The sequence below is a fragment of the Bos taurus genome, chromosome 24 (genome assembly GCF_002263795.3).
Source record: "Bos taurus isolate L1 Dominette 01449 registration number 42190680 breed Hereford chromosome 24, ARS-UCD2.0, whole genome shotgun sequence".
In the NCBI taxonomy this organism is placed as follows: Eukaryota; Metazoa; Chordata; class Mammalia; order Artiodactyla; family Bovidae; genus Bos; species Bos taurus.
Window position 1 is genome coordinate 44,697,638 of NC_037351.1, and position 1,140,839 is coordinate 45,838,476.

Consider the following 1,140,839-nt stretch of genomic DNA (forward strand, 5'->3'; position numbering starts at 1 on the left):
GGTTTTATCACCCAAGTATATATCCCTAGACATGCAGAGTTAGAAATCCTTGATAAGCTTTTAGGACCCTTTGAGTCCACATGCCTCCCCTTCATCCCTTTCTTTTCTTTACACGCACCTATTGGAGAACCTGGGCTATTTGACTTGCAGAGCTGCTCCCAGTGTGGCTGCTGCTGGATGCACCCTCATGGTGCATCTGTTCCTCCGGCTTCAGGCTTCACTGGAAATTGGCAGCTAAATACAGTGCTGGATCCAAAGACAGCAGGACTCAGATTGGATCCCTTTGGAAAGACTGTAGGTAGCTTGTAGCCATTCATCCAAGGGCACATAATATATGATTGTCTGTCTGTTAGCAGCTCTTGATGCTTAGGTAGAAATCTATTCATGTATTAAGGACTGAAAAGAGGTGATGTTTTCATCTAGTCCATTACCTTCACTGACTAGGTGACATACTTTCATACATGCTTTCCCTTGTCTTCTCTTTGGATACCTCATGGTACAGTTGATATACGAAAAACAGAATAAATATTTGATGCTATCTTTTATTTTCAGGATCGTGAATATTTCCTATCACCCTGAAAGTGTGACCAAGTGGGTTTTTAAAAATACTATTTCAAACTCAAGGACAAATATATTTGAAAGGTTTTAGCCCACTGCAATTATTATCATTATTGAAGCTCAAATTGACCCATCTGTGTCCAGCTGGAGTCTCTTCAAGTTGGCTCCTAAAATGTTTTTATACAACTTCAACTGTTTTATATAATATAGTAGGTTTGGTAACTTCTTGGCTATCTGGTGTCACAAGATGTTCTAAGCTCATCTCATAATTTTTCTTTTTTTGTTTCAGATGAAATGAAATGAGCCATTTCTCTAAGAATTCTTGATTTTTCTTTATTTTTTAAAGTGGGCGATGGTATTCCAAGACCACAATCTGGGCACTGGGATAGATAGATTAGATAGATAGAATCTGAAATAAATTTGAATTGCAAGCATAAGTATGAACTTGGCATGTGTGTGGGGGGGGTGTTTGTGTATGTGTGTTTCAAACTGATACTTCTAGGTCAAATTTATTTCAACTTTCTGTACTTGGATTGTAAAAGTTTTTTTTTTGTTTTAGCTGAAACTTATATTTGTATCTCCTTAATTTCATCTCAAGAAACATAAGGGTAAAAAACATAGAAAAACTATAATTAATCTTTTCTTTTAGCTCCACATATATATACCACAGTATCACTGAAACATCCTTAATAGATACCATCAATATGATTTCTGAAACGATGAGGAAAAAAACACCATGTGCTGTCCTCCTTCTCTCATTTTTACACCGTAACTATATGCTTACCTTGTCAGAACCTAAAGAGCAATGTACTTGTTCCCTCTTAGCACACACCCAATCTTAGTTCTACAAATGACTGTTTAGTGCTCACCACCAGACATGTCAGTGTCTCTCTAGTTATTTTGATGTCTAGCTCACCATCAATTAAATTCCTAAGAAAAGCCTCATAGGAATACAATTTCCTGAGCTCTCCATGTAAAGAAGAGTTCACCTTTATATTTAAAAGTTCTTTTGCTGGACAAAAAAATCCTTGGCTCACACTTTCTTTCTCTGAGTAATTAAGTTCCTTCATTCTCATCTGGCATGGAATACTGCTTTTGAAAAACACAATTACGGTCTATGTTTTTTTTCTTATGTCACTTTTTCTTTTTGTCTAGATACTTGGTTTTTTTTTTTTTTTTCTTTAAAATTCAATCATTTTACTAGAATAGATTTTAGTGTTGGTCAGTAGTATCTTTAAACATATGATTTAAATTTTTTTAAGGAAAGATTTTTTTGCAACGTATTTTTTTGCAACGTATTTTTTAGATCTTATTCTGTTTCCTTGCTTTGGTTTTCTTCTTTAGGGACTTGGAAGGAAAGTTATGACCAACCTAGATAGCATATTCAAAAGCAGAGACATTACTTTGCCAACGAAGGTCCGTCTACTCAAGACTATGGTTTGTCCAGTAGTCATGTATGGATGTGAGAGTTGGACTGTGAAGAAAGCTGAGCACCAAAGAATTGATGCTTTTGAACTGTGGTGTTGGAGAAGACTCTTGAGAGTCCTTTGGACTGCAAGGAGATCCAACCAGTCCATTCTGAAGGAGATCAGCCCTGGGATTTCTTTGGAGGGAATGATACTAAAGCTGAAACTCCAGTACTTTGGCCACCTCGTGTGAAGAGTTGACTCATTGGAAAAGACTCTGATGCTGGGAGGGGTTGGGGGCAGGAGGAGAAGGGGACGACAGAGGATGAGATGGCTGGATGGCGTTGCCGACTCAATGGACGTGTTTGAGTGAACTCCGGGAGTTGGTGATGGACAGGGAGGTCTGGCGTGCTGCGATTCATGGGGTTGCAAAGAGTCAGACACGACTGAGCGACTGAACTGAACTGATAATGTTCAAGGATCTTCTTTTGTAGTTTCAATTTTAGTCACTATGTCATGAATTCTTTTTAATCTGTTTACTTTATCTCTTTGATTTTAAAATTTTTCTTTCATTTAATCTTCTATTTCACTTCAAGTATTTTCTGTTGTGTTTATTCACTCTTGTATTCCTTCTGGTTTCATCTTCATTTTTTATATTGTATTTTCATTTCTTTTAATTTTTTTCTGACTTCTCTCACTTCATTATTGAGGTTTTCTTACTCTAATTTATGTTCTTTTTTCATGTCTTTCAGCATTTTTTCATATCTTTTAGTTCATTTTTAAACAGTAAGTTAGTATTTTTATTTGTTTTGTGGATATGTTTTACTCATATATTTTTATTCTGCCTCTTATTTCTCTTTTTCTTTTAATAACTTTCATGAGAGATGTTTGAAAGTTGATCATTTTCTGTCTCTAATCTTTATCTGAAATTAATTTTCCTGAAGTTTTGAAGAGACTAGACTGTGGATAGTCCTAATTTTGCAGCCTTCCATTTCCCTGCAGTGTTAAAATGTTGACTTGTTTTCTAAGATTTCCTGACACTGTTTCCCTTCCCATTTTTATCTGAATCTTCTCTTTCCAACCTAATATCACTGTTCTCTCTAGTGTCATTTTAAGTGACACAGGAATTTGACCACCAAGTATGTTCTCACTGGGGGTGACAGAAGATGAGATGGTTGGATGGCATCAGTGACTCAGTGCACATGGGTTTGGGTGGACTCCGGGAGTTGGTGATGGACAGAGAGGCCTGGCGTGCTGCGGTTCATGGGGTCGCAAAGAGTCGGACACGACTGAGCAACCGAACTGAACTGAACTCATGTTCTCATTGGCCATGTAATCTTTATTGGGTAGATTTTCCTGGCCTGGAAATCCCATGGACTGAGAAGCCTGGCAGACTACAGACTTCTGTGAGTACAGGTTCACACAAGAGTCATATATGACTTAGCAACTAAACCACAACAATAAAAGCCATCTCAGCACAAAGTTAAGGTTTTCCCCAACTTTAGTTGTGGATATGACAAGCAAAATGAAAGAAAATGAATGGACCAGAGCACTACAAGTGTTCAAGGAGTTGAAAAGAGAAAAATATGCATGTGGGTGTAGAAAGGTGAGCATGGCCTTAAAGGACAGACACAAAAAAGAGAATGAAAAAGAGACATCTTCTGCAGTTTTCCTAAAAGGGGAAAAGAAAATGCAAGCAAACATGCTGTAAGAGTTATTCACATGGTCTGGTTATGAGACAGAGAGGAAATCAGCCCAGCCAGTGGGTAGATGTCACAGAAGAAGAAAAAATTAGTGGGGAGTAGAAGTGAATAAAATGGAGAGCATCATAATGCAAATCAACAATAACAAAAATGTGTCTGAATTGTTACACACTTATGATACATTTAAAAAACAATAAACCAGGGTTCAAAATTCCAGAAAGATAGGCTTACAATTTATGGTCCAAGTCTTATATTTTGATTATGTGCTCCCTTTAATTCTTAGTACTGTGCAGATAGAATAGTCTCAAATTTGCTGATTCAACAAAATAATAAATTGCTGTGGGCCTACTCCACAAAAAGTTTGCAGCAGCCAATATAAATATGGTGGCTGTAAAGCAGGTGTTAGCCTTCAAGGAAAGTATATCCTATGATGGGGAACACAGTTTATATAAAAAAATGTACAAATCAGTGTGGCTATGAGTGATCATCAGCATTGCTCAACCAAAAAAAAAAAAGTATACTCTTTTTTAATATGTTTAAGTGATGTTGTTTTTAAGAACCACTTACATATGTGAAGCAAGCAAAGAACAAATGAGTTTAAACTCAAATAGAAGTGTCAGTACTTAATAAATATTCTTGTCCTCCATCTTCCTCTTCATTCCTCCTTTTCAACCATGGAAGTGATAATGCTTCTACAAGACTGGAGTTGACAAATCATGGCTCATCAACAAAATTCAGTCTGCTGCTTCTCTTTTCACATAGCCCACAAGATAAGGATGGCTGCTACATTTTCAAGTGGCTTGGGGGGAAAAAAATCAAAAGAAAAATAATATTTCATGTCTTGTGAAACTTACATGAAATTAAAATTTCAGTGTCCATCTATAAAGTTTTATTTGAATGCAGCCCCAGTCATTCATTTACATATTGCCTGTTGCTGCATTCCTGTCACCACAGAGATGAGATGTCACAACAGAGGCACTATAGACCTCAAAGCCTGCAGTGCTTACTGTCTGGCCCTTCACAGAAAAAGTATGGAGGCCTTGGGAATAGACTGACTTAATCATTGGTCTCCAGGAGTTAAAAACACAAGCTGTGTGCAATTAATTCAGTTCGCTGAGATCTCTGCCTGGCAGCATTTTAGTCAGACCCTGTGAGGGAACAAATATTCCCACTTCAATTTTTATAATTTCCCATCCCAATCATTTCATGAAAAGATGGGTAGAATAAAGGACAAAAATGGCAAGGACCTCACAGAAACAGAAGAGATTAAGAAGAAATGGCAAGAATATGCAGAAGAACTATATGAAAAAGGTCTTAATGACCCAGATAACCATGATGGTGTGATCACTCACCTAAAGCCAGACATCCTGGAGTGTGAAGTCAAGTGGGCCTCAGGAAGCAATACTACAAACAAAGTTAGTAGAGGTGATGGAATTCCAGCTGAGCTATTTCAAATCCTAAAAGATGATGCTGTGAAAGTGCTGCACTCAATACACCAACAAATTTTGAAAACTTAACAGTGGCTACAGGACTGGAAAAGGTCAATTTTCATTCCAATCCAAATAAAGGCAATGCCAAACAATGTTCAAATTACCATTCAATTGTGCTCATTTCACATGCCAGCAAGATTATACTCAAAACCCTTCAAGTTAGGCTTCAGAAGTATGTGAACCAAGAACTTCTAGATGTACAAGCTGGATTTAGAAAAGGCAGAGAAACTAGAGATAAAATTCCAAATATTTGTTGGATTATAGAAAAAGCAAGAGAATTCCATAAAAACATCTACTTCTGCTTCATTGATTATGCTAAAGTCTTTGTGTGCATCACAAAAATTGTGTAATATTCTTAAAGAGATGGGAATAACAGACCACATTACCTGTCTTGAGATACCTGTACGCAGGTCAAGAAACAACAGTTAGAACCTTGTATGGAACAATGGACTAGCTCAAAATTGAGAAAGGAGTTCATCAAGGATGTATGTCATCACCCTGCTTCTTTAACTTCTATTCAGAGTACATCCTGTGAAATGCTGGGTTGGATGAATCACAAGCTGGAATCAAGTTTTCTGGGAGAAATATCAACAATCTCAGATATGCAGATATGCAGATGATACCACTCTGCAGAAAGTGAAGAGGAACTGAAGAGTCTCTTGATGAGGGTGAAAGAGGAGAGTGAAAAAGCTGGCTTGAAACTCACATTAAAAATCTAAGATCATGGCATCTGGTCCCATCACTTCATAGCAGATAGAAGGGGAAAAAGTGGAAACTGGCAGATTTTATTTTCTTGGTCTCCAAAGTCACTGCAGACAGCGACTGCAGCCACAAAATTAAAAGATACTTGCTCCATTGGAGAAGGAAATGGCAACCCACTCCAGTGTTCTTGCCTGGAGAATCCCAGGGATGGGGGAGCCTGGTGGGCTGCCATCTATGGGGTCACACAGAGTCAGACACAACTGAAGCGACTTAGCAGCAGCAGCAGCAGCAGCTCCTTGGAGAAAAAGATATGAAAAAACCTAGACAGTGTATTAAAAAGCAGAGACATACTTTGCCAACAAAGGTTAGTATAGTCAAAGCTATGGTTTTTCCAGTAGTCATGTATGGATGTCAGAGGTGCACTATAAAGAAGGTTGAGTGCCAAAGAATTGATGGTTTCAAATTGTGGTGTTGAAGAAGACTCCTGAGAGTCCCTTGGACTGCAAGGAGTTCAAACCAGTCAATCTTAAAGGAAATCAACCCTGAATATTCATTGGAAAGATTTATGCTAAAGCTCTAATACCTTGGTCACTTGATGTGAAGAGCCAACTCATTTGAAAAGACCCTAATGCTGGGAAAGATTGAAGGCAGGAGGAGAAGAGGGTGACACAAGATGGTTGAGATGGTTGGATGGCATAACCAACTCAATGCACATGAGTTTGAGCAAACTCTGGGAGATGGTGAAGGACAGGGAAGCCTGGCATGCTACAGTCCATGGGCTTGCAAAGAGTCAGATATGACTGAGCTACTGAACACACAATCCAATCACTTTCATCCAACCTCAGTGTCCCTTAGTCATGGAGGCTTCCAATTCCTCACTTATGCTTTATTTATGAAATTGAGCAGGGCCCTATGAGCCTCCCAGGCATGGAGACTATTCTGTCTGCCATTTCTTGTGGGTGAATTCCAGCCTCCATGACTTTCCTTGAGTTTCAAGGGATGGATTCCAACAATTGGTAATCAAAGGAGGAGCAGCCAAGAAACCACAAGATTAAAGGAATCACAGAAGCTCATCAAGATTAGGAGACCACCTGAGATTAAGGGTCTACATGCCCTGTTCACACCCTATTCTTGTCAGAGATCCCACCTTAGAGCCACTGTTATAAAACCCTTCATCAAATCTTCTGGTAGAGACACACAGCTTTTCAAGGCAGAAGCCCAGTGTGTTTCCCTTGCCTGGAAAAACAATAAAGCTATCATTTTCTGCTTCACCTCAAACTCTGTCTCTGGGATTTGATTCAGCACCAGTGTACAGACAGCCTGTGCTTTTGGTAACACTTACTTGGATCATTGTTACCAAGCCCTTAATGTTTCATTCATGTCCAGACAGTTAAATCTCTCCTGGGCTCCAGAATCTCATCCTGTTTTCTAAAAGAGGAAAGCATTTAGGCACTGAGGGCAGATAATCCAGTCCTGATTAATAATGAACCATCTCTCATTTTATCAGCAGTAGTGAATGTCTGCTCAAGCCTGAAGTGAGCACCTCCAGGTATAAAGCCTCTGCTGAGCATTTTGTTCTATGCCTCCCATTCAGAGCCAGCCACAGCCCCTCAGTAGATGAGCAGGATGTTTGTTGATTAACTGACTGATTGAGCAGCTAAGCCAGTGAGGCCGCAGCCCGAATATAAGGGCTACTGCTAAGTCATTTCAGTCGTATCCAACTCTGTGTGACCCCATAGACAGCAGACCACCAGACTCTGCTGTCCCTGGGATTCTCCAGGCAAGAACACTGGAGTGGGTTGCCATTTCCTTCTCCAATGCATGAAAGTGAAAAAGTGAAAGTGAAGTCGCTCAGTCGTGTCCGACTCTTCGAGACCCCATGGACTCCAGCCTACCAGGCTCCTCTGTCCATGGGATTTTCCAGGCAGGAGTACTGGAGGGGGTGCCATTGCCTTCTCCGGAATATAAGGGAGGAGCGATCAAAAAGTCCCTTATGTGAAACCCGGGGCAGTGTTCGTTTTGTGCCCTTTCTACTTCAAGTTCCTTCCGGGTTCACTGGATTTGAAAAGTGTTAGAGAAGGAGAGAAGACGGTGCAAATGAACAAAGCAACTTGTCCCCATCTGCCTTCAATTCTCAGATGGGGAAAACACTTCCAGAAGGCCTGGTGCATGAGAACCTGACGTGGTGACAGAACATTCTGTCTCCCTCTTGCTACAGGAGCAGCTAGCCGAGTTTCTGCAGCCTCATAAATTCTGAGGGCCTTTTCCAGCCGCCGGCCCCCATTCCAGGGGGCGCTTTGCAACCCCCATCAAAAGAGAACACTGTGTTTCTGCACTGCCAGCCCCACTACAAGCTGACTGTTCCCAGCGCAGGTAGTCAGGGCCGCCAGTAAGGGCAGATGGGCTTGACGCTTCCTGAGTCCTTGCTCTTGGGAAATTTGCAGGGAAATATGGTTTCCCAGCACTGCTCAGTGAGATGTTTGAGTGCGCTGAAGGGTATTGTAGGAATTTATTACATTAAATTTTCTAGGAGGAAACTGAGGAAAGCATTCTCCAGGGGAAAGTGGAGAAGACCAGCCAGAGTGACGACAAGGCCGGACCTGAGGGCTCTGTAGGCATCACTTCTCTGGGCACATCCCCAGCTGCCAAGGGGCAGAAAGTCTGGTGCCCAGCTTGGGAGGGCGGTGGAGAGAAATCCACAGATATAGAAGTACAGACTCATCAACACTCCCACCATCCCTACTCCAGGCAGTTCTGGTGTCTAGGTGTTGCCTTCTCTTCTGCTTTTTTCCCCCATCAATATTTGTGGTGTTCCTGGCCACATCCAGAGTAGTTAGCATGTGACAACACATTCACAAAAGCTATGTTGTGGCTGAAAAAATGTTGCCTGCTGGCTCAAAGGCAGAGCACTGGACAAGAGAACGTGGGCAGCAATACCTTCCATTCCCTCTTCTGTAAAGTAAGAGGCTGTAACATCCACCACCCAGTGTTACCAGGTGGAGAAGACAATGGCAACTCACTCCAGTACTCTTGCCTGGAAAATCCCATGGGCGGAGCTTGCAAAGAGTTGGACATGACTGAAGCGACTTAGCAGCAGCAGCAGCAGCAGCAGTGTTGCCAGGAGAGTGAAAGGAGACAATGACTGTGAAAGTACTTTATTAACTACTATGAAAGCATCACCAAGAACAAGGCTAGTGTAGGTGATGGAATTCCAGTTGAGCTATTTCAAATCCTGAAAGATGATGCTGTGAAACTGCTGCACTCAATATGCCAGCAAATTTGGAAAACTCAACAGTGCCCACAGGACTGGAAAAGGTCAGTTTTCATTCTGATCCCAAAGAAAGGCAATGCCAAAGAATGCTCAAACTACTGCACAATTGCACTCATCTCACATACTAGTAAAGTAATGCTCAAAATTCTCCAAGCCAGGCTTCAGCAATATGTGAACTGTGAACTTCCTGATGTTCAAGCTGGTTTTAGAAAAGGCAGAGGAACCAGAGATCAAATTGCCAACATCCGCTGGATTATGGAAAAAGCAAGAGAGTTCCAGAAAAACATCTATTTCTGCTTTATTGACTATGCCAAAGCCTTTGACTCTGTGGATCACAATAAACTGTGGAGAATTCTGAAAGAGATGGGAATATCAGACCACCTGATCTGCCTCTTGAGAAACCTATATGCAGGTCAGGAAGCAACAGTTAGAACTGGACATGGAACAACAGACTGGTTCCAAATAGGAAAAGAAGTACGTCAAGGCTGTATATTGTCACCCTGCTTATTTAACTTATATGCAGAGTACATCATGAGAAACGCTGGACTGGAAGAAGCACAAGCTGGAATCAAGATTGCCAGGAGAAATATCAATAACCTCAGATATGCAGATGACACCACCCTTATGGCAGAAAGTGAAGAGGAACTCAAAAGCCTCTTGATGAAAGTGAAAGAGGAGACTGAAGAAGTTGGCTTAAGGCTCAACATTCAGAAAATGAAGATCATGGCATCTGGTCCCATCACTTCATGGGAAATAGATGGGGAAACAGTGGAAACAGTGTCAGACTTTATTTTTGGGGGCTCCAAAATCACTGCAGATGGTGACTGCAGCCATGAAATTAAAAGACGCTTACTCCTTGGAAGAAAAGTTATGACCAACCTAGATAGCATATTCAAAAGCAGAGACATTACTTTGCCAACAAAGGTCCATCTAGTCAAGGCTATGGTTTTTCCTGTGGTCATGTATGGATGTGAGAGTTGGACTGTGAAGAAGGCTGAGTGCTGAAGAATTGATGCTTTTGAACTGTGGTGTTGGAGAAGACTCTTGAGAGTCCCTTGGACTGCAAGGAGATCCAACCAGTCCATTCTGAAGGAGATCAGCCCTGGGATTTCTTTGGAGGGAATGATGTTAAAGCTGAAACTCCAGTACTTTGGCCACCTTATGCGAAGGGTTGACTCATTGGAAAAGACTCTGATGCTGGGAGGGATTGGGGGCAGGAGGAGAAGGGGAAGACAGGATGAGATGGCTGGATGGCATCACTGACTCGATGAATGTGAGTCTGAGTGAACTCCGGGAGTTGGTGATGGACAGGGAGGCCTGGCGTGCTGCGATTCATGGGGTCTCGAAGAGTCGGACACGACTGAGCGACTAAACTGAACTGAACTGATGAAAGTGGGAAATGGTATTAGTATAACTGACAATACTGTGTAAGCTGTCACTGTTGCCCTTGCTATTAATGCTTCCATGACTACTAATCCCATAATATTAATATTACTGGCCCTACTAATCTAAGGCAGTGGTCCCCAAGCTCTGGGCCATGAACTGATACCAATCTATGGCCAGTTAGAAACTGGGCCACACAGCAGGAAGTGAGTGGCTGGTGAGCTAGGGAAGCTTCATCTGTATTTATAGTCTCTCCCCATCATTTACATTAGCAGCTGAGCTCTGCCTCCTGTCAGATCAGTGGCAGCATTAGATTCTTATAGGAGCACTAACCCTACTGTGAACTGTGCATGAGAGGGATCTAGGTTGTGCGCTCCTTAGGAGAATCTGGTGCCTGATTATCTGATTCTGCATTATGGTGAGTTATATAATTATTTCATTATATATCACAAAGTAATATGCAATGATATGTAATATTATGATATGTAATAGTGTTGACTCAGATAGAAATCTCAGTGGGAAAATAACTGTCTTCAAGGATCTGAAGGTTTGCCATGGAAAAGGAGATAGCCTTGATCTGAGTACCTCTACTGAAAACTCAAGACCACAGAGTAGAATTACAATAAGTATTGATAGGGCAATAAGAACAGGACAATAAGTACTTGCTCTTAATGTAATAGTAAAACAATGCAAAATGCTATTGTCGGGCACAGTGAAGACACTGTCTTAGGAAAACTGTGGTAGAGAGATGAACATCCCTACAGACAGACTCTAGTCATTCATTTAAGAATTTATTTCTGCAACTGTGCCTACTGATGACTTACTGAATGCCAAGCATTATCTAACCACCTCATCCTCTGCTGCTCCTTCTCCTTTTGCCTCCAGTCTTTCCCAGCATCAGGGTCTTTTGCAATGAGTTGGCACTTTACATCAGGTGACCAAAGTATCAGAGCTTCAGCTTTAGCATCAGTCCTTCCAATGAACATTCAGTGTTTATTTCCTTTAGGATGGACTGGTTTGATCTCCTTGCAGTCCAAGGGACTCTCAAGAGTCTTCTCCAACACCACATTTTGAAAGCATCAATTCTTCAGCGCTCAGTCTTCTTTATGGTCCAGCTCTCACATCCATACATGATTTCTGGAAAAACCATAGCTTTGACTATACAGACCTTTGTCGGCAAAGTGATGTCTCTGCTTTTTAAAATGCTGCCATGCAGATGGCTAACAACCACATAAAAAGATGCTCAACATCACTCATTATCAGAGAAATGCAAATCAAAACCACAATGAGGTACCATCTCACACCACTCAGAATGGCTACTATCAAAATATCTACAAACAATAAATGCTGGAGAGGGTGTGGAGAAAAGGGAACCCTCTTACACTGTTGGTGGGAATGCAAACTAGTACAGCCACTATGGAGAACAGTGTGGAGATTTCTTAAAAATCTGGAAATAGAATTGCCATATGACCCAGGAATCCCACTGCTGGGCATACACACTGAGGAAACCAGAATTGAAAGAGACACGTGTACCCTAATGTTCATTGCAGCACTGTTTACAATCACTAGGACATGGAAGCAACCTAGATATCCATTGGCAGATGAATGGATAAGAAAGCTGTGATACGTATATACAATGGAATATTACTCAGCTATTAAAAAGAACTCATTTGAATCAGTTCTAATGAGGTGGATGAAACTGGAGCCTACTATACAAAGTGAAGTAAGTCATTAAGGAAAACACCAACACAGTATATTAATGTATATATATATGGAATTTAGAAAGATGGTAATGATGACCCTATATGCAAGACAGCAAAAGAGACACAGATATAAAGAACAGACTTCTGGACACTGTGGGAGAAGGCAAGGTGGGATGATTTGAGAGAATAGCACTGAAATGTGTTTACTACCATATGTGAAACAGATCACCAGTCCAAGTTCAATGCATGAAACAGGGCCCTCAAAATCAGTGCACTGGGATGACCCAGAGGGGTGGGATGGGGAGGAAGGTGGGAGGGGGGGTTCAGGATGGAGGACACGTGTACACCCATGGCAGATTAATGTCAATGTGTGGCAAAAAACCGCCACAATATTGTAAAGTAATTAGCCTCCAATTAAAATTAATTAATTAATTTTAAAAAATGCTGTCTAGGTTTATCATAGTTTTCTTTCTAGGGAGCAAGCATCTTTAAATGTCATGGCTGCAGTCACCGTTCACGGTGATTTTGGAGCCCAGGAAAATAAAATGTGTCACTGTTTTTCCACGTTTTCCCCTTCTATTTGCCTTGAAGTGATGGGACCAGAAGCCATGATCTTAGTTTTCTGGATGTTGTTTCAAGCCAGCTTTCTCAACCTCCTCTTTCACTCTCATCGAGAGGCTCCTTAATTCCTCTTCACTTTCTGCCACTAGAGTGGTGTCATCTGCATATCTGAGGTTGTTTATATTTTTCCTGACAATCTTGATTTATTTTATATATAGTAGTTTGTATCTGCTAATCCCAAACTCCTCATTTATCCCTCTCCCATCCCCCTTTCCCTTTAGTAACCATACGTTTGTTTTCTATGTCTGAATCTGTTTCTGTTTTATAAATAAGTTGATTTGTGTCATATTTTAGATTCCACATATAAGTGACACCATATGGTATTTGTCTTTCTCTTTCTGACTTACTTCATTTAGTATGATAATCTCCAGATCTATCCGTGTTCCTGTAAGTGGCATTATTTCATTCTTTTCTATGACTGAATAGTATTCCACAGTGTATAGTGTATGATATATATATGTATATATATCTCACATCTTCTTTTTAAAATTTATTTATTTTTAATTGGAGGATAATTGCTTTACAATGTTGTATTGGTTTCTGCCACACATCAACATGGACCAGCCACAGGTATATGTCACCTCCCTCATGAACCTCCCTCCCAGTTCCCACCCCATCCCACCCTCTAGGTTGTCACAGAGCACCAGGTTGAGCTTCCTGTATTATAGAAACTTCCCATTTGCTATCTGTTTTATATATGGTAATGTGTATACTTCAGTTCTACTCTCTCAGTTCGTCACACCCTCTCCTTGCCCTGCTGTGTGCATAAGCCTGTTCTCTGTGTCTGAGTCTCTATTCCTGCCCTGCAAATAGGTTCATCAATACCATTTTTCTGGATTCAATATATATGCACTAATATATGATATTTGTTTTTCTCTTTCTGACTTACTTCACTTTACATAATAGACTCTAAGTTCATGCACCTCACTACAACGGACTTAAATTCATTCCTTTTATATGGCTGAATAATATTCCATTGCATATATGTACCACAACTTCTTTATCCATTCATCTGTTAACAGACATCTAGGTTGCTCATTGTAAATGGTGCTGCAATGAACATTGGGGTACATGTGTATTTTTCAGCTATGGTTTTCTCAGAGTATAGGCCCTGTAGTGGGATTTCTGGGTCCTAGTACATCATATCTTCTTTATCCCTTTATCTATCAGTGGGCTTTTAGTTTGTTTACATGTCTTGGCTATTGTAAATAGTATTGCTATGAACATAGGGGTGTATGTATCTTTTTCAATTATAAATATAATTCTTTAGCAAAATTTAGAGCCATGTAACAAACAAAGTCTTTGCAAAATTATATTTAAATTAATAATAATGTATAGAAAACTGGCATTTTCTTAAAATTTATAGCAGAACATGCATAAAATTTAGATATAAGTAAAGATAGATATGTTGGATATGTATGTTAAAAATTATTTTGTAGACAGTAATGTGCAAACAGAAACATTTGGTGATGATTGTCTGGAGGATTAAATCCAAACTCTAGAGGTAACTTTCCTATATCTTCCCTGCCTCCAGTTCTCTTCCCCAGTGAAATATACACACCAATCACATTTTAGTCAACTTTGAACCACAACCTACAGCAACCTGCCCTGGAAACCAACCCCTTATCTACAGACCAGGATGCTAGGCTGTGATGTCAGATTTGCAAGAAGCAAGAGTGCTATCTCTAATGACAAAATAGGAAGCTAAAGAATACCTTCCATAATAACTGACCCCAAATAACCAGGACTTGATTAACAGCTTCTGATTGTTGTCTCTAATTCCAACTTAGGATCAAGGAGAGGAAACCATAGATGCACCCATAACCCATCCCTTAAGACATCTGGCTTCTAGTTAGCTCTCTTACAGCTTTGCCAGGCCAACAGCATCCATTCAAGACATGCCTGAAGACATCACTTTTTCCTACCATAAAGCATTTCCATTCTTCTGCCTGCCTTTGAGTCTTTGCCAAAACAAGCCTCCTTTGGTTGATTTTCATTTATTTCCACACCTGACAAGGGGTTGCCAGGTGTCTACATTTGACATTACAAGCTGCTCCTGCGGCCTGTGTCCCTCCACTCCCTGTCCTCTCATCGTCTCATTGCACTGGGAGCACAAGCTGTTCTCTTTATCAAGCTGAGGCCCCACCTGCCTCTCCAGCCCCACTTCCTGTGATTCCCCTCCAGGACCACTCTCCTGCTGCAGTGGCCTCCTCTCAGGTCCTGAAATGTGTCCAGCTTATCCCGCTTTCAAGACCTTCACATAGTGCTGCTTTGCCTACAGCATCTTGCCCACCTCATTCTCACCCATCCCTCAGTGTCACCATTCTAAAAAGGACTTTCTTACACACACTCTTCCTTTCCCACCCACGCTAAATTAGGTTCCCTTCTTATGTATTTTACCTATAGCATACATTTTGATGATTTATAACTGAATGCTTATTTTAGATACTTATGTGTTTACTGCCTGTTTTCCCTGTCATAACGCATGCTCCATGAATGCAGGGACTAGGTTTATTTTTTTCCACTGGTGTATACTAGTGAACTCTTGCAGTGCTTTGCATTAAACAGGTACACAACAACCATGTGTTGGATGAACATGTGAGTGTTGAAATCATAGTCATGTTACAAAATAGATGCCCGATATCCCTCCCTCTGAAGTCTTCCTAAACTTCCCAGGCAGCCTCCTGCTCTGTGCCCAGAATGCCTTGCACATGCTTTTATTTCAACACAGTCATGTTGTCGGTACTGACACAGATCTGCTAGGACCTATTTATTAAACCTAGACATATTTGTTTGTTCTACAGCCTAGCACAGTGTCTGCTGTAAATGGATGTGAGTGAGCTGTGTTAATTCATTGAATTAATGACTAATGATATATGTCAGTGCAAACGAGTTTTATCTAAACTTTCTCTCCAAATAGGAGATTACACAACAGAGAGAAAGACTTGGGAATGGCAGCAGTGAAGTAGTGTGGGATTAGAACGGGGGGAGTTTTGGGAAAATGGCAAGGGAAAAAGGTAAGTGAAATGGATGCACGGAGTATAATAGTTCAATATTTAGGAGAAAAGAAAGATCCTGGAATCAAAGAGACATGGATTCAGTGTTGCTCTACCATTTCCTAGTGGTGCTGCCTTGAAAGGACAACTTAGATTATCCCCCAAAACCACGGCTTCCTTTTCTGTAGGATGGACATGACAAACTTTCCTCACACTCTTGCAGCAAAAATTAAATGAAATAATGTAGGAAAAGGTTTTTTAATAATTGACAAATTAATAAATAAGAAATGTTAACTCTTTTATCGTTAATGTGGTGCAAAATTGTCTAATCTATATTTTTGTCCAGGGTTGGCTTTTCTTTTGCAGGGGGACATGCATGCTGTGCAACTTGTGAGATTTTAGTTCGCTGACCAGGGATTGAACCCGAGCCCTTGGCAGTGAAAGCTTGGAGTCCAAACCACTTGACCATTAGGGAATTCCCATGTCCTGTGTTGTCTTGGAGCAAAATTCATAAAATGTTTGTATTTAAATGACTGAGGAAATCAAAGATCATCCAGGACTGTATAGTTAACGTGGAAATTTGTATACAAGGCAGGATTTGTGGAGGGGAAAAATGTAACTAGTGAGATGTGTGTCATCATGTTTATAGAATCACACGGCAAACGTGCACAGTATCTACCCATTCACCTATCCTCTTTCTGCTCCTTCCTTCCTTTCCTTTTTTTCCCCCCTTTGTTTCCTTCTTCCTTTCAGTTAGGAATAGAAGAAACAAGAGGAGTTCCAAGCTAGGAAGGGAAACAGAAGTCTAGCATTTGTGGATCATTTCCTCAAGTGCACAAAGCTCAGTTCCTAAATGAAATCTTGAACCATAAGGGCCACAGATGGGTGGAATGGTGGTTTGAGATATCCAGAGGGTGTGGAGTTTGTTATTCTACAATAGAGTTAAATATAATAGTAATTGAGGGAAGCAGTTGGATCAAAAGAAATTATTTGCTAGGCAGTTTCAAAACCAGAAAATGCTTAAAATGCAAACCACAAAATGAAGACAACCTCAAAGGTTAATGAAAACCTGCAACAATAGACAAAGGAAATGAAGAATTGCAACAGAGCCCTTCTTCCAAACCTATTAAACAGTCATGCCAACATCCTTCCAAAGTGGGGATGCTATCCAGCCCCATTCATTCTACCTTGGAACTGCTGAAATAGGGACAAGATGTTAAGATAAAATGCATCAGTGGCTTCTCTCTTCACGAGACCAAGATTAAAGACAGTAGTCCCTCCAAACACTGCTGAGACAGCACTAGCTTATGCAGCTCTGCCTGGTAGGTGTCCCCTGAGGATTTGTTGAATGAATTAGTGCTGGCCAGTTTAAAAGTCAGGCATTTACTAAGAACCACAGAGAATAAGAATGGAGAAACTGTGTGGCAATTCTCGGATAGAGCCAAAACTACTGGACCAGGGAAGGTACTTGGACAAAGTCAAAGAATCAAAACTCAAAGGAGTTAGAGTAAAATGTAAAGAGTAGCAACAGGGGGCCTAGAAAAGTCATTCAGCTCTTAGAACAGGTGGGCTTGGGCCTGTGAACAAAACTGAGAGAGTTGTCTTGCCATGTTTAGGAGAATTTTTACTTCATCCACCTCAATCCTATTTCTATCAGAAGGTGTTCTTAAAATCACACCATGTTCCCTGCACTGTAATCAGGCAATGAATGCCTGAAAATCACAAATGTGATTTGCTGCAAGGCCTTTTTCAGTACTCTTTGAGAAGTCGCTGAGCTATACAACAACCAGGGCACAGAAAGGACAGAAAGGCCACTGAGCAGTTGTCAGGAGGCCAAGGTCTAACTCCATGGCCAATTCCTGTGTGGCTTTGGATAAACCATCTAGACTTTCCCAAGCAAATGGGGATAATACATCTTATAACTTGCTCTTCAGGAAATCCTGGAACCCAAATGAAATCCTGCAGGTACAAGTTCTTTGAAAGCTTTAACACATTGTTTAGACATTATGACTTCTTATTTTGATTTGCTGGCAGGACATCTTAAGTTTTCAAACTATTACTTAAGGCATCAGTCAGCATCATCCTAAAATAGAACAGTATCTTCCCAAGACCTGAACTTTGTTGTTTTTGGTCTGTTTTATTTTTCTCCCTAAAGTCTAGTTTTCTCCTGGGAAACTGATGGGTGGCCTGATCCAAGCCTGGCATGCTCATCTTTTTCTTTACCTGGCACAAGACTTCAGTTGCGTTGATGTCAGATGCTCTGGTGAGTGTCTCCAGCACAGGCCACACTTCCCTGCTTGTCTTGCAAGCTGTCAGGACAACAGGAAACTTTACAGTTGGCATCAGAGTATAACCCAGACACTCTGGACTCTCTTTTTTCCAAGAGATAAGCTTAGTTGACTGTGAAGGCGAATGGAGGGTAATTCTGCGGAAAATCGCAGGGAATTGGCCCATTTGGGTGCCATGTTGTGGCGATCTTGTGTGCATTGTGCAAATTGATTTTCAATGAAAGCATCACCTCTCTCTGTTCCTTTTCTGCTGACAGCACACAGAAGGAATGCTGAGGCAGGGGAAGAGATTGCAGAGTTTGGCCTGTGATCGTCTCCACACCCAGACACACAAGCATCTACTTGCAGAAGCTGCCTCTGGGGGTCAGCTCAACAGCATAATATATGTGCCCTTTCATGCTTTTCTCTCCTCTACTTTAACATTGTTCCCTCCCCTTAAGGCCCCTCAAAATTTTGCTTTTATGAAAGCCTGTTCTCGTTAATTAAGCCTTAGACTCATTCGTAATGCAATGAGCCCAAAGAACCCAGAGGTTTGCGTTCAGGCTTGAGTCTTCTGCTGTGCATTTGAGCTACTTCAAAGCCTTCTCTGAGGCTCAACTGCTTCAGTGTGATGCTTGTGAGGGTCATATAAAATAAAAAATAAAAGGCACTTTGACAAATGGAAAGTTATGGTAGTTTAGGGGGGTTTTCATTACTACTGTAAGTGGTAGTATTTTTATTGGTAATAGAGCAGTAGTAGCATTAGTAGTATAGTCTTTCTAGAATCCTAGAGTGGAAGTATTAGAAAGAATCAATTTCTTGTCAAATATAAAATAGTATATTGCCTATCAATTTCATTACTATACTAACTGTTTTATATACTCCTTCCATTGTGACTTCGCTGGTGGCTCAGATGGTAAAGCGTCTGCCTACAATGCAGGAGACCCAGGTTCGATCCCTGGGTTGGGAAGATCCTCTGAAGAAGGAAATGGCAACCCACTCCAGTACTCTTGCCTGGAAAATTCCATGGATGGAGGAGCATGGTAGGTTACGGTCCACAGGGTCAGACACGACTGAGCGACTTCACTTCACTTCCATTGTATTTCCTCTAGGGCATTTACTTGAGCATAATTAGTGCTCTTTATCCTTTTCCTAGTCTCCCTCACCTAAAATTGCTCTTAGGAAGCCATCTGATCTCAGTCAATAAACCTAAATGTGTCTGTAGTAGAATGAGAATCCTAAACCAAGAGGGGAAAAAATGGAAAAGGAAAGAGAGAGGCCAAGAAAGAGAATTTTCTCTCAGACAGAAACTCAGGGGAAAAAAGAAGAAAGCAAGATGGGTTCAACATCTCACTAGGCCTCCCTCCTTCTTTTCATTAGGCCAGAGCATTTTGGCCAGTGGTCATTTTCATGGTTGGCTTAGAATTCCTCAACTGTGGGAAAAGACAGCTCTTATAAAAGTCCTGACAGGATTTGAGCAAAGGTGATTCTGCAATTCAGGGTAAAATCTCTGTGTTGTTTTACACAATTAATTACTTCCTCCACATTTGCTTTAGGCTGCTATTTCAGAGCCAAGAGAGACACAGGAAACACTAAGGTTCTCCGGGCTGAAGAGATCACTGTGTCCTAGTGATCAAAATCCATTTCCGAGTTGTTTCCTGAAGTGGTATTTTGACACCTGGGTCATCTGTTTGCTTTATGGAGTTCCTCTGTGACGTGCAACAACAACGCAGATAGACGATGGAACATTATTCCACAGGGAGGTAACTTGGAAGTTCACTGCCGCTTGTCAAACTGGATTAAATAAAGGGAACTATATAATAAGCCAGATTTACTCAAATGCAAAATGAAAAAAAAGCTAGTTTAACTTTTAGTTGGGAAGATCTCGTGTGGCAGAGTTCCAGACTCTGTAGTCTACAGCAGAACCTTATTAGACTCAATTGAGAAAAAGAGAATTCCATATCTTAGGGCCAGAAGGACTCTAAGGAATCATCTTTTTCAGATGCATGCCACTGGAAAAACATTATTACCCCCAATTTCCTGATGAGGAAACTAAGGTGTAGAAGTTAAGTGAGTTAGTAACATTGTACAGCTGATAGGTAGTGTTCATCAGTCCCAACTGGGTTTTGGTCCAAATAAAAAGGTGTCTCTAACCTTTATCTATAATTAGCCAGGGCTACTGTTGCAGGTAACAAGGAAATACACTTTGTCCTGGACTTGAAATAGATCTAGAAGACAGCCATCTTCGGCTTTTCCAATTATCAGTGTTTTCTCTTTACTCATTAAACCAGCCCCGTGAGTTGGCCAAATAGGAAGCTGTCAACAGGATGTTAATATCTTCTCAGCTTTCCAGGACCTCTAACCCTTGAAATGCCTTTACCCATCCAACATCTCTCTTTCTTCACTAAATAATAAGACTGAAAATGTAAATCTTTGGGTGGCAGCGTGCTACCCCATTTAAAAGAACAGGTTTCATGTTTAGGAACATCTAGGACCAACTGGGTGTGCCACCTACTAGCTGTGTGCTCTTGGACAATTATTTATATATTTTGATCAAGTTTGGTTCTTTGTTAAGCAGTAGCATAACGTCTATCATAAGAAGTTTGTTGTTGTTGTTTAGTTGTCAGTCATGTCCAACTCTTGTGACCCCAAGGACTATAGCTCACCAGGCTCCTCTGTCCGTGGGATTTTCAAGGCAAGAATCCTGGAGTGGTGGCCATTTCCTTCTCCAGGGGATCTTCACCGCCAGGGATTGAACCCTTGTCTCATGCATTGCAGGTAAATTCTTTACCACAGAACCACCTGGGAAGTCCATCATAGGAAGTTCAGTTCAGTTCAGTCGCTCAGTCGTGTCTGACTCTTTGCAACCCCATGAATCGCAGCATGCCAGGCCTCCCTATCCATCACCGACTCCTGGAGTTCACCCAAACTCATGTCCCTCGAGTCAGTGATGCCATCCAGCCATCTCATCCTCTGTTGTCCCCTTCTCCTCCTGCCCTCATTCCCTCCCAGCATCAGGGTCTTTTCTAATCAGTCAGCTCTTTGCATGAGGTGGCCAAAGTACTGGAGTTTCAGCCTCAGCATCAGTCCTTCCAATGAACACCGAGGACTGGTCTCCTTTAGGATGGACTGGTTGGATCTCCTTGCTGTCCAAGAGACTCTCAAGAGTCTTCTCCAATACCACAGTTCAAAAGCATCAATTCTTCGGCGCTCAGCTTTCTTCACAGTCCAACTCTCACATTCATACATGACCACTGGTAAAACCATAGCCTTAACTAGATGGACCTTTGTTGGCAAAGTAATGCCTCTGCTTTTGAATATGCTATCTAGATTGGTCGTAACTTTCTTTCCAAGGAGTAAGCATCTTTTAATTTCATGGCTGCAGTCACCATCTGCAGTGATTTTGGAGACCCCAAAAATAATGTCTGACACTGTTTCCACTGTTTCCCCATCTATTTCCCATGAAGTGATGGGACCAGATGCCATCTGTTTAAATGAGGTCATAAGATGCTGGAATATAGAACAGATCCAAAGAGTCCATTCTACAAAGATTAAGAAATAGGGCAGTGGTTGGCTCCTTTCCCCAGATTAACTAAAAAATCTGAAGAAACAAAAGACTAGTATTTCTAGAAACTAAAACCAGAACAAAATAAAAAACAACAACTAAGGAATCCCTAGAGAGTCGGGTGTGTTGGGAGGTGCATAACCACGGGGGGCAGTGAGTGGTAAAATTGGAGGGAAAGGTTGCATTGTGCTTTTGCCTCCCCCAGAATTAGCATAAATTTGGATAATCCTTGAGTGAATTATTGTGTCATAAATCTTCAGTAAGAGCTCAGATCACCAGTGCAGGCCAAAAGCCTTGCTGAGTGAGTAACAGAAAACAGGTTGCAAGGGGCTGGTTGTCCTGACTTTCATTGCTACCTCAGCCCTCTTCCCCATATGCTATCAGATGGTGTATTAGTTTTCTATTGCTGCTATAACAAATTAGCACAAGCTTAGCATTCAGTCCGTCTGGACGTAGCATGGCTCATTTGGGCCCTCTGTTTAGGTTCACTAGGCTGCAGTTAAAGAGTCAGTAAGGTCCTGTTGCTTTTGAGACCCTGCTGCTGCTGCTAAGTCGCTTCAGTCGTGTCCGACTCTGTGCGACCCCATGGACTGCAGCCCACCAGGCTTCTCCGTCCATGGGATTCTCCAGGCAAGAACACTGGAGTGGGTTGCCATTTCCTTCTCCAATGCATGAAAGTGGAAAGTGAAAGTGAAGTTGCTCAGTCGTGTCTGACTCTTAGTGACCCCATGGACTGCAGCCCACCAGGCTTCTCCGTCCATGGGATTCTCCAGGCAAGAACACTGGAGTGGGTTGCCATTTCCTTCTCCAATGCATGAAAGTGGAAAGTGAAAGTGAAGTTGCTCAGTCGTGTCTGACTCTTAGTGACCCCATGGACTGCAGTCTATCAGGCTCCTCCATCCATGGGATTTTCCAGGCAACAGTACTGGAGTGGGGTGCCATTGCCTTCTCCCATTTTGAGACCCTGGCCACATTCAACTCCTTGCAATTTTGGGACTAAGGCCACTGTTTCATTACTGGCTGCCATTCAGGGGCTAGTCTTAGCATCTAGAGCCTGCCTGCATTTTCTTCTTATGCTTTCCATGTGGCCCCTTCCAGTAAAAAGGTAAGAGATGAAGATGAGGCAGAAGATGTCACTGATGGTGACCTCTAAGATGATGGCATTCAACAAACAGAAAATGAAAGCATCATAATGATTGTACAATATTACACATTTCTGATGGACATATCCAGAGTCAGAGACAACAGAGAAAACTGTCATAATTCCTTTGGCTTTTGGAAATGGTGGGTGAATTGGGGAGGAGTTTATCATGTCTTTTTATATAATTCATAAATATTCCAGGCACCAATTGAAACTAAAGGCAGCGGCCTGAGTGTTTATTTAGATTTTATGGTCCATTTATTGTCTCATATTCCCCCAGTCAAAGATAATTATTTCTTAATTAATCATACATAAACAGTCTATATCCTTTGTAGAACTGCCTATTTAAAAGAACATTTATTATAGTAATTGGTCCCATATACCTAACTACAAATCATCAACTTTCAGCTAGTTTTGCTCTGACTGCTGATCATTTTTGTGCTTCTGATGGTTTGGGGGCAGAGGGCATGGAGAGTAGAGATCCAAGAAGGCCAGAAAAAGAATAATATTAGGAAATCTCTATTTTTCTTGTTTTCTCTTTTTAGGAAAAAATGCTTGACGATAGAAAGGAAAGAAATCTTTATGAGTTGAAATATTGGCAATTTGTCTTGAAATTGGTCAGAAGTGATTTTATTTCATCAACAAGAAAGTCTCCTTCAAGATCTTGCCCAATGTAGCACAGAGGAACTTTAGGACAGTGAAAACATTCTATATGACACTATAATGATGGATACCTATCATACATTTGTCTAACTCACAGAATATGCAAGACCAAGAGTGAACCCTTATGTCAGCTATGGGCTTTGGGTGATTATGATATGTCAGCATAGGTTCATTGATTGCAACACATGTATCTCTCCAGTGGGAGATGTTACTAGTGGGGGAGGCTATGCATGTGTGGAAAATCTCTGTATCTTTCTCAATTTTGCTGTGAATCTAAAACGGCTCTAAAAAAACAAAATCTTACAGCTTTTACAGTGTTTGTCCAAGAAGAATGGCAACTACCCTAATCAATTTGTGGGTGCTATTTACAAATGACCCCAAACTTCAAAAGTGGGTCTGGGCCCATCTTGGGTGGACTGTGTCATCTTGGAAAGAATGTACTGAGTTACTGAGTGTTTTATCTTCCTGGATTCACAAGTAAAGAGGCAATAATAGCATTCTGGCATTGAATCAAGGAACATCTAATCATTTTTGTCTAGTGGCTCCTCAGGCTATTTAGAAACTGCTGATCAGCTTTCTCTAGCTCCTGTGTACAAAACCTGATTGACATACAATATAAAATATTTAAATTAGTCTAAAGTCAGGATATAGACAGCCAAAATACCCAGGGACACTTATTGCCTGGAGTAATCAAGAGTACTGAATCTTAGAGAAAGTAAGTGAATCCCAGCAGGAAATGAGGAGTAAGTCTAACTGGCAGTAGCTTCTGTTAGATTCAGAAAGTAAACATTTATAAAAGTTAAGGAACTCACTTAAGAAGTTATGAAGCTGAATCTCTCTGATACCAAATCCTGTATTCTTACCTTGCTTAGTATAAGAACAATATGACTTCCTGAAAGAGAAAACTTTTTTTATTGATATGGAAAAAGTCACTAAGATATACTGATAAAATGGTCACCAAAAAAAACAGATAAGAGAGAAGAAAACATACAGAATGATACTCTGTTGAAAAGAGAGGGCAAAAAAATAAATAAATAAATAAATAACATATATATATAATTGGCCTGCACATGCCAATATATTTGCAAGAATTAACAGTAAATTAATCACAATAGTTCCTTGTTGAGAGTAATGGAAACTGGGCAAGCAGTATTGCCTGTGTTTTTAAGATACATTTTTAATATTTGAAACATGTATGTGGATTATCTCTTTACATTTTAAGAAATTTAAAACAGGTTTTAAAAAACATACCACTTTTTGTCTTGGCTGTTTTGATATGGGTCATTTTAACATGTAACCCAAGTTACAGCTTCTGTAACTGTGTAATTGCATGTCAGATACACGCCATTCCACTGCTGAGCCAAATCAAAACCAACATGGAGCCTGAGGATTTTGCCCAGAGCTTCTACTTTGACCAAAAGAACTTGGGAAATTTGAGAGAGAATCTGTGATGCCGATTCCACAGCCTTTAGCTGTCCGGCCACCACAGGACTCATGGCTTTGCCATGTTGAAAAAACCACAGTCCGTGGTCAGTTTTTTGTTTTTTTGTGCTGATACTCTAGAGTTTTCTTCTTGATCCAAAGTGAGTCTGTATCACCAGAGTAGATTCACATTATCTGTGTTTACAAGAGGCTAGAATATAAATCACAGAATCAGCTTAATAATTTCTGTGAGACATGCAACAGAAAAGCCGGCACACTTTCTCCCTGTGGGGAAGGACATGGTAATGTAACCTGTATTCACAGATTGCTTGATTCACACGTTGTGGAAACAGAAAGGATGGGCCCAGTAGCGGTGAGCTGTAAGTCAAGGCTTGTGCTACTGTCTCTGCGGTGGGGATGCCCCTGGCGTGTCACGTGGGCAGTCTGGACACCTCTCCCAGCGTTATGATCCGGTTGAGCCCTGCCAACGTTGGACCCCAGGATTCCACCTTGTGCTTCTGGTGGATACATTCTCTCTTTAGACAGGTTAAAACATTCAGACTGATTTCTGTTGACCTTGTGACTGGCTCTTTAAAACACCTCTGCATGAATCAGTTCTAATCATTAGTTTGTTGAATATGTGAATTTACAATGGATAGTATCTTTCCCTTTAGTCCCCCATTTAAGAGTCTCCTCCCTGTCACCTCCATACCATGCCTGCCATGAAGAGTTTGCAGAACCACTCTCTCTCATTCCTTACGTGTGTGTTAGTCACTCAGTCGTGTCCGACTCTTTGTGATCCCATGGACTATAGCCCGCCAGGTTCCTTTGTCCATTCTGGAATTCTCCAGGCAAGAATACTGAAGTGGGTTTCCATTTCCTCCTCCAGGGGATCTTCCCGACTGAGGGGTTGAACCCAGGTCTCCGGCACTGCGGGCATTTTCTTTACCACCTGAGCCACCAGGGAAGCCCCGTTCTTTGGGCTGTTTCAATTTCCTCATGCACTCAACCTGGGGACCAGTGGTGGCCAGCTAAAATACTCAATTTTGATATCTGTCACCCAATTCTGATGCCTTTTTCCCCTTCAGTTTGGAAAACCACTTTTCAATTCCCCTGTTTTCATGGGAAAGGAAGTTCCTTAAATCTGGATTAGTACTGCACATTTGTGTAAGTGTGAGTTGACAGTCACAGTAAGTGGCAGGGAGGGTGGGGGGAGGCTTATCTAGGCAGCTCTCTGAGGCAATGGAGTGGTTACAAGCTCATTTGCTGGAGGGCAGTGAAAGAGCCCACTGCAGAGTGGGTACACTCACAATTATATAGAGAGCTGGTGCTGGAAAAAGGAGTTCAAGGGAATTCAAAATTAGCAAGTCTATCCTCACTCCTTTCAGTGTTACTCTGCGAGGGTAGGTCACTGGCATTTTTTTTTTTTTAAGGAGATTTCTTTGGATATGTCATATGTCAGAGTCAAAAGGACAGAAAGGTGTATGTCAGTGCGTGAACTGTTTGCTTCTGGTTCACAAGATAAACTCAGAGAATTTAAAATTCAGAATTTAAAAAGATTTAAAAGGTTAGAAACTTTTATAGCAATGTGACATTGTCAAATAAGCATGATACTGGTGGACTCCAGTCTAAGAAAAGGGAATAAATCCTTCTGAATGTTGTCAAACTCATGAGATAAGTGGCCCACAGAGAAAACTGCACGCAAACACACACAATAAGATCACATACTTGTCTATGATGGAGGAGAGGAAGCAATATTGGTGCTTCCCCCACAGGCAGTTTGAACAGCAGCTGTATAGTGAAGTCTTCCTCTTATTCCTATGCCCAGCCCTCCAGTTCCCTTCTGGAGGCAACACATGTCTCTAGACTCTGTGTATCCTTGAACCATTTACAAACATGCACACACATGTGTGTGTGTTACACACACACGTGCACAAAATTTTGCCTGCTAAATGTTCTGCTCTTTGCTTTTTCATTTAAGTATATAAGTTGGAGATTTTCCCCTCATTTTTTTTGGAACAGCTGCAGAATAGTCAGTGGTATGGAGGCACCATAATTTATTTAACCACTTCTCTATTTTGCTATTAAGATAATACTGCAATGAATAATCTGATATATATTTTATTTCACATATGCAGATACATCATGGAGTCGCTGTATGTGTCCAAAGGTAGGAAGCATGCATACTATGCACAAAGGAGGCACTTTAATAAATGCTCGAATCAGTGAAGACTGTGGAAATTGGTGAAACCTCCGAAGGTAGATAGGCAGACAACCTGTGGAGCAGGGAGGAGTTGGCTTAGTGAGGTGGGGACTGCGTGAGAGGAGGGGCACCCTACAGAGTACCCAATGCCATCTCTGGAAGAGAACAAGTGAGTAGCAGAAGTAGGCCGGCCTGGAACCCAGGCTCACCGGCCTTCTTGCATCTTTAGGATTCTGCTGGGCTGCTGCTGCTGCTAAGTTGCTTCAGTCGTGTCCGACTCCGTGCGACCCCATAGATGGCAGCCCACCAGGCTCCCCCGTCCCTGGGATTCTCCAGGCAAGAACACTGGAGTGGGTTGCCATTTCCTTCTCCAATGCATGAAAGTGAAAAGTGAAAGGGAAGTCGCTCAGTCGTGTCCGACTCTTAGCGACCCCATGGACTACAGCCTACCAGGCTCCTCCGTCCATGAGATTTCCCAGGCAAGAGTGCTGGAGTGGGGTGCCATTGCCTTCTCCAACTGGGCTGCTCTACTCCCTTTTTTTTTTTTTTAATTTACCATTAAACTATATTGTGCTCACCCACTACTTGCTGGTTTGACTTCATTTTTCCTATGCCTTTTCAGCACCAGGAGGCAGACTGGAAGGTGGAGTGAGTTCAGGCTTTGGTGTCGATGGAAGGTCCTGGCTTCAAAGCCATTTCTGGCTGTGACTTGGGCAAGTGGCTTAACCTAGCCCTTTCTTATGTCTAAAATGCAGACTGCAGTGTGTCCCCACGGAGTGGGGAGGATGAAATGAGCCAGCTCATGTAATGCTCCCGTCCTGATGCCTAGGATGTAGTAAGCCCTCAAAGAATTTTAATCCCCCACACTCCCTTGTAGTAAGCCCAAGCCTTCCATAGATGCTACGGAACTGAATCTAATTAGGCTAACACCACAGCACATTTCCTCATGTAGGTGGCTGCACTCTGTCCTCTTTATGTCTCCAAGATGCACTTGCTCCCAATTCTTGGAGGCTCCGTTAGAATGAGAAAAGCACAAGAAGCTGATTTTCCCCCAAGGAGAGACAGGCAAGACACTGAAAGAAACTGAGACTGCTGCTATTCTAAGAGTTCAATGAGAAACAGTCATTAGAGCCACGGCCTGCTGTGCAGAAAACAGGCTGAAGTAAGAGAGCGGTTTGGATTCAATGACCCGAAGTGCTTGCTTCCCATCTATTTGCTGCCTTCTTACATTATCTTAGCAAATGCCAGCTTAGCTGCCAGAGGTACACAGGGTATATTGCACAGAATGAACTGAGCAAATTTTAAGCTCAGTGTTGCCCCCTAAAAGGTGAGGTGGGAGAGAATCACCTGGCTAAAAGGTGTTCATTGCCACCTGGACAGTTTGGAGGTGTTTCCTGGGAGACTGTTTCTGGGTGTGGGCTGACAATGAGCTGGCAGACTGTGGAGCTCCCCTTACACCGAATCCATAAACTCTTTAGCCCAAGTGCCCTCAGATACTCACAACCGTCACTTAAACAGCACTTGCTGGATGAATGGCAAATGTGTCTCCACAATCTCCCGTAGGATTAATTAGTCATTTCCTGGCCTTTGTTGTGATATACTTACTGCTCAACAACAGTCCAGCACAGGTCAGAAACCTGCCTGATGGCCATTAGTGAACAGAAATTGAAACCACGAATCCCTTTTGTTATAAATAAACTCCCTCTACTGCTTGTGAAAGATATATTATTGAAATTAAAGATGCACTTACACCCTTAGAAGAAGGTTGTTTTCTTTACCTCAAAAACTGAGAACTATCCAGCCCTTCAGGCCATGTGGGCATGATCCTTTGATTCATCTTTGGCTGATAATATGTAAAATAAACGTCAAAGTCCTTAACACCAAATCATGCCATCTCCTCTTGAAAGAGACTGGTAAAAGAGGACGAGCACATGGATGAAGAGTAGGATCCACCCTCTCCAAGGGGACACAGCAGCGCTCATACGGACGCCAAACTTTTATCCATCCATCCACGCAATCATTTAGCATATATGGAACATCTACTAGATGCTAGAAACTGCGCCAAGGAAAAGCTTGGTCCCAGTCTTTCTAGATATGAGTGTCCTCCCTAGGAAACTACCTCAAATTCTCCAGGAATGATGGGAGGTCACCTGAATTCAGTGCAAGGAATTAGCAATGAGATAAGAAAAGACCTGATTGATGAGTAATACAAGAACAACTATTTCCCTCAAGACTTTTTTGAGGTTACAAGTTTGCTGGGCCTTTTTGCTTTATATGTAATAATAAGGGTCAGAGGCTGTTTAACTGGTTTATTACTTGCCTCTCAAGCCAAGGATTTTGCTCAAGTGACACATGGTATTTGGTGAACACACAGAACATAACAATCTTGTCTTTTGGAATGCCAAGAAACACAAACTGGAATCAAGATTGCCGGGAGAAATATCAATAACCTCAGATATGCAGATGACACCACCCTTATGGCAGAAAGTGAAGAGGAACTCAAAAGCCTCTTGATGAAAGTGAAAGAGGAGAGTGAAAAAGTTGGCTTAAAGCTCAACATTCAGAAAACGAAGATCATGGCATCCGGTCCCATCACTTCATGGGAAATAGATGGGGAAACAGTGGAAACAGTGTCAGACTTTATTTTGGGGGGCTCCAAAATCACTGCAGATGGTGATTGCAGCCATGAAATTAAAAGACGCTTACTCCTTGGAAGGAAAGTTATGACCAACCTAGATAGCATATTCAAAAGCAGAGACATTACTTTGCTAACAAAAGTTCGTCTAGTCAAGGCTATGGTTTTTCCTGTGGTCATGTATGGATGTGAGAGTTGGACTGTGAAGAAGGCTGAGCGCTGAAGAATTGATGCTTTTAAACTGCGGTGTTGGAGAAGACTCTTGAGAGTCCCTTGGACTGCAAGGAGATCCAACCAGTCCATTCTGAAGGAGATCAGCCCTGGGATTTCTTTGGAGGGAATGATGCTAAAGCTGAAACTCCAGTACTTTGGCCACCTTATGCGAAGAGTTGACTCATTGGAAAAGACTCTGATTTGGGAGGGATTGGGGGCAGGAGGAGAAGGGGACGACAGAGGATGAGATGGCTGGATGGCATCACTGACTTGATGGACATGAGTCTCAGTGAACTCCGGGAGTTGGTGATGGACAGGGAGGCCTGGTGTGCTGCAATTCATGGGGTCGCAAAGAGTCGGACACGACTGAGCGACTGATCTGATCTGATCTGATTGCTAAATAAATGTATAATTAATAGACACCTATTTGTCTTATTATAGCTTTGATATAATCTTTGTTAGGTTCTGTGAGTACAAAGTAGAAACAGGAGACTGTAGCAGAAATGCCAGCCACATCTCTACCTGTCATTGTCTCTCCAATCATCCCCACTTCCTAGAGAACCTCCTCGTTGAGACTCAATCCCAAGTATCAAGGGCTCTGCAGCCTGGTCATAACTGACTACACCAGGTCAAGCAGAGCCAATATCTGGAACTCTTCAAAATTTAAAAAATGAATTGAGTCAATAAATTAATCAATGTTCGGTGTTTTAACTAGAAGGCTGTGTAAATTTGGGGTTGTGACCACTTTGGGGGCTTCTCTGGTTTACATGATGGATACATGCATGGAGAAGCCCTTCTATGATAGAAAAATGGAGCAGAAGTGAGGATCTCTATCTCACAACTCTCTGGGTCCTATGACATCCTGCTATGATAGTAGCCATATGCTCTGATTATACATTCGTCTTTATAACTCTCCTTCTAAAATTTAAGACTTTTAATACTTATAACCAAAGAATAAGTGACTGATACAGGGAGAATAAAGGTCTAGATCCTTCTCAGGAGCAGAAGGAACATGAAATGTAGAGGTCAATATGCATTAGTCTATGAGAATCCAACAATCCAATAGAATCAGGGAAAGATACCATATCTACAGAAGTTTTTGTCTCAGTTTCTAGACAGCTTGAATCTAATGTAGTTGGCCCATTTCTGCTTCACTTAGAACATATTTGGCACCAAAATCATTTCACTGCCTTTATCTATAACTATTTCAGCTTGTTGTCTTTGTGACTTTAGAGCAGAACTTTCCAATAGAGTTTTCTAAGATGATGGGAATGTTCTATAGCTCTGCTATCCAATAACAAAACCACAAGCTGCATGTGATTATTTAGCAGTTGGAATGTGGCTAATATGATTAAGTCACTGAATTTTTAATTTTATTTAGTGTTGATGGATTTCAACACAAGCATAAATAGTCAAATGTCAGAATATAGTAGTTACTGTATTGGATAGAATATGTCTAGAGTATATTCTAAAATACCAACATTTTGCTCTCTTCATGTTACAACCCACTCTAACAGCCACCCAATGATTCCCCATGCTTCCTCTCTTGCCTCTCCATAAGGTCATTCCTCACAGAAATGCTGGAGAGATCTTTAAAAGATGCAAACCAGCTTTGAATGCTTGCTCAAAACCTTCCTATGTATATATCAATATATAATGAAATTGAAACTGCCCCAGTCCTCAGGGTCCTATCTGATCTGGCTTTCCCACCTTGTCTCCTCTTGACTCCCCACCACTCAGCCCCATATTCATATTTCTCCAGCCTCACTGGCTTTCCTTCTGTCCCCCCAAACACTTCAAGGTCACCATCAGCTCAGGATCTTGAATTATGTCTTTTCTACTTGGAATATTTTCTCCCAGATATTGCTGTGACTGGCTCTATTTTATCATTCAGCTCCCAGTTCATGAGTCATCTTCTCAGAGAAGACTTTCCTGGCCACCATAGCTATGAAAAAGCATATGCAATGCTGCAATGGATGGCTCCCTTTTCTTTGCTTTTTCACTGTTTTATTTTTGCTCATAAGACTATCACCTTCTGAATTTATTTCATGTGTATCTTTCAATATGACTGTATCTATGTATCCATACATCTATCCATTCACCCATCATTAACCTCTGCACCTTTGCACAAAAATGTAAGCCTTTAAGCAGAGAGACTGTCATTGCTGCAGCCCCAGAGCCTCGAATCCTGCCTGGCACAAAGCAGGTCTTCAAAAATGCTGCTTAATGGATGGAATGACTGCCCATTAAGGGTTTGGATCCTTCAATGTGGCCCTCCCAAGGCTTCCTTCTCAGCCCAGGCTGAGACCCTCTGGGAAGGTCCTGATGTGACAATAACTGAGCTCCTAACTTTTCTCAAACTGACTCCTCTGTTTTTGCTTCCATCTCTGTTAATGATAACATCATCCTGATTATTGTTCAGGTTGAGCACATCAATGTCAGCTCAACTTCTTGATTTCTCTCACCCCATGTTCTATCTTTCAGCAAATCCTGTTGGCTCAGATCATCACTTCTCACTACCTGCCATCTCTTGGTCTGAACCACTATCATCTCTTGCCCATATCACAATAGGGCTCTCCTAACTTCCCCTACTTGTAACCTCAGATCCTTCATTCTAATCCCAACAGAATGATTCTATTGAAATATAAATCAAAGAATGTCATTCATTTGCTCAAAGCCTTGACATACCTTCTCATTTTACTCAGAGTAAAAGCCAAAGTGACCTTACAGAGACACAGAAAGCCCTACACCATCCAACCCCATTGTCTCTCTGACCTCATCTTCCGCAAAGCTCTCCTCCCCACTCCTCTGACACTACACTGAACTCCTGGCGCAACAAAAATGCCACACACTTGGGAACTTGGCCCATGCTGTGTTTTCTTCAGTGAAGCTGCTACTCAAGTCATTCCTATTCCCTTCTCACTTTGTTTTTCACGATAGCACTTTATAGCTTTTAATATACTACAATATTTTTTTATTTGTGCTGTTCATTTTTCATCTGTTTCCCTAGCATATAAACTTTATGAAAGCGGGGACTTCTGCTGCTTTTTTGTTTGTTTTGTTCACTCCTATATCCCCAGTATCAGGAGCAGAATTCAATTATTATTTGTTGAATGAATGAATGAATGATATAATGAATGACAGTTGACATCCAGAAACTCGACTAGTTAAGGTGATCTAAATAGAAACAAGATTTGACTTTCTAAAGAAAAATTCATTTTCAAGATAACTAGAGGTCACACAAATTAAATAAATGCTAAAGGATCAACTTACAGACTTATGTCCCAAAGTCTTGAGTTCACTGAGAGATAAAGTTGGTTGATCTAGTTATCTAGTTTCAGAGCAGAATATTCTTCTTATTCATGGTCATTGAACACTGTTGGTTCATTAGATCCCCTTGGCTAACATATAACATGCCTTTCAGCTAGCCACAGATGCAGAGAGGAGAACTTGTAAATAAGTCAAGTAAGTGAGTTTAAAAATCTCTTCATTCATGATTTTCTTGTTAACATTGCTTACAAACTGCATGCTCTTTAGAGCTGCTTTCCACCTTAGGAGATAACACCAGGAGGTCTGAAAGACTCAAAAGGGATGTTGAGAAAATGTGTACTTTGCTCCAGATAGGAATTTGTACTTAGACTATTCCATTTCAAGAAAACTGTCCCTGCAAATGGAGGTGGAGCCACAAACATTTCAATAAAGTACAAGTCACCATCAAGAAATTAAAGGAGTAATACTCCATTGTGTATATGTACCACAGCTTTCTTATCCATTCATCTGCTGATGGACATCTAGGTTGCTTCCATGTCCTGGCTATTATAAACAGTGCTGCAATGAACATTGGGGTACACGTGTCTCTTTCCCTTCTGGTTTCCTCAGTGTGTATGCCCAGCAGTGGGATTGCTGGGTCATAAGGCAGTTCTATTTCCAGTTTTTTAAGGAATCTCCACACTGTTCTCCATAGTGGCTGTACTAGTTTGCATTCCCACCAACAGTGTAAGAGGGTTCCCTTTTCTCCACACCCTCTCCAGCATTTATTATTTGTAGACTTTTGGATCGCAGCCATTATGACTGGTGTGAAATGGTACCTCATAGTGGTTTTGATTTGCATTTCTCTGATAATGAGTGATGTTGAGCATCTTTTCATGTGTTTGTTAGCCATCTGTATGTCTTCTTTGGAGAAATGTCTATTTAGATCTTTGGCCCATTTTTTGATTGTGTCATTTATTTTTCTGGAGTTGAGCTGTAGGAGTTGCTTGTATATTTTTGAGATTAGTTGTTTGTCGGCTACTTCATTTGCTATTATTTTCTCCCATTCTGAAGGCTGTCTTTTCACCTTGCTAATAGTTTCCTTTGATGTGCAGAAGCTTTTAAGTTTAATTAGGTCCCATTTGTTTATTTTTGCTTTTATTTCCAATATTCTGGGAGGTGGGTCATAGAGGATCCTGCTGTGATGTATGTCAGAGAGTGTTTTGCCTATGTTCTCCTCTAGGAGTTTTATAGTTTCTGGTCTTACGTTGAGATCTTTAATCCATTTTGAGTTTATTTTTGTATATGGTGTTAGAAAGTGTTCTAGTTTCATTCTTTTACAAGTGGTTGACCAGATTTCCCAGCACCACTTGTTAAAGAGATTGTCTTTAATCCATTGTATATTCTTGCCTCCTTTGTCAAAGATAAGGTGTCCATATGTGCATGGACTTATCTCCGGGCTTTCTATTTTGTTCCATTGATCTATATTTCTGTCTTTGTGCCAGTACCATACTGTCTTAATAACTGTGGCTTTGTAATAGAGCCTGAAGTCAGGTAGGTTGATTCCTCCAGTTCCATTTTTCTTTCTCAAGATCACTTTGGCTATTCGAGGTTTTTTGTATTTCCATACAAATTGTGAAATTATTTGTTCTAGCTCTGTGAATAGCTAGAAAGCTGTGGTACATATACACAATGGAGTATTACTCAGCCATTAAAAAGAATATATTTGAATCAGTTCTAATGAGGTGGATGAAACTGGAGCCTATTATACAGAGTGAAGTAAGCCAGAAGGAAAAACACCAATACAGTATACTAACGCATATATATGGAATTTAGAAAGATGGTAACGATAACCCTGTATACGAGACAGCAAAAGAGACACTGAAGTATAGAACAGTCTTATGGACTCTGTGGGAGATGGAGAGGGTGGGAAGATTTGGGAGAATGGCATTGAAACATGTGAAATGTCATGTATGAAACGAGATGCCAGTCCAGGTTCAATGCACGATGCTGAATGCTTGGGGCTGGTGCACTGGGACGACCCAGAGGGATGGTATGGGGAGGGAGGACGGAGGAGGGTTCAGGATGGGGAACACATGTATACCTGTGGTGGAAAAAAAAAAAAAAAAAGAGAGAAAGATGAAAAAAAAAAAAAGGAGTAGTTAGATTTTTGTCTTGTTAGTGTTTTTCTAATCCTTGAGGAAGGGATTAACATTATGTTTCTACATTGCTTTGTAATTGCAGATTTCTTCTTTTCTAAGGTCTGAATATCTTTAAAGGCTACTTATGTTATTTTGCATTTATGTCCTCATAATTGTATTGCTTTTATCAAGTAATATGTAGAAGAAGTCTGAATTATATTATATTCTGCAGACCTTAAAAAAAAAAAAATAAAGTTAAAGGGAGAAAAAAAAAAAAAAAAAGAATCCACCTACAATACGGGAGACCTGGGTTTGATCCCTGGGTTAGGAAGATCCCCTGGAGGACGGCATGGCAACCCTCTCCAGTATTCCCTTGCCTGGAGAATCCCCATAGACAACGGAGCCTGGTGGGCTACAGTCAGTGGGGTTGCAAAGAGTTGGACATGACTGAGCAACTAAGCACAGCACATGAAGCAGTTGTAGATATTGGGCACAATGATTAAATAACCCAATGTGGAAACGTTCTTGTAAAAAAAAAAAAAAAATAGAAATTAAAGGACACATGACTGGAACCAGAACTGCATCGCTTCTCTTTCACATCACCTCAGTTGTACCAATGCTGCAGTACCCACCTTGGGCTTCGTAGATGAAGCTAAGAAGAATGGAAACAATAGTGCATGCTGTCTTCCATTAAAAAAATAAATCAAGGACTTGGAGAGGCCAACAAGCTTAGTTTTATGAAATCGACATAGTATGTACAACAGAGCAGACACAGAAAGATGCTCATTCACATATGACTCCAGTTCACGCCCATGAGCTCCAGTAAACTGAAGCAGCCACATTGCAACTGTAACTGAGTACCCAAAGAAGCCACTGGCTTTCCTGGACCCACCACGTATTCTAGCTCTCCACTGGAGGAGGGGAGGTGATGGAAATAAATATTTCCTAGGAACCGATGATCTTGTAAAGCATTTTGTGGTCTGGCTTTACTCATTCATGTTTTTACGCATTTGTTCAGTATGCATGGATTGAGTATCCATTTTATGTAAGCCAGGGATTGGATCTACAAGGACAAAGAGGGGACAGGAGCCTCGTGGTGGAGTCCAGCACATAAACAAGTAGAGTGGCAGCTCCCTGTGGTGGAACACTGAACAGTGGAGAGCTATTCTATCTGAGGAATGGTTTCTAAAGCCAGAAACTGTGATTCAAAATCAAAATCATCTTTAAATCTCTTAAGAAACACTACTTGAGTACCAACTTACAACTTCTCAGTAAGTCGATTTCAGCTAGTTTTTCCACTAGAGAGCTGTTCTTTGGCTGACACAGAGACGTGGTTGGCTTCTGTTTAGGGGTCATGTAGAATGCAAAATACAAATCTTCGAGCAGCAAAATTCCAGTCAACAAGGGAAGCTTCTCACAGAATTAAGGTCATATGAGAACTGAGGCCAGCCTGAGACAGACACTAATTAAGGGAAATAGGTGGCAGAATCCCAAATTATGTAGCGCAACGTCGCTACCTCTCTCTCTCTCGCTCCTCACTCTCTCTTCTCTCTCTCTGTCTATTTGGGTTGAACACATAGACTTGAATGTGAGTAAGTCCAACGCCTGAATAAAGTCACTGGATGGTACTACTTGTTGGATGCTTTATATACTTTTTTAATCCTCAAAATAGTTGTGCAAAATGTATGTTATTTTATCCAGAAGATGAGATAAACTTAGCCAGGATCATATAGCAAGTAAGCTAAAGTCCTTGTATCAATCACAGATGGCATAATAACATTGGACATTTGACTTTCTAATAAAAGAACTATGTTCAGAGCAATGGGCAGGGTACAGTGGCCTATGATGGACAGGGCAATATCTTGGACCTAGTGACAGAAGTGGTGCTGCCACCTCTCAGCATAAAGGAGCAAGGAACATAAGGAAAGAGAATTGTGGAGTTGTGGTTATAAGCTGAGAGATGCCTAAGCATGGAGGGAGCCAGAGGCATAAATATTCCCCAGCTTCTTTCCACTTTCAATCTACTGCCTTTTTGCAAGCTTCCCCTTTAACTGAACATAAGAAGACAGAGGGCAAGAGGACCTGTTCAAACAGCCCATGATGTTCAGTCTTCTGGGACAATGAAGTGGGTAGTTGGTGAGTCAGGAGGGACAAATGGAGGATAGCCAGAGCAATTCTGCCAGGGAGTAAGTCATCTCTTCAGTATCTGACTCATCTGCACATTCCACTGAACAATGTCTGTCACAGTATAAGTGATTAATGAACACATGTATTAATACTTTTTTTCTTTCCCCTCCACTTTTCTGTCTCCAAAACCTCAGGCATTGCCAGCTAAATGTGGGCAGCTAGTGATAATCTATATAATAAGAAAGGATTGCTCCCTTCTTCAGCCTTCACCTTAGTTTGGGAGATGTGAGTGGAGAACACTCCAGAGCAGGATTCCCCCTTGTAAAGACTCTATGTTCCTTGCCCTTTTGCAGTTGGCCTGGAGTCTGGGAACAGGGAGGGTGGAGTGTTTCTTTTTCTGGGGATGCTTCCAAGTCATTTTGTAGAGCATCAGCAACTTTAATTTGGGTCATAACCAAAGTTTGAGAACCCAGCTACTCAGTGAACTTCTTTACAAGATGTTGGGGGAAAAACCCATTCTTTTTCAAGTGGTCAAAATTGTTGTCAGAAAGCATTTTAGATTTGTATCATATTCATGAGAAAAATGTGGCAGAACAGGGCTGCCTATCTGTTCCTTCCATTAGTGCTTATTAACTGCCCATCAAGTGACCCTGTACCACAAACAATCAGACTGAGAAGACAATAAGGATGAAGAAATATAGTTTAAAGGCTAAAACCAACAATGATTATATTTTTTCTCCTCAGGGCCCCCTCCCAAAATTTAGTGTTTCAAAAATGGGTCAGTCCTGCTCTGAAGAGGTCATCTTGCTCTGATTAGACAAAAAAAAAAAAAAGGTTTGTTTATTACAGACCTTTCATGTGGTTGTTGATGGTCTTTAAACACAAGCAGCTGAGATCTCACTATTGTCAAAATTTCTCTGGACATACCTGCATAACAAGAGAAGGTGATATGGAATTGTCAGGCTTGAAGGTCCTGGGGAGTTGTCTGGTACCTCCTTTGTCTTTTTGTTCTCAGTCTTCCCCACACTAGTTAACAGAACTCTTTCTGAGGGTGAGGGCCCTGAAGAAGAGAAACCTAACTTGCCTGTCATGCTAATAAGAAAGCAAACTTCTCTCTTTGAATCTTGCCTGTTCAGAATTAAAAATGAAAAGTATAATAGTTTAATACATTTTATGACCTTCATGTTTTATTAAATTCCAAAAAGGCATTCCATTCAAAAGAGGGTCAGATTTTAAATTAAGGCTCTACAACAAATATTTAAACTCAGATTTAATAAAAAAGTTACTGTGTATTCATGTACTTGCAATTGATTATAGAAGACTTAGGTACTGAAATTTTAAAAGGGTAATAGATATTGTAAATGGATAATAATGTTTAACAGGATACTGAATTTGATATTTATTTGGACTGTTTTATGTACATTTTGAAAATGTATGAAACAATGAAAATTAATTTTTAGGTACAAGTGCTTCACACATACAAGTGGCATAATAAATATTGATCGAAAAATGTATGGATTATAGGAATGAAAAAACATCTACAGACTTTATACTCTTTTTAAAATGAGAACTTCTACACTTTAATTAATTCGATGAGCAAAATTTCATACAGAGTTTAATTTATTCTAACACCGCAACAAGCCTTGAAGGAGCTATGTGAAATATTCATGCATCCCTAAGAACTATGGAAATCCTAAGGAGTTATGTGAAATGTTCATGCATCCTTAAAGAACTGAGCATTGAGGAGGAGAGGCATAACCAATATAGACATAAAGGATTGAGAGAACAAGAGGAAAGAGATACCCGGCTCTCTTCCAGCTTTCAGGGGACCTGGAAAAGTTAGATAAGACTTAATGGGGGATGGAAAATTGAGGCAGCTCTTGAGTAACTTCCAAAAGGGCATATAATATGTTCTCCCATCTTATCATTATAAGCATTTAAAGATTGTCAAAGGACTTGCCAAAGATTCCTAGCAAGGCAGAATAAAAAGGTTATTTAAAAAAATTAAACTTCCTCCATACCAGTATTTTTCTTCAAGGAAATATTCTCTTTAGCTTTGCTTCCAGAAGTTTTACTATATGGCGCCTAGATACAATATTCTTGTATTTTTCCAATATGGTTCACAGACCTTCTTAAATCTGTGGGTAAGTGTCTTTCATTAGTATTGAAGAATTCTTGACTATTCCCTTTCACCCCTCCCCCCAAATATTATTCCTTTCTTATCCTTTCTTCTTATTCTCCTAGGGTCACAATTATATATATGTTAGATAGTTTAATTCATCTCACACATTTCTTTCTGCTCTATTCTTTTTATTGTTTTTCTTTCCAGTATTTCATTTTGGGTATTTTTAAAAATACATTCAGTAATCCTATTTTCTGTTCTATCCGGTCTGCTGTTAAACCTATTCAATTGAAGATATTGTATTTAAAAAAATTTTCTTTTTTATTGAAGGATAATTGCTTTACAGAATTTTGTTGTTTTCTGTCAAACCTCAACATGAATCAGCCATAGGTATACATATATCCCCTCCCTCTTGAACCCCCTCCCATCTCCCTTCCCATCCTACCCCTCCAGGTTGACAAAGAGCCCTTGTTTGAGTTTCCTGAGCCATACAGCAAATTCCCATCAGCCATCTATTTTATATATGGTGAAAGAGGAGAGTGAAAAAGTTGGCTTAAAGCTCAACATTCAGAAAACTAAGATCATGGCATCTGGTCCCACCACTTCATGGGAAATAGATGGGGAAACAGTGGAAACAGTGGCAGACTTTATTTTTGGGGGGCTCCAAAGTCACTGCAGATGGTGACTGCAGCCATGAAATTAAAAGACGCTTACTCCTTGGAAGGAAAGTTATGACCAACCTAGATAGCATATTGAAAAGCAGAGACATTACTTTGTCAATAAAGGTCCGTCTAGTCAAGGCTATGGTTTTTCCAGTGGTCATGTATGGATGTGAGAGTTGGACTGTGAAGAAAGCTGAGCGCCAAAGAATTGATGCTTTTGAACTGTGGTGTTGGAGAAGATTCTTGAGAGTCCCTTGGACTGCAAGGAGATCCAACCAGTCCATTCTGAAGGAGATCAGTCCTGGGTGTTCTTTGGAAGGAATGATGCTAAAGCTGAAACTCCAGTACTTTGGCCACCTCATGCAAAGGGTTGACTCATGGGAAAAGACTCTGATGCTGGGAGGGATTGGGGGCAGGAGGAGAAGGGGACGACAGAGGATGAGATGGCTGGATGGCATCACTGACTCTATGGACGTGAGTCTGGGTGAACTCCGGGAGTTGGTGATGGACAGGGAGGCATGGTATGCTGCGATTCATGGGGTCGCAAAGAGTCAGACACGACTGAGCAACTGAAGTGAACTGAATGTAAATTTCCATGTTACACACTCCATACATCTCCTCCCCTCTCCCCATGTCCATAAGTCTATTCTCTATGTCTGTTTCTCCATTGCTGCCCTGTAAATAAAGTCTTCAGTACCATTTTTCTAGATTCCATATATACGCATTAGAATACAAGATTTATCTTTCTCTTTCTGACTTACTTCACTCTGTATAATAGGTTCCAGGTTCATGCACCTCATTAGAACTGACTTGAAGGTGTTCCTTTTTATGGCTGAGTAATATTCCATTGTGTATATGTATCACAACTTCTTTATCCAGTCATCTGTTGATGGATATCTAGGTTGCTTCCATGTTCTAGCTATTGTAAATAGTGCTGCAATGAACAATGGGATACATGTGTCTCTTTCAATTTTGGTTTCCTCAGGGTATATGCCTAGGAGTGGGATTGCTGGGTCATATGGTGGTTTTATTCCTAGTTTTTTAAGGAATCACCATGCCGTCTTCCATAGTGGCTATATCAATTTACATTCCCACCAACAATTTAAGAGCGTTCCCTCTTCTCCACACTCTCTCCAGCATTTACTGTTTGTAGACTTTTTAATGATGGCCATTCTTACCAGCGGAGAAGGCAATGGCACCCCACTCCAGTATTCTTGCCTGGGAAATCCCATGGGCGGAGGAGCCTGGTAGGCTGCAGTCCATGGGATCGTGAAGAGTTGGACACGACTGAGCAACTTCCCTTTCACTTTTCACTTTCATTCATTGGAGAAGGAAATGGCAACCCACTCCAGTGTTCTTGCCTGGAGAATCCCAGGGACGGGGAAGCCTGGTGGGCTGCCGTCTGTGGGGTTGCACAGAGTCAGACATGACTGAAGTGACTTGGCAGCATTCTGACTGGGGTGGGGTGATATCTCACTGTAGTTTTAATTTGCATTTCTCTAATAATGAGTGATGCTGAGCTCTTTTCACATGTTTGTTAGCCATCTGTATGTCTTCTTTGGAGAAATGTCTGTTTAGGTCTTTTTCTTACTTTTTGATTGGGTTGTTTGTTCTTCTGGCTTTGATTTGTATGAGCTACTCGTATATTTTGGAAATTAATCCTTTGTCTGTTGTTTCATTTGTTATTATTTTCTCCCATTCTGAGGGTTGTCTTTTCACTTTGCTTATAGTTTCCTTTGCTGTGCAAAATCTTTTAGGTTTAATCAGGTCCCACTTGTTTACTTTTGTTTTTATTTCCATTACTCTAGGAGGTGGGTCATAGAGGATCTTGCTTTGATTTCTGTCATCACGTGTTCTGCCTATGTTTTCCTCTGAGAATTTTATAGTTTCTGGTCTTACATTTAGATCTTTAATTCATTTAAAGTTTATCTTTGTGTATGGTGTTAGAAACTGTTATAATTTCATTCTATTACATGTAGCTGTCCAGCCCAGCCCCATTTATTGAAGAGGCTGTCTTTGCCCCATTGTGTATTCTTGCCTATTTTGTAAAAAATAAGGTGGCCATAGGTGCGTGGGTTTATTTCTGGGCTTTCTATCTTTTTCCATTGGTCTATATTTCTGTTTTTCTGCCAATACCATACTGTCTTGATGACTATAGATTTGTAGTATAATCTGAGGTCAGAAAGGCTGATTCCTCCAACTCCATTGTTCTTTCTCAAGAATGTTTTGGCTATTCGGGGTCTTTTGTGTTTCCATATGAATTGTGAAATTTTTTGTTCTAGTTCTGTGAAAAATGCCATTGATAATTTGATAGGGGTTGCATTGAATCTGTAGATTGCATTTGGTAATATAGTCATTTTCACAATATTGATTCTTCCTAGCCAGGAACATGGAATAGCTCTCCAGCTATTTATGTCAACTTTGATTTCTTTCATTAGTGTCTTATAATTTTCTGTGTACAATTATAAATTTATTTTTTAATTGTAGGAAAATTGCGTTACAATGTTGTGTTGGTTTCTGCCATACAACCAAAGCAAAACAGCCATAGTTATACATATATCACCTTCCTCTTGACAGATACTGTATTTTGTACATCTAGAATGTTAGTTTAATGACTTTCTAATGGATTCTAATTCTCTGTTGAAATATTTTACTTTTTTACACAAGTCATCTATTTCCCCTTTTTGTTTCCCTTAACGCCATTTTCTGAAGCTCTTTGTCTGTTAATTTCAATATCTAGAGTATCTCTGGATTTGCTTCTGTTAACTCTACAGTTTCTGTTGTCTCTCTTTTCTCAGTCATTTTTCTCTAAATTTATGTTTAGTAAATTTTGATAATATGCTGGACATTTAAAATAATGTTTTACAGAGGTTTCAAATTATGTTCTATTCTTCTAAATGGAGTTGAGTTTTATTCTGGTAGGTGGTTAAATCAAAGGTGAATCCCCTTGATTCTTTTCAGGCCTGGAAAAAGCTTTATCAAAGTAGATCTATTTCAGCTTTTATTCCTCTTATCCTCAGGGCGTTCTTGTTTCTACAGAATGGACATTTTAGGATGTCTAATTGTCCAAAGTGTTGCCCGAGGTACCTCCACTCCCCTCTGGGATCTCTGATCAGCTCTCAAACACTCAGCATGCTTCGTGTTGCACATGCAAAGTCCCGAAGTTGGCCTAGAACCTAAGGAATAATTCCACACAGATTTTTGAAATGCTTTCTCTGTGGTTTACCTATTTTTTGTCACTCTGCTCCAAAGATCCCAGTTAGGACTCTAATTTTCCTTCCTTTGGCCATTAAGATCACTTTTCATTGCTTGGGCTCCTCTTCCCTGTATTAGAGCCCAGGAAATATCCTTGTGGAGAAATACTGAGAGAATATGACTGAAATCCCCTATGCCTTCTTTCTTTTAAGGGACACAACATTTTATATTTTCATTCTCCAATATCTGCCAAAAAATATCTAATTTATCCAAGTTTTAAGGTTATTTGATGGACATGTGAGTCTAGTACTACTCTGTCACACTGAAGTGTCCCTACTAAACAGAAATTCAAATCCATATATACACATGCATAATAAACTGGTTTACTTGTGTGCTCTCACACACGTCTGTGTTTATATGTGTATACATGCATACAAGTTTACTTACGTGTGAAGATAAACACACATGTGAATGTATATATATATACATATATATCACATGCATATGTGTACTTGTGAATATACACATGACTAAAACTGTGTGCATGCTTGTACACCCACATACACATGGTTGAAGTCTAATTCATGCTAGAATTTAATCACCAGCTAGAATTGGCTGGTGGTTAGAAGGTAGAGATTTGCCTTCCCACTGCCAGATAGGCTGTGAAGATTTATTTGGTTAACTGAAGATTTTCATGAGGGTTAATTCACTAGTCATTGGCTCATTGATTCCTTACTGTGAATTCCCTGAAATAGTCTCTCTTTCTAATAGAGTCCCACAAGGGTAAACGCTAGAGCTGGCACTGAAGAGCAGGTCTCTAGATGTCTCACCAAATGCTCTTGCCATATATCATTTCAATCTTAAAAGGGAATTAATCTTTTCCTGATATTTCTCACTCCATGAGATACATGTTTACTTGCTGCACTGAATACTGGCTATTAATTGACATGCTCTGAGTGGTTCTGGAAATTCAACTTCATCCCACTGCTTCAGTTTCAGACATAAACTTCAGTAAACTTTAATTTAATTCTCTCCAAAAACAAAAGACATTGTTGCTCACACAACAAGGTGAATATGGTGAAGAGAAAAAAAAGAGCTAACACCCAGAGAGAAGAAAAGTTTGGATAAAGTAAAAGTGAGTGGCAGTGCCAAGCAATTTGTCAGTTCTGATGTTTTTATTTTTGGACACCCTGTGCTCTTCCTCTGGTCTTACCCCAGTTCTGGTAGAGTCCCTAGCTCCTTAGTGGTTTTTCCATTCTCCCCTCTAATCCTCAAATCCTAATTCTCAAGTTGGAATGACCAGTGATGATGATCTAAAAGTTCCCTTGAAGACACTTGTGGTTTAACAAAGCACCTAAGTCTTGAACTAATGAAGCAAAATTCCAAAGGTAATATTTATAGCATTAAAGAATAAGTATTGTTATATGATATATTACTATAGTACATATTATACTATGCAGTGTATTATTTATACAATATAAATAAATGTGGAAGATTGGACCAGGGCTCAGCATGAGGCAAAGAAGTCTTTGTGCCCTCCAGAAGTTAGATGCCTGAGGAATAGAAAACAAAAGATTGCTGAAGTCCTTCTGCCCTTGGTCTAGGCAGCTTGGAAATGAGAATATTACAAAGCCCAGAGTGAGGGTGATTAGACAAAGAGACTGTGAAAAAAAAAAAAAAAAAGATGGAGCTCTGTGAGGTATCACCCTTTTGAAGTGCTTTTTATTCTTTTTAAAAATAGATAAAATGATTGGCTTCATCAAAGTTTAGTTTAGCAAAGCTGCTTGTAAGTCCTAGAAAGCTGTACATGGTAATAAAACCCATTCTTCATGTCGTATCCAAACTTATCTTTTAAAAATGTAAGTAAATCATGCATGCGTCTTCACTGCTTAAAAAATCCCTCCGTGTTCTGCCATGGTATGGCAACTGGACTGTAAGTCCCTCTGGTCTGCTCCCTGTCTTCTTCCTCTCCAAGCTCCAGCCTCACTGACCTTCTATTTCATAAAGAAGCTCAGCTTGTTTCTTTCTTGGGACCTGTTCACTCCTTCTTTTCAGCTCTTCTTTCTTGTCATTCAGGACCCAGTTCCAACGTCATCACCTCAGAGAGGCTTCCATGACCCATGGCAGGCATCACATTCTCAGTTTGCATTTTTCTTCAGCAATGATCTTGGTTATTTCTGTGTTTCTGCTCTGAGCCTGAAGTCCCCTTGAGAATGTCCTCTTTGAGGTCACTGCTTTTGTCCTCTTTACCACTGTATGACCTACTGCCAGAGCTATGACTAGTCCAGAGAAGGTTTTCAATAAAGTGTTGAACCAAAGAATTAATAGTTGGAGAAAAACAAATACTGTATGGTAGCACTTAGATTTGGAATCTAAAAAACAAACGTACACATATACATCAGAACAGAAACAGACAGATACAGAGAACAAAATATTAGTTACCAGTGGGGAGAGGGAAGGGGGATGGGGCAATATAGGGGTAGGGAATTAAGAAGTACAAACTACTAAGCATAAAACAAATGAGTTGCAAGGGTGTGTTGTACAATATAGGGAATATAACCAATATTTTATAATGACTGTAAATGGAATATAACTTTAAAAATTGTGAATCACTATGCTGTACACCTGAAAGTTCAATATTAATAATATTGGACATCAATTACACCTCAATTGAAAAACAGAATTAGTGAATCAGTGAGCATATTCTCCACTGTGGTATGTTTATAAGAATTTCATTCATGGATCCATAAAATGCCTAAATTGAGATACCACAGAAAGTCTCTAGTCTGATTTTCATGGAACACTGTTCCCCTACTCCCACAGCATACTCAATAGCTTCTCTGCTTAAAATAGGAATCTTATGCCACAGCCCGTTTCATTCCGGGCAGCCTTCCTAGCCCTTCACTCAGTGTACATTGACTTTTATTTGCTGCACAATGTTCATATGTTCATCTGGATTCCAAGTTCTTAGGAGACCTGCAGTGTCTAATTAGAAGGAGAGGGAGGGATGGTCACAGAGATAGGAGGAAGAAGGGACATCTCACAGTCTGACAGTGAAAGAGGAAGCAAGACTCCCTAAGGTTCATGAGAAAAAAAAACCTGGAAGCTGCAACCATCTAGCTAAGGAAAAAGTGTAGATATACTTTCTTAAGTGAAGGGCATCATAATATCACAGAAAAGGAAAGCACTGATAAGAGCTCAGATGCTGCCATTGAATTGATCTGAATTCAAGATCACAGTAGTAGAGTGACATCAGATAATACACTTTGTAAGCTCCAAATTTCCCACTTGTACTTTAGGGAAATAAACTCTTTTTCAGAGAGATACTATAGACATTGATCTAATCTTTGTAAAATACTTAGCACTGTATACTGACATGGAGTAAACCTTCAATAAAAGTGAGTTCCTCATATTAAAATAATAATGTTCATTATGGTGGCCCTATGTTATGAACAAAAGGATATATTCTGTGCAGTAAACTTTATTAATACCCAACGCTATTATTCTCTCTAAGTTTCAGTATAAAATAAATAAAACTTCAAATATCCAAACAGCATGGCACAATTCATATTATTGTTAATAAAACTTTTATTTTTATAACATTTTATATTTTGCAAATCCCTTTCATGGATATTCTCTCATTTGATGATTCGCAGCTGCTCTTTCACTGAATAATGTAAAGCTGTAGCAATAATATTTTATAATAAGAGTTACCTGTATTCCAGCTCAAGAGCCAGCTGCATCATTTCAGTCTTAATGTTTTGTTTGGCTGAATCAGATTTCCTATACCAGAAAGTACAGAGTCAATTTGTTCTCTCGAAAGTTCAAATATTAAAGGTAGGGAAGAAAAGTCTTTATCTTAAAAAGGCAGCTTGCAGGTGTCAAGTTTGCTGCCACCCACAGATGCTTAACCTGGAGAAATCAGAAATAATGGAGGATTAAAGATCATGCACCTAGAGTAATTTTGGAAAATGAAGGAGAATCTCAGGTAGAAACATGATTCATTAGCCCAAAACTTTTCAAGTTACATGCTATAAATATTTGAAATGTTTAACTTCTAAGGAGGCAAAGGAATTATTTAACCAAGTGCAGGAAGAGGTGATGAGGAGTAATGGGAACAAACATTAACAAAGAGAACATTTCCTCAACAGGGAGAAGAGCTGATGCAAAGGCTTTGCTTCAGATGGAGATTCCTTGACTTAGAAGAGTTAAAACAAGATGGTGCCTAAGGGCAGGAGTTGAGGGCCAAGTTCCATTTTAGTTCTTGTGATTTTTGACATACTGAGAGTGCACTGAATGATTGTAATGGTTCATTCAGCAACTATTAAACTGGTTTGAGTGAACTGATATAAAGAATAGTCATAAATAGAAACGTTGATGTTTCCCTGGCATGTTGACATCCACTTTTGCTGCTTTTCTTATTCAACACCACCTAATAAATTCATTTTATTTTGCCACTTTTGTTTATGTGACAGTCAGTTAATCTGACTGATATTATCGAGGGAAGGGAAAGTCAAGAGGTAGGGGCAGTGAGTGGGAGGAGGGAGAAAGGTGGATGTTAGGCTGACTTTCATACACTTGCTATCAACTGAAGGATGTAAACACTGCCCCCAACAACCAGCACTAAGGCTGTACCCTCACTTGTACACACAGGTTTCTTGCCAGTTCCTTTTGCTGAATCCTTGTCAGTAATCCTAACTTAGTATCAAATACAAAGAAAGAAGAAAACAAGAAATAGAGGACTCAGTTCACTTCAGTCCCTCAGTCGTGTCTGATTCTTTGTGACCCCATGGACTGCAGCACACCAGGCTTCCCTGTCCATCACCAACTTCCAGAGCTTACTCAAATTCATGTCCATTGAGTCAGTGATGCCATCCAACCATCTCATCCTCTGTCGTTCCCTTTTCCTCCTGCCTTCAATCTTTCCCAGCATCAGGGGCTTTTCAAATGAGACAGCTTTTCACATCAGGTGGCCAAAGTATTGAAGCTTCAGCATCAGTCCTTCCAAAGAACACTCAGGACTGATCTCTTTTAAGATGGACTGGTTGGATCTCCTTGCTGTTCAAGGGACTCTCAAGATTCTTCTCCAACACCACAGTTCAAAAGCATCAATTCTTCAGTGCTCAGCTTTCTTAATAGTCCAACTCTCACATCCATACATGACTACCAGAAAAACCAGTAGTTTTTCTACAGCTTTGACTACATGGACCTTTGTTGGCAAAGTAATGTCTCTGCTTTTTAATATGCTGTCTGGGTTGGTCATAGCTTTTCTTCTAAGGAGCAAGCGTCTTTTAATTTCATGGCTGCAGTCACCATCTGCAGTGATTTTGAAGCCCCCCAAAATAAAGTCTGCCACTGTTTCCATTGTTTCCCCATCTATTTGGCATGAAGTGATGGGACTGGATGCCATAATTTTAGTTTTTCTGAATGTTGAGCTTTAAGCCAACTTTTTCACTCCACTTTCACTTTCATCAAGAGGCTTTTTAGTTCCTTACTTTCTGCGATAAGGGTGGTGTCATCTGCATATCTGAGGTTGTTGATATTTCTCCTGGCAATCTTGATTCCAGCTTGTGCTTCATCCAGTCCAGCATTTTTCGTGATGTGCTCTGCATATAAGTTATATATGCAGGGTGACAATATACAGCCTTGATGTACTCCTTTCTCAATTTGGAACCAGTCTGTTGTTCCATGTCTAGTTCTAACTGTTGCTTCTTGACCTGCATACAGATTTCTCAGGAGGCAGGTAAGGTGGTCTGGTATTCCCTTCTCTTTCAGAATTTTCCACAGTTTGTTGTGATCCACACAGTCAAAGGCTTTGGCATAGTCAATAAGTCAGAAGTAGATGTTTTTCTCGAACTCTGTTGTTTTTTCGATGATCCAATGGATGCTGGCAATTTTGTAAATCCAGCTTGAACATCTGTAAGTTCATGGTTCACGTACTGTTGAAGCCTGGCTTGGAGAATTTTGAGCATTACATTGCTAGTGTGTGAGATGAGTGCAATTGTGTGGTAGTTTGAACATTCTTTGGCATTGCCTTTCTTTGGGATTGGAATGAAAACTGACCTTTTCCAGTCCTGTGGGCACTGTTGAGTTTTCCAAATTTGCTGGCATATTGAGTGCAGCAGTTTCACAGCATCATCTTTCAGGATTTGAAATAGCTACACTGGAATTCCATCACCTCCACTAGCTTTGTTCATAGTGATGCTACCTAAGGCCTACTTAACTTGGTATTCCAAGATGTCTGGTTTTAGGTGAGTGATCACACCATCGTGGTTATCTGGGTCGTGAAGGTCTTTTTTGTATAGTTCTTCTATATTCTTGCCACTTCTTTTTAATATCTTCTGCTTCTGTTAGGTCCATACCACTTCTGTCCTTTATTGTGCTCATCTTTGCATGAAATGTTCCCTTGGTGTCTCTAATTTTCTTGAAGAGATCTCTAGTCTTTCCCATTCTATTGTTTTCCTCTATTTCTTTGCATTGATCACCGAGGAAGGCTTTCTTATCTCTCCGTGCTATTCTGTGGAACTCTGCATTCAAAGGGTTCCAGCTTTCCTTTTCTTCTTTGCCTTTTGCGTCTTTTCTTTTCTCAGCTATTTGTAAGGCCTCCTTGGACAACCATTCTGGCTTTTTGCATTTCTTTTTCTTGACCATGATCTTCATCACTGCCCCCTGTACAATGTCATAAACCTCCATCCATAGTTCTTCAGAGTCATGGTATTTCTGTCCTCTAATTTGTCAGTCTAGAAGTTGATAATGAGGTTTTCCAATATCTAGATATGTTTTGAAATGATTTCATTTGCGTGAGGTACCTAGAATATGCAAATTATTAAAGACACAAAGTATAATAGAGATTATAGGGACTGAGAGGAAGGAGATAGAACTTTCTGTTTATAGGCACAAAGTCCTGTAGTGATAATGAGGAAAGTTCTGGAGATGGAAGGTGGTGATAACTACACCGCGTCATGAATGTGCATAATGCCACTGAATTGTACACTTAAACATGTTTAAATGATCAGTTTTATGTTATACATGTATTATTGTAATAAATAGTTATTTTTTACTTTGAATTTTAACTCTGAAGTCAAGGGATTAATCTGGACTGATTTCCTAGCTATAGGAAATGTTTTCAGGAGCAACTTGTTTTCCAAACTCTCTAGACATCCAAATCCTTCTCTAATGCCACTTCTTTCCATTATCACCACCAATAACTGTCTAAAACTTAAAAACTATTCTGTGATATTTATTGTAGCCATTTTTGTTGTTGTTTAGTCACATCTGACTCTTTTGCCACCCCACGGACTGAAGCCTGCTAGGCTCCTCTGTCCATGGGATTTCCCAGGCAAGAATACTGGGGTGGGTAGCCATTTCCTTCTCCAGGAGATATTCCTGACCCAAGGATCGAACCGGCGTCTCCTGCATTGGCAGGCAGATTCTTTACTGCTGAGCCACATATTAATTTTGAATTTATGGGTATATTAAAATTTATGAAAGTACAATTTATTCATTTGCTAATTCATATAATAAACATATTAAAGCATCCATTGGTCAAGATTTTATTCTAGGTAGTATAATAAATGATGCTGATGGGTGCAAATTATGAGTAACATTAGTCTCTACTCTTAATGAGCTTACTATTTATTAAAAAAATAAGACATGTACAGCAACAATTGAAAAAATATATGCTGAAGACGCTACAGCTTTATTTAAGACAATACCTTACACCTGAATATTTTTAAAATTTGGCACACACATTTGCATAAAAGGAGGCAGATTTGTTTTAACAGTGAGTCTTCATGGAGAGCTAAAATTTTATCCAGGCCATAGAAAATGATGGTTTTGTTTATTTCCATTTTATATGTTACGTAGACTTTGCATAACCATATACAATTCAGCATTTTTAAAGGATTATAAATGTTATAGTTCAAAAAATAGCCATGAGATATGGAATCAGACCTAGATTTAGTTTCTAATTCTACTGATGACAAACATATGGTTAAGGGTGAGTTATTTAATCTCTTGGAGTTTCAGTGTTGTTTCCCAGAAAATGGAGGCACTAGCTCCCTACCGTCATATATTGATGACTGAGATAACATATGTAAAGCACACAGATGCAGCAACTGCTCAATAAATATTAGCTGTCTTCTTTAGCTGTGATTGTTGTAGCTCAGTTTGCTATGCCACAATGCTGATTGAATCTATGATTTACCCGGTGTGACCCCTGGGTCTGGCACACCAGTCCCAATAATAAAAGTGTTCCTGTATGAAAATATAATTTGGCTCTCAGTGATCTGTGTTTGATAATCCTTTCTGGTGTGGTTTCCAGGAACATGGCTTGATGAAAAACAAGGACTGTCTTATATGAGGGTGTGTGAATACATATATTCATATGTAATATATATATATACACGTTTGTACTATTTTCAAGTACTTTAAGTAATGCAGTCTAGTGTCTTTCAAAGTGTTAAGAGAACAGGGTTCCTACCAGATGTGTTTGAATGACTGGCTATCAATCATTTGTAATTAGCACACTGTATGTAAATTTATGCAACTTAAGTGCTTGAAAACAATTTATTCTTGTAAGTAGATTAAATTGTCCTTTTTACAATCCTGTTTACATTCGTAATTTACTTAACAGACCCTCATTTCATTGATGGTAAACTTTACCCCTGCCCAAGTTCAGATTCTCTCATTTTGGCTATGTGCCATCTGAATTCATTAGGTTATATTGTACTAAGAAAAAAAAGGTGGAGTACCAAATTCCATCAATCAAGTGCTAGCTGTCAGTGACAGGAAATTGGCACAAGCACCGGGACCCCTGACCAGATGGTAGACATCTGTGCTTTTCTCATTGGCAGGGCCAGGTCAACAAATAGGCCTCAAAGAGTCAGGGCCCCATAGGTGGAAGGCACCTCAAGGCTGTTAAAACATTTGGGTTATGAACACCAAGGAAGAAATTGACACCTTGGGATGCCTTGAACAATTTTTTTTTAAATTATGTCATAGAAGTTAGGACAGGAGCCAAGTCTGATCTCAAGGGATCCTAAGACTAGGTTAGTACCTGTATCTTCAGAACGGATGGGAAGATACAAAGGAGCAGTCTTCCAGAAGGTTATTCTATTAGAAAGTGTCTTGGGAGGGAGCCGGAGGGACTTTGGCTCTGATCTGATGTGGGAACTTTGGCTGCTTCAGAGGTTAGGATGTTAATTTCTCTACTCAAAAAAGAATAGAATATAGTTTCTGCTTTCCCTACTTTTCAGGGACATTTTGAGTGTTTCATGAGCTGAAGGATATAAACTTACTTCTTAAGGAGAAAACATCCCCTTCATCTACTTAAATCCCAGTAACATATCATGACAAAATTAAGCATTTTGTCCTTCATGAAAGTCACCCCGTTCTTGCCATGCAGGTTGTGCTTTCCAAGTCTGGGGTGTTAGAACCTCTAAGATCTAAAAAGGTCTTACACTGTTCTTGACTCTGTTCTGCAATGGTAAGGAATTTGAGTACAAGAGTCTTGTCTTTTCATCCTTTTTCACAGGAAGATGCTAAATAAAAACGTGTTAACTGATTCATAGCTCTGACATTTCCACTCATATTCACAGCCCACTCGGTTGCAGTACTTTTCCCTCAAATCTCTGGCTGAAATCCTGTTAAAAGGACAAGCAGGATATTTCCATTCTGGGGCCTTGTCAGTAAGCATCAAGCCCTGCCAATGCCCACGGATGAATCCTTGCCTCTTTTGTTCTGTGGAAGTAAAGGGGATACATCAACTGTCTTTTGGACTCCAAGAAAGTCATCACTGAGCTTCAAATTCTCTTGCAAATCTGACTCTCTCTTCTTAGACTGTTGATACTGAATTTTGATAAAAAATAATGATGACAAGGACGACAAGGGAGAGGTAGAGAAAGATCCTTTATACTTGTTGTGATAGAAAAAATAGCAGTGGTCATCAAAATTTAGAGACTTGAAATCTAATTCTATTGTTAACTAGCTCTGTAACTTTGAAGTTACTTCAAGAATCTGAGCCTCAGTTTCTTTTCTTCTGAAAAGCTCATCTGGACTAGGTCATCTCCAATGACCCTCCCTGTTCTATTACTTAGTGATTCCCAGTGGAAAAGGTCACAGATAGAATATATAATTAGCGAGTATGAAATGGACAGGGAGGCAGGCCAACTCTTATACTCTTTTCTGAAAATAAACAAACAAAAATACATCTACAGTTATTTATATGTTAACTTTGTTTTTCTTTTAGTTATATTGAGATATAATTGACACATAGCATTGTATAAGCCTGAGGTGTACAGAATAATGATTTGGTTCACATCATTAAATGATTTTTACAATAAGCTTAGAGGAGCATCCACCATCTCATACATATATAAAATTAAAGAAATAGAAATAATATTTTTCCATGTGATGAGAACTTTTAGGATTTACTCTAACTTTCATATGTATTAATTATGTTTATCATGTTGTACATTATATCTCTAGTACTTATTTATCTTATATAAGGAAGTTTGTAGCTTCTGACTGCCTTCATCCAATCCCTGCTGCCCCACAACACTGGCCTCTGGTAACCAAATGTCTGGTCTCTTTTTTCTATTAGTTTGTTTTTGAAGTGTAATTGACCTATACCACTGTGTTCCTGTTACACAACATGGGAATTAAATGTGTCTACACATTTCAAAGGGCTTCCCAGATGGTGCCAGTGGTAAAGAACCTGCCTGCAATGCAGGAGACATAATAAGATAAGGGTTTGATCCCTGGGTTGGGAAGATCCCCTGGAGGAGGCAACCCACTCTAATCTTCTTGCCTGTTGAATCCCATGGACAGAAGAGCCTGGTGGGCTACAGTTCATACGGTTGCAAAGAGTTGGACACAACTGAAGTGATTTACCACGCACACATACATTTTAAAATGATCACCACAATAAGTCTAGTTGTGGTACGTCATCATACAAAGCTATTTTACAGAATTGACTATATTCCTCACACTGTACATTTCATACTAATGACATTTATTTTGCAACTGAAAGTTTGTACCTCTTAATCTTCTTCCTATTTGTTTTCTCCCCCTACCACATTTCCTCTGCCAACCATTGTTTGTTCTCTGTATCTTTAATTCTGTTTGTGTTTTGTTGTATTTGCTAATTTTCTTAGATTTCACATATAAGTGAAATCACACAGTATTTGCCTTTCTCTGTCTAACTTTTAACTTAGTGTGATAACTTCTAGGCCCATCCATGTTGTCACAGACAACAAGATTACATTCTTTTTTATGGCTGAATAATATTCCATTGCATGTATATGCTACTTCTTTTTCCATTTGTCTGTTGACAGGCGCTTAGGTTTCTCCCATATTGTGGCTATTATAAATAATTCTGCAATGAACATAGGGTTTCATATACTTTTACCAGGGCTTCCCAAGTGGCTCAGTTGGTGAAGAATCTACCTGCAATGCAGGAGACCTGGGGCCAACCCCTGGGTCAGGAAGATTCCCCTGGAGAAGGAAATGGCAACCCACTTCAGTATTCTTGTCTGGGAAATCACATGGACAGAGGAGCTTAGTGGGCTACAGTCCAGGGGGTCACAAAAGTTTGACACAGCTTAGTGACTAAACTACCACCACCACCATATCTTTTCAAGTTATTGTTTTCATTTTCTTTAGAGAAATGCCCCAGAGTGGAATTTCCGGATTGTATGGTAGTTCTAGCATTAATTTTCTGAGGAGCTTCCATACTGCTTTCTGTAGAAGTTAAACCAATTTGAATTCCCACCAACAGTGCATGAGGGTTCTCTTCACCACATCCTAGCCAACACTTCTTATCTGTTGTATTTTTGATAAAAACCATGCTGACAACTGTGATAGAGTATCCAATTGTGGTTTTGATTTGCATTTCTCCGATGGTTAGTGATGTTGAGTGCCTTTTCAATGTGCCTGTTGACCATCTGTATGTTTACTTTGAAAAAAAAGTGTATTCAGATCATCTCTCATTTTCATCAGGTTGTTTGTTCTTTTATTTATTTATTGTTAATATATATATTTTACTTAACTATAGTTGACTTAAAATGGTTCAGGTGCACAGTTAAATGATTTAGTTATGCATATTCATATATATATAGTTTTTGGATTATTTTCCATTATAGGTTTTTATGAGATATGGACTATATACAAGATAGTTCCCTGTGCTATATGGTAAACCTTTATTGCTTATTGCATATTTACTTTTTTAATTAAAAATGTAGCATTTTATTCATACTAAGCCAAACAAATGGAATCAAAATGTCATAAATTTTTAGTCAAAAATTCATACATTTTCTAAAATATATATATTATATACACTATTTATTATATGTATAAAATGCTTTGCTACTGTGCTTGATAAAGGCTTGATAAAGAACATCAAAAAAAAGAAGAGATGGAGAAATTGGAAAACATAAATGAAATGGGAGCACTGAATATGAAATAGAAAAAGTGAAATCAACTAGATAAAAGTTAAAGATTATCATATAGTCCAATTTTTTTTAAACATGGCTGCTCATTAGCAACATAGAAGAAGCTTAGAAGAAATAAGTAATACCTAGACATTTGTATTTTTCAAAAAATTCCAAGATAATTCTGATATCCATCTGGATTTTAAAGGTTTTTCTATTAAATGTTAGTTTTGGTGATATAGAATTCTATTATTCTGTTGATCAATCATGATACACTAGTATTAAGTAATAGTTACATAATCACAATAGTAATAGACATTTATCAGTTTTCACAATCAATAGCCAGGCAAAAATTAAAGATAATGCAATTGCAAGTCATAATGGGAACATGATTAACCCAACAATATAAATTATTGCATACAATTTGGGGGGTCAGGCAATGTGATATGGTAAGTAGAAGTGCATACATGCACATGTTTTCATCTTCCCAGCCAGTCTATGTCTTTTGGTTGGTGCATTTAATCCATTTACATTTAAGGTAATTATAAATATGTATGATCCTATTACCGTTTTCTTAGTTGTTTTGGGTTTATTTTCTGTAAGTCTTTTCCTTCTCTTGTTTCCTCGCTAGAGAAGCTCCTTTAGCATTTGTTGTAAAGCTGGTTTGGTGGTGCTGAATTCTTTTAACTTTTGCTTGTCTGGAAAGCTTTTGATTTCTCAAATCTGAATGAGAGTCTTGCTGGATAGAGTATTCTTGGTTGTAGGTTCTTCCATTTCATCACTTTAAATATATCAAGCCATTGCCTTCTGGCTTGTAGAGTTTCTGCTGAGAAATCAGCTGATAAACTGATGGGAATTCCCTTATATGTTATTTGCCGTTTTTCCCTGTTGCTTTTTGTTGTTTTCAATACTTTATTTTTGTCTTTAATTTTTGTCAGTTTCATTACTATGTGTCTTGGGGTATTTCTCCTTGGGTTTATCCTTCCTGGGACTCACTGAGCTTCCTGGACTTGGTTGACTATTTCCCTTCCCATGTTAGGGAACTTTTCAGCTATTATCTTATCAAATATTTTCTTGGGTCATTTTTCTCTCTCTTCTCCACCTGGGACCCCTATAATGCAAATCTTGGTGTGTTTAATATTGTTCCAGAGGTCTCTTAGGCTGTCTTCATTTTTTATTTTTTTCATTCTTTTTTCTGTATTCTGTTCTGCAGCAGTGATTTCCACCATTCTGTCCTCAAGGTCACTTAGCTCTTCTGCCTGTTATTCTGTTATTGATTCCTTCTAATGTATTGTTCATCTCTGTTTGTTCTTCTAGGTCTCTGGTAAACATTTATTATATCTTCTCCATTCTGTTTCTGAGATCCTGGATCATCTTCATTATCATTATTCGGAATTCTTTTTCTGAAAGTTTGCTTATATCCACTTCATTTCATTGTTTTTTTTCTGGGGTTTTATATTGACCCTTCTTCTGGGATGTAACTCTTTACTTTTTTCATCCTGATTAACTTTCTGTAATATGGTTTTTGTTCTCGCAGCTGTAGTATTGTGATCTAGTGATTGGTCTACTCAAGTTATTTATTTCATCTTGCTTCTTCTCTCTACCCTCTGGTGAATGAGGCTAATAGGCTTCTGTAAGCTTCTTGATGGGATGGACATGGTGGGTCTTGCTCTGATGGCTGGGGCCTTGCTCCAGTAAAGCTTTAATCCAGGTATCTGCTGGTGAGTGAAGATGTGCTCACTCCCTGTTAGTATCTTGGCCTAACAACTAGAGGTGATCCAGCCTTGGGGTCTATGGGCACCATGGTAGGGTTAATCTGACCTCCAAGAGAGCTTACACCAAGGAGGACCTTCCAGGACTGCTGCTGCTGCAGACTCCCCATGGTGAGCCTCTGCCAACCCACACCTCCACAAGAGACCCTCCAACACTAGAAGATAGCTTTGGTTCAGCCTTCTGTGGGGTCATTGCTCTTTTCCTCTGAGTCTTAGTGTATGCTGTATGTATACACTATACATGTATGTATGTAAGATTTTGTTTGTGCTCTCCAAGAGTAGAGTCTTCGTTTTCCACAGTCCTGTGAAAGTCCTACATTCAAATCATAATGGCCTTCAAGATCAGATTCCCTGGGGATTTCCTGTCCCTTTGTCAGACTGGGAAGCCTCATATGGGGCTCAGAACATTTACAACAGTGGGAGAACTTCTTTGGTATTATTATTCTTCAGTTTGTGGGTCACCCACTTGGTGGGTATGAAATTTGATTTTACATATATATTTATCAAAGATATTGGCCTGTAATTTTCTTTTTTTTCATAGTGTCTTTATCTGGTTTTGTTATAGGGTAATGGTGGCATCATAGAATGTCTTTTGGAAGAGTTAGGAAGGATCAGTATAAGTTCTTCCTTGTATGTTTGATAGAATTTGCCTGTGAAGTCAGACTCTGGACTTTTGTTTGTAGGGAGTTCTTTTTTAATTACAGATTCTATTTCACTTCTAGTGATTGATCTATTCAAGTTTTTTTTTTATTTCATCTTCTTTTATTTTTGGTGAACTGTATGTTTCTAGAATGTTGTCCATTTCTTCTAGATTGTCAAATTTGTTGGCATTTAATTGTCCATGAAATTAAAAGTGAAAGTTTGTTTAGTCGTGTCCAGCTCTTTGTGACCCCATGGACTATACAGTCCATGGAATTCTCCAGGCAAGAATACTAGAGTGGGTAGCCTTTCTGTTCTCCAAGGGATCTTCCTAGGTCTCCTGCATTGCAGGTGGATTCTTTACCAGCTGAGTCACAAGGGAAGCCCGTAATTGTTCATAAAATTCTCTTTTTTATGTACTTCTGTGATGTCAGTTGGGATCCTCCTTTTTCATTTCTTATTTTATTTATTTGAGTCCTCTCTTCTTCTTTGTGCACTTGGCTAGAGGTCTGTTAATTTTGTTTACTCTTTCAAAGAATCAGCTCTTGGTTTTATCAATTTTTTTCTATTATTTTTTAATCTCTATTTTATTTTCTCTTTGATTTATTATCTCCTTCCTTCTGCTGATTTTATTTGTTCTTCTTTTTAAAATTATTTTAGGTGGTGGGTTAGGTTGTTTGAAATTTTTGGTTTCTTAAAGAAGGCCTATATCACTATGAACTTTTCTCTAAAAATGGTTTTAGTTGTATCCCACAGATTTTGTATGGTTGTATCTTCATTTTCATTTGTCTCAAGGTAATTTTAAATTTCTTCTTTGATTTCATCACTGACCCATTGGGTTTTTTTAATAGCATGTTGTTTAGTCTTCATATAATAGATTTTTTTTTCTCATTTATTTGTCTGTGGTTGATTTCTAGTTTCATGCCCTTGTAGTCTGAAAAGATGCTTGAAATAATTTGTATACTCTTAAATTTATTGAGGCTTGTGTCTTGTCCTACTATGTACAGCCCCATATTTTATACTCTCCTCATATTTACTGTGTTTAATGTCATATTTTACATCTTTTTGTTTTGTGACTATGGATGACTTAACTACATCTTTTGACCTTACTACCTTCATATGTAGTTTATTTACTACATTTATTTTATATTTGTAGTTTCAAGTAAAATGTTTCCTTTTGTAATTTTCATATTTCTAGGTGCTGCCTTTTCTTTTTCACCAAGAGAAATCCCTTTAATATTTCTCATAAAACTGGTTTTACAGTGCCAAACTCTTTCAGCTTTTGCTTATTTGTAAAACTTGTAACTTCTCCATCGACTCTGAATGAAGCTTTTCCAAGTAAAATATTCTTGCTTGTAAGATTTTCTCTTCCATCACTTACAAATATAGCATGCCAGTCCCTTCTGGCCTGCAGAGTTTTTGACGAAAAGGCAGCTGATAGCCTTATGGGAGCTCCCTTGTACATCACTTGTTGCTTTTTTCTTGCTGCTTTTAATATTCTTTCTTTAATCTTTCCCATTTTAATTACAATATGTCTTGGTGTGGCCTTCTTTGGGTTAATCCTGTTTGGGACTCTCTGTGCTTTCTGGACCTAGATGTTTCCTTTCCAAGTCAATGAAGTTTTCAGCTATTAATTCTTTATATAAAGTTCTCTGCCCCTTTCTCTCACTTTTCTGCTTTTGAAATGTTTATACTGAAAATATAAGTATGATTTATATTTTCTCAGAGGTCTCTTAAACTGTTCTTATTTCTTTTTAATCTTTTTTTCTGTTCCACTTCAGCGACCCCCACTACTCTTTCAGCTCACAATCTGTTCTTCTGTATCGTGTAATCTACTTTTGAGTCCTTCTAGTGTATTTTTAATTTCAGTTATTTTATTGTTCATCTTTGTTTGGTTGTTCTTTATATTTCCTCTTTGTTAAAAACTTCCTACTCTATCCAGTCCTCAGCTGGGTTCTTCAAACATCTTTGTGATCATTACCTTGAACTCTCATAGGTTGGATTGCTGTCTCCATTCCCTTAATTCTTCTGTGGTTTTATCTCTTTCCTTCATTTGGAACATAGTCCTATGTTGCCTCATTTTGCCTAATTTTCTGTTTTTATTTCTATGTGGTGTTTATATCTCCCAACCTTGCAGAAGTCATCTTTTTAAAGAGACATCCTGTGAGTGCCACCAGTGCATTTATCTCTGATCAGCAGAGCTATATGCTCTGGGAGCACCTGCTGTGTTGGCCGCGTGTCTTTCTGTTGTGGTGGACTGAGTCCTGTAGACGGTCATGTAGGTATAGCTGATCCGTAGTCTATCCTGCCTGGCTCTTTCTTGTGCAAAGGCTGCTGTACTCTGATAGGCAGTGTCATTCACAAGGTGGCTTTCTGTAGAGCTCTGCAGCATCCTGGTACTAGTGCTGGCCCATTGGTCGGCAGAGTTTGGTTCTGGTGTGCACATTTTAGGACCTCTGTTGGTGGGCTTAAGTCAATTTTTAGAGCTCTATTCTAACAAAGGTAGAGATGTATAGATAAGCCATACAGAAGGCTGATTTATTTGCTTGTTTATGTTTTCATTCATTTATTCATTGATTTATGTATTAGCTTCTTTAATCAATAAATGTTTATTGAGCATCTATTTTGTACCAGGTTATATTATAGTTATTGAGGATATAGGTATACATAGATATATACATACATAGATTAAAACCTTGACCTCCATGGAGTTTATGTTCCAATATTCTAAAGCAATAAAGGCTAAATAAACAAATAAATAGATAATATGTGAAATAGGGGTATCAGATCAGATCAGTCACTCAGTCATGTCCGACTCTTTGCAACCCCATGAATCGCAGCACGCCAGGCCTCCCTGTCCATCACCAACTCCTGGAGTTCACTCAGAAGAAATCATTAAAAAAAAAAGTAGGGTTAAGATATAGAGTCAGGAATGGGGCAGGTGCTATTTTAAATGTACCTGATATGTTGAGGAATAACAAAGAAACCAGTAGCTGGAGCTGAAAGAACAATAAGGAGAATGGTAGGAAATGATGTAAGAGCAGAAGCGGGGCCAGAAAATATAGATTTTTATAGGATGGTATGTGTTTGAGCTTTTACTCTGAGTGGAATGGGAACTATTATGAGATTTTGAGTAGAGGGGTGTCATGATATGATATTTTAGAAGGATTATTCTGTTGCTTTTTAAAGAGTACACTGTATAAAAGCAAGGGTAGAAGCAGAAAGATAATTTGGAGCAATTTAAATAATTCAGAAGAAAAGGGAAGGAAACAGCAATGAAAGTGGAGAGAAGTGGTCTTGAATCTAAATATATTTCCGAGGCTGGGCTGACAGAAGTTATGAGCTGATAGAATATGTTAATAGATTGGATGTGTGTCCTCAGAGAAAGACAGATGTCAAAGATGACTCATATTAAGGAATGACTTAAGGTTTTTTGGCCTAAGAGACTCACTGGTAGAATGAAAATGCCATTTGTTTGATGAGGAATAAAATGAGAGCATAAATATTTGGTGGACGGTTTCAAATCAAGAGTCCTGTTTCAAACATATAGAGCTTGAGTTCCCTATCAGACATCCAAGTAAGGATGTCCAGCAGAAAGTTATAGACATGCATCTGGAGATCAGAGAAAGGTCAGAGGCAGAGACATACATCATCAGTATTAGGTATCATCAGCATATAGATAGTGTTTAAGATCATGAATATAAATGCGTTCACCAGATAAGAGAAAATAGAGAAGATGATCATGAACCAAGCCCTAGAATCCTCTAACACTTAAAGATCAGGATGTTGATAACAGAGTGATCAGCTCTGTCATATATTGCTGGTAAATCCAGCAGGATGAGGGATTTTACTTAGAATCCCCATTGTGATACAGGTGACGTTTTCCTCCTTCATATACAATTGTTTGTTGTTGTTGAGTCACTAAGTCATATCCGACTCTCTGTAATCCCATGAACTGAGAACACCAGGCTTCCCTGTCCTTCACTATCTCCTTCACAATTGATGAGAATTGTGGTTCTCATCAATAGACTTTCTTACAGAATTGAATGTGAGAAATGACTACTAAAGTGAAACCAAACCTTCACCCATCACTTGTATGAAGGTTCAGAACTGGCTTTTATTGTGTGTGTGTGTGTGTGTGTGTGTGTGTGTGTGTGTATGGTAGAGACAGAGAGAGACAGACACAGAAACAGATACAAAGAAATAGAGATATTATACAGAGAAGAACAATAGAATCAGACATTGTCCCCGGCTTTAAGGACTTTGTCTATAAAGGAAGACAAGGGAACAACTAACTTGTGTTCCTGTGGATTCAAAACATGTTTAAATAACTGCCTGCAGCATTTCAGAATAGGAATGTTAAGGGATCAGACAGGTGCTGTGGGGCTGGAAAGATCTATAATGCATAAAAATTATTGTGTCTTCAGGAAAACTAAGGAATTTATCTTCAGGAAGCCATGCCTCAGAGTCATTTCTTGAGTTGTGTTATTATGCTCTAGTTTTTGCCTAAGAATATCTAAAGCTGTTCCATTGTCTGGAGAATAATTTCTCTCCGTGGCACTGGCTGGCTTTCAAGGTTTTTCAAAAATCCCAATTGGTCCTTATAACTGTTCTAATTTATAGCAAGCATTCCCTTCAAATTCTTAGATCACTAGTTATCTACCTATCATTCATTCATTATCTTTTGAAAAAAATTATTAAGACTTTATGTTTATAGAGCAGGTTTACATTCACAGCAAAATTGAAGGGAAGGTACATAGATTTCCTATATATGCCCTGCTCCCACATATGTATAATCTCACCCATTATCTGTTACAACTGATGAACCTACAATGACAAATCATAATCAGCCCAAATATGTACTTTACATTACATTTCACTCTTGATATTGTGTATTCTATTGGTTTGGACAAGTGTATAATGTATCCATCATTAAAGGATTATACAGAGTGTCTTCACTGCCCAAAAAACCCTCTGCGCTGCATGTACTCCTCTGTCCCCTTAACCTGTGGAAGCCTTTTTACAGTCTCCATAGTTTAGAATATTGTATAGTTGAAATCACACAGTACCTATCCTTTCAGATTGGCTCTTTCACTCAGTGCATTTTCTCCACGCTCTTTCACAAATTGAATAGCTTACATCTTTTCAGCACTGAGTAATATGCCACTGTTTGGATGAAACAGTTTACCTATCTACTCACTTACTGATGAATACCTTGGTTGCTTCTAAATTTTGGTAGTTACGAATTAAGATGCTGTAAAATCTACGTGCAGATTTTTATGTGGACCTAAGTTTTTAACTCCTTTGAGAAAATATTAAGGAACCCAGATGCTAGATCATATAGTAAGAGTATGTTTAGCCTTGTAAGAAACTGCCAATTGTCTTCCAAAGTGGCTGTACCATTTTGTGTTCCCACCAGCAATAAATGAGAGCTTCTGGCTCAGACGGTAAAGCATCTGCCTACAATGTGAGAAACCCGGGTTCGATCCCTGGGTTGGGAAGATCCTCTGGAGAAGGCAATGGCACCCCACTCCAGTACTCTTGCCTGGAAAATCCCATGGATGGAGGAGCCTGGTGGGCTACAGTCCATGGGGTCGCAAAGAGTCGGACACGACTGAACGGCTTCACTTTCACTTTTGTTTTGTTCTACGCTCACGCCAGTGTCTGGTGTTGTCAGTGTTTGAATTTTGGCCATTTTAATAGATATTATAAGTATCTCTTTGTTATTTTAATTGTCTTAGCTTTAAAAAAGTGTGTTTCTTATTTCCTCAGACAGATTGCAAGCTATGGAACAAATGAGATATTATTTTACTTTTTTTTTGTCCACTACCACAAATCATTGTTAAGTGGATACTTAATAATGCTACTTGAATGAATGCACAAAAAATTCCAAGTACATTCTTTACCTGTCATTCCTAGTGTTTACCCAGATGTAATACAACCAAGAAAAAGATGAACAGAAACATTTGGGGGATGGTAGATAAACACTGGTGAAGTATTCAGCTGTGTGTTGTCTAAATTTAAGCAGAAAATAAATGAAGAAATTTAAATCAATATTTCGTGTGTACATTATTTGTGTTAAGAGAATTTCATAAAACTTCTCTTAAAGCTTCCCTCCTTCCTGTCAAATAAGTCGTGACTTGCACAAAAAAATAAAAATAATGCCTCGACCCATGGGCTTTAACTAGCAAGATTAAATAACTTATCTTCTAGGCTAGGACAATTCTGAGAAAGGGGATGCTAGTAACGATTATACCAGATAAGCAGACATAAACCAGGGCAGTCCCAGAGGCCCTTTAAGGTCCTGGGACTCATTGGAAAATGGATAGAAGCTCCAGTGTCTTTCTCTAGAAAAATTTTACCATAAGTTTCAGTGCATACTCGACCTGTCCCAATTCACTGATTAAGAATCCCTGACTCATATGACCTCATGTCCATTTCAATGTTTTACTCCTTCAATAAACTAACACCCCACATTAAAAGGTTAAAATGATCTTCAAAGATCTCTATACCAGAAGGGAAAAAAATGGATATTATTTTCTGTAGCTGGTATATGTTTTCAACCAAAATGTTTATAAAGTTTATTTCTGTGGAGAAAATCCTACTTTCTAAAAAGAAAATTGTACTTTTTTGCATTTAAAAGTAGGAGATAGGCTCCCATTTAGGGAAACATAATTAAGAACTTTTTCAGTCTGTAAGAGCACAGTAATTACTTTTGAAATAGATCTATACTTTTCCAAATGCAACCCTAAGCCCTTTGTCCTTGAACTCCTTTCAGTTCAGTTCAGTTCAGTCAGTCATGTCCGACTCTTTGTGACCCCATGAATCATAGCACACCAGGCCTCCCTGTCCATCACCAACTCCCAGAGTCCACCCAAACCCATGTCCATCAAGTCGGTGATGCCATCCAGCCATCTCATCCTCTGTCGTCCCCTTCTCCTCCTGCCCCCAAGCCCTCCAAGCATCAGGGTCTTTTAGGCCTCCTTAAAAATTCAGTTAGCAGACATAGCCCACACGCACACACACACAACCTGTTATAAGGTCTGAGGGAGCTTGGTTACTGTACCACATCACGCCAGTAGGTGCCACTGCCACACGCTGGGCTTCTCTGGGAAGAGTTCTTCAACTTTACATTTCTATGATTTCAAATTTCTACAAAGAGATTATAATAATCTCACTGCAAAGTTTCAAACAAAGCTTTATGTGTATGCACTCTACTCAGTCTGTTCCTTCAGCTTTCTAGCTATAATGAGCAGAAATGTGCAAGAAGCTGTCATGGCACGCTGCTAGTCAGCTGTCCTAAAAGATGTCAACGCTTCTGTACACACACACACACACACACACACACACACACACATTTTTGGGAAAGACTTTTACATCTTAAGGATTTTTTAATAATAATTTTTTAATCATAGAAATTTTGAAACACAGAAAATAGAAAATGTTTAGATCACCCACAGTTCTATCAGAGATAATCACTAATAACATGTGCTTACAGGTTTATCGATTTATTTTCTTATGTATGGAATATACATAAAGGAAAAGCGTACGCACATATAATCCCCTGCTTGTCTCTTTTCAACTTATATAAAAGTATAGACACTTTCCAAAGATATAGAATTTAGAGTCCGAAAAGACCTTATGGTCTCTTTCCTGTTTAGTGCACTTTCTTTACAGGTGAAGAAATTAAGACCTAAATTTTGCACCAACTTTTTTATTTTTAAGTGAACAATTAGTCAATGAACTTATACTTTCAGTAAACAAGCTATTTATTAATATATATGTAATCTCAAAGTTAGACATTATGGAATAATTCAATAAACATGTATAGACTATCTACTAGTACTTGAAAGATAGCAAAGAACTTTATTGTGAATTATTTCCTTTAATCTCCAGAATGTGGAAAATACCACTATTATTATAACTTCCATTTTAGACATTAGGGAATTGAAGTTTAAACAGGTTGAATAATATTCCATAAATCATATAAGGAGGAAATGGATGAATTGGAATTTGAAATTTAATGTTCTGCTCTCAAACCTCATGTTGCTTGTAGTATAGTATTGTAATCCAGGTAATAAGGAGTTGATTTTCAAGTGATCTTACAATTTTGCTGAAGAGACAAGATATATTTATCAGAATGTATGAAGAGACAGATAAACAAGCAAGGAAAGTTTGAATGTATTGAATATTCACTAGAGGTTAAACATTGTGCTAATGAATTTTCTTGCATTGTCTGATTTGAACCTCACCTCTAAGGTAGGAACTATTTCCCCCATTTTACATGTGAAAAAACTAAGGCTTGGAGAAGTCAAATAATAAATCAATTAAAGAACTAAGATTCAGCCCCAGACAGTTGAACTACAGAATCATTATGGTGAATAATTATGATCCAAATACAATGAATCTTCTTCACTGAACAACTTGAAGTTCTGTTTGAGCCGTTGAATCTAATGTATTTCCCAATGCTGGGAGTGGTGGAAAGAAGCTTCAAAGGCTGTTGATAATCAAGGAGGGACTTAAACTGGACTTTGACATTGAGTAGCAAAAGTGGATGAAGTGACAGTAAGAACAGAACTCTTGCCACTGCAAAGGTGGATAAGAGCAAAAGAAAGGTAGAAACAAGAAAGAATATGACACTTGAGGGAATAGTAAGGCAACCCCAACAGTTAGAAGCCTAAGCCACAGCTTGAGTAAGTGTTTTGAGCCATATTAGGAAGGGCGAGGAGTGTCTGGATGAAGAGTTTGGGCTATGCCATTAAAGACCTGAGAGCCACAGGAAATTTTTAAGTGTGAAAGTCTGACAATGGTGTGCCATTGGGGAGGTATGTCTGGAAGGGAAGGATGTCTAGGTTAGTATAATTGGCATTGAACAGGAGCAGCTGTCAGGGGCTTCAGCTTAAAAGTTCATCTTTGGTTTTGCCTACAGAGGTAAGGAAAGAATCATTGCTGTCCATGGTTCTGTTGCGGCTGCAGCCTGGGGCAAGACTGGAAAAAAATAAATGTCAGCCTGATTTCTTCAGTTGAGAAGCAAAAAAGAGCATAAACTCTGCTCTGCTTTAGCAGTGTGAGTTTTAGTATTCACATTTCAATAGTTCTCAAACCTGAATACGTCTCAGAGTTACCTGGGGCACTTTTCAACAGCATAAATGCTCCAGATACACCCCCTGGAAACTCTGACTTAGTTTCTTAGTGGGGAGCCCAAACAATGGAAATTTTGAAAGCGCCCAGACTATTCTAATGTATAGCAATGGATAGAGAAGCATCGCTGCAATGGAAGAAGTTAAAACTAATACAGTGTGTTTCTTAAGGTCTTAAAACAAAAACTTCTTTCCAAATCTATTGTTTAAACCTGAGCATCCAGCCTCTTACAGTCAGAAAAAGATGATCAGTATTTTAGAGGACATCTTTGGATACGTTCTTTTACATTTCTGTGTAACTTTGCCGCAGAAGCCAAGAAAAGAAATGAAAAAACTTAATTATCTTGTCTGTGATTTTTCCTTTTGATTCTGCTTCTCCTATGTCTCTCAAATATATGAATGCAGAGGCTGATCTTATGTGCAAACTTACCATTCAGACCTACTTTTCTGGATCATCTTCTTACTGTTCCTCCACAAACATTCTATACTCATTCAACATCTATTGTGTTCTCAGCAATTGGTGCTCAGTGCAAGTGAGACACTTTTTTTCCTCAAGAAACCTTTGGCTGAATCAAAGGTGAACTTGACTGAGTTCAGGTCTCAGTCAAGGCAAGTCTTAACCTCTTTCATGGGTCTTTCCCTGGCGGACTCCACTCTTGAGAGTGTTTTAGCTCTCCTCCCTCAAATTGCAAGTCCTCAGGTACCTTTGTATCCTGCTCACAGCAGTTGCTCCAGAAACCTTCTCTAACAGTCTTCTATGAAAACTTCTTCCCACGTTCATCACTCTTAAACTCCACTTGTGGGTCCCGATGCTTAGGTCATAGCACTTTCTCATTTTTTTCCCCCATTTTCTCACCTACTCATACTGCTGCTACTGCTGCTAAGTCGCTTCAGTCGTGTCCACCTCTGTGCAACCCCATAGATGGCAGCCCACCAGGCCCCGCCATCCCTGGGATTCTCCAGGCAAGAACACTGGAGTGGGTTGCCATTTCCTCCTCCAATGAATGAAAGTGAAAAGTGAAAGTGAAGTCGCTCAGTCGTGTCTGACTCTTAGCGACCCCATGGACTGAAGCCTACCAGGCTCCTCCGCCCATGGGATTTTCCAGGCAAGAGTACTGGAGTGGGTTGCCATTGCCTTCTCCGCCTACTCATACTAATTGCTAGGAAATCTTGATGCTGGGAAAGATTGAAAGCGGGAGCAGAAGGGTATGACCGAGGATGAGATGGTTGGATAGTATAACCGACTAGACGCACATGAGTTTGAGTAAGCTCCCAGAGCTGTTGATGGACAGGGAAGCCTGGCATGCTGTGGTCCATGGGTTCGCAAAGAGTCAGACACGACTGAACAACTGAATTGAACTCATACTAATTAGATTTAATGGTTTCTGGATTTTTTTTTTCTGAGGAGGCTTCCAGAGGATGCTGGACCCCTCCTCCTAAGATGGGACCTGGATATTTGGATATAACTCCTAAATGGCTTTGATAGCCAAGTTTAGGAAAAAAAATTTTAGAGTAGTATTTTAAGCCAAATTTAAATTTAAATTATCCTCCAATTAATACATTAATTAGTGAAAAGATCAGATGTTTAAAAAATTAATTTAAATGCACAGTAAGTAAAACATTCTTACCCTGTGACTTAATACCACATATATCCGTAACTGAAACAAACATATACCTACTATAGTGAAATATTCTGATATTTTCTATCTTATTTTAGCTCATTTTAAAAATGGGAAACTTACAATTCTCTCCTGGGTTGTATCTCTTAGTTTGAAAAATACTCTTCTAGAATTTAGCACAGTTATTCACATAAGTATTTTAAAAATGTGAGTGGTATTGATTTATCCTCTTGTTTTACTTCTAGGGAATGCTTTTTACTTAAAAATCTCTCCCTATCCCATTTCTCTCTCTTTTATACTAAGTTTTGAGTATGAGCCACTTCCTTGAGGCTGCTTTTGATGTCTTTAAATATTCAGAAAGACTTGGGCTTCCAGCAGGCATTTCTTTGGACAACTTCATCCACGCTCCAGGCCGTAAGGACAAGAGAACAGCTCCTTTCAACACCATAAAGGCCTTACCATATAGCTTGGTTTGTATTGTATATCTTCTTTGGTGGACTTTAGCCTTCTAGAGAACACAGACCTTGCCTGTCTCTATCTTTATTTCAAGAACTGGCAATACCGCTGTATACCATTTATTTGTTCAATACATAGTTGTTGAGTGCTTGTCTTGTGCCTCCTAACTTGGACTGTATGTAATAAAACCTGACATCAATTTATTCAGGCCGAGACCTCTTAATATACCAAGCTGTCACTTCTAGCTTTCTAGTTGAAAGACAAGATGGTTGACACTTACACCAAGACGGATTGTATCTTCTGCTCTCCAAAGTGAGAAAGTAAGGACAGGAGCTAACCCAAAGGTAATCAACAATACAGGAGCTGATTCATTCTTTTTCTTTTTTTGTACTTACTGGATGAGGCTCTAAAAATAATTGACCAGCCAAATCATTTAATTGCAGAGATAATATGAAGAGCCCTCTCAATTTGCCCATTCAGTGTTAATTGGACCAAAGAAAGCGCTAAGAGGACCCCTCAGAGCTTGAAGAAAGGTCTTTTAGTTATTTGGCAAAAAGCTAATGCAAAGCACCTCACTTAGTAATTTGTCTTTCACAGTGGTGCTGTGGATGCTGCTCAGAGAAATCATTTAGATTTTTAAAACTGATTTATAGCTAACACATTGTATTCTGGCTGAAATTAGTAGGGTTAAATGTGAGCTTAACTTTAAAAATATTTCATTTTATTATGTTGGTGCAAAAGTAATTGTGGTTTTGCATTGTTTGATATTGGGTTACATTCTTAAATAAATGTGGTTATGTTATTTATTATTTTAATGCACATTTATCACTTTATTTTTTGCTAATAACTTATTACTTGATGTTTGTTTTATATTTATTCCAGACCATAGAGATGACCTTAGACAAAAAGCAAATTCGAGCAATTTTTTAATTCAAGTTTGAAATGGGTCATAAAGCAGTAGAGACAACTCACAACATCAGCAATGCATTTGGCCTGGAAACCGATAACGAATGTACAATGCAGTGATAGTTCAAGAAGTTTTACAAAGGAGATGAGAGCCTTGAAGATGAGGAGTGCATTGGCCAGCCATTGGAAGTTGACAATGACCAACTGGGAGCAATCACTGAAGCTGATCCTCTTACAACTACATGAGAAGCTGCTGAAGAATTCAACGTTGACCATTCTCTGATCATTCAGCATTTGAAGCAAATTGAAAAGGTGAAAAAGCTTGATAAGTGAGTGCCTCATGAGCTGACTGAAAGTCAAAAAATTGTCATTTTGAAGTGTTGTCTTCTCTTATTCTACGCAACAACAAAGAACCATTTCTTGTTCGGATTGTGATGTGTGAGGAAAAGTGGATTTTATATGACAACCGGCAATGAGCAACACAGTGGCTGGACTGAGAAGAAGCTCCAAAGCACTTCCCAAAGCCACACTTGCATCAAAACGGTCATGGTCATTGCTTGGTGGTCTGCTGCCCGTCTTGATCAACTACAGTTTTCTGAATCCCAGTGAAACCGTTACATCTGAGACGTAGGTTCAGTAAATTGATGACATGCCCCCAAAGCTTCAATGCCTGCAGCAGGCATTGATCAATAGAAAGGGCCCCTTTCTTCTCCATGGTAACACCTGATTGAATATCACACAACCAGTGCTTCAAAAGTTGAATGAATTGGGCTATAAAATTTTGCCTCATCTGCCATATTCACCTTACCTCTCACCAGGAGGCAGAAAATGCTTGCCAACAGTATGTCGAATCCCAAAGCACAGATTTTTATGGTACAAGAATCAACAAACTTATTTCTCATTGCAAAAAAAGCGTTGATTATAATGGTTCTTACTTTGATTAATAAAATGTGTTTGAGTCTAGTTATAATGATTTAAAATTCACAGACTGTTATTACAATTGCTTTCCATCAACCTAATAGATATTTAGATTATGTTAGGCTATATCATGACTGTATTTGAGAAACTATGTAAAGAATAATAATAATTAAGAAACAACATTTCCATGCTGAAAGGTTAATTTTTATCACAATGAAATCTAATTAAACTTGTGGACTATATTTTATATACAGACACACAGACATATACAGTCAGTTCAGTTCAGTCTGTCAGTCATGTCTGACTCTTTGCAACTCTATGGACTGCAGCACATCAGGTTTCTCTGTCCATCACCAACTCCCAGAACTTGCTCAAACTTATGTCCATTGAGTTGGTGATGCCATCCAACCATCTCATCCTCTGTTGTCCCCTTCTCCTTCGGCCTTCAATCTTTCCCAGCATCAGGGTCTTTTCAAATGAGTCAATTCTTCACCATCATGTGGTCAAAGTGCTGAAGTTTCATCTTCAGCATCAGTCCTTCCAATTAATATCAGGACTGATTTCCTTTAGGATGGACTGGTTGGATCTCCTTGCAGTCCAAGGGACTCTCAAGGGTCTTCTCCAACACCACAGTTCAGAACCATCAATTCTTCAGCGCTCAGCTTTCTCAATAGTCCAACTCTCACATCCATACCTGACTACTGGAAAAACCATAGCTTTGACTAGATGGACCTTTGTTGGCAAAGTAATGTCTGTGCTTTTGAATATGCTATCTAGGTTGGTCATAACTTTTCTTCCAAGGAGCAAGTGTGTTTTAATTTCATGGCTGCAGTCACCATCTGCAGTGATTTTGGACTCCCAAAAATAAAGTCTGTTACTGTTTCCATTGTTTCCCCATCTATTTGCCATATACATACAGATGTATATTTATATCAAGACTAGCTAACACCCTTCAAGAGGCCCAAATTCTCTGTAGAGAGAGAATGAACTCCTCTGAATTATTGATATCCGAGACCAATAACTTCTTGGAATAAATTGTATTAAATGATTGCATGAAGATCATAAGATACAATTTTCTTTTGATTTCTAAAAATTTGCTTTACAGATATCTTTTCACTCATCCAACAATAATTTATTGAGTATTCCTGATGTGTCAGGCAAAATGCCAGGTTCCTGACATTAAGGAGCTCTCAATCTAGTAGGAAAGCACATAAACAAAAAGATATTTTGAATGATAAGCTTCAGTAGAAAACATAATAGAAGCCTTCTTGACTGATGTAATTCAAACCAGTATTTTATGTGTTGAGAATGATAGTTAAAGAGAAAAATTATAATAAATACTAATGCTATAAGTACTATATATTTTACTTAAAGTGATAATAAATTAACTAATTTTAATGTAAGGCCAAGGACTTTTGTATACAGATTTGAATAACTGCAGCTTCACATGCTCTTTCTTATGTAAACTGCGTCCATCATACATTCTATATAATTTTCAAATTTATTTTGAAGAGTGAAAAGTTTAAGTTACTAGCATCAAAACAATCTGAGTTCTGAACGCCTCTGGAATGTTATGTTTTTTGCCCCTACTCTTTTATAATTTTTCACCCATCCATAATTTGATTTGCTTTTGTCAAATCATTCCAAACCAATAACTTAATATTCACAGCAATAACAACCCCTTTTCTTTCACATTCATATTTCATCAATTTAAATAATATATGATTCACTTACATAATTGCACTTAAAAACTCAATTTTCATAAGCAAATATGGGAATGAACTTGGCTGATTCTTGGAAGTGTGGTGTTCAAATGCTGGTGGGGACAGATGTGAGTGCACTAGACAGCAGAGTACCAAACTCACTGTCCTATGAGCCCTATCAGCTGCTTTATGGAGGAAAGAGAACATATGTTAATATAAAATATAATTATTTGAAAAGTCAAGAGAATTCCTAGTGCAGCAGTCATGAGTTGAGCAAAATGGAGTAGGGGTATAGAAGAAATTAGAGAAGGGTTCTTACAGGTGAAGGTATTTGAATTGGATCGAGGTTTGAGTAGGGGTTTTCCACATGAAGAAGCAGCAAAGGATATTCCAGCCTGAGAAAATAGCTTGTAAAGTACAGAGAGCCAAGAAAGATATGGAATATTTGAGGCAGACTTGGAAGTCGAGGATAACTGTAGCATAGAATTTAATGGGCAGAGTAGCAAAAGATGAAGCTGTTAAGTAGGATGCAGTAGACACTAGAGGGGAGTAATAAGTAACTAGAGATTATACACAATGGAGTATTACTCAGCCATTAAAAAGAATACATTTGAATCAGTTCTAATGAGGTGGATGAAACTGGAGCCTGTTATACAGAGTGAAGTAAGCCAGAAAGAAAAACACCAATACAGTATACTAACTCATATATATGGAATTTAGAAAGATGGTAACAATAACCCTGTATACGAGACAGCAAAAGAGACACTGATGTATGGAACAGTCTTATGGACTCTGTGGGAGAGGGAGAGGGTGGGAAGATTTGGGAGAATGACATTGAAACATGTATAATATCATGTATGAAACGAGCCAGTCCAGGTTCAATGCACGATACTGGATGCTTGGGGCTGGTGCACTGGGACGACCCAGAGGGATGGTATGGGGAGGGAGGAGGGAGGAGGGTTCAGGATGGGGAACACATGTATACCTGTGGCAGATTCATTTCAATATTTGGCAAAACCAATACAATATTGTAAAGTTTAAAAATAAAATAAAATTAAAAAAAAAAGAAAAAAATGTAATTTAAAATACATGATATAGTAGGCTGGATATAGGCTGGGTATTGATGAGCTATTTATTAAATAAATGTAAAAGGAAATATTTTAGTGCCTATCACTGTGCATCCCCTCTGAAAGGACAACCAGGTCAATATTAAATCTTGCCTAAAATGTATTTTAAAAATTTTCTTCTAAATAGGCTTGAAGTAATTCTTATTATATGAAGAAGTATTGCGTAGCTCAAAACTCAACATTAAAAAAAATCCAGCTGGAAAATGTTCAAAAACACACATAGACATTTCATTGAAGAGGATGGCAAAAAAATCATGGAAAGACGTTCAAAATTGTTAGCCATTAGAGAAATGCAAATTTCAGCCACAATGAGATATCATTATACTGCTATCAGAATGGCTAAAATAAAAAATAATGGTGAGGGTTGCCATTTCCTTCTCTGGGGGATCTTCCCGACCCAGGAATCGAACCCAGGTCTCCTGCATTGCACATAGATTCTTTACTGACTGAGCTATGAGGGACACATGTACACCCATGGCTGATTCATGTCAATGTATGGCAAAAACCACTACAACATTGTGAAGTAATTAGCCTTCAATTAAAATAAATAAATTAATTTTAAAAAGAAAAAAAATAATGGTGAGGAGAAATGATGGCAAGGACACAGGACCTGGATCACTCACACATGGCTGATGGAAATGTAAAATGACAAGGTTGTATATTATCACTCTGCTTATTTAACTTATATGCAGAGTACATCTTGGAAAGTACATCATCTTTCCTTGAAAGGAAAGCTATGACAAACCTAGACAGAGAATTAAAATGCAGAGACACCATTTTGCTGACAAAGGTCCATATAGTCAAAGCTATGGTTTTTCAAGTAGTCATTTATAGGTATAAGAGCTGGACCCTAAAAAAGGCTGAGTGCCAAAGAATTGATGCCTTTGAATTGTAGTGTTGGAGAAGACTCTTGAGAGTCCCTTGGACTTAAGGAGATCAAACCAGTCAATCCTAAAGGAAATCAACCCTGAATATTTATTGAAATGACTGATGCTGAAGCTCCAATACTTTGGCTACCTGATGTGAATAGTCAACTTATTGGAAAAGACTCTGATGCTGGGAAAGATGAAGGCAATAGGAGAAGGGGGCAGCGAGGAATGAGATGGTTGGATAGCATCACTGACTCAATGGACATGCATTTGAGCAAACTCCAGGAGATACTGGAGAACAGAGGAGCTTGGTGTGCTGCAATCCATGGGGTCGCAAAGAGTTGGACATTACTTAGCTTAGCTATTAGCTAGTCAACAACTATTTTAGATAATGGTTCTTTCAAACCTGAAGAACTACTCAATTTCTAATTGTATACCCAGAAATTTCCATCTTGAGTATTTATTCCAAGAAAATGAAAGCTATTTTCATGCAAGAATGTTACACAAACATTCATAACAACTTTATTTGTAATAACCCAAGTTGGAGATTACCCATACATCCTTCAGTGGTTGCACCTGAAATAAACTGTGGTAATCTATACCATAGAATACTATCTTGCAAGAGCAAGGAACAAACTTGAATGGTACACACAAAACTTGGATGAACCTCAAGGAATTTATGCTGAATGAAAAAAATTTTAGAAGGATATATAGTATGTGATTCTTATTTGTGTAACATTCTTGTAACACATGGTTATGGAGATGAAGAACAGATTAGTAGTTCCCAGCAATTAAGGGTGTTAAGAAGAACGTGGAAAAGGACTATAGAGGAATAATACAAGAGAAATCTTTGTGGTAATGGCACAGCTGAGTATCCTGGTTGTAGTGGTGACTATGCAAGGCTATACATGTGATAGTATTTCCTAGAACTATTCACACATTCTCACAAAATGAATGCATACATAATTTATGAAATCTTAATAAATTTCATGTTTATGCTAATGTCAAATTCCTGGTTTTAATAAAGTACTAGAATTGAGCAAGATATTAACATTTGGGGAGAATGGGAAAATGGTGCACTGGACTTCCCTATGAACTTTTTTGCAGCTTCCTGTGAATCTAGCTATTTCAAGATAAAAAGTTTTTAAAAACTTTATATGTGTATGTGTTATCCTTTTGATAAGTCCTATTCATTGTGCCAAGTATAAGCATTCAGCTATGTTTGTTACCTGATAGGAGCCTCTGTGTTAGGAATTCTTTGCTAGGATGTTAAAAGTCTATTAAGGATCAAGTTTAATCTCAAAGCCACAATACACATGATGGACATGTCTTACCCTTGACTAAGTTATAGGCTTTGTGATGGCTGGCTTCAAAACTCCCAACTTAACTTGTGTAGAGTGGGTCTTTTTAAAAAATTTATTTATTTTTAACTGAAGGATTATTGGTTTACAGTATTGTGTTGGTTTCTATCAAACATCAGCATGTATCAGCCATAGGTTTACCCATGTCCCCTCCCACTTGACCATCCTTCCCACCTCCCTCTCCATCTCATCCCTCTAGGTTGTGACCAAGCCCTGGTCTGAGTTCCCCGAGTCATACAGCAAATTCCCATTGGCTTTCTATTTTACAGATGGTTATTTATGTTTCTGTATTACTCTCTCCATACACCCCACCCTCTCCTTTCTACTCCACAGCCATGTCCCTAAGTCTGTTTTCTATGTCTGTGTCTATATTGCATGCTGCATGCTCAGTCATGTCCAACTCTTTGCAACCGCATGGACTGCACCCTGCAAAACTTCTCTGTCCATGGGATTCTAGAGTGGGTTGCCATTTCCTCCTCCACGGGATCTTCTTGACCCAGGGATCAAACCCATGTCTCCTGTGTCTCTTACATTGGCAGATGGGTTCTTTACCACTAGCGCCACCTTGGAAGTGACTACACGGATGCTCTATAAATAGGTTCATCAGCACCATCCTCTAGATTCCATACATATGCGTTAGTATATGGCATTTGCTTTTCTCTTTCTGACCTACTTCATAGAGTGGGTCTTGGCAAGAGAGAACTGTTTACGGGAAACACACATTGATTATATTGAGTAACGTTTGCCACATATTCAACCTCAACATATTAATTCATCTTTTGTTTAGAGAAGGAAATTTAATACAGCATATTTCAAAATAAACTAACTGAAACCATTTAGTTACCATTGAAGGTGTTTTTCTGACCAATATCATAATGAAAGCAAGAAAATCCCTTCATATTAATATATGTGGAATCAAGAAAATTCTAGTCATTCATAAAAAGTTTCACTACATATGCAAACTCTTAGAGCAATCTTCCTTTGCAGGTTGCAGGGTGGGGTTTCAGGATTGTCATGAAGATATTCTTTCACCTACCCATTCTTAAAAATGCCTAAACTTTTATATCTAAGGGATAATATTTGTCCTTTCAGATGCAGAAATCGGGCATAATGCAAGTCCCCCTGCAGGGGAGATAAATTATGACTTCAATTTCTCTTAAGAGTTAGGTTCCTGGTATAAGGAACTCTGATGACTACAGGTTTGATTAGGAAGGCCAAGAAAGGGTATCTGAAAAGAGAACAGGGACATAGCTTCTGAAGAGGGAGGCAGATGTTGAAAAAGGAGGGGGTGGGGGAATGGCTCACAGCAGACTCTGGAGTTAGACCAGTCGCGTTTAAATTCAAATTCCGTTTTGCTCGCTAGCTGTGCCTTGTTTCCTCCTTTTAAAAGAGGGTAACTACCTCATTGGGCAGACATGAAGAAGCGCAGTGTTAGGTTCATAGGGGCCCACAGTTAATGTGAGCTAGTGGTCCTGATGGCAATGACTATTGAAAGATTGTTGAATCTCAGCTCCACACAGTACACCTCTCATGTGCTCTTTACATATCCTACCTTGTCTTACAGTCATAGGAAGGACTCTGTGATTTCAGACCTGGATTTCTATAAATTTCACTTTCACCAAAGAAAAATGATTAGAAATACTTAGAAAAATTTCTCCAACTAGTTATCATTCTCTGAAAAGCAGTAATCTTTTCTTTTGGTTGAGTGTCTCTGGCAGGATTTAGTTCACTATCTACAGCATGTGATCAATAGCTGCTTGCTGACAATCATAAAGAAAGTATCATTGGGACTGTTTGGGTGCATCATGGGATCATTGGGATGCATGAAACAGAAACCTACTAAAACAAGTTTAGCAAAGAGAAAGAGAAGTGCATAAATCCTAATTTTGAGATAGGTAGTAGGTTTTATGCCCAGAACCTGAAAAGTTGTCAAGCAGCCATTCTTTCTCCATCTTTCTGAGACAGCTTCTCTCCACACTTCCACTTAAGCCTTTCATTCTCCTTTCTGCATTAGAACTTTTGTAAAGTTTGTAAATTCTGCTGCACATAACACTGGCTTGAATGTGAATTTGGTGTCTTGGCACTAACGCCAACTTGAAAGAATTATAGTTTAGGGCTTAACACTCTCTGACTTACTCAATGTCCATATTTTAATTCCATTCTCCTAAAAGACTGACTGTGCTTGACCTAACTCAAACAGGTACTCATCTCTGGTTCAGTGAACTGTAACAAGGGACAGGGGTCTTGTGGTTTGAGTCCTGCCCCTGTTGGGCTGTAGGCATAGAAGCTTCTCAACAAGAAAGGGTGGACAGGGAGAATGTAATCATTATTTCTTGAATATGAACACAAATATTTCAGAAACAAGTATCAAAGGAATTTGCAAATTGAATATGAGCACAGTTTTCAAACTAACTTCCAGGATAGGTCAGGTTATGCGGACCATCCTCATGTGTGTACAGAGTAAGTGTTCCTTCATATTTTGTGAATGCAAGGCTGGCAGGAAAAGCTCCTGCTTCAAGAACCTGACCCTAAACAGGCACATTATACTTGGATGATCCAGTTGTTATACTTTTTCTACTTTTGTTCCAAATGGGCAATGAATGGGCATTTCCCCTACCACAGGTTGAGATTCCCCCTAGTATTCAGCTGTGTCATCTAAGGCACCAAGGCAAAGGGGCAGGAGGAGCTCCTGCCGCAGTCCTAACAAGCCACTGTGTTGTGGATCTTGATGCCTCACCCAGTTCCCTTGGTCTTGTCTCCGTCTCTAGTGCCTCAGCTGCTCTCTGCAGCACATTAAAGACTAGCTGTCTCTATTAGCCACTAATAATGCACTAATACATTTGTTCTCCTATTACCTCGGACACTAATTTGGTGGAATTGGATAGTGACAGCACATTGATGTTGTTGAAGTTAATGACCCAGCAATTTACAAGATAAGTCACATTAGTAGTCAAATTGATTGTAATCATTGTTTCACCGAGCAGAATCTGCATTAAGCACAGTATATTGTACTCTGTCCTTCACCACTCCATTAATGGAGAGAAAGAGGCGATCAGAATCTTCAGACTTTCTTCCTGTTTTGCAATGATTCTGTTGGAAATGCTACTTTCTCTTACATCTTTAACAGAAAGATATTAAGTGCACAGAGAAAGAATGGAATTTTAGGTTACACATCTGTGAATTCAAATAGCTATAAATCTAAATAGATCACTCAAGTAGTTATTTGTTTCTGCCTTTATTGGATATCTACTGTTTTCTTGGTTTTATGATTTATACTAGGTGCTTCAGGACAAATTATAAGACATAGTTTCTGCCTCAAGGAGCTTGCATTTAAGTAGAATTATACAACTGATGATGAGATAGTAGCCTCTATGTGAGAAGAGCCAGTAGCCTCCCAGTACGAAGAATAATCAGGTCTCAGGATGGACACACTGAGTTAGAGAGAATGTCATGTTGGAGATGAGATTTCAGAAAAGGATTAGAATATCTAAGATTATGATTAATATTTAGTGATCAAGTATTTATCTTTTAATTTATACATAAAAACATTATTTACCCTTGTATAATTTTGACTAATTATTAACTCTTGTTTCATCCTCTGTTTAGAGATAAAATTGTTGATCTCCTATGTTTTTGATAATATGAAAATAATCAAAGAGGACATAAGTGAAATTTTCTGGCAGAGTGTTGGCATATAATAAACATTTCATAAATGCTATTTAATTTCATATATGATTTAATTTTTTCAAGAAAATTAAAAGTCACTTGAAGCCAAGATAGAAATAAGGTGAATCAGATCAGATCAGATCAGATCAGTCGCTCAGTCATGTCCAACTCTTTGAGACCCCATGAATCGCAGCACGCTAGGCCTCCCTGTCCATCACCAACTCCCGGAGTTCACTCAGACTCATGTCCATCGAGTCAGTGATGCCATCCAGCCATCTCATCCTCTGTCATCCCCTTCTCCTCTTGCCCCAATCCCTCTCAGCATTAGAGTCTTTTCCAATGAGTCAACTCTTCGCATGAGGTGGCCAAAGTACTGGAGCTTCAGCTTTAGCATCATTCCTTCCAAAGAAATCCCAGGGCTGATCTCCTTCAGAATGGACTGGTTGGATCTCCTTGCAGTCCAAGGGACTCTCAAGAGTCTTCTCCAACACCACAGCTCAAAAGCATCAATTCTTCGGTGCTCAGCCTTCTTCACAGTTCAACTTTCACATCCATACATGACCACAGGAAAAACCATAGCCTTGACTAGACGAACCTTTGTTGGCAAAGTAATGTCTCTGCTTTTGAATATGCTATCTAGGTTGGTCATAACTTTCCTTCCAAGGAGTAAGCATCTTTTAATTTCACGGCTGTAGTCACCATCTGCAGTGATTTTGGAGCCCCCCAAAATAAAGTCTGACACTGTTTCCACTGTTTCCCCATCTATTTCCCATGAAGTGATGGGACCGGATGCCATGGTCTTCGTTTTCTGAATGTTGAGCTTTAAGCCAACTTTTTCACTCTCCACTTTCACTTTCATCAAGAGGCTTTTCAGTTCCTCTTCACTTTTTGCCATAAGGGTGGTGTCATCTGCATATCTGAGGTTATTGATATTTCTCCCGGAAATCTTGATTCCAGCTTGTGTTTCTTCCAGTCCAGTGTTTCTCATGATGTACTCTGCATATAAGTTAAATAAACAGGGTGACAATATACAGCCTTGATGAACTCCTTTTCCTATTTGGAACCAGTCTGTTGTTCCATGTCCAGTTCTAACTGTTGCTTCCTGACCTGCATATCGGTTTCTCAAGAGGCAGGTCAGGTGGTCTGGTATTCCCATCTCTTGAAGAATTTTCCATAGTTTATTGTGATCCACACAGTCAAAGGCTTTGGTATAGTCAATAAAGCAGAAATAGATGTTTTTCTGGAACTCTCTTGCTTTTTCGATGATGCAGCAGATGTTGGCAATTTGATATCTGGTTCCTCTTCCTTTTCTAAAACCAGCTTGAACATCAGGAAGTTCATGGTTCACATATTGCTGAAGCCTGGTTTGGAGAATTTTGAGCATTACTAGCATGTGAGATGAGTGCAATTGAGCGGTAGTTTGAGCATTCTTTGGCATTGCCTTTCTTTGGGATTGGAATGAACACTGACCTTTTCCAGTCCTGTGGCCACTGCTGAGTTTTCCAAATTTGCTGGCATATTGGGTGCAGCACTTTCACAGCATCATCTGTCAAGATTTGGAATAGCTCAATTGGAATTCTATCACCTCCACTAGCTTTGTTCGTAGTGATGCTTTCTAAGGCCCACTTGACTTCACATTCCAGGATGTCTGGCTCTAGGTCAGTGATCACACCATCGTGATTATCTGGGTCGTGAAGATCTTTTTTGTACAGTTCTTCTGTGTATTCTTGCCATCTCTTCTTAATATCTTCTGCTTCTGTTAGGTCCATACCACTTCTGTCCTTTATCGAGCCCATCTTTGCATGAAATGTTCCTTTGGTATCTCTGATTTTCTTGAAGAGCTCTCTAGTCTTTCCCATTCTGTTGTTTTCCTCTATTTCTTTGCATTGATCGCTGAGGAAGGCTTTCTTATCTCTTCTTGCTATTCTTTGGAACTCTGCATTCAGATGCTTATATCTTTCCTTTTCTCCTTTGCTTTTCGCTTCTCTTCTTTTCACAGCTATTTGTAAGGCCTCCCCAGACAGCCATTTTGCTTTTTTGCATTTCTTTTCCATGGGGATGGTCTTGATCCCTGTCTCCTGTACAATGTCAAGAACCTCAGTCCATAGTTCATCAGGCACTCTATCTATCAATTCTAGGGCCTTAAATCTATTTCTCCCTTCCACTGATTTAGGTCATACCTGAATGGTCTAGTGGTTTTCCCTACTTTCTTCAATTTAAGTCTGAATTTGACAATAATGAGTTCATTATCTGAGCCACAGTCAGCTCCTGGTCTTGTTTTTGCTGACTGTATACAGCTTCTCCATCTTTGGCTGCAAAGAATATAATCAATCTGATTTCGGTGTTGACCATCTGGTGATGTCCATGTATAGAGTCTTCTCTTGTGTTGTTGGAAGAGGGTGTTTGTTATGACCAGTGCATTTTCTTGGCAAAACTCTATTAGTGTTTGCCCTGCTTCATTCTGTATTCCAAGGCCAAATTAGCTTGTTACTCCAGGTGTTTCTTGACTTCCTACTTTTGCATTCCAGTCCCCTGTAATGAAAAGGACATCTTTTTTGGATGTTAGTTCTAAAAGGTCTTGTAGGTCTTCATATAAAATATTAATATAATATACAATTATATTAATATAAGGGCTTCCCTAGTGGCTCAGATGGTAAAGCATCTGTCTGCATTGCAGGAGACCCAGGTTCGATCCCTGGGTTGGGATGTTCCCCTAGAGAAGGAAATCGCAGCCTACTGCAGTATTCTTGCCTGGAAAATCCCATGGATGGCGGAGCCTGGTAGGCTACTGTCCATGGGATCGCAAAGAGTTGGACACGACTGAGCAAATATTAATATAATGTATATAATAATATAATACAAATGTTACCTCCACCTCTTTAAGACCTTGAGGTGTCTCCTGTGAAGAACAATACTGATTATACATTCTGGCCTGTTTTCCAAGTGTTTGGTCTCATTTTGTCTTCTTCCTGTGTCCTGTAAGGAAACTTCTCTCCTCCGGTTTCTAGGGTCTTACTCTCCCTCTTCCACTTGCCTGAAGCACAGGACCATATCCTCGCCTCTGCTCATCTGAGCTTGAAGTGCTTCTTTTGCCTCCTAGTTAAATTGAAAACTGCCTGATGAGCATTCTGTTCTGAGCTGAGATCTCCTTGTACCACCAATCCTGGTTGGTTCTCAAGTGACTTCTCAGTCTTTCATCTGGAGCTGCCCAATCAACAAAGGATCCCCATGTCTTTATGAATTAAAACATTGATTTTTGATGTTTCCTCATCTGAACTCCTGCTTTTGTGCTGTCAGAGAGACTGGGCCCTGACCAAAGCCCTCTGTGTGACCAGGTTGTCTGCCTACTCTGTCAGGCCCGGGAACCTTTTAACGAATGTCAGTGAAACTGTTGAAAGCAAAGGCAGAGAGAGAAACAGTATCAATAATACTAAATGGGCTCCTTTCAGTCCAGAGAAACCTGAGGGAAGGGCATGTCAACAACTTGCCATGTGATGTATTATGGCATCATAATACGTCATATACCACATTGAATAGCAGCACATTCCGATTATTAATATAAAACAGAGTTCACTCCCTGCAGCAAGTATGGCCTGCAAAACAGAATGGCAAATAGCAGTCTACCCCATGTTCTACTTTCTTATTATCACATTACAAATTACAGTTGTTAGGGTGTTGACCTTCTAATTCTTTCTTTTTCTTCTCAGAGTATTCTTGTGGTTTAGGATTTGAATTGTTGAGACTGGATTACTGTGATGAATTATTGAATTAATGATGATGTTAGTCTAAGTTCAGTTCTATTCAGTCACTCAGTCATGTCCAACTCTTTGCCACTCCATGGACTGTAGCACACCAGGCTTCCCTGTCCATCACCAACAACTCCTGGAGCCTACTCAAACTAATGTCCATTGAGTCAGTGATGCCATCCAACCATCTCATCCTCTGTCATCCCCTTCTTCTCCCGCCTTCAATCTTTCCCAGCATCTGGGTCTTTTCAAATAAGTCAGTTCTTTGTTATCAGGTGGCCAAAGGATTGGAGTTTCAGCTTCAACATCAGTCCTTCCAATGAACACCCAGGACTGATCTCCTTTAGGATGGACTGGTTGGATCTCCTTGCTGTCCAAGGGACTCTCAAGAGTCTTCTCCAACACCACAGTTCAAAAGCATCAATTCTTCAGCCCTCAGCTTTCTTAATAGTCCAACTCTCACATCCATATATGACTACTGGAAAAACCATAGCTTTGACTAGATGGATCTTTGTTGGCAAAGTAATGTCTCTGCTTTTTAATATGCTGCCTAGGTTGGTCATAACTTTTCTTCCAAGGAGCAAGCATCTTTAAATTTCATGGCTGCAATCACCATCTGCAGTGATTTTGGAGCCCAAAAAATAAAGTCTCTCACTGTTTCCATTGTTTTCCCATCTATTTGCCATGAAATGATAGGACCAGATGCCATGATCTTAGTTTTCTGAATGTTGAGTTTTAAGCCAACTTTTTCACTCTCCTCTTTCACTTTCATCAAGAGGCTCTTTAGTTCTTTGCTTTCTGCCATAAGGGTGGTGTCATCTGCACATCTGAGGTTATGGATATTTCTCCTGGCAATTTTGATTCCAGCTTGTGCTTCATCCAGCCTGGCATTTCACATGATGTACTCTGCATATAAGTTAAAGAAGCAGGGTGACAATATACAGCCTTGACGTACTCCTTTCCCAATTTGGAACTAATCTGTTGTTCCATGTCCAGTTCTAACTGTTGCTCCTTGACCTGCCTACAGATTTCTCAGGAGGCAGGTAAGGTGGTCTGATAGTTCCATCTCTTTAAAAATGTTCCAGTTTTTTGAAGGCTTTGGCATAGTCAATAAAGCAAAAGTAGTTGCTTTTTCTTGAACTCTCTCTTTTTTGATGATCCAACAGATGTTGGTAATTTGATCTCTGGTTCCTCTGCCTTTTGTAAATCCAGCTTGAACATCTGAAAGTTCACGGTTCACGTACGTTGAAGCCTGGCTTGGAGAATTTTGAGCATTACTTTGCTAGCCTGTGAGATGAGTGCAATTATGCAGTGGTTTGAGCTTTCTTTGGCATTGCCTTTCTTTGGGATTCGAATGAAAACTGACCTTTCCCAGTCCTGTGGCCACTGCTGAGTTTTCCAAATTTGCTGGCATACTGAGTGCAGCACTTTCTTAGCATCACCTTTTAGGATTTGAAATAGCTCAACTGGAATTCTATCACCTCCACTAGCTTTGTTTGTAGTGATGCTTCCTAAGGCCCACTTGACTTGGCATTCCAGGATGTCTGGCTCTAGGTCAGTGATCACACCATCATGATTATCTGGGTCATGAGAATCTTTTTTGTATAGTTCTTCTGTGTATTCTTGCCACCTCTTAATATCTTCTGCTTCTTTAGGTCCACACCATTTTTGTCCTTTATTGTGCCCATCATTGTATGAAATGTTCCCTTGGTATCTCTAATGTTCTTGAACAGATCTCTAGTCTTTCCCATTCTGTTGTTTTCCTTTGTTTCTTTGTAACAAAATCAAGTTCAAAGATGCTGGTGAGATATAGAGAAAAGTGCTCAGGCAGGACATCATAGTTGAGTATGTGTAGGAAAAGGCTTGGCTCCTGGGGAGGAATGTCAGGTAATGTAGAAGTAGCAGGAAAATAGATATTGTGTCCCTAAGAGCGACAGGAAAGAACAGGGAGCAGAATATCCACGCCTTTCCTATCAGGAGTAATGCTTCAGTAAACATGAGAATGCAGATACCTCTTCAAGGTGTGATTTCATTGTTAGATTTTTAAAAATAAGGTGCTAGATGGGTAGATGACAGCTTACTTTAGTGCCTGAGTATTGGCACTTTTAACCTGTCATACTTTAGCATGGTTTCTGCACTTGCTGGAGCTTATGGTTTCAGGGCTTGCATTTGAGTTTTTAATCCATTTTGAGTTTTAGTATATTGTTTGAGAAACTAGTCCACTTTGATTCTTTTGCAAGTATAGCTCTTTTTGCAAGTGCAGCTGTTCAATTTTCTCAACACTGTTTATTGAAGAGATTGTCTTTTTCCCATTCTTTATTCTTACCTCTTTTGTTGTAGGTTAATTGCCTGTAAAAGTGTGGGTTCATTTCTGGGCTGATTCTTGAGTTCCTTTGATCTGTGTGCCTGTTTTTGTTTTTGTTTGTTTGTTTTTTTTGGTGGGGGCAGTACTATATTGTTTCAATTACTGTAGCTTTTAGTATAGTTTGAAATTAGGGAGTGTCCTATTCCAGCTTTATTCTTATTTCTCAAGATTGTTTTGGCAATATGGTGTCTTTGAGTTTTCATAAAATTTTAGAATTATTTCTTATAGTTCTATGGAAAATGTCATTGCTATTTGGAAGGGGAATTGCATTGAATTTGCAGATGGTCTTTGGTAGTATGTTAATTTTAAAAATTTCAGTTATTTCAGGCCAGGAGCATAGTATATCTTTCCATTTGTTCTTGTCATCTTCAATTTCTTTCATCAGTGGTTATAGTTTTATTAATACAGGTCTTTTGCTTCCTTAGATTTATTTTTAAGTATTTTATTCTTAATGATGCAATTGTAAATAGGATTGTTTTATTAATTTCTTTTTCTAGTTTGCTGTTAGTATATAGAAATGTAACAGATTTCTATATATTTGTTGTGTATTTGTAAATTCATTGATGAATTCTAATAGTTTTTTGGTGGCATTTTTAGGATTTTGTATATGAAGTATGTCATCTGAAAACAATCATAGTTTTACTACTTAGATTTTTATTTCTTTCTCTTATGTAACTGTTGTGACTAGGACTTCCAGTAGTATATTAAATAAAAATGGTGAGAATGGGCATCTGGTCTTACTTCTGATCTTAGAAGAAATGCTGTCAGCCGTTGATGTTAACTGTGGGCTTGTCCTATATGGCTTTCATTATGTTGAGTTGTTTTCCCTCTATGCCCGAAATTTCTTGAGAAATTTTGGATGTTGAATTTCATCAAAACATTTTCTATATCTATTGAGATGATTATATGATTTTTATTTCTCAATTTGTTAATGTGGTATATCATATCGATTTATAAATATTGAACCATCTATGCACTCCCAGGGTAAATTTCACTTGATCATGGTGTATAAAACTTTTAATGTATTATCCTTCAATGGCTAGTTCTTTGTTGAGGATTTTTGCATCTATGTTCACTAGTGATATTATACAGCAATTTTTTTGTAGTGTGTTTCTCTAGTTTGGTCTGGTAGAATAAGTTTGGAAGGGCTCCTTCCTCTGCAATTTGTTGGAATAGTTTAAAAAGGATAGGTGTTAACTCTTCTCTAAATGTTTGATACAATTCACCTGTGAAGCCATCCGGTCCTGGATTTGATGAAATTTTTTTTTATTACTAATTCAATTTCATGACTACTAATTGGTCTGTTTAGATTTTCTATTTCATCCTGACTCAATCTTGAGAGATGGTATATTTCTAGGAATTTACCCATTTCTTCTAGGTTGCCCATTTTATTGACATATAGCTGTTTCTAGTAATCTCTTATGATTTTACCTTATTCTGTGATATTCATTTCTTTTCCATCTCTGGTTTTATTGATACCCCTCTCGTTTTTCTTGATGTGTCTGACTAGACATTTATCAATTTTATTTATCTTTTCAAAAACCCAGCTCTTAGTCTCACTCATCCTTTCTATTTTTTTAGTCTCTATTTCATTAATTTCTTCTCTGATTTTCATTGGTTCTTTCCTTTTACTAACTGTGGGTTTTGTTTGTCCTTTTTCTTATTCCTTTAGGTGTAAGATTAGGTTATTTGCTGTTTTTCTTATTTCCTGAGGTATGCTTATATCATTATCAACTTTCTTCTTAGAACTGCTTTTGCTACATCCAATAGATTTTGGACTGTTGAGTTCTCATTTGTCTCCAGGCGCTTTTTAAACTTTCTTTAATTTCTTAAATGATTCACTGGTTGTTTAGTAGCATATTGTTTATTTCTACTTGTTTGTGCTTTTTGCAACTTTTTTTCTTGTATTTGATTTCTAGTCTCATGATATTATGGTTGGAGAAGATACTTGATATGATTTCAATTACCATGAATTTACTGGTATGTGGTTAACCCTGGAGAATGGCCTAATATGTGGCCATTTTTGTGGTTAATATGTGGTTAACCCTGGAGAATGTTCCATGTACGTTTGAAAGAAATGTATAATCTGTGCTTTTGCATAGAATGTTCTCTCTCTCTCTCTCTCTCTCTCTCTCTCTATATATATATATATATATATATATATATATATATTCTGTCTGGTCAAATGTTTTTAATATTAGTGTTTCCTTTTTGATTTTCTGTCTGGATGATATATCCATTAATATGGAGGGGTGTTAAAGTCCCCTACTCTTATCATATTATTGTCAGTTTCTCCCTTTATGTCTATTAATATTTGCTTCATGTATTTAGGTGAAATTATATTGGATATATATATATATATATATATATATATACACACACACACACACACAGACACACACATAATTGTTATATCATCTTGGATTGATCCCTTTATTATTATGTAATATCCATCTTTATCTCTTGTTATAATCTTTATATTAAACCCTATTTTGTCCCATATAAGTATTGCTTCCCTGGCTTTCTTTTTATTTCTATTTCATAGAATATCTTTTTCTATTCCCTCACTTTCACTCCCTCACTTTCCCTTTGTGTCTTTAGATCTGAAGAGAGTCTATTGTGGGTAGCATATATCCATTCAGGCACTTTATGTATCTTGACTGGAGCATTTCACTCATGTTTTGGAGTTGTTTTTCCAGTTTTTTCTTGTTTCTTATTTCTTCCTTTGTTGTCCAATCCTTGCACTTTGATGAGTATCTTTAGTGTTAAGTTTGGATTAATTTCTTTTTTTCTCTGTGTGTTATCTGTTATAGATTTTGGTTTATGGTTAACCTGAGGTTACATATATGAGCCTTTTGATGAAAGGGAAAGAGGAGAGTGAAAAAGATGGCTTAAAACTCAACATTCAGAAAACTGAGATCATGGCATCTGGTCCCATTACTTCATGGCAAATATATAGCCAAACAATGGAAACAGTGACAGACTTTATTTTCTTGGGCTCCAAAATCACTGCAGATGGCAACTGCAGCCATGAAATTAAAAGATGCTTGCTCCTTGGGAAAAAAGTTATGACCAACCTAGACAGTATATTAAAAAGCAGAGACATTACTTTGCCAACAAAGGTCCATCTAGTCAAAGCTATGGTTTTTCCAGTAGTCAGGTATGGATGTGAGAGTTGGACTATAAAGAAAGCTGAGCCCTCAAGTACTGATGATTTTGAACTATGGTGTTGGAGAAGACTCTTGAGAGTCCCTTGGACAGCAAGGAGATCCAACCAGTCCATCCTAAAGGAAATCAGTCCTGAATATTCATTGGAAAGACTGATGCTGAAGCTGAAACGTCAATACTTTGGTCACCTGATACAAACTGATCCATTTGCAAAGACCCTGATGAGGCAAAAAATTGAAGATGGGAGGAGAAGGGGACGACAGAGGATGAGATGGTTGGATAGCATCACCGACTCAACGGACATTAGTTTGAGTAGGCTCTGGGAGTTGCTGATGGACAGGGAAGCCTGGGGTGCTACAGTCCATGGGGTCTCAAAGAATCAAACATGACTGAGCGACTGAACTGACTATATATATATATGTGTGTATATATATATATATATATATATACCTTTAAGTATATATATTTAAATATATATATATATGGTGGGCTTACCAGGTGACTGAATGGTAAAGAATCTACCTGTAATGCAGAAAATGTGGATTCGATCCCAGGTTCAGGACGATCCCCTGGAGAAGAAAATGGTAATACACTCCATTATTCTTGCCTAGGGAATCCCATTGACAGAGGAACCTGGTGGGCTACAGTCCAAGGGGTTCCAAAAGAGTTTGACACAATTTAGCAATTAAACAGCAACAACAAATATATACATGTGTGTATAAATACAGACATATTTATACCTACAAAATTATTTTAAGCTGTTGAACTTTTTAAAAATTTATTTTTAATTGGGGGAAAATTGCTTTACAATGTTGTGTTGGTTTATGCTGTGCTGCTGCTGCTGCTAAGTCGCTTCAGTCATGTCCGACTCTGTGCGATCCCGTAGACGGCAGCCCACCAGGCTCCCCCGTCCCTGGGATTCTCCAGGCAAGAACACTGGAGTGGGTTGCCATTTCCTTCTCCAATGCATGAAAGTGGAAAGTGAAAGTGAAGTCGCTCAGTTGTGCCTGACTCTTAGCGACCCCATGGACTGCAGCCTACCAGGCTCCTCCATGCAAATCAGCTATAGTTTTATACGCACACACACACACACACACATATATATATATATATCACTTCCCTCTTTAGCCTCCCTTCCCTCCCCCATCTCACCCCCTAGGTCATCACAGAGCATAGCTGGGTTCCCTGTGTTATATATCAACTTCTCACCAGTTATCTATTTTACACATGGTAGTGTATATGCTATTTTCTCCATTTGTCGGACCCTCTCCTTCCCCCACTGTGTCCACAAGTCCATTCTCTGTATCTCAGTCTCCATTTCTTCCCTACATAGGTTCATCAATAGCATTTTTATAGACTCCATGTATGTGCTTTAATATATGATATTTGTTTTTCTCTTTCTGACTTACTTCACTCTGAATAATGGGCTCTAGGATCATTATCCACCTCACTAAAACTGACTCAAATTGTTTCCTCTTTATGGCTGAGTAAATGGATCAAAAGCTTCTTTATCCATTTATCTGTTGACGGACACCTAGGTTGCTTTCATGTCCCAGCTATTGTAAATAGTGCTGCAATAAACATTGGGGTACATTTGTCTTTCAATTATAACTTTCTCAGGGTATATGCCCAGTAATAATGGGATTGCTAGGTCATATCGTAGTTTTATTCCTAGTCTTTTTAAGGAATTATGATACTGTTTTTCATAATGGCTGTATCAATTTTCATCCCCACCAACAGTGCAAGAGATTCCCTTTTCTCCAGCATTTATTGTTTGTAGATTTTGAGATGAGTCTGGCTGGTGTGAGATGATATCTCATTGTAGTTTTGATTTGCATTTGATTTGGACATCTTTTCATGTGTTTATTAGCCATCTGTATGTCTTCTTTGGAGGAATGTCTGTTCAGGTCTTTCGCCCACTTTTTGATTGGGTTGTTTGTTTGTTGGTATTGACTTGCATGAGCTGCTTGTATATTTTGGAGATTATTTCTTACCAGTTGTTTCATTTGCTATTGTTTTCTCCCATTCTGAGGGTTGTGTTTTCACCTTTTTACAGTTTCCTTTGCTTTGCAAAAGCTTCTTTACCATTGGAGCCACCAGAGATGAAGATATTTTCCCCAAGAAATGTTTGTACCTCTTTTGATGAATCTCTACTTTTTAAAGTAAGTTGATTGCTTTAAATCAGTATGGTTTGAGGTTTCTTTGGTCATTCTGGGGGCACAAAGGTGGGATGTACATCTGTATATGGGTTTACTGTCCTGGGATTAGACTGGCTCTCTCTCTCCTTTCTGTCTCTTTTTCTTTTTTCCTATTATCCGTAATAGCAAGGCAATTATCCTTCAGTTTTAAGAAGGGAAGCTGTCAGGATGAGGAAGACTTGTTCATACTGACTTATAGAGACATAGAAATATGGAAATACTTGAATCCAAAGAATCAGTATTTTATGATAAAATCTCACACCATCACAACAGATTATTAAAGGAGAAAGTCTACAGAAGAAAGGGGAACAAAAAGGTAACTCTTCCAACGGACCCTCCAATCTCTGCTATTACTTTTCTCTCTTATGTGCTTAGTTGCTTCAGTCGTGTCCAACTCTTGGCAATCTCATGGACTATAGCCTGCCAGGTTCCTCTGTCCATGGGATTTTCCTGGCAAGGATACTGGAGTGGGTTACCATTTCTTCCTCCAGGGCTTCTTCCCTTCTTCCTGACCCAGGGATCAAACCTGGGTCTCCTGTGTCTCTTGCATTGCAGGCAGATTTTTTATCACTGAGCCATCAGGGAAACCCCTCTTTCTCTCCTATACAGACAAGAAATAGCTGGCACAGAAGACAAATGTGTTGCACTGTAGGCTACAGGCAAAAAATAGCTGGATGCTGGATCAACAACTTGCTGGCTGGTCTAAAAATCAGAGGGTAGAAACTTGGGTAGGGTCAGCATTATCACTTTGTTTGTGGGGCAGGCTAAAAGTTTTAATTGGCTGGAACGCATTCTTCAGGGAAGGTCATTAAGACCTAGGTTGAAGCCAGCTTCTTGGAGCTGGTCAATGGTTTATTGGGGTTTTCTGCATGTTGATCACTGAAGGCTTATTTCAATTAGCCTACTCTACATATCTTCCACAGGTCCCCAGCAAGGAACAAATATTGATCTCACAAATTTTTTTGACATAAAAATCTATATCTCTATGGCCTTCCCTAAAGCAAAACAGAGTTCAGAGTTTAGTAAAATAATAACATTTAAGGAAAGGAATATATCACAGCAAATCAGGAACAAAAATAAGATTAGCTTTTCCCAACTACAATGAGAAGTGGTAGGTGAGCATTTCAAGACCTGAAATCATCTTGCTTAGATTTGGGGACTCAAGAATTGGTCTATAAAATTCACATCTTGGTTTTGTTTCAATTTCTTATGATCATGAAGCAGTAGAAGAGCTTTGTTCTGTGTTCCTTTAGGTGACTGCTTACCTCTCCAACCATACATAGACTGAAAAACACTCAAATACTTACCAGAAAATTCATCTCTGAAAGTTGTAATGTGACCCTAGCCCCATGTTGGCCCTGTGCTACACACTTGGATAATACAAAAGCAGTGCCAATATTATCTTTATTTATTTAGGGAAAATCATTCAATCTAGAAGGGTCTTAAGGTGGCTTACAAGGATATGCAAAATATAGCAAAATGGCAAAAAGAAAGAAAGAAAAAGAGAAAAAGAAGAAGGCAGATGGAGCCAAATATTCCAAAAGTACTACTTATGAATTTGCTAACAAATCTGATTCTAAAATATAATTTAGTCTCCTATCTGATGAATTATGAAAAGTATATAGTGTCTTATCAGGTAAGAGATATATTGTTCAGAAGACCCGGAACCTTCCTGATGTTTACATCAGCTAGGAAAATGGAAACAGTGATGTTGGAAATCAATATCTTGTACATGTTTAAAGTCTTCTAAATGTCATGAGCAAATACATGAGAGACACAGTAAATAAAATTTTTAAATAATTCTAAGCAAAAGTAAGAAGCAAAAAAGATACATGGTTGGCACAGAGAATAGTGAGAAGGCTCTTGTTAGAGAAAAGTTCAAGCATCTCCTCTTCCAGGAGACTTTTCTTAACCATACATCTTCAAACTGAGTTAATCACTTCTGAAAAACTATCTCTCTGCCTACTGTTGGGTCCTACTAAATAATTTCTTCAGGCATTGTAATTATTTGTTTGATAATCTCCTTCATTACTGAATCAGGAGTTGCTTGGGTGCAAGGGCTCAAGGTTTTACACTGTTGTATCCCAAGCCTAAATTCTCAATTAATGTTTAATGAATTGAATTAATAAGAATATTAGATGGTCCTAAAGGAGTTTGCCCTATCCTATAGAAAGACTTTATTCTATAGAATGAAATTAAGTCCATCAGGCAAGTGAGTTAAATAGAAAGCTTTTCTAGGAATATTGGTTGCAAGAATGAATGCCTGGAACAATGAAGGCAGGAATCTTAGTGAGAAAACACAAAGCTGACCAATCTCAGCAGGTAATTTTTCTCACATCCAAATGGCTCATGCAAGAAGAAAAAAAAAGTTTGCAACGAAGTTCTGTTTAAATTATACTTCTTTCTTTCACTATTACATAAAAATAATTTCTACAAAAAATTAAATCCAAAAATAAATTTCCTTCCAGTGTGTATTCATGTATCTTAATATATATGAGGGAAAATTATAATGGCATTTATAAGGTAGTACTGATAGCTGCCATGAAGTTTCTCTATTTTGAAGGAATGTGGATAATAAGGAAGTCACATCTCTGAAAGACTGAGGAAATTGGGCTTTCTTTCTGCTCTAACACTCATGTTGAAAAGTCACTTAACTTTTCTGAGTGTCCATTTCCTTATTCATTAAAGGGATGTCAATAATACTTTTGACATCTTAGTCATGGGGTTACTCTGGGCATGGGCCCTGATTTATGACCTGACACTTAAAGGAGTAGGAGAGGATCCATAAATATTTATGGAAAGAAAGGATAAATTATATAATGAATATTAAAGTGTTGAGGCAAGACCGCAGATTCCAAGAAACAACATTATAAAAAATAAAATCATCTCATATTTGTGCCATTCTGTTTTGGAACCCTAGCCACAAAGAGGGAGGTAGTTTTTGTTCATGTCTTCATTCTCACTGAGACATAGCTGATTCTGGAGCAGGAACAGAAGATACTGGTGATTAGGAAGTGGCAAGATACTTTATTCCTTTAGCTCTGAGTGTCTTGAGAGATGTCTACAGAGCTGGTCATTTATGTAGAGAATTCTGGATTCTACCTTGCTTGCCAGAGGCTTCTGTGTCAACAGCCAGAATTGATGTGTGTCTAATTTTAACTCAAGTGGAGCAGACATTTATTTTGGGAAGACAGGATCCTTTGAAGAATGGTTGCAATTGCCTGTGGTCTGGTCAGAGCTGAATTTCTTGATCATCTTCCTTAGCCAGTGAGGAATATTTTATTACATTTTTACTGCCCATGGTAGGTTCTCTTTCTCTAACTTTCTAAAGGGCAGTTAGAATTTACTTTTAACTCCCCAAGATGTCTTATCTATCTCACACTTTCTGGAGTCTATCTGGTTTAGCCTTCATATATGACAGAAGGAATGTTCAAGCAGTAAACTTTGATGGCATTTTGGGGGACCACATTCCTCTCACCCTTCAGATTATAGCAGTTGTGATGATGGGAAGGATCCCTGAACCAAGAATTATATAAACTGGGGATACACTACCAGATCCTTCACTTTATATCACCATAACCTGAGGCAACTCAGGCATGAGACCTTTTAAGACTCTCTGTTTTATAAAACGTATGTTTAAATAACTCTGGCAAGCATCACAACCTTGTTGGGGCAAAAGAGCTTGCATAACTCAGTGAAACTATGAGCCATGCTGTGCAGGGCCACCTAAGAAGGATGGGTCATAGTGAAGAGTTCTGACAAAACATAGTCCATTGGAGGAGAGAATAGTAAACCACTCCAGTATTCTTGCCACAAGAACCCCATGAACAGTATGACAAGGCAAAAAGATATGACACCAAAAGATGAGCGCCCCAGGTCAGAAGGTGTCCAATATGCTACTAGGGAAGAGTGGAGGACAATTACTAATAGCTCCAGAAAGAATAAAGCAACTGGGCCAAAGTGGAAATGATCCTCAGTTGTGGATGTGTCTGGTGGTGAAAGTAAAGTGTGACACTGTAAAAACAATATTGCATAGGAGCCTGGAATGTTAGATCCATGCTTCAAGGTAAATTAGAGGTGGTGAAGCAGGAGATGGCAAGAGTGAACACTGACATCTTAAGAATCAGTGAACTAAAATGTATGGGAATGGGTGAATTTAACTCAGATGACCTTTATTTTCTATTTTTTATGTATTTTATTTTTTAACTTTAAAATATTGTATTTGTTTTGCCATATATCAACATGAATCTGCCACAGGTATACATGTGTTCCCCATCCTAAACCCTCCACCCTCCTCCCTCCCCATACCATACCTCTGGGTTGTCCCACTGCACCAGCCCCAAACATCCAGTATCGTGTATCGAACCTGGACTGGTGACTCGTTTCATATATGATATTATACATGTTTCAATGCCATTCTCCCAAATCATCCCACCCTCTCCCTCTCCCACAGAGTCCAAAAGACTGTTCTATACATCAGTGTCTCTTTTGCTGTCTTGTATACAGGGTTATTGTTACCATTTTTCTAAATTCCATATATATGCGTTAGTATACTGTATTGGTGTTTTTCTTTCTGGCTTACTTCACTCTGTATAATAGGCTCCAGTTTCATCTACCTCATTAGAACTGATTCAAATGTACTCTTTTTAATGGCTGAGTAATACTCCATTGTGTATATGTACCACAGCTTTCTTATCCATTCATCTGCTGATGGACATCTAGGTTGCTTCCATGTCCTGGCTATTATAAACAGTGCTGTGATGAACATTGGGGTACACGTGTCTCTTTCCCTTCTGGTTTCCTCAGTGTGTATGCCCAGCAGTGGGATTGCTGGGTCATATGGCAGTTCTATTTCCAGTTTTTTAAGGAATCTCCACACAGTTCTCCATAGTGTCTGTATTAGTTTGCATTCCCACCAACAGTGTAAGAGGGCTCCCTTTTCTCCACACCCTCTCCCGCATTTATTGTTTGTAGACTTTTGGATCGCAGCCATTCTGACTGGCGTGAAATGGTACCTCATAGTGGTTTTGATTTGCATTTCTCTGATAATGAGTGATGTTGAGCATCTTTTCATGTGTTTGTTAGCCATCAGATGACCTTTATATCTACTCCCTGGAGAAGGAAGTGGCAACCTACTCCAGTATTTTTGCCTGGAAAACCCCATGGACAGAGGAGGCTGGCAGGCTACAGTCTATGGGGTCGCAAAGAGTTGGACACGACTGAGTGACTTCACTTTTCACTTTTATATCTACTACTGTGGGCAAGAATCCCTTAGAAGAAATGGAGTAGACCTCATAGTCAACAAAATAGTCTGAAATGCAGTACTTGGGTACAATCTCAAAAATGACAGAATGATCTTGGTTTGTATCCAAGGCAAACCATTCAACATCACAGTAATCAAAGTCTATGCCCCAACCACTGATGCTGAAGAAGCTGAAGTTGACCAGTTCTATGAAAGCTCTACAAAACCTTCTAAAACTAACACCAAAAAAAGATGACCTTTTCAAAATATCCTTCTCTCTCCTTCCCCACTGTGTCCAAAAGTCTGTTCTTTGTGTTTCTTTTGCTGTCCTGCAAGTAGAATCATCAGTACTATCTTCCTAGATTCCATATACATGCATTAATATATGATATCTGTCTTTCTTTTTCTGAGAGAATAGCTTTGAAACATATACATTATCATATGTAAAATAGATAGCCAGTGGGAGTTTGCTGTGTGACTAAGGGAACCCAAAGCTGATGCTGTGTGACAACCTAGAGGGGTGGGATAGGGAAAGAGGTGAGAGGAGGGTTCAAGAGAGAGGGGACATATGCATACCTATGCGCGATGTTGATGTATGGTACAAACCATCACAATATTGTAATGATCCTCTAATTTTAAAAAATGTCCTTTTCATCACAGGGGATTAAAATGCAAAAGTAGGAAGTCAAGAGATACCTGGAGTAACAGGCAAGTTTGGCCTTGGAGTACAAAATGAAGCACAGCAAAGGCTAACAGAGTTTTGTCAGGAGAACACACTGATCATAGCAAAGACCCTTTTCCAACAACACAAGAGAAGACTCTACACATGGACATTACCAGATGGTCAATACTGAAATCATATTGATTATATTCTTTGCAGTTGAAGATGTTGAAGCTGTATACAGTCAGCAAAAACAAGACCTGGAGTTGACTGTGGCGCAGATCATGAGCTCCTTATTGCAACATTCAGACTTAAATTGAAGAAAGTAGGGAAAACCACTAGGCCACTCAGGTATGACCTAAATCAAACCTCTTGTGACTATACTGTGGAGGTGATAAATAGATTAAAGGGATTAGACCTGGTAGACAAAGTGCATAAAGAACTATGGATGGATGTTCATAACACTTTACAGGAGGCAGTGACAAAAACCATACAAAAGAAAAAGAAACACAAGAAGGTAAAACCTGAGAAAGAAGAGAAGAAACACGAGAAGGTAAAACCTGAGAAAGAAGAGAAGAGAAAGGCAAGGGAGGAAATGGAAAGATAGAGCCAACTGAATGCAGATTTGCAAAGAATAGAAATGAGAGATAAGAAGGCCTTCTTGGAGAGAAGAGAAAGGCAAAGGGGAAAGGGAAAAATATACCAAACTGAATGCAGAATTCCAGAGAATAGCAACAAAAGAAAAGAAGGCTTCTTAAATAAACAATGTGAATAAATACAGGAAAGCAATAGAATGGGAAAAACTAGAGATCTCTTCAAGAGAATTAATATATCAAGGGAACAGTTCATACAATCATTCTGGGAATGATAAAGGACAGGAATGATAAGGACCAAACAGAAGCAGAAGAGATTAAGAAGAGTTAGCAAGGATACAAGAACTGTACAAGAAAGGTCTTAATGACCCAGATAGCCATGATGGTGTGGTCACTCACCTAGAGACAGACATCTTGGAGTGTGAAGTCCAGTGGGTGTTAGGAAGCATTACTATGAACAAAGCCAGTGGAGGTGATGGAATTCCAGCTGAGCTATTTAAAATGCTAAAAGATGATGCTATGAAAGAGCTGCACTCAATATGCCAGCAAATTTGGAAAACTCAGCAGTGGCCACAGGACTGGAAAAGGTCAGTCTTCATTTCAATTCCCCAAAATTTTGAAACTACTGTACAACTGTGGTCATTTCACACACTAGTAAGGTTATGCTCAAAGTCCTTCAAGCTATGCTTCAGCAGTAGGTGAACTGAGAACTTCCAATGTAGAAGAAAGATTTAGAAAAGGCAGAGGAACCAGAGATCAAATTGCCAACATTCACTGGATCATAGAGAAAGCAAGGGTATTCCAGAAAAACATCTACTTCTGCTTCATTGACTACACAAATGCCTTTGTGTGGAGTATAGTAAAATGTGGAAAATTCTTAAAGAGATGAGAATATGAGACCACCTTACCTGTCTCTTGAGAAACCTGTATGTGGGTCAAGAAGAAACAGAACCAGATAAGGAACAACTGACTTGTTCAAAATTGGGAAAGTATACGTCAAGTCTATATATTGTCATGTCACTCTGCTTATTTAACTTATATGCAGAGTACATAATGTGAAATGCTGGGGTGGATGAACCACAAGTTGGAATCCAGATTTCCAGAAACATCGACCTCAGATGTGCAGATGATACCACACTAATGGCAGAAAGTAAAGAGGAGCTAAGAACCTCTTCAGTTCAGTTCAGTTGCTCAGTTGTGTCCGACTCTTTGCGACCCCATGAATTGCAGCACACCAGGCCTCCCTGTCCATACCAACTCCCGGAGTTCACTCAGATTCACGTCCATCGAGTCAGTGATGCCATCCAGCCATCTCATCCTCTGTCGTCCCCTTCTCCTCCTGCCCCCAATCCCTCCCAGCATCAGAGTCTTTTCCAATGAGTCAGCTCTTCGCATGAGGTGGCCAAAGTACTGGAGTTTCAGCTTTAGCATCATTCCTTCCAAAGAAATCCCAGGGCTGATCTCCTTCAGAATGGACTGGTTGGATCTCCTTGCAGTCCAAGGGACTCTCAAGAGTCTTCTCCAACACCACAGTTCAAAAGCATCAGTTCTTTGGTGCTCAGCCTTCTTCACAGTCCAACTCTCACATCCATACATGACCACAGGAAAAACCATAGCCTTGACTAGATGGACCTTTGTTGGCAAAGTAATGTCTCTGCTTTTGAATATGCTATCTAGGTTGGTCAAACTTTCCTTCCAAGGAGTATCTTTTAATTTCATGGCTGCAATCACCATCTGCAGTGATTTTGGAGCCCCCCAAAATAAAGTCTGACACTGTTTCCCCATCTATTTCCCATGAAGTGATGGGACTGGATGCCATGATCTTAGTTTTCTGAATGTTGAGTTTTAAGCCAACTTTTTCACTCTCCATTTTCACTTTCATCAAGAGGCTTTTTAGTTCCTCTTCACTTTCTGCCATAAGGGTGGTGTCATCTGCATATCTAAGGTTATTGATATTTCTCCCGGCAATCTTGATTCCAGCTTGTGCTTCTTCTAGCCCAGCATTTCTCATGATGTATTCTGCATATAAGTTAAATGAAGGTGAAATAGGAGAGAAATTCAACATTCAAAAAATGAAGATCATGGCATCCAGTCCCATCACTTCTTGGGAAATATTTGGGGAAAAAATGAAAGCAGTGACAAATCATGAGAAATGCTGGACTGGATGAAGCACAAGCTGAAGTTAAGATTGCCAGGAAAAATATCAATAACCTCAGATATGCAGATAACAGCTCACTACAGCAGAAAGTGAAGAATTAAAGAGCCTCTTGACAAAAGTGAAAGAGAAGAGTGAAAAAGATGGCTTAAACTCAACATTCACAAAACTAAGATCATGGCATCTGGTCGCATCACTTCATGGGAAATAGATGGGGAAACAATGAAAACAGTGACAGACTTTATTTTGGGGGGCTCCAAAATCACTGCAGATGGTGACTGCAGCCATGAAATTAAAAGATGCTTGCTCCTTGGAAGAAAAGTTATGAACAACCTAGACAGCATGTTAAAAAGCAGAGACATTACTTTGCCAACAAAGGTCCATCTAGTCAAAGCTATGATTTTTCCAGTAGTCATGTATGGATGTGAGAGTTGGACTATAAAGAAAGCTGAGCACCAAAGAATTGCTGCTTTTGAACTGTGGTGTTGGAGAAGACTCTTGAGAGTCCCTTGGACTGCAAGGAAATCCAACTAGTCCATCCTGAAGGAGATCAGTCCTGAATATTCATTAGAAGGACTGATGCTGAAGCTGAAACTCCAATCCTTTGGCCACCTGATGCGAAGAACTGACTCATTTGAAAAGACCCTGATGCTGGGAAAGATTGAGGGTGGGAGGGGAAGGGGATGACAAAAGATAAGATGGTTGGATGGCATCACCAACTGAACAGACATGAATTTGAGTAGGCTCCGGATTTAGTGATGTGGACAGGGAAGCCTGGCATGCTGCAGTCCATGGGGTCGCAAAGAGTCAGACACAACTGAGTGACTGAACTGAACTGAACTGAACTGAAGTAACAGATTTTTTTTTTCTGGAACTCCAAAATCACTGCAGATGGTGACTCAGGAATGAAACTGAAAGACACTTGCTCCTTGGAAGGAATGCTATGACAAACCTAGACAGTGTATTAAAAAGCAGAGACATCACTTTGCCGACTAAGGTCTGTATAGTCAAAGCTATGATTTTTCCAGTAGTCATGTATGGATGTGAGTGTTGGACTGTAAAGAAGGCTGAGTGCCAAAGAATTTTTGGTTTTAAATTGTAGTCCTGGAGAAGACTCTTGAGAGTCCCTTGGGCTACAAGGAGATCAAACCAGCCAATCCTATAGGAAATCAACCTTGAATATTCATTGGAAGGACTGATGCTGAAGCTGAAGCTCCAATACTTTGGCTCCCTGACGCAAAGAGCCGGCTCATTGGAAAAGACTTTGATACTGAGAAAGACTGAATGGAAAAGGAGACGAGAGTAGCAAAGGATTAGATGGTTAGATAGCATCACTGATTCAATGAACATGACTTTGAGCGAACTCTGGGAAATAGTGAAGAACAGGGAATCCTGACCTGCTGCAGTCAGACATGAACAGCAACAACATATTTAAAGAAAATACCATTACTTTTCTGGAATCCAGAGGTATGCCTGGAGTTTATGTCATTCATCATACAAAACTTTCAAGACATTTGTCAGTTGTTACTCTTCGAATCTCTAAGGCCTTGATTCCATAATCATCCTTTGTATCTTTTAATTTTACTTAAAGATGGAGTTGGGCATGGAAAAAAGAAAGATATAAAAGAAATTTACCAAGAATGCCTTCCAGATAGAGCTTCTTCTACTTTGAAGCAAGTGGTATCATGAAAGACTCAAAGCAGGACATTGACAGGGAGCTCCTGCCAATGTCCTACTTTAACTCCTAGTGGGATAAGGGCAAGTTGGTGTTTTCTCAAGACCATGTGACCAAGTGATTTTTCTGAAGATTAAGTCATCACAAGGGTTTTCACAGGGTCATGGGGCAACTTCATTTTGAGAAGCATTTCATTCAAGTTAAGGTACTAGAGTCTTCTCTATACCTAAGTGCATATGCTGCTGGGATAATTATAAGAATGGTCTTCTCCTCAGGATTTTTCCATTTACCATGGTTATAAACACAGGAGATCATCAGAAAACAGTGATAGACAGTGCATTATAAAATGTAAGTGGAATGCAGCCCCAGTAGGGTGCCAAAAAGAGCAATGGAAGGTTTGAAATGTCAGGTCATTTTCCAGAAGCTCTGGAAACTTAAAAAATCATTTTGTTTTTCTGGACCCCATTATTTTATCTTTTAAGTGCAGAGGGGTAAAGTGCATCAGTTAAATGTGGGTTCTGGATCCAGAGTCTTTGAGTGTCTTTCCAAGACTACCCATAGGCCTTTGGTGAATTAGAAAAAAAAAAAAAAGATATCTTTTCCTCTATGAGGGTTCATTGTTGGCTTGTTGAGCTGAGAATGGGTTAAATATCAGACTCCAATTGGTCCCTTGCAATGCACTTTTGTACAATGCCTAAGCCCCATAACCGTACATGGCAGCATGGGTTTATCTTAGCTATGATACACTCTTGCTCTCTGATCTTTAGCAACTTATTTAGAATCCCTAAGCTTCCGCTTTCTTAGCTGTATGGTGAAGGACAGGGAAGCCTGGCGAGCTGCAGTCCATGGGGTCGCAAAGAGTTGGACACCACTGAGTGACTGAACAGCAACCTAAAAGCATTGTTTTGGGGATTAAGTGCTGTAACAGATATAAAGTACTAGGTGTATACTAAGCATTCAGTGCTGGTTTTCAGTAAGGTCATCAAAATAATTTTGAAAATGCCAAGACGTATTGGAAAAAAAAACTTTGTTTCTGGAAGTCAAGAAGGGAAAGTGGGTTACAATGAACTAGATATGTGCTCAGAGGTGACCCTTAAGGATCAGCTAGAGTTTTAGGTGAGCACCTAGCCAGGAAAATACATTATGAGTAGAGAGAATTTCATCAAGGCCAGGTCAAGTGTAGATAGAGAGAGAACAAATGAGCAAATTCACTGTTTGGTGACAGAAACTTTGTGTTGGGAAAGCCAGTTCAGTTCAGTTCAGTCACTCAGTCATGTCTGACTCTTTGAGACCCCACAATTTGCAGCACGCCAGGCCTCACTATACATCACCAACTCCCGGAGTTTACCCAAACTCATGTCCATCGAGTCAGTGATGCCATCCGGCCATCTCATTCTCTGTCATCCCCTTCTCCTCCTGCCCCCAATCCCTCCCAGCACCAGGGTCTTTTCCAATGAGTCAACTCTTCGCGTGAGGTGGCCAAAGTATTGGAGTTTCAGCTTCAGCATCAGTCCTTCCAATGAACACCCAGGACTGATCTCCTTTAGGATGGACTGGTTGGATCTCCTTGCAGTCCAAGGGACTCTTAAGAGTCTTCTCCAACACCACAGTTCAAAAGCATCAATTCTTCAGTGCTCAGCTTTCTTCACAGTCCAACTCTCACATCCATACATGACCATTGGAAAAACCATGGCCTTGACTAGAGGGACCTTTGTTGGCAAAGTAATGTCTCTGCTTTTGAATATGCTGTCTCAGTTGGTCATAACTTTCCTTCCAAGGAGTAAGCGTCTTTTAATTTCATGGCTGCAGTCACCATCTGCAGTGATTTTGGAGCCCCCCAAAAATAAAGTCTGCCACTGTTTCCACTGTTTCCCGATCTATTTCCCATGAAGTGATGGGACCAGATGCCATGATCTTTGTTTTCTGAATGTTGAGCTTTAAGCCAACTTTTTCACTCTCCTCTTTCACTTTTATCAAGAGGCTTTTTAGTTCCTCTTCACTTAGAGGGGCATAAGTATTCTGATGCGTCAGAGGATATTTAGGTATGAAAAAGCAGTGCAAGTAAGGTACTGATTATTACAGAGATTCTGTGGGTGGTAAGGGTTACCATTTTGTCTCTATATTGTAGAGAAGTGAAACATCCAAATCACTCAAGTCCGCAGGCTAACATCTGTGTTCTCCCAGGAAGGAAATGTCACCTCGAATACAAATGTGCTCTGATTGATGATGAAATGACTGATGTCACTCATTCTCATCCCTTTGTAGGAAGTCTGCCTTTTCCTTTTGGGCAGTTTTTTTTGGAATTTCTTTTCCTTTGATGTTTTAATTTTACAGATTTGTGTCCAAGTATAGTGTAGCTTGTAATTCTCCTCAGGTTTTCAAATTCTTACAATCTAAAGATGCAAATCTTTTTTCCCCCCCTTTTCATTAGGAACATTTTCAGGCGTTATTTCAGGCATATTGCCTATTCTCCCTTTTTTTTTTATCTGACTATTAATTCTGGAACTCAAATTAGATGCACTTGCAATTTCTGCATCAGGTTTCCATCTCATTTAATATCAATCTAATATTTTCTGTCTCCTTTTTGTGAATTAGGCTTAATATATAGGTTACTGCTTTGCCCTTCAGCTGTGTGTTTTTTTAATCATTATTTTTTCATCTTAAAGACCTTCATTCTTTGTCATAGTTGTTTACTCTTGTTTCATAATCTCCTGTCTTTGTTTCATAGTTATTTTTTAGAGAATGTGAATTTTTCCCCATTGTCTCCCTGAGAATACTAAGTGTACTCTTTTAAGAGCTTTTGAGATTACCCTGTCATTACTATTCCTTTTTATAGCATTAGCTTTCCTCAGATTATTGATGGTTGCCAGCCAAATGCTTGTCTTCAAGAAAAATTTTCCACACAAATTTCCCACACAGCTTTTTGTTACCTGTGAGAGCCTCCTTGTGGGCAGAGCAGCAGGTGTCTGTCCTTGTTGACACTGTGGCGTTGGCTTCTCCTGTCAGTCTATCTTTCTCTTTTATTAACGCTTTATTTGCTTTTGAATATGGCTTTGTAGTCATTGATTTCTTTCGCATATATGTGACGGTGTGGCACAAGATGTGAAGATTTCAGAAAGCGTCCAGTCCCCTTTCTTAAAGTAAGAAATTTTATATTTTAAATTCTTAGAAACTGTTTCTCAGATCTCCAGTGTGTGTGTGCGCACGGGCACACTCAGTCGCTCAGTCGTATCCGACTCTTTGTGATCCCATGGACTGTAGCAAGCCAGACTGCTCTACTCATGGAGTTTTTCAGGCAAGAACGCTGGAGTGGGTTCCCATTTTCTCCTCCAGAGGATCTTCCCAACCAAGGGATTGAAATCGAGGCCCATTTGTCTCCTACATAGGCAGTTAGTTTCTTTATCACTGAGCCACCTGGGAAGCCCAAGATCTCCTGTAAGTCTAAAATTGTATAGTTCTTTAAGTTCTTTTAGGCATAAAGCTACACATTGAAATAACATTTCAAGGTTTAACTCTTTTTTTGTTGTTTTGTTTTTTATTTCTTAGAAGGTCAAATTAGCGTTTGCCAAAGAAAATGAAATGTGTACTAAAATGTTACAAAACCCTGAGTTTTTATTTGTGTTTAGCTTCCCTTACTGTTTATTTCCAAACAAAACTGAAGCAATGCTTAATTTTTCCATGTGCTCTTAAACCATACTGTCCAATATGATAGCCACTAACTACATGTAGCTATTTAAATTTATTGCAATTAAAATTAAATTAAAGATTCAGTTTTTCAGTAGCACTATCCACATTTCAAGTGTTCAGTAGCTCTTATGTGGATAGTCATTACCATATCCAGCACAAATATAGAACATTCTCTGCATCACACAGATTTCTGTTAGCAGACTGATTTAGATTATTTAGATTCCAGGGATATAAACAGATTTTGTCCTTACAAAATATATATATTTATGTTTGTGTGTGTGATTCTTATATAATTCTGGGTTTCTTTGGTGAACAATATTGATATATATTAAATACATTTATTTAGATTCTGTAGTTAAAATCTTAACTATATAAATAGGCTGTCTGAGTCCTTCACCGGTAGAATTCCAACTGGAGTGTTCCCTGTGCTTATACCTTCCTGTCATAATAGGTCAGGAACCAAGATCGATCAGAGTACTGGAAACAAAGTACATGTTCCACGTTTTGGAAGTAGAAGCAACAATTACCTCTCTTATCCATTTTCATCTCCATGAGAAAACCACTTCCTTAAAGATAATGTATCAGTTTGCTAGGGCTGCCATAGCACAATACCAGAGTGGTGTCCTGAACCACAGAAATGTATTTTCTCACTGTTCTAGAGGCTAGAAGTCCAACATCAATGGGATGGCAGGGTTGACTTTTCTCTTAGGCATCTCTCTTTGGTTTGCAGAAGGTTGCCTTGTAGATGCCTCTTCAAAGGGTCTTTTCTTCATGTACCTGTATTCCTGGTGTCTCTTCTGGGTATCTAAATTTCCACTTCTCATAAGGGCACCAGGTTTTAAGTTAGGGCCCACTCTAATGACAGTCTTCAAATATAGTCATATGCAAAGATTTTGGGGTTTAAGGTTTCACATATGAATTTTGGGGGAACATGATTCAGCCCATAACAGATAATATCTATACAACCGAGAAAAAGATTATCATCAACTCCTGTTGTACTAAAAGGCTAAGAGTTCTCCTGGTAAATTTAATTTTTTGTATATTGGAGGGCAAGTAGAAAGCAAGACAATTCCAGAGAGCATCTACTTCTGCTTCATTGACTATGCTACAGCCTTTAACTGTGTGGATCACAACAAACTGTGGAAAATTCTTAAAGAGATGGGAACACCAGACCACCTTATCTGCCTCCTGCAAAACCTGTATGGAGGTCAAGAAGCAACAGTTATAACTGGACATGGAACAACAAACTGGTTCAAAATTGGGAAAGGAGAACATCAAAGCTGTATGTTGTCATCTGACTTATTTAACTCATATTCAGAGTACATCATGTGAAATGTTGGACTGGATGAAGCACAAGCTGGAATCAAGATTTCCAGGAGATTTATCAATAACCCCAGATATGCAGATGACACCACCCTTATGGCAGAAAGTGAAGAGGAACTAAAGAGCCTCTTGATGAAGGTGAAAGAGGAGAGTGAAAAATCTGGCTTAAAACTCAACATTCAGAAAATTAAGATCATGGCATCTGGTCCCATTACTTCATGGCAAATAGATGGGGAGACAGTGGAAACAGTGGCTGACTTTATTTTCTTGGGCTCCAAAATCACTGCAGATGGTGACTGCCGCCATGAAATTAAAAGACGCTTGCTCCTTGGAAGAAAAACTATGACAAATATAGACAGCATATTAAAAAGCAGAGACATTACTTTGCCAACAAAGGTCCATATAGTCACAGCTACAGTTTTTCCGGTAGTCATGTATGAATGTGAGAGTTGGGCCATAAAGAAAGCTGAGTGCTGAAGAATGATGCCTTTGAGCTGTGGTGTTAAAGAAGACTCTTGAGAGTCCCTAGGACTGCAAGGAGACCAAACCAGTCAATCTTAAAGGAAATCAACCCTGAATATTCATTGGAAGGACTGATGCTAAAGCTGAAGCTCCAATACTTTGGCCACCTGATGTGAAGAGCTGACTCATTAGAAAAGATGCTGATGCTGGGAAAGACTGAAGGCAGGAGGAGAAGGGGATGACAGAGGATGAGATGGTTGGAAGGCATCACCAACTCAACAAACAAGAGTTTGAGCAAGCTCCAGCAGATGTGAAGGACAGGGAAGCCTGCTGTGCTGCAGTCCATGGGGTTGCAAAAAGTTGGGCTTGACTGAGTGACTGAACAACAGCAACAAGAAACGCCCAGTGGCTTCGCATGTTACACCCTTAAAACTAAAGTCTGTTGTGTGTCAGTACTTGCTTTTCCCCAGTAATGAGGAAGCTTCAGTGTCCAGGAGTAAATATTCCTTCTAAAATCACAGAGAAGGCTAGAGAGTCATCTTGGAGCTGTCATTCAACTTTTTTGAATCTGTGCTCTCTGTTATAAAATGGAAACAATCAAAACTGTCTTATAACACCATTTTCAAAGTGAATGCCTGTGAAACTAGTACCTAGCACAAATCATACCTCACAGTTCATGCTCTACAAATATCTGTTGGAAAGAGAAGAGACTGAGTTTGTACTGACTTCCAGACAGTCTGTATTAAAATCAAACAAACAAACAAACTTATCAAGAATGTTTTTCTCCTCTTTCTTAATGTTCAGTAAATATAATAAGATTTATGTAATTAAATACTTCATTTAAATGAACTTTAGCTTACTAAGGTTTAATGAAAACCCTGTAGACTACTAAGCTAGTTAAGAATGAAAACCCTGTAAGCTGGTAAAGAATCTGCCTACAATGCAGGAGACCCTGGTTCAATTCCTGGGTTGGGAAGATCCACTGGAGAAGGGATAGGCTACCTACTCCAGTATTCCTGGGCTTCCCTCATGGCTCAGCTGGTAAAGACTGCCTGCAATGTGGGAGGCCTGGGTTCAATCCCTGGGTTGGGAAGATGCTCTGGAGAAGGGAACAGTTACCCAGTCCAGTATTCTGGCTTGGAGAATTCCATGGACTACAGTCTATGGGGTCCCAAACAGTTGGACATGACTGAATGACTTTCACTTTCACTTTTTCAGATTAGGGTGAAATATATAGGAGATATTGTCCTCTTCACCAGAAGACTGGTGGTGATCCCAGCACAAATTTTGTGGACTAGCTGAGAAAGGTGGTGGGAAGTCACCTAATTTGAAAACCTGCTATTCCTGATAGTCTTCCTTTGTGAGAGTCTCTGTGTCCTGGGTTCATTTGGGAGCTCCCTGGAGGAGTTTGCTTCCTGATTAATTACATTACTTCAAGAAATAACTGAGGAAAGAACACAAATACTTTTGAATTGGAAGGAAGTATAATGCAGCCTTCCACCCAAAAAGTGAAAGTGAAAGTTGCTCAGTTGTGTCCGACTCTTTGCAACCCGATGGACTATACAGTCCATGGATTTCTCCAGCCAGAATACTGGAGTGGGTAACCTTTCCCTCCTCCAGGGGATCTTCCCAACCCAGGGATCGAACCCAGGTCTCCTGCATTGCAGGTGGATTCTTTACCAGCTGAGCCACAAGGAAAGGCCATCTACTTAGAGGAGGTATCCTTTCTTCCACACCTTAAGCTTCCCTTGGGTGATCCTCGGAGTATCAAGTTTACTATCTGACAAGGCACATCTTTCCCACCTTGGGTCTGATTGTTAAGAATTCCCACCACACACTGAGAAAAAGATCATCTTGCCTCTCACTGTGAACCCTGGAAGCAATTGCAGCACCTCCCAACTTAGTCTTAAAAACACTCTGAGGGAGTTCCCTGATAGCCTAGATTCTGTGCGTTCACCGCCATGGCCCAAGTTCAATCCCTGGTCAGGGAACTAAGATCCCACAAGCTGTGTGGCATGCGTCCCCATGCTCCCCCATCTCCAAACTCCCAACACTCTGAAAGCTACATTTATGGACTAGAAAGAGCACAAACTCACATATTTAGTGTCTTCCTGGTGGCTCAGAGGTTAAAGCATCTGCCTCTAATGCGGGAGACCTGGGTTCGATCCCTGGGTCAGGAAGATCCACTGGAGAAGGAAATGGCAACCCGCTCTAGTATTCTTGCCTGGAGAATCCCATGGGCGGAGGAGCCTGGTGGGCTACAGTCCACCGGGTCGCAAAGAGTCGGACACAACTGAGAGACTTAACTAACTTAACACGTTCCATTGGTACCAGTATTAAAATGCTGCTTGGAGGACTATGCCTGCAGTTCAAGTTTGCCCATTGTGCATTGAGTCATTAAAGGTGTGTGGGTGATGCCAACCTCATGGAAAGTTGGCTGAATGATTAATGGATTTGGCTTCTGATTTTAGAGGCTCCTATTAATTATAAGGGTTTGGGTCTTTTCCATGAAGACGCTGTTACAGCTTCTCCTGCCACCTCCTCACTTCCTTATAAAGTGAGTAAGATGAGTAATTTTAATTTTAAAGTGTGGAAACCATTTCTTGTCATTTCCTTTTGGAAATCTCTGGTCAAAATCATTCTAAAAACACCTTTTAAGTCTATAATATATGAACAGCTCTAGAACAGAAGAAAATTGGTAAAGATGCCAGCAAATGTACTTTAGCAGTTTTATCTTGCAGAGTCATTACCTTTATCGTGAGGAATTTCAAGAACAGTGTTTATAGAGATCTTCACAAAACAAGGATGTTAGTAACACTGGAATCATTAAAATGTGGAAGAAGCTCATATTTGCCATCACTGCCTCCTTATCATGGATGGATAACAAATTATGTGAGATCAGAGTATGGTGGAGTGGAGCCCCCAAATGTGTGTCAGGGAACCTGGGTTCAAATCTTGGCTGTAAAATAAACTGATTATGTTGCACATAACTTTTATTGACTTCAGTGTTCTCATCAGAAATAAATGGTAAATATAGATAAGGTTATGTGAAGAATGTAGAAAAATCTATAAATATTAGTCAAGTTTTTATTTAGCCCCACTCACCTGTTGTCTTACAACCCATTATGACTCCCAGGTTTTAGACGCACCATGCAAAATTGAGATTATCCTCTCTGATAATCTTTCAAGGTCAGCAGTAAACTAACCAACAGAATTAGAAAGTAGCATAGTGATGTGGAAAAGATTTGGAGTCATATGTTCCTGGGTTCAAATTCTAGCTTTATTTACCCAAATAATCTTAAATTACTTGACTTCCTTGATTTAATATCTAAAATGATAGTAATGTAATTTACTTAATCAGATTACTGTAAGGACAAAAAGATAATATGTACACAGGGCCTGGCACCAAGCATATATTTATTAAATATTATCATAAACACCCCTGCTCCTGCCTACCCTTCCTCTCTTCTTTCCTTTCTTCATTCCATTAGAAATCACTCACTGTCTTGACCAACCAATAAGGAACATGTAATAAAGGATACAGGCGGTGAAAGGAGGAGTAGATTGACTGGATCCAGAGTCAGCAGGGCAGGAAAACAATCTACCTTGATCTTGTCCTTCTGGTAAGGGATAAGTATCCTGTGAGGAATTTATTCTCACCTTTTTATCCTAGACCCCTGCTGTGTCCTCCTTACACACAGAGTAGAGGGAAGATCAAGGAAAGATCCTTGATCTTAAGTCTCTACCATTATTCTCTTACATAGCTCCTTTCTCAGGTCAGGACAGCAGGCTGGAAATATATGCATAAGCTCTTTGAGCTGCTTGGAGAAGCACCTGAAAGTTGTAGTTTTGACATACTTCACACAACAAATAAGAGAACTTCAGATTTTGCTTGCATGTAATCATACTGAGGGCTCTTTTAGTCTCAAAATGAATCTACTCAGAGCATCTTCATAGTAATATTTCTCCAGTGTGAGGATGTTATAAGTACTCAGGATCATGCCTGCCAAATTGAAGTTGATCCTGGTTACATTTGATCTCAGGGCTCCCTGTAACGGGCAGACTGAGGTCCTGATGAGGCATGCACCCAGGAGGTTCAGGTCAGACCAGAAGGAGCCCAGGGTAATGTAAAGAGCTCAGTGCGATAAATTTAGACAAGAATGCTAGCCCAGACTCCATCATGACTTGTTTGGGACCTCAGGCAGATCTTTTGAGCTTTAAAAGACTTGATGCCTCATCTTTAAAATGTGGATAATTATCCTTATACTTCTTTGCCTTACAATGATATGATGAAGATGAATGCAGATTACAGGTATATAAGTCTTATATAAAAACAAAATGCTATTATTATCTTTAATAATAGTCTTCTGAAGTCTTGCCATAACTGTCCTGGGGCTCTAATCTATGGTACCGCTTTATAATGAGGTCTTTTGGGAATTCCACTAACCATATGTCCTTGGATGCCTTTCAAATTGGAACAGAATCATAGTGCTAGAGAGTATTAGAGCTGGAAGTGATTGCAATACTTCTAGTTCAACCCTTGCGTTTTACAGATGAAGAAAAGGAAAGGATAAAGAAAGGGACTTGCTCCAGGTCCTCTAGCTACACAGTGGAAGAGCAGATACAGGAATCGCCTGGCTCTATACACTGAATTTTACTTTTACATAGAGAGTGCCTAAACCACTTCTTCCCTCATGACTCTCACAGCTATAGCTTGATCCCTCCTCATTTCTCAGACAAAGTCTCACAATAGTTCTATGTAGCTTTCAGTATGACAGTACAATCTCATTCTTCTTACTGCCGCTGTGAGATTTTAAAAGTACGTATCATAAACACACACACAAACTCATCATTTAAATACTTTGAGTGCTTCCCTATTACCTTCAATATAAAATTAAACTTTCTTAAATTAGGGAATACAACATGTCAACCAGGATCCACCTCACCTGCAGGCTCCCTTTGACTGCAACTTTACCTTCCAGATTTCCAGACTTCCGTTTGCTGTTGGGCAAGTGATCCATGCTTTCTCTTCCTCCTTTCACTTTCAGAGTGATCGTCCCTCTACTTGAGCCCTGTTTCCCCATGTCTTCATATGTAAAATCCCTCCAGCTGCTGCTAACTCACTTCAGTCGTGTCCGACTCTGTGCGACCCCCATAGACGGCAGCCGACCAGGCTCCCCCGTCCCTGGGATTCTCCAGGCAAGAACACTGGAATGGGTTGCCATTTCCTTCTCCAATGCATGAAAGTGAAAAGTGAAAGTGAAGTCGCTCAGTCGTGTCCGACTCTTTGCGACCCCATGGACTGCAGCCCACCAGGCTCCTCGGTCCATGGGATTTTCCAGGCAAGAGTACTGGAGTGGGGTGCCATTGCCTTCTCGGAAAATCCCTCCTAGTCACCCATTATATAATGTTCTCCTCCACCCCCGTGAACTCTTGTTATGGGCGCTTTGTTCTCACTCCAGACACACTTTTACTATAACGCCTTCACGCGGTGGGAACCGGAAGAAAGAGATTGGGGCTGGAATAGCTGAGCTTTCATAGCTCAGTGGGTAAAGAATCTACCTGCAATGTGGGAGATATGGGTTCGATTCCTGGGTCGGGAAGATCCCCTGGAGAAGGAAATGGCAATCCACTCCAGTATTCTTGCCTGGAAAATCCCATGGACGGAGGAACCTGGCGGGCTACAGTCCATGGGGTCGCAGGAGTCGGACACAACTTAGTGACTAAACCACAACCACCACCAAGATCTGTGCCAGCGCTTCCATGAATCTATGCAATCACAGAGGACTGGGCTTTCAGGGAAGACTTTATGTAGGTGCAGGGATCTGAAGGATACAGAAGTTAGGAAAAAGAAGAGAGAAAAATATGTATCAATTTCTACTTGTCCATGGGTTGTTTTATGAGACCCTTAAAGCTGTCTATCACACAGGTCATGTTACAATGTTTCTACAGGCAGGTTCATATCTTTCTAATTCTTAATTCTTGCTTTTTCCATGTCCTCACACCTCATGCTTAGAAGGTGGTCTACATGCAGACATGCAGTAGCACAAGGAAGTATATCTGACTCAGAATAGGACAAAGAAAAATTGCTGCCTGTCACTTCTGCTGCCTTCAAATAATGGCGCAGTCCTCGCTCTCCTTCTCTTCCTCCACCTCCTTCTCTCTCTCTTCCTCCTCCTCCTCTTCTTATATGTAGCATCTCAGGAGAAGATGTAGGAGGCAGGAGGTGGAATGCTCCAGGTCTCTCTAAAGGGACTGTCCCCGTGTTCTCTAGCAACCTGTCTCTAGTAACAATTCCTCCTACACTAGGTGAAGGAAACAATTCTAAAACAGGATTCAGTAATTACAGCATAACCCTACAGATTTACAGACTCTATAGTGTCCTAAATTATCATTATTAGGTACATAAAAAACTTATAAAGCTGGAGAAGGCATTAGTTCATCCTTTTTTAAGGCTGAGTAATATTTACCTGAGGTTATTGATATCAATAACCTCAGATATGCAGATGACACCACCCTTATGGCAGAAAGTGAAGAAGAACTAAAGAGCCTCTTGATGAAAATGAAAGAGCAGAATGAAAAAGTTGGCTTGAAGCTCAATATTCAGAAAACTAAGACCATGGCATCTGGTCCCATCACTTCATGGCAAATAGATGGGGAAACAGTGGAAACAGTGACAGACTTTATTTTTTTGGACTTCAAAACCACTGCAGATGGTGACTGCAGCCATGAAATTAAAAGACGCTTGCTCCTTGGAAGAAAAGTTATGACCAAACTAGACAGCTTATTAAAAGCAGAGACATTACTATGCCAACAAAGGTCCATCTAGTCAAAGCTATGGTTTTTCCAGTAGTCATATATGGATGTGAGAGTTGGACTATTAAGAAAGCTGAGGGCTGAAGAATTGATGCTTTTGAACTGTGGTGTTGGAAAAGACTCTTGAGAGTCCCTTGGACAGCAAGGAGATCCAACCAGTCCATCCTAAAGGAAATCAGTCCTGAATATTCATTGGAAGGACTGATGCTGAAGCTGAAACTCCAATACTCTGGCCACATGATGAGAAGAACTAACTCCTTTGAAAAGACCCTGATGCTGGGAAAGATTGAAGGTGGGAGGAGAAAGGATGAGATGGTTTGATGGCATCACCAACTCAATGGACATGAGTTTCATTAGGCTCTGGGAGTTGGTGATGGACAGGGAGGCCTGGCGTGCTGCAGTCTATGGGGTCGCAAAGAGTTGGACACGACTGAGCAACTGAACTGAACTGAAATATTCACCTGAGCTATTTCAAATCCTAAAAGATGATGCTGTTAAAGTGCTGCCCTCAATATATCAGAAAATTTGGAAAACTCAGCAGTGGCCACAGGACTGGAAAAATCAGTTTTCATTCCAATCCCAAAGAAGGGCAATGCCAAAGAATGTTCAAACTGTCACACAATTGTGCTCATTTCACATGCTAGCTAAGTAATGCTCAAAGTCCTTCAAGCTAGGCTTCAACAATACATGAACCAAGAACTTCCAGATGTACCAGCTGGATTTAGAAAAGGCAGAGGAACTAGAGATCAAATTGCCAACATACATTGGATCATGGAAAAAGTAAGAGAATTTCAGAAAAACACCTACTTCTGCTTCATTGACTATGCTAAATCATAGTCATTGACTGTGTGGATCATAAAAAACTGTGGAATATTCTTAAAGACATGGGAATACCAGACCACCTATCTGCCTCTTGAGAAACCTGTATGCAAGTCAAGAATCAACAGTCAGAACTGGACATGGAACAGCAAACTGGTTCAAAATTGGGAAAGGTATACATTAAGGCTGTATGTTGTCAACTTACTTATTTAACTTATATGCAGAGTTCATCATGTGAAATGCTGGGCTGGATGATGCAGAAGCTGGAATCAAGATTGTTGGGAGAGATATCAATAACCTCAGATATGCAGATGGCACCATCTTTATGGTAGAAAGCAAAGTAGAACTGAAGAGCCTCTTGAAGAAGGTGAAAGAGGGGAGTGAAAATGCTTGCTTAAAACTCAACATTCAACAAACTAAGATCATAGCATCCCATCCCATCACTCGTGGCAAATAGATGGGGAAACAATGACAGACTTTATCTTCTTGGGCTCTTAAATCACTGTGGATAGTGACTGGAACCATTAAATCCATTAAAGCACCTTTAAATCCATCTCTAAATCAATTAAAGATGCTTGTTCCTTGGAAGAAAAGCTATGATCAACCTAGACAGCATGTTAAAAAGCAGAGACATCACTTTGCTGACAAAGGTCTGTATAGTCAAAGCTATGTTTTTTTCTCAGTAGTCATGTATGGATGTGCGATGTGAACCATAAGGAAGACTGAGCACAGAAGAATTGATACTTTGGAACTTGAAAGAAAACTCTTGGGAGTCCCTTGGACTGCAAGGAGATCAAACCAGTCAATCCTAAAGGAAATCAATCCTCAATATTCACTGGAAGGACTGATATGGAAGCTGAAGCTCCAATTCTTTGCCCACATGATGGGAAGAGCCAACTGATTGGAAAAGACAATGATGCTGGGAAAGACTGAGGGCAGGAGGAGAAGGGGGAGACAAGACGAGTTCATTGGATGGCATCATTGACTCAATGGACATTAGTTTGAGCAAACTTCAGGAGATAGTGAAGGACAGGGAAGCCTAGCAAACTGCGGTCTATGGGGTTGCAAAGAGTCAGACATAACTGAACAACTGAATGACAAAATATTACATGGATGGACCTAGAGATTGTCATGATGAGTGAAGTAAGTCAGACAGAGAAAGACAAATATCATAGGATATAACTTATACTGGAATATTTAAGAAAGGGGGATTGTTATTTTTCAGTTGCTAAGCCATCTATCCAACTCTTTGAGACCCCATGGACTGAAGAATGTTGGGCTTCCCTGTCTCATATACAAAGCAGAAATAGAATCACAGATATCTTATCTACAAAACAGAAGTAGAGACACAGAAAATATGGTTATTTTCTAAAGACAAGTAGAAAGAAAACCTATGGTTACCAAGGGGAAAAGCCAGAGGGTGGGAAGGGATAAATTGGAAGCTGGGAATGACATACACACACTACTATATATGAAATAGATAACTAGTAAGCACTGACTGTATAGTGCAGGGAACTCTACTCTGTAATGGCCTAAAAGGAAAAAGAATCTTAAAAAAAGTGGATCTGGGAGTAGGACGGGGAGAACACTTTCTCCCCCACAAATTCATCAAAAGAGCATTTAAACGTCGAGTAAATTCCACAAAACAACTTCTGAATGCCGGCAGAGGACATCAGGCACCCAGAAAAGCAACCCAACTCTTCGAAAGGAGGTAGGAGAAAATATTAAAAACAAAAAAAAAGAGACAAAAGAGGGAGGGACGGAGTTCCGTCCCGGGAAGGGAATCTTAAAAAGAGAGAAGTTTCCAAACATCAGGAAACCTTCTCACTGCCGAATCTGTGCCGAGCTTTGGAAGCACAGAGGGCAACATAACAGGGAGAAAAAATAAATATACAATTTAAAACTCGCAGATTGCGAGCCCTACAGTAACTCCCCCAGCAGAGAAGCAGCGCAGACGCCTGCATCCGCCATTAGCAAACCGGGGCTGGGCAGGGAGGCGCAGCGTGGGCTGCATCGCTGAGAGTAAGAATCTGGCCTGAATACCCTGAGCGCTATCTGAGCGAAATAATTTGGGCTAGCAAACCAGACTGTGGGATACCTACCACGCGAAAAGCCAGCCCTAACCTAAGACCGCCAGGCCCGCGCACGGAACAAAGGACTGAACAGAGATAGCCGGCTGCAGACCTTCCCCCTCCAGTGACAGGCAGCCAGAGCCGGAAGGGGGCAATCGCAGCCCCAGAGAGACATTATCTATAAAATTGTAAGCAGGCTTCTTTGCTAACTAAAACTTCTTGGGGGTCTGGACGGTCAATATCTGCCTGAGAAGGTGCGCCGGTTTTACATCCAGATAACCGAGTGGCGGGGAGGCGATAAGTCGCAGCATTGGCGCTCGCCTGGGAAGAGCAAATTGGCGCTCGGACCTGGGAAGAGCACAAAACGCAGGCCCAACTGAGTCTGCGCCTCTGAGGACTACCCGAGTGCCTGAACCTGAGCGGCTTGGACCTGGGAGGTGCATGCAGCCCAGGGCCAGCCTCGGATTGTTCCCGGCGGAACAACCTAGAGTCCGAGCAGTGTGGACAGGGAGGCTACACGCGCCGTGAGCAGGGGCAGACCCAGGGTGGCTGAGGCATTGCGAGCCCACGCCAGTGTTATTTGTTTGCAGCATCCCTCCCTCCCTCCCCACAGCGCGACTGAACAAGTAAGCCTAAAAAAAAAAAAAAAAGTGTCCTCCACCGTGCCCTTTGAGTCAGGGCGGAAACCAGATACTGAAGAGACTAGCAAACAGAAGAAGATATAACAGAGGGAAACGCCTTGGAAGCTACAGGCAATAGATCAAAACCCTGTGGTTACTACGGACTACATAGGAAGGGGCCTATAGATCTTGAGAAATATAAATCTGACCAAGGAACTAGCCAAAAATGAACTGAACCCACAACACCCAAAAAAAAAAAAAAAAAAAAAAAGTCCTAGATATATTTTTATTATTTTTACGATCATTCTTTCTTTTTTTTAATTAAAAAAAAAAAATTTAAGTCCTCTATTGTTCCTTTAATTTTCACTTTTATAACCTATTACTTTGCAAAAAAAAAAAAAGACCCTAATTTTTTTCTTCTTCAGCAAACTTCATATATATATATTTTATAATTTTTTGACCTTGTTTTTTTGTTTGTTTGTTTTTGTTTTTTTCTTCTTTTCTTTAACATTGTATTTTTGAAATCCCAAACTCTACTCTAGATTTTTAATTTTCGCTTTTTGGTATATGTTATCAATTTTGTACCTATAGTTTTTCTTTATATAATTTCTGTGACTTTTTTTTTTTTTTTCTTCTTCTCTGTTTCTTTCTCTTCTTCTTTTATATAACATGGTATATCTGAAATTCCAAACTTTACTCTAGATTTTTAATTTATGCTTTTTGGTATTTGATATCAATTTTGTACCTGTATTTTCTTTATAATTTTTGTGACATTGTTCGTATTTGTTTGTTTGTTTTCTCTCTTTATTTTTCTTCTTCTTCTTTTTTTTTTTTTTTTTTAACATTGTATTTTTGAAATTCCAAACTCTACTCTAGATTTTTAATTTTTGCTTTCTGGTATTAGTTATCAATTTTGTACCTGTACTTTCTTTATAATTTTCGCGACCTTGTTTGTTTTTGTTTGTTCGTTTTTTCTCTCTTTCTTTTCCTTCTTCTTTTCTTTAACATCGTATTTTTGAAATGCCAAACTCTACTCTAGATGTTTAATTTTCGCTTTCTGGTATTAGTTATCAATTTTGTACCTGTACTTTCTTTATAATTTTCGCGACCTTGTTTGTTTTCGTTTGTTTGTTCTTTCTCTCTTTCTTTTCCTTCTTCTTTTCTTTAACATCGTATTTTTGAAATTCCAAACTCTACTCTAGATTTTTAATTTTTGCTTTTATGTATTTGTTACCAATTTTGTACCTTTAAGGACCCAATCTTCAGGACCCATTTTTCACTAGGGAGTGAGATTACTGGCTTGACTGCTCTCTCTCCCTTTGGACCCTCCTTTTTCTCCACCAGGTCGCCTGTGTCTCCTCCCTAACCCCTCTCTACTCTACCCAACTCTGTGAATTTCTGTGTGTTCCAGACGGTGGAGAACACTTAGGGAACTGATTACTGGCTGGATCTGTCTCCCTCCTTTTCATTCCCCCCTTTTATCCTTCTGGCCACCTCTGTTACCTTCCTCCTTCTTCTCTTCTCTGTATAACCCCGTGAACATCTCTGAGTGGTCCAGTTGTGGAGTGCACATAAGGAAGTGACTACTGGCTAGCCCACTCTCTCCACTATTGATTCACCTCATCTCATTTGGGTCACCTCTAACTCCCTCCTCCCTCTTCTCTTCTCCATGTAACCCTGTGAACCTCTCTGAGTGACCCTCACTGTAGAGAAACTTATCATCTTTAATGTAGATGTTTTATCAATGGTGCTGTATAGAAGGAGAAGTTTTGAAACTACTGTAAAAATAAGACCGATAATCGGAAGCAGGAGACTTAAGTCCAAACCCTGACTCCAGGGAACTCCTGACTCCAAGGAACATTCATTCACAGGAGCTCATCAAATGCCTCCATACCGACACTGAAACCAAGCACCACACAAGGGCCAATAAGTTCCAGGGCAAGACATACCAAGCAAATTCTCCAGCAACAAAGGAACACAGCCCTGAGCTTCAAGATACAGGCTGCCCAAAGTCACCCCAAAACTATAGACATCTCATAACTCATTACTGGACATTTCATTGCACTCCAGAGAGAAGAAATACAGCTCCACCCACCAGAACACCGACACAAGCTTCCCTAACCAGGAAACCTTGACAAGCCACCTGTACAAACCCACACACAGCGAGGAAACACCACAATAAAGAGAACTCCACAAACTGCCAGAATACAGAAAGGACACCCCAAACTCAGCAATTTAAACAAGATGAAGAGACAGAGGAATACTCAGCAGATAAAGGAACAGGATAAATGCCCACCAAACCAAACAAAAGAGGGAGAGATAGGGAATCTACCTGATAAAGATTTCCGAATAATGATAGTGAAATTGATCCAAAATCTTGAAACTAAAATGGAATCACAGATAAATAGCCTGGAGACAAGGATTGAGAAGATGCAAGAAAGGTTTAACAAGGACCTAGAAGAAATAAAAAAGAGTCAATATATAATGAATAATGCAATAAGTGAAATTAAAAACACTCTGGAGGCAACAAATAGTAGACTAACAGAGGCAGAAGACAGGATTAGTGAATTAGAAGATAGAATGGTAGAAATAAATGAATCAGAGAGGATAAAAGAAAAACGAATTAAAAGAAATGAGGACAATCTCAGAGACCTCCAGGACAATATTAAACGCTACAACATTCGAATCATAGGGGTTCCAGAAGAAGAAGACAAAAAGAAAGACCATGAGAAAATACTTGAGGAGATAATAGTGGAAAACTTCCCTAAAATGGGGAAGGAAATAATCACCCAAGTCCAAGAAACCCAGAGAGTACCAAACAGGATAAACCCAAGGCGAAACACCCCAAGACACATATTAATCAAATTAACAAAGATCAAACACAAAGAACAAATATTAAAAGCAGCAAGGGAAAAACAACAAATAACACACAAGGGAATTCCCATAAGGATAACAGCTGATCTTTCAATAGAAACTCTTCAAGCCAGGAGGGAATGGCAAGACATACTTAAAATGATGAAAGAAAATAACCTACAGCCCAGATTATTGTACCCAGCAAGGATCTCATTCAAGTATGAAGGAGAAATCAAAAGCTTTTCAGACAAGCAAAAGCTGAGAGAATTCTGCACCACCAAACCAGCTCTCCAACAAATACTAAAGGATATTCTCTAGACAGGAAACACAAAAACGGTGTATAAACTCGAACCCAAAACAATAAAGTAAATGGCAACGGGAACATACTTATCAGTAATTACCTTAAACGTAAATGGGTTGAATGCCCCAACCAAAAGACAAAGACTGGCTGAATGGATACAAAAACAAGACCCCTACATATGTTGTCTACAAGAGACCCACCTCAAAACAGGGGACACATACAGACTGAAAGTGAAGGGCTGGAAAAAGATTTTCCATGCAAATAGGGACCAAAAGAAAGCAGGAGTAGCAATACTCATATCAGATAAAATAGACTTTAAAACAAAGGCTGTGAAAAGAGACAAAGAAGGTCACTACATAATGATCAAAGGATCAATCCAAGAAGAAGATATAACAATTATAAATATATATGCACCCAACACGGGAGCACCACAGTACGTAAGACAACTGCTAACAAGTATGAAAGGAGAAATTAACAATAACACAATAATAGTGGGAGACCTTAATACCCCACTTACACCTATGGATAGATCAACTAAACAGAAAATTAACAAGGAAACACAAACTTTAAACGATACAATAGACCAGTTAGACCTAATTGATATCTATAGGTCATTTCATCCCAAAACAATGAATTTCACCTTTTTCTCAAGCGCACATGGAACCTTCTCCAGGATAGATCACATCCTGGGCCATAAAGCTAGCCTTGGTAAATTCAAAAAGATAGAAATCATTCCAAGCATTTTTTCTGACCACAATGCAGTAAGATTAGATCTCAATTACAGGAGAAAAACTATTAAAAATTCCAACATATGGAGGCTGAACAACACGCTGCTGAATAACCAACAAATCACAGAAGAAATCAAAAAAGAAATCAAAATTTGCATAGAAACGAATGAAAATGAAAACACAACAACCCAAAACCTGTGGGACACGGTAAAAGCAGTCCTAAGGGGAAAGTTCATAGCAATACAGGCACACCTCAAGAAACAAGAAAAAAGTCAAATAAATAACCTAACTCTACACCTAAAGCAACTAGAAAAGGAAGAAATGAAGAACCCCAGGGTTAGTAGAAGGAAAGAAATCTTAAAAATTAGAGCAGAAATAAATGCAAAAGAAACAAAAGAGACCATAGCAAAAATCAACAAAACCAAAAGCTGGTTCTTTGAAAGGATAAATAAAATTGACAAACCATTAGCCAGACTCATCAAGAAACAAAGGGAGAAAAATCAAATCAACAAAATTAGAAACGAAAATGGAGAGATCACAACAGACAACACAGAAATACAAAGGATCATAAGAGACTACTATCAACAATTATATGCCAATAAAATGGACAACGTGGAAGAAATGGACAAATTCTTAGAAAAGTACAACTTTCCAAAACTGGACCAGGAAGAAATAGAAAATCTTAACAGACCCATCACAAGCATGGAAATTGAAACTGTAATCAAAAATCTTCCAGCAAACAAAAGCCCCGGTCCAGACGGCTTCACAGCTGAATTCTACCAAAAATTTAGAGAAGAGCTAACACCTATCCTGCTCAAACTCTTCCAGAAAATTGCAGAGGAAGGTAAACTTCCAAACTCATTCTATGAGGCCACCATCACCCTAATACCAAAACCTGACAAAGATCCCACAAAAAAAGAAAACTACAGGCCAATATCACTGATGAACATAGATGCAAAAATCCTTAACAAAATTCTAGCAATCAGAATCCAACAACACATTAAAAAGATCATACACCATGATCAAGTGGGCTTTATCCCAGGGATGCAAGGATTCTTCAATATCCGCAAATCAGTCAATGTAATACACCACATTAACAAATTGAAAAATAAAAACCATATGATTATCTCAATAGATGCAGAGAAAGCCTTTGACAAAATTCAACATCCATTTATGATAAAAACTCTCCAGAAAGCAGGAATAGAAGGAACATACCTCAACATAATAAAAGCTATATATGACAAACCCACTGCAAACATTATCCTCAATGGTGAAAAATTGAAAGCATTTCCTCTAAAGTCAGGAACAAGACAAGGGTGCCCACTTTCACCATTACTATTCAACATAGTTTTGGAAGTTTTGGCCACAGCAATCAGAGCAGAAAAAGAAATCAAAGGAATCCAAATTGGAAAAGAAGAAGTAAAACTCTCACTATTTGCAGATGACATGATCCTCTACATAGAAAACCCTAAAGAGTCCACCAGAAAATTACTAGAAATAATCAATGACTACAGTAAAGTTGCAGGATATAAAATCAACACACAGAAATCCCTTGCATTCCTATACACTAATAATGAGAAAACAGAAAGAGAAATTAAGGAAACAATTCCATTCACCATTGCAACGGAAAGAATAAAATACTTAGGAATATATCTACCTAAAGAAACTAAAGACCTATATATAGAAAACTATAAAACACTGGTGAAAGAAATCAAAGAGGACACTAATAGATGGAGAAATATACCATGTTCATGGATTGGAAGAATCAATATAGTGAAAATGAGTATACTACCCAAAGCAATTTATAGATTCAACGCAATCCCTATCAAGCTACCAACAGTATTCTTCACAGAGCTAGAACAAATAATTTCACAATTTGTATGGAAATACAAAAAACCTCGAATAGCCAAAGCGATCTTGAGAAAGAAGAATGGAACTGGAGGAATCAACCTACCTGACTTCAGGCTCTACTACAAAGCCACAGTTATCAAGACAGTATGGTACTGGCACAAAGACAGAAATATTGATCAATGGAATAAAATAGAAAGCCCAGAGATAAATCCACGCACATATGGACACCTTATCTTCGACAAAGGAGGCAAGAATATACAATGGATTAAAGACAATCTCTTTAACAAGTGGTGCTGGGAAATCTGGTCAACCACTTGTAAAAGAATGAAACTGGACCACTTTCTAACACCATACACAAAAATAAACTCAAAATGGATTAAAGATCTAAACGTAAGACCACAAACTATAAAACTCCTAGAGGAGAACATAGGCAAAACACTCTCCGACATACATCACAGCAGGATCCTCTATGACCCACCTCCCAGAATATTGGAAATAAAAACAAAAATAAACAAATGGGACCTAATTAACCTTAAAAGCTTCTGCACATCAAAGGAAACTATTAGCAAGGTGAAAAGACAGCCTTCAGAATGGGAGAAAATAATAGCAAATGAAGCAACCGACAAACAACTAATCTCAAAAATATACAAGCAACTCCTACAGCTCAACTCCAGAAAAATAAACGACCCAATCAAAAAATGGGCCAAAGAACTAAATAGACATTTCTCCAAAAAAGACATACAGATGGCTAACAAACACATGAAAAGATGCTCAACATCACTCATTATCAGAGAAATGCAAATCAAAACCACTATGAGGTACCATTTCACACCAGTCAGAATGGCTGCGATCCAAAAGTCTACAAATAATAAATGCTGGAGAGGGTGTGGAGAAAAGGGAACCCTCTTACACTGTTGGTGGGAATGCAAACTAGTACAGCCACTATGGAGAACAGTGTGGAGATTCCTTAAAAAACTGGAAATAGAACTGCCTTATGATCCAGCAACCCCACTGCTGGGCATACACACTGAGGAAACCAGAAGGGAAAGAGACACGTGTACCCCAATGTTCATCGCAGCACTGTTTATAATAGCCAAGACATGGAAGCAACCTAGATGTCCATCAGCAGATGAATGGATAAGAAAGCTGTGGTACATATACACAATGGAGTATTACTCAGCCATTAAAAAGAATACATTTGAATCAGTTCTAACGAGGTGGATGAAACTGGAGCCTATTATACAGAGTGAAGTAAGCCAGAAGGAAAAACATAAATACAGTATTCTAACGCATATATATGGAATTTAGAAAGATGGTAACAATAACCCTGTGTACGAGACAGCAAAAGAGACACTGATGTATAGAACAGTCTTATGGACTCTGTGGGAGAGGGAGAGGGTGGGAAGATTTGGGAGAATGACATTGTAACATGTAAAATATCATGTAAGAAACTAGTTGCCAGTCCAGGTTCGATCCACGATACTGGATGCTTGGGGCTAGTGCACTGGGACGACCCAGAGGGATGGTATGGGGAGGGAGGAGGGAGGAGGGTTCAGGATGGGGAACACATGTATACCTGTGGTGGATTCATTTTGATATTTGTCAAAACTAATACAATTATGTAAAGTTTAAAAATAAAATAAAATTAAAAAAAATAAAAATAAAAATAAACAACAACAACAAAAACAAACAAACAAACAAAAAAAAATCCATAAAAAAAAAAAAAAGTGGATCTATGCATGTGTATAACTGATTCACTTTGCTGTATAGCAGAAACTAACACAAAATTGTAAATCAACCATTCTCCAATAAAAATTTGGAAAAAAAATTTCCAAAGAAAGAAATTTAAATTGCAATGCCTTATGCTAATTAGGATATTTCACAGAATAAATCAACTAACAGCAATACAACAACAAAACTTATAAAGCAAGTGGAAATAATGTTATTACAGCTATTTGCTAGGCAAGGAAATTGAGGCTAAGAGGGTTTAAATTACATGCCTATTTGGAGATGCTGGGATTGGCAGCCAGGGCTCCGACTGTCCATTTTGTGATCAGCAAGGCTGATGTTCTGCTACAAATGGAGAAGTGTGAACTCCCATCCCAACTCTTCCTAACCCCAGCTCTGTGAGTGAATGAGAGAGATCCTTTGCCCAAAATAGTTCAAGTTGGTTGAACACCTGACACTTTGATACTGGACAGGGAAGATTGACAATAGTTTATTAGTAACATAATCTAGGGGGTGAGTGTAGGGACAAAGACACTGCACTCTGTGTAGGGCTACACAGTGACAGACTAGAGAGCAGAGGCTGTGGAAGGCAGGATTTGTAGTAACAAGAGGGTGAGGTGACCCCCTGTTCCTGCAGGAGGATGCAATGAGCTTGTTTGAACAATCCTGCAGGCTATCAGGGAGATGAAACCATAGGTTGAGGACTGAGAATGGTACACCTCGTCCAGATGGGGAGCCTTTCTGTTGGAGTGGGCACACACCTGGAGAGAACAGAGGAGCTCACTGAATGGCCTTTATGGCCTTGTGGGCTCGAATACATCAAGACAGCCCATGAAATTTTAGGTCGTACAGCTTCCCTTCCCCATGCGTCTTGCACCTGTTCTGTTGAAAATACTCTTACTTGCTGTCACATCCTTTAGGGCTTTCAGCAAGATTTTCTTTCTTATACAAATGGCTATTCATAAAAAAAAAAAAAAAAAAAATCCCGTCAAGGAGTTGGCCTGTCCCTTGATGGCCCAGTAGATTAAGAGGCCTGACATGAATTCATTTGCCTAATGAATAACATGGTAAAATCTTAGTTTGATAAGTGCACCACTTACACCAAGGTCTTTCATTCACATTCAACTTCGTAAAATGGACATCCCTGTAGAAACTAATTGAATCTTGTTGGTGTCTGGGATAATGAACAATGTCAGCACACTGCAGAGATTAAAGATTCACACCAAAGGGAAGTGGCAGCAGAAAAGCTTAGCCGTGCTTACTGGAGACATCGGCTGAAGCAGGTGGTCACCATGCCTTCTCATTGGATCATACTCCCAGCTGCATCCACCTTGATAGACAATACCACCTTCTAGCTTTTCTTTTCTATAAGCCTATGTATTTGAATCTCAAGATTTCATTGAAAGCACTTGATTTCTAAGAATGTTCATGTTGAATGAGTTTCACAACAGTTTACAAAATTGAAATTTGTAGCTGGTTTTTTTGAACAGGTCTCCAGTTACGATTGGGGATTCCCAGGTGGCACAGTGGTAAAGAATCTGCCTGCCAATTCAGGGTTTGATCCCTGGGTCAGGAAGATCCCCTGGAGGAAGAAACGGCAACCCACTCCAGTATTCTTGCCTGAAAGATTCATGGGCAGAGAAGCCTGGAGGGCCACAGTCCATGGGGTTGCAGAGAGTCAGACACCACTGAATCACTGAGCATGCACGCATAGAGCAGTGAAGCTTAAATATTGTCTGCCCTTGGTTTACAAAATTAAAAATTGTAGCTTATTTTTTCAATCAGGTTTCCAGTTACTATTAGGGTTATGTTTGGCCCCTAATCCAGATATCCTAATGATTATCAGCAGTGTGATATATAGGGCTAGATGGAAATATTAAGATGTCTGTATCCTCTCTCTCCACAGGTGTTGCCTCCGAATTAAAGCTTGCAAAGACTCAAGTCATTATATTGGTCCCATTAACTGGCACCTTGGGATATATGGTCTCATCTGTTTTTGTCTTTGCTACACTATGAGAGGTCAGGCACACGTATATATAGACAGGAACACACATGCTCCTCTTGTTTCTGCTCTGCCACTGAGTTCCCTGTGATTTATATGTAATTCTTGTGCATCACCAGGGCTGAGAACTCATACCTTTTGCATAGGAAGAGTTTGACAGAGATTACATACCCAGAGGGACTTCCCTGCCAGGACTTCCCCTGGCAGGCTACAGGCCATGGGGTCGCAAAGAGTCAGACACGACTGAAGCGACTTAGCACACACAGAGGCACACCTCCAGAGAAGCAATATGTTCAGATCGGGGACCAATTAGTATGGAAGAGAACAAACGGGTCCAGAAGAGGGAAAGCAAAAATCACCGGGAAAGAAAGTAAAATCCAAAGTCAAGCAAAAATTGAGCAGCTAAAATAAGGAAGAGGATAAGAGTGGCTGGAGACAAAAGCATGGGTATGAACTTTATTCTAGATAAGGCCTATGTTCCCTTGGCCTTAGTGTTTTATTCTATACTGTGACAGAGCCAAGGCTCATAGAAGTCAATCTGGAGTTGTTGCTGGAGTGTAAGATATTGGATTTGAACAGATTCTGATTCCAAGGAAGCCCACAGGTAGAAGAGATGATGGGATAAGGTTTCTCACAATAAATTCTACAGGGTGACATACAGATTCCAAATAAAATAAATTTAAGAGTTAATGAATTCATGTACATGTAGGCATAACACATCCATTCTAAAAAGTTTTTTTTTTTTTTTTGACAATTTAAATACTTATTAGTAAGTAACAAGACAAAATTTTACTGGGGGATATAAAGAAGTAAGCTCATGGTCCTCAGTGAATTTAAAATCTGGTTGTGGAGGCAAGAGTCACATATTGACTACATTAAAAGGGAGGGTGAAATTAGTGTGGGTTGAATTCTTCTCTTAATTAACCTCCACACACTCCCACACTCCAGAGATGCCAAAGAAGCTTCTATTTTTCTGAAATGTCTGACAGCTTCATGTCTTCTTGCCTTTACTAGTACTGTACCTTCTGTCTAAACTAACCAGTCCTCCATGGCCACCTGACACTGCCTTTCCCTCATTCAAGACTGTGTCAGTGTCAGTCTTTCTTTAAGTCATTCTCAAACCTCTACCTGTAGGCAGGTAACTGACACTTCCTCATTTGCAGATCTTTCTTCTTTTTCGGATGACTACTTTTGGTTATGACTGGTTAGAAGATTCACCATTGAACCAGGTCATGGCCTTTACCAATTGAGTAGGGGTGGCTTCCTCCATGGCTTTACAAGAAGATGGGAAGTAAATACAGAGAATGATTAAAACTAGGCCTTCTTGTTTTGCTTCATGTAGCCCAAATCTGTGGTGAATGCAAGCTGTACAATAATAGTAAAAATGCTGAGAAATGTCAGGGCCATATCATAGTCAATAATGAAGAAAAACCAGGATTGGAATGAAGAAATAGAAAGCCAAAACTTCACCACATTCAGCTCTTGAAGCAAAGCCCCTTCACTATCTTACTGTCATGAAATCAAATATCTATGTGACTATTTTCTGATGTTAATTGTGTATGTTAATGTAGATTTAGTTAATATTTACTGAGAGCCCATTATGCTGGAAAATGTTCTACATGTATTAGTATGTGTTATCTGCAACGACATTACTATTAGGCAGGTCTTTGTACAGCTGAAGATGCTAAGGCTTATGATAATGTATCCAAGAATGAACAGATATGGATATTAAATCCAGATTGTCTGTTTCTGAAGCCCACATATTTAACCATTTTGCAGACTTTTGGTGCTAACTCTGGGAAAATCCTGAGCAACCTGTTCTAGAGTTGGCTGCTCTAGTTATGCTACAAAATCAGGGTAACTGCAATGAGGTCTAAAGTGCTATTATTGATAGCCCAAGTCTGCCATAACAAACTGCCAAAAACAGGATGGCCTAAACAACAGAAATTTACTGTCTCACAGTTGTGGAAGTTACCATCTGAAATCAAATTGTTGGCAGGGCCATGTTCCCTTCAAAGGCACTGGGGAAGGATCTCTAGCACCTCTCCAGGCCCCTCTCCTTGGCTGATAAATGGCCATCTTCATGTTCACATGGAGTTTTCCCTGTACAGGTGTCTGTCTCCTAGTCCTCCTTTTCTTAAAGACCCCAGCCATGTTGGGTTATTGTCCACCCTAATGGCCTTATTTTAACTTGACTTTTTTCTGTGGATATCTTACATTCTGAGGTCCTGGGGGTTAAAAGTTCAGCATGTGAACTTTTAAAAATTATTTATTTATTTTTGACTGTCCTGCATCTTCACTGCTGCATGCAGGCTTTCTCTTGTTACACTGAGCAGGGGCTATCCTCTAGTTGTCGTAGACAGGCTTCTCATTGCAGTGGCTTCTCTTGTTGCAGAGCATGGTCTCTAGGGTGTGTGGACTTCAGTAGCTGTGGTCCACAGGCTTAGTTGCCCAGTGGAGTGTGGAATCTTCCAAGACCAAGGATCAAACCAGTGTCCCCTGCATTGGCAGGCAGATGCTTTGCCACTGGACTACTAGAGAAATCTCAGCATGTAATTGTATGGGATACAATTCAGCCCATAACAAGGATCATCCAGGAAACAGAGGTCAAGGTCAAGGTCAGGCCATCAAGTATATCAGGGGGTGTCCATTTTGTTGCATGTTAGAATCATCTAGACACGATTGAGTGACTTCAATTTCACTTTTCACTTTCATGCATTGGAGAAGGAAATGGCAACCCACTCCAGTGTTCTTGTCTGGAGAATCCCAGGGACGGGGGAGCCTGGTGGGCTGTTGTCTATGAGGTTGCACAGAGTTGGACATGACTGAAGTGACTTAGCAGCAGCAGCAGAATCATCTAGATGGCTTAAAAATAAAGAATAGAAAAGAAAAGAAAATGAACAACAAAAAATAGCACCTGCAGGCCCCACACCAGGCCAAATAAATAAGAATTTTGATGATGGGTCAAGCATTGGAAAAAAAAAATTTTTCCCCTTTTATCTCTTCATTGTTTTTTACATGCATACAGGTAAAAGTCTCAACACATAATCTTAAAATGGACAAGAGGAAGCCATGAAATGTGAGGCATGACAAATAAGATTAATTCAGCATATCAGGAAAGATGACCTCTCAGTTTCTGGAAATAGAGTTGAAATATAAACACAGTAGATATAGTCTCCAAATTTCAAAATGAGAAATGAAAGCTTTCATAAAACTAAATACTTTAAGGATGACCTACTTAAGAAAATCATTTCCCTTTCTAATCCTTTTTATTTTAAAATTAATTTATGTATTTTAATTGTAGGCTAATTACTTTACAATATTGTCGTGGTTTTTGCCATACATTGACATGAACCAACCATGGGGTACGTGTGTCCCCCATCCTGAAACCCCCTCTCACCTCCCTCCCCATCCTATCCCTCTGGGTTGTCCCAGTCCACTGGCTTTGAGTGCCCTGTTTCATGCATCATACTTGGACTGGTCATCTATTTCACGTATGTTAATATACATGTTTCAAAGCTATTCTCTCAAATCATCCCACCCTCACCTTCTCCCAGAGTCTAAAAGTCTGTTCTTTATATCTGTGTCTCTTTTGCTGTCTCGCATATAGGGTCATCACTGCTGCTGCTGCTGCTAAGTCACTTCAGTCGTGTCCGACTCTGTGCGACCCCATAGACAGCAGCCCACCAGGCTCCCCCATCCCTGGGATTCTCCAGGCAAGAACACTGGAGTGGGTTACCATTTACTACCACCTTTGTAAATTCCGTATATATGTGTTAATATACTGTATTGGTGCTATTCTTTCTTTTTTTTTTTTTACTCTTTTTTAAATTTTTATTTATTTATTTATTTTTTATTTTTTTAACTTTACAATATTGTATTGGTTTTGCCATATATCAACATGAATCTGCCACAGGAATACATGTGTTCCCCATCCTGAACCCTCCTCCCTCCTCCCTCCTCCCTCCCTGTACCATCCCTCTGGGTCATCCCAATGCACCAGCCCCAAGCATCCAGCACCGTGCATTGAACCTGGACTGGCGACTCATTTCATATATGATATTATACATGTTTCAATGCCATTTTCCTAAATCATCCCACCCTCTCCTTCTCCCACAGAGTCCACAGATGTATAGATGTTCTATACATCTATACTGATGTATAGAACAGTCTCTTTTGCTGTCTTGTATACAGGGTTATTGTTACCATCTTTCTAAATTCCATATATATGCATTAGTATACTGTATTGGTGCTTTTCTTTCTGACTTACTTCACTCTGTATAATGTGTTCCAGTTTCATCCACCTCATTAGAACTGATTCAGATGAATTTTTTTAATAGCTCAATAATATTCCATTGTGTATATGTACCACAACTTTCTTATCCATTTGTCTGCTGATGGACATCTAGGTTGCTTCCATGTCCTAGCTATTGTAAACAGTGCTGCAGTGAACATTGGGGTACATGTGTCTCTTTCAGTTCTGGTTTCCTTGGTGTGTACGCCCAGCAGTGGGATTGCTGGGTCATATGGCAGATCTATTTTTAGTTTTTTAAGGCATCTCCACACTGTTCTCCATAGTGACTCTACTAGTTTGCATTCCCATCAACAGTGTTAGAGGGTTCCCTTTTCTCCATACCCTCTCCAGCATTTATTGTTTGTAGAATTTTTTTTAATTTATTTTTTTTTATTGAAGGATAATTGCTTTACAGAATTTTGTTGTTTTCTGTCAAACCTCAGTATGAATCAGCCATGATAGTAGCCATTCTGACTGGCATGAGATGTTACCTCATTATGGTTTTGATTTGCATTTCTCTGATAATGAGTGATGTTGAGCATTTTTTCATGTGTTTGTTAGCCATCTGCATGTCTTCTTTGGAGAAATGTCTGTTTAGTTCTTTGGCCCATTTTTTTTGATTGGGTCATTTATTTTTCTGGTATTGAGGTACATGAGCTGTTTGTATATTATGGAGATTAATTCTTTGTCAGTTGCTTCAATTGCTATTATTTTCTCCCACTCTGAAGGCTGTCTTTTCACCTTGCTTATAGTTTCCTTCATTATGCAAAAGCTTTTAAGTTTAATTAGGTCCCATTTGTTTACTTTTGTTTTTATTTCCATTATGCTGGGAGGTGGGTCATTGAGGATCTTGCTGTGATTTATGTCAGAGTGTTTTGCCTATGCTTTCCTCTAGGAGTTTTATAGTTTCTAGTCTTACATTTAGATCTTTAATCCATTTTGAGTTTATTTTTGTGTATGGTGTTAGAGATTGTTTAAGTTTCATTCTTTTACAGGTGGTTGACCAGTTTTCCCAGCACCACTTGTTAAGGAGATTTTAACACTGTATACTTTTCCCTTCTTTGTCAAAGATAAGGTGTCCATAGGTGTGTGAATTTATCTCTGGGCTTTCTATTTTGTACCATTGATTATATTTCTGTCTTTGTGCCAGTACCGTACTGTCTTGATGACTGTAGCTTTGTAATATAGTCTAAAGTCAGGCAGGTTGATTCCTCCAGTTCCATTCTTCTTTCTCAAGATTGCTTTGGCTATTTGAGGTTTTTTTTTGTATTTCCATACAATTAAAAGACGCTTACTCCTTGGAAGGAAAGTTAGGACCAACCTAGATAGCATATTCAAAAACAGAGACATTACTTTGCCAACAAAGTAATGCCATCTAGTCAAGGCTATGGTTTTTCTGGTAGTCATGTATGGATGTGAGAATTGGACTGTGAAGAAAGCTGAGTGCCGAAGAATTGATGCTTTTGAACTGTGGTGTTGGAGAAGACTCTTGAGAGTCCCTTGGACTGCAAGGAGATCCAACAAGTCCATTCTAAAGGAGATCAGTTGGGTGTTCTTTGGAAGGAATGATGCCAAAGCTGAAACTCCAATACTTTGGCCACCTCATGCAAAGAGTTGACTCATTGGAAAAGACTCTGATGCTGGGAGGGATAGAGGGCAGGAGGAGAAGGGGACGACAGAGGATGAGATGGCTGGATGGCATCACCGACTCAACAGACGTGAGTCTGAGTGAACTCTGGGAGTTGGTGATGGACAGAGAGGCCTGGCATGCTGCAATTCATGGGGATGCAAAGAGCTGGATATGACTGAGCAACTGAACTGAACTGAACAAACTGTGAAATTATTTGTTCTAGTTCTGTGAAAAATGCCATTGGTAGCTTGATAGGGACTGCATTTAATCTATAGATTGCTTTGGGTAGTATACTCATTTTCACTGTGTTGATTCTTCCAATCCATGGACATGGTATATTTCTCCATCTATTTGTGTCATCTTTGATTTCTTTCATCAGTGTTTTATAGTTTTCTATATATAGGCCATTTGTTTCTTTAGGTAGAACTTTGGCCACCTCATACGAAGAGTTGACTCATTGGAAAAGACTGATGCTGGGAGGGATTGGGGGCAGGAGGAGAAGGGGATGACAGAGGATGAGATGGCTGGATGGCATCACTGACTCGATGGACGTGAGTCTGAGTGAGCTCTGGGAGTTGGTTATGGACAGGGAGGCCTGGTGTGCTGCGATTCATGGGGTCACAGAGTCGGACACTACTGAGCGACTGAACTGAACTGAACTGATTCCTAAGTATTTTATTCTTTTCATTGCAATGGTGGATAGGATTGTTTCCTTAATATCTCTTTCTGTTTTCTCATTCTTAGTGTATAGGAATGCAAGGGATTTCTGTGTATTAATTTTGTATCTTGCAACTTTACTATATTCATTAATTAGTTCTAGTAATTTTCTGATGATGTCTTTAGGGTTTTCTATGTAGAGGACCATGTCATCTGCAAACAGAGAGAGTTTTACTTCTTTTCCAATCTGGATTCCTTTTATTTTTCTTCTCTGATTGCTGTAGCTAAAACTTCCAAAACTATGCTGAATAGTAGTGGTGAGAGTGGGCACTCTTGTCTTGTTCCTGACTTTAGAGGAAATGCTTTCAATTTTTTGCTATTGAGGATATTAAGCATTGGAAAATTTTTTAAAGCTTCCCAGGTTATTCTAATATAGAGCCAGGGCTGAGAATCACTGATGCTCCTGAGCTGAGGACCATGAAAGTAACAAGATCAGGAGGAACAAAGTTGGGGATAAGACTTTAAGAGGGTAAGACCCAAGGAGAAGCAAAGGTACAGTCAAGGGGCCATGTCAATAGCAAAATACACAGCTCAGATGGAACATGTGGCACAGAGGGTCAGGAGGCAAGGAAAGTGAGACAGAGTCAGGCAAAGCAGTAATGGACTCAGGCAGGGTGCAGACTTAGACACAAGTGGTCAATGATCCAGTCCGAATAGGAGTAATCTTGGTGAGCAGAACATGGAAAATAGTTGAGCAATGGCCAGATTCAGGGGGTAGATTTGCTCCAGTGTCTGTCAGAGTTGCTCTCTGCTCCCTCTGATGCTGCATTTTACCCACATTGCAGACTCAACCAGCCTGTTACTACTTCTATGAGGAGAAACTTGGAATAAGATTCAGTAGCTGAAATGGGCAGGCTCCCGTGTATGCAGCTTTCAGCAATGTATAATATATTGTTAGAAAATCCAGATTTATAAAATGGATGTATTAGAGAATATTTACTTCATAAAATGACTCACAATAGTTCCTTTTTAAATAGAAAACTTCCTCTGGGCCAACTGATTTTATTTACCATAAGTCAGTTCACATAGCAGTTTTCTATAAGCAAGTTTGAAACATGAATCGAGTTTCAGGAGACAGTATTTCTTGTTTTTCTGACACTTACCAGTTTTGAACTTAAAACTATAATTTATCTCTCTGGGACATTAGTTTCAGTTCAGTTCAGTTCAGTCGCTCAGTCATTTCTAACTCTTTTTGACCCCATTGACAGCAGCATGCCAGGACTCCCTGTCTATCACCAAGTTTTGGAGTTTACTTAAACTCATTTCCATTGAGTTGGTGATGCCATCCAACCATCTAATCCTCTGACATCCCCTTCTCCTCTCACCTTCAATCTTTTCAAATGAACCAGTCCTTCACATCAGGTGGCCAAAGTATTGGAGTTTCAGCTTCAGGGTCAGTCCATCCAATGAATATTCAGGACTGATTTCCTTTAAGATGGACTGGTTGGATCTCCTTGCAGTCCAAGGGACTCTCAAGAGTCTTCTCCAACACCACAGTTCAAAAGCATCAATTATTTGGTGCTCAGCTTTCTTAATAGTCCAACTCTCACATCCATACATGACCACTGGAAAAACCATAGCTTTGACTAGTGATAACTTTGTTGGCAAAGTAATGTCTATGCTTTTAATATGCTGTCTAGGTTGGCCATAGCTTATCTTCCAAGGAGCAAGCATCTTTTATTTCATGGCTGCAGTCACCATCTGCAGTGATTTTGGAGCACCCCCGCCCCACAAAATAAAGTCTGTCACTGTTTCCACTGTTTCCCCATCTATTTGCCATGAAGTGATGGGACCAGATGCCATGATCTTAGTTTTCTGAATGTTGAGTTTTAAGCCATCTTTTTCACTCTCCTCTTTCACTTTCATCAAGAGGCTCTTTAATTCTTTTTGCTTCTGCCACAAGGGTGGTGTCATCTGCATATCTGAGGTTATTGATAAATCTTCCAGCAATCTTGATTCCAGTGTGTGCTTCATACAGTCCAGCATTTCTCATGATGTACTCTGCATATAAATTAAATAATCAAGGTGAAAATAATGCAGCCTTGACATACTCCTTTCCCAATTTTGAACGAGTCTGTTGTCGCATGTTGCTTCCTGACCTGCATACAGATTTCTCAGGAGGCAGGTCAGGTGATCTGGTATTCCAATCTCTTTAAGAATTTTCCACAGTTTGTTGTGATCCACATAGTCAAAGGCTGTGGCATAGTCAATAAGTCAGAAGTAGATGTTTTTCTGTAACTCTCTTGCCTTTTTGATGATGCAATGAATGTTGACAATTTGATCTCTGGTTCCTCTGCCTTTTCTAAGCTTGAACATCTTGGAGTTCATGGTTCACATACTGTTGAAGCCTGGCTTGGAGAATTTTGAGCATTAATTTGCTAGCGTGTGAGATGTGTGCAATTGTGTGGTAATCTGAGCATTCTTTGACATTGCCCTTCTTTGGGATTGAAATGAAAACTGACATTTTCCAGTCCTGTGGCCACTGCTGAGTTTTCCAAATTTGCTGGCCTATTGAGTGCAGCACTTTCACAGTGTCATCTTTTAGGATTTGAAACAGCTCAGCTGGAATTCCATCATGCCCACTAGCTTTGTTCATAGTGATGCTTCCTAAGGCCCACTTGACTTGGCATTCCAGGATGTCTGGCTCTAGATGAGTGATCATACGATCCTGGTTATCTGGGTCATGAAGATCTTTTTTGTACAGTTTTTCTGTACAGTTCTTCTGTGTATTCTTTGGAGAAGGTAATGGCACCCCACTCATGTACTCTTGCCTGGAAAATGCCATGGACAGAGGAGCCTGGTGGGCTGCAGTCCATGGGGTCGCTAAGAGTTGGACACGACTGAGCAACTTCACTTTCACTTTTCACTTTCATGCATTGGAGAAGGAGATGGCAACCCACTCCAGTGTTCTTGCCTGGAGAATCCCAGGGATGGGGGAGCCTGGTGGGCTGCCATCTATGGGGTCGCACAGAGTCGGACACGACTGAAGTGACTTAGCAGTAGCAGTAGTCTGTGTATTCTTGCCACCTCTTCTTAATATCTTCTGCTTCTGTTAGCATTTCTGTCCTTTATTATGCCCATCTTTGCATAAAATGTTCCCTTGGTATCTCTAATTTTCTTGAAGAGATCTCTAGTCTTTCCCATTCTATTGATTTCCATTATTTCTTTGCATTGATCATTGAGAAGGCTTTCTTATCCCTCCTTGCTATTCTTTAGAGCTCTGCACTCAAATGGCTATATCTTTCCTTTTCTCTTTTGCCTTTCACATCTATTTTTCCTCTCAGCTATTTGTAAAGCCTCCTCGGATAACCATTTTGCCTTTTTGCATTTCTTTTTCTTGGGGATGGTCTTGATCACTGCCTTCTGTACAATGTCACAAACCTCCGTCCATAGTTCTTCCGGCACTGTCTATCAGATCTAATTCCTTGAATCCATTTGTCACTTCTACTGTATAATTGTAAGGGATTTGATTTAGGGTCTTCCAACAACACAAGAGAAGACTCTACACATGGACATTACCAGATGGTCAACACCGAAATCAGATTGATTATATTCTTTGCAGCCAAAGATGGAGAAGCTCTATACAGTCAACAAAAACAAGACCAGGAGCTGACTGTGGCTCAGACATGAACTCCTTATTACCGAATTCATACTTAAATTGAAGAAAGTAGGGAAAACCACTAGACCATTCAGGTATGACCTAAATCAAATTCCTTATGATTGTACAGTAGAAGTGAGAAATAGATTTAAGGGCCTAGATCTGATAGATAGAGTGCCTGATGAACTATGGACTGAGGTTCGTGACATTGTACAGGAGACAGGGATCAAGACCATCCCCATGGAAAAGAAATGCGAAAAAGCAAAATGGCTGTCTGGGGAGGCCTTACAAATAGCTGTGAAAAGAAGAGAAGTGTAAAGCAAAGGAGAAAAGGAAAGATATAAGCATTTGAATGCAGAGTTCCAAAGAATAGTAAGAAGAGATAAGAAAGCCTTCTTCAGTGATCAATGCAAAGAAATAGAGGAAAACAACAGAATGGAAAAGACTAGAGATCTCTTCAAGAAAATTAGAGATACCAAGGAGACATTTCATGCAAAGATGGGCTCGATAAAGGACAGAAATGGTCCATACCTAACAGAAGCAGAAGATATTAGGAAGAGGTGGCAAGAATACACAGAAGAACTGTACAAAAAAGATCTTCATGACCCAGATAATCACTATGGTGTGATTACTGACCTAGAGCCAGACATCCTGGAATGTGAAGTCAAGTGGGTCTTAGAAAGCATCACTACGAACAAAGCTAGTGGAAGTGATGGATTTCCAGTTGAGCTATTTCAAATCCTGAAAGATGATGCTGTGAAAGTGCTGCACTCCATATGCCAGCAAATTTGGAAAACTCAGCAGTGGCCACAGGACTGGAAAAGGTCAGTTTTCATTCCAATCCCAAAGAAAGGCAATTCCAAAGAATGTTCAAACTACCGCACAATTGCACTCATCTCACATGCTAGTAAAGTAATGCTCAAAATTCTCCAAGCCAGGCTTCAGCAATATGTGAACCGTGAACTTCCTGAATGTTCAAGCTGGTTTTAGAAAGGCAGAGGAACCAGAGATCAAATTGCCAACATCTGCTGGATCATGGAAAAAGCAAGAGAGTTCCAGAAAAACATCTATTTCTGCTTTATTGACTATGCCAAAGCCTTTGACTGTGTGGATCACAATAAACCATGGAAAAGTCTGAAAGAGATGGAAATACCAGACCACCTGACCTACCTCTTGAGAAATCTGTATGCAGGTCAGGAAGCAACAGTTAGAACTGGGCATGGCACAACAGACTGGTTCCAAATAGGAAAAGGAGTACGTCAAGGCTGTATATTGACACCCTGCTTATTTAACTTCTATGCAGAGTACATCATGAGAAATACTGGACTGGAAGAAACATAAGCTGGAATCAAGATTGCTGGGAGAAATATCAATCACCTCAGATATGCAGATGACACCACCCTTATGGTAGAAAGTGAAGAGGAACTAAAAAGCCTCTTGATGACAGTGAAAGTGGAGAGTGAAAAAGTTGGCTTAAAGCTCAACATTCAGAAAACGAAGATCATGGCATCCGGACCCATCACTTCATGGGAAATAGATGGGGAAACAGTGGAAACAGTGTCAGACTTTATTTTTCTGGGCTCCAAAATCACTGCAGATGGTGATTGCAGCCATGAAATTAAAAGACGCTTACTCCTTGGAAGGAAAGTTATGTCCAACCTAGATAGCGTATTCAAAAGCAGAGACATTACTTTGCCAACAAAGGTCCATCTAGTCAAGGCTATGGTTTTTCCAGTAGTTATGTATGGATGTGAGAGTTGGACTGTGAAGAAGGCTGAGCGCCAAAGAATTGATGCTTTTGAATTGTGGTGTTGGAGAAGACTCTTGAGAGTCCCTTGGACTGCAAGGGCTTCCAACCAGTCCATTCTGAAGGAGATCAGCCCTGGGATTTCTTTGGAGGGAATGATGCTAAAGCTGAAACTCCAGTACTTTGGCCACCTCATGCAAAGAGTTGACTCCTTGGAAAAGACTCTGATGCTGGGAGGGATTGGGGGCAGGAGGAGAATGGGGACGGCAGAAGATGAGATGGCTGGATGGCATCACTGACTCGATGGACGTGAGTTTGAGTGAACTCTGCGAGTTGGTGCTGGACAGGGAGGCCTGGTGTACTCGATTCATGAGGTTGCAAAGAGTCGGACACGACTGAGCGACTTCACTTTCACTTTTCACTTTCATGCATTGGAGAAGGAGATGGCAACCCACTCCAGTGTTCTTGCCTGGAGAATCCCAGGGATGGGGGAGCCTGGTGGGCTGCCATCTATGGGGTCATGCAGAGTCGGACACGACTGAAGTGACTTAGCAGTAGCAGTAGTCTGTGTATTCTTGCCACCTCTTCTTAATATCTTCTGCTTCTGTTAGCATTTCTGTCCTTTATTATGCCCATCTTTGCATAAAATGTTCCCTTGGTATCTAATTTTCCTGAAGAGATCTCTAGTATTTCCCATTCTATTGATTTCCACTATTTCTTTGCACTGATCATTGAGAAGGCTTTCTTATCCCTCCTTGCTATATTTAGAGCTCTGCACTCAAATGACTATATCTTTCCTTTTCTCTTTTGCCTTTCACATCTTTTTTTTTTTCTCAGCTACTTGTAAAGCCTCCTCGGATAACCATTTTGCCTTTTTGCATTTCTTTTTCTTGGGGATGGTCTTGATCACTGCCTCTTGTACAATATCACAAACTTCTGTCCATAGTTCTTTAGGCACTCTGTCTATCAGATCTAATCCCTTGAATCCATTTGTCACGTCTACTGTATAATCATAAGGGATTTGATTTAGGTCATACCTGAATGGTCTAGTGGTTTTCCATTCTTTCTTCAATTTAAGTCTGAATTTGGCAATAAGACTTCATGATCCAAGCCACAGTCAGCTCCAGGTCTTGTTTTTGCTGACTGTATAGAGCTTCTCCATGTTTGGCTGCAAAGAATATGATCAACCTGAATTCGGTGTTGACCATCTGGTGATGTCCATGCGTAGAGTCTTCTCTTGTGTTGTTGGAAGAGGGTGTTTACTATGACCAGTGTGTTCATTTGGCACAACTCTATTAGGCTTTGCCCTGCTTCATTCTGTACTCCAAGTTCAAACTTGCGTGTTACTCCAGGTATGCTTGATTTCCTACTTTTTGCATTCCAGTCCCCTATAATGAAAAGGACGTCTTTTTTGGTTGTTAGTTCTAGAAGGTTTTGTAGGTATTCATAGAACCATTCAACTTCAGCTTCTTCAGCATTACTGGTCAGGGGATAGACTTGGACTATTGTGATATTGAATGGTATGCCTTGGAAATGAACAGAGATCATTGTGTCGTTTTTGAGATTGCATTCAAGTACTGCATTTCAGACTCTTTTGTTGACTATGATGGCTACTCCATTTCTTCTAAGGGATTCTTGCCCACAGTGGTAGATATAATGGTCATCTGAGTTACATTCACCCATTCCAGTCCATTTTAGTTCACTGATTCCTAAACTGTCAATGTTCACTCTTGCCATCTTCTATTTGACCACTTCCAACTTGCCTTGATTCATGGACCTAACATTCCAGGTTCCTATGCAATATTGCTCTTTACAGCATTGGACTTTAGTTCCATCACCAATCACATCAACAGCTGGGTGTTTTTTTGCTTTGGCTCCATCCCTTCATTCTTTCTGGAGTCATTTCTCAACTCATCTCCAGCAGCATATTGGGCATCTACCGACCCGGGGAGTTCATCTTTCAGTGTCCTATCTTTTTGCCTTTTCATACTGTTCATGTGGTTCTCAAGGCAAGAATAATAAAGTGGTCTGCCATTCTCTTCTCCAGTGGACCATGTTTTGTCAGAACTCTCCACCATGACCCATTCATTTTTGGTGGCCCTACACAGCATGGCTCATAGTTTCATTGAGTTAGACAAGGCTGTGGTCCATGTGATCAGATTGGTTAGTTTTCTGTGATTGTGGTTTCAGTCTGTCTGCCCTCTGATGGAGAAGGATAAGAGGCTTATGAAGCTTCTTGATGGGAGAGACTGACTGAGGAGAAATCTGGGTCTTGTTCTGATGGATGGGGCCATGCTCAGTAAATCTTTAATCCAATTTTCTGTGGATGGGCAGGGCTGTGTTCCCTCCCTGTTATTTGCTGCTGCTGCTGCTAAGTCAATTCAGTCATGTCCCACTCTGTGAAACCCCATAGACGACATCCCACCAGGCTCCTCCATCCCTGGGATTCTCCAAGCAAGAACACTGGAATGGGTTGCCATTTCCTTCTCCCTGTTATTTACCTGGGGCCAAACTATGGTGGAGGCAGTGAAGATAATGGTGACCTCCTTCAAAAGATCCCATGCAGGCACTGCTACACTCAGTGCCCCCAAACCCTGCAACAGCCCACTGCTGACCCATCCCTTCTCTGGAGACTTCTGGACACTCACAGGCAAGTCTGGGTCAGTCTCTTGTGGGGTCACTGGTTTTTAGTTTACTCATTTATGAAATTTGCAGTTCTGATGAAGTCATTATTATAAATTAATGAGATGGTACGTGTGAAAGCAATTAGAAAATGCTAAATGTTTTAACAAAACACAGTGTTTAAGGAAGTCATTGATAACACTAAAAAGTGATGAGAAAAGTTCCTGATTCCATTGACATTTAGGTTACAATGAGGTAGGTAAGACTGAGACTGCTCAACCAATGGCTTCAGGGAGGTGAACTGTTCCAAATCAGGAAATGGATTCCCTGCTTTTCCCACAGCAGGGAAGACAGGAAGAGTTCAGCAGAGACAATCCAGGTGGGCAGGATGCAGAAGCTGAAAAAGGAATCACAGACGCATCAAGTCATTTCTAGAACTGACAAGCAAAGCAGGCAGCTAGCATTTTGCAGAACATATAATGTCTAGTCAGTGCTCTAGAAGCACATGTTTACCTTGAAGTTTGGGCATTTAAAGATGAAAAGATTAAAACTTAATAATAAGGGCCTTGGTATGGAAAACAAAAGAAAGCCTGGTGAAGAAACCCTGTGATGAATCAGCTTATATAAGAGATGGCATGCTACAGGTTGTTACTGAACAATATTATTGAATGCTTTGGTGAAAGTTACCAACATGTCCTTTATGAGTATGAACTACGGCGTAATAGAAGAATCCTGCTGGACAATATTTACATCTGGTTATTTATAAGCTTAATATAGTTTGTAATGAAATATATTCCTCTCATAAGCAGTTAACTTTTGACACTTCTTTTTGCTTAAAAAAAAAACGTAATTTCTTTGAGTTTTTTAATTCACAGAATAATCCTGCCTAACAGTCTAAGGCAAGTTGTCAATGTTCTAACAGACACAAGCAATGACCAGCATCCTGAGACATGTTGCCTGAATAGAGGTTTATTCGGGTCTTGTCAGTATTCACATTATACACACAGGTCCCTTCCTTCCTCCTGATGCACACCCTCACCTGGTCAACTCAGGACTAGACAAATTTTTACTTGTCTCTCTTCCTATCTCTCCTCAGTGGGAGCACAAATACACAAGAGAAGTTCCCAGAGCCAGAAGAATCAAGCACAAGTGGAAACAGCACGTGGAGGTGCATGAGATCATCCACGCCTAAATAGTTCATGCTTTATGCCAAGACAGTTGGGAATACGATTTTATAGAGAGCAGGAAAGGGTGCTAAAATGAGAAGCATTAGTCTGAATAAAAGGATCTTAAAAGTCAAACTTGCTTCCATATCGTCTAATCATTCTGTTTGGAGTCCAGCTATTTCTTATCCCGTATTTGCTGCGTTTTTAGAAAGATTCCAGACATAAAGTAGAACTGAGCCAGGTCTGGAAATTTGAATGGGAAACTGGATTCCTCCGTGAATTGTATGGAAGGTAAAATGGGTAATCAATGCTCCTAAGAACAGGGCCCTTAAGATTCCTGAAACCATAAATCATGTTGAGAAGTTACTGCCTAAGGTCATGATCTGAATCAGTTGAAAAAAGTTCAGAATACAAAGCATTTGATGATATATATGTCCAGAAAATGTCTAAACATGATGCTGAGGGTCACTGTAAGTGAATTTTCAAGCTAACTACACTTATTTCTTCAAGCAGGAGAGGATACAGGTTCTCAGTGGGCTTGCCTGTGTGCTCAGTGGCTCAGTCATGTCTAACTCTTTGTGACCTCATAGACTGTAGCCTACCAGACCCCTCTGTCCATGGAATTTTCCAGGCAAGAATATTGGAGTGCTGTTTCCTATTCTAGGGGTCCTTCCGACCCAAGGATAGAACCCGCGTCTCTTGTCTCTCCTGCATTGGCAGGAGGATTGTTTACCATTGCGCCACCTGGGAAGCCCCAGTGGCTTGCCTAAAAAGTTGAAAATACTGTGCAAAACTACCTAAAAGCATGGCAGCTCTCACTTGGGTCACTTTTTACCAGGGTAGGAAAAGTGAAAAAAGAAGTCAAAGTGTTATTTGCTCAGTTGTGTCCAACTCTTTGCAACCCCATGGACTAGCCCACTGGGCTCCTCTGTCCATGAAGTCTCCAGGCAAGAATATTGGAGTGGATTGTCATTCCCTTCTCCAGGGATCTTCCTGATGCAGGGATCAAACCCAGGTCTCCTGCATTGCAGGCAGATTCTTTACCATCTGAGCTACTGGGAAGCTTACACCAGTGCTGGAATACCCTCTAAAAAACATCAAGCCCCTGCTATAGTGCCCATATCTGCAGAAAAGGTTTTCCGAGTATAAAGGTGATGGAATTTACAGTCCAAATCACAGTATAGCTGATCGGATATTTTATAAATGTTCTCTTTCTTCTTGTAAACTAGACTTCAAAATGTGATATGCTATAATACAAAATTTGCTCCACAGAAGCATGGTCTTCAAGATCTTTCTGGCGCTGACTCAGATTCTATTCTTGAGTTTAACTGGCTGGATCTAGAGCTGGTTTGCTCCATAACCACAGACTGAGTTAAAATTCTAGTCTCACGACTCACCGGGCTCATGCATCGGGCAGTTCATATAAGCTTCCTCAGCTCTGTTTGCTCCACAGATGCTGTGAGGACAATGTCAATGTACTGTAACAATTGAGAAGAATAATGAGCTAATGCATGTGGGCACCCAATACGGAGACGCATTCTCAGTACACGGTTCATCCCCCCTGGATGGGTTGTGGTTACTTCCTCCTACTCTCTGGGGCTTCTCACCTTGGCCCTGTCCTTAAGCTGATTTTGCTAGAGGCCCAAAGAGGGCAGCACCAGACTGTCTGACTCTGCGGGGTTCCATCACTGTCTGGTCTGGCCTATGACTCTCTTGATGTGGTGAATTAGGTGAGTGTCAGGAGCTCCGTGTTGCCCAGCAAGGTTCCCAGGGGATATTATGGTCTATGAGGGAAGGTTCAGTTAGCCTCAGCTGGCCTTGCATTGTGATAATTGCACAAAGAACATCCTTTTCTCCACTTCTTACTGCTCCACAAAGACAGCCTATGACTTCAATCAGCCACTCGATATATTCTATGTTGACAATGTGGGATGAAATGACTTTCGAACATGTTGACATTTCTTTTTTACTACACACCTTCCACTGCTGAATGAGATCACTATCCTTGTTAATTCTTACGTGCATTTGGGTCAACCTCAAGCGTGGGTGCACCACCCCTGGATGTTGGTTGCCCCCTAAGCTGGTGAGCACAATGGCCCTCAACCACCAGTGAACTTACCACGACCACAAAGAAGGTGAACCAAGCCTCTGGGGGCTAATACTTTCCTTCAAACAGAAACAAACAGACAGACCAGTGCTGACAAATAATCACTGTACTCAGACTGTGCCAAACATCAGGGCAGCAGACTGGCCTCAGGTGCTTTCTCCCTCATCACTGCTTGTAAATAAGTAGTGAGGTATGCTTATTAATAAGTAGGCAATCCCTATTTTCTAGAACAGAACAGATCTATGAGTTAACAATGGTTTGGAGTTTGGGAACTCCCCAGTGAAACCTAGGGACCTTAGCCACTGGTCCCCAAGTCTCACCTTCCACTCTGGACTGCAGACTATCCAACTTTCTGCTTTCCTGCATGACTGCAACCCTGCTCTCCTTCTGGTGACTTTGGAGCTCGTTCTCAGGTTTTGTACCAGAGAAGATATTATTTGAGCTCTGTGTATGGGAAGCAGATTGAGACAGTGCTCAAGTACAAATCAAGACATGAGCATCTGTCGTTCCCCACTTAAGTTCTGCTGTTTTATGTCATAGCCTGGTTTGAGATCACATTTTCTGTGGAGGCTGCCTCTATATGCTGTTGTGCTGCTTTGTCATTTGTATAATCAAGAGTGAGCCTGACTAGGGTGTTACTGCTGTCCCACACCTACTGAGCACAGCTAGCCCAATAAGCAGGCAGTTATTTGAATAGCTTGGTAGAGAGTTCATCCATCTTGATGTTGTCCAGGACTTGTGGCTTCATATTATTGCTCAACAGTTTTATTTTATAATCATATGGTTCATGACAGTATCATCTTTGTCAAGATTTATATCCTTCACCTCTTGCAAATTTCTATTAAAGTAACACATAATTGGCAAAAAAAAAAAAGTTACTTCACTTTGAAGTTTTAAATTCATTTCTTAAATTTCTCCAGGGAAAAATGAATAATAGTGATTTTTGGCATGAAATTTATATTTATTTGCATTTACCAGCTTGCACAGCCAATAGCATGTGGGCTCTGGAGCTGGACATTTGGTTTTGAATTTTTGCTGAAGCACACACTAGCTTTGTGTCTATGAGCAAGTGGCTGATTTCTCAGTGCCTCAGTTTCCTCATCTGTATAATGGAAATCATGCGTAGTGTTTACCTCTTACAGTTCTGTGTAGATTAATTTCAACCCCAAACAAAAAAGGGTTAGAACAGTAGCAAGCTCACAAGAAACGCTCAGTACATGGCAGCTTTTAATGATGTATTTGAGATGTACTTATGTTTGATGCATAGAACTTATACACAGGAGTCCTTACATTTTGGTAAGTGACTTCCTTTTGAATATTTATCAAATTGTGAACTAAGGGTTTATAGAGTTTGGTTGACTATGATAAATAGTCTTCTTTTAATGAAATATTCCAACCAGGGTATCATTTTAGTGGTGAAAAAGGAGCTTTTTTTTTTTTTTTTTTTTTTAATGAGGCAGTCAGTGCCTTGAATAAGGTGTCACATCTAATGATAGAATAACCCTAAAAATGAAAAAAATGGGCTTTTAGCATAAAACCACTGCTCTAAATTTATTAAAATTCATTAGATAGTTTAATTCTTATGTCAAATAGTGTATAAATGGTGTTTTTGTGGCCTCAGAGTCTGGGATCAAGTTCAATGAAGACAGAGATTATGCTTGTTTCGTGGACTGCTTTGTATGGGCTGGACAGTACTGGACCTGCAGGAGTCACCCTATGAATGTTTGTTGACTAGATAGACACCCACTGACAGCTTGAGGCTTTGACTTATGAAGAAATTAACCGTAGGTGGTTGTTGTCTTTTTAAACATTTCTCTTATCCCAATGTCCTGGGAAAAATTTTTTTTGAAAGAGATGGCATTAATACAAAATGCTGTGCATTGTGTGATTTAAAGTCAATAATTCACCCTACTTATTTAACTTATATGCAGAGTACATCATGAGAAACGCTGGGCTGGAAGAAGCACAAGCTGGAATCAAGATTGCCGGGAGAAATATCAATAACCTCAGATATGCAGATGACACCACACTTATGGCAGAAAGTGAAGAGGAACTAAAAAGCCTCTTGATGAAAGTGAAAGAGGAGAGTGAAAAAGTTGGCTTAAAGCTCAACATTCAGAAAACAAAGATCATGGCATCTGGTCCCATCACTTCACGGGAAATAGATGGGGAAACAGTGGAAACAGTGTCAGACTTTATTTTTCTGGGCTCCAAAATCACTGCAGATGGTGACTGCAGCCATGAAATTAAAAGACACTTACTCCTTGGAAGGAAAGTTATGACCAACCTAGATAGCATATTAAAAAGCAGAGACATTACTTTGCCAACAAAGGTTCATCTAGTCAAGGCTATGGTTTTTCCAGTGGTCATGTATGGATGTGAGAGTTGGACTTTGAAGAAGGCTGAGTGCGGAAGAATTGATGCTTTTGAACTGTGGTGTTGGAGAAGACTCTTGAGAGTCCCTTGGACTGCAAGGAGATCCAACCAGTCCATTCTGAAGGAGATCAGTCCTGGGTGTTCATTGGAAGGACTGATGCTGAAACTCCAATACTCTGGCCACCTCACACGAAGAGTTGACTCATTGGAAAAGACCCTGGTGCTGGAAGGGATTGGGGGCAGGAGGAGAAGGGGACGACAGAGGATGAGATGGCTGGATCGCATCACCAACTCGATGGACATGAGTTTGAGTGAACGCCAGGAGTTGGTGATGGACAGGGAGGCCTGGTGTGCTGTGATTCACGGGGTCGCAAAGAGTCAGACATGACTGAGTGACTGAACTGAACTGAATTGAGATTATTTGTTGATGGTAAACTTCCCATACAAAGTATTATATTTTAAAAAATTGACCAATTTTAATCCATTATGATATGAAATTTTTGTGGAAATTATTTGGTGACCAAATTCATTCTGGCTTTGAAACCTGTGACTACTATGTGCCACCTTCCTCATCTGACTCCTGCATTGATGTGAAAGCCGACGTCGACACACCTGGTTCTCGCCCAGCTGTCTCCCTCCCTTTGCTGCTTTATTCCTCCTCTAAGTTTGCTCCCACTGGTGTCCTCTCCAGAGCTCTTTGACAAAGCTTAATCACAGAGCCACAGTTACATTAGTTTTTACGGTGTCCTTAGAATGATAATACAGTTTGTATGTGTCTCTCTTAATGGATTTATGACAAGTTTCACTGAGGCTGGTTGAATACAGGGCATGGTGAAGTTGTATTAATACCTTAGACCATTTCTTCCCTATCCCGCATAGCCTGAGTCCCTGGGACAACCCAGGGCACCCCTACTCCCTTTCTCCTCAGTTGCTTCTCCATGCTGAGCTGCCCTGAGAGTGAAGGACAGCCATGATTCCTTGCCAGGGAAAGCCTCAGTCATGGGGTCTAGCAATTGGGCTGGACCAATGGATAAATAAATGGATAAACACCATTTACCCATTTTTCTCCCAACAAAGCCCTTAGGCTGTTAGGAAAACCATACTCCAGAAGTACAACCCAATCTCTTTGCTCTTAGCAGAGGGAATGGTTTTATCTTGGAACCTTACCAACAACAAAAACATAACCTAAAAAGGATGAAGTACCTCAGGAGAGCTACAAATAAAATGCTGCCTCAGGTTAAATGAGAGAGAGAGAATTTCTGGCTGGGATGATGAAGGAAGACTTTAAAAATGATGTGGTAGCTGAAGGTGCTTCTTGAAGAAGGAACTTGGAAAAGGCAAAAATGAAAGATTTAAAGGACATTTTTGAGTCATGACTCTTGTCACTCTGCTACAGAATATTGTTGACTAGATCTCAGGTCTATCATTGGTTTATGTTTAAAGCGCTAGTGTAACACCAGATTCCTAGGGCCTCTCCCACAGCTTCACGAATCAGTGGCTCTATGAATGGGTAGGATTTAGAAAGGCAGAGATAGTGAGCATTAGACAGAGGCAAGCTTGGGTCCAAGGTATGTTTGGGAAATGGTGAGTAACCTATGGAGTGAGGTAAGACTTGAAAGGGAGAGAATAGTCTCAAGCATGGGAATGAAATTAAAGAACTTTATTTTGAGGAGTGAAATGGGTTAGTCCCCTTGGTTTCTGGGGGCAGGGATTAAATATTTTTATATGGACACAGAAGGAACTTATTACCTTATGAGACTTTTCAAAGTCCTGCTAAATAGATCTTGTAAGTCAAAAGCAACTAGGAAACATTTGGTAAGCTAGGAATTCGGCTTTGCAAGTGACCTTCTAGTACTTTTTAATTCCCTGGAAACAATTATATTAATTTATATTTTTCATTGTCATTGGCAACACTGACTGTTGTAAACCCTAACATTAACTTTCATTGAGTTCCATCCTATTTTCTTGTGGGTTTGGGTTAATGTGGCATGATTGTGTTATCTTAGCCTGAGGAAGAAGCAGACTGTGCTTTAAAGTACATGAGTTGTGAAGGAGTCTCAAAAGAATCAGCCAATTATGAAATAATAAAAAGCACCACTGTGGATAAGAGGAGATAATAATGTGTAGCATCCAGGTTGTCTCTCACAGGACTAATTATCTACTTAGGGAAATCAGATGGACATAGACATTCAAAATGTTAAATGAAGTTCTACAGGACTTTATGAAGTTCTTCAGCAGTGGGAGAGAGAACTCTGGTCAAAGGCAGAGTTACTAAAGTTAACAAAAATATAGGACATATAATTGAATTTGAATTTCAGACAAACAATTTTTAGCACAAGTATATTCCAAATATTGAACAAAATATACTTATATTAAACACTATTGATTGTTTAACTAAAATTTAGTTTAAGTGGGTGTACTGTATTTTGTGATAGCTTTATAAAAACAAAGGACACCTTACCCTATAGCTTGATGGATATAAAAACTTTTAGAAAGAATGGAATCTTTAGAAGGAAGAGGAGGTGTATAGTTTAAAAAGTAGGCCACTTTTGCAAAGGGATGATGACTAAAACAGGTGGTCTGGAACGAAGAGTTTATGTAGAAGACAAAGGTGGATTGGCAGGAATTCACCACTCTCATAACATGGAAATTTAAAACTGGTCCAATGAACTCTGGGTTGAAGATATAAAAGTTAGATATGATCTTTCTGTTTTATAACTGAAAGTTCATGGATAATTAATGCAGGAAGAAACCTTAACAGTCATCTCCCTCTTCATTTACAGATGAAAAAAACACAGCCCAAACTCACAGATCTGGGATCAGAACCCTAATGTTCTAATTCTCAGGTTAATATACTTTCCATTTCACCATGAACAGAATATTTTTCTTATTTCTCAAATAAAGTAGTAGTTTCAAACCAACAGTGGTCCCAAACCAACGTATTGGGACACGAAAGTGAAAGCTAAGTACTGAAATTCTTTCCTAAGTTCCATCGTGACTCTCTCAAGTCACCTCAAGCAACTTTGGAAACCTTCCTTGGGTGTTCAGATTTCTTTGGGCTCCACTTCCTTCATTAGCCCTCAGTGGGGCAAATTGCTACTGACATCCTAAAAAGTTTAGAGAGGTAGTTTCCCTTTAGGGTTCTGGTGGTTGTTATTTTCCACAGACAATTAAATTCTCCACACAGAGATCTGTGCCAGAAAATAATCTTCCATGTGTATCAATGTCGTAAGCAGTGATTGACTTGGCTTGAGCATGTAGATAAATCTTAATTTCACTCAAAAAATTAGTCCCTAAGTCACTTTCTTCCCTCCTTAAACTTTGTCCCTGAGGGACCCCCACTCTCAGCTGGCACTAGAAATTTGGCTCAGGTGATCTTCTGAGTGTGGCCTCCTCTTTTTCCTAAGCCAATCAACATGTTCAGCCATCATCAAAATAATTTATTGAAAAAAGCCCAGTAATTCATAAAGTTAATTCAGCATTCTCCTTTTAGGTGGGATAAGCTTTTTATTAGGAACAAGTGACATTAATGCACCAAAATAATGAAGTATCTAAGTGGAAATGTCATCTGAGAAGATGCCAAAGATATGGAAGTCTCATTTTATCTGAATGTTCATAGAGATTTGGTGGTAACTGGGGCTTTTCTGGCAATTCTGATTTATGTCTTCTGGATTAATATCTACCTTGATTACATATTCGGTTGACCATAGAAATTAATGAATTCACTTATTTACCATTTTTGGTTTTTTCCATTGACAAAGCGCTGTTGTGGCCTCATTAAAAGTTATTATTGGGTAGGGAGGTACTTAGAAATTGTCTATTTTCTTCCTTTTATTTTATGTATTAGGAAAACTGAGAATCAGAAAGAGAAGTGACTTTTCCCAGAGTCACCACTTTTAAGCCAAGTGGCAACAAAATTCTAGCTCTTCTGTCTTCCAATCCTGACTCATCCATAGATTGCCTCAACCCAGTGGAAATGATTTTGTAAAATATAATTGTTGGAATTGTACCACCAATACAAAACAGCTGCTAAAGATTACAGCTGGTATTTGAAACATTTACTATTAAATAAACATTTAGTTGGTACTATTAAACTGCCAAACGCTCTTTCCTAATTTAGATGAATAAAGGCAAGAGGAACAATGGATTAATGTCACAATGCTTCTGAAATGGTAAAGCAAAAGCCACCTATTGCTGTTATTAAGATACCAACGCAAGTCACAGCCTGTCAGGTAGTGAACTATCTGTGAGCAAGGTGTTAAACAACTAGATTGCCCTTTAGCAGGGATGATGCATAAGAAATTATGAAATAGGTGGGAGATGAAACTTGATAATATTTTTAGTGTTTAATCCATCTCTAAGAGTCTATAATCAAGCTTAGGAAATCCTAAAGGAAACTCCATGTCTGGTCATTTAAATCTAGAAGCAATGACAATATCAACAATAATGAGGCACTCTATAAGATGCTTAATAATAGTACCTGCTCAGATATGGAAGACCAACACCAGTTTCAGTTTTTCCTTTTGTTATCATTCAGTTGGGAGTTAAATGTTAAGAGTAGAGCTCACCTGAGAAAATATAAAGGAAAAAAAGAGACCAAGGCAAAACTTCACAGCTGGGAGTAGAAAGGATCAGCAAAATATCCTGATATTTAACACTGATAAATATAGTGATTGGTTTGTTTGATAAAACTGATAGGTTTGCTGTGAGTCCAGCTGTTTGGAACCGGAAGGTTGGAGAAGAGACCAATGCCTTTGAGTGGTGGCAGCTTGAAAGATTTAGAACCTGACTTACAACATGAAACATGAATGGAGGACCACAAATAATTGTCAGTTATGCTTAATTTTTCTTTCAAGGCTTGAAAACTAAATGTATAGCCCTGTTTGATATCACCCTGTCTCTGTGGTCCCTCAGGAAATTGCAGTGTGGTGAAGATGAAGAAGGGTACTAAGATGCCCCAAACTGACCTTCCCCTACTCCCATTTTTCAGAAGAGGAAAACTGAACCCAAGAGTAGTTCAACAACCTGACTCAGGACACACAGCTGATACCCGACAGAGCTTAGTCTCCTGGTTTTACTTTGATTGGGATAGTGTTTGTCATATTTCAAATCAGTTTCTGAGTTTCACTTTAAAGGATATTATGGAGTAAACCCGGAGAAGGCGATGGCAACCCCCTCCAGTACTCTTGCCTGGAAAATCCCATGGACGGAGGAGCCTGGTAGGCTGCAGTCCATGGGGTTGCTAAGAGTCAGGCACGACTGAGCGACTTCACTTTCACTTTTCACTTTCATCCATTGGAGAAGGAAATGGCAACCCACTCCAGTGTTCTTGCCTGGAGAATTCCAGGGACGAGGGAGCCTGGTGGGCTGCCATCTCTGGGGTCACACAGAGTCAGACACGACTGAAGCGACTTAGCAGCAGCAGCAGCAGCATGAAGTAAACCATTACCTCATATGAGTGTGTGTTAGCAGGTCAAGTCTTGCATTTGAATATGCTTCCTCCCACCCCAAGCAGCCCCTGCACTGGGCTCACCATTTCTATTTTTAAAGCACAGGGTAGAGCAGATACGTGCACCTAGGGAATGAGTTTTCTCCCTGGCAGCCAGCACGTCACAGCAGATCTCTCCCCCCATGTCAGCATCTCTATTAAGAGTGACACTCACCCTTCCTTCCCCCTAGCTATGACAGAGTGCTGGCCATTTTTCTTTTTTGCCAGTGGATTTCCAGGTGACTGGCAGGTGGTTGTAAGGATAATTCCTCCTGGACAATTTCCTGCAAATCTTATTCTTCGCTCCACCATTTTCCTAACTACTATCTTGAGAGTAATTGTTCTAGGAAGACCACTCTAGGGAGGTTACACATATTCTCTAATTTGCACATTTCTTTCAGAACTGGGAAGAAATGGAATGCTGTTATAAGTGGAGAGATTCTGCCAGAGTCACCATTTTTTTAAAAGTCAGAATTTGAATGTCAGTCATAAATTGCCATTCCTCTTCATTTTTTCCACCTCTAATAATAGTAACACGTACTTCCCTTCTTAGCATAAACACATGTACATGTTATTAACTGAAAATTAAGGCAAGAAGGGGCCCTAACAAAAAACAAAAAAATTGAGTTCCAGGTTATCCTACTTCTGTTAAAGTAGTCCCAGGGTATACTATACTTCTGTTCAAAATTACAGAAGGTGAGGTATACATGTTTAAAACATCTGAGATAAAGAACAACCTAATGGATGGATCATGAATATGAACAGTGAATGGAAATGGAAATACAAAAAACTTTTATATAGAAAGATGCACAACCTTACATAATAAGAGAAATAGAAATTAAAATTATACTGTGATCCCGTTTTTTGCTTATCAGATTGGCAAAAGTCCAAAAGGTCAGAAATATATGCTGTTGGCAAGGCTATAGGGAAACAAACCCTTTTCATACACTATTGGTGGGAATTTATGTCAGTACGACCCCTGTGGAGGGCAGTTCCATGGTATCTGTCAAAATTACAAATGCAAATATGCTTTGACCCAGCAATACCACTTCTGGGAATTTATCCCACAGATACACTCGCACAGGTGCAAAATGATGTACCTACAAGGTTATTAATTGAAGCCTTGTTTGTAGTAGCAAAAGATTGGGAAAAAGCCACTAGACTATCAATAAGGATGCTTAAATAAATAATTGTATATTCATACAATGACTTAAACGAGAAGGGAGCTCTTTATATACTGATATGAAAAGATCCCCAAGATATATTAAGTCAAAAAAAGGAAGCAGAAAATAGTCATAATATACTACATTTAATGACTCAATAAATGGGAGTGGAGGAACAATGATAGCTGACACAACAACAAGGGCAACTCTGGAAGATTCCTGAGACTGATGGCTTTGCTTGCCTGCAGCAGTGCCTCCGTGATAACTGGGCAGGTGGAGAAGAAGGAGGAGCCTCTTCACTCCACACAGTTTGACTTTTTTGGCTTATGAATGGATCATGTTCCAAGGAAAATAGGACTAAAGACCTAAGTTCTTGAATAAGTTGTTTTCCTAAGGTGACAGGCAGGAAGGAATAAAACTCCGGTTCAGAAAGTCACTCTGCAAGCTGTTCTTTGTGATGGGTGACAACATTGAAGAGCATTCTGCTGTGTTCTCTTACGGCTGGGCCATGGGGTTAGCAACCTTGATGAGCCTCTGTAAATAATGCTGACAGCATACTTCTGAAAGGGGTCACACTATTTGAACGCTATTTGTTCAGGGGAGAAAAACATAAGTTTGATCAGCTTTCTGAACCATTAATTCTCAGTCTATGCGACAAGTAATGAGGGGCTAATTTCTTCTTCACATACCTGTTCAAATAAATAAAAATGTAAAACTATAGCATACAAGAGTCTCTGACTAATAACTTTCTATTACCTACCTATAAAATTAGTAAGAAGAAACAAAATAGACAAGTTATCTCACCAACCTGGTGAAGTGGTGGCAGTGAGCAGACTGCCAGAGAGGCTGGACCAGTGTCCACACTGGTTGTCTCCCTCTGCCGCCCCTCCCTGAAAAAGAATGGATTTGTCCACTTGAAGTAAAAAATCACAGCTAATGCTGAGTGTTCCTATGTGCTAGACACTCTCAGGATTATTTTGCAAATATTAATGCATTTGATGGTCACAACCACATGTGATGAGTAATATTATTTCCATTTTACAGATGGAGAAATTGGGCACAGAAAACTTGCTCAAGTTTCCTTAGCTAGTGAGGAAGCAGAGCTGGGATTTGAATTCAGGCAGTCTAACTCTAGAGCCCACGTGATCCTTTTGCTCCATCATCACCAACTCGCATCCAACCCTCCCCTTACCAATGAAACACCGGATTTTCACCCTATAGAAAATTTCCAGAGAGTAGGTACTGATTGTTTAATTGCTGTTCTGTCACTAAATCATGTTTGACTCTTTGTGAGCTCATAGACTACAGCATGCTAGATTTCTCTGTCCTTCATTGTCTCCCGGAATTTGCTCAAACTCATGTCCATTGAGTAGAAGATGCCATCCAACCATCTCATCTTCTGTTGCCCCTTTGTCTTCTTGCCCTCACTCTTTCTCATCATCAGGGTCTTTTCCAAACAGCTGGCTCTTCATATCAGGTGGCCAAAGTATTGAAACTTCAGTTTCAGCATCAGTCCTTCCAATGAATATTCAGAGTTGAATCCTTTAGGATTAACTGATTTGATCTCTTTCCTGTTCAAGGAACTCTCAAGAGTCTTCTCAGCACCACAGTTTGAAAACATCAGTTCTTCAGCCCTTAGCCTTCTTTATGGTCTAACTTTCACGTCTATACATGACTATTGGAAAAACCATGGCTTTGACTATACAGACCTTTGTTGGCAAAGTGATGTCCCTGCTTTTTAATATGCTGTCTAGGTTTGTCATAGCTTTTCTTCCAAGGAGAAAGTGTCTTAATTTCATAGCTGCAGTCACCGTCCACAGTGATTTTGAACTTCAAGGAAATAAAATTTGCACTGTTGCCATTTTTCCTCATCTATTTGCCATGAAGTGATAGGACTGAATACCATAATCTGAGTTTTCTGAATGTTGAGTTTTAAGCCAGCTTTTTCGCTCTCCTCTTTCAACTTCATTAAGAGGCTCTTTAATTCCTCTTTGCTTTCTGCCATTACAATGGTGGTATTATCTGCATATCTGAAGTTGTTGATATTTCTCTTGGCAATCTTGATTCCAGCTTGTGATTCATCCAGCCTGGGCATTTTGCATGATGTACTCTGCATATAAGTTAAATAAGCAGGGTGGCAATATATGGCCTTGATGTACTCCTTCCACAATTTTGAACCAGTCTTTTGCTCCATGGCTGGTTCTGTTTCTTCTTGACCTACATACAGGTTTTTTAGGAGGTAGGTAATGTGGTCTGGTCTAGCCTGGATTTTTGCCTTTACACCCTCCCCTTCCCAAGGAGTATTTCCATTTGTATATTTACTCACAGATGGAAATCCCCAGAACTACATTTTTCCAATCTTTATTAGGAAAATAGGAAAGGAGGGCTCAGGGTGACAAATTTCTTCTTTGACTTTGCGGACAGTTACTTTGGAAACCCTCCCTCCTCAGTTGCTTTCACACCCAACTCCTGATTTTCTTTCTATATTGTGGATCTGGTCTCCCATCTGGTCTGATTTTCTGGTTCATTCTCTCAGCTAATAAATGTGGATTCCACAAGGCTCAGCCCTAACCCACTTCTTAAGCATGTCAATTCTTCCTTGAAGATCTCATGGACAACCATAGCACTTGTTTATTCATGAAGACTCACAAATCTTGCAAATTAAGCCTAAACATGTATTTTGAGCTCCATATCTGTGTTTTAACTGCATTCCTGACATTATTGCTTGGACTTCTCAACAACTTCTCAAACTTAAATACTATCATTAGTCTCTACCTTTTCTAACCCAAAACTATTTTTAATTTTATCTTGATGAAAAATTCTATCATTCAGTCAAGTAACACAAATTAGGAGCATCCTTGATCCTTCTTTCTCCTTCTACCCCATTCTTTCACCAATTCCTGTCATTTTTGCTTCTCATTTGTCTCTCCAATGTACCCACAAAATGCTTAGTAGAAACTACCATTCTCTCTTACTCAGGCCACTGAAACAGCCCCTAGCTGGCTTTACTAAGTCCATGATTGGTCCTTTAAATATTTTTACATTCCAATCAGGGAGATCTGCTAGAGACCAGTACTAACATACTGTTATACTGCTTAAAACCTGGTTAGTAGCATCCCATTGCTTCAATATCCTTAATAAGAGTGGCCAGGCCTACCTGAGCTGGCCCATGGCTACTTTTGCAGAGCATTGCCTTTCACAAGCCTCTTTGCATTTTGGGCTTTAGTCACAAGCTTTTCTTCTAAAACTCCTCGGTGTATTTACATACAGGCTTTTCCTCATCTGGAATGCTCTTCCTCCTATTCCTTTGAAAGTTTCCAATTCACTTTTCAATGATTAGTTTAGAATATAAGTTCCACAGAGAAGTCCTCCTTGCTTGCTACTCAGATTGAATTTGTTTCTGCTCTGAAATATATGTTCACCTTATTACTCTTTCTCTTCATAGCATTCAGAAATCCACAATCATATCCTGTTGGTATTATTTATGTGTGTTTCTTGCTGCTGCTGCTGCTGCTAAGTCACTTCAGATAGACAGCAGCCCACCAGGCTCCTCTGTCCCTGGGATTCTCCAGGCAAGAATACTGGCCATCTCCTTCTCCAATGCATGAAAGTGAAAAGTAAAAGTGAAGTTGCTCAGTCGTGTCTGACTCCTAGCGACCCCATGGACTACAGCCTACCAGGCTCCTCCATCCATGGGATTTTCCAGGCAAGAGTACTGGACTGGGTTGCCATTGCCTTCTCCATGTGCTTCTTGAGGGATGATATAAGGAATGTTTTATTTTATCCCTAGTGCTTAGTGTAGAAAGACATGCAAATTGAATGCATGCAGTATGATAAAGGACAAGGAAGCCTGGGTGCTGCAGTCCATGGGGTTGCAAAGAGGCAGACAGGACTGAATGACTGAACAATGAACAAAATGCATGAAAAACTAAAGGATATCTACCGTCATCTGTAATTCTTCACTTTTGATCATCCTAGTTCATTTATTCATTCAATTTGTCCTCCATAGGGAGTTCCACCATAAAAACAAGTCACTGCCAACTTTTTGTGATGTCACTGAAGTCTTTGCTTATTTGACTTGCCAGCTCCCTTGTGGGTACAAAAACCAGTACTTCTCCACATGGTAGAGGAGACCGGTTGGCCTACACCACTTGTGCTGAGTGATGCTGAGGAAACTTCTTAGTGACATGGATTTGGAGTCAGATTCAGCCATGGCAAAAATGGAGATGCCGTGAAAGCAAAATGAGAAGAAAGGTAAAAAAGAGAGAAACAAAAATCTAGTAAGACTTAAGAGGCAGCAGCAGAAGAGGAAGTAATGATTTCCCCCAAAGCTAAAAAAGTTAAAAAGAAAGCAGGGCCTTCTGAAGTTGATGTGAATTCTCCTACATCCAAAAAGAAAAAAGAAAGAGGAGCCATCTCAAGATGACCTTACTTCTCCTAAACCAAAAGTTCAAAAAAACCAAAGGAGCCCTGTGAAAAGACAGTTAATTCTCCTAAAAGCAAAAGAAGTTATAAAAAAAAATGAGGAGCCTTCTGAGGAAGAATTGGTTCACCTAAGTCTAAAAAGATAAAGAGAGAAAAAGAAAGAAATGGAGAAATTGGAGAGAAAAGCCCCAACCTGAAGAATGAATTTCCTGATTCCGGACCTGATTCTAACTCCAAGGAAGTGGCCAGTGAAGAAAATAACAGTGAGTTAGAGCAGGAAAGGACTGTGGAGCAAAAAGAAGGAGATTTCTCTAATTTTCTCGTATCTGTAGGAATGATTAAACTTCTCAAAGCCCGTGGGGTGACCTTCCTGTTTCCTATACAAGCATAGGCATTTCACCATGTCTATAGTGGGAAGGATTTGATCTTACTGGTGAGGACAGGAACTAGGAAGACACATTCTTCTTTAATATCCCTTTGGTTGAGAAACTTCAGGGAGAACTGCAAGACTTCCTCTTTACTTACTCCTCTTCCTTCCCAGGCACTGTGGCTGTTCCACCTTGATCAGTTGGTGTGCCAGACCCAGCCCTTCCATTTAGTTTCCACAGAGCCACATGTTATATCATGACACCACATTTCTATCCATGAGTTTGGAGACTTGGGAAAGGTCTGAAGAGCTTTTGCAGGCCATCTGGCTGGCTCCCTTTCCCCTTTCTCTTTGCCTTGTTCACCCATCTCTCTCCTCACTCCCCCACTGCCTTGCCTCACACACCAGTCTTCCCAGTTCTCTTCATCAATACACTTAGAGTCTTGCCACCTGGCCCTGACAGTTTATTGATGCTCTCTTTTGAGAAAGAAAATAAAAAGCAAAAACAACACAGGGTGCTCTCTGAAAGTTATTCTGTGAATGTTTTTTTCCACCTTGTTAAGAATAAACATTTTGTTGTTGTTGTTTTTGTTATTTGAAGACTATGCTGCAGGTTAATTTAAACAAATAAGTAGGGATTTCATAAATAAAAGGAAGATAATTCTTGGGCTTTCCTGGTGGCTCAGCAGTAAAGAATTCACCCAGCAATGTAGGAGATGTGGGGTTCGATCCCTGGGTTGGGAAGATCCCCTGTAGAAGGAAGTGGCAACCCACTCTAGTATTCTTGCCTGGGAAATCTCATGGACAGAGGAGCCTGGGGGGCTACAGTCCATGGGGTCACAAAGAGTTAGGCATGACTTAGCGATTAAACAACAACAATAACAAAGAAGAATTCTCAGGTGTACAAGGACTCAGAAAATATACCACTCAAGTATTATTTTATTTTTAAGGAATGACTAGAGCCCATGGAAAGATTAATTAAAATTAGGAGCTTATAGATGAAAGGCAGCAGAGCAAATTGAATTCCTGGGTGCAGCATCTTGTTGCATAGCTTTCAAATCCTGGTTTTGTTGAAAACTAGCCATGAGACTATGGGAAAGTTATTATCTCTGTGCCTCTGTTTATTCAACTATAAAATGGGGATAATATCAACACACATCCCACAGGGCTGTTATGAGGATTACAAGATTCATTATTCTAATGTAATTAGAATTCTGGGTACCTAGAAATTGCTATGTAGTTATTGCTCATTGTAATAAAGAATGTGAAAATTAAGGCATGAAAGATTGAGAAATAATCATTGAAATCATTCACTTAATCATAGAACTAAAACTAAGTAGCTTTTGTTAACACGGATGCTTAAAAATAATATAAATGTCAAAGAATTTGAAAGATGATCTATGTATTATAAAAAGAATAGTGATTTCTTAGCAAGTTATATAAAAATCCCAGTTTATATTTTAAAGGAAGAAGAAGAGTGTCAAGGCAGGGGGATACAACCATGCTAAATCTCTTCCCTTGTATACTAAGGACTCCAGAGATTGCAGTACATTCTTGACTTGAATAGCTACAGAAAACTAAAATGTAGAAAAATTATATTTTCAAAAAACTAGAGGATATTCATTGATAGATTTCAAGGAAGGGCATAATCCTCTCAAGTCTCTGAAGCACAAAAAAATCAAACAACATATATTTCACATAGTAAAATACAGAGAATGAAAGAAAGAGCAAAGAAGTATAGCAAAGAAAAAAAAAAAGAAGAAGTATAGCAAAGAGAAAATGTGAACTAAAGTGCTATTTGAGTTTTCTGGTTCTGGGTTCCCTGGGGTGAGAAGGGTCTGGGGGAAGTCCAGGAGCTCAGGACAACAGCCTGACAGAGGGAGGACCTGGTGGAGACCTGGAACACCCTTTGGCTGTTGGGCTTTGTTGGGTTTTGCTCCCCACACCAGCTTCCCAGGGGAGCTCTTCCACTGTCTTCTCAGCGTCTCCAGATGCCATTGACCAACTTCTCATCCAGATGCCATTGACCAGCTCTCTCATCTCCTCTCCTCCTCATCCTCTCTGCACATAGTCTGTGGGGCTTCAGGGCCTTGTATTTCTCTCTTGACTGCTGACTCTTTCTTTTTTTCTTGCTTTCAAAGCTCTTGAAATGTGAAGAAGTGATTGGGCTGCCCAGTCATCACTCTGTAGAGAGTCATCACTCTGTTTAGGGTGGCCTACTGAGGCAAGCAAATTTGGAAAACTCAGCAGTGGCCACAGGACTGGAAAAGGTTAGTTTTCATTCCAATCCCAAAGAAAGGCAATCCCAAAGAATGCTCAAACTACCACACAATTGCACTCATCTCACACACTAGTAAAGTAATGCTCAAAATTCTCCAAGCCAGGCTTCAGCAATACGTGAACTGTGAACTTCTAGATGTTCAAGCTGGTTTTAGAAAAGGCAAAGGAACCAGAGACCAAATGGCCAACATCCGCTGGATCATTGAAAAAGCAAGAGAGTTCCAGAAAAACATCTATTTCTGTTTCTTGACTATGCCAAAGCCTTTGAACATGTGGATCACAATAAACTGTGGAAAATTCTGAAAGAGATGGGAATACCAGACCACCTGACCTGCCTCTTGAGAAACCTATATACAGGTTAGGAAGCAACAGTTAGAACTGGACATGGAACAACAGACTGGTTCCAAATAGGAAAAGGAGTACGTCAAGGCTATATATTGTCACCCTGCTTATTTAACTTCTATGCAGAGTACATCATGGGAAATGCTGGGCTGGAAGAAGCACAAGCTGGAATCAAGATTGCCAGGAGAAATATCAATAACCTCAGATATACAGATGACACCACCCTTATGGCAGAAAGTGAAGAGGAACTAAAAAGCCTCTTGATGACAGTGAAAGAGGAGAGTGAAAAGTTACCTTAAAGCTCAACATTCAGAACGAAGATCATGGCATCTGGTCCCATCACTTCATGGGAAATAGATGGGGAAACAGTGGAAACAGTATCAGACTTTATTTTTGGGGGCTCCAAAATCACTGCAAATGGTGACTGCAGCCATGAAATTAAAAGACGCTCACTCCTTGGAAGGAAAGCTATGACCAACCTAGATAGCATATTAAAAAGCAGAGATATTACTTTGCCAACAAAGGTCCATCTAGTCAAGGCTATGGTTTTTCCAGTGGTCATGTATGGATGTGAGAGTTGGACTGTGAAGAAAGCTGAGCACCAAAGAATTGATGCTTTTGAACTGTGGTGTTGGAGAAGACTCTTGAGAGTCCCTTGAACAGCAAGGAGATCCAACCAGTCCATCCTAAAGGAGATCAGTCCTGGGTGTTCATTGAAAGGACTGATGCTAAAGCTAAAACTCCAATACTTTGGCCACCTGATGCGAAGAGTTGACTCATTGGGAAAGACCCTAATGCTGGGAGGGATTGGGGGCAGGAGGAGAAGGGGATGACAGAGGATGAGATGGCTGGATGGCATCACCAACTCGATGGACACGAGTTTGAGTGAACTCCAGGAATTGTTGATGGACAGGGAGGCCTGGTGTGCTGCGATTCATGGGGTCGCAAAGAGTCAGACACGACTGAGCGACTGAACTGACTGACTGAGGTCTTGAGTCCACCCACTTCATTTCTCTCTTTGAATCCAATGCCTGGTCCAATTCAATGATATTACCTATTATCTATTCCTAGTCGTGTGTCTAGTCCTGTTCCTGGTCCTATTACCTCTGCTCAGCAGATGTACAAAGCCTTAGGAAGGAGTTATGGATAGAGTGGGCGTTGTGGCTTCTCACTGGAATATAGTGTCATTCAAAGTGCCATTACATGATCTTTCCAGTTACCCTGAAGAAAGATCAAACAAGACAGAGAATGAAAGTAAATTATCTTAACTCCTTTTATAAAAGACTATCCATTTGTAAAATTTCAAGTATGTGTTCTTCATAAGCAAAATAGCTCTCAGAAAGTTAAAAAAAAAAAAAAGCAAAAAACTGCAACAAGAAAATTCAAGCATAAGCAAAAAACAAGTGACAATATTAATTTTAAATGAAGTAAAATAAAAATAAAAATTGTACAAAATAAGTCAAAGGGTCATTTTTAATTGATAAAAGATGCTATCTAAAAGAGAGATTTATATACCAATTAATAATATCAAAATAGATTTAAAAGTCATGAGAAACAAATTTGCACAAAACAGGGCACTTGAATACACATCAGTCACTCTTAATGCATCAGTTCAGTTCAGTTCAGTTGCTCAGTTATGTTCGACTCTTTGCGACCCCAAGAATCGCAGCACGCCAGGCCTGCCTGTCCATCACCAACTCCCAGAGCTTACCCAAACTCATGTCCATCGACTTGGTGATGCCATCCAGCCATCTCATCCTCTGTCATCCCCTTCTCCTCCTGCCCCCAATCACTCCCAGCACTAGGGCCTTTTCCAATGAGTTAACTCTTTGCATCAGGTGGCCAAAGTATTGGAGTTTCAGCTTCAGCATCAGTCCTTCTAATGAACACCCAGGACTGATCTCCTTTAGGATGGACTGGTTGGATCTCCTTGCAGTCCAAGGGACTCTCAAGAGTCTTCTCCAACACCACAGTTCAAAAGCATCCATTCTTTGGCACTCAGCTTTCTTCACAGTCCAACATAAAGTAGACTAATTGAAAGATTTTAATATAATAACTAATGAGGTTGCACTGATGTGTATTAAAAGAGTTCTTTTTTTAAAAAAAATTTATTGGGGTATAGTTGCTTTACAATGTCATGTTAGTTTCTGCCGTGCAGTGAAGTGAATCAGCATGTGTTTACCAATATCCTCTTTTTTGGATTTCCTTCCTACTTAGGTCACCACAGAGCAAGTAGAGTTCCCTATCCTGTATAGTAGGTTCTCATTAGTTACCTATTTTATACATAGTAGTGTGTATATGCCTATCTCAATCTCCCAGTTTATCCCACCCCTTTTCCTCCCTTGCTGTCCATATGTTCTCTAAATCTGTGTTTCTTTCTGCTTTGCAAACAGGTTCATTTGTACCGTTTTTGTAGATTCCACACATATGTGTTAATATACAATATTTATTTTCCTGACTTACTTTACTCTGTATGAGTCTCTAGGTGCATCTATGTCTCTGCCAATGGCACAGTTTTGCTCCTCTTTATGGCTGAGTAATATTCCATTGCATACATGTACCTTTATCCATTCCTCTGTTGAAGGACATTTAGGTTACTTTCATGTCCTGGCTATTGTAAATAGTGCTGCAATGAACATTGAGGTACATGTATCTTTTGGAATTATGGTTTTCATAAAAAATTTACTGGGTTTGAAAAGACATCATCAAAGCTATAATTATAAACTGCTTATAAAAAGTATCTAAAACAAGAACAATGTTTATGAAAAGGTACAATTTTTAGCCAAAAAAAGATTCACAGTACTTTTATACTAACCTGTTGCTATATAATACCCATTGAAAGTAAATTTAAAAATCTCAAAGAAATGGATGGTTTTCTTGGAGAGATATACCTTTGCACATTGATTTTTACAGAAGGGAAATAATTGAAAAAATACTCCTCAAATATTTCAGCTGATTTGAAAAATATACTATTTCAAACTTTGGAGAAATAAATAATTCTCTTGTACCAGAACACAGAAAAACAATGGAAAGTATTTAGCAAGAAAATTAACCTAAAACTACTAAAGCCAACAAAAATATTTGATAATATAGAAAAGATATACAGAAATCATAATTTTTTCTATAGTCTAAGTAAAACACATAGAAATTATTTTTGTAAGTAATTTTTTAAAAGAATACAAAACCACAAAAATAGTAATATATAAAGCAGTAAAAAATACAAAAATAAAGTAGCCAAATATAATATGTGTTGTACTCATATGAAGAAAGTAAAAAATCTTGGCCAAAGGGCATAAGTATAACCTAACAGATTCTCCAGGCAAGAATACTAGAGTGGGTTGCCATTTCCTTCTCCAGGGGATCTTGCCAACCCAAGGATCGAACCCAGGTCTCCCGCACGGCAGGCAGATGCTTTAACCTCTGAGCCACCAGGAAGATATTTCTAAATATAAGAAAACCAAATATTATAAATATGACAGCTCTGATTATTACATTCAATCTGAAGTGATTCTAGAATTCATCTGGAAAAATAAAAATTGCCAAGAATTTTTTTGGCTTTTATTGTAATTTTTGTGTGTATGTGATATCTTTGGTTTTGATATCAGGTGATGCTGGCCTTATAGAATTACAAAAGTAGTCCTTCTTCTGCAATTTTTGAAAAAGTTTAAGAAGGATCTATTAAGTCTTCTCTAAATATTTGGTAGAATTCACCAAATATTTGTGTGAATCCCTCTGGTCCTGGACTTTTGTTTGTTGGGAATTTTTAAATTATTGACTCAAATCAACTGATAGTCTTATGGTAGTTCCCTTATATGTTGTTTCTTTCCCCTTACTGTTTTAATGTTCTGTTTTTATTTTTAATTTTTGCCATTCTGATTACAATGTGTCTTGATGTGTTCTTTGGGTTAATACATGGTACTCTGTGCTTCCTAGACTTGGGTGACTGTTTACTTTCTCAGGTTAGGGATGTTTTCAGCTACTCAGTTCAGCTCAAAACAGTTTCTCAGTCATGTCTTACTGTTTGCAACCCCATGGAGTGCAGCATGCCAGGCTTCCCTGTCCAACACCAACACCTGGAGATTACACAAACTCATGTCCATCGAGTCGGTGATGCCATCCAACCATCTCATCCTCTGTCATCCCCTTCTCCTCTCACCTTCAATCTTTCCCAGCATTAGGGTCTTTTCAAATGAGTCAGTTCTTTGCATCAAGTGGCCAAAGTATTGGAGTTTCAGCTTCAGCATCAGTCCTTCCAGTGAATATTCAGGACTGATTTCCTTTAGGATGGACTGGTTGGATCTCCTTGCTGTTCAAGGGACTCTCAAGAGTCTTCTCCAATATCACAGATCAAAAGCATCAATTCTTCAGCTCTCAGTTTTCCTTATAGTCCAGTTCTCAATCCATACATGACTACTGGAGAAACCATAGCCTTGACTAGATGGACCTTTGTTGGCAAAGTAATCTCTCTGCTTTTTAATATGCTATCTAGGTTGGTCATAACTTTTCTTCCAAGAAGCAAGCATCTTTTAATTTCATGGCTGCAGTCACCATCTGCAGTGATTTTGAGCCCCCCAAAATAAAGTCTCTCACTGTTTCCATTGTCTCCCCATTTATTTGCCATGAAGTGATGGGACCAGATGCCATGATCTTAGTTTTCTGAATGTTGAGTTTTAAGCCAGCTTCTTCACTCTCCTCTTTCACTTTCATCAAGAGGCTCTTTAGTTCTTCTTTGCTCTGCCATAAGGGTGGTGTCATCTGCATATCTGAGGTTATTGATATTTCTCCCAGCAATCTTGATTCCATCTTGTGCTTCATCCAGCCCAGCATTTCTCATGATGTACTCTGCATATAAGTTAAATAAGCCAGGTGACAATGTACAGCCTTGATGTACTCCTTTCCCTACTTTGAACCAGTCTGTCATTCCATGTCCATTACTAACTGTTCCTTCCTGACCTGCACACAGATTTCTCAGGAGACAAGTCATGTGGTCTGATATTCCCATCTCTTTAAGAATATTCCACAGTTTGTTGTGATCCACACAGTAAAAGGCTTTGTCATAGTCAATAAAGCAGAAGTAGATTTTTTCTAGAACTCTCTTGCTTTTTTGATGATCCAACAGATGTTGGCAATTTGACCTCTGGTTTCTCGGCCTTTTCTAAATCCAGTTTGAACATCTGGAATTTCACAGTTTATGTACTGTTCAAGCCTAGCTTGGAAAATTTTAAGCATTACTTTGCTAGCGTGTGAGGTGGGTGCAACTGTGCAGTAGTTTGAGCATTCTTTGGCATTGCCTTTCTTTGGGATTGGAATGAAAACTGACCTTTTCCAGTTCTGTGTCCACTGCTGAGTTTTCTAAATTTGCTGGCATATTGCATGCAGCACTTTGATAGCATCATCTTTTAGGATTGAAATAGCTCAACTGGAATTCCATCACCTAGCTTTGTTTGTAGTGATGCTTCCTAAGGCACATTTGACTTCACATTCCAGGATGTCTGGCTCTAGGTGAGTGATCACTCCATCGTGATTATTTGGGTCATGGAGATCTTTTTTGTATAGTCATTCTGTGTATTCTTGCCAACTGTTCTTAATATCCTCTGCTTCTGTTAGGTCCATACAATTTCTGTCCTTTATTGTGCCCATTTTTACATGAAATATTCCCTTGGTCATAGAAATCACACAGAATCACAGAAAACTAACCAATCTGATCACATGGACCACAGCCTTGTCTGACTCAATGAAACTATGAGCCATGCTGTGTAAGGCCACTGAAGACAGAGGGTCATGGTGGAGAGTTCTGACAAAACGTGGTCCACTGGAGAAGAGAATGGCAAACCACTTCAGTATTCTTTCCTTGAGAACCCCATGAACAGTATGAAAAGGCAAGAATATAGGATACAGAAAGGTGAACTCCACACATTGATAGGTGCCCATTATGCTACTGGAGATCAGTGGAGAAATAACTCCAGGAAGAATGAAGAGACAGAGCCAGAGCAGAAACAAACCCATGTGTTGTGATTGTTGTGATGTGACTGGTGATAGAACTAAAGTCCAATGCTGTAAAGAGCAATATTGCATAGGAACCTGGAATGTTAGGTCCATGAATCAAGGCAAAACAGAAGTGGTCAAACAGGAGATGGCAAGAATGAACATTGACAGTTTAAGAATCAGTGAACTAAAATGGACTGGAATGGGTGAATGTAACTCAAATGACCATAATATCTACTACAGTGAGCAAGAATCCCTTAGAAGAAATGGAGTAGCCATCACAGTCAACAAAAGAGTCTGAAATGCAGTACTTGGATGCAATCTCAAAAATGACACAATGATCTCTGTTCATTTCCAAGGCACACCATTCAATATCACAATAGTCCAAGTCTATCCCCCGACCAGTAATGCTGAAGAAGCTGAAGTTGAATGGTTCTATGAAGACCTACAAGACCTTCTAGAACTAACACCCCAAAAAGGTGTCCTTTTCATTATAGGGGACTGGAATGCAAAAAGTAGGAAGTCAAGCAATACCTGGAGTAACAGGCAAGTTTGAACTTGGAGTACAGAATGAAGCAGGGCAAAGGCTAATAGAGTTTTCCCAAGAGAATGCACTGGTCATAGCAAACACCCTCTTCCAACAACACAAGAGAAGACTCTACACAAGGACATCACCAGATGGTCAACACCGAAATCAGATTCATTATATTCTTTGCAGCCAAAGATGGAGAAGCTCTATATAGCCAGCAAAAACAAGACTGGGAGCTGACTGTGGCTCAGATCATGAAGTCTTTATTGCCAGATTCAGACTTAAATTGAAAGAAGTAGGAAAAATCACTAGACCATTCAGGTATGACCTAAATCAAATCCCTTATGCTTATACAGTAGAAGTGACAAATGGATTCAAGGGATTAGATCTGATAGAGTGCCTGAAGAACCATGAACAGAGGTTCATGACATTGTACAGGAGGCAATGATCAAGACCAATGCAAACTAGTACAGCCACTATGGAGAACAGTGTGGAGATTCCTTAAAAAACTGGAAATAGAACTGCCTTATGATCCAGCAATCCCACTGCTGGGCATACACACTGAGGAAACCAGAAGGGAAAGAGACACGTGTACCCCAATGTTCATCGCAGCACTGATTATAATAGCCAGGACATGGAAGCAACCTAGATGTCCATCAGCAGATGAATGGATAAGAAAGCTGTGGTACATATACACAATGGAGTATTACTCAGCCATTAAAAAGAATACATTTGAATCAGTTCTAATGAGGTGGATGAAACTGGAGCCTATTATACAGAGTGAAGTAAGCCAGAAGGAAAAACATAAATACAGTATACTAATACATATATATGGAATTTAGAAAGATGGTAACAATAACCCGGTGTACGAGACAGCAAAAGAGACACTGATGTATAGAACAGTCTTATGGACTCTGTGGGAGAGGGAGAGGGTGGGAAGATTTGGGAGAATGACATTGAAATATGTAAAATATCATGTAAGAAACGAGTTGCCAGTCCAGGTTCGATGCACGATACTGGATGCTTGGGGCTAGTGCACTGGGATGACCCAGGGGGCTGGTATGGGGAGGGAGGAGGGAGGAGGGTTCAGGATGGGGAACACATGTATACCTGTGGCGGATTCATTTTGATATTTGGCAAAACTAATACAATTATGTAAAGTTTAAAAATAAAATAAAATTAAAAAAAAAAAAAGACCATCCCCAAGAAAAAGAAATGCATAAAAGCAAAATGGTTATCTGAGGAGGCCTTACACATAGCTGTGAAAAGAAGAGATGTGAAAGGCAAAGGAGAAAAGGAAAGATATACCCATTTGAATGCAGAGTTCCAAAGAATAGCAAGGAGAGATAAGAAAGCCTTCCTCAGTGATCAGTGCAAAGAAATAGAGGAAAACAATAGAATGGGAAAGACTAGAGATCTCTTTCAACTACTATATCTTCAAATATTTTTCTTAGGTCCTTTTCTCTTAATTCTGGGGCCCCTAGAATGTGAATATTAGTGTGTTTACTGTTGTCTGAGAGGTCTCTTAAGTTGTACTTATTTCTTTTCATTCTTTTTTTTTTTTTCTGTTTAGAGACAGTGATTTCCATTGCTTTGTCTTCCAGCTCACCAATTGTTCTGAATCAGATAGTCTACTATGGATTCCCTCTAGTGTATTTTTCATTTCAGTTATTGTATTCTTCATCTCTGTTTGGTTGTCCTATTTTCCAACTCTTTGTTAAAAAGAATAACCTCTTTGGCTTCCCTGGTGGTCCAGTGGTTAACAGTCCACCTTGCAATGCAGGGGACATCAGTCCAATTTCTGGTCTGGGAAGATCCCACATGCTGTGGAGCAACAGAGCCTGTGTTCCACAACTATTGATCCTGTGCTCCAGAGCCTGCAAGCTTCAACTATTGAAGGCCATGAACCCTAGGGCCTGTGCTGTGCAAGAAGAGAAACCACTCCAGTGAGAAGCTCAAGCACCAGAACTAGAGAGTGGCCACCTCTCGCTGAAGCTAGAGAAAGCCTGCACACAACGAAGAAGACTCGGCACAGCCAAAAATAACTAACTAAATAAAAACAAAACTTTAAAATACAACTTCTCTGTGCATCCATTCTCCTCCCAAGTTCTTTGATCATCTTTGTGATCATTACTTTGAATTCTTTCTTTTATGTATGTGGTAGGTTAAGTACATTTCTTGACCTTGACCTTATGTAGGAGCCATCCTATGCCTCCCAGAAGTGCACTACCCTCTTGTCTCCCAAGCTAAATGCTTTAGGGATTCACCTTAACAAGACTGCATGGATCCTTCTGTTGTGATGGGATGATTATGTGGGCAATTTGGTTGGTCGCCAGGCCCTGCCTTGTGTATATGCTGCTGGCTGCTGTTAATAAGGGCCTGGTCATGAAGTAGCCAGTTGCAGAACTGTAGGGGCTTCTTGGGCTATACCGCTGGCCCATTGGTAGGCAGAGTTGAGGTTCTGAAGATTCTGGGGCTGTTGCAGGTGAAGCTAGATCCTAAGGCCAGTGCCAGACTACCGGCAGACAGAAATGGCTCTTGGAGTCCAACTACAGGGCCCAGGTATCCCAGAACTTGTTTCAGATCATTGATGGGAGAGGAGAGAGTTCCTGGCACACTTGGCTATGGAGTCTGGGGTGTCCTGAAGATTACATTGGTCTGCTAGTGGGGTTGGTCAGGGCCCAAGTGGTCCCAGAGTAGGGTCTGGACTGCTTTTGGTGTGCTGGATCTGCAGGCTGAAGGACTGTAGTTTTCTTGCATCTGGTGTCTACCCTTTGGTGAGTGAGGTTAGTCTAGATGCTAGTGAAGACTTCCTAGAGGAAAGGGCCTGTTTCTGCCCACTGGTGGACACAGCATGTCTTGAAGAATGTGAAGAGGTGGCTGTGGGCTCAGAACGTCTTTAGGCAGCCTGTCTGCTGATGGGTGGGGCTATATCCCCATCCAGTTAATTGTTTGGCCTGATGTATCCCAGCACTGGTGCCTTCATGCTTTTGTTTGGGCCCAAGTCTTGGTGTTAATGAACCAAGATGGCAGATACTAGCAGCAGTCTTCATGAGGTTGAATGTTCCCAAATATGTCTTACATCAGTGTCCATGTCCCCAGCATGAGCTGTAGCCTCCCACCTCTCCAGGAGACACTCTAAGATAAGCAGGTAGGACTGGTCCAGACTCCTATCAAATTACTACTCTTGCCCTGGGCCCTGCTTCGTGTGAGATTTTGTGTGTGCCATTAAAAGGGAAATCTCCACTTCCCCTGGTCCCATAGGACTTCTGCAATTAAGCCCTACTGGCCTTCAAAGCCAAACGCTCTGCAGACTTATACTGCTGGTGCCTGATCCCCTGGCTAGGGAGCCTGATATGGGGCTCAGAACTCTCATTTCTGTGGGAAAACCTCTGTAATATAATTGTTGTCCAGTCTTCATTACCCAGGGGGCATTGCATTTAATTATATTATGAATCTGCCTCTTCTACCCATCTTGCTATGGTTCCTTCTTTATGTCTTTAGTTGTAGATTTTTTCTGTTAGATTCCAGTCTTTTTCATCAAGGTTGTCCTGCAGATAGTTGTGATTTTGGTGTGTGATGAGAGGAAGTGAGTTAAGTTTCTCTCTTTTCCACCATCGTGGCTGCTCCTACAGGCCTCTGTTCATGGTCATGGAAAGTTGAGAGGTTCAGAGAGGCTGTGTCTCCATGCTGCAGTCAGGGCTGTGGCTGCCCTGTTGGCAACTCCCCAACACTACTGCCAGGAATTATTAAAATTAACATTATGAGGGAATAATTGTAACAGTATGGTATTGATGTTAGACTTGACAGACTGGCAATTAGAACAGTATAAAAGACAAAACCAGAAACTAGTATAGATTAAAATTATGAGCAGTTAGATTTAGAAATATTGCTCATAGGTTCACTTGTTTATAAGTCCAAAGTGATTATGAGGGTAATGTTTAAGATGGTTGTCCCCAATATGTTCTCACCAAATTAGGTTGGGGTGTAGTCTTCCAGTGCCTTAAATCCAGGCACACCGTTCAGCTTCTTGCTGCTCCTCATGCATTGGCTCAGCCTTTTGGAAAGCTTATCAGTTTTGTGGAAACTATAAAGCTTCCCAATGAAGGCAGCTCTCTTCTTGAAGATCTCTTAATGAGTCCTAAAGACCCTCAGCAGTTAAAATAATCTTACCTTCTATCTCACTGCTCACTTTGATGTGCTAATTTGAATACAAACAAAACAGTCTACATAAATGAAGCAGTTTATTTTTTCAATGTTATAAATTAAAGGAAAAAAGGTAGATATTTATTTAATCCCACAATTATTTCCCATTGTGGAATTAAAAGTAATAGGAGAAATCACAAATAATGATTGAAACATGAAAGAAGGCATGAGTAGTGTACTTTCAACTGAAATTAACAGCATATACAATCACTTAATTAGCTTAGATAATAAGAAATTTTATTGTTTCATGAGTGGAATCCAGAGACAGCACATTGCAGAACATTGACATAGTCCAGTAAGCCCAGCTCCTTTTCTTTATGATTAGTATATCTTCACCACCTTTGTTGGCTTCATCCTTCAAGAAACTCCTCTTGTGTTAGCAAGATGAATAGTGTAGTTCAACATTTCACATCTGTAAGCCCTCTTAGCTTGAATCCCCCAGAGAGCAAAGACTATTTGCTACCATTATATTAGAAAGCATAACTCAGGAGAAGCAGGAGTGAGGGAAAATTAAAGTGAGGGAACAATGGAGGGAGAGTCACTTGTCAAGTTAACTTCTGTCTGGTATCAAGCCTCACGGATGGCTTGACTTTATCATACGTTTGACCCACTACGAGGTTACAGAAACATTTAGATCTCAGGACTAGCCTTCCAGACAGAAGGAGAGAGAAGAACTCATCTGCCACTTCCCTCAAGAGTCAAAGGATTACCCAACATAGGGAAAATTCCTCTGAACTTCCAGGTTGTACACATGTGTTATTGAGCATGTCCCATGTCATCTATGCTTCAACACTAAGAGGGAAGACTTGGAGCATAAGGAAAATGAGATACCCACAGTGCAAAGCTGTCAGATTTGTAGCCATATGAGGTTGGTCAGAATCTGCATAGACATGGTTACCTTAGAGGATACTAATATAGGAATAACTGGCCTTTGCTCCAAGATTAGAATTAATAGAAGGACATGTCCTCAACTTGAAAAAGGGAATCTACAAATATATACCTAGTAAATATATAGCTGACATCACCCATTATCATCACTTTGACATTATGCTAGAGATTCTAGTCAGTGAAATATAGCAAGAAAAAAAATACATCTGAATTAGAAAGGATGATATAAAACTATCCTTATTTGTAGAAAATATAATCATTTGTGTAAAAATGTGATGATTTACACAAAATTATTAGAATCAATAAGTAAATTTAACAAAGTGGTAGAGTAAAAAGTCAATATACAAAAAGCAGTTGTATTTATGTACATAAGCAACAAACAGTCAGAAACTTAGGTTTAAAAAATAATGTCATTTATAATACCATCAAAATGGTTAAACACTTAGGAATAATCTGTTCCCCAAAAGTGTAAGACCAATACACAGAAAATTGCAAATCATTTCTATGAGAAAATAAAGGTCTAAATAAATGGAACAATATGCATTGTTAATATGCCAGAAGATTCAGTATTGTTAAGATATCAGTTCTTTTCATATTCACTTCTAAATTCAATACAATTCCAATAAAAATACCAGCAGTCTTTTTTTTTTGTAGAAATTGGCAAGAAGCTTCTAAAATGTCTAAGAAAATGCAAAGCACTTTGAAAAAGAAAATCATTGGCAGACTAATACCACCTGATTTCAATATTTATTTTAAATCTATATTAATCAAGACTATATGGTTTTGGTTTTAAGAGACACACAGGCCAACAGAATCAGATAGAGAATCACTTGTATATGGAAAACTTATTTTGGATAGAGATGCAAAGACAACTAAATGGAAAAAAAAGATCATTTTTTCAATTATAGTACTGTGACAATTAGATTTACATATTTTTAAAAGGAAATAAACAAAAACATATCTCCAATCAACACTTTGGAATTTTGAACTAACATCAACACTTTGGAATTTCAAACTAATTACAAAAATTAAATCAATGGATCACAAATATAAAATCTAATAGATTTTATATTTAGAGAGTTTTCAGAAACCTTTAGAGAGTTTTCAGAAACCACTGTTGCCCACTACAGCACTCACTGGGCTGTTGACAAATATAAAACCTAAAATCACAAAACTTACAGAAGAAAATATAGGTGAAAACCATTAGAGACTTTCAGTTTCAGCTCCTACATGTAAAGAACCTGGAATGAATCACTGTTTTTCTTAATGCAAGAAAAGCTAGACAAACTGAATATAAAGGGCTTTTCTTGAACCTATCAGAGACCTGGAAATTGCAGGGCAACTTGCCACCTCAGAATCTGGAAAGACAGTCATATCTCAAGTGTTATAGTAAGAACTGCTTTTCTGGTATAGGAAGCCATGAGACCCATAAATTAGTAAGACTACTTACATGGTAATTTGGATGAACTGTTGAAGGCTGAGTGTGAACTAGTGTGGGAATAAAACACTCCCAAGGGCTCCAGTTATGGGGAAAGCCCTCACACTTTTATGATCTTTCCATCTAGGAATTCTACCAGGTTCCCATGGTAAAGCTCAGAAAATATTCTCTCATGACTCCATCAGTTCTCTCTTGCGGAACCTCCACATAACCCTAGGATTCTGCCTTCTTAAACCTGGAGATTCCTTGATATAAATGGATTCCCAGTCACTTTCTTTGCTGGGACAATCCTGTATAGTCACTTGTGAGAAGCCTTTACAGAGTTTTCAGAAACCACTGTTGCCCACTACAGCACTTCATTGGGCTGTTGTCCCAAAGAATTGCTCTTTTAAAGAACATAGATTACTCCCAAAGTTAGCTCATCATCCAGAAACATTCTTCATTCCTTTCTCTTTGAAAAAAAAAAAATTATTCATTTATTTGGCTGTGCTGGGTCTAGTTGCATTATGGGAACTCTTAGTTGTGGCATGTGGGATCTTGTTCCCTGCCCAAGGAACCTGGGCCTCCTGCACTGAGAGAAGGGAGTCCTAGCCACTGGATCACCAGGAAAATCCCTCATTCTCTTTTATCTTAAAATATTTTAGTCTACTTTGGTAACTGTGGCAGAAACAAGAAAAGCCTAAGCCATGACCTCTATGAACCAATAATGGAGGACTAGAGGAAATTTGGAATGGTTCTGTGGTGAATGGGTAGACAGACAACCTCAAAGTTTACATAGACATGCAACCCAAACTTAAATATAATCTTGAAAAAAGGGGTGGAAGGAATGTTAAACAGAATAAGGTTAAGTGTCTTCCACCAGCCCCAACAGGATGGGATTCACAACTGGAGTTAAATTAAGTTATGAAACAATAATGGTATTTATTTTGGGATATAAAGTTGCAAACTGAGATTTACATTCCCTACGACATTCTTAGGATAAAACAATACTGTTGCTTACTTGGGGCTGGGGAGGTCTTAGCAATGGAGCATTGGGAGATCCCTAGATCAACTAGGATGTTTCTGGCATTAATGGGTAGTTGCAAAGTACACCAAAGAAAATGAGGTCACCTGATGCTGCTGCTACAGAAAAACATCAATGACTCAGGACAAAAGTAGCATTTCCAAATCCCTTCTTCCATATTTTCTGATAACTACTCTCCTTCCCCAATCTCTACTTCTGGTAAAAAAAATTTTATTATTATTATTGGTGACAAGAGGGTTTTAATTTTGTGAAAAATGTTTATTTTTGTGACAATATTGTATATCCTTTTGAGTCAAGTTTGAATCATTTCATGCCAGCAAGTATTATAGTCAGTGAAATTTCCCAAAGGGTCTATGAGACAGAGTAGGCTTCCTTTTTTTCTACATTGCATTGAGACTTGAGGGCATCTATGGCTACTGTAGAAAGTGCCCTGTCACTGCTGATAGGGGTATCTTCCAACTCATCAAGGACAGATCTGTGCCATTGCACAATCCAGGCTCATTTCTTCTTATGTCAAGTGAATCTTCAGAACAGTTTCCTTGGACATGTGAGACATGTCAGAGTTTATAGGATACATACATATCCTGGAGACATCAGTCTTCCAAGTTGGGAGGGTATAAGTTAGAGGTTACTAGAAATTAAATATTTGGGTATGGCTACAATCTAGAGGTGAAAGGAAGAAGGAAGAAAGGAAGGAAGGAAGAAAGAAAGAAAGAAAGAAAGAGAAGTTGCTAAGTCGTGTCAGACTCTTTGTGACCCCATGGACTGTAGCCAGCCCAGGATCCTCCATCCATGGGATTTTCCAGGCAAGGGTACTGGAGTGGGGTGCCATTGCCTTCTCCAGGGGATCTTCCCAACCCAGGGATCGAATCGGGGTCTCCTGCATTACAGGCAGATGCTTTACCATCTGAGCCACCAGGGAAGAGACATAAATTGTTGAAGATGATAGAAAATGCAGCCACTGTTGGTAGACCAAGGCTGTCGTCTGAAGGAGGTATAAAAAAGGTAAAACAGAGTAGGCAACCAAAAGTAGTCTTATATCTTGCCTTGATCCCCTGCTTCCCATTCTGACAATGCCCACAGGCAAAAATTTACAGAATCTTTGGGCAGCTGTTCAGTGATGATTGCCACTAATTCATACTGGTCACTGATCCTGATCCAACTTATGTCCTACGTCTTGTAACTGTGTTATCATCTTTCCCTCTTATGTCTAAATCTCTGCTTTGATAACTTATCTGCAAGCTGGGGTCCTCTAGGACTGTAATCTAGTATGTTCCTAGAACTACCTGCCCTTGTCCCTGTATTCCAGCTGTTTGTTGTCATAGGCCCTGGACTAGTAAGTCTATCATGGGGCCTTCTAGATACAAATCCTTCCTACTAAAACATCTTTACTTTCATCTCCTCCCCAAATTTTCTGCTCCTAAGAATTGCCTAGAATTTGACTTAGAGTCTTTGTTCTAGAGCTTTCCTGATTGCTTGGCCCCACAGTAAAGAAATGCCTTGTCACCATGCCTTGAAACACCCCTTCCTTTCCCTGCCAATCCTGCCTAGGGTGGAGTGTGGGAGCAACCAGACCTGGGGAGTTACCAAAGTATATAGATCAAATAAGGGCCAAGAATCAAAGTCATTTGGACAATTGAGAGATCAGGACACCACATTGTGTTAGATGGCAAAGCAAAGGCAAGGGAAATGAAGAATGAAGAAGCTATTTGACTGAAGAAGAAAATGGCAACACACTTCAGTATTCTTGAAGGAAAATCCCATGGACAGAGGAGCCTGGCAGGCTATAGTCCATAGCGTTGCAAAGAGTCAGACATGACTCAGTGACTGAGCGCACAGCACAGCAAGGAGTGACTAAAAGTAGAGATTCCTCTTCCTTCAGGCCTCCTGTTGGATGATTTGATATTTTGAGCTCTGTTCCAAACAAGGCAGTTATGTGCTTTCTCTTAGGATGTGAGTTTGTGACTCAGTTTCCAGGGCAAAAGCTAACCCATAATTCTGAGGCAGAAACAGATGATTTACATAAGAAACTGACAAGCAGATTAAACTAGATGTGCTCTGTGATAAAAAATACTGAAAAATATTACAGAAGAAGTATGCTTAAAGGTTATGAGCTCATGCTCTGTAGTAGAATGACTTGAATTCAAAGCTAGACTTAACAGTTACGAATACTGTAACTCTGAGCAAAGCTCTCAGGCTCAGTTTCTTTTTAGATGGAATAAAAATAATAATACAACCTGCCTCATAGTGTTCTTGTGAGAGTTGAATGAAGTAATGCATAAAAGCTCTTGGAAACAATCCTGGCACACTATTTATGTGCCAGTAAGTGTTGCCTTTCTTCTTGATAGAAAATAAGTCTGCAAGTCAAATGCGAGAGAATTTAGCCTGTGGAGAAACTGTCATCAATAGATAAAATGAGGATATTGTAGGTATGAGGCATTAGAGCAGTATGATTAAGACCCAGGTCTTATACTCACACCTTGGTTGTCTTACTAGCTGTGAGACACTGGCCTCGTAATGTAACCTCTCTGAATTTGACTTCCTAAACCTGCAACGAAGGTATACTTCAAGTAGATGTTGAGATAAAACATGTGAAATGCCTAAGCAATGCCTGGTTCTCAGTAATTGCCCCACTGCTACTGCTAAGTCACTTCAGTCGTGTCCGAGTCTGTGTGACCCCATAAACGGCAGCCCACCAGGCTCCCCCGACACTGGGATTCTCCAGGCAAGAACACTGGAGTGGGTTGCCATTTCCTTCTCCAGTGCATGAAACTGGAAAGTGAAAAGTGAAAGTGAAGTCACTCAGTCATGTCCAACTCTTAGCGACCCCATGGACTGTAGCCTACTAGGCTCCTCTGCCCATGGGATTTTCCAGGCAAGAGTACTAGAGTGGGGTGCCATCGCCTTCTCTGAATTGCCCCACTAAGAGGTAACAATTGTCCTTTCAATTTAAGTTAAATAAGCCAGGCACAGAAAGAGATACAGCATGATCCCACCTATATGTGGTATTTAAAAGAGTCAAATTCATAGAATCAAAGAGTGAAATGGTGGTTCCCAGAGACTCAAGGGAGGGGGAAGTGGGGAGTCAGTCACACAGTCTCAGTGAAGCAAGATGAATAAACTTTAGAGATCTGGGCACAACCTTGTCCCGATAGTCAACAATCATGTAGTCTACACTTACAAGCTTTGTTCAGAGGGTTGCACTTGTGTTAATACCACAATAAAATAAAATTTAATAAGTAAAGAAAATGATAGCAGAAAAAGAGAGGTACCAATTGTCATTAATGAAGCCATTCATCTAGGTGTGAAGGGCTCAAGGCCTTGGCTTAGAGTGGTGAGAATGGAGGTGAAAGTGCAAATCTATCAAGTAAAGGGAAAGCCAAGAGTGTGCATGCGTGCTGGCAGTGCCGCTCCTTCCTTCCTACTTAGATGAGCCCCTGGTTCTCAGTTCTCTGAGCAGTGTCATCTCCTGGCTCGGGAAAACACTCCAAAAGCATGAAGGCGGAGGTGAGGGCGCTGTTTCCCCAGCATGCAGATGATGCCTGGGTCGTGAGCAGAGCTCAGGTTTATAATATGAATTTGAAAATCAGAAAAACCTTTTCAGGTGTTATAAGAATAATTTATAATGAGCAGATTTTCTGTTAACAGCATTATTTGCACACAAAGTGGCTTGTGTAGTTGCCTGGCAACCATTTGTTGACCTTTCTTCAGCAGGCTAAACATTATTCCTGTTTATACAACAATTTTCTCTACAAACTCTTTCTGTAGATCTTGCTTCAGGAAGCAGGAAATCAAACTAGAAAAGTCTGCAAATCCATTTTTGCAAGACAGACAAATGAGCATTGGCATTTTGTGTTGAAACAGACCTCAAGTTTCAAATGGTACAGTTTCCAAACAGTACTATAAACTCCTGAAGGAGACAATTAAAAATATAATTTCCTTGTCCCTACTCCCAGGCTGAATGGAACAGAAATACTGGGTGGGTTTAATAGTCTGCATTTTTACCAGCTGCCCCAGCTTATTAGTGTAAACACTTGGGTTTGGGAATCAACATTTCAGGTTACTCCCTTTGGAATTTCTGCACTGAATCAATGACCAAGTTGGTCAACTGGTTGAACTCCCAATTTGTGATAAAGATGGGCTGTGGCAGTGTCATCAAGTTCACCAGAATTCGTATCTTTGTTCCTCCGGGGCCAGTGTCTTCCCATTGCCTGCAGCTTATTGAGAACCAGACATCTTCCTACCAATTCTTTGGCACAAAGGAAGCACATCCTGCCAGCCCAGCTTGTATAAAAGCATCTACTAAGAGGCACTTTCACACAACTCTCAGCGTATCACCTAATTTTTCAACCAAGAAATGAAGGTATTCTTATTATTCAACTTTCAGATATGATGAAAGTCACATTCAGAAGTAGTAACTAATTTCCCCAAGTCCTACAAGTTCAGAACTTCAGGGCCAGGATTACAATCAGATCCACTTTTTGCTACTTTGTGTGGCCTTGTGCTCAGTTGTGTCTGACTCTTTGTGACCCCATGGACTATACAGTCCATGGAATTCTCCAGGACAAAATACTGGAGTATGTAGCCTTTCCCTTCTCCAGGGGATCTTCCCTACACAGGGATCGAACCCAGGTCTCCCACATTGCCGCCAGATTTTTTACCAGCTGATCGAACCCAGGTCTCCCACATTGCCGCCAGATTTTTTACCAGCTGAGCAACAAGGGAAGCCCAAGAATGCTGGAGTCGTTAGCCTATCCCTTTTCCAGTGGATCTTCTCGACCCAGGAATCGAACCGGAGTCTCCTGCATCGCAGGTGGATTCTTTACCAGCTGAACCACAAGGGAAACTCCACTGTGAGTGAGTCTCTCGTTCCTCGCTGATAGCTCAGTTGGTGAAGAATCCGCCTGCAATGCAGGAGACCAGGGTTCGATTCCTGGGTCAGGAAGATCCTTTGGAGAAGGGATAGGCTACCCACTCCAGTATTCTGGCCTGGAGAATTCCATGGACTGTGTAGACCATGGGGTTGCAAAAGTCGGACACGACCCAGTGACTTTCACTTTCCCTCACTCCAGGTAGGCACTTGGGCTGTCACTGACGTGGTACAAAGAAATAGAACATCCTCCTTGTGCTAAGGGGCTTATAGCTCAATGAGGAGACAGGAGAGCAGCGCCTTCTCTCCCGACTGACAGGCAGCTCAATCTCCTCGGAGCCTCCCTCCCCTTGGATTATGTCTTTTTAGGGCACATTCTAACCAGATTCCTGGTCTGATCCCAATCCTTTTCCCCAGCAGGCCAAGTTCCTTGTGTGGACAAGGGTTGTGACCTGTTTGGAGTCATGCTCAAAGCTGTTGCCCTCTGTAACCCCACTCTTGGTGCCTGATCCATAGTCTCACTCCTATTTTGCATGAGGTAAAGATGTGTTGTGTGAGAGGAAAAATAAAATGGAAGTATATGAATTAAGGAAATCTCAGAGCTGAATCAGAAAGATATGATGCAATGTAAGCTATCTCTTGACCTGTCGTCCTTGCCAAGAGCCCTGGAAGAATCAGAATGCCTAAGGAGGAATTTATACAAATGTATACACTCGTTTTCACACTTATTTTAAAATACCTTGGCTAGGAGGACAATTTCTAAGTTGTATCCCCAAGGGAACTGGATATACTTTAAGTACTGAATTAAATGACATATTCTGGTCCTCATGTCCAGGCCTGGCTATTTCTTAGGGACCTCAGTCAGGGCCCTCCTTTGTCTCCATGAACCAGGTCCTTTAGGGTGAAACTCCAGGACTTTGTCTAAACACCTTCCTTCTTGACACCGAAACTCCAGGAACCTGTTTATATTAGTGACATGAGACCTGGGAGCTTCAAGAATACACATGGAATCTACCCATCCAGGGAGTAATTTTGGTAGTTATTGGAAAAAGCAAGGTGAAAAACCCATGAACAGATCTGAAAACCATATCTTGCCTCTGGGGAAACTGAGGGTATTTATTCTGGATAAAAGGAGACCTGAGAGGAGTTAGGGCAGCCACCTTGGTGCACTTGATGGACTGTCATGGAAAGAAGGCAGAGCGCCAAAGGAGGAATTATGATCTGTATGTACAGATAAAGCTTGACTATCGAGGAGTTCCAGTTCACTGGGGTCATCCATCCCTGTGCTATGACTTTGTATTTTTCCAGTCTTGGCTTTAAACTGTGCATCTCTGAAACCCTCCTTCCTGCAAAAGTAGCAGTGGACAGCTTGTGCTAATCCTAGAATTATTTTTTCACTTTTGATTAGTGAAATTTATACTAGTACAGTTTTTTTCTCTTTCTTTTTTCTTAGCATACTTGAAGATGTGGTATCAGACATATATTCGAAACATGTTTTAGTTTTATTGAATTAACCATATTTAAAGAATATAATTTGATATGTTTTCACATATGTATGTATTTGTTAAGTGATCACCAAGATCAAGATAGTGAAGATATACATCACCTCCAAAAGTTTTCTGGTGCTCCCTTGCAATCTGTCTCTCCCATGGTCATTTCTTCCCTCACCCTGTCCTCAGGCAATCAGTGATCTTCTTTCTGTAATTATGCATTTATTTATGTATCCTATTATTCCAGTTTTCTTGCCTGGAGAATCTCATGGACAGAAGAGCCTGGTGGGCTACAGTCCATGGGGTCCCAAGAGTCAGACATGACTTAGTGACTAAACCAATCATTATTTTTGTAAATGTGATTATAGTGTGTGCACTTTTTTTTTTTTTTTTTGGTCTAACTCCTTTAACATACTTAAGATAACTATTCTGAAATTCATCTACGTTGCTGTGTGTCTCAGAAATCTATTCCTTTCTATGGCATTGTATGGCTATGGCCCAATCTACTTACCTATTTTTCCTGTTTATAGAAGCTGCTTTGAGCACCCACGTACCAATCTTTGCTGTAAACATATACTTTCATTTCCCTTGAGTGAATAGTTAGGGTTGGAATGGTTGGATCATTTAGTAGGTGGTGTTTAATTTTCTAAGAAACACTAAAGTCTTCAAAAGTACTTGTATCATTTTCCATCCATATAGGAATATAGATAATTTCTAAATCTTTCACATCTGTCAACACTGGATTTTAAGTTTTAGTTTTTCTAAGAGTGCATAGTGGCATCTGAATGTGGTTTTTATTTTTCTTTCCCTAAAGAGTCTCTTTTGATATGTTTATTTTAAAATGTTTAATCTTCTTGGTCAAAAGTTTGTTGAAATGTTTCACTCATTTTTATTGGGTTGTTTGTTTTCTTATTATCACATTTTGAGAGTTCTTTATATATTCTGGATAAAAGTCCTTTACTGGATGTATAATTTGTCAATATTTAGACCCTGTCAGGAACTTGTGTTTTCAAATAGGTTGTAACATATTTGGGGGCCTCTCAAAAAGTAAGTAAAATAGAAATGTATTGTTTTGTTGATTTTTTTCAGTTAAAAAATTCTCTTAACATTTTCTTAATAGTGTCTTTTGCAAAAACTTTTAATTTTGAGAAAGTCTAGTTTATTAATTTCTTCTTTTTATGCATCATTTATGTCATATCTAAAAAAAATTTTCCTAACTCAGGAACATAAATTTCCAGTTTTTTTTTCTATAAGTTTTATTTTTTAGGATTTACATTTAGTCTATGATTTATTCTGAATTAATATTTGCAAATGATATAAGTATATATTTCAAGCTCACTGTTTTTATGCATCAGTTCAGTTCAGTTCAGTCGCTCAGTCGTGTCTTGACTCTTTGTGACCCCATGATTCGCAGCACGCCAGGCCTCCCAGTCCATCACCAACTCCCAGAGTTCACTGAGACTCATGTCCATCAAGTCGGTGATGCCATCCAGCCACCTCATCCTCTGTTGTCCCCTTCTCCTCCTGCCCCCAATCCCTCCCAGCTTCAGAGTCTTTTCCAATGAGTCAACTCTTTGCATGAGGTGGCCAAAGTACTGGAATTTCAGCTTTAGCATCAGTCCTTCCAAAGAATCAGGGTTGATCTTCAGAATGGACTGGTTGGATCTCCTTGCAGTCCAAGGGACTCTCGAGAGTCTTCTCCAACACCACAGTTCAAAAGCATCAATTCTTCAGTGCTCAGTTTTCTTCACAGTCCAACTCTCACATCCATACATGACCACAGGAAAAACCATAGCCTTGACTAGACGGACCTTTGTTGGCAAAGTAATGTCTCTGCTTTTCAATATGCTATCTAGGTTGGTCATAACTTTCCTTCCAAGGAGTAAGCATCTTTTAATTTCATGGCTGCAGTCACCATCTGCAGTGATTTTGGAGCCCAGAAAAATAAAGTCTGACACTGTTTCCACTGTTTCCCCATCTATTTCCCATGAAGTGATGGGACCAGATGCTATGATCTTCGTTTTCTGAATGTTGAGTTTTAAGCCGACTTTTTCGCTCTCCTCTTTCACCTTCATCAAGAGGCTTTTGAGTTCCTCTTCACTTTCTGCCATAAGGGTGGTGTCATCTGCATATCTGAGGTTATTGATATTTCTCTCAGCAATCTTGATTCCAGCTTGTGCTTCATCCAGCCCAGCGTTTCTCATGATGTACTCTGCATAGAAGTTAAATGAGCAGGGTGACAATATACAGCCTTGACGTCCTCCTTTTCCTATTTGGAACCAGTCTGTTGTTCCATGTCCAGTTCTAACTGTTGCTTCCTGATCTGCATACAGATTTCTTAAGAGGCAGGTCATGTGGTCTGGTATTCCCATCTCTTTCAGAATTTTCCACAGTTTATTGTGATCCACACAGTCAAAGGCTTTGGCATAGTCAATAAAGCAGAAATAGATGTTTTTCCGGAACTCTTGCTTTTTCAATGATCCAGCGGATGTTGGCAATTTGATTTCTGGTTCCTCTGCCTTTTCTAAAACCAGCTTGAACATCTGGAAGTTCATAGTTCACATATTGCTGAAACCTGGCTTGGAGAATTTTGAACATTACTTTACTAGCGTGAGATGAGTGCAATTGTGCAGTAGTTTGAGCATTCTTTGGCATTGCCTTTCTTTGGGATTGGAATGAAAACTGACCTTTTCCAGTCCTGTGGCCACTGCTGAGTTTTCCAAATTTGCTGGCATATGGAGTGCAGCACTTTCACAGCATCATCTTTCAGGATTTGAAATAGCTCCACTGGAATTCCATCACCTCCGCTATCTTTGTTTGTAGTGATGCTTTATAAGAACCGCTTGACTTCACATTCCAGGATGTCTGGCTCTAGGTCAGTGATCACACCATCGTGATTATCTGGGTCATGAAGCTCTTTTTTGTACAGTTCTTCTGTGTATTCTTGCCACCTCTTCCTAATATCTTCTGCTTCTGTTAGGTCCATACCATTTCTGTCCTTTATTGAGCCCATCTTTGCATGAAATGTTCCTTTGGTGTCTCTAATTTTCTTGAAGAGTTCTAGTCTTTCCCATTCTGTTGTTTTCCTCTATTTCTTTGCATTGATCACTGAAGAAGGCTTTCTTATCTCTTCTTGTTATTCTTTGGAACTCTGCATTCAGATGCTTATATCTTTCCTTTTCTCCTTTGCTTTTTGCTTCTCTTCTTTTCACAGCTATTTGTAAGGCCTCCCAGACAGCCATTTTGCTTTTTTGCATTTCTTTTCCATGGGGATGGTCTTGATCCCTGTCTCCTGTACAATGTCACGAACCTCATTCCATAGTTCATCAGGCACTCTATCTATCAGATCTCGGCCCTTAAATCTATTTCTCACTTGCACTGTATAATCATAAGGGATTTGATTTAGGTCATACCTGAATGGTCTAGTGGTTTTCCCTACTTTCTTCAATTTAAGTCTGAATTTGGCAATAAGGAGTTCATGATCTGATCCACAGTCAGCTCCCGGTCTTGTTTTTGTTGCCCGTATAGAGCTTCTCCATCTTTTGCTGCAAAGAATATAATCAGTCTGATTTCGGTGTTGACCATCTGGTGATGTCCATGTGTAGAGTCTTCCCTTGTGTTGTTGGAAGAGGGTGTTTGCTATGACCAGTGCATTTTCTTGGCAGAACCCTATCAGCCTGTGCCCTGCTTCCCTGTGTTCCAAGCCAAATTCGCCTGTTATTGTTCCAGCACCTTTTGTAGCACCTTTCTGTACTGAATTTTGCACTTTTGAAGAAAATAAGTTGCCCATATATGTGGCAATTTATTTCTGGACTCTTTTCTATTCTTTGGAATATTTATCTATCTTTATGCCAATAATGCATTTTTTTAATCACTATAGCTTTACAATAAGTCTTAAAATCAGGTAGTGTTAGCCATCCAGCTTCGTTCTTTTTCAAAGTTGTCTTGGTTCTTGTAGGTTCTCTGTATTGCCCTAGGAATTTTAGAATCAATTTGCCAATTTCTACAAAAGTACTAGTGAGATTTTGATGGCAATTGCATTGAATCTAGAGAAGAATTTGAGAAAATTGCTTCCCCATGAACACGTTTATTTAAGCTTTTTAAAATGTCTTTCAGGAATCTTTCATAGTTTTCAATGTGTAACTTTTGCACACATTTTGTCAAAATTTCCCCAATATTTTATGTTTCTGATACTATTTTAAGTGGTTCTTTTCTAGTTGAGACTGGGGATGGGAAGAGGAGGTGGGTTTTATTGAGGGGAAGCCATACATGGCCTCTCAGAAAGCCCTGAGCAGAGATGTCCAGCTGCAACTGTTCACGGTGAGCAAGGACTGTGGCTGTCGCCACAATCCAGGACAACCAGAAAAGCTCCAAAGCACACTGGAGCACAGAAGTCATGGAGAGAGAGGATCCTATCAAATATTCCAAGGAACTTTTTACTGATCAGAGAGAGGATCACGAAAAAGGTTGACTCAAGTACTGAATGACATAGGAATAAAAAATTCTTATTTGTTATGTGGAGAAAGTAATTTCTATATTTGAGACATAAATTCAACATTAAAAATGAGTTGTAATGTAATAGAATAACATAGGATAGGATACAGTAAGATATAATAGGACGTGTAGTATCAATTGATCCACCTACCGTAGTTAGCGCTTCCAGAAATTTTTGTTTCATTCTCATTCTCTTCTGTCATTGAATCATGTGTATGCACTATTTTGCAATGTGAGATGGAAGTCTTCTTACCGATAACAGTTAAAAGAACTTTAAAGCTCCTGAACTGAAGGACCTTCACTCTCTAAAGCTGCAATTCTCTGAAGTGCAGGAGACACTACTCAATAAGGGGAGGTTTTACAGCTGTTGCTAATAGTCCTTTAGATTCTCCCTCTAAGTCAAAATTTGCTTTGAGTTTGTCAATCTTAAGGTAATTTTGAGCAATATCTCTTAAAACAAACTGCTACCTTTGCAGAACAGTGGAGAAGCATGAATATGAATAACCTGAGGGTGCTCTGAGCCCCAACTCACTGGGCCTGATCCAGAGGAGTGGAGCTGATATCTTCTCCCAACAGAGGAGGAGTTCATGCCCCATGACTTATCACCCAGCAATCAAAAGACATGATGCAAATGGACTTATTTACAAAACAGAAACAGACTCACAGACTTAGAGAACAAATTTATGGTTTCCATGGGAAGAATGGAGGGAAGGGACATTTATGAAGTTTGGGATGGACAGGTACACCCTGTCGTATTTAAAATGGATAAGCAACAAGGACATACTGTATTACACAGGGTACTCTGCTCAATGTTATATGGAAGTGTAGATGGGAGGGAGTTTGGGGGAGAAGGGATATACGTATATGTATGCTGAATCCCTTTGCTGCCCACCTAAACTATCACAGCATTGTTAATTGACTATGCTATTTTTGCTCATTTGCCCAGTGGTGTCAGACTCTGTGACCCCATGGACTATAGCATGGCAGGCCTCCCTGTCCCTCACCATCTCCCAGAGTTTGCCCAAGTTCATGGTCATGGTATTAGTGATGCCATTCAGCCATCTTATCCTCTGACGTTTTCTTTTCCTTCTGCCCTCAGTCTTACCCAGCATCAATGACTTTTCCAATGAATCATCTGTGTGCATCAGATGACCAGAATACTGGAGCTTCAGCTTCAGCATAAGTCCTTCCAGTGAATATTCAGGGTTGATCTCCCTTAAGATTGGCTTATTAGACCTCCTTGCTGTCCAAGGGACTTTCAGTAGTCTTCTCCAGCACCACAATTCAAAGGCACCAATTGACTATACCGGAATACAAAAAAGGTCAGTTTTCATTCCAATCCCAAAGAAAGGCAAAGCCTAAGAATGCTCAAACTACTGTACAATTACAACCACCTTGCACACTAATAAAGTAATGCTCAAAATTCTCCAAGCCAGGCTTCAACAGTACTTGAACCATGAACTTCCAGATGTTCAAGCTGGATTTAGAAAAGGCAGAGGAACCAGAAATCAAATTGCCAACATCTGCTGGATCATCAAAAAAGCGAGTTCCAGAAAAACATCTATTTCTGCTTTCTTGACTATGCCAAAGCCTTTGACTGTGTGGATCACCATAAACTGTGGAAAATTCTGAAAGAGATGGGAATACCAGACCACATGACCTGCCTCTTGAGAAATCTGTATACAGATCAGGAAGCAACAGTTAGAACTGGACATGGAACAACAGACTGGTTCCAAATAGGAAAAGGAGGACGTCAAGGCTGTATGTTGTCACCCTGCTTATTTAACTTATATGCAGAGTACATCATGAGAAACGCTGGGCTGGATGAAGCACAAGCTGGAATCAAGATTGCTGGGAGAAATATCAATAACCTCAGATATGCAGATGACACCACCCTTATGGCAGAAAGTGAACAAGAACTAAAGAGCCTCTTGATGAAAGTGAAAGAGGAGAGTGAAAAAGTCGGCTTAAAACTCAACATTCAGAAAACGAAGATCATAGCATCTGGTCCCATCACTTCATGGCAAATGAATGGGGAAACAGTGGAAACAGTGACTGACTTTATTTTGGGGGCTCCAAAATCACTGCAGATGGTGACTGCAGCCATGAAATTAAAAGATGCTTGCTCCTTGGAAAGAAAGTTATGACCAACCTAGACAGCATATTAAAAAGCAGAGACATTACTTTACCAACAAAGGTCCTTCTAGTCAAAGCTATGGTTTTTCTGGTAGTCATGTATGGATATGAGAGTTGAACTATAAAGAAAGCTGAGCACCAAAGAATTGATGCTTTTGAACTGTGGTGTTGGAGAAGACTCTTGAGAGTCCCTTGGACAGCAAGTAGATCCAACCAGTCCATCCTAAAGGAAATCAGTCCTGAATATTTATTGGAAGGACTGATGCTGAAGCTAAAACTCCACTACTTTGGCCACCCGATTCGAAGAACTGATTCATTGGAAAAGACCTAGATGCTGGGAAAGATTGAAGGTGGGAGGAGAAGGGGACAACAGAGGATGAGATGGTTGGGTGGCATCACCGACTCAATGGACATGAATTTGGGTAAACTCCGGGAGTTGGTGATGGCCATGGAGGCCTGGCATGCTGCAGTCCATGGAGTTGCAAAGAGGCAGACACTACTGATTGACTGAACTGAACTGAACTGCAATACAAACAAAGATTTAATAAAAATAAATCAAATAGATAACTAACAAAGAGCTTCTGTATAGCATAGGGAATTCTCAATATTCTGTAATAACCTAAATGGGAACAGAATTTGAAAAAGAATAGATAGCAATATATGTATATGTACAAATGAATCACTCTGCTGGACACCCGAAACAAGCACAATATTGTTAGCCCACCAAATTCCAATATAAAATAAATGTGTGGTTAATTCTCTAGTGCCTCATAAGTTGTCATCACTGTTCTTAAACTGTGTTTCAGCCTCTGAAACAAGAAGCTTCTTGGCAAACAGAACTAATATCCCTAAATAAATCACAGACCAAAGCAACTTATTAATAAGGGCTATGCTTCAAGAGACTAGATCTGGTAGACAGAGTGCCTGAAGAACTAGGGACAGAGGTTTGTAACATTGCACAAGATATGGTGACCAAAATCATCTACAAGAAATGAAGGAGGCAAAGTGGTTGTCTTGAGGAGGCCTTACTAATAGCTGAGAAAAGAAGAGAAGTGAAAAGCAAAAGAGAAAGGGAAAGATATACCCAACTGAAAGCAGAGTTCCAAAGAAGAGCAAGGAGAGATAAGAAAATCTTAAGTGAACAATGCAAAGAAATAGAGGAAAACAAAAGAATAGGAAAGACAAGCGATCTCTTCAAGAAAATTGGAGGTACCAAAGGAATATTTCATGCAAAGATGGCCACAACAAACGACAGAAACAGCAAGGACCTAACAGAAGCAGAAGAGATTAATAAGAGGTGGCAAGAATACAAAGAAGAAATGCCTTAGTACAGAATATTGAGCAGAGTTCCCTGTGCTATACAGAAGATCTTTGTTAGTTATCTATTTTTTTTTTTCTCTTTGCACAAAAATAGTCCATTTCTTCAAGTGTTCTCCAGCACAAGGAGCTTTATAATATTCTTCTGGGCACACACACAAAAATGTGGTGAAGGTGGAATTGACAGCCTTTCTACATCATGGATGACCATGATGGTGTGGTCACTCACCTAGAGCAAGACATCCTGGAGTGTGAAGTCAAGTGGGACTTAGGAACCATTGCTACAAACAAAGCTAGTGGAGGTGATGGAATTCCAGCAGAGTTATATCAAATCCTAAAAGATGATGCTGTTAAAATGCTACACTTTATATACCAGCAAATTTGGAAGACTTGGCAGTGGCCAGAGGACTGGAATGGTCAGATTTCATTCCAGTTCCAAAGAAAGGCAATGCCAAAGAATGTTCAAAAGTACCATACTCATTTCACACACTAGCAAGGTAATGCTCAAAATCCTTCAAGCTGGGCTTCAACAGTATGTGAACATAAATATAGAATGAGTTCAGAGACAACAGAGAAGGAATGAGCAAATGGGGAAGTCTTCTCTGGTAGAGTTCTACTAATGATGAATGATGGTTTGGCTTTAGACACCCAGAAGGAAATGTACAGCATTCCAGAGTCAGAAGATACTAGTTTATGAATTTGATGTTTCACATAGATTTTGTCTTCTACCATGTACCCACTCCAGGGAAAAAAAAAAAAGGCCTATTATGTGCTCCAACTAATTTTCTAATCTGGGAGTGAATCCAGTGCCATAAAGAGAGAGTTTTCATTATTAAAGTGCATGATCACATATTAGATGATTGATTACCTTTCTCATTCAGCTATTCTACTTCTAAAAACTATGGCATGCAACAATAATCTGATTCTCTATGGATAATAATCATGATAAACAAAAGACCTTCCACCTACCCCCAAATTTTCTCTAATTGTAGAGAAAAAGTAAGAGAGCTAAGAGTCTATTGATATGAACCCATAATAGTCAAGCTAGCAGGCTCCATACACAAGGAAAATATTCAAGATCATACAAGGGTCAGTGTGAGGATGGGCATAGTAAAGAAAGACATCCTTGAAGAGGTTGGTGTTTATGTTTGTGACAGTCTTGTGGGTCCTTCTCGGCAGTGACTCAGCAAATTGATTTTAGAAGCCTCTGGCGCTTACATCCTGCTGATGGGTTTATAACGAAAATGCTGACGCACTGCTGCTCAGCTGCACTGGGACTGTTGAGCAGCACTACAGAATCGAGTGCGTCATTTCCCTTGAACAATGCGTCTCATTCATTGCTTGAAGTGTGACCATTCATGTTGAAAATGAAATTCTGCAGAGTGATCTGCTTGGGAAATTACTCAGAGCTACTCACTTAAAGATCTTGCTATCTTTTGTGGTCCTCAATTAAGGCTCACAAGAACCTCTTGAGGGTAAATTGGTGCCAATCTAAGCATTGAGAGTAGAATAAAAAGTAATGAAAACCCAAAGCTTGTACGAACTTTCAAAAGTCATCTCTAAGGACTCGAGGGAGCAGCTAAAATTGATTGTAACCTGAACATCTAGAATATTGGTGTAAAGGAAAGAATCATGGACTTGAAATCAGGAAACATTGGTGCTAGTCTTGATTCTGCCTTTAGCTCACTGGATGCTTTGAGATAATATAGAGATATACACATTATTAGACTTAGAAGGAATAACCTAAACACTTTTTGTAAAAAAAAAATAGAAAAACATAAGGCATACAAAGAAAAATCTAATAATATCTGGGTTTCTATCATCTCTAATTAAGCCTGAAATTTAATATTTGCATTATCTCTTTTTAAATATACAAATAATTAATATATCATAGATAAGGTGAGTCTTCTGGGACCCCTTATCCAACATACAACCACTGTCATGAATTTAATGAATTTGATTCTTTGTCTGTTTAAAGCGTTTTGTAGACTTGATTACATATATTAACGTATCAATGCTATATACAAAATATTATTCTGAAACTTGCTTCCCCATATATATTTGGATTTTATTTCTGCTACCTTATTGTGTGTTTACTTTATGCTACTTTAGGTTTACTTCTACTTCCCTCTTTATTAACAGTCTTTATTGGACTGTTATAATTTTCTTTTTTTTTGCTCTTTTCCTTCATATACTATTTGGCAAGGTACACTGTTTATTTCTTTTCTTTTAGCAGTTATCTTTAAATTTTCAATATACTTATTCTATTACTGATTTTCTAATCAAGTATACATAAAGGATCTTAGTGTACCTCATGCTCCTTAGTTAGGTACATAGCTCCTAATTCCCAGTTTTTATACTGTTGATGTTTAGAATTTTAATTCCAACATGTTTTAAACATAAAAGAAATTTTTCTTCTTTATTATTTACAGTAAACATCTATGTGTTTTTATCATCACTATATTCAACTTCTTTGCTCACCAACTTTCCTGAATCCCACTCCTTAGTTCTGAATTTATGATTCTTTTTGATGAATTATAGCCTTTAATAATTCTTGCAGTGAGGATCTGATAGTAATAAACTTAGTCCTTAAATGTCTAAAGATGTCTTCATTTCACATTTACTCTTGAAGGCATAACATTCTATATTCACAATTATTTTCCCATGACACTTTGAATGAATTCTTTTATTAATGAAAAAATGAGCTGTCAAACAGATGCTGTTCTTTTTAGGTAATTTATCTCTTCTCATGGGTTTTACAGTCTATGTGTGGACTGTATTTTTTATTTCTCTTGCTGTGTACAACATGGGTCTCCCTAATTGGAAGACTCTTTTGGAAACTTTGGAGATTTTCAGCCATTATTTAGCTCTTTTAGACCCTCTCCCAAATTCTTTATATTTTTCTTATGAAATTCATATTAGGCTTATATTGATACTTCTTGGCCTTCAGCTCAGTTTCTCTTTTCCTTACTATCACTTTATCTCTTTGCTTCCATACTAGGAAATTTCCTCAATTCTATCTTTCATGGTTCAATTTCTTTGTTCATGTTAGCCTAGTATTGGACCTACTCTCGAGTTTCCCATTCTCCTCTCTTATTTCTTTGAGAATTTCAAGGATATTGATTTTTAAGGATCTTTTTAGATTTCTTTCATTATTTCTTTTTTTCTAGAATTGGAATTCACCCAGTTTTTTGGTTTCACTCATCTCTTGAAAAGTTCCCTTCTGCACCCTTTTCCGGAAGCCATCTCATGATGGCCTCAGCCTGTGCCTCTTGTGCCATCTGGATCCACAGGAGGTCTCAGCTCTACTCTCAGTGTGTGTACAAGTAACAGCCTGGAAATCAGTCTTATATGAGAAACTTGACTTTGGTGGCAGGCTTTGGGAAAGAATCATGTTTCTGGAAGCCACCTGGACAGACAAGATGGGATATTCTAATTTCTATCACAGCCTGAGCTCATTTTGGAGTACACGTTCCCATTGGAGGACTTTAGCTGGATAATCCACATACAACTAGTCTCTTACCATTGGTGACCATGAGACTTCAGCCTCTGCCTATACCTGTAATTTCCTTTCCTTTTTGGTCCTTGGGTTTTTTCCTTAATATTTAATACAGATCTGTATTTATTTTTAAATAAATAAATTTATTATGTTCTATGTGTTTGGAGTTGGACAGGGGGTGTATTAAACAGGAACTTTCCTCTACCATGGAAATTTCCTTCATTTTTCAAACAGGGAAACTTAACCCCAGGAAAGTTAGCCAGCTTGCTCAATTCACAGCCTAATTATTGCCAATATATAGATATGAGGCTCTTTTCCATCTTGAATACATCATATACTGTATCTTTGCCTCAAGATTTTTGATGTTCAAAATGCAGAGTAATGCCTACCTTGCCTTTTTCAATTTATTATTTAAGGAATTTACATTGCAAATACATGTGAAAGTATTTTGAAAATAAAACACTTAGTCTCATTAATATTTTCATTTTTAAAGTTCTATTGTGATGGAAATTGTGAGTAAAGTCAATATGCATTGCTAAAAAATTACTTCTGAGTTTTCCACTATAGAATTTCCTTTTTTCATATTCTAATACCACTCTCAAAGTTATTAAATAAAAGAAGAACTCTTGTATGGAAATTGATGCACTATGTAAATTTATGGAGACTAAGGACAAATGTTATTTTCATATATTTAGCAAACATTTTTTGAAGACCAGTCTATACATGCACTTAGGTGTTGCCTGGGAAGTAGTAGGTAGATGTTTTTAAAAAATTAAATAAGAGTTTTAGATTTATAGAGAAATTGCAAAGGTAGAGTTCCCATATATCCTACACACTTTTCCCTCATCATTAACATCTAATGCCAGTATAGTACATTTGTCACAATTAATGAACCAATATTGATCCATCATTATACCTGTATTCAGACTTCCTTAGTTCTGACTTTCTTTCTCTAGGATACAATCCAGGACACCACATTACATTTACTTATCATGTCTTCTTAGGTTCCTCTTCCCTGTGACAAAAAGTCAGACTTTACATTTTTGACCTTGACAGCTTTGAAGGCTACTGGTCAGGAACTTTGCAGAATGTCTCTTAATTGGGATTTGTCTGATGTTTTTCTCATGATTAGAGTGGGAATGTGAGTGTCCCACTTTTGGAGAAAGATCACAGAGGTAAAGTGCCACTCTCATCACTTTATATCAAAGGTACATGAAATCAAGATGACATCATTTTTGATGTCTGAGATAATATTGGTAAGATTTAGCAACTGGAAAAGTACTCTTTGTACCTTGTTCATAATTTGCTCATGGACCCTTGTTCATGCCCCAAGAGGGCATACACTATGAGCAACTCACATTTGAAGAATGAAGAGTTATATTCTACCTTCTAAGGGGCTGACTATCCACATAAGCTGTGTGGAATTGTTCTGCATGGGTGATTTGTCTATTCCGTACATTTATGTATTCATTTATGAGGTTGGTGAAAAAGTAATTTCAGTTTTGGATTGTAAATTTTAAATCATTATAACTAGGCTCAAACACATCTTTGTTAATCAAAATAGGAACCATTACATTCAACACATTTTTACCAAAGAAAAATATTAATAAGTTAGTTTATTCCTATTGCATAAAAACCCTTGTTTCAGGATTAGAGGAACTCTTGGAAAGTATTTTCTTACTACTTCTGGTTGTGGAAGGATTTTCCCTGCAAAAAGTTCTCAAGATATTGAAGAAGTGGTAGTCAGTTGGTGAGAGGTCAGGTGAGTATGGTGGATGAGGCAAAACTTTATAGCCTAATTTGTTCAACTTTTGAAGCCTTGGTTGTATGACATGTGATTGGGCATTGTCGTGGAGAACTGGGTCCTTTCTGTTGACCAGTTCTGGCTGTAGGTGTTGTAGTTTTCTGAGCATCTCATTGATGCTTTTCAGATGTAATGGTTTTGCTGGGATTCAGAAAGCTGTGGTTGATCAGATCAGAAGCAGACCAACAATGACCATGACCTTTTTTGGTGGAAGTTTGGCTTTGGGAAGTGCTTTGGAGCTTCTTCTCAGTCCAATCACCGAGCTGGTCATTGCCAGTTGTTATATAAAATCCACTTTTTGTTGCATATTACAATCTGATCGAGAAATGGTTTGTTGCTGTTGCATAGAATAAGAGAAGATGACACTTCAAAATGATAATTTTTTTGATTTGCAGTCAGCAAATACTTACTTAGTATGAAAGGGTTCAGAACATGCCACTTCAGAATATGCCACTTGGGCATATTGATTATTTTGAGCTAAAACACTTGAGAAACAACAAATGCGAGAAGGGCTCTATAAGTTTTTGTGTCTACCAGTTTCATCAAGTCTTCATTTTCCTCCTATTTTTAAGAGCTGTGAAATTCTCTAGGCTTATCTTGTATATTTCCTACCCCAATTCTAAAATCAGCCACATCTCCAAGGGGCCCTGGTTCCCTTTAGTAAAGGGATTATTGACTAAAAGAAAATGCTGCATTGAATCCTACATGACTAGACCTTGTTTTCTTCTTTCATCCACTTATAAAATATTTGATACTTTTCCCTCTGTCAGTCTGGCAGGAATGCTGAGATTAAAGTGAATGGCCTCATAAAGCCATTAGATTTCTTTGAAAGGAATGATTTTCAAAATGGGGATGTATAATTCTTGAAGAAAATTAGGAAATTCCATAAAGATAACAAAAAACTTCATGTATAATTGCCACTTGAGACCATACATCTCTTCTGAATATGGATCTAATAGAGATTTCTTAAATGCAAGAGCAAATTAACCTGGAAATACACTAAATTTAAAGAATCTCTTTTCTTTAATCAGAACAAAGGGCAAGACCTCAGCAGTTACTAAAAGCTGTTATTGCTGGTTTAAACAAAGAAACTAAAATGTTTATTATTGCAACATATCTTTTAATATGTGCCCAGACTCCGAAGCCTAGTTTTTTTTGTAAGGTTCCCCAACAGAGTGGTTGCTAAGATATGGCAAAAGCCCAAAGGACAGCATGCTGAGCCTTTGGAAAAACAGTTTCATTTCTAAAAGCAATGGATAGATATTGAGGCTTAAAGGGAGTTGATCCTTAGGATAAAGTCATAGCTAATGCAAGGTTTTCAGAATAAAATCTAAGATTTCAGGGAAATCTAGGGACCAATTATGTGATGTTCAAAGGAAACAGAGAATACAAGTGAGCCTTAGTTTTTACACTATGCTTAAGGCAAATTATTCTACTCGATGTTAGGGAATAAAAATTACGTTTGTTTCTTTCTGTGATCATGATAATGAAGAGGAAGAGAATGAAATGAGGGTGATGAAAACTGGAGTTCTAGGCACTTGAGTTCAGAAAATAGACACAGTGAAGGAATTTGACTTTGGTCTGCTCTCAAAGAGAAAGGGACCAGATCTCATGGGAAAGGTTTCTCATAACCTTTTCTTTGAACTTGATTCTCCCACCTGAATTCCATGGCCAGATATGCTCATGGATCAGCCTTCAAGATGGCAAATTAGTTTCTCAAATGGAGTTTTCCATCCTGAGAGGGCCAGGTGTATGAGCCCTCCTTATCTTCTATCTGCTCAAAGACAAAAATGTCTTATAAGATTTGTAAAAATTTAACCTCTCAGTAATGTGCAAAGGAGGAAACAACGTGGCAGAGTGGCAGCCAAGCAGAACCAGAGTGGCTGCAGGAAGAATTATCTTCCAATGGTTCTTTCTTGGGCCCCTGAGATGGGTCATCTGACTACTTAATAAGAAGCAAATCTCCAATGGGAAAACAACCCTATCCTCATGCACCACTTGATCACTGAAGGAGAACGGGATGCTAAGGAAAGCATTCTAAGGGGAGGCACTTTAAAAGCAAATCTCCTAGAATGACAGACCCACTTTAGTGCTCAGATGCTGGTACAGTGAGGACGGACCGAGCGAGCCAGTTAAGCACACATCTGGACACCGTGCGGCCTCCGTGTTCGTGGCCTTCTTTGCCTTGATCACCTGAGAAGGATCTCAAATTCTTATTCCAAATTGTGTCTTTGGTGACACTGGCTACTTTTCTCTAAACCATCATTTCAAGGCTCAGGAGGAACTGTGAGGTAAGGCAGAGCTTTTTTTCTTACTTTGTCACCTCTTGCCAACATTTGGAAATTCTTTTCTACCTGTTCATGGAGGACATTACTGGCTTCTAACCTTTTTCTTTTCCTGCCCACTCACAATAAAACACAACATTGTGTATATAGATAGATAGATAGATATGTATAATCATGTTCTTGCTATTAAAACATTTGAGGTACTTGTTACCTAATAATACAGATGATTTGAAAGCCTTTAAGAATAGGATCCTACTTTTGATGACATAATAGTACAGCTGTTAGTTCATGTAGAGCATCTCCCAACTAGTTCACTTTCAAGCCCCCTCCATGCCTCAACTCCAGCCTCAATTTAGATTACAGCATTAAAAAGATCATCATAAAATGTAGCCTTGTACAAGGAGAGGATCTAATTATTCCGCCTTGCCGTACAAGCCTAATAAATTATACAGTTTTGCCCGCAGTATTTCACCTGAGAGAATGAGTGTGTCAAACACCATAGTGAGTGAATTCTCCAACAAGCCTGTATAGACGCCAGAGCCACAAATGTTTAGTTCCACAATCTGAGATTTGGTTTTACAGCACTTGAAGAGTGGGTGTTAATAATTCCCTCTCTTTTTGTTTTTTTTTTTTTTTTTGGTTGGAGTTGAGAATATGCACTATCCTGAAGGGACTTGTATGCACATAGAATACACTACATGTGATAATTGTGATATAGTTAATAATGTCCAAAGGGCATGCTGTCACCTAATTATTTGCATTTTTTTCCAGAATGGTAATGAAAAACTAAAGGGAATCCACCAAGAGTTCAAACAAGTTTATTTGGGACAAATGATTATCAGCCTCCTGAGGCTCCCATCAGTAGAACAAGAGGGCATGTTTACAGCTTTATCTGTGCATATGGGAGGCGGTTCCAAAATCTATTCTAATTGTTCAGGCTTGATGGGTTGTAGAATGGAAACCGTCTGGTCCACCTGATGCTTTGCTCCACCTTCACCGTATGTGATGGCAGGGCTTACAAGTGTGGCTCTGTGTTGACTATGGAAAATTTTGACAGGTCTGATGGAGGGCTGATGATCCCCTGAGGGCACTGTATGCTGGTGGTGGATTTAGGTTTTGCATAAGGGTAGGTTTAAAAGCAACGGCATTAAGTGTTCAATCTTATTTTGTCTTATTAATAACACTCTCTGCTGCTACTACTGTTGCTAAGTCGCTTCAGTCGTGTCTGACTCTGTGCAACCCCATAGATGGCAGCCCACCAGGCTCCCCCGTCCCTGGGATTCTCCAGGCAAGAACACTGGAGTGGGTTGCCATTTCCTTCTCCAATGCATGAAAGTGAAAAGTGAAAGTGAAGTCCCTCAGTCGGGTCCGAGTCTTAGTGACTCCATGGACTGCAGCCCACCAGGCTCCTCCGTCCATGGGATTTTCCAGGCAAGAGTACTAGAGTGGGGTGCCATTGGCTTCTCTAAAGTTGCTTCAGTTGTGTCCAATTCTTTGTGACCCTGTGAAATGTAGACCACCAGGCTCCTCTGTCCATGGGAATTCTCCAGGCAAAAATGCTGGAGTGGGTTGCTGTGCCCTCCTCAAGGGGATCTTCCCAACCCAGGGGTCAAACCTGCATCTCTCACGTCTCCTGCATTGGCAGGCAGGATCTTTACATAGCACCACCTGGGAAGCCCATGAGATGTAGGTATTGAGGCATAATTATGGTCCTGACCATGATCAAAACCAGGCGAGAACTAGGGGCTGGCACTCGGTGCTGGTCTTGGAGACCACTCCGTCTCAAGATCCTGTTCCCCAGTATGCCAATACTCCAGCATCAGGGGGCCCAGAACATCCCCCGGTGGCATGAACTGTCAGGCAGCTTGGAGGGTCAGAGATCTGCATTACCATTCATCTGCAATGGGTGATAGTCTCATGTTAACAGGCTAATGGTGTTTTAGGTATGAGGTGTACAAGTATAGGTGGCATAAACTTGGAGCCAGTGGATGTGAAGGTTAGGCTGGAATGTTCTTTTATCAATTACCTGACAAAGAATCTTTAACAACTTCATGTTGTAAGCTGCAAAACATTTTGTTATAGTCGATCAAATTATCTGGAGATTGAAGGAGCAGAAAGAGCTGGACATTGGCATTTGTTGAACAGAGTAATATAATGAGGGCTGTGGGGGTTAAACACAGAAGTAGAGAAAAGGTCATTGCCTTTGTGGTGCTTATGAACCCTTGATGGAAAAATAGATTGAGTAGGTGCCATTCAAAGACACAGGACTAAGATCTCACTGCTTACATTGAAGCTAAAATCCTAGCACTAGAGAACCAACTCTGTGAATTTATAAATCTTTTAAATCTTTCATGTATTAAAAACATGAAGGTACTATGGAATACATCAGAGAGCAAAGCCTTAAAATGTAGATTCCTGGCTGGACCTATCCATTAATTTATTCCACAAATATTAAAGTGATCAGTTCATATAAGTGATCCTTGAGATCTCAGCAAAGGAATCTGTTATAGAACCTCTCTAAGGAGACAGGGATATGGGAAGAGAGAGGGACCTTCCCAGAGAAGAAGAGGTGAGAGGAAGAGCGTGGGTGCTGACTCAGACTTCTACTTGTAGCAGAAGTACCAGCATCAGAGTGTGAGATAGGAAGACGATTTGGAGAGGCTGGGAGGGACAGAAAGACCATGGAAATAGAGGAGCAAGATGTATTGTTTCATCTACATACGTGAGATAGTAGTCATTTGAAACAGAATTGATCTTTATATCAATGTTTAGAAGACAATTCTAATAGGCCAGATAGGGATAAGATTAAGTTCTGAACTTCCCCACAAAATATTCCATGTGGCTAATGCTAGTCACTAGAGAACATGCTTTCCTGAAAGGCTGTGACATGACAACTCTCAATGAAACAAGTTCCAACAATAATTCTTTGGGAAAAAATTTAGTCCAGGCACATACACACATACACACACAAACATGTACTTAAATTTATAAGGACCCTTGTCTGTAATCCTCCAAGGCTAGCCTTAATATGCAATAAATTGTAAACAATTTTATTGCATTTTATTTCAACTTGAAAATTCCGTGATTATATTGTTTTTATAGGCCTTTCTTATTTATAATTGTATGTCTGTGGCAATTTACTTATTTCCTAGGCAGTATTACTTTCCTTGACCTTGTGTGTGTTAAGGAAGGCTGAACTGCTACACTTCAAAGACAAAAATAATTTGAGCAGTTGAGCACTATAAGCAGCTTCTGTGAGGTGCAGATTTGGGGTGTTCTTCAACTCAGGTCTGATGAAGGGGTTTTGCACATACATTGAGCTAATACTGAGGATTCTGAGTTGATTAATTATCAGATCAATAATCTACAAACTGTGAGTATGCAGGAAACCAGAGACTGTTGGCTTTTCAATCCATTCTGGAAATACGGGTCTTTACGTGGACTTTCAGAGCGTTCTGGTTCAGTGAGTCAATAATTCCCATCATATCAGAGAAAATGTATTGCCTCTATAGGTCATGGAATGCCTGGGGGATGTTCTTCAGTAATCAAGTCCCCTGCATAGTAGATTGCGCCTTAACTTCATAGTCTGCTCTGGGACTTAATTGGTAAATAACACAGAGTTGGGCCCATTTTATCTACCAGAGATTATCTGAATGCTCTGGAGAAAATGGTGAGGCTTTACAAGTGTTTCAGGCAGGAGAGAAATATAAGAGTCACTCTGGGCAAAGATTCATGTGATATTCTCTGAAGTGAATATTTCTAGACTTTAATTGGAGGAAAGAAAAAATAATAAGGATGGAAGAGAAAGCTAGGAGGGATAGAAGGAAGGAAAGAGAAAGGAAATAAACCTAATGGTGTGTGTGTGTGTGTGTGTGTATGTGTGTAGTTGAAAGTCCAAAGTTGATAGCAGCGTCTAAAATGGCAAGTTTATCCATAATACTTCATCGAGTCAAAAGTTTGAACAGCAGACTTCAAACACTAAAAGGAGAATTTTTGGTTAAGAAGTTGAGCCTGCTGCATGTAAATATAGACGGAATTAAAACTGGAACATGGAGCATTTGTACAGACCTAAGAGGCCTCCCTGGTAACTCAGTGGTAAAGAATCTGCCTGCAATGCAGGAAACATAAGTTTGAGCCCTGAGTCAGGAAGATGCCCTGGAGAAGGGCATGGCAATCCACTCCAGTATTCTTGCTGGGAAAACCCCATGGACAGAGGAGCCTGGCAGGGTATGGTCCACTGGATCACAGAGTTGGATACCACTGAAGCAACTGAGCATGCACGCATGCAAGAGAATCATACGTTTCATGACAGAAATTATTCAAGGGTAGTTGGAAATACCTCTAGTATTGCCTTATGCAAACAGACAAGCAACAAAAACTTGGAGATGCCCAGAATATTTCTTTAATAATAACTAACATTCACAGAGTCCCTTAGAATCTACAAGGCATTTTATAGCAATTACCGCAGTTAATTTCCACAATAACCCTGTGAATTCAAATATTACATTTCTTATTTTACAGCCAAGGGAACTGCTGCCCAAGAAGGGAAGGTGGCTTTTCCCAAGGTCACTCAGAGGTCAGTTATGAAACTGGAACCCAAAGCCAGATCTTTGACTGTAGACTGTCTGTCCAATCTCAGCCTCTGTCTTCATAGCCGTGGATCCCTCTGCAAACAGTTTTGTCTGTAACAAGGTGGAGATGTAATTATATGGAAGGCAGAATATGTGCTTGACACAAGCTCAAGGGGACCTAAAGTTCTTCTTTCAACCAACATACAAACTTGAGCTTGAAGATCTAGAATTTCAATAATTTTTTAAAAAGACGATTAAAATAGAGATAGCTTTTTTCCCTTAAGTACAATCACTTAACATATTTCTAAGAAAGAAAGTGAGGCCACTCAGTTGTGTCCAACTCTTTGTGAACCCATGGACTGTAGCCTGCCAGGCTCCTCCATCCATGGGATTTTCCAGGCAAGAATACTGGACTGGGTTGCCATTTCCTTCTCCAGGAGATCTTCCCGACCCAAGGATCGAACCCAGGTCTTCCACACCACAGGCAGACTCTTTACTGTCTGAGCCACCAGGAAGTTACCTATTTCTAACTTTCTTCATAATAAAACTTTGTCACCATAGTTAAAGTCTTAAAATAAAACCGCAGGTCAGGTGTGACTCTCGTTGTGGACATTCGTTGTTTGAGAGATGGTAAGACAGGGTGAAGGCAGTGCAGGTGGCCAGCTGAAGTTGTTACAAGATCCTTGGTGTAAGACCTAGGGTCAGGTTCTGTGCAGGAAGTGATGATGAGCAAATCACAGCCTCTGCTCTCAAAGGAACCTATGCTCTATTGAGAAACACACCCGCACAAATGGAGAGAGGAGAAAAGGTGGGGAAGTGAGGAAGTTTGTGCCCAGTTTGAGAATCAGAAAATGTGCCAAATTTTCAACCACAGGGCTTGTCTTGGAGAACAGTGGAGAGGGAACCTGGAGAAAGAGAAAGACTGAAATGCCAGACTGAGAAGTTGGATTTTATGCCAAGAATAGTGTATGTTGTGGTGATGATAGAGTGGCAGGAGGGCATAGTGAAAGTGCTTTAGAAAAGGCACATATAGAAGGAGTCCAGAGAATCAATCAGATAGAGAGAGCTAGGGAGAGACCTGTTGTGAAATTATGGTAGTATTCCAAGGTAAGGTAGTATGAACATGAAATGCCAGTAAGTCAGTTACTATCATTATGATTTCGACCATTATTTTTAATAAAAAGCATTTCCAGAACTCCCTCCGAATTGCTTTGTGGTATACTACTTAAAATGGATTTTGAGAAATACTAGTGCCTCTGGATATTGAAAAGTGTTTAAAAAGAAAAAACCACTTGTGATCAAAGTGTACAGAATTTGTGGGTGAAACCAAGTCTTAAAAATTTACAGCAGAATTTAGGAAAGAATTTAATATGCAAAACGTACATTTTAATTTCTGAAGGATGATAGAGAATGCTGTTTCCTAAACACCTTGACTAATTAGGATTCCCTCCTTCTTTCTGCAGCAAGGCATCTTTCACTATTAACACCCTGAATCGAAGATTAGTTTTGACTGGAGATAAGAAACCTAGGTTCTGTTTTCTTCGAGACTGAAGGTGTGACCTTGGACATCTATGGGCCTCAGTTTCGTCATTCATCCTGCTATCCTAGTTTGGTCAAGAAGATAGCAGGAGAGAGTAGTGGAAATATTGAGATAGTTATTCATTCGACTTCTTAAGACAATTACTAATTAGTGGCCACCATGCCCACTGCTCTTGAGACAATTTGCTACATTTCTCTAAAAGCTCAGGAAATTACCTTCTGGAAGCAAATTAAGGATTGGGTTTCTCCCTTAATTTAAAGTATACTGCAGATCATGTAAGCATGAATGTCTCAGATGGCAGACATGAAAGCCCAACAGAGCCAGACATCTTCCTTCTCACCGCTGCACATCTCACCTCCCCAGATAATCCTTGCAGGTAACCTTCAGGCGTTGTCCTATGTCTCATGGCTTATTGAGTCTAGGGAAGGATGCTGAAGTTTTATGCTAAGACCTAAGATCTACAAAGTAGAAATATTCAGGAAAAAATGGCTGTTTTAGACTCCCAGATCAAAGTAAGTATCACTCACCTCATGAGAGAGTATCACTTCTCTCAACTTTAACACAAATGAAAATAGAGCTTTATTTAAACAGGTAATAATCCAAAGGGGTAACTGTTTTAAAAAGCAGAGGGAAGCCTTAATCATATGTACTGACTGTGTGTGACAGTGAAGGAGGCATCTTGTAGCTTATCTAAATGTAGTCTGGTAGTCTACAGAGGGTTTCGTTTTCAGCTAGTCCTTGGTTTGCATTTTAGCTCTGCTACTTACTACCTATGTGACTTTAGCCAAATTATTTAAATTCTCACCTGTAATATGGCACCTACTGGATGAGATTGTACTGGGTATACACTAGTATAAAGCTTGGAAAGCAGTACTCTACATATGATAAGTATTCAATAAATGTTAGTCTTTATTATCACTATTACTTTATTATCAATTCAATTTCCAACATTCCCCAACAAAAGCAAGAAACAAAGACTGAGATCTGATGTGACAAAATCTACTTAAGAAATTTTACCTTCCGAGATAATTGAAAATATTTTCCTTCCTCCCCCTGCCCTGCCTGAGTTATAACTTCTTTCTGATACTGTTAATTAGAGAACAGAAACATCAGAGAAAGTCTATTTCACTTTGATTTGTCTAGGAGGAGCTTCCATGACCTCCACCTGGGTTCAGAGGCCAACGTTAACCTTTATTATAGTAACAAGGAGTCTATTTGCAAACCACACAGCTGATATACTCTCCAAGGGACCGCAGCACATGTGGGGGAAATGCTGCCTCTCTCTTCTTCTCAGTCCCCTGATCCTGGCCAGGGGCTCAGCACACAGCATCTTCTTCCTACAGAACAGCAACCAATCTTAGACCAAAACAACAAAAGAGGAGAGCTGCATGGAGTCGAAGGTAAAGGATGGAGTAATTTGCAGGGTGCAGCACAGATATCTAAATTCCATATAATTTCAGATGATATTTTTGTATCTTTAGGGGGAAGCTCTGATGCTAAGAAAACAAAAACTGTGAATTTCCAGTTGGATCCTGTATCTCTCTTCAAGCCACCTGCCTCTTCTCCGCATCCTCTTCTTTTTCTTAAAATTTCCTCTTCTTAATCTTTGTCTCTCCTTTCAGGTCTCCCTCCTCTCTTTCCTCTTCTTTCTTCTCCATATAGTTATCAGCAACAACACTTGACTTTCATTTAGCACTTACTATTTGCCAGAAACTGCCATTCTCAATATGCACTACATTTTTAAATCAGTCTACAAAAATGCAACTTATAGAACAACATACTTTCTTTTTAAATTTATTTATTTTAATTGGAGGATAATTGCCTTGCAATATTGTAATGGTGTTTGCCATACATCAGCATGAATTGGCCACAGGGATACATGTGTCCGGAGAAGGCAATGGCATCCCACTCCAGTACTCTTGCCTGGAGAATCCCATGGATGGAGGAGCCTGGTAGGCTGCAGTCCATGGGGTCACTAAGAGTCGGACATGACAGAGCGACTTCACTTTCACTTTTCACTTTCATGCATTGGAGAAGGAAATGGCAACCCATTTCAGTGTTCCTGCCTGGAGAATCCCAGGGACGGGGGAGCCTAGTGGGCTGCCGTGTATAGGGTCACACAGAGTCGGACATGACTGAAGCGACTTAGCAGCAGCAGCAGCATACATGTGTCCGCCTATTCTGAACCTCTCCTCCCACCTCCCTCCCTACCCTATCCCTCTGGGTTGTCCCAGAGCACTGGCTTTGGGGGCTCTTCTTCATACATCGAACTTGCATGACCATCAAACTGGTCATCTGTTTTACATATGGTAAGTTACACATCTCAATGCTATTCTCTCAAATCATCCCACCTTCACTTTCTCCCACTGAGTCCAAAAATCTGTTCTTTGCATCTGTGTCTTCTTTGCTGTCCTGCATGTAGGATCATCATTACCATTTTTCTAAATTCCATATTATGTGTTAATATACAGTATTTGTCTTTCTCTTTCTGACTTACTTCACTCTGTATAATAGGCTCCAGGTTCATCTACCTCATTAGAACTAACTCAAATGCATTCTTTTTTTTTATAGCTGAATAATATTCCATGTGTATATGTACCACAACTTCCCTATCTATTCATCTGCCAATGGACATCTAGGTTGTTTCCATGTCCTAGCTATTGTAAATAGCGCTGCAGTGAACATTGGCATTCAGGTATCTCTTTCAGTTCTGGTTTCCTTGGTGTGTATGCCCAGCTGAGGGATTGCTGGGTCACATGGCAATTCTATTCCCAGCTTTTTAAAGAATCCCCACACTGTTCTCCACAGTTGCTGTACCAGTTTGCATTCCCACCAACAGTGTAAGAGGGTTCCTTTTTCTCCACATTCTCTCCAACATTTATTTTTTGTAGACTTTTTGATGATGGCCATTCTGACTGGCATGAGATGATACTTCATTGTGGTTTTGATTTGCATTTCTTTAATAATGAGTGATATTGAACATCTTTTCTTATGTTTGTTAGCCATCTGCATGTCTTCTTTGGAGAAATGTCTGTTTAGGTCTTTTGCCCACTTTTTGATTGGGTTGTTTGTTTCCCTGGTATTGAGCTGCATGAGCTGCTTGTGTATTTTGGAGATTAATTCTTTGTCAGGTGTTTCATTTGCTCTTATTTTCTCACATTCTGGGGGCTGTCTTTTCACCTTGTTTATGGTTTCCTTCATTGTACAAAACCTTTTAAGTTTAATTAGGTCCCATTTGTTTATTTTTGCTTTTATTTCTATTACTCTATGAGGTAGGTCATAGAGGATCTTGCTGTGATTTATGTCATTGAGTGTTCTGTCTATGCTTTCCTCTAAGAGTTTTAGTTTCTGATCTCACATTTAGGCTTTTTAATCCATTTTGAATTTATTTTTGTGTACAGTGTGAGAAAGTGTTCTACTTTCATTCTTTTACATGTAGTTGGCCAGTTATCCCAGCAGCACTTGTTGAAGAGACTGTTTTTCCTCCATTGAATATTTTTGCCTCTGTTGTCAAAGACAAGGTGTTCATAGGTACATGGATTTATCTCTGGACTTTCTATTTTGTTGCATTGATCTGTATTTCTGTCTTTGTGCCAGTACCATATTATCTTGATAACTGTAGCTTTGTAGTATAGTCTGATATCAGAAGGTTGATTCCTCCAGTTCTATCCTTCTTTCTCAAGATTGCTTTGGCTATTTGGGGTTTTGTGTTTCCATACAAATTGTGACATGTTTTGTTCTAGTTCTGTGAAAAATACCTTTGGTAGTTTGATAGGGATTGCACTGAATCTATAGATTGCTTTGGGCAATATACTCATTTTCATTATATTGATTCTTCCCACCCAAGAATATGGTATTTCTCCATCTATTTGGAAACAGCACACTTTCTGAACAAGAGAAATATCAACCAAAAGGCTGGTGCTCAAAGGCTGCAAAGTCTTCAATGACAGAGCATTGTGAAGTGGGTCAAGTTTAAATATGCTTCATGCATCTCAGTGGAAATAGCTTTTCCTACAGCATAAAAAGAAAGCGAAGTTGTTCAGTCGTGTCCGACTCTTTGCAACCCCACGGACTGTAGCCTACCAGGCTCCTCTGTCCATGGGATTTTCCAGGCAATAGTACTGGAGTGGATTGCCGTTTCCTTCTCCAGGGGATCTTCCTGACCCAGGGATCGAACCCCGGGAACCCAGGTCTCCCGCATTGTAGACAGGCGCTTTACCGTCTGAGCCACCAGAGAAGTCCTACAGCATAAAGAGGCAGTGTAAATGGAATTTGTATTGCTACCCCAATGCATGTATTCTTTTGCAAATGGTGAATGCATTTGATTATGTATGCATGTGGATTTGATATATCCACTTGAAAACAAGCTTAATATTCTTTTAAATAACTTATTTTAATTAAATCATATACTGGAATTCATTCTTGTGCATATTCCTATGATGGCATTCTTCAATAATTATCCTGGGGTGAAAAAGCAAAAAGTGAAATGTGGTATTTATTTAACTTTATATATATATATTTATGTTCCAACATAGATCAAACTTTTGCATATATGTTATTTTAATTTTGTATAATGCACATGTCAATATTATTTGTGAAAACATACCACAAACCATATTCCCTGGACTTAGTTTGCATGCTGCAAGAAACTATTGCAAGTCTATGTGATATGAAGTGTGACTGTATTATGGTTTTGAAGACTATATTTGGATTTTTGAAGTTCAGCAGAACTGGTTTTTAATCTAGGCCCTGTAATTTCCTAGCTGTGTGATCCTGGGCAAGTTCTGCATAACGTTCATCAGATGTCCTCTTTGGTAAAGATGGGAGTAATAATAGCCACTTTTCACAGCTATTGTGAAGGTTAAATGAGAAAGTGTATGAAAATGCCTAGCACACAGTACACATTCAGCAAAAGTTAGCTTCCTTCCTCCAGCATGACTTCCATTTATTGTAGTGATGGCCCACAAGCTATATCTCTACTTTTATCAACATTTATCTATAGAATCTAACATATATATGTGCATATGTGTACATAAATACAGAGGTATATATGTGTATATGTGTGTGTTCACACCCACACATCCATCTATACTCATATAAGCAATCATGCTCATAATAAAACACATGTGTGTACCACCCCACTCTATACCTTCAGCATAGAGTCAAACCTAAGGAGGTATGAAATATTCACATATGCTCACTTTAATTCACAGGTCACCTTCCCTAGGGGGTCACATGGTAAAGAATCTGCCCACAATGCAGGAGACCTGGGTTCTATCCCTGTGTCTGGAAGATCCCCTGGAGCAGGGAATGGCTATCCACTCCAGTATTCTTGCCTGGAAAATTCCATGGATAGAGGAGCCCACTTGGCTTCAGTCCATGGAGTTGCAAAGAGTCAGGCACGACTGAGCGACTAACACAACACACACACACACACACACACACACACACCTCCCTGCTTTGCCTTGATAATAGTACCTTGGGTGCCATAGGTGTATGCTAGCTCCACCTAGTGGAGGTTCCCACTTTCTGTCCCGTAGTGTCTCCCTGTGCTGCTCCAGCCATTGGCCCAACTCACCATTTTGCAAGCTGCCTGAATCATCATGGGCTTCCCAGGTGGCGCTAGTGGTAAAGAATCCACCTGCCAGTGCTGGAGACATAAGAGATGCAGGTTCGATCCCTGAGTCAGGAAGATCCCCTGAGGAGGGCATGGCAACCCACTACAATAGTCTTGCCTGGAGAAGCCCCTGGACGGAGGAGCTTGGCAGTCTACAGTCGATAGGGTCACAAAAAGTCAAACATCACTGAAGTGACTTAGCATGCTCCATCATCCTGAGAAACAACTATGCTTAAGAGTTCGTCTGTACTTCTATTTAGGCCTGTTCCAGTTTTCTTCTTGGGTATTTCTGGACACGAGTACATATCATTGAAATATTCCCACTACCCACAGATAAGGAAGAGACTTTGGACACCTCAATCCACTGGGCCAACAGGGCATGAATGACTGTGAGTACATGAATCGTGTCTAATTCCATGTCTTCGGGATCTAGAAGGAAAACTCTGTGTCCTATAATGAAGGGTTCTTACATAACTAAGTTTAGGACTACTTTCTGTTTACACAAAAATATGCCTCAGACCAACTATTCCAAAGAAATGAGCTGGTTTTGCTTTTCCTTGACTATGAAGGAAGCCAGGTTGTTTGTAGAAATTATTATTGCTATGCATCAGTTAACCATGGAATTAAGTCCTCATTTCCTTCAGCTAGTGGATTTAATGCACCCAGAAGATTAATAATAGTGGAGAAAACCAGGTCATTAGATCGGTGTCTATATAACCAATTTGTTTTGCAAGTTCTTCAACCCATTGAAAATTTTATAGGCAGCTGGGAAACATAGTAGATGAGGTGAGGAACTCTAGTTCAGATATTGTTGGTTGGCTATTTAAGCCAAAGAACTAGTAAACTCTCTTAAAAATGAGTCATGCCCTTATCAATGTTCTACTGAAATGGTCAGTTTAATTATTATCTTATTTCAGTTGTCCATATAACAACAAAGCATATACAAGTTGAGTAGGGGAGGAATGTCAACTTGTGGTCCTCACTTGCTCCCCTTTTGCCTCAAATCTTGGCCTAGGGCCCAAGCACATTTGCATTAGTCTGATGGAGTTTTCACTGCTTCACATCAGTTAGACCAATGCTATTGCTGAGTATGTTACCTACAGGCTCAAAAAAAAAAAAAAAAAAAAACCGTGGCAGAGCCTTCTTCCTAAGAGTCCCTGCTTCCAGGATGAAAGAAAGGGTGTTAGTAGAGAAAAGGTAAGCAAGAGTGGCAGAGAAAGGCAAGATAAGATTCACTGCTGGAACAGATTTGGCCCAAACTTTCTACTACTAAGTTAATAAGTCAAATATTATGAAAGAAGACAATAATTCAAACTAGAGGTAAGTAGATTGTTCTACTCTCTTTGTGTACCGTAAATGAGAATTGTATGAATTTACTCAACCTGACTCACATTGTGAGAACATAACTCCTTTGGAAGGGTTAGGTTTGTTTTGGCAAAGGTTGAATGCCCCATTTTGCCTTCCTGTTCTTCTGTTTAAGGGGCAAATGACGCTCATTTGACGTATCTTGTGAGAAATCGGCATCTCAGTTTCTGGGCTGGAAAGATAGAGGAGGAAATGAAAGCACCATGTTTTCATTAGGCTTGAAGTTACTTATCTGCAAAGAGCTTCTTCACCAACTGAATCTATTTGTCCATGTTCTGCCTCTCAGTACAGCTGCCTATGTTGTAATGTTACATTTTGTATCTAATATTTCTTGCCACTGTCTAGAAATCTTTGTGCCTACATTGGTCTTCATCAATAATTTTATGTAGCATAATCCATCACCATATTGGATGTTGGGGCAAGGAGAAAGGCATTACTTTGTCTTTCACTTGGTGTTCAGACAGCTCTCTCATATTGATTTCTTGGCTTGTGTGTTCATTAGATGATGATTTGCACTTTTCCTGTATTGTGTTTATCCAGATTATGTTTCAGATGCGCCTATAACATATCATCATTAACAACAAACATTTATTGAACCCTTATGGGCTGTGGATAAGGCTCCAGGCTAGGTGCTAGGGACAAGATGAATTTAATGTGATCCCTACCCTGGAGGATTTTATTATCTAGTGCACCATGTTTGTTAAAAAAAAAAAAAAAAAAAACTTAATGGCTTACACCAAGTCAGTGCTAAAGGCAATAAATGCTCTTGGAGTTCAGGGACGGGAGTTATTGGTGTGGGCTAGTTTGGTCAGGGAAGGCTTTATGAATGAGATGAAATTTGAGTGTCTTCATAAAGGACGAGGATATTTTTATGGGATACTGAATATAATGAATTTCTGTATACTGCTGTAACAGGTTAAAAACTGAGTATTGCCTGTATCGTTATGAGATCAGACAAGATCAGGCATGTTCAGGGTAGTATGGCTGTAGTAATGCCTGTTTCTTTAATACAATTCTGTTATTAGTCATTTATGAACTTCAGACAGACAATCACCACTCACCCATCTTTCTAAAAAAGATATTTATTTACTTGGCTATGCTGGGTCTTATTTGCGATGTGCAGGATCCTCCATCTTTGTTGCAGCATGCAGGACATTAGTTGTGGCATGTGGGATCTAGTTCCTCAGCTAGGGCTTGAACCTAGGCCCCCTACCATGGGAGCCCAGAGTCTTAGACCACCAGGGAAGTCTCTCACCTGCTTTCTACAATACTTTTTGCAGAGTTTTATTGTTAATAGCCTTATGTACCTCATCATATACACCAAGGAAAAGCCAGCCAGTCTGTCAACTTTCTCATTAAGAGGTATCTGGGCTGTTTGCTGACTTTTAAGATTGTCTTTTACTTTGCCTACAATTTGCTCCAGTTTGTGTGAATGAGTGAAAGTCACTTGGTCATGTGTGACTCTCTGTGACCCCATGGACTGTAGCCTTCCAGGCTCCTCTGTCCATGGGGATTCTCCAGGCAAGAATACTGGAGTGGGTTTCCATGCATTCCTTCAGGGGATCTTCCCAACCCAGGGATCGAACCCAGGTCTCCCGCACCAAGGGTGGATTCTTTAAACTGAGCCACCAGGGAAGCCATTGCTCTAGTTTTTTTTTTTTTTTTTCCTGCTAAAAGCTCTAATGAGGAAAGAAAAAAAAAAATGTGGGGGGTGGGTGGATATATTTAATGACTTCTCGAAGCAAAGTGAATTTTAAGGTAATAGATTAGGAAAGAAAAAAAAAGAATGACTTTCTCATAAATGTTGCTGTGCTAATCTTTAAGAAAACTCAAGTTTGACCTTGGAAAAGATATTAGTTCCCCAGGGGAAATATCCATTTATGAGCCATTGTAGGGCTTTTCTTCAATAAGAAAGAGACGGTCAGACATTTTTGAAGATTGAAAACTTTGCTTATTACTTTTGTGGGACTTACTAGTTCAACTAGATATTTACTTCGACTTATTGACAGAAAGCCTGGCAGGAAAACTGTCCATAGCCGGCAGTACCAATATTGGAGGGACTAAGCCCTGTGACTTTCCTAATGCCAGTTCTCTTTCCAGAATGCTCTCTGTGAATTATGTTATTTTTGAAAAAAATCTGTCTTATGACTTATTTTGGCTTTGGTGGAACAAGAGGAAAGAAAGAAATGAAATCCATATTTTCTTCCTTTCATTTCTTCATGTGGTGTTTACGTAGGGGACCCCTATGGCATACGTAGTGTAACATTGCCCTGACCTCCTGTGTTAAACAGGGGAGAAAGGATGGATATTTACATACTCTAGGAATAGAGTTCTTTTCTATGACTGTTCTCCTTAATCCGATCAAGTGGTAATTGGATTTAAATTTTCTAATTAAATACAGTTCAACCTTTTTCATTTTAGAATAGCATCTGAGGTGTAATTTGGACAGATATTCAGTGAATGTGAAGCATAAATGTTCAATCAGGGATATTCCTTTTCACAAGAAGCACCTCTATGTTCCTTTCCCAAGATGGTTGGATGTGTTCATGGAGGGTTTACATGCCATGTGGAGGGAGTGGGAACTGACCTGCTTGCTATCTTCCCTGCTGATCACAGAGTGAGGCTGGTCTGTTCTGGTTCCTGAACACATTGTACTGGTGTCTGCCCACTATGGCTAATCCCACCTGGGTTTTGTTTCATTTTTTGTTTGTTTGTTTTGGTGGATCCTGTGCTTCACTTACATCATCAAAATATATTGTTACTAATATAACCATGGAGAAGTTTCTGTACTTTTTTTTTTAATCCTTCTCATCTAACCTAGTATTGTAGGGCTCATTATCTTCATATTCACCCCACGTTAGAGTCTATGGGAACTCAGAGGACCTCTTCACGCAATGCACAAGTCATGTAGAGACAGAGTGCTTGCTCTTGGGCTCCTCTAGTTGAGATTTCTCCAGCCGTCTTAGGTATAGAGGGACAGAGCAGCATCAGCCTGAGTGTTCTAGAAGACTCAGACTCTAGAGTCTAATGTGTTGGGTCAATTAACTCCACATCCTTGATCAAGGCCCACAAAAGTCTGGGCTTTTGATTCTAAGGGAATCTGACTATATTTTTACCCTGGGGGTATCCACACAAAATCCTTCTCTCTTTGCCTGGAATGCTTTATTCTTATCTTACCTGAAAGAAACTTCCCTACTGTCTCTAATATCTATAGTAAGAGTTAGGGTAAAGTTTTGCTGCTGAGTTTGCCAAGCTTGGTTTCTGATTTTAAGGGAAGATTTTGGAATTTAGTAAAACCTGTCTCTCTTAACCAAGGCTGATTTTGAAAACAAACAACTTTTTATCAATATGGGACTCAAAACCCAATTTTCTCTATTTATTTGTATTCTTGTTTTAACAGTTCTAGTCATCTCCAAAGCAACTGATGGCTCTAACAAAATAGGGAGAATGTGTGAGAATACACAAAAATATATATTGGCTATGTTATAAAGTCTACCTAAAACCACTGAAAGAAAAGGGCAAGGCTCTGAACAGTTACTTGACTATGATTGTAGTGGATTCCCTGGTGGCTTAGATGGTAAAGAATCTGCCTGCGATGCAGGAGACCTAGTTTCTATCCCTGAGTTGGGAAGATCCCCTGAAGAAGGGAATGGCAACCCACTCCAGTATTCCTGCCTATAGAAGCCCATGGACAGAGGAGCCTGGTGGGCTACAGTCCTTGGGGTTGCAAAGAGTCTGACGTGACTGAGCGAGTAACACTCATGGTTGTAGTGAGAGTACAAAGTTGGACCACAGTGGGTTGGAATAATGAAGAATGGCTCCTCAGAGGCAGTGGAGCTTGATTTGGATCACAGGGATAGAAGAAGTAGGATAGATGTGAAGAAGAGGGAATGGATTTTTAATCAGATTTAATACTTTCTTTCCACATGCTTCCAGAGCTCTGTATTTATACTTCATATACAGCTTTTAGTGGTTTTTTTAATTAATTTTTATTGGAGTATAGTTGATTTACAATGTTGTGTTAGTTTCTGTTGTATAGAAAAGTCAGTCGATTATACATACATACACAAATATGCACTATTTTTAAAGATTCTATTCCCATATAGGACTTACAGAATATTGAAGAGATTTCCTTGTGCTATACTGTAGGTTCTTACTAGTTATGTTGTGTGTAGTAGTATGTATATGTCAATTCCAGTCTCCCAGTACATCCTACCCCTACCCTAACCCTCACTGTAGTTTTGATTTTTATTTCTCTAATAATTTGTGGGGCTTCCAATGTTGAGTGTATTTTCATGTGCCTTTTGGCCATCTGTATGCCTTCTTTGGATACACATCTATTTACGTCTTCTGCTCATTTTTTGATTGGGTTGTTTAGTTTTTTGATATTGAGGTGAATGAGTTGTTTGTATACTTTGGAGATTAATCCCTTGTTGGTTGCTTCATTTTCAAATATTTCTTTCCCCCTTTCTGTGGGTTTTCTTTTTGTTTTGTTTCCTTTTCTGTGCAAAAGCTTTTAAGTATAATTAGGTTCCATTTGTTGATTTTTGTTTTTATTTTCATTACCCTCAGAGATAGATCAAAAAGGTCTTGCTGCAATTTATGTCAGAGAGTGTTTTGCCTATGTTTTCCTCTAAGAGTTTTATAGTATCTGTCCTTACATTTAGGTCTTTAATTCTTTTTGAGTTTATCTTTGTGTATGGTATTAGAGAATGTGCTAATTTCTATCTTTTACACATTGCTGACCAGTTTTCCCAGCTCCACTTATTGAAGAAACTGTCTTTTGTCCACTGTATACTCTTGTCTCCTTTGTCATAGATTAGGTGACCATAAACGTGTGGATTTATCTCTGGGTTTCCTATCCTGTTCCATTGATCTGTATTTCTCTTTTGTGCCAGTACCATACTGTTTTGATTACTGTAGCTTTGTAGCATGGTCTGAAGTCAGGGAACCAGATTCCTCACACTCTGCTTTCCTTTCTCAAGACTGCCTGGGCCATTCTGGGTCTTTTGTGTTTCCATACAAATTACAAAAAGTTTTTGCTCTAATTCTGTAAAAAAAAAAAAAAAAATGTAATTGGTAATATGACAGGGACTGAACTGAATCTGTCAATTGCTTTAGATAATCATTTTGACAATATTGATTCTTCCAATCTTAGAACATGGTATATCTATCTGTTTGCATCATCTTTGATTTCTTTCATCAGTTGTCTTATAGTTTTTTGAGTATAGGTCTTTTGCCTCCTTGTTGTTGTTTAGTCACTGAGTCATGCCTGACTCTTTTGTGACTCCATGGACCATAGCCCACCAGGCTCCTCTGTCCATGAGATTTCCCAGGCAAGAATATTGGAGTGGGTTGCCATTTTCTTCTCCAATTTGCCTCCTTAGGTAGGTTTATTCCTAGATATTTTATTCTTTCTGATGTCATGAGGAATGGGATGATTTCCTTAATTTCTCTTACTGATCTTTCAATTTTAGTGTACTGCAAAGTCAGAGACTTCTGTATATTAATATTGTCTTTTGACTCTTTTGGGTCTTAGCTGCTGCATGTGAGATCATTCACTGTGGCATGTGGGCTCCTCTCTAGCTGTTGCATGTGGGCTGCGGAGTGTGTGGGCTCAATAACTGCAGTGTGTGTTTAGTTGTCCTGTGACGTGTGGGATCTTAGTTCTCCCACCGGGGATTGAACCTGCATCCCCTGCATTGGAAGGCAGATTTTTAACCACAGGACCACCAGGGAAGTCCCTGTGTATTGATTTTGTATTCTGCAATTTTATCAAATTTATTGATGAGCTCTAGTAGTTTTCTGGTAGCATCTTTAGGGTTTTCTGTGTTTAGTATCATGTCATCTATAGACAGAGACAGTTTTACTTCATTTACAACATGGGTTCCTTTTATTTCTTTTTCTTTTCTGACTGCCATGGCTAAGATTTCCAAAACTATGTTGAATAATAGTGCTGAGAGTGGACATCTTTGTATTTTTCCTGATCTTAAAAGAAATGCTTTCATTTTTTCACCACGGAGAATGATGGTTGCTGTGTGTTTGTCATATAGGACTTCTATCATGTCGAGGTAGCTTCCTTCTCTGCCCGCTTTCTAGAGAGTTTTTATCATAAATGGGTGCTGAATTTTGTCAAAGCTTTTCTGCATCTACTGAGATGATCGTATGGTTTTAGTTTTTCAGTTTGTTAATATGGTGTATCACATTGATTGATTTATGTATGTTGAAGAATACTTGCATCTCTGGGATTAATCTCACTCGATCATGGTGTATGATCCTTTAGTGTGTTGTTGGATTTGGTTTGCTAGTATTTTGTTAGGGATTTTTGAGTCTATGTTCATCAGTGATATTGGCCTGTAATTTTTTTTTTAATGATATCTTTGTCTGGTTGTGATATCAGGGTGATGGCAGCCTCATAGAATGAGCTTGGGAGTGTCCTTTCTTTTGTTAGGACAGTTTTTATTGTCTCTAAGTTACTCATGGGTATACCTTACTATAAGATAATAAATTACTTGCAGAGAGGGACAAAAACTTTTTGTATTTACATCTACAATATTACTTAGCCATGTGTGTGTACACATTAGGTCTTCATATACATTTAAAATGTAACATGTTAAAACCTTAGAATTTAAAATTTTCCCCTTAGCTCTCTCTTTTAAAACTGCTGAGTTCTTTTACAAAACTCCTGTATTAAAGAAAAACACTTTAAAAAAATCTGAATAGAGATTTACTTTAGATATTCTTTAATATATTACTCTCTTATCTTTCTTGATGTCCCACCCTTCTTATCTATGGGATTTCCATATATTGGTCACCTAAAGTTGCTATTTGTTTTTTGTGTGGTAAAATATGCATAACATGAAATTTACCATTTTGACCATGCTCCACCCCCCACCCCCATATTCAACCAATATTTATTACGTGCTTACTCCATGATAGGCAATGTAGTGAGGGTGGGGATGAGTTCAAGCCTCAAGAGGACAGTGGTGCTAGTTTCCTGACTAATAGATTGTCTCAGTCATTTTGCTTGTTTCATCCTGATTCTGTATTTCATATTCTTTATTTAAGTCCTGAAAATTAAAGTGTTATAAATTCTCAGGATTGGGTTAAGGCAGTCACTTGGTGATCAGATGGTTATAGGGCCACACAGTCCAGGAGTCAACAGCATTTCAAGACAGAAATAAGTCATGGAAGAGACCAAAGTCACCAATTCACAAGACCAAGATAAGTCTTCATTTATGGTCCTAATGTTGACCCTAGGTTTACGCAATCTTTTTGCCCTTACAACTCCACCCTCTAAGGCCAAACTGTGGACCACAGCAAGCTGTGTTGATTTCTTTCTTTCTTTCTTTTTTTTTTTTTTTTTTGTTTTTGCTTGAACACTTTTAAGTGTACAGTTCATTGGCTTTAAGTATATTCATGTTGTTTTGCAACCATTACCACAATCTACCTCTGAGGTTTTCATCATCCTAAATTAAAACTCTATTCATTAGACAGTAAAACCCCATTTGCCATCCCTCCCCAGACCCCTGGTAACCAATATTCTACTTTCTGTCACTATGAATTTGGCTACCTAAGGTACCTTATATAAGTGGAATCATACTGTAGCTGTCCTTTGGTGCCTCTTATTTCACTTTGCATAATGTCTTTAAGGTGTGTCAGTATTGTAGCATGTGTTAGAATTTCCTTCCTTTTTAAGGCTGGATACTATTGCATTGCTTGTATATACCACATTTTGTGTACCCATCACCTCAAGTTTGTGGTGTAGATAAAATGCTCATTACCATCCAATAGGCACTTATATGCATCTCTGGGTATTATTTGGTAACTTGATTCTTTTTATATTGTGAAATACTTGGCCATTTGATGAAAGAACGTTAAATATGATCCTTTCTAAAAAGAAAGAATGTTACTAGAAATAGCACTTCCTCTAATGCCACTAATAGTACTTTTAAGGTCAACTAGGGTAGTAGCTTAGATTTTTAAAAGAAAAGCAAAGATGTTTTTATTTTATATCTTAGTTTCCTTTATTCTGTAAGTCATTGAAGTGGCTAGAGACATCAAGCTGATGTTCCCCAGGCCAATAATGCTGAAAGATCCTTTGCACAGAAGAGGTGCCGAAGGTCAAACTTGTGAGTGCTTCTCCTAGTGGCACCCTGCAGATTCTCCTGTTACACACACATTTTAAAGTCTCTGAAAAGTTTTGCTGCTTAGAGAAAACAAAAACAAAAAACAAAAAGTCCTCATGCTTCATTTACTTTATCTAGCCTTTTCCAAGTACATCTTAACTCAAAATAATTTTTCAGTAGTTATTTTGGTAAAACTTCAACGTGTTCTGGATTAAATCAAGGTACAATCTTTAGAAGATAGCAAAAGTGAGAGCGCCTGAAAAAGTGGGTCCTCTCAGAGCCTTGAGCCGAGTGGATAGTGACACACAGACAAAGAATTTCCCCCTATGTTTGCATAATTAAGACAAAGGCACTTAGATTCATAGTCAGCTAATTCATTTGTTACTTGTTTAAAAAAATTATTTAGCTAAACTCAAGAATTTATTTTGTGTCCACATAAAGAACACTGAGAAAAAGATGTAGGAAATAGTATTTTTTGCCTACACTTTTGTGGATGGGATAGTAATGTTATTTAAATAAATTTATTTAAAAAAATAAAATTTATTTAAATACAAAGTTGCTTAAATCAAGCTTTTCTCAGTCTTTTGATCTGTGAAGCAAAAAATAAAGAACTGAGTCTTAGCCAAGCTTTCCTTAAGTGGTAGAGTCCATTAAAGGGAAGGAGGTGATAGGTTGAAGGAGATTATCAGAGTTGTGGGTGAAATATTAAGGGAGCTCACAGGAAAAGATGCATTTGAAAAAGAGGAAGAGAACTTTTCAAAAATCAGTTTTATGTTTCTGTAGACCTCACATGCCAATTACTAAGAACTTTATAACTTGGTAAGTTTCTCATGGTTTTTAAACTCTGTTTTCTGAACTTTGCTGATTATGCATATTTAGCTTACTTTTAAGCAAGCAAGAGGGTTATTGAGGGATGGGGGGACAGGAAAATAAATTCAGAAACTATATTTTAAGAATGAGAGTGTCCTTGCAATAAAAAGGAGTGGGCAGCAATGTATAAGGAGAGCCGGGAGGCAAACAACCAACACACAAAATCAAGAGTAAATAAACTGTAACGCTATTAAAGTTTAAGAGGTAGTCCCCAAGGCGGACACTTGTTTCGGGTTAAGGCTGTGAATCTTAATTCAAAGATAGATGTTCTATAGGGAACTAAGTTAATGTAGTCAGGTTTTCTGACCACTAGTCAGCATGCAGTGGATACTTGGTGTTATAAATGGTGATCTTAGAACTCAATAACATTATTAGATTAAATTAAAAAATTGATGTTGATCTTTACCAGGTGAAGTCATTCATAACAGAGCTAGAAAATACTACTGGTAGTAAGCATGTAGATGATTTGAAAGGTGGAAAATGCCATAAGAACAAAATGCCACCCAGTCATATTTAAAGCAAGCCACCTAGTTGAGTGACCCTTCACTGGGTTTATCTTGCAGGAGAGTTTCTCTGACATAAATGTCATTTAGAAAGAAATGCCAAGTCTTTTAGGTAATCAGAGGTACCCAGATAATTATGACTCACAGACTGAATGTCAGTTCTGTTGTTGATGGTCATTGCTCAGTCCTAGGTTTCTGAATTCTGTGAAAGGCATTATTTATCAAATAAAATATTTCAGGCAGCCATTAATTCATTGAACTGAGACAATGGTTTTAAATTTACCTGATTTAGGTTTGACTCACTTAGGCCCATAAATGAGTCTGTTGGTAAGCCTGTCTATCTTCCTGATGTCACAGGCCTTAGGCCTTGGGACAGGCCATGAAGCTATTTGGGATACAAGCACGATGGCATCTGCTGAAGATATGTGGAAGCCTGCACTGGAACTCTGAATCATCAGACTTAGAAACTGATCTTGAACCAATTCAAACAAAAAAGAGAACGTTGGGATCTGTGTGAGTTTCCTAGGGCTGCTATAGCAAAGTGCCACAGACGAGGCGGTTTAACAGATGTTTATTTCTCACAGTTCTGAAGGTTAGAAGCCCAAGACCGAGGTGTCGGCAGTTTGGTTTTCTTTCTGAGGCCTCTGTTCTCAGCTTGCACATGGCTGCTTTATCTCTGCATCCTCACGTGGTCTTTTCTCTGTACTCGTGAGCCCCTGGTGTCTTTCAGTGTATCCAAATTTCTTGTTCTTATAAAGACATCAGTCATACTAGATTAGGGTCCTCCATAACACCTTTATTTTAACTTAATTTCCTCTTTAAAAGTTCTATTATCAAACAGAGTCACTTTCTGAGGTACTGGGAGTTAGAGATTCAACATTTGAATTTGGAAGGGGGCACAATTCAGCCTCAAAATATGGTCATTGCTCAAATCTTCTGACTGGCAGGGCAAGAGCTTAACTGGGAAAATAAGAGATCAAACGTGGTCAAGATTCTGTTCCTCTAAATGCCATTCTCTCTCTGTCGGCTTCACCATTCTAGAAGTGCTTCTCCATAGGAGGGAACCACGGCCTCCGGCCTTGCTGACCTCTCATCTTTAGTACATTATTAGGGAGGAAAGGAAATGCCTCTTCCCAGCTTGAGTTTGAAATATCCTGGAGAAAGCCACTGATTGATCTATCTTGCATCAGGTGGTTTTCCATGAACCAGTGCAGCCACAGCTGTGAGAACTTTGGTTCAAATTCAGCCAGAGCCCATGGCCACTGGCTGATCAGTCACTGCAGATCACTGCAGATCAGTCACTGCAGCCAGGGAGACAGGATTTTACCAAGATAGTATCCCTCATCTGGAACATAATTCAGGAAGAGGAGTCGTTCTTCCAAAGTACCTTACCACAGGGGAAGTGAGATCCAATCAGGCACTCCAGTGTATCTTTGGGGAAGTCAAACATATTTCAATGCAACGTCAGAAAGAACTCTGAATAGTGGTCTGCTGCTGCTGCTGCTGCTGCTAAGTTGCTTCAGTCGTGTCCGACTCTGTGTGACCCCATAGACAGCAGCCCACCAGGCTTCCCCGTCCCTGGGATTCTCCAGGCAAGAACACTGGAGTGGGTTGCCATTTCCTTCTCCAATGTGTGAAAGTGAAACGTGAAAGTGAAGTCGCTCAGTCGTGTCCGATTCTTCGCTACCCCACAGACTGCAGCCTACCAGGCTCCTCCATCCATGGGATTTTCCAGGCAAGAGTACTGGAAAGGCTTGCCATTGCCTTCTCTGGAATAGTGGTCTAAGGTAACTCTAATCTGGAAAGATGCAAAGCATGCTAGGGCAGCACTTGGTAGGAACATCCAACAGGGTTTTGAGGAATCATTAAAGACAATGACCTTAAAGAAAATTCCCAGGAGGAGAAGGCTCACCAAGTGGAGTGAGGCATAGAGAAGAAATGCAAAGTTTTGTGTGGGAAGTTTAGGGAGCTTGTAGGTATTTCAACATGGTGGCGTGAAATGTAAAAGTTGAGACTAGAGAGTCCATGTCTTAAGAACAGGCAGTTTGAAAGGCCCACAGTGGATCCAAAGTGATTCTGGGTGTCTTACTGTTGTCCCAATGAAACAACAAAGCTTAGAACTTCCATTAAGATAAAGGTATGAAGAAGAAAAGGGAGAAGGTAAAATAATTTGGTTTGGTTCTTCTTATAAGGTTTAACATTACCTATTGAGAAACACTAGTTTGGGCTGTGACTCTGGACTAGGAACATCCCTTCTTTGGTTCTCAGTTTACTGATTTATTTCAAGTGAAAGAATTATTCTTGTATGCATTGTTAAAACCCTGCCAGGTCAGCTGGTTGCTACCTACCTTTCTATCCAACAAATGTATATCTTGAATACTGATTGTTAGCTCCAACTGGCCTTAGTGCTGACCTCAGTTTTGTTTTAAGAAGGTTAAGTGCCAGAAGCCCAGGCACAGCTTCTCAGAAGATATGTGGTCTCTCTCTCCCTCTTTTTTTCCCTCTTGGCTGTGCTGTGTACATTGCAGGATCTTAGTTCCCTGACTGGGGACCAAACCCAGATTTTCAGCAGTGAAAGCAGAGTCCTGACCACTGGATAGCCAGGGAATTCCCCGATCTCAGTTATAGAATGCAAAGATCTGTATTTGGCCTGGGTTTTGTCTATGAAAAACTACAGACAAATAAGGCTTAATGTGAACAATAGAATAATAGTGCCAGGTTGCTGTACTTTCACAAACTAACAGGTGAAAGATAAAAAAATTCTGATTACACTCAGAGCAAGGGCATTTAAACTGAGGTGGTGAGAAAAAGTTCACAGAATGGTGGGATTTCAACTAGTCCCTAAGGATGGTTGTGATTAACATGGACAAAGACAGGGGGTGAGGTCATCGAGAATGGGGATTGGGCATCAGCTGGAGGGGGACTGTGAGCAAGGGAGGAGAAGTGGGAAAGGCCAATGTTTATCCCAGAGTCACTCAGGCCTGCAAAGGGCACTCCTGCCCTTCTGGATAGCACTTCACACTATCTCTGGAATATTCTAGACTATTTTTATCCTATTGCTTGACACTGTATATTATCTTCTGGAGATCAACCTCTGCAGAGTTGGTCCTACACACAGAAAGCAGACACTTATGGAGCTTAATTGGAGAAGGAAATGGCAACCCACTCCAGTGTTCTTGCCTGGAGAATCCCAGGGACGGGGGAGCCTGGTGGCTGCCGTCTATGGGGTCACACAGTCGGACACGACTGAAGTGACTTAGCAGCATGGAGCTTAAATAGTGCGGATGGTCTCCCCATCTGTCTGCCCCTGAATTCCCTAATGATACTCAACTAACATCACTGAAAACCCTTTCCTCCCCTCTCAGTCCCACAGCGGGCCTCAAGGCTGCACTGAATGTGGAATACCTGAGCGCTGCCATCTCTGCCATCACCCTCTCATCACTGATGATCCTAGCCACCTTGACTACAAGCCCGATAGTGCCACGACTTTTATAGTTATCCTTCAGTTTAACTCTTTCAATGACCCTATAAGGTGGGTTTTATATTATTATCTCCATTTTACCAAATGATGAAAATAACACTTAGAGATGTTTAGTGACTGGCCTACAGTCACAAAGGTGGTAAGTGATGGATCTGGAACTTAGACCCTGGCCTCTGATTGCAGGGAGCTCACAATCCCTGTGTGTGAGTGTGTGTGTGTGGCGGGGGGGAGGGAGGGTGGTGTCAACAAAGGACGGGAGTTCAGGATGAGAAACAGCCCTACTATGGGTAGTATTTGCCATTACACAGAATATCCAAGCCCTCATTCAGTGATCCTTGCTCTGTCTTCCTTAACGGAGTATTTGGTTGATGACTGCGCTGGGGCAGACTCTGGATATTGAAAGATTTGGGGGTAGGGTTGGGCTCTAAATAAAATATAGAATTTTGCTAAATAAATGAGAAAGAAAGTATTTCAAGTGTAGAATTCCCATGGAACAATTAAGGATGTGGATATTATAGTGGAAAGATGAAGCTAGACCATGGGTGGAGGGACACAGAGGCACTGAGGAGGAGCATGGCTTTGGGGACAGGTAGAGCTGGGTTCCAACCTTGGCCTTACCAAGTCCATGAGCAAGTTACAGGTTCCCTGAACCTTAGCTTCCTCATCTGTGAAATGAGAAGGGTAACAGTGAAGACTATTCTTTTAAAAACAGATTAAATTGTGCAAAGAGTCGGACATGACTTAGCAACTGAACAACAACAAAATTCTGCAACAGTGCCGAGCAAAGAGTAGATTTTTCAATTAATGGTTAAGTCTACTTTTTAATTGGTTTTATAACTGAGGAGTAAAATTCTGTCCAGCTTCCTAGGCAGCTGGGAAGTGATCATTCCTACCTAGAAACTTCCACTTACCATCTATTAATAATTGATCCACTTTCCTCTGTCATCAATTTGCCTGTGCACTTATTTCACTGGTGAAAACTTACCTAACCCCTACCATGTACTGAGCACTGTGGAAGCAAAAGCAAATAAAAGAGGACCTGTGATGGATGTTTTATTTTTCAGCATATTTGTATGCATATGGCTTGTTTTCCCATCTAGAAAACAAGGAAAGAAAAAGTTTGAACTTGGGGAAAGCAAACACAGTCAGAAATTTGGGTCTTGGTAGATGGACAGTCAGAAGGAAACTCAAGCTGAGGTAGGTTCTTCTTATTTCCAACAGTTTTCATGGTGTGTGTGTGTGTGTGTGTGTGTGTGTGTGTGTGTGTGTGTGTGTGTGTGTATCTCATCGGTCCCTTGATTAGGCTTCCGTGTTATGTCTCCACTAGGAGTCCTTACATGAGAGGCAGCCACTCTCTTTCCCACTGACCAGTGGGGACAGAGATGCCTCCTCACAGCTCCCAGAAGGTCTCTGACGCTAAGCCAGCCCTGAGGTCCGGAGACAGATCATCAGCATTGGTCAGAGCCTGAGGCTGGGCTTTGGAGGCTGGCAGACCCCAAGACTCTTGGGCTCTTCTGCGTTGGAGTCAAGCTCCATGGGGCAACTCTGAGGAAACAGGGCCTTTGTGAAATGCTCCTTTGATGAGAAGCATAACATAAATACAAATCGCTATTAAGACAGCTTCTGAGGAGCCACTTCAATCCATTTGGGCACCTTTGATTTTATTCTCTAGTTGCTTTCCTTCTTTAAAAAAATGTAATAAGAGCATGTTTTCATCTGGCCTCATGGGAGTAATTCATTTATTTAAAGTAATAATACAGTTTCAGTATAATCCTTGGTTCCCAGAGAGGGAGGAGACTCTTTGAAGGATTTATTTTTCCCATCCTTGAAGTGCAGGGAGACCAAGCAGCTGCCATGAGGAGTAGTGGTGTCCTGGAACCCACTGCCACGGCAATAAGCAGAGTGTCAGGGGCTCACAGGGAAGCAGGGGCATGGAAAACACTCTCAGAGCTCTCTTCTTTCCTTCTCTCTGCCTCAAGTCCCTCCTTCAAAGAAACCAAGGGGTAAACTATGATGAGGCCCCAGGTCAGCAGAGGAAACGAAATAGCATCACAGCCAAGTCCAACTCAGGCTCCAAAATGGGTGCCCATGAGGAGCAGGCCAGGCCAGATGGGTCTATTCAGAGTCAGATGTGGGGCTCTGAGGGCTCTAGAGGAGTGGGCTCAGCTGTGGGACACAGGAAGGGTTCGGAAATCTCCATCTCCAGTGGGTACTGGGGAAGGATGATAGCATCTCTACCAGGAAAACCAGGGTTATTTGACTATCTGCCAGCCAGTATTTTAAGTGCTTTATGTGCATTATCTCATTGAACATGTACATGAAGCACATACCAGTGTAACTCCCACATTATGGATGAGCAAAATGAAGCTTTTGGCAGTTAGATAACTTGTCTAAGGTCATGCAGCTAGTCAGTGATAGACCAGGATTTGAAACTGGTTGGCTCCAGAACCCAAGTTTGTAACCACTATATGCACTACCTCTCAGGCTGGATTGATTAGGGAAGGCTGATGGGAGTGGTGATAACAGTTGAGATCACTTTTGATTGCAAGCAATAAAAAATCTGAGTTATGGTGACTTAAGTAAACAGGAGTTGATTTTTCTCTCCTAATGAGAGTCTGGAGCTAGGCAGCTGCTGGTGCTCAATCAAACGCCATGGGTGGGGGGACTGTTCCTTTACCCTTTCTACATGCACCTTCTACTTTCTACCTTTTCATCCCAAGAAGGCCATACACATCCAGACATCACATCTGTATTCAGGCAGGAAGACAGAAAGAAGAAAGCCTGGTGCTATCACTACCTGTTTTCATCCAGCGGGGAAGAAAATGCTTTTCAGGACCAACCTCTCCCCAGTAAAAACAGACTTCTTAGGATGCACGGATGAGAAGGGAGTCACACGACCTCCCCTAGCTGGAAGGAAGGCTAAGGAAAGGAAAAATTTGTCTCTGTACTTTCTACATGGGAAGGACAGGAATGGCTTTATGCAATTGTTCCATAGCTTAAACGTGACCTGATCATCGGTCAGGAAGAGAGACAGGGAAATGCAAGTGCAAGACAGGAAGGTGCAAATATAAAGATGGCGAGGTCGGGCCAGGTCTGGATCCCAGTTTGTATGGAGAACTGGTGGGAGCACAGATTGGAAAGCCAGCTGGGGCTTGCATTACGGTTGAATTTAAGCATCCACTCTAAAAGCCACCTTCATCTTTTCAGTCACGAACTGTTGCTTCCATGCTCCTGTCAGCCACATTCTCTTGCTTTAACAAGACACATGTGTTAATTACTTTAATTTGATAAATTTCAGACTTGCCCCCAAGGCTTGGGGATGGATTCGCAGTAGGAAAAAGGGCTCTAGGTTCCTGTATGAAGAGACCCTTTTGTCCTTCATTTAAAATAGATTGTATCACTTAAAATAGATAGCAGAAGAATTCTTCCTGTTCCACTTCCACTTTTTTTTTGCTTTTTCATTGAGAATGTCCCTTCTATAAAACAAGAGCAAATAGATAGAGGGAAAAAGAATAAAAGACAAAGACAATAGGGTTTGTGTTAGGTGAGAGGATATGAGGTGATTATTTTTATTGCAACATTTTCTTTGAAGTTGGCTTGTATTTTGGTAAAAAGTAAAGTATTTAAGGTCACTGAAAAAGACTATATAGTCGAGTTACCATTATGGTGGCTCTAGCAGAGAAATGTGATTGTCGAACCTTTCCTAGAGGCTGTCACCACAGGCCTGGGGGCACCCTCCCTGGGCTGTACCTGTATGTGGATGCCCTTCCTCCGCTTCCTGCCACCAGGAGAGGCTCTCTGTGGCTTTTGCATTCTTTCATCTCTCCGGATCTATTCTAGAGTCTTGGTGATTTAGAGCTCATGCCCAGGGCACTGCCACGAATTCAGGACTTGGGCCCTCAGGGCCGCTCTGTTTTCATTTCACTGCCAGTTTGTTTTATTGACGCCCGGATGCTCCGGCCTTGACCGCAGGCTCCCAGAGTGGGTACAGCCGCTCCTTCCACGGCAGCTTCTTGGTTTTCAGGTTCTCTTCCTGCTTGTTGAGCTGGCAGCGCATGGCCCATGTTTCTCGGGCTGTAGATGCAGGGGCTTGTACTTTTTGTCCTTACAGACTTTCCTGAGGTCCCCTTTCCGAGTCTGGTTAATGACAGTGAGCACACAGGCGATGGATCTGCAAACAACTCAGATCTTGGAAAGTTTGGAAGCCTGGGGCAGCTGGGACAGTGCTACCTTCGAGTCCTCCAGCTGTTCCAGCAGCTCATCCTTGCTGCGAAGGCCTCAAGCATTCTCTTGGCCACGGCTGTATAGCCTGCCTCTGCCGCCTTCTCAGAGGGAAAGCCTTTAGCGTCCCTCTTGGAAGAGGATTTCCTCTTCCAAGGGTCTCCCCCTTCTCCTCCCCTTCTCTCACCTGCAGAATAACCACAAGTCCAGAGTGTCTCTCACGGGGTCCCCTGTTGAGTTCTTCCCTGGCAACAAGCTGCCTTTTGCTTTCATTGCACCCTGATGTAAAACACTTCCCTTCACCATTTTCCAAAAGAAAGCTAATGGTGTTCAGCTCTCTGTATGCTCAGGACATGGACAGATGCTTTCGGGAGACACCTCAGGACATACAGCCTAGCTCTGGCTGCCTCACTGTACACTTCTCAGGCCCTACACCTTCCAATTCCAGCACTCTTGTCGAGTGACTGTCATTGGTTATGGTGGGCATGCCGCCCCCGAGTGTGTGGCCCAGTCCACCTCTCCAGTGGTTTCTGTGGCTGAGAGCAGAGCCAGTGGGCCTGCTGGCCTTCCGCACCACATACTTCCCCTCAATACCATCACCACGTCTCCCAGGGCAGAAATCACAGTAACTGCTGAAATCTGGTGTCCGGAGATGCTTTCCAATTTTTAGTAAGACTGTTTGATTTGGCATGTACGTGTTTCCTGTACGTCTGTTCTGTGCATTATTGGCCTGTAGTCTTTTCAGAAAGCAGACAAAGCATAAACTTTAATAAGTGAAGCTCAAGGAGGCATGACTTGATCCATTCATTCATTTATCAATTTCTTCTCAAGGAAGCCCCTGTGCTGGGTTAGGGCCTGTGGTAGGTGCCAGGGATACATACAAACAGAAGCCAGTTTCTGCCTTCCAGAGGATTACAAGTCAGGAGTTAATAACTAAGGAGTCAAATGTTGGGGGAAAAATTCAGAATTCGAGATGTGAATAATCAATACACTCTCCTTAGAGTCAAGCTAGAGATTTTCCCCATAGGTTAGGCTTTTTAAAAACAAACGCTACCCCCTCCACCACCCCCTCCCCCTCCAGCCTTCCAACTCTTGCTTTCTTGGTGGATGAAGTGAAGCTGAATAAGTTCTCCCATGTCACTCCACAGAGAAACTTTCTCTAGCTTTCATCCACCGACAGATTAGAACCCTAGTGCTAGCATGGCCAGAACTTCATGATTTGTTTTGAACCCACTTTACAGCCTGTGTCCACCAATGCAGCCTCTGGCACTGGCCATGACGCCAGCTCAAACTCTTTACCTTCCTTCAAGCACAGAGGTGTTCCCACATCGTTGTTCACGTCACTTCCTCCACATGGTGGTCTCTCTAGCTTCTCCACTCAAAATTCTACTCACCAGTTCAAGATCAAGCATGATCTGATCTAAGACAGGAAGATGTTGCTGGTTTCCCAGGTGGATTCATCATTCCACTCTATATGAACATGGATTTGCATGTTTGCTGGATAAATTTGGGCAAGTTAGTTAATATTCCTATGCCTCAGTCTCCCCATCTGAAAAATGGGATCAATGATAAAACATATTTCAAGTATCATATGATTGATATTAAATGCTATTTAAGGGCTATCATCAAAATTGTCGCCATTATCATTAATATGATAGATTTGTCTCACTCGTAAAGAATTAATCCTGGATGTCCTTAGATTGTTGTGATTTCTCCCCTTGTTCCTCCTGCGTTATTTCATGAGATCTGATTTTGTTTTTTTACTGCTGATCTAAAAGATTAACACAAATTTAATGACTTAAACAACACAAATTTATTATCTTACAGTTGTGCATGTCAGAAGTCCAACACAGACCAAAATCAAGGTGTTGGCAGAGCTGTATTTCTTTCTGTAGGCTCGAAGGGGGAATTTGTTTTCTTGTTTTTTCCAGCTTCTGAACACAGCCATCTGTGTTCTTTGGCTTATGGATCTTTTTTCCAGCTTCAAAGCCAGTAACACTACTACCAGCCCAACCCTCCTCCTGTGGTCACACCTATGACCACAGCCAGGAAAGGGGCTCCAGTTCTGAGGAGCTGTGTGATTAGATTATGCTCTCCCAAGTCAGCTAATCCAGAAAGCTTCCCATCTCAGGGCCCTTAACCTAATCACATTTGCAACACCCCTTTATCCAATGTGGCATATTCACAGGTTATGGGGATTAGGATGTGGTTGTCTTTGGGGACCATTATTTGGCTTGCCACAGGAGCCTTGAGGATAGATCTTCTCTTTTCCTCCCAGCTACTCCTTATGGAGCCTGGCATATGAAAAGCTTTTAAGAAATGTAGCTGAACTGAATCCAATCCTCACAGAGTGTCAGGGCAGGGAGACTCAAAGAGAGTTTTGAAGAGTCTGTTGTTTTCCAGAAAATATTTTCCTAATATTATTTGTACAAATTATTGGAATGAATGGTGATGTGTTAATACCTCAGGCAGGGGGAAAAAAAAAACACCTTTTCTGAGCTCAGTTTGCAATTATGTTAAATATTTAACAACAGAGCTAAATGTATTAGCAGGAGTCCCAAAGCCCAGTGTCTCACAGTCCCTATGCAGCCTGTGGGAACACCATGGGGTAAAATGGCGTTACTATCCAAGCTTTACAGACCAATGTACAGAGAATTTCATCTTCCATGGTCACAGGATAACCAAGTAATAAAATCTTGGCATCCTGATGATCAAGTTCAGGCTTTTTCGGGTGGTGACCCTAAAATTCCTTTCTTATCTCCCAGCCAGGATACTCTCATTTTTCCTTTCTCATCACTTAAAATATGTCCAAAATATTGTCTTCATACTGTCTTTTGTGTTTTCTTTTAGAATGGCCATCAGGCAAATGGCATAAGCGAAAGGCAAGAGCAGGAGCAGTGCAGACAAGTGGGGGGTCTGTTTCGAGGGGTGTTGATACATACCTCAGTTACACAGTGTGATAGGTACACATGAGGAATCAGGCCATTCGTTCAGTAAGTAGCTACTGAGCATCTGTGAGTACTGTGGACATCCCAGTGACTATCTAGGGCACAGCCCCTACCCTTGTGGAGTGTTTACAGTGTGGTAGTGAAAACAATCTTTCAAATAAGCAACTATATGTGTCAAGAGTATTACCAAAGAGCAAATATAAACGGCTCTGGGAAGAGACAACAGAAGCTGGAAGCCTTTCACATAACACCTTGAGAACTAGGCTAAAGGATTTCAACTAAGAGCCCATTGCAATAGTAAAAACACAAAATGACAAGAGCTTGAAGCAGGGTTGACTCTGGGAGCAGAAAAGGATCGACTAGGCCATGATACTAACACATCTCAACCCATTGTTCTAATTCTTTGGCATTCCAGTGACTATTTGGAAATGGGAAAGAACTAACCAAGCTTCGTTCCAGCTTTGAAGATCCATTTATCAAACCAGGGTACACCTGGCTGACATCATAGACAATCTCCTTGTGACCCAACTCAAGAAACTATAAATACATTGTGGGTTGTTACTTTAAAAAATCTGCTACATATTTGGCCTAATTGATTTAGTCACCAGGGGCTTTAAAGAGCAGCCAGCTGTCTCTAGGCTGGGTGTCACGGGAGTGCTATTAAGCAAGTGTGTGCCCCTTCAGAGGCACACCCTACAAACCACAAAGGATAATATAATTAAAATATCATCAAGCTCTATGGACCGGGCTATTGGAGATGTATCAGTTCAGAAAGAGATCTGTGAAAAGAGAGGTTATAGATTGACTTCTTACACCCCTATTTTTCTCCAACGTAAATGCTTACAAGAGATTTTTTCCTATTCAAAATGTGTTCTTTTAGGGCAAATATTTTCTTCTTGCAATTGTCTTTGAAATTACAAGAAATAATGGATTTTCTAAGATCCTGTCTACTTTCTAACAACTTTCCAGCACTAACAGTGATTTGACAATGGAACCTGCATGTTGGAATGGCAGGGAGGGTCTGTCCCTGAAGGGACTCACACAGACCCTGAATGACCATCTTTCTGCTACGTCGTAGAAGTGGTTCCTGTACTGCTTAGGAGATTCTACAACCTGACTTCTCAAGACCAGCTTTCTCCTAATCTAAACTCACTGGCTAACAGAAAGTTATTATTGAAAGACTGTCTTGTTCATAATGAAATGGGCCCCACAAACTAAGCTTGTGTTGTGCAGGTGGTGTGATTCTTTGACCCTGATGAATGACCCTTGTTCTCCTGCTGTTGATGAAGATTCAACATGCGCATCAAAGCGCCCGAGAGCATCAGAAGAACCCAGACTCAAAACTCCCGAAGTTCATGGTCTTCTTTAGGATCCCTCCTGTGTGTCGTGAAAATGTTGATGAAGAAAGAACCATCTATGCGACTCTGAAAAGAAAAAGAGCCTTAGGCCATGATGGGGTCATATTTTTGGCATGACTCAAATTCATGATTTCCTTTGGCTTGCTGGGTTGACTTTTGTCAGTGCCTTTCAGACTTATTTCCTCCTGAGGTTGTTTTTATATTTCTGGGTTGTCTCCTGGGTGCTTTTCACTTTCCACCCCACTCACTACCCCCACCCAAGATATTTGCCAGTAGTCATGGTGCCTTCATGTAGAAAGTGAAATTATTTATTTCCACACTGGCCTTTGCTTTTTTGGAGCAAGGGGTGATTTTAGGTGATTTTACCTAACAGAAAAGGGAGAAGTTAGCTCATTAGAAGAATGTAGACCTAGTATTAGACGAAGAGAAGCCACCTCAGCTACTCATTTTCTGGACTGCCTGTGGTCGTCCAGGCTTTATCAGAGGTAATGTCTTCATTGTAGACCTCCAGTCAGAGTCAGTTATTCTCCCTGTTTGAAAAATTAGGAAAAATTAAATGCTAAGTACTAAATTCCTTCATCTGCCTAACATTGTCAGGTTATTCAAGAAGCTCAATGGAAATATACATGCAACTTGGGGCTGAGGGTCTGGGCCACGGTCACTAAAGATTGCTACATCTCCAGAGGGCTCCTGTCAGACTTTTTAGGTAGGGCGGCATCCCTGCTATGTAAGATGTGAGCACGTTTTGGAAGATTACCATTTATCTATGATTGTATATAATCTTAGAGTGTTCAAACACTCTGTTTCAGTGGGTTTGCATATTGGGCATCTTTAAGTCATCTTCTGAGTCTTGCTCATACAAGACATTCTATGACTAAAAAGAAAAATTGGAAAACTACTGATTTTAGTTGAATTCTCTCATTTCACATTTAGGAAACTGAATCTCAGAGTGGTTAAGTGGCTTCTAAAATATACAGAGTTTTGGAGGAAAAGCTAAGGAAACAACAATTATTTAAGTGGGAGATGGATATTATAAATTAGAAACATTGTTCCTGTGATTATTTTTATCTGTCATTACATTCTTTTGGCTTCCCCTCTGTGTTTGCACCATAAATCAAGTATGCTCTGTCCCCAAATTTCCTTGGGTAACCAATTTTTATTTTCTACTTGCCTAGAAGTCAATTCAGAGCTTCTAGAACCAAACTCTATTTTTTATAGAAAGAATCATTTATACAGCAATTCTTTTTCTTTATTATCAAGCTTTTTTTATTTTTTGCTTTTTAAGATTCATGTTTTTATCACATACCTTATTTGATCCTCACAAATAAGTAAGATAGATGAAGCAGGTCAATTTGTAAAACACATTGTATATATAGCAATATATCCATAAAAGTGAACTTATTTTTCAACAGGAGAATTTATCTGCTATTTCTTTTTATAGGTGGCATAGAAAGTCACTTTGGAACCTATTAAATTTGCCTCTTTCCTGAATTTTCCCTCCTAATTAGGCAAATATAAGATATGCACTTTTTCCACATCCTGTTGTATGCTTAGCTGGAGAAGATCTGAGTCTGCATAGATGCCAAGACTTCCCCTGGGAGGCAAGAGAGACTAATGACTTAAATATCCCCTTTCATATCATCTGTGGAAGCTTGGAATGGGTTAGGTGATATCTGAAGGTGAGAAAGAACTTAAAACATCTGGAACTATTAGTCTGGTCTCAACCCCAGGGCCTGGAAGTCTGGGGAAGAGTCCAGAAATAGGGCTACTAGGCATGAGTGTGTAACCACCTATGGCTGTAACTAAGGGGGCACATATGAGGAAACCCACTGCAACCTACAACAGGGTCTGGACTAGAAAAGGCATCATCTCAGCTATAAAAAGAACACAAAGGATTGTGTGGTGTGGAACCGTTTTTATGGCAACACCTGTGGCAACAGTAGAAATAAAGGCGATTCAACTGGGGACCCATTAGTGGACACATCAGGCTCCCTAGTTCTCTCCTGACATTTGGAGTGAATACTAACCCCATTGACAGAATCTCTTGGGTAATTCAAGAAGAAGAAGACTCAAGAGGGAGCTACTAGTCTCCCTGCTAACCCACACATGCAGGATCCCATGAAGGTGTCTTGGATTACCTGTAGATAAGGTATGGATAAGGGGAGGTATAGGTTCTAGGTAGAGAGAGTTTTAGGAATTTGCAAAGGTCACTGGCAGCCTAGGGCTCCTTTCCCAGCAGTTTCTGGCTCTTTTGACAGCATAGAGCACTGTACTCACTCCTAATGACTCTGCCTTAACCACGCTCCCCATTTCTCATGCCTTTGAGTGGAAATGTGACCTTGGAGTGGTGGCAAATCGCAAATCCTCTGAGTCTTTTTCCTGCCCATGAGTTGGCTGTTTCCCATCTAATTTTTCATACTGTTAGGGAGAGTTCTCGGAAAGCATTAGATGCATCATCTAAGGGCCCTTAAGCACAGCCCTGGAATGCTGAGAGCTCCAGTCCTGCTGGTGGGAGTCTGGAGACAGAAGATAATTCTCCATCTCTAGCCCCTTTCTGGAGAGGCTGATAGCAAGACCCAGGGCACCTTAAGGTTTCAGCAGAGTCTGAGGGGCCCCAGGGAGGGCATTGTCCTGTCTCCTGCAGACCTCTGTTGTAGTTATTAGTATGCATGATAATGACAGTTTAGTTCTTTCCCTTGAAGATAGCTTTTAAATTTGCTCTGTTGGCCTCTTGATGAAATAGCTTCATGCATATTAATGGCTTCTTTTATTTACTGAACAGCACCATTAAGCACTTTGAAATACCAGATTCCACCCAAGGTCTCCAGGGAGACAAGCCAATATCTCTAGACTTACTGGATGAATGGGAAACTGAGGAAACAAAAAACATCCTGAAAGTAACACAGGAAGCCCCTTGACCACAGATGCTGTCTGTCTAGCAGGTGGTTATGGACTGGACTGGGTAACATTATGCTGGGCTTCCTCGTCCATCCATTCTTACAGCAGGCTTTTACTGAGCACTTGCTTTGTGTACAGCACTGCGTGGGGCACTGAGCAGCAAGGAAGGTGAATATAATTATAAAGCTCAGGAGGCACCTGTTTTCTATTCAAGGCAACCTGAAGGAGAGGTTAGAGTGGAGAAAGCAGTGTCTGAAATTAAGTTGGCACCACTGCTGCAGAATTTAAGGGATTTCCATGCCTAACTGCACAGGCTTCTTGACCTAATAACAGCACATCCCGGAGTGTGGCCATTGATAAAAACAAGTTATATACAGAAAACTTGGGAAGTATGTCCATGATATAGCATTAAAAGGGAAGATGGCCAACGATTTCATGTTTATTAACTATGTGTGTATGTTTATGAGTTTATATGCATATATGATGCATGTAGACAAACAGGTAGATAGATGATAAATAGAAGATCAGTAAGAGAGAGAAAGAGTGAGAGCAAGAGAGAGGAAACTAGAACTTCGGAAGAATTTATGTGCCACTAATGGCACTGGGGGGGGGGGAGGAGTGAAAGGGCCACATTCTTGGTTTTTTTACTTCCCATAGTATTTTAAAAGTCATATGATCTTTTTTTGTGTTTCAGCATTTTAAAAATAAAATGTTCAAAAGTAAATACATAAAAGATGTAGTCCCCAACCTCAAGGACCTTACACCCCAAAAGAGCAGATAAACAAACATTAACTACACTATCAGAATAAAGACACTGCAAGTACATGAAAAGTGTTTACTTGAAAAAGTGTGTATAAGATAAAAAGGACACATGTTGAAAGAAATTTTCCCACTGGGAGTATTGACCAAGAACGTGCTTCTTTCATCACCACCAGAACAGTAGGTGCTAGTAAATGGCCTCTTTGGACTCTGGGGTGGTGAGGAAGCACAAGCCAGCCTGGATCCTCCCTAGGAAGGCAAGTGTTGAACGGACCCTCTCAAGGTCCCTGTTCCAATCTGACTACCCTGCCTATCTGTCCAGAAGGGGTTCTCTAGGTGCTGAGGGCTGACTCAAGGAAAGATATACGTAGCTTTGCTGATTTAAATTTCCCCTGGAACTTTGAGTTTTCCTGACATGAGTCATGACCCAATCACAGGTAAGGTAACTGAAACCGATTTTGTATGTAAGCTCCTACGAGGGGACCCTGATGGTGGCAGACTTGTCGCTGTCACTCAGTGTGGGCTGCCCGCTCGGATCCTTCTGTGTGCTGGCTCCTACAGCTGTTGATGGAAACCATGCCCTTCTCAGTAAAGGTTCTAAGGAAGAAACACGCGTGGAGGGAAGGAGGGTACAGAGGGTGCCTCATTCTAACGAGAAAACCTAGGATGGCTTCACTGGGCAGGAAACATTGTAATTCCTGAAGGATTGGATTTTGATTAGCAGAGAAAGTAGAAAGGATTTCTACAGGAAGAAATGGAGAAGAATCCAGTATCAAACAGGAGTTAGCACTTAAATAGCACCTATATGTATAAGGAATGAATTAATCCAGTGAGATTAGTGTTCTATTATACCCATTTTGCAGATGAGGAAATTGAGGCACAGAAAAGTTACTTTCCTAGGGTCCCAGAAGGAATAAGTGGTATGGTTGAGAATCAAACCAAGGGCATTAGACCTCTTGACCTCTCAGAACCTTCTTGTAAACTGACAGATACTCTTGTTGTTCAGTCATGTCCAACTCTTTGTGACCCCGTGGACTGCAGCACACCAGGATCCCCTGTCCTTCACTATCTCTCGGAGTTTGCTCAAACTCATGTCCACTGAGTTGGTGAGGAGTGCTGGGAAACACTAGAGGTGAAAAAAAGTGCTGGTGCACACATCAGCTGCTCCCTAGCAGAGCTGGAATGGAGGCAGTAACTGTGGGAGGTGAGACGGGACTGCATCCTTGAATTCTAGGAAAAGGGCTGGGAACTTCCTCTGAGGGAGCAGGAAGCCACCAGACAGGTTTTTGGAATAAAACACCTGCTCTGAGCTATAATGTCTTAGAAAAAGACCTCTAGTGAGGATAGGAGAGGCGGAGCGGGGTGGTGGTGGGGGCGGGGGGGCCGGGACTGGAGAGATGAAGGAGGTCATGAGGTAGGAGATTCTGGGGGCTTGAGTTGGAGTCATCACAGTTGAGAAGACAGTGGAAGAGAGACCTTGGTGGGTGAGAAACAGCCTTCCATGTGTTTCTGCTTCCTGGCCAGACCCTGGTAGGAAATGAATAGTGAATATTGGTGTGCAGCCCAAGAACAGGTAACAATCGACCAGTAGCAGCAACGTTTTCAAGCAGTCCTTTGGCCTCCTTCAGACTTCAAATAACTTACTTAATTTTAAAAACAATCCTGCCTCAACAGCCTCCTCCTTTCCTCCAACTTTGAAGCTAGAAGATGGTTCTCTTCTAAAAGCAATATTTCAGAGCAAAGCCAAAAGCAACCAACAGAACTCCAGCTATTCCTGGTCCAGGGTCTGAGGGAAGCAGCTTAGACAATTTCCTGAGGGGGTTTGGAAGCAGATGATGCCAAGCCCAGACCCAGTTTGCTCTGCTCCATTTGTAATGTCCTCACACTGTAAATTGCAAACATTACAGCCGGGCACTCTCTTTATGGCATACTTTCATCCTGAAATGTTCCCGTGCTACATTTTCATGTAACTTATGCACCACGAATGTTGTAAAAACTGCCGTAAAAGTCAATATAAATGCAATAATGTCACGTCAGTCAAAGGCAGCAGAGCAGCCCTTTGAGCAAACAATTGGGAAACTAGAGGGAAAACTCAATTGCTCCATGTTGCAAATTGATTAAAGATATGAATCAGAAAATTAAAGGGCTTTTGGAGTTTAGGTTATTACTAACTGCTTTACTTTATGGAGCAATTACTTTGATTCTATCTCGAGTCCAGTAAAGCGACTGCCAACATATGGTGAGATGGGGCTCTGTGTCTTTCTTATTAATGTGAATTACTCAAGATCAGCCTAAATGAATGCACATGTGCATCTTAGACATATGAGTTCATTTCCTAAGCACTGTACTTAAAATTATAAAGAAATAATTAATAGCTAGGGTCAAACCTCTGTTTGACTAAACCTTCTCGTTGGCCAAGAAAACCAATCCTGTTTTCAAAGTGTGAGATGTTGCAGCAGTCACCTTCGTGTTTAGTTTATAATTTTTAGGCTCTTCTAGAAGGGCAGGGAAGCATACAGTCTTGTCAACATAGTTAATTTGCACTACACCACGTCCAGCCGGTTGAGTGCCAAGATGCTGTCCTCATCTAGTTGTCTCAGTATCTGAAAGTCCATAATTAGACAGTCATTTCTTTAGAGCTTAAACCTTTTGGTACTAAGCTTCTTGTATAAGTATCATAAGATCAAATAAACTTAAGCTCAGGAAGAAAACATCTTAGCAATAATTAATATGGCCCTTTGGGCTCTGGCAGACAGGAAGCTAAGAGCTAAATTTAATATTCCGTTGTAGTAATTGCCCTGTGCTAGATTCCTGAGCTAGCGTGTAGCTAAGCACATTTAGCGGGTACTCAGTGAAGGATGGCTGAATGGCGGAATATGAGATAATGACTAACAGTCACTTTTATTATTACTTACTATGAGTGAGAGTTTGCAGGTATGCTAAGTGCTTCTAAACATTGCCATAAGTTAATCTTAAAAATAGTCTTCTTAACTATTTTCATGACCATTTTACAGATGAGGAAGCAGACTCATAGAGCTTAAGTGACTCACCCATGTTCACCTAGCTGGAATCTGAAACCAGTACTCTGTGATTATAGAGCCAGCATTCTCAGCTACTACCTAAAGGGGACAAAAATAGGGTGGTCATAGGACTTGAAAGTTAATTTGGAAACAACAGGTATTAGCTATCTCCTTACAGAGAAGAAAATTTTCAAATGAGTAGATTTTTTTAAGTATTAATTAATTAATTAATCTGGCTGTGCTGGGTCTTCATTGCTTCATGGGCTTTCTTTCAGTTGCAGGCCGTGCACTCCATTTGCAGCGCACAACTTCTCTTGTTGCAGAGCATGGGCTCTAGGGTGCAGAGGCTTCAGTAGGGCTTCAGTAGTTGTGGCTCGGGGCTGTAGAACACAGGCTCAGTAGTCATGGCACCTGGGCTTAGTTTCGACATGTGGTATCTTCCCGGATCAGAGATCAAACCCATGTCTCCTGCATTCGCAGGCAGATTCTTTACCTCTGAGCCACCAGGGAAGCCCTAAAATGAGTAGACCTTGATTGTAAGCAGATTGAGAGTTTCAAGACATCTTTGGGGAAAATGGATAAGGCAGAAGGAGTGTTACTTAGCAACAGAAGCACAGACCAAACGAGAATCAAAGAGACTGGTAAAGGTAATGCCCAGCTAGCAGGGTCCAAGAGATGGGGCACCAGAGCATGGGCTTTCAGAGAAGGCACTGGCAACCCACTCCAGTACTCTTGCTTGGAAAATCCCATGGGCGGAGGAGCCTGGTAGGCTGCAGTCCATGGGGTCGCTAAGAGTTGGACACGACTGAAGCGACTTAGCAGCAGCAGCAGCAGAATAGGCTTTGCATATCACAGCCTTACTGACATCTGAATCTGAAGCCATTAACTCAAAATTTCCTTATTCTGGTACCATGCTGACCAGACAGTCTTCTAGTTTGCTTTTGGCAGGCCAGGTATGTGTGTCTACAGGCTGAAATGTGCTGATTGTACCCAATGTCACTGGCACAGGAGTTACAATGTTTGGGATAAATTAATTAATAAGCAGTCTGATTTACACAATATCTCTGAGGTTAATTAAAGACTGTTCCTGAACAGGCTACTCCTCGGGTGCTGACCAAGTTAGGTTTCTGAGTCTGTGAGGCTGACCCTGGTCTGCAAAATTTCTTGTGGTTAGGAAGACAAGCCTGGGAGCCCTTCCTCAATCCCTGGTTTCAAATTTTTACTAATCATTTTCTCTGCTTTCTTTTGTAATGACCCTGCATCTTCTGGTTGCTGTTTATTTGTTTGGCATTAGATGTGCCTTAAACATGAGCTATTTCAGATGCCTTTTGATTTAAAGGCATGCAACTTTGAAATAAACATGAATACACACACACACACACAGAATATATATTCTGTGCTGTAGTTTTGACAGCCTGAGCAAACTAAGACAGGTGGTAAGAAGGGATAATGTAACAAGCATGCATGCTCAGGCACTTAAGTCATGTCCAACTCTTTGTGACCCTTATGGACTGTAGCCTACCAGGATCCTCTGTCCATGGGATTCTCCAAGCAAGAATACTGGAGTGGGCTTCCATGCCCTCCTCCAGGGGATCTTCATAACCCAGGGATCCAATCTAGGTCTCCTGCGTCTTCTGCATCACAGGCAGATTCTATACCACTGAGCCACTGGGGAAGCCCCCTAATGTAACATAATCCTAGGTAATAAGAAACATAAATAAATATTAAATTAGTATTAGTCTCACAATAATGTACAATTTATTTTATTTTTTTTTAGTTTAATTTTATTTTATTTTTAAACTTTACAATATTGTATTAGTTTTGCCAAACATTGAAATGAATCTGCCACAGGTATACATGTGCTCCCCATCCTGAACCCTCCTCCCTCCTCCCTCCCCATACCATCCCTCTGGGTCGTCCCAGTGCACCAGCCCCAGGCATACAGTATCGTGCATCGAAACTGGACTGGCAACTCGTTTCATATATGTACAATTTAAAATAATTTTTCATTGCTTTATCTCATTTTGAACCTCTCACTAACATCATAAAGCAGAAGTAACTATTAATATAATCCCCATTCTTCAGATAAGGTCCAAGAGAGATAAGTGACTTGTTTAAGATCATCCAGTTAGAAAGAGAAGACACTGCTTTCACAAAAGACTGCTTTACCTGCAACGACAGGAAAAAAAACAAACACGCTGCAGTCCAAAACATTTTTCAGAACATCTAACAGAGCACCTAGTGAAATGTATAGGTGTTTCTCTTCCTGACCCCTCTCCCTTCCAATTTCAGTTCAGTTCAGTCGCTCAGTCGTGTCCGTCTCCTTGCGACCCCATGAATTGCAGCACGCCAGGCCTCCCTGTCCATCACCAACTCCTGGAGTTCACTCAAACCCATGTCCATCGAGTCGGTGATGTCATCCAGCCATCTCATCCTCTGTCATCCCCTTCTCCTCCTGCCTCCAATCCCTCCCAGCATCAGAGTCTTTTCCAATGAGTCAACTCTTCATCAAAGAGTTGCCAAATGTGGTGGCCAAAGTATTGGAGTTTCAACTTTAGCATCAGTCCTTCCAATGAACACCCAGGACTGATTTCCTTTAGGATGGACTGGTGGATCTCCTTACAGTCCAAGGGATTCTCAAGGGTCTTCCAACACCACAGTTCAAGCATCAATTCTTTGGCGCTCAGCTTTCTTCACAGTCCAACTCTCACATCCATACATGACCACTGGAAAAACCATAGCCTCCACTAGATGGACCTTTGTTGACAGAGTAATGTCTCTGCTTTTGAATATGCTATCTAGGTTGGTCATAACTTTCCTTCCAAGGAGTAAGTGTCTTTTAATTTCATGGCAGCAGTCACCATCTGCAGTGATTTTGGAGCCCCCCAAAATAAAGTCTGACACTGTTTCCACTGTTTCCCCATCTATTTCCCATGAAGTGATGGGACCGGATGTCATGATCTTCGTTTTCTGAATGTTGAGCTTTAAGCCAACTTTTTTACTCTTCTCTTTCACTTTCATCAAGAGGCTTTTTAGTTCCTCTTCACTTTCTGGCATAAAGGTGTTATCATCTGCATATCTGAGGTCATAGATATTTCTCCTGGCAATCTTGATTCCAGCTTGTGCTTCTTCCAGCCCAGCATTTCTCATGATGTACTCTGCATAGAAGTTAAATAAGCAGGGTGACAATATACAGCCTTGACGTACTCCTTTTCCTATTTGGAACCAGTCTGTTGTTCCATGTCCAGTTCTAACTGTTGCTTCCTGACCTGCATATAGGTTTCTCAAGAGGCAGGTCAGGTGGTCTGGTATTCCCATCTCTTTCAGAATTTTCCACAGTTTATTGTGATCACACAGTCAAAGGCTTTGGCATAGTCAATAAAGCAGAAATAGATGTTTTCTGGAACTCTCTTGATTTTTTGATGATCCAGAAGGTGTTGGCAATTTGGTCTCTGGTTCCTCTGCCTTTTCTAAAACCAGCTTGAACATCTGGAAGTTCATGGTTCATGTACTGCTGAAGCCTGGCTTGGAGAATTTTGAGCATTAGTTTACTAGAGTGTGAGATAAGTGCAATTGTGTGGTAGTTTAAGCATTCTTTGGCATTGCCTTTCTTTTGGATTGGAATGAAAACTGACCTTTTCCACTCCTATGGCCACTGCTGAGTTTTCCAAATTTGCTGGCATATTGAGTGCAGCACTTTCACAGCATCATCTTTCAGGATTTGAAATAGCTCAACTGGAATTCCATCACCTCCACTAGCTTTGTTCATAGTGATGCTTTCTAAGGCCCACTGGACTTCACATTCCAGGATGTCTGACTCTAGGTGAGTGATCACACCATGGTGATTATCTGGGTCATGAAGCTCTTTTTTGTACAGTTCTGTGTATTCTTGCCACCTCTTCTTAATATCTTCTGCTTCTGTTAGGTCCATACCATTTCTGACCTTTATCGAGCACATCTTTGCATGAAATGTTCCCTTGATGTCTCTAATTTTCTTGAAGAGATCTCTAGTCTTTCCTATTTCTCTATTTCTTTGCATTGATCACCGAGGAAGGCTTTCTTATCTCTCCTTGCTATTCTTTGGAACTCTGCATTCAGATGCTTGTATCTTTCCTTTTCTCCTTTGCTTTTCGCTTCTCTTCTTTTCACAGCTATTTGTAAGGCTTCCCCAGACAGCCATCTTGCTCTTTTGCATTTCTTTTCCATTTAAGTAAGCCCTGTATAAAAATCTATATTCAAACACAAAGTAAATTCTAGGCCTATGTCAACATTTTAAGCAGAATTATCACTTTTCAAACAGATTATTTTTAAAGAAGTAAATTCCCCTTGTTCATTTAAAGTTTCACTCTTTCTTTAGAAAAAGTGATTTACACACACATTCCATAAACAAATATGGTGAAGAAAAAAATATAACTGTGCTGCTGCTGCTGCTGCTGCTGCTAAGTCACTTCAGTTGTGTCCGACTCTGTGCGACCCCATAGATGGCAGCCCACCAGGCTCCCACGTCCCTGGGATTCTCCAGGCAAGAACACTGGAGTGGGTTGCCATTTCCTTCTCCAACGCATGAAAGTGAAAAGTGAAAGCGAAGTTGCTCAGTCGTGTCCGACTCTTAGCGACTCCATAGACTGCAGCCTACCAGGCTCCTCCATCCATGGGATTTTCCAGGCAAGAGTACTGGAGTGGGGTGCCATTGCCTTTTCCGATAACTGTGCTAGAATCAAGCAAACACTGCTGAAGAGATACTGATAAGGAGAGTGATTGTGTAGCCACCTTTGATGGGCCGTGGAGGCCTGGAGTCTATACCCTGAACACCTCAGATTCTGGCCTCAGCTACTCATTTATATTAAGGCCTAAATGTGAGCAAGAGATTTAGTTGACAAGTATTTGTGGATTTCTCTGATAAACATGCACAACTTCATCTGCTGCTGCTAAGTTGCTTCAGTCGTGTCCAACTCTGTGCGACCCCATAGACGGCAGCCCACCAGGCTCTGCCATTCTTGGGATTCTCCAGGCAGGAACACTGGCGTGGGTTGCCATTTCCTTCTCCAATGCGTGCAAGTGAAAAGTGAAAGTGAAATCACTCAGTCGTGTCTGACTCTTAGCAACCCCATGGACTGCAGCCTACCAGGCTCCTCCATCCATGGGATTTTCCAGGCAAGAGTACTGAGTGGGGTGCCATTGCCTTCTCGACTACTTCATCTAACCCTTCCTAACTACCTTCCTCCTAGAAATACATCTCTATCCTTCTCCCTTAATGAGTTCAAATGGAAGCTGCTATTTTCTAACAGATCCACCCTCTGATTAAGTGGAACCAATTACAGACCCTCACTCTGCTGTTACCAGTTGGGTATTCTGGACAGTTGTGTCTCATTTACCAACTCAAAGCCCTTCCTCTTCATTTTTAAATTTGGCCTCTAAAAGAGGAGAAACTCCACAGTGATACAAGACATTGAAATTGTAGGCAATCATGTTCCCCATTATAGCAGAAGCCAGTTTATGGTTAGAAAGAATGGAGCTTACTCAGAGAGAAGCACAGGCAAGAGAGGGAGAGAAAAGGGAAGGTAGTGGCATTATAAGCCCTGATTCCAAGTGTCCTTGAGGCCCAGACAGCATGCTCTTCCAGCAGCCAGGTGATTTAGCATGTTCCCTTTGTACCCAAACTAGTTCAGGTTGGGTTTGTCACTTATAAACAAAAGACATTGTGATATTGTTATTTATCACGAGAAATATAAGTTTGATTTCCATCCCCATTTCTGGTACAGAATTCCTAAAACCCTTGGAATTTCCTAAGTCATAGAGAGATAAAGGTGTTTTAATATTAATAACAAACCCCTTTCAATTATACCATACTTTATGTTAATAAGGTAAATTTTAGAAGCCCCAAAAGGTGGGACTGAATGCCAGGGGAACCAACCATGTGATTAGAGAATTGAAATCTCAGTCCCATCCCCCTGACCTTCAGGGAGGGAAGAGGGGCTGAAGGTTGAATCAGCCACCAGTTGTTCAGTCACTCAATCATGTCTGACTTTTTGCAACCCCATAAACTGTAACATGCCAGGCTTCCCTGTCCTTCACAATCTCGCGGAGTTTGGTCAAACTCATGTCCATTGAATCAGTAATGCCATCGTACCTTCTCATCCTTTGTTGTCCCCTTCTCCTCCTGCCTTCTATCTTTCTCAACATCTGGGTCTTTTCCAATGAGTTGGCTCTTCACATCAGGTGGTCAAAGTATTAGAGCTTCAGCTTCAGCATCTGTCCTTTCAATGAATATTCAGGGTTGATTTCCTTTAGGATTGACTGGTTCGATCTCCTTGCAGTCCAAGGGACTCTCAAGAGTCTTCTCCAGCACCACAGTTCAAAAGCCTCAATTCTTTGGCATTCAGCTTTCTTATTGTCCAACTCTCACATCTGTTCATGACTACAGGAAAAACCATAGCTCTGACTATCCACACCTTTGTTGGCAAAGTGATGTCTCTGCATTTTAGTATGCTGTCTAGGTTGGTCATAACTTTTCTTCCAAGGAGTAAGCATCTTTTAATTTCATGGCTGCAGTCAGTGTCCACAGTGATTTTGGAAACCAAGAAAATAAAGTCTGTCACTGTTTCCATTTTTTCCCCCTTCTATTTGCCATGAGATGATGGAACTTGATGCCATGACCTTTGTTTTTTGAAAGTTGAGTTTTCTGAAAGTTGAGCTCCTGTGTTTTCACTCTCTTTCACCTTCATCAAGAGGCTCTTTAGTTCCTTTTTGCTTTCTGCCATTAGGGTTGTATTATCTGCATATCTGAAGTTATTGATATTTTTCCTGGCAATCTTGATTCCAGCTGAGTTTTATCCAGTCTGGCATTTCGTCTGATGTACTCTGCATACAAGTTAAATAAGCAAGGTGACAATATACAACCTTGATGTACTCCTTTCCCAATTTTGAACCAGTCCATTGTCCCATGTCCGGTTCTAACTGGCCAATATCCAATGGCCAATGATTTAATGAATTATGCCATTGAAATGAAGTTTCCATAAAACTCAAAGGACATAGTTCAAAGAGCTTCCGTATTGGTGGACATATGGAGGTGCTGGGAAACAACATGCTCAGAGAGTGTGGAAGCTCCCTGTCATCCCCACATACTTTGCTACATGTATCTCTTCCATCTGGCTGTTTCTGAGTTATATCCTTTTATAATAAACTCATAATCTAGTAATAAAACATTTCTATGAGATCTGTGAGCTACTCTAGCAAGTTAATCAAACCTGAGGAAGGATTTGGAGAACCTCCAATCTACAGCTAATCAGTTAGAAGCACGGGTGATGCCCTGGATTAGCAATTGGTGTCTTGGGTGACAGTATCGTAGGACTGAGCCCCTAACTGTGGGATCTGATGCTATCTCCAGTTAGATAGTGTCAGAATTGAGTCAGTTGTTTCGTGGTGTTCGAAAAACACACACACAAGAGACCCTCTTCTGTCAAAGAGATTGGGAGAGAGAGGAACATTCATCAAATACTATCTTGAGAAGATGTTAACAGCCTGTCTGATTTTGTGCAGTAAGTGCTTAGCTGGCAGGGGTCACTGCATAGAAATGGAAGGGGAGGTCAAGGAAAAACTGCCTTAGAGAAGAAAGCTCCTCCAATACAGAGAAAGATCTTAGCCATTGTCAATCCCATTTTGTCCTACCATAGTAAATATTGGATTTAATTTTGATTTCTCCTCTTTAACACTTTCTGAGGCCCATCAAAGTTACTCGTTCATGCAGAAAAACCCTGATTTCCAGGATCGAGGGATCTGACCTTTATTATTCTCTTCCCCGTGAAAAACGGACTTGACCTGTTCCCTCCAGAGATCTCAGCACTCATAAGACCCCTTTTACCACAGAACGAGGGACTAAAAAAATTGGTTGAGCTTGTTCAAACAAAGTCTCAATTTCCCATCAAGCAATTGAACGTTGGGGTTACATGTTGAGGTAGACTTCGGACTCTTCTAACAGCCTTTAGAGACATGGTTCCCCAACCAATTGGCATTCAGGAAATGTTTATCAGTTCTGACAGCCACAAGTTCCACCCTGGCCAATTTTAGCTCCTATGACTGGAAGTGACTTGAATGTTTGAAATTCTGTAAAATACAGGCTAGTTTTGAAATAGAGCCGCAGAACTACAATGGCATTCTGGCTTAGCTGTTCGGCAATTTAGGTCAAAATCCTTTCTCTTCTGAACAAGGGAAAGCTTCCTTGAAAGGACTAGTGATAAATTTTCAATAAATCTGCTAGGTTGTGCGGAATGAAAGAAGAATTTTTTTTAATGATTTATGAACCTGAGTGAAGTGATATTTTCATTGCTGTCCACTTTCCATAATTTTTCTCTTTTAAATTCCCTTTAGTGTCTTTTTAGGAAAATAGAAGAAAGGGATGAGTATCCTTTGGGGCGGGGGGGGGGGGTTGCCTTCAAAATAGTGAGCACAGGACCATAAAATACATGTATCTATATATGTATGTAAGCAGCATTCACTTGGAAACAACTGAGAACTCCATTTAGGTGTGTTCGTTTCAGTATCAACAGAGGAGAGGATTTTTACATAAGTGAACTTTGAAATAATTGCTTCCTTCTTTGAGGACTTTTATAAAACTACTTCTGCATTTCTTTTTAAACTGAGGGGTGTAACTTTCTTTAATTAATTAATTAACTAATTATTTAATTGGCTCATTCATTCACTCTTGTTTAATTATCTTATGTTTGGACTTGGCCGCGTCCCATGATGCCGCAACAAGGAGCTTCAGGTCACAGTCAGCGCCCCAGCCTTGTTTCTCCTCTGCTCCGCGTGCACAGGCAAGGAGGGGGCGGGTCCTGTAACTGAGCCTGTGTGGCCACACGCGCTTGACACTTCCTGTGACCCACTTTGAATTTTATGCTATTTTACCTTTTAAACACTCTTAATTTTCTCAAAAAATCCTTGAAGCAAATATTTTAACACTCATTTTAGAGAAGATATAAGTGAGCTCAGAGAGGTTGAGTGACTTCTCTGAGCTCCAGCGAGAGGCAGAGCTGGCACGTGTGGCCTCCTATAAGTGACCTGGCCTCAATGGGCTTCGTCTCCTCTTGGGCCCAATGGGAGGTTTCTCTGCTTCCTTCCAGCTACAATGTCCCCCGATACCTGTTATTGGTTTAGAAAATGTCGAATTCATTCCATGAATCAGAGACATTGACTAAATATCAGACAGGCCAAGTGACCATGAGAAAATAAGGATCCTCATTAAGGCCAGATCCTGTTTTTGAAGCAGGAGGAAACGTAATGTAAATGCATGGGCAGAAATTCAGACAGCATGATTTACCAACAAGCTCTGATAACTCTGCTGAAGGTGTGGTCAATCCGAAGAAACAAATGGCTAGAATCAACTACAGGCATTTAGGCGGGTGTTAAGGAGTACTGTGTTTTTCTGTTCAGAGCATTAGCTCCAATTTGATGTCTGGGTTTTAGATGAAGGACACCAATACCAAATACCCCCACATGCATACCCACATAAGGGCACATTTTAATTAGTCCTCAGTTGATATTTAATCTTGCTTTTATTCCATGGCCACTTTAAAATGCCCTATTATCTCATCGTGTGTAGCCTGATTTTCCCTCTTTACTTTTTTCTTCCTTTCTACTCTCACTTTTCTTTTCTTCCTGTCTATTCTTTGCCCTAATTTTTCTATTATTCTTGTTCCATCACCCACTGGAAGTGAGGTTTTTTTTTCCTCCAACCTTATTATTGTACCTATTTCCCCTTCTGCCTGCTTTCTAAATATCCTTCCCATTTCCCTTGTCTCCAAAGCACTAAGTGATATGGACAGGGTTTAGTCAGAACTGCCCATGGGAAAGCTGCCGCTTGGGACTCAGAAGTGGTTAGAGTTAGCAGAAGACTAGAGAGTAAGGTTTCACAGTGCTTCTCTATCTCCACATCCCTTTTGTCTGTCTGTCTCTCTTTGTCTCTCTGTATCTGTCTTGTGCACTCACACCCTCTCCATACGTATAGCTGTGAGCCATCTTCTGAGTCTTGGTGGCAAAACCACCTCTCTTCCCTAAAATGCATATAGGCTACATGACATTCAGTTTGAATTGCAGCTCTGGACTTTTTGATGTCTTCAGGTCAGGCCCATGAGAGAGGTGGGGTTAAGGAATGAGCTTTTGTGTCCTGATGTTGTCAAAGCTAATGTTCATGTAGATAGAAGTTGTGTGGTCTTCCATACAATAAAGCAGAGCAATTAAAGAAGCTGGTCATCTAGTTATCACTATAATCGGGTCATATCAAAATATTCAACAATGACCACAATAGCTACCTCATGGAGCTCACGTGCTATGTATCCAACACTTAGATGCTTTGCTTACAGTGTGGAAAATATTTTAATAATCCTGCCCAGGGATGGGGGAGCCTGGTGGGCTGCCATCTATGGGGTTGCACAGAGTCAGACACGACTGAAGCAACTTAGCAGCAGCAGCAGCAGCATGGTACAAGTGTTTGTAGAGCACCAGGTATTCACAGGAGAGGGAGATCACTATAAGTAAGTAATCCTACAAACACTAGGCTTCTTTCCAAAGGGGAGTCATTGTCAATATCATAACCATCTCTTGTAATGCATTGTCAAGCTTAGTCAGTGTAGGGCACCATGAGGTCAAGTGGGATTTCAGTGGTATTAGAACACTCTTGCTTCATCTTCTCCACCCTGGCTACAAGCATCTCTGTGTCTAAGACACCTATACTCCCACTTGATGTTCAAAACACATCTGATCATCAATGGTGAGCCAGAAAGGTGGATACTCTCACAAGGTTGCATAGCTTGTGCCTGTTAGAACAAGAGATACTAAAGAAATGGAACTTTCTGGAGAACATAAAGAAAAATATGGAGAAAGACAGACAGAGAGACAAAGTAAGTTGCAAAAAAATCCTATCCTGCCCTGATAGGATATTGTCAGGTGTTGTCTTTGCTTTGCTGGTCTCTGGTTATGCAGTATTGGGTAAATTGCTTAAATATCCTAATGACCACTTCCCTTTCTCCTCCAGCCTCTCACCTTTGCTGACTTTCCTTTTTCCCTGGTCTAAACCTTGAATGTTGGTGTTTCACATTGTTCTGTCTTTTGGTATCATCTCTCCTTATCCTTCAAATTCTTAAATTATATCTAGTTGATCTTACCTACCTCCTTTTACTCCTGCTTGAATATTTCTGATAAAAAATCCATGTACTGGTGCAGATATATCTAAATGTTGGCACAGTTGCAGCATGCTCTTTTAGTAATTTTTTCCTACTTATTAAAAATTGGGCTGCTGGAATGGACCTGTAGGGTGTTACTTACATAAACCACAGTGCGCATAATGATTCCTGGAAATTTGCAATGTAGTAATTCAATATGTAAAGTGAATGTACAGGATTAGGCAACATTGTGTCATAGCAAAAGACTGAAATCACCTAAATATCCAGTGATTGTTGTTGTTCAGTCACTCAGTCATGTCCGACTCTTTGCAACCCCATGCACTGCAGCATGCCAGGATTCCCTGTCCATCACCACCTCCTAGAGCTCGGTCAAACTCATGTCCATTGAGTCCAAGATGCTTTCCAACCATCTCATCCTCTGTCATCCCCTTCTCCTCCTGCCTTCAATCTTTTCCACCATCAGGGTCTTTTACAAAGAGTCATCTCTTCGCATCAGGTGGCCAAAAGATCGAAGCTTTAGTTTCAGTATCAATCCTCCCAATGAATATTCAGGATTGATTCTCTTAAGGATTGACTGGTTTGATCTCCTTGCTGTCCAAGGGACTCTCAAGAGTGTTCTCTGATACCACAGTTCAAAAGCATCAATTCTTTGGTGCTCAGCCTTCTTTATTGTCCAACTCTCACATCCATACATGACTACTGGAAAAACCATTGCTTGGACCGTATGGACATTTTTTGGCCAAGTAATGTCTCTGCTTTTTAACACACTGTCTAGGTTTGTTATAGCTTTTCTTCCAAGGAGCAAGCTTCTTTTAATTTCATAGCTGCAGTCACCATGAAATTAAATTTGGAGGGATTTTGGAGCCCAAGAAAATAAAACTGTCACTGTTTCCATTTTTTCCCCATCTATTTGCCATGAAGTTATGGGACCAGATGCCATGATCTTAGTTTTTTGAATGTTGAATTTTAAGCCAACTTTTTCACTCTCCTCTTTCACCTTCATCAAGAGGCTCTTTAATTCCTCCTCAATTTTTGCCACAAGAGTGGTGCCATCTGCATATCTGAGGTTATTGATATTTCTCCTGGCAATCTTGATTCCAGCTTGGGCTTCATTCAGTCCAAAATTTTGCATGATGTAATCTGCATATAAGTTAAATAAGCCTGGTGATAATATACAGCCTTGACGTACTCCTTTCCAAATTTGAACTAATCCATTTTCCCATGTCTGGTTCTAACTGTTGCTTCTTGACAGGTTTTGCAGGAGGCAGGTAAGGTGGTCTGGTATTCTCATCTCTTTAAGAATTTTCCACAGCTTGTTGTGATTCACATAGTCAAAGGCTTTCATGCAGTCAATGAAGCAGACTGTATTTTTTTGGGTTCCAAAATCTCTGCAGATGGTGACTGCAGCCATGAAATTAAAACATGCTTGCTCCTTGGAAGAAAAGTTACTTCCAATCTAGACAGCATATTAAAAAGCACAGACATTACTTTGCCAACAAAGGTCCATCTAGTCAAAGCTATGGTTTTTCCAATGGTCATGTATGGATGTGAGAGTTGGACTATAAAGAAAGCTGAGGGCCGAAGAATTGATGCTTTTGAACTGTAGTGTTGGAGAAGACTCTTGGGAGTCCCTTGGACAGCAAGAAGATCCACCCAGTCCATCCTAAAGGAAATCAATCCTGAATATTCATTGGAGGGACTGATGCTGAAGCTGAAACTCCAATACTTTGGCCACCTGATGTGAAGAGCTGACTCATTTGAAAAGATCCTAATGCTGGGAAAGATTGAAGGTGGGAGGAGAAGGGGACAACAGAGGATGAGAGGGTTGGATGGCATCACCGACTCAATGGACATAAATTTGAGTAAGTTCCGGGAGTTGGTGATGGACAGGGAGGCCTGGCGTGTTGCAGTGCATGGGGTCTCAAAGAGCTGGATACAACTGAGTGACTGAACTGAACTGTATGAAGCAGAAGCAGTAGTTTTTCTGGAATTCCGTCACTTTTTCTATCATCCAACATATGTTGGCAGTTTGGTCTCTGGTTCCTCTGCCTTTTCTAAATCCAGCTTGTATATCTGGAAGTTCTCAATTCAGGTAAATTATGATACTTCATACTATGAAACAAAATAGACATTAAAACATTGTGATATTACAGTATAAGTGGCTGAAATTAAGAAGATTGACCATCCCAAGTGTTGCTAGGGATGTGCAACTTCCATACACTGCTGATAGGAATGGAACATAATGCATTAATGGTTCAGCAATTACCATACATCCGCCATAGAATTTTGATACTCCACTTGTCAAATACTCTAACAGATTTGGAATCAGTAGGTCTGCGTTAAATGCCTGGTATCCACATTTGGAAAAATTTTGCCACGTCCTCTGTTGTATACTCTTGATTAACAGACATTGTACTTAACCTAAACCCTGTATCACAGCAGCTTGCATATGATAATTAAATAAACATATGCAAAGAAAGAATCAAAGGCATGTGACATGGTGAGGAAAACTAGGGTTAGAGTCAAAACTTTGGATCAAGTTTTGTCTCTGTTTGTTACTAGGTTGTTGTGGTGGTTGTGGTTTAGTTGCTAAGTTATATCCGACTCTGACCCCATGGACTGTAGCCCACCAGGCTCCTCTATCCATGGGATTTCCCAGGCAAGAATACTGGAGTGGGTTGCCTTTTCCTTCTCCAGGGGATCTTTCCCACCCAAGGATCACACCTGTGTCTCCTGCATGGCAGGCAAATTCTTTACCACTGAGCCACTTGGGAAGCTCATGCCTGTAACTAACCAATGACCCAAATACAATTGCTTAACCATTTAGGGCTTCAGTTTTCTTTCTGTAAACAAATGGTGGGTAAGGCAGGTAGATCAGATCTCTTAAATCTCTTCAGCTCCATCATTCTAGGGAGGAGTGTTTATGATTCAGAATATAAAAGATTACTGTGAAATTAGGTTAAAAAAGTCTCATAATTCAGGCATAGACATTAGAGAAGAATCTTGCTTAGAGATTTTCCACTGTATTCGAGGAACTCAAACCATCATCCCTCTCAGAAAAGGCTAGATGCATTCTGATGCATAGAATGCGTAGCATATTAGTTTGCTGGGGCTGCCATCACAAAGTAGAGTAGACCAGATGGTTTGAAGAAATTTCTGTTCTTTTGACTTGAAGAGCAGAAATTTATTTTCTCATGATTCTGGAAGCTGAAAGTACAGGATATCAGCTGGGTTGGTTTCTTCTGAGTTTCTCTCCTTGGCTTATAGATGACCACTTTCTCCCTATGTCTTTACATAGTCCTCTCTTTGTATGGATTTATGTCCTAATTTTCTCTTTTAAGGACACCAGTCCTATTGGATGAGGACCCACTTTAATGATCTATTTTAACCTAATTACCCCTTTAAAGATTCTGTCTACAAGCACAGTCACATTCTAATAGGGGCTTCAACATCTGAATTTGGGGAGAACACAATTTAACCTCTAATAGATAGTGAATAGAGTGTCTATGCTAATGGAAGCCTCCACCTAACAATGATGGCAGAGTCTCTCTTGGTCTGGAACTTGAAGGAACAGAAAAACATTAGCTTATAGAATGGTGATCTTAAAACATGTATCTCTTACATCCTTTGCTTTAATGCAACAAACTTCCTCTGAAGTCTCTGCTACTGATAAAAGCTGTTTCTGCACTAGAAAGCCCTTGGTCCCCGTTGCTACTAGCAATGAAAATTATACCAGCAGTGATCTGAACCATATTCCAGACTCTGGCTCAGACAGATTCTGCCCTCTGAACAGCTATATTGGAACCACAGACTTTTATTTTATTCATGGGGGGAAAAAAAGAATCAATTCTATCATAAAATAAATCTTTAGAAGATTTGAAATTCATTTTTACCCAATATTGGGGTAGCAGAGAGATGAAGATGAGACCACAGAAGTTTGAAAGCATATAGAAACTGAGAAATGATCTACAATGTGTTTCCTAGATTTTTCTCATTTTATTAATATTACCAATTTTTTTTAAACTGGGGTGTCACTTAGGGTTTCTAATTTTTGTTGTGCTAAATATAGGGATTAAAAATAATAAAGGACATACTAACAACAAAAAATTTGAAGGATGTAATCTCAGACCTAAAAGAATCATAGTCATTTAAATGGAATATCTGGGTTTATTAACAAACAAGTTAAAAAAAAAACAAGCAGTACAAAAACAAAACACCTCCTCACTTAAACATCTTGCCTCACTCTAACAGAGCTTAGTCATGAATCAGCAGTCTGTAGACTAGTGCTTGAGAGCCTCAGTCTTTTAGATCAATGTTATTCAACTTGAGTATGTTCAGACTTTTCACAAACCCAATTTGAGAAACATTAAAATCACAGTTAATATTATCATTTGGGTTTTTTTCTTCATGCCAACAAACTTATAGCAATTTTGGCATGGAACTCTTTTTACAGATAAGAAAGCTCAATGGAGAGGAGTCAAAAGGAATTAGGAAATATGATTGAGTGCACGTTTCCTCCCTTGGCATATTTAAATACAAAATTTGGACATTCTAGGACTTCCCTTGTAGCTCAGTTGGTAAACTGCAATGCAGGAGAGCCAGGTTTGATCCCTGGGTCAGAAAGATCCCCTAAAGAAGGAAATGGCAACCCATTCCAGTATCCTTGCCTGGAAAATCCCATGGACAAAGAAGCCTGACAGGCTATACCTAATGGGGTTTCAAAAGAGTCAGACAGGACTGAGTGACTAAACCACCACAGAGAGATAAAATAAGGAAAGTTATTCAAGAAGGATGGGAATTGGGCTGGTCAGGAAGCAGACCAATGGTTGATGAAGTCAAAAAGCCTGAAATCTTTTCACCTACAACCTTCTGTTTCAGTTTCTAATCCCTTCCTTTAACCTCAAATTCTCAGTCTTGAGCAAGAGTCTCCTGGAAGGCTTGCTAAAAGGGGTTGCTGGGCCACATATGCAGAGTTCCTGATTTCACTGGTCGGAAGGGGGCCTAATAATTAGCATTTCTGACGAGTTCCCAGAGGATGCTGATGTTGCTGGCTGGAAGGCCACACTTGGAGAACCTTTGCTCCTACACCTCCAGTAAGGGTATCCCCTGTGGCCCAGTACTGAAAGCCAGAAGAGTGCAAATGTGATGATGGAGCACAATGGAGAGAAGACAGAATGCAGACCAAGAAATAGCTCAAGGCGAGTTCAGACAGATCCTTGGATTTGGAAAAATGAGCAGATTACTTTTACACAATACTTCTTAAAGTATTTGCTGTCTGCATTATGCTGGATGCTTTGAAAACAGACATTCATTATAACTTTAAAAATCAAATGACTGCATAAAAAAATCTTAATTTGAAGGCACAGAACCCAGGCACTTTAAAATTTTGTGCACACACATGATTTTCCATCAGCAGCTGTTAGGAGGATAATTAAGGATTAAGTCTTCATTTAATCATTTTCAGATATGAATATAGTACTTTCCCTCTCCCTCACCCACACCCCAAGCCATTTGAAAGATGAAAATGAACCTCTAGCTCCAGGTCTTATCTTTAGAGAACAAATAGATTTGCTTCAATTTTGTAAACTTGTTAAAGTGACTTTAGAAATATTTGATTTAGTCCATATTTCCTGAATTGTATTTTCATAGTGAATAGTTGTGTTTTTTCCCCCTAAATTTTTATCAGACTTCTCATGTCCCTGAATGGGTGAAGAAATTTTATTCCATGCCTAAAAAGAGATCTTGGGAAATGGTATCTTATTTGATTCTAAGGCTCTTTGGATATTGGTGGAAGTGGGCACTAGGGGAAAATGAGGAAGTTTTATAGGAGAATCACAAAACTGGGACACTAGAAGGGCACCCTGCAGTCCAGCTTGTCCCACAGTCTCATTTTACAGGTGGGAATCCTTGTGGTCAAGGTCCCAGCCAGGCAGTGTATTTCCTGAGACTGTAAAGCAGGTTGTTTCCTCAGAATCCTAGTGTTGTTAGCTGGGCAAACTGTCCTGTCATGCTCTTCAGGATGTTTTGACTCCACTCCTGGGATTCTGGGAGAGACACAGGAATGTGGAAAAGCTTATAAGCAACCTGAAGGCAGGCTCCGGCACGTGTTAGTCACTCATTTTTCCCCTAAATGGAGCCAGGGACCAAGCACGTTGTAGGCCTCACACATATTTTAATCAAATGAGCTAAGATGCTTAAAATTTGGAGAAAGACCCTGAGGCGAGGAGGAGAGCGGTGCAAATAAAAACCATTCAAATGTGCGATTTGGCCAGGATTTTGTTCCCATATTCTGTGAAACACTGAACTTCAATTTTAAGGCTTTGAAAGCTTGAAGGCAGCTGACTGGACTTTGATTTTTCTCTGAGAAGGACTCATACCGCTATATCTCTCCCTTTGAGGAGAGAAATACCCTATAGGATCTATCCCAGCAATCCAAGTGCGAATGCCGTCGGGGCCTGAGCTTTTTGCTGGGGCCTGGGTTTCTGTTCTCCTGAAGGCTGGAGTGGGCCAAGTCTTCTGCCCCAAAGAAGCAGAGGATTCTGGCAGGCTTGAGCCAGACTCCGCCAAACCAGAGGGAGGGGCTTCCTGCTGCTTCCTGGGGCAGGCCTGGAGCCGCTCACAGTTCACTTCGATTGATTCCAGCTGTGCCATGCCAGGCGGGCCAAGACTCCAGCCTTCGTAATGCTATCTGAAGGGAAAGGAGGAATCCAGAAAAGAGGCACCCTCACCTCTGTGTGTTCCCCTTGCCTCCATCTTAGCCGTTTTCCTGATTCTCATTCATCACTTCCTTCCTTCTCTCTCTTTTCCCTGTTTTGCTCTCTCCTCTTTTCATTTTTGCCACACCCCTTTCTCCTTTCTGTTTTACCTAAATGCTGCGCCAGCCTCTCCCTTTTCCTCTGCATCTTCTTGCCTCTTCCTTTCTATCCCCCATCCTTCCTCCTCTTTCCCTTGGCGCCTCTCTCTCATGTTTTCTCATCCATCCCTGGCTCACGTTCCCTATAGCATCACATCACAGTTAAAGCTACAGTCTTTGCTCCTTTCAAGTAAAGAGATCTTGGTTTTGCACAGCTTCAGGCAGGATTGAGCAACACGGTACTTCATGTGGTCTTTTGTGGCCAGAAAGGAAGAGTGTGCTTGTGTGTGTTTAGGAGCTTTGTCTGGGCTTTCATTGTCCAGCATTCAAGAGCAGATCTTAATTTGCTTGAGAATCACAGCCGAATAGTCAATTTGCTTTAAAAGACTCTTGATTTAAGCTTTCTGAGAGCTCTACCTCTGGCCGTGGTTTTGGAAAGTGATTGCCTGTCATCTCAAAATGTTAGCGTAAACAGAAGGTCTGCACAGCATCATATGTTTATTTTCCACAGTGGCGTTTGCTAGGTCACGTGGTGGCCATTTAATTTCCACGACTGACATTCCACAGGTCTGAGATTTCGTTCCTTTGGGAGTATTTCAAATACTTGTGGTTTTAACCAAGATGAAAAAATATATATATTTAAAAGAAAAACACATATGCCACCAGCCCCCAAACTTCACTCAGCGGTGTCCCTGACAGTCTCATGGGCAGCTCCTCTGCCCCTCAGCTCTCAGATGCCTGCAGACACAGAGAGGGTAGGAAGGCCCAGATGTCTGCTTTTCAGAGATCTTCCAAGCCTAAGCCCTTCGAATTGATTCTAGCCTTTCACACTTGACGTTTATTTCACTACCTGGTTTGGTCTCACCCATTGAAGAGCTGGGAAACAGTTCTATCCAGGGTTGCCTGAACAGACGCCTATGCCTACCCATCAAGGTCCTTCCTCGATTTTCCTGATGAAGAGGCTGATGGTAACTTCTATCTAAAATACTGATGTTAGATTTTTGACAGAGGAGAGTGGAACAAATTCTTATTGAAGGATTTGGACTGTTGGTCTCTCACTGGGTAAATAAAGGAACAGAAACAATTAAACATGGCTGCTAAGTAGGAATGAAGTGCCAAAGATGGGGCAAGCCCAAAGGCATATGTGGGCAAAAGGTAAGACTGCTTTATACCACCTCCAATTCAGCCATCCTTTTGAGCTATTTGAATTCCAGTGGAACCTGTCATCTTTCTGTGCTCTTTCAACTGCCTAGAGATCTCCCTATAGGTACGTTTTGATGGGGTCAAGAATAGCTTTCTACACCCTGCCCCTCCTTCTCTGTGATTCCCATAAGTCCACAGTCTCATTCCCTCTTAGCTTGTCTCTGCTAAGGAACTGATCATCTCTATTGATGAAGGTACCCTAATCATTGTAACAAAGGCCGAGTTACCAATTGTGGAACTATTATTGACAAAGATTGGGAAGTTCAAGTCCGAGAGGAAACTTTCTGCCAGTTGATGACTGAAATACGAACCTAATGATTAGCAGCTTTGACTTATCAAAACTGCTTTTCTTGACTAAGGAAAGAAAGGGGAAAAGGTTAAATCAGAGATACAACATGAATTAGGGCCTTGGAATGTCACCACCAGAAGAGTCTTGAATGAAAGGTGATCAAACCTCATATATACACTATGGGGTCCCTCAAAGCCTGGGGCTGTCAATTTGTCAAACCCTTGTGAAGGCTGTATATCCGTCACATGAGCCAGTGTTGCTGTTGTCTTTTGATTACATGCTCAAATATGGAAAAATATAATTGCTTACACACTAGAGACAATAACAGAAATTAAATTTTGTTAGATCCTTACTCTCATACCTTATACACACACACTCCACCAATATTTTGATGAAGGTCACATCTTCTGAAAAGGTGACATGTAGTCAAGGTGGATCTGTGTAGAGACTGCAATGCTGACTTTTTTTTTTTTCAAAGAAATGAAAGGTGAACATTAAGATGATCACAGTATCCAGACACATTGACCCTAAAATTATTCTATAAAGTGGCAGCTTGATTTATGAAATTAATTGTTCCAGGGATGATAGCAGAAGAAGTTTTAGATAAATTCATACATAGTAGGTTGATTTAAGTTACCTAGGGAGTTATTTCTCAGAGAAGGCAATGGCACCCCACTCTAGTACTCTTGCCTGGAAAATCCCATGAACGGAGGATCCTGGTGGGCTGCAGTCCATGGGGTCGCAAGAGTCGGACACGACTGAGCAACTTTGCTTTCACTTTTCACTTTGATGCATTGGAGAAGGAAATGGCAACCCACTCCAGTGTTCTTGCCTGGAGAATCCCAGGGACAGCAGAGCCTGGTGGCTGCCATCTGTGGGGCTGCACAGAGTCGGACATGACTGAACTGACTTAGCAGCAGCAGCAGCAGCAGCAGCAGCAGCAGCAGCCGGGAGTTATTTCTCACTTCTGTGTTTGCCTGTGGGTGAGGCAAGTATTTCTTCAACATATTTCTTGTGTCCTTTGTGTCATTAGTGAGACTGAGACTGACACAAGGTTCAGTTCAGTTCAGTTCAGTAGCTCAGTCATTCCGACTCTTTGCCACCCCATGGACTGCAGCACATCAGGCTTCCCTGTCCATCACCAACTCCCAGAGCCTACTCAAACTCATGTCCATTGAGTTGGTGATGCCATCCAACCATCTCGTCCTCTGTTGTCCCCTTATCCCTCTGCCTTCAATCTTTCCCAGCATCAGTTCAGTTCAGTCGCTCAGTTGCTCTTTGTGACCCCATGGACTGCAGCACATCAGGCTTCCCTGTCCATCACCAACTCCTGGAGTTTATTCAAACTCATATCCATTGAGTTGGTGATGACATCCAACCATCTCATCCTCTGTTGTCCCCTTCTCCTCCAGCCCTCTTTTCCAGCATCAGGATCTTTTCAAATGAGTCAGTCCTTTGCATCAGGTGGCCAAAATATTGGAGTTTCAGCTTCAGCATCAGTCCTTCCAATGAATGTTCAGGATTGAGTTCCTTTAGGATGGACTGGTTGGATCTCCTTGCAGTCCAAGGGACTCTCAAGAGTCTTCTCCAACACCACAGTTCAAAAGCATCAATTCTTCGGCCCTCAGCTTTCTTTATAGTCCAACTCTCACATCCATACATGACTCCTGGAAAACCATAGCTTTGACTAGATGGACATTTGTTGGCAAAGTAATGTCTCTGCTTTTTAATATGCTGTCTAGGTTGATCATAACTTTTCTTCCAAGGGGCAAGCGTCTTTTAATTTAAAGCGACACAAGGTTAAAGTCCTTTTTTAAATAAAATTGCAGATCAGTTGTTGGCTAGAGAGAAAAGTCAATATTTAATTCAATTTTAATGTGTCAGATAAAGAGCTAATGATTACATAAAGATATGCAAACTATTTATTTGACAACTTAAAAAATCACTCATAATGCAGTTAGTATTTTCAATTGATTTCCTTAGGAAACTGATTTCCAAGGTCTGTGTAGCCCTTTATTGAGATTAAAATATTTATAATTTGGAGATTTCCCCCATTTTTTTCACCCCCTGGAGTAAGTTTCGTGAAGTGCACTCTCAGAGGAAGTCTAAGATCATTGACATTATGATTAAACCAAATGTGTTTTGATAACCTGGGTTGATTCAAGTTACAGGTCTTTAAGGAATTCTGTGCTTCAGTACTTTGCATATTTTTATGTAAAATGCAACAATCACCACATACATGAACCCCAGAACCCTTCTGTGAGGAATATCTTAAAGGATAACTGTCCTCTAAACACACATTTTGGACTCCCCTGGTGGCTCAGATGGTAAAGCGTCTGCCTACAATGCGGGAGACCAGGGTTCCATCCCTGGGTTGGGAAGATCCGCTGGAGAAGGAAATGGCAACCCACTCCAGTACTATTGCCTGGAAAATCCCATGGACAGAGGAGCCTGGTAGGCTACAGTCCATGGGGTTGCAAAGAGTTGGACACGACTGAGCGACTTCACTTACTTACTTAAACACACTTTGGGAAATGCTACTTAATAATAACAGTAATAATAATAACAGTGACAAGAGCTGCAAATATAACCAGCATTTACTAAGCTATAAAGTGCCAGTTTTCATTCCAATCCCAAAGAAGGACAATGTCAAAGAATGTTCAAACTAATGTATACTTGCACTCCTTTCATGCTAGCAAGGTAGTGTTTAAAATCCTTCAAGCTAGGCTTCAGAAGTACATGAACCAAGAACTTCCAGATGTACAAGCTGGATTTAGAGAAGGCAGAGGAACCAGAGACCAGATTGGCAACATTTGTCGGATCATAGAGAAAATTCCAGGAAAACACCCACTTCAGCTTCATTGACTATACTAAAGCTTTGACTGTGTGGATCACAACTTGCGGAAAATTCTTAAAGAAACAGGAATACGAGACCATCTTACCTGTCTTCTGAGAAACCTGTATGCAGATTTAAAAACATCAGTTAGAATCAGATATGGAACAATGGACTGGTTCAAACTTAGGAAAGGAGTACATCAAAGCTGTATATCATCACCCTGCTTATTTAACTTCTATGCAGAGTACATCATGCAAAATACCAAGTTGGATGCATCACAAGCTGGAATCAAGATTGCTGGGAGAAATATCAACAACCTCAGATATTCAGATGATACCACTTTACTTTCTAGTGAAGTAGAACTAAAGTGAAGTGGAACTAAAGGGGCTCTTGATAAAAATGAAAGAGGAGAGTGAAAAAGCTGGCTTAAAACTCAACATTCAAAAACTAAGATCATGGCATTCAGTTCCATCACTTCATAGCAAATAGAAGAGGAAAAAGTGGAAGCACTGATATATTTTATTTTCTCGGGCTCCAAAATTACTGCAAACTGTGACTGCAGCTATGAAATTAAAAGATGCTTGCTCCTTGGAAGGAAAGCTATGGCCAATATAGAAAGCATATTAAAAAGCAGAGACATTACTTTGCCAACAAAGATCTGTATGGTCAAAGCTATGGTTTTTCCAGTAGTTATGTACGGATGTGAGAGTTGGACCACAAAGAAGACTGAACACAAAAGAACTGATGCTCTTGAACTGTGGTGCTGGAGAAGACTCTTGAGAGTCCCTTGAACTGCAAGGAGATCCAACCAGCCAATCCTAAAGGGAAGCAACCCTGAACATTCATTGCAAGGACTGATGCTTAAGCTGAAATTTCAATACTTTGGCCACCTGATGCAAAGAGCCGACTCATTTGAAAAGACCCTGATGCTGGGAAAGGTTGAGGACAGGAGGAGAAGTGGACATCAGAGGATGTGATGGTTGCATGGCTTCACCAACTCAGTGGACATGAGTTTGAGCACACCCCAGGAGACAGTGAAGGACAGGAAGCCTGGCATGCTACTTGGGATCTCAAAGAGACAGAAATGACTTAGCAACTGAACAACAACGGCAATAAGCCAAATGCTGTTCTTTGTCCTTGACATGTATCACCCTATCATCTTCACACCATCCTATGATAAGTACAGTTATAGCACCCAAGTCTGGAAGAGCATGAATAACTTATCCAGGGCCAGCAAATGTTACATTTGGGAGGTATGATTTGAACAAGGCTGATATGCCCTTTAGCTTATACTCTCCACCCTTATGTTGTGTTGTTTCTACCTCTTTTTTCTGTGATGGGAGGTTGACAATATTAGAAGAATTCCCTGTCCAAGAGCCTGAGTACCACTGAGTCAGGAGTTTGGATGCCTGGATGGAGCCTGTATCTCACATATCACCCCCTGCTGCAGTCTAATTGAAGAACTACCAGGACTTCAACATCAGTCCTTCCAATGAACACCCAGGGCTGACCTCCTTTAGAATGGACTGGTTGGATCTCCTTGCAGTTCAAGGGACTTTCAAGAGTCTTCTCCAACACCACAGTTCAAAAGCATCAATTCTTCGGTGCTCAGCTTTCTTCACAGTCCAACTCTCACATCCATACATGACCACTGGAAAAACCGTAACCTTGACTAGACGGACCTTTGTTGGCAAAGTAATGTCTCTGCTTTTTAATATGCTGTCTAGATTGGTCATAGCTTTCCTTCCAAGGAGCAAGCATCTTTTAATTTCATAGCTGCAGTCACAGTTTGCAGTAATTTTGGAGTCCAAGAAAATAAAATATATCAGTGCTTCCACTTTTTCCTATTCTATTTGCTATGAAGTGATGGAACTGAATGCCATGATCTTAGTTTTTTGAATGTTGAGTTTTAAGACAGTTTTTTCACTCTCCTCTTTCATCCTTATCAAGAGCCCCTTTAGTTCCTCTTCACTTTAGTTCCACTTCACTAGAGAGTATTCTGCAAAGATGCTAAAATTTCAGAGGTTTAACTGCTTCAGTTAGGAAATAATATTGACCATATTCTCATCTTTGCAGAATACCCTACAACACACAATTTAGAACCAGATTTTGTCTGCTTTCTCATGGATTCAGCTGTGTAAGCCTGGACGAGCTGTGCAAGTTTAGTCTTCTCAACTGAACTTTAAGTTTCTGTGGGCAAAGACCTTATTTAATACTTCTTGCTTATGTAATAGGACAAGTCATTGATCAACTGATTTGAATGACCATGCTAATAACTACCCTTTCATTCATTGCTATAAAAATTTTTTTGAATAATGGCACCCGTATGGCATTTTTCACTTTGTGTACACTTTGACCAGGGCCGTTGAGAAAGCTGTGAGTTTCTTCTCCTCTTTCCAAAGGTGATCAGGTGTGTAATTTGATCAAGGTCATAGCATACAGTTTGAAGGTAATAAAATGAGACTCAGTGTAGGGTCTTCTTGGGCTTCCCTTGGCTGCCTGGTCTCCATATTACTGCAGAGACTGGAGGATGTCCCTCAGGCACTGCCATTTAATTCTGAGTGTGCCTTCACAAGTGCTATTCGCATACTCATGGGTGTATCTCACACTGTGTTGCCTTCTAAGCTCCCACACTTTCTCTTCTCAAGAAAAAAGCCAGTGGCTTTGGCCTGACAGAAGTCAGCAAATAAAGAAAGGAAGGGAGGTTTGACTGACATTAGTGCTAATGTTTTAGTCTTCTCCTCCCCTCCTAGAGGATGAGAAAGGACTCCTACCATTCTGGAACACTTTTTAGGATCAGAATAGCAAAGCTTCTTGGAATCATGAAATATTTCCACTATTGAATCATAGAGGCAAAACAGGAGAAAAAACATGTTGGAGAGAAATGAAAAATAGGGTCAGGAGAGAAGGGCAGCCTTTGGATAATTCTCGAGTACAATCACTGCTGTCTGCAGAAATGAAAAGAGTTTCACTATGCCCTGAATCTGAGGGACTTCATTTCATCCAAATGGCACCAAAGGAATGATGATAACGATAGCGACAGACCCAGAATTCCAACTTGGCTGCCTCGTGTTAGGCCAGGAATAATTTAGAAGTATGTAAGTGGAAGAAACATAAAGCACAGGAAAGGTGAAGAGTAAAGATAAGAGTGATTCATAAATTGAAAGATGATATTTTTTTCTTCTCTGAAATAACACATTCAGTAAGGAAACAAGTACCTCTCGAAGGGCACCGAAGGAGGGCTGCACTTGAGATACCAAAAATGGAAGCGCCAAGAAGAACACGGCCAAATGCTTAACAAGGAAGGTGATATTTTATTTCTTTAGTAATTGCCCAGCTTTGACGCTCAGGTTGACTCTGAAGATGTATTCTTAGAAAAGGAACAAAAGAAACATAAAGAGAAAATCTGGGAAAATGGATGGTAGGATTTTTTTATTTTTTAACTTCCAGACAAGAGGAAAGAGAAGGGCAGAGTACAGTCAAATATTGAGTGGCAGGTGTGCTATTTCTGAGTTCGTCTCCTCAAATATGGTGCTGACAGAATGATTTTTGGTGGGGGGATGGGAGGAAGAGATGTCAAAAAGCTCACAATTTCCATAGCAAACTCTGACAGAGTTCAGGAAAGCCCATTTCTACCACAGGAGAATTTTTTTATTTTCCAAGTTTGTTTAAATATACACAGTTGACAAGTTGGCCTGAAGCAAAATTGTGAAGTAGAGAACATTGGCTTTAGGGCCTTATGAATCAATCAATCACCAGCTATTTACCGAGCACCTCCTCTGCACATGGCAGTTGCTGGGGAAGGCTGAGGCTCCAGCTTCACAATCATCTCCACCCCTGCCCTCAAACAACCTACTGTTGGCAAGGCACCAGCTGCTATACCCAGAGGAGTAAAATAGTTCCCTGAATAATGCTCAAAGCAGCAGAAAAACAGTAATATTATGATCTAGTACTATATAGCAGTTAACTATGTTGCAAGACATTTTTCAAAGCTTTCCAAATATCACTTCCTTTAATCCTTGCAACAACTATATGGAGTAGGTTCTGTCACTACTCTTATTTTATAGCTGAGGAAACCGTGACATGTGGCATTAGAATAAGAACCAGGCAATATAAACCCAGAGCCTGTGGTCTTAACCACTGCACAGGCTACCCTGTATAAAACAGCACTGCACACAGTGAAAGGTAATGAATGAGACAGGCAGTAAATGCAGTGGGAATTCTTGAGTAAGCTGATGCTTTGTCATTGCTTTGGTCCAGCCTCTTACTGTGGTCTATGAGTCTATCAATAGCTCTATGAGGAAGGGAAGGCAGGTCACTATGTTCATTTTTATGGTAGAAATGATTGAACAACTTTCTCAAGGTCATATGACCACGAACATCAATTAGGTGAAGCCAGAACTAGAATTAAGGTCTCCTTACTGCTAGTCAGAGATTCCAACTCGGGGAAACTGCACCACTTTGTAGTATGGGCACATGGTCCACTCCTGACTGCTTCCTACTTGACCGCTGTTCTTTCCTTCCATGGCAGTGAACGAGCACACTGCTGTAGGCTGAACATCAAGAAGACGGAGCAAAGGCAATACCAGTGTGAGCAAAAAAAAAAAAAAAAAGTGGTCAACTTTTGAAACATCTGTGTTTGTTTTAAACTTTATATTTTGAAATAATTTTAGATTTACAGAAAAGTTACAAAACTAGTATAGAGGATCCCATACATCCTTCGTCCAGCTTCCCCAAACATTAACATCATCCATAACCATAGACCAAATACAAAACTAAGTGATTAATATTGGTGCAATACCATTAACTATTGATTTTCTTTAGATGGCATCCTCTTTTCTACTAGTGTCCTTTTTCTGTTCCAAGATCGGATCCAGCAACCTGCATCACGTTTAGTACCCATCACTCCTGAATCAGACTTCCTAGGTGGCGCTAGTGGTAAAAAACCTGCCTGCCAATGCGGGAGACGAGGATTCGATCCCTGGGTGCAGAAGTATCCTCTGGAGTAGGAAATGGCAACCCACTCTGATATTGTTGCCTGGAAAATTCCATGGACAGACATGGGCTACAGTCCATGGGATCACAAAGAATCGGACAATTGATTACACACACACGCTTCTGAATTTCCTCCAGTCAGTGACAATTCCTCATCTTCATCTTTCCTGGCCATGAAACTCTTGAAGAGTACTGGTCATTGATTTTGCAGACTATCCCTCAGTCTGGAGTTGTCTTAGGTTTTTTCACAATTAGATTGTGATTATGCATTTTTAGTAAGATATTTACCAAGGAAGTGATGTGTTCTTTTCAGTACATCAGTCAGGTGTTACATGATATTGATATATCTATTTACTGGTGATAATAACTTTGATCATTGAATAAGTTGTTTGAATTTCTATTTTTCCCTTTTAAATTTATAAATATTTTATTGAAGCATATTGAGGTTATAAAATATACTGTTTCTCCCCAAACTTTCCCCCACTATTTTTAGCATGCTTGGGGAATCTTGCTGGTAACAATTCTAATGTATTTTAATGATGATTTTCCATTTCCCTAATTTTTTATTTTTAAGTAAAATTATACCAGAATGAAAAGTTTTCCCCCTCCCACATTTATTAAATATCAACTCATATTAAATATTAAATACTCATAGGATATTAATTTTATCCTATGGTTCCAGATTTTGTTATTGGGAGTTCCTTCAGTCTGGTTCCTGCACCATTCTGACATACCCACATTCTTTTTAAAGCATTCCTTTCTTTTTGGCACCACAATATTTAACAGTCTCATTTCATATTTTCTCTTCTAGCTTGAAAATCAAAAAGTCTTCTCCAAGAAGTCCTGACTCTTTTTATTAGAGACTGGCATTTATAAGCCAAGATCTGGGCACCAGCAGTGACCACTGCTACTGCAATGTCATTGCTCCTAACTCCTCTCAGCAGAACTTACAAATATGTGAATAGACATTAATCCATGCATATAGCCACATCTATACCTATTTCCATATCTTTCCATTTGAATCTATATTTAAAAGCCATTAGTTCATATTCAATACCTCTGATTCTAATCCTAACCCACAGGGTTCATTCTACTCTTTTCTCTTTCCTTATTCATGATTTCATTTTCCAACAGTGAAAAAGGGCAGACTTTTTAAAAAAACAAGTTGTTTAGGTTTCTCCAACTTGGCTCCTGTTACTCTTTGCTATCCACGATATATTCAATTATTTGTTCTAAACACATAAAATAGTTTCAGAATTCCTAACCCATATTTTTTGATAAACAAAGTTACTAACTATATTTATCTATCTATATCTATCTATCTATATCTATCTATCTATATATATCTTTTGTCTTACAAGATGGCTTTGGAGTTTTAAAGAACAGATATTCACATTTCAGCTCTCAGTTGTGCTGTTCTCTGTATGGGCCACATTTCTCCCGAAGAGTTATGCTTTAGAAACTTCACTTTAACAGTGACATCAGCAAAGTAGACAGTATCCAGAAGAGGACAGCCAAGGTGGCGAAGAATCTAAAATTAACGTGTCCGTGAACCAATGAGAGAGCCATCTCCTTGCATTCATTCATATATTCGTTCAACCATCACTGGCCCATCTTTCCATTGAAAACAATTATTTGGGGCACATAACAAATGACCTGTGTGCAACAAATACCTGGAATTATTGAGGCTAGATTAGAAATTGGAGTGAGGCCATAATAATGTTCTTCAAGCTTGTGAAGGTCTTTCATGTGAAATAAGAATCATACTTTTTCTAACTAGCTCCACATAGCAAGTCAAGAACAATGAGTAGAATTTAAGAAGGAAATTTTCATTAAATGCAAGGAGGAATTTAAGTTCTAATAGAATGGCCCAACAAATGAATGGAACAACATTCAGAATTATGAATCCTCATTGCTGGAAACTTTTGTTAGAGGGTCGGGAAGTTTCCCCTGGAGGAAGGCATGGGTGCCCACTCCAGTACTCTTTACTGGAGAATCCCACGGACAGAGGAGCCTGGTGAACTACAGTCCTTAGGGCCACACAGAGTCAGACATGACTGAAGCAACTTAGCACAGAAAGTTGGACAGCAGGTCCCCTAAGGTCCATTTTTGGGAGAACAAAGTACTTTCAGGAGGGTGAGCTAATCTGCACCCAGCGATCATCATTGAAGACCTACTATGTTCCAGGGCTAGGCACTGAGATACAATCATGGATTGGAAATGTTTTGATATCAAACAATGTTATAGTTGTTGTTTCTAAAGTACTCTGCATCTTGTGAGTCACGCTATAACCATTTATTTAATATAGAGAACATTCCAGGGCAGGAATATGACTGTCATTGTTATAGGAAATATAAAGGAAAGAAACCAGAGGATGAAAGACAGGGGAGATGGGATATGTGAAACACTTGGCCAACCAACACAAAGGAGATGGAGAACAAAGGTACCAGGACATGCCATGGCTGGAGAAAGGAGTGGAAAACAAAGGTACCAGGACATGCCACGGCTGGAGAAAGGAGATGGGAAACAGAGGTACCAGGAGGCACGCCACGGCTGGAGAAAGGAGATGGGAAACAAAGGTACCAGGACATGCCACGGCTGGAGAAAGGAGATGGAGAACAAAGGTACCAGGACATGCCACGGCTGGAGAAATGATGAAATGAAACTGAAAGGCAGTAAGAGGTAGAGAAATAAAACTTGAGTGCTGGAAAAAAACTTTCCCAGACAAAGAACACTTGGATTGCAAAGGTGTTTCCCAGTGACTGTGATAGAAACCGGATCACTAGTGGCATTCAAGACTAGACTAAACAGAACTCTGAAGAGAGAAATTGTAGGGAGCAGCTTGGCATGGACTGAGGGTAGGCCTGTTTTGTATTCTTCCACCTCAAATCTATGACTGGAAAATTTTTCTTTCTCAGAAATATTTGTTTGTTTTTAAAAATCTTATAGCAAACATAGCCCAGTTCTCAAAATGCACCATTTTGCCATAAAATATCTTGCATTTGTCTCTATTTGTTTCATACTCATTCATCTTACGCCCCTCCCAAACTGCATAATCTTCAGGGTAGGGTGAGTATTACAAAGTTTTCTTCTGCAAATCCCACAGTAACTGGAACAAAGTTGAAGCAAATACCAAATGTTCAATAAATATGTATCGATAAACTATGGGTTTATTTAATGCAAATATATGTTTAAGCCCCATTCCAGGAGCTAGGGGATATAAATACATCTTTTCCTCAAAGTATGAGAAAACTGGGGGAAAAAAATCACAAGTAGTCAAATGTCCATATAAATGTTAAATAGAAATGATGAGTACTAACATATAATAATAGCACATAATATAAAAGATATCAAAGGCAATCTCTGATATACACTAAGTGAAATGTATAGTATGATAGGTACAACTGCTGTGAGCTTGTTGTTTCATAAAGGGTTGGGTTCGAAGTGACAGATTTTGTCTTATCCACAATGAACAGCAATGCTCCCATTTATTTTCCCCTCTTTTGTTCTGTGGTCTCTATGGGGTAGCAACATAATTGTGTGAAGTCTAAGCACCTGACATGTGACAGATCTGGCAGCATGTATATACAGTTGTGAGCAGCATATACCAGCTTCAGAGCAGCAAGCCGGTGGTTACGAGTCCAGACTTCAGGCGCCCAATTTATCTGATTGGATGACCATGCATCGGGAGCTGGTAACCACCATGGATCAGGTTGGCTAGAGGTTGAGATCCCTTGACAGGTGACACTGGACAGTCCATCACAGCCCATGAGAGTAATTGGAAAGGCCCAGAGTTAAGCACATTAGAGCAATAGCAGTGACAGGGCAAAAGTGGAGGCGCCCGTGGGTGTTTTGGGAGAAGAAGCTCTTCATTACCAGTTTGCTTCACTTAATACTTGTGTGTGTGTGAACGAAATGGAATAGGAGGAGGCTGAGATCACTGGTGGTTTTGTCACTCTCTTGTCCAACTCTTGCAACCCCATGGTCCGTAGCCCGCCAGGCTCCTCTATCCATGGGATTTTACAGGCAAGAATACTGGAGTGGGTTACCATTTCCATCTCCAGGGGACCTTCCTGACCCAGGGATTGAACCTGGGTCTCCTCAACTGCAGGCAGGTTCTTTACGAACTGGGCTACCAGGGAATTCCCAATTACTAGATCACTAGTAATGGTTGTTGACAGAAGGAGGGAAAGCCTGGAGAATGAGTTCTGCTTCCAGAAAGACACCTAAATGAGTCAAGCTTTATAGTGCCAAATCAAGATAACACTTCGAGAATGACTTGAACCTGATTCCCAAGGCTCTGCCCTTTCATTTCCATTACTAAGGGCCCTCTATGCCCAAAAGGAGAATTGATGGGTAGAATTTCAGATGTGCTAGGAAAGTTCTTCTTCTTAGTTTGTGGCTGATGCCTAAGGGTCTTTCCTTTGATATAAGACTATTTTAAAACAGATATGCCATATAGGAGAACACAAACAAGCTGTAAGTTGTCGTTCATACATCAATGAAAGCATTCTTCAAAGCTATCCAGGCAAGGCCCAAAGTAGGGGGCAGCTCCTGACAGATGGGAAGTATAGCCTAATGGTGCCAGTGCCCACATCCCCCAGTCTTACCATACTCCCCTCCATAGGCAAGACCCCATGTCCAAGTAAAGAAAGTTAGTGATGCCTCAACTTGAAAAGCAAGCTGCATTTGCAAGGCTTAACCAAGTTATAAGAGCAGAGGGGTAAGCAGTTCTTATCAGATCAAGCCAGCACTTCCCCAGAGAAAATGCCTTTTGTTTTAGACGTCTTAGTCGTTGGGTCAGTCCAGTTTTAGCTCTCCCTGGCAGTGATTTTATTTCTTTTTTCCTGTGAGGTGATTCTAGAGTCTAAAAGATCATCCTAGCCCAGATCCTAGAAAAATTAGGAAATTCATGACTTGAATGAAAATCTAGTCTGATGGTTAACAGTAATTCATGACATTGTGAAAAAGCCTGCAGCAACTGAGATGTGACTTTAATCCTGTCAACAAAACATACGTTAGTAAAAGGCTACCCAAGCCAGCAAGTGAATCCCTTCTAGGTGAGCATAGACATTAGATAAGCTATACACTGCAGAAACTGTCAGGAATATTGCAATTGCAAGTGTCAGAATAATAGACCCAATTGGCTTAAATAAAAGGGTGGTTTTTTGGTTCTTATAACTGAAATGTCTAAGAATTTGAAGCTCAGATGGATCAAGGAGTTCTAATAATATCAGCAGAATAGGTTTTTCTCCTTCTTTTCACTCTGTTTTGCTGTGTATTGGTCTCATTTTCAGTAGTTCCAGACATTGCAGAAGTGAAATGACCACCCAGTTGCTTCAGGCTATATCCTAGTAGCTCTACGTTCAGCTTGTATCTGAAAAAGAAAGAGAATGCCTCTCTTTAGGTGCTCCCATCAGAAGTCTTGTGACTACCTTTTTGGGTCTAACTGGGTCATATTCTCCTCCTTGAACCAATCTCTGAGGTCAGAACAATGGGATGCTTTGATTAGTCAGATCTGAACAGCATTTCTCTCCCTGAACGAGGGAATAGAATCAAGATACCACCAAATTATGGAGACTGAAATGGAAGCGCTTTTCTCAGAAGAGAGCATTTCTCAGAGGAAAAGAGATCAAGAGGGGTATGCAATGAAACCATCTAACATTAGAACACTCTAGATTCAACTTTTTCTCTGAAAAGTGTATGTGTGTATTTGTGGCCCGGAGTGGCAAAGAGGAGGACCAGGTGAGTAAACTAATGAGGGCTCCAAAGACATTTCTGATAGTCTAAAAAAAAAAGCATTAACGAGGAGCTGGGAGGCAAGATGCGGGCAAAGTAGGAGAGCAAACCAGGCTCTGTGTTGGCATAGATTGTCCTTTGAATGAAACCAAAACCTCTTCTTTTTTGGAAACTGAAACTTAAATGTGACTCCTGTAAGACAGTTTTCATCTCTGGGCTTGGTATAATTATCTGTAAAATGGAACCAGAGTGAAGAGGATTAGATCATCTAAGTTTCATAATGCCACAAATTTATATCATATTTAATGTTCAATACCTTTTATTTATTTCAAATTACAATTCCAAGGCAGGACTAATGAGAATTACCTATTATAAGAAATACCTCCTTTAAGAAAATGTAATATAATTTACAGCTACTTTCTTATAATTTTGGATTCCCCCTTATGTAGGCTTGCCAGGAGTCCTTTGTATTGGTGATAGAACAACCTGACTGACCAACAGGCGCGCCCACAACTCTGAGACCTTCAGAGTAGCACTCAGGGTGAGACCGAAGTGATCAGGTGCAATTTGGCTGGATACTGTCACCCATAGGGACCTTTCCCAGGTCATTTCAGGCAAGATGTGTATTGTTCTCACTAGTGAGATTAAACATCTGGCCTAAACAGAATATTTTAGTCTGCTACTTGGCTAAATAGCAGAACTTAAACATTTTACTAAATTGAAGTCCTTTTTCTCTTATATTATTGGAAATCTCTGGGGTTAAGTGATGCTTTGGTCATTGTTTTCTAGGGCTAAGACCCACCTATAGATCTTTTATTACCTTTGTTCAGAGTCGTAGTCCCCGCATTCACACAAGAGCCAGGTTTTCCAAATGTCCGATTTCTCCACAATTATGAATACAGGATGTTTTGTTCTTCCAGTCATCCATAGAGTAAGAAATCTTTGCTCTAGCAAACTCATATTTTTTTCAGGGCAGCTTATTGCCACTCAATAGATGTCTCAGGTGGAACCCACATAGCCCCCAAAGAGTTAGGACAATGTCCCAAAACCAAATTTACATTTACCTCTATAGCAGTGTTTCAGGCCTTGCCCAATGAGTCGGTTCCACAATTCTCTGCAATTCCTTGATAATTCAAATCACTAGTCCTCTAATAACATCATTTATGTCTTATTGAACACGCCCGAATTCCCTTGAGAATGTTATTCTTGGTGTGAGTTCTCAAGCATAGCTCTTCCAGGGGTAGTTTTTCCAGACTTGATTCTTGGCCTGATGAATGCATGTGCAGGTCTCTTACAGGGAGAAGCTGTAGCGACTCATTAATTGAATTCTCTTTTAAACTCCTTCCTTCATTTTGGTCTTTCCTTTTCTTATGTTAAGATTAGGTTTCTCTGCAATACTTTATTTAAACCAAACATTATAGGAGTTAGGGCCTGGGAAGTGCCGTAGTAGATGCGGACAGGAAAATCCCATGGATGGAGGACCTTGGTAGGCTGCAGTCCATGGGGTCGCTAAAAGTCGGACACGACTGAGCGACTTCACTTTCACTTTTCACTTGCATGCATTGGAGAAGGAAATGGCAACCCACTCCAGTGTTCTTGCCTGGAGAATCCCAGGGACAGAGGAGCCTGGTGGGCTGCCATCTACGGGGTCACACAGAGTCGGACACGACTGAAGCGACTTAGCAGCAGCAGCAGCAGCAGAGCACTAGGGTTCTACTATATATTTCACAGAATATATGGTAGCTGTTCCCCATCCTTAGTGGCTTTACTTATGGATGAAAGTAACAGTGAAAGAGTATGTATAAATAATGAGGAAAAGAAACAAATACTTCTAAATTTTCTCTTAGGTTATGGTTTGTTTGCTAGTTTTTAACATATCTCTACTACCTTGGAAACAGCCAGGGATTATCATATTTGCTAAACTCCTATGGGAAAATCTTGTATTCTTTTATTGTAATAGATAGATATGGCATAAACTCAACAAGTACTGATTGCATTATTGAATACAGGTAACGGAATAGATGGATTTGCAAAAATGTGATAGTGTAAAGATGAGTATAAAAAAAAGTCTATGGGAATTGGAAGAACCGCAGTTGCTTCCTCTTTTAAAATTGGGGTGATAATACCAATATGCTAGGGCTTTTGTGAGTAATGAATGAGCTAATACATTTAAAGAAACTGAAATGGCGCATACCTATATTAGGGCTTCCCAGGTGGAACAGTGGTAAAGAATTTGTCTGCCAATGCAGGAGATTAACAGACGTGGGCTCAATCCTTGGGCTGGGAAAGTTCCCTGAAGTAGGAAATGGCAGCCCACTCCAGTATTCTTGTCTGGAAAATTTCATGGATGGAGGAGCCTGGCAGGCTACAGTTCACGGGGTCACAAACAGTTGGATGTGACTGGGCACGCGTGCACACAGGCAAACTTGGCTGTATTAGATGGTCCAAAAAAGTGGTTTCCTCTAGAGGCAGTTCTATGACTGCCATTCTGCTTTTCAGTATTAGGTGAAAGTAGTCTCATCAAAGACAATGATAGACTCATTAATCCCTTTATTACCAAGTGATTACTTGTTTATTATTTGTAGATTAAAATCCCCTTCTCCACTGAGTTCATCTCTCTGTGGGGAAGATTGACAAAGTTTTAAAAAGTAAGTAAGTACAAAATATGTAGGTTATTGGTAAGGGCTAAGAAGAAAAATTAAGCAGGTAAGAATAGAGAAACTAAAGAAGAAAGCTGCTATTTTTGACAATGTGGTTAGAACAAATCTTTGTGAAGATAGTTCAGCAGAGACCTAGATCTTGAGAAGAAGTGGGATATGACATATATCTGGAGTAAAAGTGGTGTAGATGGCTGTACCAGGCTGTGTGGGGCCCTGAGGCCTGGCATTTGGTGATAATGAGACCAGTGGGTCTGGGTGAATATGTGAGGTGGCAAGAGTTGGGAAATGGAGTCTGGGAGGAGCTGGGGCAGTTTGGTGAGAGCCTTCTATGCCATGATAAGGACCTGTCTCAGGGTGTGCATACTTCATTTATTCATCCTACGCACAAGTTCACTACCATATAAAGATCAGGAGCTGTACCCATGAATCCTAAAAGATAAGACCATCCACAAGGACCAGACAGAAATGCACTTCAAAACTTCCAATGTGGTTTAGATGGCTTTTACAACAGATGTACAGGCACAAAGTGCAGAGGGGGCAGGTAAGAGACTCTGAAGTCTGAGGAAATCAGGACAAGCTCCTAAAGGATCAGCTTTGAGCAGTGAAGGCTGAGTAGAAGTTTTCTGGGCAGACAAAAGCACGAGGAGGAAGTGAGGTACGATAAATACGTCAGGTAAGAAATACAGCAGTAGGGAGCATGACAAGTTCATGGACGCAGACACTGTCTACAGGACAGAGGAAGCCCACTATCCAGCCCGTGATTTTTTTTTTTTTTCAAACATTGGTACATTCAACAAGAATCTAGTACACTTCATTGACCTATGTTAACATTGAGTTAGAATACTATCAGTAACAAGTTGAAAATAAATTCTATTTTTAGGCATAAATTGGTGCCATCTGAACAACTGAATTGTCATCAAGCACTTGTAAGTTAAACTTTATTCTATTGATCTGTAACCTTCTATGCAAGGCTGAATTCCTGTCTCGGGTTTCAAGAAAACCAAGGGCATAAATGTTGATGGCTAGACCTGACCTCCCACTGTGGCCCTGACTGCTTCTACTAGTGATATAACTTTACATAAATATACATATATGTATTCATGTATATGTATATGTGTGTATATATATGCACACACACACATATATACATTAATTGTTTGTCTTCTCTGTTAAATTTAAATCCAGTCTCTCATTTTTGATGTTAATAGCAATCTCAAATATTCAGCCCCTGTTTTCTTTATTCTTTCCCTCTGTGCTGTGTGTGCTTAGTCACTCAGTCATGTTCCACTCTTTGTGACCCCATGGACTGTAGCCCTCCAGGAGGGCTCTGTCCTCCTCTGTCCATGGGGATTTTCCAGGCAAGAATACTGGAGTGGGCTGCCATGCCCTCCCCTAGGGGATCTTTCCAACCTGGGATCGAACCCAGGTCTCCCTCATTGCAGATGGATTATTTACCATTTGAGCCACCAGGGAAACCCCTCCCCCTCTAATTTAAAACAAATCAGAGGTGGTGGGCAGGGTGCAAGGAGATTGGCAGTAGATGGTCAAAAGGTATAAACTTCCAGTTATAAGATAAATAAGTACTAGGAAAGTAATGTACAACATGATGTCTATAGTTAATATTGCTGTATGATATACAGGAAAGTTGTTAAGAGAGTAGATCATTAAGAATTCTCATCACAAGGAGGACATTTTTATTTTTATTGAATGTATATGAGATGATGTTTGTTAACTAAAGCTATTATGGTAATCATTAATCATTTCACAATATTCATAAATCAAACCATCCTTTGTGTATCCTAAATTTATACAGTGATACATGTAAATTAGTTCTCCATAACACTGGGAAAAAAAGAAATGTAAAAAAGTACAGTAACACAAATGTATCATCTTCCTTAACTTCTCACTGGCACCATCCAAGTCATCTGAGGAAAAAGCACCTGGTGGACTTCACAAGAAGTCTGTTATGCACCATTTGAATTTCCTTGCTGGATTAGAAATAAATAACAGCTAGTATCTTATGATTGCCAGCTCTGTCATATTGTATGATCTGAGTAAGTGACCTTATTTTTAGGAATCTAAGTAGCTAAAGATTGTAGGATGCATCCTTACTCAGGTATATTAAAACGCCAAGAGAGAGAGAAGGTGGGAGCGGGAAGTGAACACTGATTATTAGATGACATCAACTTTAAGAAGCATGTTCATTTCAGAATATAAAGTGTGAAAAAATGTATTTGTTTTAAAATCTATAATAAACAATTTTAATTTTTCTAAACCTCAGTTCTTACTTAATGAGTTGTTTTGACGATAAATGCAATAACACATGTAACATATGATCTGATTTATTAGAAGAACACAAAAATGTTCAAGGAGCCAAAAAGTCCCCATTCTTTCTTCTTCTCTTTTTATTTAGGATAAATTTAAATATCATATTTAAATTTAAATTTTTAAATAGGATAAATTTAGGATACACAGAGGATGGTTTGATTTATGAATATTGTGAAATGATTAATGATTACCATAATAGCTTTAGTTAACAAACATCATCTCGTATACATTCAATAAAAATAAAAATGTCTTCCTTGTGATGAGAACTCTTAAGGATCTACTCTCTTAACAACTTTCCTGTATATCATACAGCAATATTAACTATAGACATCATGTTGTACATTACTTTCCTAGTACTTATTTATCTTATTTACTTTCCTAGTACTTAATTTTCCCTACCTCCTGAACTTTTAAAACATTTACATGAACAATCTGACATTGTGGATTTTTCCCAGTGAGGACAGCCTGGCCTTGTACCACCTTCCCCTCTGTGGGGATGAATTTAGTCAATCAGCCTTTTGTTTATTGTCAGTGGGTTGGAAAGCAGTGAGTTGGATGTATTTTTCTCTTGAAGACTGTTTTCAAATGATCTGGATGTGGTTTTAGCAGGATCTTCTAATATTTTAGAGGGGTTTGGGGACAGCATAACAGGTGACTTTACTTCTGTCTCACACGGTGAACAGATAAACCCAACAGTACAAAAGCAGATTTATCCTTTTGCCAGGAGAGTGGAAGTCACTTCTGTGATTCCTTTTACCAATTGGCTGATGACTTGTGAGGTTTTTCACTGTGCAAGTCTCTGAATGCAAAACAAAGAGGTTTTAGATACAGCCTCTGCCTCCCCTCAAGGAGCTTGCAATCTTCCCCCAAACACATACGTGGAAAGAAAGAAGAAAGAGAAAGAAGGAAGGAGGAAAGAAGGGAAGGAAAGGAGGAAAGGAAACAATCTGAATCACTTTATTGTACACCTGAAACTAACACAATATTGTTAATAAACTATACTGCAACACAAATTAAAAGTTCAATTTTTAAAAAAACCCATGTGATGTTGAGAGACAGTTTGTAAGCAACCTCAGCACACTTGACCTTGGGGCTGAAAGATTCTGTGTTGTGGGGACTATCCCGCATATTTAGGACATTAAACAACAGGCCTAGCCTCCACTTGCTGCAGCCAGAATTAACACTCCCTGCCCTCCACCCCCTACAGTTGTGACAAGCAAATATGCCTGCAGACATTGCCAAATGTCTAGGGGACAACCTGGTCGAGAATCACTGATCTACGTGCAAACAAGGCTAGTAGGCATACTAAGTGATTCTTACTCCACATACCAGGAAACAGGCTCCAAGAGAGTAACAGACTTGCTTGGGAGCACAAGGCAGATGAGGGATGGAGGCAAGACTTGAGTGCAGCCTCCTGACTTCAGGGAGTATTGCGACCACACCACTACTCTGCCTCCTGGAGGCTGAGCATCCAGGGAGCTCACTAGGGAAAATCAGAACAAGGATGCTGCACCCACCCGTCATAAGAGAGAGGGGGCCCCAGTGCAGACAAGGGGGTCCCAGAGGAGAGCAGGGTAGCCGGGTTCCAGGGTGTGCAAGGCTTCTGAGGGGCCTGGGCAGGTTGGGAGGGCCAAGGGGACGGGTCGGTCCAAGTTGGTTAAGGTTATGCAGTCAGAGGATAGTATCTCCATCGTGATGATTTCAGTCTGTCCGTGGGTCTCCTGCCTCATTGGTCACGGTTTAGAATGCTTTTATACCCAGCTAGGCTCCAGTTTCCCTTTTGGGTAACACTGTACAGGTGCTAGGAGAGAAACACTCTCTATATGGCTGCTGCTGGTGGAGTTCTGCTCTCTGACCCTCAGCCCTCCTGGGAGGCATTTGTCATTGAGGTTTCCCTGCCTGGAGCTCTAAGCAGGGCTGCCAGCTTCACAGACTGCAAAGAGAAATAAAGCTCTGGGAAGTGATGCTTATCCCCCCGTGGTCTGGCTTTTGGCCCCTGCCTTTACCTCCTTAATAATCCCCAAAGAGACAGAGGCGGTAAACGCAGTTCTGCCCTTCTCAGCTCACCACACCGCTAGCATCCCGGCCTCGTGTGCCTTTATCTTCTATCCCCTCTTTCCCCTCCCTCTGCTTGGAGGAGAATTCCTGCTCTGGCTTGTCAATCTGTCACAGAGGTCTCCAGTTCCGCCCCCCTACCCCCCACCCCCAGCACCTCCTTGGCTCTGTCCTGAACATCAGTCTGTTTGTCAAAACACTGACAGTGCTTCTCCCTGCTCGGAGAGCATCGGATCCCATCTGTACCCCAAACAGTCTCCCAGGTTTATTTTGCCTATCACTTCCGAACACTTGCTATTTAAATTCCAAATCATTTTTCTGGGGTTAACAGTGTCCCTGCTATTCTTGGAGTTTACTCACTACTTCTCCAACTCAGTCACCTTATTTATATGCTTCTAGGATCATATATATATATATATATATATATATATACACACTTGCACACACGCAAATGTGCATCTGTACACACGCAGGTGCATGTGTGACTAATATCTTCCCCACACCATGACTGCCATAAGCATCAGGCTGGGTTATCACCAGTCTGTATGTTTCATCAACAAAATGTCTGAGGTCATCATGCTTTCAAAGACCATTCGAATTATTGTGGGGGGTGGAATATGGACTACTTGAGATATTTTTTGTTTGTTTCTTCAGGCCCTTTCCAATCAAAATTTAATTATGTGACTCTGTCAGTTGAAATATGTCGAGAATGCTTGTCATCATTCTCTCTTGCCTCTCTTAGATGCTAGGGGGAATTTAGAAGTATTTCTTGGTAAATAAAGCACACACATCATTTCTCTACTTAGTAGGAGAAACAAGATCATTTGACAGCAGGGAGGGTGAAGTAATCCTGCCTCTTTCAGGCGCAGGGCTCTCTCCTAATCTGACACCTCTTCTGTCAATGTTCAACACTTCTAGGGCCAATGATACTGACATGCAACTGAGAATGTAAAATAGAGAAGGGCTAAACAGTCTCAGCTGTAGCATCCAAAGTAAGCCTTGCTTACCAGAGCTCCAGTAAGTGGCTCAGCTTCCAACCGCTCGAGCCCAGACACCTGCCTGATTCTCCCAGCATCCCTCACCTGGCCCCTGCTTGCAGCCTGCTCCTCGCCCACCTATCTGCTCTCCTGCTAACTCAAGACTTCTTTCCCCCTTGAATCTGTGGAATACTGATTGCTGGTTGGCTCCATGTGGGTGCAGGTCAAGTCTCTGTGGCAGTGAGGGCCTTTGGGTCAAGATGTCAGCACCTCCAGGTCAGTGTAGACAGAATGAGATGCTGACACATTGCACCTTGGGCAGGATTTCAGAGATGAAGTCTGAGAGCTGGTGCCAACTTCAGAAGGGAGTGCACCCTGGTCTGGCTATGAATGGCATGTGGGGGCCAGTGTGATGAGAGAAGACCCAGCAGGCAGGGTGCTTCTGGTAGGAACATGAGATACTTGAGTTACTCTGACCCCTGCTTAATGCCATAGCTTGTTTTCTTCCAGTGTGGAGTTATTCCAGGAGCCAGGGGTGGGCCTGATCTGTTGCGGGCTGATCTGGCCGTGGAGCCCATGCTGTCCTCTTCCACCCCACCAGCACTTCCCCAAGTCTGCAAATCACGTGTCTTTACTTCTGGCTCCTAAAAGCCAACCACTGCTTTTTGCCCTCAAAGAATCATCTCCTGGAAGACACAGGATTGTCAAGGGAGAGAGAGAGAAAAAAATTGACTTTTGCCAGAGGGAGAAGCCAAGGCCCAGGCCCGTCCCCGCTGGGACACTACCCCACATCTAGGAGACACCTGCCTTGAGTGTGTGAAGGTGGACAGTTGGGCAAAATGTAAAGATGGGATTTCCAAGCGCAACGGGATGTCTCACAGGTCAGCGTGCTCTGGGCAGGGTCAGTTCACACTAGCTGCAGACTCTGCATTCTTTCAGTTTCCCCTCATTATTTGCTCCCTGTCTTCCTTCCACGTTTCCTTCCTTCCTCCCTCCCTCCTTTCCCTCCTTTCTTCTATCTTCCTCATTCATTTTGTGTGCTTTGTGTGAGTACCATTTGTAATTTTGTTGAATGTCAAAAGGATATAAAAACACTTCTAAAACACCTGTAGGCTGTGAAGACTGGCAGTGCAATCAACACTGAGTATAAGAAACAGGACATGTTCACAACTGGAAACTCCTGTCTCATTCTGCCCCCTACCCCGCCACCAGAACTAATCATCACTCCGCATTGTGTGTATCTGACTTGTGATTCTCATGGGCCACGGAAACTCTTGTAAGCCCAGAGTTCCCCAGATACAGAGGCACTGCCTTCTGTAAGGAATATTTCCCTCCGACTTTGAGATGATCACAGGAGAGAAGTTTCTGACCACTTCTGAACATAGTCTTCTTCTTCTTATAAAAGCGGAGGCTCTTAAAAACTAATATATCGCTATCCAACGTCATCGAAAAGAAACACACAAATCAATAACACAGCCCATGATTCTAAAGCGACTTCCTATGGTGCGTGAAACGTTATGAATCTGGCACACACTGCCTTTCTCAGACCTCTCAGGTCAATGTTCAACAGGTGTCTGTTATGTTTTCAGCTTCCCCTTACAATTCTGGGTTCAATAAGAATTTTTGGAAACTTTCACACATGTGAAGTCTCTCTAGGTATGGAGATGCCCTTCTCAGTAGATTCTTGCCTGTTTACACTCTCTCAAAACTTGGAATCCATACAAAATCACTTGAAACTCCATAGGGAAACCCTAGCCACATGTGACTACTGAGCACTTAAATTGTCCAAATTAAAATGTGCTGTAAGTATAAAATGGGCTTCCATGATAGCTCAGTTGGTAAAGAATCTGCCTGCAATGCAGGAGACCCTGGTTCGATTCCTGGGTCAGAAAGATCTGCTGGAGACGGGATAGGCTACCCACTCTAGTATTCTTGGGCTTCCCCTGTGGCTCAGCTGGTGAAATCTGGGTTTGATCCCTGGGTTATGAAGATCCCCTGGAGAAGGGAAAGGCTACCCACTCCAGTATTCTGGCCTGGAGAATCCCATGGACTGTATAGTCCATGGGGTCACAGAGTGGGACATGACTGAGTGACTTTCACTTTTCAAGTATAAAATACGCACTGGATTTCTAAGACTTAGTATGAGAAAAATGTAAAATATCTCACTAAACCTGATAATACTGATTACATGTTAAAATGACTAATAATTTGAATATATTGAGTGAAATAAAATATATTATTAAATTTCTTTTTGTTTTAATTTGGCTACTAGAAAATTTTAAATGGCATACGGGGCCCACATTTCATGGCTTGTATTATATTTCTATTGAATACTCTGTCTTAGAGTATCAGAGACATGATACAATCAAGCTTTAGACTATCATAAAAGTTTTAAGTATAGTGTAGGGTTTTGGCCTTTTGCCCTCAAACCCATTCCCTGTCTTGTTCCCACTTAGCATCACAGGTGGCTGCTGCCTACAAGGTCCGTTTTCCAAGTTTCTATGACATTTGGCTTTTGCCTGGATTTGATTCGGGGAGACACTATTAGGAGGTTGGTGGTGAGAAGGAAAGAGAAACTGATGTGTTTTTACCCCCTGTGCTTTGGGCAGTGTTTTGGCAGGTGCTGCCCCCTCCGTGCCCCGGGTTCCTACTAGAGAGGCTCCAACTCCAACCAGGTAGAGGGTTATCTGGACCCCCCTTGCTGGTAACATTACCTTCAGCCTCATCCTTCCAGCCTGGAGGGAGTGGCTTCCTGCTGTTTTAATCACAGTCTCATTCTTTCCTATTTGGCTTTTTATTGTTTGATACTTATGTCACAAATTCTCCTGAATAGCAGGATCGGCAAGAGTTGGAGGAGATGATAGAATACAAAACAAGGGTCTGCAGGCAGGAAGGACTTCAAAAGTGATCACATGCATCTTTTAAGTTAAATGTGTAGAACTTAAATGGGAATGGTAGTAGAAGGAAATGAAAGTACAGGGAAAGAACAAGATAGAGAATAGACCACCTAATAGGATGGGAAGATTTCTTATGGAATAAATTTTAATTTTAGAATAATTTGAGACATCCAAGATGTACAGAAAAGTTGCAAAGATATTACATAGATTTCTCATACTCTCCTTATCCTGATATCAATACTTTATATAACAATGGTACTTTGGAAAGTTTATTTAAATGTGGAGGGTGGTAAGTTCTACAGGTAGAATAGAAGCAAATTATAGAGGATCTATATCAGTCTCCAAATTTTAAAATTTGAAGGGGTATGGAGATCTGAGACGTCATATTTTCATTTTAAGAAGTAAGAAACCCAGTGTCTAGGGGAGCTTGCTGACTTTTATTCATCCACTAAATATAAATTACAATCCAGACACTGAACTACAATGATGGACAGGGGCCACGTAGCTTGTTAGTGGAAGAATTGAGAAGAGAGCTGATTGTGTCTTTCTTGAAACCTGGGGATTGTTCTGACAGCCACCACTGTTTTCCAACTGACGGACTTACCTCCTGAGAGAGGAAGCCTCGGTCAGTTTCACACAGGACATTCCTAAAGGCCAGGTCTGTACAGGCTTCTTCTCTGGAGCATAAATCGGGCCACCAGATTGGGGAATCAGCAGCTATTTTCAGCCTTGGTTGCCTGTTAGAGTCACTGAGGGAGCTTGAAATCTGCCTCGATCAAAGTTCTAGTTTCTCATCTAGTTGTTCTGGTCTATAGCCTGAATATATGTGGTTTTTTTTAAAACATTCCTTTTTTTTTTTATTTATTTATTTTAATTGGAGGCTAATTACTTTACAATATTGTATTGGTTTTGCCATACATCAACATGTATCCACCATGGGTGTACACATGTTCCCCATCCTGAACCCCCCTCCCACCTCTCTTCTCGTACCATCCCTCTGGGTCATCCCAGTGCACTAGCCCCAAGCATCCTATATCCTGCATCAAACCTGGACTGGTGATTCATTTCTTATATGATATTATATATGTTTCAGTGCCATTCTCCCAAATCATCCCACCCTCTCCTTCTCCCACAGAATCCAAAAGACTGTTTTATACATCTGTGTCTCTTTTGCTGTCTCGCATACAGGGTTATCATTACCATCTTTCTAAATTCCATATATATGCGTTAGTATACTGTATTGGTGTTTTTCTTTCTGGCTTACTTCACTCTGTATAATAGACTCCAGTTTCATCCACCTCATTAGAACTGATTCAAAGGTATTCTTTTTAATAGCTGCGTAATACTCCATTGTGTATATGTACCACAGCTTTCTTATCCATTCATCTGCTGATGGACATCTAGGTTGCTTCCATGTCCTGGCTATTATAAACAGTGCTGTGATGAACATTGGGGTACATGTGTCTCTTTCAATTCTGGTTTCCTCAGTGTGTATGCCCAGCAGTGGGATTGCTGGGTCATAAGGCAGTTCTATTTCCAGTTTTTTAAGGAATCTCCACACTGTTCTCCATAGTGGCTGTACTAGTTTGCATTCCCACCAACAGTGTAAGAGGGTTCCCTTTTCTCCACACCCTCTCCAGCATTTATTGCTTGTAGACTTTTGGATCACAGCCATTCTGACTGGCGTGAAATGGTACCTCATAGTGGTTTTGACTTGCATTTCTCTGATAATGAGTGATGTTGAGCATCTTTTCGTGTGTTATAGGTATCTTTAAAATGTTCCCAGGTATTTCTAACATCTGGCCAAGGGTGAGAAATAGACCTGGACCGAACAGCAGCTCTACGAGTTGGCACATGTGACTTAACAATTCCTGCAGCTGTTCTGGGGAGCTGACAGCTGATCTGAGTGTAACTTTCCATGTGTGCTGTGTTTGGTCAGGAGCCCTTCTGAGACTGGTCTTCCTGACGTCCTTGGAAACACGTTCTCATCTGGCACTGCACATCTGGCTTTATCACTGTTAGCACACCACGAGTGTCTCCTCTTTACCATGGCCCATCATCTGCGTCTTTGTTCATGTAGTCACACAGCCTTGATCAGATGCCCTGAATTCTCTGGATTCAGAAGCGTGTCAGTGTGTGATGGCATCTTTGCCACCCCCAGCCTTTTCATTCAGTGCCATTTAGTATGTGTCATAGACACACATCCAAAGCTCCCATCACATTGTAGTCTCTTGCCTTGCCTTTATTAAAAATGTGATTCACAATTTCTCATTTATATTTTGTTCCAAATCTTAGAATCTGAGGATTTGGTGAAGAAAAGCTAAGAGACAATGACTGCCTCCTTTTATTGGAGACTGAGGGAGGGTGTGCTAACCCCAGATTGGGAGCTGCCTTCACTCATCTCACGCCCTCCCTCTTCTTTTCAGAAGCTGAGAGGTTTCCAGGATTCACCAATCTCTCTCTTTTTATTGGCATCCACAGTCCTGATGTCCACATAGCTGTGTGTGTGTGTGTGTGTGTGTGTGTGTGTGTGTGTGTGTGTAGGAGTGTTAGGGTCTATAATATACAATACCTGCAAGTGCTCGTTGATGTTATGGAAATGATGGAAGGGCTGTGCCAATCTCACAAACACAGAGCATGCATTATTCGAAGACTGTGGCTTTCCAAATGGGAACCTGTAAAAACAGCTGATAGATTTATGTTCTTGTATTAAACAGGCCACCCAGCCCCAGTGTAAAATCAGGGTGACAACTGAATACATCACTGTTCCCAGCAGCTACCTGGGTGCTCTCATTACCCAGTGGAAAATGGGCCAGGCTTGTTCATTAGAACTCCCTTCTTCCAAGGAGAGCCATTTACACGCTGTCTCATTTAAAACAAACAAACCAACCCCACAGAGATTTAAAAGAAAACAGAAAGACCTTTTCCTTTCTAGCCTCTGGAAGGCAGCGCGTGTTCCTCCTGTTTGCCTGTGTCTAAGCCGTCGTGGATGAAAGATGGCTGTGCACCTGCTCAGGGAGGGAATTGGTTCCTTGCGGGAGGAGGGATTACCTGTCAGTGTTAAATTAGAAAGAGGTGGACGCTGGTAAATGTTTTGGGGGAGAAATGGCCTCAACCCGGAGGAATAGCTTGCTGACTCTCATGCTCATCTCCTTGGAGGAACAAAAGGGGCAGGTAGGACTTGGGGTAGAGGCCTGTGCAGTCAGGACCCTGCAGGGGAGCTGCCACACAAACATCTGGGGAGCAACACCTCACGGTCACGGCCATGGGAAGGGAACGCCTCATCGTGAGGCTGGGGAAGTTCAGGGGCCGAGCGAGGCTGGGAGTCTCTTGGGGGCTTCATGGCCTGCAGCTTTACTCTCTCCAATTCTGGCACTGGGTTTCAGGAAAGGAAGCCACAAAAAACCAATGACCACACCTCAACCCGGCCCACTAGTCCTCCTGGCGTCTGCATCACTGGCTGCTCTAGACTTGCATCTTCTCTGCTTTCTGACCTTTGGCTCCTCTCCTGGCTCTCTCCTCCCTGCTGGGGCCCTCCTTGCCCTGATGCCAGGAGGGCAGCCTCAGAGTAGCAGTAGATAAATACAGCCTCCCTGAGCCCCATGGGACCCACACTGCGCAGCTGTCTCCAGCCAACCTGTACTCTGGGGCCCCCGAGAGTCCTGTATGTGTCCTCCCTGCTCCCCAACCTGCTACAGGTGGGATGACGGCCCTCCAGCCCTGCCTCCTTTGGCCTCTTGTCCAGAGTCTTTGAGCAAGTCGCTGTCATTCTAAGATCTCCCATTTCCCTTTTCCAAACAGGGCACACCGTAGAAACAGCCACCCTTTGCCACAGAAATACTTAGGTCTGCTGGGAGGTAAAAATGAGAAGGAAAGGAAAGAACCCTGAAGAGACAAAGCTCTTCCCAGGGCAAGTGGCAGCATTTGTTAGTTCAGATCTGTCTTCTCTCAGGCATGTTTTTTTGGGTGTCTGGTGGATTTAGGAGTAAGGCGAGTTGACAAGAAACCCACACCAAACCCTGGGATCCTCCCAGTGATTAACTCTGTGTTCTGAGATCAGTGCTACATGTTAATATGTGAGCCACCTACTCTAGCCTCATGGATGTGTAGCTGTCATTCCTCATCCCCTGCTCCACCGCAGCTGGCTAGGAGGGCAGGGAGAACAATGCACATGCTCAGAGGTGTCCCTGGGCTGGGTCCCTGCCCCTCCAGACACATCTGGCAGAAGTTGCCAGATACACAGTACATGCCAACACCAAAAGAGACTAGGTGTTTAAGGAAATCAAAACCCATGTCTACAAGGAAGCCGCAGAAAGGGGGAGAATGATAGAACTCCCCTCATGACAATTTTGACCACCAGCTGAGACCATTTTTAAGTAACTGACATAACCTGATGGTGTCATTGATCAAAATATACTGAGACTGAGAACTGGATTGGGATGTCCCCAATTCTACCTGTGGTTCTTGTGGGAATGAACCCACCTGCTCACAGTAAGAGCATATTTTACCATCTCATGCAAAACATAAATGAGTCCTGGGGCTCGATGATGCAGATCTCCTTGGCCTGTGCAGGCTTGGAGACCTTCAAGGTGGACCCAGCCCCTGCAGGAGCAGGTGCCCAGGATGCCAGCTGGCCATTGTCAGCCCCCTTAAAAATAACACCTACCTTCCTTCCCTGGGGAAGTGTGGGTAGGAAGTTGGTACACTGCTCATCATCTGCTTTAATCGTTACACCCATCTCTCTTTCCTTACATTTTATTGCTTAATTTATTATCATACTTGAAAAATCTTTTTCATCTTTTTTCTTTTAGCTTGGTAAGACAAGTCCCATCAACCCAAGAAGGGAGCAGCAAAGTTGATACTAAAAGACTTAAGCAACTCACCAACCTTCAAACACCTCCACAGTGGTCCTTCAAACACTCCTGAAAGCTAGAATTCAATGCAAATATCCTAATTAAATACCTTGGGGATTCCCGTGACACAAAAATTAACCCATTATTATAATGAGGTGGCAGTTTCATTTTTAACCCCCCAGCTGATAAACTGTAACGAATCATAGAACAGTGTTATTAACTTTCCCCTATCCCCTGGCCAGCACACCTGGGAGTCTTTCAGTACAATTTGGCTAAATTTCTGGAACATAATCTATATCCTCAAATGAAAAACTCTTCCACATTACCTTTACTCCCTGTCTAGCCTGTGTATGTCAATTTCCCCCAAAATATCCTTCCCCAGGGCTGAGCAGAGGAGAGGTGGTCTCTGTTCTCCAGGTTGGAACAGTAACTCAACAAGGAGCCTTTCTCTGCTAAGAAGTTCCAGGTCCCAAGCAAGGTAGGGGTACCTGTTTTCTTTTAACGTGATTTCAGTGGTCACTGTCAAAGTCAAGGCAAGGCCTGAAGAACCTGAAGGGATCACTCTATAGCCTAATTAATGAGTTGTTCACATTGAAAGGGGAAAATAAAATACATAGGGCACGGCCTTCCCTGCTGACAAATGGACAGATTCAATAGCTTCTTGATAGTAACTCTGACCAGCCTTTAACTGCCAAGATGCCACCTGTGGCTGATCTTCCCGGATCCCATCAGCCTTTAAAAGTTTTCACCACGCTATTCTAAGTGCCCATTGTTGAAAGTAAGGCAAACTCAGTACCTTCTGGGATTTCTCCGGTTTGTGTGGCTATGAGCTTCTCAAAGGTATTTGTTGCAATTCAGCTCATGGCTGAGTCCACTGTTTCGCAGGGCACCTGAGAGAAGGGAAACCAGTGCCCTGGGTTTCCTCGCTTCTGCTTCATGTAGTGGAAAGAACACTGTCCAGAGGGTCAGGAGATGTGAGTTCGGCTGCTGTTCTGTGACGGAGTGACAGTGAGGCCTTAAGACTGCTCTGCTCAACACAGCAGCCGCCAGCCGCATGTGGCCACTGCGCTCTGAGTGCAGCCAGTCTGAGCTGAGATCTGCTTTTAGTGTAGAATACACACTGGGTTTCAAAGACTTAGTAGATATTTTTTTTAAAAAAAGACTCTAAAAGAGCTCAGTAAATTTTATATTGACCACATACTGAAATGATACTACTTTGGATAAATTTGAGTTAAACAAAATATTTATTTTGTGTGTACAATTTTACTTTTTTAATTGGCTACTAGAAAATGTAAAGCTTCACACATGGCTCACATTATATTTCTATGGGACAGAGCTGCCCCAGACAAACCTGAGCTTTCCTAATTGTTAAAAAAAGATGTAGTCGAGAGCACTTCTGACAACTAGTAATTTCCTTGCATGCAATCTTCCAAGGTTACTGCCTCCTTTTTTATAATATTTAAGAACTGATTTACCTGCATCATCAATGAATGTTGAAAACTTATTGTATAAAAACATGGCATGTGGGTTAAGTGTATTGGTATCCAGGTGCTAAACAGATGAAAAAACATAAGTCCTGTCCTAGAGCAGGAAGTGCTGGTGAGGAAGACATAAGACTTAGAAACACAAAACAAGCAGTAATGATATCATATCAGAGGTGATCAACTGTAAATTCGTTCTCATAACATAGGATGTGTAAGGCTTTAATCGGTTGAGAGCATTTCAAACCAGGAGACTCTTTCTAGTGGGGGTAACAGCGAGAACAAAATAAAGTAAGGCTAGTGTTTTTCATTCTCTCCTAAATGATTGCTTGATAATTGTGAGGAATGATGAGTGAGCATGAGGGACTTAAAGGTAAACAGAGGATATTTCCTGAGCTATTGTCTTCCCTTCTAAGAATAGTTTCCCTATTTTTTCCCACCAAGATTGGAAACCTAGAATGGTGCTACCCATTGTGCCTGGTTACTCAGAACCCCAGCCATTCCTCCAGAGCTTCAACTATGGGGAGCTAGAGAGGATATGAGTTTCTCTGAGGTAAAGGGTATTATATTAGAGAATTCTGGCAGAAGAGGATGTTCAAGTATAAGCATCTTTCTCTTTCAAGGAAAGGGAAGAAGTAATAGCTCAGCATCACTCCTCAGCACATTGGGCAACTCCCTGTCTGCTTTGCAACCTTCCTTTCCCCCTTGCCCTACCCAGGGACCATGCCCCGTCAGCAGACATGACTGCAGGATTCACGGAGGTCACCTGGGTGATGAGTCAATTGAACCATTCTGCTATTCTGGGGTTGGGTGGGGAAACCTTTGGAGAAAACCACAAACTGGCCAATGTCTCCTCTCCCCTTCAAAGTTCTCCTCCCAGCTAATTCAGGAAATAACATCTCAGAGGTTCCCATCTTGGTGTGTGTGGTGTTTTTAAACCCTGTCTAAATGGCTAAGAAGGCAATTCTTTTCAGTCATTTGCTTTGTGCAGCCCTCCCCTTTCCTGGCAGAGACAGTGTATGCACTCTATTAGAGCATTTTTTTCTGCATATAATGGCACCAATTAAATTACCTTGCAGCCCGACCTTAATCTGGCAGGAATGATTATTCCATGAAACAGTTAGGGCTCTAATTGACATGAAGTGCCTGCAAAATATGTCTTTTGCAGCAACCCCTGTCAAAGTCACATTGATATGCTAATCCCTATAGCTGGCAGAATCACTTCATAAAGAGAGACATTGAAAATTGAATTATTTCAATTTCAGTACCTAGGAATCTAGTGATCTGTCTGTATATGTAACTAAGTAGGTGCAATACTTTATATGGGTAAACAGCTGTACTAGGGCGTTGCCATGGAAACTGCTTGACTCATGGCAGTTGTGTTAGTGATGAAGTCATTAGCAGTGTGAAATGTACTTTGAGGTTGTCAAGTGTAACACTCCAGGAATATTTCAGCGGTCTTAGTGGAGCCTTTTCATTTACATAATTTAGGCTTTCACACATGATCTCATTATGGGGCAAGAAAGGAGTGGGTTGTGGGGGCAATTGTACCGAACCAGATGAATCTCCATTATGCCATTCAATCATTATTCTCTATCCTGAAATAGGGTCCCCCAAATTAGTTTTAAGGGATATTGACAACTCCCTTGGAACAATGACTTTAAGAAACCCTGTTGGTGATGGGACATGCTGGATTAGCCTACTTGTTGCCTGTGCCGTTAGAAACCATTGAGGACATTGGGTGGTTTCTCTTCAGTTGAGTCAGTTATTTTTTTTTTCCTGTTGTTTCATTAACCTTGTAGTTAGGAAGTAAAATTTCAAAGCCATCGGATTCATTTTTTTAATCAATATTCAAGTTAACTGCTGCTGCTGAGACACTTCAGTCGTGTCCGACTCTGTGCGACCCCATAGACAGCAGCCCATCCCTGGGATTCTCCAGGCAAGAACACTGGAGTGGGTTGCCATTGCCTTCTCCATTCAAGTTAACATTGCCCCTTTAATCAACATCCCCAGTGGCCCCTCAAGGATCCCAATGATATAATGTGTGGTATTAGTGACTTTCCAGTTTGAAAATAGTCTGTAAAATCAAATGATGAGCTTTGATATTTATTCCCCAACATATGACTCCATTTCCTCCAAGCTCTCCAGAGTTAGTTTGAACAGTTTTTGGCTGTTTCATAAAGTCAGGCACCCTGAATCAGGCATGAAGTACTCTTCCAAAAGTGGAATTCTAAAAGTATTTTAGGGTTTCCCTGATGGTTTAGTTGGTAAAGAGTCTGCCTACAATGCGGGAGACCTGGGATCAGTCCCTCGGTTGGGAAGATCCTCTGAAGAAGGAAATGGCAAACCACTCCAGGATCTTGCCCGGGAAATCCCATGGACAGAGGAGCCTGGTGGGCTTCAGTCTATGGGGTTGCAAAGAGTCAGACACGACTTAGCAACTAAACCACCCCCATCAAACATATTTTAAGCAGTGATTACATTATTTAACAGACAACTTCCCATGGTGAAAATTTTTTGACAGGGTACTTAAAAGCGTGAGTTCAGGTGTATAAGTTTATAACTGCATCTCAGTTTTTAGTTTGGTATTCTAATTTTTATCTGTCCATTCATTTGTTCATTAATGTGTTCATTCATCAAATATTTATTGAGTATACCAGGAAGTGTTCTAGGTGGTAGGGATAAAGTGATCAACATAATAGACATGGCCCCTGTCTTCATGAAGCCTAATCTAATGGGAAAGACATATTTTTAAGTATTTATATGCAATTATAATGCTCAGAAATGATGAGAGAGACAAGGAAGTTTTCTGATTTAGACTGGAAGGATCAATCACAGCTCTCTGGAGATGGCCATTCAATCTGAGACTGGTGGGAGGAGTCGCAAGCTAGGGGAGGGCAGAAAGAAGCCCAGGTGAGGTGCTGAGGCCAAAGGGGTTTGCCGGGATGAAGGAATTTAAAGAAAGTGAGTCTGATTGAGGAACAAGTTTACCCTTAACTGCATCTTTGGCAGAAGAAACAGATGTTGTCCTAGTCCCCAAAGGGTCCTTGTTTTTACCATTTCCAGATGAGTAATAATTTATCAAAGAATGCCACCACATTAAATGAGAATCCTCACATTTTTCAAAAATTTAAACATTTGTCAAAACCTCGAAAATCATTCCTGTTTTTTTTTCCTTCCATCCACCTAAGTGAGTCATCAAGAAATTACCAGATACTTACTCAAGGAAGAAATTTCTATTCTATGCCATAGGATATGGTCTAATTTATTTTTGTTTACTTCCAAATACCGTTTCTTTCCAACAAACTCACCATGTACTTTTCATATCTTTTGCTAATGCAAGATGTGGATTTATATTAGTACTCTTAATACTAGAGTGGCCATTCCTTTGCAATTAAGATGTTGGGGGACTGGAACAAGCTGTTACTTGTTTTGCATTCTCTTCAATCATCATGTAGAGCTATATAGATATTGTAGAAATTTCTGGAAGGAATGTCTGAAAGGTAACTAATATGCAACACAGCATGCCTTGATCCTATGAAATTCTGAAGAGCCTAGTAAGCTAAAGTCTTCTGCAGAGGAATTTTTCAAATGTTAATAGAGGTAACTTGAAAATGATTTAAAGTATGCCCAGGGTGGGCACACTCACAGACTGTTGTTAAACAGCCATGCAAGATTATCATCAAGAAATCGTCCATCCTCTTCATAGCTACAGCTTCCTACATCTGAAAAGAACTAGGAGAGAGTCCGTTACAAACACTTTCCTAGATTTGTTTCCTTAGAAAAGGTCAGAACACAATCACTGTGGATAAGAATCAGCACACTTCTCGGACGCAATCCCAATCCTTTCCATCAGTCCTCCCAGTGAGGCATGTCGTGTTCTGTCCGTTTTTACAGGCCTTATCTATCTGCAGCCTGCCTTTTTGCCTTGATAACTGATTTCTGCACCATCAATCGCGTTGGTCATGGGAACTATCTTGAGGGACCACTGGAGAGAGGGAAACACCAGATTTACACTTTTCCTCTCTGGTGTGTTTTATCAAAAAAACACTTTGTTAGGTCCTGACTTTAGCTATATAACCATGAGCTATGAAGTTCATCTCTAAGATTGCCCATCTGCAGAATGGGAATAGGTAATATTGATCTCAAGGGGCTTTTGAGAGTATAAATAAGGTAACAGAGGAAAGTCTAGCATGAAGTTAAGTACTGAAAAAATGTAAGCTATTGTACTATTTCTTAAACACTGTTTATAAGAGGCAGGTTTGGAATTAATTTTTGAAGTCTCACCTTCTGTTTGAAATGAACAAGGCTCTAGTAAGCACTAGACAGGTCATTCAGCAAATATTTGTTAACTGCCCATTAAGGGCAAGGCTTTGCTCAGGGCTCTAGGAGAATAAAGGTAATTAGGAAGGAATCTTGCCTCCAAAGGGCAGCACTGTAGAGTCAAGACCTCAGGATTCATTATGTGTTCAGCCCCATGTCAGGTTCTGGGATTGGGTGGGATAGGGATAAACATAGGGAAAAACAGTCTTTGTCTTCCAAGGATTCTATAACTTTGTTGCTGAACGGAGGCAGTTTTTTATGCAGGTACTAAGTTAAGTTGTGATATAATTAGACAGCCAGTTGAGAGAAGCTAACCGGCTAGAGCTTCAGTCAGCAGGGTTTCATTTGGTGTCTCAGGACTAGTTCAGCCAGTGTCTTGGTGCCTCCACCCTTCCAGGTGGCCACCCCAAACTGCACACTGGAGCAGGTAGTCGACTTGCTCTCTGAAATCTTGCTCTTGGGTCCATCAGTGCTAGTAACTGCGTCACAGCTCAGCTCCTCTGACCAGCTCTCTGGACCTATCAATAGGAGGAGATGGTCTCCAGGCTCTGTGTTGGGGGGCTGTGAGGGAGTGGTGCTTCTGAAAAGTGGAGGCCCCCCTTTCCTCAGTTTAGAGAGAAACCCAAGACAACTTCTTTTCTGAATGCATTTTTCCCAAGGTAATCATCATAAAAGTGTCCGTCTCTGTTGGCTGAGATATTTTTCTCCTTTTCAAATATCCTATAGTTCTTTTCATGTTTATTGTTTCCTTTATGCCTTTTTGATAGCTTCTTTTCGAGACCTTGTAAGATATTTTGATTCTAAGGAAGGCAGATGTGAGACCCTCTATTATTCTGCCTCTTATTTTGATTTAAAGTTACAGGCTCCCCTATGGAAGAAAACAGTGCAAATACAGCACAGGAAGAAGAAAAGAATGTGGAAAGATGAATGGGAAATTGTTTCATTGGAAAGGGAAAGAAGAATGATATTGGGCATTAACAATCAATGCCAGGGACCATGAGTGACATTTAGATAGTCCATTAACCCAATAATAATGCCTTGTTAGAAGGTTGTATTTTTAAAGGTGCATCAGCTACTGAAAGACAGTCTAAAACAGTGCTTTCTCTTGATATGTTGTCTAATTCAGTGTAGTCATCATCTTTTATGTATTAATTACAGCTTAGCTTCATAATTGAGATCAGCGGAAGAGTTGACATCAAATTGGGCCAGATTTGATCAGCATCCTTTAACAGGATTCTTAGCCAGGATGGCATTTGAATCCTGCATCCTCTAAAGATGAATGTAGATTCGACTGTTTAGTTGGTAACCATGATCAGGGCAGTACATCAGGCCAGGGTGTTCCACATGGAAGTTACCTTCAGTGGGAGAGACAGCTGGGTTCAAGGAACGCTTTGTTCTACTTCCTGCTCCATTACCTGCTTGCTATGGATTTGGGATAAATCATTGGTGATTGCAGCCATGCAATTAAGACGCTTACTCCTTGGAAGGAAGTTATGACCAACCTAGATAGCATATTCAAAAGCAGAGACATTACTTTGTCAACAAAGGTCCATCTAGTCAAGGCTATGGTTTTTCCAGTAGTCATGTATGGATGTGAGAGTTGGACTGTGAAGAAAGCTGAGCGCCAAAGAATCAATGCTTTTGAACTGTGGTGTTGGAGAAGACTCTTGAGAGTCCCTTGGACTGCAAGGAGATCCAACCAGTCCATTCTAAAGGAGATCAGTCCTGGGTGTTCTTTGGAAGGACTGATGCTGAAGCTGAAACTCCAATACTTTGGCTACATAATGAGAAGAACTGACTCATTGGAAAAGACCCTGATGCTGGGAAAGACTGAGGCCAGGAGGAGAACTCAGGGAGTAAACTCCAGGAGTTAGTGATGGACAGGGAGGCCTAGCGTGCTGTGGTTCATGGGGTCGCAAAGAGTCGAACATGACTGAGTGACTGAACTGAACTGAACTGAACTGAACTTTCTTAAGTCTCATCTATGAAATGGGAGTAAAATTAGCTACTCTGTTGACCCAACAGTACTATTTGGAAGTGTACAATGGGGTTGCCCACAAAGGTACATTTTGTAAGCTTTTTTAACTACATGTGTCAGCCCCTGAAAGACTAGAGACACCCTCTTGCTGGACAAATAGCTCCATCTTGGCTTAGGTTAGGAGTCCAGGTTAGGAGTTTCTGTGTATAACAGGTGCTCAGCTCATGAGACTGACTGGATGGCGTGGTTGCTGGGCCTGAGCATCACCCTGAAGGAAAGAGTTTACAATCCTATTTAGGACACAGATAAAATGTGACAAGCCACTCATTCAAAAGGTCAAAACAAGTTCACTTTAAAGACAAAGAGGCATTTTATACTCTGTGCCTGTGTCTCCATTTTAAAAGTGGGAAAATCCTTCAAAGATAAATTTACTTAAGCCACAGTTAGAGGCATGAAAAACCTATAATCATAATCTAATATCTTCTGAATATTTATTGCTTTAACTGGACATATGCATCATTTCTTTTATTCCTCACATCATTCTGTATAAAGTAGCAGGAGAGATCATTTAAGATTTAGGGAGATACGTCCTAGAACCATTTGTCTGAGGAGACGTCCCTGTAATTGTTGGAGCAGCCATGTGAAAGCAGGTCACCCAGAGCACTGCTTGTTACTGTTACTCAGAGGAAAGGCTAATAAAATAACCATTTATTTAAAGTGGTTTGTTTGTTTTGTTTTCCCCCTGATAGAAATATGACAGCATAGTGTGCAGAAATCTACCCGGGAGTCTGGGCTATACTTATGCAAGGGCAACATCAAGAGCAAGTATGATGTTAAGACCTTTTTATTCTCGACTGATCAAATAATTTTAAAATAGAATTTCCTTTTCCTGAGGCCTGCTAGCCACCTTCTGTTTCCCAGCCCTTGTCCCTTGTAGCTTCATTTTTCTTCCTCTTGTTTAGATAGTAAACCTGATCAAAGACCATTTGCCTGCTGGCTTTCAAGGGAGGTTAGCACATGTCAGAACATGATAAATGCTTGATTTTATTATATTAACATCATTTTAATTATGAAAACTAAAATTTAAATAAAAATGCCCAATTTAAATCTCTCCCAAAGTCAATCTCTTGTGTGGTTCTCTGGGACAGAAGGAGAGGGTATTCTCTGACCTAATTCCACAGAAGGAGTGGGGGATCTTATACCCCGGCAACCAGGTTTCCTTGCTTTTTATACAATGGCGTCTTTCTCAATCTCAACTAAAAAACAATCCTCCAAGTTTTAAAAGACAGTCTGAAACCTAAGTTACTTGACCCATTGGTTGAAGACACATTGTTTAGCTATAAAAAACCAGAGTAACTGATGAAGCACCAGATAAGCCTTCAGGCTACAAGGTAGCTTTGTTTTGAAAATTGGATTCTTTGACACATTAGAAATTCAGTAAAAGAGATAAAGCATTCAGCCTGGGTTCTGAATAGACCATGATCACTGGGAGATTGCTCAGTTCTCAATACAGACACCAGCGAATACAGTGGAGTGCTCCTGGCCGGGCTGGTGACATCAAGCTGCCACCAGTACATGAGAAGCCCTTTCTCTGTAGAGGGTTTCCAGCATTCTGTGCAAATGCCTAATATTCTTTATAGAGACAGGAAATTAGGGAGCAGCTCTTTGCATGCCAGGTTGACCATCATCTTCTTGTGGTCTTCACTATTATTATGATTAGATTAGATTACAAGGAAGTCAGGGATGACCACATGTGTGTGCGTGTGCACACATACGCACACACACACATACACACTCGCATATGAGCACACACTCTACTTTAAAATGTAGCTGAGGGAAAAGGCAGCAGTGCAAAATCCCCTCTACTGCCTTTTTCTTGTCTCAAGTCCTGGCCAAAAAGAGGTTTTTTTGTAATGCTTCTGTCCATGGCCTGTCTTCTGAGGCCGTCGCAGTGCGTGCTAATGCTTGAGGCTTGCATAAAGCTGTGTAGGGAATGGTTTCTTGGTTTAACTATCTTTAGCTAATTTCAGGTATTTAGCTGGTAATTAGGTTTGTAGTTTTGCTTAATGTATTTTCAAGAGGAAGAAAGGTAAGTACATAATCGTAATGAGAGTTCCTTTGGAGGCCAGGCTCTCTAGGTTTTGACCTGCACACATTTGAGAAGCCAGCACTGTGGTGTGAAAAGACAAGACAGCCCTGTGTGGCCTTGCTTTGTTCCTCTCACTGTTGCCTTGTCTCATTGGAAGGACCCTTTCTGAGGACCTGCAGCTTCCTGTGTGTTGTAGGTTACTTTTTCCTCTCATTTTCAATGTAACTGGTGAACTTATTCATTTCACAGCTGAGGGCACTGAGGCCCAGAGAGGTGAAGTACTTTGCTCAAGTTTGCACAGCAAGTTAACTGGCAGAGCCTCCTGTATCTGTCTCTAGATCTCTGAAACTAACCAATATGTTGTGCTACTGAACCCTCCTAAATTCAAGTCACAAGAAACTATATAATCTCTTTCCCATTTAATCAGAAAATAATGATAGTACTGTGCTTAGTCATTCATGTAGTTAATCACAAAATGTTTATTCATTACTGGCCTTAGTCCATTCAGACTTGGTAACAAAATACCCCAGACCAGTGGCTTATAAGCAAGAATTTTTTGCTCATGCTTCTAGAGGCTGAGACGTTCAAGGTCAAGGTACGAGCATAGGTGAGTGAGGGACCTCTTCCTGGTTCATAGTATAGGGAAGGAAATGTAATTTCCCTCTATCTTCTGAGTTCTTGGCTGATGCTGCTAAGTCACTTGAGCCGTGTCCGACTCTGTGCGACCCCATAGAGGGCAGCCCACCAGGCTCCCCCATCCCTGGGATTCTCCAGGCAAGAACACTGGAGTGGGTTGCCATTTCCTTCTCCAATGCATGAAAGTGAAAAGTGAAAGTGAAGTTGCGCAGGCGTGTCCGACTCTTAGTGACCCCATGGACTGCAGCCTACTAGGCTCCTCCGTCCATGGGATTCTCCAGGCAAGAGTACTGGAGTGGGGTGCCATTGCCTTCCCCGTCTTGGCTGATACCCTGTAATAAAAGACAGATTAACAAGTGAAAAACAAACAAAAGTTATTACCATGTGTACCTCACATATACATGGGAGATACTCAGGGAAAAATGAGTAGCTCCCAAGGTGCCTTAGAATTCAGAATTAAATAGCATCTTAATAGGGAAGGAGGAAGGGAGACGTAGATGCCTTCAGTTCAGTTCAGATCAGTCGCTCGGTGTCCAATTCTTTATGACCCCATGAATCACAGCACACCAGGCCTCCCTGTCCATCACCAACTCCCGGAGTTCACCCAGACTCACGTCCATTGAGTCAGTGATGCCATCCAGCCATCTCATCCTCTGTCGTCCTCTTCTCCTCCTGCCTCCAATCCCTCCCAGCATCAGGGTCTTCTCCGATGAGTTAACTCTTCTCATGAGGTGGCCAAAGTATTGGAGTTTCAGCCTCAGCATCAGTCCTTCCAGTGAACACCCAGGACCAGGACTGGTCTCATTTAGGATGGACTGGTTGGATCTCCTTGCAGTCCAAGGGACTCACAAGAGTCTTATCCAACACCACAGTTCAAAAGCATCAGTTCTTTGGCACTCAGCTTTCTTCACAGTCCAACTCTCACATCCATACATGACCACTGGAAAAACCATAGCTTTGACTAGACAGACCTTTGTTGTCAAAGTAGTATCTCTGCTTTTGAATATGCTATCTAGGTTGGTCATAACTTTCCTTCCAAGGAGTAAGAGTCTTTTAAATTCATGGCTGCAATCACCATCTGCAGTGATTTTGGAGCCCCCAAAAATAAAGTCTGACACTGTTTCCACTGTTTCCCCATCTATTTCCCATGAAGTGATGGGACCAGATGCCATGATTTTCGTTTTCTGAATGTTGAGCTTTAAGCCAACTTTTTCACTCTCCACTTTTACTTTCATCAAGAGGCTTTTTAGTTCCTCTTCACTTTCTGCCATAAGGGTGGTGTCATCTGTATATCTGAGGTCATTAATATTTCTCCCAGCAATCTTGATTCCAGCCTGTGCTTCTTCCAGCCCAGCAATTCTCATGATGTACTCTGCATAGAAGTTAAATAAGCAGGGTGACAATATACAGCCTTGACGTACTCCTTTTTCTATTTGGAACCAGTCTGTTGTTCCATGTCCAGTTCTAACTGTTGCTTCCTGACCTGCATACAGATTTCTCAAGAGGCAGGGCAGGTGGTCTGGTATTCCCGTCTCTTTCAGAACTTTCCATAGTTTATTGTGATCCACACAGTCAAAGGCTTTGGCATAGTCAAGAAAGCAGAAATAGATGTTTTTCTGGAACTCTCTTGCTTTTTAGATGATCCAGCGGATGTTGGCAATTTGATCTCTCGTTCCTCTGCCTTTTCTAAAACCAGCTTGAACATCAGGAAGTTCACGGTTCACATATTGCTGAAGCCTGGCTTGGAGAATTTTGAGCATTACTTTGCTAGTATGTGAGATGAGTGCAGTTGTGTGGTAGTTTGAGCATTCTTTGGCATTGCCTTTCTTTGGGATTGGAATGAAAACTGACCTTTTCCAGTCCTGTGGCCACTGCTGAGTTTTCCAAATTTGTTGGCATATTGAGTGCAGCACTTTAGCAGCAGCATCTTTCAGGATTTGAAATAGCTCAACTGGAATTCTATCACCTCCACTAGCTTTGTTCATAGTGATGCTACCTAAGGCCCACTTAACTTGGTATTCCAAGATGTCTGGTTTTAGGTGACTGATCACACCATCGTGGTTATCTGGGTCATGAAGATTTTTTTTTGTACACTTCTTCTGTGTATTCTTGCCACCTCTACTTAATATCTTCTGCTTCTGTTAGGTCCGTATCATTTCTGTCCTTTATCAAGCCCATCTTTGCATGAAATGTTCCCTTGGTATCTCTAATGTTCTTGAAGAGATCTCTAGTCTTTCCCGTTCTGTTGTTTTCCTCTATTTCTTTGCATTGACCACTGTGTCTTAGGTGAGAGTAAATGCTTTTTAGGAAATGGGCCCTTAGAAGAAGTGACAGGAGGTGTAATAGTTTGTGACAAAGTGTGTCTGGGTGTGGCATTGACTTCTAGTCTCTTTCCCTCTGATAGGATACCTCCTCCCTGGTTGATGGAATTCCTAGGGTGGTATCTATGACAACTGAGTTCCTTTAGGAGGATTAGTCTTTAGGTGGATTAAAGGGAATTTCTTGGAATGTAAATACTCCTTGTATTTACTGCTTTTCAAGAGCCTACAGCTTAAAATAATCCATATATCAAAGCAGTATATTTGGGGGTGAAATCTTCTGCTACCCATCCACAGCCAGCACCTTCTTGCTGTCTCCTCACAAGGTAGAAGGGATGGAGAGCTTCTGCAGCCACTTTTACTGGTCACTAATCCTATTCCCAAGGGCTCTACCCTTATGGCCTAATCACCTCCTAAAGACTCCAGCTCCTGAAAACATCAAATTAGGCTTGATGGCACAGAAGAGATGAAGATTAAAACAAAACACAATTCTCCCTTCCTTTAGTAAGTAAGAACAGTTAATAGCCAACATTATTTTTGCCCTATGGACCAGGCACTGTTTTAAACATTTTATATACATGAATATGGTGAATTCTCAGAGCATCTCTGAGCTAAATACTATTATTATTCCCATTTTACAGATGGCAAAAAGGAGGCATAGACAAGTCAGTGCCTTCCTCTAAAATTACACAGCTAGTGCAAGGCAGACCCAAGATCTGAACCCTTTCTGACTCAGCCTGTCCTCTCCACCCCAGGCTTCTCTCTTTCAAGGCTGGCACCCTGATAAAGGAGACAGATGTGTGCCTGAACATCTCTGCTGTAACAGAGAAAGCATTGCATGACCAACAGAAAGGGGAGGTTATGCTGTTGTGGGAGGTTTATTATCTGGGCCTTGAAGGATGAATAGGAATTGGGATCAATGACAGGTGGGTAATGTGATTTCTTGTGTAAGCAAATCCTCTGTCTGATGGCTGGGCTCAATGACCATTATTCCTAGTATATTTAACAATTTATAAAACATTTTCCAAATTTTGTAAGGCAGGCAGGATGAATAATATTATCCCATTTTAGAGAGTGGGAAGCAGGGGCTCAGTAAAGAGAATGGACTTGCCCAGGGTTATGTACTAGAGTCAGTAGAAGAGTCAGGACTGGAATCCTTTATACTGACCTCGTGGTCCCCATCTCTGCCATGTCAAGAAAATTATTTGCTGCACCTGACCTGTTTTGGCCCAGTGAGTTTCATGCTGAGTGCTGAGGAGGTCACTATTCTGGAATGAAAACAACTCAGCGAAGCAGCCTGTCCTACCTGTCCTTTCTGGAAGAACCAGAGGCTCCCCCATCCACAGAACCAGGCAGGTCTGCCCAGAGGCCCAACTTACCTATTTGCAAGGAGGGAGTTGTTGAGATAAACTAAGATAAACTGGTTCTTGGCATCAAAGACCTCTACATTTGTGTCTGCACTTGGCTCAGAGAATTTATGACTAATTTCAGAAATTTTACTTTCACTCCATTCAATCAAACTGGTTTATGTGGTGAAGCTGTAAGCCAAAACAACAGCTTCAAAAGAGGAAAATATAATTCAAAGACCAGGTTGCTTCAGCTCCATAATGCCAAGTGGTTGGTTGGAATGATTTTGTACCGTGAATAGTCTCCCACTCCTCCTCCCAAGAAATTTCTGTTCCAGCCAAGTCGGTCAGTTTACTAGACCCTGAATGTGCTGCAAATATTCTCATCACCATGAGAATTTACTCTTATTTATAATGTTTTCCCATCCTACAGTCAGCCTCTGCTTTTTCCAGGTCAGGCCCTCCTCTGAAATCCCACTCATGGCGTCCTGTCTCTGAAGACTTTCTCTCAGTGCCAGCCCTGAGGTCTTTTCCTGCCTTGGGTTCCTGCAGTTCTTGCAAAGCCATCCCATTTTGGTATTTCCTCTCTCTGCCCAGTATGCTTATCATCTATATTTGTGTCTGCCATCTCTTCATCCATGCAGGAGACGGGGTTCCCGGGAGGAGGAGATCAAGTCCATGCTTGATGCCTCTGAGAAATGTCACCTCACTCTGGGCTCTCCATCCTGAATGTGGCCAGGGTGGGTTCCAGGGAGGAGGAGATCAAGTCCATGCTTGATGCCTCTGAGAAATGTCACCTCACTCTGGGCTCTCCATCCTGAATGTGGCCAGGGTAGGGAACTAACTGGAGATAGTTTGGTTGATCCCTAGCAGGCTTGTTTTTAAATGGCAATGTCTCTAGCTGCCAAGAGTTCCAATAAGTAAAAAGTTGGTCTAGACTCCTGCTTGGAGGCAGCTGGGAATCAGAATTATCAGATCACCACTAGCATAAACCTTATTGGACAGCTTTTCCACTGATTTCATTCAACTGATCAGGATTTTGTAGCCCAAAGAGGGACATATCTTTGTTCAAATTCTCTCAGAAAGTTATAAACTGAGGCCCCAAGATTCCTTGTCTGGGTCCCAGGGCTCTTTTCCCATCACAATACCTAATCCTTATAAGATGTCTGGCTTCCTGACATTGTCTAAGGACAGAGACCTCCTTTATTTCTTCTTTAGTTATCCATTCTTTGGTTATCAATCCTCAGTTAAGCTTTCCTTTCTATAGCCTAAAGGAACTCAGCTTCCTATGATTGAAAGAAAATAATACTCATTGTAACCTCATATGCTCATCCTAGTACAAGCCACTGGGGAAAGCCTAAGGTATTTTGGATGCAATTTTTACTTATAAAATACATATGGATGAAACTGTTAGCACAAACATAAAGCAGTAAGTGATCAATGTCCTGCCTGCATTAACTGGTCAAACAAATTACCAAAACAGTTCCTCAGAAAGATCTTTCCTATAGGAGTCAGCCCTGGGTAACTATGGATAAAAGCCAACTTTGGTTGGCAGATGACAAAGCCAGGATCCAAGGTCACTGTGAATCAGGGGACTTTCATTGAATTTCCCAAGGATAGAGATCTTGGGAGAGGCAGGGGATGTTTCTGGGGACAGCCACCAATGCTGGCTGCTGCTCTCGTCACCATGGCATGTATACAGCCTTGATTTGTGTCCAGGATGTGCCAAATGAGGGGACATCTCTGTCTTCTTCCCTAATTCCTTGTGTTCTTTTACTGATGGATGTGGAATGTCACAGTAACATCCACTGCAGACCTACTGTGGCAAATCAGTTTATAGGTTAGTTGAGTAGTGTGTGTTTTTAACACACGGTGCTGCTTTAATATGGAGAAGGCAATGGCACCCCACTCCAGTACTCTTGCCTGGAGAATCCCAGGGATGGGGGAGCCTGGTGGGCTGCCGTCTTTGGGGTCACACAAAGTCGGACACGACTGAAGCGACTTAGCAGCAGCAGCTGCTTTAATAAATGTGTCTGTTCCCAGTGTGTGATTATTGTTTCTTCTTTCTTCCCTTTCCCTAAAAGATCAAGGTTCCATTTTATACCAAAAAGGTATAAACACTCATGTTGGAATAAGGTTTGGCTGTCCCCACCAGTTCATGCTGTATCCATCCCCACGCATGTGACATTAAATATGCTGCTGCTGCTGCTAAGTCACTTCAGTCATGTCCGACTCTGTGCGACCCCATAGACGGCAGCCCATCAGGCTCCCCCGTCCCTGGGATTCTCCAGGCAAGAACACTGGAGTGGGTTGCCATTTCCTTCTCCAATGCATGAGACTGAAAAGTGAAAGTGAAGTCGCTGTCGTGTCTGATTCCCAGCGACCCCGTAGACTGCAGCCCACCAGGCTCCCCCGTCCCTGGGATTCTCCAGGCAAGAGTACTGGAGTGGGTTGCCATTTCCTTCTCCAATGCATGAGAGTGAAAAGTGAAAGTGAAGTCGCTCAGTGGTGTCCGACTCCCAGTGACCCCATGGACTGCAGCCCACCAGGCTCCTCCGTCCCTGGGATTTTCCAGGCAAGAGTGCTGGAGTGGGGTGCCATCGCCTTCTCTGATTAAATATGCATTGCCCTTGAAAGCCTTCCATGTGCTATAGCAATAGACACAGTGGCCCTGTCTATTAAAAGATCCTGATGACATACCAGTTTGACTATGGTTATTATAATATAAAATGCCTATTCAGTAAACAATTTGAAAAAACAGGGTTGAAGAAACCCAACTCTTCAGGACTTGGGATGGTTTTCCTTTTTCTTCCCCCTTTTATCAGTATGTATAAAATATGCTAATTACATTAGAAGACTGTTCTCTCAGAGTCTCTAGGGAGTCTTCTCTGGTCTTTCGGGTCAACAAGGATGGCTTCACACAATCTCTGTTACAGTGTTTCCATGCTGGTCTTTTGGCCCTCCCCATAGATGCCTTTGGTTTCTGCTGTAGGTGTGTCTGGCTGGGTTTCCAACAAGGACCTGTGTCTTACACTTGTAATCTCCCTGCTCCTCCAGCAGGTAGCACAGTTTCTTGCAAACTGCAGAATTAAGAAGACATGATAATTATTTAATAACTGAAATGCTTTTCTAATTACTTGACATCCTGACCCACGGAAAAGATGACCCAGAGATCAGATTATTCAGGGTTTTATTTTTCTCTGCAAATGAAAATTTAATGATGCAGAATAGCTTTCCAACCTGTGGGCCACTGACCCCTGGGAAGATGGAGGAGTTATTTCAAGGAGATTTCAATATGTACATAAATATTTTCTTCACAAACACATGAGAAAAGTACAAATAGTATCATTTGGGCTCTTCCAACTACTCTGCCATTTTCACAGCATTTATTTTTGTTATTTTTATTTATTTTAGCATATTTATTTATTTGTTTATTGGCTCCAAGGCATGCAGGATCTTAGTTCCCCAATCAGGGATCAAACCCATCTTCCTGCAGTGCAAGCATAGTCCTAACCACTGGACCACCAGGGAAATCCCTATTTATTTATTTACTTATTTATTAACATGTCTGGTGAGTGAGTCAATGATTGAACAAATCTTCTGAAAGCTGTATTTTATTTTATTATTTTTCATTATTTTTTGGCCGCACTGTATGGCATGTGGGGTCTTAGCTCTCTGACCAAAGCTCAAACATTGGAAGGATGGAGTCTCAACCACTGGACTGCCAGGAAAGCGCCCTTCTGCAGCATTTAGCTTGTGGCTTTGGAACTCTTGTGAAAATGCAAACCTTAGGTGAGAGTTGGTCTGCATATTGGGAGGGGGTGATCATTCTTCAGGCAGTGAATGAAAAATCTATACTTGGTGTTGGGAGCAAAAGAGGAGACAGGGTGCTGAGTGCCGAAGGAAAGAGAGTACTTCCCTACAGGTGCTACCCCTGGGAGCCCTGAGCTGTAGGTGACACTTCGGATAGGCTCTCAGTGGATTCAGCTGCTGAAGAGAAGGACTCTGAGGCTCACAAAGTTCAAGAACCACCTCGGGTAAAGGCTCCTGTTCCTTATTTCATTTAGGAATGTGGATTAGCACACTCATTAGCACATTATCATGGACCAAGGCACGCCCTATTAGAGAATACATGTGTTTCTTTTCCCTCAGGGAGTCAATCAGAAACTGAGAGGCAGAAACCACCCCTGGGAGTCATTTCACAAATAGTCTTCATGGTCAAATACTTCCCACCTGATCAGGGACAGGGGCTGGGAAAGGGCCGATCTGCTGGAGATAGAAGTGGCTCCAGGGAGGGATGGAGTGGAGGAGGCCAAAGCATTTCAGGAGCAACAACAAGGTCTGGATGAGGGGCAGGAAAGAGCATGGAGGTGGGGAGACAGGATGCAGTGGTCAGTGAGCATGCGGTAAGGAAGGTATCTGAGGTCCCTGCCCCTCCTCAGGGCACTCAAGGCTGAGTCAGGTCAATAGACTATTTAATGTCATCACCGCTTCCCAGCTGAATGTGTTTTTCAAAGGTCACAGAATTTCAAACTCTTACTCTTGAGGTGCACTTGGATGTCATCTAGTCTTACCTCCACCCATGGTAGGAATCTCTACCTCAAGATTCTGAATAGCCTTGGCTTGAATTCTTCCAGTGATGGAGAACCCACTGCTTCTTGAAGCCCTTGTTCCTCTGTGGATGTGTTTCATTATCAGGGCTTTCTCCCCCTGACTCTCTGATGCTCTCTCTTCTCAAGGTCTCCCCCGTCCATCACAACCTCTCCCTCCAACCGACCATGCACTACCCCAGATCTACCTGACCCCAGCACTTAACACACTTACACCCACTACTTGAAATTTAGAACTCTAAATTAGGCCTGCTTCTCCGCCTAAGTCACCAGCTTAGGGTTTCTTATTATATTAATTGCTGTGTGTAGCCGAGATGATTTTTTTTTCCTGCCAGCTTTCCCCTCAGCCTTATTATTGTTCAGAAACCATAAAACTGAAAACTGCATTTTTATGACTCCATGTGACCTTCAGAGTTTTAGACACGGCTAACTCCTGCTTGGCTATAATATTTTGGCTCATTAATTTCAGAGAAGATATTCCGATTTATAATTTTATTAAGTTTCTGAGGATTCTTAATACTGTGTTTCTAAATATGATGAACTTCTCTCTACCAAATTTTAATTAAGGAGCATATTAAATCCTCAATTAATGCTTTCAGTAATGCATATTTAATATCCAATAACATTTGATCAGGATCCTTTCAGCGAGAAAGGGCCTGGGGCTTTCAGGATCCTTGGTTTTCCCTGGCCAGTAGGACAGCCGCATCTTCCCTCCAGCCTCTCTGTGCCCATCACGAGGCCCTGGTCATGAACACAATGAACACCGTCATTACCACAGTAGCCGCCCCAGTGGAGTGAGCAAGAGGCACAGTGGAGATTTTCTGAACAAACTAGTCCACAGGGCAGAGAGGAACTTCTAAAACGATGTACTTTAAAAATATTTTCTTTCCTCTTTTCAACTCGAATCCAATTCCCGATACATAGGAATGGCATGCCTTAGTGTGGGTATCTGCAAACATGTCCTGTAAAGGGCCGAGTGCTAAATATTTCAGGTGATGGTGGGCCCTTCAGCCTCTGTCCCAGCGCCTCAGTTCTGCTCTTAGAGCACAAAAGCAGCTGCAGGCAATCCATAGAGGGACTGGTGGCTGTGTTCCAATAGAACTTATTGATGGACATGGAAATTTGAATTTCATATAATTTTAACATGACATGAAGTACTATTTTAATTTTCCAACCATGAAAAAGTGTAAGAACAATTCTTAGCTCGTGATTTGGCCAATGGCCATAGTTTGCTAACACTTTCTTGAGTAGAAATAGTCCAGACCTGAGGTTAAGGGGGTCTAGGGTCTCATTCTAGCTCTGCCACGAGGTTAGTGAGAGACTTGCAGAAAAGCCACTGCACTCTCTTGGGAACCAGATTTTCACTTGTAAAATAAATGTTTGGTCTGAATGGCATCTAAGATCCTTTTCTAAGGATATGTGATTTCTTCCACAGCAGGAACTTGCTCATATGCTGTTTCTAGAGGCCCCAAGAGCCATCTGTTCTTATGTTCTTCTTGTTTCTTAAGCAACCCCTCTCTACCACTGGAAGGCTAATCGGAAGGAGAACAAAAGTCACCAGGCCAGATCAGGAATGTCCTAGGCTCATGGCCTGTACTTTGGGAGACAAGAGGTTCCTTCTGGACTTGGTTGCAACAGAAAAGATTTCTCCTTCTGCTTTCTTTGACTCCATTCTCTTGCAAATTTCAGAATCTTCATCCTGAAAACCCATCCAGGGAGGGCTGACCCTGGGAGAGGTTCATAAAATTAGAAGCAAACAACACAACAGCCCTTCCAAGGGCTGAACTTCAGCTATATTCAAGCCCTCAAGAAGACCCAACTTCCTCCAGCCTCCCACTTTGATTCTCTCTCCCTTCTTCAACCAGGTCTGTCCCTTCATAGTCTGATGGTGATGGTGGTTTAGTCACTTAGCCATGTCCAACCCTTGCAACTTCATGGACTGTAACCCACTAGACTCCTCTGTCCATGAAATTTTCCAGGTAAGAATACTGGAGTGGGTTGCCATTTCCTACTCCTGGGAATCTTCCCAACCCAGGGATCCAACCACATCTCCTGCAAATCCTGCATTGGCAGGTGGATTCTTTACCACTAGCACCACCTAGGAAGGCCCTTCATAGCCTACTTCCTGTGAAAACCTACCCTCGGGATAAGGACATCATTTGATCATTCACGTTGGAATAAGGACAGTTGTTGAAAACTTGTAACACTGGAGAAAGCTGGAGGAATTGGGCTTTGATCATTATAAAAGCAAATACTTAATGGGGCCTTACTATCTGCTGAGCTCTGTGTGTACATTTGCACATACACATGTATATGTGTGTTTTCCCACCTAAGACCCCCATTTTGCAGATGAAGAAATAAAGGCTAAAAGAATATTAGTAACTTGGCCAAGAAGATCACCTATTAAATGGCGATCTGAACCCATGCAGTCTGACTGTAGAGCTGCCACTCTTCCGTTATACTGTCTCTGGAATGGTAAGATTTGGGGAATCGACAAGTGGAAGAAGAAAAGTATTTGCAAGAGCTTGCATGAACCACTGTATCATACACGCTGTGTAGCTGCCACACATCTTGTCTCTGGGGAGGTTGTCTCTCCGGTCACGTGCCTCTCTTTCCTCATTCACAGTTTGCCAAGAGGGAGGATACTCGTGTACTGGAATCCAGGAGGTGGTCTTCCTTAGAGCTGTTTGTTCTGCCTCCTTCTCTTCCTCTCAGGTTACCTTCCCATCTCTTGCAGTAGCATTTCATCCAGATGGCCAAATAATAATTTCATTATAAAAATAATTGGTTAAGTAAAGCTAATATTTATGATTTATACTCAGAATTTTTTCCCTAGTTCTGAACATAGCAAAAACATAACACTTTAAAATGCCACCGAGGCCATCTGTTTGTTTCCTATCAGTTCTTGACGTCATTTGAGTGGTTCGGTTATTTTAGGGTTTCTATAACTGTGATCACACAAGGAGGCATTTCAGAGCGTTAGGACCACCGAACAAGGGACTGACTTGCAAGGCACTTAGAGGTCGTGTACTTCACCCTGGCCTGTTCTCCAAGTACTTTTTTCTGACAGGTAGAGTTCAGCATACATTTTGGAGCTTCCTGATCAAATGGTTGAAAGATTTTTTTTTTTTTTTTTTAGTAGGAATTTCTTCCTCCCCCTCTATGTCAGTGAATTTCTCCAACCAGAAACATCTACCCCTGTGTCCAGGTTCTGCCCTCTGGACCTACACAGAATAAGGTGTGTGACATGAGCAGATGTTCCAAAATTTTAAAACCATGATCATGTCATTTTGGAGGCTTCCTTATTCCAGAAGGAACATCCTCTATTCTTTGAAAGGCCTCTCCAACAATCCGGCATTGATAATGCACACTTTCCTAAACTTTCTCCTCCCATTGGCCTCCAGGCTCCTCTTAACATGGGTGACCATAATTCTTTAAGAATTTTGAGAATTTTCATCTCATCTGATTTTTACAACCACCCTGTGAATAGGGGGACGCCATGATTCCCATTGAACAGGTGAGGACACTGATACGAAGGTGGATGAACCCAGGTGTTCAGCATCATTCCTTGGGTTCTTTACAGTCCAGTGAGGGGTTGCTCCCTGTCCAGTGCTCTTTTCTTTGCAGCCAAGTATCAACTCATGCAGAGAACCTGGTAATAGAGGTGCTCAGAGTATTTGTGTTTTTTTTATTTTATTTTTATTGTTTACTCATTTGAAATGAAATACCTCAGACATACATACTAGAAGAATATAACCAGTACCTTAACATATGTAGATACAGTTGACATGTGCTCTGTGTCACTGCATGTAACAGTAAGACATATGATCATATAGTTCTCTGGAAGGGAACACCCTCCACACTCAAGGAGACTGCTATTGAGCACAGGAAGATCACAGCAGTAGCTCAGAGGGAGTGTGAAGACTGTTGCTAGAGTTCAAGTCATAGAAATAGAAAGCCAACTCTGCTTTGAAGATGTGTGCAGAGAAGTGCCCTGCTCCCCTGGGGGTGACAAAAAGACCTGGGTATGGATCTGAAGATTTGTCAATCGGAGAGGCTCAGGCAGTTATTTATTTTTTTATTAGAGTAGCCTTGCTTTACACTGCTGTGTCAATTTCTACTATTTAGCAAAGTGTCTATTTAACAAAATGTCTATTTAGGAGGTTTCCCTTTTCTCTGCACCTGCTCCTGCATTTATCATTTGTAGATTTTTGATGGTGGGCATTTTGACTGAAGTGAGGTAATAATTCTTTGTAGCTTTGATTTGCATTTCTCTAATTTAGTGATGCTGAGCATCCTCTCATGTGTTTGTTGGCCACTTGTATGTCTTCTTTTGAGAAATGTCTACTTAGTTCTTCTACCCCTGTTTTGACTGGGTTGTAAGTTTTTTCTTTTTCTTTTTCATATTGAGCTTCATGAGTTGTTTACATATTTTTGGAGATTAATTCCTTGTTAGTTGCTTCATTTGCAAATATTTCTACCATTCTAAGGGCTGTCTTTTTTTCTTCTTATTGGTTTCCTTTGCTTTGCAAAAGCTTTTAAGTTTAGTTAGGTCCCAGGAATACTCCCAACCTCATCCTATGTGGCCACCTGGTACCAAAACCAGACAAAGATAGCACAAAAAAGGAAAATTACAGGCCAATATCACTAATGAATATAGGCACAAAAATCCTCAACAAAATACTGGCAAACCAAATTCAACAACACATTAAAATAGTCATATACTATGATCACGGAGAAGGCAATGGCAACCAACTCCAGTACTCTTGCTTCGAAAATCCCATGGACGGAGGAGCCTGGTAGGCTGCAGTCCATGGGGTCGCTAGGAGTTGGACACGACTGAGTGACTTCACTTTCACTTTTCACTTTCATGCATTGGAGAAGGAAATGGCAACCCACTTCAGTGTTCTTGCCTGGAGAATCCCAGGGACAGTGGAGCCTGGTGGGCTGCCGTCCATGGGGTTACACAGAGTTGGACACGACTGAAGCGACTTAGCAGCAGCAGCAGCATACTATGATCAGGTGGGATTTATCCCAGGGATGCAAGGATTCTTCAACATATATAAATCTGTCAGTATGATGTAAGATGCAGAAATAGCTTTTAACAAAAGGCAACAATCATTTATGATAAAAACTCTCCAGAAAGTGGGCACAGAGGGAACCTACCTCAATGTAATAAAGGCCATATACAACAAACCCACAACAAACATAATTCTCAATGATGAAAAAATGAAAGCATTTCCTCTAAGATCAGGAACAAGACAAGGACCTCCACTCTTATCGCCATTATTAAACATAGTTGTGGAAGTCCTGGCCATGGCAGTCAGAGAAGAAAAAGAAGCAAAAGGAATCCAAATTGGAAAAGAGGAATTAACACTGTCACTGTTTGCAGATGACGTGATACTATACTCAGGCAGTTATTAAAGCAGAGGCAGGTCAGCTTTTGCAGGAAGAAGCAAAGAGGATAGTAGAGTCCAGTAGATTGATTACCAGCAAGTTGACTTGAGGGTTCCATTGAGGAGGCTTATAGGCACATGGAATTCCCTGGTGGTTCAGCTGGTAAAGAATCTGCCTGCCATGCAGGAGACCCAGGTTCGATCCCTGTGTTGGGAAGATGCCTTGGAGAAGGGCATGACAACCCACTCCAGTATTCTTGCCTGGAGAACTCTGTGGACAGGTGAGCCTGGTGGGCTACAGTCCATGGAGTTGCAAAGAGTCAGACACAATGGAGCAACTAACACTTTCACTTTCATAAGCACATAGCACAGAAGAGACAGTGGTCTTTCCCTCGGCACTGCATGTTAGCTTAGGGAGATGTGGGGTGAAGGCTACTGACCCAGAAGGGGAAGTCCACAAGCCCACATGTGAGGTTTGAACAGATTATTGCTGTGTGTCTGCCAGTTTCAGACACTTGGGAGGTACTGAGAATACAGATAGAAGACTCAGATTTGGTATCTACTCAGAAAGTTAGGGGCTTCCCAGGTGGTACTAATGGTAAAGAACCCACCTGCCAACGCAAGAGATATAAGAGATACAGTTTCGATCCCTGGATTGGGAAGATGCCCTGGAGGAGGGCACGGCAACCCACTCCAGTATCTTGCCTGGAGAATCCCATGGACAGAGGAGCCTGGCAGGCTACTGTCCGAAGAGTCAGACATGATTGAAGTGACTTAGCATGCATGCATGCACAGAAAGCTAGAGCAAGAAAAGTAAAAAAGCATCGTAGGTGTTGGACTTTTTGTGTGTTGTTGTTTAGTTCCTAAGTCATACCTGATTCTTTTGTGACCCCATGGAATTAAAAAGTAGAAGTAAATATATGGTGGAAGGTCCATGGTGGTGAGTAGCAACACCAGAAGTTGAAGTAAAAAGTCAGAACCAATGGTAGGGAACCTCAAGCGCCAATCAAAGGAGCTGAAACATCACCCAGTAACAGTGTCAGGACACTTAAACAATTTGTGACGGTTTAGGCATCACTAACCCTAAATACTTTATCTCAATTATCCCCATATTCTTATTGCCATTTTATGGAAGAGGGAACTGGGCACAAAGGTTAGGAGACTTGCCCCAAATCTTCCAGCAAGTAAGTGGCAGAGTAAGGCTTTAGACCTCAGCAGGGTGGCTACAGTTTCTGGACTCCTAACCACTATGCCATATAGGATCTGGGGATTGCTGAATAAAGACTAGTGAAAGACTCATAGTTTGTGTTTGTTTGTTGTTTTTAATCTCAATGCCTGTCCTCACACTGAACATTCAGATTCCATGCATGTGAATGACTCTTTGGGTAAATCTGATGTGCACACATCTGGCTGACAGTCACTGCTCTCAGCGTTAGGAACCATTAGGATTTTCTGATTAAGCCCAACAACAATCCCAAGGTTGAATGTTTGCATGAGGAAGTGTCACAAGCAAAGCAGTATTTTAGCAGAACTGATCTGGCCATTGTGCCTAGCAGAGACTACGAAAGTCGAGAAAGCTGAGGTGGGGAGAAAGTGGCAGACTGTTCAGAGGCCAAGTCTTAGGAAAGGAGGGATTGGGCCTGCAGAATGGAACAGAAATGAAATAAGCCATTGACACTGGAGACCAGCTAGGGCTGTGTAAAGAGAGTCATGGATGTCTTCAAGTCGGGAATATTTAGGGAGTGACAAAGTCCTCATGATGCTGAGAGCACCTTAGTGATTCACAGGTGGGCTCCCATTCGAAGCCCTGCTCCATCTAGTACATGCTGTATGACCACAGGGAAGCCAATTAATAATATTTCTGTACTTTGCTTGGTTCATTTGTAAAATAAAAATAAAAAGAGCACCTCCCCTGTTGAGTGAGACATATATTCCCTAGTGGCTCAGATGGTAAACAGTCTGCCTGCAATGCAGGAGACCAGGGTTCAATCCCTGGACTGGGAAGACTCTGTTTAAAAGGAAATGGCAACCCACTGCAATATTCTTGCCTGGAGAATCCCATGGACAAAGAAGCCTGGCAGTCTGTGGGGTTGAAAAGAGTCAGATACAACTGAGTGACTTCACTTTCACTTTTCACATATATATTTACACATATACTTCACTTTCACTTCTCACATAGTGTTTAGAGGAGTGTTTTGCTCATAGAATGTGCTAAGTAAGTACTATCTCTTATTATTTTTATTGGTAGAAGAGGGAAATGGGTCTGTGGGCAATGTGAGAGACAATAAACTAAGATTTAGAGATTTTGGCCTTAGATGTGTTAAGATCTCTGATCCTACTACAGGCTACCTTCAGACTAGGGAAAAGAAACCCTGCTTTTTTTCAAAATAACAGCAGCTTCATTTTCAATGAAAATGATGCTAATTACTGGGTATTGACCCAAGATGAATTTCTCTTTGATGAACTACATACCGCTCTTCAGAAAACCTAGCCAAATCATCTCAAATACCAGGAAGTGTGGGGTAATGCAGTAAATTGGGGGAAAATGTGTATCAGAAGAAATTATTGCTACAAAAATATTTTCAGTAAGTTTGTTCCCTTCATAAATAGTGTGAATGGAATGCCTGAGCAATCAGCTGAAAGCCCGATCTTCTCTGTGGGCTAATTGCTCGTCTGGTTAGTGCAGAATTTAATTTGTGCTATTGTGCAGGCAAGGCTGAGAGCGTGAAATAAACAATGTGTGTTAATTTCACGTTTTCCAGTCTACTTAGCCAAAGAGAAAGCTTGGGCTCCTCTCACGCCTCACCCCACCCCCTCCCCAGCTTCTCATCCTGGAACCAGCAGACCACAGAGGGGAGGGATATTTGCTAACTATAGGTGTGGGATTCTTGCTGCAAGACCAAAGGCTCAGGAAAGCCAGTTGACCTGGGCAGTGAGGCTGGCCAAGAAACACGCAGTGCTCCCTCACCCACTCCACACCTAGGGCTGGTGCTGAGATTTTTCTTCTGAGATGAATGGGCATCTGCTGGGACCCAGGCAGCTGGCTCTACACTCTCATGTTCAAGGATGCCTCTGATCTCCTGTGGAGCTGCTTTCATAAGAGAAAACAGAGCTACCCAACTGAATGATATCCATGCTGAATGGATTAACTGGATGAGATGAGAGGATCCTTCTCTACTGAGGGCAGCAGAGGTAGCTTTATGGAGAAGCAGAAGAGATGCCCCCTCTAGGCTGAAACTTGAGGGAGATTAAGCAGGCCTCCCCTGCCCCTGGCCTCCCTCCTACTCCACTCTAAAAATCAGACAAGTCAGAAGATCTGGGCTTCTTTCCCTGTGACTGAAGGCGTGAGGCCCAGGAGAAGGGACCTGCTCAGGGTCAGGGTGGCAGTCAGTAGCCTGACCAGTCAAGGATGTGAGCAGAGACTTCAGTCAGGCTGCCTGAATTCAAATCCTGGTTCTAGCCAGTTGCATGAGTTACTTATCCCTCTCAATTTCCTCATTAATAAAATGAGGATAAAAATAGCACACACTTCACAAGGATATGAGTATCACAATAGTTAATATATGTGAAGCGCTTAAAATAGGACCTGGCAGAATGTAAGTGCTCAGTATATGTTAGTTATTATTAATGTTAGTTTAGAATATTCTAAATTTCTAGCCTGTTGGTACTGTTTGTATTGCACGAATGGGTGTGTGATCAGATATTCCTCTCCCCCCCAGAAAGGGGGAACTCTGTTCCTTTGCCTTCATTTTTTCATCTGTGCTGCTTGTATTATTAAAATCTAGGAGGAGAATTCCCGTATTTGGAAATGCTTGCGTGCTCTTTTAATTGAGAGAAGAGCATAAAAACTAAAGTCATTGATGGAAATCCTCATGCAGGTAGGAAGTTTGCCTTGACTCTGCTCCCTAGTGACAGCACAGATGGACACACAGTGCATTTTGGATGGGTGGAGAACCAGCAGGGGGTCCAACGAGAAAGGCCAGATTGCAAGGCTCCAGAGGCCAAAAGACTGAGTGGAAAAAAATCTTACCCTTCAGGCCTTCCTTATTGATGGGGATGGCTGACATTTCTTTTCAGGAGAAACCCAGGTCAGTCTTATTTTAACTCAGTGGCACGAGGAAGAGCCACCTTACCCTGGCCTTAGAGACATTGCTGTATGAGCTCCCCATGGGACCTTGATAAAAGCTATGCCCCTGCCTTGGACTGGCTACTGTACCATACACTGCAGATACCAAGGTTGTGTCCCCAGGGAGGCCACAATCCATCCTGCTCTTTCCTATATTACACTAGGCCAGCAAGGGATTGAGGGACTCACTCCAGGTCACACAGCTGGGATGTGACTTCAGGTCTCCAGACTTGAGTCCTCTTCTCTCTCCACTATACTGATCTACCCCTCCAAAAAGTAAGGGATATTTGTCCTAAAGAACCTGTTCTACTGGCTGCCGGTAATGAAAGGGAAAAAAAGCCCATTTTATAATAGTGTAAGCTGGAGCTGTGTAACCTGAAGATGAAAGAACAAAAACACAGTCACAGTGTTGCAATTGCAGACTTGGAGTCTCCGAAAAGCAATACTATCAATAAAGTGGCCAATAACCATGGAGCACCTAGTGCATGCAAGTCCCTGGGCTGGAGTTATGAGAGGGGTTCAGAGGTGAGAAAGAGGCTGTCCCTGCCTTCTGGGGCATCCAGACTCCAGGAGAAGATAAAGTGAGTATCCACGGAAGAAAACTTTATGTTAGCATGTGGCAGCTATTACCGGAGCTGCACAGACCAGATGTGACTTAGAATTTGAGAGGAGGTTAGAGTCTGTTAATGCCAGAAGGGATTTAAACCAGAGATAAGAGAAGCAGTTAAGAAGTGACCCCAGGAAGTACATCACTGGCTGCCTGACAACAAGAAGAACTGTATCTCGCTGCAGGGAGGAGCCATAAGGGAAAGCTTTCCACAGCAGGGGAAATCAGGGAGGGGCCTCAGGCAGAAAGAATTTGAGTCATTGGAGGATTGGAACAGGGAATTCCAAACAGGAGAAATGTCAAGATCAAAGGCACAAGAAAAGGTAGGACTATCACAAATCTATCCTCAGTTGTAGTCTAATTGGAAAGGTCATTTGGCTCTGAAGACAGACAGACTTTGACATTCATAGATGGAAAAGATGGTTGTTTAAGAGCTTCATGCAGCAGAAGGAGCGGGGTAGAAATGAAGTGGGGTTCGAACTGATACACTGCCGGGACACATTTCTCCATGACTCCCCTGCCCAGCCAGCACTCACAAGTTAGACAATGAGTTGAGCTTTATTGGACAGGTAGAACAAGGGACTGGGAACGTCCTTGACTTGATGGGACCTGCGAAGTTCCCCTGGTTAACTGTTTCCTCCTAGCTCAGAACCATCCATGGCCTATGTATGCTGTTACTCCTCGCTTGGGACTTAAGGGTTTCCTGAAAGCAGTGCTGGCAGGAAGAAAGAGGGAATGAGGTGAAATCTACAGTGACCCTTCAACCCTCCCACAATCTTCAAGCAGGCATGGGATGAGAGTTTCTGCTCTTCAAGTTTCCCTTGAAGTTCACTGGCAAATACTTTCATCTAGATACAAATACATCAAAGAAGGTAAGAGGCAGAGAGGAAAAGGTAGCACACAGTGCCTCCAGGAAGCCCTATTTCATCATCCACTCGAGTGAGAAGCTGCCCTGTGAGAATGTGAGAAGCCCCAGGAGGGGACTGCCATTAATTGCGGTCCATACTCGGGAGTGGTTCATGTTGTCGGACATCTCTTGGTGCCCTCTTCCTGGAAGTAGTCACCTCTGGAAGAAGTAGGAGGTCTACATTCAAAGACTCTGGGAGAAACATGTGCGACCTCCCTCCCCATTCTATTTCTTCCCTGCCTTGGTGCCTGTGGGGCAAAAAAAAAACAGAGGAGAAGGACACAGAAGTTGAGGGGTCAGGCGGGTACTCAAGGTGACTTCTCTGACCCCATAATTTTTAGCAGGTTGAGGTGGGCTCTGTCTCCAACTTTCCTTTCTGAGAAAGCCCAAGAAAGATTTACCTGATGTGTCAATCCAAAAAGACCCTCTAGTCAGTTAGTTAGTTTGGAGAAAGCAATGGCATCCCACTCCAGTACTCTTGCCTGGAAAATCCCATGGATGGAGGAGCCTGGTGGGCTGCAGTCCATGGGGTCGCTAAGAGTCGGACACAACTGAGCGACTTCACTTTCACTTTTCACTTTCATGCATTGGAGAAGGAAATGGCAACCCACTCCAGTGTTCTTGCCTGGAGAATCCCAGGGACGGGGGAGCCTGGTGCGCTGCTGTCTATGGGGTCGCACAGAGTCAGACACGACTGAAGCAACTTAGCAGCAGCAGCAGCAGTTAGTTAGTTCAGTCGCTCAGTCATGTCCGACTCTTTGCGACCCCATGGACTGCAGCATGCCAGGCCTCCCGGTCCATCACCAACTCCCAGAGTTTACTCAAACTCATATCCCTTGAGTCGGTGATGGACCCTCTAAAGTAAAGTAAATGACAGGTGGCAGGAGGCTGCCTGTCACTGCCGTGCCCGAGACAGTAAGCAGAGGAAAGAGGGAAGAGCAGGTCAGAGCAGGAGGAACACAGACCTCAAGGGTCCAGCTGGGCAGGTGCAGTGGCTTGCCTCAAAGCGGCACAGCTAGTTATTTTGCTAAATGAATCAACCCGCCTGGCATTTGAAAGCTTCCAACATGTAAAATTGGGTTGGTGGTGTACATTGAAAGAAACAGACTGCTTGAACGTGCCTGAGAATCAGGCAAAGATTTCTCTTCCTTGGGGTTCCTAACACCAAGAGAGCCTGAATTGTGACTCCTTATGATGCTTGGACCTCCCTGGACTTTTGAACATCTCCAAATGTAGATGCTGATCTCTGAGATGAAGAGACAAGAAAAATATAGCTCTGCCCTGTGAGGTCACCAACTCACATGGGTGACCTGAGTGACTCATTCCTATGCTGAGCGTCTCCAAGTAGAATTGCCAATTCCCAAGACTTTTCTGTCCTTCCAGAACCAGTTCAAGGCCTCTGCTCCATGAAGTTAACTTCAAGTAGCCAACACTAGTCCATGCATTCTTTTTCCCAGAGGCCCTCTAGTGAAAGCTTCCACTTGAGAAGGGTTCCTAGGCCCTGAGTTATTCATGGTTTTCCTCATTTACATTCACATCTAATCTATGAAGTGAAGCATTTCTCTATTTACTGATTGAAAAACTAAAACTTGAAGATACTAAGGAATCTGAACTACAGTCAAGCTGATTCCTGGATTTGAGCTCTGGACCACTGCTTTCGAGTACCTCTTCCAGTCTTAGCTATGTGCACTGTGGCTTTAGTATTAAAACCCTACCTTGGGTTATGTCTGAGATTTCTGGACTGTGTAGAAATATATACACATCCCTTCTTCAGGGAACTTGCAATCTAGATAGATAAATAAAACATTTGAAAAGATAGTTAAAACCCAGGGTACACGTACTCACACTGTATCATAATATCAAGCAATATTTATTGAGCATCTAGTATGTCCCAAGTATGGCACTGAGCTCCTAAATGTCTCAAAAGAAAGATGCCTCTGCCCCAGTGAAGCTCATAGTTCACTGAGGGAGTTGGTCCTTAGCGAAGAAGTTTGCAAATGGCTAAATATTAATAATTTACAGTGTGATTGTTAGGGAGAGAAGAAGCTGTATGCTGTGAGAGAGAATAATGGGGGGCCTGATTTAGGTGGAAGGTCAAAGAAGGCTTCCCTTCCAAAGTGTCATTTTAGCTGAGATTTGAAAGATGGGCCAGAGCAGGTAAAATTTAAAAAGCTTGGGATCTGGGATGGAATAGTTCCTGGTCAGAACCCTCAGACAGAAAGAAACATGGAACTTTAGAGAAACACACCTAAGCAAAGCAGCCAGCTGTGTGCCTGCAGCTTTCCCATCCTTTTCTGGGCCTCTGGAGCCCCTGGGCCTCACACTCTGAATGCTCAGGGCTTAGCAGATGGCTCCCCTTCTGTCTGCACCCCTGCTTTATTTCTACGACGTTATCCACAGCTTCAATCTGAGCTTGACCTCTTGCTCTGTTCGTTTTCTTCTTTCAGTCATGATGGGGGCTTATGGACCATTGGACAATGGGACTTATGGTTCATCTCTCTAAAGAGGGGGCCACTGGGGCCAACAGAGACCCTCCGGAGAGCTCTGCTTCTGTTTTTGTCTCCCCTTCTCCAGTCTCCGTGGGAGCTAGGACCTGGGAAGACTGTAAACTGTATACATTATTTCCTTTTTGATTAGGTGAATAAATAACTTGATTGAGACGTGCCTCTTTGGAGGACGATGCTGGCAGGCTTCCAGGAGTGGGAGGCAGCTGGCTCTGAGTACAGAGGAGGTGGCAACAAAGGCCTGAAGGACAGATACATCAAGGACAGGCTTAGGATCCTGCCTGGCCCTGGGAAGGACCAGCCAGAAACATTTAGGGAAAGAGGTTTGCCCCTGTCCTGCCCTGCGAGGGAAGGTTCAGGTTTGGGTTGCTTTTGCAAATGCTGGGACATCTGTTCCAGCCTACCGCCCTCCTGAGGGACAAGCTTCAGCTGGGAGGAGTGCATGGACACAGGCTCTGGGCAGCTGACAACAATCGAGCTTCTCAAGTGGGCACACACAGTAGGTCCCTGTAGAAAAGGTCTCAACACACAGTAGGTCCTTGCTGAGTATCTCCATATGTACGGGGCATAGAGACATTAGTACACGGAGTACATTCACTGGTCTTTGATCCATGCTCCTCTCTGCTGCTTTCTAAATTTGAAGTGTGAGTCTAAGTTGAGGTCCTCTATCTTTCTCCTACCCAGGGGACACCATTCACCATCTGCAAGCCTCCCACAGTGGCCCTGCCCCACCTGAGAGCTATGACAAGCTGGTTCTAACCACCCATGCTGCCCTGTAGCAAATGGGGAGGGGTGACATGTTAGATATTGATTCAGGTACAAGTCCCAAGGCAAGTCCTAGCTATGAGACTCACTACTCTGAAGACAGGGGGATGACAGTCCTGAGTTTGGACACTCAGATCTAAGGCATCTGGAACTGGCTTTTCAGTACAAAATTGGGTTTCCTTGCTTGTTACTGATCTACCACTGGATATCTGTTCCTTGGGATTAAGTTAAAGTGATTTCAGAAATCTTCTATTAAAACATCCCTAAGATGTAAAACACATTAGTCCAATTTCAGTCATTAACACCTTAATTGGTTAGAGAATAGTTGACGACTGTCCTTTAGGACAGATCTTCCTGAGTGGCTCAGTGGTAAAGAATCCTGCAATGCAGGAGATGCAGAAATGTGGGTCATAAAGATCCCCTGGAAGAGGATATAGCGACATACTTCAGTAATCTTGCCCAGAAAACCCTATGGACAGAGGATCCTGGTGGGCTACAGTCACTGGAATCACAAAAGAGTCATACACAACTGAGCGATTAAACAACAATAGCAACAATCCTTAAAGGCCAAGGAGATATATGAGGACTTAAAATAACTTACTACCATTTATGGAGCCCACTTTCAGCCCAGGGGAGCACTGGGTCCCTCATATATGACTTCCTCTTCAATTCTCAGGATTTGAACCCAGGCTTGTATGGTGCTGACCACTATGCCATTTCCACTATTCCAGCTGCCTCTATCCCCTTGAAGGGGATGTTGGAGAAATGATCCTGTTTGAGGGAGATGCTGGCCCTGGAGATCCTCAGAGAGAGCGCCTCTGAGTACCTGGGCACCTAGGATGGAAGGGGAGGCAACACTGTCCTGATCTGACTGTGGTCAGCCTGCGGTCCATGCCTTCCCTTGTGATCCCACACCGTGTACTCCCGGCTCCTGGGCAGGTCCTCCCCACAGTGGGTATCGCTCAGTACCAGTCAGCATGCTTGCTTCCAAGAAGGCTGCCTGGAGTCCCAGGAAAAGCTGAGTACACAGCCAGATTTTGAGCCAAACCCAAGCACATCAGGATGAGGACACTGTCTTTTTGGAGAGGAGAACCTGCCTCTGAGTTGAAGGTGTGGAGAGAGGTGGTCTTGCTGTCTCTGTGCCCACTCCTCACTCCTTCCCAGGGAGTCCCATGCAGGCTTCCATGTGGGAGACGACCTCTCACCCATATGATTCTACTCATCTTTGACCCCAACCTCCAATCTCTACAGGTGCTCCAGCTCCACTTTATGACCTCTTTATGGCTCCAATCAGCTGTTTGTGCTTCATAAATTCCTTCCCATGCTTTGAGGTCCAGCTCAAAGATGTTCTTCTTGATGATACATAGCCCTACGTCTCCCCCTTCCATGCCAACCTAGAACAGAAGGGCTGCCCCACTCTTATGACAGTGTTTATTACCCTGTGATGTATATCTGTCTTCCCTTCAAGAGAGAAAGCCTCTTGAAGGCAGTATCTGTTACATTACAGTATCTCACATAGTATCTGGCACTTAGTAGCCCTTTGGGGAAGATGTCTCTGGTCTCTTCTCCACCCTCCAGTCTTGGGTGGTGACACTTTCTATGTACCCTGCAATGTATCACTCACACATGAAGCTTGACGGGGACTGTCTGTTTATTTGTGTGCACCATCAGTAGGCCATAGCACCAGTAAGAGGGCCCATGACCATCTGGTCCCTTCAGTTCAGTTCAGTTCAGTCACTCAGTCGTGTCCGACTCTTTGCAACCCCATGAATCACAGCACACCAGGCCTCCCTGTCCATCACCAATTCTCAGAGTTCACTCAAACTCACGTCCATCGAGTCGGTGATGCCATCCAGCCATCTCATCCTCTGTCATCCCCTTTTCCTCCTGCCCCCAATCCCTCCCAGCATCAGGGTCTTTTCCAATGAGTCAACTCTTCTCATAAGGTGGCCAAAGTACTGGAGTTTCACCTTTAGCATCATTCCTTCCAAAGAAATCCCAGGGCTGATCTCCTTTAGAATGGACTGGTTGGATCTCCTTGTAGTCCAAGGGACTCTCAAGAGTCTTCTCCAACACCACAGTTCAAAAGCATTGATTCTTTGGCGCTCAGCTTTCTTCACAGTCCAACTCTCACATCCATACATGACCACTGGAAAAACCATAGCCTTGACTAGACGGACCTTTGTTGGCAAAGTAATGTCTCTGCTTTTCAATATGCTATCTAGGTTGGTCACAACTTTCCTTCCAACGAGTAAGCGTCTTTTAATTTCATGGCTGCAGTCACCATCTGCAGTGATTTTGGAGCCCAAAAAAATAAAGTCTGACACTGTTTCCACTGTTTCCCCATCTATTTCCCATGAAGTGATGGGACCAGATGCCATGATCTTAGTTTTCTGAATGTTGAGCTTTAAGCCAACTTTTTCACTCTCTTCTTTCACTTTCATCAAGAGGCTTTTGAGTTCCTCTTCACTTTCTGCCATAAGGGTGGTGTCATCTGCATATCTGAGGTTATTGATATTTCTCCCGGCAATCTTGATTCCAGCTTGTGCTTCTTCCAGCCCAGCGTTTCTCATGATCTACTCTCCATATAAGTTAAATAAGCAGGGTGACAATATATAGCCTTGACGAACTCCTTTTCCTATTTGGAACCAGTCTGTTGTTCCATGTCCAGTTCTAACTGTTGCTTCCTGACCTGCATATAGGTTTCTCAAGAGGCAGGTCAGGTGGTTTGGTATTCCCATCTCTTTCAGAATTTCCAGTTTATTATGATCCACACAGTCAAAGACTTTGGCATAGTCAAGAAAGCAGAAATAGATGTTTTTCTGGAACTCTCTTGCTTTTTCGATGATCCAGCACACGTTGGCAATTTGATCTCTGGTTCCTCTGCCTTTTCTAAAACCAGCTTGAACACCTAGAAGTTCACGGTTCATGTATTGCTGAAACCTGGCTTGGAGAATTTTGAGCATTACTTTACTAGCATGTGAGATGAGTGCAATTGGTCCTTTAGCCAATCACAAATGCCCAGCATGTTTCTGACATCAAGGACATGTTGGAGACCAACATGTCATATGTTGGTGTCCAACATATTGGACGCCAATAAATAAATGTTGAATGAATGAACAAGTCAATCTGGGCTTCTGAAGACCAATTTGGTGGTAGGCTTTCCCTGGGTCAGACACCTCATCCCAGGGAGCAACCTTGTTCTCTTAGCCTAGGTTTCCTGAGAGGCACACTTGATTGCAATCACCCAGTCCCCAAATCATTAAACTGTTCTTATCTCAATCACTATGCTAGGGGGGGTAGTCTTAGATAAGGAGCTTCAGTAGAGTATTTTATCTTTTTCACCGAAGTTCCATGTTCTCTTTTGCTATAGTACAAACAGAACATAAACAACTAATGAGTTTTTCCTACTATGCATGAGGAGAGAAAAGAAACATACTTCATCCTGTGGTCAGATTTATACTCTGCAAAACTGGGAAATCTGTGAGTGATATCTTATAAAAAGCTTTCTTCCCAAGGGTTGGAAGACTGTACTCTACTATTAATTTGCTGTGACACCTCAGGCAAATTTACCCAACTGGCTGAGTTTCCTAGTTTCAAGTGCTGATTTTATTTTCTTCTTCTTTTTTTGTTCTAGTCTGTTTCTAGAGTACTATTCTAATCTATTTAATAATTGTTGCAGTCAGTTAGTCAGTTCAGTCACTCAGTTATGTCCGACTCTTTGTGACCCCATGAATCGCAGCATGCCAGGCCTCCCTGTCCATCACCAACTCCCGGAGTTCACTCAGACTCACATCTATCGAGTTGGTGATGCCATCCAGCCATCTCATCCTCTCTCATCCCCTTTTCCTCCTGCCCCCAATCCCTCCCAGCATCAGAGTCTTTTCCAATGAGTCAACTCTTCACATGATGTGGCCAAAGCACTGGAGTTTCAGCTTCAGCATCATTCCTTCCAAAGAACACCCAATAATTGTTGCAAAAAATATTAAAAATTTCTTCCACAAGTCCAGGCTTTTAAACATTCATGAAGCTTATTTATATGCTTCACCTTTTTTTTCTCCCATGGTAAATAAGGTAATGAAATCATTCTTAATATTTTCAATAGTTGCGAGACAATCTTTAATACTAGGTGTAGCTTTCAATTGCCAAGAAGTTTGAATTCAAAGATTTGTACCCTTTGACCCTTGAACAATATTCTTTTCCCAAGGTGGGGACAAGCATTCCCATGTGTCCTGATCACATGATTCACAGAACATAAGCTAATTCACACAGAGTGACAAGAAAGAAAACCCCAAGGGGCTTATTCTCCAAAGACATGACTCCCTGGTGGAGAAATTTCCCACAGTCATGGTGGTCTGTATTTTTTGGCAAGAGTGTCTTCCTATTTCCCTGTCAGTCACAGACCGGGGCTCCTGATCTCCTGCAGTGCATCAGGTTTACCTTGACTTGCAGTCCAATGACCCTAGCACTGGATCTTTCAAGCCCGGCAGAAATCACGGGAGGGGTCAAAGCTGAGAAGTTCTGGGCTTTCAGTTTAGTCACAATTAAAGACACAGCGTAAGTACTTGTAGCAGGGTCACATCAATTACCATCATAAAGTAGGAAAGGGTGTCTGGTTTGTTACACTACTTCTGAAACACAAGGCTTAGTGAGGTGCCATGACTGGCCCGAGTAACCACCAGAATTCAGTGGTCAGGACATATGGCTACAGCCACCCCTCACTGTCAGACAGAACGCTGCCTTCTTATCCAAAAGTGCCTTTGGGGCTTGGACTTCAGCAGCGTCTGCATAAATGTTGTGTCACCAGTGTTCATGGGCTTGGAGTGGAAACCATGTAATTTCATACGGAGAGCACGGTGGGCAAGAAGATAGTGAACTAGGGCTCTAGCTGCAGCCTTAGAGAATGCCTTCCAGACTGTGGGTCTCATTTTCCTCGTCTTTACATAAAAGAATTATTTGTAGACACTTCTCTTTTTTTTATCATTTAGCCTGAGGGTCAACTGCATGCACGTCATCTAGGCCCTTGTCTATGAAGGTAGATCCCTAGGCTTCTCACAAGACCTATTGAATCAGAATATTAATGGGTGAACATGGAAATAAGCACTGGAAACAAGCTTACCAGGTGATGTTTTGAAGCTTACTAAAGCTCAGCAACCCCAGAACCAGATGATCTCTGAGCTTCTGTCAGGAGACATCATCTTAGGATTTTATGAATATAATTACTGCAAGGTCCACACGGAGCAAAAGCCAGGAAGAAAACTACAGTTGTAGCTCTCAGTCTTTCATTCTCCACCCATGTGTCCCCGTTCTATGTGGAAAGATTTATTTGAAAAATCTGGTACATTCTGAGGGGTACGGTAGTCACAGAGGCATTTTGAGGTTCCCTCCAGGGTGTTCTGGAGCATGAAACCTGAAATGTGGAATGAGAGAGGAAGAAAGCCCTCTCTGTGTTCTGAGGGAGAGAGAGCAGCCCCAGAAACAGCAGCCCCGAAATTATCCTCCAGCTCCCATGCTATTATAAAGAAAAGCTGACACAGCAGAGCCCAGGGGATGCTGAGCGTCTTCAGAGCACTAATCACCGAGGCAGGCAGGCTAACACAAGGAGAACACTTTCACAAACAGCACCTGTCCCGAGCAGTCATCTGCTATTTTTAGAGCTGTTGTAAAGAGCAGAGGGACATTTGTAGAAACTCCAAAAGGGCACCAAGTAGAAGAAGATGGAGAGGTTGGGGCATATTCTCTCTGGCTGCTTGAATAATGCCCTATCAGTTGAGTCACTGAAAACTTGGCCAGTCTAATGTTTTTTGTTTTGTTTTGCTTTGCTTTGTGGTTGAGGATGAGCTGGGGACGTGGTGGTGAGAAATAAGGTGAGATAAGGAACATCATTCTGATCTATGGGTGGTGTTTTTGACAGCAGAACACATATTGAAACATTTAGATGATTTTGAATCCAGAAAAGAGAACGGTCTATTCTCTGTGGCTTATTTTGGAAGAGCTCAAAATAGGAATAAGTAGGAAAAACTTTTATTTCATTAATTTTATCCAGCAGCAAAATTGTCCTCCTGGTTGGAATTAACACACCTTACATTTGTAAGTAGGACAAATCACATGATTTAGTGCTAACGCATGTTGGTTAGGTTAAGTTGGTTAGGACCTAGAGCTCAGAGATTGTGGAAAGAACATCAACTCTTGTTGCAAAATAAGAAATATTAGTGAACACTAGTTGAGGGCTTAAAGAAACACTCTGAAAGGGGGGTGCATTGACAGTTGGCTAAAGACATCAACTCCACGCAGGAGGGTGGAATGGGACTTCCGTAGTACATGCTGACATGGAATGTCCCATCAAAGCGAACACTATCGATCTGTTAAATGTTACGCATGCGTGTGACCTTTCAGGTAGATTTATAACACTTCAGGTCAGAAAATGTCATTTTCTGATCCACCTCCTCTTCTCCCACATGCAATTAGAAAATTCTCCTTTTTCTTTTGCAGCCTCTCCAGGAATATTGAGCTGATCTGTAATGAGATATCTATTCCAATCCTCCTCTACTTTATAGATAAGCGAAGAGTCTTCCTCAAGTTTACTTTTCAAGCTCACACAGCTATTTGTTAGAACCCTGGTTTCCTGACTCCAAGCCCAGTGCTTTTTCTACTATATCAGAGATCCTGAAGAACCTAGAGTGGGAAGTACATCAAAAGTCATCCAGCTTAATCAGTTATCTCCAGTAATTGAATTGACAAACTGAAGAGCACACAGACTTTTTTCTAATAATTGTTTTGAAACGCAAAATTAGATAACAGAGATGAATGTCAAGTTGAGATTATTTTCTTTGGGTTCTGTTTGACAGAAATATAAAACAAACAAGTAAAAATAGCACCTGGCTGCATCTAAATGCATAGTGGTCTTGAGGTGTTTAATTCAGAACCGATGGATGTTGCAAGATTATTTTTATGGGGTAAGCAAATTACGATGGGAACCAAGCTCTGATTTTGCTACATAAATTTTATATATGTTCCTTAATGTATTATAACTAATGCAAACACATTGATACTGTTGGAATAAGAACCTCAGTGAACTGCAAAATATTAACAGAACTGCAAAATAACAAACCATGTCCACTCAACTTCCCAGTGGTTTCTCCCTACTCCTCATGTCAGGCCTCTCCCCAAAAGCTGCTTCTTATGTGAAATACCATCTTTTAGAGTCTTGTTCTCAGACAGATGCCATATTCCCTTCCTTTAAAGTATTTGCCCATACAAATGTAATAAATTCTCTGAGGCAATGAGGAGAGGTATCTTAGTCCACTTGGGCTGCTAAAACAAAATACCACAGATTGGGAGGTTAGTAAACAATAGGAATTTATTTTTCACAGTTCTGAAGCTTGGAAAGTTCACGATCAAGGCACTGGCAGAATCAGTATCTGGTCAGAGTCTGCTGTGTGGTTCATAGTGGTCACCTTTTCCTGCATCATCACGTGGCAGAAGCAACACTTTGAGGTCTCTTTTTATATTGACGTATGGCAAAACCAATACAATATTGTAAAGTAAATAAATAAATAAAAGGACACTAATCCCATTCCACTGTATAATCATAAGAGATTTGATTTAGGCCATACCTGAATGATCTAGTGGTTTTCCCTACTTTCTCCAACTGAAGTCTGAACTTTGCAATAAGGAGTTCATGATCTGAGCCACAGTCAGCTCCCGGTCTTGTTTTTGCTGACTGTATAGAGCTTCTCCATCTTTGGCTACAAAGAGTATAATCAATCTGATTTCAGTATTGACCATCTGGTGATGTCCATGTGTAGAGTCATATCTTATGTTTTTGGAAGAGGGTATTTGCTATGACCCGTGTGTTCTCTTGGCAAAACTCTGTTAGCCTTTGACCTGCTTCCTTCTGTACTCCAAGGCCAAATTTGCCTGTTACTCCAGGTATCTCTTAACTTTCTACTTTTGCTTTCCAATTCCTTATGATGAAAAGGACATCTTTTTTGGGTTCTAGTTCTAGAAGGTCTTGTATGTCTTCATAGAATCATTCCACTTCAGCCTTTTCAGCATTACTGGTTGGGGCATAGACTTGGATTACTGTGATATTGAATAGTTTGCCTTGGAAATAAACAGAGATCATTTGGTCGTTTTTGAGACTGCACCCAAGAACTGCATTTCAGACTCTTTTGTTGACTATGAGGGCTACTCCATTTCTTCTAAGGGATTCTTGTCCACAGAAGTAGATATAATAGTCTTCTGACTATAATAGCCCATTCCAGCCCATTCCAGTCAGTTCACTGATTCCTAAAATGGTGATGTTCACTCTTGCCATCTCCTGTTTGACCACTTCCAATTTACCTTGACTCGTGGATCTAACATTCCAGGTTCTTGTGCAGTGTTGTTCTTTTCAGCATCAGGCTTTACTTATAGTACTAGTTACAACAACAACGGGGTGCTGCCTTGCTCTGGCTGCGTCTCTCCATTCTTTCTGGACTTATTTCTCCACTCTTCTCCAGTAGCATACAGGGCACCTCCTGACCCCAAGGCTTCAACAGTGTGTAAACCGTGAGCTTCCAGGTATTGAAGCTGGACATCGAAAAGGCAGAGGAACTAGAGATAAAATTGCCAACATCAACTGGATCATCAGAAAAGCAAGACATTTCCAGAAAAATATCTACCTCTGCTTTATTGACTATGACAAAGCCTTTGACTGTGGGGATCACAACAAACTGGAAAATTCTTAAAGAGATGGAAATACCAGACCACCTGACCTGCCTCCTGAGAAATCTGTATGCAGGTCAAGAAGCAACAGTTAAAACCAGACATGGGACAAGGGACTGGTTCCAAATTGGGAAAAGAGTACAACAAGGCTATGCATTGTCACCCTGCTTATTTAACTTCTATGCAGAGTACATCATGAGAAATGCTTGCCTGGATGAAGCACAAACTGGAATCAAGTTTACTGGGAGAAATATCAATAACTCGCATATGCTGATGACACCATCCTTATGGCAGAAAGTGAACTAAAGAGCCTCTTGATGAAGGTGAAAGAGGAGAGTGAAATAGCTGGCTTAAAACTCAACATTCAAAAAACTAAGATCATGGCATCTGGTTCCATCACTTCATTGCAAATAGATGGGAAACAATGGAAACAGTGACATACTTTATTTTCTTGGGCTCCAAAATCACTGCAGATGGTGACTGCAGCCATGAAATTAAAAGATGCTTGCTCCTTGGAAGAAAAGCTATGACAAACCTAGACAGTATATTAAAAAGCAGAGATGACATTACTTTGCCAACAAATGTCCGTCTAGTCAAAGCTATGGTTTTTCCAGTACTCATATATGGATGTGGAAAAGGCAATGGCAACTCACTCCAGCACTCTTGCCTGGAAAATCCCATGGACGGAGGAGCCTGGTAGGCTGCAGTCCATGGGGTCGCAAGGACACAACTGAGCGACTTCACTTTCACTTTTCACTTTCATGCATTGGAGAAGGAAATGGCAACCCACTCCAGTGTTCTTGCCTGGAGAATCCCAGGGATGGTGGAGCCTGGTGGGCTGCCGTCTATGGGGTCGCACAGAGTCGGACATGACTGAAGCGACCTAGCAGCAGCAGCAGCATGTATGTATGTGAGTTGGACTATATGAAAGACTATGAGAGTTGGACTATAAAGAAAGCTAAGTGCCTAAGAATTGATGCTTTTGAACTGTGGTGCTGGAGTAGACTCTTGAGAGTCCCTTGGACTGCAAGGAGATCCAACCAGTCCATCCTAAAGGAAATCAGTCCTGAATATTGATTGGAAGGACTGATGCTGAAGCTGAAGCTCCAGTCCTTTGGCCACCCGATGCCAAAAGTCAACTCATTGGAAAAGACCATGATGCTGGAAAGATTGAAGCAGGAGGAGAAGGGGACAACAGAGGATGCAATGGTTGGATGGCATCACCAACTCAATGGACAAGAGTTTGAGCAAGTTCTGGGAGTTGGTGATAGACAGGGAAGCCTGGCTGGCTGTAGTCTATGGGGTCTCAAAGAATCAGACACAACTGAGTGACTGAACTGAACTGATTATAATTTGAAAGCACAAAAAAGCAATGTGCTTAGTGGGAGTAGTGGGGTATGTTCCCATCACTCAAACAGGAGTAAATTCTTTGGAGATAGGTGTTGACCTTTAGATACCATACATCACAAGAAACATAGTAGATGTCCAAAAAGTATCCATCAAATCAAAGCAACTTTTTTAGGATCCTCAGTAGTGAAGCCAATCATGGTATATGTAGGAGGTTCCCTCTCCAGGCATTTGTCAAACCATACCACAGTATACCAGTGATTCCCTCCTTGCAAGGCCAGATTTGATCCAACTTTTTTCAATCTGTTTACTCTTCTCTGCACCCAAGCCATCTCCAGCAATTATTTTAAGGAAGATTGACAGCACTGAGTCTTCTATAATCCCTCCCCCAAGGACTCTAGAAGCAAAGAAAACAAGAAGTATGAAAATTGAAATAAACAGCCAAACATCAAAAAGGAAAACATCAAAAAGGAAAAAGAAAGAGAAAGAAGTCAGCAAGGTTGGAGCCTTTTGAACTCCATGTTGGCCTCTCCCCATCAGTTATATTCTCCCAGCTTATGCAGGACACAGCCCAGCCTCCCTACTCCCCACCCCAAGCTGTTATCCTATCCCAAGAAACTCCAGCAAATCTTGGAACAAAGACTGGCAGCAAATGAAATTCCCTGTCTGGACTGAGAATAGAATGCAATTAGCCAGGGAAGATTGTGAAATTTGTTCTTAAATGCTAGAAATATTTTCTCTCCTGACCCTCACCTCCACGACATTCCTCTTCCAGCCAGCTCCAAAGACCCCTTCATACAGAGTCTCTGCAAAGTAAAGCGTGACCTTTAGATTGAGATATGCTCTGTTGCAATACGTTGGAATATGTTCCAACACGTAACTTGAGATCTATTTACTAAACCGTTTGGCACATTCAGCACGTCGTGGGGGAATTGTTGGCGGGGCCTGCGGTGTGTTTTTCACTCTTCCCTAATGCATTACCAGACAGAAGGTCATCCCAGTCTAGCAGAGATGGGTGCTGCACAGGGCTCATTACCTCTCAGCAAGACAGCCAGATGAGGCTGTGGGATGTTTTCTCTTCATCATTCAAGCTTGAAAGGAAACTGTCAGCCTCCACTTGCTCTTAAAACAATGAAAATTTAGGTGACAGCCCTCTCGTTAGCTCAATGAAAATGAAAGTTTCTAGGCAGAGACTTCCCTCCTTTGTACTGAGCTAACAAACTCCACCTCAAAGGTCATCCTAGAAGTCAAAGCACAGGGATGAATATCAGCTTCTGGGTACAGGGTGGAAACAATAAAATGATACACCTTTTTGATAAGACAGAAATTTTCAGGATATGCAGCTTCTGAGCTTGGGAAAATGGGTAGATTTCAGATAAATCCAGGCTTTCCATGGCTCACTTTTGCTGGGAAATATGTACATGTCTAGTTTTTTCTCTTCTGACCTATATGCATTCACATTACCAGAAAACAAATAAGGATATTATTACACTACTAAATGCTCTCATTAGGAGAAACGCAAGGAAAAGTGCCAAGTGTAGATCCTGTTCTCCAGACTTACCATTGCAGAATTTCTATTCTAAGAGGATTTGGTTAATATTTGATGAACCACTTGGATAGCACATAGAATTATGGGAGTCCTAATAATTGCTTAAGAGCACTGTATTCTGGGATATCCATATGCATCATTTTCTCATTTGATCCTTGTAATAGCCATGTATAATAGTCTGCATGGGTTTTCAGTCTTCCTATTTTTTAAAATAAAATCTTAGGAATATTAGAACTGAAAGTGACCTCATCTATAATTTTGATCAGTTTATGCTAACCAGGGATTTGTCAGGGGAATTGTCTCCAAAACCTATATATGCATTGCCCTCCTCATTCTCCAACTTCTTGCTACTCCTCCCCTCCATCCACACATACAGAGTCTGAATCAATGAGTAGGGATGAGACCCCAGATACAAATACTTCTTAGAACACACTTTGAAACTCACAGTGATTTCCACCGCAACTTTAGACCAGCCCTTTAATTGTCCTGTAGAGGACCTGAGGATTAAAGAGTGATGTGATGAACCCAGAGGCACAGGCAATGGCAGGGTCTGTATTCCAACCCTGGCCTTCCAATGCTTAGTTGAATGGCCTTGCTTTCACACTTTTCTACATCATTCCAAGTTAAGAGGGGACTGCTAACAAGGTGCTAGTTATTTTACACCATGTTTTGCTTCTTGATAGCCAAAAAGAAAAATTATTTTAAAAAAATGCACTGTCTAAAATGTGCCTGATGTGAGTAAAATTCCCAGAACCACAATTTGTGTTAGAGGTGTTTCCATCTGAATGCATGATCCTCACAGATTTCACTCCTCAGTCTGAAGATTTGGCTCAGATCCTCTTGAACAGTGATGACCCTCTTTTTCTCTTGATGACATTTCATTTCAGTTCTCTGCAACTTCCCCATACCCCCAGGAGCATTCCACTGAATTTTGGATCAAATCATCAATAACCTAAAATATGTGGTTAAGCACTGATGAGAAAGAAACAGCATTTTAGAAGGCAAATGAGTTATACTGGTCAAGAAACAAAAGTGTTTCTCTCCCTACTTCTCTGCCCCTCTGTCAAACCTCTCTCTAGACACCTCACCTGGTACCCTGATACTCCTGGATGGGAGGGGCTCATTAGAGCCACGGCCCTCAGTTGGTTCCATTCACCAGTGAACAGGATTACTGTGTAAAATGGTAGTGCTCTAATTCTGGTGCTTTCTGAGCCCAAGTTCTAAGAAATAAAGGCAGGACTTCCTTCTGAGCATGCCTTTCTTTTAGAGTTGTGAGTTAAGTTTTATTCAGGGTCTTACTGAGGACTATAAGCTGGCACAGTCTCTCAGATAGCTCTGAAGACCTGCTCCAAAGACATAGGGGGAATCTAGCTTACATATGCTTGACTGTTAAGGAATACAAACAGTCGGGCATAAATCTTGGCGAGATATATTTCATGCTGCATGTTGAATAAGCAGATCTAAGGCAGGGTCTACAGATTTCCTACACTCAATTCCTGTCTAAAGTCCGAGAAAGAAGCCTCATTAGGAAATTCTTGATGGAAGAATGCATGGAGTGTTATGCAGTCCTATTCTTAATAAAAGATGCTCTGTCCAGAACGATCCAAGTAAGGTTTTACACAACACAGTTTTCTATTATGATGATTACATCTACTTGATAGCGGCTTTATGTAATTAATATATTTCTTTTCCCCCAGAGAATGCGCAACTGGAGCTCTCTTTTCAGTAATAAAGGTCTTCAAACCAATTGTCCCTACACTCTTTTATTGTGATGAAGTATACATCGCATAAAATTGACCATTTCAACCATCTTCAACTGTATAATTCAGGGGCATTAAGTATATTCACTGTCACCAAGTGTCACCACTATCAGTGTCCAGAATTTTTTCATCAATCCAAAACAGAAGCTCTGTGCCCATAAAATAGTAACCTCCCATTTCTTCTTTCTCCCCTGCCTCAGCCCAAGTAACATTTACTCTACTTTCTGTCTCTGTGATATGTGTCCTTTTGTTTTGGGCTTATTTCACTTAGAAAATGTTTTCAAGTTTCATCCATGTTGAAGCATATGTATGAGTTTCACTCCTTTTTAAGGATGGATAAAATTCCATTAAACCTGTCATACCACACTGCATTACCCATTCATCAGTGGGTGAACTAACCTAGGCACTTTCGTTATGTCATTTATTGGATCTGGTGCATATTTACCTAACGAGGCTGTGGTGTATGAATGAGGGAAGAGAATGATGAGCACTGGTGAGTTCTTAGGGAACCTCTCCATAAGCTATAGAAATATTACATTTCCACATTTTTTTCTGAACTAAAAATAGAGATGATTTGACAAATATGATCATACAGGGATAACTGAAGAGAATTTTGAAAACATACTTTCCAGAAAACTAAGCAGGTGTGGTCACCATAGCTTCCTTCAGTTCAGTTCAGTTCAGTTCAGTTCAGTCGCTCAGTCGAGTCCGACTCTTTGCGACCCCATGAATCCCAGCATGCCAGGCCTCCCTGTCCATCACCAACACCTGGAGTTCACTAAAACTCATGTCCATCGAGTCGGTGATGCCATCCAGCCATCTCATCCTCTGTTGTCCCCTTTTCCTCCTGCCCCCAATCCCTCCCAGCATCAGAGTCTTTTCCAATGAGTCAACTCTTTGCATGAGGTGGCCAAAGTATTGGAGTTTCAGCTTTAGTATCAGTCCTTCCAATGAACGCCCAGAACTGATCTCCTTTAGGATGGACTGGTTGGATCTCCTTGCAGTCCAAGGGACTCTCAAGAGTCTTCTCCAACACCACAGTTCAAAAGCATCAATTCTTCAGCACTCAGCTTTCTTCACAGTTCAACTCTCACATCCATACATAACCACTGGAAAAACCATAGCCTTGACTAGATGGACCTTTGTTGACAGAGTAATGTCTCTGCTTTTGAATATGCTATCTAGGTTGGTCATAACTTTCCTTCCAATGAGTAAGCATCTTTTAATTTCATGGCTGCAGTTACCATCTGCAGTGATTTTGGAGCCCCCAAAAATGAAGTCTGACACTGTTTCCCCATCTATTTGCCATGAAGTGATGGGACCAGATGCCATGATCTTCGTTTTCTGAATGCTGAGCTTTAAGCCAACATTTTTACTCTCCTCTTTCACTTTCATCAAGAGGCTTTTGAGTTCCTCTTCACTTTCTGCCATAAGGGTGGTGTCATCTGCATATCTGAGGTCATTGATATTTCTCCTGGCGATCTGGATTCCAGCTTGTGCTTCTTCCAGCCCAGCGATTCTCATGATGTACTCTGCATAGAAGTTAAATAAGCAGGGTGACAATATACAGCCTTAACATACACCTTTTCCTATTTGGAACCAGTCTGTTGTTCCATGTCCAGTTCTAACTGTTGCTTCCTGACCTGCATATAGGTTTCTCAAGAGGCAGGTCAGGTGGTCTGGTATTCCCATCTCTTTCAGAATTTTCCACAGTTTATTGTGATCACACAGTCAAAGGCTTTGGCATAGTCAATAAAGCAGAAATAGATGTTTTTCTGGAACTCTCTTGCTTTTTTGATGATCCAGCATGTGTTGGCAATTTGATCTCTGGTTCCTCTGCCTTTTCTAAAACCAGCGTGAACATCTGGAAGTTCACGGGTCACGTACTGCTGAAGCCTGGCTTGGAGAATTTTAAGCATTACCTTACTAGCATGTGAGATGAGTGCAGTTGTGTGGTAGTTTGAGCATTCTTTGGCATTGCCTTTTCTGGGGACTGGAATGAAAACTGACCTTTTCCATTCCTGTGGCCACTGCTGAGTTTTCCAAATTTGCTGGCATATTGAGTGCAGCACTTTAGCAGCAGCATCTTTCAGGATTTGAAAGAGCTCAACTGGAATTCCATCACCTCCACTAGCTTTGTTCATAGTGATGCTTCCTAAGGCCCACTTGACTTTACATTCCAGGATGTCTGGCTCGAGGTGAGTGATCACACCATCTTGATTATCTGGGTCATGAAGCTTTTTTTTTGTACAGTTCTTCTAGCAACTGGAAAAACAAAGTGGAGAAAAAAGTGTTTTCCATAAGGATTTCCCCCTTCTGAAGCAGAGGTTTTAGAACTCTGTTCCCTGACTTTGGCATCTTCTATGAAAATGAGAGTCTTATCTTCCTAAAGGTGCTTGTGTCTGCACAGTGAGAAGCAAGTACCTGGAACCCCCAGGAGGAATGTCCTAGAAGCTGCCTGTGGCCCAAGATGTCTGAGTCATCTCTTAGCCTCTTAGGCCCTCTGTCCTGTTCTCACTAAACATCAGCACTAAACACAGGACCAGGGACAAAAAAAGATGGACAAAGTTGTGGAAAGCAGAGTAAGACCAAAGTCAGCCCTGTCGGAACCTTTTTAGGGCTTGAGTGGGATTGAAGTTGTGCTGGGATAGAGCTGCTTTGGGGCTCATATGAGGCAACTTGTTGCTGAGATTCATGAAGTCTCTGTTACTCCCTCTGGGCCATGTCAACTTCTGGGAGGAGCGTTTAGACATCACGAAGTTGGCAGCATAACCAAAAGTTTATGTGAGATTGGGGCAAGATTAAATCTCCCTCCTCTTGCTTTTCCCTAACTGGTGGATTTCATGTTATGTAAGAAGCACACGCTTGACTCTAAAGATGGGAAGCTACTGACGGGTGATGACGAAGCACTGGGGGAGGGGCTGCAAGTTTGTGAAAAGCAAAGGAATTACAGAAAGCACGTTGCAAGTCCATCGCAAGTCCTCTTATTTTTCTTACACTGTGTTCCAAACCCAAACAAATTTAAAAAAACGTATGTGTGCAAAAGCAAACCTTAAACCATTTTGCGAATCCCACCCTAGATTTCACATTTCTCCAGTGAGGCTCACATTCCTTTATTCAGATTCCAAAAGTAGAGATAATTTGTTCCAAATGTTTCCAAAGCCGACCAGCAGAAGGGCCTAACGATTTTTCCAGAGCTGGAGAAAACTGTGAAATTTTCTACACTCTAATGGAGCATTCGAAGTAAAAAAAAGAAAGAGAGACAAATGAAGGGAAAGGGCAAAGGAATGTTTTGATGATCTATTTGTTTATTTTGTTACAGTTATGGCTCTTTGACAAGCCGTGAGGAGACACATTGATTGCCAATGTTTTATTTCCTTTGGCAAGGTAGCATTTCTTCTGTATTATGCAGCAGGTTATGATGGAGAAATCAGCCATGTTGTTATATAGATTTCTTGTAAGATGGTGAGCAAGCTCGTTTCAAAAAGACTAAACCCGGGGACACTTGGGGATGATGTGTATGTGTGTGTGTGTTTGTGACACCCAAGCCTCTACAATGACCCCCTTCCTCCTCCCTAACAGACCTTCAGATGACCATCAATTTGCAGATGACCATCAATTTGTGGATGACAACTCCCTGTGTCCCAAAGTAGCTTCCATTTAGATACTTGTTTGGGCGCTGGGCGCCAAAGCTGATGACTGACAGCTGGGGTAACTTCTAAGGGGGGACAGATTTTACTGGGATTGGAAAGAAAGACTTTTTTCACTTTGTCAGACTGTCACTAGACTGTATGGTCTTCTAATGGTTTAAAATGTGTCTGCCTTGTCTCTGCTGTGAGAATTTGCCCCCTTGTAACTCCCTTAGTGTGTCCAGCACAATGCTTGACTTGTAGTAGATGTCAATTTGAGGAAAGAAGTAAATTGAATGGAACATTTGACACTTTGTTTCATTAAATTTGCAAGGATCTGAAGAAAATTTTGATAAATGCAATTGTCAGAGAGCCAGTTCAGATTCCAAGCCATCATGGTTTGTAATATAATAAGTAATATTTATAACATATTTTTAATATCATCACTGTTATCATTGTCATCATTTATTAAGAGCATACAATGTTCTAGGCACAGTAATGAGTGATTTACACATATAATCTCCCTTTATCTTCATAACAACTCAGCAAATAGGACATGATTATCTCATCCTATAAATGAGGAAACTGAGGCTCAAAGAATTAAATAACTTTAGATTCTAGTGACTAAAGTTGGGTCAGATCCAGATTGGTTGATGAGTTTTTGGCCATGAGCTGAGACCTGGAAAGTAAACAGAGCTGATATCATAGCCAGCTCACTCACTGGGGTCAAGCAAGGGACTAGGGAGCCCAGAACTATGATTGTGACTCTTCATGTTTGTGTTGCATCAAGACAAACTCTATTTTGGCTTCTAACCACATCCCTAAGCTGGGCCAGCTGGATTTGAAATTGTGCAATTGGTCACAGGCAAAGGAGTGTGGGTGGCTTGGGGAAAATTCATCATTAGGCTTGAAGCTACATTTCAGAGCACATGGTCTTCTAATGGGGAGCTGGGAAAACATTTCTTCACATGACTGATGATAGTGCATGGTTGCCAGGGTCTAGGAGGGATGTACTAGGAATGTCAGCCATGGTTCCAGTCTTTGAGTGATGGGGGATTTACTGGATAAGGCAGAATGCCTATCCACCCCAGGTAGGACATGGGAACGTAGATATGGGCTAAACGAGTGAGCACACATACACCCTTTTCTAGCTCTGTATGCAGATGTGAGTCATGGATGTGATGTGGCCAGAGAGTCTTTCCCTTTCTACACAGTATAATTATTTATCACTCACTCTCAGAGCCCTAAGACCCTTCCTTTAAAAACCATTAGAAAGTTCTGTGTTAGAGAAAAAGAGCATTGGATTTGAAATAAGAAGATCATGGCTTGAGTCTTTTGTGGCCACTCACCAGCTAAAAAAAACTGAGTCTTTAATTCTTGAGATAGAATTTTGGGATCATCTTTGCCTTGCACCCCACTCCAGTACTCTTGCCTGGAAAATCCCATGGATGGAGGAGCCTAGTGGGCTGCAGTCCATGGGGTCGCTAAAAGGCGGACACGACTGAGCGATTTCACTTTCACTTTTCACTTTCATGCACTGGAGAAGGAAATGGCAACCCACTCCAGTGTTCTTGCCTGGAGAATCCCAGGGACGGGGGAGCCTGGTGGGCTGCCGTCTCTGGGGTCGCACAGAGTTGGACACGACTGAAGCGACTTAGTAGTAGCAGTAGCAGTTGCCTTCCTGAACTTATTTGATTGTTGAGAAGATCAAATTACATACAACACATCTGTAAACACTGAAGTGCTTCACACATTTTCAAAAAGTATATGAATAATGGACACTGTGACATATCATAAAATCCAAGGAAAGAAAGAAATATATAACTAACCAAGACTGTTGCTGGACATTTCTGTGTCTAAGATTCCATGAGACATTGGGTAAAATAACTAGAAATGTATATGACATTGCTCTCACCATTAGGTAGCTTATACTATTTTAGAGAAGGTAAAACTAGCAAGTTTAATTGGTTTACTGGACAAGCTGGAGTGAGCAGGGTGTAAGAAAGAATCAAATTAATTTTCTCCCACCACTGGCTTTCTCCAACTTTGATGAGAGCTCAGAGCCCTTAATTTTCCAGATCATTTTTTTTTTTAACTAAGTCACTAGATATCAACAAACAGTTTCATTTTCAGGAGTTAGAATATTAGATTAAAAGTAGTGAAAATCTCCGTTCCACTAGAGCTTGGGGAGAAGTTGGGGGACGTAATCTTCTCTGTGTCTTTTCCTCATTCCACTCTCCTGACAGAATCCATTTCTGCACTCCCTGACCCCCTAGTCTGGCTGCAATGAGGAAAGAAAATTTGAGGAAAAGAACGTAACTTGCAGTAGACGTTCCTCCCTTCAACCACACTGGACCCTTTCTGTGTCAGGTGAACAAACACTGGCTCTTTCTCTCCAGGGCATTGCTGTGAGTTCTTTCATCTCTTCTGAAGTCTAACTCTGACTTGCTTCTAGGCACCATGATGCTTCCTCTATCTGAACAACTTTGACTCTCCCTGCTGGTGGCAAAGCTCATGTCAAATCTTTCTGCATGGCGTCCTCATCCTGGCAGACAAAGTTCTTGAGCAGGGACCCATCAAAAGGGCTCATGCTGAGCCCTCTCCTGCAGAATCCACTGGCCTTTCCCTTCTAACCCACAGGAAGCCCCTAGAAGCCAGCACACTCCCCACTCCTTCCTCAGCCATCACAGGCTGCTGCAGTTTTCAGACATCGTGAGAAGGGAATCAGGTGCCGGGCTCTGAGTTGTCCAAAATCCAGGGGATACAAATCAAGCTGGCAGCTTTCTGGAAGTCTCTGACCTAGTAGAATATGGGGTGATGAGGGGCAGAAGTCATAGATTCCCTGAAGCTTTCTCTACGGAAATCCTTTCTCCCAGCCTTTTCTCTCATAAAGCCCCCTCCTATATGGTAGAGGAAGGAACCCTGGGCTACCGACAGTAGAATTAGTGTTTCACCACTATTTTGTTTCCTAGAGCTGCCATAGCAAGGTACTACTGGTGGCCTAAAATCGCGGAAATCGAGTCTCTAACAGTTCTGAAGAGCAGAAGTCTGAAATCACGGTGTCAGCAAAGTTTGTTCCTTCTGGATGCTCTGAGGGATAGTCTGTCCCAGACCTCTCTCCTGGCTTCTGGTGGTTTCCAGCATTCCTTGACATTCCAATTTCTGCTTCTGTCTTCACATGGCCTTCTTCTCTCTTTGCTTGTCTCTGTGTTTCATCTCCTCTCCTTGTAAGAATACCAGTCAATGGATGTAGGGCCCCGCATGGTAAAGAAGCTGCCTGCAATGCAGGAGACCCAGGTTCAATCCCTGGGTTGGGAAGATCCCCTGAAGAAGGAATGGCTACTCACTCCAGTGTTCTTGTCTGGAGAATTCCATGGACAGAGGAGCCTGGTGGGCTATAGCATATAGGGTTGCAAAGATTCAGACACACCTGAGCAACTAACGCTTCAATCTGGTATGGCCTCTTCCTAACTAGACTACATCTTCAAAGAACTTATTCCAAATAAAGTTACATCCACAGATACCTGGGATTAGGGCTTCAACTTATCCTTTTGGAGGATAAGGATCCAAACCCACAATAGCCACCTTCCTAGAAACTACTGCATAGACATTCAAGCATCCCTCTTTAGAGTATATGGAACCTAACTCCCTTTGTTCCCAAACTTGGGGCCTTAGTGAAGTAAGACCTAAAATAAAATCTCCTGTAATACCTCCTGTAATATCCTCTTAAATAGATATAAAACCATTTTAAGATAACATAAAAAACTCCAACAAGCAGAAGAAAGTTGCTCTTTCCTCCCTCAGTCAGATTCTAAGGGTGGTGAGGTAACTTTTTCTTTCAGTTTTCACCTAAAATTTTAAAAACTTAATTAATATTTCAAATATACACAAAAATAGAATAATATATTCCCATACCATCACTTACCTTGAACAGTTGTCCACTTTCTGGCATTCTCTCTTCATTTATTTCCTCCCAACCACCAAAAACACAAAAGCAAACAACGTCCTATTTTTCTGGAATATTTTAAAGCAGATACTATATTCTGCATCTTTTAACTATGAAGTGATCTCTTCTGGTCATCAGAGATCAGACCATATTCAGACCTTCCTCTGTACAGACAGTGGATGGTGTTAATGGTGATGTGTACCATCTCTCTTCATGGAGGGCAGCTCGGTGAGTCTGAAGAAGTTGGCTACTTGTAGAAGCTAAAATCCTTGCACCTTGGAAATCCTAAGTCTATTCTCTCCTCTTTTCTAAAACTTCTCTGAAGTGAAGGACAACAGTGACGTTCCACTATCTGATGTGGTGCAGTTACTTTGTTCTCATCCTGCTAGGCTTCTCCTTGGAAATCTACCCCATGTTTCAAATATATAAGTGTCCAATCAAGACCTGGATGGATGCTGAAGAAAGTTCTCTCAAGGGGCTTTCAAGATATCAAAAAGGAGGAAATCAGACAAGTATATAACTCAAAGAGAACAAAAAGCCCAACAAAGTATTAAAAATTTGCTACACTGAGCCAAAGACGTCACCCAGCTTGACAACCACTATATGCTGATCTGCAGAGAAGTTTCTGGAATTGTGACTTCTACAATAAATCCACAGCTTAAACTGGAATAAAAGTACTGGCAGCAATTTGGCTGACATGCTTTTAAATGAGGAGAATAACATGAAGGGTCAGGTGTAGGGACATGCACGGGGTGAATTTCCCAGTCCTGTTTCTCAAGACCCAGGCCACCTTGGGGAGCAAATGCAGCCATTCAAATCCTGACTGTAGATGTTCCATTTCAGAGTTCTTTCCTCAAGAATTCATAAAAATGCAGCTGGGGTGAATGGGCTGCAGCCTCCTGCGCTACACAGGGTCTGGCAATTTATCATTCAGCAATGCTTTTCTCCAACTCAATTCAGTTTTTCTCTCTTTGTTAATAATAGAGTGTTTAGGGCAGTTTGTGGTTTCAGGTTATCTTCTTCCCCAGGCAAATTATACTCCCAAATGTATCAATATCTTCTGGGGAATCATATTCATTGACAGAGGAAATTATTTGCCTTCTCAGAGGATCAAGCGAAGTGGTCTGGAACTAAGAGATGAAAATATTTAGATAGAGAGGGAAAAAAATCCTTATTTGTCATAGTGACTGCATCCTGCTACAGACGCAGTAACTGAACCTCTCTAAGAGGAAATATATTGGAGTCTCTGCAGTAGGAAAGAGGTAGTTGGGAATGAGGTCCAATGCAGGGAGGGACTATCTGAAATGCATTTTTAAGACACTTTCTTAAAGTCCAATGCATACTGTAATACCATTTATTTTGTATTGACAGTGTAATTCATATCCTATAATACATATAGGAAATAATGGAGGATCTGTCCCAGCACTGGTCTTGTGAAAAATCGTGGAGTCAGTAAATCACAAACACTTAAGCCATGAATCTATGGAAGATGCACAAGGAGCTCCACACCAAGCTAGGGACAATGGGAAGTTCAAAGGGGAATAAATTCCTGTTTTGCTTCTAAATGTGCTTATGGGACCTGAACCCCATTAAAATGCACCCCATTAAAAAAGAAAAAAAAAGAGTAATGCTTGATTGATTGTGCTTTTTCTGGGCAACAGGATCTTGACTCCATTCATCAATTTACTAAGTGTTTCCTGGGTACCAGGCACTGAGCTTCACACTAGGATACCCAGCACTGACAGCTATTCATAACAACATTTGAAATGGTTCTTTAACTTGATAAAAGTGACTGTTGAGATTGACTGAGCCCAATTTTAAATTAAGAACTATATATAGTTTATTGCAGCTAGTGGTATGTGATGCTCTACAAAGATATATAACAAGTTCTTCAATTACTCTGTTTCTTCTTACAAAAACTAATTAAGATCAAGAGAATAGTTCCATTATTTATGTATTTATTTTTTGCATCCTCTTCCCTTTCTTCTGTCACTTGAGGCCTGGTCAATGCTGAATTGTGTGCTTCAGGATTTGTATGTAATCAGTGATACAACAGAAGAGCTAATATGAAAATCAAATCATAGTCATTGCCCTTTATTATTAATGTAAGTCTGCATATTAGGAACCTCCAAAACAATTGCATTTTACTTTGCCTGTTGGATGAGAATTTGTTGTTGTTGTTGTTAATCCTTTACTTAAGCCATTTTAAGTTCTAGCCCCTAGAACTAGGGCACAGAGTGAGTATTTGGGGTGTGGCATGTAGTAGCCGGGCTTCTCAGGTGGCGCTAGTGGTAAAGAACCTTGCCAATGTGGGATACTTAAGACATGCAGGTTCAATCCCTGGGTCAGGAACATCCCCTGGAGGAGGGCATGACAACCCACTCCAGTATTCTTGCCTGGAGAATCCCATGGACAGAGGAGCCTGGCCAGCTACAGTCCATAGGGTCGCAAAGAGTCGGACACTACTGAAGCAACTTAGCATGCACACACCCATGTAGTAGCCCCATTTTCTGTGTCCTTGAGGATTTTCTCCATTATCACTCATTATTTTTTAACTTCTTGAAATTTCTTTTACCATAGGGGCAGGTATCAAATTCCTATTACACCAACTAAAGAATAAGAAATAAAGTATTTAAGCGTTTTGGTCACAATATCACATAAATGTACTTACCTCTGTGTATCTATCTTGGTCCTTTAGGATGTTCATTTTCGATGACCTCTCATATCTTTTATCTGTAAAGTAAATTAAAAAAATGAATACCTCCACCTCAAGAGGTCACTGTGAGGAGTAGTAAAGTTAATACCTGTGGAATGCTGACTGCATGCCTGTGGCAGAGTTGGTCTTTGGTAAATGGGGAGATCTGCATACCATGAACCAGGTGTTTCTCCGCTGCATTCTGAGGGGTCTGCTCCAAGAACCCTGCACCCTGCCCTCCCCTTCCCTCTGCCTCTCTCTCTTCCCACGCAGGGCTCGCCTCCTGTCTTCACATTCTAGTGCTCCCATAGAACTACATAGCTTTTATTCATCCATTTATTTGTTTACTTACTTACAAGCTTTATTGATATATGCTTGATATCAAATAGATGACATTTATTGGAAGTATACAGTTTGATAAGGTTTGACATGTACGTATACCCTGGAAACTGCCACCACAATCAAGATGCAAATCCACCCATCACCCCCAAATTTATCTTATGCCCCTTTATAATCACTCCTTCCCCTCTCCTCCGATCCAGGCAACCACTGATTTGCTTTCATCACTGTGGATTAATTTGCATTCTAAAGAGTTTTACGTAATGAAATTATACCATGTGGATCCTTTTCCTTTTTTTTTTTTTTTTTTTTTTTGGTTGGTTGGCTTATTTTTGTATAACTTCTTCACTCAGCACAATTATTTTGAGATTCATCCACATTGTCATATGTATAAATTAGATGTCCTTCTGAGGATAACATATTGAAGATAGATTCATTAATTACAGTAAAGGAAGGAGGCATAAAAATGATTCTATTCGAACTTAAATATATAAGAACTTAAAACCTCTTGTATTCTGAGTATAAGCATCAGCATTGCCCAACTGGTATCATTTATTTAAGCCAGGAGAATGGATGTCAGGAAAGATGACCCTCAGCAATCAAGAAAGGATCAAATTATTGTTTGGATTCCTGATTGAAGAAGACGTGGAAATACAGAATATACTTTGCAGAAATTTCTTCCAAAAGTAACTAGAATTATTTTGAATTTTGAAGTCTAAAGCAGTCATCCTGAACTATCTGGAAAATTTGCCTCACAAGAATCCTCCCAGGGTTCTAACCAGCCATGGTTATACTGTGGGTCTTCTTCTTCCAGCCAGGAGAGGAAAAGTCTCTCCCTGACTGACTGAATAAATGGCTCCTTTCAGAGGAAGGTGCTAAACTCTCCTGGATCCCTGGCCAGAACAGGTAGATGAAGCTGTGGGCTTCCACAGCATCTTTGCAAGCTTAATGGGGCGATAACGAGGAGAAAATGGCTTAATCTGTGTTTTGGCCTCCTTCTTGCCAAGCTGATTGGAATGAGAGAGGCTGTAACTTTGGAAAACCTAGTTGTAAAATCATTTTTTTAGCATGGCTGTTTTTGGCAAGGATGGAGAGACCCTAAAGGAGTAAATGCCTGCCAGTTTCAGCTTTGAAAATGGACCAATTAATTAGAAACGTGAGGGTAGCATAATGGATACAACATATACCACCTGGACAGCCTGTTTTTGTGTTGTGCGGAAAACAAATTTAAAAGAAGTGAACCCTAAAGAAAACAAAAAGGTGTTTGCACTATAAAAATTTCCTCTGGGCAGTAGCATAACTGAATATGAAGGTGAGGAAGAGACCCCTGAAAAATAGAACTTTCAGGAGGAAACAGCAGGGAACCTGTATTAACAGTGGTTTTCCTTAGCTAATAATTCTGCATCGGGGAAAGGGTGAGGCCAGATGAGCTCTCAGGGCCCTTTCTCACTCTGAGGTTTGAAGATGCTGATATTTCTAGTGCAATATTCCCAACCTATAAATCGACTGCTCTCAGAAGGTATGCCTTATAATGTCTCTTTTATTTCATCAGTTCTCCCCCTGGATTTTTACTCCATCTCTCTGTTACCTCTGTGCCAACAGAGCAAAAAGAATGCATTCATAGATCCCTGAGTAACATCTGGAGGATGTGCGTTGGCCTCCAGCCCTGGACAGATGTTCTGGGACTGTTCCATTGGCCCCATATTTCACAAGGAAATGCAACAATAACCACCTATGATGGTTTCCAGTTTCCCCACCACCAAAGCTAAACCCAGAGCCTGGAATTCAGAGTCTCTCATCAGCTGGCCTCCACCTTGCCTCACTGTCCAAATACAGGAGGCTCAAGGCTTGCTGGTTTAGGTCCCTAAATAAGTCTACTGACCAGCAAGAATTTACTGAGCCTATAATATGTACTTACCTTTGGTTCAGGCATTAAAGGGACTCCAGGGGAAGGAGGGATACATCTCCATGCCCAGGTCATTTGTAGTCCAGTTTTTTAGATGTATGCATACAAAAACAGAGAAATAAATAATAGTAATAAGCCATTTTACTAAGTTGTATGTGTCCAATTCTAAGTGGTATAAGAGTTCAGAAAAGATTCTGAAAGAACCGAAATAGTCAAGAAACTATGAGGGGTCATGAGGGGCACTTGAACTGAGCATTAAAGGATGGGAATGAATTGGAATGAGGGTTTGGGAGAAGGGGCAATCTAGTGGGGGAAAACAGCATGCATCTGGACAGAGCACTTTTTACAAACTGACCCAAGCCAATTATTAAGTTAATTTGGGTATATACTGCTGCTGCTGCTGCTGCTGCTGCTAAGTCACTTCAGTCGTGTCCGACTCTGTGCGACCCCATAGACGGCAGCCCACCAGGCTCACCTGTCCCCGGGATTCTCCAGGTGAGAACACTGGAGTGGGTTGCCATTTCCTTCTCCAATGCATGAAAGTGAAAAGTGAAAGTGAAGTCGCTCAGTTGTGTCTGACTCTTAGCGACCTCATGGACTGCAGCCTTCCAGGCTCCTCCGCCCATGGGATTTTCCAGGCAAGGGTACTGGGTTGCCATTGCCTTCTCCTGGGTATATACTGGTAGTCTCCAAAGTCAGAAATGAGAGAGTGTTCTATTTCCCTACTAACGTGCTTGCAGGTCATAATTCACAGGGTAGTCATAGTCTTCTGTGGAGCGCTCAATTCTGTCAGGCACACACTAGCAGGCAGGTATGAAAACAAGCATATAACTGTGCTGTAAGCATCATGGGTCCTGTCCCTCTAATCGTGTATGAAAACATGTACTGAAACAAATGCAGCGGTACTCTGGTCGTAGGATCCCGATAACTTTCCAGTCTGATAAACAAAAACACAAGGCCCACTTGAATTCCAAATCCTGGGGACACCATTCCAAAGTGAAAAGAAAATTGTTCTTGCTAGATTATTGTGCAAGGGCAGGACTACCTGTAAAACAGTGCAAAAAAATTCCCACATTTATAGTTGTCAATGAAAACAGTGGTTTCTCACATTATTATTCTAATTAACACATCCACTGGTCATAACCGAAAATAAAGTAAGCTAAAGACCTGCCCTAGGTGACCCTGGAGCTATGATTGCGGATCAGTCTTTCAGATGCTAACTCGCTGCCTCTGGAGTGTGCATTACTGATTAAGGAAATGCAAATGTTACAATCTCCTCTAGGGCATAGATTAAAATTAACACCCACTTACCCCATATGTTTTCTATGCTAATAAATTTTGAAGTAAATTACAGATAATTTAAATAGATGGAAAAGAATATGGCATGGATTGTGGACAGGGAAGGATTATCAGCTGACCAATAGATGTTGAGGAAAAAGGGAGAAAGCAAGTTGTATAGGAAGGTTTTTGGCAGATTGGTGAATCATTGCATTGCAGGTTGAGTAGGTTTGATGGGATAGCCTATGGATAGGGTGACCATATCATTTATTGTCCAAAGAGGGGGCCCTTTGGAGAGTAAAAAGGGACACTGTTAATGATAATGCTAGGACAAGAGAGGTAAACTGTCCTAGGCACACCGAGGCATAAGGCCGACTCAGCTACGGTCATTGAATTAAAGCGTGAAGGAGACAGGGTAAACGCTGCCTTGGGTGAAGACTCATCTGTCAGACACCTCTGCTTTGGCTCACCTGAGCACAGCAGAGTTTCCTTGGAGTGACTTGGGAGGGGAGAGGGGCTACCTGGGAAAGGACTCCCCCTGCCTATACTTGGTCAATCATCTCAGATTTATTTATCTTCAGCTAATGTTGTGCCCTACTTTCTCAGAGCAGCATTTCAGGAACATGTTCTATTTCTTCGATTTTTTTTTATTTGTCCAGAGCAATTAAACAGTAGTAAGGAAACTACCTCCCTCACTATTTTTCTTATCTGACCTTGGGCAGTTACGTCTTGGCCCTGAGACTCAGATTAGCAGGTATTTTTTGAGAAACTACTCTGTGCTGGTGAAGGGCTTTTCCACGTGCTATCTGAAGTCCTAGCTGCTCTCAGAAGTGTGTGGGAGAGAACAGGACCTGTTTCATCCATAAATGAAGGTACAAGTATCTACTCTATTTTTATCCCAGAGTTTGTAAAGGTAAAATGAGGTAAGAATTCCCTGAAAGTCAGAGAACTGGCTATCCTGGTTATGAGGATAGACTATTTTCACCAAAGTTCAAATGAGAGTCCTCAAGATTCAGCTTAGAATGACTGATGAAAGTACTACCAAAGGAGGTAATTCAAGGTATTTGCGAGCTCTAGGTCTTAAAGCAACTAGGTAGTAAAAATCAGAATACAATTTTCTTCATCTTTTGGAGGGACAGATTCTGAACTGAAAGCGTCCTTCCTCGGTGATAACTGGTAGAGTGATGATACACAAGCAGCAACCACAAACACTATATTGTTTGAAGGCTGTTCTGTGGTGCAGGGCTTCCAGTAAAGAATCCTCCTGCAATGCCAGAGATCCTGGTTCGATTCCTGGGTCAGGAAGATCCACTGGAGAAGGGATAGGCTGCCCACTCCAGTATTCTTGAGCTTCTAGTCTCTGGTGCAGGGTAAAGCACACTGGTGTGGGAGTCAGAAACCATAGGCTCTTGCCCAGGCTCTGGCCCTTCATGCACTCCACATTGAGAAAATCATAGCGTGGATCTGGGTAATGCCAACCCTCACAGCATAGGGTTCTAGGGAGTGGTCTATGCTGTGAACACACACAGTCAATACAGGACTAAATCTTAGGCAGGATAGTCCCACAACCTTGGATGTGGATGCTAGAGAGCATGAGGATAGCTGTTCAAAGTCATCCTCCCTGTCTTCAGCCCAGAGCTCCCCCGAGACAGAGCCCCTAGGTATGGTTATTTCTTAAATAGACAACTGACCAAGACTACCATTTTTTTTCAACATAGAGCCTCAGTCAACTCTCACATTTACTCAATCTCTGAACATCGATTCATGTACATCTACCACTTCCCAGGCACTGTTCGGGACTGAGAGTCAGATGGAAAACAAAGAGCATCCAGTAGTCTTCGTATAGTTTACAATCCAGTGAAGGATAAAACACAGTTGATCCTCATTATTCGCTGATTCCATACTTGCAAATTTGCCTACTTGCTAAAATGTATTTGTTAAACCAAAATCAATACATGTGACACTTTTGAACAGCCTTGTACAGAGCAGTGAAAAATTCAAGTCTCCCGACATGCACTTTCCCACTGAGTGTGAATAAGATGATGCACTGCCTTCTTGTTTTAGCTCTCGTATCATAAAGTGTCTCGTCATTTCTTTGATGTTTCATTTTTTTTTTTGCCCCTTTGTGCTTTTTATTGGTGAACTTGCTGTTTTAAATGGCCTCAATCATTGTGCTGAGGGTGATTCCCTCGTAGTTCAGTCAGTAAAGAATCTGCTTGCAGTGCAGGAGACCCAGGTTCAATTCCTGAAAGGTCCCCTGGAGAAAGAAATGGCAACCCACTCCAGTATTTTTGCCTGGAGAATCTCATGGACAGAGGAGCCTGGCAGGCTACAGTCCATGGGGTCACGAGAGTCAGACGTGACTTTGCGTCTAAACCACCAACCACCATAGAGCTGAAGTTCTGTCTAGAGTTCCAAGGTGCAGGAAGGCTGTCATGTACCTCATGGAGAAAATACGTGCACCACAGAAGTCCCATTTCGGCCAGAGTTATGGTGCTGAGTTCTATATTGATCGGTCTTGAGTTCTATATTAATTAATCAACAATATATATTAAGTAAGCTTTCTTTAAACAGAAACATATATAAAATAAGATTACGTATCTATTTGTTGTGCAAAATCTTGTGATTGGAGCACAGAAACCTAAGCCTGTATTCTCCCTAGAAGCAGCAGTTCAGTATACACTAATTCAGTGCTCATGGAAACCTTTTAGGACAAAACCATTGCAAATAACAAGAACTGACTCTTCCCCAAAGTACTGAAAAAGAAGGAAAAAACGAATGCAATGGTGAAGAGGTGCTGGTGCTGTGGGTTTAGGGTGAACCAGGTGACACTTTGCCAGACAAAGAGGGAGTTAAGTTGAGATCTGAAAAATAAGAAGGAGGAAACCAGAAGAAGAGTGTTCTGAGTTATAGACACGTGGGGGAGACTGCCTTGAAAGGATAGAGAAATAGCTGGTCTCATGTTGGGGTGGAGGGTAAAGGAAAGTGTGGTTAAAAATCAAGCTCAGAGAAATAAATGAAAGTCAGCTCATGCTCAACTCTGTAGAGTTTTAATTTGAGAGCAAAGGGACATGATAAGATTTCCATCCTGAGATCACTTTGGCTGAAACATGGCGGATACTTCTGAGAGCAGAGTGAATGGGAGGAACCCAAGAGAAGATTACTGCTAATGTTCTATAGAAGATGGGGGCTTCCTGGTGGCTCAGCTGGTAAAGAATCTGCCTGCAATGCAGGAGACCTGGGTTTGATCCCTGGGTTGGGAAGATCCCCTGGAGAAGGGAACGGCTACCCACTCCAGTATCCTGGCCTGGAGAATTCCATGGACTGTATGGTCCGTGGTGTCACAAAAAGTCGGACGCGACTGAGTGACTTTCGCTTATAGGAGACAGTGCTTGTTTGCACCGGAGTGCTACTGATTAAGACGGAGAGAAGCAATTCTTTGTGACATACTTAGGAGGCAAACTGGACTGGGCTTGGCTAGAACAGAATACAGAAAAGACTGTCAAGAATTGATCCCAACTGCAAAGAGCTTCCCATGACAATACATTCCAGTGAGTGGTGATTCTCTGATGACCAAGCTTTGTCCTTGAGAGAAGTATAGAACTTCTGGACCTACTTCTCGATATTGACCTAGTTCTAGAGCAGGAACCCCTCCATCTACCAAACTTTGTATGGAACCAAAGGCCATTAAATCATCCTATAATCAGTCTTTTTTCAAGCCCTGGCTCACAAGTCCTTCAGCATTCCCCCTGATCTCTGAAACCCTGATGGGTTACCAATTCTGGCAGTAGCTGGAGGCCAGAAAGTTGGACAGAGAAGGTCTGGGCAGCACGGGTAGTGAGCCCAGTGGTGGGGCAACGTTGCCACGCCAATGTGAAAGAGCCCTACTGGGTATTCTCCTTCAGTGCTGCTGAGAACCTTTGTCTTTGGTTCTTTTTGCTTTTTCTCATAAATGAATCTCTGACCCAACTCCAAGGGAAGCCTCCTGAAGCTACCTTCCTGTATCAGCACCTCTCTCCCTGCTTTGACATCACATTTGAAATGAGACTCACAGAGGAGATGGGTCTTTTTCATTTGGGTTACATTCTGCCTGTCAGTATATTGGTCCAAAGGGCCATCAATAATGCCAGGGACTAGGGGGGTGTGATGGTGGTTCCCTTACTGATTGGAACACTCCGTGGCTCTTCCCATTCCTCCTGTGTCACCTGACTCCTTCTGTCTTTGGTGACCCCCACTCTGCTGCAGTGACGCATGGAGTGTTTGCAGCACAGAGCAGAACACGATTCAGCATCTCTTCTATCCAATTAAAATGTTTTACTATCTTTCCTTTTTATCTTGCCTTTGTAATTGGATTCCCAGTTTCTCAATTTTCATGGCAGCAAAGGGAGGGGGGAAATGATAGCAAGTATCTGATAAAACTAAAATGCTATGATTTAATTTCTGCTGGAAGGATTCTCTCACTCCTTTATGAGGCCTTTGAAAGGGTTCCGAGTCCCTGACCTGGTCAGACTGTGGCCCTGAGATTCCTTCTGGGTATTCAAAGGGTCTCTCAAATTCCAGGTACCCTGAGGTCAGAAAAATCTAAAATCACTGTCTGTACAAACTGCAGGGAGGATCCAGAAAGGACAATTTGTGAGGTGATGACAGACTTGGGTTTGTGTGACGTAACATCTAATTACACAGGACCTCAGGCATCCTGAAACTGTAGTCCCCAAGGTGGGGTAGGAGTGACTTATAAGGGTGTCTTCTACTAAGAAAGCAAAGGTTCATGATGGGATTTGTGCAAGAAAGGCTACAGTTTGCTGGCCCAGTATGTTTTTTCTCATAGATACAGAGAACAAACTGATGGTTGTCAGGGAGGTGGGATATGTGAAGATGGGGAAAATAGGTGAGGAAGATTAAGAGATACAAACTTCCAGTTACAAAATAAATAAGTCATGAGATGTAGTATACAGCATAGGGAATATAGTCAATAACACTGTAATGTACAATGTACTTTGTATAGTGACAGATGGTAGCTAGGCTTGTTGTGATCATTACTATGTGGCACACCTGAAATTAACACAAATATTGTAAGTCAATTATACTTCAATTTTAAAATTTTAAAATAAACAAAACTTTTTCACACACTCATTTATATATCACCTAGACTTAGAAATACAATATTACATATATAGCTGAAGACTCTTGTCATCCCCTCTCAATTCTATTCCACTCCTATCCTTCAAAGAAGTATCTTTTTTTTCATTGGAGTATAGTAGGCAATGGCACCCCACTCCAGTACTCCTGCTTCGAAAATCCCATGGACGGAGGAGCCTGTTAGGCTGCAATCCATGGGGTCGCACAGAGTCAGACACGACTGAAGTGACTTAGCATAGCATAGAATAGTTGCTTTACAATGTTGTATTAATTTCTGCTGTATAGCAAAGTGAATCAGCCACACATATACATAAATGCCCTCTTCCTTGGATTTCTTTCCCATTTAGGTCACCAAAGAACACTGAGTAGAGTCCCCCTGGGCTCTACAGTGACTTCTCATTAGATGTCTATTTTATATTTAGAAGTGTATATATGCCAGTTCCAGTCTCCCAATCCATCCCACCTTTCTTCCCCCCTCGGTGTCCATAAATTTGTTCTTTATATCTGTGTCTCATTTTTGCCAAGGAAATAAGTTCATCTGTATCATTTTCGTAGATTCCACATGTATGTGTTAATATGATCTTTGTTTTTCTCCTTCTGACTTATTTCACTCTGTGTGATGATCTCTAGGTCCATTTGCGTCTCTGCAAATGACTAAATTTCATTCCTTTTTATGGCTGAGTAATAGTCCATTGTATATATGTGCCACATCTTCTTTATCCGTCCCTCTGTTGATGGATAAATATCCCATGTAATGTAAATAGTGCTGCAATGAACATTCGGGTGCATGTATCTTTTTGAATTATGGTTGGTTTTCTCTGGGTATGTGCCTAGGAATTGAATTGCTGGATCATATGGTAGTTCTATTTTTAGTTTTTTTAAGGAACCTCCACATTGTTCTCCATAATGGCCTAGTATGTTTCATAAACTGTAATATCCCAGCGTTTTCCTTGGGATGAAAAGGGTCAATGTATGTGAAAGCTATCTATGTATTTCTTTAATCAAAATTTGTCACTATCTTTGATGTTATTATTATTCCCTATAGAATTTGGCAGAGTGTCCTACACATAGTCTTTAATAAATAAATATATGTTGATCAATCATTAAAATAGGTATTACTTAGCTCACATGCACTCCAACAACTCTCTGACACCAAATTGGTGTTCAACAACTCAATTTAATTCAGATACTAACTTCCTAGAGTTATCATGGACCCAAGCAGTTGAGGGCTCAGTCTCACAAGACTGCCCCTACTTCAGACACCAGCCACAAGTCCTGGGTGTCTCCAAGCACTTCTGGTTACAAATCTGGGACTTCCCACAATCCTCTCAGGCTTTGATAATTCACTAGAACAACTTGCAAAACTCAGAAAACTTCTATGTTTACAATTACCAGTTTATTATAAAGGATACAAACATCCAGATGAAGAGCTTCATCGGGTGAGGTCTAGAAGAGTCCCAACAAGCAGATATTTTGGATATGAGGGGAAAGTCAAATCCTAGAAATGATGTCAAAAGAATGGGGCCAGTAAGAAGTTCTCCTCTGTGAAAACCCAGAGATATTGAGAAATAGAGAAAGTTATTTGGCCAGGAAGTGACAGCAATGAGACTAACTTCAAAGAACAAACTGCATCTACTCTGTGCTTCTTCCTACAAGGTTGAATTGGCTCTTGGCCTTTATTCATTCATTTAGAAATATGTTGTTGAGAATTTACTCTATAACAGAAATTCTGATATGCCAGAGAAGGGGAAATTAGAAAAGACAGAATCTCTGCACTCTAATGGTAATATTTCAGGCATCTGATGAACAGGCATTCAGGAGGGAGCCCTGGATCACGTCACATCATGTACATAATGCCCTCTGCTTCTCCACAAAGGCTCAACTCTGTTTCCTCTTTGTTATTACCCTGCTGTTCTCAGGCAGACTTCCCCAACCAATCATCTCTTCTAAACTTAGTCTCTGAGATTGATCCATATGAATCATCTTGCTCATTTATTTGCACTGTTCTATGTCATTTCATTGTAGGACTATTCCAGTTTATTTACTCAATCTCTTCTTAGACCTGTGAGTTAAACCTGTGAGTTATTTCCAGGCTTATACTATGTAATAATTCATATATATGCATCAATTTAATCTTGCGATGAGTGTCAATCTAGGGAAAATACAAGGAGAATTGTAAGAATATAAGAAACATGCATCTTCAATTTTACTAGGTAATGACAAGCTGTTCTCTAAATTGGGGGTGGGGGGTAACAATTTACATTCTCATTCTCAATACTTGAAAGTTTCCATTGATATGCCAGCACTTGGAATTGTCAGACTTAAAAACTCTTGCAAATACTATGTGAGAAACTTCATCTTGCTATAGTTTACTTTGCGCTTCTCTGATAATGAGTTGAATTGCTATTTACACATTTATTGTGAAGTGTATTTCCTCCAATCCCTTCATTCTTCTCTTTCTCTGAACTTAGTTCCCTCATTATAAAATAATGATATTGTACCAGATCAGTTCCAGCGTCACTTCTAGCTCAAACACCTCATGGCTGTGATTATTATCATGGTCACTACTATTACTCCTAAAACTTCAATTCTATACTCCTCCTCAGAAGTTCTGACTCTGAATTGTTTCAGCTGTAACAGAAGAATGTTAGACTCAACAAACTCGTTTTCAATATCAAAATGCTACAATTCTATAGCCAGTCTAGGAGATGGATAGGACAGAAGGTAACGATTTGCCACAATGTATAAAGAAGTTGAGGCCCAGAGAGGCTGAGGAGCTTGCAGAAAGTAAACTATGCTGTAGGAAGTAAGAAAGCCAAGGCGGATAGCCCAGGCTATAGAAATCAAACTGAAGCATCCATTTCCTGTATCTTTCAGTCTCCTGATTTCTTTGCTTTCAGGCCAGTTATGTAGCTAGTCACTAGTCACAGGATGCTTTTAGCCCCTTGCTTTGGCTTCAGCAGTAATTGACAGGAAGGCTTGTATATCAGAGGTTTTGTGTGGCATCAGGCTTCTGCTGACCTCTGTTGTTGACTCAATAGAAAGGGTTGGACTTAAGATGTAATCCATGCTAGACTGAGGTGCTTTATAGTGGGGTCTCACTATGTTCTGCCCAGTTTCTCTACACTCCGCTTGCTTTCTTCTCTTTAAAAGGTACTTCATGTTCCCTGTCCATTTGGACAAAGGACATATTTGGAAGGACTGTCAGTTCACAGGGAAGCTCCCCTTGATCAAAAACACATGATTCAGCCTGAGGAAGATATAAAATGGAGCAGAACCGCATAATGAGGAGTGCACACACAGGTTCCAAGACGGATCTGTTACTCTATGCTGTCATGTGAGAACTTTGCAGCATATTGGGATCATTGACCATGTTGCAGGGATAGAAACCAATTCTAGTGTTTTTAAAAGGCTGCTAACAATCCCCTTTTACCCTGTTCTGTGTCTGACTGGCTGGCCACATTCCAGCCTCCTCCTAGGGTGGATGGAAATATATCCTTAGGCCCCCTCGGCAATAGACTGACATGCTTGTTACGGAACACAGCAAAGGTCAAGGAGGGACAGACAGCAACAGTTGTCCATGGGTTGCACTGGGCATTTCAATGTTGATATGCTGTGCAGTGAATGCGGTAAGGATGGGGACAATGTACAAGCAAAACCTCTTTTAGTTACAGTGGTCTCTTCTCCTGGACATTTCCCCAAATATTTCCCTCGAATTATCCAAGGGCCTGTCACCTCCAGATTGTAAAAAATTAAAAGGCAAGAAGTGGAACATAGAAGAAGATTAAGAGAACTAACTAGGCATAACTTAGCTAAATGAAAATGCCAGGGGACCCAAAGCCAGCCCTCTGTAGATATTTTATGTGCTTAGGTAATTTGGCAAAAAGCAACATCTAAACCCATCAATGGTAAGAAAAAAATGACTGCTTAAAGCAGTATAAGAAATCAGAAGTACTAAAAATAAGCAATATTATCAACTGTTTATTGAGTGTCTACAGTATATCCAACTCTTTGCACAAAAGAAGATTTAAGACAAAAGTAAAGTAAGTTACAGCACTTGCCTGAAGGAACAACAGAGCTAAAAAGACAAAACACATACCCTTGGACAGAGTCTGGGGAGGAGACAAAAGCTAAGAGCTCAGAGCAGGGAGACAGCCCTATGACCTGAGGTGACGATAGTAGCCAGAGAAACGTGTAAGAAACGGATTTAGAGAATTTTCTCCAAATAGAGGAAATGCTGATAAAACCAACCTGGATAAAGCCCCAGAATCACATGTGTCACTGAAATGCACGGAACAGTGGCTATTTCTGATTTCCCTGATTTCCACCACCTGCCCCCTGTGATTCAGAGAGGGCTGATTATAAACAAACACATTCACAGCTCAAGGTCACAGGGAGAGCTTTTTCATCACTGTGAGGGGAATTCCTCAGGAAAAGGTGACGGTTCAGTCTCCCGATGGCCGGACCAGCCCCGCTTTGTATGCTTGGTAATTAGGAGGCTCAGTATAATTCCCAGTATCTGAGCTACAATCGATAGTGGGAACACGAGGGGTGTGCGGCTGGACTGGTTTATTCGATGGGTTACACATTAGATACGTAATTGATGTGGCTTCTCAGGACACAGCAACACCGCTGATGCCCACCACTTCACTAGGCTTAATGGTTCATCTTTTGATTTCTGCCTCACTCCCAGCACAGTGTTATTTAAATAAGACCCTATTAGGAGATTTATTTATCACAAGGAAAGGATTTATCCAGGAAAAAAAAAATTCTACCAAGACACAGCAGTTTCCTTTTCAGAGGTGCCACAATAAAGGAGACAATAGCAATATTTTTACTGTATAGGTCGATACAATTATAGGATGGAAGAAAGCAAGGAGCAAAAAATATAAATTTCACACTTAGTGACCTAGTAATTTGTCAGTCATTTTTTCTGCATTAAACCTAATGCATCCTCTGGGACTGGGGCAGAGGATTCCAGAGAAATTGTACTCTTAGCCTGGCTAAGCTCTGAATTCCACACCATCTCTTTAATTCTCCCTTCTTGAGGTTTTCCTCCATTTGTCTAATTGTCTTTGTCTTCTCAGTTCCTATCAATTTCTATTGAGAGTTTTCTTTGATCGTTTATTTTGGTACCAATTGCTGGAAAAAAAATTCTTCTTTTCACCTAGCAAACGATCATATTATATTTCTTTATTGGAATTAAAGGTCTACTGTAAAGTGTCAGAAACTCTTGACACTGATCAGTTTAATTCTGCCAACCATGGAAAGAGGCAGATCCCATCTTCCCTGAGTCTCCAGTCCATGTAATCTCCGTTTTTCCTGCAATATACTTTTTCCACTGCATTTATACACCTTCCATTCACCAGTGAAGGCCCACTGTGTTTCCAGCCAAGTAGTGGGTCCTCCAGGAGCTTACAATCCACATGAGAAAATGATACATGTGTTGAACATGGAACTGGAAAGGGCAGTATGGGAGGAGCATGTGCTGGAGAATAAGAAGGGGAGTAGGTGTGGCAACTATAGCCAAGAGTGGGAAGAACTGTGATGGAAAGGAGTAGATACACAGCGGAGCATGGGGAGCTTGAATGGGATCAAAGCACGGGATCATCAGGGAGACAGATGTGAGGTAAATGTAAGGAAACCTTCTCAATCCATTAAACAGAGTCATCTGGCAAAAGAAGGCAACGTATTGATATGTGAGGAACTCGCTGACAGGCTGTGATGGACTTACTGCCCTGGCCAGGGCATAAGACTGGCCCATCCAAGCCCAAGCTCTCTGGTGTGACAAATTGACCCTGCAGGAGTCTGCAGGAAGTTCAGGTTGGTGAGGACCGTCGTCACCAGAGAAGACGTCAAAGAAACACAAAAACTGAGTTAGGGCCTCTGTAAGAGCTGAACTGGCCAAGAAGACACAGGAAGATACTTCTAGAGAAGGAAAAATACACACTCAACCTGCTCTCAACACCCCGTCACCAGAGAAGACGTCAAAGAAACACAAAAACTGAGTTAGGGCCTCTGTAAGAGCTGAACTGGCCAAGAAGACACGGGAAGATACTTCTAGAGAAGGAAAAATACACACTCAACCTGCCCTCAACACCCCTGCATACACCCATTATTTCTTATAATTTTCTATCCAAAGAACAAGCTTTCTTATTTTAAGTCAAGAGAAAATAGTTTACAATATTTTCATTCATCCCTCTAAGAGAAGGAACAGGTACAAGAAGTAGACCAAATGTTAAAGTTGGTGCCTTTATTTTTTGTTCTTTTGTCTTTTCATTCTTCCTATTTTTCAGTCTTTCAAAAGTTCACTGAGAATCAAGGCACTGGGGCTAAGTGCTGGGATGCAATGACCTGCAGACAGTTGTAGTCTTTGCCGTCACAGAGCTTACAGTCTATCTGGAGAGACAGATATTAGCCACGTCATGTTCAGATATATGTTTACAAATGACACCAGACAAAAAATATCGTGAGCACCCAGAGCAGGTAAGAGAGAGCCCAGAGCTAGGCTGCAGTGTGACAGAACAGGCTTCCCTAAGGGAGGGATAGTTGGAGTGCAGTCTGAGATTGAGGATGGTGGCAAGGTGAAAGGGGTGGCAGTGAAGAGGGTCAAGGGGTAAGGAGTGGGGGAATCAGTTATTCCAGGAAGAGAAAACAGCATAAACAAAAGCAAGAGAAAAGACTATGTATACAAGGAACTGAAAGAAAACTCTAGGGAATTCCAATAATCGTGTGCATCCGGAACAGCAGAAAGCTCATTTTATAGTTAGCGACCAGGGATACCAGGAAGGAATGAGGGTAAACTGCTGAAATAAGGGGACCTGGGATCTCTGTAAATATTATATTTCTTTGGGAATATGAGAAGGTTAGTGTTCATTTTATAGGTCAATTTTGTTACAGAAAATACTTATGATTGGTGTCCGCATGACCTATTTTATTTTAGCATAATTTTCCTGCAGACCCAGGCAGAATTAAGAGATTAAAATGGCAATTGTCTCATAATTATCCACACATGAATTATCCCTGGTGACCTCGGCTGTGAATGGTTTTCCATTCTTTTACATTATTAGCCTCAACAGGATGGGTAGAAGAGCACATATATTCTAGGTGTAGAGGAATCCTGGGCCTGAGTACCAAGAAAATGGAAACATTTGAGAGTCTGTGTGTGTCAGGCTTGGGTAAAGGATGTGACTAGTGGTTTTCTGCTTGCCACCTTCCAAGATTAAATACAGATCCCTGGACTTCCCAATCTTTTGTAGTAGTCTACCTGTAGCTGCTTAGGTTGACTTTATTCTTAAATCTTAGGGATTTATGTTAAACAGACAGATTAAATGAGTTGCTAATTGTTTTCTCCTTTCTAAGATTAGAAAGATTTTTAACAGGACGAATGGGGCTCTGCCAAGAAAGGCATAGCAGCCAGAGATGATAAGAATTATTTGTGCTCAATTGGTCTCCCTCCATTATGAAAGAGGCAAAACTCTTAGCTTTATCTCTAAAATACCATAGATGAGTAAAGTGATTTTTTGAAAGGGTTAGGGTTGAGGTAAGCTATAAAGTGAATGAATAATTGTTCTCTTTAGCATCAATACTAGGTAAAAATGAAGACAAATTGCCTATGCTATAACCAGAAGAAGCCGCTGATTCAAGCTTATCTAAGGTATTGATGTTCTCTAGCTCATCAGCCCAACATGCTAGCATTCTATTTACCTAATCAATAGGCCTCAAAAATCCCCAGTGGATCAATCAACAGAGCTTCTAGGCATCAGGATTAGGCTGAGTTTTGAGGAAACTCGAGAAATAGGCAAGGACTGGATGGATTGGTTTCTGAGCTGGTAGCAAAGATATCTGTAATTCATTCTAGCACTCAGCACTCAGGCATCTTGAGTAATATCTACCGTGTGGCCAGCACTAGAGAAAAGCCATGCCAAAGTAATATCTACCGTGTGGCCAGAACTAGAGAAAAGCCATGCCAAAGATAGTTTTGATGTGTGTACATTTCCAGTTCAGTGCATCAGACAAATGCAGGCATGTTGTCAGATCTCAGAGGGATACTATACCTGAATCCTCTCTAGTGAAGTGCCATCTGCGTGGTGGTGGCACTTGGTGGGGTCAGTTTGTCAATGCCTTGGTAAAGCAACTGCTTTGGTAAAAGACAGTTTCCATGGAAATGGCCAGAGGAAGTGAAATCAGGAAGGGGATGAAATTTTCAGAAATCAGTATGGCATGCGGCCCACCAAGTCACCTCTGTCTGTGAGCTCTACTGGGTTTGCTGATCTACAAAGTTATCACAACCTCCCAATTACCTCTGGTTTGCCTCTCTCAAAACTCCAAAGGATTTTCAGCTGAGTGTACTGGGAAGCATCAACTGAAAAATTTCACTTAAGAATGCTGGTGATTGATCACTCCCACGGTGTTTCTTCCTCTTTTTTTATGTACACTATCTTAAACGGACCATGTATTAATGGAACTGAAGAAAGACCATATAATGGAAGAAACACTTGCGGCTGACCTGCCTTTGAGACGTGGAGTGGAGACAAGGCTCCTTTCCTCCCAGCTCTGTGGTCTGGAGCAGAGAAGCTCCTGGATTTCTGTATTAATCTCGAGTCCAAATGCTCTGGCCTATACAGGATCAGGCCCCTTCCTTGCAGAAAGCCCAGGGCCTGGAACACAGTAGGTCTTCAATGGAGGACAGCTTTTATGATACTGACAGTGATCCAAATCTCACACAGGAGTACGAGACCATCTTTTTATTAGCTGCCAGTGTTGGATAGAGAGGGAAGGTATTTTTGGATACAAATAAAAACTCCTAAGCCAAGCTCACACAGTCAAGGCCTCCACAAGGTTTACCTGGCTTCAGACAGACCTGAGCCCCAAACCTCTAAGCATTATTGTCTGAATGCTCCTACTCCATCCCAGGGTTCTAGCGGGCTGACCAGTGAGTTGGCCAGGCTGGGCTGCCAGGGAACAGTACAACCAACACAGCGAAAACAAAGGAGACCCAAGACAGGTAAACACCAACCAGGGTGCTAGAGAGGAGCTGACTGCAGGAGCCAGAGTGGATGACAAGGTGGAGACTGCCTATAGCTGGGACAGGGAGTCATCTGGGACTGTTGTGAGCATCCAAAGGGGTTTGTGATGGCTTGGACAGAAGGTGGTGAGGGCTCTGTGGACATGTCAGAGGATTCTGTGGGCTCCGTGCTTAGTATGCCATGATCTTCAGCACTGAAAACGCCCAGAAAAATAGGATGAGCAGGTCCTTGCATGTGTCGCTTCTCTTCTCCAAGTCTTCTCCGTTTAAAAATACATAATGACACTGGTGGATTTTATAGCTTTTATTAAGACTAAATGAGTATGGAACAGCTTTGTTTCCTATTACAGGTGACTATTATGACTGCAATTATTATATTCTTAGCAATCGTCACGTATAGCGTGGCTGGTTAAACAGAAAAGTCCATTCAACAGACTTTTATCCCATTTATAGAAATTCTCTAGAGTGTGATAGTATACCACTTATGGATATGGAAAGTGATCAAATTTGAGATCAGAAAGCTGCCTGTCCCCAAGGCTGTAGCCAGAGGAAAGAAAATGTCTGGGTGCAAAGAGACTGAGAGATGAATTGAGAGCAGTTAAGTGAGGGGTCTGGATTCAAGGTCTTCAAACCTGACTGGCTGCACTAGAATTAGCCTGAGAACCTGAACAAAATTACAGACCTACTGAATGAGAATCTCCACATGGTGTCTGGGGCAAATGTTTTTTAAAGTTCCCTAAATGACTGAGACGATTAGCCATTCAGGTTTAGAAAGCAGAGGTCAGGGCCGGTCCTGGGGCCAGGTGCCAAAAGCCATCAGCCTGGCAGGACAGGGCCTGGGGCCTGGCCATCAGCTGGACCATGACAGCACACCAAGCCCTGGAACGCAGAAAGGGAACAATGGGGAAGCCCTCACCAGTCTATGGATTTTGGTTATTTGCTCAGTTCTAGAAATGCAGGGGCTATAGTTCAGGCTGTTGGGGAGGCTGGGGCTGCAGGTGTGAGGAAAGGGAATGCTACAGTCAGGAGCCTAGAGGAGCAGCTGGGGGTCAGGTCAGGATGGACAGGTTGACTCTCCTCTCCATCTCAGAACTTCTTTCCTGAGGAAGTGGCTTGGGACACAGTATTTTTTGGCTTCTCTCAGGACATGGTAAGAAAACAGAGCTAAACAGGGGAATGTGCTGGAATTAGAAGAGGAAGGAAAAATAAGAGTGTGGATCTGGGTTCTCCCCTTCTTCAACCCCACCTCCTCTGCAGCTATGGATACACTGGGGGAGTAAGGAGAAGCTGCTGCTGTCCTGAGGAGGGGCTGCTGGGCCCATGTTCTCAGGCTGCCAAAGAGACCAGTTTGGGGGCTGACAGGATCCCTGGGGAAGAAGCCAATTTCCACCTCGGTGAAAGGCTAGGACCCTGCCACATCTCACGAGACTTCTAGAAAGTAGAAAGCCCCCAGCTCGCTGATACAGGTTTAGTAATCACAACACACACACACACACACACACACACACACACACACACACAAGTCTCCTTGGAGATAAAGCAAAGTTGGTGAATCAGCACAGGTGAGCAGGTGAGGGCCATGTAATTCCTCAATCAAGGTAGTTGATTGCGCATATCTTCAGTTTAAGAAAAAATTAAAAATAACTTCTCTGAAAGAGAGAGACACACACACACACAGAAAGATTAGTTGTCTATCTTTTGTGCCAGTGATGTGCCAAAGTGAGGATTCCACATTAGATTCCCCAAATTTTCCCAGAGGGACTGAGTTGCGACGAATGATTTGGTCTCCCAGGCCAAAGCCTCACGGCTCCCACAGGCCACTCTGGCAGGGCTCTTCCTTCTCGGAGGCAGTGCCTGCCTGGGCCTGCGTTCCAAAGCTGGGAATACTGGTGAGAATCCTCAGAGGCCCAGCGACCCACCAGATGAACATAACAAAACACTGTCACAAAGCCTGACTTTGTTGAAGCAACCCTTCTTCCTTCCAGTAACCCATAATTAAATGTATAAAGCATGCCCAAGACATCAGAAAGGAGAAAAAACTGTGAACTTCAAATACCAAGTCCTAACCCAACCACTAACACTTCTGGTTGGGAGACCTTGGGCAAGTTAACAAACATCTGAAAAACAGACCCAAAGGATGCCTTCCCCAGCCTCCTGGAGGTCTGGAGGGAATCAGATGCGATAATGCCCCGGAAGCCACTTCTTAGTGTCTGACGTGTAGGGGCATCAGTAATGCGGCATAAATGTGGTGCTGCTGCACTGATCCTTCTGTGGCCCCTTTCAAGACCCTTCTGCACACAGATGGTCACAGTGGGATCTACAGAAAAGAGCTGAGTTGGAAGGGGAACTGACCAGGACTCCAGGCATGAGTTAAAGGAAGGCCCTCTTACAGGGCTGAACTGAGCTGAAAGGGGTGAGTGGACAGAGATGAAGGTAACTGGAAAGGTTGGTCAGAGTCAGACTGTGAATCCGAGACAGGAGGCCCCGCTTCTGAAGGTGCTACCCCGGCAGTGGTCCCAGCTCTGACCCCCAGCCTTCCTGGCCCTCTCACCAGCCAGTTAACATCTAACCCTTTGGAGTGGGTCCACATGGGGCAGAAGCCCCAAAGCCCGGGCCCCCTTCCCTGGGGGAGATGAGTAGAGGGCCTCCTGGATGGGCTGGGGCGCACACCTCCTTGCCCTGGGCTCTGCGGGTTGCGCCTCTGTGATCAGGTGTTTATCTCCAGGTGTTCGCCTGAAGGGAGGTCATGAAAAATCAACACCAATCAGGGCAGTTTCCTTGGAAGCTGAAATTATCTCTCAGGCATCTTAGAGCAGGTGCAGGGCTATTTTGGGCCAGCAATCACTGTGTGTAGGGGAGGGAGCATCGCCTCTTCTCACAAAGCAGCAGCCTAGAGAGAGCCAATTACGGCAGGCAAGCGCTTCCAGCTCCTTCTGTCTGTGACGCTAAACGTGGCAGAACGTCCGGGCGCGGGTTCCTGCCACGACCACCGGCGAGGGCTCCTCTCCAACGGGTGAAAGGATAGGGGCTCAGCTTCCTGGTCTGAAAAAGAGTGTCTCCCACCTGCAGGAGAAAGTTCACATCTTTCAGCGTGGAATTCAAGGCCCCCCTCTCTTCAAATGCGCACGCTATCTCTATTGAGAATCTTTACTCAGATTCCTCCCATGCTCTTCGCCAACCCAGACCCTCTACGCCTATCGGAGATGGAGGGTGCATTTTCATTTTAACCCAGATATACTGAATCTGCCTCTGGACTTCCTCCACCAGTGTTCCCTTTCCCGGACTCCCCTTCAGCATCAAAGCGCCCTTCCTCCCGGTGGGCCAACCTGTCCCACAGAGCTCTCTCCTTTCTCTGCCCTCCCCTTGTTGGAACCACAGGACCTGATGGCGCACCTGTGTGCACTCTTCAAGTAGCAGTGAAGACTTCCTAGCTGTATTACACCACCCCCTGAAAACCAGAAAGTGGCTCTGGGGTCTCCTACTTCTTCGTTTCCCCCACAGCATCTGGGACAAAAGTGTAGGCACTGAATAACCACTCACTCAGTTCCTATCTCTCCCAATTCCTCAACTTCCTGCAGAATCTGCCTCATCTCCCCTCACCTCTCAAAATCTCCTCAGACCTCTCAGATCATCAAAGCCAGTTAGATTCACACGCAACAGAGTTGCGTTTAGTAATCAGTTTAGTAATCCAGAGTTTAGTAATCACTGTTTCTTAAAAGCTTCTGACAGGCTTGTTTTGTGTCTCTAAGCAGTCCATTTCAGAAGATGTTTTAGGTGTCTGTCCCAGGCCTCATTCTCCTGCCAGCTAATAGGATGGGGTAGGGGTGCTCTGTGTGGGTTCTGTTTGCCTCATGGCCCTCAATCTGGTAGTCTGGTTTCCAAGGAAGGGAAACACTTGCATTATAAATGGATTTATTAAAATACTCGCCCATCGTTCTTGTCTTTTAGAAGCCCACGATCTAAAAATATGCCACAGAGAGAAAGGGCACACAGACAATGAAAAGACAAGAGCTGGGAGCAGACAGTATCTAAAAATATCAGAGTTCTGAACAGAAAAGGGCGGTTTTACAGTGTCACGTGTTGAAAGCTAGTCCAAAGCAGCACACATCTCCCCCTGCCTTCTCCCTGCCACCTCTAGTTTCTCCATTTCTTTTTCTCTATTCACTTCCTGCCTTTGAATATTTAAACCTTAAAAAATGTCAAAACAGAATGCAACGGACAGCAAGCACCAGACCCGTCACTGCGTGTTATTCCTCTCTGAAGAGCACACGGTGTTACTCCTGTCAGGTCACCGAGATGAGAGGCCTCGTCTTCTCTAGGAGCACTTCGTGTCCTCTCGATGCAGGACCGATGAAGTTGCCCTGGACCGTCGTGACTGTGCGCGTGGTTTCCTTCCCTTATTAGACTACAAACCCATTTAGAGAAGGGATTATGTCTCATTCACCCCCAGCAGCCACGGGACACAGTACTGCCTAGTTTTCAGCAAAAGGAAGCATTTTTGCTAAAGGAATGAGCGAACGATTAGCTGAAACCATGATTCTCTCTGGGCCTTGACAGCCTGTGGACACGCTGATATTAATAACCACATTTTGGTCCCACACAGCTCCCACCTCCACAATCAGACAGTCTGTCACACACTGACTCCATCTGAATCAGGAGCGAAGGAGGGGCACCTCGACAATTCTGTCTCATGGAATCTCAGACAGACCCTAATATGAGAAACAGATAGGACAGGTTAAAACGTCTGGGTTTGGCAGAAGCTTCTTTGTTGGATATAGAAGCTCTAAAGCAACCAGGGGCCCAGGGCTCTGTGCCTGGACCCACGGGGCCATCTCAGGAGTGAAAACCAGGCAAGCCAAGCGTGGCCCTGCAGCCCTCCCCCTCCATTCAGGACTGCTCTGCTTCTCCCAGGTTCCTAGTGTGGGATTTCGTCTAAAGAAAGTCTTCCAGTAAGCAGAAAATAAACTGCTAGGTTACAAGAAAGTTTCCCAATTACTGCTCCCTGGAGCAAAATGAACTACTCACACCCACCTTCACCCCAGGAGCACCCCTTGACCACTGTCCCCAGAACTGCTTCAGGCCACTGGCCACCAGGCAGTAGAACCAGAGCTGGGAGACTGGCTACCAGTTGCCCTTCCCTGACCCATGAAACCACAGCAAGTTGTCTTTCCTCCTGCCTCCTCCCCCGCCCTCGGAGCTTTCAGGCCCTCCTGCACCGCCCCCTCCCCCAAACTTCTCATAAGTGTCCCTCATTATTACGAGTGAATAACTGAATGTGAGAGTGGGCATCCACCCCACGTCCCTGGTCTCAGGTGAAGAAATCCCCTATGACGACAGACAGACAGAGTGACCTGCCCAGTCACACTGTCAGACCATGTCTGAGGATACTCATCCTTCTTCCAGTCTTTGCATATTTAACAAGTTTAAAAGATCACAGTGAGAGAAACCAGGGACATCAGAGAATTCTGAGCATCAGCCATTCCAGGTAGAGTCAAATTCTGCCCGAAGCAGGGAGAGCGCGGCTCCAGGTGCACTCAGCCGTGGGTCATCACCCACTCTGCCTGTGTGCACAGCCAGGACTGCAGAAACTTGTTTATTTTTTTTTTCCCTGACAAATTGCTGATAGTTTCAGCCAAATGGGACTTGGACTCCAAGAAAACTATTTGCCTCGCGTCTTCCCCAGTTTACCTGCCTCAGGAATTATGTGAGAGGGCCGTGCTGGAGCTGCCGTCTAACTGCGGCTCTCGCTGTGTGGCACCAGCTTGACAGCATCCGTGTGAATGGAATCCAGCCAGGCCTGGCACTTCTCTGCCTCTCACAGCGAGTCCTGTCTCCCCGGCCTGCCTCTTCTCCTCCCACCCCTCCCCCCCAATCAAGAGTGTTGTATTTCCCAAACCCCATTTCACAGCGACGTTGTTTTATAGGGCCCCTCCAAAATACCTTGAATAGTCCCCTTTTTTATCGCTTCCATTTTCTGAAAACTCCAGCTGCTCCTCTGAAACCATCCAAATCTAATTAACCGCCTAAGCTGGAGTTAGGGACAGCGGCTCACTTTCGGGTCCTTAGCATACCCATTCAGGCCTTCTTTCAATATGGGCACAAAACCAGGAATTTCTAATAATTGTATCTATGGGCCTGGAAGGGGAAAAAAAAGAAAAGAGAAAGAAAGAAAGAAAGCTGCTAATAAGTAGGTCTGTGAAAGCCGGGAGATCAGCACCTCGGCTGAACTTGGCAGCCCAGGCCCGAGAAACTCTGAGACAATGCCATGGGGGATCGGAACAGCTTAGCCTCCTGACTCAAATTTTGTGAGAACCGACCCGGCTGTGAATAGAGATCCCAGCCTCAGTGCTAAATGGTCCCAGCTCAGACTCATTGAAATGTCTTCTCACAGAATTGGAAAAGAGGAGGGCCAGGAAAGTTTGCGGAATGTCAATAAGGCTGTGGTGAGAAGGGGAAGATGGGGAAAATTCAGAAGTTTGCTCCTGAATGACACGGATTAAGACAAAAGCAGCGCACTGGGTCTCTGCCAGGTGGCACTGACAGGAGGGAACCCTGCTGCCTGGGGAGCTGCCAGGGAGGGGAGCTCCCTGGGCACGGACAGCTTCCTGGGGTGTCACTCTGGAACTGGGGGCCTTGGGATGTCACCTCATTGCTCCTTTAATGGAAAAGGCATGGAGGGGGCAAGGGCTCCAATGTGCTCCTCAGAGTCCCGGCTGCTGCCTCCCATGAGAAACTCCCTTGCTCACCATCAAAACTCAGTCTCCTCACTTTGCCTAGAGAGGTCATGGAAAAATCAGTATTTGTGCCCATTTTTCCAGACCCATTTCAAACAGCAATATCCCCTAAAGCCTACCCCAGTCCTCACCACAGCTCCCACTGGCCAGCCCATCCTCCCAATTTACTTCGTGTCTAGCTTGGGGGCCAGGGGGTCCGGGGCTGCCCCGTATACTTCTGGTATATATCCCACCAGTCCTTATGCTTAGGACATAATTAATAAACATTATTTGAATTGCCACATGGCTGACCCAGGCTAAGCTTGGAATTCAATCTGCTCTTAATAGCAATTCAAGATTTTATCACATTATTCTTAGAGGCGCTTCCCAATGGTTGGTTGGTTTACTTATTTTGATCATTGTGGGAGTAAAAATGAAAGAAGAGCAAGAGAGTTGCTTTTTGATAGCAGTATGCAGGAGGTGGACAAATTATAAGAAAAATTAATTTATGCATGAACATATACAGAGATGTTGTATTCCCATATGTATCTACATGTGTCTACAAATGTATATGTCTATTTATACATATATGGAATGGGAGTAAATTATAATAGGAGATAAAGAAGTTTTCTTCTGGAAAGAAGTCAATGGTCTCTCATTATAAAGAAGAACTGCAGGTTTTTATAAGGGGCATAGATCAGGCAGTGTACAATATAGCAAGTACATGTTCTGTTCACTTTTATTTTCAATGTTGTCTTGAGTTGTTTTTCCAGGAGTAGGAACGGATTGTTTCTTAGGAATAAGAATTTACTCACAGAGCCTCACTAGTAAGGTCTTACTGAGAAGAAATAAAGCACCATCTCCAGTCACATCTTTTCTCTTGCTGATGGTAATCTGAAGCCCCACTGTAGCCCAGATGTGAAGAGGGACAGAACTGGAACAGAGTGAGTTTCAAGACACAGAGTCCTCTCCAAATGAAACTGTAAATAAGTCAGGGTCATCCCTGGATGAGGTATGTGGAGGTCCTCCTGTCTTCCCTTTCCCTCATGGTCTTCCCTCTCCTCCCCTCAAACCCTAGCAGCCTCAGGGGTTCTCATGGGCTTCCTAGCTCATAGCACTGTGCAAAACTTAGCTTTCCTCCAGGGTCCAGGCTTTACACAGAGAGTTAGAAATTCTAGGTGTAGGTCCCAATTCTGTTCTTTTCTAGCTCTTGGGAGCTCATCGCCTTGGAGTAACCATATTCATCTTACATAGAAAATGGTCACTACAAACACATCTTACTTCATGTGCCGAACAGTGCACATCCCTGCTCTTGTGGATCTTAAAGGACACCAAACACAAAATGGAAGATGTGACCGTGAATCTTCTTGGTCTTAATGGTCTTCATTATTCAGAAAAGACACGGAGGATCTGAGACATTGAGCATCGGGCCCAGGTCCCCTGTAGTTCCTATCTCAGTGGTCTTCCTCCATCTCACATGGTGACACTCCCGGTGAAGAGGAGATATCTGTCCTTTGGTGGTTATGGTCTCTAGAGCCAGAAGGCTAAGGTTCAAGTCATAGCTCCCTCACCTGACTTCTAATAAGCACTAGACACATTTGCTATTATTATTACTCTTACTTTTATTGCTGCTTTTAATGGTTTTTCCAAGACTGTGAATGGACTCTCTCTTATGCATGCTGTACACATGAATTGACCAATTAGCCAGTTTAGGGCTACAAATAGAACTAGATTATCCCATAAGCAGAAAAAGTGTATGCACTCAAGCAAAACAAATGTACCAAAAAAAAAAAAAAAATGCCTACTTCATTAAACTTAGTTTTGTGATCAGAAAATTCCACCAAAACAGGGGTAGAGAATCATAACTATATCATTTAGTGTTTCCTTTCCAAAGGACTTACCATGAAGCAGAGTGTGCCCTGGAGGAGACAGCAGAGCACAGCTGCCTCCTTTGTCAGGAGTCTGAACCGGGACCTGGGCTTCCTCAGCCGAGCCCCTCTGGCTTCCTGCACTCAGTAGCCGTGGCAGTCACCACAGTCACATTGTCGTTTCTGGGCTTAGTCTTCCCAGGGACCACTCTCCTGACCTCCTTCCGCATTTGTTCTCCTCCCCTTCATCAGGCATGTTGAGGAGTGGGAAGCGGGGATGGGGGTTAGCTGCTGAAAAGGTTTGTGATGAGGCCAGACTCAGCTCTGTCCATCCAGGTACTACCAGGTGAGGAAGCCACTTTTGATCATCATAGGGACAAGGCATTCATGTAACTCATGCCAAGGACCCCTCCAACACCACGCCTTCGACAGCAAAGACAGCTGACATATACAAGAAGGATATCAGCAAGCTATGAGCTAGGGCGCTGTCTGTCACTCTTCTACCTTTTTCTTCAGGATCGTTTTTCTTCCTATAGCACCTTCCTCTCGCCTTCTCCCCAGCAGTTGCCCATGAGCTGGCCTCTGGCTGTCCAGGGTAACTAGCTGGCTGCAGCCTTATGCCCAGGACACATCTCCACTTCACAGAAACTGAGCCTGAATCTTCATCTCCTACTTTCCCGCCTCCACCACACATACATACCTGGTGTGTCTCCCTCATTATTGAGAAAATTGGCTCAGCTGGTACCTAGTAGAATATTTATCAATACAAAAGCATTTGTGGCTACTGAGAGCTTCCATCTGCTTCATCAGAGGGGTCTATGCACTTCAGAATGGGAAGAGTGGAACAGAGATCACCTGCAAAGGTAGAAGGTCAGGCCAAGTGCCTGGGCAGTGGGAGGGCAATTGAAGGACAAAGGCTGGGACTTGCTGAGAGCCTTTCAAATCACATAGCACGCTGAGGCCCTGAGTGGGGAGAAGGAGTAAAACCTGTCAGAATCACAGTTCCATTTGGCAGAGGGGCAGGGAACGGGTCACCCAGCTGCATGTAAACAATAAAAGATATTTCTTTGGAAATTTTTACTTGTCTTTTATATCTTGGATTCATAGCTTTGGGGTTGTCAGGTTTGGATTGAGGAACGTTAGAACTATGAGAGACTTGGGAGATACTGTAATGCACCCTCCGTATTTTACAGATGCAGAAACAACAACCCAGGAAAGGAAAATGACCTGACTGAGGTCCCAGAACAAGGCAGTAGCTATGTGTTTGGGGAAAATTCCCCAAGATTTCACATATATAAGATAAAACAAAGTTTTCTATAGGATATAGGGAGAATGAGGCCCTTTCCTTCAATATATTCTTCTTTTTGATTTTGGGGTCTCAGAACCCAGCTGAACCTGGCATGGAATCTGCATGTGAAAAATTAGCATCCTTGGCTGAGGGGGATCTGGCTGCAGCACCTGTCACCCCATGGGTCTTGAGGGTTGATTCAGTTGATCTGGTTGTCTAGGTAGTGCTCCCTCCCTCCCTCCCTCGGTGCTCTACGTGTGTCCCTCCCAAAACCGCTTGCTCCGTCAAAGAGGCCGACTCTCCCTGATAAGAGGAGGACAGTTCTTCGGTTAAGGGTAGACAAGTAACTGTGCTCCCTGGCTAGAAACTCCAGACAAGTTCTTGAAGTCCTTTTGTAGGAGAACATAGGTAGTCAGGCTTCCAAGGCTCCAGACACATCCAAATGACGTGCCGCATATGGCAGTCTGCCTTTCCTTCAAAAAAAGTTTTAATAAATAATTTTTTAAGAAAAAGATTTACCTTCTTTCCATTTTAAATGACAAGCTGACCCATCAGGGAGCAAGCAGGCTGGAACATCGTGTCACCACTCTGTGGTTTGACATTTTGGTGACCCTGTGGCCTTGCAAAGGTCACCCTCCCAGTGGTGTGCTAGAGCTGGCTCATACCAAGCCAAGTATGTTCATCTTTCTCCAGCTTCACGTCGGCAGCTTGAAGTTGGCCATGATGAAAGTATTTACACCAAGGAAACCAGAACATCAGAGCTTTCTTTCCCCACCCATCCACTGAAAGGGTTCATCAGCTTTCTCTCTTCCCAGGGCCACTGCTATCAGAGGCTATGCTCTGTGCTCAGTTGCTTTTGTCGTGTCCGACTCTTTGCTACCCCATGGGCTGTAGCCTCCAGCTCCTCTGTCCATCGGATTCTCCAGGCAAGAATACTGGAGTGGGTTGCCATTCCCTTCTCCAGCTATCAGAGGCTATCTTGGCTCAAATTACTTCTGGCTCCCTGTTGAAGAATTGTAATCAGAGCAAAGTGGCAGGTCTTTGTCTAGAGAAAGACACTAAAGGCTTAATGTTCTTTCTGATTAATCAGTGGCAAATCTTAAGCTCGCTGATTGACACCTCAGATCAGAAATATCTAGATGGCTGTGATCCTGTATGTCCCCTTGGAGCTCTGTGCACTGCCATTTTTCACTCATATGGTGGGGATCCAGGAGGTCAGGGACACAGACACATCCTGCCAGCAAATTGAACTTGGGAGGGATGGAGAGACACACACTTCCTTAACCCTAACTCTTAACTTGAATAAAAGGCCCTGAAGAATTTTGCAGATCTTATATGCAGTGTTAATGAGCAAGTCCTCCCAAAAGAGTACTATCCCCACACTTATAGTTATCCATTGCCTTTAATTGTGTACTTTGGCTTGTTGCTGTTGAGTTTTGTTTTCATTGGGAGTGTAGGAGGGAAAAGATAATACTTAAAATAGTAGAATACTTAAGATACTTAAGATAGCCTCCTTGCTTACTGGGAGCTGAGAAATCTTGGTCCCTTGGAGTCATAGTTAGCTTTTTTCTGGGTATCAGCCATGAGGAGTCTGACTGAGATGGAGTTGATTGTGGAGTTGATTGTGTCTATGGTGAGATTGAAGGGAGGATCCATAGCATATTTCCTGTCGCATTAGACACATGACTTTTATAATGTTTCCCTTGTTAAGCAGTTGGAAGTTGGGTTTATTATCTCCACTTAGGGATACGTGAAACTGAGCAAATGTTGAACCTAAGACAGTTTTGGGCCTCCTATGCTTCAATCGAACCTAGGTTTGATCCCTGGGTTGGGAAGATCTCCTGGAGGAGGGCATGGCAACCCACTCCAGTATTCTTGCCTGAAGAATCCCATGGAAAGAGGAGCTTGGTGGGCCACAGTCTATGGGGTCGCAAAGAGTTGGACACGACTGAGCAACTAGGCACAGCACATTAGGAAAACATAAGGCTGCATACCAAAGAGATACCATACATTTAATGCTGAAATCTCAAGAATCCAAGATGAGTATTTCATGTATGGATTGATTGACTGAAGGATAGAGTTCTAGTGGAGGGTAAGCTTAGTTTCATGTTAGAATCATTATTGTACTACATTGTTCATAGTGCATTCATTTAATCTATTTTAATAGTGTAAGCAAAGCTATGAGTATGTGTGTATGTGTGTATACATATATCTTATGTATGAACTTGCTGTAGATCATGTTTCATGAGTAAGTACCTACCATGCAGCTGGCACAGGGCTAAGCTCTAAGATACAAGGGGAAGCTGAGAAGATACCAGGACTCTGTGAAGCTTACAGTCCAGTGTGTGACTTTGTAAAAGGCTTGATAAGAATCAAACCCAAGACTCCTGATAACAAATCCAAGCATTCTTTCTCCTATGTAATAGCTGTTCCCTTTGGAAGTGATAAGAAATGGCAAGAATGTGTAGAGGTGGCTCTTTCCTCAAGAGATCCCCCTGGGTCCCCCTGTTGGTAAAACTCTGTGGACTGAGTTTCCTCTGATTGGTCTGTGGAGAGTGAACTGATGCTTTCTCCATCTTTTCCTTCCCTGTTCTGGAGATGCATTCTTTCCCCAGATCAGAGAGGACTCTGCTAGGAAACACACAGGAGTTAGCAAGGGGGGGTCAGTTGGCTTCATGGAAAAAAGATTTGAAGGCTGAACCTATGGCAGGAGCCCCCACCTCAGTGCTCCCCAAGGATCCCATTTTATTTTCCCTGGACCCCCAAACCCCAAGGAGAATCAGCGATGGGGAAATATTCCGGCAGGCCTGAGGAATGAGAGCTGGTGACGAAGTGAATGCAGGCAACTCTATTATCTGCTCCCAGGGAGGGGAGGCTGAGGAGCTCGGAGGACTGTTTTTCCCTTAACAGATGCAAGAAAGAGCCGGAAAAGGTCAGAGATAAATGTAGCCCTCACTTTGTTCTGCATATTCAAAAGAACTTTTCTGAAGAAAGACCCAAAATATATGTGTGTTCACTCAACCTTTTCTGTCAGGCACAGAGTTCCAGATATGGAAATGACAGGGTAGCCACCAACGAAGTGTTTGCAGGGCTCACAAGCCGGTCCCCAAAAAGAGCACGCTTTGCGTGGGGCCCATCAGTCTGGCTGGAGAGAGAGAAGCTTGGAAACAGGAGAGTATCTTGAGAAATCATTCCCAGAGGGAGCAAAAAGTTCCCAGGGAGAAAGCGGGGATGGAGTGGGAGGGGGAGAGGGGAACGCCATCATCGCGGGAGGCTGGATGGAAACAGTGCAAGACCTCACGGTGGCCGACATCCCTGCGCATAATCAGAAATTCCTCTCAATTCTGTGGGAAAAGGCTCTTTGCATTGTCAGCCCAGATGCCCCCATGAAGAAATAGCATGAAATGAGTCTCAGGGAAATGTCAGCGTGGGAGTGAGAAATGACTGCCAGTGGCTGGGTGGGGGAGGACAGGCCAGAGAGATGGGCTGACGGAATAAGCTGTCGTCCCCAAAGCAAAACAACACCCACAAAGGTAAAGGGACTCTGCATTCAGTTTGGGCAGTTAGACACCCATTTTCTCATTGCTAGTTCCAATTTTTTTATCTCGTAGCCCCGAAATACCTCTCCTACATGTTTCCACAACCAAGGATGACCCAATCTTCCTTTACAACCATAATTCCACCTGTCCACTTGGGTTCACAAAGCTAGCCTCTCTCCCATTCTCCAGATACATCGAGGACTTTCGTATTCCACGTCTCACCCATGTCTCCAAGTCTTAGAGTACTTGTGAGATAACTGCAGGTTACACCTCTCTGATGTGATGTGTGCTTAGTCGCTCGTATCTGATTCTTTGTGACCTCATGGACTGTAGCCTGCCAGGCTCCTCTGACTATGGGGATTCTCCAGACAAGAAAACTGGCGTGGGTTGCCATACCCTCCTCCAGGGGATCTTCCTAACCCAGGGATCAAGCACAAGTCTCCCACATTGCAGGCAGACTCTTTACCGACTGAGCCACCAGGGAAACCCTGTTGTGATGTTCAACTGTAATTAGTGGCTCCTGTCCTAAGGCTCTTTTCACACTTATCCTACCTGGTCACACTCTATATTAGTCTCAACTATTAATGATAATAATAATAACCAATATCTATTAAGCACTAAAACTATACTAAAACAACTTAACCCTTGTACAATTTATTGAACGAATAAATAGTGACATTATTTAATCCTTTTCAGAGAAACAAAATGAGGCTTAGCTAGGTCAAAGGACTTATCTATAATTACATATATAGGCAGAACCTGGATATGAATCTCAGTCCTTCTGATTTGAGACACTGTCTTGTTACCCTTGTGTTCTTCTGCTTCCCATAATGTTTGCTTACTGTCTATCTTCTGAGAGTCAATAAATGCTCGTTTTGCAGATCTAGCCCAGAGAAGATGTTCAGTTGTAAATAATGGATACCTTTGAATCTGACTGTTTTCTTTACTCAATGCATATATTTGGTGCTTGCTTTACAAGTAAATTCATTGATAAGCATGAATATTGAAATGAAGTTTTTAAAAGGACATGAGATAGGTTTATCTGATACACAGTTAACAAATGTTCTTGAAGAGATGGGAAGAATATTATCTTCTTAGATGGGCTTCCCTGGTGGCTCAGACAGTAAAGAATCTGCCTGCAATGTAAGAGACTGGGTTCAATCTCTGAATCTGGAAGATCCCCTGGAGAAGGGAACGGCTACCCAACTCCAATATTCTTGCCTGGAGAATTTCATGGACAGAGGAGCCTGGCAGGCTACAATCCATGGGGTCACAAAGAGTCAGACACAACTGAGCCTGGGTGACTTTCGCTTTTCTTTTACTATCTTCTTAAGTAAGACTTTAGGAACCAGAGATTCTAAAATTAAATGTTATAGTGGACAATTAACTTCTAGCAGATAACAAAACTTTTGCACTATAATTATAGACAGGGCTGGAGATGATTTTAAGAGCATCTACTGCAGCTGATTTTTCATTATAGGTGAAAAATCTAAGGTATAGACTCAGGAAGGACCTTATTCTTGGTCATTCAGGTAGTTCTTCTCAGAACTAACTTTGTTGAAGTGTGAATACTTGAAAAGATCAACCCACAAAGGAAATGTGGAACACTGGTAGTGTCTAGGGCTTCTCAAACTCCAGTGTGCATACAAATTAAGTATGGGGTTCTATAGCATGCAGATTCTGATTCAGTGGAATCAGAATCAGGGATGGGGGCTGCATTTCTGACAAGTTCCTAGGTGAGGCCTCTTCTATTTGTCCATGGACTAACTATACCCTAGACAGCTGGTATCTAATCTAGATCAGCACTGTCCAATAGAGATATAATTGGAGCCGCCTATGTCATTTTAAATTTTCTAGTAGCCACATATAAGAAAGCTTAAAAGAGATAAAATTAAATTTAATAATATTTATTGAATCTAATCTTTGAAATCCAGTATTTAGCTTTAAATTTATAGCACAATTTGAACTAGTCGGATTTCAAATGCTCTATAGACACACGTGACTGATAGTCATCAGCTTAGACAGAATAGCTCCAGACTGTACTTCTGTTACTAGTAGACTTTCTTGTGAAGTCTATTTCATGTTTAGGTCTTGAAACCCAACTATACCAGTTCATCTCTCAAAACAGACTCATTTCTGTGTGTGCCCTATGACATCCTGCCCAGGTTCGGGCACATACATATACAGTCAGTGAAGACATTAACTGATTTCAACCCTCCCTGACTTCCTATAAGGAGAAAACAGACTTTCCCACCTCTTTGCACATTTACATTATTCAGCTCAGAGCTCTCCAGTTCCTGCACTGTGTACGACATTAGATAAGGTGACTTCCAAACTTTCTTCTTCTTCCAAGAGTCTATGATTTTATTCATTCCAACGTTAGCTTCTCAGCCTCTTTTTCTTCATGGCAAACAGTTCTTCCATCCCTCCCTCATTTCCCCTCTTAAAAACTCATTAATCACCTGCATGCTCCCTCTGGAGCCAATTTCAGGCAACTCTCAGATTTAGAGGCTTAAGTGGAATGCTGAAGTCTAATAGAGGACAATTGGGGTACTATATTAGATGCTCCTATATCTTAATGCCCTCAGAATTCTGTCTCGGGTTTATATACGGCCCTGAGAAAAATGACCCATGATCAAATTATTAAGTGTGCAAGGAAGAGTAGAATATAGAAGTGTAGTGGCTAAGGGCACAGGCTCTGGGATCAGATAGCCTGTGATCAAATACCAGTCAGCATAGGAGCAAATGTAAATTCTCTAAGCTTCCCTATCACCTAACAGCTACACAGTTCAATGAGATACCCAAGTAAATGACTTCAGACAGTACCCCTACAGATTAGTGTTCAATAAGTTGCAGGTGATTATAAAATCTGGAGTTCTTTGACATGTGAGAAGGGGACCTGATCCTTGCCCAGCTCCATCAGGAGAAGTCCTGTGGCCCAAAAGGACTGAGCCCATTTGGGGTTGTGCCTGCATATGTGTGTGTTAGTCACTCGGTCACATCCATCTCTTTGTGACCCAGTGGATTGTAGCCCATCAGGCTCCTCTGTCTATGGGATTGTCCACACAAGAATACTGGAATGGGTTGCCATTTCTTCCTCCAGGGGTTTTCCTAACCCAGGGAATTTAGAGCAAACCTACTTCTCTTTCACATGTGCATGCTAAGTCACTTTAGTCATGTCCAACTCTTTGCGACCCCATGGATGGTAGCCCACCAGTTTGCTCTGTCCATGGGGATTTTCCAGGCAAGAATACTGGAGTGGGTTGCCATGCCCTCCTTCAGGGGACTTTCCCAACCCAGGGATCGAATCTGCATCTCTTCAGTCTCCTACACTGGCAGACGGGTTCTTTACCACCAGTGCCACCACTAGGTGTCTAATCCCTCTAATCTCAAGATCTTCTTAACTCAGCCCTTGTCCTTAAATTCCATCACAGATTTCCTTCTCATTGCCTTTCTAGCTGGCATTCATTGGCAAACTTCACCTGGCTCTTTAAGAGCTTGTCAAGCGTGGGTCATCGCAGAGTGCCCTGTGCACAGAACTCCTGGGTGATGCCTTGTTTCCGTGCTGCCCAAAGTCACCTCATGCAGTTTGCAAATAAACTTCTCTCCTGAAAGAAAGAACAAACAGTTCATAATTGGCAATCTGCATAATGAGTAGTGCGTCTATGCAAATATAACATTTGGAATAATCTATTAATATCTCGACTGTGATGTCTGTGGGCCACCACTTCCCATGCTAATGAGCCAGAGCCAAATATTTTCTGACTCCTCTTGAGGTGAGAAGAGAGACTGACAAACTGCTTTCTTCCTGGGGTTCCAATTAGAAATCTGGAGACCACCAGAGTTGGAAAGGATCTCAGAGACTATTTGATCCCTACACTCCCCAACCACCTCTCACATTAAGGATGAGGAGTTAGAAGTTGAGAGACATGTGGCAGCCCCTACATGGGTATCCTGTGCTGTCAGTGGTCAAAAGCCAGCGGCAGACTCCCAGCCTCAGCCCTTCTTGAGATGCCAACAATGTATCAACATCACCTCCTGCTGATCAGGTTTTTGTTTCTAAAATTCAGTCTTCCCTGTGCAATTCCATGTGGAATTGTCTTTAGCTCTCCCTCCTCTGCCTTCCCTTTCTCTTGATTGAGCTCCTCTTGCTGATCTGGACTTCTAATCTAGAGAACCAACTTCCAGGGACTGCAAGGCAGAAAACTGGGGAACTCAGATCAAAAACATCTGGTCCCAAATAACATGTCATTTGTGAGCTAACCAAAAGATACACCCCTTGGATAGGGTTGAGTCCTTTGCTGTCGAAGTAGAAAGAGTCTTACACACACATACACACACGATTTCAGTTTTAAAAGTGCTGCTGAACCACCAGCTCTGGGCAAGTGTAGGACAGGCTTTGTGAGTAATCCATGACCACATTTTCTTAAGCCCTTCCCTTTTATCCCAGGCTCTCTTGCCAATCTTAGGCACTTCCATCATTCTCTTCCCCTTCCTTAGAAGCTCCTTCTATCACCCAAATTTCTGACAAGCAGCAGTCCCTGTCCACATACCTGGCCTGGGCAGGGTGGGAAACTGTGGCCAGGGACAGAACCACTGGTTGCTCAGTCAGACACTTAACCATTGCTCAGGGTGGAAGAGAGCCAGTGTGGTCTGGGAGGTTTGGGCCACACCCCAGCAGGGACACTAGCAAGCCTTAAGTTCTCCATATTTAAGGCACAGGGCAAACTGCTGCTCCCCTCTGATGCATTTTCTGGACTTGACCTCACTACTCAGATTGAATTAAGAGCCTCTCCTCATGTTTGGGGCTTCCCAGGTGGCGCTAGTGGTAAAGAACCAGCCTGCCAACACAGGAGACTTACAAGAGACAAGGGTTAGATCCTTGGGTCGGAAAGATCCCCTCGAGGAGGGCGTGGCAACCCACTCCAGTATTCTGGCCTGGAGAATCCCCACGGACAGAGGAGCCTGATGGGCTACAGTCCATAGGGTCGGACATGACTGAAGATACTTAACATGCACGCATGCCTCATTTTTCAGATTGTACAAACCACCCTTTTCCTTTTGTACAATTTATACTTTGCTGAGCTGTCTACATGTCTCTCTTCCAGGCCAGATTATGAATCTTTTTGTCTCCTGAAACCTTGAGCACCTTGCTCAGTATCTGCCACAAAAACATGCTCAGACAGAGTAAGTAAATGAAGTCATAAAAACCTCTGCACACTTCAGTTTCTGCATCAGGGAAATGAGGTAGTTGCACTTTCTCAACTTAACTCTATGAGTCTAAGATCTTATTGAGCACCTGCTGTGTGCTCACATTCTGCGAGGAGTTACTAAAAATCAAAGGAAGTATAAAACTTCTTCTAGCCCTCACCAGTCTAGTTGGAAACAAAAACACATTCAGTTAAGAAAATCATTTCAGGCTAAACTGGCCAGCTATATAGTTGATGCAACAGAGATTCAGAGAAAAGAGAGATTCCTGCCAGTGAGTGAGTGAGTGAAATTACTCAGTCGTGTCCAACTCTGCGACCCCATGGACAGCCTACCAGACCCCCCATCCATGGAATTTTCCAGGCAAGAGTACTGGAGTGGGTTGGTATTTCCTTCTCTAGGGGATCTTCCCAACCCAGGGATCAAACCCGGTCTCTCACATTGTAGGCAGATGCTTTACCGTCTGAGCCACCAGGGAAGTCCCTGACAGAGGGGACGTTTAAAGACAATTCTCAGTGGCAGTAGGTGGGTGGGCACAGGGTGGGAGCATCCCAAGAGCAAAGGATGCATGAGCCACCTGCAACAGGGCTTCAGAGCTAGGCATACAAGCCAGTTACCTGTGGGAGAGGAGCGGCAGCCTCATACCTGATTCCTGATCATCGGTTCAGTAAGAAACCTCTACAACTCTTGCTAATACGTTTAGCTTCTCCTCTGTATACACTTTTCCCTAAAAAATGTGTCCTATTTTAATAAAACACCGTGTCACTCATTTTATCCTCAACATGTTCCTTCACTTCCTTACTCCTTGGAAATGTGACTCCTGTCACTGGATCCACTGCACGAACAGCCCCATGCGATCTGGCTGCTTCCTCCCCTAGGTGCTGATGCTATTTTCTAAAGGACTCTAGAACATCAGTAACTGCCAAACCTCAGAGCTATTTCTGGTTGAAACTACTGACCACCAACCTGCCTTTCTTGAAATGTCTCTTCTGGTTACTGTCATCTGCTCAACTTTTTTTTATCACAAACCTCACTTTCCATCTTTTTTGTTTGTTTTTTACTACCTTCTCATCCTTAAACACAGACATTCCCCCAAATCACTGAGAATCTTTACCTCAATCCCTGGATGATTGCATCTTTTTTATATAATATTGGCTTCTACCCAGATGACTTGCAAATTCCTGATACTAACCCCAAGTCCTCTCCCAAGCTTTGGACACTGGCTTCGAGTCAACTGCCAACTAAACGGTCAGCCTGGAGTCTTAACAGCACCTCAAAACCACTGTCTAAAAGCCCTTCCTATTTGCTCTTACCCCGAGCCTTCCCCCGCCGCCATCCCTCCCTTTCCTTCCTCGCCACATTTATTCCAAAGCTTAAACTTTGTAGATTCCCCCTCCTCAGCATCTCGGCTCAGATTTCTCTCTTTCTTTCCGCTTCATGCTCCTGTCCTTTCATCTGGCTCTTTTCTCCCTCTTAGACACCTGCCCTGTCACTCTCACTTTCAATCCATACAAAGCTGCCAGTTGCACCTTTTCTTTGTTATGGCTCTGATTATCCCTTTTCACTGGATAAAAGCTTTCCGTGATTCTCCTTTACCTACAAAACTTAAAAGAAACCCTTGGTCGGGGGCCCAAGTCTCTGTCTTCTATGGCCTCATCCTCTGGCTTTTACCTCCCACCACTACCTATTCAGCTTGGCAGGCTACAGTCCACGGGGTCACAAGAGTCGGACGCAACTTAACAACAAAATCACCAGCACTACCTATTCAGGGGCTTCCCAGGTGGCACAGTGGTAAAAAATCTACCTCAGTGCAGGGGACGCAGAAGACGTGGGTTTGATCCCTGGGTCAGGAAGATCCCCTGGAAGAGGAAATGGCAACCTGCTCTAGTATTCTTGCCTGGAAAATTCCATGGACAGAGGAGCCTGGTGGGCTACAGTCCATGGGGTCTCAAAGAGCCAGACACAGCTGAGTGACTGAGCGCACAAGCGCTGTTTACTCAGCTCCCAATTACAAAGATCTTGACTGTTTTCCACAGACATTCCACACACTCCCATCTCAGTGGCTTTCTCAAGCTCATCTGTCTTCCTAAAATATTCTCCCCCTACAATTACTGTAAAAATGTATGTATCCTTCAAAATTCCCGTGAAATTGCCATTCCTTCCTTAAACCCTAAAACTAGTGTAATTTCCATCTCTTTGTTTCTTCCCTAAGTCACTTAGATGTTTTACTTTAAATTTACAATTATTTATCAGCAGGATCCAAACCAGAAAGTAAGCTCCTAAGACTGGGACTACATCTTATTTGTTTCTGAATTCTCTGGAGGATTTAATACATTGCCTTAAAGGCTCTTATTAAAAGTGAATTGAATTGAACTGAACTGAAATACTGATAAAGAGGTCTGATGACAGTGTCCTTTATTCCTCATCTCCAGAGTAAAACGTCCTGAGAACTACTTCTTGAGAACACTCTGTGAGCTACAGAGCAGTTAAAATATTTAAACTTGAACTTGGATGGCCATCCCCTATATCTAGGGAAAACTGACTTCAAGGGCTTCTGGAAGTAGTTTTCTCCTTTAAAATTCTGAGATGACACGATAGAAGCAGGTGACTCAGCAGGCTTCTGGAGCTGGACATCAATTGTCCTGAATTCTCGTTTGTTCTTGCACATGCAGTCATATTTATGGACTGACACTTTACTGATGCTCTTTGGGAGGTAAAGAGTTAAAGAATATACAGTTAAGGCTTTCAAGTTTAAGATCCTGATGAAACTCTAGGAGAAGGGTCCATGTCATTGTTTGTTTGTTTGTTTTTACCAAGGTATTCACAGAGCCTGGAAAACATCAGTGTGTAATACATTTTTATCAAATAAATTCGATGGGGAGATGATACCTGACCAAAGAGCTAATCAAATTAAAATCCAAGATAGCAAAAGGTTACACAAAAACACAAGATAGTAAAGTTACTGCATTGTATTAATCCTTGAATTCTTCACCCCACCCTCATCTCATCTAGTGCCTAGAAAAACCCAGATGGGCATATTAGAGCTGGAATAACCTCAGGTGTCATGGATACAAACTTCTACCCAGTGCAAGACCAGCTTTCAGGTGTCCTTGACAAAATCCCTTCCAGCTTCTACTTTAATTCCCTCAAGAATAGTAAGCTTGCTGACATCTACATTGTTGGACAATTCTCTATGTTAAAAAGGCACTTCCCATATTGAGCCAAAAGTTGGCTTCTTATAAATTCCACCCACTGGTCCTAATTCTGCCTCCAAAGTAACACAGTGAAAATCTATTTTCTCTTCCATGTGATGGCCTTCCCATGTCTGAAGACACGTCTCCACCATGTGAACTATTCTCCATTCCCTGCCCCCATTGCCTCAACCATTCTTCCTGTGACCTGGTTTCAAAGCTATTCTTCACAATCATTACCCACCTCTGAATGTGCTGCAAACATGCTACTCACTGATCCTCTAAAATGTGAGTCCCAGACCTGAACAAAATACCTTATTTATGCTCTATCTCAACTGTTACCTTCTATGATCTGAGTCCCATCCATCTCTTAAAGAAGCCTATGAGTACATCAAATTTTGTGAAGCTTGGTAATTATTTGCTTACACTAAGTGTAGAATTTTGTTAAAAATTCATGCCCATTTTAGATAAACTCACCTTCCCCAAGTCTCTCATCCTCTGATTTTTCATTTATCATAGGACTTGACCATGGCCAAAAAGAATGTCAAGCAGGTATTCTGTTTTACACAGGGACTGGTAGGAGTACGTGATAGGTAAGGAAAGGAGCTTTCTGCTAACTAGCTAGGAGACCATATGCAAACCACTTTCCATCCCACCTGCCATTAATATATGGCTCAAATAAGAAAGTTAGATGTGAAAGGGATTTGAAAAATCAAACTGAAGACTGAAAAGGAAATATTAAGATGATTTAGTCTCCAGTAAACCCCCAGTGCCCTTCAATTATCTCCTGGTAGCTGCCACTGTAATCTCCAGGCCTCTCACATATGCTGCTGATGGGGTTAACCTTGCTCAATGGTCTAGTGCCCAGGAAAGAACAAGACCACCCTTAACACCTGTGTGATCATGGCAACCCACTTAACCTTATGGAAATTGTCAATATCCTCCAGCCAAAGACCACCAGGCTCACACCTGTAGTTGAACATGTTGGGGTTATTACTCTTTCAATCAAGGGAGGATGCACATCATGGCAAAGTGTTATCTCAGGAAAAGGGTGCTGGAAAGAACTGTTTGTAGCATCTTGGCCTTGGTTGGATGATTTGAGACAGGGTCCAAGGAAATGAAGATTTGCTCCACATTGGGTGCTGTCAGGAAGAGGGGGAAAGTCTATGACTGGGTATCTTAATAAATCTCATGTATAGTGAGAATTCGGAGGAGGCAATGGCAACCCACTCCAGTACACTTGCCTGGAAAATCCCATGGACAGAGGAGCCCGGTGGGCTGCAGTCCATGGGGTCGAGAAGAGTCAGACACGACTGAGCGACTTCACTTTCACTTTTCACTTTCATGCATTGTAGAAGGAAATGGCAACCCACTCCAGTGTTCTTGCCTGGAGAATCCCAGGGACAGGGGAGCCTGGTGGGCTGCCATCTATGGGGTCGCACAGAGTCAGACACGACTGAAGCGACTTAGCAGCAGCAGCAGCATAGTGAGAATTACTGGTAAAGAAGTAGATGTCACTCATTCTAAGTGGGTTTTCAGTATTTGTGGGTGGCATGATGGCCTTGTTTTTGTTTGTTTAGATAAAATTATAAAGTACCCTTTGCTTTGTCTCATTTTATCATGGTCTCAGAATAACCTTGTCTGAGGTTAGTGTTCTGCAAGATTGTTTATATCCATCAGGAGAATAACATGACCTAGCTGTGAGGGCCAGGTCAGCTTTCAGATGTCAGGGCCTTCTCTTTTTTTCTTTCTCAAAGTTAACTTAACTGTTAACCTCCTTGCATATCAGTTACCTCATCTATAAAACAGAAATAATAACTCTTACCATTGTGGTCAGGGATCAAAAGTGCTCACGTGTGTGGAAATGCTTTGTCAACTCTATGGTTGCTTTCTAACTACGGGGCTGCCTTGCTCAGCTCTGGGCTCCTCGATCTATGACCTGCAAACATTCTTGAGTTTTATTGGGCCCTCTTAGGCCATCACCCCCGAGAAGAAAAATCTTACCTGTAGCTTCATAGTTGAGCCTTCTGTGGAAGCTGCTCTTGAACTCTTCTGATAAACCTCCCACCACAGATGAAGGCAGCCAGTTTCTGTACTTACTGGGCAGTGAATTATCTCCTTTACCAGCTGGAGCTGATCTCTCTGGTGGAGCAGAATCAAGCAGGCCTGAGATCATCTTATCACATAGTACAGTTGGATAGTGAAGTTTGGTGTATATTTGGTTAATAAATAATTACATTCGTATAATCAAAACATCATTGGAGACATATTCTTGACCAAGCCTCTTAATAGTTAAGTTAAGGATCAGGTAATGAAAGACCTCCTGAGTTTAGTTTTCTGTGATCTCTTGATTGGGGTCATCTAAAACTATGTAAGCAAAGACACAGGGCTGGATCTAATCTGTTTCCTTTGCTTTTAGATCCTTACCTGAACCAAAGGGGATTTCAACCTTCATGTCAATATTTTATTTTTTCTTCTGCAATGTGTCTCGGGCATAACTTTTTAGGAATCTAATAACATGGACTATAAATTCTTTAAGGTGCAGACTGGCTGGAGACAAAAACTGTGATTTTAACTCAACTCATGTAACATTTGGGCATAATACTGGTGCTCAGTGCTGGGGATATAGAGAAGAATTAAACGCAAGCTCTACCTTCAAAGAGCTTGTACTTTTTAAGGGAAAGATAGTACCTGGTGGAATATATTGAGTAGTACAATGGATGTCAAGAAGAGTGGGGTTTCATTCTACCTGAAGCGATAAGGGAAGACTTCTTGCAAAAAAAAAAATTTTTTTTTTTTGCTAGAGTTAATCTATATGGCTTGGTTTGCAAAACACCTAGCTACTGTGTTACATCTCCCATATTCTCCACAATTCTAGCCACTGTGTTACTAGCTACTAGTAGCTCCATTCTCCTAGCGGCTATATTATGTCTCTCCAACCCATTTTTCCCACCTGGAGACTAAGTGATTGCCTACCTTGCATTATTGGAAGGAACCATATTCCCTTACGGTTTGGAGTTTAAGTCAGGTGTGATTAGTCCCTGAAATACAAGTATTTTAGATCAAATCGCTTTGTAAAGAACTTATGAAAGTTCTAGGCACTTGGTAGGCACTTCTCAAAGACTTCTAATTGATTAAATAACACCAATATTTTCAGACATTCCTTTCAAAATTCATGTGGTTCTTTTGAAAAGCACTGCTAGATATCAGTTTTTTTCTTTTTTTGAAGGCCACTATAGTCTTGCATAAAGCTTAGTTTAGAACTGCAAGAACCTTTAAAATTATCTAAACCAGTGGTGGCAAGCAGTTGTAGCCTCAAGAAAGAACTCTATTTGGTCAATAATGGCTGTTTCAAATGCTATGTTGAAAGGATTCTGAGTCTAATTCAGTAGAAAAGATGATCTATTAGCCTTATGTGCTATAGGCATGAACTGCCTAGCTCCATTTGTGCTATACACTTGCCTTCCCTGATGTATTCCAATGTTTTTATTTGACAGAAGAGCAAATTGCAAACTAGAGAGGGAAAGTGACTTGCCCAAGAAAACTAGGACTAAGACCCAGGTCTCCTGATTCCAAGTTTATTGCTTTTCCCATAATGCCATGCAGCTCCCAGAAGCCCCTGGGAGGTCAGTGCAGACTGTCTGCGGAAAATAGAAGAAACTAGTTTGTTGTATATTAAAAGCTCAGCTCCAGTGCAAAACACAGTGACCACACAGAAGCTATTTCAGCCAATGGTGATTCAAAACTTCATCCAGCTCATGGGATCCCAGAGGCTGAGAGGTGAAATGAGCTTAGTAGTCACCCAATAAAAAGCTACACAGCCAGTGCAGGAGCCTTTTCTCTAGTTTCCCTTGTGGGCCTAAACAAACTGGTCTGGGCAAGATTTGCGTTTGTTACACTCACACTTCTCTTGCTTTCTCTACTTCCCCCAGTCTCCTGGGAGTCAGCCTCCAGCAGTTCAGACCCTCATGATGTTCTTGATCCAGTTTAGACCTTCAATCCAGGCTTAATCTTATCCCAAGTTGTCCCATAATCCAAACCTTCTAAATCACTATCCTTGCTGGAGTCTAGAGAAGACCAATCTGAAAAATATTTTTGGCTGGCTGCCCTAGGCTCTGCTTTCCTGGGCTTATTTTCTCCACTTCAGGGCCCACCTCTTCCCTGCAACCCCAAGGGGCATCTTACAGTGAGGTGAGGTGAGAAGGGTGAATGAGTTTAATCTGAGATTCTTCTGCAGGGTGGATATGAAGACAAGGACCAATATTAAGGGTAAATTCCCAGAAAATGAACAAATTTAGAGAGACTTTCTGGGTTGAGTAGAGGTGGAAAAGAATCTATCTACAAGACATGCTAGCATAGGCATTACATAGAGAGGTGGAGATTGGATGCAAATTACATTTGTTTGAAAACGAGAGGGCTGAGACCCGAAGCCTTTGCCTCTTAAACCACTGGGCCTTGACCCACCGCACAAGAGAGGAGTCATATCTTGAAGGAGCCTTGTAGACCTTCTCTGCTGACTGAGACATACTGACCCTACCTCCAGCAGCTGATTTCATCTTCAATACGAAAAGCACTGTGGACCCTTCCAGGATCAGCCTGGAAATTCAGGAACAAACCTTGCTCTCTAGAGGGCTTTGTGGCTCTAGGATTTCTATGCTCCTCAGTATGGAATCAGCCAACAGGCTTCACAAAGGAAATATCCCCTACTCGCATGGGGCTGCCAAGGATGTTCCAAAGTCACCCCCAACCTGCCTTGGCCTGTGTCTGAGTAAATGGATGGATTTAGGATCGACTCTTAGGCACTGCTGCCCTCTGCTGGGTGGTATGGGCCCAATTGCCCCCACGAGGTGCTCTGTCCACCCCTCAGCTGCCCAGCCATTTGCCCTATGGCTGACCGGCCTTGCAGCTCATGTTCAAGTGGAAAAGCACCAGGAAACTGAGGACCTTGGCGGGTGTGTGTACTTGTGTGGGTGCTGGGGTGAGACTGACCTATGGGATTAAACCCAAATGGCCAATTATCCTCAGTTAAAGGTGAAAGCTCCCTTATGATTTGAGTAAGACCTTCACTGTGGTCTCACTCAGCTAAAAAACCACATACCACCATGATGGCACCTTGAAGCAAAGATGACCAACAAGCTTTGCCTGCCTTTTGTGACTGGTGAGCTAAAGCACAGAAACAAAATGGGAATAATTGGATGGCAGGGGAACATCAGGATATTGTCATTGTTCTCCTTAGAGATGAAAGGGAAAGCAGAAAAACATCTGCACTCTGAAATCTGCTCCGATGCGCTATGTGGGCCAAGAAAACCTGCAACCACAAAGTAGGGCTAATTTACTGCTCTAATCACCAGCCTGCAATCTGAAGCCAGACATTATCTTAAAGTACACACCAGTTACAGGTGAGGCACAGCAAATGTTTGATTAGTGCTACCAAATTCCTTGCAACTTGATAATGTTTCCGGGAGCACAGGAACCCAGGGCTGGGCACCAATGGAACTGAGCTGCATCTGGCTCCACACCGAGCTATCTGCCTGTGGTCACAACCTTCCTTAGAAATCCAGCCAGGCCCTCTTCCCAGGGTGCTGAGATGCAGAGATGCTGAGTTTAAACAGGCCAAATAAAAAAAAGGAACTCAGCAGGAGGGAGGAGAGGTGGATTTAGATTTAGTGGATGAGGAAGAAACAAGTTCCTTCCAGTGAGACTTGAAAGTGTAATAGAAGAAGGGAGGAGGGTTAAAAAACCCCAGGATATCCAACCTGTGTCACGTGCCAGATATTTTGTATATCATCCATCCTCGCATAGAACATGGTTGCCATCACTATCTTCTCATTTTGCAGATGTGAGAACTGAGATGACCATTCAAGTGATTCCCCCAAGATACCTTAGCTAGAGAATTATGAAGCTGTAACCCAGACCCATGACTGACTTAAAGGCCTTCAAACTCAATGGCCCCAAAGCAAGAGGGGTTCAAATGAGCTGATTCAGATGTTACAGTGTTTTACCGGTTACACAGAAAAGTAAGAAGAAGAATATGGCAGTCCATGGGATCAGAAAGGATGGAAACAAATGCCCTTGGGGCAGCTGAGGCCTTTACTGAGCCCTTGGCATATCCCCAGGACTGTATAAAGTTCTGTGAGTGAAGCAGAAGGCATGGTGCCTGCCCTCAAGGAGCTTAGGGTCTGTTTGAAGAAGAGGAGATTGTTGACTAAGAAAGGAGAGATGCTGTAGAGTTCTGAATTGAGAGATGCATCCTTAACCAAGAAGGAGGACTTGAGTCAGCAGAGAAAAAAAGCATAAGCCAAACTGTGGAGGTGAAATTGATGGTGGTGAGTTATTCTGGGGTATATGAAGAGGCCCAGAAGAGAAGTTACATCTGTCTAGCTGGAGTTGATTCAAAAATTGCAGCTGGAAATTACTGCTGGCTGGCTTTTAAAACCCAAACTGAAGGGTCAAATGTCTCATGGAAATTTCATGTCCAAAACCGGTAGATGGGACGGGAGATGGTCATAAAAGTAAAGGGAGGACCAGGGTAGAGTGAAGGTCGGTGAAAGGAAACTCAGTTTTCAAGATACCTGGAGGCAGAGGTGTTTCCTGCAGTGTCTTCTAGAAGTTTTAGACTTCAGGAGGGTCTTGGAAAACAAAGGCCAACCGCAACCTTGTAGTCTGAAGGCACACGCACCCCCTAATGGGCCCACACTCTGCCTCTGCACCTGGCGTCTCCCCATCACAGCTCACCTCCCTGGCCCCCATCCTGGAAAGGCTCACTTCCTGCACAGTAGCAGTGCTGCAGCTGCATTAACAGATAAACTGAGTCTTGCTAATAACACACAACTCTAGATTCCTCCCCACCCCCGGATTCAACCCCTAAGATGCCTCCTTTGAGAAGCAGAAGAGCAGGGTGTGGCTGAGAGCAGGGTCCTTGGGCGGTCAGGCTGGGATTTGAGTCTCTGCAGTGAGACCAGCTGGCTGTGGGACCTCAAGCAATTTACAAGACCCACCAGAGCCTCGGCTTCCTCAACCACAGAATTAGGAGGGAGGTAGTACCTACCTCCAGGGACATCAAGCAGGTCAGTTCAATAATGAACCCAAACCACTCAGCACGTAACCAGGCACATGGCGAATGTGCAGGATAAAGGGCAGCTTGTTATTAGTAGTGTGAATTGTGATTCAATCTGAACTGTTCTCTATGAACATTCTATGAATGTTTGCTCTCCCTGCAGACCTGGGCTCAAACAGTTTCTGGAAGACTCTTTTCTGAATCGCTGTTTTTCTCTAAACTGTTCCTAGTCCACTTCTTTCCTTGGGCTTCCACTGAGAGTCTACACATTGAGACATCTCTCCTGTAAGAATTCAGTTATGTCTTCCTTAGAACTTTCTTCCTTATATTACAGTCACTTATGCTCACATTTTGTTCCTGTCTTACAAGGATAAGCTTCCTGTATAAATCAAAGGAGGTGAGGCCATGCTGCAGCATCAATGACCCCCAAGGTTTTCGACAGGAAAGGCTTTTGTCTTCCTGTTGTCTTCGTTTTGACTTCCATCACTGATGGGTTCAGCTAATGGCAGTCACTCAGGGGCCAGGTTAATGGAGCAGCTACCACCTCACACTCTGCTTGTCACCAGACATAAAGAGGGTCTCACATTAGCATGTAAGTGCTCCAACCTGGAAGTAACACACAGGACTTCTTGTCACAACTCATTAACAAATTCATCACATGCCCTGCCCCCCACACAAAGAGAAAGCAGATGCAACCCACCCCACCACGTGCCCCCCACCCCACAACACCACGTGCCCCCCACCCACCCCCAAGGTGAAGAGAACCAGATATTGGTGACAACGAGAGATGACAACCATACTCCTGGATTGCAAAGGCAATGGAGTCACTTTGCATCACACCCCACGTCACCCAGCAGTGGGTATGCCTTGTACAAGAAGTGCACAGTAGAAATCTTTGAGTAATTAACTGAATGAATATGTATAGTTCACAATTATGTCCTTTCTCCCAGTAAAGATCAATGCCTTAGGTTAGAAATCTCTTAATGACTACTCGTAGAAATTTCAAGTATCCTAGGGGCAAGTCAGAAGGATGATATTTACATAGAGGACACAACTTTATGTCCTTCTTATTCACATTATGTGTTTTTAAACATAAAGTTGTATGAATTATTATGACAATCAGTAACTAAGAAGGATTATTTGCCCTCAGGATTATTTGACTCATACACAAAATAGCATCTACATCTGAGGTAGCTGAAAGATAATCTACAGCTACTTACAGAAAATGCGTGCAGCTGATTGACAAGGTGTCCATTGGAAGGACTGCGAAATAGATGGATTCCCATGGGGTCAGTTATATGGGAAGGAGGTCATCCTTGACCTGATTCTTAAAGACAATGTGCAGTTTGGGAAGGTTCAGAGGAAGAAGAAGAAGTCTAAAGGTCACCTTGTTCAAATTTTAAAGAAACTATGAACCTGAAATGAGACCTCATCTTGTCACAGATGGAAAACAAATTCGCCCTTTTAGATCTTGACAGGAGCTGTTGAGAGCTTCTTCCATTCCTTCCTGTTAGCTGGGGCCATTCTGGCCAGGTCTGTTCCATGCCCCAGGGCTGAAAGTACAAAGGGTGGACAATTTTGTATGTTGAGATACAGAATCTCTGAGCCTTCATTTCCATCATTTCTCCTTATATTCTCCAAGAGAAAATGAAAAAAAAAAAAAAAGAATTCCACTCATGTTTCTCATTCCAAATGCTAGTTAGAAGGAAGAGCATCCTGGCATTTGCATAGAGAAGGGATGAAAATCATAAACTCCTCCATTGTGATCTATGAATGTGCAGGGCTTAAAATTCAATGCTGCACACGAATATGTATTTGAGTATGATGGGGCTATAGAGCCAAGGGATCCTTCTATATCCTTATACATCCAAATGTGGGTTGGATCCTTCAAAGAAGGCACACTGATGTGCTAGAAGCATCTAATAAAGATTTTAAAATATCAAATAAATAATTAAGGGAAGACAGAAGTAAAATATTCATGTATATTAAAATGTGCATATAAATAGACACAGTAATCCAGCATGGATGAGAGTAAGAGATAACCCTTTGAGAGGTAAAACCTTTTGATTTCAAATCATTTTGGTGGAGATCTTTCTAAAATACCTGACACAAATATGAGCCCTGGTCTGTAGAGGAAACTGAGCATCCTGAAGCTAAATGTTGGTGGTGAGGGTCGACTTCTGGATCAATCGTTGACTGGCTGGAGAAGCTTGTAGCTTGAGTAGTGGGCTGGAATGGTCATGGACTCCAAGGCAAGCTTGCAGCTTGTTTCCTTGATTTAATTTTTATACAGGTTTGATCCTTTATAATTTTTTTGTTCTCCTAAATCTGGACTACAGATGCCATCTTCATAATTTCTTGAACCATGGAGTATAGTTCTGTTTCCCCAGAATTAATGGTCAACCCAGTGGCCACACTAAGCTTTTCCAAAAGGACAGTCTTGTTCTTCGTCAAATTATACTATTGTTCATCTTTGAGAACTGACCATTTCTGCAATATAAAAAGCATTGTTCTTATAGTTGCTCTCAGCATCCCAAACAACACCAGCTAGAGTTCTATCTTCCTTGGGTTAAGTTAACAGTAAACACTGCAAAATAGTGACCTGTTAGGGTTTTGCTACAAAAGGTTTCTCAAACTTCTGTTGTTGAACTACAGAACTAAAAGGTGCTTTACATTTGAGGCTATTTGCTTACAGGTGCCCAAGGTCAAGATAGGCCTTTGGCAAAACAAAAAAGTTGACCAGGTTTGGCATGCTTTGCCCAATGGTTCTCTCCTCTCTCTCCTTTTTTCGGGAGCCTCACCCCCATTTCAAAAGATCTTTGAATTAGATTCCACAGTTACTTCAAAGAGTAAAAATGGTGTCCCTGCTAAATATCTTTGCATTTTTACAGATACCCAAACATTAAACTAAAAGTTTATCGAAGCCTAAATTGGCACTGGAGAGAGAACTTGAAAGGAGATATGGCCTTGCCATAGGTCCTGGAGCTGTAGAATACATGTAGTCGTTTGCTCTCCATATACACCAGGCTATAGCCTGGACAGAGTAGGACCTGTGTGCTGGGAGGAACCCAGATGCGGGGCAGGCACTGACATGCCTGGTGGTGCTGAAGAGGGACCTCCACCTGTGCGGCTTCCCCTGTTCCCAGCTGTCTCTGAGAATGGGACAATTAGGGTGGATTAAGGGATCTCGCCATCCCCTAAGCTTGGCAGGATTTGCGCTCCATTGTCTGCCTCACATCAGCCAATTCATTTTTTCATCATTAAACAAGTGTTCCTTGAGCACCTACTAAGTGCTTGGTGCTGTTCTAGGGGTGAACAGAGAGGAGTTCACATTTTACTCTCTGAGAGAGATCACTGTGAAAGAAGCACAAATAAAACAAGGTCAATAAAGAATGTCTAGGAAGGAGGTTAGGAGGTGACCTCGAGTGGAGGGGTGTGAATTCAGCTGGGGCGGTCAGGTCTGAAAGGCCTAATGGAAGTGATAAGATTGCTGCCCGTCATGAGTGGCCACAGGTGCCAGGCACCGAACTGAGCACTTTTCACTTGGCTCATTTAATGCTCACGATACCCAGTCAGATAAGCAATACTGCTGTGCCCACTTTACAGATGAGGAACACAACATTCAGGGAGGTTAAATCCAAATCCCAGAATCCTACCCAGCTGCATCACCTCCTGGGAATGGGTCAAGTGACCAATGGCCAAGACACCAAGGCCATCTGACCCCATGAAGACCCTCAGGTTGTGCTGTCACCAACAACTCCCCACCCCTGCCCAATACACACATGCATTTCACCTACATTAGCTTGTTTTCTTCTTTTGCTCTAAGGGTTTAATTTTGTTAGAGCTGTATGAATTCTTGTTGCTAAATGTTTAGAAGGAGGAGAATTGAAAAAACAGTCAAGTACTACCTGGCCCAGGTAGTACTGGAACCAGTGAAAATCTCAGGGCACAGCATGGTAGTCAGTGTTCACACTGCTAGTGTGGAGTTCACCACGAAATGTTAGGATACATGTAATAGCTCTGTGTAACATGGACCACCACCACCGCAACATGGACTGGAGTAGAACAATGTATTTTAAAAAGATTTTCCACCAAAGTGATAGGTGTACCCAGTATTTGCCTCAACTGGCATATACCATGCTTACATAAAGATTCACCTATTTCTAAGTGTTGAATTAAGGTATTATCTGAACTTTTGAACATATGTATACATGCTGCTGCTGCTGCTGCTGCTAAGTCGCTACAGTCGTGCAACTCCATGGCCAGCAGCCCACCAGGCTCCTCCATCCATGGGATTCTCTAGGCAAGAATACTGGAGTGAGTTGCCATTTCCTTCTCCGATATGTATACATATTTATATGCAAATATGTTTGTATACGGCTTTTCTATTTCACTTTGAAAAAAAAGATACATAGATAATTAAAAAGTCCAACCTTTGCTTAAATTGTTGAGATTAAACTTTTTTTAAGAGCACATTTGCTTTCTAATAATATGAATCAACTTATTTTCTTTGTTCAAGGAAGCAGTAAATTCTTAGTAAATGAAGAAACAACAGGAAACTTTTTTTCCCTTTATAAATTCCCCTAGCATTCTTTCTACAGAATCGCTTGACTAGAAGATTTCTCCTCTCTTAACATCTATTGTTTACCAACAGTTTTGTATGTTGATACATTTTTAGGGCTATTTTGTATGCATATGATCTCAATCTATATTTTAAATAACTGAAAAGTATCCAGGAAGACCTAGACTTCTAAATATGCCTTGTCCTTTTCTGCCAACCCATTCCTGAAATTTTGCTGGTAGTTGATTTAGTCCTTTTATTGAAACCTTATCCTCTGCAGCACAAATTTCTAAAATACATGCATTCTTGGGAGAGGTGGCATATCAGTTTAACAGGAAAGCATGCACCAAATCATTTTTCTCTACAGAAAAGTTTGTGATGATAGATTGTTCCTCTGCACCATGGAAACCCAAGGTCTGGAACAAGGAAGCTTTTAAAGGTTTTAAAGGTTTGCTAGCCCAGTTCAGTTCAGTTCAGTCGCTCAGTTGTGTCTGACTCTTTGCGACCCAATGGACTGCAGCACGCCAGGCTTCCCTGTCCATCGCCAACTCCCGAAGCTTACTCAAACTCATGTCCATTGAGTCAGTGATGCCATACAACCGTCTCATCCTCTGTCATCCCCTTCTCCTCCTGCCTTCAATCTTTCCCAGAATCAGGGTCTTTTCAAATGAGTCAGTTCTCTGCATCAGATGGCCAAAGTATTGGAGTTTCAGCTTCAGCATCAGTCCTTCCAATGAATATTCAGGACTGATTTCCTTTAGGATGGACTGGTTGGATCTCCTTGCAGTCCAAGGGACTCTCAAGAGTCTTCTCCAACACCACAGTTCAAAAGCATCAATTCTTCGGCACTCAGCTTTCTTTACAGTCCAACTTTCACATCCATACATGATTACTGGAAAAACCATAGCTTTGACTAGACAAAGCTTTGTTGGCAAAGTAATGTCTCTGCTTTTTAATATGCTGTCTAGGTTGGTCATAACTTTTCTTCCAAGGAGCAAGCATCTTTTAATTTCATGGCTGCCCAAAGAGAGTGGAAGAGAGCTGGACACTCTTGAGAGTAACATAAGCCCTAAGACTGGACGCTGTTAGTCCCTTCTGACTTGACCCCCTCCACGTTGTCTGAGATAACAGCCAGAGTGCTCTCTTCCCCATCCCTTCTTGCATGAGAAGCACAACTCTCATCTTTTTTTACCAGTTGTCCTCATAGAGCAGCAGCCAACATCACTGAGTTCTTACGATGGGCCACATATTTTACAAGCATAATGATCTTATTGAATCCTCCCTAAAGCTCTTTGTGGTATTATCAACCTTGTTTTACAGAAAAACAAGTCGAACGAAACCCAAGTTTTCACTATTAGCAAGTGATGGAATGGGATTTAGACCCAGGTCTACAAGGCTCCAGGCTCTCAGGCCCTTTCTCATTCTGTCTCACAAATGGTCTTAATTCAATCATGTTTGCCTACTTAGAGCAATTCAGGATTTTATCATTTTCCTCCTTAAAGAAACCAGAAATGTTATACACATTAAATAATGTACTGTGCTTTGTTGCAATGATACTTTTTTTGGACCAAGTATTACATGGGGTCAGTAAACTGTGGATTGAAAATTCTTGTGCTTATTTCCTCTCACTGTTCTGTTGTGGAGTCACTTTGCAGTGTCATCTCTTTGCTACTCTGGGCATCTCTATTCCTCTTAATTGATTTTATCTAATCTAGTAGTGTGCCAGAGAACAACAACAGCAAAAATCATGCTCCTTAAAATTGTGTGCAAATCAAAAGTAAAGAGACAGTGAATCAGGTCCTTAGGCTTCACTACAAATAAAATACATATAAGATTTGTAACAGCTTTTGCAACTCAGTGTTTTGGGTTATTTCAAATTTAGGATCACAGACTGTCAAAGTAGAAATTACTTTTAAGTCCTTATCTATTTTTGACAATGGCCATCCTAACAGGTATAAAGTGATATCTCATTGTGGTTTTGATATACATTTCATTAATAGTTGGTGATGTTGAGCATCTTTTCACACACTTGGTGGCTACTGGATAAATGTCTGCTCAAATCATTTATCCATTTTTTAACTGCATTTTTTGATATTTTGTTCTTGAGATTTGTTATGTATTTAGGATATTAACTCCTTGTCAGATATATAGTTTGCAAATATTTACCGCATGTCACAGATTGCCTTTTTGCTCTGTTGATCGTTTCCTTTGATGAAATTGGAACCCTCATGAACTGTTGATGGGAAAGTGAAATGGTGCCACCATTGAGGAGACCAGTATAGAGTTTTCCCCCCAAAATAAAAAATAGAGCCATTATACAATCCAGCAGTCCCATTTCTAGATATTTACTCAGAGGAATTAAAATCAGGATCTCAAAGAGTTAGTTGCACTCCCATGTTCATTGCAGCATTATTCACAATAGTCAAGGGATTGCGACAACCTAAGTGTCCATCACTGAGGATGACTAGATAAAGCAAATGTGGTCTAGCATGCAATGGAATATTATTCATCCTTAAAAAGGAAAGAAATTCTGACAAGGAACATTGTGCATGAACCTTTGGGACATTATGGTAAGTGGAATAGAGCCAGTCACAGAAGGACAAAAACTGTAAAAAAAAAAAAAAAGACCAAAAAAACAAAAAAAACACCTTGCATTGGAGGAGGGGGAAAACAGAGAAATGTACTTCAATGAGCATAGAATTTCAGTCATGCACAATGACAAGTTCTGGACACCTGCTGTACACATGAGCATATCATTAACAATACCGTGAGTGAGTGAGTGAAGTCGCTCAGTTGTGTCTGACTCTTTGTGACCCCATGGACTGTAGCCCACCACGCTCCTCTCTCCATGGGATTTTCCAGGCAAGGGTACTGGAGTGGGTTGCTATTTCCTTCTCCAGGGATCAATACTTTTATGGACACTTAAAAGGTAGTTTTCATGTTACATGTTTTTCACCACAATTAAAAAGAGAGGGAAAGAAAGAGATTATCTAATCCAGCTTCTTTTACAGATGAAAAGACTGAAGTTTGGAAAGACTAAGTAGCTCTCTCAAATCACAAAGCTAGCTAAGGAGCCACTAGATGTGAACCCACACTCAGAGATCCTTCCTCCGTATGCCAGGACTGCTACCTCCCTTCACCCTCCTCACTGTGCAGGGCCCCCAGAGAGAAGCCCAAGAGCGTACAGTCATTGCATCTGGAGTTGGAAAGGGCATTTAGCCACAGTCATTAAGTCTAACCCATTGCCTGACAGAACGATGTCACCTACATCTCTAATGGCTAACCCACTAACATCTCCACAAATAGAAAGATGAGCTGGTTGGCACTGGGAAGACATTTATTCCACCGTTGACATGTGATCATTTTTAGGAAATAATTTCATATATAAAATTGCAATCTGACTCTAATCTTCCATTTCTTTGTTCTGGTCTTACATTATGGATTAGCAAGAAAGAAATTACTCTTTTCTTTCGATATGTTAGCTTCTCAAATATTTGGAGACAATTGTTTTCTATTTCTATATGTCTTCTCCCCAAGTTGGGCTGTGTTGATCAACCAACAGGTAAGGTGTGATGTTGTTTCCAGATCTCCTCTCATTATAACTATTCTGGTCATCCTCTTCCGCATAAATGCTACTTTGCTGCTCAGACCCTTCTTCAGGTAATACTCCCAGCACTAAACATATTGTTATAGATGTGATCAAACCAATGAAATGATCTCCCTTTTGCCTGGATCCTGCTCCTCTAATTGTAGTGCCTAAGGGAACATTAGATGTTTGGCAAGCTCATCCTACAACTGGAGCATGAAGCATTTCTGGCCAAATAAATCATTCTTAATCTTTTTTCATTTAACTTCTGGCAACTCAGTTCATCTACATCCCATTTGTGCATTTTTTAAACCTTAGCTCAGATCTTTATATTTATCCTTATTAAAATGTATGTTATTTGTCCTGCATTTATTTCATATATAGAATCCTTTTTGTCATCCAGTAACTGGCCTTCCCAGATCCATGTGATTTTATAATCCTTCTTTTTGTGACTTCATATAAGTCATTGATAAATAAAACTGCTAACCATTTCAAGGGTGGCGTTCTATGGAACTCTACTAGAGACTTTCTTTCTGTCTTTATAATAATTTATTAACCAATACCCTTGAGGTTATTTGTTCATATTCATCCAACTATACTATCATCAATGTTACTCCCGCAGCTTGTTCACACATACTCACAAAATGTCAGAATTCCTTCCCTTTCTTGTACTTTCTGTTATTTTGAGCTCTAGGTTTCTTCATTTACCCATTTAGCTAGAATTTGTAGGGACAGTGGAGTGTGAAGGTTTACAGCCTTGGAGATGACCCACCTAACTCTAGTCTCCATCGCGTACTAGCTGTGGGACCTTGAGCAAATTAATGAATTCCTCTAAGCCACAATTTCCACATCTAAATTAGAGATAACAATGGGACTCATCTCTTCAATGAGACATTTAAAGAAGTCTCATTTAAAGAAGTACATTAACCTATGTAAAAAACACTAGTTTCGGTGCCTGGCCCATGGTAGGCTCTAAAGAACTAGCAATAACCATAATTATGTTGACACTGACACAAATAAATCACCTAACTGCCAGTTTACATTCCTTTTGACATAAATATTAGCAGGGGGGTAGGAAGTGACATTTACTGAGGGCCTACATATAATGCCAGGAGTTTGCATATATTATATAATCTGACTTAATTTTCATTTGGAAAACGAAGTGAATATTCTATGCATATAATTTGTTTTCTATATAGGAAAACTGAGGTTCATAGAGATTAAATAAACAAGACAAGGCCCATGTAAATTTAAGATAAAGTATTAGTCACTCAATTGTGTCCGATTCTTCGTGACCCCATGGACTGTAGCCCACCAGGCCCTCTGTCCATGGGATTCTCCAGGCAAGAACATTAGAATGGGTTGCCATTTGCTTCTCCAGGGGATCTTCCTGACTCAGGGATTGAACCTGGGTCTCCTGCATTGCAGGCAGATTCTTTACCACCTGAGTCACTGAGGAAGCCCCCAAATTTAAGATAACAGGCCAGAATTCTAAAGGAATTCTTTCTGAACCCAAAGTCCTTCCCCCTTCCCCTCCCCCTCCCCCCTCCCCCAATTCTCTCTCCTTCCTGCTTCTCTGCATTGAGTGTTTGGCTGAAAGCAGGTTGGATGTTAATTTCTGACCAAAATCAAATGATGAAGGCCAAGATTTCTGAGGGTTTTAAATAAGATGTTTGGTATCACTTCTGGGCTGTTTTGAGCATCAGAGTATATTCTTACCATAAAGCAGCAGGGAGTAGATGAGCAGAAATTCAGCATAAAACAATAATATACTCAAAATAATTGAAAACAGGGACTCAAATAGATACTTGGATACCAATGTTCACAGCATCATTATTGACAGTGGTGAAGAGGTAGAAACAACCCACATGTTCGTCAACAGATGAACACGTAAACATGAAGAAAAAAAAAAACAACATGCAACAGAATATTACTCAGCATTAAAAAGAAATGAAATTCTAATACATGCAACAACATGGATGAGCCTTGACAACATGGTGTGTGAAATGAGCCAGTCACAAAAGGACAAAATATTGCACAATTTGACTTATATAAGGTACCTAGAGTATGCAGATTCATAGATACAATAGCAGAATGGGGAAGGAGAGGTGAGGAGTTGTTAAATGAGTTCAATGTTTCATTTGTGAACACTGAAAACACTATGATGGACAGAACGGTTGAACAATATAAATGCTTAATTCCACTGATCTGCACATTTTTAAATGGTTAAGTTTTGTGTCATATATATTTTACCATAATAAAAAACACATGTAGACAGCCAGAGAAATAGTGCAATGACACTTATTAAGTGCTAAGTCTCATCTCATTTGGGGCTTTTCCAGTGCCTCAGAGATAAAGAATCTGCTTGCAATGCAGGAGACCCAGGTTTGATCCCTGGGTTAGGAAGATCCCCTGGAGGAAGGCATGGTGACCCACTCCAGTGTTCCTGCCTAGAGAATCCCATGGACAGAAGAGCCTGGCAGGCTACAGTCCCTAGGGTAGGAAAGAGTCAGACACAGCTGAAGCAACTGAGCATACACGCACACACTCACCTCATTTAATCCTTACAGCAATTTCAAGAAGTAGGTCTTATTACTGCTCTCAATTTTGAGATGAGGACACTGAGGCAGAAATTTCTCTGGCTGTCTAAGTGTGTTTTTTATTATGGTAAAATATACACGGTACAAAATTTAACTGTTTAAAAATGTACAGATTAGTGGCATTAAGCATGTACATGGTTCTACCGTCTGTCCATTTCCAGAATTTTTTCAACATTCACGACTGAAACTTTGCACTCATAAGAGATGGACTCATACTCACATAGCTGGTAAAGACTAGAGTCAGGATTTGAACCCAGTCAGTCTGAGCATCCCTGGACTGGAGCTGAGGTCTCCGAGGAGGAAGGCGTGTCCTCCTGAGCCCACACAGTCCTTGAAGTCACCACATTTCTCTGAGAGGCAGGGTTTGGAGTTTCTCTCCAGTTCTGAATGCCTTCCCAGAGCCTCATAAATAACCTAGACGTGGGAGACCCAGCTGGGGTCCGTCGTCAGGAAGGCCGTGTGGGTGAAATGCCACTTCCTTGGCTTCTGCTGGGTTTTGGCACAGAAGAACTTGGGAGGTTTCCTGATGGTGGCTGACTTTTGTTTTTAGTTTTTCTTTCATTATTCTGTTTGATATAGTTGTCGGGGAGGGAAGAAAGAATATATGTTATGATGGGACATTTTCCCCATTTGCATCTATTTTTCTTCTATTTTTTCCGATCTTTCTTCTATTTGCTGCCACCCACACACTCCCAACCATGCAGGAAGACAACTGGTGAGATTATGTTTAGAGTTAAAGGGCTCTGGTTATGCTACTACTCCTGCAGAGGAATTTGCAGATGGGAGCTGATGACAAGAAACAAATGGCAAAGCCACTCCATCAACACCCTCTTCCTTCCTTTCTTTCTCCTCATCCTCATCAGAGTTGGCTGTTCCCTCAACAGTCCTGGAGACCTGAGGCCACTGACTCTTGTCACTATTCCTGGATGTTATCACAGTCAGTTGCAATTTGTGTTGTAAGGAGCTTGTCACTCGCTATAGTGAAAGTATGCGAGTTTTTAGTTCTCAGTTTTTTTTAATGTAATATTATTTGCAACAAGTTCAAACTTACAAAAAAAATGTTGCAAGAATAGTACAAGGAGATATCCAGAACCTCCCCAGTCAAGTTACACCAAAGTCTCCAATGATGTCCTTTACAGCAAAAGAGACCCATCCGGATGTTGGGTTCTACCCAGTTGTCACATGTCTCTATTTTCCCTCAGTCTGGAGCAGTCCTTCAGTCTTTCCTTGAATCTCATGTTCTTGATCTTTTTAAAGATTATAAGGCAGTCATTTTGTAGAAATTCCCTTAACTTGCATTGGTCTGATCCTTCCTAATGTTTAGACCTAAGTTATCCATTTGGGGCAGGAAACCCCACAATTAATACTTCGTTCTTCTCATTGGCATTCTCCTCATTGGCGTGCAATGTCAGTTTGTCCCATTCATGTTGATACTATGATCACTTGATTAATATGATGCTTTCCAGTTTTCTTCACCATTGTTGTTTGGTGGCTAAATTGTGTCCAACTCTTCTGCGATTCCATGGACGATAGCCTGCCAGGCTCCTCTGTCCATGGGATTTTCTAGGCAAGAATACTAGAGTGGGTTCCCACATCCTTCTCCACGTGATCTTCCTGACCCAGTGATAGAAGCTGTGTCTCCTGCATTGGCAGGCAGATAGATTCTTTACCAGTGAGCCTTGTGGGAAGACCAATTGTTAACCAGAACGATCTTCAAATGGCAATTTCCTAATTCCATCATGCCTACATTTATTAGTTGGCATTCTCCTATAAGAATTTTATTTTTCCCCATGTTTTTCTTCATTTGTTTATTTATATCAGTGTTGACTCATGGACTTCTCTTTTATTCAGTGGGTCATGATTCATTCCTTTTATTTTCTCCTAGGGTTGGCCAGCAGGAGCCCTTTCAAGATGATCCCTCTGTCTTTGTCACCTAGTATATAATTCCTTGATTTGACTTCATTTGAAATGTACATCCTTTGACTTCATTTGAATTATACTTTCCCTGCCCCAGTCCTGGAGTCAGCCACTTCTCCAAGTTCTTTTTTGTGGAGCATGGCCTTTAGAAGTTAGGATCTGGATGTGAAGTGTGCTCACACCCAAGGTGCTACTGCTCTGAAGACCCTTCAGCTGACAGAACTCACTTGGCACCTCCTCAGGTCTCCTCTGAAATATCATCTTCAAGGGCATCCTGTCCACCCTATTTAAAAATCACAACCCCTGACACCAACCCTAGGCATGACCCATTCCTCTGATGCTTTAATGTTTCCTTCTCACTTGTCATCAGACAACACTACAAGTATTTTATATGTTTGCTTTATTATGCTCTCTACACCCTAACTTCCCCCTCCCCAAAATAAAATAAAACATTGGCTCTATGAAGGTAAACACTATGCTGGTGACCAAAGCAGACGAAAACCCTTGCTCCCATTAATGAATGTGAAGATGTATGCAAATTACCCAGGAAATAATGCTGAGGCAGAGTGTGGACAGTGGCCCTAATAGCTTAGGAAAGTCACAGCCAGGCAGGGAATGTCAGGCTGATGGCAGAGTAGGGAGGGGCGGGTAAGTGAGAGCAGAGCAGCCCACTGAGCCTGCTCCAGCCAGGGCTGTGCAGTTCAGCAGGAGGATTTGGTCCTTGTCCTCATAAGGGCAACAGGAAGTCCCTGGAGAGTTTTAAATATAGGAACGATGGTCTAATGTAGCTTATATTTTTCAAAGATCCCAGTGATTACTTAATGGAAGATAATTGTATGGGAGCAAGGTATTTAGCAGAAATATTTACGTAAGATTGTCTCAGCGACCCAAGAGGGAGACTATGGCCTAGGGTGGTGGCAGTAGAGTAATAGTAGAAGATTTAGGGAATATTTTAGAGGCTGAATCCCTAAGACCACAGGTGATGGACTAGATGTAAGGCAGAGGAAAACGTGTCAGTAATGATCCCCACGTAGAAGTTTCAAGAATAGAGAGTTGCATCTGTACCTGTCTGGCTTTAAAGCCTCTCACGGTAACAGCTTTGACATCCCCGATGGCCAGAGACAGAGACTAATGCTTTTCTGGTGAGTATTTGGATCAAGTCTTGTTTTATAAAATCTGTCCACAGTTCCCCACCTACCAGTGAGCCATACCCCTCTAATTGAAGAAGCAAGGATGTAGGCCCTCAGGACTTAAGACAGAGGCCTACCGTCCCCTTGCAGGGCTCAGCAGAGAGCTAAGCAAAGGAACCCCTGAGAAAACCCAGGAACAAGCTATCACGTTCTATTCATCTCACCCAACACCCTCCCTTCTTTTGCTCCTGCAAAAATATTTCTCTTTGTAATTGTCTATAAAAGATTATTGTCTGCATTTTATTTAATTATTCCATATGAAGTAATTATGAGAGAATAATCAGCCAGTTCGCCAATAATAGACGTTTCATAAAAGAACACAAAAGACACTAATAAAGGCAGAGCCAGCCCTCATCGCTGTCATCATTAGTTTCTCTACGTCTTTAATTTTCACACATTTTTATTGTTTGCCTGAAATTAATTGCCCATTTCTTTCCCCAATCAGGTTTATTGCAAGTGGGCCACTTCTAGATAGTTATACGATTGGTGTGTTTCTCTGACAAATGTCCCAATAGATCTTGTCAATATTGAAATATCTCTCTAGGAGACTAGAAGGGAAATAATCATAAACTCCCTGTGTCTTGGTAGCCTCAGGGACCTGGCAAGAATGTAGCCATACCAGGTATCCCATTCCTGCCCCCCAACTTCATTTTACACTTGAGAAATCTGAATCATTGAGAGGAGTTGGCACAGCTGTTGGTGGCAGCCCTGAGACCAGAACCTGCATCTCTTGGATGGATCTAGAATGCGGAAGCTATAACAGGATTCATCCAACCTCCTATGAAACTGAACTTTCTATCCTAGGTATAAACCATTTCAGAGGATGGCGTCTAGGGCTTCCCCTACCCCTGTGCACACTGCTAGGGAGGTTCTTCCTTCAACTCCTGGTTCCTAAAATATTCTTGTTATGAATAAGACACTTCAGTGTCACCTAACAAGGTGTATTAGTCTGCTAGTTTTCATCACAAGGTACTACAGAGTAGGGGGCTTAAACAAAAGACATTAATTTTCTTCCAGTTCTGGAGGCTAGAAGCCCAAGATCAGAGCACCAGCAGATTGGGTTTCTGTGAGGTCTCTCTCCTCAGCTTGCAGACAATCACCTCTCTCTGGGTCATCACATGGCCTTTCTTCTGAGTGAAGAAACAGAGAGAGAGACAAAGCAAGCATGTATGTTCCACTTTTGCTGTCTGTTCCTCTTCTTCTAAGGACACTGATCCTGTAGGATGAAGGCCCCATCCTTATGACCTTATTGTCTTAATTACCTCCTTGAAGGCCCCTATCTCTAATACACTCATGGGGGATTAGGGATTCAACATATGAATTTTGACTGGGGTAGGAGAGTGTGTTTAGTTGCTCAGTCATGTCTGACTCTTTACGACCCCATGAACTGTAGCCCACCAGGCTCCTCTGTCCATGGAATTTTCCAGGCAAGAATACTGGAATGATTTGCCATTTCCTTCTCCAGGAGATCTTCCCAACCCAAGGATCAAACCCATGTCTCCTACCTCTCTTGCATTGGCAAATTCTTTCACCACTGGGCCACCTGGGAAGCCCCAGGGTAGTGGGTAGGAGGACACAATTCAGTGCCTAATATAGGATAATGATTTAATCCTATCACAGAATTTTTTTTTAATTAAGCTAGTAATGATAATAATTGCTTGAAAGCAACGATGGAGCTCCACAACCTGGGCCATGGACATGTAGTGTTTCTCAAACCTTTGAAGTGGCCACCCCTGAGCTCCCTGGGCTCTTCCTTACCCCTCCTCAAGTGAGCTTCCTGGAAGGCCTGGAAGGAGGTGAGAACTGTGTGTGGAAACAGGAAGAGCTAACTGGACACTCCACCACCTTGCACGTGGCCTCAGCCTCATTCATTCCGAACTCTGGGCAGGGGCTGTGCTTTGTATGTCCCCCTTTGTACCACCAGAGTCAGAATCAGATTCTGGCCCAGAGTAACCCCTCAGTCAGAAATGAGTGAGTGAATGAGTGAGGGCACGTTCTGTGTCAGTCAGATTTGACCACCAAGCTCTACTTAAAATACTCAGTGACTCCCGGCACTGGGAGAGCAAAGGCCAGTGAGGCCTTCCATGGTCCGCCATCCTCCGGCCTCCAGCCTCAGCACTTCGTGCTTGCACTGGCCCCTTTCTCCCTGTATCTCTGTCCACACTAAGTCTCTTGCATTCTTTCAGAATATCTGTCTTCGTTCATACTTTTCCTGCTGTCTGGAAGGACCTCTCTTCATCTGGCTGGCTGACTTTGCCATCAGAAATCCCTCACCTCCTTCCAGTTTGAGAGGTTCTCCCATTTTCTGGGCTCCCACTTCTTTCTATTTGAACGTGTGTGTGTGTGTGTGTGTGTTAGTTGCTCAGTCGTGTCTGACTCTTTGTGACCCCATGGACTGTAGCCGGATAGGCTCCTCTGTCCGTGTGATTCTCCAGGCAAGAATACTGGAGTGGGTTGCCATTACCTTCTCCAATTGAATCCTCACTCCAGTGTTATGTCCATTAACTTGTCTGTCTCTCTCCTGTAGGTATGAGGTAATTCTTTTTTCTCTGTGTATTCTTGCTGTCTAACAAAATGCCTGATACACCAGGCATTAATTAGTCTAATGAATTGTATTAATTCTTGCATAATGTAATAATAAGACTAGATTTCTAATCCATTAACCAAAAGCCAGTACAGTACAGACATGCATAAGAAATTTTACAATATTAGGAGCTCAGGGAATTTGGCTGATCCCTGATTTTCCTTCCTTCCTTCCTCTTTTCCCTTCCTTCTTCCCAGCAGTGGGGTGGTACCTCCCTTACGGTGCTTCACACCTGCTGGAATGGGAAATTTGAAGGACAGTGAGCCTAATGCAGTAATCCCCAAACCTGCCAGAATCTTCTAGGAAACTTACAATTACACATCCCCAGGCCACACACCCCCACTGAGTCTTGCCTCTCACTCCCGAGACTCTTCTCATAAAGGCTGAGTCTCCACAATACCTCGGCGACTGCTTACAAAGCAAAACACTTACCCTCACTGAGGACAACAGCAACAGTTACTTGGCTGGCTTCAACTTTTAAAACCCTGACTTCTTTCAGCTGCTGTGAGACATAGACCCTACTACATGGCACCACTCCCCAGGATGTCTCAGTGTGATCTATTGGCCTTCGAAAGGAGCAAATGCGAGCTCTAATCTATGGCCCTGCTTAGAGAAACTGCCACAGAAACAAATCTTACCATTTTAGTTCACATAATAAGCAATTACAATTATGAACCTCCCCACGTTGCTTGTTTAATTATTACCTAGGTCAGGTTGAAATACATTTGGTGGAAATTGAGCTGCCTTTCTATGAGCTGAGACACAAATGCTTTAGTCTTCACTGTTAATATCATTGCTGGGGAAATCAAGCTGGCATATGTTTTCAGTAACCACCACTGAGATCATTTCTCTCTCTCTCTGGGGTAATTCTGAGAAAGAAAAGCATTCAAAATATTCTATTTGCCATCCCCTAGAACATTCATGTCATGTAGCACCTACAATTAATGAGTGGTACTTGTGAGGATGTGAGTCATTACAGCAGAGCATTTAATTCCATTCTTCTCCAACGCACTGATTTAATCCGATCTGAGTTAAACCGGAGCTGTATCGCACCTTCCCTGAACAGAGAGAGCTCCACGAGATAGCATGGGGTGTCCGAACGACAGTGATTTCACATATGTACATAGCAGCTTCAAGGCTGGGATCTCCAAGAGTTGCTTCGCCCATGGTAATTGATGGCACCTCTAAGCGTTACATTAAACATTTAATTGAACAGTTAAATGTGGATTAATGAGGCCATTAATTAATACAGTGGGGAAGTCTGCAATTCTTATCTGTGGACCACAGAGAGGATTTCCCCATACCATATATTTTAAATTCCATCATGAAGATTCAGACTTGTGAAGCTATTGGGAGTGGGTCTGGTGGGGAGACTTACAGTAGAACTAGAAATAACATGGCTGGCAGGAAAAAGAGCCAGAATATAGAGACATGAGTTCAAAACCAGGCTCTACTACTAATAGCTGGATGACTTTGTATAAATCACTTTATGTCTCTGGGACTCAGTTTCCTTATATGAAAAATGCAGGCTGTACGACCATTATCCCCTTAGATTTATTTAATCAATGCCCTAAGTCTGTGACGGAGAAGGCAATGGCACCCCACTCCAGTACTCTTGCCTGGAAAATCCCATGGATAGAGGGGCCTGGTGGGCTGCAGTCCATGGGGTCGCTAGGAGTCGGACACAACTGAGCGACTTCACTTTTACTTTTCACTTTCATGCACTGGAGAAGGAAATGGCAACCCACTCCAGTGTTCTTGCCTGGAGAATCCCAGGGACAGGGGAGCCTGGTGGGCTGCCGTCTATGGGGTCGCACAGAGTCGGACACGACTGAAGCGACTTAGCAGCAGCAGCAGCAGTAAGTCTGTGAATTTAACCAAATATATTCTGAGTCGCCAGTTGCTCGGCTATTTACATATCTACTACTTCTGCTCGTGAAATACTTGGCTCAGAGGTCAAGCCCTTGTAGTTCAAGCCCCTACAGCTCACCAAGGGGAGGCAGAGGGCTCTGGACTTGGATTCACAGTCCCATGCTCCATCTGCAGCTAGAGGAGAGATTTCAGAAGTCAACAACTACATCCAATTCTTCCTTCCTCATTCTTAAAATATTGATAGGAAGGTCTAGTTGTTATGAGGATTAAGATATTTTACCTGAGTACCAAGAAGCATGATGTATATGTGCGATGTTGTTTTTAGTTTTATTATCGTCAACCAGGGTCACTGACGGTTGGTTCTGGGAGTCATGTCAGGGCCTGTGGCTGCCTCTTCATCTCTACTCTCTTTCCCTTCCCCCTACCTTAATCATTCTTGAGTTTCTAATTTTCTAAATATAAATCAAACTGTTATCGAGTCTTATGATACCCATAATTTTTCACTCAACAAACAATTATTAAAACCCATGGGCAGAGGAGCCAGGTGAGCTATAGTCCATGGGCTCACAAAAGAGTCAGACATGACTTAGCAACTACGGTAGTGAAAATGAAACAGAAAGAAACTCCTAAATTTACAGATGGTGGTGTTGCCTCTTCCCAAGTTAACCCAGCCACTAAGCTTCAAAGCGAGCTTTCTTTTCATCACTTCTTTTCCAGCGGAATATTTTCAGGATCCTCCTTAGATGGAAATGAAGAAATAAAAAGATCAAAGGAAGAATTGCTTATGCTTTTTCTCCCCAAATCCTCATTAGCAATATATTCTGGAGAAATTATTTAACTTTAAGTGAATAGCATAAACTTTCATGGCCATTTGGGATGGCCTTTATGTAAATCAATGAGGCACATAATCAAAAGATTAAATTATGTTCATGCGAGTGTGCGTACTAAGTTGCTTTAGTCGTGTCCGACTCTTTGAGACCCCATGGACTGTACATGCCAGGCTCCTCTGTCCATGGAATATTTCAGGCAGGAATATTGGAGTGGGTTGCCATGCTCTCCTTCAGGAGATCTTCCCAACCCAGGGATCGAACCCATGTCTCCTGTGGTTTCTGCATTGCCAGTGGTTTCTGTACCACTGAGACACCAGGGAAGCCTTAAATAATGTTCAGTAACATTTTATTACTAAATATGCATTATTTTATTACCTCGTATGACACATGGATTCTTTTTTAACCAAAATCTTTTATGTCTACTACATTGAATAACAAATATTACTAATTTATGTATTCAAAAAATATTTATCTGATACTTACTAGATGCAAGGTCCGATGCTGAAGAATATAATTACATACATAGATATATTTCTATGTATTATTTATATTGTGCATTTGATCCATATTTGCTAATTCACTTACTAGCTAAAATTTATTTGTAACTTCAAAATCAATATTCATCCTGCTTTCACAGTCATCCAAGGACATGTGCAGACTGCGTCGCCGGGCTCGCATGTTCCCAGTTGAGCTGGAACAAAGTGATGCTCTGTCTTCTTATTTTAGCTCTTATACTACAGTAAGTGTCCTTTATTTGTGATATGCCATGCTGTGCCATGCTAAGTCGATTCAGTCATGTCTGACTCTGCAACCCCATGAGCTGTAGCCTGCCAGGCTCCTCTGTCCATGGGACAGAGGAAGAATACTCCGGGCAAAAATATGGAGTGGGTTGCCATGCCTTCCTCCAGGGAATCTTCCAAATCCAGGGATCGAACCCACATCTCCTACAACTCCCACAGTGTAGGTGGATTCTTTACTATTGAGCCACCAAGGAAGCCCTTTTTGTGATATATTTAGTGCCAAATATTTTTTACATTCTGTGCTTTTCCTTGATGATTTTGCTGTTTAAAAAAGCCCCCAACACAGCAGCGAAGTGCCGTCTAGTGTTTCTAAGTGCAGTACAACTGTGACGTGCCTAACAGGTAAACTGCAGGTTTGATAAGCTTTGTTCAGTCATGAGTGATATACTGCTATTGACCCTGAGTTCAATGTTAATGAATTAATATATATTATATATTATCTTTAAATAGAAAAACACACAAAACAAGATTATGTATTGATTAGTTGACAGAAATGTGACCAAAGACTCTCAGGAACCTAATCCTATATTTACCCTAGAAGCAATGGCTCAGTATTCACTAATTCAGTGTTTGCAGCAGTTTTACAGAACATAACTCCCACAAATGTTGAGAATTGATTGTCTAATATGTGTATGTATAATTAGGTACTGTGCATGCAAAGTTGCTTCAGTCATATCCAACTCTGCGATGCTGTGGACAGTAGCCCACCAGGCTCCTCTGCACATGGGATTCTCCAGGCAAGAATACTGGAGCAGGTTGCCATACCCTCCTTCAGGGGATCTTCCTGACCCATGGCTCAACCCTCATCTCTAACATCCCTTCCCTTGGCATAGGGTTCTTTAGCACTAGCACTACCTGTTGTTGTTCAGTCACTCAGTTGCATCCAACTCTTTGCAACCCCATGGACTCCAACATGCCAGGCTTCCCTGTCCATCACCAACTCCCAGAGCTTGCTCAAACTCGTGTCCATCAAGCTGGTGATGCCATCCAGCCATGTCATCCTCTGTCGTCCCCTTCTCCTGCCTTCAATCTTTCCCAGCATCAGGGTCTTTTCAGATGAGTCAGTTCTTCACATCAGGTGGCCAAAGTACTGGAGTTTCAGCATCAGTCCTTCCAGTGAATATTCAGGACTGATTTCAATGATACCACCCAGCCATCTCATCCTCTGTCATCCCCTTCGCCTCCTGCCTTCAATCTTTCCCAGCATCAGGGTCTTTTCCAATGAGTCAGCTCTTCACATCAGGTGACCAAATATTGGAGCTTCAGTTTGAGGATCAGTCTTTCCTTGAAAGTTCAGGGTTGATTTCCTTTAGGATTGACTGGTGTGATCTCCTTGAAGTCTAAAGGACTCTCAAGAGTCTTCTCTAGCACCACAATTTGAAAGTATCAGTGCTTCAGAATTCAGCCTTCTTTATGGCCCAGCTCACACATCCATACATGACTACTGGCAAAACCATAGCTTTGACTGGATCTATCTTTGTTAGCAAAATGATGTCTCTGCTTTTTAATATGCTGTCTAGGTTTGTCTTAGCTTTTCTTCCAAGGAGAAAGTGCCTTTTACTTTCATGGCTGCAGTCACCATCTGCAGTGATTTTGGAGCCCTAGAAAATAAAGTTTGTCACTGTTTCCATTGTTTATCCATCTATTTGCCATGAGACGATGGGACCAGATACCATGATGTTCGTTTTTTTGAATGTTAAGTTTTAAGCCAGCTTTTTCACTCTCCTCTTTCGCTTTCATCAAGAGGCTCTTTAGTTCCTCTTCATTTTCTGCCATTAGGGTGGTGTCATCTGCGTATCTGAGGTTATTGATACTTCTCCCAGCAATCTTGATTCCAGCTTGAGCTTCATCCAGCCCAGCATTCCACATGATGTACTCTACATATAAGTTAAATAAGCAGAGTGACAATATATAGCCTTGGCCTGGAAAGCCCCTAATTAAGTACTATACACTGACTGTACAGGAATTTATTGTTGTTCAGCCACTAAGTAATGTCTGACTCTTTGCAACCAGGAGACAGATCTATTCCTCAGGAGACAGATAATGTGGTCTGGTATTCCCATCTCTTTAAGAGTTTTTCAGTTAGTTGTGATCCTAGTCCATGGGCGGTTCAGTGGTAGATTTCTTGCCTGCCATGCAGGAGGCCTTGGTTTGATCCTGGCTCATGCAGCCGTAGCATCCCCTTTATTGAGCTTCTCTGGTGGCTCAGATGGCAAAGAATCTGCCTGCAATGCAGGAGACCCAGGTTTGATCATGGGGTCGGTAAGATCCCCTGGAAAAGGGAATGCCTACCCACTCCAGTTTTCTTGCCTGAGAATTCCATGTTTAAAAAAGCCTGGTAGACTACAGTCCATGGGGCTGCAAAAAGTCAGACACAGTCAAAGGCTTTAGCATAGTCAGTGAAGCAGAAGTAGATGGTTTTCTGGAATTCCCTTGCTTTTTCTTTGATCCCACGGATGTTGGCAATTTGATCTCTGGTTTCTCTGCCTTTTTATTTATTTATTTTTTAATTTTATTTAATTTTTAAACTTTACATAATTGTATTAGTTTTGCCAACTTAAATTCCAGCTTTTACATTTGAAATTTTTTAGTTCATGTACTGCTGAAGTCTAGCTTGAAAGATTTTGAGCATTACCTTGCTAGTGAGTGAAATGAGAGCAATTGTATGGGAGTTTGAACATTCTTTGGTATTGCCTTTCTACGGGATTGGAATGAAAACTGACTTTTCCCAGTCCTGTGGCCACTGCTGAGTTTTCCAAATTTGTTGATATATTGAGGTCAGCACTTTAACAGCATTATCTTTTAGCATTTTAAACAGCTCAGTTGGAATTCCATTACCCGCACTAGCTTGTTTCTAGTAATGCTTCCTAAGGCCCACTTGACTTCACACTCCAGGATGTCTGTCCCTAGGTGAGTGGCCACACCATTGTGGTTTTCTGGGTCCCTAAGACCTTTTTTGTATACTTCTGTGTATTCTTGCCACCTCTTCTTAATCTGTTCTGCTTCTCCATGTCTTGCCATTTCTGTCCTTTATTGTGCCCTTCTTGACATCAAATGTCCTCTTGACATCTCCAGTTTTCTTGAAGAGATCTCTAGTCTTTTCCATTCTGTTGTCTTCCTCTATTTCCTTGCACTGTTCACTTAAGAAGGCTTTCTTATCTCTCTCTGCTCTTCTCTGGAACTTGAATTCAGGTGGGTATATCTTTCCCATTCTCCTTTGCCTTTCAATTCTCTTCTTTTCTCAAGCTTTTGTAAGGCCTCCTCAGACAACCGCTTTGTTTTCTAGCATTTCTTTTTCTTTGGGATGGTTTTGGTCATCACCTCCTGCACAATGCTACAACCTCTGTCCCTAGTTTTCAGACACTTTGTCTACCAGATCTTTGCCTTGAGTCTATTCATCACCTCCACTGTATAATCATAAGAGATTTGATTTAGGTCATACCTGAATGGTCAAGTGGTTTTCCCTACTTTCTTCAATTTAAGCCTGAATTTTGCAATAAGGAGCTCATGAACTGAGCCACAGTCAACTCCAGGTCTTGTTTTTGCTGAGTGTATACAATGTCTTCATCTTTGGCTCCAAAGAACATAAAGATTTTGTTATTGACCGTGGTGATGATCCACTGTGTACTTTCATCTCTTGTGCTATTGGGAGACAAGTGTGTTCTCTTGGCAAAACTCTGTTAGCCTTTGCCCTGCTTCGTTTTGTACTCCAAAGCCAAATCTGCCTGTTAACTCCAGGTATCTCTTGACTTTCTACTTTTGCATTCCAATCCCCTGTTATGAAAAGGACATATTTTTTTTGGTGTTAGTTCTTGAAGGTCTTGTAGGTCTTCATAGAACCATTCAACTTCAGCTTCTTTGGCTTTAGTTGTTGGGGCATAAACTTGGATTACTGTGGTTTGATTTGCCTTGGAAATAAACTGAGATCATTCTGTCATTTTTGAGACTGCACTCAAATACTGCATTTCACACTCTTTTGTTGACTATATGAGGTCTACTTCATTTTCTCTAAGGGATTCTTGCCCACAGTAGTAGATATAATGGTCATCTGAATTAAATTCACCCATTCCCATCCATTTTAGTTCACTGATTTCTCAAATCAATATTCTAAAAAAACAAGCTCTTAAATTCAATGTTCACTCTTGCCATCTCCTGCCTAACCACATCCAATTTACCTTGATTCTTGGAATTAACATTCCAAGTTCCTATGCAATATTGTTCTTACAGCATTGGACTTTACTTTCATCCCCAGACACATCTGCAATGGAGCACCATTTCCTCTTTGGCGCAGCCTCTTCCTTCTTTCTGGAGCTATTTCTCTGCTCTGCCTCTGTAGGGTATTGGACACTGGGGGGCTTATCTTCTGGTGTCATATCTTTTTTGTCTTTTCATACTGTTCATGGGGTTCTCGAGGCAAGAATACTGGAGTGGTTTGCCATTCCTTTCCCCAGTGGACCTCATTTTGTCAGAACTCTCCACCATGACCCATCCATCTTAGTTGGCCCTGCATAGCATGGCTGATAACTTCACTGAGTTACTCAAGCTTGTGACCCATGCAATCATTTGTTTAGCTCTCTGTGATTGTGGTTTTCATTCTGGAAGCTGTGGGATGGTAATTCTTGTTTCTTCTGTCTACCTTCTGATAGATGAGGATGAATCTAATGCAAGCTTCTTGATGGGAGGGACTGGCTGTGGGGAAAACTGGGTCTTGCTCTTGTGGGCAGGGCCATGCTCAATAAATCTTTAATCCAATTGTCTGCTGATGAGTGGAGCTGTGTTCCCTTCTTGTTAGTTTATTTGGCCTGGGGCAACCTAGTCCTGTAGTCTACAGGCTCTATGGTAGGGCTAATACCATAGGAATTCCTCCAAGAGAAATTAAGCCAACAGACACCTCCCAGGACTCTTGCTGCCAGTGCCCCTATCCCCGTGGCAGGCCACTGCCAACACACACCTCCTTAGGAGACCCTCAAACACTCAAAGGCAAGTCTGGCTCAGTCTCCTGTGGGGTCACTGCTCCTTTCCCTTGGGTTCTGGTGCACACAAGATATTCTTTGTGCCCCCCAGAGTCTGTTTCCCTCAGTCCTGTGTAAGTTCTACAATCAAATTCTGCTGTCCTCCAAAGTCAGATTTCCACTCCACAGCACACATTCACCCAGGATGTATTAGGTCACAGTAACAGAGATGACAGGTCTTTGTCTCGTGATTATGTCACAGTGCTGTGGGTGGATGGGGAATGGGGGAAGACCATCAAAGAGATCTCAGCCTGGGATGGAGGATAAATGTCAGTAAAGGCTACCCAAAGGATAAGATGCATTACGTGAGAAATGAGGACCAGTTAGCTCGGAGACTTGGGTGGAAACACTGGTGCAAGGGTCCACAGCACTTATTTTGTGCAAGGTCCTGAACAGGCATCACAGGTGACACGAAGATTATTGAGTTTGTATCCTTAGAGGTCAGTTTCTCAAGAAAGCTTCTCTTGGACACATTCTTCCCTTCAGACACACATTCACTCCCAACCAAGACTAGATCTGGACCCTCTCATAGAGCTCCTTTCTCCTTCATCACACATAATCGACTAGCATCTGGCTCCCTAAATGGAGTATGTGCCCCTGAAAGCAGGGGACAGGTATTTTTGTTACTGTTGTCTTTGTTTTTCATTGTTGCATCTCCCACTGCCTTAAACCTCACATGGCACAAACTATTGAATGACTGAATTAAAATTGCAGAGTATGGTCAAGGTCTTACATCTAGGATGACAACTTTACAAGGAAGTTTTGCAAGGTCACACTATTGGAAGGGTTTTTTCCCCATAGGGAAAAATATTTTATTGTGAGGAATCACTGTACACCCATTGGTATTTTTATTCCCCATGCTTTAAGCTTTTAGTTGTTTGAATATTTGACCTGAAAATGAGTAAACTAGCAATAACTAGAAGTGAAAAGTGAGAAAACAAAAACATTTTCAGGTCCTCTAGTTTATACTTCTAAATGCAAGAATTTATACTTCTAAACGCAAATCTTTGATATTAGGATCTTGGGCCTTGTTCTCTGCTCACCTGGGCGAGGGACTCAAGTGCCTGATTTATAATCTCTTTCTTTTATATTTGAGCTGAAGGTCCATCCCCAGAGGAATTTTTTCCTTTTTCTCATACCCCTTAAGTTTCCTTGCCATGAAGACTATTCTTTGTGAATATAAGAAGCACATCTGAGTGGGACAGGAGTCACAGCATGAATCGCAGGTGATGATCAGAATCAGGATGGCCAGGATGGCCAACCCTGAGATGGTAGAACAATGCTTTGAGACTTCTAAGACAGGAGGTCTTCCCTTCTATTTCTCATCTCTTTGTTGTAGGATTCTTAAACTCAAACGTTCATGTGGTAAGGTAAGCACCTGGAGTTGGCCAAGTGGAACCATGACAAGCCCTGTCTAAACCGATAGCTGCTACTCAGCTGCATGCCAGAATTTTAGGGCCAGTGTTGCCAAATCTTCAAAAGAAAGCAGAAATCTGGCTTTCCGTCCTCAGCTTATCAGGTTTTGTTGTTGTCATTACTATCTATCTGAAGTACCTTTTGTCAATCATTAAGGAAATGATAAAGATAAATAGAGCAGTGCGTCCATCTAAAGGAGCTTAAGGTCCAGGGGGAGAGGTAAAACTCATGCATTGTGTGATCATGATGCACACTGGTTTCTTTTTTTTTTTTTTTTTTTAGAGCATTCTTCTTTTTTTTTTTTTATTTTATTTTTAAACTTTACAATATTGTATTAGTTTTGCCAAATATCGAAATGAATCCACCACAGGTATACCTGTGTTCCCTATCCTGAACCCTCCTCCCTCCCCATACCCTCCCTCTGGGTGGTCCCAGTGCACCAGCCCCAAGCATCCAGTATCCTGCATCGAACCTGGACTGGCAACTCGTTTCATACATGATATTATACATGTTTCAATGTTTCTATTGTCCAATGTTGTCTACAGAGAAAGTGTGTTGGGCAGTTTTATAAGGCAATTTGGTTGAAGAGAATCCCTACAATAGAGTAACAAGAAAGTCAACTGTTTATGCCCTCAGGAAAGGAAACTTTCTGCCCATAGGGCTTCTTTGCTGAGCTTGTAGAATTGTTGAATAGCTTGTAAAATTATGTTGCCATACGTTAATAAGGTAAATGCAGGGGGTGTCTGATTTAAACCATATTCAGACAACAGTACTCTGCTAGCATTTTTCTGCTTCCCTTCCTTTTTCTTTTTCCTCATCTGGACTCAGATTCAAGTCTCTGACTTTCAGTAAGACCTTCTTTCCTCTCCTTGCTTGTAAAGGAGCAATCATAATTTTAAGGTAAGAGAAACATTTTTCATTCAAAATCCCAATACTTTTACAAAACCTGACAGTTTTTTCCTCCAATATTGTCATTTGGCAAATTGATCAGAGATTCACTGTTTCTGCCAATTTTGAGCCACAGTAGTTAATTGTGGGATTTTGGAGGAGCAATTCTGGAGCCACGTCCCCCTAACTTCTCATACTTGCTGTGGAACTTGGAAAAGATGCTTAACTTGGCCCCTAAGCCACAGTTTTCTCATCTATGAATAAGATAATAATAATGCCTACTTCTGTGGTTTGTGAAGATCAAATGAGATCATATATTAAATATATGGATGAAAAACCTACATTATCCTAACAGAGTATGATTAATAAAAATTATGTCTATATGTGAATCACAAGAAGGGCTCAGTTAAAGACAGTTAATATCATTATTATCAAATAGGGCCATGAGTACTTCCTGACTGTAGAGCTTTGTGAGAACATGAGACATTTTCATGCTAGAGTCCACATATTTAACCTTTTCAAATCACAAATATCACCTTTTTTAATAAAAAAATTTTAAGTTAATTGCTCTACAATGTATTATTTTCTGTTGTACAAAAAAGTGAATCAGCCATATCCCCTCCCTCTTGAACCTCCCTCCCACCTCCCCCATCCCACCCCTCTAAGTCATCACAGAGCATCAAGCTGAGCTCTCTGTGAAAGGTGCCAGCTTTTTAAAAGGTCTGTCTTAAACCAAAAAGATTATCTTAAGTAATGGAATTTTAGACATTCTTTAAAATATGGGTGGAACAGATTTTTATAGATCAGTTGTGTACCTGCTGACTCTGAACTGAACCAGCCATGTGGCTCCCAGATACGTCTTGGACAGGATCCTCAGGCTCAGGCTTCTGTATTAGTTTATAAGTTTCCTATCTTGTTGGTCCCCGTCATCACAGACTACTGGGGAAACTTTAGTTTGACTCAGAACTGAGGCCCAGAAGCAGAAGGTGTGTTTCTCTCATCATGCTCTACAATTTTATGCAACCGAGCATTTCCATTGTTGCCCAAGCCAACGTGTAGTTTCTTCTACCCTATGAAGAGCCCTAATAGGTGTGCATAATCTGAGACTTGATCACATACTGAATTTTCCCATCAAAGCTCTTTAATTGAGCCATTTCCACTATTAGATGGCATAAATCAAACTTTAGTCTTATTTTAAACTAGACCATGAACAGATTAGACTTTTCTGTCCTTCTAGATAGCTTCAGAGTCAATGGCTCTCACATTTCCGAGTGTTAAAGAATTGCCACTTCAAAGGGTTCAACTCTTTCCCAATTTTTATTTAGAAAACTGATAATGGTTGAAATAAGCCACAGGGGGTCAAAGAGCCAGGTGGCCAGGGAGCTTATAGCCGAGATGAGAAATGCCTTGCTGCCTGCTGGTTTAATAGGCTGCCCTTATTTCTAATGGGGCTTGAGTGGAACTGAAATCGAGGCCGAGAAACCATATCAGAGCGATCTTAACATCGAACCACCTGACATTGGGTCTGTGGGGGATATTTCATCATTGTCTGCTTGACCTTTGGCCTCTTAGACTTACAGCCCATCATTTCTGAGATGCAGAAACTAAAAAAGCCATTTGTTCCCCATCGAATGTACCTGTTCTGATGCACTGTCAACAGCTGTTTGCATTGCTAACTGTGCCAAGGGAAAACAATTGATGCCAGCAAACTCCAATTTCTAACCACCTCTTTTATTTCTGTCACTCCTGGTGTTAATGATGACCTATATTCTCTACCATAATGATTATCTTAAAAGTCTTTTTGGCTTTGAAGAGAGCGTTTGAGTCCTAAGTGCCTGCATTGTGAAAGAATATAATATGGAGAGGTCTATTATCTTAGAATTCATTTGCCCATTTTTTTCTTTTTTTGAGGCAGCACTGTAAATTAAACCGCTTGAGTTGGCTTTGTAGGTTTCTTTTTTCTTCCCCCCCCCTTTTTTTTTTTTGCATACACAGCAAGGATAACTACACCTTAGATTTATGAGCATTGTGAACAGGTTTCCATAGCAACCACTCTGGCTGCTCTACACCAAATAACCTTGTCATGTGAGCGTTTATCACAGGAACATCAAGGACTGGATTGCACTGTACGCTCTTTGGCTAAACAGCAGGATTTTTCTGAATAATAATTGGTCGTGGCCTTTTATTCCACCAGTCAGAGTTAATCATCCCCGGAATCTGAAATTAACCATAATGCATTCAAAGCTCAGAGTGCAGCCATTCAAAAATTCCTCTTTGGAGGAAGAAAACTTTCCAATGATCTTTGCTCTTTGTTGTATATGACCATTGTTGTTATTGTTATTATCATTATTACTATTGGGAGGGCTTAACAAGAGAAGGATGAGAACTTAGGAATGTCATGTAGAATTTGTTACCATGCTTTAAGTAAAATAGGCATTTTAACTAGCCTGTTATGAGAAATACAAGATATTTTAAGCTGCCATCAAAACCAGTAGTTATTTTTTCCTCTCAAATTACAAGACATTTGATCATTTGAATGGATTTTACTAGGTTAATTTATTTTCCACAGATTCATGTTTTACTACACACTCGGAAATTCCACGTGTGCTTCAGATGTATCGTATTAGTAGGGAAATGAATGGGGTGGAAAGGATCAGTGAGCTGTCTCCGTGCCTACACAGCACGCGTGTGCATGTATGCACAGGCTCTCGTGTGCACGAACCCATAAGAAGGACCCAGAGAGAAAATAATTACATCACAGGGATAGAGCTGGCTGTCTGTCATAGGCAATTATATTAGAGCTGAGGGTGGGTGGGCTTAAAAAAATGCCAGGATTGTGGTTATTCATCAGCAGAGAGATTTTCTGATCCATGAAGAGTTGCCATGTAAAATTCTACTAGGGATAGGACCAAACTTCAGCAAATTCTCCAAACTGTGGTTTGCAGAGTCTTTTTAACACTCCCCATTTTTACTGACCTCTCTCTTACCCCTTCTTTTGCACTTCCCTAGTCCCAGAGTCTTCTTACTGTAGTTAATAACAATCACATCATAGGTGAAGCCTCTCCCTAAAGCCACCAGGGTGGCTAAGTCGGTAAAAAATCCGCCTGCAATGTGGGAGACCTGGGTTCAATCCCTGGGTTGGGAAGATCCCCTGGAGGAGGGCATGGCAACCCACTCCAGTATTTTGCCTGGAGAGTCCCCATGGACAGAAAAGCCTGACGGACTGCAGTCCAGGGGGTCACAAAGAATTGGACACAACTGAGCAGCTAAGCACTCCTAAAGATAGTTACCTAGAAAACTAAATATAGGCTCTCAACAGGAAAAATTTAAGAAATCAATGAAGTATGGCTTTTTGAAGAATGGATTAGAGAAGGAAGGACATTTAAAAAGTTCTTATCACAGTATACCTTCCAGATAGCCACAGACTTCATCATCTAAGACTCCCTTTTATAAGAAAGACCTGCAGGCAGTCCAATCAAATGAAGTTAATGATTGGGTTTGGAGATGAAAATTAGCTAGGTGGGCAGATTTGCGATGAAACTATGCAGGGAAATGGCACTACCCATCCCATGTCATATCTCTGTTCTTGTCTTTTTGCAATTCTCCCTTTGAAATAAATGTATTCATGGGGCAGGCAATAGACTGAGTTTTAGAAAAGCAAAAACGTAGAGTTGTAGTTGGAACACAGTAATTCATTTACTCATCAAATATATATTAAGTTCCTTGGAAATGCCAAGGACACTGCTAGCTGCTGTGTGGGAAACAACAGTGAAACCTGATTCCCACCCTCTGGGCACTTACCAGTTTGGAGGGGAGATAAAATATGAACAGAACCTGGGCAGCTGCTGCACTATTGAGTGAGAAGCCAATCTCTTGAGAGTGAGTGGCATAAAAATCTGGAGGTGCCTGCGGTTACTGGCTTTGTCGTGGGAGGCGGGCCTCCAGTGTGTGCAACTGCTGGACTCCAAGGATGTGTGGAAGGCTGGTGACTGTAATCGAATAAGACTGATGACTGGAGAGGAGGGCAAGAGTGAAAGCAAGAGGCTCAGAAGTGTCATGTGTGTTCTGAGAAGAGTCAGCATGTGTTGGGGCTCCAGATTCACGTCCCTACGTTGTGAGTAGAGGTAACATGAGAAGTACCTCCAGGGTAGATTTGAAGCATTTTTACCAAGGTTACTTAAGTGTCAGCTAAAGATGCTTGGACATTTATTTGGATGACATTAGAGAGTCATTCAGGTTCTTAAACAGAATATTGATTTGATCAAAGGTATAGGAGAATTTAAATGCAGCCGGTAAGGAGGAAGGGAGACATTTATCTTTTGAAAGGATAGATTTACTTCAAGTCTCTGTTCAACTAACGTTTTATTCCTCTTTTACTTCTGGGGGAAAAGAAGAGGTGATTTCGTTTTGATGGTGTCATTGAGGTGCTGTATTAGAGGTGGGCAGATGTACCTCTGGATCATTGAAAAAGCAAGAGAGTTCCAGAAAAACATCTATTTCTGCTTTATTGACTATGCCAAAGCTTTTGACTGTGTGGATCACAATAAACTGTGGAAAATTCTGAAAGAGATAGGAATACCAGACCACCTGACCTGCCTCTTGAGAAATCTATATGGAGGTCAGGAAGCAACAGTTAGAACTGGACATGGAACAACAGACTGGTTCCAAATAGGAAAAGGAGGACGTCAAGGCTGTATATTGTCACCCTGCTTATTTAACTTCTATGCAGAGTACATCATGAGAAACGCTGGGTTGGAAGAAGCACAAGCTGGAATCAAGATTGCCGGGAGAAATATCAATGACCTCAGATATGCAGATGACACCACCCTTATGGCAGAAAGTGAAGAGGAACTCAAAAGCCTGTTGATGAAAGTGAAAGAGGAAAGTGAAAAAGTTGGCTTAAAACTCAACATTCAAAAAACAAAGATCATGGCATCTGATCCCATCACTTCATGGGAAATAGATGGGGAAACAGTGGAAACAGTGTCAGACTTTATTTTTCTGGGCTCCAAAATCACTGCAGATGGTGACTGCAGCCATGAAATTAAAAGACGCTTACTCCTTGGAAGGAAAATTATGACCAACCTAGATAACATATTCAAAAGCAGAGACATTACTTTGCCAACAAAGGTACGTCTAGTCAAGGCTATGGTTTTTCCAGTAGTCATGTATGGATGTGAGAGTTGGACTGTGAAGAAAGCTGAGCACCAAAGAATTGATGCTTTTGAACTGTGGTGTTGGAGAAGACTCTTGAGAGTCCCTTGGACTGCAAGGAGATCCAATCAGTCCATTCTGAAGGAGATCAGTCCTGGGTGTTCTTTGGAAGGAATGATGCTAAAGCTGAAACTCCAGTACTTTGGCCACCTCATGCAGAGTTGACTCATTGGAAAAGACTCTGATGCTTGGAGGGATTGGGGGCAGGAGGAGAAGGGGATGACAAAGGATGAGATGGCTGGATGGCATCACCGACTCGATGGACGTGAGTCTGATTGAACTCCAGGAGTTGGTGATGGACAGGGAGGCCTGGCGTGTTGCAATTCATGGGGTCGCAAAGAATCGGACACAACTGAGTGACTGATTGCAGTCTTCAATGACAGTCTTCTTGACTGGTGCAAGCTTCATATCCATGGCTTAGCAATTAGGTAGGAGAACAGTGAGCAAATGCATCAAAGACACAGCCAGAATCTTATCATTTGATGTCTCAAGTTTTAACAGGAGTTTTGTGAAGAGGAAAGAAGTGACTAATATTGTTGACCAGTGCCTAATAAGCTCTGACCAGTCTGTCAGTGAGCATTACTGCTATTAGACCCAAGAGTGCAATAGCTAGATACCAGTGAAAGGAACATGCCATGTGGAGGGAAAGTCTCCACAGACTTGTGTCTACAACCTGGGTTCATGAAGCACACCCTGACCTGGATGATCCCTGGGACTCTGCACAGCCCTCTCTGACTCTTTTGGGGGGTATGATGTGTTGTCACTGAAGTTTAAAGTATAAGAGTAAGCAACCCCCTCTCATGTCCCTTCACTCTGTCTTGCTCTTGACCATCTAACTATTGCTCACATTTGGTTTCTGATGTGGTTCTGTCCTATAAGCTGTTCAAAATGAACCTTTTTAATCCTTTTTCCTTTTTAATTTTAGAAGACCCACGAGAATACATGCAGTAGGTCCATTGTACTCTTGAAGTGGGTGTCCTGGCTATCTGTGTTCAGCATCAGGCTCTCCCTGGTTGGATGTAACAGTTCTGCTTGGGCAACTGTGTGTTATCTAAAGCTGTGTAGCAAATCTCTCCAAAATATAATGACTCAAAACAATAATAATAAGCAAACATCTATCAGTTTCCAAGGGTCCTAAATTTGGCAGCAGCTGAGCTAGATAGTTCTGGCTTAGGTTTCTCATGAAGTTTCAGTCAAATGGCAGCCAGGGCTACTGTTATCTGAAGATGTGGCTAGGGCTAGAAGATACATGTCTGAGGTGACTCACCCATGTGGCATGCTAACTGGCGTTGGCTATTGTCAGGAGCCCTCAGTTCTTCAGTCATAGGGTCTCTCCACAAGGCTGCTTGGGTGTCCTTGCAAGATGGCAGTTGGCTTCCCCCAGTGTCAGTAAGTACTAAAAGTATAAGATATTGAGCTCAAATCCCAATGGCCCAGGCTTGAAGTCACACACCACCATCTCTATATTTTCTATTGGTCTCACAAGGCAGCCTGCTTTGATGAGGCAGGAAATTATATATAAGGTGCAGACTCCAGAAGGTAAAGATCCTTGAAAGGTTCCTTGGAGGCTACTGCCCACTAAAGGGCTGTTTTTTGCACCTCACAAGTGGATGTGTAAGCTTCTAGCATTCAGAAGAGAAACTGTCCTTTTGGCTTAAAACTGGGAAAATTTTTACCTGTGCTGAAGTTGAACAGTGCTTATTTTATCTAACACAGTCTGGAATAATGTTTGATGATGAGTCAAATTATTTGAAACATACATAAAAACAGTAAACTTTTTGTTTTAGCTTAGATTTGTAAATGTGCATTCATTTACCAATATTTTCATGAAGGGCCAATGATTTTTCTTTGAGTAAAGTCCTTCTAACTAAAGTTCTGCATCATCTTTTCCCTCCAACTATTCCCAGAAAGTATAATTTAAATAATCTAGCTTTGGTTTCTTTAAAGTAAAGCCAGAACCTAAAATATATTTTCCAAATAATGAGAATTTAGATTTCATCAAGACCTTTATGAGTTGAGCTAACCTTTTAGAGATGTTTCACCCACATAAGTTCTTTTTTTTTTTTTTATCAAATTCTCATTTATTGACTTTTCCAAAGCAATCCACTTGGTTTTTATCAAAGAAACAACACTCTTTGCATTCATATTTCACAGTTTTGCATAATGCTTAAATAAATTACGCACTTATAACTACAACCAGCATAAAAAGTTTTAGGAACAAACACGACTGATTTGTGGAATCACACAGTATGATCAGTAGGAGTAGAGTGCACTGGGGCCCTAGCAGTGTGCTAACCCCACAGGTTCCGCAGAATGTCCTGAAGTTCAGATGGGCAGCATTGGTTCAGTGGTTCTGTGTTAAGGCAATGTTTATGGTCAATATTGTTACTTACTTGCATTTCCTTAAAAATATTCACTGAAACGGTTAATATTTGTGCTCCCTTCTCAAAAATCAAATCTGTGTAAATAACTGAGCTGGCCATGTAGCTGATCAGATACATACAGATACTCACAGACTATCAATGAACTCGTAATGCTCTCCGTACCAAGAATGTAGAAAAGGCCTAAAGAAAGGGGAAGATGAATGCTTAAGAGTTAACTATGTTTGGCCCCATACCTTAGGCTGATCATGTGGATCAGCTTCTAATCCAAAGTTGAATATCAATACCCAGGCAGTACATCCATCAGTCCCAGTCTCAGTAGTCAAGGAGGCTTCCTAGAGGAGGAGGTCTTGGCTTTGGCCTTGAATAGGCTATGAAACATGCACCAGAAGTAGGAATGAGTGGGAATAATAAGAATGTGGAGGAATAGCAGAATAACAAAGAGAACAGGGAAAAGAGAAGCTGAAACTATCATCAGAGAAGGGAGGGCCAAAGAGGTCCAGGCATTTTGATCAACTTTTGGAAACAGGAAGCTGTAGCAGATTTCTAAGCAGAGGAATAAGTATGACTGCTGCTGCTGCTGCTAAGTCGCTTTAGTCGTGTCCAACTCTGTGCGACCCCATGGACTGCAGCCCACCAGGCTCCCCCGTCCCTGGGATCCTCCAGGCAAGAACACTGGAGTGGGTTGCCATTTCCTTCTCCAATGCATGAAAGTGAAAAGTGAAAGTGAAGACGCTCGGTCGTGTCCGACTCTTAGTGACTCCATGGACTGCAGCCTCCCAGGCTCCTCCATCCATGGGATTGTCCAGGCAACCGTACTGGAGTGGGGTGCCATTGCCTTCTCCCTAAGTATGACTAGTAAGATACTTAAGGATTACCAGACTGGCAAAATGACACTGGGTAGATTCAAGTAGGAAGAAGATGGAGCCAGGACCAGTGTGCAGGGACTGTTAGTGTAATATGGGAATAATGTGTGAGAGGAGTCTCTCAAATGTAGAGTTTGGAGATAGAGATTTCACTTAAAAAATGTAGCTGAATCTGGGAGCCGTAAGACAGGGGAGGTGAATAGAAGAAATTAAAGTTTGAGTCTAGAGAGACAGAAGAAATTGTTGGTGCCCTGTCACAGGATAAAAATTGGGAAAGGGAGCATGAGAGAGTAAGGGAGTGATGAGTGGAGACTCCACCGGGTTGGCAGTTGGTGGGGGGCTGCTGCAGTGGTGAAGAGGGCTGGCAGAAGGCTAGAGATACGGGGGACTGGGCCCCACAGGGGAGAGGGGATGGAACCCAGGGGTAGATTTAGGAACCATCCACAATGCAGTCTCTGTGTTGCGTGTAGAAGCCCAAGAAGTGGGCAGAGTGAACCTCTGAGGGAGGTCCCGAGGACCAAGGGAAAGGGAGAAAAGGATAACGTCAAGGCCGGGACTTGGCCTAAAGCCCTGCTCCCTCCACTGGCGCAGAGCTTCTCGTGGCTCAGAAAAGGGGCTCAAGGGACTGGTCTCCAAGCACTCACAGCCTAATCTTTTAATTTCCCCATTCACCCCTTTGGGGGAGTCTCACCTCTGTCTTTCCTTTCCGGGTCTCCATTTAGACAGTAGGCATCAGACCTTGTGCAAACATGGCCTTAGTTTCAGTCTGAGTTTTATTTTACTGCTATGTGCAGACTCAGCCTGGCTCCCCAAGACTCTCATTCTGCTTTTTCTTTGCTCTCCCCTCCTAGCTTTCCTACTCATTCCATTACCTAAAACGTCTCCCTTGTTAAGCATGGGAAGCCCTCCATTAGGACCCACACTCCACTGTGTCACACATCGTTTAAATATCTTTATCACTTTCCCACTGGGAAAAACAGTAATTGATGGTATTTCCATTTATCTTCACTTTCTCTGCTCCATTTGGGAAAAAGATGACAGCTTCACATAGCTCACTATTTATTTTCCACTCATGCTCGAGTTGGATTCCAACATTGTCCTTACAGGGACCCAGATTTCCTACAATCCCATAATGTTTTATGAGCAATTTTACAATCCAGACACTGTATTATCATGTCCTTCTGAAAGGTGGTAATGTGAACTGTCAGCACACAGGAGCTGGGACAAGGTAACCTACCTCCACTTGAGATTTAGCTCATCGTTTGCCCTGAACAGAGCCCTTTGCTTGGGGGCTCTTGTGTGAAGCTGTCACTGTTGTGGGTGGGTGACCACAAACGTTTAAAAGGCTTCCTGTTCAATGACAGTGAGCACAGGCTGAGCGACTGCACCGGAACATCTTCATCAGAAGATAACGAGCATCTAGGTTATCCCACCCATTTCCCAGATGAAGAGACTGAAGCTCAGACATGGGATGTGGTCAACTAGGGACACAAAGACAAAAATGACATCGGGACTGGAGACCAAACGTTCTGACACTCAGAAAAAGTCTTAAAAAATTGCTTGGCTAGATACTTATATATGAAATCCAACATGTCGATTTAACTGTCCTAAGGAGAAACAAATCCACATATGATGGCATGCAATAATTCCAATTTGATGTGTGTTTCATGTTGAGAAAACAATGCGAGCTGCGCCCTCTTCTCCCCCAGCACCCATGCTCAAGTGCTCATTTTTGGTTTACCTTGTCAGACTGCATCATCTGACTCAAAGCTTATGGAGGTGAGGTAGAGTTTTTCCATCCCTTATTTCTTCTCTTTTGCTGCATGGGAGAGAAATAACTGGAGCAGAGTGGAGGAGCAGGCTGGGGCCATGCTCACCAACACCACTCAGGCAGGCTTCCAGGGAGACGCTTGAGATGGTTAGAGAGAGATTTATCGATTTCACGTAACAGCGTTAGTTATGAATCCCAGCTGAACCCTGGGCAGATGGGATTTTCTGTAATAAAATCCCATTGCATTGGGAAGTACAATGTTTAAAAGGCCTGAGGTGACATGTAGTAAAAAGAACATGGCTTGGACCCAGGCTCTGGTTCTAATCTTTGCCACTGCGCAGCCGTGTGAACTTTCTGAGTCTTCATGTTCTCATGTGTAAGATAAGGGGGTTGGTTTCATAGACTCAGAGACCCTGTCCAGCTGGAACGTTCTGGGATTCTATGGAGACCTTGCATCTGGAAGATGGTGAGCAATGATGCTAAGAACACAGGCCGGAAGGGGAACGCACAGGAAGGGCTAATGGGAAACACATGGTGTAGATGACAAGCGGCAGGAAGAAAGCGGCTCCCCGTAAAGGCTGCACTTCTCCAGGGGCGAACTGTTTCCAAAATTGCAGCTGAGCGAGGCATGAAGAGTTGGACACCCATAACTTTTTCATAGCTCATCAGAGAAGAGCAACTTGTAATCATCTTGGTGGACATTCAAAAGCACCCTGTGAAGTAAACAGGTTCTATTATCGTGTATTTACTTATGAGATAGCTGAGGTCCAAGAAGGCACAAGACTTCCCAAGATTTATTGTTTATAGGCAGAGTTAGGCCGGACCCAAAGTTTCCTGCGTTCTACTCACACGCCTTTTCCAATTCAGTTTGCTATAGCAACTGTTTGTATTTCTACAGAACTTTTTACTTTTAAAGTGTTTTGAAAAACCATTACCTCATTTTTATCCCACAGAGACCCTGGGGATGCTAGGGGCTATTTCTCCTGCTTTAGAGATGAGGAAACTTAAGCCCAGGTAAACTAAATGTTTTTCCCTGAGTTTTCTATTCACTTGAAAAACACCCATTGAACACCCATGATCAAATAAGTGCATACCAGCCATGACTGTTTAATGGCAAGGTCAACTGTGATGTCACAGTATCTTGACCATACTCCCAGTGCTCTTTAGCAGCTGCAATTTTTAATGTGAAAATAAAAATTCTCAAAAGAAGCTTCCCAATACAGCAAGGACAAAATTGCTCTGCAATGGTAATATCCTATCCAAATGCTGGTACTGCCCACTCTTATTTTAGGATGGTCTTCCAGTCTCAGAGTTAATGACTTAAGAGAAACATAATAACTAATAGAGACATAAAGGGCAATAATAACAGCTGATGAGGACATCAAGCCCAGGTTTCAACTTTGATTTGAAATTGGCAAAGCCAAGTATTGGTGCATTCCTACCTCCCAGTACCATTTCCTCTCTACCTTCTCAGCACCAGGATTCCATGGCGTCCTCTGCCCTAGAAATGTACCCTTGGTTCAGTCCCTGCTAATCCCCACTGATGGATGCTGGTGTATCAATGGAATAAGCAGTCCCAAGAATAGAGGTTGGATGGCCAGCCCTTAGAGTTGCTTGGGAAAAGATGGCTACTCTGGAAGAGGACAGAGACTATCTGCCTTTAAGAACATACGAAATATGGTCACTGGAAGTACTGTAACTACTTCCTAATGACAAGGCCTTTCCTGGAATTTGGTCCTTCAGTCATGCATCCAAATATATTAGTAAGGGATTCAAAACTTTCTAGTTGATTAACATTGTATCAACCTTCTATAGATCCTACAGATCCACCTAATTTCCACATTTCCTTTCAATATTTTTCTGTACTTAGGTAACACAGTTCTGGTATATTCTTCCTTTAAAGCTGCAGGGAAGGGATGGATTTTATTTGTCTGGAAGCTGGGTGCTATCCCTCCATTTTGCACCCATCATCACCCAGGATGCTCCCTCAACCTCTGGAGATGGAGGTGACTTTATCCTGAGATATCCACATCTCCTCATGTCGTCCTCTGGATTAAGAGAAAGAAAGTGCCTGGGCACAAAAAGCCTGTCCGTCTCAGGGGAAGTGAGTCAACCCAGCTCTCCTGTCCCCTCTCACCTCCCCTCTTCCTTCCACGTCCAGTGCTTCTTGCCTTTGGCATCACCTCCCTTCTGACTCTCCTATCCAGCAGCATTTCAGCGGTCAAGACCCAGATCAAGTCTCACCCCTCCTCGGACGCCTTGCAGACCATCCGTGCCCCTTGGAGTGCTCCCTTTCCTGGGCTACCACGGCCAAACTTTCTGTTCTTCAGTGAGTGCCATTCATCACTACTATCCTTGAATTCCTCACTGACTTGTCAAGTGTGCCATCTTGACTTTTAAACTGGAGTGTAGGCTCCCCGAAGGCAGAAGGGATGCTTCCTTCACCCTATTCCTCACTGTGGTTTACGTTAGATAGTCACATCGAATAATTTAGCTGTCTTATTTAAAAACTGACTTCCATGCGGGTTACCTCCTCACTTTAGCCCTGACAACACAAAGCAGAGATAAAACATACATATATCAATATATAATATATCTATACTACAGTGGAATAATGGCCCTTGAACAAGATTGGACTTTTTCTAAGGGAAGCGGCAGCGTGGTCCCAGAGTCCTGGCTCTGGCCCAGGGAACTAGCATTGGTCACACACGCCTGTGTGAGCAAGCCCCTTCTTTGCTGATTCTGGGCCATCCATCACAACAGCAGGAAATCTATCCATCTGTTATCCTCCCTTGGGGAGTGAGTGCATTGCAACCATCTCCTTCCACCTCTTATGAGGCCAAATTTATTCATTCTTTCTTCAACACGGAGTTGAGGAAATATTAGTATTGGCGGACTTAAGACTCTGGGTCATTTTACTGAGTTAACAGTGGACAGAGTCATTCTAAAATACCTACTGAGAGACGTAAGTAGCATGGAAATGGACACTCTATCCCCTTTCACTGGAAGATTGTGGGAATAATTCTTTATATTTGTCATGGGGGAAACCAGACCCCTGGTCTGACATTCATTTAATTTTTCTCCACGGTAAAAGCTTTTGACTTCTCCTATTAGTGGAATTAGGAAAAACAGCCCTGGCCTGGAAATCAGAAGGCCTGGCTTCTCACCCTGGCTGCATGCCCAAGACCTGGCTCTTTCCGTGGGACCACACCACTCGCGCACCTGCCTGTCACTTACTACCAGGAGATGGGTTCATTTGGGTGGCATGTTTTCTTTGAAGGCCACCCAGAAGTTCCGGCTGAGGCTCATGCTTTCTTCTTAGAAATTATTGGCAGCAGGGAGACCTACCTCTGAAATACATGGTGTATATATAGAAAGGTGTCAAAATGGAATGTGGAGGGTCTAGGGGCTGAGTATTCTCCCACCTCATCTGCATGTGGCCAGGAAAGCCCCGTAAGTCCCTGTGTTGCTCTATCCATAAGATGGAAATAATAATGCAGCTAACCCTTATCCAAGGATTTCTACCAGGGCTCTTCCGAGAATTACATGGGATTAGAAATATGACTATATTTTAGAAGCAAAATGACTTGGAGAAACAGATGGTTGTCAGAACATCTATGTGTGTGTTGCCAAGAGAACAGTCCAGGCAGGAAAACTGGTGTCTGATTCTAGATTATCGGCTATCCATGGAATCTTAGGGAAGTCCCAAGATCTCTCTGGGCCTCATTTTCCTCATCTGTCAAATGGGATTTAAATAATTGCCCTAGCTTTCACATACGATTGCAGTGAAGATCTGGAATGATATGAATGAATGAGCACTGACAAGTATACAGCAGCATACTCAGGAAAAAGTTCACCCTTTTTTAGCAAGTCTATCTGAATTGAAGTCCATTCAGTCCATTGAAGAAACCCACCCTCCTAAGAGGGACTCCTGGAAGGAGGGATTATATGTAGATCACTCAGTTACTGCACCTGCATTACCTCTAGAAGATGTGTCAATTCAACACAAGAAACACTCGACCGAGAATTAAAGTTGGAAGGTAGACATTTACAAGGAAAACTTACACACAGCCAGTTCCTTGGGATAGCATGTATCTTAGCAGTATTATATCCAATTCAAATAAAACAACACTTTTCAAGGGCACAGTGTCACTTCTTCGGATTGTTGGATAGAAATGATCCATGTTTAAGAAGCTATAAAACGGCAACCATACACCATAACTCTAAAATAAAAAACCAGCTTTGCAGAATTGTTAGAAATTGTACACTATATTGGAAGTGTGGAGAAAAGATGGTGCTAACATGATTATAAAGCAGAAAATAGCACTAACTGTAGGCGCCACATTCTCGCAGGAAAGAAAAATCCCTGAGGGCTGGAGAAGGAGCTTTCCCTATAGGCTGGAGGTTATGGGTGTCCCAGGGCACCTACCACCTAAGCTGGTCCTGAACCATGAATATAATTTTAAAGGCAGAGGTTTTCCAAGATGACACGGTGAGTCTGGGTAGGCAGGTGAGCAAAAGGGAATAGCAGATTTGATGACAAAATGGACCAATCCCTGAGCTTGCATTTACAAAAGACTTACTGCCCCAAGACCAAAGAAGAAAAGGTAAGCAAAACTCCCACTTGGGTTGTATTTAATAAATAAGACATATAGCAATTCAGCTTCTCTTAATTCATTCAGGATGATAACTGGTGGTTCCTGATGAATACTGGTTCATCACTGGCCATGAACAAGTGATGAGTGGTGGTCCTTGATGAGCTTCCCCAATTTGTCTCTGACTGTTGGTTCTTGATTTGGGGGGAAAGATGGATATCTGTTGCTTTCATGGGAGGAATCTATGCTCTTTTCCCATAAGCACTGATGCTACCCTCTCACAAGTGCCTGATGAGAGAAGGATGCATCACTGGACAGAGACAAGAGAAAAAGTCCAGTGACCAAAGGCAAAATTTACTCTTTTGCATATGTGGAGAAACACTGGCCCTCCAGATGTAATGGAGGACAAGGAAAACAAGGACAAAGATGTTAGAGTTCTCAGTTTTTTGACATGAAAGGATGTTCACAATATATCATTAAAAATTATCTTATAAAACAAGGAAGTAAGTTTCCACTTTTTTGCAAAAAAGAAAAATGCTTATGGGATGAATAAGTATAATTACATTCTAAAGAATAAATCCATCAGATCAGGAGTCTGCGGGAAGCCCACACTCTTATTAAGAGCCTGCCTATGATGACAAGCTAGCCAGGGCCAGGCATGGCAAGCCACTGTGCAGTGTGGCTTGAGAGGCATGGACCTAGCTGAGCAGAAGCATGCTGGAGGACTTGGAGAGGACCATGTAGCACTGGGAAAGCCTGGAGGGGAGGAAGGAAACCTAGCCACCACTCTCTTTCCTCTTGTCAAATTTCTGTGATATGAGCAGCCAGGAGCTCGAAAATATGGTCTAGAGCTGACGGTCTGCCAGTCATCCACCCCTCAGTGCCCAGGACTGGGCTTTGCAAGGAGCCTGGATAATCAGTGTGAGGTGACAACTTACTCAATAAGGTGAAGGAAATAGGAAGTACGATGCTGGGGAAAGGAAAAAACAAACTGCCTTGGGGAAGGCTCTTGGCCCTTGGGGTTCTTGTCCCCCCAATAGAATCTCTTTCGTTAGGTCACTTGACAGTGGAAGACAATACAATGCTGACAAATGAGCCCATATAACCCCTGGTTTACGCTGTCTTTAAAGAGGGAAATGGAAACTGCACACAAGCGTCACTGCTGAATATCATTCCCCCAGCAAGACAATGCCTCGTTTGAGTATTTGTTCTTAGTCACTATTTGTTTTTATTCTGAGCAGTCATTAACCTCCTACTATGTCTCCATCTTTTATAATAAAAATAGCAGTGTTAAAAGGGATAACAATACTCCCCTCCCTGCGCCCTCCCCAGGCAGTGTTCTGCAAGGCAAGAGAGGAATAAAAATGACAGATGCTCCTGTGCCAAATGATAAAGCCACAGGGGCAGGCGGGACCCAGTGATGGTTTAAAAGAAGCTTCTGGAGTAGCTTTCTGGAAATGGTTGTTATGAAACCCTCCTCCAGAGAAAGTAGGTAGAAGAATGAAGGTTGATTAGCTATCAAGTGGCCCCAAACAGTCCCTGATTAGACCCTCACTCAAGGTACACAGACTTTTGCAACCCAGGGAGTCAGCTGGGGACATGGATCCTCGCCCTGAGGTCTGACTCTGTGTTGGAAAATAGCCTATGTGACCCAGGGGAGGCAGAGCCCGGGGGATCACCAGCTCTAGTTTCTCTGCCATGCCCCCAACACCCACACCCTGACATTTGATCCTGGATTTGTCTTTGTGAATCAACTTCAATGTGATCTGCCCACCGTTTCCTGCAAAGGCCTGGATTGCATCTCCCCGCATTTTAATCTCCCCAGGACAGGGTCCTGTGGACCCCAGGGAGAGCCTAGTAGAAGGTGTCTGCGGGATCTGATGGCATAAAAACAAGGCCTCTGTCACCAAACGTCCACTGCATTCCCTTGAACCACCAAATCCAACATGAGGGGCACGAGTTTGTCTGGGATTCTGAGTCCCTTACATTAGCCAGTCAGTCCCTTCCACGCCCTCCCCAGAGGCTCTCATTTGTCACCGCGGCTGATTTTCTAACCCATCCTTTCTCTCTCCTCTGGAGATGTGCTGCATCAACTTTTCTCATTTACCTCTTCAAAATAAATCTTTACCTCCCCTGAACTGTATCCTTCTCAATATGGATGAGATAAACATGGGCTTGAGTCCTGACTTCAACACTTAGTAGCTAAGGGGCTACAGACAGGATCTTTAACCTACTCAAGCCGTGGTTTGTTTCCCCACGTGTTCAGTGCCCCCTCACAGGCTGATGTGTGAGAGTTAAGCAAGAGCATGCAATAGATAGTATGTTATAATGAATGAAGTTGTATTATTGATATAGTTAGCCAAAAAGGACTATTTGCTGCCTTTCCTTGAATGTAAAAGCCCAACTGCGTATGTCCGTGCTTTCGTCTCCACTGTCCCCTTCTCTTCGTAGGCCTTCTTCTATGATGAATATAAAAACTTCAGTCATTTTTAAGTGTCATCTCTAGTGCATATAACTTGCTCTGATTCTCCATACAGACACGCCTGCCTCAGAGCAGGACACTCTCTACTGTTCTTATGGGGCTGACACTTCTCTACCTTGTATCTGCTACTGGTTAAAAGAATTTGGAAGCCTGGGAATATGCAGCGTCCAGCCCTGATATGTTTTATTGAGTTATGGGGTTGAAAAGAGGTTTGCTTTGATCTGATGCAAACCAAGAGGATGTGTATGGGGTTTAAGGTCACAGTACCTTCAAACTCTGGGGAATAATGATACCAAGGTTATGGAAAGGGCACGGACTTCCTGAGTGGGGGTGGATGAGTACCATAGTGTAAAAAGAAAGGTATAGCTTTTCCTCCTTTGAGACAGGAAGATGGATGGGACAGTTGTCAGTCTGGCCAACTTCTCACTGCCTTCTGTTCACCCCATGCCCATTCCTCAACACCAGATGGTCCACTCCACCTAACCAATTCTCATCTCCATCTCTGAGGGACCTTCCTGGGTACCAGGAAACATTCCTTCACTCCCTTACTCCTTTCATCTTCAACTCACAGGTGATCTCATAGTTTGAACCTCCCCCGTTAATTTTGGAGGCTGTCCTGTAGAGTTCTCCCTCTGAAGTGTGAGCCCTCTGGGACAGCCACCTTGTCTTCATCTCTTTCACTTGGTTTCTGGCCAGCCAAGGGTAGATCTTTAGGAAGTGTTTATTCCAACACTGATGGACTGAGAGCCCCTCTTACAAAAGGAGGTTTTGCTCAAAATGGAGAGACTTTTCAATCTAAAGAGAGTCTGAGAAGTTAACGGTGAACAAGTAAAGGAAAAGTTGTAAGATCTATTTTATCAATTTATTTCATGGACTAAAAAGGCTTAGAGTTTGAGTCATTTGAATCTGAAAATTTTTGTTGTTTATAAAATTTTAAATAAGTTTAATCCTTTGAACTGTCTCATATGTAGTAGCAATAGTGGAAATCTGGTATTTCTTGGATAAGGTTAGGAGCAAGGAAAACCCACAAGCCAGGGTGGACCTACAAATTGCTGCATGGTTAGTGGGTTTACTAACTGGCAGCCTGGAGGCAATCTATTTTATTAAGAGATTGAAAAATAGTTTAAAAAACCAGCATGTGAAGATTTCAATCAGAAATAGATGGGCACTTTTTAAACTGCAATTGGTTTCTAAAGAATGGGCAAGATAAGAATTGATAGAGGTGAATAGCTATCAAAATGTAGGGTGGAAAAAAAGGAGCAAATTGCCACCTACTTGAAGTGAATAGCTCTTGTAATGTAATGGGTTTTAAACTTTAAAATTGTTTTGTACTATGACATACATAACAGTGAAAGTCTGGATTGAGAGTGTTTATTGGTTTTTTCCAATGGAAGATTGCCTGTTTGGTATTTGAATAATAATCTCCATATAAAAATATGGTAATGTAATTATGCTAACTAGTATTTTCTATAATTCAAGACTCTGTTTATAATAATATATCATATTTTGCAGTCAGGTAGGAATCCATTTGTCCCCTCCACCTGGGCCCAGAGATAGGAAGAGGAACTTTAATATATAGATCTCTGCAATCTGGTCCTCTCTGGAGTTAACGTTTCCTGGAAGGTGATATAATAAATCTTACCAGAAATACCTTCATTTACCACATGCCGCCAAGCAGAGATGAAGCTGATTCTTTGAAATTTTTCAGATAAACTTGCTTTGACCAAACACACAGATGGAAACAAGCTAGTGTGAGGATATTAGCCAACCTCAAAAACAAAGAAAGTAAGGGAGTGTTTTAAATTACTTTGGAGAAAACAAATAGAATAGACCAATTACATCTGTTATTACACAGTGCATTACTGAGAAATTTATATGCGAAAAATGAGTATGTCAACAGCTTGTATTATTGTTTCACCCACATAAGAAAAAAACAAACTGTGAAGTATGGATGAGTCTGTACTCAATGAGTCTGTACTCAATGAGTCCTCTTTCAGGCTGGTGTTTTACTAAGACAATTTTTACAAAGCTAGTCCATTGTTCTTATCTCTTTTTACTGAGAGTGGGAGTGCTCAGTTGCATCTGACTCTTTGTGACACTATGGACTGTAGCCTGCCAGGCTCCTCTGTCCATGGGACTGTCCAGGCAAAAATACTGGAGTAATAACCATTTCCTCCTACAGACGGGATCTTCCTGACCGAGGGATTGAACCCAGGTCTCCTGCATTGCAGGTGGATTCTTTACCACCGTGCCTCCTGGGAAGCCTTCTTTATACTGAGAATAGAAGCAATACTGGAGCCTCTGGACTAGAGTGAACCCTGCAAATACCAGTTCATGGAGTAGTAGCAATCCATTGGGTGGTGCCTAGTGGCTTGCCCCAATATTCTATATCAACTCTGCTCAGGTCAACAGCCTTAGTAACTAGGATGAGGATGCAGAGAGCTACAGTTTAAGTGAAAGTGGTAAATATATTGGGAGGTGTGTTGCCATCCCAACTGGTCTCCATGACTAGTCCAGTGGGCCAGATTTACCTATTAAAATTTATAAGGCTAAATATAAATTACTCTATATAGGTTTCTCAAAAACTCACAACCAAAAAAGCACATCAAAGGGAAAACAGCAGCATATGAGGCGCCAAAAAAGCTTAAAAAGTATTCAGTTCAGTTCACTCACTCAGCTGTGTCCGACTCTTTGCAACCCCATGAACTGCAGCATGCCAGGTTGCCCTGTCTATCACCAACTCCCGGAGTTCACCTAAACTCATATCCATTGAGTCAGTGATGCCATCCAACCATCTCATCCTCTGTCATCCCCTTCTCCTCCTGCCCTCAATCTTTCCCAGCATCAGGGTCTTTTCAAATGAGCCAGTTCTTCGCATTGTATTCGCCAAAGTATTGGAGTTTCAGCTTCAACATCAGTCTTTCCAATGAACACCCATGACTGATCTCCTTTAGGATGGACTGGTTGGATCTCCTTGCAATCCAAGGGACTCTCAAGAGTCTTCTCCAACACCATAGTTCAAAAGCATCAATTCATCTGCACTCAGCTTTCTTTATAGTCCAACTCTCACATCCATACAAGACTACTGGAAAAACCATAGCCTTGACTAGACAGAACTTTGTTGACAAAGTAATGTCTCTACTTTTTAATATGCTGTCTAGGTTGGTCATAACTTTCCTTCCAAGGAGTAGGCATCTTTTAATTTCATGGCTGCAATCACCATATGCAGTGATTTTTAGAGCCCAAAAGAATAAAGTAAGCCACTGTTTCCACTCTTTCCCCATCTATTTGCCATGAAGTGATGGGACTGGATGCCATGATCTTAGTTTTCTGAATGTTGAGCTGTAAGCCCACTTTTTCACTCTCCTCTTTCACTTTCATCAAGAGGCCCTTTAGTTTTTCTTTACTTTCTGCCATAAGGGTGGTGTCATCTGCATATCTGAGGTTATTGATATTTCTCCCGACAATCTTGATTCCAGCTTGTGCTTCTTCCAGCCCAGTATTTCTCATGATATACTCTGCACATAAGTTAAATAAGCAGAGTGACAATGTACAGCCTTGACGTACTCCTTTTCTTATTTGGCATTGAGGCTCTATTAATAGAAATACCATGCCCAGAGAAAGGGAGGTGATTGCCCCTCTGAACATAATACACTTAGAGTTTTGTGTTACATTTTAGGGCACCATCTTTTAATAAAGAATTTAATAAATTGAAATAAAATGCTGAGCATGGTGAAGGAGAAATGGTTGAAGGAAAGAAGGCTGTTAATTTTGGAAAAAAGCAGCTTGTTTGGGACAATCAGATAAATGAGAAAATGGACTTATTTCTGGTGTCTCCAGAGAGTAGATAGGACTTCCCTGGTGGCTGAGATGGTAAACAATCTGCCTGCAATGCAGGAGACCTGAGTTCGATCCCTGGGTCAGGAAGATCCCCTGGAGGAGGAAATGGCAACCCACTCCAGCATTCTTGCCTGGAAAATCCCATGGATAGAGGAGCTTGGCAGGCTACAGTCCATGGGGTCGCTAAGAGTCAGACATGACTGAGCGACTGACACTTTTACTTCCAGAGAGTAGATACAGTTCCTACAGCAGCGTGGATCTGCCTAGACAAGCTTCTCTGTCATCTAATGACCCTCCAGCCCTTTGTATCCAGTTGTACTGGTCCTGACAATATCTCTATAGAGGAAATAGCAAGGGACAGCAACCATGGCGAGAGATGGGAAAGAGGGGAATTTGGGGGGAAATCAAATAATGTTATAGGTCAATCTTTATAGGAATCAAGACAAAACTTTTCCACACATTCTTCACGCCCTTTCCCTCCATCACTCTTTTCTTCTCTCTCCTCTTCTTAGAGTTTCCTCCTACAAATTTTAATTTATGTATAGGAGCCTCAGATATAACAAACCAAGCAGAATTATGTTGATTCAAACCTCTTGCAGCATCCTGGTTACCTTTCTATGCAATCACAGTGACAGGTGATTTGAGATAATGATAAATCCATGCATTTAAAGCCTTGATTGCCTGAATAAATAGGTTGGATAGCTTCAATAATTGGATAATTAAAGCAAAAATGGAGATGCCAGTGGGGCCAGAAGCTGAGAAAATGAGAGTGGCTGGAGATTTCATTTTGGAAAATTCAAAACCCAAAGCTATAATAGAAGAGCAGGTAAAATCAAAAGGCATATTCATTCACAGGAAAAAAAAAAAAAAGATGCAAAAGAGGAGGGGCTTGATTTAAACCAGAAATGCAAATGGTATGGAAAGATACACTTGAACTTCTTTGCATATTTTCTCCCAAAGAAAGTTGATCCCTTTCTCAGGGGCTCAAGATTCCAGAGTGAGCCAGGGAGGAGACCACAGAGGGTGGAGTCCTCTTGAATAAGTTCTTCCCACTACCAGGCCACTCCTGCCCTCTCTGTGTTTGGGCTCACACAAGCACACACACGCATGCATACACACACACACACCTCTTCTTTGCCCACTGTCTTCTTCTTTTCCATTTCCCACACATTCTTACTACCCCTTAAGTATGGTCCTTGAGAACTATAGTTAGACTCCAGTCTGTAAAAAAATAAAAGCCACCAGAGAGGGCACCCACGAAGACAAAGTTGATGCCATCAGACCCTAAAGGAGCAGAAAGGAAAGCAAGGCCATAGGGTTGGCTTCGTGTTGTTTTCCAGACAGTGAAAACCTGTTTCACAGGGACAGACTTGTTCATCCAGGACCCCAGTGCCAGCAGGAAAGGTAGGTGGTTTCCTCCTCCTGCTGAGAGTCAAGTGTGCTTGCCCAAGGAGCCAGGCAAGCCCGCCCTCACCCACCAAACGCTGAGAGGGTCCTCACCCCATTCAAGGCTCTCTGGGAGCTGCCGCCTCTGCCCCAGCCCTCAGCCTCCCCTTCTCCCGGGGGACACCAGCTGTCTTTTCCCTGGGCACACCAGCTTGCTCTAGTAGTACTGGTAGTTGCTCAGTCGAGTCCGACTCTTTGCGACCCCCCGGGCTGTAGCCCGCCGGGCTCCTCTGTCCATGGGATTCTCCAGGCAAGAACACTGGAGTGGATTGCCATTCCCTTCACCAGAGGATCTTCCCGACCCAGGAATCAAACCCAGGTCTCCTGCATTGCAAGCAGATTCTTTACTGTCTGTGCTACTGCAGGTGACCAATGCTCCCCACCCTGCCATCTTCGCCAGCTGCAGCCTTGGGGTTGCCTCTGTGTGCTAAGTGCTCACTAGTCACCATCGTACTGTCCTAAGTACATCATCAATAGTTCAGCCCTCAAAATCGCCCATTGTTTCCCATTTTATTGATGAGGAATTTGAGACTCGATAAGGATAATTAGCCTCTTTGCAGATAAGGAGTTCTTCCAGAAGGAGAATTCACACTCATGCTTTTAATGTATGTATTCTCCACTGCCTGCCAGTGGCCTGGGAATCTCAGGTTATAAATACCTTCACACTTTTGACCTCTTATAGCTCTTCTACTTTCAGTCATACATCCAACAAAGCATTTAGTAGGCTCTTACTATATATATGAGAGACTCTGCTGGGCACTGAAACTACAGAAGTGAATGGTGTCCTCAGGACATGGTGAGACAAAAATAAAGAGTAAGTATGCATGTGTACTACATCACTTCAGTCATGCCTGACTCTGCAACCATATGGACTGTAGCCCTCCAGGCTCCTCTGTTCATGGGGTTCTCCAGGCAAGAATACTGGAGTCGGTTGCTGTTTTCTCCTCCAGGGGATCTTCCCGATCCAGAGACTGAACCCCCATTCTTATGTCTCCTGCATTGCCAGGCGGGTTCTTTACCACTAGCACCACTTGGGAAGCCTGGAAGAGTAAGCATAACATAGTAAGCCCTCTGCCTGGGGTAGCTTCTCGACGCGTATCTGATTAAATAGAATCGCTTGAATTAAACCTCCAAAGTCATTCCCCTGAGAGTAGGCAGCAAATCAGCATTTCTCTGGACGACTGACGAGGCAGGTCAAGGAGAGTGGGGGCAGTAAGTAGGGTGGGGTGGGGGTCCCTTCTATTACTACTATGATTCTACTGCTACTACTTCTATTACTACTAGTACTTCTATTACCACAAGCCTGCCTAAAACACACAAAGAAATATTCTTGACCCCACAGCCAAGAGAATGTACTTCCTGCTATCTGTATCTACACAGAAAAACTAGCTTGACAAAGTTCAGTTCCAAGTCTAAAGAAAGGCTCCGTATGTGTGTGCATGTGTGTTCGTGCATGTGTGTGTTCATGCGTGTGTGTGTGCTAAGATAAAGATTTTTGTATACGACCTAGCTGGTTTAAGATGATTTATAATAGTCAAAGCAACTGTTTAAAGCAAACCCACCCTGCTGGAGGCTAAACAATACCATTTCCACTCAAACAAGCTATTGATGGGATCCCTCAGATTAGAAACTAAGAGCAAAAATACCTTAGTGATCTAGCAAGAAAGTTAAAATTGAAGGTTCATATCTGTCATATGATAGAAAATAGGGCAGGAAGACAAGCTTCTGGTGCCTAGAAGGCAATGTAGAGCCACCAAAGTTACCTGGCTGAGAATTTGGCATGAAATTATGAGGGATACATATGCTGTTCGTTATTATTATTATTATTATTACATGTACACCACATGGGGCACTTTCTGTACAGCATCACCTTTAATTTTCCCAATGACCCTGTGTAACCCCAATGTTAGGTGAACCCTCTAGCATCTCAAGACCCAGGCAAGACATTGAAGACCTGGCTTGAAATGGCAAAGGTGCCCATTTACCTTGACCAGTTCTACCATGTCATTAACTTGAATTAGAATAAGGGATTGGCTGTTTAGCAAAATGTTCAGTAAAGAAACTGAAATGAAGAAACGACTAATTTTTCATGCTATCTGTATTTTCTGTAATTTGTAGGGGGAGGGATTCTGTTTGATAAAATGTCAGTGAGGAACACTTCCTGGAGCATCTGTAGTGTACTTCACACCGTGCTGGGATGCAGTGATGAACATGGTCAGCCTGGTCCTTACTCCTCTGATGCTTAGAAAACGAGATGCTAATGAAGTAACTACACAGAATCAGCTAAATCATTATGGGGTGGTCTCCACTCCTCAATGCTAAGGAGAAACACAGAAAAGAGTTGTTTCTGCTCTTGGTGTAGAGTCTTAAAGACGACGGCAGTATATCCACACTAGCACGTGTTGGGATGGGCGAGGCACGGGGAATTGCAGAATGCAGGATACTGAAAGAGCAGAGCCCACTCCAGCAAGAGCAGTGGCAGCTGCTCGCCTCGACCTGGCCAGTCTCCCCCAGGCTCTGCCGGGTGCAGAGAGGGCCTTGGAGACTCTGTGCTTTGTTCTCCAAAGCCAGACAGCTCCCTTACAAGGGAGTAATTCAGCTCTGCAAGGCCAGCCTCAGTGCCCAGCAACTGGTTTAACTGAATGTTTCCCTTCTCAATGAATTGCTTTGGCATTATTTAAGCCCAGTCATAATATTGTGGTTCACAGGAAGCTAAAAAGTGACCTTTGTAAGTTGATCAAATCATAAAACTAATGAAAATGGATGGCTGGGGCTTCCAAAGGGGCCTGCAGACAGGCCTCCTCTAGGCGGCTCTGCCCAAGCTCCTTTTCAGGCAAACACTGCTTTTTAAAAATGTGTGTTTTTTTAAGTGTTTCTTTTCCTCCTGTCAGCCATGAATTCATGCCAGCCTAGACTAAATCCAGAGGTGTTGCTCTGTAGCTTTTGTTGACACCACGTACACTGAGTCCCGTATGGGCGTTTGGTCCCTAACGCTCTGCCCACCAGCTCCCTCCCATGTCTGGCCAAGTCAGTCAGTGAGCACTCACTCGAAGACCATAACAGCCAAGAAGCTGGGTTTCCTTTCACTCCTCACAAGCAGAATTGCTCCAGCTTATTGGAAATAAAATGAGTTCTCTGGGTGCCAGACTTCATGGTCACATTAACAATTAAGTGGAAGGTAAACCTATAAATGGCAGCCCACTCCAGTACTCTTGCCTGGAAAATCCCATGGACAGAGGAGCCTGGAGTCCATGGGGTCGCAAAGAGTCGGAGAAGACTGAGCGACTTCCCTTTACTAACCCTACAAAATATTGTAGGCAGGTAAGATTGAAGGCGGGAGGAGAAGGGGACGACAGGGGGTGAGATGGTTGGATGGCATCACCGACTTGATGGACATGAGTTTAAGTAAACTCCGGGAGTTGGCGATGGACAGGGAGGCCTGGCGTGCTGCGGTCCATGGGGTCACAAAGAGTCGGACACGACTGAGTGACTAGACTGAGCTGAAACCTACAAAATGAAAGGGTCTGGAGACCATTGCCTTGAAAGTGCCTCCCAGTGTAGGAGGCAGGAGGCTGTGAGTGCTGTCTTTCAGTGTCTGGCACTATATCACTTCCTAGCTGTGAGACAATGGGCAAGGGAGCCTCTGGACACCTCCACGCTGACATCTGTAAATAAGGAAAGTAATGGTGGCTACCCCAAAGGTGAAGCCCTTGGATCTATCCAGGACACCGAGGCATCGTGTGCAGCGAAGGGCAGCATTGCTGCTTAGAGTCCTGGAGGGGAATCTGCCACAAGGCAAGCACAATGGACACCTTGAGTCCTTAGGTCTCAGGCTGGCCTTGCCCTGGGACTCAGATGTTGCTTCCTGCTCCATCTGGGAGGAAAAAGGACTTCCTGTTGGAGGAACGTCAAGGCCACCTGGTAGGCACTACACTGTTTTGATCTGGTTTGGACTTACATCCCTGTTTGTGGTCTCCTGCGTTGCCCAGCCACGGAGCTGATCTCTTGGATTGTAACCACCTGCCTTGCTCCCACCTGCTCTGAGGCCATCCTTCTGATGGAGACAGTGCCCTCTACTCTTCCACTCTGTCGACGTTCATCACGTCAACATTCTAACCTGCTGGGTTGGAAAAATAACTGGTCCCTTTATTCAAATATAGCTTTATATAGTTTCTCAGTTTGGGAAATGCTTTGCCTTGTAGAGATTTCAAGGATAAGTCTGCAAGTAGCTTCCTGCTGAGAGGGGCACAAGATTCAAATGATTCAGACATGGAATCAAATTCAAGCTGGCAGCCGTTTCATTGCCCTGGGCTCCCCCAGTCAAAACCCTGAAACAGGGATGCTATGAGGTGAGACCACCATGGACCTTGGCTCCAGGACACAGGGTGGAGAAGGCTTCTGAGGGTGGGACCTGCTGGAGGCCTGGTAAGATGAGGAGCCTCTGGAGGAACCTGGTCTGTTTGGCTTTATTAAAAGAGCCAAGTTCAACTTTCAGATGTGTGTATGAAGGCTGCACGGAGGGATACCAGGAAGCGAGTGGGCCCTCTGACCACAGAGACCAGGAATGAGGGATCATTTTAATTTTAAACTTGACTTTCTATCCCAATCCTGATGAATTTTGGAATTCATTCTCTCAGAAACAGTATGAAAGCGTATACTGTATTTCAGGGCCTCAAATGCATCCCAGGGCTAAATAAAAATAAAATAAAATGAGAAGGTTGAAGTGAGAAAATTTACTTTTCTAATGCCAGCCCTAGGCACTTGATTTGGGGGTTCTGCTAAATGCTGAAAGAAGAGAAATGCGGAAAAATAAGGGAAACACCTCAGAGCTCTGAGTGAATGGTGAGGGTGTGGGCTGGGAGGGCCGGCTGCCCTGTCCCAGGCCGAAAGAAAAGGCCCATCGCAGCTGGCTTGTCATGGAAAGAAGACTGGCCTTTTCTATCTTTCATCAGCACAGACTCACAAATAAAGGCAGCAGAGCATGTAGGGCTAAGCTTAAATCCTAGCTCTGTCCCTCGCCAACTGTGCTGTCTTAGGCAAGTTATTTCACCTCTCTGAGCCTCAGTTTCCTTGTCCATAAAATAAAGAAAATAGCGCTCAAAGGTCTGTGTTAGTTTCCTAGTTCTGCCGTAACAAAGTGTCATAGACAAGGAGGCTTAAACAAATAGCTGACTGTTTTAGAGTAAACCAGAGGCTAGAAGTCTGAGAGCGAGAGGTCAGAAGGCTTGGTTCCTTCTGAGTGAAGAGGACTCTGTGCCAGGCCTCTCCCCTGGCTCCTGGGGGTTAGCTGGCAGCTTCCGCAGTCCTTTGCACTTGGAAGCATTGTCTACATGTCTTTGCATGTCTATCTGCATTATCCCTGTCTGTATGTCTCCCTGTCCAAATTTCCTCTTGGATAAGGACAATAGACACATTGGACTAAGGTTCCATCCTATTTCACTGTGACCTGATCTTAACTAATTTCATCTACAAAGACCCTGTTTCCAAATAAATCACTTTCTGAGGTATCCAGGGTTAGGACTTCAGCCTATGAATTTGGAGGGGAAACAGTTCAACCCATAACAGGCTTGTTGTAAGAATTAAGAATTTAAACCTGCATTAAAAGTACTTAACATAACCTCCATTAAAAGTAAATGTTCCAGTTTGCATTCCCATCAACAGTGTAAGAGGGTTCCCTTTTCTCCACACCCTCTCCAGCATTTATTGTTTGTAAACTTTTGGATGATAGCCATTCTGACCCGTGTGAGACGATACCTCGTTGTGGTTTTAATTTGCATTTCTCTAATAATGAGTGATGTTGAGCATCTTTTCATGTGTTTATTAGCCATCTGTATGTCTTCTGTGGAGAAATGTCTGTTTAGGTCTTTCGCCCACTGTTTGATTGGGTTGTTCATTTTTCTGGTACTGAGCTGCATGAATTGCTAATATATTTTGGAGATTAATTATTTATCAGTTGTTTCATTTGCTATTATTTTCTCCCATTCTGAGGACTGTCTTTTCACCTTGCTTATAGTTTACTTCATGCGCAAAAGCTTTTAAGTTTAATTAGGTCTCACTTGTTTATTTTTATTTTTACTTCCATTACTCTGGAATGTGGGTCATAGAGGATTTTGCTGTGATTTATGTTGGAGAGTGTTCTGCCTATGTTTTCCTCAGATAACAGTGTGGAGGCTTCTTAAAACACAGGGAATAGAACCACCATATAACCCAACAATCCCACATGCTGGGCATATACCCTGAAGAAACCAGAATTGAAAGAGACACATGAACCCCAATGTTTACTGCAGCGCTATTTACAATAGTTAGGACATGGAAGCAACCTAGATGTCCATCAGCAGGTAAACTGATAAGGAAGGCGCCGTAGATATACACATAGGAATATTACTCAGCTATAAAAAGGAACACATTTGAGTCAGTTCTAATGAGGCAGATGACCCTGGAGCCTATTACAGAGTGAAGTAAGTCAGAAAGAGAAAAACAAATACTGTATATTAATGCATATGTTTGGGATTTAAAAAGATGATACCGATGATCCTACTTGCAGGGCAGCAAAGGAGACGCAGATGCAAAGAACAGACTTTTGGACTCAGCGGGAGAAGGCATGGGTGGGATGATTCTAGAGAATAGCATTGACACATGTACATTACCATGTGTAAAACAGATGGCCAGTGCAAGTTTGATGCATGAGGCAGGGCACCCAAAGCTGATGCTCTGGGACAACCCAGAGGGATAGAGTGGGGAGGGAGCTGCAAGGGGGGTTCAAGATGGGGGGGACATATGTATACCTGTAGCAGATTCATGTTGATGTATGGCAAAAACCATCACAATATTGTAAAGTAAATATCCTCCAATTAAAACAAATAACTTTTCTAAAAGCAAGTGTTCAATAAAAGAAGTTATTGCTATTTCTATCTTTGGCTAAACCTTCATTTACTAAAGATTTGTCTTTAGCTGGGCCAGATGCCTGGAAAAATATCAGCTTCCATATTTATCGACTATGTCATCGAATTTACCCAGGACATGTGTGTGCACAGGAGAGGGGATTCTGGGCTTGTGGCAATTTCTACACTAAGTCTACACAGTGTCCAGACGTGGGCCAGTCCTATGGCAAAGGTATGGCCACGTATGTGCATGTTGCGAAAACTGCACAGGAAAATCCCTTTGCTCCAAAATCGAACCCCCATGAAATTTAACTGCAAGAGACACTCAGGATTAGCTGCCAGTCACCCAGAGCTCATTTTCTTTCAAACACAGAACAAGGGAAGGAGGAAGAAGACCTCATTCCAAGGCCTGAGCTCTGTGCGGGGAAAGCAGGCTTGGTTAGCAGTACAAAACTCCCGGGAACATGCCTGAGAGTGGGTCACCTGGAAAGGCAAAGGGACACAGAGCGAGGAAATGATGGCACAATAGACTGACTGTCACCAGCTCTGCCATAAACGTGGAGGACTGGGCTCCCCTGTGCAACCATCAGGGATCGACCCTAAGGCAGGTGCGTTCTCCTGAGGCCTGTTCTGGGCCCTCCATGCCCTCCAGCCTCCTGGCCATAAGAAGAGGTGAGAGTCCAGGACTGGGAATCCAAGCGGCAGGTTGAGATGCTGCCATCTGCTCTGCAGCAGCCTTGCTGTGTGACCCTAGACAAGATTCTCTCCCTCTCTGGGCCAGTGGCCTTGTCTGTAAAATGAGCGGCTGGGCTACCTTCTTGCCACAGAGTCCAGCGTCCTTTGATATTTTGATTCTGGCTCAAGCCCAGCACCCAAGTCAGTTAGAAAGAAACCTGCTGAAGTGTGAGCATCATGAGGGATAAGGCCGTCTTCAGCCCAGGCTGCTTTCTGGCCGGACTGCTGCTGTGCTGAGGTTGGGCCTCTGGATCAGGCTTTGGAAGGAAGAAAAAAAGAAGGAGAGATCATCTGCCTGCATTAAAAAGGAAAGAGCAAAGTGCCATCTGATGAAAAGCAGCTCAGGCTCGCCCATGCCCATCTTTGAAGCGTGGAAAGGCACTTTCCCTGAATAGTGTGAGTGAATGTGATGAATGAGGCTATTTGATTAAGCAGGATGAAACTGGTGAGCCAGGCTCTCTGTGTTTTATTTTGCCTAATGGCTTGTAATCAGAAATCACGCCGTCATCTTTTCCTAAGTGGGAGCCAGCGGCGAGGCTTACAAGTAGTTCTGCCTCTGCAGCTCTTTTGAAGACTACACTTCTCTCCTGGAGCCAACGGGAGATTATGAACGTGGAGGGGTCTCTGATGAAGTCTCCACCAACACCAGAGTAATTGGATCACTTTGTCAATTCCGTTAACAGTCCATTGGTTCAATTTCCTTTTGTAAATCTAGATTCGATAGCCGATACCTAGTACAGTGGCTGGTGTCAAGTTACACGCTTCAAAAATATTTATTAAATGAATTAATCAGTGAGGGAATGGAACAATGAGGGAATGCATGAATAATGGATGGAAACCTTGTAGGTAAGGGGAAAATAGGTACAGATGAGTTGTTAGCGCTTTGTGTCAAATAGAGGTAGTTTTTGGTAGGACATGAGAGACGTTTGTGATGTAGGATCCAACAGTCTATCCCTTAGTGGTAAACACAAAGATGCCTACTCTTTCCCTCACTGACTGTGTAAACTGAGGACAGTTGTTCGGCCTATTTGTACTTTGGTTTTCTCATCTCTAAAATGAGGATAATAATAATACCTACCTAGCTCAAAAGAAAAGTGGGAAGATGGACTGACAGGGTATATCTGAGTGGGCTCTGGATTAGATGGGGAGAGAAGAACTGGCCCCAGGCCTGAGCTGCAGATGCACAAGGTGGCTGCCTTTATAGCTGATTTCAAAGGGCAGATAAAGCCCTTCTCTCCCACATAGCATCCCACTGACCTATCGTTTGCTTAAAATTCCTACTCTTGGAATTCTCTTTGGGCTAAAGCAAGGTCCAGAGAAGTTACATGAGGAGGTGACACATCCAGCCGTCAACCCCCCAAGTTACTTTTCAAACTTGAATCTGCCTTCAAAAGACAGGGCACTGTGCACAGTCAGCAAAGCCTTGGCTTGGGAGGCACTCTATTCAAATCCAGGCTGTGTTATTTACTAGCTGCGTGACCTTGGGCAAATTTCTTAGCTTCTCTGAATCTCAGATTTCTCAATTGTAAATGGCCAATGACATTTACTTCTCGGTGTTACCATGGAGATAATATGAGATTGTGGACAACAACCTCTCCAACTCTCACTCATACTCAGTTAAAGGGGAGTGACTACAGTACAATTTTTCTCTCATTGAAGATGTTCATAAGAGCACTGTTATGGACTGAATATTTTGTCACTGAAATTTTTATACAGTGAACCCCAATGTGCTGGTAATAGGAGGTAGGGTCACTGGGAGGTAATTAGGTGCAGACGAGTTCACTATGGTTAGGCCCCCAAAGTGGGGTTATCCTCACATAAGGAAAAGAGACTGGAATTCTCTCTTGCTCCATCCTGTGAGGATGTAGTAAGAAGGTGGCCGTCTACAAGCCCAGGAGGAGAATCCTCACCAAAAACCCAACTGTGCTAGCACCTGGATCTCAGATTTTGATCCTCCAGAGCTGTGTGAAATAAAGGTCTGTTGTTCAAGCCGCCCAGTCTGTGGCATTTTGTTTGAGCAGCCCAAGTTGACTAATACAAACAGGAAAGGGAATTCTCGAAGATTTCCAACAATACTTGGAGCAGTAGCGGCCAGTTGCAGCTTCCAAAGTGACTACTTTGAAAGACATTCCTCATCTTCATATAATCCCTGCTAGAACACACAGAGGATCAGGGAAAGTCCACTGAAAGAGGTAATCTGGAAATGGGGGTCAGGGAGACGAATTCGATGGATCGGAGAATGGGGAGAGAGAAGGTCATTGCTGCTTCCTTGTGACTCTCACCACTCTCATGAGCCCCTGGCTTCTTGTTTCCCCTCTCCCTCCCTATGCTGCCCTCCATCCCTCACTCCCATCTTCTGCCACAGGGAGCCAAGGACAAAGCTTTCTTCTCCTCCTTCAGAAACCGCTGTGTTCAGTTCATTCATTCTGTAGCTCAGGATGCTGGAAGCCCACTCCCTGCTAGAGAATCTAAGGACAAATCAACCCTAGTCTTTTGCTGATTTTCTAAATCAGCTTTCTGAACCTTACCTTACCTCTGCCCCAGGACAGAACTGAGGACCCCACAAGGTCACCCACCCAGATATTCCGCCTTCACTTTTCCAGGGGATGGTGGGAGTCTAGCGGGTAGTGAAGAAAGAGAGACACACAAAACAATCACATGCAGGGCCATATTTGGGCTGCAGCAGAGAAAAGGGTTAAGTGGAGATTTTCTTCTCACATCTTATTGAGATCATTTTATGCCTCCAATCTCAAGGGAAGCAAGCAGTTTGCACATTTACCGTTTCCTATCAGTCGACCATCTGTAGGCACCACCTTTCACAAAGAGCTTATACATTAACTGGTCACTTTATCATTGTAATATATTTGGAAAACCAAAATCCAGCTGTTATAAAGCTATAAACTGGAGACTTTATTACATATTGTTTATCATTATGTTAGTATTTGGAGATTCATAATGCAGGGACTTTGAGATCTATCTGTATTGCCAAAGAGGCCAAAGTTTATTTCCCTAATAATATGCAAATAGAGCCTTTATACCAGATAATGAATAATCACTTTAGATTAAAGGCTGAATTTTCTTTTACTGGTACAGGCAGTGCAGCCTTTTGCATGCAGTTAATAATTAATTTAAAGAATTACCACTTCAGTGAGCCCTGCTTACATTATTTATTAAGTGTAATTAAAGTATTTATTAGTCAAGTAATAAATGAGGGACAACCCTTAGCACCTTAACAGAGTTGTAAAATAATCACCAACCGTGTTTATCTGCAAAGCAAAAAGTGAGACTCGAGTGCGTTGGTAGATGGTTCACGATCGTTCAGTGCCTTGTCAGTGTACCTCAATGTTGGATGAGGGTCTGGCACGCCCACTTGCTTCTTGGCTTGGTTCAATCCATAACAACTGAGTGCCTTGGCTTTTTCTATTGCTGATCTGTGTTTGTTGATTTAAAACCAAAATAAAGGGGATTTCTTGGTTTAAGCTAGCACTCTGGGGCTACCATGCTGCTTAAAGCTTAAAATGGCTATTCCAACATTGCCATCTTGGAATTTCTTGAAGGATGGCTGAAATCATTGCCTGTAATTAAGATAACTATACAATTCATTCGGAGAAGGCAATGGCACCCCACTCCAGTACTCTTGCCTGGAAAATCCCATGGATGGAGGAGCCTGGTAGGCTGCAGTCCATGGGGTCACTAAGAGTCAGACATGACTGAACAACTTCACTTTCACTTTTCACTTTCATGCATTGGAGAAGGAAATGGCAACCCACTCCAGTGTTCTTGCCTGGAGAATCCCAGGGACGGGGGAGCCTGGTGGGCTGCTGTCTATGGGGTCGCACAGAGTCGGACACGACTGAAGTGACTTAGCAGGAGCAGCAGCAGCATACAATTCATTGTCCAGACCAGGACAGTTTTCTTCAATAATGAAAGAGGCTATTATTGATAACATATAAAATTAGAGCATTCTAGGGAAAGCAAAACGGAGCCTCTAAAAATTAACGTGACTTTTATCCATTCAGCTGGGTTACTCCTACCAGATTGTAAATTTGAGAATCAGTTTCTACTCATGACTACCACTCTCCATACAAAGTTTTAGATAAAAACCTGGAGGCCCACCTTCTCTCAATTTTAGGCAAATTGGGGCTGTCCTTGGTCTCCTCTAGGAAAATTTTCCGGGTCCCTCCAACCAGAAATGCCCACAGCCTCCTCTAACTCCCACTATACTGCTTACACCTCTGTGAATCCACTGGCTGGCAATACCTTCATTTATGTATTTATTTTAAAATCTGTTCCATGAAGAGACTGCAAACTCTTTGAGGAAAAAGACAGACTGTACTTGTAAAATTTGAGTTCTTTCAACATTCTTCCCTTGGTGCCTCACTAAACATGGATACGTAGTAAACATTTACGAAACAGGTTTTATAGTTTGGAAGCCCCAACTCTTATTTTCCTAACCAGAAGAGAGGATGAAATTTCACTCCAGGATCAGTGAGCAGAATCTGTAACTAAACAAATGGGCCTGTGGAGTGGACATAAGCAGGGAAAGGGGCGGCCAGCAGGATCACCAGGGCCATTCAGGTCTGCCATGGAAATCACCTGAGGGCGGGATTGTTCACAGGTCAACAAAGTCCCAAGACCCACTCCAGTTCGACTAGAGCCTCATTGGTCCTATAGTATCATGCTCAACCTTTGTTTCCTGAGTCCCTTATTTGGGATGTTCCCCATCCTATGCCAACTGAAAAACAAGAGTAAAATCTATTGAAGTGCATACAGGTTAAGAGATGTCCCTGAGCTTGCCCAGATGATTGGGCCATCTCTTCAAATCCTACCTCCTCACCTATGTGATCCCACCTACCTCCTGTTCCACCTCCTATCTGCAGACTTTTTCTGACAGCCTCTCCGACCATTTAAAACTTCACATTGTGCATTCCTCGTATTTCAACGCTTTGCTCCATGGGTTACACAAACCTCCGGGTCTCCAGCAAAGGATGCTCCCTTCTCATTTTCCTACATTTCCTCCACGTGCTGGGCACACAGGAGGTGCTCAGCAGTGAGCAAAGGGGACCCAGACCTTACCCAGCTCTTCCTGAACCCCGCCTTCTCCTTCCTTCTGCCTCCACCCTCGTACTTCCCAGGATCCCATGTGTCACTTATCAAAAAGTGATAAGTCACTCATCAAAAGATGTGACCTATTAAAAAGCAAAGGAAGTGATGTGAGGTCAAAGTTAAAGGGGCTGGCAGGCATTTGAGAAAGCAAACTCGGAGAATCAAGCTTCATGCTTAATAATAGCCAACACTACTGGGCCCAAACTTGTGAGCTTATAAATTGATTTGTCTTTGGGCCCTTTACAGAGCTGTTTCTAGGCGACCGACAGGTCGGCCGTATATCATGTGCGCTTAGGCCCCGTGCTGTGGCAGCCTGCTCCTGACCTCTTAATCAAGCCGAGTGCTGGGCACTGAGGAGATATGTGATCACTTATGGAAACGCCCAGCTGGCGTCGCTCCCACAAACCATCTGCCTGTCTCGAATGGTCAGACTGGCTGTCTGCTAATGCCCCCTTCTCCTATGAGCCATTTATATATTTCCTCAGCCTTTTTTTTAAAGTGGAAAACAAATAGCATTACTGGATGTGCTCTGCTTGGCTGCAGCTGTGAATCACAAAGTTGGAAATCAGTCCAAGATAGAGTCAGACATCACATTCTTTGCTTGGTTGGGGAGAGGGCCAAACTGCTGATCTAGCCTCATTTGGTCTCTGATATTTTATTTATCTATAAATTTGACATGGCCCTGTTAGGAAACATCTTGCTATGGTGCATTTTCCCATTCTTTTTGTTTCCAAAGGGAAGGAGCTTTTGCTTTAGTTGTAACCAAGGGTCAAGATTTCTTCTTGGCCTTGTCAGGAGGTAATCAGTGTAAAGGCAATACAACATGAGAATTATATGCAGCTGGTAGCAGCAGGGATCAGAGAGGGGTAATAGAGGTTTGACATAATTCCCCTTGGCTCTTTGCTACTTACCAAAGTCAGCAATAGATCACAGATACAGAATAGTGGACGGAACCAGATGAACCTGGGTGAGACCCTTGCCCATCATCATTGTTCTGTTCAACTAGGATCGAATGAGTCCCATTCAGGAGGATGGCCTCATGCCCCCTGAGTAGAGAACACCCCATCCCTATGTTTGTGAGGTAGCATTCTGACAGTCAGTTAATCAGCCAATCAACACACCAATATTGACCATATCCTCTGTGCTTGTATTAGTTTCAGTTTCCAGAAGCAGACCTGAAGTAATGCTGTGCATGCAAACTGTTTAGCAGGGATCAATGGTAAGACCAGGAAAGAAGCAGGGCAAGTAAAATGAGGGTGGAAAGACAGTGAAGAATGGCAATACCCTTTATTTAGTGGCCACTGCTGTGCACCCCTAGAGTCTAACTCGAGGAAACTCTGGGAAATGGTACAAAACACGTGACTCGGAACCATTTCAAGTAGTGAGTGAGTGGGGGTATTTATACACCAGATCCCAAGAGTCGTTGATTTGAGGGCTATTTCTAGAGGGGGATAATTCTTTGAAACTCTGGCCTGCCATATATTTATAGAGAAAACTTTCCTCCACTGAGGCTGAAGGAAGGAGAGCCTTCAGGCAAAGAAGTGCAAAAATAAGCAGTTGTAAGCTAGCTGCTGCTGCGGCCGCTGCTGCGCTTCTTCAGTCATGTCCGACTCTGTGCGACCCCATAGATGGCAGCCAACCAGGCTTCTCTGTCCCTGGGATTCTCCAGGCAAGAACACTGGAGAGGGTTGTAAGCTAGCTGGAACCCACCAAAGGATCCAAGGAACATGGGTGAAGCCCTGAAATCACCTGCTACAAAGTCAGTCCCTAGATGAGAGACTTTGAGAGGAGCAAGAAGTTGAAGATACACTTTCTCTGTTCATCTTACAATCAATTTGGAGGGATAAAACCATGAGAAAGCAATCCAGTAATTAAGCACTAAGTGCCATAACGAAGACTGAGTCAAAAAGCAGTTCAGGGAAAGGAAAAATAACCAACCATTAGGAAAGTTCCATGAAAAAAATGTATGATTATGTATGATTCCTTAAATTAGGATTTAAAGAATTGGTAAGATTGGGATTATGGAAAGGAGGGGAAGAAAGTTTGGGATAAAATTATTTCTGAAATTAGGTTGAAAAGTCAAATTGAAAAATAAACAAGTAGTCAAATGAAAGGCAATGAACTCTTCCCTTCTACTCATTTCACATAATCATCTTTGAGACATTTTCACTATATCCATGATTATACTCCAACAAACCATTTTTGTTTAAGTTTCTTGGAATCTCAATTCAATAATCAAAGAGATTTGGATTAGCTTACTTCTAAATCCTTTCCTATCAGAAATTTTAAGAAGCATGGGTCATCAATAAAGCAATGATAATCTATTTTGAAATATCATTTTCCTGGTTGCATGAAAAATTACCTCCTGAGGTATCTATTGGCCCATTCTGAAGGTCATATCTCAGTTAACCAGAACTGTTAACAGTTTTAGAACTGGGAGTTGCTCATATAAAAGGGTGGGGAAATGTCTGGTCACATGTCTGTTTGACAGAGGACTAGATTTGCATGCAAGAGATAGCCATGGGGGCTAGTTTGACTGTTGACAGGAAGTACGACAGCGCTGGGGTTTAGCTGAGAGCTTGGGCTCAGAGAAGCCTGAGTTTGAATCCCAGGTCTGCTATTTATCCACTTTGTGACTCTGGCAATTTGACCTGTGTAGGCTTCACTTTGCTCATCTCTGAAATGGAGGTAATATCCGCTGTCAGAGTTGTGGAGAGGATTAAAATTAAAAGGGACCGAGCCAGTAAAGTGTGCAGTCTAGAGTCTGAAACACTAGAACACAGTGATAGCAATCCAACGTACAATGAAAATGGGGGGAATCGCAGTAGAAAAACCCGCAAGTTCATTATCTATACTCAACAAAACATGCACGCCCTTCCGATCTCAGCATTCCTTAGCACTGGATTTTACACACTACATGCTAAGTCCATTGTACTTGTTCATACCACATGCGAATGAGATGGGAATTTGGCATTTCTGACTGGGAACCTCGCTTTTTGGTCCAAATATGCATTTCAAGTTCAGCACAAATGATGCAACAGAAGAATAGGTTCATACTAAAGGAATAATGGGTTTCAAAATTACCATGAATGTGATGTAGCAATTATTTTTCTTATCATCTGTGTTTTTCTCTCCAACACTGTGGACTAGGAGATCGGCTTCTTTGTGAGTGTTGCGTCAAGGAAAGCTTCTCTGTGGTATTGGCAGCAGGCCACAGGTCAAGGCCGTGAAGGGCTAAGAGTCAGTCTGGCAAGACAAAGGCAAGGTCAGACCAATGGAAAATGGCTACAGGGCAAGGGGTAAGAGCTCTGAAGCACAGCTAGGATCTGAGATGGGTCTGAGGAAATCTTCCAACAGCATCAGACATCATCAGAGATCAGATAGCATCAGAAATCATCAGAGATCAGACAGCATCATCAGGCAGAGTCTTTCTCCTTTGTGATGGTCAGGAGAGGCCCACTACAGCGATTGCTTGGACAGCGGCCTGACCCGGGTGACCACACACTTGTGGCCCAACCCCAGACACTTTAGGGAGCAGAAGGAGGAATTACTCATCACTCCTCTGAGACAACTGGTGCAACCAGGACTGTCCCAGGCAGACTGGGACCCATAGCCTTCCAGCCTGGGGGCTGTCATCCTTTGCACTTGGAAGCGGACCCATCTCCTCAATCCAATGCTACCTGAAAAGCCCAGTCCTCAAATCCTAACCTCCTGAAAGCTTGCTCTTGCCCCGTTTCTCTTTCTTAGTGATGGATGTGAGGAGCCTTTCTCTGCCCCTAGACATGTCCACTGCTCTCCAGCAGCCATATCTCAGGGCTGGACCCAGGGTGAAAAGAGGGAGGCATAAAGCTGCGTAAGCAGGTGCTTAGGAGGTGTGGAAAAGCTTGGTAATCAAGACAAATCATATCTCGATGCTATGCTTTTAAAAATCAAAATTAATGCAAAAAAATCTATGATGAACAAGATATCAAAAAATTGTAAACAAAGACAGGATGAATGGCAGCAGTGAGCCCAGCCACGCTGGAACCTGAGGCAAAAGGACAAGCCAGTCATACCGACCTGTCTTAAGATCTTGATGCTTCATTCACTGTAGAGTTTTTCATTGATTTTTATTTTTTGAATATTGTATTAAAATATTACTTATCTTGATGAGATTTTTGGCACCTCCTTCAATTTTGTGCCTAAATCTAGTGCTTCACTTGCCTGCATGCTAAGTCGCTTCAGTTGTGTCCGACTCTGTGTGACCACATGGACTTTAGCCCACCAGGCTCCTCTGTCCACTAGATTCTCCAGGCAAGAATACTGGAGTGGGTTGCCATTTCCTCCTCCAAGTGCTTCACTTACCTCACCCTAATCCTGACTCTGAATTCTATGTAATTATCAATAGCTGCCACTAACACGTGCTTGGTGGGATCATGGCCTTGGGCTATGCGCTTTGCTTGTTGAATTCATCCACGGTCTGCAAGAGGTAGGGACTCATGAATCCAATAAATCCTGCCCTCTTGATCATCCAAAATTCTCACTTTCTTATAGAATAACAAGTTTAATGCTGAAAGAGCCATTAAAACATTCTAATCCTCAGCTGTCTTTATTCACATGAGAACACTTATGCCTGTTAGAGAGGTTAAGTGACTGGCCAAGGATCACACAGCTGCTTCGGATTTGTTGTTGTTCAGTTGCTAAGCCATGTCCGACTCTTTGCAACCCCATGGACAGCAGTACACCAGGCTCCTCTGTCCTTTACTATCTCCCAGAGTTTGCTCAAATTCATGTCCATTGAGGCAGTGATACTGTCTAACCATCTCATCTTTTGCCACCCCCTTCTCCTTCTCCCTTCAATCTTTCCCAGCATCAGGATCTTTTCCAATGAGTTGGCTCTCCCATCATGTGGCCAAAGTATTGGAGCTTCAGTATCAGTCCTTCCAATGAATATTCAAGGTTGATTTCCTTTAGGATTAACTGGTTTGATCTCCTTGCAGTCCAAGGGACTCTCAGGAGTCTTCTCCAACAGCACAGTTAATAAGTTTAATTCTTCAGCACTCAACTTTCTTTATAGTCCAACTCAGCATCTGCTCATTCACCCAAGAAATGTTTATTGAGCATCTACTATGTCCTGTATTGTAGACATTGGAAACAGAATGACATCCCTGCTCTCATGGAGCTTACATTCTATTGTGGGAAGGCAGTTAATAAACAACCATAGATACAAATATATATAATCAGACAAGGATAAGAGCTATGGAAAAATGAAGCAGGGTAACTGGGAAAGAAGTGAGAGAATGAGACATTATGGAAGATGATCCTAAAGGGCTGGCTGTGAGCAAACATCCAAATAAAGGAAATAGGAAGCCATGTGAGTGAGATGGGTGGTGAGAGCTAGTTCCAGGGCAGGGTTTCCCCACTTTGGCATTATTGATATTTGAGGATGGATAATTCATTGGAAGGACTGATGCTGAAGCTGAAAACTCCAATACTTTGGCCACCTCATGCGAAGAGTTGATTCATTGGAAAAGACCCTGATGCTGGGAGAGACTGGGGGCAGGAGGAGAAAGGGACACAGAGGATGAGATGGCTGGATGGCATCACCGACTCGATGGACATGAGTTTGGGTAAACTCCAGGAGTTGGTGATGGACAGGCAGGCCTGGTGTGCTGCGATTCATGGAGTCGGACACAACTGAGCAACTGAACTGAACTGAATTCTTTATTGTGGCGACTGACTAGTGCCTTGTAGGATGTTTAACAGCATCCCTGGCTTCTACTTACTTGATCCCAGTAGCAACTCCCTCCCAGTTTTAATGACCAAAAATGGCCTCAGAAACTGCAAATGTCCCACGGTGGGTAAAACTGTCCCCAGTGAGAACCATGCGTCTAGGCACAAAGGCAAGTCAAAGGCTCTGACTAAGTCTGGCTTCCCTCACCTCAGCACCGCACGTCAGTCTCAGCCCTGATACCCACCACCTGCAGAGTCGGCGCCTCCAGACACACAGGTCACCTCTGATTGATTTCATGCTGCTGGCTGCTGGTTTCCTTTCATCCCCAAGAGTGAAAGCTCCCTGGGGGCAGGTATCCAGCCTTCATTCCTCTATATGCCATGGAGGCCTGGCTCTGTGTACAGTGACTGTGCTACACACTCCTTTCTGCCCCTCTGTGCCGAAGACACTCTCCGAAGGCTCAGGGCTCAGGCCAGCTCTGGAGGACAGTGTCGGCCGGCCGCCAGCCAGCCCGCGCTCTTCTGTGAATTGCCTTCTGCACATACTTAAGGCTGTGCGGCTTTCACAAAAGGGACGGCATGTGATGAAAGTTCACCTTCCACTCAATTAACCTTGAGAGAGAAGGCTTTTTTTTTTTCCTTTTCTCCCCCAAGAGACTTTTTTTATGACCTTTTTGAAGCATCTTATTTTCTGGGCAAAAAGCCAAATGATACATTCTCTTCCCAGCTGCAGGACTGTTGCAGATTTTCAAAGCTGAGGTAAAGACAGTCTTTGGAATAAGTGCAAGGTGGGCAGTGAGGCTGGGAAACGTGAGAAAACGTCTTATTATTCCAGCTGAGTTGTGCCTGGAGGGAAGGCGCCTTCATGGAGCACAAGCCCTCAGGACCCACGAGATGCAGGGACCTGGAAACTTCAGGGCTGCCAGGCACTCCCCCCAATTAGGGAGCACACATGAATACAAATTTAAAAAAATCAATTCCTCTTTGGGTGAAAGTTGAGTATTAATAAGCCATAACAAAGCATATCTTACATAGTACTTTGCCATACCCAAAGAGTTTTTTCTTCCCACATATTTCATCTCTTTGAGTCTCACATTCGGCTAGGAAATAAAATTGAATCTTATTTAAGACTGAATCAGCAGAGTAGAATAAACAGCAATAGCTCTTTTCCAATGGATGTGAGGGACAATGGTTCCCGGAAGCTCCCCTACCTGATCCCAGGTGATGGGTTTGGAGAAGAAAGCACATGCCTCTCTGCCCCCACCCCCACTGGGACCTCCAAGTTCAGCTGCGTGTACATGCAGAAGGGAAAATAAAAGAAAGCACCCAAACCAGCCCCCTTTCCTCATGGCCTCACGTTTGGCAGCTCTGATGGCAAAGGGAGTTTCCTGAAAGGGGCCACAATGGCTTTCCATCACAGTTTTGCCCCATCTCTCTGAGGCCCAGAGGCAGTTGGGAGAGAAGCATTGTTTGAAAGCAACAGGTTAGAAAGTCAACAGTAGTGGTTTGTTTCATGGGGAAGAGAAAGTTGTGGTTGGGAGTCAGGGAGGTCTAATAAGGATTTAAAAAAAAAAAAAAGGTAGAAGAGTCTCGCGGTCAAGAGCACAGCCTCGGGAGTTGGGCTGCCTGGGTTCTAATTCTGGCTCTGACATTTTCCATCCAGTTTGACCTTGGCCAAGTCACTTTACCTCATGGTGCCTCTATCTTTCCATCTGTAAAAATGGAAATAAAAAGTAACTTCCTCCTAGGGATGGGGGGAGAAGAGATTTCCTGGAATCCAATGCTTTCTGATGGAGATGTGAGTATTAAGAATCAGAAGTCGCTGGTGGGAGAGGGGAAAGCAGGAAGCTGAGGACATGGACCAGCGAGCTCTCTGTGGAAAGCCCTATTCAGAGGGGACAGGGGCCACATTAGGGGGTTGCTTTGACATAAGGGGGCTGGAAAGAGCCTACACTGGGGATTTCAAGGCGACAGGTGATAAAGAAATGCCTGCCAGGGGGAGGCATTGCTGTCTGCCTTCCTACGGCCCCAGCCAAGAACCGAGCAGCATAAAGGGGCTTCCTGGAATAAGTTTGCAACAACGGGCACTAATGTAAAGGCATCTCTTAAGTCCAAGTTCCTATCATTAGTCTCCATTTGCTGTCACAGTATAAAGGACTAGTGATTTGTGTTCCATGAAAATGCTCTTCCCAGAACATTAGAGAAGGGAAACTGGCATTTCAGCAAAGCCCAGAGGGGCCCCACAGCTTCTGGGCAGGAACCCCCCAATCAGGGGGTGACACCCAGAAACAGAACCCTTCCCTTTGGGCTATAGGGGCCCCACACCTCAATATTTTCACTTCCCCCCCAAAAAAGCCTCCTTTTCCTCCTAACATCAGACTTGAAATGATCAACCAGCTTTGTGCTGATTTCAACAACACCTCTGCTGGTCCATCCTCTGCACGGTCTCCACCTCCGTGAATTAAGTTAAAAATGGAAGAAAGCTTGGAATATTTCTAACTCAGCCTCCTTTTTCTGCAAAAGTGCAGGCTGGGACCCAGAGAGATTTGGAACTTGCCCAAGAGCACGTGCTCAGTCATGTGACAGTTCCTGAGTCCCAGTGTCCTCATAGGCTCATGGACCTGTGACCGCAGAGTGGGCTTCCGGGGAGAGAGTCGTGTCACTCCAGTTTTGGATGGCGTGTGACGTGACCCTGCCTCGTGACCTTTCACAGTTCTGGTAAAGTTAGAAAGCCTACAAAGTTTTGGTGCCAGTCAACATCCTGACATGCAGAAATCTATATCATGGGCACAATGGCAGTGAAATAGGACAATTATCCTGAGGCGCTCTGCGTATAATGAGGTGGGATAACCATGTGTAGCTGCTGGTTCTGGGCCAGGGCTGGATTGTGGAGGCTTCTCAGTTTGTCATCGCAGCATATCTGCTGAGTGAGTGATTCTGTAAGAGTACTTGTCAAATCCAAACTTCCTCCAGCAGCAAACTGAGCTCCAGGCCAGGGAGGAGAAGCAAACCTCTCCCTCATGCTGCTCTCAGCCAAACCCCAAGCTAATGAGTGTCTTTGGTGGGGACAGAGAGGACGTTCTGTGTGCTAAGTCACTTCAGTCACGTCCGACTCTTTGAGAGGATGGTGTAGTCAGCCCCAAAGGGCGGTGCCATGAGACTGAGCATTCTCTGGGCTCTGGCCACACCCTCACAGGACCTCAGTGTGTCTGACCTCCAGATGCTCTTGAGCAGGATAAACACTGTCCCCCCTGTCCTCACCTCTTTGCTTCCGAGAGACTTTATTTGCCTGGTGAAGAGCTTTCCCACTTGCCACAATGGGGACCGTCCTTGTGATGCTGCACAAATGCCCCGTGCATTGCCTGGACCAATCTGTGTGACCTTGAGTGGGTCGCCTCCCAGCTGAGCCTCAGGTCCCTCTGCTGTGAAAGGAAGGAGGTGAGCAGCTGGACTGGAAGCACATGGAGGGCCAGGACGGCAACTTGCAGCCTTCTAGTCCCAGGCCTTACCCAGGACGTGGTGCACAAACAGCCTCAGAAAACATTCAGGAATCTGGGGAAAATGCAGCCCCATCCAGTACTGACATCTGGGGACTAGATTTGGAAGCTAGAAGCTCTGATGCTATGACCACTGTCTTCAGTGGGTGGTTTTGAACATGACTTTGAGGGATGAGCTCCCTTTTAGGAGAACATATAAATAAATTGCAAAGACCATGATGACTCAACCTCAAGATAAGAAATTGGGCTTGAAGCACTTCATAGAGACCTGGAGATGGCTGCGTGCAGCCCATGACTTCCACCTGCATTTTACTGCGTCTCCTTCCTCTCACCCTTGGTCATTTCCCCCTGGGCTCAAAGTGCTCCACCGAAGCCCATCCTCTTTGGTTTGTGCACTATATTCAGGACTCTTCCAACTTCTTGGCTGTCTCTCAGACAGAGCCATTGGGTTCCCAGGGATTAAGAGGCCATTTTTACGGAGATGTACTTGATCTAGTATCTTCTAAAGCATATTTTCTTCTGGTAGGAAGTAATGCTGCCTTCAACCAGTGGTGGTTCAACATGGTGCCATTTTGGGTAGCCACCAAAGTCAGGTAAAGAGAGAAGGCAGATGCTTAGGACCTCACTGATGGTACTCTGATTTTTCAACTGTCCTCCCCACACTGCCTCTGTGCTGTACCCTCTTACTGAAATCTTTCCATCTGGGTCCCCCACCCCACCTGTTTCCCCCAGGTTCCACACTCCACCTTGGGGTATGGCCAGCCCAGAATCTGTGATTCAAGGGAATTTCCTGTAAGCCCTTCTCAATGGACGTTTCCTTTGTGAAAATTCCAACTTACAGGAAAATAGGGTTGAGAGGTTTGGGCTATAAAAAAGCTGAGAAAGCTCTAACAAAGTTTATTCAAACAAACAACAAAGATTATGCACTAAATAAAGAAAATATCAATAATATTTCACATCTTAAATTAGTAATAATGGGTACTAATGAGTTCTGTGCTATTAATTCCATTTACCATCTCTCCCTCCTTGGAAATTTTGCACAGTCTCCCTCCCCTGCAGCTTTAATGAGATACTTGTAAATTCATTTTGCTTTGTTGCAGAAAAATATTCACCCTAAGAAGTATTTGGAATGCGTGGGCCTGGTCCTTGGGTGTCTAAGATTTTACTGGCTCCTGCCTCCTGAGTCTCACTGTGTGATTTGGAAGCTGGAGAGAGAAAAGGCTTTGGCTCACTCTTATTTAACTTAATTGGAAGCCAAGTGGATATTTCTCAAATCTTTTCCTAATGCCTAGTGCCCTAAGCCCAATTGTTCCCTCCAAATTTCACCTCCCTCCTCCTTCACAAAGGCCATCCAAGGCCAACATTATTTTCTCCAATTATCTTTATGGTCCCCCAAAAGCTGGCTCCTCACTTCTGCCCACTTTACCCCTATTTTTTTAAATTTCCTGCTCCACCCTTTCCAAGTCCTTCTTTTTCTTATTATTCCTGACACTGACAACTTGCCAGTCCCAGGTTGGTTGCTGAGTAAACATGCAGAGGTAAATCAAAGTTTGCTAGAAGTTCTTGCATTGGGGGTCTTGCGTGGAAAGAGCATTGTCACGGCCCCTTTCAGAGATGTTCCTTTGCATTCAGGGACACTGGAGAGTATGAGGATGAATCTGAGGGACCAGGTCATCTCCCAGACCCACCCAGCTTGGGTGCAATTGAGAGCCTAATTAACGAGAATTGCATTTCTCTTAGTTTCTTCTCCACTAGGAGCAGCATTCTGAGCCATCCCTTGGAAGCATCAGACTAATCTTTTTATAGAATCTACTCTGATTTATTTTTGGCCCTGAGACCTACCCCTCAACTCAGGAAGCTTCACACAGATATTTGAGATCAAAGTGTCCAGAATAATTTTGGCTCTGTAGTGAGGTGGTTCTGAAGTGAAATCCCTGTTTGTAGTCAGAGCCAGCCTCATGTTCGGGCAGAACCCACCATTGCTTATGCGATGGAACATGAAGGGCAGTGAAAAGAACTTTAAATTCCACTGGAATGTATTTCTCTCATAAGTGCTTAAAAGTTACATCAGTTGAGAGTAAGAGTATAGTTGGATGAGGTAGCATGACTTATCTTCAGCTTTTTTAAGACAAAAATCCAAAAGGAATTTTTTCATAATTGCTATGGATTAGTGCTAGGTTGTTTTCCTCCCAGGGAAAGTCTGAGGTGAAATGGACACTGGGATCAATGCAGGGCGGGAGATTGAAAAGGAAACATGGGTGGGGTTATGATATATACACGGCTATAGAGAAAATAGCTAACTGACAAGGTCCTACTGTATAGCACAGGGGCCTATACCCAGTATTTTGTAATAATTTATGATGGAAAAGAATCTGAAAAAATAGATATATGTATGTGTAACTGAACCACTTTGCTGTATACCTGAAGCTAACCCAACATTGTAAATCAACTATAATTTAATTAAAAATATAATTCAATAAGAAAAAAAAAGGAACATGGAGCAGGAGGGATACAAGGGGGTGGAGGAGAAAATGTAAGAAGCAAACGTGCGTTTTCCCAGTCGCCAGTCTTACCTGCAAGAAACTCGGTCCTCTCAAATCACCCAAAACATCAAGCTATCATTAAGAGTGACAAACCCCAAGCAAAACAAATCAATGTTTCTGTTTTCATAAATTCAGAGAAAGTGATATTTCTTTTTCCCTCTTCAGTAGTTTCAAACACAGGGCAAATATTTTCCTACTACTCCGTAAATCTGGAGTCTGCTGAACTGTAGGGAATTTTCTCTTCAACCATACTCCATAACAGCATCGAAAGAGAAAATAAAACCTCCGTACCAAAGGCATAGAATTTTAGAGCCAGCTGACTGGCTGGAGCCAGCCCTGGTTTCCAGTGAGTCTCAGCCAGCATCCTCCATTCCGCGTGGGCGAGGGCCTGGTGTGCTGTCTAGCAGGCTCCGTAAATCCCTCGGTTTTAGGGCCCCCTCGTGAAGCTGCCAGGCAGGTATATATTGTCCACTGGAGCCTGAGGGCTCTGAGATATACGATCTGAAATGGAGACTAGGAAGAGTATATAGTCAGGGAGATTTTTCTGCTTCGGTGACTGTTCCAGGTAATTGAAATGTACCCCTTTAAGGACGAGGGCCATTCTGAAGTTTTAATTATTTAGTAGGAAAGGTTTCTGAATGGTAGTGTGTGCCTCCTTGAGAGCAGTGTGGTGGAAAACTTTGGAAGCAGGCAGCTTGACATTTGAATCCCAGCCCTACACTTAAAGGGCTTCCCCAGTGGCTCAGAGGTAAAGAATCTGCCCGTCAATGAAGGAGACTCGGGTTTGATCTCTCGATGAGGAAGATCCCCTGGAGGAGGAAGTGGCAACCCACTGTAGCGTTCTTGCCTGGGAAGTCCCATGAACAGAGGAGCCTGGTGGGCTACAGTCCACGGGGTTGGGAAGAGTCAGACACAACTGAGCACACACCTAAGCGCCTACACTTACAAAGTGAATAAATCTGCAGAGGTTTTGTGGGGCATTTTTTTTGTTTGTTTTTAACATCGTTGGACTTGAATTTCCTCACTTTCAAAATGGGATAATGCCTAATTCACAAACTTTTTTGAAATACGGATGAGGCAGATAGCCAACTGTCACCTAAGTGCTCAGTACACCATCTCTGCTATTGTTGACATCATTGTGATTATCCCTCCCCTCCTAAAACAAAACATGCTGAACATGCATTAACTTCCCACGTCCCTCATGGTGATTATGTCTGATAAGTGCCCACTTTTATGATGTGCTGTGATACAGAATGCCCTTGGGAGCTGGGAAGTCCCCACATTTCCAAATAAACAGCCCCATCTGCTCTGCTTGCACAGTGGCTCTGCCGCCCTCTCCTTCCCGTGAGCCACAGATCACGAATTCACTGCAGTGAATCTGGCTTCTCTCTCATCTGGGTTCCCTGTAAACGGAGCACCCTAGGGAGCAGTAGGGTAGAGCGGTGAGGCACCCTTTCAGAAAGACTGAACTCCACACTCTGCTCCCTCAGCCAGCAGTCAGGTGGCCTCAGCCTCAGGGAAGCAGACTACGATGATGGCCCCGACCTCGCAGGGTGTGAAGGTGAGACTTAAGGGAGACAATTCACATGAAGCCTCTGACATAGTGTGTGGTGCATTGTAGAGGCTCAGTAAATGACAGCTTTTATTATTAACGAAAGGACACGGGGAACAACCATGGTCGTTCAACCTGCCACTTGACACTCAACCCAAAAGTGAGCCACAAACTGGTCATAGCGAGGTCTGCATGTCTCAGGTGGTGAAGAATCTGCCTGTAGTGCAGGCAACCCGATTCATTCCCTGGGTGGGGAAGATCCCCTGGAGAAGCCCATGGCTACCCACTCCAGTGTTCTATTCTGGACTGAAAATTTCTGTGGACAGAGGAGCCTGGCAGGCTATAGCCCATGGGATCCCAGAGTAGGACACGATGCAACGATGAACAGTTTCACTTTCTATTGCCCTTCAGTCATCTTTTTGGCGTACTTCTGTCTCCTTTTGGGCCTTCCACCCAAAAGCACCACCACTTGGTGCTGCTGAGTGAGGCAGCACCACAGAGCGTGTAGGTAATCCCCCACTGTGAGGCGGAGTCTGGTGGCAGGTGAGCCACTAACTCCCAGGCACCAAGGTCCCCAATGAGATAATGCCACACTGGCCCACAGCGGGGAGGGAGGTGCCTGCCTTGCTGTGAACTCATGACACACGCCAGCCCTCGGCGAAAGGCTCATTGAACAGAGTAAGCTCTCTATGACAGGACTTTGCTTTAGATTTGATGAAAGGTGTATCCATGCCCAGAACCAGCTGAGCTGAGCAGAGCTGAGTGGGCTCAAGCAGCCCAAGGTACGACTCTGCCTGGCCTTTGCTCAATAGATAACCAGGATGCTTCATGAGGTTATCTGACTGGTTGGGAGAATGTATTTTTAAATAAATGAGAATACCAGAAGACATTAGAATTTGAACACCTAATAATTGAGCAACCTGGGCAGAATCATTTGTCTTTCTGGAGGGTAAGTTCCCTCATTAAAGGGCAATAAGTACCAGGGTTCCCCAGCAGGGACATGGGGTGAAGAGTAACATGGGGCCTTATCTAGAGCCAGAAAACCTGAATCCCTATCTGGCCTTTTCTACCTACTAGCTGGCTGACTTTGGGTAACTTCCTCAGTCTCACCGGAACTCAAATTTCCCAGCTTCAAAATGAGGGACTTGGCCTAAAGATCCTCCCCAGTCCTTGTCAACTCTGAAATCCCACTGGCTTCTCAGAGGGAAATGGGGTTCGTGCTGTGATTCATGGAGTCGCAAAGAGTTGGACACGATTGATAGACTGAACTGAACTGAACTGAACCGTGATGGAGTTTGCGAAACTCCACGGCAACCTATCACCGCAAGGTCCACTCCCAGCCTGGGGGCACCAAACGCTGTCAGCTTCTAGTGAAGTCATGTGGGTGAGTTAGCTACAATACTTCAAACCAGGTAGATTACAATTCTACTCTTTAAAAAAAGAAACAAAGAAATTAAAAACTTGATCGTATGTTAAGTTGTAGGAGTGTGTGTCTGTGTGTGTGCACGCACGTGGTGGAGGCACTCTGTGCAACTTACAATTTCTATTTTAGCTGCTCATTTCTCACCACTGTGAAAGGCTGGAAAGTCTGGAGGGACATTTGCAAATCTGCCCAATGTCAATTCCACTCGTAGAGCGGTCCATCTTCTTTGGAGTGTGTGTGTGACCTTTGCAGGTTGTCACATCCTGGGCACGGCACCAAGCAGTCCTCCAAGGGGGCTGGCATGGTAGAACAGGTCCTGAGCCGTGGGGCGGTGCAAGCGGCAGTTTCCGGGCCCTGTGCCAACCTCCAGATAATTGCCAGCAGCGGGAGAGAGGTAGTCGAGGTTGGCAGATCCTGTCTCTGACAGATCGATGGGCCCCTTCTCACCACTGCAGCATTGTGGCAGGGAGGAGAGCTGGAAAGCTGAGATGCACGTGGGGAGGCGGGCAGACAGGAGAGTCAGGATGAGGGAGATGGGCAGAAACAGACAATGAAAGGAGAGCTAGAGAACCAACAGAAAAGCAAGAGCTAGGATCACAGAGATATGAGCTAGAGAGTAAAGAAAAAAATACAGATTCATAGAGTAAGACAGGTAGGGGAGAGACAAAGACCGAGAGAGAACCGCAGACACACACAAAGAAGAAGAGAGCGAGCTCTGTCTCAGAGCACCATCACATCATTAGCCTTGGGAGTTGTTTGGGGTTCAGCGAGAGGAGTGGAGGCCCCAGAGCCAACCGTATATATGTGAGGAGGGGAAAATAGGAGAAAGCCCCCAAACTTGCTGCACTTCCTCCTCGGGCCTCATTCTTGGCAGCCCAGGTCGTGAAAGGAATTTAATGCAAGTCACCAGCTTGCTTTGCATTCTGGTTTTGTCCCATCTCTCCCGGGCGCAGGCAGGGGAAGTGACTGGTAGAGCTTCCATGGTGGACCTCATTTGCCCTTGCCCTTCCCACTTCCTCTGGCCCAGAAGCTGAAGGAACCAAGACAAGGGGTGGGCTCTCACAGGGGAGAAGTTGGCTGCTTGGCTGACTGAGAAGCAGCCATTCAGAGGGCACCCTCGAGGCAGGTAGATGTGTGGGAAGGCAGGAAGTGGAAATTAATGTCAGACTGTAGATATCAGAGACCTCGATTGGATAGGAAATGGGAAGAAGAGCATTCTCCTAGCTTTCTAGATACCTGAGATCTATCAACAAGAAGAATGACTAGCATTTATTGAGCCCTTCATTGTGAGCCAGAACTTGGCACTAGCTGTGCATGTTGTCAGCCATGCCATGATAAAGTCTGTTATTTTTTAGCTCCATTTTGCATGTGAGCCCTGCAGCCTGATTCCACGTGCTAGTTCCAGGGAGACCAGAGCTTACTGGTTTGCACGAAGGTGCACAGACTTACTTATGTATGATAATATTCACTGGCCTCCATTTTTGCCTGAGACTGTGCTAGAACTTCAGTCAGATCAGTTCAGTTCAGTTCAGTCGCTCAGTCGTGTCCGATTCTTTGCGACCTCATGAATCACAGCACGCCAGGCCTCCCTGTCCATCACCAACTCCCGGAGTTCACCCAAACTCATGTCCTCCAGTCGGTGATGCCATCCAGCCATCTCATCCTCTGTCGTCCCCTTCTCCTCCTGCCCCCAATCCCTCCCAGGATCAAGGTCTTTTCCAATGAGTCAGCTCTTCACATGAGGTGACCAAAGTATTGGAGTTTCAGCTTCAACATCAGTCCTTCCAATGAACACCCAGGACTGATCTCCTTTAGGATGGAATGGCTAGATCTCCTTGCAGTCCAAGGGACTCTCAAGAGTCTTCTCCAACACCACAGTTTAAAAGCATCAATTCTTTGGTGCTCAGCTTTCTTCACAGCCCAACTCTCACATCCATGCTAGAACTTAGTTAATAGGAAAGTGGGGTGGTGGTTGGGGGTGAAGAGGGGACAGAAGAAAAAGATGTTGGACAATGACAAAGGGAGACAGCAGAGCTGCACTCAGGGGTCTGGCATCTACTGAGGGGAGGATGATGTGTTCATCAGTGGCTCTTATTAATATGAGTTGTCAGGGATGAAGGTTGAAAGATGTGCTATGAGGCATCCCCAGAGCATGCCACTTCCTGAATGGGCATGACAGGCCTGCCACGTGGCAGGAGTTGTATCTGACCCACGCCTCGAGGCATGAGTTCAAAACATGAGATTGTGAAGTCAAAGAGAAGGTGACCTCCAGAGAGATGGAATTGCCCAGGCAAAGGCACAGAGGCTGCAGAAACAGGCTGAGGTTGGGGTAACTTAGCTCCTATTTTGAGCAAGCTGGGGAGTATAAGAGATAAAGCTAGACGGGTAGGTTGAGGCTGCACTGAGGAGAGGGTTAAATTCAGATGCAGTGGGCAGTGATGGAAGATGTCTGGGAAGAAAGAGTGGCAGCCCAGCCCTCTGTGTGATCCTATGAACCAATGCATGGCCACATTCCCTGGTTCTTTCATTCAACAAATATCCATCAAGCATATCACTGCATGCCTAACCCTGTGGAGACAGATGGGCACATCTGCGAACAAAGGAGGCAGAATTCCCTGCCTCATGGAGCTCTCGTTCTTGCAAGGGCACATGCATTTTATGCCTTATCTACCAATAATGGGACATTGGCCATGCAGGCGGGACTTTTTGGATTCATAAGCCAACAGGAATCAACCCCCTAGGAGATCACAGTGCTGCTTTGTGAAGACACCTGGTCTTGGGCAGCTGAGCGACCAAGAAAAGGCATCTGGGACCCATGATGAGACAAGTTACAGACAGAAGGGTTATATTAGCAGGATTCTCTTGATTGCAATTAACAAATTAAACTGGCTTGAGTAAAAGTTGATTTACAGGCTCATGTAGCCAACTCCAGAAAAAGCAGCGGTGGGAGCTGGCTTCATGAATAACGAGGTTCCCTCTGTCTCTATTTACACTTCTCTGCGGGTGTTATGTCATTTCCTCAAAGTGGCTATTGTTGAGGATTTGGCATCAGCCCCTACAGCTTCATATCCTGACGGTTCAATAGCTAGGCGGGAAAGGTGGCTTCCTCTGTTGAGCTCTGCTTGGAAATTCCTGGGGAAGGGTTCTGGCTGGCCTAGTTTGGGTCACATGGGCATCTCTTGAGCCAATCTGATAGCCAAGGAGATAAGGTTCCACATTGCAGCCAGGCTAGTTACCGGTTCCCCTTTATGGCTGATAGAGATAGAAGATGGAACAGAAATAATAGATATCTGCCACTAGGATTGTGACAACTTAAAACACACCTATTTTTTTAATGGGCAATTATGTTGAGGGATGACCCCAGCATCTCTCAAATACATAATAAAAGGTCACTTCTACTCGATTAGTCTAGGGCATTATTATTACTCTCTCCACTCCACCCTCACAAATGATAAAGTGACACCGTTGAACAATTTAGAAAAAGTAAAAATGCAATTTGAATAAACTCCAGGAAAAAGATAAAGTGGAGGATTTTAAAGATACAGTGTGGGGTGTGAGTGGGATGGGCAAGTGGGGTCATTCAGAACCAAACCAGGTACCTACAAGTTCCCGGGCTCACAGGGCTGCAGAAACAGAGCCTCCTGCCTGCAATCCCAGAGTATCAAGGCAGGACTGGTGCTGACTCTCCTACCAGCCACCACCCCCACCTCCCAGCAGGATTGGGAAAGTTGGTCAGGGACAGTGCCTTCAGCTAGAGACTCTTCATTAGCTGAGAAGGCCAGCCCTGCAGGAAATCCCAAGCTGAAGAACAAGAACAATTTGAAAAGATGCAGGAGGCATTAAGCCAGAATGGTTCTCCAGGGGGTGGCAGGGCTAAGTGGAAACTCAGGCAAAGAAAACCAAAGGGGATGGAGTGAGGCCATCATTCAGGAGAGAAAAAGAATGCGTACCATCAGGGGGGAGGGTGGTATCTTCACAAGGCAGGAGAAATCAAAAGCAAAATAAGAAGACATTTTAACAAAAATCAATGTTTTAAAAATACATTCTTAGACTTTCAGAGAGAAGTTCTAGAAACTTGAGGTAAAAACACAGCTTTCTCTATATAAAGAATATCACACTGGAAACAAAAACCAGAGGCCTGGCCCCGCGTGCACCAGTGATGTATTGACTTTATTTTCTTGTTTGCAAGTGAGCTGACAATCTCCATCTTGCATACAGCATCATGTGGGGATCCACCGAGAAGATGGCTAGGGAAGCCGTTCTTAAAATATTAAACAACTCTATTGTAATTAATTAGGCTAGGTGAATAATTAGGAAATGACAGTTAGAAATTGGGTCACCATAATCCTGCAAGAGAGGGGGACAGTGAAGGAGACTGTTTACAGTGAAGGAGACTGTTTAAAGCTCAGGTGAGCTGGCATCTTCAGATTCTATATTTTTTAAAAAGTGTATATGATTGCTGAGTACCTACTGTATTCTTGGTCCCTTGAAAGATGCCAAGGACATGTAGAAGAAGCCCAAGATAGCATTCCTGAGGCTTACTGTCTATCATATGAGATAAACTTGTCCAAATAAATGCAATTCATAGCATGCATTATGATGAAGCCAAGCTGGGTGTTGGTGATAAATATCAGAGTAGAGATCATGGGCTAGTGCACCAGGGAGAGTTGCTCTGGAAGCTGGATTTGGATAAATAAGCAGAGAAAGGGGAAAGAACATGAGGAAGACGATTAAGATGCATGTGAGCAAGGCCATGGTGATAGCATGTGTACATGGCAAGTTGGGAGGTGTTTTTGGTGTGACTAAAACAATGCATGAGATGGGAGTGATGGACAGCAGTGTTGGGAAAGATGTCATGTCTAGTCGCAGAAAGTCTTGACATCAATTGAGGGAATCAGTCGTAAAGGAGAGGAAATCTATTGAAGACCTTGAAGCAAAGGAGCTGGATTGACCAAGTGATGCTTTAGGAAGATAGGTGCAGATGCCGAATGATGAATTAACAGGAGGAATAGGCTGGTGGCAAAATACTCAGAGAAGAGAAGCTCAGGAGTGCAAGAGGTGATGGCTGGGTGTTACATAGAGGGAATGGAAAATAATAAAGAAAGAGATAGCAGGACTTCATAACTAATTGCATATGAAGAATGAGGGATGATATGGAGTAAAGATACCTCAATTGCCTCAATGCTAAAGAAACTGGATTTGTTACAGTAAGGTATATGTTGTGGGCTATATCCTGTGCCTGGCAGGGTTTGAAGGTGAAGAATGCTTCCCAGAAAAGTGGCATGATTATGAAGTGTTAAAGTTTACCTCTGCACCAGATACAGTAAAGAGCATTTAGAGAGAGGAAACAGTATGGGCTGAAATAAAGGCAGTCAGGCAGTCAGTTCAGTAGCTCAGTCATGTCCAACTCAGTGACCCCATGGACACGCCAGGCCTCCCTGTCCATCACCAACACCCAGAGCTTACTCAAACTCATGTCCATTGAGTCGGTGATGCCATCCAACCATCTCATCCTCTGTCCTCTCCTCCTCCCGCCTTCAATCTTTCCCAGCATCAGGCTCTTTTCAAATGAGTCAGCTCTTCACCCCAGATGGCCAAAGTATTGGAGTTTCAGGTTCGGCATCAGTCTAATGCTGAAGATGCTGCTGCTGAAACAAAAGCAAGGAGGTGTGAAAAAGAGAACTCCCAGTTGCAGGATGTCTCTGAACACGGGAAGAGTGGGAGAAGGCTGGAGACCTAGGCAGGGTCCAGGGCACAGAGGAATTTGACCTTTATGCAGTGTGTTATGGGGAACAGGACCGACACCCTGTCAGATTTTTATTTTACAGCTATCTGTACAAATATAAGGAGTGGGAAAGGATAGATAGCCCAAGATGTGACTCAAAGCATTCTCTAACTGAAGTCTACCCTAGTGGCTGCCCGGCATCCCACGGGTAACTGCGTGCACACGCGCCCCAGCCCGAGTGGAGCAGACACTCGCCCCTCTCACTGTGTCACGGCACAGCTCTGAATGTGGGGCAGCCACAACCTAAGGGAAGACTTGGCCAGGGGCACAGAGGCGACCTAGTCCCAGGACAGAGCCCGGCTGCGGTGGCGGTACCCATCGTTGGTGCTTGCTTAGGCAGGGCCTTAGAAGCAGCCCGGAACCCTGGCAGCCGCCCCTCAACCATGATTCATGCGGACGGTATAGACTTTCAGGGTGAATCAGCGCGCGAATCGTGATGCCTCTCTACAACAGGGCGTGGGCAGCAGAGACTGGGGACAGTTTATCTGCCATGAGGGACAGTGGGGACTTGCACCTGAGGCTCCCAAGGCTGCCTCTGAGCATAGCGAGGGAAACAACTGTGGGCACCTCCGCAGGAAGCACAGCGGAGAAGCTTGGCCCTCCGGCAGCGGCTGACACACGCCGCGAGCCTGCCTGAGCCCCTGAGCTCCAGCGCTCCTTCGCTCTGGGTCCAGGGTCCTGGTCCTGGGAGAGGGGAAAACAGGAACTTCAGGAAACAAAGCCAGCTTGGGATCAGACCCCACCCCTGGTAGGGTAGTAATGGCCACTGAGCGGAGGAGAAACCCTGCCTCACTCCAGGCTCCAGCTCTAGTCCCTCCATCTCCAGTCCCACCCGCCCCCACCAAAGTAATAGCTGCCGGTTCTCCCTGAGGAAAGACATCACTTGTGTCATGTAAAATCCAGCCCTCCCACCAAAGGCATTGGGCACACAGGGTCTGTAGAGGGATGTTCAACCATTCAAGACAACAGTGGGTAACTGTTTCCCCTGAATTCATAGAGGCAGAGAGAGTTAAAGCAAATTGAAAAGGGAGAGAAACTCCCCTCAATTGAAAGAGCAAGAAACCCCCCCCAAACTAAATAATAAAACAGAAATAAACAATTTACCACATAAAGAACTCAAACCATTAGAAATTTTTTTAAAAATGTTAACCGAATTGTGGAAAATAATAGATAAAAATGTTTTTTTTTAAAAAGGTGTAATAAGAAACTTGAAAATATAAAAAAGACCCAATCAGAAATGAAAAATTCAGTGAGTGAAAAAAAAAAAACCAAACTCACTACAAGGAATGAATAGCAGACTAACTGACACTGAAGAAGGAATAAGTGATCTGGAAGATAGAATAATGGAAATTACCCAATGAGAACAATAATAAAAATGAAAATTTTAAAATGGAAACAATATAAGATCTCTGGAATAAGATTAAGCATACAAACATTCACACTATATGGGTCCCAGAAGGAAGAGAGGGATCAAAAATGTATTTGAGCAAATTATGACTGAAAACTTTCCAAACCTGAAGAAGGAAACAGATATCCAGATACAGGAAGCATAGAGGGTCCTAAATAAGATGAACTCAAACAGACTCACAACAAGACACATCATAATTAAGACGTGTTAAAGAAAAATAGAGAATTCTGAAAACATCAAGAAAAAAAATAATAAAGAGTTAGATACAAGGAAATTCACATAAGACTATCAGCACTATCAGCTGATTTATCTGCAGAAACATCACAGGCCAGAAGGGAGAGATAGAATATATTCAATATTGGCAATTTGATTTCTGGGTCCTCTGGCTTTTAAAAATCCAGCTTGAACATCTGGAAGTTCTCGGTTCACATACTGTTGAAGCCTAGCTTGGAGAATTTTGAGTATTACTTTACTAGCATGTGAAATGAGTGCATTCGTGCAGTAGTCTGAACATTCTTTGGCATTGCCCTTCTTTGTGACTGGAATGAAAACTGACTTTTCCAGTCCTGTGGTCACTGCTGAGTTTTCCAAATTTGCTGGTATATTGAGTGCAACACTTTAACAGCATCATCTTTGAAATAGCTCAGCTGGAATTCATCACCTCCACTAGCTTTGTTCATAGTGATGCTTCCTAAGGCCCACTTGACTTCTCAATCCAACATGTCTGGCTCTAGGTTAGTGATCACACCATCGTGGTTATCTGGGTCATGAAGATCTTTTTTTGTATAATTCTTCTGTGTATTCTTGCCACTTTTTCTTAGTATCTTCTGCTTCTGTTAGGTCCATACCGTTTCTGTCCTTTATTGTGCCCATCTTTGCATGAAATGTTCCATTGGTATCTCTAATTTTCTTGAAGAGATTCCTAGTCTTCCCATTCTATTGTTTTTCTTTGCATTGTTCACTTAGGAAGCCTTTCTTATCTCTCCTTGTTATTCTTTGGAATTCTGCATTCAGATGGGTGTATCTTTCCTTTTCTCCTTTGCCTTTCGCTTTTCTTCTTTCTCAGCTATTTGTAAAGCCTCCTCAGACAACCACTTGGCCTTTTTGCATTTCTTTTTCTTGGAGATGGTTTTGGTTACTGCCTTCTGTACAGTGTTACAAACCTGCATCCATAGTTCTTCAGGCAGTCTTGTCCATCAGATCTAATCCCTTGAATCTATTTGTCACTTCCACTATATAATCGCAAGGGATTTGATTTAGGACATACTAGTTTTCCCTACTTTCTTCAATATAAGACTGAATTTGGCAATGAGTTCATGATCTGAGCCACAGTCAGTTCCCGGTCTTGTTTTTGCTGACTGTATAGAGCTTCTTCATCTTCAGCTGCAAAGAATATAATCCATCTGATCTTGGTATTGATCATCTGGTGATGTTCATGTGTAGAGTCATCTCTTGTTGTTGGAAGAGGGTGTTTGCTATGACCAGTGCTTTCTCTTGGCAAAACTCTGTTAGCCTTTGCCCTGCTTCGTTTTGTACTCCAAGGCCAAACTTGCCTGTTACTCCAGGTATCTCTTGACTTCCTACGTTTGCGTTCCAGTCCCCTATGGTGAAAAGGACATCTTTTTTGGGTGTTAGTTTTTGAAGGTCTTGTACGTCTTCATAGAACCATGTAACTTCAGCTTCTTTGACATGGGATATAGCAAAAGCAGTTCTAACACAGATATTCATAGTGATAAAGGCCTTCCTCAAGAAGAAGAAAAATCTCAAATAAACAACCTAACCTACCACCTGAGGAAATTACAAAAAAAAAAAAAGCAAAGCCCAAAGTCAACAGAAGGAAGGAAATAATAATCAGAGGGGAAATAGAGAAAAAAACAGAAAAGATCAATGAAACCTGAGCTGAGAAGATAAAATTGATTAAAAAAAAAAAAAAACCTTTAGCCAGCTTCTCTAAGAAGAAAAGAGAGATGAAAGGACCCAAATAAATAAAATAAGAAATAATAGTAGAGATATAACAATTAAAAAATCATAAGAGAATATTATAAACAGTTTTATGCCAACAAAGTGGACAACGGAGAAAAAATGGACAAATTTCTAGAAACATATAGTCTGCCAAGACTGAATCAAGAAGTAAGAGACAATTTTAACAGACAAATCAGTGGCAGTGAAATTCAATTTATAATTTTTTTTTAAATCTCAGCAAACAAAAGTCCAATACCAGCTGTCTTCAGAGGGGAATTCTACCAAACATATAAAGAAGAGTTAATACCTATTTTTCCTCAAACTATTCCAAAAAAATTGAAGAGGATGGAACACTCCCAAATTTATTCTGAGGCTACCATCACCTTGATATCAAACCAGACAAAAACAATACCAAAAAAAATCTACAAATCATATCTTTGTTGAATATAGATTCAAAAATCCTCAGCAAAATATTAACAAACTGAATCTAACAATATATAAAAAGGATCATACATCATGATCAAGCTGGATTTATATCAGGGATGACAGGATAGTTCAATATTCACAAATCAATGTGATACACCACATTGACAAAAAGAAGGATAAAAATCACATGATCATGTCAATAAACAAAAAGTATTTGACAAAATTCAACATCTGTTCATGATAAAAATTCTCGTCAATATGGTATATGGCAACATATCTCAGCATAATAAAGGGCATTTACAACAAACCCATAGCTAACATCATACGTACAGTTTTCTTTTTGCTTTGCAATTTAAGTTAAGAATCTATTTCTTTGGACTGATACATTTTTACTTTTATATTTTTTTATTTGATAGGAGGCTTGGACTTAGTTGTAACATTATATGCTTTCTGCTTTTATTTTCCCTTATGATCTGTGTTTTCCTTTGTTTTAAAATTTGATTTATATGTAGGTTTATAGTTATAAACAGAAAGTCTTAATATTTTTCATTATTTAAGTGGCTATCTTTATAATACTGGGTTTCCCTTGTGGCTCAGCTGGTCAAGAATCAATGCAGGAGACCTAGGTTCGATCCCTGGATTGGGAAGATCCCCTGGAGAAGGGAAAGGTTACCCACTCCAGTATTCTGGCCTGGAGAATTCCATGGACTGTATAGTCCATGGGGTTGTAAAGAGTTGGACACAACTGAGTGACTTTCACTTTATAATACTAAATATAATATCCTTAGTCATATATATTCTTCATAGCTATTATCTGTCACGTCTGCAAGATGATGAAACTTACATGTTTCTCCCACTTCTCATTTTTCTGTTCTACCCAATTTTAGTTGATGATGGTGATGATGATGTTGATGATGATGTTAGTCCTGCTAATCTAATATCTCATAATTTTTTACTTGGTTCATTAGCCCTAAGTGGTAACTTTTGGCCCTGAGTTACCTCCCAACGTGTAACTCCCCTCACCTGCTGAATTTTGTTAGTTTCCATGTTTTTCATGGTAGTAGAGTTAAATTTTACATGATTTTATGTAATCATAATTGACAGAGGATTTTTCCTTAATCCTTAATTGTTAAAAACTACGGCACAAGGACTGTAGTTTTTTTCCATTATTCCACTACTATTTGGTTAAAGTTCATCTTAAAGTTTACTCCAGACAAGATCCTGGTAACCACATTTTCTGGGTTATTAGATGTTTGGTGCAGCATTTACATTTGAACAAAAGTTTGACCATAGACTTTTTTCATGTTTTTTATTTAATTCTTAATGTGGTTATCGTAAGCATGTTCCACTGTCTCTAGCATGACATGTGCTGTGAAAAACTCTGAAACCAACCTAATTTCCCCCTCTTAGGAGAGAAATTTTGGTTTGGGTTTTGCTCTGTTTTGTTGGTTTTAGTTCTTTGTTTGGATGGTGAAAAAGCCTTTTCCTTTTATGCTATTATTTTTATATCAACTTTTCCTGAGATAGTTTATGTTTGGGGGTTTGTTTGGCTTGTTTAGTTTGGCTTGGTTTGGTTTTGATTGTGTGTAGATTTAAATATCTTATTTCTGGAAAATGTTTTGTGATTCTATTTCTCTAAATACATTTTCTATTCTACATTTCATTCAGATGATCACTTATATAAAAAAGTAATGTTTGGTCCATTTATGCATACAAATAGGTCTATTGTCTCTTTCATCTTCCATAGCTATTGTGCTCCTTTCTGATCCTTTTTAACTGTGCATTTCCATTTTGTTTTGCTAACTCTGTCAATCACGTTCTTAAGCCTACTTCTGTATTTTGAGTGGTGTCTATTTACCTTGTTGCTGGCTCCCTAATTTTTGTGATGACTTTATGTTTCTCTTTCACTTCTTTCCTGAGCTCTTTCAGCTCATTTTTTGTCCTGCAATTGTCTTGACACTTCTCCCTTGAGCTCTTATGTTATATGTGATATTTTTCATTGAGGATTTTTTTGAAAAATTGTTTCGTTTGCTCATGCTCATTTGTTTGTCACAATTTCCTTTAGCTCTATGGCAACACAATTTTGTATGTTTTCTTTGTCTATTTGTTTTCTCTAATTGTTACCTTCTTTTCTTACAGTATCTTTTTGAGCTCTTCTGATGGTCTGTTTTCTATTCTGACTCACATTTGACTGAGATAAGCTGTTTCTTAACCAGCTGTTTGCATAAAGTAATTTATGGAGCAGGGACTAGGCTATGGTACCATCTAGCAGAGAGTCTCTTTCATTTACAGGAATGCACCTTATGATACAGAGGGTTGTGTATATGCACGTGTGTATGTGTTGACTTAGCCTTTACTTCTTTCCAGAAGAACTATCAGATTGACAGCTGCAAGACTAATAATTATTGAGCCTATCTTCTACAATATGCTTTCCCAACAGACTGTTTTGTACAGAGATGCCATACCTAGGTATTTTCTTGTTTATAATTCCTCCCTTGCTTCTCAGTGGAGCCACACAGGGTCCAGGGATGCTCTTGTAGAAAGCCTACTCACTGTTGACCAGTTGCTCCTCAAAAGATGACTTTGGTTGTGCCCTGTTAGATGAAATTTTGCTCTGCCAACCCCTTTAATGAAGGTCTTTGGTAACAGACATCTTTCAACATCCACTTGCCCCAGCTTGGAATTTTATTTGGCAGCCCTTCCTCAACAAAGTGAAATTTGCATTTCTATTTTTCCTTCTTCTTTTGTTTTGGAATGAATTCAGAATGAAGTGGGCAGGGATGCCTTAACACTGCTATCTTCAGAGTAAAATCCCTATAAGATTTTACATCTCTGTCTTGTTCCCCTTGATTCTTCAGCACCCGATACTATACCTGGGGAAAAGAAGATGCTCCATAGAGCCCTGTTAAGTGAAATGAACAAATAAAAGAATGAAGAGTCTCAAATGTAATTGTTGAAACATAACTGCATTTAAGGTCTCTCTTCAAAAGAACTTCAACGACTAATTCTCCTGGTTTGTTCTTGAAACAGCAGAACAAGGCACATTTCCCAGGGTGTTTTTCATGGTTCAGAAATCTCCTGCTCACTTTTATCCATCTTTCATTATATCTTCTGAGTATCCTGTTCTAACTACTAAGCAAAGTCAAAGTACCTAACACAATTAAACAATGAATTCTACAGGACACTTTATATAGTTGTTTTCTTTCCTTCTAGTCTGATAACTAGCCTCAATTATTATGGATACATTCTGAATTTGTTTCTCCATGGCTTACTTCTGAAATTAAAAAAGCCCCATATCTTTTTTTTTTTTTTACCATGTATCATCAGAAAACTAAAGGTATAATGATTCCACTTGGTAAAGAATGGGGATAATCATCACATTTCCCACAGCAGTGGGCCCATAAGTCCTGCAATGGTCTGGTCTCCATCCAGATAAAGCCAGGGAGGAAGGAGTCTTTGAGAAATGAAATACTGTGAAATACGAACACTCGTTCAGCCCTGGTGAATTCCATGGAAGTCTTCAGCATTGGTGAGATTTGAGAAAAGGCCAGAGTGGTTTATTGATTAGAGCTATCCGAGTCTAGGTTTTTCTCTGGTTTTCCTTCCAGAAAAGAGGAGATGTTGACGATGAAGGAATCTACTTCCTAATCCCCTTTGAATGAAAAGGTCTGTTTTAGACTGTTCTTATGTCTTCTTGTTTGGAATATAATAGGCATTTGAGAAATATATGTGTTAATTTTCTTTTTAATTTTTGCTTTATATTGGAATATAGCTGATTAACTATATTCAAGTGTTGTGTTAGTTTCAGATGTAAAGTGATTCAGTTACGCATATACATGTATCTATTCCTTTTTCAAATTCTTTTCCCCACTTAGGTTATTACAGAGTATTGAGTCAAGTTCCCTGTGCTATACAGTATGCCCTTGTTGGTTATCTATTTTAAATAAAGCAATGTGTACATGTCAATCCCAAGCTCCCCATCTAATTTCTGATTTTCCTTGGGTCTACAGGTAAAACCCCAAACGGTCTTACTTTCTCAAAATACTTCAGTGTTTTGTCCCTGAACAACATGCCCCCTTCCTTTCGGAGATCTTTATTGAATGCTTCCCTCTCTTTTCTTCCTATGTCTTGAGTCATTCAAACTCCTCCAACTTGCTCATGCTCTGCACCCTTCCCACTGCTAAGCTGACTGCAGTTGTTGAGCTGTAGAGTCAACAGTCATGCCAACTGCCTATGGAGTGTCCATGCCAGCCTGCAGGATGAAGATGAGTAGGCAGCAGGAGATAGAGGATCTGAAAGAGGCATACCCACAGTCTATATTAATATTCCTAACAGAAACACAATGACCAGCCATCTCTTCCCACAGCCAAGTGTATCAACACTCTTTTTTCAAGATGTCCATTGATACTACTCCTACAGTCCACATCACCAAAGCAGATCTCCCTTTTACCTGCCTGAAAACCTATCTATCCTGTCCACGCCCGCCCTGCACTTGGGGTATGTTTTCATTGCAGGCACCGAGCATCCTGGTTCGTCTGGAACAGTCCCAGTTTATGGCTGGTGTCCTGTCCAACTAAGCATTTGTGTCAGATAAAAGTTGATTTCTGTGTGATAAACTGTATGTTCTCCTTGGTTTAATTTAATGCTTAATTATCAAAAGGCAGCATGAGTCAGAATGCCTCCAGGTACAAGGAAAGTTCTTCTCCCCACCTTTGTAGAATGAGGCAGGCAGGGACCTGAAGTCTAGGCACACAAACAATCTGGGGCAGATAATTGGGGGAAAGATGACACTAGCAGGTCTGCCATACAGGCTCAGAGAAGTTCTGTGTGAGGTTGAAGGAAGAACATATCCCAGAGGTGGCAGGGAAAGAGAGGACTCCGGGTTTAGGGGAGATGCTTTGGGACAATGCAAGCCCCGGGTCAGACTTAAAGGCATGTATGGAAGACCGAATTTTGTGTAGCGCTCTCTCTTTCCTCTTTGTACTTGCACACTTCCATCAAAAATGCACCAGTGGTTTCCCTCTGTTATTTCATTTATGGCAATAACTTTAGGTCTTGTGTTTGGTCATAATGGTGATCTATGCATGCCATCTACAGTGGGCATGGATAATGAATCCTATTTTATTTCTTAATTAAGAATTTGAAAGTACCGCAAATTACCGCAATTAACATGGATTTTCTTCCTCATTTATTTACTTATTTAGATGCCTGAAATTGCACCCTTAGCTTAAGCCAACCACAGGGTTCAGAGCCTCTTAAAATATATAGCATTCATTAAAATATTTATTCTCCCCCAACAGTGAAGTTGCAATTTGGAAACAGTGGTGGTATATATGCATGCAAACGCTTCCAAAAAATATGCCTTTTGAATTCAGTCCATCTAGTGTGGTAACTTAAAAAGTTGAGTTTACTGACAACGCTTTGTGTGACTGAAATAAGCTAAGATTTTCAAAGTAGCCCATCATTAAATTAACTTCAACCAGTATTATTTCTATCTCAAAGTTCTTGGGAAGATGAGCATTATTACATTTCAGAACTTTAGAGCTCACTGAAAAATAAGAATAACTATTTGAGGATGGTTGAATTTATCTGAGTGATTTCAAATCAATGGTACTTTGAATAAACTGTTTGGGATCAAATTATCTAGTTGTTTTGAATATTGAATCTTAGTCCTCATTCTTGGGTTTTCGAATTTGGTTTTGGTTTTGTTTCCAGCTGGTTCCCGTAGAGACATAGCTCAAGACATAGTGATTGAAATTAACTAAAAATACGCTTCAGAAACGTAAATCCTTTGGTATGAGCCAGCAGCCACTTCAAGCAACAGCCAGCAGCATAAATGGGTACAATCCTACCAGCAAGCAATTGGGAATAACATCTTAAAAGCTTTAAAAGATGCAAATCCTTTGAAATCCAGCTATTCCACTTCAAGGAACTTATCCTCAGGGAAGAATGGTGTATACCAAAATTCAGCTCCAATGACACTCATTGCAGACTCATTTATAATAGCAAAATAAATAAAATAAAATAACCAAATGTGCTGCAATAAAGATTAAGTAAACTTTACACTAGAATACTAAACAACCACTAAAAACTATGTGGTTTGTATTAGTTATCTATGGTTGTATTACCCCAACACTTAGCAACTTTAAACAGCAAACATATTATCTCACAGTTGTGGGTCAGGAGTCTGTGAACACAGCTGAACTGGGTCCTCTGACTCAGGGCGTCTCCTAAGACTATGGTCAAAGGGTTTGAATAACCTCAAGGCTTCATCTGGAGAGGATCCACTTGGAGGCTGACTCCAGTGGGTGTCGGCAGGAACCAGTTTCCCTGGGAATGTGGACTGAAGGTCACCCCCAGTTCCTCACCCCAGTTCCACTGTCATCCTTTCTGCAGGCTGGTTCACAGCGTCGCAGATGCTTTCCTCACAGTAAACGAGTCAGCAAGCAGGAGGAAATGTGCAGGACAGCAGCCAGTTTTTGTATCCTTGTCCAAGAACCGACATCCCATCACTCACGCCACACTGGTTAGAAGTCAGTCAGAAGTCTAACCCACACTCCAGGGGAGTGGATCACACATCATTGAGAGTGCAGAGGGCAGGGATCATTGGGAACCCTCTTAGGAGCTGTCTACCACAGAGTTGAAGTTTAATTATTGGCAAAAGATGCTCGTTATATCTTAGTCAATGAACAAAATGTATGTACAATATGACCTCAGTTTTGTAACTAAAGTATTATAATAAGAGAAATACATATCCATATATATATAAATATTCATGAAACTACCTATAGGAGCTCTATGGGTTAATAGCAGTTATATCTGGACAGCGGGATCACAGATTAGTTTTATATCTTATTTTCTAATGTGTATTATCTATTTTTCCCCCTAAAATGAACATGTATTGCTGACAAATTTTTTAAAAAGTAAATGTAGTAAATTAAAAAGCAAAGTAATTTGAATTCTCTAGACTCTTTGTTTCTGACCTCCACTGTCTATCTTTACAGGTCTGTTTCTTGCATGTTGCTTGAAGTCAACTAAATAGAAGATCACAAGATTCTCTGCAGAACCCATTGAGCTCACTGTGACCAAGGTAACTGTGTGTTCTAGAACATGCTGGTGCGTCTATGTCTTTTAAAACAACTGTCACCACCCACAATGCTCCCATGAAAAATTAAAATTATTTTTCACCTCTGAGGTTATTAAGGGCCAATGAGAACTGTGACTGACCCAAGAGAGCTGGGTCCTGTGAAAATCTTCCTCTGAGCCAGTGTCTTAGCAGCTCGATTCTGGTGGCTTCTAGATACAAGTTAGTATGATCATGAGACAATTCTCCTCTCTGCAAAATTCCAGAGGGATAGACTCTACTTACATGTCAAAAATAGATGAACAGATCTGACCCTGCTGAACATATTTGCAAGTTTGAAAAAGGGGAGGAATGGGTGAGAAGATGTCATTAATAGTCCTCACACTTCATTCGTTTTCCTGTCTCATGTCATCAGGAGGGCTGGAGTTGGGATGCCATTGGTTCAGTGTTGGAATGATGTTTCAGCAATGCAAATGTTATCTTAGGGTCACTTACTGATAAAAACTACTGTTTTGTCAAACATAGATTTATTGGTTGTTTGACAAGCAGATCAGATGCTCTGCAACTATATATAGGATGGCTGATATGGTATCCACAGGGAAGGAAGTCAATGGTGACCAAGATGGCAGAGGATTGGGACCAGGTCTGAGGTACTGTGGACCTCTTTTCACTAGGATATATAGTACAATGGCTAATATTACAGATAACACTCAACTCTTGGTGCTTTAACATAATAGATGTCTCTCACATAAGGCCCAAATGAAGGTTTGTCAAAGCAGTGATTCAGAAACCCAGATGCCTCCTATCTTGCAGCTTCACTGTCATCTAGGGTCTCTGAGGTTTATGCTGGATCTTCTGCATCTACCTTGTTGACAAAGAAGAAGAAAGTAAGAATGGCACACTCACTTCCTACCCCCCTGGACACATATCATATCGCATTGGTGAGAACTAGCCACACGGGCATTACCTTGATGAAAGAGGCCTTGGGTTAGTCCCTGCATGACAGTCACCTCCCCGAAACTTCAGCCTGTGGTTGGAGAATGCACAACATGGGCGCTGTCAGGAAAAATAGTGCTAGCAAGTTCTTGCTGAGGAAGTTCCTTAGTAGACACACATGCATCTATCAAAGGGCAGGGATTAGCTAACATATCAATGACTCTTTGAATAGTGGATCACTCTGCCTTATATGAAGGAACTTCTCATGCCAACCGTACTTCCTTCTCATGATGAAGGCAACAAGCCACTGTCCAAGGCTCTAAGGAGTCAAGGTTGTTGTGCACTGGGAGTGTTAGGTGTGCCTGCCAATGCTGGAGACTGCAGAAGCCACTGCAGACTCAAGAGAACAGATTAAAACCATACACAAAAATAAACTCAAAATGGATTAAAGATCTAAACATAAGACCAGAAACTATAAAACTCTTAGAGGAGAACATAGGCAAAACACTCTCCGACAAACATCACAGCAGGATCTTCCATGACCCACCTCCCAGAATATTGGAAATAAAAGCAAAAATAAACAAATGGGATCTAATTAAAATTAAAAGCTTCTGCACAACAAAAGAAACTATAAGCAAGGTGAAAAGACAGCCTTCAGAATGGGAGAAAATAATAGCAAATGAAGCAACTGACAATTAATCTCAAAAATATACAAGCAATGCCTGCAGCTCAATTCCAGAAAAATAAACGACCCAATCAAATAATGGGCCAAAGAACTAAATAGACATTTCTCCAAAGAAGACATACAGATGGCTAACAAACACATGAAAAGATGCTCAACATCACTCATTATCAGAGAAATGCAAATCAAAATCACAATGAGGTACCATTTCACGCCAGTCAGAATGGCTGCGATCCAAAAGTCTACAAGCAATAAATGCTGGAGAGGATGTGGAGAAAAGGGAACCCTCTTACACTGTTGGCGGGAATGCAAACTAGTACAGCCACTATGGAGAACAGTGTGGAGATTCCTTAAAAAACTGGAAATAGAACTGCCATACCACCCAGCGATCCCACTGCGGGGCATACACACCGAGGAAACCAGAATTGAAAGAGACACGTGTACCCCAATGTTCATCGCAGCACTGTTTATAATAGCCAGGACATGGAAGCAACCTAGATGTCCATCAGCAGACGAATGGATAAGAAAGCTGTGGTACATATACACAATGGAGTATTACTCAGCCATTAAAAAGAATACGTTTGAATCAGTTCTAATGAGGTGGATGAAACTGGAGCCTATTATACAGAGTGAAGTAAGCCAGAAAGAAAAACACCAATACAGTATACTAACGCATATATATGGAATTTAGAAAGGTGGTAACGACAACCCTGTATGGGAGACAGCAAAAGAGACACAGATGTATAGAACAGTCTTTTGGACTCTGTGGGAGAGGGAGAGGGGGGTGATTTGCGAGAATGGCATTAAAACATGTATAATATCGTATAAGAAATGAATCGCCAGTCCAGGTTCAATGCAGGATACAGGAAGCTTGGGGCTGGTGCACTGGGATGACCCAAAGGGATGGTATGGGGAGGGAGGTGGGAGGGGGGTTCAGGATGGGAACACGTGTACACCTGTGGCGGATGCATGTTGATGTATGGCAAAACCAATACAATATTGTAAAGTAAAAAAAAAATAATAATAAATAAAAAGGATAGTGAGACACCAGAAAGAATAAAACAAAATAAGTCTTTGGTTATTCCATAATTATTCATGCATAATATACCAGTTGCAAGTGCTGGGCACCTAGTAAATGTTCAATAAATATTCACTATTGATATTATAAAAAAAAAAAAAACACAGCTATCTCCCTCTTAGTTTCTTGTCTTTGTTTCTTGTTGTATAAAGTGACAATAACAGTATCTACCTCTTAGGATTGTTGTAAAGCCCCAAGGAATTAATTCAAGAAAGGTCACAGTACGTACACATTTTCTCAGCAAGTGACTTCTCCAACAAGTATCCCCACATGATGAATAATCTCAGAAGTGCCTTCCTATCACTACCACAGTTGCCAACTCTTGTGACACTGTGGTTGCTATCAGGCTACACTTGCAATGAGAGCACCACAGCCAATAATAAAGTCCTAACATTTCTGTCCCATGACAAACTGATAAGAGTTATAGGAAAGGAGACTGAATATTACCATCCATTTCATGGGCAAGAGAACTGAGCCTCACGGAGGCTAACTGATAATAACCAAGATCATATTACAGCCCAGTCAGAGACACCAGTTGGCTCTCGAACTCAGATCTTTTAGATCAAATTTATACTACTATACCAAATGTAACATGAGATCTTGTTGAAAGAATGGAATCATTGAGGAGACCTAGTCCCACCCCTCATTGTTCAAAAGAAGTGGGGATGCCTTTGGGGGTTTTTCCCTTTTGTGCCACTGGTCTCAGGTTGTCTTGTCTCCTTCAAGGTTAGCCAGTCGAATTGCACCTGGGCTGGGGGATGGGGGTAGGAGCAAGTAGCAATGGTGTTGGTGATGCTGTTTTATAGAGGCCATGGTGTGCAAGGCTCCTGGCCATTGCTCCAAGCCACCTGAGCACAGCCAGGAATGAGGCAGAGATGGCACTTTGCCTCCACTCTGAGCACATGACTGGCCAGCATCACCAACCCCAGTGAGGCAGGTGACAGACTGGAATCCATTTCCGGGTTTCTTATGGTTTTCGTTTTCATCCATTCAACTCTTTGACCTTTTCCCAGCTAACTTTAAATTTTAATGAATTTATTCTTTCTACTGAAAGAAAAGAAAGAACGGTTTCTGGTGTCCTTAGGCTTGCAGTATAAGGTCTTTGGAGACAGAGTTTGACCTTGCTTTGGGTGACCCAACTGCCTGGAAGAGTGAGCTATAGTAGACTTGGATCTCCATGTAGACAGTGTCCCTAGGCCCAAGCCAGCTCTGACTGTAACGACAGGAGGGTCACTTAGACTCTGTAGGACAAGGGTACCTCATCTGTCCAATCAAGTGGATGATGACCACCTTCTCCAACTCCCCCACTTTCTTAGGAAAATACTGAGAACTTGGGATTCAAACATCTAAACAGGAAGTGCTTTGAAAAAAACAATGTGCTAGATAAATGCTTCCAAGAGTCATCATTATCACCATGCTATTGCCATAATTATTTTGTGGTCAGCTCGGCTTTTCTTAACACAGAGCAGTTAATGAAGTGGCAACTGTATTGGTTTCTCACTAGGAGGGTGAAAGGGCCAAATGAAGCTCTATTTTTATCCCATTTCAGAGTCTATTTTTTTTCCCTTCACAACAGCTATGTCTAGTGGGTTTGTAAGTATATTAATTATAGAGGCATTTTATTATACTTACTCCTAACAAAAATCAGACTAAGGACATTTTTTTAACTCTAAAACATGGATAGATTTTCCTAAAGGCTGAGTTAACATTCACCACAGCTACAACACTGCTACCTTTGATTGTACATGTAATCTTGGTACCTATCTTTAAAGAACAATTTTCAGCATAACAATTTTTTAAAAATTATATTCACTTTCATGCATTGGAGAAGGAAATGGCAACCCACTCCAGTGTTCTTGCCTGGAGAATCCCAGGGACAGGGGAGCTTGGTGGGCTGCCATCTATGGGGTTGCACAGAGTTGGACACGACTGAAGTGACTTAGCAGCAGCAGTAACTTCTCTCCTGGAGAAGGAAATGGCAACCCACTCCAGTATCCTTACCTGGAGAATCCCATGGATGGAGGAGCCTGATAGGCTATAGTCCACGGGGTCGCAGAGTTGGACACGACTGAGTGACTTTTACTTTACTTTACTTTACTTACAGGTTTACTTTGTTGTTGTTCAGTCACTCAGTTGTGTCTGATTCTTTGCAACCCTATAGACTGCAGCACACCAGGCTTCCCTATCCTACACTATCTCCTGGAATTTGCTCAAACTCATGTCTATTGAGTCGGTGATGCCATCCAACCATCTCATCCTGTGTCACCCGCTTCTCCTCCTGCCCTCAATCTTTCCCAGCATCAGGGTCTTTTCCAATGAGTTGGCTCTTTGCATCAAGTGACCAAAGTATTGGAACTTCAACTTCAGCATTGGTCCTTCCAATGAATATTCAGAGTTGATTTCCTTTAGGAGTGACTGGTTTGATCTTCTTGCTGTCCATGTGTCTTCTTCAATACCACAGTTTGAAAGCATTAATTCTTCAGTGCTCAGCCTTCTTTATGGTCCCTCTCTCATATCCATACATGACCACTGAAAAAACCATAGCTTTGACTATATGGACCTTTGTCAGCAAAGTGATGTCACTGCTTTTTAAAACACTGTTTAGGTTTATCATAGCTTTTCTTCCAAGGGGCAAGCTGCTACTGCTGCTGCTGCTGTCACTTCAGTCATGTCTGACTCTGTGAGACCCCAGAGACAGCAGCCCACCAAGCTCCTCTGTCCCTCGGATTCTCCAGGCAAGAACACTGGAGTGGGTTGCCATTTCCTTCTCCAATGCATGCAAGTGAAAAGTGAAAGTGAAGTCGCTCAGTCGTGTCCAACTCCTAGTGACCCCATGGACTGCAGCCTACCAGGCTCCTCCATCCATGAGATTTGCCAAGCAAGAGTGGGTTGCCATTGCCTTCTCCAAAGGAGCAAGCTAGTGGAGAGAAAAATGACAGAATTTACTGGTCACAAGAGTTTGGTTCATAAATTGGTCACCAGTTGAGATGCCTTTTTCCTATTTATGAGGCCTCACGGGAGGAAGAAATTTAGAAGTCAGTATAAAGACAGACCAGAATAGCCAGACAGACAAAGAAAAAGAAATCTCACTCCTGACTCAGGTGCATGGCTGCTCTGTTGCTTCTTGCAGCATTTCAGATAAGCTTGCCTTGGTATAAACATCCAAAAGATAAACAAACAATGCCTCATTAGAAGGAAAAGAAAAACGTTGCAAAGTAGGGAATCTAGCCTTTAGGGCCATAAGATGTCAAGATGTAAGGAGTTTTGCAAGCATATGGCCCAAATTAAGCATTTTACAGAGAGAACTAAGGCTCACTCAGATAAAGTACACATCAAGGCCACACAAGTGAGCAAGTATTAACGTGACCCCGAAGGATATATTAGTTTCCTGTTCTTGTAACACATTATACACATTTAGTGACTTAAAGCAACACAAATCTGTTATCTTACAGTTTTGTAGGTCAGAGGTCTTACCCGGATTTCACTGGGTTAAAACAAGTGTCAGTGGTGCTGCCTTCTTTCCTGGACACTCTGGGGACGGTTCACCGCTTTCCCTTTCCAGCCTCTAGAAGCTGCTTGCATTCCTCAGATTGTGGACTCATCCTCCGTCTTCAAAGCCAACAGTGTTCCAACTCTCTGATCTTTCTTTTCTGTTGTCACATCTTGACCACAGTCAGGAAAGGTTTCTCTGCTTTAAGGTCTCAGGTGATAAGACTGGGTCCACTTGAATAATCTAGGATAATCTACCTATCTCAAGGTCAGTGATCTTAATCACATTTGCAAAGTCTTTTTAAATATAGAAGGTAACTCATTCGCAGGTTCTCAGCAATGAGGATGGACATCTTCGGGTGGGGATGGGCATTATATTTCCTACCATAGAAAGGGTGAGTTTACAGAGAAAGAAGATGGTGAGTCAATGAACTGGGTGACTCAGCAAGAAAATAACTGTGGGCACCTGCTACAGGATCAAACTCAAGATGGAGACTTGTGTGTGAGAAGTGAGAGTGTTCACAGGATTGGCCCCTGCAGGGGAAAGGAAGGAAGCAGAAATGGGCAGAGGGAGGGGCTGTGGGCTTGTCACAAAGCCTCAACTGATCTCAAGGGGAACCCTAAAATTGAGAGGACCCTTCAGAGTTGTTGTAAGGGGCCATGCCTTTAAAATCTCTTCTGTCTGATAGCTGTGATTACATCAAGTAGTCACGGGATATGAGCTTCCCCAAGGAGGGGTTGTGACCTTGAGCAAGTCAGATCTCTTCGGACAGAGAAACTCCCAGTAGCTAGTGGAATTTGTCCTCCATTCATGAAGGAGAATCTAAGCATACTTTCATAGCTTCTACTAGAGCACCTATTCCTAAGTTTTATGCCCACATTTAAAAAAAAATAATAATAAACTCAGCTGTGGTCTATTTGACAGATTTCACAAAGTGGTCCTAGACTCAGAACTTACAAATCAGAAAGAAAAGAGTCATGTGCTTCATCTAGAGTTTAAAGCTAAACAAGACAGAGTCTGGAAGGACAGCCTAAACCTTGACATTGCATGAGCATGGGAGTCAGAAAAGGCAGGGGTCACAGACGGATGGAAGAAGAAGATTCGATCAGGAACTGTGGAAGAAAGGATAGGCAGATCATGAGCTTTGGAAACTAGGTCGAAAACCCAGGCCAAAAAGCCAAGACTGCCCAAATCACTGGGGAAAGGTAGACGTTTTCAGCCACTCATGGCAAGGGTGGTAATGCTGATATAGGCTTAGAAGGATTCTGTTAACTTCTGGCAGGGACTGGTGGTGAGAACAGTAGAGTCCAGCATGAGCCATGGAAGTGGCTTAAGAATCAGTAAGTAATTTTACTTCAAAAGAACTGAGAAAAGGCAAGAACCCAATCACTGAGGAATAGGGCGTGCTATATTAGCTTAAGCAGGTGGGTTGTAGCTTCATGTCATCTGGCCCACGAATGTCACTTGGCCCAAGCTCAAGTCTGATTTTGGCACTGGAGCAAAAGATGCTCCAGTCATCTGAGTAGCAAGGGTTAGAAAGATGCCGGGGCACTGCCGTATGCTCACTCCAAGGGAAGTCTTTTCACAGAACATCAGGACTGACCTTAATGTTCACTTTACGGAATAGTATCTGTGGAAAGGGCAGGAAGGCTAGTGTGTTCCCACCCTTGAACCCAGGAGGCTCTCACTTTCTCAAGTCAGTACTGAGCCCAGCACCTGCCTCAGGGCAGCTCTGCCTGGCTGTACAGACATCACGCACTCCCAACCACGTGTGCGTCTCTGTGCAGCCAGGCTGCAAAATCTAAAGAGAATGCTACTTAAGAAAAAGACTTCCTGCATCTTCTAGAAGACTGTGTAGGTACTGTATTGGGTCAACCATACTTAAAGGCAAAGTGGGTTTGAATTTCCTGCCTGCCTTGATCCAAGTGGTAGGAGCAAAGCACTTCAACACAGTAAGCATCACGTAAGTCCTATCTCCCATGTTAATATCAACAAGAACACTAATGATAACTGCTTCTGACTCTTATAAGTCTTCACTTCATTTTACCAGGTGCTTTCATCCTCATTATTTCTTTTGAATTTCACAAAACTAGCTAGCAGAGGGAATTAGTATGCCTTTTGTAAAGATGAATAAATTGGATTCGAAGAGTTTGAGTGACTTGCCTTAAGTCTCACCTTTGGACCCAGACTCTATGAATCTGAGTTGCCTCTGATCCATTATCATGATGTCCACCATTAAAGAAGACCTCTCTGTTCACAGCCATGGAAGTGTGGGAGAAAGAAGAGTCAGAGAAGACAAAGAAAGCAGGAAGCTGATGGCAAAACCATCTGACTTTCATTTTGTCTCAAGTCAGTCCTGAGATGATTTTTTTTTTAACTCTTTTTCACTTTGCTTCAGTGATTTCACCTGTTCAAAGCATTCTCACACCCTTATCTCATTTGATCAGCTCAGCATCCCCGTGAGGTAGGTAGAGCAGATCTGAAAGATAAGAAACTAAAATCCGGAGAGGGTAGATGACTCACCCAAGAACAGATGGCCATCTGGTGACAGGACTGGAGCTGGAATCCAGAACTTTAGAATGGAGATGAGGAAGAGAAATGTACCTGCTGCAAGAGGTAGGAAGAAAGCATTTCATTAAAAGGTCAACCAAAATCATACACACCTCATGACATATTAAGCCAAATCATTATGTTGTACACCTTAAACATATACAGTGATGTATAATAATTATATCTCAGTAAAACTAGGGGAAAAATGTAAATCATATAAAGCCGAAAAAGGCCAAGAAAAACCAAAAGAATTTTGAGAAAGTTTACAAAAAAGAAAAGCTTACCTCACAGACATCAAAACACATGATAAAATGGTGTGGTGGAAGTGTAGAGATAGAGACTGATGGAATAAACTAGAAAGTCCAGAAAGATATCCATGCATTTTGGGGAATTTGGTGCATGACAGGGTGGTTACAAATAAGTAGGCAAAGAATGGACTGTTTGATATGCATTGTCACTACAAATGACTCATCCTTTTGGAAAATTGTCATTGGAGCTCTATGACATATATGAAATAACACAAAATATTGCAGATAAGCTCCAGATGGGCTTGAGGCTAAAAGTTAGGGGAAAAAAAAAACTGTTAGAAGAAAACTCAGGAAGATATTTTTATATCAAATCAGGAAAAGATTTCTTAAGATTCAAAGAAAGCACAAAAGAGAAAGGTAAATAAATTGGATTACATTAAAAATTTAAAAACTCTATATGATCAAAGACACTGTGAGCAAAGCCTAAAGACAAACAAGACAGGCTTAGAGGAGGAATTTGTAATGTATTTGACCAATAAAGGATTAATATCTAAAATATGTGAGGAAAACAGTACAATAAGTAAAAAACAGCAAATAGAAAGATAGACAAAATATAAAAATAGTTCACAGAGATGTAAATCAAAATGGCCTATAAAATATTAAAAGATGCTCTACCTCATTAATAATCAGGAAAATGGCAGTTAAAGCAGTGAAATATCATTTCACACTTATCCAATTGTCCAAAATTAAATAGTTCAACAATGCCAAGTTTTCATAAGAAATGAGCAGGGTCATTTTGGAGGGAATATGAATTGCTCAAATTCCTTGAGAGAGTGATTTGGAAATACCTTGCTAAAATGAAGAAATGTGTTTCTATGACAACTAATTTTACATCTCGGAATATGAACCTAGAAAAAGTCCTATGTATAATATGGCATTTAAAAGGATGTTTATTAATGCATTGTTTTCAATATTGAAAATTTTAAAGCAATGTAAAAGCTCACTGACGACAATGGAGAAGGAGCGGACGCTGCATAGCTGTGAGCCTCGCGGTGTACACACACGTTATCAAGAAGGATGCTTTTGAGAAACCCAAGTTGAGTGAAAAGAATCAAATCTTTTTAATACACCATTTACACCCATGTTTAAAACATACAAAGCAATATTGTCTGTTATTTACAAATTTAAACATATGTGAGGCAAAAGCATAAAAACAGAAAGAGCCTTACAAGTTCAGGAGGCCGGTTTCTCAGAGGAAAGGGGAGAAAAATTAGCTTAAGGAGAGAGCAAAGAGGGTTCAGCTCAACCTATGATGTTTTATTTCTTAATAAAAAAACTAATTCTGCTGAGATGTTAACATTATAATATTCTGTGCTGTGGATATTGAGGGTTTGATGTAGTAAACAATTCAAGAAAGAGAGTTATTCAGCAGCAGCTTCTCTTTCCTCTGGTGGAAATGAAAAGGCAGTGGGGAGGGTGAGTCTGCAGGAAGAGAGCTGACAGCTTTGAAAATGATTTTGGCTCTGGGTTTCTGCTCATGCACACACACCTAGACAGTTTCACACGCGGCAGCATAGGGTCATGCAGGAAGCGCTGCCAAGCAAGACATCCAAAATGCACAGGGCCCCCACCAGCCCAGCTCTGCCAAGGTGTGTAGAACTGCCTTCTGCAGCTAGGATTCTGGCCCAGGAATGATAAGGGCTTAAATACAGTAAGAGAGTATTTCTCCCAACTTAAAAGGATTCAGAGGTAGGCAGTCCGGAGCTAATATGATGGCTACATGATATCTCCAGGACACAAGTTCTTTCCACCTCTCTGCTCTGCCACCCCTAGTTACATGAGTTCCAACTCCAAGGCCACTTCATGATCTGAGACGATCCTACAGCCAAAAGCCATCCCGGTGGGAGCAGAAAGAAGGGATGGGAAGGCCAAAATGGTTCCTAGTGTATGTCTGCTAAGTCACTTCAGTCGTGTCCGACTCTGTGCGACCCCATAGACGGCAGCCCACCAGGCTCCCCCGTCCCTGGGATTCTCCAGGCAAGAACACTGGAGTGGGTTGCCGTTTCCTTCTCCAATGCATGAAAGTGAAAAGTGAAAGTGAAGTCGCTCAGTCGTGTCCAACTCTTAGCGACCCCATGGACTACAGCCTACCAGGCCCTCTGTCCATGGGATTTTCCAGGCAAGAGTACTGGAGTGGGGTGGATTCTTTCTTGAAAATCCTTAACTTTCAAGGACATCATATTGCCTAACTTTAGGCATGCCTCCCATGTCTAACCCCAAAGGAGGCTAGGAAACATTTCCTTTTAATCCAGTCAGCAATGTGCCCAGCTAAAAGGTTTGCTAAGGAAGTATTACTGAGGAAGAAAGAGGGATGGCCCAGTAGTCAACAGCCAGCAGCAACTCACTGTGTGCCCATGGACAAAAGTTTGCCTACTCTGGACATTGCTTTCCTGTTCATGCAAGAAAGAGTGTGAACTAAAGCATTGTTTCCTGAGTGCTGCCGATCATCTTTGCCGTCATTGCTTCACACTTTGGTCAAACTTCTATTTGGGTCAGTTATACCTGAAGCCTTTGTCTCCCATTTACTCATTCACCTTTCGCTTCTCCGTCCTCCAGAATAGGTCTGAATTGAGCTGTTAACCTTTTTCTCTCACCATGGTTTTGGCTTTGCATTTATGCTTCACACTTCCTGGTCTTCAGGAATTGTACCTTCTCTTTCAGTTCTAGAAATTGCTTTCCTAGCAGTTTCCACGGAGAAGGCAATGGCACCCCACTCCAGTACTCTTGCCTAGAAAATCCTATGGACAGAGGAGCCTGGTAGGCTGCAGTCCATGGGGTGGCTAAGAGTCAGAAATGACTTGAGCGACTTCACTTTCACTTTTCACTTTCATGCATTGGAGAAGGAAGTAACAACCCACTCCAGTATTCTTGCCTGGAGAATCCCAGGGACGGGGGAGCCTGGTGGGCTGCCATCTATGGGGTTGCACAGAGTTGGACAAGACTGAAGTGACTTAGCAGTAGCAGCAGCAGTTTCCAACCATATTTTAACTTTTCAACGCACTCCTTCCAAGGAGCCCTACCTGGCTTACTTAGGCATCCTCCTTTGAGACCACTTTACCCCACGGTCTTCCGTCAATGGCATATCTTTCACTCAGAGAATCAAATACTTTTATTAAGGATGAGCCTTAGACCATCTGGCCCAGTGACGCACAACTTTTTTTCAGGGTCCTTCGAGCAAAAACTGATATGAAATCCCAAGGTAATGATGGATAAAATGAATAAAATGAGAGAGTAGGATGGAGGAGCCCTAGGTCTTTTCAGAACAGGCTCTGAAAGGAGAATATCTTGCCCTTATTCTATGAATGAAGACACTGTTGGTAAAGAGAGAACTGAATTGTCCCAGCTCCTAACAAGAACAACAATAAGAACTGCAACATTCACTAACTTTCACCCTCTATGTCGGGCACTGGTCTGAGTACTTAAGCAGATTATTAAGCCCTGTGATAACTCCAGTTACTCAGCTAGTTGAGGACAAAGCCAAGATTTATGAACCAGGCATTCTGACCCCAGGGACTGAGCTTGGTACCCAACTATTCTACAGGGACCACAGAGCTCAAATAAGAAGTCTAATCTTTCAACTACTAGGTCAAAATTCTCTTATTTGAATTGGTTTCTACTACTTTTTTGGTTCTAGCTTCTGGGTGTATCTCCTTAACTTCACTTTTCTCTGTGCCTCATTTCTACTTTTTTCCTGCACGTGTTAGGCATTTGATGAAGTTTTTTGATAAAATAACTGAGCTTAGTGAACAGAAACCTTGCTTGCACGATCTTCTGATGCTGACCTGGCCCAATGAGGCCACTGAATAAGAACTAATAGAAACATCAATTCATAGTCTTTATCATCTGGATAGAAAGCCGTGTTCCCACCAAACTATGTCTGCAGAGAGGAAAGACAAGGAGCTCAGATCTATGTTCTGTGGACTCTCATGTTTGAAGTCAAGTCCTGACAGAGCAGAAAGAAGTGTACCTTGTTTATGCCATATGCTTCTTTCCCTAGACTGGTGCTATCAGAAGGGGCACCCAGGAACCAGAAAGAGAGCTGGGTGACTACTTTTAACTAAAACTCTACTTCTCCATCGGGCAGTTGAACTCTCCAGGAGAAAGTACACACTCCCAAGTTGTAAGGTGCCACTGTGCATTCATGCTCCCACCCTCAGCTCTGTTTTCTCTCTCATGTCCACAGTCCCCATTAAAAACCCTGTCAAACATACGCACACTGCTCCCTGCTCCTGCCTCAGTTACAAACATCATCTACCCATTCGACCAGGCCAACCCCCACGGACATCTCAGACTCCTTCCTCTCCTTGCCACCATTTCTGACAGAGTCACTAAGCCCTGTTGTTCCCATTCTCTTCACATCTTTCCTGTCTGTTCACTGCCCTCCAAAGTTTTGGCTTTAATTTGTTTCCAAGCTAACCCTCTCAGGTCCATTCTTGACATAATGGAGCCAGAGATTATTTTGGCTGTGCTGGGTCTTTGTTGAAAAATTACACAGGCTCTTTGCTGCAGTGTGTAGGCTTCTCTAGTTGTGGGCGCAGGCTCCAGAGCACACGGGTTCAGTAGTTGCTGTGCGCAGGCTTAGTTGCCCTGAGGAATGCAAGATATTATTAATAGTTCCCTGACCAGGGATTGAAACTGCAGCCCCTGTAGTAGAAGGCGGATTGTTGACCAGTGAACCACCAGGGAAGTCCCCACACCCCCTTTCTTAATAAAGTCAAGCTCCTAAAATAGAAAGCCAGGTCCTTTAATATCTGGCCACCACTTTCCTCCCAACTTCATCTGTTATCCCTTGAGTCCCTTTGCACTATGCTCAAATGCATATTTGTCAAAGGCCTGAGTGAGTTTGGGTACGGGAGAGCAGGAAGACATAAGGATGGACAGGGGAGGGATAAAAATACACAGGCATGTGAAAGAGGAAAGAAATTTGGGGCTAAGTAAGATTTTTTTTTTTTTAATTTCAAAGACAGAGATCTAAGACCACTGTTTCTAAGACTCTAGTAGAAGACTTACTTCTATTTAAATCAAATGAAGGGAGCAAATTTCACTTGACTGATTCCCAGTAACCAGTATTGAACTCAAAATCCCACCCAGCTCCCTGGTGACCTGTAGAAACAGGTTAGATGATGAAGCCTTGAAAAGAAGTCAGAGGAACAGTGATTAAAGCCAAGGTCCTATCTTGGCTACAACCCTGGGATTCTGCCAACATGTATTTCTGCTGGGACAGAGATACATGCCATCTTACTGAAGTGAGCAGTTTCTACTTCCATGGCACACTGGGAAAGGCACGCTGGTTAATAACGTGGTTCCAACTCTTGAGGGATCCCAGTCGTTTAGGCATGATGATTTGCTGGAGGGGTCAACAAAATTGAGGACTCAACTTGTAGGACAATTAATATCGGCCATGTGGCAATCCAGAGCCCAGAGAAGAGTGTGGAAGGGACATGCAGTGCCTATGACCTGAGATCAAGTGCCACTCTCCCACACCTGGGAAAGCTTCAGGTCACAAGTCTGACCAGTTTGTTGAGATCTTGAAGGCCACCCTCCAAATAGGAGCAAAGGCCAAAACCTGAGGCAATATCGGTTTCCTGATGGACAGTGTTTCATGCATTAATGTGGTGATCTATCTCAAAACCAGACAGTGGAAGCAGGAAGATGAATGAGCGAGGCCATTTCCATTCCTAAGGGCAGCCTCATCCCTGACGTAGCAACAGATGTGAAAGAACCCAGTTCTTCATTTGTATCATTTATTCCGTGCTCACAACATTTTATGAGAGAAGTTTACCTTTTCTATACAAAAGTATACCCTCAGAAAAGTTAAATGTTCCAAATGTCACCAAGTCAGTGGGAGAGTCAGATGTAAACCATACTGAATATCAGCACAGCTCACATCCTCTTCCACTCTTCTCTTCCCTTCAAACAGCCAAAGAATGTCAGGGTTGTAAGGGACTTTAGGGGCTGCGTGACCTCTCAGAGGTAGAAGGAAGGGGCGTGGTGACTGATGACAGAGGCAAAAGGTAAGCCTGGATTTCTTGGCTCCCAGTTCAGCTTCTTCCTCACTGCGCCTCATGGCCTCCCAGATTCAAGCTAGTATGGTCCTAAATGCTACATACATTCACACAAATAACTTAACGAATGTATTTCGAGCCCTTATACAGTGTGAGGACAGTGAGGATACAGCAGGTTGAAAGCAGAAAGTGTCTTGGTTCCCATGGAGCCCTCATTCCACTGAAATACAAAGGTATACATAAATTATCCATCATGAGCTGCATGCTAAGTCGCTTCAGTCATGTCCAACTTTTCACGACACCATGGACTGTAGCCTACCAGTCTCCTCTGTCCACAGGGATTCTCCAGGCAAGAATACTGGAGTGGATTGCCATTTCCTCCTCCAGGGCATCTTCCCAACTGAGGGATTGAACCCATGTCTCTTAGGTCTCCTGCATTGGCAGACAGATTCTTTACCAGTAGCATCACCAGTGATGACAATTTTGTCCTATGTAGAATGATAATGCAGAATACGCAGGGCAGAGAGCAATGAGTGAGAGAAAGGGATATTATTTTTAAAAGGATGCTCAGAGAAGGCCTCTCCACTGACACCTGCCTTTGAGCTTCCCAACAAAATCCATTTTGACTTAACCTACATCTTGCTCATAGCCGCAATATGCAACCAATGAGCATTTTAGACACACAGTGTGCAAGGGGTCCCCAAAGAAGAAGAGGGATTCAAAAGTAAGCTCCAGCTCTGACGAAGTCCTACCATGAAAATGGTGGGCGGTCACCAGCTGGCTTAGGGAGCAAGAAGGATTTTTAAAAGGTGGGCCTATTCCCAGAGAAAATGACCCACTGACTCAGGAGCTTAAGCAAGATGTCCTTAGGATCCGTTTTATATCCAGGCTTTGAAAGCCTTCCAAGCATCTCCTATTAAAAAGAAAATCAGAGGTGGATATCATACTCAAAGAGCTTTGGTAGGAAGAAAATGTGCTTTAGGACCTCACTGAAACTGTTTTTTCATACACTTGAGAGGTTATGTCTCTGGGAAAGAAACCAAAAATAAAATAATAAGACTCTGATTGTGTTTTAGAAACAATACGAAAGTCCATTCCTGTCCAACACCCAGAAAGAAAGCTTTATACAGAAGTTGCCAAATATAATGTTTCATAACAATAAAGTGATACATCTGTAGTTCAAGTTTTCTAAAAGGTTTAGCAATCATATAAATCAACAACAAAGAAAACCATTGCTCAAGTACATTTCTGTGTTTTACTACTGATGTCACTCCTAAGAGAATTCAGTGAGGCTGGGGGCTCAAGGAGAGGCCACAGGGAACAGCAGGAGAAGCCCCCAGACAGGGTCAGTGTCTGAAGCTGGGAGATGGTGAGACTCAGAACAGGCTGGGAAGGGCAGAGAGAGGCTGCCAGGTGCCCAGAGCCAAGAGGCTTGTGCCTGGAGTGACGGGAAGTCGCCTGGCTAGATGGCAGAGCTCACTGCTGCTGAAAGTGCCGTAAGTGGTGCTGCGGATGAAATTGGCAAGAAACTCACAAGCAGCTAACACTTTCACTGTATCTTCACCTCTCCTCCCATCACCACTCCTGCTGCAGGAGAGTCTCAAATCTAAGTTAACCATGCGTCTCAGCTCAGGATTCACTCCCTCCTTCCTCCTAATTAGGCTCTTTCTTTCTCACCTGGTCTCTTTGACAAACACATCATCTCACATTTTTAAGGGGAAGGGAAAAAAGAGAGAGAGGACTTCCTTGGCCCTGCTTCCCCTCAAGCTAGCATTCCCTTGCTCCATTTTCCTTAACCAGATTTTAAAGAAGTACATCCATGCTCTCCAGATTTTCTTCCTCTTCTCCCCCTTCTTTAACATCCACCAGTCTGCTTTCTGGTCCCACAATTTCACAGAAATTTATCTAACTGCCAGGTGCTTTGCCAGCTTGTCCAAGCCTTTGGTGTCAGCAGCACTTGTCACTGTTTAGCCACTGCCTAAACTCCACGTGTTAGAACATTTGCCTCCTTTGGCCTACATGACATTGTTCCTTGGCCCCTTCTGAAACATCTTTCCCTGTCCTGAGCAGCCCCACCACCACGATCCTGAGATGGATAGTCATCCATTGGTGGAGAAGAGACAAGAATCATCTAACTTACTGAGTGTTTTGGGATCACACACTCTTTAGAATATTTGATGGAAGTTTTAAAGCATCTCCGCAAAATACAGTTTATAGGTATATGCATATGCTTATATATATATATATATATATATATAAAATTTCAGGAGAAACTCATGGATTCCCTAAGTTAAGAGCCTCTGTCCCAGAAAATACCCTTTTATAGAAATGTAGTTTTGATGTCATGTGACTTTTCCACGTTGCTTTTAAGTCTCATGTTTCTCATAAGTTCTTGGCTTCCAACAGTGCTAAAATGGAGCAAAGCACTTTATCAGAAGGAGGGAGCCCAGAGTTCTCATCCCCATTTTCATGCCTTAAGGGCTTGATCAATTCACCTCTCTAAACCAAAATTGCCTCCTCTGCAAAAATATGTTTTATTTCTACTCTGCTACAAAGGATTGCTGTAAAGATCAAATGAGATCAAGAATTTAAAAACATTTTACAAACTTCAAAACACTATAAAAATGACTACCATTAAAATCATTGATTAGTATTCTTAGAGGTATGCCAGCTGGGTGTCGACATGGGTTTTAATCCTCTCTTGAGCACCATGTTATGATTTAACCTGTGTCCATCTGCCAGTTTGTAAACTAGAGATGATGACAGTTCTGCTAGCGACCTCGTGGAGCTAGTGTGGGTATCAAATGAAATAATGATGGTGGAGGGACTTTACAGCTCAGCAAGACTGAGGCGCCCACAGTTTCTCATCCTCTTTTTTTGTCCCTCTCCATGTGCACTAATTGAGCTCCAAGAGCCCAACAGAATGAGGCTGTGCTCACAAGAGTCCCACCGTGCCCAATGATGGATCGTTCCTATGAAATAACTCTGTAATCAAATTAGACTCCAGTGAGTTAATCATGGATAATGTGATTATAAGAAGCAGCAAATAAATTGATAATAATTGGCTACTTATTATTTTTTAAAAGGAGGCATGGAGAGAAAGAATATAGTGTGTGAAAAAGATTATCCTTTGTAGAAATAATCTCTCTGTTTGGCCACTTGTCCTATATTTGAACCCACCCCCAAGGAACTCTAGTGTCTCTTTGGTATCCTGGGTACTCTAAAATATATTCTTACCTGAAATCCTAGCTTCACCATGATTTATAAGTTCTTGTGCCCTCTGGTAAGTGTGCACAAGTTTGCAGCTCACAAAGAACAAGCATGTTGGCTAGAATCATGGTGCCTTCCTTGCTCACAGCCTGTTCTTCTATGCTCTACTGTGCCCAGTGAGTTTCAAAGTGGTAGGACTCAGGGAGAGAGGCAGACAAACTGGCAGGTTTAACTGGGTCCATCTCTGCCTTTTTACCAGGTTCTATCGGGTTTCAAAAAGAGATGAGATTTCTGCGGTGCTGTGGGAAAAATGAGATCAGCTATTAACCAGTGAGGACAAGCCAGGTGACTGTGAGAATCAAATAACACAGCAAGTAGCATTTCTCAACAGTCTTCTGGACTGGGAGGTATGAAACTGGTCTTTCATATCAAGGCGAGGAGAAACAAATGACGTGGGCTCCATACACAGCTGGTGGAGAATAAGGAAATGGAAGGAAGATGACATTTATGGTTGCTGTTCAGTCACTCAGTCCTGTCTGACTCTTTGTGACCCCGTGGACTGCAGCACACCAGACTGTCATTATTTCATCCAATCCACTCAACAGTGGGTTTGTTGCCCCATTTCACCAGCAAAGAACCTGAGAGTCATAAAGGCTAAAACTTGCCCAAAATTACAGACAGAGTAAGGGACAGAGGGACTCCAGGATATTTCTACTCTGGCAGACTGGCTCACAGAAGATGTCAGAGGGCGTTTCAAGTTCTGTACACCCAGAAAAAGACAAAGAGTGAGTCTCCAGACAGTGAGTGTTCTGTCTGAAGAAGAAAGCATTATTTTGAAGTTTCTTGAACAGCTCTCACCAGAGACCTGGGCCATGGAAAATCTCCAGAGCCCATTGGAATTCTAAGAAGGAAACAAAATTGACATAATTAAGTGTTTAATCACTATTGATTGTGGCAAGCATGCTTCCTTTAGGTCAGATTTATGATGAAGGGGCATGATAGTGTTTATGACACCTGAGAGTGTTGTATGTTTATAGGATATTGAAATCCTTGTCTTGGCCCTGGGATTCCTACTTAGAGGTAGTTCCACAGTATTGGGGTACAGTTGCAGTGGATTCCACAGCACAAGTGTCACCAAGGGTGGCTCCATGTTATGCACATTACCCACAAGGGAACCGTGCTGGGGTTTTCACTGGCTGAGGGGTGTCCCTTCTGCAATGCCACATCCCCTGTGCTTAACAGATCACCTACTGTGACTAACTCAAATTCTGGGTCCTTTGAATCCTCCTTCTTTTTCCGTTCCTCCTAGTTTTGACTGTTTTTCACTATAACAATGTTTTTGTGGAGATTCCTTAAAAAACTGGAAATAGAACTGCCTTATGATCCAGCAACCCCACTGCTGGGCATACACACTGAGGAAACCAGAAGGGAAAGAGACACGTGTACCCCAATGTTCATCGCAGCACTGTTTATAATAGCCAAGACATGGAAGCAACCTAGATGTCCATCAGCAGATGAATGGATAAGAAAGCTGTGGTACATATACACAATGGAGTATTACTCAGCCATTAAAAAGAATACATTTGAATCAGTTCTAATGAGGTGGATGAAACTGGAGCCTATTATACAGAGTGAAGTAAGCCAGAAGGAAAAACATAAATACAGTATACTAACACATATATATGGAATTTAGAAAGAGGGTAACAATAACCCGGTGTACGAGACAGCAAAAGAGACACTGATGTATAGAACAGTCTTATGGACTCTGTGGGAGAGGGAGAGGGTGGGAAGATTTGGGAGAATGGCAATGAAACATGTAAAATATCATGTAGGAAATGAGTTGCCAGTCCAGGTTCGATGCACGATGCTGGATGCTTGGGGCTGGTGCACTGGGACGGCCCAGAGGGATGATATGGGGAGGGAGGAGGGAGGAGGGTTCGGGATGGGGAACACATGTATACCTGTGGCGGATTCATTTTGATATTTGGCAAAACTAATACAATTATGTAAAGTTTAAAAATAAAATAAAAAAAAAAGAAGAAAAAAAAAAACAAAACAATGTTTTTGTTAACAATGTCTCAATGTTTCTCTGACTCAGTAGGTATCCCTTCTACTATGTCAGGCTCCCTACAAAATGCATTCTTTATAGTTGGTTCTCAGGCCTCACCTCCACTTTTTTCCCATATGCGTATTTCTATGTACTCTTTCTTGGCAACAGCAGTTAAAATGCTACAGCACAGAAGTGGGTGGACTCCATCAGTAGTAGATCTACTGAGAGGCGAGGTCCTTTTCTTCCTTGCCCACTTGTGTTAATGGTTTGAAAAATTTCTCTGATAGCTCCTCTGCTGATCTGCTGCAGGGTCATACATCTCATGGATTCAGAGTAGTTTTCTCCATCAAAACCCCTTTCTCTCATGATGCTCCCCATATCACTGGGAAGACTGGGAAGACGGAAAGGGCCATGTCTGTTTTGCAGGTTCTAAAGCTAAGGATCAAGGATCAAGCTGACTTACCCAGTTAGTTGGTGACAGGGCCCCTTCCAGAACAAGCATGTCGTGTCTCCTCGTCTAATGGTCTGTAGCCTCATTTCTCTGTAACCCCCTTGCCGTAGCTCAGGTGCGCTCACAGGGCTGGCGGGTGCTTCCTCAATAGGATGGAGGAGAAGAAGGAGGGAATCTTTGTTTTCATCTCCTGGAATGTTCCAATGGTTCCAGCTGTGGCTACAGTTCATGACTACAGGGATTTATTTTTTGCTTGTTTATTTTCTTTTGAAAGAGTCTATCTCGACTTCAGCAAACTTTCCAGCAAACAGTACTTTGAGGCAGCTGGGTAAAGGAGGGCTGTTCCTTCCCTGTCATATGTCCTTAAAATAACAGAACAGGGGAGGCAAGCCCTGAGGGTCCCCTTGAGGTACCAAGGATAACATAATGAATTGGCTAATCATAAACCATTCGCTCCCAAGTTCCAAGTGATATGGTAATGAATTGCCAATGAGCCATTTGCCAGACTGCAGCCATATGGTGAGGGATGGGACCCTGGCACATTGTAGCCATACTGTGGGTTTGTCTGCATAATTGTTCCCATCCAGGACCTTCCCATCTCTTTGGCTGCTAATTAATGTCCTTTCTAAGTTTCTGTTGTCAAAACTAATCATTTGTTTGTTTTATGACAATAGGTCTTTCTCTTATCTGGTTAGTAATAGTGACCATTAAGACATGAAAATGTGTTTAAGTTCACATAAAAATATTTGCGTGTCACATCTTGCTGTATCCAGTGGGTACCAGGACTTAGCAGGACTGGCCTCGGTAGCAACTTGATCCAGGAACTTATTAAAACCAACAAATTATCATCTTTCCCTACAGAAACTCAAATGAGGATTCAGTTCATTAATTTCTCCATTGTTCTTCTTGTCTGTGGACATTACTCTAGTTGGATCTTTAGCTATAAAATGTGGATTTTATGATAATAGTGATGATAATAAAAATAATTAGGAGAAGAAGATTCATTTATCAGAATAAGACACCCTTTCAAAAACACACTCCCTACTGGTTTGAGGAGACTGTGAAATTTTGGAAATAACCTTGTTTCCCTTCTGCTTCTCTGCGCTTTTGTGTCCTTGTCTCTTTCCATTGGTTTCCTTAGTCCTTACCCAGCTGGAGCTAGAAACAGTTTTGGGAAAAGCAAAACAAAGCAAAACTACCCTGGGAAGACAGGAGGATGAAGACCTACTACTTGTAAATAGCAAAGCCAATTTTAAAGAATAAGTTTATTAAGGATTTAGGAGAACAGCAGTGTGGGGAAGGCTGTACCATTTACATGATCCAGTGTCTTAGTGCCCCTAATCTTTGCCACTAAGACACAAAGCGGATATTAACCTTTACACACACCCTATGACAGCTTTTTCCCACTAAGACTGCTTGTTATTCTCATAAACTGATTTTCCCTCTATAACCATGTTGAAGAATATAAGGAAATGGAGGCAAAAAGGGAAGGAGATGGAGGTTAGAAAGCTTGCAGGGTAATATTCCCTGAGATGTCTCTGGGTCCCTTGCTTCCTGTAGGACTCAGTGGGAACAATCGCTCTGTTTCACAACTTTCTGCTTTCTCCCTGCATCCACACACTGCACCCCAGAAACAGCCAACGTGTTAATTGCAAGGTCAGGCCAGTGTCTCACGTGGCATCTGGGACGTGGTATAATGCAAACAGATTTCCATATGTGGTCCCTTCCAGTAGTCCTCGGCCCCGAGCACCCACACCACGTGAGAACTCGGCTTCTCGGGAGACGCTGACATTTTAATTGGGAGCATCTGTTGCCTTTTCTGTTATTTTTGGCCAGGTTTGGTTTATTTGTTTGAGCCGGTGTGTGTGTACAGACCCGCCTGTGTGTCTCACAAGAGGTGGGATGTGAAGCCTAGCATCGCCTCCTCTCCTTTTCTTCTCAAGTAACCAATGGGGACGCGCGACAGGGCTCTGGCCTTCACCCTGTCTGTGCTCTGCTTGGTTTCTCTCGGCAGAATTTAGAGTGAGGAGGGCCAGGCTGAGAACAGAGAATCACCTTCCTGGGAAAAATAGATGTTTGGGGAAGAGAGGCCTGGCTCTCCCCACCCCCAGCAGAAGATCTAGCAGCAGGAGCCTTGGTCACAGGGAGCCTCTCCCCTCAAGCCCACGAGGTGTTCCTCCCAGCTTGGTTCACACACTAGCTGAGGTCACTGTCCCCAAGAGTCTCACAAGCCTTGTTCACACCAGCCGCTGAGACTGCATTTCTGCTCCCCATCAAAATCTATGGAGCCTTCCTGTAGTGGGGTAACTATGGTGGGTTAACTGGCCTTGCCATACTCAACAGCCCATAGAGAGTGTGCACTGTGTTCTTGCTGTTTTCTCACCTAGAGAGGGTTGAACAGTGTCCCCATCCCTAAAGATGTCCTCACTGGGGACCTCAGAATGTGATCTTATTTGGAGCAAAGGTTTTTGTCAATGTAATTAAGGTGAGGATCCTTAGACTAAATCATCTGGACTAGGATGAATCCTAAATCCTGGAGGTGACAGAAAAGCAAATCACAGAGAGGGATAAAGGCCATGTGAAGACAGAGATACAGACTAAAGTCAGGCTGTCACAAGCCAAGGGTGCCAGGAGCCATCAGATTCTAGCGGAGGCAAGAAATGTGCCCCTAGAGCCTTCAGAAGGAGCATGACCCCACAATGTCCTGATTTTAGACCTCTACCATCCAGAATTATGAGAGGATTAATTTCTGTTGTTTTAAGGTACCAAGTATGTAGTAATATGTTGAAGCAACCCTGGGCTAGGGTGACATGGTGTGTAAGATTCTAAGAATGAAGAGGAGTTGGAAGTGGCCTTGGACTTGAAGCTAGGGGCCGGACTTTTCTTAACCTGATCTGCTCTGTCCCCTCAGGGAGGCCACATAGCCCTGGGCCTCAATATCCTAGTCTGTCCATTGCAGGAAGTAGACATGACATGTCTACGACCCCCCATGGCTCTAGTATCTACGATCCCCCATGGCTCTGGTATCTATGATCTCCTATGACTCTAGAGTCTATGATCTCCCATGGCTCTGGTATTTATAATCTCTCATGGCTCTAGTATTATTTTGTATAAAAAAAAAAAAAGAGGTTATAACTACAGAGCCTGATGACATTATAAGCCTGAGAGCTCACTTCGAAAAGCAGACTAAAATGGGCATCACAGATCAGGAGAGGAGCAGGTTCAAGCGCAGTAAAGCTCAGCAGGGAAGACCCCACAGAGGAGGCAGTCTCTGAGCTCAGGCACAGATGGGTAAAGGAGAGGAGCAGAGACAGCATAAAAGACAAGGGTGGGAGTGGTGAATGCACAGAGCTTGAATGAGCAGTGATTCTGGAGAAGTGGCTGGGATGGAGCAGAGAGGACCATGGGAGCACTGACACCCCACTCACCCGGAAATCAGGCTGCAGTGACTGTGCCCCATATCCAGGGCCAGCACCAAGATGTGCTCTGCTCTGTAGGAGAGGTTGGGCTGCCCTTCTACTCACATGCATCCATGCATTAATGAAACTCATTGGACACCCACCAGCATCTAGCACACTGAAGAGTCAGTGGTGGCCTTGGCCTTGGACAGCAGTGAGGTGCAATGTGAGAACAGACCACTGAGTGTGTACCAATGTTCAGAGTGGGAGGAGTTTTACTCAAGAATGTAACAGAGTCTTGCCTTAGTTTGAGGAGTTTGGCAATCTTCCCAGAGGAAGTTAATTTTAAGCTACCTGCTCTGTGCTGTGCTCAGTTGTGTCCGAGTCTTTGCAGCTCCCTGGATTGTAGCCAACCGGGCTCCACTGTCCATGGAATTTCCCTGGCAAGAATACTGGAGTGGGTTGTCATTTCCTTCTCCAGGGTATCTTCTTAACCCAGGGATCGAACCCGTATCTCTTGTATCTCTTGCATCTCCTGCATTGGCAGGTGGATTCTTTACCACTGTGCCACCTGGGAAGCCCTGGGAATAAAAGTTGGCTAGTTGACGGGAGTGGTGAGAGCTGCTTCTTGGTGCTCCCTCATTTGAGTATATGTAAGATAAGGAAGCAGAGACATACAACACCAGAAAAAAACAGGAACAGTAAGAAGAGTCAAGAAGAATAATCAGTTAGATAAACACAGCAATCTGTGGCCATCTGGTACAGGGGCAAACATCTTTGCACAAACAACAGCCTTCCAGGCACCATGCTGAACCTATAATACAGCCTTAAAATTGATTCGGCATACTCTGCTTTTCTCAAAGGTAAGAAAGACTGGAATATTTTTCAGAAAGACCATTACCCAGCATTATTAACTCCATAGGAAACTGATTTGCATAGGTCTCATGTTCCCAGCTCAAGAGGCTGACCTCTTGAGTCTTCCCGTATTGACTGTTGACAAACTGGTCCTCATCTATATTCATGGTCTAACTGTCCCATCTTTCTCTGTCTCTCAGGTTTTGGTAGAGGGTCCTATTCGTCAAAGGCAGGGCCTTCATCTTTCCTTTGCTTGCCAGCCTAATTATAAGTATATATTCATCTGCAAAGTTTCCTCTAGAAAAAGCCAATGTTTATTTGGTGAGTCCCTTCCATCCTTCCCACATCCATCCATTCATATGGTCCAGAGAAAGCTGTCAGGAGATACAGACTCAGTAATTCAGCAAGACTTTATTAAGGGCTCTTAAGCTCAAAGCATTATGCTCATAAAAAAAATACCTGTCCATAAGATGCTTACAATTTGATTGTGAAAACAAGACATAAATATATATAAATGTAAACAGATTCACATAATGTAGAGTATTTGGTGAATCACAGATGACCTTTGAGTTGGTTTCATGGATAGCAAAGCCAGCATCCTCCAAATCATTGCCTTCAGGTTCATTTAGGGCAAAATGCTGGGATGGAAGACTCTTGGCCCTGGCTATGGGACTGCTGATGATGCTCCTTCTATCCTGGAGCCTCCAGTGTAGCCAATCACCTTGAAATCTCTTTGGAGTAAGTGAGAAGAAAAATGAAGACTCCACCAGCACCTTCATGGAATACCTTCCCCGGTCTTTCAACTCATCTGCAGAGTTGGTGATTTCTATCACACATATCTTTCTAGACAGGTGCACAAAAGGTTATGGACCACCCTCCCTGTCTCTGTCTAAATTCATCTCTGTCATCTCCTCCCTACTCTCAATCCCTCCCTTCTCTCCCTATCTGTCTCAATCTGTCTTTCTATCGAGACACGCCTCTCTCGCACGCTTGCTCTCATTCTCCACAAGCTTCCTTTCTGTGTTTCCTTCTCTCACTATCTGTCTCTTCCTGTTACAAACTCACAACTACAGTTTTCAGAGAAACCCACAACCCTTGTCACGATAAGCCTCAATTCTACTTTATTAGCATGGAGAGGATCAAGGTTTTTAAAAAGACATTTATAGGAAAACCAAGATAAAGCTGTGACTGATTTGAGGTCACTGAGGGGACAGGGAAGGAAAAATAAATTGGACAGGATGGAAAAGTGAGGAGCGGGAAGACTGAGTTATAGCATGTCAGCCGTCTGCCACACAACTCTGCATCCTGTGGGCCCTCGCCCCGGCCTCGCTTGAACTGTTCTCACTGGAGGAGTCAGGGCCCAAAGCCTCAAGAAGTTCTGTTGAGGTAAATTCTGTTAGCGGCAGAGTCTGACTCAGGAGCCCACGTGGTTGCTTCTCCTGGAACCCAGAGCATCATGGATCACAGGTTGGAGAAATCAATGATGCTGCTTCAACTCAGGACAGGAATGGGAGGAGGGGCTTACAGAGGATCTAATCTACCCTTAACAGAGACGGAGACTGAGGCCTGAGAGGAGGTACCCAGAACCCCAGGGCTGGGGGCGGGGGGCAGAGCCAGTCCACGTCCTCTCTCAGGTTCCCGCCTCACTCTCAGCTTTGATGGGAAAGACAAGACACCTGAACCGTCTGAGCCTCAGAGCCTTATCTCTACATTTAGGGAACTCGTGGGAGAGCATTTCTGAGGGCTTCTTATAGGAATAGTGCTGTTCACAATTACTCTCACATTTAAACCTGACACAGTTCTGTGTTTTATAGGAGTCATTAAAATTCCCATGTTATAGGGGAGAAAAACAAGTCTCTGGGAGATTAAGTAAGCTCCTTAAGGTCCTGCAGCTCATACAGTTGGAATTTGAATCCTGATCCCAGTGGTTTATCTAGTGTTCTGCACCCATTCCCCCACTACACACACACACACACACACACACACACGGTACTTAGCATAGGCTTGCGGAAAAATGAGAAGAGTGTGGAATCTGTGGCCAACCTCTCCCATACTCTCAGGCCCCTTCAAGCCCCCTGCCTTGACCATCACCATTGACAGGCAGCACCAGGTTCCATGAGAACAGGACTCCAGCCTGGCCCACTCTTTTCACAGAATATCACAATGGCACATTCCTCTTTGCCTGCTGGTCCAAGTCCTGCCTCTAGAAAGTGGCCAGTGCTCCAATCAGCTACAGAATGAAGAGGCATTTAGCCGTGCTCCCCACACTCAGATATTTGCTCCATGAGGACAGACATCAAGATGTGCAAAGCTACCTCCCACCCCCTCAGAATAGCCAGACCATCCCCTGAAGCCAAAAAAGAAACTTACTTTGAAAGACGACAGCTCCCTAGCTCCTCCTCATCCTCCTTGAGCAGCTCAGCAGCATTCATAGCTGTCATCTGCAAAGGCCACTCTCCCCCTGCAGAATCAGGACACTTCTCCACAAGCCATCGCTCAGATCTGGCTCTCTGGTTGGTTAGACCCACTCACACACTTGCACCAAGTGCTATTACTTTTCACGACTATTTTATTTTTGCCTTCTCTCCTAGAAATCCAATAGAGTTCTCTGTGAGGCAAAGGTCTAAAAGACAGCCACTCACATGAAATGATTCTACCTACATCAGAGAGGTCCCTCTTCCTAGCTCATGTATTAACTCCCCTTAATTGATTACTGAGTCACTCTCAGCCAACAGACCCCCTCTTTTCCCCAACCGTCACAGGGTGCATTACCTGGGCCAGAGAGTTTGGCACTTGATGTACCTGATACTTTTCTATATCCAAGGGTAGCCTTGCATTCTTATCTGACCCTTTATTGTGTGAGGAACTCTTTTCCTTACCTAGGTTATAGCTCCTACATAGAGGCTGGAACTATATTGGTGACAGTGGAGCTCTTGAGACACTAAGATTTATGTATCACTTTAAAACTTCTTTTTTCAGATTCCTATACATCACTCATAGTGGTGGATCCTTTCAGGGTAACTTTCCCCTAGAAGACCCTTGTCCCCCAAATCAAGCCTTACCCCTCCTTTAAAGCCCACTTCAAGTATTTTCTTTATACATCTCTGACCCCATCCTCTAATTCCTGTGCTTACGCCCATGGCCCTTTATTTACACCTTTATCATTATCATTGCCTCATCACAGTGGTTCATATTTAGCTGCTAAATACCTAGAGTCCTCCATCCAGAGGTTGACTACAAGGGGCAACTAGGAGCCATTATCAGGGAAAGCTTGCACGACAAACTGGAATCTCAGCCTTTGTGCCTGAGGCAGAAGGAATTTGGAATTAGACGGGAAAGGAAGGGGGAACTAACCCAAGGGTCCCAATAAAAATTCTCCCATTTGTGTCAAATACTGCTCCCAGAGAGAGATTATTTATAAAAAGCATTGCCTTGGAAGAAGAAACAGATCCTAACAGGCATGATGATATAACACAGGGGTTGTGCCTCTGTCTGTATTCATAGGGTCCATTTTGTTGGGCAAAGCACCACTGGGGAAATGCCCAGAAAGATGGGTTTGACGACAAATGGGCTGTGGCATCAAGACACTGACTCATCAGAGTATTCATGGTAGGATCTAGTGGGAAAAGAAGGGAGAAAAACTGGCCCTTGGCTCTCAGGTAGGATGCTTAGCAAGGGCCCAGCCAAGCAGACCAAAGTCTGAGATGCTGTTCTAAGTCCAGAGGAGAATTCAGAGGTGGGTAAGCTGAGGCAGGAGTCAGGGTGCCTGTATGGGAGCCCTTTCTGGGAACAGAGAAATGCTTGGAGACTGTAAATCAATTCCTATGGAGCATCCCTGGGCAACAGATTAATTTCAGTCCCTTTCCAAATGATAGAGGTGAGGCTCCCAGATGAGTTTCTGTCCTCATGAGATGCAGTTCAGGAATTGGGGTGAACTGGACCAGCATGAAAGGACTGGAGTACAGGGGAGCAAAGTAAGATGGGGTGATTTCCTGGCCAGAGGGACGAGCCCCTTCTTACTTTATACCTCCCACATCCAGCAAAATGCCTGATTCACATCAAACAGACAAGAGAAATTTTTGGAGAGCAGTTTAGAAGTGAAAGAGGTTTCCAGACACCTTTCCATCATTTTGGCAGGTACCTTCCAGCTTTCCTGGCCAGGCCCTGCTTACTGGAACCCTTCATCCAATGCCACAGAGAAAATGTAATTCCCCCTCTGCACTACTGCTCATTACCAAGAAAAATGATGACTTGATAGTCTTCCAGCAAGAGAGAACCATCTATTTCATTTGGAAGTTTGGTAATTGATTAGGGCAATAGATTTTCTGCAGGGCAGCCTCTCCGGGAGAGTCTGGCTCGGGCATAAGATTTACATACATCAGGCTCACTCTGCCTTCAGAGTTTGTCTCAGAGGATGAGATCACAAGGCCATTACTGAAGTGGGTGGTGGGCTGCCAGGGTAGGGAGCACAGGGAAATTCCCAGACATCATTTCTCAACAATGAGGACCGTGTCTAGTTCAGAGCAGGTTCAAGTAGTTTTCTGTCAGCAATTTTAGGTAAATCCATTACCAAGAGTCTGTCTACTCTGAGATGTGATCAGAGCAAGTGCTCCTTTGAGGGTCTCTGCTGACCAAGCTTCAGGGTAGATGGGGCCTAGAAATTTACCATTAGCCTGTGTGGTCCCCAATCTCAGAGGCACCCAGTGATGGCCTCAGGGAAGTGATATCCTGCATGTGTATCATGGGCCCCTCATGTAGAGGTCAGCGGAGCCAGCTTTTAATAAACACTTGGTCTCTATTACAAACTCCATGTAAAGCACACCCTGATCTCACGTACAAATCCTTACTTCTAACTCTCTCCTGTGGCTCTGGATCAAAGCCTTCCAGTGCCATTATTTACCCCCCGATGCAAACATGGATCATTGTGTTCTCTTTCCCTGATGAATCTTTATTTAAGCCCTATCACTAAATGCAAAGTTGATTGTGATATTTTTAATTACAATAACAGAAGATTGAATTTAGCCCCAAATGCAAAGGTTGAAGGGTAGGAGTGTTTAGATCTTACCTACATATTTGTAAAGAATGGATGGGTGACTTGGGTCTCTATTAGCTATCCCCAATTTTCTGAGCATTGTCAGTAAGAGCTGCGTATACACAGTCAGAACTATGGCCCCTAAAATAGTAGGGACACAACAGCATATCTCTGGGGTGGTCTGAAAGAATGAGATATTCAACTGACCTGTCCCATTCTCACCATACCTACTCAGACCATGATGGAAGAAGTTTCTCCCCTGACCAGTTTGAGGATGGACCCAATTTCCTTGGGGATCCCACAGACTAAAAAGAACATCTCCATTCCTTTGCCTGAAGTGGTAAGAAGCTATAATCTTTCAGGTCTCTCCCTGGGTGGGCATCCTCCTCCTTCTACTCCATGGCTAGTAGTTTCATCTGGTTCTAATCAGACAAATAACATCAGCCACAGATGGAAGAAAGAATTTCCCGAGGATGATATCAAGCAGGTAGACATCTCCTCTGATAAATGTAAATTTGGCCTTGTAGATGAACTGGCCTTGTTAGAAAAGTGCTGTATATGCCTTAAGACAGAGTTCTAGGGTAGACCTGACCAATACTACTTGCTGAGCAAATGGTGAGACTGAGAAGCAGACCTATCAATTTGCACAATTTATTGTACATCTATGATGCACAGTGCAAGATTTTATGAAATATACAAAGAGGGCCTAACTCATGCCCTCAAGATTTATGTGGAAACTCACTGATGATGTAACTATCACAACTTCTCATTGCTCATAGGGCACTGAGGTAGCTACGGATATATCCATTAATATCCATTAACATGTTCATTAATATATTAAAAATGGATTTATTCTTACTCATCATGGCTACCAGCTTTCTTCTGTTCCCCAACTTATCAAAACTAGAAGTGAAAGCACCAGATTCAGTGATTCTATTGAAACCCAATAAGGAAACCAAGAGAAGCATCTTGACAGCTTTCTCTGGGATAGCGTGAAGGGAACACGTTGAAAAGGATTAACATTCGACTCACAGGTGTGTTAGTCTGTGGTGTGCACCACAACAGTGTCCAGCACTAAGTAATTTGTCAATATTTATTTGGTTTAATGAATGAATGATTGAAAATAGAAGTGTTTTTATGCATTCTTCATACAGCTACAGATTCTAGGTATTATGATTTTAAAATAACTGTCCTGTCATATCTCAGTCATCATAAGGTTAAATCAGTTTTAAGGAGTGATTATGGAGAATGTGGACAGAGTGTAAAGTTGGTATCCAGAGACCTGGGTAGTAAGTTTGATTAATACTTACTAAGCAGCTTGGCCTTGGGAGGGTCCTTTAATCTTTCCAAGCCTTGGTTTCTTATGAAGTCGACTGGGGGATGGAGGACAAGCGGAGTCAAGAGGGGGTGAAACAGAAGGAAGAGACTAAGTTGGAACATCCCAACCAGCTCACACTCAGCATCCAGCATCCTCTAAAGCTCACCGCACATTGACTGCAGACAGGCAGGGACTGGGAGGGAAGCTTCAGAAAAGGCACAAGTGGGTGGGATGATTAGGGTCAAAAAAACGGCACATCACAGAAAACAGGACCCAGGAGAAGAAGGATTTGACAGAATGTTCTTGGAAGTGACACAGGGCACGCTCTACACTCCTCTCCTTTAAGTTACCTAAGGATGAGCAGCTCTAATGCCCTAACTACCTGGTAACTGTAGAAAAGTCTCACTGTAAAAATTCAGTCCGTAAGTTATGTGAAATCTTTACTGTAATAAGTAACTGAGTTAATCATTAATATTTTTCCCTAAATCCCCTTTCTGGAGAATGTCTTTACAAACCTTAACATTTCGACTTGTTTGCTATCCCAAGTACAGAGCTGGGGCTAGTAAGGAAACATTAAATTAAACTCATCCAGAATTACTGAATTTCCACTTTTTTCTTTATTTCCTTTCCCTCTGTTCAGTATTTCCCTCCCTCCCTTCCTTCCTGCCCTCTTTTCTTCTTTCTCTTTCTTTCAGCCAAAGGCCCAATGATAACATAAAAAGGAAATGTCATTCAGATAATATTTTGGAGACTTTGGTTTTCCTCCCAAATTTGCCACCAAAATAAATGTGAACCTTGTTTCTTGTTTCGCTTTCCCTCAGCATCCTCATTTGTTAAATGAAGGATCTGAACAGAGTCGATGATTTTTCAGATGCTACCTCAGGGAGCAAAGTGGGAGCAGAAAGATCACAGATGGGGTATTCAATCCTCTGTTCTCTCCTCAATGGAGGAAGCAAGTTTCTCATCTGTTTTGCACAGAGGCAGGGGAGGCGCCATAATAGTTCAGTTGAAAAAAAACCCAAAATGTTCTTTTTGCTTTTTAAAGACAAAATATTAGAAACCCACTGATCTTGAAGGTCCTGTTCCCCTATAGGGTGACAGTTTCTACTCCTTATTGAATTTCTGTCCTGCAGAAGACCTGTGCTGCATGCCCCGAAGTATAATACAAAGAAGGGAACGTAAGACAGTTTGTGGTTCCAGGGCACTCACACTGCTCTGAAATTAACCAAGGAAGTGTTGGGGGCACCCAAGCATACCTCTCTCCCTGAGAAGGAAGAGGCCAGGAGGACTGGTGTGGGCAGAGAAATCTTCACAGAGAAGTGGCAACTGGGTCAGTCGTTGAGGATGCGCAGTCCATCGAGAAGAGAGGGCGCATTGCAGAGGGGGGGCCACTGGTCCCTCCACCATCCTCACGCGGGCGTCTAAGAGCTGGCGCCCAGAGAGGCGGGTCCCTGCTCTCATGGGGATTATGGTTTGAGGCGATGTGGACAAGTCACCAAAGGACACAGTGGGCTCAGGGCCCAGTTCCACTTGGTGAGCTTAGTGATGACAACTGAGATTTTCCCACGAATTCATCTGACTCGGGTTAGCTTGGGGAAGGCCGCCTGAGTCAGCAGCAGGGCAGACAAAATGACCTCCCCAAGAAACTTCTCCTGAGACACGGCGCTGGCTGGGATTCCGAGACATTCCAATATCTGCGCGAAGGGCAGGCCCACCCCCAGCCAGACTGACCTCAGCCTTGCCTCTCCCCACAGATAATTACGCCTTGAGGTCTCCAAAGCAAGCAGCGTGGGTAACCCTTGGAAGTGACATGTCATTTTCTGATGGGAATTAAGGGCTCTGAAGTAACCAAAAGGCTTCTCTGCAGGAGGGCTTGTTATTCTTTTAATCGTGGCATTAAACCTCAGGCTAGCATTACTGAGCTGTGACCCAACTTGCCAATTAGCTGCTTTTGACAGGCTTTATCATGGCCAGGCCAGTTTCACCCCGACGGGAAAGCAGCGCCAGTTCTTGGCTAGGAGTTGTAAATTCTGAAACCCAAGGAACTTTCTACCCTGACCTGCCTTTCTCAGAGCTTTCTCGCCTTTGGACTAGTGCCTGAAATTCTTCCTTTGGGATTTGGGACATTCTACTGAGGACTTTGATCCCTCTTTTCCTTCGAAGGGACTATTATTTAGGTTCACAGAGGTGCAAAAAAATAGTTCACTGGTTACAGAGAACAGAAAACAAATAGCTTTTTCAGCAGGGCAAATGCTGTAAGACAGGGATTCCCAAGCTCTGGGCCATGGAATGGTACCTCCTGTCAGATTAGTGACAGCATTAGATTAGAAATAAAGTGTGCAGTAAATATAATGTGTTTGAATCATCCCCAAACCAGCCCCCTTCCATGGAAAAATTGTATTCCACAGAACTGATCCTGGTGCCAAAAAGGCTAGGGACCGCTGCTGGAAGAGTAATATGCTTTACTGCAACTGTTGTAGAAGATCATTGAATGGGAAGATCCAGATTAACCCTGTGTCTTAACTTTGACATCTTAAAGTAGATGTCTTAACTCCAAAATAATAATAATAATGAATACAATAGCTAGAGTCCATCTGCTTTCTGCTCCATCATATATCACAAGAGCAAGGAATAAGATGCGTAATATTTTCCCAGTCGTGGTCCCATGCTTTAAAAAAAACCTGTTACCTACCAAAGTATAGATCACAGCTCAGGGTTATCACCCCATTCCTGACACATCTCCAAGATACTCCATTTCATCCCCCCGCTGATACAAACTGGATCCCTGTTCACCATGTGCTACACACTTAAGCTTTCCCACTTTATTCAATACTGTGATGTTTTAATTGATTATAATCCTTCAAAAAATTTACACCCATCATTGGCCTGTACCCAATGTTAAACTCCAGCATAATTCCTCTGGGAGAGCATTAATATTCAGTCATGTCTATTTAGCTGTCAAGTACAGTTCTAGACACCAAGATTACTGTTGGAAAGACCCCAGCCCACTTTTACAGTCTGAAGGTGAAATGGGCATGTTAGTAAGTAACACAACCGCCTAACCGCTGGGATGGAGTAATGACCGAGAGAATCCAGCAGAAGGGCTCAGGAAAAGCTTCACAGAGAAGCAGTTCAGCTGATGCTCTCTGGACACACCACTGCTGGTCAGGGATTAAGACCTAGTGACCTAGAGGTCACCTTCTTTTGTGTTTTGCGAAAAGAGGATAGTCTAGGAGACTAGAGTTGATATTTTTCTCATCTTTTCCTTACAAAAAAAAAGAACAAGCAGATCTTGGATTTCTAGACACCTCTTCGATAAAGTACCACCTTAGCTCTCTCCCAGGAGAGAACAGCCGAAGGCAGGCAAGCTGGTTTGCACAGGTGTCAGGGAAAATGAGATGGTCCACCCTTCTTCCGGCAGACTGAGAGCCCCAGCTGGCAGGGGGCCAGCCCGGTGGCATGCAAGTAATATAACACACAATCTAAATGCAAACGTTTGGGGCCTGTTCAGGGAATCAATTAACGATAAGCATATACACCCATTTACAAAATAGCAGCGTGCTAGAGTATACCGCATTTGTAATTGGGAACTAAAATAATACCAGGAGGAATAATCATTAAAAACTCTTCTCCAAAAAGCTAAGAATAATATTAAGAAAATAAAAAATGTCGTCCATCTGCAGAGTTATATCCTTAGGGAAGCACTGCAGAACACACTAACAAGCAACTGAATCCATGTATAAATGAACTGAAATCCACGAAGGCGAGGAAAGGCGAGGTGGGTTGCGGACTGAAAAAATCTCCCTTGCAGATTAGCTACCCCTGAACCAGGCACAGCTCCATTTGATCGCTTCTTACAGGAGACGGAATGCTCTGAGGCCAGGCACCAGCCTCAGGGGAAATTATCTGCCCATCCACCGAGCCCTCCGTGTTAGTCCTGAACCTGGATCATCCTCGCCCACGTCCACACCCCCATGACCACGTGTCAGCATGCACGTGTGCACCCACTCACACACACACACACTCTTCACTTGCTCACCACCCCTCAGGGGGAATCCCAGACACATAATCCACTGTTAGCTGTTGCTGGTGAAAGGAAACAGAATATGACACCCCAAAATACGTCTCTTTGGTGTAAGGATTATCTTTAGCTGATTATTTAAAAAAATATATATATATACAGACATAGGAGAAGCTCTGAATACTGAGTAGAAGTTGCCCTTTTGTAAGAAACATTTATATTTAGACAAGAAATCTCCGTTTCTAGGGGTGTCTCCTGCTCCTACCAGGGAGGGAAAGTGATTCTAAATCTCCAGAAACTCTTTATCAATGGAGAAGACAGAGACTTATATCTACATCACAGTCTTACCCTTGCTCACTGTGCCTTTCCTTGGAAACCTCCCATAACTGGCCTTTCCCTGCCCTCACCCGACCCCCAACATCTTTTGTCTTTAGCTGAGGATGGTGTGTAAGGTGGTGGCCATTTCAGAGAGTTACTCACTTTTTCTGGGTATCTCCTATATACACAGGAGTTATACACGTTATTAAACATTGGTTTTCTCCTGTTAATGTCTTTTACTACAGAGCTGTCTCAGTCAAGAACCCTAGAAGAGTAGAGTGAAAATTCTTTTTCCTCCTTTACACTGGGGAAGAGTCCCTGGCAGAGAACTCACTGGGCTAAGGGATGGAGGTGAAGACAAAGGAGAGAGTTTCTAAGCCACAGCCTGATGCTCTGGAGTCAGAAAGATGCCGAAGCAAACATCTCCTGGCTAAAGACTCTAGGAATTTCATCTAAAGGTTCAGAGAAAGCCCACCATGCTGTTGCTCAGGGACCACCTGGGAGCAGGGGCCTATGGTCTGAAAGCCTCACAACTGTGAGAACACACTGAGTGCTGCCCTAAGGCGAGCAGAGCCAGAGGCAGGTGGAGTCCTGAGCTGGGAACTAACACTCTGGTGCCACCAGGCGCCTGGCAGTGGCATCAAGTTACTCCCCCAGATCTTTGCATATGCGGGCAGAAGCTGGCAGCCACTGCCCCCTTCACACACTGGAAACCACACCTGTGGCATGCTTAGAGCACTTTGGGCCAATGTGCATGCTGCTTGTGCATCTGTATGTATGTGTGTATACATGTATGTATGCACATGTGTATACACACATATATATGTGCGTACATGTGTGTGTTCAAGATATATATGTATGCATATGTTACGCATATGTATGCCAACGTGTATACATACTGCTTGGATTAAGCACCTAGGGGTTAGAAACCATAGTCGTGAGGTTGATGGAGACTATACGATGCTTTAACCGTAATCTTGGATTGAGCCATTCAGCCCTGCTAGGCTCCACCAGGCGATTCTCTTGCCATCAGTGTGGATAATAGAAACGTGGGTATCCAGAAGAAAAGCCCATCATCAAGTAGGCATTGGGTCCCTAAGAGGTGAAAACTGCAACTGAAATCTCAAAAACTCCATCCAAAAAATGAACATGCTACAGTGATCGTTGCCAGATCACTCAGTAGGGAACTGGGGGGACGTGTGGTTCAGGTCATGGGTCGGAGGGCGTCACTCGACCGTACCCTTGTGTGCCACCCAGTGCCTGCCATAGTGCTTTTCCATAGTATTGCGGAGGTACAGTCCCTGGGGTCACAGAAGTCGGACACGACTTAGCCACCAAACAACAGAGAAGCAAGGACTATGTTAATACCTTTGGAATGATTGACTAAATGTACTTAAAATTGCACTTCTTTGTATTCTTTTTGATTATAATTTATGGAATAAACTCTTCATGAGTGAAATGGGTGAAGGTGGTCAAAAGGCGCAAACTTCCAAGCTGTAAAATAAATAAGTCATGAGGATGGAACATGCTGCTGCTGCTGCTGCTAAGTCGCTTCAGTCGTGTCCAACTCTGTGCGACCCCAGAGACGGCAGCCCACCAGGCTCCCCCGTCCCTGGGATTCTCCAGGCAAGAACACTGGAGTGGGTTGCCATTGCCTTCTCCAATGCACGAAAGTGAAAAATGAAAGTGAAGCCGCTCAGTTGTGCCTGACTCTTAGCGACCCCATGGACTGCAGCCCACCAGGCTCCTCCATCCATGGGATTTGCCAGGCAAGAGTACTGGAGTGGATTGCCATTGCCGTCTCCGGGGGATGGAACATGCAGCATAGTTAATAGTACCATTAAAGAATCTGCCTGCCTCACAGGAGACCTGGGTTCAATTCCTGAGGTGGGAAGATCCTTTGGAGGAGGAAATGGCAACCCATTCCAGGATTCTTGCCTGGAGAATTCGAGGGACAGAGGAGCCTGGCAGGCTACAGTCCATGGAGTCACAGAGTCAGACACGACTGAGTGACTAATACACACAAGGGAGGGAGTCTTAAAATGTCTCATCGCAAGAAAAAGTTCTGTAACTATACATGATGACAAATGTTAACCATATTTGAGATAATTTTGCAATATATACAAATATCAGATCATGATGTCATATACCCAAAACTAATATAACATTACTGTCCATTACACTCCCCCCACCAAAAAAGAATATCTGTATCCGAAATGAGTTAGATATTTATAGAAAAATGCTTTTCTGGGAGTTTACATCCTAAAGACATAGGGCTGGAGGCAAGATGCTACATGGTGTCTGGAGGAGAGCATGAGATTTCAGCATCAGGAAGCAGGGTTCAAGACCTGGGGCAATTCATTTAACCTCTGGGAACATCCACTTCCTCCTCTCTAAACCTAGAAGTAACAAATTGCCTAAAAAACAGGTGATTGTGAAAAGACAGGGGGAGAGGCTTAGTAAACGGCAAAGCCCTGAGTTAATACAAACTCTTGTTCCTATTCCTGTTGCTGGAGGCCTGCGGCTTTCTTTTGAATGACAAAGACGATTTCCCCCGCCCTGCAAGAGCAGAGCTGCTGTATCTGAGTGCTCCTTCTGGCAGTGGTGAGTGGTGTGCACACCTCCCCCAGCCCATCTCCTCTGAGCTCCGCTGGCATCTGAACAGCTCGTCCAGGCAAGAGTACTTACTGTCTGCCACTAACAGGACCACCTGTGGGCTGGACCCCACACCCTGCACCTCCCACCACCCCAGCTCTGCCAGGTGCCCATCAACAGTTATGTTTAGTGCGCCTATATTTTTCAGTCCCTTTTTTTAATTGACATATAACATTATATTAGTTTCAGGTGTACAATATAATGATATTACATAATGATATTTGATATTTTTATATATTGTGAAATAATCACCACAGTAAGTCTAGCTAACATCTGTCACCACATATAGTTATAATTTCTTTTCTTGTGATGAGAGTTTTTAAGATCTAGTCTCTTACCAACTTTTAAATACTGTATACAGTGTATTAGTAACTATAGTCACCTCATGACTTATAACTTGAAGTTTGCACCATTTGACCCTCTCATCCCTTTTGCCCATCCTTGATTCCCACCTCTGGCTGCCACAGATGTGCTCCCTGTGTCTATGAGATTCTTATTTTTGTTTCTGAGTCCACATATAATGAGCTTCCCCAGTGACTGAGACAGTAAAGTGTTTGCTTGCAGTGCAGGAGATCAGGGTTCAATCCCTGGGTCGGGAATATCCCTTGGAGAAGGAAATGGGAACCCATTCCAGTATTCTGGCCTGGAGAATCCCATGGACAGAGGAGCCTAGTGGGCTACAGTCCATGGGGTAGTAAAAAGTCGGACACAACTGAAGCAACTTGGCACACATGTTGCATAATGAAATTATACAGTATTTGTCTTTGTCTGACATTTCACTTAGCCTATTGACCTCAAGATCCATCCATATTGTTGCAAGTGGCAAGATTTCTATTTTTATGGCTGGGTAGTATTCCAGTGTGTGTGTGTGTACGACATCTTCTTGACAGGTTGTTTTCATATTCTGACTATTGTAAATAATGTTGACATAAACACAGGTTGAAGATATGTTTTTGAATTTGTATTTTTATTTTCTTCAGAAAAATACCCAGAAGTGGAATTGCAGGATCACAAGGTAGTTATATTTTCAGTTGTTTGAGGGACCTTCATACCATTTTCCTTAGTGGCAGTACCAATTTGCATTCCTACCAACAGCTCGCAAGAGTTCCCTTTTCTCCACATCCTCATCAACATTTGTTATTTCTAAGACCCCATATTTGTGAAGGGAGTTTTTGGCATTTTAGTTTGTACTTTACATCAGGAGGGTCTCAATGGCTACTTGGTGATGGGCTTTGCTTCTGCAGTAACAATGTCTCAATTAGCCACACGGTGGATCTGGGGAGTGGTGCCAGGCAAAGTCCAACAGACTTGAGTGGCTCGTTGCAACAGTATGGCTAAACCATCCTTTTGCCTCCAGCACTGTGCCAAGGACTCTTTTTATTGCTGTTCAGTCGATCAGTTGATTCTGACTCTTGAGAACTCCATGGACTACCGCACGCCAGGCTCCCCTGTCCTTCACTGTCTCCCAGAGTTTGCTCAGATTCATGTTCATTGAGTCAGTGATGCTACCTAGCAATCTCATACCATGTCCAATTTAACTTGATTCATGGACCTAACATTCCAGGATCCTATGCAATATTCTTAAGCAGCGGACTTTACTTTCACCACCAGACACATGCACAACTGCACATCGTTTCCACTTTGGCCACTTCATTCTTTCTCTAGCTATTAGTAATTGCCCTCTGCTCTTCCCCAGTAGCAATTAGACACCTTCCAACTTGGGAGGCTCACCTTCCTCTGTCATGTCTGTTTGCCTTTTCACACTGTTCATGAGGTTCTAGCAGCAAGAATATTGGAATTGTTTCCCATTCCCTCCTGCAGTGGATCACATTTTATCAGAAGTCTTCACTATGACCTGTCCATCTTGAGTGGCCCTGCATGGCATGGCTCATAGCTTCACTGAGTTGTACAAGGCCCTCGGAAAGTACCCCAGGGTTAGGGTCAAAAAAAAAAAACACACACACAAAGGCAGACTCGTAGTGACTGCACAGTGAGGAAGGAAAGTGTGATACAGCTCAAGAATATAGAATATAGAACAGGAAGGGAGAGGCTCAGAGAAGCTTGGAAGGTTGGGAGAAGCAGGAAAGAAGAGAGACAGCTGATGCAGGAAGTGTAAATTTGGAAACAACCACCAAGGAGGAAGCCTGTTTCTTTTTTTCCTTTCCTATTTCTTTTAATTTTTTAAACTTACCTTTCAAGCAAACCAGTTTAATTAGAGACGATGTCTGGTTCAAAATTCACTGATTTCCCTATACTAGCAAATTGCAGAGATCAACATACATCGTAATCATTTGGTGAACATGTCAAAAATGCAGACTTCTATGGAATCAGTCTCTGGTGTTGGCCACCAAATCAGAGTCTCTGTGGCTGGCCCCCAACTTGTACAAATTGCCAAGTGATTTAAGGATGCAGAAGCAGGTAACGAAGGGAAGAGAGCAACACCAGACCTTGTAGGGAAGAAAGAATGCTGGGCTGGGAGTCAGGAGACATGGGTTCTAATCCTGCCTTGACTATTTTCCCCTGAGTACTGTTAAAGCAGTCATGTACCACTTCTTACCTTAAGTTTGCACATCTTATTACAGGAGCTAAACCACCCCCCACACACCCGCAACTGAGTTATTGTGGATTTCAAATGGGAGCATGAATGCTAAAGTACCTTCCAAAATATAAAGTGCCATAACTAGGGGTATTGTGCTGCGGGTGTGATATTTGTGAAAAGAAAGCATTTCTTACCATTCACCGTGATATCCAGAGCAGCTAAGCCCTAGAAGCATAAACGCCGTAAGCCCCCAAGAAACTGTCTAGCTTGCAGTGACAAACTCAAGAAGGTAGCTCTGGCAGGCTCGCCCTTAACATTTCAGACCAGGGTGAGCTTTAACCCTGCCATTCTCAGGGCAGCAGTTTCCCGGCAGCATCCTTCAGTCCCTGCCCCTCGTTCTGCTCTACTCAGCCCCCAGCTCCAGCTCTGGGCGGGAACAGCCCTACATAACTCACTAACGGGAATGGAAGGGCCACGGAGCACACTTAATTCTGCCCTGACAGTTCCTGGGAAACAGGCCTAGCTCTCCATTGTCCTCTGAAAGAAGCTGATGGTTTTGGTAATAGGACTTTCTTCAGGAAATTCCATTCATGCATTCATTCATTCATTCTAGATCACAAATATTTATTGATTTTTTTGGTAGGCTTTTTAAAAAGTTGATGTTGTTTGCTGCATGAGGATTTTTGTTTGCCTTGCTTGCTTGCCTTCCTCGGCCACTCATCTAATTTCCCAATTCACACTGACATGCTTGGAAAATCATATTGCCCAACAGGCAACATCCCACTGCCTTGGGGAATGGAAGTCAGGGGATATTTTTAAGGACACCTCCTTTAAACAATCTAGATTGCTTGGGATTCCTAACTCTGCTAGCTTCCAATGCAGAACATACCATGGCTTTGCACATGTGCAGCCCCTAAAACTGATCAATTTAGAGTTCAAGTCTGGAGCAGTTCAAGTGTCTTATCAGGATCCCATGGGTTATTTGTAGCAGGCTGTGGTCTACACCAGCCAGTAAAGTAGTAGGAGCTTAGGGGTCTCCACTTTCCAAACTTGGGAGGATTGCATCTGATTCTCAGTTTGAAGAAGAGACTAAAAAAATAAAGGGGGAGAATGCCAAGAAAGTTGCTGTAGTCTCTAGTACTATGCTGGGTCTGGATAACCCAGCCCAGACTCCCTGCTTGCCTGGGAAACATCACAAAGACAGGTCACTCAGGGCAGCACCACAGCCCTTGGCGGCTACCATCCTCCTCCCGCAAATCCTTCCTGCCTTTAGAAACATGGCTTAAATGAGGCATCTTGCCTGACCCCGCCAAGTGCATGGTCGCATTGCTCTGCCATGGCAGGCTTTCTTCATGATGTTGTTCCACTTTTCCTGGACCATCAGTTGTCAAGCTCTTACTCAACACTAAGCCCTTCCTGTGCATTTTATCATTTAATCCTCATATACCCATCCCCTGAAGAAACTTTTGCTACCCTCACTTTACAGATGAGAGGTGCGGAGAAGTTAAGCAACTCGCCCAGGACACATCATTTGAAAGAGATGGCATTGGAAGTTAGCCTCAGGACTGATTCCAAAACTAGAGCTCTTTTGAATATACTGTTGGCATCTAATATCTGCCTTTCCTGGCCTTGGAAGGACTGGCAGTATTAAAGTGCCTAGAATGGAGTCAGGTAATTTGCGGTTGCTCCATAAATGATCTGTGTTATTGTTGTTCTCAGCCTTGGTCTGTGGGTCTAAATTGCTTATAAATATCACTTCCCTTTAAAATTTGAACAGAGAGTGGGTTGTTGTAACTGGAAGATAGAGTGTGTTTTATTAGTGTCCTCAACGCCCCCAGTGTCTGGCTGGGGCTGTTGAGAACATAAGGATACATGATGCCTTGTAGTCATGAGGTCCTTGATAAATACCTGTTGAATCACACTGCACTGAACTCAACCAGACCGTAAAGACCCGGCAGGGTTTAAATAAGGTGGGAAGAAAAGATGAAGGCAGCAAGAGGGATGTGCACTTGACCCAGTGTGGACCAGCCCAGCTGGAACCAAAGTGAGATAAAAGGTTGGATAAGACCCTGAGGAAGCTCAGAGCAGCCTGTCACCCACGGCAGACATGGCGCACTGACCTCACTTCCTCATCCAGCTCACATGGAAGGCCAGCAGGTATCAGATGGTCATGAAACTTCGTCCTTCTACTCTTTTTCTTGAGTTCAGAGCTCACTTAGAGAGTGGCCAGTGTTTCGGTGGCAAAAACAAAGGCACAGGGAAGAAAATACACAGGTGTGGGCCTAACTCTGCCCAGTCCTTAAGTGACTCCCTGCCTTCTCTGGCCTCAGTCTTCCCGTCTGTAAAATGAGAGGTAGGCATCAAGGCCCTGCCTGTTCCTACACTCCGGGGTTCTGTGACGCTAAGTGAAGTTTAAAACCCAAAGCACCCTTCCTTTCAGTGCTCTGCAGCAGCACCAGTGAGGACTCCATCCACCAGCAATAATCACCTCCATGCCCGCATCAGTGTCAGTCACTGTGGAAAATATCAGAGGAGGAGAAAATGCATCGCTTGTGCTCAGAGAGTCTAAGCCTCATATGAAAACCGGAAGACAGCTCCTGAAACCCCCGGAGAGGAGCCTGGCAGTGGCATTAATGCAGGCTCCAGGCTCAGCCATCCCTGATTGCAGCTGGACTCCCTCCTAGCCCTGGAGGGGCTGGGGAGTGGCATGGGATGGACGGCAGCCAGGGTCTCACGGAGGTGCTGCCAGGGCCTGACTCAGGTTATGACAGGTGAAGGCAGCACAGCTCATAGGCCTAGGGGGCAAACCACTCCAAGAACCACTGGTTCTCTCTGAAGGCATGCGCCCTGCTCCCAGTAACTCCTTTCTTGGAAAGTGCCCACCCAGCTGACTTCCTTGCTGATTCTCTGGGATGGCAAAGCCATTGCCTTCCCAGAGTCATCAAGAAAGCTTCTTTTCTTAGCTGGTGCTTCAAGAACAGACAGCCTTGGCTTCCACATTCATGTCTGTCTTCTGTTTCACTTACTGAAATGTTCCTGGCGATGCTTGGGCTAGTAATTGAGATTTGGTGGGAGATACTTGGCTCCAGCTCCACTTTGCTTGCTCCCAGCTCCCTCCTCTGACACTTCCTGTCTCTTCTGCGATACCGAATCCTTCCAGTTCTTCAGCTTTCCTCTCTGAGAGCCCCTGTCACATCTATCAGGTGGCCAGATCCCCCTGTTTCCCCTTCACAACCCCAGCTTTAGCCTAGTGCCTGGTCACTGGTGGGATTTGATAAATATTTGTTTAATAAGTAAACAAATAAATGAATCTAGAACATTCAGAATAGATGGAACAGACAACTGAGGCATTCAGGGGCTGTGTCCAGCTTGACCATAATTCCAGAGAGCCTCGGGTCCTCTCTGTGTAATTCCAGTCCCCTCCCAGCTTGCTCCAGACTTCAGATACTTGTGTCAAACAAGAAGTTCCTCTTGCACAGAATAATTTTTCCATCCATCCAAAGAGCTACCGCAACCATCCGCAGGGCACAGTGAAAACAGCACAAGACTTGGGTTCAATTCTAGCTCTTGCTACTTACTAAACCTTATGCTTTGAACAAGTGACTTCACCCCTTTGAGTTCAGTTCCTTATATGTAAAACAGAGATAATATTTACTTCTCGAATGCTATTGTCAAGATCTAACAGAAGAAATCACTGAAGCGCCTATCCCAGAAATGGATCCCTACCCCTTGCCAGGAGTACAATTCTCCCAGCCCCATCACCACTACCAATTAACAGATACAGAGCCAGTGAACACCTTGCCCAAACATGTGGCTAATATCACAGGAGAAGAACCTGATCTCAGATTCTATCTGCTTACTACGTCTGGTTTCCCAGAAACTCCCAGAGCCACATCACTGGCTCGAAGCAGTGTGAGATATCAAAGAAGCAGTTTCTGGTACAAGAGCTGCCACCCATGAGGTGCGTTTGAGCAAACCACCTGATTTATTCATCAAAATTTCAGAATCTTCTGTTTTTAAACTGACAGCAAGGAACCCAGACCTAGCATATAGGATGTTTTCAGGGATCTAATCAGAAGATATATGTAAAAATGTTTTGAAACATATAAAATACCAGGAGTCTGTGCAGCACAGTCAATGTCACTTCTCCTCCTGAAGCTGAAAGTGTTTGACCCACGCTTGGTCTTGCCCCTCACCCAGCCTAACCTTGAAAGGTGAGATCTCTGCCTTTTTTTCTAACCCTGGAACTTGGGGTTAAAGGAAAGCTTTCTTGAGAATTCAGAGAGGTTTCTGGTGGGAGAGTAATTCAGAAAGCTTACAGATTCCACCCATCCTCTTCCAACCACACATGGTCACCAAAGATGAAGTAATCTGGAAATCCTAAGACAGATGACTTTGCCATGCATGTGTGTGGGAGTGTAGGGGGAGGGAGAAGGAAAGAGGGAGAGGGAAGAGTTTCATTGACATCAGGTGAAATACCATAAAGTATCCTCCCTTTCAGTCCCTGTCCATCCTTTAAACTCGCCCGCTCCCATGTGCCGGGGATTCTTTAACGTGGCTTCTGTCGGCAACGAAGCAAACAGAATAGCTCACAATTACTCAAAGAAATAAGCAAATGAAGCAAGGACTTCCTGGGATCGGCCCTGGCCTTTTGGCTCTCCATCTCCCTCTCCTGGGAAAGGTCTGGTGGATCAAGATGAATCAAGATGAGAGTGACACAAGGTACTGTCCCCCCTCATGTCTTGAAGAATGCCTCTTCTCCCGTCACTTCCAAGCTCCCTAGGGATACATTACACAACTTAGATGTTCCTTGGCTCCGTTTTCCTCTAGTACTGGTTATTAACTCCTTGACTTGTACTGAACATATGCCAAACCCTTGTCCCAGACACAAAAATGGTTTTTATTAAAACTTACTGATAAAAATATGCTTATATCACCCATGATAATTTCAAAATGCTCACAATGCTTAACTGACCTATTTGCTGTGCATTCCAATTAGCATTTTGTAAATCTGCTCAACAATTACTTTCACATTTCAGATGAGACTCTTAAGACCAGGAATATATTTCCTAATAGCCTCCTAGATGAACCATAATCCATGAAAATACCCAATGCAACAGCAACTCCAAACCTCCCATTGTCCAAATTTAAACTGATGAAAGGTGTGCCATTTTTTAATTCAGTTGGTGCTGGCCCTTTTGTTTCTAGGTGTCTCCTGAGACACAGTGGAATTTAAGGTGCATCTGGGAGCCCTTTAGTGTCACAACAGGTCTCATCAACATCAATCTACTAGTTCAAAGGATATTTTTAAGCCAAAAGCAAAACTAAAATGGTCAATAAATTCATCATTTGCTTAGTTAAATGCGGAAAGGAAGCATAAGGTATCAAGATGTTCTTCTTTCTAAGAGGTAGCCTCAGAGAAAATGAATAAATGTTGCAGCTATAATATTTGGGTTATACAGGAGGGTCTTTTAATGCAGCGTAGCTCAGCCTGAACAAGCATTCTCTTCCCAACAGTGACCCCTCATGGTTTATAGTCCCTGGGATTTCCTGTCCAGCTGAAGGAAATAAAAAATCCTCTTTGCTGGTGCAGTCTGAGAGAGCTATGTGTGCCGTGGCCAGGAGTAATTGTTAGGACACCTTGACACTACAGCAAAATGTGAATTCCTAATTCCAGTTCCTAACTGGAAGGTGGGCTCTTCTAGGCTACCAATCAATAGACCCAGACTAACGGTGCTCTTGGCACTGTGGGGACACAGAAAAAAGAATCACTCTATCTGAGTCAAGTAGCTTGTAATTTACTTGGAAAGATAAAGAAAGTAACCAGAAAATCCACTAAATGAAAAGCAGTAGGGCCAAACTAGTGCTTCAAATTAGAAGCAATATTGGAGTGAACTTGAGAGGTCAGTGAAGAGGTGCCAGGTGTATAATTCTAGGGAACTGGGCCATAGGAAGGGGAGGTGGGTAGAAAATGACTTAGCTGTAAAGAAAGTTCACGCAGAAGAGGAAGGGGAAACACCTTGTGAGTAGGTGGAAATGGAGCAAGACGGTAAAGGCCTTATCAGCTAGGCTGAGGGAGGCAGATTTTAACTTCCTCCATCTTTTTTGATAATCTGGAGCAGAGATTCTATTGGCCAAGTGGGAGGTGCTACAAAATTCACCATGACCCCATACAGAATGAAAATAAAGAAAATGTAATTACAGGGAGAAGAAATAGAAAGAAGATTCTTCAAAATCAGAATAATAGATGCTGGATGGATAACAATGGAAAGCTATAACCATAAAATATCAGCATTACAAAGGTCTCAGGGATAAACTACCAAAGTGTTTTATTCGTCAGGAAACTAAGGCCCCAAAAGGGCATATCTTGCCCAGCATCATACAGCTGGTAGATGACAGAGCTGAGATCTTTCCCCAGGAATCCTCCAGGAAAAGAAAGCTTGGCTCTGTGTCCTGTGGTGGCAGATTTTTGGAAGTTTCCTTGGGCAATAGGCTCCTGAGTCCTGAGATGGCACCCTCAGCTAGTGAGACAAGCTGGCAAGCTCAAGACTTGAGATGCTTAGCAGCCAAGTCACCTTTATGTTCCCATTTCTCATTTCAAAATTCTTAACAACACACCACCTTAGAATTCTTATTTGTTGTGCATGCGTGCTAACTTGCTTCAGTCATGTCCGATTCTTTGAGACCCTATGGACAGAAGCCCACCAAGCTCTTCTGTCCATGGGATTCTCCAGGCAAGAATCCTGGAGTAGGTTGCCATGCCCTCCTCCACGGGATCTTTCTGACCCAAGGATCAAACCCACATCTCTTATGTCTCCTGCATTGGCTGATGGGTTCTTTACCATCAGTGCCCCCTGGGAAACCCCTTATTTGAGGTACTTGATGTTAATGATGTTGTAAAAGATAGCTTAAGAGAAAAATAAGACTAGAGAAGACTCTTGGAGTCCCTTGGACTGCAAGGAAATCAAACCAGATTTCCAAATCCTAACGGAAAGCAACCCTGAATATTCATGAGAAAAACTGATGCTGAAACTCCAATACTTTGGTCACCTGATGCAAACAGCTGACTCACTGGGAAAGATCTTGATCCTGGAAAAGACTGAGGACAGGAGGAAAAGGGGACAGCAGAGGACAAGATGATTAGATGGTATCACTGACTCAATGGACATGAGTTTGAGCAGCTCCAGAAGATGGTGAAGGAGAAGGAAGCCTGGTGTGCTGCAGTCCATGGGGTCCATGCAAAGAGTCAGACACCACTGAGTGACTGAACAACAACAGCCCCCTAAAACTAACAACAGCAATAAAATTACATAAATTACCCAATTCATGTCTTAACCTACTCAACTTTTTCACATTAAGAAAGACAACACTGAGAGAAAAATATAAATCTCAGTCTTTTCTACAGGCCAATGATATTCAAAAGATGTGGTGTTTGGCATTCAAAACCCTCAGTTCAGTTCTAGCCTGGACACCCCTAGCAGCGTGTCCACTTGGGAAAGTCACATATTCTGTTTCTTCAACTGTAAAATGGAGGTAGCATTTTCTGGATCTTAGGATTGTGAGGACTAAGTACAATTCTATTTGAAACTACTGAAAATTGATATATAAATGTGAATGACTGCAGCTCATTATTCTTCCCCACCACCTACAACTTTTCTCCTAGAAAGTTAATCTCATGGCAAAATCAACAGCTTTTTCCAAGAAAACAAGCTTAACTTATTAAGGTAAATCTTTATACTACTTCCAAGGAATGCTGTGCTATAATTAAGGCAGAAAACTGCGTGTGTGTGTGTGTGTGTGTGTGTGTGTGCATCTGTGTATGGGTGTATGTACAAGACACATTTCTTCAGTCTCTCTAAGTCTATGTGCAAAGAGATTCTAATTGCAAAAGCATTTCAAGAATTCCTCCTAAAAGGTGTATTCTATTATCTGAAAGGCACAAAATTATCCTAACTTTAAGCAGAAAGGTAGCCATTGGAAGCTGCCATTAAGCTTTCAATATCACCCATGTAGTTTCAATTCGGCTTCAAAATCCCATGTTGCTGAAGAAGTCCACTGATATCCTGACATCTCTGGATCATATTAGTCACCATGCAGGAGCACTTATAAACAGGGTCATAAATCACATACAGTTGTATTCCATTTCATATCACTTCATTAATGGATTAACCATCCAGCCAATAGGAACCCCCACTCCCAATTAAAACTCTTTCTCTCACACACATACACACACATTTGTTTCTATCAAAACCTGATGGTTCATTCTGAATCCAAACCATGGAAGGTATTGGAGATACAGAAATAAGCCAGCCCTGAGCCTGGAAGTCAAGGTAAGATTTAGAGCCTTAAATCTGTTCGATTAATTGGAAAACAGAGTCCACTGTGTGCTAGACAGCATCCGAAGATGGCCACCATCCATTCCTCCTTCCTGTTTATTCTTCTCCCTCCTCTGGGGCCACCCTGGTGACTTTCTTTGATGAATAAACTGAGATGAATGTATCCCTGTGTCGATTCCAGGCCTAGAATAGATGCTTTCACTTTTCTGTTTTCTGGGGAAGCAGCCACCACACTCTGAGAAGCTTAGGCTAGACTTCTAAATGATTACCGCTAATCACTCTTCCTCTTATGGAGAGAAAGAAGCCATTTGGAGGTGAACCAAGGCATCAAACATGCAGGTGAAGCTTTCTTACACCTTCCAACCCAGCCATCAGCTGAATGTAACTAAGTGAGTGACTCAGGGAACAAAAGCCGTGCTCAAATTCCTGACCCCCAGAGGCAAGAGAACTATCATATCTTTGAGATTGTTTGGCAGCAACTGACATTTGAAAAAAGAAATCATTGGTGGTAAGATGAGCACAGTCAAAACAGTTATTAGCCTTGTGCAGTAAAAGATCTTTAAAAAAGAAAATACTTCGCTGTGATCTACTTCTCCTTGTTTATTTGACCCCACATGAAGATGCAAGCGAGCTGGCAGGAACCCCAGAATTGGAAGTTGTGGCTCTTACAACCTCACCCGGTGCTTCCTTAACCTTTAGCGTGTTTTCTATAAGAAAAAGTCTGGGTCTTCTATTTCTTTGGTCTATTAAAGACCTCTACATGTTGTGCTGGGCACATAAAAGATCATCAATAAAGATCAATTAGCAATAATCGCGCCTCGGATAAACCTCATTGGCTACGATACTGCCACTGCGCAAAGCTAATAAAGATCAAAGAATTATTTTTCTAATGTTTAACCCAAATGTCAATCCCCAGCTTATTCCACCCTCCCCCCATGAAATCTTTAGCCCTGTCACATTGTAGCCCAAGACTTAAGGTTGAATTGGAGTCATTTAGCCATCAAGAGAAAAGTAGTTTTAACTTAACAAATGAACCCAAGCCATAGGAGGACGGGGTGTTCTCAGCACATGGATCCTGTATGGGACTCCCTCTTGGAAGCTCTTTGGTGGAGAGTTGCCTGTGTCTAAGGGTTTAAAATAAAAGAGTGTCTGGAATGGACCAAAACCCCTATCGGCTTCAACTTCTCCAAACAGGCATAAAACCTGGCCAGGGTCCCAAAGCAGACCCAACCATCAGAGCGAGGCATCCAGATGGTTCATGTGTACTAACTGCTGAGTGGTTATCACTGATCCAGCACCATTCTCTGAGAAGGAAGACTCTGCCTGCCTAGACGATAGCTCTTCCATAAAGGTCACTGTTGGATAAATCACTGGAAAAGATTCTATTGTACATAAGTAAATTGTCCAGGAATTAAAAAACACAACGCTTGAAAACATTCCTTCTTTTCATTCATTCATCAAGTGTTTATTGAGAATCTGCTGTGTGCTGCACAGCGTGCTGGGGCACTGGGACACAGACACAGGCCAGAGTTCCTGGGCTCAAGTGGATCTCGTTAACAATGACCTTTTTGAACAATTTTGGTTGGCAATCTTCCTGACAAAGATTGTTTAGTCCCTACTTGCTTATAAAACAAATGCTGAAATTAAATGTAGCCTCTTCTACACAATGAAAGTTAAAATGATAGTTGCCCAGTCCTGTCTGACTCTTTGCGACCCCATGGACTGTAGCCCACCAGGCTCCTCTGTCCATGGGATTTCCCAGGCAAGAATACTGGAGTGGGTTACCATTTCCTCCTCCAGGGGCTCTTCCCAACCCAGGGAACGAATCCAGCTCTCCTGCATTGCTGGCAGATTCTTTACCGTCTAACCCACCCATCGCTAAAGAATGCAAAAATCTCACGGGTTACTGACTTACATGAAGCTGCCTGCCCTAATGTAAAAATGTTCTTTATTGCTGTGTTGGGTCTAGACAGTCTTTCTTTTTCACTCCACACTCTCTGCTCTATTTCTTCCTAATGCCAATGCCTCTCATAACCCAATTTCAGTCCTCATTCTCCATATCTAACCTTCTGTAGGCTTTGGCAATCTATCTATAACTAAACATATTGGAACCATGTGTCAAAGAAGAGTCAATAAAGTGCTGGGGAAAGAATGGTCCATGGGCTTTACTTATTGCAAAAAATCTGTGGGAAACTATTTCAGTTGTTTGGAAGGTTTTGGTACTTGCACATGGGGTCCAAGATCTGAGTTGCTACTAGTCTGGCCTTTGAATAAATGGGGTGCTGAAATATTACTTAGACTTTATTCTTGGTGAGACAAAGCCTTCAGGTTAACTGAAGCCAGAAGAGCCCCATGTATTCTGCTACATAGAAGTTTCTCCAACACTGGGACCATTTCAAGTTTAAATGTGTCCTTTGAGAACTGGTAGCACCAAGCACATTATGTGATCAATTTCATAGGCTATGTGAATTCAAGTGTCTGACTATCATATCACCCCTGGTCAGGGAGTGCTCCTTAGAAATCACCTTCCTTTCATTTGGAGCCAAGAGACCAAAGTCAGAGACTAGAAGAGGCCAAATGATGCCAAGTGGCAAGCTGGAGCACTGAGTTAATCTCACTCAGGGGTTTGCATTTGAACCCCATCTTTCCTAATGACTAAAACTGGCTCAGCAGTTTCATAAAGCCAAACATACCAGACTCAAGAGCCTAAATCAGGAAGAGGATAGAAAAGAAAGAAACACCCTTGTTTATGGTCTTGAGCTGTCCTGGGCTTTGGACTTCACATTAGGGTAAGAGAGAGTGTGAAATTGTGACTTTGCTCAGGTGGGCTGTTTGAGGCTGACGATGCAAAGCTGCAACGATGGGAGAGACATTAAGGGTCATTTTGTGTGTATTGTCTCCATGAATTCCACTCCCTGCTCCTCCTCATCACTGCAGATTACTTCTTTATGAGACCTCACTGGAGCTAGAAGCAAATTTACAGAAGAGTGGCAAATGTCAGAAATAAGGAGCTAGAAGGGGCCAAACACTAACTAGTTCAAATAGCTAGATATATAGATGGAGAAAAAAAAGTCCAGAGAGATATGCTGACTTACTCAGGATGGCAAAGTTGGTTCAGAACTCAGATTCAAGCCCAGTGGTTTTTCCACCAGACCCTGTGTCTTAGTTCAGGCTGGTATAACAGAATACCGTAGACTGGATGGCTTAAACAACAGTGATTTATTTCTCAAAGTTCTGGAGGCTAAAAGTTCAACATCAGGATGCCAGCATGGTCAGGTTCTTGGTAAAGGCCCTCTTCCTGTTTACAGATGACCATCTTTTCATTGTATCCTCATGTGGCAGAAATAAAGATCATCTCTCTTGTATCTCTTTTTATAATGACACTGATTTCTTTCATGGGGGCTCCATCCTCATGACCTAATCACCTCTCAAAGGCCCCACCTCTTAGTACCATCACACTGGGGGTTAGGATTTTGGCGTATAAATTGGCGGAGTCTATAACATCCAGTCTATAACTTTACATAAAACAACTTTATGAGCTTCTTCATCTTATTTGGGCTTCCCTGATGGCGCAGAGGTTAAAGCATCTGCCTGCAATGTGGGAGACCTGGGTTTGATCCCTGGGTTGGGAAGATCCCCTGGAGAAGGAAATGGCAACCCACTCCAGAATTCTTGCCTGGAGAATCCCATGGACGGAGGAGCTTGGTGGGCTACAGTCCACGGGTCGCAAACAGTTGGACACGACTGAGCGACTTCACTTCATCTTATTTTACCACGCATAGCTAAGATGAAGCCCTTATAAATGTATTATTATTATTATTCATTATTATTAAAGAAGCTCACACTCAGAACAATAGCATGTCACACCTCAAAGGAACTTTAGAGTTATTCTGATCCAGCCCTCATATATTACAGATTGTTCAAGGTCAAGGAAGGGCCTTCATGGAGAATATGGGGCCTGGATTCAAAGGATTGAAACTGGAGCAGGAATATATAAAATTACAGATTTAGGAAACTCAGAGATCATTAGTCCTACCCTGAGGGTGACCCTGAGATTAGACAGGGGAGCTAGCTAGTTCATGGTCAGTTAATGGTAGAGCTAGCTCCTAAATCTTGGCACCACCATTCTTAGTGCTGTTCACTGCACCACAGGGCATCTTTGCAGCCATTGATGGGGAGAAAAAATACATCTTTCAAATATTAGCATATTGTAAAATCACAGTTCACTGGAATTCTCAGGAAATGAGGCATTCTGGTTAAATGAATTAGCTGGTTAATGAGACCCGAGGTCTGTTCCATGTCTGCAATTCTTGCCTACTTTTCCATCTGCTGTGATATCTGATCCTTCACAAAGAGGCAACCAGAAAGCTCTTCCTGTTTCTGCTCTAGTTTATGGAAATCTCTCCAAAACGTCAGATTCTCATTTTCTTTTTATACTCAGTCGAATCTAGTGAATATCACTGGGTCTTTGTTTGCTGATGAAGGATCTTGCCAGTGCTATGTAACACTTGCTATTAATGACAAGGCTAGGATAGATTATTTTACACACTTCCATTATTTCTGACAACCTTTCCGACTTGAGCTGGATATGACAAATAGACAAAGATTTTGTTGAAAATGTAATTTGTTTCTACCTCTTTCTAGTCTGGAGTGATGGGAATGAGAGTTAAGAAATTATAGTTCATTGAGTTCCCACAGCACACAGGCATGGTTCCTAAATGACATTCTCACTGAATCCTCTTTCCCACCCTGGGAGATTAGGATCTCCATGCTCATTCTTCAGATAAAGAATCTGAGGGTTAGAGAGGTTAAATAACTTGCCCAAAATTGTACAAATAAAGCAGGATGGGGTTGGGGTTTAAACCTAGCTCGGGGTAGATGGTCAGCAACAACTGTGCAAGGGACTAGGGGTATATTTCTAAGTGTTTGACTTTAAGCAAAAGTCCCAGAGTTAACTATCCTATGTGGAGGCAAGATGGAAACATTCTGTATCTTCTGGGGGTCATTTTTTTCTTCCTGGGCCTTGATTTCCTCATTTATAAAATGGGAAAGGAGAGAAATGCAGCAGGCCCCTTCTTACTAAACAGTCCTTACCCACCAGTGTGAGTGTTTTCTCATTTCCGTATCTAGACTTGGAACTACAGACAGCAAAGGAGACACATCTGTTTCTTGTTGTTAGAGTCATTTAATCAGAGAGACAACATGGCAATGAGTGAGCAATTCAAGAACAAATGGATAAGATGGACTGTCTACATTTTCTCAAGCCAAGAAAATACACATTAATTGTGAGCAAAAAAAAAAAAAAAGGCCATACATTCCAAAGTTTAACCTTCAAATGCAAGGATGCTAGGAGTATTGACTTCCTTCTTCTTAAGCTGTCCAAAGGGCTTCTTGAAGGAGGTAAGATTCTTTGTATTGTGTGAGAGAGAAAACTCTCTGAGTAGGATCAAAGATAATGTGTTCTAGTGTTTATTAATGCTGAAAGAAGGCTTGGAGGCAAGCATGAGATGGTCTTGAAGAAGAAGGCATAGAATGTTAGTTTTGGGGGGCCTACCATAACAAGCTGCCACAACCAAATAGCTTTAGAAAAACAGAAATTCATTCTTTCACAGTTTTGGAAGCTAAAAGTCTGCAGTCAAGGTGTTGGCAGGATTGCTTCCTCCTTTTTTTTTTAAGTCGCTCAGTCATGTGCCGACTCTTTGCAACCCCGTGGACTGTAGCCCACCAGGCTCCTCTGTCCATGGGGATTTTCCAGGCCAGAATCCTGGAGTGGGTAGCTGTTCCCTTCTCCAGGGGATCTTCCCAACCCAGGGATCGAACCCAGATTTCCTGCATTGCAGGCAAATTTTTTACCATCTGAGCCACCAGGGAAGTCCAAGAATACTGGAATGGGTAGCCTGTCCCCTCTCAGGGGATTTTCCTGACCAAGGAATTGAACCAGGGTCTCCTGCATAGCAGGCAGATTCTTTACCAACTGAGCTACCAGGGAAGCCCAAGGGTTGTTTCCTTCTGAGGGCTCTGAGAATGAGTCCATTCCAGGCCTCTCTCCTGGTTTTGGTGGTTGTCACCCATCCTTGACTTTTGCATGCATCACTTCAGTCTCTGAAGAGGTTATATGCATCGCCTCTGTCTTCTTATGACATTTCTCCCTAAATGTCTGCAGTTTTTCTACAAAGACAATTAGTCATATTGATTCAGGGCCCATTCCTCTCCAGTATGACCTCATTTTAACATAATTCCTTCTTTCGTTGTTCAGTCACTCAGTTGTGTCCGACTCTTTGCGACCCCTTGGACCTCAGCACGCCAGACTTCCCTGTCCTTCACCATCTCCCAGGGTTTGCTCAAACTCATGTCCATTTAGTCAGTGATACCATCCAACCACCTCATCTTCTGTTGTCCCCTTCTCCTCCTGCCTTCCCAGCATCAGGGTCTTTTCCAGTGAATCGGCTTTTGGAATCAGGTGGGCAAAGTATTAGAGCTTCAGCTTCATCGGTCCTTCCAATGAATATTCACGGTTGGTTTCCTTTAGGATTGACTGGTTTGATCTCCTTTTAGTCCAAGGGGCTCTCAAGAGTTCTCCAGCACCACAGTTTGAAAGCATCAATTCTTCGGCACTCAGCCTTCTTTATGGTCCAACTCTCCACAATCCTATTTTCAAATAATGTCGCATTTTAAGATACTGAGGGGTTGAAACTTCAGCATATATTTTTGGAGGACACAGCTCAACTCATTAAAAGGTGAAAAAAGCAGAAGAATTGGATATAATAGCAGCAAAAAACAGAGGGGTAGACATATTCAGGTTTGCAGGACCATGAAGGCAATGAAACGGGGATTTCTAGATGGCCAAAGGCAGATAATCAAGTGTGTTCCTTAAGCCTCAGTTTCAGCAGTGCTGTCACTGGACGCTGTAGGTAGGTCATTCTCTCACACCTTCCAGTCCAGAACTTATGAGGAGAGGGGCTACATCTGCTAAACAATTCAGATCACAACACAAGCACTCTCATGCTCTTTCCTTCCTCCCTCCCTGCACGATCTATCCTTCCCTGCTTCCCTCCCTTCCTATCACCCTTCCTTCCCTTCTTCAGCAAACATGTATGGACTACCATTATGTGCCAGGTGCATAGTTCTAGGTTCTCTGTTCCACGTGCTGGAGATACCACAATGAACAAAACAGACAACCACCACCCCAAATCCTTGCAATCATGGAGCTTATATACTAGCAGAGAATGACAACAAGCTGTGAGCATAAAAAAAAAATCATACAATACATTTGAAGGTCTTAAGTGTTTTATAAATGGAGGGCAAACGGGGGGCATGGAGAGTAGTGTAATGAAACGTGGGGGTTCAGGGGGTTATGCTGCATGTTTTAACAGGGTTGTCAAGGCAGATAGACCTCACAGAGAAGTGGACATTTGAGTGAAGACTTGTAGGAGGTGAGGGAATGAATTGTGCAGATAACTGGGAGAAATATTCCAGACTCAGAGAGAAGTCAGTGCCAAGTGGAAGTGTGGCTGGCAGTAAAAGGCCCATGTGGGCCCCTGAATAAGGGAGTGGGGGAGAGTGACGAGAGTTGAGGTCGGAGAGGAATAGGTGACACCTTGTGGGTTATTTAAGGACTTTGGTTCTTGTCCTGGGGAAGTGGTAAGGCTTTGGCAAGTTAAGTCTGAAGTGTCATGATCTGACTTACATTTGCCTGGCCTCGCTGGCTACTGCATAGAGCATAGGCTGCAGTGGCTGTGGGAGAGGCAGGGAGCAGGTAGGAGGCTGTAGTTAGCATCCAGGTAAGAGCTGCCACCAAGCGGGATGGGGAGGGCAGTGGAGGAAGCAGGCAAACAGGATGATCAGCAGTGCAGGTTGGAACAAAGGGCAGAGATGGAACGGAGGCATTTGGATATAGGATTCTGGAGTTCAGCAGAGAGGTCTGACTTGGAAATAAATACTAGGTGTCATCAACATGTAGATGGTGTTTGTGGTGCTTATCTATCACTGTGTAATACATTATTCCAGAGTTAGAAATCTAAAATAACAATCATTTACATGTACAGCTTCTGCGGTCAGGAATCTGGGAGCAGCCTCGTGAGACTGCAGTCAGGCTGTCAGCCAAGGGGCAGTCATTGCAAAACTCCATGTGGCCGGAGAACCCACTGCCAGGCTCACGGCCTCCATGCTGTCAGGCCTCGGTTCCTGGCTGGCTGTGGGCCGGAGGCTCCAGTTCCCCGATATGTGGGCCTCCCCACAGGGCTGCTCACGCAACATGGTGGCTGGCTTCCCCAGAGTGAGTAATTCGAGAGAGAAGGAGAGAGGAAACAAGGCAGAAGCTGCAGCCTTTTTCATAATCGAATCTCAGAAGTGACGTAGTCACACTCTGCTGTGTGGCTTTGGCCACAAGCACCAGCCCTGTTACGATGTGGGACCCGGATTCCAGGAGGAGGCGGCAGTCGGAGGCCATCTTGGAATCTAGTTACTTTATGTGTAAATCTCAAGACGGGGGAGATCAATGAAAGTCCCTCTCCCCTTTCCTTCTTTTCTTCTTTTTTTCCTTCTATCCTTTTTTTTCCATTCTTTTCTCCTTCTTTATCTTTTTTCTCTTTCTTCCTGCCACACAGTCACTGCCCACCTCCTACGTGTCAGGCCTATGTAAGGCCACTGGTGTCAGAGACAACTTAGACACAGTCCTTGTTCCTGAGGAACGAATACACACCAGCACCGCACTGACCCCAAGCTGGGCAGACATGGGGGCCCAGATGGAGGAGCAATGGATGTGGGGATTCAAGGAAACTTCAGAGAAGAACCTAGAGCTGCTGAAGAGTGACCATGGGGATCTAAGTAGACAGAAACACCTGTGGGGAGAGAGTTGGGGATCAAAAATAAGAGGACCATTGTACTCATGCGGAAGGTGAAACCAAGACCCTCCCCCCGCACCCAACCTAAGGCCGGGTTACTACTCCTCACAAACCCTCCTACCAGGACATGGATGCTCACAGCCATCAGAGGGCGCCTGGGCAGGCCAGGCTGAAGGAGTAGTGAGGCAGAGAGCTCGGTGAGCCTCCACACAGGTGGAAACAGCAGTGGTCTCAGAGCTGAGGATCAGATCACATCCAGACCCTGCCCCTAACCCCACGACAGCCAGGCCTGCTGGAGCAGGGCCAGGCAGCCCCATAGATCCCAGACCAGACCCAGAGCCTTTGAAATACAGCTGCCTCTTCCTGGGCCTGCTCCCCGCGCCCCTGTGGTGTCATTTCCAAATCCATTACATTCCAATGGCTTTGGGATCTTTTAATTACATGTGACGAAGCCTCGCCATTGCTGGAATTAGACGGCCTGTGTTGACGATTTATAGGCCTCAGCTTTCACACAAGCAGGGTAATAAATAACATGAAATGGGCCCTTCAGTATTAAAAACTTCAGAGCTACCCACTAAGCCATGACAGAAAGAAGGAAAAAAAAATGAAAGGGTAAAAAAATTAAAAAACAGTAATGTCTGTGTTTCATGTTTAAAATACTGTATGTGAAACAGGGAATGTCAAAAATACAGGGTGCTGAGCAATACGCAACTCATAAAATTTTATCTCTCGTATGAGGATTTCCAACCACATAATGAGGACGTTCCTTTTTTTTTTTTTCTTTTTTAATCCTGGGTAATTCAAGGCTGATGAGGTGACTGAGAGGGCAGGTTGCCTGGCACACCCATTTACTTCCCCAGATTTAATGGCAAGGTGAGGACCAGAGAGTGAAGCAGCCCCCAGTTCCCCCAGGACTTGCCTCCTGGCCCCCTGACCAGCCACGTTCCCTTCCTCTGGCTCATGCTGGTCTCTGTAGCTGGCATGACGTCCCCTCGTTTTCTTCCAGCCACATTTCTGACACCCCCTACCCAGTGCCCAGAGGCATCCTCTGACTGCACCAGGCACCCTCCACAAACACACCACATCCTAGGTGAGCCAGAGGCTGGTGCGAGGAGTCCCCAAGCCCAGTGCTACCCATAGGCCTTACCTGTGCTCAGAGTAGAGACTTCCCGAGGGCCAGTCCAGGGCCCTTGCTTCCCTTCTGTTCCCTCTTGACACCCAGCACAGGGCCGAGCACACACCAACGACTTCACAAAGCTTTTAAGATTAAGAAGCCAAGGATCAGGAATCCAGTTGGATTCCAGTCCAGAGAAGCCAGAAATAGCGTGTGAGAGAGAATGCGGGGAGAGAAGGGACAGGACAGGAGGAGAAGGAGAAAAACCTTATCTCAGCCTCGTGGATGGGGAGGAACAGGCATTCAGATGCTTCGAGCTCGGTGGAACCTCCTCACTGCGATAGTACAAAGGAGACTCGAAGGATACTGGGCTCCTAAGTCTTTGGGGAGGCGGGGGTATTTTACTTCCCTTCCTTGGTCTTCCTGCCAGCATGCTGCCTCTCCCGTGATCCAGCTGTGTGCCTGTGTCCTCCTCTGCTCCCATCATTCACAGCCTGATGAGCGCAGTTCTGGGACCACGGCCCACTACAGTCATCTCACCCCTGGAGACAAATCTCTCAAACTTAGAGCCCCTCATAGGACCTGGCCAGCCTGGAGAGAGGCTGGCCCTGGATCAGGTGCCCACCCTAATTCAATCAGCCATCTGTAAGGGCACCAGCTTAGCTGCTCAGGGAAAGGAATGAACAGTCCTGTGTCCATCAGGGAGCTGAGGAAGGACAGGATTTCTTGGGCCCTCAACTACAGAATGGTTTGCAAAAGAGACTGAACATTTAGGGGTCTTAAAAGCTGGTCCAAGTGTAAATTCAGTGCAGTTCAGTTCAGTTCAGTCACTCACTCGTGTCCGACTCTTTGCAACCCCATGGACTGCAGCATGCCAGGCTTTTCTGTCCATCACTAACTCCCAGAGCTGACAAAACATGGTCCACTGGAGAAGGGAATGAATGGCAAACCACTTCAGTATTCTTGCCTTGAGAACCCCATGAACAGTATAAAAAGGCAAGTGTAAGTAGATAGAGGTAATTCTAGACCTGAGGGAGTCTAAGAACCAGATCCAACCCTGTCTGACCTCCATGACATCCAAGCCTTTGGATAAAAGAAGATCTGGATCTTCACAACTGAAAGAAAGGAGAGACTTGGTAGAGGCCGCAGAAGCAGGTGAGTATATGTGAGGCCGCTGAGCTGTCTACTTTACCTATGGTTGAGGCTTCTTGATGACATATAATCTCCATGTGAATGGGAGTCATGGGTGCCATGTTCAACGCTAGGGGTGTCTGTGTGTGTGTGTGTGTGCGTGCATGTATGTGTCCATGCATGCATGCATGGTCAGCTATGTTCAACTCTTTGAGACCCCATGGAATCTAGCCCGCCAGGCCCATCTGTCCATGGAATTTTCCAGGCAAGAATACTGGAGCAGGTTGCCATTTCCTACTCCAGGGGATCTTCCCAACCCGGTGATCCAGTCCGTGGCCCTGCATTGGCAGGCAGATTCTTTACCACTGTGCCACCTGGGTTCCCAGGGCCTACACAAAACAGGCACTTATTTGTGGAGTGAATCAGTAGCATTGAAACGCAGAGGCCTCGTCTTGACAGTAGTCTTACCTCTTTGACAGACGTTACTAGGTGCATCTATCCTAAGGGCTTGTTAGATGAAACAGAAAAAGATCTTTCGGTTTTGGGTCCCCTGGGCATCAACAGTCAGAAAGCCTAGCTTAAGTTTTCAGCTTTCTTGCCTGAAATAGCCTCTAGGACTATTGCAAAGGTGTATTTCTTAATAATAACTTTCTAATCTCTGTGGGCTCAGAATTCCCAGAGGGCATGACTGAGAACTGCAGTTAGTGGCTTTGGAAGTCCCAGTACAGCCCAGAATAGATGATCAGGGCCAAGATATTGTCACTAAGAACTGCTTGTCCTTCAGGCAAGGGGGAAACAGCATCAGGCTGACTCAGCAAAGCTCATGTCTCAAGAGTAAAAGATACTCACTCACTGTACTGCCCACAGGGAGTAGACGTGGCCTCTGACTTCTGGATTGTTATTCATTTAATATTATTTAATATTTATAATTTAATATTTATCTTTAAATTGACCTACTTTTCAAAATTAGATTTGTACTAATAATACCTATATTGGTAGGGCTTTAAGAAGATGATAGCTAGCTAGATACATGATATCTATAATATATTATAAAATATTATCATTAACTTTATATTATATAATTACATATAAATAAATATATAAATGTTAAAATATGAAATATTATTATAGACAGTCTAAAATCGTTGTGCATGCCACTAGTGACATATGCTTGCCATTTGGAAAATACTAGACTAAATGGCTAACTTTTATGATCCTTTTTAAGTTTAAGTTTCTATGATTTCTGAGAAGTTTAGTTTTATGCGTATCTTTTGAATATCTGGAACACTTTCCCTTTTTCTCTCCCCTTTCCTAAATCATGGTCCTGCTCAATTTCACTTACCCAGTGAAGGTTTCTCTATAGAAAAGAGATAACTTAGCAGGCCTGAGATTACCATCTTTAGAAAGATCTACTTGCAAGGTTAGCCTTTGGGCTGGTAACTGGGAACTTGAATCTTCGGAATGTTCCCACCATGACTAAATGCTAAGCACTAAAATGTGTGTGCAAACAATGCAGTTTATGATGAACACCTGCTTCCCTCTGGAGGTCTAGAATTTTGGTATTTGCTAGGCAGAGGATGTCTCCGTGCTCATCCCCAGTGAAAACCCTGATCTCTGTGTCACTGACGAGCTTTCCTGGTAGGTGACATTTCGTGTGTGTCGTCACAGTTCCGTGCTGGAGGACTGAGCATGCCCTGTGTGACTACACTGGGAGAGCACTCTGGAAGCTCACTCTTGACTTCCTCTAGACCTTGCCTACAGGCCTTTTCCCTTTGCTGCTTCTGTTTATATTCTTTTTCTATAATAAATCTTAACCCTGAGTGCAACGCTGAAACCTGAATCACTGAACTTGAAGGTAGTCTTGGGGACCCCACATACAGCTTCTTTCCATGACCATTCCACCCTCCAATTCTCTTTCTATTCTGAGCCCATTGAGCAACTTAGATAGAATCACACAACTCTCCCCCTTGTTTTATCCATTAATACAGTACATCACTAGTAATACCTGATGTCTCTGTCCCAGTCATTAATAAGCTCCTATGAAACAAGGGACTGTTTCTTTTATAACTTTGATTTGTATTTGCATTTATGATTAATAGAGTCTTATTCATAGTAATTGTTCTAGGTTTCTTTTTTAAAAAGAATACAAAACAAAATCAAATAAAAAATTTAGATGTATTTGTTACTGTAAAAATAATTTCAAAAAAAAGGGGAAAAGTTTAAAATCATCCATGATTCCCTATCCATAAATAATCATTTTAATCTCTTGGTTACATATCCATAAAGAGCTTTTCTAAGAATGGCATCATTATTTTTGTTAATCTTTTCTTAGTAAATACATCATGAATATGTGTTCTTACAATTACTTGTTTGTTAATAATACCATTTTTAACAGTTACATATTAACTCATTGTGTCCCAATATATATGTGTCCCAAACTGGTGACTCTCAAGCAAATCACCATCTACAGACATGTCTTTGTTTTGGGCAGCATAGTCTTGACCTCTGTGGTCGTTGTTCAGTCACTAAGTCCTATCCAACTCTTTGCGACCCTATGGGCTGCAGTTCACCAGGCCCTTCTGTCCTCCACTATCTCCTAGAATCTGCTCATATTCATATCCATTGAATCAGTGATGCTATCTAAACTATTTCATTCTCTGCCACCCCCTTCTCCTTTTGCCTTCAATCTTTCCCAGCATCTGGGTCTTTTCCAATAGGTCAGTTCTTCACATCAGGTGGCCAAAGTGTTCAAATTTCAGCTTCACCTTCAGTCCTACCAACGAATATCCAGGGTTGATTTCCTTTAGCATTGACAGGTTGATCTCCTTGTAGTCCAAGGGACTGTCAAGAATCTTCTCCAGCACCACAGTTTGAAAGGCACTCAGTCTTCTTTATGGTCCAATTCTCACATCCATACATGACTACTGGAAAAACCATAGCTTTGGTTATACACACCTTGGTCGAAAAAATGATGTCTCTGCTTTTTTAACATGCTACGTTTGTCATAGTTTTCCTTCCAAGAAGCAAGCATCTTTTAATTTCATGTCTATAATCACCATCTGCAGTGAGTTTGGAGCCCAAGAAAATAAAATCTGTCACTGCTTTCACATTTTCCCCTTCTATTTGCCATGATTGCCATGATGGGATTGGATGCCATAATCTTTGTTTTTTTAATGTTGAGTTTCAAGTCAGCTTTTTCCCTCTCCTCTTTCACCTTCATTAAGAGGCTCTTTAGTTCCTCTTCACTTTCTGCCATTAGAATGGTGTCATCTGCATATCTGAGGTTGTTGATATTTCTCCCACCAATCTTGATTCCAGCTTGCGATTCATCCAGCCCAGCATTTTGTGTGATGCACTTAACATAGAAGTTAAATAAGCCAGATTACAATATACAGCCTTGTCATACTTCTTTTCCAACTATGACCCAGTCAGTTCTAACTGTTGCTTCTTGACCTGCATACAGGTTTCTCAGGAGACAGGTAAGGTGGTCTGTTACTCTCATCTCTTTAAGAATTTTCCACAGTTTGCTGTGATCCACACAATAAAAGCCTTAAACATAGTCAATGAAACAGAAGTGGGTGTTTTCCTGGAATTCCCTTGCTTTCTCCATGATCTACTTAATGTCAGTAATTTGATTTCTGGTTCCTCTGCCTTTTCTAAATCCAGCTTGTATATCTGGAAGTTCTTAGCTCATGTACTGTTGAAGCCTAGATTGAAGGATTTTGAGCATAATCTTGCTAGCATGTGAAATGAGTGCAATTGTATGGTAGTTTGAACAGCATATTAAAGAGCAGAGACATTACTTTGCCAACAAAGGTCCATCTAGTCAAGGCTATGGTTTTTCCAGTAGTCATGTATGGATGTGAGAGTTGGACTATAAAGAAAGCTGAGCACCGAAGAATTGCTGCTTTTGAACTGTGGTGTTGGAGAAGACTCTTGAGAGTCCCTTGGACTGCAAGGAGGTCCAACCAGTCCATCCTAAAGGACATCAGTCTGGGGTATTCATTGGAAGGACTGATGTTGAAGCTGAAATTCCAATAGTTTGGCCACCTGATGCAAAGAACTGACTCATTGGAAAAGACCCTGCTGCTGGGAAAGATTGAAGGCAGGAGAAGGGTATGACAGAGGATGAGATGGTTGGATGGAATCACTGATTCAATGGACATGAGTTTGGGCAAACTCTGGGAACTAGTGATGGACAGGGAGTCCTGGCATGCTGCAGTCCATGGGGTCAAAAAGAGTCAGAGCGCCTGAGCTGAACTGAACTTGAACATTCTTTGGCATTACTCCTCTTTGGGATTAGAAGGAAAACTGATTTCATTCCAGTCCTGTGGCCACTGCTGAGTTTTCCAAATTTGCTGACATATTGAGTGCAGCACTTTCACAGCATCATCTTTAGGACTTGAAATGGTTCAGCTGGAATTCTGTCACCTCCAGTAGCTTTGTTCATAGTAATGTTCCCTCTGGCCCACTTGACTTCACACTGAGGATGTCTGGCTCTAGATGAGTGATGGGTGGCAGTATCCAACTTGATTCCAAGGTTTGAGTAACTGAACAATGCCCAACAGGTGCATACATCTTATGAGTAAATAATTATGATTATTTAACAATAAAATATAAACATTACTTTTTCTTTCAATTTCTGTGTAATAGGACTTCAACACTAACTTGTTTGTTTGTGCCTGCATACTTAAACCTAACTGTAAGGCATTTATTTTGGTCTAGGGGAGCTGTAAAAAAAAATATTACTGAGACAAAGCTTGGGAATCTTCGGCATATTCCTTGCAGAATGAAAGGTAATGCGTTGTCTGGTTTCACTCCTGCCTGACTGATCTCAAGCCACATGGTCACTAAGTCACTAGAGCCTGTAATGCCTGTATTAGCTACATCAAGTGTCTGTCAGCTGTCCCTGAGACATTTATATTGCCTTTCACTGTTAATAAACAAAGAGGAGCTTCTTCATAGCTAATATTCCAAACATTCAGGATTATGTTCTTAGAATAAGCTCCTAGAAAAAAAGAATTTCTGAGTAAGATTAGCCCCAGTTTTAAGCTTTTGAAAATTATTTCTGGACTCACTCAGCTTCATTTGAGAATCCCCAAGACAGAGAAAACTGCGCGACACACAAGTAGCACTGAAGTTGTACTAGGAGTACAAGGGAACTGAGTTGAATTGAATCACAATGAAGCAAATCCAAATCAAATTGAATCTCTAAAAGCACAAGGCTATGTTTTACTTCCCTTTGCCTAAAGTTGCCTCCACCTCTGATACAGGCTCTGGCCTCAGCAGTCAACAGCTTTGGAACAGGAGAGCTCTTGCTTCAGAAAAGAAGCTTGTGGACAGATATTTTTTACAAAAGACCTTGTCTGAGCCCTGAAAAGCCAAAGAGCTTAACAGTTAAGTCTGGCCTTGAAGCCAGACAGATTTTAAATCCCCCTGTGACTAGTGGTTGACTTTGGGAATGTTACTTAAACTTCTGTGACTCAGTTTCCTCATCTGTATAATGGGAACAATAATAGAACCTATCTCATGAGGCTGTGATGAAGACAAAAATGACATAGTCTATATGAATGCTTTGTACAGTGCCTGGCATTTTAAGCTCCCAATGATAGCCATCAATTTTATTTGTTCTCCTGGATGCTTCTGGATGTTCTCAAAGCAAGATGCACCTGGATTTCCATTCTTCCTACAGGCTTGCTATTGGTTGAAAATGTGGGGAAGACATACCAATCCATTCCCAGCCTTCTTAACCCAGGAACTAATCTATTTCCTTATCATGGTCCCTGGATCCTTTTGCACCAACCCTAGGCAGGAGGCACTTTCCAACCCCTTTCTCATCAGAATACTGGCCAGGAGGTCCTGGGTCTCTTGTCCCAGGAGGTCCTGGGTCGAGGCAGCTACCAGAGCAAGCAGTTCTTTGAGTAACAACATCAAGACTATAGTCATCTGAGCTAAGCAAAAGGAAAGCAAAAAGAAAAATCACTATTGATTTTGGCTTAAGAAGCAGAATGATTTCTTTCTTGTTGTCATCATGTTTAGTGACCCATTGCTTTGAGCATTAGAGGCTAGATCCCCACGTGTAACATACTCTTGGGGAGAATTTTCTCAGGAACATTTAGAGACTGACTTTGCATCCCTGAGATGCTCACGTCTCTAGTCCCCTCATAGTTTGTCTCATCCTGCAGTAGTTTCTCCCCGGAATCCTTGGGCAACTTCAGAGAGCTATGAAAAGAGAAGCAAGAAGCTCTAGGATAAACTAAACCAACCAATGGGAATGGCCACAAGTCTCTATGAGTATTTAAATTTCTCATCCTTTCTTGCACCTGACAGAACTCTTGGCTTGGAAACTGGGAGTTGCATGAGTCCCTGCCCTGCCTCAGTGGGCCCCTGGTGACAGCTTCGATCCTCATTCTATTCACTTCTAAAATAGGGGTGATAATGTCTGAGAGATGATAAAACAAAGATGACCTCTACGAAAGTGCTGTTAAAATATATATGTAACTAAGAAGGATTTTGACTAAGAAAAAAAAAAGTTGAAGCCCACTATATATTTATTGATCAGGCCTGGAAAGACTTCTTGTAGAAGAGGACTTTAGATACCAGAATGGGTGCATAGCAGATGGCTAATGAGAAAATCTATAAGGGCCAGAAGGCCCTGGTTGGGATGGAAGAACAAAAAGATTGACCTGGGGTGGACAGAGGAAAGTAAGACAGAAAGATGGACAGGGTAGGGTAGGAAACTAGATTCGAATAAGACTTTGTAACCCAGAAATGGGAGCCTTTTCTGATTAATCAATCATTCAAAATATTATGACTGAGAAACTTCCAAGGGCTCAGCCTGGTGCCAGCTTGATTACAGCTATCAGGGATGTCTGTAATCTGTTTGTGGGAGGCAGAATTGTCAAAGTCAAAGCAACCAGAGATGATCCAGAAGAGGCAGTGGATGCAGAGCCGGGAGCCCCGTGGAGGGTCTCAGAAAGGAGGAAGCGGGCCTGAGGCTGCCCTCATTGCGGGTTCAGGGCTGGAGACGGGCTGGGAGGGCGGGGCTGTGACGTCATAGGACACTCTGTGACCCCTCTTAGCTTTTCCCAATAGTGAATGAACAAGAGTTCCTTCAGTGACAAGACAAGGTGCTGAGGACTGTGACCATAGGAAAGATGATTTTCGATGAGGAAAGAAGAATAGCAGAGGGAACGAACAAAGAGATCACAAATGTTAGCGCCAAATGGAATCAATTAACCCCAACCCAGGGCTTTCATTGTGCAGTAGCTGGAGCATAAATGGATGATGTCACTTAACCTGGGAGGGAAAAGCAGGTCTCCGGCCTCATCATCTGGTGACCTTTTGACTCCTTGACGATGACCTAGATGGAGCTAGGGCCTTAGACCTTGGGCTATAGGGACGGGCCTAGACGGCACACTGGGGCACCTGCAGTGGGAACTGTAAATTCCTAGGCACCAGATTACGGTGAAAAGGAACCCTAGGGAGAGGGGAGAGAACAGCACTCTTGATCAGTGCTGTAATAGGGCCAGAGCTCTGCCTCATCTTTCTTCCTACGCAGCCAATTCCCCATGTTTCACAGCCAGTATTCGGGATATGTGTTTCAGCTTGAGTGGAAGTAAAATAGGCCAAAGGCTGTAAATATGACCACAAAGGGCTCGTGTAATGTCCTCTAGATTGGAGCAAGTAGAGAAATAGGAACTTGGCTTCTGATCCATTTATGCTCTGCCCCCAAGGGATACCTAGAGCCAATAAACTCCAGAGCCTCAAACGAAGGGCTATGGTGTGTTGGGCTTGTAATTTACACAAATAGCTGATATTCAGATGTGCCACTGAGTCTGTGCAGATTCAAAAACTGTAGTACTTTGGTCACCTGATGCAAAGAACTGACTCATTGGAAAAGACCCTGATGCTGGGAAAGGTTGAAGGCAGGAGGAGACAGGGATGACAGAGGATGAGGTGGTTGGATGGCATCACTGACTCGATGGACATGAGTTTGAGCAGGCTCCAGGAGTTGGTGATGAACAGGGAAGCCTGGCATGCTGCAGTCCATGGGGTCACAGAGAGTTGGGCATGACTGGATGACTGAATTGAACTGAGATGTGCCAAGAGCAGGGCGGAGCCAGAGTCAGCTGAGCTGTGGCAAGCATTTGAGAAGGCTGGGTCAGCTGCCTTCCCGACTCTCGCACACCAGCTCTGGGCAGTCCTAGCTATGCCTTCCTCAGACAGGAGACAATTGTGTTCCGCAGACACTTGTGAACATGAAGAGGGAGAGGGAGGGAAGCAGAGGGGAAGAGATCTATTCTGCCTCACAGCTCTCCATCTATACCCCAGTGGAGCGTGGGTCATTTGTTATGCCTAATGAGTTAATGCCACCTTATGTGGAGGCAAAAATGCCAATGAGATGATGGGGTGGGTTGCTATGGGAGACCATGGGACCTCCCTGTAATTTGTACAGCCTAGCAAAGGAATCTTCACGAGAGAAAAACTTGGCTGTCTCCTTCCATCAGGGTAATAAGCCTTTGTGTTTGCACTGAGTTTTATGTATTTCAAGACTTTTTTGCATCTATTGTTATAACTGAGTTTCATAACCATCCAATAAAGTAGGTGGGTCTTAGTGTTACTTTTCCTATATTTCAGGTGAAAAGACAGGCTCAGAGGAGTTAAAGAAATTATTCAAAGTCATGAAGGAGGTAGATGGATATATCTCAGAAGACCTAGTTTGCAAATGTTTTTCCGTATGTCTTTTTTTTTTTAAGAACACATCACCAGGCCGGTGGCAATAAGGGGAGTTTGATCGGTTAGAACAAATGCCATAGCAAGATGGAAATGAAAAACTTAAGGTGAATCCAGAGAAGTCCCAATTCATAGAGGACAAGTCAATAGATCTTGCTACCAAAGAGAAATTTAGATAGATACCTGCACACATTGCAACTGGAAGAAATGACCAAGGAAAGCTGGAGTGGGAGTCTCTAGCTGAACAGGTTAGGGCTCCTTGTCCTGGCCTTCCTACCTTTCCAGGCCAACCTCTCAGCACTCCTCCAGCCACACTGAACCACAGCTGCTCCTTAAGTCCACAGGACTCTTCCCATTTCTGTGACTTCTTGAATCCTTTTCCTGAAATTTCAAGTTCTAACCCCTCAACATCTTAAACCCCATAATGAGTTCATTGCTCCTTCCTCTGAAATCACATTAAAATGCTGGGATGTCCCCCATCTATCTCCTCCACTAACAGTGAGCTCTTTGAAGGTAGGAACAGTGATTCAATCATTATTCAACCCCCAGCACTTGCCAAGGGACCTGGCACTTGTTAGGATCCCAGCAGATGTTTATTAATTGAATGTTTCCATCATCATCACCATCTTAATTTAAACTAAAATCATTTACTGAGCAGCTCCCCTGAGCTGGTCATTATGTAGGTGATGGGCTGTGAGATGTTACCTCCACACTCTAGTGCTCATGAAGACTTTTGGCAAAACAGAAAGAACATTTGCACCATACTGAACTCAAGTAAGCTAACTGACATAGGAGTCTGAGTGTGGTGAAAATCTGATCTGTTCAAGGTAGGATCTGAGGAGCCCTGAAGGAAGAAAAGGAATTACGGGACATCTTAAGACTTTTTGAGGGGGCTTCCAGGGTGGGTTCTATGACTGCTGTAAGATCAACATGAGGCAAAGCCCAGTTGTCACCAAGCTGAGAGGTACAAAGACAACACAGCTGTAGCAAAAGAAGAAAATGAAGGACTATTGCTAAGGAGCGCCCAGTCCTGCCAAGGAGTGATCAGAGGAGGGCAAGCTAGAGTGATCGGGAAGGTTCCATGGAAGAGGTGACATGAGCTGGGTTTTGGATTCTATTTAGATAAGGAAGATAGATAGGCAGTCCTAGAATATGGGACGACTGTTAGCCTTGAACTGATAATTTATCAATATGGCTCAAAATAAGCAATGCATAGTTCTAAATCTATCTTCTACCGTAGGACAGATTTCACTGCAGGCAGAAAAGACAAAGATTTGAAACCTCTACTCACATCCAAACATTAATTTCTTTTTTTCACATGAAGAATTAAAGAAAAAAACTAAAACTTCAGATGGATTTTAAACACAGTGGGGAATTGGGTGGCGAGATGGCAGATGGCTATTTCAGCTGCACATGAGTAAAAATAATTCAACTTCCCAATACCCAGGACTTCCTGAACTTGTGAAAACCTCTTCAGGAAAAGTTCAGAGTCACAGCAGACAGAGTTCGAGGCTTAGAGTTTCCCAACAAGAAGAGACCTACCTGTGCTGGAGCAGTAACCCCCAGACCATTCGGGGAGGCTTCTTGCTCACAGACTGCCAGGGCTGACCCTCAACATTAGCCCAGCCTGATGAAAGTACTCTGGCATTTTTTCCCTATCTTGGGAAAGTGGGAAGGGAGATGAGTCAACTTGAGAGTTAGGTGTGATGAAGACATCAGGAAGCAGAAACTATCTGAAGGGTTTAGTGGTGAGTGTGCCCATTGTAGGGAAGGTGGTCCCAGAGGAGGGCAGGGTGGTGACTTAGAAAGTTGATATCTCTGGGTGTCTGATGGCTGTGGAGTTTGCCAGACTGGCTTTCCTGGGGCAGGCTGGATTTCCCCACATTTACTGTCATCTGCATTTCACCCTAGAGATAGAACAGGAGCCCTAGGTGGAAGCTCACTTTGTCCTTGTGACTTCTACCTGCAGGAACACAGATTTTTTTTTGTCACATCTGCTGTATAGGCTACAGGAAAGAGCTGACCACAGGAGTCAGCCAGGCCACCAGGGCATGATGAAGCGGGCATTCTAGGGATCCAGTGCAAGGGACAAGCGGGTAAAAACCAGGATGGGCAAGGGTCTACAGCCCCTAGGAGATTAAACTCCAGAGGAATCATGTAGAACAGGAGTGGTTAACAGAAGTTCCTGACTAGCTGGTCTCTGCTCCAAGGTCCAGAAAGTCAAAGGTACAGGCAGGAGACAGCAAGGAGACCTCTGACCTTAAATGGGGACAGTCCCTTCTGCCCTATGTAATAAGTCCTGATGATTAGGGACCACATTCATTCATGATGTGTGCCATGGTTTCCTGGACAATACGGATTTGGCTGGGCAGTATGCTAGGGGCACATTAGCCAGACACAAGTCACAGCATAACAGAAAGGCTGGGGACATACTGTGACATCAGGGGAAACTGAGTTCTAGAAAGGAATTATTTACTTGTGCTCCATCTGTTTTGGCCTCCCTACTTTTAACAGTGGAGAATGAGGAAGGCAAAGCCATGGGTTCATAGGCAGCAAAGACTCTCAGTGACCAATACAACAGGAAGGTCTCTCCAGGTGTATTCAAGGGACTCCAGGGTCAGGACCAGCCCCAAGGAGAAGCATGTGATGGGATCTGGCTTAGAGTCTGGTCTATGGCCTGGACTGGGCCTCAGGGCTCAATTCTAGCCCAAGGAAAATGAGAATGGGCCTTTCTTCACATGCCACACCACAGAGGACAAATAAACAAATATTAACAAAGGACACTGCTGCTTTCTCTGTTCAGAAAGAGACTCGAAAGTCTCCTTGTATTGATGTGTGATGGGAGGAAGGAGGCTGGGGTTCTGGCGTGAAGGTTATGTCCACCACGCCAACTCCTAAACAGCCAGGCTCTGTGTCCAGCTCGTTCTCACCAACCGTGAGATCCAGATCTTCCCTTCTCTTGCTCCCAGCAGCCTTGTGTCATGTCCAAGTGGGCTGAATGCCCTCAAGAGAGCTCATGTGACACCCTCTGCCCCGTGTCAATCTCATTTCTTCCTTCTGTCCCCAAGACAACGCTAGACAACGCCTCTCTCCCTGATTCTCCCACGGTCTGGGTCAACCACCAACAGGAGGCTGTGCCTTCTGCCCCTAAATGGCAGCTAGACGGGATACTGGGGACAGCGGAGGCCATCGGGTAAGTGAAGGTAACGTGCCTTGTCAGTTGGCCACCCCCTGAGGCTGAGTCACGATGGGCAGCGCTGAAGCTGCCCCACGTGGGAGTCAAGGAACCTTGAGGGGGTAGAGGCTGGAGCTCCCAGTCAGGTTCTGCTGGGGAAGCAGCCCCTCATGTGGCCTGTGCACAAAGGAGGGTCTTCAACAGGTGGGGAAAGGGGGGCACAGTCACAGATCTGGGATTTTTCTCAAGGGCCCCTGACAGTGCAATATCACCGCCTAGCATCCCACTCCAGTACTCTTGCCTGGAAAATCCCATGGATGGAGGAGCCTGGTCGGCTGCAGTCCATGGGGTGGCTAAGAGTTGGACACAACTGAGCAACTTCACTTTCACTTTTGACTTCCATGCATTGGAGAAGGAAATGGCAACCCACTCCAGTGTTCTTGCCTGGAGAATCCCAGGGACGGGGGAGCCTGATGGGCTGCTGTCTCTGGGGTTGCACAGAGTCGGACACGACTGAAGCGACTTAGCAGCAGCGGCATTCTTAGAAGGGCTTGGAGCTAATTTGCATCTCACAGCCCTTTTCATAATAAAATCAAACAGATGTTGAAATTCTTCTAGACAAATTCTTTCATCTTGTGTATTTAAAAAAAAAAAAAAACAAGGCCCAGAAAAGTGAAATAATTCGTTAGTGGCAGATCCATGACCCGTATCGGGATCCCAGTAGCAGGCTTTGGTCCATATATGGCCTTCATCATTAGCTCAGCCCTTGCTTGGGCTTGTAAGATACAGCAGACAGAGGAGAGTGAAATGGACCCTAGCACACTTGGCGAAGTTTGTCAGATGGGAGACACGGGCAGCCTCTCGGTGCTACAGACCATGAGTGACTCCCAGTGCCTTTACCACAGAAGGGGGACCAAGCAGGGTGGGCTTTCCCAGGCTCCCTCCTCCCTGCATATGCATGGTTCCTCTCTCTTCCTTTCTTAGTCCCCCAGTGTCCTGGAGCTGGGACCTCACTCAGAGTGGATGTATCACCTGAGTATGCATGGTTTGTCCCTCACACACTACAGATTCAGTGCAGACACCCCAGACAAAAGTCTTGTTCTCTGGGAGCTGGTATTCTGATGCAGTACGTGCATGCCAAGCCGCTTCATTCATGTCCAATTCTTTGCGATCCTATGCATGATAGCCCACCAGGATCCTCTGTCCATGGAATTCTCCAGGCAAGGATCCTGGAGTGGGTTGCTATGCCCTCCCCCAGGAGATCTTCCTGACCCAGGGATCCTACCCACATCTCTATGCCTCTTGCATTGGCAGGTGGGTTCTTTCCCACTACCACCGCTCAGGAAGTCCATTCTGATGGGGAGATACGATCAAACACAAATAAATGTGAAGTCAGGAGGCGTTGAATGCTGTAGGGAAATTGGGCTGGGAAGAGGGTTCAGGAGTGCTGGTGGCAGCGGGAGCTCTGTTAGCTGCAGTGCAAGGGGAGGCGGCTGCATGAGGGTTGACTCCTGAGCAGCAACCTGGAGGGGGAGGTGTCTGCTGATGGGGCAAATGGTGTCCACATTTCCGAATGAATGTTCCTATTGCAGCAGCATTTACATACATTTTGAAAGAGTCCTACATGGGTGCCTGCAAGTTGCATTATTAGGTCTGCAGACTGTTCAATGAGTAGGTGATTTCAGACCTCCTCCTCCACCACCATTGTGGCCCCAAAATAGGGCACTGAAACTCCACGCCCTCACCTTTCCCATTGTGTTGGCCTGCCTAAGGTCTGCTTCCTCAGGCCTCACTGCTGAAAGGTTCCAACAGGCTCATGGGGGCCGGGGTGTCAACGTCAATGATGATAACTGAGCAGGAATTCATGACTTGGAATTGATCCACCGTTGGAATTTGAAAGAACGAAAAAGAGGCCAAAATTGTAGGCAATATATATGTGAGTGTGTACAGTTTGAGGTCAGCTTCTATTCACTTCTGAATAGTCCTTTACTAAGAAAAAGAAGGAGGCGGGGTAAGAACCACACAATATATTGGTCATTCTTCCCAGATACTATGTATGTTTTAACAGAGACTTTCAATGCTTATTCACAAAACGTGAGTACCCGATAGGGGTGGGCAGACATTCTGAAGCCATATCCAGAAAGATCCACACAATCTGTAGATAAAGATGTAATATCTCTGATTCCAGAAAGATAAGTTTTCTTTCCCTCCTAAAGTCAGCCTTGAACTATGCCTCTAACATGCTTAATAAGAATGTGTGAGATGAAAAAAAGCCATACGAGTGTTCCAATCTGAGAACAGAAAGGCGTGATCATTCAGAAGGAACTCAAGTATTTGGAGCAATAAATAAATAAATAATCCATCCAAAGCCTGTACTCTACCTTTGGATAAATTATGCTTGATTTGAAGGTCAAGAGCGTTACAATAGCCTGCTTCACCAAGGTGCATGAAAGCTGAAGCTTGCGGTTTGGCAGAAGAATTTGCAGGGTATAATTATGCACCCCTTCAACATCCCCACTGCCTTCCACGTGATGTGAAACAATGTGTCACAGTCCTGTACAGTCAAAGCAGTAATTTACAAGAGTCAGCAATTCCACAGGGCAGGTAGGCCGTATTTCAAAACGGGAAAGGAGTTGGGGGGTGTGGAGGCGGGGACCAGCGGATCAATTTACAAAGATCCTGTTTCTCTGCCACTCTGTTGACCTTTCAGGCAAGACCTAATGCCAATTAGCTCCGTTATAAAGTCCATAACTCTTGCGAGGAAGGCCGTGTGTAGCACATGATCATTTTACAATGTTTGCCCTAATTTGCAGCCCCCAAACTTGGACTCCTGGGGCTGCAAGGCGGGGGTGGGGCGGTGTATTGGCAAGCGATGGGAGCAGCTGGAAGGGATCACAGAGCACAATTACTGTCTGCGCATGGCCACATCTGGAAAACAGCTCCGTGCTAGCTTTAAAACAGCATTAATGAAGAATGGAACCTTGTGCTGGGAAGGATGGGGTGGGGGTGATGGGAGGAAATAAGGGGGAGGGGGTGCCCTTCTCCCCAACTTGGTGAGGATGAAAAGACAACAAAGAAAACAGCAGGCAGGGTATAAGACCGAATCCAAGGAGAAGAGGGTGTTGACAAGAAAGGGGAGGCAGGGAGGTACTGTGAGTTTAGGGTGCAGTCTCTAGTCCTCCTCATTTTTTTCAGCTTCTAAGCTGGGTATCCACACAGGACTGGCCCTCTCTGCATTGACTGAGCAGACCTTTGCCTATGGTGTGAGATCTTACTGGCATCTGGAAAATTCCACCAGTACGAAAGTCTACCACTAAACATTCAGTCCTTTGGTCAAGGGGTCCCCTTTCCTGAGACGTATTTGAAAATGCAGGTGTAGCTTGTGCCTTTCGGATCTCAGGCACATAGTAGTTGCTCAATAAATATTTGTTGACTATAACTGAACGAATGGGTTGAATAAGACATTTGTGACTATGACCACAAAGTTTTGTGACTATGACCTTCAGCTATAAGGGTTACCCTAGACCAGTGATTTTCCATGTGAGGGCAGGAGAAGAGGACAAAAGTTCTTTCCAAGGGGTACAACAAATCCTATGGGGAGGGAAGAAGGTAGCATTTGTGGTTGAGAAAAAAAACATTCAATTGTAAAATATAGTTTTGTTTTTGGAAAACTAAAGAGTCTGCTCCTAATACAAGAGACTTCTTTAATATAATTCACAGAAATAAAAGGTCAACTGAATCTTCCTGGCTGGTGAGGATTCATAAACTGACCTTAGAATTCAAATGGGCACTTACCATCCCACCAGAAATCAGAGCATCTCTAGATCTTCCAGAGAAGGAGGGGGGTTTATTTTATTGAGGATCAAAAAAGGCTGAGAAACTCTGAGTAGGGGGATTTGAGGCCCCCAACTCCCATCTTCTCCATTGGGTTGTTGCATGTTCCTTCGTTAAGACAGATCAGCCGCTCAGGTTCCCAGGAACTAAAGTAGGACATATTGCAGATAAAACAGGAGTCAGGGAGATAGAAACAAACTTAACCTTCCTGATCTTGGTACCTGTTTCCCTGCCTGCTCAGTGCTGCATCTTTGGCCTTGTGCAGGCACGTGGAAGGGCATGGCCCAACTTAGCATCTGTTTCAGCGTTTGCCTAAAAACCCCAGAGGCCAGATATTGACCTGGAGAGGTGAAAGAAAACCTATTCATCTCTACCCCTAAGTCAGAAATTCCCCTTATTGTCCCTAAGTCACCCTACACCTCCTGATCAGATGCCTCCAGCAGCCACAGCTCAAGTGCTGCCTCAGCCATCTACCAGCAGAGTGACCTTGACCACTTTACTTAATCTTTGTATGTCTTGGTTTCCTTTCCTGTAAAATGTAGATAATAGTACCTCCTTCACGGGATTAATGTAGGGGTTAAATGAGATACTATATGTTGTTTTCTCGCTATTTGGAATGTTATATTTCTATTTATGCGGTGCATGCATGCTAAGGTGCTTTAGTCGTGTCCCATTTTTTGTGACCCTGTGGACTGTAGACCCCCAGGCTCCTCTGTCCATGGGATTCTTCCAGAAAGAATACTGGAGTAGGTTGCCATTTCCTTCTCTAATTTATGCAATACAACTTATGTTTATTTACATGTGAGCTTATAGGCAAACTGTGTGTGGTCACAATCAGAATGAGATGAATGCACAGGTCAAAAATGACATAGGCAGTTATTTTTGCTTGAGTCAACCACTCACATTTAGCACCCGTAGAGGGTGATGTTTGCGTCACTTTCGCAGTCCTCAAAGCATGCATTCCTACATGCTTTTTGCCAGTATTAAGTATAAAAATTTTATGCATATGAGAATTCTTTAAAATACTTCTATCAAAGAAATCATTCCCCATATGTTCCAAATAAGCCCCCAAATAATGTCCGGCTGCAGACCTGAGGGCAGCCAGTTTTCTGCTATAAGAAATATAGCATCAGGCCCTGTGCATAATAAGTGCTCCGAAAAGAGCAGGCACTCCTGGTGCAGGCAGCACTTTCCCTGGAGTTCAGCTCCTGTTGAAAAACCCACATCCTCTAAATTCCCAGTTCTGCCCTAGCAGAAGTACTACCCTCAAAAGGTGAACCCCTCACCCAGACAACAGTTCATCACATCTGTGACATATCACATGTCACATCACATCCGTGACATGTCAGACATGCCGTGCCCTCCACCCTTCTCACCTTCTGTCATCATATCCCCATGCCTCCCATTTCCCTTCCCTAATAGTTCCTGCCACCCTGACCTGGATGCTCCCTGTGCCAGTGTCTCTTAAAAAGGGGGTGCACAGTCAGGCAAGCTGCTGAGCCTTGTTGACATGTCTGAGTTTGCATCTACTTTGCTGCCAGCCCTCTCATGCCGTCAGTTCCAGTACTAAAGCTACGCACACCTGAACTTCCTAAGGAACAGGTATTTGGAAATAGCCTGGAGCAGCTGGGTTTGACTCACACTCTCCTATCTTCCCACCAAAATGTTCCCAACACAGTTTCTTGCAAGGCCTCAATTCCCAGCTTCTATGGGCTTGAATTATAGTGATGAGAAGTTCTTGCCTCCATAAGACATGTCAAAGGCTCCATGTATTGGCCCTGAAGTCTGTGGGTAAGCATCCCCTCAGTGTGGCTTCCTCTCCTACTTTTGCCTGTTTTTTCTGGTGAGCTTCCTCTCTTTGAAGCACCAGGAGCCTCTTGCCTAGAGACTATTAAGGCAGCTGCAGAGACTGTTCAGGGCTTCCCTGGTGGTTCAGAGGGTAAAGTGTCTGCCTGCAATGCAGGAGACCTGGGTTCGATCCCTGGGTTGGGAAGATCCCCTGGAGAAGGAAATGGAAACCCACTCCAGTACTCTTGCCTGGAAAATCCCATGGACGGAGAAGCCTGGTAGGCTACAGTCCATGGAGTCACAGAGAGTTGGACACAACTGAATGACTATTTACACTTCTGAAGCAGATAAGACATATAGATGAGACCATCCCTAGACCCACATGGCTGTGGACCCATGAGGATGCCCTCCCCACAACCCTTAGTCATCTGTAAAAGAGTATATTCACCTTGTATCTGAGGATTTGGCTATTTCCAAGAGTGACGCAGGCATAAGCCACTCTGACTGTCCCTGGCCCAGCACAAGGTAGTGGGCCAGAAACACTTTGGGTATGAATACTTTGTCAATATGGACAATTCTCACTCCTGGCCCACATTCTACCTTTCTGCCCCATCTCTTACTGTCCTTTCCAGCCACTTCCTCGGATGGTATTAATCTGTGAATCTGGCTTACCCCACCCCACGTCAGTGGAACTGCAGGAACTCCAGTATCAGGTACAATGCAGAGAAGGTGGAAATGAGAAAGAAACGATGCCAAGGAAGACAGCCGCGGCGCAACCACCCTGGGCCGTGAGCTTGCTTCTTAGGAGCAGAAGGTGCTTAGGAATTAAGGAGGTGAGGAGTAGAGAACAAACCACAATGGCAGTATTCCCACGGCAGGGTCACACGTGTTACGTAGGGACCAGTAATGGGTCCAGCCTCACTGGGGTGGGGGGAGCAGGGACATGGAGGTGGGAGCTGAAGCCAGGTAATGGTCACCTGTGTATGCTTGCACCTTGGAGAGAATAAAAATCCGAATTCCTGACAAGTGTCCATTTGGTCATAGACACCAAGGGACATGGGATTATTTGGTCACTAAGGATTCTATCTTCCCAACCAGTCATCAAATCTTTTTGGTTTCACTATGTGCTCAGCACTGTACTAGGTAGATGAAAAGGCATGAAATTATAACCTAAAGTAATCAACACCTTCAGAGAACAGACAACGTAAAAGATGAGATGAGATACTCAGCCACGATGCTAGACAAGGACTCTTGAGTCAGGTGGAGGTGAAGGCAGTGAGCATTCCAAAGGTTAGGAATGGGAAAGTGATGCAGAGCAAAAGGTGCAGGAGAAGAAGATGGGATGCAGGAGGTGGGTGGGTGGCGGGGGGGGGGGTGATGATGAGACAGAGCAGGCTAGAAAGAGAGAAATTAGACAGCGTGTTAAAGTGGGTTGGTGTGCTTAGCTCCCTTCAGCAGAGAGGAGGTCTGTGCAAGGCAGCCAAAGTGGAAGGAACACCAGAAAGATCTTCTGGCTAGTTTGTGGAAGGCTCCAGGTCCGATCCGGATGTTCAGATTTTATTTCCCAGGGAAGTAGGAAGTTGACCATCCCAGAAAGACAAAGCTCTATGGTATAAACGTGTCTGGACCTTACGTTCTCCTCCAAGCATTTCCATCCCAGATTTGATTCAGGGTCTTCCCAAGTTAGATTTATGCTTGCTCACTGTCTTCCAAACATGTGGTTTTGGTGCTCTGTGCCATTTGATCAGATTACTAACATCGGAGGGGCTGCTCTATTTCCTGTGTCCTCTGTGGAGTGACTCAATCCTGGGCTCTGATGGGGGTGCTTGAACCGTCGGTGCCTAGATACTGCCTCTGCCCACGTGTCCACACCCTGGGTCTCTGGGCCACCTGTGAGCCATGCCCCTCTCAGTTCATTCGCTCACTTGTCATTTGCCTGTCCATTCAGACTGGCCCATGTTGGTCTGGCATCTGTCACGTTGCCACACTGATGCCACTTATTTGTACGGCACTTGGGGTTGATAAACACTTTCACATATTTCACTTGTTTACATCTCAGCAGCCAGCAGAGTCGTGTCATCCTTTTTCTAAAAGTAAGGATTCTGAGACTCAGGAAAGTTAAATGTTTTGTCCAAAAAATAAAAGGTTAAAAAAAAAAAAACTGACTTGCCATTGCCACCCCACAGACGATGACCCCATGCCCTCTACCCAGACCTCCTCTCTAGCCTGGGCTCCCCCACCCCACCTGCCTTTTCCGGTAAACCTCAGGGCTTACCCCAGTTGCCTCTCCTTCCCAGACACCGGCTCCCTTGCTCCCTCCTGGACCTTCTCCTCTCCTAGGACTGGCTGAGGACTAGGATGTGGGTGTCTCCTCACCTTCCTGGCTGCCTCTGAAACAATACCCTTGCATTCTATGGGATCTGATCCAAGGTCCCTGCAGAGGAGCCAGTGTTAGGAAACCCGGGCTGGAGTTAGCCTTGATCTTCTCTGAAATGCGAGTGAACCTCAGCCTCCAGGTTCAGAGTCCTAGCCCCGCTGCATGCTTTGCTCTCTCTTCCTCAAGTCCTGCTTGTCCCTACCCCTCTCGGGGAAAGAACTCTTTTACACCAACCCTGGAAATTCTGAACAACGTGACATAGGCCCATGAGACTTGCAGAAGACACCAGATGAGGCCCCAGGATTCTCATCTCCTTGCTCAGCTCAGATCCAGTCCACCGAGGTCCTTTCCTGACAGAGCTATACAAAGATAAGACATCCTTCTGGTCACTAAGACAGAAGCAACAGCACAGGGCAGTTTGCAGTCCAGCCAAACAGGCAGTACGGCTAGGAGTTCTTGGACCGGAGGGGCAAGGGAAGGGGACACGTGAATCACAAGCAGGGCCTGGGCCAGACAGAAGGCATTTAAGGTTCAGAGCTCCGTAGGGGAAATCTGGATGCAGAGCAGGTCAGGAATGACTGAGGTGCATTTTGGGGACAGTGAAGAGGCCAGGCAAGATGAAACAAAGGGTAGACCGCCTGTTTGGAAGCCCAGCCAGCAATCAGAGTTCACACTCCTCTTGCAAGCTGCAGACTTGGCTCAGTGATCGTCTTCCCCACCTACCCTCTTGTTTCCTGCAGCCCAGCAGGGTTTGGGGAAGACCCTTAGGGAGATCACAGCAAAGTCAATGACCAATTTGCTGCTGACCCAGCCCAGGTGTTCCACGGGCCAGGACAAGAAGTGGTGTCTGTTGCCGCAGCCCACGTGCCCGGGCCAGACAGAGGTCATGTGGCTACAACTCACTGCCAAGGAGGCTGGGAAACAGGGTCCAGGTCTGGGTGGGGATGAAGAGCAGCCCACAGAAGGAACATCTTTCCAGTCTCTACCTCACAGACAGTCATGTATTCACCAAGCCAAATTAGCAAGTGTTAACATTTTCTTCGGAGAAGGCAATGGCACCCCACTCCAGTACTCTTGCCTGGAGAATCCCATGGACGAAGGAACCTGGTAGGCTGCAGTCCATGCGGTCGCTAAAAGTCAGACACGACTGAGCAACTTCACTTTCACTTTTCACTTTCATGCTTTGGAGAAGGAAATGGCAATCCACTCCAGTGTTCTTGCCTGGAGAATCCCAGGGACAGGGGAGCCTGGTTGGCTGCCGTCTCTGGGGTCGCACAGAGTCGGACACCACTGAAGCGACTTAGCAGCAGCAGCAACATTTTCTTAATTGCTTCAGATTATCATCATGAGAAGAAAAATTACCTAGAAGGAATTAAAGAGTCTGGGATCTCATTCCCCGTTCTCTCCTCTCCCTCTTCAGAGGCAAGCAATGGCGAGATTTGTATGTATTTCTTTCTCATTGCTATGTTCACACATGGATATATTCACGTGGATCCATAAAATGCTATGTAATATTGGCTTATGTGGCACTGAATCTATATAAGTTATATCTTAACCAACATATTGTCTTACAGTTTGCCCGTTTCACTCAGCATTTCTGTCCTGGGAATCTATACATATTGATCATTCAACTCCATTTTCATTAACTGCTCTTAAGCATGTCATCATATTCCATATTCTTACCCATACTCCATTAACGAATATTTTGCTTAGATTTTTCTGTTATTTATTATTACATTTTTTATTTTTTCTATTCAAACAAAGCTGCATTGAAATCCTATTTCCAGAGGCACACAGTTCATTATCCTGTTGTAGAGAAAACGCTGAGACTATTCCAGTCCAAATGTGATTATGAAGCCTCTGTCTCACAAAGAACAGCAAACTAAATACAATGCGTAACACAAAGGGTGCACACAGACGAGTTCCTGCCTTGGAGGGGCTTACAGTCTGGAAGCAGGGATTAGCCTGTTAGAGCCTGTGTGTTAAAAACTCTAGGATGGGCCCAGGCAGCCCATATGCAATTAGGAGAGAATGTGCAGTTGACTCAATACAGAGGAACTGAAGGCAGTGAGATTAAGGGGAAAATCCACATAGATATGGATTTTCTCAGGAAAACTTTCTTAAAAGAACTTGATCAGGGCCTCAAAGAAAACATAAGATGGAAGTTCTCAGGGGTAAAGTGTTCATGAACAGGAGAGGGCATTCCTGGCAAGGGAACTGTCGGAGCAAGTGCCCCGGGGCAGGACTAAGTGTGGAATGTGAGATGTCTGGTCTGGCTGGAGCGCCTAGTGGAGATGAGCGGGGAGCCGTTCTTTCATTTTCAGCGCTGAACTCAGGCCCACTTGCGAGATGGAGTCCACGTGGCCTGTTGCCCTGGGCAGCCAGCCCGGGTGGTATTTTTCCATTACTCTGAGCAGGGAAGAAGTTCAGTCACTTGTTGATAGCAATGTGACCATTCAAGGAGAAAACAATTAGGGATGCTGACCTCTGGGCCCTCGAGAGGAGGGAGGGAAGGAAAAAATTCTCCCCGGAGGGAAGGGGCCGGGTGGGAAACATCCAAAGGCTAATTGGTAAATATTATTGTTTCATTCCATGTTTGCCTGCTCCGCGCGGGTCCCTCTGCAAGTGGTGCGTTTAAATCACACTGTCTGACTTTGGCAGGTTTAATTGAGTCGCCACTGAAAAAGAAATTATCCCTGTGCTATTAATTTTTATAGTTCCTTGGGGCTTTTAAAAAGTGTTTGGATTTTCTAGGTCTTTGAAAATGAAAACATTAAATTTTATTAAAAGGAAACGCAGGGGGGGCTGGCAGGGCCCAGGCAGGCCCTGACGAGACTGTTGGTGGAAAGGTTTGGGCCCTCACAGACGGCATGACACCACTTTTGCCCCTTTTAGAACTAGAGTTAGGTGGTCTCCAAGGATGTGTGATGTCAGCCAGGCTCGGGTTCCCCGCTGGCTCACAGTGGGTGCCCTGGTCAGAGCCACCCAGACTCTGTCTCACGTCCAGACCCCCTGCTGGCAGCCACCGGCCTAGGAACAGCTGCGAGAGGCAGCTCCTAGCCAGGGACGAGGGGTATGCAGGACAGACCCAGCGAGGTGCGGCCAGCAGCGTTTACAATTTGGGGAACTGCTTGAGGAAAAAGAATTCAAAATTCCAAATACAAATTCTGCTTGAAAGTGAAATTATATTTATAAGGAGAAGGGCCATCACAACAAATTAAAAACTTGTAAAAGCTGACAAATTCTACAGGCATCACAGAATCTAAAAGAGCCACCCCTCATCCGTAATATGTTTCTTGCTACATTTTTTTTAGCGACAAACTCTTTGATCGTCTCTTTAAATGAGCATCATTTTCCCATCTCATTTTTATAGAGGGAATACAAAGGTAATTCAATCTCTCCTCTAACAAGTTGATCCGATTTTGCATTTTATTATTCACAGTTTAAAAAGGTTTCTTTCCGTCTCACAATTTGTCACTGGTAATGCCGTGTGAATCTCCAGAATGGTTATCAACTTTGGGAAAACCGCTGTCAAGTGTCTTTCATACATGAGCTATGAGATTTCAGGGCATTTCAACTTCTCTTTTTTAGCAACACATCTAAAATATTCTGTGAATTTATGAAACTTACTAACCAGATTGTCATCGATGTCCTCATTGTAGTGGCGCATAATGAGTTTTATGTTATCTCCGTCAATGTCAGTATTTCCTGTCAAATCAGCAAGGCATTTAAACACGAGGAGTCTGATAAATTCCATGTCAGTAATTCCCATCAAAAAGAAACAAAATGAGTAGTGCATTTATGATTGTATTACTTTTCATGATTGAATATAATCCTGACAAAAGAGAGCTTTCATTCTGAGGAGGCGGTGATGGGAAGAGAATCCTCTGCTCCAAGACCTGACGACTGGAGGACCCCCACCCACCAGCTTCGGGCTTTGCACGAATCACACTGACCCACTCCCCGTGCATCTCTAGGACCCGGCACCCGAGGGCACACTCACTCAGGTGCCCCTTTGTGGCCCCACACGGAGTCTGCTGCACAGGCCAGCAGGGTGTTCCTAGAAGCCTTCTCCCGACGGTGACAGCTAGCAACATATGACTTACAAGAAAATCGACTAAACACCATGTAAATATGTCCCAGTAAACCCACACCAACACACCCCCAATTCAGCTGTCCCTTAGCTAGTATCCAAAGGGGCCACTCTGATGCCTCCAAAATGAGGATAGTACCGTATGACAGGGCCAAGTCAGAGGGGAAAGAAACAGTGATATTAACAGATTACAGTCAACTTTATGAAAATGTATGACCATGTGAACACACTGTGCTGATGGAGGGCCAGAAGTTTAAGTGTTATTAGCCCCACAGAAAATTTACTTCTGCACACTATGGCAGATCTAGGGAGAGGACCTTGAATTAACTATGCATCTGGAGATGTAAAAACAGCACAGGACTTCACACAACCCAGACAGGACAAGGAAACTTAAGGGACTTTGTGTAGGGCTGTCATTGAGATGCAGACCAGCAAGTGGTCAGGGTGTGCGTGTGGTAGGAGCCCAGGAAGGCAGGAGGTGAAACCTAACCTGAGTATGAGTCAGACGCTGAAGAGGAGTGTAGGTGTGTTTGTGTGTGTGTGTCCGTGTGTGTGTGTGTGTGTGTGTACCATGTGCCTCTGCGAGCCTGTATGCTTGGGCTCACATCACGTGCCCATGTAGAGAATGTGCAAGGAGGGTGGTAAGGGACAGCATGAAGTCTGCAGGGAGATCGGCCTGGCGTGGTGGTGGACCTCCATCTGTCACATGAGGGGGGCCCTGAGGCCCTGAGACAGCCGGGCCCTGCCTCCGCAGTTGGTCAGAGATAGGACACAGAGCCACTTCAGGCCTTTAAAAACCACGTCCAAGGTGCTTTCCTCCACACCACACACCAGCCTGGCTCCTCTGCAGGGCTGGACCAGTGTACCCTGAGCTGCTTCTCCACGGAGAGCAGCCTTCCCCCCAAGGAAAGATGCAGGCGAGTCTGCTGACCTCCTGCCTTCTCGTGCGGTCACGGCTGCTCTGCCCTCTTACTCTGTCTCCGTTTAAAGCCACAGATGCTGGGTGCAGGCGGGGAGGTCAGTGCAGGGGGATGTGCCTCTTGCTTCAGGGGCAGAGTACTGGTGCTCGCACACTGCTTCCTTAAGGAAACGAAGGAGACGGGGGTCATTTCTGTCTCAGAAGGAAGAACTCTAGGTGGTTTATGTATGCTCTAAGGTGAGGAAATGAGAATGTGGAATAACTCCAATATCAGTTCAGGTTGAAAATCAGGAACTAATAGTAACTTCAGATTGCCAGCCCTGTACTAGGCATTCAGCTGTCTCAGTTCTATAATGAGAATTTTCTCATCATGCCCATTTCATAGGCAAGGAAACTGAGGCTTAGAGAATGAAGACATTTGCCTAAGCCACACAGGTAGAAGTAGCAGGGCCAGGACGGCAATTCAGAGAGTCTGCTTTCAGAGCCTGTGTCTTAACCACTGTGATCTACTACCTATAATGGATAAGAGTGGGATAGTGCTCTTGTAAGCTCAGAACCTTGACCAAATCTTGTAAAACCTGAGACTATATAAAACCTGTCTAAATAGAAATCTGATGGCAGCCTTCTCTCTGCTGTCATCTTTCTCGCACACACAACACAGGCCCACATCACTGCCTCCCTGACTTGGCCAGAGGTCCTTCCTATGACTGTCCCTGCCCCAACAATTAAGGCTCTAGCCAGTCAGGTACTGACTTCTTACTCTTGTTTAATCTCCACATAAACCTTCAATACTTGTAGCTTTTGCATCATAGTATTTCAGTGTATTAAAGGAAAACTCTCAGGGACAAGAGATTGTATCTCCATCATCAGATAACTGCAGGACTAGGCAGGCTGAGAATACCTCCAGCTTTGCACAGGTCAGGCTTATGAGAGGTGCTGGAAAGGGCAAAGGAGCAAGATGAAAGGTTTTCAGAATGTGTATGTGTGTGTGTACCTTCAAGGGATTTTCAAGTGACACTAAAGTTGCAGCCTTTAGTGGTCGATGGAAGTCTGGTGATTAGTTTGGGGTGCATATTTGACAAGATCTAGAGGCCAACTACACTATTGCTCTATCTCATTTTACAGCCGGTATATGTTCACACCATGTGTGTGTGTACACAACTCACAAGGAGAGAAAGAACCAGAGAATTAGCCTGACACAGGCTGAAGGATACCAGTTCCAAACTTTCTTCATAACTCTGTTTACCATTGTTCACGCCAAGAAGTCAAGACCAACGCCCCCTCCCAGACTGAAGTCATAAATCTCAGGCCTGTGGGAACAGGGCCCACCCTTCCCAGCAGAGATAGACAGAGAAGCTGGCCAGGACACACGGAGTGTGGAAACTTCCACTGGCCTGCATTTGACCTCCCTACCTCCAAGTTCTTGCATCTTAAAGGGACCCTGACTGACAGAGAGCAAGCTGGCTGGAGATCCCGGATCTCTCTGCTGGTTTTGAGGGGTTATCCTTGAGCAGAGGGCAGCTTCTCTGTTTTATTAAAAACCTAGGATACCTGAAAACTTGGGCAGGGGTCAGAGTGTCCCTTATATCCAGAAATTTGACTTATTTCAACTCTACTTTTAAAAAACCTGAGCTGTCTGGGGTTTAGCTGGGCAATTGTGTAGACGCAGGGCATGCGGGGAGGCAGGACCCCTGGGCTTTCGCTGCCCTGCCCTGAGCAAGCTGCCCACCTTCTGGGCCTCCACTTTTGCCAGCCATTTCATTGGAGAGTTGCTGGGTTCAAAGTCAAAGTGGCCAGTTACTTCAAAAGGAGATCTGTTTTAAAAAAAATGTTAATAATAAAAAATAAATAAATAAACTAGGCAAGCACAAATAATTCGTGAATAACAAACACGTGCCAGGGTCTTTAGGAGAGAACAGTGAGGACGTGCAGAAGAGCAGCTATGCTTTCTTAGAACCTGCCCCTCAAAATCACAGGGCTTGCCCCAGACTGGTCCTTCCAGTATCTTGATGCTCAATTACTGCAGTTGAGCAGCTGTCCTCATCCCCTCAGTCAGACCCTCAGGCAACGCCCGGCTCCTGCTCCTGAAAGGCAATAGTGACGAGACCTCTCACAAAGGCAGCATTGGTACCGCCCTCACTGAGGGCAGCCTCTTTTCTCTGTCTTATTGCTTGTTCCTCACATCCCCAAGTTCCTTTCCTTGCATCCGCACTCCCAACAGGGCCATGCCCCACCCATTCCTAATTTGTCTGTCTTCTGCTTTTTGTGGCCTGTGGCTGTGGGACCATGTGGGTGGTGAGTTCTGTGGGTGCAGCTGGCATACCACTGTCTCGTGCCTGGCGCTGTGGCTGCCCAATACAGCAGGAGCCCAGCATGGCCTTGCCTTCAGAGAGCATGCTATGTGGCTGGAGGAATAGGGTGGCTGTTAGAACTGCTGGTTAAATATTCATGGTCCTGTCCCATCAAGGTGTAGGATTATACTTCCTGCTCACTGTGGAGGGTAGAGCTCCAGCCACTGAGTTGTGAGCAAAAGTGTCATGTCACTTCCAAGCCAGAACATCTAGCCGCTGAGGCAAGATCTCAAAAACTCTCTCATCTTTGGCATGAGGACCAGCTACTTCAAGAAGTCAGCTCCTTCAGCACCCTGAGTCTCTGAAGAACAATGTTAAGCAGAGCCCACCCCCTCACCTCCCATAAACCACATCAGACATTTAACATGAGCAAGAAATAAGCCTAGTTGTTTTAATCCCCAGAGACTTGAGGGCTGTCACTGCATCAAGGCCTAACCTACCCTGACTGGTACAGAGACACATGAAGCGGAGGTCTTGGACGAGAGGAGAGTAATAAAGGGCTGGGCATGGTCATATTCTAAATGTTTCAGAAATGGTGGTAAATGCCAGATGCAGTGAAGAATTATCATAAGTTGGCGTGGTCTGGGGCACTTCCAGGAATTTGAGTAGGATTTTAATTAGGTTGATGAGAGTGGGAAGAAATGTTCACCTCCCCTAGTTCCCATAAAACTTAGGCACTTATTCTAACCTAAATGCACTTCCCACATTTCATTAGTCAGGAGGGTATCAGGCTTCAAATGCATCCCTCATGACCCCCTGTCCCCATCCCAACTGTCTCTCAACACACATTTTCAGTCTTCCATCTTCACACACTCTTACCTCCAGTCTGAGAAAATGTGGTACCCTTCCCCTGTCCCTCTCCAGTTCACCCCCCAGTGCTCAAGGGCCCTACTCCCAGTGATCCACCCTTCTCTTCTCCTGTGTGTATACCTCTCTCTCCACTTGTTCCTTGCAAGTAGCCAGCAAATGCTCTCAAATGCCTCTCAGTTTGAAATAAACATCACCTCTAAGCCTTGAACCAACCTCTGCTCTAGTCTGAATGATTAATATACTAATTCTATACTTCCCTATTCCTTCAGAATCCACTGTGAGCTTCTTCCTTACAAAATCAAATTCAAGATTTAGGAATCAAATGCTCTAAAAAGCAACTCAAAGTATATTTATTCCAGACTTCATATCTCATCCCTGGCCAGTGTTAGCCACATCGCAATATATCTGGGAAATCAATATTTTATGAAATAAGGATTTCAAGAGGAAAGTTTACCTTGGCTGGCTAAATGTGGGTAATTAGGTATGTGGTAATGACAATAGACCTGATTTACTGTGAAATGCTCATGCCATTATGGTAAAATAATTTGGCTCATTAAATAATGTCTGCCAAGAGTACTGCTCCAACGCACTTATCCGCGCTCAGTGACAGTGGGAGAAAGAGCCCTGGAGAGGCAGTCAGGAACCCTGGGTTCCCATCCCAGCCACCAGCTGGCCAGCTGTGTGATCTTGAGCTTCATGTGCCTTCCTCAGGCTTCAGTTTGCAGCCCACCCACCTCTCCTCTTAATCAAGAGAGTTGGACTAAAAGCCATGCATTGGCCTTTAAAACTGCAACATTATTGGATTCTTTCTCATCTTTTTTTCTGTGCTAAATTATAGTGGTGTCAAGAATGAAGAGAGAATTGGAACTCTATCAATTTGTTCCAGATATGCAGGAACAAAATACTTTTCAACGTATAGCAAGTGTGTGCCATTGAGGGGAACCAGCTGGTGAGCGACTGATCTGGGCTGGTATGCGGTTAGTACCTCTTAATAGAGAGGAAGTCTACATAGAGCTTGGCACTCTGTTCTTGTCCCAGCAATACCTCTGTTGGCTGTATGATCTTGAACTTGTCACTTAACCACTCTGGGCTGCCTTTTGGCTCGAAAATTCCATAACATCTTACATGTTCTTGAAAACCCCATCTGCAATCTCCCCAGACTCTCACTTCACCCTCACCTTGAAATGAAGTTTTTCTTGGAATATGTAGTTAGCCCCTAACCTAAATAGTGGACCCTAAAGCACCATGGCAGAGGTTCTTCCTCTCATCTCCCAAACCAGATTGCCTGGGCCACTTCCTACTCTAAGACCACCCACGCCCTGTTGTTGTAGGTGCTTACTTGCCAAGTCATATCTGATTCTTTTGTGACCCCATGGACTATAGTCTGCATGCCAGGCTCTTCTGCCCAGGAATACTGGAATGGGTTGCCATGTCCTTTTCCAGATCTTCCTGACCCAGGGATCAAACCCGCATCTCCTGTACTGGCAGGCAGATTTTTTAATTGAGCCATCAAGGAAGCCCCACTCATGCCTGCATGTCCCCAAATACTGGGATCTGAGAGTCCCAGGAGATTAAGAGAGCAGTTTAGAGAATTCATACCTTTCAAACACTGAATCTGCTGTTTTCTAGCACACAGTACATTAGTAACTTGGAATTATAAAATTATTGTAAAAAATAATCACTCTTCTGAGTTCATTCCCTGGTTAGTTAACTAGATCCCACATGCCAGACCAAAGAGTTTGCCTGCTGCAACTAAGACCCGGCACATCCAAATAAGTAAGCAAACACTTAAAAAAAAAAGTAGCCATATTTACATAGTGTTAAAGTCTGCAAACAGTGTGACTGCGTCATTTCACTCGATCCTCAGGAGACTCTCCTGAAACCTTTGGTGTATTCCATGGAAGACCAGGGGCTGGGTCTCCTAGAGCACTGTGTGACCTCAGATAATAATGTTTCCTTGTTTCTATATTAAATAAACACAGATAAATTAAGGAGTTTATCGTCTGTCTCTCCACTAGAGTAGAACAACAGGAGACCAGGGTCTTTTTATTGTTGTTGTTCTTTGCTGAGTCCTAAGTGCTACAGTAGGGCCATGCATACAGTAGGTGCTCAATAAAATTTTGATGAATGAATGAAGGCACACTGTATATGACATTTTAAGCTGAAACTTGAGACTCGGGGAAATGGTGTCATTAAAGACACAGCACCTTAAGCTCCAACCCTAGACTCCTTGAAGTTCGTTAGTTCATTTGCCCTGAAGACTGGATATTAGGATATGATCTACCCCCTCTTTACAGAGGAGGAAGAAGAGCTCTATGAACGAAAAACATACTCAAGGATACACAATCCAGAAGGAACAGAAGCCAGGACTAGAACACACATCAACTTGACAGTCATTTACTTCACAAATTCTGTGTGCTGAGAATTGGGTATGTTGCACTTTTAAACACAAGGAAGCCACAAAGGACTTCTGCTCCCAGCTGGCTTCCTTTCTGGCAGCCCTGTTCTTTTTTAACAGTTGTCAATATCCAGGCCTGGGCTGGGGGTTCCTTCCTTCAAGATGTTATGTCACAAAGTCTCCCATTTTTCCTTACAAGTCCTAAAAACAGGCATGCCATCCATTTTCAATTCCAAAGATTTACTGGTAGTTTCTATGGGACTACAGAGAGGAGGACAAACAAGTAAACATGCGAGAGATATAAAGTCTGAGAAATTAGACAACACTTTTACAATTACGGTTCTGATCTGTAGCTTCTGACTCCTTGTTGGGCAATATGTGGAGGTCGTCAGATGCCTATACCCAGAGTCCTCTCCATTGCTCCACTGCACCTTCTGTTTTCTTTCCTGGGTCCATATTTTTTAATATGCCAGCCAAGATCACTCACGTCTGCCACACTCCTCAGCCTGCCAAGACCATGGCAATCTGCTCCATTATTTGAAGAGCCACCAAAACTCAGAGACAACTGATGTCTGAAACAACAGAAACACTTCCTTGTTGAGCAGAATATATCACAAATTGTTGGGGTGGTTGAATACTATCTGTAATAGAACCACTTGGGGAGCTTTTAAAACATAACAGTGCATGGGCCCAAGCTGGACAAGTTAACTCAAAATCTCTGGGGTAGAATCCATGTGCTTTTTTTTGGCTGTGCCACATGGCTTGCGGGATCTCAGTTCCCCAACCAGACCAAAGTAATGAAAACCCAGAAACAAAACCAATAGGCTATCAGGGAATTCCCCTGGTATACGGTCTGGATATGGATTTTTTAAAGCCCCCATGTGATTCCAACATGTAGCCAAGATTGAGAACCTGCTCCCTTTCCTCTGGGGTATCTGAAACTGTGGTTAGGCTAGTCTTTAAAACTACTGGGAATTAATTAACATGTGTATTTAGGCCAATTCCATGGAGCTAGCCAAGGCAGTTCCCACGACAAGCTTCAAGGGTTCAGTCCTCAGACTCTGTCTTCTTCCCTGAAAGTATGTGATAAGATGTCCCCAACATATCACCAACCAAATATCCCACTGATCCTAGAAAAATCTAAAATATGACCAGTGACCTATTCTGCCAGTTTTCTCACTCAGAGTTTCCAGATTCCTTTCCCATCATCAAGACCCTCAATACTTGGCCCCAACATCCTTTTCAAACTTTTTTCCACAACATCCCTCAACATCGACCCAATCACTGGCAGATGACCCCATCTCCACCCCGCATTTTAGTTTGCATATTTAATCCCGGCATTCATGCACGAAACTAATCAAAAGTGCCCTTCTTCACTATCTGTCTCTCCACAGCTTATCTTTAAGACCCAACTCAAAACCCATATTTTATATGCAGCATTCTGTGTGACCATGCCAACTCTCAGAAGCTGCTTCCTCTTCTAAGCTTATTATCCATCACATGTACCATTTATTCCAACACCTCGAATACACTATACAGCCAAGTGACTGTGCACTCCCCAGTGGGCTGTAACACCTACATATGGTAGAAACCAAGGTTCCTTGATTGTGCAATCCAGTGTAGAATATTGAGAATCTGAGCTCCCTTGATAATTCTAGGGATTTTAGAAAGAATCCTGCAAGAGTGTGCATGCAATGAACTATTTGATCTTTAAAAATCCTGTGAAGTAAATATCATTGTTATTTTCACCATGTTGCCAGTACAAAAAACTAAAATGAGAATAGTCCATCTTTATCCCCAAAGACACTAAGACAGACAGAAAAGCTGGCATGAGGAAATTAAGACTTAGAGTGAGTCACACAGGCTTTTAATAAAAGAGGCAGAGCCAAAATTCAGAGTCTCCACTGCCAGCTCAGTGCTTTTTTTCAACTAGTCGCCAAGTTGTGTCCAACTCTTTGCGATCCCATGGACTGCAGCACATCAGGCCTCCCTATCCCTCACCATCTCCCAGAGTTTGCCAACTTCACGCCCACTGAATTGGTGATGCCATTCAGCCATCTCATCCATCTCATCCTTTGTCACTCTCTTTTCTTTCTGCTTCAATCCTTCCCAGCATCAGGGTTTTTTCCAATGAGTTGGCTGTTCACATCAAGTGGCCAAAATATTGGAGCTTCAGCTTTAGCATCAGTCCTTCCAATGAGTATTCAGGATTGATTTCCTTTAAGATCAACTGGTTTGATCTCCTTGCTGTTCAAGGGATTCTCAAGAGTCTTCTCCAGCACCACATTTTGAAGGCATCAATTCTTTAGCATCCTGCCTTCTTTATGATCCAACTCTCACATCTGTACATGACTACTGGAAAAACCATAGCTTTGACTCTACAGACCTTGGTCAGCAAAGTGATGTCTTTGCTTTTCAATACACGGCCTAGATTTGCCATAGCTTTCCTTCCAAGAAGCAACTGTCTTCTAATTTCATGGCTGCAGTCACCATCTGCAGCAATTTTAGAGCCCACAAAGAGGAAATATGTCATTGCTTCCAACTTTTCCCCCTCTATTTGCCATGATGTGATGGGACCAGATGCCATGATTTTAGTTTTTTAATATTGAGTTTTAAGCCAGATTTTTCACTTTCTTCTTTCCCCCTTGTCAAGAGGCTATTTAGTTCCTCTTTGCTTTCTGCCATTAGAGTGGTATCCATTTCTTCTAAGGGATTCTTGTCCACAGTAGTATATATAATGATCATCTGAATTAAATTCACCTTTAGTTCATCGATTCCTAAGATGTTGATGTTCACTCTTACCATCTCCTGCTTGACCAAGTCCAATTTGCCTTGATTTACGGACCTAACATTCCAGGTTCCTATGCAAAAGTGTTCTTTACAGCACTGGATTTTACTTTCATCACCAGATATATCCACAACTGAGTGTTGTTTCCACTTTGGTCTGGCCACTTCATTCTTTCTGGAGCTAGTAGTAATTTTCCTCCACTCTTCTTCTGTGGCATACTGAACACCTTCTGACCTGGGAGTGCAGGGTGGGGGGCCTCATTTTTCAGTGTGATATTTTTTTGCCTTTTTACACGGCTCATGGGGTTCTCATGGGAAGAATATGGGATAGCCATCCCCTCCTCCACTGGACCACATTTTGTCAGAACTCTCCACTATGACCCGTCCATCTTGGGTGGCCCTACCAGGCTTGGCCCGAGCTTCATTGAGTTATGCAAGTCCCTTCACCACGACAAGGAAGTGATCCATGAAGGGGTCAACTAATAAAGTGGTTCTCAAACTTTAGCATACATAAAAATCACCTGAAGGGCTTGCTCAAATAGAAGATCTAGGTGATAATTGATGGTACTGGTCCAGGGGTCACCCTTTCAAGAACAACTGTTTTTATATATTTCCTAAAAGAAAAAAAAAAAAGATAGAAATAGGGATTCTGTTAGAAATATAAACCAAAGTCATGTGGAAATAATAAGAAATAATAAATTACTGAGCCTATTTATTTCAACATATGCTTGTCTATGAGAGTAATTTGTTATAAATTGCAAATAAAAACTCAAATTTGTAATAAAGAAATCATTCTCATTAAGACTTCAAGTCAAAATATCAATATGTTCAAAAAGGTTGAAATAAATCCCAGCATGATAGATACATAGTGGATAGATCTATCTATGATAGATACATAATGGAAGAGAAATAAACTAGTGTGATTTAGAAATAGAAATAAACTAATGTGATTAACTAGAATGATTAAAAAAAAAAAAAATGGCAAGGAGAGAATGGAAGCCAGACTATCCAAGCTCTTTGCAAATTCCTTTATGTGGGAGGGAGGTTTGTGGCTAACCAACTGATTGCTCCATCAATCTGCTTATTACTTAATCAATAGATCTTTGCCACATATCAACTCTTTAACATTATCCTCTGTGACCAATGAGTGGAATGTGAAAGTGACCCAACAGAGAGTTCCCACTCATGAGAAATATGCTATGCAGCTTCAGATACAAAATATATAACTAAGAAACTTTGAAGAGCATGTAGAAATGCCAGGGTCTTACTGATGAGTCATTCAATGAAGGAATTAATGGATAAACAAAGTTTAAGAAGTTCAACTTGAACAAGATCTTTAAAAATGGGTAGGATTTGAATGGATGAAGAGCAAGAGGAGTGGTATTTGAGAAAGAAGGTGTTGTGAGTAAACTGAGAGCAAGGAACCTGCTCACCCGTGTGTGTGTGTGTGTGTGTGTGGTAGAGGAGGGTAGGGAGAAGTAGTGAAGTTTTTACTAGCACACAGAAGGTCCATGGAAGCAAAAAAGATAGTTGTAGAAGGTAGGTTTCAGACAGCAGAGTAAATCCAGAATGTTCCACAGATCTTCAGGGCTCTTCCCATAAAGGAGAGGAGCCATGGCTGACTCTTGAGCTGAGAAGACATGTGAGAGAGATTAAAGTTGAAAGCAATACCATCACACAAATACCATCCTACCCTCAAGGGAGAAGGCTGGTCAAAGGCCGAGCTCCCTGTGGTCAACACAACAGACCAAAGTCACGCTCTGTCTCTGCCCTTTGCTCATGCCCTCTCCTAACATCTGCAGGCTGGGGCGAGAGTGCATACGAAGGCCCATGTATGCCATATGGCCACATAGGCAAGAGTGATAAATCAAGATAACAAGTGCAAATTAAATGTATCCCCTCCTCCTCCATCCAAATACATCTTTATATCAACCTGGAAAACCAAGTTTGACTTTAGAATACTCAGTTTTCTGTACCAGAGCCTGGGAAGGTATAGGGTCCGGGGTCCAGCCAACACCACTTTCTTCTTTCCACCCTTGGCTTTGTCCACATTTTAAGGTCCTTGTGCACGTGCATGTGAACTTGCCAGACCATGTGTCCCAGCTCCTCCTCCTGTAAATAGCCACCACCAGTCCAACCCTCAAGTCTTAAGGTACACACAGCACCTGGTCTGTTTTCAGAAGAATGAACCAAAGAGGAAGCCCATGCAGCCCCTGGCAGTGGGCTTGGAACCATTTAGTCAGGAAATTACAGATCCTAGATACCCAGGGTGAAGTCTAGACAGTCAGCTACTGTGAGCATGTCTTTGTGGTCCCTAGGTTTCTTGCCCAGGTGGAAGGCGGCTGGGAGAGGGGTAGAGTAGGGAGCCTGGATCAAAGCCTCCTCTTGCCTGGGTCTAAAGGTGATTCAGCCTCTGAGCTGCTGTGGGTTTGATTTCTACTGTTAACATTCCACAGCCAATCCATCTCCTCCCTTCACACATCTGTCATTCTCTGTGCTAGAAGTTTCTCCCTTCCAGCTAATGAAGGAAGGGTCACCAAATCATAATGCCAGCCTGGGCTCTCAGGGCCACTCTTTGATGGAGAGAGCTCAGTCTACAGGGAGCCAAGCCAAACAAAGCATCCTGCAGGGGTCTCACCTGCAGCGATTGTAGCCCATCACTCATAAGCCCCCCTCCCTACACTCCAGACGTCTGCAGATCAAGGGTTTCAGAAGCCCATCTCATCACTTCCTTTTTAATCTCCACGTTACACTTCTGCCCTCCTTCAAGTGCTCCAAGGTAATTTTAAAGAATATCTCATTTTGCTTTCATTTTGCTTCGGCTTGGCCTTCCCATAAATCAGGGCTGGGGCAGAACTTGAGAGGACTAGGCTAATCAAGACTTCAATCTTGAGAAATGTTTAAATATAAATCAAGACTTGAAGGCTCTCCAGATCCTCAATTTTCTTTGAAAGCCTGGTTTGTCTCGTTTTTATTTTCTCCCCTCTTCTTTTTTTCTGATTGGCCATGCTGAGCTCTGAATTTCATCCTGGTGCCCCTAGAAATATTTCTAAATAGTTTTAGATGTTTTCTTTAAGGCATTGCACCAAGCGATACAAGAGGGCTATTACTAACTGCCCTGGGGTGGCGGGTAGGGTCAGTCTACAGAATCTTGCTTTGAAGAAGCAAGAATTGAAGAATTTCAATTTGAAGAAGAATTTCAAACTTCAGGAATTAAATGATCCTAAAAGGCATGAACAGTGATTCGACAGCCAGAGCGAACAGAAATGAAATCAACAGAACCATGACTTTGGTCATCCCTCCTGTTTCAGATACCTTTGACTCTGTAACAAACCATCCAAACTTAGTGATACCAAGTAATAAGTCACTCATTAGAATTATCTCTCACAGTTCTGGGGATTCAGTGGCAGTTCTTGCTAGGTGTCTTCTATGAGGTTGCAATCAAAAGACGGCTGGAGCAGGGGTCTTCTCACAGGATCCCACACATATCCAGCACTGGGGTTAAAAAAGGCTCCAACATCACCTGGGGCTCCTTGAGCAGCTCCTTCCTCCCCTGTGTCATCTCTACATGTGGCCCCTCCGGTATGGTGGCTTCAGTATACCCAGACTTCTTACATGGTCTTTTAAAATCTAGGTTTTATAGTTATTGAGGTATAGTGGGATCAGGAGACACTTTCCACTGAAAAGACAGTTTAGTAAATTCACAGATCCCAAGAGAAAGAGGCATACTACACCACAGAGAGCCACACAGGGAAGCACCAGGGTCAGTTAGCGGGTGGGGTAGGGTGGAATGTAGGTGAGAACCTTTACTGCATTTCTATGGGAGGAAATGGTGGAGCAGAGGAAGCAGGCTTAAGACTGGCTAGTTTAAATAATCTCGTCAGGCTCATGGGCATGCGAGCTATCCCTAGTTGTCTGGTATCTGGCCCCGAGATAATCAGAGCAGATGAATAATGGCCCAGAATGTGAAAGCCCAATATAGGAGGTGACTGGGGACGTGGACTCTATCTGTATCAGCTAGTTTGCATAAGAAGGATGTGCTCCCAGGTGAGTTCCTTGCTCTCTCTAGGAATTAACTAATTTTGGAGGGACAGTCCCTTTGGTGTCAGCAAAGCATTAAAATACAGAAAATAAAAAATAGGGGTGATATACATGGTGGCTCAGGGCTCCAAACATGCAAATCCAAAGCTACAGAGAGCTAGGCAGAAGCTGTACTGCCTTTTCTGAACTGGCTTCAAAAGTCAGTATCACTTGTCACTTTCTGTGTATAAGAAGCAAGTCACAAAGGCCAGCCCATAATCAAGAGGAAGAGAATAAGCGTCACCATTTTTAAAATTTATTTTTTGTTGAAGTATAGTTTGTTTGCAATGTTGTGTTAATTTCTGGTGTACATACATGTGTATATAAACCTGAATCACTTTGTTTTCTTTCCTGTTGTGGTGCATTACAGGCTATTGAATAGTTTCCTGTGCTAAACAGTAGGACCTTGTTGTGTATTCACTCTCTATATAATGGTTTGCCTCTGCTAATCTCACACTCCCAATCCAGCCCTCCTCCACCTCCCCTCCCCTTGGCAACCACAAGTCTGTTCTTCGTTTCTGTGAGTCTGTTCCTGTTTCATAAATAAGTTCATCTGTACCACAGTTTAGATTCCACATATGAATGGTATTCTATGGTGTTTGTCTTTCTCTTTTTGACTTTTTTCACTTTGTATAATATTCTCTGGACTCATTCATGTTGCTGCAAATGGCCTTCTTCATTCCTTTTTATGGCTGAGTAATATTCATATATAGACATGGTACATGTATGTGCGTATGTATACACACACACACACATGTATATGTATATGCATGTTTACATATACTATGTCTCCTTTACCTGCCCATCTGTCAACGGACATTTAGGTTGCTTCCACGTCTTGGCTATTGTAAATAATTCTTAATGACCAAAGACTTAAATGTAAGGCATGACACCATAAAATTCCTAGAAGAGAATGTTGGCAAAACATTCTCTGACATAAATCATACCATTTTCTTAGGTCAGTTTCCCAAGGCAATAGAATAAAAGCAAAAATAAACAAATGAGACTTAATCAAACTTAAAGGCTTTTGCATAGCAAAGGAAACCATAAATAAAACAAAAAGACAACCTATAGACTGGAAGAAAATATTTGCAAACAAGAGCTACTTTTTGATGGAAGGATGCCGAAGAACTGGCGAACATGTTTAAAACTAGCATATCTCCCATAATAGTCTCCATAGCATTAATGGCTAGTAGGTCCTTTCCCCCATTCCATACAATCCAGAAGTCAGAGACTTACAAGCTATGAAATCCAATTCTCTCTCTCTATTAGAATCACATTTCCCCAACCACAGAGCTAGGCCGACTGTTGTGATTAGAATAATCTTCAGGACTTCCTTAAGCAGGAGTCCAGGAGAGGAATTGTGATCCCAATGCTGTGAGTTATAGGAACCTGACACAGTGAAGTTCATCAGGTGCTCAGTGTACAAGTATCAACTCTCCCAGGAGATAGTCAACCGTAAGGATGACATCAAGAAAAGAGGAAGCCAGCTCTACCCTTCAGGAACATGCACTCGAGAGTAGGAGAAAAGTCATGAAACACTTATTGCAGGACATGAAGTTCAGATATAAGATAAACTAGTCTTTGAGGGTTTCATGGAAGACATGGGTCTTAAAGGACTTCTCTGACACTGTCCCATTTCCATGGTTAACTCGCTCCCTTCCAAGGCCCAGCAGCCCCTTTAACTCTGTGAACCAAACCTCCTGATCTGTCCCGCAAAAAATAATGCTCCTTCCCTCCCTGGAGCTATATCATTTTCCACCCTAAAAAGGCTCTTTCTCTCCTTCACTCATTAACATCTTATCCTCCTTTTCAATCCACCTTTTCCATGACCCCTTTACTGAACACCCTCAGTCAACCACTATCACAGCTACTGCACTCTGAGGATCCAGAACTTCTACTACCAAGGTCAACATGTACAGGTCACTTTTAATACTGTTCATCATCATTTCAGGCTTGATCTGTTTTCCTCCCACTAGATTGAGGTTATTGCCAACCATAAACCACATATTCTGCTTGCCCTGAATGCCACCAACTGTTTCAAAGCCAAATCTAAGTATCTTATATATATTACACTGGGCCACAATGTAAATAAACAGTATATTTAGGGCCCTGGACCAGCTTCAATAGAAAGAGTGTTCTGTTGACTAGTTTTCCATATTGGGACTCCATACAATTTTACTTGAAGGAAGGACTCTGTGATCAACCAATTATTGAAAACCATTGTGCAAACAGCACTGAATTAGGAACTGGAGTTTTGGATCATCAAGCCTCCCCACCTATAACTGCCATTCCTGTCCTACTTCTCTCACAGGGAGTGTTATCAACTAGCTAGTGCTACATAATAAACTACCCCAAACTTACAGGCATAAAAAAACAGTTTAGCTCACAAACTGAAGATTGCCTTGGGTCTAGGACGGCCCTGCTCATGGGCCTGCTAGCATGTGGAGAGTTGGCTTTGGTGGGCTTGTTCACGTGGCAGCGGTCTTCACTAGGATGAATCAGGTGGCTCTTAATCTCTAGAAGACCAGCCTACACTTATCCCATGATAGTCACAGGAGTCCAACAGAGCGCGAAGAAGCTGCAAGGCATTTGGTGGCCTAGACTCATATTTAGCATGATGTCACTTCCAAAAGTCCTACAGGCCAAAGCAAGTCTCGAGGCCAACACAGATCCCTGGGATAAGGAAGTGGATTCTGCCACTGTAGGAAGAGCTGCAAAGGCTCTTTATAGAGGGCACATGTCCAGAGAGAGATGGAAAATTAGAGCCATTTTTGCAATCAACCTCATGGAGGATATGAAGATCAAGTGAGATCACACATACGGAGGTCTTTGAAAAAATATACGACTTTATGCAAGGGATAAACATATTCATGGGAGTTTCCTTTTTCTTATCAATGGGTTGGCATGGTAGTGATGATCTAAGACACATTCTGGTGTTCACATTGACAGGGATGTTTACACAGTAGGGAAATTACTTCCCCCTCCATAAATGGTTTTCTCAGTTATGGTTATTTTCGAATGTTTTAAAATTATGTCTCCTTCAAAAAGAAAAGGGGGAAACCAGCTTTCATGGTTGTGGGTTTGCTGTTGCTCCGTATATGTCATTGCCATGCCTGCCGCTTCCACGTCAGCAGTGTGGAAGCAAGTGACTTACCCATTCATTTACTAGGCATGGGCCAGGCACTAACTCTGCACCAGGCCTGCCACAGGCACTAGAGCTACAAGGACAAATAAGACCCACCCCTGCCCTCAAGGTGCTTATGGATTAGTGGGGGAAACACAGTGCAAAGTCCTGGAGGTATAAACTGAAGCCTGTAGGAAATGTAAAAAGGAGCAGCTAATTTTGCTTGGAGGGAACTAGGAAAATCTTTGTAGCCAAAGGAAACGGTGCCAGAGAGAGAGCATGTGGACCACGTGGAGGGCTGATGGAGGGAGGAGCATGTACAGAAGTATGGAGCTGTGAAAAGAGATGGTGAGTTTGTGGAGCCCTGAGGTGTGTCCCGAAACCAGAGTGTGTGATGTGTAAGACAGCATGTTGGGATATTGATGCTGGGGAATAGATTGTGGTGGAGTATGAAGAGGTCACAATACCTCAATCTTTAGGCAGAGCCATGAGATCAGACCTGGAAGACGTCTGCTGGCAACAGGGAGGTGTTCAGTCATGAAGGAAACCAGACGACATGAGCCAGAGTCACAGCAGAGCCAGGAGGGGATAAAGTGTTCATGAAGGGTCATCCTTCTGCCCTGGGCAGGGAGGGTAGAGCTGGGTGTGGGGGGTGGGGGATGAAAAGAACAGCCACTGTTTGAATGGGCACTTTGGGAATAAGGAAGGGAGCTGAGAACAGAGGGCAGGAGGGCTAGGGACCCAGAGGATCAGCCACCTGATAGGCACAGGCCATGAGTGTGCCAACATCCCCAAAGAGCCCCGCACCGTAAGACAGGGCTGCAGGGCTGAAGGACAGGCATGGGCTGACAGGGGAGCAAGGGGTCCAGGGTCCTCAGGGGAGACACCCTGGGATGAGCCAGCTCAGGATCCAAGCTAAGTAGAGAGGCCATAGCGCAGAGCCTCGGGCAGCAGGGGGCTAAGAGAGGGAGCTGAGAAGCAGCACTTGTAAGAGGTAGGCTTCACAAGAGGAAGGAGAGCCAGGGACTGAAGGAGAAGAGAGAATTAGCACGCCACTCATGGCTCAGCTGGTAAAGAATCCGCCTGCAATGCAGGAGACCTGGGTTGGGAAGATCCCCTGGAGAAGGGAAAGGCTACCCATTCCAGTAATCTGGCCTAGAGAATTCCATGGACTGAATAGGCTATGGGGTGGCAAAGAGTTGGACACGATGGAGCAACTTTCACATTCACTTTACTGGTGGTGGCCAGAAGCCACACCAGCACCTGCTCTGAGTCAGAGAGACCAAGTTTGAACTCTGGCTCTGCCGTACACCTGGGGCAGGTGGTACGTCTTCTCTTAGACTCAGTTCCGCTAACAGAGTGGTGGAGGGGGGCTCAGCACCAAAGCAGTCAGTGTGGGCCGCTGCATCCTGCCTTAGCCTCCAGGACAGCTATCCAGTCTAAGGTCTGAGTAGCACAAAGAGAACCACGGTCTGAGCTGCTCCTGTACTCCAGAGAAGCTGCCCTCATTTTCACATCTGTCTGGGGAATAAGCAACCCCTTCGCAAGTACTTCTGAAGGGTCCTTTGGTGCCCACAGCCCATGACCCATGGGACAGCTCTACTTAGAAACTTCCTCCCTGAGCTCTCCGCCCGCTTCTGCATGTTTACAGACTCCTCCCACCTTCCAGCTCCATTAAGCCAGCATCTACCACCAGACAGCCCCTGACATGTTTGAAAACAGCTTCTGTAACTGCTACCACCCTGAGTCTTCCCTTCTTTTTTAACTAATCATGCTCGGTTCCAGACAGACTGATGGCCGAGTTTTCCTGTTTGTATGTTTATCAGAGAAATAGCGTTAGGGAAACATCACCGGAACTACTGTCATGACATGTAATCGATCCATCACTGAGGGTTCAGAAATCAAGGCCTGGAAGGGGCACCTCAGTTCCACCTACTTCCTGGTCGCTCATTAAGCCCTCCAAATCCTGTTTTTTATTGTCCACTTTGATCCTCCAAAAAATTCTCTGTGAAAGAGGACAGGGAATATTATTCCCATCTTACAGACAAAGCAGGGAAGGTGCCAACGAGCTGGAAACTTGTCCTGGGGTTTATTTGCCAGCCGGCAGGCATCTCCTCCTGCCCCTCTCCCTACAGGGTCCCCATACTCACAGACCTACTGTGTGCTTTGGAGGACAAGATGCAGACCTGAAGGAGCAGGCGAGGACCCACAGCAAATGTCTATAGGTGATCAGCGAAGGGTGGGGGTGGGGGGGTACAGGCTCGAGACTAGGGAGATTTCACAAAAAGAACTTGAAGGAATTGAGTCAGAGAGGAAACAGGAGGTGTCTCTGGAGCTGGGGGCTGGGGCAAGTGATCATGCCATCAGGATGAGGAGAAGGAGGGCTCTTGAGAGCCGTCTGACAGGTGGCCAGAGGAGAGCCATGCTGGAAGAACGGAGCCTCCCTCATCCAGTGGAACTCTGTCCTCTGACTCCCCAAGGATGACTCTAGAGCAGAGAGAAAAAAGCGAGACAAATCTGTCATGAAGGGGTACCTTCTGACAGAAGTGGGCAGAGTGGTGATGAGTGAGCTACAGATGCAAAAAAGAAATGGTCAGACAGAGCACGCACCACCCTGTCCAGCCCAGAAAACCTTTGCTCTTGGCCCACTGGTTTCTGAAGTTTCACGAACCCTTAGTCACAGAGAGATGATGAAAAGAAGGGCTCACCCTGGGCACCTGGTCTAGGTAGCTGAATCTCTGCCTCTAGCATCTAAATAGCCCCTGATCTAAGAATAGACTGAGACAACCCCTGACAAGCGAGGAAGGAAACGATACTGGACCAGAGAGGAGAAAGCTTTTTTTCCTTATGCACTACCGACCAAAACCACATCAACAAAAAATAAATTAGGGTTTATTTATGGGAAATAGAAAATATTCTTAAAACCCATGAAGAAGAGACATAAAATAATCAACAACTATGATAAGTGTTGAAACACAGAATCGAATATGACTTAAACATTTTAGAGATGAGAAAATTGAGGTCAAAACGAGGGGATGGTTTTCCTACTACAAACATCAAGCCTCTGGCCACACTCTTCAGTACCCTTTGCTGTAGCATCACTCTGCCACTGGCACCAATAGGCAGCGAGCTTATTTCATGTTCACTCTTCATCTCAGTGACACACCTTTGGTTCCAAAGGCATCCACCTCCTTAGGAACACTCCAAATAATGACATGGAGCACCCCAAACTCCGCACACAGAGTCTCTGAATCCACTGCCGTACGAGGGGTCCAGGCTGATCTCCTCATCACTCCGCCCAGGCTTTGGCATGAAAAGCCTTATCTCCTTCATGGAATCCCTGACCCCTGGGAGAAGGGGCTTGAAAGGATAAAAGCTCTACATTCCAATTTTCCATTATTAGAAAGAGACATTGGGGAAGCGGAGAAGGAAGGAAAAGAGAAAATCTATCTGAGGTTTTTTTGCATGTTTCACAAAGGCTTCTTCTTTGTGTTCCAAAATTCTCTTCCAGTCTTATCTAACATCACTCCTCTGTCCTGTATCCCACGCTGTGGTGATCCCAAGGTGGAATGATCTTTCCCAGATTCTCTCCTGACAAACTCCTATTCATCCTTGAAGACCCTGCTCAAATAACCCTTCCTCTCTGAAGCCTTGCCTGCCCCTGTGTCTCACCTTTGCCCATACTCTGTAGGTCGTCCTATTCATTTGACCTCACCTTCACCACTGCTGAAATCCTATGGACAGAGGAGCCTGATGGGCTACGGTCCACGGGGTCAGAAAAGAGTCGGACAGAACTTAGCAACTCAACAGCAGCACCACTGCCACAGCAGTTTGCCCCAACTTCTGTTCTCATTCCCACTAGATCCTGAGTGCTCCCTGGAGCAGGACTGTGACTTATTCATCATAAATCTCTATGGTCTAAAACAGTACCTTATGCACAGTGCTTATTCAATGATTGTGGATGAATGAATAAATAAATAAAAACAAGAATATAGGCACTAGGGAAAAGAGACAGAGGAAAGCACACAAAACTCCCACATGCAACCTGCATACCCAGAAAGGAAATCTTAAACAAAACACCCAGAATAGAACTAACAGGGAAATATAATGTGAGGAGTGGTGTGTTGATAAACCAGCTCTTAAAAAATCCTATTTCTAGCACTCTGCCAATTTTAGTGTTAAAAATCCCACCCATACTAATTTCAAGGCGCTAACCTGACCTCACTAAGCACAGAGTTGGGAGGAAAGGCTCACAGTTGATTCTCCCGCGCTGGCATGAGCCAGTTCCGGGGACGGCTGAATGAATGCAAGCCATGTATGTCATTTTAAAATTTTCTAGTAGTCCCTTTAAAATTGTTAAAAAGAAACAGTCAAAATTAACCTTAATATTTTTAACTCAATATATCCAAAATATTACTTCAACGTCCAATCCTTATAAAAGATCATTACTAAGATATTTTACCTTCTGGGTTTCACACAGAGTCTGCAGAATGCCAGCGTTATTTTATACTGCAGGACACCTCCCCTCGGACCTTGCACGTGACCGGCCACCACCGGCGCTGACAGCGCCCGTCTCAAATCGAAGTCAAAGCGACACAGAGACAGGGTGACGGGGACATCCTGCCATTTTAGGATTTTTCGATGGGGATGATTTTTAAAATGGCGTTGTCCTTTTACAACTCGGGCAGAAACGGTGCTTGTCCCGCGGGCTGGATTAATTTCAGAGGGAGCCAGATCTGCTGCACCTTAACAGGACCTCACTGCCTCCTCTCACCCACAGGACTGCTCCCTTGGGAGCCCGAGTGCTTATTAATTACCACACATTCCTTCCAGCTTTCAATGCCCGAGACTGAAGGCAGCTAATGAACCCAGCTGCACCCTCCTCCGCTCCGCGGGCCAATTTAGCATCAGAAATGGCCCTCCCCCTCCCCAGCCCTCCACCCCCGCTCCCCGCAACCCCTCTGCCCTCTTCTCCCCACCACGCCCCGGCCCGGGCTGCTTCTACTGGAGAGTGCGGATTCTGGGGGAGGGGGCTGGATTTCTCAGAAGCCAGATGTGAATGGAAGTGCTCAGAAACGCACCTGTCGATTAGCAAGGGGGCGGCGGGTTACCGCGGTGCGGGGTGGGGGGACGCGGGGACAATGACAATGCCAGGCCTCCTTCTTTGAAAGGCGAGTTCTGCAGCTCTGAAGCCCTGGCCGGCGGACGCTGTGGGCCCTGGGTTCCAGACCTAGCTCCCTGTGACTTTCAGAAAATCCCTTCATCTCTGAAGTTCGCTTTACGCTTCTGTAAGCTGACACTGAGAATCTGGCAGCAGGTTTCTGCATATAGGACAAAATGATGTTTGTGGGAAATGCTCTGGAAAACGTTAAATGCTGAAATATTCAGATCAAAATCAGCAGGCCTTAATAAGAGATGCACAGGTTGGAGACTGGATGGCTTGAGCTCTTCTCTTGGGTCCCTCAGAAACACGCTGTGGACTAGTCCTTTTACCTCTCTGGACATTTCCCTTAGCACTAGAATGAAAGGGCCCATCTAGTGACACAAACAAGACAAAGTTCCCTTCCCTCTTGTGACAGAGAGAGACAATAGACAAATATGATGATAGTACACTATTAGGTGGAGAAGGCAATGGCACCCCACTCCAGTACTCTTGCCTGGAAAATCCCATGGACGGAGGAGCCTGGAAGGCTGTTAGGTAGTAATAATACTATGGAAAAAGGTGATGTGAGAGTTAGGGAGAGAATGGCAGGGAATGCTGCCCTAGATGCAGTGATCAGGGAAGGCTACCTTGTAAAGACCTTGAGAAAACAAGGAGTGAGTCACGTATCTGGGAACGGCCTATGCAAAGGCCCTGAAGCAGGAGTGTGCCTGGCTGGCGTAGGCAGAATGGAGAATGCTGTGTGGTTAAGGAGCGGAGCACAAAAGGAGAGGAGGCGGGAAGTTAGGCAGGAAAGATAGTGGGAAGCTGGTTCTCATAAACCTGAGAGGCATAAACGTGGGTTAGGATATCGTTCCCAGTACTTTGGAAAGTGATTGAAAGATCCAGAGCAGAGAAGCAGCATGATCTAATTTGTTTTCAAATGTTTCTTCTGGCTGCCGCGTGGAGCATATTCTGTAAGGGAACAAGAGGAAGCAAAATGGCAGTATCCAAAGGCATGATGGGGGCTTGGACCAGGCCCCGGCTGGCTGCACTCCCACCCCTACCCCAGCCTGGCGCAAGCTTTGAGTCCATCCTTTGAGGATTTGCTTTGTCTTCAGACCCACAGGTCTCTTCCCTCTGTCCTTCAATCATGTGTCAGTGGTTAGCAAGCGTTGGCTACCATCCTCTGTGAAATAAAAGGGGCTCCCACAGAGCACAGATTCCCAGGTAAGGGGTGGGGCCCCCAGGCAGGGATTGGTGGGGCACGGTTCAGATTATGGAAAGCAGTAGAGATTAAATGCCAGCTATAATTGTGCCCCTTTATCTACTGCTTTAAGAGCCTGTCATAGATTGTGCATGACTGAGAGTAATGGTATAGAAAAATATTCTTATTCTGCTTTATTTTTAATTATACACTCACAAACACAGGCCCTTAACTGTTACTGAGAACACTGGGCCTGTAGCATACCACCACACAACCAGCTGCTTTTACCAGTGTGTCAGCCCTGGGAATGGGAACCCCCTTCCAGGATACTCTTTCTGGCACCCACCTGGTTATAAGATGTCTTGCCCTGTCCTCTGGTTCTGTCCTCTGTGTATCTCTTGTCTCATGAACCAGAAGGTAGGTTCCCAGCAGACAAGAGCCATATCTTCTTTAACTTGGTTTAGTACTCCTCATTAATTCACCAGTTGATAGATGAGCAGAAGGCAGTAGGATCAAAGATGTAAAAGCTTCTAGGGCGTTGGCTTCAGTTGGTGTCAACACCTGCCCTTGTGAGCCTGTTGAACCAAAAGCAATCTTGGAAGTCATTTAATCCAGCTCTTTGATTTTCCAGAGGAAGAAACTAACCCCCAGAGAGGTAGAGCGGCTGGCCCAGAGCCACACAGCTAGGAAAGACAACTGAAAATGGTGAGGAGAAAACGGCTCACTCTCACCGCCAACTGTGTTAGCGCTGAAGAAAAGTGCAACAGAAACCATATTCCATCTCAAGGCAACCTCACAGCCATTCTAGGCAGTAGGAACAAATGACAGAATTACCCCGATTTTGTAGGTAGAATAAACGAAGACCGAGATTCTGCTGAGTGGTATAGACTATATATTAAATTGGGGAGGTGGGAGAGGGGCAGAGTAACTGAAAAAGCTGAGTTGGTCCTTTCTTAGTTCTTGGAAAGGGAAAAGTTGGGATGAATATGTTATGATGTAAATATGATAATAATATAATATGAATATGGTAATGACATGATATGAATATGATAATGATATGATAGGAATATGACTGTCATTCAGAGGAATTTGAATTCTTCCATGTAGCTTCAGAGAACAGAATGAAGCCCAGCAAAGGCAAAGAAAGAAAATATGAATCTGGGCTCAATAGGAGAGACAGCTATCTGATCATGAGAACTGTCACAAAGGAGAAGAAACTGGCTGAGGGGACAGTGGGCTTCCAGTTGCTAGAAGGGCCTGGGCACCACCAAGAAGACCCCAGATCTTCAGGCACACTTGGACTGGATGGCCCCTGAATTTCCTTTGAAGCCTGATATTCAGCAGTTCTGTGCAAAGGGAACTTGACATTGGGTTTCCTCTCTTTGAAACCCCTAGGAGTTGCTCCTACCCTCTTGGCTGGAGGCATTCTCCCAAATGAAGTCTTCCCAAAAATGACATGGAAAAGTCTTCCACTTCCTAAGGATGCGATGAAGAGAAATGGCCTTAGGTCATGTGACTTTCATAGGACCTGTGAAACACTTCCTGTACTGTAAGCTTAGGGATGTGGCTCAGTTTCCAGAGAGTGTTACACAAACTCCTCTCTGGGTGATCCCTGAGGAGAGGCGGCTACCCACGGACCTCAGTGCTGGAGATAAAGCAGTGTGGAGCCCGGGGGATGGACTGCACGACCTCTCAAAGTTCCTGCCAGCCCATTCCAGCTATAATTCTATGATAAAACCATTAGAGGGTCCAGAGGTGGTTTAGCCTCATTTCTCCCATCCTGGTGATTGAACACATTTTTTTTTAAATCCCATAAACCCTAAGCCATAATTCTTTTACAGCAGAGGGAAAGACAGAACAGTCATGCACAGTTTGAAGCAAGGGAGTTGCGGGGAGAGGTTAAAGGGAGAGGAAGGCTTGTTTAGATTGCGGTTGTCTTTTTTCGTTTGGGGTTGATGGGGGGATGTTAAATGTGAAGTTTGATGACTGAACAAAAGCAGAGCAAATGAGAAAAAAAGAACGTGAAAAAACTCAAACCTGCAGTTTTCTGATACACAGAAAGGAAACCCAAACTCTGCTCATTATGGCGCATATTTCTGGCAGATCATAACATTAAATTACAGCCCTGCAGCCTTGGCCAGGACTGGGGAGTTCTTCCCATGTGCTTCCAATTAAGCGCGTTTGAAGTTGCCCTGGATATTTATTTGTAGGGGATTTACTGCACAGAACGATTAAAGTTTGTTCTTGTTAGGAGTTTGGGGCTAGTCTGGGGGCAGGGGAGATGGAAAAGAAGAGAGTTAGCTAGGGAGAACGGGGGACGGCCAGGGTACCCCATGAATACGTGTGTATGTTAGAAAGTGCACACAAACACACACACAAGAGCCCTTTGTTTTAAACATGGGGAGGGTTCAACATCTCTGACCGTGATTTTGTTTATAGGAAATCCTTTATAATGCACGTTTAGTGTTTCCATATGGAATTCTCTTAGGATATTTCTCAGCACCACCCTCCCCCTCCCCCTTTTTATTTGGATAAGGCAAGAGAAAAGGGACTGTACATTCCAAAGATTCATAGTCATTCCGGATCAAATTCAATGGATTTTGGCAAGAGTTGAAAAACCCAGATGCAGGGCTTCAGCCTCCCGCTGAGCCGCCTCCAGCTGCGAGTGTCTGGTGGAGGCACTTTGTAAAATCATGAAAACCCTATTAAATTCATGAAATATGATATACTGTCGTTTCAGACTAACTTTCCATTGAACTGTCCATGAAGAGAGAATTTGGTTAACTTGCTGAAGAAGGGGGAAGTGGCAAGGCTGGGGCAGGGTGGGGGCCCAGAGGCTCTGTTGAGGAAAGCGTAGCGGTGCTGGGAATCCTAAAGAGGCTGCACACTTGGCGGGTGTGGAGGTCGTGGGAGCTCCTCCAGACCCCAGCAGCACCCAACTTTGGAAAGGTTTGACTCCTCTCAGAGAGGGGTGTCACCCTGACTCCCCTACCTGTCAAGTTGCTGACCACCCCACTGTCACCAGTGAGCTGTCAAGATGACTTTTTAGAGCACAGGAAACTTCAGCTAAACCAGGGGATACTGTTAGGTTCCATTCCCTTGTTTTACAGCTGAAGGGCCCAGGATAGAGGGAGAGAGAAGGATTTGCCTGAGGTTTGGCAAATTAAAACCCCAGGGCTCCTGAGTTCTCTCCACCTCCCAGCACAGACCAGGCAGAGAAGTTTGCCTTGAGCCCCAGCTCTCTCTGCCTCCGATCAGAGCTGCTGACATGGTTTTTTGCAAGAACTCACAGGCCCAGACTCCCCTCAGCTACGAAATGACCCATCCTAAAGGAATTGGACACTCTTAGTTCATTTCCTATTGAACTATAATTCACATCATAAACTATTACATGTTTATTTTCAAACAAAACAGGGTGAGGACTCCCTGGAGGTGACTTGGTTTTGTTTTCTGGAAACTGCCCCAGGACATGGCAATGGCAGTTCACATGTGTGTGTGTGTGTGTGTGTGTGTGTGTGTGTGTGGAGTTTGCCTTGCAGAAAGCCAAGTGGGGCCCTTCTTCCTCAGGCCTTGGCACCCCAGGGACCGAAGTCCAGACCTGTAGAATGGAAGGGTACAGAACATCATGATCACTTGTCATCCAAGCAGTTGTCCCTAAAATAGGAATGTCATACTCTGTGGGCAGAACATCTCTGACCCAGCTGTCAGGATTGACTTCAGGCGTGGAAATGATCAGAATAAAAATTGACTTTAATTAAGCACGTATGGTGGCTTCCTAGGTGGCTCACTGGTAAGAATCCTCCTGCCAATGCAGGAGACACGGGTTCGATCCCTGGGTTGGGAAGATCCCCTGGAGTAGGAGGTGGCAACCCACTCCAGTATTCCTGCCTGGAAAATTCCATGGACAAAGGAGCCTGGTGGGCTGTAGTCCATGGAGTTGCAGAGTCGGATACAACTGAAGTGACTGAGCACGGCACAGCAAGCATGTACAGTGTGCTGAAGTACTGCTCTAAGGGCTTGCAAGAGTTAAATCATTTCCTCCTAATGAATAGATGATATAGTAATACTATCATCCCCATTTTGCAGATGAGAAAACTGGGGCAAATTGCCCAAGGTCTCATTAGGGACTAAGATCACTTAGCTGACATAGTCACTGAGTCAGTATTTGAACCTCAGCAATCAGGCTCCAGAGCCTAAGCTCTCAAATGACCCACTACCCTCCCCACCCCACCCCACCCCACCTTCCCCATACAAAAGGCAGACCTAATTACCAATGACACTAAGGTCTTTACTTCCCCTCTTCTCACCTACAGGTGGAGGTATACTTTTTGAAACAAACAGTTCACTCTCGCCTTACCCTTTTGTTATGTAAGTACCCTCTGAGTGCGGCAATGAATTAAGTCACTAAGATTCTAAGCCTGGGCTTCACAAACTGTACTGAGCACACAAATTCCCTAGCAGTCTTGCTGAAATGCTGGTTCTTCAGCATGTTTGTGGAGGAGCTGGGGGTCCACAGTTCTAACAGGCTCACAGGTGCTGCTGCTGGGCCATGGAGGCACTTGAGCAGTAAGGCTGCAGGCTATTCACCTGACTGCTTCCCTCCACCAACAGAGACATCCCCCAAAAGGCATGCGCACGGGAGGCAGCTGGGAGGGCCAAAGCCATTTCACTGACTTCACAGCTGTGACCCAGACTAGTCCTCCTGCCGCCTGTGCCTGTCGGGAGAGCCAACAGATTCCCAAGCTTCCAGTCTCAGGCCCTGGGACACCTGGGGAAGGTGCAGAGTCTTTGGGGCCATGAGAAGCCTCTGACTGAAATCTTTGCAGTAGCTGGCAACAGCCAGGGACCTGCAGGAACAGATTCCGGAGTCTCTACATCCCCGGCAGGGGTGGTGATTGAGTATGTGGAATCACTGGGGTCAGGAACGGTCAGCACCAATGCCTCTCCCACATCTTGAAAGGAAGCTGCTGGCCAAGGGACACTGGCCCAGTGTGGCAGTTTCCACCTTCTTGCTGGCGAGGTTGGACAGACCTTTAGCATTTCTGCTTCCATTTATTTGACATGTAAAATGAGAGGATCACACCAGATACTCTTTCAATCTTTCCTCTCCTTCTCATCTCAATCTGAGTCTCTAAATGCCTGTACAGTAAACAAAAACTCAGCCAACTGTCTGCATGTCTAAATATTCTGATGTCCTGTCGCCTACGCCACACATCAGGATATCAAATGGAACCAGTTTCCTTTCCATCTGGAGGCAGAACGCCATAAACACAGCTCCCTGTGAACCTGGGCACCCCACCCCACGCCACATTTTGAGAAGCAGATGCAGGAGGTTGATTCCCGCAGCCATCAAGCCTGGGCCAGAGACTGGAAGGTGGAACCTAGTCCCCAGGGCTCTGCTTTACAGCCCAAACGCGCAGTATTGTGCCTGAGAGCTCTGAAGGCCTCCCTCAGCCAAGAGAAACAGGCATTTTAGAGCAGAAAGGGGGCAGCACTTGACCCCTGGCCTCCTCCATCCAGCTTTCTCTGACAAAGGGAGACAGAGCATCATGGCCTGGTAAGGCGCAGGGGGCCCAGTGGATGGCTGGTCCAGCAGAGCTGGGCTTGGATCCTCGCGCCCCCACATCTCAACCTGTGTGGTCGTCAGCGTCCCTGTGAGTGTCATTCCTGGGGCAACACACAGGCACAGAGTAGGGAGGCAATAAGGTGAAGCTATTCCTTCCTTCAAGCGACTGTTGGTAATAAATCAGATACTTCCCAGATCTGTTCTTCAAACTGATAGAGTCCAAGGGTACCTCTGGAACCAGCATCATCAAACGATAAAAGATCCAGGGTTCTAAATCAGCACTGTTCCATAAAACAAATCATGAGCCATTGATGTGTGTCACATTCAGTCAGTTCAGTCTCTCAGTCGTGTCTGACTCTTTGCAACCCCATGGACTGCAGCACGCCAGGCTTCCCCATCCATCACCAACTCCTGGAGCTTGCTCAAACTCATGTCCCTCGAGTAAGTGATGCCATCCAACCATCTCATCCTCTGTTGTCTGCTTCCCCTCCTGCCTTCAGTCTTTCCCAGCATCAGGGTCTTTTCCAATGTCAGTTCTTTGCATCAGGGGGCCAAACTATTGGAGCTTCAGCTTCAGCATCAGTCTTTCCAATGAGTGTGTCACATACAGCATTTAAAATTTTTTACTAAGAAAATGTTTTAAAAATTTTAGTGTATTACATCTTTTAAAGTAATAGTTCTAACTAATTTTAATAACATATTTTTAATTTAGCCTAATATATCTAAAGTAGTATCATTTCAACATGTAATCAACATTAAAAATTATTAATGAAAAATATCACATTCTTATGTACAAAGTCTTTGAGACTCAGTATACATTTTACATTTACAACATACCTCAATTTGGACTAGCCGTATTTCAAGTGCTCAATAAGCATGTGTGGGCAGTGATGACTTACCAAACAGGGTGGATACGGAAGAACTGCTTGGCACCCTGCCAGTGTGGTGGCGCTGCGTAGCATTTAGCTTCTCCATCATCTCCTACACCACCCCCTCAGCCAGTCCAAATAATAATCCTATTACTAACAATAAAGCCCTAAGAATAATGTTCTTAAATACAGAGACTAGGCATTTCCTCAGGGCTTCCCAGGTGGCCCTGGTGGTAAAGAATCTGCCTGGCAATGCAGGAGACATAAAGGGTGTGGGTTCAATCCCTGGATCAGGAAGATCCCCACTCCAGTATTGTTGCCTGGAGAATCCTACGGACAGAGGATCCTGGTAGGGTAGCAAAGAGTCGGACACGACTGAAGCAACTTAGCACACGGGCGTTTCTTCAATCTTAGGCAACAGGAGTTTTAGAAAAGTTTTAGAAAAGTTTGCTATTTTTATTGTTCTCTAGTATTCGACCTAAAGAAGAATGCTGGACTTGTTCTGCACATGCTACTTGAGGATTTTAACACCGCCCCTTCCCAGCCAGACTGTCGCCCCTAAGCTCCTTCAATAAAAAATCTCCGGAACTATGACTGACCAATGGAGAAGACAAAAAAGAAAAAAGCACCTGCAGGAGCTCCTCAACTGATGAATGCTCAGTGTTGTTTACTTTTTTAAAATGTGATTTAAAGAAGGACCTTGAATACCAGAGCAGAGGAAGCTGGTAGGATAGACTGCAGGGCTACAGGATTTAGAACAGTCAGGGCAGTGGGGCCAGAAGGATGGCATAGATTATTTGCTACCATGGTACAGACTCCAGCGCAGGGTACTGGGCTAGAGGACTCAATGATGCAGAGCTTTAGGGGTGTGCTATAGCAATGAGGGATTGAAATATAAGGTATATCATAGAATGTTGGGCATTAGCTATGAGACTCAAGGGATCCTGGGGTGAAGGGAAAGCAGCGTTTAAACAGCCCATGTCCTCCTCCAATCGGACAGCAGTACTTCGGGTCTCCCGCACCAGCTTCATGGCGGGCCCACCTAGCTTTCTTCGGTCCTCATTTTATCATGAGGATTGCAAGGGCCCGCTTGCCATACCATTCCTCCCCTCCTCCTCTCTTCTCTCTCCTGGATGGGTTATTACTTCTGCCAAGAGAAGAAGTCAGGACAGATGGGTGAACCGGGGAGAGTGGGGTCTGTGATACCAGGCCCCTCATAACTCTTGGCACCTTATGAGTCTCTTCCTTGTAAAAATGTGAGTTAATATTTACTAGCCTGATAGGCTGGAGGCTGAACCAGATGTCTTCTAGTTCTAAATTCTGGAACTCCAGGAAACAAGCCAAGAATTCTATAGCCCAAGTCTTGCTACCAAAGTGAGACTCCTGCACATGGATTTCATGGCTCACCACCACCCTGACTCCACTGCCCTTGGCAGCGGTCACACCTGTCAGAACAGGCTCCTTCCAGGCGTCCACCTGCCATCCTTCCCCAGGCCACACACACACACACACACACCTACACAGAGATCCACACATACACACACACACTCTATACAGAGATGCACACATATACACACACCTACACAGAGATCCACACATACACACACACACTCTCTATGCAAAGATGCACACACATACACACACACCTACACAGAGATGCACACACACACAGTCAGTGTCCTCCCATCTCTGTCAGCCTTTAACCCCTCCAGAAACAAATGCTCCTTTCTTCCAGACATAACCCTTTCCTCTTTCCAGAACTTGCCCAGACATTTATTCTTCCATGAAACTTTTCTGCATTAATCACTCCAAAATCTGATCACCTCGTGTATTCAACCATCCCTTCCATAATTTTACCTACTTCCTCAACCACCTTTTTAAGCTATTTCCTTGCATTATAAAAATAATAGTATTCTTTACACCCTTTCAGTGTGTTTGCATATCTGTGGAAGTACCAAACATATGTTATACAAAAAGCAGGAGCTAATTTAAAATGAGCTAAAAACTGATCTCCACAATGTCCGCGTGAAAAATTAGTGATACTTCACTTATTTAGCATTTAACAATGTGGCTGACCCTGCACTAAGTACTTTATATGCAATATGTCAGTTAATCAGGAACCCTATAAGGTAGGTTATTTATATTCCCATTTTATAGAGTTTTAAAAAGCTATGGCATGGAAGGTCCTAGAATGTAAAGTAGGCTGACTTCACACCCCACAGTTTTTCTTCCATTCTACGCTATCTTTCCATTAACCAGTAACTAAACTGAGGGACACAGGCATTGAGTGATTACCTGAAGTCATATGTTGATGCCAGAAACCAGGTACTTTCCACCAAGTTCACAGGCTCTTTGAAGCTTTGCAATTGGATTCGCCCCTCCATGTGAGAGACATCTAGAAAACAGCTAAGGCTTTAACAACAAAGCCTCAGTTTCCCCTTCTTCAAGAAGAAAATAGTAGTAAGTACCCAGCAGTGTTGCTATGAGGATGAGAACTAAGAAGATTCTCAGGCGTTTCCCGGATGGACCTAAGTGCTCAATGGCAGCCTCCAGCGTCTTCTCTCCCTCCCAGCCCTTCCCTCTCCCTCCCACACACTCAGGTGGCATTGCAGGCATCATCATTTTTCAAGTTGCCTGACTCAGTCCTTGGGAGCCAGCATCATACTGAGCCCGCTGCCCCTAGCAGATGCATTAAGAAGATCTTTGCCACCCTGACAACCCTTAAGACAGTGCAGAAATGGGATCATGGGGCCCACGTTGCTCGTGCTTCATGGAAGCCCTCCTGCTGAGCCATGTAGATTACATCCAAGAAAAAGAAAGCCACACATCATCATGGGTGGAGGTGCGGGGTTGGGTAGAAGGGAAGGGGCGTTGAGGGGAGGAGGCCTCCTCAGCTCACAAGGACCCTCCCCCATCAGCCCTCCCTTAAACTCCACCTGTGCACCCAGTTTCCCTCTCCTATCCCTCCATGGCAGCATGAGGCTAAATTAATTAATGTGGGTAAACCATGTGGAAATGTTTGGCTTGCCAAGCGCTCTCGGTGAGTTTGAAATACTACTGGAAGCAGTCGAAATTGGCACAGCTATCTGGAACAAAATTGATCTCACCCCCAGGATTCCTGAGATTGAGTTTGGTTAATTGATACATATGCAGATAGAGCAGGATCTTCATTAGAAACTTGGTGGATATATTTCAAGCCCTTATAGGGGAACAGAGAGTTGTGAGAATTAAAAGTGATGGAAAAGATAGCAAGGATGCGGATTCTCCCATGATGTGATAAACCCACAGAGAATTGCCCAAGAGTTAACGAGAGAGCTGGGGCTGCTGCTAAGTTGCTTCAGTCATGTCGGACTCTGTGAGACCCCATAGATGGCAGCCCACAAGACTCCCCCATCCCTGGGATTCTCCAGGCAAGAATACTGGAGTGGGTTGCCATTTTCTTCTCCATAACTAGAGAGAGGGAGTACTTATAAAGTGAGATGCACTGGGCTAGGTTGATTTGGGTCTCTGAGAGGCAAGAATCAGTCCTTGCATTGTAGGGACATGTACTTTGGCACACACATTGGTGGATAGAGATGTGCTCCCCTTCCCCAGACGGACTCATCTTTGCTACTGGCTTCTCCATGGGGCTCCTGATGAAGGAGGCAGAGGCACCTTCCCTAGGGAGTGACAAGACTGCAGGGGAACAAGAGGTCTTCTCCAGGCAAGATGCTGGGTTTGGTTCCCTCATAGCTGTTATCAGTTGGGTCAGCCAGAAAAATAGAACCTGGGGGAGCTTAGATAGATAGATAGGGACAGACTTATTGCAAGGAACTGGCTTATTGCTATGGGATTGTGAGGGCTACTTGGCAAGTCCAAAATCTGCACAGGACTCTCAAGCCTGCAGTGAAGCTGCTATCCACAGGTAACGGTTCTTTTTCCCGAGAAAAACTTCAGCTTGTAAGGCTTTTTGAATCAGGCCCACCCGGATCATACTTAAAGTCAGTTGATTATGACTTATATTATGTCATTATTAGATTATGACAACAACATAATCAGCTGATTATGGACTTTAAATGCACCTACAAAGCACCTTCACATCAACACCCGATAAGTGTTTGATTGAGTAACTGGGGACTGGAGCCCAGACAAGCCGATGCACCAAACTAACCATCACAGCCACCTGCCCTCCTCGCCAGGCAGCCCAGCTCCTCTATGGTCAGACCCTCAACCACCTCCTGAAGTCTCCCCTCCTCAAGTAGCTCCTGGTGTCCCTGTCCCCCAGGAATGGCCTTTAAGCTGTCTGCCAACCAACCCCACGTGAACCTCAAATAGATCTCCAAGGTGGCTGCCTGAATGACTTCTTTCTGTGCCTCGTTTCTCAAGTGAGTTGCTGAACTGTCTCTTGGCTCATCTCCTTGCCTCCAAGTCCATGTTCCTCAGTGAACTTCTAAGCTATGTATAAGCCCAGCCCTTTCTGTGCTAAACCCCTTCAGAGCTCCCACAGCTCCAGGTGATCCTGTAATTCTCCCCTGCCCACCCGACCATCTTTGTTGTGACCACCCTGTGCTTTCATGGTTTCTGGACCGAACCCACTCAGCCCTCAATCCTGATGAAACCTATGCTGCCCTCTGACCATCGCCCATGTCTTTGCCTTACCACCTCTTCCTCCCCATTGAAGACTAGCTCAGAGCACACCGTTCTCGGGTGTGGGAAGCCCCTTGTCTAGACTCCCTCAGCACCTCTGCTTCCCTGCACCGGGCACTCCTCTCTCTGTGGCATGACTCCCTACCTGCCATCTGCCCCTCCACAATCCAATGAGCATCTCACCTCTGCCCCCAGCCCCAACCCAGCACAGGCCCCAGCGTCTGTCTGGCTCACAAAGTGTGTTTCATCAATATCGGCTGAATTAGTGAACAAGATGTTTGCCAGTAAAATTACCCAGCGCCCCTCTGTTTCACCATCAGCTCGTCTAGCAGCGCTCCTCACTTTCTTCCTCTTCCCATAGTTCCATCTGAAATTTATTGGGGTGGGGAAATGATATTTTTCTTTTCCCTCTCCCTTCCCTGTCAATTTAAGAACTGTTTTGAGCAATAATAGTGTCATGATAATTTATGGCGTAAAAAAGTTATGGCCTGAAGCTGGGGCCAGTTTCAGGAACTGAAAAAGTACAGGAGGGCTGCAGCCAAGAGGGTGAGATGGGTGTGGTGGGCAAGGGGCTGGATGCTGGTCTGACGCGCCATTCCCTTGGAGGCTGCCAGGAGCCTTGGCAGGGTTCTCACAGGGGAGGTACGGGCTCTAGTTATATTTTAGAAGTGCTCTCCACAGAGGATGGGCAGGGAAGCCAGCTACCCAGCATTTGAAAAGAGTGAGGGATGAACTAGGCAGGGGCACCCTTGAGACCAGGAAAATCAGCAAAATTCCTGGTTCAAAATCTGGGATGAAAAATAGAAAACCTGCCCATACAAGCAGGTGTTCAGGCATTTTCACAGAGTAAATTACTTTGCAGGCCCAATCTTTGCTCCGTTCATTCAACAAGTATTATTTGAAATGTGATTTCTTATAAGTCTAGAGATACAATAATGAGAAAGACATGGTTCCTCCCTAGGGAGGGGAGTACTTCATCCCAGCGGGAGGGACAAACAGCAAAAAAAAAAAAAAAAAAAAATGAAGCTTACTAGAGTGGTGGGTGGTGGTGAGCGTGTGGAGGAAAGTTTTGCTGGGGCTGCTATAGTAAAGAGGGGGCTGGAGGATGCATCTCTGAGGAGCCATGGCTAACCAGGGGAGGGTATTCTAAGCAGAGGGAACGGTACATGCAAGTGTCCTGGAGTAGGCGTGAGTTTGACATGTTCGAGACAAAGAAGGACGCAACAGGAAGAAGATGATGTCAGAGAAGTAGCCAGAGTCCAAGTCCTAGAAGCCAAGTGGGTAGAACACCTCTGACTTATATCTGAGTGAGCTGATCAGTCCCCAGGGGATTTTGAGCAAGAGTAGGTTTCCAGCTACATATCCGAAGGACCACTGACTGGACTGACTCAGGCTGGACTGAAGTAGAAGGCAAAGACACAGGTCCTGGTCAGATGGCTGTTCACATAACACAGGAGGGACGTGATGATGCCCTAGGCTTGGCCACCTAGCAAAGAGGTGATGAGAAAAGCTGATTGCACATGTGATTTTTAGGAGACGCTAATAGGAATAATGGTCCATCTGGGTGTGGAGTATGAGAGAATGTGGGACCTGAGTCCCTCTGAGCCCAGTCTGTTTGGGCCACCATAAAAAAATGCCATAGACTGGATGGCCTATAATCAACAAACACCTATTCCTCACCAGTGATGTTGCTCAGTCATGTCCAACTCTTTGAGATCCCATGGACTGTAGCCTACCAGGCTCCTCATGGAATTTTCCAGACAAGAGTACTGGAGTGGGTTGCCATTTCCTTCTCCAGGGGATCTTCCTGACCCAGCGATCAAACCCAGGTCTCCCACATTGCAGGCAGACACTTCACCATCTGAGGTACCAGGAAAGCCCCTATTCCTCACAGTTTTGGTCATTAAAAGTCAAAGATGAAGGAGCCAGTAGATTTGAGATGTGGTGAGACCTGGCTTCCTGATTCCTAGAGAGTTGTTGCACTGTGTCCTCATATGGAAGAAGGGACTAGGGAACCCTCTGAGGCCTCTTTCATAAGGGCACTAGTCCCATACATGAGGGCTCCATCCTTGAGGCCCAATCACCTCCCAAAGGCCCACCTCTCAATTCCATCACATTGTGGGTGAGGTTTCAAAACATTAATTTAGGGGTGACTTAAAGACTCAGTCTACTGCTGTGAGTGACTGTCTATCTTACTGAGACGGGAGAACCTTGGAGGTTGGTCAGGTTTGAGGAGGTGCAGGCCACCCAATGCACACCCACCCAAAGATATGCAACACACCTTGCATTTTACTACATGGAATCTTCTATATATGGGCACCCATGCATTCACACAGCAGCTGTGACTCAAACATACCATAGAGACCTTCAAGCGTCTTCTGGTCAGAACTGAATCAGCAGAGGTTTGCTGCTCAGTGTGGATTTGCCCAGGCTTTCCAGCTGGCGGAGTAGTAAAGAATCCACCTGCCAGTGCAGGAGACACAAGAGATGTGGGTTCCATCCCTGGATCAGGAAGATGGAGTAGCAAATGGCGTGCGTATGTGCTGAGTCACTTCAGTCACATCCAACTCTTTGCGACCCTATGGACTGTAACACACCAGGCTCCTCTGTCCATGGGATTCTCCAGACAAGAATACTGGAGTGGGTTGCCATGCCCTCCTCCAAGGGATCTTCCCTTCCCAGGGATAGAACCTGCACCCCTTATGCCTCCTCCATTGGCAGGTGGGTTCCTTAACGCTAGCGCCACCTGGGAAGCCCAGGAAATGGCAACCCGCTCCGGTATTCTCACCTGGAGAATTCCACGGACAGAGGAGCCTGGCAGGTTACAATCCATGGGAGTCACAAAGAGTCAGACATGGCTGAGCAACTGACGGCGCACGCATGTAGATTTGCCCACGTAGCTTATTTCTATCACTCGTTGCCCATCCTAATGTGTAATTCAGAGCCTCTCTTCCCTGTTTGAAATGACCTTTCTGCACAGAGGCAAAAAGACATTTGAGACAAAAGGGCTTACTTAAAAAGAGCATGATGGGGAGGGAGCAGAGCCTCATCACCATGAGGAGGAGCCAATGTGGAAGACTGGGTCCCCCACCCTGAATTTCTCCTATGGCTGTCTTGTTTGGTTTGTATCAGCAGGGCAAAATGATGACTTGTGGGGGGCCCTAGGCACTTGACTTTCATAAGTCCCTTCTTCCATAAAAAAAATTAAAAATTGTATTTTATGACTGCGTTGGTACCGAGATGAGCAACTGAACTGAACTGAACTGGTACTGAGATAAATATAATCCTGGCTGAATTATATGCATTTTTACTTATGATTTTTAAAGAAACTAAAGCATTTTTGTGGACCCTTAAAAGTATTGTGGGCTGTGCCTGCTATGCCCAATGGGAAAGTCACTCTGTGTACAGGAAGGGAAGGAGGGTGGGTCTGGAGGAGCTCTGGACATCAGAAGAGCCAGGCCTTCATCCTGATTTCTGGACAATGAGCTTCAAGAGCCCTGATCAGTCCCTCAACCTCTCAAGGCCTCTGTCTCCCCACCTTTTGGAGGGCTGGAATTTTACTATCTCTAGGCTATCTACTGGGCTTCCTCAGTGGCTCAGCAGTAAAGAATCCACCTGTAAGGCAGAAGACTTGGGTTTGATCCCTGAGTAGGGAAGGCCCCTTGAAGGAGGGCATGGCAACCCAATCCAGTATTCTTGCCTGATAAAGCTCATGAACAGAGGAGCCTGGTGGGCTCCGTAGGGTTGCAATGGTCCATAAGGCTGCAAAGAGTTGGACACAACTGAAGTGACTGAGCATGGACAGCTGCCTACTAAGCAGTAACTTTCCAAGATTCTAACTAATGTGCATAGACCTCGAGCTTCATTTTTAACTTTCTGACCCCAAGGAAGGGCTCTTCCCCTCAACTACAATATTAAACTTGTTTTTGTTTTCTGGATCTCCTCTCATCAAATCATGTGCTTGTGTGTTCAGCCACTGATTTCCAAAAAGCAGTCATAAAACCATAATGAGTATGGAGATACCAATGTGAAAATGACACAGAGAAAGCCATAAACATTCAAATAAATATATAAATATAAACAAGTCTATAAACCAAACCCTGGAGGTATTTTAAACACATAATGTAGCATTTATATCTCTTACTTTGCACAGCAGAACTTTCAAAGGAAATTCATTTAATTCTAGTGCTCACACCCCTAACCCCCATCCAGGAGTAATCGCTAATAACCAGTGCAATTACCGCCTCCCTTCTGATCGAGAGTTCATTTCAAAAGCTTGTTCTTGAATTCATTATCATGATGGAAATGAGCTGAATCGCAGTGGATGTGACCATATGACGATCCCCTTGCTCTCCTTCCAATTGGATTCAGTGAGATGCCTGCCACAGCCCTGGCCCTGACCTGCCCTGTCTGTTGCAAACATAGCTAGTTACCTGTCAATACCTGGCCCGATTTAAAGAAGCATGTCCTGAGTTCGGAAGAGATCAGATCGTTCTCTATTTTGTTGTGAGCTCGATGGGTGGAGGGTCGCCTCTGGGGAACTTGACTGCAGCCCTGCTGCTCCAAAGGAGCAGAACCTGAGCGTTGGTCAGCACCTCCAGCTGGAAATGGACAAGATTCTCACTGAGCACGCCCCCACTGGCCCCCACTGGCCCCCACTGGCCCAGCTTTCAGGTGCTTGCTCATCCGAAACCCTCCCCACAGCCCCAAGGCTATGCAGGGTCAGATACAGAGCCTGTGGGGCTTCGTACAAAATGAAACTATGGGGCTCTTGCCCAAAAAGTGAGAGAAATCTAAAATGAAAGTTACTCAAACATAAAAGTTTTTCCGCTCTTCCTTGGAGTTTTCTCGCTGTCTCACCTTCTTGGCCTGTCATGGTGTTTTTATCTGATACTATAATGTTGCACCAGCCAGGTGAATGCAGACTCTCCCAGACACCAGGGGTTGCACCCTGCCACTCAGCACACAAATAAAGGCCCACTGGCTACCAGATTCCCATCCCCCAACCCTCAGATGCACATACCTACCCCAGAGTTGAACCAAGCTCTTGACCCCAGCCTTTTGTGAACAATGACCCCTCAAGGAAATGGCCACCTCTGGGCCAGGATTCACTTGGCCAAGATGCCTCGGGGGCATCATCCAGCTCTGACCTCCCTCCCCTGGACCTGGGCACCTAGACACACCTGTGCAGAGAAGGCAGCAGCCGTCCCCAGATGCAGGGCAAAGAGGGAGAAGCTAGGCAGGGCCATGGGCACCCAGAGACAGGGGAGCAGTGAGGAGAGACCAGGGGAGGCAGCGGGAGGTAGCACCGAGTGTGAGCTGAGGATCCAAGCCTCCCCACCTCGTGACCCACTCTCCTATCAGACTTCACTCACAAAGCACAAATTTAAGATTTTTAATAACTTAAGGTATGTGAGTTATGAAGAGTTTCAAGATGGCAATTATAGAGCATCAAACCTCAAGCCCAGGCCCTCTTAAGCTCAAAAGCACATACCCTCGCATTGGTCGTGTGCCCATGAAGCTGACTCTGGGCCAATATTAACCACAACCTTCATTTTGCACATGAGAGAACTCATGGCCAAAGTCATGATGCTGGGAAGAGGGGGTGAACACTGAGACTCAAACTCAGTCATCTGGCTCCAGAGCCTCATTCTTCACCTCATCACTATGCTGTCCTTTATTCCAACAAATTTGGCTGGTCCTGCCCAGGGGTATCAGCACCTTGCTACGTCATCTTATGGAACAGGCAAAAGAGAGAGCAGACCCCAACACACACCATCGTACAGAAACAGGCACTCACTGGCTGTGTGACAACGGACAGACCCTTAGTCTCTGTCAGCCTAACCGGCCACATGCAGGTGTTGTGGGAAAAAACACAGAGTCATCAAAGTCCATTGTATACAAGCACCGGGGTCATCTAAAATAGAGAAGACAGGCGAGAGAAACTGACCAGAACCATCGCCTCCTTTACGGGACTTTCCCCAACCCCTTGCCAGGCAACTGACCCCAACCTTGAATCTCCGGAGAGGACAGTGTGCAAATTTTGTAATGCTTTGAACTGCTCAGTGGCCACACAGAAAGGGACAAGGTTGGACCAATTCACCACTCAGATCACTTTAGTAATGTTTTCTGAGTCTGGGCACAAATGCTTTGATCCCATCGGCTAATTCCAGCAGAGTTTTCTTCTGTACTTAGTATGATGGGCTAGTGATCCAGAGGATGCCCCCAGCCCAGCTGACATCTATGCCACTGAGCAGATGTTTGCTGAATGAATACCATTGGAGGAAGAGTCTGCATGATATTTTCCCTCAAATGCATTGATCAGACTGACCCATTAGTAAGCACTGCTTGGGGAACAAACACCAAATCTGTAATATTGATATCAGCCAGGGTTTTTGGCCTTCCTCAATCAATAGAAATTGACTAGAGGTCACACAAGAAATACAGGAAAGGCTTCATTTGGGCCCCTGCTGCAGCAACAGGGAGCAAGAGCAAGTAACAGGTTCCCTTGTTTGTGGGCTTCCCAAGGGAGTGGGCAAACCTCTTCTTTATATGGGGTGAAGGTAAGGGTGTGTCCACGTGTTGGGCTACAAGGGTGGCTTCAGTGGTTTGCCCACCCCTTTGTGGTATATGGTGCAGGGGGTGTGCTTAGTACCTGGTTTTGTTCCTGACACCCAATTTTTGCTCCCAGCTCTTCGGAAGTGAAGGGTTTGTTTTTTTGGTCTTTTTTGTATCTTTTGGCCCAGAATTTGCCCCAACTGCACAAGCATGCAGTTATTTTTAGTCCCATATAGTTTCTTTGCATTTTGTTGCTCAAGGAGACATTTGTCCAGGTGCAAAAATTGCAGCACTGCAGCAGAGGGTCCAGGCTGTCTCAATTCAATGAGACACAGCCTTGGTGACCCTCAAGCTCTTGAGTCTTTCCTGCTGAACTAAAGTGTGTGACATGTGCTTCCTCAGACACGGTCGGGGTGCATTTCCTTTGGTCTTATCAAAGAAGCTGCTACTTTGGCAGGGCTGTCTGAAGGATCTGAACCGTCAGAGCTTTATCATTGGCCACTGCAGCAACTCTTTCTAGGTGAGGGGGTGCGTGGCCGTACAAGATGCCCAAGGGTCTCTGTCATTCTGGGATCCGGGGGCCTGTTCCAGGAGTGTCAGTTCACTGCCTAGAGCAAGCCAAACACATCCAGAAAATTGCCAGGACTTCAGCTCCAAACTTCAGCCAAGGACGTTTAATTCACAAACTTTGCAAAGCTGTAGATGAGGCCTGTGACAGTCAGGGGTTGTTGGTACCGTGAAACAAGGCAGCACATGTGAAGTGCTTGGCACAGGCCTGGCTCACAGTCCTACTGAAGTGCCAGTCTCTGAAGGGAATGTAATCTGTCTCAGGGAGGGTTAGTGACCGGAATGATTTGCCACTCCTTCATGAGGGGTATGGACTTCCCTGGTGGCTCAGACGATAAAGCGTCTGTCTACAATGCAGGAGACCTGGGTTCGATCCTTGGGTCAGGAAGATTCCCTGGAGAAGGAAATGGCAAGCCACTCCAGTACTCTTGCCTAGAAAATCTCACAGATGGAGGAGCCTGGTACAGGCTACTGTCCATAGGGTCACAAAGAGTCGGACATGACAGTGACTTCACTTTCTTTCTTTCCTGAGGGGTATTAGAGGCTATTATTTGCCCTAGAGAGGGACAGCATGAGGGCATTAGACACTGATGAAGGAAGTAGGAGGGTGGAAAAAGAAGTTTGAGGCAGGCTGAGGAGCACAGATCATGGAAACTGAACACACATTTTAGCAGTAGATGTGGCTTCTCCACAGTCTGGCTCTGGACACCCTAAGGACAGAGTTAGTGTGAGGTCTCTGCTGTAACATAGAAAGCATCAACCCTGGAGATTCATTTCTGCTGCCACCAGCCTCCCCAGAGACTTAAAACATGGAACTCTAATGGGGCACATAGATTTCTGTTCCCTGGAGAAACTCAGGTCCTTACAGAGATCAGAAGACATAAAAAAAAAAATCACTCAGGGTCTTTCAAAGAGTTCTCCTCTTGATTTTTTGTTTCTTGAGGCCAAACAGCCTGTACTTCCTCCTTGTAAAAGGCAGACTCTGAGTGCTTTCTCCAGAGCAAAAATCGGTTGACACTCCCCGCTGATGGATTCAAACATTTTGACTGAACTCATTCAAATTCCCGTCAGTTGAGTCAATTGATGTCATATCAAATAACTGTCAGCACAACCAGCCAAGTCGATTAGACACCTGGTCTTTTTAGTTAGCTGAACTTGTTATGTCTAAAAACAAAAACAAGAAAAATCAAGATAAAAATAGCTGATCGATTTAGTCAGCAAATGACTAATAAATTCTATCAAAAGAGGACATTTTTGTCAAACTTCTTTGATTTTTTTCACTACTAATCTACTACATCTACTAAAATCCATCAGTTGTGTGTGTTGCGGGGAGGGGGTGCAGTATTGAACAGATATGTCAGCTTGCTGAACAAGCAGGCAAGTGAACATCAGAAATGAAATCTTCTGAAAGATGCCATCAGAATGGCCACAATATCATGCTCAATCATCCACAATAACGATGAGAAATGGGATCCTGCAAGAGGTTCGACAGATAACCCCTAATCACACAACACTTTTGTGTTGAAGACCATTTTTCCATTCTCCCTAGAAACTCCCCTTCCTGTCTCTCATTTGTCCATAATTGATAAGAAAATGGGGTGATTGCCTCGAGTCTGAATGTGCCTGGATTGCCCATCAACAAACAAGCCAATGGTAAGTGCACTGAAAACTGGAAGTTGGAATTTACTGGGCCTCCTTGCATGTTCTATCACACTGAGTTAATTCTGAAAGATGTGACTCCTACCCAAGTCCAGAGGATCATGATAAACTCAGTGTGGAAAATAGTCAATTTTTGACCTGAAAAAGTGAAAAGTAAAAGCGTTAGTCGCTCAGTCGCGTCCAACTCTTGGTGATCCCATGGACTGTAGCCCACCTGCCTCGCCTATCCATGGAATTCTCCAGGCAAGAATACTAAAGGGTTAAAATCAGGTTCTTTCTTGGTTACAAACAAAACCTTTAAAGCTGGCCTTTGGCACTCTGCTTCTCTGCCTTTACTCCCCTCCCTCCCTAGCAGCTCCCCACCTCCTCCTAGATCCCGTCCCAGGATCCTCGGGGCTCTAATACTGTCTGAGAGCTGTCCCCAGAGGGGGAACCATTTACTAGACCAAGTCACACTGAGGGATGTTTGGCTCACTGTGCTCTTTCCAAAGCTGCCTGTTTTTCAACAGAAGGTACCCAAAGAGGTCTATGTTTAGCTCAGAAGAGTAAATTACTAATGATATACAGTGGTCCCTCCATACAAGCAGGGGATTGGTTTTTGGACCCCAGTGTATACCAAAATCTGCAGATGCTCAAGTCCTTGTAGAATGGCATAGTACAGTCTGCTCTCTGTATCTGTGGATGCAGATGCCACGGTATGGAGAGCCAACTGTAATTTCAGAGTCCAGGTGTCAGCAGACATGGTTTTAACAAAACCAGGTATTGTAGAGAGACATCTTGCTTAGAGAATCAGAGAGTATTCACTCTCAAAGATATTCATACAGAATTAAATGACCCACTTTGGTCTGATTCAAATTTTCCACTAGTCAGATTTTTCTCCTGGTCATAGACATTGCTGCAATGGGAATAAGCTGATTATTTATTGCTGGTCACATACCACCTACAATTCACTTTTCCAATTTTCCTGTGCGGCCTATACAGTGCCACTTTGTCAGTCCCTGCAGTTTATTGACTGTTTTCTGATGGCTGGGGTAAACAAATTACTTCAACAATGGCTGTGGTTCAAAAAGGGCATTGCTTGCTGGGTTCTAAATGATGGACAGGTGTGTGAGATCCAATTGGTCCTAATGTCAGGAAGCAATCCACCATCACAGCGGGCAGGGTACAGTAACCCATCCTATCAGGGACATGATTTTGAATGGTACATAATATCTACCTTTTTTTAAATTTGAGCATCAGACAATATCCAGATCAAATGATTTCGCAGATAAAATATTCCAAATTTTCAAGTCTACTTTTTTAGCATACACTGAGAATATACTGCACAGTAACAACTCCACTTTATAAATGCAATAAAATCACCAATAACCAAGAAGTTCACATTATTTCATTAAGCCAGAGTTCATTTATTGGATCTAGGGCAGATTCTTAGAGCATCTAGACCTAAGTCTATGTGTAACTCAGTGGTCTCTGAATTTCTTTACTATGCAATTATACCAGAAAATATTTTTGAGCAGGCACTCCAATATGGTTGTTTAATTATAATTTATATTCATTCACTTATAGCAGCCAATATGCCAAGGCACCATACACACTTAGGTGAGGGTCATTTTTAATGACAGTGAATGTAAATCCTTTATAAAGTCAACTTCATAATTTTGACCCTTTTTTGGCCTAATTCTCATCTTGGCTAATTAGGTTGCTATTGCCTTTACTTCCTAATGTGGCTGATAATGAGTTTATAATCAGAACTGAGGAAACAATAGTCCCATCCCTTTCTTGGAATTTATGTGGGCTTATCTTATTCAATCTTTCTTTATAAACTGAAGTCTCTGTGCAGGTGTCATTAATTAACTGTCCATTTTGTGTAAATCCTTAAAAAAAAACACATAGAAGTTCTAGTATTCTCTAGCCACATCCCAGTGGACTGTCTTATGTACCCCTCCATATGAATAACCCCGTTTAGGAACCACTGGCTCTAGTTCATCTTAAAATACAGCCTTTTCTGGAGAGAAGGGTAAAGAGGGTCACTGAGACCAAATCAGACTTAAGGTCCTGCCCAGGAGTTTTGGCAACTTGGGGGCACTGGGAAGCATTGAAGAGTCAGAAGAGGATATGACCCTATTTACATTCTTACAAGATTATGCTGGATGAATCTAGGAGAATGGATCGAGGAGCATGCACAGATATCAGGAGGTGTAACAGGAGAAGTGATAAGGTTGCAGCCTTTTAAATGGAATGAAGTGGGCAGATTCACAAGATAGTAAAGATCTGGTTATTAATTAAACCTGCCCAAGGTTAAACATCCAGTAGGCAGCAGAGCTAAATTTAGATCCCAGGTCTCCTCGCTCCCAGTACAGTGATTTTTCTTCTGATTTGCCATGTCAGAGAACACCTGGTCCCTCCGTTTTATCCTCCCTGGGGGAAGCTGGTGATCGGGAGCTGAGCCCGGACAGCAGCCCGCAGTTTCCAGGGGGGTGATGAAGGAAGGCAGCAGGAAAGGAAAAGCACTACCTTCTCCAGATGTACTTGTCTTTACAGGATCCATGAGGGGGCTCCATGAGAGTCTGTGTTCTGGGAATTAAATCCTATATTGAAACAACACACTTTCCAGTGATAGCAAACAGAAACTCCAAGAAACTGTTCATTCAAACCTGCTGCTGCAGCTGCTAAGTCGCTTCCGACTCTGTGTGACCCCATGGACAGCAGCCCTCCAGCCTCCTCCGTCCACAGGCTTCTCCAGGCAAGAACACTGGAGTGGATTGCCATTTCCTTCTCCCATTCAAACCTAGGCCTTACTGAAAAACATAACCCACCCTGCTGAAGGGTGGAAAGTGATAGGTACGAGCTTGGGAGAAGGAGAAATGGGCTCTTTTACTCACTTCCACCCGGGCGCCCTCATCTCTCCTCTGGCCTGTCTGAAATTCTTATTTCTTTATGCTAAAAAAGTTACCTCTTCCAAAAATTCCTTTCTTATTTCCCCTTCCCTTATATCCCCTGCTCTAACTCTGAACACTGAGTTTTTTCTTACAGTATTTATCAGTCAGGGTTCACTACATGAAACAGAAAACCCTATAGTCATTGTAAGCAAAAAGGGATTTAACATATGTATTTATTTAGGGCTTACAAAATTTGAGGCAGAGTTGTAGGAGGAAGCTCTCTAGGTTGGGCCAGAAATTACTCCTGGACACTACAAAACTGATTTACCTCTGAGACCACCACTGAAACTTGAATTCAAGAACCCACCACTGTATTCCAAAAATCAGGATGCCAGAATCACAGTCACTACACCTACACCTACTGCTTCTCAAACCCCACAAAGCTGGTGGCTGAACCCCCTGAGTGGCAGAAAACATCGTATGTTCATGACCTAACTTTCATCAGAAAACAGTTAAAGACTGCTACACTCCTACCTTCTAAATTTTTCCTGCTGCTAAGTTGCTAAGTCGCTTCAGTCATGTCCGACTCTGTGTGACCCCATAGATGGCAACCCACCAGGCTCCCCCGTCCCTGGGATTCTCCAGACAAGAACACTGGAGTGGGTTGCCATTTCCTTCTCCAATGCATGAAAGTGAAAAGTGAAAGTGAAGTCACTCAGTCGTGCCCGACTCTTAGCGACCCCATGGACTGCAGCCTACCAGGCTCCTCTGTCCATGGGATTTTCCAGGCAAGAGTACTGCAGTGAGGTGCCATTGCCTTCTCCAAAATTTTTCCTAAATATCTCTAATTGAAAAAAAAACCTGGTTTTCTTCTAGAGCCTAGCTGCAAGGGAAGCTGAAATTTTTGATTTTAGCTTTTCAGGCTATTGGGTAAAGTAAGGTACCCTAGAAGGAAGACTGGGCAAGCCAAGCTACAGGTTCCACCCCACCATGGGAGTTTTCCAAATAATGCAACCTACATCATTTTCACATATCTAACCATCCCTTAGTTCCCAGAGAACAGAAATCATATATTTCATGTTCTTCATGGGTACAACCTTACAAATGAGAGGCTCTTGTTAAGGAAAGCCAAATAATCAAATAATGAGCACTTTAACTGTGTCAGTACTTTCTCATTTTGCTTTCTGATTCTACTCCTGGACTTAAGTGTTGTCTCTGCCTCCCTGAAGGTAATATTGGTTAGTACTTCTCAGGTATGTCCCTACAGAATGAGCCACAGGGCTGGATATATACATTTCTCAATTAGTGGGTTGATTGTATTTCACAGCTGACTCCCAGTCAATATTTTTTCCCAGAAAAAATTTCTGCCCCGTGAGGCTCAATTGATAGGAAACAAATTTCCTGCAAAAGTGTGAGGCAAACGGATCTTTTTTATAGGTCCTGTCATTACATTTTTGCAGCAGACTACCTCCAAGCTGGTAAGCAAGTACCCTCTGCACAATTCTACAGGGTTGATATGAAGGTTAAATAAGATCACATAGGTTAACAATACCTACCACGTTGTAGGTATTCAATAAATATTGGTTCCTTCCTTCTCCCCAAGAACCTTTTCCTCCATTAAAAAATATGCCTTTCTATATTCCTGCTAATAGACTGGCTAATCAGATCCTTGAATAGGTATAAATGGCTGATGTATTCATTATCTACTGATGTGGAACAGATTCCCCAAAACTTAGCAGCTTAAAACAACAATAAACTTTTATTATTCTCAGAATGTCTTATCCAGGAATCCAGGAACAGCACAACTGTGTCACTCTGACTTAAGGTCTCTAATAAGACAGCAGTCAGGATGTCAGCAAGGCTCATCTGAAGGCTTGGCCAGGGCTGGAGGACCCACTCTCAAGGTGACTTAGCTGGTGAGCTGATGCTGGTTGTTGGCAAGAGATCTCAGTTCCCCTCCATGAGAAATTCCTAAAGCTGCTTGAGTGTCCTTATGATGTGGCAGCAGTCTCCCCTAGAACAAGTGAGACAGAAGTGCGAGGCTGTCTTTTATAACAAAGCCTCAGAGGTCATAGACCATCATTTCTACATGTCCCACTGGTTAGGCGGATAACTTCCAAGATACGAGGAGGTGAAGAGTGTTGAGGCCCACCTTGGAGGCTGAGCTGCCACATTTAATAATAGCCTAATCTATTAGCTCTTTTTTCTCTGGATAGATAAATAGAGATAGATGATGAGTTTGAATTACAGTTAAAGAATAAAATGAAATGGTATAAACCTTAACAAGGCAAAAACAATAATAGTAATAAAATTAGTAAACACTGATAAAAGTTTAAGAAAACCAATTTCCTCATTTTTCTTAGTGAAGACGTAATCAATATTACCTAAGTATGAAACCTGGAATTTTTTTAATACTGAATTCATTATTTTTTTCCAAATAACTTTTCTGTTTTTTTAGCCTTAAAGATTATAAAAAGCAAAAATATTTCCCATGATAAATAAACATTTATCTGAAGTTTAGCAGTTTCCATTTTTCTTTTGTTGATGTCACAAAAAATTAAATATAATACTTTTAACTTTAAAAGATAGCTTGTAAGGCATGATCCTATTTCTAGAAAATTATTCTTGTCTGTCCATTCTCTGGCTACTTGTGAATAGAAGAGTTGTTTGGAAGGATAGTTCCCCAATGTTTATGATGACCTTTTATGCATCTGCACAATGGAACAAGAATTTGCTCTCTTCTTGTACTCATCAATAATTGATGTTTTCACAATGAGTATATATGATTTTGTGAACATGATAAAGAGGGGCATAAATTAAAAGAATATGATTATTGGGTGGGCTATATTGTCAACTCATTTTTAATGTGTATTTGCAAAAATGTGCATATCTTAAAACTTCAGAATCCCTTGAAGATGTTATAGATGGGTCATCGGTTTTTAGAGGCATTTTCCTAACTCTCAGCCTAATGAGAGTGTAGACGTAATGCTGCCAAAGACAGTGGTGGGTTCAGCTCCCCAGCGAGCCATTTGTCTTCTTCCAATTCAGTGATCCTCATGTGCACCACCAATCAAAGCCAAACCCCTTGTAGAGGCAAATCACTGATCGGGGGGTGGGGTCTGTGGAAGCCTAGAATCCTGAGTAAATGCCACTTCTTAATTCAGAGTTGGTTGCATGAGCTTTGTGCAGGAAGGCATTAGGAATGTTACCAAAAAATGAACACGATCATCATGTAGAAGGAAAAGCCCTAGGAGAAAAGAGAAGTGCCTAGGAAACCTGAAAAACGAAAGAAAACAGGCTATGAGATCCCTTAACACCCAATTCAAAGGTCTCTTAAAAGTTGATGTTAGGGAAATGATGATATTAAAAATATTTCTACTAAAAAATAAATAAATAAATAAAAATTTAAAAAATAAAAATATTTCTACTGACAGACAAGTTTCTGGCTTCCATGACTTTTTTCACCCGTGGTCTACAATGGTTTCTCACTGAGCATTTGACTGGGACAACCCCTTGTCATATAGGCTTGTCCTGAATATTGAAGGACTTTTAGCCTCTCCAGTCTTTCTCCAAAACATTCTAGGGATGCCCCTCATCACTGAGACCACCTGCAAAACCTACCCTGCCCTCGTGGCAACCAGACAGTCCCATCCCTGGGCCTTTACAGGTTATCTTCTGGTTTCCATTTAGACAAGAGGGGCTTTCTCACTCACTGTTGAATTTCCAGTGATTGGGCCACAGCAGGTGCTCAACAAACACTTTCAAATGAAAAAGCAGTATTCAATATAAGACTTGCTGCAGAGAAACTTTGAAAGATTAACACTTCTAAATATTTACATTATCCAATCCACTCTCTTAAAATCCCTGGTGGTTGGAGTCGTTAGAATTTGTGGACAACCCCAGAACATGCGGGGTGAAGGGAGGTAGGAACTGACAATGGCTGACACCTACCAAGTGCTGGGCAGTGCACTAGGCCCTCTGCACGTGGCCTTGCAAGGCAGTCACCAACATCCTGCTTCACAGTGAGGGCGGACCGGGTCCGACGTGGCACCACCATGAGTGGCAGAGCTGGAGTCTGGCTGAGCTCCAGACTCCATGTACTTTTTGTTCTGTCCCAGTGGAACTTGCTCATAACCCTCACCCCTCCTCTCAGATAAAGAGAAAACACATCTTCGGAGATTTCACAACAAGCTCAGTTTACTTTCCAGTGATGTCCAGACAAATTCCATCTCTTCAGATTTTTTGGCCGTTTAAATATAGCCAACTTAGCTCTCCCATTACCTCAGTCAAGCCTCATGGGGTCAGAGGACAAGCATCTTGGCAAATGTGTTCAGCCACTTCCAAATGCACACATTCCTTGTCACTCAACTGAGGCAACCCCAAGTGACTTCTTTGGGCATCTGAAGAAAGCTCGTTTGGTCAGTCTTATTAGTCATAAGGGGGGAGCAAGGGCAGAATGAAGCTGGAATTGTTAAGCTCTGGTTTTCCTTCTTAGATAGCTGGCCCAGGGTCCATTTCTGAGTTAAGATGATATGCCAGGAGCCACACATAGGCCAGTGAAGAGAAGTGCTCAATTCCTCTCCTCCATCCTTCACTTGATTCGTGGAAGTGGGAGGAGGAAGGAAGCCAGGCCAGGGGTGGGACAGTGTGAAGGTCGTTGCCCCTTCAGAGCAGAGACAACTGGCTCCGGGGCGTCTATCGGCCTCGCCCGGTCGATCTGCCTGCTTCCTCAGCCTTTCCTTTACGACCAGCGTGTCAGCGTCTCTTGAGCTGTGACTTCACTTTCTCATCTGTCCTCGCCTCAGTCACACTTTTTCCCCTTTTCATCTTCTTCCTTGTGTCTGGAATTCTCCAGTCCTCCACTCTTGCCTTGCCCTCTGCCCATCCCAACAGTATTTCTCTTCTCACTCTCTCCACGAAAGGTCCCTTTCCACATCAGGTGGGGGGCTCTCTGTCCTCCCCTCTCTGAGAGTCCCACTAATCACTTGATCCCCCAGGGGTCTTCCCTGGTGCCTCCTGCTGCCTTCAGCCCCCACTGAGGCTTCTGGAAAGGCTGCATGAGGACACCACCACCAAAGCCCCCTAACTTCCACTCACCCCAGTGCGGGGCCACACTTCTGTTCTCTTTAGGGCTGGTCAAATCAACAGCCCTTCTGTGTCTCCCCTCTTTATGGCTCTCATATAGATTTACAAGGCAAGGTGAGCACTGGATTTCAATATTCTAACAACTGAATGAGCCTCTGTTTCCATAGGCAGTACATGTTTATTTCTGAAACTGTGCCACCCCATAACTTGCTTCCTCGGGAGGAGGCTGTTGCTATGACCTGTGCAGCTTGCATTTGGGAAGCAGGGACTTAGCTTCTCAGGTCAAGACACACACACTGGAAAAGACTGGGGTGTTTGACATGTCCTTTCACCTGGAGACAGAGGACGTAGATTACGTTTAACTCTAAATAACCTCTGTTTTGATTTGGTTTTGCTGTTCCTACATCTATCTGGTTTTGCTTGTTTGCTGAATGCTTGGACCACTAAACAGAGGTTCTGAAATGAATGAAGGTCTTTTCCAGGCCCTCTGCCACCATGCCCAGGGGAGACCCCTGCCCTTCAGAACTGAAAGAGCAGACCTGGGGCTCTTGCTCAAATGCAGATTCTGCTTCTGCATGTGGGGCTGAGCTCCTGTATTTAGAACTGGAGCTGATGCTCATCACTCTCTTTGACCAGACAGCAAGGGCGGACACAGAGACCTAGGTCAGTACGTCTCTATCTGCACGACAAGTCAGTAACCCTGGGGAGTTTTGAAGCATCTCACTGCACCTCCAGACCACTCAAGTCAGAATCTCTGGAGAAGGAGCCCAGGCAGCAGCATTTTTAAAGCTCCCTAGAGGAAGATGATGACTTGCGTGTCAAGTTTGAGGATCTCAGCTCTCAGGGTTTAAAGGAAGGAGAATTCACATCTGGCTGAAGGGAAAGGGGAGGTGCTTTGGAAACAACCCTTCCCTACTTAGTTCCCACCAAACCAGCTGAAACAGTGGCTTGGGTTCATCATGTGCAGAAAATGGCTTATGTGGAGCTAATTGTGAAGACTGGGAGACTGAAGGAAAGCCAACTCCTAAGCACATTACTGAGAAGCACTGTCTGAAGTCACAGAGGATGGACAGGCAGGAAGCTGCCCTGGGAGGATCCAGCCCAGCTGGTCCTTCAGCTGATGCTTAAGAATGAACCATTAACTGACTCCCCGCCCCCTCTTCTCAGCACCCCTCACCCCATTCTCAACACCTCCACTCTGTCCACAGAGGCCTTCAATATTCACCTGACTCTGTTTTACCTGAGTTACGAGGCTCCAAGGACAGCACCTGATGGGATCTGTCCTAGTTTCTGCAACCTCCCAGGGACAGCCTGACTCCCCACTCTAATCGGTGTTGCTTTTAGAAAACAAGCATCTGTGTAGGAAAGAAAATTATCAAGGTTTTGTGGAAAAGAAAGGGGGTAGCTCAGAGGCCTTATGCACGTGCCAAACGAAGCCCTTTGGAGAGCTCAAGTACAGAACTCTCTCCCTGCCACAGGGCTGGACCAGGCTACACGCCACCTGGTTACACAGAGTGCCAGCTCACACGGTGGTCCAGCCTGAAAGGAAGCGTGTGTTTGTACACACTGCATTCAAAAACCTAAACCATGTACAGTCAGGCCCTTGGTCTCTGCCTGGGGGCAGAGGGCCATCCTTAGAGAAGAGTCCAGGGGTTGTCAGTCCGGGTTGTCAGCAGGGTTGACAGTGATGCAGGAAGAACCAGGTCCGGGCATTAGGAGGCAGGGTCAGGCCCAGCTCCCGTGTCTACCCCATGTGACTTCAAGCAGCGACCATCACTGCTCTGGACCTGTAGTGAGAGGAGTACACCATTCTACCACTCTCCCCACACTGTGGGACCGTTTGAGGAAACAAATGCAGTGATCATCAGGAAAGTGCTCTGTCAAGTATGAAATGCTGTGTGCATGAGGTTTACAGCAGTGCAGAATTGGTAGGGTTCATAGTGTGAATGCTGTGTGTGTATGTGTGTGTGTGTGAAAGAGACGTGTGTAATTCTTGTGCTGTGAAACAGATCCCAACCACCACACAGGTCAGAGTGCCTCGGACAGGATCAGGGCGGATAATGGAGAATAACACGCATGCCATAGAATGGAGCCTGAGGGGCCGTGGGGCCAGTGGAGACCGCCCCCAGGACAGGAGCATGTGCTCAGGTCCAGCCCTGAGGCCGAGCCGTGGGGAGTAAGGACAGCACCTTCAGTGCTGCTTAACGTTTCCCCCGAGAAGCCCCAAGTGATGGGGGCACACGAGACCTCCTCCCAGGTGAGCAAACCCAAAGCAGCCTTTAGGTTGCTATAGACTTAGAAATGTTTGTTTTTTTTAAGTAAAACTTTGGCACTGTACTCTTTTATAAGCCATGTTTGCTTAAATATACAGCTATTTCCTACCCAGACATCCAGAGCAGAGTGCTGTCCTGTACTCTGGGCCCCCGTCACTCCCAGGCCCAGAGTGTCACGTCCAGAGGTATGAGGCACCCAGACCTGGAGCAACTTGGAAGCTTTTTGAGCTGTGGTGTGACATGGTGTTTTAAGATCCTTTGTCCATCACCAGTGGGGAGCTGGCCTGGCCCAGAGGGAGAGAATAGACTGACACAGACAGAGGCCTCGAAGGAAACAGTGCCGGCCTGGTAATCACTGCTGTTGGCACGGTGAGGCAGGAGTTCCGTACCCGGCACATGGAAGGGCCATCCCACTTGAAAAGTGTCAGCTGAAAAAGGTGTGGTGAGCCCCTTTGAATGTCCTTCCAAACACAAGCTACTATCTAAGGAAGAGATCAAAAGTCTGGTCTCTTACCTCTGCCCCACGTAGAGTCTTGAGACTTCCAGCAGAGGGCCCTGGTTAAATTCCCAGCTGCAGGCTCCAGGCTTGGCCCTGCAGAAGAGCCTAGAAAGATGCAGCCCCCAGCACGCTGGCCAACAGCCATCTAACCCCAGACAGTCTGCAGAGGGCCCAAAGAAGCTGTGTCTCCTGACTCCCGTCCACCCGGCCTGACCCTCTGGCCCCAGTGAGTCAGGCTCCTCTGAGCCCACATCAGACTCACTGGGCTGGAGCTGCCAAGAAAAGCTCTGGGCCGTCCCTAACAAGAGGGAGGGCTCAGCCAACCTCTTACACAATCAGCCCTGAGAATGGCACCTCTCACCTTGGCCCCGCAGCTGGCCAGGCCCCTTCTCCCATTCTCCAGCTTATCTGTCTAGAGACCAGGCCTCTTTTGGCCTTATCCCCTCCCTGGTCTCCCTGGGGATGATCCACCAGCCCATGGGCCTATTCTGTCCCCATTCCGGTGTCCACTGAGCCCTGCACAGCTAATTTCTTCCTTTCAGCAGCTATCCACCAGCTCAGGGATCACCCCAGAGCCCCTGGCCCAGGAACCAGCCTGACTCAGCAAAGATGAGTGACATCCCTGCCTTCCATCCCTCTGTCACTGCATCAGGACAGCAGAGTCTGGGGCCTTGACTGGTGAACCAAACCGAAGGAAGCTCCAGAATTCCATCCCAGAGAAAGGAAGGCTTGAAATCAACATCTGAAGTGCACTCATGTGAGACAGGAAGGGCATGTGTCCATGCCCACGGGATAGACAAAACTGGAACCCACAGTGGGTAAAACCCGGGGGCTTGATGTCAGCTCCATGGGTCCAATGGTTTCTGGTAATCAGAGATGTTCACAGTCAGAATAACCCACCTCACAGGGCCATGGGACCCCTGCCAAAAGTCAGAGGCACTCAGCTCCTTCATTGTTTGAGAGAAGCATCAGTCCAGTTCAGTTCAGTCGCTCAGTTGTGTCCGACTCTGCGACCCCATGAACCGCAGCACACTAGGCTTCCCTGTCCATCACCAACTCCCGGAGCGCACCCAAACCCTTGTCCATCGAATCGGTGATGCCATCCAACCATCTCATCCTCTGTCATACCCTTCTCCTCCTGCCCTCAATCTTTCCCAGCATCAGGGTCTTTTCAAATGAGTCAGCTCTTTGCATCGGGTGGCCAAAATGTTGGAGTTTCAGCTTCAACATCAGTCCTTACAATGAACACCCAGGACTGATCTCCTTTAGGATGGACTGGTTGGATTTCCTTGCAGTGCAAGGGACTCTTAAGAGTCTTCTCCAACACCACAGCTCAAAAGCATCAATTCTTCGGTGCTCAGCTTTCCATATAGTCCAAATCTCACATCCATACATGACCACTGGAAAAACCATAGCCTTGACTAGACGGACCTTTGTTGGCAAAGTAATGTCTCTGCTTTTGAATATGCTATCTAGGTTGGTCATAACTTTCCTTCCAAGGAGTAAGTGTCTTTTAATTTCATGGCTGCAGTCACCATCTGCAGTGATTTTGGAGCCCAGAAAAATAAAGTCAGCCACTGTTTCGCCATCTATTTGCCATGAAGTGATGGGACCAGATGCCATGATCTTAGTTTTCTGAATGTTGAGCTTTAAGCCAACTTTTCACTCTCCTTTTTCACTTTCATCAAGAGGCTCTTTAGTTCTTCTTCACTTTCTGCCATAAGGGTGGTGTCATCTGCATATCTGAGGTTATTGATATTTCTCCCAACAACTTTGACTCCAGCTTGTGCTTCTTCCAGCCCAGCGTTTCTCATGATGTGTTCTGCTGCTGCTGCTTAGTCGCTTCAGTCGTGTCCGACTCTGTGTGACCCCATAGACGGCAGCCCACCAGGCTCCCCCAACCCTGGGATTCTCCAGGCAAGAACACTGGAGTGGGTTGCCATTTCCTTCCCCAATGCATGAAAGTTAAATAAGCATAGGATATGCCTTTTGTTCCTAAGGTTCTAGAAATTATGGAAACTCCCCTTTTCCATAATTATATCAATTGCAAAGTTTTAGGAAAAATTAATCAAGTCAATAAATAAAACCTACTAATCACTTTTCCTTCTCCAGAACTCTGCAACCTCAGTAACTCAGTTGGGTGAAAGATGATGTTAGATCATTTGATGTTCATCCCCCACGACAAGGTCACCAGCAGATTTAAACCCAACATGTCTCAGGCTCTTCGACTGTGCACTGATTCACACCAAGAACTCAAGAAGCCCCCACAGCCACAGGCTCTTCTCCTAACTGCAGGCATGTGCCAGGGAGGGTGCAGCCTCTTCCCACTGGGCAGGGGCGTGTTCTTGCATTGCAACCAGAAACTGTCTTTTAGAGAAAAGAGCCAGAAGAATTTCAAACTCAGTACAAGAGAGTGGGCACCATGTTTTCTATGTTGGGAAGGGAACTTGGGTCCAAATATATGGACTGAGGACTCGTCACAGTCTAGCTTCTAACACCCAGCTTCGCCTTTCCTTGCCGGCTGCCCCCTGCTCCAGCAGGGCCCACAACTGGGATTTCCTGGCACAAACCAGGTGTGTATTTTTTTCAGGCATTTCCTTGGCTGGAGTGTTCACCTCCCTCTTGCCAGTTCAACCAAGTCCTGACATGAAGGCCTGAGCCGGTCTCCGCCAGCTGTGGGAGGTTGGGGGACTGCCCTGCGCTCCGACAGCGGCCCCTCTGCCCACACCCCACCCCGACCCTGCCACTTTGCCCCCACACAGACAGTCTGCTCCCTCTCTCCCTGTCTCTGCAGCTCCATGCTCTCTCTGGGAAGCCCAAGGGCACACAGTAGGTATTCAACAGGGAGCATCTTCACAAAGAGGAGAGACGGCCCAGTCTATCGGGGGAGCCCCCTAGCGGGAACACTTGGAGAGTCCGGCTCTGGGGAGAAATAGGAGGCCAAAGCAAACAACCCTTTGTGTCCACATTTCTGAGGGAGAGGAGGAGGTACAGGCAGCCAAGGAGAGCGTTCTCACGCCAAGCAGATAATTATGTGTTCTTGGAAGCAGGTTTAATGGACTGGCTCAGAGCAGAGCTGGGAATGGGCTCTGAGGCCTGCCGCCTTCAGACGGAACGTGGCTCGGGCAGCCATTTCCCCGTCCAGTTTTAACAAGTGGCCGACGCCTTATGGAAACTTTTGAAAGGCGCTCTGTTTCAGAGCAGCCAGCTTGCACTTCATCGGGTTGCTTTAGCCATCTTTCCCTTCAGCTTGGGAGCACAGGAAGAGAGGAAACTGAAAAATCACTGAGCGCCTACTATGTGCCAAGAACCAAGTCAGCAGTTTCACTGTCCTAAGAACCCTGTAAAGGGGGAGAAGCAGAGGCCCACAGAGCACCTCGTGGCAGAGAAGAGAATGAAACTGGGCATCTCAGCTTCCGCAGCCTGTGCTCTTTCCAAACACTGACCTTCTCTTTACAAGACCTTTTTTCTGCTGCATGTCTCGCCCCTACCCCAAAGCCAAAATTCCCCCATTTGTAGGATAAACATTCCCATGGCAAAGGAACGCTGTGTTCCCCAGAGGAGATGCAATCACGTTGTTCCTGCTGAGGTTATGTGGGCTTATGAAATAGGACACTGTGCTGAGGGCCTGGCCCCAGGCTGGAGGGTGGCCCCCCTTCTCTGCCTCCCCCAGCTGTGCCCTGCAAGGCAGTTGGAGTAACAGACAAGCCCTGGGTGGGAAACTGGGTCTAATCTTGACTCTATAGCAAGCTGCTGGTTTCCCTGGGTCTCTGCTCCCTGCAGCCATCCCAAGGCAGCAAGCTTGCTTCAGAAAGTGCAGAGAGCTACATCCATGTGAGAAACAACTCTTGGTCTGCTATTCTGGGCCTTGACTTCTCCATCTGTAAATGGGAATATTAACTGCACTTGAGATACTCAAGAGAAGATAGAGCCTTTTTGGAAAGACTCTGGAGAGTACTTCCATTGTGCAATGATCCATTCTTTCCATAATTATTAAACATATATTGAGAGTTTATTATGTGTCAGGGTTTCTGCTGGGCAATGCAAATACAGAAATCAACATGGTAACAGGCCCTGTTCTTAAAGGTCTCATGATGTATACACACATTCTTCATCAAAAAATATATACATGTTTGACGTCCCATAGTTGGAAAATAATTCCTACTCCGGTCTACTTGAGTTGCATCACTATGACTTTTGTCATATGTCCTTGATTATAAAATATACATCTTTCTCATATTTTAGCATTTATTAAATGAGAGTGCATCTTGCAATTCTAATTGGCAGCATTTTCTTCTTTCATGGTAAGGCACAAAACAATAACACAATATTCAGTTGATAACATCTTAGATTCAGTGCAATATGTTTGGGGGAAAAAGTTTTTTTCAACTGGATTTTTAATGTAATTCACAGACATTGAATTTAACACAAGTTCTTTCCAGAACATTTCTAGTACATCCAGATATGTAGTGTCATGAAGATCACGTGGCTAGATATCGCCCCTCACTTCTCATCTGATGACTTGGAAGGATTCATACCATGCTGTGTTACCTCTTGGCCACCAGAGGGAGAGAGTGCATTGGGAAGGGACAGATTCTCAGGCTTGCTGGCTTCCGCTCTGCTAAACCTTTCCAGCGTGCCCCCTCCAGGGCCGTCTGAAACTCACTGAAATTCCACCTGCAGTCAGGAAGGAAAGGCCTCTTCCAGAGCCATGGAAGCACCAGAAAGAAGAGTTGATCATATATGAATGATATTTGCAGATCTATGCTAAACACCAGCCATGGTTTAAATGAGCTATTCCTGGGAATGGGAACGGCCCTAGACAGGGCAGAGTTTGGCAGTTCTGCCTTGAAGTACAGGTGGCCCCTCAAGTTCTCAAGACCTGAGACCCACAGTGATTTATAAAGTTATCCCACTCTAGCAGTTACCTGTAGCCTTCCATCCTTTCTTCCTCCTTTTCTTCCTTCCCTCTTTCTCCTTCACTGAACTATTTATTGGACACCTACTACTTTATTTTTCTGGGCTCCAAAATCACTGCAGATGGTGATTGCAGCCATGAAATTAAAAGACACTTACTCTTTGGAAGGAAAATTATGACCAACCTAGACAGCATATTAAAAAGCAGAGACAATACTTTGCCAACAAAGGTCTGTGTAGTCAAGGCTATGGTTTTTCCAGTGGTCATGTATGGATGTGAGAGTTGGACTATAAGGAAAGCTGAGCACTGAAGAATTGATTATTTTGAGCTGTGGTATTGGAGAAGACTCTTGAGAGCCCCTTGCACTGCAAGGAAATCCAACCAGTCCATCCTAAAAGAGATCAGTCCTGGGTGTTCATTGTAAGGACTGATGATGAAGCTGAAACTCCAATACTTTGGCCAAGTGATGCGAAGAGCTGACTCATTTAAAAAGACCCTGATGCTGAGAAAGATTGAGGGCAGGAGGAGAAGGAGACGACAGAAGATGAGATGGTTGGATGGCATCACCGACTAGATTGACATGGGTTTGGGTGGACTCCGGGAGTTGGTGATGGACAGGGAGGCCTGGCATGTTGCGGTTCATGGTGTCGCAAAGAGTCGGACACGACTGAGCGACTGAACTGAACTGAACTGAACTACGTGCCAGGTTCTGTGCTAGGAGCTAGGAGATACAGCAGTATAAGGAAAAATACTCGTCCCATGAGAACATGTGACAGACAGCAGACTATCAGAGAAGCCTTGTCCAACAGGTGATAATTAAGACAAAGACTGAGGGAAGAGCAGGAGTTATCTAGGTAAAGGGCTAGGGAGAAGCCTTCCAGACAAATGGACCAGCATTTGCAGAGACTGGACATCACCAGATGGTCAACACCGAAATCAGATTGATTATATTCTTTGCAGCCAAAGATGGAGAAGCTCTATACAGTCAGCAAAAACAAGACAAGGAGCTGACTGTGGCTCAGACCATGAATTCCTTATTGCTAAATTCAGACTGAAATTGAACAAAGTAGGGAAAACCACTACCCATTCAGGTATGACCTAAATCAAATCCCTTATGGTTATACAGTGGAAGTGAGAAATAGATTTAAGGGCCTAGATGTGATAGATAGAGTGCCTCATGAACTATGGAATGAGGTTCGTGACATTGTACAGGAGACAGGGATCAAGACCATTCCCATGGAAAAGAAATGCAAAAAAGCAAAATGGCTGGGGAGGCCTTACAAATAGCTGTGAAAAGAAGAGAAGTGAAAAGCAAAGGAGAAAAGGAAAGATATAAACATCTGAATGCAGAGTTCCAAAGAATAGCAAGAAGAGATAAGAAAGCCTACTTTAGCGATCAATGCAAAGAAATAGAGGAAAACAACAGAATGGGAAAGACTAGGGATCTCTTCAAGAAAATCAGAGATACCAAAGGAACATTTCATGCAAAGATGAGCTCGATAAAGGACAGAAATGGTATGGACCTAACAGAAGCAGAAGATATTAAGAAGAGATGGCATGAATACACAGAAGAACTGTACAAAAAAGATCTTCACGACCCAGAAAATCACTGACCTAGAGCCAGACATCCTGGAATGTGAAGTCAAGTGGGTCTTAGAAAGCATCACTACGAACAAAGCTAGTGGAGGTGATGGAATTCCAGTTGAGCTATTCCAAATCCTGAAAGATGATGCCGTGAAAGTGCTGCACTTCATATGCCAGCACATTTGGAAAACTCAGCAGTGGCCACAGGACTGGAAAAGGTCAGTTTTCATTCCCATACCAAAGAAAGGCAATGCCAAAGAATGCTCAAACTACCGCACAATCGCACTCATCTCACACACTAGTAAAGTAATGCTCAAAATTCTCCAAGCCAGGCTTCAGCAATATGTGAACCATGAACTTCCTGATGTTCAAGCTGGTTTTAGAAAAGGCAGAGGAACCAGAGATCAAATTGCCAACATCTGTTGGATCATGGAAAAAGCAAGAGAGTTCCAGAAAAACATCTATTTCTGCTTTCTTGACTATGGCAAAGCCTTTGACTGTGTGGATCACAATAAACTGTGGAAAATTCTGAAAGAGATGGGAATACCAGACCACCTGATCTGCCTCTTGAGAAATCTGTATGCAAGTCAGGAAGCAACAGTTAGAACTGGACATGGAACAACAGACTGGTTCCAAATAGGAAAAGGAGTTCGTCAAGGCTGTATATTGTCACCCTGTTTATTTAACTTCTATGCAGAGTACATCATGAGAAACGCTGGACTGGAGGAAACACAAGCTGGAATCAAGATTGCCGGGAGAAATATCAATAACCTCAGATATGCAGATGACACCACCCTTATGGCAGAAAGTGAAGAGGAACTCAAAAGCCTCTTGATGAAAGTGAAAGTGGAGAGTGAAAAAGTTGGCTTAAAGCTCAACATTCAGAAAACAAAGATCATGGCATCCGGTCCCACAACTTCATGGGAAATAGATGGGGAAACAGTGGAAACGGTGTCAAGACTTTATTTTTCTGGGCTCCAAAATCACTACAAATGGTGACTGCAGCCATGAAATTAAAAGACGCTTACTCCTTGGAAGGAAAGTTATGACCAACCTAGATAGTATATTCAAAAGCAGAGACATTACTTTGCCAACAAAGGTTCATCTAGTCAAGGCTATGGTTTTTCCTGTGTTCACGTATGGATGTGAGAGTTGGACTGTGAAGAAGGCTGAGCACCGAAGAATTGATGCTTTTGAACTGTGGTGTTGGAGAAGACTCTTGAGAATCCCTTGGACTGCAAGGAGATCCAACCAGTCCATTCTGAAGGACATCAGCCCTGGGATTTCTTTGGAAGGAATGATGCTAAAGCTGAAACTCCAGTACTTTGGCCACCTCACTGGAAGAGTTGACTCATTGGAAAAGACTCTGATGCTGGGAGGGATTGGGGGCAGGAGGAGAAGGGGACAACAGAGGATGAGATGGCTGGATGGCATCACCGACTCGATGGACGTGAGTCTGGGTGAACTCCGGGAGTTGGTGATGGACAGGGAGGCCTGGCGTGCTGCGATTCATGGGGTCACAAAGAGTCGGACACGACTGAGCGACTGATCTGATCTGATCTGAGGTAAAAAGTGCTAAATGGAGGCCAGTGTGGGGCCCAGAAATGAGCAGCAGGAGAAGCACAGGACAGGCTAAAGCACAGTGGAGTCAGTGATGCAGAGCTTGAGCACCATGCTAAAGGTGTGGTGTAGCCATTGGAGGGATTTAAGCAGGAAACATGTGTGGACTTAAATGTTAATATGATGAATTTGACTGCTGTGGGGCACAGCTTGGAGGAGAAATCTGAGAAGAAGTGGGAGTAAGCAATTGGCAGTTATTTGGACAAGTGGCAAGAGGTGATGGTAACCAAGTGGTGATACTGGACATCAAGGTGTATTTTAGAGATAGTTTTGGATTGGAGAGTGGAGGAGAAGGGAGTGTGGAGTTTGATTCCTGAAATGTCTAAAGAAGAAACTTGGAAGGGGGATGGGAATTTTCCTGGGATTGGCCCCTTGGAGAGAGGAAGACAGGACTCAGGAAGGAACATTATGAGTTGTCTCAGTGTATTAAGTCTAAGCTTCTGTGAAGTAAAGAATTAAATCTGCGAATCCAGTTCTCAAAGCTAGGCTGCAAATGTTAGACTTAGGGGCCATAGGTATGTAGATGGGAGATAAAGCCGTGGCAGCAGGGACCAATGGGGAAAACTTTAGATCATACTGAGATACAACTCCATGCAGACCCAAAACCACCTCCCAAAGAAACAGTAAATTTAAATAAGACATAACTGAGCTGGAGGAGACCAATAAAGAACGTCAGAAACAAGAAGGAAAGAAGTATAACTACCATGACACAGCCAGACTAAAGTGGAAACTAAGACATTGTGAAGAGGTTGTTCTAAAACCAAGCCCTGACATAAGCCCTGGCCCAGTGATGAAAGGAAAAGTGTCTCACATGGAGGAATCAGTGTGCACAGCCTCCAGTGGGTCACACAAGAGCCGCTTACTGCTCCTGGGGAGAGGAAGGAAATAGAAGCTGGAAAGGGCATTGAGGGCAGAGGGGAGAGAAGGGCACTGCAGGCCAACAGGCAGCAATATAGGCTGCATAGCAACTAAGAAAATGAACTTCTCCTAGAGCCGTCCTCAGGTGGAAACCCAGATCTACATGTATGTATCAAGGGGAAAATGCATGTGCGTCTAATTCTGCAATAAAACAGTACCATTGGCAATATGAAAGATAGAGAAAAAATATTTTAGTGACCAGAAAAAAAGAGATATATTCTTACTGAGTGATCAGGGAACTCTGCACAGCAGAAATGGACTTTCTTCTGGACTTGAAAGAATGGGTGGATTTTGAACAATACAGGTCATGTTGGTGGAGGAATGGCTCCAGGCCCCTCTGGTAGCACAAGTGACTGGAACAGTAGGTCCCTTGTTTCAGAATAGACCTCAGGCCTCCTGTGGCCCCCATCTAGCATCAGCCAAGTCCCTGGGGCTCCATCCTGACTCACTTGTTCTTTCCCTTTCCTTTTACCAGTTTCGTGACTGATGAGCAGCCAAAGCCTGAAAGAGATGTCTGATGCTCACACTCACAGCAGCCCTCTCCTGGCAGAGCCTCTTTCCAGCAAATACAAACTCTACGAGTTCGAGTTTCCCAGCCCAGGCTGTTCCCCCAACTCCCAGGATGCACACCCAGCCCTACCTCTTCTAGAAATGCCTGAAGAAAAGGTGAGGAATGGCCTTCCCAGGATGTTCCCCAGGTGGGGGTGGGAGGAAGGGTGGAGCATGTGTGATCTAATGCCTGTAACTGTCACACTGGGGGAGATTCTGCCCACCCCCAATACAGCTCACATCCACAATCAATCCTTCCTGACCTTAGATGGAAAATGTGACTCTGTGTGTCACATGATTTTAAGGACAAGTAGAGAATGCATACTCTATACACACTTACAAGTCTTCCAACCAGTCCCCCAAATCTTTCTCCTTGTATCTGCTCCATGAATTACTCTATTGTCTCCAAAAGGAAGGCCTCTTTCAAAGCAGGCCTTTAGTATTCCTTGGACCCAGCATCATCAAGGCAGCATAGCTACCAACTCAGTGGCCAAGGACCCAAGACTGTTAAGGTTATTAATGAAACGTAATTCAGGTACCATAAAATTCACCTCTTTAAAGTATACAATACACTGGTTTTTCACATATTTACAAGGTTGTGCACACATCACTATTATCTAATTCCAGAATATTTTAATCACCTCACAAAGAAAGTCCATACTCCTTAATAGTCAGCCCTCCTTTCATCTTCCCCACCTCCCAGCCCTGGCAAAACCACCAATCTACTTTCTGGATTTATAGATTTGCCCATTCTATATATTTTATATAAATGGAATCATATAATATATGCCTTTTGTGATTGCTTCCTTTCATTTAGCATAATATTTTGGGTTCTTTCAGTAATCATTCCTTTTATGGCCAATAACATTTCATTGTATTTGCTGTTGTTATTTAATCATTGTCATGTCCAGCTCTTTGCAACCCCATGGACTGTTGCGTGCCAGTTTCCTCTTTCCTTCACTAACTCCAGGAATTTGCTCAAATTCATGAGCACTGAGTCAATGATGCTATCTAACCCTCTCATCTGCTACCACCCCTTTCTCCTTTTGCCTTCAATCTTTCCCAGAATCTGGGTCTTTTCCAAAGAGTCAGTTCTTCACATCAGATGAACTGACTCATCTCAAAGTACTGGAGCTTCAGCTTCAGCATGAGTCTTTCCCAGGAATATTCATGGTTGGGTTCCTTTGGGATTGACTGATTTGATCTCCTTGCCGTCCAAAGGACTCTCAAGAGTCTTCTCAACCACCACATTTCAAAAGCATCAACTCTTCGGCACTCAGTCTTCTTTGTGGTCCAGCTCTCACATCCTTACCTGATGACAGGAAAAACCATGGCTTTGACTGTACACATCTTGGTCAGCAAAGTGATGTCTCTGCTTTTGAATATGCTATCTAGGTTTGTCATATCTTTCCTTCCAAGGAACAAGCTTCTTTTAATTTCATGGCTGCAGTCACCATCTGCAGTGATTTTGGAGCCAAGAAAATGAAATCGGTCACTGTTTCCACTTTTTCACCTTTTGTTTGCCATGAAGCGATGGGACTAGATGCCGTGATCTTAGTTTTTTTAATGTCATTTAAGTCCAGCTTTTTCACTCTCTTTTTTCACTCTCATCAAGAGGTTCTTTACTTCTTCTTCATTTTCTGCCATTAGAGTAGCATCATCTGCATATCTGAGGTTGTTGATAATTCTCCTGGCAATCTCAATTCCAGTTTGTGATTCATCCAGCCTAGCATTTTACATCATATAATCTGCATATAAGTTAAATAATCAGGGTGACAGCATACAGCCATGTCATACTCCTTTCCCAATTTTGAACCAGTCAGTTTTCCATGTCTGATTCTAACTGTTGCTTCTTGACACACATACAGGTTTCCCAGGAGAGAGGTAAGGTGGTCTCATACTCTCATCACTTAAAGAATCTTCCACAGTTTGTTGTGATCCACCCAGTCAAAGGCTTTTGTGTAGTCAACAAAGCACAAGTAGATGTTTTTCTGGAACTCACTTGCTTTCTCCATGATCTACCGAATGTTGGCAATATGATATCTGGTTCCTCTGCCTTTCTAAATCCAGCTTATACATCTGGAAATTCTCAGTTCACATACTGCTGAAGCCTAGTTTGAAGGATTTTGAGCATAAGCATGCTAGCATGTGAAATGAGCACAATTGTACAGCAGTTTGAACATTCTTTGGCGTTACCCTTCTTTGGGATTGGAATGAAAACTGACCTTTTCCAGTCCTGTAGCCACCACTGAGTTTTCCAAATTTGCTGACATACTAGTTGCAGCACTTTCACATCATTATCTTTTAGCATTTAAAAAGCTCAGATGGAATTCTGTCACCTCCACTAGCCTTGTTCTTAGTAATGCTTCTTAAGGCCCACTTGATTTCATACTCCAAGTTGTCTGGCTCTAGGTGAGTGAGCACACCATCATGGTTATCCAGGTCATTAAGACCTTTTTTTTGTATAGCTCTTCTGTGTATTTCGCTACCTGTTCTCAGTCTCTTCTGCTTCTGTCCTTACCAAATAGGTCCTTACCATTTTTGTCTCTTATGATGCCCATCCTTCCATGAAATATTTCCTTGATATCTCCAATTTTCTTGAAGAAATCTCTAGTCTTTCCCATTCCATTGTTTTCCTCTATTTTTTTGCATTGTTCCTTTAAGAAGGCTTCCTTTTCTCTCCTTGCTACTCTCTGGAATTCTGCATTCAGTTGGGTATATCTTTCCTTATCTCCCTTGCCTTTCATTTCTCTTCTTTCCTCAGCTATTTGTAAAGCCTCCTCGGATAATCACTTTGCCTTTTTGCATTTTTTTTTTTCCTTTGGACAGTTTTGGTCACTGCCTCTTAGAATCTCTGTCCATAGTTCTTCAGGCATTCTGTCTACCAAATCTAATCCCTTGAATCCATTTGTCATCTCCACCGATTTAAGTCATATCTGAATGGCCTAGTGGTTTTCCCTACTTCCTTCAATTTAAGCCTGAATTTTGCAAAAACGAGCTAATCATCTGAGCCACAGTCAACCACAGGTCTTGTTTTTGCTGACTCTATAGAGCTTCTCTGTCTTTGGCTGCAAAGGACGTAATCAACCTGATTTTTGTATTGACCATCTGATGATTTCCATGTGTAAAGTCATCTCTTGGATAGTTGGAAAAGTGTATTTGCTATGGCCAGCGTGTTCTCTTGACAAAGCTCTGTTAGCCTTTGCCCTGCTTCATTTTGTACGCTAAGGCCAAACTTGCCTGTTTTTCTGGGTATCTCTTGACTTCCTACTTTTGCATTCCAACCCCTAGTGATGAAAAGGACACCTTTTTTTGGTTTAGTTCTAGAAGATATTGTAAGTCTTCTTAGAACCAGTCAAATTCAGCTTCTTTGGCATCAGTGGTTGGGGCATAGACTTGGATTCCTGGGATGTTGAATAGTTTGCCTTGGAAATGGTCTGAGGTCATTCTTTCATTCTGAGGTTGTCCCTATGTGGGGCTCTTTTGTTTATGATGAAGGCTACTCCATTTCTTCTAAGGGATTCTTGCCCACAGTAGTAGATATAGTGGGCATCTGAACTGCATTCACCCATTCCCATTCTTTAATTCACTGATTCCTAAGATGTCAATGTTCACTCTTGCCATCTTTTGCTTGACCATGTCCAGTGTATCTTGATTCATAGACCTAACGTTCTAGGTTTTCACAGCACCAGCCTTCACTGTCACCACCAAACACATCCACAACTAAGCATTGTTTCTACTTTGGCCCAACCACTTGGTTCTTCTGGAGTTATTAGTAATTGCCCTCCACTCCTCCCCAGTAGCATATTGGACACCTTCCAACTTGAGGGGCTCATCTTCTGGTGTCATATCTTTTTGCCTTTTCATACTGTTTATGGGGTTCTCAAGGCAAGAGTACCTAGAAGTGGTATTTCTGGGTCACATGGTAAGTCTACATTCAACATTTTAAGAAACTGATAAATTGTTTTCCAAAGTGGCTGCATTAGTATTTATTCTCACCAGCCATGTACACATTGTGCCATTCCACCTCCTCAACAAACTGTGTTGTCTTTTTTATTATAGTCTAGGTAAATGAGTTTAGGTGATGGAGAAGGCAATGGCACCCCACTCCAGTACTCTTGCCTGGAAAATCCCATGGACGGAGGAGCCTGGAAGGCTGCAGTCCATGGGGTCACTGAGGGTCGGACACGACTGAGCGACTTCACTTTCACTTTTCACTTTCATGCATTGGAGAAGGAAATGGCAACCCACTCCAGTGTTCTTGCCTAGAGAATCCCAGGGATGGGGGAGCCTGGTGGACTGCCGTCTATGGCGTCACACAGAGTCGGACACGACTGAAGTGACTTAGCAGCAGCAGCAGGTAAATGTGATGGGAGAAGGCAATGGCACCCCACTCCAGTACTCTTGTCTGGAAAAATCCCATGGATGGAGGAGCCTGGTGGGCTGCAGTCCATGGGGTCGAGAAGAGTCGGATACGACTGAGCAACTTCACTTTCACTTTTCACTTTCATGCATTGGAGAAGGCAATGGCAACCTACTCCAGTGTTCTTGCCTGGAGAATATGAGGGACGGGGAGCCTGGTGGGCTGCCGTCCATTGGGTCGCAGAGTCCGACACAACTGAAGCGACTTAGTAGCAGCAGCAGCAGGTAAATGTGATGGAGAAGGCAATGGCGACCCACTCCAGTACTCTTCCCTGGAAAATCCCATGGATGGAGGAACCTGGTAGGCTGCAGTCCATGGGGTCGCGAAGAGCCGGATACGACTGAGTGACTTCACTTTCACTTTTCACTTTCATGCATTGGAGAAGGAAATGGCAACCCACTCCAGTGTTCTTGCCTGGAGAATCCCAGGGACGGGGGAGCCTGGTGGGCTGCTGTCTATGGGGTCGCACAGAGTCGGACACGACTGAAGTGACTTAGCAGCAGCAGCAAGTAAATGTGAAGGGACAGCTCACTGTGATTTTGATTAGCATTTCCCGAACGGCAAATGGGGCTTCCCTGGTGGCTCAGTCGGTAAAGAATCTGCCTGCAGTGCAGGAGACTGCTTGCAATGGAGGAGATATGAGTTCAATCACTGGGTCAAGAAGATCCCCTAGAGAAGAAAATGGCAACCCACTCCAGTATTCTTGCCTGGGAAATCCCATAGAGAAGCCTGGTGGGCTACTGTCCATGGGGTCACCAAGAATAGGACTTAGCGACTAAACCACCACCAATGGCAAATGATCTGGGGACATCTTTTCATGTGCTTACTGGGCACTTGTATATCTTCTTTGGAAAAATGTTTTTTCAAGTGCTTTGCTCATTTTTAAATTATGTCACTTGTCCTTTTATGGTGGAGTTGTAGTCATTCTTTTTACATTCTGGATATTATACCCTTTCCAGATATATAATTTACAAATTATTTCTCCCACTCTGTAGGTTGTCTTTTCACTGTCTTGATAATGTCCCTAGAAGCACAGGGTTTTTAATTCTGATTAAGTCCAATTAATCTATTTTTTTCTTTGATTGCTTATACTTTGGTGTCATATCCAAGAAACCATTTTTTTATCCAAGGTCAAAAGATGTACACCAATGTTTTAATTGAACAGTTTTATAATTTTGGCACTTACATATAAGCCTTTTATTCATTTTAAGTTACTTTCTGTATATGATTTTAAGTAAGGATACAATTTCAGTCTTTTAACTAGTGAGTATCCACTTGTCCCAGCACTATTGTTAAAAAGATTATCCTTCCTCCATTGAATTCTCTTGATAGTCCTATCAACAATCAATTGACCATAAATATATGGGTTTGTTTCTGGGCTCTAATTTCTATGGGTCCAATTTATATGTTTATTCTTAAGACAATACCACACCACCTTGAGCGCTGGAGCTTTATAGTAAGTTTTGAAATCAGGAAATATGAGTTTTCCAACTGTGTTCTTCTTTTCAAGATTGTTTTATCTAATCTGAGATCCTTGAATTTCAGGATCCTAAAATTTATATTTTAGGATCCAAAATATTTATATTTATATTTATAAATATTTATATTTATATTTTAGGATCCTAAAATATAAATTTTAGGATCCAAACTTCAATCTCCACAAAAAAATAAATAAATAAATAAAAAGGCAACTGACATTTTGATAAGGATTGTATCAAATCTATAGACCAATTTGGAGAATATTGTATCTTAACAAAATTAAGTCATCCAGTCAGTGAGCATAAGCTATCTTTCTTCTTATTTAAGTCTTTAATTTCTTTCAGAGATGTTTTGTAATTTTGAGTGCACAGTTTTACACCTCTTTTGTTACATTCAATCCAAAATATTTTATTCTTTTTCATGCTACATAGATAGAATTGTCTTCTTAATTTTATTTTTGGATTGTTCATTGCCAATGTATAGAGATAAAATCTGTTTTTGTATGTATATTGATTATCTATCCTGCAAACTTGCTGAACTAATTCATTATCTCTAACAGTTTGTTGTTGTTTTTTTGTAGATTTCTTAAGGTTTTCTGTATAAAAGGATGTCTTCAAATAGAGATAGTTTAAATTCGTTCTTTCCAATTTGGTTCCCTTTTGTCTTTTTTTTTTTCTTACCTAACTACTCTGGTTAAAATTTCTAGTACAATGTGGAATAGCAGTGACAAGAACACACATCTTTGTCATGTTACTGACCTTAGAGGGAAAGCATCCAGTTTCACTATTAAGTGTGATATTAGCTCTGAATTTTTTTTTATTATTAGGTCAAGGAACTTCTTTTGTATTCCTAGTTAGTTGATTGCTTTTATCAGAAAGGTTGTTGAATTTTTCAAATAGTTTTTCTGTGTCTGTTGAAATAACCATGTGAATATTTTTCTTTATTAAACAATCTATTGATAGTTTTTATAGGTTGAAACAGTCTCAGATTCTTAGAATTCTCTTTGGTCATAATCTTTTTTATATCGTACTGGATTTGTTTTGCTAGTATTTGTTAAGGATTTTTGCATCTATATTCATAAAGCATATTGATCTATATCTTCTTTCTTGTCATGTCTTTGTCTGGCTTTCATATCAGGATAGTACCAGCCTCATAGATTATTTTAAGAGGCGTTTCCCTCTCTTCTGCTTTTTGGAAGGTATTAGAATTAATTCCTTACACATTTGGTGCAATTCACAGATGAAGCTACCTGGACATGGGTTTTTCTTTGTGGGAAATTTTAGTTTGGTTTGACTTAGTTTTTAGCTGATTCAGTTGCTTTACTTTTTTAGGGATCAATACAAGTTTTCTATTTCTTCCTATCTCAGTTTTGGTAGTTTTTGTTTTTCTAAGAATTTATACAGCTCATCTAGGTTATCTAATTTGTTAGAATACCATTATTCATTTCTTTATAACCCACTTCTTTGTAATCCTTTTTATTTCTTTAAGGTTGGTAGTGATGTCTCCTCCTCCATTTCTGATTCTAGTAACTTCAGTCTTCTCTTTTTTTTCTTTGTCAAACTAGTTAAAAGTTAAAAGGTCAACTTTGACCTCTCCAAGGAACTGACTTTTAGTTTTATTGATTTTTATATTGTTTTTCTATTCTCTATTTCATTTATTTTCATTATAATCTGTTACTTCCTTCCACTCACTTTGGGCTTAATTCACTGTTATTTTCTACTTTCTTAAAGTGAAAGGTTAGTTTGTTGAGATATTTCTTCTTTTAACATAGGCATTTACGTTTATCAATTTCACTGTATGCACTGATATAGCTTCATCCCGTAAGTTTTGGTGTGTTGTGGTTTTGTTTTCATTCATCTCAAAATATTTTCTAATTCCTCCTCTGATTTCCTCTTTGATCCATGGATTATTTAGGAGTGTGTTCTTTAATTTTCACATATTTTACAAATATCCACGTTTGATTTTCTTTTTTCTTTTCATTTTTAGCTTTAATCCTTTCCCAGTGGATCTTTTTTGTATTTTTACTATTTTTAATTTAAATTTGTTTATTTTTAATTGGAGGATAATTGCTTTACAATGTTGCACTGGTTTATGCAACATATCAATATGAATCAGCCATAGGTATGTGTGCGGCCCCTCCCTCTTGCGCTTCCCTCCCACCTCCTGCCCCATCCTACCTCTCCAGGTAGGATGCACCAGATTTCAGCACAGGATGCACAGAGCACCAGATTTGAGCTTTCTGCATCATATAGCAAATTCCCACTGCCTATCTGATTTTACGTATGGTAGCAGATATGTTTCAACATTACTCTCTGTTTGTCCCACCCTCTCCTCTCACTGTGTCTGCAAGTCTGTTCTCTGCATCCCCTTGCTGCTCTGCAGATGGCTTCATCAGTACTATCTAATTTCACTCCACTATGGACATCACCAGATGGTCAACACCGAAATCAGATTGATTATATTCTTTGCAGCCAAAGATGGAGAAGCTCTATACAGTCAGCAAAAACAAGACCAGGAGCTGACTGTGGCTCAGACCATGAATTCCTTATTGCAAAATTCAGACTGAAATTGAAGAAAGTAGGGAAAACCACTAGACCATTCAGGTATGACCTAAATCAAATCCTTTATGATTATACAGTGGAAGTGAGAAATAGATTTAAGGGCCTAGATCTGATAGATAGAGTGCCTGATGAACTATGGAGTGAGGTTCGTGACATTGTACAGGAGACAGGGATCAAGACCATTTCCATGGAAAAGAAATGCAAAAAAGCAAAATGGCTGTCTGGGGAGGCCTTACAAATAGCTGTGAAAAGAAGAGAAGCGAAAAGCAAAGGAGAAAAGGAAAGATATAAACATCTGAATGCAGAGTTCCAAAGAATAGCAAGAGAGATAAGAAAGCCTTCTTCAGCGATAAATTCAAAGAAATAGAGGAAAACAACAGAATGGGAAAGACTAGGGATCTCTTCAAGAAAATCAGAGATACCAAAGGAACATTTCATGCAAAGATGGGCTCGATAAAGGACAGAAATGGTATGGACCTAACAGAAGTAGAAGATATTAAGAAGCGATGGCAAGAATACACAGAAGAACTGTACAAAAAAGATCTTCACGACCCAGATAATCACAATGGTGTGATCACTGACCTAGAGCCAGACATCCTGGAATGTGAAGTCAAGTGGGTCTTAGAAAGCATCACTACGAACAAAGCTAGAGGAGGTGATGGAATTCCAGTTGAGCTATTCCAAATCCTGAAAGATGATGCTGTGAAAGTGCTGCACTCCATATGCCAGCACATTTGGAAAACTCAGCAGTGGCCACAGGACTGGAAAAGGTCAGTTTTCATTCCAATCCCAAAGAAAGGCAATGCCAAAGAATGCTCAAACTACTGCACAATCGCACTCATCTCACACGCTAGTAAAGTAATGCTCAAAATTCTCCAAGCCAGGCTTCAGCAATATGTGAACCATGAACTTCCTGATGTTCAAGCTGGTTTTAGAAAAGGCAGAGGAACCAGAGATCAAATTGCCAACATCTGCTGGATCATGGAAAAAGCAAGAGAGTTCCAGAAAAACATCTATTTCTGTTTTCTTGACTATGGCAAAGCCTTTGACTGTGTGGATCACAGTAAACTGTGGAAAATTCTGAAAGAGATGGGAATACCAGGCCACCTGATCTGCCTCTTGAGAAATCTGTATGCAAGTCAGGAAGCAACAGTTAGAACTGGACATGGAACAACAGACTGGTTCCAAATAGGAAAAGGAGTTCGTCAAGGCTGTATATTGTCACCCTGTTTATTTAACTTCTATGCAGAGTACATCATGAGAAACGCTGGACTGGAGGAAACACAAGCTGGAATCAAGATTGCCAGGAGAAATATCAATAACCTCAGATATGCAGATGACACCACCCTTATGGCTGAAAGTGAAGAAGAACTCAAAAGCCTCTTGATGAAAGTGAAAGTGGAGAGTGAAAAAGTTGGCTTAAAGCTCAACATTCAGAAAACGAAGATCATGGCATCCGGTCCCACAACTTCATGGGAAATAGATGGGGAAACAGTGGAAACAGTGTCAGACTTTATTTTTCTGGGCTCCAAAATCACTGCAGATGGTGACTGCAGCCATGAAATTAAAAGATGCTTACTCCTTGGAAGGAAAGTTATGACCAACCTAGATAGCATATTCAAAAGCAGAGACATTACTTTGCCAACAAAGGTTCGTCTAGTCAAGGCTATGGTTTTTCCTGTGGTCATGTATGGATGTGAGAGTTGACTGTGAAGAAGGCTGAGCGCCAAAGAATTGATGCTTTTGAACTGTGGTGTTGGAGAAGACTCTTGAGAATCCCTTGGACTGCAAGGAGATCCAACCAGTCCATTCTGAAGGACATCAGCCCTGGGATTTCTTTGGAAGGAATGATGCTAAAGCTGAAACTCCAGTACTTTGGCCACCTCATGGGAAGAGTTGACTCATTGGAAAAGACTCTGATGCTTCGAGGGATTGGGGGCAGGAGGAGAAGGGGAGGACAGAGGATGAGATGGCTGGATGGCATCACCGACTCAATGGACGTGAGTCTGAGTGAACTCCGGGAGTTGGTGATGGACAGGGAGGCCTGGTGTGCTGCGATTCATGGGGTCACAAAGAGTCGGACACGACTGAGCAACTGATCTGATCTGATCTGTGGCCAGAAAACATATTGTGTATGATTTCAATCCCTTTACTAATGTTTTTAATCATAAAAATGTTTTACTTATTTGATGGCCCAGCATGGTCTATGAGCTTCCCAAGTGTTGTTGTTCAGTCGCTCAGTCATGTCCGACTCTTTGTGAACCAATGGACTGCAGCACACCAGGCTTCCCTGTCCTTCACCAATACCTGGAGCTTGCTCAAACTCATGTCCATTGAGTCAGTGATGCCATCTAACCATCTCATCCTCTGTCATCCCCTTCTCCTCCTGCCTTTAATCTTTCCCAGCATCAGTATCTTTTTCAGTAAGTCAGCTCTTCTCATCAGGTGGCCAAAGTATTGGAGCTTCAGCATCAGACCCTCCTAGTGGCACTGTGGTAAAGAACCCGCCTGCCAATGCAAGGGATGCGGGTTCGATCCCTGCATTCCCTGGAGAACGAAATGGCAACCATTCTTGCCTGGGAAATCCCATGAACCGAGGAGCCTGGTGGGCTACAGTCTCTGGGTCGCAAAGAGTCAGTCACAACCCACCACACATGCACACAGCATCATCTATGTTGGAGAAGGTTCCATGTGCACTAGAAATGGTATATTCTGCTGCTGTTGGGTGAAGTGTTCTACCGATGTCTATTTGGTCTAGTTTATTAGAATTGTTCAAGTCTTCTATTTCCTTGATCTTCTATCTAGATAGTCTATCATTTTTTTCAAATGCAGTATGGAAGGCTTCAATTATTATTATTGAATCAATTTTTCCTCACGTCAGTTCTAAAAACTACTGCTTCATAAATTTGGGGGCTTTGTTGTTAAGCATGTAGTGTTTATAATTATTATATTTTCTTGGTAGATTGATCATTTTATTATTAAATTTTTCTTTCTTACTCTCTAGTAACAATTTTTGTCTTAGCAAAAGGTCTATTTTGCTGATGTTAGTATAGTCACTCCAGCTTTTGTTTTGTTTTGGTTTTTTTTAGTAACTGTTTACACAATATATCTTTTTCCATCCTTACAATCAATTTATATTTTTGAATATAAAGTATGTTTATTTTAGAGAAGATATAGTTGTGTAACTTTTTAAATTTTGTTCTGCAAATTTCTGTCTTTGAAGTGTGTAATCCATTTACATTTAATGTAGTTACTGGTAAGTTAGGATTTATGCCTGCCATTTTGCTATTTACTTTCTATATATGATATACCTTTTCTGTTTATGTATAATTTCACTATCGCCATCTTTTATCTTAAACAGGTATTTTCTAGTGTATCCTTTTAATTCTTCTGTCCTTGTTATGTATATGTTTTAGTTTTTTCTCTGAGTAGTTGTCCTGGATATTACAATTAAATGTCTTAATATATAAAAATATAGTTTGGATTAAATTCAACTTCATTACAATATTATACAAAGCTATGTTACTATGTAACTTTATCCCTACCACCTTTGTGCTGTTATTGTCATACAAATGACATCTTTATATATTGTATGCCCATCAACAATGGAGCTGACTGTAGCTCAGAACATGAGCTTTTGTTGAAAAAGTCAGACATATTGAAGAAAGTAGGAAAAACCACTAGGCCATTCAGATATGACTTAAATCAGTGGAGGTGACAAATAGATTAGAGGAATTAGATTTGGTAGACAGAGTGCCTGAAGAACTATGGACAGAGGTTCGTAACATTGTACAGGAAGCAATGACCAAAACCATCCAAAGAAAAAGGAATGCAGGAAGACAAAGTGATTAACCGAGGAGGCTGAGGAAAGAGAAGTGCTGCTGCTGCTAAGTCGCTTCAGTCGTGTCCCACTCTGTGCGACCCCATAGACGGCAGCCCACCAGGCTCCCCTGCCCCTGGGATTCTCCAGGCAAGAACACTGGAGTGGGTTGCCATTTCCTCCTCCAATGAAGAGAAGTGCAAGGCAAGGGAAATAGGGAAAGATAGACCCAACTGAATGCAGAATTCCAGAGCATAGCAAGGCATATGCCCAAGCCTTTTAAAGCCCCCTTTGGACATCCTAGTTTTTCCTTTTAAGTTTTTGATTAGCTTCTTGTTTTTCTCAATTGTTATCCACCACCTCAGGCACATTTTTTACCAGTGTTCTCATTGCCTTAATGGAGGGGAGAATTTGAGGGGGCCTCAGTTCACCATTTCTACTGGCATCCTCAAGATATTTAAGTTTTGATGCAGGGACGAGGTTAGAGAAATCTGCAGAACATTAAAGTACAATAGAAACATAATGTGAGCCACACATATAAGTTTAAATTTATATTACTATATTTTAAAAGTAAAAAGAAAAGAAATAGATAAAATTATTTTATTTTTTATAGACGTATAGCTGGTTTACAATGTGTTAGTTTCAGGTGTACAGCAAAGTGATTCAGTTACATGTGTGTGTGTGTGTGTGTGTGTTCTTTTTCCGATTCTTTTCCCTGATAAGTTATTGCAATATTTTGTAAAATATTGAGTATGGTTCCCTGTGCTATATAATGGGTCCTTGTTGCTTATCTATTTTATATATGGTAGTGTGTATATACGGAGAAGGCAATGGCACCCCACTCCAGTACTCTTGCCTGGAAAATCCCATGGACAGAGGAGCCTAGTGGGCTGCAGCCCATAAGGTCGCGACTGAGCGACTTCACTTTCACTTTTCACTTTCATGCATTGGAGAAGGAAATGGCAACCCACTCCAGCGTTCTTGCCTGGAGAATCCCAGGGAAGGCAGAGCCTGGTGGGCTGCCGTCTATGGGGTCGCACAGAGTCGGACATGACTGAAGTGACTTAGCAGTGTGTATATGTTAATCCCAAACTGATAATCCCTCCTCCTGTTTCCCCTTGGTAACCATGCTTGTTTTCTAGGTCTGTGTGCCTGTTTCTATTTTGCATGTAAGTTTCTTTGTACCGTTTTCTTAGATTCCACATATAAGGGATATCATATGATATTTGTCTTTCTCTGACTGGCTTACTTCATTTAGGATGATAATCTCTGGGTCCAGATGTTGCTGAAAATGGCATGATTTCATTCTTTTTATGGCTGAGGAAGAGTCCATTGTATAAATATACCACATTTTCTTTATCAATCCATTTGTGCAACTGATGGACTCTTACTTTGTTCCCATAGTCTGGCTATTGCAAATAGTGCTGCAGTGAACACTGGGAGGCGTGTATCTTTTCAAACTGTGTTTTCCCCTGTGCGTGCCTAGGAGTCGGAATGCTGGGTCATATGGTAGCCCTGTCTTTAGTTTTTCTACGTCGTGACTGTACCAATTTACATGCCCACCAAGAGTGTGGGAGGGTTCCTTTTTCTTTGCACCTTCTCCAGCATTTATTGTTCATAGACTTTCTGATGATGGACATTCTGACTAGTGTGAGGTGATACCTCACTGTGGTCTTGATTTGCATTTCTCTGATAATTAGTGATGCTGAGCATCTTGTATGTGCCTTTTAGCCATCTGAATGCCTTCTGCGGAAAAATGTCTGTTTAGATCTTCTGCCCATTTTTTCATTGGATTGTTTGTTTTTGTGATGTTGAACTGTGGCTAATCTAAATTGAGATGTGCTCTAGAATATATTAGTCTCTAAAATATGCAAACAGCTCATACAGGTGAAATTATTTGAGTAATATGTTTTATTTAACTTAATATGTATGAATACATTATTATTTTAATATATAATCAATAGAAGGCATCATTGAGGTCTTTCATACATTCTTTTTCCATACTAAGGCTTCAAAACCTACTTAAGCACATCTCAGTTCAGATTAGCCACATTTTAAGTGCCAAGAGCCACATGTTCTACTGGCTACTGTATTGGAAGACATAGTTGTAGAGCAAGGAGTCCTGACCCAAGGGTTCATAAATGGATGGAACTTAGATGGAGAAAAGAATTTATTTTCACTAACCTCCAATGAACTTTAGAATTTACTTCAATGATAAATAAGCAATAAACAACAGCCACTTTAGTAGTACCTGGGATTTTTGTCATTGCCACAGTACTGGGAAGTAGTACCTGGGAATTTTGTCATTGCCACAGCTTCTCCCAGACCCCAAGATGGAGATGTGGATCTAAGATGTTTTCTGGGGTCTGTCCCTGGGTCAATACCTGCAGAGAAGTGAGACTGGGTGGAAGTTGGGCTGTGATGTAGTCACAGTAAAGGTGACGGGTGAGCCTACGTGAGCTCTGGAGCTAGAATGGCCCTATATAGTTGTCCCGAGTTGACATTCCACATAGTCACTCATCTCTACCTTGGAATTATAATCAGTATTGGTATTGGATCTACTGCCCCATATGCACATCGGGTTTTTAAAATATTGTGATAACCGCCTTTCAATATAATTGGTTTTCATTGCAATCTCATTTTATGCATTTACAAACATTCTAGAAAGAAGTCCACAGGCTTGCCAAACTACCAAAAGGGATCCTTGGACACACAAGGTTAAGAACCCTGCTATGAGGAATGTGTAGTGGTCCTGGGAGGAGCAGGCCTGCATGAAGCACTCTAGACAGCATGGCACAATGGACATTTATCTCATAATCCCCCATCTCCAACAACAACAACAAAAATCTGACAATCTTCCCTAGCCCCAAATGCCCCTGCTCTCAAAAAGCTCTGTTATTTAATGTTTTATCATGGTTCTTCCTGAAAGGATCTCCGGTCATCCAATGAAGAAAGCCACATTGTGAAGATTGAAAAACCCAATGAAAAGGATACAAGAAGAGAAACTGGGGCAGCCCCTCAGGACTCTGCAGGCCAAGGGGGCATCAGTCTCTTCCAAGCAGTGGGCTACCTCACAGGCGAGATGAAGGAGTACAGGAGCTGGCTGAAAGGTAGGTAGATGTCCAGGGACGAAGCAGCCGGGCCAGGCCAAGGAGCCGGCAGCCCGCCTGGCTTGGCCTGGGGAAGCTGCTCCCTCACTTACCCATGGCAGGTGTTCCGGCCCCAAGCTGGCTCCGGTGAGCATAATGTATCCTCCCATCTGAATTTCCATGATTCCAGAATTCAGTGCATTTCACTGATTTTAGCTCTTTGCCAGTGCTTCACTCCTACCTGGAATAGATATAGGGCAACCATAGTAGCAACATGTAAGCCATTTTCTAACAAACTAAATGGTCATTCTTTCACTTATTCCACAGTCATTTTTTACGTGCCAAGAAAATACTGGCCTCACCCTCCCCAGTGTTCCAGGTTCTTTCCTTTCAACATCATTCATCTCCCAGTTTCCCTTAACTAATGTTGCAACAAATACCCCCCACCCCCCTCTCCCTCACCTGCCGCCCACTTGTACAGGTTGTCCTGGAAACCAAACCAGAGAATGAGACAGAACATATGTCAATCTTCAGTGTCAATGCATAACTCAATGCTAATTTCACAGCTGGGCTAGTCGTTTCTTTCCCAGATTTTTTTCCCTCCAGACCAGTTTCTTTCCTGCTCAGATACCAGCCCTCAACTGAGCCATAGAGTTCTACACAAAAAGAGTTTCCTTCCCTCCCCACCTCTTCCTTTGGACCAATAAATCTCCCTTGGAATGTTCCTGGGGCTTCCTTGCCAACCAAGCTGATGGCTGGAACAGCATTAAATTGGTCTCAGCATGGCGCTCAGTCTGTACAACAAAACTGACCCCCACTGTGGACTGACTGCCAGGCCACTCAGAGGCTCAGGCTGGGCACCGGAGGAATGAGAGGCAATGTCCCCACTAGCGCTCCCTGTCTGCTTTGGTTGCCACGCCAACCAGCGGTCCGACAGGGAAGCACGGGCTCAACCCTGCTGATGACTCTGCCTGTCTCTTTCAGATAAACCCCTGGCCTTCCAGTTCACAGACTGGGTTCTGAGGGGGGCCGCTCAGGTGATGTTTGCCAACAACCCTCTCAGCGGGTTCATCATCTTCATAGGGCTCCTGATCCAGAACCCCTGGTGGACAATTACGGGAGGTCTGGGGACCGTGGTGTCAACTTTAACTGCCCTCATCTTGAGCCAGGACAGGTGAGTTCCTCTCTATGGGGGCCTTGGTTTCTCGGAGTAGAAAGGTGGAGAAGCAATTACTTGAGTGACCAGCCAACTGTATCCAGTACCAGCCAACCAGTTTCCTGAGAATCACCTTTGAACATGTCACTGGAGTTCTTCACACAGTGTGCTCACAGCAAGTGACAGCTCCAGGCTCCATCTGACTGTAGAGCCTTCTGGAAACATTCCCTCAAAGGCAGGCACAGCTGTTCTTCCTTCATGGAGCCTACAATGCAGTTAGGAAGATACATCTAACAGACAAGAAATGTCTCTGAATAATACTAGGCAGTACACATACTGGAGAGTTCAGAGCAGGCAGACATCTCTACGTGTTGGGAAGGTTAGAGAGGGCAGCCTGTGGGAGAGTGGAAGGCCAGCGGGCAAGAGGGTAGTGCCAGGGTGGTTTGGAGAAGGGAACCAACAGAAGCCGGGAAGCACAGTGGCAGGCCAGGGGAGCGGCCAGCTCTGCACCAGGGGCCACAAGTCCTGGTAACGATAAGTAGCATTTTACTGAACTGCCCTTTGCCATAAGTTATGGTTCCCAAACTTTCCTGATGGCCAGAATCACCTAGAGTGCTTGCTAAGAACTGTAGTTTCTCACTCCCCACCCCATTCTCCATCCTTCCCAGAGATGTTCCCTTTCAGCAGATCTGGATATGGGGGTGGTGTTTTAAATAAGATTCTTCTGGGTGCTTCTGATGACCAGAGAGGTTTAGGAATGCCCATGTCCTCAATTTTTTTTTTTTTAATTTGGGGTCACAAATACATTCACATATCATAAATGGTCAGCAGCATTAAAAAAATTTTTTTAATTAAAATAACAGGATAAAATAAAACAGATTAGAGTGATCCATATGTAGTAAAGGTAAAGTATTATTTTGTGAAATTTTTGTTTCAATCGTGTTGTGTGTGTGTGTGTGTGTGTGTGTGAGAGAGAGAGAGAGAGAGAGAGAGAGAAACTGGGTCATACTATGAAATACATTCCTTCCTTACTGTGGAGTACTGTCAAAAAGATTGAAAAACACCTTCTTGCCTTGTTACCTGTGGCTCTTCCTGCCACTTCACAAAGCAAACAGTGAAGGTAAAAGCGTTCACATTTTGCAAGTGTGAGAAAGGAGGCTGGGAGTTGCTCACGGATGGTGCCATGGCGAATGGGTGGCAGGGCTCAGATTTAGACACGTGGCTGCTCCCGCTGGCACGTGGACAGAATGGACAGCAGAGCCAGAGGCCCCTGGTGACCCCAGAGCCTGGGGAATGATCCAAGCTGCTTGTGTTGTAACCAGTGCCACACTCCTCCAGCCACCCGACATTCCAGCTCCACCAAGACACACGCCAGCTCTAGCTGGGAGGCCATTCCAGGTCAGATGGATGAGAGGCTGAATTCTTTGGGGTGTAGTTCTGGCGAGTGACAGGAGAAATGCACTCCAGCCAAGATCTGTGTCTTGGCTTCTAGCACTGGGCTCCTTATTCCTTGCTGCCATTTACCTAAAGCCTCACAGCAGCTGACACATAACCGGCCTCAGACAGGATCAGCTCTTGTCCTTTCTGCTCCATCGTTGTTTGCCAAAAATCCCCTGAGGTGAATTCCATCTAGCCAATCTACAGGTCATCTTCAAGAAGCCCAGGTTCCTTCCTGATCTGACAGTTTGATTCTCCTTCTTCCCTGCTGACCATAATCCACTGGAAAACTTGCCAAGTCATTCAAAGAGCAACTCTTTGAATGATTTTTTTGCTCCCAATTTTACAAGGGAAACACACACCTTGTCTGCCTAATCTTCCCAAATGTCTGGATTAAGAATCTAAGACAAGAGTGCATTAGGTAAAAACCCAATCCCTCAGCCAGATTCCAAAGCCTTCTCTGACAGGCCTCACCCAACCTACCACACAACATCACACTGTTCCCAGCTGAGAGCTTTTGCTCCTGCCTATCTAATCCCGTTGTTGTCGTTCAGTCACTAAAGTCACTTCTGACTCTCTGTGACCCCACGGACTGCAGCACACCAGGGGCCTCTGTCCTTCACTGTCTCCCAGAGTTTGCTCAAATTCATGTCCACTGAGTTGGTGATGCTGTCTAACCGTATCATCCTCTGTCGCCCCCTTCTCCTTTTGCCTTCAGTCTTTCCCAGCATCAAGGTCTTTGCCAGTGAGTAAGCACTTCGAATCAGATGGCCAGAGCATTGGATCTTCAGATTCAACACCAGTCCTTCCAATGAATATTCAGGGTTAATTTCCTTTAGGACTGAATGGTTTGATCTCTTTGCAGCCGAAGGGTCTTTGGTGCTTTGTCTTCTTTACATCTATACATGATGTACATGTACATCTCACATCTGTACATGACTACTGGAAAAACCGCAGTTTTGACTGTATGGATCTTTGTTGCAAGCTGATTTCTCTGTTCTTTAATATGCTGCCTAGGTTTGTCATATCTTTCCTTGTAGCAAGCAAGCTTCTTTTCATTTCATGGCTGCAGTCATGAAAGTGATTGGAAAGGGCAGTCCACAGTGATTTTGGAGCCCAAGAAAATAAAATCTTACACTGCTTCTACTTTTTCCCCTTTTATTTGCTACAAAGTGATGGAACCAGATGCCATGATCTTAGTTTTTTGAATGCTGAATTTTAAGCCAGCCTTTTCACTCTCCTCTTTCACCCTCATCAAGAGGCTCTTTAGTTCCTGTTCACTTTCTGCCATTCGAGTGGTATCATCTGCATATCTGAGGTTGTTGATATTTCTACCAGCAATCTTAATTCCAGCTTGTGATTCATCCAGCCCAGCATTTCACATGATGTACTCTGCATATAAGTTAAATAAGCAAGGTGACAATATACATGCTTGTCATTCTCCTTTTGCAATTTTGAACCAGTCAGTTTTCCATATCCAGTTCTGTTTCTTCTTGACCCTCATACAGGTTTCTCAGGAGACAAGTAAGGTGGTCTAGTACTCCCATCTCTTTAAGAATTCTTCATATTTTGTTGTGATCCATAGTCAAAGTCTTTAGCATAATCAGTGAAGCAGAAGTAGATGTTTTTCTGGCACTCCCTTGCTTTCTTCATGATCCACCGAATGTTGGCAATTTGATCCCTGATTCCTCTGCCTTTTCTAAATCCAACTTGTACATCTGGAAGTTCTCAGTCAACATACTGCTGGAGCCTAGCTTAGAGGATTTTGAGCATAACCACATAGCATGTGAAGTGAGCACAACAGCACAGCAGTGTGAACATTCTTTGGTGTTGCCCTTCAGGTTTGGAATGAAAACTGACCTCTTCCAGTCCCGTGGCCTCAGCTGAGTTTTCCAAATTTGCTGGCATATTTAGTGCAGCACTTTAATAGCATCGTCTTTTAGTATTTCAAACAGCTCAGCTAGAATTCCATCACTTCCAGTAGCTTTGTTCTTAGTTCTTCCTAAGGCCCACTTGACTTCACACTCCAGAATGTTTGGCTCTAGGTGAGTGACCACACCGTCATGGTTATCCAGATCATTAAGACCTTCCTTCTGTAGTTCTGCTGCGTATTCTTGCCACCTGTTGTCAATCTCTTCTACTTCTGTTAGGTCATCCTTTGCGGTGCCCTTCCTTATACGAAATATTTCCCTGATATCTCCGGTTCTCTTGAAGAAACCTCCAGTCTTTCCCATTCTGTTGTTTTCCTCTATTTCTTTGCATTGTTCATTTAAGAAGCCCTTCTTATCTCTCCTTGCTGTTCTCTGGAACTCTGCATTCAGTTTGGCATATCTTTCCCTATCTCCCTTGTCTTTTGCTTCTCTTCTTTTTTCAGCTATTTGCAAAGCCTCCTCAGACAACCACTTTGCCTTCTTGCATTTCTTTTTCTTTAGGATTGTTTTGGTCACTGCTTCCTGAATGATGTTACAAACCTCTGTTCATAGTTCTTCAGGCACTCCGTCTACCAAATCTAATCCCTAAAATCTATTTCATCACCTCCACTGTAAAATCTAATTCTACCTCCTGCAAATCCCTCCTCCTCCAGGGAGCCACTCCTGACTCTCCCAGTGCTCTCTGAACCCTCCTTTCTCTTTGAACAATCACAGAATATACCCCCATACCATATGGGATGGTACTCTGCTTTCTGAGTCTGCTCTCACTGGCTCTGTTGAGAACAAGAATTCCATCTCCGATGTTCCATATTCTACCACAGTGTCTAGCAAAGACTCCCCCTTCATTGATGGAAGGTCAGTGACATGTTCTACATCATAGGCTCAAAGCTCTAAGCACCCTCCATACACACATCATTCTGAGAAGCCCCAGCTTCACCACGGTCCCCACTGATGTAGCTGCATACCCTAGTCATGACCGCCACCACTCCCCTCCACAATGCCTACTGGCCTATCCCCACTCCCCGCTACACCCCTTCTCCCTGTCCACCCCTCTTCCCCCTACGCTGACTCCCCGATCCTTACTTCTCCTATCCCACCCCCACTAGTCCAAGAAGGCACTTTACCACTGCAGCCTCAAGTTCAGCAACAATGATGCCGCAGTGTCCTGGAGGAACGTGGTTCTAATGAAGGTCTTTGGGGGCATTGAGATTGAACCTCATTTTATATTGTTGATGGTCAGGGTAGGGATGTAAGCTGATGGGTTTCCTTTTGACGATCAAACCAGAAGCCACCAAAGTTTTGGTACAGAAGGGTCCAGGGAGAGGACTTGCCATGGGGAAGGGCAACTGTGGAGGCAGCCCTTAGATGACCCCTAATTTTATCTCCCCTGAGCTCCTTTATTTGATTCCTGCTCACCCTATACGCCCTATACACCCTCCTGCCAATATGGGTCAATGGTCTCTGCTCAGTTTTCCCAAATCAGCTGTTATTAAAACTAAAAGAGGACTAAATTCTAACATGGAACAGAAATGAGAAAATATGGAGAAAATGCAAACACCCTTAAAGATAATGATTTTTTTTCCCCAAAAACATAGGTTTCTCAGGTAGTTATTCTAGTCCTGAGGAGATTCTGAACTCCAGTGGTCTTTCCTCTTGCCCTGTTATTTCTCAGCCCCCCGCCTGCTCCCAGGAGCAACTAAAGACCCAGCTGCCCGAATCCCATACAAGTGTCCCCACACAAGTCTCCCATGTTCAGCTTCTCTTGTTGGAAACTAGATACACTTGCGCACCCTCTCCCCTGCCTCCCACTCCCCTAATCTAGCTGAGCTGATCTCCTGCTCACTCCACAACTGGAGGCCCCCCTGTTCTAGACCTAAGCCGTGGCCTCCGCCAGGCAGGAGCCTCCTCTGGTCAGAGCACCCTTCCTCCACTACAGGACATGATGCTTCCAGATGCCTCTGCCTGTGAAACAGTCAGTACCTGGTAGGATTTAACACGCACTCACAGCCATTCAGCAGCTCCTTGTACAGACACTGTTGACACTCACATCAGATGAGCATTGGCCCCATGAAGCTTTCAGTGGAGGGCAGCGGAGACCACAGCACACAACTCTCATTCTCTGTGGGGGCTTTGCAATGCTATTTGCCCAGTCTCATCCCTTGCCCAGCAGAGCAATGGGAAGGGTCAAGGGCAGAGTTCACTCAGATCAGGGAGAGTTTGGGTGCACACAGACATCTCTGATGAAGCAGAAGGAGGCAAAGCTTGGATTCTATGGCACCTCTAGTCTTCCTGCCATGCCGGGCATGGGGAGGAGCATGGGCCTCACAGCGAACACCCCTCGTCAACTCTGGGGACAACCTCAGACAGGAGAAAGCACTCAACGTCAGAAAGTCACAGTGTCACACAGCACAGTCAGAACACACGCTCTCCTCCCTGCCTCCCTTCTTCTTCCTGCCCTGTCTCTTTCACACACACGTGTGCATGCACACACACATACACCTTCCTGGTGTCAGGTTTCTATTAGATTTCCCTCTACGTCAAGGAGCCTAGCTTGCCCTGACTTGCAAAGGAGATCTTATACACAAAGTGCATCATTTAATTCCAGATCAATGAGAGTAATCATGGTGTGTGTGTGTGTGTGTGTGATCTAGAAAGATACCGGCAGCAGGGTGACTACCCAATATTCATCAAATGAGCTGATTTTTTTTCTGTGAGCACCAGGAATGGGCCCGGTGAGTGCCCCCAAATTTACACGGTAACTATGTTTTCACCCCCAGGGCCGCCATCGCCTCGGGTCTGCACGGGTACAACGGGATGCTGGTGGGAATGCTGATAGCCGTGTTCTCTGAGAAGTTAGACTATTACTGGTGGCTTCTGCTTCCTGTGACCCTCACAGCCATGTCCTGGTGAGGCACCTCCTTCCTTCTGCTTAAACACCTACAGGGACCCAAGGCATTGTGTCTGACACTGGCAGGGGGCCCAGTGTCTTCAAAGGCTGGCTTGTCTCCCAGGAGTCCATGAGTTCAGTTGTAACACGAGGGGGTCATTTTGAGTTGGGAATAATAGGGACCTTTCAAAGGTCAAATGCCACTTTTTTTAATATTGGCTATTTCTTTATTATTTACGGCCGTGCTGGGTCTTTGTTACACATGGGTTCTACAGGGATGGTGAGTGGGGGCCACTCTGCCTATTGCCATATGTGGGCTTCCATTGTGGTGGCTTTTCCTGTCGTAAAGTAGGCTCCAGAGTGTGTGGGCCTCAGCAGCTGTAGCACAGGCTCAGTTGTCCCACAGCACGTGGAATCTTCCCAGACCCGGGACTGAACCCGTGTCCCCCGCCTTGGCAGGTGAATTCTTAACCACTGGACCACCAGGGAAGTCCACCACATAGGTTTTACTGTCCTGATTAACTCCTCTTTATGATAGGCTTACTAACGAGGGCTAACACTTACCAAGTATTTTCTAAGTGCTACGCAAGGGAGGGCTATTACTGTCCCCAGTTTACAGAAGGGAAGGGGAGGCATGCAGAGGCTGCGTAACCTACCCCAGGTGATAAACCCAGAGTCCGCACTATTCAACTCCAGGCTACACGGGAATCATCTATCCAGCGGCCTAACCGAGACCCAAAAGCTGAAATTTCACTTCTAACAGAATCAGAGAGCTTGCTTGGGACAAAATGTCTCTGTTTAAAGCATAGAATCTTTGAACAAGAAGCATCAGTTGAGGTCTTGCTATGCGATCGCCTCATTTTTCAAAATAAAAAAGTCAAGATGAAGGGTGTTGGGAACAAATAGGCCTTTTACACACATGATACCCAGTTCACTTGAACCTGCGGTGTCTGTAGCATCACACCCACTGCCGTGGGTCACACCCACTGCCGGGGGTCACGCCCACTGCCGGGGGTCACACACCACTGCCGCCCACGCCCACACCCACTGCTACGCAGTGACTGAGAGCCTCAGGGGAGCCTGTGTCCCCTAGTCCCTGAGCTCTACAACTCTCCGACATGCCATCTGATTTTTAACATCTTTCTCTGGTTTCAAAGTCAGGAGTTACTAAAACCCGTTAGTTTAATTTAGTTTAAGTGCTGTTCCAGCGCTTTTTAGTAGTGTTTGCAAATAAATTAAGACATTAAGCATTCTGGGCAATTTACATTTCTTCTTAGGATTTCCTCTTTAATGTATCAAGACAAAATGTTAAGACAGTCATTTCTGTGGTGATTTCCTTAATGCCCCCCACATGCCACGCTGCAGAAGGAGGAGGGCCTGTCTTCATTTGCACCCATTTGGTTTATAGCTGCAGAGATTAAGCCCCTAAGCCACGGTGCACTGAGTGCCAGTGTGTCTACAATGCACTCGCCCTACCCTCACTTCCCAATTTAAAATGAAAAAAAAAAAAGAGCCCCTCTACCCTGGCACTTCACTAATCCATTCATTCACTCCTAGAAGCCAGTCCACAGGGCAGAGACTAGCAGTGCCAGAGTTCCCCGGCAAACTACAATTTGCTGAGGGCCTTCATTGTCCGGGGACTGTTCTAGATGGTGGGGACAGCTGTGAGCAAGAGAAGGTCTCCATCCTCTGGGAGTTTACATTCTTCTTGGCAAAGAAAGAAATAAATTCATAAATTGTTCATTAAAAAGATCCTTTCAAGATGTGGTAAGTGCTTTAAGGAAAGCAAAACAGGGCAAATGGGAAGGAGTGGTCCAGACTTGCATGGTCAGGGAAGGCCACTTTGCAGAGGGGATATTTAAACAGTCACCTAAACGAGAGTGTACCTGCCATTTGAAGTCGCAGGCAGAACCAGCAGCATGTGAAAAAATTCCAACTAAAAAAGCATGATGTGTTCAAGAAACAAGACCAGTGGGGCTGAAGCCCAGTGAATGAAGCAGGGGTGGCAGGAGGCGAGGGCAGAAGTAATGAGGGCCATGTCCCAGGCACCATGTGACTCCAGGGAGCCTTTTTATTAATTGAAATATTGTTGCTGTACAATGTTATATAAGTTACAGGTGTGCAATATAGTGATTCACAATTTTTAAAGATTATATTCCATTTATAAATATTATAAGATATTGGTTATATTCCCTGTGTTGCAAATATATCCTTGTAGCTTACTTTGTACCTAATAGTTTCTACCTCTCCAGTAAGCCTTTCGATTTTTACTACAGCTGTGGTGAGAAGCAGTTAAAGGGCTTTAAGCAGACGAGTGAAAGGATGTGGATAAATTTAAACAAATCTCTCTCCTTGCAGTGTAGAGTGGATTTTAGCTGGAACAGGCATGGATGCTGGAAGCGTAGTTAGGAGTCTGCTGCAATAACCCACAGAGGACAGAAATGTTTTGACTAGAGCCATGTCCATGAAGGCGATGAGAAGTGGCTAGGCTTAGGGTATATTTTAAGGACGGTGAAGGCAACAGGATATTCTGGGAGGCTATGGAGTGTGATGAGGCAGGGAGGAAAGAAGACTCAGTGTGCTCCTATAATCTGCCTGAGAACTTGGGCTGATGGAAAACGCAGTGGAAAAAAAGCAAGTTGGTGGTGGGAGACAGGACACAAATCAAAAGTTCTGTTTGGACACATTAAACTTCAGTCTTCTGAGTAGAGATGCTGAGAAAGACATTGGATGTGCAAATCTGGAACTTAGTGATCTGGTCAAGATTAGAAAATAGTAGCATATAGAAGATACTTCATCCTGGAGACTAAAGACAGTCACGCAGAAAGAGAGGGTTCAAACACAGAAGACCCAAGACAGAGCTGTAGGATCCTCCAACATTTAGATGTCTGGCAGAAGAGGGGAAGAACCGCCAAAGGGGACTTGAGGAGCGCCTGCAGAAGCAACTGAGTGCAGTGTCGTGGTCGCCCTGACAGAAGGCTCTCAATCCCTGATGGAAGGGTTCAGGATCCAACTGTCAAATGAAAGGGGCAGAGATTGACCATGGATTCAGCAAGAGAGATGGCATCTGTGAGCTGGACAAGAGCCATTTCCATGGTGTGGGTAGAACATATACCTGATAGGAGTGGGTTCAGTAAAGAAGGGAAAGAGAAAGATTAGGGACAGCAGAGACAGACTAGTCTTGAGTATTGCTGTGCAGGAGGCAGAGAAATGGGGCAATAGCTGGAGTAGAAATCAGGTTAAAGGGGGAAGGTCTTTATGTTAGAAGGTGCTAGAGCACTTTGGCCTTCCCAGGTGGCTCAGTGGTAAAAAAAATTCAGCTGCAATGCAGGAGCACAGGAAACCTGGGTTGGATCCCTGGGGAAGGAAGATCCCCTGGAGTAGGAAGTGGCAACCCATGCCAGTATTCTTGCCTGGAAAATCCCATGGACAGAGGACCCTGGGGCGGGCTACAGTCCATGGGGTCGCAAAGAGTTGGACACGACTGAGCGACTGAGCACACACGCACTAGAGCACATTATGTATTTATGAGAGTGACCTGGAGAAAAAGGAGAGGTTGAAGCTGCAAAAAAGAAAGGACAGAATTGCAGGAACCAAGACTTTGAGACAGGCTGGATCCCAAGTACAAGAAAAAGAATTAGCCTGATAAGACAGCAGGAACAATCCATTGTATGAAAAGGCAGAGAGGCAGTTAGAATATGAATCTTATGGTCAGGAAGATGAGGCATTTCTCATCATGTCATTTCTGTTTTTCTTAATGAAGTAAAGCAAGGTGGTTAGTGAAACTAAAGGGAGACAGAAAGCAAAGATTTGAGGAGAAAGGAGAAAATGTGAAATAGTTGTCTCAGAAAATTGGAAAGTTAATTTGCTAGGGATCTATAGTAGGGATTAGGGCAGGCTTAAATGCCTGTTTGAGACTGAGCATCCTTAATTAAAAGTTAACCAATCAACCGTATCACATGAGTTCAAGTTTGGCCTGCAGCTGTGCACCTGTGCAGCTGTGGGAGGCATAGGGCATTGGATGCCAGGTGATGGTCCTTTCAGAAGAAACTGAGATGAGGCAAGGTAAATTTCCTAGTGCTGCTCACTCAGCCTTTAAGTGTAGGAGTTCGGATTTGCACCTCACTCCCTCTTTCTCCAATATCCGTGCTCTCTACAAGGAAGATGAAAAGAAAACAGAAAACACAATCAACTGAAGGTTTCATTTTCACGTGCTGATTCCCAGAATAGTTCCAAGCACTTCAGCTGAATTCAAGCCTGCGAGTTTCCTATGTCCATAGCAGCCTCCCCCTAGAAGGTTATTTAAAGCATATATTCTAAATGTCATCACAGCCCAGGATACATCATGATGTACCTTGTAATGATCCAAAGGCAACACATGCCATTTTGTAAGGATTAGATTTTGTTTTCTTGGTTTAAGAAACAAAGAAATATATAAATTATTTTATAAAGTTCCCTACTGAAAACAAGTTATAAGACTTTTAAATTTTGTTTCCCAAAGATGTAGACTTATATTGAACACTGGCTTATATCCAGTCCCAGGTCAGTGGACCACTAGGTTCTCAAGGGAGACAGGAATGACTGTCAAGGAAAGGGGAACAGTGAGTGTCCCAGTGACCAGAGCGGACTAGACAGTGTAGACTGAAGACTGATCACAGCAATTAAATCTTTTCTCTCGTTCATCTCCAGCCCCGTCTTTTCTAGTGCTTTGAGTTCCATCTTCAGCAAGTGGGACCTCCCTGTCTTCACGTTGCCCTTCAACCTCGCCGTGACCCTGTACCTGGCAGCCACCGGCCACTACAACCTCTTCTTCCCCACGACGCTGGTGGAGCCTGTGTCATCAGTGCCCAACATCACCTGGTCGGAGATTGAGATGCCCTTGGTGAGTTGCCAACGGCAGGTGTGTGGGGGCCTGTTTCCACTGCAGCCGTCTCAGTCACCACTTCGTGGATTACTCAGGCTCTCAGTTTCTCTGCACCTCCAGTGAATGATGCATCTTAGCAGAGAGGAGCACGGGAAAGGGTCACTGCCACTTCCATAGCTTCTTTCCATAACCCCCTACTGGAGACCTTACATGTGCCAGGCTTGTCATCAGGCCCTGGGCATACACAGAAAATAGGACAACATCCCTGGCTTCAGAACACCTACAATCTGCCCAGGGAAACAGATGATAAACAAGGGTACAGATAAGGGTTAGGCTGGCAATACAGAATGGTGGCTTTGAGGGGAAAATATTAAATAAGATGAATAGGTGGGTGAAGGGTCAAGGCACCGAAATAATATTTAAAATTAGGAATTTAAAGATATTAGCAATAGGAGAATTTCCTGGATGTTCCGTAATTAAGACTCCAAGCTTTCACTGCCAAGAGCCCAGGTTCGATCCCTGGTTAGTGAACTAAGATCCCACAAGCCACGAGGCATGTCCCCCACCCCTGCCAAAAAAAAAGATATTATCAATAGAAGATGGGGGTAAATTTTTGTGTATTTTCCATATCAGTGGCTCTCAAGCAGGAGTGACTTTTTTCCCCTCTTAGGGATGGTGAATGTCTACAGAAATGTTTTAAAAGTCAAAACTAGGCGGAATGTACCACTGGTACCGGACCTCCTACAATGCACGGCCCTCTCCCCACAGCAAAGAACTAGCCAGCCCAGAACGTCAGTAATGTCGAAGCTGAGAAACCTTGCCTTATGTCCTGATATCCACAAATAGACAAAGGCATTTCTTCTACTGATCTCTAGAAATCAGAGATGAAGGGATATAATAAAAATCTCACACAAGATTAAATATATAGAACTGTAAAATTTTGACCTTGTTAATGTGTATTAATGGACAGCCCCATGGACTGTAGCCCACCAGGCTCCACTGTACATGGGGATTCTCCAGGTAAGAATACTGGTGTGGGTTGCCATGCCTCCTCCTGGGGGATCTTCCCAACCCAGGGATCAAACCCAGGTCTCCCGCATGGCAGGCAGATTCTTTACCATCTGAGCCACCAGGGAAGCCCTGTTAATGAATATAGGGATAGCTAACAGCTTACCCTGAAGCAAATTTATTATGTACCAGATACCGTTCGAAGCCCTTAGCTTACTAACTCATTTAAACCTCACCATAACCCAATGCTAACTACCATTTAAACCTCACCATAACCCAATGCTAACATCCTCTTCTGCAGATGGGAAAACTAAGGCACAGGGAGGGTTAGTTGCCCAAGATCAAGCTGTAGCTGGTGCTTCAAATATTGTTCACAAAATCTGATATCTGAGCCCTCCCCACCCAGCCTGGCCCTGCATCTCGATGTGCTTAGTGTGGGGCTAGGTGTGACCCTGGTGCCAGGCGGTGGCACGCACAGCGCAAGCCCTGCAGGCTCGGCCACACCCTGAGCCTGAAACTGTCGGGAAAGGAAGGCCTCCCCCGACCCTCATGGCAGACGCCGCTGCCAACAATGCCAAACTTTTTTTTAAAGTTTTTGTCTTGTTAGAAGTTTTATCTGGGGCTGGGGCTGGGGCTGGAATGGGATCAGAGGCAGGGTTAGGGCCTAAATCCAAGGCAATGGAAAAGACAGAGCCCTATGTTTAAGTGAAAGCCCGCTTTCTCAAATGGAAAACTACTGGGGTCAGAGCAGGAACAAAACGAACTGAAGGATCAGCCATCTGCTGACTGGACACACTGCCTCAGGGCACAATCTGCTGTCCCTGAGCCCTGCGGGTGAAGCTGGTCTGAGTGACAGCCACAGGGTATGCGGTACTGCAGGAGAAAAAGGCCCACTGAGCCCCCGACCCGCCCTGCGTGGTGAGGTTGTACCATCCGGTGCTGAGAGACCAGAGTAGAGACAGCCACGTAGAAGAGATGCTTCTTGTTCATCTTCAAACAGTAAAAAGTACTAGGAGTCAAACCCAGGTTCCCTGAGGCCCAAGCTCACCCTCTGAGCTCCCACGCACCGCCTCTCTGACCACTGACTCCTTTCCCTCTACACCATCCAGATCTGAGTTTTGACCAATCAGTGCCATTTCTGTCTTTCTCTTTAAAACAATGAGGCGAGTGATTTCTGTTTTGTTTAGCTGGCTTGTTGTTGTTACACAAGAATTATCCAGAGTACAGAGAAGGCCGGTCCTTAGGAAATTTCCACCGCACACCTGACTGCCCTTTGCACCAGGGTGTTGGCTGTAGCTTAGAGAGCAGCATGGACGGGTCGGGGCCCCGGTTCACCAGGCTGAAGTTTGGATCCCAGCAGAGCTTCATTCTAAACTCAAACTTTACTCCAAGGCAGCTTGCCCCCTCATTTTTCTCATTCTTGCCTCCTTGGACTTTAAACCTGGCTTCCCAGATGGAGCAGAGGTCCCTGGATTGGAACAAAGGATTTTCAGGGTTCCTTTAAATAAGATAGGGCCCACACCCTGTGATTTCTTGCACAAGTCTATAGGCTCTGGACCAAACAATGGCTGGTGTTTAAAAGGCCACACATTCAGAGGCAAGAATAGACATAGTTAAAAAACTGTCTGGGACACCTCAAATTCTCTAAAGAAATCAGACTGACTCTAGAATTAAATCAAGTTGTTAAAAAGAACAAAATTTCATCAAAGGGAGAAATGCAATGAACTCCCTACATCTACAGTAGTTGATGACTAATCGTTGGTCCCCAAATTCTGTTGTAGATTAGCAGTACCTGGTGCTCTGGCCATGCCCCCTCACACCACTTAGGATGTCTGGGGAGGTGCTAGGCATTAATATTTTTTAAAAAGATCTTTAAGTGATTTCAATGTTCACAAAATTTGGAAACCACTGAACTAATCCACACTATTTATTAAGCACCTTTTATGGCCTCAGCTAAAGGAGTCCTGTCCTCAAAGAGGTCACATGAGCTGGTAATGGAGGAAGGAGTTGGCAGAATTTTGAAGCTGGAAGATCGTTAGGCAGCCTCCTCATGTTACAGAGATGGTCACACACAAATTTCTGCAGAAACCCCTAAAAGCTGGGGCTCATGACTCTGGGCCAGTGTTCTCCCTGCCCTGTCAATCTCCCTCTTTTCCTTTGTCCCCTCAAAGAACTTTTTGCCAAAATGTGGATGATTTGGATATTTTTTAAAAAAGCTATCTTGATATCACTGACAAATCAATCATCTCCAGTTCCAACATCTCCCAGTGACTCTCAAGCCCAGGGATACGGTGCTTCGTGATGTTCTCCAGATATTTCTCATGCTACCTGTCTGCTGAGTGCTCCTGGAGAGCAGGGGAAGTGCTCCTCTTCCTTCCCGGGCTCCCCCATCCCCGGGGTAGCACCGAATGTGAGCAACAAAGAGACTATGGGTCAGGCTCAGAGGCTATAGCCTGGGATCGGCCACCATGAGCTGGGTGATCTTTGGTCAAATCATTCATCAAAATGGCCTAGACAGAAACCAACACAATTTTCTGTAAAGCCATTACCCTTCCATTAAAAAAATGTATAAAATTTTTTTAATGGCCTAGAATATTTCCAGAATTCCTGGAATATTTCTAGGATTTCAGAAGGTCTAGAGGAAGCCCCGTTTTGCCCTGAAACCTCCCAGTGGCAGTCCAGGGAGGCACCCTGTAGACCCCCAAAGCAAAAGCCACATGTCCCTCAGAACCACCTGGCTCCAGCCTCTGTGCTGGGGACCTGCCCAGTTTTGCATGAGGGATGCTCAGATGCCTGCCAAGTGGTGGAGTGAAGAGCGATTTGTTCCAGCTCGTGCCTTCCCTTCCACATTCTCCCACACGCTCGCGGGCACAGCAATCCTCCCATTCCACACCATGACCCCCCCCCGGGGAAAGGCTCAGTCCTCACCCTGAGGCTTGGTCCTTGTATTATCAGCCCACACTCCACTGACCTGGATTTTGTTGACTTTGCAGCTGCTACAAGCCATCCCTGTCGGGGTCGGGCAGGTGTACGGCTGCGACAACCCCTGGACAGGTGGTGTGTTCCTGGTGGCCCTGTTCATCTGCTCACCACTCATTTGCTTGCATGCAGCCATTGGCTCAATCGTGGGGCTGCTGGCAGGTAGGCCAGGGCGCCCCTGGCTCAGCAGGGGTCATTTTCCTGAGGTCATTTCTCCCAGCACACAGTAAAGAGTCTAGGCTTACTATCTTCTCTGAAGTTTTTAGACACTGTCAGGGCTTGTGACTCATTTTTTCCTTTCTTGAGTCTCCAAAAGATAGCAGGTTGTATAAAGTGAAGTCGCTCAATCGTGTCCAACTCTTTGTGACCCCATGGATGGTAGCCTACCAGGCTCCTCCGTGCATAGAATTTTCCAGGCAAGAGTACTGGAGTGGGTTGCCATTTCCTTCTCCAGGGGGTCTTCCCAACCCAGGGATTGAACCTGGGTCTTCCGCATTGCAGACAGACACTTTACCATCTGAGCAGGTTGTATGGGGAGATGCAAAAGGGCTGAGACCTACTGGCCTGTAGCCCCTGGGAGCTGAGGGGTGGGAGGCAGAGGGGAATCCGGTGTGGGTGGGGAGCACTAGCAGACCCAGTGGGGTATAAACGACCTAGCACTTTGAAATTTTGACTAAGCTAACAGGAAAAATTTTCCCAAGAATTGGATTGTCATTTGACAAATGTGATTTAATTTCTACGTAGGTGTCTATACACACATTCACATATGTAAACAAAGAGAATAGAGTCAGAAATGGACCTTGAGTGCTTTGGGAATAGGAGCCTGTTGACTTATCCCAATATTTTTCAAAAATTTCTTGGAAGCACAACTTTAAAAAAAGTTATTTGGAAATAATTTCAAACTTAAGAAAACTTACAAAATTAAAAATAGTCTGAGAGACACCCACAAATTCTTCACCCAGATTCACCTGCTGTTCACATCCAACCCCTTCTGCTGTCTCATTTCTCCGTCTGCATGAATCTATATGTGTCTAGACTTAATTTTTCTCAACCAGTTGAAATCTTTCTTGCTAAAAATGCAGCTGATCTGGCCAAAGGAGTGGGGAGGGCCTGCAGCCCCACCTCCTTGGCCCACCCTCACACTCACCCTCACCCTCACCCTCAGAGGTATGACCAGAAGTAGTCATACCTCTGAGTGAAATATTTGAAAAACAGTGGAAACCACTGCTCTTCCCCCACTGTTGCTTTCCTAAGACCAGATGCCCTTTGTAGAGGCTCCTCTGATGAGCAGGTACTGGGTAGGGGGGGGAGTCAGCGACGGGAGGAAGGGCACCTGGGGACTGGCACCAGCCAGGGTGGCCTTTGTGCTGTGACCTCGAATCAGCCAGAAATGCAGTACCTTGTCCAACAGCCCTGACGGTGGCCACGCCCTTCAAGACCATCTACCTGGGCCTCTGGAGCTACAACTCTGTCCTCTCCTGCATCGCCATCGGGGGCATGTTTTACGCCCTCACCTGGCAGACCCACCTGCTGGCCCTCGTCTGCGGTAGGTATCGGGGAAGCTGGCAGCCAAGCCACTCTGCTGTTCCTTGCCCTTCCCCACTCCCCCGGTTGTGGATACCCATGGTGGATCCTCATCAGTACTGAGCAGTAATGATGGAAGGACTGTGGCTGTGGTCTTACCACTAAGGGATTTAGTGGGGGTACCCTAAGAGCTGGGGATCTGAGGTTCTTCCTCTGTCAGCTGGCGTCACCACCACTATTCCTCATGAAGCACTAAAGTTCATGAGGAAATCACACACGCATTTCCTCGTGTGCTAGTGGCAACGTTCCTGGCCTCAACAACTGTTCTCACTCAGCCGCTATCGACTGGGCACCGCCAAGTGCTAGGGCCCCGGCTAGACCTGGAGGACACAGACCACATCCTCACGAAGCCATGGTCCAGCAGAAGAGATGTAATCGCCCAATACTCAGGGCAATTGTCTGTGATATCTAAAAAGACCATTGGAAAGAGCCAGTGAGATGACGTGCCTGGGAGGGCTGAGGTCCCAGAAAATAGTCACATAGCACTAAAGGAGCTGATTTCCATTGAGTAAACAACGTGCTGTGTGAAGAGAAATGGACCACAGGCATGATTCTGCACCCCAGGGCCGCGCTCTGTGCTGGACAAACAGCACTCATTTCATCCTGCCAAGGCCACTGCCAGGCATGGATTTTAGCCCCATTTTACAGGTGAGGAAATGAGACCCAGAGGGGTTGACAAACTTGTCCAAACACAACTATTGGTGGCAGAAGTGAGATTCAAACTCCAGTCCCATCAGCCTCCCTGTCCTGGAGTTGCTTATATCCTCTGGAACCAACAGGACACTAATACGCAAAACTAGAGACAAGTGAAGGGTATAATATCATCCAGAAGGGCTTTTTTGTTTGTTTTCCCCCAGTTAAGTGTGGGAACTCGAAATGCCTTCTGTGTCTCTTGTACCCGCCTCAGCATCCAGCTGGGGTCTGGACTTGGAGCCAGTGGGCTCAGCAAATATTCACCAAGTCAAAACTGCCAGGTATTTTGAGGATGAGACTGTAACTGTCTATGATCCTCAGAGAGATGGCCGATTCCTATGGCTGGAACCACCTGGGAAGGCTTTGGGAGGAGGCTGGAGCTTATCTCAACCCTTTCAGGGTGGGATTTGGATAAGCAAAGACAGGGAGGGGACAGGTGTTCTGGACAGGGAAACAGAGCAAACAGAGGCAGAAGGAGCTTGTCCAGAGGCACCAGGGCTGTGAATGAGTTCCCCTCACTGTCCTGGGGGTCCTCATCTGTGGGTGAAGCCAGGTGCCTGGCTCAGGGACCCAACATGGTCCAGCTGTGAGGGGACTTGGTGAGGGTTCCATAGCATCACAGCAGCTCAGAATCTTGGACAAGAGGGACTTTATTCAGAGTTCATATAGTCTGACAACTCATCTGTCCAGACAGACAACCACCCAGCCATCCAGTCTGTGCTAGAGCATCACCAAGGGCAGTGTGGAGTAGTAAACGATGCTTATTGACCCCTGGCTCTATGCAGGGCTACCATGGAAGTGGGGAGGGGATAAAGGGATATGCAAGCTTTCATCTCTAACCTCAGAGAGCACACAGCCCAGTGAGAGATGGGTCACAAGCAAACACGCCAGATTTCAGGGTGTGGGGCCAACACGGTGGCACTGGGGCCGGGGTGGAGCCCGCTCTTAGGGAAGGCTGGGGATGGGCCCTGGGAAGCTGACTCCTGATGGTCCTTGTGTCTCCACAGCCCTGTTCTGTGCATACATGGGAGCAGCCCTCACCAACATAATGTCAGTGGTAAGTCTGGGGTCTCCTGACACCGCCCTAAAGTGCCCCAACCCAACCAGGGCTTCAGGACATTTGGAGTCTTGTGAGTGGGTTCTGGTCACTAGCACTCCACACAACAGCCTGGTCAAGGTTTATTCAAGGTTTTCCCAGAGAAGGACTGGCCCTGGCATATTTTATGTGCCTCTGAGGGGTGTGTTTGTGTGGATGTGTGTGTGAAAGAGAAAGTGTTGTAACTAGCAGTGGAGAATATGGGTGGACAGATGGAGGTACTCATGTTTAGCCGGAAATGAGAGATTGTCTCTAGGGGATTTTCAGCTCCATCATTAGAAGAGTCTGATTGTCCCCAAAGGGACCAACATTTCAGATTCAAACCAACCATTCTGGCAGATCAATCTAGAAGCCAAGGGGAGGGTTGCTAGGAAGGCAGTCACTGGGGGAGGGTCGCCACTCTTAGCCCCTTCCGCATCCTTCTCCTGCAAGGTCCCAGGAGCCCAGGAACATTTCAGATCCCGGTGTTCTTGCTTTCAGGTTGGTGTGCCGCCAGGCACCTGGCCCTTCTGCCTCTCCACACTCACCTTCCTGCTCCTGACGACCAACAACCCCACCATCTACAAGCTCCCACTCAGCAGAGTCACCTATCCAGAGGCCAACCGCATCTACTACCTGACAGTGAAAAGCGGGGAAGAAGAGAAGTCCTCCAGTGGTGACTAGCCAAGTTATAGGCAGAAATGCTCTTTGCCTGGACCGGGGTCTGCTCCCTGTAATCTCAGCTCTGGGTCAATCAGCTGCAGCACTCACTCACTTTGCCTCTCCTCGCGCCTGTGTGGAACAAAACACACCTATACCTCCCTCTCCCTGACATTGATTTTCTCTCTCTGCCCAAATCGCCTTAACTCTCCACTGTACACTGTTAGAAGAAGTTGGTGATGAGTTCCTGGTATTAGTAGGAAGGCATGTATTTTCAACGTCAGTGACTTAAAACAAAACCATTCTTTGTATTTAGTCTTTTGTAAAGGTGATTCAGAGATGATCTTCTTAGCAGGTTTAACTAAATAATAGAAGCTATGAAATTAAACGTGCTGAGTGGTTCCTGAGTGGGTGAAAATTCAGGGAATGCAGATGCCAGAGTGCACAGAGATAATGACTGGTGGGTACATACAGCTTTACATAAAAGAGAAATTTCAGATAGAGAAACACAGTTTGAAAGTCAAAATGGGGACAGTTAGGGCATTGAACGTGTCTAAATAGGGACTCAGACATTCAGGGGTCAGAGTAAAGGGCAAGAGGATATTCTGTAGCAGGAAGTAATCAGTAAGTTAGGCTCCTACATGACTCATGATGAAAGATTGGCATGTCTCACTGCAGGTCAAGCCAGCGACTTTGAGCAGGGAATTCAGTTGAGGAAATCACCTGAGCTCAGTATGTGAGAGGTTGGAGAGATCTATTTCATTTCCCAGTTTGCCTGTGGGTGTTGGAAGCTTTATGAGATTTATGATACTTAAATGGTTAACCTTGAGTAGAAGAACAAACAATTATCAGTGAATTTTGTAATTTGTCTTCCCAATTACAGGCATTAACTTACTCTCAATCTTTGTTTAGATACAGACCAGGGGTTGTCAACCTTGTCCTGGAAAGTGTCAAATTTCAGCTCTGGAGGCTACACAATCTCTTACAAATACTCAAGCCTGTCATCATAGAGCAAAGTAGCCTTAGACAACATGTGAATGAAAGAGGGTGGCTGTGTTCCAACAAGACTTTATTAAGCGAGAAGCTAGATTTGGTCCACAAGCTGTAGTTGCCTGGGCCCTGCTATAGACGATCAATACAATAACGCTCAGGGTCTGGAGATCCATGTGTGACTTAGGAGCTGGTGGGAAGTGGGCAGACTCAAAGGACACCACCAGGATCTCTACATCAGACAAAGCCACAAGGCATTTACATGCTGGGCAATAGTGTAAAGAGTCTTAGGATATCGAGGGCACCCGAGAAAGGGAGATCAGGGTGGCAGGAAGCAGGAAGATCTGCCCTGAGGCTCTTTCAGGGACTGACAAGCCCAGTGATGAGCACCAGGGGGCGCAGTCTTACACCAGCCCCTCCGTCCCCACAAGGGTCTAGGAACCACCCCTCAGGCTCACCCTCTGGGCTCCTCGCTGCTTTGCCTCTGCCAGTTCACCACCACGGGAGGAAGAAGAAAACTGGAGCCCTTCGGTGCAGGGTTTCTAGGCAAGAGGAGCAGGGAGGCGCTGGAACCTCAGGGCTGGAGGGAGCGCGCAGGCCAGGTTGTGCCACCATACTGTGACCCAAGACCTCCATTTGGAGGAAGAGGACTTTTTGTTTCCTGACAGGCTTCCAGAGGGGGCTCCGTCACGTATCCTAGCAGGAGATAGAACCAGAAACCCTATTCGTTCATTATGGGCAAATTGTGGGAAATCCCCTGTTCTCTCCATTAAGCCCTGAGAATCTCCACCCAGAGCACTGGATCTGATGGGAACAGTCCTTTAGCCGTGCTTCTTATTGGATTCTCAGGAGAGGAAGACTATCTGGATATGAAAAATGCTTTCAGCTCAGTTGGACGAGATTCTCTCTCCCCTTCCTTCTCTTCCTACACCACTTCTTGGTTTGTCATTTACAAGGTAACATGTGGGTCACAGTTATCTGGGTTGTTTTCCCCTCCCAAGTTCCTGCTTTAATTCCCCCACAAGAATTAAAAGTTAACTGTGTTGCAAGCTGCCAAACTTGTTCAGAGAAAAATGGATAAAAGCTAAGTTATTCTGAAAATGGAAAAAGTGTGTCCAACAAATCTGGAAAAGCCACACAGCCCCAGAAACTCTATAATGCAGTGTGATCAAGATGGCCAGGTATTTATGCACGAGTAAATGTTTTTACACATTATCTGCTAGTATGATGTAAGAAAAAATTGGACAAAATGTATTATTAATCAGTGAATTACCTTGCCTCTGCCAGTTGTACAGGAACTATAAAATATATATATTTTTTAATCCTTTGAGGCTAAGATGCTGAAAGTTGATGATGTTTTCCAAATGTGGTCAAACAATCTCCTCTTGAAAGCAAAACAAGTATCAGTCATTAAGCCAGACTGGTGGACAGAAGCGGCATCTCTCTCTTGGGCATGGCTGAGAGTGGGCAGAGGTGAAAACCCTCTAAGAAAACTCTGCCCAGCGCAGGCCACTGTCCACAGGCTGTGGACAGATGTCCAGAGGTCCTCTTAAGTAGTCCAAACAGCCCCAGCACCTGAGAGCTAACTCCCTAGTGTTATCTTGTCCCCCCTTAACCAGAGCTTCCCCCTCTCCTGGCCCTGAATGAACATGTTGAGAGCCCTAACCTTGCAGATTCTCCCCACCAGCATGGGGCACTCAGAAGCAGGCCTCCAGGAGGGAAGAAGGGCTTCTGGGAACATGTCATAGCTGTTTTCCTACTATCATCTCAAACTACCAGCAGCAGCTCTTGGATGTACAAATGATATAGTGAATGGTGAAGTCGCTCAGTCGTGTCGGACTCTTTGCAACCCCATGGACTGTAGCCTACCAGGCTCCTCTGTCCATGGGATTTTTCCAGGCAATAGTCCTGGAGTGGATTGCCATTTCCTTCTCCAGGGGATCTTCCCAACCCAAGGATCAAACCCGGGTGTCCCACATTGTAGACAGACGCTTTACCATCTGAGCCACCAGGGAAGTAAAAATGATAGTTGAATATAAGTGTTTATGGTTGAACAGAAACAAACTACTACTCTCTGAAATTCAAGAAAGTAAGAATGTATGTGTGGAGTGGATCATGGAAAAAGCAAGAGAGTTCCAGAAAAGCATCTATTTCTGCTTTACTGACTATGCCAAAGCCTTTGACTGTGTGGATCACAATAAACTGTGGAAAATTCTGAAAGAGATGGGAATACCAGACCACCTGATCTGCCTCTTGAGACATCTGTATGCAAGTCAGGAAGCAACAGTTAGAACTGGACATGGAACAACAGACTGGTTCCAAATAGGGAAAGGAGTTCGTCAAGGCTGTATATTGTCACCCTGCTTATTTAACTTATATGCAGAGTACATCATGAGAAACGCTGGACTGGAAGAAACACAAGCTGGAATCAAGATTGCCGGGAGAAATATCAATAACCTCAGATATGCAGATGACACCACCCTTATGGCTGAAAGTGAAGAGGAACTCAAAAGCCTCTTGATGAAAGTGAAAGTGGAGAGTGGAAAAGTTGGCTTAAAGCTCAACATTCAGAAAACGAAGATCATGGCATCCGGTCCCACAACTTCATGGGAAATAGATGGGGAAACAGGGGAAACAGTGTCAGACTTTATTTTTCTGGGCTCCAAAATCACTGCAGATGGTGACTGCAGCCATGAAATTAAAAGACGCTTACTCCTTGGAAGGAAAGTTATGACCAACCTAGATAGCATATTCAAAAGCAGAGACATTACTTTGCTAACAAAATTTCGTCTAGTCAAGGCTATGGTTTTTCCTGTGGTCATGTATGGATGTGAGAGTTGGACTGTGAAGAAGGCTGAGCACCGAAGAATTGATGCTTTTGAACTGTGGTGTTGGAGAAGACTGTTGAGAGTCCCTTGGACTGCAAGGAATCCAACCAGTCCATTCTGAAGGACATCAGCCCTGGGATTTCTTTGGAAGGAATGATGCTAAAGCTGGAACTCCAGTACTTTGGCCACCTCATGCGAAGAGTTGACTCGTTGGAAAAGACTCTGATGCTGGGAGGGATTGAGGGCAGGAGGAGAAGGGGACGACAGAGGATGAGATGGCTGGATGGCATCACCGACTCAATGGACGTGAGTCTGAGTGAACTCTGGGAGTTGGTGATGGACAGGGAGGCCTGGCGTGCTGCGATTCATGGGGTCGCAAAGAGTCGGACACAACTGAGCCACTGATCTGATCTGATGTGTGGAGTTGGGGAGGGCGGGCTTTAGCAGAAGTGCTGTCTTAAACTCTTTTTTCCCTAACAAACCCCTTTCTCCCTCTCTCCACTGTCTCCTCCCTCTGACCTAGCCATCTCTCCCACCCATTTTCATCTTCTGTCCTACAACACTGACAAATTCTACTATCGTTGTGAAACAGTGTTGTTCTGCTGCATTTTTAAATGGTCAGTTTTAATTATCTCTCCAGTATCTTCTATGATAACTGACATAATCAAAATCTCTACTTCAAACAGGGAGCTTGCTAGGAAATAATCCATTTTCTTTAGTTTTAAAATTTTATTGCCAGAATATTATTCATAATGTTCTTGTGGTAATTTGTATCTCTCCGGTTATCTGCGACTTTGTCTCCTTTTTCATTTCTAATCTTATGTAATTTTCTCTTTCCCTTAGGCTTGTGAGGGGTTCATTCATTTTATTGATTTTTTTCAAAGAAGCAGTTTAGAATTTATTTGTCCTTTTCTACTCATTTCGATTTGTTTTTGTTTCCTTTTCCTGTTTTCTTGTGGTTTATTTAAATGTTCTCTTCTCCTAATGTTTTTAAAATTAATATAAAATTCCCTTATTTTAGATCTTTGCCGTTTAACAACAAAGACATTTAAGTCTATTAATTTCCCTCAGTTACAGCTTTAGCTGTGTACTATAGGTTTTGGAATAAAGTGTTCTGTTTTCATCGGTTTTAAAAGTTTGTTATTTTACTTTTTATTTCTCTTTGAGGCAAGAATTTTTGAAGAATGTATTTCTTGATTTCCAGCACTTTAAACTTCTTGATGTTTTTCATTTTCAGCTTTCCATATCTACTTTTATAGGATTATGAGCAAAGAATATGGTTGGTACAATCTTTATTTTCAAATGTTATGCATTTTTCTTTGTAGCCAAGTATATGATTGATCTTGAACATACAAAACGCAGATTTTTTATCTGAAGGAAATGTATATTAAGTTGATTTATTAAGTGCATCATTCAACTCTTCTATGCACTTATTTACTTTTAGTCTATAAATCTTAATTCTGAAAAGGGTTTATTAAAATTCAACTATAATTGTATCAGATCAGATCAGATCAACTTTTTTTGTATTTCTGAAATATTTGTCTCATATATTTAGCAGCTACATTGTTTGGTACCTATGGACTATAATCATACAGTATATGATTTTTATTTTTTATCTTAAATTTTATCTTTTACTACTACAGACTGCCCATTTTTATGCTCATTAATGCCTTTAACCAAATTCTGATTCAGTTGACATTGACACTGCTGAATCCACTTTCTTTCTGGTATTTCCTTATCCTTTTATTTTAAACTTTATCATTTCCTTTTAATTGTATCACTTTCTTTTAACTATTTCTGACCTCATTCACTCATTCATCCAGAAGAAGTTGTATGAGGAACTATTTTAATATCACTCAGGCCCCCTTGATAACAAACCAGGAAAGAATCAGACCATTTACTGCCTTCAAGGAATTCACGTTATGGGGATTTGCCTGGCCATGTGAGTAATCTTACTTGAGAGGATGTCACCACAGACTGCCTGAGCCACATAAGGTCACAGCACCAGTTTCATGATTTTGAGTGGTGAATGAAATTTCTTGTTGGGTTAATCTTCTGTTTAGGAAAAGTATCAAGCATTATGTTAAGGGTTTCAGGAAAATGTCTATGCCTCTTCTCCTCTTGTTCTTTATCTTGTTATTACCTGCCTGCCCAAACACTCCCAGCTGTCCCTTCAGTTCAAGTTAAATGTAAACAGTTAAAATGAAAACTGTTAAAATGTAAACAGTCTTGGGAAGGTAACATAGTAAGCATGATCAATCACTTGCATCTTAGGTTGAAGGAGTTATTTCTGAGAATTGGCTGGATGAAAAAGGAGAGGAGAGTACAAAGGAAAAAAATGGTAGCACATTTTGAGAGTGTCTTTGGCAGGGGAGAGCATGCTGAGATGGGGCCAAGCTGGAGGAATGAGATATGGAGGGCCTCTGTTCCATGACGAACTGTTGTATTCGGCTTAGAGAAGAGAAGAAATGCCTGGGGCCATGACTGTGGAAGAAGTTGTCATTTTACTCAACAGTACTTCAGAGCATAGAATAAGGACCACTAGATGGAAGTGATAAGCAAACAGACATTGAACCAATGGAAAGGGATGCTTTTTCACAATGGAAGTTGCCTGAGAAATGGTTGTCCATTTCTGGGTGAAACTTTGGGTTCAGGAGAGGGGCAGGAGACCTATTAGAGATGCTTGCTTTTAGTAGGGGTAGACCAGATGACCGTGGCAGCCTCTCTTCCAATTTCAAGTTTCAGTGATATTATGGCCTTGAGTTCCTACAGAGAAATAAGGAGGAGGTATCATTAAGGTGATAAAAAGTATGAACATGAAGACAAATATATCAAAAATATACCGTTGCTGCATTTATAGGTTTTCCTAGAGCTTGACCGGTTAGCCATTTGCTCAGTCTATCAAAATGCTCAATATGGCTACTTGTGTGGATGCAACCTGAGGGAGCAGCATCATTTAACTGTGCCTTTTCCTTGACTTTCTCATCTTTATCACTTTCCTCTCTCCAGGGATTCCTCTTCTGGTCAACCCTATAAGATCTGCCCATCAAGAAACTCAATCTTCTTACATCTGTGGCTACATCAAATCTGTGTGTTCTTTCTGTACGAGTCTTGAGCTTTGTCTCCTTGGGTCATAAATGTGGTAAGGGCCTGGGGACAACTATTAATATCATCTAAAACCAGCTAAGAGTTGGCAATTTCAGTGTGGTTTATTGATTTCCACTCAATAAACCACAGTCTCATCTGGCAACTTTAAAAGGCATTCACTTTTTAATATGAGATTTTTCAACTTACTTGGCTTTTCTTGCCTCTTGTGATTCAAAGAAAATAGAAGAATCTGTAGGAAACAATTCTATTCCTAGTGGAATTAGAATTCCAAGGCCCCAAGGAGGGAGGGGGGGGACATTGCTAGATAAGTCCTCTTATTATCTGTGAACTGGTAACTAGGAGCCACCAGCCCCTCCTCCACAGGCTGCTGAAACTGAATGAATCAAGGAAGTAACTCTCCAAGGAGCGTCTAGCTCAGCTTTCATTCATTCCACAGGACCTCTAGCCTTTTCCCTGGAGGAATCTGACCTCCCCAAGTCTGGCTCCTAGAGGTCAGTGCAGGCTCCTGACCCTACAAAGTTGGAAATGCAGAGTTGAAGCCATGAGCATTATGAAGAAGATAGTTCTGAAGTAAATTCTGATTGACCAAGCCCACCAGGAGATAATAACCGGTACCCATAAATTATCTTGGGGATCCCCCAGTATCAAGCTGTGGCCTTTGGTGAGACCCTTTGGCGGCAAGCATCCACCCCAGTCTTCTGCTTTCCAGGAGCACTCAATTGCCCCTCCCTAACCTGGTGTGTGTGACAGACACCACTCATCTGAGGACGCAGCTCCATTTGGCTCCTGAGATGTGGGTGGATTTCCTGGATGGCTCCTCCCTCCTGAGTACTCATTTCCTGTCTTTTCTAATTGGTCATATGTTGTTCCTGGGTAGCATCTCCCTGTTACTTTCAGATGCATACGGGGCTGAAGTGAAGAATGCACCACTGGAAGTTCAGGAGTCTTCAGGAGAGGCCAGAGCAAGAGAGGGCACGAGGTGGGCCTCCTGAGTTTAGAGAACAGCAGGCTGGGGGACAAGGAGCGTGTCATCAGCAGATGGCCACAGGCCCTGAGCTTCAGCACCAGAGGAAGGCCCCGTGTGGGAGCTGAGCTCCAGTCAGCTCCCCACCCCTCCCTGGAACGCGGGGCTCCCCCCGCTCGTCTCTTTGCTTTCCTTCCTCAGAAGGGCCCCCTCACCCTGTGATCAGGACCCCTCTCTGGCAGTTCCAAAACACCTGGCCTGCTGGAAAGGGGGCCTTTGACGTCAGCGGGGAGTTTGTCTACTCAGGTGTAGCTAATATCCTTGGTGTGAGTTCTGTTTCTGAACTTGGGCAGCCACCTCACACCCTGTCACTTGAGGGGGTGGGGGTGATACGCAGTTGCTGCTTGACCCTTCAGACTCACAAAGCCAAACAGAACATGTTTGGATTGGGCCTCCTCCCCAGACTCCAGCCCACCAGACCCCCCCAACCACCACCACGGCTGTCTGGGACCCGGGAGGGTGGCTTCCCTCATATATAGAGCTCAGAGTCCTTTCTGGAGACGGGGGTTAGGTTGTGCCCTCCTTACTCTGAGAGGGCCCACCAGGACCCGGTCAGCAGAGTCAGAAGGAGGAAAGGTGTAGAAATTTCCACAAAACCAGAAAGAAGGCATCTAGTATTAATTAGGCTGTGCAGAAATATCCATCTAGAAACAGATGGCAATAACATTCCTCGGCCTGTGCCCTGCCTGTGTGGGGGATTAAGGAAGTTCATTGAGGTGGGAAGGCAAATTGGCCCCTGAGGAGACGACACTTAGGTAATTGCCTTAAAGGCATATACTGGAGCAAGAATTCTAAGGAAAGGGGTGATTGAAGGTGATGCCTGAGGAAGGACAGAGAAACTACCTCCAGGCAGTCCAGGCTCTGCCCCTTTAAAGGAAACCTGCCTGATGGGGGCACCATGATGGCCAAGGCCAGTCTTCCCCAGGGAGTTTAGGAAAGTCAAAGAGTGAGCACGCTGTAGGAAGAGCGCTCCTTTTCTCTCCCTCTTCTGCCATATGGTGCCCTTCCTCGAGTGGAAGCCAAGCACCAGGCACAAGGTGAGGAAACACGAGGGGAATTTATAGAAAGTCAGCCAGAGGATGAGCTGGCGGGCTGTGGGAACTGAAGAGGTTCAGTTTTAGGGAGAAGTCCAGCGCCTGAGTTGAGGACCAGAGACACCACCCAATTGGAAAGAAGTTTCTTCCCAAATCCCAGCGGTCTGGATTCCTCCAGACCTGTGCAAGAAATCCAAAGGAACTCAGGTAAGAGGTCTGGGGGAGAGAAATGAATCAGGTAGACCCTCTAGCTGGGCTTCCCAGGTGGCTCAGTGGTAAAGAATCCACCTGCCAATGCAGGAGACTCTGGTTCGATCCCTGGGTTGGGAAGATCCCCTACAGAAGGAAATGGCAACCCACTCTAGTATTCTTGCCTGGGAAATCCCATGGACAGAGGATTCTGGTGGGCTACAGTCCACGGAGTCACAAAGAGTCAGGCACGACTGAGCAACGGAACAACAGACCCCCTAGCCAATAGGGTCATCTCTCTGACTTTTCAAAGAAACAGAAAAAAGAAAGGTCAGTCTCTTTCTGTTCCTTTTCCTGCTGAGCTGCAGAAAGACAGTCCTGGGAATGGGGGCCCTTATTAAGAACTCCAGAGAGAGTTCAGATCCTGGAAGCTTCAAGCTGGAAGAGCTCTTAAATAATTCTATTAATAGTTCAAACCCCATGAGGAACCCCATGGCTTATCCAGGAAACTGTCCAGGTGATAAATGAGCCTGGTCAAAAGCCCAGGTGTCCTAACTCACAACACTGAGCTCTTCTTGCACATCTGGTGATGGATCTAAGTTAACCCATCAGCCTCAAATCCCCTTACCACCTACCTGTTCGCTGGATGAGCCTTCATATTTATCATCCTTTCCACAACTCTCCAACAACAGCTCTGACATCAGTGTGATTCCCAGGGCAGCCCCACGTTGAGCTGACTGTGAGATGCTAATGAGGTAGGTTTGAAAACCTTGTTCCCAAGAGTCCTCATCTGCTGCTTCCAGGGTGGAGGTACCTGGTCCAGAGGCACCTTAGCCTCTCACCTCAGGTCCTATACTCCTTCCACAGACATGCCAGTAGAACTAGAGCATCTCAGTATCCACAGACATCTTCATACAGCCCATCTCCTCAGTGGCCCTCTCTTTCATGGCCATCTGAGATTACTTTAGACATGTTCTGTGTAGCTACAGAGTGATGTTTCTGGAAGATAGGCAGCCATTCCATAAGGAACAATGTCTCAGGACACTGACATTATCTGATCAGAGAATGAACAATCTGGTATGGCATGTGATCTCCTCAAAACTAGCGCTGAAGGATAGGAGCCTCAGTGAACTTGCTGAGATTAGGCAATCCTGGGACTTGGAGAGCCCGTGGCCAGTCCTCTGCCTGCTTTCATGTACCCTTTCTCTCAGGCTTGTACAGCATCCACACTCTCCTTTAAAAGGGGAGGGGAAAATAAGTTTACTCTCAAGTGCCAACTATATCTAACTGGTATTGGTTGTCTGGAGATTTGTATTAGAAGGATTCTGAGGCTGTGTTGAAACTTACTGGGAAAGAGGTCTATGATCAGTTAGCTGTGTTTGCCACAGACAATGCAGGGAAGAAGCAGCAGAGAAGGGAAACATTGCCATAAGAGAAAAAGCAGGTACACAACAGCCCAGAATTTTCTTGGCCTGTCACTGGATAACACAAATGTAATGGCACAGGTGGATTCTTTCTGTTTGTTTTTGGTAACTTTTGTTACTCCTTTTAGGATATGAAATACTTCGTAATTTTTTTAAATAAAAAGATCACAAGTCCATTGATATCATTTGCAAAGGTTCCAACAGTCTGTAAAACATCTATATTGCAGGAGTAAAGAATCAAAACCAGGAGGTTAAAACATAGCTCTGTAACTAATCAGCTATTTGGCCTCAGGAAAGCTGCTTTTCTCTGGGCCTCAGTTTTGTTTTGTTTTGTTTGCTAATACCTAGATCCAAATTCTGGAGAAGGAAATGGCAACCCACTCTCCAGTGTTCTTGCCTGGAGAATCCCATGGACAGAGGAGCCTGGTGGCCACAGTCCATGGGGTTGCAGAGTCAGACACAACTAAGTGACTAACACACACACAGACCCAAATTCACTTGGTTATTAAAGACTGATAGTTCCAAGTAGTTTCATTGGATTGTAAAATTTTCATGTACATTGTAACTATCAGTATAAAACTCCCCCGTGGCCCTAACTTCAAAAGATGGATCTAGAGTACCTTGTGCAAAGAAACAGAATGATCCGTGTGGCCATATAAATCAAGGATGGCTTCACGGAGGAAGTGGAACATAAACCAGATGATGAAGGCTGAACAGAAACTAGGCAAGAAGAGGCAGAAAGGGCCAGAGGCAAGGCGAGAATGCCAAGGCAGGGTGTGTGTTGGGCAGCAAAGGATGAGCGGGACGATGAAATCAGCAATATTGTAGAACAGCTGGAAAGCTTGGCTGAGCAGTTTAGGCATTAATATACCCTTGGCAATAGGGAGCCATGGGGATTGTTGAGTGAGAGAGTCACGTAATGATATGCCTAATAACTGAAGCACAGAATGGATTGAAAGGAGGGAAATTAACAACACAGACACACGATTCTGAGGTGTGGCCTGGGTGTGAATAGGGGAAAGAGTGAAATCTCACTCAGAGGAAGGTCAGTCAGATGTTACCCCAGTTACCGATGGGGCGCTCTGACCTTCACACTCTCCTCAACCTCATTCATGAGGTTGTTAAAAGGTTAAACGAGGTTGAAACAGGCACCAACTCATTTATGCTAGTTAATGTCTTCATGGAGTGAGACAGAGACTCCAAAGTTCCCCGGTTCCTCTAAGCCTTCCTCTCCGCTTCTATGAGGACGTGGCTACTAGAGGAAGGACTGGATCAGAGGTCTGGACTGGATATGCTGAAAAGCCTTTTCCAGTTAACGTTCAATGCCTCTGATAGTTAATAGAATGATCTTTGAAAATGTCAACTAAACACAACTTCACAGAAAAAGATAACACCTCATTTACCACCCACAAATGTCTGCATCACACATACACACACGGCAGCCTTGAAAATTACACATCACAGCGCAAAGCTCAACTTCTGCATGGGGAAATGTGTGCCCAAATCGTGGCCGAAGTGTTATCCTGTAGCGCTGGATGTAGGAAAAAATCAAATTATATCCAATTGTCGCTTCAAAAAATATCCTTCTGGTGTAGTAGCTAGGAAACTGCCTCATGATGTTGTGGGAGTCTCTGCCACAGTAAGCTAGAGAAATAAGAGAACTAGGGATCTATGGAGAGATGATGAAAGGGTCTTTACAGTAGGTTCCAGATCCTCTGTACGTTGGACATTGCTAGTGATAGATGGTCGGAGAAGGCAATGGCACCCCACTCCAGTACTCTTGCCTGGAAAATCCCACGGACGGAGGAGCCTGGTGGGCTGCAGTCCATGGGGTTGCTAAGAGTCGGACTCGACTGAGCGACTTCATTTTCACTTTCACTTTCATGCATTGGAGAAGGAAATGGCAACCCATTCCAGAGTTCTTGCCTGGAGAATCCCAGGGACGGGGGAGCCTGGTGGGCTGCCATCTATGGGGTCGTACAGAGTCAGACACGACTAGAGCGACTTAGCAGCAGCAGCAGCAGTGATAGATGGACAGCATTGGCCCACCTCCAGGAGGCAGGAAAACCTGTTCAAAACCTGAGAAAGACAGCTTGTAGAAAGTGTTCAGGTAGAGACTTGTTTGAGTAAAGGTTGATTATTAGTAAAATAGACTAGATCATTCTTTCCCTTCTGAAAGATGTCATATATGATTTGGGTTTGGTTTTTTTCCCCCTCAAAGGAACTTTAGTAAGCTTCAAGCTTCAAAATTGTATCTGACAGGTGGGGTCTTCTGTAAAATGACTTTTACCCCTGATATTTGAACAGATGGCATTTTCTGTGTGTTAGCAATCAGTAGACACATAGATACTATGGATACTACTCTCCAGGGGAAAAAAAAAAGTGCTTTTAAGCAAATCATGTGGCTCATGACTGTTCTTTCCTTCTCTGAATCAATGAGAGGATAGCATCCCTGGACTCTTGCCTCTTAAGACACAAGATGCTGGCAATCCTTGAGGGCAGGGACTGTGCCCCTGCATTGGACAACCCCAGTATGATGCTACCTGCACTGGGACACTTAAAAGTCTGGTTAGAGAAGGAGCTAACAGCAGTCCCTATGCCAGGTGGGCACGTCAAGGAGTTACTCAGCTGCTAAGGTTTGCCTGCAGATTCTTGAGGACAGAGCTTCCCAGAACATGTGTAGTTGGGCCAAGAGAGCAAAGCCCTTGGTCCTCGAAGAAAACAGAGGGGGCCTGGCATGGCCCAAGTCCCCAGGATCAGGCCATAAGCATCACCATCTGTTTGCTGCGCTGTGCCACACAGTGCTATTTTTTGTGTGCCATGATGTTAGGGGGAAAGCCGAAATAAACCCCCAAAGTGAGTCACTGTTAAAAAATTTTGTTCTTGGGCTTTAGAACACCCAGTCCCCCACCTTCCAAGCAGCTTGGCGGTTTTCAGTCATAGGGTATAACCTCTTGCTAACCAAAACAAATCTTATGGAGCAAGATTTCTGTCTCCAGTGGCCTGTTTCATGCTCTCTCAATAGCTGTGTTCTTCCATCCACTCATGAAGGATTTCTGGTCCTCTGATTGGTTGGTCACAGGCGGCCCATCACTTTATCACATCTATAAATTTCTCTCCAGGCAGTGTTGGAAACAGTCAGCTCTTGCCCATCAGTTTCCGAATCTCTACACACCTCAGCCATCACCATCGTGAAGCTGTAGAAGGCTCTCAATTTCAATATTTACCAAGCACTTAACATCTACAGTGAGATATATTATTTCTTTAATAGTTCATACCCTGAAATGGTGGTTCATACCCAGCCAATGGTGGTTCATTATACCAGTCAGAAATTAAAATGTCTAGGGTAATTATCCCTCATTAACATAGTCAACAAATACTTCTGAGTGCCTACAATATGCCAGGATCATGCTGGGTGCTGGGGATGCCAAGAAAAACCACTGTAAGGGGAAAAAATGGGCTGTCAAGGATCCTATGAGGGTGACAGACAGGAACACGAGGTAGGAGTGGGTGCTGGTATGTGTAAGCTGCCAGGCCTGGCCTGACATGAGGACCCACTCTGCCCAGAGCACAAGCTGTTCCAGGGACATGGCCTCCCCGAGGAGCCGGCTCCCTGATGTCAGCATTGCAAAGTTATTCTCCCCAGCATTTTTCGAGCATTAGTCTCATCATTCGGAGAAGGCAATGGCACCCCACTCCAGTACTCTTGCCTGGAAAATCCCATGGATGGATGAACCTGGACGGCTGCAGTCCATGGAGTCGCTGAGGGTCAGACACAACTGAGCGACTTCACTTTCACTTTTCACTTTCATGCATTGGAGAAGAAAATGGCAACCCACTCCAATGTTCTTGCCTGGAGAATCCCAGGGACAGGGGAGCCTGGTGGGCTGCCGTCTATGGGGTCGCACAGAGTCGGACATGACTGAAGCGACTTAGCAGCAGCAGCAGCAGCAGTCTCATCATTGTAACAACGTGAGAATGAAATAGGAGGTACCCTCCAAAATACCTGTCATTCTGTTTAGGCTGGGTTTGCAAGGCCAGTCCTATAGGGTCTTTAGATCTCCTTCTGAGTACCACCATGCTTGCAATGGGGGAAACTGTCAATGAAATTTGGTGACTTGCAAAATGCAGTGCAGAAATGAGTGATGCTGGTTCCTGGCCAGCATTATCATTGTTTTCTTTTTTTCCCCACCACACCAATGGAACATTTCTTTCTAGAGCATTTGATAGATGTGTTCATGATATCCTTGAAATTGCCTTTATCTGTTATGAAAGTCCTGAGAATCTGTCCCAAAGGTAGTGGTAAATTTCTATCACCTCAGCTTTAAGTATTTTCACAGCCTTGGGAAATTTGTTATTTTGTCTCCAGTCTTCCTTGTGGCACTTGTTCCCACCTGCCATCCTCATCTCTTGGCCAGCACATCTGGAAGAGTGGTCACCCTCCCTGGGTGGTCAGTCTGTGGCCTGAACTCTCGTTCTGCCCACAGGAGACCAGAAGCAACACTGTATCAGACCACATTTGGGGCCACCTCCCCGATTGCCCAAATAAGAACAAAACGTGGGTTCAAGGAAAAGAAAGATACTCTCTGTTTTTGTTTTTGTGGCTGGGACATCAGTTCTAGGAATGCATGGTAATATGGACCCTGATCTACTTTCCTGGATTCTGAGCAGGCAGCACAGTCTATTGATAAGAACTGAAAGCAAAGGGCCAGGGCAGGAAAGGGGAGACAGTTTTTCTATAGATCAGCAAACTGGGAGCCAGGAGACCTGAGAGCAACTCCCGGCTGTGCCATAATTAATAACTTGGGAAGTAGACTGTGATTTTGAAGATCCATGCAATTCTGAGTCTCTGATGCTAAATAAGGTCAATATATTTCTCTATGCAGAGGGTGACTGGGGTGTCAGCATATGAGGGATGAAAAGCACTGGGTGGGCAGAGGTGCCCTTCCAGCCTTCAGATGTGCCCTGTGGACTGGCTATGGAAGAATGCCCTGCTTTGTCAGATGATGCAGTGATACCCTCTGGGTCCCCATCCCCCTGCACAGCACCTGCGGAGGTGCCTTATTCACTTGTGTCTGACGTACCAGAGCTTCTCCAGCCTCTGGAGTTAAGGCTCCATGGTGACCCACAGGCAGGATGCTGAGTGAAATAGATTTTTCCCATCCCGAGCCTAGAGGGGAGGGTCATGTTTGAAGTTTCATGTTTCAATGTTTGAAGTTTCATGTTTGAACTTTCAGTCTGAAACTATAAACAAACCTGTTTCCTTGCTCATGCACGTGCCCCATACTCTGGTTGCTGATGCTATATTCTCAGCTTTGCTAAAGCTGTTTCCACATGAGCAATGTGATCTAGACCAGTTTTCTCAAACTTTAATTTGCACACAAGTCAGTTGGAGATCTTGTTTAAAAAAACAAACTTATTCCAGTTCCTGGGGTCTGAGATGGGAGCTAAGAGTCTGCATTTCTAACAAGCAGCCTTGGATGTCCGTGAAGCCAGTCCACAAACCTGACACTGAGCAGCAAAGATGCAGAGAAAGGAACTGAGGGCTGAGGGCCATGTGACTCACTGTAGAGTGCTTCAGAAATCACCAGAGCCTAAGTTTTCCATCTTTCGGAGATAACAACGCCCCAAAAGTATCCAAAGGTAAAGACAGTGCAAGAGCTCTCCACTATTCCGGGTAGCCATTTGATCATCTAACTCCAGAGTTCACTGGAACCAGAAGCAGACAGTGTCAAAACTGCATACCTTGGGGACCACCAAGTACCCAAATTAATCAGCATGGGGCACGCTTCATAACAAGCCATCAGGTGATCTGATGCTGTCGATTCTCAGGCCCCACTTTGAGAAACGCTGCCTAGGTGGTAAGCTACTCTATTTTCACCGCGGGTTTCTAGTAGCTGATCACAGCCTCAGGACTCTTACCTCCCACAGGGCAAACCAATGTGCCCAGAAAGCACCCGGGGAATCTGGTTGGACTGTGGATTCTGATTCCATCAGTCTGGGTGGAAGCTCAGGTTCTGCATTTCTAACAAGCTCCCAGAGAAGGCTGATGGCGCTGGTCTGGGGACCACACTTTGAGTAGCAAGGCTCTAGATGAGAAGTTCTCAGCTCCAACTGCACATTAGGGTCATCTCTTAAACACCATTGACATTAAAATTCTGACTTTTAAAATTGGTCTGGGATGGGAGTCAGACATTTTTTAAGCACTCAGGTGGCTCTTATGTGCAGGGAGCATTGAGGACCCTTCCCCACACACACACACTCTCTCTGCAGCAGATGGAGACCAGGGCACTGGCCGAAGGACGGGAATGGGCAGTGGGCTAAGGTCCATCATTCACACTAGTCCGAAGCCCAGTGAAGGAGGCTTAGAGCAGTGCCTTGCTGGGAGAACAAGGCAGGCTGGCCCATCCGTATCTTGACATCGATAGGTATCTCTGATGTGGTTTCTGTGAGGAAAGGAAGTGGAAGTTTTAGCAGAAAGAATGGGAAAGAGGGCTTTTTCCGTAGACACTAATGCAGTCACTACTGCAGCTCGGACTGCACTGCTCCTCCAGCTCTGCATGAATTTCCCAGCACTCTCTGCCTCTGGGGGTGGACCAGGGTGGGACACTGACCTGTCTCGTTTTGCCCCTGGCCAGGCAACACTGAGGCAGAGCCACCCTCCACGAGCCCCAAGGCGGATGAGGGCTCGGAGGCCGTGCTCCCCAAGCCCAGGAACGTGTTCCATATCGAGTGGTCATCCATCCACAGGAGAAGCAAAGGTGTGTGCCTCCCCCCATGGCTCCCCGGGGGCCTTAGACCTTTTCACCTCTAAAATGGGGACCCTGGCAGCACCTCTATCACAGGCAGTGGGGAAATCTGTGAGGGTGAGGTTCATTCTCGTCATCCCCCAACCTCTGACTTCAGCCATGGGTCTCAGAGTCTCAGCCAGGGATGGGGAGACGGGAACTGAGACAGGCTTTGTCAGTCTTGGCCAGGAGGGTTGCAAACTTGATGGCACATTGGAACCACCCACATCCCATGCCCAGAAACGCTACTCTAGTTCATCTGGGAGGCAGCCTAGGTGGCAGAAGAAGCTTGAACAGCTCTCTGTAAGGCAGCTGCCTGGTGGCCTGGTGGTTAGGATTTGGTGCTTCCACTGCAGTGGCCTGGGTTCAGCCCATGGTTGGAGAACTGGTCTGTAGGCCATCAGCAGGTGTAGCCAAAATACAAAAAAATAATAATAATAATTAAAATTAAATAAAACATCACATTTAAAATGATCCCCCAAAAACTGCAAATTACAACCACGATGTAGTCATGATGGTCACGCTTCTAGAGATAAAATGTTCTCTCCTACAGCTGTGAGGGGAGGGTCTCCCAAAGGCCAAGAGGAGGTCCAGAGTGCAGCCAGTCAGGAAAGCCAGAAACCTGGATGCTGGGTGCGGGGGCAGGTTGGGGCAAACGGGGAGGAGGCAAGGGAGGGTTGGAGGGTCTCCAATCAGATGCAAGGTGGGAGCAGTCTCATGAAGGCCTAATTGTGCCCCCCAGAGAGGACCCCTTTGGGCCAGAAGTTTGACAGAGCCCCCAGGGCATTCCCAAGGAACAGAGCATAGTTTGCTTCCCAAAGTTAATACTCTCCCTACAAACATCTTCTTAGGATGGTGTTGGAGGGCTGGGGTAAAGGAGGGCCTGGCAGAGAGCCCTGCACTGAGACTGGGAGAAGTTAGTAGGAGCTGCTGGAGAGCTGGCATTTCAGACAGAAGCAGAGAATCTCTCAGGATATCACACACACTGGCCTCAGAGGCTAGAGTATCCTCTTTGCTTCCTGCTCTTCCTTTCAAACTTCCTTAATTTGTTTCCCCCAGGTAGTGTAACTTCCCAACCACCACACTGGTATTTGCAGTTCCTGTTCCTTCAAACGAGGGGTCACAGGGCCATTGGTGCATCTCTTCTAGTATCTAAGTGCCCTGAAATCTCATAAATGCGGACTGAATGGCCAATTGTCTAAAGATTCTCGGCATCTAGAGCTCAGACTGCCATTCTCACACTTGACCACAAGAGGACATCAGAGCATCAACAGCAAAACTTCCAAAGGCCTTTCATGATACTTAAACACTTCTGAAATTCCTCATCTTTACAAATAGATTCTCTCATAGTAATGAAAACACTTACAATGAATTTTCTAGAATAACAAGGACATGTCAAAATCTGTTTTGAGTTAACAACATGGGTATCCCTTGTGTTAATCCAACCAGCCACTGCTGCTTAAATATCTAAAATTCTGAGACATAATCCTAAAAAGACCAAAGCAGCTTAGGTCATCCAGGTGGGAAGAGTTGTAGTAAAATTTGAACACAGACCTTGGATGGTTTGGGCAGCTTAATGCTTTATGAGCAACAACACCTTATAAATACCAGTCTTTGTGTCATGTAGGGAAAGAACCCTGGGTTCAGGGCTCATGAGTAGCTCTATTTGCTCATCTACAAAACACAGGAGTTGAGTAAAATCAGAGCCTCTTTACTAAAAGTCAGCCTAGTCTCTGAATCCCCTAAATTCCTGTAAAATGTCCTGTTTACATCAAGATGTGCATTTTTTTTCCCCAAAAAGCTTGCCCATGGGTGTTTGCAATAGCAGAAGAGGGGGCCTTCCTGTGTAAGGAGACAAGCCCAGGGCATCCTCAGTGGGCCAGGAAGTGCTGAGCATTCCAACTCAAGCCTGGCAGGAAACTTGCTGCAAAGATGCCAGGGTACAGGTCCTAACTGATGGTGCTCTCTCCTTCCGACTCCAGTGTTTGGTAAAGGTGAGCAGCAGGAGAGGCACCCCAAAGACCCTTCTCCCCGCCTATACCGGAAGCCCACGGTCGAGCTGCTGGTGAGTAAAGAGTGGCCTGAATCAGGGGTGGCGCCTGCATCCCAGAGCCTGCCAGAGCCTGCCACAGAGTAGAAAAACCAGGTTCGGAAAAGACATCCTCTGAATTAGGCAAACTTTTCTTGAATTCATATTTCTAGAAACATAATTATGTGGGATAAAGATGTCTATTTTTCAGTTTACTTTATAAAATCTGCTGCTTCTTTTATTTGATTATGTTGTGTTTATCCTTCTGGATCCAGCATTCAAGTATTTAGGAAATAAGTTGGTGCTAATTTTCAAAACAGAATCTCTACTCGTTTAATTTTATGGATAGTTAAGTTTTAAAGACTAGACATATTGGAGTTTGGGGAGGTGCTGTCTTCAGCAAAGAGTGTGGTATACTAGAAGTAATATTTAAAAAAAAAAAAGAATCTAAAAATTTGTGGGTAAATCTAAATTATATATTTGACCTTGACCTTTATAAGTGAGAACCTAACCTCTCCATCCACACCTGAGACCTCATCCACAGAATGAGGCTAAAGCTAGTGTCTTGTTACACTACAGTCATGGGGGATTGGTTCCAAGATCCCTGAAGGGTACCAAAATCTGTGGATGTTCAAGTCCTTTACATAAAATGGCGTAGTATTAATATTTGCATATAACCTATGCACATCCTCTGATACATTTTAACTCATCTCTAGATTACTTATAATACTTAATATTAATACAATGAAAATGCTGTGTAAATAGCTGTAAATACAATGTAAATGATATGTATTAATAAAAAGTTGCCAGTGTGCAGCAAATTCAAGTTTCCCTTTTTGGAACTTTTTAAAAATTTTTTCAAATATTTTTAATCCACAGTTAATTGAATCTGTAAATGATATAGAGACAAGTAACATGTGAAACGAAACAAAAGATATTCTAGTCTACAGTATCAAAGATGCTTAAATAGCAATTTCACTAAATATCAAATGAAAACCTTAGCTTGCCGCCTGGCAAGCACGTCACTCCTCAGTGTGAGAAGCTCAGAATGTGGGGCTTCTTGCCCGTCTCTTGTCCCTGGACAGGCTCTGGAAACCATGGAGGACAGCTCCGAGATAAAGGTGGAAACGGGCATCTCCAAGACTTCCTGGATTCGGAGCTCCCTGGCCACCATCGGGAAGAGGATCCGCAAAGCCCTGGGGTACATCACCGGAGAGATGAAGGAGTGTGGACAGGGTCTTAAAGGTGAACACTCCACGAGAGCAGCCCCTGCTCCCACCCCTGAAAAGGCCCTCTCTGCTGTCCTCTAGGAAACACGCTGCTCGGATCTCTGTAGATGAGATGGAGTCCTGTTTCCATGGATAGGAGTTTCCCTGTTACAACAGGCATATGGACTCTCAGAATGTCAATGCCAATACCCGTAGATGTGCAAACTCTCACCTCTGAACATAATGGTCACGCTTTTGCCAATATTCCCTCAGAATGTCACTTTTTAGTACAGGGATTCTAGAGCCAGCTTTCTAGGAAAATTCCCACCTAGAAATGGCTTATGGGAGAGCCGTGTCTACTGTTCTAACAGGTTCCCATTAGCAGTCTCCCAGAGGTCAGGCCAGGGGCTTGGCGCCTGGATCCGTCCTCCTGAAAATTCAGGCCATTCTCTTGGGGGCACAGGTTGTGCAGGGTACTCACTGCTTGAACAACAACCTACAGACCAGAGCCAGCTCGCAATGGGGTGAAGGGCTTTCTGGGCAGTCAGACGCCCTCTTGGGTTCTTTCCTTACCCGGCTCTGTGGCAGGTGACAGCAGGGGGCGGAACCCACGTTGGAGGCCAGCTTCCCTCACCCTCTCACCCGCTGGGGCCTCACCTGGCACAACTGAGCCTTGACTGACTCCCTGACCCATTGCATTTTCAGACAAATCCCCAGTGTTCCAGTTCCTCGACTGGGTGCTCCGGGGCACGTCCCAGGTGATGTTTGTGAACAACCCCCTCAGCGGCATCCTCATCGTCCTCGGCCTCTTCATCCAGAACCCCTGGTGGGCCATCTCGGGCTGCCTGGGCACCGTGGTGTCCACCCTGACAGCCCTCATCCTGAGTCAGGACAAGTGAGTCTCAGGAAACCCAGGGTCCCGGCCTGAGACAAGAGTCAGCTCCCTGAGGGGACCCTTCCCCAGCTTCCCATCCTCACTGCTTGGCTCATGGCTCAGAAACGCCTCAAACAAGGTCACTCATAACTAAAACAAGCATCCCCTGGTTACAAAACTGCACGTTCTCCAGGGGACAGTGAAGGGTTGATGATCGGAAAGTGTGTGTGGTGAGGCTCCAGCTGAGAAAAGCCTGGCTCAGAAGGACAATCAGGGGGGCTGTGCCCTGCTTTAGGCCACAGGGGACCCCCCTTCAGTAGCGCTCCCCTCCCAGGTCTGCCATCGCAGCTGGACTTCACGGCTATAACGGGGTCCTGGTGGGGCTGCTGATGGCCGTGTTCTCAGACAAAGGCGACTATTTCTGGTGGCTTCTACTCCCGGTCATCGTGATGTCCATGTCTTGGTAAGTTTGCTTCTGAGGCTGTGGGTGCAGATAAAGGGCTTCCCACCTTTCTACCTAACTCTGTGAGCGTCTCAACAGGTGTTCAAAGTAGCATTTCCTTAGAAATATCGTCATATCAGAAATACCGTCTGAAAGTAATTACTGACATTGTACAGTGATAGCACCACAGTGCTAGGTGTTCCACACACAGTATTTCATTACCTACATTCCTTTACTCTTCTTTTTTGAGATCTAAAAGAGCCCCTGGCCCTACCCCACCAGACAGGGAAGGGAACTGAGGTCCACAGGGGGTTTAGAACCAGGGGGTCCTGTCACTCTCCGGAAAACTTCCCATCCCTCCTCCCCAGCGCTGCCCTGTCCTCGGACCCCATGCCCCAACCAGGACAACCTCCCAGGGTGGGCTGCAGGCCCAGGCACTGCCCAGAGCCCTCAGAGGGCCAGAGTCCAGCTCCTCCCTCCCCTGCAGAAACCAAAGGGCACTCCTGCCAGGATCGCCCTCAGCTCCTCTGCAAACATTTGTTGAATGAGTGAATGGGTTTCCCCTTCGCTGGTCTGTCCTCTCTGCTCACACTTGCAGAGGGAGCCTTAAGGCCCTTCAAGGAAGTTCTGTGACTCCCTTGCCTTAGGACTTTCCCCAAAAGACCTGCTTCTGAAGCTGAGTCTGGGCACCCACCCTGTTGTGGTGTGGGGCAGAGGAAGGAGGCCCAGGAAGAGGGCTGCCCAGAGCCAGTCAGGCTGGGAGAGGGAGCCAACCAGCTGTTTTTCCCCCAAGAAGGCTCAGGGAGCCCCCTTGTCCCACTCAGTCTAGCGCCAGGGCCAGAGGGCATCATGAACAGCATCTCCTGTGCTTCTGCCATCAGCCCCATCCTCTCCAGTGCCCTGGGCACCATCTTCAGCAAGTGGGACCTCCCGGTCTTCACCCTGCCCTTCAACATCGCCGTGACCCTGTACCTGGCGGCCACGGGCCACTACAACCTCTTCTTCCCCACGACACTGCTGCAGCCGGTCTCCTCCGTGCCCAACATCACCTGGTCAGAGATCCAAGTGCCCTTGGTAGGTGGAAGGTGGAAGGGCAGCATGCCTGCCAACACTCAGTGTTAAAGTGGCATTTAGTTATTTTGCATGTCAGAAACATCCAGTTATATTAATACCTATTACCAATTATTCAGTGCAAGGCACTCTACCTACAACATCACATTAGCCACCAGCTTTTTCTTTTCTCTTTTTAAGAGCTAAAAGGGCCATTTCTGGCCCCACCCTGTCCTGTCGTAGCCAGAGAGAAAGACCAAGGCTAGGTTAAGAGACTGCCTGAGGTCATGCAGCTCATGAGTGAGGGGTAAAGTCAAAAGAAGCCTCCTGATTTCTAGATTTGGGTTCTTTTATCTTTTTTTGTTGTTTTGTTTTTGAGCCTCTTGATCCCTTACTCCAGTTCAATCCAAGCTACGTCATGTTTTCCTTCTCATTCAATGTCTTTGAATCATTGACGACATGCACTCCACACTGCCTTCTGTTGGCTGGAGAAGTCTCTGCTCCAGGCTGGGGAGCGGGTTCCCCTCGCTCTCTGGGGTATCGCCCACTTTAAAGCACGGGTGTTCCTCCACTAAGAAACATCTAACAGAGTTTTTTAAGCTTTTGGTACGCATTCTGTATATAATGCTGGCCTCTGGAAGTCTGCCAAGATAGATTAAAAAAAAAAAAAAAAACTACACTAAAAGCTTTAAGTCAGCCTGGAGAAACGTGCCCATCAGCCTTCTTTCTTAAACTGGGCATGTTTTCTCTGAGGTCCTCTACTCTGATACACTAAATGACTCTGCGGACTAGCGCTCGCTCTGAAATTTGTTGTTAGCAGTCTATCATCTAACCACAAAGCCACCTGGGCTTGTTGAAGGGACTTTGTGTCAGAAATAATGGTGCCAAGTTTCTCTGACAGTTCATGGAGACAGCAGGATGGCATGGAAGAGAGAGCCCTGCATTTGCCCAAGATGTATTATCTAGGAAGAGACAAGTTGACTTTAGCCCCATGCTTGTTAATGTTCATGTGTGTGTGTGTGTGTGTGTGTGTGTGTACCTTCGTGAGCCAAAGGTGAGAAACGGGCCATGTTGGCAGTTCAGACCCTCACGCTTCCCTTTCACAATATTCACCCAATCAGTATCTTTTCAAGTCAAAACGGCTCTAACGGGCATGGCTAAGAGGGGATGATGGTAGAAAGGGCAAGTTTGAGATACTTTGCATTCCTCAAACCACAGTTTCCATAGAAAAGATAACTAGGAATTTTGTAAGAAAAAAAAAATTAAATGGAAAATACTGTACAAATACTTTGGAACCCCCAAAGTTCCAAGAAAGACAAATTCAATGCTTGGTGATTATTCTTTGAGAAATACTCTTCTGGCTAATTTTGAATGTATTATGATGATGATGAGAATGTCTTGTCATTTTGACCATCATAATTAGAGCCTTGAGTTTGGGGAAACAGCGGTAGATGTTAGAGAGACGGTCTAGGCCTCCCAAGGATTTTGAGGCTCTGCAAGCTCCCCTGCTCTTTGGTGATGGGAGAGCCTGCTGGAGGCTACAGCTGGCTGGGGACCAGATAGCCCAGCCACTGCCTCTGTCCAGAACTCTGCCTGTCCCACTGTCCCCCACATAGCAATGTCTGAGTCCTGTCCTGTTCTATGTCCTAGGTTAAGGGGGGACTGAACCCAGAGGGTTGCCAGCTAGACCACAGCAATCCTGTCTGGATGTGGAGTGAGGGCCCTACAGCCACAAGACCTCCCTCCTCAGCACCCCAGGAGGAGGCTTCAGAGGCCGTGGGAAGACCTGCTTCCCCATGAACTATAAACAAAGGCAGGATGAACCCAGTGCCCCCCAGCAGGCCCAGAGCCTCTCCTGCGTTTTCCTAGCTCAAGTCCCAACCTTCGAAACACAGACCCAATCTCAGCCACTGGGGAAGGCTATGTGCCCAGAATCTTTTCCCAAACTTCAGGGCACGTGTGCAAGTGCCCACAAGGCACTGGACTCTGGACTTCCTTTCTCATTCATAGACACTCACTATCTGAGACACACAGAGGCTTGACACATCAGGGCACTCCCCCATCAGCCACCACGTGATGGCTTTACCACTAAAACCTGCGCAAGCCAGGGCACCACCTGCCCAGGGGCTCCTCTGTGGATACAATCTAGCTGCTCATCCAGACGACCGCACCAATATGACCATGGCCCAGACATGCTGCTCTTGAAAACACAAAGAACCATCTTCCCATCTAATATTTGGCCTTCTAGGCATGTTTTTAGCTTAAAAAAAAAAAAAAAAAAAAAAAACAACAAGATGTTACAAGAGTTTTTCAATCCCAACTCTGATTAGCCATCTAGTAATTTTCTAATGACCAACACCCTGATTTTTTTCTAAACCCAAATCCAGTTGCTCATCACTCAAAAGACAATTCTCAAGAGACAAGCATTGGTAGGAAAGGAAAATTTGCTTTATTTTGCAGGCCCTTTAAAGGAGAGTTGAAGAGCTTCCCAGGTAGGGCAGCAGTAAAGAATCTACCTGCCAGTGAAGGAGACCCAAGAGACACAGATTTGATCCTTAGGTTTGGGAAGATCCCCTGGTGTAAGAAATGGCAGCTCACTCCAGTATTCTTGCCTGGAAAATTCCATGGACAGAGGAGCCTGGGAGTTTAGTGCCTTACACTCATGTTTCTAAATAAAGGAAACAACATTTTAACCCTTTACTGTTCTTAGAACTCAAGATTAAAATAATAAATCTTGTATTCCTTGTAGAGTGAAATTATTTGAAAATATCTTGGAAAACTGTTGCAAAGTGTTAGTATGGAGGGTTTGGCACCAAATATTTTCCTGTTCAAATTGTCTCTTTTGCCTCCGTAACTGCATGTGATCCTGTTGGACCTGAAGCTTTTGAGAGCCATCCCTGTTGGAATCGGCCAAGTGTACGGCTGCGATAACCCCTGGACTGGAGGCATTTTCCTCATAGCTTTGTTCATATCATCGCCTCTTATTTGCTTGCATGCTGCAATTGGATCCACCATTGGGATGTTAGCAGGTTAGTGTCATTATTAATTAACTTAATTAATGGGCCTTATGAATGGGTCCCTTATTAATGGGCTGCAAGAATGTTGTGCACGGGGCCAGCTCCAAAGAAAATGCTGACGTGTGTCTTCTTGCTCCACCTGCTTATTCCTGTAAACTCTTCCTCCTTCCACATCACCTGGTCTTAGCATTTTGGGTGCTGTGCCCTCCCGCTCCGCTGAGCAAACCCCATCCCTGAGAAAAGCTCTGGTCACTTACACCTCTGGATAAACTAAGAGCTTGGGAGGAGCTTGTTCCAGGCATGTTTATATTGTAAGCCTTATCTCTAATCATGATAAGAAGCTTGTTCTCCGAGAGAACATTCAGGTTGATACCTTAACCCTCCTTCTTCTGGCACTGCTCAATCAAACTTCAGATCATTACTCAAAAGAGTCTCATACCCATACCAGCTGAAGCACTGATATGCATGTGACTCTAAAGCCATTTGTCTGCTTTAGATGTTTTCCCACTGAATAGCCAGGAGTCCTTTTCATAAATACTTGGGGGTACTGATAACTGTCTGAGTTGAGAACGGTGGGGGACTTCAGGGCTAGTGGGCCCGCTCGACCCCACGCAGCACTCAGCCTGTCTTCTCCCCCAGCTCTCACTCTCGCAACGCCCTTTGACTCCATCTACTTCGGACTATGTGGCTTCAACAGCTCGCTGGCCTGCATCGCCATAGGAGGCATGTTCTATGTCATCACCTGGCAGACACACCTCCTCGCCATCGCCTGCGGTGGGTACCGCCAGCAGAGTTCCCTATCCACCTCAAATGACACCAGCGTCTATGCCCACAGGGAAACCACCCTGCAAAACTTTTGCTGAGCCTCCAGAGATAAATGGGAGGATTTGTTTTCTTTATAAAGGGATTTTTATTTTAAACTATTTTGAATAGTCCTTTAGTGATTAGTACTTTAAAAACTATTTTCACTGAATGCAAAGTGTTCAGCCACACAAAGACAGAGTTTTTGATGGAGGTTGTTCATTTGTTGTCTGTGATTCCTGCTTTCCAGGCAGGTGATTGAAGCAACTCTTGTGTAAATTAATCTTTATATGGAGAATTGGGTGATTTACATCAGATACAGCAGTTAACCTTAAACACCAGAACATTGACCACAGCACCTTCAAATAGTCCTTGTAGGTGTGTGGTTGGGGTATTCAGTGACTCTCTAATAAAGGTTTGCTGTTGTTAATATCCTAGGAACCATTGGGATGTTTTTAGTGGAGAAATTGAGGGTTCAGAAGCAAATCCCAATTACTGTGGCCCATTTTCACAGACCCTGACCTCCCACCAGCTCTTGGGTCTCCCCAGTGGCTAGCCTGGCGATGCCCTCAACATGCAAAGCCCAGCAAGCATATTTGGTCTTCCTCAAGCTTACAGAATGCTGTTCCTCCCTGGAAACCCATATTATGTTAATAACTTGTGATGAAATATCCCAGCAGGGAGTTCTGGGATTCACACGCCTTGGCTGTATAGTAAAACGCTCATTTATGGTTTATGCTGCTAAATGCTCCTTTGCTAGAATGCAAGGTGGTAGGACCCAGGAGAACTGTAACAGCTAAATTCTGGTCCTTTTTAACAAAGTTCATCTGCTGTCTTAGTTATGCCGGCATTTGCGTGGAATTTAACACTTTTCAAAGCTGCCAAGCAATGGAAATGTAACTCAATTTTTTTTTTTTAACCCAAGAGATAGCATTTGTGGCATAAAATGTATGGGGAGAGAATGTATAAACTTGAGGCACTGCTGGTTTCCTGACGATTTCTTTGTTCTCTTGCAGCACTGTTTACAGCCTATCTGGGTACCGCCCTGGCTAACATGTTGTCTGTGGTGAGTCAACAGGGCTAAGGACATGCCTCACACCCTCCCCCATGTTCTCTCGGCTCCCCAAGCCCCTCTTCCAAGAACCCCTCCCCGATCCATCTCTCGTCTCAAATCATTTGCATTGTGTAGATCCTCCACTGTGGGTTGCTAGGATGATTATGCAGATCTATCAGATACAGGGAAAAAATTAAGCCACCCAGATACTGCAATCCCTGCAAGACTACATCTGAAATGTTGAAAAGGTAGATTCTTTATCCACTGAGCCATCAGGGAAGCTCTTAATTTCTTCAAATACGTGATCTTAAGGAGCAGTGACGCCACAAGGGACTGACCCAGACTTGCCCGTGAGTGTCCGGGAGTCTCTGGTGGAGGTGTGGGTCGGTGGTGGCCCGCTGCAGGGTCGGGGCACTGAGTGCAGCAGTGCGTGCGTGGGACCTTTTGAAGGAGGCCGCCATTATCTTCATTACCTCCACCATAGTTTGGTCTCAGGTCAAACAACTGGAAGAGAACACAGCCCCGCCCATCAACAGAAAAGTGGATTAAAGATTTACTGAACATGGCCCCTCCCATTAGAACAAGACCCAGTTTCCCCACAGTCAGTCTGTCCCATAAGAGGCTTCTATAAGCCTCTTATGGGCTTCCTTGGTGGCTCAGAGGGTAAAGCGTCTGCCTACAATGCAGGAGACTTGGGTTCAATCCCTGGGTCAGGAAGATCCCCTGGAGAAGGAAATGGCAACCCCACTCCAGTCATCTTGCTTGGAAAATCCCATGGTCTGAGAAGCCTGGTAGGCTACAGTCCATGGGGTCACAAAGAGTCGGACATGACTGAGTGACTTCACTTCACTTCATAAGCCTCTTATCATTCTCCATCAGTGGACAGACAATAGTAAACAAAATCACAGAAAACTAACCAATCTGATCAGTGGACCACAGCCTTGTCTAACTCAATGAAACTATGAGCCATGTAAGGCCACCCAAGAAAGACGGGTCATGGTGGAAAGTTCTGACAAAATGTGGTCCGCTGGAAAAGGGAAATGCAAACCACTTCAGTATTCTTGCCTTGAGAACCCCATGAACGGTATAAAAAGGCAGAAAGATAGGATACTGAAAGATGAACTCCCCAGGTTTGTAGGTGCCCAATATGCTACTGGAGATCAGTGGAGAATAAGTCCAGAAAGAATGAAGAGATGGAGCCAAAGCAAAAACAACACCCAGTTGTGGATGTGACTGGTGATGGAAGTAAAGTCCGATGCTGTAAAGAGCAATATTGCATAGGAACTTGGAATGTCAGGTCCATGAATCAAGGCAAATTGGAAGTGGTCAAACAGGAGATGGCAAGAGTGAACATAGACGTTTTAGGAATCAGTGAACTAAAATGGACTGGAATGGGTGAATTTAACTCAGATAACCATTATATCTACTACTGTGGGCAAAAATCCCTTAGAAAAAAACGGAGTAGCCATCATAGTCAACAAAAGAGTCCGAAATGCAGTTCTTAGGTGAAATCCCAAAAACAACAGAATGATCTCTGTTCATTTCCATTCAACTGAATGGTTTGAAGGCAAACCATTCAATTTCACAGTAATCCAAGCCTATACCATAACCAGTAATGCTGAAGAAGTTGCAGTTGGATGGTTCTATAAAGACCTACAAGACCTTCTAGAACTAACACACAAAAAAAATGTCCTTTTCATTATAGTGGACTGGAATGTAAAAGTAGGAAGTCAAGAGATACCTGGAGTAACAGGCAAATTTGGCCTTGAAGTACAAAATGAAGCAGATCAAAGGCTAACAGTTTTGCCAAGAGAACACACTGGTCATAGCAAACACCCTCTTCCAACAACACAAGAGAAGACTCTACACTTGGACATCACCAGGTGGTCAATACTGAAATCAGATTGATTATATTCTTTGCAGCCAAAGATGGAGAAACTCTATACAGTCAGCAAAAACAAGACCAGGAGTTGACTGTGGCCCAGATCATGAACTCTTTATTGCCAAACTCAGATGAAATTGAAGAAAATAGGGAAAACCACTAGACCATTCAGGTATGACCTAAATCAAATCCCTTCCAATTATACAGTGGAAGTGACAAATATATTCAAGGGATTAAATCTGATAGAGTGCCTGAAGAACTATGGATGGAAGTTCACGAAATTGTACAGGAGGCAGTGATCAAGACCATCACCAAGAAAAAGAAATGCAAAAAGCCAAAATGGTTGTCTGATGAGGCCTTACAAATAGCTGAGAAAAGAAAGATGCAAAAGGCGAAGGAGAAAAAGAAATATATACCCATTTGAATGTAGAGCTCCAAAGAAAAGCAAGAGATAAGAAAACCTTCCTCAGTGATCAATACAATTAAATAGAGGAAAACAATAGAATGGAAAAGACTAGAGATCTCTTCAAGAAAATTAGAGATACCAAGGGAACATTTCATGCAAAGATGGGCACAATAAAGGACAGAAATGGTATGGACCTAACAGAAGCAGAAGATACTAAGAAAAGGTGGCAAGAATACACAGAAGAACTGTACAAAAAAGATCTTCAGGACCCAGATAACCATGATGGTGTGACCACTCACCTAGAGCCAGACATCCTGGAATGAGAAATCAAGTGGGTCTTAGGAAGCATCACTATGAACAAAGCTAGTGGAGGTGATGAAATTCCAGTTGAGCTATTTCAAACCCTAAAAGATAATGCTATGAAAGTGCTGCACTCAGTATTCCAGCAAATTTGGAAAACTCAGCAGTGGCCACTGGACTGGAAAAGGTCAGTTTTCATTCCAATCCCAAAGAAAGGTAATGGCAAAGAATGTTCAAACTACTGCACAATTGCACTCATCTCACACAGTAGCAAAGTAATGCTCAAAATTCTCCAAGCCAGGCTTCAACAATACATGAACCATGAACTTCCAGATGTTCAAGCTGAATTTAGCAAAGCCAGAGGAACCAGAGATCAACTTGCCAACATCCATTGGATCATCAATAAAGCAAGAGAGTTCCAGAAAAACATCTATTTCTGCTTTATTGACTATGCCAAAGCCTTTGACTGTGTGGATCACAACAAATTGTGCAAAATTCTTAAAGAAATGGGAATACCAGGCCACCTGACCTGCCTCTTGAGAAATCTGTATGCAGGTCAAGAAGTAACAGTTAGAACTGGACATGGAACAACAGACTGGTTCCAAATCAGGAAAGGAGTACGTCAAAGCTGTATATTGTCACCCTGCTTATTTAACTTACATCCAGAGTACATCATGAGAAATGCTTGGCTGGATGAAGCACAAGCTGGAATCAAGATTGCCAGGAGAATATCAATAACCTCAGATATGCAGATGACACCACCCTTATGGCAGAATGTGAAGAACTAAAGAGCCTCTTGATGAAAGTAAATGAGGAGAGTGAAAAAGTTGACTTAAAAATCAACATTCAAGAAACGAAGATCATGGCATCTGGTACCATCACTTCACGGCAAATAGATAGGGAAACAGTGGAAACAGTGACAGACTTTATTGTTTGGGGCTCCAAAATCACTACAGATGATGACTGCAGCCAAGAAATTAAAGATCCTTGCTCTTGGAAGGAAAGTTATGACCAACGTAGACAGCTTATTTAAAAAGTAGACATTACTTTGCTGACAAAGGTCCATCTAGTCAAAGCTATGGTTTTTCCAGTAGTCATGTATGGGTGTAAGAGTTGGACTATAAAGAAAGCTGAGCACCGAAGAACTGATGCTTTTGAACTGTGATGTTGGAGAAGACTCTTGAGAGTCCCTTGGACTGCAAGGAGATTCAACCAGTCCATCCTAAAGGAAATCAGTCCTGAATATTCATTGGAAGGACTGATGCTGAAGCTGAAACTCCAATACTTTGGTCACCTGATGCGAAGAACTGACTCATTGGAAAAGACCCTGATGCTGGGAAAGATTGAAGGTGGGAGGAGAAGGGGATGACAGATGATGAGATGGTTGGATGGCATCATCGACTCTGTGGACATGAGTTTGAGTAAGCTCCAGGAGTTGGAATGATAGGGAAGTCTGGTGTGCTGCAGTCCATGGGGTCACAAAGAGTCAGACACGACTGAGCGACTGAACTCAACTAAACTGTCTCAAATCACACTCTCCTCAGCATCTACTAGACAGAAGGAGCCAGGCCTCAAAAGTGGAAATGTCTACATTAGTCCATCAGATCCTGTGGTCAGGGGGCAGGCGGGCCTCCTTAGAGAAGGACAGTGTGAAGAGCATGATCTTATAAATCAGACTCATATTTTATAAGTTTCTTGTAAGTCAAGCTCCTCCACAACTAATTTTAAAATGTGATTATTTAATTTTTCCCCTATGTTTCTGGATCAACACCCAGTTAACCTGTGGGCCAGTGTACATCTTTGTTCATCCCACAGCAACTACTGGGTCTGGTGTCATGAGGCAAGGTTTCTGGGATGACAGGGAGCCAAGTACAAGAGAAGCCAGAGCTGGTGGCTGAGCACTTGCACGGCAGTCTGAGAACCTTTGTCTCAGCACCAATGTAGGTGGCCTGTGAAGTCCAGGGGAGCCATATGGCCAGCCCCAGCCCCATATACACATTGGGGCCCAGGCCCTATTGCAGAGCACATGGGGCTCAGCCTACAGTTGATGCCTCCCCCTCCATAAGCATTGAAGGCTCATCACAGGCCACCAGGAAAAGTCCTGATGGTCCTACAGGTGAGGGTGGAGATGGGAATTTCACTAACACCTGTTTAAGTCTCTCCTCCACCCTCAGTGACATTGGGTGGTTTGGACATAGCATAGGAAGGAAATTGTTAAGCAATAGAACTGAACTTCCCTGATACCATCCTGTGTGCCCTGCTGGATTAAGTCCCTTCTCTGGGCCCCATCACATTTTGTGTGCCTATCTGCTATGACACTTGACATATGACATATAACATTTGACATATGACAAAGTGCATATGACAAATGACACTGTAATGAGTCTAGTACACACCAGTCCTCTTCCACCTTCAGCCCTTGTCCCCCTTCAGAACAGGGGCCTGATTGTATTCCTGTCTTTATCTCTAGTGCTTGTTACAGTTCTCAGCTCATAGTAGGTGCTCAAGAAATGTGGAATGAATGAAACTCTCAGGTAGTGAGCCCCCGCCATGGGGTACATTAGAGCTGGGGCTAACTAGCCAATCACCAGAAACAGGATGAAGCCTGGTGTCTGAGGCTGCTGTCTGCTCCAGGCTTTTTCATCTCTTCTTGCCCCCATCCTTTCACCTAATTGTCCATCCAATAGCTATGTGTCCTTCCTCAGACCAGATACTGGAAATGATGCAAACAGGAGGCTTTGGCTCCTGATTGCTTGTGGTCAATTGCCCCTTCCTCTGTGTGCAGAGAAGTTACAGGTTACACCACTCAATCTAGACATTTTTCAAAACAAAATCATATTTACTTTCTGTGTGCATACTATGTTTAAGATACTGTGGCTGTCCACTCTCAGGGATACAAAAAAATGCAGGCTATTAATTCACTCTGAAGGAATTCCCAGTCTCCTTGAGGAACAGGGTATAAAAGTGTTGAATGACATTTATGAGACTGTTCACACCTCCACAGAAGAGAGCACTGAGGAGCTGCACAATTTTGCTTTCTAATCAGCCTCGGCATGTGCAGCCCCATAACTTCACAGGGCTGCCCTCTGCTGGACGACAGTGACCACAAATGAAGACCATTTATTGAGCGCTTAGTATGCACGAGGCACCAACTCTGAGTAGATAGCTTTATGCCTATTTTCTTATTGAGGAAATAGTTTTCAGAAAGAGGAAATGGCTCCCACAAAGGTGACTGGAGCTGAGATTTGGATCTGGGTCTGTGGAACTCCCAGCCCACATCATTCCCTCTGTAGGACTTGAAACACCCCACACAGCCTTAGCAGGGCTTTGGAAAGACTCACAGAGTGGAAATCATCAGTCGTGGGTGTTCCTTAAGGCTACAGTTCTAGTGTGAGGCTGTCATTGCTCTTTGAGTCCCACCCAGCAGATCCATCTTTGAGCATGCATACACACCTGGCCTCATTCCTCCAATGGCATTCCCTGAGGTTTTTACTGCTTGTGATAAAAGGATGTGTGGAGGAGAAGGGGCAATGGTTTGACTTGCTTCATAGTTGGATTTTCAGGCTGTTTGCTAAAAAGCTATTGAGGTTATCCCAAATGAGGAATGGCCAGACACCCAAGAAAAAAAGGTGTCTTCTACATAGAGGCATGTTATAAGAGGGTTCTGGTAGGGTTCTGCATTTTGAAGAATATGTGCTTGTCAATGCAGACTGACACACCCCACCCCCCAGCACAATTTGATTTATATTGATCGTGAATTAAGTACTATTGCAATCAGTGCCCACAAAGCCTCCCCTTCCCTACCCAGGACCGTAGCTGGTTGAGAAAGGCTGATGAAACGAGCACGGGCATCTGATGTAACCAAGACTCCTCTTGTGTTCCCCTCCTCCCAGTGTGGATTACCACCCTGCACCTGGCCCTTCTGCTTCTCTGCCCTCACCTTCCTGCTCCTGACGACCAACAACCCCGCCATCTACAAGCTCCCACTCAGCAGAGTCACCTACCCAGAGGCCAACCGCATCTACCACCTGTCCCAGGAGAAAAACAGAAGAGCATCGACCATCACAAAGTACCAGGCCTACGATGTCTCCTAAGTTGCCCTTTCCAATACATGTCCCCGTAAATTCAGCCTTTGGCAGGGTGTCCAGGTTCCCAAGCTGAAAGCCACTTAAGCTCTCCTGTCTGTTCTGTGATTCTTCCCCTAAGCAAGCCTACACCCTAGTTATTCCCAAGAACAGGGAAATATGCATGCAGTCACTATTCAGGAAGCTCTTGGTTCCAAGATGCACAATATTTGTCAATAATATGGTTACTTTCAACTTTGTACCTATAGCTCACTCCGTAAGAGCTCCCTTTGAGGAGAAGCTTCCCTCTTCTGCAAAATAAACCACATCCTTAAGGACAACTCACCAGGAAGGGGACAGAGATGGGTGACATTGTCGTCATTTAGTGCAGTGATGTACAGTATCAGGAAATTAGCCAACAAGGCCACAGGCGGATCTGCCTCCAGCTGTGCCACGAGTGAACTCCAACCACTCAGGTGGATCCATCCCCCTTCTCAGCTCCAATTTCTTACTAGTTTCATAACGGAGAGGGGCCTTGCAGTCCCTTCCACTTCAGAAGTATTGATTCTTCTCTTTCCTTTAAACTGACAAATCAACATACCAATAAATAATGACTTTCAGTTCAGTTCAGTTCAGTTCAGTCGCTCAGTCATGTCCGACTCTTTGCGACCCCATGAATCGCAGCACGCCAGGCCTCCCTTTCCATCACCAGGCCTCCCTGTCCATCACCAACTCCCGGAGTTCACTCAGACTCATGTCCATCGAGTCAGTGATGCCCTCCAGCCATCTCATCCTCTGTCGTCCCCTTCTCCTCCTGCCCCCAATCCCTCCCAGCATCAGAGTCTTTTCCAATGAGTCAACTCTTCACATGAAGTGGCCAAAGTACTGGAGTTTCAGCTTTAGCATCATTCCTTCCAAAGAAATCCCAGGGCTGATCTCCTTCAGAATGGACTGGTTGGATCTCCTTGCAGTCCAGGGACTCTCAAGAGTCTTCTCCAACACCACAGTTCAAAAGCATCAATTCTTTGGTGCTCAGCTTTCTTCCTAATGACTTTAAGTTAAGTAAAAGATGAAAGGGCTATCAGGAGAAGAGGCAGGACAATTTTAATGTTGTGTGGAGATTTATTCTCCAGTCATGCAATGTTCTGGAGGAGGAAATGGCAACCCACTCCAGTATTCTTGCCTGGAAAATGTCATGGACAGAGAAGCCTGGTGGGCTACAGTCCATGGGGTCGCAAAGAGTCGGACACAACTGAGCGACTGAGCACAGATGAACACATGTGATGTTCTCTGACTTGGGGTTATAACCTAAGTTCACTGGAAATGACAACATGCCATCCTTTACATCACAAATGTTACTAGTAATGTCATCAAATGAAACGTGATCTTTCTCAGCATTTAAATCACATTTTTAAACAAATGTGTTTCCTTTTATACTATTCATAAGCATACTCATTAAATGATTAAGCTTGCAATTTGGTGTGGGTTTTCTTAAAAATGGGGCTCACCTACATTGTCCACACAGTGCCCATTTGAGGGGTTTTCTATGATAAAACGTATATTTGAAAAGCATATATCCTGAGGATGAACAAATAAGATATACTTTTACCTTTTCCCACAGGATCACTTGCCACACATTCTGTCTTAACAATGAGAAAGAAACAGCTATGTATTCATTGTAATGACTGTATGATATAAAGTGCAAAACAATAAAAGTCCTCCTCTCTAGAAAAAGAGATGAGGATAGGTTGAAAGTTATCAGAAGATTTGATTTGCTTATAAAGGGAAGTATACAGAAATGACCATAGTCATTGTTTTCTATTTGAGTTGAAATGCTGGTTATTACAACTCATCCCATTTTTTAGGGTATAGTCTTGCACCCTAAAATGACTAATCCAGCACCACTTGAACAACTCTTTGTTATTCAGTTGCTCTGGTTGTAACATTGAGCTCCTAAAACACAGGACCCCTCTGTGAAAGGCATGTGGCTCAGCCTTCCCACCAGTCCCCTCCAAGAACAGGGATGAACTTACAGTGCCCATGGCCTCCATCCTTCCAGGATAGCATGATGGGGTGATCTAAGGCAGAAGATGAAGAAAGGAAGCAAGGTGCAGGGGACAAACTCTTTATAAATCTAATACTTAGCAAAAGCTGGTGTCTGCGTTTATTTTCCTACATTTATCTTTCCTGTGTCAGCCCTAGGATCCCAGTCCTTTCCCACCAGCCCAAGAATCCTGGGCTGCCTACCTTTCTTCCCGATTATATCCAACCAATTATAGCTTCTCCAGGAAAATTGTGCACTTCTGGAAACAAATGCCCACGTAGGAAATGGGAGCAAGTCACACTCCAGAGGCTACCTCTGAGTTTGTGATCACACCTGGAGGCCAAGAAGGTCTCAGGCTCTATTTTCATGACCAGGGCGTTATGACTCTCTGAGGGTCCGGCATCCGGGAATTTCACCAGAAGGCTGTTTATGTTCGCAGCTCTCTCAGCTGCCCCAGAACCTCCAAGTGATGACATAGCACTATTAAAATAGCACTTTCGTGCATTTTCCACTAAAGTGTTATAATCTGGTTTTATTAAGAGCAGAAAACCCTCTACATGCATGCCATTCTGATTACTGACCACTAACAAGTTCAGCTGTTCTAAATATTTCAATATCCTCCACGGTAAAGCAAGTTGAGTTGGCCCAGGATACCAAGCAAGGTAGAAATAGATGGGATTTAAAAAAAGAATTGAGTTATGAAATGTACAACATCTAGAGGCTACCCAAGTAGTTCTACTTGTGGTTGTTTAATCACTAAGGCGTATCCAATTCTTTGAGACCTTATGGACTGCAACCTGCCAGGGTCCTCTGTCCATGGGATTTCCCAGGCAAGAATACTGGAGTGGGTCACCATTTCCTTCTCCAGGGGATCTTCCTGTCCCAGGGATCGAATCCACATCTCTTGCACTGGCAGGGGGATTCTTTACTGCTGAGCCACCAGGGAAGCCCATGCAACACAGCCCTTCACTTCTGTGTCAACAGTGGAGAGAGGAGCCAGCTCCAAGCAGCTGCCGAGCTCTGGTTATACATATGCCTCTGTGAACACATCCTTCCAGGTCTCACTTAGTGGCATTGCCTAGATAGCTGGAAATTTGCCAGATGGGAGTATTTACACTCCAGAAATCAATAGGCCACAAATCTGAGTTTTCCCAGATGGCCAGCTGACCAGTACTCCACTGATAAGTCAGTTTGGTGAGAAAAGAGAAATACTGTAGACTTCCTAACCAGAGACTCCAAGACTATGGCCAAAATATTCAACCCCGCGAAGCTACCTGGATACTACTCTACACACAGGAGGCATTAAAGAGAATAACAAAAGTGTCCTCAGGCATAAGATTCACCCACAGACGCCTGCACTGAAAACAATCTGAGTGGAAGCGTCCAAACAAGGGAGAAAAATGAAACCAGGAAATGCTGCAAAAGACACAAGAAATGTGACGTGACCAAATGTGTTTATCGATCATCAGGACCAAAGGGGAAAAGTGGAAGACAGAGACCTAGAAGTGGAATATTAAATGATGGCAGAGGGTGGGGCGGAGAGAGGCAGGAGCACCTACTATAGTATTTAGCTTGTGCAAAACTTGGTAAGTTTACAAAGTCCACAAGGAGGAATAACCATGGGTGATAAGGGCAACCACCATGAGAACAAAATCAGAATTGCAATTTTTGAACCAGAAGAAAATTATCTTTACAATGGAAAGCAGAAAAGGAGGAAAATATTATAGAAAGTCTCCCTTTCCAAAAAAAAAAAAAATAGTAAGCACAAAAAAAATAAATAGAAGGACAGAAGGTAGAAATTAGATATAACATGACAGTACCTAATTGACCAAAAAAAAGTTAACTATTAGATTCACCACGGAATACAGAGACTGTTCGGCTGCACTTTTTTTGAGACTTAACAATTTGCTATTTACAGTAAACACATTTAAAACAGAAAGGCATAAATGTTTGAATGTGAGAAGATGAAATAAGATAAACAAATCCAGATCTAAAAAAGAAAAAGCTAGGATATCAATCATAACACCTTGAAAAGTGAAATTTAAGGCAAAAAAAAAAGTATAAAGAATGATGAAAAAGAATAATAGGGCAAAAGTACACGGTTATCATCCACCCTTGTGTGCTAAGCAATCAGCCTCAAAATACATCAAGCAACAACTGACTGAACTGAAGGGGGAAACAAACAGATTAATAATTGTAGCTAAGATTTTACCAAAACCTCAGAAACTGATATATCAAGAGAACAACAACAACAACAACAACAACAACAAAAAACGAGCAGAGATATCAAGGCTATGAACAATTGAATTAATAAGTATGAGCTCTTAAATACATGTAGGATTCCAAATCCTCCCACTCAACACCTCCCCCAAAGTGTGTTCTCAAATAGAGACCGGGTTCTCCTCAAGCACTCATGGAGCAAACTCTGGGTCCTCACTGTTGGTGGGAAATTGCTCACTGCTGCCACGTGGGGCGCAAAGGTCCTCAGAATTCACTCACATTGAGTATTAAGACCCCTTGTGACCAAGAAGTTCGACTCCAGAGTATAAACGGTTCCCAGCAGGGCTGTTCACAACAGCCTTGGTTGCACTGGAGAGAGCTGGAGAGAAAGCAGAGGCCAAGAAGGCTGCTGCACACCTGGAAGCCAGCAGAGCAGGCTGAAGGCCAAGACCGCACGTATAGCTGTGGATCGATCCTAAAAACCTAGTGATGGCACAAATAGGAAAAGGACATGTAAAATCAATACCCATTTCATACATTAAAAATGCACGCACACAAACCAGCAACACATATTTTTCAAGCAAACAAACAAACAAAAAATGGCACTTGGAGTACAAGAAGGAAAAGAGAGTGGAGTATAATAATGAAAAGACATACATACAGACCCTCATAGATTCAAGAGAAGGGCCCTGCACAGACCAAGAAGATAATATGCAGGGACTAAGCCATATGATTAGCTCAATTCTCAGTCAGAAAAATTATAAAATGGGCAGGGCATAGTGTGTGCTCTGCTCAGCCCTGTCAGAGCTCAGAGTGACCCCAGAATTGGGGCAGGATCAACCCATAAAGCCTGAGAGCATTCCGTCTGCCTCCACAAGCATTTGGAAGCATTCTGGTCACACTATAAAGTGAGACAGACAGATAATACACAGAGAGATAGAAGATGGATAGATAGATAGAGACAGAGTTGAAGATTTTGAACCTGGCTTGCAAGTTAGTTGAGCATATTTTAACTCCCAGAAGAACAACAATAATGAACACAGGTTTTATTCTGCCTTTAAGATGTTTTTAGAATCTCTGGTGAAATGCAGAAATGCAAGGAAATTTTTGTTACTGTTGAGATTGCAGAAAGTTGGGAAAGAACATTTGCAAAAATGAAAGATGTAGGAATTGAGGATATAAACTGAGTCCAGAAAGACCATGAGCCTACAAGAAACATAATAAATCCACCTAGCCTCCTACAGTCATCAAACCTTGTTGGTGAGCCAGGAGGTTGGTATGAAAAGGTCTCAGCTTTGAATTCAGATGAGCCTGGGTTTGAGCCCCTCCCTATTACCTACTGGCTGGGGGATTGTCTTGGAGCCTGCAGTCCATCATCTACAAAATGAGGACTGTACCCACCTAAGAGCAGTGTTCATGTGAAGGCTACTTAAGAAGCCCTGGAAACAGATCAGTCTATGCAGGGGCCGTGGGCACTGGAGAGATGGAGAAGCCACAGTCCCAAGCAGAGTCACAGTGACTGGGAACATCCAGCAAAGCCTGGGCATCATCTCATGGGTCTTCTTTAAAATGTGGCGTCTTGGGCCAGCGGGGCCAGCTCAGAACCCTTCTGTGGCTTTAAGATGCTGAGGAAAGGATGGGCAGGGCACCCAGGGGGGTGCCTCTCCCTTCCCCATTTGAACTACCCCATCCTCCCTCTTCCTGCCTCACCAGAGAAGAACACCACCTGTTTTAGGATAATTTCTTCAAAAGTTTAAACGATGGCTTCTTTAAAGTCAATAACCGTGGAGCTCAGGGCACAACTGTACTCTGCTTCAATTAAAGGTATTTTTCCTCTCCAATTAGATTATAAGTCCTGTGAGGATCATGGTTGTAACACACACTCACACACACACATATAAATACACATAGATGTATACACATATGCTAAACACAGAAGTATGTACATATTCACATGTACATACAGATAGGCAATACATGCACACATATGCACTTGTACATTCCTACATACACATGAGAGTAATCTGCAGGTACACACACGGTTGTTATTGTTTCTGTCTCTATTATTCACAGAACTACCCCACAGGTGGGCACACAGCAGCCCTGGAAAACAACTGACCCTTCTGTGTCCACTCTCTCTCTCTACAGAGCCTGTGCACTCATTCTGGGGAAACTTAAAACCTGTTACACATCCACAGGCATATACGTATAATACACACACAGGTGCTCAGGGAGGGGTGGGTAGCTCACGGAATCCTGCCTCCAAAACTTCCTGCCTGTAGCCTCCCCCAACAGACATTCCCTGAAGAGTGATTAAGGAAAGAACTCGTCAGAACAGACGCACCACCTCACCCTAGGCATGTCATCATTTTATGGGTAATAACTTCAAGCCTCTACAATTGTCCTTGGCTGCCATCCTTTCCCTACAGAGCCACCGCAGTGCAGACACAAATCATGTAAGTCTCAAGTAAGGCAAGTAGATGGGAGAACAGTGACTCTCAAACTCAAGCACACATCAGAACCACTGAGAAAGCATGTCCAACATGCCCAGAGTTTCTGATTCAGTAGGTCTGGTGAAGGGCCTGTGAGTTTGCATATCTAACAAGTGCCCAGATGATGTTGATGCTGTTGGTCCAGGGACCACACTTTGAGAACCACTGGTGTAGACTTAGAAACAGGATGCTCTCTGTAATCATCCCTTCCCCTTTGTTTGCATACTCCAGTACATCCCCATTTGCAAACCCTTGTGCCTTAAAGAATCATCTACGGTGCTTATCAAAACCCAGATCCCTGGGCCTCAACTCCAGGATTTTGATTTAGTAGATCAGGGTAGAGCCAAGAGTCTGAGCTTCTAACAAACTCTTGGATTATATGGATGCTGCTGGATCAAGATCCAGGCTTTGAAATCACTGCTAGGAGTGTTTAATCCGGGATGCCCAGCCCCTCCCCCACACCAATTAAGTCAGCAGTGGGTCTGGGAACAGGTATTTCTCAAAGCTCCTGGTGTGGTTTCAATGGGCAGCGCAAGTTGAAGACAGCTGGATGTCCATTTCCTGGGCTCTATTTTTCTGACTCCCAGTAGAGTCACTCCAACACACTACGAGGCCCTGCCGCCCTCAGTCCCCCAGTGGATTCTGATGAGGGGCAGTGGGCTAGGTTCGGCTACAATGAAAAGCCCGTGGCGCCTGGAGGCAGGAGGGGCATGTACCGGAGGCACAGAGGACCCTTGAAAAGGTTTGCCTCATTCTCAGGGTTGTTGGGCCCCAGCCTGTGCCCCCAAGGAGACTAGATAAAGAAAAATGAAACCACTTAACAGGAAATAGCTGGCAGACAAGCAAGGTTTTGCACTGGCCCCGGAAGCCTGCCGAGTGGGCGGCCTTGGCCCTGGGGAGGAGGCGTGAGGCAGCGGATGGTGGCCAGCACCTCCGCCCCCGCTGCCCTGGGCCCAGAGCCCGTCTCCCCGGCTCCGTGGGCACAGGCAGCGCTGGTCCAGCCGAGAAGAGTGCCGAGAGGCGAGGAGCTGCAGGGGTGCCGTACCAGCAGGTACAGGATGAGGTCGAAGGCTGTCGGGTGCGGGGTGGCCGGGGCGTGGAGGGCTGGGAGGGCAGTGGTGGTTGCAGCTGCTGCCGCAGGCGGACAGAAAGATGGGCAGGAAGGGAAGCTCCACAAGACCCGCGTGCAGAAAGTCCTGACCGGGTAGACGCCTGCAATAAGAACTAAAGAAGACGGAGAAAAGCCCAACACAGAGAAATGCAGGGAGCACGTGCAGACGAGCCAGGTGGTCCTCTAACTCAGTTCAGTTCAGTCGCTCAGTCGGGTCTGACTCTGCCACCCCATGGACTGCAGCACGCCAGACCTCCCTGTCCATCACCAACTCCTGGAGTTTAGTCAAACTCACGTCCATTGAGTCGGTGAGAGCAAACAGCAGGTGGGTTTTGGTGCTGAGGTGAGGTTCCACCCTTCATGGCAGAGCCAGGAATGGGATGGGGATGGGGTGGTTCTCACTCCTGTCCCCACTACTTGCTGGCCCACCAGAATGCTAGAGAGAGACTGTCCCCTATGGTGTGGCCTCGGCAGACATGATAAGGAGAGTCATGGGGGCCGGAAGAGAGCAAATCAGACAGCAGAGCAGTTTTTTCTTCCAGTTTAACGAGATACAAGTGACCTGCCACTCTGTGTAAGTTTAAGGGGTGCAGCGTAATGACCTGGCATGCACACTTCATGAAATGATGATCATAAGTTTAGTGAACATCCATCATCTCATATAAATACAACATTAAAGAAATAGAAAAAATAAAATGTTTTCCTCCTGATGAGAACTTGGAGAATTTGCTCCCTTAACTTTCATATATAATGTAGCTGCTGCTGCTGCTAAGTCACTTCAGTCGTGTCTGACTCTGTGCGACCCCATAGACGGCAGCCCACCAGGCTCCCCCATCCCTGGGATTCTCCAGGCAAGAGCTCTGGAGTGGGTTGCCATTTCCTTCTCCAATGCATGAAAGTGAAAAGTGAAAGTGAAGTCGCTCAGTTGTGTCCGACTCTTAGCGACCCCATGGACTGCAGCCTACCAGGCTCCTCCATCCATGAGATTTTCCAGGCAAGAGTACTGGAGTGGGGTGCCATTGCCTTCTCCCATATAATGTAGAGCAGTGTTAATTACATTGATTGTGTTGTACATCACATCCCTAGTACTTATTTATCTTATAATTGGGAGTTTGTATCTTTTAACCACCTTCATCCAGCCACCCACCTGCTCCCCATCTCTGGCAACCACAAATCTGGTCTCTTTCTATGAGTGTTTGTTTGTTTTTGAAATATCAGTGCCCTATAACACTATTAGTTCCTGGTAGACAGCACAGTGATTTGATGTTTCCATACATTTCAAAATGATTGCAAGTCTAGTTCCCAGGGCAGCAGAGCATTTAAAAACCCCAATGGCCACAGGCCGCAGTCAGAGCAGCTCCATCAGAACCTCTAAGTTGGGCCAAGGAAGGAGCAGTTTTCATAGTGTTTTGCAGAGTTGGACACGACTGAAGTGACCTAGCATCATGTGGGAGGAACCAAGGCAGCATTATTTTGTCAAGGGACAGTTGTCCTGGCTCTGGGGTCCAATTCTTAACCTCTGAACCTAGACATATTTTAGCTGTGCTCCTGGCTCCGCCAAAGACCTGTTCAGCTCATCTGACGGTTCTTTTGTTTTTAAACTCCCCAAGAGACATGGGTGCTCAACCAGTCTGTGGCTACCCTGGCATAGGGCAGGCATAAAGCAGAGAAAGCAGGGGGAAAGATTGATGTGAGGACCAGGAAGGCAGGACAGAGAGCCTGGGGCGGGGGTCAGAGTATCCACCACCATTCCTGAGCCTGAGCATCCCGTTCCCCTGGGATCCCAGCTTGGCTCCTTGGCCTTGGTCCCAGGTTCTCAACAGAAACAGGCTCCAAGGCCCCCGTGGATAGGGACCGGGATTCACATGCCCCAGAGCACCCCACCCTCTTCTCTAGGAGCAGTGAGAGAGGGTTAAACTCAAGTAAACTCAGACACAGTTCTACTCAAGTAAATCCTCTAAGCCATGGTGAGAAAAATAGGGCATTGCCTCCTTTATTTTCTTCTTCCCCCAGTTCTCTCCTACACAGACCATCTTATCCCCTGACAGGCAAGTTATTTGCAAATATAGTGTGTTTCGTTTCCCGGGCTGAGATTGGACTCCTGGGCATGGGCCCTATGCAGTCACGTGGGCTACCACCTTGGTTTAATGCTATTCTATCGTCATCTCAAAAGTCTTAATTTTTGGCTAAGTAGACCCGCATTTACATTTTGCCCTGGACCTTTGAATTACGTAGCCGGTTCTGCACGGGGCTCTTGCCAGAGGCTGAGCTCTCTCCCATGGCAACACCTTCAAAGCTCCCCTCTGCTTTCCAAACTCCTTCTTCATTGGTGACAGCCTGAGACAGCAACATGATTCTCCAATATCCACCAAGGGACTGCACAGCGAAAAAGGCAAGTACCCAGGGAAGAGGGATATGCAGAGAGAGATGGCACCTGCCACTCTGAAGGCCAGGAAACCTGGGAAATGTTCATGGCTCTCCCAACTAGAGTCAAGGCAAGACTCAGGAGATCCCACTCATGGTCAACAAGCAAAATCCTTCACAGTAGAAAGGAGAAAAGAGCAGCCAACCTTCCCCCTCCCATTCTGATCCCCGTGGTATAGAGACGTTTAGCGGGACTTCACCCCAACACGGGTGCGTATGAGCAGAGACCACCTCCATGACTTGAGTTCCTGTGCACCTATCACACCGTGACTTGTTCACTAAACCATCTTCTCCACATGCTAAAAGCTCTCTGAGGGCCAGATCATGCATCTCTCGGGCACCCCCACCCCCCCAACTCCAGGTCCTGGCAGCGCTAAGTGTTTGGTAAACAACTTAACAACAAACCAATCCCTACTTTAGCAAATAATTCCAGAAGGTGCATCCTTAAAAAAGGCAATGTTGGCTCAAAAGCAGATCCTGGGGCCCCACCTTCAGAGACTGGGACTCAACAGGTGAAGAGGACCAGGAAACTGCATTTCTACAAGCATCACCCAGTGACTTGAGAAGGCCGATCCTCCAGAGTATATGAAGGACTGAGGGAGGGGCATAGGAGAGGGGGCTCTGGGTGGGGTGAGAGCAGTATATGCTGCTGGGCCTCACATAGAGGCCCAGAACAAAGCTACAGCAGAGGGCCTGAGCCACTGCAACTTACAGGTTCCCATGTGGTGCTGATGCTGCTGGTCTTTAGGCCAGACTTGAATGGAGACAGGTTGTAGTCCCCAGACCAGCCACATCAGAATCACCTAGGAACATGTTAGGGATATAAATTCCCAGGCACTGCCCCAGACCTATTAAGTCAGAGACTCTGGGGGTGGGAACCAGCGATCCAGGTGATGCTGGTGCTGGTGGAGTTTGAGAACTAGTAAGCTGAGCACGGAATTGTCTCTTCAATCACAGAAGTACTGATGTTAAGTCCTATTAGGTGCCTAAATCTGTGCTAAATAATGTGATAGCAACAAAGACCCTGTAACCTCTCCTGGCTTCAAGAAGCTTAGAATTTATAGCTACTGTGTACCAGCGGTGCAGGAGGGGGTGTAACAATGGCAGAGCTTATGAAAAATATTTTGTGCTTTTCTACCAGTACCACCCAAGGGGTGTGATTCAGAAGATCTGGATTATTAGGATAGAGCTAGAGCTTTTTCTGACCCTTATTCCATGATTCAGCACCACACTTTGACAGGGATTTTCAAGGCGAGAGACGACTAAGACCAGAAAATTCACTGGAAAGTAGCCCAGCACCAAAGAGTGTGATGTTGGCCCTTGTGTGCTCTGTGTGGCTTTTGGAAAGGGAAGAGGTTTCCAAAGGCCTTGCGAGCTAAGCAAAATACTTCAGATTCGATGCAAGGTCAGGGAGTAGGATCAGGTGAGACAGACGTGGCCATGAAGAACTGTAAGTAAAATCTCAGTTAAATCTCATAGTTCTTGTAGGGTTGATCATCTTATTCCCATTTTACAGATCAAATACCCAAGAATCTAGTAAGTTAAAAGTTGTATACACAAATACCCGGTTCATAAATCTCTTAGCCAGAACTCACACCCAAACGTTCATGGTTGCCCTTTGAGTCTCTTGAGCAAGGATGGAACTTGAGGACAGTGTGAGAATGTTTGTTAAGTCAGGCATGATCGACTGGAGACCGATAAAAGTAACCAGCCTGGACTAGGGACTCTCGCCAAGGAAATTAAACAAAGGAGGCTTTGAGCTATTGAACACCAGTAAGTGACATGGAGATCTGCGGGGGGACAGTCATGACAACTGAAGGAAACCGCATTGGTGTAACCAAAGCATTGGACATGGAGTCCAAAGACCTCAGCCCATGTCCCATTTCTTTCTGTGACCTGGAACAAGGCATTTCCTGTCCTTGAACCTGTTTTCTCACCGATAAAATGGAGATGATAATCCCCACCCTGCCTTCCTTGGACGATCACACATATTAAAAGTTCCAGAAAGAGTAAAGTAAGATACTGTTAATACTCTCAACTAAGCTACCGTGAATGTCATTGGGCACATTATTAGACAGTTCAAACAGAATGTTTTTCCCGTCTTTTCTCCAGGAACATTTTTTTTTAAGTTTTTATTTTATATTGGAATGTAGTTGGCTTACGATATTGGGTTAGTTTCAGGTGTACAGCAAAATGATTCAGTTATACATACATCTATTCATTTTCAAATTCTTTTCTCATTTATGTTATTATACGATATTGAGTAGACTTCCCTGTGCTATATAGTAGGTCCTCATTCATTATCTCCTGTATATATGGGAAGCCCATTGTATATATATAGGGCTTCCCAGGTAACTGAGTGGTAAAGAATCTGCCTGCCAATACAGGAGATGCAGGTTTGATCCCTAGGTTGGGAGATCCTAGAGAAGGGAATGGCAACCCACTCCAATATAGTAGTGTATATATGCCAATCCCAGACTCCTGATTTATCTGTCTCCCCCATGCTTCCCCTTTGGTAACCATAAATTTCTTTGCTAAGTCTGTGAGTCTATTCTGCTTTTGTAAATAAGTTCATTTGTATCATTTAGATTCTGCATATAAGTGATATCATGATATTTGTCCTTCTCTGACTTACTTCACTTAATATGATAATCTCCAAGCCCACCAGTGTTGCTGCAAATGACTTATTTCATTCTTCTTATAGCTGAGTAATATTCCTGTGCATGTATCTATCACATTTTCTTTATCCATTGATCTGTTGATGGACATTTAGGTTGATTTCATATCTTGGCTATTGTAAACAGAGCTGCAGTGAACATTGGGGTGAATGTATCCCTTCGAACCATGATTTTCCCCAGCTATACACCCAGGAGTGGGATTGCTGAATCATATGGTAGTTCTGTGTTTAGTTTTTTAAGGAACCTCCATACCGTTCTCCATAGTGGCTATACCAATTTACATTCCCACCAATAGTGTAGGAGGGTTCCTTTTTCTTCACATCCTCTCCAACATATATTGTTTGTAGACTGTTTGATGAAGGCCATTCTGACTGGTGTGAGGTGATACCTCATTGTAGTTTTGATTTGCATTTCTCTAATGATCCCCTGCAGAGAAGGCAATGGCACCCCACTCCAGTACTCTTGCCTGGAAAATCCCATGGACAGAGGAGCCTGGTAGGCTGCAGTCCATGGGGTCGCTAAGAGCCAGACACGACTGAGCGACTTCACTTTCACTTTTCACTTTCATACATTGGAGAAGGAAATGGCAACCCACTCCAGTGTTCTTGCCTGGAGAATCCCAGAGACGGGGGAGCCTGGTGAGCTGCCGTCTATGGGGTCACAGAGTCGGACACGACTGAAGCGACTTAGCAACAGCAGCAGCAGAAATGATCCCCTGGAGAAGGGAATGACTACCCCACTCTAGTATTCTTGCCTGGAGAATTCCATGGACAGATGAGCCTGGCGGGCTACAGTGCATGGGGTCGCAAAGAATCAGGCATGATTGAGCAACTAACACTTTTTTACATTTCAATAATTAGTGATGTTGAGCACTTTTTCATGTGACTCTTGGCCATATGTACATCTTCATTGAATAAATGTCTAGTTAGGCCTTCTGCCCATTTTTGGATTGGGTTGTTTGTTTCTATATTGAGCCATCAGTTGTTAGCCAAATTTTGGAGATTAATCCTGTCAGTCACATAGTTTGCAAATATTTTCTCCCATTCTGTGGGTTGTCTTTCCGTCTCATTTATGGTTTCCTCTGCTGTGCAAAAGTTTTTGGGTTTAATTAGATCCCATTTGTTTATTTTTATTTCCATTACTCTAGGAGATGCATTGAAAAAGATATTGATGCAATTTATATCAAAGAGTGTTCCACCTATGTTTTTTTAAGAGTTTTATAGTATTCAGTCTTACATATAGGTTTTTAATCCACTTTGAGTTTATTTTTGTCTGTGGTATTAAAGAATGTTATGATTTCATTCTTTTACATGTAGCTGTCCAGTTTTCCCAGCACCATTGATTGAAGAGACTGTCTTTTTCTACCGTGTATTCTTGTCTTCTTTATCATAGACTAATTGATCATAGGTGTGTGGGTTTATTTCTGGGTTTTCTTTCCTGTTCCATTGACCTATATTTCTCTTTTTGTGCCATTACCATAATGTTTTGATGACTGTAGCTTTGTAGTACACTCTGAAGCCAGGGAGCCTGATTCCTCCAGCTCTATTTTTCTTTCTCAAGATTACTTTGGCTATTTGGGGTTTTTTCTGTTTCCATACAAATTGTAAATTTTTTTATTCTAATTCTGTAAAAAATGCCAGTAGTAATTTGATAGGGATTGCAATGAATCTGTAGACTGCTTTGGGTGATATAGTCATTTTAACAGTATTGATTCTTCCAGTCCAAGGACATGGTATATCTTTCCATCTGTCTGTGTCGTCTTCAGTTTTTTTCATCAGCATCTTATAGTTTTCAGAGTGTAGGTCTTTTGCTTCCTTAGGTAGGTTTATTCCTAGGTGTTTTATTCATTTTGATGCAGGAGTAAATGGAATTAGTTTCTTCAATTTCTCTTTCTGAGCTTTCATTGTTAATGTGTAGAAATGCAAGAGATTTATGTGTACTAATTTTGTATCCTGAAACCTCACCAAATTCATTGACAAGCTCTGGTAGTTTTCTAGTAGCATCTTTAGGATTTTCTGTGTATAGTATGTCATCTGCAAACAACGACAGTTTTACTTCTTTTTCAACTTGGATTCCTTTCATTTCTCTGATTGCTATGGCTAGGACTTCCAAAACCATGTTGAATAAAAGTGGTGAGAGTGGACATCCTCCTCTTATTCCTCATCTAAAAGGAAATGTGTTTAGTATTTCACAGTTGAGTATGATGTTAGCTGTAGCTTTGTATATATGGCCTTTATTATGTTGAAATAGTCTCCCTCTATACCCTCTTTCTGGAGAATTTGTGTCATAAATGGGTATTGAATTTTGTCAAAAGTTTTTTCTCTCTATTGAAATCATTACATGGTTTTTATTGTTCAATTTGTTAATGTGGTATATCACATTGATTGATTTGCGGATATTGAAGTATCCTTGCAACCTTGGGATAAATCCCACTTGATAATGGTGTACAACCCTCTTAATGTATTGTTTGACTCAGTTTGCTAGTATCTTGTTGAGAATTTTTGCCTCTATGTTCATCAGTAATATTGGCCTGTAAATTTCTTTTTTTGTGATATATTTTTTCTAGTTTTGATGTGTGGGTGATGGTGGCCTCATAGCGTGAGTTTGGGAGTGTTCCTTTCTCTGCAATTTTTTGAAAGCATTTCAGAAGAACAAGTATTAACTCTCCTCTAAATGTTTGATAGGACTCACCTGTGAAGCCATCTGGTCCTGGACTTTTGTTTGTCAGAAGTTTCTTTATCATCATTTCAGTTTCAGTATTTGCAATAGGTCTGTTTATATTTTCTATATCTTTCTGGTTCAGTCTTGTACCTTCTAAGAATTTGTCCATTTCTTCTAGGTTGTCCATTTTATTGGCATATAATTGCTTGTGGTAATCTTTGTATTTCTGTGGCGTCGATTATAACTTCTCCTTTTTCATTTTTAATTCTATTAATGTGAGCCCTCTCCCTTTTTTTCTTGATGAGTTTGGCTAAAGTTTTACCCACTTTGTTTATCTTTACAAAGAGTGTGTGTGCATGCTCACTCAGTCATGTCTGACTCTTTGTGGACTTTTAGCCCACCAGACTCCTCTGTCCATGGGATTCTCCAGGCAAGAATACTAAAGTGGGCTGCCATTTCCTCCTGTGGGGAATCTTCTTGACCCAGGGATAAAACCTGTGTCTCTTGCATCTCCTGCATTGGCAGGTGGATTCTTTAGTCCAGAGCCACCTGGGAAGCCCCATCTGTTCAAAGAACCAGTTTTTATTTTCATTTATCTTTTCAATTTTTTCCATCTCTATTTCGTTTATTTCTGTCTCATCTTTATTACTTTCCTTCTACTAACTTTGGGTTTTGTTCTTTCTCTAGCTGCTTTCGCTGTAAGTTTAGATTGTTTATTTGAGATCTTTCTTGTTTCTTGATGTAAGATTGCATTGCTATAAACTTCCTTCTTAGCACTGCTTTTGCTGCATCTCATAGGCTTTGCATCATCATGCTTTTGTTTTCTTTTGTCTCTAGTTTCGTTTGGTTTTTTATTTTCTCTTTGATGTCTTCAGTGACCCACTGGCTTTTTAGTAGCATATTGTTTAGCTTCCGTGTGTCTGTGTTTTTTACAGTTTTTTCTTATAGTTGATTTCTAATCTCATAGCATTGCAGTTGGAAAGGATGCTTGGTATGATTTCAGTGTTCTTAAAGTTGCCGAGGCTCACTTTGTGGCCCAGTATGTGATCAATCCTGGAGAGGGTTTCATCTGCGTTTGAAAAAAATGTTTATTCTGCTGCTTTGGGATGGGATTCTGTATAAATATCAGTTAGGTCCATTGATCTCAATGTGTCATGTAAGGCCTGTGTTTCCTAACTGATTTTCTGTCCCTGTTTGACCTGTCCATTGAGGAAAGTGGGGTGTTAAATTCCCCCACTATTATTATATTACTGTCAGTTTCTCCTTTTATGACTGTTACTATTTGCCTATGTTGGGTGCCTATATATTTACTATTCTATATCTTACTCTTAGATTGATCCCTTGATCATTATGTAGTGTCCTTCTTTGTCTCTTGTAACAATCTTTATTTTAAAGTTAATTTCATATGATATGAGTATTTTTACTCCAGTTTTTTTGATTTCTATTTGCATGGAATAAGTGTTTTCTATCCCCTCACTTTCAGCCTGTATGTGTCACTAGATCTGAAGTAGGTCTCTTACAGACAACATATATACACGTCTTATTTTTGTATCCATTCAATCAGTCTATGTCTTTTGGTTGAAGCATTTGATTTGTTTATGTTTAAAGTAATTATTGATATGTATGTTCTTATTGCCATTTTGCTCATTGTTTTGATGTGATTTTGCTGGTCTTTCTGCTCCCACTCTTCTTTTGTTTTCTTCTCTGTGATTTGATGACTAACTTTAGTGTTGTGTTTGGATCCCTTTTTCTTTGTGTGTATACAGGTATCTATTGTATAGTTTTCATTTTTGGTTGCCATGAGGTTTTGATACAGCAGTCTGTATGTAAACAAGATTGGAGTTGCCGTTCTTTTCATTTCAAATACATTTGTAGTATCCTGCATTGTGCTCTCCTCTTCTCATGAGTGCTGATTTCATATTCGTGTAGATGAAGCCCTCCCCTTATTGTATGTTTGCCTTTATTGGTGGACTTTTTCATTCATAATTTTCATGTTTCTGGTTGTGGCCTTTTCCTTTCTGCCCAGAGAAGTTCCTTTAGCACTTGTTGCAAAGCTGGTCTGCTGGTGCTGAATTCTCTCAGCTTTTGCTTGTCTATAAAGCTTCTGATTTCTACATCAAATCTGAATGAGAGACTTGGTAGGTAGCGTGTTCTTGGTTGTAGGTTCTTCTCTTTCACCACTTTAAATGTATTGTGACCCTCACTTCTGCCTGCCGAGTTTCTGCTGAAAAATCAACTGATAACTTTATGGGAGTTCCCTTGTATGTTATTTATTGATATTCCCTTGTTAAAAATATTTTCTCTATGTCTTTAATTTTCGTCAGTTTGATTATTATGTATCCCAGAACGTTCCTCCTTGAGTTTATCCTGCCTGGGTTTCTCTTTGCTTCCTGGACCTGGGTAAATGTTTTCTTTCCCATGTTAGGGAAGTTTTCAGCTATTGCCTTTTCAAATATTCCCTGAGGTCCTCTCTCTCTCTTTTCTCCTTCTGAGACCTCTGTAATGCAAATGTTGATCATTTAATAACCAACAGAGGTCTCTTAGACTATCATTTCTTTTCATTCTTTATTCTGTTCCACTGCAGTGACTTCCACCATTCTGTCTTTCAGCTCACTTATTCATTCTTCTGCCTCATTTATTCTGCCATTGATTCCTTCTAGTGCATTTTTATGCATTGGAGAAGGAAATGGCAACCCACTCCAGTGTTCCTGCCTGGAGAATCCTAGGGACAGGGGAGCCTGGTGGGCTGCCATCTCTGGGGTTGCACAGAGTTGGACACGAGTGAAGCGACTTAGCAGCAGCAGCAGCAGTGCATTTTTGCATTTGACTTATTGCATTGCTTGTCTCTGATTATTTGTTCTATGGATCTTCTAGCTCTAGCTCCAGCTTCTAGCTCTAGTTAAACATTTTGATCTGTGCCTCCATTCTTTTTCTGAAATCTTGGATCATCCTTACTATCATTTCTCTGAATTCTTTTTCAGATCAATTGCATATCTCCACTTCACTTAATTGTTTTTCTGGGGTTTTATCTTGTTCCTTCTAGAACAGATTCCTCTGCCATCTCCCTTTATCTCGCTTTCTGTAATTGCAGTTTCTGTTCTGGGGGCTACAATTGTAATTCTTTTTCTTCTGCTGTCTGATCCTTGGTGGATGAGTCTGGTCTATGAGAGTTTTCCAGGCTTCCTGGTGAGAGGGACTGGTCCTTCACACTGGTGGATGGAGCTGGGTCCTATCCCTCCGGTGGGCAGGGTCATGTCAAGAGATGTGTTTAGTGGACAGCTGTGGGGTCAGGAATACTGACTGATGGGACTGCCTTGTTGGCTGTTTGCCTAAGGCATCCCACACTGGAGCATATAGGCTGCTGGATGGGGCCAGGTCTTGGTGAGAAAATGGCAGCCTCCAGGAGGGCCCATACCAATGAGTACTTCCTAGAACTACTGCCAACAGTGTCTTTGCCCCCAGACTGAGCCACAGCCACCCCCACCTCCACAGAAGACCCTCCAGTACCAGCAGGTAGGGCTGGCCCAGGCTTCTATGAGGTCACTGATTTTCCCCCTGATTCCTGGTATGCACAAGACCTTATGCATACTCTCTAAGAGTGGGATTTCTGTTCCCCCAATCCGATGAAATTCCTAGGATCAAACCCCACTGGCCTTCAAAGCCAAATGCTGCAGGGCCTTCTCTTCTCAATGCCAGACCCCCAAGCTGGGGAACCTGACGTGGGGCTCAGAACCTTCACTCCTGTGGGAGAACCTCTGTGAGATAATTATTTTCCTGTTGTGTGTCACCCACCCAGGATTTGCTTTTATTACAAATGCACCCCACCTACCATCTCATTGCGACCTCCTCTTTGTCTTTGGACAAAGCGTATGGTTTTTGGTAGATTCCAGTGGGTTTTTTTGTTTTGTTTGTCTGTGGTTCTTAAGCAGTTGTGATTTTGGTATTTTCATGAGAGGTGAGCTCACTTCCTTCTACTCTACCATCTTGTCTCCACTACCCTTAGGAATGTGTATTTTTCAAACTTTATGTCCTTGTTATCATTTTAGCTCGAGCAGGCAATAGGTCTTGTTAAAGGTGGTCAAGATAGACTAAACACTTAATTGTTAAATAAATATTTGTTTTCATACATAATTCTCAAGAACTTTCCACTGCCTCTATGGAAGAAAAAACTTGTAAATTTATTATAACACTTTTATTAAGATACAATTTACATACCATCCAATTCACCCACTGAAGCATATAATATTCACAGAATTGTATAAAAAGCATCACCATCATCAATTTTGGAACATTTTCATCACCTGCGAAAGAAACTCTGTATTCGTTGGCAGTCATTCCCCACTTTCCCCCAGCCTCTCCAAAGCCCTAGGTCAACATTAATCAGCTCTCTGTCCCTATAGATTTGCATATTCTGGACATTTCACATATATGAAAATGTGACTTTTACTTGGCAGAAATAAGGCTTTCCAGATCATCACACTCCAGCAGGAATTGGTATTTCCTCTCTTTTATGGCTGAATAGATTCCATTGTGTTCTTATACCACTTTTTGTTTCTCCATTCATCAGTTAATGAGTATTTGTGTTGTTTCTACTTTGGGCTGTTACGAATTATGCCACTATAAATGTTCATGTACACATTTTTGTGTGATTTAATTTCATTTCAGCGCATACATGGGAGGGGAATTACTTAGGTGTATGGTAACTATTTGTTTAACCTTTTGAGGGGCTGTCAGACTGTTTTCTTAAATGGCTGCACCATTTTACATTTTTACCAGCAGGGATGTATTAGAGTTCCAATTTCCCCCACTTCTCCACAGTTATATTATCTGTCTTTAATTATAGCTCTCCTAGTGGGTGTGAAGTGATATCCCATTGTGGTCTTGATTTGCATTTTCTTGATGATTAATGATGTTGAGCATTTTTTCATGTCCTTAATGGACATTTGTGTTATCTTCTTTGGAGATACATCTATTTACATCTTTTGCTCATTTTTAAAATTAGGTTGTCTTTTGATTACTGAGTTGTAAGAGTTCCTTACAGATTCTGAATACAAGTCCCCTATGAGACATATAACTTGCAACTATGTTTTGCCATTCTATGAGCTGTCCTTTCACTTTCTTGGTGGTGTCCTTGGAAATCCAAAGGCTTTTATTGTCATGAGTCCAAGTTATTTTTTCTTTTCTTGCTTATGCTTTTGGTGTCATATCTAAGAGATCATTGCCTAAGCCAAGGTCATGAAAACACTTCTTTTAAGAGTTTAACAGTTTTAACTCTTATATTTAGGTCTCTTATCTATTTTGAGTTAATTCTTATATGTGGTGTGAGGTAAAATTCTTAGTCTTTTACATATGAATATTTAGTTAGCATCATTTATATAAGACTACTCTTTCCCACTTATTGGAGTTTTTTCCAGAACCCAGAAAAATCTTTAATTTACATTCTTATTATTCTAGGGTAGTATTTCCGAAGCTGGTCTATTGAGAACTTTAATAAACATGTTACAAAAAAAAAAAAAACAGGAAAAAAGTCACATGACCCAACAAGTTCTAGGTATATTAAGCTGAATAAAATTAAGCATCTTTCCATACTGTAGTCTCAAAGACTTTAGTACCAGCATATCTGATGGATCTCTTACTTTATCAGTGAAGGCTTTTTATGTGGGCACATATCAACTTCTCTAGAAGCATGCTTCCAAGAAACTCAAGTTTGGGATCCACTCTTTTAACAGATTTACTCATTTGAATGCTCTTAAAATGTTCTAACTTTCCTCTTTGAGAATTAAGCCACCAGTATGGCTGGAGGTTGTTTGTTTTGTTGTTTGTTTTTCATCTTTAGGGCTTCCCTGGTAGCTCAGCTGGTAAAGAATCCACCTGCAATGCAGGAGACCCCGGTTCAATTCCTGGGTCAGGAAGATCCCCTGGAGAAAGGATAGGCTACCCACTCCAGTATTCTTGGGCTTCCCTAGTGGCTCCATTGGTGAAGAATCCACCTGCAGTGCAGGAGATCCCGGTTCAATTCCTGGGTCAGGAAGATCCCCTGGAGAAAGGATAGGCTACCCACTCCAGTATTCTTGGGCTTCCCTAGTGGCTCCATTGGTGAAGAATCCACCTGCAGTGCAGGAGATCCCGGTTCAATTCCTGGGTCAGGAAGATCCCCTGGAGAAAGGATAGGCTACCCACTCCAGTATTCTTGGGCTTCCCTAGTGGCTCCATTGGTGAAGAATCCACCTGCAGTGCAGGAGATCCCGGTTCAATTCCTGGGTCAGGAAGATCCCCTGGAGAAGGGAATGGCTACCCATTCCAGTATTCTGGTCTGGAGAATTCCATGGACTGTATAGTCCATGGGGTTGCAAAGAGTCAGACACGACTGAGCAACTTTCACTTCATGTTTTCATCTTTAACCAGATGAGAGCAGAAATAAGTCAGTAATCTGTGAGTTCCCCTGGATCACTTTGCTAACTGGTTTAGGATGCACAGTTTTTGTTTATAATGAAGCATCATTTTTTAAGGTAAATATTAAATAGCACTTTTTTTTTTTTTTTTTTTTTTGAAAGTGTGATCCAAGAACCACCTGCATCAGAATAACCTGGTTTTTAAGGGCAGATTGCTGGGGCCCTTTCAGACCTAGCAATCAGAAACCCTCAAGCTGGAGCTCAGATGCTACGCTGACAGGCTCTCTGTTGATTTCCTGTTAACACCAAAGCTTAAGAACTGCGGCTCATCCTTGGATTAAGGGAGAAAGCAAAATAGTGTGAGGAGGGGGAAGGGGGGACAGACCTTGAGAGGTAAGTGGGACCAGAATGACTCCGCCCTTCCTGTACTTCTTTCTTTCCCGTCCCCATTTCCACTGCCCGCTTCGTGCCCTTTTTCATGTGTATGTGCGTGCATCCTGTGTACATACGTGATCACTGAACTCAGGCACACTAAGCACTCCTTGGTCCGTGATACCTTTGTGTTGCCACCAGAGGGCACCAGAGCACCTCCGAAAGCCATGCGAGTCCTCTCCCCTCAGTACTCTTTTCCACTACAGACTCTCCACCCAGGGTATAATCTCCCAATCTCAGGCCTGTGCCCCAACTCACCGATTCCCAAAAGGACGTCAGATCACATGAGAGCGAAGAGCTGTTTTTTAAAAACCTCTTATGAGTTGTGAAGCCCTGGGGAACTTGTCTAATCCTCTGAGCACAAGTTTCTCATATTAACAAGGAAACATATGAACCTGTTACTGTAGTTCTTTTAACAGTTAAATGAGACAGTAAAGGTAGTGCTCCTGGCTATTGTTTTTCTACCATAGGCAGTGATTTGCATTGCTTGAAATCCTGAAACCTTGAATTGCAAAAGAAAAACACAAGTTCTAAAAATTGTATTATCAACAAGTTATAAGCAAATCTGTTTCTTCTTGGCTGTCTTGCATGCCTATATTCAGATGCCTCTCTGTCTCCTCGATAATTTTTGGTCTGGATCTTATCATTTTGCATAAAGCACTGTTCATGACACCAATGGTGAGCTGAAGAATGCAGGTTAGCAAAGGGGAGCCTCCATTCCCACCAAGGGGCTCGGCTCCAGGCTCCACACTCTGTGTCCTTCCCCAGGCCTTGTTAGGTAGTAAAATATAAGTGACATCTAGGTGTTGTTCCCTAATTAATTGTGCTATAATTATCATTGTGATAATTCACTCTGTGAAGGCAGTTATTGCAGTAGATACTTTAGTGAGGGAGGTGGCGGTGGAAAGAAAGAAGAAAGTGAAGTCACTCAGTCATGTCTGACTCTTTGCGACCCCATGAACCTCCATCCATGGGATTTTCCAGGCAAGAGTAACTGGAGTGGGTTGCCATTTCCTTCTCCAGGGGATCTTCCCGACCCAGGGATCGAACCCAGGTCTCCCGCATTGCAGGCAGATGCTTAGTGGGGAAGGAAGTAGTGGAAATGGGGGTTATGGTGAGGGTGCTGGTGGTGGAGGAGGTGGAGGTGATGGTGAGGTTGGTGGTTGCAGAGCTGCTGAGGCTGGCAATAGAGAGGGTAGTGGTGGAGAAGCCGCGGTGGGCTCTCCTACTTAGCAGCCTTCAGAGAGCCTACCACCTGAAGGATAAATCCCAACTCCGGAGCTCGACAAAGTGCTTCGTGATCCAACCACTGCTTACTTCTTTAGCCTCGCTTCCCGTTAATCACACACACACTAACACACTAAGCTCTGCCACATTAGAATATTTTCTGAGCCTCAGACCCAGTTTTGCCCTTAATTTTACTGTCTTTGTGCATGCTATTCTTGCCGTCTCTTTCTTCCCACCAGATACACCCCTCTTCAGTCTTCAATACCCAGTTCAAATGTCACTGGCATTTTTTTTATGAGGAGTTTCCTGACCCTCGAGGCAAAGTTAGTTTCCATTCTTGACACTCTCATGGTAGTTTGTGCACACCTCGGCTCTAACATTTTTGATCTGGCTGGTAACAAGCTGATGGGGTCTCCTTGCCTACCAGAGGTAGCCTTAAAGTGACCTCTTCAAGGTCCTCTTTAGACTCTGGTCCAAGACCTCTGACCCTCAGGCTGAGCCAGCAGTCACTCCATAACAGTCCTCAGTGCCTACTATGAATTCAAATGACCAGGCTCAGAAAACCTGTAGCCAAAGAGTGAACACTTCATAAATAAGTTTCTAGTAAATGAACACACTTCATGTAACTGATACCTGGTCAAGAAACAATACCACTCTAGCATCCAGAAGCCCTCCGACAGTTGTATTTTCAAAACATTATTAACTACGGAAACGTGCGATTTTTTAAGTGAGCTGTCAAATTCAAATGTGCAGGTAGTCGCTAGCTTTTCAAAGACATTTTAGAAATTACAGAAGTGACTTCACTCAGAGGATGTGGAGACACCGTGTTCCTTTCCAGAACAACACTCCAGCCCTCAGCTAACCTGGGCCACACAGTGGGTGCTCCCAAGCCTGGGAGCTGAGCCAGAATCAGGCGAGGCAGGTACACTATCTAATTAGTGAAACCACTTGAAAAACAAGGTCCTGTTGACGATCAGGACATTCCAGGCAGAGGTTAATGGAAGTGAGATGGAGAACAACTACAGTGTGCTGTCTGTCTGCCAGGGTCTCCATGCTCCTGGGACAACGCCTCTGGGAGCGCCGTTCCCATCTTACAGATGAGAAGACTGAGGAGAGCGCCCAGAACTTGCCCCACATCTTCATATTATCATGCTCAGAAGCCCAGAATCAGAAACCCCATCCCTCGGACTCTCAAGGGCATCTTTCTAGGGGGAAATAACATAACAAAGGCTCTGGAGTGGAAATGAGAGCCACTGGTCCTGGGACACTTCTACCCTGGGGGCTGACACACCCGTCCAACATCCCGCTGAGGAGGAATGTCAGTCGGTGATGGAGGAGGCGTAGCAGCCCACGACAGAGGGAGCGTCCTGAAAACGAGCAGAGGGGCTTCCATGCAGGACTTCTCCCGCTCAGCCCAAACAGCTACTCTGCCACTCCTGCCCACTCCGTGTGTAATGGTTAAGAGTTCATGGTGGGGACACTGGGACATGTGTGAGAGACAGAGGTATCTTGATAAGTATTTTCCTTCTGCATTGCTGCAGACGCCTTCATGTTTTATGTGGCTATGTTTGGTAGTCCCTGCTGCCCTGGTATTTTCCATCAGAGGAAATGTACTGGCTCTGTTATGGCCATATCACCTTGGCCGCCAGCATCACACAGGTGTTTGCGATAGCACCCTGACCTCCTGACCTGCCGTGCTTACAGAGAAAGCACCAGCCTAGCAGCCCACACGAGGCGGTGTGACAACAAGCCTGTGTCGCCGCTGTGTGTGTGCACGGATTCCAGCACATTCCTCCCGTGTCTCGAGAGGCCCCTGTATACCAAGCAGGACAGCCAGGTGGTGCATCACCCCACCCCCTCTGGTTGACCTTCAAGGCCCTTCCGTGGGGCCTGCCCTCCTGCCCAGGGGCCCACCTGCCTGGTTGGCAGCTGCGTGGTCAACGGCATCACATGCCTTCAAGCGGACGGCTGGGCTGGTGCCTCAGGCCACTCTCGCCAGCCTGGACCGTTCACCTCGCCAGCCCCCTGTTTCTTCAGCTTTTCGGGGAATATGATGCCACCGAAAGGGATAAAGGAACACCTTTCCTCCACCCCACAAAAATATAAGGCCCAAAGGACAGAAATCAAGGCTCACAGAATGAAGCAGGGGGTCCCAGTGGAGGAAAGTGCTGAATAGGCTTCTGATAAATGGCTCTGCTCCTTTCTCATCTGCCTTCAGCCTTCTAACAGCACCTACTGCTGCTCTAACTGCTCCCTCTTCCTGTCTCTTCAGATTAAACAGCCCCCGCCCGTGCCCCAAAATTAAATGTCTCCAGATCTGGATTCTTGTGCAGACCAGAGTCCCCCATCTCCAAATGCATCCTGAGGATTTCCAGCTGCCTGTCCAGACATCTCAAACTCAGTGTCATAGGTCTTCAACTGCTTTTACTTTACACTGTCATTAAACTTTTATTAAAGTGCGATGATAGACATTAAAGGGTACATATTGTAAATATACGATATGTACTTTTCACAAACTAACACACCCAGGTAGCCAGCAGATTGAGCATTTCAGAAGTCCCCCTGATCCCCCCTCCTGTGGTGACTGGTACCCTGACTTCTCTCAGTTTTAGCCTATTTTGAACTTCGCATAAGTGGGATCACACAGTCTGTACTGTTCTGTGCCTGGCTGCTTTTTGTTCAACATTACGAGATGCATTCATAGCTCTGAGTGAAGTTGTAGGTCATCCCCTCACTTTCTCTGCAACGGAATCATTATCTACTCTGCCGGCGATGGGCAATTGACTTGTTGCCTGTTTTTCGGCTGTTAGGAGTAGAGTTGCGTTGAACTCTGTGGCACTGGTCCCTCAGTGTGGCCGTGTGCACACATTTCTTTTGTGCACGTTCCTAAGGAGGGATTTTTGGACACACACTTTCAGTAGGTAGTTATCCACTCCTGTAGATGCTGCCAGGAAGTATCCATGTGCGTCGCCCACCCGCATCATGAGTTCTGGCTCCTCCGCTCTCTAACGCTTAATGTCACTTTTGATTCATCCATCCTTCACCCCGAGCTTATCTCTTCTTCTTCTCCAATTATCTCACATTTGTGGCCTTTCTCCTTTGATGCTGTTCTGCGGCAGGCACCATGAACTTGTGCAGAGCCTTCCCAGGACCCGTACCTGCACAGTCTCCCTACAAGTCTGTCTCATCATCGCACCTTGTGGTCCACGAAAGTACAGTCGCTCCTGATCTCCAATTACTTTGGAGCTTACCTGTTTATTTATCTGGTTATTGACACCCTGCAGACCTCGCCAATGACCAAGCAAACCTCATCTTTCCCTTAGGCCACGGTGCTTCCTCCCTCGCGTCATTCTCCAATGCCTCCGTCCTTAGCTTGTGTGGCAGGAAATCTGTCTACTCTGTTAGCATTTCTACAACAAACCCCAAAGCTGGAGAGTTACTGCTGGCAGAGACTACGAGAGACTGTCCCAACGCCCTTGTTTCCAAAGAATCCCCAAGAAACTTAAGAAAAAGAACTTAAGGCAAAAGTCCTAGTGACTTGTCACAACTTTCTTAAAGTGACAAGTATCACTTCTTATTTGCTGGTAACTTTTATTTGATCTGAAAGCCAGCAGAGCTTTGGAAATTAACTGGGTGGAGAGGAGAGGGAATAACAAAAAGAAATTGCAAGTTGGCTTTGATTTTAAAACTGCTTCTCAGTGAGAGAAATGTTCTCATCAGCTACTGTTCTCAAACATCTGCCATGTTTAAAGAGGTTTTGACCGGTAGAAAGTTTCATTACAGAGAAGCATAGAAATACATGCAAGGGAAATAGCAGGCAAATTTGGCTTACTCCTCCCAAATTTTAAGAAAGCAAATAAAACTGAGTGCTTAATGTTTGCTTACAGTTTGCTACATTTATTACTTGAGTGTATACTTTACACATGGGACCCCAATACACTCTAATACTGCCCATATTTAAAGCTTTGAGCATAATTTTGCTGTTTTATATGGTTAATAGATTCATAATTCTATCTTTTCTTTCATAATGTAGTATTATCTTACCTCTGCTTTCTTTGATGCTGGGTCCTTCGGTAGGGACCCATTGCCAAGTATTGTATCACAAAGAAGCCAATGTCAGAGTGCCTGTCAATATAGATGCCTGATACAAACATGAAGGAGCGCCGCTTTCTCTGTGGAGCCGAGTGGGGTGGACTCATGGCCTGTGATTCACAGCACACACCCTCCAGTGCAATCGCGAGGCTACTCACAGCCCACAAGCAGACTGAGCCTCTGTTGACTGACACTCAAGTGTCTTCCTAAAAGGCCATTCCCTCTTTTCCAGCCTTCACTAATGCCGCTCAAACTTGTGAAGGGCCTCAGGAGGCCCATACCTTCAGTAAAACTCCCTCTGCCTACTCCAGACACCACTGGTATTACCCAAATTCTTTTAGCCCTAAATTGTGTCCACTCAGTTTAGCACTTAATTGCACAGCATCTCACATCATGTTAGTGTTACTCACTCAGTCGTGTCCAACTCTTTGCAACTCCATAGACTGTTAGGGCCTCCAGGCACTTCTGTCCATGGAATTCTCCAGGCAAGAATACTGGAGTGGGTTGCCATGCCCTTCTCCAGGGGATCCTCCTGACCCAGGGATCAAACCCAGGTCTCCTGCATTGCAGACAAATTCTTTACCATTTGAGCTACCCAGAAAACACACATCATGTTAGAGGGCCTTAAAACCTGCCAGTTCTTGGTTAAACTTGACAGGTATTCTGACCCTCCCTGGAAGATCGCATGATAGGCTCCCCCGTAGGCCAATGATATTACAAATCCTTTCTTGCTAAGGAAAATGCCATTCTACCCATGGCATGACCAGTGATCAGACACAGCCTTGACCCTGACACTAATGCTCCCTTGTGTCTTATTGCTGCAGAAGGATGTGAGAACCACACTTCACACCATGCCCAAGAGTCCTAGGGACTCTTTGATCAGTAGTATGATGGGAACGTAGCTCGCATGGCAGAGCCCCTGACATCTGGGCACATGCAGGCAACCCTTGCTCATGGGCTCCTGCCACAAACCCATCAATCTAAGGCACCCGCACCCAGCACTCCAGCTTGGTTGGAGTGGGGAGGCTCAGAGCATGGCCTATAGCCTGAGAGAAGATGCTGAGTCCAGGACAGCTGGAAGGAAGTGAATTGGCCAAGACATCATGAATTTACAGCCTATGACCTGGGGTGCAGAGGGAGGAGGAGCCAGCCGTACCCCACATCCAGCCTTTGGAGAGCCCAGCCTTCCTGGGTTTGGATTGAACCAGGTTTTGGCAGCTGGAGTTGGGACTGTCCTATCTCGTCCATACTGATCTCCACCAAGGAGGCCCTGAAGACACAGCTTCCTGCCTGTTTACCCACAGTCAGGATGACTCAGGTGCTCCAAGAGCTGGCCAGCCTACACAGCTGGAGTGGGAGCTCGTCCTCTCCCATTTCAGGAAAGTCTTAGAGGAAAAGCAAAGCCCCTAGTCACAGAGGTTGACCTGCAAGCTGGAGTTCTGGGTTCGGGTGCCTTAGATTGATGGGTTTGTGACAGGAGCCCATGAGCAAGGGCTGCCTGCGTGTGTCCAGATGTCAGGGGCTCTGCCACGTGAGCTACGTGTCCCAGGACGTAGCTCTGAGGACGTAACTGGGGCAGGTCTACCCCGACTCCTCTGCCACACCAAAGACACACACACCCATCTCAGTACAGCGCTGTGCAAGAGCTCGCCTTGGCCCTGGAAGGCCCCAGAGTCCCAGATCGTTCACCGACTCATTCGTCTACACACTCAACAAACAGCTTGTGAGGATGTCTGTGAGCCAGGCTCCGAGCCCAGAACTGGAACCACAGCGTGAACAAGACCGGCTCAACTCTGCCCAGGAAGATTGCAGTCCAGTGGGCAAACTCAATGAAGCAAATACTCACAAAACCATGTAATTTCAAACAGCCAACACTGTAAGAGAAGAGAGAAACCCTCTGGGAGATGTATCCAGTGGCTCTAGCCTTGGCCTGAAAGGCACCTTCCCTCAGACCGTGAGTCTTCACGGGGATGACAAGCGTGCTGTGAAAGGGGTAGTTAACATGCCTACTGTGGGAGCCTAAGAAAATATGATTCCACACAGGGCTCTTGCCTTCGGGCCAAAGGAGTTGCAGACCCGAGTGGGATGAGGGAAATCACTGCAGGGGCCTTAGTATAAAAGGCCAAGAAATCCAAGATGGAGGGTGGAGAAATGGTGGCCACCAAGGAAAATGCTAGGGCAGATCCCCGAGACCCGGGGGCATTATAGTCCTTTCCCCAGAGTGTCATAGCTGATACCCACAGGCGTATCAGTCCTGTGAGTGGGCAGGGGGCAGAGGTCCCCGGCTGGACGTAGGAGCCAGTGGAGGCCGGTCCCTATGCATGTAGGCGTCACCCTTGCATGACCTGTGATAATCTGTCATGGTGACTGGGGGGTGAGGCACTCACCGAGCCCATGTGAAGCAACCAGCCCCAGCAGAGGGTGGGACCTGATGGAGTGGCTTGATGGAGTCTAATGGGATGAATAGGCTTCGCCTAGAGCCCTGCCTTCTACCGGCGTGGCCCAGCGTGTGACAGCGTGCTCCCCGCCACTAGCTGGAATGCAACCCTGACTCATCTGGATTCACCGTGGCATCGCCAACGAGACCTTGGACTCTGTAAACTGTCTCCACTCCAGAAGCTTGAGTCCCTCCCTTTTCACTCAGTTCCAAGGACAGGGAGGCTTGAGAGTGGAGCTTCCCAAACTTTACAGTGCATGCAGATCCTTGGGAATCTGGTTAAAATGCAGACTCCGATTCTGAAGTTCTGAGTGAGGCTGAGATTCCTTGATTCTTAACAAGTTCCCAAGGAATCACACTTTGAAGACTGGAGAACCTTAACCAGAGTGAATAAAAGTAAGCCTTCCCCTCTCCTTCATGAGAGAGTGCAGTCAGATCAACCCTCTATTACTCACCCTGAGAACTGGAATACTGATGGCACCATCGGCAACAATAAGAAAATCAGAGGTAGGAGCTATTTTAGAGGGAAATAATAAAGGTTACCTCTGGTTGAATGCCTATTGTGTTCCATGATCTTGTTTAATCTATTTGTTTGGCAATGTAGGTATTAGTAATCTCCATTAATTTCATAATGGAATTAAGGCTTGGAAAGGTGAAGTAATTTTCCCCCGGGTGTTATAGCTGGCTGCAATTTGCACCTGGTCTGTCAAATTCCAAAACCCATCTAATGCTACAATGACATGTTTCCTTGTTTTGGTGGGTAAGGAATTAGGATTGGATTCAGTTCAGTGGTTCCCAACCTTGCCTTCATGTTAGAATCATCAGGAGGACTTTTAAAACTCCCCCACCCCACACCAATGAGATCAGACTCTCTAGCCACTATCACCACTTTTTAGAAGCCCCTCGGGTAACTCCAATGTGCAGACAAGACTGAGAATCACTGAGCTAGTCCAATTCCTCTTTGAGTAAGTGAGGCAGCTGAAAAAGGATGGATGAAGTGCCAATCTTGTCAGAAGTAGCACCTCTCAGTTCCTGCTCTAGGACTCTTTCTAATAAGCCAGCTAAACAAAAATTCCATAGTGGGATGGAGTAGGGCAGGAGTAGAAGCAGGATGGAGGTTCTTGGCAAGAGAAAAGACATAGAGAAGAGTGAGAGTTTCAGTGAACAGGGGACATTTCACATTTAAGAGCTGAGGAAAAGATTCAGAAAGCTAGAAAAGCTCACACACACACACAAAAAAATCCTTGAAATTAGAACATCTAATTCATCTATGAGTCCTCCCGTACTTAGCATACATTGGGCAATTGGATGGATGAGTGAATGGATGCAACAAGAAGGACAAGGGGGGTCCAATGGACAAGAAAGTCTAGAAGTCCAGTGGAGTAGAGAAATGGGAGTCTCACTGAAATTGAGGAAAGGGAGGGCTTCCCTGGTGGCTCAGTCAGTAAAGAAACTGCCTGCAGTGCGGGAGACCTGGGTTCGATCCCTTGGTCGGGAAGATCCCTTGGAGGAGGGCATGGCAACCCACTCCAGTATTCTTGCCTGGAGAATCCCATGGACAGAGGAGCCTGGCAGCTACAGTCCATGGGGTCGCAAAGAGTCGGACATGACTGAGCGACTAAGCACATAATGATGGGAGAAAGGACTTCAGCTGGGATGAACTACCAACCTCAGGGTAAATGGTCACCATCAGGAAACCTTGTTTGGGGATTTTATTTTTATAACTGGGATTATTTTTTAATGATAGGATGAAATACATCAAGTGGAAAAATAAATGGAGTAATGTGTTTGAAGCAAAAGGGACTTGAGGATTTTTTAGGAACTTCAGTGCTTCATCTCTTGCCCTAATCAAGACAAAAGGCTGAGGCTGCCCACGAGCTCCAAAAATAAGAAATCTCAGATTCTACACTGAGCAAAGCTCTGGGTCCTCCACCAGACCCCAGGGCTGCCTTTGGGTAACTTTTTCTCCCTTCAAGATAGTAACAGATATTGGTTTTTAATTTATTTATTTGGCTGTGCCAGGTCTTAATCTTGGTATGTGGGATCTAGTTCCCTGACCAGGGATTGAACCCGGGGCCCCCTACATTGGGACAGTGGAGTCTTAGCTACTGGATCACCAAGGATGTCCCATCTAATGGATATCAATTTAAAACTAGTTTCTCCTTGTAAGTTATGGGGCATGAAAAACTATTGAGAAATTGGTTGTCAGGTTTAGTAGACTCAGCAGTAGACTCTGAGATTCTGTAAACCCTAGATTCTGCAAAACCATGAGCCATGAGGAGCCAAAACTCAGAATGATGTTGGGTATTAAGAGTTGGGGGGATATTGTTTTGCTCATCACTTACCAGTATGTTTGATTAAATTTCTTACTGGACTTTTCCCCCTCATCATCAACCTCATATGTGAATTCAATCATGAGCCCATGGACCCTAGTCTTCAAAAATGGCATCCCTTGAGCTGTGTCCTAGGCACTGTTCTGTAAGGAAGGACTATTTCTAATCCACGCACTCTCCACTGGCCCACCTTGTGACCTCAGCTGACAGCTGGGTATAGCTGGCCAGTGCATTTGGGGACCAGGGAGCTTAATCCACCTACTCAGGCCTCTCTTAAACCTACTTATAAATTCTGTGACTTCACTCACATCACATCCCAACCACCTAGGCCATATGACATAATTAAATATTAATAGCACTCCAGTCACATACGTCCCTTGATCCAGGTGTTGGGAGAAAATAAGCAACAACTTGAGCTGAAAGAGAAAAGGACTGTTGACAAGGGAAGTGGATAAAACAGTGGAAAATCTGTTCTTCTCTGTCTGTACCATACTTCTTCCCTCATCAATATTCCTCCCAAACTCAGAGCTGCCCCTTACTTGGGAGAAGCTACCACCAGCTCCCAGAAGCTGAGCTCTACCCTGGTTTCTTTCATTTAGAATCAAAGTGAAACACACAAAGTAATTTCTCCAACTAAGTATAATAACAAGGAATTCCCTGGCAGTCCAGTGGTTAGGGGGGCTTCCCTGGTGGTGCTAGTGGTAAAGAAACTGCTCGCCAATGCAGGTAGAACAGATGTGGGTTTGAACCTTGGGTTGGGAAGATCACTGGGAGGAGGGCACGGCAGCCCACTCCACTGTTCTTGTCTGGAGAATCCCATGGACAGAGGAGCCTGGCAGACTGTGGTCCATAGGGTCGCAAAGAGTCAGCTGTGATTGAAGTGACTTAGCACTCACTTATGCCAGTGGTTAGGACTCCATGCTTTCACTGCTGAGGGCACAGTTTCAATCTTGGTCAGGGAACCAAGAAAAGGAAAACAACAGTGTTGAAAATTGCCATATTTTATTTTAAAAACAAGGATGTGTGATTAATTGTGAATCCTTCTAGTTCTATCACTACTTTTGCATTGTAATGTTAAATACTCAAATAATTTTTTAATTCAAATAGCTTTCTGCAGAGGATAATGGTGCTATAAACCTAAACAGCATATTAAAAAGCAGAGACATTACTTTGCCAGCAAAGATTCATATAGTCAGAGCTATGGTTTTTCCAGTTATCATGCATGGATGTGAGAGTTGGACTATAAAGAAAGCTGAGCGCAGAAGAATTGATGCTTTTGAACTGTGGTGTTGGAGAAGACTCTTGAGAGTCCCTTGGACTGCAAGGAGATCCAACTAGTCCATCCTAAAGGAAATCAGTCCTGAATATTCATTGGAAGGATTGATGCTGAAGCTGAAACTCCAATACTTTGGCCACCTGATGCAAAGAATTGGCTCATTTGAAAAGACCCTGATGCTGGGAAAGATTGAAGGCAGGAGAAGGGGATTACAGAGGGTGAAATGGTTGGATGGCGTCACAGACTCAATGGACATGAGTTTGAGCAAGCTCTGGGATTTGGTGATGGACAGGGAAGCCTGGCACAAAGAGTCGGACATGACTGAGTGACTGAACTGAACTGACTGAAGGCTTAGTTGATTTTTTTAAGTTCTAATAAGAGATGTGGATTAAAAAATACGTAAGTATTTCTCCACCGGGTTTAATTTTGGTTTTGAATAAAACATGAACTCAAGTTTTTTCTTTAACAACAGGACAATCTCAGAGGTGCATGAAAATTCTCCCCATGTCTGTCATACTATCCCAGCACAACTGCATTTCCTATGCCAACATTATTATAGGATTACTCAGGCTCTGATACAAATCTGTGGCCAGTGGAATATGACTTATGCTATGACAGCTCAATTTACCAGTTCAAGAGATTGAGGGTGCAGTGTGGTCCAACTTTAAGCCAACTGATCAGACAGGTGGTTGAATCGTGTGCCCTCAAGGTCCCTCTGCCTTTGGCCCCCACCCCAGCCTTGACAGGTGCCAACAGCAGGAATAGAAGAGACAAGAGGAATGGGAGGAGGGATGAGGGCTAAGAGACTCAGAATCCTTCTCTAAATCTTGGCAGCCAGTGGGTGAGAGGTAGTGGATAATAATAGAAAGCAATCAGGCTGAGCGGCAACACCATATAGCCAGCAGACACTAAGCCTCCAGTTAGGGCAACTGTGAGGAGCCTGAGCCAGCTGCCACCTCCTCGGCTCCGGAGAGCAGCCTTACTTTAGCATATCTATCCAGTCGTTGCAACTTCTTGACTACACAAATGCCAGCTCTCTCCTCAAGGCTCCCTAGGGAGTAGCACCCATCCCAGTGCCTGGCTGGGAGTGGACCTCAGTCCATCCTACCCACCCCCAGTGGCTGATGTCTTTGCCAAGAGCCCACTGGCTCAGAGAGCTTCATTGGCAATGCTGGGGGTCAGGCCATCCCCCTTCTCTTCTTGGCCAATATCTTTAATAGTCAGGAGGCAATCTGATGATTATAAATCACTCTCAAGAGATGGTCAGGGAGACAGGGCCATGCCAGTCCCCAACCCTCATTTTCCCCAACACTCCAGTCCCTTCTTTCTACCTGATCTAAAGAGATTGAAACTACTGTCCTCCAACCCTTTTCCCTACTGTCCCTCTTTGGGAAAGTATTATTTTTTTTAATTATGAAGAAAAAAAAGCACCAGCAGGGTCACTGCTCACAAGTAAGGCCACTACATGCAAAGGCACCCCAGCATTCCTTTCATCAGAACATTTTACTGCCTTCTATAGGAGTTTTGTTGCAGAAAATACATAAAGGTCTTGAATGCTAGTGGTGCCCCTTTTGACTCGGTGCATTTGCGCAGTGCATTACCTTAGGTGCTGGCTGAGGATACCAGAGGAGCTACATGATGCTCCTGACACTAGCCTGAGTTTGAGAGCTGGAAAGAAAGTGACGCATGGACAGAAGGGATCTGATAAAAGTCATAGGTAGATCCCCATGAGGTTTTCTCATGCTTCTGCTGTGTGCAGGACAAACAACCAGATATTCAGTGGAGCTGAATAATTGCACAACAGCATTGTTTAAGAACAAAAATGTAGGCACCTCGGTGCCTCCAGCCATCACCCATCCCCAAGCTTCCCTGGCCAGGACAGGCAGTGCAGCGGGTAGAAATTGTGCACTTTACGCCACTTGGCTCCATGTCTCAGGAATTCTTACCACAAAGGGTCCCCTTGAATGGCATTCTGGGTCAGTGGGGGGTCTGGCTCTTGTCTGGAGCCTATTTGTCTGACTGTTTACCAAACCAAACACTGTGGGCCCAGAACACAGTGCAGAGGGACTTTCTGTGCTCAGTTTGTGGTCTTTGCTTCTCTGTGCGGCGGGTGTGGGGGGAGGGGGGCGGTGGGGAGGGGGTGGTGCTGGTCGGCAGGATAGGAAGACAAGTCTGTCTGCTTTTTCTTTAGCACTTTCTCTCCCATCTAGAAAGGCCCTGCTCTGGATTCAGAAGAGCCCTCTGCCGGTTCCTCTTCTGCAGAATTCCTGTGTAGACCCTGCCCCCTGATACCTGTGGTGCAAATTATCTGTAATGTCAAATTGCTTGTTGATAAATCAACATCCAGCAGCAACCAAAATGACATAGTGCTGGGATAATTTCTGGGTCAAAAAAAGACATTTTTTAAAATACCTAAAAATGTAAGACATGCTAGGAAAATAGTTAAATTGTGTCATTATCCATAGTTTTTGTTCTTCCTTCTTCTCCATTTCCTCATCTAGCTCTTATTTCCTCTCACGTCTATTTTTATAAACTTCCTCAAAAGCTTTCTGGAAAGAAAGAGATCTGATATCAATAAAAAAAAAAAAAGAATTACTAGTATTCTCCAGCCCAGGTGGGACTGCACACCATAGAATATATTTTTAAAATAAAAGACAATAGCAGAGCTGTCACAGGGCTGGGCGGGGAGCGGTGACCACTGTGAGAGGAACATGGACATACCTGTGTTCAGCTCCCAGGAGCGCAGTGCGGACAGGCAGAGGGAAGAGAGCTGGGTGTGGACACTTGCACAAGGTGGGCAGGGAGAGAAGGAGCCTCCAGGGGCAGAAACTCGGTGGAGAAAGTCAAAGAGGATTGAGGTGGACAGAGGGTTACAGGACCAGGAGAGGAGGGGCTCGGCGAGGAGAGGCCTAGGTGGGACTTGGGAAGGGAAACAACATCGGTGCCCAAACACTCAATAAATGATACCAGGAGGGGCTGAGAAGAAGTCATGAAACTGTGAAATCAGGGCTGTTTGAAAGTACCTGGGGCTTCCCAGGTGGCTCAGTGGTAAAGAATCCACCTGCCAATGCAGGAGACGCGGGTTCGACCCCTGGGTTCTGGAGCTTCTGGAGAAGGAAATGGCAACCCGCTCCAGTATTCTTGTCTAGAAAATTCCATGGACAAAGGAGCCTGATAGGCAACAGTCCATGGGGTCGTAAGGAGTCAGACAGGACTGAGCAACTGAGCGCACGTGCAGAAGCCCCGAGGAACCTCTGTACGCACTTGTTACTGGGCGCCCGGTTATCCTTCTAACAGGAACCTCTGTACGCACTTGTTACTGGGCGCCCGGTTATCCTTCTAACAGGAACCTCTGTATGCACTTGTTACTGGGCGCCCGGTTATCCTTCTAACATCCAGTGCAGGATTCTCTCCAAAGCCACAGCCACCCGGCAAGACCCTGGCATCTTGGGGGTCTTGCAGTGAGAGAACATGGCTGCCGCCTGCCCACCTCATGGTTCTTGCTGAAAAGTTGTCTCTGCGCTCATAACTACACCCCTTCAGATGTCAGAGCCAAGAAGCCTTTTCTCCTGGTTTAGGCTGGGAACAGGGACCCTTTCAGGAATCCTCAAGGATAAACCAACCCAGACTGAGAAGGGCAGATATTGGAATGGTGCCACTTCCATGCATCAGGTACAGAGATTTACAAACGCGGTTGCAAAACTTCATCACAGCCTTACAAAGGAGTCAACTTATTCAATTTTACAGTGAGAAACCTGAGGGCCAGACATGGTGACGCACCTCAGGGCACACGGGGACGAAGCCAGGATTCAAACTCAGGTCTGCCTGACTGGGAATCCCATGTGCTTTGTTCTACCTAGTCAGACCATACAGCACGGCTGTGTTTTGTAACCAGCATTTAAGGTGTGCCTTTTCAAGGACCAGGGGAGAGGGCAGGGAGGAAAGGTGGGGAGGAGTTGGTTCCACAAGAAGACTTCAGACTCAGTAAACACCCTCCACCCCTGACCAGCCCACTCAGGCCACTGAGGCAGCAGGCGGTCTAGGTGCCGAGTGGAGCTGGCTTCAGGCTGAGGTCTAGAGATACATGTTGATGCTTGAGTTCATTAAGGTAATTAGTGAATTGAAGAAAAGCAACTAATGGGCAGAAGCTGGAAATACTGGATGATGCTAGGGTACAAAGCACGAACCTTGATGTTAAACCGGACAAGTGATTTAAATTCTGTGAGCCTGTTTGTGTTAGCTATTCAGTCACGTCCGACCCTTTGTGATGCCACAGACTGTGGCCCACCAGGCTCCTCTGTCCATGGAATTCTCTAGGCAAGAATACTGGAGTGGGTAAGCCATTCCCTTCTCCAGGGGACCTTCCCAACCCAGGGTTGGAACACAGGTCTCTTGCATTGCAGGCAGATTCTGTTTGCTCCTCTGCAAACTGGGAATAATGGCATTAACCTCATAGGACTTTTGTGATGGTTAAATGACTGACGCAGATCCAGTGCTCAGCTCAGTGCCCAGCACACAGAGTGCATGCCCAGCCATTTGTCCAATTCCAATACGTACTGTAACTATCACTGTTACTGTTATTATCACCGTCAGGGATGGTAGTCCATTTGCATAAAGAGCTCACAGATACACTAGTGTGATTCCTTTCACTCCTATGCCAGGCTCTCAGTCTATCCTCTTATGATTCATTTTTCCCCTTCAGCGTAACCCGAGGAATCTTTACCAGGAAGAAAATGTTGGCAGGAGATTTGCCTGAACCTCAAAATTCTGGCCATGAACTTGGGTTTGTAGTTTTTCTCCCAGGCCCCAGATACACACATTGAGCCTCTGGGGACACTGGGAGGGAGGGAATCCCCAGGAAAGCAAGGAGGCTGTGGTTTGGCTGGTGTCCAGCGGGTGGAGCCAGAGAGTTACTGGCGGCCTCCCTGACAAGGGCTATCAGCTCGTCCAGGCAGGCAGGAGGCCCCACGGACACCTGCACAGCTTTCTGTGGGGTTTTCATTTTTCAAAATTGTGTGCACGACTGAGCGGCTTCACTTTCTCTTTTCACTTTCATGCATTGGAGAAGGAAATGGCAACCCACTCCAGTGTTCTTGCCTGGAGAATCCCAGGGACAGGGGAGCCTGGTGGGCCACAGTCTGTGGCATCACAAAGGGTCGGACGTGACTGAATAGCTAACACAAACAGGCTCACAGAATTTAAATCACTTGTCCGGTTTAACATCAAGGTTTGTGCTTTGTACCCTAGCATCATCCAGTATTTCCAGCTTCTGCCCATTAGTTGCTTTTCTTCAGAGTTGGACACGACTGAAGCGACTTAGCAGCAGCAGCAGAAGCATTCTACAGTTCACCTCACTTCTGTTTGTGATCTCAAAACAGGCCACAAAATTGAAATTTAAGGGAAAAAATGAAGAAGAAAGGGATTCTTCTCTTGAATTTTAGATATATCTGCTATAGAATGTTTGCCTCCTGACTTTTAAAGGCAGCAGAGTTTGTCCTGGGATTCTCACCTGGAAAGAGGGGCATTCCAGGCCAACATTTATATTTTTGTTTCCCTCCTCACTGGGGAAAAGGGCAGGTTGGTTCCCAGAAAACACTCTGTGGACCTGGGTTCTCCCCACACTCACCCCACACCCCATGGAACTTTCCTGGATTCCTACACCTGAGCAGAAACCACGTCAAGTCTAAGAGAACATTCCACCTGGGAGCTACCACTTAAACTTTAAAGTCTGCCGCACAGCAACCTGTCTCTATGTTTTCAGTTGAAGTGACACTCTGTTGATCCTTTTCAGTTACACGTTTTCCCCAGAACAACCCAGGGTGAGGGTAGGCTCCAGAGGAAACTGCAAGGGGAAGATAACCATGAGCTCAAGCAGGATTGCTGCTGGACAAAGACCTGGGAAGCCCCAGAAATGATGGCAAAGTTGCTGGCACCAAGTCAAGAACAGGGACAGACAGACAGAAGGTACAGGACAGGGGGCCCGCTCCTCGGCAGTGCTTTGGCCCTGTGCCTAGAGTGGGAGGAGACAGCCAGATGCACAGATAAGCAGAGTGGGTCCTGAGTGTAAAAGCTCTGGGTCCCTCCCCCAGCACCCTCCTCCTAAGCACCTCCCTTTTAATAGAGCCCAGCAGGGCTTTATCAGCCAGTGCCTTCTGCCCGGGAAGCCAGCTGCTATGTGAGTACTCCCCTGTGTCTGTTCATTTGCAACTGTTCATAGTGGGAGGGCTGTCGCCTTAGACCTCTCTAATTTTTCTCTTTTTATCGGAGATATATGTTCCAGATGATTGGAACTGAGTAAAAGCACAAAATTAGAATTCTGGTAGACTAGCAAACCATTTACCCAAATCACAGGCTTCTTCCTGGATGCTTGAAAGCTGTCTTGGTTCATAGTTTCTGCAGCAGGGTGGATCGGCACCAGAGCTCCGCGTGCAAGAGGGTTTCAGCGAGGAGTCCAGTTGAGGTGCTCACCGACGCTGCATAGGAGTTTGAGGCTGTGTTCTTGAAATAAGTAAAATTGGAGATCTATCAATACGACTGAAAAAAAAAAAAAGTGGGTATTGGGAATGGCCCTTTCCAAGTACAGTTTTCCAGATCACCCTGCATGTACCATCATGCTGGAGGGAGGACACTGGAACACGCTTTGGGAGAACGAGTCCCACTGCAAGCACAAATTTGGCAACTTCTTTTCAACTACACTTTCTGTTGTGGAATTCAGACCTCAAGGCTTCAAAGGGAGTGTGTTCCAAGGAGAGTGTTTTAAGCAAGAGACAGGATACCTGACAGCATTTTCTGTTTCTCATCACAGGTTTAGAGAAGGCTGAGCACTTCCCACAGCTTAGATTCAAAAACTGCCTAACATAACGAGTTCTGTAAGTATCACATAAATGTCAATGCTGAAGTCTCCTAATTATGATAGAGCATGAATGTTTATATGCTTTCTTCCATATCTATGTCCAAAACTTTGCATTATTTTTAAAACGGATACTTGAAGCATAGAAGTTAAAGACTCTCCGAGCTCTCTAATTATACAAATTTCTAATATATGCTGACAATAGAATGAGTTGTATTTCCTATAAGAAGTGTTGTTAAACTGAAATCTTGATATTTCAGAATGATGAGTCCTGCTTTGTGGCACTAAGTGATCTGTGCTATCAAAAGTGCTTTCTGACTTCTATTGTAAGCTCACTGGGTGTAGCTTCTAGAATATTCTCGGGATATTAACCTCAACACACAGAGGCCTTGTTGTGGATATGTCTGTGACACAAGGGAGTGAGGCTTACTTGGGGGCATGGTGAGATGTTTGTTTGTCAGAAGAGTCACTGCTTCTGGCAAGGACACAGGGTGAAACAACCTTTGCTGTTGTTCAACACCCCCCTCCCCAGGGTTACGTCAGGGAGGCCATGAAGACAGACTGTGTCCACTATGTTACTGAGCCCTAACACCCGCTTGGGGACATCAGTATGTATGGTTCCAGCCTGGAAGACAAAGAACCACCAGGGCTTACCTGTTCTGTAAGGCTGTCCTGCTGAGTGAATATGGATGGTCCAAATTTTGGAGTCCAGTTTTTTCCTCTATAAAATGAAGGCTTGAACTATATGCTCTCCCAACTTCTTCTCTCTCTTGGCTCTTAGAAAATATCGATGTTGAGCTCAAGGATGTCATTTTCCCAGACATGAGTGATTTTGGTGCTGGGGAAACATGACAGGGGAATGTGACAGTCCTGCCTGTCTCTTTTCTTTTTCTTTCCTTCTTTCTTTCTTTTGTTTTTTAAACTAAATATGAGAGCCCTATTATTGGGTTTCTTAACGTTGCTCTTTGTCAAACAAAACTATGCATAATGCAACCCACCTGTTTGGTGTTAGCCAGATTGATTAACCATGGATAAATGTACATACACACACACACAACTTTTTCCACAGACCTGTCAGTAAAGTTTTCCACAACTATGGATTTTTCTGAAACATTCTAGCAGAGTGTTAAGTTTTCAGATTTCAAACCAAGCCAGTGGAAGAAAGTAATTAAAGAGGAAGAAAAAAATAAATACCAAACATATGACTTTTCTGGAACTTCTAAAGGAAGAATGCTATCCTTGGATATAATGGAAGTTTTTTTTCTATTTTTTTTTAAGGGAAACAAAAGGTTGTCACACCTGTTGAATATAACTATGAATTGTTTGTTATTAACAAGGTGATGTCTGATTTTTACCAATTCTTATTCAGATAGAAGGAAAATAATGCCATTTAGCAGTCTCTTAGACTGGGGTTTTGCTGTGCAAGTGTGGCTAGCTAGCATCTTATTACAGAAAATAGAACCCATACCAGGGCTTCTTCTCACGTTTGTAAAGATCAAGGCTGAAGGAAATTGTGGCTCCATCCCCGAGATGGAGCCCTAAGAGTTCACCTGAAGTGTTTCAGAGCCCAAAGCCCACCACGCCCTCTGGAACAGGCTTCAGACCTGTCAGCTTCCTGCCCGTGGAGAAACACAGGAGCACAAGATCTGTACGTGGGTCGCGGTGCAGGATGGCTTGCCAGTTTTTTCTTCTGTTTTAAGCGAAGTAAAATGAACATTCGGTGTCTACAGTCAGCTCATCATCTCTGCTGATGGAGCTCTAGCTGATGAAGAAGTCTGCCTTCTTTGTTGAGGTCTCCTCTCCCCAGGAACCCCCTAGGAGAGCTCTACCCTGCATTTCACATCACAGGCAGGGCACGATTTCTGCTGATTCATGTATTTTTGCCCTTTGTCGTATATGGAAAGAAAGGAAGGATGAGTGGACGGTCTTTGATTGGCGCTGCTGGTGACGCCTATCCTGGTCCTCTTTGGAGGGGCCCTTTTGGAAAAAAATCTGGTGAGGCAGCGCACAGAGTCTTCCCCTGGATAAACTTGGCCGTGGTCCAGGGGCCAGAAGAACAGGTATGCTACCTTCGTACAGCTTCTGTCTCTGTGACTCTGCTGTGTCTTTTCTGAACCGAGCCTGGGAAGTGGGGTCCTCATGCTCTGCTGAGCGGTGCAGCTTGGCCTGAGCCTGATGCACAGGGGTCTTGGTCTAGAAACTCACACGACACTCGTCTTGGTTTAGATGTTGGACCTTTGTGCTGCAGAGTTTGGACAACTATGGAAAAGCTAGGAAAAAAGCATTCTGGGGATTTTTATTTATCTTGCTTCTATTTTATAGAGTTCATTCCTTATATTTTCTTGTCCTGTCTTTTCAGGTGAAATTTAATGACCTACTTAGATTTGAGAAGTTTGAACTTAGTTCCTGCTTCATCACCTTGTATTGCCTACCCAATTAGGATATGTGGACTTTAAAAGTTCCCTATAGAAACACAAAGAGTGTAGCATGATTACATCCTAGGGTGAACTACAACTGTTACTGGTTTCTCACGACGAGTTCTCATGCCTGAGTTCTGGAACGAGTAATCAGGATTCCCAGAGCTCTATAGTGTTCACTTCAGAATAAATGATTCCCTGGGGAATCAACTCATGAGAAGATCTATCCCTCTATTACACGGTAGCCCTTCCACCCACCCCCATATATGGATACTAGAAAGACAAAGCATAGCAAGTCTTCTGTATGCTGGCTGAAGATTCAGATCAATGGTTCAATCTTTATCCAACTTTGGGTGTCTGGGCAGGGAACTCTAGCCAGTCAGGTTCTCAATCGTGTCTGGCCAGTTAGAATATCAGGTTTTGTATCTGTATCTCCAAAATCTCTGAGGTGATGATGTATTGAAAACCCTCTAAAATAAATAAATAAATGCTGGGAATTTTGAGAACAGGAATTTGTCCACCCTGGGATAACCCCTGTATCTACTTGCTTCTGTACTTAATGGAAAACGCCCACTTTAATCTTTTCATTCAGTGCTGCCTCTGTAGAGCTGGATCTACCCAGTTGCAGAAACTCAAGGCAGTTTCTTGTCAATGTCTGGACTGGAGCCTGATGCCTCTCATAGGATGTGTGACTTTGAGAACGGGGTCACGATAGCTAAGGAAAGGGCTTACCAAGCAATACCTTAGTTACTATGTTTAAAGAGAGATAAATGAAAATAAATGATAGCTATCAGTTAGATTATGAAATAAAACCCAAATTTTTCATAATTTCTTAACAATTCAAAAGGTTTTCATTGTTTAACTTCAGGCCAGCTGAGCTCCACATAGACTTAGATTTGGTTCCTGTCCTCCAGCAGTTTTTAGTTTAAGAATCTCTTAATGCCAAGCTTCATTGGAAGTCTCACAAATGCTGGTTTCTATCACTATTTTGCCAAACCAAAATGACCTTGGTCTAGAATGCATTGCATAAACAGCCTCTACTTTGTGGAATTGCTGGGCATCGTTTAAAAGCAGAATGGTTATTTGGCAGTGAATTAATACAATTGAAGTACAATCTTGACTCAATAAAAAATGAGTTACATGGATTTTTGTACTGGGATTAATAGAAGCCAAAACTGAAATCAGAATTGCAAAAAATAAAAACTTTAAAAGTCATAACTTTTATTACCTGTTAATTGGGCTTTAATAGCTTTTTGTTGGGTATGGTAAATGGAAGAACAGTGAGGCCAAAAATAGGCATGAGAAACCCTTATTCACAGCCTGGTTGCAGGGAGAAGACGAGTTGGTTTAACTGCATGGGTTTTGGGTATTTCCTTGGTCACGTCTTACGTGCCTGTGGCTTCAGCATTCCACACTTGTGCCCCCTGGGGTCTGATGGTTTTGGTGTTCCCCTCCTGCACACTGGCCTGGCTGTGCTCTTTGCTTTTCTTGCAAACTCAAAGTGGTTTTGCCATGGTCTTTCTCCCTTTGCCTACCTCTGGGATGACATCATTGGTACTCTTTTATATCTCCCATCAGCACCATGAAACCTTCACTTTTGTCTACAGGGTACAATATTCTGAGGATGCTGATGCTTTGTTATTGCACACTCAACATGAGAAGTGAAGAGTCTTGTAGTGAGCACAAGTTATGGTCATACTGTTAGTATTTCCCTGAGGCATGCTTACTGTAAGTATGCCCTGTACACTCTTACAGTGTACAGCTCTTAAGTTGTAATTCTTTGGTTTTCAACAGCTAGCCCACTTCCACTTTTTCCATTTTCTATATCTTTGTGGAAGATTATTTTGCCAGTCTTTTTTCTAGTTTAGATTTAGTAAATTATATTTTTAAATGATATAGCCCAAATTCTCAATATTTTAGTGAACATACTAAATATATAATGTATATATTATGTATATAAATGTATAGTCCCCAATTTATGTCGATTTGCACATTTCATTTATTTAACTATTTTGCTCATTTAAACACTTAAATAAACACTTAAGTGTTATTTAAACACTTAAATAACAATTTCAAAAATAAAGAATATATGAAGCAGCTACCTGATGTGAAGATGTAGTCAGGACGTAATCTCTGATTTGGAGAGTGAATATTCTGTGGTGGGGCAGGGCACAGTTCTTAGGCTATATCAACACACACACACTGTCTTGTAAACATTTCTTCTCTTTCAAACTTTTAAAACAAAGCCTGTTTTTGTAAAATAAAAATTGAATCTAAAATGGCTGCTTGTCTTAGAAAGTAGCTGGTTGGTCTGCATTAGTGAGCATCATTTTGTAACCTGACATCTGGCTCCTTTCATTGGAGCAAAAAGGTTAAGTACTTGATTGTAGCTATTTCTGTATCATTTTCTGACTCATTATGTTGAAATTAACTATTTTTAATTTTTTTCCCACTAGACTGAGCTCTTTGAGTGTAGGATATAGGTGCTCAATAAATATTCATTGAGCTAGAAACTGAACCTTATGAAATTAAAGACCAGAACCTTCTCATGGTGACATTAAAAACAGTGATGACAAAAGTAGCCTAGGGCTTGGGTTTTGATAATGATCTTCCTGACAATATTTCAAGAGGAAAATGGTGCTTTCTTAGTTCCGTGGGATTGTCATGGTCCAGATGAAGTGCCTTCAAACTCATCCTGTGTGGCTACTGTGGTCAAACCCCACACTGGCCAGTCCAAAGGGCTCTACATTAAGATTGTTCATGAGCTCCGTTCTTTCCTCAAGGAGCCAGAAGAGACATCCATGGATGACAACCCCACTGCAGTTAAATTGGACCAGGGTGGAAATCAGGCTCCACAAGGTCGAGGCAGAAGATGCCTCCCCAAGGCACTTGGCTATATCACTGGTGACATGAAAGAATTTGCCAACTGGCTTAAAGGTATCTACACCACCTTGGAGAAGTGGCGTTGGGGGAGATGGTTCTTCTACTAAAATCTTCAGTTATACTCCCCTATCTTGTATTGCTTTTCTTTCCATTTTTTTAAAACTTTTTATCTTCTAACCTGAGACCTTCTTCCATTCTTTTTCTTTTTAATGGAGACAGTGGTCCTGTTCATGTCCGAGGAAGACACCTAGTTCCACCTTGTAATTTTGGTGCTTAAAAACTGAAATTTTACTCTTGGTGATTTATTCCTTTGGCTTAAGGGTGTAAACCTCTAAGCATACTAAATAAGTCCATTCAATGCTTTCTGGAACTGGGGTTCTAGTATGGACATTGTGGACTGAGCAGAAAGAGGATCTGGGTGTCACTAAAGCAGATCTGGATGCTTCCAAGGATCTGGGGGTCACTAAAGGGGAAAGAGTTCAGAGAAAAAGTTTCAAGGAATATCCAAAGTTAGCCTCACCTTGTTCTGAGGGGATTTTGCTCAGGGTAGGCTTGGGAAGGAGACTCGGGAAGGAGCCCCATTTGCCCCACCATTTCCTTAGCTCTGCCCATCTCATCTCTTCCAGACAAACCCCAGGCTCTGCAGTTCGTCGACTGGGTTCTTCGGGGGATATCCCAAGTTGTGTTTGTCAGCAACCCCATAAGTGGAATCCTGATTCTGGTGGGACTCCTGGTCCAGAATCCCTGGTGTGCACTCAATGGCTGTGTGGGAACAGTGGTCTCCACCCTGACGGCCCTGTTACTCAGCCAGGACAGGTAGGCATGTCCCTCCAAGCCTCTGCTTCTTGCTTGAGAACACAGGAGCCAACCAGTGACCCTGGGCAATAGTGATAAAGCCCCACCCTCCCTGGAGAATCAACCTTTATTCCACAGAATGCTTTATATTTGCCTTTAGTCAGCAATCAGGAAATCATTTATAGCCTCTTATTCATAGTACCCGAATAAGCAGCCAGATCCTTTTGGCAATACATGTGACCAGAATTAAGCTATAAGTAATTCTTATAAATAATAACTAAGGTATAAGACCCTACAGTCCAAAGGGAGTCTACTTCAATGATTGATCAATTATTTATCATCAGCATTTTATTTATTTGGACAAAAAAATGCATATGAATTCAGGAAAAGTTTTAGTGGCTTAATAATTCCACTAATCCCATTATATCTTAGTTCCATGCTTAGTTTATCAAATTCATTCTTCCTGCACAGTGAAAAGGTTAGTTCAGCTTCCAGAGAGATAAATTTTAGTCCCCAGTTATGAAAAGGTACCATTTTAGCCAGGAGTAGAAACTTAATCCATAGGACAACATTTGGAAGTAAGGTTAAATGCTGGGAAGAAAGGGACCCAAGAAAAAAATTAGGTGCTAAAGATGCATATAGTTGAATGGAATAATTTGCCAAGTAAAAGGGATTGTTTTTCTTTGTAATAATTTGGAAATGTATATCTGGAAACAACAAAGTGGAAGAAGATGAAAGTATATTCTAAGTTGGAAGACTTGTGTTGATAAAATCAAAGACACTGTGGAGCTGAATTTACATTTCAAGAATCTTACACCTCTCAGCAAGGAAATCAGGCTTAGGGAAGAGTTTCAAATAAAAGCTCTATTCAAGTCAGAGACCCTAATGATTCAAAAGAAATAATAAATTTTGGAAGGAAAGGCTAGAAGGAAACAGACTACATTGGCTTGCTGATTTCCTTTTCTCTACCCCTTAGGCATGTTGCCTCTGTAGGGGTTGTTCTATAAGTGCATTTGTATGTTATCCATGTATATTTTACTGTTTCATGCTTTGATTAGCATTTGGTTTCTAGAGACTTTGCAATAAAACCCTAAATATAATCTCTTTTTCAAATGTAAATATTATCTGGAAGTTAGAAGTGATATTCACGGGCACGTCCAGCCAACATCCGCCCGGGAGGTGTCCAAGCTGTGCCTCTCGCCCACAGGTCCGCCATTACAGCGGGGCTCCAGGGCTACAACGCTACCCTGGTGGGAATCCTCATGGCCATCTATTCGGACAAGGGAAACTATTTCTGGTGGCTGTTATTCCCTGTATCTGCTATGTCCATGACGTGGTAAGTTGTACTTGGTTTTCAAAATGCCTTTTTGAAAAAAAAAAAAAAATTGTATAAGGGGCAGGAGGGGGTGGAGGATGTTATTACCTAGTGAGCACAGGGTTTCTGTTTTGTAAGATGAGATATATTCCGTGAACGGATGGTGGTGATTGCTGTATAACAGTGTGAACATACTTCGTACCACTAAACTGAACGTCTTAAAATGGTTTAAGTGGTAAATTTTATGTTATATATATGGCAATTTCTAGAAAATTATCTTTTTTATTTAGATCCAGGATATACCTATTGGAAACAGGAAGCATTCAAACATGCTGATGCACGTGGCTTCCCCTCACACCTCATTCCCGCCCCCCACCCCCCTCCAGTAACGTTCTGATATAATCGGTTTGGGGAGTTTCCAGGACACTGGGGTTTTGAAGGCTCTTGGAGGATTCTAAAGTACAACCAAAGTTGAGAAGCACTCTCCACCATCAGGAGTCCTCAAACATGCACACTATCAAGACCACCTACAGGGCCAGTTAAAACATGGACTACTGCTCCCTCCCTGAGGCTTCCTGATTCAGTCCATCTGGGATGGGGCCTGAGAATCTGCATCTCAACAAGTTCCGAGGTGGTGCTGAGGTGGCTGATCCAGGGACCACACTCTGAGAACCACTGTCCCTATGTAACCCCCCTTACCCACCTGCCCCTGTCCCCCTCAAAGCAATTCTTTACTAAATTCCATTCCCTCCTAAGTCCTTCAAACTGGTTTCTATATTGACACTGTCTTAAATCATTTTGTAAGCAAACATTTCCTCCTTACTATGATAGATTCAAAATATAAAATGCTGGCTCCACACACACGAGATGTGTGGCTCCACACACATGAGATGTGTGGCTGCATACACACAGCCAACCACAGACAGCGTGCCCACCCTGGCTGCAGCCACAGGTGTGTGCAGGAGAACCTGCCGGCACAGCCAACCTCCTCAGGAGAAACTCCCCACCTGTTCTGAAGATGAGGTTCAAGGACCAGAGGGATCACTGCACAGGGTCACCCACACCCTCCCCCGAGTTCAGGAAAACTGGGGGGTTCTAACTTCAAAGCCATGGCTCCTTGATTGGGTCCACAAGTGAGGGAACGAAAAGGGCCCAGAGACCATCTAATCTGATATCCCAGTTTACAGGCAAGGAAACTGAGGGTACCTCCTTGCCCAAGGTCACACAGTTCAACTGCTCAAGGACTTAAACCTCTGCCCTCCTGAGTTTACAGTCTTTTTCCTCCAGTACTAAGTTGAAGACTGAGGCTGCCTCTGGTGGGGAGGGAAGGGCACGTGATCAAGTAGTTTATACAGGGGCTTTTAGCTGCTTAAACAATATTCTTTTCGTCTGTCTTAAATACTTAAAAATATTTTTTTCTTTTTTATTTTTTTAATATAAATTTACTTATTTTAATTGGAGAATAATTACTTCACAATATTGTATTGGTTTTGCCATACATCAACATGAATCCGCAACGGGTGTACACGTGTTCCCCATCCTGAACCCCCCTCCCACCTCCCTCCCCATACCATCCCTCTGGGTCATCCCAGTGCACCAGCCCCAAGCATCCTGTATCCTGCATCAAACCTGGACTGGCGATTAGTTTCTTATATGATATTACACATGTTTCAATGCCATTCTCCCAAATCATCCCACCCTCACCCTCTCCCACAGTCCAAAAGATTGTTCTATACATCTGTGTCTCTTTTGCTGTCTCACATACAGGATTATCGCTACCATCTTTCTAAATTCCATATATATATGTTAGTATACTGTATTGGTGTTTTTCTTTCTGGCTTACTTCACTCTGTATAATAGGCTCCAGTTTTCATCTACCTCATTAGAACTGATTCAAATGTATTCTTTTTAATGGCTGAGTAATACTCCATTGTGTATATGTACCACAGCTTTCTTATCCATTCGTCTGCTGATGGACATCTAGGTTGCTTCCATGTCCTGGCTATTATAAACAGTGTTGCGATGAACATTGGTATACATGTGTCTCTTTCAATTCTGGTTTCCTCAGTGTGTATGCCCAGTAGTGGGATTGCTGGGTCATAAGGCAGTTCTATTTCCAGTTTTTTAAGGAATCTCCACACTGTTCTCCATAGTGGCTGTACTAGTTTGCATTCCCACCAACAGTGTAAGAGGGTTCCCTTTTCTCCACATCTTCTCCAGCATTTATTGCTTGTAGACTTTTGGATCGCAACCATTCTGACTGGTATAAAATGGTACCTCATTGTGGTTTTGATTTGCATTTAGAGGAAAACAACAGAATGGGAAAGACTAGGGATCTCTTCAAGAAAATCAGAGATACCAAAGGAACATTTCATGCAAAGATGGGCTCGATAAAGGACAGAAATGGTATGGACCTAAAAGAAGCAGAAGATATTAAGAAGAGATGGCAAGAATACACAGAAGAACTGTACCAAAAAGATCTTCACGACCCAGATAATCACAGTGGTGTGATCACTGACCTAGAGCCAGACATCCTGGAATGTGAAGTCAAGTGGGCCTTAGAAAGCATCACTATGAACAAAGCTAGTGGAGGTGATGGAATTCCAGTTGAGCTATTCCAAATCCTGAAAGATGATGCTGTGAAAGGGTGCACTCCATATGCCAGCAAATTTGGAAAACTCAGCAGTGGCCACAGGACTGGAAAAGGTCAGTTTTCATTCCAATCCCAAAGAAAGGCAATGCCAAAGAATGCTCAAACTGCTGCACAATTGCACTCATCTCACACGCTAGCAAAGTGATGCTCAAAATTCTCCAAGCCAGGCTTCAGCAATATGTGAACCGTGAACTTCCTAATGTTCAAGCTGGTTTTAGAAAAGGCAGAGGAACCAGAGATCAAATTGCCAACATCTGCTGGATCATGGAAAAAGCAAGAGAGTTCCAGAAAAACATCTATTTCTGCTTTCTTGACTATGGCAAAGCCTTTGACTGTGTGGATCACAATAAACTGTGGAAAATTCTGAAAGAGATGGGAATACCAGAACACCTGATCTGCCTCTTGAGAAATTTGTATGCAGGTCAGGAAGCAACAGTTAGAACTGGACATGGAACAACAGACTGGTTCCAAATAGGAAAAGGAGTTCGTTAAGGCTGTATATTGTCACCCTGTTTATTTAACTTCTATGCAGAGTACATCATGAGAAATGCTGGACTAAAGAAACACAAGCTGGAATCAAGATTGCCGGGAGAAATATCAATAACCTCAGATATGCAGATGACACCACCCTTATGGCAGAAAGTGAAGAGGAACTAAAAAGCCTCTTGGTGAAAGTGAAAGTGGAGAGTGAAAAAGTTGGCTTAAAGCTCAACGTTCAGAAAACGAAGATCATGGCATCCAGTCCCAGCACTTCATGGGAAATAGATGGGGAAACAGTGGAAACAGTGTCAGACTTTATTTTTCTGGGCTCCAAAATCACTACAGATGGTGACTGCAGCCATGAAATTAAAAGACGCTTACTCCTTGAAAGGAAAGTCATGACCAACCTAGATAGCATATTGAAAAGCAGAGACATTACTTTGCCGACGAAGGTTCATCTAGTCATGGCTATGGTTTTTCCTGTGGTCATGTATGGATGTGAGAGTTGGACTGTGAAGAAGGCTGAGCGCCAAAAAATTGATGCTTTTGAACTGTGGTGTTGGAGAAGACTCTTGAGAGTCCCTTGGACTGCAAGGAGATCCAACCAGTCCATTCTGAAGGAGATCAGCCCTGGGATTTCTTTGGAAGGAATGATGCTAAGGCTGAAACTCCAGTACTTTGGCCACCTCATGTGAAGAATTGACTCATTGGAAAAGACTCTGATGCTGGGAGGGATTGGGGGCAGGAGGAGAAGGGGATGACAGAGGATGAGGTGGCTGGATGACATCACTGACTCGATGGATGTGAGTCTCGGTGAACTCCGGGAGTTGGTGATGGACAGGGAGGCCTGGCGTGCTGCGATTCATGGGATCGCAAAGAGTCAGACACGACTGAGCGACTGATCTGATCTGATCTGATCTGATAATGAGTGATGTTGAGCATCTTTTCATGTGTTTGTTAGCCATCGGTATGTCTTCTTTGGAGAAATGTCTGTTTAGTTCTTTAAAATGGATTAAAGATCTAAACGTAAGACCAGAAACTATGAAACTCCTAGAGGAGAACATAGGCAAAACACTATCCGACATAAATCACAGCAGGTTCCTCTATGACCTACCTCCCAGAATATTGGAAATAAAAGCAAAAATAAACAAATTGGACCTAATTAAAATTAAAAGTTTCTGCACAACAAAGGAAACTATAAGCAAGATGAAAAGACAGCCTTCAGAATGGGAGAAAATAATAGCAAATGAAGCAACTGACAAAGAACTAATCTCAAAAATATACAAGCAACTCCTGCAGCTCAATTCCAGAAAAATAAACGACCCAATCAAAAATATTTTTAAACCTACATTTATAACTCATTGTGAACAACCCCAGAGCATAATTTTCCACAAGCCAAATAAGCTGAGAGTTGACTTTTTACTTTGCTGCTAAGTCACTTCAGTCGTGTCCGACTCTGTGTGACCCCAGAGACGGCAGCCCACCAGGCTCCACCGTCCCTGGGATTCTCCAGGCAAGAACACTGGAGTGGGTTGCCATTTCCTTCTCCAATGCATGAAAGTGAAAAGTGAAAGTGAAGTCGCTTAGTCGTGTCCAACTCTTAGCGACCCCATGGACTGCAGCCTACCAGGCTCCTCCGTCCATGGGATTTTCCAAGCAAGAGTACTGGAGTGGGGTGCCATTGCCTTCTCCAGCTTTTTACTTTACGTAAGAATTATTTTATGACAGGATTTATTCCAGGTGTGTTTGGGTTTGAGTATTTTTTTTTTTCCTGTCAAAAGTTTGCCAACACAACACTTTAAGGACATATTTGGTAATGAAAAAAAAAGCCCCTCTATAGCATAGATATTCAGTTTATCAGTGTGGCTTGTCACATGCATATTCTTCCAGTCTATTCTGTTGTTGTTTTTAGTCCAGTTTTCTCGAGTGCCTTGAACTCCGTGTTGAGCAAATGGGACCTGCCTGTCTTCACTCTGCCCTTCAATATGGCGTTGTCAATGTACCTTTCTGCCACGGGACATTACAATCCATTTTTCCCAAGCACCTTGATCACACCTGTCACCTCAGTTCCCAATGTCACCTGGCCTGACCTCAGTGCCCTGCAGGTAAGATACACTATCTTCTTATATCCCGTTCCGCCTCCCCTGGGCTCTGGAAGACACTTCCTGGTTAATTGTTGGTGGACATCAGACCTTACGAGACTCAGCTCTGGAGTACCCTTGCCAGTTTCTCTTGCTGTCTAAGAGCTTATTCGTTCTACTCCAAATCTTTGGGTTCTAAGGGATTTTTTTAAAGGACTGTGTGGTCAAAACTAACTTTTCCTACTCTTTTCCTAACACCTGCAGTGCTAACTCCAAAGTATAGCTCCACTGGAATCCTGACACTTTGTTCCAAACTTTGCCCTTATTTTGGAGGGGCAGGGTATCTGATGGGGGCCAGCCCTTGAGGCAGGGGCCGGCAGCCTGGGGTTCTGTCCTCCCTGACTTACCTTCCCCAATCAAAAGAACTGGTTGCTCACTGTTAGATCCCATCTCAGAACCTCTCTATTTTGCTTTTTCTTATGGTGGATCTCCTAAAATATGTACAGTAATTCAGATTTCTTAGCTTTAGGGGCATCAGAGTCATTGTTTTTTAAATATTAACACAAGTTCCATCTCACACTCCCTAAATCATAATCACTGGGGTGGAGTCTAGGAATCTGTTTTAACAAGTTCCCCAAACAGTGATGTGGGCCAGAGTTTGAGAACCATTCTCTTAGGATGTATGCTGTAAATATAAACATGTATAGGGATAGTACTATTTTTTAAAAGCCTGCTTGACCCAAATCAAATTCCAGCTCTTTGTATTGGTGTTTATTTAATAAAGTTGTCTAAGTTTTCTCAAATATTAAAAAATAAAGAAAACACTTGAAATCAGAAGAAGATCAACCTTACATTTTTTAGTGTCAAGAGACTGCCTTTCCTGCTCTCAGGTTATTAAACCCCTCTGCTGTCCTCTTTGCTGGGCAGTCAAAGTGTGAGGAGTTCAAATAGCCTTTTCTTTAGCTTTTGTACAGAAAATGAATGGAAGTATTTGGAAATAACTCAGAAGGAAAATTTAAAAATTTATCAGGATTACCCGTGAAAAAAGTAGCATTAGTTGAGCTGTCTAAAACTGCCCAATACAGAAGCTATTAACCCTACATAGCTATTTTAATTTAAACCATTTGTTAGCTTGAATAAAACCTTGTGCCTTCTTCTTAAGAACTCCAATTCTGTGAACACATTATCTGAGTTCAGAACTCAGCCAGAAAGCTATCATTAGGATATTTAAATATATTTTTGTGTTCTAAGGACTAACAGTTGTTGATAACTGAAACAAGCTATCTTGGTTTAAATTAATACATGCTCTCTGAAAAAAAAAGATAAAAAAATAAATTAAAAGAATTTTAATTAATTTGTAAGATAAAATTTTAAATAAATAAATTTTAAAAAATAAAAAATTTAATTTAATTAATGAATGTTCTCACTAGCAACAGAAATGTAAATATGGTCCTGATTCATGAACCTGCCGGTAATTGCTTCTGAGCTGTTCATAAGATAATCTGACTTTGGGTCTCTGACCATAGCACTGACAGCTGAATTGCAAGGGAGTAATAATACTTCTATTGACCATAGAGATGTATTGATGTATTGGCCTGAGAACTGATGGAGAGTTGAGAATAGAAGTGTAAGAGGTGGTCCCTACCATCCTCGCTGGGAGGTGTGGCTGATCCTCACAGTGGGGAGCAGGAACCCCACATCGGGAGCTTATCAGCGACCAAAACTAGGTGTCAGTGCAGGCCACAGAGCCAGCGAGCGAAGGGATCTGGAGAAGGAGGGCCCAGAGTGCAGCAGGGAGAGCTGGTGGGTCTCTGGGGGTAAAGCGACTGAGACTTTTCTGTAGAGCAAGAGAGAATTGTAAATGTTAGTAACTCTGATCTTGAAAGATAAGATACGCTAAATCTAAAATGACATTGCACTGTGTTTGTGGGTATCCTATGGGTTTCTGTCCAGTCGTTTTAATGGCCATGTTTTCTAAATCGTTTCCTCAGCTGCTGAAGTCCCTGCCTGTGGGTGTGGGTCAGATATATGGCTGCGATAATCCGTGGACAGGGGGCATCTTCCTAGGCGCCATCCTCCTCTCCTCCCCACTCATGTGCCTGCACGCTGCAATCGGGTCCTTGCTGGGGATAATAGCAGGTGAGTGTCAGACTTGCTCCCAGATACTGAGCACTGCCTCCGCCCAGTTGCTGTCTCAGGTATCTTCTACATTCCAGACCTTTCTTGAAGGCCTGCTTCCAAGGGACCAATGGGAGCTCTCAGATGCCTTCCCCACCCCCAGGCTCCTTCCAGAACATCCTGCCTTTAGTCCAAAGCTCTGACCCCTCCTGTCTTCCCTAATAGGACTCAGTCTTTCAGCTCCATTTGAGGACATCTACGCTGGACTCTGGGGCTTCAACAGCTCTCTAGCTTGCATTGCAATTGGAGGAACGTTCATGGCACTCACCTGGCAAACCCACCTCCTGGCTCTTGCCTGTGGTGAGTATTCCCTGAACGTGGGAAAAGTTGCTCGTGACTGTGGTATCAAAATCCAGAACAAACAATAAGAAAGAACTGTGTGAGAAACTACAGCTGGAGTTCTAGTGTGAGCCCCTGATACCTGCTAAGTGTGTCACCAGGGCAATGGGCCTCCCCTCTCAGGGAGGACCCAGGTCTGCTCTGCCTACCTCATTGCTCATGTTGAAGACTGGAGAGCCTGCTGGGTCATATTAACCATTTTACAATATGTATTTGGTGGGGGATACAAACAACTTCTCTATGTTCTTCATACTAATTGTTTGACCCAAGAAACTGAAAGGAAACAAGCTAAATACAGCCAGTTCTCCTGGCAGGTCTGGTGGTATTAACGGGTCCTTAGAGAATCACATTAATATGGCTGCTCTCAAACGGGAGCAAACATCAGAATCTCTTGGAAGCCTTGTTAAAACCCAGATTTCTGGGGCCTAGCCCCTGTCCCGGACTCATTGTCTGTTAGAGCCGGCCGGGGAGGCAGGGGAGGAGCTTGCATTTTTAACAAGGTGCCAGGCGGTGCTGATGCTATTCCTCTGGGGACCACATTTTGAGACCTGTAATATTAATCCTTTCCGAGCTCCAGGCCAGACTCAGGCTGTCAGAGCTAGAAGGGGTTCTGGAGAGCTCCATGACATCCTTCTCGTTTTACTGTTGGAGTTCTAAGAGCAGAGAAAGTGATGCACTGAAAGGCATCCATTAGGGGTAGATGTAAACCCAGAGTCCATACTTGCTAACAACTTCCAGAGTTACTCCCACTACGCTACTCTCCCTTCCTTCAGTACCATTCAAGCCCTTAGGTAAAAACAGACCTCAAGTGCTTCAGATTTGAAAAGCTAATGCATTTCCCAGGCCATTGCAAGGGGTGGCTTATTCACCCATAGCTTCCAGCATCCCTAATTCAACACAAGTTAAAAGTATGTAAGATAATATGCTAGAATGAAAGGAATGATCCTTCCTGGGGGACAAAGGAGTGGAAGGATATTGGAACAAGCAAGAGTTTCTGTAATCTCATGGAAATATTTGCCAAGATTCAGTTAATCACCAAACTAATCAATCATTAGTTGGATGATTTATCACCATTAATCCAATAATGGCTGGATTTATCACCATTAATCAATCCAGCCATTATTAACGTGGTGGACCACATGTCAGGCAGGATTTGGAGTGAGTTCTTGCATTGGGCAGGATGTGGGATAGGACCAAGGATTTCTAAGGCTTTATTCAATTTTGATTATCTGATGCTGTAGCAAGATTAACAGAACTCAGATGCTCTGGAGTTGCCATTCACATGTTATTTTGTCAGTTTCTTTATAGTTACATAACTGTTTCACCTACAAGCCGTGTCAAACCTTTTGCTCACTTGTTTACAAGCTTAGGGCAAAGGAGAAAAGTAGAGACAGATTATGTGGCCTCCTGAGCTCATGTGGGATAAACCCTTTTATTCTGAGATGGGTCTGAGGTTTCATCCTTTATCTCAGGTGCAAACCGGTATTTTTTCTCTATTGGTAGCAGTAGAAAATATGTACTAAACATTCGTAGTACAATCCAGACAGTACTAGGAAGAGCTAGGGGTTCAGAAGCTTTAGATCCTAGGTGGCTCCTGTGTACAGAGAGCAGAAGCCAGGCAAGTAAGAGAGAGAAGCCCGTGGGGACCACATGATGCAGAACCAAGAGACTCACAGGCCAGGAGTCCCTGGGGGAAATACAATTCAGAATCATCCAAAAGCACCTCCTAGAAAGGGTGGCTTTTCTGTAAGTCCTAAAAAGTAAGAGGAGGAATTCCAGTTGTTGCAAAGCATGGTCTGGGCCAGTGTATGGACAATCTGAGCACATCCTTAAAGATCAAGCAAAAACTGTCTTGGTCGCAGAAGTTGCTGATAAGGTCTATGAAGGTCTTTTCACAGATCATGGAAAAGGAGAAGACAAAGATGTTTACAAATGTGTTTCCCCAAAGCTGAGATATTTTCATTATTTTCTCTCTGTAATTTTATAGTAGTACAGGACTGTTGTACAAAACAAACAAAAATTCAATCAATACAGAAGAGTATAAAGTAGGTGAAAACACTTCATCCTACTCCCTAGATAGAAATTTCCTGCCTCCTACTTATAAGGACCTCATGATTACATTGGATCTACTTGGCTAAGGTTAATCCCATATCTCAAAATCTTTAACTTTATCATAGCCGCAAAGTCCCTTTTGCCATGTAAGGTAACATATCACAAGTTCTGGGGATCAGGATTTGGACATCTTTGAGGGCCTTCATTTTGTCTATTATACCTACCTTCCTTTGGATGGATCCAGATTTTCTTTATTAGTTCAGTGGTTAAGTCAGTATAGAATTAGTTAAGAGCCCAGACACTGGTGCCAAAATCCTAGCTCCCCGTATTTTCAGCAGATGCCAAATGCACCCCACAGAGGCCGTGTGAATTTGCCGTGCCACTGGCAGCGTGGGGGAGCGCTGTTCCATCCACGCTGGGCACAGTCCTCAGTCCTTTTTATCTTCGGATGTAAACTTTTGAGACAGACCTCCAGTCCCTCTTGTAAAGCAGATCTCACAGTAAAATACACAGCAAGTTTCTGCCTGCCCATGTCACCAAACAAAAGATCAAACTTGTCAGCCAACGTAAATAAATAAAGACATTTATTATAGAGCTCCTCTTTTATTAACTCCTGTGGCTTTATCAGGAAGCAGACATGGGAGTCTCTGATAGAAGCCTGGTATATCTGCCTTCCCTGTGCCCCTAAGCCAGAAATTGCACAGCCAGAGAACTCCTCAATTTTGTTATTTTCTCACTGCAAACTGTAAACACATTTTGGATCTCTTCTTACAGGTTGTGTTATCATCGTAGGACTTTCATATGGAGGTCTGTGGGGAGGGATGTTGTCTGTGAAGAACTGGGATTCCGTCTTCCCTTCCACTGAGGGAAGCAGAGGGCCTTTTCTCTCCCTCAGCTACTCAGCACACTGTTAGGGTCATCACCTCCAAACCATGATGTCCAGAACTTCATCTCTACTTTAAGGCTTTCCCAGCCCAACTCAGCTCATCTTAATGATGGGCAACAACTATTAGCTAGTCTGATACTCTTACTTTAGAAAGAAAAGCAACATGGAATTGAAAGAGCTTAAGCACCAACTGGGTGCTGATAGGTATTAAGCTACTCTACTCCTAGGAGAGAAATGCAGGAAGGACTCATGTGCTCAGGGGCGTGTCATAAAAGAGCCGGTGCTCAGGAGAGCAGGGACAGGGTGTCTCCACACTTAGCCAATGGCTAGTGAATATTTCTTGAATGAATGAATGAACTAAATGGGGAGGGTGGGGATGAAATTATCCAAGCCAAGCAGAGAAAATCTTCCAACCCTTCTGCTCAGAGCAGTACCTCCTTTTCTATGATGACAGAGATGAGTTTATAGCTGCTGCTTGTGAAAGTACATAATTTCATTTAAGAGTCATTACTCCTATAAAGAACCTCTTCCAGCTGCCTTTTTACAATGAAACTAGATTCCTAGTTCAGTGACTTGTTGTCTAACAAACAAAATGGCAGAGCTGCGATTTGAAGCCCAGACCATTTCCAAAGATGAGCCTTTCCTGTTAGCATGAGACACTTCATATGTGAAAGAACTAGGTATAATATTGAACAAAAAACATCAGGATAAAAAGATAAAATATCAATAAAAGGATGGAAATCTATAGTAAAGTAAAAGATCATAGAGTCTCTCCCACCACCCCACCCAACTCCCCCAAGTAGCAGATGTGTTTCTTGATGGACATGAAGACCATATGGTGAGTGTGGGTGGCCCAGTTGGCCATGTGGCCATTATAAGAAGGTCATTCTTCAGGTGGTCTCTGTGAACCCTAAGGGCTTCCCTGAGTCTCCTTGGGCCCAAGAATTGAGAGTTAGTTAGCTGAGCTCTTTGTTTCTGTTATTTTACATTGAAGGCCATACATATACTCAAATTCAGTCAGTTCAGTTCAGTTCAGTCGCTCAGTCGTGTCCGACTCTTTGCGACCCCATGAATTGCAGCACGCCAGGCCTCCCTATCCATCACGAACTCCCAGAGTTCACTCAGACTCACATCCATCGTGTCGGTGATGCCATCTAGCCATCTCATCCTCTGTATTCAAATTACCTACTCTCAAAAATTCATGCTCAAAGTAAATAAAAACACAGGATGTTAACTCATTGACATGTATGCCGACCTTAACGGTTTTAGGGAAAATGTTCATACAAAGAGGAATCCAGGTCTGTGGTCAGTTTCTGCTGATTTCTGAGTTACTATCTCCTTCTATATACATATACCATGGGTTTTTTTAAGCTGTGATTTCTAACCATTGATCTGAGAATCTCAGATGCCGTGAGATTGTATGTTACTTCAAGGAACATTCATAAGTTTCATTTTAATTATGCTTGGGTAAAATAATGGGGAAATGTATTTACTATGGAAGGCCTTTTCCTTAAGTATTATATTAGCAATAACAGCAAAAAAAGTAAATAGTACCACAGAAAAGCTACCTTTCTTGAGTACTTACTGTGTGCTAAGCCCAAACATTATCCTCTTTCACACTCACATCAACTCTTGAGAGCAAGGTTTCCATTACCCCCTTGTACAGGTGAGGAAACGGGGGCTTTGAGTGGAGGCTCCAAGTTCCTAAGGGGTGGAGCCTGGATGCAAACCCAGAGCTGCTGACTCTAAGCTCAGACTTGTCACCAGGGTGCTGGGCTCACTGGTAAAATGCACAAGTTTACATTCCAGGGATTTATATTGAAAGGAGTCCAAGCGCTCTTTCTTTGCCTTTTCTTTCTCCTAGCCCTGTTCACCGCCTACCTGGGAGCCAGCATGTCACACGTGATGGCTGTGGTAAGTTTGCTCTAATCTCACTTTCTCATCCGTGTGATTGGTCAGTTTTCAATGATACAGAAACCCTCCTGAAGTCCACCTCAATGGCGTCCCAGGGCAGGATGCTTGACAGATAATCACTGTAGTCCATCTTCTGGACCCACCTGTCCTCATTTACCCTCCAGCATCACAGTAAACCTTAGCCCAAACTATAATCGCCAGGCTTGCTAAAAATATCAGATTGTTTGTCTTAAAGAAGTGAAACTTAGCATGTATATTATCAAGTCCATACTTTAACTCTGAGTGTCAAAAAGTTGACTTTAGAATATCTTTTATTTAAACAGAAAGCTGGGACTATGTAGAGGTTGAGAAATCAGAAAAGGAAAGAAAAGGATAATTGGCTAAAGATCCAGATTTCTTTTTAATTAAGCCAAGACTTTTTCATACCCTTAGTCTTTAAAAAAAAAAATCCCCAGTCGGTCATCAGTAAGACTTTTTCAGACCCCTGTCCTAAATTATTTAATAAGCCTATTAAGTGCCTCTGGCCACTTCTCCTTCCTTTTCAGTACTGTTCAGCCCTTTGACTTTCTCCTTCCCCTCCCCTGAGGAGCCCAGTACCCCCGGCTGCTCTGGGGCCCCCCACCTCTCAGTTCTCTTCCTCACCCACCAGTGCAGGGGATGCCAGGCCAGTTCCTGGTAACTGTCCATCCATACAGACGTGGTCATGGCTGCCAGTGGGGCAGGACCGCATCTAGTCCTCTTCACAGCAACACAGAGAGCTGACCTGGGAGGGTCCTTCTGGAGACACAGTTATCTTTATGGTGGAATGTCAAAGCCCTGTTACAGGCATGATGAGATGCCTTAGAGCTTGGGGGGCCCTTCACACCCCAACAAAAGTTCACAGACCTTGGCCTGCAAGCCAGAATTGGGCAGGCTACAGAACGGAGTCAGCTAGGGAGATTGTGAAAAATCCCGATCCTCGGGCCCTGTACCTTGGCATTTCTGGTAGAGTAGATCTTATATGATGCTTGGTTATCTGTGTTTTTTTAAAACTCTTCCAGATGATTCTGACGTGCAGTCAAGTTTGGGTACCATCACGCCCGGGTTGGTGGCGGGGGAGTCTATAGGGCCAAACCTAATCAAGTACATGATGTATGCTCAGAATTGCTTGAGTTGTCATGGACGCACAGAAGGAGGAGCTACCCTCAAGGAGTTTAGAGTCTGTTTGAGAGATGAAACAAAAAGAAGTAAAGCAAATAGATTCCAAGACCTGGTCTGGGCAGAGGCTAAGGGGAGAGAGAGCTGAAGTCATCAAAGACAGCCTCATGGACGTGATGAGAGGTCGGGAGCTGTTGGTGGTTGCTAAGTATCATCTCTAGGGGCTAAGTGTCATCTTTGCACATTCGCTGGAATGTGCACATTCGCAGGAAGTCTGACTGTGTAAGAGGGAGGGCAGGGCATGCATCATCCCTAAGGAGTGCATGCTGACATTTTAGGAGCCGAGTGTCCTGAGATCTTAGACTCAGTCTCCATGGGGACAAGTGGAGTCCAGAGTCGTGCCTCCAGAGAGTTATCTCCTGAGCTGAATGACAGTGGTGTGAAGCCTGTGCTTTGTGCAAGTTAGCTTTCCAACAGGATCTTAAAGAAGTGTGTGGCTTGTCTCTTTCTGCAGGTCGGATTGCCATCTGGTACCTGGCCCTTCTGTTTAGCCACACTACTGTTCCTCCTGCTGACCACAAAAAACCCCAACATCTACAAGATGCCCATCAGTAAAGTCACTTATCCTGAGGAAAACCGCATCTTCTACCTACAATCCAGGAAAAGGACGGTTCAAGGGCCTTTGTGAACGCAGCCCCCATCCACAGCCGTGGATGGTCACAAGTCATTTCTGACGAGCTGCCCCATTGACTTCCAGAGCTTCAAAACTGTTGTTTTTACTAGTAACAAATTTCATACTAAACCATTAGTGATCTGTTCTTATGCTCACTTTGTATCTCCTTCAGACTCCAGAACATCCCTGAACAAGTGACAAGACACACCAAGGTGATGTCCTCTGGCTGTGGAATTTTAAACCCTAGTAGGGCATTGGCACTAAGACTGTACTATACTTATAGAGTCAGAATGTTCCAACAGAAAGAGGAAGGAAGACCAAAGCTAATTATTGATATTTATTGATACTCTTGGTGTTTGATTGTACATGAGGTTAACAGTATTAATTAAAAATTAATCTCTATAAAACCAATCTCTTATAATCTTTATAAGCCTTAAGTGAATGGAATTCACAGTCACAAAATCAAAGTCAGCCTACAATTCCCAGACAAGCCATTGGGCAGATTTAAAATCAATGCAAGTTACTCATTACAACTGTGGTCAACATCACAGGGCCCATCACTGAGCTCCCTCCCCAGGTCCTCAACAGAACAGCCTTCACGCTGTCCCCCGTGTGTGGCATTCTCTTACAGGAGACGGTGGGTTTGTTTCAGGCTGGCAGAGCTGCAGGAGGGAGAATGGGATCCCATCCATCAAAATTATCCTGTATTATCACTTTTCTTGGTTATTGCAAAGGATTTTTTTAGGTAGCTTATTATCTTTTTATTGTGAGAATGGATTTGTTTTCAGTGAGGTAAAATAAAAGAAGTTCCTGGCTATAAAGCCTGGCTATAAAGTTCCTAGATATTAAAGAAAAGTTAAATTTTTCTAAAATATTCAGCATAGCTATTTTCATTTTATTCCCTAAATTGATTCTGTAAAGGCCACAAAAACAGGGGATCAAATATCAAATCATCAACATCCAAGGGCCCTTTAAAGCCACATTTTCAATTCATCTAAGGATGTCATGTATTACAAAGACTGAAAGTTAGTGTCAGATTGCTTCTGAGTGCTTAGAAGTTGCTTAATTCTTACTTTTAAAAAAATTCACTATTTTCTAAACACTTACAATATTCTCACTCAAAAACCAATGGTATTTGAACCACCAAAAAGAAATATGGATAAAGAAGCCTCCGGTTGTGCTTTGTTTGTGTAAGCTTTCAGTCCTGTAAAGATTCTATAACCTAACATGCTGAATACAGCAGTGGGAAGCTTCAGAATTTTAGAGGATTGGAAAGTGAAACTGGAATCTTAAAGGTTTTTTCTTCTTTGAGTTTGAAGTAGTCAGTGCAAACTATAGGAACAGAAGGGAAGTAAACCCACAATTATTTTAGGGAAAAGTTCACTTTTTCATTTTCTCAGGAAAACACTGTTTCAATTTAAAAACCCTGTGACCTTTTGAAACCATGACTTTGCAACTGTCATAGAGTCATGTACATTTCTGTGAAAAAAACTAAATTTTCAGTGTTTGAAAAATCTCTTTTGTTAGGGAATTTGAGAAATAGGAGTTCAGAGGGGACAGACAAAAAAAGCAAGCAGACCAAAGATCACCAGCCCTGGAGACCCTGGGCATGGCTAAGCGAACCAGAGCCTCTTTGTGTCTCCAAGCCCATCTTCACACTGAAGCCCTCGTGGGCTGACTTTCTTCCCATGCCCACACACAGACTTGCAAACAGGAACAGTTTCAAACCTTGTAAGTTGTCTAAATAGTATTCATTTTCTCAAGCTATTTTTGTTACTAAGTATTATCCTAACAATTTTAGCAAATATTTTATTGATCTTCTTAGGGGGCATTTGTATTCTTTTCTATTGCCTGTATAATAAATTTCTATGTAAGAATATGAATAAATTATACTCACAGCTCAGTTTTGTGTGAATTTTGTTTCAGTCATATGTCTTTTATAGCTATTGTACATATTAACAATCACCTGCATAGGTGTGTATGTATTATTAATACTAGAATCCTTCTCCCTTTCTTTATACTTCATAATAGCACCAGATGCATAGTTGAGAAAACCATGTTCAATTTCTGATTTATGAGCTCTTCTCCCTCAATATCCCCTCAACTACCCACTGGTCTCCTCACTCAAGAATTAGAATGCATTCCTGAGAAAAGTCACAGATGTTCAGGGCATGCTCTTAACACTTTGAGAAGAAGATCCTGGGAGCCAGACAGGCCCTGGGCACCCATCAGGACTGACCATGGGCCATGACCTGCCTCAGGGGTCAGTGTTCCAGGATAAACTACTGTTCAGAATGTATTATCCTCTGAGGATAAATGCCAGTGCTTGTCTCTGCCTCCTTTCACCCAAGCTTAGCATGTGTGAAAGAAAACAAGGTAAAAATGGAAATTTAGTCCAACCACTTTCAAACGTTGCCCAAACAGGAAACAAAAGGAGGCTACAGTGGGCTGGTCCCTTGAAGTGCCCTCTGTCAAACAAAACCACTCCCACATTTGGTTTCAAGATAGTAAATCTACAAGAGTGACCTGCCCCCTTCGGTATGAGGTAGAAAACACAGAGATCACCTCCCAGGCGGTTCCGTGGTGAAGAATCTCCCTGCCAATGCAGGAGATGCAGGAGACAAGGGTTCAGTCCCTGGGTGGGAAGATCCCCTGAAGGAGGAAATGGCAACCCACTCCAGTACTATTACCTGGAAAATCCCACGGACAGAGGAGCCTGGTGGGCTACAGACCATGGGGTTGCAAAGAGTCAGACACCACTGAGCAACTGAGCACACAGCACAGAAAACAGACAGAAGGTTTAGATGCTCTTTTGCTAAAGACTCCAGACACCATATTCCTTTAGGAGTTACAGGTCCCAATCTTCTTGTTACCCAGACCCCTGATAACTGTGGCATACATTGAGATGGAAGGTTAAGTTCCAGAAGATCAGGAATTTCCGGGGGAGGGGGGGTAGGGGGCGAAGCTTGCAAGAATATTTTTGAGGTTGCTAAGTATTAATATCCCCTGGAGAAGGAAATGGTAGCCCACTCCTGTATTCTTGCCTGGAGAATCCCCATGGACAGAGGAGCCTGGTGGGTTACAGTCCCTGGGGTTGCAAAGTAAGACACGACTGAGCAACTAAGCACAAGTATTAATACAGAATGAGGTTTTACACATGTGAATGTTGTCAGCCTCCCCTTTATCTAACATCTTTCTTCCAAAAGGCTTTAATCTTTAGTTAAACATCCTTCTTAAACCTGCACTGACAACCCCCAGACCATTAGAAGGCTTGTAGCTTCAGAGAGTTCCATATGATAAAACAATTCTAAAAGTAGGAAGTTCTGTTCCAAGTTCCACGCAGTTGCTCAATGATGTCATCAAAGATGTGATCTCTTTCCATCATCAGTCTCAGCATCCTCAGACAGCTTCACTTGCATCCCCAGGTTTTTTACCTCATGGTTCCAAAATAGCTGCCTTATTTGCAAACATCACAACCTTATCAGGAAGAAGAAGGCAACCAGAGCTGCAAGAGAGTCAGTTTTTCATGTTTCTCTCTTATCAGGGAGAAAAATCTTTCCCAGGAGCTCTCTAAAAATACTTTCACTTGAGTCCTTCTGGCAGAACTGGGTCATATGGCCAGTCCTGGTTACAAAGGAGTCTGGGAAAGTTGACCATCTGGCATGCCTCTTTTATATATGCAGGACACTTGTCAGCCTCTATTACTGCAGAGGTGGTGTGCTCCGCCATATTGCAGCAAAAGCAAGAGGAATGACTATTGGACAGGTGCCAACATTCCTGCCCTGGTTGGTATATGGCACCACCATACAGCACACAGCACCTATGTGCCCAGAGCACACTGGAGAGAATCCATGATGACAGACAAGGCTGTCTACTGTGGGATTCACAAAGATTTGGGACAAAGACCTCAACTAAAACCTTTCAACACAGTGATTCTTTGTTGAATACTTACTGAAATATTCCAGAATACCTTAGATACCCCAGCCTCATACAAGGTTTTATAGCCTCTGACTAATTGGATTCTAAACAAAGGGTGAGACAACCAGCGATAATTATCAAAGCTAGGAAAGTTTAGGGTCCATTCATGTTCCAATCAGCCTTCTTAATCTAACAGTTGACTCCTCTAAATCATTCCACGTTGGAAGTCCTGTTTGGAAATTGTAGAGTTTAAATTCAGTTCTGAAGTATTGAAAACAAGTGTCTTGACATTTTCTACTTCGTGGTTCCAAACAAACAATGAAAAAGCCAGTTTCCTGTTTGGATTGGGTCCATGGGATCCTAGCCCATAGTAGCTTTGAATTATAGCACAGTGGCATGCAAGGACTTAAAGGGGAAGAAATGAAGCTCAGAGGAAAGCACGGGCACAATACCAGGAAATCTGGCTGAAGTTAAGTCCATCAGACCAAGGAAACAATAAAAGCCAAGACACGAGTTACTGGCCCAAGAGAAAATGCATCCTAGGGCAACGAGAGCACACGTGGGCCAGCCCCAGGAAAAGCCAATCTAATGAGGCCTTTCTACACTATGAGACCCCAGGTTGGCTTCTCATCAAGAGGCTAGATCTGTGAAAGCAACTAGCCACACAAAGCACTTGAAATAGTGAAAGTGTTAGTCGCTCAGCCGTGTCCTGCTCTTTGCAACCCCATGGATTGTATAGCCTCTGTCCATGGAATTCTCCAGGCAAGAATACTGGAATGGGTTGCCATTCCCTTCTCCAGGGGATCTTCCCAACCCAGGGATTGAACCCAGGTCTTCTGCATTGCAGGCAGAGTCTTTGCCTGAGCCATCAGGAAAGCCAGCCTAAATAGATGCAGGCTTTAAGGATACACACTGGATTCAAGCATGAAGGACAAAAAAAACATGTAAAATTTCTTGATAACTTTTTGACTGAAAGTTGAGATGAGAACACTTTGAATACACTGAGTTAAATGAAATATTAGTATATCATTAAGTTAATTTTACCTTTAAAAAATGTTTAGTGTGGCCACTAGAAAAATTTAAATTATATATAAGACTTGCATTTGTGACTCACATTGTATTTCTGTTGGGCAGTGCTGGGCTAGACATTACCCAAAGCCTTTGTGGGAACTCAGACAGCACTGAGTTGTTGATTGGAACTCAACTTTCAGAGAATCTGTCCTTCCCTTCGAAAGAATGAATGAGTAAAAAGCCTTTTCTCTATTACACTGCTAGCTAATTCTTGAGTCTTTATCTCAAACCTATGAGTTCAAAGACTATAAACGTTCATTTCAGGCAAAATTTTATACCTTTCCAGACTACTCTGTGCACATCAAAGGTGTCATTTAAAAAAAAAAATTATTATTATACAGCTACAGAATGAGGAGACTGATTTTCTTGTGTGTGGTATGAAGCTGTTCTGAAGTTAGAACCTGAAAAGCATCCTCAGAAGCACTCAGAGCTCGGGCAGCACCACTGGAATAAAGGGTGCCTCCCAGTGTGTCCATGTGAGGGATGCCATCACCCAGATGTGCCAGGGCCCATCAGTCACAGACAAGGAAGAATGGACCACCAGGGTATAAGGCATCAGGGAATGGTGGGGAACTGTGGCAAACTGAAGACTATACCACTAAATGCTAAATTTCCTCCATGGGCTCCCTTTTGCAAATTCTATTCCCCGGCACCTCTTATAAATGCTCTACAAAACTTCTTGACCAAGGGCATTTTTTCAGAATTATGCGTTAAGAGCCTTTGAAAAAATGCAATTGCCCCCATCCCATCCTGGACCCCATGAATCTTTGGTGACTCCACGGATGATTCTAATGTGCCCTCCTACATAAAAGTGACTGCAAGTTCAGAAAACTCAGACATCCTTGGAAACTGGAGTAACTAAGAACAGCTTCCTGGAGATGTGACTCTGCCCTTTTTCTGACAAGTTCCCTCCCTGGCTCACCTGGACTTGACCTTGGAAACTCATTTGGGTTCCTCCTGGATTCCCTGACTACCACCCTTTCCAGAAAAATTGCTAGGGTCCAAAGACATGATGCTCTTACCAAGGGGCCATGTTTTGATGGGCCCTGATGTTGACAGTGTAGACATGTATACAGAAAGTGGTCAGGGAAAAAAGGAAGCCCCTGTGGAAGAGAATCTGTTTCCTTTAAGTGCACAAAGCTTACATACATTGTGTCAACTGGTATTGACCATCATTGCTATCACACTGTCACGCTTAACCAAGGCAATGGCACAGAGTTCATCTTGCCCACCTTCGTAGGCTACTCCTTTTCATCTGTAAGAATGTCCTAGAAAGCCAAGCAGATTTTACATAGATGCAAGAAAGTCAAAGAGAAGAAGACTGATACTGTGATTCCCCAGGCCCTGCCCCTTCCTCTTTACCCCTCTATTCATCGTGTAAGGAAGACTTGAGCTTCTCTTTCCTTCTACTAGGGACCTCCCTCAATATCCACACCTGTCCCACCTTTCATTCCCCAACCAATCACTTGCAGCCCTGTGTGTCACTGATCATCACAGGACCTTCAAAGGCTTCAAGACACAGTCTTATTACAGTCTGAGGATCCCCTTTCTCAGCATCCTGGATATGATTGGCTGGTACCCTGACCAGACCAGTTGATAATCTTTTCGAATATCGACCTGGAATACATTTGGTCAAGTGAGCCAATGCAGACAGACTTTGTGTGTCTAATGCTGGTTATAATTTAATGCAAAGCATTATTTCTTTCCCGGCTGTGAGGTGGGGTCTAAGGACCCAGGATTCCGCATTAGGTGCTAGAGGGACATGCGGTTACACCTGGATCTGATCAGGCCAGCACTACCACGATCTAAGTAAGAGGAGCCAAGACCCTGAGATGCTTCTACCAGCAGGCTTTCACCTTCCCTTAGAGCCTGAAATTTCTCCACTGAAGTCTCAGTGAAAGAACATTACATTGTGACGACAGCCATTTATTAGGATCTGAGATATTAAAGCCCTAGGGGAATTAGTTTATCTGGTCTCTTTTCACCTAATAGCTGGTAAGAGCAAATCCTATAAGCAAAAGACTCTAGAAGGATTAGTTTTGATGGGCAAATCCAAGGAAGATGGTTATCTAGAACTGAGAAAGTGATTGTACAAAAGAAAGAGGAGGGGAGACAAATAAAAAGAAAGCAAGAACAATGCATGATTAAAACACATTCCCCACTGAGCACAGCAACATGAATTGAAAAGGCAGTAGGCAAGGACCAGAGAGTGCAGTCAGGTGTGTGCCTGTGCCAGCAGTGTATGGAGTCCACGTGGGCTAAGAAGCAGTTTTCCTCCTCATGCCATTTAGAACATGATTACTTCTCGTAATCTTGAAACCCCAGCTTGCCTGACATAAAGGCCATTTGTTGTTTTTATCTCCCAGACGTAACTTCCCACTTTCTTCTAGTAACAGCACCTCCCTTTCCTCAGGAAATGTTTCTTCCCCATCCATGGGATTCTCTCTACCAGCCTCAACACGTTACTCTTAGGCACAGAGGAGTCAAAGGACTCAGACCTGGTTTATCAAATACTTTAATCCCCTGGCCCAGGGGAGAGCCACCTGACCCAAGCAGGAATTCTTGATTCAGATTCTGCCCTGCAGGAATTTGCAATCCAAGCAGACATCCCAGGATAGAAAGAAATTGGATTAAGGTCTGACAACAGTGATCTGGAGGAAGCCTCTGAAATACTCAAGTCAGCATGGCTTCTTCCCTCAGCCCATCCCCTGAGGCCAGATTACTATTACTTTCATGTAGTGAACTATCTCATCAGTTCAGTTCAGTTCAGTCGTTCAGTCATGTCCGACTCTTTGTGACCCCATAGACTGCAGCACGCCAGGCTTCTCTGACCATCACCAGCTCCCAGAGTTCACTCAAACTCATGTTCATTGAGTTAGTGATGCCATCCAACCATCTCATCCTCTGTCATCCCCTTCTCCTCCTGCCTTCAATCTTTCTCAGCATCAGGGTCTCCAATGAGTCAGCTCTTCGCATCAGGTGGCCAAAGTACTGGAGCTTCAACTTCAATATCAGTCCTTCCTATGAATATTCAGGACTGATTTCCTTTAGGATGGACTGGTTGGATCTCCTTGCAGTCCAAGGGACTCTCAACAGTCTTCTCCAACACCACAGTTCAAAAGCATCAATTCTTCAGCACTCAGCATTCTTTACAGTCCAACTCTCACATCCATACATGACCACTGGAAAAACCATAGCCTTGACTAGGCGGACCTTTGTTGGCAAAGTAATGTCTCTGCTTTTCAATATGCTATCTAGGTTGGTCATAACTTTCCTTCCAAGGAGTAAGCATCTTTTAATTTCATGGCTGCAATCATCATCTGCAGTGATTTTGGATCTTTGTTTTTTGAATGTTGAGCTTTAAGCCAACTTTTTCACTCTCCTCTTTCACTTTCATCAAGAGGCTTTTTAGCTCTTCTTCACTTTCTGCCATAAGGGTGGCGTCATCTGCATATCTGAGGTTATTGATATTTCTCCCGGCGATCTTGATTCTTCTCCCAGCTTGTGCTTCTTCCAGCCCAGTGTTTCTCATGATGTACTCTGCATAAAAGTTAAATAAACAGGGTGACAATACACAGCCTTGATGTACTCCTTTTCCTATTTGGAACCAGTCTGTTGTTCCATGTCCAGTTCTAACTGTTGCTTCCTGACCTGCATACAGATGTCTCAGGAGGCAGGTCAGGTGGTCTGGTATTCCCATCTCTTTCAGAGTTTTCCAGAGTTTATTGTGATATACACAGTCAAAGGCTTTGGCATAGTCAATAAAGCAGAAATAGATGTTTTTCTGGACTCTCTTGCTTTTTTGGTAATCCAGCAGATGTTGGCAATTTGATCTCTGGTTCCTCTGCCTTTTCTAAAACCTGCTTGAATATATGGAAGTTCACAGTTCATGTACTATTGAAGACTGGCTTGGAGAATTTTGAGCATTACTTTGCTAGTGTGTGAGATGAGCGCAAATGTGCAGTAGTTTGAGCTTTCTTTGGCATTGCCTTTCTTTGGGATTGGAATGAAAACTGACCTTTTCCAGTCCTGTGGCCACTGCTGAGTTTTCCAGTTTGCTGGCATATTGAGTGCACCCTTTCACAGCAGCATCTTTTAGGATATGAAATAGCTCAACTGGAATTCCATCACCTCCACTAGTGATGCTTCCTAAGGCCCTCTTGACTTTGCATTCCAGGATGTCTGGCTCCAGGTGAGTGATCACACCATCGTGATTATATGGGTCGTGAAGATCTTTTTTGTACAGTTCTTCTGTGTATTCTTGCCACTTCTTCTTAATATCTTCTGCTTCTGTTAGGTCCATACCATTTCTGTCCTTTATTGTGCCCATCTTTTCATGAAATGTTCCCTTGGTATCTCTAATTTTCTTAAAGATATCTCTAGTCTTTCCCATTCTGTTGTTTTCCTCTATTTCTTTGCATTGATCACTGAGGAAGGCTTTCTTATCTCTCCTTGCTATTCTTTGGAACTCTGCATTCAAATAGGTATATCTTTCCTTTTCTCCTTTGCTTTTTGCTTCTCTTCTTTTCACAGCTATTTGTAAGGCCTCCTCAGACAGCCATTTTGCTTTTTTGCATTTCTTTTCCATGGGGATGGTCTTGCTCCCTGTCTTCTGTACAATGTCATGAACCTCCATCCATAGTTCATCAGGCGCTCTGTCTATCAGATCAAGTCCCTAAATCTATTTCTCACTTCCACTGTATAATCATTAGGGATTTGTTTTAGGTCATAGCTGAATGGTCTAGTGGTTTTCCCTACTTTCTTCAATTTAAGTCTAAATTTGGCAATAAGGAGTTCATGATCTGAGCCACAGTCATCTCCCAGTCTTGTTTTTGCTGACTACATAGAGCTTCTCCATCTTTGGCTGCAAAGAATATAATCAATCTGATTTCGGTGTTGACCATCTGGCGATGTCCATGTGAACTATTTCATACCTTTCCATTAAACTTACGTGGTACTTAGGTGAGTCAGAATCTGTTTCTGTTGTTGCAACCAACAATCAAAACTGATACAGAATATTGCAAATGACATATCTAGAAGATGAAATAAGCTAAGTCAAGATGGGGTGGGGAGCTGAGGGAGGACCCTCACCCCGATAGATCCCCATCCCAGGCAAGGAATATGATAATCCCTGCTACATGGTTAAACTATTAACCATGTATGATGTATATCATGACCCAAACCATGTGTTCTCATGGTTAAAGCTTTAGAAAACACTTGGCAGAAAAATGTTGGCACACTGGAATACTCTGGTTACTTTTGTGTGCTTACATTAAAGAAGGGTGCATGGGCTTGTTGAGATTCTCTTTCTGCCTTCAGCGAATGCAACAGAGCCCTGGGGTTGAATAACTGTGCACTCTCCTGTACACGTTTTCAAGCTATTGTCTCCCAGTTCCAGATACATCCTTCTGCACTCTGCTCTGTGATGCCGGGCTGAGACTCTGAAACCCCTATTTCTCCTTTGCCTATTGATTTCTGCTGATGAGGTGGGTCAGAGAGAGGCTAGGAGGCAAGATGAAGGGAGAGGGATTTGCCATTTTCAGCAGTAGTCTATAGTTTTTTTGGTCACTCCCCAAAATCTGACCTAGCAGGCTCCCTAAGAGGTCCCTTCCTCAGCTGAGTTCTGTCTCTGTGCTGAAATTAATGTCCTGACTAGGAAACTATCTGGGAGGATGAAGAGAAATAGGGAAGTCTGATTCCCAGGCTAAACACCTTCTATTATAAATTCACCCCAGTTTCTAGCCATGATTGTATCAACTGCTAGGAAGCAGCCTGAGGACAGAAACAGTACTGGCTTTAGACCTGAGCAAGAAAAGCCCTGTCTTGATCACACTCTCATGCTTTAAAGCGTCCTACTCTGACCTTCCTCTGGCCATGCCCTTCCCCATGGGAATAATAGCCCAGGCCCACGGGACACTTCCACCTGGAGCCTGGTTCCTCCTTCGAGACATGCTTCAAGCACCTCAGGTCACAGAATGTCCTTCCAAGTGTCCTGCGGCTGCTTCCTGGGTCTGTGAAGGCCACTGCCCTACAGCATTCTTCTGAATGGACCACGTGCTTCCAGATTACACACCCCTTGACCTGCTGCTGCTGAGAGATGGCTGACGGAGGGCGGGGCAAACAGAGCTTGGATATACCCACTGAGTTGACTACATGCGGGCATGAGGCCCTGTTTAGCAGAGTTGAGTGGAAAGAAAAACTGGGAGACCATGGGCCTCTTTTTGAGCTCTTGCTGCAGCCCCATAAATGTTAGGGGAGGGCCTGACAGGAAGCAGATGGTCCTGGATCCAAGGCAAAGGCAGACAAAGCCATTAAAATTAAACTGAGGACGGGGGAAGTGAACTAGGAGATAGAAATGGAAGGCCTGGGTTCAGACTCAAACACCATGACTCACCAGTCAATGAAGCTCCCTCAGACGTAACCAGTGAAAATTTTATTAAGCTTTACTGCCAGACACTGCAGGCTGGACACACAGGAGCTTATGATTTTCAACCTTAAGGCAAACTCGGGCCCCAGAGCCAATGCCAGGAGGGAGTAGGCCTCAAGGCAGGCTGGTCCCAATAGCAAAACCTGCCCAGTTGCCCCTCAGGTGTGGCTGGGGCGCGCCCTGGGAGGAGAGTCAGCCTGTAGAGCACAGGAAGGCCACACTGGCTGACCGAGGACTCACCCGCGGCCAGGGCAGTGAGTCAACAATCACGTCTGCATACTTAACTCACCGTTCCTGGCCAGCCAGGGGCTGTCATCTCCTCTTGCCTTTCCCCTGTTTTAAGTGGAAGCTTTCATTGTTCTCCTGCTCCTCCCCCATCATGGCTACATATTGGCTATGCTGTGGGAGGCACATTTATCCTTTCTCGAGATTATGAGGAATATGTTTACCCAGACCTAAGGAGAAGGGTATTCAATAGACTTCTGATTTCTCCTGTGGTAAAGAGGTCTGAGCAGCGTGATTTTCTCTCAATCAGGGACACTTCTGAAGTTGTGTATATGGGAAGAAGAGGGTGTGTACACTGAGCAGCAAAGTGACCGTGGTCTTTGTCCAGTGTGTGCCCATCTCTCACTTCTGACCCTCTGGTCACAGCCTTAAACCCCTGACCACGGAGGGCCCTAGGAACCAGGTTAGAACAATCACTGCACTTAATCACAGTTGTAGATTCAGAAGGTAATAGGACAGCAGCTGCTGGAGCTGGTGGGGAAAGAGCTCCTTTCTTGCTGATGCAACTGCTGTCAGCCGCCATGTTCCTCAGTGTCAGAAAGTCCCCCCAGGAATAAGAGAGATAGAGGAACAGGTAGAGACAGAAACTGTGTTCTAGAAGGCTCAACTCTCTGATTCCACCCCCCTCCCTGAGGCCCCTATAATTCCCCTGATTCCTACGCATCTTCCTCACCTTTTGATTTTTTGAGCTTCCTCACCTTCTTTGCTTAAGCTCATGTGGAAAGACAACTTGTCTCTTTCACCTAAGACTCCCAACTAATCAATCAATGCTGAACATTTGAGTTGAACTTTCTTAAGCCATGGCCTTTTACAAAGTTATTCATTCTGTATGTATGTCTTTGACAACCAAATAAATTTTACTGAGCTTTAATTTCACTAGTTTGTATTTCAAAAGAAAAGAGATAATTGTATTAATTAAAATTAAGTAAGAGTACAAGTGATGGAAACTGAAAATAACAATGACTTAAACTGGAGGGATGTTTCTCTCTCCTTGGTGGAGAAGTCTAGAGGTAGGCTGTCCATGACTGTCGCCCCCAGCTGCTCAAGAATCCAGGCCCCTTCTGTTATTCCCAAGGGAACCAATGGTTTCGCCATTCCTGGTCTCAGGGTGACTGTTTTAGATCAGCAGTTCTCAATCAAGGGCATTCACCCCACTCCAGAGGACAATGGGCAAAGTGTAGAGACATTTTTCATTGTAACAGTGCAGAGTGGGGGAGGGGGGAGGTGCCACTCGCATTAGAGGTAGAGCAGCACATCCCAGAGAATCACCCACACCCAGAATGTGAACGGTGTCGGCGCTGAGAAAGTGTTCCAAGTCTAGCTAGATAGCACCAGCGATCCAAGAAGCAGGGAAGCAGACAGAAGAACAGGACAAAAGGCATTTGCCAGTTTTCTTTTATGGGATATTTCTAGAAGCTGCCACACAATCCAATTTAGATCCCATTCACCAGAACTTAGTCATAGCCACAGATAGCTGCAAGAGAGCTGCGAGAAAATGCAGCCCTTATTTTCAGCAGTTTGTGCTGAAAACATACACGAGCTGCTGGGAATGAAAAATCGGGGGCCAATGATCAGCCTGTGATGCAGTAATTACATCGGTCATGATATTTTTCAAATCACATTTGCCTTCCAGAAAATGTGTTAATCGTAAAAGAGTTGGAGGAGTTGGAGGACACTGGTCAGGAGAACCAATACACACTAAGGCCTGGAAGTAAAGTATCCAGTGTTGACCTGTAGGCAGTTCAGTTCATCTGATCAGGTAGGAGGCTGTGAGGAGTAACTCCAAATATGTGTAGAGAATGGCCTGGGGCAAAGCAGTGCTCCAACTAGGGAGAGCAGTCAGAAAGCCAGTGCAGTGAGCTGGTAAGAGATGATGGAGGTCCGATCCCAGGGTATGGCACTGGAACAGATAAAACACTGAACCCACACACCTACAACTGATTAACCTTCGGCAAAGGGGGCAAGAATATACATCAGAGAAAATACAGTCTCTTTGGCAAGTGGTGCTGAGAAAGCTGAACAGTTATATGCAAATCAATGAAATCAGAACACACCCACACACCATACACAAAAATAAGCTCAAAATGACTTAGAGACTTAAATATAAGACATAATACCATAAAACCCCTAAAAGAGAACATAGGCAAAACATTCTTTGACATAAATTGTACAAAAGTTTTCTTAAGTCAGTCTCCCAAGGCAATAGGAACAAAAGCAAAACTAAACAAATGGGACCAAATCAAATTTACATGCTTTTGCACAGCAAATGAAACCATAAACAAAGAGAAAAGACAACCTATGGGATGAGAGAAAATATTTGCAAACAATGTGACCAACAGGAGTTTGACTTCCAAAATATACAAAAAGCTCAAATAACTCAACAACAAATAAAAACAAACAACCCAATCAAAAAATGTGCAGAAGAGCTACATGGATATTTCTCCAAAGAAGACATACAGATGGTTAACAGGCACAAGAAAAGATACTCAACACTGCTAACTATTAAAGAAATGCAAATCAAAACTATAGTGAGGTACCACCTCATACCAGTCAGAATGGCTATCATTAAAAAGTCTACACTCTCGATCTGATGGAGATTTGATGATTTGATGGAGGTTTGATGCAGAAATCAAAAGCCTTACAGACAAGCAAGAGTTAAGACAACTCAGCACCACTAAACCAGTTTTACAACAAATGCTAACAGGACTATGTCTCAGCTGACTGTGCTTGGATCATGAACTTCCTATTGCAAAATTCAGACTTAAATTGAAGAAAGTAGGGAAAATCACTAGGCCACTCAGGTATGACCTAAATCAGATCCCTTTCCGATTATACAGTGGAAATAACTCAAGGGATTCAAGGGATTGTATCTGATAGAGTGCCTGAAGACTTATGGACGGAGGTTTGTAATGCTGTACAGGAGGCAGTGATCAAAACCATCCCCAAGAAAAAGAAATGCCAAAGGGCAAAATGGTTGTCTGAGGAAACCTTACAATAGCTGAGAAAAGAAGAGAAGTGAAAGGCAAAGGAAAAAAGGAAAGATATACCCATCTGAATGCAGAGTTCCAAAGAACAGCAAGGAGAGATAAGAAAGCTTTCTTCAGCGATCAGTGCAAAGAAATAGAGGAAAGTAATAGAATGGGAAAGACTAGAGAGCTCTTCAAGAAAATTAGAGATACCAAGGGAACATTTCATGAAAAGATGGGCACAATAAAGGACAGAAATGGTATGGACCTAACAGAAGCAGAAGATATTAAGAAGAGGTGGCAAGCATACATAGAAGAACTGTACAAAAAAGGTATTAATGACCCAGATAACCATGATGGTGTGATCACTCATCTAGAACCAGACATCCTGGAGTGTGAAGGCAAGTGAGCCTTAGGAAGCATTACTAAGAACAAAGCTAGTGGAAGTGATGCAATTCCAGTTGAGGAATTTAAAATGCTAAAAGATGATGCTGTACTCAATATGGCAGCAAATTTGGAAAACTAAGCACTGGTACAGGATTGGAAAGGGTCAGTTTTCATTCCAACCCCAAAGAAGGGCAATGCCAAAGAATGTTCAAGCTATCGAACAATTGCATTCATTTCACATGCTAGCAAGGTAATGCTCAAAATCCTTCAAGCTAGGCTTCAACAGTATGTGAACCAAGAATTTCCAGAGTACAAGCTGGATTTAGAAAAGGCAGAGGAACCAGAGATCAAATTGCCAACATCCGTTGGATCATAGAAAAAGCAAGGGAATTTCAGAAAAACACCTACTTCTGTTTCAATAACTATGCTAAAGCTTTTGTGTGGATCACAACAAACTGGAAAATTCTTCAAGAGATGGGAATATGAGACCACTTTCCCGCCTCCTGAAAACCCTTGTGCAGGTCAAGAGGCAACAGTTAGAACCCAACATGAAGCAATAGACTGGTTCCAAATTGGGAAAGTAGTACGCCAAGAATGTACATTGTCACCCTGATTATTCAGCTTATATGCAGAGTCCATCCTGCGAAATGCCGGATTGGATGAAGCTTAAGCTAGAATCAAGATTGCCAGGAGGAATATCAACCACCTCAGATATGGAGATGACACCATGCTAATGGCAGAAAGTGAAGAGGAACTAAAGAGTCTCTTGATGAAGGTGAAAGAGGAGAGTGAAAAACCTGGCTTAAAACTCAACATTCAAAAAAACTAAGATCATGGCCTCTGGTCCCATCACTTCATAGCAAACAAATGAGGAAGAAATGGAAACAGTGTCAGACTTTATTTTCTTGGGCTCCAAAATCACTGCAGACAGTAACTGCAGCCATAAAATTAAAAGATGTTTGCTCCTTGGAAGAAAAGCTATGATAAACCTAGGCAACATATTAAAAAAGCAGAGACATCATTTTGCTGACAAAGGTCCATATAGTCAAAGCTATGTTTTTTCCAGTAGTCATGTACAGATGTGAGAATTGGATCATACAGAAGGCTGGGCACCAAAGAATTGATGCTTTTTAATTGTGGTGTTGGAGAAGACTCTTGAGAGTCCCTTGGACTGCAAGGAGATCAAACCAGTCAATCCTAAAGGAGATCAACCCTGAATATTCATTAGAAGGACTGATGCTGAAGCTGAAGCTCCAATACTTTGGCCTCCTGCTGAAAGAGCCGACTCATTAGAAAAGACCCTGATGCTGGGAAAAATTGAGGGCAAGAGGAGAAGGGGATGACAGAGGATAAGACTGTTAGATGGCATCACAAATTCAGTAGACATGAGTTGGAGCAAACTCCAGGAAACAGTGAAGGACAGGGAAGCCTGGCCTGGTGCAGTCCACGCGGCCATGAAGAGTTGGACATGACTTAGCCACCAAACAACGAAACAAAGGAATTTCTCCAGGAAGAAAACACAAGAGAAGGAAAACACCTACAAAAAATAAATCATAAATCCAAAACAATTAAGAAAATGGTGATAGGATCATACATATTGATAATTATGTTAAATGTAAATGGATTAAATGCACCAACCAAAAGACATAGACTGGCTGAAAAGGTGAAAGTGATAGTTGCTCAGTCATGTGTAAATGATGTCTCTGCTTTGAGACCCCATGGACTGTAGCCTGCCAGGTTCCTCCATCCATGGAATTCTCCAGCCAAGAATACTGGAGTGGGTAGCCATTCCTTTCTCCAGGGGATCTTTCCAACCCAGGGATCAAACCCAGGTCTCCCACATTGCAGAAAGATTCTTTACCATCTGAGCCACCTGGTACAGACACTGGCTGGGTGGATACAAAAACAAGACCTATATATATGTTGTTTACAAGAGACCCACCTGAGACCTAGGGTCACTTACATTGCAAGTAAGTGGATGGGAGAAGATATTCCACATAAATGGAGCTCATAAGAAAGCTGGAGTAGCAATACTCATATCAGACAAAATAGACTTAAAAAAAAAAAAAGAACAAGTCAAATAAACTGCCAGAGAGCTTCACATTTTGGCATAGTCTTCTAAACTTGGTATATTTATCTACTCCAGATCTGGATTCTGAATCCCGTACGGGTCATGGGTTATTTGTCAATATCGTACCATCCACATTCCCTTCCCCTTCCCTCCTGGAAGCTGATGCTACCTTTCCAACAGATAAGAGGATCCTCTTGACAGTACGCCCTGGGAGCTTGTGACTGGGTAGTACTACAAGTGCTTCTACTTCTTTGGCTGGGTGATGAGCTCCAAGTTTAAGTGGCTGGAAAATTTTGTGACATAGAAATCCTCTTTCTCCACAGATGATACAGTTTCAAGAAAACCCGAATTAAAGAAACACAAAGTTACTGGTGGCCTTGCATGTCGTTAGCATACTTAATACATAAAAAGGACAGAAATATTTTTTTAAAAAGGCTACAAATAACAAATGCTGAGAGTGTGTAGAAGGGAACCCTCCTACACTGTTGGTGGTGATGTAAGTTGGTGCAGCCTCTATGGAAAACAGTATGAAGGTCCCTCAAAAAAACTAAAACTGGAGTTGCTATATGATCCAGCAATCCCACTTCTGGTCATATATCCAGACAAAACCATAATTCAAAAAGATAACATACACCCCGATGTTCATAGCAGACTATTTACAATAACAAAGACATAGAAGCAAACTAAATGTCCATCAACAGATGAATAAAAGAAAATGTGGCATATATATAATGGAATACTACTCAGCATAACAAAGAATGAAATAAAGTTATCTTTTTTAGCAACATGAATGGACCCAGAGAATATCACACTAAGTGAAGTAAGAAAGAGAAAGAGAAATACCAAACATAGCATATGTGATATCTACTTACATGTGGAATCTAAAGTATGACACAAATGAAGTTATTTATGAAGTAGAGATAAAGAGAACAGACTTGTGGTTGCCAAAATAAGGGAATGAGGAGGGATGGACTGGGGAGCTGGGATTAGCACTTGCAAACTGTTATATAAAGAATGGATAAACAACAAGATCCTACTGCATAGCACAAGGAACTATATTGAAAATCCTATAACAAACCATGATGGAAAAGGAAGAAAAGCTGAAAAAGTGAAAGTGACTCAGATAGACAGTAGAAAGGAGAGGAAAAAGGGAGCCATGGAGTCCCTGAGGCTGCTTCTATTTGGGGAACACAGGGAGGTAGAAGAATCAGCAAAGACAGAAGGTAAATAAATTTGAGTAAATTATAACTTAAACACTTTAAAAAAAATAAAGCAATTTGGGATATAGAATTAGGATTTAGTGATCAATTTCACATGGGAAATAAAACAATAGGGATAGTCAAGGATGACTGTCCTGGACAACTAAGATCGTGGTGACATTCACTGAAAAGTGAAACACAGAAAAGAATCAAGTTGCTAGAGTTGGGGCAGCAAAATCCAAATATGTAGAGGCTTTCCAGAGGCAGTGGCCACAGTGCTCTGAGCCTTGGGAAAGCAATTTGGACTGCAGGTGATAATTCAAACCACAAGTCAATAAAATGACCTCAAGGGAGCATGGGGAATAAGAAGATGAACAGGGGACCCCAGAGAAAATCAGCCTTTAAGCTACAACAGAAGGAAAACAGCACTAGAGAGGCTGAGGAGTAACCAGGGAGGTGAGAGAAGACCCAGGAGTGTCGGCGCCATAGAAGCCAAAGCAGAACAGATTTAAAGAAGAGAGTACTGATCGTGGCTTCTGTTTCCAGAAGAGATTGTCCATGAGATTCTGCAACAAGGAGGTCCCTGGTGACCTTGGGAGGAAGAGCTTAGCATGGTGGGAGCAAAATCTGGCGAGTCCTGGATTTATGGGGAATGGGGGATGCAAGTAGAGACAGTGAGTTGGAAAATGTTTGCAAATCTGTAGTTTCTTAAAAGAGAGACAGAGTGCAGTAATTAAAGCTGGATGAGAGAGGAGAGAGCAATTACTTTAAAGATGGGAGACACTTGGGATAATTTAAATGACTTAGATTTTATTGAGCACTCATCTGTGATCTCATTTGAATCTCATAACAACCCCACCTACAGATATGTCAAATGACACTCAGAGAGGCTGTTACTTAGCAAGACGATGTGATTGGGAAGAGATGGGGCCATTTTCATTTCAGTCTGTGCTCTCAGCCTCGTGCTAAGGAGATCCTCAATAAATGTTTATTGGCTGACTTTTCCTTTTTATTTCTTCCTCTTAAAAAGGTAGCAAGTACCACCAAGTGACCTTCATGGACTCTGCACGGAACAGAAGAATCACCCAGCAGAGCCCCAACCCCATTTCTGACCCACAAAATCATCAGGTAGAAGTGGTTATTGATTTAAGCCACTGAGTTTTGTTGTAGCTTGTTCAACAGCAACAGAAAGCTGGGAAACCCTCATGAGGTCTGAAAAAGCTACCTCCTCATGTGTGCTCAGTTGCTTAGCCATGTCCAACTCTTTGTGACCTCATGGACTGTAGCCTGCTAGGCTCCTCTGTCCATCGAATTTTCCAGGCAAGAATACTGGAGTGGGATGCCATTTCCTATTCCAGGGAATCTTTCCAACTTAGGATCGAACCTGCATCTCTTGTGTCTCCTGCATTGGCAAACAGATTCTTTACCACTGGGAAGCTCCTCTCCTCACAGTTGGTACATAACGCTTTTTTGTTTTATAATCAGACTGTACATTAGGCAAAGTTTGTGTCTAGTGCCCTCCCAGCTCCTTGTCAATGCCTTTGCCCAACACTCAGTACTTTTCTACTGCCACACCCCAGTATCTCCCTGCAGACACCCTCCCAGATCTCCCTCCCCAAGATACCCCACACCTCAGAGTCCTTCTTATCTCCATCCTTCTTACCTCCCTTTCCCACTCTCCTGTTATCCTTCCCCTCTCTCCATTAAGGAGTCTTCCAGGTATTTGTACTTTAAAGGAAGACTTTGGCAACCCCAAAGACACTCCAAGGTGGAGACTAAAAAGAGATAAATTCAAAGAGCATCTCTTGGGGAGGTTTAGGAGGAGAGGGCTTGAGCATTCAGCAGTCTCCCTAGTGTGTTTTCTCCATCTTCTGCCCATAGCCTCCTACACCAACCAGAAGAAAATCATCAATTTTACACCAGAAGTGAGAAGATGCCTACTCCCAGCCCCCTCCGTTAGCATGAGGTTCTCATTAATACTTGAAAAAAAGTGAAACTGAAAGTCACTCCGTCATGTCTGACTCTTTGCAACCCCCTGCACTAAACAGTCCATGGAATTCTCCAGACCAGAATACTGGCATGGGTAGCCGTTCCTTTCTCCAGGGGATCTTCCCAACCCAGGAATCGAACCCAGGTCTTCCACATTGCAGGCGGATTCTTTACCAGCTGAAATCTAAAGAGGACTTGACACTTCCTTTCCTTTGAAGTCAGGGAGAGAGTCCATTAGGATAAATAAAATATTAATATTTTTCAGAGCCTCTAGGAAACATCAGTCTTTCCTTGGGAAAACTCTCTCTTCCAGCCCTGCTCTGATTATTAACTAATTAAAGAACCCATTGAAACTGAGATTACCTTCAGTCCTGCCTAATTGGCATATGAATAAGCCATTCAGTTCAGTTCAGTTCAGTCCATGTCCGACTCTTTGCGACCCCATGATTTGCAGCATGCCAGGCCTCCCTGTTCATCACCAACTCCCAGAGTTCACTCAGACTCACGTCCATCAAGTTCGTGATGCCATCCAGCCATCTCATCCTCTGTCGTCCCCTTCTCCTCCTGCCCCCAATTCCTCCCAGCATCAGAGTCTTTTCCAATGAGTCAACTCTTTGCATGAGGTGGCCAAAGTACTGGAGTTTCAGCTTTAGCATCATTCCTTCCAAAGAACACCCAGGGCTGATCTCCTTTAGAATGGACTGGTTGGATCTCCTTGCAGTCCAAAGGACTCTCAAGAGTCTTCTCCAACACTGCAATTCAAAAGCATCAATTCTTTGGAGCTCAGCTTTCTTCACAGTCCAACTCTCACATCCATACATGACCACTGGAAAAACCATAGCCTTGACTAGATGGACCTTTGTTGGTAAAGTTAGCAGTGTCTAAACAGGCCTTAGTAAAAAAACAATCACCCTGGAAGATAAATGTCACGTTCCTATTGTGAGGCTGCCTGTAAAACCCCAGACAGCTTCCTGCTTTCCAGTTTGGATCTCCTGCATCCACCCCAGGGCAGGTACCATTTCCCCCAGTGGCTCTGATGGAGGCAGAAAAGCCAGAGCCCACAAAACTGCACTAATCACTCTTTGTCCTAGGTGTCAGGTGTCACATCCAGTGGTCTTACCAGGGTCACTTGAAATACAAAGGAAGGACTGTATCTGCTAGAAAAGAGGAGGTTTCACAGGCCAGCACACACCTTCCACCGACCTGAGGCTCCCTCTACCCCCACCCTGGTCGTACCTCATCATTTCTCAGCTCACCTACTCCCCATCTGGAAAGGCACCCCTCCTGTCCACCCTGCCAATGGCTACTTATTCCTTAGAAGTCCATTTCAAGCCCCACCTGCTCTCTGAAACCTCTGTTGCCCACTCCTGTGACCCTTCCTTCCAACACTTACACTGCAGATGCCAACATGTGTCTGGTTTGCGTGGTTCCTGGTGGCACCTCCAGAGACCGTGAAATAGAATGGAGGCTGAACTCTGCCCAGGAACTGTTTCCCGACATTAAGTTCCTGGAAAACAAGAGTGGTGCTGCCAGGGGCCCAGCAAAAGACAGTGTAAATGGCAGACACGTGATAAATGCTTCCGACTAAAAAAGAAAGGGGATGGTACCGTCCAGTCGTTTGTTCACAATATAATCAGTAATATTAGTGGCTGTTATTAAGCCTGTGGTGGACTGCAGGGATCAGGACAGACTTGGGAGACGCCCTCCAAGCTGTAACAGTGCGAGAACTCCGCGAGCTTGAGAAACCGCCCTGGGGAAGGATGCTGCCCTCGCTGGGCGCCCAGAGGCCGAGACTCGGGGAGGGTGTAAGATCGGGGCGGGCAGCGGTCGGGAAGGAGGGACCTCGCCCGTCCCCGCCACGCCCTGCCCCGTCTGCAAAGTAGCTCTTACGGCCAAAGGACTCAGGCCCCGCGGAGCCTGCGGCCGGCACTGGGCCGTGCCAATCCCCGAAACACAGGTCTGCGCGGGGAGCGACGGAGGTGGGAGCCGGGCCCTAGGGCCCGGTCCTCCCAGCCCGGTGGTCACCGTCTGCAAGGCCGGTTTTCCCGGCGATTTGTCGGGAGTCACCCGCCGCGATGGTGGCTGAAAACCTGCCCGTTTAGATGCATTTTCTTAGGTTCAAACGTTGCCTTCCTTAGGGACCTTCTTTAAAACTGAATTTTAGTATAAATTGGGACCACCAATTTCTTTCCTTCCTAAATGGGTGAAAGAGGAACTCTGAGAAGAAAGCATTCTTGGGGCGGCGAGGGGGGTGCGGTGGGCAGGGCAGGGTGGGGCGGAGGTGCTTTGGTTGCTTGGCTAGTTGGCCTTGCTTAGCTGTGTGGACTTGGCTCGTGCATTTCCCCGTCTAGGTCTAACGTGTTCATCTGGAAGAAAGAGAGAGACGGAGATGATCGAACTAAATCAAACTGGCCCCCTTGACCTAAGAAATCAGAAACTCAGTGGTGAATCAAGCAAACTGTCTTTCAACAGGTCCTCCAAGAGATTTGATTGATGCTCAAGTCTGCGAACTGATGGACTAGATGACCTGCAGAGTCCCTTGGAGAGAAGACAGCTCAAAAGTCTTAGGATCTTAAAGCCCCTTCAGGCCCTTACTAATCTGGTGCTCATGAAACTGTCCAGTCCCTTAAGTCAACAGACCTACTCAGATACATAAAACTGCCAAAACTTTCCTTAAGGAGACTTATTCTTTGAAACTGTGCTTTATACCTTGTTTTTCCTTCTTCTGTTATTGTCTATCTCCTGTCTGTCCTTCAGGACTGTTTCAGTGATCACCTCTCCTAAGATGCCCTCCTAATACCTCCGTTTCCAGGTCAGGTGTCTCCCCTCTGTGCTCTTTCAGCACTTTAGAAATATCTCTGCTGCATCACTTGCCACCTTTTTCTGGTCCCTGTCAACTAATCATTCACAACATGAAAGCTGAAAGTTATGTTATATTCAGTGGGAATTTTTAGAACCTCAAACCCAGGAGGCAGCATCTCAAGTAACCCTGAGAACTGCTGCAAGGAGTCGAAGGGGGAAGCCAGGATGTATAGGAGTTTTTACACAAAGGGCAGGTCTTCTGAACATCAAAAGATTATTTTTAATTAAAACCAGACATCTCAGGTCAAGGAATTTAGCATTTTTCTATATATGGAAGAAGTAAGAGCCTGGGCTCACTGAAATCATTCCTTTTATATGCACATCCACTATCTGGGGCCAGTATTTTGTTTTCATATCCTGAGTTTCCTTAGGGTTCACCACAGGGAGTGGCTGCAGTCTGACGGCTGCTAGAAGGCAGGTGTTCTTTTTCTTCCTGAGTTCCCTCAGGGCTCACAAGCTCACCATAGACTGTAGCCACAGTTGCTAGTGACTGTGACATCCTTTGTTTACTGATGTAGCAGGCACTATTTCATTTCTCATCCTTCAGAGACTAAGCTGGGCATGGGCAGAAACTGGTTACTTCTGCACACTCAGTGCCTGACCGAATGCCAGGCACATAGTACATCTCAGTAAACATTGTGTGCATGAGTGAATGAATGACTTAAATCCTGATGCCAGCTACCTGAGGGCTCAGAGAATGACTTTTGATTCTTATTAATCTCTCATCACTGAGTGTTTAATGTTCATGATATAAATACCCAGTAAATGCTTAATCAATGCTTTATAGCAAATTTATAATCCAAGTACTTTCACATCTGTTAGCCCATTTGAGGCTCTTAACAATTTCATGAATTAGGCTACACAGTTACTCTTTTAACCATTTTACAGCTGAGAAAATGACTCAGATATTAAATGTCTTTCTTTGGTTACCTATTTCTGCAAATATTGTTTATTTCGTGTCTCCTTGGGCTACAGTCCCTGGGGTCGCTAAGAGTCGGGCACGACTGAGTGACTTCACTTTCACTTTTCACTTTCATGCATTGGAGAAAGAAATGGCAACCCACTCCAGTGTTCTTGCCTGGAGAATCCCAGGGACAGGGGAGCCAGGTGGGCTGCCATCTATGGGGTCGCACAGAGTCGGACATGACTGAAGCGACGCAGCAGCAGCAGCAGCATAGAGAATTGCAATAAACAATGGGAGATACTGAAGTTATTAAGGACATGATCCTTGTGTTGAAGGAAGGGGGACACTTTCCAAGGCCCAAAACTGGGCTCTTGTCTAACACTCAGAAATGAATTGTCCGAGGAGACACATGTGCTGACAAAGCAAGAGATTTTATTGGGAAAGGACACCCAGGTGGAGAGCAGTAGGGTAAGGGAACACAGGAGAACTGCTCTGCCACATGGCTCACAGTCTTGGGTTTTATGGTGATGGGATTAGTTTCCAGGTGGTCTTTGGACAATCATTCTAATTCAGAGTCTTTCCTGGTGGCGCACGCATCGCTCAGCCAAGATGGATGCTAGCGAGAGGGATCCTGGGAAGTGGATGGACACGTGGTATCTCCTTTCAACCTTTCCCGAACTCTTCCGGTTGGTGGTGGCTTATTGGTTCTGTATTCCTTATCAGGATCTCCTGTCATAAAACAACTCATGCAAATGGTTACTATGGTGCCTGGCCAGAGTGGGCGGTTTTAATCAGTGTGCTTCCCCTAACAACTCCCCCCCTGAGAGACTTCATACTCAAGCTACTTCTTGGGAATTGGGGCGGAGGTATCTTTCTTCTGTAAATTCTTCCTGCTGTGCATGGACATAGGCCTGCCTAGCAGAGCAGAAGTCTCTCTCTACCTGATTTAAGTTGGGGTGTTCCACATCTGAAGTCAGCTTCCACTCTTGTAGTAACAGCAATTTAGTTTGAAACTGTTGGCTCCTCTCGGAGATGAAAGGGGCCAAACAGGAGACCTAACAGGATGGTCATCACTGGTCCCCAGAAACAGGAGGCAACATTTGGGGTGAGGGCTGCAGGGTTTGTGACTTTTTTTTTTTTTTGATTGGTTGGCGGTGAAGCAACAGAGCTATGCTCTAGGAATCTTGTGTTCAGTCTGAAGTTACCATCCTCCACCTGGGTGGGGGCTCCAGTTATGTAGAACTCAAAGACATTGTTATGCATATTTCTTTGAGTAGGAACCAGGACCCTGTCTCAAGGCTGTACCACCATTTGTTTGTTTCTCCTCTGTTTCTGTATCCCCTCCCTTCCCTGATTAGCAATTGTTTGATTCCACCCTTTGGAACTCAGGGAAGGTCAAGGAGGCTGAATGAAGCCTATATCCTACAGATAAGAAATGGAGAACACATAAAAGATCTGTACTCCAGAGCCCCACAGAGTCCGGCTCAGTTTTAATTTAGGGAACTGGGCAACTATGACTGTGACAACTTCCTGTCAAAATGGGACATAGGACTGCCTCAGCTTGGAGAATAGACACTGAATTGGAAGTATTCCTGAGTTCCAAGTCCTAGATCTGAGCCTTGTATGATAAAATAATGGTCATCTGAGTTAAATTCACCCATTCCTGACCATTTTAGTTCTCTGACTCCTAGAATGTCGATGTTCACTCTTGCCATCTCCTGTTTGACCACTTACAATTTGCCTTGATTCATGGACCTAACGTTCCAGGTTCCTATGCAATATTGCTCTTTACAGCATCGGACCTTGCTTCTATCACCAGTCACATCCACAACTGGGTGTTGTTTTTGCTTTGGCTCCATCCCTTCATTCTTTCTGGAATGAAGTTATTTCTCCACTGATCTCCAGTAGCATATTGGGCACCTACTGACGTGGGGAGTTCCTCTTTCAGTATCCTATCATTTTGCCTTTTCATACTGTTCATGGGGTTCTCAAGGCAAGAATACTGAAGTGGTTTGCCATTCCCTTCTCCAGTGGACCACATTCTATCAGACCTCTCCACCATGACCCGCCCATCTTGGGTGGCCCCACGCGGCATGGCTCAGTTTCATTGAGTTAGACAAGGCTGTGGTCCATGTGATTAGATTGACTAGTTTCTGTGATTATGGTTTCAGTGTGTCTGCCCTCTGATGCCCTCTCACAACACCTACCATCTTACTTGGGTTTCTCCTACCTTGGACATAGGGTATCTCTTCACAGCTGCTCCAGCAAAACGCAGCCACTGCTCCTTACCTTGGACGAGGGGTATCTCCTCACCGCCACCCCTCCTGAACTTGAACACGGAGTAGCTCCTCTTGGCCCTCCTGCACCCACACAGCCACCACTCCTTGAAGGTGGGGTAGCTCCTCCCGGCTGCCGCCCCTGACCTCGGATGTGGGGTAGCTCCTCTTGGCCGCTCCTGCGCTGTCGCAGCCTGGCACTCTCAGCCACCACCCCTGACCTCGGACATGGGGTAGCTCCTCTCAGCCACGCTTCTGCAAGGTCCATTGGAGCTGGCATGCTTCATGCTAGCAAAGTGATGCTCAAAATTCTCCAAGCCAGGCTTCAGCAATACGTGAACCATGAACTTCCAGATGTTCAAGCTGGCTTTAGAAAAGGCAGAGGAACCAGAGATCAAATTGCCAACATCCGCTGGATCATCGAAAAAGCAAGAGAGTTCCAGAAAAACATCTATTTCTGCTTTATTGACTATGCAAGAGCCTTTGACTGTGTGGATCACAATAAACTGTGGATTGGAATGAAAGAGATGGGAATACCAGACCACCTGAACTGCCTCTTGAGAAATCTATATGTAGGTCAGGAAGCAACAGTTAGAACTGGACATGGAACAACAGACTGGCTCCAAATAGGAAAAGGAGTTCGTCAAGGCTGTATATTGTCACCCTGCTTATTTAACTTATGTGCAGAGTACATCATGAGAAACGCTGGGCTGGAAGAAACACAAGCTGGAATCAAGATTGCCGGGAGAAATATCAATAACCTCAGATATGCAGATGACACCACCCTTATGGCAGAAAGTGAAGAGGAACTAAAAAGCTTCTTGATGAAAGTGAAAGAGGAGAGTGAAAAAGTTGGCTTAAAGCTCAACATTCAAAAAACGAAGATCATGGCATCTGGTCCCATCACTTTATGGGAAATAGATGGGGAAACAGGGGAAACAGTGTGAGACTTTATTTCTTTGGGCTCCAAAATCATTGCAAATGGTGACTGCAGCCATGGAATAAAAAGACACTTACTCCTTGGAAGGAAAGTTATGACCAACCTAGATAGCATATTCAAAAGCAGAGACATTACTTTGCCAACAAAGGTTCATCTAGTCAAGGCTATGGTTTTTCCAGCAGTCATGTATGGATGTGAGAGTTGGACTGTGAAGAAAGATGAGCACCAAATAATTGATGCTTTTGAACTGTGGTGTTGGAGAAGACTCTTGAGAGTCCCTTGGACTGCAAGGAGATCCAATCAGTCCGTTCTGAAGGAGATCAGCCCTGGGTGTTCTTTGGAAGGAATGATGCTAAAGCTGCAACTCCAGTACTTTGGCCACCTCATGCGAAGAGTTGACTCCTTGGAAAAGACTCTGATGCTGGGAGGGATTGGGGGCAGGAGGAGAAGGGGATGACAGAGGATGAGATGGCTGGATGGCATCACGGACTTGATGGATGTGAGTTTGAGTGAACTCCGGGAGTTGGTGATGCACAGGGAGGCCTGGCGTGCTGCAATTCATGGGGTCTGCAAAGAGCTGGACACGACTGAGCAACTGAACTGAACTGATGATTAAAATCTCAATCCCTTGGTCTGCCATTTTGTTGTAACAGACCCAAATAGAAGTAGCTGGAGGAGGGATAACTGGAATTTTAATAGACAAAATAAATCTCATTTCTCTTTAGAAGAATAGGCCTGAAACCCAGTCTGGACCTGGCACTTCAGGGAGACTTGTAGCCAGGTAGCCAGTTACCTAGTTTTATAAAAAGTAAGGTTGCAGTTACTAGCTTCCAGCAGACATTGTTTTGAGAATGGTGGCATCCAAGCCTGACACGACTGAGAAAACTCACGTGTTTAGCAAGACAAGGTCTAATCTGAAATTACACCCATAGATCACCTAGTGATTTCCCAGGATGTCTGAACCATAGCTACTCTATTTTGACTTTTAATTGTAAAAGTTTCCTTAATAGCCAAAGTAGATGTCACCATTAATGACATCAGTGTTTTTCTAGGTATGAGAAGATGCAAGAATTGGAACTCATAAAATCTTCTCCTGAAAAGATCTAACTATCTGAAGGCCTGTTCTGCCAGTTTTTCCAAGAGCACAGAGTGCCTCATATCTGATTTTCACCCTGAACTCCTTTCAGGGGCGTTCAAAGTCAGCAGTTGCAGTGGCCGTGATTTAATCTTTGTAGATGTAGATGGCAAGAGTCAGTCTTCAGTTGGCAGAGCCCCTTTTTGCTCATAAACTTGAGCATGATTTTGAGGGGGGCATTTCATGACCATTTTATCCCATGGTGCTAAGAATATCCATTCTCAGGTTTGGCAAAGATTTTGTTGATAGGCCACTCAATGTGCTGTTACTGGATTAGGCCATGAAACAGTATCCAAAATTCTCTGGACCACCTGTCTTACTAGCCTCTTGGTCCAGGAAAATATTCCCTCTTGTTGCTTCTTCCCATATCTAGAGTTACACTGTTATCATCATCGATCTCTATTAGAGGCCTCAGACACACATTTGGCAGTGTGCTGCTGCTGCTGCTAAGTCGCTTCAGTTGAGTCCGACTCTGTGCGACCCCACAGACGGCAGCCCATCAGGATCTCCCGTCCCTGGGATTCTCCAGGCAACAACACTGGAGTGGGTTGCCATTTCCTTCTCCATGCTGCTGCTGCTAAGTCGCTTCAGTCGTGTCCGACTCTGTGTGACCCCATAGACGGCAGCCCACCAGGCTCCCCCGTCCCTGGGATTCTCCAGGCAAGAACACTGGAGTGGGTTGCCATTTCCTTCTCCAATGCATGAAAGTGAAAAGTGAAAGTGAAGTCAATCAGTCGTGTCCAACTCTTAGCGACCCCATGGACTGCAGCCCACCAGGCTCCTCCATCCATGGTATTTTCCAGGCAAGAGTACTGGAGTGGGTTGCCATTAACGTCTCCATAAACAGCAATTTTGTAAAACAGGTGAAATACAAATAACATAGCCAGCAGTATTAGTAAAGTCACAAGTAAGACTTAAGTTAAGAGCTTTCATTAGATGTAGCCCAGTATATCTCCAGTCATCTGACTTAGTCTACTCTGTAGAATCTTTATCTTCCAGGAAAATTATATATTGGCACCACCATCTATAAGGCACATAGCCCAGTTTTCTAGTGTTACTAGACTGATTATCCTTCAGTTCAGTTCAGTTCAGTTGCTCAGTCATGTCCAACTCTTTGTGACCCCATGAATCGCAGAATGCCAGGCCTCCCTGTCCATCACCAACTCCTGGAGTTCACTCAGGCTCATGTCCATTGAGTCAGTGATGCCATCCAGCCATCTCATCCTCTGTCGTCCCCTTCTCCTCCTGCCCCCAATCCCTCCCAGCATCAGAGTCTTTTCCAATGAGTCAACTCTTCCATGAGGTGGCCAAAGTACTGGAGTTGCAGCTTTAGCATCATTCCTTCCAAAGAAATCCCAGGGCTGATCTTCAGAATGGACTGGTTGGATCTCCTTGCAGTCCAAGGGACTCTCAAGAGTCTTCTCCAACACCACAGTTCAAAAGCATCAATTCTTTGGCACTCAGCTTTCTTCACAGTCCAACTCTCACATCCCTACATGACCACTTAGTATGATTTAATTGTTTCCAACACAGAGGAGACTTTAAACCTAAATTACCATAGCCTGGTGTTATCTATATAAATCCATCCCATAATTGTGGGAGATTTTTTCCTCCTTTGTTGAAATTTTTCTTGTTGCTCTGATTGAGCTTGAGTAATAGAAAAAGGCTCAAATTTACAGCCAGAGTCAGAGCAGGCATTATTAATTGGCCCAGTGAGGGGATCCCATCTAGTAATATCACAGTGACCTGAATATGACTATAATTTTTTTTAAGTAAACTTCCTCAGGGCCAACCAGTTAGAATCTTGTAGTAGAGAAATTTATCAAGGTAACCCAGAACTAAACACAGGTAATTGGCCACAAACCCAACAATTGGATTGATTTTTAAAACTAGCATAGGATCAGGCCTATGATAGAAAAGCATTTGATTTATATGCAAAGGTCTAAGAAGTCAATAAAACATTATAAATGATCATACGAATCAGGTCCAGCATCTTGGGCAAGTTGTCTACCTCTGATGTCATCTCATCCTGGTGTAGTGTTGTTTCTCCTGTTTGAGCATCATTTTAAGGTGAGATCAGGTCAGGTGTCTTCTCTATAGACCAATCCAGTGTAGGCACCTTTGGAAGTGGGAATTAATCTAAGAGTTAATTTCCCTTCAGTTTCATTGTGCATGAGCTAGTTAAGAGTACCTGATAAGGAGAAGGCAATGGCAACCCACTCCAGTATTCTTGCCCAAGGAATCCCATGGACAGAGGAGCCTGGTGGGCTGCAGTCCATGAGGCCTCAGGTCACTAAGACACAACTTAGCGACTACACCAGCACCCAGGAAGGTTAGCTGAGAACTAAAGCCACCTGGAAGTTAAGTGGGAGGTTGGACGCAGGCGCAGAGTTCTGTCTGGGGGAGAAAGTAGCCTTGGACTAACTGGGGCAGGGAGCTGTGAGAGACACTGCTCAAGAAGTTGTTCCCCACAGAAGGATCAGGTTCAGATGTAGGCTTAGAAAGATAGGTAACTTGACCAAAGGCAGCAGATCAAGCCAGCCCAACTGGTTCATGAATATAGTTCTATTACATGAATCCAGATGGGAACAGAAATAGATTTAGAGTGACTGGAAGAGTGGAGAAGGCTCAGCAGGGTCTGGCTGACCTCACCCAAAGCCTAGGTGAGGAATCTGGGACCAGGCAGAGAAGGGCTGTAAAGGCAATTGGGAAGTAGTTTGGGGAGGTTTGGGAAGGCAATCTGACTTCTCTTTGGAGGAAGTTTCGAGCTGATTGGGTTAGCAGCCAAGGGAGATGGGATTGAAAATGGAATTGGGGCCTCCGTATCCTTGGTGTCGGCTCAGCAAATATTTCTTAGTTGCCACTGGCCTGAAGAAGCTATGTTGTAAACTCTTTGATTCCTTTGATTGTGTACTTTATATCCACCACCCCCCCCCCCCCGTTTCTTAATAAATTTCTTTGAAAAATGTGGAAAAAAAAAGAGTACCTGATAAAAAAGTCCTTCCAACCAGGTTGGAGACTAGTCCCTTATTATGTCTTTTTCCAGTCCTGATTGCAGGTCATGAGGCATCTGATCTTCATCCAAAGATAGATTACTGAGATAAGCTTCAGAAACAAACTTAGGGTGTTCTTTAAGAATTCAATTAAATTTTACATTAATATTACATAACAGCAAAGAACTATTCAAGAAATGAATCTTACTACCTCCATTGGCAGACCTCCATTAACAAACTGGGATTTAGCATTTATTGAAACATCTTTTTCTCCCTAAAATTACCCTCATTTTTGTCAAATATAACCAAATTAAGGCTAGCTTGTTTGCAAAATAGGTCTGTTCTCACTAATTTTGGTCTGATGATTTATATAACCATAATTGATCATAGATTTTTTATTTTGCTGAAACATTTATAGAATCTCAGACTGAACTTTTAAAATAAAACAGGGCTGGGAAACTCACGCCAAAGGCTTATCACAGATTTTGCCTAAAAACTCTAGGTGAATTCTCTCCTTTTAAGGTCTCAAAAATTTCTTGAGATTTTTGTACCTGTTAGTGAGACAACCTTCCTAGCTCATTTGATAAACTTACTGGAAACCTAAGAGTTTCAAATTTCTGGAGGAGTCAGATAGACAGAAAATATATTGTTTTGTTTATAATGTATAATTTTACCAAATTATTTTCATAATTAGTTTGAGAGGAAGGTTTTCCCTACTCCCAGAAAACATAAGATTCAAACCTGTAATTTTTCAGATAGAAACCATAAAAGTTATAAGCATATTCGCTGCTTCACTCAGTCCTTTGTTAACTTTTGTGAAGTCAGCAGGTTTTTAATTAGAATACCAGGACATATCAAAATGTTAAGAACTCCATATAATTTCTAGGATATCTGTATTAGTGATTTTACCATACATTATAACATGAGCAGATTTATTACTCATTTGATAATCTTTTTCATGTAATTTAACCCGCCAAATAAACACAGTTTAATATCTCTCTTTGGGATGTTTCAGGGGCCCTCTGAAGCACCCCAAAATTAGCTTAAGGTCAAAGGAACTTCAAAAGAATTTGATTTAGGAAGTTTTATCAAAAAGCATTATTAAAATTATTGATAATAAAATTATCAAAAAGCATTTAATTATTATTAAAAGCATTTAGAACATTTGGTCAGGTTTAGTCAATGTTGATGGGTGTATCATTTAGCTTGTTGATATGTCACAAAGGGCATAAATACCAAGGCTCAAGGTCTTGTGAAAGTCAGCGCCGCCATCTTGGACCTAGTTGACTCTAACCAGTTTTCTTATGGCTGTGTCATTTCTAACAAAATTCATTTATCTAACTAATTATAATCCAATTTTAGAAAACCCTGATCATGCATAACTCTTTATAGTATTTTTTCATATCTTTCCCTTTTTTTTTTTTTTCTGAAAACACACTTCCTACTTTCCTTTAGCAACCAATAACTTTTATATTAGCGTTTTATAGATTGGTGAGCATAAATACCAGTGATAATTTCTAAAACCCTTGCTTTCTTAGAACATTTTAGGATGGCACCAAATATTATTCATTTATAGTGCCAAATCTCTTTAGTTTCTCTGTAAAAGGAAATTAGTGTTTAGCAGTAAATGTTTCAAAATCTTATTTTATTTGGAAATGAGCTAACTGGTCAATAGACTTCCAACACTTAGCACACTTGGCACAACCCTTAGAAATTTAAGTTATGCCAATCTGGAGAGACTATTTTAGACAGATATTTCCAAAGAATAATTATTCTTAAAAGAGTTTATATAAAAGCTCATATCTCATTTACATTTTTTAGAAGTTTCTTCACTTGAGGTAATTTCCTTGTTGATAAACTTGTAACAGATATAATATTTAACATATTAAACCTAGGTACAATGAAAATATTCTACTTAATATTAATTACTCTAAGACATGTCTATATTAGATAGGTCAACATACAAACATTAATATCAGGTATTTAATACTGAATATTTCCCAGTTCACATGAACCTGGAATTTATTGTTTAATTTAGAATTATTTGATTTGTAAGCACTTACCTTTTTTTAAGCCAAATAAATAGAGCTCATTTACAAATTAACCTCAAAAATATTACCCAGAGACAAAGACATACCAAGACATATTTAGACAGACACAGTGCAAGATCTAGCTTCATTTTCTAAGTTTAGTCATGAATTAGATATTACAATATAAAATTTACTAGTTTATAAAAAAACAGTTGAAATAAATAAAAATTTTAAAGTCTTTTTCCCCTTTTCCCTCAATCTCAGGAGTTAGAGATGGTCTAGATAAGTGTTCCTGAGAGCCCTGGTCTCAAGGCACAGGGAAAGAAAATCAAGTTCTGACAGAATGACAGCAGGCCTAAACCAAATGGTGGCCAGACAAAGCAAAATGGCCATCAAAAATCACAACACAGAACACAGAGTTAAAACACACCCATATAAACCTGGCAGTCCTCATCAGACAGTCCCTTAAATACTAGAATACAGTCTCTCAGAAAACCTCCTATAGAGACACAGAACTTAAGATCCAAGTACTAACAGCTTCAAAGATTTCAAAGGGAGGAAAGGAAGCCAAGTTAAAAGAAGAAGGGGGAGGAGGCGGGAGAGGGGGGCAAAAGGGGTGGCCTTACAGATGTCTCCTGCCACCTGCAGATACCCAGGCATTATGGGACTTTACCCTGGACCTCCAGAGAATGGAGGACTGGAACTCGACCCTACCAGAAATCAGACCAGAGCAGAACCAGAATTCGAGTTCTCTGCCAAGAGGAGGTGATCAGTCTCCAATCCTCAGCTCAGGCGGAGGCCCTTTGACCAGATTCCTGCATCCAGGACCAGGGGACTAGAAAAATGGGGAAAGATAGGAAGGGTTCAGTTCAGTTCAGTCGCTCAGTCGTGTCCGACTCTTTGTGACCCCATGAATCGCAGCACGCCAGGCTTCCCTGTCCATCACCAACTCCCGGAGTTCACCCAGACTCACATCCATCAAGTCAGTGATGCCATCCAGCCACCTCATCCTCTATCGTCCCCTTCTCCTCCTGCCCCCAATCCCTCCAGGCATCAGGGTCTTTTCCAATGAGTCAGTTCTTCACATGAGGTGGCCAAAGTACTGGAGTTTCAGCTTTAGCATCATTCCTTCCAAAGAAATCCCAGGGCTGATCTCCTTCAGAACAGACTGGTTGGATCGCCTTGCAGTCCAAGGGACTCTCAAGAGTCTTCTCCAACACCACAGTTCAAAAGCATCAATTCTTCGGTGCTCAGCCTTCTTCACAGTCCAACTCTCACATCCATACATGACACAGGAAAAACCATAGCCTTGACTAGACGGACCTTTGTTGGCAAAGTAATATCTCTGCTTTTGAATATGCTATCTAGGTTGGACATAACTTTTCTTCCAAGGAGTAAGCGTCTTTTAATTTCATGGCTGCAGTCGCCATCTGCAGTGATTTTGGAGCCCCCAAAAATAAAGTCTGACACTGTTTACACTGTTTCCCCATCTATTTCCCATGAAGTGATGGGACCGGACATAGGAAGGGTTAAGGAGAGGAAAGAGAGAGGGAAGGGGAGAGAGGTCAATAAAGTCTCTTGTTCCTTACAGGTCGGGGCACTCTGGCCAGTTGTCCACATCAGGAGGAGACCAGGGACAAAACGGTCCCAGTTGCCCCCACTGGGTCTGGTCCATTGGCAGGCAAGCTGGCCCCTGAGTACCCCGAGTGGTCAGGATGTCAGTCCCAGCAAAGAAGAATCCCACCAGAGTCGCCATTTGTTGCAGGAAGGCGGACCCCTTCCTGGCCCGAAACTGGGCTCTTGTCTAACACTCAGAAATGAATTGTCCAAGGAGATACATGTGCTGACAAAGCAAGAGATCTTATTGGGAAAGGACACCCAGGTGGAGAGCAGTAGGGTAAGGGAACACAGGAGAACTGCTCTGCCACATGGCTCCCAGTCTTGGGTTTTATGGTGATGGGATTAGTTTCCAGGTGGTCTTTGAACAATCATTCTAATTCAGAGTCTTTCCTGATGGTGCACACATTGCTCAGCCAAGATGGATGCTAGCAAGAGGGATTCTGGGAAGTGGACGGACACGCGGTGTCTCCTTTCGATCTTTCCCAAACTCTTCCGGTTGGTGGTGGCTTATTAGTTCTGTATTCCTTATCAGGATCTCCTGTCATAAAACAACTCTTGCAAATGGTTACTATGTTGCCTGGCCAGGGTGGGCAGTTTCAATCAGTGTGCTTCCCCTAACACTTGTCTTCCAGAAACCTGTATTCTAGGAAAAATAAACCACAATACCAAACAATGTGTAATAAATCCAGTCTTGAGTGAGTTAGTCCATTTAATACTCTAGAAAGTTTGGTAGACACAGGGGTCATGGATGGCAGAGTGGTTTGTGGCAGAGGCAGAAATTGCACGAAGACGGGTCAGAAGAGGATGTGAATACGTAAGAAGAAGAAGGTCTCTGGAGAGAAGGAACTAGATTAATAATTGAACAGGGACAGGACACACAGCATAGTCTGGACAGTGACTGAAAGTTGTTGCAGAAATCTTATAAATGGAACTATGAAAGAGATGGGAACACCAGACCACCTGATCTGCCTCTTGAGAAACCTATATGCAGGTCAGGAAGCAACAGTTAGAACTGGACATGGAACAACAGACTGTTCTAAATAGGAAAAGGAGTACGTCAAAGCTGTATATTGTCACCCTGCTTATTTAACTTCTATGCAGAGTACATCATGAGAAACGCTGGGCTGGAAGAAGCATAAGCTGGAATCCAGATTGCCGGGAGAAATATCAATAACCTCAGATATGCAGATGACACCACCCTTATGGCAGAAAGTGAAGAGGAACTAAAAAGCTTCTTGATGAAAGTGAAAGAGGAGAGTGAAAAAGTTGGCTTAAAACTCAACATTCAGAAAACGAAGATCATGGCATCTGGTCCCATCACTTCATGGGAAATAGATGGGGAAACAGGAGAAACAGTGTCAGACTTTATTTGGGGGGGCTCCAAAATGACTGCAGGTGGTGACTGCAGCCATGAAATTAAAAGATGCTTACTCCTTGGAAGGAAAGTTATGACCAACCTAGATAGCATATTCAGAAGTAGAGACATTACTTTGCCAACAAAGGTCCGTCTAGTCAAGGCTATGGTTTTCCTGTGGTCATGTATGGATGTGAGAGTTGGACTGTGAAGAAAGCTGAGCGCCGAAGAATTGATGCTTTTGAACTGTGGTGTTGGAGAAGACTATTGAGAGTCCCTTGGACTGCAAGGCAATCCAACCAGTCCATTCTGAAGGAGATCAGCCCTGGGATTTCTTTGGAAGGAATGATGCTAAAGCTGAAACTCCAGTACTTTGGCCACCTCATGCGAAGAGTTGACTCATTGGAAAAGACTCTGATGCTGGGAGGGATTGGAGGCAGGAGGAGAAGGGGACAATAGAGGATGAGGTGGCTGGATGGCATCACGGACTCGATGGATGTGAGTCTGACTGAACTCCGGGAGTTGGTGATGGACAGGGAAGCCTGGCATGCTGTGATTCATGGGGTCGCAAAGAGTCAGACACGACTGAGCAACTGAACTGAACTGAAGGGGCCACCACACGTGCTGCTGAGAGTGGGCTTGATGGCACTGCTCATTTGCTTGGTTAGTTTTTATTGTGTATTGGAAATTATGTTTGAAAAATTATCAGTAGAAACCATTTGAGACCTAGGATGCTAGCTTCTTCCAGATAGAATTTTTAGTTGCTCTGCCAGGAAGCTAAGGACTTCAGCAATTCAAGGTCAGGTTAATTCCAATTCAAGGCTTCAGATTCTTTGGGCCACCTGTGTGACTCAGCTTAGCTGAACTCCGTGTGAGAGCAGTCACTTCTGGTTTACCTTAGTGCTACAGTGCAGCCCTCTGGGGCTTCAACACTAAGTGCCAAGTAACTTGCCTGGGCACCTACTCTGGACAAGAAAGCGTAAACAATACAGTCCAACTTTTGGACCCCTAGCCATTCTGTCAAAATATAGCGCATTTCTCAACTTCCCCTGGAGCAGCAAGTGCTCCCCTCCCAGGCAAGTTCAGTTCAGTTCAGTCGCTCAGTCATGTCTGACTCTTTGCAATCCCATGAATCGCAGCACGCCAGGCCTCCCTGTCCATCACCAACTCCCGGAGTTCACTCAGACTCACATCCATCGAGTCCGTGATGCCATCCAGCCATCTCATTCTCTGTCGTCCCCTTCTCCTCCTGCCCCCAATCCCTCCCAGCATCAGGGTCTTTTCCAATGAGTCAACTCTTTGCATGAGGTGGCCAAAGTACTGGAGTTTCAGCTTTAGCATCATTCCTTCCAAAGAAATCCCAGGGCTGATCTCCTTGAGAACAGACTGGTTGGATCTCCTTGCAGTCCAAGGGACTCTCAAGAGTCTTCTCCAACACCACAGTTCAAAAGCATCAATTCTTCGGTGCTCAGCCTTCTTCACAGTCCAACTCTCACATCCATACATGACCACAGGAAAAACCATAGCCTTGACTAGACGGACCTTTGTTGGCAAAGTAATGTCTCTGCTTTTGAATATGCTATCTAGGTTGGTCATAACTTTCCTTCCAAGGAGTAAGCGTCTTTTAATTTCATGGCTGCAGTCACCACCTGCAGTCATTTTGGAGCCCCCCAAAATAAAGTCTGACACTGTTTCCCCTGTTTCCCCATCTATTTCCCATGAAGTGATGGGACCCGATGCCATCATCTTCGTTTTCTGAATGTTGAGCTTTAAGCCAACTTTTTCACTCTCCACTTTCACTTTCACCAAGAGGCTTTTTAGTTTCTCTTCACTTTCTGCCATAAGGGTGGTGTCATCTGCATATCTGAGGTTATTGATATTTCTCCCAGCAATCTTGATTCCAGCTTGTGTTTCTTCCAGCCCAGCGTTTCTCATGATGTACTCTGCATATAAGTTAAATAAGCAGGGTGACAATATACAGCCTTGACGAATTCCTTTTCCTATTTGGAACCAGTCTGTTGTTCCATGTCCAGTTCTAACTGTTGCATCCTGATCTGCATACAAATTTCTCAAGAGACAGATCAGGTGGTCTGTTATTCCCATCTCTTTCAGAATTTTCCACAGTTTATTGTGATCCACACAGTCAAAGGCTTTGGCATAGTCAAGAAAGCAGAAATAGATGTTTTTCTGGAACTCTCTTGCTTCTTCCATGATCCAGCAGATGTTGGCAATTTGATCTCTGGTTCCTCTGCCTTTTCTAAAACCAGCTTGAACATCTGGAAGTTCACGGTTCACATATTGCTGAAGGCTGGCTTGGAGAATTTTGAGCATTACTTTACTAGCGTGTGAGATGAGTGCAATTGTGCGGTAGTTTGAGCATTCTTTGGCATTAGGCAAGAGTAGCCCTAAGTGCCAAATTCACCTCTCTAGATTTACATCTTCTAGATTTTGGCTTGTTAATTCCTCCTTTTTGGTGTTCTGCAGGGAAATGTTTTTGTCGGTATTTTCTTCAGATTTTTTTAGTTGTTTTCAGAAGGAAGAGTACCAAGTTACCTAGTCTCCTTCTTCTAGAAGCAGACATATATAAGTTCTGGACAGAGAATTTTTGAGGAATGGAGCGACTCAAGCAGAGAAATTCATCAGAAAGTGTTGTATAGCTTGTATAGCAACTATGTCTCAATTTCTTTAAGTTTTTAAAAAGTAAAAAGAACGTGGTGTATAGGATTATTTGAGGAAGTTGTTGAGGGAGTCATTAAAGAAATAAAAATAAAGAAAAAAAGTCCTTTATATCTGTTTCCTTCCTTTGCTCTAGCCAGTGAGCATGCATGCATGCGTGCTCAGTCGCTCAGCTGTGCCCAGCTCTCCACAACCCTGACTCTCGTGATCCCATGGACTGTAGCCTACCAGGCTCCTCTGCCCATGACATCTTCCAGGCAAGAACACTGGATGAGGTTGGCGTTTCCTCCTCTAAGGCTCTAGCCAGCATAAAGGATCAAAGAAAGTATTGCATTAATGCTCAATTGGTACTTCTAATCCTAGTTAAACTGATTGGACTTAAAAAACAGGCAGCTTTGTCTAACTTATTGCTTCCTTGTTGGGGAGCCTTCAATTCCAACTGTAAACTCTGCCAAGAGGAAAGGGAAGCCTAAACCACAGATAGATTAACCCCACTCCAGGACCACTCACCGAGACAGTGTTCCTGCTCTGAGAGCCACCTCGAGTCACACGGGGGCAGTGGGTGAACTTGGGGAACTGAGGCAGAAGGTCAAGGGCCCTGGGTGGAGCCCCAGGCTACCTGCTTTTCAGGACTGTGGGTGTTGGAGGCTTTGCTAAATGGAAAGATTGGCAGGACCTGTGCTAAGACAGCATGGCACTCACCTTCCACCTCCTTTCCTTTGCTCTGCCCACTATGGAGGGTAAGATAGCTAAGTATCTAATGTCTGGTCTCCCTTCATCTTCGAGTGGTCCTGTGATACAGTTCTGGCCTTGTTGTTCAGTTGCTAAGTCATGTCCAACTCTATGTGACCCCATGGACTGCAGCATGCCAGGCTTCCCTGTCCTCCACTGGCCATGAGATGTAATCAGAAGTTTGGTGGGAGGGTTCTGGGGAAGCTTTGGCTTTCTTGATAAAAGAGACTGAACCAATCCTGACACCAGTTCCAGAATGGAATGCATATGTGTTGCCTGGAGTTGAGCAGCCATCTTGTGAAGAGACACCCTGAAGGGGAAGGCCCAGAAAATCTCTAAGACCCAAGGCCTGACATTATATTCTTCTTATATGAGAAAAAAACAAAAAAACACTATTTGTTCAAACTTTGGTGATTAAGTTTTCTGTGATTTGCAAATGAAACACTTCTAACTGATGTAGGGAAATTTCAAATGCCGGGACCCAACATTACAGCAAAATCACCTCTGGCTTTAGAATGAAAACACAATCAAACAGCAAATGTGAAATGAACCCTCTGTGAATCTAGTACTGAGGTAGTTGGCATTGTGGAAATCACCAAGGTAGCAAGCAGTGAACAACGAGGTGTTGACTAAAGAAAATTGTCATGACCTAAAAATTGAGAGTTGTTTTATTTGGTGGAAATTTTCAGGACTTAAGCCCAGGAAGCAGCATCTCAAGTAGCCCTCAAGTAGTCCTCCCAGGAGTTGGGGACAGGGGAGAAGGGGTGGAGGAGACAGGTTATATAGAAGTTTGCAACAAAGGGCAGGTAGTCTGAACATCAAAACTGTTTTTGTGAATTAAAGAAAACCAGATATCCCAAGTTAAGGAATTCAGTGTTTTCTATATATGGGAAAATGAAAGCATCTGGACTCATTGAAACCATTCCGTTCATATGCACCTCAGATATCCTGGGGTCAGTATCCTGTGTTTTTATACATCCTAAATTCCTCAGGGCTCATCACAAGGAGTGGCTGCTACCTTGTTATTGTTCAGTTGCTAAGTCATGTTTGGCTTTTTGACTGCAGCATGCTAGGCTTCCCTGTCCTTCACTATCTCCTGGAGTTTGCTCAAACTCATGTCTATAGTGTCAATGATACATCACTCCCTTCCCTTCCTGCTCTCAATCTTTCCCAGCATCCGGGTCTTTTCCAAAGAGTTGGCTCTTTGCATCAGGTGGCCAAACTACTGGAGCTTCAGCTTCAGCTTCAGTCTTTCCAATTAATATTCAGGACTGATTCCCTTTAGGATTGACTCGATCGACCCCCTTGCTGTCCAGGGAACTCTCAAGAGTCTTCTCCAGCACCACAGTTCAAAAGCATCAATTCTTCGGCACTTAGCCTTCTTTATGGTCCCACTCTCACATCCATACATGACTACTGGAAAAACCATAGCTTTGAGTATATGGACCTTTGTCAACAAAGTCTCTGCTTAATGGTGTCTGCTTAGTCTGCTGCCTAATGACTGCCAGATCATGCAGGTATTCTCCTTCCTGTGTGCCCTGGAGGGTTGGAATCTCTGATGACTGTGACGTCCTTGTTTACTGATATGGCAGGAAATACTTCATTTCTCAAAGGGACCTCACACTTAATTGGGAAATATACCTAATACAAATAAAACCCATTTATCAAGTGTTAGAAAGGCTTTTAAACTTGATGGGTTTTGACATCTTTTTCTCCATGGTAAAATCACAGCAAAACACAAAACAGAAACTCACATCTGCTTTAAGAATTGGTACTTAGGAGCCAGTCTGATTGGCCTCTCCAAGTCTTTGATGATTCATGGTTGAAGTTTTTTGTTATTTCACTGAGTTTGATTTGACAATTGAGGAAACTGAGGGTTCTCTGGCAGAACAGAAGCAGCTTGTTCTTAAAAATGTAATAAGTTTGTTGTGATGCCTGAAAGAAATGGTAGATTTCAGCCATTTTTGAGGCTGTCTTCCCATGGAGATCAAAAGAGAGGAGTAGAAGATGACACGTTAAGTTCCATGGCAGCACCACTCACTGGCAGAGGAGACTGAAGAAAGGCATAATCCTCAGAAATAGCAGGAGCCAGAGCAAGGTTTGTGGAAAAAGTGGGACTTGAGTAAGTTTACGAAAGATGAATAAACCCCGAGTGGATCCGTGGTTCCATTGCCCGTCAATGGATATTTGGCAATGTCTAGAGACAATTTGAATCTCAACCAGTGGCAGGGGTGGCATCTAGTAGGTAAAAGCCAGAGATGCTCCTAACAGCCCCCATTGGAAGTGGTGAATAGAACTGCATAATAGAAGAGAACCAGAAAGCTCCTATTACCCTACCTACCTTTCTTTCCAGGATCAAATAGTTTGCATCCTATTATTTTAGAAGAAAAGCTATGACCAAACTAGACAGCATATTAAAAATCAGAGACATTACTTTGCCGACAAGGGTCTGTCTAGTCAAAGCTATAGTTTTTCCAGTGGTCATGTATGGATGTGAGACTTGAACTATAAAGAAAGATGAGTGCCAAAGAACGATGCTTTTGAACTGCAGTGTTGGAGAAGACTCTTGAGAGTCCCTTGGACTGCAAGGAGATCCAACCAGTCCATCCTAAAGGAAATCAGTCCTGAATACTCATTGGAAGGACTGATGCTGAAGCTGGAGCTCCAATACTTTGGCCACCTGATGCGAAGAACTGACTCATTGGAAAAGACCCTGATGCTGGGAAAGATTGATGGAAGGAGAAGGGGATGACAGAGGATGAGATGGTTGGATGACATCACTGGCTTGATGGACATGAGTTTGAGCCAGCTCTGGGGGTTGGTGATAGACAGGGAAGCCTGGCGTTCTGCAGTCTATGGGGTCACAAAGAGTCGGACATGACTGAATGACTGAACTGAACTGACTTTAGAATAAATGTCCAAAGTGTCATCAGATTCACTAACAATAATGCTTGATAAATTATAGAAAATAGAACACATGCCAAAAGGGGAACAAGTTGTATTTTGAAAGACCCTCTGGAAAACCCCCAACACAGAACATAACATCCCCCTGACACTTCCTTACAAAGCTCTTCTTCTCCAGGGAAGTAAATTTGGATCAATGATTGTCATTGTCAATTGTTCTTCACTAAGATTCACCAAGGCCACTGTGCCCCTTCCAAGAAACCGATTGTACATGTAACAGTTATGTACGGTGAGGGAGACAGCATGAAGCATTTACAAACCTACTCTGTACAGTGTCCCTTTTGTTTAGAAGTCACACTGGTCTTGTTTCTACAATGAAATAGTGCAAAACTTGGCTATCAATGTTTAAAAGAAAAATAAAATAAGGTTGTGTTTGGATACCATCTTCAAACCTTAACGTATGCCCTGAGGCCATAATAAAAGAATTCAAATCCTTCTTACCACTTCCCCCAGGTATAATCAGTCAAGGGACAACACTGGCCTCAGGGAAGACCTTGAACAAGCCTCTGCCCTCTCCTTCACTGTGGAGTGAGCTCTTTTTATACCTGAGAGTGCATTCTGGTTGCTAGTAACCCCCAGGGAGGCAGGGAAGGATAGGACAGCAACACCAGGCATTAAAACTAACAGGGAATAAAGGCAGTTTATCCAACCAGCCTCATATTCTTGGGATTTCAGTATTCTCATTCATTACAACAAAAGAATTAAAAGAGGACTTGCCGGCTTCTAGTTGAAGATGGTGGATTAGAAGTACGTACGCTCATCTTCTGCCAGAGCACCAAAATTGCAACTGCTGAACAACCAACAAAAGGAGAACACGAATTCACCAAAAAAAGATGTCTTGGGTCCAAAGACAAAGAAGCCTCAGTGAGACAGTAGGAGGGGCACAATCAAGATAAAATCAAATCCCTTACCTGTGACCCACAAACTGGAGAACGATAATACCACAGAAGTTCTCCCACTGTTATAAAGGTTATGAACCCCACATCAACCTTCCCATCCTGGGGACCTGACAAAGGGACTTGAGATCCCCAGGGAATCTGACCTTGAAGGCAGTAAGATTTGATAGTAGGACTTCCATAGATCAGATCAGATCAGTCCCTCAGTTGTGTCTGACTCTTTGCAACCCCATGAATCGCAGCACGCCCCCTCCCTGTCCATCACCAACTCCCGGAGTTCACCCAGACTCATGTCCATCGAGTCAGTGATGCCATCCAGTCATCTCATCCTCTGTTGTCCCCTTCTCCTCTTGCCTCCAATCCCTCCCAACATCAGAGTCTTTTCCAATGAGTCAACTCTTCGCCTGAGGTGGCCAAAGTACTGGAGTTTCAGCTTTAGCATCATTCCTTCCAAAGAAATCCCAGGGCTGATCTCCTTCAGAATGGACTGGTTGGATCTCCTTGCAGTCCAAGGGACTCTCAAGAATCTTCTCCAACACCACAGTTCAAAAGCATCAATTCTTCAGCGCTCAGCCTTCTTCACAGTCCAACTCTCACATCCATACATGACCACTGGAAAAACCATAGCCTTGACTAGACAAACTTTTGTTGGCAAAGTAATGTTTCTGCTTTTGAATATGCTATCTAGGTTGGTCATAACTTTCCTTCCAAGGAGTAAGCATCTTTTAATTTCATGGCTACAGTCACCATCTGTAGTGATTTTGGAGTCCAGAAAAATAAAGTCTGACACTGTTTCCACTGTTTCCCCATCTATTTCCCATGAAGTGGTGGGACCGGATGCCATGATCTTCGTTTTCTGAATGTTGAGCTTTAAGCCAACTTTTTCACTCTCCACTTTCACTTTCATCAAGAGGCTTTTGAGTTCCTCTTCACTTTCTGCCATAAGAGTGGTGTCATCTGCATATCTGAGGTTATTGATATTTCTCCCCGCAATCTTGATTTCAGCTTGTGTTTCTTCCAGTCCAGCGTTTCTCGTGATGTACTCTGCATATAAGTTAAATAAGCAGGGTGACAATATACAGCCTTGACGAACTCCTTTTCCTATTTGGAACCAGTCTGTTGTTCCATGTCCAGTTCTAACTGTTGCTTCCTGCCCTGCATACAAATTTCTCAAGAGGCAGATCAGGTGGTCTGGTATTCCCATCTCTTTCAGAATTTTGTTTACAACAAATGCTAAAGGAACTTCTCTAGGCAGGAAACACGAGAGAAGGAAAAGATCTACAGAAAATAAACCCAAAACAATTAAGAAAATGATAATCAGTTCAGTTCAGTTCAGTCGCTCAGTCGTGTCCAACTCTTTGCAAACCCATGAACTGCAGCATGCCAGGCCTCCCTGTCCATCACCAACTCCCGAAGTTAACTCAAACTCATGTCCATCGAGTCGGTGATGCCATCCAGCCATCTCATTTTCTGTTGTCCCCTTCTCTTCCTGCCCCCAATCCCTCCCAGCATCAGAGTCTTTTCCAATGAGTCAACTCTTAGCATGAGGTGGCCAAAGTACTGGAGTTTCAGCTTTAGCATCAGTCCTTCCAAAGAACACCCAGGACTGATCTCCTTTAGGGTGGACTGGTTGGCTCTCCTTGCAGTCCAAGGGACTTTCAAGAGTCTTCTCCAACACGACAGTTCAAAAGCATCAATTCTTTGGCGCTCAGCTTTCTTCACAATAGGATCACACAAATCATAATTACCTTAAATGTAAATGGATTAAATGCACCAACCAAAAGACATAGACTGGCTGGGTAGATGAAAGTATCTGCATCCATGCACTTCCACTTACCACATCACTCTGCCTGACCCCGTAAATTGTATGTAATTATTTTATATTGTTAGGTTAATCATGTTCCCATTATTGCTTGCAATTGTAATTATCTTTTTTTTTTTTTTTTTGGACTTCCCTGGTGGCTCAGATGGTAAAGCGTCTGCCTACAATGTGGGAGAACCAGGTTCAATCCCTGGGTCAGGAAGATCTCCTGGAGAAGGAAATAGCAACCCACTCCAATGTTCTTGCCTGGAAAATCCTATGGACAGAGGAGCCTGGTAGGCTATAGTCCATGGGGTTGCAAAGAGTTGGACACAACTGAGCGACTTCACTTTTTTTTTTGGTCTGGCTATTGATTGTGAAAATTGATAAACATCTTTTACTATTGTGACTATACCTATTACTCACTTAATACCATTGTATCATAATCAGTCAACAGAAAAATAATAGAATTCTATATCACCAAAACTATCATTTAATTTAAAAAAACTGTAATCTCTTTTCAAAATCCAGGTGCATAGCAGAATTATCTTGGAAATTTTGAGAAATAAAAATGCCCATGTATTGCTTTTTTTCCTCCAAAGTTCCAGATATGTGTCTAATGAGCAGACAAGTTTAAAAACAACTGGATTATATAATGATCTTTTACTTTTATCTACTTTGTTTCACATTTTCTATTTTTTAATTCAGTGCTCCCATTTCGTTCAGGTTTTCCAATTTTTCCATCTTTTTTTTTTTTATGTTCTTTCTCAAAACTTTATCAAGCATAGCAGAAAAGCTTTTGTGTACATACATATAAATAGTATGTGGTAAAATATATTTTAGAAAACTTATGAACTTGTGCCTAACTAAAAAATTTATGTTATTTTGATTCTACTTGTTTGACTTAGTATGAATAGAATGCTAGATTTCTCATTTAAAAGATAGATATACAAAAACCAACAAAGGTTTACTGCCTAGAACAGAGAACTACAGTCAATATCTTGTAATAACCTATAAAGGAAAATAATCTGAAAAATAACGTATGTGTATATGTATAACTGAATCACCTTGCTGTTCACCTGAAACATTGGAAGGCTACTCTACTTCAATAAAATATATGTTAAGCATAAAACATGGACCCCAGTGATAATAATTCCTCAATAATGGTCCATGAGTTGCTACAAATGTCTTCTGCTAATGTAGGATATTAACAGTCAGAGAAAACTGATATGGAATACACAGGAACTATTTGTACTGTCCTTATAATTTTTCTGTAAAGATAAAACTATTCTAAAATTAAAAGTTCTTTAAAAAAAAAAAAAAAAAAAAGAGGGGGGCAATTTGCCTAGGAGGGCTTCTCCGGCTTTGTCTGACCCATAAACAGGGAAATTCTCAAAACTACAAAAATTTTAGTTTCGTTTGATTCCTTGCAAAAGTATAGGATGATTTGTTGCCTAACACACTTTATCAAATATTCCTTTACTAGAACACCACACTGCTGGGAGGCAGCGTAGTTGGTTTGGAGCATAGGCCCAGTTAGTGATGAGGTATATTTATTGTCATTTGCAAGTGTTCCTTGTGGGTACAGTTCTCTCAGGAACCTTGTGGAAGGAAGACAGAGTAGACATCAGCAAACTGGATGCTCTGCTCAAATATTTAATGTCTAACAGCTCTGTACAATTTCACTCATTTCATATGCTAGCAAGGTAATGTTCAAAATCCTTCAAGCTAGGCTTCAACAGTAAGTGAATCAAGAACATACAGATGTACAAGCTGGATTTAGAAAAGGCAGAAGTACCAGAGATCAAATCGACAACATCCATTGGATCATAGAAAAAGCAAGAGAATTCTAGAAAAATATCTACTGCTGCTTCATTGACTACACTAAAGACTTTGTATGGGTCACAACAAACTGTGTAAAAGACTTAAAGAGATGGGAATATCAGACCACCTTACCTGCCTCCTGAGAAACCTGTGTGCCAGTCAAGAAGCAACAGTTAGAACTGGACATGGAACAATGGGCTGGTTCAAAATTGGGAAAGGAGTGCATCAAGGTTGTGTATTGTCACCCTGCTTATTTAACCTATTTGCAGAGTACATCATGTGAAATGCCAGGCTGGATGAAGCACAAGCTGGAATCAAGATTGCCAGGAGAAATAACAATAATTTCAGATATGCAGATGATAACACTCTAATGGCAGAAAGTGAAGAGGAATTAAAGTGTCTCTTGATGAAGGTGAAAGAGGAGAGTGAAATAACTGGCTTAAAACTCAACATTCAAAAAGAAGATTATGGCATCTGGTCCCATCAATTCATGGCAAATAGATGGGGAAACAATGGAAACAGTGACAGACTTTATTTTCTTGGGCTCCAAAATCACTGTGGATGGTGACTGCAGCCTTGAAATTAAAAGACACTTACTTCCTTGGAAGGAAAGCTATGAAAAACCTAAGCAGCATATTAAAAAGCAGAGATGTTAGTTTGCAGACAAAGGTCTGTACAGTCAAAGCTATGCTTTTTCCAATGGTCATATATGGATGTGAGAGCTGGACAATAAAATAGGCTGAGCACTGAAGAACTGATACCTTTGAACTGTGGTCCTGGAAAAGACTCTTGAGAGTTCCTTACACAGCAAGGAGATCAAACAAGTCAATCCTAAAGGAAATCAACACTGATTTTCCTAAAAGAAAAGACACTGATGCTGGGAAAGATTGAGGGCTGGAGAAGGGGGTGACAGTGAACAAGATGGTTGGATGACATCACCAACTCAATGGACATGAGCTTGAGCAAACTCCAGAAGATGGTGAAGGACAGGGAAGCCTGGTGTGCTGTAGTCTATAGAGTCACAGAGAGTTGGACATGACTGAGGAACTCAACAACAACAGCAACGTCATTCATTCCTGCAACTGCATGGCAGCCACAGTACAGAATTTGGGAGATGGATCATGGGAAAAGGAAGAGAGTTCCAGAAAAACATCTATTTCTGCTTTCTTGACTATGCCAAAGCCTTTGGCTGTGTGGATCACAATAAACTGTGGAAAATTCTGAAAGAGATGGGAATACCAGACCACCTGAACTGCCTCTTGAGAAACCTAAATGCAGTCAGGAAGCAACAGTTAGAACTGGACATGGAAAAACAGACTGGTTCCAAATAGGAAAAGGAGTACATCAAGGCTGTATATTGTCACCCTGCTTATTTAACTTCTATGCAGAGTACATCACGAGAAACACTGGGCTGGAAGAAGCACAAGCTGGAATCCAGATTGCCAGGAGAAATATCAATAACCTCAGGTATGCAGATGACACCACCCTTATGGCAGAAAGTGAAGAAGAACTAAAAAGCCTCTTGATGAAAGTGAAAGTGGAGAGTGAAAAAGTTGGCTTAAAGCTCAACATTCGGAAAACTAAGATCATGGCATCCGGTCCCATCACTTCATGGGAAATAGATAGGAAACAGTGGAAACAGTGTCAGACTTTATTTTGAGAGGCTCCAAAATCACTGCAGATGGTGATTGCAGCCATGAAATTAAAAGACACTTACTCCTTGGAAGGAAAGTTATGACCAACCTAGATGGCATATTCAAAAGCAGAGACATTACTTTGCCAACAAAAGTCCGTCTAGTCAAGGCTATGGTTTTTCCAGTGGTCATGTATGGATGTGAGAGTTGGACTGTGAAGAAAGCTGAGTGCTGAAGAATTGATGCTTTTGAACTGTGGTGTTGGAGAAGACTCTTGAGAGTCCCTTGGCCTGCAGGGAGATCCAACCAGTCCATTCTAAAGGAGATCAGCCCTGGGTGTTCTTTGGAAGGACTGATGCTAAAGCTGAAACTCCAATACTTTGGCCACCTCATGCGAAGAGTTGACTCATTGGAAAAGACTCTGATGCTGGGAGGGATTGGGGGCAGGAGAAGGGGACGACAGAGAATGAGATGGCTGGATGGCATCACCGACTCGATGGACATGAGTTTGAGTGAACTCCGGGAGTTGGTGATGGACAGGGAATCCTGGCATGCTGCAATTCATGGGGTCGCAAAGAGTTGGATATGACTGAGCAACTGAACTGAAAGATGAAAGACAATTCAATATTCAAAGTTATTTCACAGATGGAGTTACCAACTTAAAAAATATTCACAACCTAAAAGTTGAGAGCTGTTTTATTTTGTGGGAATTTTTAGGACTTCCACCCTGGGAGACAGCATCTCAAGTAACCCTGAGAGAACTGCTCTGAGAAGGTGAGGGGAGTAGACAGGTTACATAGAAGTTTTGCAACAAAGAGCAGGTAGTCTGATCATTAAAAGATTGCTGTTAATTAAAGAAAACCAGATATCCTAAATTGAGGAATCTAGTGCTTTTCTGCGGAGAAGGCAAAGGCACCCACTCCAGTACTCTTGCCTGGAGAATCCCATGGATGGAGGAGCCTGGTGGGCTTCAGTCCATGGGGTCGTGAAGAGTCGGACACGACTGAGTGACTTCCCTTTCACTTTTCACTTTCGTGCATTGGAGAAGGAAATGGCAACCCACTCCAGTGTTCTTGCCTGGAGAATCCTATGGACAGAGGAGCCTGGCAGGCTACAGTCCATGGGGTTGCAAGGGTTGAACATGACTTAGCAACTAAAGAGAGAGAGAGATAATAACAAAGGCAATGAAAAGCAAGTCAAAGAAATAGTTTCAACACGGAGTCATAATTGGCTTCCTCCCTGCAACACCTCCACAGTGCTTTTTTTTTTTTTTTAATTATTTATTTATTTTAATTGGAGGCTAATTACAATATTGTATTGTTTTTGCCATACATTGACATGAATCAGCCATGGGTGTACCTGTGTCCCCCATCCTGAACCCCCCTCCCACCTCCCTCCCCATCCCATTCCTCAGGGTTGTCCCAGTGCCCCAGCTTTGAGTGCCCTGTTTCATGTATTGAACTTGGACTGGTGATCTATTTCACATATGGTAATATATGTGTTTCAATGCTATTCTCTCAAATCATCTCACCCTTGCCTTCTCCCACAGAGTCCAAAAGTCTGCTTATATCTGTGTCTCTTTTGCTGTCTCGCAAATATATATGTTGTAGGAAGGGGGACCCCTTCCAGGGCCCGAAACTGGCCTCTTGCCTAACACTCGGAAATGAATTGTCTGAGGAGACACATGTGCTGACAAAGCAAGAGATTTTATTAGGAAAGGGCACCCGGGTGGAGAGCAGTAGGGTAAGGGAACCCAGGAGAACTGCTCTGCCTGGCTCGAAGTCTCAGGTTTTATGGTGATGGGATTAGTTTCCGGGTTGTCCTTAGCCAATCATTCTGACTCAGAGTCCTTCCTGGTGGTGCACGCCTTGTTCAGCCAAGATGGATGCCAGAGAGAAGGATTCTGGGAGGTGGTCAGACCTGTGGTGTCTCCTTTTGACCTTTCCTGAACTCTTCCAGTTGGTGGAGGCTTATTAGTTCTGTTTTCCTTACCGGGACCTCCTGTCGTAAAACAACTCATGCAAATAGTTACTATGGTGTCTGGCCAGGTTTCAATCAGTGTGCTTCCACTAACACACACACATATATAGGGTCATCATTACCATCTGTCTAAATTCCATAAGAAAATCTGTTTTAGCCTGTCTTTCATAATAGATGATTTCCTCAAAAATCTAATGATGCATGTGAAATAGGAACCCAAGTTCTTGTTTGCAGAGCCAAAGAATGAACTTCAAAAACAGGAAAACACTCATAGCAGCAAGCAAATAGGATTTATTAAAGAGAAAAAAAGTACAAACTCTCAGCATAGACACTGAGAAGGGGTAAAGAGTCCCACCATAAGGCAGGAATTACATCAGTTTTATATCTTTACCAGTATTAATCTGTACACTTCTGGTTGGCTCTTGTCCTTAAAATACATCATTTTTAACCAATCAATTTAAAGGTCAAGATGCTTAACTTAACATCTTTATGGCTTTTCTTGATCTTCGGATTAAGTCACCACCCTTTTTTATGCCCCCTGGCCATTTTACAAAGGACCAGATGTATGGGCTAAAGATTAATGATCATCAGTTATTTTTCTCTCAGGCATATGGAAGAGAAGTTAATTACTGCCCATCCCTGGATCTGAGTGCTAGTAATTTATCAGACCAAGGACACATTCCAGGAATTCAGGACAAAGGGTATAGCTTTAGGCTAATGAAGATGTTTATTGAAAACAAGACCAGATCTCAGAGTCCTGTGCTGATTGCCTAGCAATTTCTACCTCAATCTCTGCTGAATTAAAAGGGAATTTAAAGCTCCACTGTGTGGGTAGGACTTGATTGTGTTCTTCACTATGGGATAATATGGGTGGACTGTTGCACTGCCACTGTCTTTTTATAGTTCCTATTGAATTGGGGATACTCTTCAGAAAAATATCTTGTGGTTTCTTTCTTGGGTCATAGTCCTGGCTCCCAGTTTCATTAATTCAATGCTTCTCAACTTTTTTTTTTTTTTTAACTTTACAACATTGTATTGGTTTTGCCATTTATCAAAATGAATCCGTCACAGGTATACATGTGTACCCCATCCTGAGCCCTCCTCCCTCCTCCCTCCCCATACCATCCCTCTGGGTTGTCCCAGTGCACCAGCCCCAAGCATCCAGTATCGTGCATCGAACCTGGACTGGCAACTCATTTCACATATGATATTATACATGTTTCAATGCCATTCTCCCAAATCATCCCACCCTCTCCCTCTCCCACAGAATACAAAAGACTGTTCTATACATCAGTGTCTCTTTTGCGTTTAAGAAGTCACAATATGCAATTTTTTCTACCATAAACTGGTGAAAAATCAGCGAAGCCGCTGTGCCCAGAGTGACTGCTCTGGGGCTGTGGGTCCAGATGCCCTGTGGCCATCTCATGTGCATATGAGCACATTAAGGATTGTTTCTTCCTCTTCTTAAAGAAATATGTTTTTCCCTCTGACTCCATCTAGAGCCAAGGCCCAGGCAGTCATGTAACTGTCCTTGCTCATCCAGGAGTATATTTTACTTGTAGGCAGGCATGTCTAACGTGACCCCCACTCTGCTTTTTCCCCAGGCTTTCATCCTCCTTTGCCCCCCAACTCATGTGCCTTAGGCCCCAGGGATTGGCAGATATGTGGTAAACCCCAGCTCCAGTGCTTTCTTAACTCTCCTATTTGCATTTTCTAATCCTCTTTCAAGGAACTGTGTATTCTAACAAGTGAGAAAACTGGCATGCAAGAAGAGATGGGTAGAAGGATGTGCTGAGTGGAAGAAACAGCTCTAAATTGTTCAGAAAGTTGAGGTGTGGATGGCTGCCTCTCAGGACGTGGGTTTCCCTGTGTCGGGGCAATTTGCAGCTTGCGGGAGGTTTTCCTTTATCTGAGCTGAAGTCTGCTTCTCCTGATCCCAGGTCTGCCCTCAGGGCCATGTTGAATAAATCCAGCCTGGCACATTTTGAAGACATTTGTAGTCAGCTAGTGGTGGTTTGCTTTGGGCTGCCTCTCATTCTTTTCTCTATTGGGGAGAATTCCTCAGTTTGTGGGACTTAGTGGGAAGTTAGGAGTTAGGGAAAGTTCCTTTCTTTTCCATCATGGCATCTGAAACATGCACCCTAGAGCCTATACTCCGCAAGAGAAGCCACCACAATGAGAAGCCCACGTACTGCAACGAGAGAGTAGTAAGTCCACTCTGCACAGCTAGAGAAAGCCTGTGCACAGCAATGAAGACAGCACAGCCAAAAACAAGCACATAAATATATTTTTTAAAGAGACAGCCATGAGACCTACATCCAAGAGTCATCACAAGAGAAAACAAAAGAGGTTAGAACCTACTAGGTCCAAGATGGCACATGAGCTGATTTCACTAGATCTTTAGCCTCAGGATATGTTCATTGTAATACATCAGCACGCTAAAGGACACACCCACAGGCACCATGACAGTTCCAAGGCTGACCACAAAAGGTCAGAAGTGGATGGGGGGCCCAATTCCTGGAAATCCCTGCTCTTTCTCCAAAATAGTTGGAATAATCCTCACACTCATTAGCCTATGAGATTACCCACCCCCATAAAAACTGACAACCCCACACCCTGGGGCCTCTTGCCTTCTGAGAAGGCCCACGCTCTGTCTATGGAGTGAGTATCTCCCTGAATAAAACTTTTCACTTTACTATGGCTCAATCTTGAATTCTTTCCCGTGTGAAGTAAAAAACTCACACTTGGCAGCCGTCCCAGGGTCTCATCTGAGACCTGGGATGTGACTGTCCTCTTGTTGCTTGCCAAAAACTTGGCTTTCTTTGACCACCGAAGCTTAATAAAAAATACTGAGACAGAATTTGGAGGAAATAGAAAGGTGGTTTTATTCTCAGTCGGTGGAGAGGGGAACACAGTAGGTACATGGCTCAAGAACTGTTCCCCCCTCCTCCATGAGGAGTCTAGGGGCTTATATAAGATGAGGGCTCACAGTCAGGAGTCGGTGATGAGGAACAAAGATGTTAGGATCTTGATTTCTTCCTCTTAAATTGTTCCAAAGGCCATGATAGGCTGGCATCAGTAACCCAGTGATGGAGTCTGGCAGTTCAGGGGCTCTGCATCTTTCTTTCTGATACTTAAAAAGAAGAACTATAAGATGAATGTTGCAGTGAAAAGGAAAAAAAGAGGAACGAGTTTTTTTCTCTCCCTTCCCTGAGAACAAAAGAAGATAAAAAGAGTAGTGAGCAGGCCTGAATATTCCTAGTTTTTTTACTTTAACTGCTCATAACTCTGCATGTCTGTAACTAAGTTTGCTTTTCTTCCCCCTAACTCTGCTGGAGATATATTTCTCACCTATTTGTTGCAGAGAAGAAGCCAATTCTGACTCCATGTGGAGAACTGTTTCTTTGACTTGTTTTCTTTGCTTTTGTTATTATAATCATACTTAATAGCTTGCCTCAGAGGACCTGTCTGCATCTTTTGTGCTTTGGTGTTAGAAAACTTATGAAAATGGGAAATACTTCATCTATTCTGAAGGAAAGTTCTTTAGGGCATATATTAGATACGTTAAAATCAGAAAAGCAACAGCCCCTTAATGGCTCACAATTATACAATCTGGCAGTCAGAAGCACTTTACAAAGAATGGGGCTCCCTTGGACTTGAGGCATCCAATTCTAAAGTCCCCTACAGGAGCCCCAGGTAACTTTGACAGTGGGGAACAAGCTGATGGACTCTCTAATAGATGCCACTCTTCTTTGTAAATTAAATGTTTAAATGTTCTTTTTCCCAGAATAACTTGACTTCAGGGTCCCAATGGGGCCTTTTTGATCTTGTCCAATCTGGGGAGCTTTGGCTCCCATCTGGGAGGTTTCAGCTCCAATTTGGGGTGTTCTCCCTGTGAAGGGAATGTGGGCCTAGTGGCTTGGTCATGTCTGACTCTTTGCAGCTCCAAGGAGGAGCCCTCCAGGTTCCTCTGTCTATGGGATTTCCCAGGCAAGTATACTGGAATGGGTTGCTGCTCCACTATGAAGGAAAACTCCATTATAAAGTGTTCTGAAGAGAGGCCACTGGTCTAATGGGACTGGGAATTCATGTTAATGTGACTTTCTGGCTGACTAGGTTTTGGTTTATTCTGGTTACTTTGGTAATACACAGACAGCGGGTACTAATTGCTTCCTCTAAGATTTTCTCTGTTTTTCTCGTTTCTTTCTCCTTGAACCCTCTGCAAACAGGTGAGTGGCTGTGGAAGGGACTGAGGAACTCTGGCCAGAGTTACTCTCTGGTGTGTTCCAAAGGCCCACAGCCTGCTGTTCCTCAGTAGCTGCTACAAAAGTGGGTGAGAGCTCTCCTTTCCTCTTCCTCCCTTAAGTTGAGATCCAGGCCAGTGGGATTACAAGGCAGATTCCTCAGTCTGTCTTCCCTATCCTTCCCGTTGCCTTTGCCTCTTTCCTCCTTGGTCCAGGTTGATTTGCAGGAGCCTGGGTGTTGCCTCTGGGCCATCCTGAGAGGCCTTCTCCTTTAGGATAGAGGAGGAAGCAGTGAGGCTTTCCAGCATGGGTGGATGGGTGTCTCAGTCCTTGCTGGGGAGGCCACCCAATTCTTTTGGAAAAGGAAGGAAAAACAAAACTATCCTTGGTTTACAAAGATAGTCTTTACAGGACCAGAAAGGTGGTTCCAAAAATCCTTTTACCCTTCCTAAAACTTCCCTGTTCATTTTATGAAGCTTGTAAATATTAAAGCAACAGTTAGAAACTGGACATAGAACAATGGATCAATTCAAAATAGGGAAAGGAGTACATCAAGGCTGTATATTGTCACTCTGCTTATTTAACTTACACGCAGATTACATTATGTGAAATGCTGGGCTGGACGAAGCACAAGCTTGAATCAAGATTGCCAGGAGAAATATCAATAACATCACATATGCAGATGACACCACACTAATGGCAGAAAGCAAAGAGGAACTAAAGAGCCTCTTGATGAAGGTGAAAGAGGAGAATGAAAAAGCTGGTTTAAAACTCAACACTCAAAAAACAAAGATCATGGCATACAGTACCATCACTTCATGGCAAATAGATGGGGGTAAATGGAAACATTTTCCATTTTAAAGTGATAGACTTTATTGTTTTGGGCTCCAAAATCACTATAGATGGTGACTGCAGTTATGAAATTAAAGGACACTTGCTCCTTGGAAAAAAAGCTATGACAAACCTAGACAGCATATTAAAAAGCAGAGATGAACCATGAAGAAGGCTAAGTGCCAAAGAATTGATGCTTTCTAATTGTGGTGCAGGAGAAGACTCTTGAGAGTCCCTTGAACTACAAGGAGATCAAACCACTCAATCCTAAAGGAAATCAACCCTGAATATTCATTGGAAGGACTGATGCTGAAGCTGAAGCTTCTTTGGCCACCTAATGCAAAAAGCTGACTCATTAGAAAAGATCCAGATGCTTGGAAAGATTGAAGGCAGGAGTAGAAGGGGTTGACAGAGGATGAGATTGTTGGATGGTATCATCGACTCAACGGATGAGAGTTTGAGCAAACTCCGGAAGTGGTGAAGGACAGGGAAGCCTGGCACGTTGTAGTCAATGGGGTCCCAAAAAGTTGGACATGGCTAAGGGACTGAAAAGCAACAATGAAATATTAAACAAAGAGAAACAAAGACATCCTAGGAAGAATGTGTCTGCTTCTTTGAGATGCAAATATTCTCTGTGGTCTTCTCAGAAAACTTATCTCTGCTGTCATTTTGAAATGCAAATTTTATAGAGGGTGAAGAAATTTAGAAGTTGGCTTGCCCAAGGTAATTAGAAATTGCTTTTCCTGCAAATATTAATTATTTAGCCATCTAGCCAAGTGAGCCTGACTTGTTTCATCTGGGAGAACCCCAATTTTAATCCAACTTTTTTTGTGAATTGATGGGTTTTACATTGCTGTACCTGACTCAGAACTGAAATCTTGAAATAAGAATTGAGGCCTCACTGTTGGCGTGTTTATATGTATATATATTTGGATAACATTGCCATGGTTGATTTGTAAAAGAACTCTGTTTAATTGGCTTAAATCATAGCAATAAGTGCTTACAAACCAAACAATTCTAAATACAAAAGAAATCAAGTTAAATGAGTTTCAGGTTCATATGAACTGGGAAATATTAAATACTAAATTAGTACCTGGTATTAATCTTTGCTTTTTGGTCTAATTATAATAATATAGATACATCTTGAGTCATCAACATATTAAATATAATATTAAGTATAATACCTTCAATGCCTCTAGGTTTAACATCAGTTCAGTTCAGTCGCTGAGTCGTGTCTGACTCTTTGCAACCCCATGAATCACAGCACGCCAGGCCTCCCTGTCCATCACCAACTCCCAGAGTTCACTTAAACTCACGTCCATCGAGTCCGTGATGCCACCCAGCCATCTCATCCTCTGTCATCCCCTTTTCCTCCTGCCCCCAATCTCTCCCAGCATCAGAGTTTTTTCCAATGAGTCAACTCTTCACATGAGGTGGCCAAAGTACTGGAGTTTCAGCTTTAGCATCATTCCTTCCAAAGAACACCCAGGGCTGATCTCCTTTAGAATGGACTGATTGGATCTCCTTGCAGTCCAAGGGACTCTCAGGAGTCTTCTCCAACACCACAGTTCAAAAGCATCAATTCTTCAGCACTCAGCTTTCTTCACAGTCCAACTCTCACATCCATACATGACCACTGGAAAAACCATAGCCTTGACTAGATGGACCTTTGTTGGCAAAGTAATGTCTCTGCTTTTGAATATGCCATCTAGGTTGGTTATAACTTTCCTTCCAAGGAGTAAGCGTCTTTTAATTTCATGGCTGCAGTCACCATCTGCAGTGATTTTGGAGCCCCAAAAAATAAAGTCTGACACTGTTTCCACTGTTTCCCCATCTATTTCCCATGAAGTGATGGGACCGGATGCCATGATCTTAGTTTTCCAAATGTTGAGCTTTAAGCCAACTTTTTCACTCTCCTCTTTCACTTTTATCAAGAGGCTTTTGAGTTCCTCTTCACTTTCTGCCATAAGGGTGGTGCCATCTGCATACCTGAGGTTATTGATATTTCTCCCTGCAATCTGGATTCCAGCTTGTGCTTCTTCCAGCCCAGTGTTTCTCATGATGTACTCTGCATAGAAGTTAAATAAGCAGGGTGACAATATACAGCCTTGACGTACTCCTTTTCCTATTTGGAACCAGTCTGTTGTTCCATGTCCAGTTCTAACTGTGGCTTCCTGACCTGCATACAAATTTCTCAAGAGGCGGGTCAGGTGGTCTGGTATTCCCATCTCTTGAAGAATTTTCCACAGTTTATTGTGATCTACACAGTCAAAGACTTTGGCATAGTCAAGAAAGCAGAAATAGATGTTTTTCTGGAACTCTCTTGCTTTTTCCATGATCCAACAGATGTTGGCAATTTGATCTCTGGTTCCTCTGCCTTTTCTAAAACCAGCTTGAATGTCTGGATGTTCACTGTTCACGTATTGCTGAAGCCTGGCTTGGAGAATTTTGAGCATTACTTTACTAGCGTGTGAGATGAGTGCAATTGTGCGGTAGTTTGAGCATTCTTTGGCATTGCCTTTCTTTGGGATTGGAATGAAAACTGACCTTTTCCAGTCCTGTGACCACTGCTGAGTTTTCCAAATGTGCTGGCATATTGAGTGCAGCACTTTCACAGCATCATCTTTCAGGATTTGGAATAGCTCAACTGGAATTCCATCACCTCCACTAGCTTTGTTTGTAGTGATGCTTTCTAAGGCCCACTTGACTTCACATTCCAGGATGTCTGGCTCTAGGTGAGTGATCATACCATCGTGATTATCTTGGTCATGAAGATCTTTTTTGTACAGTTCTTCTGTGTATTCTTGCCACCTCTTCCTAATATCTTCTGCTTCTGTTAGGTCCATACCATTTCTGTCCTTTATCGAGCCCATTTTTGCATGAAATAATAAGGTGTTATACATGTTACAAATTTGTCAGCAAGAAAAGTACCTCAATGTGGAAAAACTTTAAGGAAACTAAGATATGTGTTTTCAGTAGAAGGTTTGAGACATAAAAAAAAAGAAAAAATACTGGGAGTTTTGTGTGTGGTTGGGAGTTACTATGTTTAAGATTAATTGTTGGGGGCCAAAGTGAGGCACTCCGCCCATGACAAAGGTCATGAGGAAGAAGGCTCGACATACGCAAAGGCAGGATTGAGCCTCAGGAGTCCCCCTGGAAATCCTCGAGCATCTACCCCCGTAATCAGAGCCTTCCTACTTTACTATTTTGTGCTCCCACCTACACCTCTGACTTAACGGGGGGCTGTTCCCCACCGCCTCTTTCAGAGAAGGAGTTAACCTAGAGCTCCAGTTAATAAAAACTCCTGGGCGTGACAAGAGTGTTTTAACCTACAAACTCCTCTGAAGGTTCTCTAGCCTGCCTGACAGGCTTGTCCGGCCACATGTGATTGCTCACAGCCTCCCAACCATGAGAGGCACAAGATGCTTTAAACCTTCTAAACACAGGTTCCTTAGAAAAGTTAGAAAACTATTAGTATAAGTATAATGGGTTGATTAGAAATTGTGTTGGTGAAGGGTTTTTCATTTGTTGAGCCAATGTTTGTTGCTAAATCTCCACATCCCCTGCCCTTACAAACATTAATGAATATATAGAAGAAATAAGTATTAACCTTTGATATTAATCACGTTAGACCTTAGGCTAAGTAAATTCTTTCCTTAACTAAAACCCACTACACCCTCACCCTATAGGAATATAACTTTATTTGGGTGGCGTCTGTTTTAAGAATAATCACCCCTGGAGAAATAAGTGTCCTGGTTGACTGACCGCTGTCACAAGGAGAGGGTCATAAATTGTCAGCAGGCCCCCTGGCCAGAAGATGATGTGACACCCCTAAGACCTCTGTATACATTTGTATGAAGCATCTGACTTTGATAAAAGTCAGGACTGCTGACCCCACGTGACATTTGCATAACATCTCAGTGTATAAAAGTAGACCATGGAAAATAAAGAATTGGGATCAGTTTCTCGAAATACTGGTCTCCCCATGTCGCCCTCTCTCTCACTCTGGCTGAGTCTCCATCTGGAGCGCGGAACCCGCCATGCTTACTAATTATGCCTGGGCTTCTAAGATCCGACCAGGGAGGCCTCAGTGTCTCCTCTCCTTCGGGAGAATGGAAGGACGCCTGCGGCCTACGTAAGTGGTGCAAGCTTCTTGTCTTGAAGTTTTATTGGTCTCCCGCGTAAACCAAGCTACTCAGCCTCTTTTCTTCACTGAATTTTCCTGCTGAGCTATCCTCATTCTATTACTCTTTACATCTCTAATTAATAATCTAATTGAAGCTATTGTATCCTGATCCTCGCCGACGCCGTCCCCACTTCAAATACCCTGGATCAGCCGGGGCTGGACCCCGGCAATTAATTGAGCAAATTTTTAAGAATAAGAGGGTGTAAAGTTTAAAGCTGAGTTTTCTCTGTTAAAACAGACAAGTTTTTGGAAGATGCTAAACTGCCTTTGTAACAGATTTCAACTTTATTTACCTCAGTTGGTAAAGAATCTGCCTGCAATAGAGGAGACCCCGGTTCAATTCCTGGGGCAGGAAGATCTGTGGGAGAAGGGATAGGCTACCCACTCTAGTATTCTTGGGCTTCCCTTGTGGCTCAGCTGGTAAAGAATCCTGCAATGCGAGAAACCTGGGTTCAATCCTGGGTTGGGACAATCCCCCGGAGTAGGGAAAGGCTACCCACTCTAGTATTCTGGCCTGGAGAATCCCATGGACTGTATGGTCTGTGGGGTTGCAAGGAGTTGGACACGAGTGGGTGACTTTCACTTTCACTTTTCAAACAATCTGTATTTGCTTTTGAAATCTTTCATTGTCACTTTAAAAAAAAAATTTTTTTTTTTGGTGTTCCTTTGACAGGGCTTCCCAAATCAAATTATAATAAAGTTCCTCTGACCTCTAGCTAATTTTGGGGTGCTTCAGAGGACCCCTGAGGTACCCCAAAGGGATATATTAAACTAATCAGGTTCATTTGGTAAGTTAAACTTCATGGAAGTGTTGTCAAATGAGTAATAAATTTTAAGTTATATGGTAAATGGTATGATATTATAGAGATTATGTTGAGTTCCTAAGAATCTTGTTCTTGTAGATATGTTCTTGTAGAATATTATCAGCCATAATTTTAGTTATCTGAAGGTGTTTTACATCACAGCGATAATCAGTTTGTTTTGTCAGTTGCATTGTAATCAGATTTGAACTTGCCTTCTTTAAGTCTTTTGTTAATATAGACGATTTTGGTTTCACTTTGATGCCATGAAAGATGCCTCCTCTTCAAGGACTTTTGGATAAAGACAAGTTTCTAACTTTCAGAACATAATACTGAACTGAGTTAAAAATGAAGAATTCTAAAGAGAAACCTGATGACTTCATTAAACTGTTAACAAAAAGGATTATTTACATAGAAATAACAAACTGGTAAATGTGATTATAATTTTTATGGTTTCTATCTCAAAGGATTACTGGTCTGTGTGTCTGTGTAGTTGCTAAGTCATGTCTGACTCTTAGTGACCCCATGGACTGTAGCCTGCCAGGCTCCCCTGTCCATGGGATTCTCCAGGCAAGAATACTGGAGTGGGTTGCCATTTCATTTTCCAGGTGTAAGCTTCAATTAATTATTACTTGCCATAGTTTGGTAGATTATGCTTTTTGAAACATTTAGCTTTTTCTCTCTACCTGGTTGATCCTTCCAGAAACATATGCTTATCTCAAAGATTAATCTCTTCATAGTGTGCATGACCAGTACAGCAAAACTGCAAATAGCTCATTAAATCAGTTATGGCTCCTTTGGTCACTTGAGTATTGCAACTGGATAACAACTAGTTATCATAATCATTGTTTAAATTTGTCCTTTGTTTTCAAATTGGGCTTGTGTCTCCCTGCTGCACTATGTCACTGTCTTCATTAGTTATATCTTGCTTAATTTATAAGACTGTTGTGTCTTTCAGTAACCAATGTGTTATCAGGCCTCCAACAAAACTTCTATGGCTAAACATTTGAGAAAATCACATTTGTAACATAAAATAATTGCCATAGTGTGATTCTAGGTATGGGAAGAAGCAACAAGGGAAAGTAGCTCCTGGATAGAGTTAGAATCCAGAGAATTTTTAATTATTGATGAGCCCTCGTCCAAAACTTAATACTTGGAGTGACATAACAAGATTTTTTTTTTACCTGAACTGAGATGAGCCTCCCAGAACCATGGGACAAAAGTTGATCATGAAATGTCTACCAAATATTGGTCAACTTCAGGTTTAAGAGGGGAAGACCTGAGGAATGGAATCAGCAATTGCAGCCCTTCAGTGTGAGCCAGTGAACCCTGAGGAAGGGGAATGACTGTCACGTTGCAGTCCATGGGGTCACAAAGAGTTGGACACAACTTAGCAACTAAACAACAGCGAAGGTGAAACTTGAGCGTAAAAAACCGCTTTATTTTTTTTTTAAATAAAAAGCCTTGTTTCCTTATTTATCTTGTAAACTATGTCCATGTTTAAAATAGATAAAATTTGTCAATATTTTTACCTTGATAAAAATTACTGCTAAATTATAAAATTTGAAATATAATTTAAAATGAATATTCATAACATAGGAGTGAAATACTAGAACAATCCAAATGTTACCACCAGAATGCCATACATCATTGAAAATGAATGAACTACAGCTAGTATATCCACATGGATAAATCTTAAAAACAAAATATTAAGCACAAAAAGTAACAAAGTATGTATACTGTATAATTCCGTTTGTATAAACTTCAGAACTAAAGTCTTAATTTATGGTGAATACATAGGTGGTAAAATCAAAACCAAGGGAATGATTAACAGAAAATTCAGGACAGTGGTTATCTCTTGCAAGAAGAGAGGAAGATGTGATCAAGGAGCAACCAAGCGACTACTTAATAACATTTATTGCCAAGCAAGGTTGTATTACCAAGCATTTGTTTCATTGTGTGTGTGTGTGTGTGTGTGTGTGTGTGTGTTTAACTGTGAAACACTTTCACACAGTCTTTTGTGTTCCAGTTATGTATTGCTTCATAACAAGTTGCCGAAAATTCAGTGTCTTAAAACAAAGATTTAAGATTTTCTTATGATTGTACTTGTTGACCAGGCTCCATGGGAGATTCTTCTGCTCTCTGAGGTGTTGACTGGGGTCACTCTTGAGTCTGTGTTTAGCTAGGAGGTTGGCTGGGGCTAGGAACATCTAAAACAGCTTAACTCACAGATCTGGAACCTCAACTGGAATGACATGACTGGCAAGGCCGGGGGCTGACTAAGCCTCCCTCTGTCTACATAGTCTCTGTCCCTTCTGCGGTCCACCCCAAGCTCCTTTAACCGGCAGCTGGCTACCGAGGGAATAAAAGCAGAAGCTGACAAGTCTCCTAAAGTTAAGGCTGGCAGTCTCAGTGTGTCACTTCCACCATATTCCATGGATAAATTCAAGCCACAAGAGCAACCCAGACTCAAGGGGAAAAGAAACCAATTCCACCTCTTACAAGGAGGAGTGTCATTATGATGCAGTGATAAGAGGGATTGTTTTTAGTCACGTTTGCAGACAAAAGATCACAGTACTATATTAGAGGAACAAAGGTCCATCTAGTCAAGGCTATGGTTTTTCCAGTGGTCATGTATGGATGTGAGAGTTGGACTGTGAAGAAGGCTGAGCGCCGAAGAATTAATGCTTTTGAACTGTGGTGTTGGAGAAGATTCTTGAGAGTCCCTTGGACTGCAAGGAGATCCAACCAGTCCATTCTGAAGGAGATCAGCCCTGGGATTTCTTTGGAAGGAATGATGCTAAAGCTGGAACTCCAATACTTTGGCCACCTCATGCAAAGAGTTGACTCATTGGAAAAGACCCAATCAACCCAAAGAGTTGAATCATTGGAGGGACTGGGGGCAAGAGGAGAAGGGGATGACAGAGGATGAGATGGCTGGATGGCATCACCGACTCGATGGACGTGAGTTTGAGTGAACTCTGGGAGATGGTGATGGACAGGGAGGCCTGGTGTGCTGCAATTCATGGGGTCGCAAAGAGTCGGACATGACTGAGCGACTGAACTGAACTGAACTGAAGGATTAACAAGTTTTTTAAAGGTGTATCTAATAAGAAAGGCACAAGAAATATGAAGGGAACTATAAATGAAGGGTTGATTTAAAGTAACTGGTCTCCAAAAATCAATATATAAAACTTATGTAATTCCATTTTGAATACCAATGGTTATTTTTTCATTGGAAAATTAATTTTAACTAGATAAATAAAATTTTAATTGGATAATAAAGTTTACAAGCCAGGAAGAAAGACCTAACCGGAAACTAACTTTGCTGGCACCTTGATCTTGGGACTTTCTAGCCTCAGAACCATGAGAAATAAACTTCTGCCATTTAAGCCATTCAATCTATGATATTTTGTTACGGCTGCCTGAGATTAAAGTGTTATGTATATATATATAGTAAGGGCAAAGAACATCTTCTTATCTAAGATTGAGAATCTAGAAGCTATAAAAACAGATAGGTATATTTGGTAATGAAAATTACAAGGAAAACATAAGCCCTTTGAACAGAAAAATAGGCCACAAACAAACAATAGTAAACAATAGCCCAAGGAAAAATATTTATAATGTGGGTAATATAAAGTTAACACCTAAAACATGTAAACAGATCTTAAAAATATCATAAAAAAAGATAATTATTATAGAAAATCAGACAAAATCAAAGTAATAAAAAAAAATTCCACATAGGAGCAAATCCTAATGGCCAGCAATCATAATAAGATGTTCAAATTCACAGGAAATAAATGTTACAATATAACTAAATATCACTTTATCCCTTCCTAACAAGTAAAAAAACCCAAAAGCTAAAACTCTTACTTCTGATATGGACATAGAGGAACAGTATTTTCAAACATAGCTGATGGAAATGTCAAGCATCACAACTATTTTAGATAGCCATGTAGTGCTGTCACTAAAGTTGAAAATGTATATGTTCTTTGACCTAACAGTACCTCTTTAAGAAACCCATCCTATAGAAATGAAATCACTATACAGAAGGACATATATTCAAGGGCATTTGTAGCAGAATTGTTCACAACGGGGGAAAAATGGAAACAAATGGACTGAGGGTTAACTAAGCCTGCCCCACTACTTACAGCAGTCAATGCATTACAACAAAAAGACTCACATAGTCCACATAGCGAGCATATAGATCTGGTGATAAGAGGGGAGTGCACTCCTGGGATGTAAAGGACGTCCCCTTTAAGACACCACTTCTATAAAGTTGGGAAACATAATCAAACTACTAGATACATAAAAATGAAAACAGCAAGTTAGGCATAATGAGATGACAGAGGAACATGTTCCAGATGAAAGAACAAGATAAAGCCCCAGGAGAAGAACTAAGTGAAGTGGAGATAGGCAGTCTACTCAAAAGAGTACAGAGTTATAATTGTAAAGATGATCAAAGAACTCAGGAGAAGAATGAATACTCAGAGCAAGAAGTTAGAAGTTTTAAACAAAGAGTTAGAAAATAGAAGGGGCTTCCCTGGTGGCTCAGTGGTAAAGAATCTGCTTATCAATGTAGGAGTGGCAGGTTTGATCCCTAGATCAGGAAGATTCCCCTGGAGAAGAAAATGCAACCCACTGCAGTATTCTTGCCTGGGAAATCCGATGGACAGAGGAACCTGGTGGGCTTAAGTTCATGGGATTGCAAAAGAGCTGGACATAGTTTAGCAACTAACAACAGCAACAGAAAAGAGAAAGAACAATCAAACAGAAATGAAGAATACAATAACTAAAATGAAAAATACACTAGAAGAAATCAGCAGTAAACTAAATGATACAAAGAAACAGACAAGTGAACTGGGAGAGTACTGGAAATCACTGTTACCGAACTGAAAAAAAAAGAAAAAAGAATTGAAAGAAACAAGGAAAGTTTAAGAGATCTGGGACATCTTCTAGAACACTAATATTTGTATCATAGGAATCCCAGAAGAAGAGAGAAAGATGCTGAGATTATATTTTGAAACATAACAATTGAAAACTTCCCTAATGCAAGAAAGGAACAGATATCCAAATCTAGAAACCAAAGAGCATCCCAGAGAGGACCAACCCAAAGAGTACCAAGACACACTGAAAATTAAAATAACAAGAACTAAAAATAAAGATAGAATATTCAAAGCAGTAAGGGGGAAAGAAATAAGCTATAAACAACGGAACTCTCATAAAGCTATGAGCTGACTTTTCAGCAGAAATTCTGCAGATGAGAAGGGAGTGGCACAATATATTTAAAGTGATGAAAGGAAAAACCAACAATCAAGAATGCTCTACATAGTAAGGCTCTCTTTCAGAGTTCATGGGGAGCTCAAAAGTTTTATAAACAAGCAAAAGATAAAAGAATATAGCACCACGAAACCACCTTAACAAAACATGGTCAATGGGCTTCTCTATGCAAGAAAAAAAAAATAGAAACTTGAAAAATGCAAAAAGAAAGAGCTCATCAGTAAAGGCAAATATACAGTAAAGGCAGTAAATCATTCACGCATGAAGCTAATAGAAAGGTTAAAAGACAAAAGTAGTAAAATCATCTGTATCCACATTAAGCAGTTAAAACAAAACAATCAGATGTAAAATATGATGTCAAAAACAGTAATTGTGAGAAGAGAGTACAAATGCAGGGCTGTTAAAATGCAATTGAAATAACAGGTCAGCAACTTAAAACGATCACACATATTAGATACTGCTATATATAAATGTCATGGAAATCACAAAACAAAAATTTATAATATATACTCACAGGAAAAAAAAAAAGAATCCAAACATAACACTAAAGATAGCCACCATATCCCAGGGGAAGATAGCAAATGAAGAAAAAAGGAAGAAAAAAGAACTATAAAAATATTTAAAACCTAATTAACAAATTGGCAATACGAACATACATATAAATAATTATTAATGCTCTAAATATAAATAGACTAAATGCTCCAATCAAAAACCACAGAGTGACTAAATGGATACAAAAACAAGATTTGTATGTGTGTTGCCTATAAGAGAGTCACGTCTGATTCTGTGACTCCATGGACTGAAGCCTGCCAGGTTCCTCTGTCCGTGAAATTTCCCAGGCAAGAATACTGAAGTGGGTTGCCATATCCTTCTCAAGGGGATCTTCCTGACCCAGCGATCAAACCTGAGTATCTCACAATGCAGGCAGATTTTTACTGTCTGTGCCACCAGGGAAGCTGGTATATGTGACAAACTAGACTTTCAAACAAAGACTGTTACAGCAGATGAAGAAAGACATTACAAAACGATCAGGGGACCAATAAGAAGAAGATGTAACAATTATAAACATGTGTGCACCCAATATAGGGACACCTAAATATATAAACCAAATAACAGACATAAGAGGAGAAACTGATGGTAACACAATAGTAGGGGACTTTAGCACCACATTTATATCAGTGGATAGATCATCAAGAAAGAAAATCAATAATAACACCAGCCTTAAATGACACATTAGACCAGATATATAGAGAGAGAGAGTCTATATATAGTATATATATATGTCCATGAAAAAGCAGCAAAATACACATTCTTTTCGAGTGCACATGGAACACTCTACAGGACAGATTACATGTTAAGCCACAAAACAAGTCTCAGTAAACTTAAGAAAATTGAAATGATATCAAGCATCTTTTTCAACCACAAGATGAGAAATTAACTTCAAGGAAAAAAACTTCAAAAAAAACCCCAAAAAACCCAGAAACACATGAAAGTTAAACAACATGTTACTAAACAACCAATCAACCACTGAAGAAATCCACATTTTAAAAATACCTAGAGATAAATGCTTCCCTGGTGGCTCAGAGGGTAAAGATTCTGCCTGCAGTGCGGGAGACCCAGGTTTGATCCCTGGGTTGGGAAGATCCCCTGGAGAAGGAAATAGCAACCCACTCCAGTATTCTTGTCTGGAAATTCCCATGGATGGAGGAGCCTGGCAGGCTACAGTTCATGGGGTGGCAGAGTCAGACACAACTGAGTGACTTCACTAGAGACAAATGGAAAGGAAAACAAAATGATCCAAAAATCTATAGGATTTAGCAAAAGCAGTTCTAACAGGGATGTTTATAGTGATATTAATACAAGCCTATTCCAGGAAACAAGAAAAATATCAAGTAAACAATGTAAGCTTAACCTAAAGAAACTATAAAAAGAACAAACAAAACTCAAAATTAATATAAGGAAAGAAATCATAAAGCTCAGAGCAGAAATACCCTAGAGATTTTTTTTTTAATCATTAAAACTAAGAGCTGATCTTTGAAAAGATAACAGAATTTGTAAACCTTTAGCCAGACTCATCAAAATAAAAAGCAAAGTCCCATAAATATGAGATTGGACACTATAAAACTCCTAGAGGAAGAACATAGAACTCTCTATGACATAAATGTCAGCAATATCTTTTTCTATCCATCTTCCAGAATAATGGAAATAAAAACAAAAATGAACAAATAAGACTTGCTTAAATTCAAAAACTTTTGCACAGCAAGGGAAAAGCAAGCAAAATGAAAAGACAATATACAGATTAGGAGAAAATATTTGCAAATGATGTGACTGAGAAGGTACTAGTCTCCAAAATCTACAAACAGCTCATGAAACTTAGCATAATCAAAACACACACCCCAATCAAAAAATGGGCAGAAGACTTAAACAGACATTTCTCCAAAGAAGACATACAGATGGCCAGGAGGCACATGAAAATGTGTTCAACAATCCTAATTACTACAGAATGCAACAAGATAGCACCTCACACTTGTCAAAATGACTATCATTAAAAAATCCACAAACAATAGATCCTAGAGGGGTGTAGAAAGAAGGAAACTCTCCTACACTGTTGGTGGGAATGTAAATTGGTAGAGCCACCATGAAGAACAGTATGGAGGTTCCTTAAAAAACTAAAAATGGAGCTACAATTCCACTCCTGGGCATATATCAGAGAAAAATATGATCCAAAAGCATGCGTGTACTCCAGTGTTCATTGTGGCACTGCTTACAATAGCCAAAACATGGAAGCAACCTAAATGTCCATCAAGAGAGGGGTAGATAAAGAAGATGTTATGTATACATGCAATGGAATATTACTCAGCCGTTAAAAAGATTGAATTAATGCCATTTGCAGTAACATGGATGGAACTAGAAATTGTCATCCTGAGTGAAGTAAGTCAAACAGAGGAGAAATATCATATAACATCCCTTATATGTAATATAACATCCCTTCAGATCAGATCAGATCAGATGAGTCGCTCATATGTAACATAACATCCCATTATTAAAATGATGCAAATGAAATTCCTTGCAAGACAGAAGCAGACTCACAGACTTAGAGAATGAACTTGTGGTTGTCAGAGGGAAGGATAGGGGGAAGAGATAGTTTGGAATGGACATGTACACACTGCTATATTTAAAACAGATAACCAACAAGGACCTACTGTATAGCACATAGAACACTGCTCAATGTTATGTGGTAACCTTGATGGGATGGGAGTTTGGGGGAGAATAGGTACATGTGTATATATGACTGAATCATTTTGCTGTTCACCTGAAATATTACAACATTGTTAATTGGATATACTCAAGTCAAAATAAAAAGTTTAAAAGTAAGAAAAAATAAAGAAAAATAAAAAATTTTGGAGGACTCTCCCCCCAAAAATGGAGAGGTCTCAAGTCAATAAAGTCAGGAATGAAAAAAGAGAAGCTACAACTGACATCACAGAAATACAAAGATTCATGAGACTGTGACAAATAACTGTATACCAATGAAATGGACAACCTGGAAGAAATGGACAAATTCCTAGAATATACAGTCTCCCAAGACTGAACCTGAAAGCTTCCCTGATAGCTCAGTTGGTAAAGAATCCACCTACAATGCAGGAGACCCCGGTTCAATTCCTGGGTCAGAAAGATCCACTGGAGTAGGCTACCCACTCCAGTATTCTGGCCTGGAGAATTTCATGAACTGTATAGTCCATGGGGTCACAAAGAGTCAGGCACGACTGAGCAACTTTCACTTTCACTTTTAAGACTGAACCAGGAAGAAATAGGAAATATGAGCAGGACATTTACCAGTAATGAAATTGAATCACTAAATAAAAACTCCCAACAACAAACGGAAGTCCAGGATAAAATGGCCTCACAGATGAATATTTAGGTAATAGTTAACACCTGTTCTTCTCAAACTAGTTAAAAAAAAAAAAAAAAGATACAGTGGAAGGAATGTTTCTAAACTCATTCTATGAGACCAGCATTGCCCTGATGCCAAAATCAGGAAAAGGTATCACAAAAAGAAAATTACAGAACAATATCACTAATGAACATAGATGCAAAAATCCTAAGCAAAATATATGGGCAAATTGAATCCAACAATACATTAAAAGGATTGTAAATGTGATCAAGTTGGATATATCACAGGGATAGACAGATGTTTCAATAGCCACAAATTAATCAACATGGTATATCTTATTAACAAAACATATGATTATCTCAATAGATACAGAAAAAGCTAAAATTCTTTTGATAGAATTTAGCACTCATTTATCATTAAAAACCCTCTAGTAACTGGGCCTAAAGGGAACATACCTCAAACATAACAAAAACCATATATGACAAACCCACAGCTAACATCATAGTCAATGCTGAAAAGCTGAAATTATTTCCTCTAAGATCAGGAACAAGACAAGGATGAACACTCTTGCCACTTCTATTCAACACACTATTGGAAATCCCAGCCACATAAATCAGACATGAAAAAAAAAATAAAAGTAATTTCCTAGTGGTCCAGTGGTTAGGACTCCATGCTTCCATGGCCATGGGCCTGGATTCAATCCCTGGTCATGGAACTAAGATCCTGCAAGCTGCAGGGCATAGCAAATAAAAATTAAAAAAAAAAAAAAAACAAAAGGAAAGAAATAAAAGAAATGCAAACGGAAAGAAAGAAGTAAAACTGTCACTCTTACTTTATATAGAAAATTCTAAAGACACCACCAGAAAGCTACTAGAGCTCATCAGTGAATTTGGTAAAGTTGAAGGATACAAAATTGATATACAGAAATCTGTTGCATTTCTACACACTAATTATGAACTATCAGAAAATGAAATTAAGGAAACAATTCCACTTACAATCCCATCAGAAAGAATATAATATCTAGGAATAAATCTAAGGATTATACAGAGAAAACTACAAGACACTGATGAAAGAAACTGAAGATGACAAGAACAGATTGAAAGATACACTGTGTTCATAGACTGGAAGAATTAATATTATCAAAATGATCATACTACCCAATGCAATTTATAGATAAAATGAAATCTCTATCAAAATACCAATTTATTTTTCACAGAACTAAAACAAATAATTTTAAAATTTGTATGGAAGCACAGAAGATCTTTAATAGCCAAAGCAATCGTAAGAAAAATGGAGCTGGAGGAATCAGACTCCCTGGCTTCAGACTATACCATAAAGCTACAATAATCAAAACAGTATGGTACTGGCATGTAGACAGACTTATAGTCCAGTGGAATAGAATAGAAATCTCAGAAACAAACCACATATCTATGGTCAGTTAATCTACAACAAAATTACTTATATGTGGAATCTAAAAAAATAAAAGAGGTTAGTCAATAAAACAAAAAAGAAACAGATTTACATATACAGAGAATAAAGTAGTGGTTATCAGAATCAAGAGGGAAGGGGGGGTGATATACAGGGAGAGGACTAAAAAAAGTATGGTTATGGGATTTATGAAATCATGTGTGTAAAACTTTTACAAATTGTAAAGCACTGTAGAATTTAAATTACATTTCATTCAATTAAAAAACTTTATTAAAAAATGAGATAAAAATGAGTGACTATAACAAAAAAGAAATAGATTCACAGATATAGAGAACAAATCAGTGGTTACCAGTGAGAGAGGAAAGGGAGGAGGAGCAAGACAGGGAAATGGGATTAAGAGGTACAAGCTACTGTGTACAAAACAAACAAGTCACAAGGACATATTGTACAATATAGGAAATACAACAATATTTTATAATACCCACGAAGAGAAGTGAAAGTTGGTCAGCCATGTCTAACTCTTTGCAACCGCATGGACTAGACAGACCATGAATTCTCCAGGCCAGAATACTGGAGGGGCAACCGTCCCCTTCTCCAGGGGATCTCCAGGGCATCCCAACCCAGGGATCAAACCCAAGTCTCCCATATTGCAGGCAGATTCTTTACCAGCTGAGCCACCAGGGAAGCCCATAATAACCATAAAAGGAGTATAACTTTAAAAGTTGTGAATCGCATGTTATACACCTGAAACTTATCTAACATTATAAACCATTATATACCTGAGTTTAAAAAAAAAGAAAGAAAGCATGGTTGGATAAGAAAATCAAGCACAGTCAATTGGCTATAACTAGATTACCTTTAATAAATTAAGCACCAAAATGCTGAAATATGTGATTATTTGTGTTTGAATATATATATATACATAATATGCATGTGTTTTTACATATATATTATATATTCACACATTTATATGTCATTCCATAGGGTGATGAATAGTAGCTTAAACATGGGTTACCTGACCATGGGGGCAGGACACTGATGTGAAAGTGGGAAGGGAGGGAAGACAGAATGAAGAGCAAACTGACCAAGAAAAATGGGTAAAAACCTGCCACAGCTACTAAATTTGTGTTTGCAAGAGTTTAGATGTTTAAGTATGTAAATTAAAAGTTGTTTGTCTTTTTCCCAAGGCGGTAGAGCAATCATCAAGACCCTGCAGCCTGGACTTTAGGACAGAAGTAGCAGTTTTGCACGGAGAAGGCAATGGCACCCCACTCCAGTACTCTTGCCTGGAAAATCCCATGGACGGAGGAGCCTGGTGGGCTGCAGTCCATAGGGTCACTGAGAGTCAGACACGACTAAGCGACTTCCCTTTCACTTTTCACTTTCATGCATTGGAGAAGGAAATGGCAACCCACTCCAGTGTTCTTGCCTGGAGAATCCCAGGGACGGGGGAGCCTGGTGGGCTGCCGTCTATGGGGTCCCGCAGAGTCGGACACGACTGAAGTGACTTAGCAGCAGCAGCAGCAGCAGTTTTGCAAAGTCTTTCCCTGCATTGCCATTACAACAAGAACTGGCAAATAAAACCACCGTGAGATACTACCTCAAACCTGTTAGAATAGCCATTATCAAAAAGACAAAAGATATCCAATGTTGGCCAGGATGTGGAGAAAAGGGACCTTCATGCATTATTGGTGCAAATGTAAACTGATGCAGCCATTATGGAAGATAGTAAGGAGGGTCCTCAGAAAGTTAAAAATAGAACCATCATATGATCCAGCTGGGTATACATCTGAATGAAATTAAATCACTATCTCAAAAAGATATTATCACCCCATGTCCATTGCAGCAGTAGTCACAATAACCAAGATATAAAACCAACCTGAGTGTCTATCAACAGATGAGCCAATAAACAGAATGTGGGGTATGTACACAATGAATTATTATTTGACCATAAAAAAAGAAGGAAATCCTGCCATTTTTGACAACATGGGTGAATCTTGAGGGCATTATGTTAAATGAAATAAGTCAGACAAAGAAAGACAAATACTGTATGTTCTCACTCACGTGTGGAATGTTAATAAACAAAACTTATAAGAACAGAAAGTAGATTGGTGGCTGCCGAGAATGACTGGGGGAAATGCGTGAAGGTGGTCAAAGGGTACAAACTTCTGGTAATAAGATAAATAAGTCATGGGGATATAGTGTGTAGCCTGGTGACCACAGTTAATAATATTGTATTGTGTATTTGAAGTCTGCTAAGAGTAGATTTTAAAATACTCCTGCAAAAAAAGTTGCAGCTATGAGATGATGGATATGTTAATCAACCTGATTGTGGTAATCATATTTTAGTATACGCATATAAAATTACTACCTGGCACACCTTAAACTTATACCATGTTATATGTCAATTATATCTCAGTAAAGCTGTGGGGTGTGGGGGAAGAACTTTGATTAAGATCAGTGCTTTCAGGGACATAGCCTTGAGCAGACACTCCTCAGCAACCTGCTGACCTTGATCCCAAACATAGTAACCCAGGTGGTGAGGTCAAAATCACATTGGAAACCCAAATCAAACCAACCCCACTCCAGGCTCACCCTTGACTCCCAAACCCTTAGAAAGCCCAGCCTCAGCATTCAACTGGAGAAGGAAATGGCAACCCACTCCAGTATTCTTGCCTGGAAAATGCCAGGGATGGATGAGCCTGGCGGCTGCAGTCCATGGAGTCAAAAAGAGTTGGACACGACTGAGCGACTTCACTTTTCACTTTCAGCTTTCCACCCTGCATTTCTTTGATGTCCTATAGTGCGAGACCTTATTTTTCTGGGCTCCAAAATCACTGCAGATGGTGATTGCAGCCATGAAATTAAAAGACGCTTACTCCTTGGAAGGAAAGTTATGACCAACCTAGATAGCATATTGAAAAGCAGAGACATTACTTTGCCAACAAAGGTCTGTCTAGTCAAGGCTATGGTTTTTCCAGTGGTCATGTATGGATGTGAGAGTTGGACTGTGAAGAAAGCTGAGCGCCAAAGAATTGATGCTTTTGAACTGTGGTGTTGGAGAAGACTCTTGAGAGTCCCTTGGATTGCAAGGAGATCCAACCAGTCCATTCTAAAGGAGATTAGCCCTGGGATTTCTTTGGAAGGAATGATGCTAAAGCTGAAACTCCAGTACTTTGGCCACCTCATATGAAGAGTTGACTCATTGGAAAAGTCCCTGATGTTGGGAGGGATTGGGGGCAGGAGGAGCAGGGGACGACAGAGGATGAGATGGCTGGATGGCATCACCGACTCGATGGACATGAGTCTGAGTGAACTCCAGGAGTTGGTGATGGACAGGGAGGCCTGGAGTGCTGTGATTCATGGGGTCGCAAAGAGTCAGACACGACTGAGCAACTGAACTGAAATGAACTGAGTGTGAGTCATGAGCATGGGTGTTATGAGCCAGAGGGCATGCTTCTCTCTGTCTCTCACTACCTGTGTGCCTGCATGCATTCCTTAACTTCTCTGAGCCTCTGCTTCTTCATCTGTAAAATGGGACTCTTGCTACCTCTCAGGGTTGTTGTGCGGATTTAACGATAAGTACAAAACACTCAGAACAAAGTTGGCACTTGCTAAAGAGTTATTGATTCCCTTGTGACAGTTAACATTGTCATTATTTGGGGACAGTCTCAGGAGACTGGCCATGATGAGTAGATCAGGATGTGTGTGACTTTCCTGGTGATCAAAGAAACATAAGGGTTTTTCCAGGTTGCAAATAACCTGTCAAAATAACCCGGATTTCCAAGTGCTAGTGGAACTGTGACCTGGTGTGAACTTTGGGAAAGTAATGAGATGCGATACAGTATGTGACTTAAGAATGGGCCTGAGCTTGTGATGGCACAGAGGGAACAAAGTTTGGGAAAGGCTCAGCCTGCCTAGAATTAAAGGAAACTGACCCTTCTGGTCATCCTACTCCTGAGAATCTGTCCCAAGGGATTGTACACCACTGCAGCCATCAAATTAAAAGATGCTTGCTCCCTGGAAGAAAAGCTATGATGAACCTAGACAGCGTATTAAAAAGCAGAGACCTCACTTTGCTAACAAATGTCCATCTAGTCAAAGCTAATGGTTTTTCCAGTAGTCATGTACAAAATGTGAAATATGGGCCATAAAGAAGGCTGAGTGCCAAAGAATTGATACTTTCAAACTGTGGTGGTGGAGAAGATTCTTGAGAGTCCCTTGGACAGCAAGGAGATCAAACCAGTCAATCCTACAGGAAATCAGTCCTGAATATTCATGGGAAGGACTGATGCTGAAGCTGAAACGCCAATACTTTGGCCACCTGATGTGAAGAACTGACTCTGATGCTGGGAAAGATTGAGGGCAGGAGAAGAAGGGGGCGACAAAGGATGAGATGATTGGATGGCATCATCGATTCAATGGACATGAGTTTGAGTAAACTCCAGAAAATGGTGAAGGACAGGGAAGCCTAGCATGCTGCAGTCCATGGGGTCATAAAGAGTCAGAATGTGACTTAGCGTCTGAACAACACAACATGATATAAAGAAAAAATTGAGGTAAAAAGAAAGAACTAAAAGAGAACATCTCAAAGCATTCCCAGTAGATGATCTTCTTCAATCTCTTTATCATTTTCTCTACTTTTCATAATTTCTGCAGTGAGCATGCTGCACCTTGATGACTGGGGAGGAAAAAGTAATATTCAAAGATTAATGAAAGCTGATAAGACATTTATTTCATTGAGCAGCAGCTGCACTTTGTCACTGGAAGCCCTCTGAACAAACACAAGACCCTCACCCTGGGATCTTGACACTCCACCCTCCTGCACTTCTTTCTTCACCTGGGGGAGAGTTGTGCCCCTCATGCCATCCAGGAATCAGATAGGGATGTTTCATGTCCCAGGGCAGGGAGGTCTCAGGCTGTGCACAGGAGCATCAGCAAGCTGAGACCAAAAACACTTTCAGAGAACTCTGAGTTCACTGCTCTGATCAAGGAGAGCCTCTCAGAAGAGAGAGTGCTGAGCGCTGCTTGGAAGGAGGGGAAATTGTGGGGAAATCAGACAGGTGAAAATTTTAGCAAGAAGGAGTGAATTAACTCCAAAGCATCCTCCTCTTGCTTTTTTAAAGTGGATGGAGGGTGCTGGTGAATAAGAACTTGACGGTTGGATTTCCCTGATGGTCCAGTGGTTAAGAATCTGCCCTACAAAGCAGGGGACACCAGTTCAATCCCTGATCCGGGAAGATGCCACGTGCTGTGGGGAAACTAAGCCCATGAGCCATAACTACTGAAGCCCACACAGCTTAGAGCGCATGCTCCACAATGAGAAGCCACCATGATAAAAAACCCGTGCACTGCAGTTAGAGTAGCTCCTGCTCACTGCAAACAGAGAAAGCCTGTGCACAGCAATGAAGACACAGCACAGCCAGAAATAAATAAATAAACTGGATGGTTACCCAAACGTGGAGGAGTGGGTGGTTCCAGGGAGAAGGGGGCCACTGAGTTAAGTGAAATCTGCAGCTTACAACTAGTGACACTTTTCTACACACCCTCTATCTTCTTTTTCGGTTTTACTCCCCAACTTTAACTCCCTTCCTCCTCTCCTTCTCTGGTTGTTTTAATCCACCCAAAGTCCCATCCCCAGGAGAGAAGTGAAAAGGACCACGCATTCTCCTCCCAAGGTTGCTATTGGTAACTGAAACCAAGCTTAGCCCAGTGAAAGGAAGTGGGAGTTTTTTCAGGTTTGGTCACCAGGGGAGGACTTTGGCATTCGTGCCTTTCAAAGCTCTCCTGGGAGATGAAGACAGTGTCCACGGCAGACGGAGAAGATAGAGGGTGTAGAGAAAAGAGTCACCAGTTCTAAGTTGCAGATATCACTTAACTCAGTGGCCGCCTTTTCCCTGGTACCACCCACCCCTCCACATTTGGGTAACCATCAATTTATTTATTTGTTTTTGGCTGTGCTGTGTCTTCATTGCCATGCACAGGCTTTCTCTGACTGCAGTGAGCCTATGGGTCCTTCACCCTCACTGTGAGGTTCCAGGTCTCGCCCACTTCCACCCTCAGCTCTATGATGGAAATGGGGATGACTATGGCCCTGGCACCTCCCCTCCAGTGTCCACTCCTTCTGTTCCTAACTTATCCTGTCTTGACTTTTGTTCCCATAATTCCCTCTCTGGTGAGTGCCCACAAGGATAGGAGGCCCTTCCTTACTGATTCATGGAACCAAAAAGATCCTTCAAGGACATCCAATCCATGATCATGGTTTTGTAGAGGGGAAAAGGGAGTCACAGAGAATCAAAGCTATAACAAATGATGACATTGTTCTTTGAGACTCAGATCCTTCCCAGTAAACATGCCATCCCACCTCATTTTTCCAAGGAATGGACAGGAGATGACTAAGCAGAGCCCAGTAGTTCCTGATGCCTCTAGCCTCTCCCCACATGTTCCTAGCACCTCTCTTCCCTTTCCACCCCATACCTAACCTACGTGACTGAATGACTTAGTACAATTGCATTTGTTTGCTCATTTCTAGTCACATCCTATTTATCTTGGTGGTAAATAAAAGTGAACAGAAGAAAACTAATGACTGGAACGTCAAGTTCATACCTTTCCCAAATTAGAACCAATTTGCTCTAAATCTAGTCAAGTCAGGATGAAGCATTAGCAAATGGTGCATCCACTTGGCCATTTTCCCCAGTCTCTTAAGACACAGTGAATCACTCTCAGGGGATAGCTTAGCCAAGATGAGTCAGTACCTTCTGTTTGTATACATTGTCATTACATTCTTTTCATTAAAAAAAAAAAGGGCCCTTGTCTGTAAGTGGACTATAATTGCAATTTGAAAAGCACTGACAAAAATTCCTCCTCTTCAAAAGACATAACCAGTCTTTATCAGAAAACCCACAATTCAAGATACTTCTCAGAGCAATGACTCTTTATAGAACATTGGATGAGGCCAGAATAGCATTTTACTACTTGACAGTCAATACATCTCAATGGTTAAGAATTCAGTTTCTAAACTGAGTCTCACTTCTGGTAGGATAAGTAAGGTCTTACTGTACCAACTTTACTAAAGATAACAACTATAAACTCTGAACCAAAAATATGCATAATACATTAAAAAAAAAAAAAAACATACCTGAAGGTCTTGGAAAATATACAAAAGCAGGCAGATTCTAGATGGAAAGTGATACTTGGAAGAAGGAAATCATATGAGATGAGTCTCCTGATTTTATGGTTTAGCCTGAAAGCAAGCTGCCATCAGTATCCTGACAGGTGGCTTAAACTTATAGAAAACCCACAGTCTTTCTGATCTGAAGGATCAGGGAACAGAATCTGTGGCAACCATAGCCACTGAAGAGTGAGGGGGAATCCTGCAAAGGAGACAAACAGATGGAAGAAGTTTCAACTTTCATGTGTAAACTCTGCCAAATCTTCTGCTTGATCACTAATTACCCACACATAGGACAGATTTTAAATACCCCAACTAGGGACAATACAACTGAACTAAGAAGTTCCCCCCAAATATAGAGTTTACAGCTTGAGTCCAACAAAGTTAGTTATTTGCTATAGCAAAAATTTAAGACTCTTTGGTAATACAACAAATCCAATCTCCACAACATAATAAACACCATATCTGGGGCACAATCCAAAATCTCTTGACAATGAAGAAATAGGAAAACATAACCCATTATGAAGAGAGAAAAGACAATCAACAAAAAACAATCTCAAAACAAACATTGAAATTATCAAATTATTTTAAAGAAGCAATTTCACTATGCTACATGATGAAAATATGGTAAGTCTCAGCAAATAAATGACTATTTTAAACAGGAATCAATGGTTACCATCCTATCAAATAAATCAAATACTGAGAAATAAAACTATCTAAGAAGACAAAAGACCTACACTCTGAAAACCATAAGATGCTGATGAAAGAAATTGAAGATGACACAGAGGGAAAAAATACCATGATCTTGGATTGGAAAAATCAATATTGCCAAAATAACTATACTACTCAAGGCAGTTTAGAGACTCAATGTAATCCCTGTGAAATTACCAAAGGTGCTTTTGCAGATCTAGGAAAGAATCTTAAAATTTGTATGGTAACACAAATGACCCTGAATAGTCAAAGCAATCTTAAGAAAGAAAAACAGAGCTGGAGGAATCAGGCTTCCTGACTTCAGACTATACTATAACATGTTAGTAATCAAAACACTATGGTACTGGCACAAAGACAGACTTATAGATCAATGGAACAGGATTGAAATCACAGAAATAAACCCACACACCTAGTCAATTAATCTATGACAAAGGAAGCAAGAAAATACAATAGAGAAAAGAGAGTCACTTCAATAAGTATTGCTGGGAAAATTGGACAGTTTACATCTAAAAGAATGAAATTAGAGCATTCTTTAACAACATACACAAGAATAGACTCAAAATGAATTAAAGACCTGAATGTAAGAGCAGATACCATAAAACTCTTAGAGGAAAACATAGGTAGAACACTTTTTGACATAAATTGCAGCAATATCTTTTTGGATCTACCTCCCAGAATAATGAAAATAAAAACAAAAATAAACAAAGGGGATCTATTTAAACTTACAAGCTTTTGCACAGCAAAGGAAATCATAAACAAAATGAAAAGACAACATACAAAATGGGGAAAAACTATTTGCAAAGTATATCAACAATGAGCAATTAATTTCCAAAATATACACACACTCATGGGGAAAAGATCTAAACAAACATTTCTCCAAAGAAGACATACAGATGACCAAACACATAAAAAGATGCTCAACACCTCTAATTATTAGAGAAATACAAATAAAAACTACAGTGAGGTATCATCTCACACCTGCCATAACAGCCATCATCAAAAACTCTACAGATAATAAGTGCTGGAGAGGGTGTAGGTAAAAGGGAACCCTCCTACACTGTTGCTGAAGTATAAATTGGTACAGTCACCATGAAGAACACTATGGAGGTTCCTTTAGAAGACAAAAAATATAGCTATCATATGATCCAGCAATCCCATTCCTGGACATATATCCAGAGAAAATCATAATTTGAAAAGATACATACACCCCTATGTTCATAGTGGCACTATTTACAAAAGCCAAGACATGGAGGCAATCTGAATGTTCATCAACAGATGTGTGGATAAAGAAGATGTGGTACATTTAAACAATGGAAAATTACTCAGCCATAAAAAGAAATGAATCTGAGTCCATTGGATGAATCTAGAGCCTGTTTGGCAGAGTGAAGTAAGTCAGAAAGAGAAAAACAAATATCACATATTAATACATATATGTGGAATCTATGTACCATATATGTGGGAAAATGGTACTGACGAACCCATTTGCAGGTCAGGAATAGACATGGAGACATAGAGAACAGATTTGTGGTCACAGCAAGGGAAGGAGAAGGCGGGACAAATTCAAAGAGTAGCACTGAAACATATGTAAAATAGATAGCTAGAGGGAAGTTGCTGCATGACACAGGCAGCTCACCCAGTGCTTTGTGATGACCTAAAAGGGTAGGATGGGGGTTGGTGGAAGGGAGGCTCAAGAGGGAGGAGACATATTATACTTATGGCTGATTCATGATGTTGAACAGCAGGAACCAGCACAGCATTGTTAAGCAATTATCTTCCAATTTAAAAAAATATATATATTTTTTAAGTCACCCATATTTCCTATTATCTAATATTTTTATTATTTCATTTTTAGCCTTTAAGTAATTGTACTAAGAGATTAAAGAATTAAGAGGGACTTCCCTGGTGATCCAGTAGCTAAAGTCTTCATGCCCCCAATGCAGGGAGGTTCAGTTTCTGGTCAGGGAATTAGATTTCACATGTTGCAACTTAGAGTTCACATGCTTCAACTAAAGATCCTGAATGCTGCAATGAAGATCGAAGATCTCATAGGCACAAATAAGACCCAGAGCAGCCAAATAAATAATCTTTCCTTTTTAAGAACTAAGGACAATAATTGAAATAGAAGGTAAAAAAATAGAAATAATGAAGCTAAAAGCTGATTATTTGAAAAGATAAACAAAATTGATCAACTTTTAGCCAGACTCGTCAAGATAAAAAGAGGGCTCAAATCAATAAAATCAGAAATTAAAATAGAGAAATTATAACTGACACCATAGAAACACAAAGGATCATAAGCAATTGCTATAGACAACTATATGCCAATAAAACGGGCAACCTGTAAGAAACAAACTCTAGGGCAGACTCCTAGAAATGTATGATCTCCCAAGACTGAATGAGGCAGAAATAGAAAACATGAACAGACCAATTACCACTAAAGAAATTGAATAGGTAATTTTTTTTTTTAATTCCTAATAAACAAAAGTCCCTGAGCTTCCCTGGTGGCTCAGCTGGTAAAGAACCTATCTGCAAAGCAGAAGACCTGGGTTCAATCCCTGGGTTGGGAAGATCTCCTGGGGAAGGAAAATGGGCTACCCACCCCAGTATTCTGGCCTGGAAAATTCCATGGACTGTATAGTCCATGGGGTCACAAAGAGTCAGACACAACTGAGCAACTTTCAATTTGAACTTTGAAACAAAAGTATAGGACCAGGTGACTTTACAGATGAATTCTACAAAACATTTAGAGAGGAGTTAACACCTATCCTTCTGAAACTATTTCAAAAAATGCAGAGGAAGGAATACTTCTGAATTTACAAAGTCAGAATCACCATGATATCAAAACCAGACAAAGATATCACAAAAAAGAAAATTGCAGGTCAATATCACTAATGGACATAGATGCAAAACTCCTCAAAAAATATTAGCAAAGCAAATCCAACAATACAGTGAAAGGATCATACACCATGATCAAATGGGGTTTTATCCCAGGGACATAAGGATTTTCAATATCTGCAAATCAATCATTGTGTGTGTGATATACCACATAAAAAACCTGAAGAATAAAAATCATATGATGATCTCAGTGGATGCAAAGTAAAAGGCTTTTGACAAAATTCAATATCCATTTATGACAAAAAATTCTCCAGAAAGTGGGCATAGAGAAAACATACCTCAGCATAATGAAAGCCATATATGACGACCACAAACCCACAGCTAACATCATACTCAATGGTGAAGAGCTGAAAGCATTTCCTCTAAGATCAGAAACAAAACAAAGATTCCCACTCTGGCCACTTTTATTCATAATAGGGTTGGAAGTCCTAGCCACAGCAATCAGACAAGAAGAAGAATAAAAAAAGAAATGCAAATCGGAAAGGAAGAGGTAGAACTGTCACTGCTTGCAGCTGAAATGACACTATGCATAGAAAATACTAAAGAAGCCATCAGAAAACTACTCCAGCTCGCCAATGAATTTGGTAAGGTTACAGGATACAAAATTAATATACAAAAATCTGTTGCATTTCTATAGACTAACAATGAACTATCAGAAAGAGAAATTAAAGAACAAATCCCATTTATATTGCATCAAAAAGAATAAAATGCATAAGAATAAATACCTAAGGACATAAAGGACTTGGAATCTGAAAATTATAAGATGCTGATAAAAGAAATTGAAGATGACACTCATATAGAAAGATATACCATGTTCTTGAAGTGGAAGAATTAATACTGTTAAAATGACTACTCAATGCAATCTACAACCTTTATCAAAATATCAATGTCATTTTTCACAGAACTAGAACAAATGATTTTTAAAATTTGTATGAAAACACAAGAGATCTAGAATAGCCAAAACTATCTTAAGAGAGAAGAAGAAAGCCAGAGATATCATACGCTCTGTCTTCAGTTCAGTTCAGTTCAGTTCAGTCACTCAGTCGTGTCCGACTCTTTGCGATCCCATGAATCACAGCACACCAGGCCTCCCTGTCCATCACCAACTCCCAGAGTTCACCCAAACTCACGTTCATTGAGTCGGTGATGCCATCCAGCCATCTCATCCTCTGTCGTCCCCTTCTCCTCCTGCCCCCAATCCCTCCCAGCATCAGAGTCTTTTCCAATGAGTCAACTCTTTGCATGAGGTGGCCAAAGTATTGGAGTTTCAGCTTTAGCATCATTCCTTCCAAAGAACACCCAGGGCTGATCTCCTTTAGAATGGACTGGTTGGATCTCCTTGAAGTCCAAGGGACTCTCAAGAGTCTTCTCCAACACCACAGTTCAAAAGCATCAATTCTTTGGTGCTCAGCTTTCTTCACAGTCCAACTCTCACATCCATACATGACCACTGGAAAAACCATAGCCTTGACTAGATGAACCTTTGTTGGCAAAGTAATGTCTCTGCTTTTGAATATGCTGTCTAGGTTGGTCATAACTTTCCTTCCAAGGAGTAAGCGTCTTTTAATTTCATGGCTGCAATCACCATCTGCAGTGATTTTGGAGCCTCCAAAAATAAAGTCTGACACTGTTTCCACTGTTTCCCATCTATTTCCCATGAAGTGATGGAACCAGATACCATGATCTTCGTTTTCTGAATGTTGAGCTTTAAGCCAACTTTTTCACTCACCACTTTCACTTTCATCAAGAGGCTCTTTAGTTCCTCTTCACTTTCTGCCATAAGGGTGGTGTCATCTGCATACCTGAGGTTATTGATATTTCTCCCGGAAATCGGATTCCAGCTTGTGCTTCTTCCAGCCCAGTGTTTCTCATGATGTACTCTGCATAGAAGTTAAATAAGCAGGGTGACAATATATAGCCTTGACATACTCCTTTTCCTATTTGGAACCAGTCTGTTGTTCCACGCTCTGTCTTCAGACTATACTAAAAAGCTACAGTAATCAAAGCAGTATGGTACAGAGGCTTCCCTGGCATTCCAGTGGTTAAGACTTCATGCTTCAGCTGCAAGAGGCATGGGTTTGATTCCTGGTTGGGGAAATAAGATCCTGCATGTGGTATGGTGTGGCCAAAAAATAAATAAATAAATAAAAATAGTATGGTACAGGAACAAAACCAGACACATAGATCAAGGGAACAGAATAAAGAACCCAGAAATAAACCCACCCACTCATGGTCAATTAATCCATGACAAAAGGAAGCAAGACTATCCAATAGAGAAAAGATAGTCTTTTCAATAAATGTTGCTGGGAAAACTAGACAGCTATATCTAAAAGAATGAAATTAGAACATTTTCTAACACCATACACAAAAATAAGCTTATAATAGATTAAAGACCTAAATGTAAGATTGGAAACCATAAAACTCTAGGAGAAAACATAGTCAGAACACCCTTTGACGTATATCATAGCAATATTCTTTTGGACCTGTCGCCTAAGGCAAAGAAAGCAAAAGCAAAAACAAAGATATGGGACCTCCTTAAACTTGAAAGTTTTTCACAGCAAGGGAAACCACTGACAACGTGAAAAGACAACCTACTGAATAGGAGGAAATATTTGCAAATGATTTAACTGGTAGGGGGTTAATCGAAAATATATAAACAGCTCATGCAACACAACATCAAAAAACAAACAACTAAAAATAATCCTGCATGCAGAATGGTGTGGCAAAAAACAAAAATAAATAAATAAAAACAATAGTATGGTACAGGAACAAGGATTTAAAAATGGGTAGAAGACCTAAATAGACATTATTTTTTCCAAATAAGACATACAAATGGGTAACAGGCACATAAAAAGATGCTCAACATTGCTAATCAATAGAAAAATGCAAATCAAAATCAAAATGAGATAACACCTTATATATGCCAGAATGGCTATCATCAAAAAGACCACAAATAGCAAATGTCATCAAGGATATGGAAAAGAGTGTTGTTGTTCAGTCTCTAAGTTGTGTCCAACTCTTTGTGACCCCCATGGACTACAGCATGCCAGTCTTCCTACTCCTTCACTCTCTGCTGGAGCTTGCTCAAACTCATGTCCATTGAGTTGGTGATGCCATCCAACCAGCTCATGCTCTGTCGCCCACTTCTCCTCCTGCCCTCAATCATCAGGGTCTTTTCCAGCAAGTTGGCTCTTCATATCAGGTGGTCAAAGTATTGGAGCTTCAGCATCAGTCTTTCCAATGAATATTCAGGGTTGATTTCCCTTAAGATTGACTGGTTTGATCTCCTTGCTGTATAAGGAACTCTCAAGAGTCTTCTCCAACACCATAGTATAAAGGCATCTATTCTTCAGCGTTCAGCCTTTTTTATGGTTCAACTCTCATATCCATACATGAAAAACTGGAAAAACCATAGCTTTGGATAAACAGACCTTTGTAACCAAAGTTTTGTCTCCGCTTTTTAATACACTGTCTATGTTTGCCATAGCTTTTCTTCCAAGGAGCAAGAGTCTTTTAATTTCTTGGCTACAGTTACTGTCCACAGTGATTTTGGAGCCCAAGAAAATAAAGTCTATCCCTGTTTCCATTGTTTCCCCATCTATTTGCCATGAAGTGATGGGACCAGATGCCATGATCTTCATTTTTTGAATGTTGAGTTTTAAGCCAGCTTTTTCATTCTCCTCTTTCACCTTCATCAAGAGGCTCTTTAGTTCCTTTTTGCTTTCTGTCATTAGGGTGGTATCATCTGCACATCTGAGGTTATTGATATTTCTCAGCAATCTTGATGCCAGTTTGTGATTCATCCAGCCTAGTATTTTGCATGATATAATCTGCATATAAGTTAAATAAGCAGGGTGACAACATACAACCTTGACATACTCCTTTCCCTATTTGGAACCAGTCTGTTGTTCCATGTCCAGTTCTAACTGTGGTTTCTTGACCAGGATACAGATTTCTCAGGAGGCAGGTACAGTGGTCTGGTATTCCCATCTCTTAAAGAATTTTCCACAGTTTGTTGTGATGCACACAGTCAAAGGCTTTGGCATAATCAATAAAGCATAAGTAGATGTTTTTCTGGAATTCTCTTGCTTTTTCTATGATCCAACAGATGTTAACAATTTAATCTGTCTTTTCCAAATCCAGCTTGTATATCTTCCAGCTTGTATATCTGGAAGTTCTTGGTTAATGTACTGTTGAAGCCTACCTTGAAGGATTTTGAGCATTACCTTGCTAGCATGTGAAATGAGTGCAATTGTATGGTAGTTTGAGCATTCTTTGACATTATCCTTCTTGGGGATTGATATGAAAACTGACCTTTTCCAGTCCTGTGGCCACTGCTGAGTTTTCCAAATTTGCTGGCATATTGAGTGCTTTAACAACACCATCTATCTTTTGGGATTTGAAATAACTCAGCCGGAATTCTATCATCTCTACCTGCCTTGTTAGTAATAATGCTTCCTAAGGCCCACTTGACTTCACACTCCAGGATGTCTGGCTCTAGATGAATGACCACACTATCATGGTTATCTGGGTTATTAAGACCTTTTATTGATAGGTTTTCTGTGTATTCTTGCAACCTCTTCTTAATCTCTTCTGTTTCTGTTAGGTCCTTACTGTCTCTGTCCTTTATTGAGCCCATCTTTGCATGAAATGTTCCCTTGGTATCTCTAATTTTCTTGAAGAGATCTCTAGTCTTTCTTATTCTATTGTTTTCCTCTATTTCTTTTCATTGTGCACTTAAGAAGGCTTTCTTATCTCTCCTTACTATTCCTTGGGACTCTGCATTCAGTTGGATATATATTTCCCTTTCTCCTTTGCCTTTCACTTCTCTTCTTTTCTCAGCTATTTTTAAGATCTCCTCAGACAGCCATTTTGCCTTCTTGCATTTCTTTTTCTGTGGGATGATTTTGGTCACCACCTCTTGCACAAAGTTAGAAACCTCCATCCATAGCTCTTCAGGTTCTCTGTCTATCATGTCTGATCCCTAGAATCTGTTTGTCACTTCCACAGTATAATCATAGGGGATTTGATTTAGGTCACAACTGAATGGCCTAGTAGTTTTCCATACTTTCTTCAATGTAAGTCTGAATTTTTCAATAATAGTTCATAATCTGAGCCATAGTCAGCTCCTGGTCTTGAGAGCTTCTCCATCTTCGGCTGCAAAGAAAATCATTAATCTGGTTTCAGTCTTGACCATCTGGTGATGTTATGTGTAGAATTGTCTCTCGTGTTGTTGGAAGAGGCTGCTTTCTATGATAAATGTGTTCTCTTGGCAAAGAGAACTCTGTTAGCCTTTGGCCTGCTTCATTCTGTACTCCAAGACCAAACTTGCCTGTTACTCCAGGTTATCTCTTGACTTTCTACTTTTTCATTCCAATCCCTTATGATGAAAAGGACAACTTTTTTGGTGTTACTTCTAGAAGGTCTTGTAGGTCTTCACAGACCATTCATCAACTGTTGAAGTTCATCAACTTCATCAACTTCAGTTTCTTCACCATTAGTGGTGGGACATAGACTTGGGTTACTATGATGTTGAGTGGTTTGCCTTGGAAACAAACCAAGATCATTCCGTCATTTTTGAGATTGCACCCAAGTACTGCTTTTTGGACTCTTTAATTGACTATGAGGAAGGAGTGGAGTGGAAATGGAGGGCTACCTCATTTCTTCTAAGTGATTCTTGCCCTTGGTAGTAGATATAATGGTTATCTGATTTAAATTCACCCATTCCCGTCCATTTCAGTTCATTGATTCTTAAAATGTCAATGCTCACTGTTGTTGTTCAGTTGCTTAGTCATGTCCAACTCTTTGAGACCCCAGGGACTGCACGTGCCAGGCTTCCCTGTCCTTTACTATCTCCCGGAGTTTAAGCAAACTCCGGGAGATAGTTCACTGTTGGGGTGGGGGGATGTAAATTGTTGTGGCCACTAAGGAAAGTAGTATGTAGGTTCCTCAATAAACTAAAAATAGAACTACCAATTACTGGAGTTGATCCAGCAATTCCACTCCTGGGTATACAGCTAAAGAAAAGGAGAACATTGATACCAAAAGGTAGTCACACACCAGTGTCCACAGCAGCATTATTTACCGTAACCAAGATATGGAAGCAACCTAAGGGTTCATCAACAGATGAATGGATAAAAAGATGTGGTGCATATATATATATATATATATATGTAATATATACACAATGGAATACTACTCAGCCACAAAAAAAGAATGAAAGTTTTCATTTGAAACAATATGGATGTCCTTGGAGTGTATTATGCCTAGTGAAATTAGACAGAGAAAGACAAATACTATATGATGCCAATTATATGTGGAATCTTAAAAATAAAGCAAAATAGTGAACATAATTTTTCAAAAGATATTTGAAGACCTTCACATATCTTCACAAAAGAAATTGTGAAGACCTTCGAAAGACTCACAGATATAAAGAACAAACCAGTGGTAACCAGTGGGAAGAGGGAAGGGAGAGGAAGCAAGACATAGATGGGGAAATAACAAGTAAAAACTACTATTGTAAAATAAGTGAGCTACAACACATGAAATATAGCCAATATTTTATAATAACTATAAATGGAATATAATATTGAAATTCTAAGATGCAAAGTCAATGTTTCAGTTTCATGTAATATTAAAATTATAACATGTGAATCACTAAGTTATACCGTGAAACATACAAAAATCAACTCAATTTAAAAAGAAAAAAAAATTAAAGACAATATCCACCTTTATTTTTTTATCCAAATGGTTTTCCCATTATTGACTTAGCTGGTTTTCCCAGTATTATTAAAGAACTCATTTCTGCCCAATAATTTGAAATATATGAAGCCTTTTGCAGATGGCTTATAAACCCTGCTTTATACGTCTGTTGTCAGTGCCTCTCTGAGGAAGGATAGTGTCAAAAGCACAGAGTGGAAAAGAAGCATGGACTTTGGAGTATAGACCGGGGAGGAAGCACAACTTTGAGACCGGGGGTGCTGGCGCAGCTGCTGGGAAAGGAGAGCAGGAGGAGAGGGAAACTTGGGGGAGTACTGGGCAGGCAGAACAGGACAGGGATAAGTCCTGTTAACATCAGTTCAGTTCAGTTCAGTTGCTCAGTCGTGTCCGACTTCTTGCGACCCCATGGACTGCAGTATGCCAGGCTTCCCTGTCCATCACCAACTCCCGGAGCTTGCTCAAACTCAAGTCCATTGAGTTGGGGATGCCATCCAACCATCTCATCCTCTATCATCCCCTTCTCCCCCTGCCTTCAATCTTTCCCAGCATCAGGGTCTTTTCCAGTGAGTCAGTTCTTTGCATCAGGTGGCCAAAGGATTGGAATTTCAGCTCCAGCATCCGTCCTTCCAATGCATATTCAGGACTGATTTCCTTTAGGATGGACTGGTTACATACTGATATTTTTAAAAACTTGTGTTGCGCCCAAAACAACCAAAACTAACAATGAACCCTTGTCCAGTGTCTCAGAGGACTTGCTTTAATGAGAAAATGTGTTTGTTCGTTAGTTTGCAGAATATTTCTAAAGTGCTTGAAATCATTTTGACCTCTCATAGGTATCTATGTTCCACTACCATCTGCTGTTTCTTGGACGTTTGCTCTTTTCTCATCAGAACCTGAATGGATGTGTATTCTACATATGTGAGATCCGAAACAAAAAAATTACACTGGGCCTTTCTGAAGACTAGTTGGGTTCCTCCTATGAGCCAGGCTCTGGACACTGTCCCTCGTAAACTTCACCCTGTGGTCCTTGCAGCAGCAGCGTGAGGAGCCACTATTACCGCATAGAAAATCAGTTGTCCAAAGTCCCACTGTGATTGGTAACAAAGCTGGGGCTCAGCCGCAGCACCATCTGCTGCAGAAGCTGTGTTACTGCTGGATACCACACTGCCTTCCCCCGATGGCTAGAGGGCAGAGGTGGGAAATGATACAGAAAGTGGAAGATAACTATGCTTTCCAGAGAAGAGGAAATGGAAAGAGCACATGGAAAGGAAGGACAAGTCCCTCCTCTTTATTCAGAACCAGCAGTAAGACGTGGGCTCACTTACCCTGATAGAATCACAGAAGAAACCAGGCTTTCTGTCCCTCCTCCCTGCCCCAGAGTGGTGAGTGCTGGGCCCACAGACCAGCACCCATGCTCCAGCTTCTCCGGAAGCCTGGAGGCAGAGACCTGATTTGGCTTCCCTAGCTTCCTGGCCATCCAGGACTTGCAACCGACTCTGTCCTGTATTCCCTGAATTGGCATCTTACTCAGCTAGGGTAGGCAGGGAATGAGCAGGTGCTAAGGAATGAGAAATTCCTAACAGTCTGTAACCCTGAGTCCTTCCACTGGATATTCCTGCTCGTTCCTCTTACCTTTCCTCCTGGCCGCTGTATTTTCACTCACCCCCACTCCTGAGGTTTACACCCTGGTTCCACTGAGCTAGGAATCAGCTAGGGATTCACTTTGACCAGATTAAACCTGATTAAGAGTCTCAGATTGCAAAAGGCCCTAAAGCTCCCCGGAAACAATCCTGGTTTCATACACCAACCCTTACCTACTTTCTCCCAGGCATTCACACATGGTGACCACGTAAGAGTTGTGTAGGTTATATATTGCACAAGCTTATGGGGCATATAAAGCACAATGGCCCCTGATTCACACACTTTCACTCTTTGCTCAGTTATGAGGATACTGGTACTGACTTGCAGCTTCAGAGACCTATGCACATACACCCCAAATCCCTCAGGGGAAACCAGGGCAAAGGAACTCAGAACAAAAGGGGCAAAAGTCTGCCTTTGATAACTGGGAACACCAAGGCCTTCCCCCATCCTCCACTCCCATACCCCCAGTATCTGTATATAAAGCCAAAAGCCCTTGAGATACTCTGCCAAGAAATTCTTGGTACAGGATGTGTCTAAACAAGTGGCAACACACCTGCTTTGCCTAGGACAGCCCAGTTTATGACTTTAATACTGATGGTCCCAACAGTTTAGCAATTGTCCCAAACAAAAGTATCCCAGTTTGGATAATAAATGATAACAGTCACTCTAATTATAAGCCACAAATGGCCAACCCAGAGAGACGGGAGAAGGCAGCATCAGCCTACTATCCAATAACACAAACACAGACATGAAGCACCATTTAACTGAGCAGCTCCTATGTGTATGTACATCTATAAGTCATACATATATGTATACATGTTACATAGTATATGTAACGTGTCTCTGTGTGTGTATACAATCCTCCACTCCTCCTCAAGTGCTTTTGTAAAAACCATCCCCTACTCCTGGCCTGGGTGAGGATGGACCTCAGCCCGTCCTGTGCTGCCTGCCCACACTTGACCCTGATTTATGTCTTTCTGGTCCTGGGGTACTGAGGCCTGACACAAAGGCAAGAGGAGGGGCTCCCTTCAGGCTGCTGGTTGCTGCTGCCCCATCTGCCTCCTTGGACACTTCTTTTCCAGCTCTCCCCCGCTGTCCTGCCTGCCTCCAACCACTCTGGGCCTTGCCCCTCCCCACCCCACGCCCCCATCAGCAAACCCTCTACTTAACCCTTGAGGCAAGTTCTACCTTCCCCTTTGGCCTTTGAGTCTGGGTTAGGAGGCTCACTGGCCTGCCTCCCATGAACAGTAAGTCACATCATGTCACAATAGTCCTTGACAGAGGACTCATGCCAGCATCTTGGCCCATGGTTATGGGGAGAGACTCTGGGACTTGCAAGCATCTGATTTTGAAGTCTTTGGGGACCTGAAGAATCCTGGCTTTTACCTGACCCTTGAGCTCAGCTATGAACAGGAAAGCTGGTAACTCCGATGAGGGAAGAAAACAAAGTCCAAAGTCTGAACACTTTAGCTTAGGCATTCAGCTCTTCAGAAAGTTAGTCGGAGTGAATGATAGATTGGAACCCAAACCTGGAGGGCTTCCCAGGTGGTCCAGCGGTTAAAGATCTGCCTGCCAATATAGGGGACATGGTTCAAACCTTGGTCCGGGAAGATCCCACATTCTGTAGGGCAACTAAGCCCATGTGCCACAACTACTGAGCCTGTGTTCTAGAGCCCATGAACTGAAACTGCTGTGCCCAGATCCCACAGACGCCGAATCCCGCTCACCTAGAGCCTGTGCTCAGCAACAAAAGAAGCCTCCTCAGTGAGAAGCTCCTGCATTTCCATAATGACTTGTGATGTTGAGCATGATTTCGTGTGTTTATGGCCATCTGTATATCTTCACTGGGGCTTCCCTGATAGCTCAGTTGGTAAAGAATCCACCTGCAAAGCAGAAGACCTCGGTTTGATTCCTGGGTCAGGAAGATCTGCTGGAGAAGGGATAGGTGACCCACTCCAGTATTCTTGGGCTTCCTTTGTGGCTCAGCTGGTGAAGAATCTGCCTGCAATGTGGGTGACCTGGGTTCAATCCCTGGATTGGGAAGATCCCCTGGAGAAGGGAATGGCTACCCACTCCAGTATTTCTGGCCTGGAGAATTCCATGGACTGTATAGTCCATGGGTTGCAAAGAGTCAGACATGACTGAGAAACTTTCATTTTCACATATCTTCACTGGTGAAATGTCTCTTCAAATCTTCTCATTTGGGGTTGATTTATTTTAGTAGTAATAGTAATTTTTTATTGTTAGGCTTTGAGAGCTCTCTGTGCATTCTGATTACAGATCTTCTGTTGAGATATGACTTTCAAATATGTTCTCCCAGTCTGTAGCTTATCTTTTCATCCTCTTGACAGTGTCTTTGGAGAGCAAATGTTTTTAATTTTAACAAACTCAACTTATATATTTCTAAACATATCATCCTTTTGGTGTTATACATAGATACTCTTTGCCTAACCCAAGGCTACAGAGATTTTTTTCTGTGTTTCCTCATAGAAATTTTACATTTTACGTTTAGATCGATGATTTGTTTTTAGTTAATTTTTGTATAAGGTGTGAGCTATAAGTCAAGGTTGTATGTATGTGGACATACAATTGTTTTAACAGCATTTGTTCAAAAGACTGTCCTCCCTACATTAAGCTGCCTTTGCACTTTTATCAAAAATCAGTTGACTGTATTTATGTTTCTGAACTCTCCATTCTGTTTCATTGATCTCTGTGGTTATTATTTCACCAACACCACATTATCTTAGGTCTTAAACTCGGACCATGTCTGAGTCCAATAGTCCTCACAATTGGTCCTTCTTTGTCAAAGACAAAGAAAAATGGCTATTCTAGTTCCTTTGTCTTTCCATATAAATTTTAGAATCTGCTTGTAGAGATCTACCAAAATGCCCACTGGTATTTAGATTAAGATTGTGTTGAATACACAGATTAATTCAGAGAGAATTTACCTCTCAACAATAATGAAACTTTAGAACTACGAACACAGTATATCTCTCAACTATTCTAAGTCTTATTTGAAACACTCTCATACAGATCTGGAACGTTTTTTTTTAATTTTTCAGTTTATATGTAAGTATTTGTTGAGGCTTTTTATGTTATTGTAAATGATTATGGTGATGGAGATGGTAAAGGACCGGAAGCCTGGCATGCTGCAGTCCATGGAATTACAAAGAGTCAGACATGACTGAGCGACTGAACAACAACAACAAACTGAGCTGGGATTTTTTAATTTAAAATTCCAATTATTCATTGTTACTATATGTAAATACAATTGATTCTAGTGTATTGGCTTTTTATACTTAGACATTTCTAAACTCACTTATTAGTTATGGGAGGGGTTTCTTTGTCCATTAAAAATTTTTTTCAATATAAGTAACCATGTTGTTTGCTAATAGAGACAGTTTTTATTTCTTGGTTTCCAACTTGTGTATCTTTACACAATGTTGAGCAGGAGTCATTAGAGAAGACATGCTTGGGCCTTCTAGTCTCAGTCTTTCACTATTAAGTATGATGCTTATTACAGATTTTTTGTAGATGCTCTTTACCAGGTTAAGGAATTCTTCTTCTATTCTTGGTTTGCTGAAAGTTATCACGAATTAGTGTTGAGTTTTGTCATAAGCTTTTTGGCATTTATTGAAATAATCATATGATTTTTCCTTCCTCAGTCTGTTGTTGGTCAGTCACTAAGTCACATCTGGCTCTTTGCAACCTCATGGACTGCAACATGCCAGGCTTCCCTGTCCTTCACTATCTCCCAGAGTTTGCTCAGATTCATGTCCATTGAGTTGATAATGCTATTCAATCATCTCATTCTCTGTCACCCCTTTCTCCTCTTGCCCTCAATCTTTCGCAGATTCAGGGTCTTTTCCAATGAGCTGGCTCTTTGCATAACGTAGCCAAAGTAGAGTTTCAGCTTCAGCAGCAGTCCTTCCAATGACTATTCAGGGTTGATCTCCTTTAGAGTTGACTGGGTTGATCTTCGTGCTGTCCAAGGGACTCTCAAGAGTCTTCTCCCGAACCACAGTTCAAAAGCATCAATTCTTCGACATTCCTTGTTCAGCCTTCTTTAGAGTCCAAAGGTGGCTTCAGTCTGTTACTTTAGTGAATTATATTGATTGATTTTTCAAAGTTGAACAAGCTTTGCATTCCTAAAATAAACCACACTTGATGGTGATGTAATACCCCTTTTATATATCACTGAGTTCATTGTTCGGTCAACAATGTTGATACATTATTGAGAATTGTTTGTCCATGAAAGATATTGATCTGTATTTTTTGTTTCTTGTAGTGTCTTTTTCTGGTTTGGGCACTAGAGTAATGCTGACCTCATAAAAGGAGTTATGGAATCTGTCTACCTCTTCTATTTCCTGAAAGAGATTATGAATTGGTATCAGATCTTTGTTAAATATTTGGTGGCATTCATCAAACCATCTGTGCCTAGAGTGTTCTTTGTTGGAAGGTTTTAAGTTTTTAATCTAATTAGTTTGAAAGAGTACTATTCAGATGATCTATTTCTTCTAAAGTATGTTTTGATAATTTATGTATTTCAAGGAATTGGTTAATTTCATCCAAGTTGTTGAATTTACCAGCATAGAACTGTTCATAATATTCCCTTGTTGTTTTTTTTAAATGTCTGTGAATTCTGTAAGATCTTCTTACATGTCTTAAATGTAAGAATGTCTGTAAGATCCCTTTTTCATTCCTGAATTAAGCAAACAGCACTTTCAACAGCTCAAATTCACATAATTTTTAGCCCATACCGTGTTCCAGGGGCTATGCTAGACTAGACACTGCCCCAGACATATGGAAGAACGGTCTCCAGCAGGGGTTGAGTGTTGCGTATTTACACCTCCATTTCTACACTCTGCTCTAGGTGCTGAGGCTGGGACTCTGAAAACCACGTTTCTCAGATACACTTGCTATCATCTGATGGAAGACACTAGAGAGAGATCGGAAGATGGGAGAAGGGCTCCCAGTTCCTGTTAGCATTACTCCAGCACCTTCCAAAAGCTCTAGGTTCAGCCTCCAGCTTCTTTTGGCAATCCAGCCTGTGGGACCCCCTCAGAGGTACAGCATCCGCCAGCTGTGTCTCTCCCCTCCTCATCCTGTAGTCTGAGCATTAGGCACACGGGGCCCCTTCACCCATCCGACCACCAGCTGCGCAGGGGCCCTGCCCCTAAGCCCCTAGGCCTCATGAACCTCACTTATTCCTTTCTGCCACCCCACCCACCCCAACCTTAGGAGTGGTAGCTACTTCCTGTGGTTACTAATATCTTGGCTATCTCAGAATCTCCTATCTTCTCTTTCATCCTTCAGTTATTTATATTAGCAGCTATCTATATCCAATCCCCCTCCATCTGAAACACTTAGTAGGGGGTTCTTTTTTCTGTCTGCATCCTTACATTGAGGAAACGAGAGGTATGCAGGAAGTGACAAGTGGCCGTGCAAGGGGAACACAGTGGGTGCCCAGAGGTTAGGGAAGGTAGAAAAAGAGGAAGGCAGAGGAAAGACTTTAGCAAAGGACCCATTCCCCCCAGGAGCCTCTTGTTTCTATCCCTATTACAAAAATCAACATGCTTGGCCTCCCTCTAAAACCCTGGACTATGTACAGACATGCCTCTTTCCCCTGGTTCCTCTCAGCATAGGGAACATAGGCTGGCCTTTTCTTATTGAGACTATATTACCCAAAATACAAACAGCTAAAAAGGAACTCTATCTCATCAGTTTTAAGATACACACTTTTTTGCACTTTAACATTTCTGAGATCAGGATATATATTATAGTCAGTGGCATCTTACAACTATGAAAAGGTAGAAACTTTTTTTCTGTCTTAGTGGTATATAAAATAAGGGTGCATCTTTCAATGACATTTTAGAGTTTATTGAATAAATTATTTCTGGTTTTCTGGAGTTATAGCAAATATCTTTGGCAGAGATAGGGAACTGTCCATCAACATGTTTCCTTCTTCCCTGGTAATAAAATTTTAACTTGACTTTATGGTCACCTAGCTAGTGACCACATTTCCAGGCCTCCTTGGCAGTAGGTTCAGTTGTTTGATGAACTTGGGGCCAATGGGATGTGTGCAGGTATGATGGGTACAACCTCTGGATCCTGGATAACAAAAAGACAAGCCTTAGACAAGACAGGGTTTCTGCCTTCCCCCTCCACACAAGCTAGACCTTGAACAAGACTGATATTCAGCTTCAGCCTTGAAGGTGTCAGCAGTGCCCTGGAGGGTGGGGTGGGGTGGGTAGCAGAGTCACAATATGAAAGAACCTAGATCTCTGAATGACCATGAGAAGCAAGGGCACCTGCCCGCATAACAGCTCACCTTGGGACTGATACATGGGAGAGATGTCGCCTTCTCTCTTTTTTAATCCATTATATTTGGGAATTGCTTTTTTCCCAACAGGTTAACCTTTCTCTGAACAAAAATACCTCCTCCTACTCAGCGACTGGCTCATCCTTGCCCGCCCCTTGTCTGGCCACATTTTTCTCCAGCTTCCTTACTATCTCCTTGCAACAGATACTGAGACTCTGCCCCGCCATAGGATATTTTAACCTGGCATGTTGATGTTCTGATCGTTCTAACAAGGGCTGATTTGCTTAATAATTTTACTATTTCCCATTTATGCTGCTTGGCAGTAGCTGCGTGCTGCATGCTGTATGTAACCATTGTCAGGGAGGTTTACATTTTGGAGACGATTTTTTCCTTCCATCAATAATAATCACTTCAACACCTATATAAAAGTAAAGTGAAAGTCGCTTGATCTCATCCTACTCTTTGCGAGCCCATGGGTATAGTCCATGGAATTCTCCAGAATACTGGCATGGGTAGCCTTTCCCTTCTCCAGGGGATCTTCCCAACCCAGGGATCAAACTTAAGTCTCCCACATTGCAGGTGGATTCTTTACCAGCTGAGCCAGAAGGGAAGCCCAAGAATACTGGAGTGGGTAACCTATCCCTTCTCCAGTGGATCTTCCCGACCCAGGAATCAAACCAGGGTCTCCTGCATTGCAGGCAGGTTATTTACCAACTGAGCTGTCCGGGAAGCTTCACCAAGATGAAAACTCTTCCTGGCACACTAAAAATGTGGGAAGGGGTAGAAAAAGAAAGAAGGAGGCAGGAAGAGGGTAAGAGAGAGAGAAGGAAGCAAGCATAAGAACAGTAGATTTGCCAAAGGGACAGCAGCCACAGAAAAGTGTCCTGCATCTTCCGTATCCACTTCTCTGTTTCCCATCCTGGAAAATCATCCGAGTGGTTCCTCTCTTGGTTTTCCACATGACTAAACCCCACGGGTCTCAGTTAATCATGCTTGGGCCCGCCTGGCTGCCTCTCAGTTCCTCCAGCGCCTGCAGAGCCCTGCAGGGTGCAGACCCGGGCATACCTCCCACCCCCTCCCTTCCTTCCCCCTCACACCCACGCCAGGGAGGGGTTTCACCAGGGACCTGGCTGAGTGCGGGGCCAGCCCGGGGTCTCCGGACCTCACAGCATGGAAGGGTCCTTCCGACTCCTGGCCTGCTTGGTGTGCATCGTCCCAATGGGTGAGTTTCCCACTATTCTCTCCAGCACATTTTCAGAAGAGATTAGGTGCTCACAAACTTGGAGGGACAGTCTTCTCCCTGCACTCAGGGCAGCTGGGTTGCCAGGGCCTCCAGGCCTGTGGGAAGGGAGAGCTGCACTTCGGGAGGCTGTGGTGACAGAAGCCATAACGCTAAGTCCAGGCTTTGCCTTGGGTTCTGGGGACTTGAGGCAGTGCCGGGCTCCTCTGGGCTTCAGTGTCCCCACCTGTAGAAAGGTCGCCTACCCCACCCTTTGCTGTGAGGAGCCAGGGGGCATAATGGGCCAGCTCTGGGGAGGACAGGCTCTAGGTGGTGTTGTCATCCAAGCGCTATGCATCTTAATGGGCTCCCCCTGGGAAAGCGGGGAAAGCACACAGCTGATTGAGGGTAAGGGTGGCACCTTCATGTGGGCAGTAGGCAAGTGATCGAGGGCACCCTTCTGCCCAGCAGGAACCCCAAGAAGGGAGGCTTGAGCAACAACATCACTTCACTTAAGGTCACTTAGCTCAAGGAGTTGGTGTTCCTGGAAACAGCGTGTCTCAAAAAGTGGTCATAGATCATCTGCATCAGAATCCCAGGGGAGGAAAACCTCTGTTAAAATGTACATTCTTTAGCTCTGCTCTGCAGAATCAGAAAATGTCAGGAGCAGGGCCAAGGAATCTGCATTTTCAACCATCTTCTTGGGTGATTCTGATGCAGGATTCAGTCGAGGGCCACTGGGATAAGTGACAAAGGCCATCCTCATGTCCCCACTGTCCAGGCCCCAGTCTTCTCCTCTACCCCACTCGGGCTGAGACATCCCTCTCATGACGATGTCCCTGGACTCAGCATCCAGGCCTCTCTGTGTACAGCCACTGGCCACTGATAATCACGGTGCTCCAAGCTGTTAGTCAATCTTCCTAAGCTAGAGTCCTGTCTCCACGACTGGATCATAAACTCCCACTCCCAGGCTCCTCGGGCCTTTCTCTTTAGCTTTCAGCACTCAGCAGAGTCCTATTTGGGGCTGATTTGAATAGTAATAGCAAGTACCTCTTATTAAGGGCTGGGCACTTTAAGTATTGGGCTTCCCTGTGGCTTAGCTGGTAAAGAATCCACCTGCAATACCGGAGACCTGGGTTGGGAAGATCCCCTGGAGAAGGGAAAGGCTACCCACGCCAGTATTCTGGCCTGGAGAATTCCATGGACTGTATAGTCTGTGGGGTCACAAAGAGTCAGACACGACTGAGTGACTTTCAGTCATTCACTCGCTTTAAGTATTAATAGTCATTCAAGTAAGCATCATAATCCTATGAGAAAGGAACTATTACATTCTCTCTTCACAGATGAGAAAATTGAAGCACAGAGGGGTTCAGTGAGTGGTGCAGGGTGAAGCTGGGATTTGCTCTTGGGGATGTGCGCCTCAATCTGGGACCACACCACCAGCTCCCACGCCACACTGCCCACGGTCCCACCCATAAAGCCCCGTGGTGGTGGCTGACAGGGGAGGGGCTTTCTTTGGCCAAGTTGACCCAATTCAGACATCTTTCTGGATGATTTAGGGTTGGATCCCACACAGAGGATGGGGCTGGAGGAGGTGACCCTCCCCAGGCCTGGGGGCAGATGGGAGAATGGGTCAGAGAAGCACTGAAGCTTGGCTCTGCTATTTGCCAGCTGGATGGCTCTGGGTATGCTTAATCACTTCAGTTGTGTCTGACTCTTTGCGACCCTATGAACTGCAGTCTGCCAGGCTCCTCGGTCCATGGGAGTCCCCAGGTAAGAACACTGGAGTGGGTTGCCATGCCCTCCACAAGGGGGTTTTCCGGACCAAGGGATGGAACCCGCGTCTCTGGAGTCTCCTGCGGCGGCAGGCGGGTTCTTTACCACTAGCGCCACCTGCAGGTTGCCTAACTTATCTGAGCCTCATTGAACTGGGGTGGGAGTTTATGATCCAGTCCGGCGCTGTGAAGGAGAATCCGGTCATGGGTGGAAGGCCCCCAGCACAGTCCTAGCACTCAGCAGCTTGTTGGTTAAGCGGCAGTGAAATGTTGCTCAAGTCAGATAGCTTCCAGGGCTGTTTTGTTTGGGATTTTTTTTTTCTCCTCCAAGAGTCAGCAGCAATGAATCAGACAAAAAAGACAAAAAAAAAAGAAAACTTAGAGGAAGCATGAGCAGTCACATGCTGAAGTACAAAACCCAAACCACACAAATGCTCCAGCTGTGTGTCACAATTCTTCAGGGAGGCTGGGCATCCGTGGGAGCCATGGCAGCTAGCCCAGGGAGGGGACTCCTTCTTCTCGTGGCCAGCAGCTGCTTCCTGCTTGAAACCAGGAGGTCGTGAATTCTGGGGGAGCAGCGTCTCGCTGCCTGAAACCCTTCTGAGGCCGTTCACCCAGGAGCCTCTCCGCGAGCTGGCGGGCCTGGAAGAGGCCAGAGCTCAAGCGGCCCAAGGGCAGGGAGACCCCAGGCCACAGTCCTGTCCTGTCTGTCACACCTCCGAGCGAGCACAGGACCCTGGGCTGGCCTTCTGCAAAAGTGAAGTGGGCGGAATTCATGCAGGAAACATCCCCCTCTCCCATTTTCTGGGCCTTCTCCCTCATTCTGGCGCCCCCTACCTGCACCTGGTGCCCTGGGGCAGCCCCTCATCCCCTGGGGGCCCACACCACACACTCTCTTTTGTCTTTCCTTTCTGTCTCCCCACAGATCTGCTTTTAGAAAGCGGGCGATGTCAGGGGACATGAGAGGTGGTGGGAAGAGCGGTGGTCTGGGAGCTCCGGCCACTTGGTGACCTCGGACAAGACCTCCGTTGGTCCCCAAATCTCTGATGACTGGTGCAGTGACCACAGTGGTTGTCAACCTGAAGGACCATCGTGCTGGGCCTTTGATGGCAGCTCATTTCCTCTTCACCACAACCCCGCAAAGTGAAGACCCTTGTCCCTGTTTTCAGGGATGCTCAAGGAGGTCAGGGGACTTCTGGGTGTCAGAGCCTGGATGAGACCTGGAGTCTCCCGAGGGCCAGGCTTGCCCTCGACACTGCCTACACCTGTGTGCAGTGGGTGGTGAGCCTGAGGCAAAGCTTGGGACTCAGAGGAACTTACTTTGCTAGCTCTAAACTCCTGCAGAAAAACAAACTGGAAAGGCAAGACGATTTGCACAGTCACCCAAGGTCATGGGGGTTTATTTGGGACGTGGGGAAAGGTCAGGGACTGCTGTCATGGGCCCAGGAAGAAATGAAGATTGGATGAGCCAGGACACTTCCTCTGTCCCTGGTGGCTACTGTGGCCAGCAGCTGGGACCGAGAAGTCCTGCCCCCGGAGGAGGAGGGGTGTAGGAGTGGGAGCACGGCGGGGACGGCTGCATCAGAACTCCCAAGAGCAACGCCGTGTGACGGACACTGGCCCCGGGGCAGGCTCCACTCAGGGCTCTGCATCTCCATCGGCTCAGCGAGAGGATCCAGATCCACAACCACGCAGCCAGAGAGGCAAGGTTAAAGGGGAAACGGGACAACCGAGGGCAGAGGGGAACAGTCAGGCCTTTCAACAGCTCACTTGTCCCTTTGCCTCCCCTGTCCCTGGAACCTGCAGGGTCTGCTTCTCAGTGGAGGATGGACTCCTGTTTCTGTTCCCTCCTCCCCTCTCTGGTCTCCACTCTTTTCTCACTTTTTCTCGGCTGATAACCTGTCTGGACTGCTACATGCAGGCCCAGAAGGCAGAGTTATTGAGAACAAACTGCAGGGCAGGAAGGAATCGGAAAAGTGAGAATGGGGTGTTCAGGTTCTGCAGATGTCTCTATTGCCGAGTCCCTGTCCCACCCCGGCACCGCTGGCACAGGGCTTTGGAAGCTGATACTCAGCGCTGCAGCCCCCAACCTCTCTCAGTGAGCATCATCACCGTGGGGAGATGGGAACAACTCAGAAATCTTAGTAAGTGGCTGTGCAGGACTATCAAACATGGGCGCCTCTTTCTGAGTAGCTGAATTTGCTGGATAACTAATAGCTTGTTTTAAAATACCTAAAGTCTCTCGATTAATTTTCAACTGCCATATTTCTAAAATGCTTCCTAGACATCTTCATCATTTTTATCAAGATACCATTTTCCGACATAGACTTTTAGATTTAAAAGTCTCCTTAGTAAACATCTAAAGACGTCATTTCACAGATGAGCCCACTGAAGCCAGAGCTACGAGGATTCACCTAAAGTCACAAAGTCACAGCCAGTCTAGCCAGGGCTATAGCCCCAGACAGAGCCTGAGACCCCATCTGAGAGGCACACCTCTCACGGCAATAACCCTTCCAAGGTGACTCAGGTCATGGCCATGAGCATCTGTTCCACCAGCCTGCTGTGGGGAGTGATGCCTCAAGGCCCTCTGCACTTACTCATCCTCTGAAGGGTCCCATTTGTGCTGCACTTGGATCATTTCCGTCCTGAGTCATCACATTATTTTTTCCGAACCCTCCTCCCTAACAGAAAGCTGATTATCATCCCTAGCTGCTTTCAGTGGACCTACAAACACAAGTCACTTTCTAGCTTTTCAATCTGTTATTTCCTTAGGCTGGGAAACTAATTAAACAAACTTGTTAGAATTGTAAGTAAACGAAAAACAAACAGTGGCTGAGCCAGTCTAAACACACTGAGGAGGCAACTGATTGGTTTGGTAACTGTATCCCCAACACCCGCAGAGGGTTAAGCACCTGACGGACCCTCAATAAGCATCTATTGTGTGAAAAAATACATGAATCTCAGGTTAGCTAAGGGCAAGGCCTGTGCTATTGCATGCCTAAGGTGTCGAGTTGAGCCACAGATACAGCAGTGTCTGGAGCCAAAACAATCCCCCCACTGAGCTGCTTGAGTTTTCTGCCCAGAGTCCTCCTTCCCACCACTGGCAAGCACCGCCCCCTGCTCCCTCCTGGTCCCAGTCTGTTTGCAGAGCTAGTGAAGGAGGGAACTAACATCGCTGAGCGTTCGCTGAGTGACAGCACTATCCAGGTGGCCTTCATGGGTGACTTCATTCCACCCTCAATCTTATGAGGAAAGTACCATGTTCCCCATTTTGCATTAGAAGAGCCTGAGACTTGGGACATTAAGCAACAGATACCGCCCAAAGATCTCCCTGTAAGTGGATCGGCCCAGAATAGTGCCAGGGACAGACTGGGTCCTCCAGACAAGTGAGAATGTCATCCGCCTTCAGCTATACCAAAGCGGGAGTGCTCTTCACCGCAGCCCGTGGCCCACCATTGAGGGGAGGCATTTCGGGCTTAGGAAGAATTCAGGCCTCCTGTTGACACTCGGAGGTTGACAGAGTTGAGGCAGAGAGAGTAGAGACCCTCCCTATAAAAGAGGCTGTGGTTCCAGCTCAGGGACCATCCCTGCCGTGTCCTAAGAGATATGCAGAAGCTTCGAGAAGGAATGGTAAATGTCACGGGAACTGGGGAGCTTGGATTCCTGCCAAAGCAAATGCATTTGCTCCCTGGGTAATTCTTGTTGGGACTTCCCTCACCTCGAGTCCCCTGGGTGGACTCATCCAACAGTGAGTCCCCGTGCCGCTTCTTGGAAGCCCACACAGCAGGTTAACTGTCACGCCTGGTGAACGGGCCTCTGTGTGCCCTCTCTCCTCCTAGAGCAGAACTCACTCTGAGAGGGAAGGGCCCTGGCCAATCACATGCCAGGATGCTCCCAACCCAGGCTGCCATCCTCAGGCAGACAGAGTCCAGGGACACGACCCACCTGTAGTCAAAATTCAGCCTCTGTACACCGGTGTTGGATTAAGTCTTGGGGACAGAGTTTGGGGTGAAGTAGAAAGAAATAGCTTTATTACTTTGCCAGGCAAAGGGCTAATGCCCTCAACACTGCCTTTTGGACACTGGGAAGAACGTGGGCCTCCTGGTGACCTAAAATGTGTGTCCTGCCCAGGAAGGGTAGTGAGCGATCATATAATATTCAAGGAGAAGGGTGTGATGGGCTCACGGACATTCTTCTGATTGGTTGCTGGTGACATAATTGGGAGTCAGCGTCATTTTCTGGTTTCAATTAGTCTGGGGTCTATGCGCTTGTGGGCTGCATACAGTTAACTTCTACCTGGTGGGAGTTTCAGTATCTGCAAAACAGCTAAAGGACATGCACAGAATATCATCTATAGTCCTTGTACAGGTATGTTAAATCGCTCTGCTGCTGTTGCTGCTAAGTTGCTTCAGTTGTGTCTGACTCTGTGCGACACCATAGATGGCACCCCACCAGGCTCCCCCATCCCTGGGATTCTCCAGGCAAGAACACTGGAGTGGGTTGCCATTTCCTTCTCCAATGCATGAAAGAGAAAAGTGAAGGTGAAGTCGCTCAGTCGTTTCCAACTCTTTGCAACCCCATGGACTGTAGCCTGCCAGGCTCCTCGGTCCATGGGATTCTCCAGGCAAGAATACTGGAGTGGGTTGCCATGCCCTCCTCCAGGAGATCTTCCAGACTCAGAGATCAAATCCGCGTTTCTTCTGTCTCCTGCATTGGCAGGCAAGTTCTTTACCGCTAGCGCCACCTAGGAAGTCCCATAGTTCTTGAGGAAGAACTAAAGGTCCTTACTTTGTTTATTGGCTAAAGTATTATTGTTTTGTCTTGCTTGATTGTTTTCCTTTCTTTTTGCATTTTCCTGTCTCTGATGAAGTTTATTCTTTGTCTAAGGTTTTTCTACAGACAAGGCAGGTGGAAGACATGGGTGGGTGTCTGTCCTGCGGAGGCCTCATAGGGTCCTGCTCAGTAACACTTGGAGGGGAAGACTTGACTCTGCCTGGTTGGTCAAGTGACCTGGCCGAGTCTCTCGGCTCTCTGAGCCTCAGATCTCCTTCTCCAAAGGGGAGCCAATAACAGTACTCCATTCATGGATTGCTGCACTTATGAAATAAGGTTTGCAATATCTCCCCCCAAGCCCCCAGAGCACATGTACTCTGGCCCCCTTATCCTGTCACATCTGCATCCTCTGTGCTGATGTCCATACTCCATTTCGCCCTTTGCCTAGAATGCCTGCAGCCTACCTCAAACCCCATTCCTTTCCCAAGGCTCTTCCAAAGTGGCAGCTCTCTCGTGGGGCCTCCAATCAACCCCCTCCATCCACCCCTTCTGCCAACCTTGGCTCCCTCCCTTCTGCTCTCTCACAGCGATTCAAGTCAACATCAGCTACTATGTGGCAGGTGCATGTTGGGCTACAGCCGCACAAATACGACCCCCACCCATGGTCCCTGCCCTCCAGGAGCCCCTGGGTGCCTGGACAAAAGATGCAGTTGAGTTCTGGGGCATGGAGAAAGGGGCACCAGACCCAGGCTTGGGGCTCAAGGAAAGTCTCCCACTGTTGGATGACTCAGCAAGGTCTGGAGACAAGTAGGAGGGAGCTGGTGAGTGAAAGGGCCCCGCCCCACGTTCAGACAAGAGAGATCACTGTTTGTGTTCCTCCTGGCAGGCTTTAGTGTAACTATGAGTTCACAGACCTGCCACCCTTTCCGAGCTGTGAGCTCCAATAGGCTGATAAATTATTCTCTTGTTCTTTGTAGCCCCAGCTCTGGTCCCAGTGCCTGGCTTTGAGAGGGGATGTGTCCAGAGCAACATCAAACAATCCCTGGGAAATCAATGCCTGGCTCCATGATGCCTGTGAGAGGCGGGAGGTCAGAGGAGGCTGAGGTCACAGAGGGTGGGAGCACAGCGAAACTGAGGCAGGGGCTGAGCCTCGAGATGGGGACATGCTTTCTGCAGCTGGAAGTACTGAATGAAAAAGCAAACCTTCAGAAAGTTTTCTCAAATTTGAAACTAGGCCCTCTGATTATTAACTGGGCATACAAGCTCTTACTAGGAATAGATGAGGAACCTGGCTGGGGTTCAAAAGCGTATTTCCACTTGTCCAGAAGAAAGGAGATTCGGCTTAGAAACAGACTGTGTGGAAAAAAAAAATGTGGTTTTATTTCACTGCAAGCTTGGCGCGATCCCAAAGTGAGGTTTTATGTGAGACACAGCTCACACAACCCAATTGTACCCCACTCTGCCTGGCCCAGCACATGTGGAGGCCTCGGGGTGAGGACACTACACTGCAGGGAGAGTACCAAGTGGCCAGTGAGGATGGAGAGAGGCAGGTGAAGGGCTGGGACATCGGCCAGAGAGGACAAGGCTTATGGGTCCAGGAGAGCCATGATGGGATCTGGGGAGGGCCATCACCGAGAGGGGATGAGAAGGCTCCAGACAGAGACAGTGAGGAGCAGGAGACATTGGTTCTGGGAATGTTGCTCTCCTTGGATAAGGCCCGAGTTTCTATGCCCTTAATACACTAGAGTGCAGCAGAGGAACCAGGCAGTCCTGAGCCTGAAGGCCCAGGAGGAGTGCCCTGTCCTGTACATTATTCATAGATGGGATGAGTTCCCTGGAGGATGGTCTGCCAGCTGTGAGCTGAGGGGATTCCTGTCCAAGATACAAGTTGGGCTACTGCCAAGAGCAAAGAGCACTGGACTTGGAATCATGTGATGTGATGTGTGTGAAAGAACTTGGCAAACTGCAAAGCCCTTTGGAAATACAGGGGCTCCTATATTATTCCCTGTAGAGATCCCTGCACCCAGGCACCAGCAACTCAGCCTGCCCCCTCCTTGAGGAGGCACCCCTTGGTCTGATCCTTCCAGCACTGACACCCATCGGCCCACCTGGTTCACCCCTCTCCCAAAGAAGCACACATCTGTGACAACAGAGGCAGTGAGTGACCTCCAGCCCTCCCTAAGCTGCAGCAGAGTGCGGCTTGCAGACCTTAGCTCAACCACACTTCGGAGGCCCACGACGACATGGGAGGTGAGGAAACCTGAGCCCAAAAGCACTTGTGCAAAGCGAGGAGGCAGCATGAAGGTCTGCGCCTCTTGGTCTCTCAGCTCCCTGTCTGGACGCTGGCCTATTGGAAAGCCCACTTGGGTGAAACTGCAGTACAGAGGAACCTCAGTCACCAACTCAATGCATCAGCTTCAAAACATACCACCCCCTCCCAAGGCCTCCGTTGCCCCTCTGTAAATGAGAATGTTGCTCTCCTTGGATAAGGCCCGAGTTTCTATGCCCCTAGTGGTGGCTCAGACAGTAAAGCTTCTGTCTGCAATGCAGGAGACCCAGGTTCGATCCCTGGGTTGAAGATCCCTGGAGAAGGAAATGGCAGCCCACTCCAGTATTCGTGCCTGGAAAATCCCATGGACGAGGGAGCCTGGTAGGCTTACTGTCCATGGGGTCGCAAAGAGTCGGACACGACTGAGTGACTTCACTTCACTTTAGTGCATTAAAGTGCTGCAGAGGAGTCAGGCAGCCGGGAGTCTGAACATCAGCTTTGCCTCATCCTAGTAGGCAACTACTTAATCTCTCTGTGCCCTGGTTTATTAACATGTAACCTGGGGCTAACTCTTCTTACCTCTAGGATCACTTGTGAGGACTAAAAGAGATACCACTGGGAACTTGCTCAACACAGAGATGAACAGTAAGTGCCTTTACTATTATCATCATCAGGTGGGGGGGTTGGGGGTGGGGAAGTATTAGGGACACAGTGTAACCACAGGATCCCCGAGGTTTTCTGAAGCAGGGCAGGTTTGATGGAGAAGAGGTTAGGAACACTGGGCCCGTCGGTGAGGTGGGACCGCCCTGAGTGAAGCAAACAGTCCCAGGGAAGCGGGAGGGGCAGGGGAGGATCCAGGCACCTAGAAAGTCACGGGGGTCAAGGTCCTGGGAGATGCCCCTGGAGTCCTGGGATGGCTTTCCAGACTCCCCCTCCTCCTCCGCAACTCGCGAGGGGAGGAGGGCGCTTCCTGTGCTCCGGCGGGTTCTAGGCCCCTCGGGATGCGGGTAGGGTAGACGCACGCGCCCGCGCTGCCCGTCCGCCCCCCTGCCCGCAGGTGCGCCCGCGCAGCGCTGGTCCATGCAGGTGCCGGCCGAGGTGAGCGCGACGGCGGGCGAGGCCGCGGTGCTGCCCTGCACCTTCACGCACCCGCACCGCCACTACGACGGGCCGCTCACGGCCATCTGGCGCGCGGGCGAGCCGTTCGCCGGCCCGCAGGTGTTCCGCTGCGCCGCGGCGCGCGGCAGCGAGCTGTGCCAGACGGCGCTCAGCCTGCACGGCCGCTTCCGGCTGCTCGGCAACCCGCGCCGCAACGACCTGTCGCTGCGCATCGAGCGCCTGGCGCTGGCCGACGACGGCCGCTACTTCTGCCGCGTCGAGTTCGCGGGCGACGTCCACGACCGCTACGAAAGCCGCCAGGGCGTCCGGCTCCGCGTGACGGGTGAGCGCGCTGCCCGACTTCGCTCGCCGCGTGCCGCGGGGCTCTCGGTGCGGGGTCTGGGCTGGGATCCGAGGGGTTACAACGGGCACACCCTTCCTCTAGAGCAGGGTGCTCCCACACCTGGAAGGGCCACAAGCCCCCAGGTAACTGGTTCAAAGGCCGCGGAATCCTGGCCCCGGGACGGGCTGGGTGGAGCCTGGGATGGGTGCTGCAATGAAGCTCATAGAGAGTGAGTGTGCCCCAACAGCCCTGAGACTAGCGGGGAGAAAAACGAGGAACAAGGACTGCAGCGGGCCGTGTGCACTGAAGGGGGCACAGGGAGCCCACCACGTGCCCAGCACTTCGCTAGACCCTGAGGTTTAAGGATGGGGGGCCAGGATCCTAGTAGGGTGATTCTCAAGCCTGGTTAGCTCTGGAATGACTTAAGGAGCTTTTTTTTTTTTTTTTTAATCCGAGACCCCCGCTGTGGGGGACCCAGGCGTTCTGGGTTTAGTTTGGCTCTGCCAGGAACCACTCATGTGCCCGTGGGCTGGCTGGGCAGCCTCTCTGACCGCACTTCAGTTTCCTCGGACTTGTCTGCCTCAGTCTCACGGATTCGGTGAATCCGTCTCCACTCGAGATGTCAGTGAGGCTGTCTGGGGAGTGCCCTTGAAATCTCTCCAGCAGACCGCCCCTCTCCGCCCCACGCCGCCCTGATCCTGCGGCTGCCTGCGTGCATGCCATCGCTTCAGTCGCCTCCCACTCTTTGCGACCCCGACCCACCAGGCTCCTCTGTCCATGGGATTCTCTAGGGAAGAATGCTGAGTGGGTTGCCATTCCATTCTCCAGGGGATCTACCGGACCCAGGGATCGAACCCTCTTCTCTTTTGTCTCCTGCATTCACAAGTGGCTTCTTTACCACTAGTGCCACCTGGGGAAGCCCCAATCATGCGCTATCACTTAGTAAAGACGTTTAGAAAGCACTTGCCCAGGCACCCCACATGAATTAACTTGTCAGATCTTCCCCAGAACCTCATAAAATAAGTGATCCCCATTTTACATGTGAAGAAACTAAGGCCCAGAGCGATGGAATAACTTGCCAAAGGCCACACCTGTTGTGGGAACCCAGACGCCCTGGCGCCCCGAGCGCCTCTTCCTTCCGCTCATATCCTATCCTCGCTCCCTCCTCCAACCCTCTCCACGAAGGGGACAAGGAGGGCTGCCCCTTGCCCTTTCCTTTGCCCGCCGCTGCTCTGACCGCGCTTTGCTTTCTCCCGGGTCCTCCTTCGGCCGCCGCCCGCAGCCGCCCCGCGGATCGTCAACATCTCTGTGCTGCCAGGCCCGGGGCACGCCTTCCACGCACTCTGCACAGCTGAAGGGGAGCCACCGCCCGCCCTAGCCTGGTCCGGCCCGGCCCTGGGCAACGGCTCGGCCGCCACGCGGAGCCCAGGTCATGATCACGGCCACCAGGTGACCGCCGAGCTGCCCGCGCTGGCCCACGACGGCCGCTACACGTGTACGGCCTCCAACAGCCTGGGCCGCGCCGAAGCCAGCGTCTACTTGTTTCGTTTCCATGGCGCCTCCATGGCCTCGGCGACCGCCCTCCTGCTCGGAGCGCTCGGCCTCAAGGCGCTGCTGCTGCTTGGCGTTCTGGGCGTTTGGGCCACTGCCCAGCATCGCCTAGGTGGGTGCGACCCTAGGCCAGGATGGGTGCTCAGGGCAAGTGGGGCTCTCCTCCAGGCTGACCACCTGGCCTGACACAACTGGAATTTCATTAATGCACCTGTGGTCTCCTTCTCCTTCCTGGTCAAGCCCAGGAGGTACCAGCCAGAGTGAGCCAATTTTACCATCAGGAAGCTGAGGCCGGAGAGGTTAGGGAACTTGCCTCCAGCCTAGAGTCACAGAGATACAGACTCACCCTATTGCCAAGTGCCCCATCATCCAGAAGGGCCCTGACCACACACAGGCTTTCCCAAATAGCACCATTTCATTCATTAGGTTGCAGCAGCATCCCAAGCACCACCTACATGCTGCATAGGTGCTGGGAATACACAGAAATGAATATAACATGGTGCCCTGCCCTTGAATGGGATGCTGAGAAGTAAGCAGATAAATGCAGTCTGCAGAGAGAAGTGCAGTCAACCCAGGTACTGCAGAGGCCCAGAGGCCTCTCTCTGATGGGGCATTGGGACAGGAGCCAGGCGGCAAGGCTGTGCACAGTAAAGGGAGGCTAAACCGAAAGCTGTAAGCAGCTGGGAGCTGGGAGAACAAGGAGCTAGCAGTGTTCCTAGCAGAGGGAACAGCATCTATCCAAGCGTGGAAGCTTGAACTAGCAAGCTATCTTCAGAGAGCTGTAGTCACCCCTCCCTACTCTCACTAAGCTGGATGGGAGATTTGTTCTGTGCCCCAGAGAAGGGGCTTCCTGAGCCTCTCAGCTCACCTAAGTGAGTAGCACCAGCCTCAGACTCTCCTGGGATGAAATCCAAAATTTGCCACAGTTGCCTTGGCTGCCATCTTTGCTGGGGCCACACTGGCCTTCTTGCAGGGTCTTCAAACCCACCAAGAATTCTGTGCTTCAGGGGCCTCAGAAAAGCAGGTCTCCCTGCTAGGTGTGCTCCTCACTCCCTGTCTTCCTACGTAACTGTCATCTTTCAGGTCACTCCTTCACATTCTGCTGGCTAGCTCGTCTCCCTCCAGACCAGTCTCTCACGGTGGGGTGGGATGGGCAGCAGGGCTTGGAGCCCAGAGGCCACCACGCAGATTCATGCCTCCTTTCTCTCTGTTCCTCACACAGAGCACCCAGTCACCCCGGACGCTCCGCCAAGGTAAGCGAGCTAGCCCACTCCCACCTTGCCCCTCTCTGGTTCCCACTGGCAAAGAGGTACGGGCTTCTCAGGCACAGCGGCGCAAGAAGAAACAACGGACAACAGGCTGGGGTGGGGGTTCTAGCCCTTCTCAGTGTCAAGGCTCTCCCTGCTGCCCCCTGAAGCTCCCGCTCCTTCAGTCCGCCAAGGCTGACCAGCGAGACCAGGCCACGCTGACCTGCTTCCGCACTCCCGTCCCACCACGTTCCCAGCGCTAACTTTGGGCCTTGCACTGGCCTGTCTCCCAGGCCAGCTGCTTGGTGTCCATGCTGTTGAAGGTCATTTTTCTGTGTCTGCCTTATCTCTGCTCCTAGAGGTATCCCTGAAGACCGTATTTTTACCTCTCGTAGTGCCCAGTGTTCTAGAACAGATCCACTCAAAAGCCACCATAGGGCAATCATTGTCTCAGACACCCTGCTGAATGAAGGCTTTGCAAGCAAAATGTCAGTAGAGGTACTGAGGGCTTAGTTGAGGGCCCACAGACCTAAAAGGTAGGAAGTGTGGACCTTACCCCTTCTTGGTGTCTGTCCAAGTGAAGGCCCATATTGAAGAACAAACGCTTCCTGGGAGGCAGGAAGCCAGTGACAGCCGTCTAGGACCCCTTAAACAAGCCTAGGCACTCCTATAGCTCTGCTCCACCCGGGCCTGGGGGCTGGGAGAGCCGCACCGCCAGCCCAGAACCCTCTCTGCAGATGTCCACTCAGCAGTCCTCCACATTCTAGAATTCCTGTGCAAAGTCCCTTTTCTTTACTAACTTACTATTGCACCAGGGCACCTAAATCAGAAAGCTGACCACTGCTCAAAACATCAGTTGATCCCTATCACGTACTGGGCACTGTTTTGGATGCTAAAGGTAAAGCAAAAATCCTCCATCTCAGAGAACTCACACTTGAATGTGGAGAATTTTAATACCTAAACAAGAGATCTTAGATTATACAATAAGAGCTGTGGGGGAAAAAAAATGGACAAGGCGATAGAGCAAAGCCCCAGGAGAGGGAGGTGCCACTGGGCTGTGGCTGCTTCAGACCCGTCATCCTGTCTGAGGACAGCGAGAGATGGGAGGCAGGCACCCATACGGGCAGGTAAGGGTGCTGGCGGCAACCGGGAGGCAAAGGCTCAGGCATGACCCAGGGAGGGGGTGGGGAATGCAGGCAGGCTGCAGGATTTACCCTGAGTGCGATGGGAAGTCGGTGAGTGGTTTAAGTAGGCGAATGGCCCCATCTGAACAGGAGTGGAGGCAGGAAACCTGGGAGGGCTGTTGATCAGGACTGCGGCTGGCTCGGTTGCATGGCTGAAGATGGCAGCAGAGAGGGTGGGGCGATGGGGCAGAGGCAGGGCTGGCAGGAGGCCTGCTGGGCAGCACAAGCAAAGACGGGGCACACAGAGGCAGGGCAGACAGAGGCCTGCTGGGCAGCACAAGCAAAGACGGGGCACACAGAGGCAGGGCAGACAGAGGCCTGCTGGGCAGCACAAGCAAAGACGGGGTGCACAGAGGCAGGGCAGACAGAGGCCTGCTGGGCAGCACGAGCAAAGATGGGGCGCACAGAGGCAGGGCAGACAGAGGCCTGCTGGGCAGCACGAGCAAAGATGGGGCGCACAGAGGCAGGGCAGACAGAGGCCTGCTGGGCAGCACGAGCAAAGGAGGGAGCCGGCAGTTCTGGAGCTGAAAGCCTGGTGCTGCTTACAGAGCTGAAGACGGGGAGAGAAGAGGGGCGGTGGAGAGCCCCAGGTGGGCATGTAGGCATGTAGGGCATGGGGCATGTAGGTCTGAGAGGCCCAGGAGGATGTCCTGGAAGTCAGGAAAGCATCTGGAGCTCAGGAGGTCTGGCCTGAAGGTGGGTTTTGAAGCCACAGACTATATCCCTTTGATAAGACAGAGACTCTGATCTGGGATGCTGTCGCCTGGGTGTCCCTTCCCTGGTCTGCAAGTTCTGCTGCTGCCCAGCCTCCAACCTTTGCTTGGTCTCCAGACCCTGTTGGACGTAGGCCCCTGACGCCCATCTCACCCCTGCTTCCACCCTTTCCTGGGCTGGGGTTTGGGCAGTCAGAGACCTCTCCTGTTTGGGTGGTCAGCCAACTTTCTCCTGCCCACAGGCCCCAGGCTCAGGAGTCCAATTATGAGAATTTGAACCAGATGAGCCCTCGGGGCCCACCAGCAGCTGTGTGTTCACCGTGAGGAGCCCACTGGCCACCCCCATCCACTGGTCACCACGAGGAACAAAGGCCAACAGGAGGCTTGGCTGGGACGGCCCTTCCTGGCTCCCGGGCACTTTGACAGCCGCAGCCTGGCGACACCCCGAGGAGGTCAGGACCGTGCTCAGAGGCTCAGAGGTCTCCCGTGTGGACTTCTGTCTTTGAGCCCCAGCAATATTTCTCTCTAGGGGGCAGCAGTTTGAAAGTGTGTGTATGTGTGTGTGCACGTGTGTGCACAGGAACCCAAGTGTGACCCTTCTGCAAAGCTCTTTTCACCTTTTCTTAGAACAGAGCAAAGCAGGCAGGACACTGGTCAGAGGGGTCTCCAGGCCCCAGCTCCATCTGGGTTCTGTCACTGACTTGCTATGCGGGCCAAGGCACTTTTTCGCTTCTCTGTTGAACTTGTCCACTATCGAACATGGACAGTATTATTCTTCCCTCCCGGCTTAGGGGCTATCAGGGTCTGAACACAAAGTGGATGTGGAAGGGCTTTGGGCAGTACAAGGCCATCCACAGATGTGAGCAGGGTTACAGGCTCCTCCTTGCAGAGCCGCCTTGGACAAGCGTAGCTGCCACCCTGGCCCCGCTAAGAGTGAGGAGTCCAGAGAGCAGCCCAGGGCTGGGCCATGCCACCCTGCAGTCCCAGGAACATTGAATCAGCAAAGAGGAGAAGTCCGATGTTCCTGCACCCTGAGGTCTCCTCTGCGACTGTCCCACTCTGCCCACCTCTCACCCCATCAGCTGCTCTGCCCTGCCTTCAGCTGGGACCTCTGGGAAGAGGAGACAAAACAGCCATCAGCTCAAAGCATCTGAAAATTCACTGTCCTTAAGGACCACAAGCCGGGAGGTGTGAGGACCAGTCTGGGCCGCAGTGGGTCCGTGGGTAAAGCAGCCGCAGCTCTGACCTGCCTCCACCTGCTTCTTCCCTGGATGTGCACCGGCCAGAAGTCCCGGGAGTTTCCCACCTGCCCAAGTGCTGCCAGGCTGCCTCCGGGCCGCGGCCTTCCATCCTCACACTGGATCATTTTAGTCCTGCAGTCCTTGGGGACAGGTTGAGGGGGGAGGCATGCTTGGGACTGGACAATCTAGCAAGAGAAAAGGGCCACAGAGATCGGGGACGCAAGAGGCAGTGGGAACACACTTTCTTTCCTCCAGAACTTTTCCAGAAGCTGCAGTGGTAGATGGGGTCCTTTCTGATGCTTTCTGCAGAGATGGCGCAAAGGCTGAAGAGCCTTCACAAGTTAACAAGCAGGGCGGGGGGTTAGGAGGCTCCTTCCCTCCTCCTGGAGCCATCGCCAGAGTAAAAGGGTGATGGCGGCTCACGGTTAACTCAGGATCCATTGGGAGACTGTCTGACTTGTTCAGAGGTCAGAGGAGGTGGCATCCATAACTCGCTGGGCAGGGATACTTTGGGACACCTCCACGGAGAGTCCCATGTCACCAGGGAAGGGCACGGGGTGGTGTGTCTGTCTTAGAGCATCTGCCCGGTCTTTGAGGCTTGTTTCACAGCCAAGAAAAAAGTGATAGGAATTGTATCACGTGCATTGTTTTGTGCTAGCAGCTGGGCCAGTGTTTGGGGGTATAGAAGTGAGCAAGGCTCAGCTAGGTCACGCTGCATTAACACACCCCAGTCACAGTGCCTAGAACAGTTAGGTTTCTTCCCTTCAAAGCTGCCTGCTTGGCACAGATCATCAAGAGGCTGTGTGCATTTCACTTACTCAGGGACCCAGGCTCTCAGGGGCCCACCCTCTCTAATGTGCATTGCTGGGTTGGATCAAAAGAAAGCTCCAGAAGGTCTTCCACTTGGGATCATAGTTCATTGGCCAGAACTACCCAGTGGGGAGGTCCCAGGGGGCCTCCAGCGGCTGGGCAGTGGGACCCTTCACCATACCTAGAAGGAGGGAAGCTGGAGCCTTTGGGAACAGCTGTGAAAATTCCACAGGGGGACTCTCTAGGGGTCTCATGCTAGTGAGCAACACAGACCAGTAAGCGGGAATCATGTCTGCTGGGCATCAGTCTGCTGGGGTTCTATTGGAGCACCTAAAAGGGGTGACTGACCCAGTCCTCCTGGAGGAGGGGATGTGGAGATGGTACACGTTGGCCATGTAAATGGGGGAGAATGGAGATTGGGAGGTAAGGGGAAAAAAACCAAAAGGGACATTCTGGGCGAAGGCCAGTAGGTAAGCATGCTGTCTAAGCAGTGGAAAGTTGCTGGAGCACCGGGCAGAGGCAGTGTGTCTGGAGCCGAGGCGGCAGCATGGAGGCTCCCGGGCACGGCGGGTGCTGCCCCAGCAAGAATGAGCAGCTGAGTCTGGGTTTCTACCTTCGGACCTTAGGCTGTTGGAGCACCATTCTCCTGATGGGTTCTAAGGATCACCTGCATCAGGGACACCTGGGGAGCTTGTTCAGCTCCTCGTTCTCAGCATCCCTGCACCACCCAGATCACAGGGTCTATAAGGGCAGGCTCTATAGACACAGCTCCTCGTTCTCAGCACCCCCTGCACTACCCAAATCACAGGGTCTATGAGGGCAGGCTCTATAGACAAAATATCCAGGGGGTTTTGGCCCTAACTTTGTAATACGATTATTTTCAAACACACACACAACTGAAAAAGCTAGATGATCACCCAGATACCCACTACATACATTCAACCCTTCCTAACATTTTGCCATATTAGTTTAATGCACGTGTGTGTCTGTGTGTGTGTGCGCACGTGTGTGTATTTGGCTGAACCATTCAAGAGTAAATTGTGGAAATCACAGTACTTGACCCTTAAATATCTCAGCTGTGTCTCCTGAGAACAAGTGCTCTCTCCTCCATAACCTAAAGGCCATTATCACATTTGAGAAAATTAACAATTATTTAATAATATTGTTGTATCACCCACATTCATATTTCTCCAATTGTCCTTTTTTAGCTTGTCTCCAACAAGTTGACTCCAGGTGATTTTTAGGTGACATGACTGGAGACTCCCTCTGAGTCAGCCCACTCGTCAGGGTGCTGGCTGCCCCCGGTGATCCTCCCTGCAGTGTTTGGGCTTGGAGAAGGACTTCCCGTGGGCTGGGGCAGCAGTCTTTCTCTCTGCTGTAGGGCTTCAGACACAGAGATGGACCAGGGGAGGCCCAGTGAGGAGGGAGAGCCCAGGCAGCCTCCTGCCCAGTCTCCAATTAAAACGACTGCTAAGGGCAGAGGGGAGAGTGGTGAGGGGTCTTGACCATCCCCAGACCCCCTTGCCTGCCCAGAAGCCTGGTGGTCCTGCAGCTCACCTCTCTCAGAGCACCAAGACGCTGTCGATGGTGAGCAAGGAGCAAGCGGTGGGCAGTGGGCTCAGTCAGCAGTGTCCTAGAGCCTGAGAAGTGACCCGGAGATGTGATGTTTTGAAGACAACACTTGGCAGTGTGGTGCAGGGCACAGGACTCTCTGCTCCTGGCCACCTGCCAGGCTGCTCCTGGAGGTGGGCAGCAGGAGGAAGGGCGACTACTGCACAGGTGCCCACCCAGGTCTGCCAAGAGCACTGCACACCTTCTCTGCCTTCAAGGAGCTATTAATAATATCCTAAATCTTAAATTGAGATGTAGTTACATGAGAAATAATACCCACGTGATAATGTACAATGAAGGTAGACCTGCCTTGGGACAGAAGTGCCACTGAGTGGGGCTGAGTTTTCACATATGTACATATGCCTCTTGCCAGACTGGACAGCAAAGCCAGGTGAGGGTAGGCCTCAGCCAGTCACAGGGGAGAACTTGTAGACCATGAGCTGGGGTCTTGGGCTTTGTCCCGCCTCCAGCCTGGCACTTAGGTCCAGTCCCACGCCCTCCATAATAACAGTTCCTCATTCTCTGGGACCCCCTGTGGTCCTCAACCTCCCTTCCCTTCCATGATCCCTTGTAGTTCTCACTAAAAACCTAGGAGACAGGCAAGGCTGCAGGTATCCTGTGCACCTTCTCCTTCCCAGGTTCTCGTGTGTCTTTCCTCCTCTCCTGTGCCCCTTCCTCTCTGTCATATTTTATGAGCTAAATGGAGAAAACACAGTCTCCCAGTGCAAGGATTCAGAATTACTTGGGGTTGGAGCTCTCTGGTTTTCCCAGGTTTGGGCCCCCAGACCTTCATCTTCCAGCCTCTGTCCCCAAGTCCCACATGTGAGTGAATTCAGAAGGGTCCCAGGGCTGAAGACTTCCCCGAGAGCGCCCGTCGGAGACACCTCTGACCTCAGGTGGAGGGGAAAGGTGGGGTGGGGAAGGGGAAGGAAGGAGGATGAGAAGTTAGACGGAGGGGCCTTAAGAAAGATTAAGGAGGACGTGTCAGGGAGCTGGTCAACCAGAGCAGATTCCAAAAGAAATCTGGTCCAAGCCACAAACTTAGGCTATGAAAAATGTGGTGTTCGGGAGAGAGGCTGGGTTGGTCCCTTGGACCAACACACCAGGAACGTGGCTCTGTTTCCTACAAGGGTTTAGGCTAGCAGAGGAAGACCAGGAGGGAAGAGGTCCGTCTTCAGAAGAGAGGCAGGTTTCGGAGGAAGATCTTGGCTCCCTCAGTCTCTAATTTTCACTTGCCCCTTGGTGACGTGGGGGGCCTCCACCTTCATTTCTCTGGGCCTTCCCCAGTGATGATAGTCTAGAGATAGGTAACCTGATTCCTATAGCAGGAAACATGACAACTTGCCTCTAAGCCACCTTTAAAAATCCTGTGGTTCTGTCTGGAGAGGGAAGCCAAACCCAGACAAAGGGCACAAGGGGTGGGGAGACACACAGGGCATCATCCTGGCTGTTGTTGTTGTTCAGGCACTAAGATGTGTCCTACTCTTTGTGACCCCATGGACTGCAGCACGCCGGGCTTCCCTGTCCATCACTATCTCCTGGAGTTTGCTCAAACTCATGTCCATTGAGTGGGTGATGCCATCTAACCATCTTATCCTCTGTCGTCCCCTTCTCCTCCCGCCTTCAATCCTTCCTTTTCCATTGGGTCAGCTCTTCCCATCAGGTGGCCAAAGTATTGGAGCTTCAACTTCAGCATCAGTCCTCCCAGTGAATATTCAGAGTTGATTTCCTTTAGGATTGACTGGTTTGATTCATTGTCAATCAGCCCCTTGACTGACAAGAGACTCTCAAGAGTCTTCTCCAGCACCACGGTTGGAAAGCATCAGTTCTTTGGCTCTCATCCTTCTTTATGGTCCAACTTTCACATCCATATATGACTGCTGGAAAAACCATAGCTTTGACTAGACAGACCTTTGTTGGCAAATTGACATCTCTGCTTTTTAATATGCTGTCTAGATTTGTCATAGGTTTTCTTCCAAGGAGCAAACATCTTTTAATTTCATGGCTGCAGTCACCATCCACAGTAACTTTGGAGACCAAGAAAATAAACTCTGTCACTGTTTCCAATTTTTCCCCCTCTATTTGCCATGGAGTGATGGGACCAAATGCCATGATCTTAGTTTTTTGAATCTTGAGTTTTAAGCCAGCTTTTTCACCCCTCTTTCACCTTCATTAAGAGGCTCTTTCATTTCTCTTTGCTTTCTGCCATTAGAGTGGTATCATCTGCATATCTGAGGTTACTGACATTTCTCCCAGCAAGCTTCCAACCTGTGCTTCATCCAGCCCAGCATTTGTCACGATGTACTCTGCATAGAAGTTAAATAAGTAGGGTGACAATATACAGCTTTGACATACTCCTTTCCCAACTTGGAACTAGTTCATTGTTCCATATCTGGTTCTAACTATTGCTTCTTGACCCATACACAAGTTTCTCAGGAGGCAGATAAGGTGGTCTGGTATTCCCAACTCTTTAAGAATTTTCTACAGTTTTTTGTGATCTACACAGTCAAAGGCCTTAACCTAGTCAATGAAGAAGTAATGTTTTTCTGGAACTCCCTTGCTTTTTCTATGCTCCAACAGATGTTGGACATTTGATCTCTGGTTCCTCTGCTTTTGCTAAATCCGGCTTGTACATCTGGAAGTTCTCCATTCATGAATTATTGAAGCTTAGCTTGAAGGATTTTGAGCGTTACCTTGCTTGCATGTGAAATGAGTGCATTCTTTGGCACTGCCTTTGGGATTGCAATGAAAACTGACCTTTTTCAGTTTGTTGTGGCCACTGCTGAGTTTTCCAAATTTGCTGGCATATTGAGTGCAGCACTTTAACAGCACCATCTATCTTTTAGGATTTGAAATAGCTCAGCTGGAATTCCATCACCTCCACTAGCTTTATTCGTAGTGCTGCTTCCTAAGGCCCACTTGACTTCATACTCCAGGATGTCTGGCTCTAGGTGAGTGATCACACTCTCATGGTTATCCAGGTCATTAAGACATTTTTGTATACTTCTTCTGTGTATTCTTGCCACCTCTTAATATCTTCTGCTTCTGTTAGGTCCATACCATTTCTGTCCTTTATTGTGCCCATCTTTGCATCAAATGTTCCTTTGGTATCTCTAATTTTCTTCAAGGGATCTCTGCTGCTGCTGCTGCCGCCGCTATGTCGCTTCAGTCGTGTCCGACTCTGTGGGACCCCACAGACGGCAGCCCACCAGGCTCCCCTGTCCCTGGGATTCTCCAGGCAAGAACACTGGAGGGGGTTGCCATTTCCTTCTCCAATGCAGGAAAGTGAAAAGTGAAAGTGAAGTCACTCAGTTGTGTCCAACTCTTAGCGACCCCATGGACTGCAGCCTACCAGGTTCCTCCGTCCATGGGATTTTCCAGGCAAGAGTACTGGAGTGGGTTGCCATTGCCTTCTCCTTATTTCTTTACATTGTTCACTTAAGGCTTTCTTCTCTCTCCTTGCTATTCTTTGAAACTCTGCATTCAAATGGGTATATCTTTCCTTTTCTCCTTTGCCTTTCACTTCTTTTCTCAGCTATTTGTAAGGCCTCCTCAGACAACCATTTTGCCTTTTTATATTTCTTTTTCTTGGGGATGATTTTGATCACCACCTCCTTTATAATGTCACAAACCTCCATCCATAGTTCTTCAGGCACTCTGTTCAGATCTAATCCCTTGAATCTATTTGTCACTTCCACAGTATAATCATAAGGGATTTGATTTAGGTCATACCTAAATGGCCTAATGGTTTTCTCTACTTTCTTCATTTAAGTCTGAATTTGGCAATAGTAGTTCATGATATGAGCCACAGTCAACTCCTGGTCTTGTTTTTGCTGACTGTGTAGAGCTTCTGCATCTTCAGCTGCAAAGAATATTATCAATCTGATTTCAGTGTTTACCATCTGGTGATATCCATGTGTAGAATTGTCTCTTGTGTTGTTAGAAGAGGGTGTTTGTTACGACCAGTGTGTTTTCTTGGCAAAGAAACTGTTCGCTTTTGCCCTGCTTCATTTTGCACTCCAAGGCCAAACTTGTCTCTTACTCCAGGTGTCTCTTGACTTCCTGCTTTTGCATTCCAGTCCCCTATGGTGAAAAGGACATCTTTTTTTGGTGTTTGTTAATTTCTAAAGTTCTTGTAGGTCTTCATAGAACCATTTAACTTCAGCTTCTTTGGCATTAGTGGTTGGGGCAGACTTGGATTACTATGATGTTGAATGGTTTGCCTTGGAAACGAACCGAGATCATTCTGTCCTTTTTGGGATTGCATCCACATACTGCATTTTGGACTCTTTTGTTGATTGTGAGGGCTACTCCATTTTGTCTTAAGATATTCTTGCCCACAGTGGTAGATATAATGGTCATCTGAGTTAAATTCACCCATTCCCGTCCATTTTAGTTCACTGATTCCTAAAATGTCGACATTCACTCCTACCATCTCCTGTTGGGAAATCCAAAGTCGAAAGTGCAGGCCTTCCCACCTTACTTTGGCTCATCCAAGAAGAGTCTAAAAGCAATGGAAATGAAAGCTAAGGAAGAACTCCCTAGCATTCTGATATAAAGTGATTTCTGGAGCAGATGTGGACATGCTCAGGTTACTCTGCCCTCCCTGGCAGCTTGGTTCCCTCTCTGAGGCTCTCCCACCCCCACCCAGGAGCTCAGGTGGTGGGAGCCTTTGCACAGTTTCACGTGCTTTCTCCGACCTGGTCACAAACACATTACAGACCTCGGAGCTCTCCCCAACTTTCTTGGGATCATCTGTCTACTCCAATTCTTAAACCCCAAGTCTTAAGTTCTCTTTGAAACTAGAGCCCTCACCCATTGTGGTGAAACGTCCACCCATTATAAGTTTTCTAATTACATATTTTTCTTTTTGTGATTTCCAGCTGAAAAGACCTGCCAACCAACTTGCCAAAAATGAGACATCTACCACATGTAAATTAAATTTGAATCATTTATTTGCAGAATTATACTTAACCAGTTCTCATTTCATGTCTCATCATTATATAAGAAAAAAAACTCATCCTTTGTACAAGCATGTAAAATGTCAACAATAAGTAAATATTATACATTTAATGACCAAAATAAGCTGTGATTTTTCAAGGACACACTAGGCATGTGGGAAGGAAAAAAGTTGAGCACACTTAAGAAGTATTTGCTGCCACTTGAGGAAATTAAGCCACTGGAAGAAAAATAAATCCTAACCCTCATGCTCAGGAGATATTACATATGTACATTAAAAAATAAAAGTTTTAATGAAAAACATTCCTTAGTGGTTTCATTATCCCAAAATAGTCAGTAGTTTTATTTTTTCAAGTTATTGTTACCAGAAATCAAACCGATTATTTACCACTGAGTCACCAGGGAAACCCTATCTAGACTGAAGGAAGCATCAAGCACAGCCTCCACAGGACACACGATGCATCTATCATGCAGAGGGTCAGTCAGCACGGACCAGGATCATCACAGACCAGAACAAGGTCGGTATTAGCACCTGGCTGGAAGCCAAGAACTTTATCCAGAACCTCCCAGATACAAACGGAGGATCACAGGAGGAGACTTCTTCTTTTTTAAGCAACACACTTACTTTGCCCATTATACTCTCCATTTTGCTTAATAAGACAAAATTAACTGAGCAGAATAGTTTTCAGTTCAAATTTAAATTATATTAATAGTTATCTCAAAGTAAGCTGTAACAGTCCAAAATGTGGGAGATAGTTTTGAAGGGTAAGTGCAAAGCACCTTATTGTCAGACGTATCATGCAGGCCGGTGATGAGACCAGTCTTCAGCAGCAACTGATGATAAACCAAGCTCTGGAGCTTGACTCAGCGACGATTGAATGTGCCAACCAGAGGGCACAGCTGCTGAGCCAATGCTGCCCACATGTCCAGGGGAGCGAGCGCTGCTGCTGGACCCACACTGGTGTTAGGCCAACCCCCAAGGCAGACGCTAGTCTGAGGGCACAAAGCCTGAGGTGGCACACACTCCTGCAGGTGGTGCCAGCTTATGCATGTGGTGCCAGATTATGCATGTGCTCTGGGCACCTCATTTGTCTCACCTGAGTCCTGCCCCTGCTATTCCTGGGTATGTGTGCTCAGTCACTCAGTCGTGTCTGACTTCTTGTGACCCCATGGACTGTAGCCCTCCAGGCTCCTCTGTCCATGGAATTCTCCAGGCAAGAAGGCTGGAGTGGGTTGCCATTTCCTCCTCCAGGGGATCTCCGAACCCAGGGAATGAACCACTGTCTCTTACATCTCCTGCACTGGCAGGCAGGCTCTTTACCACTAGCGCCACCTGAGCTCCTGTATTCCCAGGCATGGCCCCTTGCTAGTAACATGGGCTAATTTGGGTCGCTTTCTGAAGGGCAGCCCTGGCAGACACTGAAGGGAAGAGGACTAACTAAAGGCACTAGGCATTTAGCCTGAAGAAGCCTGAGAATCGCTTCTCAGCCTTTTGGCTAAGATCAAGTGTAGAAGCCTGAGGTGTGGGCAGACGGGCAGGGTCAGAGGGCTGATGAGCTATGAAACTGTCCAAAGGTCTGAAGGACTATCTGTTGTAAAGAGGCAGGAGAATAGCTCCAGCAGAACCATAACCAGTGTCACCAGGAGGCCAGTTTCAGCCCAGTATAAAGCAGAGCTACAAAGAGAGGCTGCCAATGGTCACCTGGGCTTGTCTATGAGGGGCAGGACTAGTGACCACAGGAAGGGGTGAGGGGGAGGCTGGAGGACCAAGCCTGGGATCCTGGCTGAGAGGTGGGGCCAGATGAGCTTCAATGCCCCTGCTGACCTCAAAGGTCATGATTCTATAACATCTGCTTCCTGCTCCAGAAATTAATTTTAGGTTTAAAAATCCAATAGAAAACTGTGTCTCACCTTCACTCAAAAGGAAAAAAAGGACGCAGACACTCTACTGGTATGATGTGGACACACTGCAAGGAAGGAAGCGGGTTGGCACTCGGTTAGAGGCCGGGCTGCTGTGGGGTTCCTGCTTTCTGGACTCGGCTTCCCCCACCTCAAAGAACTGAGAGACTCAGGCAACCCAAGGAGGCAGACGTGACCGGGCCAACAGACTGGTGGTCAAACTCTGAACCAGGAGCTTGAGGAACATGGAGGGTGGTCCGGGTGCCGCCAGGCCGAGCAGATGCGTCCGCAGGACCGACCTCCCTTGGCGTCTGTGCATCCCATTTTCTGCAGAGTGAGCTGGGGGAGCCAGGAGATCTTGGGGTGCAGTGTGCCTCTCTGGCCCACCCCATGGGAACTTCAGAGAGGCAGGTGGAGAAGCACAAGAGGTGCTTTTCAGCAAGCCCAGAAGCTGCCAGGCATCCCAGCCTGAACCAGATGCCACTGCTGGCCACGTGCGGGGAACGTCTGTGCTGTTCACCTTCAACACCGCTCGGCCAGGCAGTTCCTTGGTCTTACTGACTCGGTGTCAATACGCAGCGCCGCTGTCTCTGGAACTGGCCCCGCACTCTCTGGAGGTGACTATTTTGCCGACAAAGGCTCATTATTCCTGAAAGCCAGTGGGCAGACTGGTCTCTTCTTTCCCAGGAGGCTACAACAACGTAGCCACCTTTTGATCTGTCTCAGTGTCGTTACAGTCATTTCTTAGCCCAGAGCCTCTCAGAGGAACCTATGTGTGAGTAAACCTTCCACTATGAAGCATAAAGAGGAAGGACTTTTACCAATCATCTCTGATAATCCAGTTGGTATCCAAGAAAATAGATGAAATCAGGCATAAAAAAATCTTCATCAACTTTAACAACTGAAATACTTTACAAGATAGTGTGATGTCCCTAAAAATCAAATTCTTACCAGCTACAACCAAAGATTGATTTATTTTTTAATAATTTTTACAGAGCAAATACATTATAAATATTATAAATCTTCAAAAATTGAGATTAAACACAATTTTCTTTGAACATATGTACTGTCACTCAAAATTTTCACATTCTAGGATATCAGTAATTACATCTTCCTCAAAGAAAGCAGCACACAGAACATTTCCTGTCATAAAAATCTTTGTTGCCAAATCAGCCATGGAGCAGCCCACAGCTTCTAAAATTTGTCACAAGGAAAGCTCTGAGATGCGTCCCTCGGAGATGGGTACTTGGTGGCCCACAGGACTTGAAGGGTAACAGGGATGGTCTTTACCAGAGCATGTCTGAGGGGCAGAACTGTTCTGTTCAACTAGAGATTCAAAATAAAGAACAGCTCCTACACACTTCTGACTGTTGGGGGAGGCACCCCAAATTGATACTTGGAAGAGATTATCACTAGCTTAACCCATCCCACTGGTAAAAGTTCTCAGTGATTAACACGTTTTTTAGGTAAATATTCTCAGGCTATAGATAACCCGGAAACAAGGCATGGTATGCCGGCTGGACAAACAAAATCAATTTTGAGCCAACAGAATTAGGACTATGATGACAGAAGTCAAAATGTTAATTCCAGGGTGGGGTGAGGGGGCAATACGACAAGAGAAAGAAGATGGCAGTAACATGAGGCAATGCCGTCTGTAGACAAGCTTCGGTGACGAAGGAACTGTTAACAACAGCAGGCACATGCCGATTTAAAAAATGCCAAATTTCAATTAAGTCTCCTGACCTGACCCGGTTTCCACTGACCAGCAGTGTCTCAGCAGGTTTGCCAGCTTCGTTTGAGTTTAAATCTGGAGTGGATAAACAGGCAGGGAACAGAGAATTGAGGTCTCTGTTTCTGTCTCTCTCAACAGCAGGACCTTTAGACATCAAACTTGGGGTCTGGAAAGAGTTGCACATGACATGTCTACAGGGACCAAGTGAGTGATGTGAATGAAGGAGTGGGCCAGGGTAGGACCAAAGGGATCGTACATCTACACTGAACTGCAGAGAGGAAGCCCTGCCTACACGCTCAGCCACGGGGATCAAACAAAACACACCTGTGCATGACTTGCTTCCCACAACTGCCAGCACACACCCCCGATTTAGAGCAAATGGCTTCTCCATGAGGACACATGGCTGGACGGAAGTGGACGTGTCACCACCTCTGCTGTCCGCTTCAACCAGGATCAAGTGGTCACATCTGAGACAGGGACTTTGATTCAGCATTCTTATCTCCCTTCTGAGAGAAATATTTTAAGCTGTGGGGAGTACCTCCCCCTTCTTTGAGAAATGCATACATTTTCAGAGCTTTTGTACTTTGAAGGAACACAACCGGGGTTCAAAAGTGAGGGTTCAACATGATTCCCCAAGCAGTGAGATCTGGCGCAGGAGTCTTGACATTTAAATCAGAGAGGAGAAGAGAAGTGGCGACACACAAAAGCACCCCATCCTGGGGTCTCATGAGATGACGGGTATTCAGGAATCGTGAGTGGTTCTCTACCCAGTAGAACTTAGTAAGTTTCTCTTGTTGGATGAATACAAGTAATACAGAGTCCCTGGAACGTTCTAAGAGCTAAGGAAACACACACATACATATGTGCACATGCACAACAGAATTATCTAGTGCTCACTCACCAACCTGCATCTATGGTCAGCTAACTCATTGGCCAAACGGCAGGTGAAACTGAGCCAAGTTACCTGTGCAACAGCAAAGTTAAATGTAAACATAAATAGCAACAGGTTTATCGAGAGCCTCTGAGTTACTATCGGATGTTGTCCAAATAATGCACTTCTGGATACAGACAGTTCACAAGAAGAGCCAGGAAGCTTTTCCCATCCTGGAGGCAATGGCCAGGATGCTTTATAAATTGTGCAGCCTGAGAAATCTGATCCTGGTATTCAACATACTGCTTACTCGATGTCAAGGATTCAAGAGCATTCAGAGCCTAAAAGACATGGAAGACAAGAGGGTTAACCACACGGATGCAGGTAACACGTTCCCGCAGGTGTAGCGCACCTGCTGCTGTCATCTGGGGCAGCTGGGAGCCTCCCGGGAGGGCTACAGAACTGCAGCCAGGCTTCTTAAAGGCAGGCACTGGTTAGCCGCAAGCGGGAGGAGGCCAGCAGCCTAAGCCTCTCCGGCTTCGGCCGCCTTCCACATTCCTCCTCCTGGCCTGTGCCGCTCCCCAGTCCTTCCCCGCTGTCTTCTTCCTTGTCCTCCTTGCCCCCGTGCCAGCGGTGCAGCACCCCCACCAGCACGTCCTCTGCGTCTCTCCTGGAGCCTCAACCAGAAACCACAGGCTTCGGTTACCCGTGAGACCTGTTTTAATTTCTGTTGGGTTTGTTCTCGGGTTATGAAGTAATGTCATACTAAACCATAACTAGATAAAATTCAGAAGAAACCAGTGGCTAAGTGCTGCTGAGGGTGACTGATAAGATTGCTCCATCAGTCAACAAACACAGCAGACAGACCAAGCTCCTCTGGTTTCCACCCAACAGAAACAGCAATGATATTCCCATGCATCTCTTCAGGAATGAGGAAAAACGTTCTTTACTTCCATAATTTTAATTTTTCGTCCCTTCATACTGGGAGAACAGAAAAAGACTGTATTTAGAAAAAAACCGCAAAAAAAAAAAAAAAATCACAACAATGGTTCCTGGGGAGACGGGGAGCTTGGCCGCCCCTAGATTCTGAACATGAAGCATGAAGTACCCCTCTCACGTAAGGGGACCACTGCACTAGAGGGCACAGGGAGCTCCAATCAGCTGCTCTGTGACAGCCTAGAGGGGTGGGATGGCGGGAGGGGGAGGGGTTCAAGAAGGAGGGGACACAGGTACACCTGTGGCTCATTCATTTTGATGTTTGGCAGAAACCAACACAATACTGTAAAGCAATTATCCTTCGATTAAAAATGAATAAGTGAATAAATAAATAAATAAAAATTAATTTAAAAAAAGATGGAGGGGACATGCATACACCTATGGCTGATTCATGTTTAAAAATGGCAGAAACCAATACAATACTGTAAAGCAACTGTTCTCCAATTAAAAATTTTTAAATAAATCAATAACAACAACAACCAAAAGATGGAATTTGCTTGGCTCAGTAAATAAGGAGGGAGAAGATTTGGAGGTGCGGGGGGGATGGTAAATGAACAAGAAGCTTAGAAATAAGTTACCAAGTGGTTTAAGGCCGAAGTTTTGGGTTGAAAATAAACAATGGAAGGGATTTTGGTACCAAGCTAACAGATGTGTGAACAGAGTTAATCTAAGAACAAGAATCAGTAGGGACAGGCACTCACACTAAGCACAGCTTCCATCTGTCTCTCCCCCACCCCACATACCTCCCTTTCTTTTCTTTTTCTTTTTTAAAGAATAGGCTACTTTGACAGTTTGCCTAAGAGTAATCATTTTATTAAAAGATGAAGTCTTTCAAGTCTGAAAACCCAGATGACAAGCATGTCATCACTGTAAATCTAAAGGAAGGTCAGCAAAGCCTGCCAAGGCCTGGAGGACCTGCCGGCCACTAAAGCAAAGCCACGCCCCAGGTGCTGGTGGGTGCAGGCGAGCAGACTTCCCAAACGCAGCCTGAAATGCATGTCACTGACTTCATGACCGCCCCCTGGGACACTCATCTGCCCACGTGTGATGGCTCTTACATGATGTTAGGGATTCAAACGGTGGCTGTCTAACCAATCTATAACAAAACAGCACGTACTGCATAAATCAGGATACCTGTGAAGAACCTGCTAATTTTTTCACTTGATCTTTGCTCTTACTACTGAGATATCTACTATACATGGCTGACTGAGACATGACAATGCTGCAAAAGACAAGAGCTAAGAGGTCTAAGTGTTTCCTGTGTACAGAGATGGTACTGCAGAGAGGCAAGAGCACAAAGCTGGACCCAGACAGGCCCAGGGAATCCCAGCCCCAGCCCTCTGTGGCTGTGTGATCTGGGACAAATTCCTTAGCCTCTTTCTGTCTGCATTTCCGCATCAACAAAACCAGGATAATGAAAGTTCCTGTTGTTTAGGGTTGTTATGAGAATTAGAAGAGTTAAAACTTTAACTCGTTAACATCAAGCAAGTTAAAACTCACAACGGTGCCTGGCGAGCAATAAGCACTCGAGAACGACAGCTATCGTTTTGTGTTCCGCACCTCAGTACTGTTTACGGGTGAAGCAGTTATGGGATAGGACTGCTGCCAGGTGGCCTTCCACGTTTTTAGAACAAACTGTCATTTTTCACAGCTACCATTTTGTCCATGTCAGACACATGGACAGTGGTCAACCCCCAGACTCACAAAACAGGAACCACTCCCTTGGTTCCCAGCTGGAGTTCAGCTAATGTCTATCGGTCTCAACTGCAGTCTCGTCCTCTGTGCCTGTCCCCAGGCCCAGCGTGTGACACTGGCATACAGTCATATCGTCAGAATCAAATATGACCCTAGGCTGGCTTGCCCGTGATCGTGCTTCTTCTACAAGGGTGGTAACAGCACTCTGGGCAAGTGCCTACAAAAACTGGTTTAAAATCCAAGGCAGGCACATGCGGTGACCATTTTCCAGTAAGCAGAGTCCACAGAGGGCATGCTGTCCTACTGCCAATAATGGTCATCAGGTCCTCACGTGTGAAGACCACAGTTGCCACCTTCCCTCCTCCTGTGGAAAACTTCTAACCCTTAACCATGAAGCTTTTTACTGACCTGCTGAGCTTTCATGCTCAGATATAACTCAGAGCTGGGCTTCAAGCGGATCTGATCCTCGGCAGGAACTTGAACTGAAAGGAAGGCAGCCATGCTTCGGGCAGCCACTCGGAACCTTAGATGTTAGGGAGGAATTACAGGAAGTAAATGACTATTAAAGTAAGCATTTTATAACAAACATCACATTTTCTATTAAAAAAAAATAAGTTAAACACATCTCCAGACCTGCTGCTACTATTAGCCTCCTTGGGAAAATTATAAATATGATCAAGGAATTCTTTATGGTCCTTCCATTACCACCACCCAAACAATGAAAGAGGAAATAAGTACTGGTGCATGCTAACATACGGATAAGCCTTGAAACTTCATTAAGTGAAAGAAGCCAGATGCAAGAGGCCATGTATTGTATATTCCATTTATGTGAGATGTCCACAACAGGATATACATAAAAGTCAGAAAATCCATGAGTGGTTACCAGAGACTTGGGGGAGAGGCGAAAAGAGAGTGATTGCTTAGCAGGTATAGGATTTCCTTCTGGGATGATGAAAATGATCTGGAACAAAACAGTGGTAACGGCTGCAACAATGCTGTGAATGTACTACATACCACTGAACTGCACATTTTTTCATTTTGGCTGTACTGCATGGCATGTGGGATCTCAGCTCCCCAAACAGGGATCGAACCTGTGCTCCCTACAGTGGAAGCAGTCTTAACCACTGGACCCCAACGGGAGTCCCTGTACATTTTAAAAGGGTTACCATGATAAACTATATGTGCCATGCGTTTTACAATTCAAGAGAATCAAATCACACTTAATTTAGTAAAAATCAAATCAAATTTAGCCCTGCTAAATTCTACCATAAACAAAGGAGCATGATGTACACTGGTTTGGACTGGGTGGTTATTCCATAAGAATGCTGATATCAGTCTACGGCCATACCACCCTGAACGTGCCCGATCTCGTCTGATCTCGGAAGCTAAGCAGGGTCGGGCCTGGTTAGTACTTGGATGGGAGAATGCTGATATCAGAATAGTATGGGAATGTTTTTCAAACCAGGTAAGACCTTTAGCAGAAAAACCATGATACAAATAAGTCTTAGAGGATAAAATGGGACGAATGGCAAATTCTTTCTCACCTCAGAATTTTTAGCAACAAAAGCCTGACTTTATTTCTCATTACTCATCCTTCTCATCAGTTAACTTCCACTCATCTTGACTTAATGCTGCTAGACCAAGTCCCTCACAGAACCTGGGTTTCCATGACAAAGCGCTGGCAGTGTAGCAGCTGACCAGGCATTTTAACCTAGCCCTGCACACCATCACTGGCTCAAAGGCAAAAAGCAATGAGTAGTGTGGTCAGGTTACAAGGTCAAAAGACAATGAGATACTGCTAAAAAAAACACTTTGAACATAAAAGTTGTTTTAAAATGGAAAAAAAAACATCCTTTTTAAAATATAAAGATGTAATCAGGCTCTATAGTTTTCTTATTAATCTCCGGAAGGAACCTAGCCCCCAAACAGAAAAGCTACCTAGTACCTCGCCCCCTAGGCAGGCGCAGGTGTCTGAGGCCCACTTACAAGAGCAGCGGCAGATGCCTTCTCACCTGTTGGACAAGGGTGACTTCCGGCCCAGCCCAATTGCCCCGAGAATCCCTGAGCTGAGCCTCTCCTCAGCCAACAGGTTCTGCCGGCCTTGAAGCATAAGCAGGATTCGAATGACAGACTCTGTCAAGACCGAGTCATTCTGCTCCGTCTGAACCAGAGACAGCTGCAGGACTTGGTGCCACCACAGAAACAGCTTTGCTTCTTCCTGCATAGAGCTGAGGAGTTAGGGGGTGTGGGTGGGGAGAATTAATCAGGAAGAGATTCTTTCCACCCTCATTTAACCAGAAGTCCACACGGGAGCTTTCAGTATTAGGGACACTGCGCCCTTTAAAAGCTTAGGCTGACAAGTTACGATGTTAATAAAGTACTGGGACAGTACAGGAGCAGCTGATATTCACTGAGCCTTCTACGTGCTGGTCGCCGTATATGAGCTCGATGTCCTTGCACTCAAGTGAGATAAACGCTGCTACCCCTACCTGCTTAACTGAATCAAAGCTAAAGGTGGTGCTTCAAAAATGCCTGTTTTAGGAAATCAAAAGCCTGCTCAGAAAATCGGTCCATGTAAGGAAAATCTTCCCCAAACAGCCTTGTTTGTTTCTTATGTATCACTTGGGTCTCTGCACTGAAATGGACACTAATCTAAGCCCAAATTTCCGGCTATTCCAACCTGTGGGTTGGCTGTAGCAACTGGAAGATCAGCATACCTCGGATATACCTGTTCCAACCACTTGCTTAAGAGAAGCAGCACTTTCATTTCGTTCCTTAGCGTCTGCTCGCTATTTAGGCATTGAAGCAAGTAGACGTAGAGAGTCAAGTAGCTGCCAAGGGACAGGCACTCCTGCAGAAACTCTTCAATGGTGAGCTCGGGAACCTGAAGGGACACCAGAATGGGGCCCCATCCTAGATTCTGTTTGAGGGAGCCTAAGAAAAGAACACCGAGAGGAGAGAACGGGGTAAGAGCAAGAATCAAACTTCCTAACTACTCTGATGAACCTTTCACTTTAAAATTTAAAAGCTTCATGTCGAGAAAACACCACTCACCTTGGCCTCGGAGGGCCTGACAACGCTTCACGGTTTGGACTGCAAGCCCTCAGGCTAAATGCCTGTGTCCTGGCTGCAAGTTCCAAGGGTTAAGAAGTCAGGCATGTGACTGGCTGCTTTTTCATAAATCCCTCTTTCACCATACTATGACCATTAAAATCACAGACACTGCCTGTCCCAGTCATCTAAGAATTTTAATTTTACCGAATACCATTTTTAAGTATGTTACGAACACTTCAGCTTTTCTGAGGGATATTATTATTACTTTATCCATCATAAGTATTTTTTTAAGCATCAAAGTTTCATTTGACTCCTATCTTAAATACACAAATTCTTAAAAATGTTTCATAAAGGGAAAAAACGAATTTGATTTCAGGAACAAAGAGTAAACAAATTTGGAGCAAGAGGGTTGTCCTGATGCTTCTCAATTCTGGGGGCGGGAACGAGAGTACGGTGGCCTGGTGACAGCACAGAGCCTTCCACGGGGGACACGGGAGCATGGATCCCCGTGTGCTGCAAAGGAGGCAGGGGCAGGTCACAGGAGCCCCTGGCATTCCCACTCCAGCACTCTTCCTCCCCCTCCTGTGAGCACGAAGATGTATATCTGGGCAGCAGTTAAGAGGCACTGCTCTGAGCAGTTCTTAACCAGGCCAAGCTGTTGCCAGAATCTGCAAGTGTACAGGTAGGAAATAAAGACACATCAGGAATGGGCATGGGGGTAAGGGAGAGAACTTCTTCATAATAGTTTAAAATATATGACAAAAAGCAATAAAAGGACCTAAGAAAAATTGTAACAAGTGACAAAATAGAGGAAATTAATACAGTGGATAATTACAAAGATTCTGGTTTATAGCATTTGCTTTTAGGACTATGACTAGGCCTATGACATACACAATTTACCTATCATACAAGGATTGGTCTGACACTGCAAAACCCCTCATTTTAACGAGTCAGAGGTTCCCTTCCTTGAAACAAGATGGTAGCAACATGGGCCAAAGGTTCTCATGCTGACTATAGATCTTCAGGAAGAAAACAAACTATATCCTGAAACATCAACAACATTTACAGAGATATTAGAGTGGTACAATCCTTCAACAGGAAGGGTCTGGAAAAGGTATCTCCTTCAGTGTATGTGCTCAGTCACTCAGTCGTGTCTGACTCTTTGTAATCCCATGGACTATAGCCCATCAGGCTCCTCTGTCCATGGGATTTTCTAGGCAAGAATATTGGGAGTGAGTTGCCATTTCCTACTCCAGGGGATCTTCTCAACCCAGGGATCAAACCTGAGTCTCTTGCAGGCAATTCTTTACTACTGAGCCACCTAATCTTCCCTGGAGAAGCTGGATCAACTGAGAGCCTACTGAGCGTAAGAGGATGCTCTTACCCTCTTTGAAGTAAGCAGTGATGCAGGCTTCCGTCGTCTCGGCCATGTGGCGGACAGAAGCCAGGCTCTGGCAGGCGGCTGTTAACAGAGGCAGCACCACCAGCCCGTGCACTTTTTGCCCAATCCAGGTCCGGATACTGCCTCGGAGGAACTCTGCCGTTGGGACAGTCGCACTGTTCATCATCATCAGGACTTCCATGAAGAGGCTGCTGAGGGCCATGTGGCGGGTCTGGCTGTCCAGGTCTAAAAGGGAACACAAACACATATGTGCCAAAGGCTGCTGCTGTGATGACGTGAACGTGATGAAGGGGACAACAGTGTTTCAAAGCAGCTGCTCTGCAGGGGCCAGAAAGAAAATCCTGGATAGTGCCTAGATTTCACGGATAGGATATGGTACATAAACACTTTGAAGAGCAAAGCAGGAACTCCTGCAAGACCTTAAAACCTTTTTTACCCCCCAATTTTTCCTGATTTTTTTAAAAAATATTTTTTATTGAAGTATAATTGACCTACAATGTTGTATTAATTACTGCCATACAGCAAGTGACTCAGATAAATACACACATAAACACACACACAGATTTTTTCATATTCTTTTCCATTATGGCTACCACATGATATTGAATTTAGTTCCCTGTGCTCTACAGGAGGACCTGTTGTTTATCCATTCTATATATACCAGTTTACATCTGTGAATAGTGACTTTAATCTATCTTTTAATTATGACTCATGGGAACAAAAATGATTCCAATAAGCCTAATAGATTGCAGCCTCTCCCCTTCCCATTCACCATCAACTGAGCCAACAAATATTTCCTTAAAAACCAGAACTGATTCTGATTAAGAAGTTTCTAGTATGCCATTCTTCTGATTAAGATGTTTCTAGAATGCATTCTGCACTCATCTCATACGCTAGCAAAGTAATGCTCAAAATTCTCCAAGCCAGGCTTCTACAGTACATGAACCATGAACTTCCAGATGCTCCAGCTGGATTCAGAAAAGGCAGAGGAACCAGAGATCAAATTGCCAACATCCGTTGGATCATCGAAAAAGTGCGAGAGTTCCAGAAAAACATCTACTCCTGCTTTACTGACTACGCAAAAACCTTTGATTGTGTGGATCACAACAAACTGTGGAAACTTGTTAAAGAGATGGGAATACCGGACTACCTGACCTGCCTCCTGAGAAATCTGTATGCAGGTCAGGAACAGTTAGAACTGGACACAGAACAACAGACTGGTTCCAAATCAGGAAAGTACGTCAAGGCTATTATTGCCACCCTTCTTATCTAACTTATATGCAGAATACATCATGAGAAATGCTGGACTGGATGAAGTACAAGCTGGAATCAAGAGTGCCGGGAGAAATATCAACAACCTCAGATATGCAGATGACACCACACTTATGGCAGAAAGCAAAGAACTAAAGAGCATCTTGACGAAAGTGAAAGAGGATAGTGAAAAAGTTGGCTTAAAGGTCAACATTCAGAAAACTAAGATCATGGCATCTGGTCCCATCACTTCATGGCAAATAGATGGAGAAACAATGGAAACAGTGACAGACTTTATTTTGGGGGGCTCCAAAATCACTGCAGATGGTGACTGCAGCCATGAAATTAAAAGATGCTTGCTCCTTAGTTAGAAAAGTTATGACACACCTAGACAGCATATTAAAAGGCAGAGATATTACTTTGCCAACAAAGGTCCATCAAGTCAAAGCTATGGTTTTTCCAGTAGTCATGTATGGATGTGAGAGTTGGACTATAAAGAAAGCTGAGTGGTAAAGAATTGATGCTTTTGAACTGTGGTGTTGAAGAAGACTCTTGAGAGTCCCTTGGACAGCAAGGAGATCCAACCAGTCCTAAAGGAAATCAGTCCTGAATATTCCTTGGAAGGACTGATGCTGAAGCTGATACTTTGGCCACCTGATGTGAAGAACTAACTCATTTGAAAAGACCCTGATGCTAGGAAAGATTGAAGGCAGGAGGAGAAGGGGACGACAAAAGATGAGGTGGCTGGATGGCATCACTGACTCAATGGACATCAGTGACCTCTGGAAGTTGGTGGACAGGGAGGCTTGGCCTGCTGCAATCCATGGAGTCAGACAAGACTGAGCAACTGAACTGAACTGAGAGTGCCCTTCATTGTTTTGCCTGGCTGTTATTCAATCTTCTGGGTCCAGTTACATAAGACCAACTCTAAATCAATTTCTCCATTATTGTCTGCTAATTTTTCTTTTTTTTCTTTTAACAGTCACTAAGTGTTACTGACTTTCCATGTTATTGCTTTAGCTATATTATCTCATTCCATACTTAAAATATCTATACAATACAGGGACAATTCTTTCTCAATCATGAACCAGTCAGTTGTTCCATACAGGATTCTGACTGTTGCTTCCTAACTGAGAAAGGAGTACAACAAGGTTGTTCGCTGTCACCACGTTTATTTAACTTATATGCTGAGCACATCATGAGACATGCCGGGCTGGATGAGTTATAAGCTGGAATCAAGATTGGCAAGAGAAACACCAAAAATCTCAGATACGCGGATGATACCATGCTAATGGCAGAAAGCGAAGAGGAACTAAATAACTTGATGAGGGTGAAGGAGGAGAGTGAAAAAGCTGGCTTAAAACTAAATATTAAAAAAACTAAGGTCATGGCAGCGGCCCCATCACTTCTCGGCAAAAAGAAGGGGAAAAGGTGGAAGCAGTGACAGATTTCCTCTTCTTGGATTCTAAAATCACTGCAGATAGTGACTGCAGCCATGAAATCAGAAGACAATTGCTTGTTGTCAGGAAAGCGATGACAAACCTAGATAGTGCGTTGAAAAGCAAAGACCTCTCTTTGCTGACAAAGGTCTGTATAGCCAAGGCGATAGTCTTTCCAGTGGGCACGTACGGTTGTGATAGCTGGACCGTAAAGAACGCAGAGCGCTGAAGAATTGATGCCTTCGAACTGTGGTGCTGGAGAAAAGTCTTTCAGAGTCCCTTGGACAGCAAGGAGATCAAACCAGTCATCTTAAAGGAAGTTAACCCCGAATACTCATTGGAAGGACTGAAGCTGAAGCTGAAGCTCCAATATTTTGGTCACCTGATGTGAACAACTGACTCACTAGAAAAGACCCTGATGCTTGGAAAGCTTGAGGACAGTAGGAGAAGAGGGCATCAGTGGATGAGATGGCTGGATGGCATCATTGATGCAATGGACATGAACTTGGGCAAGCTCTGGGAGACGGTGAGGGACAGGCAGGTCTGGTGTGCTGCAGTCCATGGGGTCACAGAGTCGGACACAAATGGCAAGTGAACAACAACAACACAGGAACAATTATTATCCTTTCTATGCAGATGAGGTCACACGTACGTTCAAGGTCACAAAGCCAGGCAGTCACTTCAGAATCTACATTTTAACTACCATTTTAGATACGCTTTGTGATAAATCTATATCACAGATATGTCCAAGAAATTTCAACTGGTTTTTCTGTTCCCCTGTCCAACCAACTCAAATAGTCACACCAGTGTTCTACTAGTATGCTTCCCTAAAAACTACCATTGCCTACTTTCAAATAGTATCTACATAAACAACAACAAAAAAAATGTTTGAGATTCATCTGTGCTGGTGCAATTCTCACTGCTATAGAGCATTTCATTATGTGAATATATAATACTTCATCTTGCCTACTGAACACAGGACTTGTTCCCAGTTTGGCTGCCCTCATATGCACAGGGACATTGTTCATGTTTCCCGTGGCACAAGGAAACATTTCTTTGGCTGCATACCAAGAAGTGAAATTCTGAGCCATGGGATATGCAAACTAGTAGATGATGCCAAATGTTTAAAAATGATGAAATGATTAAACATTCAAACATGTACATGTTTAAAAATGATGAAACATTTAAGACACTGATGAAAGAAAACGAAGACAACACAAACAGATGGAGAGATATACCATGTTTTTGGATTGGAAGAATCAATATTGTGAAAATGACTATACCCAAAGCAATCTACAGATCCAGTGCAACCCCTATCAAACTACCAATGGTATTTTTCACAGAACTGGAACAAATTAATTCCACAATTTGTATGAAAACACAAAAGACTCCAAATAGCCAAAGCAATTTAGAGAAGAAGAATGGAGCTAGAGGAATCAACTTTCCTGACTTCAGACTATATTACAAAGCTACAATCATCAAGACAGTATGGTACTAGTTCAAAAAGAGAAATATACACCAGTGCAACAAGACAGAAAGCCCAGAGATAAATCCACGTGCCTATGGGCACCTTATCTTTGACAAAGGAGGCAAAACTATACAATAGAGAAAAGACAGTCTTTTCAATAAGTGGTGCTGGGAAAACTGGTCAGCAATGTGTAAAAGAATGAAATTAGAACACTTCCTAACACCATACACAAAAACAAACTCAAAATGGATTAAAGACCTAAACGTAAGACCAGAAACTGTAAAACTCTTAGAGGAAAACATAGGCAGAACACTCTTTGACATAAACGACAGCAAGATCATCTATGACACACCTCCTAGAATAATGGAAATAAAAACAAAAATAAACAAATGGGACCTCATTAAACTTAAAAGCTTTTGTACAACAAAGGAAACTATAAGCAAGGTGAAAAGATAATCCTCAGAATGGAAAAAATAATAGCAAATGAAACAACTGACAAAGGATTAATCTCCAAAATACACAGACAGCTCAATACAGAAAAACGAACAACCCAATCAAAAAGTGGGCAGAAGACTTAAATAGACATTTCTCCAAAAAAGACATACAGATGGCTAACAAACACATGAAGAGATGCTCAACATCACTCATTATTAAAGAAATGCAAATCAAAACTACAATGAGTAGAGGGGTGGGATGGGGAAGGAGGTGGAAGGGATGTTGAAATGGGAGGGGACACAGGTAAACCTACGGCTGATTCATGTTGATATTTGGTAGAAGCCAACACAATACTGTAAAGCAATTATCCTGTAATTAAAAATAAATCCATTAAAAAAAAACTACAATGACGTATCATCTCACACCCGTCAGAATGGCTGTTATCAAAAAGAATAAATGCTGGAGAAGGTGTGGAGAAAAGGGAAACCTCCTGCACTGTTGGTGGGAATGCAAATTGATACAGCCACCCTAGAGCACAGTATGGAGATTCCTTAAAAAACCAGGAATAAAACTACCATATGAGCCAGCAATCCCTCTACTGAGCATATACCCTGAGGAAACCATAACTGAAAAAGACACATGTACCCCAATGTTCATTGCAGCACTATTTACAATAATTAGGACATGGAAGCAACCTAGATGTCCACTGACAGGTGAATGGATAAAGCAGCTTTGGTACACATACACAATAGAGTATCACTCAGCTAGAAACACATTTGAGTCTGTTCTAATGAAGTAGATGAACCTAGAGCCTTTTATATGGAGTGAAGTCAGAAAGAGAAAGACAAATACCATATATAAAAGTATATATATATGGAATTTAGAAAGATGGTACTCGTGATCCTATTTGCAGGGCAGCAAAGGAGACGCAGACATAAAGAACAGACTTTTGGACACAGTGAGGGAAGGTGAGGGTGGGATGATTTGAGAGTAGCACTAGAACATATCCATTACCATATGTGAAACAGACAGCCATGGGAATTTGCTGTCTGATGCAGGAAACCCAAAGCCAGTGCTCTGTGACAACCTAAACAGGTGAGGTGGCATGGAGAGGGAGGTGGAAGGGAGGTTCAAGAGGGAGGGGACATATGCATACCCATGGCTGATTCATATTGACGTATGGCAGAAACCATCACAATACTGTGAAGTAATTATCCTCCAATTAAAAATAAAATATTTAAAAATAAAAATGGTTGCACCCACTTACTCTGTACTCAGCAGTATATGAGAGTTATACACATCCTCACCAACACTTAATATTGAAACCTTTTCAATTTTATCTATTCTCAGGGGTGTGATAGAGTATATCATTGAGTTCTTAATTTACATCTCCTTGAATATTAACAAGGTTTAGCATGTTTTCACATGTTTATTTGTTATTTGAATATTCTCTTTTGTAGCATGTCAATTTAAGGGTCTCGTTTATTTTTTTTTCTACTGGGTTGTCTGTTTCTTCCTTATTGTATCCACTGTGACAATCGTAGTCGTATTTAACGTAATTACTGATGTGCATGCTGTGCTAAGTCGTGTCCGATTCTTTGTCACCCTATGGACTGTGGCCCATCAGGCTTCTCTGTCCATGGTATTCTCCAGGCAAGAATACTGGAGTAGGTTGCCCTGCCCTCCTCCAGGGCATGGAAGCCCATCTCTATGTCTCTGGCACTGACAGGTGGGTTCTTTACCACTGGAGCCACCTGGGAAGCCCATCTTACTTACTGTGCGTACATGCTAAGTCGCTTCAGTCGTGCCTGACTCTGTGTGACCCTATGGAGCACAGCCAATCAGATTCCTCTGCCAACGGATTTTCTAGGCATGAATACTGAAGTGAATTGCCATACTCTCTTCCAGAGGATCTTCCCGACCCAGGGATCAAACCCACATCTCTTATGCCTCTCACATTAGCAGGCGGCTTCTTTACCACCTGTGCTACCTGGGAAGCCCATCTTAATTACTATATGCTTCCAATTTGTTCCTCCTATTCTACATTCCTTTTGCTCTCTTTTATTTCTTTTTTTTTAAGGGATTATTTCTTGTTATTCTACTTTTTCTTTAGTTTGGAAGTTAAATATTCATTGTAAATTAAATAACATTTTTGAAGTGGTTATCATACAAATTATATCATGTATTCTTGAAAGTCTGAGGTTAATTGGCTCCCAGACGATGTTAACTCCTATCATCTTCTCAACTGTTGCCATGATACTACAAATCACTAATTAATCTACATGATGTCAGATTTCATTTAGATTTGCCCTTTATATTTACCAGTTTCATCGTTCATTCTTAGTCTCCTATTTATCTTCTCGTTATTATCTCCTTTCTAAATAGATTTTTATTATATTTTATGGTTCTTTTTATAATATCTTAAGCTCAATGTTTAATTAATTTTTAATGTTCTTTCTTAAAATCAGTTCTAAATATTTTAAGTTTCTATTATTATTGTTCCTTTGGCCATCAGTTACTTAAAAGTTTTCCTCTTCATTTCCAATGTACGTTTTTTTCCCCTCTTGGTTATATTTTGTTACTGACTTTTAAGTTCATTGCACTGTGGTTAGAATATGTAATCTGTTTGATACCAGTCCTTTAGAACTGATTAAGACATGTTTTGGGGCTTCCCAGGTGGCACAGTGGTAAAGAATGTGCCTGCCAATGTAGGAGATGTGGGTTTGATACCTGAGCCAGGAAGATTCCTTGGAGGAGGAAATGGCAACCCGCTCCAGTTATTCAAAATTTCATGAACAGAAGAGCCTGGTGGGCTACATTCCATGGGGCTGCAAAGAGCTGGACATGACTGAGTGACTGAGCATGCACGGAAGACATACTTTAATCCCAGTAATGGGTCAAGTTGCTTAACTGTTCAGTGTAAGACTGATACAGTGTACATTCTGCACTTACAGGGTATATCATTCTCCACATACTCACTACATCCATCTGTGCTATACAGACATCCTACAGTCTAACTGATTCTCTGTCTATGTGACCTATCAGTTACTGTCAGACGTGTCAAAATCTCTATGAGCGAATTTGACATTTTTCTTCCTAGCTCTGTCAATTTTCACCTTATGCATTTTCTTCCCTGTGAACTGAACCTCACATCAATTTCCAGTGACTCTCTTCATTTCTCTTTTAATAATTTTACTTATATTTATTTATTTTTGGGTGTGCTGGGTCTTTACTACTGTGCAGGCCTTTCTTTAATTGTAGCAAACAGGGGCTACTCTCTACTTTCAAAGCCCAAACTTCTCATTGTGGCGGCTTTTCCTGCTGCGGAGCACGGGCTCTAGGGCTTCAGCACTTGTGGCAGGTGGGCTTCAGGGCTCCTGGGCTTTAGAGCACAGGCTCAGTAGTTCTGGCACAAGGGAACAGTTGTTCTGTGGCATGTGGGATCTTCCCAGATCAGAGATCAAACCCATGTCACCTACATTGGCAGGTGGATTCTTTACCACTGAGCCACCAGGAAAGCCCTCTGATTTCTAATAATGTTTTTTTCTTGTTTATGTATGTATGTATTCTTCATGCAACTTCAGGGTGGGAAAACACACTGAAGATCATTTGGCTTTGTAATGCTTTCTGCCTTACAGTCCTATCTATCTCATATTGATACAACAACATCAGTTTTCTATTTTAATCTGCCTAACGTGATTGCCTTGTAGAAATCTTTCTATATCCTATGATGTAGATATACTTATGAATAGCTTAAAACTAGATGCTGTTGATTATTAATGCAATCTGACAATCTCTGTCTTTTAACTTGACCATCTGTCCATTTATATTTACCAATTTATCAATTTGTCCCACCCTCTCCTTTCCTCCGGAGAAGGCAATGGCACCCCACTCCAGTACTCTTGCCTGGAAAATCCCATGGACGGAGGAGCCTCGTAGGCTGCAGTCCATGGGGTCGCGAAGAGTCGGACACGACTGCGCGACTTCAGTTTCACTTTTCACTTTCATGCATTGGAGAAGGAAATGGCAACCCACTCCAGTGCTCTTGCCTGGAGAATCCCAGGGACGGAGGAGCCTGGTGGGCTGCCATCTCTGGGGTCGCACAGAGTCGGACACGACTGAAGTGACGTAGCATAGCATAGCTCCTTTCCTCACTGTGTCCAAAGACTATTCTCCACATGCTTCTTGCCTTCATTGGATTGAACGTATTTTGGTCAATCCTTTATATCTCTTTCTACTGACTCAGAAATTACATTCTTTCTTTCTTTCTTTTGGTGAACTGCTTAGAATTTTTACAATTCATATTCTATCAAGACACACATTTAACCAATTTCTTGACCCCCTCAAACAGTATTAGAATTATTAGTATTAGAATGCTTTTAACTCAACTCCCTTCTTAACTTATATATATTTGTGGTCATATAATTTAATTCTAGCTTTTGCTTTTTAAATCCCTAAATGATTAACTGTAGGTTTATATCAGCAGTTTAGTTTATATTTACCCATACTTCATTACTTTCTCTGCTTATTTTCCTTCTTGAAATGCAAGCCTCTCACTTGTGACCACTCCACTTTTCCCTAAAGAGCATGCTCTAGTTGATACTTGCTTTAATGATGTCCACCGGGACAAACACTCTCAGGCTCCAAGGAAACACCTTCATTGCGTCCTTCTCCTTGAACGCGGCTGCTCTTGCTTTACACCCCAGGTACCGGTCGTCTCCTCACAGCACACTGAAGGTGCGGCTGCGCCGTCCGGCATCTCCACTGACGCCACTGGGAAGCCAGCTGTCCGTGTAATGTTTTTCTTTTTTCACCAGTGCTTCTGGAGTCTCATTACAGTATGTACAGGTGTTCTATTTACCTTGCTTGGGATTTGCTGGGTTTAACGAACCTGAGGATTGCCGTCTTCCTTTCTCAGAGCAGGTTCATTTCTAATTCATCCTTACCCTGAGGATACTGTCCTGTGTGGTTCTACGTGGGAGCTCCTTTCAAGGCTCCCAGTCTAGGCAGGGCCTGGGCTTTATAGCCTCCCCTAATCCAAAGAAGGTCAGTAAAAGCCTGCATGCTAAAAGGCAGCCTCAACACTCCATCTATTTTCATGGGCTCCTCTTTTCACTTACTTTCTGACTTCTGAGATTTTCTGCCAACTTGTCAATACATTTAATTTTTGGTTTCTTAAAAACATTTTATTTATCCAGCATTCCAAGCTGTTTTTAGCAGGAGAGGCAGTCAGGATGTCCAGTTTACCAAACTGCTGGGAGTATAAGTTCTCATATAAAGTTTCCTTACAAGCCTACAGGTGATTCTGAAGTGCCCTCCAAGTTCAGAGCTAAACATCCAGGAAGGCTGCTCACTGCACAGTCTCCGGTTATCTCTTAATCATCACGGTGACTTGTCTAGCTCGGCCCTCGGCCCACTTAACGTCCCAGCAGCACCTGACAGTGTCTCCCCTCCCTCAGGTCCTTATAATTCAGGCCCCCCCATGCTGAGATGACAAGTGTCCAGCGTCAGCTTCTCTGCAAACAGAATGATAGTGTCCTGACCATCATCCTGATCTCAAAATGTCTTACACACAGCAGGAAATCATTTACTGAGTGAATACATGACTTCTTCAAAGTCACTTACCAGGTGGGTTAAAAACGATGATATCATCCAAGAGCTTAGACATTTCCTGTTCAAGGACTGCTAAGGTGATTTTTCCATTTTGTTCCAGGGAGCTGAGGAACTGAACCATCTGATGAGTGAAGGCTTGGCATTTTGGAACTGCATCCTGACAATAAAAAAACGATCATTCAAATAAGTTCATGCCAACAGTGTTAACTGAATATTCCCTGGGAGCACAGCACTGCACTGACTGCCTCAACAGGGAGTGGAGAGGACAGAGCAGGGAGCCACGTGAGGAAAGGCATGTCTAAGGGCCCTGTGCCGGGGAACAGAAGTCTTTCATAACACTCAGACTAGAACCCACATTCTCCCAAAGCTCAGGAACAGTTTTTACTGCGTTAATAACATTGCTGCTGCTGCTAAGTCGCTTCAGTCGTGTCCGACTCCGTACGACCCCACAGACGGCAGCCCACCAGGCTCCTCTGTCCCTGGGATTCTCCAGGCAAGAACACTGGAGTGGGCTGCCATTTCCTTCTTCAATGCATGAAACGAAAAAGTGAAAGTAAAGTCGCCCAGTCGTACCCGACTCTTAGCGACCCCATGGACTGCAGCCTACCAGGCTCCTCCGTCCATGGGATTTTCCAGGCAAAAGTACTGGAGTGGGGTGCCATTGCCTTCTCCAGTTAATAACATTAACCATACACTAAGTACTTGCCAGGAACTTTTCCAATAATTTTATGTTCATTGCTTAATCTTCAGAATACATTAAAGGTAAGGTATTATTTTCAGTTCAGGTGAGAAAGCCAAAGAATGACAGTGAATTGGGGATATGAGTTTGCAGACCTTAAACTTATGTTCATTATTTGCTGCCATTCTGTTGACAATGACACTCAGATCAGCAAACCAATGGCCAATGCTGTCCCTTAATCCTTTTCACCTCTTTTTAGCATGTGGCACTGCTAGCAGGTAAAGGCTTACTAGAAGAAATAAATGAAACTAAAAGACCCAAGAAGCCCAAATGATATATACATCCCTCAGCTTTTTCTACTGAGCCATTGCAGGGTTCAAGACAGTCAGCGGCACTAACACGACCAGCCCTGAAGAACACTCTGCCTTCCACAGCACGCACTTAACTTACAAGATGTTTCTGGCTGTCAGTAGGAACAGAAAGGCCTGCAGACACTTTCAAGAGCTTCACAATTAATTCAGCAGAAGATTCCTTTGCCAGGATGACAGACGGCTGGTAATGGCTGCTGAAATAACCCAGCACACTCTGATATGACACAATATCCACAAGATGCCACGACAGTGAGCTTGTCTGTCCAAGCAGAGTAAGTAGAGGAGAATCCTAAAAATGAAAACACACATTCCTTTAGTTCCAGCACTCCCATTTTGCCAGAAATATGTCTTTACTGAGTCTATGGAGTGACCACTAACATTGTGTATTATGAGCATAGAAGAGTTAAGACATCAGATTGCTCAAGGCAGAAGTACTCATGAAAGTAGTAACTGAAGTCTTGGCAAAACACATTAATGTTAAGATTTGAAAGTATTCAGAATCCAGTTTTCAAAGAAACTCTATGATCCTGTGGTAGAACAGCAATTAATGAGATGTAAAATGAAACTGATTTTAATACTATAACTTGGTATGGTTCCCTTAGACTATGAAGTGTCTGTGAAAACCAGGCAGCTAGTTGAAGGCGCATCCCACAGGCCATGCATCTATTCAAACCGAAAGAGGCACTGGGCAAACGGAAAAGCAGCAGCTTCATACAGAGTGAGGATCTAAGGAACTCGCCAAGACTTGATCACAGGCTCTCTAAAAACTTACTGTTTGGTCCACCAATTGATCTTCCTTTCCCAATAAAATCATCATGAAAAGGAGGCAGACAACCATGCCCCGGGTCTCTGGGCGGGGACTGGGACTCCAGGCATCAGAGAGCACGCTGACCCAGTTGACTTCACAGAGAACAGACCCCAAAAACAAGAAGCAGCTCTTGGGGCTTCCTCGCTCCACCTAAAAGGAAACAACGCTTTTAGCTATCTATGTATCTTGAAAATGTATATACATCAATGTTTACTAAATTATATCTTTTAAATTACACTTTCTCCCAGATTATAAAAATTATTTATAACTCCATCCCCTACTCCAGAGATTTAGACTTAATATTTATTTTTCCTCCCATGTTCGATGCGTGGAACATCTTTCAGCTTATTTGGAGTTCATTATTTATTCCACTAAGTCTTAACAGGAGAGGAATGATCTTTCCTAGCTCCAGGCAGGGTGACAAACCTCTGCCACAGTTAGTCACCGGTGCTCAAGGGAGCCTACCGCAGTCCTCAGATGTGCAGGCAAGACCAAGGTGACAGATTTACTAGTCACTGCTGCCCAAAGCTGAGCACGCACCAGGACCACCCAGAGGACCTGTCGGGGGTGGGGAGGGGTGGGTGCATCCACAGAATTCCTAATGTCCTGTATCTGGAGTTAACAAGTTCCCAGGTGGTACTGACGTTGCTGGTCCTGGGGCCATACCTCGAGACTATTATATTAGCACATGTAATTTTCATATGGCCTTTTTAGGATAATGTTACATTATAAGTACATCTCTGTATCATTAGTCTTCATAATTTTTGATGACTGCATAATGTTTAATTAAGTCCTATTTAAACTATATTAGGGATGACGGGGCAAATGTATTATGAAGTATTACTATATAATCAATATCAAAGTTATCTCTTACAAGTCAATTTCAAGCCTGTTTAAAATAAAATATGTCTAGCTATAAATTTTTCCTTTTTTTAAAAGAAGATTAAAAAGCTCAACTCCATTTGTAAAATCACAATCAATGGAATCTGATGATGATTCATGTCTTCCAGTTATTACCATAATTATATCACGCTATTTACTCTTTCTCCCTTTTTCATCCTCCTTTATAATCTATTCTCTATCTTGACCCTCAACCCCCTCAAAACCATACTTTACTACGCCACCAGACTCATGGAACTAAAAGCTTCCCAGCTTCTGGGCAGGGCAGTCATCTATACTTAGACTAAAGCCACTAGAGATACAAAGTCTACAGCAACCCTTTATGGACCATTCTATTTAATCTGTCATATAGCTAATGCTGCCCTCTTAAACATTCTCTTACAGCTCTTTAAACAAAGGTTCAATTCTGTATTCATAATAATGATGAATATTTACGTAATGCCTGTCTCATATACTAAACCTAGCTATAAAATCATTTTTAACCTTGTATTTTACTAAGACAACTGTCCTCAGCTTTCCTTAGAGCTCAGCTACAGAGGTGTGGCTGACAAGAACACCATTGGCACACTAAAAGACTGCATTAGATTTTACTCAGTGTCATAAATAATTATGGGTCTGCAATAATTAAAGCACTTAAAGTGTCTCAATAATAAATGTGATATTAGGTTAACAATGAACACAAATGAACTGGTGACTATGAACAAATAAACTAAAGTGATCATAAAAAGCTAAGACAGATTAAAGACTTTTTTAAAACAGAAACTTAAGAACAGCAACAAAAACGCCCCACTAGTATGTGACACTGCTGTGCCTGTTTTCTGTACCTACTGCTTCTACTCCAAAAACTCGCACACTCTTACTGGGACTTTTTCCAGGCCATTCCAGGTCTTCACATGCCTATGATCCATTACTGGCTGCTACAGTAACACTTTTGTCACCTATAAGCTAATTATCCCTTACATAACTACTTAAAGAAACTAATGCTTAAGTATCGATTTACATTTTACTTCAATAGAAATTTAACAATAAAAAGTTTTAATGATACTTTCATAGAAAAACATGCATACGTGCATACACAGAAACACCACGACTGAGTGTGATGAAGTCACTACACTATGTACTGCCATGACAATATCACGAACATCAAGGGGATGACTGCTATATTACAGACAAAATCTTTCTGGGAGCTTTAAAAATGGTCCTGTAAATGCTGTCTTACTAACACAGTAAAATGATGTCCATAGGATGCTGCTTGACATAAGCACCATCCACGTGATTGAGAATGCGAGCAGGGTCCACACCGGCACACACAGCAACTGGGCCGAAAACCCACAGTGAACAGGCTGCTCCCAAGACGCCAGGCTGTGGCATGGAAAGTAAAGGGCTTACCTTGAAGAAGGCCTCCATGAGCATCTGGTCAGGATGCAGGTCCCGCCATGGAAGTTTCTGGTAGGCACTGTGAAAAGCATACAGAATGAACTCTGGCATTTTGGGCGCTGTACATGCTTCACAGTAATGCATCAAATGTAACCGAAGGGCTCCTTCATCACCAGGCAAGAGCTTATCTAAAATTGAAAAAGAAAATACAGCTGAATACCTTTGGGTTTATCTTTAAAACAAACAAAAAACTAACACAAACCACAAATTTGAACTAAAAGTCTAAAACCTAATGTTCTCAATAATTACCCAGTTTCAAAGATTTTCACCTACCAGAGAAAAAACTGATGGCAGAGTAATAATGAAGAATGGTAGTTTACTTACTTGGGTAACTGGAAGGAGAAGCTGGTATGTGGGAGATAGCAGAGGTGAGCAGTTTTTCCCTAAAACTTCTAAATATACGACTTTTTAACTCAGATACACCTGCACAAGCCCACCAACTTTAGGCATCCCTTTGGTCTGTTGTCCTTAGCCATGGATTCAGTCTCATGCAATTGATCCATTCATTGGGCACCTTGGAGAAATCTAATGTTCCTCAAGAGGAAATACTCCAAATAACTAAATCTCAACACTTGTTGCAATAAAACTAGACTGTTAACCATCATTCTAGCAAGTTATTTGAAAATGAATCTCATACTCTTCTGCAACCTGATCACTCAGTATTAACCTCACAAGTATCAATTACTTTAGTGTCTTCAACAGCTAGTGGCAAATGTAAGGGGCATTTAGCCTAGAACAAATTTTTTCAGACTTTCTGGTTCTATGCACAGGAATGGAATTTAGTCTAAGAAGAGAGAGTTACACACAAGAGCAGTTTCTCAACACTGACTGATGGAAGTTTCTCAACACTGACTTGTGAAAAATGACCAATGAGCATCAACACGTGTTACCAGTCGACTTATCACTAACATTCCCGTGCCCTCAATCCTAGTCCTTATGAAACAGTAACATATGTTTTTAACAATCTTTTAAAACAGAGGTGAAGGGCAGCATTTGTTTAAATATGGACAGAAAAAAAAGATAGTTTTGTTTAAATAAGGATGGACATGTAGGAGAAGATGTCTAGGAGGTAATCTCTTAGGACCAGACGAGCTTCAGCCCAGATGCAAATAAGTTCTGGGACCTCAGATGAATTCTTTTTGATTTTCAGGTCCTCATTTTTCTAATCAATAAAAGCAGAGAGCTGAATCAGACAATCTCACTAAAAGGCTATAATTGAATAATTCTTCATCTTGTTATGCACAGTTCTTCTGTTTCCTCTCTCTGAAGTGAGCTACCCTACAGCCATACCACCCTGAACGCGCCCAATCTTGTCTGAACTGAGCTACCAGTTCTTAATATTAGCCAAGTACTTTCTTACTTCTAGGCCACTTTTTGATTTTCTATACACAAACCTGTGACAGTGCTTGCCCCTTTATACTAAGAAACTAAATAAATAGCCTCTGTGACAATAGCTTTATGCTCAAATATTTGTCACACTACAAATACATTCTGGATGGTAATAAGTAGCTAGAAGTCTGCCTTTCCAAAACAAAAACAAAAAAGAGTACTATTAGGATTTCATGTTACTCACTGAACCAATATTTATCAAGTGGACAGTGAGAATACAGCATTATCCTAATCTTAGGGGAATGAAAAGAAGAATGTTTCTATGCCTAGAGTTTATATCACAACTGGGGAGGGGTGAGGGAAAGAGAGATAAGATATGTAAAGGTCAATCAAAAATACTGGATGAGGTACATCTAGAGAATGGAGTATTACTCAGCACTAAAAAGAAGAAAGCTATCAAGTCATGAAAAAAATGGAGAAACCTAAGTGCACATTACTAAGCAAAAGAAGCCCATCTGGAAAGCAACACTATGAATGATCCTAACTACATGACATTCTGGAAAAGCCAAAACTATGGAGAAAGTAAAAGAAATCAGTGGTCTCCCAAGGCTAGTGGGGAAGGAGGGGTGACTAGGAGAGGACAGGATATTCAGGGCAGTGAAAATACTCTGTAGGATACTGTAATGGTGGATACACATCATTATACGTTTATCCAAACCCACAGAATGAACACCACCCAGCATGAGTCCTATGGACTTTGGACGATAACGTGTCAGTGTAGGTTCATCAAGGGTAACAAATGTACAACTTGGATGGAGGATGGTGATAGTAGGGGAGCTGGAGGGGAGACTACGCACTCAGAGCAGGGAGCAAAGGGCATATGCAAACTCTGTACTTTCCATTCAGTTATGCTGGGAACCTAAAGCTATACTAAAAAACAGTCTCTCTCTCTCTCTATATATATATATATGTATTATTAGATGACAAATTTTACATATAACACATATTACTGCTATATATATTAACATATGTATTATTGCTATATTATATATACATACTATTATAATACATAATCTATCATCTGATGCTATTATATATAAAATACTGGATGCATGTGTGTGTGCATGCATGTTCAGCTGGGCCCAACTCTTTGCCAACCCATGGACTATAGCACGCCAGGCTCCTCTGTTCATGGGATTTTTCCTTGCAAGAATACTGGAGTGGGTTGCCATTTCCTTCTCCAAAATACTGGACGGCTTGTTAACTCCAGGACTCCGTGCCACATAAACACACGGCAACCATGGAGGTACACCACTCAGATCTCCCTTCAAACAGAACTTGCCACAGATCAGGCTACAGCACTTCAGCACCTGAGCCAAGGCCATCCTCCTCCCTTGGAGCCCTCAGCCAACAACTGAGCACTGACCTGGTGCTTCCACCAAGGCTGGGCTCCTCAATACAGAATCACTGCACTCCAACGCCCCATCTGGCTGGCCAAAACTTCCTCAGATCTCCCCTGCAGATTGAGACTCTGCCTTCCTGCTCTCCTTTCACAGGTGTTCTACCTGCACCAGAGGTGAAGGCTTTGCTTGTCTACCTCTATTGCTTCCCCTCTTATTTTCACAGGCATTACCCCCAGCACCTCTTAGCATTCTGGCTCCATCATGGCGTCTGCTTCCCACAGATTTGAACTGCAACAATGTGCTATAAAGACTTAGAAACAGGACAGAAACGTACCCACGTAAACAGATATGCAGAAAACACAAAGGGCCTGAGGCTTCACCCACGTAGTGGAATCAGCATAAGAAAGAAGTGGCGGTGGGAAGGCCCAAGGACGTGTAGGCCTACAGTGAGTAGAGCCACATGGTTGGATGGATGCTTCCAAAAAACCCATCCCGTAATACCGAAGTGCTCTGGGTTGGACACATTTGAATGCTGAGCTAAAACATTATTACACTTCCAAGTTTTTGAATAAGAAACAGAATTTTAGGAGAATCAATTTAGCGGACAGACCCTAGCAAATGAGCGGGAACAGAAATGAGAGGAAACAGAAGGCTACTGCAAGAATCTGGATTGGGTGGACTAATAGCCTCATAAGCCTCCTGATACAAAACATTTAGATATACTGAGTAAATACAACATCTCTGATAATGCATAGCTACATACATTCAGTGGAAGAAAAGAGGTCAGAAGCAGAAAGACTAGAAAAACAGAGCATCAAATTGATGATAAGGCAACACAGGATGAAATGGTGAGACAGCATCACCGACTCAATGGACATGAATTTGAGCAAACTCCAGGAGAGTGTGAAGGACAGGGAAGTCTGGCATGCTGCAGTCCATGGGGTCCTAAAGAGTCGGACACAACTTAGCGACTACACAACAAAAGCCTCGGTTTCCCTGGGGCTGTTTATGTGGGGTTTTCAGCCTCACAAGGAAACAGAAAATAAGATCTTCTAAGGACTACACGTCCTCACTGAAAGGGCAGATAAGGGTGGAGGGGAATGGATCTTCTCCACGATAGCTCAGAATGGGAATCAGGGAGCTGAGAAAGCTGATTGTGATAATTGAGTCTGGAGGTTGATTTCATGTGTCTGTACAGCAAGAAAAGCAAGGAGAACAAATCACTCAATCCTAAAGAAAATCAACCCTGAATATTCACTGGAAGGACTGATGCTGAAGCTGAAGTTCCAATACTTTGGCCACTTGATGCAAAGAGCTGACTCACTGGAAAAGACCATGATGCTGGGAAAGACTGAGGGCAAAAGGAGAAGGGGGCAGCAGAGGTTAAATCACTGACTTAATGGACCTGAACTTGAGCAAACTCTGGGAGACCGTGGAGGACAGAGAAGCCTAGCGTGCTGCAGGCCACGGGGCTGTTAGGGGCGGACACAACCTAACAACTGAAGAACACCACAGTGTGAGAAAGCCCAAGTCAAGGAATGACGCACAGCCAACTGGAAACAAAGCCAAAAAGGTCAAGAAAGCAGGGCCTTCTGAGGTTGATGTGAATTCTCAAATCCAAAAAGTGATCCTAAATCCAAAAAGGCAAAAAAGAAAGAGGAGCCATCTCAAGATGACATTATTTCTCCTAAAACGAAAAGGTCAAAAAAAAACTAAAGGAGCCCTGTGAAAAGACAGTTGTTTCTCCTAAAACCAAAAAAGTTATAAAAAATGAGGAGTCTTCTGAGGAACAATTGGGTGCACCTAAGCCCAAAAAAGGAGTACGTCAAGGCTATATATTGTCACCCTGCTTATTTAACTTCTATGCAGAGTACATTAAGAGAAACGCTGGACTGGAAGAAACACAAGCTGGAATCAAGACTGCCGGGAGAAATATCAATAACCTCAGATATGCAGATGACACCATCCTTATGGCAGAAAGTGAAGAGGAACTCAAAAGCCTCTTGATGAAGGTAAAAGAGGAGAGTGAAAAAGTTGGCTTAAAGCTCAACATTCAGAAAACGAAGATCATGGCATCCGGTCCCATCACTTCATGGGAAATAGATGGGGAAACAGTGGAAACAGTGTCAGACTTTATTTTTCTGGGCTCCAAAATCACTGCAGATGGTGACTGCAGCCATGAAATTAAAAGACGCTTACTCCTTGGAAGGAAAGTTATGACCAACCTAGATAGCATATTCAAAAGCAGAGACATGACTTTGCCAACAAAGGTTCATCTAGTCAAGGCTATGGTTTTTCCTGTGGTCATGTATGGATGTGAGAGTTGGACTGTGAAGAAAGCTGAGCGCCGAAGAATTGATGCTTTTGAACTGTGGTGTTGGAGAAGACTCTTGAGAGTCCCTTGGACTGCAAGGAGATCCAACCAGTCCATTCTAAAGGAGATTAGCCCTGGGATTTCTTTGGAAGGAATGATGCTAAAGCTGAAACTCCAGTACTTTGGCCACCTCATGTGAAGAGTTGACTCATTGGAAAAGACTCTGATGCTGGGAGGGATTGGGGGCAGGAAGAGAAGGGGACGACAGAGGATGAGATGGCTGGATGGCATCACTGACTCGATGGACGTGAGTCTGGGTGAACTTCGGGAGTTGGTGATGGACAGGGAGGCCTGGCATGCTGTGATTCATGGGGTCACAAACAGTCAGACACAACTGAGCGACTAAACTGAACTGAACTGAAGCCCAAAAAGATGAGGAAAGAGAAAGAAATAAATGGAAAAACTAGAGAGAAAAGCCCCAACCTGAAGAATGGATTCCCTGATTCTGGACCTGACTCTGACTCCAAGAAAGCTGCCAGTGAAGAAAATAACAGTGAGTTAGAGCAGGAAATGACTGTGGAGCAAAGGAGGAGCTTTCTCTAATTTTCCCATATCTGAAGAAATCTGAATTAAACTTCTCAAAGCCCGTGTGGTAACCTTCCTGTTTCCTATATAAGCAAAGATGTTTCACCCTGTCCATAGTGGGAAGGAGTTGATGGCACAGGCGTGGACAGGAACTGGGAAGACATTCTCCCTTGCTATGCCTTTGGTTAAGAAACTTCAGGGAGAACTGCAAGATAGGAAGGGAGGCTGTACCCCTCCAGTACTGGTTCTTGCACCCACAAGGGAGTTGGCAAGTCAAGTATGCAGAGACTTCAGTGACATCACAAAAAAGCTGGCAGTGGCTTGTTTTTATGGTGGAACTCCCTATGGAGGACAAACTGAATGCATATGGAATGGGATCAATATCCTGGTTGGGACGCTAGGTCATACCAAAGACCACCTGCAGAATGGCAAGCTAGACCCCACCAAACTTAAGCATGTTGTTCTGGATGAAGTTGACCAGATGCTGGACATGGGCTTTGCTGATCAAGTATAAGAGATTTTATGTGTAGCAATAAGAAAGATTCAGAAGACAATCCCCAACGTTGCTTTTTTCTGCAACTTGCCCTTGGTGGGTGTATAATGTTGCTAAGAAATACATGAAATCTACATAGGAACAAGTGGACCTGATGGGTAAAAAGACACAGAAAACGGCAGTAACGGTATAGTATCTGGCTATCAAGTGCCACTGGACTCACAGGGCAGCAGTTACTGGGACGTGATCTGAGTGTACAGTGGTTATCAAGAGAGAACTAGCATATGTTGTAGGAGAAGGCAATGGCACCCCACTCAGTACTCTTGCCTGGAAAATCCCATGGACGGAGGAGCCCGGTAGGCTGCAGTCCATGGGGTCGCTAAGAGTCGGACACGACTGAGCGACTTCACTTTGACTTTTCACTTTCATGCATTGGAGAAGGCAATGGCAACCCACTCCAGTGTTCTTGCCTGGAGAATCCCAGCCTGGTGGGCTGCCGTCTATGGGGTCGCAGAGAGTCAGACACGACTGAAGCGACTTAGCAGCAGCATATACTGTGAAATGAAGAAAGAAACCCAGGAGTTGAAACAGAATGTGGCCGTAAGGCAGGATGCCCAGTCTTTACCTGGAGACATTCCACAGAAGCAAAGGGAAACCACCCGAAAAGGCTTCAGAAATGGTGACTGTAGAGTTCTGGTTGCAACCAGTGCTGCTGCGTGTGGGTCAGACAGCCCCGAGGCTGATCTGCTGGTTCAAAGTTCTCCACCGAAGGACATACAGCCCTACATTCACCGTTCCAGGTGAACAGGCAGAGCTGGAAGGATGGGGTTTTGCATCTGCTTTTATCAGCACAAGGAAGAATACCAGTTAGCCCAAGTGGAACAAAAAGCAGGAATTAAATTTAAGCGAACAGGTGTTCCTTCTGCAACAGATAATAAAAGCTTCCAGCAAAGATGCCATCAGGCTCATGGACTCTGTGTCTCCCACTGCACTTGATCACTTCAAGCAGTCAACCAAGAAGCTGACTGAGGAGAAGGGAGAAACGGAAGCCCTGGCAGCAGCCCTGACCCACATCTCCGGTGCCACATCGGTAAAGCACTCCATGATCAACTCAGATGCGGGCTTTGTGACCATGATCTTGCACTGCTCAAATGAAATGCCAAACATTAGTTATGCTTGGAAAGAACTTAAAGAGCAACTGGGTGAGGATACTGATTCCAAAGTGAAGGGAAATGGTCTTTCTCAAAGGAAGGCAGGGTGTTTGCTTTGATATCCCACTGCATCAGTAACAGAGTACAGGAAAAATGGCATGATTCACAGCACCGGCAGCCTTCTGAGGCCACAGAGCAAACAGGGCTAGAAGAACCAGGGGAAGGATACGGCAATTTCCAGGGATAGTGGGAAGGCAACCAAGGTGTCAGGTGACAGCGGGAAAGAGGTAGAAGCTTCAGAGGACAGCAGTCAGGAGGTGGTAACAAAAGTAACAGATTTCAAAAAAAGGCCAGAAGCCAAGCAGAGTTTTAATAAAGCATTTGAATAGTAATTTGAAGTAGAGGATTTATATGGCAAAAACAGAACTATGCTCAGCAGCATGAAACTGAACATTATTTTTCATAGAGTTAAAAGTTAAAAGCACACTGTACTTCCTTCCTGACCACTTGCCTAATCCCCATCTCTTTAGGAAAGACAAGCTTCATCTAAATTATCTCATCTGATTGATGACTGTCATTTATAACTTTACCGTTACTTCTGTCTTGGTTATTCCTTTGGAAAAGGTGTATGGATTCATTACATATTCTAATGTATTGCCTATAAATTATAAGATTAAGTCAAGCATGTATCTGCTGATACTTTGTAAGTTGACCTGTCTTTATACTTAGAAATTCCTCCGCTTCCCTGGTGGCTCAGATGGTAAAGAATCTGCCTGCAGTGCGGGAGACCCGTGTTTGATCCCTGGGTCAGGAAGATTCCCTAGAGAAGGAAAGAGCAACCCACTCTGGTTTTCTTGCCTGGAGAATTCAATGGACAGAGGAGCCTGGCAGGCTACAGTCCATGGGGGTCACAGAGTCAGACTGAGTGACTAACACTTACATTTTTTTCACATGGGGGAAACACAATTTCAAAACAGAAAGGCCTTTTTTCCATAACTGATGACACTCAGCATTACCTTACCAAAACTAAATAATTGTAGGGGGGACCTCTCCTTGTTCAAAGATGATAGCCTACCAAATAAATAAAGTAGGAAAGCAGAGGCAAAAGATTAACTGAATGACTTAAGGAAAAAGTGAAAACTAACCAGAGGCATAATACAATGTCTTCCTACCTTTAAAACACCCGTGCAATGAGTCAATGCAGTCAGTGAACACCTGCACAATGCTTGAGGCCACCACAGCATCACTCTCCAACCAGGGGTAATGTCGCTGGCTGCTTTAAATAAGAGAAACATACACTTAGAAAGGAAACACTATGATTAAATTACTATCCATCCCAGAATCTATATGTAGCCCTAAAACACATTTAGATCACTTTAAAGGCTGTAAATCCCTGGAGGTGACCTGTAGCTTTTAATATCAATAGCATAATTTTATTGACTTTCCTTCCTAACCTTTATTCCAATGTAATTAAGTTTCAGAAGTGTGTCATCTAACTAAGTATCAAATTAGCACCTTTTTTTTACATCCAATTACACCCGTGAACCCATCCCTTGTGGATTTGGGTTACATTTCAAATGCCTCAGAGAACAGTTTTCTCTACCTAAAGCCTGAAAGGGAAAAAAGTCATGTAAAAAGATAACCAAAAGTGAATAGAGAGGAAGTAACCAAAGGAAAAAAAAATTCTTTATATGAAAATTCAGTTCTAAATCTGGTTTAGTAAGTTCAATATAAAAAATAAATTCCATTAGCTCATCCTGGAAATAAACAGGCAGCCTGCATTATGATAAGCAGTCTCACAGTCACCACAAAATCCCGAAGCTTGCAGACTGTTTAAGGATAGCCCTCTGGGAGAGAGCAATTCCCACCCAGTAATTTGAAAGTCAACTTAGTACCCCAAAAATAACTGATACTGGGTAAAATCAAGTGAGTCTCATATTTTGCAGTGTTACATTATCAAAACATAATTCAGGAGAACACATTTATTTTTCTGAAATTAAATACTAAACTCATTTAACTTTTTTATTGTGGTAAGCTGGAAATAAGAGTCCAGTTTTGCTTCAAAATCAATAGCTCTGATCAATCAGACTAGCAATTCCACAAACAGAAAATGTATTAAGTTCACTTTGTAAATAAGCATTTTCTAAATTTAAATGTTGCCCTATATAAAAATCAAATCTGTGAACCATCAGCTGTACCAAAACATTATCAGAACTTTAAGTCTATAGATTTCAAAGGAATCTCAATATCAGAAAAACTATTTACCTTTCATTGTCTTCTAAAACCAGTATCCATGGCTTAAAGAGCTGGATGATTACTGAATGTAGGGATCTTAGCACTAAAACAAAGCAAAATTTTTAGAGACAAGAAACAAGTCCATCAAATGAAGATGGCCAACAGGCACGTGAAAAAATGTTCAACACCGCTAATCATCAGGGAAATGCAAATCAAGTCACAACGAGAGATCACCTCACACCCGTCAGAATGACCATCATCAGACAACACAAACACCAAATGTTGGCGAAAATGTGGAGAAAAGGGGACCCTTTATACACTGTTGGTGGGAATGTAAATTGGTGCAGCTGCTGTATGGAGTTTCTCAAAAAACTAAAAATACAGCTACCGTATGACCAAGCAATTACACTCCGGGGTATATATCCGAAAAAAAAACAAAAAGATACCATGCATCACAAAGTTCACAGCAGCATTACTTAAAAATGGCAAAATATGGAAGCAATCTAGGTGTCCAGCAACAGAAGAACGGATAAAGAAGATGCGGTATCTACATCTGGTATACACACATATACACACAGTGGAATACTACTCAGCTATAACAAAGAACGAAAGTTTCCATCTGCAGCAGCGTGGATGGACGTGGAGGGCGTTATGCTGAGAGACAATCACTGTATGATATCACATGTGTGGAATCCAAAAAATAAAAGTAGTGACTATAACAAAAAAGAAGCTGACTCACAGATACAAGAACAAACTAGAGGTTACCAGTGGGAGAAGGAAGGGGGAAGGGGCAATGTAAGAGCAGGGGATTAAAAGGTACAAACCAGCAGTTATAAAATAAGCTACAAGGTTATACTGTATAACAGGAAACAGAGCCAATATTATATAATAACTATTAAGTGGAGAATAATTTTTAAAAATTGTGAATCACTATATTCTATACCTGCTACTTATATAATATTGTGCATCAACTAACTATACTTCAATTAAGAAAAAAAAGAAACAAAGTTGGCGTTTTATCAGTATCATTGGTAACTAGAAAATCTAATTATCTATATACTTAAAAACCTATGGTGATACAGAAAAAACATGTTTAACTAAGCCTGCTTCAGTTTTCATTTGCTGCAATAAATTTTTTGTAATTGGATAAGTTTTATTATAATACAATGTCAGAGATAATTTTATAACACACATTTTTTAAAAATAAAAACTTAAATACTCTCAATGAGATAATAGGAAGAGAGAATTGGAGACTGAAACCTCTATCTTTGTATTTCACCTTACAAAGAGCGGGTGAAGCAAGCACCCACTATGTAAGTGAGAACAGGTATGACACATATGGGTTCACACTTGCACTGTCTATTTCCTATTTTTTCTTCGTAACACTCAGATATAGATTTATCACCAAGATTTAAATATTTTAGTGTCTATTCAAGTCTCTCCTGATGGAAGGTCAAAACACCTAAGCTCTATGTTGCTCTAAAGGCATATTACCTGTTTTGCTGCTGGCAGATGGGTCTTGGGCCAAGCAGGCCATTTCTGAGTCAAGCAGCCTTTTTACAAGATAGCCCAAGAATGTCTTCATGTCTGCCATGTAAGGACTCCATTTTGAGAATAAACCAAAACTTTTAAAGTCCAATGTGGACAACCGAAGCTTATAAAAAAAGTTTGACAGCCACTGTATAGTCTCCATTACCTGGAAAAAAATGACCAATTTTTAAAAATGCTTACTGAATATGTGCTTTCAGTAGAATACTACAGTAGGCTGAGATGAAGAGCTTTGACTTTATAATCGAATTACAAAGGTATATAGCATATGAAAAGTAAATCAACAGATTTCAAAATCCTTTTCAAAAGCAAAGAAACCATTTTTTCATATAAATTCATGTGAACTCACATCATGTAAAACTGATGAAGCTGACAGCTCTGGGGGACAACTGTGTGAAACCTACTCAAAGGAGCCAGTGAAGCAGGAGGCTGAAGGTGGCAAGGGGAGATACAAACGGGCTGGGCCTGGGCTGTTCAGGAACCGAGGAGCAAGAGTCAGACTGAGGCACGAGAGAAAGGCGATCCAGGCACGGGGGCATGGAGACAGGGGCAGGGGACGGAGGGAACAGGAGATGACTGACAAAGGAAAGCACAGGGCTCTTGGAGATAAAAGATGCATTTTTAGATATAAATTTTAAATGTGTTCCAGTTGTTTAAAAAAAAACAAAGGAAATGAAAAAGAAACACATATAGAAACTTTACAGAGGCAAGAGCTACACACCTGCTTGTCGGACAAGAGCACATCAGGAGAACTTTGAAGCACCGTGCTCTCCACAGAAGCTGCCCCCTGCTGGCAGCCTGGGGTGCAGCAGCCCAGGGCTCTCAGGGTGGCTTTCCAACACTCGGGGCTTAGCAGCTGTTCAGCAGAGCCTTACAGGGCGTGGACAGAGGACAGCAAGTCAGCATCCTTCACAAACTAACTTTTCAACGTGAATCGAAGAACACATGTACTTTACGAATGAATGAGCGTTATGTAAAAATCCAAAACATATTCATAAAGGTCTGTGGCAAAGAGACCAAAGTTAAGAGAACCTACTGAAAGATCTGTGCACGTGGACACCTGATTTTCCTTATTCTCAGGAACCCTGATGGGAGTGAACACAGCAGAGCCATCTGAGCTGGAATCTGTGAGCCCCTGACTGGGGAATGGTAAAGGTGCCATCTTTCTGGCTGGACAATGTGAGAGAAACAAAGGAACCATGGAACAGAATACAACTGCAGAGTCTATGCTCTCTTTAGAAGACGTCTCATACTCATCTAACACCCTACTCCTGTAACAGGCAAAACCTAAAGCAACACAGAGACAGTATGCAAAAGTAGAGACTACCAACCAGCACTCAGCTACCTGCAAAACTCACTTCCCAGAGGACAGGAACCTACGCCCTCATGCCCTTACCACTGGGAAGTGGCCTGGATCAAGGAGACTACAGTGGCTCAGAAGGGCAGGTCTGGATGGAGTCACGCACACCAAGAAGATGGCAGTGAAGCCAGGGGAAATTGCAGTGGGCTCACCCAGGGCAAATGAAGACAGATTAGCAATGGGTAAAGCCCTGGGAACACTGCCATGATGGCCAGGGAGGGATGGAACACCAGGAGGCTGGAGGTCACGGAGTCTGACAGAGGTGGCACTGTTGGCCTTAAGCCTGTAACTGAACTACTTTTCCTGCGAATTAAAACTTTTCTGCTCAATCCAAGTCAGTGGTTGCCTGTATAAACAATTTAGAATCTCTTTAAAAGGTTTCGGGGAAGGAAGCTTCCCTGGTATCCAGTGCTTTGTTAAGAGTCTACCGTGCAGTGCAGGGGATGCGGGTTCAATCCCTGGTGAGGGTACGAGACCCTACATACCGCAGGGCAACTGGGTTAGTGAGCCATAACTAGAAAGCCTGCAAGACCCAAGGAAGATCCTGCATGCCATAGCTGAGGCCTGACACAGCCAAATAAATAAATATTTAAAAAAATAAAATAAAAGGTTTCAGGGGAAAAATCCATAATATATGTTTAATCAAATTTTGAAAACTTAGGAGTAAAACTTAGCTATGTAAATAAGCATTAAAAATTATACAAGTGCACTTCTGTACCACCACTCCCCACCCACTTTGCAACCTGCCGCTATAGGAAACATTGAACTCTTTGAAGGGCTTTGAAAATTAGACTATACATTCTTCAAGTAGTCCAATACATAAGATCATTAGCTAATTCATAAAACTATTTCCGTAAAGTAACACAAAGATTTGACATAATGCAAAATTTAGTTTTCCATTACATCAATAAACAGTATGAAGCTTACATGAATAAATACTATCTCATTTTTCAAATTTCAATAAAATTCCTGCCGAGTGAAATTTCAAAAATTAAAAAGCCTGCACTCTTTATTTCTCCAACACTCTGATGGAAAACTGCAGGAGGGGGATAAAACAGTGGGAATTTGGGAAATTTAATGTTGTTCCTTCTCTTGGATAATATAAAAACAGTGTATCATTATACTGGGATAAAATTCATTTGCAAAATACAAGAGTCAAAAAATTAGGGAGAGGGAACCCTAAATGTATCTACCATTTTGACACTAGAAAGAAACCAACTGGTATATTAAGCACATTGTAAAGGAGAAATTTCCTTCTATTCCCAAATCTATAGTCATCAGAGTAAGCAGGCCCACGTCAGTCAAGACAGCTGCAAAATCAAAGTAAAGGGGTGCGCACAGGACTGTGGACTCCAATGTCTAAGAGTTCAGTTCAGTTCAGTTCAGTCGCTCAGTCATGTCTGACTCTTTGCAACCCCATGAATCGCAGCACGCCAGGCTGTCCATCACCAACTCCCGGAGTTCACTCAGACTCACGTCCATCGAGTCAGTGATGCCATCCAACCATCGCATCCTCTGTCATCCCCTTCTCCTCCTGCCCCCAATCCCTCCCAGCATCAGTCTTTTCCAATGAGTCAACTCTTCGCATGAGGTGGCTGCCCAATTAGGGCCCAACCTGACAACAGACAATTTTTACAGACAGCAACCTTTAGGGCATCATTCATTGAGCATTTTGGGTGAAGATTAGTAATTCTAAACTCCTGCATGCTTGTATTATTTTTACATTTTTGGATGACATCTGTGGAATGGTTAATGTCATACTGAACATTCACTGCGATCTAATCAGTCACAATTAAGACACTTACTTTGCATCAGCAGCCTGAGAATGTCACTGTACTGGTCAGGAAACTGGTAGAGAAGAAGGTAAGTCCAGTGCTTACAGAAAAGATTAAATGGCATCAAAATATCTTCATCTGGTTCAAGGCCCCAGGCAGTAAGTGCCAAATGAATGGACTCCAGAAGCCTGGTACGATCAGACAGAGGAGGTTTAGTGGAGTTTAACCATTGCTTAAGATCGAACTAAAAAGAAAAAGAAATAAGAAGCAGTTTTATTTACACTAGAAAGTTGATTGCAATAGAGCAAATTATGTGCAATGTAGTTTGAAAGTCAAAGTTTACCTAGTATTTAGCTTTTCATAAAGACTGAAACTAAAATTTATACACTTAAAAGAATCTAGTCCAATAACTAACAGTACCATTATGTCTCCATCTCTACTTCACTCTCTGGGGTCGCAGAGGCAGTGTTTTCAGCTCCGCGAGCTTTTTTACAATTTAAGGATATTGTTGGTAAGTTTTCCCTACAAAACAAGGATCAGAACTGTGTAGTTCTTCACTGGTCACGCTGCCACAAACAAGTGGCTACTCAATGGAACCATCTCCTTCTGGTGGCCATGTTTCTAAATCGGCATTGGTTAATGAAAAGTCAGGGTGCTGATCTCACCTTCCAGAATCCCAAACTATAAAACATGCTTTTCCCTACTAAAAATTGCAATCAGTCTCCAGGTCCTAAAAAATGTCCAGGTTTTATGACTTATAGATGTCAGAGAAGTATTAAAAGCAAGATAGCTAAGGCTCTGAATTTCTCAACTGGTGACATCTGACACATTAACAACTCAATTATCAAACACAATTAAGGTATAAATTCAGGACACATTCAAAAGAAGGATGTACCAAATTATTATTATGAATATTTCAAAACTGTAGGAAGTTTCTAAAGAGCTTGGGAGCTGGTCTTTTTTATACTACATGTGGTGAGACTGTCCTACATGATGTAATCAATGCATCCAGAAGCAGCAGCTAAGGGATCGGACTACTTGAAGATGACATCAAACGTGAAGAGGGCCTGTCTGCCTCCAGTCCCCCTGGAGACAGAGCTCCAAGGGCCCTGCATTTCTGAGGCACAGGGAAACAGCAGCAGTACCCACAGCTCAATGACAACGTCAGGACTGAGTCACACGTCACCTTGGTCAGCAGCATGAAAATCATATCACTGTTGTCCTCGCGCAGAAACTTCACCACCTTCTCATAGAGCTGGATGAACTCCGCGGGCGCAGCACTGGGAGTGAAGAAAGGAGACAAGAGGGAGCAAAGCCTTCTGTTCTTCAGAATGGTCTCAAGGACTTTTCTGCATTCTGATTTAGTGCCACTGATAAATACCTAAAAACAATTGAAAAGGGAAAATGTCTTCAAATTCTCCCCTCCCCAACTTTTCTTTGAGCAACCAAGTTTTAAGGAATAGTATATACAGCTAACAGAATTTTTTCTAAATGAAAATATGAAACAATCAAAAGAAATCTAAAATTGACACAGATAAATCTATCACTTTCAGTGTAATTTATATTAAAAATTCTGGCTAATCCATTCATTTCGTTTGGACAAGTCAAAGCAAATGTTTAAAAGATTAAAATACTGGGATAATCTGAATCCAGAAATTTGCAGTGTACCTACCTTGATTACTAAGAATCTAAAATGATTCTGCATTACGTCAAGAAAAAGAAAAACAAAAGATTCTAGGTTGTAGATTTTATTGAGATATGCTTTAAATACTTTTAAAAAGCTAACTTTCATAATTAATATACACCTTGTTTTAATTTGTTCTAATGTTTAAAAGTATTAGAATATAAGCTGATATTTAATCTCAGAGTTACGAAAGCTTGGATAAATTTGATAAGAGACAGAAATAATAAAGGATAAGACTGATAGATGTGAATATATAAAAACTTTGACTTCTATATGGCAAAAAAAATCATAAAATTATAGAAAAACGACAAAGTAGAAAAATTATAACACATTCCAGACACCAGGTTAACAGTCTGAGAAGCTCTTCAAAGCAATCAAAAAGCAAGAAACTTCCCAGCAGAAAACGTGCAAAAAACAAAAACCAGAAAAATCACAAAAAATTATTAAATCATTTGAAAAATCATGCAATTGAACTAGTACTTAAAGAAATACAACTTAAAATAATCAGAAAGCACCACTTCCCTTATTAGATTAGCAAGACCTAAAAAGAATGATCAGTCCTAATGTTAGTTCTAACATGGAGAATAATAAATTGAACACTGTTATTACAATGTAAATAGGTATAAACCTCCCAGGAGGACAGTATGACAATATACATCAAATGCTAATCCTTTTGACATAGTGATTACACTTCTAAGAAATTATCCTAGAAAAATCAGTCTAATAATTTCACAAAGGTATGTAAGAATATTTAGTTCAGGCTTACAGCAGCAAAACAACCAACCTACCTAAATATTCATCCAGAGAGCACTGGCTCAGTACATTACAATATATCTGTACCATGGAACACTATATATTAAAAAGCATGATACAGGTTTTTATTTATTATCAAGGAATAATGTCTAAAATGTGCTTGAATAAAAAAATAGCATATGCTAGCTTTTAAGTGTGTATCCCTATTTCTTTATCTATATATAAGAATGATAAACCATTTTTACACATACATACCTATAGACCTCAGAGACACACAAGATCAACTAAAATGAAATGTTAGCTATGTAACCAGTATCTCCAGATTAGGATTATAAGAAATTTCTCTTCTTTATACTTTTTACAGTCTGTATTGCTTATAATAAGCATTCATCAATTTCATAATTAGGAAAAACATTTCTAAAAAATCTATTTTAATATCTGCTCAGCATCACCTCCCTAAAAGTATCCAATAAATAACCACTCATTTAATTGAATCTGGAAGAAAGTACATGGTTAATTAGTATTTCTATATTTTACAGCAAGTGGCATTCCTTGCTTTAATGACACATTTCATAAGTCTGCATGGATTCATTGCCCTTGTCCTTTTTAAATATCCATATATTTAAGAGTTAAGTAAATAAATTGTGAGTAGCAACTGAGAGGCAGCAGTGGAGAGGTGGAACAAGCACTGAATGTTGAGTCAGAAGACCTGGGGTCCCTCTTGTCTCCAGGGCTCACCAGCTGTATTTCTTAGCCAAGTCACTCAATCTTTTAGAGACTAGTTTTTCTCATCTTTAACACTGAAATGCTATCAATCACAGAGAGTCATTGAAAGGATGAAATAAAATAATGAATCAAAAAGCATTTTATAAACAATAGTCTCAGTAATACTATTATTAACACCAACAGCATACAATAGAATTTGACATCTCCCTGGAGACTTTCATATACTAATAACTTAGTATTTCTTTCTGAAAAGCAGAATTCCATACCAGCAATTCTAACCACATCTTGAGAAGTAAACAATTCAAAGGGGCTTCTAACTTAGGTAAGACTCTGAACCTTTAAGTGTGGAGTCAACCCTGATTATATCTAATGAGGACACTGCAGGGACTCATCATACGTAAATAAGGCTAAAAACACAGGATAACCTTACCTGTCCCAAGATCTCAACGCATGAAGTAAAGAACTGCCTTGTGGGAGGATGACGCTGGGTCTCATCACTGACATAATCCACAACAGTAAAGAAGAGGCTGATGCCAACCTTCTGAACCCCAGGGGTGGGCTGCGACTGGTAGGCATTCACTAGGGCCCTGTGGGAAAACACTGGTAAGGCTACTGGTCTACAGTAAGAGAATTCAGACCCTCGGTGTTTCTCTGATACTCTTCATTTCTCAGGCAATATCCTTAAGAGTCCTGAGAGCCCCACACAAATGTCATTTTAGAAATACTTCACAGGATAGCTTACAACTTGACCCAACAACTTATTGTCAACACACAGAAATGATTTTATGTCCTCCTGGAGTGAGGGTGGGGGGATTAGCCTTTATTAACATTAAGTATTTTCATATGTCAAAGTCAAAGTGTGCTAGTCATTCAGTCATGTCCAGCTCTTTGTGACCCCATGGACTGCAGCCCACCAGGCTCCTCTATCCATGGAATTCTCTACACAAGAATATTGGAATGGATAGCCATTCCCTTCTCCAGAGAATCTACTCAACTCAGGGATCAAACCTGGGTCTCCTGCATTCCAGGCAGATTCTTTATTGCCTGAGCCAACAGGGAAGCCCAACAACTTATTTTCAATATACAGAAATGATTTTATGTCCTCTTGGAGGGAGGAAAATCAGCCTTTATTAACATTAAATATTTTCATAGTTGTATGTAATCCACAATTTTACATCTAATTTTTCCAAATTATCCAATTAATTCAAATATTACTCAATGTTGTATATTACATAAATACATGTTTTTAAAAATAAGAACTTTGATTTCTCTAAATTTTAAAATCTAAAACAATGACTTTGGTTGAAGAAGAAGATTTTTGTATAGAATAAGATCCTAGTATAAAAGATATCTCTTCTAATTCTTACTCTGTTTTGAGTTTCTTTTCTAGAAAAAGAAACAGCAACCTCTTGTTCACCTTATCTCCTCCTCCTTCCCAGACCCTTCCAATCTAACCCACAAAAGGTCTCAATGACCCCATCCACACCACCATCCTAATCTACAGGGGGATTAGCTGCTGGTGAGTCAACTAGGTAATATCCTGGTGGCTTTGAGCTCCAAAAGAAACCACCATGGATGGTCAAATGCAAGCCGGCAACTACACTTGTGAGCCCTGAGCAATTCCACTGCAAACTTTGTTCAATAATCTGAACTAATGATGATGACTTCCTGAGTAAATGTGCCTTTAATATAAAGCTTAAGCACTAAATCTCTCCAGATTAAATTCTAATGTAATGTATCACCTCCTAATTCAAGGGTCAGCAAAATTATTCTATAAAGAGACAGACAGTAAATATTTTATGCTTTATGGGCTATAAATTGTCATAACATTCAATTCCACCATTGGAACATAAAAGCCATCCACATTAAATAAGTACACGGGCATGGTTACGTCACAATAAAACTTTACTTATAAAAATAGATGGCAGGTCAGATTTGGTCCAAAGGCTGCTAATTTCTATACTAGTTAATTAGTAGGTGACTGGGGGGATAGTAGCACGTGTGATTCCTAGTAACTAACTAGTATTTTAAATTATAACGCCCTCAAAACTTACGTAATCAAGTTTTCAGCATGCACAGCGGCCTCCACAATATTAAGTGATGGTGGTTTAGCAGCTTCTGCTTGCAACTGCTTCACTTCTTTTCGCAAAACATGAAGCTGTTGGCTTATTGCTTCATTCTTATGCATACCTTCAAACTAAGAAAAATTAAGAGTGGTCAACAGATTTATTTGCCCCTATAGGTTTCTACAGCAGACACTTTATTACAAATATCCTGGGTATTTGATAAAGAGAATATTATTACAACTAACACTGTAACTCAAAATTCTCAATTGAAACTGAGGAGGATGGGGGAAAAATGTCAAAAAAATAACTAAGAATCTCAAGCTTTTCATAAAGAATCAAACTTGAATTAGTTTGTTGCTGGTTCAGAGCTTTTTTTGGTAGGCTATGTTCTATGCCACTTATGCTTCAATGCTCCAGTTCTCATCAAAAATAAATTCAATGGCTTCCACCCCTGGGGCTTTTCTTGAAGCACATCAAGCCCCCTTCTGTGGACCATCCCTCCCCAGAGCTGTAACCCTTCTCTGTTCTTCCGATCCAGAAACATACATAATTTGACACTAGGGCTGCAGGTCTCATCTGCACAAAACCATAAAAACAGGATGACACAAATCTGTTAATAAATCAACTGGAAGAAGAAAAGATATATATTTATAAAAGAAACACCAAAAGTAAGATAAAATATGAGAAATGACCAAATCGGTTGCATGCTAAGGAAGGAGCAATTGATTAATTCAGTGGTTCTTGAAATCTGGTCTTTGATAGAGTTTTACTGGTTCTCAGCAAAGATGTGAAAAATAAGAATTTATTGAGGTTTAAAAAAAAAAAAAACTAAAGTTATTTCAATTTTTTAGAACTATCCTATCAAGATGGTAGAGTAGAAGGACGTGCTCATCTTCTCCTGCAAGAACAGCCACTGACAGGAGTATTTTAGAATTCACCAAAAAAAAGATACTCCACGTCAAAGGACAAAAGAGAAGAGGCAATGAGTCGGTAGGAGGGGTGCAATCACATTTAAATCAAACCCCACACCCTCCAGAGACTCTTGGAGGGCACAAATACTTGTGCGCACCAGGACGCAGGGTAAAGGGGCAGTGACCCCCCCCAGACTTAGCCAGACCTGCCTGTGAGTGTTTGAGGGTCCTGTGTGGAGGTGCTGGTCAACAATGGACTGCCACAGGGACTGTGGCACTGTCCACAGGGGCACTGGCAGCAGTAGTTCTGGAAAGCCTGTGTCACATAAGTCCTTTTGGAGGACAACTCCGGCCCTACCATAGAGCCTGGGCCGCCTCAGGCCAAACAACTAACAGGGAGGGAGCACAGCTCCACCCATCAGTAGAAAATTGGATTAAAGATTTACAGAACATGGCCCTGCTCACCATACCAATATTCAGTTTTTCCCACAGCCAGTCCCTCCCATCAGGAAGTTTGCACAAGCGTCTTATCCTCATCCATCAGAGGGCAGACAGAAGGAGCAAGAACTACAGTCCCATGGCCCCCAGAATGAAAACCACAATCACAGAAAACTAACCAAAATGGTCACATGGATCCAGGCTTGTGTAACTCAATGAAGCTATGAGCCATGCGGGGCAGGGCCACCCAAGATAGATTGGACATGATGGAGAGTTCAGAAAAAGATGGTCTACTGGAGAAGGGATTGGCAAACCACTTCAGTATTCTTGAGAATCCCATGAACATATGAAAGGGCAAAAAGATAAGATAAGATAAGCCATAAGATAAGCCCCCCAGGTCAGCAGGTGTTCAATATGCTACTAGGGTATATTGGAAATCTGGTCCCACCACTTCATGACAAATAGAAGGGGGAATAGTGGAAAAGGTGACAGATTTTCTCTTCTTGAGCTCCAAAATCACCACAGACGGTGACTGTAGCCATGAAATTAGAAGATGCTTACTTCTTGGAATAAAGGCTATGACAAACCTAGGCAGTGTATTAAAAAGGAAAGACATCACTTGCCAACAAAGGTCTGTATAGTCAGAGCTATGGTTTGTCCAGTAGTCATGTACAGATGTGAGAGTTGGACCACAAAGAAGGCTGAGCACCGAAGAACTGATGCTTTCAAATTGTGGTGGTGGAGAAGGCTCTTGAGAGTCCCTCAGACAGCAAGGAGATCAACCAGTCAATTCTAAGGGAAATCAACCCTGAATATTTATTGGAATGACTGGTGTTGAAGCTGAAGTTCCAATTCTTTAGCCACCTGATGCAAAGAGCCGACTCAGAAAAGACCCTGATGCTGGGAAAGATTAAGGGCAGGAGGAAAAGGGGGTGACAGAGGATGACATGGTAGGATGGTATCATTGATTCAATGCACACCAATTTGGGTGAACTCCAGGAGATGGCAAGGGACAGGGAGGCCTGGCGTGCTGCGGTCATGGGGTTGCTAAGAATCAGACATGACTTAGCAACTGAACCACAACAACGCTACTGGGGAAGAGCAGACAAATAACTAGAAAGAATGAAAGGGTGAGCCGAAGTGGAACTGGTGTCCGGTTGTGGATGATGTGTCTGGTGGTGACAGTGAAGTCCAACGCTGTAAAAATCAGTATCGCGTAGAAACCCGGAATGTTAGGTCCAAGAACCAAGGTAAACTGGATGTGGTGGAGAAGGCAAAGGCAAGGGTGAACACTGACATTGTAGGAACCAGTGAACTAAAATGGATGCAAACGGACAGATTTAATTTAGATGACCGTGATATCTACTACTGTGGGCAAGAATCCCTTGGGAAAAAGCGTAGCCCTTACAAGTCAACAGGAGTCCAGAATGCAGTACTTGGGTGCAACCTCAGAAATGACAAAATGATCTTGGTTCCTTTCCAAGGCAAACAATTCAGCGTCACAGTAATCAAAGTCTACGCCCCAATCCTGGTAACTCAGCTGGTAAAGAATCTGCCGCAATGCAGGAGACCTGGGTTCATGGGATGATCCCCTGGAGAAGGGAACGGCTTCACTCCAGTATTCTGGCCTGGAGAATTCCATGGACAGAAGAGCACGGAGGGCTACAGTCCATAGGGTCTCAAAGAGTCAGACACGATTGAGTGACTTTCACTTTCCACTTTCACTTTTCATGCCCCAACCCCTACCTAAGGCTGAGAAGCTGAAATTGAACAGTTCTATGAAGACCTTCAAGACCCTCTAGAACTAACATAAAAAACGATACCCTTTTCATCATAGGGATTGGAGTGCAAAAGTAAGAAGTCAAGAGATACCTAAGGCAAGCTTGGCCTTGGAGTACAAAATGAAGCAGGGCAAAGGCTAACAGAGTTCTCTTTGCCAAGAGAACATACTGGCATACACAGACAATACCAGATGGTCAATACTGAAACCAGATTAATTATATTCTTTGTAGCTGAAGATGGAGAAGCTTTATACAGTCAGCAAAAACAAGACCTGGGGCTGACTGTGGCTCAGATCATGACTCCTATTGTAAAATTCAGACTTAAATTGAAGAAAATAGGGAAAACTACTAGGCCATGCAGGTATGACCTAAATCAAATCCCTCATGATTATACAATGGAAGTGACGAATAGATTCAAGGGATTAGATCTGCTAGACAGGGTGCCTGAAGAACTACGGACAGAGGTTCATAACACTGTACAGGTGGTGGTGACCAAAACCATCCCAAGAAAAAGAACTGAAAGACAGCAAAATGGTTGTCTTGAGGAGGCCTTACAAATAGCTGAGAAAAGAAGAGAAGTGAGAGGCAAAGGAGAAAGGAAAAGATATACCCAGCTGAATGCAGTTTCAGAGAATAGCAAGGAGAGATAAGAAAGCATTCCTCAGTGATCAACGCAAAGACATAGAGGAAAACAACAGAATGGGAAACACTAGAAATCTCAAGAACACTAGAGATATCAATGGAACACTTCATGCAAAGGTGGGCCCAATAAAAGACAGAAATGGCAAGGACCTAACAGCAGCAGAAGATATTAAGAAGAGGTGGCAAGAATACACAGAAGAACTGTACAAAAAAGGTCTTAATGACCTGGATAACCAAGATAGTGTGATCACTCACCTAGAGCCAGATATCCTGCAGTGTGAAGTCAAGTGGGTCTTAGGAAGTACTACTATGAATAAAGCTAGTGGAGTTGACAGAATTCCAGCTGATCTAGTTCAAATCCTAAAAGATGATGCTGTTAAAGTATTGCACTTAATACGCCAGCAAATTTGGAAAACTTAGTGGCCACAGAACTGAAAAAGTCCGTTTTCATCCCAATTTCAAAGAAGGGAAATGCCAAAGAATGCTCGAACTACCACACAACTGCACTCATGTCACATGCTAGCAAAGTAACGCTCAAAATCCATCAAATCAGGTGTCAGCAGTACATGAACCAAGAAATTCCAGATGTACAAGCTGGATTTAGAAAAGGCAGAGGAACCAGAGATAAAATAGCCAACATCCATTGGATCACGGCAAAAGCAAGGGAATTTCAGAGAAACATCTACTTCTGCTTCACTGACTACACTAAAGCCTCTGACTACATGGATCGAACAAACTGGAAAAACCTTCAAGACATGGGAATACCAGACCACCTTACCATGCCTCCTAAGAAACCTGTATGCAGCTCAAGAAGGAAGAGTTAGAACCGGACATGGAACAATGGACTGGTTCAAAATTGCGAAATGAGTACATCAAGGCTGTATATTGTCACTCTGCTTACTTAACTTATATGCAGAGTACATCAAGGGAAGTGCCAGGCTGGATGAATCACAAGCTGGAATTCAGACTGCCAGGTGAAATATCAACCTCAGATATGCAGATGATACCACTCTCATGGCAGAAAATGAAAAAGAACTAAAGAGCCTCCTGATGGATGTCAAAGAAGAGAGTGAAAAAGCTGGCTTAAAATTCAACATTCAAAAAACTAAGACTATGGTATCTGGTCCCATCACTTCATAGCAAATAGATGGGGAAAAAATGGAAACAACAGCAGATTTTATTTTCTTGGGCTCCAAAATCACTGCAGATAGTGACTGCAGCCATGAAATTAAAAGACACTTACTCCTTGGAAGAAAAGCTGTGACAAACCTAGACAGTGTATTACAAAGCAGAGAGACATCACTTTGCTGACAAAGGTCGGTATAGTCAAAGCTATGGTTTTTCCAATAGTCATGTACAGATGTGACAGCTGGACCGTAAAAAAGGCTGAGTGCTGAAGAACTGATGTTTTCAAACTACGGTGCTCTAGAGACAAGATTCTTGAGAGTCCCTTGGACTGCAAGGAGATCAAACTAGTCAATCCTAAAGGAAATCAACCCTGAATATTCATTGGAAGGACTGATGCTGAAGTTCCAATACTTTGGCCACCTGATGCAAAGAGCCAACTCATTGGAAAAGACCCTGATACTGGGAAAGACGGAGGGCAGGAGAAGAGGGCAACGAAGAATTAAATGGTTGGATGGCATCACCAACTCAATGAACACGAGCTTGAGCAAACTCAGGGAGATAGTGAAGGACAGGGAAGCCTGATGTGCTACAGTTCATGGGGTCGCAAATAGCTGGACATGACTTAGTGATTGAGCAACAACAATCCTTTATTTCAGATTATGTCTTTCTTAGTTGAGGGGTTGTTAATATCCCTTTCTCTAATTAACTTAATGGTGACCTAAGTGATAACTACTTGGTTTGTGCATTTTTAATGTCCTTTTTTGCCTGTGGATAGATGCAGAGAATATCCTAGGCCCAGGTTGCAACCCAAAGACAGAACCAGTGTAGCAGCTGTGGGGACAGGAGGAGAGAGGGACAGCAAAGGGGAGCTCAGCCAAGTAGGGAGTCAGGGCTGAAGACTGCAATGTAATCGGACTGGGGAGCAAAGCGGCCTGTCTTAGGGAGACCTTTAGAGCTGGTGAGGGAATTGGGACTTATCTTGCAGGCATGGCAGGAAATGCTGAAAAGACCAGAACACTTAGAAGGCAGGAATTTTAAATCCTCCAGTCTCTTTACCTGGTCTTCCCCAATCACATGGGTGAGCAGTAAAGGCTACATTTTCCTTTACATGCACCTTCCCAAACCCAGGCCTCAGCCACCACCACAGTGATATCCCCACCAGGCTTATTTTCATAAATTCCAGATCGAATGCTCCCAAAGTACAATGGTCCTGCTTGTTTTGCTTTGCATAGCAGCCTAGTGCAGCTCAACTCTAACAGATGATATGCTGACCACCTACTTTTATGATCATAATAACTCTTCCATAAAACTCATCAATGTTGTGTTAAAAATCTTCACAAAACTTTTCAAGGATAAGCTGTTATCATGAATCAAAAGGCAGAAAAGTGCCTCTCCAAGAACATGTAATGATAATCACGATTAATTTTTATTATTGGAGAAACTAAAGATTAAAGAAAGTAAACTGTTTCCAGTAAACCACATAACGAACCGATACAAATATTTTATTTAAAATCTTTCAAGTAACAGGTCAATCTTTAATAGCCCAAAATGTGTTAAGAATATGTGCAGTTGGCTTTTTGGCAAATCTGTCACCAACTACAATTAGACTGGGTCTTTGAGAGTCACAGCCCTTGGCTGACCTGGAGAGCAAGCAGACAAAGAGAGGGAAAGAATCTGAGAGGAGGAAGGAAGACAGCAATAATGAAGAGAAGTGGAAAGACAATGAGTAAGAAAGAAGAGAGGCTCACTTAACAGGGAAATGCAGAGAGATGAGACTAAAAGCTCTCTCTGACTCCAACTTTAAGACCACCACTCCATGTTGTAGAAACGACTTAATGCTAAACAGTAAAGAAATTAATTAGTTCAGGAAAGTTCAGACTTCCTCACAGAAACATCCCCAAATTATCGTAATTTCCTAGTTTACCTGTTTTCGTTCATAGCTCCCGCCTCTGTTAAAAGTTTTCTTTTCTTACTACACTGGAGGTGAGAGACACTGAATGATCACCAGCTCACAACTACAAGTTGTAGACAAAAAGCAGCATGTTGGAAGCCCTTCCACTTGAGTCATTTTAAGTAGACAAAGAAATCCAAAAGTTGCACGAACACATGTTTCAGTAAGTTGTTACAATAATGTGAGGCCCTCAGTAGGTCTTTCATTTCTAGAAACGAGCAAATTTTTCACATGATCATAAATCAATCCTGGGTCCAGCGAACATGCCCTACAATACCAAAGTACAACAAAAGGAACCCTATTATAAATCACCCCATTTCCTCAGGGAATATCACTGAATTATTAGAGGCTTCTGTTAAGAGAGGCAACCACAGAAGACGCACGTCCCACTTGCCATAAAATATCTTCGGCTTCTGTATACCCCAAACAAGATATACATAGTTCAAACATCTGCAGACAACTGGAAATTTCCAGGGCTTTCCCTCATAGAAAATTCCATTAAGCAGTAATATATTTTCATGACATAGTTTGAAATCCTTACAAAAGAGCCATTCAAAATTACTCTTAAAATAGATGTTTTAATTTTATAATTTACACTTGAAATAAAAAATCATTTCCCATGAAATCACTGAAAAAGAAGCAATCCTAGCACACTAATACAGAAAGAAAAGGATACTATGTTAATTCAAGTAAGATTTGACTATCATGATCAACTCGTCTTCGAAATTAGAGCTGAAACAGCTAAAGAAAATGGCCTAGTCATTTCCCAATACTGAATGGAAAAAGCAAAACTCTTGATTCCAACTGAACTACTTACTAGCTGTGTGACTCAGGCAAGTTTCCAAGCCTCTCTGAACCCGCTTCATCTTCCTCATTCTGTGAAGCTCAAGTGAGATAATATAAGCAAAGCCCCTAGCAGTTTACCTGGGATATGAGAGTACCCAAGCAAGGGACAAGAAATACACTGAACCAGGCTGAGAAATAAAGCAATGCACTGAGGTATGACCATCCTTACCACTTTCCAAGACTGAATGCCCAGGAGAAGCCTGTTCACTTAAAAAGGTAAGTGTAGAAGTGTGTGTTGTTAAAGTTGGGATTTTGTAGAAAGCATCAAGCTGGCCAATTAAGCATTAACTTGGCCAAAGGTAAGCAGAATCAAAAGTGACTGCCAATTTCTGGTAGTAAAAAGTTCCAATTTCCATGTCTTCCACAGTCAAATAATGTCTTCAGGGAGACTATTATGAAGAGTTTGTATTCTCTTCATTTCTTCAAACACGTTCTTTCTGTGGCACTGACTGTGTGAGACACTGACAATATAAACATGAAAAAGACAAGATCCTGACCCGCAGCTAACTCAAACTCTATCAACAGCTACAGAAGTAGTAACACAAAACCAGTTATAATACAACCTAGAAAGTGTTGTGCTTGTGGCTTTACTGACTGATTCAGAGGTGCTAAAAGTACCTATCATGTGCCAAGAGCTGTGCTAGGTGGTACAGGCACAGAGACGAGTAATGACAGCAACTCTACTTCCCAAAGAGGTCACAGGCTGTAGGAAAAAGAGCAGGTGACTATGACAGCACTTCTCCCCAAGCTGTGATGAGAGGAAGGAATATCTCAGTCTGACTAGAGGAGTCAAGAAAGATCTCAAGAAAAGATGCTGATTGAACCAAGGAATGAAAGGGTGAGCAGCCCAGATATGAGTGGGGGAGAACAAACAGCAGCACAGGGCTAAGAACAAAAGAATGTGCATGTCACCTTTGCAGAACAGAAAAGGAGCAAGCTGCTAAAAAACAGAAGGTTGAGGGCGTGAGAGAGAGGGTAAATGATGTGCTAGAAAAAGATCAAGAACAGATTATGAAGTGTCCTAAGAGACATAACTCTTTTTAGGTACTAGAGAACCATTATACCGGGGAAGACAGTGACTCAGTGGTAAAGACACTATCTGCCAATGCAGGAGTGGAGGAGACTCAGGTTCGATCCCTGGGTCGGGAAGACCCCCTGGAGGAGAAAATGGCAACCCACTCCAGTATCCTTGCCTGGAGAATCCCATGAACAGAGGAGTCTGCTGGGCTACAGTCCATGGGGTTGCAAAGAGTTGAACACAAATGAGCAACTGAGCATGCAAGAACCAACACGGGTTTTTAGCCTGGAAATGAGATCAGTTTGAGTTTTAAAAGATGAATGGGGAAAAATGAACTAGACAGGGAGAAAGACTATGGACAGGAAGGTATATCAGTTCAGGGGAGAAGTGGGCTGACCACAGGGCAATGTCAACAGAAACAAAGAAAGAATACATTCAAAGTTATTTCAAAGGCAGAACCAATATGACTTGGAAAGTGACTAGATGGGAAGTATAGCGGTGGGATTGCCGATGTGAATTCTGATGCCTAGGTCTTCATCTTGGGAGCCCAAGTAAGTGGAATTAGAGAAAAAAATAGGTTTGAAGGATAAAGATGAGATTAGTTTGGGACCTACAGAGTTATCATTGGGACACTGATAGGATGCTAAGTAAGCAAGAAGTCTAGATTTGGAACTCAAGAGAGAATTCTGGACTTGACAAACAGAACAGGAATCATCAACAAAGGGACTAACCTTTTAGGGGTCAGGGACTATTGAGGATCGACTGAATCTATGAACTCTCCAGAAAAAAATTTTCTATACACTTTCAGGGACTTCACTGACCCACCAAAGACCAGTCACAAATCCTAGATTAAGAACTCTAGCACAGACAGAAGACAAAAAGCAGCATATATTGCAGTGAAGAAGGGGATCAGGAGTAGAACCAAGCACAACCAGTAATCCAAGCATTGAGCAGATGAAGAGGAACCCTGGAAGAAACTAAGAAGTGGCTACAGATTCAGGGAGACTAGAAGAGTCTAGAAGAGGCCTCATGACAGCATCACCAGATGCGAGAACGATGTCAAACAGGATCAACACTACTAGTCACAACCATGAAGTGTCCACTGGACACATGTTTGTATAAGGGCTACAGTTTCATGCAATTATATAATCTAACTCCTGTAGGAATACTCTCTCCCAGTGACAGTTTACAGATGAATCCATAAACACTCAGAACTCACTTTCCCTTTTCCTGAAAAACACCTCTCTTTCTACAAACTAAAGTTATCCATTTGTGTAATGGGTGACTTTAGATTCAGGTACAATCTTTAACAAAAAATCAGAGCAAACCTAACAGACTTGCATACATAATCCCCAAACTTCATGGCAGCTAGAGCTTCAATTTTCCTCTACTTTGCTCTCAGCCATAGACAAGGAGCAAAAAATAATTTTATCTTCAATTCCTAGACATTATGACCAGTAAGTACTGCCCAGGACAGCTGTAATTAGCAATTTCTATATAACCTTCCAAAGAAATCCTACTTAAGCCTCAGACTACGAAAGTTGATTGCTGTCTTTACATTTTTAATTTCCCTGGCACATCAGCATCATCAGGCAAAATAATGGCAGAAGTAAACAGTACTGCTGATACTGATATTTCTAGGAGCCATCAGTGGAACTTCCCAAGCTTCTGGATTTTTCCAAATGATGAGATTTCCCAAACTGAAAAATCACAGGGCAACAAGAAAGGTCAGCAGAAAATTAAAATGTGCTTTAAGAAAACTTGGATATTTCTAATGAGGTTATGGCCACAAAACACAACTATTTTTCAAACTCTTCAAGAATCTATAAAATCCCCTCTTTTTTCCTCTATCCTTTCTCATTTTTTTTACTTCTTTCTTCAAGTGATCTTAGCATCTACCAATTTTACTTTTGAAAATAAGCATAAATATTTTTGTGTTGTCTGTAAAAGCAAAATCTAAACCATATTCATTCAATTCTTGTCATATATCATCTTCTTTCTGATCTCCCTTCAATCAAAATTACTTTGAAGGTATTTTAGAAAAGATGTAGCTTTTTATTTCAAAATTAACAAACTAAAGGTTATAAAAGAAATTTCAATTCAAGGGTTCAGATAAATCAAGATTATGATCCTTTTTTCTGAAAAAGAAAAAAGGTCACTGGTAGGCTTAGAGCTAAAGCTCCCAGGTCTGCTGGGTGGTATTTTCCATCGCAAGACTCTGCAAATTAATAAGAAGTCACACAGTCAGACTTATCTTTGGCTGGGACAGCAAATATTTACAACTCTTCAAAGAGTAAGCTATTAGCCAGAACTGGAAAAACATTTCTTTGTACTTATCTCAACAGTCACTTACAAAAATGCATTTTAGGAGAATTCCCTTCTCTATATAGAATTAACAGCCTGATATAGATGTGTAATTTCAAAATATGGAAAAACACTGTATTTGTAAAAACACAGATTGGTAATAAAAGGTTCCTTTTTCATTACAACGAGATGCATTTTCAGCCTTTTTCCCACCAACTCAAACTCTACCCTCAGCTGGCAAACTTTTCTTCCTGTTTTATTATTTTAGCAAGTGATCCTTCTTAAATACTTCTCTACCTCAGTCTTTCTAAAGCATTAGCAATGGAAGGAATAAACCACACTGAAGCACACACACACAGAAAGAAAAGTAACTCCATAAAGCACCTGGCCAAAGATGTTGTCTCAATATTTAGCAATCTCACATTCCAGGTCAAGTTTCTTAATAGATGCATACAACTATGTTGGAAAAAAAACAAAAATTGAAAGTAATGAAAAATATGACTATAAAACTTATTTCAAAGAAGACATTTCAGAGAAAATAGTCTTCTAGAAGACTGATGAAAGCTACATTAGAATTGTTAGGACTGGCACAAAAAGAAGGGACATTTTTGAAAGACAACCAAAAGTCAGAAAAATAAGTCCCCCAATTTGTAAAAGCTAACAAAAAAGAGGAGCCATTTTTATGTGGGTGTAGTCAAGCAGCAGCCAGCACCCCTCTCCAAGCATTTCTTTCCCAGCTCAGGGAATTCTGAATTCACTTGCAGGAACAGCAAGCTGCATTGCCTAAGGAGCATGCACTCTGCCTGGGCCTTCCTGGTTTTGCCCTACACTGGCACCGCCACTTTGGGCATGTAACTTAATTGCTCCTTGCCTGTATTTCTTCATCTGAAAAATACAGACAAAAAGAATATCCACCTTTCGGTGTTGTGGTGAGGATAAAATAAGTTATATAAAGTGTTTAGATGGTACCTTGCATAATTAAGTGGTATGACATGTTGGCTAAAGCTAACCTTCCATTTGAAGTCTTTACAATGTCACAGACCCAACTTTGGTCTGTTGACAAGCTCTGCCCAAGTGATCTGCTTTCCACGCGGCCCTCCTACCTCTGTCTTCAGTGACTCCCCACTATCTGCAGCAAACATCTTTACTTGGGAAGATCCCAGGTGATGATCCTTTCCAATGTGAGCTCCAACCTTCCCAACGTGAATTCCTATCACTACTCCCCAAGACAACTGAAACAGACGGATCGAGCCACTGACCCCTAGATAGTGACTCCATTCCCACATTCTTCTCACTGAATCCAAACTATCATCACCAAAATCTTTTAAAATCCAGCTGGAGCCCCTCTCTCTTAGAATCATCTCAACGATTCCACTTTTCTTTTCATTTCTGTCTGTCTGTCCTGGAAGACTCATCAGCACTTATGGAAGTAAGTGATCAGCTTTGTGTGTAGCTTGGTGCTGTACTAAATCGCTTCAGTCATGTCCAACTCTTTGTGATCACACAGACTGTGGCCCGCCAGGCTCCTCTGTCCAAGAGATTCTCTAGGCAAGAATACTAGAGTGGGTTGCCATGCTCTTCTCCAGGGGACATTCCGATATGGGCAGCTTCACTCTCCCTAAAACTATTAAATGTGGGACATGGATGATGTACTAAATATTTCTTTCAGTCTTTTTCAATGATATGCCAATATTAGGAACTCAAATGAAATTCTCTGAACTATGAGGAAACTCAATCTTACTTGAACTGTTACAACTGCTGCTCCTTGGCACTTTTTACCACTACTGCCTCTGCACTCCAAATGTAGTGTGGTCTGTTCTTCTCGATTAACATACTGCTTGGGCATTGTGTCCAACAGTTCACTATCCAGCGCAACCTGCTGAGATTCCCGAAGAGCTGCAGTTCTGAAAGACATCATCAGGAGAAGTTATTTTAAAAGTCTTAGGAAAAACTTTATGATGAATGATAAAGGCTTCCAGTCACTCCCAGCCTGCATCGGTGAACAATAACACAAGAATCTCACAGTAACAAGAGACCAAAAGTGTGTGCTAAGACTTACCCAAACCTTCTCCCTGGCAGTCACTGGTCAACAAGAAAGTTAAGAAAGGAAAGAAAAGTATAACAACTTTTTGGCAAGAAACAAAGCTCCATTTAAAATTTGTGTTATATCAACAATGTGTTTTTTTTTAAATGAACCCTTAAGTACACAAGAACAAATGAGAATTTCATGCTAATTTAATCATCCTAAGGGGGAACCTTTTTTCTAAGTACCAGTGACTTCTTAGGGGCTTCCCTGGAAGGTCAGTGGTAAAGAATCCACCTGCCAATGCAAGAGATACAGGTTCAAGCCCTGGGTCAGGAAGATCCCCTAGAGAAAGAAATGGCAACCCACTCCAGTATTCTCCCCTGGGACATCACATGGACAGAGAGCCATGGGGTCGCAAGAGAGCCAGACACAATTCAGTGACTGGGCACACACATAGCGACTTCTTAGGCATCAGGGACTCAAACCGACGTGTGGAGACCAGATAAGCTAGTTCAACACTGTCCTAACTGTATTATCTCAGTAATCTGCAAGGAGCCTGTGCGGTGTGGTGCCAACAACACACACGACACGAATAAACCAAAAACAGGCCCAGTAATAGATGGATGCCTATGAGTTTTGCAAAGACAAACTCTTTCACTTTGTAAGTAAAACACACACAATCCTCCTCACATGATCACAAGCTAGAATCAAAACAAACAGCTCATCATTCTGTAGCCACCATGACCTCAGAATATTAAATGAGTATTTCCTGCCCTTCCATCAAGTATCTATGTAATTTTTAAAAGAATTCGGACATTTAGAGAGCAAAGCAGTGACAAAAGAAAATAAATCTCATTCTGTTCCCTTTGAACATCGTCTTTCCAATATTATATGGTTTCCTCAGGAGAAGCCTAAGAAAAAATTTAGCTGGCGCTACTGACACAGGAAATGCCACAAGAAACACGTACAATTTATAGAGTACATGAAAACCCACATAATTTCCATGTGAAATTAAAAGATTTTTCACAACTTGGTTAACTAAGATAACCATCTGAGCCAGTCTGGTCAAATTACCCTCGTGGTGAGAAGGCTAAGGAGGAAGCCCTTGGAGGTACTACCCATCAGGATGCACAGCAGCAAGCGCACACCCACGATCCCGGACAGCGTGTGCTCTTACCTCGCCTGCTGTTGCAGCAGATTCAGGTCTGTGCGCACCAGCTCGGTGGCATCCTTCTGACTCAGGAGCATGGCTGAGGAGATAACTGGCACAGGAGGCCTCATCAGGTGCAGAACAAGAGGAGGCCGGGGGTCCTCATGCTTCCGCAGGTTACTTAAAACTCTTTCTTTAGCTGAAAAAAAATCGTCATTTTGCTGACTAATGGCTTCTACTAGGTCATAATGTACCACATAATTACATAGTCTGCTACCTTCATAAAGAATGCTAAAGATCTGAAGAATAGCTCTTTACATCACCAGAGACCTAAATGAATAAAATTATCTTTTGTTATTTGCAAGTTCTGAGGGATCACCCACTGGCCTAATAATATTCTACTAGGAACTGGAAGCTTGGGAGCACGTGGGATGATTAAATAGAATTACTATCCTCAAAAAGTCTTGATGATAGTTACAGAGCTACAGGTCACAATCTTAAATTAGTACCCTAGACAGCTTTGCAGGACATGCTAAGGTGTTTGGACTTGACACCCGTGCAAAAGGGATCTAGTAAATGACTCTAAGCAAGGCTTAGAAAGATGGTGGCTATCATCTGGAGAGTAGAATGGGGAAATGGGGCAGGTAGCCCAGTTAAGAGTTTAATGCAACCACAAGAAATAAACGAGAAAGAGGGATGGGCATTATGGAATGAAGCTGAGTGAAAAGTACCATATTAGACCAAGGTTTGATTAGGGGGGCTGAAAACAGTAGAGTTAAATTGAATGAAGACATGCGCATAACCTCCTATAGAACTTAATAATAGTCATATAGTCATTCATGGGCATCCCTTGTGGCTTAGGTGGTAAAGAACCCACCTGCAATGCAGGAGACCTGGGTTCAATCCCTGGGGTTGGGAACATTCCCTGGAGAAGGGAACAGCTGCCCACTCTAGCATTCTGGCCTGGGAAATTCCATGGACTGTCCATGGGGTCACAAACAGTCAGACACAACTGAACGACTTTCACTAAATAGTCATTCATTCATTCACTCAAAAACTGATTTATGAGTCCAAATAAGAAGTCAGGCACCACACAAGAAAAATAAAGGTAAATCAAGGTAAATCTGCATCATGCAACTTTGCACTAGATTGCACATGGTCTCATACTGATCAATCCAACTTAAATGTTTACATTTCTGTACTCAGTAGAGAGTTGAAACACAGTAGGTGTCTAATAAATTCCTATCTTCCCTACCTTTTTCTTCACTACACTATCCACATACCACATCGCTCATGAAGAATGTGAAGAAAAATGCTGCCATGTAATATAATAGAGGCCAGGAAAGGTCAAGGGAATTTCAAGTCAGTAAGTCAACAAAGTACTTAAGGGACTACTCTGAACTTCCGATTTCATTCCAGATATAGCATTCAATTTTCTATTCTTGTTAAGAAAAATTAAAGAAAATTTAATAGCCATGACTTTACTTGGCATAAGAAAACTTGTATTGTTTGTAATCCAAACAAATGGAACCTAACATTCCAAACAGGTCAAGGTCAGGACTGTCCCTTATAGCTGGGGTTTTTCCACTAGAACTACCAATCTATGCACAGAATGTAATAAGGCGGGATATTCACCACTGGCTAAGATTCCTATGTTCAAATTTCTTTCAAGCAACATTAGCTCATAATTCTAAAGGAAAATGGGAGTGGGGAGGTGGAGAGGATCTCTTCCCATCCTGATATAACTTACTATGAAAGAAAAATCAAGAATGACACTTTAAATACAAAATAAAAGAAACAAAAATTCAGACCATATTTAACTATAATCACAACTCTGGACCACAACTGACAAAGTTATGAAGCCGACAAATTTGAGAAAAAGAAGTTGGTGTCACAAGTATACAATAAACTATGACATGCTACTGAAATTTTTCCTATAATCACAATCACAAGTTCAATCATTTGATATAATCATTACCTAATCTGCTCTCACCTGAGAAAAACCTGAAACTTACTGTTTACAAATCTAGGTCTTACTTTTATTTAGAACTGCAACCTGTTCTGATTGCCAGAAATAAAATAAGGTAAATGGTGAAGAGCAGGGTCTCTGAAGCCTGCTCTTCAAAGCCCCAGCTTTGTCACTTGGGCAAGTTACATAACTACTCTAACACCTCAGGCTCCTTGCCAGCTCAACGGAGATAACCCTCACAGGGTTGTTGGGAAGACTGAGTTAATGCATACAAAGACAGTGCTTAGAACAAATTAAGGGCTTGATAAATTACTAGCTTACCTTTGGAAAAACAATCAGCCTTTTAGGGCAGGGTTAAGGCAAAGTGAAAACACAACGGATGGGAGGGCATGAACAGACACATATTCAACAGCTTCCAGATCTATAAATATAACTCTTCCTCTCATTTAACAAACTTTCAGGACTAAAAATGAGAACTGATATGGCTGGGTTGAGGACAACTTTTATACTTTGCCCTATACCTTCCTAAACTGTTTAATTTTTCCCAGTGGGCTCATATAATTTTTATCATCCAAACCAAAAAAAAAGCCTCTTATTTCAGGAAAATGGAGGGAGAAAGATGTTGGAGAGAAAAATTTTAATCTTAGGTAAGATTGCTCTGCACCTTCATTTACAGATGAGTGAACTAAAAGCCAAGAGATGTATTTTTTTCTGATCACACAGCTGGTTAGTGGCAGAGTTGGATCAAGAAGTTATTTTTACCTTTCTCTCAATCACCTCAGTGTTCTATTACACTACATATTACAATATTTTGTTCAATAATTATATATATCCTACATTTAAAAAATATATTCAGTAATTTAAATGATTAAGTGACTCCAAATATTATTTTCTCCTTTTTTTTAATAAAGTATGTCGTCAACTTTGCAGGTTAAATGAGTTTTCGTGGCCTAGAATAGAAAACTAACAATTTATAAAACTGTTTCTCTAGAAAAATGCATTGTGAGAAACAGTTAATTTAGAAACTCTGGGAATATGATCCATCTGTATGGTTAAGAGTTTCAGATACACAGAAAAAGAGTTTATGAAAGAAAAAGACAGACTGCTCAATTTTAAAACTGTAAACCCCAAATAATTAAATTCTAGGTTGTACTTCAAATGTTCTAAGCTAACTGAAATGTCTTTTTAAAGCATCATGGAGAACACATATCAAAAACTACTTAATCACTTTCCTAATATCGATTTACAGGAAATACAGGAGACAAAAGAAAAAACAAATGTTAAATTATACCACAAAGGTATAATCAGCAAAATCTAGACTCTGGGGAAACTCCATGGACGGTAGCACGCCATGTGTCTCAGTTTGGGCCAATGAGATGTAACTGGAAAGTGTATGGGGAGCTTCTTGAAAGAGTCCTTAAAAGAGGGAGACTTCCCTGCCCGCTGAATGGAACGCAAAATGACAGCCTAAGCAGCCGTCTTGAACCACATGCGATGTCTGACGTTAGAACACTGAGACAGAAAGACAGAGGGAGCAGGGGTCCCTGAAGGCTTTCAGGTCATAAAGCTACTGCTCTGAACTGCTTGCCTCCAGACTTCTTTGACATAAACAAAACAAGCCCCTATCTTATTTGCGCCCTCACTGTTTTTGGAGTTTCTCTCATTCATAGCGTAACCTAACCCTAAGTAGTAGACAAGTTAACAATGAATTCCTAAAAAATAAATAGCAGTTCTCACTGAGGGATACACTATATGAATGTTAACACTTAATGGCTCTGATTCACACTCACTCATTCATTCACCCATTGCTTCACTCATTCAAACGGTCTGCACTCACTCATACAACTCACCCAACAAAGGATCAGTGAAGTCCAGCTGAACTGATGAACTGCAGGGTGCAGAATGGGACTCAAGCTTGGCCTGTGTCCACAGACCAACGGTTTCCTGAAACTCGTAATGGACGCGCTCCATGTTCAAATACTCCATCCACAGGTCCTAAAACGGAACCATAAGACTTTAACTTTCAGGGATGAATCATATATTCACATATAAAACTATATATTTAACTCTAAAGTGAATCCATAAGTTTCAACATGAGGTGGTCCATTCCAGGTTCTCCAAGCATTAGGATGAATCACATTTAAAATGGGCATTCTGGAGAATTCCCTGGCATGGCAGTCCAGTGGTGAGGACTTATGCTTTCACTGCTAAGGGCCTGGGTTCACTCCCCGGTCGAGGAACTAAGATGCCAGAAGCCAAGTAATGCAGTCAAATAAATAGATAAAATGGACACTCTAACAGTCTAAGGAATCTCAAAACTTTTTGATTATATACCACACTTAGAAAAAGTAATTTCAACAGCCCCGCTAAACATTTACTGTTGATAGAGGCTGACAATTAGAGAAGAATACTGAGAATTAACAATGGGTTAACTCTGCACTCAAAAGATTTCAGGACACCATGATCACTTACGTATTTTTCCTATTTCTCTGGCCCTACAATCTCAGCCTTGTTTCTCCATGTCTTAAATGTTCCTTTTCAGAATTCCATGCTGAGTTCTCTTCTTAATCCAAATACTCTATTACCATTACACCCACGTCTCCTACTGCCCCACTCCTGAACTACAGACAACTTTATATCCCGTCCCCACCAATTCCTGAATATGAGTTCTCCTTGAAGCCCCTCAGGCACTTTCTCTTCCAGTTTTGTAAAGAGCATCTTTAGCTGCCCAAGCTACATATTTGGAAGTCCGTGTATACCTTATCTACCCTACAAGTATATCAATCCTAACCAGAGAATCCTATTGATTCTACTAATGAATTGTTCTATATATTTTTAATTCATCCACTTATTTAACCACTCCAGCTATTTCAACATCTCTCCAAACAAAGACTTCCTGCTGAAAACTTTCTGCCACTCCACATCACCATGCTATCCTTTCAACTTGACAAACTCCCATTTGTCCTTTAGGGCTCAGTTCAAGGTCACACTCCAGTCTCAGTCTGAATCAGGTACCATTCCTCCACCTTTGCATATGAAACAGCACCCTGCACATTTCACTCCCACAGTCTTTATCACCAGATGTAATAATTATTTAGTCCCCCATTTGACAGTAAGAATCTTGAAGGCAGAGACTGCATCACTTTTCTTTTTATATTTTTGGTATAGGTGACTGACGCCTCAAAGGTATCCAATAGATACTCATGGAAGTAAGAGAAGGAAAGAAGAAAGAAGAGAGAGGAAGGAAAGAAAGAAAACAGAAGAAAGCCAGACACCTAGTGGAGATGAAATAGTACATACAATGTGGAAACAGCTAGGTTTAAAGACACAGTCTATCAAGTCTCTCAAGTCTTAGGGGATCCTAAATCCTATCCAAGGTTGGGGATCAAGGGCCAGTAGAGTTCAGTCCCTAGAAAAAATAAACTGGAACAGGAGAGATACATCTCTACACACACACACACACAAACATATACACGTAGAGCTACAGAAGCTCAGAAAAAAATCAGAAGTTTTGACCTAGGAAAGACAACAGACCTCTTTGTTTGAGAAAAGATTAGAACATGTGGAGACGAGAATTGACCACATCCAAAAGGGCAGCCAAAACTGACAGCTACAAGTCAGCCTCTTCAAGGGTGAGCGCCTCGCTTTCTCCATGCTATTAACTTTCTATATGCATGAGTCTTAACAAATCCTTACACTGAACTTTTTATGGGAGTAGAGATGACTGCTTAAAAGTGTTCAGATGCTGACAATTTAAAACAAGGAAGAATATAGTCAGAAAAAGGCTGTGTTTATGAGGCTGCAGACGGTCCAAGAATGAGCTTCAGTCCTTCACATGATGCCAGAGCAGGGCCGGATATTCAAAAGGGGATATCCCAGGGACTTCCCTAGTGCTGCAGTGGCTGAACTGCATTGGAAGAATCCACCTTCCAACGCAGGGGATACAGGTTCAATGCCTACGTGGGGAAGTAGGATTCCACATGCCATGGGCCAACTAAGTCTGAGCGCCACAACTACTAAGCCCACATGCTCTGGAGCACCCATGTCACAGCTAGAGAGAAGCTCATGAGCCACAAGGAAAGATCCAGCATGACGCAAGTGAGATTCTGTGTGCCGCAACTAAGACCCAACACAGCCAAAAATGAAACAAACAAAATATAAAGGAAAGAAAGATTGATGTCAAGCTTCTGACTTCTGGGCATCTCTCTGCCATCTTTTTGGGGCACCTGTGCCATTTGGTTTTTGATTTCTGGGCATCTCTTTGCAGTTTGCTCTATTTAAAATGTGACTGCCAGCTGGTGAGGTTTTGGTTTGGCTTGGTTACTTTAGTTTGAGCATGCAGACATCTGGTACTAACTGCTGGAGCTAAAATGGACAGCATTTCCTCTAAGGTTCCACCCTGGGTGGGAGCTCCTTGGGAGATTTTAAATGACTGGTCGACCTATATCTATGATCCAATGACAAAGAAATATGGCCTAAAAACAGGTCTCTCACAGTTTGATCTTCATTACCACAGGATGAGAAAATGGAGTAGGGTTCCCACATGTCCAGGACTTTCTCCTATAATCCAAAAGCCTGGACTGATCAAAATAAGACCCCATCTCCTCAGAGGGACAATCCCTGATGACACATTTTATCAGCCAATGTGTGACCCCATAGACGGCAGCCCACCAGGCTCCCCCGTCCCTGGGATTCTCCAGGCAAGAACACTGGAGTGGGTTGCCATTTCCTTCTCTAACGCATGAAAGTGAAGTCACTCAGTCGTGTCAGACACCTAGCGACCCCATGGACTGCAGCCTATCAGGGCAAATTTGACCACTACCTGGTCTAAATTTTAGGTATGACCACAGACAAAGAAAAGTGACTTTTTGACCGTGTGCCCACAATATCCTTTAGACTTTGGACACAACTGGTTAAAATTTGTTTTCCAATTGCAAAATTTGCTATTTCTGCATGTGCAATTAGAGAAAGCTAGTTTGTTAAAGTACTTTCCCCCCACCCCCAGAATTCTGACCCTGAAGGAGTAAGTCCTACTAGGAGAACATGAGTTTCTTTCTCTTCCCTGTGCCTTGAGACCATGGCTCTCAGGGACACTTACCTAGACCACCTCTAATTCCTGAAACTGAATTTAAAAAAAAAAAAAAAAGAATCCTTTAAAATTTTTTCTTACTCCAACTGTCATTTATAAACTAGTGAGTTTTCTATTGTGATACCTGATTCATGACTAAGTTTAGAAAACAAAGCTATGAGATCTCTCATTGTGTCTGTGTGAATATATGTACGTCTCAGATGTGTTTTTGTCTTTGGATATTGTTGCTGAGGTTAATTTGTAAATTAACTGGATATTTAATTGGCTTAAAGAAAAGCAGATACTTAAAAATCAAACAATTCTAAGCACAAGAGAAATTTAAATGGATTTCAGATTCATGTAAACTGGGAAATATTAAATTAATATTAAATTAAGTTAGTATTAATTAAATCAGTATTAAATTAGTACTTGGTATTGTTTGTTGATACATATGTGTCACTATTTACAGTGACCAACTGAGACCTCCTTGGTAAATAGCAGGGCTCACATAGGATAATACCAGGAAGCCCTTCCCTATTGCCTCAGGCCCTGCCTGCAGCAGACTGTTGGTTGGGATTTTCCCTTTTGGACTAGCCTTGTTACACAGAGCTCTGCTCCATCCTGCAGCCTCCCCAACCCCAGGGTGTTTTTACAAAACTGGGAGAGCTCCAACTGTGGCCCCAGGAAAAGGAATTGGTATTTCTCTCCCCTGTGCTCTGGCCTCAGGAGAGAAAAAAAATAAGTAGGGAATGGGGGAAAAAAACCTTTTAAAATCATGCAGAAAAACTGAGATTTATGTAAAAGCTAACCTGTAAATGAACTATATTTAACTTACTTGAAAGTAAATGCTTACAAATTAAATCTAAATACACAGAAAACTGGCCAAGATAAATTTTAGAACCCATGATCCAAGAAATACTCAGTACTGAATTGAGTGAGTGAAGTTGCTCAGTCGTGTCCAACTCTGTGATCCCGTGGACTGTAGCCTACCAGGCTCCTCCATCCAAGGGACTCTCCAGGCAAGAATACTGGAGTGGGTTGCCATTTCCTTCTCCAGGGGATCTTTCCCACCCAGGGATCGAACTCCGGTCTCCCGCACTGTAGGCAGACGCTTTACCCTCTGAGCCACCATTAGTATCTGCTATTGGAGGTGGCTCAAGCTTGCTGGTTTGATTAATATGATTAATATAGACATTTAGAGCTATAGACATTAGCTTTGTTTGTAGTAATGCTTCCTAAGGCCCACTTGACTTCACACTTCAGGATGTCTGGCTCTAGGTGAGTGATCACCCCCTCATGGTTATCCGGGACATTAAGACCTTTTTTGTATAGTTCTCGTGTGTATCCTTGCCACCTCTTAATATCTTCTGCTTCTGTTAGGTCCATACCATTTCTGTCCTTTATTGTGCCCATCTTTGCAAGAAATGTTTCCTTGGTATCTCTAATTTTCTTGAAAGATCTCTATAGTCTTTCCCATTCTATTGTTTTCCTCTATTTCTTTGCATTGATCACTGAGGAAGGCTTTCTTATCGCTCCTTGCTCTTCTCTGGAACTCTGCATTCAGATGAGTATATCTTTTCTTTTCTCCTTTGCCTTTACTTTCTCTTCTTTTCTCATTTTGCCTCTTTGCATGTCTTTTTCTTGGGGATGGTCTTGATCACTGCCTCCTGAACAATGTTCCAAACCTCCATCCACAGTTCATCAGGCACTCTATCTATCAGCTCTAATCCCTAGAATCTGTTTGTCACTTCCACTGCATAATCATAAGGAATTTGATTTAGGTCATACCCAAATGGTCTAGAGGTTTTCTCTACTTTCTTCAATTTAACTCTGAATTTGGCAATAAGGTCATGATCTGAGCCACAGTCAACTCCAGGTCTTGTTTTTGCTGACTGTGTAGAGCTTCTCCATCTTTGGATGCAAAGAATGTAATCAAACAGATTTCGGTGTTGACCATCTGGTGATGTCCATGTGTAGAGTTGTCTCTTGTGTTGTTGGCAGAGGGTGTTTGCTATGACCAGTGCATTCTCTTAGCAAAACTTTGTTAGCCTTTGTTAGGTTATGTTGTAGGGAAGAGCCAATTCTGACTTCAAGATGTATCTATTTCTTTGACTTTAACCTTTGTTTTTATAACCACACACAATGACCTGCCTCAGAGAACCCTGCCCCTCTACCTGAGGAGATTAACACACACACACATATGACTGGCCATTCCAGGAGATATGTGCAAGATAATGGTCTTCACGTCCTCAACTCCTCTCCCACTCTGTCCTATAAAAGAACCAGGCACCCGGACCCTGACAAGATGGTTATTTTGAGACATTAGTCTGCTATCTTCTTCATCTGCTGGCTTTCTGAATAAAGTTGTATTTCTTGCCTCAACATCTCTCTCAGATTCACTGGCCTGTCGTGTGGCAAGCAGAATGAGCTTGGACTCAGTAACAGTTATACTTTTTATGATTTCTATCTGAAAAATTACTAATTTGAATCAGTTTTCCAGCTGTAAGGAGAAATTTCCCTTCAAACTAAATATGACTTACAGCAATTTGGTAAATTATACCTTTATAAGCAGAATTAAAACATTTATCTTTTCTCTGTATCTGCTCTCTCCAGAGACTGGAGACTCTTTGGTTCCCAGCAGCTTTATCAGATAAATTAGGAAGGCTACTGCACTAACAGGTACAGAAATTTCAAGGTATTTTGGGGATCTTGAAAAGGGAGGAATTCACCTAGATCTGGCTGGCAAAATCTGTGGTAAATCCTTGGCATGACTTTCTTAGCCCTGAGATACCTTTTAAGAGGTCAGTCTGAGACTCCTTATAAAAATTTTAACAAGACAAAATGTCTACATGATCAGTTACATAAATCACCAGATCAAGTTTTTGAGACCAGACATATTTTGCAAATTAATTAGTCTTAATTTAATTATATTTGGTAGAAATGAGGGTAATTTTGGAAAGAAAAAGATGCTTCAATGAATGGTAAATTGCAGTTTGTTAACAGAGGTATGTAAGACTCACCTCCCAGACAGTTTCTTGCTATTATGTTATATTAATGTAAAGTTTAATTGAATTATTAAAGGATACTCTAAGTTTGTATCTGAAGCTTACCTCAGTAATCTATCTCTGGATGAACATCAGATGTCCCACAACCTACAATCAGGGGATTATGCATACTGAAAAATACATAATTTAAAGGATAATTTCCAACTTGTATGGAAGGACCCTTACTAACCACTCTTAACTAGCTCATGCACAGTGAATCTGAAGGGAACTGACTCCTGGATTAATTTCCACTCACAAAAGGCCCCTGCAATGCACTGGCCTAAAGAGAGGACAGCTGACCTCAAAATCACCCTTAAAATATTCCTCAGAGGAGAAACTACACTCACACCAGGGTGAGAAGAAGACAACATCAGAAGTAGACAGCTTTCCTAAGATCTCCAATCTGACTTGTACAATCATTTGTAATGTTTTCCTGACTTCTTGGACTTTTGCATGTGAATCAAATGTTTTTCTATCATAGCCATGATAGGCATGATGCTATGCTAGTTTCTAAAATCAATTCAATTGTTGGGTTTGTGGCCAATGACCTGTGTCTAGTACTCTCAGGCTACCTAGATGGATTCTCTACTCCAAGGCTCTAACTGGTTGACTCTTGAAATTTATTAAAAAGAAAAAAAAAAAAGATTATAGTCATGTACAGGCCACTACTGTTATTACCAGACTGGATCCTCTCACCTGGCCTATTAGTAACACCTCCTCTGACCTGGCCATAAACCCAGGGTCAGAGAATTTTCATTACTCAAGCTCAACAGAACAGGCAGAATTTCAGCCAAGGAACTAAACCTCTCACAGTTAAGGGATGGATTTAGTTAACACCAAACTATGGTGGTTTAAATTTAAAGGCTCCTCTATGTTGGAAACAATCAAGTCATGTTAAGGATAATCAGCCTAGCAACAGAAGAAACTGGGCTGGGTGTCTTACGGACAATGCCAACATAAAATTTCCCTTAAAGAAAAGGACTGGTACAGAATAGACTAAGTCAAACAACCTAGGATATATGGGGCTACATCTAATTGAAGTTCTTGACTTAAAATTCTTGCTTATGACCTTATTAATTTAGCTATATTGTTTATATATAGATGTATATAGACCGTTTTACAAAATTGTTTCTTATACTACCAAATATGACTTAGCCTCTGATAAAATGATGCATAATTCCATATGGGCTTCCCAGGTGGCTCTCATGGTAAAGAACCCATCTGCTAATTCAGGAGACATAAGAGAAACAGGTTTGATCCCTGGGTTGAGAAGATCCCCTGGAAGAGGGCATGACAACCCACTTCAATATTCTTGCCTGGAGAATCCCATGGACAGAGGAACCTGGTGGGTTACAGTCCACAGGGTTGCAAAGAATCAGATATGACTGAGGCGATATAGCACACACATATATGAGATCAATGATTGTAATAGTTGAACTCTAGATATGGGAAAAAGCAATAAAAGGGGATATTTTCCTGGATCATGGGGGTTAGTGGTCTAGAGACTTCTTGGATACTGTTTTATGGCCTAGTCCAGCACACTGAGTGGCCAAATCTCCACCAGACTTGGGAATATCATTCCCAGCAGCATGGGACAAAATGGTCATGAAATGCCCTCACAACATGGTCAAATTTATGACTTGAAGGGGTTCTGCCAATTGAAAACTGCCATCTGCCTCTTCAAGGATTAAGTCAATGCCATGGCAGCCACTGACCTTTAACACCCCCTGAAAGGAATTCAGAGTGGAGATCAGAAATGAGGTACTCTGTGCTCTGAGAAGAACTGGCAGAATAGGCCTTTAGATACTTAGATGTCTTCAGAAGAGTTTATGAAACCAAATTCTTGCATTTTCCCATATCCAGAAAAGCAGTAAATTCATTAACAGTGATAGCTACTTTAACACTGAGGAGGGAAACGCATTTGAAAGTTAAAATGGAGTAAATATGGCAAAACTAGCTGACCACTGTGGATGTGATTTCAGAGGCATTTATCCCTGTATTGTTGCAAACTTGAAATTTCTGAGCTATGTCAGATTCTACCAGGATCTAATAATTCCCCCCCCACCACCCTTCCACAAGATTTTGGCTAAGATTTGAGAGGGTCACATCTGGATCAAGGTTGAATAGAGGCCTTTCCGACCACAGTGTTCGAAAAAGCAACATCAGAGATGACAAAAACCTTATGGACATTATTAAGAAATCTTTTGCCAAGCTATGCTGGAAAACTCATCTAAAATGAGACAGGATCTTGCAAATTGCTCTCTGTATACTGGTGATCCCTAGAACCAGGATAGGATGGAGCCATTATGAAATTACATACAGGAGACCACTCTTAGCTCCTAAGAATAAAAAGAGAAATGTTTCTAACACAGCAGGTAAAATTAAACAGTATGTTCAACAGACTGGACAACTGTTAACAACTATGCATACATTTGTGTTCCACAGGTCTCCCCTTGCCTGGAAACTCCCTTACATCCCTTCAAAGCAGGAGACCTGGTACTGCTGAAAGTGTGAAAAAGAGCAATGCCATGGTAGGGATTCTATGCTCCTCTGGATCAAGGAGTATCAGAGAAAATGGAGAATTGATGCCAAGCAGAGCCCTGTGGGTCTCCCGGGCATGGACGCCTTTTTGTCCCCCATTTCTTAAAAGAATCCAGTCACCATGACCTTCTTGAGTTCCAAAGGACAGAAGAGTTATTAATCAGAGGAGGAGCAGCCAGAAAGCCACCTGGAATAAGATTAAAGGGACCAGCGAAGCTGATCAAGATTAGGAAACTGGACTACCTAAGACCTTTGTTGTTCAGTCACTAAGTCATGTCTCACTTTTTGCAATCCCATGGACTGCAGGACTCCAGGCTTCCTTGTCCTTCATTATCTTCCAAAGTTTGCTCAAATTCATGTTTATTGAGTTGGTGATGCTATCCAACCATCTCATTCTCTGTCTCTCCCTTCTCCTCCTGCCCTCAATCTTTCCCAATGAGCCGGCTCTTCACATCAGGTGGCCACAGTATTGGAGCTTCAGCTTCAGCATCAGTCCTTCCAATAAATATTCAGGGTTGATTTCCTTTAGGATTGACTGATTTCATATCCTTGCTGTCCAAGGGACTCTCAAGTCTTGTCTAGCACCACAATTCAAAAACATCACTTCTTTGGCATACATGACTACTGGAAAAACCAGAGCTCTGTCTATACTGACTTCTGTCAGCAAAGTGGCATCTCTGCTTTTTAATACGCTGTCTAGGTTTAATACGCTGTCTAGGTTTGTCCAGCATTCTTGCCTGGAGAATCCCAGGGACAGGGGAGCCCGGTGGGCTGCCGTCTCCGGGGTCACACAGTGTCGGACATGACTGAAGTGACTTAGCAGCAGCAGCAGGTTTGTTACAGCTTTTCTTCGAAGGAGCAAGCATCTTTTAATTTCATGGCTGCAGTCACCGTCCACAGTGATTTTGGAGTCCAGGAAAATAAAATCTGTCACTGTTTCTACTTTTTCCCCATCTATTTGCCATGAAGCGATGGGACTGGATGCCATGATCTTAGTTTTTTGAATCTTGAGTTTTAAGACAGCTTTTTTACTCTCCTCTTTCACCCTTATCAGGGGACTCTTTAGTATCTAAGGTTTAATATCTGAAGTTGTTGATATTTCTCCCAGGAATCTTGACTCCAGCTTGTGATTCACCCAGCCCAGCATTTCACATGATGTACTCTGTATATAAGTTAAATTAGCAGGGTGACAATATACAGCCTTGATGCACTCCTTTCCCAATTTTGAACCAGTCCATTGTTCCATGTCTGCTTCTAACTGTTGCTTCTTGACCTGCATACAAGTTTCTCTTTCCATCTCTATAAGAATTTTCCACAGTTTGCTGTAATCCACACAAAGGCTTTAGCATAGTCAATGAAGAAATAGATGTTTTTCTGGACTCCTTTGCTTTCTCCATGATCCAATGAATGTCAGCAATCTGATCTCTGCCTTTTCTGAATCCAGCTTGTACATCTGGAATTTCTGAGTTCACGTACTGTTTAAGTCTAGCTTGAAGGATTTTGAACATCACTTTGCTAGCATGTGAAATGAGTGCAACTGTATGGTAGTTTGAACATTCTTTGGCATTTCCCTTCTTTGGGATTGGAATGAAAACTAATCTTTTCCATCCCTGTGACATTGCTGGGTTTTCCAAGTTTGCTGACGCATTGAGTGCAGCACATTAACAGCATCATCTAAGACCTTGCATACACTCTATCTTGTCAGCAATCCTGCCCTTTTGAAACTGCGGAAGAGAAATCCAAGACTGTTACTGCCTTCATCCTTATCATATACCCCTGCCTGACTATAGAACCTCTCCTTACTCACCAGACAGGAGGGCATAGTTCTTGAGGCAATAACCTACTGTGTTCCCCCTTTGCCTGGCAAAGTAATAAAGCCACTCTTTCTTTCTCCTCCATAACTCTGTCTCTGTATTTCTGTTTGGCATTGGTGCACAGAGAGCCGAGATTCTGGCAACAAATTGCCTTCAAAAAAATCATTTACAGACTTTCACTTAGGTACAGAGGATAGGAGCCTGCCTGCCAATGCAGGAGACATGGGTTAGATCCCGAGTTCAAGAAGATTCCACATACTGTGGAGCAACTAAGCTCAAGAGCTGCAGAGACGCAACCACTGCAGCCCATGAACCTAGATCCCATGCTCCACAAGGGTAGCCACTGCAATGAGAAGCCTGTACGCCACAGCTAGAGAGTAGCCCCTGCTCACCACAACTGGAAAAAGACTGCAAGGAGAAACAGAGACCCAGCGCAACCAAAAATTAACAAATAAGTGAATAAATTTTTTAAAAGACTCATTTACATACTGAGAAAACCACCAAAAAAAATGACCATCCCAATGAGCCCATTTCCATATCAATAAGTGGTTTTACCATTAAGTTATAAAAGTGACCAATTCAAATTACAAATAGATATGCTAAAAAAGACACTGCTATAGTGTCACCTGCTGATTCTGCATCACTTTTGCTAGCCGGTGAATGTCATAGTGCTTTGGCAGAGAAGGGATATAGGTATCTCCTTTCTGAAAATTTTCATCTTCTAGCCATAATATATACACATTGAAGAGCCTAAAAGAAAAAAAATAATAATCATCATATAAAATACAAAAAGATGTGAAAGCAAATTAAGTCTCTTACATCTCTAGGAACACCAGCACTAAAAGATAAAAGTTTAGAAGCACATAACACAGAAAATGTTTCCATTCCCAAGAAGGCCAGCAAGGGAGAAAGACAGGTCACAAATCATTTAAATATGATGCAATAATAATTGCTAATACAAAAAGTATGAAGAAAGGGCTCTGTGAACTCTATTACAAAAGAGGGTTAAATATAGTACACAGAAAAAATAACCGGAGAAGGTGACTTTAACACAGATCAAGGATCTGAATTTGGAGTTTTTCTCTCCTAGGCAATCCAGTCACAGTGAGTGTTGGTGCTTGGAAAAGTGTAAATCACATTCAAATAAACACATTTGCCATCTTTCAGAGAAAACATTAAAAGCCATTTTAAAACATATGCTTCGGAAGACTCTGCCAGCTTTAGGCTAAATGACAATTTCCTGCCTCAAGGAATCACAAATAGAGCCCACAGCATGTTTGCATCCTGTTCCCATGAAGAAAGAAGAAAAGAGCTAAAAACAGGAAAAAGAAAAAAAAATTCTCAATTTTCCAGTAAATTTTTTTTTTAATGATGCTTCCTTTGTTTTTATTTTTTGGTTTTATAAGGAACACAGTCCATTTAGCTCAGACCACTGGTATTTTAAGCAGCTGTTTGCAGCAACAGATACCAGAGTTGTCTACAGCACACATATTACACACCAAGTACCAGGTGGAGACCAGAAGGTAGTGCAGCTGCGCTTTACGCAACAAAGTGGAAAAATACCACCTTCACCCCGACAGCAGCCTCTAGGAAGAGACGCAGGGACACAGCTTTGAGGTTCTTAAAGGGGAAAGGCTGGGACAGAGCTCTCATTCAGCTTCTGCCTGGGCTATATACCTACTTCACAACATGCCAGCAGGCAAAAGGGGACATTAAAGACTTTCTTAGCTGATCTAAATGTTCAAAGATAAAGCCTTCCCACTGGTTAAACCCAGCAAAAAGAAATTTTCTTTCAAGCGCGAAAGAGACAGGGAGAAGTTATTCTAGAGGCAGAGAGAAGCCCTAAGGCTTTGAGGTCAATCAAGCCTAAAATCTGAAAACTGGGCTGAAACTCTGAGTTTCCTCACTGAGACTTTTGTATTCATTTTGCATTGAGGTCATTATTAAGAGTTATTTTTATTAAGTCATATTTATAAGATTAATATCTGGTTTGCATCAAGCTTACAAATGAAAGGTAGAAGAACAGTGTGAAGGGGACAGACTCACCTCTGAGTTCTTAACCCTTTACAGTGTGTGCAAACACTGAGTCTATTTTTCAGAAGCAGTTTTGGAAGATTATGAATCTACTGCACCCCAGGTCGATCCCAGAATCCCCTAGAGGGTCTATGAACCCCATTTAAAGGACTCTGCCTGGGGCATTTATTTCTTTTAGAGAACTATCCTAGCAGACTACACTAGTAGTTAACTTGCTATGATCACTTGTTTCGGTTTGCTTCTGTTACTAAATAAAGAAAGAAAAGAGGTCACCAGCCCTCCAGTTTAGACGTGTTCACTCAGACTCCAGGCACTTCACAGAGGTACACCCAAATTGCTGATTCACTTCTCATAAGAAATACGAGAGAGAAACATTACAAGATACAAACCTATAGTCAAAACCACCTTCTGTAGTCAGTCTAACAGGTTAAGAGCAGTTGTAACACAAATCAACAATCCAGCACAAGTATCCAAGTACCTGTGCTACAAACAACAACACAAATGGTTAAACAGCCATGCCTCACCTCACAAGCTCTGTGTGCAGTTCTGGTGAAGTCAGGTAAGCAAGGGCGCCAGCCCGGCTCTCTGGCGGCCCTTCACTGCCCTCTGCTGGAACGCGGAGGGCCTTGCTTGCAGCGTGGTGGAAGTCGGCCACCTCTGTCAGGCGCCTCTTCATTTCTTTCAACAAACTGATATGTGCAGGGCTTTGAAAAAACCTCCTTCCAATACAACCATCTATAGGTAACCTTAAAAAATGCAAGCAAAGAGCACACTAGGATCAACACAAGATGCTCTATGTGACACATTACAGTCCATTAACAACCTATTTTATTAATACATATCATTTTTACCTCAATGGTTATAATGAGGCTCCACCAATACAATGCATACAAAAGCAGTTTTTAAAAGAATGAAATCCTATGCAAATTCAAGATACTGTCACCACTTAGAGGTACAAAAGTGATTAAAGACAGAACCTCTTCTTGAACTTGCAATCAGTTGAAAACAGAAGTGATGAAGAATCACCATCTGTATGTTTCAAAGAGGGTGAGTTAAGGGAATGCGAGTGAAGCAGAAACACTGAGCTGGAGCCAGACAGCAATGGTCACCCCAGGCAAGTCCTGGCCTTTGTCCATACCTGCATTACTGTGGGGGCATGAGTGGTAAAGAACCTGCCTCCCAATGCAGGAGATGCAAGAGCCATGGATTTGATCCCTGGGTCGGGAAGATCCCCTGGAGAAGGGCATGGCAACTTACTCCAGTGTTCCTGTCTGGAGAATCCTATGGACAGAGGAGCCTGGGAGGGTACAGTCCATGGGGTCGCAAAGAGTTGGGCACAACTGAAGCGACTTAACACACACACACTAGCAACACAGGTCCCTTCGAACAAGCCCCACCATGGCCACACAAGCGGCCTCAGTGTGGGACTCCAGAGGCTCTCTGATAAACTCCGCACAGTTTCAGGTGTTGTCTTCACCAAACTGGGTATGGGGGTGATGAAGCGAGAGCTGCCCCAAGATACCCTGAACTCAGAAAAGGTCCAGTCTAACAGATGTGAAACAGGAAAGGAGGGAGGCTCTGAGCCAGGGAATGACTCTCATTCCCATGTCACAGTGTGAGAACACAGAGCAGCAGAGCAGGGCAAAGGCAGGAACCGATTCCCTACCACACTGGATACCATACCCATACTGCGGTCCTGGGCGGTGGAGATACAGGAGGAAGAACTTCTGCCAAATGAGTGGCAGAAGAGGATGGTCAGAAGGCGTGAGGAGAGCCTGCTGGGCCCAGCGATAGATCAGCAGCCTCTGGAGGGACGGGACGATGGGGAGCTTCAGCTGAGCCTGGGCTTTCTACAAAAGAGACGGGCTTTGAGCAACCATGTAATGATCACATCTGCAAACGGTCTGCTCTTCCTAAGTGACTCAAATAAAATGCTAACCATTGTGTTTTCGATTCGATACGGAAAAAAAAAAAAGTCATATAAACCTTACTTTTCCAACCCTCTAGCTAACACTTAAACATTCCCAGTAATAAGACACGTGGGGCAGCCTTTTTTCTGTTAAAATTTCACAAACCCCAGAACTGGACTGAGTCCTAAGCATCACTGAGTCTAATCTCATTTCCATGCCTTTCCATTCCTTTCTATGTAAAACACTATAGTGCGAGAATAATATGAAAGCTAAAGTAAATTTTACAAACTTTATCAACGTCTTGAAAACTTAGATTTTAAATGGATGTTCAAGAATGAGAAATACCTTGACAGGCTCTGAAATCCAAAAGCACAGTCTACACTACAGGACCCTAAAATAGAAGGTCTTTAATTCTAAAGACTCATTCCAGTTTTTCTCACACTTAAGCGAGCCTAAGGATCAGCTAGGGAGTTTCTAAAAATAAATTCCTTGTCCCACTCCAGATTCAGAATGTCAGAAGTTGGGGTCCAGGAATCAGATTCTTAACAAGCTCTCTAGGGGATTCTGATGCTCTAAAACAAAGGCAATCCCATTCATACATGCAGTGGACACAGCCTCAAATTATAAAAGTTGTGACTCTTGATGTTACATAAACCTCAGGAAGGAAATATACACTTCAATTCACCATGTTGAGCATTAAATAGTTATTGTGCTTCCCAAACATTCCCAACAAAAGAAAACACAGAAGTCCAAAAGCTACAGGTGAACCCATGAGCATCAAAGCGTGAACCACCTTCTACCCCTCAAATGCAGAACTGTTATTTGCACCTTCAGAGCTTGGTCGGGGGTAAATGCAGAGTTTATAACCAATTCCCCTTCAACAACTCTTCGGAGTTGGGAGTCCTCTTCAAAGATGGATTCCATGTTCAGGACTGTCCATGCAAACCAGACCTGCAAGGATACCAGGCAAACATGAGGGGAACGAGCTCCAGTTCAGACAGGAACACACACCCCAATACTCCACAGACTAACACCTTTGCTATCACAGATTTCAATCAACACATTTATAGTTTCTAGAATTAACAGTCTACACTACAGGACCCTAAAATAGAAGGTCTTTAATTCTATTTCTACTTGTACAACAGATATAAATTTATATAAAATAGGCTATTGAAAAACATTAAATTCCTTTGGAAAAGCTATTTTAGTTATTGCCCTTAAGATGTTTTCCATTCACCAGGGGAGACAAGACTAATATGTAAGTAACCAAAATGTAAAGTGACAAGTGTGAGTGTTGAATCAGAGGTCAAGCGCTATGGGAAACTAGAGAAGGGAGGTGGGATCAGAGAAGATAAATGTATCAGACAAGGAGGCAGAGAGGAAGGCATGTCTGATAAGACAATCAGCTCAGCAAAAGATGGAAATGCCAGAGATATATGCAGATAGCAACATGGAGTTTGCCTCAGCTGGATCCCAAGAGGTATGAGGAAGAGCAGGAGTAAGACTGTGACAGGAAGTTGAAGAATGCTCCTACTGAGTTAAGTGATAAAACAAAGACAGAATCGGACACACAGAGTCCAAGAGGTGGTAATAATGATAAAAACAATGTGGTGAATTAAATGATGATAACAATAAAAACAACCAACACCTAGTAACAACATGACATCATTTGACTGTTGAGGACTCTGAGGACAAACAGTAAGCCAGTTTCCAAGGCACAGGGCTAGCAAATGGCACAACCGAGGCTGAGTCCCGGGCAGTCTGGCTCCAGCATCTTAACCCTTCTGTCCTGCTGCTGGGCAAGCTCTGCAGTCAGGCAGCTGGAGTTTTGATAACAAGCTATCTGATCCTAAGCCAGCCACTTGACTCTGATAAACCTCAGTTAATGCCCCTGTGAAACAGGAATAGCAACAGAACAACCTCAACAGAGGGCTACTGTGAGGATTAAATGAAAAGCATTCTTATGTGTAGTAAGTGCTGAATAGATGTTAGATATTTTAGGCTATTAGTAATGTAGGTAAGGATAATAACAATACTAGAGTATACAGAGATAACAAGTGATCCACAGCAGGTTTCCTACCTGAGTGGGCGTGGCCAAGCCCTCCACAAAGGAAGGAGTGATGTTGCCTGCCAGGATCCAGCTCACCAAAGAGGAGAGCAGACTCCGGTCACAGTGGTAGCCCAAGGCATTCTACACCAGGGAGAGCATATGGAGCAAAGAGAGGCGGCTTTTAAAAAACAGAACCAACGAGCTTTTCAAGAGTACAGCAATTATCTTATGCCAGTGGACAATTCAGGTAAGATACAGAGTTCAGTAATTAGTCTACCAGCAGTGATAATCCCACATCATAGGCAAATGTAATGAATGAGCAGGGCTCCTCCTAGGGTGTCCTTCTTTGGCTTTATAAGGATCCATGCTAGCAGACCATAGTTTCTGGATAAGACACCATTAAGGCAGGGCTTTAAAAAGGCAGTGGGCACAGAGCAGCACTGAGAAGGATACATGTGGGGAGCCTCCTTAGAAGGTTACTTTCTAGCTGATGACAAAGATAAATTCCACAACAGCTTTACCTTATGTTGCTGGTAGAGCAATTTCTGCACACAGTCTTCTTGCCTCAACTGAAAAGCTGTTTTACACAAATGGTCCATGAGGAAGAGGATGGGTTGTTCCCGGTACCAAAGATGTTGGCTTATGAGAGCCTGAACCCAGAACTCCAATACAGCTACCGGGCCCACCTCATTGGGCTGAGTGCTTACAGAAATGTGGGCCTATGGAGAAAGGACTCAGGTGATGACAAAAATAATAACCAGCCTCCCACCCTTAAAACACAAATACAATAACATCTAGCTCCACTACAAAACCCAGATCTGCTGCCTTCCTTGGCCAAAAGCACTGTGCCAAGGGTTCTGAAATGACCGAAACACACAGACGTGCTAGCACCAGGGGCATCTGATTAGGAAGGCAAGCGAGGGTACATTTAGGGGCTGGTGGGACCCTGACCTGAATCATGCTGTTGAGAAGCTTCACATTGTCCCCGTGGCTGGCCCCTGTCAGGTGCTGCGCCACCTTGTGGGTGACCTGCTGCGTGACACCCTGGGGGACACCGCTGTCCAAGTGCAGGAACAGGAGGAGGTGCGACAGAAACCTGCGGAGCACACAGGGCAACTGGTTACCTCCGGTTCGGAAGCCAACAGAATCTCCAGTGGCTAACTACTGATGAGAAACCGGAAAACACTGACATGGTCCCATCTTTAGACTAAAGCTCTATTCAGGGATTCTGATAAAAACCTTCAGGAATTTCAGAAGAATCAAGTTTTCCAGTTTGACATGGGTTAAATCTACCCACCTATAAGCGTGCAGTGAACAGGTCTAGGACACATAAACCTATGCAAGTTAAAGAGCATTAGAGGGAAAACACCCAAAGCACCACTCCATCCCCCTTCCCACTCCCACTGACAAAAGCAGAGATGTCTGCAGAATCACCCTGCAATCTTTCACTGGGTGTCAATTTCACACAAGGTGGCGTATCAGCCACTGGGCAGCGGGGGTGGGGGATGTATGTGTGTGCAGGTATCATAATTCAGTTACAGACCCGTTTCCTGGGTGCGCCAGGCTGCATCCTCACCTAGGGCCTTTGCCTCTGCTGGGTTTTCTATCTGAAACACTTCCCCCACACCTTACCTGACAAAGTCCTACGCGGCCCTCACCTCTCATCTGCAATGTCCCCTCCTCAGAGGAGACTTCCTGACCCCCTCCCTGCACCTAAAACATGTCTGACCCATTAACCTCTCCCACAGCACCACTGTTTCCCTTCATGGCTCTTAGAACTGGGAACTGCACCCTGAGGATGTGATAACTTCCTGTGTGTCTGCAATGCCCGGCCTGCGTGCAGATGGTGGCAGTGCAGAGGTTACTGCTGAGTGAGGGAGCGTCCCACTTCACAGCTGGCACGATGCAGGCCAAACTCCACTCGAGTGGAAAAGAAAAGCTGTGACAGGCCCGGCACAATGCAGCCCTGTAAGAGTTTGGAGAGCAGAGCTCGTGTGAGCATTCGAGGGCAGAGATACAGAGGTGTGAGCACTGGAAACGGAGCCTAGGATTCACCTTCACTCAAAACTCAGCATTGGGAGGGAGGGCGGCAGAATAGACCATTCAATCTAATTTTAAACTCCCCAAATCACAAAAACCTAAAGGCAATTTATTAAAATTTTTCCAAGCAGGCATCAAACCTCCAGCGTATCACTTAATCCTTACACTCAGCCTGTTTGAGAAAGAATATTATCTCATCAAACAAATAAAGAATGGAGGCTCTGACAGTGAAGGAACTCACCTGTCCACATGAGAGTGATGGGGTGAGGATACGCCTCGCACACGAGCACCCTGAAAGCCACGTGCTAACCAGAACACGAGTGGCCTCAGACCTGCCCAGCGCCTAGAATGCTGGTTTCACAAAAAACAGGTCCCAAGTTCCTAATGCATTCTTTCTAAGGCAGAATATCTGGGGGAGGAGCTGGGACTCCATACTTAATAAGCTCTCGGTTGAGTCTCATCCCCCCAAGTCTGTGACACGCTGTTGAAATGACACCCAATGGGAAAACTGTAGTGTCCCCCTCGTGCCTCTGGACACACCGCCTGCCCCTGCCATCAGGCCTCCTCATCGGGCCTCACCTCCGCCTTCCTCACTCTTCCAAAGGCCCCAGCCAGATGGCCTCCTCCCAGCTCCCTCCTGCCGTGCTCCTCCCCAGCCTGGCCTTGTCCAGCCCCTCCTATCATCGGATACTGAAAAGGCCAGGTTCTCTCCACTGGCCTACAGGCGCTCCAAAGCTCAATTAGAAACCCACCTCTTCCACAAAGTCGTATCTGTGGGCCACCTGTTGTTTCTGTTCGCCAAGTAGCCTGTCTCACTTCTAGTAACACCACCTCTCGTCAGGGGAACTGTCCTTGCTCCACACCAGAGTTGTGGGAGGGAGGGACTTTCAATACAGGATCCCTGTACACCATCCTCCCAGGACTGGGCAAACCCACGGACACAGCAACAGGCACAGGGAGAGCAAATGAGTCAGACCAATCGGGAATTGTTATAAGGAATAATGATAAAGAAAAACATTTGCCTTTGCCTAGTTCTCTCTGTGGCCATGTAGTTTCACTCCCCTAGAGAAAGTACACCTGCAAGAGAAGGCCTGAAAGAGACAGAAGCAGGGCCAAGGGACCTGGGAGGGCAGACACACACAGAGAAGCACTAACCCGCCGCCTCTCAGCTTTGCAACTACTGCCATGTCGGGACGGCTAGTTACCGGGAAGGGCTCTCCTGTGCACTGTGGAATGTTTAATACCACCTCTGGCCTCTATCCACCAGGTATCGGTAGCAGCTTCCCTCAATCGTCCCCTAAATCCCCTTCTCCCAACCACCTGCCCTACCTGCTCCAGTCCCAACCAGGCTGTGACAACAAAAATGATCTCTTGTTGTTTAGTCACTAAGCTGTGTCCGCTCCTTGCAATCCCATGGACTGTAGCCCTCCAGGCTCCCCCAACCATGGGATTTCCCAGGCAAGAATATTGGAATGGGTTTCCTCCTCCAGGGGATCTTCCCAACCCAGGGATGGAAGGCACAGCTCCTGCACTGCAGGCAGATTCTTTACCGCTGAGCCACACTCATCTCTAGACAACATCAAGTGTCCCCTGAGGGTCAAAACTCCACAAGTTGAGAACCACCACTTTAGAATGAATGACCTGATGTTATCATGAGCCTTGTTTCCTAATCACAGGAGCCAATACAGTCCTTCCTGGAAACGGGTACGTACTGGATTCTCACCATGTGCAACTAAGAATCTTAATTCATACTCATCCTTAATTCTTTTCCTCCCTAATCAGCTATTTTTTACCATGATTCCATATACTTTTGCCATATATAGACTAGCCTTAAACCCACAGGGGTATGGGTATTAATGCTCCCATGCACTTAAAAATTGACGTATAACTTTTGACTGCCCCCAAAACTTAACTATTAATAGCTTACTGCTGACCAGAAGCCTTACCAACAACATAAACAGTCAATTAACACTTATTTTATGCTGTATGTATTATATACTATATTCTTATCATAAAGTAAGTTAAAGAAAATGTTATGAAAATCATAAGGAAGAGAAAATACATTTACACTGATACTGTAAGCTTACATCATCTGTTTACAAGGCGAACCATCTGTCAGCACCTACATCAATACTGCCTTATATGCTATAAAATCCTGTAGATGCTACACCTATTAACACCAAACAAAAATGAAAAGACAGTGTGAAAATTCACATTGACTTAACAGGTATAATAACAATTCATGCATTAATAATAAAGAAGCAGCAATATGACTGTTCTATGGTAGCCTAGTATAATCAATATGACAGTTTCAAAATTATCTAGCCTGTATACTAATGAATGATTTGTTATAAAAAATTTAATCACAGAGTATGACAGTCATATTCATAATACAGTACTGTAAACATTACATTAAGAACCACTTATCTGTGATAACAGGTAGATACACCATTTCTCCAATTATGAGAGAGAAGCATAATGTACAGTAGTGTAATTCTTTGAAAGCAAAGGTATACAACAGTAAGAAAACTAACACATTACTAATCTTATATTAAATGTCACTCACCTCATGCCTATGCAAGGAGAGGTTATTCATTTTAACACTAGTCTTGCACGGCGCATACTACATGATGAATACTTAGCTGATGAGGATGATGAATGAAAACGTCTCATACAGTTCCTGCCATACAGTTGTCAGATTTTCACACAAAGACACACACATGCCCAACAGGTAAGTTTATCAGTGTAGAGTATTACGACTATTTACTGTTCGTTAAGTGGAAGTGGATCATCATAAAAGTCTTTATCTTCATTATCGTCACACTGAGCAGGCTGAGGAGGAGGAAAAGGAGGGGTCGGTCTTGCTGTCTCAGGGGTGGCAGAGGCGGAGGAAGTAGAGGAGGTGGAAGGGGAAGAGGAGAGGCAGGCACACTCAGCGTAACTTTAGAGAAATACACTAAAATTTCTGACTTCTTTGCTTTTTCATTTCTTCCAAAATATTTCTATATAGTATCAGTCCTCCTTCCCCATTTGCTTTAATTCAGAGCCTGATTCATAGAAGGGTTCGTGTGTAAGAGGTCATGATCAGTCTTCAGAGATCGGAACCTTCTGCCAAACTGTCCACTGTTAACTGTTTTCTGGCACTGCTTCTTCCTCATCATCCGGTACTGGCTCAGAAGCACCCATGTCAGTCAAGTCATCTTCTGTTAACTCCTCTGGAATGGTGTCTATTAGCTCTTGAATTTCTGCAAGATCCATTTCTTGAAACCCTTCCCCCACCCCCAGCCCCACCTTCTTTGCCATATCCACAATCCCTTTCATGATTTCCTTGACTGTCTCTGTCATAAATCATGAAGTCATGCACAACCTCTGAACACACTTTTCTCCAACAGGAATTTATTGTTTGGGGCTGATGGCTTTCAGGGTTTTTTTCCTTTCTTTTTTAATGTTTGTTTATTTGGCTGCGCTAGGTTATCAGTTGAGGCATGTGGGATCTTTAGCTGTAACATGTGAACTCTTAGTTGCAGCATGTGGGATCTGTTTCCCTGAATAGGAATCGAACCTGGGCCCCCTGCATTGGGAGCACAAAGTCTTAGCCAGTGAAACATCAAGGAAGTTCCTTTTCATGCTTGTTTCTATAACAACAATGGCATCTTAAATGGCATAATCCTTCCAGATTTTCATGATTTTCTTTCTACTAGGGTTCTCTTCCATAGCGTTGACAACTATTTCCATAAAGTACTATGTATAATGAGCCTTAAAGGTCCTTATGACCTCCTAATATACAAACTGAATTAGAGATGGTATGTTTGAGGGCAAACAGATCACTACTATGCCTTCAGTGTTGAACTCATGAGGTTCTGTATGTTCAGCATCAAAAAAAGTTCAAAAAGGAGTCCTTTACTGTCAAGGCAGACAAAGTTTGAAGGAACTAATCAAGAAAAAGGGTTCTCTCTACCCAGGCCTTCTTGTACAACCAAAAGACTGGGAGCTAGTGTTTATCTTTTCCCTTCAAGGCTCGGGGGTCAACAGGTTTACAGATAAGGGCAGTCTTGACGGTAATCCCACTTGCATTTACACAAAACAGCAGAATTACCATATCCCTTCCTGCCTTCAATCCTGATGCCTGTTTCCCTTCCTTCCTTGCTAACAAATGTCCTTTGTAGCATTTTTTTTCCAGAATAGGGCATTTCATCTGCATTAAAAACCTGTTCAGGCAGAGATCCTTTCTCCTCAATGATATTTGTAATGGCATCTGCTGCCTCAGTCGACAGAAGCTGCTTCTCCTGTTATCTTGACGTTTTAAAGCCAAACTACTTTCTAAAATTATCAAACCATCTTCTGCTGGAACTGAATTCTCCAGCTTTAGCGGCTTCACCTTCCTTTTGCTTTAAGTTGTCATATAACAACTTTGACTTTTCCCTAATCACATTAGGACCTATATGTATGTCTTTCTTAGAGCCATCCTGTGCTCCAATAAAAGCTGTACTTTCAATGAGATAAAAAGGCGTTTCACAAAAAGTGCAATGTTTCAGCACCTGCTGGTAGAGCTGCAGTGACAGCTTCATGAATTTCCTTTTCTTTCTTTTTACAATGGTCCCTACACCCGATTCATTTATCTTGAAATGACAGGCAATGCAGCTGCAGACCTCAATCCATGGTACATATCAAGCAATTCAACTTTTTCTTGTAATGTCATGACTTTTCTCTGCTTCTTGGGAGCACTTTCAAAATCATTAGAGGTCCCCTGGTGTTATTTAAGGCTTACAAATACTGCACTAAACACAATGAAAACGATTCGAGAACTGGTCACTTTTTACTGTGATGCACCATTTACTGGAGAAACAACTGCTCACTTGGGAGATGATCAGCGTCACACTGCGTGTCAGGTGGATACTCACTTGAGCGCACCCTGAGAGCAACAGGCGCGTGCGTGCATGCTCAGTCATGCCTAACTCTTTGCGACCCCATGGACTGTAGCCCTCTAGGCTCTTCTGTCCATGGGATTTTTCCAGGCAAGAATACTAAGGTGGGTTGCCATTTCCTCCTCCAGGGAATCTTCCCCACCCAGGGATTGAACCCACATCTCCTGTGTCTTCTGCGTTGCAGATGGATTCTTTACCTCAAAGCCATCTGGAAGTCCAACAGGAGCTGGCTACAAAATTATTACAGCAGTACAGAATGTACTAGTTAATTTATGCAGCTATAAATTAATACTGTATCTTTAGGTTTGTTTCTACTTCTGTCAACTGTGAATGGCATCATGTATGATCTCTGCTTGTCTGTTTAACTGTTGATAAGTTTTAACTTTTTATAATGGATTTATGTTTATGTTATGGTAGGAGATGATAAACTAGTATCCAGATATATTTTACTCATTCATGCATACTTTTTTCAACATTTGTAGGCTACATAGTTCATCTGTGAATTTTTTCAAATTGTCACAAATCTCCAAAAAGTTTTCCAGTACATTTATTGAAAAATATCCTACACAGTTCAATTCTGTGTGATTCAAGGGTCCACTGTAATGCGAATGCAACCTGTACACCCTGCCATGGCCTTGCCAGTATTTTGTTTCATAACTTTGTGATTACCTCAAAAGTCTTATTTTCTCACAAGATTATGAATGTCTCATGTGATGGGCACCTTTCTTTGTATCTTCTCTGTTTGTAATACTGCCCCATACACACTGCAATTAAAGGCAATATGTTTTGTTACTGTTACAATAGCAAAGTCATTTGCTGCTCAAGGTCAGAAGCACTATTCCCAGTCTCAGGGAAACAGCCACCCTTTTCAATACTATAAGCTATCAAGCAATCCAGAATGAAATGACAAAAGGAAGTATCTTTCATAACAGTAAAACTGGGATCATTATTAGAGTCTTCATTCATCACTCTGCATTCTCAACTAGGCAGGAAGCTTTCTGCTTCATAAGAAATACAGGATTGAAATATCATTGCCTATATTATATTTGAAAAACCAGAGGACACAGTCATTTTATATTTGCTGTGCTGTTCTCCACTTACTGCTCATTCTTTAGAAGGTAATACTGGCAAGGGTAGAACAAAGGCAGAATCTTATCCAGGACATGGACCACTGTTCTCAAATGCCTCGACTGGACCAGAATTCCCAAGAGTGGGATGCCTTCTGCACAGAACTTCTCAATGCTATGGAAAAAGAAAAAAGCAATGAGCATATAAGGTAATCAGTTCACAAAATGATATCCTTTTAATGCATTATCAGCCTACAAGCTACCCGGATTATCTCAGGTCTCCAACACATTTATACAGAGCCAAATTTCACACACAAATGCTACAATCATAACCCCAGGAGGAAGCAGCTTGGGGTGGAGAAACATATGAGAGAGGTTAAGAGGTACAAACTTCAAATCGCAAAATAAATGAGTTATGGGTATGAAATGTACAGTGTGGGAAATATAGTCAATAACTATGTAATATTTTTTAATGGTAACATATCATAACCAGACTTACCAGGTGATCAGTTATAAATGTATAGAAATACTGAATCCCTATGTTGTATAATAGGAGCTAACACAGTGTTGCAAGTAAATTATATTTCAAAAACAAACAAACAAGCTCATAGAAAAAGAGATGAAATTTGTAGTTACCAGAGGCCAAGGGTGACGAGGCAAGGGGTAGTCAGGGAAGGTGGAGAGGAGGGGAATTAGGTGAAGATGGTCAAAAGGTGCAATCTTCCAGTTATCAAATCAGTAATGTAATGTACAACATGTTAAGTGTAAGTAACACTGTTGTATATTATACATAACAGTTTTTAAGGGAGTAAACCCCAAGAGTCTTCATCACAAGAAAAAAATATATTTCTAGTCTTTAATTTTATATCTATATGAGATGATGAATGTCCACTAAACTTGTGATAATTACTTCATGATGTATATAAGTCAAATCATTATGCTGACAGCCAGGACACGGAAGCAAATTAGATGTCCGTCTATAGATGAATGGATAAAGAAGATGTGGTAAATATATACAATGAAATATCACACAACCATAAAAAGAAATGAATTTGAGCCAGTTGAACTGAGGTGGATAAACCTAAAGCCTGTCATACAGAGTGAAGTCAGTCAGAAAGAAGAAAACAAATACCATATATTAATGCATATATAGAGAATCTAGAAAACTAGTACTGATAAAAAACTATTTGCAGGTAAGGAATGGAGATGCAGATGCACAGAATGGACTTGTGGACAAAGCGGGGGAAGGAGAGGGAGGGACAAACTGAGAAAGCAGCATTGACGTACACACACCATCATATGTGAAAGAGACAGCTGGTGGGAAGCTGCTCTAAGACACAGGGAGCCCAGCCTGGTGCTCGGTGATGACCCGGAGGGGTGGGATGGGGGAAGGGGAGGGAGGCTCCGCAGGGAGGGGATATATATATACATAGTTATGACCGATTTGTGTCGTTGTACAACAGAAACCAACATAACATTGTAAAGCAATGTTCCTCTAGTTAAAAAAATTTTTTTAAATCGTTATGCTGTACATCTTAAACTTATAGACTGCTGTATGTAAATTATATCTCAATAAAACTAGAAGAAAAAAAAGAAATATCTATGAAGCAGAAGTTCTGGCGATACAAATATAAACAAGACAATACCCGTACCACGCCCCTACCACCAAGAAACAGAGCCCCTCAAGGAGGGGGAGGTGATTGCGTATTAATGTGGTGAGCATGCTCCTCAGAGGGCACAGGTGCTGCAGCGCAGGATCTCCAGCACCGTGCGCACCGATCACCGGGCGAAGGTGAGCACCACCACTCTGCTCCTTAGCCCAGGGCGTCTTCTCTAATTAAGACTCCTCTCCAAAGCTTAGCTCCTCCATGATGGTATCCTGCTCTAGGGATCTCTCCTTCTTTTACCTTTTCTCTGCCCATACTCATAATAAGTTCTCAGTCTAAGCTGTACATTAAGAATCACCTGGAGAACTGGCCCCCAGAACAATTAGATCAGGATTCTCACTCTCTTCCCCATATTGGTAATTAGAATCACCACAAAGGTGATTCTAAAGGGTGGTCAAGATTAAGAACCAGTGCTCTATTTGTATCATCCAGCCCATCATCAGATCTTCCCTGGTGGCTCAGACGGTAAAGAATCTGCCTGCAATGCAGGAGACCTCAGTTCCATCCCTGGGTTGGGAAGATCCCCTGGAGAAGGGAAGGGCTACCTACTCCAGTATTCGTGCCTAGAGAATTCCATGGACAGAGAAGCCAGGCGGGCTACAGTCCAATGTGTCATAAAGAACAGACATGACTGAGCGATTTTCACGGCCCATGATTATATTGTTCAGTACCGCCAACTGTTCTGTATCTCTACTTCACAGCGTAGGCTGAACACTAACAGCTCACATGACAACTGGCATCCCACTGAAAATACATTGAATGGGCAATAACATATTGAAAGCAGATGCTAGAAAGGTGCTACAGTTAATCTAAAACACAAGAATCACAAAGTAGGGGTAAAAGAGGTTTTAGAAAAATTGACAGCCTAGAAAAAATTAATACACTGTAGCAAAATGATCTTTAAAGAAAAGGATTTTTAACCAACTCAATATTCATGCCTTCAGTCACTTACTGCACCAGATTCAGTCTTCATCATTAGGGATTATTAAAAGACAAATACGGTTCCTGAGTCCCAACCTCATAGAATATCTTCAGTAAAATTAAGCAGACCCTACATGACACTGTGATAAATACTGTAGCGGAAGAAGCCGACACAGCTACGGGCTCATACAAGAGAAGCGCTTGACTTGATCAGGCAGTTCATCCCTTTGGTGGGCTCAGCCCTCCAGCTAGGAAGCCTGAGATGGGCTGCCATCACTTGAAATAAAACTCAGCACAGGTGACCAACTATTTTTATTTGGTCATTATTCTGAGGAAGAGACTCTGTCTACTGCTGACATACACATTCCAGTCTGGGTGAAGGTCTCTTCATAATGCACCCAGGTGATTTTCTGTCACAAATCCATCCTACATCAATTTGGGCAGCATTCACCCTTGGTAAGCTATTAACTGAGGCTCATCATTTGGCCCTGATTACCCCTAGACAGATCCGAATGAGGCCTCAGACCTTGGGATATGAAAAATGAAGTTGGGGGAAGCACTGACTACAAGGTTCAGCAACCCTAGAAGTTCAACCCAAACACTGTACCTGTGGCCCACAGCCGTCATAGCTAAGGCCAGATAACAGCCAATGGGCATGCCCGCCTTCACAGCCTTCAAGAGAGGATGAAACGTGGGTGACTCTGTCATTTCTGGCACAGTGCTGGAGAAGGGAACAGCTGCACAATTCTGCTGTATTCCATAATCATTTTTGTGCAGTTTTAACCTCAAAATCAAGTTCCAGGCCCACTGGTTAAATGAGGTCTCAGGTGTCTCTCCATATCGAACGATACTGGCCAAATATGAAACCTAAAACATTTATTTTAAACCACATTATTCACATAACCATTAAATTAGTAAGCTCACCCACCCCTCTCTTTGTGATCAATAATGCCCTCAAAAGAAAGGACACAATGTGTACTGATACTCAGTATTTATAGCACTAAATTTAAGCATTTCTCACTCATAACTGAACACTTCTGCTTATTTCCTAGTCACCTTGTGAACCTGATCAGGGTCAGCTCAAGCAAGAGTAATAATACGAAAGTTGGTATGCAACGGTGTGCTGGTAAATAAATTTAACAACAAGTTGGAGTTCAGGGGTTCATTTATAGGGTTTACCAACTCTGGTAGTTAAAAAAAAAAAAAAAAACTCCCACCATGGTCAACTTCAAGCCACCAAAGATTAACAACCAGGCTTCAGAGTTCTTAAAAATGTAATAACCACTTCTCCCGAGCCAGTGCAAGCCAGCACCAGCCCACCACTGTAGATCAACTCAAATTCCACAATATTAAAATGGTCATATATAGACTACTTCTTAAAGAAAAATCTTTCTTCATCCATAGAACTCAATTTCAATATCTGAAATTGCCAGAAATGTTCTTAGGAAGCCTAAGAGTAAATACTGTAATTTTATCCACCCAAGTCATTTATAATAAAGACTTATGTCCTCAATACAGAAAAGAAGGAAATACCTGCTTCATACTTTCAGAAAGAAGCCCAGCATATGGTTTCTGTGCGAGATACTTCTGGTATGCTTCAAGAATCATTAAAGCGATTTCAGCATGGACTGCTTGATCCAGATGAAGAGACACCTTTTAAAGAGAAAAATAATCACAAACATGTCATCTTGATTTTTTTTTGTTATTATACCTTTGAACTGAAAGATTAGTTAGGATAAAAAAAAAATCCTGGATGCAGAAGCTAAATTTTCCAAAGCTCACATTCCTTAACAATGAAATTATAAAATGGAAATAGGAAAAAAAATTTAAATCTTTAAAGAACCACTACACTGCACCAGTTAGGTGCATCATCACCAACTCCAGTTATAAAAGGTATCTTTGAATGCGACTCCCAATCCCCACTCTAAAATCTCTATAAATACTTTAGGTTACAAGTTTAAAGGCACTGTTAAGAATCAGGAAGATGTTTAACTATTATTAACAAAACAAGAAGGTAATAATTTAAGTCTACATTCCCTTTTCTTCTGTCATCAGTGAAAATATTAAAAATACTCAACAACACAGGTAAAATACTCCTTCAGGAGCTTGAAGTTGCCTACCAATTCTCCCACCCAATCTTCCTTTGCATCTGACATAACACATTCCTTAATCCTCTCAGAGAAGAGGACTTTCCAAACACTAAGAAAAGAGCAAGGAGACGCTGAGGACTGGACTCTGCATGCAGCTCTCTGGGAGAGGAGGGTGGGGGCTTCTGTTTACAAGTCAGAGAAGGCAAAGGTGGAAAAGAGTCTCCTGCAGCTCTCACTGACCAGCACTTAAGAGAGAGAAGACCCAGCTGAGCCCATGAGCAGACCAGATGGTTAGGGACAGGCTGGGGAGAAAGCTCCCTGGCTTCAGGTTCCTCATCTGTACAAAAGGGGTCATGTTCACACCACCACACAAGATGACTGCAAGGACTAGATGACTTGCTCAAAACAAAAGCTGGCAGATGGGGCTGAGTTCTCTTCCCTTTCCCTTTAAAATATTTAAATATTTTGATCAAGGAGCTAACTAATAAGGCCTGGGTAAAAAGGGAGGAAGATTTTGACAGAATTCCTTGACATGGCATCTTTGGAGACATGATAGGTAGCAAACTCTTAATAACTGCCACCACTAAAACCCTGACATGTGCCAAGAACATGTTTCATGTGTCCCAGCTTGCTGAAACCTTACAGCAACCTTCTGAGGTAAGCCTATCAGTGTGACGTTTACAGAGGAGCAACTGAGGCCCAGGGAGTTCAGGAAGCTTGCTCACGGTCACACAAACAGGAGGTAGCAGAGCTGGGATCAGAAGTCAGGCAGGCTGGCTCAGAGCTCAGGCTCTTAAGCAGCGCAAAGTGTTCTGGAAGACAAGCCGGGCAATGACACACAATACAAAATGTAAGAGGAAGACCAGAGGCAGGAGAGGCAATTAGGAGGAGCTGCAGCAAATAGCCAGAAATGAAACAACAGAGACAAACGACCCAAGGAGCAAGGGAAGTATTTTCAGTGTGGAGCAGTTTATTTTCACTTATAGGATGCTCACTCTGCAAAAGAGAACTCAATTAGAGGAGATCCTAAATTCTGAAACAGCTAAGAAAATCTGCAGATCTTGCAAATGACGTTTAAAAATGTTAATGTCTGAGAAAATCTTTCTTTAAAACTGATGTGTGTGGACAGTCTTTAGGGAAGGTTTTTAACACATACCTGTTCACCAAATCCCCAATTCAGGCCTTCTAGAATAACACAGGCCAATTTATTCTTCACCGATGTCAGGTTATAATTCAATAACCAATCCCGAATCACAGCTATCTCAGAGGCAGAAGGTCGCCAAAGATACAAAGGTAGTTCTTTAAACAAGTATAAAGAAACCTTATTTAAAAGAAAAATTATAATAATTAAAATCAAAATTTCAGGACAATCCTATATTACTACAATACTACATTATTAAAGTGCTTACAAAAAGTTTTCTCCAAAAGGAAGTGGGGTTTTGTTTTTTAGACAGTGAAATGAACAACCAGATCAAATGAATATAAATACTAATGATACACCAAAAGCACATTTTGCAGTCCTTTGTAAAGGTCAAGCGGTTTTTCCTATGTAAACTGGTGAAAACAGAAGGTGAAAGTCACTCAGTCATGTTCGACTCTTTGCCAGACCATAATACTGGAGTGGGTAGCCAGCCGTTCCCTTCTCCAGGGGATCTTCCCAACCCAGGGATCAAACCCAGGTCTCCCACATTGCAGGCGGATTCTTTACCAGCTGAGACACTAGGGAAGTCCCTGTAAAATGGTATACTTCCATTTTTAAGAAATCACTACAGTAAGATTCAAATTTAAAGTCATGATAAATCAGCAGAAAGACATTCATTTTACAAAAAAACTTACCACTTCAAATAATTATTTCTCCTGTAGCATTTAAAAAATTATTTCTATTAGCTTTAAAGCATTCCAGGAAGTAGATACAAAAAATGGATAGGGGTAAAGATAAGACAAGATCAACCAAGAGCTGATATTTGTTAAAACTGGATGACAGGTACACAGAAATTTATTACACTCTTCTCTACTCTTTATATACTTGAAAAGTTTTGTACAAAAATCCACAGCACCACTTGTCAATAACAAATCCATATGCAAAGTAAGATACAACTGGGTTCACTTAATACCGTCTGCTTTAAGTAAGAATGATCAGAAGAGCAGTTCATTTTATAATGTCTAGAATAGTGCTGTCCAAAGGAAATCTAAAGCAAGCCACAAATGTATTTTAATTTTTCTAACAGCCATTTTTAAGTCAAAAGAAGCAAGCAAAATTAATTCTAACAACATATTTCATTTAATCCAATATGTCCAAAACAGTATTCCCACATCATTACAAAAGATTACTGAGATATGTTATTCTTCCGTTCATATTAAGTCTTAGAAACCCCAGGAGTATTTTACACTCACAGCATATCGTAATTTGGATAAGCCATATTTCAAGGGCTCTATAGTCATATAGGCGTAGTGGTTACTCTATTGAACAACTCAGCTCAGAACATGGATCCTAGCATTTTTCAGGTTCCTGCACTGCTCCATATTGGAGGCAAAACAAAATTTGAAGACTAGAAGGAATGACTTTGAAAGACTTTTTCTTTCCTTTGCACGTGCAGTATGTGTGTGTGTACTTAGCTAAATTTCCATAAGGATTTGTAATAAAGGTCTTGAATAACTGAATAAAACAGTAACCTAAGCAATCTATCACATACAAAACTTCTCCTTTAGCCTGTGAGCATCTGACAAAAAGAACAAAATAATGGTACTAGAACAATGAGTATAGCAACAAGATCTGTCCAGAAAAGCACTTCTGTCCAGTCACACAAAAGTATAGTGTAACATATATCCACCCATCAAGAATGAAAGTGAATTAACCAAGAAAGACCTCATGGACATTAAAAAATTAAAAAGGGACTGTTACAAAAACTCAATGGCCAGTAAATTCAACTGGTTAGAAGAAATGGAAAAATCCCTTTAAAAATATAAATTACCAAAACTGACTCAGAAAAAAAAAAAACTATCTGCTTACAATTTTCAATTTGTTATCAAAACATATCCCACAAAGAAAACCCAAGACCCAGATAACTTCACTGGTAAATGCTATCAAACATTCCAGGAAGAATTATAGCAATCTTACAAAAATTCTTTCAAATAATAGAAGAGGAGGAAATGCTTTCCAACTCATGTTACAAGGCCAACATGACTCTAAAACCAAAATCTAACAAAATAACATTATAGATCAATATTTGCCATGAATCCACAATAAACAATAGCAAATTGAACCTAGTAACACATAAAAAGATTAATATACTAGGATCGAGTGGTTTTTATTTTTATTTTTATTCCAGTGTTCCTGCCTGGAGAATCCCAAGGACAGGGGAGCCTGGTGGGCTTCTGTCTATGGGGTCGCACAGAGTCGGACACGACTGAAGCGACTTAGCAGCAGCAGCAGCAGCAGCAGCAGCATGATACTTCATGGGGAACTTTGGAACCTTTTCTGCTATGATAAGGAACACAGTAAGGCCACTTTTACTACCTCTATTTCATACTGGAATGAATGAAAGATCTAGTTCATTCAATAAAGCAAAAAAAAAGAAATGATTACACAGGAAGAATCCTAGTAAGAATTCCCAACAAAACAGAATTTAAAGAATGTATTTTAAAATATATTTATGCATTTACTGAAAGTCAAAAGATCACTAATTTTACCTGAAGAGGGTATTAGGAAGATGATTTCACTAACAAAAGCAGAATGTTTCAAATTATTAAAAAAGACCAACAGGAAAATATTTATCAATTTTCAGGCTGTCATCAAAACTTATCTGAGTTCTGTACTTTGAGATGTCCCCAAGGGCTTGGTCCTTATCAACAACTGTTCCTAACCCAGGGTGACTTCCACATATTATAGCACAAATGACTTTTCCTCTCCTGCTGGGCCTCGAGAACAAAGTTACTTTCAGACACACCCCAACCGTGTCAGTGAAAGTTTAGGTCCACAGTTCATTCCCAGACTCTGAAGCTCGAAGCTGATTTCAGCCTAGTCCAAGGTCACAGCAAAAATATTCAAAGCCATCATATTCATCTGATGGCAAGGGGGCTTAAACAAGTTCCTCAAAAATGTCAGTGAGTTTAATGAACATAAAGGAACCACATGTATAAACAGAGTGGGGGGCATCTTTTATAAGATGTGCTCTAAAGAACATTATGGTTCTAATTTGCACACTTACAGCTAAGCATATTTCTGAGCACAATTATTACTGAAAATATTATGGACCCAATTAAAAATGTTAAATGTGGCCAAACCCAGGGGAAAAAAAATGTGTCAGATAAAGGTCATGAACTCAATCAAACTGAAACACTCATATGACCCACTGTAGATTTTCTTGGAAGACATCCCATTAGATGACCACTCAAAAAGGAACAACCAAAAACTTGCTCTTTGCAAACTCAAAGTAGAATGCTGGCTGCAAGGAGCTGAAAAGGGACAAGGAGTTTAGTGTTTAATGGGTACAGAATCTGTTTCACAAGATGAAAGAGTTCTGTGGATGGATGGTGGTGATGGTAGGTAGCAAAACAATGTGAATGTATTTAATACCACTATACTTAAAAATGGTTAATATCATGTTTTATGTTGTGTATAATTTGGTGGTGGTGGTGGTTTAGTCACCAAGTAGTGTCCGACTCTGTGTGACCCCGTGGACTGTAGCCCACCAGGTTCCTCTGTCCAATTTCCCAGGCAAGAATACCGGAGGGGGTTGTCATTTCCTTCTCCAGGGGACCTCCCCGTCCCAGGGATCAAACCCACATCTCCTGCATTGTAGGTGGATTCTTTACCACTGAGCCACCAGGGAAGCTGTGTATAATTTACCACAATTAAATTTCTCTTAATGTAAAAAAAAGTAACATATACTTTTCCAAGTAAAGAATGATATAGCCTTTATTCTTCAGTTAGGGGAAAAAACAGTCTTATAAACCAATCAGTCATTAAATTTGCTCACTCATGAGTTGACGAAGTACAATAGTTGTCCGTCATCTATCCTGCAATGATGGATAGATAGGAATGATGCAATCACTATAAGGTAAAGGCCCTGTGCAAATAAAAGCCCAGAGAAAAACACTATAACTTTAAACACTCCTCCTGAAGTTACCACACATGACTACCTGCCATGAGAGAAATTCACTCATTACAGCCTTGCTATACTTGATGAAGAAAATCTTCAGTAAGTATATATTTTTGAAAATGATACACTCAAACAATAGAATACTACTTGGCCATAAAAAGGAATGAACTACTGACATATGCTACAGCATGGATGGGCCTGGAAAATATCATGCTAAGTGAAAGAAGCCAGTCACAAATGATCAGATATTCTGTAATTCCATTTACATAAAATGTCCAGAATAGGTAAATCTATAGAGACAGGTTTCCCAGGTGGCTCAATGGTAAGGAATCCACCTGCCAATGCAAGAAACATGGGTTTAATCCCCGGCTCAGGAAGAAGGAAGATCCCTGGAGAAGAAAATAGCAACCTACTCTAGTATTCTCACCTGGGAAATCCCAGGGACAGAGGAGCCTAGTGGGCTGTAGTCCATGGGTCACAAAAGGTCAGACATGCCTTAGTAACTGAACAACAAAAACACAAACAGAAAATAGACTGTGGTCACTCAGGGCTGAAGAGAATGGAAGTCTGACAGCTAAATGGTATGCGGTTTTGTTCTGAGGTGATGAAAATGTTCTAAAATTGACTGGTGATATATATACCTATCTGTGAATATACTAAGAACCACTGACTTGTACACTTTAAATAAATGAATTATATGTGAATTATATTGCAATAAAACTGTTTTTAAAAACTACATAAAGATTACAAAAGGGATTGTGACAAATGACAGAACTAAATGATATACATCTTGCTCAACTTAAACTATTACTTTTAATTTTGTTTTTGATTGATTTAAAGCAGGTCTTCTTTCTTAGAGTTGTTTCCACCAAAAAAAATATAAGAATTATGAAAGTAAAGCAAAATTATGAAATAAAAACTATGGATTATTGTTAGGCTCTAATTAAAATAAAAGCCTGCGGATTTCCCTAGGGGTCCAGTGGTTAAGAATCCATCTGCCAACGCAGGGCACATGGGTTTGACCCCTGGTCCAAAAGATTCCACAAGCCACAGGGCAACCAAGCCCGTGCGCCACAACCACTGAGCCAGCACTTTAGAGCCTGAGAGTGGCACTCACTGGGCTCACGTGCTGCCAACCACTTAAGCTGGCACAGCTACAGCCTGTGCTCTGCAACAAGAGAAGCCTATGGACCACAGCTAAAGAGCAGCCCCCACTCACCACAACCAGAGAAAGCCCGAGCGCAGCAACAAAGACCCAGTGCAGCCAAAAATAAGTTAAAAAGAAAATAATAAATAAAAACCTCTTACTGAAGGAGGTGGGAAGTCACTTTGCAGAGATTAAGAGAAACAATCCAGTTTCTCATAAGCAGCAGCTATGCCCAAGCAGGCACAGAGCCTGTGACTTAGTAAATGCTCTCTTTTCTCTGTTGTACCCATGGCTCAGCCATCCCAACAACTTTTTCTGTATCCCAGTAACTATTTTTCCCACTGCTCCAATACTCCAAGGTTCAAAATAAACAACAATAACAAAAGGGGAAACAAACGAAATCAGTGCTCTTACCATTCCAACCTGGTCAATGGTGTCTTGAACTCTATCCAGAAGGACAGAAATTATCTCAGGATGAACAGCTGCGATGGCCCCTAAAAGCTCTCGACCAACCTTTGAAAAAGTTTCTCGGGTGGACAGGGTGACATAAGACACCTAGTGGGAACGTGGAGAGATGGCATTTTTAAAACCAAGCATCAGTTAAAAAAAAAAAAAAAAAACCTTTTTCATACTTTATTTAGAATGTTTTCAAGTAAAGTATCAGAAAGAATCTCAAAATGAGGCTTGGTTCACACCGTGATCAAAAGGATGTCAAAAGTTCAGAGAGCAGAGCGTCTACCCTGAGTCTGGAAGGTGGCAGGAGAGACTGGAGAAGAAAGACAACCTACAAAGTGTAACAGTGACTTCTAGTGCTGGATTCAGAAGAAACACCAGTGTCTTCAGAACAATTAAATAGTCCCTTCATATTAAAACTTTTCTAAATTTGAGGAAACCAATAAAATTATTAAAATCAGAATTCATTTCCTGGAAATATCTATTCTCTCCAAAAAAGAGAGAGAGATCCTCTATCAGAAGAGCTCCTAATGCATCAGTGTTTAGACTTCCCTGGCAGTCCAGTGGTTATGACTCTGTGCTTCTATTGCAGGGGGCGCAGGTTGATCCCTGGGAACTAAGACCCCACATGCCATGCAGCACAGCCAAAAAATAATAATAATAATCAATATTTACCAACTCTTCTTAAACAATGGGTTCAAAACTACAAGACACAACCCATTCGTGCCAGCAGTTTGGGTGTTGTTGTTTTTGTTTTTTAACACAATGGGACAGAATGGAAAAATAAGAAAGCAGAATAAAATAGAAGAAGAAAATGTGAGAGTGCATAACTACTGATTCAATTTTATACATGTGGACACACATACACAACACACACAGCATCAGAATGCAGTTTTTACTGTAAGAACTGGTCAGAACATCTAAACCATCATTCAAGAACATAAATAGTACTTAAGTAATATTATCTTGAGAACGCCACTTAATATATATGAAAATATACGTTCTCCCCTCAGTTTTTGCAGATTATAAAGCTAGTCTGGAATTTCAGATCCATCAAGGCCTTAATCGCAGGCAGGGCTACTTTCAAAGTACAATAATGGGAACAGCTTATTAGGATATTTGATTCTGGAAAAGAACTTTAGATTACCTAGTCCATCATTCTCAAACTGTACTATTGAGGGGGATGACAATAAATCTTCAGACATAACTTTTACTTATATTGGAAGAAATTTTTTATGAAGGCAAACAGATAAATGACAGCCTACAGTGAAAATGTACATTATATATATACACACAGATATATGTACACACACAAACTCCAATAACATTTTGGTAACCACTTGAGTTATGTCCCTCAACACAAGGGGTCTAAAGTTCATTCTCTTCCACCATTAAGGGTGGCTGGGTGAAAAAGTAAAGAAAGCAAGGATCTCATCTCATCCTGTCATTTTACAGATAAAGAAACTGAAGCCCAGAGCGATATGATATCTTCTCTGATGTGAGATGGGCAACGAGGAGCAGAGTTAAAACAAAGCCAGGTGCTCTAACTCTAGGTTCAGTATTATTTCCACCATCTCATCTAAGTAGGCGGGGAAGCCAGGTTTCCATGTTCCTGGCAGGGTCAGAGGAGTGGAAATGAGGAAGGCAGGCAGAGGGACAGAGAGAATAGAAATTACAAATGTCAGGCTGTGCCAGACTGTCTATTCTTTACCAAAACTCAGACATCAAATGAAAAGAGACAGCATGGAGAAACGGGGTGGGTATGATTCATGTTTTCAGTACTACTTACAGATCATCTCATTCCACAAGTGCAGACAAAATGAGGCTGTCACATTTTTTTAAAGCGATCCCAGAAGAATCAATGGATGGGCAAACCAAAAGAAAATGTTTTTAGCTCATTTCTAAAACTTAATATTCTAACCTCATATATCTCCAGAACAATAATTTTTATGAAGTCTTCATCCACATTGGTTCTTCTGGCCTGAGCCATCTGAGCAAAAGTAGTTAGAAGGCAAATCTCTTCCGAGCTATTCATGGAAGAAAGACACTTCTCAAAGTTCACAAAATGTTCAGGGTCTGCAAGTCCGAGAATATTAAAGTGGGGAGAGAATAAACATATGTCACTTTAGTTACTCTTTCAGAGATAGATAAGATATAAAACTAAAGGATATTAAGAAATATTTAAAGATAGAAAACATCTTTGTTCTCAAATGGATTTCTACAGGCATTAGGAAGAAGGCTGGACCAGCTGAAATTCCAACTTTAAATATAATGTTGGCTTAGGCAACATTTAAGAAGTCTCAGTTTCCTAATCTGTCTCTAAAGCTTATTTAAGATCAGATGCTATGTGACTGGTCAAGAGCTTTATCAACTGCAAAGCCCTGCTACTGTCACTGAGCAAGACATCCTCAGCAATACACCTGAAGCTACCTGGTAATTATCAGCCAAATGAAGGACAACTCCATTAACAAAAACCGGTAAGACTAGGAAACTACTCAGTACCAACACGGCATTTCACGCAAAAGACATTTGCTTATAAACAAAAATTTGGGACAAGAAATTAGCTATAATCATGACTGAAATACTGATGAATAGGATTAACAATATCTAAACTTTTGCCTATTCCTCCGAGAATGCTCTGTAAGCAATATTACATTTTGTCACTAGAGGGCAGTCTTGATAAACAGAATGGCCACATTTGACAGAAAACTAAAGGCTTCAAAGGCAAAACTATAGAGGGAAGAAAATACTCTTTAAAAAATATACTCCCTGTGGAACTTTTCACAGCAAGAAAGCAACAAGCCAATAATTCCTTTTATATGTTTACACATTTGAGAAATCAAACATAGTTCATCAAATTTCCAGGACTATCAAAATATCCATAGGGTATTAACAACTCAATTTTCATTTCCTATCCCCAAATTGGGTTCATTATAGAATTTACTCTTCAGAGCATTTGAAGAATAATGAAAATTAGAATCATCATTCTAATAAGTCAAAACAACAAAGCAGTCTCTTAAATTTCAAAATGATTACACTAGTACACAGAGTAAAACATCTCTTACTCCTTCTAAAAGGAGAAAGAATAAAGCCATGAAGAGAAGAGGCGCATGAGACAGAGAGACGGATGCTGGCACGGCTGTACCTTGGAGGTGTTTCTTGCACTCGGCAGGCAGGAGGGCAGTACTGAGCCTGTCCAGATTCCCGCTTTCCACCCGATGCATGAGGTAGAAGAGCTTCCAGAGCATCTGGACAGACAGTGTCCCGAAGGGCATTTCTGACATAAACAGCCAAATGCCAAGTCTGCATGTATTAAGAAGAGCAGGAATAATTTCATGTATCAGTCAACTTCACCATATTGAGAAAGGAGGCAAAAATAATTCTTAAATTTTTAAATCATACTACAGCAATTCTTCTAGCATGCTTCAGTCATAAACACCTTGAGAATGTTTAACGACACACAAAGCACCTACTCTGTGCCCCGCACAGTTCTCATCACCACATCATCTATTTATCAGCACGTTCCTCCTCACGAAAACCAAGGCGAGCACTATTACTGATATTATCCCCAATTTACATATCAGGGTACCAGAACACAAAGACTAATTAGAGGCAGAGCTGGGTTTTAAACCAAAGATCCTTTTAAGACCTGGCAACAGAAAGACTGCTGAGATTGGGTGTGTGTGTCTGAGCACGCACCAAGGTACATATGGGCACACCCAGACCTGCACAGTTGGCAGAGGCGGGGGAGGGACCAAAGCCCTCCCTAACTCCTTCCTCAAAACAGAAGGAAGTTCACAGTTCCAAATTCAAAGCCTTCCAAAAATAGCTCAGACCCGTATTCCCAACCAGAGCCCTCTCTGTATTATTATCAGACCATTTTTGGACAAGGGGCTTTCCTGGTGGCTCAGCAGTAAAGAATCTACCTGCAGTGCAGAAGACGCACAGGAGACCCGGGTTCAGTCCCTGATCAGGAAGATGCCCCTGGAGAAGGAAACGGCAACCCACTCCAGTATTCTTATCTGGAAAATCCCATGGTCAGAGGGGCCTGGCGAGCTACGGTCCATGGAGTCACAACAGAGTCGGACACAACTTAGCAAGTAAACATCAACAAATTCCTGGACAAGCCCAGAGAGAACTCCCCAACTACAAAGCGCCATCCCTCCGTTTGTGAGGCCTTTCCTAATGCCCTCTCCTCAGCACCACTATGAAATTCTAACCACACCTGACTATGGCATGATCATACCCACCATCAGTGTTTCTCACAGCACTGCAGGCAGAAAAACCACCTGAGACTTTGTGGAAAAGGCAGACTCCCAAGGTCCACCTAAGAGATTCTGTGTCTGCAGGTCACAGCTGGGGCCCAAGAATTTGCACCTCTTTTTTACAGTCACCCCAGATGATTCGAGACTCAGCTGGTCCTTAAACTACACAGTGAGAGATATAAACGTGCAATTTAGGTGCACATACCAGCACACAGCAATGTGACAGCAGAAACCAAGTCTACTTAAACTAGTACCTCAAAAACTATACTCAATAAATGCTTATAAATATTTTGTTACATGAATTTTACCTCAAAAAATCTAAAAAGGAAAAATGGGGAGGCACTCAAAACTGTTGCTTTGGGGCAAAACTCTAATTCAATCAATTATAAATAATGTTTATTAAGAAAAACAGAAATTAAATAGTGTATGCTTAACCCATGTCTGTGGCCCAGCAGGCCACTAGCAGTCCAAACCACAACTGACCTCGACTCTGAAAAGCAAAAGCTAGACTTTTCTAAGTTCAAGTGGGTCAGGCTTCTGTCTTATTAAATATTTATCCCAACACCTCACATTGGACTGGATGTTCTTATATAAAGGATCGCCCAACAATGAGGCCTTAAAAGTAATGTCATAGACAATAAATATTTCCAGCTACAAAATTCTTATAGAGCAGACATGAAGTTGGAGAAGGTAGTGGCACCCCACTCCAGTACTCTTGCCTGGAAAATCCCACAGACGGAGGAGCCTGGTGGGCTGCAGTCCATGGGGTCGCTAAGAGTCGGACACGACTGAGTGACTTCACTTTCACTTTTCACTTTCATGCATTGGAGAAGGAAATGGCAACCCACTCCAGTGTTCTTGCCTGGAGAATCCCAGGGACGGGGGAGCCTGGTGGGCTGCCGTCTATGGGGTTGCACAGAGTCAGACACAACTGAAGCGACTTAGCAGCAGACATGAAGTAAGTCTGATTTAGGTTTTTGTAGTCTATCTTTCAGTTTGGGTTTTGTTTTTTTTTTAGGTCGAGGGACTAGCTACCGTCAGAAATTTCCAAAGGAGTGTCAAATAAATTTAAATTTCACAGCTTTAAATACCTGATTCTCATATAATGTGTTCTGAAATAAATTATATTCAAGAACAACAGCTCTCAGCATTTTCAAATTTAAAGCAATTACCTGTGTGAATTACATAAACAATATTACAGGAGGGTTCACAGCTCAGTGCATAAGACCTCGTTAAGGAACTACAGTTTTTCTTCTAGAAAAGCTTTGCCTCTCAGCTAAACAAACACAAGACCAGGTGACAGGAGATCAGACACAGAAGACTTTTCCCGAGCACCAGGAGGCCGGCCTCAGTGAGCAGCTGCTACTGCACTGAAGCCCTAGCAGGGACCTGGTACACCTCAGGAGACCACCAAGTATGGACAAGAATAATCGAACTGAATTTCTAAGCCCAAGTTCTCTTTATCTTAGACCCACTCCTTCTAAGTACCTAACAGTAGTTTTAAGACTTAGTCGAAGAATACTAATCTTTCTCTAACTGAGTGGTTATCCTGTTCTTCATTTGAAACCACACAAAAACAGCCACCACTTACATCTGAAAAGTCTTCTATGGTTTAAAAATATTACTTTCCACATATTATTGCATTTCATCCTCATAACATATCCATGAGGTCAATGGAACAAGTTGTATCATCATCGTCATCTCCACTTAATTAATGCACAAAGTGAGACCAAAACATTAAGTGATTCGCCCAAGGTAACAGTCTTGGCAGACCCGGACTCAAAGCCACCACACAGCACACATAAATGACGGGCGAGACTGTGAGGCCATGTCAAGAATGGCAACAGCTCAGAAAGGGATCCAGCAGTTCATGAGTGGAGCTGGGGGGTGGGGGGGTGGGCGGGCAGACTGCTGAAGCAGAACCCACTCCCACACTTCGGCAAAAACTCAGGGAAGACAGTGCAGATGAGTGGTCATGTCCCCACCTCTGCCAAAAAATGTATCCTAGGCTGTAAGCAGCAGCAACAATGGCGAGATGAGAATGCAGTCAAGGTGGTGGAGGAGGACCCCAGATCCAAGACAGTCCTAGACTTTAAATCCCATACAGTCGGACAACTTGAACAACGTTCTGAGTGCCTACTCTGCCCCACTGGGGACACTAGAGCAGGGTATGAAATACAATTCATCCCCTGCTCAAAGTTACCCCAGAAGTTCAGAGTGGCAAAACTGAGGTAGCAGAATCAGCTTATTTTTAAGACTGAAGGAAACCTGAAAGTCAAGATCATTTCAGGCAATACTACAGACAAGGAAACTAAATCCCAAACATCAACCCAAGGTAAAAAACAGATGAAATACGCTGATGTTATTATAAGAGCCCTACTTCAGTCAATGACTTTCACGCCAGTCTTCCTCGCTAGCCAAGGAGCTATTTCTCGACAGTTATCATCATACATCTTACCTTTTGGCTTTCAGGACATGTAGAACAGCTCTCAAAAAGAGCTCATCGAATTCAACCTGTAGTTTCTCCATGGAGTAGGGCTGCAGGGCCAATCCCGAGCCTTGGTTGTGGCTCACATACTGGGCCCAGTGGTCGCTCACATAACCAAGGGTCATCCTGAGCATGAAGAAAGACAGCGCGGCCTTCTCTGTGAACGCACTCAACACCGGCAACTTTACATTTGAAACATTACCTCAGTCAGCACTTCTTTGTTGTGTACTACCTTCTAGGTGCTAAAGGGATGCAATGGAGGGAAAAAACCTTCCCCTCGTGGAGCTGACATTGAGTGGAGGGCACACAGACAATAAACAAAACAAAATGCACAGTCTGTCACATGGTTATAAACGACACTGAGAAAAATCAGTAGGAGCGAAAAATAAAGGTTTTCGGGCATGTTGGTGAGGAGGGGCCTCACTGAAGAGGGACCCGTGAGTAAAGACTGGATGCAGTCTCGGGCTCTCTAAAGGAAGAGCACCCAGGCTGAAGAAGCAACCAGTGTGACGGCTCTGAGGCGTGTTCATTGTGTTGGAGGAACAGCAAGGCAGCCAGTGTGCTAAAGTAAAGTAAACGAGAGAGAGAATGTCTGGAGAGGAAATCAGAGAGACAAGAAACCAGCCATGAAGAGTCCTGTAGGCCACTGTGCATACTGGCTTTTACTCTGAATGAGACTGGGAGCAGCTGGGTCTGAGCAGAGGAGTGATATGAGCTGACTCACGATTTACAAGAAACACTGGTAGCTGTTGTAAGAATAAGCTGGCGGTGCAGAGGAGGGAGGGCAAAAGCGGCAAGACAAGTCAGGTGGCTACTGTGATAATCGGTGAGACATGACTAAAAATGAACTGTGGTAGCAGCAGTGAACACAGTGAGCAGAGGCTGGGTTCTGGAAGCAGCATGTTTTACTAATCCAAAGGATGCATGCCCTTCACAGTTTAATCTCTGCAGCGAGAATGTGCATCAAGACTGATAACATCATAATCTGGTGGCATTTTTTTCTTTCTTGCTGCTGAGTTACTTCAGTCGTGTCTGACTCTGGGTGGCCTCTGGTAGACGGCAGCCCACCAGGCTCCCCCGTCCCTGGGATTCTCCAGGCAAGAACACTGGAGTGGGTTGCCATTTCCTTCTCCAATGCATGAAAGGGAAAAATGAAAGTGAAGTCGCTCAGTAGTGTCCGACTCTGCGACCCCGTGGACTGCAGCCCACCAGGCTCCTCCATCCATGGGATTTTCCAGGCAAGGATACTGAAGTGGGTGGCCATTGCCTTCTCCATTTTTCTTTCTTAGTGGTACACAAAATGTATCTTAGGTTTGCTGAAAGATGGCGTATTGAAAGAAAAGATGACAGAACTGACCATTAGATTGGATGTGCTGTAAAAAAAGAAAAGTCAACGATGACACTAGTGCTCTGGCCGGAAAAACTGGCACTTACTGACACTGAGAAGACTGAGAGAGCAGCAGTTTGAGAGGTGGGGAGATTGAGCCCATTTGGGGAATATTCAATTGTAATGGTCATAAGTCACCCAAGTGCTGGATATATTCAGTATAAGCTTAGAAGAAAGGTACGAAATGGAAATAGAACACAGAACTTTAACCATGTTTAGATGATACTCAAAGACATGGGAATGGGTGAAATCCCAAGAAGTAAGTTTGGAGAAAGGGGTCCAGGGATGAAGCCCTGAGGCATTCCAACATTAATAAGTCTAGGTGAGACTGAAACAACCAAGGAGGCAGAAAATGAACAGCCAGTGAAAGGAACAGGAGTACGTGGTATCCTGCAAATCAAACAAAGAAAATGCTTTAAGGAAAAGTGACCATCTGTGATGAAGGCTGCTGTATGAACTGTGTGAGAGATGAAGCAAGATGAAGACTCAGAGGTGGCTCCTGGATTAGTCAGTAGCACAAAGTTCATTAGCAACTTTCATTCTTCAGAGCTGTTTGGATAGTGTTGGGAGGAAAAGCCTGAGTGCGGAGAGTTCAACAACTCCAGGCATCCTATATCATTACCTGGCTTTATGAATGTGATGGATATATATCTGAAATAATTAAAATCAACTATGCTTTACAAACAAAAGTACAGAAGGAGGGGAAGTTTTGTAGTTTTTGTAAGTTTTCTTTCAAGGTAAGGGAGGTTGGATGAAATAACTAAGTTTTATACACACCATAAAAATCAAAAGATTGATGATACAGAATCCTCTTGGATGTAAGTTAATTCAATGAAAAGCAGTACATTTCTCAGAATTTACTCTTATTTGATAATTTAAAAAAACCTATCTTCCACACAAATGAATGATAATGCTTTCCCAATTCAAATACAGGAGCCATTGATGAAGTCTGCAATTTTCTGGTGTTTTATAGAAATCAGAATAAGAGCAAGTAAGAGAGAAAACAGGGAAATAATAGTGCAAGAGAGCTACTGCCAATGTTCCACAGCTACATGACAATTTCTAGGCAAAAGTTAGGAAGGAGAAGAGAAGAGAATAAAGGAGGGGAAAGACCCTGTATTTTCTTTGACTCCTTCTCTCTGGCCAAGGTCAACCCAACTGCTCTGAAGATCCTGACTGCAAGAACAATTGTCTAGCAAACCAGTTAAATTTGAGATAATTAACCAAATATTCTGACTGGAAGTATTTATTTAAAATTCCCATCTAGTAGATGGTGAAGGAAATAATTCTTACTTTTATGAGAAATAAGACATGAACTGTACCAATAAAATGCCCACCATCACGATTATACATTGTCTGTGACTAACTGGGGCTAATAGATATACCAAGAGCAGTATTACCTGATCATATAACCAATTCGCTTGACAAACTGCCTATAGCGTGCTCTATTGAAGGTTTCTAGCCCCACTGCCAGAAGTTCCACTAAGGAGTTAGCAAAGGCAAAAATTTTCATCATCTCTTGAGGTCTCGTTGTTTCGGGTAAATAATCACCTAAAAGTTCATCAAAGAAAAGGAAAAAAATTGTAATTACAATGGAAAAACACTGAAAGATACGGATGTCAACATATTAAGGAAGAAACAAAGTCAAGATGGAGAATCCTATGCTCTGGCTCCTATACCCTGTGAAATGGGAAACTTGAGATGAAGTACAAAACCAAAACCATTCATTAAAGCTGGGAGATGTGCGAGCTAGTCGACCTTTTGTATTTAAGCACCACAGAGGAAACTACAATCACAAGAGAGGGGAAAGAAGCCTCACCACAGAGACACAATCATCTCTGCATAGTACAGCCAGGCACAGGGGAACCCAAAATCAGGAGCCCACTCAAGATGTAAGACCTGATGCTAAGTTCCTGTGTTTGAGCTTGCCACTGCCACATTTTATATAAGACAAAAGAAATTAGTCTACCTTTTGCTTTAAACCCAAGAAGATGTTGAAACAGTTCATGAAATGGGAACTGTGACAGAAGAATAACCAAGTCATCTTCATTAAGGAGAATCCAACTGGTCTCAGGGTCTTCATCCTAAGGAAAAAGATGCAGTCTTAACAGTTGATTTGACGAGATGACACCATGGTACAGAGTTACAGGAGCTGCATTGTCACAGGTCTCAGGGGTACACAAGCTGTATTCTCATGAGTCCTCATGGACTTCTCCAGGACAGAGATTTACACTATCAGTTCTGCTAAATGACCTATAAATCCCCTAACACTGCACGTACAATTTTAGGTGTACCAAGTCATATCCATTCTTCAGTGGCTGAAACTGCTCTCATTAGATTTCTATCCCAAAGAAGATGAATTCCTCTAGAATAGGGATCTTACCGTAAATCTCAGTGCTTTGACAGTATCAATTAAAGAGCCATGCACTCAAGTCCAAGTTATTTTACCTATAAGCCTCTTCTTTCCCCCAAATTAAAGTTTACTGCAATAGTCAACTGACTTATTAAGAAGCAATTAGCATTTGCTATGGATATCTGAAGTTCTGTCATCAATCAGAACCATTGAAAACAGGATAAAAGTAACAGTAGTCATACACAGAGCTCACATACAGGAAATAGTTGGGGGGTTTTATTCAACTGTTGTTGTTTAATTGCTAAGTCAAGTATGACTCTTTTAGAGACCCCAAGGACTGTAGCCCGCCAGTCTCCTCTGTTCATGGGATTTCCCAGGCAAGAATACTGGAGTGGGTTGCCATTTCCTTTTCCAGGGGATCTTCCCAACCCAGGGATCAAACCCATGTCTCCTGCACTGTAGGTGGATTCTTCACTGAGCCACCAGGGAAGCCTTTTTTGTTTGATACACAGCACTAAAGTCTCCTTAGAAACCAAATTGATTTGTGACCTAAGATATGCTACATTCAAAAGGGAATACTGGGGCTTCCCTGATGGTCCAGTGGTTAAGAATCTGCCTGCCAATGCAGGGGACACAGGTTCAATCTCTGGTCCAGGAAGATTCCATGTGCCACAGGGCAACTAAGCCTATGCTCCACAGTAGTGAGCCCAAGCTCTAAAGCCTGCTTGCCCCAACTACTGAGCCTATGTGCTCCTGAAGCCCAAGTGCCCTACAGCCTGTGCTCTGCAACAAGGGAAGCCACTGCAATGAAGAGCAGCCCCCCTGTGCTGTAACTGAGAAAGCCTGTGTGCCGCAACAGAGACCCCACACAGCCAAAAATAAGTAAGTAATTTTTATTTTTTTTACTTAAAAAAAATGGAATACTGTAAAAAGACCCAGAGATTCTGAAGAATTATCACCTCAATTTCAACAAGGGTCTAATGCAATTTATTCATAATTTCCTAAAGCCACTCAGTTCTACCCTCTTACACATCCTAAACAGTTAGCAAATAAGCGCCTCAGAAATTCCACCCAGAGCAGTAGTTCCCCGCTCTGGCTGTACGTCGGAATCACCACGGAGGCTCTAAACATTTGGATAGCTGGGTGTGGATGGGGGCAAGGCTGCCCAGGTGGTCCTGACACACACCCAGTGTCAGGAAATCACCAATGCAGGCGATGCACAATGCCTTCCACTCTCGGCCTTTTCTGAGTCAACAGCACTGCCGGCGTTCCCACCCTAGGTTCCTGAATCCACTCAACATCCAGTGAGAGCTAAGGCACCATTCCAGAGTCTTTAACCATTACCCATCTTTGGGATTAAATGCAGGAAACCAACAGGAAAAAAAAGACTCCTCTCTCAGGAGAGACCAGTCTTGCGGGGTGGAGGGTGGGGAAGAGAAGGAACCCTGCTCCATCACAATCTTTAGAAGACCAATTTGCACCTGAGAAGCTCTTTCCAGAAGGACTGTTCGGTCTCTGCACGTCCACATCATTTGCCACCATCTCCCACCTCCCACAAGTTCCAGGAAGAGCACATTGAGTGTGAAGGCACTCCTGCTTCTGAATGAACAGCTGGGTAAATATACAGACATGATCCCACAGCTGCCACGTGTCATTCTAAGGAGTGTCCACTGAAAATTCTCAACTCCTTTTAAAGAGAAGGTGTTTTAGTAAATTTAGTTCCTGGCCAATCCTGGACAAGCATGTCAAATCTGGATTTGGACCATAAAGACACACTAGGGCAGGCAGATAACTAGCTGCAAGGGAAAAAAAAATGTTTACCAGTACACTAGCCATGTATAATAGTAGAAAGAAAAATCAATGAATGTTATCTGAGAAACTGGATTTTGATCATTAAATTCTCACTAAAAATAGGAAATTATCTTCTTTCAAATGAGAAGATCTAGGTAAGAAAGTTTGTAAGTGTTAAGGCAGAACCTTGGTAAGAAGTGAAAGTGAAAGTTGCTCAGTGGTGTCCAACTCTTTGGGACCCCATGACTACACAGTCCATGGAATTCTCCAGGCCAGAATACTGGAGTGGGTAGCCTTTCCCTTCTCCAAAGGATCTTCCCAACCCAGAGAGTGAACCCAGGTCTCCCGCATTGCAGGCGGATTCTTTACCAGCTGAGCCATAAGGGAAGCCCACCTTGGTATGATCCAGCTCTTTATTAGAAAGGCTCAGAGTATCTGTAGGTGAGATCCCAAGCCCAGAAAATGGATGCTACATAAAAGAAAACCCTAATAGAAAGAGTATGCAGTATGTGAACACTTCCAGGTCCAAACTCTCCCAGCTATGCAGTGATGGTCTGGAGAAGGGAGGCAGCAGACACCAGCTCAGCACAAAGGCTCAAGACTTGTGATTTGGGACAAATTCCCTCACCCTCATCCTGTACCTGTTTCCTCATCTCTAATATGGGATGAAAACAGTACTTGCCTCATGGGGCTGTTGGGAGAATTAAATGGGCTAATACAAAAGAGGCGCTTAAAATGATAGTTGGCACATGAGAGAGCTCATAAATAATTCATCAAAATGCTGCAGATATGACGAGTTACCTCTTCTCCCCCCTCGTCTACTAGAGTCCACGTCCCGGACGCAGGCCCCGAGGAGGATGGATTCCGTTCACTGGGCTTCATGTGGCACAGGAACTCAGCTCGGTTTCTAAAGGACAAAGGAAACCGCTCCAGTCACATAAACATAAACACAGAGAGCCCACCGCGTGCATTCTGGATTGTCCACTCACCTTGAAGAAGAGTTGGCATCAACGCAATCTCCAAGTGGTTTGAATCAGAAAACAAGAAATAATAACTGGCTAAAACACAAGGAGACCAAAGCTTCACTATCAGTGATGTAGAGACTACGGCCCTCCTGGGTCAGTAAAGAGAAGCGGCTATGCCAGCACAGCGCCCGCCTCCAGTGAGGCCTCTGCACACCCAGGACTGCGTGGTACCTGAGTTCTAACTGGCCCACAAAGTGTTCAGGAAACATGCTTAACTGAATAAAGGATAATCTGCAGGTAATGCAAAAGCTGGCTGCGGGAAAAGCACATCTAAACACATGTGTAGGAACAGTCCCTGTATCCAGGCGGTGACAGAGAGGAATCTAGGGGAATTCCTGCCGGCCAGGCTTTCACATGGTGCTGGCTGGACCTAACAAGTCGGTGTAACCACACAAGTTCCTTCTCTGAAACCACCACGCGGTTCTCAGCTCTCTGTTCCTCCTCTCTGACCTGACCCTGAGAATTCATCCATTCCGTCCTTCCACCAGGAGCTCTCCCCCGTGACTTCCAGCTTCCAACCCGAAGGGCTCCAGCCGTAGAGCTCCACGTGTCCACTGGTACCTGTCACTCAGACGTGTCCTCCCGTAAACCCCAACGACCTCAAATCTTCCTCCTTCCCTGACAGCTCTCCTTTTTCTTTTCAGTGTCTGAGGGCTGCCAACAGCCTCTCAGTCAGTCAGAATCACAGTCTACAGAGGTAGGTCTGAGCCACCCCTTTCCCACATTCTCCTTATTTAATCAGCTTCTTAATTCTTTCCTGGGAAGATGACCTTCAGTTTCCCACCTTCTCCTTCCCACTGCTATCACCTCAATTCAGGTTCAGGAAGACAGGCTTTCCTGGATCAAGAGCCCGTGGTAGTAACACAGTTCCAGGTCACCTGGACATAGCCTGCATTCTCCCCATGTAAGGATGTGCCCTCTAGATGCTGGACTTGGCTCCAGAGCCAGGAGAGCCAGACCTCTGCAACCATGACTCAGTGAAGCAGAAGTGCATCTTCTACCTCCAGTCCACCCTAATCTTCTGTAAATACGACTTTTACCCATGTTCAAAAACCCTCAATTGCTTCAAAAGCCAGACCATCTCAAAACTCTCTTAATTTCTAGGTCTTCTATAATCCGACTCCCCTCTAGCTGCTCATCTTTATTACCATCTCCCACACACCCCTTCACTGCAGCCCAGCTGGCCTCCAATGTGCCTCCTGCACAGCTACGCTTCCCTGCACTCTGGGCCACTGCTCCCTTCTCCCCCTGCAGTGCCTTCCCTACTCCTCTCCCGCCGAAATCAGTTCCAGTCTTCAAATCCAGCTCATTCACCTGGAACCCTCTGACTACTCCACTCTACTCTTTACTCATTTCTACTGCATCAATTGTGTGTGTGTGCAGCTGAGTCATGTCCGACTCTTTGTGACCCCATGGACTGTAGCCCACCAGGCTCCTCTGTCTATAGGATCCTCAAGGCAAGAATACCAGAGTGGGTTGCTATCTCCTTCTCCAGGGGATCTTCCCAAGCCAGGGATCAAACTTGTGTCTCTTGCATCTCCTGCATTGGCAGGTGAGTTCTTTACCACTTGCGCCACCTGGGAAGCATCGATCATAGTTCCATACAATTTGGCACTTGAATCTCTGACTGTGCTTTTTTACCTTTGCCACTAAATCTCTCCTTTGAAGGGAAGAAACTTTTTTTCTCCCCACAGCACCACAATGACATATATGGCCGGAATGGCAGACCATTAAAAGGAGGCACCCAAAAAAGTTAATCAATTAAAAAAAAAAAAAGCAGTTAAGAGGGTCACTTTGGGACAAAGGGTATTAAACCCCAAGAAAAGCTGAATTGTTAAATTCTGGAATGCTGACTCTTCCCTTAGCAATTGCTTGGATCTGGGCAGTTTAGGAAGCCAATTGTTTGACAGAACATTTTAATTTCTACTTTACGAAGCTCTTCCACACTTACTTGACAGGAGACATCAGCAGGGCAAGGGACTGCATAAAATGAAAGACTCCTGATGGGTTATTCAACACTTTGATCTGAAATCAGAAAAGGAAAAGGCATACTGCAGAAAACCAACAACCCAAGTAGCCATAGTCTGAATTCACCAGCATTCTGACAAGGGAGCTGTTAAGAAAATAGAGGTGAAACTGGCTCCTCATCCACAAGAATGAGAACACCTCAGAGTTACCTGGCAGTACTGACTGGGCTCGATGCACTCAGAGAACAGAGGCAGCTCAGTCACTTACATCAATTATCTGAAATAATATGGGAAAGAGGATTATACTGCTATTTTAATCCAAAGATGAGATTTTTTTTAAAAAACTTCCTTCTACCTAAAACGATTCAAATTTCTTGCCACCAGAAATACTAGAGAAAAGATAAAATGCAGAAGGAACCTGGCACACGTTTGGCTCCTACCCGCCCATCTGAAGGGGCTGCGATGAGTAACAACACAACCCTAAGGCAAGCAGCAGAGAGGAGGAACCCGTAAACCATACATCGATGCCTAAAGTGATCATGCAGATGTGAGATCTCTGCTAGTATTAAAGAACTCTGAGATGCTGGTGGTTTCTTTTTTATCTGCACCAACTACAGTGTAGGATGGATTAATTAAGGAATATTGAATTTATTGAATATTCAAAGTTGAATATTGCAGAAGTAAGTCCTAGCAAGCCTTCCTGCACAGAAACCTTACAGGATTAAACACCACTGAAACCACCATGCCACACTACAACGAAACTTCTGCATCTTTACCTTAACTTCATCAATTTTCAGTGGCCAAGAAGGTGCAGCATAATAACTCCTATACAGGCTGGATATATCCTAATAATTTTATCTTAAATATCAATATATTTTAAGTAGGCTTATTTCTGAAAGCAACTTCCTCAGGAACAATGTTTAACAAAATCTCCCCCATTCTCCTCAAAATTAGAAAGTCATTCATCATACCTGGATGAAAGGAACAGCCCATTTACTAACACCAGCTGGGCATCGAAGAATATGGTTTAGAAGGAAGAGGTGATCTCCAGGACAGCCCGCTCTTTGTAACACTGATACCTGAACAGCAAAGGACGTAGAGTTTTACTGTTTATTAAGACAACTACTTCTAGGGGCCTAGTGCAATCATCTATCTGATACTTAAATACATGTGATCTTTCAAAAGAGTAACCAGACATAAGATATACCATTGACTGGCTGAGTTTCTACACGGAGGTACAGAGGACTAAGAATCTATGAGTACTATGCTAAAAATATCATAAGCAGTTTCTCTGCAAACCCAATTTTTAGTATCTGGCAAATTACAAAACATTAATGTTCCTGGCCATATACGAATAGATATAAGTCAAGTAGTTTAATCTAGTTCCAGTCTGCAAGGTTCTCAAATCCAAGTAAGTATGCTTGGAACCTAAGTCCACATCTAAGAACTGTAGCATGAACCTAAAAAAGAAACATCCAAGGGAGCCCCATTGAGAAACATAACCAAGAAACAACCCCTCATCCCATAAGACACCTAGTATCTTTCCTAAATTTCCCAAAACCTGATTCTTTTCCCTTAAAAAAAAAAAAATTTAAGTATAGCATTAACATATGATTAAACAAAAGTGATATGAACAACAAACCTATATTCTGAAGACACTTAAATTTAGCATACTTCCCACATTTCCATTTCTTCCAAAACTGAAGACCAGAGATCACTGAACATAAAGTTTATCAGAGAGAAAAGCACTATGTGCTTAATAAGGCACTAGGATAATTTATTTCTGTGTGTCATGAGCAAAAAAAAATGTCACTAACACATTAAACGAATTAGCTGAATAAGCTGTTGAAGAAAAAACTATGAGGACATAAGAGATAATTCTTAAATTATCAGGGAAATAATAGAAAGACTACCATGCCTATTTCCTCACCAATTTCTGCAGCCAGAGAAGGACATCGTCATGGAACTGAGCATCTTCGTGAACTCTCCTGGTGAACGTGAACAAGACACTGATGCACTCCTTCAGCTGACACAGGTCAGAGGGAACGCTCTCCGCCTGTTTAGAAGCTGTAAGTTAAAGAGAGGATTGAATGAATCCCTTGCAAATGGTATCGGGGAGAAGTTTTAGTGTCTCTTCTTAAAAAACAACAACGAGAATAAACTATTCAAAATATTTACTTCAGATGAACATCCAAGGAGGAAAGCTACATCAAAATATGAATTTCCACTATAGAAACTGAAAACAAAGTATTTAACTTTGTGAAGTAGTTCAGAGCAAGAAAAAATTAACTTCATCAAAATTCATTTTTTATTTAAACATCAGCAGATCTCTGCCATCCCCAGCTCTTTGATTAGTTATGAAAACCACAAGGGGAAGGATTTCTTATCTAAATGATTCAAATATCTCTCCAAGAAATAAAAATTGCATAATTAACACTTTACACATTATATAATAAAGGCTAATCTCTTAAAATCCAAAATAAGACTAAAAATACAAAACATTATAAACGTTCTGATGAAAATTAAACAATCGAACAAAATGGACAAGCAAAAATAAAGTGCAACAGACAGAGAATGAAAAAGAGCTCTAGGTTTTAGAATCAGAAACCGTACTTGGACTTGAATTGGTAACAAGCACATAAATTAGGACAGGAAGAGACATTAATGATAAAAAGCAAACTTATGGCTTCCTAGAGGAGCCGAGAAAGACAGTCCACAGGGAAGGGAGACCTGGCACTGCTTTCAAGAAATGTTATTAAGGTAGGGGTCAACCCTAACCTGTACTGGGAGACGCCAAGTAAGACAGCAAGCACAAACGGTGGTTCCTTACAAATATCAATCAGCGCACAATCAATTCAACCAGACTGTATCCCTCAATTCTCTTTTCATTTTAGACCACAAGAGTGAGGCTTAAAAAAAAAAAAAAAAAAAGGAAGAGTGAGGCTTTCATTACTTACACACCTTGGCCTTCCTGATAAATTGCTAAAGATCTCAGAACAGCCGAACTATTGAGTAACGAGTAGATGTAAGACTCCACTTGCAACCGTGAGAGCACAGAAGTGTAAGAATGCAGAGCCAGGGTCTGGTGGAGGTGCTCGGATTTGGCATCAAACAGTTTCTTTAGCTCAGCCAGTGCATTTTCATTCATCTCCACTCTCTGGTAGCGATGATGGCCTGAAACTTTCACTTGATCTGCACAGATACCCTAGCAGTGGACAAAAGGGTAAGATGTAAGATATGAAGCCAGTTACCTTTGCTCTTGATGTAACCAGGCAATCTGTATATGACACACAGGCTTCAGTACATCTTCAAAGGGCTTAAAAATCACAGTGAGGGAACAATACTACCACATAGAAAACTATAAAACTAATACATAACCAGGTGCCAAGGAGTATAATGCCAATCACAAAGGCGTCACAAGTTCAGAGAAGAGAAACCCTAAGATGAAGTAGGTAGGGGAAAGATGCAAGAAAACAGAAAATCTTACCTTCTACTTTATAAACAGTGAGGTCAAGGTGATAGCCCCTCAACTCAAGAGACCTCAAAACATCTCTGAATGTTCCCTCATCATTCTTTGTGATTCTGCTCAAAAGAAAGGAACCTCTCTCCTTTCCAATGTTAACCCTACAGCTGTGTTCTTTATTTTAACCCCTTTCTCAGTATTTTCAAAAGTCTCCCTCTCCACGGGCTCCTTCATACCTACAAAGAGATACACAAGTCTCCTAAGGAATGAAGATTAGGGATGTGGGAAATCACACGTTTCTCCCTGATATCTCCTCCAGCTTCCCTTCACCACCAAATCTGTCAAGAGCGAGTACAAGGTCAGTGTGAGTACAAGGAGCAGATTCCAGACCTTGATCACATCACAGGAAAAGGAGTTCCACTGCAAATACCCCGGTTCTTGTAAACTTTACAGAACACCAGTCAACACACCTGGACAGACAACTGTTCCTCCTTGAAGTGCCACAGTCGACTTTTAGCATTTTGGCAATCAGATGTCAGAGCAAGGAGCTCAGCTTCAGCCAGCAGCAGCTGCTTCCTACAGCGTGAGTAGTTCAAAAGTAACTCATAAAATTCATGCCTGTCCTGATGAGCCATGCTGTCAAATTCTTCTAAATATGACTCGACATTTTCCAGCCATGAACCGGGCTCAAAGATCTTTAGCTGTTCTTTAGTAAATGGTACTACTTCTGGTTGAGATGGGAGCTCCGGGTAGAGTCGCTCATTACGAAGCAAGGATTTCACTGCCACCAAAGCTGGTACATCCCCAGCAATTTCAGTTGGCAACTGGGGATACAGTTTTTTCACTCTAGGTGGCTGAAAAATGTCTTTGGCTTCACAAGAACTCTGCAAGCCAACATTCTGTAGCACCTCTGAAGAAAGACCCAAGGCTTCTTTGTCTTCTTTCCTATTCTGAGTTTCTCTGACCTGCAAATTTTCCACTTCCTGCTGAATATAAGAAACATTAGATTGCTGTATGCTTTCTGAAGTTCTACATTGTAGCAACGTATCTTTCTCCATTTCAGTAAAGTTCTTGGGGGTTTCTACTGTGGTTCGAACACTGCCTTCAGGATCAACCTTCAGCTCGACTGCATCGTCCCCAGCACAGGCTCTGATCTCCTGTCCCATGTTCAAACTCTCTGTATTACATGTGAGAGTCTCTTCATTGCTTAGAGTTAAGGAGGTGAGTGGTACATCAAACATTTCACTCTCATTTTGTCCACTAGCATCATTCTGGAGCTGGGAATCGATTAACTCCTTTGGAGAATCTCCTTTGAATTCACAAGCCGGAGTAAGGATTCCCAGCTCTCTGGAGGTTTGTGCAAGGGAGATTTCATCAGACTCTTCCCTCTGAAGGGTTTCATATTTCTTCTTTTCCTAAAAATAAGATGAATAACGTGAAATAATTTATAATACAGCAATAACATGCTTTCAACATGAGGAATGTTTAAATTGTATTTAAAAATCTAAACTCACTTCCTAAGCAATGTGCTTCATATTTTGTATTATTCAATTTTGAGAATGTTAAATTTGGGAGATTCACTAGTCTAATCCCAACAGGAAGACATGAAATAAGCAACAAATTATGGATTAAGATTGGAGGAAAAGTCTTAATTAGGCTGTTCTCCATTCTGCTGCTGCTAAGTCGCTTCAGTCGTGTCCGACTCTGTGCGACCCCATAGACGGCAGCCCACCAGGCTCCTCCGTCCCTGGGATTCTCCAGGCAAGAACACTGGAGTGGGTTGCCATTTCCTTCTCCAATGCATGAAAGTGAAAAGTCAAAGTGAAGTTGCTCAGTCGTGTCTGACTCTTAGTGACCCCATGGACTGCTGCCCACCAGGCGCCCCTGTCCATGGGATTTTCCAGGCAAGAGTACTGGAGTGGGGTGCCTCTGCCTTCTCTAGTGGTTAAATAAAAGACAACAGTCTCCAAGTATCTTAGGCTTCAATAGGTTGTCATCTTAACAAACATATTTATTCAAAATTTAGGCAGAAAATGTCAGGGCAACTTGAGCAATGAAATAAATAGCTATAATACTGGATTATAACCCTCAGAATAAAATATATATTCATAAGCTTATACATATATTTTTTTCTTAATGGAAAAGTGGTAGCATTCTTCCTCACAGAAGAATTTCAATTAATAAATGTAGATGGAATGAGAAAAACAGAAAATCACAATTAAAACACCATGATAATAACTGCCATAGGCAAGAGGCAAGATCTGCTAATGAATGGGAGTAAACATTTAAGCAGAAACAGAACACAGTCTCAAAGTATCCCCTAAATATTTAGTCATTACAAAGGGAAAAACAGTAGGCTTCAGTGGAGAATCCAGGCAGACCACACTTTAACCAAGTGATCAGGGTTATTATAATGAGTAATACCTTCCCATATTATGATCTGAGAAGGCTGATCGACTCTTCTGTACCCACGTATAACCTCAATCTAAGCATGAGAAAACGTCAGACAAAAACCCCAATTAAGGGAACGTCTACAAAATAACTTAAGTGTTATGATCATCAAAGACAAGACAAGACTAAGGAACTATCAAAAGACTGGAGAAAACTATGGAGACATAATAACTGAATGCAATGGAGGATCCTGGACTGGATACTGGAACAGAAAAAGGACATTAGCAAGAAAACTGTTGAAATCCAAAAAAGTTCTGTATTTTAGTTAATAGCATTGTACCAATGTTAATTTCTTGGCTGCAATAAGTGTCCTGGAGCATAGAATTTACAGTTACATAAAATAAAAGAAGATTCTGGATGAAAGTTCAGTATGGAACTCTGTATTATATTTGTAACTTTTCATTAAATCCAAAATTAACTTGAAAAAATACCCAAATCAAAAAATCTTAACCATTTAAAAAATAAGATAAAATAGATTATGGTTTTTCAAACTGAAGTATCTCTGGTATTAACACACTAACTAGATACACAGGAAACAAGGCTAGATAAAAAAAGAAGAAATATGGAGAAATTTATTATTTATTTAAATAAAACTGTTACAAAGAAACTAAAAAAGGACTGAATCACTCAAATACTTCCCTTTCCCTATGAAATTTTAAGAAAGGCAAAATGATAGTTACACAGTAATAACTGATAATGGATTATGCTATCCTGCAAATGTCCGGCAAAAAAAATAAATAAAAGTTGACAATAACCAAAAAAGTAAAACAGTCACATGCACCTAATATTAAGAAGAAAAGACAAATGTTTGCGAAAGGCAATTTGAGCTCAGCTTGCTGGTAATGAACTACTAAATGTTTACAAATAGCAGTGATCCAAGAAGCAATGTGTCCCTCCACAACGGCTCTAATCCACACTGTGAACCGCACGTATCAGATTCAGAAAACAGCCACACAGTGCATGCAAAGCACCGTGTCAAAATGCCTCAAGTCATGAATAGCAGGAAAGCATTGTGGGATTATTTATAAGAAAATGAAAAAGTGGATCCAATTACACTGCAATGATATTTAGCACACTAGCTATAAAAAACAGGTTTGTCAGATTGAGAAGTCAGAAAGAGAAGACTAGGAGGGGAGGCCAATGGTTACCACAGTGGAGAAATACTGGTGTACTCATCAAGATAGAGGCTATACTTTAGTGAGTTGAACAATAATGACATGAAATTAAGAAAACAATTTAATTTATAACAAAGAACAAAATACTTAGAGGTAAGTTTAACAAAAGAAGTGTAAAATTTATCTTCTGAAAATTACAGAACAAAATCTGAAAGGGTTATATTCATGGATCAGATCACAATACTGTTAATATGGCGATACTCCTAAAATTGATATACAAATTCAACACAACCTCTATCAAAATCCCAGCTGCCATTTTTGCAGAGAATGACAAGATGATCCTTAACCTTTTAAGGAGATACAAAGAACCCAGAATGGACAAAACAATCTTGAAAAAGAATGAAGTTGGAAATCTCATACTTCGCAATTTCGAAATCTACTATAAAACTACAGTAATAAAGACAGTGGGGTTCTAACACATGGATAGACAAATAGATCAATGAATTAGAACTGAAAATCCAGAAATAAACTCTTACTGATACATTTAAAGTCAACTGATTTTCATCGAGGATGCCAAGAAAGGACAGCCTTCGACAAATAGTGCTAACAACCAGATATCCAAAGAATCAAATTAGACCCTTACCTTATATCATATACAGAAATTATCAACAAGGATCATAGACCTAATATAAGAGCTAAAACTTTTAAACTTTAAAAAAAAAAAAAAAATAGGAGTAAACCTTAATGACCCTGGATTATGCAAAGCCTTGTTAGACATGACACCAAAAGCACACAACACCAGAAAAAAGCAGACAAACTGCACATCATAAAGATTTTAAAGTTTGAAAATATGAAGCCAATGAAAAGACAACTCTGCAGAATGTAAGAAAATGTCTTTGAACCCATTATCTTATCAGGGGCTTATATCCAGAATTTTTAAAAAGTAAACATGTGTTACTCAATAATAAAAAGATGAACAACCCAATTTAAAAAGAAGTAAAGGAGCTAAACAGATATTTCTCCAAAGATAATACAAACAGCACATAAAAAATTGCACAATACTATTCGTCATTAGAGAAATGCAATCAAAATCACAATGAGGTAATACATCACACCCACTAAGATGACTAAGGTCAGATAATAAAAAATGTTGAGAAGGATGTAGAATAATTAGTACCCTCACATGCTGCTAGTGGGATGGCAACACAATGCTTCCTCTACAGAAAAGAGAGTGGCATTCCTGCCCGTGGTGATGGTGACCCATCCCCTGTGATTATCCCCCAAACCACTGAATAACAAGTAAGTACAGTGTGTGAATTATATCTCAACCAAGCTGCCAGATGAAAAGATGAAAGATTTTAAAAACTTAAAAGACTTGAGAAGTAAGTGAAAAGTAAGGAATTAGAGACTGGAATGCGGAATAGAGGGAGAAAATTTTAGTTCTCTTTGCTAAAACTGTTAGAGACCTTTGGGGGTGTTACACGCTAACTGGAAAGAGGACAGGAAGCTGGAAGTAGGCCCAAGTGGGCCATGTGGTCAGCGGCGCAGCAAACAGACACACTTCCCTCGCGCCACGGGCCACCTCGGGCTTCCTCTCCAGCCTGTCCTTCAGGTAGTTTTTAACTCCCCTTTGTCCCTCGCTGCCCACCTCTAACCCCACCAAAGCACTTCCTCTTTCTATTCCACCACTGCCCTTGCAATTTCAAATTCTTCCTCTCCGCTAAACAAAATGAAGTCTCCAGTTGCTACTAACAAACCTGCAAGTTCATTTCCACCGGATCTACCTTCGTGGGAATAATTAAAACCAGAAGAACAGATACTGTGGTTAGATCATCAAAGAATTTTTTTAAAACCTCTGAACCCTCCCAGGGAGGAACACATGCCTTTGGGCTTTATTTCTCTTGGGAGGATAATTCAGTGCTTCTCTGTTTAATTCTCCACCTGTGTTCTTACAGAAGTTAGGTCCAAGAAGGAATTACCCTGGAGTTGCTCCAGGGAAGGAAGTAGGGGAAAGGAGAGAGAAGAAGCTGGTCATCTGATTCAAAGAACGGATTGGACATACCAGAGAAGGCAGGAGGGAGGGAAGGATGAGCAACTGTGAGAGGCACAACTGTCTGAGAGGGTGGCAAAGGTCTGCCTGCCCCTCACAGACCCCTGGATAGGACAGGACCTCTGGGTGCGCACACTGTGATCACCACCAACGCCACGGCCCCTAAGCAGTGGTGAGCTCCCGACGGCTCAGTTCCCTTCTCCAAAGCACAGAACAGGGGAGCAGGTCCCAAAAGGTCCCAAGCCTTCAGCCTCTGCCCCACCATCAATTCACCCAGACACCATTATAAGACTGGTCTCCTTAAAACAACCAACCCCAAACACCACAAAACAATCATGGCTCTCCACTTAATTAAAGACTGCCTCTTAACTCTGGTGTTCAGGGTCTTTGATGATCCTTTCTCAAGACAAAACTGTCAATGACCACATCAAGCCTTCCACCACACCTGTTCTACTCTGAACTCTGCAGTATGTACCTACCCCCCAGTCCTGGTCACAAGCCACCATGTATGGCTATTCATCTTTACAGTGTGTTCCCCAAACAGACCACAAGTATCTGCAGACCAGGGACTATATCTTACCCTTTTTGGGTCTGACCTGCCTCTGATTTTCGGCACTTTGTTCAATATATATTTATTGAAATAAAAATGACAACTCATAATTCACAAGAATTTACTGAGTACCAACTGCATGCTGAGCTCCTAAGTACTAGAATCCTAAAATGAACAAATTATCCAACAAATATTTACAGTTACTACGTGCTCTAGCATATTCAGAAGTTTATTTTGACATGTCTCTCAGAAAGCAAAGGGATTAGCCAATGCATCCAGAGGAAACTGAAGTTTTATGCCAAAACCTGAACATATTCTTATACTTAAAACACAACATTTCATTTAAAAATAAAAAAGAAAGCCAACAATTACTTTGCCTACTTGAGTTAACCGGAACATGTTGCATATATAACAATCATACAGATGACAAAATAAAATTCAAACAGAACTCCACATGTATCCAGTTATCCATAAAAAATTAGAGCTTAATTTTATTTTAACCAAAAGACATGTTTCTTACAACTGAAAATGGCCTAGAGATTAGAAAGAATCTATATTTCTTTATTTTGATCTCTAAGTTAGATACAGGTAGAGAATCAATTTTAAAATAATTCCATAGGAGAAATCAAGACGTTATAATCAAGAAGTTATACAGAAATGGAAGAGTTGTTAATAAACATAGAAAATATATATATACTTAACCATGTGTGTGGATGGGTGCATGCACAGTTACGTCCAACTCTCTGTGATACCATGGACTGCAACCCACCAGGCTCTCTGTCCACGGAATTTTCCAGGCAAGAATACTGGAGTGGGTTGCCATTTCCTACTCCAATAGTTAACCGTACATTGTAGTAAATATGTCTTGGAGTGTTGGCATATGTGTAGGGGGAAAATCCTGAAGAACATAACAAACTGCTACAGTTATCTCCAAGAGACAGAATTTGGGGCCTTTCACTTCTGTGTTGTACATTTCTCTCTCTGTGTGTGATACACTCACAGATACACACTTTTTTTAAGCAATGAGCACTTCTGTAATCAGGAAAAAAAGTTATTTTTTTTTTAAGTTCTGGAAAATAAATGGGAAATTTCCATACATCACTTGCAGTTCTTCCGCTTTAAACTGTACTAAGTTAAAAAAAAAAAAAATACAGCCTCTTTCTATCCTTCAAACTATTGATGAGCTACTTTCGTAAATGATAAAGGTTCAATTTTACACATTACACAGAAAACTTCTGTGGGATCACTTTAAGTGCAGGGACAGTTTATCATGAATGTCTATATCCATAGCACTTAGCACAATGCCTGGCGTAGAAGAGATAAACAGGGCTTGGACACACGGGTCCAGCTATAACATCAAGAGCCCTCAGGGCAATTTTACCCGCTCTCCTTGGGATGTACAAGAATGCTTTACAAATAAAAAGGAGAAAGATGGGGGTTACACATTTTGCTATGAATACAACATCTCCTCTCAGCTGCCATTTCTTTCGTGTTGCTCTTAACAATCTTACTACAGGTATCCACAGCACTTTCCATGCTTGATCTCTTCCTCCTCCTCTCTTACACATGATTCTCTCAGCTTCTAGAATCCCACAGTCAGGTAAGGGCACTGGGAACACTTACTACCTCACATCATACTCCTTTGTTGGTTTCTCCACCTCTCCGCAAGCTCTTAAAATTGGAGTGCCCCTGAATCTCTTCTTGTCATCTTCTTACACTACACTCACTCCTAAGGTAACTTAACTTGGACTCTAGTTTTCAATAGCTCGTAAAAGAGAGCTCCAGCCTGGAGCGCTCTCCCATTCTTTAGATTCACATATCCAACCCAACTGGAGGTCTAATAGACACTTACTTCAAAATTAGCATGTCCCAAACTGAATTCCTCATCTGCCCCCAACAGCTGTTCTACTCACTGCCTCCTCCATCTCAGAGTCATCCTTGACTGTTTCCACATTCCACATCCACACCACCAACAAATCTTCTTAGCTAGATATTCAGAAACCCCCCGATTTCAAACCTTTCTCATCACTTACACTTTAAAACTCTGGACCAAGACACCATCACCTCCTGCCTGGATCACAGCAAAAATCTCTTAGACGGTCTCTCTACTCCTCCTCTTGCTCCCTTACAGACTGTTCTCATCAAAACAAGCACAGTGACCCTTTAAAACGACTTCAGTTATATCACTCCTCCGCTTGAAATCGTGTGTGCGTGTGCGTGTGTGTTAGTCACTCAGTCGTGTCCGACTCTTTGCAACCCCACCAACTGCAGCCCGCCGGGCTTCTCTGTCCATGGGATTCTCCAGGCAAGAACACTGGAGTGGCTTGCCATTCCCTGAAACCCAGGGGTGACTGCACATTTCACTCCAAGTGCAAGTGAAAGGCCATTCAAGTGCAGGCCATTTTTACAGTGGCCGACAAGCCCCTACTCGACCTAGCCCTGTGTCACCTTTCTGACTTCATCTCAGCTCCTCTCCCCTCACTCACTCTGCCTCTCTCTTACCCTAACCACACTGCCTCCTCGAAGTCCCCAGGACAGCACAGACATGCCACTGCCTTAAGGCATTTGCCCCAGTTGTTCCCAAGATCCACATGGCTAACTTCCTCATCTCTTTCCTGTCCTTACTTAAATTTCATCTTCAACAAGGACTACCTTGACAGCCCATTAAAAATCACAACCCATCCTAATCTCTCACCAGTACTCAACTCCTTACTCAGTTCATTTTTCTTTTTCTGTAGCCCTTGTTATCTTCTATGTGATTTACTTATTTACCTACAGAGTTTTCTGTTTTGTCTTCTGTTTCTAGAACACAGGCTATGTTAAGGCCACGTTCTTCTTTCTTTTCCCCTCTGTTTACATCTCAGGCTTCTCTGTTGGCTCACATGGTATAGAATCTGTCTGCAATGCAGGAGACCCAGGTTCAATCCATGGGTCAGGCAGATCCCCTGGAGATGGGAATGGCTACCCACTCCAGTATTCTTGCCTCAGGAATTCCATGGAAAGAGGAGCCTGGCAGGCTACAGTCCATGGGGTCACAAAGAGTCGGACACAACTGAGCGACTATCACTTTCACTTACACCCCAAGTGCTTAGAAGAATTTCTGGGGCATAGTGGGTGATCAGTGAGTAGTTTATTCACCAAAAACAAAATATGGATCTTGGAGGCACAAAAGGAGCTCAACAATATAGAGCATCCCCCAATTTCACTTATATAATCACTCACGGGAGGGAGGGACTAAGAGGGAGAAATCTTCTAGGCCAAGGAGTAAGAGAGGATGGGGACTGCAAAGGTCTGTTTCTGGTATCAGTTTTCTGGGACACATCTCAGTCAGTCCTTAGCAATTACAATATGCTGTTACTATTAATGAGTTGCTAGCATTCAGAATTTAATACTAACTTTAAAAATACTTTCCATGACTATAAAATACACTGCTTCTGCAGAGGAAGTTCAATCTAAAAATCTATTGTTCTCGATTTCCCTGGTGGTCCAGGGATTAAGAAACCACCTGCCAATGCAGGGGACACGGGCTGGATGCCTGGTTCTCCAGGAAGATCCCACATGCTGCAGAGCAACTAAGCCTCAGCACCACCACTACTGAAGCCTGTGAACCTAGAGCCCATGCTCCACAGGAGAAGTCACTGCAGTCAACAAAGCATAGCCCCCGCTTGCTGCCACTAGAGAAAGCACAGAAACAAAGACCCAGTGCAATCATAAATAATAAATAAAGGAAATCTACTGTTCTCAACCTACCAAGATCAATGAAGTCAAGGTGAAACTTGTCAGGACTGTCTCTTGTGTACCAAGTGACAAGCACCAGATAACCACAAACAAAGTGAGGTCACCTTCCAGATGATTAACACTAAGAAATACAGGTCAGCTGCTGGGTCAGAAGCCACTCAAACTATCTAAAGGCAAAAGCACATGACACTACTCACTTCCTGAACCACCCCCTTAGAACTACTTTATATGGTTCCATAAACAGTCACCAAATTATACCACAAGGGTAAAGGACTTCATTACTGTTGGGCTTCAGGATCACAGCGAAACCACAACCAGCACTAAGAAATAAATCTGTTTACTCTAAAAGAAGAATTCATTTTCTAGACTGACAGGTATGAGCACCTTGCTGGTATCATGGACTTTTCCCCATTTGTTTTCTCACACTGCTGCTGCTGCTGCTGCTAAGTCACTTCAGTCGTGTCCGACTCTGTGCGACCCCGTAGACGGCAGCCCACCAGGCTCTGCCATCCCTGGGATTCTCCAGGGAAGAACACTGGAGTGGGTTGCCATTTCCTTCTCCAATACATGAAAGTGAAAAGTGAAAAGGAAGTCGCTCAGTCATGTCTGACTCTTCGCGACCCCATGGACTGCAGCCTACCAGGCTCCTCCGTCCATGGGATTTTCCAGGCAAGAGTACTGGAGTGGGTTGCCATTGCCTTCTCCATTCTCACACTACCTAGAGGAAAATTTCCCAGAGTAAATTCTTCTGAGCCACAAAGCTTGGAAACAATATTCTTCCATACTGGTATTTTTTCCTTCATTCAACAACCATTATCAAATGCCTACAAGGGCTGTGAAGGGTACTGGGAAAAAGACAGGTCCCTCCCTCATTGAGTTCACAGTCTAAGGAAGAAGAGAGATGTTAGCAAAGTAACTACAAGTGAGACAAGTGACAAAGAGAGGTGCAAAGCACTACTGGGGTGGGGGGATTATGTGGGTAAAGAGGGAAGTACTATTTAAGCAGAGACCTCATGAATGAGCAGGTGAAGAGGGACTGGAAGAAGTGTCAGGGCACAGGAAACAGTATGAGCAAAGGCCCTAAAGCAGGAAAAATGAAAGCCACTTAGTCGTGTCCTACTCTGAGACCCCATGGACTACACAGTCCATGGAATCCTCTAGGCCAGAATACTGGAGTGGGTGACCTTTCCCTTCTCCAGAGGATCTTCCCAACCCAGGGATTGAACCCAGGTCTCCCGCATTGCAGGCCGATTCTTTACCAGCTGAGCCACAAGGGAAGCCCAAAGCAGGAAAGGACATGTATGACTGAGGGTCAACAGAGACAGCAGTGAAGACCTGAGGGTGAAGAGAAAGACAGAATCCAGACCAATCAGGGCCTTGAGTCCATACTAAGGACTTTGGATTCTTAGCCTCTGGATGATAAGAAATCTTTGAAAGGTTTTTAAGAAGAGTGATCATTTTGAGGTTTGTTAATAAAAATATCAGTCCAGCTTTAGTTTAGAGAATGGGAAGCAAGAATAAATTTGGAAAGGCCATTTTAGCAAAAATCCAAGAAATCATCCTTGAAGGATGGTGGACTTAGGATGGAAGAGAAATGGGCAGAATCAAGAGATCAATTACAAAATATAATTGGCAAAATTCAATCCTTGAAGAGATTTGGAAGGTGGCTAAAAGCATGTCAAGGACTTTTGGTTTTGGAAAAATACCTCTGGAATGAAGTTTTCCTTATAAACATTAAAAGATAATAAAATAAATTTATTCTTCTATAGAGAAGTGAAGTGAAAGTTGCTCAGTTGTGTCTGACCCTTTGCAACCCCAGACCGTCTACAGAATTCTCTAGGTCAGAATACTGGAGTGGGTGGCCTTTCCCTTCTCCAGGGGATCTTCCCAATCCAGGGATCAAACCCAGAGCTCCCGCATTGCACAGATTCTTTACCAGCTGAGCCACAAGGGAAGCCCAACTTCTATAGGGAAGTTGCCCACAATATGCCAATATAAAACGAGCAAATGACTTTTCATGATGGATTTAAAAGTTTGGTTTTTAATTTTTATTTTAGAAACCCTGTTCTAAACAAAGAACTTGACAGAGAATTCTCTTAAGTATTTTTTAAGTATTTATAACATTGTATCTATAGATATATATGGGCTTCCCTGATGATTCAGATGGTAAAGAATCCGCCTGCCATATGGGAGACCTGGGTTCGATCCCTGGGTTGGGAAGATCCCCAGGAGAAGGGAATGGCTACCCACTCCAGTATCCTGCCTGGAGAATTCCATGGACAGAGGAGCCTGGCAGGCTACAAGTCTATGGGGTCGCAAAGAGTCAGACACAACTGAGCGACTTTCACAGATACATAAAGATATGTATAACAATTACTAAGCTACTGGATTGAGATTTAAGATTTCTGGTTTTACCTTGAGTTCTCTTACTAACTGTATGACTTACGGCTTATCACTTAAGTTATCTAGGCTTTAGTTTCACCAGTCATTCTGAAAAAAACTAACTATAGATTGAGAATTAAGATTCAGCTCCTTGTAGATTGATACTGTATTCTAGGTTCAGGGACTGTATGCTCAATGGCTGACGAATGGCCTTTTACTTTCTCGTCCATTTATATAGCTCGGTACAATGCAAAATTATTTCTCTTAAAAATTTTTCTGGAATTAGGTAGCAAAATGGCTTTCTCCCCAGACAATAACTCCTCACAGACATGAGATCACTGATGTGCATAAAATCATTTACAGCTTATTAAATACAGTATGTCTGAACACCAATGTCCTGTTAAAATCTTGTTCTCATAAGAAATTCCTATTTTGGTATTATTTTTAAGTCACACCTGCACTTGTAGACATCACCTACTTGTAGAAAAGGCAATATCCTGTCGCTTTAATACTATTCTCATTATTTCCTTAATATAAATTCAGTTTCAGGTAAGCCAAAATTATCTATGTCCAAGCTATTCTCGCACAGCATTTATTCTGTTCACTGTAAAACAATCGTCCTTTCAGAAAACATGGGAACAAAATGAAAAACCAGACTGCACCTAAAAACAAGAAAGATCAACTTTAAAACCACACTAATACCACACGTTAGCATAATCCAGGAAACCCAGAGAATTCAAACCCGTCCCTGTTGTGTGAATCCCTCTCTGATTTCACTTCTGGTCATTCACGCCCCATCACAAACAGCCAGGATAATGAGAAATCAACAGCAGCAGCGCCACGGTCATCTTGCATTTTTAAACTGAAAAGCCACATCACTACAGTCTACTTTCTGTCTCCCACTGTAAAGTTCTACCGGAGGATACATTCGTGGAAGAGCGGTCCCTTTTCTCTTAATGCGGAGAGAGGCTCAAAATATTCACAAGTTAAAAAGGTGAAAGTCAATCAAAGCTGAGCCTAGGAAGACAAAATTTGCTTCCCAACCGAAATCCAGACCTAGATGCGGGAAGTCAAGAACGCAGCAGAAAACCAAGCACCTAGAGAGATCACAGGAGGAAAAAGAAAAAAATAGGCTCCTGGCAAAGTCTGGCAGGAGGACGTGAAGAAGGAACAGAGGAACAGGTCTGGTGTCAATGGGCAGAGGGATCAAATATGGGAAGATGGGAGCAGAGGCTGAGAGGGGCTCAGGGGACGGGCAGAGTTGGCTGGAGAGGCCGAAGAGAGGAAAAAGAGACAGCACGCAACTTCCAGGGGCTGGGCAGAGTGGGATGGGCGAGTTCCCCTCACCTTGGTTTTAGTCCGGCTGCCCTTGGCCTTGGCCCGGCGTGGGGGCCTCACTGCCTCTGCCATAGACCCTGCAATGGCTCAGTCGCTGCTTGTTTTTGTCAAAACCCTGCGCGTTCCACAACCTGCCGACTTCCGGCCTCCAACTGTCACATGATCGAATCTCCACCACTCCCGGAGAGGGGCGGTAACTCGGAGCCTCTACGGGCCGCAACTTAGGACAAACCACTTCGGGAGGCCTTTTCACAGGAGGATTATGGCCACGCCCCCTTCCATTCAGGCCCCACCCCCTAACCCGCGCGCAGGGCCGCCTGGCTCCGCCCCACTTGCGTTTGGATTGTCCTGGGTGACCGGCTTACTCTCCCGAGTGGCATCGCGTCCTTATGGCCGGAACCTCCACTAAGCTGCACTGGGTCTGGATCCCCGGAGTGCTTGCACACCTCACGCACGTTGGCCTAAAGGAGCCTGGGGACAGTGCTTGTTAGCCTTCTTTTGACCTTTAGATAACTAGGACCAATCAGCCTAAATCTATGCTTTGTGCTCAAGAACTTTGATGCCCTTCCAGGTGGGCGTTTCAGTTTCCTCTTGTGTGAAGGAGAAAGATGATACTTGCCTCTACCAGTGTAAAGAAGATTAAATGGACTGATCGTTAAGGTGCCTGGTATACGCCTGCATATCTGTAAATGGTGCTGGTTGTTGCGTTGCTAAGTCATTTCTAGCTCTTTGTGACCCCATGGACTGTACCATGCCAGGCTCATCTGTGCTCCACTGTCTCCCCGTGTTTGCTCAAATTCATGTCCATTGAGTCGGTGATGCTATCTAACCATCTCATCGTCCATTATCCCCTTCTCGTTTTGCCTTCAGTCTTTCCCAGCATCATGGTCTTTTCCAATGAGTCGGCTTTTCCCATCAGGTGGCCAAAGTATTTGGAGCTTCAGCAGCAGTCCTTCCAACGAATATTCAGGGTTGATTTCCTTTAGGACTGACTGGTTTGATCTCCTTGCAGTCCAAGGGACTCTCAAGAATCTTCTCCAGCACCACAACTTGAAAGCCTCAATTCTTCAGCGCTCAGCCTTCTTTATGGACCAACTGTAAATGGTAGTTATTATCATTACTCTCCAGATCCCAGGCAGCAAAGAGACAGCTGCACCAAAGAAGGCAGACGAGAAGGCAAAAAGACAAGACCCATAGAAGTGTTTTTCGTATGGGTTTTACACACCTTCATTTAAAAATTCCAGATGGGAAAACTTGGCTCCTTCTCCCTTTCCCAGTTCTACAATTTATTTTCTTCCAAAGTGCTTAGTACCTGTTAAAATGCTATTATAATTTGCTTTTGTTTGTGTCTGTCAACCTGGCTAGAATGTAAGATCCTTAAAATCAGGGGTCTTTGTTTTGTTCCCTAAGGCATCCCAAGGGCTTCTAGAACAGTAGCCTGTACATGGTAGGCTCAATGAATATTGATTATTTGATAAATGAAATGAATGTGAGCTGTTCTGTCTGGTGGTGGTATAAAATAGTTGAGATGTGGGTGGCAAGGGAAACTATCCAAGAATATGGCATGAGAAATGGAAAGGACTCCAGAGATGGAGTCTTTACAGTGCCTTGTTTATGACCTAACAACATATAAAATACAGTTGTAAGCAGATAGGTTGGGGTTGGGGGGAATCCCCAGATAAAGAAAACCAGGCATGGCTTATTTGACATAAGAGGAACCATTTTATTTTTCTAACTTTTCTATCTGCTTCATTTTAGGCTTCCCTGAACTTAATCTGTTAGGGGCAACTTAATCAGCATTATACTTTATTCATGTTTTTTAGAGAAGTCCTTTTAGACCTAATCCATTTTGTAATGTAAGCCTGGCCACAATGCTTCCCTTTGAATGAGTCTCAGTAATGATAATCTTAAGGGAACAAAAGAACAGAGGAGTATTACCAGACTAGAAAAGTAACAATAGCAAAGATAACAAATCAGTTGTAAAGACTTCCAGTTCTGTTTCAAAGGGTAGGCACTTTCTTCAGCTGTTTTGCAGAATTTAGACACCCTCCCACTCCCCCTACTCAAGCCCCAGCACTCAACCACTAGATCAGCGGGAATCTAAGTGATGATGTGTTGATCTTTTCTGATCCTTGTGACTGCAGCCACCTAAAGCTTGGGAATATGGTGACATTTGCCCCAGTTCAAGCTGAATGAATATACACATACCCTTAGCTTAAAATTTCCCCAATTTTGCTGATAGGAGAGACACTGCTTTGGGAAAATTCCCTAATGTTCTCCTTACTTGCTGCAAGTGATAAATTCTGCCTCTGGACCTCTGGCTTAGTGACTTTTGGCTCAACACCCAGCAAGAGGTGAATCCAGTTTTCCAGTAACACAATTTCATGTATTTTGATCCCCAGTCTTCAAAAACAACAAAGCAGTTACCCAGCTGCTCATGTTACTGAACCAAACTTGAGTCTGCTCACCCAACACATAGCAAAACCAACCTACTGACCCCTGGTTATGGTGAAGAGAAGTACGGTGTTTGTTGTAGGGTCAAATAAGGGAAACAAGCAAAGAGACCCCAAATCCCCAATGACTTTTAGCAGAGGCTTTTTTAAGACAGAGTGAGGGCACTCAATCAGTTCACGCTCAATTCTCTGTTTCCTTGATGGTGAGGTAACAGGTGATGTTTTGGGAGTCTTATTTGTAGTTTTCTGGTTACAACTGGTCTGGAGTCTACATGCTGGTGATCAGCATGCAGTCAATGTCTTCATTCTGGTGGGGTTTTTTAGGGTCTGTAAAACAAAGATATGACTTAGGATACTATCTATAGCCTGTAAGGAGGAACTGAAGGAACTTGACTTTGTTTTATGGCTAAACTATTATTATCACTACAAACAAAGCTAGTGGAGGTGATGGAATTCCAGTTGAGCTATTCCAAATCCTGAAAGATGATGCTGTGAAAGTGCTGCACTCAATATGCCAGCAAATTTGGAAAACTCAGCAGTGGCCACAGGACTGGAAAAGGTCAGTTTTCATTCCAATCCCAAAGAAAGGCAATGCCAAAGAATGCTCAAACTACCGCACAATTGCACTCATCTCACATGCTAGTAAAGTAATGCTCAAAATTCTCCAAGCCAGGCTTCAGCAATATGTGAACCGTGAACTTCCTGATGTTCAAGCTGGTTTTAGAAAAGGCAGAAGAACCAGAGATCAAATTGCCAACATCTGCTGGATCATGGAAAAAGCAAGAGAGTTCCAGAAAAACATCTATTTCTGCTTTATTGACTATGCCAAAGCCTTTGTGTGGATCACAATAAACTGTGGAAAATTCTGAAAGAGATGGGAATACCAGACCACCTGACCTGCCTCTTGAGAAATTTGTATGCAGGTCAGGAAGCAACAGTTAGAACTGGACATGGAACAACAGACTGGTTCCAAATAAGAAAAGGAGTACATCAAGGCTGTATATTGTCACCCTGTTTATTTAACTTATATGCAGAGTACCTCATGAGAAATGCTGGACTGGAAGAAACACAAACTGGAATCAAGATTTCCAGGAGAAATATCAATAACCTCAGATATGCAGATGACACCACCCTTATGGCAGAAAGTGAAGAGAAACTAAAAAGCCTCTTGATGAAAGTGAAAGTGGAGAGTGAAAAAGTTGGCTTAAAGCTCAACATTCAGAAAACGAAGATCATGGCATCTGGTCCCATCACTTCATGGGAAATAGATGGGGAAACAGTGGAAACAGTGTCAGACTTTATGTTTCTGGGCTCCAAAATCACTGCAGATGGTGACTGCAGCCATGAAATTAAAAGACGCTTACTCCTTGGAAGGAAAGTTATGACCAACCTAGATAGCATATTCAAAAGCAGAGACATTACTTTGCCAACAAAGGTTCGTCTAGTCAAGGCTATGGTTTTTCCTGTGGCCGTGTATGGATGTGAGAGTTGGACTGTGAAGAAGGCTGAGCGCCGAAGAATTGATGCTTTTGAACTGTGGTGTTGGAGAAGATTCTTGAGAGTCCCTTGGACTGCAAGGCGATCCAACCAGTCCATTCTGAAGGAGATCAGCCCTGGGATTTCTTTGGAAGGAATGATGCTAAAGCTGAAACTCCAGTACTTTGGCCACCTCATGTGAAGAGTTGACTCATTGGAAAAGACGCTGATGCTGGGAGGGATTGGGGGCAGGAGGAGAAGGGGACCACAGAGGATGAGATGGCTGGATGGCATCACTGACTCGATGGACATGAGTCTGAGTGAACTGGGAGTTGGTGATGGATAGGGAGGCCTGGCGTGCTGCGATTCATGGGGTCGCAAAGAGTTGGACACGACTGAGTGACTGATCTGATCTGATCTGAATCCTTTACTTGACAAGGTTTAGCCCTTCTCTGTTCCCGCCATGACTGTTGTCTTAAGGTGTCCACAGGAGACGAGGCCTGGCTCTTTACTCTATTTCAGTTGTTACTCCCATTTTGGAGAGAAAACTCCTGGAGGATCTGTGTAAATATGTGACCTGGAACCCACATATCCCGTTTCAGGGAATGCAAACAGGAGGCTAGTTGTAGTGTCTGACCTGATGCCCATCTTTTTCTTCCCCCAAGAAATGTAAACAGGAGATCAGTTGTAAATGCCTAGCCTGGGGCCCATTCATCTCCTGCCTCAGCGTGTGTGTGCCTGTAAGTGCATAAAGACTATCATGAGCAAGACTTGGCACATATGAACAAAATCCTTATACCACCATTACTGTCTTTAACTTTTGCTGGTACTTTTTCCAATCTGGAATACTCTCTCTGGCCTCTACCAATTCAAATTCTTTTTGAACTTCAAAGTTCTTCATATGTCAGTCAGTGCTTAGCAAAACAGAACTGGTTCCACCTCTACTTTCCATGATTTACAGCATAGTTGGGGTGTAGACACAATGGACAGATAAGTTATAAATAAATAATCATAGCCTATGGGAAATAAATAAATGAAGATCACAGCCAATAGGGGAAAGGAGGAATACTTTATAAACTGAAATTGTTAGACCTTAGTATTTACAGTAATTATTAATAATATATTAATAAATAGTACAAGTTGTTAGGTTTGTTGTTCAGTTTGGACAAAAGAAGAAATTTAAATATATTACATTTAATACTGTAGTTTAAAACGTTTGAAGGAATTTAAGTCATAAATGAGATCAGCTGTTTAAGAAAGTTTGGTCTATTGAATCTGAGTTGACCAAATGTTAAAGTTCCCCCTTGAAAGTGGCTATTCAAATTTATTAGATTTATAAATAGAAAGTTTAGATTTATATAGATGACTTGAAGATTTAAGAAAAAGTAAATTTAAAAATATATTTATCTATTTGGCTATGTCAAATTTCAGTTGCAGCAGGCAAGATCTTTAGTTGTGGCATGGGAACTCTTTGTTGCAGCTTGTGGGATCTAGTTCCCTGAGCAGAGATCAAACCCTGGCCCCATGCATTGGGATCACAGTCTTAGCCACTGGTCCACCAGGGAAGTCCCAAAGATACATTCTTTTAAATTTTTAAATTTACTTTTTATTGAAGTGACATTGGTTTATGATGTTATACAAGTTTCATGTGTACAACATTATATTTCAACTTCTGGATATCCTACAGTGAGCTCACCACTAAAAATTTGTTTCCATCTATAACCATAAAATTGACCCCCTTGCCCATTTCTGTATGCAGATCAAGAAGCAACAGTTAGAATTGGACATGGAACAACAGAGTGGTTCCAAATTGGGAAAGGAGTACATCAAGGTTGTATATTGTCACCCTGCTTATTTAACTTATATGCAGAGTACATCATGAGACATGCTGGACTGGATGAAGCACAAGCTGGAATCAAGATTTCTGGGAGAAATATCAATAACCTCAGATATGCAGATGGTACCACCCTTATGGCAGAAAGCGAAGAACTAAAGAGCCTCTTGATGAAAGTGAAATTGGAGAGTGAAAAACTTGGCTTAAAACTCAACATTCAGAAAACTAAGATCATGGCCTCTGGTCCCATCAGTTCAGTTCAGTCACTCAGTCATGTCTGACTCTTTACAACCCCATGAACTGCAGCACACCAGGCCTCCCTGTCCATCACCAACTCCCGGAGTTCACCCAAACCCATGTCCATAGAGTCAGTGATGCCATCCAACCATTTCATCCTCTGTCATCCCCTTCTCCTCCTGCCCTCAATCTTTCCCAGCATCAGGGTATTTTCCAGTGAGTCAGCTCTTCGCATCAGGTGACTAAAATATTGGAGTTTCAGCTTCAACATCAGTCTTTCCAATGAATACCCAGGACTAATCTCCTTTTGGATGGACTGGTTGGATCTTCTTGCAGTCCAGGGGATTCTCAAGAGTCTTTTTCAACACCACAGTTCAAAATTATCAGTTCTTTGACACTCAGCTTTCTTTATAGTCCAACTCTCACATCCATACATGACCACTGGAAAAACCATAGCTTTGACTAAACATACCTTAGTTGCCAAAGTGATGTCTCTGCTTTTTAATATGCCGTCTAGTTTGTGATAGTTTTTCTTCCAAGGAGTAAGCATCTTTTAATTTCATGACTGCAGTCACCATCTGCAGTGATTTGGGAGCCCAAGAAAATAAAGTCTGTCACTATTTCCATTGTTTCCCCATCTATTTGCCATGAAGTGATGGGACCATATGCCATGATCTTAGTTTTTTGAATGTTGAGTTTTAAGCCAGCTTTTCCACGCTCCTCTTTCATGCTTACCAAGAGGCTCTTTAGTTCCTCTTCACTTTCTGCCATTAGAGTGATATCATATGCATATTTGAGGTTGTTGATATTTCTCCTGACAATCTTGATTCCAGCTTGTTATTCATCCAGCCCAGCATTTCTCATGATGTACTCTGCATATAAGTTAAATAAGCAGGGTGACAATATATAGCCATGATGTACTCATTTCCCAATTTTGAACCAGTCTATTGTTCCATGTATGGTTCTAACCTGCTTACAAGTTTCTCAGGAGACAGGTTAGATGGTCTAGTGTTCCCATTGCTCTAAGAATTTTCCATGGTTGGCAGTGATCCACACAGTTAAAGGCTTTGTGTGTTAGTTGCTCAATCATGTCCAACTCTTTGCAACCTCACGGATTGTAGCCTGCTGGGTTTCTCTGTCCATGGAATTCTCCAGGCAAGAAAACTGAAGTGGATTGCCATATCCTTCTCCAAAGGCTTTAGCATAGTCAATTCCATCGTTTTCTCTATGATCCAATAGATGTTGGCGATTTGATCTCTGATTCCTGTGCCTTTTCTAAACCTAGCTTGAACATCTGGAAGTTCTCAGTTCACGTACTGTTGAAATCTAGCTTGAAGCATTTTGAGCATTACCTTGCTAGCATGTGAAGTGAGGACAATTGTACAGTAGTTTGAACATTCTTTGGCATTGTCTTTCTTTGGGATTGGGATGAAAACTGACCTTTTCCAGTTTTGTGGCCACTGCTGTTTTTCAAATTTGCTGGCATAGTCAGTGTAGCACATTAGCAGCAGCATCTTTTAGGATTAGAAATAACTCAGCTGGAATTCCTTCACCTCCACTAGTTTTGTTCATAGTAATGCTTCCTAAGGCCCAATTGACTTCATGCCTGAGGATGTCTGGCTCTAGGTGAGTGATCACACCATCGTGGTTATTTGGGTCATTGAGACCATTTTTACATAGTTCTTTTGTGTATTCTTGCCACCTCTTCTTAATCTTTTCTGCTTCTGTTAGGTCCTTGCCATTTCTGTCCTTTGTTGTTACCATCTTTGCATGAAATATTCCCTTGGTATCTCCAATTTTCTTGAAGAGATCACTAGTCTTTCCTATTCTATCATTTTCTTCTATGTTTTTGCATTGTTTACTTAAGAAGGCTTTTTTATCTCTCCTCGCTATTCTCTGTAACTCTGCATTCAGATGGGTATATCTTTCCCTCTCCTTTGACTTTCACTTCTTTTCTCAGCTATTTGTAAGGCCTCCTCAGACAACCACTTTGCCTTCTTGCATTTCTTTTTCGTTAGTATAGTTTTGTTCACCACCTCCTGTACAATGTTATAAACCTCTGTCCATAGTTCTTCAGGCCCTCTGTCTACTAGATATAATCCCTTGGATCTATTTGTCACCTCCACTGTGTAACCATTAAGGATTTGATTTATGTCATACTTGAAAGGCCTAGTGGCTTTCCCTACTTTATTCAATATAAGTCTGAACTTTGCGATAAGAAGCTCATGATCTGAGCCACAGTCAGTTCCAGGTCTTTTTTGCTGATTGTACAGATCTTCTCCATCTTTGGCTGCAAATAACATAATCTGTCTGATTTTAGTATTGATCATCTGGTGATGTCCATGTGTAGAGTCAACACTTGTGTTGTTGGAAGAAGATGTTTGCTATGACTAGTGTGTTCTCTTGGAAAAACTTTTAGCTTTTTCCCTGCTTCATTTTCTACTCCAAGGCCAAACTTGCGTTATTTCAGGTGTCACCTAAAAAAGATGCACAACTTGAGAGTTGTGAGTTAAGTTTTATTTGGGGCAAAATGAGGACTGCAGTCCAGGAGGCAGCACCCCAGATAGCTCCAAGAGATTGCTCCAGAGCGGCAGTGGGGGAAGGTCAACATATAAGGTTTTAGTGAAGGGGGAGTTCAATACCATTAAGCACCCATTTTACAATACATTTTTTTGTTAGTCATGAGGGTATGAGGGCTTCCCTGTGGCTCAGCTGGTAAAGAATCCACCTGCAATGAGGGAGATCTGGGTTCGATCCCTGGGTTGGGAAGACCTCCTGGAGAAGGGAACATCTACCCACTCCAGTATTCTGGCCTGGAGAATTCCATGGACTGTTGGAATTGCAAAGAGTCAGAATTTCACTTTCATGAGGATCTGATATCACCATGAAGAGATTTAGGGCTTCTCTAGATATGAGGAGTTTCAAGGACTGAGATCATAAAACTGTTTGTAAAAACATCCAACTGTCCCTGGGCAAAGACCTGTCCCACCAGATTCCCTGGAGCACAGAGTGCCTCACTCCACCCTGACCCCTCAGGGTTTGTTGAAGGCCAAAGCAGTAGCAGCATGGAGTTCAGTCCCCATAGAGGCAGATGGCAAACACCTTTGTTGTTCAGTCATTGGCAATGCTCTTGGTAAGTGCCAATTTGTAGTTGACACTATCTCTTGACTTCCTACCTTTGCATTCCAGTCCCTTATGACGAAAAGGACATCTTATTTTGGTGTTAGTTCTGGAAGGTCTTGTAGGACCATTCAGAGAACCATTCAACTTCAGCTTCTTCAGCATTAGTGGTTGGGGCATAGACTTGGATTACTGTGGTATTATATGGGCAAAATGAGGACTTCAGCCCAGGAGGCAGCATCTCAGATAGCTCTGAGAGACTGCTCCAAAGAGGTAGTGGGAGGAATGTCAGTATATTAGGTTTTGGTGAAGGCAGAATTCAATACCATTAAGAACTCATTTTACAAAAGGTTTTCTGTTAGTCTTGAGGATCTGATGTCACCATGAAAGGATTTAGTGCTTTTCTAGATATGAGGAAGGAGATGCAAAGACTGAAAGCATAAAATTTGTTCCTAAAAACCTTCAACTATCTAAAGGCCTGTCCCACCAGATTTCCTGGAGCACAGAGTGCCTCACTCCACCCTGAACTCCCTCAGAGGGTGTTGAAGGTCAACAGCTGCAGCAGCACAGGGTTCAATCTCTGCAGAGGCAGATGGCAAATGCCTTGTTCAGTTCTTGGCAATGCTCTTGGTAAGTGCCAATTTGTAGTTGACACACGCAAGAATGGATATATGTATATGTATGCCTGAGTCCCTTCGCTGTTCACGTGAAACTACCACAACATTGCTAATCATCTATACCCCAATACAGAATAAAAAGTTAAAAAAAAAAAAAACAATAAAAAAAATGGGCCAAAGATCTAAACAGACATTTTTCCAAAGAAGACATGCATGCATGCTAAGTTGCTTCGGTCCTAACTCTTTGCAACTCTATGGATTGTAAAGAGTATAATTTATGTATATTAAGGTATTTCAAAACTTAACATGACCACAATTCCTAAGTCAGCCAGCATCTAGAACAGTTTTTTTTTTTTTTTTTGCAGTAACGGGGTTAAGTGAAAGGTTCTGAATTCATGGAAAACCCTTGGCTAAATCTTTCTTAAAAATCCCTTACAAAATTGGCTCTTTCCTCCATTCTTTCCGTGCCACCATAATGATGCACATGAACATCCTGCTTGATGCTCTCAAGAGCATCAACAATGCTGAAAAGAGAGGCAAATGGCAAGTGCTTGTTAGGCCATGCTCCAAAGTCATCATGAGGTTTCCAAATGTAGTGATGAAGTATATTTATATTGGCGAATTTGAAATCATTGATGATCACAGGGTTGGAAAAATTGTTGTTAACCTGACATGCAGGCTAAATAAGTGTGACGTGATCAGCCCCAGATTTAATGTGCAACTCAAAGATCTAGAAAAACGTCAGCTCACATCTTGTCAGTTTGACTTCATTGTACTGACATCCTCACCTGGCACCATGGACCATGAAGAAGCAAGAAGAAAACACACAGGAGAGAAAATCTTTGGATTTTTTTTTTTTCTAGGAAAGTAATGCATACAAATAAAATGCCTCAGAGGACAAAAAAAAAAAAAAAAAATCCCTCACAAAATTAGATTCCAGAGTCTCTTTACCATCTGGTGGTGATCATCTGTTGGTGAACCCTCGTCCGACACAGTTTCAGAGAAGTCATTCTTTTAAAAACAATTACTTCCTGTGTGTCACTCTGTACATGGCATTATTTCATCATTCATGATCACTAAATGCATTTTTAGTTATAAAGAAATCATGTCACTGCTAAATTGTTTCAGTTTTTTGAGACAATAAGCTGGCAGTACAAATAAGTACCAAAAATATCCACCCACATATTTTAAAAAGACTCTTGTATAGATGAGGTCTTTTCTGTGAACAGATTTTTGCTTCCACAGGAAGGAAAATACAAAACTTATCTTTTATTCTTCTTTTTACCCTCTCATAGGGCTTCCCAGGTGGCGCTACTGGTAAACAACTCAACTACCAGTGAAGGAGACCTAAGAGACACGGGTTCGATCCCTAGGTCAAGAAGACATCCTGGAGAAGAGCATGGCAAGCCACTCTAGTATTCTTGCCTGGAGAATCTCATGGACAGGGGAGCCTGACGGGCTACAGTCCATGGAATTGCAAAGAGTTGGACACGACTGAAGCAACTTAGCACACAACCTCTCATAATCTTCCCGACTAAGAACAGGTTAAATAAGTCATAGAAACAATTATGTGCACCTATAAAGTATCAGCAATATGTGAACCGTGAACTTCCTGATGTTCAAGCTGGTTTTAGAAAAGGCAGAGGAACCAGAGATCAAATTGCCAACATCTGCTGGATCGTGGAAAAAGCAAGAGAGTTCCAGAAAAACATCTATTTCTGCTTTAATGACTATGCCAAAGCCTTTGACTGTATGGATCACAATAAACTGTGGAAAATTCTGAAAGAGATGGGAATACCAGACCACCTGATCTGCCTCTTGAGAAATTTGTATGCAGGTCAGGAAGCAACAGTTAGAACTGGACATGGAACAACAGACTGGTTCCAAATAAGAAAAGGAGTACGTCAAGGCTGTATATTGTCACCCTGCTTATTTAACTTATATGCAGAGTACATCATGAGAAACGCTGGACTGGAAGAAACACAAGCTGGAATCAAGATTGCCAGGAGAAATATCAATAACCTCAGATATGCAGATGACACCACCCTTATGGCAGAAAGTGAAGAGGAACTAAAAAGCCTTTTGATGAAAGTGAAAGTGGAGAGTGAAAAAGTTGGCTTAAAGCTCAATATTCAGAAAACGAAGATCATGGCATCCGGTCCCATCACTTCATGGGAAATAGATGGGGAAACTGGAACCAGTGTCAGACTTTATGTTTCTGGGCTCCAAAATCACTTCAGATGGTGAGTGCAGCCATGAAATTAAAAGACGCTTACTCCTTGGAAGGAAAGTTATGACCAACCTAGATAGCATATTCAAAAGCAGAGACATTACTTTGCCAACAAAGGTTCGTCTAGTCAAGGCTATGGTTTTTCCTGTGGTCATGTATGGATGTGAGAGTTGGACTGTGAAGAAGGCTGAGCGCCGAAGAATTGATGCTTTTGAACTGTGGTGTTGGAGAAGACTCTTGAGAGTCCCTTGGCCTGCAAGGCGATCCAACCAGTCCATTCTGAAGGAGATCAGCCCTGGGATTTCTTTGGAAGGAATGATGCTAAAGCTGAAACTCCAGTACTTTGGCCACCTCATGTGAAGAGTTGACTCATTGGAAAAGACTCTGATGCTGAGAGGAATTGGGGGGCAGGAGGAGAAGGGGAGGACAGAGGATGAGATGGCTGGATGGCATCACTGACTCGATGGACGTGAGTCTGGGTGAACTCTGGGAGTTGGTGATGGACAGGGAGGCCTGGCATGCTGCGATTCATGGGGTTGCAAAGAGTCAGACATGACTGAGCGACTGATCTGATCTGATCTGATAAAGTATCAGACACTCCAGGTGTCCCACTCAAATTCCCTTGGCACTTAACGTGTCTGAGTATGCAGACCCAAATTCCAACTGTTATCACCTCTTTGCCTCAAACATCCCTTCAGCCACACGTATGACAGGCTTTAAGTACCAGAGAAATAACACATTTTCCTAAACCAAAGGCAACCCTTGACCAAGGACATATATATAAATTCTCATATAAATACAGTTAAGGATTGAATTATATCCTCAAAAATTCATATGTTGAAATCCTCAGTTCAGTTCAGTTCAGTTCAGTCGTGTCCGATTCTTTGCAACCCCATGGACTGCAGCAAGCCAGGCTTCCCTGTCTATAACCAACTCCAAGAGCTTGCTCAAACTCATGTCCATTGAGTCAGTGATACCATCCAACTATCTCATCCTCTGTTGTCTCCTTCTCCTCCCGCCTTCAATCTTTCCCAGCATCAAAGTCTTTTCCAATGAGTCAGTTCGTCACATCAGGTGGCCAAAGTATTGGAGCTTCAGCTCCAGCATCAGTCCTTCCAATGAACATTGAGGACCGATTTCCTTTAGGATGGACAGGTTGAATCTCCTTTTAGTCCAAGGGACTCTCAAGAGTCTTCTCCAACACCACAGTTCATCAGTTACCTAGCTTTTGCATCAATTACCTAGGATTACCGGGGGAGGATTGAAATCCTAACCTCTGGTAATTCAGATTGTGACCTTATTTGAAGATACAATCATTATAGAGGTTACAAAGTTAAAATGAGGCCATAAGGGTGGGCCCTCACCCAATATAACTGGTGTCCTTATAAAATGGGGGCATTTAGACACAGAGACTCACAGCTACAAGACAAGGAGAGAGACCTAGAACACCTCCTTCCTTCACAGCCCTCAGAAGGAACCAGCTGGGCCGACACCTTGATTCCTGCCTCCAGCCTCCACAGCTGGCCTCCACAATACATTTTTGTTATCTGAGCCACTCAGTTTATGGCATTTCATGACAGCAGTTGTAGCAAACTAATAGAAATACCCAGTTCCCTTACCCCTTGGGTGGAGTAACTCCGAGATATGTGTTCTGTGCTGTTTCCTAGAATCCCCAGTGGGGTTCAGCTCACTTGCATTATGGCCTCTGGCTTGATAACACACTCTTTATTCTCTTCGTTTCTTCCTTTTTTCACTACCTATTTTACTGGGGTGTTATCTGGGCTCAACTCTTGTGTAAATCATTGGATCTAGTCTCTGGATTTAAAATCCAGACCTTGATGAACAGTCTAGAAATTCATCTCTAGTGGGGTTGATTCTAAGAAGAGATTATCTTTTTTTTTTTTGTCAGCAGTGTCTTGGCCAGTAACACCATCCAGGGGCTAACAATATCTGAGTATCATTATGAAATTCGACATAACATCACCTTGGGCCATGTTTATCAAATCATTTTTCATTCAGTTCAGTTCAGTCACTGAGTCATGTCTGATTCTTTGCGACCCCATAATTCACAGCACACCAGGCTTCCCTGTCCATCACCATCTCCCGGAGTTCACTCAAACTCACGTCCATTGAGTCGGTGATGCCATCCAGCCATCTCATCCTCTGTCATCCCCTTCTCCTCTTGCCCCCAATCTCTCCCAGCATCAGAGTCTTTTCCAATGAGTCAACTCTTCGCATGAGGTGGCCAAAGTACTGGAGTTTCAGCTTTAGCATCAGTCCTTCCAAAGAACACCCAGGACTGATCTCCTTTAGAATGGACTGGTTGGATCGCCTTGCAGGCCAAGGGACTCTCAAGAGTCTTCTCCAACACCACAGTTCAAAAGCATCAATTCTTCGGTGCTCAGCCTTCTTCACAGTCCAACTCTCACATCCATACATGACCACAGGAAAAACCATAGCCTTGACTAGATGAACCTTTGTTGGCAAAGTAATGTCTCTGCTTTTGAATATGCTATCTAGGTTGGTCATAACTTTCCTTCCAAGGAGTAAGCGTCTTTTAATTTCATGGCTGCACTCACCATCTGAAGTGATTTTTGGAGCCCCAAAAAATAAAGTCTGACACTGTTTCCACTGTTTCCCCATCTATTTCCCATGAAGTGATGGGACCAGATGCCATGATCTTCGTTTTCTGAATGCTGAGCTTTAAGCCAACTTTTTCACTCTCCTCTTTCACCTTCATCAAGAGGCTTTTTTAGTTTCTCTTCATTTTCAGCCATAAGGGTGGTGTCATCTGCATACCTGAGGTTACTGATATTTCTCCCAGCAATATTTCTCCCTGATTCCAGCTTGTGCTTCTTCCAGCCCAGCATTTCTCATGATGTACTCTGCATATAAGCTAAATAAGCAGGGTGACAATATACAGCCTTGACGTACTCCTTTTCCTATTTGGAACCAGTCTGTTGTTCCATGTCCAGTTCTAACTATTGCTTCCTGACCTGCATATAGGTTTCTCAAGAGGCAGATCAGGTGGTCTGGTATTCCCATCTCTTTCAGAATTTTCCACAGTTTATTGTGATCCACACAGTCAAAGGCTTTGGCATAGTCAATAAAGCAGGAATAGATGTTTTTCTGGAACTCTCTTGCTTTTTCCATGATCCAGCAGATGTTGGCAATTTGATCTCTGATTCCTCTGCTGCCGAGGTCCAGCCCCGGCTGATCCAGGGAATTCGAAGGGGAGACAGCTTCGGTGAGTTCACTGGCTTTATTTAAATATTCATCAAAGATATAAAGAGTAATAGAATGAGGATAGCTCAGTAGGAAAATTCAGCGGAGAAAAGAGGCTGAGTAGCTAGGTTTACATGGAAAATCAATATAACCTGTGACAACAGGTTAGCTCTGACCACGGAGGCCGCAGGCGCCCTCTTGAATAGCGGAAGGTGCCCCACCTTAGGCACCTTCTCGAGTGGGTCTTAGAAGCCCAGGCAATAAATAGTCGCAGAGGACCTCCACGCTCCAGATGGAGACTCAGCCAGAATGTGAAAAGAAAGAATGATATGGGGAGACCAAGCTTTGGTGAGCAAGGCCCGTAGCTTTATTTTCAACAGGGGCTTTTATACCCTAAGTTGCACATAGAGTCGGACATGACTGAGCGACTTCACTTTCACTTTACACTTTCATGCATTGGAGAAGGAAATGGCAACCCACTCCAGTGTTCTTGCCTGGAGAATCCCAGGGACGGGGGAGCCTGGTGGCTGCCATCTATGGGGTCACACAGAGTCGGACACGACTGAAGTGACTTAGCATAGCATAGCATTGCACATAGAGGATAATAGGGGATGTGAAATCATGCAAAGTCAGCAGTCTTTGATCCTTATCGAAACCAGGGTTTCTTTCCTGCAAATTTATCGTATACAAATGGTTTAGGTGATTTACATCATCTTCTGGCCAGAAGGCCTATTAACATTTTATGACTCTGACAAAGGTTTGTCAATCCATCAGATCAGATCAGTCGCTCAGTCGTGTCCAACTCTTTGCGACCCCATAATTCACAGCACGCCAGGCCTCCCTGTCCATCACCAACTCCCGCAGTTCACTCAGACTCATGTCCATCGAGTCAGTGATGCCATCCAGCCATCTCATCCTCTCTCGTCCCCTTCTCCTCCTGCCCCCAATCCCTCCCAGCATCAGAGTCTTTTCCAATGAGTCAACTCTTCACATGAGGTGGCCAAAGTACTGGAGTTTCAGCTTTAGCATCATTCCTTCCAAAGAAATCCCAGGGCTGATCTCCTTCAGAATGGACTGGTTGGATCTCCTTGCAGTCCAAGGGACTCTCAAGAGTCTTCTCCAACACCACAGTTCAAAAGCATCAGTTCTTTGGCGCTCAGCTTTCTTCACAGTCCAACTCACATCCATACATGACCACAGGGAAAACCATAGCCTTGACTAGACGAACCTTTGTTGGCAAAGTAATGTCTCTGCTTTTGAATATGCTATCTAGGTTGGTCATAACTTTCCTTCCAAGGAGCAAGCGTCTTTTAATTTCATGGCTGCAGTCACCATCTGCAGTGATTTTGGAGCCCAGAAAAATAAAGTCTGAGGCTGTTTTCACTGTTTCCCCATCTATTTCCCATGAAGTGATGGGACCGGATGCCATGATCTTCGTTTTCTGAATGTTGAGCTTTAAGTCAACTTTTTCACTCTCCTCTTTCACCTTCATCAAGAGGCTTTTTAGTTCCTCTTCACTTTCTGCCATAAGGGTGGTGTCATCTGCATATCTGAGGTTATTGATATTTCTCCTGGAAATCTTGATTCCAGTTTGTGTTTCTTCCAGTCCAGCGTTTCTCATGATGTACTCTGCATATAAGTTAAATAAACAGGGTGACAATATACAGCCTTGACGTGCTCCTTTTCCTATTTGGATCCAGTCTGTTGTTCCATGTCCAGTTCTAACTGTTGCTTCCTGACCTGCATACAAATTTCTCAAGAGGCAGGTCAGGTGGTCTGGTATTCCCATCTCTTTCAGAATTTTCCACAGTTTATTGTGATCCACACAGTCAAAAGCTTTGGCATAGTCATTAAAGCAGAAATTGATGTTTTTCTGGAACTCTCTTGCTTTTTCCATGATCCAGCAGATGTTGGCAATTTGATCTCTGGTTCCTCTGCCTTTTCTAAAACCAGCTTGAACATCAGGAAGTTCACGGTTCATGTATTGCTGAAGCCTGGCTTGGAGAATTTTGAGCATTACTTTACTAGCATGTGAGATGAGTGCAATTGTGTGGTAGTTTGAGCATTCTTTGGCATTGCCTTTCTTTGGGATTGGAATGAAAACTGACCTTTTCCAGTCCTGTGGCCACTGCTGAGTTTTCCAAATTTGCTGGCATATTGAGTGCAGCACTTTCAGAGCATCATCTTTCAGGATTTGGAATAGCTCAACTGGAATTCTATCACCTCCACTAGCTTTGTTCGTAGTGATGCTTTCTAAGGCCCACTTGACTTCACATTCCAGGATGTCTGGCTCTAGGTCAGTGACCACACCATCGTGATTATCTTGGTCATGAAGATCTTTTTTGTACAGTTCTTCTGTGTATTCTTGCCACCTCTTCTTAATATCTTCTGCTTCTGTTAGGTCAATACCATTTCTGTCTTTTATCGAGCCCATCTTTGCATGAAATTTTCCCTTGGTATCTCTAATTTTCTTGAAGAGATCGCTGGTCTTTCCCATTCTGTTGTTTTCCTCTATTTCTTTGCATTGAAAATTGAGGAAGGCTTTCTTATGTCTCCTTGCTGTTCTTTGGAACTCTGCATTCAGATGCTTATATCTTTCCTTTTCTCCTTTGCTTTTCGCTTCTCTTCTTTTTACAGCTATTTGTAAGTCCTCCCCAGACAGCCATTTTGCTTTTTTGCATTTCTTTTCTATGGGAATGGTCTTGATCCCTGTCTCCTGTACAATGTCATGAACCTCATTTCATAATTCATCAGGCACTCTATCTATCAGATCTAGTCCCTTAAATCTATTTCTCATTTCCACTGTATAATCATAAGGAATTTTATTTAGGTCATACCTGAATGGTCTAGTGGTTTTCCCTACTTTCTTCAATTTAAGTCTGAATTTGGCAATAAGGAGTTCATGATTTGTAGTATAGTCTGAAGTCAGGCAGGTTGATTCTTCCAGTTCCATTCTTCTCTTTCTGGCTTACTTTGATTAATATGGTAATCTCTAAATCCATCCATGTTGCTGCAAATGGCATTATCACATTCTCTTTAATGGCTGAGCAATATTCTGATTTATATATATATATATATATATTTATTTATAAATAAATAAATAAATGTATTTATATTTATATATAAATAAATATATATTATATATTTTTATATAAAAATAAATATATTTATATAAATAAATATATATATTTATATATATATATCACATCTTCTTTGTCCATTCATCTTATATATATAAAAAATAAATATATTTATATATATAAAATAAATATATATAATATATATATATACATATATATCACATCTTCTTTGTCCATTCATCTGTCAATGGACATTCAGGCTATTTCCATGTCCTGGCTATTTTAAATAGTGCTGCTATGAACAGAGGAGTACATGTATTTTTTCAAGTTATACTTTTGTCTCAGTATATGCCCAGGGTGGGATTCCTTGATCATATGGCAACTATATTTTTAGTCTTTTGAGGAAGCTTCATACTGTTTTCCTCAAGGAGAGCCTGTGCATCAGTGTTTTCCAGCCCTCTGTCAGACTGGGGAGGTGGGCACTCTGCTCCTTCCCCTCGGGGAACCCTGCAGGCCCCTAGGAGTGTTCCTGATCATTATTCACAGTGAACCTACTGTGTGTGGAAAACTTCCTGGGTACCAAGCCTTGTGTCGAGAACTTTAAGTGTCTTTGTCTCTCTTGAGCCCCTTCACAGCCCAGTGAGGTCGATGCCATTAAACCCCGTTTAGTAGAGAAGGAAATGGCAACCCACTCCAGTATTCCTGCCTAGAGAATCCCATGGACAGAGGAGCCTGACCGGCTACAGTCCATGGGGTCACAAGAGTCAGACATGAATTAACAAGTAAACCACCACTATATTATTTTCCATAGTGACTGCACCAGCTTATATTCCCACCAACAGCATAGGAAGACTCCCTTTTCTCCACACCCTCTACAGCATGATTATTTATAGACCTTTTAATGATGGCCATTCTAACTGGTGTGATGTGGTACTTCATTGTTGTTTTCATTTGCACTTCTCTAATAATTAGTGATGGTGAGCATCATTTCATGTGCCTATTGGCCATCTATATGTCTTCTTCGGAGAAATGTTTATTTAGGTCTTGCACCCATTTTTTGATTGGGTTGTTTTTGTTGTTGTTGTTGTTGCTATTGAATTGTAGGATCTATTTGTGTATTTTGAAAGTTGAGCCCTTGTCAGTTGCATCATTTGCAAATATTTTCTCCCAGTCTATAAGTTGTCTTTTCATCTTGTTTATGGTTTCCTGGGCTGTGAGAAGCTCCTAAATGTAATTAAATCCCTTTTGCTTATTTTTGCTCTTATTTCTTTAGTGAGATATGGTCTTATATGGTGCATGCTGCTGCTGCTGCCGCTAAGTCGCTTCAGTCGTGTCCAACTCTGTGCAACCCCATAGATGGGATTCTCCAGGCAAGAACACTGGAGTGGGTTGCCATTTCATATATGGTCACAATATGGTACTGCATGTTTTGACTCCAATAGGTAGAAAACACAGGCCTGGGAACTGAGAGGTAGGTTGACCTCGTTCACCATAGCTTACACTGGTCCACCTGGGGAACGTGTTCCCATCCCTTTGACATTAGGCTCTGTGGATTAGAGTACCTGGCTCTAGGTGGTTGGCCAGGGATACATCTATCAAGAGACATAAAAGAGTTCCACTAAACTACCACTGATACCTGGTCATTTGGGGTCCTGGGGTAGACCAGGAAGCAGAGAAAGGAGTAACTCAGCAGGAGAAGGTGATTGCCACAAGGAAAGGTGGGCAAGGAGGAATGTATCTGAAATTCGGGTGTTTCACTGAGTTGCCTCTTGATGTTGCCAAGCCTGATAAACATAAACTTCCAATTTCATCCAACAGAGTCTGACAAGAGTCTTAACCAGGGGCTAAGACCCCTTAGGGTTGAGGGTCTACGTTACCCCACCAGTCAAGCAATGTGGACGAGCAGAAGACCAGACAACTGTGAAGGGAACTCTATGTGTGCATTCGTTTGATGGTGCTGCCATAGCAAAATACCAGAGACTGAGTGGCTTAAACAATAGAAATTAATTTTCCCACAGTTCTATAGGCTGGAAGTCCAGAATGAAGTTGCCAGCAGAATTGGTTTCCTCTGAGGCTCTCTCTTCAGCTCACGGACAGCCGCCCTCTTGCTACCTCTTCACACACTCATCCCTTTGTGCAAACTCACCCCTAATGTCTCTTCTTCTTCCTATAAGGACTGGATCGGGGCCCCACTCCAAAGGCCTTACTTCAACTTAATCACCTCTTTAAAGGCCCTATCTCTAAAATGTTCACACAGGTATCGAGGGTTCAGACTTGAACATATGAATTTGGGGGAACAGAATTCCTAATAGTGTGGTAGAGGAAGATGATGATTAATGTCAATTATGGACTCAGGACCATCTGTAGCAGCAGGTACTAAAGCTCGTTGTACTAAACTTCCTGGTGTGTGTGTGTGTCTGTGTGTCTTTTGGAAGCTGAGACTTGAAGTGGTGACAGGAGGCATGCGGGACACAGGTGGACCTGAGCCATGCAGGGGTCAGCACTGCCAGTGCTCTGGCAACATCCTCTCAGCATCTATCACTCCCTCACACACCAGCCCAACTTCCAACTGCAGGAGGCACACGAGGACTCTCCGGCAGCTGGAAGCCACTCTGCCAGTGTTCATGGCAGGCCAGAAATGCCAGGGAATGATGCCTCCCAGGAGCAGCGCTCTACCTGTGACGGGTGGGAGTTGGTGAGTGACTACCCCAGCTCTCTCCCCTCAGGTGAGCTCTCTGATGTGCAGACCCCACAGTCACTCAAGGGTCCTGGCAGCTGAAGCTCATGGCTCACAGGGTTTCCTTTTCTTTCCTATCTTACTTCCCCACTTCTATCCCCACTTCTTTCTGGGATCACCCCCTGAAAAGTACCTGCACTCAAATCCTTATCCCAGGGTCTGCTTCTGGTAAAACCCAAATTAAGGTGCTGACAGTCTGCAGAATAGCCCATACCTACTAATTTATCACGTGAACTTATTTAACTGGCTTCCTTGCCACTCCTCTGTCACCTGATCATTGCTCTAGCTACGTTAGCTTCTTCTAGGCCACTAATTCTTACATATTTACCACCATGTGTCAGGTGCTGGGGATATAAGCAAGAAAAACAATGAGGGACCCTGCTGTCATGGATACTACAGTCTAGGAGGGAAGCCAGACTTTGAACAATTAATTTTAAGAGGGAATTCTGTAATAACAAGGAAAATGTAAAAGTGGGGAAGGAGACATCAGTGGAAGTCCGCCAAGCCCAGAGGCAGGGAAGCTACCTCCCCAAGAAAGAGATCCTACATCTGTCTCCTGAAGGGTTAGTAGGAAGTGGCATGGTGCCAGTCTCTGTCTGGCTTCCCTGACTAGAAGTTTGTCCTTCCATGATCTAATAGTAGCAACTGTGACAAGGAGTGAAACAGAGTTTGGAAGAAAGGTACAATGAACATGAAAATGCAAAATAAACACCAAACCACCAAGAATCTTTATTTCACTTCATATCAAACTGGCAGAGCAATAAAATAAAAATATTTTCAATTCTTAAAACTTTTTACATCAGTTACACTGACCAATAGAGAGAAAACTGAAATCCCTGAGGACCTGCTAATAATAAATAAAATACTTAAAAACAGAATGTTCTGAGTTCAAAGGAAAATTTCCTGAGCCTGTTCAGTTTGGGGAAGTCAGTGGCCCTTTGCAAACTTCAGTTTCTCAAAAGGATATCCAGCTGATGCAAGCGTCCGGCCATGACAAGAAGCTGCTTCTTCCAGCAGCACCTTATGCAAAAAGGGGAAATTATCAGCCTTCCTTCAATCACTTTGTCCATGCTTCTGGGAAAGCTATGCACAGAGCAGAAAAGGAAAGTGTTTGCTCTTTGTGGTACCACAATGTTACAACCATGCCAGTGTGATTTTAACTTGTCATTAACTAAAATGCAGTTTACTCAGTGTGAATATTAGACCAAGGTACACAATCTCTGGGCTGTGTGTGGATGACCAAAAAAGACTCAGATACTTGTGAGAGGGTAAGATTGACACTTTAAAAATTCCAGGATCTAACAAGGAAAAGCTTCTCTGTGAAGACTTAAGATTGAGTACCGGTTTTGTAAGTCTAAAACTCTCTTCTGGGATAGAGTCAACATACCATATTTCATTGATTCTAGGATGTATTGTCCCCTACACTTTAGAAACTCAAATTCCAGTGGGCTTAGCCATTGTCACAAGCATCAGCTCCTCTACTGACTTTCTTAGTGGCATATAAATAATGGGATGTTTTACAATGAATGGCTTCTTAGATTAAATACGATGCTCTGTAGTTCAGTACACATAGTGAGCCATATAAAAATAAACCTGACATTCAAACCCTGGTAATCTCTTCAGCTGAAAAGATGCAGCAAAAACTTTGGTGTCTCAAATTTCAACACGAGCATCACAGCCTCAGGAAGCGTTAGAAGGACGATAACGTGAGATGAGCTTGCCCTCTACTTCTGTGTCTGTCCCTAACTGTAGGGAGATTGATTTCACACTTCTGGGCCCCATTTCCTCATCTGCAAAATGAGAAAGTGCTATGAGATGGCCTTTAAATCTTCCAGCCAAAAAGGAAGGTGATTTTGAATGTTGCACCACTGAGAGTTATGTGTCACCATGGAAATTCCATAGTCACACTGCCCTCAAAGGCAAAGGAGCTTCTTGAGCGGGTTGCTGGCTCAGACTCCTCTTCACCCTTCCCTGCCCCAAACCGCAAGTCAAAGTTTTAAATCCAAAGACTTTCCTGAATCAAGTAGAAAACATACAATTTTAGTAACTTGATTAGGAAAGGATAATTCTTCAGTCTTGGGCAATTTACAAACTTTTAAAAACTGCAGAACTCTACTAGATTAAGTTGAACTAAATGACTGCCATAAACTTAAAAATATTAAAAAATCATAGCAAGGGTTCACTTCAAAGTCTTCACGATTGACATAATTTCTACAGATTCTGCTGCTTTAAGTGCTTCCTTCCATGCCTTAGAAATGCCAGCCAGAAAAAGCTTTGTTTTCTGAAAGAAATAACAAAGACATTTCATTTGAATCAACTATTCACATCAGCACCCTGCTCCTACATTGTGATTTTATTCAATGAGAACAATGTGCTTGGTCAAGGAGAATAAATAGTGAGAGATGAGTTTTCAAGTGGTGGAAAATGGAATTTTTTTGGCCAAGCAGCATGTAGGATCTTAGTTCACTAAGCAGGGATCAAGCCCATGCTCCCCTGCAGTGAGTCTTAACCACCGGATCACCAAGGAAGTCCCCATAAAATTATATATTTTTGATATATATATATTTTTAATTCAAAGGTTATAATCTGTTTTTACCTAAACATGTTAGGATTAAAAACAGGAATAGCAGCTAAAATCAACAATTGCAGAACAAATGCAAATCCTTAAACCTTCCTATTTAAATGTCATTTCCAAAGTTTTATTCAAACTATTTAAATGTTGTGGTAAGTCATTTAACTAAGTTATTAATAAAGGTAGACTCTCTCAAATTCTCTTAAATTCGGTCAATTACACATGTGGATTCCTATTCCTTGAGCTGATGCAGACACTAATGAGGCCCAGTAAAATGACCTAACTTGAGTAAACGTGTTGGTGTGGACATCTTGCATTCAAACGGCAAATTCTTGGGCTCTAAGGAACTAGAGTTGTTGGGTCAAATGCTGTTATTAAGCAGGTAGAATGTATGCTTTATCCAAAAAGGTGAAGGAAAGAAAGAAAGCAGAAAAAAGAAAGCAAAGAAGGAAGGAAGGAAAATAAAGACAGGGGAGGGAGGGAAAGAAAAGAGAGCAGAGGGAGGGCCAGGAAGGAATGAGAGAAAAAGGAAGAGAGGGAGGGAAGAAAGGGAGGTAAAAAATAAAAAAGAAATTTGTGGTGTTGCCAGTGCCCTGCCCTATAGTCATTACTGCCTGGTACTCTAGAGAGCAGGGTCCACCTTTGAATGCCAAGTCATTGATTTCCCATGTTCCTACTCTACTTTTAAAATGCACTGGGCCTCTTTCCACTAGGAAGAGGGGTTTATGAAATGAAAAAGTGATAACTGGCTGACTACAATTTGTAGGTCAGAAAATTATATACAGTCAGAGGATGAGGATTTTTATGTCTTCAATATTCACTATCTTTCACAGCAAAGGTCTTTAAATACTACACATACTTCTTAAGGAGAAGGCAATGGCACCCCACTCCAGTACTCTTGCTTGGAAAATCCCATGGATGGAGGAGCCTGGTAGGCTGAAGTCCATGGGGTCGCTAAGAGTCGGGCACGACTGAGCGACTTCACTTTCACTTTTCACTTTCATGGATTGGAGAAGGAAATGGCAACCCACTCCAGTATTCTTGCCTGGAGAATCCCAGGGACAGAGAAGCCTAGTGGGCTGCTGTCTATGGGGGTCGCACAGAGTCGGACACGACTGAAGCGACTTAGCAGCAGCGTACTTCTTAAGCAATTTAAAGACTTACATGTAAACATAAATAATATACTAGCTGAATATTTCTGTCTAATCAATTTTGTTTCATAAGAGACAGTGAATTTCACCAACAACAAACCAAGAAGCGTGGGAGAGAGACTTTCCCAGTTCTACTGTGACTCTCTGAATCCTACCCACCCCTCCTGTCACTCCCAGGAAGACACTAAGATCAGTAACATGCAAGAAGATCAACTCTTTAAAAGAGTTTTTAATGAAAGAAACAATAAATTAGCACTGTAGACTAATTACACACATGGATAGATGAAAAGAAAACCTACTATCTGTTTAGGAAGATATCCTTTCAGAGGTTTTCTTTGCTCATATATACATGTATATGCCCATTTGGGTTAAAAGAATTACAGTTCACGAGGAATTTCATTTGGTAATGTTGTTTTGTCTTCAGAGACATTCCTTCTGGTTGATATTGACTTGGGGCATGTTGAGTGCCAGTGCCAGCACCTGAGTGCCATACAGGAAGAATCACCTTTGCAGCCACTGTGGGCTTAGCAGTTCTGCTCCAGGAGCCTTTGTGCTTTACTAACGAGGTCAGAGTACTAATCACCTGGTGTATGATGATGCTCTTGCCCATGGGATTTCCCAGGCAAGAATACTGGAGTGGGTTGCCATTCCCTTCTCCAGGGACTCTTCCCCACCTAGGCATTGAACCTGTGTCTCCTGTATTGGCAGGTGGATTCTTTACCACTGAGTCACCTGGGAAGCTCAAATTTGTTTGTAGCAGTGCCTTAAGTATAGGTGTAAATAGCCACAAAAGAGATTAACAAGAGCAAATAAAGAGTCCAAGAATAAAGGGGGAATGTCCTCATTCAAGTAGGTATGGAATGGTCTTGGTACCCTCTCAGCTGTGGGAACCAGAGAGGCCATTCTGCAAGTGCACCGTGCCCACCAGTGTAAGACCTGATGCAAGGCGTTTGCAGTCATATTGTAGGGAAGCTTCAAAGACTTCAAAACTACAGTCACTAGTCTAAATGCAACTTGATTCTGTGAAGATGAAAGGTTCTTACCACTGATGTTACTGATAGACCAAACTGTAGTTATTATCAAGTAAAGAGTAATCAGGGTCATCTGCAAAGGGCATAACAGAGAGCAACACTAAGTTAACATTTCTTCATGATAAGATCCTAGCCCTTTTCAAATCAAACCATTCCACTCTGAGTCTAGTGACTGCTATTCTGTAAGAAGAAAACATTTGGCAACAAAACCTACAAATAATAGTCATAACTACAAGCCAGAAAACATACTGGAAATTTCTATTATAATTTATTTGCCCTTTTTCATCCGTGCCCAGCTATCATTCCCCACAGTAAAATCATCTTCAGAAATGGACAAAAGTAAGTCCCATATTATCAAGTGGTATTTAAAAGGTTATGAGAAATAAATTAACTTACATTCTTACAGAGTTCCAAGATGTAATTTCAGCCACTAAATTTTTGCTAAGATGCTAAATGCAATCTAAGATGTCTCACCCCTCTTCCCTTGAACATAGGTAGGTATATCTTTTATTCAAATAATAGGTATTTGCTCAGAACCAGCTACGTGCCCAGTATCGTGTTACATTTCGTGATTGATTCAGGAGAAAACAAAATGTCTGCCTTCAAGGATCTTGTAATTACCCAGGGAATACAGACTAACAAAAAGCACTAAATATTTCGTTCCCCCAGAGGTATTATAGGAGTTCAGAAAGAAAAAGACACCAGAGTGATTCTGGAAAGATCCAATTGTGGGCGGTGCACAAAATATATTAGGTTATATGTTTCTAGACATCTTCTATAAATTATATTTCAGTGTCATCCAAAGGAAACTATATTTCAGTTTTGTCATTTTCATGGCCTAAGTTGAATTAGTCTCTTAGTAAAAATCCCTTATAAGTTTGAGTGTAAGTTACTTGAGTATAAGTTACTTGAGTAACTGAATTCTCTTGGATAAGCTATAAAACAGAACACAAATTACCAAATTCCACTATGACAAAGAGTATTATAGTTTCTAATAATAAGTTCATTCTCTTGGAAATTTTATTCTATTTATTCCCTTCTCTCCTTTTATTTCAAAATTCTAGCTACTCAACCTTAAATAAAACCTGACCTAAGATTTCAAATGATCTTTCTTGGTAGCATACCTGGTAAGCTTTTAGGATTTGGTAGAGGTCCTCTCCTGTAAGAAATGGAAACCAAAATCTTTCAGATAAGTTCTTGCTGTTTTTTCCAATTTTCTACTTCACTCTACAAACATACTGTGTGCTAGTCAGACTGGGTTTCTGCTCTAGAGGGTTAAGAAGACTTCAGATGAAACCAAAGCTCTGCAGCACTGACCTCCTGGATCTAGGCTACAAATACTACCCTATGCTAGGGAGCAGGATGCCCAGAGCTCTGCTCCGCAGCCCAGAAATCTACTGTGTGGGCCAGAGTTTCTGATCACCTTGGACAGTCTTCACGTGCAAAACAGGAAGTCAAACAGCTCCTACTTTGCCTTGAGAGTTAAAGGAAACAATTCCTAGTAAGAGCTTTGAGCAGCACTTAGCATTCCCTCTCATAAACATTTATTATTATTTATGTGTTTGGGTGTGCTGGGTCTTTGTTGCAGCACACAGGCTTCTCTAGTCATGGCACACAGACTTAGTTGCCCCATGGCATGTGGGATCTTAGTTACCCAATCAGGGCTAAAACCCCTGTCCCTTGGACTGGAAGGTGGATTCTTAACCATTGGACTACCAGGGAAGTCCTGCGCTTGGCTTCCTTCCTACTCAAACACTCCCCTATCTTTTTAAAATTTGGACTGAAAATTCAACAGCTTAGATTTCAGGGTGACTGTATGTAAAACAGAAGCTTCTTTTCCCTCACAATCCTTTATATCAGGGGCAGCAAGTTTTTTCTCTAAAGGACCAGATAGTCAATGATTTAGGCTTTGCTGGCCACATGACGTTTCTATCTCAGCGCTACTCATCTCCAGCATGAAAGCAGCCATAGACAGAAAGGAAACCGATAAGTACAGCAAAACTCTCCATATGAACACTGATGTTCATGTTTCATGTAATTTTCACATGGCACAAAATAGTTTCCTTTAAATTTTTCTCAACCATTTAAAAACATGAAAACTGTTCTTAACTTGTAGGCCCTACCAAAACAGGTAGGCTGGATTTGATTCACAGGGAGCCAGAGTTTGCCAACTCTTGCTTTCTACAAGAAAGGTCTAGGATTGGGACTCCCCAAGTGGTCCAACGGCTAAGATTCCGAGTTCCCAATGCAGGGAGTGTGGGTTCAATCCCTGGTCAGGGAACTAGATGCTGCAACTAAAGATCCTGTGTGCTGCAAGTAAGACCCAGTACAACCAAATAAATAATAAACAAATAAGTAAAAATCAATAAATATTATTAATAGAAAAGTACAGGATTCGTGCATAAGTAATAATAATCGCACTCAAGCATGACACAATTCTCCTTAAACTATGACCAGTACAATCCATTTAACATTTGTCCTAAAAACGCTATTTCCAAAAATCCAGAAACCTCTCTAAACAAATGCAGTGGTGACACATTCCGATTCTAACGTGTTTGTATTAGAATTGAAACACTAAAAGTACAAATGCTCATTAAAAGTTCTTTTTCTGGCCTCACTGCAGCCTGAACTCCCTGCAGTGGAAGTGTGGAGTCTTAACCACTGGACCACCAGGGAAGTCCCTAACAGCACTTTTCTTCATGTGAAAGAAAGCTGGATATTACCTTGCCGAGTTAGGCCCTGTAGCCTTTCCTGGGGCTGCATTCTTCTGGGGGCAGTAGAAATTCTCATACATGATGGGTGCTAGGGAATCATCAAGACATAAAACATTAAAGAAGCTGATGACTTCCATTCTCAATGACATGTGACACGAAAGACTGATAGTATTGCTTAAATAACATCCCCCAGCCCACCACTCCATTCACCTGGTGGAGTCTGTCCAGTTCCGCGTTGATTCACAAAGTACTCAATGTCCTTCTCGATGCTGCACATCTCTAAACTCTTACGGACTTTTTCATACATCTAACAAAAAAGAAGATAAATCAAGGTAGAGCTACGTCCGTAAAAATGGTGGCATGGAGTATTAAAACGGGAGGTGTGATGAATGGCTATTTTCCAAATTTTGTCTTGAAAAGAAAAAAAAAAGATACCACAATGTCCTGGACTCATAGAGAGGGATTTCTTTGATGTATATCTGCTATTACATTTTTTTTAAAGATGACAAAAAATAATATCTTTGTAGCAGCACAGTAATCTTAAAGACTTAAAAAAAAAAATGCATGGGATGAAGAGAATAGATACCAAGTCCCATGACCAATCCTACACACAAATGCAAAGACAACTGGAGAAAAGTTCTTCAGTCAATCCTACCTGTTTTCTGGGTGTTATTTTCAAAACTGAATGTCCCATCTAAGTGAGAGTGGCTATTTCTTAGGAAAGAAGGTTGTGATAATTTGATTCTGGTCCTTCTGAGACCTGGGAACCCAGGACAGTTGCTGTGCATGAGTTAAACCTGGGTCACTAATGGCCCTTAACACTGCTGACATTAAACCCTGAGCCCTGGAGTGACCATTAGCCTGGGCGTGGCTCAGCCTGCTAGTTCCTGGTACTTACTGTCCTGGAGTGACTCCGTTTCAGACTGGAGCAGTCCCCGGGACTCACATTCATGTTGTGACATCTGTTTTCCATAAATTAAACTGCATTTGGGTCCTTTCTTTGCTCTCCTGCCCTAAATGTGAATTTCTCAGTGAGAGACTCATGATGGTAAAGTGAGCCAGGAGTCAGGCAGGTTAGGTGTTTCTCTGGGTCCATACTCACTGTGTATGCAGTCACTGTACCTACCTGGGCCTCTAATGACAGGGGATGAGCTAACAACTGTCTCTGACTCCTCCCACTCTACGAATCTAATATGCAGAGCATCCTCCGTGGATAACTCTGACTCACCTCATCACTTGTGACGCATTGTTGTGAGAGCTGATTCATATGTAACCACAGTGCATTTCGAAAGAAGTTTATTCGTTCACATTCTTGAGCCTCAAACACCTGTAGAAACAGGTACATACATGCAGAGAAAGGGTCTAGACTGCCCATGATGTAAGAAACAATTTCAACCTTGAATTATCTGTAAGCTTATAGTCTCATTTAGTGTACTCCCACCCACTGCTGAGGAAGCTCATACACTCTTAACTCCGGCAAATGGATTTTAATAACATACTAACACAAATAGGACTGGATACAGTTTTGTACATAAGAGGTGGTGGTGAACCCAGCCGTCACTGTTCTAACCTGAATTGTGGCTCACATTTCCCACTGCCTAATGGACAATCTGCATGTGGGTAGCTTGCCAGAGCCTCCAATGCAAAGTTTTGCCTTCAGGTTTCCCTGATGGTCCAGTGGTTGGGGGTCTGCTTTGCATCGAAGGACAGATTGCAATGCAGAATTTGCAATGCTAATTCAGTTCCTGGTCTGGAAAGATCCCACCAGCCACAGGGCAGCTAAGCCCGTCAGCCACAACTACTGAGCTTGAGCTCTGGAGCCCACAAGCCACCACTACTGGAGCCCACACCCTCCAGAGCTTGTGTTCTGCAACAAGAGAAGCCCATGCACCGCAAACTAGGGAATGGCCCCCGTTAACCTCGACTCGAGAAAGCCCACTCATTGTGGGCCCAGAGTTTCTGGTTCCAGGGGCCTGGAATTGGTCTGATAATAAGATCTGCATCTAACAAGTATGTTGGTACAGGTCCCAGGACCTCCCTTTGAGAACCACTGGTAAGAAAAATGTATAGACAGGGTGACAGAAACTTGAGGAAGTTTCCAGGTGGAGTCTTTACTTTCTCTGGGACATTGTGAGGCACATGTTGAAAATGAGGAGGGCCATGGCGAAATGAAAGGTGTGAGAATAAAAATCTCTAAAGCCAACTCTGCTGCTCCCTGCACTGCCTTGTCACAGAGAAAGGAGAAGCTTTCAGTGGGAAGTCACAAAGAAAGTGAAAGTGAAAGTAGCTCAGTCGTGTCCGACTCTTTGTGACCCCATAGACTATACAGTCCATGGAATGCTCCAGGCCAGAATACTGGAGTGGGTAGCCTTTCCCTTCTCCAGGGGATCTTTCCAACCCATGGATCGAACCCACATCTCCCCCATTGCAAGCGGATTCTTCACCAGCTGAGCCACAAGGGAAGCCCTGGACGTCACTAAAGCAAGCGTTAATTGATTTCAGCTGCTTCATAACTGCGACCCAAACAGAGCAAGCCATTGACAGAATGGGACGGCACGATCAGGATGGGCAAGAAGCAGAAAGACAAGGTTTGCAAGAAAACATTCCAGTCCTTCCATCCTCTACTTAAAGTCCACATTTCTAATTTGCCTTCAAGCAATTCTACAAAAGTAGAGGGAGAAAGACCCGCCCATGCGCTTCCAGATACCTCGCAGGCCTTGATGTGCTCGCTCTGCCACTCATTCCGGACCCTGTCCAGCGTGTTGATTTGCAGCATGTACAGCTTGTCTGCAATGGAGGGGAGGGGCCTGGGTCTGGAAACTGGGAGGAGCGGGGCTCGAAGACCCAGCCCCCAGGCCCCTCCCGAGAGCTCACAGGGCTCCTGGGGACTCTGAAGGCTGGAAGGCCATAATTACATCTCACCCTCATCACAGCTTTGTGAAAAATAAGCAAAGGCAGGCATCACTTTCTTTCTAAAGAAAAACCAAACAATCAGCCAGAAATGTTCCAAAGAAAGAGAACTAAAGGCTGACAAAAAAAAAAAAAAAAAAAAACTCACCAGGGTTTCCCTCTACCTCTTTCCATTTTGAGGAAAACTAAATGAGGCAGGCAGAAAAGTGAACTAGCAAGTCACTTCAGTTTTGGATTTAGAGACTTAAGGGACCACGGTCGTAAGAGGTTTGTCTCTTGCAGGAAACTCTGGGAATTAGAAGCCCTTGCAAACTCTTGGTTTGAATCCTTAGATTTCAGTGATGACGAGACCTCACAACGTGGCTGTTTCTTTCACAGCAGAGAAGACGTATCAGGAATGAAATGGGATTTTAAGATGATTGTACCCGATAAGTAAGAGTGAGTACCTGATTTCAAAGCAGCTGTCACAGGACCCGACCCCTCCATGCCCCCATGCCATTCAGTCACCTGTCAGGCAGCATGAGCTAAGCAGGCGGGGGCCAGAAACCGCTGCCTCTTTTGCTTCTCCCACTTTCCAGGGTTCTGATATACCCCTCTTCCTTCCCTCTGTCCCTCCCTTCTTTCCTTCAGATACCTTGCTAACCCTATGGTACAGGCATATATTCACTATTGTAAGGTATACCAAACTACCTTTCTCAGACAGATTTAGCCCCACCACCGTCTTCCCCCATCCATGGGAGCACACCCCTCACCTGAGTCTTCTACTGCAGTCTTTGAAGTTGCCAGTTTCACAAAAAGCTGTGAGGACCAGAAAAAAAACAAGAAGAGGAAGTCAGGAATGCTGGGCCAGGCTTCTAAAGGCAAAACAGGTTTAAAAGCAAAGTCTGTGAAGAGACAAGTTCTAAGTCATACTTATGTTTCTCTTGTAAGTTAATCACTCAACTTGCTCTTTAATCTTCCTAAAACATATCCCTACCTTCTGATTGCTAACAATCTTTATCCAGATTTCATAAAATTCAATTTATAAAAGACCCAAGCAGGAGGGAGCCTCGCTCTAAGGAACACATGAGATGGAGTTTTGAAGAAAGATGAAAACATCAGAACCCCTCCCCCATGACCAGGTTTCTCTAGCTCTTCCTCAAAATAGGACATGGGTTTTTCCGGCTCAGAGGACTCTAATAGCCTGAAGGAGGGTATTGCCAGGAGCTTAGAGTGCAAGTCCATTTTTTGTTTGTTTGTTAAGATTATTAATTGGCTCTAGTTTGACATACGTGAATCTTGGATTTTTCAGGCTATTGGCTCTCCCAGGTACCTTTTCTTGTTGCTTCGGGTTTGCCATGTTGGCACTGCGGTGGACAGCCTGCTCTGCTTCATCTTTGTCTCGGCATTTCTGCTCATAGTTCTTCTTTGCCTTTGTAGTTATGAGACAAAAGAGGATCAAAACAGATAAGCAGACTGTGACTCTGAGGAGCAGCCACCCTAACCGCTCCCCTCACCCAGCAAATAAGAGGGCACGCTGATTAGGGCTGTGATCGCCTCTAGACTGTGTGTGCTCAGAGCAGCTGCTCTTTTTAATCTATCTCTGGAAGGTTTCTCCATCCCCTTTCCAAATCATGTATGTAGCGGCAACCTGATCAAGGAACTAACAACTCCTATTTGGCAAAAACAAAGTCTATGAACTTTAAAAATTTACTGAAACAAAAGACTGAATATAAATTAGGCAAAATCAAATACTGATGTAACTAGAGGACGTGTAATCCAACATTTATTCATTACACTCAGAACTGAGATGCAATGATTTGGTCCTGAGAACTTAACTAACAATGCTTCAGTATTCTCATGTACCTCGTTACAGCATGTGGGCAGTGGGGAGGGCACTGACCTCATCATTTCTGTAGCCCAAGGTGGTCATGCTCCTTCTTGATGTAAAGAATTCTGTTTTCGGTAGTTTAAAAGTAAGTGTGGTCTCTCCTGTGCTACCATTACTATTAGCAGTGTGTAATCAGTTCACAAAGTACACTTACTGAATCAAATAATTGTGTTTCAACTCTTGAAGCAAAGACTTAACTTGTTCAAACAAAGCAAAGCTGTGAATCAGTTGGCTAATAAATAAAAAATTATAAACACCCCAAAAATGCTTGACTAAGAATGAAGACACCTTTTCAGAGCTGGTTTGTGCTCGTCAAATATCTCAAATGCTTTCCTACATTTCTCAGCTTCCCCTGCAATTCAATTGGGGTTAACACACACACATATAATATATATATATATATATGCCATAATTTTCTTAACCTACTCTCTACTGGTGGACATTTATCCTATTTCCTATTTTTATTACATAAAAACACTCCAATTTTTACTGTGGGTAGTGTGAATTTACAGACCAAATTCCTATAAGCATAATTGTTTGATAAAAGAATATATACATACTTCCCTCCAAAATGGTTGCCCTCATCTATACTCCTATAAACACATATGTGAGGGTATGGTGGCCTCATACTCTCACCAACACTAAAATAAAACAATGTTTTTAACCTTTTGCATTTTATCTCATTGCTACAGTGGTATATCCTTTCTACTCCATGTCTTTTACTTTTTTTTTTTTTTTTTTTGGAGCATTATAATTTTAATTGATTTTTAAAAGCTCAGTCTATACTAGTAACACTAACTGGCTGTAAATTATATGTTATTAATGCATGCCAAGTCACTTCAGTCATGTCCAACTCTTTGTGACACTATGGACTGTAGCCTGCCAGGCTTCTCTGTCCATGGGATTCTCTATGCAAGAATGCTGGAGTGGAGTGCCATGCCCTCCTCCAGGGGATCTTCCCAACCCAGGGATCAAAGCCACATCTCTTATGTCTCCTGCATTGGCTGGAGGGTTCTTTACCACCAGCGCCACCTGGGAAGCCCCATGTGGTACTAATATTTTTCTCCCATGTCATCTCTCACCATATGATATTTTTTCTTTTGCTCTAAAGAAGTATTAAATTTTAAGGCTGTCAGTGATCCATCTTTCTCTTTTCTGTATTATTTTTTAATATGACATATTAGGGACTTTTTTCTCTGTTGCTACATAGTCCTCATAATCATATCTTTAAAGGTTGTACAGTTTAATCTTTCTCCATTTTTTGGTAATTAAATCATTTACAGTTTTCATATAAGTACTGAACACAGTAGTACATTTTGTTTTTCTCATTTTGGAGGATTTTTATAGTCTTAGATTCTTTGCATAAAATTGATGGGGTATGATCATCACATTTATGACTCTAAAAGCATATAATAAAATGTCTTTTAAAAATGTATATGGGCTCCAGGGAAGATAGAGCAGATTTACTCTTCCCTATTCCTCCACACAAGTATAACTAAAACCTCTGAGCATTCTACATAAAACAAACACAAATTGCTAAAAGGTAGAGAGAAGACAGATTGACTAATGTCCTTGGTCTCAGACAGTAACCCAGAAGCAAGTGCCCTGAGTTTTCTTTTGGCCTCATATATCACAGAATGGGTGCCAAAGCAGCAGACAACCGAGACATGCTGACGGGCATAGACAAAAAATAGTCCCAGTGGAAAGCTGCTCTCTCTGGCCAAAAGGTCAGACATGGGACAGCACAGTAGGACAGGAAGAATCCTCCAAGTTCTACAGCAGCCACACACCACATGAAGAAACTGTGCCCTCTCCCACCCACCACACATCCAGCAAAGGCCAAGTGGGGACTTCCACACTCACCAGGCTATGCTGAGGTTCCCAACTCCTCTGCTAAGGTGGTATCGGAGAAGAACAAATATCAGACTTGGACTTTCATTCCTACCCAGAGATAATGAAGCAGCACACACAGAGCCAGCAGAGACTCTGTGAGGAGCCTGGACTTTCACCATCCCCACCTGGCATAATGAGGTGCACCACCTCCCTGCTGCAGTGGCATCAGAGGCGTTCTAGTGGAGAGTAGAACTTTAACCACTCCCCAGTAGTAACACTGACCCTGTGGTGTCAGTAGAGGTTGGGGGATGGAGGAAAGGAACCTGGATTTTACCCCCTCATAGCACTAATGTGGTGGCACTTTACCTCAGTGCTAGAGTGGCATAAGAGTAAGGCAGCTAAAACTGAAGATTTAAATAAGATTTAGAGTCTTGCAACAGAATACCTAAAATGTCCAATATCAGTTGAATATCACTCATCATACCAAAAACCAGGAGGATCTCAAACTGTATGAAAAAAGACCATCAAGAGATTTCAACATCAAGACGACAGAGATGTTACAATTATCTGACAAAGATTTTAAGGCAGCCATCATAAAAATGTTTAATAAACATTTGCAAACAGTGGGAAAATGAAAAAACCGTCTTGGCAAAGAAAAAGAAAATCTCAGCGAAGAAACAGAAGGTGTAAATAAGAACCAAATAGAAACTTTAGAACTTAAAAATTTACTACTTGAAAGGATAGACTTATGAATGAAAGAGACAGAAAAAAGAACTGGTGAACTGGAAGGGAATTCACTAAAGGAAAGCTAAGAGTGTAACAGAGTGTAGCAGGGCAGCCCTTAGCACACAGAGGTTACTGTGGACCATTACTCCATACTGTTACTAGGCAACAGGTCCTGCTCAGCCATTGGCCAGCACCACAGTGGGCCCTTCCCACAAGCAACCAACTGTCAATGAGAGATCCTTAGGGACTTGATTCGGCCAGTGGTCAGTAGGGTGGTGGTCATCAGCTGGAGAGTGAGGTAAGAGGTAGATGCTTGCCTTCTCCCCTGGGCCTTCCAGCCTGTTCCCTGGTCTTGGGCCAGTGCGTGATGGGGGACCAAGGAAACAGGGTGGGTACTGTGTCATGCAGGGCCAAAAGTCCTCACCAAGGCCACCCAATAGCCTTGGCCCAGGCCTTAAAGCAGTGTTGAACCTCTCCCCCATCCTTGTCTCTCTGACCTAATATCAGCAGCAGTTTGTGTGCGTCACAGTCTGTGGGACCTGCCCTGCCCCCTTGGGCAGCCAGAGGAGCCTGAGAGCCAGTTGGTTTGGACACCTGGCTGCCTCAGTGATGATAGCTGGGCAAGGTGAGGGAACCTGGCCCCAAGGGAGCTGCCAACTGAGATCTGCCTCCTCTTAGCCAGGACCGGGACCTTGGTGGCTGAAAGTTGTGCCTTGGGACCCTGCCCTTTCTTATCAGGACAGAGAAAAAAATTTGTTTGGCAGAAATTTACAGTTACATTGTTACCTGACCATGACCTGACTTCAAGAACAAAGGATCTGACACCCAGAAGTTTGCCACAACTAACCACACCTCTCCCTCACCTTTTCTATAAAAGGGCTTTGCTAAAAGCTTTCAGGGAGTTTGGGGGTTTTAAGACATGAGCCACCCATCTCCTTGCATGGCCCTGCAATAAACCTTTGTTCCAAACTCCAATGTTTTAGTATTGTTTGCCCTCGGTGTGTGTCAGACACATGGGCCTGGTGTTTTCAGTAACAAGAGTAGTTATCACTGGCAGACCTACCTTAAAAAAATGCCTGAAGAAGTTCTCTAAGCAAAACAAAATTATAAAAAGAAACCTTGAAACATTAGAAGAAAAAAAAACACTCAGCAAAAAATGGGCAAACACAATACTCTTCCTTTTTCTTCTTGTGTTTTCTAAATTTTTGAGGAAGCAAAAATTTAACAATGTTACAGCTGTAAATGTAGGCAGAAGAAGTAGGAAATTTATGTTTCAATAAGACTGTCTCTTTATGAGAGAGAAAGTCTTTTCCCTAGATTGCTCAAAACATAAAAATTCTGGGAGTAATCATATATCAACCAACACCATTTCTGCATTATACTGACATAATTCTCTATCAATCACTTTTCAGGTGCTCTGCATCAAAGTGTTAGGTAGTTAGTATAGGAAAAAGGAGTCCAAAATGGCAGTGGCTAAAAGACAAAGGAAGGGGGAAAGCCTGCAAAAATGGAACAAAAGAATATCTGCAGACTGGAGAGAGAACTTCAGGTGAAAGAAATAGGCCCCCTTCTTGGCTAGCCCAATTTGCATAGGGCAGGCTCAAGGTGGAGAGGAGACAAACACATGAAAGGAAGAAGCCAAGACAGATTAAGGCCTCTCCTTTGGGGTCGGCCGGCCTTCATGTCTCGAGGGTGTAATTTCCTTTCCTCGCCAAATAAAATTCTGAGCTGTAACTGAGCTGTAACACTGGTCTGCCATTTCAAATCTTTGCTGCGGCAAGACAGAACCAAGGAAATTTCACACTCCCCCGACATATCTGGTGCCATTTCTTGGATTTAACGTGGCTGAAACAACCTCGGCTCAGCACGTGCGAGGCGGAGGCCAAGCCCAGCAGAAGCCCAACTCGGTGAAAGCTCTCTCTGTGGAAGCTGAACGTGAAGAAAACCCAGCGCAACAGAAGTGATAAGAAGCCCAGAGTGCTGGAAACCAGGACAGCAAAAAACAAACTCAGCAGAAATCTCACATGGCTCAGCCTCAGATTCCAGACCTCCAGTCAAGGTAGGAGGTACTCACCCCTATGGCTGGAAGGACATATGGCTAACAAAATCTTAATTCCTTTATAATCTCTCGTTTCTTGTTTCCTCAAACCCCCTGCAAATAGGCAAGCGGCAGTGGGTGCAACTGGGGGGCTCTAGCAGGGACTCCTCCCCAGTATGTCACAAAGGCTCTACTATCTGCTATGCCCTGGTAGCTGTTGCCCAAGGGGGTGAGGGTTCTTCTGTCCTTAATCATCTTTGTGCCAAAGATCAGACCAATGAAAACTGTGAGCACGGGTCAGGTATTTAGCAGGCTTTCCAGCAGGTTATGAAGGGGATTTTTCAGCACATTTTTCCCACTGATTTTTCCTCCTGTCCTTCAGTTCCTCTCTCCAACTATGCCACTGCTTACAAAGTATTGGGCAGGTCATCATGTTTCCATTTCTGAAAATTGTGTATGAAACTGTTTATACCTAAGATTGGGATTCAAACCCACGTGGCAGGGACTCTGTGCTATGCTTAGTCACTCAGTCATATTCAACTGGGACTTGAACCCAGCCAAAACCCATGGTGCCTGGTTTTAGGACCTAATGAAGCTCAGGCTCTTGATGTCTCATTGCCAAAAAAATTCAGTGAGAGACACAGCGATAGGTAAGAGGTGGATTTGTTCAGATTCAGAGAGATGTACACTCCAAGAGTGGGCCATCACAGAGGGCGAGTGAGGCAGCCATGAAATGTGGTGTGGTTAGTTTTTTATCTGCTGGGCAATTTCATATGCTAGTGAATGGGAGGATCATTCCAACAATTGGGGAATCACCCACTCCTTGGTCTTTTGATAGTGCCTTGGACGTGTCATGGCGCCTCTGGGTGTGTTGTTTAGCTTGCAGATTGAGGATTAAAATTTAGTAGAATTTGACTTGTCTGCCATCTTGGACCCATTTGATTTTAATCGGTTTATGTTGTACCCTTGGGCTATGTCATTCTTTCAACAGTTGTGCCCTGCCCCCTCCCTCCTGTTTCATGCTCTTTTCCTGAGCCCAGGGTGGGCCCACAATGTTGCCTCTACACTCTTCTGGAGGGACAATCAGAAAATAACTGACCCTTGGGAGGGCAATATTATATAATATCCAATCACTCTAGAGATTCAGGCCTTCATCTTCCATGTTTCCTACAATATGTGCAGCAACAGCAACTCTCAGTGAACCCACTAGGGCAGGTGACAGGCACACAGTGCCTGCTAAAAAGTCCATCTGTTGGTGGCATCCCTTCAAGGGCAACTGGGCTTCCAGGGATAATGTTTGCTTCTTTGGGAGTTAGCCCTTCAGGCCATTTGGACCCAAACCCTTACCACCCTTCTCCTAAAGTTACAAACATACCCCCAGATCAAATATCCACTTCACTTTTATGGAACATCTGGTCTGTTGAAGTGAAGTGAAGTCACTCAGTCGTGCCTGACTCTTTGCAACCCCATGGACAGTAGCCTGCACCAAGCTCCTCCATCTACGGGATTTTCAAGGCAAGAGTACTGGAGTGGGTTGCCATTTCCTTCTCCAGGGAATCTTCCCAACCCAGGGATTGAACCCAGGTCTCTCACATTGTAGACAGAGGCTTTACCTTCTGAGCCACCAGGGAAGTCCTCTGGTCTGTTGCCTCTTATCAATTTGTTCTTAAGCCACTTACTAACTCCTACAACCAGGATCCTGCCCCCTCATAGGCAACATTGCTCCACCTTGCTTATTATTAAAATACTCTTAATGCCCCTACAGGACCAGATAACCTACTCCTATGTCATAACTTCTGTTATTACCTAAAATGGGTCTATGACAATAAAATGTTTACCATTGGAAACACCCTAAACTACTCTTATGGAGGACTAGGGAAAGAAATCTGACTTACATTCCCTCAGAGCAATAAGAGGATAAGGTTTCACCAGGTTCCCAGTCTCAGGGCACAGGCTTAGATTGCTTTACATCATGGTATCTATTCCCATCGTGATGGACAAACCGGCAATGAGTTAAGATTACACCCCCTCATCCTACCCAGGACTAGTCACGCTGGAGACCTTGGGGATGCCCAACTCCAGCCTGGGGGTCCCAGGAGGTCAACCTGCCTTGACCTGCCTATTAGGGGAAGCACACTGACTAAAACCACCCACCCTAGCCAGGCACCATAGTAACCATTTGCGTGAGTTGTTTTATGACAGGAGGTCCTGGTAAGGAACATGGAACTAATAAGCCACCACCAACTGGAAAAGTTCGGGAAAGGTCAAAAGGAGACACCACAGGTCCGACCACCTCCCAGAATCCTTTGCTGGCATCCATCTTGACTGAACAAGGCATGCACCACCAGGAAAGACTCTGAATCAGAATGATTAGCTAAAGACAACCCAGAAATTAATCCTATCAACATAAAACTGCAACATAAGAACTTATCAACATAAGACTGCAAGCCACATGGCAGAGCTGTTCTTCTGGGTTCCCTTACCCTACTGCTCTCTGCCCAAGTGCCCTTTGCCAAGAAAATCTCTTGCTTTGTCAGCACATGTGTCTCCTTGGACAATTCATTTCCAAGTGTTAGACAAGAGCCCACTACGGGCCCTGGAAGGGGTCCCTCTTCCTGCAACATGCCTAGGGATCTGTTTCCTGGGAGGTTGTCATGCCTCAGCCTGCTTGGGGATTCACCCAGCCTAGGATCCCAGGAGGTTGACCTGCCTCAACCTGCCTAAGGATCTGGTCCTCGGGAGGTTGTCACACCTCAACCTGCTTCTGAATCCACCAGTCCATTGGTCCCAGGAAGTCGATATGCCTTGACCTGCCCAGGGATTTGATCTCCAGGAGGCTGTCATGCCTCAGTCTGCCTGGGGATCTGCACCCTGACCCGGGGACGCCTGGCTCTCAGGTTGCAACAGTACTGGGTAGGATAAGCTTCGGAAAGACTCACCCCTAAGGAAGTCCACCCATGGAATAGAAGGAAGCCTATTACTGTGGGACTGTGCCGAGTCTCAGCAATAACTCAGGAGCCCAACAAGAACCACATTGCCTTTCTGGAAAGGCTAAAAGAGGCCCTCCAAATGTTTACCAATCTGGACTTAGACTCTTACAAAGGACAGGTGATTTTTAAGGACAAATTCCTGTTCCAATGTGCATCAGACATCAGGATAAAGTTACAATAGCTACAGCAGCAGGACTCTGCTGCCTCTTTAGATGAGATGGTCCAGACAGCCACCAATAACTTTTACAACAGAGAACAGGAGAGGGAAGCCAAGACCCAGGAAAGAGAGAGAATGAAAGAGGCAAGCCATGCCCAGATGCTGGCCACCCTCCAGGGAAGCCCTAGGGCAAACCCCAAGTCCTTGAAGGACAAGGCATGAGACAAATGCCTAATCTGTAGACAGGCAGGACATTGGGCCAAAGAGTGTTCAAACTGTGGCAAGTCTCCTAAAATGGCTTGCTACAAATGCCATCAATTGGGACACTGGGTGGCACTCTGCCCTCCGGATCCAAGAGCCTCAAGGTCAAGTGCCAAGCCTTCCCTCACAATGGTTCAACAGGACTGAAGTGGCCTGCTCCAGCCAGCCCACCTGCCACAGATAACCATCAACAGGGATGGAACCAAGGGTGCACCTGGATGTGGCAGATAGGTCCGAGAATTTCTTGATGGACACACAGGCTACCTACTCTGTCCTGACCTCCTGTTCCAGAGCCATCTCCTCCCAAACCTGTACTGTTTTGGGTGCTACAGGAAAAACAATTACAAAAAAATTCACCCAAGCACTTCTTTGTTGCTGGGATGGGCAAATACTTTCCCACCAGTTTCGGGGGGTCCCTAAGTGTCCTACTCCCTTATTGGGAAGAGATCTTTCCCTGCTTTCGAAATCTTGCAGCTATTGCAGTTCTGATGGAAGATGCTTTAAAACTCTCTCTTGGGGGCAAACTATTTTTACCAGCCACCAAGTGAAACAACTTTTTAATGGGAAAGGCCATTTATGGATGTCTGACCAAAGGATCCTCAGGTATCAAGTAGTGCTGATGGAAAATCCAGGCCAAACTATATACTCTTGTGAGGTTCTTAACCCAGCTACCCTCCAACCTATCCCTGAGGGCTCTCTCCCCTTTCACTCTTGCCTAGAAACCTTGGACGACTGGGCAAAACCCTGAGAAGGATTGTCAGAAGCTCCTCTGACCAATCCTGAAGAAATTGTACACTGATGGAAGTAGCTTGGTCTTAGATGGGGAAAGAAGAGCTGGATATGCAGTAGTCTCCAATTTTGAGACCATAGAGGCTAAACCTTTGTCACCAGTACTTCAGCCCAATTGGCTGAGCTCATAGCCCTGAGCTTTAGAGCTGGGAAAAGGAAAAAGAGCAGCCATTTACACTGACTCCAAGCATGCCTTTCTGGTGCTACATGCACATGCTGCTATTGGAAAGAAAGAGGCCACTTGACCACCCGAGGGTCCCCAATCAAGTAGGGTGATCAAATCCTTAGGTTCTTGGAGGCAGTCCATCTGCCCAGTGAGGTTTCAACCTCCCACTGTAAAGGACACCAAAAAGGGAGTACGCAAGTGGCACAAGGGAACCAAGAAGCCTATCAGGCAGCTAAGAGCAGCATTACAGAACAGTGACCTAATAGGGGTTGCCACCTTAGTTCCACAGACTAATTTGCCAGAAATTCCTTCATATACTGAAGGTAAGACTCTTAAAGCTAAGAGTGAGAGCTTTCAAGAAGATCATATGGGATGGTTCCAAGAGGAGGGACTCCTTTTTCTGCCTGGGAAGCTCCAATTGAAGTTGATTAACTCCTTACCTGCCACCACTTATTTAGGGGAGAAGGCCCTCCAAAGATTACTAGAAAGGTCCTTCAGAGGAAAAGGCCTCCAAATAACTATAAGGCAAGTGGTCACCTTTCGTCCCACTTGCCAATTAACCCCCAAAGAGCTCGAAGACCTCAGCTGGCCCAGCCCATCCAATGGCATGGGACCTACCCAGGAGAGGATCGGCAGATGGACTTCACCCAGACGCCAGCTTCTCGAGGGTTTAAATACCTACTAGTCATGATAGACACATTCACGGGATGGACTGAAGGCTTTCCCACCTGGACTGAGAAGGCTGAGGAGGTGGTAAAAAACAATGCTCCATGAAATCATTCCAAGATTTGGTCTGCCCAGGTCATTACAAAGTGACAATGGGACATCATTTACTTCTAAGGTCACCCAAGGGGTCTCGAAAGCACTGGGCATTACTTAGTACCTCCATTGTGCCTGGAGGCCTCAATCTTCAGGAAAAGTAGAAAGAGCCAATCAATTCTTAAAATCAGTGATAAAAAAAGATAACGCAGGAGACCTCCCTGGGATGGAAGGAGGCTTTACCAATAGCTCTCCTCCGCACCCGCATTGCCCATAAGGAACAGGTTGGTCTTAGTTCTTATGAGATGCTATATGGAAGACCTTTTGTTTATATCAATGACCTCTTCCTAGATCCAGAGGCTCAGACTCTCTGGTCTTATACCATGGCCATTGGGCAATTCCAACAGGATATACATTTGTGGGGTGTCAACCAAGACCCAAAAGATTCTAAAGAGCCACCACTATATGCTCCAGGGACTCAAGTCCTAATTAAAGTCTGGAAAGATGGGTCCCCAAAGGCTCCGCTCCAGGCCACATGGAAGGGCCCCTACCCTGTAATATTTTCTACCCTCACAGCAGTTAAGATACCAGGGCACAACTCCTGGATTCACTAATCACTAGTCAAGCTGTGTAAGAAAACAGAAGAGGATATTCAGTATACCCTGGTAGATCTCAGATACCTATTTAGGACTACAAATGAGTGCCATTCTAATGAACACCCCCAAAATTAATTTTCTGGGGACAAGATTTCTCAGGATAGCTCTAAAGAGCCAACACAGCTTGGCAGGGGTTGTACTCCAAAACAGACAGGAGATAGAGCTCCTGATCCCTGAACAAGGAGGAACTTGAGCCATCTTAAATGAGACGTGTTGTTTCTGGTAAATACCTCCAACCAAGTTAAAGAAAGTCTCACAGTCCTCAAGAAAAACATTCAGATCCTACGGGATCTCAAAGAATGAGCTGGAGAGTTCTTGGGGTGGCTACAGTCTCTCTTTGGGGGATCCTTCTCCAGGCAAGGGTGAATTTGGAGTTGGCTAATATCCCTACTAATCCCTGTTATCACCATATTAATGCTGCTTGTGATTGCTCCATGTATTATCAATTGTCTAACCTGTTTTTGTCTCTGCCCAGGTCAACAAACTACAATATGCAGTGCCAGTTCAACAAGGATATATAAAGCTACAACCTGACCAATGGAAAATATCACTCACCTTTAGATGGACACTGCTATAAGGACTCTGAGGCTTGAGACTAGCAAGAGAGGGGGAGGCCCAATGCCCCTCACCATCCCAGCTCAGCAGGAAGTAGCCAGAGAGACCTCAACACCCCTACTCCCAGAGAATTGGGCCTCCCATCTCTTGAGGGGGGGATGTTAGGCAGTTAGAATAGGAAAAAGGAGTCCAAAATGGCAGTGGCTAAAAGACAAAGAAAGGGAAAAGCCTGCAAAAATGGAACAAAAGAATATCTGCAGACTGGAGTGAGAACTTCAGTTCTCACAAACAAATACACCCTCTTCTTGGCTAGCCCAATTTGCATAGGGCAGGCTCAAGGTAGGGAGGAGACAAACGTATAAAAGGAGGAAGCCAAGAGGGATTGAGGCCTCTCCTTTGGGGTCGGCCCACCTTCATGCCTCAAGGGTATACTTTCCTTTGCTTGCCGAATAAAACTCTGAGCTGTAACCGAGCTGTAACACTGGTCTGCCGTTTCAAATCTTTGCTGTGGCAAGACAGAACCGAGGAAATTTCACACTTCCCCAGCAAAAGAAAAAATGCAGAATAGACTGCATATGCCATCAACATTGGTGGCATTTTCTTTTTTGACCAGGTAACCAGGTATGATGTCATAGTCACAGAATATATGACGATACTTCTGTACAAAGATGGAGTCACAGATGTTCCAGTAACACAATTCAACAGTAGGGGATTCATGAAATGCTACTGTGAGATCCCAGCAACTTGTCTAAGTTCTATCTTGATAAGCTTTTTAAAATAAATTACTTAAAGCAAAGATGGCTTTTACAGTTTGCAGATATCTTAAAACTCAATAAAAAAAAAAGGTAAGAAATCAAGATTCAAAACAGTCTTACAGGGAAGAAGTTCAAATCCAACAAGATAAAAGGTATCATATAATATACATGCTCTGGTCTGAAATATTTAAGTTGACTTGCTATATTTTCCCAGGTTGCTGAAAAGATAACATCATTGTATTTCTTCTAATTTCATCCTCAATCTTTCCAAGGCCTTAAAAGGAAAGAAAGCCAAACCACTAAAGGCTGTTTTCTCTAAAAGACTGCACAAATGTTATTTTCAGGAAAATGTTGATACACAGCACAAGATTTCAAAAAATGTCACCATTTTTTTTTTTAAAACAATATAGTAAGACTTACATCCATGGTTTTCTTGAATTGTAAGCTCTTTTGTTTATGGGCAGCATCCATTATAAGCTCCGTCTGTGAAGAGAGCACAAGCACTATTAATAAAGATAATTATTAACACCAGTTTATTTTGAAGGCTAAGCATTTAACATGGCTTACCTCGTTTAGTCCTCACACAACCCAGAGGGTAGATGTGCTATTTATTATTACTCCTATTTCACAAATAAGGAGAGTGCAGCACAGAAAGGGGGAACAATTTGCCTACCTTTGAACCTGGGTGGCCACCAGCCACTACTGAGAATCAGGGATCACCTTAGAGTATCCTCATCAGTAAATATGGAATCAAGAAACTTAGGCTTCAGGTGTTAGTCACTCGGTAATGTCCGACTCTTTGTGACCCCGCCAGGCTCCTCTGTCCATGGAATTCTCCAGGCAAGAAGACTGGAGGGAGTAGCCATTCCTTTCTCCAGGAAATCGTCCTGGCTCAGGGATTGAACCTGGGTCTCCCACACTGTGGGCAGATTTTTTATCATCTGAGTCACCAGGGAAGCCTCGAGTTTCAAAAAGGGATTTTTAAAATGTTGCTCATTTTAAAAGGGTTCTTTATTCTGTAAGCCTGTGTCAGTGCAGTTAGGGACTCAGAAACATTCACTTCTGTGGCATTTGTCAAAGGCACTCCCATCACTGGCAAGGAGCCCAGGCAGGATGAAGGGAAGAAATGTTTGTGGAACAGCTGATCAGTCCTACATTGTACACCATCTAATCCAGGAAAGGTAAGCTACTTGGTTGAGATCACTTGGGAGCAATTTCTTTGCTGTGGCTGTGACAATACTTTTATTAGTCAAAATAATGGGACTGATAATAAAAATTCAACTCTCAGACATAACAGTGGGGTTCCCTGGTGGCTCAAATGGTAAAGAATCCACCTGCAATGCAGGAGACATGGGTTCAATCCCTGTGTTGGGAAGATTTCCTGGAGGAGGGCATGGCAACCCACTCCAGCATTCTTGCCTGGAGAATCCCCATGGACAGAGGAACCTGGGCTACAGTCCATGGGGTTGCAAAGAGTTGGACACGACTGAGCGACTAAGCACAGCCCAGACATAGTGGCAGCTCCCACACTATTATGTGCTAAGTGACTCTCATGCATCACGATTGTGAGTACTCATCCCCATCCCCTGGGTAACCTCACCCAAGGTGATATTCTCAGCAAGTAGCAGAGTTGGGATTTGGACACAGTCAGACTCCTGTGTCCTTGTTCCTAATCTTTACCCAAAACTACCATTAACCACATGATAGCCCTCTAAAATCAGATGGGTATATAAAAGCTAAGAAATGCAACAAAATGAGTTATGGCATTGCCCTTGTACAAGATGACATAATGCAAAATAATACTAAGAATATTAAAATATGTCTCTTTCTTCTGGAAAACTAAGTTTTTACCCATTACCATAATGCACAAATATGGATGGATTTTCAAGATATCTGTATATGTTTTGGGATGGTCTCACTTCAGATATGAACTTTGTAGAATATATGAAACTCCCTTGGGAGAGCCCCCAAGGGGCCCTCTGAGAACGAAGCACCCATCTCCCACCCAGCTGAAACGGAAGGACCAGGAGGAAACGAGGTTAAGGCTCTAAAGAAATTGAGGACAGAAACATGACCCCACGGGGATGACTCCCAAGCAGATCCCTGCCATTGCAGACAGACAGCTGTGTGGCTCATGTGAGCACCTATGTGCCTCTGTGAGGAGGGCAGAGTTTATTCATAATGTTTCTTGGTTTCCCAGGCTCCACAGAGCAGATCAGTTAGCGATGCTGGTCTGTCCATGGTCCTTTCTAGTCCAAATTCACACAGTGCCATTCTTTCAGTTCAGGAGCTGTTATTATTTTATAGTTTATGGCCCAAGTCAGGCCTCTTTATCTCCAAGTTCTACGTAACACCAGCATCATGCACCTCTCATGTGGCTACAAAGTTCCATTATACTTCATGCCATTCTTCTCTCTGGCTTCAAGGATTCCTGTATTTGTATATCAGCAGGATCTTAGCAGCTAGTCTAGCTCTAACCTAACTGGTGTGATCCCTGGAGCCCACAAAGTGCTATAGCTCAAGACCACTCAGTGACACCCAGTCCAGCTCTGTCTGCTACCACCTTGATTTAAGTCTCCTCATGTCCATACTCACTTGTAAGGTGGCCTTTCCATGGTAACCCCAGTAAGTCATGAGTTCTCTTTCAGGACTTATATAGCATGCAGGATCTTAGTTCCCCAACTAGGGATCAAACCTGTGCCCCATGTAGTGGAAGCACAGAGCCTTAACCACTGGACAACCAGGGAGCCTCTTCCAGGGCTCCTTAGGGATGTTTTTCTTCTAGGACTCATTCTTTCTGTTTAGACTGACTCTACTGGAAATTTGATTATGCTTTATCAGTAACACAAAATAGTGCAAAGCCACAGCCCTGCATGCTATCAAGTGGGGAGAGGCAAGAGGAAGGGGAAAAGGAAGGAGAGATGTATAATAATGGCCTGCAGTAAATTGCTGACTGAGCAGCTGAATAGTCTGTTTGTCTGCTTACCTACACTCAGACTATACTCTGAAAACTGGAAGTGACAACCTATGTGACCAAGGAGGTTCCCTTCTTCGGAGCTTGCTCTCGACACAGGGCCTTCTGCCATGATCATCCTTGTCTTAGTTGAGACAGTAAAGCATAATGTAGGCACCAGAAGACAGAGTGATTGACCACGTGCTTCCTTTGTTCAGCTTAGGATGCTCTGGGCTGGGAAAGCACCTCAGCACCTAAAACGTCAAACCTCCTGAGCGTGGCTCCAAAGATCCCTCCCTGCCTGCCACCTCCAGGGCTGAGAACCTTCTTTGTCTCTGCCCTCACTCATACCATCTTTCACTCTGTTGGCCTTAGCTTCAAGGTCACTGCCTCCAGGAGGCTCCCCAGACCTACCAGTTAGGTTAGGTGTCCCACTGCAGGTTCAGCTGGCAGCTTCACTTTCTTATCTTTTAAGGCTCATTCCACCGACATGATTACTGTCACATCAGTCTCTCTGGCCAAGCTCTATGCTCTGGGGGAGGGATGGCCACAGCAGCATTTGTCACCACCCTCAGAAAACTAGTTCTATAAGCTGCTGCTGCTGCTGCTAAGTCGTATCAGCCGTGTCCGACTCTGTGCGACCCCATAGACGGCAGCCCACCAGGCTCCCCCGTCCCTGGGATTCTCCAGGCAAGAACACTGGAGTGGGTTGCCATTTCCTTTTCCAATGCATGAAAGTGAAAAGCGAAAGTGAAGTCGCTCAGTCGTGTCCAACTCTTCGTGACCCCATGGACTGCGGCCCACCAGGCTCCTCTGTCCATGGGATTTTCCAGGCAAGAGTACTGAGTGGGTCGCCATTGCCTTCTCCTAGTTCTATAAGCTAGTTCACTGAAAAGTTCTACCAGCCATACCTCCCCTGACCCAGTTCACTAAAAGAAACCAACTGATGGATTTCCTTGATAAACGGAAATGGCTTAGTTTCCAAGAAGTGAGAGACCAACACGTGCAGGGTTTGACTAGTGAAAATGAGAAGTTAACGTTGACACATAGTCTCTAAAAGTCTGATTTTTTTTTTTCAAAGTATCTAAATACAGAAGTGGAACAACCCATAGTTCACTGTGATACAAGTAACTGTAAATTTATGAATAAACTTTGGACTTGGCAAAGAAAGCTCAGAAGCTGTTTTCCTGCTGTCGAGAGCACACAGCGTGGAGAACTTTGATGACTGCAGTGGAATGAGCCCAGGCTTCGCTGTTGCTTAAGAGAATTCAAAATAGTTCCAGCTGCGAGAACTTGGTCTTTGTAACTTACGAGGAAGGGAAGTTTCAGAAGCCTTGCAAAATTAACAAAACTCTCCCTGAAACCAAGGGCACTTAAGACTGTGAGGAAACACGTCTCTTCTTCTCTTAGTGGAAATCATGTGTGCACAGACCCTGGCTGTCGAAGGCTGAAAAATTGTAAACCCGCTGGAGAACAGGCAGGGTTTGCAATGGCAGACGTAAAGAGTCTGACCATCCAATAGATAGATGGGTGTAATACACATATACTTTGGGCCAGATGTGACCCTCAAACCCGATACTTGAACCTTGAATTTGTCTGAAAATACCCAACATGGTGTTCCTTAATTGTTAGTTTCTACCCTTCCTTCCGAGAAGAGGCACAGCTGTCAGGGCAGCTTATGAAATGACAGTATATAGAAGGTAGTCAGGCCCTTAAGACGCCTCCGCCCACTCCAAATGTCAGGTCGCCACAAGAGAGGTTGGAATTAGACTCTGATTTAGAACCACAGGCAAAGTTGCTGGGATTGAGGCATGGGTAAAATCAGCTGTTAACTGGATATATACACTGCAGACAATGACTTCCAGACAGTAAAGGGCCAGGATGAAGAAAGATTGCCAAGAAGTCCATGCAGAGCTGTCTGGAGAGACCTGGGTGGGCGTGTTCAGATGCTACCTAGGCAAGAGTTTCTCTCTCACATGAAGTTCATGCTAACCTTGGAGACCAGATGTTAAAGAAAAGTTCTGTGGGGACTTCCTTGGTGGCACAGTGGATAAGAATCTGCCTGCCTTTGCAGGGACATGGGTTCGATACCTGGTCTGGGAAGATTCCATGCGCCTTGGAGCAACTAAGCCCACGCACCACAACTACTGAGCCTGCGCTCTAGAGCCCTCGAGCTGTAACTACTGAAGCCTGCGGGCCCTAGAGCCTGCGCTCCACAATGAGAGAAGCCACTGCCATGAGAAGCCCATGCAACACAACTAGAGAAAAGCCCTTGCAGCAACAAAGACTCGGCACAGCCAAAAAAATCAAATCTTTTAGGACCAAAATGGAAGGGAGACAAAACAGAGGCTGGTCTAGTCTAAGGAACACTTTAATATAAATCTGCACTTCTTGTCTTGATCCTTGTAACTTCCTAAATGTTTGCCAGTTTTATTAACTCTTGTTTACTCCCACCTCCTGCCCATCAAGGAAAAAGAGCCTGTATAATATCCGTTTTGAAGCCAAAAGGACTTGAATTTCCCAGGACCTCTGTATCCCTATTTGTAAAATAGGGCAGTTGGACTACATTCTGGGCTCCAGGGAGAACTGAGTCCCCTCCACTTCTTACCCATCCATATCACCTTGACCAGGAGGAGGAATGTGAACTGAAAACCCACCACCTTGGATGTGCTAGACCCTTATGAAAACAGGGCTTCCCCTTTCCAGTCATAGTTTAAACAGCGGCAGCAGATAGGAAAGCAAGCTGGACCTCTGATTCTTGCAACAAGTTAAAAAAGAACTGCCCTAGCATGTAAATGGGCACAGAGGCATCCCTGTCTAGACTGAGTGCCCACATGGTTCCCGATAAATAATCTCATAGGTTAAAAGACGAGTGTGGACGCTTGAGGGGAGCTGAGCTAAGGAGTTCAGTGAGAAAACAAGCCTGGAGTTTTCTGCTGGAAGAAAGGCAACATGTTAATACATGTAAGATATAACACATAAACCCAACCCAACCGCATAAACCATGTAACACATAAATCTAACCTTTTTTTGTTGTGACTTTTGCTTTTCCCTGAACTCCTCCATCTTCCTGGCTTCTTCTCTTAAAGTCTGTGCAAGGTAGATGTGACTTTGTGCCACATTGTCTACTTCTGCAAAAAGAATAAAAAACAAACCCACATGTCTGAATTCAAATCAAAGAAACCACATAAAAAGTTAAAATACAGACAGAACTCTTGGGCACGTGGTAAAGTTAACCTGCTTCACTTGGTCATCAACATTTATTAAGCCCCTCCACATACCCAGCATTACCCTGAAGCCAGCAAACCTTTAGTGCAGCTTTCCACCACGAGCTGCACTAACCTGGTGTGTGCCCAAGGCAGGGGAGAAGCTCATGGAGCTTGCATGCTAGCACACAGTACTAAACCCACTACAATTTCAAATTCAATCCTACTTCTCATTACAGGACTCTAAGGTTCTTCCCATCTCTAACATCTCATGAGCCTGTAAGAAATTTCTCTCTGGATAGAATGATTATTGGTATTTTTCCCTTTATTTTCTGAGATCTTTGTAAAGAGCATGACTTACCTTTCTAATAGAAGAACTGAAATTTTTACTTTTCTTGTTCCAAGGACACAAATTATAGATGGCATTAAAGATAGAAAGATTGACAGATATGATCTAAGAAAAAATTTTGAACTTGTATGTGTTAGAAGAGACCCAAAAAACTAGAAAAAAAATTGCAATTTACACAACAGAGTAAATAGCTATATTAAAAGAACTTCAAATCAAAATAAATATATATATTCCAGGGTTTTAAAATGGTTGAAAAGCATGAAATCTTTAAAAAGATTGGCCAAACGGCCAGTTAACATTTGAAAACATATTCAGCCTTAAAATTACTGGAAAAAAAAATTTTTTTTAAATCCAGAAATATATCACTTTTTATCCTTCAGTTTGGAAAAAAATTGTTAAAGTTCGAACATTCTTGGTATTGGCAAGCATGGGAAAAAAACAGTACTGCGGGTAGGGGGAAATTTACCACTTTTTGAGAGGAAATGCTGCATTTTGTAGAATAAAAAACATTAAATATAAGAGTGAGGCAGATCTATATGAAATGAAATGGAAAGATATCTAGCACCACTCAACTAGCTACAGAAACATGTTAAGCACATACTGTGCCACGTTAAAGTCCTTAGCTTAGAGGCACTAAGGACAGAAAATTTAAAGGCCTTAAACTCTGAGTCACAGGCCCAGGGAATGCTAGAAATGGACAGGACCCCCTGAAGACCAGTGCCAGGGCCTCACCCTGGATTCCCAGTGTGAGAACCACTGCCTGAAATGAGTCAAATGCACATCATGAAGTGCAGGTGTAGACAGTTCTCCAACTCATTTCAGCTCTGAAGGGCTATTTATCACCAAGTTGCTCTATTTTATTTTTTAAACCAGTATGAGCTGTTCAAGTTAAAACGCAGCTGTGATGACAAACACAGAGCTCACCAAGGACAGCAAATGCATTTTTAAGGAATCACTTACGCTGCTTGAAGACTTCAAGGGCTCGCTTCAGGGTGCTAAAAAAAAAATAAAAGCACGTGTATAGCTTCAGTTCTGGAAATTGGCTGTATAACCTTATTATAATGCCACTGTATGTTTCTCCCAGACTACATCTTAACTGATAGCCTGTGATCTGATCTTTGCCCATGAGCTTGAGAAGACAACAAAAGATCAATGCTTCTTCAGTCTAGTTTCCTCTCTATTGCCCCTCAGTCCCAGGCCCAAGCATCATAAATGCTTTACTGTCCATCTGGGTAGAGCCAGATGCCAAAATTCTTTATGCTTCATTTTCCCCAAGGATAATATAGGAGTTATGATCCATTTCTCATAATGATACAAATTATTCCTTAAAGTATGATAATTAGAAATATGGATGTTGTTTTTGTTGTTCAGTTGCTATGTCCAACTCTTTGCAACCCCATGGGCTGCAGCATGCCAGGCTTCCCTTCTTTCACTATCTTCCAGAGTTTGCTCAGATTCACATCCATTGAGTTGGTGAAGCTATCTAACCATCTCATCCTCTGTCGCCCTCTTCTCCATTTGCTTCAGTCTTTCCCAGCACTAGGGTCTTTGCCAACGAGTTGGCTCTTTGCATCAGGTGGCCAAAGTATTGGAGTTTCAGCATCAGTCCTTCCAATGAATATTCAGGGTTGATTTCCTTTAGGATTGACTGGGTTTGATCTCCTTGCAGTCCAAGGGACTCTCAAGAGTCTTCTCCAGCATCACAGTTTGAACACATCAATTCTTCGGCATTCTTTATGCTGCAACTCTCACATCCATATATGACTACTGGAAAAACCATAGCTTTGACTAGAAAGACCTTTGTCGGCAAAGTGATGTCTCTGCTTTTAAATACACTGTCTCAGTCTGTCATAGCTTTCCTTCCAAGAAGCAAGCATCTTTTAAGTTCATGGCCTCAGTCACCGTCCACGGTGAAATAAAATCTGTCACTGCTTCCACTTTTTCCCCTTCTATTTGCCATGAAATAATGGGACCAGATGCCATGATCTTAGTTTTTTGAACGTTGAGTTTTAAGCCAGTTTTTTCTCTCTCCTGTTTCACTCTCATCAAGAGGCTCTTTAATTCCTCTTCACTTTCTGCCATGGTATCATCTGCATGTCTGAGGTTGCTGATATTTCTCCCGGCAATCTTGATTCCAGCTTGTGATTCATCCAGCCCAAAATATGGATAAAAGCCAATAAAAGAGGGATTCCCGATCACCTCCTTTTCCATCCATTCTTCAGTCCTCACATGTTTATTGCACATAAACTATGGGCCAGGCATGGTGTCAGATGTTGGTGATTCAGTGGTACAAGACAGACATTGCCACGGACTTAAGAGTCTCAACGGAAGAGACAGTCATGAATACAGTGCTCTATCACAGAAGAACAAACTACCACAAATTTAGCAGCTTAAAACAAGACACATTTCTTACTTCACAGTTTCTGTGGAGAAGACCATGACTCACCGTTCATACCTTCTCTCAATTTCCTCCCTTCTCTCCCATGGCTCCTCCTCCCTTATAGCTCCCCTTGCTCGTGGTTTTAGTTCTTCCCGTCCTACACTTCCTTAACAAGCTTCCTTTTGAGGTGAAGTGGCTCTTGGGATTCTCTTGCTCATCACTGCCCTCACGAATGCAGACCTCACTGGGATCACTCCAGCCACTCAGGAAGAAATGGGACTAAGTGAAGTCATGGTCCCAGCCCGTAGCCACAACAGCGTAGGATCACGGATTGTATTCTACACATATACATGTAGGTGGCAAGTTCTGCTGTCTTACAAACTAAAAAGCCTTGTATCTTTTGGCTGGCCTCTTCTTTTTTTTTTTTTTTTTTTGGCCCCTTCTTTTTAACTACACCTCATTTTTCCCATTCTGCTTATTCATCCTCAAACAAAGAGTCCTTATGTCGCCCTGCCTTTTCTCATATAAACATTCCCAATTATTACCAACACGTTAAGCAGAAAAACTTTAACTGCACAGTCTCTGTACACTTTCCCTGCCTTATGATACAATTTCTCAAGGAAAATGCACCAGAAAGTGTCCGTGTCTAAACAAACGCACAACTGGTCCAGTAAGATGCACGAGCCTCACTCAAGAGCAGACTTATGACTGGAATTAGCGAGAGAGAAAGCTGGTCTTGGCCTCAGATAGAACTGGAAGTCTTTCCCCATAATGAGCTGTGAAGCTGGAAAGTGACAGAGATGAAGTCTGTTCGGAGTCTAAACTTTTTCCCCCAGCCTAAGTGACTGGTTAAAAGGCCACTAATAGAGCAGCCCAAACTCTCTTTATTTGTCATCACCTTTGTTGTCCTGCCGGAGAAGGCAATGGCACCCCACTCCAGTACTCTTGCCTGGAAAATCCCAGGGACGGAGGAGCCTGGTGGGCTGCCGTCTCTGGGGTCGCGCAGAGTCGGACACGACTGAGCGACTCAGCAGCAGCAGCAGTTGTTGTCCTGCAGCATCACTTCATTGCTGCTCGTGTTTAGATGGTGACAACAATCCGAGGAGTGAATGTGGACCTTGGGGATGATGTTCTCACTGTGTCCCTGCCCTCTCCTCCCAGGTGTTCTCCTTAACTGTGGGAAGAGAAAATATCCCGCCACTCTTACAAACACTTTGGCCTTAAACCTTAAAAGGGCCCACCAGAAGCTACGAAGTCTCTCAAAGTGGTCAATGAGGCAGAAAAAAATCCTACCTAGGCCCTGAACAAGCAAAGTTGTGCACGTTCATTGAGGAAATCTTCCTAAAGAGCATCCTGGAGGTGACAAAACCAGAAGTACCTGAAAGGCCTTTCACTTCAACCTTGGAATTATAGTCTGCAGGTCTCATATCCTATTCACCTTCCTCTCGGAGAAATTCTTAGAAGGAAAACTGACGAGCTTTTTTCACAGAAGAGATTGGTGCTAGAGTCTCTTGAAAAATTTACCAAGTTATAAATCAAACACACAAGAATATAAGAAATACCACTTTGCATCAGACTCATTCTGCTAAATATGTTTTCCAAGCAATACTATGTGAGAGAACATGGCTATTCTCCCTCACATCACCTAAAAACTTTTTGGATATCTTTCCAAATGACTTATGATTTCTTTATGATAAACAAGGCTTTAGATCCACTGACCTCTTTTTTTTTTTTTTGGCCCCTTCTTCCTTGAAACTACAGAAACTAATCTTCCTTGAAACTACAGAAACTGTCCTTGAATGAAACTTACCTAACCCTAATAGTATGTAGGTCTGACATGTGAATATGGAAATGTTTTACATATTCAAAAACATGAAGCTAAATCATGCAAGAAAAAGGAAAGTTATGACCAACCTAGATAGCATATTCAAAAGCAGAGACATTACTTTGCCAACAAAGGTTCGTCTAGTCAAGGCTATGGTTTTTCCTGTGGTCATGTATGGATGTGAGAGTTGGACTGTGAAGAAGGCTGAGTGCTGAAGAATTGATGCTTTTGAACTGTGGTGTTGGAGAAGACTCTTGAGAGTCCCTTGGACTGCAAGGAGATCCAACCGGTCCATTCTCAAGGAGATCAGCCCTGGAATTTCTTTGGAAGGAATGATGCTAAAGCTGAAACTCCAGTCCTTTGGCCACCTCATGCAAAGAGCTGACTCATTGGAAAAGACTCTGATGCTGGGAGGGATTGGGGGCAGGAGGAGAAGGGGATGACAGAGAATGAGATGGCTGGATGGCATCCCTGACTCGATGGACATGAGTCTGGGTGACCTCTGGGAGTTGGTGATGGACAGGGAGGCCTGGCGTGCTGCGATTCACGGGGTTGCAAAGAGTCGGACACGACTGAGCGACTGATCTGATGTGATCTGAACATTTAAAACAAACAAACAAACTTAACTGTATATGAAACTGCTTACATAATCACACAGAGAAAATAGTATTTTAAGTGACCTTACTGCTACATTGCTTCAGTCGTGTCCAACTCTGTGCAACCCCATAGACAGCAGCCCACCAGGCTGCCCCATCCCTGGGATTCTCCAGGCAAGAACACTGGAGTGGGTTGCCATTTCCTTCTCCAATGCATGAAAGTGAAAAGTGAAAGTGAAGTCGCTCAGTCGTGTCCTACTCTTAACAACCCCATGGACTGCAGCCTATCAGGCTCCTCCATCCATGGGATTTTCCAGGCAAGAGTGCTGGAGTGGGGTGCCATTGCCTTCTCCATAAGTGACCTTAGAAAACAATATTCTTAGTGGTATACAAGGTCAAGAGGAACTGCAAGAGGAACTGCAAAAAGCACTGTAAAGAAATGTTTCATTCAGAAGTTTCATTGTTAGTAGCTGTATTAATATCATTTTGAAACATTTTAATATATATTGTCATACAAAGCCAATAATTATGATAATGTTATCAGGAACCAAGATTTTCTATGTTAAGAGGAAATAAATATAAAATATAAGAAGTGAATTATAAATTAAATTTGAATTAGACATATCAATATGAACTCAAGCTTTTAAAATCTGTCCCCTGGGACTTCCCCAGTAATCCAGCAGTTAAGAATATGTGTTGCAATGCAGGGGTCATGGGTTCGACCCCTGGTTGGGGACTGAAGATCCCACATACCAGGGAGCAACTAAGTCATACAGCACAACTAGGGAGTCTGCTGGCTGCAGTTAAAACCCAAGACAGCCAAATAGATAAATAAATAATAAACAAAATAAAATCTGTCCCCTGAAACAGCCTAGAAACAGTGACATGTCTGTGACAATGACCAACTCTAGAACTCAGAGTTTCATCTATCAGTTCAGTTCAGTCGCTCAGTCGTGTCCGACTCTTTGCGACCCCATGAATCGCAGCACGCCAGGCCTCCCTGTCTATCACCAACTCCCGGAGTTCACCCAGACTCATGTCCATCGAGTCAGCGATGCCATCCAGCCATCTCATCCTCTGATGTCCCCTTCTCCTCCTGCCCCCAATCCCTCCCAGTATCAGAGTCTTTTCCAATGAGTCAACTCTTCGCATGAGGTGGCCAAAGTACTGGAGTTGCAGCTTCAGCCTCATTCCTTCCAAAGAAATCCCAGGGCTGATCTTCTTCAGAATGGACTGGTTGGATCTCCTTGCAGTCCAAGGGACTCTCAAGAGTCTTCTCCAACACCACAGTTCAAAAGCATCAATTCTTCAGCGCTCAGCCTTCTTCACAGTCCAACTCTCACATCCATACATGACCACAGGAAAAACTATAGCCTTGACTAGACGGACCTTTGTTGGCAAAGTAATGTCTCTGCTTTTGAATATGCTATCTAGGTTGGTCATAACTTTCCTTCCAAGGAGTAAGCGTCTTTTAATTTCATGGCTGCAGTCACCATCTGCAGTGATTTTGGAGCCCAGAAAAATAAAGTCTGAGGCTGTTTTCACTGTTTCCCCATCTATTTCCCATGAAGTGATGGGACCAGATGCCATCATCTTCGTTTTCTGAATGTTGAGCTTTAAGCCAACTTTTTCACTCTCCACTTTCACTTTCATCAAGAGGCTTTTCAGTTCCTCTTCACTTTCTGCCATAAGGGTGGTGTCATCTCCACATCTGAGGTTATTGATATTTCTCTCGGCAATCTTGATTCCAGCTTGTGCTTCTTCCAGTCCAGCGTTTCTCATGATGTACTCTGCATAGAAGTTAAATAAGCAGGGTGACAATATACAGCCTTGACATACCCCCTTTCCTATTTGGAACCAGTCTGTTGTTCCATGTCCAGTTCTAACTGTTGCTTCCTGACCTGCATATAGATTTCTCAAGAGGCAGTTCAAGTGGTCTGGTATTCCCATCTCTGAATTCAGAATTTTCCAGTTTATTGTCATCCACACAGTCAAAGGCTTTGGCATAGTCAATAAAGCAGAAATAGATGTTTTTCTGGAACTCTCTTGCTTTTTCGATGATCCAGCAGATGTTGGCAATTTGATCTGTTTCTTCTGCCTTTTCTAAAACCAGCTTGAACATCTGGAAGTTCACAGTTCTCATATTGCTGAAGCCTGGCTTGGAGAATTTTGAGCATTACTTTACTAGCATGTGAGATGAGTGCAATTGTGCGGTAGTTTGAGCATTCTTTGGCATTGCCTTTCTTCGGGATTGGAATGAAAACTGACCTTTTCCAGTCCTGTGGCCACTGCTGAGTTTTCCAAATTTGCTGGCATATTGAGTGCAGCACTTTCACAGCATCATCTTTCAGGATTTGAAATAGCTCAACTGGAATTCCATCACCTCCACCAGCTTTGTTCGTAGTGATGCTTTCTAAGGCCCACTTGACTTCACATTCCAGGATGTCTGGCTCTAGGTCAGTGATCACACCATGGTGATTATCTGGGTCTATAAATATGGCTAATTACTAGTAAAATCTAGTTGACTCCAGATTTAAATTCATAAAAAAATTACATTAAGAAAATATGATGTGTATGAATAATTGTTAAGTTTAAGTGATGGATTCACAGCCATTCATTATGTTTGCCTTTTTAATTTTCAGTGTGTTTTTACATTTAAAACATCAGAAAGATAAATAATATAATCAAATAATATAATCAACAAAAAATTCTCCATGTACTAATGTCCTATGTCTGAGGGTAACATATTTTTTAAGGCTTGTAGCATGCTCAGTTGCTCAGTTGGGTCCAGCTCTTTGTGACCCCATGGACTGTAGCTCGCCAGGCTTCTCTGTCCATGGAATTCTCCAGGCATGAATAGTGGAGTGGGTTGCCCTTCCCTTCTCCAGGGGATCCTCCTGATCCCGGGATTGAACCAGAGTCTCCTGCATGGGCAGGCAGATTCCTTACCACTGACTGAGCCACAGATGCAGCGGCCCCTTTTTAAGACTTATGTAACTATTAATACTTTGAATATCTCCCAATGTTTTCCTCCTCCTCCGTAATCCAGTACTTTGCAACCTGGGATGAGTGGGTGTGCGGGTGCAGGTGTACGTGTCTTAGGATCAAGAGAAGAGAAAGGGAAGGGCAATGTCTTGTCTGCCCCAATACTGCCTCTGAGCAGACACAGACCTCAAGGCAGGTTTGCCGCTGTCTACAGCACAAAGCAGTGTGCACGACAGCATGAGGTACGATTACATCTGCAGAGATCTGCAAAGGTCTGCCTAAACTATTTTCCCCAAGTCTCCCTCAGTATGCTACGTATGGAAGGAATCTAGAAGTTTCCACGTGCTAGGAATATCTACATAATTTGTGAGGCCCACTGCAAAACAAAAATGTGCCATTCTTTGTTTATAAATCACTAAGAATTTCAAATAGTGACAGCAAAGAGTAAGAATCCTCCTGGTAATGAAGGAAATGCAAGAGATGTGGGTTTGATCCCTGCGTCGGGAGGATCCCTGGAGAAAAAAAGGGCTACCTACTCCAGTATTCTTGCCTGGAGAATCCCACGGACAGAGGAGCCTGGCAGGCTACAGCCCATGGGGTCACACAGAGTCAGACATGACGTATCAACACAAAGATAGTAAACCGGTTCTGAAGCCCATCTACATTTGCGATCCCATATGATTGCCCAAGTCAGCCTTGCAAATGAGGGACTGTGTTCCCAAAGCAGGCACCATGTCTGGACATCTCTGTATCCTCAAGAGTGTTCAATGAATGATGGAAGAATGAATAGTCGAGGTACAGAATCCTCACATCAATGGTGAGAACTATGAAATGATGCAAAGACAGTCTCTCGTAACAATTACAAACTATGTGTTTCATACAATATGTACACATATACAAATATATATACAAAACAATAATACACTCTACTGAATTTCTAGCATAAAATTATGCATAATTCTACCTATAAAAAGTATACACAGAAAAGGACTTCAAAGGAAAATTTAGAAAATATTGAGTTATGGCTTCATAGTTCATTTTAGATTTCTTTCTGTATTTCTGTTTTTCACAACTAGAAATAAGAAAAAAAGTAAACATTTTTTTCACCCAACACATTTCACCCTACTGGCCAGGTCTGTCTGATGAAGTGATGGGGCTCCTGAGTGGTATCAGACAACCTGGAAACCAGAAAGAAACATGGAACCTACTTGGTCTCAGACTGTCCACATGGCTTCTTCCTAGCGAGGCTGAGCAGATCTTTGCCATATTTCTCTTCAATTGATGCCCTAAGGAGAACAGGAGAGAGAGTTCTGAGTCCTTCTCAGGGCTGATTCTTATTTATGACACATGGCACTTCCCTTGAAGGCAAAACTGCACCTTTTACATAGAAGCTCACAATTCTCTAAAATGTGAAACTCCTACTACAGAACCAGGAAGAATTGTAAAAGACCAGTGACCTCCATCTCTACAGTGTTCTTCTCCAGCAAAAAGTCTATAGCATGAATAATTAAGGCCAAACCAAGTACAGTTCCTTGACCAGCACAGGTTACTACATTACAGAATAATTTTCCAAACTCTGATCCAAAAAGATGTATATACATATATATGTGTGTATATATATACACATATATGTTTATAGTCTACACAAATCTATACAGATATGAAATATATACATTTTAAGTGGAGTAAAGGATACTTCCGTCAAATGCTGCACTCCTTAGGCCCACCCCTCCCATCTTCTCTATGAGTATCCTTTTACCAACCTAAGAGGTCTCCTGCATTACAGGCAGATTCTTTACTGACTGAGCCAACAGGGAAGCCCCATAGAGTTCTCCTTTTTATTGTCTCCATAGTTCTGTTTTTTCCGGAATGTCACATAGTTGGAATCACATGGTATGTAGCTTTTTCAGACTGACTTCTTTTACTTAGCAATATGTTTTTAAGATTCTCCCATGTCCTTTTGTGGCTGGATAGCCCATTTCTTCTTATCGATGAATGATATTCCATGGTAAAGCTGTACTACAGTTTGTTTATTTGTTCACCTATTAAAGGACATGTTATGTTGTGAAAGTTGCTCAGTTGTGTCTGACTCTTTGTGGCCACATGGGCTATACAGTCCATAGAATTCTCTAGGCCAGAATACTGGAGTAGGTAGCCTTTCCCTTCTCCAGGGGATCTTCCCAACCCAGGAATCGAACCCAGGTATCCCACATTGTGGGCAGATTCTTTACCAGCTGTGCCACAGGGAAGCCCTTAGAGTTCTCTGTTCACGGTCAATTCAAATATGTAGCTAAACTGTACCAAGGAGATGAGAATTTCACAACAGAAACCCTGCAGTCAGCATGTCTCACAGGAATGCTGTTACTTGGTGTGGTATTATGGGTCTGTCTAAAGCACAAAATATCCCTTTTCCCCCTTTCCTGCTCCCCACGGCCTCTGTCACCATTTCCACTTTGTGTCCCAGCCCCAGTTTTATCTAAATCCTACTATCAAGTTATGGATCTTTAGGTTCATATACCCAAGTTAAAAAATTTTTTAAATATTATATGAATACATTCTCACAGCAAAAGATTCAAACAACACAAAGTCATATGAAATAAAACACAAACGCTTCCCTTCATGCTCTCCCCCAACCCCATGCCCCTCCCCAGGAGGAGCCACTGCTAAGACTGCTGTGTATCCTCCCAGTCTTTCTCTGCATTTCCATAGTCATCTCTCACAAACACACAGCTTTTTCTAGTTATATAACTGAGGTCATTGTATTATTTGCTGTTCTGTTTTTCACCTAGTAATAGATCTGTCACATAGATCTTTCTTTATCAGTACATGCCAACTACCATGTTCATAATTAGGCATCTTCCACAGTTCAAGGTCACCCTAATTGCTTTGCTTTTCACTACTGCTAAGAAGAGTTAAATGAACATCCTCAGGCAGATATTCATGGGCATCCCTGAGAATGTTTCTCTAGCTAAGCTAGGACTTCTGAGAAAGTGGATTTACTAGATCAGAAGAATATATCTTTTAAATGTTGGAAAACAGTGTTGAATTGCCCTCCAAAAGAGCCTTCTCAATTTATATTTTCACCAAAAGTGTGCAAGCACTCCCATTCCCAGAAGCCCTCCCCAACACTGTATATTATCAGTCCTCACTAGACTTTAGTAAGAGAGGTTTGAAAAAAAGGTCTCATTTAAATTTACTTTTCCTTGATCTCAGTGATTATGCATTTTATATATTTATTTCCATATGTTATTTTTTGAGTTACATAGGCATATCACCCCAATTTTTTTAACTGAACATTTTACCTTTTTCCTATTGTTTTGTAGAAGTTCTTCATATATTATACATATCAATTTTTATTCTTACATGTTATATAGTTTCTCCCACTCTCATCTGTCTTTTCTAAATAATAACCTTATCCACTTTATTAAAATGATACATGCTCACTGTTCAAAAATAAGCAAAAAGAAAAATACAAAGAAGAAAGCAACAAACTGTCCAAAATCCACCAACTAAAATAATTAGTATTAACATTCGGTGATGATTGTAATGGGCATTCCCTTACACAGATATGCAAGCAGGATGGATGGACAGATAGGCATGAGTAATATAATAGTCTCATTTAAAAGAAGGAGACTATATTCTATCAGTTCAGTTCAGTTGTTCAGTCGTGTCCAACTCTTTGCAACCCCATGGACTGCAGCACTCCAGGCTTCCCTGGCCATCACCAACTCCCGGAGCTTACTCAAACTCATGTCCATTGAGTTGGTGATGCCATCCAACCATCTCATCCTCTATCATGCCCTTCTCCTCCTGCCTTCAATCTTTCCCAGCATCAGGGTCTTTTCCAAGGAGTCAGTTCTTACTAGGTGCCCAACATATTGGAGTTTCAGCTTCAACATCAGTCCTTCCAATGAATATTCAGGACTAATTTCCTTTAGGATGGACTGGTTGGATTTCCTTGCAGTCCAAGGGGCTCTCAAGAGTCTTCTCCAACACCACAGTTCAAAAGCATCAGTTCTAAAAGCTATATTCTATACACTATTTAAAAATAAAGTACTGGGACTTCCGTGGTGGTCCACTGGTTAAGAATTTGCCTTCCAATGCAGGGGATATGGGTACAATCCCTGCTCAGGGAACTAAGATTCCGCACGCTGCGGGGCAACTGAGCGCATATGCCGCGGCTACGGAGCCCACACACCTCAACTAGAGAGGCTGCAGACCGTAACTACTGAGCCTGCGCACGCTAGATCCCGTGTTCCACCACAGGAGACGCCTTCGCACACTGCAACTAGTAGAAAGCCCATGCACCACCACAGAGACCCAGCACAGCAAAAATTTTAAAAATAAATAACATAATATAAAAATAAAATATCAAGCCTAATTTTAGCTAAATTTCACAGAAGAAAAGGAAACTGAAAGGAAGCTGAAGGAATTGCTGAATTTCAAATGATTGTTTCTCTAGCACAGGAAAAATTAATTCCTAAAAGACCCTTCCAAAGTTAAAAAGGAGTTTATGAAAATAAGAGGACTGAGACATTAAAATGTTTTAATGATCTATTTCAGTCTTAGTTTCAGATACTTGACAGCCTGTGGTGAAAGGATTAGCCCTACTGTACCTCCATCTCCTTCTCAATAATTTTACATTATTTTTACTTAATTTGCATCTATAACACACACTGTTCTCCAATCATAATTCCCCTAGTTGTTTTGTCTTAACTCTATTAAAATAAATGCGATGCTGACTACCAGTCCTGTTACCATAGCTTTTCCATCCCTAAGATTTGTATTCTGGTTCATTTCTTGGTTGGCTGGATTTCATCAATTCATGATCTTTCACCAAAATGGCTCAGAAGGGAGGGCATCAGTATTTCCTGAGTTCTTTCATATTTGAGGCCATCTACCTATGGCCTTCATATTTGAAACTATTATTTTTTATTGAGGCACAGTTGATCTACCATGTTGTATCAGTTTCAGGCATACAGCAAAGTGATTTAGTTATACATCTACCTATATATTATTTTGCGGATTCTTTTCCATTACAGGTTATTACAAGATACTGAATATAGTTCCCTGTGCTATATAGGAGCTGACTGTTGTTTATCTATTCTATAAATAGTAATACATAACTATTAACCTCATACTTCCAATTTATCTTCTTCCCTGCCTTTTCCCCACCTTTCTCTTTCGGTAACCTTAAGTTTGTTTTCTATGTCTGTTTCTGAGTCTGTTTCTATTTTGTAAATAGGCTCATTAGTATCATATTTTTTAAGATTCCACATGTAAGTGATATCATAGAATATCCGTCTTTCTCTTACTTCACTTACTGTGATAATCTCTAGGTCCATCCATGTGGCTGCAAAAGGCATTATTTCATTCTTTTTTATGGCTGAATGGTATTCCATTTGTGTATGTACCATATATTCTTCATTCATTCATCTGTCAAAGGACATTTAGGTTGCTTCCATGTCTTGGCTATTGTAAATTGTGCTGCAATGAACCCTGGGGTGCATGTGTCTTTTCAAATTAGAGTTTTCATCTTTTCTGGATATATGCTCAGGAAGGGGACTGCTGGATCACACAGTATTTTTAGATTTTTAAGGAACCTCCATACTGTTCTTCATAGTACCTGCACCAATTTACATTCCCACCAACAGTGTGTGAGAATGCCTTTCTCTGCACACTCTCTCCAACATTTATTATTTGTAGACTTTTTGATGATGGTGTGGCGTTTATATTTAAATGATACCCTTGCTGGTGTAATGCATGATCTAAAACTTTCCCTCAGAACTCTGTTAAACTTGTTCCATTGGCTTCTGTCATTGAAGAGAAGACCAAGGCGATCCAGTTTCCCTGCTGTCCATTCCTGTTTTGGGAATTTGGCTTGTTTCCCTTCCTAGATACTTGAAGTATTCTTTCATTAATTAAATAACTTAACCTGGATGAGGCTCTTTATGATCCTCTTCAATGAACATTTAGTATTTTTACATGTAAAAAGGAATTAAGGCTATTTTCATTAAAAATACTTATATAAAGTACATATATTTTATCTTTTCCGAATTATATCCTGAAGATTTCTTGACAATCCTTTGTGGTTCCAGGAGCAGAATTTACTCAATTCCTTTCTTATAGCACTAAGGCACCAGGAATCTGAACTCACCTCAGACAGCATCTGATCCTCATGGAGAGTCCTAGAATCTGACAAGTATAGTCAGCCCTCTACAACCTTGGATTCTGCAACTGCAGATTCCACATTCACAGATTCAACCAACTGAGGAAGAAAACTATTTGGGGGAAAAATTCCAGAAAGTTTCAAAAAGCAACACTTGAATTTGCTCATACTGGCAACTATTTGCATAGCATTTACATTGGATTAGGTATTATAAGTAACCAGGCTCCAGGCTATGGGGTCGCTAAAGGTCGGGCACGACTGAGCGCCTTCCCTTTCACTTTTCACTTTCATGCATTGGAGAAGGAAATGGCAACCCACTCCAGTGTTCTTGCCTGGAGAATCCCAGGGACAGAGGAGCCTAGTGGGCTGCTGTCTATGGGGTCGCACAGAGTCGGACACGACTGAAGCGACTTAGAGCAGCAGCAGCAGCAGAGATGACTTCAAGTATCCAGGGGGGTGTACGTAAGTTATATGCAAATAGTACCCCATTTTATACAAGACTTGAGCAGCTGTGGATCTTGGGGGGTCCTGGAAAATCCCCCACGGATACTGAATGATGACGGTAATGAGTTCCAGCAGGCACAACAGTGTGCTCTTTGAAGAAAACAAGGAGCTTTGATAAAAATGAGACTACAACTTCATCTACATGAAATCAGGTGAACAACCACTGAGAAACACTGCCAATGGGAAGCGGTGGCGTCCAGGGATCTGCAGCCAATGAAGGAATCACTAGGACTTTGCAAAATTCACACCCAAATAAGTAGGCTTTATCTAGATCACCCTCCTACCAACTATCCAAAATTTCCCTCTCATCTGCTCATTAATTTGTCATTTACTGAACATCTACTATGTGCCAGGCATCAGACTGGGAGAACATAGAGGTGACCGAAATATGAGGCCTGCCTAGAAGAGCGCATGGGTGAGGGACAGCAGGGAATATAAACCAGTGCTTTCATCTGAATATGAGGTTTACGTAACAAGGGCCATAATAAAAATGTACAAAATAATATATACGTAACAGAAGAGGGCTTCGCTTGTGGCTCAGCTGGTAAAGAATCCGCCTGCAATGTGGGAGACCTGGGTTCGATCCCTGGGTTGGGAAGGTCCCCTGGAGAAAGGTAAAGGCTACTCACCCCCGTATTCTGGCCTAGAGAATTCCCAGGACTGTATAGTCCAAGGGGTCACAAAGAGTTGGACACGTCTGAGCAACTTTCACTTTCACTTAATTCAATATGAAGATGACAGGAAGACACAGGAGAAGAATGACATGTGATGATAGGAGAGACTGGAGTTAGAGGCTGCAAACCAAGGATTCATTCACCACAAGAAGCTAAGAAAAAGACACAGTCTCTCTACTAGAGCCTTTATGAGCACATGAGCCTGCACACCCTGACTTTGGACTTCTGGCCTTGAGAATTAGGAGAGAATACATTTCCGTTGTCTAAAGCCTCCCAATTGATGGTGATTTGCTACAGCAGCCCTAGGAAACTCATATAGTAATAACGGTTTGGTTATAACTTGACCATGAGAAGCTAACATCTAAGGGAACTCGTCACGCCCACCTTGGCAATCTATCATTCTCAAACCCATTCTGAGAGATGGCTGGCCCACAGTGAGGACCCCAGAAGGAGAGCTGTAATCAAGATATGTTGACTTCTCCCTGAAAAAGAACAGGGGGAGTACAGGAGCTTGTGGAAGGAGCCCAGAGCCCAAAGCACTGTGGCTAGGATCCCCCAGTCCATACTTACAGCTGCTAATTTCACACACAAAGTGGTTCCACAAGCACACTTCCCTCCTCCCCACTCAGCGTCATGTTGTGACACACAGTTAAGAGGGCTGATCTGACCACCCAGTTCCCAGAGAAACCTCTTTTCAAAGAATATATGCATAACATTCTTAGGAGACCACAAAATAAAGTGCAAAAAAAAAATTAGATGTGGGGTCAAGAAGTCCTGGCTCTATTATTTACTGCTTTCATAATCTTGGACAAGTCATTTAAACCCCCACTGAACCTCAGCTTTCTCATCTGTAAAACAGACTTGATGATATATTCTCTATCTACCTTCTAGGCTTAATATAACAATATTAGTAATGGGTACCGTTCACCCACCACTTACTCTGTACCAGGTACTATACTTGGCATGCTGAAGCAGTTAACAGCACAGATTCCAGGGTCCAACTTTCCTAGGTTTGAAATCAGATCTAACCCTCATTACCTGTCTGATTTTAGGCAAGTTACATAACATCTGTGAATCTCTGCTTCTTCACTTGTAAAATAATGATGATAAAACTTGCTATACAGGGGTATTTTGAGAATTAAATGAGATTATATATTTAAATAATGTTGGAGCTTATAACTAATAGTTATTGTTGTGCAGTCGCTCAGTCGTGGCTGACTCTTTGTGACCCCATGGATTGTAGCCCACGAGGCTCCTCTGTCCATTATAACTAATACACCTTCAATAAATGGCAACTATGGATATAATCTCATTGAGTCACCTTAGCCACCCTCTGCAGCAGGATTATCCTCATTTTTAAAAAATTTTTGCTGCGCTGGGTCTCCATTGAGGCCCCTGGGCTCTTTGTTGCAGCCCGTAGGGTTTCTCTAGTTGCAGCACACAAGCTTCTCTTGTTGCGGCTCAAGGGTTTCTCACTGAGGTATGCAGGCTTTTTCTGTTGCTGAGAACAGACTCTATCTAGAGTATGCAGGCTCAGGAGTTGTGGCACATGGGTTTAGTTGCCCACAGCATGTGTGATCTTAATTCCTTGAACAGGGATGGAAGAACCCACATCCCCTGCATTGGAAGACAGATTATTAACCACTGGACTGCGGGGGAATCCCCTATCCTCATTTTCATATTTCTCATTTCCTGCTCGTATCAGGAGCTCAGTACATAATGTCTGGCCCCATCAAGGGTTTCAGGGGCAGGAGAGTCCATAAGCTTGGGCTACCAGAGATAAGACAGGCTCATTTTAATTGCCAGCCAGTGGAAGATCTCAGGCTGGAGTGTTATGTAGAATGCTGCCTTTAAAGGAAAAAAAAAAAAAAGAAGAAGAAGAGGAGAAGGAAATTTGACCTGGACTTTGAAGGATGGGGAGAGTCTACTTAGGAGTCGCAGAAAAAAGAGAATATTCTAGGTGGGGAAATATGGAGTAAAGATGGAGAGGCAGAGACATCCAAAACACACTCACTAATAATCTCTCTGGCTGGGATAGATGGAGTGGGTGTGGTGAGTGAGAATACGAAACAGAAGGAAAAGGGAGGGAGAGAAACCTCTGTGCTGAGAACAAGCTCAGCCTCCTGGAAATCACCTGCCCTTCTGCCTGCGGTGGATAAGTCATCAACACAGGGTCTGCGTGAGAAGCCTCTGGAGCTGTTCTGGATTCTGTGACTTTCTAGGTTCCCATGGTAAGTTACTTATCCAATCTTATCTCAAAAAGCTGCATTTTCATGCAAAGAAAATGGAAATAATAATACCTTAGGCAGTTGACTGTGTCAAAGGAGGCCATTTCAAAGGGATCTGTAAACCCCAATTATAAAAAGATCCTGAGACAAAACTCTGAGAGCAACACACAGCAAGTGTTCAATGTGTGATTTGTTATTTTGTGGCTGTTCAGAGGTTGGTTGTGGTTGTCATCAACTATATCATCACTGATAGAAGATAAGGCAGTTTATAATTTACTGGATACATTGTTTCCCTGCTTTGTTACTTATTTGCTGTGTTACAGTAAGTCATCCAGGACTTACTGGGACTTACTGGGGACTTGTTAGCTACAGGGCACACACTGAGACACAGCCCCCGGATTGGCAATATAGATCAGGAAAGGTAGCATTCCTGCCCACTCCAGAGGAGTGTGTGACATGCCTCTGTTCTGTCCATGCGCAAACGAGTGTAGACGGATTTACTGCAATCCATCTGGTACAACCAAGGACAAGGACTTCGTAGCTTCCAAGATGCAGGTTGAAACAGCATGGAGGGACCCAGTCCCAGCTGCATCTGAGAGAGGGGGAGAGGGAGGTCCCCCGGGGAGTGCAGTATCTCTCCCTACCCCTTGCTGCCCCTGGGCAGGTAGAGCCACCTACCAGAAATTCCAGAGAGGTTCATGGTGGGGCTTCAACATTTTGGGGGCATAGAAGGCCACCACCTTAGATATAGGGCATATTTAGTGCCATATCATAGATATGTTATAAATGTATGTGATTACGCCTCATGACACTGAGCAAATAACAGTTTCACTTTCACACTTCATGAACAAAAATAACAAATGTGTGTGCATGCTAAGTCACTTCAGTCCTGTCTGACTCTTTATGACCCTATGAACCCATCAGGCTCCTCTGTCCATGGGGTTCTCCAAGTAAGAATACTGGAGTGGGTTGCCATGCCCTCCTCCAGGGGATCTTCCCAATCCAGGGATAAAATAATAAATAATACACGACAAACTGCTGTTATCTTTTCCCTTTGTGTGTTTTTTTCTCTAGTCCATAGGAATACCAAACATCCCAGGGTTCCACCTGAAATTTATGGCAGCTCAGTAAAGTAATGCTCAAGACCCGAGGAGGGAGTTTCAGCAATATCAGACCACGGCCCAGACTGAGGCCCAGGCCCCATACACACCTCCACCTATGACAAGCAAAAAAGAAAGGCTGGACCCCCAAAGCTGAAGAGGATGGCACCTCCCCTCCTGAGTTAACCATGAACAGAACAGTGAACAGAACCATGAACAGCCCTTGATGGAGCAGTCTCCTTCTGGCAAGCATACTAGCAGGAAAGGAGGCCCAAAGCCAGCAGCCCCCTTGCTCCGGGGCCTTAAGCCCCCCACCCAGGGCAGATGTATCTGACACCTTGACCTGATGACAGCAGATTCTGCTCCCAGACCGGTGGATACGGGGCTGGCTTCTTTTGCTATGAAACTTCTGAAGAAAGATGACCATATACTAGAAATACCACATAAATATTTAATAATTTTTAATTTGCACATGCTTTCTCTTCTTACCCACATTTTTCTGTGAAGATCTTAGTTTTTGAGTTCTGTTTGGACTTGTGATTTTCAAACCGTGGGTCATCATGACCCATTTGTAAACCATAAATCAATTCAATGGATTATGACCAGCAGTTTTTAATTAAATAGAACTGAACAAAATAATAGGATGCTAATGTTTAATCAAACTTTTATTTTATGCATGTGTGTACGGGGTGGCAGTGTAAAATTATTTCTTACTGTGTGTTAGTCACTCAGTCGTGTCCGACTCTTTGTGACCCCACGGACTGTAGCCCACCAGGTTCCTCTGTCCGAGGAATTCTGCAGGTAAGAATACTGGAGTGGATTGCCATGTCCTTCTCCAGGGGATCTTCCCGACTCAGGGATCGAACCCAAGTCTTTGGCATTACGGGCAGATTCTTTACCGTTTGAGCTACCTGGGAATGATTTTTTGTTACTGAGGGGTACAGTCAAAAAAAAAAAAATCCAGACACCACTGATACACACCACCATCCTGGTTGTATCAGGGGATCTTTGACTCGACCTGCCTGGGCAGCAGAAGCTTTGACCAGTAGCCAACACCTCCTTTGTGTATGAGAGGCAGAGCTATTTCACTTCTAGGAGAAAGTTTATAGATGCCCTACTGGAGGAGAAATACAAAATCAAGGGATGTTCTAAAATCTCTATCCCTGTGCAGTGGGGAATCTCTTGTGTGTTTGCTACTTTGTCAGAGCTCTGTTGAAGAAAGGAGGAAGCCAACCTCCAGTGCCTGCCAAGAGAAAGGAAAGTTGTAACTCGGCATCACCACTTTCTACCAGCTTGGGTAGAAGATGGAGGCTGGTCCCTCAAAGGAGGCACAGTGACTAGCTCCACGGAGCCTGACAGTGGACAGACCTTTCTCTGTCCACCTCTCCTGAGACGCACAGTATGTCAGTGCTCAGCTCCCCGGGACCTTTGAAACAGTTTAAGAGGGAGATGCCTCACCATCAGAGCATGGGCAACCAATATGAGCTTTGTTACCCTAATGTTCTCTCCTGGAGGAGGGCATGGCAACCCACTCTAGTATTCTTGTCTGGGAAATCCCACGGACAGAGGAGCCTGGTGGGCTATAGTCCATGGGGTCACAAAAGTGTTGGATACAAGTTAGCTACTAAACAATGTTCTCTTGGGCTTCCCTAGTGGCTTAGCGGCAAAGAATCCTCCAATGCAGGAGACGCAGGCTCGATCCCTGGGTTGGCAAGATCCCCTGGTGAAGGAAATGGCAACCCACTGTAGTATTCTTGCCTGGTAAATCCAGTGGACAGAGGAGCCTGGTGGGCTACAGTCCATGGGGTCGCAAAAGTGTTGGACATGACTTAGTGACTAAACAACAGCAAAGTCTTCTTGAGTGGAAAATAAAAGATTTGATTGAAAACATTTTGCTGTCTGTACCTCCAAGTTACAGATCTCTCACTCACTGCCTTACAAACAGAACAGGTTCATCAGTTTGGGTCCTGGCAACAACCCAGATCTTTGGCCAAAAATCCCCCTAAACCACTCCTTCATCCAGAATCACTGGGAAATGGAGGATTCCAGATGAATGAGATATTCCACAAACTAACTTAGCCATTAAGTATAGAATGTTTTTAATCTTAAAGGAAAGGAAGAGAAGGGAAGAGGAGGGGAGGGAATCCTCTAAACCATGCCAGAGCCCCCCAGACCTCCAAGCCCATCACCATCTGGAGGGGCCTGCTTCTGCATCCTTCTCACCGATCCCCCAGCTCAGTGGTCTCTGAACCAGGCTCTGTCTCCCTTCACCTCACAGGCCCAGCCTGCGGTCCGCCTGTGATCCTCCACTCATCCAAGCCACCTCGAGTTGAGGGACCCTTTGAGATCTCCTCCTCCATGAAGCTGCCCCCCGTTTTAGCCAGTCCTCCACAATCTCCCCCTCTGCCATGAGGTCCTTCAGTATCACGGGTATCACAGAGCACAGCACTTCGTTACATTTTGTTTGTCATTTCATTCATAAACTTTATCTCTCCCTGGAGTTCCTAAGAGCTTTAGGACCAAGACATCGTTTACTTCTTGGGTATCATTCTGTAACATACAGCAGCGGGCCTTGTGAACCACTGAAAACAAACACAACCCGTAGATTGTCCTTGTCGGTGTGGGAGCGTTCTGCCCACTGCGTCTTCAGAGAAAAAAAAAACGACAGGTACCTTTCTTTTAAAAAGTCTTCAAACTCTTTGCAGTTCTTGCGGCCATTGTTCAGATGCTGGACGATGCTGTCATAGCCGATGGTGCTGAGGATGTCTGAAGTCTGGTGGGAAAAACAACACTGTGTGAGATGGGGAACCAGGTGACATCAGCCCCGAGGCCTAAAGCGAGGACGGGGTGGCGGGGACCCGGGGAAGCCGGCCACGGGGACTTTTTGAGATGCTTACCTCCAACGCACATGTGACCAAAAAGGACAAAACAGAAGTTCAGAGTTGGTGTAGCTGTGGAAGACTTTTTAGAATTATGAAACTATTGGGTCACAAAACAGGAAGGAAGTGACAGAACATTGAGAGGCACATGGTCGAGGGAGCTGGCTGGCTCGGGGCCCCTCCCTGGGTCCCCACCATGCCCTGATCAGGCCAGGCAGGCAGCAGGAACTGAGCCCCCTCCAGCCTTCTGCTGAGTGAGCTCCATCCTGCAGGGGGAAACTCATTCACGCCACAGGTCCTCGTAACGAGGGCTACACAGCATTCACTCTGGCCTCCCCCTTGTCTCAGAGCTTGACCCTGAAAGCTCTTTCTGCAGCCAAGAAGCCTGGTCTGAGGGTCAAGGGTATCACTGAGCCAGGCCCCAGGAGAGGTAGGAGGGGCCGGCTTCCCACTGTAGCAGGAAGGGAAGACCAGCAGCCAGCAGGCCCCGGATGGCCTGGCCCCAGTTTGGGGGAAAGGAATTTTTTTTTTTTTACATTTTAAGTGAGCCATTTCAAATCAGTTCAGCTCCGTTGCTCAGTCATGTCTGACTTCTTGCGACCCCATGGACTGCAACATGCCAGGCTTCCCTGTCCGTTACCAACTCCCAGAGCTTGCTCAAACTCCTGTCCATCGAGAGAGCCATTTATTCCCATTTTACTCTACTGTGTGCTCTGAGGTTGGAGGAAGCTGTCCAAGTCTCCCAAAGCAGTAGCCCTGGATGCAGTGTCTTTTAAAAATCAAAGTCTCCTCAGCTCCCTAAACCAACAAACCAGGAGCTCTGAAGAATACCTGCTAAAGTGTCACCTATTGCAGCTGGCTCCCTGCTTCCTACTCCACACGTACATGTAATAGGTGGTCTGATCTAGACTCCAGGCCCTTAGGGAGCTTGGTTAGGTGGTGTTTTGGTGTGTCCTGGGCAGCTTTAAACTGAGCCACCCCCAGCCCAGCCCCACCACCCTCCGTCTGCTGAGGAAAGTACTTCTCTGCCAATGAGGGGTGGGGTGGGGGTGAGGGGGCTCCTGAAGATTCCTCTCTCCTGCCTGCCCAGTCCAGGACACTGGCGAAGCAGAATTTCTCTCTTCCATTTGCTGCAACTCCTCATGGCCTGGCTAAACAGGGGTCCCAGAGAGACCCAGCAAGAGCAAGGCCTGAGGCTGATTTCAATATGGATTCAGAAACTTAACTGGCTATAACTCACATTGCATTTTTTTTAAATGGATTATTGAAAGTATAGTAAATTTTACACATGGACATACAAATAAATCTTAGTTAGAAATACACTTAGTTCTATGGGTTCTGGCTGTTGTTTCAGCATAGATTTAGGCCTTGGGAAGCCTAAAGAAATAGCTTCCACAAAAGCTTCATTTCCCTACCCTCCTTTCTCCACACACACTCTTGTGTCTCAGCAGGGGAGACTTCTAACTGCCCCCAGAGTGCAGTACTCAATGGCAACTCCAAGACGATGCTTGGTCTTGGTCCAAACCCTCCAGCCCCAGGATTTCTGGAAGCCTTCCCTGAGTAGCCCTAATGCTTCTTCCTCTGGGCTCTCAGATTGTCCAGCTCCTGAATCTGCTGTTTGCCACCCCTCCTTGTGAGTAGCCTTGCTGGCCCAACTCCACTCCAAGTGCCTGTAGCTTCTTCTTAGACAGATCCTACAGACACACACACACACACACACACCCCAAAAATCTAGCTTAATATTATGCACACCAAAGGTCTACAGTAACATTCTGTGGGATGAAAATGCCTATTGTGTTCCCAGCCAGATGCACTAGAACACTGAAAACAAAGACTCCTGAGGGAATGAGGGAATGAATGGGTAGGGGACAAAGGGTCCATGTCAATGTTGATTTGTAAGTCAGAAGTGCTTTGGTCTTCCCAGGGAAGTACTCTTGGGTTCTTTGTTTTATGATATTCATTTGGAAAAGGTGGTTTCCTTTTTCTCAATTAAGGGTGCGGACACTCTTTGAGCTGGGTAGGGAGGGTGGAGCTAGACTAGGATTTCCTGGAAACAAACCAAATCACCAGGCCTCCTGGCCACCAGCCTTAAAAAACCAGAACTGCTGCTTCAGAGGAGTGACTGGACTTCAGAGGTTCCCAAGAAAGAAAATCTCCAAGAGAAAACAAAGAGTGTCCAAGCCCAAGCGCAAAGTGGCAGGAAATATGGCCTGGAAACTCCTTCCCATGCTCCTCGGAAAGCAGTGCTGAGAAGCCCTGACTGGCAGGTGCAGAATAAGAAGGCCAAGGAGGAAAGAAGAGATGTAGTTGCATAAGCAGCAACGAGCACCAAGATAACACAGCAGGTTTGCTGTCAGAAATGAACGTGCTGAGCCTGTAACCCCATATACTGCTTTCCAGCATCCTGACTTCTCTCCCCTAGCTCTTCCTGTGCTGCTCTCTCCACATCCTCCAAATGGGCAGTGTACATTTATACCCCAGGACCACTGCACAGGACTTTCCTACCATGGGAATGGCATCTCCTCCTCTTCACTTAAATCCCACCTCACTTCAGGGCCAATTCAAATCCCAAGTCCTCTCTGAGGTCCTCCTCAGACAATTTATCCTACAGTCTCCCTTCCCTCTTAGGAGTACCTGGTGTGTTTAATGATGATTCCTCTTCTTTAGCCCTGATTACATACTATTTTGCATTATTAGTTAATATTTTTTAAAAAATTAGTCAACTTTAAGTATATCTAGATTATACCCAAACTTCATCATCCACAATAGATCCTACATCAATGGCTTAAGAAATCTGTTAACTGTATACCAACTACAGACAAGGTACTTAAAAAGGTTACAAAGATGGAGTCCCTTAGTGTTCATTCGGGAGTCAGTAAAAGACACAGACACAAAACAAATGTGTATGCATAAAAAAATTAGGGACTGAGACAGAATATAAGACTACACAGAGAAAATATCTTGGAGAAGGAACTGACAAGCCAGTATTCCTGCCTGGAAAATTCCATGGACACAGGAGCCTGATGGGCTACAGTGCATAGTGTCACAAGAAGCGGACACAACTTAGCGACTAAACCACCCCCACCAGAGAAAATATATATATTATTTCCCACCAGAGAAAAAATAAATGAGGTGGGAAAGAGAAAATACATTAGGATCATCAGAAAGGAGAAGATATAAGATTTAAATTGAGTCATTTAAAGAGACTGGATTCACACTAGAAATCAAAAGATATTTCAAACCAACTGATGGTGAAGAAAACAACACATCAAAGTTTATGAGAGGCAGAAAAACAGTGCTTATAGGGAAATTTGTAGCTTCAAATGTTAATATTAGAAAAGGGGGAAAAAAAGGTTTTAAAATTAATGATCTAAACTTTTACTTTATGGAATCACAAAAAGAAGAACAAATTTAAGTTTGCAGTAAGCAGAAGGAAGAAAATAAAAATAATAGAACACAATGAAACAGAAATGGGCAAACAATAAAGCAAATTAGTGAAACCAAAAGTTAGTCCCTTGAAAAGTTTAATAAAATCAGAAAACCTACAGCTGGGTTGATCAAAAAATAAGAGAAACAGAAAGAAAAGAACACAAATTATCAATGTCCTTACTGTGACAAAGGGCATCTATAGAAACCTAGCTAACAACTTAATGGCAAAAGACTGAATACTTTCCTTCTAATAAAGAGGAAATAAGGAAAGAAAAAAAAAAAACAAAGAACGTACTTGTTGGAAAGGAAATAATAAAACTGCCTATATTTTCAGACAACATGATTGTGTACTCAGAAAATCTTAGGAAATTTACCCCTCAAAATTACTAAAGCTAATACATTTAACAATATTGCAGGGCACAAGATCAATACATAGAAGTCAATTACATTTCCATATACCAGCAGCAAAAAAATTAAACATGATTTACATGGCATTAAAGATATAAAATATTCAGAAATTAATGCTTAAAAGGTTTAGTAACATTACGTCTTACTAACGCACACACCATTAGTAAGAGATGGGTCACAGACTCGGATGCAAAACCAAAGTAAAAAGCTTTGGTTTATAGATACAGGCAAATACCTTTCAAGCCTTGGGGCAGGAAAAGATTTCCTGGAGAGGACAAAAATACATACTGGTAAAGAAAAAAACAGAAAAGTTGGACTTAATCAACATTAAAAGCCTCTGTTCATAAAGGAGATTATTAAGAAAAGTAAATGGCAAGCTGCATGCTGGAAGGAGATAATCACAGTACATATGTCTGTCAAAGGACTTGTAACCAGTGTATACAAATAACTTCAACAAATTAATCATAAAGATATAAGCAATCCAGTAAAAACTGGGCATAATACTTAAACTTTATAAACTCTTTATAAAAGATATTCCTTTGACCAGAAAGTTCATGAAAAGTTGCTTAACATGACAGGGAAATTCAAATTAAAGTCACAAGGATATCTACTTCGTGCCCACTAGAATAGCTGAGATTAAAAAGTCAACACTGAATGTCGGCAAGGATGTTGAACTATCAGAACTCTCGTTTATTCCTGCTGGGAGAGTGAAAATGGTACAGTCGTTTTGAAAAATGGCAGTTTCTCAAAAAGCTAAACATGCGCTACTCTATGACCCAAAGTTCTACTCTGAAGCATTTACTCAAGTGAAAGGAAGGTATATGTCACAAAGAGACCTGTACAAGAACGTTCACAGGACTTCTATTCACAATAGCCCCAAACTGGAAAGAACCCAACGTCTAACAATGGACGGATGAGTGTGGTACATTCATACAGTGGAATACTGCTCGGCAATAAAAAGGAAAGAACTACTGACAGTGAAACGGGGATGAATCTCAAAAACGTTATGTTCATGAAAAATGCTGGATACAAAAAGTGTTTACTGTATAATCCCATCTATATGAAGTTCTAGGACAGGCAAGCACTCTAGGATTTACCTCTATGGTAAAGGAAGTAAGAACAGGGATTGCCTAATTCAGGGGAGAAATTGAAGGCGGACTGGAAGAGACATGAGGGAACTTCCTGGAATGATAGCAATGCATCCAATCAAGATATTTCCAGACGTCCCTGGTGGTCCAGTGGTTGGGCATCTGCCTGTTAATGCAGGGGACACCAGTTTGATTCTGGTCCAGGAAGATCCCACATGCCTCCGGACAATTAAGCCCGTCCACCCCAACTGCTGAGCCTGTGCACTGCAACGACTGAAGCCCACACACCCTAGAGCCTGTGCTCTGCAACAAGAGAAGCCACCACTGTGAGAAGCCCACACACCACAACCAGAGAACAGTCCCCGCTGGCAGCAACTGGAGAGAGCCCACAAGCAGCAGTGAAGACGCAGAGCAGCCAAAAATAAATGACTAAAATCAATAAAATTAAAAATTTTAAAATTGTTTAAAAAATCTTTCCATGGAGGTGTGAGTTGTACCAGTATGTGCAGTTTTCAAACTTGTTGGTCTGTGCCCTTCATCTTAGGCAAATGATACCTCAAAAACTTAAAAACAAGAAGAAAAGAAAAATTGATTAGGAGTCAGAAAATAATGGGAGGGAGGAGGCAGTCACTGGAAGGAACAGCCTTAAAAATGGATCTGGTCTTGGAGTCCCAGGTGAGGCAGGGAAATGAAAAAGAAGGAGGGGCAGATTCAAGAACCCAGCAACCTCCCAAAGACCCAGAATATAAGGTTGAAAATGCTCAAATTAAAAAAAAAGAAAAGAAAATGCTCAAACTATAGGGGTAAATAGCATTCAACTTTTCAAAATTTTTTATTTTTTAAATTATGAAAGCATGATAATGCATGTACAGGAGATTTGGAAAATACAGAACAAAGTTACATATAGTTCCACTATGTGAGTGAGTTTCTCAGTCATGTTTGACTCTGTGACCCTGTGGACTGAAGCCACCAAGCTACTCTGTCCATGGAATTCTCCAGGCAAAAATACTGGAATGTATTGCCATTCCCTTCTCCAGGGGATCTTCCTGACCCAGGGATCAAACCCAGGTCTCCTGCATTGCAGGCAGATTCTTTACCATCTGAGCCACCAAGGAAGCACCAGTTCCACTACATATTACAATTATTTTTTTCAATTATTTTTAAGTAGATAAATTAAGATTTTAGTTGGAATTTCAATATCAAACTCTCAAAAATTAATAGAATGAATAGACAGAAATGTAGCAGGATATAACAGACCTGAAAAGCACTATGAACCGATTCCACATAATTAAGATTTATACAAGTTTCACACAACATCAGGGTACACATTCTATCCAAGTTCCCATAGGCTATAAACCAGGAGACACTGGAATGTATCCAGGGACATAAAACAAGATGCAAAAATACCATGGTCTAAAGGTACTGAGATCATAGAGTCTGTTCTCTTATCACTGTGGAATGATGTTAGAAATCAATATCAAAAGATATTTGAAAATAACCCACATATTTTCCAGTACAATGTGACTTTACCCAGAAAGATCTTTGACTTAGTCAGTGAAAGCCTCAAGAAGGTTAAAAGACTGAAAAAATCACAGAGAGTGATTGCAGGGAAGAAAGCATTTAGATGAGAAATTAATATCAAGGATACTTTAAATGTATTTGGAAATTAAATGTACACTTTTAAATGTTGGGTATATCTAAGAAGCCATAACAAGGAAAATTAGAAAATATTTGTAACAGAATAAAAATGAAAAGAGAATTTATCAGAATTTGTTGCATGCAGCTAAAGTTGATCAATGCAACTAAATATAATGTGGAATCTTGAATGAGGTATGAAAACAAGCAATAGACACTAACATAAAATTTTGTGAAATCTGAACAAAATTTGTACTTTAGTTAATAAATACTGTATCACATTTTAATTTCCTGTTTTTTTATAATATTTCTTTATATTTTCAGAATTGGGTTAGAAGTTTCAAGCTTCATTCAAAATTTTTTAAAAATCACTAAAATAATAAGCTTTCTAGAATTTTAGCAGTAATATGAGATGCCAGAATAAATGAAACTATATCAAAGTTTTGCTACTGCTGCTAAGTCGCTTCAGTCATGTCCGACTCTGTGCGAGCCCATAGACAGCAGTCCACCAGGCTCCTTTGTCCATGGGGCTCTCCAGGCAAGAACACTGGAGTGGGTTGCCATTTCCTCCTCCAATGCATGACAGTGAAAAGTCAAAGTGAAGTCCCTCGGTCGTGTCCAACTCTTAGCGACCCCACGGACTGCAGCCTACCAGACTCCTCCATCCATGGGATTTTCCAGGCAAGAGTACTGGACTGGGACGCCATTCCCTTCTCCAATATCAAAGTTTTGAGTGAATATAAATTAGAAATCTAGCATTCTATTCATACTTAGTCAAATAAGTGGAACCAAAATGTCATAAATTTTTTAGCTAAGCAAAAATTCATGTTTTCTAAATATATATACATATTATACTTACTATACATATATGTATATATATAATATATATGGGTTTCCTTGGTAGCACAGATGGCAAAGAATCTGCCTACAATGCAGGAGACTGGGATTGATCCCTGGGTCCAGAAGATCCCCTGGAGAAGCAAATGCATCCCACTCCAGTATTCTTGCCTGGAGAATTCCATGGACAGAGGAGGCTGGCAGGCTATAGTCCATGGGGTCACAAAGAGTTGGACATGACTGAGTGACTTTCATAGCGTGTGTGTGTGTGTGTGTGTGTGTGTGTGTGTGTGTAGGGTTCCCAGGCAGTTCAGTTGTAAAGAATCCACCTGCTAATACTGCAGGTTCAATCCCTGGGCCGAGAAGATCCCCTGGGGAAGGAAATGGCAACCCACTGTAGTATTCTTGCCTGGAAAATCCCATGGACAGAGAAGCCCGGTGGACTAGAGTTCGTGGAGTCACAAAGAGTCAGACATGACTGAGCTCGAGCACATATATGTATACAAAAGCTTTTCTACTACATTTGATAAAAGTTTGAGGAAAAATAACAAAAACAGACAGAAAATCGGAAAACATAAGCTAAATGAAATGGTGATGATGCTGATTTAGTCGCTAAGTCGTGTCCGACTCTTGCAACTCCATGGATTGTAGTCGACCGGGCTCCTCTGTCTATGGGATTCTCCAGGCAAGAATGCTGGAGTGGGTTGCCATTTCTTTCTCCAGGGGATCTTCCCAATCCAGGAATCAAACCTGGGTCTCCTGCACTGTAGGCAGATTCTTTACCGACTGAGCTACGAGGGAAACCCAGGTGAAATGGGAGCACTGAATATGAAATAGAAAAAATGAAACAAACTAGATAAAGGTAAAAGATCATCATATAGTCCAATATTTTTCCAGTTGTTTTTAAATGTGGCTGCTCATTAGAATCACATCCGGAGTTTGGAGAAAAAAACAATACCTGGGCATATATATTTTGCAAAATATTCCAAGATAATTTTAATGTGCGTCTGGATTTTAAAAAGTGGTTACAGGTTTTTTTGTTAAATGGTAGTTTTAGTGATACAGAATGCTATTATTTTCTGTTGACCAATCATGATGCAATGGTAATAATGTTAGGGGAAGCACACTGGCTGAAACCACCCACCCTGGCCAGGCACCATAGTAATCATTTGCGTGAGTTATTTCACAGCGGAAAGTCCTGGTAAGGAACACGGAAGTAATAAGCCACCATTAACGGGAAGAGTTCAGGAAAGGTCAAGAGGAGACACCACATGTCCTGCCACCTCCCAGAATCCTTCTTGCTGGCATCCATCTTGGCTGAGCAATGTGTGCGCCACCAGGAAGACCCCTGAGTTAGAATGATCGGTCAGAGACAACCTGGAAACTAATCCCATCCCCACAAAACCCAAGACTGTGAGCCACATGGCAGAGCAATTCTCCTGGGTTCCCTTATGCTACTGCTCTCCACCTGGGTGCCCCTTCCCAATAAAGTCTCTCGCTTTGTCAGCAGGTGTGTCTCCTCAGACAATTCATTTCTGAGTGTTAGACAAGAGTCCACTCTCAGGCCTTGGAAGGGCTTCCCCTTCCTACAGTATTAAAACGAACACTAGTTACATAATCACAACAGTAAAAGATGTTTATCAGTTTTCGCAATTAACAGCCAGACAAAAAATAAAAGATAACTACAATTGCCAGCCATAACAGAAAGTATTCAAGTTTTAATCAATGGATTAGTACTTTAATCTGGAGAAGGCAATGGCACCCCACTCCAGTACTCTTGCCTGGAAAATCCATGGACAGAGGAGCCTGGTAGGCTGCAGTCCATGGGGTCGCTAACAGTCGGGCACGACTGAGCAACTTCACTTTCACTTTTCACTTTCATGCATTGGAGAAAGAAATGGCAACCCACTCTAGTGTTCTTGCCTAGAGAATCCCAGGGGCAGGGAAGTCTGGTGGGCTGCCATCTCTGGGGTCGCACAGAGTCGGACACAACTGAAGCGACTTAGCAGCAGCAGCATCAGCAGTACTATAATCATAAAACCACTTCAATTTCTGTAAGACAAAAAATTTTCCAGCACAAGTGTGCCATATTCAGGAGATGTGTGAGCTGAATTAAAAAAAAAAAAAAAAACAGTCTTGCTGTGACACTAGTGGGCAGTCCAGTCCAGGCGGGGTGTGGGTTCAGAGGAGAAGGAAATCTCCATGGGCTGCCTGATGGAGGGTAACTCCACTGGCCAGCTCCTCAAATCCACCCCTAACACTCAGGTCTGGTCTCAATGAATCCAGGTATAGGTACTCCTCCTCTGTGCGCAATCCTAAGGCTCATTCTGCAGGGACCTCTAAGAATTTGTTTCCAGTGATCTTTTTCCACCATGTGGATGGTAGGCAGAAAGACAAGGCAGAGGGGAAGCAAAGGATACCTGCAGTCTCCAAACCACCATCAGAATGACACGTGCTACCACACACAGAGCATCCGCACATTCAGTTCAGTGGTGCTTCTCACATTCATCTTATCATGACGTCTGCTACACAGCTTCAGTTTCTCTAGATGTGGGCTCCAAGGACCACCTATGCTAGAATCACCCAGGCAGCATGGTAAACAGGCAGACCCCCAGGTCTTACCCCAGACCTGGTGATTCTGATCTGGAGTGGGGAAATCCCCACTTTTTATACTCCTCCTGTTGCAGAGAAGAACCAATTGTGACTCCATGTTGGAACTGTTTATTTGACTTGCTTTTCGTTGCTGTTGTTATTATAATCATACATAAGGGCATGCCTCAGAAGACGCTGCCCCTCTGCCTGACTATTAAAGTGGCTTTGTTCATCTCACAGAGAGATAATCTGACCCTGCCCACCTGTGAATGGCTGCAAGAAAGAAGAGATTAACACAACCCTTCCCTGATGCTGGCCATTCACAGAGATGTTTTATAAGACTGATGGCCCTTTTCACTTTCTATTGCCTCAACCTCTCTATTCTACCTTTTGACTTTGGTTCCTCATCGCTTTTCTCTGGTCTATAAAAGAGCCTGGCTTCCAGACCCCAAAAGATGGTTATTTTGAGACATTAGTCTGCCATCTTCTCTGTGTGATGGCTTTCAGAATAAAGTTGTGTTCCTTGCCTCAACTCCTTGTCTCTCAGATTCATTGGCTTGTTGTGCAGCAAGCAGAGAAAGCTTGGCCTCAGTAACACTCCAAAGACTATAATGCTGCTTGAGAACTGCCGCCATAGAAATTACAAAAGATGAAAGAACAATCATGGCTCCTGCCTCAAGGAAAGCAGGATACTTGCACATGAAACTAGAGAATACAGCAGAATGGGGCGGGAAAGAACGATTGTTTTTATCAATAAATGCAAAGGAGAAGAGGCCAGAGAAGACTCTCATGGTTTGCATTTCTTTTTATAACCTCCAATTTTGAGTAAAAAGTGCAAATTGGCATAATGCCCATTGGAAGCCCAGAGAGCCCCCTAGAATGGGGAGAAGGCACTAACTTTGCATTACACACAAAGGCTGCATTTGTTTGAAGACTGGCCTTAGGATGTGTTAATGTGGTGTGCTTTGCATTAAAGGACCGCAACATGCTGAATGTAAACACAGTGAGCCAGGAGCTCTTTCCATGTTTACAGCTGAAGAAAGTAAGAAACAAGGAAGAGAAGTTCTCCTTATCACTTCCTCCAACCACAGTGAAAGATTTTAACTCTCAATTAACAGTATTACCCAAATCTTCACTATTTATTAAAAGCTATATGGTAACAGAATACAGGAAAAGACCAGACTTCATTTTACCTCTCTCTGCTCTCAACCTCGGTCTTTCTTTTCTATCTCTTTTATCAGAAGAGGTAAAGCTAAATGGCTCAAACTCACCTTATCTGAAAATATAGATTGCTGCTGCTGCTGCTGCTAAGTCACTTCAGTTGTGTCCGACTCTGTGTGACCCCATAGATGGCAGCCTATCAAGGTCCGCTGTTCCTGGGATTCTCCAGGCAAGAACACTGGAGTGGGTTGCCATTTCCTTCTCCAATGCATGAAAGTGAAAAGTGAAAGTGAAGTCTCTCAATCGTGTCCGACTCTTCGCGACCCCATGGATTGCAGCCTACCAGGCTCCTCTGTCCATAAGATTTTCCAGGCAAGAGTACTGGAGTGGGGTGCCATCGCCTTCTCCAGCAAATATAGATTAAGTATTGTTAGTTAATATTAATAACTTGGGCTAATATACATCAAATGCTTGCTGTGTTCCAAACAGCACACCAAGTATTTAGCATGGGACATCTTGCTTAATTCTTATAACAATCCTACAGACGTAAGTATAATTAATTATCTCCATTTTACAGGATAAAAAGCAATGGCTCTGTATTCTGAAACCACTCAACCACACAGCTTCTTCTGTTTGAGGATGAGAACCAAATCTAACTTTTTGCCAGTTGGCCTACTTCTCTGCAGTTTGAAATGAGACACTCGCAGGCTTTAACGCCACACTTCGGTTTGAGCCCCAGTTTTACCACAAACAAGATACGTGACCTGGAGCTAATAGCTCAATCCCTCCTTGCTGCTAAGTCGCTTCAGTCGTGTCTGACTCTGTGCGACCCCATAGACGGCAAACCACCAGGCTCCCCCGTCCCTGGGATTCTCTAGGCAAGAACACTGGAGTGGGTTGCCATTTCCTTCTCCAGTACATGAAAGTGAAAAGTGAAAGTTAAGTCAGTCAGTCGTATTTGACTCTTCACGACCCCATGGACTGCAGCCTACCAGGCTCCTCCGTCCATAGGATTTTCCAGGCAAGAGTACTGGAGTGGGGTGCCACTTACTAGACTATAAAATGGGGATGTTGGAAGGACCAAATGAGATCATGAACTTTGAGTTTGCCAAGTGCTTCATAAACTAAAGGAATTGAGGGAGGCACATCCAGATTTTTAATGGACACATAAACAAAAAAGCATATGTGTTTGAACAACATGATTTTTTTTTCATTGAAAGCAGACAACAGTGAAATAAACGTAGCTATTAGCTATTCAAAAATAAGTGTGTCGTCATCTGAGAAAGCAACTGGAAAAGTGTCAGGGATACCTCAGCAAAGGATATGGAAACTGCCATTTTCAGCCACATTTTCCTAAACCTAAAATCAAAGCCACTACACTGGTTGTGCCCTTAAGCCTTTTCTTAAGCAGTAATAATGGATTACGAAGCCAAGAATGAAACCCCACCCCAGTTTCCACACCGCCTTGTTCTACAAGCTGACAGCATGCTTCCCTTGCCCCCTGTAATCCTCAGTTAGACAGCCCCACCTCTGTCTAGCCTGGGTCCACATGATGTTTTCACATGTCTAAGCATTCCTCCTGCCAAGTCATCAAGTCAATTACAAAGGCAACTTCACTCAACTGAAAATATTTTCAGTGAAAGCAAAACCTGAGAAAGTGTACAGTGCAAAAACTCTGAATAAGGGGAAAAAAATAACTAGAAGGATGGGCACCCAAAGGTTAAAAGCAATTCTTTTCTTAGCATGGTTCTATATTTTTACATTTTCTAGAATATACTGCATAGATTTTATAATCTGAAGTCTTTCTTCCTATGGATATACATGTGTGCCACTCAGTCGCATCCTACCCTTTGTGACCCAATGGACTGTAGCTCTCCAGGCTCCTCTGTCCATAGGATTTCCCAGGCAAGAATACTGGAGTGGGTTGCCATTTCCTACTCCAGGGGATCTTCCCAACTCAGGGACTGAACTCGCTTCTCTGCATTGGCAGGCAGATTCTTTACCACTGCGCCACCTAGGAAGTCCCCTTTCTGCCTACGTCCATCCCTTAAACATGAAGTCTTGTTGAAGTCTTGTTTCTGTCTCATCTATTCCCAGGCCCCACTAAAATAACAAACCACCAACAGCAACAACAGAAAAATAGGAAAGGGCCCACTAAGGAAGAAGGTGTACATTGAAGGAATTTCTATAAAACAAAAAGCAGATAGGACTAGATGGGCAGAGGATAGAAGTCAGAAGTCAGTATTCCAACCTGCACAAAACAGAAGACAGTCTACAAACTTTCCCAGCAGAGTCATTGAAAACCCTAAGCTCAGATCAGCAGAGCTTGAAACTGGAGCAGCTACAGAGATACGGGGAGGGTGTCTGTTGGACACCAGGAACTCGGCCAGTGCCCTGCCCAGAGCAGTTAATTCTAACTTTTGTGCCAAAACCACAGCTGGTGAGAACTCCACCCTGCAGCAGGCTCCTCGCAAGGACACGATGACCAGAACAGCAACAGGCCACTGTCCCTAGGCCCCATCAAAGCTTGCGCAGTAAACACTGAAAGAAAAAGAGGTTCGGCGCAGTTCTCAAGTTCTGTAAACTTCACTTTCAGGGTGACACCTTTCCACTTTTTCACTCCAGACAGAGGCAAAAATATCAGAAATCGTCATTATTTTTAGATTATATAATTACTTACTTTGAAAACAAGAGATTATCAAATGAAAAGCTAGGAACTGAATTAAATATTTTTTAAAAAATGAACAGTTTTCTTATATGTCAACAATAATAATTTAAAAATGTAGTTTAAAATGCAAAATCTTATTCACAATATCAATAAAACCTATAAAATATCTAGGAATAAGGCTTTTTGAAGGAAAACTATAAAACATTACTTAAAAAAATACAAAGATTTCAGAACATCAAGAAATATATCCTAGTCCAAAATGGGTAAGTCCAATGTTGGAAAGATGCAAGTCTCCCCATGTAACCCTATAAAGTTAAAATGATTCCAATCAAAATTTTAGTGGGATTTCTTTTTAAATTTAAGTTCATTCTAAAGCCAAAATAAAAAGAGTAAGTGAATGAAAACAGAGCCTAAAATGTTGAAAAGATAAGTGAAGACTTACCCTACCATATAAAAAACACTACAAAGTATCCAAAAAATTTTTAAAGTTCTATGTTATTTATATTGATAATTAATGATCAGATGCATAAAATACAAACAATAGTCCAAGAATGGCTTTATCTACAATGTGATAAAGGAAGCATTTACAACCAGAAAGAAAACAATGCCTTGTTCAATAAATATTATTGTAACGATGACTGTTCATTCTGCCAAAAACTAAATATAGAGTCCTTTCTAACATAGCATCTAAAATAAATATCTGATAAATTAAAGATGTAAATATGGAAATCACAAACATGTAAGAAGAAAATACAAAATGTATATATTTTAAACATATTAAGGTAAGAGTTTTAAACATATTTGAGGTAAGAGTTTCTTTCCTAAGTATGACTCCAAACATAGAAGAAAAGATTAACAGGCTAGCCTGTTCTGAAAATACAGTTTACCAAAATTGACCCCACTTGAGATAAAAAGCTTAGACAGGCCAATTTCCTTAGAAGAAACAGAAAGTGATTAAGGAGCAGAAAAAAGCAATTGATGTTTTCACAGGAGAATGAAACCCTTTTTTTCCTTGAGGGAAAAAAAGGTATTCCTAAGGTCCATAAATTGATCAGAAATGAAAAAAAATTTATTAATTCACTTTATAAAACAAGTATAAAACAATACATCAACCCAATAGAGTATAAAAAATATAGTTACTAATATCACTTATGAATATTAATCAAGTACTACATGAAATATTAGAAAAAATAATCCATACCACATTAAGAAGAGATTGTACCATTGCTAAGTGGGATTTATTCCAAGAAGGGAAAGTTATTGAATACAAGGAAATCCACTAACCTAAGAAATCATTTTAATAAATAAAAAGAAAAATCATCTGGATAGCTACATGCAAAAGAACAAAATTAGGACATTCACTAACACCAAATACAAAAATAAACTCAAGATGGATTGAAAACCTAAATATAAGACTAGAAATTATATAACTCCTAGAGGAAAACAGAAGCATAACACTGTTTGACATTATCTTAGCAATATCTTTTTGGATCTGTTTTCTAAAGAAAAGGAAATAAAAACAAAAATAAACAAATGGGACCTATTTAAACTTAAAAGCTTTTGCACAGCAAAGGAAAGCATCAACAAAACAAAAAGACAACCTACTGAATGGGAGAAAATATTTGTAAATTATATGAACAATGAAGGGTTAATATCCAATCTATGTAAACAGTTCATAAAACTCAACGTAAAAGAAAAAGAATAAAAAACGGGTAGAAGAACTGAATAGACATTTTTCAAAAGAGGAAATGCAGACAGCCTACATGATGAGTAGCCATGTTGAGCATCTTTTCATCTCAGTGATACTGTTTGGAGTTTTGACCTCCAGAACCGTAAGAGAATACATTTCTGTTGTTCTAAGACACCAAGTTTGTGATGATTTGTTACAGCAGCCATAGAAAAGTAATTCAAGGCCAAAAAAAAAGCTTTTGACAGTATTCAACACCCATCTCTGATTTTAAAAGACAGTGGAGAAAATGGGAATTTATATATCTATATATATTAACATATGCATGTATATTCATGCTCATATTTCCACTACTTTATACTAGAGGTATTAACCAATGCAATTTGAGAAGATAAATCAATTAGAAACATAAGAGACAGAAAAGAAATAAAACCATCTTTACTTGAAGATAGTATAATACAAAGATTTTCCTTGTCATTAACATATCAATTCTTAGTTAATTTTAAAACATAATGCTGGGGGATTTCCTGGTGGTCCAGTGGTTAGGACTTGGCACTTTCACAGTCAGGGCCAGGTTTGATTCTTGGTCCAAGAACTAAGATCCCGAAAGCAGTGCCATGCAGTCAAAAAACAAAAAGAAAAAATAAACAAAAAATTATGCTATCTTAATAAATACCAGCAAGTTATTTTTTATGTAGTAAACATAGTTTATATGGAAAACACAAAAATGAAAAAATAGCAAGGCAAAAACTGACAAAAGTTATGAGGGAAGCCAGTCCTACCAGACATTTAAACGTATCATAAATCCTTCATAATTAAAGCAGTGCAGTACTGGTACATAAACAGTCAACAAGCCAGAAGACTGGAATATAAAGTCCAGAAATAGACCCAAGTACACAGGGAAATTTAATATATGCTAAAGGCAGCTCCTCACATCACTGGGGCAAAAATGGAATTTTTCATAAGTGGGTTCTGGGACAAATGTTAGCTACTTAGAAAATTATAAAAATAGATCTAAACCCCATACACAAGAATTTCAAAATAGATCATAGATCTAAATGGAAAACATGAAAGCATACAAGTACTAGAAATAAACATTCATAAAGGGTTTCTAATCATAACTTAAAATCTAACTTCAATAAGTTTCATAAGTTTGATCACAGCAGTCCAGTGGTTAGAACTTCATGCTTCCAGTGCAGGGAGCATGGGTTTGATTCCTGGTCAGGGAACTGAGCAGCAAAAAAAAAAAAATTATCATCTAAAAATAAAAAATTTTTCATAGCAGAAGTGATAATTAGCAACATAAAGATAATTGAAAAAAGAGAATTAGCTAACTTCTATGCAATAGCTAAAGGACTAATACACCTAATATATAAGTAATTCTTTAAAACTAATGGAGAAGAACCCCCAAAATGGGCAGGAAATATGAACAGATGATTTACTTTGTGTGTCTGTGTTCCTTAAACATATGGAAAAATAAATAAGCTCACCCATAGAAAAGAGAAATGCAAATGAAAACTTAACTGAAATACCATTTCTCACCCATGAGAACAGCAAAATTAACAAGTGCAACAACACATTCTGTTCACAAGACTGTGTGAACAGCCACCCATACATTGCTGGTGAGAAGAAAAAATGGTTCAAAGAGTAGGAACTCAACAATATCTAACCAAATCACATACATGTTTATCTTTTGATCTAGCTATCCTGCTTATACGAATGTACCCTAAAGGTACATCTCCAGGAAAACCAAAATACATCTGCACAGGTTATTCACTGCGGTACTGTTTGTAACTGGGAAATTCTGGAAATGAGCTAAGTACTCATACACAGGAGAGTGTTTGATAAACACTCATCCACACAATGGAGTTACATGCACCTATGAAAAGAATGAGGAATATCTCTATAAATTAGCATGGAATGTCTCTAGAATTAAATGATCTCCTATTTTAAAGTGAAAAAAGGTAAAGGGCAAGCTTTTACACCATAGAAATTGGCAAAGGCTACAAATTAGAGTTTTATCCACTGGAGAAACGATTGTTAACCACTTACCAGCACACCTCTGGAAGGGACTGAGAAATACAGTAACCAAGAAACAAAACTATCGTTAAGAAAAACCTTGTGATGCTGGAATAGAAATGGAGGAATCATATGTATATATGTATTTCTTTACTCTGTGTGTGGAGAGAGCCTAGAAAGAATGACAATAAGGGGCAATAGGCATAGCTAGAGCACTGGAATCCTGGTTTGTAAGTCCTGCTCTCTACTAAAAGGAACCCAGGCTCTTTGGAGAAATACGATTCTCCAGGACTGGGGTGGAGAAATGTCCTGTAGCATCCTATGCCAGAAAGCATGGAAGTGCTCAAAGAATGATGGGGATATATCAAAAGGACACAGGATCCAGTGTAAAGGGGATCCCCACAGTCCAAATGTAGGATGATTCAAGCATGAAGATAAATTATAACCGCCTGGAAAATCCCATGGATGGCGAAACCTGGTAGGCTGCAGTCCATGGGGTCGCTAAGAGTTGGACGCGACTGAGCAACTTCACTTTCACTTTTCACTTTCATGCATTGAAGAAGGAAATGGCAACCTACTCCAGTGCTCTTGCCTGGAGAATCCCAGGGACGGGGGAGCCTGGTGGGCTTCTGTCTATGGGGTCGCACAGAGTCGGACACGACTGAAGCGACTTAGCAGCAGCAGCAGCAGCAACATATTATAATCCATTGAACAAAATAAGAATCCATAAATCCATACTAATAAAGACAGAAACAGAGAGGCAAAGAGAAAGAGAGAAAGGCTCTTCCTTACAGAGAATGCCAACTTTATTATGTAGATAGAGTTAGAAAATCACCACACAAAGACTTTGGACTTGAATGTTCACAATAGGTGCATTTGTAATTTTCAAAAACTGGAAATAACCCAAAAGTCTGTCAAAGGTAAATGATTATACAAACTGATCTGTCCATAAAATGGAATACTACTCAGTGATTAAAAAAAAAAAGAACAGACTATTAACACAAGCAGCACCTTGGACGAATCTCAAAATAATTATAAATGAAGGAAGCCAGGCAAAAAAGAGTACTTACTATTCCAATTATGTAAATAATAGAAAATACAACTAATCTATAGTGACAGCAGATCAGTGGTTGCCTGGAAAAGGACTGATGAGGTAGGAGAGATTTCAAAAGGGCAAGAGTAAAGTTTGGGAATGATGGATTTGCTTACTATCCACTATCTCAACCGTGGAATTTCACAGGTGGTACACACATGTTAAAACCTATTAAACTGTATACTTTAAACATGGGCAGTTTATTGTATGTAAATTATTCTTCAATAAAATTGCTAACATTTAAAAATCACTATTTAGCAACCATCCTAGTAATATTTGATTCAGGAAAGAATAATCAATGGATATTAAAACTAATGGATGAAAGCTTGAGCAAAGTGGTATGTTTATATATTTTCAAAGTATCTTCCTGTAATTACAAAGAGGAAAACAGTACTTCTACAGTGGAGAAACTGAGAACACACCACTACAGTAAGCTGAATAATGGCCCCTAAACATGTCCATATGTATGGATGTGAGAGTTGGACTGTGAAGAAAGCTGAGCCCCGAAGAATTGATGCTTTTGAACTGTGGTGTTGGAGAAGACTCTTGAGAGTCTCTTGGTCTGCAAGGAGATCCAACCAGTCCATCCTAAAGGACAGCAGTCCTGGGTGTTCTTTGGAAGGACTGATGCTAAAGCTGAAACTCCAATACTTTGGCCACCTCATGCGAAGAGTTGACTCATTGGAAAAGACTCTGATGCTGGGAGGGATTGGGGGCAGGAGGAGAAGGAGACGACAGAGGATGAGATGGCTGGATGGCATCACCAACTCGATGGACGTGAGTGTGAGTGAACTCCAGGAGTTGGTGATGGACAGGGAGGCCTGGCGTGCTGCAATTCATGGGGTCGCAGAGAGTCGGACACGACTGAGCAACTGAACTGAAACATGTCCACAACCTAATCCCCAAATCTGTGAGTATGTTTCCCTACATGACAAAAGAACCTTATAGGTGTGATTAAATGAAGGATCTTGAGATGCAGAGAGTATCCTAGATTATCCAGGTGGCCCCAGTGTAATTACCAGGCTCCTCATAAAAAGGAGGCAGAAAACTCAGAGTCAGAAATGGAATGACAGGTGCAAAAGTCAGAGAGACAGATTTGAAGCGGCTGTGCCGCTGACTTGAAGGGAGGAAGAGACCACAAGCCAGTGAATGCAGGCAGCCTCTAGAAGCTGGACAATGCAAGCAGAGGCTCCAGGGCCTCCAGCGGGAACAAGCCAGCCTTCCTAACACCTTGATTTTTAGCCAAGTGAAACTCATTTCAGACTTCTGACCTCCAAAACTATAAGATAATAAATTTGTGCTGTTTTAAGCCACTAAATTTGTAGCAATCTGTTACAGCAGCAACCGGAAACCAACATAACCACTGGAACCCTTTGTAAAGGGTCAAAGTTAACACCACCAGTAACAGTACAAATAAATATCACACGCCCCTGATGCCGAGAATAAAACAGCACCATTTCTGTGTAGCTCATGCCAAAAATAGCTTGAATCTAATTATAAGGAAACACGCAAACTCAAGTTGAGGGACATTCTACAAAATAACTGTCTTATACGTTTCAAAAATCTCAGTCCTAAATAACAAAAGACTGAGGAACTGTTCCAGATTAAAGAAGACTGAAAAGACTGGACTAAATGCAACACAGTACCCTGGATTAAAAGGAGTGTTTCTTCTTTTGCTATAAAGACATTATCCAGGGCAATTGGGACAATTTGAGTAGGGTCTATACATTAGCTAACAGTATTATATTATCATCATACTGTGATTATGCAAGAAAATATCCTTATATTTATGAAATACACAATGCAGAATTTCTGAACAAAGGGAAATCATGCAACTTTACTTTTAAATGGTTCAGAAAAGATAAATGTGTGCATATGTATTTTAGGTACAAACAGAGAGAAAGAACGAAGTATTAACATTTGAGGAATTCAAGTGAAAAGTCTCTAGAAATTCCGTGTACTATTTTACAACTTTTCTGTACATCTTAAACAGTCTTTCAGACTTTCCTGGTGGTCCAGTGGTTAGGAATCCACCTGCCAATCCAGGGGACACAGGTTCAATCCCTTGTCCAGAAAGATCCCACGGGGCAGTTAAACCCATGCGCCACAACTACTGAGCCCTTGCTATGTAGCCGGCACACTGCAAACACTAAGCCCAAGCGCCCTCGAGCCCAGGCACCGCAACAGGAGAAGCCACAGCAATGAGGACCCATGCACTGCAGCTAGAGAGTAGCCCCCACTTCCTGCAACTACAGAAAGCCCGTGTGCAGCAGTGAAGACCCAGGGCCACCAAAAAATAAGCAAAACCAATTTTTTTTCAAATAGGTAAAAGATATAGAGACAGTGCTCTTAAAATGGCCAATAAGCACTTTGTAAAAAGGGAATCAATATTACCAACAAGCAAAAAACAAGACATAAGTTTTCACCCATCAGATTGGTAAAGGTTGAAAATACCCAGTACTGGCAAACAAAAGTACAGCAAAACAGTCACTGTCATATTCTACTGGCAGGATTGTACATCAGTACAACCTTTTTGGAAGGCAAATAGACAATACTAATGAAAATTTTCAGTATGTATAGCTTCTTCTAGTAGAAATTCATTCTCTATAACTACACAGATCTGAAAAGATACATATACAAAGGTGTTGTAATGACAAAGAACTGGAAACAACCTAAATATCCAGCAACAAAAATTGTTTAAGTAAATCTGATAATCATACAGTGGAAAACTGAATAGACACGAGAATAAAGCAGAATTATACATAGAAACATAAAAAGATATCCACAATATATCATTACAAGAAAAATGAAAGTTGCATATATGAGCCCATAATAGGGGAGCTTATATATGTTAAGAAAATGCATAGCTACATTATATATAAAAGCAAAGATAAAAGTCTAGAAGGAGCCATACCTCACATTTACTAGTGGCAACCTCTATTTCTGAACTGATTGGACTGCTCTAACAAAACTGGTGTAAAACTAGAAACAAGTTCTATTTTACTAAATACAGATTAATTCATATTAGGCAACGGTGAGATCATGACTTTTTGAAAGATACTTATCCCTGTAAATCTAACATAGAAGGCAAAAGATTTAAAAGATAATATTCAGAAAGTTGGCTCATGTCCAGCATTACTCATTTAACCTTTAACATGATCCAAATCTCTCACATACGCATGCACATATACAGAACACACAACCTAAGGGAAAACACAAATTTCCTGGCAGAGAAAATTTGAGAATTTCAATTCACAAGGAACACTAGATTACCCCCAAGAGCACTGCTAATGTCAGTGCTATGACTTTTCTAGTTAATAAAAATAAGTTGAAGGACTGAAGCTTACCCCTAAGAGATGCATGACTTTACACATCATAGGGTAAAACCAGTGATATGTCAATGACCAGAAATACAGACCCCAAAGTCATCTTCCTCACCCACAGCATTCCTGAGAATTCCCAGACATGCCCAAGACACTTGCCCAGGCCTGGGGGGCAAGCAAGCACCAAGATGAAGAGGTTGTTTCTAAAACTGAAAGTAAGTCCTCAACTATGGGATGAACAGACTTCAAGGGAACAACAAACTCCAGCAGTTCCGCCAGAAAATCCAAGAAAACAGGCCAGTTCAAAAACCAAATGTACTGCCACTACTGTTAAAAAAAGCAAATAGAGCCAGGAATCCAAAGTAGGTCCAACCCAGGGAACATCCACAGTCACTGCACCAGCTGACCTGTATTCCTTCTCACTGCAAGTGGAAAGTTTGGGTCCAATCCACAAAAATTCCCAACAGCCTCTGTAGTACAATCTTGAAGGACTTTAAGCTCTACTATTCATTAGAAGGACTGATGCTGAAGCTGAAGCTCCAATACTTTGGATATCTGATGCGAAGAACTGACTCATTGGAAAAGACCCTGACACTGGGAAAGATTGAAGGCAGGAGAAGAAGGGGACGACAGAGGTTGAGATGGTTCGATGGCATCACTGACTCAATGGACATGAGTTTGAGCAAGCTCCGGGAGCTGGTCATGTACAGGGAAGCCTGGTGAGCTCAGACCATGGGGTCGCAAAGAGTCAGACACGAATGAGAGACTAAACTGACTGAATCTCTACTATCCTTCTGGTTGACCCACTAGGCAAACCATATACTCAAAGGAGAATAAATTTTGGTCTCAAAACAATACACCACTGTGGAGACTCAGGCAGTCTCATCCCTGCAGAAATAATGGCTCCAGCTAACTGGGAAACCTTGACTTAAGTCATCCAGATACTCAACTGCCTGGGTCTTTTTCCATGACAATTTATCTGAAGTAAAGAAACTGCAGGTCAGTAGAAAAGATTTACTGTTTTTGTTTTTGTTTTTTTTTTTTAAACAAAAGATTTACTGTTAATAACTTTTTAAGATAAAACCTGGCCTCAGTACATCCATTCCTAATCAATTTCCTCCATCTTATCTATCTCCGTTTCTGAAACCCCCATGCATAATCAGAAAAGTCCTCGAAAAAAATTCCCTTATAGTCTCTGGACTTTGATTATCCAAAGCAAATGTAGATTTATAAATTCTAACAAATTTTGAATTAAAAATTAATCAGGGTTAGAGTACCCTGGTGGCCCAGTGGTTAGGAAACCTCCTGCCAATGGAGGGGACATAGGTTCGATCCCTAGTCTGGGAAGATCCCACATGTGGTGGGGCAGCTAAGCCCCTGCACCACAACTATGGAAGCCCTTGCACCCTAGAGCCTGTGCTCCACAGCAAGAGAAGCCACTGCAATGAGAAGCCCACCCCACACACCGCAACTAGAGAGTAGCCCCTACTTGGCACAACTAGAGAAAGTCTTCGAGCAGCAAGTATGACCCAGTGCAGCCAAAAAAATAAATTAAAAAAAAAAAAAAAGAATCAGGGTCAATTATCAATTGACCAGAAAGCATTGCTCTGGATGGGAGGGGAGCTTGGGGGAGAATGGATACATGTATGTGTACGGCTGAGTCCCTTTGCTGTCCACCTGAAACTGTCACATTGTGAATTGACTATACTCCAATACAAAATTTGAGCAAACTCAGGAGGAGAGTGAAGGACAGGGAAGCCTGGCGTACTGTGGTTCTTGGGGTCACAAAGAATCAGACATGACTTAGCAAGTGAACAACAAAATCAACACAAGATAAAAAGCTTTTAAAAAAGAGAAAGTACTGCTAATCAGAATATCTATCCCATTTCCTGAACTGTCTAGGTAATCAGTCTGTTTACTCTCCCACGTTGCTCCAGCCTGGGCATGCCGAGGTATCAGAAGACATTTCCGAGCTCAACCATGAAAGCAGTCTCCATCCTGCAACTAATGAAGAAACTGAGCCCCAGTCATAGTCTTAACACAACTAGGGATACATAAATGCAAAACGTGTTACTCAACAAGCACCATGTAAATAAATGCAATAATCTCCATATCTGAAGACCAGGTTGATTAACTTTGAGTCTGAGGAATAACACCAATACCATTTTTTTCATCCCAAAATTACTCATCCTCTATGTCTCAGTGATTCAGCCCTCTCTCACCCTTGAAACATGTGCCTCTTGTTTCTACTTGTTCCTAACGACTATAAAATAGACAATTTCATAGTCTATAAAAAGTCTATAAAAGACCTCGCGGCTTTTTCAAAGTTTTGATTTAAATGTAGTTAAATTTTAGATTTAGTTTATTTTTAAGTTTCATGACTGTCATTTCACTGACACCAGCCCAAGTTCACCATCTTTCAAATTTTCTATACTTTCTGTTCGTGACATTTGGTCATAAGAATGTTTTCATATTCAAATTTCAGATACATGCAAATAATAAATGTTAGGATTTTGGAAGCAAATTTTAGAAGCAAATAAGAAGTAGTTCTCCCTACATGTTCATCTGAGCCCGCTGCCTTTTCTCCTTCTCTAACTCACTGACTTCTCATTCAGTTTGATCCAATGAATAAATTGCATGAATTTGAAGCACAGAGGATATTCAGCCATATTAGATGTGAAACACGTGTTAAAATGACATCCAACTGGGCTAGATCAATAAATCTGAATCATGAAACTAAATCAAGTTTAAAATTTATGTCCATGCAAACTACACACACATGTGGGTAGCAGCTTTACTCATAATTACCCCAAATTGGAAGCAACCAAGATGTCCCTCAATAGGTGAACAAATCAACAGCATGGTACATGCATACCATGGAATATTATTCATCGATAAGAAGAAATGGGCTATCCAGCCACAAAAAGACACGAGAGAATCTTAAAAGCATATTGCTAAATGAAAGAAGTCAGTCTGAAAAAGCTACATACCATATGTGATTCCAACTACATGACATTCTGGAAAAAGCAGAACTATGGAGACAATAAAAAGGTTGTTGGTTGCCCGGGGTTCGGGGGAAGCAAGGAAGGATGTAAAGAAGAGTTTTCAAGTCAGTGAAACCATTCTGTACGATACTGTAATGGTGGATACATGGCATCACACGTTTGTCAAAACCCACAGAAAACAAAGAGTCAGCCTTAATGTAAAGCATGGACTTTAGCTAGTAATGTAGTAATGCAAGATATCCAGATGGGCCCAAGAACCCTTAAAAGAGAGAAGCAGAGTGATGTGATTGCTGGGTTTAAAGATAAAAGAGGGCGACTAGCCAAGGAATGAGGGGAGCCTCTGGAATCAGGAAAAGGCAAGGAACAGATTTTCCTTGAGCACCCAGAGGGCATACAGCCCTACAGATACTTCAACATTAGCCCAGTGAGACTTCTGCCATCCAGTACTGTGAGACAGTAAATTTGTGTTAAGTCACTGAGCTTGTGGCAGTTAGTTAAAGCAGCAATAGGAAGCTCATACACTCTATTTCCTTCACTGAAGTCACCAAAATCCCTAACTGTGTAACGTATGTAATATTTGGCCACCTTGGATCTCACAGACTAGAGTTTGAAGTCCCAAAATCTGCTGCCATGTCTCGCACAGAGTAGCTGCTCAGTAAACATTCATGAAAGGCAAGATTTCTCACCCCATATTAATAGTGGAGGAAACTGAGAGAGAGGTGATATGGGAATCCTGTACCTTGTTCAATTTTTTTCTGTAAACCTAAAACTGTTCAAAATAATAAAGCCTATTAATAAAATAATAATAATAAAGCCTATTAAATAAAAAATTTGTTGAAACTATCCTTGATAAAACAATATGCTTTAGATTTCTGGGTAATCACTAAAAACAAGTTTTAGTGACATGATCATTTCAGCAAATGGGTTTTTGTCAAGCTGAGTTTCAGCAATTCAACCTGCTTCCTGCTGAAGCGCTGATCCTTCTATCCCTCAAACACACTAGGCCCTTTCCAGGCTTGCTCTTTTCCCTCCCCTTCCTCCGGCCACCTGCAAGGCTAGGTGGACCTTACCCTTCACATCTCAGTTCAAATGGCATCTTCTCAAAGAAGTCCCCGATGACAACTCCATCCCCCCACACACATCCAGTGACGACCCAACCACCTTATGTGGTGCCAAGCTATAATACCTGGAACTTGTGACTGTGTTATCTTTCATGGCAAAATGAACTCTGCAGCTGTGATTAAATTAAGGACCCCGAGATGGAGAGATCATCCAGATGATGATATCCAAGAGGTATTATCACCCAGATGTTACAGATACAGACACAGAGACCCAGAGACGTAACACCATTGGCCCAACGTTGTACAGCAAAAGCATACACAGCTGAGCAGGGATTCAAAGCCATGTTCACTCAGTGCTAAAACCTGTGCCACTGAGCCCTGAGGATAATACTATGGAATTAGCCTCATAACAGAAGTACAGGGACCCCTGCTTGTTTAAAATCATAATTTTTAGGGATTAGGGACTATATTTCACCTGTTCTAACAATTCTTGAGATTTTTTCAAGTGATTTCCACTCATCATTTTCATTCATGGTCTCAATTTTAAAAATTAATTTAACTGCAGAAAGCACTACAATATTGGGACTTCCTGGCACAGTGGTTAGCACTCTGGGCTTCCACTGCAGGGGAGCAGAGGTTCCACCCCTACTCAGGAAACTGAGATCCCACGTGCTGCACAGCATGGCCAAAGAAACAAACAAAACAGGGAAACACTACACTATTGACATTAACACATCCCCGACGATTCCACCTCCTCCATCTGAGACACGATGGCCCTAGCTAGCAGTGGGCTGGCCAGATAGTATTATCCACATTGCTAAACAGGAAGCCCAAGTTAACCAGAGTGGTTAGCAGGGTGGCTTCCGGGGAGTCACCCACTTAGTCTGAGGTGGAGTGGGGTGCAGACCCCAAATGATACACAGCCCTGGCTGGGAGGACTGCGGCTGCTGGCCTCTCCCTCCCCACATCCTCTGCTCTCGGAATCAATCACAATTCTGAATAGCTGCAGTTTGTTCACTCAGCCTCTCTCAGGGCCCCCGTCTTTTCAGGCTTCCAGCTTCCCTCTCTGCAACGACCCTGACTGGACTCATTCCTTTGCCCTCAGATAGCAGACAGGCTCATGGCTTCCTGAGCCCTTGGACTCCGGGACCTTTCAGTTTAGTTTCTGCAGAAGGGGCCGCATGGCTCACATGCAGGTGCCTGGATCTTCAGCAAGTCTGCTCCCTGTGACTCAGAGCTGAGGATGGCCGGGAGGAACAGGAGGGTCCCTCATGTACAGACTCCCCAGGAAAGGGCAGCATCAGCCAGGGTTGGCCAGGGAGAGGCCTGCCAACCAGGACACCAGCCCTGAGCCACGGCTGGTCAGAATCAAAGCTGGCCAACCTTCTGAGCAGGAATTAACGTGGGAATCCTGATTCGTACAGGTATATGCAAACATCGGACAGGTAGGGGGGAAGCCTGATCTGGGGCAGACAGCCCATAGGACTCATCAACTGTCCAGATCTGGCCAGCAGCAGAGGTACTGATGAATGCCTCAGAGCTTAGGTCTTTCTGCACCCCTAGTTCAGGACCTGACTTGCAGGATTGTCAGGGGACATTCAACTTTAAGGGATCCAATATGTTATTTTCTTCTTTTGTGTGCCATTTCTCAAGGACTCTCTATTCGTTATCCGTTCCTGGAAAACAGGAGCGATCAGAGCTGCATGCAGTTCTCAGGACTGAGATCATGAGAAGGGCACCTGCTTGGATTCCTTTCAGTGACTGCCTTCAGTGACCTTTTACTTAAAGGTAATCTATTCAGTTATGCCCCTCTTACTCAGGATATGGAATGCTTTCTGGCCCTTTGAAGATTGCTATTTGCTTGCCCTTGTTTTTGCTCAATTTTTTTACTGCCTAAAGCTGCCTTGTATGAAGATATATAAACATGCGTTTCTGAATATAAAGCATCCTTGTTTCACTCGAGACTTGGGTCCCCTGCGTCCCTCTTCTCACTGACCCCAGTCCCCACATCCCAGTCTACGAAGACCGTGACATGGGATCAAGAAAGCCACATTTGTTTCTGACAACAGGGTGCAGTTGCAGAGTAGATTCCAAGATGTGGGGCAACGAAGGCCTGGTGCAGTGAAGGAATTGTGTTTGTGGCCATTTTTGAACCTGTCGCTTTAAGCAGATCCTGCTTCTTAAAATAGAAAAAGTCATGTTCATACAGGAGTGGGGACTCAGCAGTGCAGGGCCAGAGCGGAGAGGAAAGACAGCGGTGACTTTTCTCAGCATTTCGGCTGGCATCTGTCACACAGCAAAACTAAGCCTGAAAGTGAGCCAGACCCCAGCCCCTTAGAGGATGGCCAGACTATCAGCTATTTTCACTCAAGCAAGACCTGCAGGTGAAGTCCCAGTCCCCATACCCTAAGCAGCTCACTCAAGTATTCCTTCTACCCCTGTGCATGCCACCATCTTCTCTGAGGTGTTCTGGAAACACAGATTTCTCCATCTTATCACATGCTCGGTACCATCTCAGCACTTTTTAGGAAACCATGCTCCAGCTAAGCCTGACCCATAATCCTATCCGGCTAACCCATTGCTTGCAGCATGAGCAGACTAGGTGAGCCTGTTTCCCATCAGTGTCATACACATGTGTTTGTCCCTTAACAAGACAGCAAGGAGATCCAACCAGTCCATTCTAAAGGAAATCATCCCTGAATATTCATTGGAAGGACTGATCCTGAAGCTGAAGCTCCAATACTTCGGCCACCTGATGCAAAGAGCTGATTCACTGGAAAAGACCCCAATGCTGGGAAAGATTGAAGGCAGGAGGAGAAGGAGATGAGAGAGGATGAGTTGATTGGATGGCATCACTGATTCAATGGACATGAGTGTGAGCAAACTCTGGGAGATAGCAAAAGACATGGAAACCTGGCATGCTGCAGTCCATGGGGTCACAAAGAGTCGGACACGAGTGACAAAACAGCAACAACAACAAAGCCCCCCGAGGGCAGGGATCAGTCTTCTCCTGACTTTACAGGTCCACACAGATCTCTAGCTTCTGCAAATGTTGGAACACCTAAGGGCTTAGGCATAAGTGCGTGCTGAGTTGCTTCAGTCGTGTCCAATTCTTTGCGACCCTATGGACTGTAGACCATCGGGCTCCTCTGTCCATGGGGATTCTCCAGGCAAGAATACTGGAACAGGTTGCCACGCCCTCTCCTAGGAGATCTTCCCGACCCAGGGATCAAACCCACATTTCTTATGTCTCCTGCGTTGGCAGGTGTGCTCTTTGCCACTAGCTCTACCTGGGAAGCCCCAAAGACTCATAGAAAAAGACAATTAAATACTGAGTAAAACTCTAATCATAAAAAAAGAGTTCAGAAAAAAGAACCTGAATGTTTATCGAGTTTCAGCATGCAGAGTTTTGAAACCTTGATGTGCAATAGAGAAAGGTAATGCCAGAGAATGTTCAAACTACTGCACCATTGCACTCATCTTACACTCTAACAAAGTAATGCTCAAAATTCTCCAAGCAAGGCTTCAACAGTACATGAACAGAGACCTTCCAGATGTTCAAGCTGGATTTAGAAAAGGCAGAGAACCAGAGATCAAATTACCAACATTCACTGGACCATAGAAAAAGCAAGAGAGTTCCAGAAAAACATCTACTTCTGCTTTACCGACCATGCCAAAGCCTTTGACTGTGTGGATCACAACAAACTGTGAAAAATTCTTAAAGAGATGGGAATACCAGATCACCTTTCCTCCTCCTGAGAAATCTATATGCAGGGCAAGAAGCAGCAGTTAAAACCAGACATGGAACAACAGACTGGTTCCAAATTGGGAAAAAGAGTAGATCAAGGCTGTATATTGTCACCCTGCTTATTGAACTTATATGCAGAGTACATCATACGAAATGCCAGACTGGATGAAACACAAGCTGGAATCAAGTCTGCCAGGAGAAAAAAAAATAAAAAGATTGCCAGGAGAAATATCAATAACCTCAGATATTCAGATGACACCACCCTTATGGCAGAAAGTGAAGAACTAAAGAGCCTCTTGATGAAGTTGAGAGAGGAGAGTGAAAAAGCTGGCTTAAAACTCAGCATTCAAAAAATTAAGATCATGGCATCTGGTCCCATCACTTCATGGCAAATAGAAGGGGAAACAATGGAAACAGGGACAGACTTTATTTTCTTGGGTGACTGCAGATGGTGACTGCAGCTGTGAAATTAACAAACGCTTGCTCCTTGGAAGAAAAGCTATGAAAAACCAAGACAGCATATTAAAAAGCAGAGACATTACTTTGCCAACAAAGGTCCATCTAGTCAGAGCTATGGTTTTTCCAGTAGTCATGTATGGATGTGAGAGTTGGACCATAAAGAAAGCTGAGAGCCGAAGAATTGATGCTTTTGAACTGTGGTGTTGGAGAAGACTCTTGAGAGTCCCTTGGACTGCGAGGAGATCAAACCAGTCCACCCTAAAGGAAATCAGTCCTGAACATTCATTGGAAGGACTGATGCTGAAGCTCCAAGCCTTTGGCCACCTGATGTGAAGACCTGACTCACTGGAAAAGACCCTTGCTGGGAAAGGCTGAAGGTGGAAGAAGGGGATGACAGAGGATGAGATGGTTGGATGGCATCACCGACTTGATGGACATGAGTTTGAGTAAGCTCCGGGAGTTGGTTATGGACAGGGAAGCCTGACGTGCTACAGTCCATGGGATGACAAAGAGTCGGACATGTGACTGAGCGACTGAACTGAGCTGAGATGAAATTACAAAATTACAGCAAACTTGACTGTATAAAGTGTTTTCAAAATACATTATACATGTTTAAGTACAATGATCCTTTTACAGACAAGGATACTAAGCTTAGGAAGGTTGAGTAATTTGAACAAGGGCACATCCCTCAGCTTGAAAAGAGCAGAGCTGGGATTGCAACCCAGAAATGTTCAAGGCAAAAGTGTGAGGGCATGAGGAAAGTCCTTCCCTGCTGCACGCTAGTTGCTGAACGTGTGAATCAAGCTAGAACGTGTGAATTACATACACAACCGCATACACACACACATGTATACAAGAATACACATTCAAATATTTGTATTAAATGACAAAGAATATATTTATCATTTCAAAAGACTTATGTAGATTTGTAAGTAAAGAATGAGGAAGGAATTAAAACCATTTGTAAATGGGGAAATACAACAAGAAAATAACGTTCACTCTCCCCGGTGATAAAAACAAACAAAAATTTAATAAGGCATCTGTTTTTGCTTATTAAACTGGCCGTGGCTGATGTAGTGAAACTGATTATTTCCACATATTATCAGGGACACTTAAACTATGTCTCCTCTTTAGGAAATCAGTTTGGTGCTACATATCAAGTTTTTAAATGTCCTATTATTAATAAACCCTATTTTCAGTCATTCAACAGCTATTACTGTGAATCCATTATGTACCAGGCATTAACCTAGGTACCACCAGAGGAATGAGACAGAAGTGTGGGCCCTGGCACTGTGGGTGGCTGTGCCATCCCTGGAATGAATGGCTGGGGACTTTGTGTGGGTGAAAGAAAAACTTTGTCCTTGTTGAGACTACTGTTGTTTTGGGTTTTTCTATTACTCATGGCTACACCTCATCTTATTTATACAGAAGACAAGTGAGCTTTCACCAGCTGGTGTCTGATTTCTTAATGGAGCAGAAGGCAAAGATCATCAAAACAGAGAAAGAATGAGGAAGTGAAGTGGAGGTTTGAGTAGAGTGGAAAAAAAAAAACAACAAACAAACAAAAGAGAAAATAAAAGGTACTGGTGAGGATATGAGAAAACAGGAACCCTCTGCACTATTGGTGAGAAGGTAGAACAGTACAGCTGCTATAGGAAACATATGGCAGTTCCTCAAAAAATTAAAAATAGCATTATCATATGATCCAGCAATTACATTTCTGGGCATATGCCAAAAGGATTAGCAGCAGGGTCTTGAAGAAATATTTGTATACCCATGTTCATAGTATTATTCACAATAACCGAAACATGGAAGCAATTCAAATATCTATTGATGGATGAACAGATCAGCAAAATGTTGTATATACATACAGTGGAAGAATATTCTACTTAAAAAGTAAGGAAATTCTGACATGTGTTACAACACAGATGAGCCTTGAGGACATTACACTAAGTGAAATAAGGTAGTCATAAAAAATACTCTGATTCCACTTATGTGAGGTACTCAAAGCAGTCAAAATCATAGAGACAGAAGTATAAAGGTGGTTGCCAGAGACTGGGGGAAGGGAGATTGGGGAGTTGTTGTTTAATGGATGCAGACCTTCAGTTTTACAAGAGGAAAGGAATTTAGAGGACAGATGGGGGTGATGGTTGCACAATAACATGAATGTATTTAATACCAATGAACCTTCAGTTCAGTTCAGTCACTGAATCATGTCCAACTCTTTATGACCCCATGGACTGCAGCACGCCAGGCTTCCCTGTCCATCACCAACTCCCAGAGTTTACTCAAACTCACGTCCATCGTATCATTGATGCCATCCAACCATCTCATCCTCTGTTGTCCCCTTCTCCTCTCACCTTCAATCTTTCCTAGCATCAGGGTCTTTTCCAATGAGTCAGTTCTTCACATCAGGTGGCCAAAGTATTGAAGTTTTAGCCTTACACTGAAAAAAGGTTCAGTTCAGTTCAGTCGCTCAGTCACGTCCAACTCTTTGCAACCCCGTGGATCACAGCACGCCAGGCCTCCCTGTCCATTACCATCTCCTGGAGTTCACTCAGACTCACGTCCATCGAGTCAGTGATGCCATCCAGCCATCTCATCCTCTGTCGTCCCCTTCTCCTCCTGCCCCCAAGCCTGCCTAGCATCAGAGTCTTTTCCAATGAGTCAACTCTTCGCATGAGGTGGCCAAAGTACTGGAGTTTCAGCTTTAGCATTATTCCTTCCAAAGAACACCCAGGACTGATCTCCTGTAGAATGGACTGGTTGGATCTCCTTGCAGTCCAAGGGACTCTCAAGAGTCTTCTCCAACACCACAGTTCAAAAGCATCAATTCTTTGGTGCTCAGCTTTCTTCACAGTCCAACTCTCGCATCCATACATGACCACTGGAAAAACCATAGCCTTGACTAGATGGAAAAAAGGTTGGGGGGGTAAATGCTGTTATGTGCGTTGTATCACAATTTTTTTTAAATGTGGCATCACACTTTAAAAGACAACAAAAATTAGTTAAATATGTGGAATTTAGTTGCATGGCCCCTAAATATTAGGTATTGTACAGGGGGTAGAGAGTAGGGGGATGCCTCTTAACATCAAGTAGTTGAGACTTCAGTGTTCATTTATTCACTTGTTAAACGTTTACTGAGCACATGTTCTGTCCTCAGAACTGAGTCAAGCTCTAGGGACACAGAGGTAAACAATACAGAAGCTGACCACAGTCTACCAAGGAAGAAAAACAAACAAACATGGAGTGATAAGCGTATTGTTAGAAATATGCAACAGACTTGTAAAAAAGTCTCCTCCCCAAGACCAGGAGGGAGGAGTAGAGATCAGTGCAAAGTCAACTAAAACCTCCCACCCCCTTCTCCGACCTCCAGCCCTTTAGGGGTCTTGTGTGGCCGCACCTCACAGTGTGAATGCTGAGGGTATGAGGCAGGGTCAGCCATCCTCTGTCACTCCAACTTTCCTTATTTTTTATCCTCTGTGTGTGTCTCCCGCTCCTAAAATACAGTTGTAAAAGCAGTGATGTCCCTGAGGTATGTGACACTTACAGTACCATTCTTAGGGATCTGAAAGGCACAAATAGTAATATGTTTAAAAGATGAACAGTGATCTATGAAAAAAAAATATTTAAGATCATGTAGCCTTAAAAAAAAGAAAAAACGGTACTCTATGTCATACTCTCTGTTGGAGGCGCAGTGCTGGGCTGGTGAGAGGGTATAAAGCGCCACAGCCTTGACCTTTGTCTAACCTTCTGTTAAAAAACAGATTTAAATATCTAAGAATATTCTTTTAATTTACTTTTCCAAATATTTCAGCTGTGATCATTTCTGTCAAAAAGAAAATTCTTGGGATTTCCCTGGTGGTCCAATGGTTGAGAATCCATCTTGCAATGCAGGGGACTCAGGCTCGATGTCTGATCGGGGGACTAAGATCCCACATATCCCTGGAGCAACTGAGTCCTTGGGCCACAACTAGAGAGTACTCAGCATCTAAGACCCACATAGCCAAATAAACAAACTTTAAAAAAAGAAAGTCTTCGCCTGGTGTGACCTGATCAATGCTAATGCAATAGAGCCATATCCGACCGGTAAGCTAGGAAGCCATATAAGAGTTTCCACAGATAGATACTGATGAATGGTATGGATCTGTGCACCGGTATTTAAGTTGCCCTGAACTGAACTCTCTGAAAGAGATCAAATTGCCAACATCTGCTGGATCATAGAAAAAGGAAGAGAGTTCCAGAAAATCAACTATTTCTGCTTTATTGACTATGCCAAAGCCTTTGACTGTGTGGATCACAATAAACTGTGGAAAATTCTGAAAGAGATGGGAATACCAGACCACCTGACCTGCTTCTTGAGAAACCTATATGCAGGTCAGGAAGCAACAGTTAGAACTGGACATGGAACAACAGACTGGTTCCAAATAGGAAAAGGAGTATGTCAAGGCTGTATATTGTCACCCTGCTTATTTAACTTATATGCAGAGTACATCATGAGAAACGCTGGGCTGGATGAAGCACAAACTGGAATCAAGAATGTCGAGAGAAATATCAATAACCTCAGATATGCAGATGACACCACCCTTATGGCAGAAAGTGAAGAGGAACTAAAAAGCCCTTTGATGAAAGTGAAAGTGGAGAGTGAAAAAGTTGGCTTAAAGCTCAATATTCAGAAAACGAAGATCATGGCATCTGGTCCCATCACTTCATAGGAAATAGATGGGGAAACAGTGGAAACAGTGTCAGACTTTATTTTTGGGGCTCCAAAATCACTGCAGATGGTGATTGCAGCCATGAAATTAAAAGACGCTTGCTCCTTGGAAGGAAAGTTATGACCAACCTAGATAGCATATTCAAAAGCAGAGACATTACTTTGCCAACAAAGGTCCATCTAGTCAAGGCTATGGTTTTTCCAGTGGTCATGTATGGATATGAACTGGACTGTGAAGAAAGCTGAGTGCCGAAGAATTGATGCTTTTGAACTGTGGTGTTGGAGAAGACTCTTGAGAGTCCTTTGGACTGCAAGGAGATCCAACCAGTCCATTCTAAAGGAGATCAGTCCTGGGTGTTCTTTGGAAAGACTGATGCTAAAGCTGAAACTCCAATACTTTGGCCACCTCATGCGAAGAGTTGACTCACTGGAAAAGACTCTGATGCTGGGAGGGATTGGGGGCAGGAGGAGAAGGGGAGGACAGAGGATGAGATGGCTGGATAGCATCACCGACTCGATGGACATGAGTCTGGGTGAACTCCGGGAGTTGGTGATGGACAGGGAGGCCTGGTGTGCTGCAATTCATGGGGTCGCAAAGAGTCGGACACGACTGAGCCACTGAACTGAACTGAACTACCCTGAGCCTCCTTACACATACAAACGTGTAAAGTGTTTAAGACAAGAGCGTTAGAGTCAGCTAGGGAAAAGTTTTCCTCTTCTCAAGAACAAACCGTTATCTTCTGTGTTGAAATCTGCAGCTTGACCTTTGTCTAACCTTCATACAAAGATACAGCTAATTCCAGCTAGAAGGCAAGTTTTTAAACCAATATGTCGAGAGCCTACTGTGTCCTTCCGAAGCCTGCTCTTCCTACTTTCCTCACACACAGGCTGTTTGGGAAGCTAGAAGCCCCTGATTCTGAGGGAGGCTCCGAAGCTTGTGTTGAATGTTGTGAGACGAAACAGCACCTATCTGAACACAGTGTCCAAAGTATCTGGTTTCCTGTTGCCTGACTTTTCCAGAGTGAGATCATATAGCTCTCAGTCTTCATGGATTTTCATAACATGCAAGAGTTCTTAAATTCTTGGCAACCATACCTTAAATAGTCCCATTGATAGAGTTGGAAAAGTCTAATAGTTTTATATTTTTAAAAATTACAATGGCTAGGGACATCCCCAATGGTTCAGTGCCTAAGACTCCAGGTTCCCAAGACCGGGGACCTGGGTTTGATCCCTAGTAAGGGAACTAGATCTCAGAAACTGCAACAAAGCTCTGGCACACAGCAACAAAGATCCCACATGTGGCAACAAAGAGCAATGCAGCCAAATAAATAAATAAGCAGACAAATATTTTTTAAAAACAATGACATGTCATTCTATAAAGCTAACCAACAATTCCTATTATTTAACACCACCTCCACCCCACCTTTTCTTTTGTCAAAGCTGGAGATTTCTAGTATAGCGGAGGAAAGAAAAATGTCAGCCCCTTCCTACTCAGATGAGCTTTTCACTAACATTGAAACTTAGATGATATTTATGCTGTAATAAAATATGTCCCAAAATGGACATTCTGATTATACTTGAGACAGTAAATGAAAATTACAGAAGTTAATTGCAAAAACATCTGCTGCTGCTGCTGCTGCTGCTAAGTTGCTTCAGGCGTGTCTGACTCTGTGCAACCCCATAGACGGCAGCCCACCTGGCTCCCCCGTCCCTGGGATTCTCCAGGCAAGAACACTGGAGTGGGCTGCCATTTCCTTCTCCAAAGAATGAAAGTGAAAAGTGAAAGTGAAGTTGCTCAGTCGTGTCCAACCCTGAGCGACCCCATGGACTGCAGCCTTCCAGGCTCCTCCTTCCATGGGATTTTCCAGGCAAGAGTACTGGAGTGGGGTGCCATTGCCTTCTCCAGCAAAAACATCTACTGGTTGTACAAACAGAGGTACTTTGGATATTGTATATGTTTGGATGTAACTAATATTTTGCTTTGACTGGCTAACGACATCTATAGTTGCTTTTACCAGAAAAATCCATAAATTAATATGCATCCATATACACTTATACCAAGTTTGCACACACCAAGTCTTTTTGACTTTAGAATGAACTTAACTATGTTTATCTATGTACGTGTTCCTGTAATGGGTATCTGAATTCTACATTCACTGCGTAAATCTAATCTGTGAACAAACTGTTGTTTATGCAGGGGAAAACACTGATAGAGTGGAGCATTGGAAAAAAAAAAAGGTCTCTGGGGCTTTCCTGGTGGCTCAGTGGTAAATAATTTACCTTGCAACGCAGGAGACATGGGCTCAATCCCTGGTCCGGGAAGATCCCACATACTCTGGAGCAACTAAGCCTGTGGGCCACAACTACTGAGCCTGTGCTCTAGAGCTCCACAAGAGAAGCCAATACAAAGAGAAGCCTACGCTTCTCTGAAGCTAGAGAAAAGCCCTCACAGCAACAAAGACCCAGCACAGCCAAAATTAAATAATAAATGCTTTTAAAAAAAAAAGTTTTCTGATAAAAGTGAATAATGTCTTCTCTCAAAAAAAGAAGAAAGAATTAGAAAGTCCAGGAAAAATAAGAATGGAGATCTAAGTATAATATACTACTTCAGGCTTCCCTGATGGCTCATCAGGTAAAGAATTTGCCTGCAATGCAGGAGACACGGGTTCCACCTCTGGGTTGGGAAGATCCCCTGGAGAAGGAAACGGCAACCCACTCCAGTATTTCTTGCCTGGAGAATCCCATAGACAGAGGAGCCTGGCAGGCTACAGTCCAAAGGGTTGCAAAGAGTCAGACACAACTAAGCACGCGCACACACACACACACTTAGCTTTAAAAACAAAAAACCTTTACAGGCTGTGGGAATTCCCTGGCAGTCCAGTGGTTAGGACTCTGCACTTTCACTGCTGAGGGTATGGGTTCCACCCCTGGTCAGGGAACTAAGATCCCACAAGTCACATGGCAAAGAAAAATAAAATAAACACTGTGACAACATAAATAATATTTATATTGTTTTTCATTCAGAGTCATTGGGAATATTTGGATTTTTAAAGAATATGCTTGCATCATCTAGACTTTTTTAAAGTTTGGTAACAAACTTTTGTTTTCTTTCCACTTGTTCAGATTTTGTTTCATATATTTCAAAAAGAATTTCCTATTTTTCTGGAGGCTTCTCTGGCAGTCACAGTGACTGAGACTCTGCTCTTCCAATGCAGGGAGCTTGGGTTTCCTGGTGAGGAAATTAGGATCCCACATGCCTCATGGCCAAAAAAAGAGAAGAATTTCTTATTTTCCTTAGAAGGTAGATCCCATGACTTTCTTATTAAACTCTTACAATGCTAAAACAAGAAAAAAAGATTTGTGATAATTATTTGAAAGCTAGACCCCAGTGGCTGCTCTAGAAAGAATGAACTGGAAGGGACGAATGTCAATGCCTTTATCTTGCATTTTGCCACCAGGCAGGACAGTACCAACTCAAGATCTGGTAAGACCCAGAAAGAACAGATTCCAAAGCAGTCAGAGGTTTGAAGCAGAGGGACAGCCCTGGGTGGTCAGGGGCAACAAGCAAGTTCAGGGGGCCCCAAGCCTTCCTCTGGTCACTCCCCAAGAAGAGGAGAGAGGCCTCGCCCACCGTAGGCACAGGGGTGGGAGAGGATAGGACAGGCAATAGGAAGCTGGTCTAGGTTTAGAGCCTGAGAATCAGGAAGACCATGTCAAAATAAGGACCTAGAAGATACACAAGGTCAGGCCGGAGTCATACCCTTGTGAGGAATATGGGACTGTCCTGAGGCGGGGAGCATCTCCCTCTCCTGGAACAGGTCACCTGTGCAAGGCGCCTCTGACCACAGACCAAAGGCTGGGACTGTCCCTATGTGGCCACCTTCCCTGGAGCCCTGGAAACCACACCCACGGTCCCCGTCTTATTTCAACAAGATACCATCAGCGTTAACCAGGATAAATAACAGCATGGCTTAACCATACAACTGCTGGGAAGGAAAAAAGCACATGGGCAAACCCAGCTGGGGACTATCCCAGTTTTAAAGAATATTCCCTTTTCAAATAGATCCACCGAAATGTTCCTTTAAATGAACTTCCCATGGGGCATTTGAACATGATTTATACAGTATGCACTGACTCATACCTTTTCAGGAACATCTACCTAATTTGACCATGGGCCTCTCAACTTCCATGGAACATTCCTCTCCTGGGCCTGTGATGGCTCCTGTGAGGGTTCAATCCCTATATTTCTGCCCCTCTTTCTCTGACCACTCTCTACTCCTGCCAAAACAAGGTAGTCACCAATAGTGCTTCTCTGCGGTCCTCTTATCTCTTGATTCTTTCTCCTTGAGTAACTGTCAACCACTTCCTTTAATTGTCATCTCTGTGCTGATAATAGTTGACAATCACAAGTGCTCGCTATGTGCCAGGCGTGCACAGAACCCTGATTTAATCTTCACAACAGTCCTAGAGTATCAACATTGGTATTATCCTCATTTTTCGACACGGAAAAACAGAATGAGAGTTGAAGTTATCTGCCCAAGGTCACTCAGCTATAAGGGGCAGATGGGGATTTAAACCTGGCCATCAGTCTGAGTGAACTCCGGGAGTTGGTGATGGACAGGGAGGCCTGGCGTGCTGCAATTCATGGGTGCAAAGAGTCGGACACGACTGAGCGACTGAACTGAGCTGAACTGAGGCCACCTGAGAGCCTCTGCTGTTCCAGGCACTGTCTTTCCTGGACACCCTTTCCCAGGCACTGGGGCCACCTCCACCAAGTTCTCAAACCTAGGATCAGGGCATACTCATTGTTTGTACTGGTTGTTCGAATATTAACATATCCCCAAAGCCTGCTGTCTGGCCCCTGTTCCTTCCCCAGGACCTCCCCATATCCAGCAACCCTGGCACTGTCCTGAAAGCCGAGGGCTGCTGCAGGGGGTTCAGGATGCTGCGAGTCTCAGTCTTCACCAGTGCTACCCCTGTGGTTAATATTGTCAATATCACTTCTGCCTCCTCCTCCTTCTCTCCCCACAAACCAGTTCCTCATCTGACTTCCTTCTTTCTGGGGCCAGTACCCCACTCTCCCGCTCACCTTACTTAGAGCCTGCTCCGAGCCTTTCTTTCCTTTCCCCCACTGCCCGGCTTCAATTGGTGACCTGGTCCCGTGGCTTTGATTTCTCTCACCCTCTGCCATTCCTTTCATTGGTCTCCTGTCCCTTCCCTATGATTTCCATCCTGGAACAGACCCTTTCTGCCCCTTGGCCCCTGCTAGAACTCTCCCATCCCTCAGCCCCTTTGTCCTCTATATCCCTGAGGACAGGCATTCAAGACTAAAGTCCACCCTCCCTGCTGGCTTCCTAATGATGAATGTACCTTCGACCCAAGACAGTGCTCTTATCCCTGAAAATGCCACCTCTATACAGAGAACGTATTTTCTCAAATATTTGTTCAATTCAATCAGCTGATACCCACTCGGGTTTCCAAAGCTTTCTACCTTATACCATCACAACCTTCTTGTCCTTGAAGCGTGGGTTGCTGCCATCCCCTCAGTAATAACAACAGCCTTGCTCCCCACTCTCTACCCATCCCTGAGAATATGAGAGCATCTCAAGCAGCCCCTAAGGTCTCCAATAGTTTCCCTTCTGCCCCTTTTCTCTCAAATCTGGGCTGACTGTCCCGTCTGCCTGGTTCCTGACCATCCGAAGCACCATCGCAGTGCTGGAGGCTCAGTGGTGGCACTCAGCGTAGACCCCCCAAAAGCTCATGGTTGGAGCTGAAGGAGAAAGATAGCCACATGAAGAGTTAAATGATGTCTCAGCATCTACATCTGATGGTGCCAAAGGACACTCTCACTGAGCACCAGCCTCATTGAAAGCACTCAGTGAACACTTGGTCTATGCAGAGTCCTGCTGCACTGTTTAATAGCTCTACAGTCTTGGGAATGTTGCTCAACCTGTTTGCCACTCAGTTTCCTCATCTGTAAAATGGGATAGTCAATAAGGTACCCCATAGGGTAGCTGAGACTTAAACGAGTGGTATATGTAAAGTGTTTAGCACAGTGCTTGCCACAGACTCTATACACAGTAATGTTAGCTATTACTGTTTTTATTACTTGACATAAAAATCATGTGAAATTAGAAATGGAAGATATCTTTGCAAACTATCTCTCAGGATCTTATATGTTTTGAAAGTAAAAGCTCAGAGGGGGAGGGGGGGGAGTAAAAACCCAGAAAATTCTCTACCCTGGACCTTTACCCAATCTCTAACTCCCAACACAGACCTCATGTCTGCCTCCTCCCCTAACCATTCCTGCAAGACTGCCTCTGGGAGCAGCTGGGGGCTGCCTTCCTGTGGCATCCTCTGAGGATGGAGGCCGCAGCTCTCAACCCACTACATGCCCTGTCCGTTTTATAGGTCCACTGTACTCATTCGACAGCTATCAGCTGAGATCTCACTGGCATCAGCCCGTGCAAGGGGCAGTGGCACTGAAAGCCAGACAACAGCTGTCTACAAGGTGCTCACATGCTTGCAGGCCCCCAACCTCAAAACTATAAAGGACAAAAACTATGAAGGAATACAACATGCACTATCGGGCGCAATCAGGAAGGGCTTCCCTGAAGAGAAGACACTGGGCAGAGACCTGAAAACTGAATGCTACATATTGAGGGGAAGAAAAACAGGGCTCTCTGTGCTGTTTTTTTCCCACAGCGCCTGGCATGGGACCCAGAGATCCTTTATTCCACCAAAGAATTCACAGGCCTCCTCCAGGGGCCAGCTCCAAGGCCATGCACCCTCTCTGTGAAGCTGCTTGGGGTGAGAGGACCATACCCCACAGGTAGGCATTGCCTAAGGAGAACCCCAAAAACTCCAGGAAAAGGGACTTCTCAAGGCAGAGTGTAAACTGTGTCCCCCAGGTCACAGGGCCAAGTTTCTCTATGTAGCACTCTCCATGGGGGACAGGAACTTGTTAGGCGCTATGAGGCTAAAGGGGGAGCCATCAGGGTTGCTTTCCTTTCAGCTTCCCTGATAGCTCAGTTGGTAAAGAATCTTCCTGCAATGCAAGAGACCCCAGTTCAATTCCTGGGTCAGGAAGATACTCTGGAGAAGAGATAGGCTACCCACTTCAGTATTGGGCTTCCCTTGTGGCTCAGCTGGTAAGGAATCCGCCTGCAATGTGGAAGACCTGGATTCAATCCCTGGGTTGGAAAGATCCCCTGGAGAAGGGAAAGGCTACCCACTCCAGTATTCTGGCCTGGAGAATTCCATGGACTGTAGTCCATGGGGTCGCAAAGAGTCAGACAGAGGGAGCAACTTTCACTTCACATCAGGATTGCAGGTAAGGAGATGGGGCGGCTTGGCAGCAGTAGCTCAGTCTGGAGACAAGCTGACTTTCTGCTCCTGCCTTAAAAGGATGAGGGTGGCTCCTCTAAATGAGGGGGTACAGACTGTTGAGGGGCACCTGGGGAGCGAGAGGACAGGGGGGAAGAGGACTGGACAGAGGAGAAGAGGACTGAACTGACGCCTCCTGGTTGGGCCCGTCCTCGGGCTCAGATGCCCCCACCAGCTCGCAGGATCTTACACACGCACCAGCCTCCCCCTGGATAGGGGGACAGGGGGCAAAGGCTGGCAGGGGCTCAGGAAACGGGGCTACGAGACCGGCAAAGCTTCTGCTAAAGAACCCCGCTAAAGTCTGCAGGCTCGGACAGGCTGTACATTTCCGCGGACCTGGAAAAGCCAAACAACCCGGCCAAGTTTACCGCACGTTCTCTGACCCATGTTACCCCCCAAATCTGCTCACAGCGGAGCCTCCGGGACCACCCTGCGACTGCCCCAGAACGGGTGGCTCCTCCCTTTGGGTCTCGGTTTCCCCAGGTGTGAGATGAGGGGTGAATGTCCCAGCTATAAGGCTACACCTGTCTGCGGTGACCCGGGGCGCGGACGGCCGAGGGAGACCCTGCGAACCGGACCCCGGGGACCCGCGGACGCGCGGCGGGCTGGGGGCAGCGCAGAGAGGGGCCGGCGGCGGCCATTCCGATCGGATTCTGCTCCGGACAGGGGCCCACGGCTCCCTTCAGGGTCCCCAGCTCCCAAGCCGGGCGATGGGCCCCTCGCCTCGCTGACTTACCCAAAAGTTCCCCTTGAACAGTGAGCCTGTCATGGCTGGCTAGCGAGCAGCGAGGAGAACCAGAGCAGGCGCGAGGGGACGAGGACTGTCAGGACCCGCCAGCCCGGCAGCGCACCCGAAACTAAGCCCCGCCCACGCCACCGCCAGCCCCGTCCCGCCCGGCGTCCCGCCCCGCCCCCCACACAACCCATCTGCCCCGCCCCACACACTACCCATCTGCCCCGCCCCGCCTGCCCCGAGCCTCACCGCCCGGCCCCGCCCATCTCCCCCGTTCCGCCCCGCCCCCGCGCTGCGCTCCGCCCTACCCAGCTTCCCCGCCAGACCTGCCCCGAACCGCAATAGCCCAGCTACCCTGCTCGGCCCCGCCCACGCCACCGCCTGCCCCGCCCACCCTCGTGCCCCGCCCTGGCCCGGCCCCCGCCCCGCCTAGCTCCCCCGCTCCGCCCCGCCCCACACCACCCATCCGCCCCGACCCGCCTGCCCCAGCCGCTTCGCCCGGCCCCGGCCCCGCCCCCACCCCCGCTCCGTCCCCAGAGCCCCGCTCCCCGGCCCGGCCCCCGCGCCAAGCACTCCCACACACACCCAGCGCCCCGTCCCGCTCCCCACACCCCTCAGCGGTCAGCAGCACCCAGCACCCCACACTCCTGCCCGAGCCGCGTCCCGGGTCTGCCCGCACCCTGCACTCGTCCCGCGCGGAAGAGAGAGGCGGCCCGCGGGTTAGACCCTGCGGTGTCAGGAGGCAGTCAGTTAGCCCTACGTCCCCCTACTTCAGGAGACCTTTAAAGATTGGAAGGAACCGATTCTGTCGCCTCCCCGAATTCGGCTCGGTTCCTGCCCACAGCTCCCTCCTCCTTTGACCCAGTTCCTGGCGGAGATATCCAGGCTCTGCGCGCTGGTGGAAGGAGCCCCCGTCGGATCCGAGGTGGTCCCTGGGACCGCGCGTGGCCTCCGTGAAGCCTGAGCACTGACAACGCTGTCGGCCGCGTCAGGTGTGGACGCTTCAGCTTGTGAAGTGCGGGATCCCAGAGGCACCCGCCACAGGTAAGCATGTTTTAGTCCAAAAGTCATGGAAAGGTCATTGGCCCTTGACTCCATGTCCTTCAGTGGGGTCCTTACAAGGTGTCCAGGAACTCAGCTCCTCCCCAACCCTTCCGCATTCTTATGATCCAGACCCAAGACCCTTCTCCACCAATCCCTCCATAAGTATGATGTCCCAGCGTCCTTCCTCTTCCTGCATTCTCCTAGTAGAACACCCTCGTAAACATAACCCAGGGCAAGTCAGACCCATCCCCGCTTTGCAGTGATAAGGCACTCTAGGACAAAGTACCTGCGCTACCTGTCCTGAACCAAAACTGAGGCCCACAGAGGCTGATTGACGTGGCCAAGATCACAAGGTATTTAAAGTATGAGGAGCTCGATTACAGCTCTGCCCCTCTAAACAGAATCAGAGCCAAAGATAGAGGTCATTCCTGAGGCAGATCCACTCAAGGAGGGGAGGATGAAGGTCAAGAGAGCCAGACCCCAGCCCCAGACCTGGAGAGGCAAACTGTGCCTCTGAGCAGCTTCTAGCTTGGGACAGACACAGTGAAGACAGCTGCTGGGGTGATTTGAAGGGCAGCTGGAAGGTTCGCCCTCACCCACCCCCGTGATGAAATCCCACGAAGAGTCATCTGCAAAAACAGAGATGGAGAGGTGGCCTTCAGTTCTGGGTCACTCCCAGGACATGCATCCATTCATCTGGTTGTTCAACTCTTTGGAAAGCAGTGAGGTTAGAAGGAAGAAAGGGAAGCCTGACAGCATCATCAGGGGCACCAGGAGAACAGGCTCAACAGGAGGGGTAAAAAATAGTGCCAACTGAGGAAATATGCTGAAGTGCCACAGATAGCATCAAGGTTTTTCCTGGGAGTTTTGCATATTTTGGAACAAATATTTTAAATATAATTCTAATTGTTTAAACTTTCATTTTTAACATTTTGTTTAACCTCTGAGGGTACATTGTACTTGATTTTCGTGGCTCAGATCCCACAAGGTCCCCGGAATTTTAACTCTCTTCCACCACCTGGTGGCAAGATTGGGAATTTCAAATGGTTGTCCACAGAAAACATTCCTCATTCATTCCTAATTTATAAACCTCATCACCTCAACACGTGTTAGGAATAAAAAGACAAGTAATATGGGGATTCTCCAGGCAAGAATACTGGAGTGGGTTGCCATATCCTTCTCCAGGGGATCTTCCCAACCCAGGGATCGAACCTGGGTCACCTGCATCGCAGGCAAATTCTTTACCATCTGCACCACCAAGGAAGCCCCCAAGGGTCTATAACAAATTTGGGACATTTTACTAATGAAGTTAAATAACACTACTACAGCAATAACACTACTCCAGGAAGATACCCTGGAATAGGAAATGGCAACCCGCCCCAGTATTCCTGCCTGGAGACTCTCATGGACAGAGGAGCCTGGCAGACCAGTCCATGGGGTTGCAAAGAGTCAGACTACAGCAATTATGGAATAATGAATTTAATATAAACCACTGTTAACATTTTGGCATTATCTCTTTCAATAATATACATTTGCATGGTTGGCAGGCAGATTATTAACCTCTGGATCACCAGGGAAGTCCTACATTTGCATTTTTAAGCTTGTACTGTACAGATATGAGTCTTGCTTTTGTAACTTAACAATATTTCATTAGTATTTTCTAAAATCCTTTAATACACCTTTCCTAACATAAAGTTTGATAGCACATGGTGCTGGCTGAATGGACAGGACAGACACTCTTTCATGAAAAAATTGAAAATCTCTGTGAAAAGAAATTTTGCCTATTGCCAAAATTTTTAATGCTCCTTTTTTTTTTTTGCCACAAGCCTTGCAGTGAAAGCATTGAGTCCTAACCACTGGAGCCCCAAGGAATTTCCTAAGTGCTCCTAAGTTTTGATCCAACAATTCCATGTTAGAATTTATCCTCCAGATATCCTCATATGTGCAAAGTGAAATATGTATATAATTATTTATAGCAGCATATATATATATGCTTTTATATATATATATATATATATATGTATATATATATATATATATATAGCGCCAGCATATAGCCAGCATGGTTATTCTGGCAAAAGATTTGAAAGAACTAAATGCTATCAGTGGAGGACTAGCTCAATAGATTGTAATATATGTATACAATTAAATCATATTCAAGCATTTAAAAAATGAGGAAGCTCTGTGTTTTGATATGGAACAATCACCAGTTATAAAGTAGGGGAAAAACAAGATGTGAAACAAACTGCCATTTGGGTAAGGAGGAAAGAGAATAGACACACGTGTTTTAAATACTCCTCTTATGCAGGGGTGAATGGGGCAGAGGGACACAGGAGGGAAGAAAACCCACTTTTCACTTCATGCTCTCTGGACCTCTGAGTTTATACAATGTGAGTGTATTTCAAACCTCCAACAAATTAAAAAGGAAAATCTTCAGTATCACTTTTTAACTTTTGCATAATTTCCCATCAAGTGGATATACCAATACTTTCTTAGCATTCTCTTAATGCTTTTAGAAATATTACTGATAAATATCTTTTACATAAATTTTTGTTAAAATTCCTCATAATATTCACAGAAGCACTATTCACAATAGCCAAGACATGGAAACCTAAATGTCCAACGACAGATGAATGGATAAAGGTGTGGTACATATATACAATGGAATACTACTCAGCCATAAATAAGAATGAAATAATGCCATTTTCAGCAATATGGATGCCACTAGAGATTATCATACCAACTGAAGTCACAAAGAGAAAGACAAGTATGATACCACTTATATGTGAAATCTAAAATCTGACACAGACGAGCCTATCTACAAAACAGAACAGACTCGTGGACATAGAGAACAAACTAGTGGTTGTCAAGGGGGAGAGGTTTGGGGAGGGATGGAGTGGGAGGGTAGGGTTAGCAGATTTAAGCTATTATACTGGAATGGATATACAACAAAGTCTTACCGAATACCACAGAGAACTATATTCAAATACCTATGATAAACCATAATGGAAAATTATTTTAAAAAAGAATGTGTGTGTGTGTATGTGTGTGTGTATATACACACACATATAACTGATTCACTTTGCTGTACTGCAGAAATTAACACAACATTGAAAATCAACTTTACCTTAAAAAAGTTTCTCATAATCACAGGTTAAATAATATAATTTTAAAGTTTTTGAAATAAAGCTGTCAAATTGTTTTCCACAAGAGTTGTAAAGGAAAGGGAGGCTTCCCCAGAAGGAATTAGGGATCTTTCCCTTGAAATAGGATAAATGGATGGTGAGTGACAAAAATAACAAATGCCCACTAAAATCACTTTTCCTTTCACACTTTAAAAAGTCAGTCTGCATTCCTCTTCCTACTCTGCCAACTCGCCTTAGTTGTTCTTTCTTGAAGCACTGCCTGCTTCTTTTCTCTGCTCTCCTCACAAAGCCACGTTTCCCCATCAAAATTAAGTCCCAAATGCCCGTGTGTGGCCGTCAAGACCTTCCCTACCCTGACCTTTGCCACTTCACTCCCCGGCTTCCTCCCCTGTCCCCACCCTAGGCCAATCTGGCTTTTCTGCCACCCCAACTGTGCTGCTCCTTTGCAGGCTGCCTGGGTCTCTCTTCTCAAATTCTATCTCAGCACCACTTTCCCACCTTCTCCAGCCCTTAGTCTTCTCATTTCTTGAATTTCTAGAACGTGTCATCCTTATTACACTAACTAGCCCTTGATGAAATATGACATTTTTTCTCTAATTTCTGTTCCTTGTGGATAGCTTACCTCCCCAAGAAGACTGCAAAGCCCCCCAAGATAAGGATGCTATTTTCTTATGTACTCTCATGGATTAGACAATGATAGTACCAGACAGGGAATTCAACCAGCTCTCCCTGATCATTAACAGCAGTACTGGACTTCCTTGGTGACATGAAGGATAGGAACCCACCTGCCAATGCAGGGGACACGATCCCTAGTCTGGGAAGATTCCACATGCTATGGAGCAACTAAGCCCATGCCCCACAAATAATGAAGCCTGTGAGCCTAGACCCCAGCTCCACAAGAGAAACTACCTGTAGTGAGAAGCCTGCTCTTGGCAATGAAGAGTAGCCCCCACTTGCCACGACTAGAGAAAGCCTGTGCAGAGCAACAAGGACCCAGTGCAGCCAAAAATTAATTACTTAATTAAAAAAACAGCAGTCAGTACCAATTTTTACTTCAGTTCCCATAGCCTGATCCCTCCCTTCCAGGAGACGGGCAAACCTGGCCAAGGAGCTAAAGCCAGGATCTGAGAAGCAGGACCTGGCCAGGCAGGGGACAGAGGGCAGCAGTAAGTCAATGTCAAAAGCAGAGAGGTTGGATTTCATCACTAAGATTAGAAGCTGAGTAGATTCATGAGTGGAGCAGAGGGTCAAAACAAGACATGAATAGTATACAAAGCGAAAACTTCCAGGAGGCGGCTTCAGTACCCAGGGGCTAGCTGTCTGCAACAAAGCACGGGTGAGGGTGGTCTGCCCTTTGTACTGTCGGGGCACAAGGCAGACCACCCCCAAAATACCCTCAGCGGCATGATTTTGAATGTTACTTAGGAAATTGCAAATCCAAGGAGGACACTGTAACACCTGTCTCCCTGAAATCAGGAAATAAACCTCCCATTTGAAAGGTCCCCTCTGTGTACCAGGAGGTTGAAAGACATCCTTACGGCAGAGATAGGAAATTCAGGGCCAAGAAGTCTGTATAAACAAAACTTGTTATGCTTCTTTTATTTACAAGCCCAAATCCAAACTCTGTTTAGACTCACTTATTAAGCACCCATAGCCTAAGTTTGTCCTGATAATTCCTCTCAAATTTATTGTCTAAAAAGCATAAAATTTACCTGCTTTAGCCATGTCTTATATCCCATTTCTGAGACCTCCATGTGCATCAATTAAAATTTGTTACTTCTCTCATTAATCTGTCTGGTGTCAAATTTATCAGTAGGCCAGTCAAATGCAGTGCGAGGGAAAAATTCCCCCTTCTTGACACCTTTTAAGTTTAGAATTTTCTTGAATGAAGGAACTCAGATGTGTTCCTGACTGAAGTAATTTAAAGGCGGAAAAACTTTGATATTCACTGTTACATAAGACAACCTACTGTCTATAGGGCTTTTTTCAACAGAAGCCACCTTTTCAGACACACAAGCTGAAGAACAGAAGAGGACTTCCTGGTGGCCCAGTGGTTCAGAATCCACTTGCCAATGCAGGGGACACAGACTGATCCCTGGCCCAGGAATATCCCACATACAGCGGGGCAACTAAGCCCAAGAACCACAACTACTGAAGCCCGTCTGTGCTACAACCTGTGCTATGCGACAAGGGAAGCCATCACAATGAGAAGCCCAAGCACTACAACTACAGTAGCCCTTGCTTATCCAAACTAGAGAAAGCCCGCAATGCAGCAACAAAGACCCAGTGTGGCCAAAAAAAAAAAAAAAAAGAGGAAATTTATGGTACTTTTACCCTGTTAAGAACTCATATCCAGCATGTACATAATGTAC

At 42.8% G+C, this 1,140,839-nt stretch overlaps 6 protein-coding genes, 3 long non-coding RNA genes, 3 other non-coding genes and 2 pseudogenes across 26 annotated transcripts; 8 read left to right on the forward strand and 6 right to left on the reverse strand.

The window, feature by feature from the left end:
- The first annotated feature begins 18,998 nt into the window (after positions 1–18,998).
- TRNAC-ACA (transfer RNA cysteine (anticodon ACA)) lies at positions 18,999–19,070 on the forward strand. Its single transcript has one exon. It is a non-coding gene; the product is annotated as a tRNA-Cys (tRNA).
- A 122,803-nt stretch (positions 19,071–141,873) lies between these two features.
- LOC112444200 (uncharacterized) lies at positions 141,874–174,678 on the reverse strand. 2 transcript variants are annotated; one of them, XR_009492738.1, is made up of 5 exons: positions 174,491–174,678; positions 154,827–154,908; positions 151,848–151,935; positions 144,282–144,362; positions 141,874–142,115 (listed from the first exon to the last, which is right to left on the reverse strand). It is a non-coding gene; the product is annotated as an uncharacterized lncRNA (long non-coding RNA). The 2 variants fall into 2 exon arrangements; XR_003032448.2 differs by lacking the exon at positions 154,827–154,908.
- Positions 174,679–197,050: 22,372 nt separating this feature from the next.
- On the forward strand, positions 197,051–703,724 carry SLC14A2 (solute carrier family 14 member 2). Of its 3 annotated transcripts, XM_015460105.3 has the most exons (22): positions 197,051–197,403; positions 209,386–209,514; positions 484,700–484,785; positions 632,018–632,208; positions 647,304–647,484; positions 648,448–648,637; positions 654,765–654,893; positions 659,564–659,756; positions 663,740–663,887; positions 665,137–665,271; positions 667,010–667,059; positions 667,579–667,753; positions 684,973–685,095; positions 687,105–687,187; positions 688,237–688,396; positions 689,065–689,254; positions 689,568–689,696; positions 690,557–690,749; positions 693,607–693,754; positions 694,382–694,516; positions 695,560–695,609; positions 702,079–703,724. In XM_015460105.3, the coding sequence occupies exons 4-22, from the start codon at positions 632,029–632,031 to the stop codon at positions 702,277–702,279; spliced, it is 2,793 nt and encodes a 930-aa protein (XP_015315591.1). In that variant the 5' UTR covers positions 197,051–197,403; positions 209,386–209,514; positions 484,700–484,785; positions 632,018–632,028; the 3' UTR covers positions 702,280–703,724. The 3 variants fall into 3 exon arrangements, with proteins under 3 accessions (XP_015315591.1, NP_001137574.1, XP_015315593.1); NM_001144102.1 differs by lacking the exons at positions 197,051–197,403; positions 209,386–209,514; positions 484,700–484,785 and having other exon boundaries at positions 632,053–632,208; positions 702,079–702,279; XM_015460107.3 differs by lacking the exons at positions 197,051–197,403; positions 209,386–209,514; positions 484,700–484,785; ... (7 more) ...; positions 667,010–667,059; positions 667,579–667,753 and adding an exon at positions 676,808–676,928.
- Positions 534,747–534,873, reverse strand: LOC112444226 (uncharacterized; annotated as a pseudogene).
- On the reverse strand, positions 577,431–590,532 carry LOC101903413 (uncharacterized). Its single transcript, XR_009492739.1, has 2 exons — positions 590,037–590,532; positions 577,431–578,981 (listed from the first exon to the last, which is right to left on the reverse strand). It is a non-coding gene; the product is annotated as an uncharacterized lncRNA (long non-coding RNA).
- A 6,229-nt stretch (positions 703,725–709,953) lies between the features above and the next one.
- SLC14A1 (solute carrier family 14 member 1) lies at positions 709,954–766,624 on the forward strand. Of its 6 annotated transcripts, none has more exons than XM_005224114.5 (11): positions 709,954–710,056; positions 742,874–742,937; positions 744,823–744,978; positions 748,119–748,272; positions 748,845–749,034; positions 750,221–750,349; positions 755,374–755,566; positions 757,534–757,681; positions 757,886–758,020; positions 762,862–762,911; positions 764,563–766,624. In XM_005224114.5, the coding sequence occupies exons 3-11, from the start codon at positions 744,832–744,834 to the stop codon at positions 764,734–764,736; spliced, it is 1,320 nt and encodes a 439-aa protein (XP_005224171.1). In that variant the 5' UTR covers positions 709,954–710,056; positions 742,874–742,937; positions 744,823–744,831; the 3' UTR covers positions 764,737–766,624.
- Positions 766,625–862,579: 95,955 nt separating this feature from the next.
- On the forward strand, positions 862,580–886,870 carry SIGLEC15 (sialic acid binding Ig like lectin 15). Of its 2 annotated transcripts, XR_009492664.1 has the most exons (7): positions 862,580–862,998; positions 872,398–872,457; positions 872,870–873,253; positions 874,536–874,916; positions 876,027–876,057; positions 878,191–878,400; positions 886,494–886,870. XR_009492664.1 is itself a non-coding variant. In NM_001192567.1 (6 exons), exons 1-6 carry the CDS (start codon positions 862,947–862,949, stop codon positions 878,270–878,272), a joined length of 990 nt encoding a protein of 329 aa, NP_001179496.1. The 2 variants fall into 2 exon arrangements, 1 of the variants encoding a protein (NP_001179496.1); NM_001192567.1 differs by lacking the exon at positions 886,494–886,870 and having other exon boundaries at positions 862,947–862,998; positions 878,191–878,272.
- EPG5 (ectopic P-granules 5 autophagy tethering factor) lies at positions 886,548–1,018,584 on the reverse strand. 4 transcript variants are annotated; one of them, XM_005224332.5, is made up of 44 exons: positions 1,018,451–1,018,584; positions 1,005,288–1,006,232; positions 1,004,316–1,004,559; positions 1,003,285–1,003,421; positions 1,002,326–1,002,433; positions 1,001,339–1,001,412; positions 999,164–999,269; positions 996,188–996,302; positions 995,619–995,769; positions 992,802–992,957; positions 989,224–989,381; positions 988,000–988,154; positions 986,040–986,180; positions 980,533–980,697; positions 978,820–978,939; positions 977,894–978,153; positions 974,733–974,873; positions 967,618–967,762; positions 967,188–967,385; positions 966,697–966,807; positions 965,445–965,567; positions 964,390–964,556; positions 963,231–963,452; positions 961,299–961,422; positions 950,056–950,200; positions 946,264–946,435; positions 944,802–944,964; positions 932,030–932,172; positions 930,406–930,562; positions 927,999–928,193; positions 926,843–927,056; positions 924,399–924,547; positions 923,624–923,825; positions 922,160–922,232; positions 921,067–921,167; positions 912,572–912,747; positions 910,247–910,432; positions 909,554–909,763; positions 908,437–908,581; positions 898,201–898,443; positions 896,480–896,696; positions 895,775–895,990; positions 894,171–894,285; positions 886,548–891,412 (listed from the first exon to the last, which is right to left on the reverse strand). In XM_005224332.5, exons 1-44 carry the CDS (start codon positions 1,018,511–1,018,513, stop codon positions 891,230–891,232), a joined length of 7,734 nt encoding a protein of 2,577 aa, XP_005224389.1. In that variant the 5' UTR covers positions 1,018,514–1,018,584; the 3' UTR covers positions 886,548–891,229. The 4 variants fall into 4 exon arrangements, 3 of the variants coding, with proteins under 3 accessions (XP_005224389.1, XP_003587838.1, XP_015315625.1); XM_003587790.6 differs by having other exon boundaries at positions 921,067–921,170; XR_009492740.1 differs by lacking the exons at positions 886,548–891,412; positions 894,171–894,285; positions 895,775–895,990 and adding an exon at positions 896,817–897,484 and having other exon boundaries at positions 896,613–896,696; positions 921,067–921,170.
- Positions 916,954–920,283, forward strand: LOC101903660 (nucleolar RNA helicase 2-like; annotated as a pseudogene).
- MIR6523A (microRNA mir-6523a) lies at positions 992,481–992,562 on the reverse strand. The gene has a single exon (NR_107776.1). It is a non-coding gene; the product is annotated as a microRNA mir-6523a (primary transcript).
- Positions 992,493–992,551, forward strand: MIR6523B (microRNA mir-6523b). Its single transcript, NR_107834.1, has one exon. It is a non-coding gene; the product is annotated as a microRNA mir-6523b (primary transcript).
- On the reverse strand, positions 1,018,450–1,134,403 carry PSTPIP2 (proline-serine-threonine phosphatase interacting protein 2). 3 transcript variants are annotated; one of them, NM_001101112.1, is given in 15 exon segments: positions 1,040,156–1,041,731; positions 1,044,217–1,044,277; positions 1,045,329–1,045,363; positions 1,046,928–1,047,006; positions 1,047,129–1,047,225; positions 1,048,147–1,048,245; positions 1,049,626–1,049,705; positions 1,050,581–1,050,626; positions 1,051,141–1,051,239; positions 1,063,804–1,063,866; positions 1,069,361–1,069,467; positions 1,070,852–1,070,886; positions 1,078,886–1,078,963; positions 1,091,025–1,091,125; positions 1,134,281–1,134,353. In NM_001101112.1, coding segments are annotated over 14 exon segments (1,005 nt in total). In that variant the 5' UTR covers positions 1,134,314–1,134,353; the 3' UTR covers positions 1,040,156–1,041,731; positions 1,044,217–1,044,224.
- On the forward strand, positions 1,028,654–1,029,088 carry LOC107131791 (small ribosomal subunit protein uS8). The gene has a single exon (XM_059881069.1). The coding sequence runs from the start codon at positions 1,028,654–1,028,656 to the stop codon at positions 1,029,047–1,029,049; it is 396 nt and encodes a 131-aa protein (XP_059737052.1). The 3' UTR covers positions 1,029,050–1,029,088.
- On the forward strand, positions 1,053,702–1,063,724 carry LOC132343783 (uncharacterized). Its single transcript, XR_009492741.1, has 3 exons — positions 1,053,702–1,054,555; positions 1,055,670–1,056,316; positions 1,062,549–1,063,724. It is a non-coding gene; the product is annotated as an uncharacterized lncRNA (long non-coding RNA).
- Positions 1,134,404–1,140,839: the final 6,436 nt, after the last annotated feature.

Coding starts and splice junctions, on each gene's coding strand:
- SLC14A2 (XM_015460105.3), top strand. CDS start 632,029: ATGAGCAGCCAAAGCCTGAAAGAGATGTCTGATGCTCACACTCACAGC. Junction 659,757..663,739: donor CGGAGATTGAGATGCCCTTG/GTGAGTTGCCAA, acceptor TTGACTTTGCAG/CTGCTACAAGCCATCCCTGT. Junction 667,060..667,578: donor TCACCAACATAATGTCAGTG/GTAAGTCTGGGG, acceptor TCTTGCTTTCAG/GTTGGTGTGCCGCCAGGCAC.
- SLC14A1 (XM_005224114.5), top strand. CDS start 744,832: ATGAGTGGACGGTCTTTGATTGGCGCTGCTGGTGACGCCTATCCTGGT. Junction 748,273..748,844: donor ATTTGCCAACTGGCTTAAAG/GTATCTACACCA, acceptor CATCTCTTCCAG/ACAAACCCCAGGCTCTGCAG. Junction 750,350..755,373: donor TCTGCTATGTCCATGACGTG/GTAAGTTGTACT, acceptor TGTTGTTTTTAG/TCCAGTTTTCTCGAGTGCCT.
- SIGLEC15 (NM_001192567.1), top strand. CDS start 862,947: ATGGAAGGGTCCTTCCGACTCCTGGCCTGCTTGGTGTGCATCGTCCCA. Junction 862,999..872,397: donor GGTGTGCATCGTCCCAATGG/GTGAGTTTCCCA, acceptor TCTTACCTCTAG/GATCACTTGTGAGGACTAAA. Junction 876,058..878,190: donor ACCCCGGACGCTCCGCCAAG/GTAAGCGAGCTA, acceptor TCCTGCCCACAG/GCCCCAGGCTCAGGAGTCCA.
- EPG5 (XM_003587790.6), bottom strand. CDS start 1,018,513: ATGGCAGAGGCAGTGAGGCCCCCACGCCGGGCCAAGGCCAAGGGCAGC. Junction 989,382..992,801: donor CATGTCCTGAAAGCCAAAAG/GTAAGATGTATG, acceptor TAATACATGCAG/ACTTGGCATTTGGCTGTTTA. Junction 922,233..923,623: donor ATCTGCCAGCAGCAAAACAG/GTAATATGCCTT, acceptor GCTTTGTTTTAG/TGCTAAGATCCCTACATTCA.
- LOC107131791 (XM_059881069.1), top strand. CDS start 1,028,654: ATGATGCACATGAACATCCTGCTTGATGCTCTCAAGAGCATCAACAAT.
- PSTPIP2 (XM_059880820.1), bottom strand. CDS start 1,134,313: ATGACAGGCTCACTGTTCAAGGGGAACTTTTGG. Junction 1,070,887..1,078,885: donor TGTGGACAGTCTGAGACCAA/GTAGGTTCCATG, acceptor TTTTTTTTTTAG/CACCCTGAAGCGAGCCCTTG. Junction 1,047,007..1,047,128: donor AACTGGACAGACTCCACCAG/GTGAATGGAGTG, acceptor ATGATTCCCTAG/CACCCATCATGTATGAGAAT.